This window comes from Lissotriton vulgaris, chromosome 5 (genome assembly GCF_964263255.1).
Source record: "Lissotriton vulgaris chromosome 5, aLisVul1.2, whole genome shotgun sequence".
NCBI lineage: Eukaryota > Metazoa > Chordata > Amphibia > Caudata > Salamandridae > Lissotriton > Lissotriton vulgaris.
Window position 1 is genome coordinate 994,053,664 of NC_141693.1, and position 1,153,433 is coordinate 995,207,096.

Below are 1,153,433 nucleotides of genomic sequence, written 5' to 3' on the forward strand. Positions count from 1 at the left end.
AAAGATGAAAGTCTCTACAGTGAAACGTCCTACGCAGATGCCCCTGTTAATCTCAGATAAACCGTTAGCTTGCGTTTACCTGGACCACTGCGGTCCATTACAGAGGGATGGTAACTATAAATATATCATGGTTGCAGTGAATTCGTGCTCAAGATTCATTTGGATGTGGCCTCAGCGCTTGGATGACGCTCGTACTGTTATAAAAGATTTGCAAGTGTTTATCGGCACATATGCAGTCGGTAGCCACATTCTGACCAGGGTCCTGCGTTTAGCTCAAACGCTTACAAGGAGGCCATGCCCAATCTGGGCGTTGCATTGCGGTATTCTAGTCCATTCCATCCTGAGGGAAATTCGGTTGTGGAGAGAAAAAAACGGTACATAAAGCAATCTATAACAGCGAGGGTATTAGGCTTGGGTGACGGGTGGGTCAAACATTTAATAAGTGCCCAACGTAGTCTTAACAGTCTGTCAAGAAGTGCTCTAGGGGGAATCACTCAATATGAAATCCTTTTTGGAACTAGAATGATTGTCCAGGACCTTGAACGTCACACTTCAGTGGTAGAACAAAAACCTTTTGATATCAAAGACCATTTGGCTATTTTGCAGGACTTAAATGAAACAAGGAAAAGTCAAAGCAACACATTGCAGAAGCCAATGATCACTGAAGGGAAACCACCCGTCCCAGCAAGGCCTGCCTGGATTCCAAAGATTGGGGATCTAGTCAGAGAAAAGATCGCAGACAAGAAGGAATTTGGGCCTTCTTACAGACAACCAGTACCTGTGCTAGCAATCCACAGATCAAGAACAGTGTTCCTGCCGCCCCTTGCTGGAAGAAAGGAGAACAGGTTAAACCACATCATGTGACCAATAATAAGTAGTAGGCCATAAGGACTCCAGAGATGTAGCAGATACCCTCATCTAACTACTATACAAGAGGTTCAAACTGAGAGACTCATCACCTTTGAAGAATCTGCAGTGCGAAAAGAAGGACTATGCAACAAAGCCCTGGAACTTGTACCTCTTTAGACCCAAATAACAGTTTGTCAAGAAACGCCTGTCTACAATGAAATAGCATCCGAGTATACTAATATGAAAAGTGATCAAGTGATTCCAGCAATTTCATCAAATCCTGATGCAATCCCTAAAATTGACAGAACTGCCTCTGGCTATTTCATTAACTTTGATAAGTTTTCCGAGGATCCCAGTGAACCTGAAACGATGCCAGCAAAAATAACTTTTAAAGAACAAGCAAAAGAAATTTTTCATGTACTGGAAAAGACTTATCTGGTCTCACCATGGATTCAACTTTGGATTGTGTTGGGTGTACTTTTTCTTCTACTTTGGTTGACTCTTGTATATACTTTGGGGATGCTGATAAATGGAAGATACACTAAAAAGGACACAGCAAGTAAGAACATCAACTTACTCCTTAAGCCACACAAATCATCTCATTGTGAACAAAGAGACTTGTCGTCAGTGAATATCACAGCCATTCCTATACCTGGTGGCATAGCTTGGGACAGAACTGATTATGACATCTTTGGTCCTGCAGAGCTGTTGAAGATTTTACATCAATTCAAGGTTTCCTTGAGTGACTTTGTTCAATCTAGTACCTTTTTCTGATGATTGGGATTTTGAGACTTTCTTACCTAGAGATTTTTGAGGAATGTTGTAAGGAAGAAGTTTGTAACCACGTGCTGGCATAGATCTACCTACTGCTTATACTACGCTCCACGTTTTACAGTACAATGTGTTTCCCTACACACTATTGCTACTTCGCCCTTTAGAATCCTTGGCCCCACTGGGTCGGAATTATCACTAGTAGAGCGACCTCCCCAGTGACATCTTTATCCAGTATAGCCCTGAGGAGTCGCTGGAGGACATTCCCACATGAGACGAAACACGTGTCGGCTGGATTTCTTTCAAGATTATTAAATCACCACCTAATAAAATGTTGCCCTTTCACATGCTTTGTTTGTAATGTACCAGTGTCCATTCTGACACAGTTTACCATATAATTTAGTTGTGTGCTAGGGTATCTTTCTATAATTGCCTCTCGTTTTGGGACTCGTAGCAGGGATACTGTGTTTACTCCTTCTGCTCCGATATTGCAAGCCAATTTACCATCAACACCCAGATCACCTTGGAGAACACCCTACTGGCAATGAAGTGCCGTGAGCGCATGATACAAATACTGGGGTTGACTTGTTTAAGAGATTTGAATACCAAGTGGTTTCTATATTTCCGATCAATCTGGCAAGATTGCATCTTACCTGTTCTACGATGCCTGCTATGTGGAGAAGAATGCATGCTAGACATCTGTCTGACACTCCTATCAGTCCTGCCAACGGACGTTGATACTTTACTTGGACCAGTAACAGCTCATGCACTGTGTTGTCCCCAGCGGCTACCAATCCTGATGACGGCATTCATTGAGATCTCACAGACGCAAATTGCAGATGGTGAGATACGTGGAGCGACAGGCACACAGGTACCATCTACTTCGAACATTGCTAATGCGACTGACGGCTTCTAATCTATGTGCGGGTGATCTGCTTAACGAGGTAGTCCAACTTTCACCTACAGTAGTAGACAAATTCTTTACCAGCTTAGACAATTTGTTGTTTTCTCCAAACAATGACACTGACTTTTAAAGTTAGTACACAGTGTTCTCTGAATTCGACCTTCACTTTTCAAAACAAACTTCTAATCTGCTTAAAGTAGAACTATTCCTAAAGAACAAGAATTCTTTGAATACTTCCAAGAGACAATATTTGATCTTGTCCTTAATCAAACAGTTTATATATTCTGCCATGAAATGGTCTCGACCTTTTCTTCTGTATTTAAGAGCCATTTCATAAATGTATTTTTATGATTCATTCGGATAAGCGGTTTTTCAAATGTCATCTGTATGCTTTGAATGAAACATTGCTTTTTAATACGTACAGAACAAATACTCTTTTTTGTATACAACCAATACCAATGCATTTCTATGTATTTTGGGAGGGATTTCAACACATCATGTTTAGATATGTTTTAATGTGTTTAGAACTTAGTAATGTCGTACATAATAAAGTGGAGTGGGTGTAATGTGGCGTTTTAGGCACCGAGTGAATTTTCCCAATTCATGCCCTTATATAGTTACAAATCACATTGCCCTCATTTAAGCATAGAAATCAAGCCCTTTTTTAGACATAGCCCATGCAGACCAAATACAGGCATGGCTACTTCCACCCGTACCAAACGTCACAACAATTTCTTGGAAAATCGGCTTAAGCAGTCAGGGACCTTCCTCTTGCTTGAATAGAGATTTGTCCAAGAACTCATGTACTTTGCAAAGAACGTCTATTCCCTAGGGGTTCTTTCCTGATGTTATTATTCCCAACTTTATGCCAAACTATGGCATTCCTAGACACCTTCAAGGTATAAATATACTTACACTTGCTCTAGCCAGACACGGTGGTTCGGAGCAGTTCGACTATCTACTTGCCCGACGCAGCTCGCTACAGTAAGTGCAGAAGGAAGCCGACCCTCCAGCTGACGCACTGATCAAGAGGCTGCCTTTCTCTCGCCGAGAATGCAGCTCCAGTGTTTCCAAACTCCCCTTGCAGGGTGTTGGGAAATCGAGTCCCGAGACAGAGATACCAGACCTCCTTCCTTCTAAACTAAGGTATGGAGCTGATTAGAACCTAAGAGAAATCTTGGATCGATTCTTGGCAAAGAAAACTAAACCTATGCTACACAATACTTAATTCTTCCCGCGTACCAGTTGAGTATTTTTAGTCATTGTTATTTATGTATGTAATTTATATATGGTTTAGGAACCATAAAATGCTCTTACAGTATTATTTTATAATAGTGTTCTCGCTGTACGCATTATATTTTGCAGTCTGCATTATGATTGTAACGGTTCACTTCTCTTGAATGAGAAAGAAGACTGTTCAATAAACCCTTTTTATTGAAAACACCCATCTCTCTATTTCTCTACAACTCTTAGGAACGAAGCATGCACGATTGACTGAGTGAAATACTTGTCTATTTTTCCAGAGACTCTAGAGATATATTTCTTATTCTTGGGAAACAAAGTTGTCATGTTTATGGGGTTGTCAGAAACGAATCCCTTTTTGTGAATTCGAGAAAGTTTCTAGTGACCTCTGGCTAGCTGGCATTCACTATTAAGTTTAATATATTCGATAGAGACCTAGTCGACCTCAGTCCTACGTCTAATCTATAGGATATGTTATTCCAATGAGCAGAGCCTATTGGGAATATAGGAACTACACTACACTCTGCAGTGAGTCTGGAGTCACGGCATGAAGGGCAGGAACTTTGTGAACTTCAAAGGTATGTCTTTGAAGTCTCCCCCACTTCAAAACACAACTGGGTATAAGTACTAGATCTCTGATACCACTACTTTAAGACACCTCTGGACCTGTTGATACTCTGCCTGGAAGAAGGACTGCTGTGCCGCTGGAAGGACTGTCACTCTGCTGGACTGCCACTCTGAAGGAGCTGTTGCCTTGCTGTGCTGACATGCTGCCTGCTGCCATATTGCCTGGAGAGAAAGAACTGGACCTGGAAACCATTTTGAACTCAGTACCCCAGAGGGTCTCAAAGGTCTAGTCTGTTAGCCTCCTGATCTGAACCTCAGGGACATAACAGGCTATCCACAGCTCCTAGACCCATATTCAATGAGTTACTTACACCCAAGTGATGCCTCTCGGGTCCCTGGGCACTTGGTTGGATCTGTAGCTCTTAAAATCAGACATTTGGGCTCTTCACACCAGAACCACGCCGCTCACCTGAAGAATCAGCTTTATCTGCCGCAAGTCAATCTCTTCACACAGCAAGCAATATCTGCTGGCGTGGTTGGCCACAGCAAGGCTCCAGTTTATCCATCCGCAACATCCGGCCTGCTCTTCTCACCCCACTGACCACCGCCAGCAACGCTCTCCTTGCTGAAATTCTCCCCCACAAACAGGACTCTTGGCACAACTCTTGAGAAGGAAAAACTTCATTGAGACTAAACTGGGACTGTATCTGACCCACTCTCCATGGGGACGGCTTGAACGTTTGGATTTGATCCAGTCCAGCATTGCCAGATTTCCCTAGTTGGCACTATATGCTTTTAAGTGCTATTTTACTGTTTATTCCTTAAAAATTCATAACTCCGGTCTGGGATGGGTGACATTTGGGCTATGTGTATTCCTCCTAGATAGCCACCCACAAAGGGAGACTAGGTGTGACCTGATGGACCAGCCTGACAGGATGGGAAGGAGGAGCTGGGCACAACCTCACTTACACCTGAACAGGCTGTGTCCTGTCCACACATAAATTGCTGCTTAGCCACCTGTAGTGATTCTGGAGCTAGAATAGGATGGACAGTGACTCTGTGCACTTCAAAGGCATGTCTTTGAATTTCCCCCACTTTGAAGGCACAACTGGGTATAAGTACTGGCCCTCTGACACCCCCAGTTCAGTACACCTCTGGACCTGTGGATACTCTGCCAGGAAGGAGCACTGTTACTCTGCTGGACTGCCATTCTGAAGGAGCTGCTGCCTGGCTGTGCTGACCTGCTGCCTGATGCCCTCTTGACGGTAGAGGAGGAACTGGACCTTGAAACCATCTTGAACCAACGACCCCAGAGGGACTCAAAGGGCTAGTCTGCTGGTCTACTGATCTGAGCCTCAGGGGCAAAACGGGTTCTCAGCAGCTCCTGGATTCATCTTCTGCGAGTCCCTGACCCCCAAATGATGCCTCTAGGGTTAATGGGGCCTTTGAATTGATCTGTTACTCATGCCTTTGGGCTCTTCGCAAAGGTGAACTTGCTCATTCACAGCAAAACCACGTTGCTTGCCTGAAGATTCACCGCGAGCTACAGCAAGACCGCCTCTTCGCACAGCAAGCATCTTCCGCTGGTGTGGATCACCTCCGCGAGCCTCCAGCCCTTCTTTCCATGACGCCTGGCCTGCTCTTCGTACCCTGCCGACGGCAACGCTATCCTTGCTCCCAGTGAACTTCTTTCCCCGAATGGGACTCTTGGCACAATATTGAGAAGATAAAACTTCAGTGGGACTAATCTAGGACCGTATCCGACCTGCGCCCCATCGCGGTTGGCTTGAACCTTTTTAATTTATCCAGTCTAGCGTGACCAGCTAACCCTGGTTGGTGCTATATACTTTTAAGTGCTATTTTACTGTTTTTTCTTTAGAAATTCATAGCTCTTGTTCTAATCATTGGAGATTTGTCGTTTTGGTCTTTATTTGTGTATAAAGTTAAGCTCTATCTTTTCTTCCTACTGTAGAGTCTTTTTGTGTGATGTTTTCACTGTTTAACTGTTTGAAGTGTTGCACAAATACTTTACACATAGACTTCAAGTTAAGCCTGACTGCTCTGTTCCAAGCCACCAGAGGGTGAGCACAAGTTAGTTTAGGGTGTGCTGTGCCTTATCCTGACTAGTACTCTGGTTACTGCTTGACAAGAGCTTATGTCCCAGCCAACCAAAAACCCAATTTCGAACAAAGGGTTGAAAGTAATGTATTAGGACAGTAGGGATTAGTGGCCGATGGGAGTGTTTGTATTTCCTGTTGCTCGGTCATTTGCTAGACTTTTGGGATACTGAATACGAGAAGTGCTGCTCTGCAGAAATTCCTTGGGTATTCTCATTCTGCTCTGCAGAAGTTCCTTGGGTATTCCCATTCACCAGAAATCCTTCCTGTTAGTGTGGGATTTCCAGCTGCAAGTAAACAGGAGAACATGGTGGTTGATTGGCATCAACGGTCTGTTCACCCTCACTCCCGAGAGATGCTGCAAGAATGTCACCTTCTCATTTTTTTGTTTTTGCTGACATTTTTTTTAATGCCTACTTCACAATTAATGAAGCTGGCACTTTTAGAAAAACGATTATGTGAGATTCTCTTCTTAGCAACCTCTCACATCCCTAGTGAATGAGTGTTGTTCAAATTACCAAACAGAAGGCAATGAATCATAGCACATAAGCTCATTGTAAACATGAAAGTATCATGAATAGGGACGTTGAACATTTGACAACTGGGTGGTGCTGCAAAAGCAACATAAATGTGCACTGGAGTATATGAAAAAATCTAATGAAACCACTTAAGGTGACTGTAAACAATGATAACTGTCAGGTTGCAAAACCCTTCATTCTGGAACTTTTGGCATCATAGAGGTCCAAACAAAAGACACAGCTAGGGGTCAAGCAACACGGAAACGCTTGACTGACTACTAAAAAGGGCAGAACAGCCAATTTTGGAACTGGGGAACAGATTTAGATTCAAATCCCAGCATCAGCTCAACATCCTGTAATTCTCGGCAAATCACTTAATCTCCTACTGACTAAAAACAAAAAATGGTAAGTATAGTGAACCAGTTACATGCAGATCATTTTCATCACCCCAATGTCTAGTACTCTTCCTCATACTCCTTACATATGAGGATATACCAAATTGAAAGAAGAAACAGACCCAATGTTATGCTGTCCAAACAACATAATTAGGCTTAAGAATTACTTCATTGCTGACTTCAGTACTGAAACCCCAAAACGAACATTTTCATCCAGAGATAACTCTAACCTGTAGCGAGTGATGAAAGTATTTGGATTAACCTGGGTGGCAGCTCTGCATATCTAGAGATACTTCTCCCACCACCAGACGTTGCAATGACTTTGGTTGACCTAGCTAACACCTTATCTGGCAGTGTCTTTTCCATAGCAACACAGGCTTGAGAAATTGCCTCTTTTATTCATCTGCTGATAATTGTGATTGCTGTTTTATTATTTTGTTTATTGATCCATAAGAGAGAAAAAGAGGCAGATTGTCCAAAAACTTTTGATGTCTCCAAGTAGCTCAGCATAGCCCTCCTGATACCTAGAGAAAAGAGACCATTATCTGAGTCTTGGAACACTGGGCTTATGATTGAACTTTCGGTTTAAATTTCGGGCTGACCTAAGGACCACTCTATCGTGAAAGAACTTCAAATATGGGTAGGAAATCAGAAGAGGTCTAAACTCACCCAACCTCTTGATGAGGGTGTTGCTTTAAAAAAGGCAACCTTAGTAGAAACACATGATATGTGAGGCTTATCTAATGGTTCAAAGGCCCCTCTTTATAAGCCTTTCAAAACTAGAGAAAGATCCAATGGAGGGATTGGGTTAGATACCTTTGCTTTCTATAACCTGAAAGACCTTAGAAGCTTTTTGGTAAAGGAACAACGTGAAAGATCCCCAAGGGCTTCTCTTCAAGAATTGATTGCAGCCCATTGGGCTGTTATGGTAGAAGGAGCCAACCCTCAGGACAATCCATCATGTTAGAAATCTAAAATTATAAATGAATTTCCTGAGACAGGTTTTAATTGTTGTTACACCAAGAAAAGAGGTTCTCCCAATGTTTTCTATGCTCCTTATGAGTTGAATCCCTTCTTTGAGGACTGGATGTGACAGACCACCTCTCTCAAGCAACCTAAATAGCTTAGGCCTCTCAACTTTCAGGCCATCAGCTTTAACTGACAAAACTGTTTGAATATTAGGGCTGGTGACAAAAGAGGCTTGGGATGAAAGCGAAGGAGGAGGTGAGAACCTGTTGTCATCAGGGTGAAGAGGGGAAACCAAATACTCCTTGGCCAGAAAGGATAACCATGCCCTTCTCCCTCTGAATCCTGTGAAGCACCTCCGGCAGGAGGGGAATTGGAGGGAATGCATACAGTAGCCCCTGAGGCAATGGAATTGAAGGGCATCACTTCCCATGCCTCCACACCAGATGTTTCCATGCAAAACCGAGAAAGAAGACCATTTGTGGGAGATACAAAAAAAGCTAAAGTTGAGAGATCACACTGACTTATTACGTACTGGAAAGCCTCTTGCCAGATTGAAATTCACAGAGAAGGTAAATTCCAACTGAGGTTCTCTGTCTGATAATTATATTTCCCCAGAATGTACATGGCTTTGAGAGACAGGAGATTTTCTCTGCACAAGAAAAAAGATCTCTTAGGCCAAATTCGCTAATGCTAAGAATTTTGTACCCTTCCTGCCTGTTTATATAGGACTTTGCAACCTTTCTATCAGAGGTTTGTTTAAGAGGATATTCTCAATTGAGTGGAGAGCTCTGTTGATTGTCTCCATCTATTGACACGTTGAGGCTGTCTAGCTTTCTTTATATGACCAACTGCCTTGAATTTTCATATTTTCCAAAGTTCTCCAAACTCACATCTATTGTTAGGAGCGGGGGAAAGTGTTCCAACATTGGGATCCCCCACTGTAAATTTGACAGTAGCAGCCACCGTTAAAGATATTGGATTATCTTCCCTGAGACCGTAGTTCTTGGAGAATAGATAGGTTTTGAAAGAACATGAAGATTCAGTGGTTTTAGGTAGTGACGGGCTCATGGATTTGCACAGTACACGTGCCAAATACACCTTGGATTTTCAACCACTGACTGGCTAAACCCAACTCATCTAGGAGACGTTGTTGTAATTGAGATTGAAGATTCAGTCTCCATGTCCCTGAGAGAAATGCCCTTGCTTCTTCTCTATTCTATTGATCACAGCCCCTATAATGTTTTTCTGCTGGGATGGAACAAGACGTGATTTTTCATTGTTGAAATTAAATCCATTGACTCCAGAGTTGCACAGACAAGATTTGTATGCTCCTCCACCTTAGAGAAATAAGGCAACTATTTTTCAGTCATCCAGATAAGGATATAGTTGAACACCCAGTACATGTAGATGGGCAACCACTTGTGAAAGTACCTTGGTGAAGATCCTCAGCGATGATAAAAGGCCAAAGGGTAGAACTGCAAACTGGAAATGGCAGTCCTCTAATGTGATACAAAGGCCTCTCTGTGAATCTTGAGGTATAGGCATACAGAAATATAGATCCTTTATCAGACAGGCCCCTTCCAACACCAAAGGAATTATGCCCTGAAGCTAAATTATCTTGAAAGACAGATGTTTTAAATATTTGTGCAGCTTCTTCAAATCTAGAACTGGCCAAAAGAAGCTGTCTGATTATAGAACAAGGAAGAGAGTGGAGTAGAATCCTTCTTCTGTGGCTGAGAATGGAATCACTGCACCTTTATGTAGAAAGGATTACTTTAATTCTGTCAATTATCTTTTTTTTAGCAGGTGCTTTGCACAGGGAGTTTTCACAAAATATGGTTGAGGTGGAGATGCTGTAATTAGGATTGCAGCTGTGTTTGGGTTGTTCCTCCTGCCACAGCTCCACAACCTTGAGCCCGGATACGAAAGGTGCGTCAGTCTTGGTAACCTTGCAAACATTTTTTTTGACGGAAGGACTTCTTTACCATGAAAGGTCTGTACAGCTGAATAATCTTCTTTTCTTCTGGAGCCTTTTTGGCAAGATAATCCATCTGCAGTGAGAATAACGTGTCTCCCACAAATGGCAATTGCAGGATTAATGATGTCTGGGACCAATCCAATTTCCATAATTTTAACCATAACAGACATCTTGCAGAAATGGAGGCCTTCAACATGTACCCGAAGTCCAAAGGAAGTAAAAACAAGCATTTACAATGCAACGGTTTCGCCTTTGGAAAAGTTAGAGCTATTGGCAATGTAAATGACAATGCCATTTATTTATCCGTTTTCAAAACCAACACATAAATACAAATGTTGTCATTTACAATGCCAATAGCTCAAACTTTTCCAAAGGCGAAACCGTAGCATTGTAAATGCTTGTTTTTACATATGACAGCACTTTGTACTCAGATACACTGCATACTTCTGTGAGCAAAAGTATGTATCTGTTTAGAGAAATTGGTTTTGAGCAGCTGCGAGTTTCAGATTGGACTGCAAATAGTTTATAGAGGGACCAGTGTGTTGACAGTCATCAACCTCTCACCACGGGAAAGATAACAGGACTTGGAGCAGAAGACTGCCATTACCTGGCGTCTGCTTAACTCTCTTCTCCGGTAAGCACGGAGCTACAAGCTCTGCCAGTGGCTCACATTGAGGTACATTCAAATAAAGTATGGGAACTGTTATCCAGGGTGCAAATGGCGAAGGACTTTAGTGCAGGCATTGCTTGATAATGGGGATGTGGTCTGTGACGTGAAAAAAAGGCCACCATTTTCTGCAGCGGTTTTGTTAGCCTTTCACTTTTAGGTAAAAACAAGACCTACAATGAAAAATACATGCAACTAAACAAAAACATTGGGAATTGCAGTATTACGTCATGGTAACTCAGTCAGTTAATGTGAACAGTTCATATGACTGTATAATCAGCCAATCTAAGAATTAAATCCGGTTTTGCCTAGTGTGGGGAATACATAGTGACATGCATATATATGGTGCTATTAAGTCCCAGTCCGTTAAAAAAAAGTGAAGCGAATGTGCAAGTCATTATTTTAAAATTGTATTATCAAAAGTATAATTGAATGATGACCTTGGGTGGCCTCTAAGTGAAAGAAAGGGACCAGGGGCCTTCTGTGCCATCAAGTCATAGGAGCGGCAAACAGTGAAAGAAAAAAACAAGCCATATGTGCAGTTGGCCAGTTAGCAAAAGTAAAGGCTGCTTGGAAACCAATATGTATGGCTGAATTGATTTATTCATTTGAAGCTTCAAGGAGCCAAAGATGTAGAGATAATGCAAGGATGCTACCAGCTGAGTTTTGAAATGTGTCCTAATAAAGCAAACTTTGAAAAAATGTGCGCACTAGAGACAATCTGATTGAATTTTACCAAAAATGTATTTTTGAAAGCACTTGTTCTATCTTAAACGCTACATCTTTTTACACAGTGGGGGCCGAGCCAGCAAGGTGTCCAGACTGCTTCATGCTCTCCAAGACACCAAACAGCAGAATATACTGAGAGAGGCAGTGCCCTAGAAAATGCACCATTTTAACACCAGATTGTTTTCTCGAGGGAGAACTACACAGTATAGCCCGGAGACATTTTTGGCTCGCTTCCTACGTTCGCTCGCAGGCCAAAGTCTTTCACCCTACCACTTTCAAATTGCAGCGGCTGCCACTGCACACAAAACTGCGGGAAGGTGACATGAGAGGACAGGCAGAGAGTTGGGAGAGCCGGTGATAAGTCACAAAGTGATCCAAAGAGACAGGAGAGAGGCCAGAGACCAGAGGGGTAGGCAAGAGGCCTTCAGGGAACCACAGGGATAGATGGCCTTACAGGTAGCAGGAAGACCAAATGAAAGGCCTCTAAGGGGTTGGGAATCTGGGGTACAGGTATGAGCCTAGACAGACAGGGATTAGGAGCAGATGATCAGCAGAGCAAGAGAAGAGGCAGGTGAGCGAGTGCTTCAGCAGCAAAGGCAAGAAAGATATCTGCGAGCCGTCACAATTTCGCAGCAATTGAACATCTTGCAGCAGCAACCATTTGACAGTGATAGTCCTTCCTACTCACTTATGCTTAGCACCAAAGTTAAGGAAAAACTAAGCCAGGTAAGTGTCCCGTTTCTCTTTCATCTATTTATTCTAGTAGCCAATGACCATTTCCCGAAGAGTCAAAAAGAGAAACTACAAGTCCCATAATACAACCTGCTGGTGACAAAAGGAAGAAAGGTAGCATACATTCCCAATGTATTCCGAAGAGATTTTGTAATTTTGCACAAAAAAATTTTCATTGTAGGTTCTCAACTCAAAACTCACCGCTTCCATGCAAATAGAAAATTAATTAAACCGACTTTTTTTTTTTTTAATCTCCCTCTTAGCTTTTTACACATGGTGGCATACTTGGGTTCGGAACCTTGCAGAGCTGCCTCCAGTGTTAGAGAATTCAAAATACATTTACACTAAAAGGGATAATTTATTAAGTTTATGGGAAAGCGTCATTCTAACTTTCACACTAAAAACATTTAAGCATCATGCTCAAGCATTCAAGAACACTGGAAAGGTCATATACGCAATCTGAGAGCCTGGCAGGTTTGTTACAGGATGTTTGTTGCACGAGTTACTTGCTAAAGATTTTCGGGACTCGGCTCGTGCACAGCCTCGCTCCCCCCATCCCCCGTTTATTTCTTGGATCGCTAACCCTCTATGGGGTGGGTGGGTGCGTGTCTGTAGTGGGGGGGGGGGTATAAAAAACACACTACACACTCTTAACCCCTCACATAAGAAAAGGTTACAATTTAAAGGCTCATCACCGTTCTAGTAATGCCACAGAACGTAACGTAAACCAAAATACAGGTAAATACTGAAAAACGCATCACATTAAAATCGAAAACATAGAGCGGACTTTAAAAAGAAAGGCAGCCTAAAAAATGGCTACCGACCGTCGTAGTGCATATACACAGGGGTCCACTGATGAAAGTAAAAAAATGGCACAGTTCAAGGGCGAAAAAAGGCAAGTTCTAAAATTATAACACACAAACAGTTTCTACGAACCAAGCAACAGAAAAATTAGACCATTCAACCCAAGTCACCCTCGACACACTTATAACCATCTTAAAAATATATTTGTATAAAATAAAAAAGCCTCTAGTACAACGAACTTAACATCTAACCTGCATTCAGTTTGGTGAGATCCTTTTGAATACTCGTGTCCCACAGAAGTGATGTGGGGATGACGCAACTCAATGGCGCCAGCAGCAAAAAAGAAGTCCGGTCCCGGGCCGTGCTGTGATTGGCTGCCGGCCCGGGACACCCCCGTGACGTCAGCCAATCACAGCGCGGCCCGGGAAATGACCTCACTGGGGTGTCCCGGGCCGGCAGCCAATCACAGCGCGGCCCGGGACACACGGCAACAAGGGGCGGGGCTTAAAAAAAGACCCAGACACGCCCCCGAATCGCGTTTTCTCTGGAAAGCGTGATTGACGGCCAATCTCTTCCAATGGCTAGCCTCCATTTATGGAGCTAGCCAATGGAAGCAGGGGAGTGTTCAAGTCCCCCATAGTGTAAACAAAAGTTTTCGATCTGGGCGGGGCACTCCGTGCCCTCGCCAGGTCGAAACCTAAAAAATGGTTGATAGGAGCTGTGCAAGAAGTTTCATATTTGATATAATGTCACTCAGATCTTTCTGATCCTTAAGGTAGTCAACCAACAATTGAAAATCATATAAAAGGGGTTGAGTAGAATATGCTGCACAGGTGGGTGCCCATAACCAAAATTTGGTTACTGCATATGACCTTTTAGTAGTCCTTTCAATTTATTTGTCCATGTGATCTAAGAAAGAAGCTTCTTTTGAAGTCAAAGAAGAAAGGGAAGTCAAACTAGCCAGGATAGATTTTACTTTAGGAATCTGGGGATATTTTTCCTCATATTTCTCTAGGTCATATGTTTTGAAAAGAAATCTAGGAAATCAAGATTTGTCAGTCTTCTTTCATTCTTTTGATCACATTTATTCTATAACTTTGTGTATTGGTAAGTCATCTGCTGGAGCACATTTCTGCTGCGAAAATCCATCATCTCTAGGGGGTATCTTTAGTCTAAAAACCCAGCATGTCCCTTATGTTTTTTTTGATTTTATGATGCTCTGCCCCATGGACATGTCCAGACGTAGGTCCTGTGCTCTCCATGCCACTGCAGTCAAGATATCCTGGCTGCTGAGGGCTGAAAGCCCAAAACCAGTCCTAGGATGCTTGTTTACAGTCCAGGGAAAACCTGGCCTGGCAGTTCGGGCTGAACTGTTTTCATTGGGTGCTGGGTCAAGACTGATTTGCATATAGCTGGGTCCAAACTGGAATGGCATGCTGAGCAAAAAAACGATGGATTTAGGCCCAGATCTCTGTACTGGGGTGAATGTATAATATTGTTCTGCATTTTGTCCATCAATTGTTCTTTTTGCATTTGTCACCCCGAGTCGGACAGGTATGCCCAGACGTGAGTCCTGTGCTCTCCATGTGTCTAGAGTCAAGCTATCCTGGCTGATGTGGGCTGAAAGCCTGAAACCGGTCCTAGGATGCGTGTTTCCATTCCAGGGAGGACCTGGCCTGGCAGTTCAGGCTGAACTGTTCCCATTGGGCGCAGGGTCAAGACTGATTTGCATATAGCTGGGTCTAAACTGGAATGGCATGATGAGCAAAAAAAAATATGGATTTAGGTCCAGATCTCTGTACTGGGGAGAATGTATGACATTGTTCTGCATTCTGTCCATCAATTGTTCTTTTATTATTTGTCACCCCGAGTAGGACGGGCATGCCCAGACGTGGGTCCCCTGCTCTCCATTCACTGGAGTCAAGCTATCCTGGCTGATGAGGGCTGAAAGCCCGAAACCGGTCCTAGGATGCTTGTTTCATGTCCAGGTAGGAGCTGGCCTGGCAGTTCGGACTGAACTGTTCCCATTGGGTGCAGGGTCAATACTGATTTGCAAATGGCTTGGTCCAAACTGGAATGGCATGGTGGGCAACAAAACAATGGATTTAGACCCAGATCTCTGTGTTGGGGTGAATGTATGACATTGTTCTGCATTCTGTCCATCAATTGATCTTTTTGAATGTGTCACCCTGAATAGGACGGGTATTCCCAGACATGGGTCCTGTGCTCTCCATGCCACTGGAGTCAAGCTATCCTGGCTGATGAGGGCTGAAAGCCCAGAAAAGGTCCTAGGATGCGTGTTTCCAGTCCAGGGAGGACCTGGCCTGGCAGTTCCGGCTGAACTGTTCCCATTGGGCGCAGGGTCAAGACTGATTTGCATATGGCTGGGTCCAAACTGGAAAGGCATAGAGAGCAAAAAAACGATGGATTTAATCCCAGATCTCTGTACTGGGGTGAATGTATGACATTGTTCTGCATTCTGTCCATCAATTGTTCTTTTTGGATTTGTCACCCCAAGTGGGACGGGTATGCCCAGACGTGGGTCCCGTGCTCTCAATGCCACTGGAGTTAAGCTATCCTGGCAGATGAGGGCTGAAAGCCCAAAACCGGTCCTAGAATGCTTGTTTCCAGTCCAGGGAGGACCTGGCCTGGCAGTTCGAGCTGAACTGTTCCCCTTGGGTGCCGGGTCAAGACTGATTTGCATATACCTGGAATGGCATGGTGAGCAAAAACTTGATGGATTTAGGGCCAGATCTCAATACTGGGTGAATTTATGACGTTCTGCATTCTATCCATCAATTGTTCTTTTTGCATTTGTCATCCGAGTAGGACGGCTATGCCCAAACATGGGTCCCGTGCTCTCCATGCCACTGGAGTCAAGCTATCCTGGCTGATGAGGGCTGAAACCGATCCTAGGATGCTTGTTTCCAGTCCAGAGAGGCCCTGGCCTGGCAGTTCGGGCTGAACCGTTCCCATTGGGCGCAGGGTCAAGACTGATTTGCAAATGGCTTGGTCCAAACTGGAATGGCATGGTGGGCAACAAAACAATGGATTTAGTCCCAGATCTCTGTACTGGTGTGAATGTATGACATTGTTCTGCATTCTGTCCATCAATTGTTCTTTTTGCATTCATATTTCTCTGGGACTTATCTTTTGAAGGGAAATCTAGGAAATCAAGATTTGTCAGTCTTCTTCCAGTCTTTTGATCACATTTATTCCATAACTTTGTGTATTGGTAAATTATCTGCTTTGGCAAAATTCTGCAGCGAAAATCCATCAACTCTTGGGGGTATCTTTAGTCTGAAAACTCAGCATGACGATTTCCTGATGCTGAGCCCCATGAACATATTTCCCCTTGAAGGTGAGCTCATCTTCCTCCTCATCGCTGTGGAGTGTTTTCTACCTTATTCCTTCAGGCTGCAATAAGGTAGAATTCACAGCATCATCAATCATAGAATGAAGTTCAGAGCATGATACTAAGAGAATTTCTTCCTACCTCTCAGTGGCTTTTGATGTACTAGGCACAGGCTCCATTGAGAATGGATCCATTGCACTTGAAACAGCGACTTCTTAGGTTGCCTAGCAAATGAAATCTCGCTAAACGAGATCAAGAATGCTAAAACCCCGCATGGTGGCTACCTGAGGAGCGAGTGAACTGATCAGGTGCCAACCCAGCAGTGGGCACAAGTCTTTGGCTAAGTCTTTTTGCCGAGTAAAACTTGCTTTGAACTTACCCCACCCGAGCTACCGCTCCTGGTTGCTGGAAGCAATAAGACCAATGCACCTTTTCTGTGACACCTAAAGCAGAATTAGCAAGATTTTAATGTATAAAAAGCTTACTTTGAACTCGTTTTATAATGTGATGCATAGCAATCCCTGTCAGAAAGGCAGAAAATGAAACAGGAAGCGGGTTGAGTGGAGGGTATCTTTATAAACCAATCGAATTTTGTGTAGCAAGCAGCTTTGTAGTGATCCATTATATATAGGGGCAGCCTATATAAAAAGACTATGATGAGGAGGACTAGACATTGGGGTAACGTAATCGTGTGCTCACGTAAAGCGTTCAAATGCCCTTGAGCCACGTTTGTGATATTTAAAAACTATAAAAATATCAAAATAAGATACAAGACCTTGTACTTGATTCCAAAGCATTTCAGCCCAGAAACAACAACAAACAGAGCCGGCATGCCAAGCTTTTTCTTGTTCAGTGGAGCCAGATTGCGTAGAAGGCCTTAAAGGGTGTGTGATCAGACTACCCCTTAGATGATTGGTCCAGTTGTACAAGAGTGACAAGTTCTAACCGTTTCTTGTTCACAACAAGTGCACCCGGGACAAAATAGAAATGATCACCAGAGTGTTTTTTATTTTCTAACACGAATATGCCCGAGTCTCTGTGTTCCTAGCACTGCCTTTGAAGCCAGGGTGTCGTACAGACAGTGCCAGGGGTTGCAAAGGGCAAGCGACTCCTGAAGGCCATGCCTGTAGTGGGCTGAAGGAAGAGGACCATGCAACACGATTTAAATAGAAATGGCACCTATTTTCAGTAGGGAACTGCTAAATGCACTTGATGCCACACCAACCCCAGTGGAATTCAAGCAAAACCTCACCGTTCGCTCGTTGGTGAGTTGCAGGTAATTTTGGAGGTTTCTCATCAGCTCAGGGTGGCTGATGAAGATCTTCATGGGTCCTGGTCTGAAGTTGTAGGTCTTTATGAAAGCCTTGCCTCTGACGCAGCAAGGATAGAAGGCTTCAGAACATGGTGGCTTTACCAACATGGGTTTTGCATCTACAAACTCAATTTGCAGACGCTCCTATTATCGCAGAGCAGAACAAACACCTGTTCCCTGAAGGAGTCTGCCTTTGTCTGGCTTGATATTGAATTAGCAAAAAGTACACTTCAGAAAGGCTGGTGAGAGAAGGGAATGAATAAATCAACTGTTTGTTAAAGAATTTAACCTGTCTCGCACACTGCACTTTTACAGTTGTCCATTCCCAGCTAAGAAAGGCACAATGATGGGTCGTACTAATGATCACGTTACTAGCCACTTTGTGAATCCGCTGATATGATATGAATACCTGTGCCTAGGCAGGCTTGGATGGGATAGGAGGGCAGTCATGCAGGAAGCAAAAAGGAGTCCTAGCTCAAAAAAGTAGAGTTCCAGTGATTCTAAGGTACAAAGGCCAGGGGCTGATTTGATAGAACCCTCCACCCCCTGTTGATCGCCAGCCCTATTTCCATTTTAGGAGAATTGTGCCAAAAATGATGGCATGCAAAAGCCCAGCTTGAGGGGCATTTGTACATGAGGAGTTCATAATAATCTGCTTATGTATACATTTCATTCTAACTGGCACTTCTAAAAACAGAGAGTATCTCCAGTTGTGCATACGCATAAGAATTCATAAAGTGACGCAAGACACTCAAAACACTCAGCCATTGCTCCATTTCAAGCTGATACTATTCATATTATTGTTATTTATCGTTTACATTGGTACTGATGATGATTCCTGCATATGGTCAATACAGATAATGTTGAATGTTGTCCTATTTATACCTTGAAATCTTCTAAGGTGGGTGACCGAAGGTCATTATCATCTTCATGTTAGATCGATTGACAGATAACACATTTTCATGGTTATAATCTTGTAAGCAATAAAGCAGTCTTTGTAGACTAACAGTACTGGCTGCCTACAGGACTAACTCATCTGCATACGTGAGATTCTTAACATTATTTTTGCCCAACTTTACGGGGATATTTACAGGTGAGGGACAGAGTCTCTGAATTAAGCAGAAAGCTCTCACCCAGTCAAGAGATCAGGGCTAGATCCAACACCGTTTTTTAGCTCACTGCACCATCCCAGTTTCAGAACCTGGCTGTATGCAAATTAGTCTGTTCCTGTCCCAGTGCATGATGGGAACAGGGCAAACCAAACTACAAAAGCCAATTCTTACACTGGGAAGGAAACAAGCTCCCGGTAGCTTGTCTCCTTTCTGGTGAAGAATTGGCTTGGTAGTTTAGTCTGCCCTGTTCCCATGATGCACTGGTCCAGGGACAGACTGATTTGCATATAGCCAGGTTCTGAGCCGGGGTGGGGCAGTGAGATAAATAACGGTGATGGATCAAGCCCTGATCTTTGGACTGGGTAAGAGTGGTCTGCTCAATTCAGACACTCTGTTCATCACCACCCCCTTTTCTAAATCTGGCAGGGTATACTCAGACATGAGTCCCTTTCTCACTGCTCCATCAGGATTCAAGCAAGCCGGGCCGAAGACGGCTAAAATGCCAGAAACCGGTCCCCGGTAGCTTGTCTCCTTTCTGGTGAAGAATTGGCTTGGTAGTTTAGTCTGCCCTGTTCCCATGATGCACTGGGCCAGGGACAGACTGATTTGCATATAGCCAGGTTCTGAGCCGGGGTGGGGCAGTGAGATAAATAACGGTGATGGATCAAGCCCTGATCTTTGGACTGGGTAAGAGTGGTCTGCTCAATTCAGACACTCTGTTCATCACCACCCCCTTTTCTAAATCAACTTTACGGGGAGCATGTTCATTGTTTTAAAAAAAGCAGATGAGCCTAATGAAGGTAGAACAACAAATTTGCATAAACCTTTACACATATCTTCAGAAACATCTGCTGCCCATTGGTTAAGTTTCTCCTGAGCTATGTCTTTTATGCAGTTGTACAATAAGATGTAGCTAAGACTGAGGCCCCCCCGCGTTGAGGTCTATACAGTCGAGACCCTGCACTGAGCGTGGGATGGACTCCGAAATTTCTCTGGATCGGACTTGCTCTCCACAGTCGCGATGCCCATCACTCACAACCCGGCCTTTCCACCCCTCCAATCTTCGGAGATGGCGAAACACGCTAATCGTCTTGGGCTCTCCACCTTGTCTGATCTCTATCCAGAAAACACGTTCTATACCCTTGCTACTGATTCTAGCCCTCGGGACACTTTGCTTTACTCCCAGCTCCGGGCGATCTGCAGGAAGCTTCATCCCTCTTTGCCCCAGCCTCCACCTCAATGGCTACTCTGAATTTTCTCCATACATCCCCTTCCCCTAAGAAACTGGTCTCCAAAATGTATGCTTACACGCTAGTAGCCTCTTCCATCTCTACTGACAGGGCGCGTGCGGCGTGGGAGATGGACTAAGGCGTCAAAATTTCTCAGGACGACTGGCTATATTGCTGTACTCAGACCAAACGCCTCTCTCCTAATTATTGTCTGTGCCTTATTCACTTAAGTATTTACACAGGTTCCACCGGACTCCGGTACAATTACACAAGATGGGACTCATTGCTAGCGATAGGTGCCTAGGCTGTTAAGCGCCCGCAGCCGACTTTTCCCACCTCGCCTGGCTTTGTCCCAAGATCTCTGATTACTGGTGTGAGATATGCGCTGTCATTTCCGAGATCACCTCCTTCCTGTTCCAACCTGACCCTTTGCTTCGCCTTTTAGGCTTTGCAAATTATGTCCAAATGCCTCCCGCAAACTGCTTGCTATGTTGTTGGTCCTTGCGTGGCGCAGGATTTCCATGTGCTGGGGTCCCCTGCCCGCGCCAAAGGCGGCCTTCTGGTTTGAGGATGCTTCCCGTTGCCAGACCCTCCTGTCCGAATTCTGGGACCTTATGCCTGCCAGATCCCACCCGCTGTATATTTGGGGTCCGCTCACCTCCTACCTCCTAAATCTCACTTTTCTGAGCACCCGGCGACGTCTCCCACGCTCCCCGTCGGCACTCTGCCCACGGCGGCTGCCGGTGTAGGTTGATGAGTCTCCTCCTCTCGGTTCCCTTTTCTCCCCCGAATCTCAGGGTGCCCCCCCCACCCTTTCGTTTTCACACATGGCGGAGTGCAAGGCAATTTCTTTTCATTGATATTGGTGTCACCCTGACTTATTCCATTGACATGTTTTTTGTTTTTATATATATGTGTGTGGTATCCATTGATCTACTCTGCTGTATTGTAGTGCATAGTATTTTGTTATGGTGCAATATTGTAATTTGGCTGTCTCTTTTTCAATAAAGGTTTTTGAAAATAAAAAAATTTAAAAAAATGTAGCTAAAACTTGCCTACTCCATAGCATATCAGCTTAGCCTAAAGCCAGCCATATGCAACCCACCCTGTGAAATGCTGAGCTATAATCAATGAAGCATGCATAAACCTTATATTTTAATTGATTACTTCTCCCGGTGTTGTGCACAAAAAGGCCATGATTTTATCCAGTAAAGGGAAGTCTTTGTAGAAGCCCCTTTGTGTAAAATCTAGCAAGTATTGCTCTTCTGCCCAGGTTCCAGGTATTTCTAGTATACATTTTGCAAATGCTTTCTCATGTGAATCCTACAGAGCTTTCTAACGGAAACTTCTTAAATCCCCCATGGACACTCATGTATACATTGGCTGGAGGACTGGACCTCTCCAAGTTGATAAGATTATTCTTTGATGTAAGATGTTATCATAAAGTGATGCCAAAGTTTTGTTCTAATCAGGCCCAGCTTTAGCGTTGGTGGCGCCCAGTGCCACAGTCTGTGTTGGTGACAGCCCAACCCCGGTGACATCCTTCTTCACGGAATTCCTCACTACTACCCTCCGATTATTTCCCTTATCTCTCCTTAGCCCCTCTCTCACATTTTTTTAAAGTTTTTTATTGCATACCTCACATCAATGAAGGGTGCAGAGTGCTTTTTATCACTACGTTATACGGAGACAATGAATAAGCGTGTGAATCAATGTAAAGGAAATGTTATATTAGACAATGACGGCCACAAGGTCTAGGAGTCACATGTTACCCATACTGGTAGGCATTAAATATTAAGAGGGCCAAATGAGGAGAATCAAAGATGCAGATTTGCTATGTTTTTACACAACACGGCGCTGTAACCAAAGTTGCTGTTTGTGTGAAAAGGAGAGTGCACAATAGCACCATCTCTAAGATATGGCACTGTTCTTCCCCTAATGCTGTCTTACCTTAGACTGGCTTGCACCATGCCACAAGGGTGAGTATGTGATGTCAAGAATACGTTTTGTAATGAAAGGATACAAAAAGTCTATGTTTTGACAAGGTTTAATACTTTACTACTTTGCATGTGTGCTGAACAGTTACACTTGCTTCGTGGAGATCTAATTGTTTGACGCACATCCCTTTCACCTAATGATAGTAAATATGGATTACCATCAAAGTTTGTGGGTGGTTGCATAGGAGCATCCTTATACCACCCAAGATATGGCTCCTCGACACAAAGTAGCACATAATAGAGCATAGTGCTAATGCATATTACTCTAGTTCTAGTTTTCCATACCATTCAGGTTTTGCACTGGAAGTAAACTCCAAAACAATAAATTGCACCAGGTTTGTGTCACCTGTGTGATTCAAATTCGGCTCAAAGTGTTAGTGTCCCACAAAATCAGGATATAAAACATAACACAATGGTCGGGGTTGTCTATGCTAATAAAAAAGTATTACTACCATAAGGAATCCTTTTTTCAGGAAACTTAGAGTAACGAAAGGTTGAGAAAAAACGTTCTAAACCTATACTTTTCTGTTTACGTGCAGCACTTTGATGTCAGTTCATTGCTAACTGTGCTGTATGAGAAGGATGTGAGAAGTTGGCCTGGTATATCATGTCCACTAATTAAAGTGGGCAACTTGCACCAGTCCAAACGACCCTTATGATGTGTGAGGTCCAAGATAACCTTTAGAAAGCTATCCTAGTGGTAGCTGTGGAGAGCAGCCTTCAGGCTTAATCTTGAAGAAATGTAAAGCAGCTTGTTTTACCAGAATATCACCTCCTGAATTAATCAAATGAAAGGAGAACCACACAGTAGTTATATAAAAATATGTATTTTATTAATATAACAATCTCCACTATCCTCTACATAAGGATAGAACACAAAGCACACAATACGAGATCAATAGAACAGTTGTAACTAGCACAATACACAGTGGGCTCCAGGGGGAGACCAAACCATATACTAAAATAGTGATATAACAATCACGACTTGAGTCAAGGCAAGGTCTGGAGCACGTAGAATCACTGGGACCCCAAGAAACCACCCAAGGTGAGTAGATAGGGATACCACGGAGGACGGGTGCAGTGTGCTAACAAGACCGCGGGCTCCGTACAATTTTAAGGGGAAGTCGCGGTTGCAATTTTTAAGTTTAAGGACCTTTCTAGGAGGACTTCGAGCAAACCCTTTGGAACTTGAGAGTTTGGAGAGCCACCCCACCCATGGATACCGTAGTACCCGAGTTACCTATCCCAGACAAGCCGGGTGCATAGGTCTGGAATGGTGTCAGAAACCGCCGTCGTTCTCAGTGGAGGGCTGTGAAGAAGTACTGCTGCCATAAAGGTGAAAAGGGTCTGGTGGAATTCAAGCCTGGATTCTGGAAGGAATGAACCTTAAAGCAGAGGGGACAGAGTCGGGGTCACTTCAGAGTGATCTGGGGCTCGGTAGACGAATGCCCACCAATGATGGGTGCTTCAGATGCGAAGAAGGGAGGCTTGACTCAGCAGCCATAGGGACCAGGAGATGATGACAATGACCAGGATCCAGATGGGAGCTGTCCCACAAAGGATGTTGAGTGCTGAGGGGTCGGTGTCTGGCTGCTGAACCAACAAGCCTTGGCAAAAGCAACCCACGCAGGAAGGTCAAGTAGGTTATTGTGTGTACCAGCAAGGTCCAGGGGACTCACCAAGCAATGGGGAGGCAGGGCACACCTGGAGAAACCAGGAAATCCCAACAGAAATCAAGATGACCCTCTGGAGGACCCACAGGTTGAAATACCAGGAGTCGCGAGGAGACCTCGAGCAAGATTGCAAAGTACCAGCCCACGGAGCACTCAGTGCAAGGAGGCCGGAGTTCATTGATGCAAATACTGCTCAGGGTCAGGACTACACAGAGTCCAATGCACAAGCGCAGGAATCGCCAACATGCATATGTCACTGCAAATGGACGGGGTGCACAGGGGTTCGGGTTATGCAGTCCCCACAAGGGATACTGTCCTCAACTTGCTCAGAGGGCAGATCAACCTCAGGGACCTTTGTAACCCACCTCCTGTGTTTCTGAGATCTTCGGAATCCACAGGAGCTCTGGAGCAGCAAACCGGTCAGTTGCGTTTAGGTGCCTGCAAATACAGGGGAGGGACTCCTTCACCCCAAGTGAGCTTCTTCAGTTGTCCTTAGTGCACCACAGGTCCTGCACGGAGCCTGTATGGATCAAGGGCACAGGCAAAGCTTCGGATGGAAAGGGGGACAAAGTCGAGCCCAGTCAAGGTCCAGCACAGTCCAGAGTGTCCAGACGGTCGAACATCAGTGTTTTTTTCTTGTAGAATCTTGTCCATGTAAAATCTAAAGTCTTACAGCCAGGTAAGCCCTTTTGTACCCACTGAAGAGGGTTGGACAGATTCAGGTGACCCTCCTAGGGATGGGGCAGGACAGAGGGGAGGTTACTCCCATATCCTTTGTCAAGATTCGCGCCAGAGCAGGAGCCAGTGGCTCTCAGAACTGGTTTGAACTGGACTATACACAGGGACACTAAATATGCCCGAGGTGCAGACTTTCAGACACTCTCAGAGTGCGCCCACCCAGCCCCAATACACTAAATTCTGTCTGGGAGGTGGTCGCACCTCCTTGTGACAGTATGCCTATTGTGCTGCCTTCCTCGAGTTTGGCTCACCAGCAGGATGACAGCAATGTGTCCCTGATCGGCAGCATCCATTTTGTGCTATCTGGGTCGAGAAGGCTTGCACCGGATAGATCAGTGACCCCACAAAGCTCGCTTCAGAAGGGTGGAATCATATCTCCCACACTGGTTACTGGTGTGGAGGTATGATTCCAAGGTGTTTGATACCAAACACAATATGTTTCTATGCAGCCGTTTTTGAGATAGCATTTACCACGAGGTTATAATGCACCTCTACCTATATGTCCGGCTCAGTCACAGACAACGCAGGAGAATGGTGTCAGAAGGCTGCAGAAGGGCTCTGCTGATGCAGGGGCACCCTCTCACATAAAACCCTGCACCTTGCCTTCAGGATTGATAAGGCCTGCTACTGGGGTGACTTATATGTTTTAAGTGTAGTGATCTATAGATACAGAAAACCTATACTTAAAGTAAGTGGTGGAAGCACCAGCTTACACAGGTTGCAGTAGCAGACCTGTAGTTCCATTTTGCATGGCCTCTCATGGGTGGCATAATACATGCTTCAGCCCATGGGAGGCCTCTGGGGTACCTTTGCTCTGGGTAGATGGGTACCATATACTAGGGACTTATAAGGGTACCCCAGTATCCAATCGGGAGTGTACCAAAGTACATGTATGTCAATTTAAAGGAGAAAGCAGATAGACTGGGGTCCTGATTTGCTGGATCCCAGTCAGACTATTCAAAAACTTTGTAAAATCAAGCAAAAAGTGGGGGTAACCATAAGAAACAGACCCAGTTTTCCTACAAAGGATGGTAACTTGAAGTGTGAACAGCGAGATTTTCTCTGTGACAAAAGGAGTGACCCACTGAGCCATCTAAAAATACATATCTGTGATATGCATGCTAAATGTCTACTTCAGCATGAGTTACAACTAATGTATGCATTTCTCTTAGTCTTCATGCTGACTAGACAAATCACACATCTCTCCACCAAGTGCATTATTCACCAGAGCTACCATGCTACCGTTATTATCCCCTGAAAAATACAGCACACACAAATATCTCTGCAGGCTGCTCTTATCTCCCCATAGGCAGACCTGAAGGAAAAAGTCAGAAGGCGGAGTGCAGCTTTGCCCTAGCGAGGTCCAGCAGGGAAGGAAGGAGTCACCCTTTCCTGGCTGTTCGCCGTTCCCCCGCCCGCCCCCTACCTCAGTTGCTGCTCGCCGCTGACATCTGCTCTTGACCAAGAGCGCAAGCGCAAAGGCGAGGAGAGGCCGGTGTGTGGCCGGAGACTCCGAGAGGTGATAAGCGGGAGCTGTGACGGATTTCATCTGTCAGCTTGGTTTGGCGGCCGGCCGGGGCCGTGCTGGTCGCTCGCCGCAGCTTTGTTATCCCCTGCTTCCTGTTTCCTGATCGCCTCAGCCGTCGGCCGTCCTCGGGTGGGGGCTTGACGGATCACTCCGGGCCGCTCTGTTGGTCGGGGGCTTCGGACCGGGGTTGCAGAGATTGCATAGATTGCAGAGATTGCTGGAGCAGCCGGAGTTGACTGAGTCGCTGGCAGTTGAGAGTGGTTGAATATTGTGTGCCAGCTGATAAAAGAGGATCGCAGAAGAAGAGTAAAGGAGAAAACGCTAAAGGTGAGAGGCCGAAGGAGGAAAGGGGACAGATGGGAGAATAGTCAACAAGGGCCGGGGCCCCTGACGACTGGTGTCGACTCTCCACCCCCCACCTTCACCCGTCTCCATTCAGAGTATAATTACTGGGCGCCACCCGCCAACAAAAGTTTAAAAACAAAAGAGCGAAGAAGTGCCCTGAAGCCCAATTATTAAACAAAGAGAAATAAAAAATGATAAAACGACAAAGGACAGTAAAGCCTAATAAAGCACAGGAGAAGGAAGAAAAAAAGAGAAAGTGAATGAAAAGCCCTTTTCTCACAACGATGCGAACAAGGAGCTGTACACAACTACAAAGCACTCATCGCCCCCACAAGACCGCCAAACGACAGAAGACTAAGCTGTTGTACTCTCAAGTGCGAGGCCGTTGGGTGTCCGATATCCTCGCACCCCCCGCAACTTGTTGGAGCAGTTGGAGTAGTTGAAGCTCGCCTTGAGGGGTCAATAGAGGCGCAAAAGGGGGAAAAATGCAAAATAACCCCCCTTCACAGCCAACCAAATGGAAAAATAGAGGTGCCAGCGATATTAGGGAATATTTCTCTCGGATTGATCAATTGAATAAAAATGGCCTTCACTCCACACATAACAAGAATACACGTCCTCAAAATCATACTGCAACAGTTTCAACTTCTCCTCATTTGGTCTCCCTTTACCCCCAATTAATCGCTTGTGGTAAGGACTCAGCTACTGCATCTCCTGCCCGCTCAAAATTACCCTGACTTTTCTTAAATCAGCAATTTCCACATCCTAGACCAGACGAATCACAAAAAATTAAGTCTCCCTTGGCTCTGCCAGCTCCTTCTGTTACGCTGAATCTTCACAGAGCTACTCATGAACTAGAGCCCGAGTCAGAAGCCACGACCCCTCAAATGCCAAAGTTAAAATTCCATCACAAGATTCAGTTCGTAAATCACCAGAGTCTATAATATGAATCTTGTCAACCCTCTCTCCAACACAAGCTCTTCAGCTTCTGACCTTACAAAGTCCATCACTTACTGAAGAAAAATAAAAACTTCAAATGGGCCATTGGAAGACCATATTCAAAAACTTAGTTTTGATTTCCCTTCGCTAACATCTACTCCGTCTCTAGCTGTTGAAAAACACTTCAGCCTCTCTGGGATTAACGATTCAAGCCAGCATGAGACTAAGGCTAGGGCTCTTAATGCCCCCCCCAGCAAATATCAACAGCTGAAATGCCGGAACCAAAATTCGTAGCTTCCACCAAGACACAAACAAAAGTTCTCAAAATAATCAATCCTTATTAAGCAATTCAGATTTCAACGTACTTTCACCCACCCCCACTTCTTTGAAAACAAACATTCCCTAATAGAACCAAGGCAAGGGGACCCGCATGATATTCCAGCAGCTCAAGGTCGAGGCTCTCCTCTCAGGCACCAATCAAGCCCTGAACTCAATGGCAGATGCCGCTCATATGCACGCAGACAAACTGGACGTTCAGATTAATATTCTACACTCAGTAGCAGACTCAATAATGGGAATAGACTCAAAGCTCGAGCAATTAAACTCTCTGATACGTAGAGCTCAAAACAACGTGGAACAATATCCAATCCCAAGCTTGAATCCAAGCTTGAAACCAAACAAAAACACAAACCGAAACTTAAATCAAAAATATAATGGCTGCAATTGCAATCCGTTATTAAAAAAATTAGAATCACTTCCGGAAATAATGTCCACTCTAATTGAAGATTTGAAGAAAGAGGCCCAGGCCAGGCCTCAGAAAATACCTATTTCCCCACATCCTCAAACTCAGAACAAGTCTACTATAACAAAAGTATGCTCACACAGTGCCGAGCATTCAAGTTGTAATAAGAGTGGCACGAGAACGAATCATCAATCTCACAATGTTAAGTTAAGCAGCCAACGAGAACAGCCCCTCATTGCCGCTCAAGAGCATGTACCAGGCACCCACAGAAGTGTTGATCACTCTGACTACATATCCATCATAAACTCACTAACACTGAATGCCCAAGAAAAAATAACTTTACTTAACACCGAAACTGTGTTAGCCAACTCATTGAGTCTTGCTAGGCCCCCAAACTCGTCCATACAAACCTCGATGGAAGGAAACCCCTTGTCCCGGAAGAACAAGAAGAAATTAAAGAAATTAAATAAAGCCAAAAAAAAGGGCAACGCACTATTACAGTGGCTAGGAACAGATAAGAGTGAACCAACAACTAACTCAATTCCGTCATCTGTATAATCTGTCCATCACTATGAAGACATTAAGGAAAAATGGGATGTGACTTTAACTAAGGCTAACTATGACCGCAATAACCCACCAGATCAAGTGCAGAATTTAATGAATCCAATGGAAATAAAAGAAATTACAGAAAATAATAAAAATAAAAAATCTCACAGCAATTCCACCAAGACCAGGGAAAATTTTATCAAACCGCTTAACAAAAGTTCTCCGCTTATCCAAGGTGCAAAAAAAAAACATCGATCAGGACCCAAAGCATAAATCTATAAATTACCATGATGTAATTCACTTGCCTAAAATAGAGGAGGAAGCAACAAATACTGAAATATTCACAGAAGTGCCATCAACACGAGTTAAAACGAGGAACGAGTATGAAAAAAACGAACAGATAAACCCCGGACTCCAATGGAAAGAGCCGAACACATGACGGAGCCCCCTCAAGAAATAGCGAGAGGAAGAGACCTCCTCACAGATGTTTGCCTCTCGAGTCCTAAATCAAACAACTAAGACGACTTAGAGTATTGAGTTAACGAAAAGTCACACACCGAGACATTAGTGGCAAGCCCCAAACAACAATATCTGAATAAATTAAAACCTAACCCTCAAGAGTTACCTTCCCAGCCTCAAGAGCACAAAAAAATACTACTGTAGCCAGAATACGTATCTTAAGGAAAATGGGACATTTTAAATAGAGGAAACATTTTAAAGTTATGCTGGCAGCTCCCCAGACTAGAAAATGTAAAATCAACGGATATCGAAAGTGTGGCTTTTCTTGAACCTGAACAGGGCCAGAAAAATGAATCAACGGTGGTAACCTTCTACAATAAAGACCAGGCCTCAATCCTAATGAATAAAAAAAACAACTGAGCAACTGGGGCGTTCGGTCAGTCTCCCTACCAACGCTAAATACCCAGATTTCCTAAAAGATAACATATGCAACTCCCCAATGGTCGGCAATAACAGACTAGTGCTAAAACAGGACAAGAACATCCAGCAACCCTCCTCAATATTATGCGGCCCTCGACCAGGAACAAAAACAGTGCCCTGGATAGAGAACCCACTTCAAATAATAGCATCAAAAGCGGGTGGCCCACGCAAATGTGTACTCATGCCTCATAAATCTCAAGATTGGTCTTGGCTTTCTCAGGCCTTAGGGTAAAACACAGAAAACATTGAATGAAGAAAAAATCAACTACGATGAAATACACTATCTTAATATTTGCTCTTGGAGTATTCGAGGGTTAACAAAAGAGAAAACTGAACGGCTAACCATGGGCCTCCAGAACACCCAGGACATATTTGCTCTTCAAGAAACTTGGGCCCTGGAAAACACCGTCTGGGAGGATTTTACTGTTATTGAATCTCATGCCATTCCTTCTGTTGCAGGTTGCTATGCCTCCGGAGGTGTGCTGATCGCCGTGAAGAATACTCTGGTCGCAAAGGTATCACTGCTCTTTAAAGGCCAGGGTGACTACATTTTCATTAGCATTGAGATTCAATGCCATGAAAAGGAAAACTAAAAATTATCCCTCCAAAATAAGACTAGAGGCCACATTGAGCAAAATGCTTCCTGATATAAACAACCTCGATGCTCATCACCCAAATGATATATGGTTGATAATGGGCGACTTTAACAACAATCTAATGGAGGCAGGCTCCACCCTTACTTTTCAACCATCTTCAGTCAACGAAATGTGGTCTATCCCCGAGATAAAATCCGAGTTCCAAAGGAGGGAAGGCAAAGGGATAGAATTGGCAACATACCTAAACCAACTAGGACTTCGCATTTTAAATGGAAGAATCGATTCAGATCAACCAGCGGCATATACTCATGTATCTTCCTCCCGAATGGCCACTCTGGATTACATATGGATTTCAGTTACTCACTTCCAGTTGGTACAACAGTTTTTGGTAACTCCTTCATTAGAAAGCGATCCCGCAATTTTAACGTGCAAAATTGATCTTTGGCATTCACATCGCCCGAAAATTCCCTTGATTGGAAATGAATCCAACCTAGAGATCATAAGAAAATTGAGATGGTCTGAGGACAATCAGGAAATAATTGAAGCGAAGGTGGACGATCTTTTGACCAAATGGGAACTAGATTGTAATAGTCATTTGACAGCATCATCATGGGAAATCATTGTGGCCGACTTCAGAGAACAACTAGCCTCAAGTCAACAAAAAGCCTAGACAAAGGCCTTCCGGTTTCATCTTCCCTCTCAGAGCAAAAGCAACTCATAATTAACACCAAATATAAACTAAATAAGTTACAGCAAAATCAATCTAATAATTAAAGTGCATATAAATCTCTGCGGGGTGAAATATCAGCTACTCAAAAAGAATATAGGAAGGTCAGGTTTATCCATAAGAGATTGGAAGAAGAACACCATTGGGCAGCTGCCCATGAGATTATAAAATCAAAGGACCAAAGAAAATTCTGGAGTTGGATAAACAAGGCTACTAAAATCGCTAAACCACCTAGTGCAACAAACATCTCTCCTGCAGACTGGGAGGTTTACATCAAAGTACTTTATACAGAACCGAATGGCATTAACTGCAACAGCCTTCCCATCCCTAATCACACTAATTTCCACGATGATACGATGCCAATTGTTAAGATAACCCCAAATCAAGTTGCGCTTATAATAAAGAAAATGCGATCAGGGGGTGCCCCAGGACCAAACGGTATTCCCACCCAAGTATATAAAGCCTCTGCCCAGAAATGGGCCATGCTGCTTGCTCCTCTTTTTGATACAGCAATACTGGGTGGAACTTTCCTGGTTTCCTGGCGAGGATCGTTACTCGTCCCATCCATAAAAAAGGCTCACGCTCCAGCCCTGACAACTATCGGATGATAGCTCTTCTCGATGTAGACAGGAAGGCATACGCAAGTGTCCTATCAGAATTAACAACTTGGGTGGACAATTGCAATTTAATTCCCTTCACACAAACTGGCTTCCAAAAGGGCTGCCACATTGAAGATAATTTGATCTGCTTAGCCCATATGATCGAGACCACACCAGCCACAAAAGGTAAATCACTATACTTGGGCTTTATTGACTTTCGGAAGGCTTTTGATAGCGTGATTCGCCCCAAACTTTGGGAAAAATTGGCAAAATGGGGCATCCCTCAGCCTTTACTGAAAGTTCTCATAGCTCTACATACATATACCTGGGTGAAAATAAGTGTCACCTCGAGATGGTCATCAACTAATAAAATCTTTACCAACAGAGGCCTAAAACAAGGATGCATTCTTGCACCCTTACTCTTTAATCTGTATCTTGCAGACCTTCCTGAATGGCTAGCCCATTGCCAAGCTTTTTCCCTGAGAATTGAATTAACAAAAATCCAAACTTTGCAATATGCAGACGACACTATTTTACTCGATCAAACCCAGGTGGGCCTCCAAAGACTAGTCGACTCCCTCGTCTTGTATTGCAATACCAACACACTGGAGATCAATATTACTAAAACCAAAGTGATGACAGTTTCCTCCTCGAAAACAAGAAAGAGCACTTGGTTCATTGAGGGTAAGGCATTGGAATTAGTCACCGCATATAAATACCTGGGTGTCTGGATAGATCACAAAGGGAGACCGACCGCGCACATAACCGCAATGCAGGGTGTCGCCCGCAGCCTGGAGGGGGCTTTCATAAGAACAAAGAGAGCCCTCCACTCCCCGGATTTTGCCCCGCTAATAAGACTGATAGGCGCAAAATTCCTGCTGAAAATAACCTTCGGTGCCACAACCTAATAAGACAAAATGTCCCTCTGGCTAGATAGAGCTCAGTCAGCATGCTTTCGTAGAGTGTTCCAACTACCAAACTCGACTTCACACACCCAAATCCGAATGGAATTCTCTCTGTCTTCCCAACACTGGGTTATGAGTGCAAGATTTATTGCTTATACATTAAAAACAAAACTAGCTTGTCCTCACACTCTAAAGAGCTGTATATGGTCATTGCTCAACAATCCCGACACATCTTGGAATAAATACTTGACATATTGCTTGGAAACATTAAAGGCCCAGAATATATGGATAATGTTGTTACCTATAGAGACGATATCCAAACTTCTGACTAAACAAGCAAAAATACTGTCCTATGAACACGACACACAATCAGTGTTAAAGCTCTTTCACTGCAGTTGAGCTTCTAAACTCTATGCTCCAAAAACACTACCGCTCTATCTTTCATCGCCTATGAAAACACATGTAAAACACAAATTAATGAGATTACGTTTTGGCTTAATCCCACTGATGGCGTATAAATTCGGACAAGGATATAAGAAAGCTGCCCCCACACAATGCCGCTTCTGCAAACAAGAGGAAGAAAACCTAATTCATATCTTGTGCATCTGTAGACGCTTACTTGCCCTACGAACTTTTTGGCTTCGTCCGAATTGGCTTTCTCTTAACATCAGGACATGTAAAGAAGCACTAGAATTATGCATGAGGGGACTCATCTCAGATGGCTACTCGCTTTGTAAAATTTATGTTTGAAATTAACCTTTTGTTACCACTAAGTGACCAAGAATGAACTCTAATTTCCAAAACTAATTTTTCCTTTTTTATGTGCTCACTGTTTTTATTAGAATTTGATTAGTGCTTTTTAATTTTTAACCAGTGCCTGTACGAATTTCAATGATTTTAATTAATTATGCAAATAAAACACTTACTTACTTACTCACTCCCCATAGGCTGTTATTTAGTGGGAGCCCCCTTGACTTTGCCGCCAGGTGCAGCGCCCCGGTCGCACTGCCCTAAAGCCAGAACATGTCCAATATATGGGTCAGCCTTTGAAACGTTTATTGGCAAATTATTGGGCTAGGAGCTCAAGACTACCTAAATGATTAAATGAGCAAGGCTACTTTACCATCTGTTATTTAGTACTGTGCTAACCACTCGCTTGCTGATATTTGATTTATAAGATCTTTCCTTGTCCTGAGGTTAATATTTTATTTGCCTCTTGCAAGGGCCCAGAGGCAAAAGAGTTAGGGGTATTCCTGTATGCGTCCGATCCATGCAATATTGATGTTCAAACTGTATTAATTGATTGGAATTTCTTGTTTCATCAGCATTGGATCTTTCATATATTCACAAGCAGATGGTTGAATCATGCCCTATCTTTAGGATGGGAATCCCCAGTAATCTTAAACAGTAATCAACAGTGTTGAAATGGCCATAGGTCTCAACAACAGTGTTTGTTTAGTAGCATATGCACCTCATTTGAAGCAAACCGAGCTTCAGCCGATGAGGTGGAAGTACTGGCTCTCCTACTCCCCCTAAAGGTCACCATAGCTCAGAGTTCATTTCACAAGTGAGAGAAGGGCACATTATAAATGAGCCTCTGACCAGGGAGGAGGGAGGGTCGCATAGGAGTATGTGAAAGATGCCATGGCTGGAAACTAGAGGTAAATAAAAAAAAAATCTTCTCCAGCATTGGATCTTCATATAGTCACATACTTGAATGAGATTAATAAGTGTTTGAAGCTTATAGTACAATGTATGCGGGAAGCAGGCTCACCTTTACTGAAACATGTTAGCAGAAATAGCTTGTCTCACTGCAGAGTCAGCTTTTGTGTTGACATTAAGGTAGTAGTGCTTCTTGAATGTGTGCCTGCTCTTCCAAGTAACTGCATGGCAGATAACTCGCAAAGGCACACCAGTGTAGAGGGTGCTCTCACTCGCCCCTGGAGAGGATGCTTAGTTTTTCTGTGGCAGAAGGTGATACAGACTGATAACCAAAGTACTACTCCCTGCTTGGAATGGGGTTAGCCTATACTTGGATGGGCGAAAGACACAAACAACTGGTCAGTATAGTGAATGTCTTTCGTTCCGTTAATGTAAAACTTGTGTACATTAACCAATGATGCTGATGATTTGTGATTTGGCAAACAGAATCACAGAGTAATTAGTTATTTGAGATGGAAGTCAGTAGCAACTTTGGGAAAAAACTTGGGGTTGGTCCGTAAAATAAATTATCCTTAGCAAAACGCAGATAGAGGTTTTTGATGGTTAACTTATTTATTTCTCTTACTCCTCAAGCTGATGTAAGCACTGAGGAAAGCAACATTTTCTAGTTTCTTTATGATTCTCTGTGAAAATAGTGTGGCCAGGTTGTCTCCTGGTGTTCAGAACTGTGAGATTACTGTCAACTCTTAACAAGGAGTATTTTAGCCCATCTTTTGCTTGGTTCAGCAAGTATGGAATACTTTTGCCTGGAACCCTATGGCCATGCTCAAGGCACAAAAGTGTTTCCATTTGGCATTGTAGGTTTTTGTGTTTGCTTTCGCTAGGATGTTTCTACATTCTGCTGAGAGATCAAGATGACCATACTCTAGGTTGTCTGGTGCCATGCTGTCAGGCTCAACAACGTAAGGTTGCAGTGCAGCATGTCTTCTTTGTGCATTACAAGATGCGTGCAATGTATTTTCAATGGCATTCAAGATTGTGCAGAGAGATTCATAAAATCCGTGAACCAGTACTAGTGAATATTTACATCAAGTAAGAATACAAAACATGAATAATCGCATGATTCACAGACAAATGACACAAAGGAGAGTAACACAAAAACAGGTATATAGCCGGCTACGAGGGGCCACACAATGCGGAAAAGAAGAGCAGCATCACATGATGGAACAGTGGTTGTAGGTAGCCTTCCATTTCGAGTGCTTTGCATCAGTTTCAAAATCTTTTTGGTGTAATTTCTGATATTTATTTATTTCCATGGACTTCATTGCTTGGGATCACATGCAAAAAAAAGGGTCACTTCAAGATTCACACTTTTTTTTAAATGTCACTCATAAGAACACAAACTATGAAAATGTCTCAGTAAGCCAACTAAAAAATTGGCAGCTATGTAATCACTGCGTTTGCACCTTCCTTTTCAATACCTTCCATCAGGAAAAATGGTAGAAAGGTGTAGACAAAGACACTAAACCATCTTATCAAAAAGACCTTGCCATTGGACCCTGGCAACCAAAACTGCTAGTGTAAAACTGTCTTTTTTGTTGTTGTTTTGGGTCATAATCAAAACCAGTGTGCGTTGACCCCAGTTGTGAAAGCTGTAACCACGTGGTCTTGATGGAGCTTCCAATTGTGGCAGTCCGATAATGATTGTTGAGTGTGCCAGCCCAATTGTTTTGCCATATAGGAACATTCTCCATAGAAATGTTCAAGTAATGGGAGAGGGTCCAGTCCCACAGTGGCTGTGCCTCATTTGACAGAGTGCAGGATATTGCCCCTCCTTGATTGGTGATATTAAACATGGACGTTTTGTTGTTTGTTCTCATATAATGCATTGCCTCTTTGAAAATGCCTTAGTGACTTCATCAAATGTATACAGTCTCACTCAAGAGTCATTTCTGGCACTCTTATTGTCACTGAAGAATATGTAAAATACACGTGGCTGTGCTCTTGATTAACTATATTTTGTGCACTTCAGGCCTATCTTCTATTTTCACGTCTGGTCACTGTTTTTTTTGTTTTTTTTTTTTTTTATTTTTTTTTTTTATTTTCTGGCAGAGGTAATACATACAAGGATAAAACAAAAATGAGAAATCCAACATAATTCTTTACAAAGAACAACCATTATACATTTTAAATCCAATTATCAATTGGTAGCCATAGCTTCCGACCAAAAGTCTTCTTTTTAAGTCCTTTCAATTTATAGACTGCTTTATCCATTCTATAAACATTTAGCAGCTTTCCCAGCCATAACTCAAAAGTTGGTGGATCTACATCCAGCCATCTGGAGGTAATACAAGCTCGATAGATAGACATTCCCATAAACAAAAAATGTTCTTGATCTGTCTTTAAATTCCGAGAGGGAAAATAAACACCAAAGATAATAATAGTAGGATGAAGCGTAATCCGTACATGTAACAAATTAGACAGAAACTTTTCAATCTTCTCAATATATACAGCAAGTTTAGAACAACTATAGAACATGTGAATTGAGTCGGCTGCTAAAGTTCCACAGCGACTGCAGTTAATACCTTTTAGAGATTTCCATTTTACCAGTTTTGCAGGTGTATAGTAAAGATCTAGGGTGGACATAAAATGTTGACTCTTAAGAGAGCTATTAATTAGTGTCTTATTGCTCATCTCGAACACTTTTACCAAATCAATCCCTGCAGTGCCAATCTTTCTCTCCCATTTCAGGGTGTGATGATCAAGATCGTTCTGCATCCTATTGTTCATTAACTGGTAAATAATACCAATACGACTGTTCTTCCTAGAACTTTCTAGAATGTCAATAGTTTCCATGGTATCGGTGAGTAATACATTTTTTTTTTCCAGGAAGCTACGAATCTGTAGGTATTTAAAAAAATCGTTCCTAGATAAACCAAATGTCTCTTGTAATTTAGAAAAGGACATAAGGGACCCGTTTTGGTACAATTGACCCAGTAGATAAATCTGTCTCATATGCCATCGGTAAATTACCGTATCTTGGAATATTACGGGTAATAACTTATTATCAGACAGAGGTGTATAATAATTCAATTTTGGGATTATACGTAAAATTTTGTTCATTTGCCTCCAAATTAAACATGCAGCAAGGACCACCTTGAACTTTGTTTTTTTATAATAACTGGGTTCAATGACTTTCAACAGGCATTGCCGCGCATGGGTACCTAAGAGCATTTCGAAGATAGAAGGTGAAATGGCTGGGTCTGATACATAATCATGAAAAAGCAAAACCCGAAAAGTTTTCAGAGCAATAGCCCAGTAATACATTTTAAAATTCGGAAGCCCCAAACCAGCACAATCTGATGGGAGAGTACACCATTTTAAAGATCTTCTAGCACGGTGGTACCCCCACAAAAACCTCGACACCATTCTGTCTATTCTGTTGAAAAGGGACATTGAGAAAAATAGGGGAATAGTACGGAAAAAATACAAAAATTTTGGAAAAATCATCATCTTAATAACATTAGTTCGACCATATAATGACAAGTGTAAATTATTAAATCTTTCTAACGTTCTATTGGTAGATATGAGTAGGGGGTCTAAGTTTAATGCAACAATATCCTCAACCTTAGAAGATAGAGTAACACCAAGATATGAACCAGTAGAATTTAGTGGGATATCAGTGGGTTTACCCGTTTCCGAATGTAGAATCTGAGTTTTTGTAATGTTTAACTTATAGCCGGAGACCTTCCCGAACTCATTGGCCAGATCGATTATTGTGGGTAGCGCAGAGGAGACATCAGAAGTGACAATTGCAACGTCATCCGCGTACGCTAGAACTTTATGGTCAACTTCAAAAAGACAAACTGGTGGAATATTAGGTTCCGAAATAAGTCTACTCAAATAAGGTTCTAAGTATAACGCAAATAAAAGCGGGGAACAAGGGCACCCTTGTCTAGTCCCTCTCGTAATTGAAAAAGATCTCGAATGATCAGTACCTAATCTTATTATACCCTTAGGAGCAGAGTAAAGCGAGCGCACCGCCTGAATAAATTGTGGGGGAAACCCCTTCCCTTCTAACACAGTCCAAAGGAATCCCCAGTCTACTCTATCAAACGCTTTTTCAGCATCGAGTAAGATCACCCCAACTGGGGATTCCTTTGCCTGTGCCCAGTCTAAAAGTGTGATAACACGTTTAACGTGATCAGTAGTATCTCTACATCTGATAAAACCGTGTTGAATATTAGACACTAAACTGGACATTACCTGGTTAAGTCTATTTGCAAGAATTTTAGAATAAATCTTGCTGTCCGCCGTAATAAGCGATATGGGTCGATATGAACCCAATTCTTTTGAATCCTTGTTTTTCTTTAAAAACACCACTATAATAGCGGTGGACCATGAATCAGGTGGTTTCCCTTGAAATGCTGAATTAAAGATCTTTATAAACTCTGATTTCAGCATATGTCTAAATGTCCGATAAAATTCGAGAGGTATCTGGTCAAATCCTATGGCTTTACCAGCCGCAAGACTCAAAATGGCTTGCTCAATCTCATCCCAGCTTATTGGGCGTCCAAATAAATCAGACTCTCCACATCCCAATAATGATTGATTGGTACTGTGAAAATAATTTACAGGATTCAGAGTCTTATCTACTTCATTGTTAAAGTCATTATACAATGTTTTATAGAACTCCAGGAATGATTCTAAAATTCCTTCCCTACATTCGTGAAAGTCCCCATTCATGTCATTGACACCCTGAATTTCATTAATAGAGGATTTCTGACGGAGACGTTGTGCTAAGATTTTACCGGTGCGCTCACTATACTCATAACGTTCTGTTTTGTATTGCTTAAAATCTAATGCTACTTTATCAGCAATATGGGTCCGTAGACCAGAACGTTCAATTACTAGACGTAATTGCGCGTCTTCTATGCTTATATTATTCTTGCATGCCGTCGCAAGATCCATCTCAGCTAACCTGATCTTATTTAACCTCTCCTTAAATTCTGTTTGTATTTTTTTCCTCTTAAAGTTTGCGAAGCTAATTGTCTCTCCACGTACGATTGATTTAAAAGTGTCCCACACCACTGGTGGGGAGGCCGTATCGTTATTTGTTAAAAAAAAATCATTAATAATAGTCGCCATACATTGCAAATATTCTTCATCACATAACAAATTTCTCTGAAATGACCAAGACCTACTTGTGTTCTGACATTCTGTAGGGACCTCGATCTCAACAATTATGGGATTATGGTCTGAAATGACTTGGGGTAGAATTTCGACACTAATTGACTCCAAAAACTGCGAAGACGTAAAAAAATAATCTAATCGGGCAAACTTTCGATGTGGGCTAGAATAGAAGGTATATCCAGGATCTTTAGAGTACATTTTATGCCAAACATCCGTTAGTCCATTATTCAGAACCAACTCCCTAAGGGCACTATAAGTTCTAGGTTTATAGCCTGTATATCTCCTACCTAATTTAATATTCCAGTCAGCCGACAAATGAATATTAAGATCCCCACATATTATAATGGGTTGCGTCCACATAGCTAGTTCTGCATTAATCGTATTAAAAACTTCCCCATCATCTAAGTTTGGCCCATACATGCAGCATAAGGTAAATTTGGATCCACCAATGATTAACTCAGCAAGTCCCCATCTACCCCATTTATCAGCTAGAGTTTTCAAACACTTCCCAACTCCCTTTCGCATACATATAGCAACACCTCTTTTTATACCCATCTGCTTAGAGACAAGTAACACGTCCAATCCCAGCTTATCCAAAAGTGAACGCTTATCCCATGCAATATGAGTTTCCTGTATACATAATAAATCAATAGAAAGTGTCTGAATCATAGAACGAAACATTCCAATCTTTTTGAAGTCATTAAGACCATTAATGTTAATTGTACATATTTTCACCTTTTTCACCTTTTTCTCCATATTGACATGATGATTAAGAAAAAATTAGCAAACATCAACAGTGTGTAACCCTCACTACTACAACTTAAATACCAACTTAAATACCGATTAAACATCCTTGCAACGAATACCTCTGCCTTACACCCCCGCCACCAACCCTTACCTCTTCCCACCCCCACCCATTGCCCCAGAACCCCTCCCCCCGCCCTCCCCACTATAGGAGGCATAGGAACTACCAGTTCCTAGAACGTATGGGTGCCGTGTCCCTGGGCCATAGCGTCCATACAGGGAGAAAGGGATGAGAGAAAGGCTATTAGACAAAGAAAGAAAAATTAGAGGAAGAAGAGAAAAGAAAGAGAGAAGCTTATCAGTCCTACTTAAAAGAAAGAAGATAAGAAAAAAGAGAGATAAAAAAGAAGATTGAAGCTTTGACAAGAGTACATAAACTAACAGCCCTTATAGTCCTTATAGTCCTACAACATAATATCCTTGTATTCAATAAAGGCCTTAGCATCTGATCTATTGTTCAGATAGAGTCCAAGTATTCTTTGGCTTTGACCTCTGAAATAAAGTATCTGACTGTGCCCTTGAATACAATCTTTAGCTTTGCTGGGCCTTGAAGAAAAACGGCAGCCTCTTTCTTTTGGAAATCAGGAATCAGCTGTCTCAACCTCCACCGTTGGGCCACTGTAGCTTGACAATAGTCCGGTCGAACAAAGAACTGACAGCCGAGACCATCTGCTTTCTTATCTGGTCTCGCATATCCATAAATGGCTTCACGGGCAAGAAAGTTATTAAATGAGACCAGGATAGCCCTAGGGTAGTTTGCTTGGCCTTGTCGTGGACTCCGCACAGTGAAGGGAAACCTGTGCGCGCGTTGTACTTCTCGTGACCAGTCCCAGTCTACCATTTCAGGAAAGGCATCCTTCAGTAGATTGATAATAAACCTCCGTGGATCAGATCCTTCTTTATTTTCGGGAATTCCCAAAAAACGTAGATTACTTCTTTTTCAATACCTTCCATCAGGAAAAATGGTAGAAAGGTGTAGACAAAGACACTAAACCATCTTATCAAAAAGACCTTGCCATTGGACCCTGGCAACCAAAACTGCTAGTGTAAAACTGTCTTTTTTGTTGTTGTTTTGGGTCATAATCAAAACCAGTGTGCGTTGACCCCAGTTGTGAAAGCTGTAACCACGTGGTCTTGATGGAGCTTCCAATTGTGGCAGTCCGATAATGATTGTTGAGTGTGCCAGCCCAATTGTTTTGCCATATAGGAACATTCTCCATAGAAATGTTCAAGTAATGGGAGAGGGTCCAGTCCCACAGTGGCTGTGCCGCATTTGACAGAGTGCAGGATATTGCCCCTCCTTGATTGGTGATATTAAACATGGACGTTTTGTTGTTTGTTCTCATATAATGCATTGCCTCTTTGAAAATGCCTTAGTGACTTCATCAAATGTATACAGTCTCACTCAAGAGTCATTTCTGGCACTCTTATTGTCACTGAAGAATATGTAAAATACACGTGGCTGTGCTCTTGATTAACTATATTTTGTGCACTTCAGGCCTATCTTCTATTTTCACGTCTGGTCACTGTTAACTGTGCTTCTGTTACCTCCACAGAACACCTGCCCTCAATAAATGTAGGTTGTTTCTTGGTTGGGGCTATCATGAGGCCTGTTGTAATGTTACTGAGTGCTTCAGTGCCTATGCTGAACGTTTAGCAGCCTTCCGATTTGGATTTGTAGTCCATTTGTGTTTGTATCGAGCTACTACCCTACTCCCTGTTTCTCCTTATCGATATTCATTGTTATCCGTACTACTGGAACTACTACATTTAAACACAATTGGATTTGTTTCTATGCTGGGTGAAATAAGAGACTCTAGAGGTACCCTGCCATGAATCTTACTATCGGTTTCCCACATTCTGAAACAGCAGATAATTCAGTTGCACTTTTGACGTTAAGTTGTCTTTATGCAAAGGACGATGTAATGCACCTCTTTGCTTCAGTGTCATTAACCTCTTTTTGCTATTTGCACAAATCCCTGTGTTTGACCTTGTGCTTGTTCGGTTCTTTGTGTTTCTGAGGACAAGAATACAGTATATGTTACTGTGCACGTTTTGGGCAAAGTATTCAATGTATAGAGAATTGTTCATGTTATGCTAGGCTGTTTATCTTGATCAGCTGTAAGCATAATAAGCTTATTACATTCAATAGTTTGAACACCCTAGAGTTTATGTCATTAGTGTCTGGACCAGAATTATCTACCATAGCTGGCAAAAGTCTTAATGTATGTATCTAATATCAATTATTAAATATTTCTTAAGATAGTCCAGTGTTACAGTGAGATTTAGCATCTGCTCAACAGGTTTGCCATGGATTCTTCATGACTTGCTGTTTTATGATTCAACAAAGCAACTTTCCAATTTAAGTGTTTATGCAAGCACTGTTGAAGACATTCAATGTTAAGTCTTAGTAATTGCTCCCGTTACATTAATGCTATGTAATTTTACCCTTTTCTTCCCTTTTGTTGCTTAAGACACATTAACGTATTAGGGTCATATGGCCATCTCTCATTAATAATCTCTCTACTTTAGTGGTAGGGAGCTGATTCTGGCGACTGTAGTGAATGCAAGAAATGGGGAACAGTGACAAGCCAAGTGCTCTTTCACTCTTTTACTCTTGTTCGCATAGTGGAGGAGTCCTCTCACGATCACAGTTGTTGGCCTTATACCACTTTCTATATATTACAACAATGTACACATGGGCCCTTGTATTTGAAACCACGTGGGTAGAGATAGCATTAAAGGCGTTTACATTTATCCTTATTTTTCTCATGTTGCCAACTCTGCCATTGGTACCTTTATTTTACACCAATGCACAAGGCATCCATCACCCTCTATACACTTTTATGATCATCAATGAGTTTAGGCTACAACTTCCTGTAGAAGGGTTCTTTCGGGTCAAGACAGTGGAAGCTTTAACTTGTTTGAACTTGGAGCCCTCTTCTTTCAAGCACTTCAACGTTGTGTAAGCCTTCACAGTTACAATTGTGACTGCTCCTAAGACCGACAGGCCAACAATGTACAAGCATACTATATCAGGCGTATAAACTGGGGGGAACCAGCATACACGTGTGACAGAATCAGATGAACATGCACCTAATCTGGGCCCTGAATGCAAATAAAAGCAGAAAATATGAGCAGGACAAACAGACGTCCTGAGAAGCAACGTGCCGCACACAGGTCACACTTCGCCCACTATCCACTTTGATTCTTTACCCCTTTACCTACCAGCATAACACCCCCTCTGTTTGCATTTTCATGTAAGTCAAGAGCGAAACGGATGGGCACCGATGCTGATAGGCAGCATTGGCTTCCTGCAAATGCACGTGAGTAATTGTGCGTTTATCACCAGCCACCTCCATCTGTCACGCCCTTCATTTCATGAAGTTCAACTTAAAAGAACATTTAACATGCAAAGCTTCTCTTACAAATCAGCAACATTTATGGGCAGGCGAAACAGCAAAAAAACACACACGTGCATTACCTGTCAGGCCCCTAGGTTAAAAAAAAGTGCCCACAATTTAACCTTTTATCCGTTTGGTACCGTTGCTTACCAGTCTATCCTCTAATTACTACTCCAAGGCTCAGCTTGTATGCTTCTCATGTCTGCACACTTTTATAGTTTCATCCATATTACCTATATAACCGACATGCAACGTTGTTCCTGCAAATGTTGCTCTGCGTCAAATGCCCGTCCACACCAATTTTGTGTTTTTCTTCCAGTTTGCCCAATATAGACTCCACTGGGACTTGACTCGCCAGGGGACTTAGTGGTGGGATTGTCTTTCCTTTCTTAATTTTTGTACCCAGGAACAAAATTCCGACTCCCTAAACTCCAATTTAGTGACACATGCACGAGTCTCCTCACCTCCTAGGGGCAGAATTATGAGGCCCTTGCGCCACGTTTACGCCGCTGTTGCGTCACGCAAGGCGGCGTAAACGTGGCGCATCCCTACGAACGATTTACAACGTGACGCATCTAGGCAGATGCGTCACGTTGTAAAGCTCTGCGCCGCTTGTGGGCGTTCCGGCGCAGGGTGGGCGTTCCGGGGCAGGTGCGCCTCGCAAAAGTGGCTGAGTGAAATCTATGAGATTTCACTCAGTCACTTTTAAGCCAATGCTGCGTCAAAAGCCTGCGCCTGCTTGAAGCAGGCGTAGGTCTTGAGGCAGCATTGTTAAAATGGGGCACCCCCGAGCCTTGCTGGAGCTGCGTCGCGCTTGCGACGCAACTCCAGCAATGCGACACATTTCCGGCACAGATGCGTCACGCATCTGTGCCGTTTTTGCACCATGGTGCGCCGCATTATAAATGCGGCGCACCATGGCTGGCGGACCTGTGGCGCACTGTGGCGCATGTTAACTGGCGCATCCCTGGAGATGCGCCAGTTAACATAAATCTGCCCCCAAGTGTTTTTGGGCCTTCAAAAGTGCCCCTGCGTCCAGTCATCCAAACCACAAAGTCCTGACTGTTTAAAAAAATAAAAAATAAAAAAACAGATCTGTAAAACAGTCTTTGTTTTCCCCTGCACCAATTATTGTGACTGAAAATGTGACAATTGCAATACTAGAACATCTTGAAGTCCATACTGAGGACCTCAAACCCCCTGGTTATCAGACTAAGTAAAATCCTGCGATTACCTCCTGATCTTCAGGTTTCATGTGCACTTTGATGCTCTTCCAATCATCCTTCCTTCTCTTCGTCGCAGTTATCTACTGGTGCACACTACACCGAAATGACCCAGGGGCATATTATCAAGGGGGTTTATCTCCGCTTTTTGGCTTTAAAAGCCAAGAAAGCGGAGATAAAATTATCTCCCTATTACCTAGCTGTCGCTAACACCAGTTAGCGACAGCTAGTAGGAGATAGCGACCATCTTGGGCCCCGCTTTGCATGTCAGTGATATTTATCACTAATGACATGCAAAGTGGGTGTGCCAAGATGTTAGCGACTGGAAACAGTCGCTAACATTGCTATCTCCTATTACTAACTTTTGGAGATATTCGCGCTAAGCGCGAATATCTCCAAAAGCTAACACCTGCCCCATAGCAGTTCTGAGCCATGTTATCCAATAGTAGGTGGATAACATGGCTAAGAGCATTAGCTCGGTAATGCATGAATATCGCTGACTTTTCAGAGATATTCATGCATTTCGGCCGATTTTTATCGCTTAGGAGATAAACCTTGATAATAGCAAGGTTCCTAAGCGATAAAAATCGCCGCAGCTCGGCGATAAAAATATCCCCACTAAACCAACATAGCGATAATTATCGCTAGTTGTTGGTAATATGGCCCCCAGTCCCTTGCACCGCATGCATAAATATTCAATGAATGTTTTGACCCAGCAAATTTCTCCATGTATTATGTGGAGGAAATTGCGCCAGAATCAGCACAAATTGCACAAAACCCGTGATTTGAAATTTGGAGAAAGTCCATCTGTGCACAATTCAAAGATACTGAGGCACTTAGAATGAGGCCTTAAGTATTAAAGAAGTATACTTCTTTCAGTTCTTACTTGCAAGGTCTGGTGTACATTCACTAATGTTTATTCGACACATTGCTGGAAGATATATATCAAAACAGTGTCTTTTTAATTTGAAATTACAGAAACGTTTATACTAGTTTCAGAGAGGTTCTCTCCAATGGAACAAATCTCCTCCTCTAGGGCTTTTTCCCTGGATTCAATATTTAAATACTTATATGAGGCAATAGAAGGATTTACGAATATCAGTGCCATACAGCTTAGATTATTTTGAAATGTTTAATGTTAACAGGAAGTAATAGCTGTAAGGCCTGTTGTGAGAATTCTATTAGCGAATATTTCGAAACATAGCTGTTAAACACCAGTTGAAGGATGCATTTCGAGAGACATCTGTCAGAGCAAAGCATGCGTTTTGCATTATGTCTGTTTCCATGTTTGCCATTTCAGTTTACTGCTCCACAATATCCTACACTTAACAGTGTTGGTAACTCTAAGGGTTCTAAAATGAAGCCGGTGACTCGTTCCAGAAAAAAAGTATTTCATTCTAAAAAAAAGCACTTCTCTTGGCAGTGCCCTTAATTTGTTATTGTGATTGCCGTGACGTGGAAAATCACATTTCTTTAGTAATGTTCTTTCTAAATAGTTAAGCATAATTATAAGTATGGATTTCATTAAGCATTTTGAATCGAAACATTTCCTTTTTTATTTAAATAAAGTTACAGCAAGCATTTTAAAGTTTTTGAAAAACTACAGATACGCATTGAAGATCGTGCAAACACACTGATCACTTAGCCTCTATTTGATAGTATTTTATAGTTTCATCTGAACGCCTTAGAATCCATGCAGATATATATTCGAAATTAAAAGTTATAAAAACGTATCTGACAAATTGTTAACAATTAGAACAATCTATCATTTACTCAAATCACAGAAACTCCAACCTAATTCTGCTCTAAAGAGCTCATTGGAGAAAAGCAGCTCATTGCAGCGATGTTCTTAAAGTTAATCATTGTGAGCTACCAGATGCTACCTGAATGCTCCCGGATGGAAGTCAAAACTGTATCGCAGTGCCAAGGCATTTTTATGCCATGGGTATTACAATGGCAGTAACCATCACCTAGTAGTCCACTCGGTGTGTGCAAAGAACGTAAAGTACATAATTGTTCGTCTCCATGCATCTCACAATCGCATGGCTATTGGCTTTCTTTGATTAGCATTTCACAGTGTCTGAGCAGGATGCCTAGGATGCTGGTTTCCGGTCCAGGGAGGACCTGGCTTGCCAGTTCGAGCTGGACTGTTCCCATGAGGCACAGGGTCAACACTGATTTGAATATAGCTGGGTCTAAACTGGAGTGGATGGTGAGCTAAAAAATGATGGTTTTTACCCAGATCTCTTGTCTGGGGTGAATGGTTAATTTGCTGTGCATTCCATTCATCATCTGTGTGTCTTTTACTTTTAGAAAGTTGGCATTTTTTTGTCCTAACCAATTTCTGCCTGCAGCCTGACCCTTGGTCACATGGTTAGGTGTAGCTGGCAGTTGGTCCTTGTGTTTTGCTCACAAATAGGGAGACAAAGGGAAGATGGGTGTGGGAAGGATAGGCCACAATGATTTAACAAAGGACATGAGCTGTCACCTACCACAATTGCACTTCACAAAGGGCCTGCCTGAACACACAAAAGGCTTGCCACTAGTCTTTTGTGTCCTCAGACAAGCTGGGGATGGGGCAGGGAGGAAGGGGATGCCTGACACCTCAGCAGGGTGGAAACCTCCAGAACCTGCTCCTATTTCAAAGTGGGCACCAGGTATAAATAATTGACGCTCAGACCCAAATCTTCAGTACACATCTGGACTGGTAGAACACTCAGAAGTACAACTGCGATGCTTTGCTGCAAGAATTACTTCTACAGCCCTGCTGTGCTGCCTGTATGCCCTGTTCCTGCCTGAGTGAGAAGCACCTGACCTGCCTCTTGAACCCAGGACCACCAAAGTAACTCCAAGGGCTGGTTGGCTGGCCACCTGATCAGAGTCTCAGGGGCATAACAGCCTCTAGCAACCTTGTACATAGCACCAGGAGGCTGCCATCTGTGAATCCTGCTGTCACAAGCAGTGCCTACCCAGTCCTGGACCTTTGCAAGTGGGCCTGTAGGTGTTCTGCCAACCCAGCTGTGATCCCAACAGAACCGACACAGCATGATGCATCACCTCACAAAACTCTGCATCTGAACCGCTGCACGAGACATGCCCAATATAGGATTCTGATTCGTAGTCCGCAGACTCCTCTGTACCACTGCTGTGCAGAGATTGCAGGTCTTTGGAAAGCAAGCCCCGCAACCTCTTCAGGAACCAACTGGTGTATAACAAATCTTCCCTTCCACCTATAGGTCTCTGAAAGAGACACTAGTTTCATTGATCAGAAATTCCTGAGACGAAGTTGGGGTTATGTAATATACACAGCGGCGGGAGGGGGGATATTGTTGCAGGGATTCTGTTTAGAAAAAGAACTATTCCTGGGATCAGGGAATGTCAGCATGTAGGGACTCAGTCTCCATACTACATCAGTACCTATGGGCCCAAACCCAGACTAACTCATAGTGTTCGTTCTGCTTTCCTAACCTTCAAGAGAGACAGCTAAATTAGCACCCCAGAAAACAACACTCTGAACTCTCTCATGAGTCACAGTAACAGGTCATCACTGTTGGACCTGGCTTTTTCAGCGGGTTTATCCCCAGACATTTTGCTTTTGGGATTCCTGTTTTTGTTGGTTTTAGGGCTCTGAGCACTTTACTACTGCTGATGAGTGCTAAAGTGCATTTGCTCTCTGTGTAAATTGTTATTATGGATTGGTGTTTCCATGATTGTCTTGTTTGACTTACTGCCAAGTCCCTAGTACCATGCACTGTGTGTGCCCAGGGCCTGTAAGTCAAGTGGTGCTAGTGGGCCTGCATCACTGATTGGGGCACCCACACAAGCAGCCTTGCAAAAGGTTCTCAGACCTGCTACTGCAGTGTCTGTGCGCAACTAGATACTGCTATGTCACGCTGGCAAGCGCACCCACTTGCCAGCCCTAACCTTCCCTTTTATGACATGGGAGTCACCCCTCTGGTAGGCCCAAGGTACCCCTGTGGGTAGGGTGAAGTGTCAGTGCAAAGTAGGACATGTCTTGATGTGTGTAACTTGTCCTGGTAGTGAACCACAGTGAATGTTGTTTTTCACTATTCAACGGCTACCTGTCCCATAGGATAGAATGGGACTTTATTTATAACATCTTACAAATATAACTTCCTATTGGGACAATATAGGAAGATAAAGTTTAGTATGCCTGAACTCAGAATGTAAAGATGCATCTTTTAGTAAGGTTGATTTTTACATTCTGTCTTTGAAAAGACCACTTTTAGAAAGTATGCGTCTGCTGGTGTTGGATTTGGCCCTTTTTGGCCAAAGTTCCCAAAACCTTTTGCCTTCCCTCTAGACCTTTTTTTCTGACATGGTGATGCCACCTTAGATGCTTTGGGCACTTTGCCACTGTCGATCAGTGTCAAAGTGCAAGTGCTCCCTGTGTAAAGTGTAATGGTAATTGGTTGTCCATGATTGGTATGTTTGCCTTATTAGTAAAGTACACTAGCTGTACCAGGGCTGGTAATGCAAAAGCTACGAGTGGGCCTGCAGCACTAATTGTGCCACCCACACCAGTAGCCCCATGGAGAGAACTCAGGCCTGCCACTGCAGTGCTTGCGCACAGTTTATTAAACTGCCATGTTGTCCTGACAAGTGCACCCACTTGCCACACCTTACCCTTCTCTTTTTATGCACATCAAACACCCCTATGGTAGGTCCCAGGTACCCCCTGGGCAGGGTGCAGTGTAGGTGAAAGGTAGGACATGGACTAAGGTGTGTACCTTGTCCGGACAGTGAAATACTCTCCATTGCGTTTTTCACTGTTGAAAGGCCATCTTGCCCATAGGATAGAATGGGGAAGGCCGTGAAATATGTTTCCAGCTTATCTTCCCATAGGCTTAAGATGGAGAGGTGAAGTTTAGTATGCCTGAACTCACAATTTAATAACACATCTCTCTGTGAAGGTGGTTTTTGCATTGTGTGTTTAGAAACCACACTTTTAGAAGTGTCTGAGTTTTTGTGTTTTAACATTTCTGTGTGTCTCTGCCTGGTTGTGGATTGACTGTCTGGATTTGAATGCAATAGGATCTGGGGAATGTCTTGACCCGGGGGAGGAGGTGAGACAGCAACAGTCTGACCTGCCTCTGGAGTGTAGGGGGGAGGTGTAGCCCCTGGAATTGAAGAGGCCCTGGCTGCCGCCATAAAACAATGGCTCCATCTCCTGCTGAGTGATTAAGGATCCAGACCCCCACTATCAAAGGAAGAAGGTGTCACTAACAGGGCGACACCCAGAACTGGTTTAGACAGGGGTCACTGCCCCCTGAACATAAAGACTTCAAAGACATTTAGGTGTAAAACTATGAGAGCTGATACCCCTGGACTTTGGAATTAAACCGATCAAGACTGATCAAGAATAGACCTGTTCAAGACTGAAAAGGATTGAAACCACTTTGTGGTCAAGAGGAATCTCTGCCAAGGAAGAAACAGTTGAAGAGACTGAAGGAAAGGACTGACCCTTGCTGTGTGTTCTGTGGCTGGCCTGCAGTTTGCTGATTTAACCAAGGAGAGGCTAAAGGGACTTTGCTGTGTGCTTGGTCCCCCTGCTTGAAAGGACTTTGCTGTGTGAGGTGTCCTGAAGTAACTTATCCCCAAGGGCCCAAGGAGTGCTGGCTCCCTGTTGTGGAAACTCAGGAACAGAAAAGTTTCCAGGTATGTCTCAGCAACGCTGTGTGTGTGTGCTTTTTGCAGGTTGAGGCTCTCGTAAGAATTGCCCTGTGATCGTGGGCCCCAGGAGTCCAAGTGAGTCTCAGAGACACTGTGTGTGTGTGCTTTATGCAGCCTGAGACCTTCGTGAGCATTGTCCTGTGATCTTGTGCACCAGGAATCCAAGTGAGTCTCAGTGATGCTGTGTGCGTGTGCTTTGTGCAGCCAGAGAGCCTCGTAAGAATTGCCCTGTGAAGTCTTTTTATTGAATTTAAACAACGAATACACATATGTCATTGCACATGTAATAAGTCACTACAGTTACACCCATAATCCAAATACAGTAGTCGGTGAGGGCAGGTGAAGCGTCCCTGGACATTCAAATATCACAATCCAGATCCCATTAAACAGGATCTAACACATACCAGGTTGGATTGTCCCAAGCACAGAAAAGAAGAACACAGCAAATATACAGAGATTATCTCTACTCTAAGCACGTATATCATCTCACAGCAATATCTTTATGTTAGCACGGAAGCACATCACATCAATTGCGTCCTATCCATGCCAATGGGTCAAAGCCATTACTTTGTCAATTCAGTACATTAGCACAACCCTTCCCAGGAATGAGCCCTTCCAAGTGGACAATGTGGCATATAGTACATTATAAAGTGCAAGAGAGAAAACAAAAAAAACCCATGGTATTCTGTCACCAGTCATTCTTGAGGGTATGCCAATAAATAACATGATAGCGGTGCCCAAAATCTCTGGGTCTGGAGGTCACAGGCAGCAACGCTGCATAGATCGATAGCTGTTCCTGACAGTGCATGAGATCAGTAATCCATTCTTTAAATGTGGGCGCCCTTCCCCTACCCCAGCGACACGCCACTCGTCTCTTGGCCATCAACAATGCTAAGGCCACAAATTTACGGTGCGCCGCTTGCATCGCTTTAATATATCCCAACAGGGCCATCATCGGTGTGGGTGCAATCTGTGTATCTATCATCAAAGACAAGGCCTAAAATACAAGCATCCAGTACGTATTCACCTTCGGGCACTCCAATGCAAGATGTATAAAGTCCACCCCAGGGTCTCTACATCTTTCGCATCTATCATTCTCCCTCAGTTTGCATCTGTGCATTCGGACTGGAGTAAAATACAATCTATGGAGGAATTTATAATGGATCATACGCATTCGACTACTGGCTGACACCCACTCAGTTTGTGAGGAGCAGTATTCCCATTGGTCATCCGTCATAACTGCACCCAGTTCCGCATCCCAGCGCATTCTCGCCAATGCAGACGGCTCCACAATTTACCTATACTGGCCCATGCTGAGGCCGTGCAAGGAACAGTGGTAGGTGCCTTGTCTTGGACAGATAGAGGAATATTCAGTGCACCATCGATGGCAACCGGAAGTGCGAGCCAATGCTCCGCTGCAACCTGGGGCATATAACGCTGTTGGTGTATCCAGAAATACGCATAATGCGCCTGTGCACTAACATAATACATTTCAAAGTTGGGTACCCCAATCCCTCCCTGTGAGTAGGGTCTAATGAGAACATTCCATTGCAGCCGTGGTTGCTTGCCCCCCAATATCAATCGCGTCATTTCCGACTTAAGCGTCTTAAAAAAATAAGTCCCCAGGTGGAACGGTATGTTCAGAAACAAGTACAGCAACTGTAGTAGTATCACCATTTTAATAAGCGACACCCGCCCTGCCATGGAGAGCGGAAGTGTGATCCAGCGGGACACATTGTCCGTTATTCGAGTTATGGTCGTGCCATAATTAAGGCGCATCAGTTTGTCTCTTTCTCTCGTTATGCGGATGCCCAGGTTTCTCAGGTCCTCGTCACACCATTCCAGCGGGAAATCCAGTGGAAAACGAGTGGTTGCGGCTGTGAGAGGGAAAATACAAGACTTGCCCCAATTTATCTAAACCCCAGAAAGTCTCCCGAACACTATAAATTCCCTGAGAATGGGGTTCAAGTTATGGTGTGGGTCCCGGATATATAACGTGATATCGTCCGCATGGAGAGATATCAAAATCTGCCGCATATTTCATCTAAGGGCCTTATCTCGGTGATGTTGTCTCAGCTTAGCCGCCAGCGGCTCAACAGCTATCGCGAACAGTAAAGGCGACAAGGGGCAACCCTGTCTGGTACTTCTTGAGATCGAAAACGCCTGAGAGATTTTTCCGTTAATAAGCACCTTCGCGACTGGCAAACAGTACAGTAACTGTATCCAAGAAAGGAAGAGGGGTGGGAGCCCCATACGGGACATCACTCCAAATATATAATCCCACTCTATCGAGTCGAATGCCTTTGTGGCATCCAAAAAAACAGCCACCAAAGGCCGTTCCGATGAAACGTTATTAAGGATTGTGAATAACTCTCTTAAATTATGGAACGTTGCCCGTCCAGGAACAAAGCTGCACTGGTCAGTCAATATCACAGTTTCCATGAGCAGACTGAGTCGCGTGGCGACAAGCTTGGGCAGTATCTTAACGTCACAATTATGGAGAGATAGAGGCCTGTAGTTCGTCACACTGCTGAGGTGGTTTCCCTGGCATTAAAAGTGAGGTGATGAGAGCTTCTCTCATGGTGGAGGAAAGATGTCCGGTATCTAATGCATCCTCATAGACCTCGCGTATTATAGGTGCCATGAAGTCTATATATGTTTTATAGAATTCAATGGGAATGCCATCTGTCCCCGTGGCCTTTCCAGATTGCATATGCATAATTGCCTCCTTCACCTAATCAAGTTTGAACGGGGCACACAGAAATTTACGCTGCACGTCGCTCAACCATCCTTGCGTTACGTCACCCAGATAGCAATCTAAGTCTAGTGCGTCCGCCTGTTGCAAAGTATATAATTTAGCATAGTGTGCTGTGAAGGCATTAAGAATATTCGCAGTGTCTCTGTACACCACCCCATCCAGGCCTTCTAATTCCAGTACATAGTTGGAGCATCTCTGTCGTCTAATCGCTTCGGCCAACGCCTCTCCCTCTCACCATAGCGACGAGCCTTCCAGTATTTTCCCCGAAAGCGAGTCTCTCTATGTGCCGTGTCCATATATTCCGTTAGCTTCTCCCTGAATGTTGCCCGAGTGGCCCCACCCGCTTGACAGGACAGGGTAGACTTTAGTGCTTTGAGTTCTGTCTCCAATCTATGTAATGTATGTACTATATCCTTAAGTATCCCTGCCCCCTTTGCTAGGCAATTACCCTTCAATGTCACTTTAAATGCCTCCCAAATGGTTTCTACACTATCAACTGTGTCCTTATTGCGCGCAAAGAAATCCAGAAATTCCTCTCGGAGTTCCTCCTGAAATACAGAGTCCAACAAAGCTGTGGCCTGCAACCTCCAACTGCCACGCGGCGGCCCGTAGTCCGTCTCGGACAGGGTAAGTTTAACAGGTGCGTGATCTGAGCATGTGCAGGCCAAATGTTGTACCAGCAAGACCGCCGGACAAAGCCCCGCGGAGAGGAACAGACAGTCCAGACGTGCCCAGGATGCCTCATGTGCCGTAAAGTGAGTACCTTCTATACCAATCAATCAATCAATCAATCAGTGACACTTATAAAGCGCGCTACATACCCGTAGGGTCTCAAGGCGCTGGGGAGGGGGGGTGCCGCTACTGCTCGAACAGCCATGTCTTCAGCTTCTTCCTGAAGGAGAGGTGGTCTTGGGTCAGGCGCAGGTCGGACGGGAGGGAGTTCCAGGTCTTGGCGGCCAGGTAGGAGAAGGACCTTCCTCCTGTAGTCGCTCTTCGGATGCGGGGGACGGCGGCGAGGGCGTGGTTGGCTGATCGGAGGTGGCGTTTGGGCGCGTAGAAGTTGACTCGGCTGTTGAGGTAGCTCGGGCCTTGGTCGTGTAGGGCTTTGTGTGCGTGGGTGAGGAGGCGGAAGGTTATTCTCTTGTTGATGGGGAGCCAGTGAAGGTCTCTCAGATGTCCGGAGATGTGGCTGGATCGTGGGATGTCGAGGATGAGTCTGGCTGAGGCGTTTTGGATCCGCTGGAGTCTCTTCTGGAGCTTGGCGGTGGTCCCGGCGTAGAGGGCGTTGCCGTAGTCCAGTCGGCTGGTGACGAGGGCCTGGGTGACGGTCTTCCTGGTCTCTGAGGGGATCCACCAGAAGATCTTCCGTAGCATGCGTAGGATGTTGAAGCACGCCGAGGAGACTCTGTTGACTTGCCTGGTCATGGAGAGGGAGGAGTCCAGGATGAAGCCCAGGTTTCGTGCATGGTCTGTCGGTTTGGGTGCGGTGCCCAGGGCGGGAGGCCACCAGGAGTCGTCCCAGGCGGAGGGTGAAGAGCCCAGGATGAGGACCTCCGTCTTGTCCGAGTTCAGTTTCAGGCGGCTGGTCGTCATCCACTCGGCTACCTCTTTCATCCCTTCGTGCAGGTTGGCTCTGGCGGCGGCGGGGTTGTTGGTCAGGGAGAGGATCAGCTGGGTGTCGTCGGCGTAGGAGATGATGCTGAGGTGGTGTTTGCGTACGATGGCCGCGAGGGGGCTCATGTAGACGTTGAAGAGGGTGGGGCTCAGTGATGATCCTTGGGGGACGCCGCAGATGACTTCAGAGGCCTCTGACTTGTACGGTGGTAGGCGGACTCGCTGTGTTCTTCCGTCGAGGAAGGAGATGATCCATTCCAGCGCCTTGTCCTGGATACCGATGTTGCTGAGGCGCCGTGTTAGGGTGCGGTGGCAGACCGTGTCGAATGCCGCGGAGAGGTCTAGGAGGATGAGGGCCGCTGTTTCTCCATTGTCCATCAGGGCTCGGATGTCATCGGTGGCGGCGATGAGGGCGGTCTCGGTGCTGTGTTTGGCTCGGAAGCCGGACTGTGAGGGGTCGAGGGATCCGTTCGTCTCGAGGAAGGCGGCCATCTGCTTGTTGACGGTCTTCTCGATGACTTTGGCTGGAAACGGGAGGAGCGAGATGGGGCGGTAATTCTTGAGGTCGGTGGGGTCTGCTGTTGGTTTCTTGAGTAGAGCGCTGAGTTCGGCGTGTTTCCAGCTTTCGGGGAAGATGGCGGTGTCGAAGGATGTGTTGATGATGTCTCGCAGGTGGGGTGCGATGACAGCGTCGGCCTTGTTGAAGACGTGGTGAGGGCAGGGGTCGGTTGGTGATCCGGAGTGGATGGAGTTCATCGTGCGGATGGTGTCTTCTGTGCTGATCGGGGTCCAGGCGTGGAGGGTGGTGGTGGGGGGGGGTGGCAGGTCGGTCGTGGTGTGCGTTGGTTGGTTGTTGAAACTGCTGTGTATGTCCGTGATCTTGTTGTGGAAGTATGAGGCGAGGGAGTTGCAGAGGTCTTGCGATGGGGTGATGTCGTTGTTTCCTGCGCTGGGGTTGGAAAGCTCTTTCACGATGTTGAAGAGTTCCTTGCTGTTGTGTGCGTTGTTGTCCAACCGGTCCTTGAATGCTGTTCTCTTGGCGGCGCGGATCAGCTGGTGGTGTTTCCGGGTGGCCAGTTTGTAGGAGGTCCTGTTGTCCGGTGTCGGGTTCCTTTTCCAGACTTTCTCGAGGGCTCGGCAGTTCTTCTTGGAGCTCTTGAGTTCGTCGGTGAACCATGGGGCCTTCTTGCTGCCGGGTCTGCTGGGCGGGGTCCTCAGCGGGGCGAGTTCGTCTGCGCAGTTGCTGATCCACTTCGTGATGTTATCGGCGGCCTGGCTGGGGTTCGCTGAGCTGGCAGGAGGGTGTTGGCTCAGGGAGGTGGCGAGCTGGTCTGCTGTGATCTTGTTCCAGCTTCTGCGGGCGGTGTGTTGCTGGTGTTGGTGGGTCGTTGTTCTCTTGAAGGTGAAGTGGACGCAGCTGTGGTCCGTCCATTGAAGCTCTGTGGCGTGGCTGAAGTTGATGTCTGTGCTGGATGAGAAGACGGCGTCGAGTGTGTGTCCGGCGAGGTGGGTGGGGGTGGACACCAGTTGCTTGAGTCCCAGGTTGGCGAGGTTGTCGAGCAGGGTGCTGGTGTTGTGGTCGTTGTTGTTCTCCAGGTGGAAGTTCAGGTCCCCCAGGAGGATGTAGTCAGCGGAGGGGAGGGCATGCGGGCTGACGAAGTCGGCGATGTCCTCGCTGAATTGCGTGCGTGGTCCAGGGGGTCGGTAGATCAGGGTGCCTCTGAGGGTGGTGTTCGGGTTGGTGTGGATCTGGAAATGCAGGTGTTCGGCGCTGGTCAGGGTGTTGTCGGTGCTGGTCGTGAGACGGATGGTGTTCCTGTGGATGATGGCGATGCCTCCTCCCATCTGGTTGGCGTTGCGGTCCCTCCGGACGATCTTGTAGCCCTCTGGGATAGCGATGGCGATGTCGGGAGCTGAAGAGGCGTTCATCCAGGTCTCCGTGAGGAAGGCAACGTCAGGGGCTGTGGCGTCTAGGAGGTTCCAGAGTTCGATGGCGTGTCTGTGGACGGAGCGGGTGTTGAGCAGGATGCACTTGAGGTGGGTACTGCTGGCGTTCGACTTGGCGGGTGCTGGTGCGGGGCTGGTCCGGATGCAGGAGAACTTGCAGGCGTGGCAGCTGAAAGGTCCGTGGGTGCGTCTTGGAGTGGCTTGGTGGCATTCTGGGAGTCGGCCGGTGTTGAGTGCGGTGAGGGTGGCGGCGGAGTACGTCAGGCGGGTAGGTCGAGGTCTTCGAGGTCCAGGGGTCCTGGCGCTGGGCGCGGTCCGGTCGCGGACGGGCGCAGACGGGCTTACCTTTGGCGCGCCTTCGGCGCACAATCGGCGCGCCCGCTGCGCGTGACCGCTGCGCGTTCGCACGGTCGCCATTTAAGGCGAAGTGCGCGGGTGGGCGGGGCAGCTGGGAGGCGGGAGCGGGGAGGGTTACAGAAGAAAAAGGGGCGGGGACAAGCGGCGGTGGCGGGAAGGGAGGGCGGGGGGCGGCGCGGTAGGCGGACAACAAGGAAGGAGAGCGCACACGTTACAATACAAACAGGCAAAAATTAGCGACAAAAACGGGCAAAAACAGAGTAAAACACAGATCGGCAATACAAGCACAAATGCTTGACAAAACCAGGGAAAAAGCGGAAAAAGCACTCGCAGCGGCGGCGGCCGGCAAACGAGGCAAAAACGAGGCAGCAGTGAGGCAGAGGGCAGGCAAGGGGCACACGCAGCAGCTGGTGGCCGTGCGGCGCGGGGGTGTCCCACAAGTGGGTCACACTCACCTGCGTCGCACGGTCGCCATTTAAGGCCAAGTGCGCGGGTGGGCGGGGCAGCTGGGAGGCGGGAGCGGGGAGGGTTACAGAAGAAAAAGGGGCGGGGACAAGCGGCGGTGGCGGGAAGGGAGGGCGGGGGGCGGCGCGGTAGGCGGACAACAAGGAAGGAGAGCGCACACGTTACAATACAAACAGGCAAAAATTAGCGACAAAAACGGGCAAAAACAGAGTAAAACACAGATCGGCAATACAAGCACAAATGCTTGACAAAACCAGGGAAAAAGCGGAAAAAGCACTCGCAGCGGCGGCAGCCGGCAAACGAGGCAAAAACGAGGCAGCAGTGAGGCAGAGGGCAGGCAAGGGGCACACGCAGCAGCTGGTGGCCGTGCGGCGCGGGGGTGTCCCACAAGTGGGTCACACTCACCTGCGTCGCACGGTCGCCATTTAAGGCCAAGTGCGCGGGTGGGCGGGGCAGCTGGGAGGCGGGAGCGGGGAGGGTTACAGAAGAAAAAGGGGCGGGGACAAGCGGCGGTGGCGGGAAGGGAGGGCGGGGGGCGGCGCGGTAGGCGGACAACAAGGAAGGAGAGCGCACACGTTACAATACAAACAGGCAAAAATTAGCGACAAAAACGGGCAAAAACAGAGTAAAACACAGATCGGCAATACAAGCACAAATGCTTGACAAAACCAGGGAAAAAGCGGAAAAAGCACTCGCAGCGGCGGCAGCCGGCAAACGAGGCAAAAACGAGGCAGCAGTGAGGCAGAGGGCAGGCAAGGGGCACACGCAGCAGCTGGTGGCCGTGCGGCGCGGGGGTGTCCCACAAGTGGGTCACACTCACCTGCGTCGCACGGTCGCCATTTAAGGCCAAGTGCGCGGGTGGGCGGGGCAGCTGGGAGGCGGGAGCGGGGAGGGTTACAGAAGAAAAAGGGGCGGGGACAAGCGGCGGTGGCGGGAAGGGAGGGCGGGGGGCGGCGCGGTAGGCGGACAACAAGGAAGGAGAGCGCACACGTTACAATACAAACAGGCAAAAATTAGCGACAAAAACGGGCAAAAACAGAGTAAAACACAGATCGGCAATACAAGCACAAATGCTTGACAAAACCAGGGAAAAAGCGGAAAAAGCACTCGCAGCGGCGGCAGCCGGCAAACGAGGCAAAAACGAGGCAGCAGTGAGGCAGAGGGCAGGCAAGGGGCACACGCAGCAGCTGGTGGCCGTGCGGCGCGGGGGTGTCCCACAAGTGGGTCACACTCACCTGCGTCGCACGGTCGCCATTTAAGGCCAAGTGCGCGGGTGGGCGGGGCAGCTGGGAGGCGGGAGCGGGGAGGGTTACAGAAGAAAAAGGGGCGGGGACAAGCGGCGGTGGCGGGAAGGGAGGGCGGGGGGCGGCGCGGTAGGCGGACAACAAGGAAGGAGAGCGCACACGTTACAATACAAACAGGCAAAAATTAGCGACAAAAACGGGCAAAAACAGAGTAAAACACAGATCGGCAATACAAGCACAAATGCTTGACAAAACCAGGGAAAAAGCGGAAAAAGCACTCGCAGCGGCGGCAGCCGGCAAACGAGGCAAAAACGAGGCAGCAGTGAGGCAGAGGGCAGGCAAGGGGCACACGCAGCAGCTGGTGGCCGTGCGGCGCGGGGGTGTCCCACAAGTGGGTCACACTCACCTGCGTCGCACGGTCGCCATTTAAGGCCAAGTGCGCGGGTGGGCGGGGCAGCTGGGAGGCGGGAGCGGGGAGGGTTACAGAAGAAAAAGGGGCGGGGACAAGCGGCGGTGGCGGGAAGGGAGGGCGGGGGGCGGCGCGGTAGGCGGACAACAAGGAAGGAGAGCGCACACGTTACAATACAAACAGGCAAAAATTAGCGACAAAAACGGGCAAAAACAGAGTAAAACACAGATCGGCAATACAAGCACAAATGCTTGACAAAACCAGGGAAAAAGCGGAAAAAGCACTCGCAGCGGCGGCGGCCGGCAAACGAGGCAAAAACGAGGCAGCAGTGAGGCAGAGGGCAGGCAAGGGGCACACGCAGCAGCTGGTGGCCGTGCGGCGCGGGGGTGTCCCACAAGTGGTATGCGTGTGTCTCCAAGCGTCGGTCAAACAGTACGCAGTGAGGCTGCTATTTAGTATTATGCGTGCCTTGATATAGTGATGAGGGGCAGGGTGCGATCTATCAACCATTGGGTTGCATGCTAGGTTAAAGTCACCACCCCATATGATGTTGTTGGACCCTTTATCAAAGATTTTTGCCCACAACGTAGTATAAAATTGCGGATTGTCTACATTCGGGCCATAGAAACATGCTAAGGTAACTGAATCGGACCCCAATCTGCCCCATGCAAGACAATGGAGGAGTGTGGCTCAATGGTTAGAGTGGCAGACCCTGAGGCAGAGTTGTGGCCAGGGACCAGGGTTCGATTCCCGCCACGCTGGGGTATCGGGCTCAATTTCCTCGCACCTGTTAATTCTCGCCTCGGTGCCTATTCTAATCACGGGCCCCACGCTGCAACTCTGGGCAATAGCTTCCTTAGCCTCCACACCGGCCCCAACAGCGCTAAGGATGCCTGGCTTCACCCTGGGGGTGCCCAGGAGTGGACACTTCACAGGGAAAGCCAGGAGGGGTTCCACAGCGGTATGAGTATCAGCGCCAGGAAGCCGAATAGGCAACACTGCAAGGTGACCGTCTGGTGACAGTGCCCTCTATAAGTACCATGACATTTACATTTACATTTACAATACCATCCTTGAGAATCACAGGCAGTCCCAGCCAACATGAACGGTGTGCGTTTTTTTATGAGTATTGCCATACCCCTCGCATAGGTGGAGTAGGAAGAAAAAATTCTGTGCTCTGCCCATTTACTGGCAAAGGTACTGCTGCGTTGTGGTTAACATATCTGTCTCCTGCAACATAGCTATATGGATCTGATGTCTATCTATATAGGCCAGTATGTGTCTTTTCTTACGTGGATCTCCCAGCCCCGTATGTTCCATGTAACTATATTTAATTGGTCTGTGGCGGCTTGCATGACAAGTCTGTGAGATTACAACACATATGATGCCCTGCTCAAATGCGTGGGCTCTCGAAATAGAGTCCACAATGTCCAACCCCCAACCTCGCTCTGTCCGACCTCTAAGCAAATCACAAAGTAGTTGAACAAAGTGAAAATGAGAAAAAACATGTAGACTGATGACCATGTACGATCCCCAACTCACCCCCCCAACACCCCCACCCACTGAAGCAGCCCCAACTTGCCAGAATAGATTCCCCACCCCTCCCTCCCCTGCAAAAAAAACAACAAGAAGAGAACCGTTAATCATGTTCTCAAGTAACGCCCAATGAGTAATCTTGGGGAAACACTACCCGGATGCCGCTCGTCCACAGATGCACGTATTGTGTGCGCTCATCCGCTGCTGCAGCCCTGATGAGTTACACCACCCACACGGTGTGACGAAACACGTGCCGGCTGGCTACTATCTTACTGTACTGTCCACCATATGACTTATAAAAAACGTTATCCACAAAAATCCCGATATCCTACGTTCTTTTTTGAAGCAACTACCTTCTCTCAGTAGTATCTCTAGTCCTTACACCCGGACCTTTTACCACACGTGCGTGTGCACAGGATCTGTTCTCCAAAAGTGGGGGAACACCCTGTGGGGGTCGTCGTCTAAGTGGCGACACAGTTACCTCTTACCTCCTGAGTCCAATTGGGTCTTATCGCGGGGCTCTAGAGGGTCGAGGGTGCCTGATTCATAAAGAAAAACACACTCACATTTAACAGCTGGGTGTGACATGCAGATAGTGAGAAAATAAACATGGTTGACCGCGCTTATTACATCTTAACATCAAATCCAAGTTGTATTCGTCCAATGAAAAATCTGTCACTGTGAATCATCCTCTGCTCCTTCTGAGGAAGAGCGTTGCGACGCTGTCTGGCCCCCGCCTCCGTGTTGTGTGCACTTTACATGCTTCAGGAACTCATCCACCTGCTGGGGCTTGGTGAAGAAGCGCTGCTTCCCCTGGTGGGTGACCCTGAGGCGCGCTGGGTACAGCAAAGCGTAGTCGATCTGGGCCGCTCTCAGCTTGTTCTTGACCTCAGTGAATTTTCGTTGCCCCTCTTGGACTATAGGAGGGAAGTTGGATATATAGAGAACGTATTCCCCTCGTACGTGAGTTGATGCTTGGTCCGTGCCACTGGCAACACCACATCGCGATCCCTGTAATTTAAGAGCTGTGCTATTATCAGCCGTGGTGCGGTACCAGGGGGGGACGTGGTCCCAGGGAGCGATCAGCCCTATCCACATTAAAATGTTTGAACAGTGAGTCTTCTCCAATAGCGGATAGCAGCGAGCGTTCAACATACTCCTCCATTCTGCCAGTATTTGTTGATACGGGAATGCCAATTATGCATATATTAATGCGCCTACTGTGCGCTTACAAGTCCTCATTCTTGGCAGCAACAAGTATGAGGAGTCTGTCCAAATTCGCAAGTTGCGCCGTGGCTCTGTTCGTCGTGTCCTCCGTATCTGATATGCGTCTCTCAGCCTCTTTCAGGCAGTCATCATGGCCCTCCAATTTGTGCGCTATGGCGTCCATGGGCGACAACATCTTGTCGACCTTGTCAACAATGGTGGCAAATCCGTGGCGCACCTCCTGCAAGATATTCTGCACCTCAGTTGACTGCTCCGTCCCGTTGCGTCACCTCCGTCTTCATCACGGTCCCCCTGCGGTCCGCGTGCACCTCGCTTCGCAACCTCAAAATTCAGTTTTGGCTGCCTAGTATCTGGCTTGCCCATGTTGAACGGTGGCCCCCCACAGCTCCTCAGACACCGCGCAATCGGCCGAGTACCTGGTTGAGTCCCACCTGCGCTCCCAGCCAGTATCCACACAAGATAAGCAGACACCTCAGCGTGGAGCATCCAGGTGAGCCAGTGAAAAACAGCAACCGCTCCCCAACGCTGAGCAGAGATCAAGCCGGTATGACAGTGTCTCCTGGCTCTGCTTCGGACATACAGTCACCAGAGGGCTAGCAATGCGTGACACAACGCTGTAATGATAATGCGCCCTCTTATGACAGAGCTCTTCCACAATGGAGGGGGGATGCTCACTCACGCCGCAGGTAGGTATCCTCCTTGTGAGCCGCTGTGGGTTGTGCACGTCCCAGGCAGCGCCCCACTGCTGCTCAAACGGTCAACAAGGCCACCAATTCTTCGTATCAAGTGGACTTTCTTATGCCTCCCAATGCACTATATAGTACCAGGCAGGAGTCACCTCTGTAGGGGCAAATCTGAATGTCTTTAGTGTGCCCTGACTCTGCCGGGCACCATCCGGCTATCCAGCCGCAGTGTGCACAACTCTGAGTTATGGGAGCTCTCCTCTGCCAGCACGGCTGTCGCTGCCTGCCACCTCGCCAGCAAGTACGTGTCGCCTCCCAGGGGCGTCTGCAGCGCAGTGCTTCACCTCAATGCAGCGAGGGAGGCAGGGGGGAAAAATCCCTCAGCAGTCCGCCAACTATCACAGGCCCGATGCAATGGCTCAAGAGGGGGCCGCTGCGTTCAAAGATCGCTGCAAGGGGTCCCGCCTAACAAGGCCGCCGCCGAACCAGCGCGGCAAACTCGCGGTGCACAACTTGCCTCAGGCGCCCAGGACTCCGCCACGGTGTTAATGGTATGCCGGCTTCAGGCGGCTCAGAGCCCACGCTCACTCTCACTTCAGCGCCATATGCCGCCGAGCCGCCAAGAGGATAGTCCCCTCTGCGGCCTTTAGTGAGGTCGGGTCCTGAGGCTCAGCCTCCTCGTGGCCAGCCGGGGTCTCGAGTAGTTGTCTGTGCCGCCGCCTCACTGCTCAGCTGCTCCACACCACCTACCGCTGAATGTTTAGCAACGTGCTGTGAGAGCAGTATAGGTCCGTCGTCTCCGAGCTTCACACCAGAGCAGCCCCAGGTCGTCAGCAGCAACGGGGCAGCAAAAAATCGCCACAGCACGATGAGTTAGCAGGATAAATGCCGGATCAATGAACCAGGTGGCAGGAGCCTCATGTAAGTGCAGTCATGCTGTTTATGCGCCACCTAGCGCCCCCCTGGGTGCGTGTGCTTCGTGCAGCCTGAGACCTTCTTGAGGAGTGGCCTGTAACCATGCATATCCAGAACTCAAGTGAGTCCCAGCGACGCTGTGTGCGTGTGCCCTGTGCAGCCTGAGGTCTCCGTCATTGCCATCGGCCCAGACCAGCATCCCCAGAGGAGGTGTGCCACTGGTCCGAGCCTGTCTTTGCCAAGGAGGGACCTCGAAGCATCCTCGTGTCAGAGGGGGACCCGAGTTCCACTACCCAAAATCAGCAAAGCTGTATCAGAGGCCCAAGTTGCGAGGAGAAGAAAGTGAGGTTGCACCCCCCCCCGGTAACGCTCAGTGAGGGTGCGTGTGTCGCTGCCTGGGGCAGGGTGCTGTCAGCCTTTCCCATTCTTGCAGCGCGAGCCTCTGCTGAAGTCCGTATTGCGGCCCGTACTTGCTGAGGAGTGGCAGTACTGGGGAGCTACACGTTGTTTTACACTATACCCGTGTTGTCGGCATATTTTGGTAGTAGCTGAGCACGAGTCAGCCGGAGTGGCATAGAGACTGTCCCGAGCACCGCGATCGGTGTCGGAGTACATTATTTTGGCATTACAAACTGCCTGATTGTTGCTTTAAGCATTACATCATTTTGGTATTACGAACTGCCTGATTGTTGCATTACGCTTTAAATCATTTTGGTATTACGGACTGCCTGAATGTTGCATTACGCATTGCATTATTTCTGCATAACGCACTGCCTAATTGTTGCATTACGCATTGCATTATTTTTGCATAACAAACTGCCTGATTGTTGCATTCCGAATTGCATTATTTTGGCATTGCGAACTGCCTGATTGTTGCATAACGAACTGTATTATTTTTACATTACGAAGTGTCTGATTCTTGCATAACGTACTGCATAGCATTGCATTAGGACTGCATTGGCTCATCTAGAATGGCTCATTATAACTGCAAGAACCTAAAAGTGCTTGCTGGCCTAATAACCGGCCAGGTGAAATATTACAAATATGCATAGGTTGGATTTTTATCATGTGGTCTCATCATATATCTTTTTATACTTGTCTTTATGAAACTCGTGTGAAGTCCATTTGTGGTGTCATCATTGGGTTACTGAGAGCGGGGTTGCAAATACTTTACACATTTGCCTTGGGGATAAGCCTGGCTGCTCGTGCAAAGCTACTGAGGGGGTGAGCGGGGGCTATCTGAGAAGGTGTCCTTCCTTTCCCTGACTTAGAAACAAGGGTCCTTATTTGGCCTAAGATACCTACCTCAGCCAACTAGAGAAACTCATTTCTAACAAGAAGTGTAAGAAAAAAAACAACACTCGGAATAGATCATAGAAGTCTAACACTTGTTTAATGCAAAATAGTCAGCTAGCATCAAAAATAAAGGTAAGGGCAGATTCCAACATCAACAGATCAAAGCTGCACGCCCTGGTCAGTTAGAACATGTAATGTTAAAATTCATCCAGTCAGTCAGTCAAAGATTCTTTATTCTGCCATAAAAGCAGACATAAAAACATTCAAGAACAGAGTAGCTTAAAAAATTCCACATGTACATTTAAAAAGCCGAAATGGCCTAAATGAGTTTGACTAGTTAAGGGGACTGCATAGTCACACCATATCAAGCACAAAGATAACACCTGTATTTCCCAGAAGGCATTAGATGACTGTAGCCTGACTACTGCATAAACAACCTCTTCCTTTGTCCTAAAGCCCCTATTAAAAAATACTCACAACCCAAAGCAAACCATGGGGTAGAAAAGCATTTGTAGGTATAATATAACAGGCCTTACTTGGACAAATTGGCCAGGTCTTAGTAGCAGAAGAATACATTTTTACGCAGGAGTCATAAAGTTCATAAAGAAAGGTAAAATGTAGAATGTCCTGTTCAGAGAAATTGCCACAAGGCTTTAAGGCACCAGGCTTCATGTAGCCTTTAGGACAGCTAATAGCCAGTGTCTGAATCTGGTTGACATGAAGCAATGGTGCACGTTAATGACCAGTGACAAAAAAGGCTGCACCTGTTGGCTCAAGCTCAGTAAGAAAAACGTTTTCACCCCTGCCGCACCCCTTTCCTAACTTCCCAGGAGTCCGACACACCACTGTCTTCATTAAATCTCACCGCAGAAGTGGTATTTATATGGAGTGTAAAAAGGCCACCAGGTCTGCATCCAGACCCAAGTCCCGGAGGATCAACCACAATTTGGATCTGTTTACGCGGTCGTTCATGCATTTTGGCCCTACAGCTATACTCTTTTTCTCAATGCAAATGAATAGAGGAACATTTTGTGGTAAAGTAGAAGCTACAGATAGGCACTAATGCGAAGTAAGCTCTGGTAAAATGGCTGTCTTCAATAGTGTCTCAAATTCTCAGTTCCTTGTCCCGACTTCAGAACGTGGCTACACTTACTAGAAGAATTAGATTAAAATGTGCAATGCACAACATGGAATACCAAAATGTCAGAGCATTTAAAATACATGTAAATGAGCAATAATGCTAAGGGCTTAATGTTTCTTTAAGCAGGTATAGAAACGAGATTGCAGTTGTTAATACAGACAGAATGGCAAATAAAATTCTACGTTTTCGTGGATAAATCCTGTGAATAATGAAAATATGAAATTGCTGAATACATTCAAAGGCGAAAAAAATCATGTAAAATAGAATATTAGGATGTACAGCAATTGAATATTTTTACAGGCTGGTTGGGTTCTTTGCAAAAGGTTTTGTATGCATGGGTGTCTTTATTGTTTTGTTTGATACCATAACTGTTTTAGTTGGGAAACTAATGTGTTGTCTTTTGGTATTGTATATGCTACAGACACTGTTCATTGAGAAATTATTATAAGGTTGCTCACTAATCTCAGTATCAATAATCAACGAAATTAGGCGAAGCTGGACCAAGAGCCCTCCAGAGCACGATAAACTACCTAATGATAACACATGGGCATGGATTGCAGAGAATCTTAACTGCAAAAAACAGGGCCATGTAACTATGCGCCCCTTTTAGCAAAGGCCTATCCATCTACTCCTGGAACATCGCAGGGAAAACCCAAGAGAAATTAGCAACAATCATGCAAGAACGTCCAGGGATAGTGGCATTACAAGAAACATGGGCCACTACAAACTTCGATCATCCTGATTACTTTGTTTACGATATTCCAGCTGAGCCAGTTACTCATGGGCACCCAAAAGGAGCAATAGCAATTCTTCTATCCGAAGAATACTATTGGGCCCAGGAAATCATACCCACATATTCTAAGAACTTCCAATGTTTAAAGATCAAGATTGGGGCAGAAAAGACCAAAAGCACAGACAAAATGCTCATTTTTAATGTCTATATACCCCCGGGAGCAAAAATGGACGCCCTAGGGTTACATATTCTAGAGGCCATAGAAAAGGTGGTCAAAGAACAGGATTACCCATCAATATTCCTAACAGGCGATTTAAATGGGCAAATCTCTAACGATATATTGGAAAAACGGGAATCAGGAGAAAAGGAACAAGCATTTGCATTACCTATACCACAATTTCCCTCAGGAAGTAAATCAAATAAGAGAGGGAAAACCATTCTATCAATGCTTGAAAACCTGAATGGAGTCATACTAAACGGTAACGTCGAAGGAGATATCCCGGCCTCCTACACAAGAAAAGGCAGCCTGAAAGCAACAACTCTTGATTACATGTTCTGTAGCTTAGGCCTCTTTGGATCTGCTCAACAACTTAACATAACATTCGAGAAAGGAAGTGATCATGCAATTCTACAATTATCAACTAGTTTAATATTGAAACAAACTTCTCATGTGCACATAATGGAATTGCAGAACACAGCACTGGTAAATCCTATTCAAGGTCGGGTAACGTGGAACTCTAGATCCTTTGATAAAACCACTCAAATAATCAAGAACTTAAATCTACTAACAACAATCCACTCTACAGACCCAATAATAAATTTTGAGGCAGTGCTTAAGAAACTGGTCCAAATGCTACAGGAAAGCGTAAAACAACGATTAATAAAAAAACAAAGTATTAAAAGATGAAATACTGAACCCAGGACAAAGGAATTAAACAAATTAATCGGGGAACAATTCCTTCTTTTTCTGAGGCAAGAAAACTGGAAATCAATAAGCTAAAAAACATTCGTAGAAGAAAAAAAGTAAAACGCTGTCCACAAACTACGGATCCTTCGATACATCTCCATCTACTTGCATAAATAACGCACCTCAACACAGAACCCCGGTATGCGTGAGGCCTTCCATTTCACTGCAACGACTTATGAGTGACATTCACCTGTCATGCCCAGTTTTGGCTCCATCCAGTCCGTGTCCTGAGCAGAACCCATACTAACATTGTGGTTCGAAACGCGTTGACCCTAAGCCTGGGAAAAAGAACAAGGGTGCCACTAGGGCCATTTAAACCTATACAGTGTTATCCCTAGTTTTGTAACCCTACAATTTATTTTCCTATCCCTGGCTTAGTAAGACAGGCAGGCAGTGGTTTTGAACTGTTTGTCCGCCTGTCTTCTTGTACCTAAAATAAAGGACTGGTTCCTAATGTGAATCTATTGTTAGGTATTTGATTTATTGCTCTTGGTGTTGCCTGTATGAACTGATAGTACAGATTTTGAGCACTTGTATAGCACTTGTACATTATTGCACATTTCACTTGCCTGTATGTATCTTTTCACTGTTCGCTGGCTGTCTGTTTGATGACATATATAAATCAAATGGTTTAATGTTTTTCTAAAAATACAAAAAAACTAAACTAAAATAGATGACCGTCCAGAACTAATTGGCTGGGTTGGATCAAAAATCCAAAAAACAAATCTGTCTGGCTTTTCCTTTGTCATCTATGGCAGTAAAGTGATATGCACACATCCAAACCACTTTTTCTAGATGAATCCGGCCTGCAGTTCTAATCTCTTCCATTGTATGTCGAAGCACATTCCAGTTAGAACATTTGACCAAGAGGACTTACCAAATATTTAGGTTGCCTGATGCAATACAATAAGTATAATTCAGGATCAATTTGACTATTCAGCAGTGAATGGAGAACATAGATATTATAGCATACTGGTATCCTATACTAAATAAACAGAACTGTGCATTGGATTAACACAAAAGGATTCTCCCCACTCTGCAAAATGTGAAGAGGGAACCTGGAAGGCTCCCATATCTCACAGATATTCATTGGCCTTGGTCTTTATACATAAAGAAATCTAAAATGTGGAACAATAACTTAATGTTGTTACTCACATATGCTCTGCCTCCCAACTCTAATAACCTCTATCCTTCAAAGGGCCCGTGTTGCTGTACTACAATGTATACCCATATGGAGTGACTGTCACCCAACATTTGCAACTGATACTGCACCACTCTGCCCTTTGCATTTAAAGTGAATGTAGCCTTAATTTCTTTGTAAATCCCACATTAACAAATATGAAAAGCTATATGTCTTCTTCCACCAACATAGTAACTCATTATAAGCTGCCTCCTCCATGTAAATGGTTTCGGTTCAAGGACCAAAAAATACATACAAACATATCCATATTTTTTGCCTCAATACAATGCCACCATATCAAACCCCAAAAGGAGCCCTCTTCCATACCTTGACCACTGTGCTTTACATAATAAATGTCCCCCTCTCAGCATGCACCTATCCTGTGGCTCTCTATCAAGTTAAGTTACACCTCTGCTCAAGAAAACTTCTCTAGACCCCACAGATGACGAAACAACTAACCCATTATCCTCTCTCGTAACTGAAGAATCCTCAACACTGCAATGGCCATCCAATTACAGGATCGCATTGACTGCCACGATCTGATTCTGTCTGACATCTACAGGAGGTCGAACTCTATTAATGTGGCTATTACTGTGGTACAATCAAATCAAACAACTATGACTGCCAACTTACAGTACAAACAACAAGTTATTGGGTAATGTGTAGTTTTACAATTCTAGCAAGATGCGAAGAAACAAAACAGACAACATGCATTCATTAACTTAGAAGTGCTATGATGAACCAACGCATATTTAATAACATATTGCATGAGGAAGGAAGCAGAGAGAATCTAAAAAGAAATAAAAATGAAACACCCCATCACTTCACCTTCCATCCAGTGTGGGTGTCCTGGACAGTCATACGGGCTGCTGGTATCCTTCGGCTGCACCCAGAAAGGGCAGTTTGGCTTTTGTGCAGTGCTTTGGCCTACGCCAGTAACAAATCTCCCACCTACTGATAATAGTATAGTCTTGAATATGTATTCATCCCTTTCAGACCCTTCTAGACCCTGGCTGTTCAGTACATCATAAGACTGCAAGTTTTTGCTCAATGTGCAAGCAGATTTACTCACAGCTTTTTTGATGCCTCCAGGTTGGGAACTAGGACTGTCTGTCCAGTTCTTAATTTGTAAAAGAATAAGTGTCGGATCTGTGCTTGAGAGGCCACTGCAGCTTGCACCACATATTGCTCCTGTCAGCTACCAAAGACACTTCAAACATAACTACTAAACCAGCACACTCTCACAAGTGTGACAGTTCATACTAATCCAGGCCTCAATGCTATAAGAATGACTTGGGAGGCAGGTATTAGTAACTGAAAATGTAAGTTCAACTAATAAAGGGCTGTTATTGTGCTCAAACCTAAATTAGCCAGACAGCACCACCATGTGGCAGACTGTCATAAACCCTAGTGCTGCCAATCAGGTGTCGAACACCGGAAACCACTGGCTCAAATTAAGAACTGCTGCCACTCGCTGACAGCCAACAGTTTGCTGCAGCGTAGAGGGCGTTTACCCACTCTGCGTCTACCCTTGCCTTGAGCTCTGCCTGCAGTGCACTCGCTTCAACCGTATAACGGAACAAGCCACGGAAGAGTCTAAGCTCTGGAGCTCAATGGAAGACGTACGGCTGACGAGCCAGGACACTACCTTCTCTCTCCGTTATGCAGTTCAGTATAGAAAAAAGTTAGTATCGTAAAAAAGTAACATTCTAGCTTCCTGAAATGTACAATGTGAAGTTTAAATTAAATGGAGGGTAAAGTGAAAATAGAGTTCTTCAGTGTATGATTGTTATTAATTACAAATTTAAAAAAAAGTCAGTCAAATTAATGCACGCATATAACGCCACACACCCGCATGCATCAAACAACAGTTCTCAAAAGATCTCCCCTTAAGTGACCCTTCGGGGGACCCGTAGGGCTTTGCAGCGCCGGCCCGACGAGGAGCAAATGCCCGATGATGAAGCATGACATCCTTTGGGGTGTATGAGGCCAACTAGAGGCAAGACTTGCTCTTCCCTCTTACTAGTGGGCTCTAGACCTAGGATCCCTATACTGACGCATTCCCATGGCTTTGTCGAAGGTTGCTTGGTGATTATTGGTGGAGTGGGTGCTTCACTTCTGGTAATCTGGCACTTGTGACATCTTCTTACTTTCTCCTCGACCATATGATCCATCCCGGGGAACCACACTTTAGTCCGCAGGCATGCTTTGGTTTTCTTAATCCCCTGGTGCCCTTGATGAGCTTGGTCAATTGTTCGCTTCCACAGCCCTGCTGGCATTACGATTCTTGTTCCTCTGAGGATGATCCCTTCATTACTCTCGTTAATCTCGTCTCTGCATCTCCAGACCCCCATCCGGGCTTCTCTGTCTTCATCCGTCCTCCTGCTCGCTCCACCCAAGAAATGTTTTCATGCATGGCTTCGCAACGTTTCCATTACAGCTACTAAGCATTCGTCCTCGTCAGTAGCTGTTCGAATCTCTTCCAGTGATATGGCTCGGGGACAGGTCTCTCCAGTGACGTGCCTGATGAATGACCTTGCCCCTTCGTCCACTTCCACCGGCTGCCTTGTGCTGGGGTCATCGTGTGCAGAGACAGGTAATCCGTGGGGTTGTTGGCCCCAGGACGATAGACCACCTGGAAGTTGTAGTGTTTGATCTGAACCGCCCACCTTCTGATCCTCGGGGGTCCACACCTCACCGTCCCCATGAACAGGGGAACCAAGGATTTGTGGTCAGTCACAACTTTGAATGGATGTCCGCAGAGATATATATCAAAATGCTGACACGCCCACCTTATCGCCAGCGCCTCCCTCTCAATCTGGGTATATCGAGTTTCCGCCGCCGTCAATGCTCTGCTGGCCTATGCAATCAGCACTCAGTCAACCTCCCCCTCTTGCTGAAAGAGTACTGCCCCTACCCCAACCGGGCTGGCGTCAACGACCACTTCTGTGGAGTGCCCAGGTTTTAAATAGGCCACTGTCACTAATTGCAGCAGCACCCCTTTGATGTCCTGGAACGCCTTGGCTGCCACCCCCGTCCATTGCCATTTCATGTCCTTCTTTGTGAGTGCCTTCAGTGGCGAGGACAGTGTAGCCAGGTGGGGAATAAACCGTCCACAATAATTGGCCATGCCAGGAAGGCTTCTCATCTTGGACTGATTCTGAGGGGTGATCGCCACCCTAATCGCTTCCACCTTTTCTGGGTCCACAGGTAATACATTGTTCGAGAACCGGTAGCCAAAGAATTCTACTTCGTTGTCAGAGAACTGACACTTCTCCTGGTACAGCGTTAGCCCCTGATCATTGAGCCGCTGAAGAGTGGCTCGTACTCGCTCGTGGTGTTCTTTGAGAGACTTGGAGAAAATCAATCCATCGTCACTCACGTTTACCACTCACAGGAGGCCGGATAGTGCTCCTCAGATGGCATCCTGGAATACCTCCTCTGTGGAAGATACCCCAAAGCTGAGTCGCTTGAACCGCCCCAGTCTTACATGAGTGGAGAAAGTGGTTATATAGCGTCTGGACTCATCAAGTAACAACTGGTGATACTCAGAATTGTGGTCGACTTTTAGAGAATCACTGGGCTCCGTTGATAGAAGCCACTAAATCGTCTATTTGGAAGTAATGTGCCATTCTCTTTTAATGGCAGTGTTCAGCAAGCGCATTTCCACACACAGCCTTATCGCACCCGGTTGTTTTGGCTTGGGTGCGATCACGAGTGGGGACACCCACGGGGTAGGCCTCAACACCTTCTCAATCACACTCACCTTTTCCAGCTTGCCCAATTCTGCCTGTACCAGTGGCCGGAGGTGAAACTGCACTCTCTGATGTCTCAACGCCACTGACTTGCCAGTTTTGTTTATATGCAACTTCACTTTGACCCCTTTTAGACATCCTAATACTTCGAATAGACTGGGAATTTTGATGTGAGATTGATGTATTTGTTGCACAAACATTACCTACCCTAAATCTTCTGCCGAGTGACAGCCTATTAATGTTCTGGCGCTGTCTCTCGTTACATGAAATCGGGTTACAGCTGATCAGTCTCCATGAGTGACCTCGACTTCGATCATTCCTTGGAGCTGGATGGGGTGTTTCTGCCTTAAGTGAAGATTTTGGCTTTGGTGCTCTGTAAAAGGGATTTGGCCGTGAGCCGGTCATATTGCTCTGCATAGAGGATATTCACTGACGTTCCCATGTCTATCAACTCTCTGACTCTATTTTCCCCTATCCCAATCAGGCACATTCGGAGTGGTCTTTTCCGGTAGGTGGTTTGGCCCATGTACGATATTACGAACACCTCGTCCTCTTCGTCATCCTCTGTTATCCTCATGTTCTGAAATTGGCCTTCCACGTGTTCCACTGCTTCAGTGGCATAGACCCTCTCTTTAGGCGCTCCAAACTTCCACATCATTGGTCCTGGAACTGGTGCCCTGGATGCGCTCATGCATACTTTTACAAAATTTCCAAACTTTCCACACTTGCGACACGCTTTCCCTTGCGCCAGACACCTTCTTGGCGGGTGATTAACCAGGCTGCAGCTCCGGCACCCTCGACCTCCTGCGCGTCCAGGCACAACTCTTCTTCCTTGACCAAGTCCCTTCCAGATGGCGTCCACCCTCTTTTCTTTGACCACGGCCACGTGCCCCTGCGCTCCCTCGGCTGACCTTCTTGCCATTGCCGTCTCCATTTCTCTGGCACGGGCGTCCGCCAGTTCATGAGATCTTCCTAGAATGAGGATATCGTCGATCTGTATTCCTGGCTGGCGCAGGATGAGTTTCCGCAGGTCCGACGACTTGCAGCCTTGGATGAGCTGGGCCCTGATTTCCAGTGGTTTGTCTATATCAGTACACAAACTGGGTAGCTTGAGCAGCCACGCGAAAAACATGTCTACCAACTCCACTTCTCTCCGCTTCACCTGGCGCAACTTAAAATGTTCAAAGTCCGGATTGACCTGGGGGCCAAAGTACAGGTCTAACACCCTCACCACTTTATCGTAAACATTCCTGTCCCCCTTGTCTGGTAGATCCAGGAACAGTATGTATAGTTCATCCCCTCCCATATTGAGCACAGTGGACCTTTTGACGGCGCCATTGGCTTCCCTCACTGCTATGAAATAGTCTTCCAGTTGGTCAATCCATTTGCCCCATATGGGCGCCGCTGCAGCCGGGTACGCCAGTTGGCCTTGTTCTGCCCCTGCAGGGTTGACTCCCTTTGCCTGTTGCCGCATCCTGCCAGACTCTACACCCTGAGGGGCCTCGCCGTGAGACTGGTGGTCATGCACCCTGTAGAAGCCTTGGATGGATGTCCCCTCTTCTCTTCTCTTCTCTTCTCTTCTCTTCTCTTCTCTTCTCTTCTCTTCTCTTCTCTTCTCTTCTCTTCTCTTCTCTTCTCTTCTCTTCGATATGTGTGCCACACAGTCTTCCAGGCCCTCAGCAGGCTGCTTTCAGTGCCCCAGGCACTTGCTGCTCATTCAGGCCAGGCTGCCCCCGCTGCTCCTCCGCTGCATGTGCTGCTTGCTGGCCTGCCTGTCAGTGCCAATCACCAGTGCCAGGGCCTCTCACGCCATGGAAATCTTCTCTCTGCCCTGCGGAGCACGCACAGAGTCATGCCTCTCTCGTAGCAACGGCCGTGGCTCACGCCGGCCTTGCCTTGCTCACGCACAGTGTCCTCGCCGAGCGTACCTGAGGCGCGGCTGTGCACTTGGTGGATTCTGTCGTCCGCACCTCCTCAGATGGTCGCTCTTCTTTGGCGAGCTCTTCTCTGGCCGGCGCCCAGCAACCTGTGCATGGATCTTCCTGCGCAGCCTTCTCACACTTGATCTGACTATTACAGCGGAGCACCGCCACCAACCACACCGCAGATTCACGGTAGGCACCGCTGTGCACACGGTGGCATCCGACAGCCCTCGTCGCGAGTGTTGTGGGGGGCCTATCTTGGGGGTGTATGGTGTGCCTAGTGACCGGGAGGCCTATACTGGGGTCAGTAGAATAAATGGGACAACCACTTCAGAGCACTGTCCGTGCCGACAGCCATGAGCGCTGGCATCACTATTTATTTATACCCCCTGGTCTGCGCCCAGCCCAGGAGGGTGAATGTGCTACAAACAATCGAAGTGGCGGGATGCCCCCCTACACCTCCATATTCCACACAGCTTTAGGTGGGTCTGGTCCTGCTGGTGCTGAGCAACGACAGTTCTAAAAAGTAGGTGCTGAGATACGTCCCTATCAGGCTTTCCATTTTTGCCCTCACTTTCTCTGAAAAAAGAAATCTTAACTCTGCAGCAGTACCACCCTTACCTGCCTTTGATGTAACTTCAAAGAGGCTCAGTATAGTTCCTTCACAGTCTCATCATTTCAGAACTAAGGAAATTTCAATGGTATATAAAACAAAGTCATAGTTGTTGCTTATTTATACTATGAAAATAGCAACCATTGACAAAGCCAATAGTCCTGACTTGTTGTAGGTTACTAGGTTGTTACTTGTATTACATATCTGGATTCAGTGACAGAAGCAGCAAAATACCAGGCAGGCAGCACACTATGCTAAGCACAGATTTTCAGTTTATGTGTTTTTAAGCCACCCCCTTAATTTCATTGGCAACAACCTTTAAGAGACCTCCATTCTCACTCACAGGCTATAGCCCTGCCACTGTACCGATACTCATGCACAAGCTCTCTTGATGTTACTTTCTGCATCAGAGGCTTGGTTATGAAGCTGCTCAAATACGCAGCACGGCATAATCGGCATGTGCGTCATTAGCATCATGCGCACCATCATTGTATGCTGGGAAATGTAGTTTTTGGTCAGTGCTTGTTAACAGTTAACTATTATATCCTATGTAATCTCCAATATGGGACAGTTATTTCAATGTAATGCATGCTTTTTTTTTACCGTACAAGTTATACTGTAGTACCATAAGCCCCGTGACTCGCCTGGGGATATGTCAGTGGCTGCATTTGCAACTAAAGGTGTGGTCTAATAAATGATAATCTCGAAAGAAAAAAAGGCTGTCATACTCCTAAAGAAACTTCCAGTGATTGTGTTTCAGAATTTGCTCTACTCTGGCTGTGATACACCTGTTTGGCATAGAAAAAACACATAGCTTAGTATAGTTGTAGACTGCTTACCTGTCATTTTACAATGTTGTAATATGTTCATTACAATGCCCAAAAGAAGGCGTATAAAGCGATTATTAGTGTGCCAGATTATGCACACACGTTTGCCAAGGAACATGTACGTCTCTCTCCTTACTTTCTCTCTCCTACATCTGCTCATCGCCTGAGTTTTTTTCTTCTCAACAGTCTCTTTAATTTTTGATGCATGATCTGTCTCTTCAATTCACCTGTCACGTTCCCATGATACTGATTTTCTCTACGCACTTGCTGTCTCTCTCTCTCTGATGCTACAACCTTACATGCACATGTAACTTGCCCCTTGTGTGTCTCTGTTACCTATTTGTCTTTCTCTCTCCCGTCTTTTTCTGTATACAGTCTCTTAAACTTCAACCTGTTCTGCTTATTCCCTTCCGATTCATTTGAGAAATGAAAGTTCCCTTTTAACTGCTTGTAGAGTAAAGTGACCTTTGTCACTGATTATTAAAAGGTTAATTTCTCCAACCTGCTTTCTTTTGGTAATGGTCTCCCAAACAAGAATCTGTCCTTTTAAAGTAGACCTACATTGTGACTAGGGATTGGAAGGGAATCAATACTCAGGCCAACTGAAACCTTGCAAAGTTAAATGACAGCGAGTACAGAATTCACCACAATATCGAATCAACAAAATACTTTGATTTTATGTCAAGACCCGGAGGCTAATACTATGCCTGAAATCCTTTATTGCCACCACTCAGCAACATCTTTAAAGCTTTTAGAACTTAGAATCTTAAAACATTCCAAACATAATAAAAGTAAAACCCCCTAGTAACCAGCCCTCTTCCTTTTTTTTTGCTGCTACCTCTCAATCAGATAAGTTCATATGTGGTGCACTTGTGTATGCCTGCGCATATATATGTTGCCTTTCAGGTTATAATGGAATGCTTGTGTGATGTATGAGCGCGTTTATGTTTTTCGTTCTAGGACACTGTTTTGTGTGTTAGATACAGCGAGTAGCTGAATTCATGGTTTATCCCTGATCCGTGTAGCATTCCAACAGCAATCTCTGGTCCTAAGATGAGTGGGAGCAAGGACTGAGATTGCTCTTGGAATGTGGAATTCTGTCATTGTTGGTACTGTACCGTTCCATTTGGGACGGTTGACTTTGGTTTCTTGGCTGGGTGGTCGTTTTGCCCCACAATTCCTGTATGAAAAAACGTTTCATGATCCACAACGACTATTTCTGTCTTCTGTTCCTGTGGGATACTACACCTTCTTTTGGCGATGATCCTGGAGCTGCCGGCACACTATCGAACACAATGTGCACCTAAAACTCAATTATGACATTAACAAGACCAGGTCTGGGTACAATGCCTTAACCAGAAATGACATGGCCCAAGTATTCAACTCTTTTTTTCACAAATTCACACTTGTCCAACTTGAGCACAATGCCTTTATCTTGTAAAATAGACAGAACAAGTTCTAATATTAACACATGTTCAACCTTGGTTTTACAATAAACAAACACATCTTCTTGTAAGACAACCCCTCCATCCACACCTAATTCTCTGGAAAACAGAAGTCGCAGAAGCAAGACCAAACGGCATCCTACATCCTGCAAAATTGAAAAGTTGTATAATGTCTAGAACTGGGACCCGGCACAACTTGATGATAGGCTGATGCAAGATCCAGCTACTAAACCAATTAGCACCAGATACAAAAGCCAACAAATCAGAAATGTTAGGGTGTGGATGCAAATTAACCCAAATAGCCCTATTCAGGTTGGGTAAATCCATACAGACTCTCAGACCTCCTTTTTTCTTATGAGCAACCTCAAGTGGAGACAACCACAGGGACGATTTAATAGGTTTGATGATATCAGAATCACACACTCTCATTAATTCTTTATCTAAGTCATCTCTGACACAAAAAGGAACACTCTGTAGCTTATGCTTCCCTTGAGATGGGTCCCCCTTCACTTTGATCCTGTCTTGAAAACCTTGGATGTGCACAATCTCTTCAGAAAAAACTTTTGGAAATTTAGAACGCAGATTAGAAACAATGGAGTAGTCATCACAAGAAATATCTACGTCTACAACAGACACCTGTTTACTGATACCAACTTTAAAATCATTCTAAAAAGACCCTCATGAAACCAACCTAGTATATGTAACCCTTTCATTGCCACATACACCTTTCCAAAAATCTTCCTCCCCTTGAAGTTTAACACATCTTCAAAAAAAACAGCAAGATCTATGCAGCGTCCATCATAAGATACTGGTGCACAGTCAGGAGGCTCAGGTGTCCTTCCCAGCAATAACTCGTTGAAAAGTTCTTGAGGTAACATGGTTATACATGCTCCTGAATCTACGAGAAGCTTAGCAGATTTGTTCCCAATTAATATATCAGCATAGGGATCCACACAGGTGAAAGGATCTCCTGATGTGACAACCTCCTCGGCTACCACTGATACCATGTCTTGTAAAGCTTCTTGTAATTTATACAGACAACTTTCAGGAATTTCTTCTCCTAAATTGGCAACAACGTAGGTTTTCCTACTGCTCATTTTTACATGACACTAACACACCTTTGGAAAATGACCTACTTTGTTGCAAGACATTTTTTGCAGGAAAGGCTTACCACTTCTAAAATTACCGCATCTAAAACTTATATTGGTTTGTTTAAAAAACTTGTCAGATTTAGAGTTATCTTCACTTTGAACATTTCCAGCGACTTACATTTTTTTTTTGTTTCAATATGTTTTTATTGCCATTTATAGAAAAACATAATGCAGTACTTAATACAACAGCATGCAGACTTTTCAAGGCAATACTAAGGGAGTCAGATCGAAACTCTAAGAACCATACATTATTCCAGGCAATGCTAACACAGTGGGCCTAAAATGACATGCAGAGCACCATTACATAATGCAGGTAACCAAATTGTTATCAAAGAGCAGTGTCGGACACAAAAATCTCTAATACTGGTATCTTAGAGTTCCAATCGTCTAGTGGCAGGGGCGAAGACTCTATGACACCAGGCCACGTGTCAGCGTTTTAGGACTCTGTCCCTATTAAGCATGTCTGTGCTGCATTACTATGGCATTGATGTACCTATTAGCTATACATCATAAATCGAAGAATAAAAAAGAAGAAACAACCAATAGGGAGGAGGGGAGGGTAGGAAGAGGATAGCGGGGAAGGTTGAGTGGATGCAACGAGGGGGAAGTTATGACGCCAAACTACCAGTTCCAAGACAGGCCGCAATACTGGAGGGTGCAGCTCCAGCTACCTCAGGTATTATCTCTGGCATCATGTGAAGCAGGGCAGAGGATGGCAACAATGGTCTAAGCGTCGGAAGACAGAGTGCCTAGGTCATGAAGAGTGTATGAAATGAAAGAAGCCTACAGAAAGCAAGAAGGTTGGGTTCGGCGCGCAAAGTCAGGGGCAAAGAATTCCACAGCTTGGAAGCATTATAAGAAAAGAGGTGGCCTCCTGTGCGAGCCTTTTTAATCCTAGGTATGTAGGCTAGGTGTAGGTGTGCAGATCGCAGGTTTCTGGAAGCTTCGTGAGGTCTGATTAGATTTTTTAGGATATGGGGCCCTTTACCATGAAGAATTTTGTGGGTGGTACAGAGGGTTTTGAAGTGTACTCTCTCCTGGATGGGCAGCCAGTGGAGCGATCTTAGGGCAGGTTTTGCAGACCTCCTGCTATTAGTGCCTGTTAGGAGCCTGGCTGCGGAGTTTTGGACCACTTGCAGTTTGGCAATAACTTTCTTAGGAGCCCCAAGAAAAAGAGCATTGCCATAATCTAATCTGGATAGTAAGAGGCTCTGAATTAGGAGCTTCCTGGTGTCCTGGGGGAGAAGGGGGACGATTTTGAGGGAGGTCCGGAGGATGCCATAGCAGGCCCCTGCTGTTTTCCTGGCTTGCATGTTAAGCGTAAGATCCTGGTCAAGCCACAGGCCCAGGCTCCTAATGTTTTGTTTTGGAGCCGGGGCGGGTCCCATACAGGGTGTCCACAGAGTGTTCGGTATGAAGTAAGATTGGTTGCTCAATACCAAAATCTCAGTTTTGTCACTGTTGAGCTTGAGGTGTAAGCTATCCATCCAGTGGGATATGTCTTGAAGACATGAGTAAAGGTTGTCAGGGGGGCGAACCAGCTGGCTGAGAGAGACAACGAGCTGGGTGTCGTCAGCATAAGTCACCAGTTTAACACCATGGGGAGTGACTATTTTCTCCAGGGGAGACATGTAAATGTTCAAAAAAGTGGGGCTCAGGGAGGAGTCCTGGGGAACCCCACAATGCACAGGAGTTACGCAGGATCTAGAAGTTCCCTCAAGAACTTGGAAAGATCGGTTATGGAGAAAAGATTTCAGCCAGGAAAGCGCAGAGATTCCCTGTCCCCTGAGCCGGTGAATCAAAGTAAGATAGTTCACTGTATCAAAGGCTGCACTTAGATCCAGGAGGACCACCGCCACTGATCCTCCTGAATGGAGGATCTTTCTCGCCTCTTCCACTACCGCGATCATGGCGGTTTCCATGCCCTGGTCAGGGTGAAAGCCCGTCTTGGAGGGGTGTAAAAGTCCACTGACTTCCAGGAAGGCTGAGAGCTTCTGGTTGACGAATCTTGCTGACTCCAGGCAATAATGAAATGGGCCGAAAGTTACACAGCTCAGCGGGATCAAGATGTGGGTTTTTTAGAAAAGCTTTTATGATGGCCCTTTTCCAGCTGGGGGGGACGATATCTTGTGATAAAGAGGTGTTGATAAGCTTGGCCATCGGGGGAAGGATGGTGGGGGCAACTAATTTTAAAATAGTATGGCTGGGTCAAGTGGGGAGCCGCTTTTAATAGAAAGGAAGATGGGAAGAAGAGTCTCCTCAGTAAGCGGAGAGAATGAATTTAGGCAGAAACCACTTTGTAACTGCACACTGGAAGGGGGTTCTGAATGGCATTCTGCTTTACAAGGGGGAAGGAGCTTAAGGATGTTTTGAATTTTCTCGTTAAAAAATTCAGCAAGCTCATTACAGTGATCCCCAGAAGGATCCTGGGGGGAGGGGGGGTCTGGAATTTTGAGGAGTTTATTTACTATACGGAAAGTTTCCCTAGATGAGCTAGAGGAGGCTCTGATTTTTTCCTCAAAAAAGGTGGCTTGTGTGGTTTTAAGGACCCTTTTGTAAATTAGGATTGAGTGGCTGTATTCTTTCTTTTTTTCAGGGCCAAACTCTTTCCTCCCTGCTCTTTCAGTTTATTTGCACCGTTTTTTTAAGAGACGAAAGTCGTTGCTGAACCAAGGGGATTTAGGCTTCCTACCACGAATGTGGGCGGGTTTCTTGGGAAGGATTTTGTCGAGAGAGTCCTCAATCCAAGCAGAAAACTTGGTGTCTGCTAAATGGGTAAGGGGGTCGTTAGGAGGAAGGGAGAGTTCCAGAAGTTGCCTCCAGTCATCTATGGCTAGTTTCGACCAGCGACGTTCAAGAATGTTGGGGGCGGATTGCTGGGGGTGGTATGCAGTGTAATCAGTCGGTAGGGTTCCAAAAACTCTCTGGGTTGGTGGGGTGGACTGCATCGTCAAAAAGCTGTAGAGTCTTGGTGGCTGTAATCTAACGTTTTCCAGTCGCCCCAAATGGTCTACCAAAGGTTTCAATAAACCAAAAGAGAGAGAAAGGGACTTTGTTCACAAAGGTGAACGGAGAGTACTCCTGATCCCCTAGGTATCAATAGTAAACAAAACAAGAGAGGAGTACCATCAGAAAAAGCTTAGTTAAAGCAGTCTGAATGGAATGAATGAAGTGAAAAAGAAGAGAGTCCTTCCTTTCTAAGAAACCCCTCACTCACCGACCTGGTCGGTGACATGCTTCATCATCGGGGTCCACCCTGACAGCCGAGTGCCATCAGGGTGTGCTGCGACACCTGGACTACAGTGGAGCGGGTATTTTGTGTGTGAAGTGAAAAAAATGTTAAAAATTGTCCTGGTATACTTGTGTAGAGAATTTTTATTAACAAGAACTGGACAATATTAAAATATGTGTGTGGATACGTTTAGGTGTTATGACCATGTGTATCTGTTATGTGTGCGGTCTACATGTTTCAACCCGTTTGCTGGAAGAGTTCCGGGTTTTCGTCAGGACCAAAAAGGGAAATGGGTGGTCAGGACACACTAACGCCCTGCCGGTCCCTATTTCCCTGTACACAACTGACAAATAGGTCAGAGTGAAAAAGCTCATAAACAACAATGGTTGAGCTGAAACAGCAAAAAAAGACTCCTATTTAGGATCTTTTTGGCCTCACGGGGTGGAGGGAAGGTAAAACCACGCTGCCATATTAGTTTAGCTGGTTGTTAAGTTCTAGGTACCTACTCGCCTCTCCGTGCCTCCCAACAACCAGCTAAACTAATATGGCAGCGTGGTTTTACCTTCCCTCCACCCCGTGAGGCCAAAAAGATCCTAAATAGGAGTCTTTTTTTGCTGTTTCAGCTCAACCATTGTTGTTTATGAGCTTTTTCACTCTGACCTATTTGTCAGTTGTGTACAGGGAAATAGGGACCGGCAGGGCGTTAGTGTGTCCTGACCACCCATTTCCCTTTTTGGTCCTGACGAAAACCCGGAACTCTTCCAGCAAACGGGTTGAAACATGTAGACCGCACACATAACAGATACACATGGTCATAACACCTAAACGTATCCACACACATATTTTAATATTGTCCAGTTCTTGTTAATAAAAATTCTCTACACAAGTATACCAGGACAATTTTTAACATTTTTTTCACTTCACACACAAAATACCCGCTCCACTGTAGTCCAGGTGTCGCAGCACACCCTGATGGCACTCGGCTGTCAGGGTGGACCCCGATGATGAAGCATGTCACCGACCAGGTCGGTGAGTGAGGGGTTTCTTAGAAAGGAAGGACTCTCTTCTTTTTCACTTCATTCATTCCATTCAGACTGCTTTAACTAAGCTTTTTCTGATGGTACTCCTCTCTTGTTTTGTTTACTACCAAAGGTTTCCACAGTTTTTTTTAATTTAGTGTCATGGAGTTGAAGGCACCGTGAGCAGTTCCATTACCACTGTGCGCCATAACCGGGTGAACCACACGTTTATGGAAGGTGTTTCTGCTTTCTTCCTGTAGAAGGCAACAGTTTGCTTTGCAGCACCCAGCATATGGAGGTTGAGATGCCGATCACGGTGGTTCATAGCTCACATGTTCACCGGCTTAAAGCCAAAAATGATTGTGAACGGATCTTCAGACAGTGGATATCCAAGCACCCGTTTAATATGGCTGAGGCCTTCTTTCCAATAAGCAGTCAGGAGAGGGCACGCCCACCAAATGTGTATAAAATCCCCCCAGTGCTTGAGTACAGGGACAACATAGGGGGGACGCATTGGGGAACATTTTTTGAAGTCGAGTGGGAGTATAGTACCATTGAGTCATTACCTTGTAGGCAGATTCTTGCTGGGGATGCTATGGTAAATTTTTGGGGATGTCGCAAGAGAAAAGTGCCCACTGAGAAGGAGCAATGTTGGCATCAGAAAGGGACTGCCAAAGCTGCTGATATGGACGAGGGTCCGAATGCTGTTTATGCTGAAGGATTTGGTATATGTGAGAGATTAGTCCCTTAGAGGTGCTGAAGGTACGTGCCAGCCGCTCGAACGGCGTGAAAAGTCGCATCGCTGCCTGTGCTAAAGAAGAGCCCTCTATCCAGTGTCGGAGCTGGATATATTGAAATCTGTCCTTCTCTTTTAGACAAAATTCTTGCTTGCATTGAGCAAAGGTTTTGAGGTCATCTCCCACAAATAAGTTGCGTATCATTCTACAATCTTTGTCCGTTCAATTTGCAAAATAGGGTGAGCAACAAGCTGGGGGAAACTGCGGGTTGCGAGCGAGGGGAGTATGCGGGGACGGAAAGGAGGTGAGGCCCCTGCGGACTGCCACTTTGTGACAAATCTCGAGTACCTTTTTAGTGAGAACTGCCATGTAGGCGCTATGATGGCGGGATTCCCGAGACAACCAATCGTGATCCCAAAGTGGTCGACATCCATGTGGAACCGCACCTTCTCGCTCTCCCACACTCCCCACTCTGGGATAAAGCGAAGATGAGACGCCCAATAGTATTCCATCAGATTAGGGCAGGCAAGCACACCCCTGTCCCGCAGGTGCATTACAATTTTACTAGAAAAAAACGGTCTCTTACCACCCCATATGAATGCGGTCAGCTCACGTTGTAGCCCCTGAATTTGGTGCTCTGGGATGGGCGTCGGCAAAGTTTGAAATAGGTAAAGAATCTTCGGTAGAATGGACATTTTTACTGTGTTGAGGGGTCCTAATCAGGAGAGCGCCAAGGCTTTCCATGTGCACAAGTCGGCGATGACTGATTTTTTATATTCCTGCCAATTAGCTTGGGGCCAGGTAGCTAAGTCGCTGTCTGATTGAGACCAAGATATCTTATAGAGCTAGTCGCCCGTTAATAGGGGACGAGAGCCTGCAGGGTCGCAATCTCCTCGGCTGGGGTCGTAAGATTAAGAGCCCATGATTTCATATGGTTTATCTTAAGCCCTGAGGCTTGCTGGTAAGTCTGGAGCAGCGTGTGTACCGCTGGAAGCAAGCACAATGGATCGGATAAAGTGAGAAGTAAATCGTCTGCAAAGAGAGCAATCTTGTGTTCGATGCCCCCGTGAGCAATACCACGAATATCAGGGGACCGGCATATCATAATGGCGAGTGGCTCCACTAGAAGGGCAAACAATAGAGGTGACACTCCATCATCTGCGAACCCAGACCTACTTTCTGTAGAACGGCACAGAGAAATACCCGGTCCACAGGATCAAAGGCTTTCTCAGCGTCGAATGAGAGCAGGCAGGCCGGTATCCTCCAGTGCTGAGCCTTCCCAACAAGGTGCGCTACTCGGCGCACATTGTCCGCTCCCTAACATTGTTGGATAAACCCCACCTGATCCGGTTCAATGAGATTGGGCAAGTGAGGGCTGAGCCGTTTGGCAAGGATTTTGGTATAGAGTTTGAGATCCTTATTTAGCAGGTCAATGGGGCGGAAGGAGGAGCATAGCGTGTGGTCTTTTCCAGGTTTCGGGATGAGGGCAATTTCTGCCATCACCATGTCTGAGGAAGGCCCAACTGAATCCGTGAAGGAGTTAAAGAGGCATAAGAGATGTGGTTACAGTTGGGGCAGGATGGCGTGATAGAACGAGATGGGGAGTCCCTCAGGGCCTGGTGTTTTGCCTAATGGAAGGTCTTTTAGGGCACTAGGTAATTCTTCTAGAGTGATAGGTTCTTTCAGGAGCTTGGAATGATACTCCCTAAGAGGGTCCTAGGCACAGGCATCTAAGGCGGTCGATATCAGAACAGGTGCGGGCGGATCACTAGAGTAGAGAGACGCATAATAGTCGTGGAACGTTTGAAGCTTAGCGGATTCTGTGGTAGCCCATTATCCGTCACTCAGCTTCAGTTTTGCAATGTGGGCTTTAGCCATCCGTGTTCTCAAGTGACGTGCTAGGAATGTACATACCCTGTCCCCACCGTCATAGTAGCGCTGCCGCAACGCAAGTAGAGCATGATCGGCCTTGTTTGTTCTTTGCGCACACAGATGGCCCCTGAGGACAGCCAAACGCCTTTTGTGTGTCGCCAAAGGGCGCTCCTGATCTAGTTTATCAAGTGATTGATTTCGCACATGAGTTTATTCTCGTATAACCAGGCTTCCCACGCCCTAGCAATGGCGATGGATGTAAGGGCGCCGTGTATCGTAGCTTTGAATGCATCCCATAAAACAGGGAAAGAAGTTTCCGGGAGGTCGTTAGTTTCTAAATATGATGAGATAGTAGCCTGGAGATCTTCCCTGTCCACTGGGTCTCTAAGAATGTGGGGTGGAAATTGCCATCTAGTAGGCCGCCTAGGGTGGGAGAAACGCTTGTGTAGAAGTAACTCCACGTGTGCATGATGAGAGATCGATATACTGGAGAGAGACGCCGAAAGGGTGTTGTTGATCTGCATGAGAGTAGTAGGTGTAGTCCCGAAGTTGGGGGGAGTGATAGTACCAGGCATTGACAAGGTTTAAAGCGGTGAGGGATTTTTTCATTGCTGCTGACATAGCCCCCACCCCTATTGAAGGCGCCCCCACTGCTATCCAATTCCACATCCCATACCAAATTAAAGTACCCTCCTACTATAAGGTCAGCGTTTACCGGCTCTATGTTTTCTCTCAAGATCTTGCGCAAGAAGGCGCACTGACCCTGGTTGGGGGCGTATATGTTTCAAAGAGTGAGTGTGCGATGCCCTCTCCTGACCTCCACCTTAAGAAGTCTGCCCTCAGTGTCCCGAATCACCTTGGTATCTCCCTGAGGGATGCCTGCCCTGCAAAGGATAGTTACACCTGCTGTCTTAGTGGCTGCTGAGAACCAGAACTGATTTGGGAAACATGGGTGAGACATGCTTGGTACATCAGCCTTGAGGATATGGGTCTCTGGCAAGAAAATTATATCAGGGTTTTGCAACAATAAGAACTGCCATATTTGGCGCCTTTTGTTGGGGGAATTAAGTACCTTCACATTAAGGGAGATAATCTTCAAACAGGGTATAGAAGTCATCATCACCTATCGTCAGGGGTAGTTGCCGCCTCAAAGCTCTTCCAAGCATCAAGATATCCCCCCCGCTGAGTGGCTGGATAGGGAAGGGAAAGAGAGGGAAAAGGGTGGGAACGGGTAAAGTAACTTGAATATTGAAGCGGCCAACGTGGCCAACAACGCCTATTCCAGTCTGGGGAGTAGCCAGGCACACTGGCAGAGGCTGTCCCAGAGATGTCACTCTCCGAGGAATAGGAGTGGGGGTCGGTCATCGCGCTAAATAGTAAGTTAATATCACTGGGGTTCAGCCCCAGACCGCGGCTTCTGGAGTGTAGACAAGGCGTCTGCTAATGTAGCTTCTGGGGCGTAGAAAAGAGGGGTGTGGCAGCTGCAGTCCGATAAATCAGAGCTTATCCCCAGTTATGTGGAGGCATTCAGCATGTCAACCGGCGTCAAGGCAGGTCATTTGATGGCAGATGCTTGCGAGCCTGGGGCGATGATCCTCATTCTAAAGATTTTATATGTTGTATGATGTCTTGCTTTTCTTGGGATGATCTGCTGCCACCGCGTGAAGATGGATGTCTGGAATGGCGTACCGTGGTACACTGAGGCTTCAACAGGACTTGGGGTTTGGAAGGCTCGCATGGAGGACTGGCTGGGGGGAGTCCGGGATTTGGAGCAGAGGAGCTGTCTCTCTGTAGGATCTCAGCACGCGGCGTTTGGACTCCCATTGGAATATGAGTGCAAACGGATGACCCCACTGGTAGCGGTTATTAAGTTCCTGGAGCTTGTCTGTGATGGGTCGGAAGTCCATCCGGCGCCGAAGGGTCGTGGGAGCCAAATCCTGAAACAGTTGAATGGGCGCGCCTCTACACAATATCTCGGGTTTGTATCTGGCCGCCTTGAGGATGGCTTCCTTTTCAGTAAAAAAGTGGACCCGGGTCAGAATATCAGAGTTGAGTCCAGGCCATCCGGGTGGTCCCGAGACCCTATGCGCACGGTCCAGGTTGGCCGTGAGGCGTCGTCGTCTCCTCTGATGTCGTGGAGCAGCTCAGCCATGAAGGTCATTGTGTCCGTGCCTTCTGTACCGATTGGAACACCTCGTGCGCGTATGTTGTTCCGGCACCCCCTATTTTCCAGGTCCTCTTGTTTGATCTGGAGCTCGATATGCTGCTCTTCCACTGTGGCGAGCCGCTGCCATAAATGCTCCTGGTCCACCATGCCAGCGTCAAGGGTCTTTTCTAGGTCGTCTACTCGCCCGTCCAGTTCCCCACATCCTTCCGGAGCTCCTTTAGACATGCTTGTACTTTCATGCATAAAGACCGTATTTCAGACTTAAGCTCCTGCATAAACAGCGCCATAAAAGACTGCGCAACCGGCTCGGAGGGACTCCCAGCCCCCAGTGCCACAGCAGCTGTCAGAGCCGAGCCTGGCTTGTTCCACAGATCTATGACTGTAGCGTCTTTGGGGGTTGCTTGGGGCTCCTTCCCAGTCCTGGATTGGGTCATGCTCACGGGGCGTTGGTGAGTGTCGCAGTAGGGCGCCGGGAAGGTGCTGTTGTGTTGCCGGCTACCCACTCTCAGCTGCTCTTGGGCCCCCTGATTCTAGACCCCGGAGATGTTGGACAAGCTGTGGCAGACGGAGACCATCCAATCAGTGGGGCAGGAGGTGATCCAGCACCGCATGCAGGCCGTGTGCAGGGGACACGAGCCAGCAGGCACCCCCCAAGGCTCCAGAGGATCCAAGGTGACCGGCACACCTCTGGTTTAGCCGCAGGGTAGAGGCGCCCTGCGCGTCGTCACGGAGAGGCCAAGTTTCAGAGTCGGTTCAATGAGAGCAGCAGCCGTGCTCAGGAGGGTCCGATTGAAGAAGCAGCGCCCCGGCTGGGAGACAACCCAGCAGTGCCTGAACCCCCCACTGCGCAGTATTCGCTGCCCCGGTAGCATCTGCAGGAAGGCCCAAAGGGCCGTCTAGTGTCAGGGGGACCTTGCCAAGGCAGGGCAGCTGGTGGTTCGGGCCCACACAAATCCAGGGTGGGAAGGTGGAGAAAGGCAGAAAATGGCGGGCAGGCCCAGTCCGATCACATAGGGCCCCTGGCGGACCCCTCACCGCCCGCAGCTCAGCTCCGCCAACCGGGGGCACGCAAGAGGCCCGGATGTCTCACTGGATGAAAAGCGCCTGTGCTGGGGGGCAGACAGCTCAAGTCAGACCCGGCAGGAACCCGGTGTGCAAGCGCCCAAAGTGGCAGCAGATCAGGCGATCATCAGATAGGGCACTCCCCAGTCATCGGGACCGGCGCTCCCCAGCGTCTTACTTTTCACTTGGACCTGCTGATGGCTGCACTCCCCGGTCCGGATCACCGCTCTGAGTTGATGGTCACTCAGGGACACTCCAAGACGGATGATGCAAGATGGCGGGCGCTTTCCCACTGTCACCGACAATCTCCCTCCATGGCACCGCCAGTAATAGCAGAGGGGAAACAGCACCGGTCCGGCTCAGCCCTCACACAACCTCCTGAGGCTCCGGGGCCGCACCTCCGACGTACGCTGCTCAGCTATCGTGGAATATCAGGAATCACCCACTCAAGTGCGCAGGACCAGTCACCACAAAATTGCTCTCAAAGGCCAGAGCGCTCACCTTCCACTGCTGTACACGCCTCTATTAGCTGGTCAAGGGGGTCACCAGGCCCCAGGGCATCAGCCTGAGCCTTTCCTGCAACCAGTCACCCCCAGGTAAGGCCCCACCGGCGTTAATAGAAAGCTTAAAACGCTAATTTCACCAGCGGCGGCCCGGAGCTCCAAAAGCGTGTGTCTCACTCAATCTGTAGCGAGACCACGCCCCGACTCTTTGTTTAACTAAATTTACATTTACATTTTCAGTTTCTTCTCTTCCAACTCCTTCACGGAAATTTGAGAAGGCTCAATGCTTTTAGCAATACAAAGTGTTTCTTCAAGTTACGGGTTAGCTAATGACAACAATTTTTGCAGAATAGACTTGTTCGAGCAATGACAAATGAATTGATCGCTAACTAACTGATCTGTAAAGTTTTCAAAACGTTTTCAGCAACCAATCTCCATAACCGCTTAACCGTGGTGCGAATTCCGCTGCGGGCCGCGTGGGCCAACAGACGTGCACAGCACTACCGAGTTAGTGCTCGCGACGGCCTTGGCCGACGCACGTATCAAAGGGGTTAACACTTAAACATCACACTTTCTGAGACATTTGTTTCCTCATGAGAAATTTGTGCCTTAAGACCACTATGCTGATTGGACATCAAACCACTTTTCCAATTTTTTTATCAAACCACTCCACAGTCTTCCACCCAGATTTCTCCCTTTGAATTGTTGAGAGGGAGGAAACCAGCCACTAAAATTTTCCTGGGGTGGATGAGCAAATGGTTAAAGTTCGGGTTTGATGTAAAATCGTTTGATGCTGTTGTAAGGAAAAATCTAGAGGTTGACAAGTTAAAACAAAGTATTCAATTTGATAATTGTAATAGAGTCAAGTTGTTTCATAATATGGTTAGGGTTGCTGTTTTCATTAACAAAGGAGGTTATGTACACAAAAGTGGCAATACGTTCAATGGTTCATTTGTGGTAGACACAGTGTGTGGTAATCCTGTCAGGGTGAATGGTTCTTGTTGGTGAGATAAAGTATAGGTGGTTAAATCTGGTCATGGTTCAGTTCACCCGGTGGAGTTGGAAGGTCCCAGGTGTCCTTCCCAGGTTTCCACCTCCGCGAGTGACTCTATTGCAAAAGGTTCTGTGGAAGAAAGGAAATCAGAGTGTGAAGCTGGGATTGTACTGCGAGGAGTGGGCATTGTTCAAGGTTGCCCGTTAGGTTCAGGCAATGATAGTGCTTTTTGTTTTTGGTTTTCATGTATTGCATTGTTTCTCTGTATACAGTGTTTGCATATTTCTTTTTGTATGTGCCTATGTTAATTTTTTGTATTGATAGTTCTAATGACTACGGGCCCGATTAACTAAAGTAATATGAGACAAAATCCTGACTTTACAACTTTCGGTATTCACAAAATCCATTTAGGAGTAGTAAAGTTAGGATTCCTAACTTTACTACTCCTAAATGCATTTTGTGAATACCACAAGTAGTAAAGTTAGGATTTAGTTTCAGTTTAGGAGTAGTAAAGTTAGGAATCCTAACTTTACTACTCCTAAATGTATTTTGTGAATACCGAAAGTCATAAAGTTATGAATATGTTTATTAATTAAACATCCATTATCTCCAGAGTTGTCTCCCCCTGATCATGTGGCACAATATATTCAATATTGGATTAGAAGGGAGATACCTAAATAAGTTCAGGGCAGATTGAGTTCAGAATGTCCAAGACCCACCGTGGATAAGAAAGTTGTGGTGACACCTGAGCTAGATCCTAAGATAATTGCTTTTATTGCTAAAAGTAGTAGTGATCCCAGGAAGGGCCTAAATAAGTGTCTGAAGTCATGCCAGGACAGGCTTTTAGACGTAGTGGGTCCACTGACCAAGATATTTGAAAAGGCTGAAGAAGCATATGTGTACAAGAATTGCACTGATGTTGAGGAGCTTCATCAGTGGGTTTTGGACGGTAATTTGCCTTCTAGGCAACAGCAATAGGGCATTGGCTAATGAAAGAAGGAAAAGTATCCTGTTGAAAATAGATCCTAAATTAGTGGACCTAGCAGGCAAATAAGAGGGCCCATTTGCTAATGGTCTATTGTCTGGCGATGCCTTTATTAAGGATCTTTCTATGTATGTTGGTGCTGTCAGCTCCCTTCAGAAATCTCAGAAAGAGATTAAGAAGATGTTTCAGGAGTGTATTTGTGGCCTATCCAGGAGAACAAGGAGTCGGTTCCCTGGCAGAGGTCAAGGAATCACAAGATGCTGCTTTATTAGAGCATTTAGAGGCTATCAGGGACAATACAATTACAGAGGAGGCGGATTTCACGCCCAGAGGCAGGGAGCTCAGGGAAGATACAACTGTGGGGACAGAAGGAACAGAGGATAAACCAGTAATTCTAGACCTTTCTGTTATCCCCTTAAAATTGGGCGGCAGGCTAACTCAGTTTTATCAAAATTGGTTGTTGATTACAAGGGATCTGTGGGTGTTAGAGACTGTTCTTGAATTTTGAATAGAGTTTGTAGGAAGACCAGTGCAAAATTGTATGCCAAGAATGCTGGTATTTCCAGGAAATCCAATGATTTTGATAGATTTGGATATTCAGGAGTTGATTGCGAAAGGAGCGGTTGTGATTGCAGAAGAACAAATTGATGGTTTTGTAAGTAATATATATTGCTTGTGGAAAAAAGGACAAGGGTATGCATCCAGTAATAACTTTGCGAGAGCTGAATGACTGGGTGATTTACCATCATTTCAAGATGGTAGGGATACACCTGTTGCTAAAAGGGGATTGAATGACAGGCTTGGACCTGAAAGATGCTTTCCTGACTTTATCGAAATGGGAGAATCAACAGAGGTTTTTGAGGTTCAAGTGGAGGAATAAGTATTAGAAGTTTGTGTGTCTGCCTTTCGGACTCTCGTCGGCCCCTTGGTGTTTTACGAAGATCCATTGACTGGTGACGGCTTATTTGAGGGAGATAGGTGTTCATCTGATTATGGATCTGGACAGGAGAACAGAAGGCCCTCTATTTACCATACAAATCTAGAACTGAAACTGTTGGAGAAGTTTGGTTTTGTGGTAAACAAAACAAAGTCGCAGTTTGTTCCAAGTCAACAAACACAATTTCTGGGTTTCATAGTAGACACGGTAGTAGGGGTATTGAGCTTACCAAAAAAAAAGCTAAAGAGGATATGAATAGAGATAAACAATACTCTCATGTCAAACAATGTTTCTCTGGGAATGTTAGCCAATATTGAAGGCCGTTTATACTCTACTATTTAAGCAATATTCCTGGGGCCCTTGCATTATCGGACCTTACAGAGATTGAAAACAAGACACTTAAGGGATGTATTGAGGTATTTAGAGAATGTTTGTCTTAAGACAGGAGTTGATTTGATAGTGACTGAATATGAATGCTTGGAACTGGTGTGCAATTTTTGGAGAAAATGCAGATTTGATTGTGGAATCAGATGCAAGTTTGGAAGGTTTGGGTGCAAGTTGTCGATTGCTAAGAGCTGGAGGTCGTTGGACAGAGCAGGAAAATAATTTTCATATAAATGGTTTGGAGTTATTAGAAGGTTCATTTGCAATCAGGTGCTTTGTGGCGCAGACTGTCAAATGTTCAGTGGTTTTGAGAAAAGACAATGTTTTGGCAGTGAGATATGTCAGCAAGCTGGGAGGTCCCTGCGAAAAAGGAGTGGCATATTTAGCGAAACATCTTTGGGAGTTCTGCATGGAGAGGTGCCTGTGTCTTCAGGCGGAGCAGATTCTAGGAATGCCACATTCAGTGTTGGATTGGTTTTCAAGGGATTTCCATGACTGGTTGGATGCTGGACAGAAGTGTGTTCAGGGGTTTGGACCGATTGTGGGGTCCTTTTCAAGTATACCTTTTTGCGAACAGACTCAATGCTCAAGTGGAGAGATTTTACAGTTGCCATTCAGACCTGGAAGCAGCTGGGATAGATGCTTTTCTGCAGGATTGGAGATGTCTTCAATCTTACGCATTCCCACTTTTTGCCATGATCAGCAGAGTGACAGGGATGATTCGCAAATGGAGGGAGACAGTGGTGGTGATCACGCCCTAATGGAGCTCTCAGGCGTGGTACCAAATTATTTTGGAGATGAGTGTGGATTTCCCGGTGTTGTTACCGGTTTTCTGGCAATTTTACGAGATTCGCAGGGGGAGGTATACAGTCTTGTAGACAAATGCAAAAAGATGAATTGATGTACAGTATGCAGAGCAGTGTCATACATTCACCCCAGTACAGAGATCTGGGACTAAATCCATATTTTGTTTGCTCATTGTGCCATTCCAGTTTGAACCCAGCCATATGCAAAGCATTCTTGACCCTGCACCCAATGGGAACAGTCCAGCCCAAACTGCCAGGCCAGGTCCTCCCTGGACTAGAAAAAAGCATCATAGGACCGGTTTTGGGCTTTTAGCCCTCATCAGCCAGGATAGCTTAACTCCAGTGGCATAGAGAGCAGGGGACCGACTTCTGGGCATACCCGTCTCACTCGGGGTGAAAAATGCAAAATGAACAATTGTTGGACAGAATGCAGAACAGTGTCATACATTCACCCCAGTACAGAAATCTGGGTTAAATCTATAGTTTTTTGCTCACCATGCCATTCCAGTTTGGAACCAGCCATATGCAAATCAGTCCTGACCCTGCGCCCAATGGGAGCAGTCCAGCCCGAACTGCCAGACCAGGTTCTCCCCGGTCTGCAAACCAGCATCCTAGGACCGCTTTAAGGCTTTCAACCCTCATCAGCCAGTATAGCTTGACTCCAGTGACATGGAAAGCACGGGACCCACGTCTGGGCATACCCGTCCCACTCGGGGTGACAAATGCAAAATGAACAATTGATGAACAGAATGCAGAACAGTGTCATACATTCACCCCAGTACAGAAATCTGGGCCTAAATCCACAGTTTTTTGCTCACCATGCCATTTCAGTTTGGACCCAGCCATATGAGAATCAGTCCTGACCCTGCGCCCAATGGGAATACTCCAGCCTGAACTGCCAGGCCAGGTCGTCCCTGGACTGGAAACAAGCATCCTTGGACCGGTTTCAGGCTTTCAGCCCTGATCAGCCAGGATAGCTTGACTCCAGTGGCATGTAGAGCACGGGACCCACGTCAGGGTATACCCGTCCCACTCGTTTGACAAATGCAAATTAAACAATTGATGGACAGAATACAGAAAAGCATCATACATTCACCCCAGTACAGATATCTGGGCTTAAATCCATATTTTTTTGCTCCAGTCCAGTTTGGACCCAGCCATATGCAAATCAGTCTTGACCCTGCACCCAATAGGAACAGACCAGCCCGAAATGCCAGGCCAGGTCCTCCTTGAACTGGAAACAAGCATCCTAGGACCGGTTTCAGGCCTTCAGCCCTCATTAGGCAGGATAGCTTGACTCCAGTGGCATGGAGAGCACGGACCCCACGTCTGGGCATACCCGTCCCACTCGGGGGACAAATGCAAAATTATCAATTGATGGACAGAATGCAGAACAGTGTAATACATTCACCCCAGTACAGAGATCTTGGTCTAAATCCATATTTTTTTCCTCACCATGCCATCCCAGTTTGACCCTGCGCCGAATGGGAACAGTCCAGCCCGAACTGCCAGGCCATGTCCTCCCTGGACTGGAAACAAGCATCCTAGGTCCGCTTTCGGGGTTTCAGCCCTCATGGGCCAGGATAGCTTTACTCCAGTGGCATGGAGAGCATGGGTCCCACGTCTGGGCATACCCATCGCACTCAGGGTGACAAATGCAAAAATAACAATTGATGGACAGAATGCAGAACAGTGTCATACATTCACCACAGTACAGAGATCTTGGCCTAAATCCATAGTTTTTTTGCTCACCATGCCATTCCAGCTTGGACCCAGCCATATACAAGTCAGTCCTGACCCTGCACCTAATGGGAACAGTCCAGCCTGAACTGCCAGGCTAGGTCCTCCCTGGACTGGAAACAAGCATCCTAGGACCGGTTTTGCGAGCACACAGTCTAGTAGAAACAGATCCGCTTCAATTGGTGGTATGGAAACTTTCCAGAGAGTTTGCCAAAAGTCAGGACTTTCACCAGAGGCTTCGAGACTAATTGATGGGTCATTGGTGCCTGGAACTAGGAAGACATACAGATTGGCCTGGGGAAAAAATGGTGCAGCTGTTGTGTGAAAAAGGATTGCGATCCTGTTTCAGAAGATATAGTACAAGTTATAAATTTCTTGACAAACTTATTTGTTAGGGGCATGGCTATAGATCAGTGAACTTGTATAGATCGGCTATTTTAGCGGATCACATTTTGGTGAATGGTTTTTCAGTAGGACAGGATGTTATGATGAAAAGGTTGTTAAGAAGCATTAGAATTGCTAAACCTCCAGGGACTAGGTATTCATCCCTCTGAGATGTCTCAAAGGTTCTTCTTTTTCTAGAATCATGGAGTGTTAATGGTGATTTTAATCTAAAAGATTTGTCTTTGAACTTGACGATGCTGTTGTGTTTGTTGCCTACCTTTAGGTTTTCTGATGTTCATGCTTTCGAAGTGTCTTTTTGATCTTTTACACCAGAAGGTATGTGTTTCCGTTTGAGACAGTTAACTAAGACAATTTTTTATCCATACTTTGGTGAGAGGCAGAAGTTGTATTTGGTACGGCGCGTAAAGGAATATGAACACAGAAAAACGTTGTTAACACCTTCTGTTGTGCAACAGTTACTTCTATCTTTCAGACATACACATAAGGCTGTTTCATCTCTGGCGAGATGTGCGGACAAAATGATGCCGATAATGTTGTTTGGATGTGAGTATGTTTGGCACACACTCAGTGAGAGGTGCAGCTCCTTCAAAAGCTTGCATGGTGGGTGGAGGTTTGCAGGACATTTTGCTTTGTGCTGATTGGTCTTCTGATTCTGTATTAAGACTTTTTTTATTTTAAGCAGTTGAGAATGCAGTTAGATGTTTGGTGGATAAGCTTTAAACTTGCATAATAATGGGCTCTGGGTCTTGACATAAAATATAGATTTTCCTCAACCATGGTGGGCTGAAAATCTGGATTTTATTAAAGACACAGAGTCTAATATATTCCCTCCCAGTTCTTTTTTACAGTTCCCTGATTTTATTTATTTTTTCACTACAGGACAAGTTTAAAAAGTTGCTGAAGTTTTAATGGAATTTTTTGAAGGAAGGAAGTGCTTTCTTAAAGAAGAAGTTTTTCTTATCTTAAGAGACAATTATGGAAGCATATTTACAATTCAGGTTCGCAGTTCATAAAAAAGGAAGAGGACTGGTTGCTAGGGGGTTTTATTATGTTTGTAACGTTTTAAGATTGTAAGTTCTAGGAGCTTTAAATATGCTGCTTAGTGGTGGCAATAAAGGATTTCATGATTAATATTAGCCTCCGTGCTTTATTAAAATCCATATATTCAGCGCACCGTGGCTGTGGAAAATCTGCATTAGATGGGAAGACACCTGAAACAATCTCAGTCTGTGGTTAGCTTGTGTCAGTCTACTTCAAACCTACTACTAGTCCTCTCCCGTAATCGATTTGAAAGCTAGTAAATCTATTGAGGCGTGTATCTAAATATTCTCTCTAAAACGTCTGTCTCTTTTCTTTATCAACTGTCAATCGTAGGAAGCTCCTATGTGCCACAACAAAACACCTAGAAGGCAGTCAAAAAAAGGTAGGCCCTTACTTGCCCTTTATGTTGTCTACAAACAAGAAATTATTCACCATGAAGAGAACAGTTGCACCAATACAGTTGGGTTAAGTGGATGTCGTCACCAGACTCCTCTTTATTAGAAGCTGCCTCTCAAATCTGGAAGTGCTCCTCTGCACTGCCATTGCTGGCGGAATCTGAATTGATGGCTGGTTGCACAGCCCCTTTACATAGCCACACTGTGCCAAAAGATGGTCACAAGATCTCATGGACATCCGTCTCTCCCAAGAATTTGGACGTGAGTTGTGCCACCAAGCCCTTGCTACAAAGAAGATCACAATGTAATGTTCCTTACATTCAGCCAGCAATGTTTCAAACCACAACGTGGTCAGTGACGTAGGGTGGTTCTAGAGATGTGACTATCATCAGATCAGACCGCCATTGATTATTGGGGAGAGTACACATCCTATGGTTAGGTTGCTCAGGGGCATCTGGAGAGGTCATGACACTGTCTTTTACCATCTTTAACCCATTGCATGCCATGGCGCGGTTGAGCTGCACTCATGACGAGCTCAGCTCGTCATGGCCGTTGGAACGTTTGCACGTGGGGATAATTTCCCTGCTGTGCTGAACGTTCGAAAAACGGGTGTGGCCGTGACGAGCTCAGCTCGTCATGAGTGCAGCTCCGCTGTGCCTCATGACGAGCTGAGTTCATCACCAGAACGGCGGTGCCACGCGCGATCCCCCTCCACCCGCACAGGAGGTGAAAAACCCCCGCAGGGAAGGAGTTAAGGAAGGATCTCATTTTCAGGAGAGGGGTACTGAGGATATTCCTGCATTAACAAAAACTGCCTAAAAGTGGAGGGCCCAGAGGAGCTGAGCAGGAAGGATTGGACCTCAGTCCCTTGTAGCTCACAGAAGACTCTGCACTGAGCAGCCAGAGCCGACCAAAGAGGATGAGAGTGATCACAAAACAGATAACCAGAAAAGGCACCTGTGATGGCAAAAGCACTAAGGGGCTTATTTACAAGCCCCTTGAGCCACTTTTGTGTAATTTTTAACATGGGGAAAGTGACGTACGGGAGGCGCAAGAGGCTTTTAAATCTGCCCCTAAGTATTTCCCTTACCCTCCTTTAATCTAGTGTTGTTCTTCATTTAGCAGGCGTATGCGACTGTCTTCTGTTACTTGGGACTTTCAAAATGTAGAGAATGTCAAAATGACTGCTCCTCCAACAAAACCTTTGATGAAAATGATTTACATCTATCAAAATATATGAGATGCTTCCCTGTAAACAATCCATCTTGTTATTTCAACAAGCAAAGCCATTAAATAATATCAGCGCGGTATGCAGAAGAAATTGTCTGTGCGTTAAAATGTTCCTTTTTTTCTATTTGGGAATACAGAAGAGTGTTCCAGACACTGCGTTTGTTGATAAATCAGGATGATCAGAGCAAAGTGTTTTCGTTAAACTATAAAACTAGGAACCAGATCTAGTGTTATGGAGCCATCTGTCAGTTCATTTAGGAACACACATCATAGATTTCAGTGCTTTTCAGACATCTGGTGTTAAATGCATGTAAAATACCCTTTCTGTCAGCAAAAAAAGCTGGCAAAAAGGCACAGTGCTTCATTTTGTTTAAAAAAAATGGCATGCCTTGAACTGACAGATTCTTTTTTCTGCAAAGAAATGCAAAATAAAGGACATGGAACTGTGAAAACGTGAAAGAATGTTTTGTGCATTTCAGCTTATAACCCCACTCTAAATTGCTAATGCCAGTTTTTGAAGATTGAAGAAAGATAAGGTTTAAAAAATCTCTTAGCTGGCCTCTTGAGTCAGAACTATTACATATATTTTAACAGTATCTAAATATTGAAACAAGAGCATATGGCCGGCATTCTCGGTACGCTTTCTACTACCAGTGTATGAAGTCAAGACTAACGTTTAAGGTAATATTTTAGTAGTTGGTAGACTGGCAGGAACTCGTTTTTTACGCTGACGTGAAAATAGATTTCTCTACCTATTTGTGCAGTACGATCAGGTAAGTCTAAGCTGGTCATTGGAGCGCTTTACATAGCAGTATTTGAACAGTGGTAGTGATTAATATAGGCAGATAGTACATGCAGGGTCATGGTTAAAAGGCATGAGTACTCTATGCACCCCCACATTAAACATAAGGCAGCAAAGCAAGAGATCTCTTCAGTAGCACCTTAAGTAGCATATTATTATTCGAAGAGTGAGGGAGCTATGGGAACGTCAGATGAAAGAAGGGTCATGGCAGTATAATAGATAGTCAGGGTCCAAAGTACTCAATGTTATATGAAGGTTCACTAAGAATGTATACTCAAGCTTCCAGGTTTTTCCTTAGGCAATATTGTTTTTGGGGCCTCTTAATAACCCCTTCGATGCTGATGATGAGCTCAGCTCGTCATCAGCCACGGGTGACGTGTGCGGATGACGAGCTGAGCTCGTCATGTATCGAGGTAAATCGAAAAAAGCCGCACAGCGCAAAAATCACTGCAGCAGCGATGCGGTTAAAGGAGGTAAATGAAGCAACCATTGTGAAATCCGTAAGGGCAGCATTCTATGTCTGTGGGAATTACATGCCACCATACCTATCACTATTGTATTTAATTTTTCATAGCACAATGATTTTTCTTTTAGTCCCTTTGAGAAATTCTTGAGAAGTAGGTTAGTCCTCTTGGTGCAGCAGGGCAGTCCTCTGAGAGTCCTTCTGCAGGCCCGTAAGTGAACTGAAGAGTGGGTCTGAGAATCCTATTGTGGTATGTTATGTTAAGTTATAAAAATGCTTATAAAGCGCTCGAATGCCAAGGCGTCTTGGAGCTGAGGTGTGTAGGTGAGGCAGGGCAAGGCAGATAGAGTAACAGCTACCCGGCGTTAAACAGCCGGGATTTCAAGATTTTCCAGAACGATGAAAGATTCGGCTGAAGTCTTAAGGCCACCAGTAGTTTGTTCCAGATTTGGGCCGCACAACAAGAAAATGAACCCCCCCCCCCCCCATCTGGCTCGTCTGTACCTAGAAACACAGATCAGTCCAAGATTAGCCGAGCGTAGGTCTCGAGAGGGTGTGTAGAGCCTGAACCTATTTTGTCAATCCTCTGAGCCACCCCTTACCGTGCTTTATGCACCCAGCAGAGTGCTTTAAATTCAATTCTCTGCCGGACAGGGAGCCAGTGTAGTGCTCACCTACCCAGGGTAGTGGGATGGCCGTCCGGAAGTTTTAAAAGCACTCGAACTGCAGCATTCTGCAGTGATTGTTTGCAAATCTGATGCTTATCAATACCCCAAAACATCGCATTGCAATAATCCAGTCTGGACACAAAAAGGGCAGCCATAACTGTTTTCTGCAGTGACAGGGGAATGAAAGGGAAGATTTTCCGCAGGGTCTTAAGTAGGAAAAAACTAGCTGATGTTAGACTGTTCACCTGAGCTGACATATTCAATTTGTCATCAAAGGTGAACCCAAGATTCCTCACTTTCTTAACAGGTAAAGGACATTCCTCGGCTTCCAGCGGCCACCACTGATTATTCCCGATCGGTGACCCATTACCAAATTCAATAACTTCTGTCTTCTCAGTATTGATTTTCAGAAAACTCAGACTCATCCATTCCATGACGTCCTTCAGACAAGCATGGAATCCTTCCGCTGTTAGCTCCGGCTTATCTAGGACGGATACCACCAGCTGTGAGTCATCCACATACGATACACGAGGGTAAAGCCATGTTTCCTTACAAGCCTAGCCAGCGGCTTCACGTAAACATTGAACAGAGTTGGGGACAAAGCTGAGCCCTGCGGAACCCCGCAGGGCAGATTAAAACTATCAGATTGTAGACCCTCCCAGTTCAGGTTTGTTTCCTATTGTTTAAAAACTAGGAAAGGAGGGCAAGAGCCGACCCGTTGATTCCAATCTCCTATAGTCGCCGCACCAACACCGTGGGATTCACAGTGTCAAATGAGGCCGACAGATCAAGGAGAACAAGAATGGCCCTCTCCCCATCAACTACTGTCCGAATCCCCTCAGCTGCAGCAATCAGGGCAGATTCAGTATTGTGTACTGAGTCCTCCACTTTGAAGTGGAAGAAACCTCTGGAGTTTCCTTCCCGCAGAAGATTCTGGAATTTTCTGTCTCACTGCTCAGGTCCCAGTCTGTCTGCAGTCACAATAGTCTAGTTTTAAGTTGTTTGTTTGTGATCTGAGGCAGTGTCTTTGAAGTGCAAATAGCGCTGTGCTCAGCTCCACCCACCCCATCCTGCCTTGGATGGTCCATCCTGCAAACACCCACTCCCTCTATAGGGAAAAATGCAACAGGCACCAAACATTTATAACAAGAATTTTTCAACTTTCTAAGAGTAGCATTTTCAGAATTGTGGCTTAAAACTAACTGTACCATTAAAAGGGATTTTTAATTGCAATTCCTTACACACTAAACATGATATTTCTAACTGTTTCCAAGTAAACGTTATCACTTATTAGAATATAGTAAGGTAGCTTAATGTTATCCTATGGGATTAGTAGAAATGACTATGTCATGATGAACAAACTTTGATTAATTCAGACCGGAACAGAGGTCCTGTGGTGACATTGTTTAATTTCAACGTGCTGTTGATGAGAGGTGAATTAGATATCAGTACTGGCATCCTGTTGTTTGTTATTGATGAGGGCTCAGCCTTACTGATTGAGTCCAAACCCTTCTTTGTTCTCTCGTCCTCTTGTGATTATCGCCCCCCCACCCCAGTATTGACCAAGTACGTGTAAACATCCACTTTCCACATGTGTGGGTACTCACTGTGTGTGCGTGTTAACACCATATGTGTTCTTTCAGCAATGGTCTTTATAGCTGGAAATCAGATCTCAAGTGAATCAGGCATGCGTTATCACTGGGCATGTCAAAGCTTCTAAAGTTCCTTTGTCTTAATTGCTGTAATTGCTAAGCCATGCTTCTCCTGTGCAAACTGTTTGTGTCTCACCTTGCTGCTTCGCATTTCATAGGCTTGGACTCTATTTCTTAAAATTTCTTCCATTGGGACACTTTCTTACTTTTTCATCATTCACCTATGAAGTGTTTCTGTGTGCCATGGTTGTCCTTTCCTAACTGAAATGGTCTAATACATGCCGTTCTTTTAATCTGAGTGTGCTCACAACATTCAATAAAGTATGTATATTTGCAAGTGAGTCACAACTAATTTTAACTTTTTTTTTCAATACGGGGTCCAGTCGGCATAGAATGACACAAGCATACTGTGCATTCTCACACATGTTACTTCTCTTTCTCTTTCTTAATCTTCACCTCTAAAAATGAGGACACTATTTTTCTTTCTTCAGGGTCATGAAAGTCACCAATGATGAAAGTGTGTGTAAACTGGTGAGTACCAATCAGCAGCTCCCCTGGTGATGCTACGTGAGATACTTTCTGACCTTTTATACATTTTTTCTTCTTGATCGCACTCACAAGAGGAATTGGCATTTGGTGGATTGACAATCATTTGAAATTGACACTCAGATCTGAATGTGACTGGCATTCTGTATGAAGCCAGCCTTTGTGCAGCGACTTTGTTAAGCTGCCCATGGTATCTTTGAAAGGGTTTGTGTTGTTGTTGTACAATCAGGTTCTTTAAATATTATGATTTAATGAGCAGAGGGCAACCTAATTGATATTTCCCTCTTATGCTCGTTTTTGTGTATGAGTCAAGAAGGCTTGTACCTTATCAGGGTCTCCAAAAATGTGTTCCGACACGGCCAAATGGACTGGAGATGGGACCCTTACTGTCACTACAGGAGGAGTTGAATTACTTGGATCCCCGGCTACTCTATCTTGTGTCATGCATGTACTAGTAGAGGACTGGATCCTATTCTGTAACTTATTCACTCTATTTACTAAAGCAGCGGTTTCCACCCTTTAATTCCGCCATCATAGCTCACAAGTCATTGAGGGAGGCCATTCTGATCGGTACTGTCCAGGAGGATCACAATTTATTTCATGGGTCTACTATTCTGTCAGGGTCCAAGATCCTCAGCAACAGTACCCCCTGAGGCCCACCTTCCAGCAGTTCTTGCTTAGATTATTGTATAACAGACTAATATAGTGGTCAGATGGGGGGGGGGTGGAATTAGGGAAGGTATGCCAGGGAAGGAGATCTGCAAAACAAAAAGCCAACAAACAAACATACAGGTGTACATGAATACTCAGGCAACACCGTTATCACAGTGCAAAAAGCACATTAATTATAGGAACTTTCAACAGAGCACATTGACACAGTGCTAGAAACAGATTACCTGCATATACTTTCAGATGTATGTCTTTTAACTCAGTGTAAGTAGCACATTGACGACATGCACTTTCAAGGTTAACACATATTACTTAGTAGTAGTTGCATCCAAAGAAAAAAAATATATCAATGCCTGAGAAACACCTCAATATAAATGTATATACTATGCACTCATAGTTGAACTCCTATGTGGATTTCTGGTTGCATAAATGACTTTTCAAAAAGAGCTGAACCACCATTGTGATTCCACACATGTACCACATTAGATCCCACCACTATCTGGTGGACCGCTGAACAGGAATCTATGAGAACACCCCCCTCAGTGGATATTGCTTTTCAATTACGTGTCCAAGTGCAAAGCAATGCACCAAGGTCTGTATTCTGTAGTCCACCATTGAAATACTGACAGCTGAAGAAATGAAGGCGGATAGCCAGGGACAATTTACCTGCTGCCTCACCTACAGCTGTAGTGCCGTCTCCCAATGTTTGTTTGTACACACAGTCACATGAGCATCCTCGCCCCCTTCAGAATATCCGCACTTGCCTACTGAAATTCCCCTGACTTAGCTGTCACTGCTGCATGAAGCCGGGCAAGCTTATTCGAGAACTCCACAAACGTTCAAACATCCAGCCAACGGGAGGCCCACCTTTGCCAAAGCCAAATGTGATACATGCCTTTCCATCTATTCTGAATCAGTAATCAGTAACCCAAGCCAACCCTGCCCATACAGAGTAGACAATGAAAGGAAGACTGCCGGCTCCTGTATCGGCAAAAATTATGCTGTTCACGCAGGGAGCTGGCTGAGCCACACAGGAGCTGGCTCCCGTGTGGTCCAAGTAGATGGGAGGTCGGTGGTGTCTGAGTGGAATCGGGCACCCACCTGGAAAAAAGTAAAAAAAACGGGGCAACAACAACAAATCTGGAAAGTGTTGTAGAGGGCTGTAGGAGTTACAACAGTCACCGAGGATTAATATTTGAGAACAGACACTATGTATGTGGAGTCCAGAAAACCAAGACCTTTGGAATTTTCACTTGACTTTTCAAAGCACTCACAAGACTGGAGCTTCTGCTCTACAGCTAGGAGTGCAGCAGGCTTATTCTATGGTTGCGTTTAATGTGACCAGAAGGTGTACAAGGAATATGCATGTAATAAAGTGCCCCCTAGTGTCTGAATCTTTGGTTGCATTTTATGTGATCAGAAAGTGATGCCCTTTAGGGCTGCTTTTATGAAACTGAGGGGTGGCTGGGCCGATGCCCAGCTGGATGTCAAATCAGGTAGGTCCTTGTGGGGTTAGAACTCAGGTGAAAAATGTTTCACAGAATAAATAAAAAATAAAATATATTGCTTACCTGTCAACAAACAAATTTACCTTTAAAATGTCTGTTCTTTTCAAATGTTACCATGATTTTTGTAAATATAAAAAAAGGACAGTTACGGTAAGTCACATTTAGGCTAGGAAATTGACTACCATATGGAGTACATTTAGTCTTACAAGTACCAGAAAGGATCAAGGATAGACTGGAATTGTGTTAAGTGCCATAGAAAAAATGTACTGTTTGTTATATGTAATAATTGTGGAAGAAAACATTATAACACAACCTTACAGCATCAGCTGGGTACTAAACTAAAGGGATAAAGTATAAACATCCTCCTTCATGCCCTATGATAGCTTCCTGAAATACAATAATTTAAAAAGCATCATCAGCAGAAAGCTTCAAATGATATGGGAGGACCAACCTCAGCCCCTTACTTACTCCATCTTTCTCATGAATCAAAAACCTTAACAGCATTAACTTTCGTCCTCCAAACAAGAAGACAAATAATAGCAGTGTTACAAAGTGAATGTTGTAGTGAAAATGAGGAACCAGTGGTCAAAACTTTAGCTTACTTTGGAGATACCTAGATTGACCACCTAAGCAGGTCCAGACAATAAAGACCACCGAGGTTTCATATTTTTGGTTGAACTGCTACCTCACATGCTTAGAAGAAAGATAATGACTAATAATGTCATAGAGTGGTGCCATAACTTTCTCACTCCTTTAACTGAAAAAGTGACAATGGAAATTCTAAAAAAGGAATTGAATTTCAATGAAATAGGACAAAACCAGCCGATTTCAAGTACTTTACAATTAAAAGCCAGTGAAAAAAGAAAAGAAAATCATGTCCCGATAAAATACAGAGTAAGTTAGTTCAACAGTATTTTGTGCATAGAATGGCTTGGGGTAGTGGCATTTTTACTAGAGGACTAATAAAATGTGCATTTTAACAGTTAAAACCCTGCTCTTCAGAAACTATATTTTCCTGAAACCATTCACCGACTAATATGTAGAGGCACTAATCCCCTCCAGATTTGACCTCTATTTTAATGACTATCAAGTCAATCTCAATGAAAACAAACTCCAGTGAAAAAGTAAAATACTTTTCTGTGGTATTCTTTTGTCTCAGCAACTTGTAGCAACTAGGACTCCACAATACTCCAGAGTGTTATATCTTCTTCAAAACTTGTCAAAAGGAACACAGTCCCAAAAACCTGAAAAATGAAGAAAGAGAATGGCCTTTTCGGTTGAAGATTCTCTAAATCCCTCCCATTCTTAAAAATAAAGCACCTTTTTTCCACCATTGTCAATCCAATTTGAAACACCAACATCCTGAGAAAAAGTTTTTTAAAAACAAAAACACAGTTCAGAACAATTGCAAAATCAAGTAAAATATGGGTCATTTTTCAGAGACACCGCACCTCGAACTACACTTTCTTAAATGTAAAGTACATCTTCTCCCCAATGGTCCTTGTCCCTTTCTGGTGCTATTTAAATACTTTCCTGCCACCTGCTATACAAATACAAAAATACGTCGAAAGCAAACAGAATATCCATTCTTTCATACAAATATTACATTCATCTATTAAAATGCTCTGAAATAAGTTACATATTCCCATATGCCAGTTAAAATAAAAATAAAAAGTTTTACCTGTAGTGCTCCTGGTGCCACCATCTGCACTGCTCCACAACACTACAAGTTGAGATACAAAAAGGGCTATTAGGATAGGTGCATCTGAAACAAAATGGGTTATTAATAATAATAAAATAAAACCCCATTTTTGACACTGAAGCTTTACCTATATATTTCCTGAAAATATAATATTAAACTGTTAAAATGCTTTGTAAATATTTGAAAAATGTGCAGGTATTTTATCAAAGGTATAAACGTATAAATTGTTTCATCATTTTCTGCTATTATAGTATATGTTTATTATTTACATATTTAATGTTGCATTTTAATGTATCATGTAAAATGTTTCAAAAATGCAATAATTTTATCTCGTTATTTTGATAAATGTATTTTTTCTGAGATTTTTAGGGTACCATTTGTCATACAGTACATTACAGTCCAAACACACACAACCACACTCATATGAAATGTTATATCACTTCAAAAAAGCAACGTGAGGGAGTGAGAAGCAGGAAAGAGGGGTTCACCCAGCTTCCTACAGCAATTCACAATACATCAGGGAGAGTAGCAGCACACCATTCTAGGAGCTGGAGTTTCTTATAAAAAATACATTGATACCCTTAACAGCTGTTTTCTGTCAGCTGTATGTCCTCTCCACTGAAGTACTAATAGCATCATCATAGTATCTCACCTCCACCAGGAGGCAGGGTCTCTTGGTGTGGAGACATGGTGGGATTTGTAAAAAAAAGTGCAGTGAAGTAAAATACTTCCTACCCCAGGGATGTGCTCTTCAGTGAAATGTTCCGGGGAAGAGTTATCTATCCTTCACATCTATCTCTTTGCTCAAAAGATGGACATGTTTCAGCCTACTTTCCCTATGAAAGGGTGTTGGCTTTCTTCAGGACAGTCATATACCTGATCCCTGTTGGTGCCAAGTGGGGAAAAAAACCCTGGAACTCTGGATGTAAGTAAATTAAATAATACTATAAACAAGACAAATTGACATCAGAGACAGAGGCTCAGCAATGCTATGAAAAGGGGAACACACTGCGAAAAATCACTGCATGGTTTGTACATTTTATGAAGAAAAATATTAGAATTAAGTTGATTACTAACCCACTTACAAAAAACTTAGCTTCAGGTTCATCAGAAATTTCCTGAAAGTTCCTAGAACTATATTAAAAAATGTATAAATAAAATCGAAGAATCAAGAGAATAGAAATTGTTGTATTCTTTTAAGTGACACTACCTCAGCTAACCGTTTTTGACACCATCCAAATCCTGTTGTCTTTCATAATTTAATCTATAGAAGAGGTTATAGCAGGAGTACTAAATGGTAAAGCTTTACTAGGGACTTGCAATCAGGTGCAGGTTAATTGTATTACTTTTTAAGGAGAAAAAGTACTTTGGGTAGCAGGGGTAAAGTCCACAGAATCCTAATGTCAACAGAAACCATTTCAGCGGGGATACTTCACCAGTGGGAAGCACCCAAGGTGAGTTTCTGGAATAATATTATAAATAAGAAGAACTGAAATCAGGGACAGAGGCTCAGCAATGCTATAAAGAGGGGAACACACTGGGAAAATGCTGGCATGGCTTGTAAAGGTTAAAAACTAAAAGATCAGATTTAAGTTGATTATTAACCCTCCCAGAAAACAATTGACTTCTGACCAATCAGAAATCTCATGAACATTCCTAGAACAATATGAAAAAAGTATAGTAAAATCAAAGAATTAAGAAGGGAGATATTCTTGTTTTCTTTTAACTGACTTTCTCTCAGCTAACAGGGTATGAAGCCATCCAAATCCTGTCTCCTTTTACAATTGAAGCAATAGAAGAGGCCATAACAGGGGTACCAAATAAAGAAGCAACCAGTGAAGATCCCTTCTGAATTCTATAAGAATTCTATAAGAAACATTAAAAAAAATAGCTCCAACTATGACTTTAACAATAAATCAAATGCCCGCTGGGACAACTCCCCCACCATCATTTCACAACAAGAACATTGCCAGTTTTCTAGATCAGCTGTCTCAATAGCACAGAGCAATCAAAAGGACTTTGTATTAGGTAGAGAATTATATACCAATCCAAACTTTCGGGTAGTAGCAATAGACTTCTCACAAAACAAACACATAACTACAGCTATTTTACTTAAAGGTGCAGAAAAAGCGTTTGGCCTGGTAAAACCTGGTCTTTCATACTTTTGAAACTATTTCGAACAACCTCAACTTATCGGATAAATAGTCAATTTATCTAATCAGGCAAAGGCCACTAAAACGATGAATGCAAGCCATGCAGGATTATTACCACAATAAACGTTCGACAACAGGCAATGGGCCCTATCTTGTTCGCTCTACCTCTACAATTGATATTTGCTCAAAATAAAAATACAGTCATCTTAAATTTTATGCTGTGAAAGGCAGTTAAAGTCAATAATGTAAAAGCACTGGAACAAACATATAACTTTGCAGTAGGAGGGGCTTATAGGATCAACCATTCTAAAACTTCAGGGCCTGGATTAGAGTTTGGCAGATGGGTTTATCTATCACAAAAGTGACAGAGATCCCGTCTATCTTATTACAAGAGTATTATATCCCATGGCACTTGCAATAAAGCGGATGGGATATCTCTTATGTTTATGACAAAGTACCCATCCCCCAAACTCTTAATCAGTTCCTGAATCTTTATTATTTAGTTGCGCAAGCAATGTACTCCTAGAGGTGATTAAAGTGGAACACACAAATCCCTCTAAGAGATATTCAGGAATTTATGTTACCAAAGAGTAAGAAGTGCTTTATTCCCAAAATTATAAACCACTTTATAATTGTTACTCTGCTAATTAGATATCGTTTGCTTCCTTTAACAAGAATGGGGCAGGTTGCTTTGATAAAAATGTCAAGAATGCCCTTCTTCATATTCTTATTTGCAAGTCTTCCCATTATCTTGAAAGTTTTTTCACCTGGGTAAATTCCTCTATAAGTAGATTTGCTTTAAACAATAAGGGACCTACACTAGCATTATATTATCTTTGTCTTCCCAAAGTATTGGGAGTGATCTCCTTACCTAATAACTTGCAGCAATCACCAGGTTTTGTAGTAGATGGTCATCAAATCTATAGGGATTCATTCAATAAGAATATATTGGAACCAAGAATCACAGATATTGTTTTGCATGCTGAGAAATCTCAATAATCTAAAGCAAATTACATTGGAGATGCTGTTGATGTTTTTAAAAGGAAGAGCACATATTTAGTGATTTTAAAATTCCTTTAATCAACACCCATATCAAACTAATTGACTGCTTTCATATATTTCAGTTTGAGGCCTCATTAGAAATCAGCAGTTAGCAATGGTTTTTCTGCCTGGTCCTTTTCAAACAATTTCAATTAATTGAAACAATAACTAAATGTATTAATTCATTACGTTTATGGGAATCAATGTTACACTTAGTCCAGTTATTGCTGTACCAGGCTGCTTCCCAAATTTCATGATTTAACAAATGTTTACATCAATCAAATCTTCAGTACAATTCCAGTTCAAAGATTCATTATAACTGAAGGATGGAAATCCAACAGATACGCCCATTAAGTAAAGAATAGGTTAAGTAAATGTCAAGAGTTCAAGTTCTAAGTATATACTCAGGGCGCACTAGGGCAATTAAGAGATTTGGGATTTTTGGGAACCTTAATCCATTTGCTAATATGGTTTATTTAGTTGCTTTTCTGTTTCATATTATGTTGTCCTAAATTATGCGCATTTCCATGTTGATAAGGAATTTTGTGAAATATTAATCAGTTTATGTTTTGTTTTTATATCAAATAATTACTCAACCTGGAAAAAATGGAACAAAGTGCAGATTGAAGCACATATATTTGTTAAAATGATTCAAAGAGATACCTTATTCAATGAGATTCATAGTTGAAAATAATGAGTTATTATCTAAAACAACAAATAAGCAGTTTGTTTTTCAGATTCAATTCTATTTTCAATTGTAATCTGCTGCCTAAAATGCACTGCTATCCTTTTAATATAACAAAAGCAAAATACCTCTGACACCATGAATAAAAAATCAAGATTTTTCCCAAAATATTGTTTAATTATCCTTGAGTTATATTCATTTATATTCTCTTACTTTTTTCTTCTTTTTGTTTTGCAAAACCATCAATCCTGTCACGAAACAAGCTAGAGGAAGGCCCACTTGCCTTCTCTCTTTATACATATATATACATATATATATATATATATATATATATATATATATATATATATATATATATATATATATATATATATATATAGAGAGAGAGAGAGAGAGAGAGAGAGAGAGAGAGAGAGAGAGAGGCAAGTGGGCCTTGCTCTAATTTGTTTTGTGACAGGATTGATGGTTTTGCAAAACAAAAAAAGAAAAAAAGTAAGATAATGGTGTGGGTGAAATTATAATTCTGCCACTGTAATTGCTGTGATTTTGGTAATTTTGCGTAAAGAAATTTGGACAAAATTACAGAGTATGCCATTACATCACTTTGCATAATTAAAGGGAGACGTTTTAATGCAAGATGTACTGTACATGTGAGTTTACATCATCAGCTGCATTTCAGGTAGATTTTTCTACCTAAGTGGACCATTCAAGTACAGTTTGAGTGGTAAACTACAGATTTAAAAATGAACAGCAGTGTTTTGTATTCTAGCAGCAGTTCCTTTAATTTGGGAAGTCAACAAACATTTCAGGTAGATTTTTAACTTCAGCGGGACATTCGAGTAATTTGTGAGCGCAAATTAAAAATCCAAACACGATCAGTAGCGGTTTGAATGTGAACAACCGGAAATCAAAGAAAAAAAATACATGTTTGAGTTGAATTTTTTGTACAAATGGAGTGTTTGGGGTATTTTTGGAGTAATAATGCGTAATTTTGCAGTAAGTTTGCGTAACTACACCACAGCAAGTTACAGGAGTTTCTCACAGCTCTAATTAGAAGGTCAAGATAGAGATGGAGTTCACCCGAGGGGGAGAGAAAAATCTGTAGGGAGGCAAAAGATGGAGACTAAGGATTCAGATACCCAAATAGAAAAATCCATCTCAAATATAACCGTTAAGGGATAAAAATAGCTTATGGGACATTAATATTCCTTTATCTTTAAAGTACTCACCGACCTCAAAAAGTCTTAGTCATGGCCTGCCAACAGCGCGAAATGGTATTATTGATCTTACAATATACAATATAGATTTTCTCCAATGTATCAGAAAAGAAAGTTTAAATAGTTTTTGTCTCAGCAAAACATCTGAAAAAGATACATCAGTGATAATATTACAGCCAGTAATTTGTCAATGAATACTCTAAAAACATTATTTTGCCTTTTGAACTCAGATGTGGAAATCATTGTGATGTGATAAAGTCTAGGTAAGAGATATGTTTAGAAGATAGGGGCATTGCTATTGTGGGTTTAAATTGAAATCTACTTTTTGGCCACAGATCTAAAAGTTTCTTATCTACAGCTTTGAGACATTAATATGAGTAGCATGTGTTTATTCCTTCACTTCTAGCAAATATAATTGGAATAATGATTATCACATATATATTCCTGCTAGACTAGAACCTGAAGTATTGTTATACTAAGTAAGACATATAGCACTGTAGCCATAAAGCCCTCGGATTAGAGCAACAATGATATAATGTTAAAAGAGTATCTTGAAGAAGCTTATAGACAACTAAATGATCAGAACTGCTATATTAAACACTTTAATATATTAGACCAGATGTGCACATCCTTCGCATTACCTTCAAAGTGTGGAAGACGTGAATGTCTCATATTTCACACAGTGGTAGAAGATCTTTCAGGTTCCTGCACCAGAAAGCTTTTATTTTTTTTAATTTGGATCAAAGGGGAGGAGCTTCCCTTCTGTCTCGAGATTTTCTTTTTATATTGTGTGACCATCACCACAAACAGTGTGCTGATGTCACATTATGTGACACCTAGAGCAACCATTAGGCCCTGATTGCTTTCAGTATGTGCTGTGGTGACGAGACATAGCTCAGACTCTCCAAATACTGATTAAAGCGGGAAGTGTAGCATTCTAAAGGAGACACATTCTCACTTGCAGTGGTACATCTGCCTAGTGACTCCTGTTTGCGGATAATGTCAGGAGGGTGATCTCCAAGCAAGTATTCACCCACTGAACAATTTCGAGTCTCTGCCTTTCTTTGCATGGTGATTGGAAGAGAGGATAGCTCTTAGCTCCAAAGAATTGTTCTTTTCTTAAAAGGGAGGGTGTGCTCGCCCTAGGTTCAGGTTGTATTATTTTATTCCTAACCGTCTCAACAATCTTTCTGCACACCCTCCCCAAACCCTTGGGGTAGATTGTGTGTTTACCCCAAATCTGCCTTTAGCCACCAGGAAGTGCATTTTATTTCAATTGGGGCATGCTTTCACGCCTTAACAGTCACAACAGTCTTTCTGTCCCCCAGGGGGTCAGATTGGGAAATTTGCTCTAATCTGCACGCCAGAGGCGACAGAAAGCCAACTAAATAACAGCTATTTATCCAGTATTATGGGTATCTTTCATAGATTCACATGCCTGAATCATTCCCCGTCGTCGGGGTAGGAGTCCCCGGTAAATAACAATAGTAATGTCACATAGACATATACTTAGTACTAGGCCAGAGGCCTCACATTAGTAGCCTATCTAGGTCCTTATGTAAAAAGGACCAAACTTTGGCCAGGAGCCAATCAGCTACCATCACCCTTCTCACCTTCCTGGAAGGAGCCCTAGTCCCTCAGATTTTCTACCGCACGTCGTGCAGAGGAGTCTCCACTGAGCTCTGCTCAGGTTTTTTCCTATATCTTTGGTTTTTTGCCTACTATTTCTTCAGGGTCAGTTGGAAAAGGAGTATTAGTATTTAATATGTCTACTACTCCTAAAAAAGGACTTTTTAGGCCATGTGCCTCATGTAGTAAAATGAGGTTACACATAGAGGACAAGCATGAAGAATGTTTGTACTGCCTCTATCCTCAGCATTCTGCCAAGGAATGTAAGATTTGTCGCACTCTCCCGGTCAAGACATTGAAAGACAGGGAAGGGCGACTGCTTCTGTGGCTCCAGAGACTGAAGGACAAGGACCAAGTCTCCTCAGGTGAGAGTGAGTGTTCCTTCAGAAGTTTCCACTCCTCTCCTAAAAGGCCTCGACAGACATCTCCAGGTCAGTCTGCTGTGCCTCCTCACAAGAAGCCAAAATCTATGGAGGGTCATCCTAAGGTCAAGCCTTCTCTTCAGATGACAACCTTCAAAAAGCCTGCTGTGGTATCTTCTGGCCTGCCTGTGACGATGTCGACAGTATCCATTTCGACATCCACGGCGTCTACTTTCTCCATGGCTTCCACTGCCACAACGTCGTCGACGATGGGTAGGTCAATACCTTCTGTTATTCCTCTCACAAAACCGTCGACGACGCTCCCGCCGACGTCTGCTTCATCGTCGACGAAAAACCCATCGTCGACGTCGAGTTCATCGTCGACGAAGACTTCATCGTCGTCGAAGCCACCGTCGACGAAGACACCGTCGACGTCGAGACCGTCGACGAAGACTTCCTCGTCGACGAAGACTACACCGTCGACGACGGCACCGTCGACGAGGACACCGTCGACGAGGACACCGTCGACGACGACACCGTCGACGAGGACACCGTCGACGAAGACACCGTCGACGACGACACCGTCGACGAAGACACCGTCGACGACGACCCCATCGTCGACGAGCCCGTCAACGACGACACCGTCGATGAAGCCATCGTCGTCGACTTCTGCAGTGTCGACGCCGCCGTCGACGAGGGCATTGTCGTCGACGTCGACGAGGACATCATCGACGTCGATGCAGTCGACGATGAAAATGTATGATAAAATGTCAACTATTGTAGACGCTCCATCAGACGCTACAATGAATCTACACTCAAAGGGCTCTCCATCACTGAAGTATTCTTATACCCATTTTAAGATGTCATCATGCATGATGACACCAGAGATGACTTCACCTAGCAAAGTCCAGCAACTACTGCCAACGCAGTTTCTAGAAGCAGAAGACCCTGACGTGGAGAACATGTTTCCCATAGCATCCAGTCCCTCTCATCTTAACATCAAGGTTCATGAGAGTTCAGACTGTGAAGATCTTGAAGAGGTGACAATTCAAGAAGAAGTTCGACAGCATACCACAGTTCAGCCTATGGTATGCCTTCCGGCGTCAATTGTCTCTGACCTACAGTTTCTGATTTCAGACTATAAGCAAAGATTTCCGTCTTCTGCTCCTGCTTCAGGTGTGCCAGCACAGCAGGAAGCTCCAACCCCTCAACGTCGCCAGCGACCACCTCCGCTGGTTGTGCATCAGGAGCAAGAGAAATTGCCTCCTCAAATTTCTTCTGATGAGGATGAATATGAGGAAGAAATGAGACATGATGAAGTCCAAGATGAGGAAGGTGAAATACATGATGAGGATTCTGATGATAACGCCAACCAGGATCCGGCATCCCCAGAGCAAGTACAGGATGATTCACCCCCTGAAGATTTAGGGGGATTCCATAATATAGTAGGGAGAGCGGCTGCAAGATTCAACATCCAAATAGCTTCGGAAACGCAGGACTGTTTCCTCCATGACTTTAAGGAATCCTTCAAAAGATCTGTTCGATCCATCCCAGTAATCGATTATATATGGGAGCAAGGACTTAGAATTATGAAAAATCCTTCCTCTCTCATTCCAGTGCCGGCTAGACTTGAAAGGAAGTACAAAGCCCCAGACACTGCTCCCGCATGTTTAACTGGCCAAACTAAACCGGACTCAGTCATATCACAGGCCGCTCAGCAGAAGTCTAGCAACCCGTCAGCAGCAATAACAGCGCCTCCTGATAAAGAGGGAAGAAAACTTGATGCCATCGGCAAAAGATTTTCTTCTATGTCCGCCCTATCAGTCAGGGCTGCAAATTCTCTAGCATTACTAGGTCGCTACAATCGACAGATTTGGGCAGATATAGCCCCATATCTAGAGGAAATCCCAGAAGACCAGAAAGAAGAGGTTAAGAAAATTTTGCTGGAGGGCGAACGCTCTGCCTCAGAAATGATCGATGTGGCCTTGGATATCGCTTCCACAGGATTTCGTCAACTGGCAGGAGCAGCGGTTTTGAGACGCCAGGGCTGGCTCAAAGCCACAGCATTCCGGCCTGATGTGCAAGCCAAAGTTCTAGACATGCCATTTGATGGAGAACTGCTCTTCGGTGAACATATCGATGATATGCTGCAAGGTATTAAGAAGGATACCGACACGGCGAAAGCCTTAGGCACCCTACAATACAAAACTAATTCCTTTCGAGGATCCAGAGGTAGAGGGCAGCAGAATCGAGGCAGCTATCAAGGTTACAAGTCCGCTTATAACTCTTCTCAGCAGTACAAGCCTCAATATCAGCAGCGACAGCAACAAGGACGAGCTTCCTACAACAAGTCGTCCTTTCGAGGGAAAGGAGGAAAGAAGGATAATTACAGACGCCAATGACTGCTTTCTCCAGCATGCCTCCACCTCTTCTCCACAATTCGCAGTTGGAGGAAAAATTACCAACTTCCTTCACAATTGGAAGCAAATTACAACAGATCGTTGGGTGCTGCAGTTAGTTCGCTTCGGACACACTTTGGAGTTTGTGGAACATCCTCCTCCGAACCCACCATGTCCTATGCAGCACAAGAATCTACGCCTACTTCAACAAGAGCTCTCTCTAATGCTCCAGAAAAGAGCAGTGGAGAGAGTTCCTCGAGGTCAGAAGGGGAAAGGATTCTATTCCCGATTCTTCCTGGTCAGAAAAAAGGAGAAGAAGCAATGGAGACCAATACTGGATCTGAGAAACCTAAATGTATACCTCAAGAAGCAGTCCTTCCGTATGGTTACCCTCCAGGAGGTACTACATCTACTCAATCCAAAAGACTATATGGTATCCTTAGACCTCCAGGATGCCTATTTTCATGTCCTCATTCACAAGAGTCATCGACAATTTCTGAGGTTTGCAGTGGCAGGCAGGCACTACCAGTTCAGAGTTTTACCATTCGGCCTGAAGTCAGCTCCACGCATCTTCACGAAGTGTCTGTCACCAGTAGCGGCATACCTTCGTCAGCATCATCACCAAGTCTTTCCCTACCTAGACGACTGGCTCATCAAAGCTCCGACTCGGTCAGGCGTAGCCAAGTCCTCTTCGGCCTGCCTTCATCTATTCAAAAATCTGGGCCTAACACTCAACCAGGAAAAGTCAACTCTCCTACCGTCACAACGTCTCAATTTCCTGGGAGCAACGTTGGATACACAACAAGAGAAAGCCTTTCCTTCCAGAGAACGTCAGGTCAAGCTGAAGACCCTGGCTGTCCACATTCAGGCCAAACAGAGAGTCAAAGTTCGACTATTCAAATCATTGCTAGGAATGATGTCTTCCAACATTTTTCTCATTCCTCACTGTCGCCTACACATGCGGCCTCTACAGGAAGCCTTAACAAATCAGTGGATCCAATCTACAGGGTCTTTCGACGACTGGATCAGGATCACTCAGGTCATGAAGAAAGCTCTGAGATGGTGGCTTCTGGGCGACAACTTAAACAAGGGTCTCCCTTTTCTTCTCCCAGTCTCTCCTCATGTGATAACCACAGACGCTTCACTGGAAGGATGGGGGGCGTTCCTGCAGGAACTGCAAGTACACGGTCAATGGTCAGTGGCAGAAAAACAACTCCACATCAATCTGCTAGAGTTGAGAGCAGTGCGCCTGGCACTTCGAGCATTTCTGCCCCGAATCAGGAACTCCCCAGTGCTTGTGAGGACGGACAACACCACCACAATGCACTACCTGAACAAGCAGGGGGGTACTCGATCCAGGACGTTGTCTCGAGAATCTCAGCAAATTTGGATCTGGCTGGTACAACACGACATTTCTCTGCGGGCAGAGTATGTCCCAGGAGTAGACAACACCCTGGCAGACTCGCTAAGCAGGCAGCGTTCACTTTGCCACGAGTGGGAGCTCGACCAGCAGACGCTCGACTCGGTGTTCTCCCGTTGGGGCAAACCTCACCTGGATCTCTTTGCGACGGAAGTGAACGCGAAATGCCAACATTACGCAAGCTGGCTTCCCCAGAAAAGGTCCCTAGGGAATGCCTTTTCGATGACATGGTGCAACGTCTTTGCTTACGCTTTTCCACCGTTTCCCCTGATCCCCAGGGTTCTCCGGAAACTGAAAGCAGAGAGTTGTACCATGATCCTGATAGCCCCAGCGTGGCCGCGCCAACACTGGTATACGGAGCTACACCTTCTATCGCTGGAACCTCCAATTCTATTCAGGACATGCCCACATCTCCTCACAATGAACCAGGGACAAGTCCAGCATCCGGATCCAACATCTCTAAAATTATCAGCTTGGCTCCTGAGTTCAGAGAGTTCCAGGATTTAGATATTCCACAGGAATGCAGGGCCGTCTTAGCCCGGGCTCGGGCTGAAAGTATTTATTTATTTTTATTTTGCGTGTTTGTAGAGCGCTAGAATAGACTCCCAGGGGAGTATCTCCGCGCTTTATGACTGCCGAACCTACAGGAAAACAAGTTACATAACTGCAATCCAATTCTGAGACTGTAAAGTTAGACCTGGAACAGAAACGTCTTCAGCTTTTTCCTGAAGGCCAGATGATTTTCAAGCTGCCTAAGCTGGAGGGGGAGGCCATTCCAAATCTTCGGTCCCCTTACCGACAGAGCCTTACCCCCTTGCCTTGCCCGCTTGAAGTACTAATAAGACGTATTCCCTCAAGTGGAAAAGGTTCTGTTTGTGGTGTAGAGCTCAGAATTTGCATCCATTCACTTCTACTCCAGCACAAATTCTGCCCTACTTGCTCCACTTAGCCAATTCTGGACTGGCACATGCTTCAATAAAGGTCCACCTGGCGGCCATATCCAGGTTCAGACGATCTTCGTGTGGAGCTTCATTATGGACCAACAGACTAATCAAACAGTTTCTGAAGGGATTATTCAGATCTTTCCCTCCAGTTAGAGCGCCTCCTCCTACATGGCAACTAAATGTGGTTCTAGCTCAACTAATGAAACACCCGTTTGAGCCAATCCACAGAGCAGATCTAAAATATTTGTCATGGAAAACAGCTCTTTTGCTGGCGCTCACGTCAGCAAGGAGAGTGAGTGAACTGCAGGCCTTTTCTGTGCAAGACCCCTTCATCCAGTTCAAGAACGACAGGGTCATTCTACGGACTAACCCTAAGTTTATACCGAAGGTTCCGTCCTCTTTCCATCTCAACGAACCTATTGTCCTACGATCTTTCTTCCCGAATCCATCATCTGCGGCTGAAAGATCTCTTCACTCATTGGACCTCAAACGATGTCTCAAATTTTACCTTCACAGGACGGAGCAATTTCGAAAGTCCAACCAATTGTTTGTTGCATTTAGCAGACCCAGGATAGGCTTAGCCTTAACAAAACAGAGCATTTCCAGATGGATTTCAGCGGCCATCGCCTTCTGTCACCAACAGGCGGGCCACCCTCTGCCTTCAAAAGTACGAGCACACTCCACTAGAGCGGTTTCCACCTCCATGGCGCTCTTTGCTGGGGTATCCATTTTCGACATTTGCAGGGCGGCGACATGGAAGACACCACATACGTTCACGAAGTACTACTGCTTGGACTCTGAACTTATGAAGGATGCAGCAGTGGGACAGGCTGTCTTACGTCATCTATTTCATTAGTGGTGAGCCTTCTTCCTATCATCCCACCTTCCAGGAAATTTATCGCACATTTCTTATCAGGTTGTGAGTATCATATAAACTGTGTAACAACTTATGATAAGATTGCTATGTCTTTACGAATGTATTATGCGAAATGTGCTCATTATTGCTTGCTATTCTGATTCAGGCATGTGAATCTATGAAAGATACCCATAATACTGGATAAGAAATGCGTTACTTACCTGTAACAGCAGTTATCCAGTATTGGTATCTTTCATAGATTCACATGCAACCCACCCGCCTCCCCTGGAAGGGCTCACCTTCTCCCTCTCAGTAGCACTGTGCTTACGAAAATCTGAGGGACTAGGGCTCCTTCCAGGAAGGTGAGAAGGGTGATGGTAGCTGATTGGCTCCTGGCCAAAGTTTGGTCCTTTTTACATAAGGACCTAGATAGGCTACTAATGTGAGGCCTCTGGCCTAGTACTAAGTATATGTCTATGTGACATTACTATTGTTATTTACCGGGGACTCCTACCCCGACGACGGGGAATGATTCAGGCATGTGAATCTATGAAAGATACCAATACTGGATAACTGCTGTTACAGGTAAGTAACGCATTTCATACTTTTTGTAAATCAAAAAAACAGGGTGGGTGTTGAGCCCCCCAGACGTACCATACTTCCAGCCTTATGGGGCCCCTGCCGCCTCACTGCCCCGTCGGGAGGTAAGATTGGGAGATTTACCTCCATTTTGTACCCTGGGAGAGCAGAGACTCACTAAATGCCAGGGATAGATTTTTTAAATTGGCTGGGAGCTTCTTGTCCTTGGAAATGGGCAAACCACCCCACCCTTAAAGCACCAACAGACTTTCTGCCCCCCATCCCTATGACAAGCAAGAGTAAATTTGGCTTCTCCTGAGATTAGATTTAAAATGGCCCATTCTGCCTCCCCCAGCTGGCATAAGGGCTGTATGGGAATGGGGCGGGTGTTGTAGTGCAGCGCTACAATGGGTAATCACACACTCCATTCCGTATTTTTCCCTGATGTTCTGGTGATTCCTTGAGATGGGTCGATAGGTGGAAAACACACTAATCTGCCCAACCACAGGGTTTTAATACTCCCCAGACTACCAGGGAGAAAGATTAAGAAAAGGAATTAGATTGGGTGCTGGACCATCTAGACATTGTTCCCCAACCCTGCCAATGACAGTATTTCTGACCCCTGGGGAGGCAGAGTGGGGGTTTACCCCTTGTGCCAGCCCAAATGCCAATATAACACCTAAAGAATATCCAATGTTATCTCACTTGACATGTTGAATAGCTGGGTAAGAAACGTAGCAGGATTCTCGCAAGTCTCACTACCCCCAACAGATGCCTGACAGACTGTATTATTTTTGTAGTTTGGAATTCAGAGCAACAATTACAGATGAAAAAATGGTCATCTGTTTCTATTTTCGTCTATTCATTTTCATTATATTTTAAAATCAAGAATTAGTTTCTCTGAAAAAACATGAGCGCTCTACAATGACACCTAGCTGAATTCTGAATTGTAACAACTTTTAAGAACTTTTTGAGAGGTTTTTCGGCTCACCCATGATTTTCAAACCTTTTTCCACACAAACTGCAAGTAGATAGAAACCTAAAAAATAGGAAACGTTGCCTACCATGTAGAAAATGGCAAAAATATATAATTAAATATGCATTTATGCAACGCTATCTGTTGATGAAAGTTGGGAAGGGGTGATCTTTGCACATCAAATATTTTGTTATTGCCATTTTTTTTTAAACTGTTTCTTGACAGCACCTTTCACCCATTCTTCCCAAAATAAACCCACATTTTGGTTGTTTCACAGTTCCCATCAAGGAAATCCACAAACCCTGGGTACCTTAAGAATCCTCAAAATGGGCTGAAAAGGATGCAAATGTAGCATGGACACCTTTCTTTGAATAAAGGTTATGGGAGCTTAACCACAAAGCATCCAAAATATCAAAAAGAAAGCTCAGCCTTGAGAGATAGGGAAATCTCAGCAGTACAGGAGTTAATTACTGATAAGATAATTAATTGAATGATAGACGTTTAGAGGTTTTATTGATAGAATTGAGCAGAGATTTGTGTTTATGAGGTATTAAAAAGTCCCTGCAATTTCATATTTCTCAACAAGTGTCTAGTGCTTTTGACTGCATCATTACCATCACGTATCTAAGATTCAGGTGATATTATTATTAGGAGATCAAAGGGGCTCCCTGTTGATAGTGCCAGGCTAGGGGTCATCCGTGATGTACATTCAATGTATATGTCTGCGAAACAAAGTGATGGCCTGAAAGCTTTGAGATGTTTCCTATCTAATATATATGATTCACATTTAAATAACATCACAATGCTAATGGCAAGTTCATGTTAGAACACACTTCTTGGTCAATAAGAAATATTTATTTAGGTACATTGGTGTAGCATTGGGCTGTGCTGCGCCTCCTCCAAAGCTAAATTAATAATTGAGCTATTTTAGAAATAGTATGCATGGGATCTAGATCAGGAAGAGTATATAAAGGAAGTACAGGTATGGATCCAAAGCATTGAATTTGTTTCTGTGGAGCTCATCTAAAGACTTCTCGCCCACCTCAAAAAATCCAAACTGAGCCTGGCTCGTTTTGAAATGACACATACTTGTCCTTCCTTAGCAAGGAAACTGGGAACTGTTTAGATTTTCTTTTAGCTTTCAATGAAATTCAAACAGTGTCACTACCACACAGGTATCTACTTACCAGTGAGGGATCCAGTTCCTTTTTGGATTTTTTGTAAACCTCAGAAGAAAGCCAGAGAGCCTTGCTCCTTGCTGTGGTGCAGACACACAGGTTTGTATGCCAGTGAGTGGCCAAGACACTGTTTCGAATTTTTCTTATTCTTGCTAGAGCACAGACAAACACACATACCTGCCCTCGCTGCAATGAGCCTGGACAGTGTTTGACATTTTTCTTAGTCTCCAAAATAGTCCAAACAGCATCTGGTTACTTGTTGTATCTTTCACCTCTAACTACGATAAAATCCCCGTGCATAGAGATTTCATCCTGCAACTGGACATAAGGTCTTAAAGTAGAGGTAACACTGCTCATCCTGGACACCCCCTCCTTACACATCTTAATTAAACCATGCATGATTTGATACTTTTTCATGGCTTCCACCCACTCTTCTTTTGATATTGAACAATGAAGATCTCCTGACAAATCTTCGAGATACGCTACCACATTTTCCGTTACCAATTCTCTCGACTCTGCTTTGGTGTCAGGCAACCTTGATAAACAATCTGCCACACTGTTGCACCAACCAGGTACATACTCCACATTACACAAAAAATCTTGAACACTTACTGCAAGTCTAGCCAACCTTCCTGAACAATTCTTAATTCCCCCAGGGGCCAACACTCTCAACAGCGGTTTGTGGTCAGTTCTTAGTACAAATGTGATTCCCCACAAATAAATCCTAAAATATCTGGTAGCCCATGCAGCCGCCAGTGGCTCCCGCTGGATGACGGAGTAGTTCCTTTCACTTTACGTCAAAGAACGAGACGCAAACGCAACAGTATTCATCTGCCCACCATTTTTCTGCATTAAAACCGCCCCAATGCCGACAGAACTTGCATCAACAGTGAGGACAGTAGATAAGGTTTGTACAAAACTTGAAAGAATGTTTGCATTCAAAATATCATTCTTAATCAAATCAAAAACATTTTTCTGTTCACTTCCCCAAACAAACCCCTTCCCCTTCCTCAAAATATTCCTTAAAGGATCAACCTTTCCTGCAAAATTTCTCAAACATTTTGCATAGTATTCTACCATGCCCATGAATGACGTAAGATGAATATAACACAATGCCATAGAATAAGCACACAATAGTGATGAGCCAGGCATGCCCAGCTTTAAACCTCTGCAGAGAGCCTGAAATATGTTTGTATTTTTAGTGAGCCTAAAATAAAATTTTAAAAAATCCAAACAGCACCTGGCTCTTTGCTAGTTTTCAGATATACACACATTTGCATGCGAGTGAGGACCCTTGGTACTCTCTAGTGTTAATTGTATCCTCAGAATAAATCCAAACATCTTCTGGCTCATTGCTAGAGGGAGACACCCACCCATATGTGAATAGGGCAGATGTTATGTGAATATTGTCTGAATTTGAGAAACAAAATTAAAACAATACCTTGCTCCTTGCCAGGGCACAGATACATATGCCTCTGAACTTAGTGAGGAGTCCAGGCAATGTTTGGATTGTGTCTTAGCTTCAGAAAATTCTACACAGCTCCACAGATAGGCAATTAGATACAAACCTGCACACCAGCGAGGAGCTGCCATGCTGTATGATATTTTGGCTTAGCCTCTATTCCAAACAACAGCAGCTCCTTGTAGGTGCAGGCACACATTCACATATCTGCAATCCAGCATAAGGACTAAACGCTTTGGGGATTTTTTTCTTGGCCCCAGAAAAAAAATCTAAACAGCACATGGCTCCTTTCTGATATTTAGATATGAACACTTATGTGCCTAGCGACGACCTTTTCAGATTCTTTTAATGTAGCCTTATAATATTTCCACACAACTCCTGGCTCCTTGGTGGGATGAAGACACATACTTGCTACATGCCAGTAAGACGCCTGAACACTGTTTGGATTTTTTCTTGGCCTCAGAAAAATTAAAACACCACCTGGTTCCTTGCTGACTTGAGACACACACATTTGCTTTCTAGTGAGGAGGCTGGCTGCTGTTTGGACTGATTCAAGTTCTCTGGGGAAACCCAAACAGTGCCTGGCACATTACTGGCTTGCTGGCGTACAGACTCACATGTACACATGCCAGTGAGGCCCAGATGCTGTCTTAACCTGACAAAAAAAATCAAAAGTGTTGTTGGGCATACACGTCTTCAACCCTTAAAGAGCCTAGATGCTGTATAATTACTCAGTCTCTGAGTAATTTCAAACAGGACCTGACTCCTTGCTGATATGCAGACACGCCACAATGTTTGAGCCCCAGCAAGGAGCCTGTAAGCTGTTTGGATTTTTTCTCAGCCTTTGAAAAAATTCAAAAGCACCTTGCTGCTTGCAGAGAGAAACCCGGACGTTGTTGGATTTTTTTCCCAGTCTGAGAAAAAAATCTAAGCAAAACCTGGAAAAACCTGGTCCCTTACTAGGGTGCAGCCCCCACACACAGAAACGTCTGAGCACCAGTGAGGAGCCTAGACACTGTTTTGATTTTTCTTAGCATCAGACAAAAAATAAACTGGGCCTGGCTGTTTGCTGGAGTGAAGACACACATGTCCGAACCCCGGCGAGGACTCCAGACACCATTTTAGCATCAGAAAAAGTCCGAACAACATTGGAGACATACACACACACACACACACACACAATTGTCTACCAGCACGGAGTTTGGATGCTGTTTGCATTTTTTCTGCAGATGAGAAAAATAGAAACAGTGCGTGGGGGTTCACACCTACACAAACACACCCGTTTACCAGTGAAAAACTGGACGCTGTTTGGGTTATTTTTAGTCTCAGAAAAAATGCAAATCCTGCCTGACTCCTTTGTGGGGCACAGAAATACACATTCACATCTGAGTGCCAGTAATGAGGCCTCGTGCTGTTTGGATTTTTTGTCTTAGCCTCAGAAAAATGCCTAACACCAGTCTTGTGGTGATATATTTCTTGTTCTTTCTGCACCATGTATTGCATACTTTGTTTGTGTTACTGACGGTGCGGTATATTACATGACAGTGGTTGGAACCTCGTGTGTTCATGGTTCTCTTGCCTATGTCACACTGCTCATGGAATGTTTATGTTTGTTGATTTGATGGGCAGTTGCTGTCTACTCCGTGGTCCCTCTGGACCTCGTTACTTTGTATTCAATTAATGGTGGATTAAACTCATTGCTGTCTCCGACCAGACTTTACAAGTCTCATCCTCAATGAGGCAGCAACACATGTCCGGGATTGTCTGGTACCTAGGGAAACCTACTAATACAAGATATTTAAAAATAGAGAGTTTTGGGTGGTGTGACTTGCAAGGATGCCATAATTTGTATTTTCCAGAATGTTCTGCAGAGGTTAAACAATCGTTAAAAAAGGATTTCCTCACATGTTTGTGACATCCAGTTCGAGAGTATGTGAATAACAACAGACCTCCCACCTGCCAGTGTTCCTACATGTTGTTATATCAAAACAGTACCTCACATGTGCGCGAAGGCCTATTGTAACTGATTGAAACAGGCCAAATATCTCACTGGGCGATGCCAGTATAGTGTCAATGTGCTCTTCAAATCGCCTCGATTTTCACTTATTCCTCTCCCATGAAAATGGTACCACCCACACATGTGGGGTACTATTTTTACCAGGAAAAGTATGGGGACAGTGGGTGACAGGACTTTTGCCATACCCCTTAAGTTTTTGTCACAGAAAATCGAAGATATTGTGATATTGTTTACCCATATTCTGAAATGTAAAGGGTTTTCTGTATAATAAACAATTCTGGGAATCATACAAACCACATCATTTGGATTTTACTGTGCCTCCGGATTTTTAAGTTTCTGGGTTTGTTAGGTTCCTCTGTGTGCAATGAGACCTTGTACTGATAGACTACAGACATCCCCAATTGAATCCACAAAATATCTCCTGGTCTGAAGAGTGTAGAACTCTCCCATGGAAAATCCTTGCATGGCTGATAGTCCTGCGCTCAGATGACTTAGAGGAACACAGGTTTGGGACAACCATCAGCAACCTGTAATGGGGTTAATGTGCAAAAGAGTATGTGAACTAGATATGAGGTATTTTTGGTGTCAAAGCAGGGTGATATGCTGCATATAGATTTCTGTAAAAAGCATGCAGCATAAATTGATCCCCTTTATACAAGGCAGTACATACATGCTTTTGCTGTGCTGCATTGTGTTAGAGATGGGGTCTCTAGTTGGCAATGGCTGGCAACTGTCCAAGTAGGTACCCTTCTTCCTAAGTCAGAGTAAGGGGGGTTTCACCCTTTGATAACCCCTGCTCAACCCTGTGGTAACGTAGCACGAGCAGCTAGGCTTATCTCAGAGGCAGTGTGTGAAGCATTTGTGATCATACACATTAACACAGTGAAGAACACTACAAAGGGACACCACACAAGTAGTTATAAAAAAAATAAGTATCTTTATATACAGACTTAACACAAGACCAATAACGATATAAAGCCACAATACTGTAAAAATAGGGTTACTCATGAAAGGCTGTAAAAATAGTTCCAAGTGTTCAAACAGGGGTTCAGTTCAAAGCAGTGGTCTCTGCGACCCCCTTTACTTACAAAGTACCTGGATTTCGTAGCAAAACAAACAAAAGGTCGCAAACAAGCTGTAGCGATGATTTTACTTACGTGAGGCCGGCGATGCGTTGAATCCTTGCCGCAAGGGAGGATGATGTGCCGATCGGCAGAAGCGTGCGGGACAAAATAACAACTTCTTCACGCTAGGCCAGCGATGCGTTGAACCCCTGCCATAAGGTTGGGAGATGCGCTGAACCGGTTGCGTGTGCGACTCTGTTGCGATGAGAAGAAATGGCGCTCCACGAGGGGGCGACGATCTGGGTGTGATGGGATGAAAATGGCGGACGCACGGCATCCACACTGTGAAGTCATGATGCGATGATCCGGGGTTAGCGAGCACTCAACAGCCCGCAAACGTGCGATGCGATGATCCTTGGGTGTTAGCGAGCACTTTGTGGCCCACAAGCGTGCGATGATTTTTGGTTTGCGAGGGCTCGGCGGCAGCAGTGCGATGATTTTCCTTACGCTCTTCAGCTGCGGCAGCTTGCAAACGGGCGTTAGCGATGATTTCAGCACTCCCTTCTCTGTAGTAGAACTAGAGGCCCTGCAACTCACAGAAGCCTCACATGCAGCTAGAAATCCTCGCTGGGAGGAGTCAGGAGGCTGGTGGTGGAGTCAGATGTGCCTGCGACTCCAGCAGGAGACTGGCTCTCTTCTAGCCCTTGGGTGATTGCTTTAGCAAGTTGAAATAAGTTGAAATAAAAGTCCTCTTCCCTCTTCTACCAAGTCCAGGGAAAACTACTGCAGGCGGATCCCAGAAAAAGCACACAGCACAAGGACAGGCCTCTCCTGCAGATTCCTTCAGTTGCATGGACAGAGGTTCTTCTTGATATCCAGGAGCAATACCAATTAAAGATGTTTCAGCACAGATATTTATACCCCAAAGTCTTTGTTCTAAAAGTCTCTAGTCACTAAACCCACCCAAAATAAGTTCTGCTCAGTCCTGGAGCACTTTGTTTACCAGGCTGCATCCTTCCTTTCAGAAAGAGGGGGTCTGCCATCAGACGCTCAGTAGGAGGTGGAGCCAGCATTCACCTTGCCAGGCACAGCCCTATTCAGGTCAAGGAGCTACCCCTCCCCAATACTCAATGCAGATCTCTCTATTCAACCCAGGTCTGACTCAGCCTGTCCTGCCCCTCTAAACCCAGACAGCCAATACACATAACAGCAGAGCACACTGGAAGGCTTAGGCGAGAAAGTACCTACTTTCTAAAAGTGGTATTTTCAAACACAGAATGTTAAAACCAACTTCACCAAAAGAGTTATTTTATCATTCTGAATTCAGGCATACTAAACTTGAGTTTCTACCATGTTCCTTGAGTCAGTTAGGATAATAAGATGTAATAATCAAAATGCCCATTCTAGCCTATGGAGAACAGGTAGCCTCGCAGTAGTGAAAAACGAAATGGGGTGTAATTCACTACCAGGACATGCCACACATATCAAGCCATGTCCTACCTTACACACACAATGCACCCTACCATAGGGGTGACTGATATGATGCCAAGGGAAGGTTCAGGGGCTGGGAAGTGTGGGCACTTCACAGTCAAGATGGCAGTTCGGGACTGCACACAGACACTGCCGTGGCAGGTCTGAGGTACACTTTACAAGCTGCCTCTGTGGGTGATGCAAACCAGCGCTCCAGGCCCACCAGTAGCATTTGGGTTACCAGCCTTGGGCACACACTCGCCACACTACTAGGGACTAACAGGTAACCCAAATAAGTCAATCAGGGATATACCAATTCACAGTCATATTTACCAAGGGAGACCATATGCACATTGGCACTGATAAGCAGTGCCCAGAGTCATACAACCAACAGCAACAGGTCAGAAAAAATACAGGAGGAAGGCAAAAAGTTTAGGGACGACCCTGCAAGAAGGGCCGTTTCCAACACATTGCACCAATAGTTAACGTGTATTTGTAATGCACATGTTCATTCATAGCTATTTTTGCACTGAATAACAGATGCTTATTGTTACCCAACAGTACTTATTTGGATGAATGGCTGAGCGGACCCACCAGGATTTGAACCTGTGACCATGAGGTCAAACATAGTCTCCTGTATTAGTTCACTGAGCCACCAGGCCAAGCTTGCATAAAGGTGCCCTGTAGTGAAGGACTTGGTGATCAGTTTCAGTTATTTCACATCTCTCTGCCCAGATTTACTAACACGTGTAATCAGGTGTCTGTTGTAAATGTGATGCAAATCGATGCAAAGTGTTAAAATGCGAATGTCTTCTCAATGTTTATTTTGTGCTGAATAGTAACCCTAAAATAATACAAATAAGCATATGAACTACTTTGCATTTCTTTGCTTCAAGGGAGCCGACCATGAGTGGTACATGGGCATTCCCTTATAGGCATCCATGCCTGTACTGCATTACCTGAGAAATTGGTACATTTAGCACCTAACATCTTTTGGGTATTGCCAGTTTGAGACATGTAGGACTTCTATCGCTGAATGTACGTTTGGGTTGTTAGTCTTCCCTTATCTCCGTAATGGCTGTTTTCATTTCGAAGTTAATCTGTTACCTAAACTCTATAAAATGGTAATCAAGAAGTGAGTACTTAACTCTTTGGTGGGAACATTATAGCATTCCTAGTTTTTATAAATCGCACATCAGTCTGCTGCTACTGATTCTGTATAGGAGTCTGCATGGTGGAACCTATTATCATCAAGGAAGGAAGTTATATCAAATTAAATTGCTCACAACCTAGATTTCAGTGAACATGGTTAGAGCATCAACTACTCCACCTCTCAGGCTAATGCATAACTTTTAGAAAGTTACCAATTACCTGTATGAGCTGTAAGAAAGCATAAGCCTCTGCCATTTTCCAGCTGGTGCTCAGGGCCGGGAATAGGTATGAAATGCTCCCCGGAAGCAGGCAACAAGTTAAACTGAATAAACAAAGGTACCCCCTCTATTTTTCTGCCTCCCCGTACTACTCAGTGGCAGCTGTCACTGTTAGTTTTACCTTACCTATAACATACTAAATCACCCGCAAAATATTCAGCTAAGGCAAAGGCAGTAAACCAATGCCAGTGAACAAAAACATATTGCAGCCTAATTTCTTAATGTTTTTCTTTAGTAATCATCCTTATTAATAATGTATAATACTGTAAATGTATAATTGCGTTTTTATAATGCCTGCTAACTCTGACAATGTATTGAAATATTTTATGGCAAGTAACATGCTACTCCAGTATGTTTGAAGGTGGGGATAGAGGAAGTTATGCATTTGCCTCAGGGAAGGGGGCGGCGGCGGGATCGTTAGTGCATGCGAAACATTGGTGGGGTGATTACATTAAAAGAGAGCAAGCGATTGCCAGTGTTTAAACGTTTGTGCTCTTTTACGCAGCATGATGTAAATAATTGCCATTTTGTTTTTGTGCACATGTACTCCTGTGTAGTACGTACTATTAACAATTAATTTTTCATCTAAACTAAAAGAAAGAAATCCAACATTTTGCTTCTGTATTAGAATTGTAAGAAAGCAGTTCTGTTAGTGCATTCTGCTTCAGTAGAATATGCTAATTTGGTCCGAGGTACAAACCTCAGGCCTCAGAAAAAATCAGTCCTGTTTTAGTTCCTGTAATCTGAAAAACATTACTTACTTTTTCGCACGTGCCTTTGATGCCACTGTAGATGTCACACTCCTTGCCACTATTGGTCTGGCTCTTAGCCAGTCAAGGAGGCGAGAGATCAAACGAAGGCCTGTTGGCTGTTCACCGAGCACTTTCCTACAGCATGAACCACGGTGACAAATATGTTTCTCTTCCCAGATTATATGTTTTATGCCAAGCCTTCAGTTTCCTGAGATGGAAAGGAGCACCGTGCAGGCGGAGAGAAGATACGCTGTGTTTAATAACAGTCACTCTTTTTTTCTTTATCGAAAATACACAAAAATACAATAACGTAGCTCCTGGATTCTAAACAAATATATTACCTGCTTGTTTAAAGTAAACTAAATGGATATATAACACACTTTGCTAAACACACATAGGAGTACACTGCTCCATAAGAAATAAATGGCGTTCCTCTGTCAGTATCTATTACTTAAAGGACTCTTGACATTCTCCAGATATCCCTGTAGGGAGACTAACACCTGATTCCACTTAAAATGCAGCGTCTCCCCCTTAAACCCACACCTCGCATTTAAAAACGCAAAGTGCAAAAGAGAACAAGGCTGTAATTAGCTGCGAAAAATACCCAGACCTCGTGTTGGTATGCTGATGGCAACACATACATTGCACCAACAAAGAGGTGCAAGTAAAGAGCGAACTCGTTTTCTTTTTTTTTTTTTTTTTTGCTACAACGTCGTGTTTTTAAAAGCTCTTTGAAGGAGTGTAGCTCGGATTTTTCTGATGAACAGATTCACCTAAAGTGGTCATAAACAGTTTTAGTCAGCATACAGTTATATTGAAAAGGCAATGCCTAATGGAGATTGGAAAGATGCCTTTTTTATTTGATTTCTACTTACATGGGGCATTTTCCAGGAGAAGATGGAATAGAAACTTCTGAAGATAGAGCCTCTTAAAAGATCATTGCTGTCTATAGTTGCAAAACGAGCTCCTTTTGCCATGTGCTTGTCTTTTCCACTGTATTTACTTTTATTGTGCTGAGAGTGAGACCACCTTTTCCCGATGAATTAGGTATAAGTAGCATTATAACACATGCCCTAAGAATAATGGCTTTATTTTCTTTTATTTACATAACTCCTCATATCTTATCGTATTTGTCTAAACACTGTAGGCAAGGAGGCAGGCTATTTATTACCCCATAACATTGGTGCTCATTTTATCTACCTCAAATATGAAAGTCTGTCTGAGTGAAACTCGCTCGAAATCAACATCTACTTTCTGGTGAAGGGATGAGGCTTCCCATATTTTCTCTCAGATCAGGCAACTGAGCTATCATTCAAGCCTATTTGATGCAAGATATAATACAGGGAAACTTTAGGTATGTGAATACGATATCGCCGTTTTGATGTTTACACAATTTGCAAGTGTAGTGCAAATACACACTTTACTATGTCACTGTATTTATAGAATTTAGAAGAACAACAGAACCTCATTTCACAAATGAGAGCTCGAGTAAGCAATGCAATGCAATTAAACACTCCAGAGAATTGAGGAACTTGTTGGTCATTAGTCTTCAACTTCCTCCAAATCTGGGCACATAGGTAAATGTAGTCTAAAACATGCACCACGGAATCGTTTGAACAATTATGTTTAATATTGGGATAAGCCATCCTCCATGGCACATAAAAGTACTTCTGTATTTTCAGGTTTTATATAGATTGTAGTATTTGCCCTTAGTTGAATTCCAGAGTAAAAAAGCGGTGAGTTTTTAACTGACAGCTGAGCATTTCACAGATGTTTGCGTTAATAGGTGCCTGTAAATATGCTTTTACAGTGATAGGTAGGCATGATAGTTAAAAGAAAGCTTACGTTAAAAAAGGGACGCCCTGTGACAATAAAGAATGCATGAGCAATAAATAATAGCGCAAAAGGGGGATGAAGCACAACGGAAACGATTCACAAAAAGTGAAACAAACAAGGTGGCCCGCACTCCCACATGAACAGGAAAGTGTTATTACCTGCCTAAGTGTAGAGTTAAAAATGCCAGCTGTGTCAACCAGATATTTCATATTTTTTGTAGACTACAGCAATTAGGTATATTTCATTGTGACAAGTTTGATCTTTATTACCCGTCTAGTGCTCACCAGAACTGCACATGTGCTATCAGAATATGTTTCCATTGCAAAACTTCAGTTGAGCCTGACAAGTAATTATACAAACTAATTTTATAATACTCAGTGAAGGAAACGTGTTTGTTACCTTTTCATAGTGACCTATTCGATCAAGAGTATATGTACTTATGTAAATCGTCCAATGACACATAGAACGAACATGAGAACTGATCACACTGGCGCATGGACTGGAGATTTTCATTTTGGGTACAAAGGGTACAGAAGGTGGTTAGTAAGTGGCGCTGACAACGAACACGTTTATGGATATTTGTCGAGCTGGTTTCTCTACAGAAAAATCTAAGGTTTGCTTGTGGTTGACGTATAACTTTGTTTTAAATAGGGGCAGCTTTACATAAGACATTCATTTATTGTAAATATGCAGTCATAACTTAAAAAGACTTATCAAATACACTTGCTTACAAATTAGATTGAAACTTTGCGAAATGCAATTGCATTAATCATCATTATTTGCTTTGTGCTCACTATCTATTTCATAATTATTTATCATCACCTGATCTAAAATAATTTTCGACAAACGCATGTTTTTTTGCTGAGATTGTATGATCCCCAGAGTAAAACAAGATCTTTGCTTTCCAATCCTAAATGAACATATCTGTATTTTCTGGTTCTGATAGAAACTTCTAGTCGCAGATTTCTTACCTTAGAACTATCCCCATGCATCAGACTGTATCCCAGATTTTTATGTGAGTCATACCTCTGTGCGCCAGTAGGTGTCATTGTTCAGCTCTGCTGGGCATTTTTGGCAATAATGTGCACAGTGTCTGTATAGGTGCCATCCCAGCATGCTGATGCTCAAGTCAGAGAATATCCGGAGAGAGGTACCCTCAGAATTACCCTCATCATTTTAGAGACTTGTCTCTTGGTGTAGTAGGATCAACAAGCCTGCGGCACCTGTCACCAACAAATGTTGGTGATGGATCCGCATCTCGTCTGTCTCTAGTGCCTTGAGTGTGACCATGATGTCACGCCATACACCCCAACGCCTTGTGGGAGCAATCCCTCAAGCTCCTTGCCACACCATGACAGTCTTGGTCTCGGTCGAGAAGAAGGATCGGTTGCGGGCCATCAATCTTCATCTCAGTCAAAGTCGTCGCATTCCAGTAAGTCCCACAAGAAAAAGAACAAGAAGATGAAGAGGTCTTCTACTTTGTTCAGTCCGTCAAAGTCATCTGATGAGAGAGTATGGACACTTGAGGCCTGGATCCGTGGTTGAGTCTGTGCCTGGGCAGTCTCTGAAACTCCAAAGGTTTATAGGAGCTGGAGCGACCCTCGCCAAACTCAAGAATTTTGTAGGCCATGCACCTCATATTTGGACGGCCTGTCCCTGCTAGAGCGCCTTCGGGCCTGCATGTTTTGGAGAGGACCCTTCTTATCTTCCGCCAGTGGGTTCACCCTAAGTACCAGTCAGGCCCCTTTGATTCATAGATGGACCCTGACCGGTCCTTTGGTGGTGCCGTCCCCATTCTTATCCCAGACACGTTGCCAGATGAGCGTCGTCTGACGCCTACTCTGGCTGGGATCATGTCACCCAGGTCGGAGCCTAGCCCTAGTCCTATGAGTTAGGACTTGGGGAAGATTGGGAGCCTTATTAATGCCAGCTCCAAGACTCCAATGAGGACACCTGGTGTGAAGATATGGTGGACACCAGTGGACTGGACACCTCCCAGATACTGGATTGATTTCTCCTCTGATCTTGGCTATGGAGGAGGGAGCCTCACTTCCTATGGTGGTGACGGGGACGGCTGAGGTCCAGGACCTTCAGCTGCCCTCTATGGCTGTCAAACACATGTTTTGACGGAGGTGCTTCAGCTGGGAGCCACGCCATCAGAACCACTTCTTCCGTTTAAGAAAGCCTTCACAGATATCCTATAAGGGCCTGGTATAATCCCTGCACAGGAGTTCCTGTGAACAGGACAGTTGACCACTGCCATCGCCCCACCCCAGAGGATTACAGTTTCCTCACACAGCACCCTAGCCTGCAGAGCTTTCTTAGTCCAAGCCTCCACTTCCCAAGTAAATCCTGGCACTTTTCCTACCACCCCACCAGATAGGGAATCCAAAAGACTGGGCACCTTGGGTGAAAAAAAATGTCTTCCGCCAGCCTGAACCTGCAGTTGGTTAACACTACATTCTTTTTGGGCCATTACTCCCATTCACTTTGTGATTTGGTTGCGCAGGTGGTGCCTGTGTTCCTGGAGGAGGCTCTGGCCATACTCTCCCAAACTATTGCTGATGGGAGAGATGCAGCCAAATTCACAATCTAATGTGGGCTGGTCATGACCGATTCGCTAGGCAGAGCAGTTTCTTCATCAATGGCCTTATGGTGCCAAACCTGGCTTTTTGACTTATGTTCAGGGTTCACTCACTGACATGCCTTTTGATGTCTCCAGTCTCTTTGGAGACAAGGCGGACTCAGGGCTGGACTGCTTCAAGGATAGCAGAGTTACGACCAGGTACTTTGGTCTTTCCATGCCCCCTCGCCAAATGCAGTTTGCCTTTCGCTTTTTTCGTGGCCACGGAAGGGGCTTCCAGTCCTGTCTCAACCCACCAAGCCACCATGACACACAAACTTCCCAGCCCCGGCTGGCCACAAACATGGTGTCCACAGACCATGGATCAGACAGCCAGAGGTCTGGCCAGTTCAGCACCCCCCAGCACCCGCAGCCTCTAAGCCTTTTTAGTTTGCCCTCTGACCATCATGGGCACGCAGTGGGAGGCAGGATACACCATCACCTGCACCACTGGAGGCCGATACCATCAGACTGCTGCGTTGTCCAGATTTTCTGAAGGGGTTACTCCCTCCACTTTGTGTCTATCCCTCTGACCATGCCACCAACTTGCGACAGGCTGATTGGAGGACCATCTTTACGTACTCTGCCAGTTAGTGGCAGCTTTCTTGTCCAAAGGAGCCATAGAGAGGGTGTCAGCAGCAGAAGTAAAGCATGATAGCTATTCCGGCTAATTTCTGGTGATAAAGATGGACGAAGGCTTTTATCCTTTCCTAGATCTGCACCCTTTCAATTTCTTTGTGAAAAAGAGGAAATTCAAAATGCTCACGCTTGCTCAAGTTCTGTCTGCCCGGGGATCTGGATGGTAGCGTTGGACTTGCAGGATTCATGCTTCCACATTTCCATCATGCCTGCTCACAGATCTTACCTGCAGTTCATGGTAGATCACACGCACTTTCAGTTCACCATGCTCCTCTTTTGCCTTACCAGCGTCCCTCAGGTGTTCACCAAGGTGATGGCGGTGGTTGCAGCTCATCTCCGGATATCAGTGATGCAAGTCTTCCCTTATCTCGATGACTGGCTATTGAAGGCAGGCTCGTCCCAGGCAGTCGTCTAGTGCCTTTAGACTATGGCAGATTTCCTGTATTCCCTGGCATTCACTATAAATTTGCTAGAGTCACCACTGACCCCCTTCTCAGTTGCTCCTTTTCTTCTGAGATGTTCTGGACACAACCCCAACTCTTGAAATTAATGTAAAGTTCAAGATCTTGCTCAACTATAGAATTTAATGTATTCCATCTGCATCTACCAGTACTATTCTGGTAATTAACAGACACTGATAGCTCAGTTGGCAAAACTGCCAATTATCCAAAATCAGGTGTCCGAATGGTGGAGGTTTCTATTTATAATACATAATTTTGTCCCATCAAGATGAGTTACCATAGACTTGAACAAGACTAGCCGCCTAGGAAACAGAAGAGTCTGTCAGTGAATCTTGTCATACAGGATTGTAGTTGCTGATGAATACACCCTAATGGAGTAAGTAGGGAGAGACTGGAGCCCTCACATATTATTTTATAGGGCTCATATGGCATGTCATAGTGCAGTGAGCGTGAAGGATATCTTATCTAAAAGCTGCACCACCTCAATATCTGACTCCCAAACTAGCTAATGAATGGTAATCTGAGAATACTCATCATGTAATCTATAACTACTGCACCTACTGAGTGGGCTTTTGGGTGTCAGTTTTGGAAATGCATATATGTTTGTCAGATCCCGAAAGAACATTCTTTGGACCTTTGCCATTAGGCCACTAATCAGCATACTGCAAAAGATAGTTTCAGTTTCTACACAGAATGGCTTTAATTTAGTGGCATTGGTATATCCTTTGAGATCACAACCATTAATTAGGAACCATTCGTTCAGTAGTTCATTCTTTCATGGTCCTCCCTGGACCGGAAACAAGCATCCTAGGGCCCTATTTCGGGGTTCCACCCCTCAGCAGACATGATAGCTTGAATCCAGTGGCACAGTGAGCCAGGACCCATGTCTGGTCATACCCGGCGCACTTAGGGCAAGAAAACAAAAGACACACAGTTGATGGACGGAATGCAGAACAAATCAAAATATTCAACCCCAGTCAAGAGATCTAGGTTAAATACATCATTCTTTAGCTCACCATGCCACCCCAGTTTAGACCTGGCCATATGCAAATCAGCCATGACCCTGTACCTCATGGGAACAGTCCAGTCCGAACTGCCAAGCCAGATCCTCCCTGGACCAGAAACAAGCATTCTAGGACTGGTTTCGGGGTTTCACCCCTCATCAGCCAGGATAGCTTGTATCCATTGGCACAGTGAGCCCGGGACCCACGTCTGGGTATACCTGGCGCACTTAGGGTGAGAAAGCAAAAGACGCACAGTTGATGAACGGATTGCAGAATAAATCAAAACATTTACCCCCAGTCAAGAGATCTGGGTTAAATTCTTCATTCTTTTGGTCACCATGCATCCCAGTTTAAACCTGGCCATACTCAAATCAGTCTTGACCCTGTACCTCATGGGAACAGTCCAGCCCAAACTGCCAAGCCTGGACCGGAAACAAGCATCATAGGGCTAGGTTCATGGTTTCCCCCCTCATCAGCCAGGATAGCTTGAACCCAGTGGCACAGTGAGAAACATGAGCACAGGCTGAAAGCACTAGCCTCCCTGCTAATTCTGACACTTTCAGTTCTGACTCAGTTTCGGGTTCCTGGTCTTTTTGTATATGTTTCAAGAAGGCCATCAGTAGTGTGTGATACTCAAATGGATCTGTAAACTAGGTTCCCCCTCACAGGAAGCCTTGGTTGGGAGATCTAGATACACGAGGGACTGCAATCAACCAAGTGCTGTTTCTCAGGGCTTGACATAGCTTCTGTGTTCTTTGTCCATTAATACCAAGACTTCCCCACCCAAAGAACAAGGACATTTTTGCTCTACTGGCAACTACAGCTACCCCCCAAAAAAAGACACCCATGGTGATTAAGCCCAGAAAAATATGGAGGAATCTATTCTCCGAGCAAGCTAGATTAAGGTACTTGGACAATAAGTATCAGTCTAAAAAATCACAGCCCAGCATACTTGTAAAAACCCCACTCAGACGGTTTGATGATTATGGCTTTCCTCAGAGTTGTGTCTTTCTCCTTCAGACAGCAGTGGGAAAAATGCCCTGTTGTCTGGTTCCGGTGGTTGGGGAAATATGTAGCCTCGGTACTCGATGTGAAATGGCACCTCCTTCCCCCTTGAAGTAACCATTGCTCACCAGAATTTGACAGGGCCCGCAGTGCACTGGGGAAGCGCCCATCCAGATGCGAGCGGGCGCGGAGAGCGGGGTGGGTGAGTGAGCCACTGTCGGCCCATCCCATGGCACGACCGGAGATCCGGTGATGTGGTACCTGCTCCCTCTTGCCCAGCCATCGGTAATACGGCGTACCTCCGGCCCACCTACTGGGAGAGCCCCAACCCCAGTGTGCCTCTAGTTGCTGGTCTCAACATCACCGCTGGGCCCATCTACTGCTGCTGACCTCCTGCCTGTTCTAATTTCCTGCGGCATGAGTGCCTGGGATGGGACTCCGCCATCCTCACGAGCCTCTGGCCCAACTACCAGCCAAAGAAGAGGCAGGAACCCAAGTCCCGGGCCATGTTGCATGCCATCACCCCCTAGGGCATGTGACGGAAACTGGGAGGCCTGGGGAGAGGGCTGTAACCTGCCTGCTGGGTCACTCTGGCCATAATCCTTTTCATAGCCCTTAGCTTGGTGCCCACAACATGTCAGTCCTTGTCTCCTGAGGCCGACCACGGATCGCTCCACTTGTTCTCCACACCCCTGCATCTTACGCATGGATCTACTCGGACACTAGTCACCAGCCGTGCTTTACTTCATTTCGGCTACACTTGCGAAGCATCTCCGCGGCATGGTCCGTAAAGATCCCAAACAGAAGACCCTACCATTTGAAAAGCTCCCAGACAAGGCTCCTTAAGAAAGCTCCAACAGTGCGCAGGGTGAGAACCATGCAGACGACCACCCCGCTCTGTCCACATCCATTCTTCAGGAGATGAGAGCAGGCTTTAAATCCCTAGACCAGCGTTTTGACACACTGCAAAAGAGCTTGGCGGATATGGGGGATAAAATCCAGGTACACGACAGACGCCTGGATGTGGCGGAGGCCCGCATCCCGGATATTGAAGATGTTATGTTATGTTATGTTATGTTAGATGTGCTTGTATAGCGCACGGCTGCCCCAGCCAAGGGGCGTCCCGGCGCTAGCTGCCTATGTCCAGGGGACAGCAAGATGGAATTGCAGTAGGTCCAGAGGTATACATAACATAACTAATTAAAAAGGTGGGTTTTTACGGCTTTGCGAAAGGATAGAAGGTCATTCATTGCGCGGATAGCACTGCTCAGTCCCTAAAATGTTTAGAGCACGTCGAGCGTATCCTGAAGGAGGTAGCGATCAAGAATGCGGACCATGAAACGCGCAGCAGGTGCAATAACATTCGCATTTTGGGGATTCCATAATCCACTTCAACCGGCCGCATGGATATGTTTGTTGAGACTCTGTTGTCTGACCTGTTTGGAAAAGAATCCTTCACCCCCAGGTTTTTGGTTGAGCATGCTCACCATTCCTTAGAGCCACGGCCAGGTTGCCTCCCCAGACCCATTATTGCATGAATTATGAATTTCCGGGACCGAGACACCGCGCTGCGCCTTGCAAGAGAGCGCTGGGACACCCTTTGGCAGGGCTCTAAACTCTCCCTTTACCCGGATTTCACAGTCATCTTACAGGGCGCATGACGTAAATCAAATGGGGTCAAGGCCACCCTCAGAAATCTTGACTTGAAATATGGCATGTTGTATCCCGCCAGACTGAGGGTGGTTGTGGGAGACCAGGCTTGCATCTTTGACACCTCTACTGAGGCGCCGGAGTTTTGCCATACATACAAACAAAACAACACCCGTGCAGGGGCGGGAGGAGGGAGTCCCTACCTCCCACATAGTGGATCAGACGCAAGTGTTGAACTTTTCTCTAACTCCAGCACTGGCTGACTCTGCAGCTGGGCCACTCCTTCAGCATTGTATAAGTAATACAGGGATAATGATCTTCATCGTTCTGTATTGTGGCAAGTGGCAGGTCAGTGACATGGCGTTGCCACCCCTCACGGTGTATGTCTTTGGGTTTGTTCTTGTTATTATGAATGTTCCGTTATAGGGTTTTTCCATTTCAATTTAAAGTCGATTGGTAGTTTCCACTCTACTATTGGTTATGGTTCTGTCTCGCTTTGATAGTTGTGAGGTTCGGTGGGGGGTTCTATCTCATGGTATCAGCACCTTTCTATGTTTACAGAAATGGTCACTGTCACTGTTTTCCTTCATGTACAGCAGCTTGAATGTGGTACGCTTGATATGACCGACTGATGGCTCGATTAGGTTACGTTGATGGTTCCTCTGGCATGTCCTTGATGTCCTGGAGTGTCAGGGGACTTAACAACAATCGCAAGAGAAGGTAGGTTGTTCACTACTTACTCAGACATAACGTGGACATTGCTTATTTACAGGAAACTCACCTTCCCAAATCGGACTCTTCCAGATTTGCAGCTAGCTGGGGGCGCACAGGTATTTTGCTAATTACAGTAGTTATGCCAGGGGAACTGCCATCCATATCCACAAAAGGGTTCCTTCCCTTCAACTTCAGGTCAGTGGTAGGAGACAATGAGAGCAGATACATAATTGTCACAGGCTCGCTCATTGGACAAAGCACAGCACAGTTGTGTGTGTATGGCCCAAACACTGATTCTCCGATTTATTCCATTCCTTGCGTGCCCAGTTGGTGTGGTTAGAGCCTTGCTTCCTTTGGGTAGGGGGAGATTTCAACTTATTCCTGAACCCCAGCTTAGACAGCACCTCCACCTCACCAGATACCAAGCCTCGAGCACACCTCACGCTAGTAGATCTTTGTGAACAGCTATCGCTGCTAGATGTTTGGTGCCAGCACAATCCCACGTCCACGAGCTACACACATTATTCAGGTCAACATAACACCTAGACTAGAGTTGACTTCTGGCTGGTATCACCTGGCGTTCCCGGCTGAGCCCAGTCACCAGTGACTCTGCCGAAGACGTACTCAGACCACTCTCCGGTACAGTTTAGCCTGAAGGTCCCCCTTCCTGAGGGATTTGAGCAGCAATGGTGATTCCCGAGCTGGGCCGTCCACGATGATATTTTTAATGTGGAGGTGCGCAAAGTCATTGAAAACGACTTCTACATTAATACTGGATTAGTGGGCACATGGGCGGTCTTGTGGGAGGGCTTCAAAGCTTACGTCAGAGGCGTTTGAATCGCAAAACATGCTGGAGTACTTAAGGATCTACGTAACACACTTGCACCTATAAAACGCAATCTCACGGACTTAGATACCGTAATACTTCATTCTCCAGACCTGGACGTGGCGGGTCGTCACTGGGCTCTATTGGTTGAGTTTAGGGAAAATGCAGACTGGGAGCTCTTATATTTGGGCAAGTATCAGACCGCCAGGGGGTACTGAGAGGGCGAGCGAACAGGTAGGGTACTTGCTCAGATACTCTGGCCCCCATACAGTAGAGCATACATTACTGAACTGCGCTCTTCCGCTAACCAGTCACTTACCTCCACCTCAGAGATTCGCACCAAATTCTTGGACTATTTTGTGACCCTTTATTCTACTAAAGCGGAAAGCGACCCTCGGCCCAGGAAGACTACTTGTCCGAGATTGCACTGGTATATCTCGAAAACACATGCAAGATTTTTTAGCAGAACCTTTCTCTGTAGCCGACGTCATTGGAGCCATTGACACCCTCTGCTGCTCCTCAGCACATGGACTCAACGACTTTACAGGGGACTTTTACAAAACATATAAGGACCTACTGGCGCTGCAGCCGATCGAGGTCTATGCAGAGGCCCTTGAGAAACAGATACTGGCTCCCACGCTCCGAGAAGCGGTCATCATTTTCCTTCCCAGGCAAGGACCCTTCCCTATGCGGATCCTACAGACCTCTATCCCTATTAAACTTAGATTATACCATTTTGGCCAAGATCATAGCCAACCACCTATCCCAGTTGATGGAGTTCATCTTTGCACCGGCCCACTCAGGCTTTGTTCCCCACCGCTCCACTTCCCAAAATCTCAGAACGCTCTTTTCTGTTATCCACAGAATCAACCCAGAGGTCCCTGCTGCCGCGATCCTCTTAGATGCGGAAAAAGCTTTCGATTCCTTAGAATTGCCCTTTTTCATTTCGGTTATGCCCCGCATGGGCATGCCGGTGGGTTTTATCGCCACCACTGCATTACTATACAGCCAACCCACGGCGAGACTTTGCTTCAATGGCACATTATTCCATCCTTGCCCGGGGCACACAACAAGGCTGCCTTCTGTCCCCCCTATTGTTTATCCTGGCTATGGATCCTTTAATTCGCCATTCCCAGGAAAGACATTTGCATAGAGGTTTGCATTCAACACTGGCCTCCTTCTAGTTTCACTCTATGCAGATGACACCATTCTGTATGTTAGAGACCCACAGGTCAATTTGGATCCGCTTATTAGAGAAATGCTCAGATACGTCCGTTTTTCGGGCCTCAGCATCAACTGGCACAAATCGGTTAATTTCCCTTTGACTACAAGTACAGTCCCGTGGGAATGCGAATTCCCTCTTGCCTGGTGCCCTGATTTTGTTAAATATCTGGGCGTTCACATACACCTGTACACTGCTCAGATCCTCCGCTTGAATTACGGGCAAGCAGTCTGCACCCTAGAAGCGCAAGTGGATAGGTGGTTGCGTTTACCACTGTCAATTGCCGGCAAAGTTGCGATACTTAAAATGGTAGTGCTCCCTAAATTTGTATATCTTTTTAATAATATTCCCATACCCCTCACGAATAGTTTCTTTTCACCATTGGGCACAAACCTAATATGACTGGTTTGGGTAGGCAAACCCACGCGTCCGTTGGCAGGTGCTCACACTCCCATATGAGAGAGGGGGATATGGTGTGCCCGTCCTCCAATTGTACTATTTAGTGTTGCTAGGCTTATGCATGGTTCTATCCGGACGCCAGAATCCCATTTCTCCACCCGGAGGCGGACTTTGTACTACCCGAAAGGCTGTCCACTATCCTGCCCAAGGGCGTTTCCAGAGACCATAAGGATAAACAGCCAGTCTCCACTACCTTTTGGGCCTGGAACAGGCTAAAGCGCATCACCAGCGCCACCACATAATACTCCCCTGCACTCCCTTTCCCCAACGCTCCCTGGCTGCCAATAACGGGGGGGAAATCTGGTGCAGCGCACCTTAGCTAAATTTGACATTGCCTAAATGGGAAATTTATACCCAGAGGGGCATGTCTTCTCGGTTTCAGACGACGCCCATTTCCAAGAGATCTCTTTCATGGACAGTTTCATCCTAAGCCAAATTCGTTCAGCTCTGCACACCACACTGCCTAATTATCCCATTGAACCCGACCCATTAACGCCACTCACATTGATTATAGAGAGCGAGACGTGCAGATTTAACTTCTAAATTATATAAAGCATGTGCGAGCATGAGATCGGTGGATGACGTTAAGCTCCGCAGACCATCGGAGCAAGACCTGGGCCGCCCCATCACTGAAGATCAGTGGACAAAGTGCTGCGAAGTGACAAATGAAGTCTCTATTAACAGTAGGCACAAACTTCTCCATTTAAAATTCTTACAACGCATTTATTTTACCCCCTCTGTGTCACACAGACTAGATGTGTCCAGACCCCACAACTGCCAGAAATGCTCCGCCCCACATACTGATTTTGCTCACCTCACATGGACATGTCCTAAACTGCAGGCTTATTGGGAACAGGTGCACAGTACTCTAGGATCCACGATTAACCTGACCCTTATTCCTATACCGAAGATGGCATTACAAGGCTACACAGTTCACTTCCCCAAAAAGGTCAGAAGATTTGTAACCTACGGACTACTGCTGGCCAAGAGAGAAATCGCTATACTGTAGCGTCGTAAGTCGTTTCCCACTCTGCAGAGCCTCACCAACTGTAACACTAACTGCGAGGTTTATGCAAGTACTGTGCCCAGCTCTTCCCACCCTAAAGATATATGGGGCCCTTACAGATCCTATCTTGAGAACTTACGGCTGACCACAAACTCCCAACTAAAAAGGGGCATAGTCCTGGAGGGTGTGGGTTGACGGGGCTCCTACCATGGATACTATCTTACCAGAATATAGGGCTTCACATTTATATGTATCATCTATGCTCTGCTTGGATGCTTCTAAGTGGTGGTCTCAGAGAAATAATATTGATGCCGTTACCGATTGGAGATAACAAGTCACTCTGGGGTTTAATTTGGGCAATGCGATTATTATGTTCTGCAATGTCTGCTTTCCTGATGCTTATTGTCTTGCGGATCATACAATGCTTTTTAAAAAGGTGATATTTTTCAGCAGAATAAAATAGCCCTGGCTAAATTGCTAAGCATGACCCGAAGAGGTAGTGTCCAGACACTCTTTCTGGCTGGCAAAGCTTTTCAATTTGTATTTGTTGCGTATTTTTTGTATTTTTAAAGTGGGGCCCTCAAAGGCTAGTTGTCCTTCTACAATATGTCCAAAGATAAAGATAAATCACACAGTTTCAAAGTATAAATCAATATATGTAACACCAGGACATATAAGCAACGCAGAAGGAACAAAAATAAAATTGTCATAACAGTTACTGATTGAGATCAGACCTGACCATCACCAAATAGCTGAGCTCAGATCCAAAGAGGTAAAAGCCAGATGCAACCTCATCTAGGCAGATATTATCCCTGTTTCTTCATAGATAGCTTGCTGTCCAAGATGATGCTGAGGTTGTGGGCGTGGTCTATCTAAGCCGTGGATGGGTCGAGCTCAGCAGGCCTTCATTAGTCGTTCCATGGCAAGGTGTTGCTTCCTAAGATGAGGAATTCCGTCTTGTCCGAGTTGAGCTTGAGACAGTTGTCCTTCATCCAGTCGGTAGGCGAATTTTGCGAATTCGCGATCCGCGAATTTGCGGATTTGCGAATTCGCAATCGCCAAAATTCGCGAGTTCGTGCGACTTTGCAGATTTTTTTATTTTTGCGTGTTCGCTGGTGTTCGGGGCGCTTTGCGTGTTCGCAGGTGTTCGCGTGTGTTCGCGGGGCGCTTTGCGTGTTCGCGTTTTTTTTTTGCCTGGTTAATCACTGCCATCCTCTCGTTTTTTATGCCCTTCTGCCCTCTGTACCACTCGTTTCTGTGCCCTTCTGCTCTCTGCCCCACTAATTTTTTGTCCCCTTCTGCCCTCTGTCCCACTTTTGTGCCCTTCTGCCCTCAGCCCCACTTAAAAAGGCGCCGGCAAGCTGCCAACGCCATTCTAAAATAGCTACAAAGAGCTTAAACAGGAAGCACTAGATAAAGTAAAGCAGGTGCTCGAGTTGAAGGTCAAATTAAGTTACACAATCATTAATCACCCCAAGTTTGGGGTGATTAATGATTGTGTAACTGAATTTGAGCTTCAACTGGAGCACTTGCTTTACTTTATCTATTAGAGCTTCCTGTTGAAGCTGACTTTTGTAACTATTTTGAATGGCTCTGGCAGAGTTACAAAAGTCAGCTTGAACTTTTGACCCAATCCGTTCCGCTCGCGGATTTTGTGGGAAATTCGCGAATCTCGCGGATTGCGAATTTACCGAAATCCGCAAAATCCACGAGTGGAACGGATTTTCCGCCCATGCTTAACACTTTTCATACATCTGTGGTAGTTGGCTCTGGTGTTGGAGGGGTCTTCTGACGGTAAGAGCATGAGTTGGGTGTCGTCTGCTTACGACATTATGTTGAGTCAGTGCGATCTGACAGTATTGGCCAGTGGGGTCTTGTACGTGTTGAAGAGGGTGGGACTGAGGGACAATCCTAAGGGGATGCTGCAGATAATCTTCTTGGGTTCTGTGGTGAATGGTGGGAGACAGATTCTCTGTTTCTTCCGGTTAGGTATGAGGGTGTCTCCCTGCATTTTGATGTGGTGGAGTCTGTTGATCAAGATGTGATTAGAGATGGTGTTAAAGACGGCTGACAGGTCCAAAGGCTGAGGGCTGCTGTTTCGCTGCAATCCAGGAGGGCCCTGATGTCATTGGTGGCTGTGATGAAGACTGTCTCAGTGCCGTGGTTGGCTCGGATTCCAGTTTAAGAGGGGTCCAGGAGGTTGCTATGTTCCAGGTGTTCGGTGAGTTGCTAGTTGATTGTTTTTTTTTAACCTTTGCTGGAAAGGGGAGCAGGGAGATGGGCAGTAGTTCTTCAGTTTTGCCAGGTCAGCGGATGATTTTCAGAAGGGGCCTCACTTCAGTGTATTCCTGTCCTCAGAGAAGGAGGCCAAGGTGATGGAGGCATTCTGGACTTGAGCTTGTTGCCAATCTTCTTGCTCCCGAGGTTGAAGATGTGTGGGAACAGGGGTCCATGGGTGCTCCTGACTGAATAGAGTTCATGATGTCAATTGTGGCTTGGATTGTGAGAGGGTGCCAATGGGTGAGCTGGTTTGGTTGAGGATTTTCTGACTTTATATCAACATTGCGCAGAATACTGTGTGCGGGTGGGAGCCTGCAAGACTTATTAACATAACAGTGGTTACTTTTGATACAAAGTGGGGACCGCCTCATCCCCACGGAGGTTTTCATTTAAATCTGGCAGGCCTAATGTACTTGTCTCCTTGTTAGATATATAACAGACTCCTAGAGCCTCAGAGTGGTTCCAATTAAAATGATTTACAAACCCTTTAGGCCTCTCGTCTCTTGTGACTTGAAGGTTCTCTACCGTAAAACGTCCTCACTGGAGGCCCTTAAATAAGCCTGGAGCATTATTGAGTTTCAAGCCATGTCTGCTTGTAAGCCTTACACCTTGTTTCATTGGTACAAATTGGTCCTGATTGCTCGCCCAGCCTTTCTTACTATAGCCCTGAAGAATTGCATTGTTATTTGTTTCCCATTCTTCTTTGAGTGTCCATGTGCTTCCTCCGCTGAGTGAGTAACGCAAAGCATACATGGCGGACGAAATGCACTTATATGGTTGGACACGACATTGGTAAGAAAGAAAGCAAGCAGGGCAACAGTCACAATTTAAAGGGCCATTGGGAAGGGGGAACTGCATGGCACAGGCAGCCATTTTTTGCTCCTGAAGTGACATCGCATTACAAGGGGGGAAAGAGGTCGAGATCTTTAGCTTTGGGTGGCATGACAGCGCAATAATAGTGTAGAGTCCCCCATGGGTTCTGAAAAGCACATCAGCACAGAGAAATCAACGGAGACATTAGCCCATTGGGCTAGCTGAGTGCTGTTATCTATTTTTGTACACACTATTGGTGAGAGGGGTTTCTGGCACTTCCTTGAAATTGGACCCGAGGTGATATGATTCAACCCTTTAGGAGACATTTTAATAGCTTCTTCTCACGACAGAAAAATTGGTACTGGGTACACTAGCTATTTTTCAGCTACCCCCAGTGGAAGATCAATTCTCAGAAGGCCATGACATCACTAATGCAGATATTTAGGGACGCAACATACATGGACCACTACATAATTAGACAGCTTCATTATACTATTTGTGACAGATTTCTATCTTTCCTGTTGGTGCTGGATGAATTTCTTCCACTGACCTCGGTAATTGCCTCCACGGAAGGGGCATGACTGGTCTCCAGACTCTACCAAGCTTGTATCGCCTTGAAACCAGACACCACTGGCAGGGTTAGGGCTGTGCAGGATAGAGATCTGGCGTGCCTTATCCCTGACAAGACTTGGCGCTATTGTTGTACCTAAACTAAGCTAATTTCCACAAATCATTGGCATAAGCTGTTACATTATAAGTTTCTCCATACCTGTACACCGCCCTTCATGGTCTGGCTAGAATTGATCCTACACATCCGCACCAGTGCCCTGAATGACGTTGCTGATAATACTGATTTCATGCATCTAGCCGGGACTTGCCCAACCATTCAAACGTGCTGGACGAAAATGATCGCCCTTGTTTTTACCTTGACTGACAGTGCACTTGTACCTGACCCCCTAAAGGTCTTGCTTGGCTACGTCAAGGATATCCCACCTGGCAGATGCAGATTCACTGCCATAGCACTGTTACTTGCTACATGAAGGCTGGCGATGTGCTGGAGTAGTAGATATTGCCCCACTGAATCCTACTGGCTGAAGGATATGATTTATTGTGACACCACAAGTGAAGTGTACGCTTCCCTCAACTCACAATGTCGCGACCCCAAGACATTTGTCACTCACTACCTGTTTACTTACTCCCGCTAGACTCTGATGTTTCTAATTAAGAGGCTCTGAGGCCCCCTACTTCTATTTGTCATGAGTGTACCATTTCCCCTCCTTGTGTACTACCCTGTTCAAATGACGGTCAATTTTTGGCTCTAACTGTAATGGTTCTGATGTGCCATCTGTCTCCCTTTATACAAGCATAAGCACATGTCTCACCTGTTTTTCAGTTGCAGTTTTGAATTGTATATGCTTGAGCAGCAACCTAACGCAATTCCTGATTGTTTTTGTGTTTTATGTTCATAATATCTGAGCGAGTACGTACTTTATATTTCTCATTGGATCAGAGAATAAACAAACCACATACAGTTTGCTTATGCAAATTCTGCAGGGAAACAGTTTTCCTCATGCACTATCTCGTGGCACAATGTTATAAATATGGCTCTTAGTTTTATGGTGTTTATATGTTGACATTTCTCTCTATATTCATTCCTATTTTTGCTAACCTATCTGTACTTATCCATATTTATTTTGTGTTGAGTGTTAAAATTAAGCTGCAATGGGTATAAGTCAATTTAACTTCTTTAAGATTTGTTTTTATGCTTCTTTAACTACTCTGTCAATCTGCATAGTTACTGACCTGGCACTTGAGTGTGTCAGTAGTGGAAATCTTCCACATGGAGACCTGCTAACAAGACAATACATGTTTTCTGTCTACATTATCTGTAAGATAAGGTCAAACGGAGGGCTTGAAGCGTTAGATATAAATCTTACAGGTGTCAAAGTGTTGATGCAGTAATTCAGAATTGATATCTTAAAACTATATGTATTTGAAACAATGATATGAAGTGTGTTTTTAAGAGCTTCATTTATGTGAAGGCTATTTAACTGCTAAGATATTGCCATTGCTCCCTACTGAAAGTTTACTCTTTCTTTCTCACATCTACGGGTAGCAACTCCAGTTTTTCCCACATCAAGCATATGACTTTCCCGAAGACCAAAAGTCTCCTGGAAAAACCCCAAAATGATTTGTTGTTGACAAGGCATTCATTGTTTTACAATGATTCTTTGTAGTTGATTGAATTTACCTCTCACAATTGCACTCTAGAAAGGTTACTTATTGTAGGGTCTGTAGCTGAACAAAATGCCGGTAGGAAAGATTATTTTTAGAATTTGACAGTTGATTCATCCTACTATGTGATGTTCTTTTTCAACTGTGAGAATCCAATATATGTGGTGACTGGGTTTGTTCAGACTGTATTTCCTGTCGTTTTGAATACTTGGCATAGTAGGGTAGTTCAAGTGTGGTCACAGGCAGTATGGCTCTTGGAACTTCTGACAGGATCTGATTCTTTTCCAGATAGTCAAAGGAATGCAAGGTTTTACATACACATTACAATTAGATTTTAAGGGCCAAGATTTTGCAAACATGAAGCCAGCTGGAAAGAAATTTCCAGATTAAAGAATTAATGACACAGATTAAGAAAGAGAATTAGAGAGAGAAATGGAAGGAAGATGGTCGAAAAAGAAGGAAAAAAAGAAAGTCAGGGTTCAAACACCTTCAATGGTGGTGATTGATGGAGGGAGTGGAGAAATATTATTATTATTATTATATTTCTTATATAATAAATATACAGATGCTTTCATTGAGAGAGGTACCAGGTGGAGATTGCAAAGAGTGTACTCTGTACAGGTGGCAGAACTAATCATGCTAACACGAGCCTGCAGCATTTCTGAACAAATTAGAATTACAATATTCACAGAAAGTCAGCGCGGCTTTGGAATCATACATGACTTCGGGTAATTATGGTCACAAGTTAATGTGGGTTTGTGACTTCCTCCAGATTGGCCATACGAAACGGGGAAAGTCTGTTCTGTTCTTGGGACTATTCATTTCTATTCCAGCGAACAAATTCATTCCTCCTGTGTTGACACCTCTTTATTTTATTTTTTTTCAAAGTATTTTATGTAAAAAAATGTTATACATACAATTGTCAGCGCTTTACCATCGCGGGGAAACATCACAAACTGGCTGAACCCCAATTATACATAAATAAATGGTCAGTCTCTCTTTTAAGTAATTCTATGAGTCCCTCATCCTGCAATATCGTGCAGTAAAGGGTCCATCTTGACTGAATAGCCCCTTCGCTGATCTTCAATTGGAACATCACTGTTGAGTGGTCATATAAGTGGTCTCCTACTTGATTGACTCGTTGAACATCATCCTTTATATTGCAATCTATGAGGAAATAGTCTATCCTCGACTGGTGTCTGTATTTTTAATTGTAAAAGGTGAAACCTTTTTGTGTGCCAGCTCTTTGCAGCCATATAGCACACAAACCCAGTTGTTCCATCATTTGTTTTACCAGCCCAGGCATTTTGGGGTTTACCAATGCTCTACTGTGTGAGGATATGTTCAAAGCATAGTTCAGGACTACGTTGAAATCTCCGGCTAAAATAATTGGGTCAGGGGAATTTAATAGTTCGGGCATCAGTTCTCCTAAAGGGTTAACATCGTCCTGATTTAGACCATAATAGCCCGCGAGTGTGAAGCGACGGGCCAGTATCTTCAATTGAGCTAAAATCCACCTTCCAGCTTTATTAGAGACATAAGACTCAAGGCTAACTTGTGCCCTTCATTTAAATATCATTCATACCCCCATTGTTACGTCCAATTGAGCTGTATATGCCACTTGGGCAATCCATTTCCTTGCCTCAAATTGTTCCATTACTTCCTTCTCCGTAAGATGTGTCTCCTGTATTATTATGATTTGGGCGGGCAATCCTTTAGATGTTGTAATATTTTTGCTCTCCTTCCACATACCCTGAGGCCATTCAAATTCCATGAAAGGAACATAATGATGCTATCTTTCTTTTCATCCATCGCTGGTACCGACTAAGTGAAATAACCAGCTTCTAGTAATTAAAGGGGCTTCAGAGGAACTATATATTTTTTTCTTTTTCTCCCACTGCACCCCACCCTGTGCTCCCCCCGTGGAAAACCCTTCTCTATCTCTTCATGGCTGAAAGCCATATGGGCACCCGCGCAGAGCATGCTATTCTTAAAGTATTTTACATCTGAGTTTTCTCAACATATCTAGAACTAAGCTAAAAAAATAAAATTAAAAAAAGCCAAACTAACTAGTGAAAAAAAGAGAAATATTTTCCAACCGTAAAGAACGAACATTAGTGAGGCGGGGAGAACATGGCGGCCAGTGTTTAGCGGGTCGCGGGGCAGCCTCGGAGTGGAAAAATTATAATTCAAATCTGAGCGGGAAAATGCTATTTCTTTACTAGAAAAAGCGCAATTTTACAGATAATGTAAAGGGAAAAAAATCGTACTTACTCACGTAGGACGCACACAAAGTTCTGGTGGTTTAAACTTGGGAACCGGAGGAAAGCAGCGAGAACGCCGGCAGCAACACAGCGGCTGTGGATAAGAGCGGCCCTGGAGCTCCGCAGGGGCAGATACTCAGCAGTGAGGATTCACTTCCAGGGGAAAGGAGGTCACGGCAGCAGCGGGTAGGCTACACAATCACAAGAGACTGCAGACTGGAAAAGCAGCTGGCGCCTTCTCCAGAAATCAGTATTAACGGAAGATCTAAAGATATCAGATGGTATTTTCAAAGACTCTCTTATCCAAGAAAAATCTTTTAAGGCCAGAAAGAAGGCGGTGAGTGGGTCTGCTCAAGGGGAGGTACGTTATGCCCTTAGAAATTTGAGAAAAGAAAAAGGGGAAGAGCAAAGGGATCTGACAGGTTCAATCATAAATATTATTAGTTCACAACATTTAGTAGTGAAAAGGACTGCTCAGTGGCTAAAGTTAAAGCTAGTTCCAAGGGATAAGTGATAAGGAAACACAATCCAGATCAAAAGATAAAGGTTACACCGTCCCTCTCTAATTCTTTGCCTTGTCTGGTATGTATGTGCAACAATTTTGGACCTTTACAACCAACAGACTCTGCCTTCCTTCGTGGGAAGGATAGCAAGGGGAAGTCAACTTTAAATCACCATTGATCTTATCAAAATTATTTCTACATCTATAACAGAAAATCTTCCAGTCGTACTAGTAGCTAATTTATCAACTGTAGTGAACAGCTTTCTATTTTTCTGAGAATGTAGTGCTACTCCTACAGAAGGTTTTAAAACTCCACACATATCTCCCACTTTTTTGCACTTTTTTCCCTTTATTTCTTTTTCAAAATCCTTTACATGATACAATTTTCGGAAAACAATTCCCAGGTGACAACTTCCATACCATCCTTTTGGTAACTTCTAATAAGCATTCTTTCTACAAATATAATATACTCAAGGAAATAGTGGCTCAACCCCACTTAAATATCTTTACCAGTTTTCATACATTTCAATAGTATGCTCACATGTACTAAGCCCTACAAAATTTGAATTAATGTTTTATATTTTTCTGTATATACAAAGTTTATATTTATGTTGTCAGTCTAAAGCTAATGCAGCCATTCCCTCTATCAGGTTACCTTTTTTTCTGGAGTTTTATATAGCATGAACTTGACCTGAAGGTATCAGAGTGCTTTACATGAGCACCAATGGCAATACAGATGGGCACATTCATTTTCGGGAGATTGAGTGATTTTGTGGAAATTGGATAGACTACGCTAATATGTTTACTTATCTGGGAATCCTATTTAAACGAACTGATACCTGGGGCCAGGCAGTCAGGAGTAGGAGTATTCTCTTTAGGAAGTTGACCGCAGCTCTTATATATTTTTAAAAAAAACTGGGTTGAAGACCCCCGGAAATTCTTTTAAATATTTATCAAACAAAATGTGTGAGTGTAGCTATTTTGGGGCGGGAGTTTGGGGTTTCTCTGATCCCTCCCCTATTCAATATGGTGAAAATGCTTTTTTAAGATTTATTTTAGCTGTACCTGCTAGCTCCCCTGTTTTTAACTGTCACAGTGAGTTAGGGATACCATATATCTCAGACGTCATTCAGGTACAACCAGTGTTACTCTGGTACAGAATTTGGACCTCCAGTGGTACAGGCCTAAACTAAGAAATAATAAGGGATTCTATGAAGCTGGATCATGCCACAAGGATTACCTCGTTAAAGTATATAAAGAATTTCATGCACGACCTGGGGCATCCAGAGTATTATTCCACAGCAGAGTCATTGAATACTATCTACCAGAAGGAGTTTAAAGTAATCTGCATGACCCACCTGGAGACAAACAAACTTGTAAAGGAGATGAATAAACCTGCGGTCATCCAACATCAATTGACTGTAATAACATATGATATCCAACCATATCTTCTACGCTGTCCGGGGGGGTATGACAGGTATGTTTTAACTCGATTTAGGTTCAGGACCTTTCACCGATTAATTAGCTATCCTGAGATGAACGACTGGCCCAGAGAACTATGTCCATGTCCCTGTGACGATCTCTCCCCACAAAAAGCAATTCACGTGATTCTATTTTGTAAATTGTATGTTACGGAAAGAACCAGATGGATCTTGCCCTTGTTAAGATTGGGGGGATGGAGACAATGTCGACCGGCCATATTACACTTACAGCTATTAGACAGTGATTACTGTATTGGAGTTATGGCTGGTTTCTTAAATAGTATATTGAGAGTAAGGAAAAGTAACAATGCTTAATGTTGTTCCAGAGTCGAATAGAATGTTTTAAATTTTGTAGGACTGTCTCATTTATTTATTTATAATATGTATCCCTCACAATAACACCTGTAAATGCATGAATTCTGGAACTGCGTACATCTGTATTTGAGGAAATGTTATGAAATGTTTTTATCTGTTCGCTTTTGTGAATTTATATGACTAAAATCAAATAAAGCTCTTTTTGATTTGATTTGATTTGAGTGATTTGCCCTCAATAACAGGATGTTGAGCGTCCCTGCTGAGACTCAAACCTAGTTCCCTAGCTTTGAGGGCAACCGCTCTAGCTGTCCGGCTACATCCTCTCCCCCAACTTTACTTTATTCCTACAGTAATTTCCAAGGAATTAGTTTAGATTTTCAAATATTGTCCTACTATGTTGACTACTCTCTGCTAATTCTATTAAATGCTTTTTAGCTGTCCATATTTTACATGTCAGCTTATTTCTATGTGCATAAACCATGTCTAAAGATTGGGTTGGTCTAAACATATAGCCCATCGTTTCAACTTCTGTAGCTTCAGGATGTTGATTTAAGTGTTTTAACACAGGAAGTTCAGAAAATATTCAATCTTGATTGGAATAATGATACAACATTTGATCAGTACCATAAAATAATCTAGATAGCAGACTGCAAGAAATTCCATACGTTAATGGTAAGCTATGATAGGTCATACCCTCAGCAACAGATGTATGTATCTGTATACATACATACCAATCACCAACATTTATAGTATTTACATATTCATTCAACAGATCAGTGTAAGTGATCAGCAAACAGCAAATAATTTGTATTAAGAGAGTCATAATGTAAAGAATTATCAATCAAAGATGTCAAATCAATGCTGTTTATGTTTGCATATTTAAAAGTAATCGTAATTCTAAAATCTTTCGGTACATAATGTGGTACATTCAAAACAATAAGTAAAGCAAATAACATCAAAGTGATAACAAGAAAGATTCCACTATATACAAGTTTGCATCTAGAATCAATCAATCAATCAATCAATCAATCAATCAATCAGGTTTGTAAAGCGCAACTACTCACCCATAAGGGTCTCAAGGCACTGGGGCGGGGGGGGGGGGGTGCGGCTCCGTTTGAGTGCTGGGGTCATCCGAAGACCTGGGTCTTGAGGTCCTTCCTGAACTGGAGCAGTGTGGGCCTTGCCGGAGTTGGAGGGGGAGATCGTTCCAGGCCTTGGCTTACCTCCCGTTCTGGTCTTGTAGATGCAAGGGACAGAGGCCAAAGCAAGGTCGGCTGATCGGTGGTGTCTTTTTGGTATCTGGAAGGAGAGGTTGTTGTTCAGGTATATAGGTCCGGTGATATGAAGGTCCTTGTATGCGTGGGTGAGGAGTTTGAAGGTTATTCTTCTTTTGATTGGAAGCCAGTGGAGGTCCCGGTGGTGTTGGTTGATGTGACTTGAGGATCATTCTGGCATTCTGGATGGTCTGGAGTTTGCGAAGATGTTTCTTGTTGATTCCGGCATAGAGGGTGTTGCTGTAGTCCAGTCAGCTGCTGATGAGAGCGTGCTTGACAGTTTTTTCTGAATTCAGATGAGAACCATCTGAATGTCTTCTGAAGCATGCAGAGCGTGTTGAAGCTAGTCGAGGATATAGCGCTGATCTGGCGGTTCATTTTGAGCGATGACTGTAGTATGATGCTGAGGTTTCGTGCATGGTCCATCGGAGTGGGAGGATTTCCGAGCTGGGGGCTACCAGGAGTAGTCTTTTGCAGAGGGAGTGGTGCCAAGGATGAGGGTTTCTGTTTTGTCTGAGTTGAGTTTCAGGAAGCTGTTCTGCGTCCAGGTGTCGGTGGCTTTCATCCCTTCTTGGAAGTTGTGTTTGCTGATGTTGTGTTTGTTGCTGAGGGAGAGGATGAACTGGGTGTCTTCAGCGTAGGAGACTATATCTAGCCTGTCGTTCCTGATGATGGTTGCAAGGGGGGCAATGTAGATGTGCGTGGGGATGAGGGAGGAGCCCTGGGCACCCCACTGTTGGTCTTAGTAGTCTCCAAGAGGACTCTGACTCGCTGAGTTCTGATGGTGAGGAAATGCATATCCAGTCTAGGGCTTTGCCGCCGATATCGGCATCGTGGAGTCTGGTGGCTAGGGTGCGGTGGGAGACGGTGTAGAAGGCAGCCGAGTGGTCCAGGAGTATGAGGGCTGCCGTTTCACCCCTTAGTCTGGGAGGGAAAGGATGTCATCAGTGGTGGCAAGTAGGGTGGTCTTGGTGCTGTGGTTGCTGCGGAATGCTGAATGGGAGATGTCCAGGACATTGTTAGCTTTGATGAAGTTTGTTATCAGGGTGTTGATGGCCTTTTCGATGTCCTTGGCTGTGAATGGAAGCAGGGAGATGGGCCTGAAATTTTTAGGTCTTTCGGGCTGCGAAGGGATTTCAATGTTAGGACTCATGGCTTCTCAAGATTCAGATAGTTAACCAATTAGTAACTAGGAATAGAAAATATCAGCAGGTGGTTTGAGCAATTCGGGAATGTTCAAATGCAGAAAACATCAAGGCACAATTGAATACTCCCATTCAATACGGGAAATATACAGATCAGCTTCGTTGCTAAGTAAATTCAGGATAAATTCCATCAGTCCTTCACGTGGTACACTAAGATTGAAATTCAGATTTAGAACAAAGTTTGTTTCAAGAAGGTCAGATGGACTCGTATTGTTCAAACAATATTTGAAAATCTCCTGCTCTCATTCATTTGCAACAAGATAAGTCCATTCAGGAGTTGAGTACTTTTGACTAGTTACTCTTGGTCTTTTTGATCTCCTTATATCTGTTTATTCATCATCACTGTCACTCTGTTTAGACTGTTCAGAACTTTCAGAAATTGTTGGTGGTACTCGTCCTTTTGTCAAACAACTTCTCAGGATCTTACCTGGTCTCCAGGTACAACTCACTTTCTTGATGCACTAGGCCATTTTCTAGGATCAGTTTCTCGTGTAGTCAACTGTATTTTCTGAGACCTTTTGTTACTCACAACAGTTTACTCTCTTGAACCTCTCTCATGCAAAATGAGTGCTGTCTCAGCAGCTTGCTGGCCCCCAACATCTTGAAGAACCTGATCCCTCTGTCTCACTGTAACCACTGGCACATCGGGAACAGGTGCTGTTGTATCACTGAGGGTGACATGGGACTCTGCGAGTGCGGAATGTGAGTACCCAAGCTGAGACCTCCGCACCTCACAGCAGTGTTGGTAACCAGGATCACCCGGTATGGACCTTTCCAACGGGGTTCCAAGTATGATTTTTGCATGCGCTTCTCCATAATTACCCAGTCACCAGGACTGAGATCATGGTACTGCTCCTGTTGTGTTGCAAGGCCAGCTTCTCCAACCTAACGAGACACAGAACATCCCACACCATCAAACCTTTGCAGTAGCCCAAGATCAAGTCAGTGGTGATACTTACAAGAGCATTGGCGGGAACTGCTGGCAGTCTCATCACTACTCTCATTATCTCCTTTAGGGATGGCAGACCTGGGGACCGATTCACAGAACTAACTTAAGACAAAATCCTAAAATTACTACCATTTTGGTATTCACTGAAGGCATTTACTCATTTTGGTATTCTCAGAAGGGACTTACTCATTTTGGTATTCTCAGAAGTTAGGAGTCCTAACTTTAGGACCCCTAAATGTCTTCTGTGAATACCGAAAGTCTTAAAGTTAGGATTTTTCTCAATTTACTAGTAGTAAAGTTAGGATTCCTAACTATCGGACTCCTAAATGCCTTCTGTGAATACCGAAAGTCTTAAAATTAGGATTTTCCTCAACTTTACTACTACTAAACTGAGAAAAATCCTAATCTTAAGACTTTCGGTATTCACAGAAGGCATTTAGGGCCAGATGTAGGTAGGCGTTTACCGGGTGGTAACGGCCGAATTCGGCCGTTACCGACCGGTAAGAGCAATTTGACATGTAGGTCCCTGTATTTTACAGACTCGGTAAATTTACCGATAGGTAAATTTACCGAGTATGTAAAATACCGAGTCGGTATCATTACGGATTCCGGTAAATTGGTATGTAGGTGGGACTCTTCTGAGTCCCACAAGCAGTACAAAATCGGTATTTTACCATCAAATACTACTTGATGGTAAAATACCGTTTCTGGTGTGCATGCACATGTGTGCATGCACACCTATGCCATATGACAGGCAGACCTGCCCTTAGGGCAGGTATGCCTGCCACATGGCACCCGAGCCTCTTTTGGGGGTGCCAGAGGGTGTCAAAGTGACACCCCCTGCACCCTTGTGACAGTCGGTATTTTCCGATGTGGTAAATACCGACCGGTAAATGCCCAATCAATCCTATGGACTGTTTCCGATTCGGTAATTGCACATCTGCATTTACCTAAATCTCGGTACTTTTATTTTCCGACCTCTGAAATACCGAGTCGGTATGACTCGGTATTTAAGAGGTCGGAAAATAAAATTTACCTACATCTGGCCCTTAGAGTCTTAAAGTTAGGAGTCCTAACTTTACTACTACTAAATTGAGAAAAATACTAATTTTAAGACTTTCGGTATTCACACAAGGCATTTAGGAGTCCTAAAGTTAGGACTCTTAACTTTACTACTACTAAACTGAGAAAAATCCTAACTTTAGGACTTTAGGTATTCACAGAAGGCATTTAGGAGTCCTAAAGTTAGGACTCCTAACTTCTGTGAATACCGAAATGTTTAAGTGCCTTCTGTGAATACCAAAATGAGTAAGTGCCTTCTGTGAATCCGAAAATGGTAGTAAGTTTAGGATTTGTCTTAAATTAGTTCTGTGAATCGGGCCCCTGATGTCTAGTCTGGTGTACTTCTAAAACTCATCAACACAACAGACAATGCATTAGTCCACTTCAAAGACATTGAAGCTCACACCTTCGACCAAACTGTTCTTCAATGTACCATTGACTTGTTCAACAAGTCCAGAAGCCTCTGGATGGTAACTGATATGAAACTTCTGAATTAAATCCATTTGCATCTGGTTGAAAGGACCTGCAGATTATTGTTTTTCTTCCTGCATTCTGTTGTTGGCATACCATGCAACGGTGGCACAATGTTTCAGCAGTCACTCTAAATCTGGCATTACACCAGACCTGTCAAAAGAGGTGCAAACTTGCATCTCTTTCTACATGTGCAGGACCATGATAATTTCTAACCATAGGTGACAACAAGTTATCAGGCAATACAGGTCTGCCATCAGTGTAAACCCAAACTTAATCCTCTCTTTTTGTACATCCTAATCTCACCCAACCTTGGTGTTCTGCTTCTGTCACTTCTTCTTATAACTTCCTGTCCTCATGCAAAGTATAAATTGCTGTTAACAACATACTATGATTTGTGATGTCTGATGCTTCGTTCAGTAAGTCTTCATTAAAAATGTGCACTTTTAGTGCACAATCCTTTGTGATCTCCTCAGCATATTTATTGCCAACGGTTACATAGTCAGTGCCTTATCTGTGTGCTACGCACTTGGCTACTGAAATTTAAGCATGTAATTATAGGGACTGCAATAGGTTCCTTACACTTTCCCCGTTTTGTACGGCCAATCTGGAGGAAGTCACAAACCCACATTAACTTGTGACCATAATTACCCGAAGTCATACATGATTCCAAAGCTGCCCTCACTATCTGTAAATATTCTAATTCTAATTTGTTCAGAAATGCTGCAGGCTCGTGTTAGCCTGATTAGTTCTGCCACCTGTGCAGAGTACACTCTTTGCAATCTCCACCTGGTACCTCTCTCATAGAAAGCATCTGTATTTCTCCACTCCCTCCATCAGTCACCACCATTGAAGATGTTTGAACCCTGACTTTCTTTGTTTCCTTCTTTTTCAACCATCTTCCTTCCAGTTCTCCCTCTAATTCTATGTCTTAATCGGTGTCATTAATTTTTTAATCTGGAAATTTCTTTCCAGCTGGCTTCATGTTTGCAAAATCTAGGCCCTTAAAATCTAATCTGTAATTTATTTGTAAAACCTTGCATTCCTGAATGTCAATTTTGTATTTCTTTGCCAAGTCAATCAATCTCTCATGTGTTAATCTAGCTAGTTGGGTAATATCTTTGCAGAGAAGCAATAGTTCCTCCTCCTGATAGGTGTCTAATCATGATTGACAAGGATTTCCTGGAATAATTTCTCCTAAATTGACTTTTAGCCTACTTATGTCTAATACATTTTTACTTCTTGGAATTGTATCTGGAGCTGAACCTGGACTGAAATTAAGGCAGGAACTGGAGTTGAATTTGGAACAGGAGCTGAAACTGAAACGGTTTATGGACTCTGATTATTCTTTGAGGCACTATTTGGGCCATTTACGATGTTGGACGGAATGGCTCCGGAAGACATTCGGTTTGTCCGAATCTGATTCGGAGCCCATGTTTCTCACCCACTGGAAAACACATCCGACCGACTGATTATGATAGTCGGAAAACATTCGGTTGTTCCGACTTGGTTACGATTACCAATCGGGGATTCCAAGTCGGTCACAGCCGAACTGTACAGCTCTATGGAGCGTGTTTCCGATTGACGCATGACAATGTTGGATTCACACAGCATGTCCAAATCGGTTTGTCCAACACAGTTCGGCTGTGGAATCTGACTTTGGGGGCCCATAGCAGTTCCCCCTTCCCCTCTTTCCAACCATGCATGGTGTGGCAGGCACTAAGAAGTGCCCGCCATAGGGTGCAAGGTTTACAGCGACCACCCCTTTTTTCAATGGGAGCCTCTGTTGTCGGTCGTAGCACAGGCTCCCATTGAAGTCAATGTGAGTCCGACTGAACGGTGTTCGGAAACATCCGAATCAGTCGGTCGGACTCCCCGAATCTGATTTGGTCAACAATGATTCAGAGACCGAGTCGGTCGGAATGCTTTCTGACCGATATCCTTTAGGCCACTCATCGAATTCCTCAAATGTGAATCCTGATTGTTCTCTAGTAGTATTTAAAGACATATCTCCATTGTAGGGGTGGGCGGAAGTCGCGTAAGGGACTTACGCGGAGAGGCATGGAAATTGACCCAATCTCCGTGCCTCTCCGAATACTTCCATTACGCGACGCCCGCCCACCGCCCGCCCGCAGTATTAAATTACATTAGAAAGCCTAAAATAACATTTAAAAGAAAACTTACCTTATTGCCGGCGCATCCATGTCCATCATGCCTTCTTCTGGGAACTGCGCAAGTGCGGGAGCCCGCGCATGCGCATTCCTTGACGGGAGGCGGGCGGCTAACTTCCGTTACGCCCCGAGTGTGCGGAGATTTGCCTTGTTTCTCCGCCTACATTGCGGAAGGCGGAAGGGGCAAATCTCAGCACATTCCGTGGGCGGAACAGAGATGTCCGCCCACCCCTACTGCATTGGTAAAATTTCTAGTAATTTTATGTTTCACATTTATTGTGTATGTATCAGAAGCCGTACTTCCCATTGGTATAATCATTTCAGGAGTTCCATTCATTCTTTGGGGATAAAATGGTGTAAACTTCTGAATCATTCCATTTGTTGCGTTAGATTGTGTCTGATTTGGGATAGAACCTGTGCTCTTCGTACCTTTAGTAGTACTTCGAGTTGGAGCCATAGGTATCTGAAGCACAGATCTCATTTATGGTTCTAGTGGATTACTATGTACATTATCATTCCAGCAGGTACATTCAGATTGTGTACAGTATTTACATGTAACCCAGCTTTATAAAGTGGTGCAACAGATCTAATATTGACAGGAACAGTCATCACATCTGGGGTATTTAATTCAATCGGATTTGCTGAAACCCTTATTTCTATTCTTCCTCTTAGAGGAGTAACAAGTATTTACTCTTTTGGTATCTCAGGCATTACAGGAGCATTTGGAATTTCAACAGTAGTACTACTCGACACTTCTGCATTCTGGGATTAAATGTATGGTGGCAGATAATTCATTAAAACATTATTCAAGAGTTAGTCATGTATGTTACTCTCTGCTCCTTCCTTTCCAGGTTCACTTTTTTCTGTCTCTGTGTGTTTCCTCCTTTCCTTTCTTTTTCCCTTAACCTCCCCTTCAACTGGTAAAATTGGATACTATCTAGCTCCATGTAGCTCCATGTATAACATCTGATCTCCATGCTTTGTGTTGTGTTGTGCATCCCATCTGGCTTTTGCATATTAAATTAGTGTTCTTCTAGATTGTATTTGTTTTCTTTCTCTTTCTGATGTCCAATGTGCTTCCATGTATATAATCACTCAAATTGGGCAGCTATAGAAGGTGGTCCTACTGAAGTTCTCAATGATTCTCATATTAACTATCCCATAACAAGGGAATTGTAGTGCCTCATATCCCTTCTGTTAGCTTTTGCTAATATTCAAGCCAAAGAAATGGATGTAATCCTACTCAGGCTTGGAAAAATGTAATTTCTAATCAATTTTGTATTTCACAAATGAACTTCCGCAAAGTCTAGGAAATCAATTTTCCCACATTCCTCTAGTTCGACAATCTCAACCAATGATAGTACAACCTTCTATGACATTATTAACCAATATCAGCTTGGCTTTACACCAGCTGACCAATCACAACACAGCATTTCTGTTCCCCTAAAGGAAATTCACTCTCACAAGCTAACTAAACTTCTCTATAATCATTCACTTCAAATGAAAACTCAACCAGCGGGATTTCACCCTAATTGATACAGTTATTCCCTGTGCACCTGAGATCAACTATACCAACCGTTTACTACTAACACACATTAGAGAACCCTTTAACATAAGATGTTATTGTCGTTGTCTCATGATGTCAGGGCTAGGGTGGCTTGTGGTCTAGGGCCCGCCCCACTCTGCATTCGGAGTTGCCCTTGTGGCAAAATGCATCAGTCCTCTTTGGGAGGGCGTTGGTGGCTGATGTGCTTTAAACCTGCTTGTGCTGTTAAGTTGCACCCCTGTTTGTAGGTTTGTGCAGGTTTTCCTGTCCTTTGGCTGCTGTTTGCTATGTTTCCGCCTAATCGCATGCTCACGCGTAATGAGTGAGGTTTGGCATGCTCACGCGTAATGCGTGAGGTTTGGTAGCCCGGTCGCAAACGTGGGCGCCGTAAGCACGTTGGCTTACGCGACCGCGCCCTGTCTCCTGTGCTCACTATTCTGGAATCGTCTGGGGAGTGGCTGTGTTCTCTTCTTGCTCCCTCTCCCATTTGCAGAGTCTCAGCTGTTTTTGACGAAGGATTCCATCGGAGGCCTTGAGGATCGTTTCCAAGGGGCGTGTCAGTATCCAGCTTGCTCCTTGTGCAAGGTCATCGGTTGGAAGAGCCATTTCGGGGACGTTTGTCCTTCAAAGGTAGTAGAGTAGGTCGTACTCTACAGGTAGGACTTATCAATCCTAGTTCTCGGCGCTAAAGTCCTTTGAGTATACTTTCTTGATTCATATTTGATAAAACTAATAGTTTATGTTATGAGGAATAATTAAAAGCACAGAAGTGTGAAATCATTGATATATTTTGCTCTTTGAAAACTGCGTTTACATCTTGTTGCTGGCAAGAGATGTTTAACTTAAAAGTGCAAAGTATGTGAAAGCGCATGCATTCATTTTTAAAACTGTTTGTTTTTGCGCAACTCTTTCTTTGAAATGTCTTTAGGGAGAAAAGGTCAAGAGGAGTTTTAGCTATATCTGAAGACAAATATAGCAGTGTGATTTTGTATTGGTTTGCTCACAGAGTTTTGGTAAAGAGGTTATTTACTAAGGAGTGAGATTTGTTTTTGCTTAAAGAGAATCTGTCGCAATTCACAAGAGAATAACAAAATTATGATAAGAATGTTTTGTCGCTATTCACAAGAGAATAACAATATGGTGAAAAGGTTGTTGTGAAAGATTTGGTATTTATTATCAAGAAGTCTAATGTATCTTCAGTGTCTGTGATTAAGCAACAGGTTTTTGCAGAATAATTCAGCTTTGGCTCTAGGTTCCAAAGCCAATTTAGATTTACGGAATGTTTTGTTACTAACTTTTCCTTTCCAGATCTCCTTCCCTGCTGTCCCCTTCCTAACTCCCTTTTCCCCCCCGCTTGATCACTCCAAGATTCTGTGTAGTAATTACATTCGGAATTGGAGGTATCGAGAGGTGGGTCTTTATAACTTCACGACAGATCCTGAGGAAAGCGTCGCCTTGACAGAATAGTGAGCCCACGAATTATTTTTTCCTCCTGGTCTGTACGTGAAGTCATAATGACCACCATCAATGACTTAATGTCTGCAATCATGCGTATTCAAGCAGATTTAAAGGAAACCATGGATGTAACTGCTTTGTTAGCAGCTAAAGTAGAAAATATTCAATTACAGAATACTCCCCTTCCGGAAGAGGTTCAAGAAACTGGTGTTAGTAGGGGAAATACAAACATAGCTGTTACTGTGCCCCCTCAAATTCCTTTGGCAGCTCCTGAACGTTTTTCTGGGGACCCCTCCAAGGTGCAAATTTTTTTGACTCAGATCGAGTTGCATTTTGCTTGTAGACCTACTGCGTTTCCAACCCCACAGTCTAAAATTGCGTTTTTAATTTCCTACTTGACCGGAGATGCCGCAAACTGGGCAGTTCCTTTGGTCAGACAAGATGACACTTTGCTTTACAATTGGAAACGATTTGTGGAGGAATTTGAAAAAGTTTTTGATCGCAGAACTGTTACTCTGTCCGCTGATCGAGAACTACTTCAATTGAAACAAGGCAATAGGGACCTTGTTTCTTATCTGTCTCATTTCAACAGATTAATCGCTGAAACTTCTTGGCCAGAGGAAAAAAGAGCAGCTCTCTTTTATCAAGGTTTAAAGGACGATCTAAAAGATGTTCTGGCACAAATTGACCCCCAACCTGTAATTTGCTCTGAATTGATTAATCTTACGCTGCGCTTAGACCATAGACTCTCTGAACGGAGATCAGATAAAAAAAGAACGGATAAACCAAGTTGGAGATCAGAAGCTAAATCTAGGCCTCAATTTGCAAATTCTGAAACTGGTTCAGAGCCAATGGAAATAGGAACTTTAAGACAACCATTGTCTAAAGATGAGAAAGATAATCGTCGAAAGAATGGACAATGCCTTTATTGTGGCCGAAAGGGTCACTTCGTGAAGGACTGTTTAACGAAACCAAAGGGAAAATTTCCTAACTCTAGTAAATCAGCTGCTCTGGAAAAAACAGATCCAAAATCGGAAAACTAACTGGCCCAAGATGTTTGAAGGGAGATCTCTTGGGTACTATTGCCTTCCCTTCTGTGAACTCATGCGTTTCTAACTACAAAGCTCACTTCAGGTTAGCTGTACAAATCAGGTTAATTCATGAAACATGCCAAATGGAAGTTTTAGTCGATTCTGGAGCTACAGGAAATTTTGTAGATTTAGAAACAGCCCAGCGTTTAGGAATCATCTGTGAACAAAAAGAGACTCCAGAAATAGTGCAAGCTGTGGATGGAAAAATTCTAGCTGGAGGTCCAGTAACCATGCAAACATCTAAAGTTGCTCTGTTCTGCGAAGATGCTAAGCAACAGGTACATAAGGAAGAGCTTCAGTTTGATGTGATCCAAGCACCCCAGTATGGTTTCATTTTAGGAATGCCTTGGCTTTGCTTACACAATCCAACCATAGATTGGCGAAAGAGAGAACTGGTTTTCCTATCCGATTTTTGTCATTCGTCTTGTCTCAATATCTCAAAACCAATTCTGAGTCAATTGGCCACAGCTGAGGAAAAAGAAACATTGTTACCAAAAGTTTACAAGGACTTCGCAGAAGTTTTCAGTGAAGCTAAGGCAGCCATCCTTCCTCCTCATCGAAGCTATGACTGTCAAATCGATCTTGTACCTGGATCTAGTGTACCAAATTGTCGCATTTATGCTTTATCTGAAAAAGAGAATCAACATCTAAGACAATATCTCGATCAATATCTTGAAAATGGATTCATCCGCCCCTCCAAGTCTCCGGCAGCGTCTCCTTTATTTTTCATTCCGAAAGCTAATGGGGAATTGAGGGCTTGCATCGATTATAGGGCGTTGAACAAAATCACAGTCAAAAATAAGTACCCATTGCCCCTCATCCCTGTTCTATTGGACCAAGTTAAAAAGGCAAAAATCTACACTAAGTTGGACCTCAGAGGAGCCTACCATTTGGTTCGTATCAGACAAGGGGATGAATGGAAGACTGCTTTCAAAACCCGATATGGATTGTTTGAGTACTTGGTGATGCCATTCGGGCTGTGCAATGCACCAGCTGCTTTTCAGTTTTTTTTGAATGATGCCTTGAAAGAGTTTCTAGATCTCTTTGTTATTGTCTATATAGACGATATTTTGATCTACTCAGATTCTGAATCTGAACATGAAGGTCACGTCAAAAAGGTTTTGAGCACCCTGCAATCTCATAATTTGTACTGCAAATTATCTAAATGTGATTTCCATGTTCATGAAGTTGAATTTTTAGGAGTCCTCCTCACTCCAACTGGCATGAAAATGACAGACAGAAAGATCAAGGCTGTTGCTGATTGGCCCACTCCGACATCTGTTCGAGACATTCAGTGCTTTTTGGGATTTGCAAACTTTTACCGCCGCTTCATTGATCACTTTTCTGCTGTAGTAGCTCCCATCACACGATTGTTGAGAAAGAAGGTGAACTTTGAATGGTCCACAGAAGCTGAACTTGCATTCCAGAAGTTAAAAAAGGCCTTTACTGAAGCTCCAGTTCTCATGCATCCCAATGTGGAGGAACCCTTTATCATTGAAGCTGACGCCTCTGATGTAGCTATAGCAGCCATCCTCTCTCAAAGACATCACACCACTGGACAAATGCATCCGGTTGCCTACATGTCTCGAAAATTAAATCCCGCAGAGCAAAATTATGTAATAGCTGAAAAAGAACTATTAGCTATTCTAGAAGCCTTTAAAGAATGGAGACATTACATAATGGGAGCGAAATTTACTGTAACCGTGTACACTGATCATAGAAATTTACAGTTTATGAGCTCAGCCAGAATGTTGACCCCGAGACAACTCAGGTGGATGATGTTCTTTGCCGAATATGACTTCATAATTACCTTCCGTCCAGGCCAAGACAACAAGAAAGCTGATGCCCTGTCCAGAAAAGACTCTTCTTTGCATCGCTTTGAAGGAACTCCTCAACCAATAATCGACCCAGGCAAAGTAATTAATGTACTTTCGGCAGACCAATTTTTGGAGAATATTCATGAAAACTTTCCTTCTTCTCTGTGGAAATCATGGTTGAACTCCAATGCTAACCAAACCATCAAAGAAGGGATACCTTTCCATGGAAAACAAGTTTATCTGCCCTCTTTGCAATTACAAGAAACTGTGTTTAACTGGTTACATTCACATCCTATGGCCGGGCATCCAGGCCCTCGGAAGACTGTGGAGAAAATACAAAAGATGTTTTGGTGGCCAACGCTGCAAAAGGATGTGCTGAAAATGGCTAATGATTGTGAGATCTGTGCAAGATTTAAATCCGATCGCACTAAGCCTAAAGGTTTTCTACAGGTTCTACCGACACCAACTGAACCATGGAAACATATTTCTTTGGACTTCATTACTGATCTACCACCAATTCAACACCATACTGTAATTCTAGTGGTTGTGGACAGTTTAACCAAATATGCTCATTTCATCCCTTGTAAACAGCTACCCACTGCGGGACAGTTAGCACAAATATTTCTGCGACATGTGGTGCGCTTACATGGACTGCCTTCAGTATTGCTTTCGGATCGAGGGTCTCAATTCTCTTCCAAATTCTGGCAGCAATGGTGTAAAGATCTACACATCACCTCCAACATGTCCACTAGTTATCACCCCCAAACTGATGGGCAGACTGAAAGACTGAACCAAACTTTGAAACAATACTTGAGGTGTTATGTTACGGACTCTAAGAAATCTTGGTTGGATTTGCTTTGGATTGCTGAATTTGCGTATAACACTTCGCCACATTCATCAACCGGTTCCTCTCCGTTCCAGGCACTCTATGGCTATGAACCTAACGCCATACCATTGACTATGGCTAAAGATGATGGTGGTGTACCAGCAGTTAGAGACTCTGTACAACTCATGCAAGCTATTCACCGTCAAATCCAGGAGCGCTTGTTGCAAAGCAAGAAGAAATACAAAGAGCAATATGACAAAAAACATCGTTCAGGTCCTGTGTATGCCCCTGGGGATAAAGTTTGGTTGTCTACCAAGAACTTGAACTTCAAGCACAAAAGCATGTTTCAACCTAAGTACATTGGTCCTTACCCAGTTCTTCGACAGGTGAACCCTGTGACATTCAAGTTGTTGTTGCCTAAGTCTCTAAGAATTCATCCAGTGTTTCATACTTCCCTCCTTAAACCTGCTACTCAGAATCTGGCTCCCCGTCCAGCTCCGATTTTGGTTCATGGTAATTGGGAGTATGAGGTGCGAGACATTTTGGATTCTAGACGTCGGGGTTCCAGGTTGTGGTATCTTGTCTCCTGGAAGGGATACGGTGCTGAAAATGATTCCTGGGAGCCGGCTGCGAATGTTCATGCCCCACGCTTGGTGCGCCGTTTCCACCTCCTCCACCCTCTAAAGCCGGGCCCTAGACCACTCTTGGGAGGGGGGTGTAATGTCAGGGCTAGGGTGGCTTGTGGTCTAGGGCCCGCCCCACTCTGCATTCGGAGTTGCCCTTGTGGCAAAATGCATCAGTCCTCTTTGGGAGGGCGTTGGTGGCTGATGTGCTTTAAACCTGCTTGTGCTGTTAAGTTGCACCCCTGTTTGTAGGTTTGTGCAGGTTTTCCTGTCCTTTGGCTGCTGTTTGCTATGTTTCCGCCTAATCGCATGCTCACGCGTAATGAGTGAGGTTTGGCATGCTCACGCGTAATGCGTGAGGTTTGGTAGCCCGGTCGCAAACGTGGGCGCCGTAAGCACGTTGGCTTACGCGACCGCGCCCTGTCTCCTGTGCTCACTATTCTGGAATCGTCTGGGGAGTGGCTGTGTTCTCTTCTTGCTCCCTCTCCCATTTGCAGAGTCTCAGCTGTTTTTGACGAAGGATTCCATCGGAGGCCTTGAGGATCGTTTCCAAGGGGCGTGTCAGTATCCAGCTTGCTCCTTGTGCAAGGTCATCGGTTGGAAGAGCCATTTCGGGGACGTTTGTCCTTCAAAGGTAGTAGAGTAGGTCGTACTCTACAGGTAGGACTTATCAATCCTAGTTCTCGGCGCTAAAGTCCTTTGAGTATACTTTCTTGATTCATATTTGATAAAACTAATAGTTTATGTTATGAGGAATAATTAAAAGCACAGAAGTGTGAAATCATTGATATATTTTGCTCTTTGAAAACTGCGTTTACATCTTGTTGCTGGCAAGAGATGTTTAACTTAAAAGTGCAAAGTATGTGAAAGCGCATGCATTCATTTTTAAAACTGTTTGTTTTTGCGCAACTCTTTCTTTGAAATGTCTTTAGGGAGAAAAGGTCAAGAGGAGTTTTAGCTATATCTGAAGACAAATATAGCAGTGTGATTTTGTATTGGTTTGCTCACAGAGTTTTGGTAAAGAGGTTATTTACTAAGGAGTGAGATTTGTTTTTGCTTAAAGAGAATCTGTCGCAATTCACAAGAGAATAACAAAATTATGATAAGAATGTTTTGTCGCTATTCACAAGAGAATAACAATATGGTGAAAAGGTTGTTGTGAAAGATTTGGTATTTATTATCAAGAAGTCTAATGTATCTTCAGTGTCTGTGATTAAGCAACAGGTTTTTGCAGAATAATTCAGCTTTGGCTCTAGGTTCCAAAGCCAATTTAGATTTACGGAATGTTTTGTTACTAACTTTTCCTTTCCAGATCTCCTTCCCTGCTGTCCCCTTCCTAACTCCCTTTTCCCCCCCGCTTGATCACTCCAAGATTCTGTGTAGTAATTACATTCGGAATTGGAGGTATCGAGAGGTGGGTCTTTATAACTTCACGACAGATCCTGAGGAAAGCGTCGCCTTGACACATGACAATCACCACAAATAGCAGACAACTTACTCAGTGTCTTCTATACTGAGACTACACATAGGTAAATATATTGAGATATTAGGCTACGACCGACCAGTTTACAACTTCAACTTCTTTGCATCTATTGCCACAATCATACATGGACTTTAACCATATCTCACTCTGCTCAACAACACACAGCCATTTTCTAAACCACAATCTTGAAGCCAACGCAATTGCAACTCGCATCCTCATGCTCCTTTGCTGCTACGCATCTTCGAGATCCCATCAATTCTCTATCAATCCTTTAGCTGAACTGTGAAGTCCTGAACGTTTTACACTTGGAAAGGGATCTCTACTATGGCACCCTAAATGGAAAGGGGAGACCACTCGGTCCCCCCGAACGTATGGATGGGTGCCCGGATCCCCCGGGAACCCATTGTGGGAGGGGGGCGTGTCCCGGCTGGTATGCCCGAAGTGGTTGTCCTAAACACCCGCCCGGAAGTCCGTGCACTGATGGGCGTGCTTGAGGCGGGGTCCCGCCCTCCCGCAGCTGGATAAATAGTGCGGGAATCCAACTAAGCTTCCTCTTGTTCCTGTGCTCTGAAGGCTGCACCACTCGTCGCTCCTGAGCCCTCAAGGGAACAAGCTGCACTTTTTTGACCCACCCACCAGCCCCTTGTTGCAGAGTTGTGAAATAAAGAAATATCGTCGGTGTTATTTGATGTAATAAAAATGTATGACAGTCATTTCTTGCATCATGAATGTATGACGAGGTATGCATGTAATTGAATACTTGCTTGTATGACATTTTTCCTTTGTAGAGACTTAAAGGAATGGATTTAAGATAGATTGTGTTTTGCTTTAGGACCTTTTTCCCTTTGTAGCAATGTGAAGTCGGTGAATTATCAAGCTGTTGCACATTTAGGCATAGTTTTTTCTTTCCTTACTAGGTAAAACAATTGTCGTATTTATACTTTGGTCGGGCGGTAAGGTCATGATCGGTGAGCAGTGATTTCAAGGTCCCTAGGGGGGGCGCCACCCATTATAGATGGGAGCACCCGGGGGGAGGCGGCCATTGGCCCCTCCCACGGGGGGCGGCACCCACTACAGATGGGTCACCCAGGGGGAGACGGCCATAGGCCCCTCCCAGGGGGAGACGGTTATATGCCCCTCCCACGATTTTCCCGGGGGCCGGATTTCCGCTCCGGCGGAAGAGAGTGTGGGGAAGGGGGGAGTCCACGCTGTCCTTCTTACGGATACCTCACACACGAACTCAGACGACCTTAAGATGGCGTCGAGTGAAAGGGGGCCCCCACGACAAGGGAAGTTACAGTTGGCTGCGAGGGTAAATCCTCTGCGCATGCGCCACTCACACCGTGAGGGCGGGAATTTGGTGATAGGGATCTGACACCGGTTAAGACCTTGCCGTTGGGCCTTAATGTTAGGTTGTACAAATTCAAAAATGTAATGTATTTATCAGGATGCTAGACTCGGCTAGGAAACCTTTGTATTAGAGATTTGTTAAGGTTAGCCTGGAAAACCTGTCTTCATCAAAATGTAATGAAAGTTGAATTTGTACATGATTCATGAAACGTTTTAATTTAAAGTTTTACATTTTGTTTCATATTTTAATAAATACGGCCGGGGGGGTCGTGAGGCCCCCCCGCCTTCCAAAAGTTCAAATCTGTATCTGTCTCCTCCCATGGGGAATTGGTGTTGAGAGGGGTGGCGGGCATCCCGGCCCATACCTTCACTTCACTACACCTAACCATAGCTCTGCAACCAAAGTTTTGATGCAGCATAAGCCTTTTTTTCTCCTCTCACTTTACTTAATTCGGCTCCCGCACTGGGCCATTAGGCAGGAACAGTCAAGGTACCATTTGAAAGAGACTTGTCAAAGTTCATTTCTTTAGGCCATGAAATGATGCAGCCAAGCAAGAACATTTTGATACATTAAAATCATCTTATTTTAGTTAATCAACTCTTTAATAACTTTTCAAAACACAATAAAGTAAATCAGATGTTCCATATTAAAGTTTTGTCAGTAATTGTTATACAAAAATGAACGATCCTAAATAAGGCCTACTCATATTAATCTACAACTTAGCAACATGTTATCTAATTCTTAAAATCATTAAAACAGAATCATTTTCATTAATATACATTCTTTAGGGTGTTAAGTATTGAGTACTTATATGGAAAGTTTCAAGCATGCAATCTTTATCAACATAGGTTTGCACCAAGATTGAGGTTTTGGAAACACTCTACAGTTGAAATGAAAATAAAAGCTAAACTTCTCATTAGTCTTCATAACACTTTATTATTATTAATATTATTTGATCAATCCTACTGTTTCTAGCTAATCAAACACTCTTTTACGGTGCTGATAATTCAAAGTGTGTAAATTGCATGTTATGATCTCAATGTCAAATCTGGTATGTATGTTGCATAAGGAATGATCAATAGCCATGCTGTTACAGACCTAAAAGTAAAGACATTTCACTTTTAAAAAGTAGAAATTCAGGCAAAGCACCCTCAGTCAATAGCAAAGGAAGCAGCTATCCTTTGGTCAGTTGAATTGCATATTTTGATAGCTACTGCTTACCTCTGATGGATGGATCAAATCTGCTAACTGAATCTAGGTTGTCCTCCTCCACTCTTCTATGTTCACCTGCTGAATCACCTGTACTTAAAGTTACAATTGATTTTAATACTGAAAGTGATAGGACATACTTCTCCTTGTTTAATAAATGAAAACTGAATTTCATATAAATCCACTGAATGTTCATGTTGCTTGAAAATGGTGGCAGATATTTTCAAAGCTATTGAGCATATGTTTGCTCAATATTCGTGCTACGCAATTCATGTACTTTGTTGCTACAGCCAAAGCTTTCTTTCAGAAACCAAGGAAACCTTGGAGATTGTTTGTGTTCCTTTGAAATCATGTTATCATATTGGATGGTGAAGCTGAATACACAGTAGTGTTTCACGGATAAAGGTATGCTTTGGAAACACACTGTAATAGTTGAGGTTCTGATTTTCAATCAATCACTGTATTTCTAAAGCGTGCTACATACCCGTGAGGGTCTCAAGGCGCAAGGGGGCGAGGGGGGGGCTGCTACTGATCAAAGAGCCAGGTCTTGAGAAGTCTTCTGAAGGCCAACAGGTCTTGGGTCTGTCGCAGGCTCGTAGGGAGAGTGTTCCAGGTCTTGGCGGCGAGGTAGGAGAAGGATCTGCCGCCGTCGTTGGCTCTCCAGATATGAGGAACTGAGGCGAGGGCGAGGCTGGCGGAGCGGAGACTGCAGGTGGGGGTGTGGTAGCTGAGTCGGTCGTTGAGGTATGTAGGTCCGGTGTTGTGTAGCGCTTTGTGTGCGAGGATGAGGAGTTTGAAGGTGATCCTCTTGTTGACGGGGAGCCAGTGTAGGCCTCTCAGATGGGGTGTGATGTGGCTGCGTCGGGGTAGTTTCGAGGATGCAGAGGCGATCTGGATTCATTGTAGTCGTCTCAAGAGCTTGGTTGTTGTTCCTAAGTAGAGGGTGTTTCTGTAGTCGAGTCTGCTGGTGTCGAGGGCCTGGGTGACGGTTTTTCTCATGTCGGGGGGGGGGCCATTGGAAGATCCTGTGGAGCATTAGGAGGATGTTGAAGCAGAATGAGGAGACATCGTTGACTTGCTCGGTCATGGAGAGGGCGGAGTCGAGGATGACCCCCAGGTTGCGTGTGTGGTCGGTGGGTTCCGGGGCAGTGCCTAGCATTGTGGGCCACCAGGAGTCGTCCCAGGCTGATGGGGTGAGTCCGAGGATGAGGACATCCATCTTGTCTGAATTCAGCTTCAGTCTGCTGTTCTTCAGCCAGTCGGCGACGGCCTTCATTCCTCTGTGGAGATTGGCTTTGGTGGTGTGGGGGTCTTCAGTGAGGGAGATGATCAGCTGGGTGTCGTCAGCGTAGGAGATGATGTTGAGGCTATGTTGTCGTGCGACGTGGGTGAGCGGTGCCATGTAGATATTGAACAGCGTCAGGCTGAGGGAGGATCCCTGAGGGACGCCGCAGATGACCTCGGTGGTTTTTGAGCGGAAGGGTGGGAGGCAGATGCTCTTAGTTCTGCCGGAGAGGAAGGATGTGGTCCAGGCTAGGCTAGGGCCTTCTATTGGATTCCGGCGTCATGGAGGCGTGCTGATAGGGTGCGGTGGCAGACCGTGTCGAAGGCTGCTGATAGGTCCAGGAGGATGAGGGCGGCAGTTTCTCCCTTGTCCATCAGGATCCTGATCCTGATGTCGTCGGTGGCGGCGATGAGGGCGGTTTTGGTGCTGTGGTTGCTGCAAAAACCAGATTGGGAAGGGTCCAGGATGTAGTTGTCTTCGAGGTAGCGGGTTAGCTGTTTGTTGACAATCTTCTCTGCCACTTTTGCCGGGAACGGGAGCAGGGAGATGGGCCGGAAGTTCTTGGGGTCCTTGGGGTCCGCCTTGGGTTTCTTCAGTAGGGCGTTGATCTCGATGTGCTTCCAGCTTTCCGGGAAGGTTGCTGTCTCGAAGGAGATGTTGATTGCTTTCCGGAGGTGGGGCGCGATGGTTGTGCTGGCTTTGTTGAAAACGTGGTGAGGGCAGGGGTCGGATGGGGATCCGGAGTGGATGAAGTTCATGGTTTTGATGGTTTCTTCAGCGCTGACGGTGGACCAGGCGGTCAGGTGGCTGGTGCGGGTGGAGGTCACGGGGGTGGTGGTCTCGATGGTGGGTGCGGGGTGTCGGAGTTGAGGCTGTCGTGGATGTCGGTGATCTTGCCGTGAAAGAAGATGGCCAGGGAGTTGCATAGGTCCTGTCCAGGCGGTCCTTGAAGGCGGTCCTCTTGGTGGTCCTGATGAGTTGGTGGTGTCTGCGGGTGGCGTTCTTGTGGGCTGTGTGGCAGTCTGGTGTTCGGTCTTGGAGCCATTTCTTCTTCAGCTTCTGGCAGATGCGCTTGGATGTCCGGAGGTCTTCGGTGAACCAGGCGGCTTTCTAGTTGGTGTGGTTGGTTGTGGAGGTCTTGAGGGGGGGCGAGGGCATTGGCGCAGTCGTTGATCCACTGTTTCAGGTTGGTCGCTGTGGTGTTGGGGTCGATGGGGTCGGCGGGTGGTCTCAGGACGAGAGTGGTTGTCAGTTGGCCCTTGGTGACCTTGCCCCAGCAGCGGCGTGGCAACTGTTGGGTGCGGTGGTGTGTGGTGGGTTTCTTGAAGGTGAAGTGGACGCATCTGTGGTCGGTCCAGTGGGGTTCGGTGTTGTGGTTGTAGGAGATGTAGGGGCTTGTGGAGAAGATGGGGTCCAGCGTGTGTCCGGCGGCGTGGGTGGGGGTCCTCACGAGCTGTTTGAGTCCGAGGTTGGCTAGATTGTCGATCAGGGCGGTGGAGTTGGCATTGTTGTTGTTCTCGAGGTGGAAATTTAGGTCCCAGAGAAGGATGTAGTCCATGGAGGCGAGGGCGTGGGTGCTGATTAGGTCGGCGATGGTGTCGTTGAACTGTGGTCGTGATCCGGGTTGTCTGTAGACGAGTGTTCCTCTGAGGGTCGTGTTGGGGTCGGTGTGGATCTGGAAGTGCATGTGTTCGGCAGTGGTGAGGGTGTAATCGGTGTTGGTCGAGACTCTGAGTTTGTCTTTGTGGACGATGGCGATTCCCCCTCCAACTCCGTTGGCGCGGTCTCTGCTGGAGATCTTGTAGCCTTGTGGGATGGCTACGGCGGGGTCTGGTGCTGAGGTGACGTTCAGCCAGGTCTCCGTCAGGAAGTCGACGTCGGGGCGGTAGAATCTAGGAAGTCCCAAAATTTGATGCTGTGCTTGCGAGCGGAGCGGGTGTTGAGGAGGATGCATCTGAGGTGGTTGGGTTCTCTGGTTGGTGGTTTGGCGGGCTGGATGCTGGTGAAGCTGCAGTTCCGACAGGTGAAGGGCCCTTGGGTGTGCTACGGGATGGCCTGGTAGCAGGGGTGGTCTCGTCCGGTGTTGAGTGCGTGGAGGGTTCTTGAGTCGTAGTGCAGTCCGGCGTTGCGGCGGGCGCGGGGTCCAGGGGTTCTGGCACTGGGCGCGGTCCAGACATGGACTGGTGCAGACGGGCTTGCCTTTGGCACGCCAGCGGCACGTCCGCTGCGCTTCCGCGCGGCGACCTCCATAAGAGGCGAAGTGGTAGGGAGGAGCAGCTCGGAGGCGGGAGTGGGGCGGCCAATGGGTGAGGGGACGGGAGACAGAAGGAAAAAAAGGGGGCAGGCTGCAGGGGAGCAGTGGCAGGAAGCAGGGAGCGGGGGAGCACAGAGAGCGAAGGGCGCAGAGAACGCCTAGGACCAGAATACTACTTACAAAAAACAATAGCCAAGGTGGAAATAACAGATTGTAGATGCAGTGGAGAATCAAAGCGCAAACAGTCACCAGGGGCACACCAGCGGCAAGTTCCCGGCAGCGGCAGCAGTCCGGAGCACCTAGGAGGAGCCGTGCGGCGTGGGGAGCAACCTGAGGTCAGGTCGCACTCACTGCCGCGCAGCGACCTCTATAAGAGGCCAAGTGGGAGGGAGGAGCAGCTGGAAGGTGGGAGTGGGCGGCCAATGGGCGAGGGGACGGGAGAGAGAAGGAAAAAAAGGGGGCGGGCCGCAGGGGAGCAGCAGCGGGAAGCAGAGAGCAGGGGGGCACAGAGAGCAAAGGGCGCAGAGAACTCCTAGGACCAGAATACTACTTACAAAAACACAAGCCAAGGTGGAAATAACAGATTGTAGATGCAGTGGAGAATCAAAGTGCAAACAGTCACCAGGGGCACACCAGCGGCGAGCTCCCGGCAGCAGCAGCAGTCACAGGCACCTAGGAGGAGCCGTGCGGCTTGGGGAGCGACCTGAGGTCAGGTTTGCCATGATGGAATATGGGGCTAAGTTTTTGTGGCAATTTTTTTATGATCATATTTTTTTTTGAGGAGAAAGAAAGGTACTGCTTTTACTTTGAGAGTTTTTCAATTGTTTATTACACAAATATTAAGTTTAAGGTAGATAACGTGTTGGGGAGTGAGCTATATTAGTCTGCTCAATATTTGCTACATTACAGTTTTAAGAAATGACAACATTACATTTATATAAAAACCAGAGAGCATTCACTAACAAAAAACAGAAAGTAGTTGTCTTTGTCGTAGACTGATGTCAAATTTCTGAACACATTGATTACCTAGAAAATATTTATTTTCCATTTCCAGGTATGCCAGCATGCCACTAGAACTTAGAGAGGCTGACACATGAGGGATTCTGGAGGTTTAGTATTTTTATACTGAGTGATAGATGAGCCATATATTTCGATAAGGTACCGACATAAATATATTTTGTCTTTAGATATCCACTACAAACGGTAGATGTCGTGCCCAGTGGACTAAGGCAGAGTGGAGATATCCAGCGTTTCTCTTTTCTCTTGTATCCCATTTTCCTTTCCCTGTTTCTCTTTCTAATCAAGAAATTGGTATTGAATGTGATTGGCTGCAGATGTGGAGATGTGTAGAAAAGTTGAATGCTCCTGTTAGATCCAAAATTCAGATTAGTACATTCTAACATGATGTATATGGAGAGTATACTGCAGGGGATGTTGGAGGGCATTTTAGTTGTTGAAACAACAGGCATCACATTTGTTACCCTTAATTTTTCGAAATGTAATATTGAATTAACATGGAAAAATGCAAATCTAAAGGACCATCATTTACCTAATTGAGATTGGACTGATGGGAATATGTTCTGGAGCCGCTCAATTTAGGCTCCACCCCTACCCGTCACAGAAATGCAATTATATACTTGTATTTGATATTATATTCACTGTGTGCTTTAATTTCATTAACCTGTGTAGAGCATTTCAACGTATTAATGAAATGTATTTACTATAGAGGTTAAATATTTATACATGTGTGCAATAATGTTCAGTTGAAACATGTAAACATGATTTTTTTATTCACGTTCTTACACTTATACTTCAAGTTATACTTGGGATGCAGCGGAAGCCTTTTTCTCTCCTCTCACTTAATTTACTTCGGCCTCCACACTGGCCCCATAAGAAAACTGTATATTCTACTGATCACACATTTATTGTGTACCCACAGAGGCATTGGTCCTCTGATGAATATTGAAATTTTGAAGCATGCAATCTTTATCAACATTAATTGGCACAAATATAGAGTCTATGGAAAACACTCTGCAATTGAAGCAATAGAAATACTAAACTTCCCATAAGTCATCATAACATAGAGGACTGGATCCAGCAGGAAACCTGGGTGGAGGTAGCTCTAGTATTTAAAAGCCTGCCCCTAGAACATGATGCCCACAGCAATGATCAGTACTTATTTTGCAAATGCTGGATATAAGTGTAATATAGTCATTTGTTCACTTCCTGTGGACCGGGACAAGGTGACGAGGCTTGCCTGACAGAATGCATGTAAGAAAATCAAGAAATCAGGTTTAGTCCTGCTTGGAGTCGTCTCACTGAGAACAGTTTCTGCTGGACATCATAAAAAAGGTATCCTGCTTCATGAAGCCCTACTTGGTAGCGTTGAAAGACTAGTGGAATTTGAGAACCAAAATTGTAATTAAGTCAGGAGATAAAATCTTAGAGGGGGGTAAGGAGGCAAATTGTTCTCAGCAGCAAACCGACCTAGGCATGTTTGACATGCAGCCTAGTCCTGCTCAGAGCTTTTGATACAAAGCCCAACATCTTCAGTGGGAAATTGGCCCGATGTATCTACCTTTAAGGTGCGTTCCCAAGCTTCAACCCTGGACCTTACTCTGCTGAAGGATCCAAATGTGGCGTGAGTCAGAAGATCAAAACTTTGAAAAGAACAATCTACTTAATGCGCTCGGCCACCTCTGCATCACAGTCAGCCTGAAGGCGAGCCTGTGACCCAATCAACAGAGAAGTGATATTTTTCAATGGAACTTCACTTTTCCTAGGCGCTGTTTGCCAACTTTAAAGATTCATGTATCTGGTCCCACTGAAGTATTTTTGTTAATTACGTTTTTTCTTAGTTTCTAAAGTGTTTTGGAAATGTATTGTTTTCTTCGCTATACAAATGTTGGTACTGTTTGAACGTAATATACATTTTTCTGTATTATTGTCTGCTGCTTGCGCTTTACTTACCAGGGGTTGAGCAGTGTTTCTCTGTGACTCTTGATGAGACCTAAGCAGTAGGTATTTATTAAGTTAGTAAGGTTCCTCCTTCCTAAATTAAAAGCCCACTGACATGTCCGATTGTCTGCTTGAGGTGGTTCACCACCAACAGATGTACAATCGCTGGTGTATAAGATAAAATATTGGTAAATGAGCTAAACCATATACATTTAAAAAATTGAAAATAAAAAAAACAAATAGACGCTGGTATCTATGACTACAGTAAGCATAGCAGAATTTTAGAGGCATTGAAGAAAATCTGGGTAGGGACATGGAAGACAGGGAATGGAACACATTTCTAGCGTACACTTATAAAATATCCAGGAACATTAGTTTTAAATATACCCAGTTTATTTATTTGCATCAAACGTACCTAACTCCACAGAAACTAAATAAAATAATACGAATAGAAACTTTGGCATGTCCACACATAATGTGACTTGGTTCATGCACATATTTTCCACAAGGTCTGGGTTTGCTTCCACATTGCAAGTTATTGAGGAAACACCATTGTGCAGCTTGAGGGCATGCTGAACAGAAAAAAATGTAATACCCCTAAGGTGTGTCTCCTGGGATTATTTCAGCAGCCTAAAATGAGGAAGGCAGGCAGTTAACATCTGGACTTTGCCTGTGTCTTAGCCAAGAGAGCAATTGCAATAACATGGAGATCAGGGGGTTTGGGCGCTAGGCAGGCTACAAAGATAAGAAATGGCTCAATTAGAAGGCATTTTGTTCCAGGAGGATAAGAGACACAGTAGACGGTTATGTATATTGGCTGGTCAGTTGGATGAGGTTCTAAGTTCGTTTGAGACCTGCTCAGGCCTATAAAGCGAAAGGATACAAGTGTAAATGGGTGAAATGAACTTGTTTATTTATGACAAGTTGTGAAGCCCTGGAACATTTCGATGAATATTGCGACCCGATACCTATCAAGATGGGAAACTTGTCATAAAGTAAAACACTGAGCACCTGGCTCACCAAAATTTTAATATATATTTTTTTTATTGTCCTCATATCACCACCGATAAGCACCAACAAAGTTTCTAACTGCCCTCGTGCTCAAAATTGGGCTCCTCTTCAATCAAGTTTGCTGGGCTATATCGATTGATCACAGATTCCCAGCCTTTCCAATTTGAGAGGGTGTAATCAATGGATGAAATAAATCATCATATCTTCAACAGTTCCCAAAAACCTCCTTCTTCATTCCTGTTATTCCACCTTCTACCTATTCTTTTAAGAAGCCCCCAGATCTCTTCCAGACTTGTCAGGTAGGAGCAGAGTCTTGAGTCCAAGAGCTTACATATTTCCCTTCTTGCAATCAAAATTAAAACAAAGATCTGAATTTGGTGCTTTACATGGGAAAAGAGACCTCCACAGTCCTGCTGCACTATACCCAACATGATTAGAGCAGTGCTTACCTCCATGGTGGTTTCTAAAGAGTGAGAGATGGTCTTACCCATAGCTATCCAAAATTCTTCCAGTTTTGGGCGGGTAGCAAACATCTGCACATCGTCGGCCTCACTACTACCACCGCTTGCATTTTGAGTCCCCCCCTTCCCCTTATTTTTGCCAAATTATGGGGGGTCCAGTAGATTCTATGATAGGTGAAGAAGTGATTTTTCCTTAGTGCAGCAGGTTTAACCATTAAGTAAGGTTTAGATAAGATACTTGCCATAACTCTTCCAGCTCAGCATCTGGCATGTATCCGTCCCATGCAGAATATAGCACTTTTATTTTATCGTCTGCTGCCATCAGTAGATGCTGGTACCAAAGTGCCACTTTCCTCTTCATGACCAAGTGATCCTGGAGCTCTATTTCCATTTGCCTTGATTTGGAACCAGACCAACCCTGACTCTTACATATTAACTTTGTCTATTTTCAAGCTGATAATGACTCCCTCTGTCTTGTAATTCCAATAATTCCAAGTTAGCCTCTGCCCATCGTCCATCAACTGCCTCCATGTGATAATACCACTCTGCTTCAAGGGCTTGGCGAGATTGCCAAGCAGGCAGCCTGGAGTTTCTGGAGAATCCCATATGGGGGTCAACCTGCTGTAATAGGTAATACCCAGGAGTGATCTGACCTCATACTAAGTTTTTGCTGCTGCCTGTAGACATTTCAGCCTAAACTTTTTGAAAGATTTTGGTGCCCCAAATTTATAGGAGAAGCCTTCCTTGGGCAAGCCCGAAAAAATGTCCCTGAATTTTACCCGTAACAAGGTCTAATCTGGGTGTAGTAGAAGTATTCTGTTGTTTTTCAGCTGAAAGGCCCATCAGTAAAGTTGTAGTTCTAGAAATTCTAGCCCTCCTACTCCTGCTTTCCTCCTCAGTTTCTTCCAGGAAATAGGTATTCTCTTGCTAGACCAAATAAATGATGTTATTTTCCCTTGCAATTTCAGGAGAGCCCTTCGGGTAAGCTTCAGTAAAAAATACATTTTCACTATATTAATGCACCCATATATGCAGAGTGGGAGATTCTGCCATCTTTTTAGCAACTGTCCTATCTCACAGCAGTCCGTCTTTTCAAGATTTACTGCTGCAGTTTTACCTATATCTTAGGTTATTTTAATCTCCAAGAATCTCATTTCAGCAATTCTTATTATTTCCCTACAACTCTAGATCCAGGTCATTATTTCTGTTTTTCTTCATTAATCCCATATCCAGCAAACCTACCAAAGTTCCTTGCTTTTGTCATGAGATGTGGCAAAGAAGAACTTACATCTGAGGTATAAACCATTAAATCATTGGCATATAAAGAGATTTTCCTGGAGTATAAATTTACTTCAAAGGGTTTTATCCCTTCATTTAATCTTAAACGTTGGGCAAAAGGTTTGATGTATAGATGAAAAAGATTAGGAGAAAAAGGACAACCTTGCATCGTCCCCCTTTCTATTCTCACTGGCGACAATAGACTGTCATTCACAAGAATCCACGCTATTGGAGCACTATAGATCTTAAACAATGTGTCTTTTAAGGTTTTCCCTAAGCCAAAGTGGTCTAACCCAGCCATGACATGCCACCAATTAACGCAATCAAATGCCTTGGTGGCATCCAAGGTCACAACCGTGAGTGGGGCCCCTAAATTTATGGCTAAATCTATTGATCTCACCAGGGTTTAATTGAGTTCTATCATGGTTTTTCCATTTAAAAAGCCCTTTTGATCCTGATGTATCAGGTCCGCCAGTAACTTTATACTGGTAAAAACGTTATAGTCACAATTAATTAACAACATTGTTTGAAAAGATTGCCACTTTAAGCAACTCTTGCTGGACTTCAGAATTACCAAAATTACTGCTTCATGCCACGACTCTGGAATTGGCATGTCATCTATCAATATTGAGTTAAACAACTTAACCCATGCTGGGATAATCCAATCCGCAATTGTGGATCAAAGTTTGCTGGTGATCCCATCTGGCCTGGTGGGCTTTCTGCTTTTTAACTCTCTCATTCCTGACAAGATTTCACTGCCAATAATTTCTTGACACCAGGTATTGTTGTTGAGGGTGTGACAGTTTAGGGAGATGTTTTTCTCAAAGCGAGAGTTCTAATTGTTCTTTATTTATAGCTAGATTTTCCGTAGTTCCTGGATAAATGTATTAAAAGCAGCTTTGATATTACTACTCTCTTTGGTTGTCGTCCCTGTGTCTTCTTTGATGGTCCTCCTAATAAATTGCGGCTCCTTTCCAGCCTTGATGTCCAAGCTAGCAATTTCCCACAACATTCCCCTTGTATAATATCCACAGCTCTACTGGCTTTCCATTGCTGTAACCCCTTCTCCGCTACCTGAACTCTAAAATCCAATTGCAGATCCACAAGTACTTCAGACATCCCCTTCCTTTCCTCTGCACTCAATAAATTAGTTTTTAGCACTGCCTCTAACTTCCCCATGCCGTCTTTAAACTGCGAAAGTTGAGCTTTTTCTAATCTCACCCAGTTTACTGATACGTTTCTGAGTGTTCCTCTTAACCAGGCCTAATATGCACTCCAAACTACATGTATTGTGCTGATGTCATATTCCAGGAAAAAAATCTCATCTGTGCCTTGCAGCATATTTGCCACTATATCTCCATGCAGCAAGGCCCGTCTATTAAATGTCCACCTTCTAAATCCTTCAACTCCCTTATTTAATAGCACAGCTGAGTGATCTGACAAATAGATTGGGAGAAACGCTATCCCCACTGCTTTCTCTTTTTCATTCCTATCCATGAAAAAGTAGTCTAGTCACAAATAAAGGCCGTTTTTTTTTGCTATGATGGGTATAATCCCTGCAATTCTCTTTTCTTCTATATGGGGGATTGCACAAATAAAAATGTGTCGCCATATCCAGCAAGTATGCCATCATCTTTGGGAAACTGATTTGAATCTGTGCTGAGGATCTATCAAGATTGTTATCTAGTAAAACATTCCAATACCCACCTAAAATGATGGGGGCATTAAAGTCAACCAAATTAGAGAAAAGTTGAGTCAGAGGTGTGACATAATCAGTATTTAGATCATAATAGCTCACTAAAGTGTAAAGATTTAGGTGCACTTTTATTTCAGCAATTATCCAGAGCCCTCCATCGTCGGCTCTATTCCTACTAACTCCACCCCTGATTTTACTTTAAATATTAGGTCTATGCCTTTAATACTGTGCATTTGATCAGTGGTAACCATTCTCCACTCATCTTCTTTTTTTTAAAAGAGGTCCTTACATTCCTGTTTCAAAAGATGAGTTTCCTGGAATATGATTATTTGGCATTTATGCTCTTTTAATTATTGTAAGATCATTATAAGTTGCCTTTTTTTTTACCCATAGCCTATTAACGTTCCAACAAAGGATTGCTAGAACTTGTGTCCCTCCCTTTCAGTACACATCTTTTGACTAAAGCTCAATGTTACCGCTTGGTGCTTTCTCTATATGTCTTCTTACCTGATTTGAGGACACAAAACCTTTTTAAAATTTTCCTCATGCTCCCCAGCACATGTGCAGTCTCCAGTGGATACCCTCCCAACTATATACCTAGGCATTCCTAGTGCCTTTTTGAGCTCATCCCCTTGGGAGTGTCAGTAACATCTTCCCCCTTTTCCATTCATTTATCTGGACTCCCCCCTTCTTAACCTATGCTATAAAATTGTACACATCTTCTGGATCTAGAAAATTATGTATCTTATTCCGTCACATGACCTTCAGAGTAGCAGGAAACCTCAGTTGTACACTTGCTCCCAGCCTCTTCAAGTTCTCCATTCTACTTCCCAATTCCGACTGTCTATCTGCTGTCTCCTTGAGGATATCTGACCTAATCCTAAAGGCTGCCCTAAACGCTGGCAATGATTTTTTCTTAAAAGCTAAACCTATAGTTTTTTCCTGCACAGTGTAGGATAAAAGATTCACCAGAATCTTTCACGTTGCATTTTGAAGGGGTCCAAATGCACTTGCTGAATCTCTACCTCGAGATTAACCAAGGTGACTTCTTGTGGGAATAGGTTTTTCAGTACAAAAGATTGAATATCCATCCCCTCCATTCCTTCATCCACCCCTAGAATTCTGATGTTATTCCTCACAAATGAATGAATTAAAAGAATTTTATGAAGCACACACATACCCGAGGGTGTCATAGCACTAAAGAAAAGAGAAAAAAGAAAGAAAGAGAGGGCCGAAAATAGAACCCTATAAAGTCAATAGGACCGAACCTGGTACATGCGGCAGCCTATTCTATTACTTTTGTGAACAGCCATGTTTTCAGCTGCTTCCTAAATTCCATCAGAGAGGGTTGATCTCACAGTGAGAGAGGGAGTAGGTGCCACCATTTACCTGCACATATGGAGAAAGGTCTACCCCCCATCTAGCTTTGGTAGAGCTGGGAGTGTTAACAACGCATAAAGAACTAGATCTAAGGTTTCTACTTGGCATATTCCAAGAGAAACATTCTTGTAGGTACTTTGGACCGGTCTGATGAAGGGCTTTGTGAACCATGCACATGTCCTTGAAAATAATCCATTTTCGTGTTGGGAGCCAGAGAATATTTTCTAGCGATTCAGACACTGTGCTAAATTTGGGATTTTTTAAAAGTACTCTCGCCGCTGCATTTTGCAAAGCCTGCAGCTTCCGTATCACTCTCTTCTGAGCACCCAGATACAAAGCATTGCAGTAATCCAGCTTAGAGAAAATAAGAGCTGATATAACTGTCTTCTGAAGATCATGGGGGATTATTGGGAAGATTCTTTTCAGAATCTTCAACACCAAAAAACCAGAAGAGGTAATAGAAATTATTTGTTCGAATAAAGATAATTCAGTGTCATCTATGACTCCTAAACTTCAGACTTTCTGGAGTAGAGTAAATAACGTGCCTAGACTTATTGGCCATACCATGAATCGTTCCAGAAAGAGGTTTCCTTTCCAAAAAGCAGCAGTTCCGTTTTGTCTGTATTCAGTTTCAGGCAATTATTTTGCATCCACAATGCCACTTGGGACATGCAGTTACTGAAATGTTTACCCTCTTTATCCATGTCCTGTGAGATAGAAACCACTATCTGTGTATCATCGGCGTAAGAGAACACACCTAGACTTGGAATGAGATTGATGAGGGGGCTAACATATACATTAAACAGTGTGGGACTGTGGGTGACCCTTGAGGAACACCACAAGGTACAGAGAAGGGTGATGAACTCACTACCCCAGCTCCACTTGTTCCTGCCTATTGCTCAAGAATGAGCGTATCAAAGTCAAAGCTGAGTTTCTAAACCCAAGCTGATGGAGACGTTTTACAAGGAGTGATTGGTGGATTGTGTCAAAAGCGGCAGAGAGATCTAATAAGATCGGTGCCACTTTTGCACCCTTATCAACTACCATTCTGACTTCCTCTGAGGCTTCTACTAGGGGCAACTCAGTACAGTGGTTTGCTTCAAAACCATACTGTGAGGGATCGATCAAAGAGTTAGCATCCAAAAATGCTAAGACCTACTCATTCAGTACTTTCTCAAGAATGTTACCTGGAAAAGGTAGACGGGATATAGGCCTATAGTTTTCCATCTTCATTGGGTCCAAGAAAGGTTTCTTTATCAGAGGCAGAATGGAGGCCATTTTCTATATGTCTGGAAAATGCCCAGAGATAAATATCTCATAAAAAATGTCCATAAGCAGGCCAGCAACCACTTTGACAATTTGTTTGAGAGCCAGTGGTGGTCAGGTATCTGATGGAGGCCCGGATTTGATGAGATCAATAAACTTAAAAACTTTCTCCTTAGTAAAAGTGGAAACATCACTGAATTGAAGAGGTTCTGGAGAGGTAACAATATCTTGCAAGTCAGAATCCTGCATGTGCATTGCAAAATCATCTACAACTAGTGAGTTGATGGAAGGCGAAAAATCCTGGTAGATAGAATTGACTTTAGACTAGAAAAAGATTGCCAGCTTATTGCAAAATGCCTCATCAGGACTACCGGAGCACTCAGTGTACGGTTTAGACAAGGATTTAATTGTTTTAAAAAGTTCTCTACTTAAGTTTTTTGCTGTGCTTATGCTTTTTGAAAAGAATGGCATTTTAGCTGCTTTGATTAGGCCCTTGTATTGCCTCAGTGGTTCTTTATATTTAGCCCTATTGTTTGTACAATATTCTTTTCTCCATCGGCACTCTTGCATCCGGCCTTTCCCTTGGAAGGCCTTAAGCTCCATTGAAAAACAGGGAGGGGACAGGTTCTTCCTATAGCTTTTTACTATCTTTGCTGGCACAATTTAGTGCAGCTTAGTTTAGCAGCGGAGTATAAGTCACTGCTACATTATTTGTGTTGCCATAGGAGACCGGATAGGTATTAGAGAGTATGTCTCTCAGTTCTTCAACATTTAGCTTTTTCCAGGGCCTGTAGTTTATGCTTCTAGGTTTGTTGCTATCTGTAGCATTACAAGAGGAAAACCCAAGTGTAAAGAAAATGGCCTTATGATCCGACCATACTGGCAGAACCTTCTCAATATTTAACTCCAGATTATTAGTGAATATACCATCCAAAGTATGAGTGGTAAGGTGGGTTGACTTTGTTATCATCTGATTTAAATTAAAACTCTTAAGAATATCAACTAAACTGTTTGTGTCTGAATTATTCTGCAGCTCCAAATGAAAATTGAAATCGCCTACTAGTGTAAAACTGGGATAATTTATACAGGATTCCATAAAATCCTGTATTCTATGAATGAAATCAGTCTTTGGGCCTGGTGGGCGATAAATCAGTAGGCCCTGGAAGATAACTTTATTATCCAGTTTTAAGGCAAAACCAAGCAACTCCCAATCCAGATTGGGTACTGCCTGAAAGTTAGCCTTTATTGAACTGCAAAACACAATCACAACCCCACCCCTTTCTTGCCTATTCTGTCCAGGAGCTCGATGCTATATCCCCTGGGAATCGCAATATTCAGGTCAGGACCAGAGGAGCTGTCAGCCCAAGTTTCAGTGAGAAAAACTATATCTAGATTGTATTGCTTCAAAAAATCTGCAAATTCATATTTGTTTTTATCAAAGATCTTGTTTTAAGAAGCATACATACATACATGGCCAGACTGGCTGTAGCTTTTCAACAGGCATTTCCCCGGTGGGTCGACAGGATTGGAGCCGGCTAAGGGCCCCTGGGGGGCCATTTTTGTTATAGGGTCGTTTTTGCAGCATAGCTGCAATATCGCCCCCTGTAACAAAATCGCCCGAAACCGGCCCTTGTACACAGTTTGTCCGAACCCCCAACCTCTTGGGGGGGGCGGCCGAGCACTTTGACAAGGCCAGTTTTGGTTCCCAGTCCGGCCCTGCATACATAAGACCTCCCTCCTTGACTCCTGCCTCTCCACTTTTCCTCTCGAAGCTTCTCTAGGTCTCCTAGCACTCTGTTGCCCTATAAAAGTCACTTTGAGGACAAAGTTGCAATTTTGACATTTCAAAATTTTAACTCAGGGATAGAGAATGAGGGCGATAGAGGGGTAACTTGCCCTCTTCCTGAATTGCTAGAAGCTCATCCCTCCTATAGTTAATCAGTTGATCAGGGGTCCTGGCACCGGGCGCAATTCAGGCGCGGACAGGCGCAGACGGGCGTGCCAGTGGCGTGCCTCCTGCGTGTGTCCGCTGCGCACCTGGGATCCCATACTCATTTCATGCCTAAGTTGCCCAGAAATCCTTCCAGCAGCCCAGAGCAACCACACCGTTAACTGCTGGAACATGGCGGCGGTCTAACCTGGAAGAAAAAACAGCCACTCCCCACACTCTCTCTGCACAAACGGGATGGTAACCCCGCAGTGGACCGGAGAGTCAGGGGGCCCTTGGGGAGATGAGATAAGGTGATATAAGATTAAAAAATAGGTGAGTGGCGATAGGCTACTCAACAATCCCATAACACGACAGCACCATAGAAATTTTAAAAACGTTTCAGCAATTAAAAAGATAAAAAGTGCTAAGTTAGATAAATAGATCGTGATGTCAGAACAAACAGCTTTCTTTTAAAAGCAAAACATGTAAAGCAAACAGGCGGCACCCTACAGACTTTTGTGTCCGCTGCACGCCCGGGTTCTCATTTTATGCCTAAGTTGCCCTGAAATCGTTCCAGCAGGCCAGAGCAACTAGACCGTTTACAACAGGAATATGGCGGCAGTCTAACCAGGAAGGAAAAACTGCCACGCCCCACACTCTCTCTGCACAAACGGGGCGGGACATAGCATTATTTTCCATATTTTCAAGTTTTCTGGACAGTACATTCTCTCTCTACTTCAAATGTACCATTTCATGGGTGTTCTTTGGACCATTGGAGTTCTTGCATCCCACATTCTAAATTCTGCGTGTGCTGGGCTAAGCTCTCTATCTTCACAGCTAGGCTGAAGCAGGTTCCGTGTATTTCTTTTTGGTTTGCCTAAGAGATTGTAAAGCGCTCTTTGATTTCCTGTGTTAGTTGGCCAAACATTTCCTGGACTGCATCCCATCCTTTAGAGCCACTGTCTCCTGTGCCTACACCCCCAGGGGTAGGCGTCCTACCTAAGCCCCTGCTCTTTTCACTTATGGCATCTCCTACAGCTAGATTTGGCTCTGCCACTGTCAAACATGAGAGCTTATTTTGTGTTAGTACAGCTGGGTGTACTGCGGGGATACCTAGATCCCCTGATTCCATGCTCCTTGTTTCACTCATTATACCCGCCACACACCCTTAGTTCTTCTGCCCCAGAATAATGCTACTTCCTCCCTCACCTTCCTCTGAGTCTCTCCTTAAATAAGACCTAACTATAAGTAAGATCTTAATTAAGGCGTGATTTTGTGAGGTTCAGTGGCTTGGGAACACTATTTCTCTTTTGGGAGGGATGAGTTTTTCTCCTTTGCTAATGATTTCCTGAGTTGAGGGTCTTTAACTAAGCTGGGAATTACCCCGAGCTTTTATCTGCCTTACTGGTACCTTAACAACGTAATTGGGAACTTCTTCTTCCACTCTCCTAATCGTCCTCACCTGCCACCCACCAGTGGTTGTGAGATCCTAATGTGTTTTTAATGTTTTTCCCTCCTGGTTGTCTACGCCCCCCACGTCTGTTCTGCTGGGACGATTGGGCACAGGACGGAGAACTAGTTTCCAGGATGGACTTACCTTCAGTCCACTGGCTACCTGTATCCATCAGGGTGTTGTAACCGGCATGGCTCTGGCTTCTTCCCGTTTGCCGTCCTCTTCCTACTGGGGTAACTGCAAGTTCTGTCCTCTGCTTCTCGCCTTGCATCTCCCTGCTCCAGTCCCATTGAAGTGTACTGGCTATTCCAGCGCAGACCGCATCGCAGCTTTGCTGCGGCGGAGCACGCTGCGTGGCGCAGTGCTCCCGGAGTGCTGCTGCGTCTGAGAACCAGAGTGGCATTCCCAGCTCCACTCTTCTGCCGACAGTCATCCCATAAAACAGACCCACAAACTTAGGCTCATGAAGAGAGGAGCTACTCACTGCCCTCATGCCCGCGTGAGAAGGTATGCACAGCCGTTTTCCGCAATGTCGATACTCCCTTGGGTGCGGCTCCTGACCGGCTATATTAGCGAGCCGCCATATTCTCTTCTTCCAACAATATTATTTTGAATTAGTTTGAATTAGAGATTATGAGCCGTAGGTTATTTGTAATATATTGTTTGTTTTGTTTTTATTTAGGAGGATCTTCTCTACAAGGCGATTTTGTAAAAAGTTAACATATGAGACATGCATGTCGCTATGAGAAAAATATACATAACCATGCAATTTAAGAACATGTTAATGGTTAAGACATAAACTCGCGAAAGATGTCTAAAAATAAAAAAAACACATCTGTTCATGACGTTAGTAACCCGGCCATGCGATTGAGAAAGTTTGACCGCATCTCGCTGATTCGGATGTCCATAAAGTGGCTTCAGGTAGAGGCAAGGAGTAGTTCACAAACATGCATCATGCAAAAAAGCGGCTATCTTGAGCTATCTGACCAAACAAAAATGGTAATCTATGGTGACTAACACCAGTTTGAGAGCACTGACACCCTTTTTCTCAAATGGCACCCTTAAATAAAACTATACATTTAAAGTAATCCTTCTCTGAAGTAAACTTAAGTTGTAGAACTTAATTGCATTTGCCATTATATCAAACTCATTCTATTAAGTGACTTTAAGAGCCTGTACTTTCAGCATCACTACTACCTATGAATAGCCCATGATAGTGTGCACTAATGCCTGAAACCTATTATTTTCTCATTTTCACCAATACTAGTGGCTTTGGAAATATAGCAAACACAAGGAGATGATGGATGGAGCACTGAAACTTTGCAGACACCCACACCCAGTCACAGACCTGGGTTGAATCCATCATCGCTCTTTAGCTCACTTCACCACCTCAGTTCAGACCCAGCTATATGCTAATCAGTCTTGACTCTGTGTGTCATGGGAACAGTCCAACCTGAAATGCCAAGCCAGGTCTTCCTTGAACCAAAAACAAGCATCTTAGGACTGGTTTTGGGGTAACACCCCTGATCAGCCAGCTAGCCTGAATCCAGTGGCAAAGTGAGCAATGGAATTATATCTGAGCATACCTTGCTAACTTAGGGCGAACAAAGCAAACACAAGGAGATGATGGACAGAGCGCTGAAACTTTTCAGACACTCACCCCCAGTCACAGATCTGGGTTGAATCCATCATTTTTCTTTAGCTCACTTCGCCACCTTAGTTCAGACCCAGCTATATACAATTCAGCCTTGGCCCTGTCCCTCATGGGAACAGTCCAGCCTGAATTGCCAAACTAGGTCTTCCCTGAACCGAAACAAGCATCCTGGGACTGGTTTAGGGGTATCCCTCATCAACTAGGCTAGCTTGAATCCAATGGCATAGTGAGCACAGAACCCACATCTGGGCATACCCTTCCCACTTAGGAGGACTATAGCAACACAAAATGATAATGGACGGAATGCCGAACATTGTCAGACATTCACCCCTAGTACCGAGATCTGGGTCCGAATCCATTGTTTTTTTTTTCATCGAGAAATTCCCAGCTAGTGCAAATACCCCAAAACTGGTCCCAGGATGCTTGTTTCCCATCCAGGGAGGGCCTGGCCTGGTAGTTCAGACTGGACTATTCTCCTGGGAAGCAGGGTCAAGACTGATTTGCATATGGCTGGGTCCATACTGGGGTGGAACGGTGAGCAAAAGAACGATGGATTTAACCCAGATCTCTTGACTGGGGGTGAGTGTTTGAAAAGTTTCAGCACTCCATCCATCTTCTTGTGTTTGCTCTATAAATATTGCATATTCATAAACATATGGTTATACATTCTTTCTCCTTCTGTGTTACAAATTTTGTGGTGTCAAAGATTTTGGTCACACCCAGTAGATTCCTATTGTGCCTCAGGCAGCAAGAAGTACCTACCTACCTACCTACCTACTTGCCATTCAGAACAGAAAAAGTTCCCCAAGTCTGTTCCCATGATCAGCACACAAACAGAAATATGAATTGTTGTGCAGAAGGCTTCTGTTATTCCACAATCTGCAATAAAACGTAAGCTGAGAAATAGTCTTAAATCACAAATATATGGGCTATACCAAAACTAAAGAAATATATTGGAAGGACCAAAACTAAAGAATATATTAAGAAAAAAAATGAGTGTTGTTTTATTTTGGATATATTTTCTTTCCTACACAGCCTAGCGCTAATTCACAATAACTAGAGAATCCGGCATATTAAGAGATGAGATACAGAACTCACATACCTGAGAGCTAAGGCTAGGCTGTGTCCAGGCTTACGAGGCTCATGATTTGTAACAGAATATGGCTGGGGTGACTTCCACTGTCACTGGAGACCCTTCTACCTGGTCTAAGCAATCCTCTTTACCCAAAGACACAGGTGGGTTTACCTTTTTGTATCGGTTCACACAGAAATATGGTTATATGATGTGCGGGGTGAATGAGATTGTGTGACACTTAATAAGAAGTATACTTGGTTACAGGACCTATTAAATTGGTCATAGCAGTATATAGATAGCGGTTCGCTTCAATGATATACATATGCAGCATACATATAGACTATAGTTGAGCTACTGTAGCTTGTAATATTAAACGCAATCAACACACCAGGACAGTATTTTAGGTATTGTGCTAAACAAAATTTATATGCCAGATTTCGTGGGGCAAAGGTCAGATATGCCTGACTCAGTAGAAAATAACGATGTACAAGCAACAATTTGAACTGTATGTTTTACCCAATGATGTTCACCTTAGGCAACTGTATTTCATGCCTTAGTTGTCTTGTGAAATTACACCTCTATAAGGCACGGTGTCTCCAACAGGGTCTTGTCTGCACTATGTAACACCGTTAAATAGACTGAAGTAAAATATGTGTGAATTTCAACAAATATATACGTTTCCAGGTGTTTATATACTTTTGCAGGTAAGTACACACACACAAATGTTTACAATCTGCTCCAAGCCGTAAATGTGTAATTGTGAAAATTCCACCATTATGGCAGAATTTCTGATTTCACAAATCATATCTGCTATAGTGAAATTCTGTTAGTCCTGATTATGCTCATCAAGATTAGGGCGTTGTACTTGCAATTGATTGTTTTGTGCATCTAAGTGGAATTTAGAGAAAAGTAGAGACTCGGCCAAATATATCAATTAAAGAACAGCATCCGATATGTTGCGAATTTAAACAGTTCGCCTTATTAGCAGAGTGTGACTTTAAAATACTTTAGATGCCTTGAAATTCAGTGGTTCTTTTTAAATAGGCTTTTGTCTACCTAGAACGTTATCCTTTGTTTTAAGGACATTTTGAAGTATCGGAGTCTTTGACTGCCAGCTTGTATTTTAAGTATGAAGAGGAAGACCACGCACCACACAAACAGCCACTTTATGAAAATATTAACACTGTTTCAATTTAATGTTAATATAATCCACAGGTGTGCGCTAGTTTGAACTCCTAAAAATGGAGTCTAAGCTGTTTTTGTTTTTTTCCCAGCCAGGTCTCTAGATAAACTCTATAACTTTGTAGACTGCTCTGGACTTCATCTAATTTTTGGACTCAATGCCCTTCGTCGCAACCCTGACAACTCGTGGAATAGTTCCAGCATTCTTAGCCTCCTGAAATACAGTGCCAGCAAAAAATACAATATTTCCTGGGAACTAGGAAATGGTAAGTATAGAAGTTTTCACATTTTCATATTTATTTCTCATCCTTTAATAGACAGAAATATAAGTAAACTGAACATTTTCAATGTGCTGCATGTTGACTATTTATTATATTAGAAAATCTGCATTGTTGTAATTGTAGAAGCAAGCCTAATGGAATTCATTTAAATAGCAAACCTGTATAACTACATTTCAAATTGTACGTTTATGTAGCTGTCTGAAGTTTGATGGTGCAACCTGTATCTGATAGAGATTGTTAGTTGTTACTTGTAGAACCTGTATCTGATAGAGATTGTAAGTTGTTACTTGTAGATTCCTTACCTTAGAATTTCCCCCAGGCATTAGACTGGATCTGGAGATTTTTTCTTCAGCAGTATCCCTGCGCGTCATTAGTTGGCATTGGTCGGCTCCGTATCCATCACCGCGGGAACTGTGTTGACATCGCAGGACCTACATAGGCTCCGCCCCTGCACTCTCATGTCAGTTCTTTCTTTCCTGCACCACCTAGTGCACATCCAGAGAGAGCTACCCCTAGCCACTTTTCGGCTAACTTGTTTTGACTTTTTATCGGTGCCTTTTTTGAGTCATAGACTGCGTCGAGGATGTCCAAGCGAAGGACCGGCTTCAAGAAGCACAGGTGTAATTCGACTTCTCCCCGTCGGTCAGCCGTCGCGACGCAGTACCCCAAATGTCATCTCTCGAAGGCTCAGTCTCTGGAACCTACTTCTGATACGGCTCTACGCCTCCCTGCCTTGCGTCTCCTGCCCAGATCTAGCAGTTCTTTGAGGCCTTGTACTTCACATTTGGGCAGCCCGGCTCGCTGGTGTGCCTCTGGGCCCTGCGGAGTTGGCCTGGGGCCTGGGATTTCGACACCTGCGTCTCCCGCTCCGGAGGGCCTGGCCTGGATCCGGATAGAGGCTGGTCAATTTCACTAGAATTTCTCCGATGCTCCCAGTGTCGACCATGCCCCAGTTGACGCCGACCCCATCCTCATACCTTAAGTGGACACCGAGCCGGACCGACGTCGATCAAAGTCGAATCCAATGCCGAAAGGGACTTTTGTTCCTGTGTTCATTCCTACTGTTCCTTTTGTGCAAGAAGGTGAGGAAGAGGACTGGGAGGGGTTGCTGGACCCTCTAACTGACCAGCTTGAGGAACTGGACTGGCAAATGGACCTGGGTGATGTTAGTGGTCTGGACACTTTCCCTGACACTGCCTTGCTTTCTCTCCCTCCCGTGGCTACGGAGGTGGGAGCTTCCTATGCTGTGGTGGTGAGGAGGGCAGCCGAGGTCCTTGGTCTCGAGCTCCCCATGGTGGCAGTCAGGACTAACCTCCTGACAGAATAGTTTCAGCCTGCAGCTTCCTCTTCGGAACCCCTTTTGCCAGTCAGTGAAGCTCTCACGGATGTCATTCTGGGCACTTGGTCCGAGCCCGGCATAGGGGCTTCTGTGGGTAGGACGATTACCCACTGTCACTGCCCCACTCCAGGCGACACAGCATTCCTGACCCAACACCCCAACCCTGAGAGCTTGATAGTCCAAGCCTTTTCATCTAAAGGCACATTCCCTTCTTCTCCCCCAGATTTGGAATCCAAGAAGCTTGGCCATCTTGGGAAGAAGATGTTCTCTTCCTCCAGCTTGGCGTTGCGATTGGTGAATACCACATGCCTTTTGGGTCGACACTCCCATACTATCTGAGATACGGTCATGCAGGAGCTGCCTCAGTGCACGGAGGAGCCCTGGGCCATTCTCTCTCAAGCAGTTGCAGACGGGAGAGACGCTGCCAAATTCACCATGCGATGTGGACTGGATCCCACGACTCACTGGGAAGAACAATTGACACGTCGGTAGCTGTTAGACACTACACCTGGTTGAGGACTTCTGGCTTCTCAGGGTATGTGTATTTCTTCCTTGATGGACATGCCCTTTGATGGCACTCACCTTTTTGGCAACAAGGGCACCTCAGTCTGCCTTTCAACCCTTTCGTAGCTAAGAAGTGCCCAGCCATGTCCTGTCCAGACCAGCCACAGAGTCATGCAAACTGTCCAGCCTCTGCGTGAGCCAGTGCCCTCGTGGGTCGGAGAGCCAGCAGGCGGGCCAGTCCACCCTTTTTCCCCTGCTGCAGCCTCCAAACCTTCCTAGTCCAATGTTTCAGTACCACCAACAGCCAGTTGGAGGCAGGATCCGCCATCACCTCAACCACTGGTAATCCATCACATCGGACAGGTAGGCTCTGCAAATAGTCTGAAGGGGCTACTCCCTCCCCTTTGAGACTACTGTCAAGATGGCGGACGCATCGGCGTCCGAGTGAGCAGCAGTGTAGCGATCTCAACATTCTTTTCTCCTGAAGTTTGAATGCGGACATGTACAGACCCTGGCTCTATTTTACTTACTTAAAGATTTGCACTTTAGGGGTTATTAATTATTGCCCCCCGCGGTACCTGTGACGCGGCGTTGGCACTGGCAGTGATGCGGCTTGACCTGTGGAGCTGCTTCCAGCGGAACTTGTGGTTGATGTGGCGCAGGTCTCCGGCGGCTGTTGGAGGGGTTGCTGAGCGGAGCTGGTTTTCAGAACGGAGAGGGCGGAACAGTGATCACGTTGCTCTTACCGGAGGGAAGACCTGCAGTTCCACCTCTGTTGACGGGCGCCGCTCCTCTGGCTCGCAGCGGCATCGGGAGAGGAGGGAGCTGAGGATCGTTCAAGCGAGGATGGCACCCAAACCACAGAAGCCGAAAACGCGTGCAGTAACAGCGGCAACACAAGATTCAGCGCAAAACGGTGAAAGCGCTACTCTAACTCTAACCGCAAGTAAATAAAAAAAAACACTGCAAAAACAACAGTTGATTCTGATACTGTCTCGAATCCTCCTTTGAAAGATATTGAATCCGGTCAGGAGCTAGCACCACTGGTGCATTCTGGTACATGTAGTGCAGGTGCTGTACCTAAAATTCCCATGATGTTTTCGAAAAGGTCCCCTAATGCATCTAATGTTAAAGGTGACAAAGCTGGGAATGGTGGTGATGGTGATCTACCTCTTGCGCATCAGCCAATATTAGTTGATGATCATGCTCTCTCTAATGCTAATGCTAATGCTAATGGGCAATTCGGGGGCTCCAGTAGTGACTTCTCGATTTCTGACAGTGCGAGGCTTACCGCAATGGGAGAAGCAAGCTTCTTGAATACATCACCACAAGGAGAGTTCGAGAGCAGCCCCTTGGAGACACAGCAATCAATAACAACTCACAACTCCCCGCTCTGACTGATCAATCACACACACAGTCAAATGGGGTGACTCTGGAAAAGAGCTTGCATTAGGTTTTGGAGCCTTCGAATCCTTTGGAGGATGTGGATTCTCTTTCGCTCCTGCGCTGAGAGGTCGCTCCACAGCCTGCTTGCAGCCTGACTGCCGAGACCTGGTACAGTAGAGATTGTGCCTTCCACCCTAAAGTTGCTTTTTGTGCCTCTGCCCTGAGCGCTGCTTCGCTGTATTTCCGCTGCTCTCTCATGGCACTTTACACGCGATTACCCCCGGCGCTTTGCTCTGCCCTCCCCCCCCGCTGCCATTTTGATTGTTTTGCTGTTGTCCTCGTCCTCGTGAGCCCGCCCCGCCTCCCAGCTGAGCCGCCCTCCCACTGTCCTTATACAGCGCTCCCATACCTGGAAGCGCTGTGATTCTCTTTCGCTCCTGCGCTGAGAGGTCGCTCCACAGCCTGCTTGCAGCCTGACTGCCGAGACCTGGTACAGTAGAGATTGTGCCTTCCACCCTAAAGTTGCTTTTTGTGCCTCTGCCCTGAGCGCTGCTTCGCTGTATTTCCGCTGCTCTCTCAGGCACTTTACACGCGATTACCCCCGGCGCTTTGCTCTGCCCTCCCCCCCTCTGCCATTTTGATTGTTTTGCTGGTGTCCTCGTCCTCGTGAGCCCGCCCCGCCTCCCAGCTGAGCCGCCCTCGCCCCTCCCCCTCCACCATCCATATATGACAGTTCTTCCCGCGCGCAGCGTTTACGCGCAGTGTTCGCGCCCAATCCGCGCCGAAGGTGCGCCAAAGGTAAGCCCGTCTACGCCCGTCCGCGCCTGGACCGCGCCCAGCGCCAGACTCCCTGTCCCTCGCACTGCCCAGCCATCCCGCATTACCTACGATGCCGCCACCCTCCTAGCCCTTAACCCCGGTCGAGCCCCCTACTGCGTCCAAGCCGCTCCAGGACACACCCATGGACCTTTCTCTTGCTACTCCTGCAAATTCATCGGCACCAACAACATCTCCGCTACTACCACACCACAGATTCCCGACCCCAACCACCTACAATGCATCCTTCTCAACACCCGCTCGGTCCACAGACATGCCATTGACCTCTGGAATCTACTAGACACCATCTCTCCAGACGTCGCCTTCCTTACAGAAACATGGATGAACGCTTCCTCCGCCCCAGACATCACCATTGCCATCCCTGAAGACTATAAGATCACACGCAAGGACCGTACCGGCCACACAGGAGGAGGAATCGCTATCGTCCATAAGAAATCCATCCACATCTCAACCAGCTCTGACGCCAACCTCGCCAACTCTGAACACCTTCACTTCCAGATCCACATCGACCCCAAGACCACACTCAGAGGCACCCTCCTTTACAGACCACCAGGACCCCGCGCAAAATTCAGTGAAGACATCACAGACTTCATCACTCCACACGCGCTCCCCTCCAAAGATTACATCCTTCTGGGAGACCTCAACTTTCACCTTGAAAAGAACAACGACCGCAACACCACCACCCTCTTGGACAACCTCGCCAACCTCGGACTTAAACAACTGGTCACTTCCCCCACCCACATCGCAGGTCACACACTCGACCCCATCTTCACCTCCAGCAATCATGTCTCCTTCAGCCACACTACGGATCTCCTCTGGACTGACCACAGCTGCGTTCACTTCACCTACAACAAGCCGAAACCCACCAACCACCTCCAACCAACTCTGCAAAGAAACTGGAACAAAATCACCATCGACCAGATCTCCTCATCGCTCCTTCTAAGCACCCCAGCCCACTCTTCTAACCCAGACCAAGCCGCCGCCAACTTCACCCTATGGTTATCCAACACCGCCGACATCCTAGCACCACTGAAAAAACGTCAACGCAAACCGGGCAGCAAGAAGGCCTCATGGTTCAACGATGATCTTAAGAAGTCCAAGAAACTCTGCCGCTCCCTTGAAAAGGCCTGGAAAAAAGACCCTATCACTAGCACTAAGGACGCCTTCAAAAACGCCACCCGCACACACCACCAACTAATCCGAAAGGCAACAAGCCGAAACCCACCAACCACCTCCAACCAACTCTGCAAAGAAACTGGAACAAAATCACCATCGACCAGATCTCCTCATCGCTCCTTCTAAGCACCCCAGCCCACTCTTCTAACCCAGACCAAGCCGCCGCCAACTTCACCCTATGGTTATCCAACACCGCCGACATCCTAGCACCACTGAAAAAACGTCAACGCAAACCGGGCAGCAAGAAGGCCTCATGGTTCAACGATGATCTTAAGAAGTCCAAGAAACTCTGCCGCTCCCTTGAAAAGGCCTGGAAAAAAGACCCTATCACTAGCACTAAGGACGCCTTCAAAAACGCCACCCGCACACACCACCAACTAATCCGAAAGGCCAAGAAAACAGCATTCAAGGATCGACTAGACAACAACGCCCACAACAGCAAGGAACTTTTCAACATCGTCAAGGAATTTACCAACCCCTCGGCCAACTCCAACGACATCACCCCTTCTCAAGCCCTCTGCGACTCCCTGGCTTTATTCTTCCACAACAAAATTGCAGACATCCACAACAGCTTCGACAACCAACCCGGAGACCAACCCACCCAACCATATGCTGAACATTCTCCCCCTTTGAACACTCTCAACGACTGGAACCCAATCTCCACTGAGGACACCATCCGCCTGATGAACTCTATCCACTCAGGATCCCCCACTGACCCATGTCCTCACCACATCTTCAACAAAGCAGACTCCGTCATAGCACCTCACCTCCGAGACGTCATCAACTGCTCCTTCAACTCCGCCACCTTCCCGGAAAGCTGGAAACACGCTGAACTCACCGCCCTTCTGAAGAAACCCACAGCGGACCCCACCGAACTCAAAAATTACCGCCCCATATGGCTCCTTCCTTTCCCAGCCAAAGTCATCGAGAAAGCTGTCAACAACCAACTCGCCGATTTCCTCGAAGCCAACAAATCCCTCGACTCCTCACAATCTGGCTTCCGAGCAAAACACAGCACTGAGACCACCCTCATCGCAGCAACAGACGACATTCGAACTCTACTGGACAATGGAGACACAGTCGCCCTCATCCTCCTCGACCTCTCTGCAGCCTTCGACACAGTCTGCCACAGCACCCTTTTACAACGCCTCAGAAACATCGGAATACAAGGAAAAGCACTTGAATGGATCACCTCGTTCCTCACCGGAAGAACCCAGAGAGTCCGCCTTCCACCATTCAAATCCGAGGCCACTGAAGTCATCTGTGGCGTACCACAAGGATCCTCACTCAGTCCCACCCTCTTCAACGTATACATGAGCCCCCTTGCGGCCATCGCTCGCCAACACAACCTCAACATCATCTCCTACGCGGATGACACTCAACTGATCCTCTCTCTCACCAATGACCCCAGCACCGCCAAATCAAACCTACACGAAGGAATGAAAGAAGTCGCCGAATGGATGAAACAAAGCCGTCTGAAACTGAACTCAGATAAAACAGAAGTCCTCATCTTAGGTACATCCCCCTCTGCATGGGACGACTCTTGGTGGCCGGAAGCCCTTGGAAAAGCACCCATCCCGACAGACCACGCACGGAACCTAGGCGTTATCCTGGACTCTTCACTCTCAATGAACAGACAAGTCAACGCCGTATCCTCATCCTGCTTCAACATACTTCGCATGCTCAAAAAAACATTTCGCTGGATCCCCACCGAAACCAGAAAAACAGTCACCCATGCTCTGGTCACGAGCCGACTGGACTACGGAAACACCCTCTACGCAGGTACTACCGCTAAACTTCAGAAGAAACTCCAACGAATCCAAAATGCCTCAGCCAGGATCATTTTAGACATCCCGCGGAACGAACACATCTCTGGCCACCTGAAAGACCTCCACTGGCTACCCGTCAATAAGAGGATCACTTTCCGACTGCTAACCCACGCACACAAATCACTCTACGACATCGGACCAGAATGCCTCAACTCACGACTGTCCTTCTACACCCCCTCCCGCCAACTACGTTCTTCCAGCCAAGCCCTCGCCACTGTACCCCGCATCAACAAGACCACCATGGGAGGCAGATCCTTCTCATACCTGGCAGCTAAAACATGGAACTCACTCCCCACCTACCTTCGCCTTACCCAGAACCACCTAGCTTTTAGAAAGCAACTTAAAACGTGGATATTTGACAAGTAATCCTCCTCCCCTCCCTAAGCGCCTTGAGACCCTCTGGGTATGTAGTGCGCTATATAAATTCTCTGACTTGACTTGACTTGACATTCTATTGACTTGCAGGTCAATTCTATTCAATGTCAGACTTATCCACGGCTCTAGAAATTGGGAGCACGGATGAAGGGGCGGACAGAGATGGCGAATGGAGGGATGACGAGAGTAGTAAGAGCCTGAACATTTCAATACATGACTTTGAGAGTGATGTAGATGAATCTCCTGAAAGCCCAGATTGGGGGACAGATAAGAACACTGTACTTGCCATACAGGGGGCTAGTGCTGGACTCTCATCTACTCCTCCAGTAAACGGTACTGAGGGGTCATCAACTCCTGAAATCACGCTAAATACCCTGTATCAAGTGATGTTACAACATCGGGAAGAAACAAGAGCAGAGAATTTACGTACTCAGGGTGCGGTACGTCGACTGCTGAATAATTTACGCAGAGTGGGGAAAACTTGTAATGAGGTCTCGGTTAGAGTGGGGGAGGCAGAAGTCCGGATCTCCGCAATTGAAGACTCTATGATTCAGCAAAAAACACAGATATCATCATTAGAGGGCTTAAGAGAGGAGGTTAATTGGAAGCTGGTGGACCTTGAAAATAGATCACGGAGGAACAACCTACGAATTTTAGGCATTCCTGAAGGGAGTGAGGGGGCGAATCTCATACAATTTGTAATTGAGCTTTTTTCAGAAGCCTTCCCAGAACTTACCCAGTGGAAATGGGAGACGAAACTTCAAAGGGCCCGCAGATTTCCCTTTAAAAAAAATAACAGAAATCAATCAAATACTAAGCCTAGAGCAATATTAATTTGTTTGAATAATTTTCTGTCTAGGGAGGCTTTATACGATCTATCTAGACCAGATAAGAAACGCAGGGGGAAAGGCCTGGATTTCTTTGTCCGCCCAGATTACTGTCATACTACCGTACAACAGAGATGGCAATTTCGCCAATTGATTCCCTTTTTTCAGGCGAAGGGTGCCCAGGCTTTTCTTGTCAATCCCTCTAAGCTGAAAGTAGTATTTAAAAAAAGATCATGCTTTCTCACTTCAGAGGGAGCTGCAAAAGAATTGTTAAGCTCATTTTGATGTCTGGTTTATTTATTTGTTTATTTATTTATTTCTTCTTTTTTCCTTTAGGATGACTTGCCGGGATGTATTAATTGATGCACTAGTGTATGATTTTTCCAATGTTAGACATTGATGGCATAGATGGTATTGATTGTGATTTGCTACAGTAGATCTGTTTTTTTTCTTGTTATTCTGCTTATACATTATCTATGGTTTAAAGGCATATATAGTAACTGGTCATCCTACAGGAGAGGGAGTCACGAGACACAAGTGGCTTCTCACATCATCGACTTGGGGGACTCTATAGTCCCTTTGCCTGATTGTGGGGAGGGTTGGGGAGTTGGGGGGTGGTGGGGTAGGTGGAGGGGTTGAAGGGAGGGGGGCTGCGGGGGGCAAGCAAAGTCAGGAAAAGCTTTTGAATTGCGGTATAGCTGAGAATAATTTGTTTCACGACATGGTTTTCCATTTGAATAGGAAGATGAATATTAAATGGAGGTTGAACACAGTCAGGAATGGCTCAATTTGTGAGTCTGGTGGGTACACGAGGGGTGTGGTATAGAAATAGTAATGATGGGGGGACCAGCCTGGCTTATAGAGTTAAATAATCATCATCATGCTGAGAAAACTTAGAATCTGCTCATGGAATATATACGGCCTCATAACAGAAAGAAAAGGCAGCTATGTGCCCAAATGATACAGAGTATGTGTATAGATCTACTGTGTTTGCAAGAAACACATCTGCCCTGGTCTGATAGACATTTTTTTAAAGATCTTGGCATGCATTTATTAGGATGTACTCGCCAAGGTACCACAACCAAAGGGGTGGCAATACTTATAAGAAGAGGGCTTGGCCATCTTAAATGTATCAAGGTTGATCAATTTGGTAGATGGGTGATCCTAGAGATTAACATTGACAATAAATTCTGGACAATCTGCTCAATTTATGCTTCTAATATAGATGACCCGGATATTCTGAATTTCTTGAGTTTAGAATTGGCTGAATGGCCATCTTCTTTCATATTATGCGGGGACTTAAATATCCATTTAGGAGGTGGATTGGATATCTGTAGTAATACACCATACCCTGGTCTCAAGAAAAAAAAAAAAAGGCACTAAGAGGTTTAGTCTTAGAATATGGGCTCTCCGATGTGGGGTATGTTACAAATCCTGCCACACCTGGATTTACTTTTTTTTCAGTGCTACATCAAAAGTTGGTGCGGCTGGATTATTTCTTTATAATTACTCCACTCATAAATCACACTTTGTATGAAATCTTTACTCGTATAATTTCGGACCACAACCCAATATTAATAGAGATGAAAATAGAGGCTGGCTCTGCTGCTAGGTCTATATCTTGGTCTTTTTAAAGAAAACTTTTGGCCGACCCAACTTATATTGAACACATGGGGATATGGATAAGCAAATTTTTCGAGTTCAATAGAGGAACTGCATCCTCCCAAATAGTATGGGATACATTTAAGGCAGGGGTGCGTGGAGAGACATTAGCCTATTCGATTAAAAAGCAGAAAAATTTACGGGATAAAATGGAGTCTTATTATAAAGCTGTACAGGAGTGGGAGGAGAAGCTGGCTTCAGCTATTTCTTTAGCTCAAGATACAGAACCTATTAAGACTACTCTTGCTATTCATAAAGCAAGGCTCCTTGAAATATTTGCAACAAAACCTGCAGAATAGGCGCCAATTTTTAGAACCCAGATTTACAAAATGGGAGAGAACTCTGGCAAGGTTGTGGCTAAAAAGATCAGGCAAAGAATGGCGTCAAATGCTATTGGTGCCATCCAGGATGAGGCAGGACGAATATATACTAAAGCTGAGGAGATCCTTGAAGTTTTTCGGCAATTCTATTCTAAGCTTTATGAGCAGGAAGCCTTGGACTATTCTAGTGAATCTTTCCTGAACTTCATCACTTGCGATAACGTCTCGAAATTATCCTCTGAGCAGTCTCAGACTTTAGATTCCGATATTACTTGGGAGGAAATAGAGACCGCTCTACTATCTCTTCCAATTGGTAAAGCAATGGCACCTGACGGTCTCCCGCTGGAGTTTTTTAGGATGTTCAGAAATCTGTTAAAACCTGATTTATTGATTACTTTTTTGACAGCCCAGAAAGGGCAGGCCCCACCTTCTTGGGGACAATCAACAATAATGGCATTTATCAAAAAGGATAAACCCCCCCATAATCCGGCATCTTATCGCCCGATTTCACTTATCAACGCTGATAGTAAAGTGTTTTCAAAAATCTTAGCGCCACGTACTTCTTCGGTAATTTCTAGTATAGTATCGAGATGGCAACATGGGTTTATTCCTAAGCGTGATACTGCTGATCATGTTTGGAGAGTTATCGCGTTGCTGGATTGGGCGGAGTGCATGAATGCAACTATCTGGGTCACCCTTTTGGATGCCAAGAAGGCATTCGACAGGGTGGCCTGGCACTAACTTTGGGATATACTGTCTTTTAAAGGGTTCGGCCCGTCATGAGGTCGGCACTGAAAGCCCTGTATAAAACACCTACTTCATGTATTAAAATAGGGGCAGATAAATCCACCTTATTTCATATCCACTGAGGCACAAGACAAGGGCGTCCTGATTCCCCGCTCCTCTTTGCTATCTATATCGATGTCTTCCTTAATGAATTGAACCACGCGGAGGACATTACACCAGTTGTGGCGGCAGGCACCCCCTATAGGGCACTGGCATACGCGGACGACGTAGTGGTTATCACCATGGATATTGTAAAAGCCATACCAAAGATAGAGGAACTGGCCAAACAGTTTGGGGCCTTCTCGGTCTACAAACTGAACATGTCTAAAACACAAATACTAGTAGTTGGTCAGAACCCTCCCATTCTTTCTAATATAGTCCCTGTTGTGACTTATCCAGGAGTGAAGATTACATCTCCAGTGTCACTGATCCCAGAATTAAATTTCAATCTTATTCTGGAAAAGGCCAATTCCATGCTGGAGCGAATTGACCACTTTCATTTGTCTTTACACGGGAGGAACAATGTTCTGGAAATGTTAATACTACCGAAATTTCTTTACCTTTTCAGAACCATTCCTCTTGAGTTTCCCTTAACTTTTTTTAAACAATTGGAAAGGATGTCAGGGAGATTTTTATGGGGATATAAAAGCCATCGGAGAGCTCATCAAAAAATGATACTTCCAAAAGCTAGGGGGGATGGGGCATTCCACACTTCTTTTTCTATTATTTGGCCTCAGTTTTGCAATTCATAACCCCCTTAATAATTGGTGATCGGGCGCCGATTCTGGATGCGTATACCCCGTCTATCTTTGAATTTGCCCTAGGGGTAGAGGCTCAGGGGTGTTTTTTAAAACATGTTGAGCCGAGCTACTATAAAAAAACTAAATTTAAGATCCTAAAATCAGCATTTCGGGCTTGGAAGTCAATTAGGCGAATTGCTACTATTCCTAAAATCACGAGATATACCCCCTTTACCTCGCAATCCGTTTTCCCATCTGCTTTTAGAGATCCTATTATGGAAAGATGGCGTCACCAGGGTATTAGTTACCTTGGGGATGTATGGCTAAAAAGCCATATTGCATCTTTTTTAGAGCTCCAAAGTAAGTTCAATCTCTCTAATTCCGATTACTTTAAATACCTTCAGGTGCGCAGCTTCCTTAATACCTTAACGCCTCAGGAATCTGCTGGCTTACAGCGGATCCCTCTGATGGATTCCTTTTTTAATAAAAGAAAAATTGGCTTTTTTTATAATTTATTGCTTTCATTTCTTCCAGATGATTTAGCCTATGCCCAATTAAGATGGTGCGAGAAGCTGGGCTCTATTGATATTAAGATTGAGGATTCCATATATCTGGCTACTTCTATCCTTTTATCCCGTAGAAGTCGGGAACAGCACTACATGGCGTTGTTCGATCTATATTATACACCAGCCAAAATCTCTAAATGGGGAGCTTCAGTTGGTACATCATGTAGCAGATGTGGGCTGCATGCGGAAGATGCTGCCCATATGTTTTTCTTATGCCCACAGTTATCTGCACGTATAGTGGATATTCAAACTTTTCTAGCTATGATACTTGGTATGCCAGTAGAACTAACACCGGAGCTTGTACTGATTGGAGTCTCCCCTGTAGTATTACCAGTCAAGAAAAGAAATCTGATTTTCAAATTCATGGGAATTCTGCGCTCATGTGTTACCCAAGACTGGATTAGCCCAGATCCGCCATCCTTTTTCACATGGAGGGCTCACCTTCTGGCTATGTATAATGTTGAACATGCCATATATAGAACGAAAGGTAATAAAAAAAGGATAACTGGTATGAAAATGTGGGCGCCAGTCGAAAGGTGGATTGAGGGGGAACTGGGGTAGCTGATTATCGTTTTTTTTTTACTTTCCTTTCTTCGTCTTTGTTTGGTTATATTCTTTCAGGCCAATTTATGCTTGTAATGTTTATTTTTCAAATCTGCGATATGTAATGTATTAAGCTCTTCAGCTTATCTCTGTTGAAAATTTGTATATAACCTGACTTGCTTGCAATAAAAGAAAATTATATTAAAAAAAAAGGTAATCCATCACATTGGGCAGCTAGGTTCTGCAAATAGTCTGAAGGGGCTACTCCCTCCCCTTTGAGACTACCGTTCCCTCCATGCCACCTTCTTACGATTGCATGACGGAGGATCACTTGGCACTTCTCCGGGCAGTATCAGCTTTCTATGCCAAGGGAGGTATAGAGTGGGTCCCTGTGCCAGAAGTAGGTTGTGGTTGGTATACTAGCTATTTTTTGGAACCCAAGAAGGAGAAAGGCATGCGTCCTATCTTAGACCTCTGGGCCCACTCATTCTTCCCCTGGAAGGAGAAGTTCAAAATGCTCACCCTAGCCCAAGTGCTGTCTGCACTCAACCCAAGAGAGAGGCTGGTGGTGCTGGACTTGCAGGACACTTATTTTCATATTACCATCCTACTGGCACAAATAGGTTACATTCAGTTCATGGTGGGCCACAAGCACTTTCAGTTCACTGTGCTCCCCTTTGGCCTTTCCAGTGCCCCTCGGGTGTTCACAAAGGTGAGGGCAGTAGTCGTAGCTCATCTGCATAAATAAGGGTTTCCATTCTACCCCTATCTCATCTCCCACCTCCAAACTATGGCAGACCTCCAGCTTGGGTTCACTATCAATGTGCCAAAGTCACACCTGACTCTCCTAAGACGCTCCATTTCATGGGGGTGGTTCTGGACACAGTGCAGTTTCAAGCCTATTCTCCCGAAAAGCGAGTCCGGGATATTCGGGCTATGATACCAATATTTCAGCCTCAAGCCTGGATTTCATGAGAAGGACTCTGAGGTTGCCGGGCCTCATGTACTCCTGCAACCTGCTGGTGGATCATACCCTATGGCATATGCAGGCTTTGCTGTGGGACCTGAAATTCCAGTGGGTGCAGCATCAGGGGAATCTTTCTGCCTACATCCAGATCTTGGAAGGTACTGTGTACCAACTGCAGTAGTAGTTAACGAGCCAAGATTGGGTCAGAGGCGGTCCCAGATCTAACAGTGGTGACGGATGCATCACTTCTGGGATGGGGCGGCCATCTGGGAGAGGCGGAGATCAGAGGCATCTGGTCTCCAGCAGATTCCGTCCTCCATATCAGTCTTTTGGATCTCCGTGCAAAGAGACTGGCACTGAAAGCATTCCTTATCTCTCTCAGGGGGATAGATGTGCAGGTGTTAACCGACAACACCACCACCATGTGGTACTATAGAAAACAGGGTGTGATGGGGCTGTTGACCCTTTCTCAAGAGGTTCTCTACCTCTGGACATGGCTGGAACATCAGGAAATAAGCCTGGTGGTTCAACACCTCAGAGGCTCCCTGAAAGCCAGGGTCTCTCAAGCAGTTGCAGACGGGAGAGACGCTGCCCAATTCACCATACGATGTCGACTGGATCCCTCGACTCACTGGGAAGAACAAGTGACACATCGGTAGCTGTTAGACACTACACCTGGTTGAGGACTTCTGGCTTCTCAGGGTATGTCCGGTCTTCCTTGATGGACATGCCCTTTGATGGCACTCACCTTTTTGGCAACAAGGCAGACTCGAGGCACCTCACGACCACCTCAGTGTGCCTTTCAACCCTTTCGTACCTAAGAAGTGCCCAGCCATGTCCTGTCCAGCCCAGCCACAGAGTCATGCAAACTGTCCAGCCTCTGCGTGAGTCAGTGCCCTCGTGGGTCGGAGAGCCAGCAGGCGGGCCAGTCCACCCTTTTTCCCCTGCTGCAGCCTCCAAACCTTCCTAGTCCAATGTTTCAGGACCACCAACAGCCAGTTGGAGGCAGGATCCACCATCACCTCAACCACTGGTAATCCATCACATCGGACAGATAGGCTCTGCAAATAGTCTGAAGTGCATTTTCCCTCCCCTTTGAGGCTACCGTTCCCTCCATTCCACCTTCTTACGATTGCATGACGGAGGATCACTTGGCACTTCTCCGGGCAGTATCAGCTTTCTAGGCCAAGGGAGGTATAGAGTGGGTCCCTGTGCCAGAAGTAGGTTGTGGTTGGTATACTAGCTATTTTTTGGAACCCAAGAAGGAGAAAGGCATGCGTCCTATCTTAGACCTCTGGGCCCACTCATTCTTCCCCAGGAAGGAGAAGTTCAAAATGCTCACCCTAGCCCAAGTGCTGTCTGCACTCAACCCAAGAGAGAGGCTGGTGGTGCTGGACTTGCAGGACACTTATTTTCATATTACCATCCTACTGGCACAAATAGGTTACATTCAGTTCATGGTGGGCCACAAGCACTTTCAGTTCACTGTGCTCCCCTTTGGCCTTTCCAGTGCCCCTCGGGTGTTCACAAATCTGAGGGCAGTAGTCGTAGCTCATCTGCATAAATAAGGGTTTCCATTCTACCCCTATCTCATCTCCCACCTCCAAACTATGGCAGACCTCCAGCTTGGGTTCACTATCAATGTGCCAAAGTCACACCTGACTCTCCTCAGACGCTCCCTTTCATGGGGGTGGTTCTGGACACAGTGCAGTTTCAAGCCTATTCTCCCGAAAAGCGAGTCCGGGATATTCGGGCTATGATACCAATATTTCAGCCTCAAGCCTGGATTTCATGAGAAGGACTCTGAGGTTGCCGGGCCTCATGTACTCCTGCAACCTGCTGGTGGATCATACCCTATGGCATATGCAGGCTTTGCTGTGGGACCTGAAATTCCAGTGGGTGCAGCATCAGGGGAATCTTTCTGCCTACATCAAGATCTTGGAAGGTACTGTGTACCAACTGCAGTAGTAGTTAACGAGCCAAGATTGGGTCAGAGGCGGTCCCAGATCTAACAGTGGTGACGGATGCATCACTTCTGGGACGGGGCGGCCATCTGGGAGAGGCGGAGATCAGAGGCATCTGGTCTCCAGCAGATTCCGTCCTCCATATCAGTCTTTTGGATCTCCGTGCAAAGAGACTGGCACTGAAAGCATTCCTTCTCTCTCTCAGGGGGAAAGATGTGCAGGTGTTAACCGACAACACCACCACCATGTGGTACTATAGAAAACAGGGTGTGATGGGGCTGTTGACCCTTTCTCAAGAGGTTCTCTACCTCTGGACATGGCTGGAACATCAGGAAATAAGCTTGGTGATTCAACACCTCAGAGGCTCCCTGAAAGCCAGGGTCTCTCAAGCAGTTGCAGACGGGAGAGATGCTGCCAAATTCACCATACGATGTCGACTGGATCCCACGACTCACTGGGAAGAACAAGTGACACATCGGTAGCTGTTAGACACTACACCTGGTTGAGGACTTCTGGCTTCTCAGGGTATGTCCGGTCTTCCTTGATGGACATGCCCTTTGATGGCACTCACCTTTTTGGCAACAAGGCAGACTCGAAGCACCTCACGACCACCTCAGTGTGCCTTTCAACCCTTTCGTACCTAAGAAGTGCCCAGCCATGTCCTGTCCAGCCCAGCCACAGAGTCATGCAAACTGTCCAGCCTCTGCGTGAGTCAGTGCCCTCGTGGGTCGGAGAGGCAGCAGGCGGGCCAGTCCACCCTTTCTCCCCTGCTGCAGCCTCCAAACCTTCCTAGTCCAATGTTTCAGGACCCCCAACAGCCAGTTGGAGGCAGGATCCGCCATCACCTCAACCACTGGTAATCCATCACATCGGACAGGTAGGCTCTGCAAATAGTCTGAAGGGCATTTTCCCTCCCCTTTGAGGCTACCGTTCCCTCCATTCCACCTTCTTACGATTGCATGACGGAGGATCACTTGGCACTTCTCCGGGCAGTATCAGCTTTCTAGGCCAAGGGAGGTATAGAGTGGGTCCCTGTGCCAGAAGTAGGTTGTGGTTGGTATACTAGCTATTTTTTGGAACCCAAGAAGGAGAAAGGCATGCGTCCTATCTTAGACCTCTGGGCCCACTCATTCTTCCCCAGGAAGGAGAAGTTCAAAATGCTCACCCTAGCCCAAGTGCTGTCTGCACTCAACCCAAGAGAGAGGCTGGTGGTGCTGGACTTGCAGGACACTTATTTTCATATTACCATCCTACTGGCACAAATAGGTTACATTCAGTTCATGGTGGGCCACAAGCACTTTCAGTTCACTGTGCTCCCCTTTGGCCTTTCCAGTGCCCCTCGGGTGTTCACAAATCTGAGGGCAGTAGTCGTAGCTCATCTGCATAAATAAGGGTTTCCATTCTACCCCTATCTCATCTCCCACCTCCAAACTATGGCAGACCTCCAGCTTGGGTTCACTATCAATGTGCCAAAGTCACACCTGACTCTCCTCAGACGCTCCCTTTCATGGGGGTGGTTCTGGACACAGTGCAGTTTTGAGCTTATTATCCCGAAAAGCGAGTCCGGGATATTCGGGCTATGATACCAATATTTCAGCCTCAATCCTGGATTTCATGAGATGGACTCTAAGGCTACTGGGCCTCATGTACTCCTGCAACCTGCTGGTGGATCATACCCTATGGCATATGCAAGCTTTGCTGTGGGACCTGAAATTCCAGTGGGCGCAGCATCAGGGGAATCTTTCTGCCTACATCCAGATCTTGGAAGGTACTGTGTACCAACTGCAGTAGTAGTTAACGAGCCAAGATTGGGTCAGAGGCGGTCCCAGATCTAACAGTGGTGACGGATGCATCACTTCTGGGATGGGGCGGCCATCTGGGAGAGGCAGAGATCAGAGGCATCTGGTCTCCAGCAGATTCCGGCCTCCATATCAGTCTTTTGGATCTCCGTGCAAAGAGACTGGCACTGAAAGCATTCCTTCTCTCTCTCAGGGGGAAAGTTGTGCAGGTGTTAACCGACAACACCACCGCCATGTGGTACTGCAGCAAACAGGGTGTGATGGGGCTGTGGACCGTTTATCAAGAGGTTCTCTACCTCTGGACATGGCTGGAACATCAGGAAATAAGCCTGGTGGTTCAACACCTCACAGGCTCCCTGAAAGCCAGGGTGGACGAACTCAGCCTTCGGTCCTTAGCCCATCACAAATGGCGTCTCCATCTGGAGGTGGTGCAAGGTCTCTTTCAGCGGTGGGGAGAGTCTTGGTTAGATCTGTTTGCCTCCAAAGAGAACGCAAAATGTCAGAAGTTTTGCACATTGGAGTTTCAAATATGGCATTCGCTTGGTGACACCTTTTGCCGCAAGTGGAGCTAGGCCTCCTGTACACCTTTCCCCATGTACCACTTCTGCCCAGAGTGCTCAAGATCAAACGCAACCGGGCTCAAGTCATTCTTGTCGCTCCAGATGGGCACGAAGAGTCGGGTACCCCGACCTTCTGAGCATTGCCATCAATCCTCCGATCACACTGCTCCTTTGGGAGGATCTACTGTCACAACAGCATGGGACGGTTCTTCACCCGAACCTGTCCAGTCTCCACCTCCTTGCGTGGAGATTGAGCTGCGGCAGTTGACAGCTTTCAACCCTACACCATAAGTCTGTGATGTTATCTTGGCAGCCAGGCGTCCCTCCACTGTAACAGTAAGCACCTGTAGATGAAACTATTTTGTGGCATGGTGCACAGCAAAGGCTGTTGACCCTCTTTTGTACATCCGTTTCTTGGCCCAGCAGGAATCTGTTTTCGGAATTCTTAAAGGATACCTTGCAGCCATCTGTGCTTTTTTTCGGCTGCCAGATCAACCTTCTTTATTCAAATCTCCTATCTTTAACAGATTATTATATCTTATGTCCTGATGATGATGATCCCCCATTCTAGTGGGGATCAAAACGTCGTCAACTGTTGCATCTTGACTCCAAACAACCTTACATGAATTCTGATTCACCTTGTACTTTTAATGTCTGAGGTTTTGAAATCTAATGACTTCCAACCTTTAACCCATGTAATTCTGTATATAATTCTGATTGTGTGTTCTTTAATTGTTTTATATTCAATAAATGTACGGTATCGCCATCGGAGAGCATCATCACAGGGCTCATTGCAGATCTGTGCCCTATTCTGTTTATATACCCATCCTGAAGGGACTGTTGTTCCTTATTAAACCAATTAGACTGAGTCACATTTTCTGCATATGCCGTTAAAGTTACTTTTTCGTCTGTCCAAGATAAGTTTGTGAGATCACCCAAAAAGGACTGTAACGTCCATACACACCAGCCTCCTTGTCATTATCACTGTGAAGAAGTGCAAGGCTGATGGAAGGAGAACTTAGGTTCATGGTCCAAAAATATGGAAGTTCTTAGCAGGCAGAGTCAAACACAATAAAAAACACCCAAATTCATACAGAAGAACTAAAATCTCCTATTTCAAGAACCCTGCCCTTTGGTAAAAGGCATTTAAACTCAGTGACGCAAACATGCACTGACCCTCTTTCATTTTTGTGCCCTTCTGCAAACTGCCCAACACTCTAGTCTGTATCCCTAGATGTTGTTCTGTGCTCCTGATTTCAACCTCCATTTTCAGACTGAATGCTGAATTTTGTGCTAGAGTTGTGTATTTTTGCACAAACAGATACAGTATTCATCTCATGCAGCCACACTGGTAGCATGTGTGTGATCTAGCATAGATATGGCCTCTATGTATGTAAATGGGAGTGTGTTTTAATTAAAAGAAAAGTGCACATAAGAAGCACATAGCAAGCTCCATTTGCCTCAGTTGCCTATTGCACTTGGCATGCTAATATTTGGTCTAAACACTTCTTGACAAACAGGCTAGTATATCATTTAACTTTTAATGGTCACAATAGATTTTAGAATCTCCCTAATATATTATGACTGAGCTTCGACTTTGAAGGGGAAGAGTGACAACATCAAATGTTATGCAAACATCACCATTACAGGCCACAGCTGCAGCGCTAAGCAAATTCAACAGGCTCTTACCATAATGATATTGCTAAGTTGCACAGAGCACTTTTAGCATACTGATTATACCACTATCACTTGCTTAGGACCTGCCCCTAGTTCACAGCACTCTTTGTTGTACATTTTTGGTGCAGGCAGGTCATCGAGCTAATAAGTGCAGTTTGTAGTGATCAACTGTAATTTTCAACAAACTACTAACTTTGGGGACTATTTATCATAGAGTTTCATCGTTTTTTCACCACGCAATGGGGTGCAAAAGCAACGCAACCCTTAAGTTTTATTCATCGAGCCACACAAGGCCACCGTGCGTGACACTGTGTGGCTTCATAAATCAATAGTAACACAATGCATCGCAAATTGCTGCGTTGAGTTACTCTGCCCTGGGAAGGCATTCCATGGGTGGAGTGTGGTTGTTCCCATGCTTCCACCCATGGATTCTGAAGCATTCCCAGATTTACTTATATTGGGAGGCCTGGAAATGTCTCCTATATCTACATTCAAGAAACAAGGATATATTTTTCAACATTCTAAAGCGTTGTAAATGGACACCCAATTGAGTTATTTTGTGTTTTCTGTTTAATGTTAAGTGTCGTGTGTATTGAATTATGTTCTATGTCACGCACACTTTGTATGGCACCTATTTATGTTATTATTTATGTCGCACAACAGTGCTGTGTTTTTGATATGACTTTTGTGTTTACCCCAGATAAATGAATGGTATATACTGTTTAAAGTACAGTGTTTGCGTCAGTTGTGATTTATTATTTCATCTATTAGTAATATTATATGTGTCACACTATTGATTGGCATTTTCTAGTTTATCAGGATCTAATTATTTCAGGTTGAAGGCAATTGTATATTTCCCCACAATACCAAATTTTGTTATACATAATTCCTCAGGTTCTGCAGAGCACTGGGACACCACAGTAGTATCAAGGGTCCAGTTATAAGCTGGCAGAGAACCTTCAGGCCTACTACCAAGGGTCCAGGACTGGGATGGCACCACTTGGCAGGGTAGGACTCACAGGTGGCAGAGTCTAGGTGCTGAGTTCAAGGTTGTTGGTCGGCTGTTACGTCCCTGAGGCTTCTGCTCAGGAGGCCAACAAACTAGCCATTGGAGACACTCTGGGGTGCTGGAGTTAGAGATGCAGGTCCAGTCCTTCTCACTGAGGCAAGAGGGCGGCAGGGCAGCAGGAAAGCACATTAGGGCAGCATTCCTTCATATCAGCAGTCCAGCAGAGTGGCAGGCCTTTTTGCAGCACAGCAGTCCCTCTTTCTGGCAGAGTCCACAGGCCCAAAAGTGTACTGAAGATTTGGTTCTTAAGGTCCATCATTTATATCTGGTGCCCGCTTTGAGGCGGAGGAAGCTTCTCGAGGATCTGCCCCCTTCAGGTATCCCTCTTTCCCCGTGTCCTGGACCCAGTTTGTCTGGAGTTGCAAAAGACCAGTGACAAACCTTTTGTGAGAGTGCTCAGGCATGGCCTTTGTGATGTACACATGTGGTAGGTGAATGCTCCTCTCCCTCGTTAACTCAGAGTGGCTCATCCTACCAACACCTATCTTTCTTTTGTCTCACTATCTGGCATAAATACACAAAACCCAACTGCCAGCTACATCTAGTCTTGTTACCCACAATCAAGCTGTAGGTGGCAAATAGTTAGGACAAGAAAATTCCAACTTTCTTAAAGTTGTTATAAACTGTTGTGTAATCCTGTATTCCTCAGAACCTGGACGACATATGATATTACACAAGAAATTGGTCTGTTGGATTCACTTTTTAAACATGAAGAAAACAATAGAAAATGTCCTTCACACAGACATACAAATGAGAGATCAAATGAAAAAATAGCAGTTTATGACTTACAGAAGTTGTCAACATCAATACATGAATTATTGAAAAGGGTGCTCCATGGTTAGTGCAAAGGTTCTTGTGCAGTGTGTCAAATTGCATGTAATACAAAAAGAAGAACATTTTTGTACATATGCATGAACAATGCTGTAGCAAAATGGCCTGGTCAAGAAGAATTGCAATGATTGTACCAGGCCTTAGAAAGATCACTAGCTTCCAGGGCAAAACCAGCTAAATAGGATTAGTTGGCAGTCGATGTTAAATTGTGTACAATCATTCCAGGTAATTAAGATGGCAATATTATTACTGACACCTACTTGGCCTTGCCGGATCTGATTGGAACCTCTTTTACATCTTATCTTACAGATTAAAATATTATTTGGATTATTATGTGGGGTGGACTGTTTAATTTACCAAAGCACATCATTATCATTGTCTTCCCATAACTCTGCGTAATCTTCCATAATTTTGCTGTAATTTTATGAAATTTTGATCAGCAAATTATGCGAGCTATGCCCACCCCTAAAAAATCCTGTAGTTAGAGTACAGCTCTGATAATTTGAAATTAGGAAACTTACTTACCCACATAGAATGTTCACACTAGAGTTAGTGGTAGGGATCCCATATGCCCTGATCAAGGCTCTGGACCCATACATGAGCACATGAAGGGCTAGAAATGTTATCACCACCACTGCTTTCTCCTTTCTTATTTATCATACCCCTTGTACACACCAATAAAGGAAACTCCCTTGGGGTTTACCTCAAGGTATATTTATATAAAACCCTAGATTCCAAAACTATCCAGTATTCCGTATTAAGATTTCCCTCTCACCAAGGTTGATATTTTATCAGGGTGTCATAAAAGAGTGTGAGACAGTTCCTCTTCCAATCTAAACTTTACAGTTTAGTGGATCCATTTGTTGCAGGATTGCAGAATTACATTAAGCACCATTGCATCGTTTGCGGTCTTATGATGTTATGGTGTTGGAGGATATTTAATTGTTTCGGACTTCCGACTCTCTCTTGATGATATAGTAATATTTTTCTTCTGCCTTGTTCAGAAATGACCATGACCTAAGTATGGGCGGAAAATCCGTTTCGCTCGCGGATTTTGCGGATTTTCGGTAAATTCGCAATCCGCGAGATTCGCGAATCTCCCGCAAAATCCGCAAATCCGCGAGCAGCGGATTTTATGGCTTGCTCGCACTGTTCGCGTGAGTTCGCGGCTTCCCAGTACAACTTTGCGCCCCGCGAATAAGCACTAAATTGCAGAAATACGATCTTAGCAAAACTGAAACTACTTACCAGGTTCAAAAGTTCAGGCTCATCATTAGTAGCCATTTCCTGTAGTGCTTCCTGAGGGGCCCCTCCAGAGTTCAGTTGCCTACTTGCAACTATTATGTGACCCTGCTCTGAACCTCAGAATAGTTACACATATGCCACAGAGGTCCTGAATTACAGCTAAGGGAGACAAGCAGGAGCCAGGCTGGAAGTTCAAATCCATTAATCAGCCCCTAATTCATTATTGTCAGTTGGGGCAGGGCAGGTGTTGTAACTAATTTTGCAACAATGAAAGCACTTAGCAAGTGCAAAAGATCACTAATCAGGAAGCACTAAGGAAGCAGGTGCCAGCTAAAAAAATATTCTGTGACAATTTAATCAGCCCCAAATTAATTCAGGTCACTTGAGGCAGGGAAGGTGTGCTTTGCTTTGCCACAATAATGTACACTGACTGGACAACCAGAGGGAGCTGTGATGAAACAGAGGGTGGCATGGGTGGGCCAGAGGGTGGCATGAGTAGTCAGAGAGTGGCAGTGGTGACAGAGAGTGGCAGTGATGAAGAAGAGTGTCCCAAACAGGCTGGACACGTAGAAACAACAAGTTCGCAAAACTTGCGACCCGACAGGTAAGTTCGCGTTTGCGAAATTGTAGAAAACCCTCGCGAACTGGCAGAAACCCGCGCGAACACAAAAAAAAATCTGCAAATTCGCGAGAATTCGCTGATTTTGCGGATTGCGAATTCGCAAATCCGCAAAAATTCGCGAACGCGAGATTCGCAAAATTCGCCCATGCTTACCATGACCATGGATTCAAATTTATTTTTATTAGCGAAGTAACTCAAAGCCATTGTTATAAATTGTGTCGATAAAAAGTTTCTTTATAAATTGTGTTAAAAGAAAAAACTATTAAAAGAGTTTGGTTAAAACAGATGATTGTTCGTTTCCATTGTAGTTTATAGTAGGCAGTTCATTTGCTACTCTGCTTGGGGTGATTTTGGTGTGGGCGCTTTCTCCCACAGCTATGGCATTTTTTCCCCACCTGCCTCAAGAACTTGACGAAGCGACACTTCAGCTGCGGGTCCTCAGGTGTAAAGGAGGCCAGCACAGCTTGTCTCCGGGTGCGAATGTCTCTTTGGTTAAAAATGGTTTTTAAAGTTGTTTTCGTTCAACCGTCAGTTCTTTACAAGTACAGAGTAGGTGCAGCAAGTCCTCCTATGATGTACCACATAAGCGGCAGGTAGAGTCAGTTTGGACCTTCAGCCAGTGCGGAAAGTGCTTTATGCAAGTTAATAGGCCTAGTCGGTACTTGAAGAATTGGATTTTGGTAGATTTGCGTACCCCAGGCCTAGGTATTTTTGAGCGGCGGTGGTGGAGTAGGTGCTCAGAGTCATCCAGCCGTGAGTCCAATTTGATAGAGATGATTTGTCCCGATCCACAATAGGAGTTTTACTGGTTTCCATGCTCATTTTTTCAAAAGGCAGTGATTGGTAGATGTTTCCCAGAGCCGGGTTTGCCCCAGGGTGATCTGACTTGTTTGTAAATATGTTGCGGGTGGTGATGATGTTTGCTGTTGTATCTCTAACCACAAATATCAATTCAGTGTCCCCGGTCCAGATTTTTGTACCTTGTCCCTAAAAATGATGTATGCTCCTAGTCTGTGCCTCGCTGCCATAAGCAATTGTTGGTAAGAGTTTTGCTCGTATAACTTCGACTAGTGGGAGAAGTGATGAACCACTCAATTTAGTGTTGAGATTTCTTACTGAAACTGGCAGGCTTTGTGCCTTTCCTCCCGATTGAGTCCCTTTGGGCAGTGAAGTGGCGGCATTCGTCGATAACCACTCCTAAATATTTATATTCTGATACAGAATCAATGCGGGTGTGCCCCCAGAACCAGGCTGGTGAATTCTTTAATATCTTCTTGATTGTCATAGTCTTGGTTTTCTCCAGGTCGATATTCAATCTGTTGGCTTCGTAGTATTCAAATGTGGTGGTGAGGAGATGCTGTAGACCCACCTTTATCTGGCTAATTAGGACTAAGTCATCTGCATAGAGTAGGCATGGTAGCACTGAGTTCCCTAGCCTTGGAGCATGTGACTTGCTGGCAAGGACTGCAAGGAACAGAATGAAAAGGGTCGGTGTAGGCACACATCCTTGCTTGAGTCCTTTTTTTGTCGGTATTAGTCTTGAAAGGGTTGATCCATCACCCAGTTTTATTTGGATCCTGGTGTCAGTGTGCAGATTGATTAGGAAGTTAAGCAGTGGCTGTGGCATGCCCCATTTGGCCAGTTTTGACCTCAATCTGTTGCGGTTTACATGGTCATAGCTGGAGTTCATCCAGAAGTGTTCCTGCAAAAAATGTTGCCTCGTTGTCCAAGAGGGCGACCACGCCGTAAATTTTTTAGCAGGGATATATCTCCAGACTTTCATTTAATTGCTTTACAGTAGTCGCTTGGGAGTAGAGCTTCCCCTTGCAGTGCTGTTGCTCTCCCCTCGTCATGTCGGATCTTGAGTGGAACTGTTCTCGAAGTTGAAGCTGTCCTCGCTTCTGTAGGCAATGAGATATCATCTTGATGGAAGTGGTTTCCAAGGTCGGTTGTTTCCCAGAGCCTTCTTAAAGCTGATACAAAATCTGTATTTGGTTCCAGTGACTTTGAGGATTCTGCATACCTTAAAACTAAACAATCAGGGGAAATATTCTTAGAATGAACAGTGACATACGGCCAAATGCATCAACCTATTTAGGAAGTGCAAACGGTGCGAATCGGTAAATTCGGCCGTTTGCGATTCCTAAATGGGTTTTTGGCATGCATCAAGCATTTTTGGCAAAATTGCTAATTTTAGCGAATTCCAAAAATGCGATTGCTTTTAAGGAATCACAAATTTGCAATTCCTTAAAAGCAATGCATGATTACTTTTAAAATTGCGAATTCGCAATTAGGGGGTGCAAATTACCACGAGGGTGAACCTTGTGGTAATTTGCGAAAATATATTAAAATGCTCAAAATTGCATTTTAATACACTGTCATGTTACAGACACACATGTCCTTAGGACATGTCTGTGTGAAACATGCACTTCAAAATACATTTCAGGGGTGCAGGGGGGGGGTCCTTTGGACCCCCCCCCTGCACCCATGGAATGCATTAAAATTTTGCGAATTCTAATTTGCGATTTCGCAATTCCCATTGATTCCTATGGGCCTTTTGGACCATAGGAATCAATGGGAATTGCGAAATCGCAAATTAGAATTCGCATAATATTTGCAATTCTGGAAAAATTGCGATTTTTACCGAATCGCAAATATTATGCGAATAAATTGTTGGATCCCGTTTTGCGATTCCTTATTTGCGATTCCCTAATTTTCGCAAATAAGGAATCGCAAAACCTTACATTGATGCATGTGGGGGTTAACAACTGGCCCAGGGTACATCTGTTTAGGTGAGAGTGAAGAACATCTGATTGTTAGGGGCACCTTTTTTCTATTCTTTGCACATTCCCTAGTCCTAACTGGTTGTCCAGGAAACTAGAAACATTAACATTGTAGAAAAAATTGTCTTTTTCTACTGGCAGCTTTAGGTGTTTGGAAGACTGTAGCAGAATGTAGGGCACAGGGCAGAGCATCTGCTACTACATATTTAAATAGGTGCCTTCACAGTGACTCAAGGCCTAAAACCATGTGGAAGTCTACATTAGATACGCAGAGGTGTGATTAAAATATTTATTTCACATACTCAACCAGGATAATGATTTAAAAAAAAAATGTATATTAATTATTTTAGACTCCGTTCTCAAAATCTGATTTAATAGTGAAATCAGATTTTTGATAATTTTAGTTTAAAAGTATCTTAATAAAAATGTACTTTGGGCTGCCTGAGCAAGAATTGTCTTAAAACAATTTCTGCCACATTCCTGTGGATGAAATTACTCTCCAGAGGACAATGGAGTTAACAATCTTGCCCTCAAGGAGACAATGGCTTGGTCTCTCGACCTAGAACGATAGGGTAAGAAGAGTACAACCATCTTAAATTTAGGAGGTTTTTTTTGCAGTAAATAAGGTAGTGCTGCAAAAGGATGTGGATATAGAGTGAGAAATCAGACACCTGCTGAAAGAGGTGGACTAAAGTGTCCCTGACTCCTACTAGTATTCAGTGACTGGGATTGCTCTCCATGTGTCAAGTGGTTGGCCTCCTATATACCTGCTTCAGGGACACAAATAGCAGATGGGGTCCAGCTGACCACAGAGTACTAAACCCTTCAGGAGTTTAACATTTAAGAATTGTCTGGTACCTTGAAGCATACGCTGAGGATCTAGGGCTCCAGGAGTAACCAGAAGGAACTTTACCAGCAGTTGGAGAAAAGTGGGACTTCATAAGATTTTCAACCTTAAGAAGACTGAGACTAAGTGCTGAGGCTTTCCCATGGAGGGCGCCCCCAAGGTGTGCAAGAAAACCAGGTTTGTCTTACACACATTTTAGCTGCACTCTAAATTGGTTCTGCTTGGACACAGGAAAGATATCGTACTTCATGGAGCCCTGTCTGGCTACAACTTCCAGCCTTGTCCCACTGGAAGATTTTAAAACTCAAAAAAGCAACTAAGTCTGAAGGTAAAATGTTTGGCGAGACAGCACTTCCATCTAAATGATGAACCAACATAGACGGATATGTAATAGATTAGCCTTCTTCCACTTGAGCTATTGGTTTTGTGCTAATGCAGCAGCTTCAGTATAAGCTTGTTGACCAGATTGGCCCTTTACCAGACTTAGCCTTGAACGTTGCCCTGCTGAAGGATTTTGACTTCCATTTCAAGGACTAAGTCCTATGGTAAAACCTTGATAGGAATAACCCACTTGGCCTATCTGACCTCTGCTCCATTGTGGTTGGCCTAATATCACACCTTGGTCTAAATCAGCCTCATAGTTTTTTTTTCACTGACCTTTTACTTATTCAATGTGCTGTTTGCTTTAAAATTGTAAACAGTACATCTCCTGTTCCCTTTTATTGTACTAAGTGGTTCTGGTGTCTTTTTTCTCATACATTTTTTCCTTCAAAATTCAACATTTGTTTTTCCATTTTTATGAGTTGTGCTCTTTCCTTTAACATTTTTGGTACTTCTAGGTCTTACCACGCTTTTCTCTGGGGATTGCCTGTTACTTGTGCTACCAAGGGCTGAACTGGGATTTTCTAAGAATTGTGTTTTGCCTTAACAAAATTGAGTTTATTAAGTTGGTAGAGGTCACCTGGCACTCCAAAATTATTAAACCAATTTCTCACAATTACCGCGTGCCATTAATTCTTGAAAAATAGTAAAATAATAAGAATATGGAGAGAGACCTTTAGGTCAACTCCCACATGCCACTGACTTTCATGTTATTTCCATGCATTACCATAGCCCACAGCATTTCAGAGGGTTGCATTACCCCATTTGTGTTCCTGTTAGGGTTTGACGATGGGGCATTCAGTAAATCTTTTGTAAACTATAGGCCCCATTAGAATGGCGGGCGGATCACGCCGACGGGCCGGCGGTAGTCAACACCAGCCCGGCGGGGGCGATCCGCCCGCCATCCATACAGAAATGACCCCCGCCATATTACAATGGCTGGGGGTCCGCGGCGGACGTAAGACCGTCCGCCACTTTTCCGCCAGGTCGACATGTTGACCGGGCGGAAAAGGATTCTATATGGTGGCGGTGTCTGGAAGACACCACCAGCCATATTAGGATGTGGGGTTTTGTTAAATTTGAGGGTCTCTAGTTGGCACAGGTCGGTACTTGTGACAAATAGGGACCCTTGCCTCTAGTCAGGATAAGGGTATTACACTCCTAAAATAACCCCTGCTCACCCCCTTGGTAGCTTGGCACGAGCAGACAGGCTTATCTCAGATGCATTGTGTAAAGCATTTGTGACCACATACAATAACCAAGTGACAACACTACAGATGTACACCACACAAGGTTTTATATCAAAAATAAGTATGCTTTTTATAGATTTATCACAAGACCATAAACGACAAAAATACAAAATACTGTTATTTTAGGATGGTAGTTTTAGCTTAGTTCAGTTCAGTTCTTAACATGCAACACTTTGCGTCAATGTACCTTAATTTAATTTAATTTAATTGCGGGTTTATATAGCGCTAGGAATCGACTCTCGGAGGAGTATCTCCGCGCTTCGACCGCTGGGGAACCCGTCCTGGCTCACCCTGAGAGATGGTCCCTAATGGGTATCTCTAAGGTGCGACCAAGCATCCCCGGCAGTCTGGGGGGGCCGTTGTGAAGATGAGGCAAGCTAATGCCCAGAGTTGCCGAGTGTGGTCCCTGACTGGAGTAGGCACCGAGGCGAGGATTATCGAGCCCGCTGACCCTGGTCCACGACCCTGCCGCGTCGGGAATCGAACCCTGGTCCCGGGCCGTCCTCTGCTTACGGGTCTGCCGCCTCTAACCAGTGAGCCACACCACTCCACCTTAGGATGCGTTGCGCTTCCATGACAAGCAATGTCGCAGAGAGGGAAATGAGGCAAAGTTCAGGTGCAAAGAAATAAAGGCGTGAAGATCTTCCAGATGCGGCACGCTTCTCCGGGGATGCGAGAAGTTCTTGGTTCGATGCGTGGACTGCAGCGGCGACACCCTTGTTCAGAAGTGCGACGGCAACAGCTACAGCTGTGACACTTTTCTCCCGCGATGCGTGAAGCTTCCGCACAATGCGAAAACTACAGCGGCGACATCCTTGTTCAGAAATGCGACGGCAGCAGCTCCGGCGTGCTTCTCGGGTATGCGAGGTGCTTTCTTCGATGCGGTGCAATGCGACAGTTCCAGCGGCGACACCCTTGTTCAGAAGTGCGATGGCAGCAACACCGACGGCGACACGCTTCTACCTCGTTGCGAGTCTCTTCTCTCGATGTGGTGCAGTGCGACAACTCCAGCAGCGACACCCTTGTTCAGAAGTGCGATGGCAGGCAGCAGCGATGGTGACACGCTTCCTCTTCATTGCGGCACACTTCTCTTGATGCGGTGCAGTACGACAACTCCAGCGGTGACACCCTTGTTCAGAAGTGCGACGGCAGCAGCAGCGACGGCGACTTGCTTCGTTCTCGTTGAGTCGCGCGTCCAGCTCCTTGCGACATACAGTCCCTCAGAAGGCCCCAAAACAGCAGCAGGCACTTCCAAAGAATCTGGGGAGCTTGGTGGTGAAGTCTGTTGTCCCTGAGACTTCAGCAGGAGGCAAGCTCTTTTCCAAGCCCTTGGAGATCATTCACAAGTTGAAAGCAAAGTACACAAAGTTCCTTTTTCCTTCCTTTGGCAGTAAGGCAACCACTGCAGGCCAATCCCCCAAGCAGAACTTCAGCTTGGGAATAGTCTCTCCTCAGTTTCTTCAGGTCCCTCTCCTCAGTAAAGGTTTCTTCTTGTAGTCCAAAAGTGATCTAATTTCGTGGGATCAGGGTCCCAATATTTATACCCCAAAATCCTTTGTTCTCTGAGGGGAGATGGGCCTTTGCCCAGTCCAAACCAGTTCTGAAGCACTCTGTTTACCAGACTTCTCCTTTCCTTTCACAGTACATGGCAGACATATCAGACACCCCAGAGGAGGTGGAGCCAGCATTGTGGAAGGCAAGTACATTCCTGGAGCATTTTGTTGACAGGACTCCTTTTCTTCTTTCAGTGTGCAGGGCAGAGACATCAGCCGCACCCCAGGAGGTGGAGCCAGCACTGTGGAACGCAGGCATAGCCCTATTTAAGGTTCAGGTGCAACTCCTCCCTCCCATTTAGATGCAGATCTCTCTATTCACCACTGGGCTGACTCATATTGTCTCTTGGAATCCCCCAGCCCTGTCACTCACAAAACCAGATAAAGGAATACACAACCTAGCATAGGCAGGCTTGAAAGGTTAGACAAGCAAATACATACTTTCTAAAAGTGGTATTTGCAAACACAGAATGTTAAAACCAACTTCACTAAAAGATGCATTTTATCATTCTAAGTTCAGGCATACTAAACTCGAATTTCTACCATGTTCTCTGAGTCAGTTAGGATTATAAAATGTAATAATTCTAACAGCCCATTCTGGCCTATGGAGAACAGGTAGCCTTGCAATAGTGAAAAAGGAAAATGGTTGTAATTCACTATTAGGACATGCCACACACATCAGTTCTTGTACTACCTTATACTTACAATGCACCCTGCTCTTGGGCCTACCATAGGGGTGACTGATATGAAGAAAAGGGAAGGTTTAGGGACTAGCAAGTGGGTGCACTTACCCGGTCAACATGACAGTAATAGACTGCATGCAGGCTCTGCAATGGCAGACCTTAGACACATTTTACAAGGCTGCTTCTGTGGGTGGCACAACCAGTGCTGCAGGCCCACCAGCAGCATTTGGCCCTGGGAACACTCAGTGCACTGTACTAGGGTCTGACAAGTAAACCAAATAGCCAAACATGGAACCACTGATTAATATATCAATTTACAATAGGGAGCACTGTGGCACTGAACAGCAGTGGCACAGTGCCCAAAGCATCTAACACCAGCAAAAATACATGAGGCAACAGCAAAAATGGAAGGGAGACCCACGCCAATGGTGCCAGGTCTAACACGTTTGAAATGCCTTTCCGTGGTGGCAAGTCATGCAGAGTCTGCTTGGGGGACCCATTGCGGGCCCCCAGGGACTCCGGGGGGGGGGGGATGTACATGGGGGTACCTGCATAACATGACTTCCTGGCATTGTGACAGGCGGTGCTGAGTGCCAGTTCCAATAGAGTGTGCACACTATTAGAGTTTTAAAACAGTATTCTTATGTTTCACCAACTTTATCTACAGTTCTCAAAATGAATAAAAACAGGCTGAATTACAAGTTAAACCTACCTGCTTAGGCAATACATGTTTCATAATTGCGTAATTCTGATTATACTCCTACACCATCTCTGCGTACAGTACGTGTGTCCATTCAATAGGTTTGCAGTCTCACATGCCCTAAAATAAAAACATTAGTGTTGAATGATTTTAGAACAAAATCGGACATAACAGCTGTTTTAGACTTCATTGATATGAGGAGAATGATTCTTTTTGTTGATCCCTGTATGTACAAATAACTGATAATTCTTAAGTCGCTCAAAAAGTGGGTTTGTGGATGTCTGCATCTGTTGTGTACATGTGTAAATATTTTGTGCATGTTGGGAGAGAATGTTAGTTTATGTGTATGGTTTTATGGATATTGGTGTTTTGTATGTGTATGTACAATTTTATCAGTTCAACATTCCCAATAATGTTTATGTTGCCTAGCTGTGAAAGGTTGGAGTCGGGAACGAGGTTTGGATTTGTGTGAGTAGAGATATGTTGTTCTGTGATTTTTCTTTAATGTTTGCAATTTTAGTCTATTTTCTTTGGCAGGATACCCTGTGAGTCTGGATTTGAGTGAATGTGTTAATTGACGGTGTTACCACATTTGATGTGTATCTGTTATGATAGCATTTTGCATATGTAGAGTTTAATGGAGTAGAGTCTCATAGAGTGGAGAATCTTACTGTGTAGTGTTGTACCATGGCCTAGAGTGAAGTGGCGTAAAGGTCAGTGGTATAGAGTGTAGTTGTGCAGAAAGTGCAGTGCCATTGAGTGAAGTGGTGCAGAGAGCAGTGGTGCAGAGTAAGTGGTACAAAGTAGAATAGAGCACAATGGTGTAGAGTAGCATAGTGTGCCGTTGGTTAGAGAGCAGTGGTGCAGAGTAGAGTGACGAACTCAGTGGAGAAGATTGCAGTCATGCAGACTAGAGTGCCGTACAGTGCAGTGGCGCAGAGTAGAGTAGTATAGAGTTCAGTGGCATAGAATAGACTGTCTTGAAGTGCAGTGGTGTATAGTAGAGTAGCATAGAGTGCATTGGCATGGAGTATAGTGTCCTAGACTGGTGCAGAGTAGAATAGAATGGCGTAGCTCCAGTGACGTCAGTGATTAATTAGAGCCTGTTGTTTCTGGTGCTCAGCACCAGCACTTAATCACCAACACCGGCACTTTCCATGAGCACCATTTAAGGACACATTTATTTACAGGGAGATTAAGAGATTTGTCCAGAATCACAGGATGTTGAGCCGACGCTGAGACTCAAACCTGCTTCTCCAGCACTGAAGTCGGCAGCTCTGGCCATTAACCCACATCCTCTCCCCACTTTCATGGTAAGTAGTTGGATCTGTTTTAGGCAGAGCTACAGGAGAGATGGGCTGGTGCAAGCTGCCTCCTGACATGAGCCCTGGCACTTACGTTTTTTACAAATTAACTACTGAGTGATGTAGAGTACAATGGTGTAAAGTGTAATGGCGTAAAGTGTTGCAGAGTAGAGTATACTGGCGTAGAGTGTAGTTGCTGAGTAGATTGACAATACTGCAGTGGCGTAGAGTGCATTTGATTTGAGTGAAGTGGTGTAGAGTGCATTGATGTAGAGTGCAGTGATCCAAAGTAGAGAGCAGTGGCGCAGTGTCACTGAGCGCAATGGCGCTGAGTGCAGTGACTCTGAGTGCAGTGATGTAGAGCATATTGTTGCATGGTGGAGTACGGCGGTGTAGAGCAGGGTGCAGAGTAGATTAGAGTGGTGTAGATTGGATTGGCATAGAGTGCACTGGCGTTGAGGGGAGTGCCAATGTGCATAGGCATAGAGTGCAGTGCTGCAGAGTAGAGTTTCGTGGAGTGATGTAGCGTGCAGTAGTGAAGAGTGCAGTGGTGTAGAGTAGAGTAGAGTAGTGTGGGGTAGAGTGCATGGACAGAGTGGTTTGGAGAAGCGTAAAGGCTAGTGGAATAGAGTGGAGTGAAGCAGAATAGAGTGCAGGGACGCAGCAGGGAGTGGCGTGGTGCTTAGAAGAATGGAGTTACGTACAGTGGAATATGCATGGTGTGGTAGCACACACCCATTACAGACACCACATCCTCAATTGAACTGGCCATTACAAACGATAATGTGTTGCGATGTCATCACCTAGTGTATTGTTTGCTTTGATCATAACCAAATATTTGTTTCCACCACACTTCAGGATTACCAAAAAGGTGCTTCATTTGTGCTTTTTTAATTTTAATATATTCTGAAATATCGGCACAGTTAGGCGTGTGTATTGCACACACCAGAATGTGTATTATTATAGATTGGTCTTTCGTGCACCCTGAATTTAAACCTTGGATTACTATAGTGCACAATTTCAAGGATAAAATATTGGGGGGAAATAAACAAGTAAGTAAGTCTACTTTTTCGATTAGTAACTACACATATATAGCACATATATTTTTAAAGTATGTAAAAATTGGGTTAGGAATAGTAAACCTATATTTTCCTATATGCACTAACCATTAAATATTCTATCCTTGATATTCTTGTCACAACAATATTCTGAGGGTCAGTATTCAGTAGTACAATCATAACTTCAGATGGAGGCTGTATTACTCAAAGATGATCCATATTAATTTTAGAATTGGGCTGTACAGTTGAAGATGACTTCAAGATACGTTCATGTTACTCCAGAATAATTCTGTGATTACTACTTTACATATTTTCTGGGATTTCAACTTTTACTTTCACAACTGAACAGCACTGGTGTTTTAATCTGTTACACAAAGCAAATAGACACTACTAATATAATTGCACTCTTTTTAATCCTGTCTTATCTCTAGTATTTTATTTTTATATTTGTCGCCCCAATCAAGCAATTTTGTTGATGTCAGATGTTAATAAGTGATTAAGTGTAGGGGTTAGTACCAGCAAAGTGGAACTGATGTTGAGCGGATCATTTTGAATGCATGAGACTTCTCAAGAAGTATGTTGCGGTTCAGTGTTTGTTAGTAAGCCTCCAAGTGGTTTTGCCAGTGGCTAAGTGGATGCTGCAGTTCAGTGGTTATGTAACTAAGGGGTGCTGTAACAAATATGGAAAGTGGCAGCTTTGGTTGATTGGTCTTGTGGTTGTGAGCTGTACAAAAAGCTGATGTAGTGTAGTTTGCTCAAATAATGTGAGTGGCCACAGATCTTGTGAGTGAAAAAAACGTGTTTTGTGTGACACAGTCATTTTAAGTGACTTTAGTGCGTAGGGATACCTGTAGAGGCATTGGGTGTGTATACATTATACATGGGGTTCAATTGTCTGAGAATGATTATATGTTATTTGTGGGTGAAAGCATTTTTAGCTGTCAGTGCTGTTCTGAGGGGTTGCTGTGAGTGACTGCAGGAGACTAGTTCAGAAACTGTGTTGTGTTATGCATGTGGATGAATAGTGTAGGGAGTGTAGGTATAGAAGGTTTTGAGTGTGCTGTGAATGATTTCAGGAATGTTTCATAGGATATTGCAACTGAACTGGGGAAAACCTGCAGGTGGGGATGTGAGTGGATGTGGGGCAGTCCAGTGTTGCTGAATGCCTGTGGGTTAGTGCAGAAAATTGCTGGGCGTTTAACTTACAAGTCATCTTGTCAAAAACTTTGGTAAGTAAAGGATGGTGTGGGCTGCAAACGATGTGAATTAGTGAATGAGTGCTGCAAGTGGCTCAGTTGTGAGAGATGGCAGGTTGGGATGTGAGATGTGAAATAAAAGATATGAGCGGCAGAGGCATGTTGTGCGAGGTAGAATAGGGTTGCACAGAGTTGTGGGTGAGATGTGACTGAATAGCTCATGTGAAAGATTACATTGGTGAGGGATAGCTGAGATGGGAGAAAGGTGTGAGCAAGTTAGACAGTTAGACAGTGTGTGAATCACTGCAACTCATTGCAGGTGTGAGTGAAGGATGTGATTGTGACGACTGGTTTTGCTGAGAAAGAATAATGCATGTAGTTGAAGGACAATGGTTTAATCAAAAATACGTGTTAAAGGTTGTGCCAATGGACGAAGCAAGCACGTGATAACAAAAGTTCTTGTGAGTAGTGGTGTAGAGACTGAGTAGTAAAGTGACTGAAGTGGGTGGCTCCTTGAGAGATTTGTTATGAAAGTGGTTTTATAAATGGTCAGAGATTCAAATGCAACAGTAATGTGGCGAGAGGTAAAGTTATTTGTTCAGATGAGAAGTAGTTGTGTGGGCAAGTTACCTTGTATTGGCGTCATATTGTGTGTGGTTGGGGTGAAAGTAAATGCTGCTACTACTGCCTCGAGTGAGTGACTGGTGCAGTAAGTGGTACTGTAAGTGTGTGTCATAGTCATGTTCTGAAATTATGACTGGTGTTGCATGCAGCTTAACATGAGTTGTCGGTGAACGGGTAATGGCCGAAAGTGATATTTCATCTTGTATGAGGGTTAAGTGCCTTACTAAGTGTAATTGGATGATGGTGAGCCAGTTGTGTAAATGAGTGCTGTGAGTGGGTTATCAGTTTTTGCTGATGTTACTGCATAGTGGCTAAATGGTGCTTTGTGAGGGTGTTAAGGTGAGTAAGTAAGACAACTTCTTAATTTTGTTCTGACACCAGTCCTTCAGCGCCATTATTCTTCAATTCCACTCTCTTCCAAGAACCATGCACTCAAGATAGCCAAACCTGTCCTCTTCACTCATAATCTCCTCTCATTGACTGGGCTTGTGCATTGTCACTCTCAATAAACTGGCCTGACAGCCTGTTCACTTCTGTCACCCGCCTTCTTGCCTGACATCAGTAAAACGTCTCAGAGAGGTAAATACTCACATCTATTAATCTGCAGGTCACAAATTAAAATCCCTCCGGCGTCAGCTCAGTCATCCATCCTTCTGAGATTGGCAAATGGAAAATTATGAAAGAGTGTAATAGTGACAACTGTAAGATACAGCGCTTAAAAGAAAGAATAGTATAAACAATGATTGTATAGCCTGCTTCCCCATCATCATTTGAAGCTTTCAGTCAATTTTACATAACTCTGTCCCCTATCCTTACCAACAATAATTAAATGTTACTAATTAATATGCCACTTTTATCACATGATGTTATCTGAATCATAAGCCATGTTGTCATTTTTTTTTACCTGGATCCCATTCCACGTGATTGATGGTGACATTATTCTTGGACCAAAAGTTATGCTGAGAAATTTCAGATTATGTGAACAGATTTCTAGTTAGTGCATTCGAAACCTGACAAGCCCTCAGCAAAAGGCTGGTAAATTTAAGGAAGGGGCTTCGGAAAAGCTAAATAGGTAGCCACTTATCTCGAAGCACTGCACTTGGGTGATAGCAGACCTTTAATGTAAAAACTATCACCATAAGGTACCCTAACTTAATTGCAGAATCATGTGCAATGAGAATGGCTCCGTTGACACTAATAGGACTCCCTGCCATCAAAATGTGATTTCAGTACAAGGCATGGAGCCTACCTGACTCAGAGCTCTATTTTAAATCTTGCATTAGCCAAGGCCTTTGGAATTGATTAAAATTATATATAGAATATGCTTAGTTATAGAGGCTTTCAGCGAGTCCTCTTTATAAATTGGTCTGTTATTGTGTCATTCACATTTTTTATCTATCCACTGCAGCACACAGCATAGGACATTGGCCTGCCTATTTCAGCCACTAGCTAACTTTACTGCGAGTAGTGGCATTCTTCCCTTTCACAAGAAGTAAATACACACACAAAGTAGTTCCCATTAGAGTCAGGGACTACTATAGCAAAGTGTCCTTTTTGACATAAAAAATATATTTGCCCTTTAGCCAAAGGTTTCTTTTTTTAGATTGGTGCGTGCCCGACAGGACCCCATCAACACAGTCCGTGACATAACAAAAACAATGACAAAGTCAAAAGGCTGTCAATACCAGACCTATTAGCTGTCTCATTGCTTGTTTCACAATCTAGAACGTACACAACAGCTAAATACATGTTAATATTAAAATGCTTAAATATGTAAAGATCAAAATGAGGGTGATGTCTGTATACAACCGAGCACATCATCAGCAAGACACACAGTTGAGGGGGAGTCGGGCAGTGGTGGCAGGTCTGGCAAACATTTTGTTATGTAAATTTCAAGAAATTGTGCCAGTGCAAAACCACATGAGATTCGACCCGACCTGTTACTTTGTGGCCCCGCTGTGACCAATGCCAAGGAGTAGCATCATCATAAGAGAGTGAATCTAAGTTTCGGGCTCTATGCTGGTAGGGTGAGATAGGCAAGTTGATGCATGTACTGTTTGGAGAAGACTGTATCCTGCGGTTTTTCACAGAACTGGGCTGGGCAGCTGAATCCTGAACAAACAGTTCTGGGAGATACCAATACTGCACAAACATTTAAAAGGCATCTCCACAGTGAACAAGACATATTTGTACAAATGAACCAAATCCCGGTTTACAGTGTACAAACATTTTCCCAAATTGAGGTGTAGGGAAGAACAATGGAGACAGAGGTTGAGACCATGAAAAGTAGTAGAAAAAACAGATAAAAGGGAAAGTGAGGAAGAAGGCGATATTGGAGGGGGAGCCAAAGACAGATAGGGTACAGAATGAACGAAAAGAGTAAAGAGAACTGACTGGGAAAAGCAGACATTGATGTGCAAGAAAGCATTATAAGTATTACAAGTGGGAAGGAAAAAGCAGACCTGGAAAGGGAAGCATGAAAAGGGAGAGAAAGAAAAGTAGGGGAGAGAGACAGAAAGGTGAAAACTAGTTTGTGAGGGGAGAGTTCAGAGAAAGCATACACAGGGCAGAGCACGAAGGACTGGATAATAGGTAAGAAGCATGGTGAAATGGGAAAGAAAGAAAAATGGTGAATGCATCTTTTATTATATATATAGTCTTCAGGGATGACAGGCCTGTATCATTGCTCGGCCTCACCTTTTGCATAGCTCTGTTGCCCAGACACACAATAGTGACACATTCACTGTGACAGGCTTTTCAGCCGTCAATATTATGCTTCCCTGGCACCACAATGGGTGTGATTGAAAGAAAGTATTAATGTGTTAAACATACCATCGCGATTAAGTTTTGTTTGAGAATCAGGCTCTGAAACGTCAAACAAAGCATCCCATTTTTTAAAAATTTGCGATTTTATATAGCAGTGAAAGGTTAAGTATTTAGGCACGGGAGACTAAGGGGCTGATTACGATGTCGGTGGGTCTGACACCGATAGGTCGTCTGTATTGGACCCACCAACATCTGCTCCTGTGGTTCGCCCGGCACATGGCAGGCCCAGGAATCAGGTAGAGGGACCATCCGCCGCACTTCTGATGGGCTTAAAGAGCCAGACCGTACATCGGATGGTCAGTAATCCCTACAATGAGGGCTGTGCCTGCTCAGGCACCACCGAAGGGATTACAATGTCCCTTTCTGCCTGCACTTTCAGGGCGGTTCACCCGCAATGAAAAGGCAGGCGGAAAATGAATTTTGGGGCCCCTAGCTGGGCCCTCTTCCACCCTGCCCTCCACTATGGTCCCTGCCATGTGGCAACCACCTAATGGTGCCTGTCACAGGGTTCAGGCATGCCTTTTGTCTTTGGGGCATGTGCTGAAGCCCTTTTTCTTTTCATAATTTGGATGGCGGGACCTCCAACTGTTGGCTGTTTGCGTTCCCGCAATGATGGCAGTCAGACGCTCGTCCGTCCGCCATCATTATGAGCCCCTAAGTGATTTGTCGAGAATCACAAGATGGGCATCCGACGCCAGGACCCGAACCCGGGTCCCTAGTTTCAAAGTCAGATGCTCTGGCTGTAATGCAGTATCATTGATCTGACTTGGTGACACAAAATTGCACATTCAACCACCCTCACACACATTTTTTCTTTAATAGAGTACATAATTCAAAAGAGCCTGATGCGCTGATGTTGAAAGGCGAACATATACACCCTGCCTCAAATGGCAATGTCACATTCATCATCAGTGCCCTGCAGCATTCCAAACAAAGCCCCATATTAATGCAAGCCTACAAATGGTAGTATACTATTCCTACCTCTACAAAAAGAGGCCACACTCAGTAAAGTTCACTGAGAGGCGGAATGCTACTGCCACCTCTCTCACATAAATCTTTACATGAAAGCACCACATGTTACAGAGAGGCGGCGGACTCCCTCCATTCAAAGAAAGCGTGGCACTTTCAGAGTACCTCAAAGTGCAAGGAGAGACAGGAAATCACACCCACCTCACTTCCCGTGTCTCACACCACCCCCACCAAAATAATACTGAACGGTCCAATGCTTCCTGCTTTCTCTCTCAGCACGATCCATCTGCACGCACTCCGGTGCAGCAATACTTGTGTCTTCTCTCTCGGTCACAGTATACCTCTACTTCCATATTTGTTCCAGTCAATGTTACCAGAGAAAGGAATGGCATGGTAGCCCAGATCCAAATAAAAGTAGCCCAAAACGAGCCCAATAGTGCTACTCCAAGGCAGGATGGTCTGGAGCAGTGTGATGTAGCCAGGAATGAAGCTTAATGACTGGCATGTTCCATAGGTTTGCCACCTTTTCTAAAGAAAGATACCTGCCATTTCATAAATTTAAGATTCTCCAAAAGCTCTGGCTCATACTTAAATAGACCGTAATGAAAAATAGTTTATATCCACTTTTAACATGACCTTTCTGGCATTCGCTTATTTTAATTATTTGGTCGGGGATCATTACAGTCAGATTTCAGCATCAGACACATCAATCCAGCGGGGTGTGTTGTCTATATAGAAATGTATATATTCTACAGGGAGGCTCAATCAAATAAGATATTGTAACGATATTAAAATAACCTGTTACATACAAGTAACTCTGCATTTGGTGCATTGACTCCTTTACAGTGACTGTAACCTGCGGATTCCAGGTGAAACATACATTGCTAAACCACTAACTCAACCCACTAAGCTGTTTTGTTGGTATTTGAACTTGACCTGAAGATATACACAGTTTTATGCAACAGACGCAGTTATTCATTCATGAGTCTTACTGCAAATGGAGTATGTGAATTCAGGATACACATAGAAATGTGCAATAAGATCTCAGTTTACTGTGCCATTTAGCTGGGGTAAATTTGGAAACTGCAGATTACACACACATTTCCCCACTATGGGAACCCGTGACATACATATTCATAGTGTTTTCTAAAGCCAATTTTATTTTTGTAAACAATACAACGTTTCTTAAATATCAAAATGGTGTATATTGTGAAGCAATCAGCAGGTAATTCGAAAACCACCCGGTACAATTTCTAACCAAAATGGTGGCTGTGCTTCTGAAGTAATCAGCAGATCATTCTATAGTAATCAGGAAACATTTTAACTGAAGACAAAATATTAGCGCTTGTAAAATAATTAAGAAGTAATTTTGAAGCATCTTCAAGTCATCAGGAACAATCACATCTTGTGAAGTCACCGGATGCTCATTTTCATGTTATCTTGAAGTCATCAAGCACACGTTCTAAACTCTGCTGATGACTTAAGGTGCTTGATGTGTGATGATGTGAAAATGATTTCTACTGGGATAACTTATAAAAGCATTCTGTTTGACTAGGGGCGAGGGGAGCAGTTTGCACATGTAGTGCACACTTTGGGGGCTGGTTCTGACGTTATTTAAGACTTTCTGATTTTATTAAACTTGCATGTATTATGAAGTTACTTAGAAAGCCGTTTGAACCAGCAATCTTCATCCATTAGTCTAGTATTGTGTCATTCACATTTTTCTTTTGCCCACTACAGCATATAGCATGGGACAATGGGTCAGCACACTTCAGCCATTTATTTGCTAACTTCACTATGGGGGACGGCATTCTGCCATTTCACAAGGAGCACATTCACATACTGTGTGACAAAGTGTGCTTTTTCAGACAACAAATATTTTTTCTTTTTCCTATTTTTTTACAACAATAAAGGTTTGCAAAAACAATGAAGGCATTGCCAAAGCCAAGAGGCTGGCATCCAGTGCAATAGCTGCTGGCTTTTGAAATCCGTGTTTGTTAATGTGTTTGTATTTATGCTTGTATATGAAAACAGATTTTTGACAATCAATGTCCTATCAACATAATTTCTCTGACTTCCACTGCACACACTCAGCAATATGCGTGTTCACAGGGAACCAAGGACCACAAGTACACAGTGTTCTAATAGTTGCATACTCTAAGATTCTGTTATACTTAGGGTTTGTTACTGCTAAAACACTTTCTGAAATGTACTGAACCCAAATAATGAGTCAGAAAAGGTTTTACAGATTAATAAATGCGTTTAGGAATCAATATGGAATTGGCATTTGAAAAGGGCATGTTCAGGGCGTCCCTTCCAAATACTGTTTCCTTATGGTGGGTATTGCTGTTTTGTGACTGAAATCCATTTTCAAAGCATTAGTATTTTATCATCAGCTCAGAGAAGGTGGTAACCCATTTGCAAATGGAAAGGGGTCCCTTACTCCTATAAAAAGTTTGCATAACTTCTCTCTTTTTTTAATTCCTCCAATTTTCCTTTTAAGAAAACAGGCTGCATTTAGAAAATATAGGCTGCTTTATTTAAAAGCAGTAGCAGACCCCAGCAGGCCACTATTCCTATGACTGTGGGCAATTTTAGTGAGTCACAATGTGCAACCTACATGATGAATATTGATAAGATAGGTTGAATTGCGACCCACTGCAACTCTGGATTCTGTTTACTGATCTATTAGTGCATAGGTTGGTTTACGAAAAAAAAATTATTCGATGAGCGTTGGTGCGCAATTTATGACTACTTTTATCAAAACGATTCTTTGCACATGTGGCCCTAAGAAGTAGAAAAACACATTTAGCACCTTCCTGCCAAAATGAATATACCAATGTTATTTCTTAGATGCTCCTTTACATTGTCTTCTATATGCTGCCTCTGAACCACTTCAGAAATGTACAGCAGATAGTATCTTGAGTTGAAAAAAAATAACAGGTCAATAGTGCCACGCTGGTTAAGGAAATGTGCATAGTTTAATGATGGTAAAGTTATGAAGTCTTTATATGGTCAATACTTTGGGAATGCTGTAGGTGTAATGACTTGGGTGTACATGGTAATATTGTGTTTTATGTGCCACCTTAGAGCATAGTTTGGAAATTTCAAAGCACTGCAAATTACATATGCTACAAGTATCCAATGTGGTGCCACACAATTCGTCAACCCCTGAAGAAAGAAAGGCTGGGTTAGCTTGACATGATTCAAACTCATTACCTGTAGCTCATTCAAAACTGAGCATCATGCTATCACTCAAAAGTGAGCATCATGATGAAGTATATATTTTGAATATTTTAGAATGCTTAGTAAATAATCTATTTTGAGATAGTCTGTGTTTCATCTGATCTAGTCAATTCGCGCAGACTGATTTTCTTTTTATATTGATATCACTTAGTGTTTCTGGTGGATTACTTGCTCAAATCAACTGCAATTGCACTGATTATTATACATCTGATGTTTCTTCAGAGCCCAACAACTATCGGACAGTAATTGGTCGTGCAGTGAATGGTACCCAATTTGGAAAGGATTACATTCAACTGAAGAGTATACTGCAGTCCATCAGGTCTTACTCCAGAGCACCCATTTATGGACCTAATATTGGCCGACCCAAGAAGAATGTAGTAACACTCCTAGATGGGTATGTAAAGCATCACAACATTTTCCTTTTACACACAGGTGCACTTGTGTTAATTAAATATGTGTAGATGGTACTAATCGTCCAGTTGGTATTAAGCCACCCATCCTATTAGATTCGCTGACATATGAAATGAAGCACACTAATTAGTGTCATTTCAACTAAATTATAGTTGTAGCAGACGTGGCATGAAACAACCTTTAACACGACATTACTGTAAGTGACATACCATCACAGTTAGTGTCATGAAATGAATTGACATCATACAGCCATTGACCCATTGAAAGGTATAAAATTGAAGATGAAAAAATATACTTTAGGTTTTAAAAATATGATAACTATATCATTGAGCAGAAGCTTATGAAGATGACTTTAGCTACTAATCACGTTAGCTATGGGTGCCCTAAATACTGTTTTTACATGCCATAGAAATTACATGAAATGCCCGCATTACTGCCCCACATGGTGGTGTATTTTGACATCAAATGCAAGAGGAATATCCATGATGTGATAGTTACAATCAATATGCCAGGGTGCTACAAAATGCACGTGTGTGCTGTCATTATATGTCAGCGAAACTGTTGTATGCATGTTAGGTGGCATATTGTACCAACGTAATATGGGGGTGCAACCATTTGTGTGACCAGTTTTGTGCATTTGTGAAACTACTACAATTCTCCTATGTGCCTCATGCACAAGTCACACTAACTGACTATTCAGTCCATAGCAGGGCATTATCACAAGTTACTGTGTGTTAGAAATGGGATTTCTGGTTGGCTAGGGCTTCTGCCAAAGCCAGGCAGAAACCACCACTCTAGGCAGGGCAAGGCAGTTACACGCCAAAGATAACCCCTGCTCACCCCCTTGGTAGCTTGGCACGAGCAGTCAGGCTTATCTCGGTGGCTATGTGTAAAGCATTTGCACACGCACACAGCAACCACATCCCAGGCACACTACAAAAGGAACTCCACACAAGATTATATCAAAAATAGCCTTTATATTCTCATAACACATTAGAATAGTAAACACATAATATACACTGTGCCCACTGGCATGGGTAATATTCACAAGGGATTATATACACATGAGAGGGCCACATGGACCACTGTCAGAACCATCACCAAGCGAACTGGGTAAAAGTAAAACAGATCATAAAAGTACAACCAGTATCCACTGGTAATCACCGTACTTAGAATCAGCCTGTAACATAAACTTCATTATGCACAGTATCTCATCAGGCGCAAATTACATTCTGCGCAAACCTCACCAGCATAAACACAATATGCAATCCTCTTACAAGTCTAAACACATTAGACCCTAACCTCCTAAGCGCAACTCACATTAGGGGCATAAATCACACAGAGAGACATGATCTCACTAGCATAAACCATGATATGCAAAACAACCTGATAATAATAAAAGACCACATTTAGAGGTATAACACAGGGTACGTAAAACACACTACATGAATTACATTTCCTAGCACCAAAATACTTTTAGCACATAAATCACAGTAGGGCCTGGTGCCCTATTTACCTCCCAGTCCCCCTGGCCATCTCAGAAAAGGGGCTCAATTGCCCTGTGTCCCCAAAGTCAGGGCACGCTGCCAATACAGCGACTGTCAAGGGTGCGCACTTCGCAGCTGTGAAGGAAAAGATGGGGGCGAAGGAGTGCAACTCACTCCTACCTCAACATGTCCCCTAAAAGAAAGACCTAAACGGTGCAGCTGCCCACTACTTGCTGGGCAGCTGTAAATATAGAAATAAGGCATGGGCTCTCAGTAGCCCTTGAAACAAATGTGCCCCCTTTGTTGGAGCCACACGGGGCACTGGAAACCATTAGCCAAACGTTGGACCACCTAGGCTCTAAAAAAGAAACATGCCCCCAAGCACTGGGGCCCTCAGGGGAGTGCCCCAGACTCTGTAAATAATGATGCCCAACCATTAATGCCCGCCAGCGTTGGAGCGGCCCGCCGCCATCCGGGGCCTCTCTAAATGTGGAAATGGCCAGGTGCCTCGAAGGGCAACACATGGGGAAAGAACACGGGCCCCTATGTCAGAGCCCACACAGGGCTCTTAACCAAAACAGGCCCCCGATGGAGTGGCCCGGTGCCAGATGGGCGGCTCTGACTCTGTGCCCCACGGGCACAATACCCAAGAGCCGTCGCTCCCACGGAGCCCTACTCCTGGCTCAGGTCGGGGGAGGCTCTCTCTTTGCATGTGCCCCTCTTCGCCCGGTCCCCCTCCTGGGACCGGGACTTCATCGTGGAGCCTGGAGGCTCCGTCACTTCTCTTTTCACCCGGGCCCCCTCCTGGGACCCGGACCTTTGCAGGACTTCTCCTCCAGCACCGGGGCTCCCAACCGCTCACGGGAGTCCCACAAGGCATTCTCTGTCTCTCTCCGGTCTCCTCAGCAGTGCGGGCGGTGCTCTCTCCACTCCGAGAGCCCTGATCTTCTGCCGACCATAGCTTCCTCTGGACTTCCCTCAGGCCACACAAGGCCACGCCCACATCCCAACAAGGGTTGCCTGACTTCCGGGTCGCATTTGCAGCGGCCCGGCAATGTTTCAAAAGCGTCTCGGGCTGCGGCGGTGATACTTCTTTATCGGAAAAATGAGGGGTGGACTCCCTCGCAACCAAAATCACCACGCAGGGTGGGCACCTGCCCCAAAACAAATCTAAAGTGGCCATAATGCAGGGTGGGCACCTGCAATTAAAATCCCTAAGCGGGGTAGGCAAACCCCTCGGCAGCATCACAGTGGAATCCCTCCAGTGGGAATTCCCTCCAACGAGGCGAATAGCATCACGCTGCGCAGCCCACTCTCCTCCTCAGCTGGGCAATTAAAGGATAGTGCTTCTAGGCGCTAGATGAAGCCAAAGTCCTGGGGCAAGGAGAATAAAGCAAATGGTCCCACACGTCCTTTAGGCATCAAGGGCGCAATGCAGGGCCCAGGGAGGCAAGCCCTCATGGCACCCCCCCCCCCCCCCCCCCCCCCCCCCCTTGGCCCCAGCAGCAGCACACCCCAGCAGGGTCAGTATCCAAAAGCAGAACAACTTTATGGGGACACAGCCCCTATATTTTTACAGCATTTTCCCTTTGTGACACAGCACAGGGCTGGGGGGAAAACCATATGCAACTGGTTTGGGGGAGCTATGGAGCACTTTGTTGTGCTCAGCTCCTCTCTCCATTGTCAGGTGGGGGCTAGGTGCTCAGGCGCACCACAGGAGGTGGACCCAGCATTGTGAAGGGAAGGCACAATCCTATTCAGGTCCCAGGTGCAACTCCTCCCTCCCATCTACATGCAGATCTCACTAGTCACCGCTGGGCAAACCCATCCTGGCTCCTGGAGCCACCCACATCATCCAGCACTTGTCAATCACAAGCCAGACATGCAATTCACATCAGGCAGGCAGACACACAGTACACAGAAATGCCAACTTCTAAAAGTGGCATTTCTCCACCAGTCATAAATCTGCACACACCATTGGGCAGCATTTATTCTCACGAGTTTGCACCTACTAAACTGACCCCTGCACTCCTCTCATACCAGGAACTACCAGGGACACACATATCCCCCATGCATTCCTATGGGAGGTCAGGCCCATCTCACCACACATTCACAGAGAGCGCCCACACTTTACACTGGACCACAGTGCTAAAGTGCTCAGAGGCCTAAAATCACCAACACCAGGTTACAGAAAAAGACTAGGAGAACGCAAAAAAAATTCAGGGGGAACCTGCCAAAAGGGCCACGTCCAACACTGTGCAAATATTCTAACTCTTTATCCCTTCAGACTGTGGTCCTGATACATAGAACAGTGGTAGTTTATAATCAGGGCCATTGTAAGGAGGCAATGGATGATAACATTGTAACAAAAATGGTTCGATACATTATGCAGCAAGAAAATGGTAATTATTGGAAAAGGAAAACAAAGTATGGGCATATAGTGGCACTAAAGCTAGATCATGCAACACATTCTGCAAACATTTCTTCTAGCTATTTAAACATTTTAAAACACTGATAGACCAGTTACTTTGGTGCTAACATGAATGTTTCACTAATGAAAGCCATACACATTAAGCAGATCCATTTCCAAACGTTATTAACCAAGAATAATATTGTCTCACATGGAGACACAGGATCACGGCTTAATTAAAACTATGTATTCTACCTTTAAGAGTAAAGTAAATTGAGTAAAACATATATAGGGTTGTAGAAAATAAGCACACTTTGTAATAAAAAGGTGTTTCTTATTTATTTGGCGTATCCTACTTATATTCTGAATTGTTATTTTTGTTTTACCCTGTTTCAAGTGTATACATTTCCAGAATTGTGCAATGCATTTCATTTTCAATACCTACGTTATAACTAGAACTATTTAAAGGTTATACAAATGTAACCTTAAAATATGTGCAATATTTGTGTGGGATTCTTTAGGGTCTGGGGCCCTGATTACTTAAGGGGTCGTTAAGAATTCAGTATATACTGCAACCAATAAACACTTATACCACAGTGTACAGTATTTGCAAAGTGTGGAAATTATATCACATTCTAAGTTTTTCTCAGTGTTTCTGTACTGAATTGCACACATTATCAGAATTTACTGTGTTTTTCGACTAACAGCATTATTTAGATATTGGCTGACGGGTTACTGTGTCACAACGGAGACGAATATCCCATAGGATATAATGGGATTTATATTTCGGTGGACTGAATATCCGTCACCATTGTTACGGAGTAACTTGTCCGCCAAGATCTGAATCAGGCCCTTAATGTCCTTGAAATGAATGCTGCTGTTATACCTTTGCCAGTAATGTGCACTTTATTTGAGTGAGCAGTGAAACAACAAAGTTACCTCATCAATTATAAAAAAGTATATTGACAACAAAAACATAGTACCTATTATCAATGTGGCGGTTAGTGGCTTTACACAGCCTGGCTTGACACACAATAACCATATCATAATTGTGAGCTCTATGGCCCTTATTACGAGTTTGGCAGTCCAATGAACTGCTGAACCAATGGTGGCAGTCGGCGGACCGCTATATTGGCAGTCCGCCTGCCACATTAGGACTGTGGCAGTTGGACTGCAATGGGTCCACTTCTACTCTCAGGGACCCATGATCCCTGGCGGTGGCACATCATTCTGAGGCCCCTAATATGCTGTCATTGCCGCTGTGCCACTGCCAAGCATATTGGGAGTTTCCTCACCACACTTTTCATGGCGGTGTGATCGCCATGAAAAGTTTGGCAGGGAGGAAACAAAAGGGGCCCTACAGGGCCCCTTTTTGCCTCTGTGCCATGGAGTGCATGCTGTGGGGCCAAATGCTGTGCCCCACTGTGTGCACGCACCCCCAGTTCCTGCAGGGCATGGACTTTACGGTCCATGCCCTGCAGGAACAGCCTTTGACACTCCCATTGCGGTGCTTTTTTTAAAGGCATCGCAGTGGGACCGCCGAAGAACCACCCACCAGAGAAAAGAGTAAACCATCCGCCAGAGTAAAAAATAGTCGTCTTTTGGTGGGCTGTCTTATAATAGCGGCCGCGTGGCGGCCCTGCTCCGAGACCATCAATGTCATAAGAAGGCCCTATGCCTTCTATACATTTTTCTTAATACTTCAGTCTGCCAATCAGTCATCAGAATCTCCCAAGAAAAGCTAACAAATTCAATCTTTTTGCTGAATATGTTAGTTCAGTTTGCCAAATTTCTTTTGATATGTTTTGCATTTCTTCCACAGTGTCCATTTATGCGTAGTTTAAAAATAGGTTGCCCGAAAATCCCATCCATGGTTTGACCTGTGAAATCCTTTTGCAAATTGAAAATATGCATAAAAATAGTTGTAAAAATGTGTTGGTGTTTTGGCAAAAGCCTACTGAAATTAATTGAGTGATGGCAGAATGACAACATCTTAGAACATATTTAAAATGTTTTGAACAATGACAGATGACACATCGAAATGTGATGTTTTCATATTTTAAGCATGTGAACAAGTATTTTTGAATGTTCAGTTCCCTTAAAAATATAATCCTAAGATGTTATGGAAGTCTTTCAGCTTCTAAGACAATCATAAAACCGGCACAGGAGAGCTTGTGATTATCATTGTTCAAGCTGAGCAGGATAAAACCAGAGCTCCAACCGGAGAAGATATACACCAATTCACAGATTTTGGTCTGATTCTTAGTAGGTATGATTCAACTGCAATGCCCCACCCCTCCTTCCCCCCAACAGCGGAACAGAATACCTTCATTAGACAGAAGTTTGAACTCACAAAAACTCTTGCTTTTTCCCACGATAACAATCCTGAAGGCGGGAAGCTGGGAGAAACCTTTTCCAAACTCTTTATGTCCAAAAGAAAGAAGCTGAAGAATCTATATGAAGAATCTAGGTTAACAAATTATGTCTCACAATTCACCGAGTGGTTAAATTCAGACTGTGCCAAAGATCCTGCCATCAGAGCCACCCAGGAAAGATATATTCATGCAACTGGTCTGAACAGTATGGCCGAAGTTGAAGATAAATTGTTGGATTGGACTAACATGGTAAATGGCTTGCACAAGCAACATGTACTAGCAACTACATTGAATAAAATAATCAAGTTGACCAATGAAAGTGGAAAAAACCCACAATGTCACCTGTATTCGATGGTGCAAGTCCAAAGCAACGAACAACGGAATTGCTCTGAGAAGGTTGGCAGTGCACTGTACCTTCTACATTGAATTCAGAAGTAAATTAACATTATTTAAACCATGTAACTTGGGGCCAGATGTAGGTAGCCAAATACTGGTCGGTAACTGCCGAAATTACTGAATTTCGACCGTTACCGACCAGTATTTAGGGTTTGAGATGTAGGAGGCAGGTTTAAGGATTCAGTATTTTACCAAACGGTTGATTTTAGGAATCTGTAAATTACCGAGTTCTTAAAATACCGATTCGGTATAATTTACCGAATTTTTTATCTACATACCATTTACCTGTTCTGAAATACCGAATCGGTAAAATTCGATATTTTAGAATCGGTAAATAGAAATTACCTACATCTGGCCCTAAATCTTTTAATATTTGTCCACCTCACATTCAAGCAGTCCAGTCTTCTGAGTCTGTAGAATGTTTTCAATCCCCACCTTTTACCTGCTGTCATTAATATTCTTGACTAAAGTCGTCCATTACAACTTGTTGCTAAACGAAAATGCTTAAGACTACGAGAGAGGAATAACCATTTCTAGACATTGACACTACACTGGCTACATTTAAGAACCCCCAGGAGGGAGGATGTGTAATTCAATGAACTACCCAAAGGTTATACCCAAAACATAAGTTCTAGGGCTAGTTACTTTTCTTCCTGATAAATTGGTAGCTTATGATAATACTCTGGCTAGGAAGAAAGTTTGTAAGCTATGCTTCAATCCCTAATATGGTTGTGAAGGTAATTTCGATATTCTTAACAAAGGGAATTTATTACAGCCTTTCAAATCACAACCCACATTAAAGGATGTAGACTCGGTTACTGACTGCATAGACCTTAGAGCCCCACTTTCCGGGGAATGACGAGAAAACCCAGTACTGACTTGGGTAAACCCAGCAGATGTGGAAGTTGGCTGAGGACATAGTAAAGTATTTAATGACTTGAGAATTTTGGTGTTAAGACTGACCCCGGAGCATTGCCAGCAGGTCTTATACTCAGAGACTGGTGACGCATCCAATAATTCTTGGTTGGACAAGGAGTCTTTACTAAACACAGCCATGGTGGCTCAATGCCTCAATCTCTCACTGATACTCAGTAAATATACAATTGCTCGCTCAAGTACTGTATATCTTGCCTTCATGGACCTGTCCTCAGCTTTCGACTGTGTGAACAGGGCCAAGCTGTGGCAGGCCATGAGGGCAATGGGGGTAGAGAATAGCTTAGTCGATTTCCTGGAAGATCTGCATAGGTCATCTAAGGCCAACGTTATGTTCTCGCAGAACCTCAGGGTTACCAGGGTCCTGGACAAAAGGGGAGTTAGACAGGGATGCATAATGGCCCCATTATTATTCAACCTATATATAAATGATTTGGATAAAGTCTTAAGTAACCTTGAGGTAGACTTCCCACATGTAGGGTGCCGTGGTTTACCTGTCCTATTGTATGCGGACGATGCCGTTCTCATAGCAATAACGGCACTATGTCTCCAAACTTTATTGGAGGCTTTTTCTAGATTTATGTCCGACCGGGATCTGGCTATTATCCAGACGAAATCATATGTTATGCAAGTGGGATTGCGCCCCAAAAAAAGCTTTCAATTTAGGGTTGGCTCTTCCCCATCCCCCGTATGAATGTCTTTTCATACTTAGGGGTTCTACTGAATGATCAGTTTCAACGAGGGCCCCAAATTGTTAAGAACAGGGGGGCTCTGATTAGGGCTAATGTGGCAATTTTTATTTGTTCCACAAAGATAGGGAGGAAGCCAATTGGTGCTATGTTAAAGGTATATCAGGCTAAAATCCTGGCTATAGCCAGTTATGGGAGTGAAATCTGGGGGATCACACTGTGGTGAGCCCTTCACAGGTGACAGAGAACACATTTTTAAAGTGCCTGTTGTGCGCCCCACAAAGCCTTTCTAATTTGTCTGCCCACGAAGAACTTGGGGTTCCGTTTCTGTGTGATACTCTAGCCTCGCGCCCTGTTGTATTTTGGTTTAAATGTTGGCTGAATTCCGAGTTAGATCTTACTTACACCATATTGAGGGAATGTTTGACCCTGGGCAAAGCACTCCAAATTCCATGGCTTAATTATATTAAAAGAAGCCTGGAAGAAATAGGATGTATAGAGCTATTTCATGAGCCTGAAACAATCACCAAGGGGGATGTGGAGTTAGTAAAGTTAGCATATTTGTCTTTAAAGAAATTGGAGAGGGACGAGCAGGAACTCAAGAAAGTAAGTGTCCGTAGGTTCATAATGCTCAAAACAACCTCACTTACGGAGCCTTATCTCCTGGGGTCCCTGTCCACTCACATGAAGTTTCTTCTAACTAGGTTCAGGATGAATCTGTTCCATTTTTTGCTGGCTAGACCCAAGGGCTGTCACAGAGGTCAAGTGTTAGCGTCCTGTGGCTGCGACGGTTTGTCTCCACAGGATTTGCTGCACTTTATTTTATTTATTTATTTATTTCCAAGGTTTTATATAGCGCTACTGGACCCGGGGGTATCAGAGCGCTTTACAAGATAGGTAAACAATTACAATAAAGTAAAACAATGTGCATTAAAAACATGAGTTACATAAAATAGGGTAATAGAATGTGCTGGGTGTTTAGGGGAGATGGAGATCAATAGGGGGTGGGGGTGTTGAAGTTCAGAGGGAGAAGGGAGTGAAGAAAAGGGTAGATGCAGAATGAGAGGCGGGGAGTGGGGTTGAGGAGGAGGCAAGAATCAGGGAGCAAGGAGTGTACAGAGTCAGGCATCAGTGAGGTTAGGTTCCCCAATATTTGTTGTGAATGAGTATTTTCAGTCTTTTGGTAGGAGGGGTTGCATCGAAGATCTTTGGGAAACATTTCCTAGTCCCTCTCTTGAAAAAGTTGAATTTTAGACAAGTTCGCCCAGCCTCTTGTTCTTACAATTGCTGAATGATGACTGTTTGTTCTTTGTTGTGGGGTTTCTAAAATCTACAATGAAATCAAGGGCTTGTATGGATGTATAATGTGGGGGCTGTTGGTTTATGGGCATTTTACAGGAAGTTGACCCAGCTTTTTCTAAAGGTGTAAAAGGATAGCAGGCCCATTTTTAACCTTTTTAACATTTATGATGTTTTATGGGGCGTCAGCTCTTTATGAATTAGAAGCTATGTACATCTTGATATTTTTTAATATGTCTGAATCCCTCGATGTATTGTAAATTGTTAACTTTTATGGCTGCCTTTGTGTAACCGAATAAAGTTTATTTGATTGATTGATTGATTGAAACTTTAAAAATGCCATTGCTACCCAACAAATGCGATCTCCCCAAAACTAATCTAAACATCATAAGTTCACAGATTCATATGATCGCGGAAAACACCCCAAATACCTAAACTGATCTTACGTTTCTTAACCCCCTATACAGAGTACAGACTAAATTCAAAATAAAATAAATTATACATTTTTGCCCGCCAACATTCAAAAGAAGGAGGTTCAGATTGTAACCATTCAGCGGCAATCCATAATCGAGCGAACATCATTGCAATAAAAATATCGATGTTTATACAAGAGAGACCCCTTTTCTAGTTCAGGCCCTATTCCCAAAAGCATAATAGCAGGAGTGATACGTATCGGAGTCCCAATAATCATGGTCAAAACATTCTCAATTCCAAGCACATATCTTGATAATTTGCAACAGGTGAAAAAAATATGAAGGCTATCCGCCATGTCAGCCCCACACCGAAAACATTTGCCATCATACCCCACCCCCCACTTAAACAAATGTGTTTGTGTGTAATACAACCTAAAAATGGTTTTGAAGCATTGCACTTTCAGGTTGTCAGATAGTAGAGCTTCCCTGGATCTTATAATAGCATTCTCTATACATAGATTATCGACCCCCAATATCGTGGACCATTTGGAGTTAGGTTTTTCTAAGTCACCTGATCTATAAGATAATAATATTTTTTATAGAACCCCCAACCTTCTCCTGCCGCCTTACAGCTTCAACAATTAAATTGGGTGCACCTGAAACTTTTCTCCCATTTATAAAATCTTGGATTTGAAGAAATTTAAAAAATTGAAGATTGGATAGATTATACTGTCTCCCTAGGTCTTCATAAGACATAAGAGGTCCACCAGCCACAAAGAAATCCCCTAATTGAAGAATACCCTTAGTCCTCCATCCAAAAGCTACATTATCCGAAAAAATAGGGGGAAGAATTTTGGCCGTATTCATGGGAGTATACTGAGAAATTTTCTCCAATGAGCAAAATTTGCGAATTCTCTTCCAAACTTTTAAAGCAGATTCCAAAACTTTAAATCTAATTTGCTTAAAGTAGCTGCCATCAATTTCTTTAAAAAGACATTGTCGTTCTTCAGAACCAAACAAAATCTGAAAAATCGAAGGAACCTCTACCCTATTAGCTGGATCTTCCCCTGTCAATAACACCCTTATCTTTAACAAAAAACATACACAAAAATACACGGCGAAATCAGGGATAGCTAAACCCCCCGTTCAGTTGGTAGTGTCATAAATCTACTGGCGTGTCTAGGTTTACCGGGTGTCCAGAGAAATTTAGCGCACGTAGATTGCAAATGTTGCAATTGAGCAGCAGATACATCTAAAGGTAATGACGTAGATAGGTATAAAAATGTTGGTAAGACATTCATTTTAATGATGTTGCTTCTACCTATTAGGGTAAATGAAGTCTTGCCCACCTATCTAGTGATTCCTTGATGTTGCGGAGCAACGCAGTCCAGTTAGCATCCACCACTTCAAGTATAGACACTCTTATTTTGATACCGAAGTAGGTCAATTCTTTTAAAATTCTAACATCATCAGTAACAAGATTAGCAGTACATAACATTTGAGTTGTACTAACGTTGAGTTTATATCCCGATACCTGGCCAAAAATTGCTACTAACCACTCGATTTCTATAATTGCAGCATGTGGATCCGCCGACATTACCGCAATATCATCAGCGTAGGCAAACACTGAATACTGAATATTTTGTACAACAAAAGGCTTAATCAAAGCCAAATTACCTAACTGCTCAATAAACGGATTGATATAAAGAGTGCAAAGCAGTGGTGAGCCTGGTGCCTCTTGTAATATTAACTGCAACCAATAGTAGGCCCATATATGCAATTTTAGCGACCAGTGAAGTGTTCAATACCTGCAGGGCAGTCATGAACCTTTTCCCAAAGCCCAGTCGGCGCATCAGCTCCCATAGGTATTCCCACTCCACACAGTTGAATGCCTTCTCCGCATCCAATAAAATTATCCCCAAGTCTTGTTTCTTCGCCTGAGCAGCATCAAGGAGCGTCACCACTTTGTTCACATGACTAACTGTCCCTCGCGACGGTATGAACCTATGCTGATTTTGAGAGACTAACGAGCTAATAACATTAGACAGTCAGGAGGCTAGGATTGTAGGATGTATTCTAGCCCAGGCTCTAACAACAGCTTCTTCTAATATGATAATATTATTGGCCTGAAGTGTTATACCTCGAGTTAATTCCAACTCTGCGTCTCTCAAAATATTATATAGTGCCTGCATCTCACATTTTGTTTTTCCTAAATGATAAGAGCTGAAACTTAAAACCTCCCCTCTCAAACATGCTTTGAACGTATCCCATACAACTGCACTATGAGCAGAGTGTCTGTTACTCTCAAAGAATTCCGTGATCCAACAGGCCATATGGTCTTTAAAATCATAATTTAAGCAGAGTTTCCGGTCAAATGAAAACGCATTTGGGCATGAGTGATAACCATCAACAAAAATTTCTAAAACAATTGGAGAATGGTCCGAAGCAATCCTAGGGAAAATTTGGCAAGAGGCCCCTACCAAAACTGTGGCAGATGTGAAAAAATAATCCAGCCGCACTATCTTTTTATGAGGAAAAGAGTAAAATATATATACTGGATCCAACAGATGTTTCAGTTTCATAATCTTTTATTCGGTTACCACTTGTTTGCAACCATAAAAAGTACAAAGTTTAAAACAATAATTTTAAAAAGGACAAAAACAATATTTACTAGGGGGAGAGCATTTAAAAGAAAAGTACAGATTGTAATGATAAAGTGACGTCTATGATAAATAAACAAACCAACAACAAAATTTAGAGGTATAAAACTTAAAAGAGAAATACAATTAATTTACATAAAAAATTAAAAAGATTACACATTCATTAGAATAGAAATTCTTATCAGTCAAGAGCTTGACGTATCTTAATGCTTGCTTTTAAAAAGGTAGCTATGCACTTTGCAACATATACTGAGTCCAAGAGCTGTAGAAAAAGAAATGCAGGATAACATGACCTATAGCCAGTTGAGCGAAGGAGTGGGAGAATCCAGGATTTTCGTGGTAGTTTATAATATTTACATGGACAGTTCATAAGGGTACTCAACCAATTTTGTGTTTTTGGAAAGGAAACTAAACGAAAAAAAGTGTTAAAACGGAATCTTGTCAGGAGATATTTCTCGTAGTTGGACAAATGATACGTTAAATAAGGTTGGATACCTTTGACAGATTGAATTGCAGAAATTTGAGAGTTAGAAGGTTTTGCAATCTCCATTAGATTGCGAAGTTCTCTCAGGTGATCCAAACATATCTTTTTTAACTCTTTTCTCGAGATGTCCTCCACACTTGGTGGGTCGTCAAAGTAAGAGCTACGACCAAGATCGTTAAAGAAATTCCCCACGTAAGCTAACCAAGGAATCCTTCGCCAGTTGGTTAGAGCCATACAGTCCGTAATCAGGGAACGTGTTAAGTGACATTCTGGTTTTGTCCATATGCGTTGCCATAAGAGAATTGGTTGGGAACGTATGGTATCAGTAATGTATTCCATACCAAGCTTAATGTGGGAGGCATAGTTCGGGGCACTTTGTGGAAAAGCCAGCAAGTATTTGACAAACCCATTCTCTATTGTTTGTATTGGTTCTATTGGGCCATAACCCCAAACACCCGCTCCATAGGTGGCCACACTATGGCATTTTGCGTAATAGATTTTGAGAAGTTCGGTGGGAGCAGGTTTGCTTAGTTTCCTTGAGAAAGAGACCAGGGCCTTTGTTGCTCGCTGGAAAAGAAGTTTTCTGCTGGCCGTGGCCTGTTGCCAGCTTAAGGAGTCGTCCACCAGGATGCCTAGGTATGGACAGGCAGAAGTTTTTTCCAGCCTTGTTTTTTCAACCAAGATTGGTTTAGGATTCTTGACCTTGGGACCGATGTGCATAGTGAACGTCTTTTTTATGTTAATTTTAAGGCCAAGAGAGCCCATAAAGGAGCAGTATTTATTAAGTTGTTTTTGTAGTTGATTCAGTGTTCTAGCGATAATAACCGAGTCGTCTGCGTAAAGCAATGTTGGTATAGGGCGATGGTTAATCTGGGGTAGGTCCTGGCTCCCTTCTAGCATGGCCAGCTCAAGTCCATTGGTGTAAAGATTGAACAGGAAGGGAGCCAGTACACATCCCTGTCTTACCCCTGTTCCTATGGAAAAGGAAGGAGAGAGCTCTCCATTAACTCCAAATCTGACACATGCCGTGGCGTCAGAGTAGAGTTCTCGGAGGAAGACTATAAGGGCTGGGTCCACCCCAAGATCACTAAGAATAGCCCAGAGTTTAGGATGCAGGACGCAGTCAAACGCTGCACTGAGATCAACATACACGAGAAAGATGTTACCTCCTTTGGCACCCGCATACTTCCCAATCAGGAGGGCAAGATTCAGAGCCTGCTCCACAGTCCCAAGACTCTTCTGGAAACCGTATTGCAGGTCGGTCATGATGTTATTTGCTTTGGCCCATAGTTGTAATCGATCCAGAACCACCCGACCCGCAACTTTGCCTATGGAGTCCAGAAGGGAGATAGGCCTGTAGCAGGCAGTGTCATTACGGTCGCCTTTTTCAAAGATGGGGAGCAAAATAGACGTTGACCAAGACTCAATCAGCCCGATTGATGTTGCTGCAGCCAGGACCTGGGTGAGGAGTGGTGACCAAAGTTCGAAATTGTGGAGAAAAAAGTGCAGTGGAACACCATCAGGCCCGGGAGCTTTTCCGGATTTAGACGCCTTAAGAGCTTCAGCAACCTCTTCATGTTTAAACTGGATGTTGATCAGGTAGCTGTTCTTCCCCAACTTGTTGCCTCCACTCTGTTCTTCCCCTATAGGCTCCAATTGGGGGTTCCCGAAGATTTTGGAGAAATGAGAGACCCATTCATCTGCTGTGACTGCAACATCTAGGTGCTGTCCCTTCGATGTATCGGCCAGAAAGGGGGATCTAATAACTTGCCAGAAGAGAGTGCTGTCTTTACTTTGGCAGCTGTCGTGCAGCTGTGCCCAGAGATTTTTCTTGATTTCTCTCCTGCGTTCCACTCTGGCTATGTTATAGAGTTTCCTGAGACTGGAAATTTCCAAGGCGTCCCTCGTGGGTCTGCAGAGGGCTTCCTTTAGATTCGAAAGGGCCTTGCGACAGTTTGCATTAAACCATCTCTCAGAGGTAGACTTTTTGTTCCTGTGCTTACCAGAAAGCTCTTCTCCAATTACCTTCAGAATATTCTGGAAGCTGGTCATAATTGTTTGGGGAGAGGAATCAGTTGATAGGCAGTCAAGAACCCAAGGTCTAGTTTTTTACAAGAACTCTCTCAGTAATTACAACTGGCCCATTTAACCGTGTAGCCATTCAGCTTGTTCATGGTTAGAGAGCTTTGTGTTAGGTGGCTGAAGATAGTAGAATGCAAGGTAACATTTTTTGGCAGAACTGTTACACTAATAGGGAAATGGTCGCTACTGACATCAGTCCCTGTAGAGAAATTGGCCACTTGTCCCTTTAAGGTCTGGGAGGTCATAATGTAATCAATAGTGGTTGAGGACCCCCTACCATGGAACGCTGGAGAAAAGTCTATTGGTGGTTCTACTAGATCATTTGCAAAATCGAGCTCTAGAGAAAAAAGGGACTTGTTTAATTTATTACCGCATATAGAGTGTGCAAAATGGGACAAAGGACTACCGTGTTCATCCTGCAGGCCACAGTTTCCGTTTTTATAGTTAGTGCATAGTGGAAGATTAAAATCACCGCCCCAGATTACATATACTGGGGATGTCTGTAGTTCATTTTGCAAAGATTCTAAAAAAGTGGTAATTTCGCTTAGCAATTTTATACAATCCGTTGTATCAGAATTATTATAATAATTAACCAGGATGTAAGTACTATTTTTATTAAAATTTATTTGTAAGATTTGGTAACTCGGGTGTTCTTTAGACTTGCATATAGATATAGGAGACAGAGTATTGGCAACATAAACTACCAATACTCCCTTTGGTCTACCCATGGTTCCCTGGCTTGCTGGGATATGAAACGTTTTATAGCCCATTAAATGATTTGGGATAATTGACCATGTCACCTAAAGGCAAACTATCTGATGTTCAGTTACTGTGTCAAGCCACGGTTGCAACGACATTTTAGCACGCAAACCTGCAACATTCCAATATAAGATTGAAAAGCTCAGATCTACGGTTTGGGAATGATCGGTTGGCTGAGATGGTAAGGTTTCGGGTAACTGAGAATCAGAAGATCGCGTGAGCGAACACACTAGTGGGGCCACAATCTCTACCTTAATATTATCAGGATTTTTGGGCTGGTATAAGTTTGTATCATTTGCTCCGGTCGGAGCCTCCAGGGATCTGGTCGTCGTTATGTTTAGGATAGCATGGGGAGATTCTATAGTGGGACCCGTCTTGTTACTATTTGTGGTGGACGAAATTAATTCTAAAAGGACTTGACATTTAGACTGATTTGGTTTTAAACCGGGACTTTTGGAAACGCCAGGAGTTTTAGGGGTTTGGATCGTACTCAATGCGGTCACTAACGGTCAGTCTACCATTTCCAAACAATCATATCTATTTCTGGTTGGAAAACCCTGCCAACCCTCCATGGAAAAGTGGGGCCTGCCAGGATGCCAGAACTTGGTCTGCCAATCCTGTGATTGCCAATCTCTACTCCTATTTCTGTAACTATAACCCACCTGATTTCAGTGCCCTTACCGTGGCTGTTGCCAGTTTAAGGTAGGGAAGTATTGATGAGTATTCACTGGGGGGTAGAAAAAAGAAAGATGTTGTGCGTCGATTCCACCCTTTTTTTCCAATGTTGGCCAGGAGCAAATATAGTTGACAGTGGTTGAATCATCACAGTTTACTATAATGCAGTCGCCCTGAATTGATTTGCGTTCGTCCCCTATCCAGGTTACTCTGCGAACTGTAGAGATCCTGCCAGAATGACGAGGCTGTAATGGCCTGTTTAAGCTTAGCCACTGCAGAACCTTATTTTTAAGTGACCAAGCAGATTCATCAGTGCCCTCAGAAAGTTCAGGTACTCCGGTAAGGATGACCGTGTAAGGGGTTGCCTCAGGTGGAAGGTGAACTGGACGCCTTGGTCGCACTCCCCTTTTCGCTGTCTCCGATGATTTTATTCCCGCCGTTTTAGGAGGTAAAGGTGTCTGTTTTTTATTGGCGGCTTGATTGGTACTTTTCACAGAGCCTGGAGGTATCTGGGACGGGGCAGTAGCCGTTGTAGTCTTTAGCACACCTGCATCAGAGTTTGGCTGCTGATGGGCTGATGGAGCAGTGTGCTTTGGTTGCGTGAGAGATGGAGTAGCCGCTACGGGCAGTTTACTTCCGGGACCAGATTGGGCCATTTGGGGAGCTTTTATTGGATGTTTAGATTTCCCCTTCCCCTGTTTTGTTGGATGTACGCTGGGCACGGTGAGTGGTGTATTTGATAAAGATGCTATCTGTTTTTCAAGATGCCTCAAGCTAATTTCCAGAGGTTTTAAGTGTTGAATAAAGAGCTCCCTGATGGTGGTTAGTATTAACGGGGTGGAATTACAGGCTCTGCAAAGGCCCCCCAACTGGGACATTGTAGGAGAATTATCAAGAAGGTTCTCCACATTGATGTTAGGCACTGAGGGATTATTGGCATTTGATGTGTTTATACTAAATTGTATAGGCTGAATCGACTGCCCCCCCCCCCCGGACTCCAAAGGGGCATCAGACTTCACTAGATTACCACGTGACTTACTATTCCCCCGTTTAGGAATGGCACCTTCCCTAACCCCGCGAAGCTGCTTATCTAGGGTTGTTTCCAGCGTTTGACATAGCTCTAAGTCTGGGGTGTTTTCTAGGTCCACTGACGAGAGTGAGTCGGACAAAGATTGAGTTGCAGAGAGATCCACTGAGCAAGGAACTGTGTGGATAACTGCAGCCATAGCAGATGGTGTCGATATAGAGGTAGTAGGGCCTTGCTGGATAGGAGAGGCCGCAGTGGCCAAAAGGCCCATCGAAGAACGTTTAGCATTTACGAGATCTAGGGATACTCTGTGCTCCAGCTGGGAAATACTCTGATCAATGACCTCGTTTGTTCGTGACATGAACTGGTCTATTGGCCCAGTGAGCTGGGCAACACTTAATGCAGATTTGGTTTTACTTCTAGTTCCTCGGATCATGATGCTCTTGTCAAAAGGAACGGACAACGGACCGATATAGCCTTATGACAAAATGCAAAGGGGGTGGCCCGGTCCAGTCCTTTCTGGTCACTAACGGGCAACAACGGGCCCGCCCTTGGCCCGGGCTTCGCCCGGCGTCCCGCGAGACGGAACAGGTGTTACTTTTATGCGCCTCCTGGCGCTGGGTAGTGACGCTTCAGTGGTGGTGACGCTAGGATGCTGGAGACCTCGAGGGCTGCCGGGAGTTGTAGGCAGCCCCTCGCCATGCTCCGCTCGGCGTCCCCGCTCTAGGTCTTGAGTGAGCAACTGGGCAGCGGGAGACAGGCGGGAGGGTTTCGACAGCCGGGTAAGAGTCTTGAGCAGATTTGGTAGAGGGTCAGCGGGAGTAGGCACAGGCAAACACAACGAAGCCCCGCTTACCAGAACAGGTGTCACTTTTATGCGCCTCCTGGTGCTGGGTAGTGACGCTTCGAGTGGTGGTGACGCTAGGACGCTGGAGACCTCGAAGGCTGCCGGGAGATGTAGGCAGCCCCTCGCCACGCTCCGCTTGGCGGCCCCACTCTAGGTCTTGAGTGAGCAACTGGGCAGTGGGAGACAGGCGGGAGGGTCTCGACAGCCGGGTGAAAATCTTGAGCAGATTTGGTAGAGGGTCAGCGGGAGTAGGCACAGGCAAAAACCAACAGATGTAATTTCCCCCAAACATCAAGAAAGGCATGATCATTTACAAGATTATATAGAGCTTTAAAAACTCTTGGATTGCGGCCTTTATATCTTTATGTGTTGGTTTTGAAAATAGCTAAATTAATAGCTTTGTCATTTACAATGCCAATAGTTATAACTTTCGCAAATGTGACACCCATAGCATTTGTAATGCAACATGTTTTGTATTTACATGACTTAGCTGTATTGATATTACAAATTACAATGGCTTTTAATCTTTTTTAAATAATTAATACTTAAATAAAAGTGATTTCAATTCATAATGGCAATAGCTTAAACTTTTGTAAATAACGTTTGTGAAGATTATGTTCAGTGTATTTTATTGTGACGAAAATCCAAGAACAGAAGTGAAATATTAACATCTTTTTGTGACATTTGTAATAAAGTTTGAAACATTGAGAGAACATATTTGAACCATTTGTTGTTGAATGGTTGTACAGATTGATGCTGGGGTGGCGCTGAGTGGTGCTGTGGTGGTGCTGAATTGTGCTGTAGTGATGCTGAGTGGTGCTGTGGTGGTGCTGAGTGATACTGGGATGGTGCTGAGTGATTCCCTGGTGGTGCTGAGTGATGCTGTGGTGGTGCCGAGTGGTGCTGTGGTGGTGCTGAGTGATAATGTGGTGGTACTGAGTGATGCTGTGGTGGTGCTGAGTGATGCTGTGGTGGTGCTGAGTGGTGCTGTGGTGGTGCTGATTGGTGCTGTGGTGGTGCTGAGTGATGCTGTGGTGGTGCTGAGTGGTGCTGTGGTGGTGCTGAGTGATAATGTGGTGGCGCTGAGTGATGCTGTGGTGGCGCTGAGTGATGCTGTGGTGGCACTGAGAGGTGCTGTGGTGGTGCTGTGGTGGTGTTGAGTGATGCTATTGTGGTGCTGAGTGGTGCTGTGGTGGTGCTGAGTGATGCTGTGGTGGTGCTGAGTGGTGCTGTGGTGGTGCTGAGTGATAATGTGGCAGTGCTGAGTGATGCTGTGGTGGTGCTGAGTGATGCTGTGGTGGCTCTGAGTGGTGCTGTTGTGGTGCTGAGTGGTGCTGTGGTGGTGCTGAATGATGCTGTGGTGGTGCTGAGTGATGCTGTGGTGGTGCTGAGTGGTGCTGTGGTGGTGCTGAGTGATAATGTGGTAGTGCTGAGTGATGCTGGGGTAGCGCTGAGTGATGTTGTGGTGATGCAGAGGGCAGAAAGGCACAAAAAGTAGTCTAACAAAGGGCAGAAGGGCAGAAAACACGGGAAAAACGAGTCTAACAGATGGCAGAAGGGCACAAAAATGAGTCTAACAGGGCAGAAAGGCACAAAACGAGTCTAACAGAGGGCAGAAGGGCACAAAAAATGAGTCTAACAGGGGGCAGAAGGGAAGAAAAACAAGGGAAAAATGATTCTAACAGAGGGCAGAAGGGCAAAAAAACAAGGGGAAACGAGTCTAACAGAGGGCAGAAGGGCACAAAAAACAAGTCTAACAGGGGGCAGAATGAATCCCGCCCTGCGTGTTTGTCCACGAAGATGCCACCTTTTTGTGCAATACCTCTAATCAACTGGAGTACTTTCTACTGTCTAATCAGTGAGTGCTCCCTCGTTGGCTAAATGTATAGGGGCAGATTTACAATAACTGGTGCATTCCCAGGGATGCACCAGTTATTGTGCGCCGCAGCTGCGCCACCCATGGTTCGCCGCATTTACAATGCGCGCACCTTGTGGCAAAAACAGCACAGATGCGTCACGCATCTGTGCCGTAAAAGCAGCGCATTGCTGGAGCTGCGTCGTGCTTGCGACGCAGCTCCAGCAATGCTCTGGGGGGCCCTCTCTCCCCAATGCTGCATCAAGCCTTGCGCCTGCTTCAAGCAGGCGCAGGGTTTTGACGCAGCATTGGCCTAAAAGTGACTGAGTGAAATCTTGTAGATTTCACTCAGCCACTTTTAGGAGGCGTTCCTGTGCAGGAATGCCCTTCCCTGCGCCGGAACGCCTCCTGATGGCGCAGGGCTTTACAACGTGACGCATCTCTCAGAATCGTCACTTTGTTAATACCCAGCACCATGGCGCATCTTATGTGCTGCCGCTGCGTCACAAAAGGTCTCGGTAGAGGGTGGCAGTGGTGAACCAGAGGGTGGCAGTGATGAACCAGAGGGTGACAGTGATGAACCAGAGGGTGGCAGTGGTGAGCCAGAGGGTGACAGTGCTGAACCAGAGGGTGGCAGTGCTGAACCAGTGGGTGGCAGGGGTGAACCAGAGGGTGGCAGGGGTGAACCAGAGGGTGGCAGTGATGAACCAGATGGCGGCAGGGGTGAACCATAGGGTGGCAGTGGTGAACCAGAGGGTGGCATGGGTGAACCAGAGGGTGGCAGTGGTGAACCAGAGAGTGGCAGTGGTGAGCCAGAGGGTGGCAGTGCTGAACCAGAGGGTGACATTGGTTAACCAGAGGGTGGCAGTGGTGAACCAGAGGTGATGTGATGAACCAGAGGGTGGCAGTCATGAACCAGAGGGTGGCAGTGGTGAAGCAGAGGGTGACAGTCCTGAACCAGAGGGTGGCAGATGTGAACCAGAGGGTGGCAGTGGTGAACCAGAGGGTGACAGTGATGAACCAGAGGGTGGCAGGGGGGAACCAGAGGGTGGCAGGGGTGAACCAGGGGGTGGCAGTGCTGAACCAGTGGGTGGCAGGGGTGAACCAGAGGGTGTCAGGGGTGAACCAGAGGGTGGCAGTGATGAACCAGATGGTGGCAGGGGTGAACCATGGGGTGGCAGTGGTGAACCAGAGGGTGGCATGGGTGAACCAGAGGGTGGCAGTGGTAAACCAGAGAGTGGCAGTGGTGAGCCAGAGGGTGGCAGTGCTAAACCAGAGGGTGACAGTGGTTAACCAGAGGGTGGCAGTGGTGAACCAGAGGTGATGTGATGAACCAGAGGGTGGCAGTCATGAACCAGAGGGTGGCAGTGGTGAAGCAGAGGGTGACAGTCCTGAACCAGAGGGTGGCAGATGCGAACCAGAGGGTGGCAGTGGTGAACCAGAAGGTGGCAGGGGTGAACCAGAGGGTGGCAGTGCTGAACCAGAGGGTGACAGTGGTTAATCAGAGGGTGGCAGTGGTGAACCAGGGGTGCTGTGATGAACCAGAGGGTGGCAGTCGTGAACCAGAGGGTGGCAGTGGTGAACCAGAGGGTGACATTGCTGAACCAGAGGGTGGCAGGGGTGAACCAGAGAGTGGCAGTGCTGAACCAGAGGGTGGCAGTGCTGAACCAGAGGGTGGCAGGGGTGAACCAGAGGGTTGCAGGTGTGAACCAGAGGGTGGCAGTGATGAACCAGAGGGTGGCAGTGATGAACCAGAGGGTGGCAATAGTGAACCAGAGGGTACTGTGCCCATACACGACCGCATGGGTAACTTTGCCATGCAAGCGGCCCGCGAACACGCAAAAAGCCCAGCAAACACGCAAAAAACCTTGCGAACGTGCAAAAAACCCACCGAACATGCAAAAAAACAAAAATCCGCAAATTCCCACGAATTTGTGGATTTTGCAGATTGCAAATTCGATTTCGCGCAAATTCGCGGAACGCGATTTCGCGTAAATTCGCGGAACGCGAATTCGCAAATTTCACCCATACTTACACATTGGTTTAAAAGAATATGGTACCGACATGGATGCCAGACATTAATAGAGCAATTGGTTGAGAGAGATCTTGATCTTATAGCCCACATCCAGCTCAGATACTTGGCTACAGCTATTCCAAATCAAGGGAGAGTTTCATTATGCACTACCTCACTGCAGTGCTACATATTGTGGTAGACAACAATCTGCATATTGGACCAACCACACTTTGCACGGAGCTGCATATGCTGGGCACACAAAAGGACATGGACATTGGACACTTCACACGTCTCAGAAAAAGGGCATTTACTGTCGCCCTCACTCGCCCACTTAGCCGTAAAGGTTAACATGGGAAGCTGCCTTCAGTGAAAAACCACTGGCCAGATGTATGGCCGTTTTAGTGGTCGCAAACAGGAAATTGGACCATTTGCAACCGCTAAAAAGGTTTGCAGTATGCAGCATGTACCGAGCCTATTTTGTGAGTTGGTAACCTGTTACAGACTCACAAAATCGGTTTTGGGAGTCGCTATTAGGAAAAGGAGTGCCAAGGGCGTCCCTTCCTAATACAGAATCGCAGGGGGATGTAAGATTGTTTTGCAAATGCAAATTCGATCGCAAATGAATCTAAGCCAGTCGCAAACTGGAAGGGGTCCTCAGCTAAAAATGTTTTTTAAGAGCAGGGAATGGTTCGAAGGACCACTGCCTGCTCTTAATGAATGAAACAGTTGTTTTTATTTTCTAAATGAATCATGTTTTCCTTTACCCCTTTGGGTGCGGCTAGAATTCCGTGCATGTGCAAATTGGCCGACCCCCGGCCGTCCGACGCACACGGCCACGTGACGTCAGATGGTGGGGGGCCTTCCGACGCATGCAACGGGTTAAGAAAAACAAACTACATTAAAAATATACTGCTTTATTGAAAAAGCAGTCACAGACATGGTGGTCTGCTGACCACAGCAGGCAAAAATCCCTGTAAGTGCTGGCCATTCCCAATGGGTCGCAAAATGCGACCTGCCTCATGAATATTAAAGCGGCATGTCCATTGCGACCCATTTGGGAATCACAAACAGTGTCTCAGATACTGTTGTATATCAATGTGTAGGAGTCGCAAAAAAATGCAAATTGGCAGTTGGAAACACTGAGGATCACACCTCTAGTACTTGCTTCCCTGCATTGCTAACCATCAACTGCTCTTTTTATCATCTCCCCAAAATAAGGTGCATGTCTGTAGAATTGCTGTAAAAACCTCTAAAGCTGGCACAGAATGCAACACCACCAGTCAATGGACATAAGCCCCAAACAACTGGGTTTAATGGAAAACATAAGGAATGGTAGAAAGCTCTTAGGAAAAGTAAGGGACTGATTAAGATGTCAGGCAGAGTTGCCTCCGCCTGACGTCGTCTCGGTCATGGGACTGCCCGATACCCGGTCGGTCGTCCCAACCAGCCCATTAGGATGCAACCGAACACTGTTCAGTCGCATTCCTTCATCTTGCAATGGGAGCATGCATTCGGGCCATAAACCAGCCAGAATACATGCTCCCATTGTAAAATGGGAGGTGCAGTTAATCCCTGCAGGGATCAACAGGGAGGCACCAGTTTTCAACCAGAGGCCGTGTACCCAACTTCGCTCTGCTGGGGGCCCCAAAAGCGAGTTCTGACAGCCTTTCTGTGTCGGAAAGGCTAGCACGGAAAGGCTGCTGAAACCCGACATCGTAATCCCAAGGTCAGAAAGATCCGCCCTTGGAATTATAAACTGAAATCAAAATGCCCGACGGGCCCTCCGTAATCAGATCCTTAGTGTAAGACGTTGCGGGCTCCGTAAACTTGGGACAGTTTAAGGAAGCATGTAAACAGAATAAACATGAAGTATGAGAAGCAAATCATGCACAAAAGAGAGTGTGTGATTATATGTGATATATGTAAACAAAAAAAAGGCAGGAGATTCTAGCTCATAATCAGTATTTGCTGAAATTGCATCCTGGAGCAAGCATAGGTTGAACTTCTCTCCTCATTATACTCTTCTAGTAATCAAGTCATCAGTAAAAATCTGCCCATGGAAGGATTAACACTGCTGCCACTACAAAGGTTATTTGTAGCCCAATTTAACTGAGACCCCAGGAGAGGATGATGGGCCTCTAATAAAAGGATTGAGGAACTAATAGGAAGGGTAAAATCTGATGGAGCACCTGGCCACAATAGTTCCGAGCAGATGTTTACAGTTATGAGACTTGCTGGTCGATTGTTTTTTTCTCATTCAAAATGCCTACTATATTTTGTTGTTAATCCAGGGTCGGGCATGTGTTGATTCCTTACCCCTTTACAAAAATGGCGACCTCCAGATACAAGTAATAGAAGTATCAAATGACAGCTCTCCTAGACGAAGAGGCTAAATACTATGTCTCACTTATCATGGAAGATTTTATAGAATGGCCCAATGAAATGGAGCTTGCGCCAGGGTATCAAGCTGGTTTCAAGTATTTAAGTACATCATATTTCTGAGCTATCTATGTGGTGGAAAGGCACAAAGAAGCCAATTTTATGCTGACATTAACAACGTTAAAGTTACCTTTGACAAATCATCCTAAACAGGCTTTGGTACAAGTGTGTCTCCTTTGACATTCAACTACAATTGTTAAAAGCAATGCAGTCCATATACAGCAAGACATGAGTGCAAGTAAAGCTTGCAGACAGTACTACACTGACTTTGTAATTACAGAAGATAAAAGGATAAACGAAAGATATGCCCACCCCCCTTTTGTTTAACTTTTATGTACCTGACAGAGGACATTGTTAGGTTAACTCTAGGGAGTGCCCCCTGGAGTTAAAATTAATGTTAATGTAACTTATTAAGCGCACAAATACCTGGGGGTGTCTTAGCGCTATTGACTGCAGTGATTTCTCCAAGTTCCTCAGTTTTGGAAAAGCCACGTTTTTAGCTTTTTCCTAAAAATGGTGAGGGAGGTTTCTCCTCTCAGCTTGGCTGGTAGTGTGTTCCACAGCCTTGCCGTACCTTAGGAAAGACTCCTACCGCCCCAAGTCGTAGTCCATATTCTGGGTACTTTTATCAATTTTGTATCTGAGAATCGCAACTGTCTGACAGGGTGGTACCAGACAATTAACCTCATGTGCGATAGTGGTCCCCGTATTATTTAAAGCCTTAAATGCTAAGCAGAGGGCTTTAAATTCAATTTGTTTGGCCACTGGGACCAGGGGGAAGACAGCAAATTTCCTTGGAAATGGAGTCATATTTACGGATGTTGCCCAGCATTCAGGCAGCTGTATTTTGAACAGACTGGAGTTTTTTAGGAGACTGCTTGCGTATGCCCAGATAGAGGCTAATATAGTAATCCAGTTTGGCCTGGACCAATGCAGTAACTACCAACTTTCTTGTGTCTGTAGGAATATAAGGCAACATTTTCTTACGTTTTTTAATCATAAAGTGGGAGGCGGAGACAGTAGCAGTAGTCTGATCAGATAATGCTAATTTATTATCAATCCAAACACCCAAATGTTTTGCCTTTTGCCAGGTTTGGGTGCTTCGCCTAACTCAGCTGGCTACCAAAGGTTGTCCCATCTATGTTTTAGCTCACCAAAAATAATTACCTCGGTCTTTTCAGAGTTAAGCTTCAGGCAATGCAGTCCCATCCATCTGTCAACTTCTCTCATACGGTCCTGGACCTGAAGAAAGGGTGCTGTTTGTTTATTGTAGGCTGCCACCACTATCTGGGTGTCGTCAGAGTAGGACGTCAAATTGAACCTAAACTTTCGAATCAGTGGAGCAAGTTTGGCAACATAAATATTGAAAAGAGTTGGACTCAAGAATGATCCCTGGGGGACTCCACAGGGGGAGCATATAGGGTTTCGCTGTCCATGGTGCTTGTTAATCTCTTTTCTTTTAGAAACGAGGCCAGCAAGCAAGGTCAGCGCTGTTCACTGAATCCCCATCCACCGTATCAAAAGCGGCTGATAGATCGGGGAGGATCAGGATTGCCGACGCTCCTCCATCCATCACCGTTCTGATTTCCTTAGTGGCACCAATCAGTGCAGTTTCAGTGCTATGTTCCTTCCGGAATCCATACTGTGAGTGGTCGAGAAGATCAATATCTAACGCGAAATGCGATAGTTGTTTGTTCATCACTTTCTCAACTATCTTCGCCGGGAGTGGCAGATTGGCAATGGGTCGGTAATTGGCTGGATTAGTTGCATCCAAGTTTGGTTTCTTCAACAGGGGAAGAATGGAACAATCCTTCCACATGGAAGGGAAGTGCCACCCTTGAACATAGTGTTAAAAATCTGAGTGAGTAAAGGGCTAACCTCCTCCATTATCTTTTTAAGGACAACAGGAGGATAAGGATCGGTCGGCGAGCCGGATTTAGCTTCAATTATGTGTTTGGTTACCACCTCAGAGGTATAAGGGGCAAATGAACATAAAAAGTGAAAAAGTGTCTCTGTGGCTCATCGTGTGTGGATGGTTCTATGGGATAAAGATCAGGCGTGGTTAAAAAGACATCATAAATGTTCACACTTTTGATTCGGAAGCTGCTGCAATAGAATCACAAACATTTTGGTTCCATTTTATCGCATCAGTCTGGCAGTGAAGCTAGCTTGTTAACTATTTTGAAAGGTTCTTAGGAGGTGTGTTTAGCTTTCTCAATTTGTTGAGTGAAATATTCCTTTTTAGCATTTTAAGTAGATTTTTGTAGTTGCCTAATGTTTATATGCTTCTTTTTCTGTTATGTCGTAATTGATTCTCTAGCGCTTTCCTTTCTACGGCACAGTTGTTTCTCCTTTCGTAGAGCCTCCAAGAACCAGGGGGCTGATGGTGTGCCCCTGTTTGCTGGACCTTTTCTACTGGGCAATGAGGTTTTTATAGCGTTGTTAAGCCAATCAGTGTATTTCACTGCATTTGAGCCTGCACATAAATTAAGTTGAGGACGTGTTTCCTCTAAGAAAGTTTGGAATGAGCCTAGGTCTATTTTACTCCATGCTGCAGAAGTCGATGAGACAATATAAGTCTTCTTCACTGACCGAGCTGTTGAAGCTGTGAGGTTGAATTTAATTAAAAAATGATCCGTCCTGGTCAGAGGGAGGACTTCTTTCAATTACAGTTCTCCTATGGTGCTGAAGATTCCATCAAGTGATTGACCTGCTTTATGCGTGGGGGCTGGGATGATCTGAGAGAGGCCCAAAGCTCCTAGTGCGTCTAATAAAATAACTGTCTCTGTCTGCCAAGTGTTCCAGGTACATATTTAAATCCCCAAGGATAGTAAAATCATTATTAGCCAGTGCGGGTTCTAGTCAGTCCATCAAAATTCTGCACAAATACGCGCCTGGCATTAGGAGGACAATAGGCCAGCATGCCTTTAAAAGTTGACTTGGGGGCTATTTCAATGGAAAAATGAAAGGCTTCAGAGAAAGGGGTAGAAACTCCACCTCCTCTTTTTAGTGGTCTGTCTATTCTAAACGGCCGAAATCCCATGGGCGTTGCAGGGATAAAATCTGGGTCAGAGGCTGTATCTGCTGCTCATGTTTCTGTAATAAAAAGTATATCAATTTTATGAGTGATTATCATCTCAGCTATTTCATACTTTTGTTTAATCAAAGATCTCACATTAATAAGTACACAAGATTCCTCCTGATTTCTATCATTAAACTGGAGCTTTTTATTCCTGACTTCTTGTGTACAGCAAAGTACTTTGACCTTCTGCTCTGTTGGAAGATTGAAACGGCATGGGCAAGCGGAGCTATTTTCAGGAGCCGCTAAGCATACACAATGAGGGTCTGCTCCCTTAGGGTTAAGGTTAAGCAGCTCTTCTTTGGAGTAATGCTAATAACGGATGGGGGAAGAGCCAGGGGTTCTGACCCTAGGCACGGGCCAGGCACGGATGGGCTCGGACGGGCTTGCCTTTAGGCTCGCTTTCGGAGTGCGTCCGTGGCATTAGCACCTAAGTAGTCTTTCTCCTCTGCCTGCCACCTTGCGTGTGACGTGATAGGGGGTGTGCTGTGCTGTGCGAATCCGCCCTCCACTCAAAACAGCAACAGCTGTGGTGTACCGGGGTCAGAGCACACGAGCAACGAAAATAAAGCGCCTAATGCCCCAAAGCGCTAAGTATTAAAACCGGAATGAGGGAGGGGAATAAAACAGCAAGTATGCCTTAAAACAATTTAAAAACACAAGTAAAAAGAGCCAGCAGAGGCGCAGAACTTACAGCAGTTGGGAGGAAAAAGAATGCTAATGATGCCATACGCTGACAGCACAGTAATATTAGATCAATTAGGTATTGTTCTTAGGCACTCTACTGATAGCTTGAGGAGGAACAGTAATGAAAATTACCTTGTAGTGAATACCACATTAACAAACGTGGTGGTATTTGTCAGAAAAACAACTAGAGATGGCAGATGGTTTTCAATAGGAACTATATATTGCTCCAACCCACAAATACTTGAGGATTTAGTAGATGAAAAGAGCTATTACACTCATTTGACCTCCTTAAAGCCTAAGGCCAGCTCACTCGCATAAGCCTTACAGCGCCTTGTTAACATACTTTCTGGGTCATCAGTATAGCCCACGGGTACTCAAAGTACGGCCCGCAGGCCGGCAGCAGCCCGGCAAGCCTTCCTTGGCGGCCCACGGACCTTACAGACATCATACCTGTGTTATTTTTATTTTTGAAAGTGCCAGCAAACACCATCGATTGCAGCAGCATGGACTCAGAGAGACGGGACAGGCGATTCCAGCGATATTCAGAGGGCAGCTGCAGGGGCACTAAGAAGAGGTGAACAAAGCCTCATTAACATGTAAATGGTCTTTTAAAGACCTGCGAAGTACTGGGTGCGGCTATGTGCGCTCCGGGGAAGCTGCCTCATCCCGGGCCGACACACGCGCTGGGTGAGGTGACAGAGGACAGCAGGGACTGAGGAGGGGGATGGGGGGTTGGGGTGGTTTGTGCCCCTTTTGCTAAACATATTGACATTAGCATAAAGAAATTGTGACCATGCTTGGTGCCTTTGCCGGAACTTTTACTGATGGCTTTCATAGTTAATTAATCTCAACTTCACAGCATGAATTTTTTAGAAGCACGGGCAAAATAAGATTTTGCGTTTGGGTACTCCCTTTGCCATGCAATCTGGCGCCAACTTGCAGTTGCAAGCAGCCAGGCAGCTGCCTACAGTGGCTTAATGTATCCCCAGCCTGGTTAATCTTTCAAGTATTGACATCTGAGAAATCGCGTCTGTGGCATGACAACATTTTACATATTATTGCTACAATTTAAATAGCATTGCTTCTTCCGAATGGTGAACTTACTAACCTTTATTCCAGTCCTTCAAATTTTTCTGCCTTTTCTGCCCTTTTTTCCTCAGCTTCTTTCTATATGTATGAGTGCTGAATGCAATTTGCTGCCTGCCAGAATTAAAGACAATACATCCTATTCCCTGCATTGCCACTTTAAGTGCTAAAAAGATGCTAAAATAATCGGATATTTGTGGTGCGAGGGGACGAAGGGCAGCAGGGAGTGAGAGCCAGGTGAGATGGCAGAGGGTGACAGAGGACAGCAGGGACTGAGGGGGGAGGGGGAGGTGATGAAGGGCAGCAGGGAGGGAGAGCTGGGTGAGATGGCAGAGGGTGACAGAGGACAGCAGGGACTAAGGTGTGGTGAGGTGACATAGGGCAGAATGGAGTGAGAGCCAGGTGAGGTGAGACAGATAGAGACAGAGACAGATAAAGACATATAGAGACAGATAAAGGCAGAGACAGATAGAGACAGGGGCAGATAGAGACTGGGGCATACAGAGCTAGATAGAGGCAGAGACAGGGACAGACAGAAACAGTTGAAGGCGGAGACAGACAGTGATAGAGAGAGAGAGAGACAGAGATAGAAAGAGTGACAAAGATAGAAATAGAGACAGAGATATAGGCAGAGACAGATTGAGGCAGAGACAGATTGAGGCAGAGACAGATAGAGATAGAGACAGAGAGAGATAGAAACAGAGACAGACAGACAGATAGACAGAGACAGACCAAGACAGACAGAGAGACAGAGGGAGAGAGACAGGGACAGACAGAGACAGATGGAGGTAGAGACAGATGGAGGTAGAGAGAGACAGACAATGATAGTTAGACAGAGAGAGACAGAGAGAGATACAGAGTTAGAGGCAGGGACAGACTGAGGCAGAGACAGATAGAGGCAGAGTCAGACAGACATAGAGACAGAGAGAGAGAGATAGAGGCAGACAGAGACAGCCAGAGACAGATAGAGGCAGAGACAGACCAAGACAGACAGAGACAGAGAGACGGAGAGGGAGACAGAGAAAGGGATAAAGGGGCAGAGACAGATAAAGGCAGAGACAGGGACAGGAACAGACAGCAAGAGGCAGAGACAAAGAGGCAGAGTGACAGAGAGATGGAGAGGGAGACTGAGGGAGACTGAGGGAGCGAAAGGTAGGGAAAGGGAGACAGAGAGTGACAGAGGGAGGGAGACAGAGCGAGGGAGACAGAGGGAAGTAGACAGAGAGGGAGACAGAGAGATAGAGGGAGACGGAGGGGTCAGGGGGAGACAGGGGGAGTCAGGGGGAGACAGAGGGAGTCAGGGGGAGACAGAGTGAGGGAGAGGGAGACAGAGGGAGGGAGACAGAGAAAGAGGGAGACAGAGGGAGGGAGACAAAGAGAGGGAGGGAGACAGAGAGAAGGAAGGAGACAGAGAGAGGGAAGGAGACAGAGAGAGGGAAGGAAACAGAGGGAGGGAGACAGAAGGAGGGAGACAGAGAGAGACAGAAAGAGAGACAGACAGAGAGAGAGGGAGACAGAGGGACAGAGAGAGGGAGATAGAGAGAGGGAGACAGAGAGACAGAGAGAGGGAGACAGAGAGAGATAGACTGACAGAGGGAGAGTGACAGAGGGAGACAGACAGAGAGTGACAGACAGAGGGAGACAGACAGAGGGAGACGGACAGAGGGAGATGGGCAGAGGGAGACGGACAGAGGAAGACGGACAGAGGAAGATGGACAGAGGAAGACAGAGGGAGAGTAAGACAGAGGGAGAGGGAGGCAGAGGGATGGAGACAGCAGGGAGACGGACAGAGGCAGAGAGACAGAGGAAGGGAGACGGGGGGAGACAGAGGGAGGGAGACAGAGGGGGAGAGGGACAGAGGGAGAGGGACAGAGGGAGGGAGACAGAGAGAGAAAGAGAGGGAGACAGAGAGAAAGTGAGGGAGACAGAGAAAGAGAGGGAGACAGTGAGAAAGAGAGGGGGACAGAGTGAGTGAGACTGGGTAGACAGCGAGAGAGGGAGGGAGAGAGAGAGAGACAGAGAGAGTGAGGGAGAGAGACAGAGAGTGGGAGGGAGAGAGACAGAGAGTGGGAGGGCAGAGATAGAGAGAGGGAGGGAGATAGAGAGAGGGAGGGAGATAGAGAGAGGGCGGGAGAGAGAGCGAGAGAGAGAGAGAGAGAGAGAGATAGATGTGTGTATGCAGGGTCTGTTGACTCAGTGGACGACAGCGCCCACTGCAGGGGCCTGTCTTCAACCTCATGGTCACAGTTTTTTTTTGCTCTAGCCCGCCCCCCTCCCCCACTGACCCCCGCCCCCATCGGTGCAGCCCTCGGCCACAAACCACACTGTAAATTTGGCCCTCAAGAGAAAGTTTGTGAGTACCCATGGTCTAGCCACTGCTTGATGTAATTAAAGCTGAATATATGTCTGCACTGAGATATGGGAGTGAAGCTCTACCGTCTTTGTGTAATGCAATGTTGCTCTCTACTTGTAATCGATTTACAACAACAATTGAAATTATTATTTATTGTTCAATTAATAAAAATTGTTACAATATTCTATCAATAAAACAAAAACTTGTTTAAGATCTCACACAATTAGTTAAGAATGAAGTAGACGTTTAAAAAGATTTAACATAATTAAAATGACTGTTATTAAGATTATTGTCTTATCTAGCAGTGAGGTGTTGTGCGTTGGATTTAAGGAAAGGTTTTTATCGTAGTCTCTCTTGCTTGATGGCCGACTAAGTACTGTTATAATTCAGTTTTCGGTTTCAGTTTGGCTCGGATTGCGTCTGTGAATTTCCCTTGTTGGGCCGCAATTTTAGGTGTTTTAATAGAGAAGCACAGGTCGGAAACGTCCCTGCAACTTTGTAGGCCAAGCAACCTACAGATGGGGAGAACCAAGGGCTGCCGCTCACTGACTAGCTTTGGGCAACAGCACAACAGATGGAGCCAAGATTCACGGTGGTAATTGCAGAGTCGGCAAGCGATTGAATTATCCTGCTGTGCCCAAGTTGGATTAAAATCCATGATGGGCAAAGCGAGAAGTCTCATATAGGTGATTCTTCCCCGAGCCAGGACTGTCAATGCTTGCTCCAGGTAGGGCTGCGGTTTTCCCCTGGTGTATGTGGAGTCCAGAGAGGAAAGATTGAATTGGTACTGCAGGCTTTCCAAGTCCCTTTCAAAAGATATTCTCTTGGACTGAGTATTCACTGTTTTCCTCCAGGCTGTTAGTGGGATGTCAGGGTTATGCAGATTTTGGATGTTTATGTCCAATAATCTGGTGCCTGCTGCCAAATGCACCTGCCATGGGGAACCCTCCTCTTCGAAGAGCGTTTTAATTTTTCTTTTTAATGACAATTCTGGTGCTCGCGTGGTCCTGATATAAAATGTATTATATCACCTGTGCACGTGATGTCCAGACTGGTGAGACCCAACTCCAGCCTTACTCTTGCTCTCCTGGCCTGTCTAGGGAGAGCTAGGACCTTTTTGTAACCCAAAATTTGATGGTTCGCGAGGAACTTATTGAAGGCACCGGGGAAAACTAAATGGCCATAGTTAAGAGAGGGCACTAGTTTTGCCTTAAGAACTTTCAAAATGGGTTCATCAGTTGGACTGTGAAGTCGCTGATTTAGGCTTTTTAAAGAGAAAATGATGCCAGCCACTTTCCTTCTCAGATGTTTTAGATGGGCTGTAGGTCTTGCCCCTTCCGATAGCCAGAAGCCCAGATAGTTGTAGCTCATACTTGTTTTAATTTGCAGGGCCCCAAGTTGCCAATGTGTGGTCTTCTTAGGGTACTTCCCGAATATAAGTATCCTAGTCTTCTCCTGGTTCACCAGGAGTTTGTTCTGTTGGTTATATACATGCAAAGCTTTTAGGGCTTTCTGTTAGCCATTTCTCGTGTGGTCCATAATTACGATGTCATCCGCATACTGGAGTATTTGAAGCCGTGTTTTTCCCAATCTAGTGGGCAATAGGCTTGCCCCCTCCAGCGCTTTCCCCAGAGCAGCTGTGTACAGATTGAAAAGTATAGGGGCAAGTACGCACCCTTGTTTTAAGCCGTTATTAGTTGGTACCTTAGCAGTGACTAATGTTTGGCTGATTTTAATGCAGACCCAGGTCCCCTTATATAGAGAAATTATGGCTTTTAGCAGCTGTTGGGGGATTCCCCAAGTATGTAGTTATTCCCACAGCTTCCCACAATCAACCCTATCAAAAGCTGCACTATAATCCACAAAACAACAGAAAAGTGGTAACTGAGATGTCTGGGTAGCGCGGTTAGACAGGTGGCCCAGTACTGAGATGTTGTCGGTGGTAGAGCTTTGGGCCCTGAATCCTGTTTGAAATAGGGGAAGAATGGTATTAGCTGTTACCCAGGCTTCCAGATCTATCAAAAGTATTCTGGTGTATGCTTTAGCTTCAACGTCCAATAAAGCAATGAGCTGGTAATTTCCAGGTTTTGTGCTGTCCCATTTTTTGTAAATTGGAGAAAAGATTGAGTCTTTGTACGGTGATGGAACAGTGGAGGTGGCAAAGGTGTGCTTAAAAAGTGTTGTTAACTGCTCTGCCCAGAATCCCTGCGAGGCTTTAAACACAGATGCAGGAACTCCATTGGGTCCTGGAGTTCCATCTGACCTCATATTTTTGATCAGGGTAATTACCTCGGCCACTGTGATATTGGAAGTTTTAATGACTTTATCTTTTGTTGGAGATTGTTGATGGGAGTAAGTTTGGGTGATATCCTGTTGGGTTGAGTACAGCTGAATTGCATGTTTAACCCACTCCAAGGCAGCCACTCCATTTTCTTTTGTCTGGCCGGTGTTGGTAAATTGCTTAATATATCCCCAAAGTTGTATGTGCCCCCTTTCTTTAAGGAAGGTAAAAATGTTCACCCATTCTGTCTCGATTTTCAACAACAATACAAGCACAGGATCGACTGAAGTTTTTTCTTTTGAGACAATCCTTTGCACATAGTGCAAGCCTGTTAAGATCTTGCTACAGAAGACAAGTCAGTAAAGGCTTCTCTTTGGCAAGAAATGCACAACTGAAGACTGAGCAAGATAAATCCCAGGCGGGAGACGCTCATAATGGCCATGGAAGTACTAGGTGCATGTACAGCCTTTATAAGGAACAAATATCTCTTATTCAAATTTTAAACATGCCTTGAAACAGCAGACACATTGAAGATATTTTGGATAAGATGACATAATGTGGTGTGCAGCCAAGAAGCAATCCAAGCTGATGGCACAATGTTATTTAAAGGGATTTGTTCTGCGTTAAAGTAATCCCCAAAGAGGTATCGTGGCACAGGCAGGCATAAACTATAGCAAAAAAACAATGTACAGCTAACAACAAAGAGAGACAAAGAAATTAAAACAATCAAGATTTGAGTATTTTGTTAGCAAAGGGAAACTCGCAGTCATAATATGTTTCCAAGGGAGAGGACCGCCAGATGTGAGAGAGTGGCCCCCAAAATGAATACAGAGGGTCTGTGCTGAATCTCTATTCGAGTATCTAAGAACTCTGTATGACTATATAAAGATAGTCCCCAGTGAAGTCAGAGAGGGCCAGAGCAGTAAGAGGCTTTGTTAGTTTGGCAAAGAAGCTTCAAAATGAAATGCTTGCGAACTCAGAGCCAATAAAGGGCTCGCAGTATGGGAGTGGACGAGTATCTAGATGAAAGATTGTACACCATGGGAACTGCAGTGTTTTGCATAATTTAAAGAAGAAGTATAAGGTGGTAATCAGCAATGCCAGTGCTTAATTTAAGCTGGTAGTTTTCGGTGCTTAGCACCTGCACTTATTTGGTTTCCGGTGCTACACCGGCACTTAATTGTCATCACCCACTCAAGAAAGTCTGCCACATGGTGGCGCTGCTCACCTAATTTATAGATGTGCAGAATAACAGTTGTTTATGAATACAATATTGTTGGACTTGGCCTTGTTGGCTAAAGTTCACTTAAACTTTTTTCTTTTCCCCTAGACCGCTTTCCTGACAGAGCGCTGTGAAGTTAGATGCCGTAGGTACTTGCCACTGCCACTGCCTGCTTCTCCTAACCATTCCCTGCACGCTTTCTCTCCAGTGGATCTGCCAAGATCCCTCCAAATCTTGAAAGGTCTTAAATCTGGCTCGCCTGCCGACCCTTGTGCATCCAGACTGCTAGCTGCTGTCGCGGAGATCATTAACCCTGAAGTTAATATCATCATAAACTCTTCCCTTCGAGAGGCTCGGGTGCCAGAGGCCTGGAAGGAGGATACACTCCTTCCTCTTCTAATTAAGCCCACTCTTGACCCCCAGATCCCAGGTAATGACCACCCCATCTTCATCCAGCCCAGCCTAGTCAAAGTTTGTGAAAAGGTGGTGACCAGACAACTAACGGAGTTCTTCGAATGGTCGGTTATTTTGCATCCAGCCCAGTCGGGGTTTTGAGCATCCTACAGCACTGAATCAGCATTCGCGGAGGTTTCCGAGGCCATTTGTGAGTGTCTGGATGCCGGTGGGAGAGCATCTTTAGTAATGCTTAACATTTCTGCAGCGTTTGACACGGTCCCACACTCACTGCTGCTTGCCCGGCTTACTGAGGTGGGCCTCTCGGGCTCTGCATGGGGTAGGCTTAGGTCCTGCCTGAAAGGGCGGGTGCAACAGGTCTGGCTACCGCTGGCCACGTCTGCCCCACAACCGGTCACCACAGGGGTCCCGCAGGGGTCTTCCCTTAGCCCCCTTCTTTTTAACATCTATGTCTCTCCTCTGGTCTACTTGGCTGAAGCTAAGGTGATTGCATACGCGGATGATACCCAGCTCCTCTTTACCTGGGAAAGGGATGTTGATTCTGTATCATCTGTCCAGCACTGCTTGTCTTCGGTCTTCAAGTGACTTGCCGCCACGCAACTCAAATGTAACGAAGACAAGTCAGAGATCCTCCTTTACGGCAATTTCCCTCCCGGTTTCAGGGATACAATCTGGCCTCCTGGGTTTCCCCTGCTGACTTCTAATGGGAAGTCCGCCAAGAATCTGGGAGTGTGGTTCGAGGACAATTTATCCTTTTCCACACAGGTAAAGAAGCTCTCAGGCATCTGCTGTGGCCTCCTTAAAACTTTAACGAGATTCCTCCCCCTTCTTCCCAGACCTGCTAAAGAGACGGTCATCCACAATTTGTTTCTTTCCCTCTTGGATTACGCCAACGCTTTCTATGTGGGCATCCCGGGCTACGCTCTGAATTAACTTCAGGTAGTCCAGAATGCAGCCGCCAGGCTTCTCCTTGGAAATTCCAGCAGGAGTAGTGTGCCCAAACATCTACGCTCACTGCATTGGCTTTCCGTAGCCAAGCGGGTTAAATGTAAATCCTTTGTGATTGCCCATTGTGCCCTCCACGGTCCTGGTCCCACATATTTATGGAAGTGGTTTTCCTTCCATGCCCCGCTGAGACAATTACGTTCATCAGCACTTCTGTTTGCTAAAGTGCCCCACTTCATTCGTCAAAGGCTGGGCGGCTGTACCCTTGCTGTGAAAGCCACCCAGGCATGGAATGCCCTTCCTTTTGCAATTCGCGACACCCAAGACCTTCTGACCTTCAAGAAACATCTTAAAACCTACCTCTTCGCCTAGTGTTAGTCTTTTGACTCCTCTTGGTTTTGCGCTGGGACACTCCTCGGAGTAGCTGTGCGCTTTATAAAACTATATACCATAACACAATCAGTGTGCAAGTACAGATGTTCCCTGTATAAATTGTAGTGGTGTTTGGTTGTCTCTGATTGGTATGTTTGCCTTACCAGCAAGCTCCCTAAATGATGTGCAATGTGTGTGCCAGAGCTAGTACTAAAGAAATGCGCAGAGAGGGAACATAGGTCTTCAGTGTAGGGCCTGCATGCATTATGCTAAATTAGCATGTTGTCCTGACAAGTGCTACCACTTGTCAGGCCTTACGTTCCCTTTTGCATACACATGGGGCAACCCTGTAGGGCGTCTTGGGTAACCCCTAGGCAGGGTGCAGTGTAGGTAAAAGGCAGAACCTGTGCCAGTGTGGGTGCTAGGCCCTGACAGTGGAAAATACTCCATTTAATTTTCCCTGGTAAAAGGCCATTCTGCTCCTAGGACAGAATGGGGGAGGCTGGGTGTAGTATTGTTAGCCTAGTTTCCAAAGATTTGGAAATGGAACAGTGAAGTTTGGTATGTCTGAACTCACAGCGTCATAACACATCTTTCTGGGTAGATGGTTTTGTCGATTTATGTCCAGAAACCTCTGTTTGATAAAATGGCAGAGTTTGTGCTTTAGACCTTTTTGTGTGTCTCAGCAGAATGTGAATTGCCTGCCTGGATCTGGGAAAAGTGAGAAAGGCTGAGGGAGGTCGTGCCCCAGGGGAGGGGTGGAGAAGGCGCCAGGCTGCCCTGCACCTGGAGCGGGGAGAAGGAGAGGCTTTGCGAGGTGAAGAGGCCTGGTTCAGAGCAATAAAACAAAAGACCCATCTCCCTCTGAGTGATTCAAGATCCAGGTCCCCAGTATCAAGGAAATGAGACCGACAATGGGGGGAGATACGCAAGACTGATTTAGGGAGAGGTGGAGGACCCCTGAGTACAAAGAAACTTCAGAGACAATGAGGGGTATAACTGGAAGAACTGTAACCCCAAGACTTTGGTTATGTTGATGATGTCATCGAGAACGGCCTCGGTCTCATTTTGAGAAGTGCTGGGAGCGCTATGAAGACGCCGTGGACTGGTCGAGACTCTGGCGGCTTTGACCTGTCCGTAATCGGGAAGAAAACCTCTGCCTCAGGGAGAGTTGCTGAATAGGCTGCGGGAGACACTTGACCCTTGCTTTGTGATCTGGGGCTTGTGGGCAGTTACACGAGTTGGCGTGTGTGTGTGGTGGTGCAGCCAGGGCGTTAGTGGAGAGAGCCTGGTACCTTGTGTGCACCAGGAGGAGAGGTGAGCCTCAGAAGTGCAGTGTGCATGTTGTGTTGCGACAAGGGCATTAGTGGAGAGCGCCTGAAGACCATGTGTACCAGGAGACGCATAGCTGAATTCCTTCCTTGAGCAGGGCAGGCTGGTAGCGACCCGGGTTGCATTAACTGAGTTGACTCAGTACATGATCTTGACGCTAAGCACTGCATTGTTTCACTGTGGCACTGACCAGGAGCCCATCGTTAAGTAGTGCAGTATTCCTTGTATTTTGCAATGTGTGTGAATCTAGTGATATGACATACCTAACCTGTTGAGAATGGTTAAAAGTCAGCGTAACTGTTGGTTAGAAGCAGTGGTTGGGGAGTAGGACCGCCCAACCCACCGGAAACAATATTACCCAGTATATATATGTGAGAGTTGTATCGTGTTGTCACTTTGTATATCTTTTTATATAAAATATACTTGTTTTATACAAACTCGTGTGGAGTTATGTTATGTTATGTTAGTAGTTTTTATAAGGCGCGCAGCTGCCCCAGCCAAGGGGCGTCCCGGCGCCTGATCAGGTACCACAACACAACAAATCGATGCTGGGAAGGAGAGGAAGGAATCAGTCAGCGATTGGGAACAAAAAATGTTTATGGCGCGCCTAAAGGAAGTAAGGCTGTTCAAGGCTCGAATATGGACAGGGAGAGAATTCCATAATCCTGCCGCTAATACTCGAAAGGAGCGACCTCCCATCCTACTCAGTCTAAACCGTGTATTGACCGCCAGATGGAGAAATTCCGATCTAAGAGACCGCGTAGGAACATAGGAGGAAACAAGCTTAGCGAGGGCTGGAGGAGAGGAAAGCTTCAAGATTTTAAATGTCAGGCAGAGAGCCTTAAATTTAATTCTCTGTCTGACCTGCAGCCAGTGGAGAGAGGTCAAAACTGCAGAGACAGAGCACTGTCTAGGAAGGCCAACGATGGCTCGCGCCGCGGCATTCTGCACCCTTTGCAATCTAGTAGCCTCCGCCTGATTCACTCCGAGCAGCAGCGCACTCCCATAGTCCAGCCGAGAAAGAATGGAGGCTTGGACCACCAGTTGCCGAGTAATGGGATCAAAGAATTTGAGGACCGGTCTAATCCCTCGCAGAATACCATAACAGGTAGCTGCAACCTTCTTCGTGTGGCTGGTGAAGGAGAGTGTAGGATCCAGCCAGACCCCCAAGTTCTTAACTTCGGCAGCTGGGATGGGAGTCACCCCCAATTCTGGAGGCCACCACTGGTCTCCCCAGAGCTCCGCCTGCTTTCCTAAGATCAGGACCTCGGTTTTTTTGGCATTTAACTGCAGACAGTTAGTTCGCATCCAATTTGCCACGGCTATGAGTCCTGCACAGAATCTGGGAGCGTTCACCTCGGGATCACCGCTGAGTGTCACCGCCAGCTGCGTGTCGTCGCCATACGATGTCATGGTTAGGCCACATTGTCTGCCGACTGCAGCCAGCGGTTTCACATATAGGTTGAACAAAGTGGGGCTCAATGCAGAGCCCTGCGGAACCCCCAGCCCCAGTGGATGGAAAGAGGACTGACAAGGTGGAATAGCCACTTTAAAAAAATGGTCCGAGAGGAAAGAGCGAAACCATTGGAGAGCAGTCCCCTCAATTCCCACTCCCTCCAAGCGCCGGATCAGAATGTCGTGAGACACCGTGTCAAACGCGGCGCTCAGATCTAACAGGAGGAGCGCCGCTGTCTGCCCAGCATCCAGCACCGTTCGCAAGTGCTCGGTCATAAAGAGCAGTGCAGTTTCGGTGCTGTGTTGTGCACGAAAACCATTCTGGCTCTGGTCTAGAATGTTATTTCGAGAAAGGTGGGCGGACAAGATGGAGTTCACGTGTGGCTCAGTAACCTTGGCGGTCCAGGGCAGGAGGGAGATGGGACGGTAGTTTTCTGGTAGTAGGGGGTCAAGGTTAGGCTTCTTTAAAATTGGGCTGACCACTGCCTGCTTCCAGGAAGAAGGGACCACACCCGATGTGAGCGATAGATTGATCAGATCCAGTATAGGCTCACGACATAGGGGAGGAAGAAGTCTGAATAACTCTGGCTTCAGCGGATCTAATGGAGAACCGGATTTCATTTGTGGTAACATCATTGGGATTGCTGTGGGCATGGTTGCACATACTGAACACTTGTGCCTTGGAGATAAGCATGGCTGCTTGTGTCAAGCTATAAGGGGGTGAGCAGGGCTGTCTCGGATGGTGTCCTTTCTTGGCCTGACGTGGGAGCGGGCGGGGTCCGAGTCGCGCACTTGACAACAACGGTGCGCGGTGCGTGCAGAAACGCCGGCTTCTGAAAAATATACATGAAAAATTACTAATACCTGCCTCCCTAGCCATTCCTTTAGCTTTGGGGACCAGTAATAATCTGAACTGTCGCAGTTACCGGCATGACAAATGGATAGTAGTTGTTTTGGCAGCAATGACAGGGGCGATGGGTAATGCAAGCTGCAGTGGCCTCCTGGTCAGGGTCCGGGCACTTATTATTTTACAAATTAAGCACTGGCAATGCCTACATATAGAGAATTTCCGTAGTCCAACTGGCTTGTAAAAAGAGCTTGAATAATAATTTTGTGGAATTGTAATGGGAGCCAGTTAAACATTTAGTGCAACAAGAACAGAATCCCATAGCATTCTCCTTACATTGCAGTAACTTGCTCTTTCATGGGTAAGGTATACTCCATGATAAATGGCATAGATGGCTCTTTTGGAAATTGGTGTGGAGCCAAGTTCACTAGGCCATCAATTGGCAGACCCTATTGTGCTGTCATTGCCGAACAGAATGACCTTTGTCTTGCTGCCATTAAGCTTTAAATTGATGCCTTTCATCCAGCTCGCCACATCACTTAGTTTAGAAATGTATTTCTTGTAGCTTCTGCATTGTTGGCAGTGGAAATTATGAATTGCATTTCATCTGTATAAGATAGGATGTCAAAGCCACAGGCTCTTACAATGTCTGTAAGAACGGTCATATGCATGTCAAAAAGTGTGGGACTGAGGGCTGATCCCTGTGTGATTCTGTAAGGGGTAGCGGCTGGGTCCGATTTAAACAGAGGAAGGTGGGTGGATTTGGATGGCATTAGACATCATATTAGAAGCTGCAGAGAGTTCAAGTACGAAAAGGGCAGCTGGTGCGACCTCACCCAAACTTAAACTACTATTGTCAGTGGGTGCCAGAAGGATCTTCTTAGTGCTGTGACCTCCCCTAAAGCCTAATGGCGAATAATTCCGACAATTATTTTGATCTAAATAGGAGGTAAGATGGATGTGTATACGTTTTTCAAAACATTTAGCTGGAAAAGAGAGCATGGTGATAGGACAAAAATAGGACAAGTCGAAATGACCTGCCATTTTTCTTTTTTTAATAGAAGGCAGGTGGAAAGTTGTCAGTGTAAAAAGACAAATTGAAAATATCACTCTACTGAACACTGAAAAGAATTACATGTTACAGAACTATGTGATGAGGACATGGGTCCTCAAGGAACCTGGGGGCATATTACCAAGGGCCTTATCGCCGCTTTAGCTGGAATTTTTCTCGCTAAAGCGGCGATACTTTTATCGCCTTATTACCTAGCTGTCGCTAACACTAGTTAGCGACAGCTGGTAGGAGATAGCGATCATCTTGGGGCCCACTTTGCATGTCACCGATAATTATCGCTAATGACATGCAAAGTGGGCGTGCCAAGATGTTAGCGACTGGAAACAGTCGCTAACATCGCTATCTCCTATAACCTACTTTTGGAAATATTCGCGCTAAGCGCAAATATCTCCAAAAGCTAACCCCTGACAAGAGCAGTTCTTAGCCATGTTATCCAATGGTAGTTGGATAACATGGCTAAGAGCATTAGCTCGGTAATGTATGAATATCGCTGTCTTTTCAGCGATATTCATGCATTTCGGCCGATTTTTATCGCTTGGGAGATAAACCTTGAAAATAGCAAGGTTTCTAAGCGATAAAAATAGGCGAAGCATGGTGATAAAAATATAGCCGCTAACCAAGCTTAGCGATAATTATCGCTTATTCTTGGTAATATGCCCAATAATTTTATTAGTTGCATAGCTTTCTCCTCATAAAAGACGGTAATAGTGTTGGTTGATGCTTGCATGGTTTACATTTTAAAATGGGTGGTTTAGGAGGGGCAGAAGGCCTGAGATACAGTGAATGAAAAACAAATAGGTTAATGGTCTGACCAAGAGACGGGGAAAAGGGACGTCTATGAAAATAGAATGTATATTTGTAAATATTAGGTCAAGGGTGCAGCCAGCTATATGGTAGAGCTAGTCCCCTTTTAAAAACGGTCAATGTCCTCAAGGTAATCCTTGAATTTTATGTTAATGGGATCTTTCATCTCATCCAAGAGAAAGTTAAATTCCATAGAACCAGAAAATAGTTGAACTTGATAGTATAGAAGACAAGCAGTTCAAATAATATGGTGTTAGAGGTGTTCTTAGGTCTGTACATTGAACCTCCTCCTATGAAAGAAGATGCATTTAGGAATAGGCAGATGACAAGTATTCATAATATTCAGTTAAACTAGAGTCCAACATATTACTGCTACTCCACAGATTTTGGGCTGATTCTACCAAATTAAATACAACTGATACAAACCTATTAAAAACGACTTATTGGGCTTAGATCAACGAAGGAATAACTAGGAGAAGCCCTGTAGGATCTTTGACCAATACGTTTTTTGATCTTAAATGATTACCCTTTTTTGAGCGATATCTAGATATTATACCTTCCACTTTTCCTAAAAGTTTTTTCATATGCTTTCGCCTGGGGACACTCCCTATAAGATCATTTACCAATAAATGGAGTAAAGCACAGGCAACTTTGACCTGTCCTGTGTGTTATCAGGATGATGAACATGAATCACATTAATTCTTCTTCTGCCCAGAGTACTCCTCTCCCCGTAGTAAGTGGATCATTCCTATATGTCCTGAACTGGGGGTTGCACATTATCAGGTAGCGCTAGGGATATTAAAGACCGACCTGTCTTTTAAAACTGTCTTAGCTGTTAGTAAATTCTTAGAGGCAGTCTGGTACAAACGTAATGTCATTTAAAAAAAATCCGTGTAATGATCTTGGGCTCTCTTCTTTTACAAATTCGCAATAATGAATTGATTTTTTTGTCCTTCTCTAATCACTTTTTAATGATCTTATGGTGCTCCTGTCGTACCTCATTTATATATATTTACTAGCAGCCCGTCCCGACGTTGTCCGGGTATGAATTGCTGCCGGCCAGTAGTATATTGTTTTGTAGGCTTTCGTTTAGATAGCATTTCTTATCTGTGACAGGCCTGTGAAATGCTCAGATTCACAGTGCACTGCTGATGCACTTAAGAGTGCGCGTTCAGTAGGGTGTGAACTCGAGTTTCCCTACTTTATTTTTCCTTGCAATATTTTATAGCGCAAACTCGACAACATGGCAGGTGCACAATTTACATTACAGAAGAACACATTCATTTGTGGTAGGAACGGGGAGACAAAGCAATTTGCCTGGAATCACAGGATGTTGAGCTGATGCCGAGATTCGAACGTAGCTCCCCAGCTCTAAAGTTCACAATTCTAGAACTTGTGGCGGGAGGTGTGTCTAAAAGTGTATGTCGGTGCTGGCCATCAATGAGAGAGACCTGTGCATTTTTCAAATGGGTGGTGAAAAAATATGAGTATGTTGCTGGAGATGTAGGCCGCCGTGCCACCAATGTACTTACCTGGGGAGGGTAAACACCCATTATTCCACAACTTTCTTTCCGCATACCATCACTCCGCATACTTTCATTACGAAAGTACCATGACTCAGAAATGCCATTATAACGCATGGCATTATATTTTATATGCTTTTACCACGCATACATTTACAAATTCGTTGTAAATGCATAAATGGTAAAAGCATGTTTTTTTAAATGTTTGGATAAGGTAAGTATGGGTAAAGGGGTATATGTATTGGGGTACTGAGGTATATGTTTTGGGGTGTTTGGGTATTTTAAGGGTTCAGATATAGTTTTGGGTTATGGGGTACAGGGGTAGTTTTATGTGTTAGGGATAGGTATGGGTTTTGGGGTACAGGGGTATTTTTAGGGTTCAGGGCTGGGTTTGGGTTTTGGGGTATAGGGGTATTTTTAGGGTTCAGGGGTAGGTTTGGGTTTTAGGGTACAGGGGTATTTTAAAGTTTTAGGGCTAGGTTTGGGTTTTGGGGTACATGGGTATTTTTAGGGTTCAGGCCTAGGTTTGGGTTTTGGGGTACAGTGGTATTTTTAGGGTTCAGGGCTAGTTTTGGGTTTTGGGGTACAGGGGTATTTTTAGGGTTATGGGGTAGGTTTGAGTTTTGAGGTACAGGGGTATTTATAGGGTTCAGGGCTAGGTTTGGGTTTTGAGGTACAGGGGTAATTTTTGGGGTTTAGGGATAGGTTTGGGTTTTGGGGTACAGGGTTAATATTTATAGGGTTAAGATGGGTTAGTGTTTAAGGGTGTTGGTGTATTTTAAGGAGTAAAGGTGGGTTATGATTATGGGGTGCAGGGTTATTTAATGGGAGCAGGGTGGGATTAGCACACAATATGTGACATGGCATGAAGGGCGGAACGTACCACACGCCCCCAGCGTTTGTCACGCCCCAGCACACGCCCACAGCACAACGCAGACACGACCGCAAGGGACTACTTTGCTGGCACAGTTCTTTTACCTTTTAAATGTATATGGTGGGCATCTGCATAGCCTATGTCCTTCTGCTGCAACTGCCCTTTCCAACGCTGTATTGAGTTTTGTGATTGGTGATGTGGTTCCTGAGATTACCCGCCTCAAAGGTTTGGGCTCTCTCTTTATTATATTATATTAGTATGTATTGCTGTTTTTATTCTGTATAGATACTGTAGCACAGATCACTTTAGTACTCAAATTGACCCAATTCATGGCGTTATCTTATTGACTATCGAAAGTTTACTGTGTTATTATTAGTAACACCATCCCTGAAGCACTTGGCACTTTATCCCCTGGTACGACCTTGATGAGGACTGTTATTAAGTATTGCTGCTATCATTTTATATGGATACATGTTTTATTTCTGTCTTTTATCTTTTTTTGTTCTGGTTTACCTATTGTACTGCATATCTCATATTTTCAGTGGTATGTGATTCGAGTAACATTTCTTTCTGTATTAGGGCTGCTTACAGCTTTTAGCCATTAGTGGCCTAGGTATATTATGCAACAATATGACCTATGTCCCGTGTACCGTTATTTTAACTGGTTTTTTTGTTGTTGTTGGATGCACACTTTGATGGTTGTAATAACTGAATAAAGTAAATTACTACTACCACTACTGCTACTCCACCAACCATGTCTAAATTGTCCAGTTTCACGACGCAATAGGTTTTTGTGGACTTCTTGTGACATTACGTAAGGTTTCTGTGACAAAACAAATGTCTGGTAAATAGCTTTGAATGGTATCCCAGAGTTAGAGACTGTGCTTGACAAGAGATTAAGAGTTTAAATAGATACAATTTATAGTTGATTTTAAGGAGGGAATATCTTAATGGAACAGAGCATTACTGGGGGCTCAGGGAAAACTTTGTTCTAGACCTCACAGATGCCTCTGCCAAAGGAGACTGTGCTTCGTAAGAATGAAAACTCACACTTTGCACAATTGAGTGGAGTGCATATATAACAGTTAGACTCAATACTTTTTGACAAATGTATGGAGACAAGTTTGGGATATGAATACGTTGTTCTCACCTTTAAATCTTTTAGAAAGGTCAATGGGTAATGGTGCCTGTTGTAGCCCAGGTGCACACAGAGGTAGATGGGCTTGGCCCTGGAACACCAGCCTCTCAGATGCACCACACATGATTTTAAATCTGTGCTGCTGGTCATAATCCAGAGTGCACCAATGTAAAGTTCTGAAAACATCATCTAAGATGGACGAAGGAAACTAAAGAGACACTGACATTCTAGTGTAAAGGGATTTGCAAAAAGAGAAAACTCGATCTACCATTCCAGACACCACTACAATCATACCTAAAAAGGCTAATCAAATCTTATTTATGGAAATCCATCCCCTAAGAGTCAAAAGGGAGTATGCAAGGCCATGCTTTGGAATCAATTATGTTGATAAATATAATTGTGGTGCAAAACAATGGATTGCTCGCTCTGTGCATACCAGTATGATTGTTTGTCCCATATTAAATTCTCCTGCTCGTATCCTCAAAGTCCCCTTTTCTGCCACTCCCGCTGTGGGTGTTACAAGACATTTATTGTCATGATGCAACATAGGCAGAGAGTTATGGTGTAGAAGACTTGGGTGAGGTTGGGTGCATAGAGATGGTTTTAATTGTTGATTGAAAGGTGATTAAATTATAGTTATGTCAAAGTTTAATGGTGTAAGTTACAGGATATTGATTATCTGGGAGAGGTTGTGTTATGTGATGGATAACAAGAGATTGGCGATCTGACACGAGAAACCGAGGAGGTGTAGGGGTAACAGGGAAAAGAATTGTGGGAGATGAATGTGCAGTTAGGTGAGGGACTTTGAGACCAAGTGGAGGAAGACTGGTTCTCACCAATAATTGTTTAGGAAGTGGGAATCTGTTTGATGATAGAAAAAAGGTGATGTGAGCATTCACACAATTAAACCTGGGAGCAGTTGAAGGGATTTTTGTCACCCCTACCCTAAGATATATTATATACTGTATCAAATTTTAGGAAAAATACCCACAAATATTTATTGCAATAAAAAATTGGGGAATCAGGGAGAATTATTACATATTATCTATATATGTATATATCCTACTGGCAGTCTCCAATAGGTAGTTATAAATAGGAACATGTGTCCATGGAAAGCCCATTTTATATTTTTCCAGTAACTTTTGTGCAGTTTGCCGAATCCTCACAAGTTTTTTTAAATAAGTACGACGCTCATTTCAGTTGCTGTCTGGAAAGTTTCATGGTGATCCATCTAGCGGGGGCCAAGTAAAGGGTGGTGGGTCTAAAAACACATTTTCCCCATGCAAATTCGCATCAGGATTTTAGAAATGACTACAGCCCAAACTGCTCAAAGGAATGACACAAATTTGGCTCAAAGTTATCTGTTAGTTCAGAAAGTGACCATTTTGTGAACTGGTATAATTCCATTTAGTAAATTGGGAGATATTGAAGCAAAAAACTAATTTAGATATCTAGGAGATTGGTTGCAACTGAGATCCTAAATTCTACATGAATGTATCTATTTTTTTCTTATAAATACAGCAGATAACGCTCCTGGTGGAAGGCAAAACCATAAGTCACAGATTGATGAGCTGTCATTTATTTCAGGAATTTATTTTCTGTCATCTGAGGGTGGATTGAAATCATGTATAACCATTGCTAGAAAGTATTAACCTTGTACTCTGGATCCAACTGGAGCAATGCACTCCTCCTCCACTAACTGCAACTGGAACTGACCACACACAATATTAAGATGTTGGACAGTAGCAGATTGTAAATGAAAAAGTGGAAAGGGGAACATAATAAGCAAGAAAGAGGGTTACTCTGGACATCACCACTCTGATTCATTTGTCTGCTGTGCACTGATGTCTGCTGCTTGGTATGGGTATCCCAAAACAATAAAATATATTTTAATACTATGTCAAGAATTTTCTGCATCTAACGTTAACAATGAAATGATATATGTAAAATAAATCTCTGTATACTGATATCTGTGGTCTTGCTATAAAGCTGATTTCCTGAAAATGAAGCATGACAGACGTGAAGTAGCATGTTTAACTGTTATGCTCATTCATATTTGAATAACATAAATAATCATAATTGTTAGGAATTGTCCTGTTCCTTCACAGAAGCTCAAAGGTCAAAATAGTAAGCAGTCCTAAAAGTCTTGAACTACCTGAGGCCAATTTTTCAACAAATAGTTAAGAGTTCGTTTTCAAACACAACTTAATCAAAAACATTACTATTTGTATTCACACCATTTATCAGCAAGCTCTTAGAAAGCAACTGTTCTCCTGAACTGAATCGCAGATTTACAAAACAGGGCCCTGGCTGCAGCAACTTGCTAACACGATTTCCTAGCAAGGATACCATGAAACAGAGAAAGTTATATTAGCTATATAAGATAAGTCAAGATGGCTACCACTATTGTATACAATATCACCAATCAAGAGTGTTCAAAGATTCTTGGCCAATACAGTTTCATTCTTGGGTGCTTTTACATTGTGCATTCTCCACAGTCATGCAGCCTTTCACCAGTATGTGCTAACACTCCGTAAGTACCACTAGCCTTTCCATACTTTAAATACAATAAGCACCAGTGAGTATTGAGCCTCTGCCTCTGCCAAACCTTTAGCAGTTAGCTACACCTGCTGACAGTGGCTCTCTCTCCAAATTACACTGTATTAAAGGTAAAGCTTCCTTTTTTTACAGATATCTTACATAATATTCATGTAACAAACTTGGGGCATCATGATTAGAAGCTGTTTTCCATGATCATTCCTCAGGCCTAAACCTCTTGCAAGCTACTAAATGTTGCATTTGTTTTCTTAGAACTCGTGTATCTAAAAATGTAAGTACTTTATATTCACTTTAGGCATTCACCTGAATTGGCACGGGATTTGGAGCAAGACATGATACTGCAGAACAGTTTTTCAACAAAGATACATGGAACATCAATTAATTTTCATAGACTGAGGCAATGTCAGTCTTACAGTAACTGGATTCACATTTTTTGAATAACACATAGACTCACAAATGTGGGTTGCAACTGAGAAGATTTATTCAAATCTAGATTTTTTTGTGAATAACCCTTTTTCCTCACCAATAGCATATAGGGGCACTGGACTTCTCTTGCAGTCATCATATAATTTATGACTAGCATTAGCTTTCTCCAATGTTTCCTCCGCTAACTTATGTCAAACTCATCTAAGAGTTGTTGCACTGAGCCATTAATGTATATAAGGGCTGTGCAAAGATGATATACAGAGATCATGGTGGACATGCATACAAAAGAAAGGAGACATTCCAGTTGGTGAATGGTCAACATTACTATTGGTTCTGCTAACTACAATGACTTACTCAAATCTTGTTAAAAGACTTGTTAATACATTTATTCAACCTCTCAGTCTTTCAGTTTCTATATGCGAGATAACTAGTGGATGTTAAAATTTGCGTTGTTGATTGACTGGAGTTTGAGGTTTAGTCAAGTGTTCAGTCACAACCCCTGGCAGGGTAACCACACAAAGTTACTAAAACAACCTCTGCTTAACCCTGTATAGCTTGGTATAAAAAGCAGCCTGGTTTAATTTATAGTAAAATTGAAAAAATTAAATCAGCAGAACCGGAGATATGAATTTTTAAACTTCATAAAAGCTAGCACTTAAATGATCAAAGCGCCAACTGTGGGTATCAACTTGTTCAAGACCGGGTCAAAGTTAAAAAATATGGTCAACCGCAATTGAGCGTGGTTCGGATACAAGAAGTGGATTGCCTGTTCTGTGCTTATCTTCGGACTTAGAAACATTTTAATGTGAAACTCTCTGAGAAGGTCAGGTTCAGTGGGGCAAGGCTGCAGGCGGTGACCGAGGAGTGAGCGTCATCATCGGGAAGCATCTTGATGAAGTCACAGAGAAGATTTCTACATTCCGACGGGATGAGGCACGGGGATGTAGGCGAGGACCATTCCAGGAGGTTGGATACCCCTTTGGAGAAGGACCACTGAACTGTATTTCCTGCTGAGGAGCAGACCATAGTGGGAGCAGCAGCGAAGTCAGGCCGACCGGTGATGCACCTTGGGAATATAGATGAGCATGTTGGTCCCAGTGTTCCCTCGGTTGTCAGAGTAGTTTAAGCCAAAAATGTCCAAGCCCCAGGTTTTGAATTTTGACTATCTGGGCACATTTAGCACCACAACCAAGGGTCCAAGACAGGTGGCACACCACTTGGCCCTTCAGGACTCACTCAGGCAGGATCTATGTGTGGTTTGAAGAAGGTGGGAGCCTTTTATATCCCCCTTTTATATCCCTGCAGCTTTGAATAGGGGGACAGCAAACTAGACCTTGGAGTCAATCTGGTAGTTCTGGGTTCATGTGAATCTTTGGGCTCAAACAGCAGGGCTGGCCTTGAGGGTTCAAGGCAGGTTCCAGACAACAAATACAGTCCTTCCAGGTGTAGCAAGGCAGTGTTGTGGAGTACACAGTAGGCCACAGCATCAGTCCTTTGAGACTCTTTCCACGGGTCCACAAAGTGAACTGAAGAGTGGGTCTGAGGGTCCTATTTATATATCTGATTCCTCCTTTCAAGATGGGAGAAGTTCCTAGAGGTTTCTCCCACGAAGTGCTTGGAATTTTCGGACTCCCCTTCCCGTGCTCCAAGCTGGCTGCAGTGACAATGTAGAGGTGGCAAGGCGGAACATAGACTAATAATTTTCAAGTGGAGCTTCGCCCAGCTCTGCCACTCCATCCTGCCAGCACCTGCCCCATTCAGGCATACCTAATCCCTCTATTGTGTGACTGTCTGGGCCGAATTCACAAAGTCTAACTGTCAGTGACACCCAGTCATGTGACCCAGGAGGAGAGGCTGTTGGAACCAAATGGCTAGGGGCAGAACAACACAAAGTTTCCAAAAGTTACATTTTTAAAATTGCAATTTAAAATCTGACTTTACCATTAAATTAGTATTTCATAGAAACCAAACTTGAAATGCTTATCTGTCCTCAATCAAAAGTTAGCACTTGGGCTACCTAGGGACTAGCTTAGGAGTGACTGACATGCAATAAAAGTTCAGTTTAAAGCTTAGCAAGGGACTTCTTTTGCAAAGTCAAATTGGCAGTTTAAAACTGCCTTTAGGCTACCATGGCAGACCTGGGACATGTTTTAAGGAGTTACGTAAGTGGATGGCACAATTTGTGCTGCAAGCCCACTAGTAGCATTTGATTTACAATGTTCAAAGCAACTGCTCTAGGCAAATAATTAACCAAACTATAGATACATTTTTATACAACAATCATACCATACCACTTCATCAATCTAAGGAAAGAGAAACCAAAGAATGTGTATATGTATAACACATTTTAATTAACATTACATATAAAAAAATCATACATTTCATCAGTAATAGAAGTTAATAAAAGCCCGAACATACAATAATTTTGTATTAAAAAACATCAAAGAGAGATAAAAAAACAACAGACATTAAGTTTTTGTCATTTATAGTGGTTATTCCGAGAGTATCAGAAATAGTACTGGCAACATTTGATATTTTTGAGACAACACTGTGTTCTTCGAATAACCCTACACAGGTAAATGTTGACGTGTTTCGGTGGTGTGAAAGATGAATAAAACCACCTTCTTCAGGACAATGCATAAACTGCCCCTCTTTTTTATGTACAACCTATCAAGTTTATGATCATTCTCACTAAAACAGGCTGGTCATGTTTGATGAATAGGCCCCTTTTTTCTCATAAAATCTGTGAGAGTGTAACTCCAAATCTGATTGTTCTGCTTCCCTTTCAAACAATTAGGGAATGGACAGGCAATCCTTCAGTACGACACCTCTTCCTTAGAACTGTAGAAGCTGGGATTATCCAAACTTCACCTCCTTCGGCGTAGAGCAATTAAAATCTGGTCATTAGGTACTGCTGTACGGTCAGTCCAATAAATGATTACTACCCTTTTATTTGGGTGCGGGATGCACAGGCGTAATCTTTGTTAAAAATGCATAAAGTAGTTCACAATAGAACATGAGTTTTGATGCATACCCTAGAAATGCTGTGCTGTTGCGCTGGTACTTTTCACATGTGAATAAATACTGCTGGGATACCATTTAAAGATATTTTAAAGAAAGAGAGGGACTACCTGACGCAAGGCTTTATGAGCCCAACACAAGGCCTTGAACTTTATTTGCACCCTAATAGGCAGCCAATGCAGTTCTTTGATAGTTTGAGACGCTGAACAGAATTTTGGAGGGTTCCCCAGCACTCGGGCTGCCACATTTTGTAGGGTCTTCAATTTGGTAAGAAGGAGCTTTTGATATCCTACATTTCAAGAATTGCAGTAATCTAATTTAGAAATAGCTAAGGCTATGATGACTGTTTTCCTCAACTCAAAAGGGGCGAAGGGGAGGATTTTCTTTAATATTCTTCGAGTGAGAAAGCAGGAAGATGTTACGTGTTTGGTGTGGTCCATGAAAGCTAATTTGGTATCAAAGATTACCCCCAAATGTTTTGCTTTCTGGACTGGCAATGGAAGGGGCCCAAATATGGGTGGCTACCAAGTGGTGATACAGGTGAAGTTGCCCCTGCTGTTGGCACCATATTTTCTTAGTGATACTATTGGCATCATTTCTGAGCAGTTCCACCCTTCGCCTCAGCATTACCCCCAACAATGCAATGTTATCCACTGGAATTGCGGTAAACATAGTTTAGTGATTATTGTCACCTTTTGGCTTTGCTGATTTTGAAAATTAGATACTACACTTCATGTACTATAGAAGAACCTGTGAGGTCGTATTGAGGCCGCAATATGCATGGTGGGGCCGCTGCAGTCTGCTAAGCATATTAAAAGTTTCCTCACCACCATACTTTTCATGGTGGTGCGACTGCCATGAAAAGTGTTGTGGTGAGGAGACAAGAGACCCTACAGGGCCCCCATGTGCCTCAAACCAGGTGGATGCACACAGGGAGGCACAACATGTACTCCCTGTGTGCAGGCACACCAGTACCGGAATAGCATTCACTGCAGCAGTCCATGCCGTGCAGGAACCTCCTTTGATGTTACCAATGTGGTGCCTATTTCAAAGGCAGCACCCATATCCTCTTGAATGAGTTTGAGATTTGGGTTTATAAAAATAGGTCTATACATTTTTATTAGACTGGCTTCTATTCTCAATATGGCACACTGCGCAATATTCTGATCCCTATGTTTCTAATCTATAATTTCATCCAAACTCTTATGACATGCATGTACTTCAGCTTTATAGACTAGAAACCTGCCTTTTGTTAGGGTGGACATAGGTCTCCTGTGAAGAACCTGGCCTCATAGGGAATGCCAACACATGTCCTACATGCCATCCTGTTGGATGGTAAGTGTCAAATTAGAAACTGAGGATTTAATATAGGATCACATTTACACAAACAGCGACCTCAAGCAGGGATCCATGCTCCCCCAAGTCTCGTTTTTTAGCCTGTATACCTCAAACCTTGTCCAGAAGCTGTGTAAGCTTAGAGCATTCACCCACCAATATGTCTTGCTCAACAACAATGTTCTGCAGTACACCAATTATACTGTGACTGTGCACCAGGTCAAGAAGGGACTTATAAAACACCTGATGCAGCTGGATCATTATAATACCACCAGTACAAAAAGGCCATCCTTTCTAAAAGTAAGATATGTATCTTTGCGAAGGGCTAGACTTAAACCTCTAAGTGGTATCTTGATGACAGTGCAGTAGACCGTACTGCAACATATTGTCATTAGATGTCTGGTTGAGCAGAATGTGTATTTCTCGATGTAACAGATTTAAACTAAGAAGAAAGACCTCATATCTATTCTTAGCTTTAGCTTAACCTGGTGCACAATTAATGAGTACATAGGCACGTCTGGTAATGAAAATGTATGACGTAAAATGAATATTTGATTGGAAAACAACAACCCAGGCAACTGGTGTTTTAGAACAAGTGGAAAATACATATAAAAGGACAGTTGGCTACAAATTACTTATAAAACTCAAGTTTTTATTAAGTGGTAAAAAATCAATGACATAGCATAATTAAAAATGACGACAAATAAACAAGATAAAAATTCTACAAAACACATAATCAATACATTTTCAGGAATTTATGTAAACACAAGTAAAATTATAAAGTGGTGGCACAATAAATCTCTACGCGCGTTTCGGCGAACCAGCGCCTTCTTCTGGAGAAGCCACGTAATTTAAGCAGTAGTTGGGATAAATGTATCAAAGTACGGTATCTGTTTCTGTTTAATTTTATGTTCTGCTGATAAGGTCTTACAGGAGCTGGAAAAGTGTGAATAAATGGTATAAATCCCGCCAACCGGAACCTTTAGGAGGGGATGTTGTTGATATTATAGATGCAATTGGTGAACTCTTCCAATGGAGGATCTTGCGTGTCAGGATATCTAAAATCGCAGGGCTTTGTTTCCAAAAATAAGGTCAGTTTAGCTTGAAATGATTTTTCACGCTCGAGATCCTCACCCACCACCGAATACACAGAGCCCTGCCGATCATCTTCGGGCAGGGAGATCTTTTAATATAATTCCCTCTTGTTTGAACACAAGAACCAAGCTAAACTTGGTTCAGGAAAGCGTAACAAGGGGAAAACCAAGGGAAATAGTAAAATAATATTTTAGAGTGCTTTGAGGTAGGGTAGCTCTGAATAGAGCTGTTGTGTTGTGTGGGTGATGTAAGTACCAACATGTAGGTACCAATGAAGAGTATAAAATTCAATGTACACCGTCTCCTCTGTAGATATTTTGTATGTTCTAATATGGGTTATTTAAATGTAAATGTGTGGAAAAGCACTTCATGCTTTAAAGCAATTGTATTTTTGAACTGATTGTTCTTTCCTCATAGTCCTCCTCTTTGGTTTTTTTTCCCCACACTCTTCTTCAGCATGATAGTTGATAAATTCGTTCCCTCAAAAAATTTATATACATAAAAAAATTATATTAAATACATATAAAATATGTTTTTCCTTTAAAAGAAGAATACATTTTACAGCTTTTGATATTTGCTATTAAAAAACCATTGAAATTCACTGAAAAAACCATAGGTTATAGACCATATATAGTTAGGAATTAGCATTTACAAAACCTTGAAAATTCACTGAAAAAACCATAGGTTATAGACCATATATAGTTAGGAATTAGCATTTACAAAACCTTATTTTACTCACACAAAACCATTGAAATTCGCATATATAGTTAGTTGTACTAACTATATATCGCGCACCCGCAATCCACTGCTGATCATGTCACATATTACATCATTCATGACATGGTCAGTGACATCACTGATGACATCACTGATGACATCTCAAATGACATCACTGATGACATCACTGATGACAACATCCAGTGACTGTGTCTTTCTGTAAAGTTAAAATATGTCTTACATATTGAAGAATGAGTGGATGTATAAGTGTCTGGATGAAGGATTTAGTAGGTGCATGACTGACTGTATGAGTGAGTGATTAAATGTGTCTCACTGAGTGCATGGGTTAGTGACTAAACTATCTTAATTTGTGCATCATTATGTCTGTTGTTCTGTAAACTGCTGCATGTGTTGATCAGTAGCTATATGAGTAACTATATGGGTTATTGATTGGTTGCCCAAGTATTTGTATGGGAGACTGAGTGTGTGTGTGGGTGGCTGGGAGGTGTATGACTCTGTGCATAGATGTGTGAGCAGTTGATTCACTAGATGTATGGGTTAAAAACTGCATGTGGAAACAGCTGTATGGGCGGTTGACTGTGTGCATGAGTGTATTGGTGAGTGAATGGATATCTCAGTGCTACATGTCAAAGTAAGTACATATGTAAAACACAGTACATGTGAGAGTTGACATATATAAATAACTGTGCATAAGAGCCAGTGAATGTGTGAGTGGCTGTATGGATCATTGTGAACTTGTATCAGGGATTGTATAAGAGAGTAAATATGTGTTAGTATATGTTTGAATAAGTAAGGTGTGTATAACTGTATAGTTGAGGAAATAGAGGTGTGATTGATTCTTTGCATGACTGACTAGGTGTGTGAGTAACTCCATGGATGAGTGACAGTCTGTGAGTGTCTGTTTACACTGAGTGTATCTAAGGTTATATTAGAGTCTGAAGAGGTTCATCGTATTATCACATGAATGATGTCATCAGTGATGTGATCAGTAAGGTCAAATGAGATGTCATCAGTGATGTCATCAGTGATGTGATTTGAGATGTCATCAGTGATGTCATCAGTGATGTCACTGACCATGTCATGAATGATGTAATATGTGACATGATCAGCAGTGGATTGCGGGTGCACGATATATAGTTAGTACAACTAACTATATATGCGAATTTCAATGGTTTTGTGTGAGTAAAATAAGGTTTTGTAAATGCTAATTCCTAACTATATATGGTCTATAACCTATGTTTTTTTCAGTGAAAAAAAAAAATATATATATATATATATATATATATATATATATATATATATATATATATATATTCACTGAAAAAACCATAGGTTTCACACCAGTTATAGTTAGGAATTAGCATTTAAAAAACCTATTAAATTCACTGAAAAAACCATAGGTTTCACACCAGTTATAGTTAGCTGGAAATTTTACTGACATAAAACCATTGAAATTCCCACGTTATAGTTAGTCGGACTCACTATAACTTGCGCGTACAATGCACTGCTGATGACATCACATATTACATCACTCATGACATGGTCAGTGACATCACTCATGACATCACTGATGACACCATCCAGTGAATGTGTGTCTTTTTCAAAAATAAATATGTTTTATATATGTATTTGTAAAGCACGATGGAAGAATAAATGGTTAAATAAGTGTGTAAATGGATGTTTTTTTTAAAAGAATTGATTGGTTAACTGCCTTATTAACTGTATCTTAGTGAATACATATATTAACGAGTAATGTTTTAATTTTGTAATATATGTATCAGTGTTTCACTTTGTGTATAAGTGGCTGCATGGGTTGATGACTGACTTACTGTTTGTATGTGTTTTGAAGACAGCATATGTGCAGGACTGTATGGGTGGATGAGTGTGTATATGTGTGTGTTAGTGAGTGAATGCCTGTCTCACTAGTGTCTTTATGAGTAACTACATATGTTTTAAACTTGCATATATGAGCATTAATGTATATAAGTAAGTATATCTTAGAGTGAGAGATTGAAAGAATTCCTGTTTAAATAAGTATGTGTTTTTATAAGTGATTGTTTAAGAGGGTAAATATGTGTAAGTTTCCTTAGAAGTAAGGTGGTAGTGTGTGTAAATCTGTATATGCAAATAAATGGATTTTCAATAGTTTATTTGCATGTGTGAGTATGTGTGTGAGTAACTATTTGATGACTGTCGGTGTGTAACAGGATGAATAGGGGTATCACTATATATGAATAGTGAGTATATGTATGAGTGACTACATAAAATTGTTGGTGAATGTGTGAATTTGTATATAGATAGTAAAATTTCTGAATTGGTTGTTGTAACTGGTATGGGTATATCCACTTTTTTGAAAATATTATTTTCTATTTTTGAATATGTGTTTTATGGGTTACATTACACTGAAAGGAGGTCTGTCACTGTGTCACAAGGATGGTGTCATCAGTGATGTCATGAGTGATGTCACTGACCATGTCATGAGTGATGTAATATGTGATGTCATCAGCAGTGCATTGTACGCGCAAGTTATAGTGAGTCCGACTAACTATAACGTGGGAATTTCAATGGTTTTATGTCAGTAAAATTTCCAGCTAACTATAACTGGTGTGAAACCTATGGTTTTTTCAGTGAATTTAATAGGTTTTTTAAATGCTAATTCCTAACTATAACTGGTGTGAAACCTATGGTTTTTTCAGTGAATTTCATAGGTTTTTTAAATGCTAATTCCTAACTATAACTGGTGTGAAACCTTTGGTTTTTTCAGTGAATTTCATAGGTTTTTTTAATGCTAATTTTTAACTTTTTGTAGGGCTTTATACCTATGTACTTTTTAGTAAATTTCTCAGCTTATTTTTTCACAAATGTCTTTAGCTGAAAAAGGAATGTTTTTCTAAAAATGAACACTATAATGTATATTGAGATAATATTTTTATTTTAAAATAGTTTTTTTTTTTATATTTGACTCTGGTGCGCTCCCGGTGCGCACACCGGTGCGCGTACCGTCAGCGCACTAACAAAAAAAAAGAAAAAAAAAATAATGAAGGAGTAACCATAAGGAATGGTAACAGAGAGAGTGGTGTTAAGAGAAAGAGAGCTAAAGGGAGGAACACAGAGAGACTGTGTAATAGATAGTAAGACAGAGAAAAAATGTAAGAGGAAGTAACTGAGAAAAAGAAAAATGAATAAGGGAGCAAAAGAAGAGAAGAAATAGGAAGAAGACTAAAGCAGAGGTTAAGGGAGAATGTAAATGGAGAATATATGAATCTACAGAGGAGATGGTGTGCACTTCTCAGATGAAGGAAATAGAATATTCCTCCTGAATTTAAGAATGTGTATTGGAACCTACTTGTAGGTACCTAAATCAACCACAGAACCCAAAAGCTCTTTTCAGAGCTACCCTACCTCTGATCATTCAAAACGTTTATTTTTTTCTAACTTTTTTCACTATTTTTCACCAAAGTACGCTTCCCGGTACACTCCCCGGTGCGCGTACCGGGCGCTTCCCCCGCGAAAAATATTACATTTTTTTTTTGGTTTTTACCTTTATGAGCCTCCTAAGACCCCCTCAGAAAACCTAGAGGGTCAAGAAGTCTCTACTGTGCCCCCTTCTAGCCATACCGAACATTGATTGCCCTCCATCTTGTGTCTCGATTGTCCCGAAACACAAAATGGAAGACTCCCGTTACGCTGCCGTACCGGAGCGCGCACCAGTAAGCGCACAATAAAAAAAGGTGGGAAAGTAATTTACGGAAAACCCAATGGAGACACTTTCATCAAATATAGAATACGCCCTACTACATAGCAGTCCCTACCATTTGCCCAAATTTGGTGAAATTCCATTGAGACATTTAGGCTACAGGCCTGTCTAAATATCCTGAGGTAAATTACATGACAAAAACACACTTGTAATGTTAGAATTTACAACCAATTAAAAAGTTTCTTTCATTTTCTACGATTATTTCCTGACGTTTGATTGGTTAAGTACAAGAATATATATAAAAGAAGAGAGGGAAACACAGCCATTTTGACTACTGCTTCCAGAAGTACATTTGAAAACAAATATCACTGACAACTTCAACTGATTTCTCTAAGGTAAGTTGTTATTATGGAAGTATATTGTACACTTTAAGTTAATTTCTGAAAAAATATTCTGTTAGTTATATGCTATCCCTCTTTAATAGTTATAGATAGAGATAGACTTCTCTGTAATAGTTATGGATTGAGTTAGGCTTCTCTGGTATACAGTACCCTAACTCTACTAATATAGTTAATTTGTATGCAATTTTCAGAAAGAAAATGGAAGGAGAAAATCAGGCAAATGATACTTCTATCAAAGTAAAGGTGGAAAAACCAGAACATCAAAAAGATGAAGTAGATTTCATGGATGACTCTTTGGATCAACAGTTTATAGAATGTTTGGAACAAATGGAATCATATACTAATAATTATGAGGAAATTCCGGACAATATTATGTTAGAAATTTTATTAAATTATGAAAAAGAATCAGAGGAATAAATTTATATTTAATAATTTCAAATTGTTTGAGACAATATTCATTTTTATATGTAATTCATAAAGTATTACCAAAAATGTTTAAAATATAAAGTGAGACTTATAGTATACTGTTCAACTATTTTTCTGTTACATAGTAAGTTTACTCATAGTTACTACCTTTCTCCCACTATATTATCTCCTATGTATATTTTACACCTCTTTTTCATAAGGGAGCAGGATAGACTACTCATGATCCCCTAGAAATTCTCAGGGAGTGCTTAAAAGATCTGTTTCTGCTTTCCAGACAGACTATGTTATAACTTCCATATACCACAAGAAATACAATAACAACATGCAGGATATCTACAGAGGAGATGGTGTACATTAAATTAAAGTCTCTGCATTGGTACCTACATGTAGGTACTTACATAAAATAAAAAAAACAATTAATAAACATACAATTTTTTAAAGTGATTATTTTTCCATAGTACACTCCTTGGAGCGCTCCCCGGTGCGCGTACCGGGCGCTCCCCCCGCGAAAAACGCAAAAAAAAAATTTTTTTGAGGCCCCGCGGGGCCCTTTAATGGCCCCCATATCAAACCTAGGGGGTCAGGGGGGGTCTACCCTGCCCCCTTATGGTCAATTCCCCCCTTTGTTTTTGCCACCTCTTATGACTAGATTTTACCGATAGACAAGATGGCGGCCGCTCCGGACTGTTTAGAATGTTTACAGACAACTGAGAGCCAATCAGCTTTCTGCGCGCAAGTCGCGTGTCGCGCCCGGTGCGCTCCCCGGTGCGCGTACCGGAGCGCGGCTACAGATATATATATTTTTTTGAACCTAAATTACTCAAAATCCACTGGAGCACATATCTTGAGACATAGCAAAGGCACATCGGGCTACCAGTCCCTACAATTTTGCCAAGTTTGGTGGAAATCCATTCAGCCGTTCGGGCTAAAAGTGAAATCGACCGCCCTATGGAAATTAACATGGGGAAAACGCGTTTTGGGACCCCCCTTTTATCTCGGCCCCCACTTGACGAATCCCCCCGAAACTTTCAGGGAAGGACCGGAACGCCGCGAGGCCATTTTGAGGAAATTTTGAGGCAGATTCGTCAACCGGCGCCAAAGTTATTCCAAATAGAATTTTGAGATTTAACATTGAAAAAAATCCTAACTATAACTACCTACTGGCGACCGCCAGTAGGTAATATATATATATATATATATATATATATATATATATATATATATATATATATATATATATATATATATATATATATATATATATATATATATATATATATATATATATATAAATATATATATATATTACCTACTGGCGATAGCCAGTAGGTATATATAGTTAGGATTTTTTTCCTATGAGACTTTTGAAAATTCTATGTCTAATAACTTTGGCGTTTGTGGACGGAATCGGCTGAAATTTTCAGGAAAATGGCACATTTTGTTTCTGAGCAGCTCCTGAAAATTTGGGGGGGGTTCGTCAAGGGGGGGCCGAGAAAAAAGGGGGGTCCCAAAACGCGTTTTTCCCATGTTAATTTCCATAGGGCGGTTGGACTCACTTTTAGCCCGAACGGCTGAATGGATTTCCACGAAACTTGGCAAAATTGTAGGGACTGTTAGCCCGATGTGCCTTTGCTAGGTCTCAATATATGTGCTTCAGTGGATTTTGAGAAATTAACGTTTAAATCAAGATATATATCTGTAACAGCGCTCCGGGCAGCGCTCCGGTTCGCGAACTTTTCGCGTATCGGAACTTTGCAAAGCGAAGCTGATTGGCTCTCCGGTGTCTGTCAACATTCTAAACAGTCCGGTGCGGCCGCCATCTTGTCTCTCGGTAGGATCGAGAGACAAGAGGAGGCCAAAACAAAGGGGGAAATGAAGGAAAGGGGGCAAGGTAGACCCCTCCTGACCCCCTGGGATTGATGAGGGGGATATTATAGAGCCACGCCGGGCCCAAAAAAAAAAAAAAAAACATCCGATTTTTTCGCCGTAGAGACGCGTCTTGGTTCGCGAACCGGGCAGCTAACCGGGCAGCTAACCGGGAAGCTAACCGTCAGTGTAACCAAAAAAAAAAAAAAAATCCGATTTTTTCGCCGTAGAGACGCGTCTTGGTTCGCGAACCGGGCAGCTAACCGGGCAGCTAACCGGGAAGCTAACCGGCAGTGTAACCCAAAAAAAAAATCAGATTTTTTCGCCGTAGAGACGCGTCTTGGTACGCGAACCGGGCAGCTAACCGGGCAGCTAACCGGGAAGCTAACCGGCAGTGTAACGGGAGTCTGAGGAGTAGCTGATTGGCTGTCAATATTGTAAACAGTCCGGAGCGGCCGCCATCTTGTCTCTCGGTAGGATCGAGAGACAAGAGGAGGCCAAAACAAAGGGGGAAATGAAGGAAAGAGGGCAAGGTAGACCCCTTCTGACCCCCTAGGATTTATGAGGGGGATATTATAAAACCACGTGGGGCCAAAAAAAAACAAACAAAAAAATCCGATTTTTTCGCCGTAGAGACGCGTCTTGGTACGCGAACTGGGCAGCTAACCGGGCAGCTACCGGGAAGCTACCGGGAAGCTAATCGGCAGTGTAACGGGAGTCTGAGGAGAAGCTGATTGGCTGTTATCATTGTAAACAGTCTGGAGCGGCCGCCATCTTGTCTCTCTGTGGGATCGAGAGACAAGAGGTGGGAAAAAAAAAGGTGTAAATGAATGAAAGGGGTAAGGCAGACCCCTCCTGAACCCCTAGGATTGATGAGGGGGCTATTAAAGTTCCCTGGGGGGTGAAAAAAAAAAATTTGCGATTTTCGCGGTAAAGGTGCTTCCTGGTACGTTAACCGGGCAGCTAACCGGCAGCGTAACGGGAGTCCGACATATTGTGTTTTTTGAACGTTTGTGATATGTGCACGTGTGGATTTTGTCTAATTAAGGTTAAAAAATATATATATATCTTTAAGCGTGTTCTGGCGCGCTTACGTTTTGGGTTTGGTTTGCGCTGCAGAGACGATACGTCACGGTTATGCGATGCATCATGAGGCGTCTCACGGGCTACGTGATACGTCACTTAATAAAGAATATATTTTACAGCTATAGATATTAGCTTTTAAAAAACCAATGAAATTCACAGAAAAAACCATAGGTTATAGACCATATATAGTTAGGAATTTGCATTTACAAAACCTTGAAAATTCACTGAAAAAACCATAGGTTATAGACCATATATAGTTAGGGATTAGCATTTAAAAAACCTTATTTTATTTGCACAAAACCATTGAAATTCCATATATAGTTAGTTGCACTAACTATATATCGCGGACCCGCAATCCACTGCTAATGATGTCACATATTACATCATTCATGACATGGTCAGTGACATCACTGATGACATCACTGATGACAACACCCAGTGACTGTATGTTTCTGTAAAGTTAAAATATGTCTTACATATTGAAGAATGAGTGGATGTATAAGTGTCTGGATGAAGGATTTAGTAGGTGCATGACTGACTGTATGAGAGAATGATTAAATGTGTCTCACTGAGTGCATGGGTTAGTGATTAAAGTGTCTTAATTTGGCAATCAATATTTATGTTCTTCTGTAAACTGCTGCATGTTTAAATCAGTAGCTATATCAGTAACTATATGGGTTATTGAATGGTTGCCCAAGTATTTGTATGGGAGACTGAGTGTGTGTGTGGGTGGCTGGGAGGTGTATAACTCTGTGCATAGATGTGTGAGCGGTTGATTCCCTAGGTGTATGGGTTCAAAAGTGCATGTAGAAACAGCTGTATGGACAGTTGACTGTGTGCATGAGTATATTGGTGAGTGAATGGATATCTCAGTTCTACATGTCAAAGTAAGTACATATGTAAAGCACACTCCATGTGAGAGTTGACATATATAAATAACTGAACATAAGAGTCAGTGAATGTGAGAGTGGCTGTATGAATCATTGTGAACTTGTATCAAGGATTGTATAAGAGAGTAAATATGTGTTAGTATATGTTTGAATAAGTAAGGTGTGTATAACTGTATAGTTAAGGAAATGGAGATGTGATTGATTCTTTGCATGACTGAATAGGTGTGTGAGTAACTCCATGGATGTGTGACAGTCTGTGAGTGCCTGTTTACACTGAGTGTATCAAAGGTTATATTAGAGTCTGAAGATGTATTATCACATAAATGATATCATCAGTGATGTAATCAGTAATGTCAAATGAGATGTCAGTGATGTCATCAGTGATGTCATTTGAGATGTCATCAGTGATGTCATCAGTGATGTCATTTGAGATGTCATCAGTGATGTCATCAGTGATGTCACTGACCATGTCATGAATGATGTAATATGTGACATCATTAGCAGTGGATTGCGGGTCCGCGATATATAGTTAGTGCAACTAACTATATATGGAATTTCAATGGTTTTGTGCAAATAAAATAAGGTTTTTTAAATGCTAATCCCTAACTATATATGGTCTATAACCTATGGTTTTTTCAGTGAATATATATATATATATATATATATATATATCGAAATTATACCAACTCCAACTTCCGTGCAGGCGATAAGAAAGGCTCGAACTCCACTTCAAGTCAAGTCAAGTCAAGTCAATAAATTTATACAGCGCGCTACACACCCAGAGGGTCTCAAGGCGCTTGAAGAGATGTGGGGAATTACTTCTCGAGTATCCAAGTTTTAAGTTGCTTTCTGAATGCTAGGTGGTTTTAAGTGAGGCGAAGGTGCATGGGAAGTGAGTTCCAGGTTTTGGCCGCAAGGTAGGAGAATGATCTTCCTCCCATTGTGGTTTTGTTGACGCGGGGAATAGCAGCGAGGGCTTGGTTGGAGGAGCGCAGTTGGCGGGAGGGGGTGTAGAAGGAAAGACGTGTATTGAGGCATTAGGGTCCAAGTTCGTAAAGGGCTTTGTGTGCGTGGGTGAGTAGGCGGAAAGTAATCCTCTTATTGACGGGAAGCCAGTGGAGGTTTTTCAGGTAACCAGAGATGTGGTCTTTACGCGGGATGTCTAATATGAGTCTGGCTGATGCGTTCTGGATGCGTTGGAGTTTTTTCTGAAGTTTTGCGGTGGTACCGGCGTAAAGGGTGTTTCCGTAGTCCAGGCGGCTTGTAACCAGTGCGTGGGTGACTGTTTTTCTAGTTTCGGTGGGGATCCAGCGAAATGTTTTTTTGAGCATGCGAAGGATGTTGAAGCAAGATGAAGAGACGGCGTTGACTTGTCTGGTCATAGAGAGTGAGGAGTCCAGAATGACGCCCAGGTTCCGTGCGTGATCCGTCGGGATGGGTGCTTTTCCGAGGGCTTCTGGCCACCAAGAGTCGTCCCAGGCAGAGGGGGAGGTACCTAAGATAAGGACTTCTGTTTTGTCTGAATTCAGTTTCAGACGGCTATGCTTCATCCATTCGGCTACTTCTTTCATTCCTTCATGTAGGTTCGTTTTGGCGGTGTCAGAGTCTTTGGTGAGTGAGAGGATCAGTTGAGTGTCATCAGCATAGGAGATGATGTTGAGGTTGTGTTGGCGTGCGATGGACGCGAGGGGGCTCATGTATACGTTGAAGAGGGTAGGGCTGAGTGAAGATCCTTGTGGCACACCGCAGATGACTTCAGTGGCCTCTGACTTGAATGGTGGGAGGCGTACTCTCTGAGTTCTTCCGGCAAGGAATGAGGTGATCCATTCCAATGCTTTTCCTTGCATTCCGATGTTTCTGAGTCGTTGTAGCAGGGTGTCATGACAGACTGTGTCGAAGGCTGCGGAGAGGTCGAGGAGGATGAGGGCGACTGTGTCTCCATTGTCCAGTAGAGTTCGGATGTCGTCTGTTGCTGCGATGAGTGCGGTCTCAGTACTGTGTTTGGCTCGGAAGCCGGACTGTGAGGAGTCGAGGGATTTGTTGGCTTCGAGGAAGGCGGCGAGCTGGTTGTTGACAGCTTTCTCGATGACTTTGGCCGGGAATGGAAGGAGCGAGATGGGGCGGTAGTTTATGAGTTCAGTGGGGTCGGCTGCTGGTTTTTTCAGAAGGGCGCTGAGTTCGGCGTGTTTCCAGCTTTCTGGGAAGGTGCCGGAGTTGAGGGAGCAGTTGATGACGTCTCGGAGGTATGGTGCTATGATGGAGTCAGCCTTGTTGAAGATGTGGTGAGGGCATGGGTCTGTGGGGGATCCTGAGTGGATGGAGTTCATCAGGCGGATGGTGTCCTCAGTGGAGATTGGGTTCCAGTCATTGAGGATGTTCAAGGGCGGTGAAGGTACGGCAGAGGGTTGGGTGGGTTGGTCTCCGGGTTGGTTGTCGAAGCTGTTGTGGATGTCTGCGATTTTGTCGTGGAAGAACGAAGCTAGGGAGTCGCAAAGGGTTTGAGAGGGGGTGATGTCGTTGGAGTTGGCAGTGGGGTTGGTAAACTCTTTGACGATGTTGAATAATTCCTTGCTGTTGTGTGCGTTTTTGTCGAGTCGGACTTTGAATGCGGTTTTCTTGGCAGACCGGATCAATTGGTGGTGTATGCGGGTGGCGTTTTTGAAGGCGTCCCTGGTGTTGGTGTTTGGGTCTTTTTTCCAGGCCTTCTCAAGGGAGCGACAGAGTTTCTTGGATTTCTTAAGATCCTCGTTGAACCAGGTGGCGTTTTTGTTGCCTAGTTTGATTTGACGTTTTTTCAGAGGTGCTAGGTTGTCGGCGGTGCTGGTTAGCCATTGAGTGAGGTTAATGGCTGCTTGGTTGGGGTTCGATGAGTGGGCAGGGGGTTCTGATGAAGCGATGTGGAGATCTGCTCGATAGTGATTTTGTTCCAGTTTCTTCGCAAGGTAGGTTGAGGATGGTTGTGGGTTGTGGTTTTATTGTAAATAAAGTGAACGCAGCTGTGGTCTGTCCATTGGAGAACTGTGGTGTGACTGAAGGAAATATGTTTGCTGGAGGTGAAGATAGGGTCGAGAGTGTGTCCTGCGTGGTGTGTGGGGGTATTAACGAATTGCTTGAGTCCGAGGTTGGCGAGATTGTCCAAGAGGGTGGTGGTGTTGTTGTCGTTGCTCTTTTCCAGGTGAAAATTGAGGTCTCCCAGCAGAATGTAGTCCTCAGACGAGAGGGCGTGTGGGGTGATAAAATCAGTGATGTCTTCAGTGAATTGTGCACGGGGTCCTGGTGGCCTGTAGAGGAGGGTGCCTCTGAGTGTGGTCTTGGGGTCGGTGTGGATCTGGAAGTGAAGGTGTTCGGCGCTAGAGAGGTTGTCGTCTGAGCTGGTTGAGATGCGGATGAAGTTCTTATGGACGATGGCGATGCCTCCTCCTGTTTGTTTGGGGCGATCTTTTCGGATGATCTTGTAGCCTTCCGGGATGGCTATGGTGATGTCTGGGGCTGAAGAGGCGTTCATCCAAGTTTCTGTTAGGAAAGCGACGTCCGGAGAGATGGTGTCAAGTAGATTCCAAAGGTTGATGGCGTGGCTGTGGACCGATCGGGTGTTGAGTAAGATGCATTTTAGGTAGTTGGCGTCAGATCTATGTTTGGTGTTAGTGGAAGAGGAATCGGTTTTTGTGCAGTCAAATTTGCAGGAGATGCATGAGAAGGGTCCATGGGTGTGTCCAGGTGCGGCTTGGGCGCAGTTGGGGAGTCGGCCGGGGTTTAGTGCAAGGAGGGAGGAGGAATCATAAGTAATGTGGGTGGGCTGGGACTTAAGGGAACCAGGGGGTCTGGCGCTGGGCGCGGGCTTGGCACGGACGGGCGTAGACGGGCTTACCTTTGGCGCACCTTCGGCGCGGCCCCAGCGCGTGGACGCTGCACGTTGGGGCATTCGACTTAAATGGGTAGTGGAGGGGGCGGAGCGTGGGAGGGGCAGCAGGGAGGCGGTAGCGGGGAGGCGGGGCAGGGGTCAACACAACAACAAGATGGTGGGTAGATGTAATATCGAAACCTAGGGAAGCACAATGCCCGACAAATACAAGCACAGCTGAAGGAGCAACAGCGCGTCCCCTCTGAGCCTCCGGGTGAGAGAGCAAACCAGGCTATACAATCCTTAGCAAGTGGAGCGCGAATTTAAAGCCACAAATACAAGGCGAAATTAGTACCCAGAGCAATCACAAAGCGCTATAAGTCAATTGAGAGTAAATGCACAATGCGCTTACAACTGCAGTATATTATTGCAGTACCAGATAGCAAAATTCGGTATGCAGGAGCGATTGGTAGCAGCTGTGGGCAATCACGGGCTGGAGCCAGGCAGCTTGAGGGAGCGACCGGTATGGAAGAGTTGGCAAGCTGTTTATTTTTCACATAGAGTAGCCATAACGCATTTCAACTGTCTTAGCAGTCTTGATCACATAATGCAATGCGTTCTTCCTGTGTTTTTTAATACCTCCCATAGTGTCACGTGATACCTATAAACATAGAGGAAATACTATGCTTTTAAACTTCTATTGTGCAAAATAGTGCTAATATCGTTAAAACTGTATTTGATATTGTACTATTTGCACCGACCGGTACTAAAGTAAAGCTTTTTAAAACATATGTTTTAAAACAAGCAATATTAAAAACGATATCAATACAAAAATAGAACAGGGAGTATAACGGACACAGTAAATATTAAGATTTATGAAACAATACCTTCCCCACATCGTAATCATAGAATGTACTATCTGCATAAATGCACCTCAGTCTTTATTGATCAATCTTATTTTGGCAGCATGACATAACTGGTATGAGGAACAAAATAATAACATCTTATATGATACTGGTCACGAAAAAAAACCTTCTAAGAGGTAATATTTCATATCTGCTTAAATGCTAATGCAGCATATGTCAGAGCAACCTACTATATGCCTATCGTGACTGTAGTTCCCATGCTACATATTTAACTGTCTATACTTCATATTGTTATTGAGATACAAACTGAGCATCATAAATCAGGGTCATAACATGTTTCATCGGTGTTTTATAGATAACTCCGTTAAAATATATCTTAAATAGAGTGTCCCTACTTTTGTCATCTTAACCATCATTGTGTGCAAACTGTGCAAACTAAAGTGCAATGTGCTTAAGTAATAAAGTGCAAATAGTGTTTAAGGTTCAGTACTCACATACTGGCCTAAAAAATACACATCTAAAAAACTCCTCCTAATAAACTTGTTTATGGGATTTTTAATTAAAAAAATATATATTTTCTCTAAAAACAATCATAGTGATCATTGGATGGTATATGTGTTAAAATACAACTCATATGACTGAAGCAAGTTACTAGTCAAAACCTAACCTAGAACTCATACAGTGTAAAACCCAATAAATACGAAGTTTCATCATATACAGTTTCCTCTACAAGACACATTTTTTACTGGTCATACAAATAGTAATGCATGTCTTCAGAGGTATTCAGACCATTAGGGACTTTGCTGTCAAATTCCATTATCATATGTGTTTCTAGTTTTCTTAGCATTAGTTCCCTATTGCCTCCACAAGAGAGTGTAGGAATATATATATCTCCCAAAACCTGGCACTGGTGCACTCTCTGGTAGGTTTCAGCAAAGTGCTTTAATGGGCAAGTCACAGAAGCACTGACAGATGCGTATGGCACAACACCTTCTGACAGGCGTACCAGAGAGAGCACCCGTGACTGGCTTTGGGAAAGTATTGCCGGAGATGATGCTTGTGTAGTGGCTCACCACCGTGGGGGTTGCACCCTGGATGTGCGGTGTGGTGGAGGGTGAAGAAAGATATATATATATATATATATATATATATATATATATATATATATATATATATATATATATATATATATATATATATATATATATATATATATCAAACAAATCTAGTCTCTTATAAGAGGATAGAAGCACTCCAAAATCAAGGATCCCAAAGTGATTACATTTGAGAAGTAAATTAAATTCATCTTGTTTTGATTACCAACTTGCAACCTTGCTCACAAAAATGAGCCCCATTGCTTTCCATACATATATAATGTCACATGACATGAAAGTAAAAACAGAAATAGGAACAAAGTAAATCAGCACTTTTCATTTTGATCGCCATCTTTAAACATATTCGAAGCAACAAAATTAATTCCAGTTTACATTGCAAGTCTGAAATTCATTTTATTCAAACTAACTGTTCAGCATGTGTAATACACGCAGCAAAATTAAGTAAAATGTGAATGGCAGATCGGTCGACTTGATTTAAATCCATCAAAAAGAAAGTACTATGTGTTGCAGTGCAAAAGTACACACAAATGTAATGAAAGCTACGGGTATTAAAGAACCAGAGGCATATTAATCTATTGTTCCATTCACATCAATTAAGTGGTAATGGAACTAGCGATATCTGCATATTACTCCAGACATACTGCAAGGTATTTAGGTCTGCTGTCCCTACATATAAGGTGAAGCTAAAAATAATCATATATTATGTAAACCTGTGACACCTTGCTATTCCCGAGTGGGTGATGAATTGCTGAGATGGAACTGAGGACATGAACACCTTAACCTGCATAACCGAAAAATATGAATCCCCAGTGAGAAAGAGTCACAAAGGAGTACCTATAAATATATAGCTGTTCCTGCCTTAAAATCGAAAGGCAGCTGTAAATGCAAAAGGGTGATATATAGGCTACTAAAGACTGTAGGTGAAAAATAGTATGACAGAAAAAACAAAATGAATCTTAATTGTTCCTAACATGATTAAAATCCAATGAATTATATGTACAACAGCTCACTGAGGGTATACACATGCAGGCAGGCATTAATATAGGCATGTGCGTAGCTCTTCTTCCATACTAAACTCATGTGTGTCTTTACTGTCTAGTTCTATAATGAAACGTTTCTCTAACTTTTGGAGTTCATTTTCCCTGTCTCCTCCTCATTTATTTCTGGGAATTTGGGCCAGGCAGCTATATTTCAAGTTGGTAGGGTCCCTATGGTGTACTTTCTGAAAGTGGTGTGCAACAGGATAACTTTGATTGTTGTTTGTGATCACTTTGATGTACTGCAATATGTGTTTATGTACAGGTAATGTGGTACTACCCACGTAGAATTTTGCACATTAACATTTGAGGATGTAATCAACAAAACTGGACTTGCATGTCAGGTTGCTGCAAACTTGAATGGATTTTTTGAAATGGTTGTAAATTCTAGATAAAGTTTCACAATTTTTACACGCTTTGCACTTTGCACACTTGAAAAATCAGAAAGGTGTGAACATTTACCAGGACGATGTTTTAATATTTGGAAAGGATAATGGTGAGCATGATCAAAGGCTTAATGAAGTCTTGGAAAAGTTTAATCTACATAATTGTATTGTTAGATTAGATAAGTGCAAGTTTAGGAGATCTTCAATTGATTATCTGGAGCACTCCATCTCAGGGAAAGGTTTGGAACCCAAATGGGAATTGGTTGCTTCTATTGAAAGCTTAGCTTCATCTGATAATAAAGAGGACTTGATGAAATTCTTAGGAATGGCTGAGTATTACAGCAAGTTTGTCAAGGGATTTGCGGAAAGCTGTATCAACATGCCTACTCTTCTTTGTAAAGGTGTAGATTTTGTTTGGAGTCAAAAGTGCGAAAGACAGTTCATCAAAATTAAAAGCCTACTTAAGGATGGTCCCAAGCTTAGGAGTTTTGATCCTGAAGGTAAGACCTTTCTAGTAAATGATGCGAGTTTGAAAGGGCTAGAAGCAGTTTTACAACAAGAGTACAATGGAGAAACTAAAGTGATTTTTTTTCCTCTCTCTTGGAGCCAGATGTAGGAGCCTTAATACCAGTCGGAAACGGACGATTTCGGCCATTTCCAACCGGTATTTGGCATTTGAGATGTAGGGGGCATCTGATTTACAGAATCAGTAAATTTACCAATTCGGTAAATATACAGAATCGGTAAAATACCGAATCGGTAAATTTACCGATTCTGTAAATCAATATGTAGGTGGCACTTCACAGAGTGCCACAGGCCCTGTACGAGTCGGTATTTACCACCCAATCCGATTGGGTGGTAAAATACCGAATTCAGGTATGCATGCACATCTGTGCATGCACACCTGTGCCATGTGACACACAGACATGCCCTTAGGGCATGTATGTGTGCCACATGTCACACAAGCCTGTACTTGGGGTGCTAGAGGGTGTCAAAGTCACACCCCCTGCATCCTAGCAGGATTCGGTATTTACTGATTCGGTAAATACTGAATCGGTATTTCCCATTGATTCCTATGGGCTTCAAGGTATTTTACAGAAACGGCATTGACGCAATATCCAGCATGATTTCTAGGTGGGTGACTGATGTCCATAGGTATGACTTCAAAGTGGAGTATTTACTTGGAATACCTAATTGCACAGCTGATGCACTGTCCAGATTGGTTACACCTCATGATGAAGGAAATGAAACTCAAGATGTAGATGAGCTAGAATGGGTTTGTGTAATTGAGAGTAATGGCATTAAATTTAAAAAATGGCGTGATGAGTGTGAGAATGATCATGAACTCTTAGAGATAGGTTCTTTTGTTGAGAATGGTTGGCAGAAGAAGAAAGAATGTGTCTCTGATAAATATTGGAATGGGAGGCATGAGATTTCTAGGTCTGATGGCATGATTTTTAGAGGTACTAGGTTGATTCCACCTTAGTGTTTTCGTAAAGAACGTATTGATCTAGCACATCAGGGACATCAGGGCTTTTCAAAAACAAAGGAAAGAATCAGGCAAAATTACTGGTGGGCTGGGATGGACTGGAAATTGAGCGTCTGGTGAGTGAATGCATTTCTTGTACTTTGAGTGAAAAATCCTTAAAACAAAGAGTACAACCTATGAGTATAAGAGAGAGACCTATAGGGCCTTGGGGGGAACTAGCACTTGACATTTTAGGTCCAGTAAAAAGCAATGAGGGAGATCTATATATCTTTGTGCTTATAGACTTATTTTCTAGGTGGCCAGAAATTAAAAAACCCAAATCTATTGATACCAGAAATGCCATACCGTTTCTAAAAGAAGTGTTTGCAAGAGAGGGACTTCCTGGTTTTTTACTCATGGACAATGGTGTTCAATTTATATCCAGAGAGATACGAAGATTTCCTAGATAAATGTTCTATTAAGCATAAGCGCTGTGCTTTGTATCGCCCAGAAAATAACGGAATGGTTGAACGTTTTGTTAGGGTACTCAAGGAGTCTGTTTCTCTTTCTAAACAGAATAATATTGATTGGAAAAAAGGTGTTGAGGAAATTGTTGAAATGTACAGAATTACTCCTCATAGCATGACAGGTTGTACACCTTTTACTTTACTCAAGAGTAGACGACCTAATACGTACACCACACCGTTCTGGGTTAATAACCTACAAGAAACTATGGTAATATGCAAGAGAAAAACTGGAAGTCTAGAGAAGAATGCAAGATCATTGAACGTAAGTCGAGGTTTGATGAAACTAAAAAAGTTAAGAAAACTCTGGTGCATGTAGGTGATCGTGTTATGATAAGAGCTCCAGTAGGGCGTAAATCTTCTGATGTATTTAAAAAAGTGCATAAAGTTATAAAGGTCTTTACTAATGCCATCAAGACAGAAGATGGAATAATTTGGAACCGCAATAGAGTGGTTGTCATAAAGAATTCTTTGATTGATAAAGATCCTATATTTGCTCATCCTAAAACTGATGATAATATATCTACTAAGGTTACACCTAACAGGTCCATGAAATTACCAGCAACATTTGGTGACTATGTGATGAAATGATGTTCTCAATGAAAATGTTTATCCCAAAGTATTTTTTTGTGTTTATAGGAGGAAGATGTGTAACAATGGTATTTTTGTGGTTTATAGGAGGAAGATGTGTAACAATGTTATTTTCAGTTCATATTATGTACATACATGTGGGACTGTACATAAATGTGGGGCTTTTTGTTAGTGTTGTTGTTTTCTTATGAGTAGCTCCATGGAGCTTCACCTAGGTGATAGAATTCTGTGGAAGGTTAGAAGTTAGTTTCACCTGACTGCTCAGTCCTGATGGATGGGATTTTATTCCTTCTCAATAAATACAACTTATTTCAACTGTTTTACCTCTTTTCCTGATTTTACCGGATTCTTCAGGGGGCAAGTCAAATCTTTCTGGCCTGGCCACTATCCAGCTGACTTTTGACTAGATAGTCCCTCAATGACTTAGATTTTCTGTATGTAATCTGAGGGCAACTAGTTGCTGTTGAACCTATACCAGTGTCTCCTCTTATAAGATGCCATTGTTTTTGTAAGGCGAGTCAGACCTTCAGATGTTCAAGGTTATGGGTTGTAATGAATCAAGGTGGCTGGTCTTGCTTTTTCATTCTCTTGGAATTTTGGGAAGTGAATAGAGCTGCTTGTGCTTCCTGTGATGCTGTTTTCAGGATAGTATCAGGGTGTCCCCTCTGTTTGAAGCGCTCCATCATTTGTGCCTCAACTAGGTCATTCTCTTAATCTGTACTAAAGAGGCATCAGGCTCTGTAGAATTCCCCTAAAATGGAAGCTCTTTATGAGAGAAATTGGGTGGAAGCTACTGGTGTGGAGAATTGTATTTCCTGTCGTAGGTTTCCTGAATATGGTAGTTTCCAGTTTTTGTTTCCCAACCTGTACCAATACATCTTGAAATTGTATTGCAGTTTGCCTGATTTTACCTGTGAATCATTGTTGTTTATTTCAGTTAAAAATTGGTTTGCCTCACTTTATGTGCCTTAAATAACACGAAGTGGTCATGTATAAACCTGAGCCATAATGCAATATTTTTTTACCAATGTTCCATGGTAGTGCCCCTGACCACCTGCTTCTTCCACCTACTCATATGCAAATTAGCATAGCTGGGGGTGGAGCAGTTACCCATAGCTGTGCCTCTCAACTCCTGAAATAGCTAATTTTTAACAGGAATATATTCTTGTTCAAACACCACTCCTTCATTTAGAATAGCATGCTGCTGTGTGCTACAAATTTTATAGGCCTCCATCTAAGATAACGTTGCGTGGCTCTCAAACCGTCCTGGTGTTTAATACTGGTATATAATGTAGATGAGATACATCAAGGGTCATCAAATGCATGTCGTTTACCCACTCCATGTCAAAAATGCATCGTAAAAATTCTGCGATTTCCCCAATGTAGGAAGGAAAGGTAGTCACAATCAGATTGGACACATTCTCAAACACACTGTTTTGTGTGGATATAATAGGTCTCCCCAGAGATGTTGTTATATCTTTGTGTACTTTCGGTATCAAATAGAATGCTGGTAACTTGGGGAGCTCTTGTTTAAAAAAAGTATATTCATCCCAGCTCAAGAGTTCTTGATTTTTCTCCAATTTAAGTCTGTCCATGAACTCCTCCTTTACTGACAGATACTCATCAATCGTGATCCTTTTGTAGCAATTGATGTCATTCAGTTGCACGTGTACTTCCCTAAAGTACATTTCCTTATCCCAGAGGACATTATTGCCTCCTTTGTCTGAGGGGTTCATTACAATACTGTTTTATTTTATTTATGGTTGTAAAGATTGCTTGTTGAAGTTATCAATGTTATCCTTTATAATCTGTGGGATATATCTAGCTTTTGGTCCAAATGGTTTAGCCCCTTCAGCGTGAGTGTCCACCATAGACAATTCCCTGTTCATCCATGTCTCTATAGATTCTTGGATAGTATCCACATTTCCTTCTGCGTTCAATCCTGTAAGATCCTCCAAAAGCCCTATGTCTGAGACTAGTAAATTTGTTGAGCTTCTGCTTTCTGATAGTCTGGGGAACATGTTAGTTTCCCGTGAGCCAGATATATTATTTTATTAACTTTTGTAAGCTTCAATTTGCTTAAAAACTTGTATAGGTCTATTCTGCTTTGGGAGCAGTTAAATATGTTTTCATAACAATATACTAAGCTCAGTTCCAAAAGCTCAGTTTGCTCTTCAGTGAGGGGGTATTGCCCAAGTTTACAATGGTTTTCTTTTGACTAGTAACATGTGGAAGGATCTGGTTGTTCTCCAGAAGATTCTCCTCCTTATTCTTTTCTGTACTTGGTCTCACCTCCTTTGTTTCCTCTGCCTCACAGTTTTCCTCGCCCTCTTTGGGGCCTGAAATCTGATCTATTTGCAAAAAAATATGAGTTCATTGGTTACTGAGATACATGTTATTCCCCCATCACCTATTGCCAGAACTTCTTGATCTACTTCTGAACCTGTGTCCAATCTACATGTGCGATCTTGTTGAGTCTTGTTTATGTTCGGGACTCTTTGTCGCCTTATTGTATCAAAGCACTTCACAATTCTGCATATCTGGCCCTGCTAGCAATCCCTCCTACATTTATTTAACATTGTTTGGCCCAGGTAAATGATGGTCCCCAGGATGCAGGCAGGCCCAGCGGGCCCACCTGCACACATTTTATACAGTGCCCCGGGGAGGTGATGGTCCCCTGGACTTCTCTCATAAGCCCTAGGACGGGGCGCTGTGCATCCCCCTCCTTCATATAATTACTCATGCCCCCAGGGCCTGGCCCACCTGGGAGCTAAACATTAGAGAAGCATGGGAGCCCTCACTTCCTTTTAAAACATTTTTTCAGCAGGGGCCACAGATCCAATGCGACGTTCATCAAATATTAAAAAGAAAAATGCTTTGATTTGATTTGAGGACTGTTGAATCTTCAGAGAATCCTCGTCTCTATATATACAAATTTGGATTTTCCATAATATTTCCAAAACCTCTAAATGGATTTAGGCCAATTTACAAAAAGGTCACTTTATGGACCAACAGCTGCTTTACTGCCAAATCCTGTTCCGTTCTGTTCAGCAGTTTGGGTTGTAGTCGTGTCTAAAATCTCTATGGGAAGTCACATGGGGAAAATGCATTTTGGGACCCCCCATTTATCTCGGACCCCGCTTGACGGATCACCGCGAAACTTTCAAGCCAGCAGTTGAAGTGAATGTCACACTTGTTTTGAAAATGTTGCAAGGATTAATTAACACCTCCAAAGTTATTGGCAATTGCAAAAACACTCTTCCTATGGAAACTAGATCCTAAATATAGCTACCTACTGGCGACTGCCAGTAGGTTTTTTCCATATATATATATTTTTCAGAAGCCTTGTGATTTTAGTAGATGGACCTATCAGGCCTGCACCCCATTCTGAAAAGTCTTGCAGCTCTAGATTCTAGTACCACTTTTATCGACAGATCAATATCAATATCAATATCTTGGCCATAGTGGCTGATATCAAAGTGCGTGGTCAAAGCCTGTTATGATGTGTACAAACTATTGCTGTATAACATTAAAAAATCATCTGATTTCATGTCCGTCATGTCCATTAAAGCTAAGAGGGTCGCAAACGTTTGTCAATCTCAAAATTGGGTTGTGTTTCTGAAAAGTGTGGGAAACTTTGCACTAGAGTTTCACTTATTCATGCAAAGTACAGTTAGTGCAACTAGCATGAAAGATCAAAGCTGTAATAATAGATAATCTCACGCCCTGTGTAAGTTGCATTTTTTTGAGAGCCTGGCAACACCATTCTTAAATAGTAACCATAGTCAGTAAGTTTGGTCCGTGTCTTAGAGACATTACAGAAAATGTTTTGTAATAAGGTGATCCACTTACAATTTCTTTCATGGTCGTTTAAGCTGGATCATTAAATGATGTTGGCAAATAAATTCTCCTCATATCATAGATAGAAATATTCATATAATTGGAAGAGATACCCTCAATACCCCCGGGTCAGGGCAGCGCCATATAAAACTCCTAAAATAAATAAAATAAATTTGAGGTTGAGTCCATTCGTGTGTCTTCAATGTATTATTTTTAGGTCGAGCTGGAGAAAGCATGCGAAGCATGCTGAAGTCCAGCTCAACAACTATAACCGCCTGTCTCCTGGGAATCTGAGACAGCGGCCGGGCACGAGCTTCGACTTCACCTCGTGGGCGCGCACGCCCAGCCCAGCGCCGTGCACACATCCCCTGCCTCAGATTCCCAGCAAGTCAGCACACAGACACAGCACACATACACGCAGGCAGGCAGGCAGGCACACACACAGGCACAACACACGCAGGCACATACGAGCGCACCCCCCCTCACGCGCACACACACAGCCACGCATTCCCCCCTCACAGGCTCACGTGAACACACACGCACACAGGCACACACACATGCACACAGACACACACACATATCCCCCTTCCACTCACTGGGCTCTTTTGTCGTGTCGCCTCGCTGCGCTGGTGTTTTCTTCGCTGCATCACCATACGCTGGGCTTCCCTCACGCTTGTTTCTTCTTCTGGTCTACTACGGCGCTGACGTCAGTACGCCCAGGGCGCGTGCTCGGGCGGGGGCTAGGTGTTTCCTGGGGCTGACGTTGAGGTGGAAGCAGACTTGGGAGGTTGAGCTCCGGGCAGAGTTCAGCTGATAGAGCGGCTCTGGGTACGGGGGAGGCCCGGCCATGGTGCAGAACGTGAGCACCGCCCGTGGAGCTCCACAGAGCCCTGGTTCGTCTTGATGTCACTCTGCTTTTTCCCAATGCTGTCCCTTTACGCTCCCCTCTGTGCCAAAAGGTGTCTTTCTTCCAGTGCCAAAGTCTCTTTTATCTTAGTGTCCGTGTTGGTTTTTCTTTTCCTCCTCTTTTCATCTACCTCTCTCAATATCCTTCTGTTTTGCTTCTTCCTCGCTGCGCCTCGATGGCCTCCCCGTCTCTTCCTTCAGTATTCCGAATGTTTCTCAGTGACCCTCGGTGTCTCCTCGCGTGCACTATGTGCGCCACGTAATGGGGCCGTGGCTCCCTGTCCTGGCCATTTCTCTGGATTGTCCGGTCTCTTTCTCTGCCGTCGTTTTCACAAGTACCCTTAATCGCTGCGTGTCTCTTCAACTCTATGTCTCTCCATCCGTTTTTGCATGTTTCACGGTGTCGCCGTGTGCGTCTCGGGGTTATTAACCCCTTGTCTCCTTCGCGAACAGTGTCCCACTAAGTAGCACTGTGAACCGCCCCCTGTCCCTGTCACTGTGGCCCGCTCCTCTGTTTTGTTTTACCGCCTTCTCTCTATCTGACCCTGCCTCCCTGTTAATCTCAGCCTCTTTCCTGTCATTTGTCACGTTCCATGCCTCTTGACCTCATGCAGTCCTCTGCTCCCCTGTCTTACTCCCTCTCGCAAAAACGCACGCGAGCACGCTCGGATCTTTCTCACACTGTCCCTTTCGCTCTCCATCACTTGTGTGTCTCTCATTCCTTCATCCCAGGCCTCCCCTGCCCGTTGGTTACCCAGTCCACCCTTGCAGCGGAGCCCGTTACTTACTCGGTCCACCCCTGCAGCCGAGTCCGTTAATTACTCGGTCCACCCATGCAGCCAAGCCCGTTAATTACTCGGTCCACCCCGTTAACTTCATTTAACCAGTGAAGGAGGGCCCTAACTTGCGTTACCAGCTGCCCCTGAAGTTCTAGGAGGGGCCAGTGACCACTCCTCCCCCTGGGCGGACAGCTCCAAAGGATGATGCCGCCCCCTAAGACCTTAAAATAGCTGCTCACCGGTCATGACCTTACCGCCACAGGCCAGCATTGTTACCCGACGATCTGGCCTCCCCCCTTCCTACTCCTCAGAAAGGTCATGTCCCCTTCGCATAACCCTCTAGCCAAGCCAAAATGTTATCTGACCACAGGACATTCCCAGCCTCAGTCAAGTGCACCCCGTCCCGAAAGTAGAAAGGCTCTCCCCAAATTGACCCATGAGGAATCGTCAGCAACCGGGTGGCTCGAAACAATTTGTCAAACTGCGTGTTGATCCTCTGTACCGAGTGATTCAACGCCTTGACCGAGTCCCCCCCTCGCCACTGCCAACGAGGAATAAGTTGAGACCAGACTACCGTGCAACCCGGACAAGTCCTAGACACCCACCCCGCAGCGGATATGATTTCATCTATCAGGATGCGTCTCCCCAGTTTGGTCAAGTCATTTTCCCCCAGGTGAAGTATCACCACTGACGGGGGGGTGGGTTGCTGCAACAATACTTCCAGAAAGTAATCCCTGAACTGCCGAATACCCAGGCCTCCCCTCCGGAAGAATGAGATGGAGAACCCCTCCTCTTGCACCCTTCTCACCCTGTCACCCGAAAGAAATACAGTTTGTGCACGCCTAACATAAGAGTGGCCCACAACCCAAATCACCAATGTCCGACGATCTTCCTGATGCTTTTGTTGCGATGAAGGTGTCTTCTGCCGACTTTCGGCAAGTTCCTATCCCGCGTGACAGGTTCGAGAAACTGCAAAACCAAGAGATACAAGCGTGAGTAATCCATCTCTGTCACAACATGCCAACACGTACGTAGCGTTTGTAACACTCCGAGGCCCACCTCCCAATCCTTTTAACCTTTTCGTCTGGGAGTCCCCTTGCCACTGCTTCAGCTGCTGCCCCGATTCTAAAAGAATGGGAGCCAAATTCTGCAGGATCCAAGCCTGCCTTTGCAATAGTTAAGTCCAGGACCTTCCTAAACTGATACCTAGTTAAAGGAGTACCATCCATGTGACACAATAGTGCCCCTCCGGGCGTCTCGTCCCGCTGCCTCCTAAAAGCCTCTACATGCGAGACTGGGCAACAAGGGTTGGCCCGAGCACCGTGAAGCACTATCGTTTCCCCCTTTCCCTCCTGGTCGGTCTTCGATCTTTGAATCATTACACACATGGTGTCGGCATGGATCCCTACACCGGCCACTTGTAGGCCACCCTCTTTGTCCACCTTGGACGCAGCTACTAGCTCGCCTAATCTCAGGGCCCCATAAAACGCTAGCGTGAACGCCGCCTTGAAAAGCAGCACCTCCCAAGGGGAACTACAGACATCAGGAAGAGCTAACAACAGGGCCGTAAGCCTGACCAGCCCAATGGGCTTTCTCGAATCTGTTGAGTGCCCCTGAATGCGACTTCAGCCTCTCAACGCTTTGTGCACTACAAACGTGTTAGTAGGGTCCCTCATGCCCCTGGCCTGAGCAAAGAATGGAACAGCAGCTCTGTGTCTGTTTGCGGCTGCCACCGAGCGCTCTTCCCTGTGCATCAGCTCTAGGTATGCAACAAAACTGTCCTCACGTGCCCAGTTAATCTCCCAAACCTGCCCAAGGAAAGTAAAGTAAGACAAGAACGCCCCTTCGTATGCTGTTCTGGTCCGTGGGGCTCGGCTAGATGCCACGAGGTACGGTAGTCTGGGGCACCAATCCGCCAGAGAGCAACCGGGAAAGGTGCTGGCGATGGGTCCGCTGCAGGCAGCTGTTCCCTGAACACCTGCATTTTGAAGCGAGAAAGGGCATCAGCTGCATTATTGAGAACACCTGGCACATGTTTGGCTCTGAAGGTCACGTTCCATTTCAGACACTGTAGCACAATCTCCTTTACTAAGCGCAGTATGAATGGACACCGCGCCGCTTGCTGGTTAATGCATTCTATCATGCTCTTGTTGTCGGACCAGAACACCACTGACCGATTGCTCAGGTGCGCCGGCCAGACCATCAATGCCACCCATATCGGGAACAATTCCAGGAAACCGATGTTGGTGGTTAATCCCCACAATCCCCATTCGTCGGGCCATTTCTGGGCGACCCACTTTGAGCCCAGGATGGCACCAAAGCCCACGCTACCAGCAGCGTCGGTCCATAAACCCAACTCTGCCGATGACGCGGGGGGGCGGCCACACTACTCTGTCATTGAAATCCTCCAGGAAAGCTACCCATATCCGCATATCCTGGCGAACCTCTGCTGACAGTCTAGTGCGGTGATGCTTCTCTCTCAAACCTTTCATGGCTTGGGCAATCGACCGAGAAAAGGGGCGTGCCATTGGGATAACTCGCAATGCCAAGTTCAATTGGCCCACCGTCTCCTGTAACTACTGCAATGTAACTTTCTCCTTCTGAAGGCACTGGCGCAATGTCGCCCTGAACTTCGATACTTTGCTTGTGGGTAATCTAAAGCACCCTTCCAGAGAATCAATTTCGATACCCAAGAACTCCAAACAAGTGGTCGGACCAACCGTCTTCCCAGGCGCAAGCGGTACCCCGAAAGCCCGCATGAGCACGCAAAATTCCTGCAATGCCCAGGCACACTCCGAAGTCCCCACCGCTCCCAAGAACAGGAAGTTGTCCAAAGAATGCATAACTGGCTTGTGACCTGTGGCCTGTCTCATGACCCATTCAAGAAAGGAACTGAAAGTCTCGAAGTACGCACAAGAGATCGAGCAACCCATCGGCATACATTTTTCCATATAGAACTTTCCTTCAAAAGGTAAACCAAGAAGGTGATGATCCAAAGGATGCACTGGCAACAAACGAAAGGCGGATTCAATATCCGATTTGGCCATGAGCGTGCCCCGCCCCAATCCCCGCAATAACTCAACTGCTTGATCAAAGGAGGCATATTTCACACTGCAAATTGATTCGCCTATCGCATCATTCAAGGACACCCCTCTTGGTGCCGACAAGTTGTGGATCAATCTAAACTCGCCCTTCTCTTTCTTGGGGACTACACCTAATGGTGAACAGACAAAATTCGGTACTGGGACTTTGTGGAATGGCCCCGCTATCCTGCCATGGGACAGTTATTTTCGAATCTTAGCCAGGACTACAGCAGGATTCTCTTGTACGGATAACTGGTTCCTGCAGTGCGCACTGCCAATGTGTCCCCCGGCCAGGATCCGGAACCCCTGGGAGAAACCTTCATGCAATAACGCAGCAGCGCCGTGGTCTGGGAATCTGTTCAGCCATGGGATCATTGCCAGGATGTTCACCGGGGAGGGGCTAACCGGACTCTCTGCCCTATTCAGGTTTCTTTCCCCCTCTCTGACTCTGGTTACCATTTTTCCTGCATGTCGTCTCGGGGTGAGAGGTGTGACCACAGATTGCACATGCATGTCTGAATCTACAAGTTACGGCGGGTCTAGTACAGGAGCGTTTGTTGAAATCCCAACACACACCTTTTCTTTCCCCGCCGCCCCCCCCTACCTTTCCCTGTGAAATCATTCCCTGGTGCTGCCCGAAAGGGCTGCTGGGTCTTTGCAGGGAACACGTTGGCTATGGTCCCCTGCTGGGTGAGGGCCGTGCCCCCTCCGAACTGCTTATGCCAGAACAATGAGTCCACCTTGTCCCATGACAAAGATAAGTCAAACTCCTTCGACTTTCTGAAATTCATGTCATATTCTTTCCATGCGTCCCCGGCATATTGCTCGCTCCAACCCAAAATCCTGCTCTGATAGCACGCCATTGCCGCATGGACGTTTGGAGGGCGTTCAACAGTGATAGCTGTAAGAATGGAGAAGGCCCTGATCCAATTGCTCAGTGTTTCCTCCACCCTAAACTTTGCGCACTGTACTCTCCATTCGCTAGGGTGCATCCATTCTTTTTGCATTTTGGCATTTTCCATTTCCCTATTGTCTAACAGCAAAGAGAAAATATATATGTACTTTCCCGCCCAAATCATCTCTTTCACCGCTCGGCACACATGTTGCCCTAAATCCTCACTACGAGACGGAATCGTCCCGTCACCTAAAATTGGCAAGGCTACCTCTTTACCGTTACCGGGCGCCGGGGCTGTTCCTGCATCGCTTCCGTTTGGTCGAGCGGCATCCAAACCTGCAGTAGAGGGAGAAACAGAGGCCGGCACCGCACTTGTAACTGTTCCCGCCCTAATCTTCTCCACCATTTTTGCCGCCTCCGCGGCATGATCTAACGTTGAGGGCATCATACCCCCTTTCTGTAGCCACGGCAGTATCACCGATATCTGGGCCGTTAACTCAGGAGGGATCTGAGTGTCACAATTCGGTATTGCTGCCGGCACTACCGGTGCAGCTGGGGCCAAGGGTGCCGGCACTGGGAGCGATGGGAGCGTGCCATCCGGGGCAGATGGCGCCGGCCCGACAGGATTGTCCCCTGCTGGCAATGCGGGAGTGGGTGCCAAGGGGGGCGGGAATACCGGCCCTGGGGTAGCGGGCACCGCCACCGGTGTAGGAGCAGAAGCATTGCGCCTTGGCCGTTTAACCTTACCCTTCATTGGTGAGGAATCGGAATCCCCCTCTGGTAAAGGCGCGTCAATCTGCCGCTTGGTCCTACCGTGCGGGCCTTCGATCTCATCCATTCTTTTCATCATACGGGCCTCTAGGCCATCAACCAAACTCAATCTTTTGTCCATGGCATTCATCTTACGCATCATGGCCTGAAACATCAGCTCCATCTTAGACCCCTTAGCTTTAGCTTCTGGCATTCTTACTATTGCTCAAGTCAGTCACAGATCAGATTCGCAACCAATGCGCCCTGTACCTTCACGAGACGGAGGATGTGCAAGGAGCTATAAGCACCACGCGACAGTGACCGCAACACTGGCTACTCGGAATGTTAGGGGTGGCCAAACTCTAAGGGGTGGCCAAACTCTAACGTAGACCCACCCGGCAGTCACACGAAGTGATGAAATGCAAGCCCCCCGCTTCCTCTTACTGTCGATGACTTGCGTGTCCTGCACTCTACAGATCCACCGCCCTTGATATTTTACGGCAACTCTCCGTCTGTCTGCTTCCAACGTCGCGCTACCACACACTCCAGTCAGCAATACCTGCTCTGAAAGAGAAAACTGAAAATTAGGAGGCCCCGAGCGCGGGGCACGACCAGTGTGGGGAGCGTCAGGCGACAAGAAGGGCCAACTGAGCGCTCCCCCCTCCTTTATTCCCAGGGACGCGGGGAGGGGGCGGGCCGGCCTCTCCCCTCAACCCTCGATGCCCGCCCCCTTGACCCGGAAGTCTGCATTACGCCTCCGAGTCAGGGATTAGGCGTCGGCCAACCGGTGGTGTGGCGCACACCTCCCGCGTAACCATTGGGTGCCGGGAGATCACGCCCCTACACCACCGGGAGGCAAGGGGAGAAGGGATCGCCGCACCGCCATGCGGGCGGTGGGGGGCATCGGCCCCCCCTTTTCACTCTGCAAACCCTCTAATCGATTTTGTCACTTAGGGTCGCTGAGTAACAACTTTTCTTTCGCCCCCACTGAGGTAATATAGATTTCTGGTCAAGTTATGTTCCCTAGCGCGTACCCCACCGACTCCATGTACGAGTTAAAGTGCATGTAACTTCCCTCCTGTACCAGCTATGAAGACGCAAATACGTTTGCGTCCACCGTTAACATGTTCTCTTTCAGACCCACCATGAATGGGTTGAATGGTCCGTTCCTAAGTATACTATGCCAACGTCTTTTTGTAGTGTACTCCTATGTTTTCCAGCCCTGGCTGAAGTAGGCCCTGAATCTCTGCCACCGAGCCTCCTTTCTGGCTTCTGACTGCGAGGGCCTCTGCCCAGGCTGCCCCCGTACCCGTGAACTCCGACTTACTTCTAGCGCGGCCCTCCGTGCTCAGCTCAGCCCGCTGCCTGCCAAGATTGACTATAACCTTCGAGTTATCTGTTTCCCTCCCCGAAAATACATTCCTGCCTGCTAGCTTCAGTAAACATCCTTCCTCAGCTGCAGGGCTAAAGGGTCGACCTGTCTCTGTGCAAGTAATTCATAGCTTCTGTTGCCATGCTTCCATGGAAGGCCCCATGCCCCCACGCTTCTCATACAGACACTCAGGCGCTTATACACGCACTCACAGCAAGTATAGAATAGCTTCTGCTCTAGAGACCTTTCTGCCCAGATAGCTTAGTTCCTAAACATCAGATATCAGATATGATAGAAGCACAAGTTGATCTGACATGCCAGACTTCTGTCTCTTTCCGTCAGTGTAAATGTCAAGTCCCCTGCACCCCTCCAATTACACGTCATGCAGCTGCGCGCGCATCCAAGCTTCCGATTTCTGCTGACATTGCAACATTTTCTGTTAGTGCCACCCATTCGTGACACCTATCCGTGACGTTTCTAGCACACACCTCTAGTTCACACCTCTTGATTACGCACTTGTACCACGTGTATATTGTTATCTTGTCTTCTCTCAGCTGTTACGCCTTCTATACTGTTTTCAATGGTGTGCAATAAGTATATAAGCTATGTACTGTTAATAAAATGTAGCGCTCTATCCCTTCTGACACCCCTGTGGTGGTCAGAACATGATATCTTGGCCACGACCATTCCTTTTTAAGGAATAAAACCCCTTAGAACTCTAACACCACGGACTCTGTCTTTTTTCATCCGATCTGAGTTATTATTGATTAAGTACTTACCTGCATAGAAATTAAGAGAGTAAATTATTTATTTACATCATTTTGGCGCCCGAACAGGGACCCCTCCCCCACCTCACGCGCCGGTTGGCGCATTGCAAGCTCTGTCCCCTGCCATCAGTTAGAAGGACCATACGCGTACCGGCAGGATTTCCTGCATCTCCCTCTGACCCACGGAGGTGACGAAGACTGCGATCAGTGCCCAGACGAGGCGGTGAGGAGTGCGGAGGATCCCGACCAGAGCCTAGCCGAAAGAAGCAAGGTCCGAGGTGTCAAGAGGCCCACCGGGTTTCCGAAGTTTCCCGAAGTTTTCCGAAGTTTCGAGTCGAGTCCAGTCGAGTTTTCCGAGGCCTTCTGTTTTCCGTGCTTCCCGGTGAGTACCATTGCTGGGACGTATCTAGACGGGTTTGGGTACACAAGTCCGGTCTGCACTGTTTTTAGGCAGTGTATCTGTACTGTTTAGCAGTATATCTAGTATTCCGAATTTCTGAATTTCTGCACTGTTACAACGGTGTATCTGTACTGTTTAGCAGTACATCCGATATAGGGGGTAGTCATCTATGTCTCAAATGTCTTTTCATGTAATTAATGTTGTGGTATGAATGTGACTGTTTTTATGTGCATTATTGTGTTTTCTTGTATAACTAGTTAAATTCAGAATTAAGTATCAAGGATCGAGCATTTCAGTATCAAGTAGGCACAATGCCGTTTTTCAACAAGTTAAAGCAGATAGGAACTAGGAAAGGGATGTTAGAAGAAGAAATCCCTATCCCCCCTAGGGACACTCCAGGTAACTTCATGTATCATAAACATGGCATAGACGCCATATTGTATCTAGAATTATGGACCGATTATACAAAGCACCTAGAGGAAAGATACCGATGGCCAGTTAACGGAACATGGGATGCCGAGTGCATCATAAAGGTAGAAGAGGCATTACGGAAAAAGAAAGCCAGACAATCCCAGAAAGACGCCATAGAATTTTGGCGTAAGGAATCACATAAACGTGCTGAAAGAGCACTTCGTAGAGAAGACAGACTTAAAGAATCAGAAAAGGCCCAAGAAAACGAATTAGTTATTGAAGGAATCCGAGTAAAATCAGAACAAATAGATCGCATCCGAAATAGCCAAGTGAACAGCATGTATCTTTTGGCCGAGGGTACACCTGACGCCATTTCAGAAATACCGAAAAATTTGCCGTCACCATTAGTTCCAACTAAAGTAATGCACAAGACTACTAAAGACATATTCCTAAATTCATACTTAGAGGATGTAGCACCAGCTTACACCAATCTGCCTGTTCGTGCCCTGCCTACTGACAGGGACGGAGGTGGCACTCCACCCCCAGGTCATGTTCCGCCGGTACCACAACAGACCTCCCCTGTCCCGCCAGCCCCGCCTCTTCCCGTACTCAAAACAGACCTACCGAAACCACGTCTACCAGATCCTACTAAAAGACAAATTCAATTACAGACTCCACACAGGGAGGATGCCCAAGCTTCCGCTTCAGGAAGTGCGACCGCGGGTTTTCAGACCCCGCCCTTAACGCACAGATTATCCCTAGGGGACATGCGGAGTCCCACCGTGTACAAATCACCCCGTCTTGGTGCACTCAAAGGACAACTTACAGTCTGCAGATATGATCCAGTACCCGGAAAAGAGGATAGAATGATGATGGCATCATTGCGGTTACGTGCCGCTACTGATTTTCTGTTAATGTTTTCCGGTATGAAAGAACACCTAGACAGAATCTACCGGTTTATACAGACTGGAAAGGATCCCGAAAGCATTAAAGATGCCTTGGAGCATCAGAAAGTTGACACTCAAGCATATATATTACGTTTCTTTATAAACTGCCTAATAAGAGAACGAGACAGGCCTGAGACAGACCAGGATGAAATAGAGGCACTCCACAAGTGGGGTCAAAATATATCGGAAGGTAAACATGATAGACAGAAGTGCATAGCCAGTATGTACAAGAAAATAAGAAAAACAGTAATAGAGATACACGAGAAAGAGAAAGACAAAGCTTCCTCCGAGGAGGAAGGAGAATCTGAAGAACCAGAAAAGACTACAGGTACTATAGCATATGTAGGTAAGGGAACTTACCTTAGGAAGGGCATCCGTCCAGAAAGCAAGAGAATTTTCTTCTCTGCCTTAACAAATCCGAATTCTGCTGAGCATCAGTTCCAGGAAACTGATAAAAGGCTCCGAGACCGAGTTGGGTATCATGTACTCAATTCTATGGATGAACAAGAACTAGCCCGATCAGCTGTATCATGGGCCGAAAATGCAGACATATATAATGATGATACCGTGGCCCAGACATTTCTGAACCTCTCCCCCGACGAACAGAAATTAGCAGGTGTATACATGATTCAGCACCTCCTCATCAAATATAGAAAACATTATTCTGATCCAGGTCCCTTACACGAAACACTAGAAGCACTACTCATGGATAGATGGAGAGGCTTAAGCACCAAATTAATTCAAATAATTCTAGAACAGCGACACAGATATAATACCTTTGTAAGCTCTGAATACGTTCCCGCCCCACCTCCAGAAAGGAAAATGTACCACATGCAGTGCGGGGGTAGTATTGAAAGTCAGAACCCCTTACGAGAAGTACACCCAGTTATGGGTGAGGATAAGGTCTTGAAACGCGTGTATGTACACACGCCTCTGACTAAATTAGAACTGTTAGAAATGAAGAAATTAGTCCCGTGCCATGATAAAGACCCTGCAGGTTTCCACAGAGAGCTCAAAGACATGTTACTGATGGGAGACTACACATATGATGACATCATGAAAATGCTGAAAGTATTATTGCCCACGGGCATATTCGAGAAATTAAAGGAAAAGGAATGGGAGGTGGGAGACACAAAGATTGCATGGGCAGAAATAGAGGACGAAGAAAAGAAACGGATCCCGGGGTTAGGCCTTGGGGACAAAACCAAAGCATTACCAGGTTTGATAGTACAGGTTCTACCAAGATTATTGACAACTAGAAAGGAAGATTGGGACACCATCTCGTCCTGCAAACAGAAACATGATGAAGATACTAGTGACTTCTATTCAAGATTCGAGAAATGTTTTATTATCAATAGTGGCCTCAAGCCAAGTAGCGAGTCGTACCCGCATCTTTTTGTATCAAAGTTAGTCGAGAATTCCCTACCGTTAGTTAAAAATCGAGTGTATAAGGTCGAGAGTACATGGCAAGCAAACACGCCATCACAGATGTTACAGATGTTACAATATCACCAGAACAGAATTGGAGAAGAACAAGATCAGGAACAGAAACGTATGAAAGACACGAAGATGAAAATGTTAGTAGCACAAACGGTCCCAGCCGACAGTCACAGAAAGGGTGCGACCCAGACGAGTCACACTACAGCTCCCGTTAAAGGGACATGTAATTACTGCAAGCAGCCAGGTCACTACGTACACGAATGCCCAGTTCTGAAACATAACATAGCGACAGGTAAAACTAAAGAAAGACCGCATCCGCCTAGACAAGACCATAACCAGCATCAGACTTCACAAAATACACAGAATACACAGCCTATGCATGCTTCTTCGACTCCAGCACAGACAGTAGCGATACCACAGCCACAGCCCATTGCCGCGTCTCAGCAAGTCTCACAACAGATGTATCAGTATGCCCAGTCCGCTTATCCCGAATATTCCCGATATACATGAAACAGCCTAGAGAGGGAAGGTGGCTTGCCTCTTATTGAGATTCCTGTAGATCAAGAAGGTCCTTATGTACACAGTCAAGTATTGGGAAAAGACAGAAAGTTTTTAATTGACACAGGGGCAAGTCGCACTACAATCAGCCATGATGAAGTTCCAGGGGCACCCCTCTCAGGCTCACAAAATGTTTCCCTTGGTTTTTCAGGACAGCCTATTGTAAATGAAGTATCCGAACCAGTCCCCCTGGCTGTGGGTCCATTATCACGTGTTACAGACTTGTTACTTACAAAATCATGTCCAGAAAACCTGTTAGGAATTAAAACATTGAAGGCTCTAGGAGCTATAATATGCTGTTCCCCGGAGGGAGTTAGACTCTTTCTGCGGGATTTCAAGGGTCATTATGTTCTGCGTGAATTTGATGTCAGATTGAAAAATGTACCAGATTACTTGTGGGCAAAAGGCCCAACTGATGTAGGCTGTATGCACATTACACCATACCGCGTTACACTCAAGGCAGGTGTTGTATTACCCAGAATCAGACAATACAAGTTACCACCCGATGCTGTAGTGGCTTTACTGAAAATCATTGAAGAGCTCATTGCCCAAGGAGTGGTCGTCGAGACCGACTCCAATATCTGTAATTCACCCATCACTCCGATTCTTAAACGTACTGATCCCAATGCACCGCCAGTATATCGGCTGGTGATTGATCTTCGAGAATTAAATAAATGCATTATTCCACAGTACCCTGTGGTCCCGGATATCTCATCCTTATTGACTGCCATTGATTCAGAAGCAACGTTCTTCACTGTAATTGATCTCAAGAACGCCTTCTTCAGCGTGCCTATTGATCCAGAGAGCCAATATCTCTTCGGATTCAGTTTAAATGGACGCAGCTTCAAATTTTCACGCGCACCTCAAGGATTCACAGAAAGCCCCAGCATCTATAGTCAAGCACTGAAAAGACAACTAGATTGTATTAAAATGCCAGTTAACACCGATTTACTGCAATACGTCGATGATCTACTGATCACCGCACGAAGTGAGCCCGAATGTGAAAAAGCATCATTGACAGTTTTAAATTTCCTGGCCGACAAGGGACACAAGGTGTCCCCTTCAAAGCTACAATTCTGTGTTCAGCAAGTTGTGTACTTGGGTCACTTGCTGTCCAAAGTGGGGAGACAGCTCACTCCCGATCGCATTCAGTTAATTGCAAATATGCCGCAACCCCAGACACAAAAGGAAGTGCGGGCCTTCATAGGCCTCACCTCGTACTGCAGACAATGGATTCCCCAGTATGCATTTCTAGCCAAACCACTCATCCAGTTAACGACACAGGAGGCAGCGACTTCGACTGCCCTCCCTTGGACTCAGGAACATACACAAGCTTTTGAAGACTTAAAGAAAGCATTATGCCAAGCACCAGTTTTAGCAACACCATGTTACAGCAAACCGTTTACACTTTTTGTTACAGAACGTGATGGTACAGCGTTGTCTGTCCTCACTCAAGATCAAGCAGGTTCACATAAGCCTTGCGCTTATTTCTCAAGTACATTGGATTCAGTAGCCCAGGCACTCCCTGCGTGCTTAAAGTCAGTAGCAGCAACAGCGTTAGCAATAAGACAAAGTGATTCAATTGTTTTAGGTCATCAGTTGACAGTTCAAGTACCACACTCTGTAGAGGTTTTGTTAAACAGAACCCAGACTCAACACTTAACTATAGCACGACTGACAGGTTATGAATTAACACTATTCCAGCCACACATAGAAATCAGACGCTGTGGCATCCTGAACCCAGCAACATTGTTACCTACAATTATGACAGATCCAGCCCCGCATGATTGTATAGAAATAATTAATGCAGTAACAAAGCCACGACGAGACTTAACAGATGTCCCACTGACAAATCCAGACCTGACACTTTATGTGGACGGTTCATGCATGAGAACAAGTACAGGAGAATTAGTGGCCGCGTATGCCGTGACCACTGAAACTGAAATTAAAGAAACACATCGTATTGACACACTGTCTGCTCAAGCAGCAGAGCTCATCGCTCTGACCCGAGCTTGTATTCTAGCCAAGAACAGAAATGTTAACATATACACTGATTCCCGTTATGCCTTCGGAGTTGTACACGACTTCGGAGTCCTCTGGCAAGAACGAGGTTTCCTGACCTCTCATGGGGCCAAGATTCAACATGGTCCCCTCATTCAAGCACTGTTAGAAGCAATACATTTGCCCTCGGGCATATCAGTCATGAAGTGTAAAGCACATACTAAAGTTACAGATTCCGTTTCCCAGGGTAACGACCTGGCAGACCAGACAGCAAAACATACAGCACTGACTCACACCCAGATTAATGATGTGACAAAGACGATAGTACCGACAAAGTGTATGACAGTAAGAGATCCCACCCTAGACGTAATCGATATCCAGACACATGCTACTCCAGATGAAATAAAGAAATGGACTGAACTAGGAGGGATTCAGACAGATCAAGGTTGGATGACGAAGGGAAAATCTATATGGTTTCTCCCCGACTCAATGGTTCAAGTCATGATAAATACAGCACATAGCCCGGCACATCTAGGAGAGAAAGCGATGTTAGACAGTTTACAAAATCTCTGGTACAACAAACACTTACGAGCAGCAGCAAAACAGAAAGTGCGTACTTGCATGATCTGTTGTCAGTTCAATCCAGGTAAAAGCGTCCCTGTAGAGCAAGGTGGATTTCATCCTCCCGATCACCCTTTTGAAGTCCTCCAGATGGATTATATCCAGATGAACAGTTGTCGAGGATTCAAATATGTCCTTGTAATTGTTTGTGCTCTGTCCCGTTGGACCGAAGCATACCCAGTTCCAGACTACACTGCTCCGACCACTGCCAGACAGTTGGTTCGTGAATTCTTCCCCCGGTACGGTTTGCCCCGTGTCGTGTATTCAGATAACGGACAGCCATTCTCGTCCGAGTTGATGAAACAGGTTTCCCTTTTGCTAGGATATCAGTGGAGGTTCCACTGTGTCCGACACCCCGAAGCAGCAGGCCTTGTAGAAAGGCATAATCAGACACTAAAAATCCGCCTTGCAAAGATCTGTCAGGAAAAGGGGGTCGACTGGATAGTCGCCCTGCCCGTGGCACTATTCTACATGAGGATGGTCGCCCATTCAAGATCAGGGCTATCCCCGTACGAAGTGGTCTTTGGCAGACCACCGAATATGTGGGGGACACCCATTCCGAAGAAAATCACTGATGTTGATTGCAATATGTTGACAGATTACCTTGCCTCCTTGATGTCTGCACTCCAATCATGTCGTTCACAGGTTGCCGCAGCCTTTCCTGACAACACTGATGTAAAGCCGCACGAGGTCCGTCCTGGGGACCTGGTACTCGTCCGGAATTTCGACCGGAAAAATCCGTTGGAGCCCCGCTGGAAAGCACCGAAGACCGTCCTTCTCACCACGAGGACCGCCGTGAAGATAGAGGGGAGAAAGGGGTGGGTCCACACGAGTCATGTGAAGAAATTTTGTGGACTGAAACCTGATCGAGACTCGTCCACCCCCACCAAAGACTGTGCTGAGGAAAAAGACTTTACAGTATCCGAACGAGAAAAGACTCCCCAAGAACAATATCGTATGAAACTCCGATCTAGCAAGTCAGACAGTTTAATTGTTTAAGTCCTCCCCTAGGTGAATCGGTTAAATAGTTTCTGACATGTATCCCCTAGATCGAGATAGAGAGAGAGAGAGACAAGTCAAAAGAATTACATACTGCAAATCACTGCGTAGTCACTGTATAGTGACGTTGTTAATAATGTTTTTCCTAAGTATTCTAATTATTATTGCCAGTATTCTGCTACCTATCTATTGGCCTATTTTCAGGCGTGAACAATCTGTCTACAATGTCTCTGCTGAACACACTTTTAGTGAACTTCCTGCACACGAACTCTCTTACAGACTTGCGCTGCGCAACAATACATTCATTAGTATGTTACACCACTCCCATCAGACAAATAATGCTACCGACTGCTGGATATGTGGCCGACTCCCTCCCTACCAGAATTACAAGGGAGCTCTGCCCCTCTTTCCGTACCCGTTCACTCACAATGGCTCCTGTGGAGCATGGTTTAAAATAATTAATTCCTTAGATCCTGATATTGCTGTTTTCGATGGGGGCTGGGTTTGGGGAAACCTGAACTTAGTCCTGCTCGACGTCTGCTATCCTGATAAAGAGGGACTTCCCACTCGAATAGGAACTGATCTAGAAAATGAAGTATATGGATTAGGTAATTACACAATCAGCCTTATGATCCTCACTGTTGAATCCGAGACTGCTCCAGTTCTGCCCCATATGTTAGTATTACCAGTCACAGGTGAACTATGTGTTAGCAAGAAAGGTTCAGTACACGTAGGTCATAGTAAATGCACTACTGTGGTCGAATTCAGTGACCATGGTAAATCGTCCTTCAAAGCTATCAGTCACTCTTATTTTGTTTGCGGTCATACCGCATACATACGTTTGCCTCCAGATTGGGATGGTACCTGTTATATTGCATTCCTTCTGCCACCTGTTTTTCTAGCTCCCCCTGATTATCATAGAAATACGAATCTAGTACAGAATAGACCCAAAAGAGATATTCCACTTGTCGACTACACAGAAACGGCATGGGAACAGTACACTGATTTCAATAAAGGATTCTTTTTCTTTCTAGGACCTGTCCAAAACAGTAAATTAATACGCAGATTAACCAGAACACTTGAAGCTGTAGTACATGAAACTGCTTCCGCCTTAGGTAACTTAACAGAGGAGCAATCTGCTATGCGGGTTGTTGTCCTTCAAAATCGTCTTGTAATTGACGTCATCTTGGCAGATAGAGGTGGAGCCTGTAAGGTCATCGGGTCAAGTTGCTGTGTTTTCATTCCACAAAACGCACCATCTGTCTATCAAGCTATTACCCGTCTGCATAAAATTGCAAATCAGATACATCAGAATCCAGGCACCTGGACTTGGTCCGGTTGGTTCTGGACAACGTTATCCGCTTGGGGATGGAAGATCTTATCATTCCTAGGCATTGGCCTTGTTATAGTATTCAGCTGCTGCCTGTGCCTACAGTGTGGGCCAGCGATATGTGGACTGTGTGCCACATCGTGCATTGAACATTCCAGTTTTCTCTCAAACAGTCAAAGAAAGAAAGATGAACATATAATGTTACAAGAACAGACTGATCGATTCATGAGGATCGATATATCATGAAGGGTCCGTAGGGAACAAGGAGGGAATGAGGTAATATAGATTTCTGGTCAAGTTATGTTCCCTAGCGCGTACCCCACCGACTCCATGTACGAGTTAAAGTGCATGTAACTTCCCTCCTGTACCAGCTATGAAGACGCAAATACGTTTGCGTCCACCGTTAACATGTTCTCTTTCAGACCCACCATGAATGGGTTGAATGGTCCGTTCCTAAGTATACTATGCCAACGTCTTTTTGTAGTGTACTCCTATGTTTTCCAGCCCTGGCTGAAGTAGGCCCTGAATCTCTGCCACCGAGCCTCCTTTCTGGCTTCTGACTGCGAGGGCCTCTGCCCAGGCTGCCCCCGTACCCGTGAACTCCGACTTACTTCTAGCGCGGCCCTCCGTGCTCAGCTCAGCCCGCTGCCTGCCAAGATTGACTATAACCTTCGAGTTATCTGTTTCCCTCCCCGAAAATACATTCCTGCCTGCTAGCTTCAGTAAACATCCTTCCTCAGCTGCAGGGCTAAAGGGCCGACCTGTCTCTGTGCAAGTAATTCATAGCTTCTGTTGCCATGCTTCCATGGAAGGCCCCATGCCCCCACGCTTCTCATACAGACACTCAGGCGCTTATACACGCACTCACAGCAAGTATAGAATAGCTTCTGCTCTAGAGACCTTTCTGCCCAGATAGCTTAGTTCCTAAACATCAGATATCAGATATGATAGAAGCACAAGTTGATCTGACATGCCAGACTTCTGTCTCTTTCCGTCAGTGTAAATGTCAAGTCCCCTGCACCCCTCCAATTACACGTCATGCAGCTGCGCGCGCATCCAAGCTTCCGATTTCTGCTGACATTGCAACATTTTCTGTTAGTGCCACCCATTCGTGACACCTATCCGTGACGTTTCTAGCACACACCTCTAGTTCACGCCTCTTGATTACGCACTTGTACCACGTGTATATTGTTATCTTGTCTTCTCTCAGCTGTTACGCCTTCTATACTGTTTTCAATGGTGTACAATAAGTATATAAGCTATGTACTGTTAATAAAATGTAGCGCTCTATCCCTTCTGACACCCCTGTGGTGGTCAGAACATGATATCTTGGCCACGACCATTCCTTTTTAAGGAATAAAACCCCTTAGAACTCTAACACCACGGACTCTGTCTTTTTTCATCCGATCTGAGTTATTATTGATTAAGTACTTACCTGCATAGAAATTAAGAGAGTAAATTATTTATTTACATCACCACCCTACCTGTCTCGCCCCTTCTCATATATTTTAGTGCGTGCGTTTAAAAAAAAAATATTTATTGGGGAGGGGAGTGCGTGTCGAAGGCTTCCTCCACAGTAACAAATACCTCCACTTCTGTTTCACCCATGCTAGCCCCACATGGCGACCTTGTGTGCCACCCCTCACCATTCTCGGAGCAGGTGGAGGTCTCGCAGTCAGAGATGACCTGCTGGGGCTTCCGCTTCTTCCTCGGGACATCTCCCTCCCGTAGGTGCCTGCTGTCGTCGCACCCAGGGTGCCCCCCGGATGCAGTGGGTGCTGCATGAGGCGTCGGGTCGCGTTCACTGCGCTCCGCACTCTCTACTGCAAGAAGCGCTGAAAGAGGATCCTGTCCCCTCCCAGCAGCCTCCTCCAGGCCCTATTGTGCACTCAAAGAGGGCAGCTAATCCCCCCACCCCACCCTCCGGGGCCCTCGCTGGCAGGAGGAGGGGGGCGTTAACCCTTCCCCTCCTGACCTCCCCCAGGCCAGGCAGCCGGCTGGTGAGCCCCAGTTGGAATAGGTGAGATTTCTGATACAGCGACTGCGGTTCTCTGGATGGCCTCTAGGCGCTAGGGGGGACGTAGGTGCTTCTGAAATGTGCAGGAATGACAATACTGGATACTCGACCCCCTCAAAGCATAATCATCATAATAGCATCAAATAAAATGGTTATGTATCACTTGGCAAAAGTCTGCACCGTGCATATGTGCACCGTTCCGCTGTGACTCAATGTCTTCATTTTATCGCCCTAGATTTGAAGATTCTCAGTCGCTAACGCGACTTCTGTTTTGCACAAGTTTGGAGCGGGTGCACCAACCTACTCAGCTCCCTTACCATTTTACAGTAGCAAAAATAGTATGGATTGTCTTTGCCAGTAACTAATATTATGATTGATAATCAGACGAGGATATATACAAGCAAGAATTGACAACCGCTATCATTTCCATTTCTCATAGTGGAAACCATGAGTTTGTTGTTTATTTGCAAGAGTAACAGCGCCAAGATGGCACCATGTTTGTTTAGAGAGCACTAATCCGCTGGTACTGCTACCCATCCATGCCACTCTCTAATGTAAGCACACACACCCTCACACACCCTCACCCCCATCACCCTCACCCCTTCTCCCTCACCCTCCCACCCCCTCACCCTCACACACCCTCACTCACCCTCACACCCTCACCCACCCTCACACACCCTCACTCACCCTCACAACCTCACTCTAACAACCCTCTCAATCAATCAATCAATCAATCAGTGGCACTTGTAGAGCGCGCTACATACCCGTAGGGTCTCAAGGCGCTGGGGGGGGGGGGGGGGGGGGTGCCGCTACTGCTCGAACAGCCAGGTCTTCAGCTTCTTCCTGAAGGAGAGGTGGTCTTGGGTCAGGCGCAGGTCGGTCGGGAGGGAGTTCCAGGTCTTGGCGGCCAGGTAGGAGAAGGACCTTCCTCCTGTAGTCGCTCTTCGGATGTGGGGGACGGCGGCGAGGGCGTGGTTGGCTGATCGGAGGTGGCGTTTGGGTGCGTAGAAGTTGATCCGGCTGTTGAGGTAGCTCGGGCCTTGGTCGTGTAGGGCTTTGTGTGCGTGGGTGAGGAGGCGGAAGGTGATTCTTTTGTTGACGGGGAGCCAGTGAAGGTCTCTCAGATGTCCGGTGATGTGGCTGGTTCGTGGGATGTCGAGGATTAGTCTGGCTGAGGCGTTCTGGATCCGCTGGAGTCTCTTCTGGAGCTTGGCGGCGGTACCGGCGTAGAGGGCGTTGCCGTAGTCCAGTCGGCTGGTGACGAGGGCCTGGGTGACGGTCTTCCTGGTCTCAGTGGGGATCCACCGGAAAATCTTCCGTAGCATGCGTAGGATGTTGAAGCACGCCGAGGAGACGTTGTTGACTTGTCTGGTCATGGAGAGGGAGGAGTCCAGGATGAAGCCCAGGTTGCGTGCATGGTCTGTCGGTTTGGGTGTGGTGCCCAGGGCGGGGGGCCACCAGGAGTCGTCCCAGGCGGAGGGGGAAGAGCCCAGGATGAGGACCTCCGTCTTGTCCGAGTTCAGTTTTAGGCGGCTGGTCGTCATCCACTCGGCTACCTCTCTCATCCCTTCGTGCAGGATGGCTCTGGCGGAGGCGGGGTCGTTGGTCAGGGAGAGGATCAGCTGGGTGTCGTCGGCGTAGGAGATTATGCTGAGGTTGTGTTTGCGTGCGATGGCCGCGAGGGGGCTCATGTAGACGTTGAAGAGAGTGGGGCTCAGAGATGATCCTTGAGGGATGCAGCAGATGACTTCGGAGCCCTCTGACTTGTACGGTGGTAGGCGGACTCTCTGTGTTCTTCCGTCGAGGAAGGAGATGATCCATTCCAGCGCCTTGTCCTGGATTCCGATGTTGCTGAGGCGCTGTACTAGGGTGCGGTGGCAGACCGTGTCGAAGGCCGCGGAGAGGTCTAGGAGGATGAGGGCTGCTGTTTCTCCATTGTCCATCAGGGCTCGGATGTCATCAGTGGCGGCGATGAGGGCGGTCTCGGTGCTGTGATTGGCTCGGAAGCCGGACTGTGAGGGGTCGAGGGATCCGTTCGTCTCGAGGAAGGCGGCCATCTGCCTGTTGACGGTCTTCTCGATGACTTTGGCTGGAAACGGGAGGAGCGAGATGGGGCGGTAGTTCTTGAGTTCGGTGGGGTCCGCTGTTGGTTTCTTGAGTAGAGCGCTGAGTTCGGCGTGTTTCCAGCTCTCAGGGAAGGTGGCGGTGTCGAAGGATGTGTTGATGATGTCTCGCAGGTGGGGTGCGATGACAGCGTCGGCCTTGTTGAAGACGTGGTGAGGGCAGGGGTCGGTCGGTGATCCGGAGTGGATGGAGTTCATCGTGCGGATGGTGTCTTCGGTGCTGATCGGGGTCCAGGCGTGGAGGGTGGTGGTGGGGGGTGATTGTTCGGTCATGGTGTGCATTGGATAGTTGTTGAAGCTGTTGTGTATGTCCGCGATCTTGTTGTGGAAGTATGAAGCGAGGGAGTTGCAGAGGTCTTGCGATGGGGTGATGTCGTTGTTTCCTGCGCTGGGGTTGGAGAGCTCTTTCACGATGTTGAAGAGTTCCTTGCAGTTGTGGGCGTTGTTGTCCAGCCGTTCCTTGAATGCTGTTTTCTTGGCGGCGCGGATCAGCTGGTGGTGCTTCCGGGTGGCAAGCTTGAAGGAGGTCCTGTTGTCCGGTGTAGGTTCCCTTCTCCAGATTTTCTCGAGGGCTCGGCAGTTCTTCTTGGAGCTCTTGAGTTCGTCGGTGAACCAAGGGGCTTTCTTGCTGCCGGGTCTGCTGGGCGGGGTCCTCAGCGGGGCGAGCTCGTCCGCGCAGATGGTGATCCACTTCGTGAGGTTGTCGGCGGCCTGGCTGGGGTCCGCTGAGCTGGCAGGAGGGTGCTGGCTCAGGGAGGTGGCGAGCTGGTCTGCTGTGATCTTGTTCCAGCTTCTGCGGGCGGCCTGTTGCTGGTGGTGGTGGGTCGTCGTTCTCTTGAAGGTGAAGTGGACGCAGCTGTGGTCCGTCCATTGAAGCTCTGTGGCGTGGCTGAAGTCGATGTCTGTGCTGGATGAGAAGACTGCGTCGAGTGTGTGTCCGGCGAGGTGGGTGGGGGTGGACACCAGTTGCTTGAGTCCCAGGTTGGCGAGGTTGTCCAGTAGGGTGGTGGTGTTGCGGTCGTTGTTGTTCTCCAGGTGGAAGTTGAGGTCCCCCAGGAGGATGTAGTCAGAGGAGGGGAGGGCAAGCGGGCTGACGAAGTCGGCGATGTCCTCGCTGAATTGTGTGCGTGGTCCAGGGGGTCGGTAGATCAGGGTGCCTCTGAGGGTGGTGTTCGGGTTGGTGTGGATCTGGAAGTGCAGGTGTTCGGCGGTGGTCAGGGTGTTGTCGGTGCTGGTCGTGAGACGGATGGTGTTCTTGTGGAGGATGGCGATGCCTCCTCCCATCTGGTTGGCGTTGCGGTCCCTCCGGACGATCTTGTAGCCCTCTGGGATAGCGATGGCGTTGTCGGGAGCTGAGGAGGCGTTCATCCAGGTCTCCGTGAGGAAGGCGACGTCAGGGGCTGTGGCGTCTAGGAGGTTCCAGAGTTCGATGGCGTGTCTGTGGACGGAGCGGGTGTTGAGCAGGATGCACTTGAGGTGGGTGCTGCTGGTGTTCGACTTGGCGGGTGCTGGTGCGGGGCAGGTCCGGATGCAGGTGAACTTGCAGGCGTGGCAGCTGAAAGGTCCGTGGGTGCGTCGTGGGGTTGCTTGAAGGCATTCTGGGAGTCGGCCGGAGTTGAGAGCGATGAGGGTGGCGGCGGAGTACGTCAGGCGGGTCGGTCGGGGTCTTCGGGGGCCAGGGGTCCTGGCGCTGGTCGCGATCCGGTCGCGGACGGGCGCAGACGGGCTTACCTTTGGCACGCCTTCGGCGCACAATCGGCGCGCCCGCTGCGCGTGACCGCTGCGCGTTCGCACGGTCGCCATATAAAGGCGAAGTGCGCGGGTGGGCGGAGCAGCTGGGAGGCGGGAGCGGGGAGGGAACAGAATGAAAAAAGGGGCGGGGCCTGCGGTGGTGGCGGGAAGCGGGGAGCGGGGAGGGAAGACGGAGGGCGGCGAGGGTAGGCGGGCAAACAGGAAGGACAAGCTGAGAAAAAGTACAGAAATACAGAAAACAGAGGAAAAAAACGCTAACACGGGCAGGGAAGCAAGGAGACAAATTAGCAAGCACAAATGACGGGCAAAAACAAAAACAAAACAAACGACAACGGAGTCGGCCGGCAGCGAGGCAGGCAGCGATGCAGGGACAAGGCTGAGGGGCACACGCAGCAGCTGGTGGCCGTGCGGCGCAGGGGTGTCCCACAAGTGGGTCACCTGTCCCACCTCTCACCCTTACTAACCCTCACCCCCTCACACACCCTCACCCACATCACTCAGGAACACCACCACATCACTCAGGAACACCACCACATCACTCAGGGGCACCACTCAGGGGCACCACCACATCACTCAGGGACACCACCACATCACTCAGGAACACCACCACATCAATCAGGAACACCACTACATCACTCAGGAACACCACCACATCACTCAGGGACACCACCACATCACCCAGGAACACCACCTCATCACTCAGGGACACCACCACATCACTCGGGGACACCACCACATCACTCGGGGACACCACCACATCACTCGGGAACACCACCACATCACTCAGGGACACCACCACATCACTCAGGGGCACCACCACATCACTCAGGGGCACCACCACATCACTCGGGGACACCACCACATCACTCTGGGACTCCACCACATCACTTTAATACACCACCACATCACTCAGCCCAACCACATCATCACTCAGCACCACAACACCACTGTCCTTGCTTGCTACCAACAAGCATTGCCATAGCTAATAGGACTCGCATTAGGAAAGTGTAAGCTATTGGCTTTGTGAATAACAATGCTAATATATTATATATTTTCAAAGCCAACACAGATTTAAAAAATGTGTCATTTACAATACCAATAGCTCACACTTTCCTAATGCGAGACCTATTGCATTGCAAATGCTTGTTTTGCAATGTTAGCGAGGAGCATTACTCTTGCTAGTTATGTCAACATCATGTACACAGTCTTAATGCAGTAACATATATCTACATGCAGTGCATTAAATGAATGTACCCTAATTTTGTGAGAGATTTTTTGGCTTATTGTTTATTTTCAAGCGTCAACTTACTTAATCTTCAAATTATGGTACATTCAATTCTTAATTCCCAGAGCTGTAACTTATCTTATGGCATTTACTTTTATTTTTCCAAGCCCACTATTGTGAACAAATATTTATTGTAAAACTATATTTATATGAGACCGAAACAAAGCTGAAAAATGTGAATATACTTCAGAATATTAATGTTATCTATATAATTATAATGAAGGCATACAGTTCCTTGTGTAAATTATATATTTAGCTGTATTTCTAGAAATTGAGCATTGAGCTGCTTTTGTCCAAATGTTGTATTCCAAAAAATCGTACATCCTTATATACACAGAAGCATGTTCAATTCTAAAATGATCCACCATTGTAGTGTAGTTCCTATATTCCCACAAGGCTATGCGCATTAGAATAATATATCCTATAGATTTGACATAGGACTTAGGTCGACTAGGTCTCTATCGAATATACTAGACTTAATTGTGAGTGCCAGCTAGCTCAGAGGTCACTAGAAACTTTCTCGAATAAACAAGAAGGGATTAGTTTCTGACAACCACATAAACATGACAACTTTGTTTCCCCAAGATAAAACTGATCTTCACAGTCGTGGCAACAATAGATACATATTTCACTCAATCGTGCATATTTCGTTTCACCAGAGGTGCAGAGAAATAGATATGTGGGCGTTTTCAATAAAACGATTTATTGAACAGTCTTCTTTCTAAAGCTTAAGAATTGAACTGCTACAATCGTAAAACTGGTTGTAAAATATAACGCATACAGTATAAAAAGTAGAATAAAATAATACTGTAAGAGCTTTGTATGGTTCCTAAACCATAGATAAAAACATACATAAATAACAGAGGCTACAAGTACTCAACTTGTGCTTCTAAAATATGCCTACCCCGTTTTTTGTTTTTTTAAAAAAAAAATTATTTGCATTTATTTATTAGCGCTTTCAACACATTTTCAATGCAGGTGATATTGTCTTGCAAGCAGGATCACATAATCGTGCTCTACATTGACATTAGAGCGTATAGTCCTAGTGTGTAAAGGACCCCACGCGGTCTCTTGGCAGGCGACCGATCCAAAAGGTCTGTGTCCAATTATCGCTAATAAGCCGGCAGGATGGTCGCTGCGCCTTGCTGAGGTTGTGGGGTGTGTCTATTCCTCTCTAGCACATTGTCGCAGGGGTTATGGGATGTCAGCCGTGTGTTAACCTTGAACAAACTGGGGATATAAAAACTGGGGGTGCACTGTGTCGCATATAATGGTGTCATGTTGGAATTCACCTGAGAGCTGTACTATTGTGGGGTATTCTGCTGGAATTGCGCAGGTGCTGGGGGGAGGGGGAGATGGGATCCCTGATCATCATCCGCATAAAGGCGTGGGGATGGGTCAGTCGTGGCCGTCCGTTGTGATCTGTCGGGTGTCTGGGCCCCTGGCTGGGTAGTCTCGCGGGCTATGGGGGCCCCCGGTGAACCTGCCAACCGTGGTCCTGCCACTGTTGTTGTTTCTTGCGCAAAGGGATGGAGTCGCATGGCCCAGGGCATGGAAATTGGATGTTTGCGGATTCCCCGGGTTTCCTCAGCTCCGAGTAGGTCTTCTTCCGCCGTACCCCACTTTTTGACTGCGCCTACCCATGCCACCAGGGGAGGGCCCTCCGGGGCTTTCCAGTACATAGTGATGCATCGCCTGGTCAGGAGGAGTACCAGGGCGGCAAATCGTCTCTCTACTTTCATGTGTTTCTGTCGCTTATGGATATCCAGGGCACTGGCCTCCCAAGTATAAAGATCCCGTAGCCCTGTGACCTCTCCAAGGGCGGTGATAATTGTGTGCCAGTAATTATGAAGCGATGGACAATCCAATAACATGTGAAAATCTGATTCTGACGAGAATCTGACGAGTCACAAATCTGATTCTTAGTAACATAGTGGTAAGGACACATTCCACTCTGTCCTCAGTTATTTTTACCACTCCGATTTTGCTAGTTAAATAGATGTCCTCGGACGTCCCCCTCTTTAATGCCTCCCTAATGAGTTTTTTCCTTTCTTCCTCTAGTCTCTCTCTTATCTACCTACATAGAACGCAACCTCGAGGTCCAGACTAGACTCAACCCATACATTTTGAGTTGAGCTTTAAGGTAATTAGTTTACCATATAGAGAGAGTCTGTTTACATTTAGAGAAAGTTTGCTTGCCTTTAACTTATTACGGACACCGCCGATTTTTAGCGCTAAACCACACTTAGACGCTCCCGTTTAAACTCACCACCAATAATTTCACACATCACTTCACCATAGATTGCTTTCTCTTAGATGCTCCACCACCTCACAAACCTTCGGATTGCAGGACTACTGTGTGCGTGCGTACAGTGACCACTCAATCAGACGTTATATCACCAAACTTCACCACCTTGCACTACCACTCAAGGCTAACCACCCACATCCTTGCAGTGGCACACTTCCTAGATCTCGAGCGTCATCACCAAACACATCCACTATGTGCGAATGGACACGCACGTCACTACTGCATGTTGGATGCACTCCTGTCACCATATGCAGTATGTCACAGTGATATGACGCATAACTGAATATGCATATGTTAATTTTGTACCACCAGCCCTGAAGAGTCGTGTTGACTCAACTGTGCACGACGAAACACGTGTCGGCTAACTGTGACATTCCTCAAGTCTGGAGACAATAAACCATCATCTTGCTGTGACAAGAGACACACAAAAGAATCTGCTTCTGTTCATTGATTCTCATCAGTCATTGTACTTTATCTGTGATACCTTATTGTAGTTGCGAGAGCATAGCTTTGTAATCTAAGGCAAGCAAAGGAGCTGTCCGGCAAGTACTTCTGAAGTCTTTCAGGAGTGAAGTAAGCCCTATGCAGAATGTGTAGCTGTATGTTTTTGAGGCGGTATTTGCAGGATACTTTTTTGGTATACTCAAGTGCTCTAGTCCATTCCCTGTCATGTAGTGGCCTGTGAAAGTTGGTTTCCCATTGTTCTCTGAGAGGGGTCAGTGTGGCCTGTTTGAGGGTACGTATGGCTTTATAGATCCAGGTGACTAAGTGTCGCCCTGGACCCATCTGTAGGGTCGCATGGATTACCGGATGTATGGGGGGTTCCGTGTCAATCGTGTGCCATTGTTTGCGGCAGTCCTCTAGGAGCTGTCTGTGCAATAGAAACTGCCCCCTGGAAAGCTCAAAGTCGTTTACAAGCTCCTCAAATATCTGTAATTGCCCATTAAAATACAGCGTCCCTACGTCCGTCAAGGCATAATCTGTCCATATGCGTAGCATACTCTCTGTGTATTATTCCCAGCCTTTAGGGAACCCCACTAGCAGCAGAAGCGGAGAGTACGGAGGTGCAGCCCTATGCATTCTATGAATGCGTGCTAGACAGGCGCGCCCAGTCATCACTTGGAGTGGCTTAGTCGTAGGTGAGCGCAGCCCCTGGTATTAGCATGCGATGGATAGTAGGGTCTGGATGTGCCTGGTCATAGTGATCTGCTTCCTCTGCGCCCGGCCCGCCATCCGACGGGACACCCATTGCAAACGGGCAGCCAAGAAGTACACCTCAAAGAATGGGGCCGCTAGCCCTCCCTGGTCAAGGGGCAGTTGCAATTTTGCAAGGGCAATTCATCGGTGGCTGAAGCCCCAGATGAGGATCCCCAGTAGGGCATCAAACTTGCAAAAAAAGGAACATGGGGGAACCACCGGGAGATTGGAAAAAAATGCAGAGCAGTCGCGGAACAAGGTTAATTTTTGCAACCGCTATCCTCCCTGTGACTGCCAGCGGGAAAACTTTCCAAAAGTGGATGGAGGACCGAATGCCAGCCATCAGTTTGCGGTAGTTGCCCTCGTATATGTCCCACGGCGTATGATAGAGCCGGACTCCTAGGTATCTGACCGCTTGGGGGCTCCATGAGATGTCCACATTACCCAGTTGTAACTGACAGTGTGGCAGGGCCTGCACCAAGGGATAGACAGCGGATTTGGACCAGTTGACTTTGAGTCCCGACACTTCCTCGAAGCTTTGTAAAATGCGTAGTGTAAGGGTTAGGTCCGCTGTGATTTCCCGGACATAAACGAGCACATCATCAGCGTATAGTGACACTGCATGGATGGAGTGGCGATCGGGATACCCCACTCCTCGCCGGCGGCAGAGTGATGGATTGCTAAAGGCTCCATTGCCATGGCGAAGAATAGGGGGGAGAGCGGGCAACCCTGCCTGGTGCCCCGGCGGACTGGAAAGAAGGCAGATATAAGGAGGCCCAGTCTCGCTGGGCGCAGAATAAATGAGCGTAGTGTAGGCAAGTAGACGGGATCCTATGCTCATGCGCTGCAGAACCTGAAATAAATAAGCCCAAAAGAGGGTGTTGAAAGCTTTCCCGAGGTTCAACACCAGACACGCTGGCTGGGGGAATCGGTCACGTATCTGGTCCTGCACATGAAAGAGCTGCCTGATGTTGTATGATGTATTTCTGCCCAGAACAAATCCATTCTGATCCGGATGGATCAGCTGTCGAAGGATCATGGCATACCTGTCTGCCAGGTTCTTCCAGTAAATTTTATAGTCCGCGGGCAGTAGGGCAATAGGCTGATAGGAGCCCAGCTGATGGGGGTCCCTATTTGGCTTAAGAAGGGACACTATGACTGATTCGCACATGGATTGGGGTAAAGCACCCCCGTCTAGGAATTGCAACTCCAGCTGGGGGACCAATTGGGATGTGAAGGCGCGGTAAAATTCTAGCGGAAGGCCATCAAATCCAGGGGCCTTACGGGTAGCTAACGCCTTCATAGCGTGTCTGAGAAGAGAGTTTCCTCAGGTGCTTTGGTGGGACTGGCATATAATAGTGTGTAGTGCTCCTGAAATGCTTCAGGATCAGGTCCTGTGAGTATAAAAGAGTTTGTGGGCATCACGGATAACCGTGATAGGTGGAAGGGTCAAGTCTTGCTTAGCAAGCCATGACAATAAAGTGCCCTCATTGTCTCCCTCTATGTGGGCACGGGCCGCATGCGCCGCGAAATTATATCAGCGCATGCTCGCCAGCTCCTGCTCATAGGCGGTTTTGGCACTAGAAATCCAAGCCGGCGTGGCGTTATCTGGGTTGGCCACCTTGGTAAGATCTGCAGGGCGCTTGTTCTGCCCTTTGGATGTCGCGCTCCAGCACCCGACAGACTCCCGTAATGTGACGAATGCAGTTACCTCGCATTACAACTTTAAAGGGATCCCACTCCTGTTCACATGTAGTGGCCGTGTTTGTATTTTCTTGGAAATAATGACGTATGTGGTCTGCTTGAGTATGTTTAAAAACCGGGTCGTCAAGACAGTCCCTGGGGAGGCGCCACATAGGGACAGGGGGATGCGGCTGTTGCTATTGGATCATCAGTGTGTAGCATTGTGATCTGATATGGTTCTACCTAGATGTCTGTGTCAGAAATCAGAGGTAGGATAGCGGATGAGCAGAGGAAACAGTCCAGGTGCACCCTAATGTCGTGAGGCCTCGAATGGAACGAATAGAGTCTCGTAATGGGATTCCGGGTTCGCCAGGCATCTGCGAGGGACCAGTGTTGTGTCCATGTCACAAATCGTTTTGCCTGCACTGCAATGGAGGAAGTCGATGGGGGGATTGGATCTATCCAGTGTTATGTTTTGCACGCAATTGTAGTCCCCCCCCCAGGATCCAGGGAATTTGAGTGTATGTGTTTAAGGGGGCGGATAGCGTGTCCCAGAATGTATGTTGGTCTACGTTGGGCCTATAGATACTCCCTAATAGCACTGCTTGGCCATCTAATCGTCGATGCAATAGCACGTATCGGCCGGCCGGATCAATGGTGTGAGACTGTTCCTGAAACGGAACACCGGGACGTACCCATATGAGAGTGCCCCGAGCGAAGGCAGAGTATGTAGTGGCGCATATGATGCCTCTCCATCGCCTGTGCAGCTTCACCACCTCCCCTGCCATAAGGTGTGTCTCCTGTAGGAACGCAATTTGTGCGTGATGGCGTTTAATGTAAGCATATACTGAATATCTCTTGCGCATGGTGTGCATACCACGCACATTCAGTGTAAGGATAGTAGTGTTGCCAGAATGCTCCATTGATGCATGCGTAGGGTGTATGGAACAGGGTAGGAGTGTGGAGCCCTCCAGAAGTCTTGAGCTCTAACCCAGTCCCCCAGTGCTCGTAATGCTGGGTCGGCAGTGCAGCTGTTCAGCGGCATGTGAGTGGGGACACAGTGCGAAGCAGGTATGTTCGGGAGTGGGGGAAACTGAGGTGGGGCAAAAGAAACCAGCCCCAACACAGGGGACCTATCGTCATGGGCGATACGTCCAAACTAGCTCTCACCTGGCGTGAGAGCTTCAACATACTGTAGGGATGACATCCCATGTCTGCGAGGGATCTCGACATGTAGGCTATGCGCGCAATCTAAAGCTGTCTGCTGGACTGCCTGTATGTGCATGGGCAGCTTAAGCCTAGGGGGGAAGGGAGGGCCGCATGTGATGCGAGGGCTACCTGTATCCATATACAAATGATATCTTGCCCTCCCCAAGTCTTCAGCATGTTGCCAGGGTTCAGTTATTACAAGTCGTCTGCCGTTAGCGGAGTAACCCTTTTTAATTTATATGTCACCCCCGTGGCTACTACTGCGGAACGCTATGGGGTGGAAGTAGTGACATACGCAGACGACACACAGCTGGTGGTCGCTCTGACCCAACCTGCTGAACAAGCCGCCGCGAACTTCTCAGCTTGCCTCCAGGAGCTGGCTGGATGGATGGCGAAGAACTGCCTCCGTCTTAACGGTGACAAGACTGAGGTGCTGATTGTTGGAAAACCCCCCTCAGTCTGGTCATCTGCCTGGTGGCCGCAGACCTTGGGGCCCCTCCCTACCCCCAGTGATCAGGTCAAGAATCTTGGAGTATGGGTGGACTCAAAGTTGGACTACGACTACCACACCAGACGGGTAGCTGGTACGTGCTTTTCGATTCTACGGAAACTCCGCAAAACCATCGACCTGCTCCCAGAATCCTCAAGGAAGACCCTGGTCCACGCCCTTGTCACGTCAAGACTGGACTACGGCAATGCCCTGTATCTAGGCTCCAACGCCACTAGTCGGCGGCGACTGCAGACAAGCCAGAATGCTGCCGCTCGCCTGGTCCTCCGGCTGCCCAGAAGAGCTGCCTCAAAAAAATCCCTACAAACATTACATTGGCTTCCGATCAATGAAAGAATCGACTTCAAGGTCCTATGTATTGGTCACAGGATCGTACATGGCAAGGGCCCGGCCTTCCTTCGGAACCTTCTCTGCCCCTATACGCCCACCCGACAACTCCGCTCATCAGGAGCAGGCCTTCTCGCTGTCCCCAGACACAAGAAAGCCAGAATGGGAGGTAGATCCTTTCGTACTTTGGCGGCACACAAATGGAACTCTCTCCCCCTGAGCTTAAGAGTGGAAACATCGGAGCTCATCTTCCGCAGGAAACTTAAAACATTCCTCTTTCCTAAAAATTAGCCCGTCTTGTACTGACTGACGGAGTAACTGGCTCTTCTGACAGCGCGGGGACACACTGACAGTGTAACCAGGCGCTTTACAAATTCAGAAATAATAATAATAATAATAACCAGGGGCAAAGCAACCAAGTCCACCCCGGATTGCGTCATTTTGCTGTCTGCCTCCTCCTCCGACATAAAAATGTGGGGAGCCCATTCAATGTCTGTTGTAGGGGAGGCGGGACAAAGACCCAACACTGCTTTTAGAGCTTTTTGTCTCTCCTGAACTATTTGCTCCAGATCCGAGGACCCCCAGTGTGTGTAGCAGCGAAGTAGAAGTGCCCGGCTGGTTACGTCGCCGTGAGCGCTGTCTTCTGGGGCCGGTGCTTCTCATGCGTTGCTCCTGAGTGCGTTGCGCCTGATGGCCTATAGTACAATTGTGCTCCGCCCAATCATGCGCCTCCTCCGGGGTCACGAAGAAGTGAGTGTTGCCATCATGTATGACCTTGAGGCGGGCGGGGAAAAGCAGGGAGTATTATACCTTTTCTACCCGTAGGCCCAGTTTCACCTCTAGGAAGGAGGACCTTTGGCGCTGGACCGCTGGGGAGTAGTCAGGAAGGAGCATCATGGTTTTGTTCTCAACTCGGAGCGGTCCAGTCTGTTGGGCTGCCCGGAGTACAGCATCACGGTCTCTGAAGTGTAGGAATTTTGCCAGCATTGGGCGTGGCGGGGCTCCTGGCTGGGGACGATGCACTGGAACACGGTGCACCGTTTCAATAGAGAAGAACATTGTCCGTTTCGTATCTCCATACACTCCACTGCTTCAGACCCCTCAATTCCATCCGGCAGGCCAAGAACACGGATATTGCAGCGCCTCGACTGCCCTTCCAGTTCATCAATGCATTCTTTCATGGTGGACACGCGGCCAATCAGAGTTCGTATCGACTTCTGGTGTGTCTGCACCATGGGTTGGATGACGGTGACTGCTCTCTCGTTGTCTGAAACCTTGTCAGATAATTTTCGGTGGTCATTTCGAAGGAGGCTGATGTCCGTTGTGATGGTGCCCAGTTGTTATTCCATGGAGAGTCTGGACTGCTCTATAGCCATGAGCACCTTGTCTAGCTTGGCCAATAGGGAGGTGTTCTCTGATGTTCCGTCGTCTTTGGAGGCACCATTTGGATGATGGTAGAAGCATCTGATGCAGCCACTGAGGCTGGCGCTCTAGGCTTTCTCATGCTGCTCTCTGGGGATTGCACTGGCATGGAGGATGTTGTGATCAGGACGAAGTGCTGTTTTAGCCGGTAACAGGTCTCCTGATGTTGCACCCAGTCACTACGCAGTATATCTCTTATTTAGAGACGGCTCCGGAGGGCGGCAGGACTTAGACTTAACCGTGGATTCCGGGCTCCCTGGATGAAGGGGGCGCGGTGTGCTGGGCAGTTGGAATGCCTTCACTGCCGGTCGCCAGAAGGGTAGGAATCTCACAGACCCACCCAATACGACTTACTGGGAAAGGCGTCAAACTATGGTCTCCCTTGTCCGGAGCAGTTGGTGACAGATGGCGGGAAAGGCTCCACGTGATAGCGGTATCCCCTCACCTGATCAGGGGCCCAGCGGGTGGTGCTGTCCGCTTAGGTGAGCAGGCTTGACTCAGACACCAGTCTGCTATGTGCCGGGGTAATCTGGCGCCTAACAGCTGCAGGTGCTCAATTGGCCTCCCTTGATGGTGGGTGCCCCAAGATCATCTCAGGCCCAGGGCCTCCATTGCATCTCCCCATCTGAGCTGACAGTATCTAGGCTGCGGGGACACCCTACTCCAAGCTCAACAGTAGAGGGTGGTGCCAGGGCCTGCACACCTTCTATTTTCTGTGGCCCCCCCTTGCCCACCAGGACCCATGTTGGGGCAAATCCTCTAGGCCTCGTCTGTGGTCTACGCAGTAATTTAAAGGTCTCCTTGTGCTGCTGCAGGTCTCTAGGCGGGGCGCGATAGGCCGCCATCTTAGGGTCAGGCAGGCTGCGTTGTTAGCGAAACCTTTAGCAATCCACACAAAGTATGCAGCTCCTCACACCAGGGCACTTCCATCTCACGGGCTCACCTGGGACTCAAGAGCAGTCTGGGGTCTCCGAGGATCCGCAGCACAGCCCCCCAGGTCAGCAGCAGGTGGGCTCCACGTGACCGGTACAGTTGACGGCAGCACAATGTCGCTGCAGGCGTGCTGCGCGGCCCCTCCAGCCGGCAGCAGACGAGCTCCCGCAGCCGATGCAAGTGACGGCCACGCTCTCGGGCAGTGCACTTCTCCCGGCGTCCGCTGGTGTCCACAGGCAGCCACTTCTTCATGATGAGCCCTCGGCAGGGATGAGGCATCAGGGAAAGTGCTCCTCTCAATAACGGCAGTCGGCATCAGCCCCGCCTCTCCTCTCCACCCATGTCCCCGTAGTGGTGTCAAGAGCCCAATGTGGCACATCTGCGGGTCTATAAGTCCACGGCGGATCGCCCGGGTGGGCTCCATTTTATGCGTGGAGCCACTTCTCTGCCGCAAAGTCCATGGTACCACCTCTGCAAGGCCAAGTCTGCCTGGTGGACAGTGGCGCTGGGTGCCTGATATTGCCAGGAACCGCTTGGTGCAGGTCAGTGCCAGCTAGACTCCTTGAGGCTAGGCGAGGTGAAAGCCCAGTCACAGAGCCTCCTCAGGACATGTCCGTCTCGGTGGCCATCTTAGCCACGCCCCAATACGCCTACCCCGGTGTACCTAACCTAAGCTAAGTACGAGGAAAGAAGTAAGTGAGGTGTAGCATAAATATAGTATTCTTTTGCCAAGAATCTGTCCAAGATTTCTCTTAGGGTCTAATCAGGTCCGTACCTTAGTTTAGAATGGAGAAGGTCAGTCTCGGGACTGGATTTGCCAACAACCCGCAAGGGTAGCTTGGAAACACTGGAGCTGGATTTCTCGGCAGGAGTGAAGACAGCGTCTCTCTCAGTGCGTCTGCTGGAGGCTCGGCATCCTTCGGGACTTGCTGTAGCAGGATGCGTCGGGCAAGTAGATAGTCAAACTGCTCCAAACCACTGTGTGTTTGCTAAGGCAAGTGTGGGCATATTTATACCTTGAAGTTGCTGAGTTTGACGTAAAGGTGGACATAATAACGTCACCAAAGAGTCTCAGTTCTTTGAAAACTAAGGGTGGGCGGGCAGCTACGCTCCGTGCACGGAGTGTGCGTAGTGCCGGCTTCTACGCATTTTGCGTAGCAGGCGTAGAATTCGGCACTACGCACGCTCAGCAGACGGAGCTTAGCTGGCCGCCACCCGCCTCCCTACCGCCCTCCCTAAATACTTTAAATTAAACGAGTAAAAGAATTAAAAGGCACTTACCTTGCCCGCCGCTGCCCGCCGCGTCCCCGGGGCTCGCTCTCTTCATTGCTGCCGTCTTGTGTACTAATGCGCATGTGGTTATGATTCTTATGCCTATATAAGGACATACTGACTTATACCTCTATAAGGGCATGAATCCGGAAATTTATAATAGTGTCCTAAAATGGTTTACAACACCCACTCCACGCTTTTATGTACGTCTAAGAGTAAATACTAAAACATAGAAACCAGAGTATGTGTTTTTACAATCCCACCCAAAAAATACATGAATGTATTTTTTTTTTTAAATGGTCGTACACAAAATTAGCATTTGTACAGTATGCCTCTAAAAGCAATGATTTCATTGTAAGCATATGATTGATATGATATAAGAAATGTTAACCAAATGAATCACGAAATTTACATTTATGAAATGGCTCTGGATACAGAAAAAAGGTAGAGACCATTCCATAACAGATTATACAAGCTAGTTTGATTTGTGCATTAGGTCAATACTGTTTCTTGGAAGTAGTCTTGGAAGTAGTCAAAGAATTCTTGTTCTCTAAGAATAGTTCTACTTTAAGCTGATTACTTTGTGCCAAAGTTCAGTCTGTTTTCGAAAAAAAGTCAAATTAAATTGTAGTGAAATAGAGTTCCAAACTTGGAAGTTTTTATTTTGAAAAAAGTGAAGGTCGAATTTCAGAGTTCGAAAAGAACGCTATGTGATAATTTCAAACGTTTTTCTCGGTGTCAAGAGAAAACATTAAGTCATCAAGGCTGGCAAAGAAATCATCTACCACAGTAGGTGAAAGTTCGACCACTTCATTAAGAAGATCAATTGTACACAGATGAGAAGCATCGCCTTCAGCATCAGACGCATTAGCAATGTTCATAGCAGATGGTACCTGTGTGCCTGTTAGTCCGCGTATCTCACCTCCAGTCGGATTTGCCCGTGAGATCTCAATGAATGCCATCATCAGGATTAGTAGCCGTTGGGGGCAACATAACACATGCACCGTTACCGGACCCAGTAATGCGTCAGCATCCGTTGGCAGTGCTGATGGAAGTGTCAGACAGATATCTAACACGCAGTCCTCTCCACAAAGCAGGCATCGTAGAACAGATAAGATGCAATCCTGCCAGATTGGTCTGAATGACAGGAACCATGTGGTATTCAGATCTCTCAAATGAGTCAAGCCAAGGATCTGTGTTATGCGTTCACAACACCTCAAGGCCTGGAGCGCATCCTCCATGCTGACTTGGGTATCACTGGTGGCCGAATTTGCCATAACAGAGCAGGAGAAATAAAAATAAGATCCCTGCTATGAGTCCCAAAATGAGAGGCAGGCCGCCGAACACAATGTGTATGAAATTAGGAAAAATGCCCAGGACTGCTTCAAAGGGTGCTAACATTACCAAAAAAATCGTCTTAAATACATGTGCAATACCGCTGGTATCAGACATGTTAAAGATACGACCTAACATTTCTGCAAAATGTATTGGGCAGTTTGTTGATAATAATTCATGTATCTCTGCAGAAGTCCTTGCAACTTGCAGATCATATGTCTCTCTGGACGAGGTCAGTGGCACAATTTTTTGTAAAAGAATGGCTTTCATTCTGCTTAAAGTATCAATTTGAATAGAAGAGATGTTCAGTGAAGGCCATAGCGGTGACTTCCCATCCGTCTTAGTTTTAGGAAACAATACTTGCATACAACAAGTGACCCTGGCTGACACACTAATGAGATAGCCTATTCCTGGCCTCATCCCACAGCAGCTGTGATCATTTAACATAATGTAGCTACCATTGGAAAGATGCCTGAAAATTGGATCTATCACCGCTGTGGGCAAACCTTGCAGGTGGCAAGAAAGGTTATTGGAAGAACCTTCACAGGCTCCGTGTAAATTAATACTTTGACATAACAATGTACCACTTAGTGAGTCTTCACAATTTTTACCACTAAGAAATACCTCCTTTCCTCCACTCCAATATTTGTGTCTGTATGGTAAATCCCAGGCCGAACTAATGTATTCTTTACCCAACCTTTCATACAGGCCTGCTGGTATGTGTTTTAAGCAATATTGAAACTGGAAAGTCGTCACTGATATTGTGATGGTGCCATGTATTATCCATTCAACTGATAGTTTCTCAGAAACGGTCAATGATAATCTCTCCAGTTTTTCTATGCTCAGCACCGTATAGTCTGCTCCCCTCTGTGCCAATGAGATTTGTTTATCTGTAAGGTTAAATACAGTAAACAATGACGTAGTGTTGATTAAATGCCAAGACACATAACCAGAACGAAGGTTTTGTAACATCCAGCCTAACAGCATTATAGAAGGTAATTACGACTTGCCATGTTGTAACATTAGCAAGTCTTGTTCCATTATGTCTATGGCAGAGGATACAATGCTGTCCAAAGAATATATTCTAGACCACAGAGTTGTTAACCCATTGTCAACTACAGAGAGTGATTTTTCTAAATTAATACAATCGATTTCTCTTATTCTTTCAGCTGTTTCAATTTGCGTGACTTTCCATGCTTCATTGTATGCAGCGTATATACCAGCGAATACGAAATGTTTATGACGTGGATTACGAAGTCCCAGTAAGAATTATTGTAAATCAACGCCATCTTTAAGCAAAGATAAGTGTTGTTTTACTTCTGGAAGTGTAGATCTCTGCAGCCACTCAGGCATAGTTTTCCTATACTATAAGTTGTTATTATCCCTGGATGTTGTCTTTGGATTTATCTTGGATCTGGCCGAGTTACTGTGAACCCTTGTGTCTTGTTCAGGAATCTATCTTCACAGTTATTCGTGTCTGTGGGCCAGATTAACCATTTTTTCCATTCAGGATTTGTTCCGTTCTTTTGTAAAATATAGTTTACGTCTTCCTACTCTCCCATCACCATCCTCACACCACACATAGTGCTCCCGCGTAGTTCGTAGGTCGTAGCATGCCCCGCCCCGTAGAGGGACGGGAAGACCCCTATGATGAAGCATGAGACTTTGGGATTCATAGTGTGTGAGGGGTATTTTAAAAGCACATAGTGCTCTCCTTTTGCCACCTGCAAAGAGAGCTTTCCTCACTTCCCCAATAAACAGGTCTTTACAGTCTAAAAAAAACTAAAAAATATTCACTCCCCCCATTGAAAGAATCTCATTGGTTATGTAAAATGTCTAGGAGGGTGATTCTATCACCACTGCATCTGCACTTCCTCGTTTGATTTTTGTACTGGTTACACTGTAGTCAGGTATCAGGTGGTGTTTAAAGCTATGATCTCTGTAGCAGACATCACAATTAATTCCAAATTCCTAAATGTGGATACTCATCCCTGGCCACCAGTACATCTTTTCTAGTTCTACTAGTGATATTGAAATCCCTTGATGTGTCAGACCCTCTCCCATATGTGCTTCGTGAATCAAAGCTACCCTGTGTTTCCTGTTTGGAATTACTCTGTCCCCCACTCCAGGGATTCAAGCAAAAGGAACGCTGTTTGCATCAATTATATATGAGTATTTTAGTGGAAAGTTTTGAGGTAACCCAGCATTGCTGCCTTTGCTCGTGGCATTGACAGCGAGCATTGTTTCACCATCTATTGTTGTTTTCGAACGAGTGCTTGCAGCTACGGAAGCCGTTTGCACAGCTGCCTTTGCGGCTTTATCAGCCAATGAATTCCCTGCAACGTGAACGCCATCACGCTGATGACTCAGTGTATGGATCACGTGAGTCATTTGTAGTTCTTTCTGTAACAGAACTACTTGGCTCCAAAGCAGTTGATGCTTGATTGTGCCACCTTTTGCGTCTTTGAAACCGTTTTGAACCCAGTTCTGCAAGTATTCATTGTAAGACTGGACGCAGTAATACGAATCGCACACTATGAGTGTGGGGAATTCGCGAACGGTATTTTCAAGCGCCATCTTGAAAGCCTGTAGTTTAGCTCGCTGAGCTGTACAGTCTCCTAGTGATTGAATTTTTGTGACCATAGGTCTGAATGTACCATTGCGCAAGCGACCTTTAACAATCACGCATGCAGCAGTATAAGCTTGTTTACTCCCAATAGCGGGCTGTGCTGATCCGTCTGTATATATTATACAGCCGTAATGTTCTAGAGGTAGAATTTCAATGGGCAGAGGACATTTGTGTTCGTATTGTAGAAATTCTTGAGTTTTCATGTAGGGGTCAAAAACGTATTCAACGTCTGTTGCAGCAAGAGAGTTAACCCATTGTATCCATCTCGGATGTAAAGCCTTTGCATTCGGAATGCTCGCTTTTGTCACTGCCTCTAAGGTAGGTACAGGCGTATCGACCATTATGCATTTACCCTGCGCAAGTGCTCTCTCTTTTGCTACTGCAGTTTGAACTGCTGTCAGAATTTTTTCTGTTGAAGTGAATTTCATTTCAGCTTGTGTGTACAAGTGAGATTTGTAAGCTATTGGTACCTTTTCACCTTCATTAAAGGTTAGGTAGGTGAATCCGCATCTCCCTGTGATGATTCGGATTACAAGGTTGCGTACATTGTCGCGAGTCTGTAAATGTGTTGTTGCCAACATGTCTGTTTGCACTGAACTCAAAATTTCTGTGTGTTTTTGAGTCCAATTAGTTGGTTTGAAATCAGGTTTGATTAGTTCGTAGAGAGGTTTAACCCTTTCTGCGTAATTCAAAATGTAAGTTCTTCTGGAGTTTAGGAATCCTAGAATTGACTGTAAATTTTTCAGTGTTTATAGAGGTTGGAGCAGCGCACATTTTTCTAAAAAGTTTGCTGCTAAGCTTTTGCCTTCACTTGAAAGTTTGTATCCTAACAATAGGACGTTTAAGTGGGCAATTCTTGATTTTTTAAAGTAGAATTTATACCCTTCAGAGGCGAATCCAAGTATTATGGTGTTCACCCCGTTCAAGTGCCTGTCCAAATCCTCATCTGTAAGATAGATGTCATCGACATAAGATAATGCCTCATCATCATACGTTTGTAGTAACTCTGTTACTCTGGCTGAAAATAATCCAGGACTGTTCTTGAATGTTTTGATAGAAGAAACCATTTGAAATATCTAATGTAGTTTTATATTTTTTGCACACAATGTTACTCATCAGTGCTGCACTGTGTGCGTTTTGTACTGCAAAAGATTTGCAACAAGAGTTTAAATGTTTGTAATCCAAAACTAGACGATATGTTTCATCTGGTTTGGAGACGGGAAACAAATGATTGTTCATTGACGAGGTGCCTGTTTCAATCACCCCTTGGTATTCAAGTTGATCTAAGATCTCCCTGACTTGCTTTTTAGCTTCTTGCTTTACTGGATACTGCCTTTGAGCAGTAGGTTGATATTTTAACTGTACTTTATGGTGAGGAGAGTCCTCATTCCATCCCACATGATTTTTATATAATGTTGGAGCCTGGACCACAGCCCATTTCCTGGCATAGGTATATTTTTTAGGAATATGATTAGAGAAAGCTGGCATAATGATTTCTTTACCGTGTGGGCACTCCCTGACAAATTTTGGTGGCCAGTCTTTTTTGGCCAGAAGGATGTCATAACCCTTGGATAGTTTTTCCCAAAAGAGTGCTTTTATTTTTCTAGTTATGTCCCCCTCTATTCAGAGTTTTACTTCATATAACGTATGGGGTACACTAACCCTGGTGTCAGCAGTTTCAACCAGAATGCATTCATTCAGATCCACTGTCTCCAGATGATCCTTCAGGATCCTGCGAGCTATGGTGACCTCTGCTGCGCTGTCCAGCATTGTCTGGGCCCACTCCCCGTTCTTGAGTTGTGTCCTCAAGATCCTCGGCATGTCTGATTTAAAACTTGCTACCTTCTTTTTGGAGAATATAGTTTTCTTATTTTTTGGAACGTATTGATCGTCTTTGGACTTCACGCATTCTTTGTGTTCTGATCGTCCTCTTCTTTCGGATTTCTGCAAGGAAGTCTGAAAGGTACGAGAGGATCGTGTATCAGTATCTTGATATCTGCCAGGTTTTCTTAAATTATCCCTATTTCTGAGGTTATACCTATTTTCAGACTGCTCCTTTTGAGGAGATCTACCTCTGGACTGAGAGCGCTTCTCTTTAGGAAGTGGCTGTCTACTATTTTCCCATTTCTTTTTAGGAGTAGTTAGATTATTTTAGATAAAAACTTTTTCAGGATTTTCCGTTAATTCAGGTTTTACAGGTTTCCCCCCCAAACTATCTCTTCCTAGTTATTCATAGGATTTTTCAATAATTCTGGCAAGTTCATACGGTTGCTCAGTAATATCGAGTTCTTTTAACTTTTGGCGGATTGCCACGGAAAGCTCCTTCACCTTTAATGTTAGCTAATAAGATAGCTGAGACTTGTTTGAAATCTTTCAGTAATTTCATACCAAGATTCAAGGCTGGTCTGTACCGTATTCATTTTGAATTTGTCTCAAAACGTCTGGTATTACCGCCATAGTAGGGACACCATGTGTTTTTGTGTAGATATGAAACAAAGACTGTGCCCCAAGTGTCACAGTCCTCCACGTGTGGTGCAATCCCCATTGGTAAACAGATTGTTAGAATCCTGTGTTTTCATGAGGTGTACTATCGGGAAATACTGCCTCTATTTGAGTAATTTTCTGCGCTAACCAGAATTGCATTTGTTCCCTTTTTGTGGGCAATTTACCAATGACTGATTGTATAGTCTGTGGTGTGATTTTGTTTGTGTTCCCCTGATGAGGGGTGTGTTGTGGAATTCTAATAGCAGTCTGGACCGTTAAGGTCCGTATGACATATTGTACCAATTGTCTATGTATTTTAAATATTTGTTTTAGCTGAGCTAACAGTTCTACATCTGACATTCTTTCAATGTTAGGATGTGGTGTATAGCTGGCTAGTACCGGCCATGTTGCTCCTGGTCTACCTTGTGTACCGAGCCTGGTAATGTGATTTTGATGTTGTAGGGCACCTTTAAACCAGAGCTGATGCTCTTGGTAAGTTAGTGGAATTTCAACGTCCTCGAAAGGAACATATTCCACTGGATGTTCCTCTCTATTAAAGTAGTGGAACACATGTGTTGTTGGATTTGCTTGTGGAAAGACAATCCATGAATAGAATACCTCTGTCTGCCGACATTCATTTGCCTCTATGACGAATATAACTGTACCACCTCTTGGTGATAGGCCATTTTCTATAAGCTTTATAGATATGGCTTTCCTTACGTTTTCTGGGATGACTATAGCATCCGGGTCATTTTCATTAAGCCCTGTGGTGTCTAAACCTGGTTGATGAGTTCCAGATCCACCGGCTTCGGTGTCGTCGTTATTCAACATTGTTTAATGAAAGTTTGCAGGGCAAGTTTCAAGGAAACAAAGATAAGGTGCACAGTATTTTGTAACACTGTATCCTTCAACCTTGAACAAACCAAAAACTAATACATAGGATTTTCGTCCTACTCAGTTATGGCGGATATTTTATCCTTTGACCCACACCAGACGTCTATTGGAGTATTTACGGGAAAAAGGGGTCTGTATGAAAAGCACGACTGAGTTACTCTAGTATCTAGCGTTAAATTAGTGCCTTACCAAATGTTGGGCACCAATTAGTGCAGTTCCTATATTCCCAATAGGCTCTGCGCATTAGAATATTATATCCTATAGATTAGACATAGGACGACTAGGTCTCTATCGAATATACTAGACTTAATTGTGAGTGCCAGCTAGCTCAGAGGTCACTACAAACTTTCTCAAATAAACAAGAAGGGATTCGTTTCTGACAACCGCATAAACATGACAACTTTGTTTCCCTAAGATAAAACTGATCTTCAGAGTCGTGGAAACAATAGATAGATATTTCACTCAGTCAATCGTGCATGCTTCGTTTCACCAGAGGTGCAGAGAAATAGATAGACGGGCGTTTTCAATAAAAGGGTTTATTGAACAGTCTTCTTTCTCAAGCATGAGAAATGAACTGCTACAATCGTAAAATTGGTTGTAAAATATAACGCATACAGTATAACAAGTAGAATGAAATAATACTGTAAGAGCATTGTATGGTTCTTAAACCATAGATAAATACATACATAAATAACAGAGGCTGAAAGTACTCAACTGGTGCTTCTAAAATACGCCTACCCCGGTGTACCTAACCTAAGCTTAGTACAAGGGAAGAAGTAAGTGAGGTGTAGCATAAATGTAGTATTCTTTTGCCAAGAATTTGTCCAAGATTTCTCTTAGGGTCTAATCAATTTACAATGGAGAAGGTCAGTCTCGGGACTCGATTTCCCAACAACCCGCAATGGTAGCTTGGAAACACTAGAGCTGGATTTCTCAGCAGGAGAAAAGACAGCGTCTCTCTCAGTGCGTCTGCTGGAGGCTCGGCTTCCTTTGGCACTTGCTGTAGCAGGATGCATCGGGCAAGTAGATAGTCGAACTGCTCCAAACCACTGTCTGTTTGCTAAAGGCAAGTGTGGGCATATTTATACCTTGAAGTTGCCGAGTTTGACGTAAAGGTGGACATATTAACGTCATCAAAGAGTCTCAGTTCTTTGAAAACTCCATGAGTTCTTGGACAAGTCAGTTCTCGAGCAAGGGAAAGTTCCTAGCTGCTGAAGCAGCGTTTTCCAAGAAATCATTGTAGATTTTCAGAACTAGTGCAAGTAGCCCTGCCGTATTTGGACTGCATGAGCTATGTCTAAATATGGTTATGATCCTTATGCCTATATAAGGATATAGTGATTTATCATTGCAAACCCTGTGATGTTTGATAATCTTACAGTTTGAAAGCCACAATTGGGGTTTGGTATACAACACTGGTTTGCAGTTTCAAACTGTAAGATTAGTAAACATCACAAGCTTTGCAATGATGAATTAATGTATTCCCATGAACTATATGCCTTTTGTGAGTTGTAAAGTTATTTCCAAATCTCAAAAGAACTCCTGCTTTGTGACCATATCCGTGGTCACAAAGAAATCAAAATCATGGTTGAGCTGGTATTAATCTATTTAACTTAATACTTTGAACAGTATCTTTCAATTACACTCAAATACAACATATATTGAATACAGTTACAAATTACATGGTAAAACAACTTAAGGGCCCTGTCGAACATACTATATCATGTAACAAATATAGGCAAAATAAGGTTAGAATAAGAATACAATGTACTTGCTAATACCACGTGGTGGCTGTCTCTGAACGGGGGTGGTGGGGTGTAGAGGGATAAAAATATGAAATAAAATAAAAGTAAACTTACCTGCTTTGTTGCCACCTCCGCCACATGCCTCACCTCCGTCTTCTTTTATTGTTCACAGCTGCTGCCTGCAGCTTCACTGGAAGCACCCAGGCTTTGGGACTCTGCCGGCCAATCACGACGCTGCAGGAGCAGCGGTGTGATTGGTTTGAGTGACCAATTTGGCTGCTCAGGCAGTGCCTGGGGAGGCTGGGCATGGTCTCCAAGGGGCTGTGAAACACAGCCCAATGGAAAACATGCCAACTATGAATAATTGTTTGGCCGGCCCCTGGAGGGCCAGTCAAAACGTCATGCGCATGCAGGGAGGGAGTATAAACCACGCCTGCTCCCTCTGATGCGAGCCAGCCCCACCCAGAGTCGCAAAGGAAAATAAAATGATAGTAACCTCTTGTTATCATCATTTTATTTTTATTTTCCACTGCTCAACGAGCAGTGGGGCGATGCTCCTCCGCGTTAGCAGAAGAGCTGCCAATGCTAATACCAGCCCACCATGCAGGGATAATAAAGTGACAAGGCTTATGCAGAACGGCAGAATCCCAAAAAGAACCTTTTCAGAGCTAGATGTACAGTAGCTAGGTTCCATTGAAGCCCACAGCAATAATTCCCATTGGAGTGTAACAGATAGGCAAGGTAATAATGCTCAAATACTCATTTATTTTGTATAACATGCAATAACTGTTGGTTCTATTTACTAGTCATTACATTGCAATCATGCAAGCAAGTTATGGAATCAGTAAAGCATTGAAATACAATCACTCAAAATTCAAAACACACAAATCCCTTTGATTCAGAAATGTTCAATTAAGTTTAACTGCTATTATGCTTTGGACATATTAAAGTGCTACAGCTTTCTGAAATTCAAGATACATGATTGCACCATGTTTAAAAATATCAATCAATTATGAAAGCTATTATTCATTGGGATTTAGCACTGATTATTCCCGGCTGCCCATATATTCCTAACAAGTGGCCATGCTACCCACAGATAAGAAGCTACAAATTAAAACCTTTAATCCTATTCTGTTTTATAGCAAAGGTCCAAGTCACCGCCAAACTATACCATAAAACCTAAATAACAACAGAGGCCAATTTATTCACGCTCCTCTGAATTTGGTGCAAAATAGCAGAGGTGCATAATGTTATCTTCCCCTAAACATGCAATCACAGTTTTCACACAGGTTTCACACCCCACATTAAGCGTTGGGTTGGTAAGATCGGCAATCTGAACTTGTGATGTAGAATGCATTTTTGTTCGGGTTGGAGCTGATCCGTATAAGATTTCGGTCCTGGTTCCACCTTATGATCACAGTAAACTGCTGGTCCTTAGTCAGAATTTAACCAATCTAGCGTCCTACTTTAGCAGCTGATATCATTCTTTTACCGCTTCCAATAAGTTCAGGGCAACATGTACCTGGGTCAGTCCATTGGTAACCAGGGCCGGACTGGCCGTACCAGGCATCAGACGTTTCCCCGGGAGGTTTGAAGGGTGGGGCCAGTTTTGCAGTGGTGCTGCAATATGGACCCTCATTAACAAGAGCAGCAAGCAAGCATAATCCACTTACATTAGTTTCCAGCCTCCGGGGGCAAGCCAGTGCTTTACAATTGCACATCGCCCCCACCTCCTCCTGCCCTCTTACTCCTCTTATATTAGTCAGGCTCGCTCAATATGCACTGTGTGGGGTCTAGTCCAACAAAATTGCCAGGGCTACTTGGGATTCCCAGTACGGCCCTGCTGGTAACCCATTTGCAAGTCTATTAATAACTTCCTGTGGGCTAGGGGTTTGGGCGGACCGGAATAACAGGCGTGGAGGCCGGATGTAGTGAGCTATGTCTTAGCTTTCTTTATTGTCATACAGAAAGTCAGGGTTGTGGAAGGTAGAGAAACAGAGGGTAGGTATGGAGGAAGAGTTCCTGGATGCCGTCGTCGGGTGAGGGAAGGTCCGGGATGGGTTCTGGCGGGACGTCTCTGGAGATCACCTTCTTCTCCGCTGTTGGTCCGGTGGCCCTCGGAGTTAATGGAGAGAGAACAGGGCGGTTACTCCTCTACGTCGGACTCTTTGAATACTGTCACCAACACACGGATTGTGTTAAGGGGAAAGCGAGAGTGAGAAAGGGGTCGGAAGGGGCGAAGATGGGAGGGAGTACGAGCGGGAAGGAAGAGGGTGTACTTGCTGAGGCTTCCGGTGTAGGGTTTTCTACTTTAGGTGTCTCAGGTCATGGACTATGGTATATACATATATACAGTGCTCTTATGGGTGCTATACGGTGAGGGGATATTTACACAAATATACAGGTCCTCCTGGGAGCCAGGAGACAGGGTACTCACATGCCCTGCCGCAACTCTCCGCAGAGTTGCGGCCGCTCTCCAGCCACCTCCTCGGGACTCCACCAGTCCTCGCTCCAGATGTCCTCGCCCTCGCCTCCGGGCTTCTCTTCTCTTGTGCCTCCGTTATCTCCGTTCTCCACCTCCGGTTCTCCGTATGCTGTCTCCTGCCACGAGTCCGCCGTCTGGAACGCTCTTCCTTCGCTGCTGTCGGCTTTTCCGGGTTCCGGGCTGGGATCGTAGGCGGGACTTCCGGGGTCAGCGTAAGGTCCTTCCGGTCTTCCGTCTATCGCGATTGGCTCCTGCACGGGAAGAGAAAGGGGAGGAGACCGTGTTGCCAGGGAAGCTGTAGGATCGTATCGGAGCCCAGAGAGTTCGTGCTGAGCCATCGCCCAAGGGAGGTAGGGGACGATTCCGTTCCACACTTCCTAACCTGCGGCAGACAGTGACTTTGCTGCTTTGTAACAGATCTTGCTACTTCCCCCTCTGTCTTTAAGTATGTGTAGGCATTTCGATTTCTAACTAGTTCAGTACAGGACTGGTTTAATCTCAGCCAAGTCTGCAATTGTAGTATGACCATGTTTAGAAAGCAGAGGCAGTAGAGGGGTGCCGGGCTCCAACCTTAGCAGAGCTCCTAAAAAACTATTTTCAACTTCTTGCAATACATACATGTTACCATAACCCCATTCCTCAGCCCCTAAAGTGCAGCAGCTACAGCTTTCTGTGCATAAATTTGGAGCATATTGCTAATACACTGGGAACCCCCGGTTTCCCTGAATTTTAAGCACGTCCCTTGATGCTTATAGTTAAATTACACTATCCTTCACTGATTGTTCCTTCCGGTGGACCTGCTTAGTGAAGAGTATACCCAAATAGTCAAAATGTTCAACACTCTCAATTAGATTTCCATACACAACACAAATAGCTTACTCTTCAATCTTGAGGACAGCTTCAATAACATTACTTTTCTTTCCTTACAATTGATAGTTAGATCCTTCTCATTATAGTAGTTCACAAATCTTCCCAGCAACTTGTATATTTCATTTTCATTTCTTGTTGGCAGGACCGCATCATAGAGTTTATTGTGATCTTGCAGCTATAAATTATAGGGACATCAAGAGGGATTTTTTTAAATAGGCCAAAAAGCAAAGGAGCCATTAAACAATCCCACCTTAGATCCTTTCCAATCGACATTACGTTCACCGGCAGGACCATATCTTACCTTAGCTGTGTTGCCAGGTTGGAGGGCCTATTATCTCCTTCAAAATTGAATTTCAACTCCATGTTTCTCCAGGGTTTGCCATAATATTGTACAGTTAACAAGAACAAAAGCTAACTTCAGGTCAATAAATGTTAAATATAATGGCACCTTCTTAGCAGATCATATATAGGTGCTGGATTGGTCAATAGTTCCTATTCTTGTCCTAAAGCAAGCCTGCTCCTCGTACAAGACATTTATGTTATGTACCAAGCATAGAGCTGATTTAACAAGACTTTTGCAAATATATAACCCACCTCACCCACAAGGGAAATTGTCCGGGAATTGGAAAGACAACCACGGCCCCCTTTCTTATAGAGTAGCACTAAATCTGCCGACTGCCACAATTGTGGAAAATTCACAATAGCAAATGCTGCATCGAATTATCTTTGAAATATTCGGCCCCCAAAGCGACAACTCAATTGGAACTAAATCTGGGCCAGGGGCCTTATGTTTTTTTCGTACTGCTAAGCACTTGCTCCACCTCTACTAGGGTATCAATTAAAAGGTGTGTGTCACTCATCCTCTTAGCTAAAGGTGAAGAATTATATCCTCCATGTCTATTACCACAATGTAAGTTACTAAAATAATTGACCTACTCTGTGGGTACTATGTGGCATTCTTCTTCATTTACTGCCCTCTTCTCTACCTCTGTGAAAATTTCTCAAAACCGCTTACTCTCCTTCCTAGCAGTCATCTCTCTCAGCTCCAACCAAAGTGTGTTTTGAGCTCCCTATATTTTTAGTTGAATTAAATGCTTATACTCTCGCCTGCCTGAAAGGATAGCTCATTTTGTACGTAACAGTGACATAGGACTAAGGCTTGCAAGACTTGCTTTTTTTCATATTATGACACTCTGTGTCATACCAGGTACAAATATTTGTCGGAACCTGGTAATATCCTAGAGTTTATAGTTGACTGTGACCACAGTGATATTATTTAAGTTATCATCGAAATAAGCATGCCCAATATAATATCATCAACGTCTTTTGGGGCACTGAGGATGTCACTTCCAAGCCATGCCAAGACACCATCCATGTCGGAATTTCATCATAGTATTCTTTGTTGTCTCAGCTTATAGCTATCCTATTATTTACTGAAAAAAATTCAGGATAGTTGTCCACCCGGTAATCTCTCCTGGGGTGTATCGTCCCCTAGTGTTCAACACCAGCTTACCTATAAGGGGGGGGGGGTCACAATCACTCTCTCTGCTTATTACAATACCCATATCTTTTACATTTTTCCAGCTTTCCATTTTGATCACAATAGAGTCAATCAGTGAAGCCTTTTCCCTATTAGCATAGGATCTTATGTGAAAGGTTATCAGAAGAGGTTTGACCTTTCCGTAAGCAGAGTTGTATGAGAAATGCAAAAAATGTCCTTCCCTTTCCCATCTACACTTGTCCACCTCATATCTGGAGACTGGATATGCCAGCAATAATCTAGTGCTACAACCTCTTCATTAATAATCAGATCACAGGGATGTGAGTTGAAATCCCTGCCGATCAGCAGCAATGTCGTGTAGTTCCTATATTCCCAATAGTCTCTGCGCATTGGAATAATATATCCTATAGATGTGACATAGGACTGAGGTCAGTATGTCTCTATCGAATATACTAAACTTAATTGTGAGTGCCAGCTAGCTCAGAGGTCACTAGAAACGTTCTCAAATACACAAGAAGGGATTAATTTCTGACAACTGCATAAACATGACAACTTTGTTTTCTTAGGACTGGAACAAATATCTTCAGCATCATGGAAACAATAGATAACTATTTTACGCAGTCAATCGTGCATGCTTCATTTCTACAGAGTTGCAGAGAAAATAGAGAAACTGGCGTTTCAATAAAAGGGGTTTATTGAACAATCTTCTTTCTCATGCAAGGGAGGTGAACTACTACAATCGTTAGACAGAATTCAAAGTATAATGCGTACAGCATAAATAAAGTAGTATAGAAGAATACTGTAATAGTATTGTCTAGTGCTATGAAATATAAAAATACATACATAGATAACACAGGCTAAAATACTCAACTGGTGCTTCTAAATACGCCTACCCCAATGTACCTAACCTAGGTCTAGTACGAGGGAAGGAGCAAGTGTGGTCTTTAGCATAGGTTTAGTTTTTGCTAAGAATTGCCAAAGGTTTCTCTAGGTTCTAATCAGCTCCATACCTTAAAATGAGAGAGGTTGGTATCTCTTTCACGGACTCGATTTCCCAATACCCTGCAAGGGGAGTCAGAAACACTGAGGCTGGATTCTCAGCAGAGGAGGACAGCTTCTGATCAGTGCGTCAGCTGGAGAGTCGGCTTCCTTTGGCTCTTGCTGTAGCAAGCTGCGTCGGGAAGGTAGGTAGTTGAACTGCACCGAGCCACACCGTGCTTTGCCATAGCAAGTGAAGGTATATTTATACCCTGAAGGTATTTAGGAATGCCAGCTTTGACCTAAAGTCGGGCATATGAACATCAAGGATGAACCCCTTAGGAATAGTTGTTCATGCATAATAATCAGTTTCTTGCAGAAATTAATATCCAAGAAATGGTTCTGGCATTTGATGAACGGATGGAAGTAGCCATGCCTGTATTTGGGTTGTATGAACTATGCCTAAATAAGGACTGGAGTTCTATGCCTATATAAGGGCAGTGTGAATTGTACCTCTATAAGGGCATGAATCGGGAAAATGCATACGGAATCTAAATCGCCACACAACACCCACTCCACTTTCTTATGTACGGCGTTACTAAGTTCTAAACACGTTAAACATATCTAATTTTGAAGTGTTAAAAGCCACCCAAAATACATAAAAATGCAATGGTACTTGTGGTACAAAAAGAGCATTGGTGCTGTCTGCATGTAAAGCAAGGTTTCATTCTAAGCATACAGTTGAAATTCGTAAATGCTATCTGAATGAATCAAGAAAATATACATTTATGAAATGGCTCGTAAATACAGGAGAAAAAAGCCAAAACCATATCATGTCAGAATACATAAAAATGTTTGTGTATGTGGACAAGGTCAAATATTGTCTCTAGAAGTTTTTTTTCAAAGAATTCTCTATAAACAGATCTACTTTAAGCAGATTATTTGTGCCAAAAAGGAAAAAATACAACTTTTGGTAGAAAAAAATTAATCATAGGAAAAAGAGTCCCAAAGTTAGACCTTTGTTTTGAAAAATGAAGGTCAAATTCAAAATCTCTCAGAACACTGCGTGCCAAATCAAAAGTCAGTGTTAGAGTTTGGAGAAAATATCAAATCTTCTAAGTCTGTAAAGAAGTTGTCCACCATTTTATGTGAAAGTTGGATGACCTCGTTTAGAAGATTAACCGCACATAGATGTGAAGCATCGCCGCCAGCATTGGTCGCATTAGCAATGTTCGTAATGGATGGTACCTGCGTGCCTGTTTCCTCTCATACCTCACCATCAGCAATTTGCGTCTGTGAGATCTCAATGAATGCCATCATAAGAATTGGTAGCCGCTGGGGACAATACAGTGCATGGGCCTTTACCGGTTGAACCAAAGTATCAACATCCGTTGGTATGACTGGTGGGAGTGTGAGACATGAGTCTAACACGCTTTCTTCCCCGCATAGCAGGCAGCATAGAACAGGTAAGATACAATCTTGCCAGATTGGTCTGAATGACAGAAACCATGTGGTATTTAATTCTCGTATACAAGGTAGTCCCAAAATTTGGATGATGCGCTCACAACTCGCTCCGCAATGCTAATGTAACCATCTTCAACTATGCGGATGACTTGCAGCTCATCTTTCCCCTTAACACCCAGGACTCAGTGGTTGAATTCCAAAGAACTCTGTCCCACATACTGAGTTGGATGAGCTGCAGCCATCTGAAGCTCAATCCGGGCAAGACCGAGTTGGTCTTGCCCGGACAGAGCTCGCTTAGTTGGAACTCCAGCTTCTGGCCCATCAGTATGGGACCCCCCCCATCTAAATCAACGGTGGTCAAGAGCCTAGGTATCCTTATCAGCGAGGATCTCTCGCTAAAAAGACAGGTTGGAGCGGTGGTATCCTCCAGCATCTTCCAACTGCAGAAAATAAAAAAAATCGCTTGTTTTCTTTCCCCTGCAGCTCTCACACAGATTGTCATCTCCTTGGTTCTGTCCAGGCTTGACTTCTCCAACAGTCTCTATCTTGGCCTGCAAATTGGAGAGCTAAAACGTCTCCAGCTTGTCCAGAACCAAGCCGCTAGGCTTCTCCTGAATATACCTAGGAGGCAATCTATCAGACCTGGCCTTAAACAGCTCCACTGGTTGCCAGTTAAGCAGCGTGTGGCCTTCAAGGCAGGGTGCATACTGTTCAGATCTTTGAATAACTCTGGCCCTCTATTTATCAGAGATCTATTCAAAAAATACTGCCCTTCCCGTCATCTTCGTTCAACCTATAGATCACTCCTGATCGTACCCCCATTTAAAAGGAAACGCCTTGGAGGCAGCTGTTTCGACCACCTCGCTGCAGGTTTTTGGAACTCTCTCCCCCTCAACATTAAACTCAACGATAACATCCTCAGTTTCAGACATTCTCTGAAAACCTGGCTCTTCACTCAAGCTCACTACTGATAGCACTTCTTTTTCTATTATCTGCCTGCTTGGTTCATTTTCTATAGCGCCATGAAGCCTCCGGGCGTACGAGCGCTCAATAAATTCCCAATTAACATTAACATTAACATTAACACTTCATCGCCAGTAGAGTTGTCTCCATGGAGAACTGGGTGTCGCTGGTGAATTGGCTTGCCATATCGCAGCAGTAGGAGCAAAAATAATATACCTGCTGCGAGTCCCAAAATGAGAGGCAGTCCACCAAACACAGAGTGCACGAAGTTTGGAAATATTCCTAGGACTGCTTCAAAAGGTGCTAACCGTCCAGAAAATACGGTCTTAAATACATGTACAATACCGCTTGTCTCGGACAGGTTTAAGATACGACTTAACATTTCTGAGAAATGTACAGGGCAGTTTGAAGTTTAGAAAGCATGTATCTTGGCAGAAGTCCTTGCGACTTGCAGATCATAGGTTTCTTTGTCCGAGGTCAGTGGCACAGTTTTTCATTCTGCTTAAAGTATCAATTCGTATGGAAGAGATGTTCAGTGAAGGCCATAAAGGCGACTCCTTGTCTGTCTTGGTTTTTGGAAACAATACTTGCATACAGCATGTGACCCTGGCTGACACAGTTACTAGATATGGTATACCTGGCAACATGCCACAGCAGCTGTGATGGTTCAACATGAGGTAACTTCCATTTGAAAGTTGTCCAAAAATTGGATCAATCGCTGCAGCCGGAGAACCTTTCAGGTGGCAAGATAAGTTGTTAGAGGAACCATCGCAGGCCCCGTGTAAATTAATACCCTGACAAAGGAGAGCACCGCTTAGTGCCTTTTTACAGGAATTTCCGCTAAGAAACACTTCATGTCCCCCACTCCAACATCTATGTGTATACGGTAATTCCCAGGATGTCTTGATGTATTCTTTAGCCAACCTTTTATATGTGCCTGCTGGTATGTGTTTTAGGCAATCCTGAAAATGGAAAATTGTGACAGGCAGAGTGATTGTTCCATGTATTATCCATTCAGTAGCTGGCTTGTCAGCGACTGTAAATGTCAATCTTTCCAGTTTTTCAATGCTCAGCACCGTATAGTCTGCTCCCCTTCGTGCCAATTTGATCTGTTTATTAGTGAGATCGAATTCTGAAAACAGTGATGCAGTATTGATTAAACGCCAAGGCACATAACCCGAATGTACGTTTTGTAACTGCCAGCCTAATAGCATGATAGAAAGTAATTGCGACTGACCATGTTGCAACATGACCAAGTCCTGTTCCATGATGTCTATGGCAGAAGACACTATGCTGTCCAATAAATATATCCTGGACGACAGAGTCGTTAACCCATTGTCAACCACAGAGAGAGTTTTCTCTAAATTAATATGATACATTTCTTGTATTGGTCCTGCAGCCTCTGCTTGCGTAATCTTCCATGATTCATTATAAGCAGCATAAATACCGGCATATATAAAATGTTTTTTACGCGGTTTTCTTGGTCCTAGCAAGAATTCCCTAAGATCTGCGCTGTCTTTAAGTAAAGATAAGTGTTGCTTTACATCCTTAAGTGTAGATCTATGTAACCATTCAAGACACAGTTTCCCTACACTGTATGTTGTTACAATTCCTGGATGCTGTCTTTGAACATATCTTGGGTCTGGCTAGTAAATATGAAAACCTTTGTTTTGTTAAGGAATCTATCTTGTCAGTTGTTTGTGTCTGTGGGCTAGATCAACCAGTTTTCCAATCTGGATCTGTTCTGTTGTGATGCAAAATAATAGTATGTACGTCAACCTCCCCCTCTGAAGTGTTATTCAAATCAGGTGTAGGTGCAGGTATGGACGGATTGTTCAGGTCTTTTATCTTGGCCAACCCAAGGCAAGATGTCTGTTGGACAGTGTCATTCAAAAACATAATTTGCTCAGGGATGATACAGGCTCTAAACATAGCTTCTATCCCCCGTACCTGCCAATCTTTTGTGCCCCAGACAGTTTTCGTCTCAAACTCTATGTTGTCTTTCCAAACGTCGAAACCTAGTTTAGACATTTGAGCATAAAAGGCTGCAGAATAAATTTGTTTGGTATTTGTTAACATACTTTTTATGCCTGTATTGTTTACATTTCTAAAGTAAAATGATTCAGCATTGGATACATTGAACCCTGAAAAGTACGGAAATTTTCTTGCAAATGTTTTGAGCTACCTTTTGGTAGACAGAATTCAAAGTATAATGCGTACAGCATAAATAAAGTAGTATAGAATAATACTATAATAGCATTGTCTAGTGCTATGACATATAAAAATACATTCATAAATAACACAGGCTAAAATACTCAACTGATGCTTCTAAAATACGCCTACCCCAATGTACCTAACCTAGGTCTAGTACGAGGGAAGAAGTAAGTGTGGTCTTTAGCATAGATTTAGTTTTTGCCAAGAATTGCCAAAGGTTTCTCTAGGTTCTAATCAGCTCCATACCTTAGAATGAGAGAGGTTGGTATCTCTTTCACAGACTCGATTTCCCAACACCCTGCAAGGGGAGTCAGAAACACTGGAGCTGGATTCTCGGCAGAGGGGACAGCTTCTGATCAGTGCGTCAGCTGGAGAGTCAGCTTCCTTCAGCACTTGCTGTAGCGAGCTGCGTCGGGCAAGTAGGTAGTCGAACTGCACCGAACCACACCGTACTTTGCCATAGCAAGTGGAGGTATATTTATACCTTGAAGGTGTTTAGCATTGCCAGCTTTGACGTAAAGTTGGACATATGAACATCCTGGATGAACCACTAACGAATAGTTGTTCAAGCATAATAATGAGTTTCCTGGAGAAATCAATATCCAGGCTAGGGGAAGTCCCTTCTGCTTAAGAGTCTGGTTTTCCAAGAAATCGTTGTGACGTTTGATGAACGGATGGAAGTAGCCATGCCTGTATTTGGGCTGTATGGACTGTGCCTAAATAAGGACTGGAGTTTTATGCTTATATAAGGGCAATGTGAATTGTACCTATATAAGGGCATGAATCAGGAAAATGCATATGGAATCTAAATCACAACACAACAGCAAGTGCCCTCCTTTAATCAAGTTCCTATCTTTAATTGTACTCTGATGAGCCTAATATAATGGGTGATATTATTCCGGACTGCTTGCACCTTAGGTGTTCACCCAGGGGGAATGTGTTCATTAACAATGTCAATTGTGACAGTTTCCTTATTGACCTTTGTTAGTCTCACATGTAATGCATTAGAAGAAAGGTATCCTTTGCCTAACTATTGTAACTCACAATGTGATTCACCGCAAACCCACAGAGATAAAGCCTGACAAACCTCAATTTTTTGAAATGCTGTGCAGGTTCAACAAATTAAGTATAGCCATCTACACCATTTTCATCTTGTGCCCATGTTTCCTGGAAGTACCAGAATGCATGATTGCAAATGAATTTAGCCAAACCCTCATCCTCTACCTTGCTGCAATATTACATAATATAATTTATTTGAAATTCTTGTTAATACATCCTTTTCCACTCCATTGAGCAACATTGTGTAACCTATTTCCAATTTACCTCTATTAGATAACATTCAGTCGGATTACTGAAATAATATCAAGTACAAAAATATACACATAAAAAAATATTGAGGATAAAATATCGACTACAAAAATATCGAATTCCTATCTACAAACAGGTAAGTACAAAAACTATCAAATCAAAAATATCGTTTAAAAATATAGTTAGTCAAAAAGATCGAATTTTTGTAAATGTCTTAAAAGTAATTTAAAATAAATGAAATATTAAAAGTAATTAACTAAAAAATACTTAAAAATACTTAAATAACCTTAAAATAATTTATTTAAGCAAAAAAAATACAAATTTATTTTTTAAAACATATATATATATATATATATATATATATATATATTCACATGATATCAATAGAAAACATACATTATTTTTACTATAGGATAGCGGGAGGGTAAAATTTACTATTACCACTCCAGTGAGTGCAACAGTAGGGAAAGCGGTGGATAGCGTAGGGGTAAAAATTACTATTCCCAATCCAGTGAGTGCAACAGTACGGAAAGCGTTGGATAGCGTAGGGGTAAAAATTACTATTCCCGCTCCAGAGAGTGCAACAGTAGGGAAAGCATTGGATAGCGTAGGGGTAAAAATTACCTTTCCCACTCCAGTGAGTGCAACAGTAGGGAAAGCGTTGGATAGCGTAGGGGTAAAATGTACTATTCCCACTCCAGAGAGTGCAACAGTAGGGAAAGCGTTGGATAGTGTAGTGTTAAAAATTACTATTCTCACTCCAGTGAGGGCAACAGTAGGGAAAGCGTTGGATAGCGTAGGGGTAAAAATTACTATTCCCACTCCAGTGAGTGCAACAGTTGGGAAAGCGTTGGATAGCGTAGGGGTAAAAAAACAAATCCCACTCCAGAGAGTGCAACAGTAGGGAAAGAGTTGGATAGCGTAGGGGTAAAAATTACTATTCCCACTCCAGAGAGTGCAACAGTAGGGAAAGCGTTGGCTAGCATAGGGGTAAAAATTACTATTCCCACTCCAGAGAGTGCAACAGTAGAGAAAGCGTTGGATAGCGTTGGGGTAAAAATTACTATTCCCACTCCAGTGAGTGCAACAGTAGGGAAAGTAAATATTTAATATATTAATAAAAATAAATTAAATATCAATACCAATAAAAAATGTATTAAAAGTAAATACCAATTTGATATAATATAATAATTAATCAATCAAAAAAATAATAATTATTAAAATTCATTAACTATTATTACAAATTAATTACCAATTTACACTTAATTAATCAACAAATAAAATTGAATTGCAAATTAATTCAAAATAAATACCAATAAATAAATAAAAACATTTAATTAATTACAATTAAGTAACTTCCCATCCTATTCCCCTATAAATCCACAACCCGCTACGGAAAATAAATTAATACGATTCACATAATTATCAATTAATCATTTAATAAAAATTAATTACCAATTAAAAATGAATTAATTATCAATTAAAAATGAATTAACAATTTATTCAAAATAAATACCAATATATAAATCAAAACATTTAATTAATTATAATTAAATTACTTCCCACCTTATTCCCCTATAAATCCACAACCCATCACAGAAAATAAATTAATAAAATTCACAGAATTATCAATTAATTAATTAATAAAAATTAATTACCAATTAAAAATGAATTAATTACCAATTAAAAATGAATTAATTACCAATTAAAAATGTATTAACAATTTATTCAAAATAAATACCAATAAATAAATTACCATATTTAATTAATTACAATTAAATTACTTCCCACCCTATTCCCCTATAAACCCACAACCCACTACACAACTAAAACGCAAAATTAAATTAAAAATAATTAACAATTTCTAAAAATTAATATTTTATTTGATATCATTAAATTACTTTCCACCCTATTCCCCTATAAACCCGCAACCCGCTACAGAAATAAATTACGCAAAAATTAAATAACATAAAATTCATTACTTAAAATAAATTACAAAAAATATACACTTTTCACACATATAATAACATACAAAACACTTTAAAAATGTTTATATTATTAAAAAAATGATATATTTTAATAACCTATATTATATACTTCGATTTTTTGACTTTCTATATTTATAAAAATCGATATTACATTACTTACCTTAAATTCGATATTTTTGCTGACTATATTCTGTCTATTCGATATTTTGTCCATTTTATATTTTGAAGTCGATATTTATGTAATTCGATATTTTTTACTCAATATTCTGTCTGTATACCATTCAGTCTGACCCCTCTTGGAACATACTCCCTTTTTCTCTGTGAGAGGAAGGCAAGATGGCGGTCGCTTGAGACTGCTGTAAGCACAGAGCCAAGAGAGCTTGAGAAAATTAAACTAAGATGCTGAGCTAAGAAGAACCTGAATACGAAATGAGTGCGGGGCCTATGAGGAAGAGTTAAAATCGATCGGTAGATGTTTGCATTTGATCGGAATTGTCATTGACTGGACGTATTGCTATACCTGTGCAGAACTATCCGCAAGGCTGACGGAAACCCACAAAAGAACTCTTACCTTTATCCGCGGACAGAACGGAGCGTGCTGGGTGCACAGAAACCACTGAACCTTAACCTGAAGTGATGGCTCCCAAGACGGCGGTGGCGGTGGCTGCCAAGGCCAGAACGACCAGACTGGCGCTTCGTAGGGCGTCTGAATCAGGAGAAGCCAGAGGGGAGATAGCTGCAGCGCTGGGGTCACCCACACAGACTCCAAAACGTGGAATAGGCGGGGCAGTGCAGAACGGGCGCCCGGCCGGCCCTACTGTGGCTGATCTGCTGCGAGGGTCAGCCGGGAAAGATGTTCCGGGCCAGGAAGGGAAGAGCAAGGCTGGCCCGAAAGGGAGCATGAACGCGAGTGCTGCGGGAGCTGGTGAGGACCTGAGGGTGACTCAGACTGCATCAGAAGCACGGAGCGAGGTAGAGACAGAGGACTCTCCTATCCCGGAGCCGAGTGCAAGGGACAGGGGACGTGCTGGCATGTAAGGTACACCCGGCTCTCCCCCCTGTATGGTACTTTAACTTTGATGGATGCTTGTTGGTAGAGAGCTCTATGAGACCCGATGGAGATATAATGACTAAGACCCCCCCTTGTACTAATAATCCAGGGTACCCATTGGATGCGATTGGGGAAACAGGGGGAGGGAACATAGCATCTACCCCACCACAGCCATCTCAGATATTATTTGGATGGAACTGACCAATCTTACCAATCCCAGCCCCAGCCCTTATAATCAGCGGAACCAATATTGGAGATACGGAGCCTAAAAAGGAGCCCAGCGATTTTATTTCTATCAGACGGGGGTGAGTGGTCGGATGACATCTCATCTATGACTGGTGAGTGCTACAGTGATCAGGGAGACGATCCTGGCTCTAAGTTAAAAACTATTCTAAAGAAAAAGAAGAAAAGACGGGGGCAAAGGATCTGGCCTGGGAGTACACCCCCTCGAATCAGCTCACTAATCCCTCTCACATCTCACACCCCGATCCGCTTAGTTCAGATCATTCAGGATCAACCGCCCCAACACCAGATGCTATCTGTTAGGCCATCTAGATGCACCGGGAAGAAACGCGTCAAAATGGGTGCAAGGCTCAAACTGCCATGCGTAAGGTGCAAGGGGTTGTCCGAAAGCTAACTAAGACATGTAGCGCATTTGGGGAGCGGCTGACGGAGTTAGAATCTAGGATTGTATCTAATGAATCCGAGATGGCCTCAAACCAAACGCGAGTGGACTCCCATGAGGCACAGCTGGTCAAATGGAAAGTAGAGGAATTTGAGAATCTCCAGCGGAGGAACAATCTATGTGTTTTGGGGTTCCCGAAGGGGTAGAAGGGGATGGATGTTCGCTCATATGTGGTGGATTTACTTCAAGACTCTTTGCCAGAACTTACTGAGTGGAATTGGGCCTTAGAAGTGAAACGCGCTAATCGCGTCCCCTTTGCTTTGAAACAACCAGCACAGGCTGGGGCTTTTCCCTGTGCCATATTGGTATATTTTGGAAATGTCTTACTGCGCCAAACGGTTTTTTAAAAGGCTAGACCGAAATCAAGAGATCTAGGAATGAGATCTCATATTTTGTTTGCCCAGATTTCTGCCACTCCACCGTCGAACGGCATTGGAGGTTGCACCAGCTATTCAAGCCATTACAAGATAAGAAAGCGCAGGCCTATTTGAATAATCCTGCTCGTTTTAAAGTGATCTGGGGAGGGCAAACAAAATTCTTCTTGTCAGAAATAAAGCCTAGAGAATATCTGGATGGTCTGTCTGGCCAGGTTTAGACTTTGATTTATGTAAAACACTCCAAGTGTTGTCGGGAACATATAGTTAATTACAAGGGGGAGAGTTAATCCAATACGAAGGGATAAGGTAGCACTGGATACTCGTAAAAAAAAAAATACTTGGGAATTAAATACACATTTAAAGAGCAAGCGCTTGAGATGGAAATTCATGAGTAGCATCTAATAAGCACTAGCGGAAGGTCTTAACAAAAGAGCTCTGGCCATGTGCCGCACTTTCATCACAGACTCTAGATTGAGTCTGTACGCCTCAGGAAGGGAGGTGGGTATGTTGGGGGTGGGGGAGAGCGGAGTGGGTGGGAGAAGGCGGGGGTAAAAAGCAGGTTAAATTTTTTTAGCAATGAAATAAAGAAACAGTCAAAAGAGTATAATGAAAGACAGAAGGCAAGCTATATTGTGGAGGAACATGGGGCCATCAGGTTAGTAATAAAAGGATTCCTGGAGTTTGTAACTAAATCTCAATGGGGAAGATAACGGTTTGTTCATGGAACGTGGCGGGGCTGGGCGATAGGGCTAAGAGGGTTTGCTAAGCTGAAATAATAAGGCTTAACTCTATGGATATAGTCTGCTTAGAGGAGACACATATTCCTTGGGAGAAAAGAGAATTATTAAAGGTTGGTGGCTATAACACTTTGCCTATACAACTCAGACTTCTAATATCCGGGAGTTGGCCATCCTAGCTAAAATATCATCAGGATTAGAGAAAAGCGCAAGGCAGTGGATACTTTGGGGAGGTGGGTCATAGTAGAACTTATATATGGAATCATGATATGCTCAGTTTATGGGTCAAGTCAAGATGACCCTCAAATATTTGAGGGTCTTGAAATAGAGCTTGCCACTTCGCCAAATTCCCTAATTTTCTGCAGGGATCTAACATCTCCCTAGCTATAGATTCTGGGAAAAAAAGGCAGGATGGATATTTTGGTCGGAAGCCCAGAGTTTACAGGGCCCTAAGCTAACTGAAAAGTAGCCATGGCCTGGTTGATATCTGGGATTTAAAAAATGTGTCTGACCCTGGCTATACGTATTTATCCTGCCCTTATAATAAATATGTCAGGATCGATTATTTCCTTGGAACAAGAGATTTGCTAGCACAGGCCGAGAATATGAAGCTCCCTAAATTAATATCGGATCATAACCCTCTGATTTTAGAAATAGAATCAACCAACTTTATAAGACGCCGCACTAAGTGGACGTTTGACAGAAAGCTCCTTGTGAATAAAGATTATATAGAATTTATTAAGGATTGGGCACGAAAATATTTTGAAATGATCCACTTTAGCATGGCCAGGGGGTTTATCTGGGACTGTTTTAAGGCCACTCTCAGAGGAGAAACCATTAGCTATACGGCCAGAGCAAAGAAGGAGCAGGAAAAGAAAAATCTGAAAATTTTATGGGAGCTGGCCATAGCTAAAGAAGAACATGTTTTAGCAATAATACAGGGACAAGATGGGGTCCACATTTTGCACCGAATAATTGCTTTAAAAGCAGAACTAAATAGTTGGCTAACCCAGAGATCAACTGAAGCATTTAAATCACATTGGAATGGCTCATATTAAAATGGAGAATTGGTAGACAAGACGTTAGCCCTACGTACCCGATAAAAGATCTCTTTTAATGCAACACCCTCTATTAAAATAGATGGACAAGAATATACAGATCCAGAGGATATCATTAAAGATTTTCAAAAGTATTATCAAATTATGTACCAAGATGATATTAAGAAGGACAAGGCAGAAGTTAGGCAAGCCCTAAGAGAATTGACTGCAGATATTGAACCTGGAGGGGGGTTGGATTGGCTAACAAGAGATGAACTAGAAAAGGAAATTACTATAGAAGAAGTTAATTTAGCCCTGCTAGGTATGGCTTCGGAGAAAGCCACAGGACCCAACAAAATCCCGCTAGAGATTGATAAAATCTTAGGAGCAATAACAATACCTCTCTTGTTGGACCCGTTTAAGGGAGTGCAATTTAGTGGAACCCCCCTAAGTCTTGGAAAGAGACCAACATAATTTTTTTTCCTAAGAAAGGTAAGCCGGGGCTAATCCATCTTCATATCGACCAATCTCCCTGATTAATTCAGATTCTAAACTATACTCCAAAATCCTGGCTAACCGGCTCGGGAGGGTCATTGAACATCTGGTCTCCCCCTGGTAACATGGTTTTATCCCAGGCAAGGAAACAACCGACCATACCCATAGAGTTATCTTGCTTTTCGATATCATGTCTGGGACGGGGGGCCAGATGGCAATGATACTTCTCAATGCAGAGAAAGCTTTTGATCGGGTGTCTTGGGATTTTTTATTGGAGATGCTCGAAATAAATAAGTTTGGGCCCCAACTTAGAAAAGCAATCAGAGCCATGTACTCTCAACCAAGGGCCCAATTACAACTTATGGGTAAGGAATCTAATATTATTAACCCCTTCGCTGCTGATGACGAGCTGAGCTCGTCATCAGCCACGGGTGGCGTGTGCTGATGACGAGCTGAGCTCGTCATGTAACGCGGTAAAACAAAAAAAGCCGCACAGCGCAAAAATCACTGCAGCAGCGATGTGGTTAATATATCAAGAGGGATGAGGCATGGCTGTCCTTGTTCTCCTGTCTTATTTGCCTTATATATTAACCCCTTGGTTGTTAAACTCCTACAGAGCCAGAATCTCAAGCCAATTGTTACTGGGGGCTATGAGACCAAAGTATTGGCTTATGCTTATTATGTGGCGGTTTTAACTCCGAACCCAGCTGAGGCCATTTTAGAAATAAATAAAATCGCTGATCGCTTTGGGCTTTACTCAGGGTATGCTTTGAACAAGGGGAAAACTATTATTCTCTGTACAGACAATATCAAGTATAATGACCCAAGGAAAGCAGACGTGGCTACTTATTTGAGGGTCTGTATAAGAGCTAAAATAGAGGAAATGAACAAATACAATTTAGAACCCTTGATTAAAAGTATAGGGAATGATCTATGGAGAGTTAACTGTTTACATCTGTCTATCATTGGGAGGGGCAATTTTGTAAAAATGACTATGCTTCCACAGCTACTGTATTTGTTTCGGGCTATACCACTGGCTATAGGAGATAGGATTTCGAAAACATTAGAATCACTATTTTCCAATTTTATATGGCAATATGGGAAAATTAGGACATCAATGAAATATTTAGCTCTACCACAAGACAGGGGTGGTTTAGCAATTCTTAATATTACTTGATATTATTGGGCGGCCCTCCTCCATCAAATGGCTTCGTTAAAACTACCTACTATATATGAACTCTCTATTGGGAAGGAAGCTCCACGGCTCTTATTGAAACAATTAGAGCCAAGCTACCATACAAAGGTTACATTTAAGGTAATCCGTAATGCATGAAAAGTTTAGAAACAGGTCTCCAGCTTTATGTCAATCCAGAAGTTTAACAGATATACTCCCCTGTGACACTCATCACTATTATCATCCCAGGTTAGTAATGATGTGGGAAAGAAATGGGGAAGGATGGGCGTAAGAACAATCGGGGATTTTTTAGGGGGAGAACAAGATTTCTATTTCTCTGTACTACAGAGGGTTTTTGATATCCCTAATAATCAGTATTTTAAATTTGCTCAGATCAAAAACATCCTTGCCTTAAAAATCCCTTTTATACATCATATCTAGGAAATCCACTAGAATTAGGAATCTGTACAGCCTGCTCCTTGATAAGATTTGGAAAAAATGTAATCATCTTGGGCATTGAAGCTTGCTAATCCAGATGTTGATATTTATATGAGCCTTTCTTTAACATCTAAAATACTTTTATCCTCAAGCTTAAAAGGCCAATTGTATAAAACTATTTTAAACCTATATTTTACATCAGCTAAATTGTTTACGTGGGGTAAAAGGATGGATGATCATTGTCCTAGATGTGGGCTAGGGCCAGCTACCCTGATTCATATGTTCTACGATTGTGACAAATTAACTTTGCTAAAAAAAGGTCTAAGGGTACTGGGAAGAAACATTTGGACATAGAGTAGATTCATGCCCTACTCTGCTGATTCTTGGTAATGATGGTTCATTGAGGCTAAGTAAAGAGGAGACATTTTGTCTTTTTTGGGGGACAGCGGTATATAGGATATTACTTACAGCAAGGTGGAAAGATACTGATCCCCCAACTTTCCACATGTGGCTCGCCAGGCTCCTGGGAATCTATAATCAAGAAAAGGCTATCTATGCCAGTAGGGGTAGACAGGCCAGAATCCGGGGCCAGAAGGTTTGGCCATTTTTTGCCGCCTGGACCAGAAACGTTAGGGGGCCATAGGAAGGAATTAACAGAAATAATGGTGAGAACTATTGGGGATAGGCACCAATGAACTCATCTGTTTGTCAATATTTCCAAAAAGTATTCTGTATTTGTGGCTTAACTATCCGCTTATTGGTTCTAGCTATTCTTAATATTTGATGTACTGTATTATTCATAAGATTCCTTCTATGTATAATACTACTGTCTTTTATTGTTAACTTTTTATGCAATTTATTGTCGGTTTTATCACTGTTTGCTATCTGATAAATGTATATTCTGGAACTGCTTAATGAAAAAAATTAAAAAATGAACCTACACCCTCTTTTGCTTGCAATGGTTGTGGTCATTCATTTACAATCCTGGCTACAGTTGTTTCCAGCACCCCTAGCTTTTGAGGTCGTACCATAGTTTAGTAGTTTAAGCATCCTTGCATAGTCACCCGGTGTATAGCGTAGGTGCTCTAATCCATCTTCATTATGTGCCAGCACCTTGTTAATTTCAGGTTATTTAAGGGAATGTGCTTCCACTGCCCATGGCTTTCCCACAGCTTTAATTCTGGCCTCATCATCCACTAGTAGATTATTAGTCTGTGGTAATACTTACTGAAAATGCAAAACATCTATGCCCATAATGTGAAGTTCGTCTAGAGTAGAGAATTTTTAGGATCAGCCTACTTATGTTAAGTGACCCTAATTCCAGCTTCGATGTTTGAGGCCATTTATTTCTATTTGGGTACTTTTCAAAGCTCGCTCATGTTATATCTTATGAAGCTATCACCCTTCAAGCCAGCACTGCATAGAACTGGGTTAAAAGGGGAGACCTGCTCAGGGGTTAGAAATACCAAAATCAATATATAAATTAATTTTTAATAGCACCTAGTTGCAACAATACCAGTTTTCTCTATATTTAAAAACAACATTAAAATAATAAATGTAATGATTAAATATCAAAGTAATAAAATAAAATTCAAAAAATACAAATATTATGGTACAAGTTAAAAAACTTTAAAAAATATTAAACATCTACTAAAACACTTCCCTACCTATCATCCTAAGTACCAAACACCCATAAACAACTAAAATGAATAAAACACATATTAAGTTAAGTTAATGATAACATAAAACATCTAAAACTATTAAACATAAAATAAGTAACACAGTTTAATCAATAAATCGACTAATCAACCAATTGACTTTTACTAAAAAAAATCAACAATTTTTAAAATAACATTTAGTTCATTAATTAACTTACATACATATCAAAGAAATGATAAAATTGCATGAGTCGAACACCTCTGACCACCAAGAAGCAGGCTCATATACTTTACCCTACATGGCAGCCGTCTTTGGAGCTAATAATGACATAGAAATATTTGCGATATAATAGTCATATATACAACAAAAATGTAAAGGATTTGCATACAATGCCTGAAGTTTCTTTGTTACGCTTCTAGAAGTATGTTATTGCTCTAAGTATATGTTATGACTTTTTTGCCTTGGCTTGCTGCTCTGGAGTATTTTGTCACTGCACTTGTTTATTTGCTTAGAGTTTTGGACATATTCCGTTAGTGTAACACTGATTTACATACAGCTGTTTTCACCATGGCTACAACAGGAGTGTGTAGAAGTCTGAGTTTAGGACTAGTCCAACTTGTACCCATCGCAGAAGCATGGATTACGTACTATTCATACCTTCATAAATATGCGTGCACAGTCCCCTCATGAAACATTTTGAGCTTTTGATGGTGATCCAGCTAAGTGTTGGCTGGAATGGAAAGGCTATTTTCTTAATTACATTATAACCACATAAGCTCAATAACTTTCCCCTAGGAAAAATAAACATATGGGGCTGCACTCATTAGTGCCTGATGGGATAAGACTTTTTGGGCATATCACTATATGAAAACTGGAACAGGTGAAAGCAATGTTTTTTCAATGCCTTTTCTGATTTAGGGTTCTATTATACCACAAGGCTTTGTGTGTTTATTTGCAGATTCACATTTTACAACAGGACACTCCAAATGATACACCTAGTGGTGGTTGTATGATATAACACAGCAAAATATTACACAAAAGGTATCAAGAACCAAAATATTTTGTTCACATACTTTGGGGCCGATTATGATTTTGGTCGGTCCTGGCCTCCCAATTACGATGCAACCACATATGGTTCAGTTGCATACTCCCATTTCCCTATGGGAGATTGTGCTATGCTGTAAACCGACTGTAGCACATGCTCCCATAGGGAAATGGGAGGTTGTGTTCAGCTCTACGGACGTAAACCCGCCGTAGCACAAGCTTCCATAGAGAAATGGGAGGAGGTGTTCATCCCTGCACCACATGGCAAGCACCTCAGGGTGCCTGCCACACTGTGCAGGGATCAACAGGGCCACATCGGCCCCCAACCTAAAGCCGCAAGGAGAAGGGGACCTGTCCGAAACCGAGTATCATAATTCCAACTGCAGAAAACCATCCATTGGGATTAAGGGCCGGTCTCCATCTGGCCGGCGGTTGCTTCTTGAGCCCATTAGATTCTAGCCGGAATGACCATCCGGATTCAATTCCAACTGCCTAGATTGTAATTAGGCAATTGAATTGAAACCGACGTTCTCAGTCAGAAAGCCTCCGACCTCAGGTTGGAGCTTTTCCAACTGAGATCGTATTAGGCCCCTTTGTATGTAAACTACAAAACTATTGAAAGAAGAGTATTATGGACCAAAATATTTTGAAAACAGGTAAGTATATTGATTTTACTATATATAACATTATCTAATTAAATGTAGGTATTAAAGCTTAAAATGATAATCAAATTAAGAATAGATATAATATTTAAAAATAGATATAAAATAAAGTAAAACATAAAAATACATACTATAAAAAAAGAAAAAAATATTCTAGCAATTAATACAAATAAAAAAACATAATTTTTTTTAAATAATATAAAAAACTTTTAACATATAAATGCTATATAGCAAATTATATTAAAACTAAAATAAAAAACAATAGCCCAGAAAATGAAATGCGAAAAAATTACAACTTATTTATTTTATAAGTAATTTATAAAAATCTTTAAAAATAATATCAAAAATTAGAAACATATTATCACTCCTAACTAAGCGATAGTAGAGTAATATTACATTTGGGAGGGGTTAGATTCACTATTCCCACTCCAGTCTTAGCAAGAGTTTGGGAAGTGTTGAACATAGGATGGGTCAAACTTACTATTCCCATGCCTATCTGAACAAATCTAGGGTAAGTGTCGGACTTTTGGGGGATTGAAATTACTATTCCCACTCTGATCTGAGCCACAGTAGGGAAAGTGGTGGATTTACTATTGTTATTTCAAAGTCAACAAAAGACAGGAACATTTTGATTTTGGAGTACTCAGATTTACTATTCTCACTCCAATCTGAGTAACAGTAGGGAAAATATTGGACTTTGGAGGGGTCAAATTTACGATTCTCACTAAAATCATAGCAACTGTATAGAACGTGTTGAAATTAGAAGGGGTCAGGGTTGCTGTTGCAAATCCTATCTGAGCAAATCTAGGGAAAGTGTTGGACTTTTGAGGGGTAAGATTTACTAATCCTACTCTTATCTGTGCAACAGTAGGGAACGTATTGGATTTAGGAACGGTCTGTTTTACAATTCTCACTACAATCTGAGCAACAAAAGGGGCCTGGGTGGGGGTCTGATTTACTAATTCCATTCTAGTGTAGCAAAAACTAGGGAAGAGGATGGACTTTGGAGGGGTCTGATTTACTATTACCACTCCAGTTTTAGCAACAGTAGGGAAAGAGTTTGTCTTTGGAGGGGAAGGATTTGCTATTCCCACTCCAATGTAAGTAAAACTAGGAAAAGTGTGGGTCCTTGGAGGGGTTAGATTTACTATTCTCACTGCAATCTCAGCAACAGTAGGGAAAGTGTTGGACCTTGAAGGGGTCAGATTTATTATTCCCACTTCCATGTAAGCAAAAATAGGGAAAGTGTGGTCTTTTGAGGGATAATATTAACTGTCAAAACCTTACATATATATTTTTAGAAAACATTTTAAAGTGGAGAAAAAATTCGAATATGTTAAACATAATAAATGTAATCATTAAGTATAAAACAAATACAATTATAAAAATACAACATGTATGATTCAAATAAAAAGAGAATTTTAAAATATTAAACAAGATTTCAACTAAAACACTTCCCACCCTACAACACTAAAAAACAAACCAACAAACACCTAAACAGAATACAAAATAAATGATTTAAAAAATATAATAATGTTACATTGTTATTAAATATAACCATTAAATGTAATACAATTAATAAATATTAAATTAATAAAACAGCTTAGTAAATAAATAAACTAGCCAACCAAAAGTAATAACAATGAGTAATTAACTAAAATAACAGTTACTCCACTAAATAATTGTCATACTAAATTATCAATTAAATAAGGAAATTGCGTAACAAATGATTATAATTTAAAAATAATTGTTTACATATCAACAAACTTCCCGTCCTAATTGCCTACAAATCCAACAACCCACTACTAATTTAATATTTCCCATTTAAATTAATAACATTACATTTCAGATACAAATGTATAAAATACACTAAAACAAATTGAATGAAATAAATCACAATATTAGTACCTTATGATAGTAAAACATTTATCAAAGTAATTAAAATGATATTTTCAACCAATATATTAAAGAAAAGAAAATTACATAAAATTATATTTAAAACATTAAATAAGGAAATAAAATATTCTTACCTTAGAAACTTGCAGCCTGATTCATGAAGCAAAATTGCGAGCGCAATAGCTGCGAAAATGCTATTGCGAGCGCAATTGACAAAATCGGTATTCTAGAAGACAATAGCGAAATCGCAAACACAGAATAGCAAAATCGCAAAAAGATTAGCAGAATCCCGGCAGTAGACCATTAGCGAATCGGAATTTGCGAGAAACCACGGATTCTGTGAATAAAATAGCGAAATCACAATACAATCGCAATCGGTAATCATGAAAAATCGCAAATAGCGAAAAACCCCTAAATCGCTGTTTGCGAAGCGCAATTTAAGGACAACCCAAAGCAGGTGGTAACCATCAAAGCCATTGTAAAAAAAAAATTCAAAATCCGTTGCCTAATCAGTAACAGGTGCAGGCCTGACCAAACACACTTAAGGAGATGCAGCATCAGCATAAGGAGTCTCACAATGCCAGGACTCTACATGGTGATCAGGCGGCGAAGGCTACAGCGAGCAGCACGGAGGAGACGCAGAATCCAGGACAGGATATTCCGCCAGCGGGTCACCCTGCTGGGCCAAACCAGAGAGCAAATATACGCAAAGTACCGCCTGAATGGGCCAATGATCATCAAGCTAATTTAGGACCTTGACCCCCTGATGCAGCACCCAACAAGGCGGACCAATGCTGTGCCCACACATGTCCAGGTATTGTGTAGCCTGTACCTTCTGGCCTCCGGGAGCTTCCAGGGGATAGTTGCGGCTGCTCGGGGGATATCCCAGCCCACCATGTCCCGCTGCCTAAGGAGTTTCCTAGACGCAATGCTGACCCAGCTACACCACCACATCAAATTTACCACCAGCCAACAGGATTTGGATGAGACCAAGCATCAATTCTACAATGTTGCGCATTTCCCACATGTGATAGGGTGCATTGACTCTACCCACATCCACATCTGCCCACCAGCTGCAACGGAATACATGTACCGCAATCACAAGTCCTACCACTCCCTCAACATCCAGATGGTGTGCAATGCTAAGACATACATCACGGACATAGTGGCACAGTACCCCGGGAGTGCACATGACTCCTTCATATTCCGGCACTGCGGCCTCCACACATGACTGGCCAGGGGAGACTTTGGCGAAGGACACCTACTTGGTAAGTACACTTGGCCCACGATGTTACACTGCGATGAAGTAGTTGCACTGCACAGGCACTCACCCTCTGCTCCTCTCATTCAGGTACATATACAAAAGGGGTCCCCGCAAGGGAAGAGTATTGTAAACTACATACACTAGAAGTACTCTAGACTAACAACCACAAAATTAAATAATAAAGAGGGATTTTCAGGTATTGTCATTTATTTATCAACACCGGATATCAACCATTATCAACATACAATCACATTAAATTAATGGCCCCAAAGGGGGAGGAAGGAAGGGGAGGGAGGGGTGGTGCTCAAGGAAGTGTAAAGTCAAGGAAAATAAACACAGTTAGAGAACAAGGACTAATTACAATATTGCAAATAGAGTCGTGACAATTCAGATGCAAAAGCCCAAAGTCAAGGCGTACATTGAAGATTATTAAACTAATGACATTCAACGGTCACATACAAAATTCAGAATTGTCGGGGGCATGTGCCGGAGGTCCAAGAAAGGAACAAGCCGACGACGTTTCGACCCCTGTCTATAGGCTATGTTAAGTCCTTTAACGGGGTCTTCATCAGGACATCTACAGGGAAGAAATGGAGTGGGGCAATCCTATCATGGAGTAAAGGCCCAGCTGGGCTCTGAACTTAGGAATTGAGTAAGCCACGCAGGATGTCGTGGTCGATCTCAGCGCTAGTATTTCGCAAACATGCTTCAACCATTAGGACGAATGGTAAGTCAATTGTTAAACCACAGTCGTCATTTATCGGGTTCAAGGATCTGAATGGGCCGAGGGTGCAAGCAAAATGCACGGGATGAAAGAGCGGTGGGGACCAACAGCCGCTGATTGAGTTCGAAACTCCGGCGTTTGACTGCAGCGGCCCCTTTGGGCATCTGACTAAATCCCACTTAGGCTGACAGAACAGTTGTCCGTACATTGCCTCCGCTGACCTGCGGAATTTAAGACGGCTTTACCTTAGACCACACCCGTGCCAGATACAAGTTCAGCTACTGAGTCTCCCTCCCGCTGTCAACTCGGAGCGACTTTTTACCGCAATCGAATTGTGCCCCATGTTTCCAACTCAATCAGCGGCTGTTGGTCCTCACCGCTCTTTCATCCCGTGCATTTTGCTTGCACCCTCGGCCCATTCAGATCCCTGAACCCGATAAATGACGACTGTGGTTTAACAATTGACTTACCATTCGTCCTAATGGTTGAAGCATGTTTGCGAAATACTAGCGCTGAGATCGACCACGACATCCTGCGTGGCTTACTCAATTCCTACGTTCAGAGCCCAGCTGGGCCTTTACTCCATGATAGGATTGCCCCACTCCATTTCTTCCCTGTAGATGTCCCGATGAAGACCCCGTTAAAGGACTTAACATAGCCTATAGACAGGGGTCGAAATGTCGACGGCTTGTTCCTTTCTTGGACCTCCGGCACATGCCCCCGACAGTTCTGAATTTTGTATGTGACCGTTGAATGTCATTAGTTTAATAATCTTCAATGTACGCCTTGACTTTGGGCTATTGCATCTGAACTGTCACAACTCTATTTGCAATATTGTAATTAGTACTTGTTCTCTAACTGTGTTTATTTTCCTTGACTTTACACTTCCTTGAGCACTACCCCTCCCTCCCCTTCCTTCCCCCCTCCTTTGGGGCCATTAATTTAATGTGATTGTATGTTGATAATGGTAGATATCCGGTGTTGATAAATAAATGACAATACCTGAAAATCCCTCTTTATTATTTAATTTTGTGGTTGTTAGTCTAGAGTACTTCTAGTGTATGTAGTTTACAATACGCTTCCCTTGCGGGGACCCCTTTTGTATATGTACCATATAGCGCCCAGGTCCCCGCGACTGCATGGGTTCAACCCCCTTTTTTGTAACCTCTCATTCAGGGGACAGTGGCTACGCCCTCCGTGAATACCTCCTCACCCCATACCTCAACCCTGCTACACCACAGCAACGGCGCTACAATGTAGCACACATACGCACAAGGAATTGCATTGAGAGGACGTTTGGGCTACTGAAGAGCAGATTCCGCATACTGCACAAGACTGGTGAGGCCATGTACTACAGTCCTGATGTGTGCTGCCGCATTGTGGCTGTGTGTGCAATACTACACAACATTGCTACCTGTAGAGATCACTGACAGTGAGTCGGAAAGGGACTACCGGCCACCTGCACATGTGCGTCATGCACGCGGGGAGAACCCAGCTGAAGGACACAGACGCCACAACCACATAACAATGAACAGTTTCTAGTGCACCCACTCCCCTCACCCATCAAATCGCAATTGCATGCCAATGGAAATAATGACAGGAGGCTGGTGTACGATGCTAGAATAAATATTATTGTTGAAGGCACAATAATAATGTAATTTTGCTATTCTTTACATGCAAGCAGTATTGCGCCATACTGCTCCAAACAATACACAGGACATGCTTCTATCATCAGCCTGTCCCTGCCAATGTACAGTAAAGTCAAGTGCGCCTCCAGCGCTCGGCACCCAATCGCCTCTCTGGCTCTTCCTCTGGGACGGCACGTGACCCTGCAGTGGGCCTGGTGCTGCGGCGTAGCACACCAACCTGTGAGGCAGACAGGCTGCTGACACTGGAGGTGCCCTCACTGGTGTCGTCCCCACCAACGTTGGCTGGCCCAGTAGGATGTAGTGCCAGTACGGCACTGGTAACCTGCTCCAAGACTCATGCCACATCCTCGCAGCATTGCACCATCTGCTGCTGCATAGCCAGGGACCGTCGTGAGAGCTGGAAGGTGGCATTCCCAATGACATAGTTTGAGCGCCTGTAGGCTGATAGCCGCGTAAGTAGCTGGTGGTGGCGGCGGCGGGCGGTGTTGCGCTGTGAGATGAGGGCCGCAGTGTTAGCCTCCATGGCAGTTGTCATGCGCTCTATCCTGTCGGACACATTTGCGACATTGCGACCAATGTTGTGGAGCTGGAGTTGTATTGCCCCTTGCCGTCGTGCCTGCAATTGATGGATGCGCAGCATCCGGCGCTCTATGCTGAGCCCTGGCACGCGCACAGCCATCCCCCTCCTGCCACTGCGTGCTGTGCTCTGCTGGCGATCCCTGCCATGCCTGCTGTGCTGGCTGGCCACAGTGGGTGTGCGCGCTGTCACCGCACTAGCAGCACCAGATGTAGAGGGTCCCGCTGGTGGTGGTGTTGCGGTTGTCAATGGTGCTGCGCCTGATGGTGCTGGCGCAGATGGTGGTGCCCTGGCTGCGGGGATAGGTGCAGCCCTTGATGGTGCTAGCGCAGATGGTGGTGCCCTGGCAACAGGGATAGTTGCAGCGCCTGATGGTGCTGGCGCAGATGGTGGTGCCCTGGTTGCGGGGATAGGTGCAGCGCCTGATGGTGCAGGATGTGTGGCTGTTGGCACCTCCTCTGCATCCTCTGGTTCCTCGTCTATGAGCAGCCTGTCGCTGTTGCTGCTGTTGTCAGTGCCACCTGTGAGGGGAAGTGGACGTAGATTAATTGCATGTATCTGTCACAGGTGCAGTTGCGGCATGCATGCTGGCTGACATTCCCTGACTGGCTGTGGCATTGCGTACTTTGGGACATGTCTGTCTGCATTGGGGTTTTTGTACATTGTGGGCACACTACATGTCCCACAATGCTTTTGGGCATGACCTAATGTGCATGGATTGCATGACTTGGGATGATTATGGGAGGCTATAGGGTCATGGCCATTGTTAGGGGACAGGGTCGCAGTCGCATGCCACTTACCTTGGCTGTCTTGGGTGGGTCGGGATGAGTCCAGATTGATGACCCCTATGCTTGCCTCTCGCTCAAGTGTGTCCCCCACGCGGTCCTCCAAGCGGGTGTTGGGAGGGACTGTAGGATCTCCACCTCCAGTAGCCAGGGTCTCGCCCAGCCTCTCTGCCACCCTCTCCTTGGCACGACCTCGGAGGTCGTACCACCTCTTTTTCAGCTCCTCGAGCAACCTGTGTGTCACGCCCACAGCGTTGACTTTTGCGGCTATCCCCAGCCAGAGTCGGCGTTTCTCCGCCTCAGGCACCCTCCTGGAGTCCTTTCCAAATAGTTTTGGGTGGTTTTCAACCACTCCGTCTATCAGGTGCTCCAAATCCTGCTCAGAGAATTTGAGCTTCCGCTTGCGCCCAGTGTCACTGGGCCCTGGTGCTGCATCCTCTGCCATTGCTGCAGTCACAAAAAGTAAAGGATTTGGAAGTTTGGAGGTGTCCTGGAAGGAGCTCTGTGAGATGCAGCCTCGAGATCAGCCTCACTGTTCTAAATGGGGGTGGGAAATGCCTGCTTCCTGGTTGTGATGTCATCACTGAACTCAAAATGCGACTTCCCTTTTTTGCGATCTCGCTAATTGCGAGATCGCATTTAGCGATCTCGCAATTTGCGATATCGCAATTCCTACACGGATTTTGACGGAAATAGCGATTTATCTGCGATTTTTAAAAGTCGCTAACGCTTTTTGCGGCCGCGTGCAAATCGCTTTATTTTCTCGCAAATTTTGATGAATGCCGGTCTGCGAATTCTAAATTGCAATTCGCTGTAAATCGCAATTTAAAAATCGCAGAATTCGGTTTTCATGAATCAGGCTGTAAGTCCCACAATATTTTTGACGTCACAATATCCAAACTCAGGTGGCACTGTGTGCAAAATAATGATAGACTTAAATGTGGCCCGAGTGATTACCAATAGCTGAGATTACTTCAAGTATTCCATCCCTCACTTTTTTATAACACAATATTCTGGCAATGATATCTGTGCCTCATGATATTTTTTCACCAATATTTGGGTAAAAAATCCTATCAGAAAAATGGCTTGCAGCAGTGATAATATAGATAAATCCCCAGAACAAAAAAACTATAATTGATTTTGTTTATTGCTCACTTTCATATGAAGAAGATAAATAATTGGTGACTGTAATATAAAAATTGATGTGTGTCTGGACTTTTAACATTTTCTGTGTGTGCAAGGAATTTCAATGATTAACTATCTGCCTGAGGTTCTCAGAGATTTCAAGCAGGTTAAGGAAAGGGCTTCTACAAGAATAAGTCAGAAATGTGATGTTAAAGTGGGATTGGCCAAGCAGTTTTCATAATCTTTCCTTGTACTTTCTTTGCATTTATTCAATATGCAGACCTGGCTAGTGCATCTGTTTTAGGGGTGTGTTGGTTATCTATGGCCATTAAATAACATTGGTATAAATCTCACAGTGTTGATTGAGGATAAGCTAATTGCTAATCCAGCAGTCAGGTCTGTCATTCTTGTTGAGGAGTGCTTTTTCTGACTACTGAAATGGAAAAAAGGTTAGTTGCCTACTTTATGGGTTAGGAGTTTAGATATTTATTAGCAAAGATGACTGTTCTAATTCTAGATGACATTATTAAGATTTGTCTAGTCTAGATCTAGGCATTATTAAGATTTGTCTAGTTTATTTCTTATATTACGATTGAGGGATTTACTATTTCACTACTGGCTGCATAATTGTTACTAGTCAACACTTTGTTTTAAGATAAAAGGCGATTTTTGTTTCTATGCCTATTGTTCATGCTTTCCATTATTTTCTGCTTCGTAGAGGGAGCATTGAGAGGGAATTATTGTCATGTGATAAACTAGTTCATGATTTATGGCTGGTACTTCAAAGCCTTTAAAAAGCAGAAAGAGTATTTTTTATCCATACGCATCTTTAATATATGCTAGATGCTGGAGTGTTAGTTATATGTGGAAATAGATAAATGGGTATGTCACTAGGTTTTTGGCATGTTTTACACACCTTGGTCTCTAGAACAGGGAAAATTGTCACCTTTGCAAAGCTCAAACATTTTTGGTCATAATTGCATCTCTGTTTCTTATTTGTCTAAAAGAATTTGGTTTAATGCTCAATGTATCATGGATGTCTGCCACCAGAGTTTTCTGGCTCAGTTCTAGATACTGATGCTACAACCATGTGTGAGGAAAGGATATTAATGAGGCCCATGCAGGCCCTCCCCTGTTTCAAACCTTTTTCAGCGGAGCTGCTGTGACACTGAATGGACAAATTAGGGTATTCAGAAACATGGCTTGACAGTTCGGAACAAGCCTCCCTCCTGAGACTTCTTGTTCCTCCTAACAACGTCTGCCCAACGCCGCTCCTGTTCCAGCTAGCATGACTAGTTGCTAGGCAACCGCCCAACACCATCTTTTCCTCACTACGATGCTAGTGCATGGCAGGCCCATCCCCTGAGCCGCTCTCAACTGCACCCATCCCCCCAGGCTTCTTAATGCCATCTGCAGTGTGCCCACGCCAAGGGCAAGCCAGTCTGTGCCCTTCTGTGTCCCATCGGCACCCAGCGCCAAGACCCCTGGCCCTCCGACCATGCACCACTACTCTAGCTCCACTTTCCAAGGAATGGACAGGCCCATCCCCTGAGCCGCTCTCAACTGCACCCATCCCCCCAGGCTTCTTAATGCCATCTGCAGTGTGCCCACGCCAAGGGCAAGCCAGTCTGTGCCCTTCTGTGTCCCATCGGCACCCAGCGCCAAGACCCCTGGCCCTCCGACCATGCACCACTACTCTAGCTCCACTTTCCAAGGAATGGACCCTAGGATTGGAACAATATAAAAGAACATCATCTGCATAAATTGATATTTTAGCTTGGTGGGGACCAAAGTGAAAACCAGTAATATGCTCATCTTGCCTAATTTTAGTTAAAAGGGCCGCTGTTGCGAATAACTCCTGTTGTCCTACCTTCATACTTGGAGCTCTTGCTGTTCTGTTTGTGGGGCTGTGTGCTGGGGAAACTGTCTACTGTTCTGTCTGCCGCCTCCTCCATCTCGCGGACCGCGCGCTGCCCAGAACTTCACATCCCAGAGGGCAGCGCCGTCTCGCGGGAGGCGTGTGACACTCCCCCAGGGCTTTGAAATTCAGGCGCCGACTATTGCGGCGCGGGACGCTGTTACGAATAACTCCTGTTGTCCTACCTTTATACTTGGAACTCTTGCTGTTCTGTTCGTGGGGCTGTGTGCTGGGGAAACTGTCTACTGCTCTGTCTGCTGCCTCCTCCATCTCGCGGACCGCACGCTGCCCAGGACTCCACATCCCAGATGGCAGCGTGGTCTCGCGGGAGGCGTGTGACACTCCCCCCAGGCTGTGAAATTCAGGTGCCGACTACCGCGGCGCGGTACGCGCGTGGGCTCGCCCGGGCCAAGGTCGGGCCCGTCCTTGCCCGTCTGTGCCTGGATGAGGCTGGGCTGGGCCCTTTCTCTTTCTTCTGGTCCTTCAACTACGCCGATTCGGCAAGACTATAAAGCTAAAGGGACTCTCTAAGTGATCCGTATATATTAACTAGCGCTATTTCTACATTCACCCCTACCTGTTTTCTGCCCAGTCTTGCCAAAGTATAAAGAGCGCCTAATATATCCTTCCCCGTAGGAGACTTTTCACAGGAGAAACTGTAGTCAAACGCACTGAATTTTCATTTGCTAGAATCAATTAAAATATCTGACATCGATTAACATTTGATAATAATTTTCTGCCATCTTACTCCCCTTATCTGGGAGCAATTTTCTGATTTTGTAACAAATTGTGTTACTTGAAGCTACTATGGGGAAGAGGAAACTACTCAGCCCAAACATTAATACAGGAAAAAGGGCCCATGTCGAGACTCAACAAACCTTACTGAGCTATCTTACAGGAGCAATGGGGGCGTTAGATAAACAAATTAGTTCAGTAGTGGAATCTCTTGAAGCAAGCTCCTCCCGATCAAATGACGACGTGGCTCAATCGGAAGCTTCAGACTCTCTAGGGCAGCCTAAAATGATAAAGAAGCCTGCAAACGGGTGTATCCAACATATTACTGACAACATTGTGTTGAACGACCCAGACCAAGTACCACAACCTCCCCAAGAGAAGCAAAGCTCCCACTTAACCCGATACAAACAGACTCTATAATCTGTTTTGAAACCACCCCAACAAACATTAACACCCCGCACAATGCAAAGAAAAAAAGAGGGCAAAAAAACCTAATAAAAGATATGACAAGGCCCAAGAAATCATCAGATATGCAGAGCACAGAACCAAAGAACTTAGCATTATAAAAAGAGAGGTTGGATCTTTATCTCAGAGTCAGGTTAGATCAGATGGACCTGAGATTAACATCCATTGAAAAACATTTAGCCAATGTTAATAATCGACAAATTACAAATTCACGATTACCTTTACATGAAGCAGGTTCCTCTAATTCTAGCCAGATCCCTAAACACGGATCCTATGATCCAAAAAATAATGTTCCCTCTAACACTAGGGATAGGGAGCGTTTCACAACTACGCCCTCTATCTTCACGAGTTCATCAGGTCACACAGCGAAAGAACATCCTGCTAAGTTGGCCAATCCCATCCTGTAAAATCATACATCTAGAAGGGGGGACCTGTTTCTATGGGGAGTGGAATTAATCCATCGGGCTTGTTTTCCGGGATTCACCCACTAACTCCACCAAAAACCCTGAAAGAAAAATGTATTCTGATAGGGTAATTCTGGCCCCCAACAACCACCTTGACCTCCCACCAGCTGCCACACCGTACATTATAGTGCTGGCTAATGTTCCAAAATAAGAACCTTTGGCAGCGGAAGGATGGGAAACATTGAGAAAGAAATCTCTAAACTGGTTGGGCAAGAAAATGGGCCTAACGGACCATCTGTTTAGAGAATTTAAAATGGCTAGAAGGGTCAAAAGTGTGGGCTCCCGAGGGGATGTTTTTGCAATTGATTCAATCGTTCTGACTTTTCGATCCCCTCAGCTGGTAAACAGCGTACTGCAACAGTGTGGGAGTCTCGGGATAGCAAGGGGTGAAATAAACATTCTCCCGTTAGGCTTTTTTTATGCCCCATCAAAAGGGTTCCAAGGGTTCCAGGTAAGGGCAGATACCCATCAATCCAGCACTGTCCATATGATATTCCAACACAAAATAGATTTGAGGTTTTTTCGGGCTTGGACGAACTTGATTGACAGGCTCCCCTCACCTTGGGGTTAAAGGGGAACTCAGCGCCTAAAAACCGAAAATTACACCCTTATGAACCTTTCAACACTTCCTCTGAACAAGTGCCAGCCACTAATATAAATGAACCTGATACATATCCCCTCCTTGGCATTCAAGAAAACTTGACACCTGAAATGGGGACAGAGTGGGGAGAGATTCATGATGCTGAAGGAACTTCTATTGTTATTAACGCTTGTGCAGACCCCACTATTCAGCTAAAGGCCCTCGATTCAGTCAAAGACAAGCCCTCAGTCACAATACTGTATTGGAATATTGTCGGACAGCGTTCTAAGGTAAATAATGATATTTGGCTCAGCTTTACTCAAAATTTTAACATTCTTTGCTTTCAAGAGACCTGGGCCACTACTGCAATTCACATAGAAGGCTATAAAACATACTTTTCTCCTGCACAACCTTCACCCTCCAGCAGAGCAAAAAGGCGGTTTATCCGTTTATGTTTCCAACTTGATAGAGGCAGCAGAAATAACTATGGTAAAACTCAAAGCCAACTATCAAGTATTAAGTCTCTGCCTGAACAATGCAGACACCTTTCTCATAGTAAATTTTTATAACAATTTGCCTCAGGGTGAATTATTGGCCGTAATACGACAGATCCATCTTCTAATACAGAGCACACCAATAGAGGTCAGAACTATATGGGGTGGCAATTTTAATCAGTGCCTATGTGAATTTAGCGATCAAAACATCTGTGGTATAACAGATGAAAACGACAGCCCGATAACCCATTTTTCCATTCAGCAATAGGGAACGCTCTAAACGATACTCTGATTTAGACTTGGGTCTGGCCAATAAGATGATAAATTCTTCAATTGCTATAATCCCCACTTTTAACTGTAGAGGAAGACCTAGTACAATCGATTTCATCCTCATTTCTTGCAAAACGGAAAAACACGTCATAAACTTTATAACGCACGTAAACGCAATAAGTGATCATTATCCAATTAGTATTGCACTGTCATTGTCTCAGAAGAAAAATACCCAAAGTATAGTAAGTACCCTGACTCAAAAAAGACAGACATTAGATAGAATAAATGGGTTTTCACTCAAATGGGAGAAAGTTGACCCAGTAGTTGTAACTACAAACGTAGTAAAATTATCTAGCCATCCAAAAGTGTTTAGATGTGGCCACATCTGATGAGGAAGTACTGATTAATTTCATGGTGGTCATGAAAACAATAAAAGAAGCACTTTTCATCAAATTAAAAAACATTAGACCCAATAAGAAAGGCTGGTTTAATAATAGATGTACAACTGCCCATTCTAAATTGAAAATTGCCCTACAAAAAACAGAAAGGGTCGCCCAAGAAATTGCAACTCTTATAAAAGATAGACAAGCAGAACTGAAACAGGATCTTTGGGCTCAACTCCATAAAAGCTGTACCCTAAAAAATAGCTCTGCTTTTTGGGCCGTTATCAAATCTCCCTTCCTTTCTGATGAGAGAGATTCCCCCCAAATTGACGTGGCCATAGATGAAGGGGCTTGGGTGGAGCACTTTACCAAGATATTTGCAAGAGGAAATGATCCAGAGCATGGACAAGTAAAAACTCTCCCTGACCAACAACCTACTCCATATCCCATAGTCCTCGATATAACTCGCAAAGAAGTAGATCTGGCATTAAAAGCCGGTAAAAATGGGAAGGCCCCAGGCCCCCACGGGGTCTCAATCGACTTTTTAAAATCAAACCCCGACCTGTGGACCCTAATCCTAACTAGGGTCCTGCAGGCATCATGTTCGATAGGGCTCTTGGAGTCATGGTCAAAATCGATCCTAGTACCCATCTTTAAAAAAGGGGACTGTCAACTAACATCCTGTTACCGTCCAATCTCACTGCTGGATTCCTTAGGTAAAGTGGCGGGCCCAGTCATCCTTGAACGCCTCCAGCAGTGATCTGACGACAATGGAATTTTATCTGACCTACAGTTTGGGTTCCGAGAGGGGCTAGGGACTACAGAACAAGCTCTTAATCTGACCCTTTTGTTAGGTAAGTACGTCAGTGCGGAAGGTGGGGCTCTCCATTTGGTGTACGTCAACTTGTCGGCCGCCTTTGATTGTGTCAGTCACGCAAAACTTTGGTCAGTCTTACTGGAAATGGGGGTAGATCTGAGGCCTGTTAATTATTTGCGTGAGCTATATTTAAACGCCACAGTCAGAGTGAGGTATGGGGTTAATGGGGAGTTAACTGACTATAAACAATCGCCCAATTCCGGCCCAACTCTACGCCGACGACGCAGTGATACTGGCCCGTACTCCTGTTGAATTGCAGCGGGCCCTTGATAGATACTGTTCCTTCATGGCTAACCTGGACTTAAACATCAACATCAAAAAGACCTTTGTTATGTCCTCGGGATCCACTAAGAAAAGAACAAAGGGCATATTTCTGAAAAACGAAAAACTTGAGAGTACTGAAAAATACCCATATCTAGGGATTACCATCGACCATAAAATTACTTGGAAACCGGCCATAGAGTCCAGGAAACTCCTTTTTATGAGAGCTACCACTGCTCTGGTAAATTTTTCACGAAGGTTGGGAAGGAGGCCCCCTGTTGAATTAATAGCGATATACAAGGTCAAATGTTTAACTGTAGCGACATACGGGGCAGGCGTGTGGGGCTATGAAAACATAGATGCCCTACAAATGGTTGAAAACAGGTTTTTGAGGTATCTCCTTGCAGTTCCTCGGGGTACTGCGACGTATTCATGCCACTTGGAACTGGGCCTCTCTTATCTGGCTGATATTGTCAAAATTCAACCACTCCTTCTGTGGTATCGTATATGGACATCAGATAAAACCACTTTTTCCCAAGGGTTTATTTTGGATTGTATTTCCCGGGAAAAAATAACAACATTGGGTGGTTACGCTACATTAAAATCTTTTTGTATGATTTAGGCTTGGGAAAATATTTCCATTCACCCACTTCAATCCTAGAGATATCCAGAAAAGCATTCCAGGTGCGGTGCCTAACGCACTTAGATGAATTGCGATTGGCCAATGAGGCCAGTAAATCATCAATTGAGCATATTTTGGCTACACAAACCACCCTTTCGATTCAACCCTATTTAACTTTTAATACCACTTGTTATGAGAGATTTCTGTTGATTCGGTTTAGGTCATATTCCTTCCACCGACTGGTCACCTTTCCAAAAATAAATGACTGGTCAACAGCTTTACCATCCTGTCCAAGTGACAATCTCTCTACCCAGGCTACTATCCACACAACTCCATTCTGTAAGTTCTATAGTGAACCCAGAAAGACCTGGCTCATTCCGGTATTAAAATTCATGGGAATTAGGAGATGCCGTTCCGCATTGCTCTCTTTACAGTTTCTGGAGGAGGAATGGTTAACAAAGATCATAATTAAATTTTTAAAGTTTATCGTTCGCCACAGATCAGATCTGGAATAGTGTACTATCCTCCTGCCTAGGATTCTAAGAAGAATGTAATTGTGAAACAATGCCCTTTTTAAACCAGTCTATTTTGTATATCATGAGATGTTAATAATTTTTAATCTAATTTTATCATATATTGGTTTTTTAACTTATTGAACTTTTTATCAGATGTAAAAAGATTTTTTTTTTAAACTGTACTTTTATGGTTTTGTAAACAACAAAAACCGAATAAAGTTATTTTTGACTTTGAGTTATCATTTCCTGTCCGATCAACAAAATGTCAAGGACCTCTTCCTGTTTGCGAATGGGTTACCGCTAACTTCAAGTTGGTGGTAAAATAAGAATGTTTTGTGACCGCATTTTGGTTGTAAATCATTCTTACATACTGCGAGTCACTATTAGGAAGGGTCACCCTTAACACGTCCCTTCCTAATACCGAATAGCTAACCCATTTTGCTATTCCGTAATAGGTAATCGAATCGCAAAATGGGCCTTTGTTCACTTTAGTGAAGACGGTTCTTAAGTTAAACATCCAATACATTTCATTTTTAGACATTACAGTAAACATTCTATATGAGAACTATAAATTCTATGCTAAAGACTGTCTGCAACAGCAGTGTCAGGCACAACATGTGCAAAGATTATTAGGACACATGAGACTCCTTTGCAAAGTGCATATTCATTTTGTGTGTCAGGTATTAGTCGTATTTAGCTTTTTGGGATGTGTAAAGAATGGGCAACTTTGCACTGCACCATGTTTATACCATGTTAGAGTTGGCATCCTTGGCGGGGGTTTCCTGTAACCTTTTTGCCACTACCTCCTGCATTTTTGATGCTCTATCGGACTTCGTTTTTTTGGTTATGCACTCATGGCACTTTACCACCGCTGATCAGTGCTAAAGTGCAAGTGCTTCCTGTGTAAATTGTAATTCTGATTCGCTTCCATGATTTGCATATTTGATTTACTGGTAAGTCCCTAGTAAAGTGCACTGTGTGTGCCCGGGGCCTGTAAATCGAATACTACTAATGGGCCAGCAGCACTGGTTGTGCCACCCACATGAGCTGTCCTGTAAACTTGTCTCAGGTCTGCCATTGCAGTGTCTGTGAGTGCAGTTTTAAACTGCCATGGAGACCTGGCAAGTGCACCAATATGCCAGGCCCTTATCTTCCCCTTTACTACATTTAAGGCACCCCTAAGGTAGGTCCAACGTACTCCCGTGGGCAGGGTGCATTGTATGTGAAAGGTAGGACATGTACTAGTGTGTTATACATGATCTGATAGTGAAATCCCGCCAATTTTGTTTCTCACTACTACAAGGACTAGCTCTCCCATAGGCTATCATTGGAGCTGACTTGTAACATTTTACAAGTGTAACTTTCAATTGGGAACAGCTAGAGATTTGGAGTTTGCACTATCTGAGAAAGTGAGCATTTTCTTGTTTAACCATCCTATACCTCTGTCTGCCTGTGAAATCAACGTCTGGTTTAGACTGGCATAACCTTGTTTGTACATTCACTGTAGACAGTCACACAAAGGGAGTTGAGGTGTGCCCGCCATACCCTGATGGCCCAACACCAGGCTGATGGGCCTTCCTGAGCTAGAGTAGTGGGAGGAGCTGTCACCTGCACCTCAATACGGCTGTGCCTGGCCTCTCACAATGCCGTTTTCATCCCCCTGGAGTGTGTCTAGAGCCAAAACCCGGCAGGACATGAACTTGTGCACTACAAAATACATCCCTTTAAAGAATGCTTACTTCAAAGGCCAACAGGGGTATAAAAATTAAACCTAAATCCCCAGACTTTTAGAACAGTTCTGGAAATGAAGTCTCTGCCAAGAAGAATAGCTGAAGAGCTGTCAGGGGGAGTGCTGGCCCTTTGCTGTGTGTGTTGCTTTGCTGGGTTGGCCTGCAGTTGCTGCTTCTGTCTGTGGACAGTGAAAGGACTGGACTTTGCTGTGTGTTCTGCTATTCCAAGTTTCTCCAAGGGGCTTCTGTTGGAAGTCTCAGGGCCATCAAATACTTCATATGCAGCATCCCTGAACTTGTCTGCAGGGAAGTCTGACCTGTATTGTGGTGCCAAATCCAGCGCTGGGCCCTTGGAGGTTGTTCCTGCTGCAAAGACCTGCTTGAAACTATCACAATTGACGCATCACCCTTCCAGCGCTTGTATGTTTGATGCAGTTCCGCCGTGCCGGAGAGATTTTCACGCACCACCGCTGTGTAGCCAAAGAAATCGACGCAGCACCTGTCAGCGGCCTAGGAAACTACTGCAGCCTGAGTTTGGTGCACCATGTCTCCGAAGTCCAAGACCGCCGTATTTGCTTTGACACAGGGCAGCCGAAAGAATTGATCCATTGTGTGACCATGACTGAAGAAATCAATGTAGCGCCTGTTTGCCACCACTGCATTGACCTCCAGATTTCTAAGCATCGCATGTGTGCACCAAGTTTTTCCGCAGAAGAGAACTGTCACAGATTTTGATGCATCACTTCACCCTACAGTCCGAATTCGATGGAACACTTCTCCTGCATGCAGCAAAACAGACGCACCGCCTCCCCATGGACTCAGGAACTGATGCATCGCTATGTTTTCTGACGCTTCCCCCACTTTGGATGAAAACACTACATCCATAGAGTTCTTGGGGTAGAATTGCTTGAAACCTTTAAAAAGTCATATGTTGGGTTCTGTATGTTGGATTTTTGTCGTTTTGGTCTTGTTTGGTTTAGATAAAGATACTAAACGGGTGTGGTGTCCATTTGTAGTGTTTTCACTGTGTTACTGTGTGTGTAATTTACAAATACGTTACACATTGCCTCTGAGATAGTCCTGACTGTTCGTGCTAAGCTACGAAGGGGGGGAACAGGGGATATATTGGGTGTGTATCTCCCTTATCCTGACTAGAAGGAAGGGTCCCTACTTGGCCAGGGTGTATAAGACTGCCATTTCCAACATGCCTGTTCACATAATTGTAAGTAAGGGCGCAAAAAATATTTTTCTGCTGGAGTATAGGAACAACAAATTTAGCAAGCTGGGGTAGCGGCTGCTGTTTGTGTTCTGTTGCATTTAGTGCTATTTTCTTAGTGCAAAATGCATCCTCCGGTCCATTTTGGACTCAGGGACGCATATTGTGGTAGGAAAATAGCACCAAATGCAGGGTTACTTTCCTAGCGTAATTCTGTGTAATCTTGCGTAATTTTAGTGTCATTTTGCATAATTATGCTACAGCATATTACATGAGATAGCCTTCCTCCCTCAATGAACAGTAGATTTTGTGTGAATTTTAGCAACTATTTATTATATCATGTGCACTTCAGAGAAAGATGAGATTATAATGAGTTCAAGCGAAAGGGGACAAGGAGCAAGCTTAATGTAGGTCTTGCTGGAATTTCAGATGTAGAATACATTTCTTGAGAGGGGCTAGCTGAGGGTGGTTTTATTTCTAAAAGGGTCGATCTCAGGCCATGATAATGTCTTGATTCCCAGGTTCTTGTACCATCAGAAATGTTTAACTTTCGAGACAGATAAATAACAGTGACAATCTTTACAGGTGAAGCAAGCTGGCTTTTTTGCTGCAGGCTTCTAGTGGCTTCCAAAATAGGGGTGATTACAGTCACCTTTCTCAGCATTTGTTACCAGAGGGATGACTGAGTTAGTGTGGCTTTGAGGTGTACCAGGCATTACCATTTTCAGTTGGTGAGGTGTGCATGGTTGAAAGTGCTACTTTGAGTTTATCCTTTGTAATAATGGTTTGATTCTGCACAGGACTTGACACTCTTAGCCGCTGTCTTGGCATGCGAGGCGAGTTGTAACATGTTAGCTAGGGATTTTGTAAAGGTGACATTCAAGAATCCCAGAACGCTTAAATGTATTTACCAATTGGTACGGGGTTTCTCGTGATTTGGGAAACGAGTAGAAAGTTAGGACCTTATCCATGAAAGAGTTTCTGAATCTAAATTACGAGGGGATGGGAAAGAGGCATTCCCATACTCTTTCAAATCGCAAAGAAATGTATCAATAGTTTCTGAACTCAATTATGGCTGAACCCATTGGAAAGTTGCCACCTCTCAAGTTGGAGTGATGACTGTTTCTCAAAGCAGAATCTGTCTAAATGGGAAAGCGTCCCTCTTTGGAGTTATTTCAGGCCGTCAATGCATTTTTCCAGGTTGGTCCCAAATGGATCATGTTTTTTAAAGCATCACCTGTCTCTTTTAATGGACATAGGCTTCTTCAAAACATGTTTGGGAAAGCAAATACAAGGATGTGGTCTGAAGTGCTTTTCAAGACATCATTGCTGGATTTTGTATCTCGCAACATGCAACCTGCCTAACCAATATTTGTTATGCAAGAATTTTTGTGACACCCTGGGAATGGAAAATTTGGGAAGCTACCAATTAGTACACAGGTTGTATCACAAATTACATTCCAGTTCGCAAACAAATCGTTGTGCAAGTTAAACAACCCTTGTCTGCGAAAGCGGATTGTACATCCGGCTGTGAGTGAATTGTGGTTTAAGGCTTGGCAGTTTGTACACTTCTAAAATATTTAACATTAACACACACAGATATAAAAACTGATATTTTTTGCTTGGGTTTTGTGTATTTGAAAAAAACGAGCGACAGTTGCCTCCTGCAAATGTGCAGCACTGGACATCAGACTATGAACGAAACTATTGAACACTTTTTCTGTCTACTCGAAGTGTCCTCATTGTAAAGACCCCATCTTGAACACCCACATATAAAAGACCTAATAACACATAGTTTGCCTTAGCACTTACAATTGCGATATTGTTCAGCTGTCTGATTGCATATATTTAACTTTAACAAGTCTTGATGATGTAGGAGTTGGAGAATGGTATTGTGCACAGGATTGTCAGGCTTCGGTTTGCCCACTACGGTTTATCTGGGATGAGAGGTTTTTTCAAACAGGTAGTAATTTATACTAATGAATGCAGTTCATTGCTTCTTCTAAAATAATTTAAAATAGACTCCTAGCACGTTTAAGGAAAGAAATGTGTTGTAACTCGTGACGTAACATAGCTTATTGAGTATTGTTGTTCCTAAATGTTAAGGTTTGGATGAGACCCATGTCAAAGATGTTTACTGTCAAACATATGTTATATCCTGCTAATGTTAATGCAATGCTATTCTACCACCAGTGGATTGTTAATGGGATGATGCTGTCAGAATGTTAGGAATCTGTCAGAGAAGTCACAGTTGAGTTGGCTGAGCAGCTTAATGGCTGCTCCTGGTGGGGTTTGTACTACTCCTCTTTGTATCCTGTAACGATTCTGAACAAATCCTCCTGAAACTCATCACGTCTACCTGGAGTTAATCACTACAAATTTATGGCGACGATTGAACACTTCATTTTCAAATGTGATGCACCTTAAATGGATTTTCCCTGAGGAGTGACAAGTTTTACACATGGGAATCCCCTGTCCCTGTTTGGTCTTGTACCCAGCTGCCTACACCTGAACAGTTCACCCTTTCTTGGATTGCCTTTTTCCAAACTGATGTGTGGGTGCAAGCTATTAAAGGTGACCTGCGCACTTTGACTTTCATGTTGTACAGCCAGTCAATTTACGTCTTCTTCAAGTTTTGTGCCCAAATACATACAAGCATGCACAAGGTGCTTTGACTTTTTGGGGACTTTATTTCTTTCATTGGAGCCATCAGAGGATTACAAATGTATTACTGACTAATACTGGTGCATGACTTGTGTATTCTGCTTTGGAAGGTTGTGCTCATCTAAGCGTTATGTTCAGTGTGACTGTATTCACGTTGTGTGGTGTGGAGTAATTTAAAAAAATATGTTGGTTTCTTCTATCACTTCACATCTGTTGTGGCGTCTCTAGCGGTACATGTTGGTGAGTTTGTTTTATTTTTACATTTTCTCAATTTCAATTGTCACAGTCATGGCCTCCGTGGCAGTTAAAGCGCCTCTTGCTATAGCTCGAGCATCTCACCTCTTACATGATTTAGCGTGCGTTGTCTTGAGGATCCACCGTCACATCAGGACATTCTTTCTCCTTGTTACTTCTGCCTTTGTGTTACAATTTGGTACACAGGCGTGCTCAGAGCCACCCGGCTCTGTGTCAGGAGCGTGCTGCCATCTTGTGGTTGGCGGTTGTTTCAGTTGTTCTTTAGTGGTTGCATGGTGCTTCTGCTAACCACTTTTTCAGCACAAGGTCTGCGTCTTCTTCGTACCTTCAGTACTGCAGTCTTCCAGTTTTTCGCATCCCATTGGAAAATAAGGCACAATCATCTTAATCCCGCAGATCGGAGCATTGAGAGCTCACTTACTACTCGTTTCTTCGTGGGCTTTGTTCCTCCAAGTTGCAGAGGTCGCACTCTATTTTTTTCTTGCGGCAAGAAGGTACTTTTGTGGAATCTACTGGGAGTTTGTCTGGTTAGTTTTGTTTCTTTTTAAGCTTGTTCTTCTAAGAAATGCCTGTCCTTCATTTTTTTTCCAGTGACAGGCACACCATTTGACTGCAAGAATATTTTTGCTTTTCTGTGGGACATTGTTCACAAATGATTTTTTACTACATTTCCATATAGTGATTACAAGTCTAAGCTCCTATTTCATATGTTCTATGTTTGAGCTACAGTGTCTGGGGGGTTTATAAGTGCATTTAGTGTAGATATTGTTTTAGTCTGTTTGTTGCAAATGTTACTCTTAGCACTTATGTCTGATGCTTACTATTCACAGTACATTTTCGGCTATATCTTTACATGCAATGTTATAAACCTTCACTTGGGATTTTGTCATAGGTTTAGCTACCCATTTATTTAGTAAGCATAATCTTACGCAAGGGATAATCTAGTTTTCTCCTACTCAGGTGAGTGGTCACTCACCGGTGATGTTTTTCAAAGTTATTGTTTATCCTTCATAGGATTGTACAATGATTTTAGTTGGATTTACATTGTGCGTTCATGGACCCTAGGTTTTCACTGCTAAGAGTCTATTATTTAAATTTTCTAGTTCATTGTATGGTTTTCTTTCCATTTGTATCCTTCATAGGATTGGACAATAAGTTTAGTTTCATCTATATTGTACGTTTTCAAAGGGTTTTAGTCCCATCTGCTTATTTATGCATGAATAATTCTTTTTGCATTAGTTAACCATTTCTATTCCTATGTTTCAGTCATGGGTTCTTACCCACATAATCTGGTTAATGTTAAAATCTCCCTCCCTAATGCGGAAATATCATGGGTTCTTACCCATACTCTGTTGTTGACATTGGCTAACCTGCTTTTGTTTTTTTAGTCACATGTTTCCTTACATGTGTTTTATATGGGTACAAGTCCCATTATGGCATTGTCTCAGTGTCAACTCCTTATTACGTTGCTTGAACATGGTTTGTTCTTGCTTGTTTTTTGTCCCATGTTCACATGCGTTGGGCACATCTTTACTTTTGCAATGGGGTGTTCCTTAGTCTCACTCTTTTTTTTCCATTATTTTCCTGACGTCATGTTTCCTCACTATTGCTTTATTAAGTTTTACAATTTAATTCTTTGTTCTGATTATTTCACTTTATCTTATTTCTTCTCATCTGTTTTCTGACTTCTGTTGTCCGTTTCTGGTGTTTTATCTTCTTCTTTGTTTTCTTTTCTGTCTACTGCTTTCTTTCTCTTATTGTCCTACATGCTTGTTCTTCGTTCCTCTTTTGCTTGCCTCATCGTATCGTTGTCTGGGTTCTTCTCAGTGTTGGTTTTTTTCATTTCATTCTACCTTGCATTCTTGCCTGGCCAGATTGTTTGCTTGGGAGTTTTTCATTTGTGTTCTTGTGTTCTTCCTTTTTCTTTGTAGAAGGGAGGATCAGTTGTTTATGTCTTTTTCTCCTTCTCTTTTGTTCTTTCTTCCTTCCATTTTCTTATGCTCTCTTGTTGTTGCTTTGCTTTGTTCTTCTCGTTGCTTTTGTATAATCATTTTGCCTTCGCTTTCTCAGGTTCTCCTCTTCCGTTTCTAGCTTTTTGTTTTCCCGTATAAGAAAGGGGGATATGTTATATCCTGCTAATGTTAATGTAATGCTATTCTACCACCAGTGGAATGTTAATGTGATGATGCTGTCAGAATGTTGGGACTCTGTTAGAGAAGTCACAGTTGAGTGGGCCGAGCTGCTTGATGGCTGCTCCTGAAACTCATCACGTCTACCTGGAGTTAATCACTACAACTTATAAAGCTGTAATAGGTCAATCAGAGCTCATGCTCAAGTTTATTTTCATGTATCTCTGCATCCAAACAGAGCAGTTAGTTTATTATTCTAACTGAGCTTTGATATGAAGTATTAGCATTTTGCCTGTTACTTCATTGGGCTCCTGAATAAACAAATTATCGGAACAGGATCAGCAGTTTATTTGGCTCGTGCAAATAATATACGCTTAAGAAAACGTTCCTTTTAAAAATGTATCCGCCACAAATTAAACGTTATGATAGCTAGCATCAGAGGTAGAATATCTATAAAACCTCTTAACAGTTCTAAAGTGAAAGGTCCCTTGAAATTAGACAGTACTGATATTTTTACTGTCACATTATGTGAGAAAAAAAGCTGGTATAGAAGAAATAATAAATGTTCCTAAATATAATCATGAAATGACAAGGAGAAAGTAGAGGATGCAGTGAATGCGAATAGTAGATTTGAGACTTTGCGTTTCTGTGAATGGCCTGCCTAGGATTGTTGGGTCATCTGTAATGGATGCATTTCTTTCTGTTATTCCCTTTGTGCATAATTTAACCTGACACACACCACATTAAGATGTGCTGCCATTGTTATGAGCAATACATTACTCATACCATTTACAGTACAAAGTGAGTGATAGTGTTTTTAATCGATACCTGGTCTCCATATGCTGGGCAGAAAGAATGTAGAAAAATCATTTTGCAAAGAGCTTTTTAAATACTGTTGGTGAGTAGGGACATGCCTTGAGACTTATACATGAAGTCCGCTCTTTTCAACACACCTCTATTGACAAATTAGTTAAAAAATGATCTGAACATAAATGCTACTAGTGGGCCTGCAGCCCTAATTGTGCAACCCACATAAGTAGCCCTAAAAAGGAAACTCAGGCCTGCCACTGCAGTGCCTGCGTGCAGTTTGTTAAACTGCCATGTTGTCCTGACAAGTGCACCCATTTGCCAGGCCTTACCCTTCCCTTTCTATGCACATCAGACACCACTATGATAGGTCCAAGGTACCCCCCTGGGCAATGTGCAGTGTATGTGAAATGTAGGACATGTACTGAGGTGTGTACCATGTTCTGACAGTGAAAAACTCTCCATTTCGTTTTTCTTTGTTGCAAGGCCATCTTGCCCATAGGACAGAATGGGGAAGGCTGTGTAATATATTTCCAGCCTATCTTCCCAAAGGCTGCAGATGGAGAGGTGAAATGTAGTGTGCCTGAACTCACAATTTAATAACACATCTTTTTCTGAAGGTGGTTTTTGCATTGTGTGTTTAGAAACCACTCTTTTAGAAGTGGCTGTTTTTTTGTGTTCTAACAATTCTCTGTGTTTCTGCCTGGTTGTGGACTGACTGTCTGGATTTGAATGTGATAGGCTCTGGGGAATGTTTTGACCCAGGGGAGGAGGTGATACAGCAACAGAATGACCTGTATCTGGAGTGTAGGGGGTGTAGTAGCCCCTGGAGGTCAAGGGGCCTGGGCTGCTGCTATAAAGCAATGGCTCCATCTCCTGCTGAGTGATTAAGGATCCAGACCTCCACTTTCAAAGGAAGAAGGTGTCACTGGCAGGGAGACACCCAGAACTGGTTTGGACAGGGGTCAGTGCCCGCCTGAATACAAAGACTTCAAAGACAATTAGGGGTATAACTAAGAGAGCTGAAACCCCTGAACGTTGGAATGGAACTGATCAAGACTGAAAAGGATTGAAACTACTTTGTGGTCAAGAGGAACCTCTGCCAAGGAAGAAACAGCTGAAGAGAAGGAAGGAAAGGATTGACCCTTGCCATTGTGTTCTGGGGCTCTCCTGCAGTTTTCTGATTTAACCAAGGAGAGGCTAAGGGACTTTGGTGAGTGCTGTGTCCCCCTCCATAAAAGGACTTTGCTGTGTGCTGCTTCCTGAAGTAACTTGTCCCCAATGGCCCGAGGATAGCTGGCTCCCTGTTGTGGAAACTCAGGAAGTTTCCAAGGGTGCCTCAGCGATGCTGTGTGCATGTGCTTTTTGCAGCCTGAGACCCTCGTAAGCATTGCCCTGTGATTGTGGGCACCTGGAGTCCAAGTGAGTCTCAGCGCCGCTGTGTGCGTGTGCTTCGTGCAGCCTGAGACCTTTATGAGGATTGTCCTGTGATCATGTGCACCCGGAGTCCAATTGAGTCTCAGTGATGCTGTGTGCATGTGCTTTGTGCCTCCTGAGATCTTTGTGAGGATTGTCCTATGATCATGTGCACCCGTAGTCCAAGTAAGTCTCAGCGATGCTGTGTGCTTGTGCTTTGTGCAGCCTGAGACCTTCGTGAGCCCAAGCCTGCCTTTGCCAAGGAGAGACCTCAAAGCATCACGTTGGGGGTCCGTGTTCCACTCCCCAAGATCAACGAAGTCGCATTGGAGACCCAGGCCGTGAGGAGAGGAGAGTGATATCGTACCCCTCAGGTAACACTCAGCGTGTGCCGCATCTGTGGCGGGGTGCGGGCTATGAGAGAAACGCTCTCAGCCTTTCCCATCTTTGCAGCGCGAGCCTCCGCTCAAGTTCTTATCCCTGCCCATATTTGCGGAGGAGTGGCAGTACCGGGTCCGGAGTGTAGAGCTGCACTTTGTTTTCCACCATACCCATGTGGGGGGCATATTTTGGCAGTAGCTGACCGCGAGTCAGTAAGAGTGGCATAGAGATCGGCCAGAGCACTGTGATTGGTGCCGGGGTACATTATTGTTGGCATTACAAACTGCCTGATTGTTGCATTATTTTTGCATTATGAACTGTCTGATTGTTGCATTACTCATTGCATTATTTTTGCATAACCAACTGCCTGATTGTTGCATACAAATTGCATTATTTTGGCATTACAAACTGCCTGATTGTTGCATACGAATTGCATTGTTTTGGCATTACGAAGTGCCTGATTGTTGCATAACGAACTGCATTATTTTTACATTACGAAGTGCCTGATTCTTGAATTACAAACTGCATAGGGTTGCATTAGGGCTGCATTGGATCATCAAGATTTGCTCATTAATACTGCAAGAACCTACAAGGGCTTGCTGGCCTAATATCCGGCAAGGTGAAATATTACAAAAACGCATATGTTGGATTTTTATTGTGTGGCCTCATCTTATATCTTTTTTTATAAACATATAATGTTTTTATGAAACTCGTGTGGAGTCCATTTTTTGGTGTCATCACTGGGTTACTGAGACGGTGGTTGCAAATACTTTACACATTTGGCTTGGAGATAAGCCTGGCTGCTTGTGCCAAGCTACCGAGGGAGTGAGCAGGGGCTACCTGAGAAGATGTATTTCCTTTCCCTGACTTAGAAGCAAGGGGCCCTATTTGGACTAAGGTGCCTACCTCAGCCAACTAGAGACCCCCAGTTCTAACACATACATAAGATCAATTGAGCTGATACATACTGTAAAGTGAGTGTGAGTTCCTTAGGTTATATTGCACCCTACTTGGGTTCATAAATACATCAAACAATTGCTGGATGGGAATGTGCCTAAGCCAAAGTTTTTTCAGAGCTGTGAATACCTCTGGGCAACTTTTCTTTCCATCTTCTTTAGAGCATCTCTTCTTATTACCAAAGGGCATTAACCACATACTGACCAGTTTGATCCTACCCCGGAAATAGCAGAGAAACACAAATTGCTTGGTCACATTCCTAATGTCTAGAAACTTGAGTAGCACAGACGCATGTCAGTCTTACAAGACTAGTGACGCGCAGATTGAGATTCTACGAACAGCCAGGCTAGGACGTACATCTGGGTATACCTCTTGCACTCAGGTAAAATCAATGTGATAACAAAACATGAGGGGTGGAAATGCTACTTATCTACTGAAAATTCATCTGTGCAGGATTCGACTCCATAATTTTTAGCTGTTCTACGTCATTAAGAAAGTTGTTCCCGACATTGACCAGTGTGTACCACTTCTGAAAAAGGGGCAGTTTATCCGAACATATATCTTATCTATTCATCAACTTAATTAATATTCGTTTTGGGTTTACTGGGCCCAGTTACTACAATGCAGTTTGAGACTCAATGTCACATTGATACATGACAGGATATGCGCTTATTTTATTTAGATTAACTCAGATAACAAAAAGTGATAGATACACGTGCTTGAGAAAAAGCTCCTAATGCAATAGGAATTCCTCTGAATTTTAATAATCCAGTAGGATTTGAGATGGTCTACATCTTTACAGAACGGCTTACCCAAGCTGTTAGGTCCCATTCCTTCTGCGCAGAAATAACTACAACTCTAGACATGTGCATGCTTCATAGGGCATCATTAATGGTGTGAATTTTGATTAGTAAATGAATCAAATCTGTCACCTACATCTTGGCTCGTCCGTTTCATTTTAGGAGGCACTTTAAGTCAGTACAGAAGTGATTGGTGAAATGTGTTATCCACCTCTTCTCAACCATATAGAATGTTTCCTTGTAACATTCCATTCAATTGTTTTGATCTCATCTTTATGAATCTACGACATAGCCAACATAATGTAGATTAATGTTTTCCCATTGGCAAAAAGAACAGTCCAACTTGAACTGCTATGCCACTTCCCGCATGTTCAGTAGTTACATAACAACGTTAGATGAATTTGGGCCTCATTATGTTTCATTCATAAGGTGTAGTTTGAGTCCCTAGGCACAAGGAAATCTGGTTGATATATGGCCATTCCTTTTCAATTAAATGAGACTCATTGGAGCAATACAAAATGAGGAATGGAAAAGCTTGAACCAGCATATTTTGACAACTTCATCCTTCCCTGATTCCCAAGAGGCCCCTTAGTATGATTATTTTCCAAACCTATTTGCTGCAACTTGGGGTTTAGTCTGTTCAACCTCATTAAGCCTCATTCAAAACACATTTGAAACCATCATTGCTGATGCACTCAACATTTTAAGTTTGAAAGTAACGTTTTTCAACCAGCAATCCCCTACCCATAGTGTTTTGCAACCAGCAATCCCCTAACCATAGTCTGGCCGTGTGCATGCACACATCATTCTACCTTTTGACCCCGATCCAGCACAAAATCCTGTAGCTCTACTTGGAACATGTTCTTACTATTTAATTGCATTGCATAGATTTTAACCTCGTGCTTCAGTGACTGACAGACCTACGACTAGTGTCTACATTTGGATGGATGGATGGATGGAATGTTAATGTTATGCTTGACAGAGGACAAGCAGAGCCGGACTGGCCAAAGCGGGCACCAGGCAATCCCCCTGTGCACCGCACGGGTGGGGGCCTGTTTTGTGCCGCAGGGGGGGCCGTTTTTGTTACAGGGCCGTTTTTGCAGCATAGCTGAAAATCGGCCCTGTACCAAAATCGGCCGAAAATCAGCCCTGGCAAAGAGCTCGGCAACACCTCCGACCTCCCTGAGTGTGTGTGTGTGGGGGGGGGGGGGGGGGGGGGGGGGGCGGCCGAGCACTTTCCCAAGACCGGTTGTGGTTCCCAGTCCGGCCCTGAGGACAAGAATTTCCGTATTGCTTCTGCTGACGTTTAACCCTTCCATGCTGCCGGGATTTCGCGACAGTGCGGCGCTCCCGCAAAACGGGCGGGCAGCACTGGGGAGGTAGTGCTGCCGTCGGCCAATGGCCGATGGCAGCATGGAAGGGGTTAAGAAACACCTTTATTCTATGATTACATTTCAGGCAAGTAGGTTTGTAAGGCATGGTATTGGATTGTTTCCAGAGATGCCTAGATAGGGATGCAGGTCGTCGCCACATAACTTCCAAAAAGACGCTGTGATAGCATATGCTCTTCTGTAAAGAGGAAAGGCCGATATTAAAGCATGCTTGCCACAAAAAAGATAATTGAATGCATTTCACATTATTTGGTGGGATTTCAGGAAAAAAGATTCAATCCTAAGTAGTTGAGATTTCCATTGAGGAACGAGGAAGGAGTTTGAAATCCATTCATACCCCAAGAGTCAGTGGAGCAGAATTATAGGGTCTATGGTGCTGAATAATGCACTGAGGAGTACAAAAAACTACATCTTATGCAGCTTGTTTTGGGGCCTCCTCAAAGTGTTTGCTGTGTGCTAATTGTGCAGCATGCCAATTGTAGTGCATCACATAGGCATCAGTTGTTGAAGTGTGCCAGGATCTGGGTAGTTACAGTTTTCTCATAGATCTTGGGTACAGTGGTGAATCCAGCAGCAATAGTTTTTTTTTTCTTTTAGATTGTGAAATAGAGAGTGTCTCTCTAATGTAAGGCATTGAGTGTAGGTTGTTTAATGGGCACATGAACTGTTAATTCTTAGGAGAAATGTCATGATGGGTTATGTTTGGATAAGGAACAATAGGTGAAAGGAAACAGCACGTTTGTGATCAATGTTGCCCAATCAAGGAGGATATTAAAGTTCACTCACATCCTTGTGATTGATGCTTACTTGACACAAGAGAAAGAGTGGTGGTAGCATCTTCTGGAACAGCATTCGAAAGCATGAAAGTCGTGAAGAACCCAGGACTTGAAATTATATTTAGGTAATTATAATATAGCTAAAAACCTATAAAATAGTGGAAATAGGTATGTTGATGCCCCCTAAAATGCACTAGCAATAGATCTGACAGAGCTCGGCAAAACCTCTTGAGGATTTGCTACATGCAATCTTTTTTCACTTAATGAAAGGCTTGGAAATAGCAGCACAGAAATACTTAACCGAACTCTCAAGAAGTTATCAAACTTTACCCCAGTCTCATCTCCGACTGTCCTCCATCTCTGTGCACATTTTAGAAATGCATTCACAGCAGCTGGTGCTCACTTCTCTCAGTTGTACTTGATACTGAACCGGACCCAAACAGAATGTCTTCCCATTGCCAATGACATCAGGAAAGACCAAATCCAGGAATACCTTCTTTGTCAATTGGTATGTGTGATGGAATAATATTCCAACACACCAGTTTTACAATACAACGCTATCCGAAAGAAACTAAGAATCATATCTGGAAGGAGCACATCATCAAGAATAAAATGAAACTTTCCTGTTCGCAGGCCACATAGCCTAACATGGACCTTTCCTTATGCATTATCCTAAATCAATCCCTGGTCTCCTGTTTCATATGTACTGCACTTTTTCTTTGTATATAAGATTTTGCTCAATATATACCAATACAGTGACTGATATTTCAATTTTATTAGAACTCTAAATGAATATGAGGATTTTACTAAGGTTAGGCAAGGTGAGAACCAGTGCACCAACTAAATAAACTATTGTTAACAATCATGACTCATACTGGCTCCCTTGGTACTTAGCCTTCATTTAGCCTTACTCCAGGATGCTTAGCGAGGATACGGAAACTCCACCCTGAATTAATGAAGCCTGCACATCTATGAATGCTATATGAAAATGACTTTGCCAAATTTATCAACCCTAGAGAAGGGCTACTAAGATATCTGTGGATCATAAAAACTATAGACAAGTAGGCAGAATGAAGATAGACACTGATAAAACAGTAGTACTTATACTATCGCTGGACTACCCCTTCCTGCTACAATTTGTGAGAAAATAATGAATCTGGAACTGTCTTAATACATCTTCGACAATCAGCTCCTCGACTCCTCCCAGTATGGCTTCCGATCTAGGCACAGCACAGAAACCGTCCTGGTCAAGGAAACGAAGAAAGTAAGGAAGGCAGTCGATGGCGGAGGCTCAGCAGTGATGATTTTACTAGATTTATTGGCTGCCTTCGATACTGTCGATCACACCACTCTCACAGGATGCCTAAAGGAAATAGGAGTTAAGAGGATCACCCTGGAGCTTCTTTCCTCCTTTGTCAGTGACAGATCTCAGGCAGTAGAATTACGGAATTTTGACTCTCTACCCTACACACTGACTTGTGGAGTTCCACAAGGGTCGTCCCTTAGCGCCACGCTTTTTAAAATTTACATTGCAAAATTGGCACTGCTCATAAGAAGTTTCAATTGGAGGTAACTTCCTATGCAGACGATACTCGGATAATAATTGCTGCAGCTCACAATGACTCATCAGGCCCCTCAAAATGCTGTAACTACATCAAGCAATCAGTGGCTGGATGAGTGGACACTGCCTGAAACTTAATGTTGGGAAAAAGGAGATAATGGTGTTCTTCAATGCCTCCCCAGGCTGGGACTACCAATTGGTGGCATGATAATTTGCCACAACCACCTTGCCCTGTGACTTAAGTTAAGAATTTGGGAATCATCATTGATGACAACCTGATCATGAGCTCGCATCATCAGTCACTTCAGCAGCCTACTACATCATTAAAATTATAAGGAAAATCCTTCCTTTTATCCCAGACAGCCACAGAAAAACTCTAATAACCCTGCTTGTACTTCCTAGGCTGGACTATTGTAATATTCTTTATCTGACTGTTTTAGAAAAACATGAGTCGACTACAACTGGTCCAAAATGCCACAGCAAGAATGGTTCGTAATCTTCCTAAATACCATTCCATTAAGCAGGGTCTCGCAAGCTGCACTGGCTTCCCATGCACAGCAGGGCTAAGTTTAAGGCACTATGCCTGGCCCACAAAGGATTGCATAACTCAGGCCTTGATTTTCTCATGCCAGCTTTCAAGAGATATAAGCCTAAAAGAGAACTCAGTTTGCAGTTCCGTCATTTAAAAAGACCCATTGGGGCGGCAGAGGTATAGTTCTCAACACCATCAAACTCTGGAACAGCCTCCCACCCCACCTCAGAGCTATCCCTTCATTGACATTGTTCAGGAAGGAGATAAAAACCTGACTTTTTAATATCTAATTCTCCACTCTCCGACCTCACCTGTTAGCGCCAAGACACCGCTGGTAGTCACGCGCTTTAAAAATTACCTAACATTGCTATGTATTAAAAGAGTAACATCTACTTGAAGGTTTAATGTGCCAGACCAGGAAACTGTGAATGAATATCAGCATAGAGTTTACTATGCACCATATGATAGCAAACGGCAAAGAACATATCATCTGCACTGAAGGAACAACAGTAAAAAGTTAGGGGCTGCGAATAAAACCAATAATTAAAGCACACCTCTATAGGTATCAGAAATCTCGTATGAGACAGACAAATGGGGGGAGAGAGACATTTGAGGAGTTTGCAAAGTTCATTGACACTGCTGGAGAGCATTCTGTTAGAAAGCTTACACATTGAATTGCATTGATCCAGACTGTCTTTAGTATTTTATGTCCAGTGTGCCAATTATGGTACATTGCTAACGGGATTAGGGGAATGCATCATCAGCACTAGATAAATTGACTGGAGAACAATTTGAACAATAAGCAGCCTTCCCAACTGGATAAGAACCGATAATCAATAGAACAGACAAAAGTGGTACTTTAAATTTGAAAAACGAATACCTAGAGATTTACTAATGATATTCACCAAGGCATTAGCTTGTCTGGGATATATATGTTGCTCAAATGGATGTGCTGATATCCTTGGGAGACTATACCCAGTTTCAAAGAAATGTGAAAAATGGGACTAAGCACATGGATTAAAATTCTGTAAACAATGTTATTCTAATCGGTAGCAAGTGATCGAGGACACATCATACGTCATACAATGCTCATTATATGTGCAGAATTGTTAACCTAAAAAAAGATGGCATTCAAAAGCAAAAGCACAAAATAGGGAATAAATTTACCCTATCATGGAAGCCTGAAGCCCCTCGAACAACTAAAATATTGCTCTCTTCCTACAAATAATCCAGATGTGGAAAAGATTGGTAATTTTAATAACGTTCTTTGAACCACATTTTGGAAACAATTTGTTGACAAATGGTTACTAACAAATTGTATGAAAAAACTTTGATGCAAATTATTTCTTATAACCTTTGGTAAACTTTCCACCCGCACTTAGCATACGATTTTGAAGGCACAATTGAAGGGATGAGGTCCACAAAATAAAATTAATTTGAATTTTAAGTACAGATACAGTTATTACCTAAATGATGGCCTGGAGTAGGCAGTTCTTCAGATAATTCTTTCCATGTGCCATTCCTTTGGGGTTGCTTTTCTGTACAGATATTCCTGCATTTCTTAAACTGAAGCGTACCCCTTTTAAATCTGATTTATTTGATTACACAATGCACGTCAATTTCTTAAATGGTATTTTCTTTTAATGAGAACATTGATTTCTTTTTGCGACAAAGTGAGAGGAGACCAATCATATAATCCAGTGAAATTGATTCTCGTGTTCTCAAGTAAGCATAGCACTTATCACAAGGAACACCTAGATGGAAAGTTCAGTTTTTTTTAATTTACAAAATTCCTTATCAAATTTTGCATTGTTTCAGTTAGCTTCATTTGGATAAATTGATCTTTATTTGGTTGCTCCAACTTCCATTGATGTTCCAGGTGGTGTTTTAAAACATTGTTATATTTTGAAGGTAGGCTCCTTATTTTCATGAATTGACAGATATTGAAAATTGAAAGAGTGGAGTGTTTTACAGTATGACATTATTGACATTTTAAGGAGCTACTTGTAATAGTTATCTATGTTTTGCTTTGATACTTGGTACAAATAATCATGTAGTGGAAAATATGTTTTTCCCAACAATAGGACGTGTTAAAATGTATGACGGTTGCCAACTAAGCTGTTTGTCCTTCTTCCTAGGAACTGTCAAATAGATCCATGAACTTCATAGAAATTTCTACCTTTAGTAAAATCACATACTCCATAACTAGTTTTACTCTCATATGCTTTGTTGGAAAGGACTGCCTGTCCCTATGTTATCATAAACAGGCTGTCTCAATTGTTTTAATACGACTACTCCACTTAAAGATCACATAAAGTGTTTATAGTAAGTCTGGACAGTGAACTCCGCTCCACTCGCAGAATTTGCAGAGTTTTCTCCACTCCGCGTTACGCGGAGCTCGTCGAGTTCTGAAAAACTCCGCTTTGCGGAGCTGAGTTTTTTCCTTGCTCGCATTCGTCAACGTCAGGTTGGCGAGAATGCAAAATGAACTTCCCTGCGAGATTTCTCGATGCGGGCGGTCAGATTCTCATTGCTAGTGGTCACGTATGCTCATGACCTCTCACATTGAGAAACCATCCGTTCGCGTTGAGAAAGCTGTCACTCGAGTAAAAATCTACTCAAGTGGCAGAAAGGAAGCAGCGCCCGCTTGCGCTGTGCATGGTGCCATTCGCGATGATTGCACAGTGCGGACAAGTACCTGGCACTGAAAATCACCACGAACGGCATTTATCTAACACACCCCGCCGCTCACAGAGCTTCACGTAGCATGGCTGAGTTTTTTTATGCTTCGCGGAGTTCCGCGTAGCGGCACTCCGCGAACTCCGACCAGGCTTAGGTTATAGTAGGTGTAGAAGGCAGCATATTGTTCTTCCTGGACCTATTACGTTGGAGAGTAGTTTAGCATTTAGTCCAAATTGGGCTTGGATATCATTACTGTACTTCGCTATCATGCGAATCAGATTAGCATCAACCTCTTGTCCCAGCCTTTTGGGTCACACAGTTTCCTCTTTTGTTTCCTTGCAGGTTCATGAAGGTGGCTGGCAGCACAGTGGATGCTGTTACATGGCAACAGTAGGTATTCTATATTCATTGAGCTTCTCACATGAATAACCCAAGATCTGTGATCTCAAAAAGAAGACTATTTGGTGAAAACAGGCAGCAACTCTTACCATATCACACAATGCCTATAATATGCGACAATGAAAAGGCGATAAACTACAACACCAGCATTTCACTAAAATATCTCAGTCACACCCTCTTAAATGAATTCCTGCAATTGAGGGATAAAGTAGATGAATCATTGATTCCAAATATTCTAGGAAGAATCATCTACTTGATGCAAGATGTTCTAGTCACAATCACCTACTTTCTATACAAACACTGCAATTGTACCTTTACTATTTTATTATCAGAAATAAACGTCCCTAATTAATTTAAGAACATTCATTGGCCCTTGGAAATGGCAGTGTGATTTGTTTTGGTCTTGGATCACTTTTTTCCTTTGTAAGGTATTGCAACTGTGAAATCTACTTGTAAATGTAATCTGCTGCCCCTGTGGCAGGACAGGACCCTTTTTATTTAAAATAATCCAGTCAGTCACAGGTATGCTTTAAATACAAAATTTCCTTAGAAAGTATGCGCGAGAAGCCTGCTTCCTGAAAGGACCCCTATATCTGTCTTTCTAGCTTTCACAAAAGGAATAGTTCCTCTTGATGTATAATTCGCAGGACGCTTTTTGTATGTAGTGATAATATAAAGATAGAATGCAACAGCTTATTTTCTTCTCTTGCTCTTGAGGCTTGCTTTTCTGTTATTTAACTTGCATACAGGAAGGGCAATATGTTTTTTCTGATTCACTTCTCTTGTGATCAGTACTCAAAAGAGGGAAAGCCTTACAACTGATGAACTCCTAACATTTTCATCAGTTGTGAGGCTTTCCCTCTTTTTTGTACTGATTACTACATTTAAGGGAGGCTGAGTGTTGCCCCAATTTAGCTTCTCACTCCACCTTGTTTTTCTACACTTTCACTTCTCATGTGTAGATTGTGGAATTGTATACTCCATAATATGAACATATCATAGACGATACATGAAATATCGTCCATTTCATTTATTGGGCTTTTAATCTTTTTATTTCTATACTAAAATACTTCATTTGCGTATCGCTCACATTGTAAACTGAGTTGTTTGTACAGTTCTGGATCAAAACTTTCTAGTTTGATACATTTTAATAATTACATTTTAATAATTACATAATACATTTTAATAATTACATTTTAATAATTAATTGTAATAGTTTGATAGATTTCTAGTTTGTCATCTGTCTCATTGCAAGTTTCCTTGTCCTGATATTCAATGTACATCATCGCTGTTACAAGGAAAGATAGATTAATGGGTCAACCAACACAAGATTGCAGAAGTGGAGAATAACATTGTTTTAAATTATATCACTCCAAAATTAATTCAATGAAATGCAGATGAAAGTCATCATGTGGAGGCTATCTTCTGAGCTTACATTCAGAAGGGCTTAAATCTCCTGCAGTCGTTTTTCTCTCTCGCTTTCTTTCGCTGCATATTATTTTAATTTTGGTTAATATTAGATTGAACACGAGACACTGGAAAGCAGTATACTTGCACTTTAAAGTAGATAACCCTCACATTTTCTTCCATCCCTGCTTGGGATTAATCTCCTTCCTCGTCTAGGGGGTAGTGTTCGCCCTGACCCTTCTACCACTTTGCTATTTCCCAGAAGGCTGCAGGACCAGAGCTTCATGCAGAGCACAACAAGTTGCCTTGATTGTGTCACTGACACCTGCAGTGTGAGGCTTTCTTGAATACTTTTGGGCTGTTGATGGTGTTTGGCTGTTCTCATAGACGTTGAGCAATCAAAATGCATGGGGTTGCTGAAGTGGCACCACACACACTTTGAATGTTATAATATCACAGGATGTGACACCATATGACTTTTCAAGGAAATGATGTCACATAAACTTTTCTCTGATGACATAACAATAATTAAAATTGTTGAAGTTCCATAGTAACTGAATGACAGCATCGCTGTGAAGCACCGAGGTGAAGGTTTCATTCTAATACATAATTCTTATGTGTTCACAATAATGATTTATGGCAACAACTTGTTTAAAAATGTGTTTAAGTTTAGTTTCCTATTTAATCAGAGGAGTGGCTGAACATGTTTACCGTACAAACATAAAGGGGGATATTCTCAAGAACGTGTGATAATAATCGCAACTTTGCACATCGTAGTCTATTGCGACAAAATAACACAGTGTTAACATTGTATTCTCAACCCGGCAGCACCATGCGATAGTCTCATGATAACACGCCAAATGACCGTGTTAAAATTACACAGCGCTGAAAGAATGCGAAACACGAATGCGAAAAAAGTTGAGATGCCCCAAATCACGATACAAAAATCTGCGATAACCAGCGACAGGTCTGCTATTCCCGGGCGTCATGCGGGAAAATGCACTATAAAAGCAACAAATAAATACACTAAAACCAAAACACTAAAACCAAAATAAACTGCGTAGCACCATTGATGCACCCGAACCAAGAGCAGAGCACAACTCGAACCCCACAAGCCTCACAGAGGACCAGCCAGGAACCCTGTGGTCGGGGATGGGCAAGGAGAAGAGGAAGAGGAAGACAGGGTTCAGTTCGCAGGAAAACGAGATCATAGTTACGGAGGTGATAGAACACTACCAACAACTGTTTGTCACCTCCACTGTGTTATTGGCAACACAAATAGAAATATGGCAGTCTATTGTGAACAACGTGAATGCAGTCGGAGTGTTGAGGAGGTTAATGGAAGAGGTCAAGAGGCACTGGCTTGATGTGAAAAGCCAAACCAAGCAGAAACTCGCTACCAACCAGAAGGTAGCAATGGCGACTGGAGGTGGGAGTCCTGTGCCACAGGAGGAGGTGGATGAGCTGGAGGAAATGGTGGCCACAGTCATCAGTGTGGAGACGGTGCAAGCAGTTGGGGGTCCGGACACAGCTCGATATGACCTGACCCCACAGCAACAGGGTGAGTAACGGCCAGGGACTGGGGGGACGGGGAGAGATGGGCACAATGGCACACATGCACAATTATGTGTAGCACACTGCACCCACAATGATTGTGGAACATATCCCTGATACCCTTGGCACACTCCATCACGCATAGAAACTTCAGGTAGGCTCCCATCCACTATGCGCACAAAGGGGCCCCCCTCCCTATCACCATTCTCACAACCTAACTATGTACATGGGCTGAATCCAGCAAAGCAGGGGCTCTGTGAGCCACACTAACAATGCAAGTGACTCTGCATGGCCAATAGCAAGGATGCAGTCTAAATGCATGACATGGTGCACAACACAACACTGAGGTGACCCAGTGAGGATAACATCCTGAAAGGAGCAGGTCACACTCTGACACATCCACGTGCACATATAACCTCTGACGTCAACAACACATCTGCAGACAAACAATGCATAAGAGTACAAAAACCGTCCAAGAGCGCAAATGACCCAAGTCGCCAACATCTCAGCACCATAACAGCACATAAGTCAAAGACACACCGCCTCAAAGGGATAAGGGGCTGCTAAATCAGAGCAGCAGGGGCGACTCTCACACAATGCAACACACACACATACCATTCACAGCATATCAACATTGAGGATAATGTGGTACAAAGTGCAACACTTTCACTACAGAACAGAGGACACAACTGGTGCCGCCTGTGAGTACAAACTGGCCAATCACATCTGGCATAGAAAACTGTGAGATAATAATGTACAAGTACAACCTCACATCTGTCATGTAGTCGAAATGTCCACTGTCTCCCATCAAATAGCCAGCTCCTCCAAAACAGTCACAATGTACATTGTCGTGCAGTCTGTATGTAAACATGTACAATGCGTCAACATACATAGAACATACTGTTAACCTGCATCTCCTCTTTACATTGCAGAGGGACAATCAACACCTCCTGCAGAGCAAACCTGAATTCTCTTCAGTGATGATGAAGAGGACCCCCTGGCCATCTGCTCCGACACCCTCCAACGGCTCGTGGACAGCCTCCGCACCCCACCTCCAGGAGCAGGGCAGCCCAGCTGCATTGAGGTGACCCCACCCCCTGCACAGACCACACAGCAGGAATGACCCACCACCACTGCTGGGTCCCAGCACCTCACGGAAAAACACATGGCCTTCCAACGCCGTGTGTTAGACCGCCAGAGTGGGCTGGCTGAACAGGTGCGGGTAGGTTTTGACCTCATGGCAGCCAAACTAGATGCCATTTGTGGGTGTATAATTCCCTTTCAGGGATCACTTGCAGTCCCTAACGGACGCCCACAGTCCGTTCCATGCTCTACAACAATCCTTGGTGACCTTTCTGGAGCCATTACTTGAATACAAGAACTGTCTAGTCAGACATGCTCCATAAATTACAGCACAGAGTTGGCACAGATGTGGAGGACAATGGAGACCATGGAACGGATGCAGGCTGGAAGGATGGCTGCAATGGCTGAAACCAGTGAGATGTAGCTGAGATCTTCTATGTCCTTCAGAACCTCATCTTGCCATTGCTGCCACAGAGCCTGTCCCAGAGGACTGCTGCTTGAACTTTGACACACACACCTCCGCCCCCTTCCCCTTATGTGTCACTGGCACACAGTGATGCAGCCATACCACCTCTGCCCCTGATGTGTCAGTGGCACACAGTGATGCAGCTCTACCACCTCTGCCCCCTGATGTGTCAGTGGCATAAAGTGATGCAGCCCTACCACCTCCGCCCCCTGATGTGTCAGTGGCACACAGTTATGCAGCCATAACACCACCACAAACACCTGACACACCTGATACAGAAGACATATCAGAGGAGTTAGATGTGGATGGTAATGACTCTGTGTGAGAAAGGAGGTTGTACCATTCATCCCCGCCATATGGCCTGTTCCTGCTTGTTTCAGCCCTCTGCATCATGCCCTGGAACAGCACCTTCAACTGTCCCCCGAAACACTCTGCGACATCCACCTGGACTCTGACATGAACTGCCATATCTGCTCTGGTTACCAATGACACAGCAATCAGGCTGCGAACTGAACTCTTCCCCTTCCGATTAACTTGTCATTCCCCAAAGGACACTGGTTGGCACTCCACTGGGCAACTATGTAATGGGGGGTTTGCTTGGCCATGTACTGCTCCAGCTCCGACACTCTACAGAATGTGAGTAAAACATTCCAAATCACACAGATGTGTCACGTCTATGTTCAGTCAAGTATAAGAGTACGGATGAATGTATAGCACAAAAAAGTACACCCTGGGAAATGACATCAATGCGCATGTTTGACCCTGACCCACATGGCAAATTACATGACTGTGAAGGTGTCCCCCCCACCGTAGCACCACGACCCTGTATTAAATAGGGCTGTGTGTAAAAATGTCAAATTCTGTAGCAGGCCTAAAGTAGTGTCCCCCATCACATGTGACAACAGAACATCTCTTTGCATACCTACTCACACTCAACGATGTGGCCACAGCCTGTTTTGATGCATCACAATAATCCACATGGCAAGACGTTGAACACCATACTCACATTGCTGTAGACACAGGTCTACCAGCAACTATACCAACCACTATGTCTGGCTCACAAGGGTGGAGCTGGCAATAGGGACTCACCCCTAAGTGAAATGCGTCAGTCAGTCCCTCCCTGTGTACGGACAATGCTCATTGAGGCACACGATTTGTCATTCTAATTAACACTCATCAGAGTTGAACACTAGTGAAGTTGCATAGACTTTATTAGCATGTGCGTGTCAGTATAGGCAAGACAAGGGCCACAACATGCAGACCAATGCTTCAGACACTAACAGACAGCATAGGAACATGTAGTGGTGCAAGAAATGGAGAGGCAAAAATGAACACCAATCATTACGGATGGCAATGGTCTCAGGCCACCTTGCCTTGCTGGACGAGTCATGTGATGTTTGGCGTATGCTCATTGCCCCGTGCCAGGGGACACGACTCACAGCCCATGGGATCTGCATAGTGCTGTACCACCGGACTGTGCTGACTGTCTGCTCTGCTGACAGTGAGCAGGTGAAAGGGTCCAACAAGGTCACATGTAGTACTACATTGCCATGTGTGTACTCTCCCTCCAGCAGTATGTCAGATATAGGATTGTTGCCAAACGATGCTGTACAGCTCCGCCCATAGGACTGCCTCACCTTGCACAGGTGTGTGTCAACACGCGTAGGTGCACTCACATGCATTCTGAGCCCAAGCGAATGCAGACATGTCCACTGTTGTGGTGGGATATGTGACCATTTCTCCAAGATGCAACAAAGTGTTGGGACCTGTGCTCTGGGTTACAATCAGTTGTGGCTGCAGGATTGTGGTTACTTGTTCATGAATGTGAGCGGAGCTTCTTTGGCAATCAGTTCCAGGAGTACATTGTTGTCGACTTCAACAAACACGAGGGCAAACCAATCCATTAACTCAGCGGTCTTCAATCTGTGGGGCGCGACCCCCAGAGGGGTCGTGGAGTCCTGGGAAGGGGGTCGCAGATTCTGCAGAGTGCAGTTCCTGGCATTGGGCTGATCAAGGGTGCTCACGGCGGAGGCCTAATTCACACCGAGGTGTGAAAAACATCAATGCCTCATTATCAAGTAAATGGTCTTTTAAAGACCTGTCAAGTACTTGGGTGTGACTGTGCGTGTGTCCCTGAAGCTGTTTCAGCCGGGCTCACATACACGAGCTGGGGGAAGCTGGGTGGGGGGGCGGGCTGGGGGAGTGGCTGTAGTTTAGCCCTTTGAGTTCAATGGATGTTGCGCACCTGGAGCTGTGGGTCCCATGACTTGTCCCCCGTCCCCAGCAGGGAGGCACAGAGATGCCCTCCCATGAGCGGGAAAGAAGAAGGATGACGACGCAGAGAGATACTAATCCCCCCCCCCCCTTCCCCATGAGAGAGGCACAGAAAAGGTGGGTGGATGAATGATGGGTGGATGGATGGATGAAAGGCTGAAGGATGGATGGATGTGTGAAAAGGTGGGTGGATGAATGATGAGTGGATGGATGAATGAAAGGGTGGATGGATGAATTATGGATGTATGGATGGCAGGATGAAAGAGTGCATGGATGAAGGATAGATTGGTGAAGGATAGATGTATGGATGGAAGAATAAAAGGGTGGGCGGATGAAGGATGGATGGATGAAAGGGTGGATGGATGAATGATGGATGGATGGATGTGTAAAAAGATAGGTGAATGAATGATGGGTGAATGGATGGATGAAAGGGTGGATGGATGAATGATGGATGTATGGATGGAAGGATGAAAGGGTGGATGGATGAAGGATTGATGTATGGATGGGAGGATGAAAGGGTGGATGGATGAATGATGGATGTGTGGATGGATGTGTGAAAAGGTGGGTGGATGAATGATGAGTGAATGGATAAATGAAAGGGTGGATGGATGAACGATGGATGTATGGATGGAAGGATGAAAGGGTGGATGGATGAAGGATAGATTGGTGAAGGATAGATGTATGGATGGAAGAATGAAAGAATGAAAGGGTGGACGGATGAAGGATGGATGGATGAAAGGGTGGATGGATGAATGGTGGATGGATGTGTAAAAAGATGGGTGGATGAATGATGGGTGAATGGATGGATGAAAGGGTGGATGGATGAATGATGGATGTATGGATGGAAGGATGAAAGGGTGGATGGATGAAGGATGGATGTATGGATGGGAGGATGAAAGGGTAGATGGATGAATGATGGATGAGTGGATGGATGGATGTGTGAAAGGTGGGTGGATAAATGATGAGTGAATGGATGAATGAAAGGGTGGATGGATGAATGATGGATGTATGGATGGAAGGATGAAAGGGTGGATGGATGAAGGATAGATTGGTGAAGGATAGATGTATGGATGGAAGAATGAAAGGGTGGACTGATGAAGGATGGATGGATGAAAGGGTGGATGGATGAATGATGGATGGATGGATGTGTAAAAGGATGGGTGGATGAATGATGGGTGAATGGATGGATGAAAGGGTGGATGGATGAATGATGGATGTATGGATGGATGGAAGGATGAAAGGGTGGATGGATGAAGGATAGATTGGTGAAGGATAGATGTATGGATGGAAGAATGAAAGGGTGGACGGATGAAGGATGGATGGATGAAAGGGTGGATGGATGAATGATGGATGGATGGATGGATGTGTAAAAAGATGGGTGGATGAATGATGGGTGAATGGATGGATGAAAGGGTGGATGGATGAATGATGGATGTATGGATGGAAGGATGAAAGGGTGGATGGATGAAGGATAGATGTATGGATGGGAGGATGAAAGGGTGGATGGATGAATGATGGATGTGTGGATGGATGGATGTGTGAAAGGTGGGTGGATAAATGATGAGTGAATGGATGAATGAAAGGGTGGATGGATGAATGATGGATGTATGGATGGAAGGATGAAAGGGTGGATGGATGAAGGATAGATTGGTGAAGTATAGATGTATGGATGGAAGAATGAAAGGGTGGACTGATGAAGGATGGATGGATGAAAGGGTGGATGGATGAATGATGGATGGATGGATGTGTAAAAGGATGGGTGGATGAATGATGGGTGAATGGATGGATGAAAGGGTGGATGGATGAATGATGGATGTATGGATGGAAGGATGAAAGGGTGGATGGCTGAAGGATAGATTGGTGAATGATAGATGTATGGATGGAAGAATGAAAGGGTGGACGGATGAAGGATGGATGGATGAAAGGGTGGATGGATGAATGATGGATTGATGGATGGATGTGTAAAAAGATGGGTGGATGAATGATGGGTGAATGGATGGATGAAAAGGTAGATGGATGAATGATGGATGTATGGATGGAAGGATGAAAGGGTGGATGGATGAAGGATGGATGTATGGATGGGAGGATGAAAGGGTGGATGGATGAAGGATGGATGGATGTGTAAAAAGATGGGTGGATGAATGATGGGTGAATGGATGGATGAAAAGGTAGATGGATGAATGATGGATGTATGGATGGAAGGATGAAAGGGTGGATGGATGAAGGATAGATTGGTGAAGGATAGATGTATGGATGGAAGAATGAAAGGGTGGACGGATGAAGAATGGATGGATGAAAGGGTGGATGGATGAATGATGGATGGATGGATGTGTAAAAAGATGGGTGGATGAATGATGGGTGAATGGATGGATGAAAGGGTGGATGGATGAATAATGGATGTATGGATGGAAGGATGAAAGGGTGGATGGATGAAGGATAGATTGGTGAAGGATAGATGTATGGATGGAAGGATGAAAGGGTGGACGGATGAAGGATGTATGGATGGATGTGTGAAAAGGTGGGGGGATGAATGATGGGTGGATGGATGGATGAAAGGGTGGGTGGATGGATGAAAGGGTGGATGGATGATGGATGGGAGGGTGAAAGAGTGGATGGATGAAGGATGGATGTATGGATGGGAAGATGAAAGGGTGGATGGATGTATGAATGGATAAAAGGTTGCATGGATGAATGATGGATGGATGTGTGAAAAGGTGGGTGGATGAATGATGGGTGGATGGAAGGAAGGGTGGATGGAAGGGTAAAGGATCGATGTATGGAAGTATGAAAGGGTGGATGGATGAACGATGGATGTATGGATTGAAGGATGAAAGGGTGGATGGATGGATGTGTGAAAGTGTGGGTGGATGAATAATGGAGGGATGTGATGAGGTCTAACAGGCACATTTATGGTTGTCAAAAGTTGATGAAGAGGAGTACCAGTTTCTAGAAACTTTTGTCGGAAGGGGGTCCTTATGCCTAAAAAAGTTTTACAAGGGGGTCTAGGCATCAAAAAGTTTGAAGACCTCTGCATTAACTGGTCCGGAGAGATGTGCTCCGTCCACACTGTTTCACCAATCCGCAACACAGACCAATAGGAAGTGCTTAGGAGGTACAAGCATCAAATAGTTTGGTTCCTTCCTCCAGAACTGCACACCGAATTCCTTGTCAACAACAACCTATCTGCTTCCTCCCTGATCTCCATTGGTGTCCTGCAAGGCTCCACTCTGTCCCCTAACCTCTTCAATCTCTACCTCGAACCTTTAGCTGAAATTCTCCACGGCCAACATCTCCTTCCACATGTATGCCGACGATACCCAGATCTACATTAAAATCTCCTCTCTTGAGGAGATCACCCATTTAAATGATGCCCTGAAACTGATTGCCCGTTGGCTTGCCAACAACCAGTTCAAACTGAATGCCCAATAAACAGAGTTTCTTCTCATCTTCCCCTCAAAAAATCTACTGACATCCTGGAATGGACTAACTCCATCACAGCACTCAACTGCACCCCTACCATTGTGGATTCTGCCAAATCTCTTGGGAATATTTTGGACCGCAACCTGAATATGATTAAACACATCAACGCAATGGCAAAAACTGCCAGATTCCATATGAGCTACTTGAGAAAACTTTAACCATTCCCTGGAACTGCTGAGCTAAAAACTGCTGTGCAGGCTTTAGTTATCTCCAGAATCAAATATGGCTGCTCCACACTATCTGGCCTGCCTAAGACTTCGACTGCCCCATAAAAGCTTACCTCAATGCAGCAGCCAGACTCTTATCTGTTTAAAAAAAATGACCATATCTCACTATACCTGAAGGCCTTGAACTGGCTTCCCCTTGAAGGCAGAATTCACAATAAGCTGGCCTGCATCACCCACAAAGCCTTGTACACAAACTCCCCAGCTTATCTCACCCAGTAAATCGTGCTGTCTGGGAGATCTGGAAACTCCTGATCCGCCGTGTGTTCCAGCCACCGCGCTTCCACAAGGTAAAAACATACAATTGAGCATTCTCCAGAGCTGCACCAAGAATCTGGAACTACCTGCCTTCCTCCATCAGAAGAATACCTTCCCTGGCACTCTTCAAAAAGAAGCTAAAACCTTCTTAATGAGCAAATTCCTCCAATAACTCTCCCTTGGTGCACATACTGCCTTTTTCGTGATTTTTTTTTCTCTCGCTTGACCTGCTACTTGTAACAACTCTCACTCTTTCCAATGCGCCCTGATCATTGTACATATTCTTTACGTCCTATTGTAATCAAATCGCCTGCTGATTCTGGAACTGTATTGACACTTGTATATATCCACAGCTATGTCCTTCGTTTGTCATTTCATTTACCCCCATCCTTGTATTCTGCCCAAGCCATCCTGCACTTGGATCTGTACCATTTATTGTATATATCTCTTCCTTGTGCCCCATTGTACTCAAGTCAATGCTGATTTTGGAACTGTATTGACTCTTTTATATATCCACGGCTTGCCCCACTAGTGACTTTTCCCTATCCCCCATCACTGTACTTTGCCCATGCCTTCATAACGTAACGTATCTTTTTTTGTAAAGCGCTCTGATACCCTAACAGGTCAAGTTCGCGCTATATAAAACTTCAAATAAAATTAAATATAAAATAAATAGGGGAGCGCTTCGATGTGGTCAATACACACGAGGACTTGTGAAATCTTCCATGCCCAACTGCCAACACATATGGTTACACTCCCAGTCGTGGGCCAACAGGGGGTTCACACACAAGTCATAATCCAGTTCAGCTACCGTTGTGTTGGATAGGCAGACATCCATGGGCCACTCGAATATGCATGATCGACAGTAGAACCAGGGCTGGAAGCAGGTTATGTTTGCAAGACGGAAGCTCACACGTCAACTGATGCGCAACACTGCCAGGGCAGTGCCCCTAACAAATGCAGCATATGTGCACAGTACAGTTCCATGTGACAGGGGTTGTGCATATGCCCAGGATGTTCTACCATTGCGTTGGTGGCTCTCATAGAACCTGCACTCTTCTGACCTGCGACAGTTATGTGGCTGACATGCCACAGCTCGGAGCAATGAGTCGTATGTGTGTGCAATGTTTGGACGTATGGGTTATTTTTTAAGTAAGTGTCAAGGGCATTCCATGCAAGAGTACCTCAAGCTCGGGCTTCTGTGTGTCAAGTGTGGATACGTTGGTCTTTCATTTGTGCTGTGCATAGTGGCGGAGTCGTCATCATCTGCTATGGTATCTCAAGGTCGAAGGTGCAGACATCCTTCTACCTTATGTATTGAAACAAAGGAGCTTTCATCCCTAATGTTAGTCTGACTACTGCTTGCATTCTAGAAATGTGATGTGGCTTTCGTGCTGCAATTGAGGCTAGGCCTTAGGCTTATGGTGCACCAATAGCGATACACACAAAACAGTTGGCATGTATGAGCCAAGTGCCCGAGTGGCCTTGTGCTCCTTGTACAATCTCTCTCTTTCTCTCTCTCTCTCTCTCTTTCTCTCTCTCACTCTCTCTCTCATTCTCTCTCTTTCTTGCTCTTGCTCTTTCTCTCTCTCTATCTCTTTCTCTCTCCCTTTCTCTCTCACTCTCTTTCTCCCTCACTCCCTCTCTCTCTCTTTCTCTCTCTCGCTCTCTCTTTCTCTCCCACTCATCTCTCTCTTTCTCTCTCTTTCTCTATCTCTCTCTGTCCTTTGATGAGCGCATGACACACCTTTTTATCTTGAATTTTGTCTTGCAGGCTGTAACTTACAGATTGTCGAGAGAAGACCCGCCATGAGTCCGCCAAATAGTTGTTTTGATTTACATTTGAATTAAATATTTTGTTTGGAAATTCAATGATGAATGAATGATTCTCCTTTTTCTAACCACACATGAATGTTAATTGTTGTAATTGTGCGACATCAGGTGAATTGTTTAGTTCATTATTTTGTAAAGTTGATGTCAAATATCTTTATCTGGGGGGATGCCCGGGGTAGGGCCAGGGGTGTTGGGTCCTGGGGGTGGTGGTGGTGGGTGTTGTGGCCCTCTTGAGTGTCCGAGCTGCATAATCAGAAGTTTTTCAGGTGTGGCTCTGGGCTTGGCTCCCTTTTATGGTGCAGGTTGTCGTCCGACTTAACACCAGGTAAGAGCAGCTGTTAAATCCCTGCTGCTAACATGCCTTATTACTTGTTTTGGGATCCTATTGCCGATCTGGATGGTCGTTTAGAATGTTGCGAATTGGTGTTGTCGTGGCTTTTTGCACGGGAACGCCTACTCTGCATATCATAAGCGTTAGTTGCCGGTGTCATCAGTGGCAATGTTTATTGTGGCTGCTATCGCAGGAAAAATGGTGATATCAGCTGTCAGCACCAGCTTGTGAATAGGGCGATAAATCTATCACCACTTTGGCTGCGATAAAATGCAGCTAACTCAGCAATAGGTGCTTGAGAATATGCCCCAAAGTGTAATGTCCTGGTATCAGGTTAAGCTGCAGCTTGTAAATAATGTTCATCAAGAACCTTTTTACCTCTGTTCTTGCAGTGGAGGCTGGTCATCTTTGAAAGTGGTGGATTGTCATACTAACCCTTAACTGTAGCAAGCAAGAGAAGCGAGTGAGACAACCTCTCCTCTTGAAGTATCAGGAAGGGTGTTCGTTCCCTGAGGAAATTTTGAAAAAAAGAGATCAATGAGTGTATTTTAGAGTACAATTTTCCACCAATTTTCTAAAAAGCCATAGGCTCTTAAAGTGCCAGGCCTATGAAAAATGACACTCTCCGCAAGTCCCCTTTTTAAAAAATGTGCTATATGTGCCTACTTTGAAAAAATGTAAGCCAGTGCCACATATTTTGCACCGGGGCCTTTATACCAATAGTTATCTCCAGTATGACAGCTGCAGCAATTTGCCATGACTGTCCCATTATGCTAAGTGTTACCTTGCCAGTGCTTGTCACAGTAAGAATTGCTTTCAGTAAGCCAGTGCCTGTATATTTCCAAGGATATTTCTATAAGCCAAGAATTACCTTTAGTTTGACAGCACCAACTGTAGACTTGCAATCATACCACATGTTCACTCATACTTACATTCAGTCACTCAATTCACACTGTAACTCCTTCATTTTCATTCATTTGCACTTGTCATTTAATTCTTATCCACTCTTTTGTACTCACTCTTTCACCCACTTATTAATTTTCAAGCATCCGCACATCATTTATTCGCACTCACTCACTATCACTCACATTCATTTTTACTTTCTCTGAGTCATACTTTCTCACTCATACTCACTTGCATTCATTCTTATTCTCACTCACTTATTCTTATGTTTACTCACTCTGACTCACTCATTCTCATTTATGCTCAATCATTGTCACTTACTGTCACTCATTCTCACTCATACTCATTCTTACTCATTCATTATCACTCGCTCTGACTTGCAGTCACTCTTTCTCTCACTCGCTGATTCGCTAACTCTGACTCACTTGCTGACACTCAGTTTCACTCATTCTCGCTACCAGTCACTCAATCTCTCTCACTCACTCAGATGCGCACACATCCAGAAACACACTAACAGATACACATACTCTCTCACACAACACTCTCACCCACACGCACAAAAAACTTTTAAAAGTATTTTATTTTACTTACCTCAGCTGCCAGCAGAGGTCCCAATCCAGCTTCTTGTGCTTCATTTTGTATTACACTAATTGTGAGCAATAGACTATTATTCATAATATTCACTGCTAGTAAAATACAACATGGGTAGAAAAAGGAAGAAGGGTTGGACACCAGCACCTATAAAGTAAGCCTCTTTTATTGGCACTGAGTTTGCCACCTCTGAGGACAGTGATCAAAACAGCATGACCAGAGATCACAAGAGGCAATGGAGGGGTCACAGCTGTGAACCCCTGGGCCCCATAGAGTAAATCTATTTGAGTCCAGTCTTCTTTCTTTGTGGAATTTCTTGTTGTGTGGTCCCACCTCCCTACCTCCTCAAGCACCATTTGTGAGGGGTCTCCATCCTTTTCTACAGTAAAACTGATCCCGTCTAAAGTTTTACAGCATAGTTATTGGCAGTGCTTAGTTTGAGCCTGCAGTTTCCGGTGCTCTGCACCAGCACTTAATTGTCAACATTAGCACTTATGATAGTCTACAACATGGTTGCACTGTTTGTCTACTTTGGAGATGAACACATGAACAGTTGTTTGTTAATTCTATATACATTAAATATGAGTAATACCTACCTCCTAAGCCAATTTTGTTTTATAGCTTTAGGACCTGGAATAGTCTGAATTATCACACTTGGAGGATGGAGGATTGTGTTGCTTAGTAGTTGTGTTGGTACAGTCATTCACTGCACTGACAGGGGCAATGAGTGGTGCAAGCTGTAGTGGCCTTCTGAGAAGCTCCTCAGCACCTATTCTTTCAAAAATTAAACATTGGCTATTGTGTTGCAGAAATGGCAAGACATTTAAAGACAAACACTGCAAAGTGGATTATATCTTGTCTCAGACAGAGATGTCATTGGAGGTGCCTCATCTGCCTTGCTTGGGACCTTCTGGGATATGATGGTTGATAAGTAATGAGGCCATTGTATATGGTATTAGAGTAGTTAGGTTGTAGGACTTTGCAATCTACTGTCATGAAGGTCTGAAGGAATGTGGAGGAGGAGGCTGCTGAACTAAAGCAGTAGGAGCAGTCTCTTTTCTTTTTATCATGGATCTTTTCATGGTAGAACCATTGGTTGTCTGTGAACTGCAGGACAGATGAATGAATGAGTGAATGAATGATATACCTTTTAGAGTGCACAAATGCCCGGAGGCGCCTTGGTGCTATTTGGAACAGAGAAGAGCTGTCAGAGTCCTGAAAAGTGATGTAATAGGATCACTGATTAAAAAGCCAGGTTTTGATTTGTTTCCTAAAGACAGGAAGTTAAGACACTACTTTCAGTTCAGTTGGCAAACAGTTAGATAGTAAACCATTTGTGAAATGTTAATTTCCCAGAGTTCTACACAAGTGTAGAAGGGGTCTGTTAGGCCTGTCATCCTTAGGGTGGCCTTCTAATGTGCTGCTCCCCGAAACATGATGACATTGTTGTTTACCCGATTGGCATATTTGTTTTATTGATAAGGCCCTTATAAAGTCACATACCACATACCCAGGGTTTGTTCTTCAAATGCTACTAGTGGGCTGCAGCACTGACTGTGTCACCCACATAAGTAGCCTTTCAAACCTGTCTCAGGCCTGCCACTGCAGTTTCTGTGTGTGATGTTTACTTCCACTTTAACTTGACATTTAAAACTACTTGCCAAGCCTTAAACACCCCTTTTATTACATACATGTCACACCTAAGTAACCTAAGTGAACTAAGTAACCCTAAAGTCAGGGTGCTTTGTAAGTAAAGGGTAGGGCAGGTACGTTTTTGTTTTGCATGTCCTGGTAGTGACAAATAGCCTATTTTATTTTTCACTACTGTGAGGCATACTCATCTCATAGGCCAGCAGTGGGAATTCTTCAATACACTTTTAAGCTGTAATTACAGATCAGAGAGGAGTAGCTTTTCATGTTTCATATCTTTGGATTGCTACTGATAAATCATCCTTACTGGTGAAGGTGAATTTAACATTACTATTTTAGAAATCCACTTTTAGAAAGTGGACGATTCTCAGCTCCTATCTATTTTTTGCCTTACACCCTGTCTCCAATACACGACTGGGTTAGGTGGCAGCTACACTTTGTTCATTCCCTCTAGACTGTCACAAACACAGGAAGGTGAGGTTCATCTGCATTCTGGGTAACCATCTGCATTCTGATGGGTCCTCCTGGGCAGGGATAAATGGGAGGGGCTGGCACACTTCAATATATAATGTCCAGGCCAGACAGAAAGCCCTGATTTACCCCCACAGATAGCCTGGCGACAGGACGGAGTTGGAAGGGATTCTTGTGCACTTCAGAGAGCTGCTTTGAAGCCACACCCCACATCAAAGGCACTTTTGGGGAAAAGTACTTGGTCTCTAACCCCCTAAAATCAAACATTCTCGGTTTCGAACTGAACCTTTTTCAGAAGGATGGTTGTGCTGCTTAAAGGACTCAGCTGGACTGCTTTTCTGAAAGAACTGCTTTTCTGCTTGTTGCCCTGCTGCCTGATGCTCTCTGACTCTGCTGAAGGAGAGCTGGACTCTGCCTTACTTCCAAGTGATCTTCAATGGCTTTCTGGCTTGCCTCCTGTTTTCTGAAGTATCAGGGACGTAAAAGACTTCCTTCACTTCTGCTGTTGCTGCTGGACTCTGCCTTCTGTGAGTTCCACTCTGGCCTGAGGTACCCTCTCTAAGTTCGTGCCTCAGAAGTGGGTTCAGCAGCATTTTGCTGCAAAACCAGGGCATTGTCACTTTTGTGCCAATTGAAACCAACACAATGCCGCTAGACACCTATGCAGAGGCTGCTGTACGACAGCGGTTCTACAGCCTGTGCAGCCCAATGATGGCACTTTGCGTGGCTCAACAACAACACATTGCCTTCACCTCAGCAAAGCTCAATGATGACGCAGCAACCCAACTGCATGGAACAGATTGACGCATCATGCCCTCAACGGCAATGCTTTGCCCCAACCAAGTTATTTTCTCAGCGGGCCCTGCATGAGTCCTGTAGCCGGCCTGTCCTCCATCGTGGTCAGATTGAACTTGGGATTTGCACTGGTCCCTTGTGACTTCAAGTTATCTTTCGACCGCTAGTGACTAGTAAGCGCTATTTTTGCATTTAATCTTTAAAAAATCATATCTCGCCTTCTACTGATTGGGTCTTTGTCGTTTTGGTCTTATTTTGCTCCAATAAATATTCTATATTTTCCTAGACTCTGTGGAGTCTTTTTATGGTGTGTTCATTGTGTTACTGTGTGTGTGTTGTCCAAATACTTTACACATTGCCTCATTAGATAAGCTTGCCTGCTCTGTATATAGCTACCAGAGGATGAGCACAGGTTCTCCAGTATTGAACCTTTCATAAATTCACATGCTTAAATCTTCCCAGTTGTCATGGTGGGAGTCCCATGGTATTTAAAACAAGCAGTACTATGTAAGTACATTAACGGTCATAGAAAAAGCAATTGAGATTGTTAACCAATTCTAATGCAACTTCAGCCAATCAGGGAGAAGACCCTGAACCACTCTTCCCCTGCAGAGCCACCATACCTCAGATTTCTAACCTCACGTCCTGTGTGAGGGAGTCTCCCTGAGCTGTGCTCAGTTGTATCAGGTTTATCAATTTGTGACTTTTGCTTTCTCTTGAGAAAGGAAACATTTGACTGCCAAAGCTCTGAGTTACTATTTCCTTCATATTTTACATCATGTCAGAGCGATCTAAGAAGAGGCATTTCAGACCCTGCAAGTGTTGTGGAAAGCCAGAAGATCCTCATAAGGAGTGTCTATATGGTTTGCATCCTCATCACAAACCTAAGGACGGTAAACATTGTAGAACCTTTTCTGCCAAGACATTGGAAGAAAGGGGAGCCAGACTACTTCTTTGGCTCCAAAAAAATAAGTCCTGGGCAGAATCTGTTTCTGATTGCTGATAAGTCGCCCTCCTTTTGAGTAGTTAATGTTATGTTAAGTTATGTTAATTAAATTTTTAAACCGCTCGTATCACTCTGAGGGGTATCTCGGCATAACCAAGAGACAAGGCAACAAGAGCAGTTAGAGCAGAACAAGATTGTCTTAAGTACTTTCCTAAAACAAGAGTGATCAGAACAGATTGGAATATGGTGTGGCAATTTGTTCCAGTAATAAGGAGCCAGCTAAAAAACAGACCGGCCACCAGAAAAGTCCTTTTTGACACGAGGAATGATTAACAATGCCTTATCACTCGATCTAAGGAGTCTCAGCAGGCTGTAGTGTCTAAGTTTAGTTGCTAACTAACAAGGGCCATTGCCAGTTAAGGTTTTCTGTGTATGGCAACACATTTTAAAAATGATTCTCTTCCATATTGAGCCAATGAAAGGTATTCAGTAAGGGAGCAGAGGCAGCCTCTGATGGCAAATTGTAAATGAGGCGTGACGCAGTGTTCTTTGCCACCTGTAATTTTGATAACAACGTCTCATGTGCCGAAGCCAACAAGATGTTGCAATAATCCAAACGGCTAATCACAAGAGCCTGGACTACTGTTTTCCTTGCTGAGAGTGGAAGGCTCTTCTCAAAATGCGCATGATTTGGAAACAGGACCCTGATGTTGACATCACCTGCTCTTTCGTGGTAAGAGGTTGATCAAGGCGGACTCCCAAGTTCTTAATCGCCCGCTAGGGTGTGGGTTCAATACGAAGTGCTGCAGGCCACCAGTCAGCTGTCAAGATTCGGTACCTGAACAAGGTGTCCACAGAAGACGATTGTCTGAAATTCTTCTAGCTGAGAATTTCACAACTCCCCTACACCGCTGAACCAGATCTCTCTGATGTCAGAAGGGCGGTGGAAAGGGGAATGGGAGAAACAGAGAGACTGCAACGCTGGTGTTCTCTTGCACCTCAGTATTTGTTGGCCACTGCACCTGTAATAACCAAGCAGATAATTACTAACGTTCACTATGTACTAAATTACCTCTACGCTAATTCACCCTCTTAGCTCTGTACCTTATTAGTGTGTGGAATTTGCTTCTCTCCTATGTCTGCTCTTCTAGTTAAAGTGATAATTGTAGTCAGAAAATAACAGCCATTACTTCTTTCTCTTTCTACTGGAATTTCAAAGAATGAGATTACTGTTGGTAAGTATAAGTATATATATATATATATTTATATCTACATTCCAGGTCCTATTCTGCTGTTCGCGATTCCTGGACGGTCTGTCAGGAAGTAAGTTGATTTTCTTTGTCTTGTCTTGAATCTGGAATCTAAATATTCAAAGCGCTAGTGGAATAATTGTCTTTAAATGCTTGAGCGCTTTCTAGCTAGTTCAGCACAAACTTAAAATTCAGTCTTTGCAAAAGTCATCTTGGTAGCCTTCCAAGACATCACAAACAATATCAAATTAAGTACCTGAGTCTTATGAGGGAATTTTAAAGTCCACAATACCTCCCACACTGAACTGCTCCAAAACGAAGGAAAGCTGGTAAGCACGCCAGCACAGATTTTCTTCTTTTCTGACTGCCCCTGAACAAGAACTCAAATAACGAGAATGCAAATTCTCGTTCTTTTCTAAACTTCAAAATTCAACTGCGAGCTGACAGGAGAAACGTCTCCTCAGCGTGAAATGGCAGTTGAAGTGCGTAGCACCACTGGTACGAAGGCACGAAGACAAGCAGCAGAGATTGAAAGACTAGAACGCTAACCTGCCATCAGCGTGATAACTCAAGGGGACATTTTAGGAACATGATGGAATCAGCATAGGGGCGAGTAACGGGAAAAGCGTCTCGCCACCAACTGGCTCCAGGTCAAATTGGTAACTGGTAGAGAATGGTTCCAATGTACATAAGGAGTAGAGCAGGTACCCTAAAGACAACAACTAATATGTGTAGACCTGACAGTACCCCCCACCAAAGCCCCCTCTCAAGGCTTATTGGGATGTCTTGCGTGGAATTCCTTAACTAATCTGGGGGCATGAACATTCTGACTGGGTTCCCATGATCTCTACTCAGGACCAAACCCCTTCCAATCAATCAAATAATACAGTCTTCCTTTACTGTACTTAGAATCTACAATTCTTTTGACTTCAAACTCTTCCTCAGAATGTACCAGCACAGGATCTGGAGGGGCAACTTATCTTAGATTTAGCGGGCTTCGCTTAATAAGAGAGACATGGAAGATCGGGTGTATCTTTAACTCACGAGGAAGCTTAACCCTGAAAGTCACTGGATTAACCATCTCAATCACTGGGTAAGGACCTATATACCTTGGCTGAAATTTCCGGTTTCCTTTCAACCGTATATGGCGGGTGGAAATCAAAACTTTATCCCCAGTCTCAACCTTAAGATTCTCTTTTCTTCCCTTATCTGCCAGTCTTTTATAAGTGGACTTGGCAGATTCTAGGTTGCCTTTTGAAAAGCCTCCTGAAGTTCCCGCAAAACCTCCTCTACTGTTGGAGCATACACCTCAACTTTGCCAATCAACATATTAGGATGTCTGCCTGAATTCAAATAGAATGGAGAATAGCCAGTGGAGGAATGGACTGAATAATTGTAAGCAAATTCTGCTGTGCTCAAAAGGGCTGGCCAATCTCCTTCCTGATCCATTAGATACAGTCGTAAGTACTGCTCTAGGTCCTGATTCACTCTCTCAGTTTGTCCGTCCGTTTCCAGATGAAAACTGGTGGACAAACGAGAATCCACTCCACACCCAAACCTTTGAAAAAAGGATCTCCAGAACCAAGACACAAACTGTGGCCCTCGGTCGGAAATCATTATCTTTGGAATTCCATGTAGTTTTACTATGTGTTCTATGAACAACATGGCCAATTGAGTAGCATTAGGTACAACCTTCAGAGGGATAAAATGGCTCATCTTAGAGAAATGGTCAACGACCACCCAGATTACTGTATATCCGTGACTAGATGGTAACTCCACAATGAAGTCCACTGAAATGGTGTGCCAAGGGTAGGGAACTACTGGTATAGGCATAAGAAGACCCTGAGGAGCCTGTTGCAGGGTTTTTCCTTCAACACATTGCTTACATGAGGCTACATACTGTCTCACCTGAGTTTCCATGCAAGGCCAACCAAATGATCGTTTCAGAAGTTCCAAAGTCTTCGCTACTCCTTTATGGTCTGCCAAAGGATGTTCATGGAACAGTTGAATAATTTCATTTCTCAACTCCACATCTGGAACAAAAAGTTTGCCTTGAAATCATGGTTTCCCTTCTTTCACCTCACGATCAGGACCTGCTGCCTTTCAGACTGTCAAATCAACCTCAGAGAGACTTTCCTTGATCTTATCTTCCAGCTCAGAATATGTGATGGATCCCACTATGTTTTCTTCTGGAATAATGTGGCCTTCTTTAACAACCTCTTAATTCTCCGCTGTGTTAAGGCGAGAAAGAGCATCCGCCTTTCCGTTTGCCGAACCAGGATTGTAAGTAAGAACAAAATTGTAATCTACAAAAAAGAGTGACCACCTGAGTTGCCTTGGAGATAAGGTGCGGGCTGATTTAAAAAACTGCAGATTGCAATGATCTGTGAAAACTGTTACCTCATGTCTGGATCCTAATAAATAATGCCTCCATTCCTGAAATGCATCCTTTATAGCTAACAGCTCCTTGTCAGCGATGGAATAGTTGATTTCTGCAGGTGACAATTTGCGGGATCAAAAGGCCACAGGATGAAGCTGACCCGTATCCATATGTCTCTGTAACAAAACTCCTCAGATAGCCCAATTGGAAGCACCAGCCTCAAAATAGAAGGGCTCACTCAGATTGGGATGGTGTAAAACTGGAGCGGTGATGAAGGTCTGCTTCAACTACTGAAAAGCCTCCTCTGTCTCTTCGGACCAAAGAAACTTCTCTTTCTTCTTTAGCAAGCGAGTGATAGGACTGACCTTTTCAGAAAAATTATGGATGAACCGCCAATAAAAATTGACAAACCCGAGGAAACTTTGTATTTCTTTAACTGTTCGTGGAGCCAGCCAATCTTTTATCGCCCGTACCTTAGAGTTGTCCATGGAAACTCCCTGAGCCGATAATACAAAGCCCAAAAACTCGACTTGAGAGGCATGAAAAACACATTTTTCCAGTTTGAGATACAGTTGGTTTTCTAATAATCGTTCCAAAATGGCACAAACATGCCGAACATGATCTTCCATATTTTGAAAAAAAATGAGAATGTTGTCGATGTAGACAACAGCAAAGCAATCCAGGTAATCGTGTAGGACATCATTAACAAAATGCTGGAAGGCTGCAGGAGCGTTGCACAAACCAAATGGCATGACTTGGTATTCGAATAAGCCAAACCGCGTCTTCTCCTTGGGCCATTCGAACCAGATGGTAAGCTCCCCTCAAATCCAGCTTGGTAAACACTTTCGCATCCTTTACTTGGTCAAGGAGCTCGGAAATTAAAGGTAATGGGTAACAATCCTTCTTCGTGACTTGATTGAGAGCTCGATAATCGATACACATTCTCAAACTCCCGTCCTTCTTGGGAATAAAGAAGAGAGGAGATGAGACTGGGGACTGTGAGGGCCGAATGAACTCATTAGCCAGATACTGATCAAGATATTCTCTCAAATGTTAATTCTCAGCTTCTGACAAGGCGTAAATGCAACTACATGGTAAAGATTCTCCTGGCTCCAAATCTATTTTACAATCGTACTCCCTATGTGGGGGTAATTTCTGAGCGTCCTGTTTATTAAAAGCTGACTTCAAATCATGGTATTCTTCCGGAATGCTTGGTACTGCCACGGTTCAGATGACTTGAATCAGTTCGGCCAAACAAGATGACGGGGTTACCCGGGGAGTCACAAGTTCCATGATGAAAACAGTTCCTTAAACAATACTCCAATTTCAATTCAATAGTTCTCTTAGCCCAGTCAATGGTCGGGTTGTGCTCAGTGAGCCAAGGTAGCCCCAAAATCAATTGGAACTGCGGGGCATCAATCACATTAAAACTCAAAAAACTTTGATGACTTCCTGGTCCCAACAAAACCATTTCTTCAGTGTCAAAGGTGATGGGTCCTGACGAAAGGTTGGTACCATCAACAGCATGCACTGGCTCCGGCTTTTCCTTTTTGATAAATCGAATCCCAAAAGATTTTGCTAATGCCAAATCACAAAAATTCCAAGTAGCTCCTGAATCAATCATAACTAAGTATGGGCGGAAAATTTGTTCCGCTCGCGGAATTTGCAGATTTTCCGCAATTTTGTGATCCGCGAATTGCGCGAAATCGCGGCAAAATCCGCAAATTCTCGAGCGGGACAAATTTTGCTCAGGAAGCACTTACAAGGTTACAGCAGGTGCCCAAGTTGAAGCTAATTTCTTTGTAACCATTTACAACATGGTTACAAAAAAATTAACTTCAACTTGGGCACCTGCTGTAACCCTGTAAGTGCTTCGTGAGCGACTCCTCGTTGCCTACTTGCAACTATTCTCTGACCATGCTCTGACCCTCGAAGCAAGGTCAGAGAATAGTTACAAGTAGACAACGAGGCTCCGTGAACAGGAAGCACTTACAGATATAGACAAAGCAGGTGCCCGAGTTGAAGGTCAAATTCAGTAATTCCTTAATCAGCCCCAAAAAATTGTGCGCTTTTTTGAGGCTGGGCAGGTGTGCTTTCTCCCAATATCTACAGTCGAAAATTAGCTATGATGCTTGATGGAGGCCTTCGCATCCTTGACTTTCACGAGTGCAATCCCCGTGCAGTTCTTGTAACCAGTAGCTTCTTTCTCCCCATCTGCTGCTCTGATCGGTGCCTGACCTTTTATACACACAAGAGGCATGTGAACTCGCAAAGAAGACCCCCCCGTTAGCCCCCCCACACACTAGCGGTGTGCACTGTCTTCCCGCCCTTTACCCACTATGATGGACGGCTCACTCGAGGGACCCGGGCGCCATTCGGCACGATGGCAAAGTTAATCAGCCCCAAAAAATCCTGTGCTTTGTCGAGGCTGGGCAGGTGTGCTTTCTCCCCATATCTACAGTCGAAACTTAGCTATGATGCTTGATGGATGCCTTTGCATCCTTGACTTTCACGAGTGCAATCCCCGTGCAGCTCCTGTAACCAGTAGCTTCTTTCTCCCCATCTGCTGCTCTGATCCTTGCCTGACCTTTTATACACACAAGAGGCATGTGAACTCGCAAAGAAGCCCCCCCAACACACTAGCGGTGTGCACCGTCTTCCCGCCCTTTACCCACTATGATGGACAGCTCACTCGAGGGACCCCGGCGCCCTTCGGCGCGATGGCAAAGTTAATCAGCCCCAAAAAATAGTGTGCTTTGTCGCGGCTGGGCAGGTGTGCTTTCTCCCCATATCTACAGTCGCAAATTAGCTATGATGCTTGATGGAGGCCTTTGCATCCTTGACTTTTACAAGTGCAATCCCCGTGCAGTTCCTGTAACCAGTAGCTTCTTTCTCCCCATCTGCTGCTCTGATCAGTGCCTGACCTTTTAAACACAAGAGACATGTGAACTCGCAAAGAAACCCCCCCGTTTGCCCCCCCACACACACTAGCGGTGTGCACCGTCTTCCCGCCCTTTACCCACTATGATGGACAGCTCACTCGAGGGACCCCGCCACCCTTGGGCGCAATGGCAAAGTTACACACACATGGTCACTGGAGGCAACTCGTCTGGCCCTACGCCGCTGTAGTGCTGGAAAAGCACTATACATTTGCCCAAGGAGGTAGCACTTACTGATTAGCCAGTAGAAAGTACTCCAGTTAAGTATGGTGCAAAATCGCAAAAAAATCAGCAATTTTGCGGGGAAATTCGCGAATATGCAGATTTTTTTGCGATTTCGCACAAATTCGCGAACTGCTGATTCGCAAAATTCGCCCAGGATTAATCATAACTGAGACACTGTGAATCTCTTCCTCACTAAACTTAATGCTCCTAGAAATAATAGGATGAGGGGCCGCTGCTTGAAGAGTGTTCACTAAAAGCTGAGTTTTGGAGTTGTTTCATTTGCAGCTCCCACCAGGACAACTCCTTCTACTGGTGGAGCCTGCCTTTTACCCATGAACTGTTCTGGGTTTCTTAGGACACTCTTTGACAAAATGCCCTGAACCACCACAGTACATACACAGTTTGCTTATTCGTCGTTTCTCTCTTTCCTCCTTGGTGAGAGGCCCTCTTACTGTTCCAATTTGCATGGGTTCCTCACTGGGTCCAAAGTCATGTACCTTGGTCGCTTCAGTTTTACTCCGATCAAATCGTGGAGGAATCGGATGTTTTTTTTTTCTACGATCCACCATGTTCTATCTTGCCAAGCAAGGGGGAAAGAGATCAAAACGCCTCTCCTCTCAAGCCCAGAAAATATGGAAGTGGATACTTTTGCATAGCAAATCTCTGCAAGTCGAACATGTCACAGGGATAGACAACAAATGGGCAGACTCTCTAAGCAGAATAACAAGTCACTGCCACGAATGGTAAATTAACAGAAACAGTTGTCTCAAATATTCAAGCAATTGGGCACCCCAAATCAGAATCGCTTGGCAAATTTCATCAACAGAAAATGCAGAATGTTCGCAAGCAGGTTCCCTCAGAGAGGGTCTCGGGGGAATGCTCTTCAGATACAATGGAGGAGAATGTTCACCTCTGCGTCTCCTCCCATCTCCAGGGTAATTAGCAAAATGAAGAAGTAACCATTCTGTCATATTCTCATAGCTCCTTCATGGCCAAGACAGTATTGGTACACAGAGCTTCTCCCTCTATCTATGTGTTCATCCATAGAGTATCAGCCAATGGAGAATCTCATTTCCATTGACAGAGGTCAGGTATTGCATCCTGAAATAAAATCTCTCAATTTGAGGTCATGGCACCTCACAACATTGAGTTTGGATCGCTGAGAATCCCAGTGGAATGCAAATCTATCCTGGAACAGTCACATGCTTTCTCCACAAATAAGTCTTATGTGGTAGAATGGAAATGTTTCTGCTACTGGTGCATCAAAATTATAGGCACCCTTTTAACTCTTCTTCAGAACAGCTATTGCCATACCAAAGTCAGGATTCACTACCAAAGTCAGGATTGGTGCACTCTTCAATAAAAGTGCTTTTAGCAACAATTTCGAGATTCTGGAGAAAAACAGGTGACATTTCTCTATGGTCTACTAGACTGGTTAAAGAATTCATGAAAGTCTTTCTCATGGCTTTTCCACTAGTACAAACGCCTGCAATATCCTGTCAGCTGAATATGGTTCTTTTCCAACTCATGAAAGCTCCATTTAAACCATTACATAAAGTGGTTATGAAATACGTCTGGCCCTCACGTCAGCCAGAAGGGTCAGCGAAATTCAAACTTTTACAGTCACAAAGCCTTCCTTACAATTCAGAGAGGATAAAGTGTTGTTAAGAACCAAACCAAATATATCTTTCATAGATTCACATGCAACCCGCTCTCCTCACAGTTTTGGTCTCACCACTCCTACACCTAATTTATATATCTCATTCCCTTTTACACTTGTGCTCGAAATCTAAGGTATGGTGACACTGCAGGGGAAGAGTGATTCGGGGTCTTGTCTCTGATTGCCTGATGTTTGGGTCTATTAAAACAATGTGAATTGGTTAACAATGGTCATTGCTTTATCTATGACTGTTAATGTACTTACACAGTACTGCTTGTTTTAAATACCGTAGGACTCCCATCATGACGGGGAAGATTCAAGCATGTGTATCTATGAAAGATATCTGTACTGGAAAACCACTGTGTACAGGTAAGTAACGTGATTATTTTAGCATTTAGTGTGTATCTAGCTTAGCCTGATTATATTGGCGGGTCCTGCCAGGCCTGAGTGCATCCCTCAGCCAACTAGGAATTCCATTTCTAACAGGGTCATTGAAAGGCAACAGTGCACAGGTTTTCAAAGTAAGTTGCAAATGAAGAAGTGAACAAAATCCATGTTTGCGAAGCCCATGCATTACTATAATTTGAAGGATCCCTAAAATTGCAAACTTGGTCCTTACGTAGAGCTTTGCAAATTCACAAACAAATATCACTCACAAACAAACATCACAGATATCGTGTCCATTTTGTTACAAGTTTCATAGGCTGTAATTCGGTGAACGTGATATGCGTCACATGTGAGACAGTGCATCCTATGCTCCAAACTCTAAATCATGACCTTAATCCCTGTGCTCGAGGTCTTAACAATAAATAGCAGATGCATTGATTACATTTACATTATTCCATATTGAGCCAGTCCTTTTGACATTTCCTAGAACTACACATTTAGTATGATTGTTTAGGGACAATACAGTTTTTGAGCACCAACTACATGAATTTCAGAGGAAACATCGGAGCATATTATCAAGGGGGTTTATCTCCGCTTTTTTGGCTTTAAAAGCCAAGAAAGCGGAGATAAAATTATCTCCCTATTACCTAGCTGTCGCTAACACCAGTTAGCGACAGCTAGTAGGAGATAGCGACCATCTTGGGCCCCACTTTGCATGTCAGTGATATTTATCACTAATGAGATGCAAAGTGGGCGAGCCAAGATGTTAGCAACTGAAAACAGTTGCTAACATCGCTATCTCCTATTACCAACTTTTGGAGATATTCGCGCTAAGCGTGAATATCTCCAAAAGCTAACACCTGCCCTGAGCAGTTCTTAGCCATGTTATCCAATAGGAGGTGGATAACATGGCTAAGAGCATTAGCTCGGTAATGCATGAATATCGCTGACTTTTCAGCGATATTCATGCATTGCGGCGATTTTATCGCATTTGCGATAAACCTTGGTAATACCAAGGTTTATTTGCGGTAAAAATCGCCTCAGCTCAGCGGTAAATTTTTGTCTCTAACCAAGCAATAGCGATAATTATCGCTATTGCTTGGTAATATGCCCCTTTATTCTTTTTGAAAAATGAAAGCACTATTCAATTATATGTGTTTAGTAAACATATGAAAGTAGTTGTATTATTTCATGAAAATGTGTTTATGAATCTCAGTGATTTAGCTGACTTCATTAAGTAAGACGTTTAAGCAAGTGTAGTTTATTGAGCATGTTAGCTGAATATCTAATTCGTGCTGAATGTTTACAACTGTATTTTTATTTCAGTCATCAGAAAACAATAGTGACTTTTCATAATGCCAAAGAAGGCAAATGATTTATTTGTCTATGTTAACTACATTTGCCTTATTACAATGATTAAAAGCACAATTGGCTTTTGTTTTTCTAAATAGCTCAATTGCTCTGGTTTTTGAGGTAAAAGGTTTATCAGAATTTTGTACGCCTGTTTTGGATCCTCTGTTTTCGTGATAAACATTTGTCGGATTTCTACATGTATGCTCTGTGTTTGTAGCTTGTATTTTTACTTACAATTTTGATGTGATAAATATTTTAAGCAGAGGTGCGTCTGCGTAATTAAGTTAATTATCATAATCCTCACGCAAAACAATGAGGTCCGTGGATATTTGGGAATGTCAAAGGAAACATAGTCGGATTAGGAGACTTGTGGTAATTGCAAGAATACACACTGACAAAGTAAATCCGTCTTGCTTTATTTACTGAGATAAAATTTTCAAACATTGGCCTACTAGGTTGATCAGATTTTGAAAACCAGAAACTGGGGCAACCCACAAACACAGAAGTAGTAATACAATTTTGCATCCACTGAGTGGCACATAAGGATTTAATTGATAGTGCTCACCAACATAGAAAACACAGACAAAAAGGTACTAGGGTAATTCAATGTAGCTTGTACGCACACTATCATTTGTGCTCACTAAATTGCTTTCTGTTAAGGTCTGCTAAGTTATTCTGGACTGGAACACACTCTGGGGCAGATTTATGAGTTCTAGCGCATCTCTGCAAATCAGCAGGGATGCGCCAGAACTGATGCGTCATGCAATTCCCTCCTTGCGGCACCACAGATGCGCCGCATTTACAATGCGGTGCACCATGGTGCAAGGAAGGGCAGATGCGTGACGCATCTTGTGGTGTACGGGCGGCGCATTGCTGGAGTAGCGTCGCAAGTGCGACGCAACTCCTGCAATGTACAGAGGCCACCCATACATAACGTGGTGCGTCACTCCTTATGCCTGCTTCAAGCAGGCGTAAGGATTTGATGCAGCAGCCTCGTAAAACTGATTAAGTGAAATCTTGTAGATTTCACTGCGTCAGTTTAACGGGGCTTTCCTACGAGGGAACGCCCACCCTGCGACAGAACACCCACATGAAACCTGACGCAGGTTTCATGTGGCGCAGGGCTTTACAACGTGACGCATCTGCCTAGATGCGTCACGTTGTAAATAGGTCGCAGGGATGCGCCACGTTTCCGTGCCGTTGCGTCACGCAACGGCAGCGTAAACGTGGCGCAAGTCCATCATAAATCTGCCCCTCTGTGTCCAGCTGACCCTGTCTGATAACTGGGATATAAATGTGATACACTTCCTGAAATTTGCCATGGCAAATGATGAACAAGCATTTACAATGCAACGGTCTCGCCTTTGCAAAAGTTACAGCTATTGGCCTTGTCATTTACAATGTCAATAGCTTAATCTCTCGCAAATGCGAGACCATTTGCAATGCAATAGGTCGCATATTTACGTAACTTTGAGCTATTGACATTGCAATTAACAATGCGTTTTATTTATGTTTCAAAAACCAAAACATAAATAAAAGGTCTCTCACACTGTGGTCTCACTCACACTGCAGTCTCTCCCTAGAACACACATATGCTGTCTCTCACACTGCTGTGTCTCTCGCACACACTGCAGGCACACTCACCACCTGACAGTTCTCTCATGTAACGTAACTGGTTCTATTGTACAGTGCTCTGACACCTTCGGGTAAAGTCTGCGCTTTATAAAAATGCATTAAATACATTTTTTTTTAAATTCTCAGCAGCCACATTCCAAGGAGGTGTGGTGGGAGGGTAAGGGTGAGATTTATTGCTCACCCCTATCTGTTAATGTAAGGGTGTGCTCGGAGGACCGCGGCACCGGCTGACAAGAAAGGACCCCTCAGTGCGCACATGGCTGCCTCCTTTCGCTTTCACCTCCTGATGATTGCAGATCATATAAGGTGCTGAAGGGGGTCGGAGGAAAGATCAGAGGAAACATCTGATTCCAATTAGTACACAGTTCCATCAAGACGGAAGGATGCGTGCGCTCGAAAGTTGAAGCGCAAGTGAAAAGCCACGTAGCCTAGAAGCCGTTGTAGGTTATTTAGGACGCCAGTTAAAGCCATTAAATACCATGAACAGCCTGGTGTTCGGTGGCTAAAATAAAGGGGCAGTTTCCCTCTTTTGCAGGTGTCATCAGTCTGCATGGCGCTGTAGGCCGGTTGTTGCTAAGAGCTGTAAACTCTTCTGAGAGGTGAGAATGACGAGCAATTTCAAGAAGTGTTTGACTCACTGAGCTACCTCATTGGATACCCGAGGAAGAGTCATGCTAACGGGTTATGTTATATGTGAAGTGGGCACAGTTAACTGGCCCCATTTCATGAGGGTGAATTTCAATCAGTTCTGGATTTCCAACTAAGTCACTTCACTTTTACCATTCTATGTACTGGCGCATTTGCTTCTGATATTTGAGGCAGGTCCTCTGGAGGCAGCTGAACAGAATCTTTAATGTACTCCGATCTGTGCTGCTGCTGCCCGAACCCTCTCCGCTGCCTTCTGGGATCATTCTGCAAAAGCAGGGCATAGGCTTGGGCAGCACTCTCTGACCCCGTCTGCCGTTCTGCTTACCGGTCTCCTCTGTCGTGGGTGGCAGACTGATTCCGTACCAGTCTCTCCGTATCACAATACCCACGACAGTGGGGTTGTGGAACGAGGAGGGTTTGAAATCACATCCACAAAACGACCTCCTCCTCTTTTCTTTGCAGTTTTAAATAGAGCGAACTCGAACCGAAGGCATCAAAACGTTTTATATGTGCACCAGTTGCATTACAGACGGACACATTCATTTTTAGGCCCAGGAATATTAAGAGGTTCGCCCAGGATCAAAGGATGAGTGAGTCTCTTGCCAGACTCAACCTGGTTCCCCAGCTCCAAAGTCGCCCGCTCTAGCCTGCATGTGTGAGGTTCACGGACGCATCATTCTCATCAATCCATTTCAGATTGGCATGTTTAAACCAGCGGGCCCAAAAAACGAGCCCCTGAAGCGAGGGCCAATGCAGCTGCGCCACATAGTGTGAGCAGCAGAGAGCCAGGGGCATACCAGGCGCGACTATGGCGAGACGGGTCAGGGGGTTTTATCACCGAGAAGTGTGGGGCGCGGGCAATAACTGCTGCACCCAGGGGAACAATGGAGCCAAGCCCCTAGCTTCCCTTGGTGCAAGGGTGAGGCGAACTCTCACACACCATGCAGCCAGCACACAACCCGCTGCGCACCTGTGCGGGGCCACATACGGACTCCATGGTGACGGGCACCCTGAGTCCTTAAGCGAGGGCCCCTCATTGGCCCCTTCAGTCCCCCAGAATCAGAAACCCTGATCCTCCCTCCCAGGTAATAATCCCTACTCAGGGCCACTGGGGCCCTCAGGGTCTCTCGGGAAGGGGAAATCCCCGTGCCACAGGGCCCCTCGCCCTTCCTGAGGCAGTGTGAGCTTACTTGCCATTTTAGCAGCAGCCATTCGAGCTCAGAAGTGTTCTACCACCAAACTTATGTGCTTCTAGAGGGGAAAGTTCACCCACTCCCCGTAAAATAAGGACAGGCCGGTTTAGCTGTGCATGAGGCGAAAGAACAGGATGAACAATGAACTGCTGACCCAGTGAAATGCGCCCCTGAAATCCTTCGGCCTTGGCCCCCCCGGAGTGGTGTGGGGTGTCCAAGTTGTCCCGGAGCAGGCACTGATCTCAGGCCGAAAACGATGAGCAGCAAAGGAAATACAGATGCATGAAATGCATTGCCCATCATTTTGGACTCGTTGGACGAAATGAACTCGCACAATTTTTGAAAAGTCAACCTCATCCACAGCTGGCAAGCCTGGTCCTTCTTAGAGAATATCCCTGGGCACGTTTTCAGCAGCAGTTCAGTAAACTCTCGGAGACCCATCGCTGTGTTTGTCTCCCTGCTGTGTTTAGGATGGGCCTCCTCTTTAAATCTGCGCTGATGATTACCCTTTCATACAAAGCGGCAGAGCTGCCAACTAGTTTGTAAGTTGGCTCTCGCCAGTCCCCCACACCTGAGATGTAATGTTTGTCTTACCCAGACTTATATCACTTGCTCTGAAGTGAAATGTAAATCCCCACATTGTTAGCAGAGGTCAAGCTTTGGGAACCCCCCTGAGGGGCAGGTGTGGGGGTGGTTGGCAGTATGCAGGGATCGTGAGGGTGTGTGGTAGGGTGCGAGTGGAGGCAGGGAGTCTACGGTACAGCAGGCTTCATGGCACAGTCTATCTCGATGGTGGAGCAGGTTCTGAAAAGACTTTGTGGGAAGGGGGCGGGGGCAGTGCATACAATGAGGATGGCGCAGGGCCCTGTGTGACTTTACAACTTGTACATTTGCAGAAAAAATTCCTGTTTGTATCTTTTATGTAACTCATGTAATCATAAATCCTTATGTATCACAACTGGTTCTTTTGTAAAGCGCTCTGACACCTTCGGGTAATCTTCGTGCTATAGAAAATCGCATTAAATAAATAAATACCCTCCTGGGAAGTTGCGGTCCCGTTTTACCTCCCGGGGCAGGTCGTGCATTCTGGTGGGTCTAAGCTCGGGAGAGGATCCATGCAGTGCCGGCCGGACCCCGCTTCACTCCCACGGGCTCTCTCTTCCACCTGTTGCCCCGCAGCAGGACTCCACGGGACGCATCACACGGGTCGCGGGGAGGGAGGAGAGTTCAGCCAAGAACGTCAAAAGTGTTCAGCAGTCGCGTTCCGAGTGACACGGCTCAGCCTCGGTGTTTCCTCACTTCAGAAGTGTAACTCAGTCTCCTGCGAGTGAAAGCCTGCAGTCTTTCCTCGCCCCGCGGTGCTGCAGTGTGGCCCGTCAAAGCGGCCTCTGATTCTCCAACAGTTCCCCTACTTCCACTGTTGTCTCATCTAATAGATTTGGGGATCACAAAAGCGGGCTCAAAAGCCAAATATTTCTCTACATGTCTATTTAATTTCCTTGTATTCTTTTTAGTTTACGTTGTTTACGTGAACTTTGTTTCTGCTTGCCCAGCAACTGCCTAACGTTAGCTAATTTATGAATCAATGCCAACAGGAAAAAGACGAAAGCAGATCTGATCCTAGGAAATTCGATAATAAATTTAAAAGCATTCAGCGAATTTCAAAGGGATGGAATTATTTTTCCTCTGAAGCAACTCCTGGCCTATGTGGAAGGCGCACCTTTCGACAGCTTAGGCATAACCTAAACGGTAAGAGGAAAATCTCACCAGCTATATCTAAGGCATAAAAGCCTGAATGGAATGGGTCCTGCATACCTGACTACCAAATTTGTCCCTAACATACCCTTCCGGACACTAAGATCGAGTGAACAAGGCCTTCTGTGTGTACCCAGAGCAAAGAAGGCCAGACACGGAACGAAACCACTATCAATAGCCGGACCTTCTCTCTGGAATAGTCTCCCAATATCCCTCAGGTTATGTGTAGATCACTTCCCTTTTAGAAAAATGCTGAAGACCTTTTTGTTCCAACAGTAGACTATAACTGCTGCTTTAGTCCTTCCTCCTAATCTTACTGTAGAAGCCAAAGGCGCGGAGATACTCCTTCGGGAGTCTAAGCCAGCGCGGTACAAACCTGCAAATAAATAAATAAATAAATAAGGCAGTTTACCATTCACAGTACCCCAGGGGTACTGCACAAATGTTACTTACGTGTCTTGTACTGTCAGAGCGGAAGTGACGTTTCTTTGTCAGATGATGATGCCGGTGGTCAGGCAGTATGGCTGAGTTCGGTCACTCAGGGCTGGTTGCTGCGGTGCTTCTGTTCAGCGCCTTGACCCTACGTGATATGTATATGGGCAAAGAAGATGTGGTCACACCAGAAAGAGAGGAACCACGCGAGCTACGGAGGCAGCCTGCTATGCCTCTCTACACCGGGCCCGTGCTGCGTTTTCAATACTGGTGAATGCTGATGGCGTGAGTCCGTGAGTAGGTTGGGGGGGAGGGGTGTGTGTGTGTGTGTGTGCGCATGTGTGCGTGTGCACGTGAGCGAGCGACTGAGCGCGGCATGGCTGACTTTCTGGAGATGTGCACGGCTCCGGGGGGCTGGGCATGCGCCTCCACGATGTGCAATCGGCGCTCGTGCCCAGGTCTATCTCCCTTGACAAGCAACTTGGCAGCAATAGGTCTCGAGTGAGACCTAAAAACAAAGACTGTCCAAGCAGATCCGGGATGCATGGTTACCCTAAATCGTGCACTAACACTGCTTTCTTTGATTGTATGTACAAACGATATCTCACGCACTCAAGCCGGACCTATTGGGTTTGCAACAACAATATATTGTTTTCTGTATTGAATGCATATCGTAAATACTACATTAAATGATTAAATGTGACAATTAATTAGATGATTCACTGTACTTTTCAGATGTAAAGATGTTCTTAAGTCCTTAAAGAAATAATTGGAAATTTCATTGTGGCAACTGGTTACTAAATGGGTGTATTTGTACTTAACACCCTTTCTTGAATCAACAACTACACAATTTCCATCCTGATAATTGAATAACACAGGTGTATGAAGAAGAATGGAAGAGGGAGGATGGACAGGAGTGGTACTTCATTTGGAAGTGGGGGCTTAGTCTTGAGGTTGCACTGCCTCACATCATCTAGAGAGATTCTCAAAGTTTCAGCTATGACTTAAGTCTTCCAGTGGGCTTATGATATTCAGATGAATCTATGTGCCTTCAACGCATGAGAAGAACAGTCTTTGCAATAACAAGAAGGGTATTATTGATGCTAAAATTTCCTCTTTGAATGGAGTCCTTTTCATAATTTTAAATGCATGGTGGTGGCACTGGAATTGAAAAGTGGACCATTTGTTTATTGGTTCCTGCCAAAGAGCAGCGACTTAAACCATTACAGCAGTGTGTGGGAGTGTCCACTGCCTTTTGAGAAAGATGTTGTGATGAAGGCAGAAAAACATATCCTGCTTACTATGAAAATGCCCTCCTGCAGCTGTAGTTCCTCCATTAGGGCGGAGTAGCATTCCTCACCCTGCTGCCAGTGCAGCAATCATGAAAAATAATATGGCAATAAAATGATTTTGTTATCATTATGTTTTTCAGTGCAGCCGGCCAGCCCAAGCCAAGTGTTGCGGTGGGTCATTGCTGACTGACAACAGGGAAGGAAGAGCGGTGTACAAGTTTAAATGGCGCATGTCACTTTGGTCAGCTATTTTGTAGCAGCCAGCCTGACATGCACACTTTAAACCTCTCCAACCCAAGCTGTCTTAGATAGCCGGGTGGAGAGCAGGCACAGGCCTTAAGTGCCAGCAGGAGCACTGAGACAGTACGCTCCAACCAATCCTGGCGCTTCTCTCATGCTGGTTAACAGCATGAAAGCAGCATCTTGATTGGTTAGGGGAGACCCCTTGCTGCCTTTTTGCCACGGACTGCAGGACCAAAGAGGAGTAGCTAAGTACGTTTTTTTCTTTTAAAATAGTTTTATTTATTTGTGGACACTGTCAGGCAGTGTTAGAAACTCTCAATGCTTTCAGCCTCAACTCCGGAGCTCTTAATCTTGCCCCGTTTTAAACACTGTCTACAACGGACCACGAGTCAGAGATTTAGGGTGCGCTTAAGGACATTCCTTGCTTCCAAGAGTGCCTGAAAGAGGGTCGATATATTTGCCTGATCGCCCCACCTTTTTTAAATACAAGCAGCCGCCACTGTGCCCTCGTCTATTACACCTGAGACGCATTATTAAATAGTTTGAGGCATTTTAATGCATGTGCCTTTTGTTTATTTTTCTACTAGGCTTATATGCTATATGCATAGATAAACGTACACAAATAGGCCCTATGCAATGGTGACTGATATAGTTTTTAATTTCTTGATATCAGGCCAGTTTTGCACACCACCTTTGCACACCACTTCAGGTTGAATACCAGGTGCGCGGTTTAATTATCTTATTGTGACTCACAGAATTTAAACTTTTAGTTATATGAGGTATTCAGTTCATTTTAATGGGTTTGGGAGATTAGGGGCCATATGTATCATCATCACCATTTGCTATTTCGAAATAGCGTTTTTTAAGGAATCGATATTTAGAAATCGCAAAATGGTATGTATGTAGAAAATCGCTATTTTTTAGAGATTTCCAATTATTCCTTATTTGCGAATTCGCAAATAAGGAATAATTTCCCATTCATTTCTATGGGCCAGTAGGCCCATAGAAATGACTGTGAAATAATTCTCAATTTGCAAATTCGCAATTTGCTAATCGCAATTTGAGAATTATTGCAAGGGTGTCTCAAGGACACCCTGCTGCACCCCATAAAATTACATGTGTGTGCATATGGCGCACATACATGCCCAATTGGCATGTATGTGCGTCTTTTGCCACCCTCACAAATGCACAATTGTGCATATTTACAAGAAATCGCAAATTACCACCAACTACAAGTTGGTGGTAATTTGCGATTTCTAAACCTGAATTCACAATTTTGACAAAAACTTCACACATAGCATTTAAGGAATCGCAAAATTGCGATTCCTTAAATGCCTAAGCAAAATAAGGAATTGTAATTTTTTGCGATTCCTTATTTTGCTAATTTTTCTTACATTTCAAAATCGGAAAAAAGGCTGTTTGCGATTCGCTAAGGCCGAAATTCTGCGAATTTCGGCCTTAACGAATCGCAAAAGGCTTGATACATATGGCCCTAGACTTTTTTTATAGGATGTGTTCTAAATGTAGGTAGTCTGCATGTATGCTTTAACTGGAGGAATTTTATTGTATGTGATATTGTGTTACTGTATTGTCATTTTTTTAAAATTAATTCTAAAATAATGTTTACAATGCATAACTTTAGATTTAAAGGTGGATGGTTTATTTTTGCCACTGCTGCCAAAAGCCTTTCACCAGCTCAATAAAATTCGCCAAGAACAGGACTTGCAACCCATTGCTTCAATAGCAGTTTCCCAAACAAACTAATAAACAATAACCATCAAAATAAATCAAGCGCATATCTTTACCGCTTCCACATGCTGGATAAATTAGCCTACATGTTTTCATTTAAAGGCTTCTCAATAACTCCATTACAAGTATATCTGATCTGACATCTATTTGGTTTCCTTTTCAGACATTGCGACCACTTTGTTACTTTGTTCTGCTGAGCTACGACTCGCATTTCCCTGGCTCCCATAGCACTCCGCAAGCTTGCACATCCATTGGACCCGTGCTGACATATCTCATCTCCTTTCCCTTCCTTAAAGAAAACAAACTTATTCAAAATTGTTGTTACTTTTAAACCCAAACTATACTTTCTTTTGCTCTTTTCTGCGCCCAGAAACATCCCATCATACAGTGTTATCTATACCACCCAACCCTTTAACCCATTATTTCTTCCACGACTTTGAGGTTCGTACCTATCATCTTCAATAAAAAAGAATATACTTGTCTTCAAGTAGGACACGCTTCCTTTGCTCTACTTACTAGAACCAATAATCCCTTGATTAGATTCTTTCCTGACTCACTCAGTGGAAGCCGACGTCTCTAGTACCGCTATACCGTTTGCCGTAGCTGTTTCTAAACTATTTCCAACTCAGTATAATTCTTCTTTATCTCCATGAGAACTGCTTTCATATGTTTATTTAGCATTTATCATCTTGACTCTATAAACGCATTTTACTGTTAGTGCAGCACTACGGAATCTGCAGCTTGACTCGTGCTGCCAAATCACACATCTCTGTAAGCAATTGGCCCATCTCATTCTACCTCTTCTTCGAGACTAATATATCGCTACTTTTAGAAAGGTGCAACCCAGATGAGTGTGTTGTTAGTGTGGTTTTTTTTTGGGTGCTCGCTAGACCTTATATTGCTCATCATTGAAGAACTGGCAAAGACAATCCGTGAACTAGAAAGCAGAATTAGAAACGAGACTTGAGGCGGACACTTGGAGAATCAATTTAGAAGGAATCTATCAGAAACTGGATAGGTATGAAAAGGAGGAAAGAAGGAAAATTGCGCAAGTATAAACGGGACACCATAGATTACAAGTTAAACGAGGTTTATACTTGGGCCGATATCTATGCTCGCAGACAATTTGTCCCTAAAAAAACCACACTAACAACACACTCATCTGAAGAAAGCATTGTTACAGATAAGGAAACATCAATACGTAGGGGTCCAGTCCGGGTCTCAACAGAAGGAGCATCAGTAACTCTGGAAATAGCGGAACAATCCACAAGCAGTGACAGTACACCTTTTTTGTCACAGGTACCACAACAAGACCGACTACCCACGCAGCCCTTAACATCAGAAAATGCAAAACCAGGAGAGGAAGAGGCGAGAAAAGCCTTACGGAGCGGAAGGAAAGTGATTTGATTATCAATATATCATCAATGGAGTTGACAAATCAACAAATAGCAGTGCTGAATAAGGGACTTACATATGTACCTACAACACAAACTAACGAAATGGAAACCGAGGGAGCCTTTTTCAGGTTCATGAGGACACTCAGGTTACGACATTATTTCAACAACGTAGTGGAACCGCTAGAGTTGACAGACACGGCTTCAACCAGTCAATTAGAGAAATGTAAACCAAAAAGTGTGTTTCAACCACCCATCACACACAAGATGTTAGACACATTTGAAGTAATGGTTAAAAAGGACTTGCAAAAACTGGATTACAACAAACCCAAACACAGCAACATGACTAAAAAAGAACGAATCACTCTGCAGAATTTATCCAATAACAGAGAAATAATGATCCAACCAGCGGATAAAGGGGGTGCACTAGTGGTGATGGATGCGCTGTTTTATGATTCTAAAGTAGACCAACATATTTCTGACCAAGGTACATACTTACGCTTGCCATCTGACCCTATTATCAAACTGCAAGAAATGTTGGATGAAATACTACAAACAGCAGAGGATAATCATTGGATTGACCAAAAAGTGAGAGCATACCTGACAACCAAATACCCCAGAACACCAAGGTTATACATGATTCCTAAAGTGCATAAACATCTCACTAACCCACCGTTTAGACCAATCGTGTCGGGGTGCGGGTCATTATTTGATCCCCTCGGCCGATTCCTTGATCATTTCCTACAACAATTCGTACAGAATTGGGGCTCATATATACGTGACACTATGGACTTCCTAAATAAACTAACTTGGACAGAACAAGACTTTCAGTCAGAGTGGATCTTATGTACCATTGACGTAGTGGCTCTCTACACGTCGATCCCCCATGAAGCGGGACTGGAAGCAATTGAATGGGCCCTTTTGAAGATGGGAGAATTAGCAAAACACAAAGTATTTTTGTTACAATTATTAAAGTTCTGTTTAAACAACAGTTATTTTTTGTGGAAAGACCATCATTATGCCCAGTTGACTGGCACGTCTATGGGATTTGCGGGAGCGCCCGCTTATGCTAATATTTTTATGGCCCACTTCGAATCTGAGAACATCATGTGCAAAGCGGATTGAAAACATGTGAAAATGTACTGTCGTTTTATTGACGATATTTTTCTGATTTGGGATAGCACTAAGGAACACTTGGAAACTCTAATTCAGATGATGAATTCAATTAATCCAAGAATTAAGTTCACACACAAGATGGACTCACAGACAATAGATTTCTTGGATGTCAGAATTATCAAGGAAGCATCAGGCTTTTCAACTCAATTGTACACAAAACCCACAGATAAAAACAATGCTTTGGGATATACCAGCTTTCATCCAAGGAGTTTGATCAGAAACTTACCTAAATCCCAATTCATAAGAATCAAGAGAATATGCTCAGACAACCAAGTTTCCAGAAGCACAATTCAGCAACATGCCAGTAAATACGAAGCCAGAGGGTACCCTCGTAAAGAACTAGAGGATAGCATGGCAAAAGTGATGGAATTGGACAGAAAGGCACTATTGCAACCCAAAAAGAGAACCCCTAAAGAAAAAATAGCTTTTGTAACAAAGTATACCACCCAATCAAAAGAGATCAAAAGGATAATTAACACCAGGTGGGAACTTTTAATGAATGAACCAGATTCTAAAGGACTATTCAAGGACTTACCGGTTCATGCATACATCAGAGGGCAAAATTTGCGGGAAAGATTGAAGCAGAAACCATCAACATCCCCAACAGTATCTTACAAAGGGATGAGCAAATGTTTAAATTGCACGCATTGTAATAATGTGATAACGGGCAACACCATCACCCATCCAACTACAGGAAAAATCATAAACTTGAGACATAGCAGTGACTGCAACACAGCAAACGTAGTGTATGGAATAAAGTGTCCGTGCGGCAAACATTATGTGGGCAAGACGGAACACAAAATAAAGGTTAGAATCACAGGAAGGGAAGGGAACCTACTACGATTCAGGAAGAGCCTAAAAACTTTCCTGTTTAGGAAAAGCATGAGCACAGCATAATCCAGCTTCTATCTTGCTAAGTTATTGTTTACTACCATCTTTCCTGGCGCTTAGAGGCCTGCAGGTGATTAGGCGCGCTATAAAACTCCATTAAAAAGTAAAAAAAAAAAAAAAAAAAAGAACAAATAAAAAATAAAAAAAGATAAAAAATGAAGAAATTGAAATCACAACAGGTTTATGTTTTGTTGAACAAGTATAATAAGTTTAGGTGCATAGCACCAAGTGAATAGTGCATGGTTCGTTGGGCCAACGCACCCAACATAAACAAGCTGAAACAGAGCAGCAGCAGCAGCAGGGAGAAGAAAGTTCCAAAAAAGAAAACTGAAATTTTCAGAAGCAGAACTGGAGACACTGATTCAGGAGATGGTGTCAAATCACGATTTTCTGTTTGGGAAGAATTCCCTGAAGGTGCCAGAGACCCGGAAAAGGCGCATTTGGGCAGCCATACAGGCTAAAGTGAATGCGCTGGGAGTGACACACCGGAGTGTGGACGTATTACGCAAGCGCTGGTATGACCTGCGCCAGCGCTCAAAAGAGAAGTTAGCTGCCAGGCTGGAGCAGTTACAGCACACCGGTGGAGGGACCTCAACTGTGTCAGACTCCACACCTCAGGAGGAACTTGTGGAGGGTACCCTGCTACCAGAGAGTGTGACAGGCGTGGCTGACCTAGACAGCTCAGATCAACAAGCATCCAGACCAGGTAAGAAGCATGCCATCACACCCCAAATCCCACCCCCCACACCTCCCTGCAGCGACCTAGTGGCCTGGGAACCACATTTCATGCTAGAGCAGGTACACAGGCAGACACAGCAATGAATCTTGGGACATGTAGTCACATGAAAATAAAAGTTGTGTTAACCAGCCACGCTAGGCAAATTTTGCATGTGCAGGTCAGGAAAGGGAAATGAAAAAGTAATGTAACCCCAAACTGTGAAATAATTTATTTTCACATTGCAAATGAGTACAGTTGATTAATGTGTGCTGCTCTGTCCACAGCACCAGCAACTACACAGCCTACAGGCAGTGGAAGAGTGATGGAACCTCCAGACTCAGGAGACGCAGGGCAGGATTTAGAAACTGATGGGGAGGGGAGCCCTGTCAATCCTCCGAAGAGACAGAGGAGGAACATAGTGAGGGCACTGCCACCAATGGAGGACGAGGCAGAGGACAGCAATAGTAATTTGCAGTCCGAAAACACACGGCCACAGCAACAGTCCAGGCCACAAGACAGCCAAGGTCCACAAGGCACAGCCAGGCGCAGACATCGCACGGCCAGCAGCTTCGGAGATCAGGCTGAAGAATCTGTGTTTGCCGGCTTGGAATTGAACATGCTACAGGTGCAGCGCCTGAAAGCAAAAAACATAAAGGCGTTACAGCGAGGTGAGGGCAGGGCTCAGTGGTATACAAGGCGAACTGAGGGGTGCCATGCATGCGCTTTGTGGAGAGCTGCGCACAGAACGTGCTACAAGGCGCAGAGAGATGGAGCGCATGGACCGTTATACATGGGCCATCAACCACTTGGACTCTGCCGCTAATATCCAGACCAAGCGCAGCATTGTGATGCAGCGGGAGTTTGCACATGCCATACAGGACATTGCAACAGCAGTTGCGCAGGCAACATCTGCTCTTGACGAGCTGTGGGCTGTCCGCACTACAGGCCCTGGAGTACTGACTCCCAGTGAGGAGGACGCCCAGTCAGTGCGGATCAGCAACACCCATAATGGAGAGGCACCGTAGTGGCAGGAACAATAGGCCTGCTACGTACAATTAGAATAAAGCGGTGCAACACTAACAACCAGCAGGGGCCGCATTTTGTTTCCTTCGAGAGAGGTCAACTTAAGACCTGAGTTTGCATTCACTCCAGGTTGAATTGTAGCACTATGAGTTAAACATGGATATGATATTAGGAGTGTGAGTAGTTGGCAGGAGGGATGTGTGGCATTGTGTCTCCTGCAATTAAGGAATAAAAACACTGTCACACAAATTAGATTTGTCATTGTGTCATTATTTCTTACCTAGAAGTAGTTGCGCGTAATCTCATCACTCCTTTGGCGGCGAGCTGCAGCACCAGCTACACCAGCTGCAATGCGTCCAGGTCCAGGCCCCTCCACGTCAGAGGATTCCGATTCGCTCAACTCCACTGGTGTGCCTTTCCTGGTAGCGATGTTGTGCAGCATGGCACATGCTACCACTATTTTGCAACATGTTGCAGGGCTGTTTTGGAGTGCTCCTCCACTTTTATGTATGCAGCGGAATCGTCTCTTCGGTATGCCAAAAGTTCGTTCTATGGTGCCTCTTGTTGAAATGTGTGCTCGGTTATATTGACGCTCCCCAGCAGTAGCAGGATTGAGGTAGGGTGTCATGATAAAATCCCGGACTGCATAGGCACTGTCACCTGTGGGTTGAAATGTGAATGGTCAGTCACTGTAATGCACATGGTAGTCAGTAGAAATGTGCTCTATGTTTCTATGCATTTACCTAGTAGGTATCCCTCGCCAAAATCACCTCTTGAGAGTCTACGGTATAGCTCACTCTGACGTAATATGAAAGTGTCATGTGTGCTGCCTGAATACTTTGCTACTATGTTAGTGATGATTATTTTGGCATCACACACCACCTGTATGTTAAGTGAATGGTAGCATTTCCGGTTCCTGAATACGTATTCATTGTTTGAGGGGGAGGGATATTGCAATATGAGTCCCATCTATGCATCCTATGACGTGGGGGAATCGGGCAATATTGTAAAGGTCCTGCTTGGTCTGGGCTAGCTCCTGTGGGGGGTTGGGGAAGTGAATGTGGTGTTGCATCCTCTGTGCCATGGCATCGAGGAACGCATGGAAAAAGCGCGACAGGGCACTTTGTGACACCCCTCCTGCTGTGGCTATCACTCCCTGGAAACTACCTGAAGCAAGCAGGTGTAGTGAACACAGGACCTGGATGTGAGTGGGGATGGCTTGTGTCCTGCGTGTGGGGTTTTCAAGATAGGGTCTGAGTTCTTCAATTAAATCTAGTATACTGTCTTCGTCCAGTCTGTAGTGGGTGTAGATGTCCTCCTCAGTGTGCTGGTAGATGGTGATGCGCGCACGGAATATCCTCTTCTGGCGTCTCCTCCTCTGCACAGCAGCTCTCAGTCTTTGCCTCCTCGCTATCACATAGAGCCCAGACATTGAGGAAAAAGTCTGTTGCATTGAGGGCTTCCTTATATACTTTGCAACTGGTTACCACCCGCTCCCACTTGGTGGTAATTGCGATTTCCAAAATTGCGATTTTCGTGAATTCGCAAATTGTGAATTTTTGATACATTCCATTGCGATTCCTTTTTTGCGATTTCCAGTTTGGGGATTATCGCTAACTGGGATGATCGCAAATGAAGGAATCGCTATGGAAGTCGCAGAATACAAGCTCTCGCAATGTAAGGAATCGCTATTTTAGCGATTCCTTATTTTGCGATGAGTTTTTGCTTCATACATTGGGATTTGCTATTTTTTTATTGCAAATGCAAATTTTTACGATTCACAGCGTTTTCGAGTAAAAATTAGCTTGATACATATGGCCCTAAGTGCCTTCCAGGAATACCAAAATGAGTAAGTTCCTTCTGTGAATACCAAAATGGTAGTAAGTTTAGGATTTAGTCTTAAGTTAGTTCTGTGAATCTAGCCCAATGTATGTATAAGTAACCCAAAAGTGGGTGGTTTTTGCTTAAATTGCTTAAGTTGACCACAGTAATTCCAGACAATACACTTGGTGGTCGACGGCGTTTCGACCTGTCTAAATCCAGGTCCTCATCAGGACCAGGTTACTTAAATCATTGTAGTGCTGTATAAAGTTAAAGAAGACATGAATGAGGCCCCAAAATAACCAGGAATGGTAAATTAAAGGAGACACAAGGGAAGAAAAAGGTAAAAACTACCTGGAGTTGTAGTTGAGGGTCCAGCTGGATGGATAGTGAAGTGTAGACAGTCTTGGTTGGCTCTATATGAAAGAAAAGGCAATTTACAGTAGGGGGAGGTAAACAATAAATGGATGGGGAAAAGTAGCAGGAAGAATAAAATAATACCTGTGGAGCCAGGAGCAAGGACAATGGGGGGTGTGATAGTGGTCCTTGAGGATTAGATCTTGTACTGCAAGGTTGCAGGCGGTGTTTACGATCCTTATAGTTTTAATCGTCTGAAGCCAAGCTGTAGTGTCCAGAGGCCACGACATTGATGGACCTCAAATGTATGGGAAAGAAACCAGTCTAAGTTAAAGTAGGGAGTGCTAGGACTATGCAGCATGTAGTAGAAGAGAAAGCCAATAGGGACGTACATGCAGCATACCTGTAGAAGAACGTGCAAGGCCACCAGAATCGTTTGCAGTCCTCGTAAGTCCAGGAAAGTTTACAGCGAAAGGGAGAGAGAACGAGAGAAAGCACCCTGTACCAGAGCCCACGAGTGTGGTGTGTCTTAGGCGGCGGGCAGGAGGGACTGCCGTGAAGAAGCAAGAACGGGGTCACGTGTAAGCATGGGCGAATTTTGCGAATCTGGCGTTCGTGAATTTGCGTATTCGTGAATTCGCAATCTGCAAAATCCGCGAACTCTCGCGAATTTGCGAATTTTTTGTTTTTTTTGTGTTCGCAACGGTTTCTGCCAGTTCACGAGGGTTTTGTACCAGTTCGCAATTGCGAACTTACTTGTCGGCTCGCAACAGTCGCGACTATGTTGTTTCTACATCTGGTTCATCATCACAGGTTCACAGCACCCTCTGTATCAACACTGCCACCCTTTGGTTCACCCATGCCAACCTCTGGTACATCACTGCCACCCTCTGGTTCATCACTGCAGATTATGGGGGGGAAAGCAAGCACACCTGCCCTGCTTAGACTGACATGAATTAATTTGGGGTTGATTTATTAATGTGTCACTGAATTTAAACTTCCAGTCTGGCACCTGCTTCCTTATCTGTAATTTGCTTTCTGTTGTAGTGCAATTTTTTTCCCAGGACCTTTGTGGCCTACTTGTAGCTATTCTATGAACCTGCTGTGAGGGTCAGAGCAGGGTCATAGAATAGTTGCAAGTAGGCAACTGAACTCTGGAGGGGCCCCTCAGGAAGCACTACAGGGAATGGTTACTAATGATGAGTTTGAACTTTTGCACCTGCTGAGTGCTTTCAGTTTTGCAAAACTCGTTTTTCTGCAGAACAGCAACTGTAATGCCCCAAACAAACGTAGGCAACTGAACTCTGGAGGGGCCCCTCAGGAAGCACAACAGGGAATGGTTACTAATGATGAGTTTGAACCTTTGCATCTGCTGAGCGCTTTCAGTTTTGCAAAACTCGTTTTTCTGCAGAACAGAAACTGTAATGCCCCAAACAAACTTACTTGTTAAAGTTCTAATCCAAAAGTGATCCAAAGAAAGTTAAAAAGGCCTCCAATCCAAATATCCAGCAGCATCCACAAAAAGTAATCCTTCCAGGTCAAGAATCCAAATGAAAGTGACCAGCACATGAAGAAAGCACTGGGAGGAGCCTGCTGGACAGGAACAGGAAGTTGGAGACTGTGGGGCACTTCCTTCCTCCCCCCCCAAATGGACTCCTTGCAAAAAAAGTGCAGGCAAATGTCAACCTGAGGAGTTATTCTGATAAAAATCATCATTTTCAGAAGGTTTATGCTGCCTGCTGGTGGATTTCTTGTGCAGAATTGCAAATTTTGCAATTTCGCGAGTGCGAGATTGTTGCTGCCCGCCGCATCTACGTGTTCGCAATTGCGAACTCCTGCGATACGTGATCACGGCGTACTCGCTGTGCAAGGTGGCAAGCTGCGATGACGAAATTGCGGTCGCCAAACTCCAGCGGGATCCCGTGGTAAGATCCAAAATGGCGCAGCACTCGCAAAATATAGAGAAAAACAACTCGGCAAACGCTGAATGATGGTAAGTGAACGCCGCGCGCCGCAATATTGTATCACCAAGCAAAAAAATCTGCTGCGTGCGAAATTGCGGATTTTCGGCAAATTCGCAAGAGTTTGCGGATTGCAAATTTACCGAAAATCTGCGAAATCCGCGAACGGAACGGATTTTACGCCAATGCTTAGTCACGTGGTGCGGGCGAGACTAGCCCGGGAGCAAGGAAAGCACCATGTGGTTTTACGGGTGACAACAAAGTGATAGAAGCCACAAGAAACCTGGCGGAAAGCGAAAGAGGGCGCTTAGATACACCTGAGTGGGTGGGTGGACCCTATGGGCCAGATGTAGGTAACCCAATACCGGTCAGTAACGGTCGAAATCACCGAATTTCGGCCGTTACCGACCGGTATTTGGCATTTGAGATGTAGTGGTCAAAATTAAGGATTTGGTAATTTACCGAATCTGTAATTTAAATTACTGATTCCTTAAAATACCGATTCAGTAAATTACCGAATCCTTAATGTAGGAAGCACTCAAGTGTGTGCATTTCTGAGTTAAGGATTCGGTATTTACCACCAACTAAAAGTTGGTGGTAAATATCGAAAACCTTTGAAAAAACAAATTTGTGCTTTTCCAAAAGTGCCATGTGGCAGACATACATGCTCTTAGGGCATATATGTGTGCCACATGTGCACCCATGCACTATTCAGGGGTGCAACATGGTGTCAATGTGACACCCTGCCACACTTGTAAGTCTTTCCCCTATTACCGATTCTGTATTTACTCAATCGGTAATTCCCATTCATTCCTATGGGCCTCCCGGCCCATAGGAATGAATGGGAATTACCGAATTGGTGAATACCGAATCGGTAATTACTGAATTTTACCGATTCGGTAAAATTTACTGAATCAATACCTACATACCATTTACCGATTCTGAAATACCGAATCGGTAAAATTCTGTATTTTAGTATGGCCCATAGTATGATATTCGGTGTTGGGTTAAATTCCATATAAATTGCAAATGAGGAAAACATGACCAGTACCATGGAACAATTACAATTATAATGACATCAAAAGGAAGGTAATTGCAGCACATAGTGAGACTTCTAATATTTTAGACAGGTATATAATGGCACTGTAATTGAAGGGGAATGGGGTGGGAGAGGATATAGAAGCAGGGGGCCTCATGTAAGGGGCGAGATGGAGGGGTAGGGGGAGGGCAGGAGGGGGGATAGGAAAGATAGGAAATAGAGGCAGGCAATTCCAAGTACCTCAGTGGTGGAAATCACCAGAACCTTCTCCTACTTCAAAGTGGACACCAGGTATAAATATTGGACCTTTAGATCCAACACTTTAGTACACCTTTGGACCTGTTGAAGACTCAGAAGGACTGCTGTGCTGCTCTGCAAGAAGAACTGCTACTCTGCTGCCCAGCTGCCTGCTGCCCTGCTGCCTGAATGAATGACAGGACCTACATCTTGAACTCAGGACCACCAAGTGACTCGAAGGGCTTGTGGGCCTATTAGACAGAAAAGGTTCCAACCACGCTGCACCGAGCACCTAGACTCTTCCTGCTGTAGGCACCACCCTTCAAATGGTGCCACCTCAGTCCTGGACCCTTGGCAGAGGGCCTGAAGGTGCTCTGCCAGCTCAGCTGTAGTCCTGTGAGCAGAACTGATGCAGGGCAATTAATCTTTTTGCAGCCGCCTCAGATCCACCGCAGCACGATGCATCCCCGATGTCACAGTCTGCAATCTCATTGAAAGTGCTGCTGCTTGCTACATCCACAGTGCAGGCCTCCGCATTGCCGCCATGATACAGGGCCTTTGATGGCATCCTCGACGATGATGCCACGTCACAGCCTTACAGCTCCTTGAAACTGCATCTGTATGATGCAACTTCAACATGGAATCTCACAGTGCTCCGCAAACCGGTATGTAAGGTACTTTGTTCAGCCGGCCTAACTGGGTCACTGTGTCCAGCCCATGCTCCATAGCTGTTGAACTAAACTTGTGACTTTGTCCTGGTCTGGCATGACCACATAACTCCAGTTGATGCATTGTGCTTTTCAGTACTGTTTTCAAATAAAATATTTAAAAATTGCACATCTTTAGTTCTACTGACTGGAGTTTTGCTCTCAAATAATTTATTAAATTGTGCTCGATTTTTCTAAATTGGTGTGGGATTTTTATTGTGTTGTGTATTCATTTTATTACTATTAAAGAGCTGCAATAAATACTTTCAATCAATAAATCTGGGGTTTATAAAGTGTGCTACTCACCTGTGAGGGTCTCAAGGTGCGGGGTGCAGCTCCAGTTAAATCAAAGAGCCAGGTCTTGAGGCACTTCCTGAAGGTGTGCAAGGAAGGGGAGCGTCTGATGTTGACTGGGAGCTCGTTCCGGGCCTTTGCTGTGATGTAGTAGAAGGCTCTTCCACCAGCTCTGTTCCTGCAAATTTGTGGGGTCTCTGCTACGGCGATAGGGTGAGGCCGGCGAAGTGGAGGTTTCTTTTGGATACGTGGAAGGAGACTCTCTCATTGAGGTATTTGGGTCCGATGTTGCGGAGTGATTTGTAGGCGTGGGGAGTAGATTGAAGGTTACTCTCTTCTCAATGGGGAGCCAGTGGAGGTCTCATAGGTGTTGGGTCATGTGTTTGTGTTGTGGGGTTCTGAGGAGGAGTCTGGCTGCAGTGTTCTGGATGGTTTGGAGCTTGTGTAGGAGAGTTCTGTTGATTCCGGCGTAGAGGGCGTTGTTGTCGTTCAGTCTGCTTGTTATGAGTGCGTGGATCAATCAATCAATCAATCAATCAGTGACACTTATATAGCGCGCTACCTACCCATAGGGTCTCAAGGCGCTGGGGGGTGGGGGGGGGGTGCCGCTACTGCTCGAACAGCCAGGTCTTCAGCTTCTTCCTGAAGGAGAGGTGGTCTTGGGTCAGGCGCAGGTCGGTTGGGAGGGAGTTCCAGGTCTTGGCGGCCAGGTAGGAGAAGGACCTTCCTCCCGTAGTCGCTCTTCGGATGCGGGGGACGGCGGCGAGGGCGTGGTTGGCTGATCGGAGGTGGCGTTTGGGAGCGTAGAAGTTGATTCGGCTGTTGAGGTAGCTCGGGCCCTGGTCGTGTAGGGCTTTGTGTGCGTGGGTGAGGAGGCGGAAGGTGATTCTTTTGTTGACGGGGAGCCAGTGAAGGTCTCTCAGATGTCCGGTGATGTGGCTGGTTCGTGGGATGTCGAGGATGAGTCTGGCTGAGGCGTTCTGGATCCGCTGGAGTCTCTTCTGGAGCTTGGCGGTGGTACCGGCATAGAGGGCGTTGCCGTAGTCCAGTCGGCTGGTGACGAGGGCCTGAGTGACGGTCTTCCTGGTCTCGGTGGGGATCCACCAGAAGATCTTCCGTAGCATGCGTAGGATGTTGAAGCACGCCGAGGAGACGTTGTTGACTTGCCTGGTCATGAAGAGGGAGGAGTCCAGGATGAAGCCCAGGTTGCGTTCATGGTCTGTCGGTTTGGGTGCGGTGCCCAGGGCGGGGGGCCACCAGGAGTCGTCCCAGGCGGAGGGTGAAGAGCCCAGGATGAGGACCTCCGTCTTGTCAGAGTTCAGTTTCAGGCGGCTGGTCGTCATCCACTCGGCTACCTCTTTCATCCCTTCGTGCAGGTTGGCTCTGGCGGAGGCGGGGTCGTTGGTCAGGGAGAGGATCAGCTGGGTGTCGTCGGCGTAGGAGATTATGCTGAGGTTGTGTTTGCGTACGATGGCCGCGAGGGGGCTCATGTAGACGTTGAAGAGGGTGGGGCTCAGAGATGACCCTTGAGGGACGCCGCAGATGACTTGGGAGGCCTCTGACTTGTACGGTGGTAGGCGGACTCTCTGTGTTCTTCCGTCGAGGAAGGAGATGATCCATTCCAGCGCCTTGTCCTGGATTCCAACGTTGCTGAGGCGCTGTACTAGGGTGCGGTGGCAGACAGTGTCGAATGCCGCGGAGAGGTCTAGGAGGATGAGGGCCGCTGTTTCTCCATTGTCCATCAGGGCTCGGATGTAAGCATGAGCGGATTTTGCGGATTGGCAATCCGCGAATTTTGCGGATTTGCGGATTCGCAATCCGCAAAATCCGCGAATTCCCGCGAATTTTTGGATTTTTTTTTTTTTTGTGTTCGCCCGTGTTTCTGCCAGTTCGCGAGGGTTTTTACAATTTCGCAATTTGCGAACTTACCTGTCGGGTCGCAAGTTTTGCGAACTTGTTGTTTCTACGTGTCCAGCCTGTTTGGGACACTCTTCTTCATCACTGCCACTCTCTGTCACCACTGCCACTCTCTGACTACTCATGCCACCCTCTGGCCCACCCATGCCACCCTCTGTTTCATCACTACACCCTCTGGTTGTCCAGTGTACATTATTTTCGGCAAAGCAAAGCACACCTTCCCTGCCTCAAGTGACCTGAATTAATTTGGGGCTGATTAATGTGTCACAGAATATTTTTTTAGCTGGCACCTGCTTCCTTAGTGCGCCCTGATTAGTGATCTTTTGCACTTGCTAAGTGCTTTCATTGTTGCAAAATTAGTTACAACACCTGCCCTGCCCCAACTGACAATAATGAATTAGGGGATTTTAACTTCCAGCCTGGCTCCTGCTTGTCTCCCTTAGCTGTAATTCAGGACCTTTGTGGCATATGTGTAACTATTCTGAGGTTCAGAGCAGGGTCACATAATAGTTTCAACTGGCAACTGAACTCTGGAGGGGCCCCTCAGGAAGCACTACAGGAAATGGCTACTAATGATGTGCCTGAACTTTTGAACCTGGTAAGTAGTTACTTTCAGTTTTGCCAAGATCGTATTTCTGCAATTTTGCACTTATTCGCGGGGCGCGAACTCACGCGAACAGTGCGAGCAGTGCGAGCAAAATCCGCTGCTCGCGGATTTGCGGATTTTGCGGGAAATTTGCAAATCTCGCGGATTGCGGATTTCCCGAAAATCCGCAAAATCCGCGAGCGGAACGGATTTTCCGCCCACGCCTAGCCTACTCGGATGTCATCGGTGGCGGCGATGAGGGCGGTCTCGGAGCTGTGATTGGCTCGGAAGCCGGACTGTGAGGGGTCGAGGGGTCCGTTCGTCTCGAGGAAGGCGGCCATCTGCTTGTTGACGGTCTTCTCGATGACTTTGGCTGGAAACGGGAGGAGCGAGATGGGGCGGTAGTTCTTGAGTTCGGTGGGTTCCGCTGTTGGTTTCTTGAGGAGAGCGCTGAGTTCGGCGTGTTTCCAGCTCTCAGGGAAGGTGGCGGTGTCGAAGGAGGTGTTGATGATGTCCCGCAGGTGGGGTGCGATGACAGCGTCGGCCTTGTTGAAGACGTGGTGAGGGCAGGGGTCGGTCGGTGATCCGGAGTGGATGGAGTTCATTGTGCGGATGGTGTCTTCGGTGCTGATCGGGGTCCAGGCGTGGAGGGTGGTGGTGGGGGGTGGTTGTTCGGTCATGGTGTGCGTTGGTTGGTTGTTGAAGCTGTTGTGGATGACATCCTTTCCGCATTTCGGAGGGATCCATTTCAACGTTTTGCAGAGGATTCTGAGGCAGTTGAAGCAGGTGCAGGCGACTGAGTTGGTCTGGCAGGTCATGGTGAGGGAGGAGTCTAAGATTATGTTAAATTCTGTGCGTGCTCTGACGGGGTTGGTTGGCTCCTGAGGGTGGAAGGCCACCAGGTGTTGTCCCAAGGGGTTTGGAGGGTCAAGGACTAAGACCTCTGTTTTCTCCAAGTTGAGCTTCAGACAGCTGTTGTTCATCCAAGCTGTGCCGTCCTTCATTCCTTCTTGGAAGCAGAATCTGGTGTCTTCGGGGTTCTTCTTGAGGGATAGGATGAGCTGGGTGTCGTTGGCGTAGGATACTATGCTGAACCCATGTTTTCTGACAATGGCGGTGAGAGGGGCCATGTTGATATTGAATAGTGTGGGACTGAGCGAGGATCCTTGGGGTACTCTGTAGTTGATCTCTGTGGGTTCAGAGAGGAAGAGTGGAATTCTGATCTTCTGGGTTCTGCTGGAGAGAAAGGATCGGATCCAGTTGAGGACGGTTCCTTGTATCGCGGCCTCGTGGAGTCTGGTTGTGAGATTACGATGTGAGACGTAGTTGAAGGCTGCGGAGAGATCTAGTAGGATGAGGGCCGCAGTGTGGCCCTGGTCGAGTAGCATGGGGATGTCATCAGTGGCGGCGAGGAGGGCGGTCTTGTGCTGTGGTTGGCGTTCTCTTCGATGAAGGCGGACAGCTGGGCGTTTACGAATCTCTCTGTGACTTTTGCAGCAAAGGGGAGGAGAGGGATGGGCCTGTAGTTTTTCAGGTCCTTCAGGTCGGCCGAGGGCTTCTTGAAGAGGGGTTTGACCTCTGCCCGTTTCCAGTCATCAGGGGAGATGCTGGATTCGAAGGAGGCGTTGATGGTCCGGCCTAGTTCGGGTGCTATGGTGGCGGAGGCTCTGGGGTAGATGTGCGGTGGGCGGGGGTTCGTGAGGGCTACTGAGTGAGTGTTCTTCATGGTCGTGGTGGTGTCTTCAGCAGTAGAAGGCTTCCAGGTGGCAATGGTCGGCTTGTTGTAGGTGGTGGGTGGAGTCCGGAGTCTGTTCGCTGAAGTTGTCATAGAGGGCCTTGATTTCCAGGTGGAAGTAGAAGCTGAGTTTGTCGCAGAGGTCCTGGGATGGTGTGATGTCTGTGGCTTCACTGGGGGGGTTTGCTGTATTGCTGTATGGTGTTGAAGAGCTCTTTGGCGTTAGTTGCATTGGCTAGGGTTTTGTTCTTGATGGAGGTCAGCTTAATGACTCTAATCCTCTGGTGGTATTCCTTCAGGGAGTTCCTGTAGTTGTTCTGGTCTTCAGTGGTATTGCTGTTCTGCCAGATGTTCTGCAGGAGCGCCTGGCTTCTTGGAGGTCGTAGGTGAACCAGGTGGCTTTCAGGGGGCTTTGCTTGACAAGGTGGCGTAGGGGAGTGAGCTTGTCAGCGCAGCTGGAGTTCCTACGGTGTAGTTCTTTGGCTGCAGAGTTCGTGTCGGTTGTGGCAGGGGGGTCGTGGAGGAGGGTGGTGTTGAGGTGTTCTTCTGTGATATTGCTCCAGTTCCTTTGTGTCATGTGTGTGCGGGTTTTGGTGCGGTGGTGGTATTGAAGCTGAAGTGTACGCAGTGGTGGTCTGTCCAGAGGGGCTACATGGTGTGGCTGAAGTGGATGTTTGTTCCTCCTGCGAAGATGGGGTAGAGGGTGTGTCCAGCTCTCTGGGTGGGTGTGGTGTTTAGCTGCTACAGTCCGAGGTTGGTGAGGCTGTCGAGCAGGACGGTGGAGTCGGGGTCGCTGAGGTTGTTGAGGTGGAAGTTCAGGTCTCCGATGAGGTTGTAGTCCATTGTGGTGATAGTGGGGTACAACGAGGTCAGCAATGGTGGTTGCGGAAAAAGCGCGAGGTCCGTGAGGTCTGTAGGCGAGGGTGCTGCACAGTGAGGTCCTGGGGCTAGTCTGGATCTGGAAGTGGAGGTGTTCTGTGTTGGAGAGGGGGGTCGCTCGTGATGGAGGTGGAGAGTTGGAGGGAGCTCTTGCATGCGATGGTGAGTCCTCCTCCAGGGCGGTACACATTGCCTACCAATTAGACAGAATTGCTTTGTGCCAAGCTACCAGAGGGTTAAGCACAGGCTAATTTGGGATTTACTTGTGTTTCACCCTGGCAGAGATTGTGGTATTTGCCTGAGTAGGGTTTCACTTCATCAATCAAACAGTATTTTTAGAGCATGGCAAATTGCCCACGAGAGTATCCAGGCGCTGAGGGCCTTGCTGCTTCAAGTGGGATCAGTTGAACAGCCAGGTTTTGAGTCTCATTCTGGATTCTAGACGAGAGGATGCGGTTCGAGGATGGCCGTTCCTGGCCTTAGCCACAAGGTATGATAAGGAGCGACCTCCACTGTTGCTTCAATGGATGAGTGGGGTGTGAGCAAGGGCAAGGGAGGCAGAGAGCAGGTGTATAGAGGGTTGGTGGAAATTCATGCTGTTGTTGATGTATGCTGGTCCTTGATCGTGAAGAGCTTTGTAGATGTGGATCAGCATTTTGAATTGGCATCTCTGCTGAATGGAGAGCCAATGGAGCTTCCTGAGATGGGAGGTGATGTGGGTTCATTTATTGAGGATGAGAATGTGTCTGGATGCTAAGATCTGTATGAACTGCAGTCTCTTTGGAAGGTGAGTGGTGATTCCTGCGTAGAGTATGCTTCTGTAGTCCAGCCGGCTGGTGATTAGGGCTTGAGTGCCGGTTGGTTTGGTGTTGAAGAGGAGCCATTTGAAAATTTTCCAGAGCATGCAAAGAGTGAAGATGCAGGCAGAAGAAACTGCATTGATATGGCTTTTCATGATGAGCTTGCTGTCCAGGATGATGCCAAGGTTGCGGGCATGGTCTGTCGATGTGGGTGAGGGCCTAGTTCATAGGGCCACCAGAAACCATTCCACGGGGAGGTCGTGTTCCCGAACATCAGCACTTCTGTTTTGTCTGTGTTGAAATTTGAGCAGTTGTTTATAATTAAGTCAGTGGTGCACAACATGCACCTGGTGAAGTTGGCCCTTGTGCTGAAAGGGCCTTCTGATAGCGAGAGGATGATCTGAGTGTTATCTGTATAGGCTATTACAATGTTCGCCAAGAGGGACATGTAGGTATTGAGCAGTGTGGAGCTGAGAGATGAGCCTTGAGAGACACCGCAGATGATGCTCTTGTGTTCTGAGGTGAATGGTGATGGGTGGATTCTCTGCGTTCTTCTGGTGAGGAAGGAGGCGATCCATTTGAGGACGTCTTTTTCAATTCCAATTCTCAAGGTAAGTAGTCATTCAGGAAGTATTACGTTTCATGAAATTGGCCAATATTCCACAGTGATTTCACAATGAACTTCCCGCACAGGGAGTGGTCTTCTGTGTAGTAAATTCTAGTCCAAATGTGGTGTTGAAGGTAGGCAAATGGACACTTGTAGATACTAAATTGAAGTTTTATAAAATGAGGGACAGTGTCACCCCTCTGAGGTGCACCAAAATGTTATGCTTTGGATTTTGAACAGAAAGAAAGTAAGGTTACTGGCTGGTGTTGATCGTTCAGAAATGAAAGCAATCAACTAAGTGCAGTCCCTTAGCTGCCTGTATTAGAGAATCTAGTATTAAGGATGGCATGGTCAGTGATATCAAAAGTCACTGATATGCACAAGAGGCCTGCTGAAAAGGAGTCTACCAAAGTATTTTGATACATAAAGGTCTGAAGTTGAAAGAATATCAACTTTTCCAAGATTTTGACTAATATGAAAGCTCAAGTTGAGTCTAAAGTGTTTAAACCTGAAAAGCGTATCAATGTTTTTGTTTTGAAGAGGCTTCAATATAGCCATCATCCAAATTGTAAGGACAACTTCAGAGTTGCATGAGCTGCCACAGATGGATAAAATGTCTTTAATTAACAAAGTGCTGCTGGTACACATCAATTTGGCAAGACATAGATCCGGCCGACACCCAGATGGTTTGCTTTTGTTATTAGCATCTAGAAAAGTCTCTTTTGTTAAATATGTACAATTATTTAAATTAGTTGTACATTAAGAGAGACTGGAATATTAATTGGGATGGATGGTAGTCCACCACAAGGAATAATGCCAATCTCCTGGTCCAGTAAAGGATTCAATAATTTAAACCTGATATCAACCCACAAAGCGAGAGGCTTAACTTCTGGAAGCAGTGAACATTTGAAATCACAACACAGTAAAAAACCCACTCCAAGTAAAAAAAAAAGAATCTTTTAATTAACAAAATTACACCAAAATGACTAAAGTCCAGTAAGGGGTACCAGAGATATACATTTTTAAAGTTTTACATATGAATGGCACCAAAAAAGTGCAAAGCACCAACCGCAGGCATCTGCTCATGCTAGACCAATACAAGGGGCAGGTTAGATGCCAACTGCGATAGAGCACGAGTCAGATATGAGATCCAGATTGGTCCTAGTGATCTTTGGACTTATCATATTTTCAAAAAGGTAGAATCTTCAGTGTAGCAGGACTGCAAGCTGGAGCCGAAAATCCACTCATCAATGACAGGTTGGTGAAGGAAGAGGTCTCAGTGAAGCTTTTGATGAATGTGGAAAAAGTACGGAGTTTGTGCCCAGGTACTTCTTGACATCGATCGGAAGCTGCTTGGCGTCGGGCCTGGAGAAGACTTCTACCTTCGGAGTTAAACTCTTTTCCGTAAGTCAGATTTCCTCAATGGAGCAATGCTGTAGCCAAAGTGTTTTCGACGTCATCGGATGCCAGTCGGTTGGTGTCAGGCCCATTGTGTTAAATTTCCTACAGTAGGGAAGTATCTAGTCGGAGCTGTGCTGAAGTTAGGCCCACTGCCTATCCACCCTGGCCGATCAGCCAGCAGGTCTGTCCAGTGCTCACAATGGTTCCCCAGACAGAAATTTAGCAAAGATTTTTTAACTCCTAGCTTTTAAGGTTAGGCAGGAGTAGTACATCGGACACCAGCCAAGTGTTCCAGGACCTCAGAAACAACAGTTGGAGGGGTCAGGACTCACTCCAACAGCATTCAACAAGCAGGGTCCAGGGCAGGTCAGCTGGGCTCCTCTAAGAAAGTGAGCATCTTGCAGTTTTGGTGTCTCTATAGCTCAATAGGTCAGTCAACTAACCCTTGGAGTCCACAATACAGGGTACAGGTTGGAGCAGTTCTCCTCACAGCTCTCAACAGAAGATACACGGGCATATTATTAAGGCAGGCAAAATGACATTATCGCCGCTTTAGCTTCCGTTTGCGGCTGCTAAGCGGCGATAATTTCATCGCCCTATTAGCAAGCTGTCGCTAACATCAGTTAGCGACAGCTTTTAGGCGATAGCGAGCGGTTTGGGGCTCACTTTGCATGTCAGCGATATTTATCGCTAATGACATGCAAAGTGGGCGTACCCAAACGGTTAGTGACTGAAAACAGTTGCTAACATCGCTATCGCCTATTGTCAATGCAGGCGTAGCTGTGGAAATATTCGCTCTAAGCGCAAATATCTCCAAAAACTAACGCCTGCTCAGACCAGTTCTTAGCCATCATATCCAACGGGAGGTGGATATAATGGCTAAGACCGTTTTAGCGATAATGCGTGAGTATCACTGTATTCTCAGTGATATTCACGGATTTCGCCGCTATCGCCGGAAATATTATCGCTTTTGAGATAAACTTTGCAAATAGCACGTTATCTCAGCGATAATATCCGGCGATGCGCGGCGATAAAAAAAATTGCCGCTAAGCCTACTTAGCGATAATTATCGCTAGTTGTTGGTAATATCCCCTACAGTCTTTCTTTTGGCTTCCACAGCCGCAGTAGTGTTCTGAAGAAGGTACCCAGGGTTGTCACATTTATGCCTAACAGCAGCTTATGGGTGAGGTAACTCCTGGCCCTTCCCTAACCAACAGGGAAATGTTACCAGGAACCTTTTCAGCAGTTTCTGTTTGCCTGATAGCAAACAATCCAACACAGACCTTCTCATCCCAAAACCAACAAGGCAGATTCTTTCTTTCACTGTGCAAAACTCCTGTGCCCGCCCTAGAGGTGTAGCTAGGAAAATAAGCAACACCTCCTCTCAGCAAAATCTTTTCTGAGGGGTAGCTCGCTACCACTGGGATTGGAGCTTGAATTGCCAAAAGAACAAAAGAGAGGCAGGCCCTGGTGTGAGCCGCATATGCAAGTGACAGGATAGGCATCCTTTGAAGATTTGCAAGGGGCTGGGGCAGCTCCTACGCCGTCCTGTCAGTTGAAGGTCCATCTCTCCCTACACCCAAAGCCTTTGACTGAGCTCTGGGAGCCAGTTTACAGCTCATCCTGAAGCTATTTAGCTCCTGGGTGACAGCTGGAAGTGCATACAATTGGTTTCTAGAGGTTTTGGTGGGTTAAAGGTGACTTTTTAAAAATATATTTTGTAAAATATTTAGTACAAATTCGACTTTACCAATGAATTGGATTTGTAATAAATATTTTTTAAAGTTGAAGATTTTACCTTTTATTTGGTTCCTAGTCAGAGTTAACATAATTTGCTTTTATTAATGCATCCCTGTGCTTGCCTATGGAACAGGTACCCTGCTACACTGAAAATAGCCTTTAAAGCATTGTTAATGTAACAACATATTTAACATCAAACTTCTACATGTCCTACATTGAAATACCATGCACTCTGCATCATGGGCCTTTAAGTAGGGGAGGGCGTAACTTGCATAATTTGCTTTGGCGTAATTTCACAAAATAACAGAAAAATTGATGATTATGCAGAATTAAGTGAGCAGTGTAACCCGGAATTTAATGCTAATTTATCTGAGCTAAGAAAACCGCAAAATGCAACAGAACATGACCAGCAGCAGCAAGCAGCCTCTAACCTTCCCTAGGTTCATAGTTCCTGTGCATCTGCAGCTGTATTTTTGTCCCAAATGACACCAAATTACTTAAAATGGCATAGAAGCGTAATGTTTTATAATTTTGTGTCAAAAGAGTAACGTGAAATTACCTAAGTTACTCAGGTTTCATTAAAATTTCATCCAGGCTTGCATCTAAGTCCCACTTAGGAGTGACTTATTAACATTTCAAAGGGCTTAGGCCTGTCAAAGCGGATTAGTATGACAGGTCTAATTTGCTTTTTAAACCTACCCAGGGTATTGGTGGCATCCCTGGAGTTATGTTTTGTATTGTCACGTTAGAGCTGGCACAATAGATGCTGCATTCCGCTATTGAGATTTAACTTACATGCTCTGGATACACTTTGTACCGTATTGGCACTTATGGCCAATCTTAAATTTGGGTCGCCTCTTGACCCATGCCCTGCCAAATTCCTGGCGAAAATGGCCGACGTTGTAAATCCGCTGGCGAATCCTCTCTTGAATCTCTCCCTGACTCGGGGAATGGTCCCGCAGGCCTGGAAGCAGGCAATGGTCATTCCCCTTCTTAAGAAGCCGGGTCTTGACCCGGAGGCCTTGGTCAACTACAGGCCAATCTCTATCCACCCTGCGCTGGCTAAGATCCTGGAGAAGCATGTTCATATCGTGCTTTCCAATTTTTGGGAATCTCACAATCTGCTGCACTCCACTCAATCTGGCTTCCGCCTCAATTTAAGCACCGAGACGGCGCTTTTGGAGGTGTCTGAGGCCATAAAAGAGGCGCTGGATTCGGGCGGCAAAGCTATGCTCGTAATGCTGGACTTGTCGGCGGCCTTTGACACTGTCCCCCACGAGGGTCTCCTCACCAGACTTAACAAGATCCGTCTGAGGGGGACGGTGCTTAGCTGGTTTACATCATTCCTGGCTGGCCGTCGACAAACGGTCTGGCCCTCACCCAGCTCCACCGTTATGCCGCCTTTGGGAGTCGGAGTTCCGCAGGGATCTGTGTTGAGCCCGACTCTTTTTAACATTTTTATGACCCCTTTGGCGGCATTAGCGGAGTCTTATGGGGCCCAGAATGTTTCTTATGCAGACGATACCCAGCTCCTCTTTACCTGCAGGAAAGGAGAAGAGGAGAAGATTTTGATGGAGAGAGTATCTGCGAGTGCCTTGGGGCGGTTTTTAAATGGTTCCAGCTCAACAGCCTCAAGTGCAACTCAGACAAGACTGAGGTACTCTTCTTTGGCTGCCCACACGACCCAGACTGGCAGGAATGGTGGCCTATCAACATGTTTCCTCCAGCGCACTCTTCCCAGCTAGCTAAGAATCTGGGGATCAAGATGGATAATGGCCTGGCGTTAAGATCTCAGATCCTAGGTCTCACGGGGACATGTTTTGGCCTACTGAGGATGCTCCGAAAGTTTCTTCCTCTGCTCTCAGAAGATCATAGGAAGACGACGGTGCAGGCCTTAATCGGCTCAAGATTGGACTATTCCAACGTCCTGTATCTTGGCCTGCCGGAATATCTTTTACAACGTCTGCAGGTCGTCCAGAACTCGGCAGTGCGGACCATTTTTTGCCTTTATAGATGTTCTAGAGTTTCACGCCTTTTGCAGTCGCTCCATTGGCTGCCTATCCGTAAGCGGATAGTTTTTAAGGCCTTGACCCTGGCCCATAAGGCTCTCCATGCCTCGGGAGCTAAATTTCTCCAAAGGAGGATTGCCTTCTACCAGCCGACCCGATCTTTGAGATCTGAATCACTCTTCCTTGCGGTGGTACCCCGAGTAAAGAGGGCCCGCATTGGGGGTCGCTCCTTCAGGCTGCTGGCACCACAGATCTGGAATTCGTTGCCTCTGGCACTACGCAGCACCTCTAATCTGTTGAATTTTAGGAAGGGCCTTAAAACGTGGCTTTTTGCCCAGTAATTCCGTTCTCTCTGATTTTTGCTGTTCCTTTTTGCTTGTTCTGTGTTGTGTTACTCTACGACTGGTTTTAATAAAAGCGCCGGGACACTCTCTGGAGTAGCCGTGCGCTATAAAAGACAAAACTAACATAACATAACATAACATAACATACTAGAGACTTTGTGGTAAGTTAAATATGCCAAACAGAGTATTGCCAATGGCAACATATTTTAAGTGTTAGAGCAGATGCACTGGGCACTGGAAAGGAAAGTCCCATTGCACCGAGTTACAAAAACCAAAAGCATCAGTCCAAAGAAAAACTGTGGTTGATCATGTTAAAAAGAGGCATTTTCTTACATAGATGTTTCATGGATAAAATTCACATCACAAAGCAAGATTTGGTATGTTCCCAGCTATAATAATGTTTTGTATCTCTCTAAGATATTCACTATTCACATGTTTCAGCCAATGGGTTAATATTGATCTGGGCTACATGACCAAATGTAGTTAATCGATAATTCTATACAATTCTTTGCCCATATTACGAGCTTGATATATACGGCTATTGTAAATGACCTTTTTGCTTTTCTAGCCTTGATCCTGTACGTCTTGGCCCTTGTTAGATAAGACTGTCTATGATGAAGTATTGTGATCCCAATCTACAAGAAGGGATCTCGGTTACAACCAGGTAACTATCGACAGATCGCATTGCTGGACGCAATAGGGAAGATCTTCGCAGCAAGTGTCTTGGACCACCTTAAAGACTGAAACTTTTCTACCGGAGTGATCCCTTTTAATCATGCCGGGTTCCGACATAAACGTTCTGTAACGGATAACATAGCAGTATTACAATTATCAACAAATACATGGTTTTGACATTGCAGGTTGTTTCTGCTGTCTTTGTCAATTTTTCAACAGCATTCAATAGAGTGGACTGACCTACACTCTTAAACAAACTCAGAAGTCATGGATTTCCGGAAACTCTTCTACATTTAATTATGTCATTGCATTCAGAAACTTGGTGCCAAGTACAAACAGGAAAAGAAAAGGGACTTACTCATCCAATATATGTAATGTCTATAAGAGAGACATTACATAACATAACATAACATAACATAACTCATCCAATAGCCACGCCAAATAGTCTTAGGCAATGCTGCCTGCAGGCTCCTCTTCTCTTCTCGTTATACCTCAGTGACCTCCCGGTTAGTTTTTTGCAGGATGTATGCTGATGTTGTGGTAATTCTCGATCTTACCCCATTCTGATTACAAGCACACTTAGATGTCCTAACAAGATATACAAAATAAAATATGTTGGTTCCAAATATAACAAAAACAAAAGTAGTAGCATTCAGAGGAAAAAATCATTATACAAAATTCAATTGGACATTGGGAGGAGAATCGCTAGAAGCGGTCAAAGAATATACTTATTTGGGGAGAATATTCACTCAATCATTACAAAATTCCCCTTGCCTGCAGCACTTGGGTTGTAAAGCAGATGTTCACGTGGGGGCGCTTCAATGCTTATAATCCATCTTCCGGGCAAAGGCACTTATTTTCCTTATTACTGGTCTATAGTTCTAAGATTCCTCCTATCTTATCGTACGCTCAGGAATATATACCAATTAGCCAGTGGCATCAAATACAAACTAAAGAAGGGAAAACTCTTCATAAATTAGTTAAGGTTCAACAACCTGTCCCCGCACAGTAACTACATTTGGAATTTTCTCTAGTAAGCTTCTTTTCCAGAGCCATCACCAATATTTTAAGATGGGCCAACAATCTTTCACATGCAGATTAAGGCACCTAAAGATTTCTACTAAAAATAGAGACATTCAAGCCCGAATCCACTATTTTAGCCAAAACCAGATTACTGCTTTTAAATTATCAAACTGTGCAAGCGCACTCTTGAAGTCATGGACTCCAGCCCAATTGAAGTGTTTCCTAAAACATCTGACGCAGAGGATCAGTTTCGAATTGGACATTATGCACTGTTATAAATTGCATAATTATGAACCTATGCAGAATCATTTGAATATAAACAGGTTCAACAATATATCCGTTTTTCTTTAAGGCATGGAATCCAGCGATGTATAATTTTATTGCGGCTTGGGATAGTCCCTTTCAAAACATTGATTTTAGATGGACCCATAACAAGAAAGCTACCAGTATATGTGATCTCTGCAATGGAGGAGTGCAAGATCTGAAGCATGTTTTGTCTGTATGCCCGAACTTGACATTGTTTGAGGCTAGAAGGCGCTTCTTAACACCTTGGCTGCTAAGGGGTTTTCCCGCTGGGTGCTGCAGATCATTTTTTCCCATTGTTCATGACAAGGTCAACTCGTCATAAGCACAGGGCAGGTAAAACCCATGACGAGTTGACCTTGTCATTAGCAGGGAAGTGGTTAAAAACAATCCAATGTAGATATAACACCGCATCGGTGCAGAGTCTGAACTCGCTTTTCAAATTTCCCCCAGATGAATTTGTGTGTCATAACTTGTTTACATTTTTAAAAACTTTTCTAAATTTATATTGAATGTTTTTACGTATATTGTTATAACAAATGTCCTGATTGAAATTTGTTGTTCTCAGTAGAGAACTAAATCAAATAAACCAAACTTGGATAAGACTGTCTATAGGCTGCGAAATAGGATCTCCTCTATTTCATTTTCTCTCAAGTTGGCAGTCTTCTAGATTGACATTTGCAGAGTCAGCAGAGAATAAAGAAGAGAAATTCCCTATCTCCTCTTTTGGAAATATGCTTTCTAAATGTGTCCTGCAGACACTCATAATAAATTGTCCTGGCCCACTGCTATACTCAAGTTTAAAAATTATGGGAAATACTATGATATATTTAAACCATCAATAATGGAATTTGGGAAAAATACATTTTGGTTTATAAAGTCAAATGGGGTCATATCATGAATGTGTGATGTGCCACAATGCAAAACTCTGCACTCATTTTTAAAACTTTGTTCTGTCAAAACCACTTACAATACTTTTCCAGAAAGCCTATAAGGCCCATTCAATGGCATGGTGTGTCTATTTGAATAGTTTTATTGATGGGTCGTATAGCTCTTTTAGGCTCTCTTGGCTTTGGGCCCTTGCGGTTTGATTTTCATTTGTCCGATGTAAATAGGGAATCTAGACGCACTTTCACTTTGATGGTTGGCCTTTAATATGTCTTTAACTCGTGAATCAAACAATGGGTGACAAATACTTTCTCAAGTTTGTGAATTACTTCTTCGGTGGAGGTAGTGGTAAATATTTCTAGCTTTGGGTATTTTGAGTAATTGTCTATGACGAACAGAAGGTGTCCATCTGGCAGGCTGACAAAATTGACACTCCTAGAGGAGACTACTGCCTCCTTATATTGCTGGATCTCTCAGCTGCCTTGTACACATTCGACCATTCCACCTTTATATGCACCCTTGAGTCTTGAGCGGGATATAATATCCTCCTCTGTTCCTTCTCCTGCCTTTACAACCAACACCACTTTATTCAAATGGGCGCCTCTAGGTCCCAAAAGAATCAGGGTTCAATACTGTCTCCTGTCATACTCAGCCTTTACACAGAGTTGCTTGGTGGTATACTCACAGATAACAGCATCAGATTAGCGCCGAGACACCGCTGGGTATTTGTGCGCTCAATACATTTAAACTGGGGTGGCAGAGTGGACTAAAGAACGGTGATGAATTAAACCCAGATCTTTTGACTGGGTGTGAGTGTTTGATTGATTCAGATTCTCCGTCCATCACCACCCCCTTTTGTACCAATACATTTTATTGACATAACATAACATTCACCAATATGCCAATGATATACAACTCTATTTGGGAGTCTACTCTGCTTCTGCTATCCAATGCCTCAAAGACTGTTATGCCTCAAAGACTGCTTGCACAACACCGAGACCTGGATAACTAGAGCATACCTGAAACTCAACTTAGCCAGGACAGAATTCCTAATATTTTATGAGAACAAAAAACAAGAAACAGTACTAACCTGGCTCAATTACATGAACTTTGTCTCATTTGAACTTCAACTCTTATCGAATGCCAAGTCACTTGGATACACCCAGGACACCAACCTCATCCTAAAGGAACACATTGGAACAAAAATAAACAAAGATGGCTTGGTATCAGCTCTCTCTTCTAAAAAATGTTAAACCATTTCTTCCAGATAGTAATTTCAGAACTGCAGAATATGCCCTTGCACTCGTGCATCTGTATAGTGGTAATGTCCTACTTAAAGGCCTCCCAGACTCCACAAGTGCACCCCTTAGTGGCACTTTACCAGGAAATGCGATTTTCATACAGGGCCTGAAGAAATATGATCACACTCATTCTGATAGAACTCCATTGGCTCTCCTTGCCAGTCTGCATCATCTTCAAAACCAACTGCATCATTTACAAAGCCATAATGACCAGCAACTCACTTTACCGTGCTGACAAGATCACACTCTCTGGTGGATCTCGGCACAGCTGCAGCCAGAATACCATCAGACTGCAGAATAGAAAGCATGAATAATAGAAAAACAAGACAATAAAACCTTTTTGATCTATGCAGGCAGGATCTGGAACAACTCATCATACCCATCAAGTCTGCCCAAGCGCTGCTCAAATTTAGTAAAGAGTTGACCACTCACCTCTTTAACCCGTTTACCGCTGCCGTTATTTCGGCGCAGTGCGGGCGTTCTGAGGAGTGGGCGGGGCGCGTCGGCCGTTGGCCGTTCGCAGCACCAGCCAGCTAGTGCTCACGACGGCCAATGGCCGACGGGAGCATGGAAGGGATTAAAGAACGTGACAACACAATGCATTAACCATCTAGAGGCCAAGTTCCTCCACTATTATATGTTGACTTTAAGCTTGCATTTGATCATGCACATGCTCCTGGCTTGTCTAGGTTTGCACTATTGAAGTATTATATCCATACATGCTCGCTTGGGCCCATGGGAAGTGTGGAATGTATTTCGTAGTAACAGGTGCCTGTGGCTTAGTAGATTGTATACTTTTTTGCCATTGTCTCAACCAGTTAGTTAAGTAAAGGAAGCCCTACTTTGGTGCACAGTATTTCTTTCAGTGTGAGTCTCTTTAGACGGTTTGTTGGAACCACCACTTGATTTCCCTGAAGCAAGCATCTGTCTTGAATAGTGATGAGTTAATCGCTTAAATGATAAAGTATTTATCAGAGTTTTTGAAACGCAGCACAAATGTGCCTGCAATAGGGAGCGGTAATTACCATTTTAGGTAACATGTGTAGCCAATATAAAGAGATATCCACTGTGGTAACATTAGAGATGTTTGAAAGGTCATAATCTGTCAACATATTCCTTAGTCTTTACTGCTGACTGGACTTTCTCTAGTCTGGCAAGGATGTTTGGGCAATATATCTTATAGATTTGATGTGCCAGGCTTGTATATTTCCATAAAAGAGTATTCCTGTCATTAGAGAATCCATTTCAGCCCTTCGTGGGTGCCTGGGGACATGCCTTAGAAGAGTGGGATTAGAGGTTTATAGTCGCTATACATTTGGAATGAGTCCCCATATAGGGGGCAAATAAAAAAGACAGTGCCCCACAGTGAATGGCAATAATCTCGTTTTCTGTATGGGAGCAGCACTGTTCCATTTGGGAGAGAGTGTGGCAGACGTGCACAACTGATGCCTGCTTCCCTTCTGTATGCCATTCTAGCAGTACCACCCCAACGACTATAGTACCAGCATTGATGGGTATTCTAAATCCTTGGCAGGATCAACATTTTTCAGCATGGTTATGGATGACAGAGCATCCTTTTCTGCCTGAAAGTTATGTTGATGGTCTTTGGTCCATTAAACACTGCCTAGAACAGTAGGAGGATGTAGACTGGGTTAAGTCTTTGAGATTGCCTGTGAGTAAGGTAACGTTCTTGATGAATCTACCATAGTAAGTCGCCATACTCAGGAAGGTTTGGGATTCTATAATAGAGGTTTGTCAATAGTGGCTGTGTTACTCCTTTCACGAAGTAGAATCCAAAAGGTCAGCTGTCTATTGTTCTCAGAATGACAGCTCACATTCTTATGTTATGCACTTTGCCTGTTTTGTCATTCAAGAAGTTATCACAGTTGATGTTAATGACACCATTTAGTCCGAGTAGGACTTCTGGAATGCAGACTATCCTTCACAGAATGGGAAATTGCAAAGACGAGCCCCTTAAACTCCCTCAGGTGAAAATGAGCGGAGAATGTTGTAATGTACATGGACTTTGGGTTAAGGTGGAGGTGGCAGCACCTAGAGTTTAGGTCTGGTGTGGAAAACCAGTAGGCACCTTTGAGGTCCGCCACCAGGTCATTCACAGTAGGCATGAAAGGGCATTCCATTTTCATTCCTGGATTCAGGAGGCAAAAGTATGCTTATATGTACTAGCTTAACATTGCCCTTTCTCCACCCTAGCCATTGCAAGGGAGGAGACCCAAAATGTAATACCTTCCTGACCTTTGATGATTCTATTCCGGTTTGTGGAGTTCTGCTTCTATTTTTGGCCTCAGGTGAAATGCCACAATTTTGTAGCAAATGTAATGAGGCAAATAGTGTGGTCAGTCTGTACCTGAGTAGTTGTGTGTCTCAAGCATCCAATGCCATGGAACAGAGTATCAAATGCTGTCAGATCACGTTCAGATCACAGCTATGGATGCTGTGGGTGAACAGTATAAGGTGGAGCAGTTCAGCACGCTAGCTGCTGATGAGCATTCAGTAACCAGTCTTAGTTATATAGTAGTTGATAATAACATGATGGCCTTCGTAAGAGATTGGATAAAAAAAACAATACAGTGGGAGTGGAGTGGTATTTCAGTAGGCGAACGTGAATATTGTTGTGGTCCTCAGAGGTAGTGTGGGGGTACAGAGTCAAACTGGGCTCACGTAACATGTTTAGCAATTCACTGATATCTATAATTGTCACAAGTGACTGGTCTTCGATGTGGACTTCACATTTAATTTGTGTAAGGTGTTTATTGTTGCGCTGCTTTATTCAGTACATCATGTGTACTATGCCTTCATTTTTTATCATCATCCATGTTGTCCTATTCATAATGTGTGGTACAGGTTCACCATACGTACTGTTCTAGTCTGTGATGAAGGTGACTGGCATGATGGGCAAGAAGTGTTTAGAAGGCAAACGGATCATTTTAACACACAAAGATAAAATTGGGGTGTGGGGCACCCCTCTGAGTGATGAAAGATCTATCTTCAAGGGCCACATGGAAACATTGTTTGTAGTTGGGGGGGTTTCTTTAGTTTTGGCTGGCGGAAGAGCCTAGTGCACGAGGACATAGAGTGAAGCAGTAGGAGGCTTTGAGGACTGCCATGGGGTGCCAGTGTTCAAGGATATGGAGAGAAGTGCTCCCATTAAGACAGGGTAGCAAGGTTTGCTAAGCCAACAGCAAAATACCTAGGCCCTGCAGAGTACAACGTGCTCTGCACATGGCCTAATTGTATCTAATTGTTACTTGTTTCCACTTCCTCTTCTAAGAAGTTGCATCTCCCTACGTGAATGTGCACTGACTTCCAAATAATTTTCATTGTGAGTTAAATAGAAGGAAATGAAAAAGCAAACGTCAAAATGTTGTCTAATTGGACCTAATTAGGTCGAGCCTGAGCCAGCGCACAAGCGCTGCTCTGGGGATGATCTGTTGTTGTTCAGGAGAGAAGCCTGTCCACTCCCCCGCCCATATTTCTCATTGGCTGGTGTCTTTGTTCTTCATAAATGCTGTCATCTGATACCTAAATAGGCTTGTTAGTCCCTCCTTGGTACTGCCATGTCATCATTTGTATCCTCCCATGGATACTGGCCCCTTTACTTGGTTGTTACACGGTACGTATACTATTTGATTATTGAGTTTTTCCTTCGTTAGGTGCGCCATGCTTTGCTTATGATCCAGAGCCCCTATAGAAAATCTGTCTCAACAACACAACCCTACACCATGATACTCACCATTAATCATAAACTCTTCACAAGGCCCATAAGTAACCAAGACAAATATTGGGCAACTGAATCATGTGACCAAATTAATCGGAATTATTCACAAATTATTTACAAATTATATACAACTGCAGTTTGTCATCATCATAATCGTGTAAATAGTACGGAAACATTTAATTAGGCCACTTAGGTAAATGGATCAACTAATGGTAACTAGACTAAGAATAAACAAGACCAGCTTGTCATTTTCAAAATCTATTTTATTAATTTTATTTTCAATCAAAGAGCATTCTTGGAATTAGCAATCTTTTATTAGCAATTTGAAAGCATATTTTAATTAAAGTAAAGGCACAATAGACTGTCATTTCAAAACAGATCAGCTTGCAGAGAATTAATGTAGAAAAGATCTCATTCCCTAAAATGTATTTTCCTGACTAAACTTAATTAAACCTAAAAGGTAAAGTCATTAGTTCTGTTATCCTTACGTGAGTCAAAAGTCCGACAGCACTTCACGCCCTTCAGGATTCAGGAACGAGCAACCAGCCCTCCTCCCAAGGGGTCATGTTTTATACCTTTTCTCTAGCTAAAACTTACTAATCTACACTAAAAGAATACTTTTTCTCCGTCATTCAGCAATTCCATTGGCTAACAACTGTCAGTTCATGTGAGATCATAACCTTTTCAATCCAAAGTTGTGCCTTTCAAAAACGTCTTTGTCCTTTGTCCACAGACGACATTAGCTTCTGAGGATTTTGCAACATCTTATTAAATAACAGTTTGCTCCTTCCTCAGCTTGGCTCTTCTGCCGCTTCCTGTCCTCGAGGTTATTCAACTCAGAGCACATCTTGCACAGTTCCATTTATTTGTTTCCTCACGGATATCATTGTGGCAAAACCTTTTACACTCTTAGCTGTGCTCGGCTCATCATGACAGGGTTCCAAACACCCTTTTAAAAGCTAGGCCTCAGGCCTCTTTCTCGAAAACTAGTATGCAAAGAAACACAAAACATTAATTAATTCAAGTAATGAAGAATATTCTGTTACACACCCCCTTGCTAAATATTAACCCATTAATTTATGTTATCTAGCTTTAAGCACATGAAAGCAGCTTTTATAAAAACCTTCTTCTTATAGGCCTCCAGGATTCTCCACGAGCCTTTGCCACATATAAGACACAACATAGACAAAAGCACATTTAAATAAGCACATGCCATTAATTAAACAGCCGCAATTAATATTGACAAAACAAATAGACAAAGTTAGTTCATTATTTTTCAACGTACTTGCAAATGCAACAAAGAGCACACATAATGTTAGACCCTCATGTCTTGAATGCATTTTACTCTAGATTGATTAGTACATAATCATGCATAAACTCATTAATATGATTAATAATTATGGAAGTTTAACTTCGCGAGTCAAAAACAAAATTCATTTCTGAAACTCGCTTCATCACTTACATTCGGCATTTCAAAGCAGCCCTGACAATGGTGGCCGTTTGTTTGCAACGCAATAGGTCTTGCATTTAAATATGACACCTATAGCATTGCAAATATATATATATTTTTGCAGATTTATATAGCGCAAATTCTACCCGAAGGTATTGAGCACTTTACATGAGCACCAGTTGCCATGCTCTTACTGAAAGGGCAGTAAGGGTGGCATTATCAGTTGCTTATTTTTTTGTGTGACAATGCTGTTTTGTCTGTAGGACTGAATATCCCTGTTTCTGTTCGGCGCAGACATGTACAGTTTAACATGTGCTGACACACAAGCAGGGACAGTTTAGGCTGCAGTAAGAGCCAGCCTCACCGCCCCTCCCCTGCTCCAGGGAGAGGATGGGTCGCTGCATCCCTTGACTGAACCAGACACTAGGAGGGCCAGCGTGATGCATCGCACCCTCAAATATCAACTGCGAGCGTCCATGCTGTTACGTAAAATGCACAGGTGGCCGGATAAAAGGTCTTGGTTACACAAACTCAGTCCGTCGCAAAACAATATTAATAATAATAATAGTTTTTAAACTCTTGGCCCTCACGTTTTTGGATCATGGAACTCTCTGTCATAGGATGCTTGGTTTGTGTTCATCAATTGTGACTTTAATTCCAGGTGCAGCCGCTTTGGAGCCTGTCTGACTCAAGGCCTAGTAATGAGGGAAGCACTGACCTGTGACGTGGGCACGTTCACAGGCTACTTGGGTTTGGGATACAGTCCTACCTAGGTGGACTCTGACGTTTAATCTAGTGATGAGGGACATTTAGCCTCTGCTATGCTAATGGAACCCTTAGCACTCTGTCCAGCTTAATAATTACACAATACATTTTCAAAGCACTGCTAATGGTTGAGCAAACTAGCCCTCAGATTCATCAAAGTAACGTTTAACGAGTCCTTATTAGCGAATTTTAAGGAATCGCTATTAAAGACTCGCAAAACGGGATGCATGTAGAAATCCCAATATTTTATGCGATTTCTACTGCTTCCTTATTTGCGATTCGCTAATTGCTAATTGGTAATCGCAAATAAGGAATGGCTTTCCATTTATTCCTATGGGCCTAGGAATGAATGGGGAGTCATTACTTATTTGCGATTTGCAATTAGCGAATCGCAAATAAGGAAGCAATTTCAAGGGTGCCAGGGTGTCCAAAGTACACCCTGTAGCACCCCTGAAATGGTAATGTACACTGGTGTTGCGCACATACATGTCCAAAGGACAAGGACATGTGTGTGTGTAACATATAACTTAGAAAAATGCACTAAAGTGCATTTTTCTAAGTTTTTGCTATTTACCACGTAGTTAGACTTCGCTGTAAATAGCGGCCCCAGATTGCGAATTCGCAATTTTAAAATGGTTCATGAATTGCATTTAAGGAATTGAGATTCCTTAAATGCAATTCATCGGAATTTTGCGATTTCTAGAATTGCGATTTTTGCATTTGGGATGATGAATCCCAAATGCAAAAATAGTGCTCGCAAAGGGCTAGATTCTCAGAATCTGGCCCTTTGTGAGCCGATTTCGGCTTAATGAATCTACCTGTAAGTGTGTCATGTGTTTGGAATGCTGCAGGCACTTCCTGGAAATTAGTTCTTTTCTTGTACAGTCATGTCATGTATTTGGTGTAATAAGAAGGGTCCCAGTGAACAACTGATAATTATACATACAATTATTACTTCCACTGAATCAAAAACACAATACAATAGATAAGGCGCACTGTTATTTAATCACAATGGGCTTTTCTTTCAAAATACATTGGAAGCAATAATAGCAATGTCATCACAGTGCCCCAGGGTAGAAGGGGGGATAAGGTGGAAATGGAGTATTAGTGTAAGGGAAAGAGTGTGTAAAGTGGGTCAAGGTGCAATTATAATATATTCACAAATTGCAGTTCAAAAATAAAACTGGCTTCAGATTTCTGAGCCAATGGCTAGGATAACTAATATCCGAACATTCAGTAAAACACCATGCATCTGACGCTGTTAATTAATACTCAATATACTGGTGGCGTCAGCTAGTGTAGGATAGTAGCTGTCGACATTTCAACCCCAAGACTACAAAAGCAGGTGCAAATCACACCTTACAATGGGGTCTTCTTCAGGACGAAAAGGACCCAGGGGTACACTGGTTTATCATGGTCAGTGGGTAACTAATTGCCCACGTCAGTAGTTGAAGCTGTACACATCAAAGGCGTAGATCAATCATTGAAGACATGTCAGATCAATACATTGATGCAACTCAATCAGACGTGCTAAAGGTCGTCAAATGGAGCACTTACGGCTACCCGGAAGTGCTGACACGAAGGAGTTAGAGGTAATGCGCATACGGCAGTCGCCTGAGGATACAAAGATTATGAGAAATTGGGAGTTTAGCTCCCTCCGTTTTGCAAGTGGAGGTAGTGACGGGGACTATACAAGTGATTAGGTTACGCTAAGGTCTAGTTTTACCATATTTTACCCCCCGGCGAGTGCCCTGAAAGAAAATCCCACATCTGTGAGCTAAAGATGTTTGACGACCTTTAGCGTGTCTGATTGAGTTCAGCCCCAGTCATGCATCTGGGTTTAATCCATTGTTATTTTGCTCACCACACCACCCAGTTCAGACATGGCCATGTACAAATCAGTCTTGACCCTGTGCCTCATGGGAACAGTCCAGCCCGAACTGGCAAGGCATGTCTTTCCTGGACCGGAATCAAGCATCCTAGGACCGGTTTCTGGCTATCAGCCGTCATCAGCAAGGATAGCTTGACTCCAGTGATCTAGTGAGCACGGGACCCACGTCTGGGCATACCCTTCCCACATAGGGCGAACAGCAAAACACACAAGATGATGGACGGAATGTTGCATATTGGCAAAACATTCACCCCCAGTCATTCATGGATCTGGGTTTAATCCATAATTATTTTGCTCACCACGCCACCCCAGTTCAGACATGGCCATACGCAAATCAGTCTTGAACCTGTGTCTCATGGGAGCAGTCCAGCCCGAACTGCCAAGCCATGTCTTCCCTGGACCGGAATCAAGCATCCTAGGACCGGTTTCTGGCTATCAGCCATCATCAGCCAGGATAGCCTGACTCCAGTGGCGTAGTGAGCATGGGACCCACGTCTGGGCATACCCTTCCCACATAGGGCGAAAAGCAAGACACACAAGACTTTGCATATGGCTAGGTTCAAACTGGAATGGCATGGTGAGCAAAATAAACAATGGATTCAGGCCCAGATCTCTGTACTGGGGTGAATGTATGACATTGTTCTGCATTCTGTCCTGAACTGTTGTTTTTGCATTTGTCACCCCAAGTGGGATGGATATACTCAGACGTGAGTCCTGTGCTCTCCATGCCACTGGAATCAAGCTATCCTGGCTGATATGGGCTGAAAGCCCAAAATCGGTCCTAGGATGCTAGTTTCCAGTCCAGGGAGGACCTGGCTTGGCAGTTCGGGTTGAACTGTTCCCATGGGGCACAGGGTCAAGATTGATTTGCATATGGCTGGGTTCAAACTGGGTTCAAACTGGAATGGCATAGTGAGCAAAAAACGATGGATTTAGGGCCAGATCTCTGTACTGGGGTGAATGTATGACATTGTTCTGCATTCTGTCCATCAACTGTCGTTTTTTCACTTGTCACCCCGAGTGGGACGAGTATGCTCAGACATGAGTCCCGTGCTCTCCATGCCACTGGAATCAAGCTATCCTGGCTGATGAGGGCTGAAAGCTCAAAACTGGTCCTAGGATGCTTGTTTTCAGTCCAGGGAGGATCTGGCCTGGCAGTTCGGGCTGAACTGTTCCCCTTGGGTGCCGGGTCAAGACTGATTTGCACTTAGCTGGAATGGCATGGTGAGCAACAAAATGATGGATTTGGGGCTAGATCTCTCTACTGGGTGAATTTATGACGTTCTGCATTCTATCCATCAATTGTTCTTTTTGCATTTGTCACCCGAGTGGGACGGGTATGCTCAGACGTGGGTCCTGTGCTCTCCATGCCACTGGAATCAAGTTATCCTGACTGATATGGGCTGAAAGCCCGAAACCGGTCCTAGGATGGTTGTTTCCAATCCAGGGAGGACCTGGCTTGGCAGTTCGGGCTGCACTGTTCCCTTGGGGAACAGGGTCAAGACTGATTTGCATATGGCTTGGTTCAAACTGGAATGGCATGGTGAGCAAAAAAATGATGGATTTAGGCCCAGATCTCTCTACTGGGGTGAATGTATGACATTGTTCTGCATACTGTCCATCAACTGTTATTTTTTCATTTGTCCCCCCGAGTGGGACGGGTATGCTCAGACATGAGTCCCGTGCTCTCCATGCCACTGGAATCAAGCTATCCTGGCTGATGAGGCCTGAAAGCCCGAAACAGGTCCTAGGATGCTTGTTTAAAGTCCAGGGAGGACCTGGCTTGGCAGTTCGGGCTGGACTGCTCCCATGGGGAAAAGGGTCAAGACTGATTTGCATATGGCTGGGTTCAAACTGGAATGTCATGGTGAGCAAAAAAGCAATGGATTTAGTCCCAGATCTCTGTACTGGGGTGAATATATGACATTTTTCTGCATTCTATCCATCAACTGTTGTTTTTGTATCTGTGATGCCCTGAGCCATGCATTGCTGACCAGGCCTATTCATTTACTTAATCATCTCGCATTGTAGGAGCGCTTTATTCGTTTACACCGCTGCTAGCAATTTAATTATCCCGCATTGCAGGACCGCTTGTACTGCATACATCGCTGCTATTTATTTAATCATCTCTCACTGCACGACCGCTTTAATTGAAAACATCGATATTATTCATCTAGGCTACTCACATTGCAATATCGTTATCTTTGTTATTAATGTGCCTTACAGCGCTGAACCACCTTGCCTGCTAAGTAGCTGCTGAGATTATTGTGCCATCGCTGTGTTGCCTTGACTGACATTTTATTTCGTGTCTTTTGCACACTTTGCATTACTTTGCCTGCTTGCTCCGTCCCGCCGGCCATTTTGTTGTTGATATTATTGTTGTCGCCCTGCCTGAGTCTCCGCCCCGCTCCCGCCTTCCCAGCTGACCCTCCCTCGCCCCTCCCCTCCCACTATCCACATATGACAGATGCATTTGCGCGCAGCGGTTACGTGCAGCGGTCGCGCCGAAGGTGCGCCAAAGGTAAGCCCGTCTACGCCCGTCCGCGCCTGGACCGCGCCAACGCCAGACCCCCTGGTCCCCGCATCACCCACCCCTCCCGCATTACATACGACGCCTCCACCCTCTTAGCCCTAAATCCCGGCCGCCTCCCCAACTGCGCCCAAGCCGCTCCCGGACACACCCATGGACCCTTCACATGCAACTCCTGCAAGTATGACAGCACCAAGAGCAACTCCACATCCACGAACACCAAACCGAGATCAGACACCAACCACCTTAAATGCATCCTGCTCAACACCCGCTCGGTCCACAGACACGCCATAGACCTTTGGAATCTACTAGACACCATCTCTCCGGACGTCGCCTTCCTAACAGAAACATGGATGAACGCCTCCTCAGCCCCAGACATCGCCATTGCCATCCCGGAAGGATACAAGATCATCCGTAAGGACCGCACAAAGCAAACAGGAGGAGGCATCGCCATCGTCCATAAGAATTCCATCCGCATCTCAACCAGCTCAGACGTCAACCTCGCTAGCGCCGAACACCTTCACTTCCAGATCCACACCGACCCCAAGACCACAGTCAGAGGCACCCTCCTATACAGGCCGCCTGGACCCCGTGCACAATTCAGTGATGACATCACTGACTTTATCACCCCACACGCCCTCCCCTCCGAGGACTACATTCTACTGGGAGACCTCAATTTTCATCTGGAAAAGAGCAATGACAGCAACGCCACCACCCTACTGGACAATCTCGCCAACCTTGGACTCAAACAACTTGTTAACACCCCCACTCACTACGCTGGTCACACACTCAACCCTATCTTCACCTCCAGCAAACATATATCCTTCAGCCACACCACGGTTCTCCATTGGACGGACCACAGCTGCGTTCACTTTGTCTACAAAAAGACACAACCACCAACCATCCTCAACCTACTCTGCGAAGAAACTGGAACAAAATTACCATCAACCAGATCTCCTCATCGCTTCTCCAAAACCCCCCTACCCACTCTTCGAACCCCAACCAAGCAACCATTAACTTCACTCAATGGCTAACCAAAAGCGCCGACAACCTAGCACCTTTGACAAAACGTCAAAACAAACTAGGCAGCAAAAACGCTCCCTGGTTCAACGATGATCTTAAGAAATCCAAGAAACTCTGTCGCTCCCTCGAGAAGGCTTGGAAAAAAGACCCAAACACCAGCACCAAGGACGCCTTCAAAAACGCCACCCGCACACACCACCAACTGATCCGGTCTGCCAAGAAAGCTGCACTTAAAGACCGACTAGACAACAACGCCCACAACAGCAAGGAATTATTCAACATCATCAAAGAATTTACCAACCCCTCAGCCAACTCAAACGACATCACTCCCTCTCAAACCCTTTGCGACTCCCTAGCCTCGTTCTTCCACGACAAAATCGCAGACATCCACAACAGCTTCGACAACCTACCCGGAGACCAACCCTCCCAACCTTCTGCCGTACCCTCACCCCCCTCGAACATCCTCAACGACTGGAACCCTATCTCCACCGAGGACACCATCCGCCTGATGAACTCCATTCACTCTGGATCCCCTACAGACCCATGCCCTCACCATATCTTCAACAAAGCAGACTCCATCATAGCACCACACCTCCGGGACATCATCAACTGCTCCCTCAACTCCGCCACCTTCCCAGAAAGCTGGAAACACGCCAAACTCAGCGCCCTTCTGAAAAAACCCACAGCTGACCCCACCGATCTCAAAAACTACCGCCCCATCTCTCTCCTACCATTCCCGGCCAAAGTCATTGAGAAAGCTGTCAACATCCAGCTCGCCGCCTTCCTCGAAACCAACAAATCCCTCGACTCCTCACAGTCCGGCTTCCGAGCCAAACACAGCACTGAGACCGCCCTCATCGCAGCAACAGACGACATTCGAACTTTACTGGACAATGGAGACACAGTCGCCCTCATCCTCCTTGCCCTCTTCGCAGCCTTCGACACAGTCTGTCATAGCACCCTCCTACAACGCCTCAGAAACATCGGAATCCAAGGAAAAGCACTGGAATGGATCACCTCGTTCCTTACCGGAAGAACTCAGAGAGTCTGCCTTCCACCATTCAAGTCAGAGGCCACTGAAGTCACCTGCGGCGTACCACAAGGATCTTCACTCAGCCCCACCCTCTTCAACGTATACATGAGCCCCCTCGCGACCATCGCACGCCAACACAACCTCAACATCATCTCCTACGCTGATGACACACAGCTGATCCTCTCCCTCACCAAAGACCCAAACACCGTCAAAACAAACCTACATGAAGGAATGAAAGAAGTTGCCGAGTGGATGAAGCACAGCCGTCTGAAACTGAACTCAGACAAAACAGAAGTCCTTATCTTAGGTACCTCCCCCTCCGCCTGGGATAACTCTTGGTGGCCTGAGGCCCTTGGAAAGGCACCCATCCCGACGGACCACGCACGGAACCTGGGCGTCATCCTGGACCCCTCACTCTCGATGAACAGACATGTCAACGCCGTTTCATCGTCCTGCTTCAACATTCTTCGCATGCTCAAAAAAACATTTCGCTGGATCCCCACCGAAACTAGAAAAACGGTCACCCAAGCACTGGTCACGAGCCGCCTGGACTACGGTAACACCCTATACGCCGGTACCACCGCAAAACTTCAGAAAAAACTCCAACGCATCCAGAACGCATCAGCCAGACTCATACTAGACATCCCGCGTAAAGACCACATTTCTAGCCACCTGAAAGACCTCCACTGGCTCCCCGTCAATAAGAGGATAACATTCCGCCTCCTGACCCACGCACACAAAGCACTTTACGAACTTGGTCCCGAATGCCTCAACACTCGACTTTCCTTCTACACCCCCTCCCGCCAACTACGCTCCTCCAACCAAGCCCTTGCCACTGTACCTCGCATCAACAAAACAACCATGGGAGGAAGATCCTTCTCCTACCTGGCAGCTAGGACCTGGAACTCACTTCCCACTCACCTTCGCCTCACTCAGAACCACCTAGCATTCAGAAAGCAACTTAAAACTTGGATTTTCGACAAATAATTCCCCACCCCTCTTCAAGCGCCTTGAGACCCTCTGGGTATGTAGCGCGCTATATAAATTATTTGACTTGACTTGACTTGACTTTCACCCTTAAAAGTGTATGTTTAATTAGCTAATACCCATTTGGCATATGTTAACTTACCTATTAGTCCCTAGTATATGGTACCATGGTTACCCATGGCCTGTAAGGCTGTAAGTTAAGTGACTGAATAACTTATTGTGCCACCACAAGTGTGACAAAGTAGACCCTATCTCCCAGTCTGCCATTGAAGACTGATAGAGCAGTTCTAAACTAATGGCCAAGCCCAAACTTTTCTTTTAATATATATGTCACGCCAAAGCAAACCCTAAAGCAAGGTGCTTTCATTTAAAGGGTGGGACATGTGCGTTTTCATGTCGTGACAGTAAAAACTGGGCCTCAGCGAGTTTGCAGAGCTTGGAGCTCCACGAACGAACAAAAAAACTGTGCCAACACTATGCAGAGTTGAGCTAGTGGCGGAGTGCGTTACCTTGCGCTGTTTGCATTTATTTTCTGTGCTGGGTGTTTGTCGCGCACTGTAAAATTAGTGCGAACGACATCATGCACAGTGCAAGAGGGCACTGCTTCTTTCTGCTGCTCGGGTAGAAGTGGTACTCAAGTGGCAGCATCCTCAACATGGCGGAAGTTTTCTCAACACGAGCGGTAGTAACCATCCTCGACTGTCCGCGTTGAGAAATCTCTCTGTGAAGCTGTCTTGCTTTGGATTTTCCTCACTCGCAACTTACCATTGACAAGCGCGAGCAAGTAAAAAACTCCGCTGCAGGGAGCCAAGTTTTTTCGAAACTCCATGAGTTCTGCGGGGTGCAAAGTGCGAAAAACTCTGCAAACTCCACAAAAGGAGCAGAGTTCACCACCCAGGCCTAATAAACAACCCACATTGTCGTTTCTACTGTAGAAAGGCTATTAGCCCTATTAGCGTGTACAGAATTGCATGATGACCATTCAGCAGTGCTAACTCTTGAATTGGACTACTAAATATGACTACTAAATATGATACTTCAAAGTATCCCAAAAATTACTGAATTGAACCTGATTTTGCACAAATGGTGACTTAGTAAGTAGCCACTTTGTTACCCAAAGTTTTCCAGTGAATGTTTATGGTTACTGGCCCCAAGACTGCCTTCTGCAAGACAGCCTTCTGCCCTCCTGGGGGGAGGTGTAAACGACTTTCAGGAATGAACACAAAGGGCCTATCATTGGAAGGGGAATGGCCGATCCCTGGCAGAAGGGCCAAATACAATTTGAGCTTAAAAGGCGAGCTTGAAAGGGGAAGCCTCCTTTGAAGAGCAAATAGTGAACACACAAGAGGGGTTCCTCCTTTGTTCTTGCTGTAAGTTTGGTGTCAAGGACAGGGAGGGGAAAGCAGTTTTCAAACGGATTTTTCCCTGGGTATGTAGCCTTCAGGTAGCCACACCTCTGGGGTGGGTGAGGGAGCTCCACGTGCCAAGAGAATGGGTCTGCCATGTGGGAGAGAGAGCAGATTGATGCATTCTGTGCTAGCTAGATGCCACACTTCACAGGCATTATCACTAGGCAAGAGGAGACCTGTTAGTCAATTGTATTGTAGTCGCCCCTTCCCCTGAGGGCCCACACTGGGCATAAAAGCGGCACCCCTGGCAACCAGACCTCAGATCACATCTATACTGAAAAGTGGATCAAAGAAAAACTGCACCAAGAATGGACTGCACTTGCTGCTCTTTGGGCTATCAAAAAGAGGACTGTACCTGTGGTGGCCTGCATGAGGACAAGTTGTCTTGAGCCTCAGACAGAAGAAGAGACTCCAAGAGTAACTTGGCTGACTTCCTGTTTTAGCTACAGGGGCACAAATGCTCAAATAGCCTGCAAGATGGTAGCCAAAAAGGCTTGACTACCGTCAAAGCACAGGCTAGGAGACTGAGTCCTAATCCTCAAAAGTCTGCAACCTGGTAGATTCATCAGTGCTCTGAGTCACCCAATACAGGAGTTATCGCCAGTTAAAGGAGACCCCTGGTTTGGCTGTAACCATATACCAGAAGACCAGTGGGAACTCATTTTTGGCTACTGTTCAACATGACTTCAAGAGACATCGACCCCTGTTGTCAAAATTGCTTCATCGTGACCCTGGACTGAGGAGTAGCCCAGGAACACCACTGACACCAGATCAGCATCTTCAGCATCCTTCAACAGCTTCAGCATCCTGTATCCCTTACATCGAGACTACTCCATTATAGCCTACAACGGTTCACCCATAGAGCCTGGAACTGTACTGAAGACTGCTTTGACTGCAAGGTAACTGAACAACCAACCCTCTTTTCCCCATGTGACTCACTCTCTGCCGAAGTTGGTCACCCAAAGGAGCCGAAGTAGTAGCTTACAACTTTGGATACGTTTTGCAAAATTTGCAAAGTTGACCATGCGAACAGTCCATTACAATGATTCATTGAGTCTGAGTGAAAAAGCAGTGATTTATTGTTCCTTTGAATATCCATATCTCCCAGTTAGTTAAGAGTGTTCAGTCGAATCTGCGTGGACTCAGTGAGGTCTTACAACCACCCCACATAATAAACTGCTTTCCACACAGGATGTGAGCCTGATTGTGGCAGGGAGGGAAAATATGAGGATGGGTTCCCTCACCAGGCTATCCTGCAGGATTCATGAGTGGAAACTTAATAAGGAATTTCATCCATTTTTGTGGAGCCCTCTTTGGAAGTCTTTCAATCATGAGCAGAAACCCAAAGTGCAGCATGCAGCAGTTTTGTCATAGTGAGTTTCCAAAGGCAGCTTCACTGGGAGACGTATTCATGTTACCTTAGGCATTTCCTCTCCAATATGTTAAAGCCATATACTCTGATTCTGAGAGGGGCACGGCTGATCTATCTTTGCAATGCAGATATTCTTCTTATTGTTTCAGATTGGGCCATAAGGCCTTACTATGTGGATTTGTTGCAACTCAGTTGTATACCTCTGTTACAATGTCTGCCAAGGATAGGCCTTCTCACTAAGGAGGGAGCAAATTATTTCATCATGACTTGGGTACATTAAGACTGACGGCCTGGGACTTGATAGGCTACCACAATCTTTATATAGTTAACCTGAAGAAACGTTGAACGTTTTAGTGAGGGCAAGACGTTCTTTAAATAGAGTTGTGTGTTCCAGTAGAAGGTTGATTTGTGCATTTCTAGTTCTATAGAGTTTACATCGGTTTAGACTGTACACGACATTAATTATTCAGATTTTTTAGCATACAGTAGTCTTAACATTGGAATAATGAATGGTTGTTTAGCGGCAGTGTCTGCCTGTCTTTTTAAGTGGACCTTTGTTCCTTGTTTAGGTTTCTTGTAGTATGTTGGTTCTTAACATGTTTGCACATTAGATCTCCCTCTCTCTGTTGGTAGTACTGGAATGGGAATTTCATTTTGTGCTTATGTTCTTTGCCGATGGAGGGGAGGGGTAGATTAGCAACATATGATGCAACGCGGCACAGCAACAAAAGTTATTATGCTATGCTGCGTCTAAGGGAGAGTGCCATATCTACAAAGATATGGCACTGTTTTTTCTCCATCCCAACACCGGTGCACCTTAAGCAGTCATATGCCACTGCACATACTTTTACACCATAGTGCAAAGGTGTTTGCATTCTGTCAAGAATCTGTTTTGAACTGTAAAGGGAACATTGCAACACTTGCAATCCAAAAATTATACTTTTCATGTGTACACTACAGTACAATGCAGCATGCGTGCAAAGTTTAAAAGTATGGGGGAATTACATTTTCTCCTGTGTTACACATGCCTCAAGAAGGCCTAAGATTTTGGCACAAATCCCTGTCTACTATTGTTGGTAGATAGGAATTTTCTTTAAAACCCATGGGTGTTATCATGGGAAAGCCCAATTTCCCACCCTTGGAACACCCCATGGATGCAGAGTAGTTCAAAGAAACACATAAACTACTTTGCATTACTTTGGCTAACTTACTAATGCAAATCTTGAACGTAAATACCATCATGTTGCTTTGCACAGGGTTTGCTATACAAAAGTAACACAAATCCAGTGCAAAATTTAGGTACATCTGGCCCTCCTTTTGTGCTCTAACCTTTGAGCTTTTTAACATTTTTGGCATGGAATGTTGCTTTTTTAAGAGAGATTTCTTTGGCTAAAACGATTAGTGAGTTACAGGCTCTCCCCTCTTCTTCTCCCATTAATCAATTTTCTAAGAATAGCGATGTGTTAAGAGTGAAACTACTGATATTCACATCAGCTACGTGCTTTTTTCATCTTCATTTATCTTCCTCGTCATCATTTTAAGGAGAAAAAACATTTGTCTAGATCTGACCCTCACAAGGGCAATGAGCCATTACATTCTTAGGACTTATTGATTCAGAGTGCATAACAATTTATTAATTGATTGTGGTAGCATACTAGGCAGTAGTGTACGCAAGCATGCTATTTCTAGGTGGATCTCCCATGGTAAAGAATGTTTTGACTTTGCTCCTAAGGTTGCTCCTGAGTGCTTTAGTGTTCATCTATCTAGAGGGATTGCTGCTGCTTAGACATTGCTGAAAGTTGTGTCTGTTCAAAGGGTTTGGGAAGCAGCGTCTTAGTCCTCTGTGTAATCCATTGTTAAGCACTATTGCTTGTATGTGGAAAGAAGAGATGCACCCCTCTTTGATAATGCTGTTCCCTGTTTTTGGTCTGATTTCTTGCGTGCTATCGTTCCACCACATGAACCCCTATCCATTACATGAAAACGCGCTTTACCTATGGTATTGTCATTTGTAATGCATGACATGGTCCTGAATGATTGAGCAGATTCTAGACAGACTTCTCACCCACCCCCTACTCCCCTTGCACTGCCCGATGAACTGTAGGCGCCTTCTGTTATTTCTTTAAAAATGTTTGTTTCCATAGGTTGCCTCGGTATTGGCACGAAAAAGATTGAAACCGATGTCACACTTTCAGGGGCGCTTTATATAGTGCGCTGTAAAATAATAAAAGATTATTCGCATCTTTGAGGGTGACATGGCAGAGTCAGGGATGCAACAGAGCCCCTGCTACCCAGGAGAGGCCCTAACCCTATAGGAGGCCCCCGGTTCATCAACGTGGCCCCCCACTTAGCTCCAGGCCATTGAACATCTGTAAGATATAGGAGACGCAGTTGCCCCTCATGACACTAGTTACGGAAGCCCCACCCTTTTGCATTACACCAATTGGAGTGCTACCCGATGGCAGTAAGATTTTATGACAGGTAAAGTTTCCAGATCTAGTCTGCTGAAGTGACGGCTCACCTAACAAATCTGCGGGATCTAGATCATCCATCAGAAATAGTTTTATGAAAAGTAATTTGCTCATACAATCAGTGCTTAATTTGAGCTGGTGGTTTCTGGTGCTGAGCGCCAACACTTGTCAAGACCAGCTCTTAGACATAGGGCGCCAGCATGTGGCAGACTGCAATAAATTAGAGATCAGCACATTTGTTTATTATTCAATATACATTAAAAATGACTAATACCTGTGGCACAAGCCATTCTTATAGCTTTGGGGGCCTAGAGTAGTCTGAATTATCACACTGCTAGGTGTGTGGTGGTTAGTAGGTCTGTTGGTACTGTTATTGTTTCAAAAGACAATGGTCCCAAACATTAGCAACAAAATAACAATCAAAATAGATTTAGAGCAAAATTGAAATCTATATTCTAAACTGTCCAGCCGGACACACTTTAATAGTATAAATATTTGTTTTCAACAAGGAGATGAGATAACAATAACCAAGCGGGACACCGCCTGTGTCCTACTATCACATATAACATACAAATAAGGCAAACAAAAGAAACAGGGCAGTCTGTAAGTGCTTTTAGAGTTAAACAGACAATGATAAACTACACTTTGCGTGATCTATTCAATATAATGTCAAAAGATTATCATGTGTAAAGTGTTGACGACGTTTCGATCCCTGGTGGTGTGGGATCATCATCAGGACATGTAATTTTATGCCTTAGGTAATTATTGAAGGCCCAACAATTTAAACCAACATACAAATACATCACATATTTACAGTTAAAATAAACCCCAAGGGAATGAAAAAAAGGGGGTGGGGGAACAAAATAACATATATTAGACACAATGGTTATACCTTCATAGATTTTTCTTTTAGCTCTAAAACAAGATTAGAGCATATTCAAACAACCTAAATAATTCCAAAAGAGTTCTCATCTCAAAATTACTCATGCAAGCCAAGAAAAAGAAAAATAATTCAGCGTGAATAGGAAAAGGAAGAAAATGACACCTTACTTACAGACTGCCCTGTTTCTTTTGTTTGCCTTATTTGTATGTTATATGTGATAGTAGGACACAGGCGGCGTCCCGCTTGGTTATTGTTATCTCATCTCCTTGTTGAAAACAAATATTTATACTATTAAAGTGTGTCCGGCTGGACAGTTTAGAATATAGATTTCAATTTTGCTCTATATCTATTTTGATTGTTATTTTGTTGCTAATGTTTGGGACCATTGTCTTTTGAAACATTATACTCCCAAAGGTCCCAGACCTATTGCTACTTTTGGGTTCCCTTGTTCCTTGTAATAAAAAGGTACTGTTATTGGCAGCGCTGGTAGGAGCAATGGGTGATGAAAGATGGAGTGGCCTTCTGACGAGAGCCCTGTCACTTATTATTTTACAAATTAAGCACTGCATGCAACCCATAGCTAGTTGGGATGTTACACGGACAAAACTGGCAGGTGGTAATACTCTCGGAACGCTGTTTCTGGCTGGGCTTTAATTTGCTGGTGTTTGTAATTTTAAATATTATGTCATGAAGGTGAAGTTCGTCTTTTTCATTGAAACGTAGCGAGAATGCAAATATGGAATGTAAATAATTTTAGAGACTCTTAGTAGATGTATCCTATCATTCATAGAATAAAGGAAAAATATGAATCTGTAATGAATAAACGTTTTTATGTTGAGATAATGTCATCTTAATCCTTTTTTGCAGTTTCTACATAGATGGCCGCGTGGCCAAGGTAGCAGATTTCATGAAAACACGTTTGCTGGACACACTCTCAGACCAGATTGGAAAGATCCAGAAAGTAAGTAAAGGAGGCTTTCTAATGTAAAACCTACTGAAATAAAAGTAAGAAAACCCCAATTGTTAATGTTAAAAATCATTCAAACATTGACTACCCAAATTGCTTGTTTTAAACAGTAATTTATTTATTTGGGTCCTTGAGACAAAAATGTTTAAATCGCAACACATATTTAAGGCATGTTTTTAGTTTAAAAAAAAAAAGAAAATCAGCCGCAATGACATTCTTACTGATTTATTCCGGCATCTGGAAAAAAGCAACCAGCCTCAATGTAGATATTTAGTTGCCTGTTGGTCCTTGCCCTCTCTCCAAGATCTCATCAGGTTTTTGCCTTACTTTGCTGAAGCCGATTTTGTTCGCTTTTAGGACTCTGTACACTTTACTCCCACAAATCTGTGGTAAACTGTTTGTGCTGTCCCTTGAAAACATGGTAGAAATGGCATACACCTGTTAGATACATTTAATTTAATTGTAAGTCCCTAGTATGTAGTACTACATGTTATGGTATGCTACGTTATGTTATGCTATATGTTATATTCTCTTATTGGTGTTTTTATAGCATGCTAATCACTTGTATGGGTATCCAGATGCTCTGTAGCAAGTGTTTGAGGCAAGCCCTAGAGAACCTCCTTGAAAAAGCCAGGTCTTCAGCTTCTTGTCAAAGTTAAGAAGGGAGGGCACAAATTATCATTAATAATACTAGCATTGGGACGTGTCGAGTCACTAGAGGCACCCGTCAAGGATGCCCCCTGTCGCCAATTTTATTTGCGCTATTAATTGAACCGTTGGCAATCGCGATCAGGGACATAAAGTCTGACACAGCCCCAGTAGCTGGTATGACAAATATAAAATTATATGCAGATGACATTGCCCTTTTTTTAGATTCTAAACCCGCAAGTCAATCGAAAATTTAAAAAAGGATTTCTGACTTCCAAAGATTAGGGGGCTACAAGATTAATGTTAACAAAACGGAAATTATTTTAGCCAATTGCACTATAGACACTTTAATCCCAGAATTTAGGCAGATAGATAACACATCCCCAAAGAGATACCTGGGTTATTCATATCGGACAATTTGGAAGATCTGTATTCGCTGAATTATTTACCTCTGTTAAAGAAGGTGGGGTCACTTTTAGATCGCTGGAATTTATTGCCCCTGTCTCTAATGGGACGGGCAGCTCTAATACGTATGTCGGTCCTGCCTCTTTTTGATTTTCTTTTCAGCGCTGCACCCTGTGCTATTCAGGTCTCCTTTTTTAAAACAGTAGACGCTTTGATCTCCTCTTTCCTTTGGGCAAAAAAATCCCCCAGGCTTGCACTTAGCACTTTATATCTTTCATCAGAGCAAGGAGGGCTATCTCTCCAGAATATCAGAGAATATTACTTTGCGTCTTTTGCACACCACAGTTTTAGGTTTTTCTTTTTAGAAACCCACGAGGCAGATCATTTTTTTATGAAGAGGATGTTGTCAGAATCAAAAATCATCGACCCAGTCAGAATCACGAAAGATCCAAAGAAAGTCCGATATAAATCCCTTCAGTGGTTTTCAAACAGAAATCTCAGTTTCTGAAATTCTACTGTATGCCGACAATAGGGAATACAACGGATTTAACCAACTTTAGTTTAGGAGAAGAGGGCTGCATGGATAATAATACAATAAATCTCTGGAAGGAGAATGGTTTCGTGAAAATCGAAGACTTCCTTGTGGGAAACAGGTGGAAGTCTTGGGATGAAATTTATGGACAGTTACAACACTCCCACAGAATTCTAAACTGGTCTTTTCTTATGCCTATTTCAAAACTTAGAGCGCTTGATATAGGGAATCTATTTCAAAAACAAAATGTCTCCACAGCTTTGAATACTCAAATTCAGAAGAGGTTGAGCAGCTGGATCATAGTTTTAAAAGAAAACAATGGACAGGAATCCTCCAGTAAGATCATTGAGAGGTGGAAAAAGAGGGAAGAAATTGAAATTAGCCCGCAGTTATGGGATAAGATAAACAAATTTAATAAAACCATTTTCCGCGCTGCCAATGTTAAATGTATGCAATTTTATAATAAATGGCTAATCTATATAACCCCCTCTTTCTTTCACAATATCTTTCCCCAAATTGCTGACAAATGCTTTCGGTGCAAAGGAAAAGGTACCTGGAAGCATATTGTCTGGGAGTGCTCAAAATTCAGCCACTGTGGAAGGAAATTGAAAAATACCTCTCTATCGAGCTCAAAGACTTTATAAAATTCGATGACTTAATTCCTGTCTTAGGTTGTTCCTCAACTCACACCCCACACGACGAGCCCCTCTTCATAGCTTCCCTAATAGCTAAATCCCTTATTTTGCAGTCCTGGAAAACAGAGCTAGTACCAACATTTCAGGCATGGAAGGCAAAATTATTACGAATCCAGGGCAGGGAATATGCACTGGGATCAGGGGCTCTAAAGAAATATGAAAAATTCTGGAGGGTATTCGAATCCTAGTCTGTTCTCTAACAATATCCAACCTGAATCACATTTTCTTAATAGTACTCTGCTAGTTTGGTTTTACCTATGCACACTGCACTTTAAAATCATGATTTGAACTGATGAAATTTGATGATGTTGTTGTATTTAGTTGTCCAGTACCGTATGATCTTTTTTAATTACTGTGTTTTGAATTGTTGATTCTGTCTTCATGAACTCTCAATAAAAATATATATTTTAAAAAAAAGAGTTAAGAAGAGAGTAAGAGGCTCTGGTGTGCTGTGGGGGGTAGTGCCAGGCTTAAAGGGCCAAGTATGAGAAGGTTCACCCCCCTGCTCTGCTTTTGTGCATGTATGGGATGTGTGCTAGTGAGGGATCAACAGAACAGAGGTACCTGGAAGCTTGGTGAAAGTTAATATGGCTGCTCAGGTAAGCAGGGCCTGTGTTGTGGAGTGCTTTATAGTTGTGGGTGAGGAGTTTGAAGAGTGTATCAGGAGCCAGGATGTGCCCTATGGTGTGCTGTGATGAGGGCTTGGCATTGGAGGGTGAGTCTTCTCATGAGCTGTGACGTTATTCCTGAATTAATGTATTCCCTTAGTCTAGTCTGCTGGTGATGAGGGCTTGGGTTATTGATTTCCTGGTGTTGTCTGTTACCCACTTGAAGATTTTCTTCAACAACCTTAGGGTGCTCAAGGAGAACGAGACCACAGTGCTGACCTGGGCAGTCATGTCCAGTTGTCTATGATGATTCTGAGTTTTTTTACTTATGAGCAAGGCGTGATGATGGGTCCAAAATCTGAGGGCCACCAGGTGGAGTCCTATGGCAAGGCGTCTTTCCCAAAGATCACCACTTTTGGTCTTGTCTGAGTTCAATTTGAGGCAATTGGATTTCATCCATGTGGGCATTTCTGTCATGCATGTGGTGAACTTGTTTTGTTTGCGAGGGGCAGTATTAGTTGTGTGTGAAATAATAGCAAGACTTGACAAAGTTGTGATCTAGTATGATGTTGGTCAGCAGAGTCATTTAGTTGTTGAAGAGGGTCAGGCTGAGCGATGAGCCCTGCGGTATTCCACTCCACAGAGTAGATCTTGTGCTTTAGAGGTGTAGGGGGCATGTTGACAGTCTGAGTTATTCTGGTGAGGATGGAGCAGATCCAATCGAGGGCCTGTCCCTGGATGCCTGCTTTATGGGATCATCAGATTGGAATAGGATGTAAGTTGGTGTTGAAGGCTGCTGCCAAGTCTAGAAGGAAGATGTCTGAGGTTTTTCCCATTGAGGATCATCAGTGAGGGTGGTTTCCATGCCGTGGTAGTGCCTCAATTCTGATTGTGAGGCATCAAGAAGCTGGTGTTTGGCATGGTGGTCCGAGAGACGCATATACTCAGGGTCTCAGGCCTGCCATTGCAGCCTGTAGTATAATTTCAACCTGGCTTATTAAAACTTTTGCCAGGCCTAAACCTTCCTTTTTAATATGTATAATCCACCCTTAAGTTGGACCCTAAACACTCATCGGGCAGGGTCCATGGTATTTAAAAAGTAGGACATTTGTACTCAAGTCTTACACGTTCTGACAGTGACGAACACCTAAAGTCATTTTTTTACCGTTGTAAGGCTATTTCTCCATAGACTAACACTGGCTTACCTTATTACACTTAATAGGTGATAACTTTAGTTTGGGACCAGGTAGAGAAATGCTGTTTCTACATAAATTGATTGTAATTTGAAATCCTCTTTCATGGTGAAGTGAAAATTTAAGTTACAATTCTGAAGATGGGACTTTTAGAAAGTTGTCATTTTCCTGCGTAAACTAAATGTGTCTTTTTGTCAGGGTCCAGGGTCACTTGACTGTGAAGAATGGCTCTCCTTTGGTATTCTCTGTATTACTTCCAGATCTGGTGATGAAAGAGCATTGAGAGTAGAGCAGGGTGCTCATGTCCAGAGCAGGATGTCCTAGGGGTTGTACTCAGCCTTCCTGAGTTTCAAAGGGTAGTCGCTGGACATTCCCACCCCCTTTATGACTTTGTGTTTATTTTTTGAGTAGGGCTTTCCCTGCAGCATTCCACCTTTCTGCAGCGGCCCATGCAAGTAAGAGCGGTGGGGCCGGTTGGGGGGATTTCGACAGACACCAACGAGGCAACTGTATTTATTTATTCAATTTTTCCTCGTGGTCGTCTGTCAAAATGCCCCCCCCCCCCCATCCTGGCCCCATCAACCCACTGCTCTAACCTGCATGGGCCACTGCTGCTACCTTTTCAATCATCCCCTAATGTCAAATGAGGTAGAAGCCTGTTTTCTGAAACTGACTGACCAAGCATGTGCTGCATTCCTGTGGTACCTGGCCAGGATGCAAGAGTATGCATAAAGGTGTTTCCCCTCCCCCCCCTTTCCAGCAATGTCATCAGCTGAAATCTAGTGAGATCCCTGGGTCGGAAGTGCCTGTAAATTGGGCATTACTGTGGAAATCAGGCCTGGTATTCCCAAACCCTGGCATAAACGCTCATGTGTTAAGGTATTATTTGGAAAAAAGTATAATGGCAGTACATTCTTTCATACCAAATTATTGACCTACACTGATACAGTAATTTTAGGTGAGGTGTTGTAGTAAATGTTTATATTACTGCTCTGTTGTTTTGGTATTCCCCCACTTCTAGAACATCTCCACCTTTGCAGGGATGGAAAAGGCTTTTCTGTATGATGTAATATAAAAAACTTTATTATTTTTTTATTTAATGCATTTTTATATAGCACGGACTTTACTCAAAGGTGTCAGAGCGCTTCACAATAGGAACAGTAGAGATACATGAGGAAAAAATCACAAGTGAGCATGTTACATGAGGCAATAGTGACAATTACGCAAGTATCAAGAGCAAACAAAATACAAGAGGTAGCAAACAATGCGTTACTAGAGGAAAAAAGTGACATGTGTGTATGATACAAAAGGTATAAAAGTACAAGAAGAGGTATAATATTGCACTTAATAGCAGATACTCAAAACACAAGAACAAACGTTATGTTACATGAGGCAATGGTGGCAATTGGGCATGTGTCAAAAGCAAACAAAATACAAGAGGTAGCCACTGATACATTACAAGAGAAAAAGTGGCGTGTGCATGTTACAAAAGAGTACACAATACAAGTAGAAGTATAATACTGCAACAACTGCAGACACTCAAACCACAAGAACACACTGGGAAGGCACTTCCTATAGTCATGTAGAACAGAATTTCCTATAATGGAGGGACTTCCTTCAGATAATAGAGAGGGCGTGAATTAAATTTGGAAGTGTCCTTGAAGGAGGAGAGCTTTGAGGTCAGTTTTGAAGGCCTGGGAAGAAGAGGTGGTCCGGAGCTGAGGTGGAAGTGAGTTCCAGATTCTCACTGCGTTGCCTGAAAGGGATTGGGCCCTCAATCTTTCCTTCTTGAAAGTGGGAGGTTCAAGCAATACATTTTCCGCATTACGTGATGGTCTAGAGCCTCCAGAGAGTTTCAGTTTATTCTCCAGATAGCAAGGAGAGGAAGAGTGCAACGCTTTGTGGGTGATACAGGCAGTCTTGTAGATAGATCTTGCCTCGATGGGAGGCCAACGGATGGTGGATAAAATGGGTGTAATGTGGTTGCTTCTTTTGGCCTCATATATGAAACGAGCTGCTGAATGGAGAACAGATTTGAGGGGGGACAGGTGGGATTTGGGAGGCCAGTAAGAAGAGAGTTGCAGAAGTCCAGTCTGGAGAGAACCAGCGATTGGACCAGGGTTTTAAGGTCCTGCTCCAGGAAGAAGCGACGAATCCCCCAAAGAAGCCCAGTTGGTATCGAGCAGACTTTGTCATCGAATTGATGTGGGAGAGTAGATTGAGTTTTTTGTCGAGTATGGCACCAAGGGATTTTGCGCTGTCGACAATGATGGGTTTATTGTTAAGTAGATTCATCTGATCCATCCATGATTGAACCGGGGGAGGAGGTAGTGAGATGGAGAGGAAGTGGAATTCAGTTTTCGAGGGATTCAGAATCAGTTGATGAGTTAACATCCAGTTTTGAATAGAGTCGAGAGTAGAGCTTAGGATGGAGAGATCGTGTGTGGAGGCCACCTTAAGGTAGATTTGAGTGCCGTCCGCGTAGAGATGATAGTGGATCCCGGATTTACTTAGGAGATTTCCCAATGGTTCTAAATAGAGATTGAACAGTGTGGGTGCAAGTATAGAGCCTTGAGGAACACCGTGACCTACCACCAAAGGGGATGAAAGACTGTTCGCTATTTTGATCATTTGGGATCTATCAGAGAGGAAGGAAGCAAACCATTTAAGCACAGTGCCCTCCGTGCCCATTGTCAGCTGAAGAGTGTTAAGGAGAGTGTTGTGATCGACAGTGTCAAAGGCTGCAGAAAGATCAAGGAGAATAAGAAGACAAGACTCCCCCGAATTGAGTATCAGCAGCGCGTCATCAATCACTTGTAGCAGGGCTGTTTCAGTGCTGCAGTTTTGCATGTAGCCGGACTGGAAATTGTCAAGAAAGTCATTGTCCTTGATATGACGAGAGAGTTGTTTCGCTACACATCTTTCTGTTATTTTCACAAGAAAAGGTAGGTTAGTGATGGGGCAGAAGTTGTTGAGGTCGTTCGCATCAGCAGTGAGTTTTTTAAGCAGAGGGGTGACCTGCCCAGTTTTGAAGGAAACAAGAAGGGAGCCTTGACAGCGGGAGATGTTAACCAGAGTGGTCCAATAGGAAAGAGAATGGGTATAGAAGTCAATGGCAATGGCACTAGGGATGGGTTCAAGAGAATGATTGGAGGGCTTTGTTTTGAGGATGCATTTGAGGAGGGCATCTGCAAATGGCTAAGGATTTGCGCTCCTCTGAAGGGGTAGGATGAATGACCTGATCCACAAGTGATTTTACTTTTTCGCCAAAGAATATAGCAAATTCCGCTGCTTTCTTTGTAGAATCCTCCAACTTGGAGGTTGGGGGAGAGCAGTTTGGATTCTTGATAAGATCAAATAGTTTTTTGGGTCTATTTTTGGCTGAGTCGTCGAGGGTTCTGAAGTGCGATGCTTTTTCAAGGAGGATGTGCTCGTGGTACTTGGATCTTGCTGAACGAAGCATGGTCAAATTCTCGGTGGAGGGTGCTTGTCTCCATTGTTTCTCCAGGGATCTTAGGTACTTCTTTTCTTCATAGAGGGATTTGTTGAACATAGGTGCTGAGGGAGTAGGCCTTTTCTTTTTTGCATTGGAGAGGAGCGACATTATGGATTTCAACAGCAAGGACTGTGAGGCATTGGGAGGTGATTTGGTTAACATCTAGGTTTGGGTCTAGCCTTGGAACTGATAGCAAAGCCGATTCACAGAGGGTACTGAGGTCAATATTTATAGTGTCACCGAACCAGGAGGTAGCCCTCTTAGGTTGGCCGAGAGTAATAGAGTGTGATAGGTGAAGAGAGAATGGGATGAGGAGGTGGTCAGACCAGTCTACTAGAATTGGGGTAGCGATAGTAAGCATGCCAGCTTTCGAAATAACAAGGTCCAGGGTTGAGCCCTTAGAGTGTGTTGTTTCTGTGCAGTGTTGGACAAGATCATTTGCAGGGAGGAAGGTGGCCAGCAAATTCGCAGAAGAGTCTTGAGACGAGCCCCAGTGGAGATTGAAGTCACCCACGAAGATCTGATTGTCACTTTGCGAGTATTGGTCGCTATTGAAGTCAGTGAGTTCCTCCATAAACGAGGGGCCGCTACAAGGCGGGTGGTGAATGGCATGGAATCTGAGGGGTGAGCGGTGGTGCAATTGAAGCTCAAGAGATAGGCATTCAAAAGTGTGGAAGGATTTGTTAGGAAAAGCTTTAAGTTGGAGGGAGTTTCTAAGGATGACTGCAACACCTCCCCCAACTTTGTTAATTCTGTCATTTCTAAATATAGACTAGCCTGTGGGTATTAGGAGATCAAACATAGAGTGAGAGGTATCGTTGAACCAGGTCTCTGTGAGGAAGAGCATGTCAATATTGTGAAGGATGATGCTGTCGAAGATTTCCAGTTTGTGCTTTATTGCAGATCTGCAGTTGTGGAGCAGACAACACAGCTCTGTCGAGACTGTTTTGGAGACGGGGGCACTTGGGCAAGGAGGGGTAATAGGGATGTTATACTTATACAAGGGTGCTCGGGAGGATTTAGGTGGATGATTGGTTCTGACATAGATGGTTGGAATAGTGTAAATAGAAGGGTTACTTGGAGCTGAAAGTGGAAGAAGGGTGGCGTTCGAGGTCTTGTGTGAGTTTGCGATATTTGCAAACAACAGGTTGTTATTGCCTATTATGGGGTGTGGGGGCGAGGTGCATCTCTTGGGAAGGTGGGTGTTTTCCAAAGGTATTGAGGTGTAAGGAAGAGTGGAAATTTGGGAGCTTAAAAGTGAAATGGCAGCTTCAAGTTGGTAGATGGAGGTGATAAGAGAGCCTAGCTTATTTTCCAGAGAGAGTAGGGCAGAGCACGGCATGTTGGGTGGCTCGATGGAAGCAGGAGGGGGTGCAATTGGCGGTGGAAGGCAGGGAGAGGTTGGGAGACGGGAGGGGATTTGGGTTATAGGGAAGGGTTCTTGCCTTTCTTCTATGCATTCAACCAACTCCAAGCAAAAGAGTGCAGAGTGGAGTAATGAATTATTGTTTGTTGATCCTCACAAAGCTTGTGTGTGTTGTTCGGAAAACGTCCACCTCTGCTTGGCTGGATTTGTGGATTTTTTACACTCTTGTGAGTGAGGTGCTTTATCTGGGATTAAGAGGCTTAATTAGCTCTCAGAGTGCTATGGTAATATGTCCCTTGGCAGGCAAAGATCCAAGAAAACTGATGTTGGGTGCCATTTGTGTATCCACGCCTGATAGAAATTAAGAAGTGGGTGTGAATGCTTGATGATACTGTTACATTGTAAGGGTATTCACAAACAAACACTGGCAAAGCAAATGGAGCTCTTTAAAGGAATCATTGAGCTGATGGGAAAGAGAGGGTATGAACATTTCCTCATTGGTGCAGCTATGATCAAACTCAAACACTTTACTAGACAAAAGTAAAATTGTAATACCAAATTTTTTCCTCCCAACCCCTAACCCTACTTCCATCCACCCTCACACAGTGAAATTGAAAACAAGCACAGAAGGAACCGGGATCCACTGGCAATCAAATCTATGAAAGAGTTAAATACAAAGCTAAGAAATGAAATAAATACTTATATTTTTCCATAAATAATAATTCAATTAGGTGGTGAAATCAATTTTTCTATTCAATCTTTTCTATAAAGTTCATGTGCAATTCACCCCTTCTTTTGTTCTAACCAGCTGGACAGGTGCTCCCATATTTTTAGGCCTATTTCTGTGCCCTAAAGCCTTTCCAAGCGTAAATAGATTTTCAAGCTTATAATTGGACAGCAGCCAGGCAAACCACTGCTGAAATATGGGTGGTTCTGATTTCAGCCATGCCGAAGAGACACATAGCCTAAATATAGCCATTGAAATACTTAATAGCTCTCTTCCCTCATTGGTGCTGCGGCCCTTTTGAAGCTGAAAAAAACCACCCTATGTTATTGATCCCTGCCCTCCACCAATTAGTCAGACACGAGTCAGAGAAAATCTCTGGTATATTTCCATTACCCTGCAGTTGAGTGTAGAAATTAAAAGCCTGCCTAATCCCAATAGGCGGCAAATAGGGACCCATATTTTATAGGCGGTCATGAGAGTCTTAAATCTGACCCCTTTTATTGTACTCTAGCTGTTGCCATAAACATCCCCAGGCGTCAACCCTGATTCAAATGGAGAGGGGTACATCGGTGGATAGTCACTGGGGAATTCCCTCAGGAGCACCGTGTAATACACTAATGCTGTGGTCCAATAATATAGCCTCAAATTGGGAAGTGCCAGCCCTCCACGCTCTTTAGGGAGTGTCAGCTGTTTAACGGACCTTCTGAGTATCGAATAGGCCCAAATGAATTGTGAGAATATGTTTTCAAATGTTTTTAACCATTGATTAGAAAAAAAGAGGGGAATGGCTCTCGTAAAGTATAATAATTTGGGAAAATGCACCATTTTTATTTGATTACACCTACCCGCCAATGTTAAATGCAAGTTTCCAGCTTCTTCAATGTCTTAGTTTTTCCCGCTACTGGTGTTCGATTTTCATCTGCAATAGCATCGAGATCAGCTCTAATTGTAACCCCAAAATAGCTTGCACTCTCTACTACTCTGCTATCTGTTATTTTGACTTGCTCATGAATAATTATCCACATTTTCCACTATTCAAGGAATACCCTAAAAATCCCCTAAAAATCGCTGCTTCTTCTTTTACAGCTTTTATAGCAAGCACAGGGTTAAGTGTGACCACTGCCACATCATCAGCATATGCCAAGACTGTGTTGGAATAACCCTTAAATGAAAATTGTGACAGAGCTGTTGGGATTTCCCCTGACCCAAGGGATGTCAAGGATAGAGTATGTGGTCTGGTTTGTGTTTGGATGTGCAACACCTCGAACATAGCTACAAAGTGAAATATAGGGAAAAATCCAAAGACAAGGCATGAAAATGATGGGATTGGACATCGTATGCAGTGCATTTAGGCCCTTTTACTTTACCTAGAGCGTGTGGTTGACCAATCTGTTTTGATATGTCTACAATCAGAGGCAGTCTTAGCAAAGTCTTTTTATACTAAGTACTGTACAAAAAGAGGATGAATGGGGAATCTTTTAGTTCAGTTAGTTGCATTTCGAGCAGCTTTTACAGAAGAGGAAATCTCAGCTCCTTCTACTGTCTCTTCAATTAAGGAAGAGTCAAACGCTTGGGAAAATCAAGGTAAGCAAAGCTACTAAAAAAATTCTTGTCTTTAAGAAAACTTCATTCTGCTATACGGCTGTTTTATTGTAACATTGAAAATTGGGACAGCATAAAAAATTTGCAGAATAAATCCAATCTCTAGAGGCAGAAGAACACAGCTCAATACAGTTATTTTAAGCAGTTGGGCAAGGCCCTTGAAGACGCATTCTGAATGCACATATATGCATGGCACAGGACATTATTTTTTCAAGGGGACCATCAGTGAAATCTCTTGGATATACCTTTTGATTAAAAAAAACTGTTTTGTAGGTTCAATTGATAATGTAATTGAGAATTTAAAAAAACATGGCTATTAAAACTTCATTTTAGTTACCACAAATGTCTCTCTACAAGCAGTTTAAAGCTTGCAAGGTCAGATGAGCTATAACAAAAGTGCAGTGCTTTCATTGCAATGCTTCTTTAAGATTTTAAAGTAATGTACATAGCTTGTTTGCCTCAACAACAAAGAGCATAGACGTTCATAAGACCCAATAAGTTTCTATCACTAGTGGCGTAACTAGGGTGCCAAAGGCCCTAGTGCTAGCATGTAAAATAACACTCTATCTCCTAATTTGGTAGTCTAAAACTGCTTTAATTGAGATGCAATGGCCTCTCATACACCTATAATACTGTACTTGCTCAACTATTGATAGCTACGCCCCTCTTTCAAATAGGAACAATAGGTATTGTTAATATTATCAAAAGATGAATCTCTGAATGTCCCTCCAGTCCACTCACTTCTTCTCTAATACTTCTTCAAAGCTTTCAAAACAAACCGAGTAAGCCCAGCACCGTACATGGTCAGCCACAGTACCGTAACACCCCGCCATAGAAGAAAAAATGGGCAGGAACTTAAAATAGTACTGCACAGGAAACATAACCCTTTTTAATTAAAAATAAATCTAACTATTTTTTTTAGATAAGTAGAATTATTTTACATTACATCTATACATAACTTTATGTAATTTTTAACACATAGCTAAACAAAATTAAAAAAAATCTTTAAGTGGGATTTCTAAAAAATCAATTAGGAAAAAATATTTTTTATTTAATTAAATATTTAATTAAAAATGCAGTCAACAGCGCTGAAGCTTTTGATTTTGTTCTACATCAAAATAAAGATATAAAATTCACGGAAGTTAATATTTAACATAAAAATATTTTTACTGTTGTTTATAAGTTTAATACACTTTTTACAATGTCTTTATACTTTAACAAATGGAGTTCTCTGCCACTGGGGCAGAGATATCTCTATGGTAAATGTAATAAATTGGGGGTAATAATTAAGTGGGTTATGAATCCCCTTAGGCAATAACTTATAGTCATTGTCAGGGTAAACCACCACAGTCACTAAATTGACCTGAGCTCAATACCTGATAGCTATGGCTCAGAACATACAGGCTTAACTTAAAAGCAATGAGTAAAGTATTTATGCAGTACCTAAACAGTAATACATTTAATTGGCAACACAAGAAAAATCATTAATCAATTTAGTACAATGTAAAAAAAATTACACTAAAACAACAACAAATGCAATAAGGGGACTGAAGATATGAATGTTTAGAGTTTTAAATAAAAATGGCACCAAAAAGTGATAAATGCCAACTGCTGTCAGCTAGTCAGTGTAGACCACGACGTAGACTGGATTTGAGGCCAACTGCAATGGAATGTATGTCGACACCATAAACCAGGTCGCCCCGGTCTGCGGTTTTACCTTAGGACTTTGAAGTCCAAAATCTTCAGAGGAGTTAGGCAGCATGCTGAAGCTGAGAGCCCTATTAAACTACAGACTTTTTGTGGAGAAGCTCAGGGATGGAAAAATTTGACTTTCGTGCACAAGGAAAGTCCCTCACTGACTGGATACTTTTGGCACCATCATCAGGTGAAGATTTCCATGTTTGCATTTAGTTAAGTTTTATGGAGCTCAGATTTCTCCCACAGGGCAAGGCTGCAGGCTATAGATGAAGAGAGCTCCATGATGCCAGATACCTTCTTCACGAGGTACCGCTGAATCAGCTTTGCTGCTGTGGAAAACCTCCCAGAGGGGGAAACCTGAATCTGCCGCCCATTTGCAATGCACCTTCGTAAGATTGGCTTGGCAGGTTTGCCCCGGTTCTCAGAAGGTCTTTGGAGTTAAACTGTTTCTAACTTCCAAGTTTCTCAGGGTGTGAGGAGGAGTTCAGTTTAACAGACCCCAAGATTCCAGAACCTCAGGAACAGCAGGTGGGGTTCACGATTCACGCCAGCAGACGCCACCAGCATAGTCTAGAACAGGTCCTGCTGGAACTTGTCAGCTGGGCAGTTGCAGGAAATAACTAGTGTAGCTTACAGTGTCCCTTTAGTTTGAACAAGAGGTCAGCCTTTTGACCCTTTGAGTCCAATTCTTTGTGCTAGATAACAGAGGAAGAGCAGATCCAGTCCTTCTTGGTTTAAACACATAGGAAACTACTCTGTCTCTGCTGTGATTAAAACCGTCCAACGGCCCTGTGAAGAAAGGAGGCAGACCTGAAATTCTGCCCACCTTATTAAAATTGGTGGAGTTAGAGGTTAGTTTCACTGCCTGTCCCTGCCAGGAAAACCATGGCTGCAAGGGGCAGTGAAATCTGCTAAATGTTCCCCGAAATGTTTTTTTGAAAAGGAAAAAGAAAACTGTTTGGGACAAGGCTCTGTCATGTTGACGGAGCCCTGCACCAAACTGCAAAAAGCAATGACAGGAACCATCATGATGGCGGTTCCTGCCAGTGATTTAGAAATGAACGTTAGCTCGGTGGTCATTTTTAAATAAGGTGGGCGGTACCTCATCCGGGTAATAATAATTTACTCTATCTCACTGATGGAGAAACGGGCCTTCGGCCCATATCTAAATCAGGCCCGAAGTCAGAAAGTAAAAGCTTTGACTGGTACTAGCCACTTGGTTTATCCAATCTCCTCTCATTCGTAGTTTGCCTGAAGTTACGCCTAGCTCCTGGTCAACTGCAAACAGAATTTTTTGATTGGCGCTTTCTCAGCACTATGTGCCTTAAAAGTTTAAAAATTCATATCTACAGTCCCCAGTATTGAATTCTATTTGTTTTAGGGTTATTCTTTCTTTTTTTTGTTGCAGAGTTTTATATAGCGCAAACTTGACCCATATTGGGTATCAATGCGCTTTACATAGCTTCAGTTACGTTACATGAGGACACACATTCATTTTTGTTAGGCACAGGGGGCCTTATTTATGAAAAGTGACGCATCGCTGCGTGAAAACAGCGATGCGTCACTTTTCACTGCGCACTCCTTGCGACATTCCTGATGCGTCATATTTAATGTATGACGCATCATGTCGCAAGGAGTTACAGATACGTCAGTATTTCTGACGTATCTGTAAGCGCAAAAGTGACGCATTGCTGGAGTGTGTCACAAAAGTGACGCAACTCCAGCAATGCGTCCTTTCACATGGGGAAAGCTCCATGTGAAAGGGCTTGCGTCAGTCTTACGCCTGCTGTGAGGCAGGCGCAAGATTTTGACGCAACAGCGTCCTAAAAGTGACGCAGTGAAATCTCATAGATTTCACTGCGTCACTATTACGAGGCTTTTTGTGGGGGAACGCCCCCTCTGCATACATTATACCTGACGCAGGTATAATGTGGCGCAGGGGTTTGAAAAGTGACGCATCTACCTAGATGCGTCACTTTTTAAATATGGCGCAACAGGGCGCATTATTTACACCGCTGGTGCGTCACAAAAAGTGACGCACCGGCGGCGCAAAACTGACGCAAGGCCTTCATAAATAAGGCCCCAGGAGATTAAGTGATTTGCCCAGTATCACAGCATGTTCTGCGTCATTGCCGAGACTTGAACCCAGTTACCCAGATTTGCGGTCGACCGCCCTAGCCGTTAGGTCAACTCCTCTTTCATTTTATTAACTTGACTGTGGTATGTGTGTTGACATTTTGACTGTTTTAGTGTTGCTAAATACTTTGAACATATTCTGAATTAAGCCTGTCTGCTATGTGCTATATCTACTGGGAGATGAGGCCAGGTTTAAAATATTGAACCTGTGTTTGACCTAACAGGATTTTTATAACTTATTCCTTTTGTAGGACCCACATTTTCCCCAAACAATTACACAATTTCTTACACATAGTCCATGGAGCTCGTCATTCTGCGCCACAGTAAATGAATGCAATTGCTCAACATATGAAGAAGACAAAGAATTGAGAGGACTTTTTCACAGAGCGCACCACTGAGGGATTAGAAAGACATAAAATAATAAAGGCTGAATAAACAAATGATCATTGTTCTATTGAAAAATATTTGACCTTATTTGGAGTCCAATACCACTCTCTCAAATGCTATCCCATCCATGTGAAGCTCTTACCTGTCCTACATTGTTTTAGATCAGGATTCTGTCAGTACATGTGTCATGGTAGATGGCATGTCACAGAGTGCAGTATCATGTCTTCTGCCAACTATCCTAGCTGGCATTAATAAAATTACTTCAGAACTTCTGCATTTTACACAGACAAATGTAGGTGAAGCAAGGATTTCATTAAAAGTTCTGGATGCTTCGGATTGTGCACACGTTCAATTAGTACTAATTGCAGCAGTGTACGTGTATCAAAACTGGAAACCCATGTACTACATCAACGAGCAGAACTACTGTGTTACCAACATTGTGGTTATTTGGTGTGGATGTGCCCATGATTATTATATATTTCAGCACTCAACAATTAGGCATCGTTTTGGAATTGACTTATATATAAATATGCTGTTAGTTAATATGATTTTTAAATATGTTAAAATAGTTTTTCATTTCTGTAACTGTTGATTTGAAATACAAATTGACAACATATGTTTAATTAATAGTATTTGTGAGACTGAGCTAGTTTTATATTTTGAAATAGAAGTTAATTTAAATATATAAAATGCATTTAATGTTCTCACATTTTAAAAATGATTTACAGGTTTTATAAACATTTCACAAATAATGTTTTTTGTTTTAGGGGACCAAGGCTATGATCTACAGTCATAGTTGATGACTCCAATAGCCAACACAGAGACCTTGACTGAAAATAGATTTCATTCTGCCCTAAAAACACAGTATAATTGAACAAGCAGTACTAACAAAACGACAAGCACAAACATTATACACACATTCCTAAAACTCCTCTACATACTACACATCACTAGCCAATTCTAAAATAACTCCACTCAGACCTACTACTTAACCAACAAATGAAAACAGCAACTGCGCCCTTTGTGTGGATTTTGCAGTGTAATGACGTTTTGCAACCTATTGCTTGATTATTTTTCATTCAGTGCTGTAATACCTTTAAGTTTATACGTCTATATTTGGTCAACTGACAAGACTCAGATGCTTATAATCATTTTAAGCGGTTTATAGGTATCATGTATCATTACTGTCGATCTGCATGATTCATTTTATTGATCCTGTGTAACAGTATGCATCATACTTCCTCACTCTTCCCCAAGTGGACACTATGGCTTTGGTTTGTCTTGTACTTAAACAGCAGATAGCAGACAGAGATTAGCAGTTGCAGTCCTTGTAGGCCTATGGGCCTGTGATGTGAATAAATGAGTTGGGGAGTTAAATAAACCATTTCTGACCTTTGTTAGAAACATGGATCCGCCTGCATATTCAAAGATCATGCTCCACTTCAGTGCATTTTCATGTGCTGTAAAATATGTCTCATACACAATTTCTTTGAACAATGTATTCTAGACCTCATGGATATTTCTTTTAAGCAGTTATTAAAGAACCTTTGGGGTCACCTACGATGTTGGTTGGAAAGGCTCCGAACGGCATTGGGTTTGACCGAATCCGATTCGGAGTCTGATTTTCCGACCGACTCCTAAATATTTCCGACCAACGGATAATATTGTTAGATAACTCTTCGGTCCTTCTGACTTGGTTCCGACCGGCATTCAGAGAAACCGGGTTGTTCAGAGCTGACTCGTACGGCTCTATGGACAACATTTCCAACCAAGCGACTACGATTTCAGATTCGGACAGCCTTTCCGATCGGTTTGTCCAACATTGATCAGCTGTCGGAATCTGACTTTTGGGGTCCATAGCAGACTCCCTTTCACAGGGAGGCCTCCGATTGGGGCTCGTGGGGGTACCCAAGGGTCCCCTATTTGCAACCATGCATAGTGTGGCAGGCACCATGGGGTGCCTGCCACAGGGTGCAAGGCTTTCAACAACCACCCTGTTCATCAATGGGAGCCTGTGTTGTCGGTCGGAACACTGGCTCCTATTAAAGTCAATGGGAGTCCAACTGATCTTAATCGATCAGTCGGAATCCCCGAATCCGATTCGGTTGCAAACCATTTCGACACTCAGTTGGTCAGAATGCTTCCTAACCAACATCGTAATCGGCCCCTAGTGTGAAAAACTTCTATGCACACACTGCTCTGGGCATGTATAATACTAATAATATTTTTTCAGGAGAATACACAAAATTCATAATATTTTTTATGTTGGGGCACCATAGGACACCTCATGTAGACTGGCCATAATCCATACATTCATTCTACAAACACGTTGCATTCAATGTGCTTATCGCCTAGGGCACAATAAAATCATTCTATTAAATACTACAGGTGATGCCACCATAGCTCTGGTTGTGCAGAAGTACTCTATGCACTCTTTAAATCACTCTCTTTCTTTGTCTAAAAATAGTAACAATTGAAAAATAAGTGCTTCACTGTGTGAAACACTTTAAAAGTAAAAACAGATAGGGAATGAGGATTATTTGTCTAGTATTTCATTAGCACTTAGGGTCATACATTATTTTATGATGTCCATGCTGCACTCCGGGCCTAACCTATGTGTAAAGCCATTCTCCTCGCAACAGGGTACACTCCTGCCTACATTACCCACAACTGAAGCAAAAAGATTTGAGAGATTTGTTTTACAAAATTTCAAAAACAGCACTGATCATGCCAGAAGTAAAATACTTTTCTCAGCTAAACTACCAATGAAACTCTGTACAACAAAGTCTACATTCCCAATCTTCAAATTCAAAACCTACAAAATCACAGGGCTTATTGAAATTAATCACCAGGATTTATCAACACAATTACCTTTTTAATTTTGAAATGGAGCCTAGTCTCCTTTTCCAACACTTCCTTGTCAACTTCCACTCGCCCCAGCTACTTAAATTTCAGAAATACACTTTCATTGTCTTTGACACAAGCCACACCATCTTTATATCCACAGAAAAGGGCAAAGAACAAATAAAATTGTTCAGTCATATGAACATGACTCGAATGCGCAATACATGTACCACTTCTCAGCTCAAATACACGCTATGTTATTTCTGTGCAAAGGTTGTTTAAATAAGCAAATTTAAATATTTCTGATCGAGTCAACCTACAATACATTGACACAGTTAAAATAACATGTTCCCAGCTGGCAATGTACAAAAGACAAATGCTGCAACAACTTTAAAGATGGTAGTCTAATGTCAATCGAAGTAATGGTAAGGTTGCTGCCCAGACCACCAAACAAGACCAGGATCTCACTCATGTGAAGAGACATGCCTGGGCCTCTGATTAATGAGTAGATTTGTGTTATGCAGTGCAAAACATTAATATCCTACACAAATTATATTTACCGTTAGTCACTCTATGTAAGGGAATATGATGGTACAACATAATGGCAAAAAATCTGGACAAACAGAACCACAATGTACATATATTCTTTCGGACATAATTATACTGAACAATATTTATTATTTGGCATCAGAATGAGCTAGATTGAATTATATAATGTCTTTATTTTAAAAACATAACCTTAGTGCCATTAAAAACTGTTTAAATGGTTTGCATTGGCACTGTACAATATTATTCATGGGCCAAAGTGTTTCAGACATATAAAAAAAATTCTATTATTATTTTAATTTCATTTAACTTCTGTCTTATTGTTTATAGAAGTCGGGTGTGAATAGCAGGATTAATACACACTTCAATACATATAGAAATTCACACATTAGATACTGCGTTAAATTATACTTTTTAACTGGTGGATTTTACTACTGGACAATGAAAAGTATGCATAAATACATCCTAAAAAGAAATTATTTCTAATTTAAAATTACAATTGTTGTAATTTTTTTATATATTATGTTCCTTTTGAAATGATAAGATGTTTCCTATTTAAAATGATTATATATATTGTTATTGATTATTTTAAATTCAGAAGGTTGTTCAATTAAAGATTTGACAGCGAACACAAGCCCAGTGAATGCTTACTACAAAAAGTATTTTTAACACATTGTCGATCTAAACCCATGAAAAAATAGTAATATATGTAAATTAATATTAAGGTTGAACTCGGGAATTTATCACAGATTAAAACATATATGTGCATGCCTTAAATTATTATTTTTGCAAATAATTTTATTTAAAAGAAACACTGTTTATATATCGCCAGCAACTAATTTGACAAAAATGAAAACCATAATTCAAATGTGCCTTTTTTTGTCTTTTAACAGAAGCAATTTATATGTAGTGAATACAATGAAATGTCAACTTATCCAGTACTGGATCTTTCATAGATTCACATGTTTGAATCATATCCGCCTTTGAGGTGGGATCTCATGGTAAATAAAATATATATATACAACAGTAGTAAAACATATTATAATAGGCTATAATGGACTGCACAGTCATTGTAGTAGCCCATCCTTGTCGTTTTGTAGAAAAGAACCAAAGCTGAAACACAGCCAATCAGACTCTAGCATCCTCTAGAACACTCTACAGAGAGGCAAGTCCCTCAGATTTTCTATGGCACGTTGTGTGACAGGGAGTCTCCCTGAGCTCTGCTCAGTTTTTCTTCACTTGTTGGATTTTGTGAGTACAAAATATCTAATACGTCTAAAAAAGGAATATGCAGACCTTGTGGGTCATGTGTTAAGAAGAGGCTACATTCTGAAGATCCCCATAAGGATTAAAATTATTGCCTTTACCCTGATCATAAAGTTAAAGACTACATGATTTTGCAGGACTTTTTCCTCAAATACCTTGGAGGACATGGAAAGCAGATTGCTTATTTGGCTGGAGAGGCTAAAATCAAAAATCTCTGTGATGTCGGATTATGAAGACAGTGGTAGTTCTCAGGTGTAAGTCCAGCTGACTAAGAAGAGGGGCAGGTCTGAAGAATCCCCTGAGGGACACAAAAAATCTTCAAAAAAGTCCAGTTGTGAGGATCTGCACTCTACCTCTAAATAAAAGGAAGCTGCCATTCTCTTCTGAGGAGAAATCTGGGTAAAAACTGCCTCAAAAACACCCCAGAAAACTACCTTCAAACAGCCTAAGACTCAGTCAGAGTCCATCAGGACCTCCTCGTTATCAAAAAAGGCTTTGTAGATGAGAAAAACCCCTCAGACCTTGTTGGCTCTTACTTCGTCTATGGAGCCTTCGACAAAGACTGTGCCATCGATGGAGGGGATGGCTACGACGGAGAGCCGCACCTCCGTGTAGCATCAGGTGATCTCTGGCTCCTCCCCCCAGCGGCTGCTTTCGTGGCCTTACCGGGCTCCCGCAAGTCATGGTCTCCCGCTGATACAATTAACGGAGGCTGCGGCGCTTGGAAGTTTGCAGTGACCAGTAGGATTTTGAAAAACTACCACAGCCGAGAAAGGAGTGCGGAGCAAGCGGGGCAAGCACTGAGAACGGTGAGATTATCGGCTTAAAGCTACAAGGCACCCTCGCGATAAACACGGGAGGAGGAGGAGGAGGCGGACGGTAGAGGCAGAGGCAGAGGACTTTTTGGCACTATCTATATACATATTTACATCCTTCAGCATCAGAGACAGCCTGTATAATTTAGAGAAGGGGGCTGACGGGGGCTGAAAGGGAGCTGCTGAGCCAAAAAAAGTCAGGTTATAGACACTGAAGGCAAAACCAGAGCCAACGCAACGCTACGAACCCGCCTACATGCCGGCTACACCAGAGATGGGGAAACAGCTGAACACTCGCCTCGCTAAAGCTAAGACCCGGATGCTAGCCAAGGAAGCAAGAGAGGCCAAAAAAGCAATGCGGATGGCTGAGCTTGCGGGACAGGGAAACACCCCCCCGCCCTGTATTACAGACTCAGCTGTTGAGAGTTCTGAGGGTGAAGTAGAAGAGGATAATCTGGATATGTCTATTCAACCACCTGTTCTTCCCGTAGAAAATACAGGTTTTGATCCGGGGGAGTCCTCAATTATAACCTTGACTGCTACAACTACTCTTTGCCCACAAGGATCGGAGCAAACAGAAGGGACTCCGAATAGTGAGGCTGACATGCAGAAGACGAGCACTAAGGGGATTAAGCAATTCCCATTATTTTGGAAAAAACCTATGCCGCAGGTCACCTTGTCTTACCCCTCACCAGATTCCCAGACCACAAAAAATATTCAACACTCCGCTGAATCGGTGGCTAGGTCGGAGAGCCCAGGCTTGAGTGGGGGTGTGGTTATAAGCTTGCAAGACAAACTCAACAGGGCGGATGTCCATGCTCAAGTCTCTCTTATCAATTTATCGGCAACCTCTAATGTACAGGATGACGATCGCTTGAGCTCCGTTAGCAGGCCAATGCCCAATCTCACTGATGGTGTGGTGGATGGTGTGGAAGGTGTGGTCGATCAGTCAGGCGGGCTGCTATCAGACTCCGTGGAAAACTCTGTACATGTTGCGTCAGCAGCGGCCCTACTGTCCTCTGATCAGCAAGAGAATACAGCAGCAGAAGTTCTGAGAGCTCTTCCTCCTGTCATGCCTCTGTCTCAAAACTCAGTTTCTTCCATCCCTCCTCCTCATGCTGACATCGACGTCAATACCAAGGCTAATGTCAATTTGGACATTGATTCTAATATATTGATGGATAGCACGGGAGAATTTCAGATGAATATCATGGACATGCTGAACTTAATCCTGGATGAAGTGCGAAACTTAAAAAAGGTCCACAAAGCAGAACTGGCTTCTCTCAGTTTTCATTTGGAGAAAATTGAAAATACTATGGGGATCCTCCCAATTAAGCTTCAAGAGGCAGAGGAAAGAATCTCTCTTCTAGAAGATCAACTAGTTACTGTCCTGAAAGAGGTTAAGGTGGCGGCCAAAAGTAAACAGACAATGGAACTGAAACTGGAAGAGTTGGAAAACCATTCTTGTAGATCGAATCTCCGTTTGGTTGGCGTCCCCGAGGGTCTGTAGGGGTCCCAACCTCTGAGTTTGGTCAATAAATTAATCAAACAGAAGTTCATGCCTGAATTCCAAGGGGATCTCACAATAACAAGAGCTCATTGTGTTCCACCGCAACCTTTTCCCAATTCAAGTCTTCCGCATACGATCTTGATAAATTTTGCAGACTTCCGTATCAAAGAGGCAGTCCTTACAAAAGCCTTTCAGCAAAGACAATTTTCAGTCAATGAAACCCCCCAAAAAAAGGCCGTATATTTTCAGACATGTCTGCTTCGGCGGCTCGGCACAGAAAATAATTTGTTAAAATGCTGCAATTGTTCAAAGCGAAGGGTGCCCAGGCCTCTATAGCCCAGCAATCCAAGCTAAAAGTCCAGTTGAAAGGGAAATTTTTTATGTTTACCAACGTTGAGGAAGCTCAGGGACTTTTAGATCAGATTTCCCAGAACGATTAAGGTTTAAATAATTAAATGTCAGGATTGTAATGGAAATTGTCATTTAAATAACGTCCTCCTTTTTTCTATTCTTTTCTTTCTCCTCCTTCCTGGCTCCCTTTGCGTGTTCACCGGTTATCTGTGGAGGCCTGGATTTAAGGGGAATAGCTGATACACTGTTCTGGTGGGAGGGGATCAGAGATTACCAGGGTGTAAAAAACATGACACCCGAATTGAGTTGGGGTAGGGGAGAGTGGTGGGTGTGGTGGAGGGGGGCTGTCCACTTTCCTGGGTGGGTTGGGGATTGCAACCGGAAAAAAATGAAGCTAATTGTTCACATTTAATATACATTTTTGTTTTTTACTCACTTCTTGTTCATTACGGCTCTTCATCAGTAGAAAAGCCACTACTGCTTTTGCTACTGATTAAGTATGGATAATACATCAACTTTAAGGGTAGTTTCCTTTAATGTCAAAGGGATTAATAACAAAAGAAAGATGCAGGCCATCGAATTATGGTTAACAACAGAAAATCCAGGGGTAATTCTTCTGCAGGAAACCCACATTGCGACCATTAAGGCTTCTGAGTTTTCTATGTTTAGATCATGGGCAGGTTATAGGGGGCTCTAAACCTCTTCGGTATCCCAGAGCGAGACTGCTATATTTGTTAATAAGAATCTACAAGCAGAACTTATTAATTCTAGGAACGATCCATCTGGGAGATGGTGTTGGGCCTCTTTTTCTTTTAGATCCAAACCCCTTCCTCTTACATTTGTGAGTTTTTATGCACCCGTAGAGGATAATATGAAACCTTACGAAGATCTCTTTCTAGCATTGACTAGGGTACCGGGGAATTCATTTTGGGAGGGGATTTTAATATTTTGATGGATCCACGGCTAGATTCAACTGTACAGGGGAAGTGGCAGACAAAACCTAGATCTTTGAAAGATGTGAAACACTATGAATCTGTACTTAACCTACATGATCTATGGCGTTTAGCATTCTCTACCCAAAAGAGGTATACATGTGGATCTGGACGATTCTGCTCCTCTTCCCGCATAAACTTATTTTATATCTCCCAGGGACTAGTGTTTTTGCAGCAAACGTTTTTCTTTAACGCATTCTCGGACCATGCAATGCTGACCTTAGAAATACAGTTGGGTAGAGGGCTTAGAACCCCCAAACGCTGGGTTTTTAATAAGCAATACTTTAATGATAAGGAGTGGGTAAAGTCCATGGATTTGGAGCTTAGGCAATTTTTGACTCAGAACATCACCTCTGCTGCTCCACATATGGGGGACTCAAGTCCGTCCGCGACCATAGAGGAGGAGGGAACCTCCGCATGTCCTGCGGAGTTCCCTCCTGTGCAATTAGGATGTGACTGCCACCCTGGCGGTCACATCCTCTATTTTTAACATTGCGGCGGGTGCTGCTTCAAGCAGCACCCGCCGCAATGTTAAAAATGAAAGCTGTGCATTTGCATGCACAAAGCAGCAGGCACCGCGCGGTGCCTGCTGCTCAGTGCACGCAAATGCAGGGGGGTACCATAGGTACCCCCCATGTGCACCCCCCACGCACCCTTCACCCCTGGGGGCCCGCAACGGGCCCCCAAACAAGAATCGGTATGCCTTTGCACGGCGGACATGCCGCCGTGTAAGGGCATTGAAATTCAGACATCCTAATATGGCAGGCGGTGTCTGAGAGACACCGCCACCATATTAGGCCTTATCCGCCGCGGTTGTAAGCCAACCGCAGCGGAAAAGCAGCAGACCTAAACCAGGACCACCAGCCATCCTAATTTGGCGGTGGGTCTTTGGTGGGTCCGCAGAGGATTTTCCGCATCCACCGGGCCGGCGGTAGCTTCCACCGGCCCGGGGGATGCAGAAAATCCTCCATCATAATGTGCCCCATAGTATGGGACTCAATGAAAGCATTTGTACAGGGGTTATTGATAGGTAAAGACGCAGCTATATCCAAGAAGGTTAGATTGGAAAAGGTTCAGCTCGAAGATAAGATCCATGCCCTTAATGAGATCTTTTTAGAGACACCCCACTATCGCTAATAGAAAACCTCTTGATCAGGCTAAACATGAGCTTAGCACTGTTTATAACACCCAAAGCGAGATCTTCTTTCGACGCTTTCAGCAAAAAGTTTATGAAGAGAGCAACTTCACTGGTAGACTTTTGGCGTGGCAGGCCAAAGAGCAGGCAGTAGCAAATCAAATTAAAGCGTTAAAATGTCCCCTGACAGCTGTTCCTACACAAGATCCGGGGAAAATAGGGGATATTATGAAAACCCATTATGAAACTATGTATGGGGAATCACAAAGGGTAGAAAACCAAAGGCCGACCAAATTTCTTCATGAAAATCCATCTCTAACACTCTCCGAAATAGATAATCAATCTATGCCACGCCATTTCTCTTTGTCTGAACTCGAGGAGGTGGTAATGGGTTTGGTAAATGGCAAGGCTTGCGGTCTGGATGGATTGCCAGCAGAATTTTTTAAGGTTTTTTTTGGAGCACTTTCAGATTTTTTTTTGGTTTTGATTAACTCACTACTGGAAGGGAGGTCGGTTCCTGAATCTTTTAGACAGGGGAATATTGTTAGTTTTCCAAAGAAAGGCAAGGACACAATGGATCCTAGTTCTTATTGTCCTACATTGCTGAACGCAGACTATAACATCGTAACAACACTTTTATCTTGTCGGTTCAATACATTTGCAGCACATTTAATTCATCCCGATCAGAATGGGTTTTTAGCAGGAAGACAAATGGCTATTAATACCCACTTTCTCGTTGAAGCCCTGGACTTTTTTGAGGGTCGGAAAATTCCGGCTCTCATTTTGCTTTTAGATGCCGAAAAGGCCTGTGACCTTGTGGTTTGGGAAACATTATTCTCAATTTTACATTCTTTTAATATCCCAAGGTCACTGATATTGTTAATTCAGAGTCTTTATAAAAATGCGATGGCCAATATAATTCTTAACTCGGAAGTTGCAGGGTCCATTACAATCAAGCGAGGTACAAGGCAAGGTTGCCCTTTGTCCCCCGTGCTATTTGCATTTTTTATTGAACCCCAATTTTAGCCATGCCCAAAATAAAGCTATATGCCGACGACATTATGCTTTTAATTAAGCCCACTATCGAGGCACAATCTAAAGTATTTGAATTATTTGCGCATTTGAGGCTCTAGGGGGGTATCGTATTAATAAGGGTAAGACGGAAATTATTCAATGCTGGAGCGATGTTTCGAATTTACACCCTGATCTTCGAAGCTCTGTTAATTCTAATCCAAGAAGATATTTAGGAAAATTTTTCTCAAACCTTATTGATGATCTTTACAAATTAAGCTTTATTCCCCCAATAAAAAGAGTTAAAGGGCTATTCAACCGGTGGAATCTACTTCTCTTATCCGCATTGGGACGGGTGGCTTTGATAAAAATGTCGGTTTTACCATTATTTACCTTTCAGGTATTTTATCAAACTCCTTTTTTCTCAGGTAGAGTCAATTTTTACAACTTTTATATGGGCAAAGAAAGCTCCACGCCTTGCACTTGGCACTTTATATGAAGATCTGGATCAGGGCGGACTAGCACTTCCCAATCTCAAGGCCTACTATGATGCGTATTTTGCACAATATTTATCGAGGTTCAAGCCCGCACCACAAGTCCACTTCTTTATTAATTTTTTTATTATCCTCATGTGTCAGGACAGTCAATCCACTCTCCTTTGTTGATGCATAGACTGCCAAAGCTGGTCCGCTATAAGAGCCTGCAATGGCTTTTTAAGAGAAGACAGGCTTTTTATAAAAAATATTCAATACCTGCAATCAACTCTGCTACTTTATTAGAAGAGATTCTCCCCATTATCGTTGTTAGACAACCCAGTGCCTAGCCGTAAAATGGGCGGAAGCGGGATTTGTTAAAATTTCTGATTTTATACGGAATGGCAACTGGGTATCCATAACAGATATGCGTCAAGTATTAACCAGTGATTTTATCTTAATGAACTTATATAGTACTCTATTTAAATAGCTAACCGAAATCAATACTATCTCTTTTTTGGCACAGACTTAGCTGGTTGAGAATTTGTTAATAAAGGCTTCAGACAGGAAACCTGGAGCATGGAAGAAATATCTGACCTCAGTAAGCGGGGTTGATGTCGAATCTAAAGCCTTAAGGAAATGGTCAAAACAGGAAAATTATTAAATGTCTCCTTATATCTGGACCACTATTAATAGGTTGAATTTCACCTCCCTAAGAGGGGCAAATTGGCGTAGGATGTTATTTTTTTGTAAATGGCTTTTGTATAGAACCCCAGCTGCCCTGGCTAAAATATACCCCGATCAGTCAATTGTTTTAGATGTATGAATTTCCCTGTGGCGAATTGGACTCATGTTGTGCTCCGCTGTCCAAAGATCTGTGCATTCTGGGCAGAGATTTTTATCTATTTAGAAAAAGAATGTAATTTGCAGTTGGAAGTAAACAACAGGTTAATACTATTTGGATTTGATCTGGACCTTCAGTTTGCTGATCCAATAACTAGATTTCTTTATATAGCTATGGCGATTGCGAGATCACTGATTCTTCAAAACTGGCAATCCGACTCAATCCCATCAGCTTTGGAATGGGGGAGCAAGATGAGAAGGGTTAAGAAAGGTGAATTCATCTTTGCTGAAAGAAATGGGGGACTTACTAAATTTGATAAAATATGGGGCACGAGATTTGAATAAAACAGAGGGGAAGGATCTGTCGGTCACCGTATTTGATGAAGGGCTTGATTGCTAATCATGATTCTGTTAACCCCTTCGCTGCGGGGGTTAATCCCCTGCTGTGCTGGAGGGGAGGGGGGCACGCACAGCGCCCCCATGCTCATGACGAGCTGAGCTCGTCATGAGGCACGGCACTCCTGTGCTCATGACAAGCCATACCCGTTCCCGTGGAACGCTCAGCACAGCAGGGAAATTATCCCCGCATGAGAGTGTTCCACGGCTCATGACGAGCTGAGCTTGTCATGTGCACCGGAGCGCCGTGGATCATGACGAGCTCAGCTCGTCATGAGCCTCCAAGAGGTTAAATGGTTACTTATTTATCTATTTATTTATTTATTGTGTAAGTGTCCACATGAGGCTTTTTCTATGGGAATGTGTTGCTTTTATACGTGATCTGATATTTTTATGAAGTGCATAAGATGTAAACAGAGATTATGACCTTACGTGATTTATTAATTGGAATGCTCTAATGTTGTGTTATGTATATGTTTTGTTTTGTTATCAATCTTAGCTTCAATAAAAAAAAAAAAGACTGTGCCATCGTTGACGAAAATCTCTTCGCCGTCGGCTACTTCACCGTCGACAATGCTGCCGCCGCCGACAGTATCTCCTCCATCGACGTCTCCCCTTTAGTGGCACTCACGGCGTCGATGCAGCTTCCCTCGTCGACGCCTCCACCTTCAAAGACGACCACTTCAATTACGACAACAACATCATCGACAATAATCCTACGGCTGATGGCCTCGATGACGACTACGTCAACGTTGATGAGGGTCATGTCAACATCGACGGTGTCTGTGTCACTGTAGACGATCATCTCATCGACGCCACAATGGAGAAAGCCTTCTTTAATGCAAATAACCCCATTCTTATCATCTAGGTTCTCAGTAACAATCCAGTTGACAAGGGTTTTTTACCAGGACCCTTCTTATATATCTCCTTTGCCTCCTAGTCAGTTTTTAGAGGAATCTGATGATGATGGTTTGTTCAGTCCAACCCGCAGCTCTTTTCAACTTCACGTAAAGTTCCAAGAGGAAGAAGGTGAGGATGAATATTATGGTACACACTACCAACCTATGATAAGACCTCAAATTTTGTTACCTCATCAAGAGCCTATGATTCAAATTCCTGTCGCATTAGTGCAGGACTTGACAGATATGATGCAGGACTACTATAACCGTTTCGCTACTGCAGCAGGTGCTATTCAAAGACAAGCCTTTCCTCCGTCTGCTTTAGATTCAGCAGGACCTTTAGTTCCTACAACGAAAGCTCAGGATCTTTTGCCTCCGCTGCAAGATCAGAGAAGGCAGGATGATGATGACAAAATAGGCGCTGAGGAAGGTGAACTTCCTATAACACCTACTACTACCATAGATGAGTGGGAGGATTATTTCACTCCAACACCTTCTCCGCCGGCTCCTCAGGCAGTTGATTCTCCTCTGGAGGACATTGGGGGTTTTCATGCTATTATGGAAAGAGCGGCCAATCGTTTTCACCTTCCCATGCCTGTTAAGCAGTCCGACTGCTTTTTATATGATTTAAAGGTCCAGAACAGGAAATCTGTCCGCGCTATTCCGATCATATTTGAGAAGAGGGTGTTAAAATCATGAAGAACCCTTTCTTAGTACCTGCAGTTCTTCCTAGGACTGACAAAAAATAAAAGGCCCCAGATGATGCCCCAGCATGCCTGACTGGGCAACCTAAGCCAGGTTCTGTGATTTCCCAAGCTGCGCAAGGGAGATCTAGAAATGCACCTCCTGATAAAGATGGGAGGAGACTGGATAATATTGCGGAAAGACTTACCACCATGGAAGGTGCTTCTGTGCATGCTGCAAACTGGCAATTTTAGGAAGATACGACCACCAAATGTGGTTGGATGTTGCTCAGTACCTCGAATTTTTTACAGACGTCAAAAAACAAGAGGCAAGAAACATTCTCCTTGAGGGGGAAAGGGCAGCATCTGAGATCATTGACATCTCTATGGATTTGACTTCTTTAGGCTTTTGGCAGCTGGTTGGGGCTGCAGTTCTCTGTCACCAAGGATGGCTTAAGTCTCTCACCTTTCGTCCTGATGTGCAGAGCAATATCTTGGACATGCCATCGATGGGCCAGTTGGGATCTCAAAGACAGGGAAGCTCATAAAACCCTGCTCAAGAGATATAAATCGGAAGTTATCAGGACCAAGCAAGACTACTTTGTGGCCCTGACTTCCTCCCTTTCATCTCCCAAAGAGCTCTTCAGGATCGTGGACTCTCTTACATCTCTTCAGGTCCCCGATCCAGTTGTTCCATCTCAGGAGCTCTGTAATGACATCGCTCGCTTCTTCCAGTCCAAAATAGCAGACATCTACACTGCTCTGGAGTCTCAGAGACTTTCTACGGCTGAGCCATCAGCTACTGTAGTCCCGGATGTTCCATCGGATGAGCCTCCCCTGGCCGGTTATCTGGAATCCTTCCCCCCGCTCTCCCTACAAGATCTCGACAAGCGGCTTGATAAAACCAAGTCAGGGTCTCCACTAGATGCTTGCCCTCTTAAGATCTTGAAGCAGTGCAGGGGTTCTCTTCTACCCCCCCTACTTGAGATCATGAATGGGGCCATTAGGGAGGGTGTCTTCCCACAGCAATGGAAAAATGCTGTGGTCAAACCCCTTCTTAAGAAACCCTCCCTAGATCCTGGGGTTTTAAAAAACTTTCGCCCCATCTCACTGCTTCCGGCCCCTGCAAAGATGCTCGAGTCCCATCTTAACAAGCATCTAGCTGCCTTTGTGGAGAATTCAGGCTGCCTCGACCCTTCCCAGCATGGTTTCAGGAGGGAACATAGCACCGAGTCCGCCCTCACCCTGGTTCTCGATTCCATCCGCATGAGTGTGGATGAGGGTCGGACATCCCTCCTGATCCTTCTGGATCTCACTGCTGCCTTCGATACCCTATCTCCCCAGGTCTTAACATCTCGACTGGGTGAGATTGGGGTCCGGGGGGCAGCTTTGGGTCTGCTCTCTTCTTTTCTCGATCATAGGGAGCAGAGGGTTATGTTGGGAAAATTTCTATCTCCATCCCTGTCTGTGCAATGTGGGGTCCCTCAAGGGTCGGCGCTTAGTCCCACCCTTTTTAACATCTATGTGACCCCCCTTGCCAGACTTATTAGATCTTTTGGGATGGAGGTAGTCTCTTACGCGGACGACACGCAGATCCTCGTGTCCCTCTCCCAGTCAATTGAGCTGACCGCCTCCAGATTTAGATCTTGTATGGAGGCCGTCGGCCAGTGGATGATATACAATTCACTCAAATTGAATGGGGAGAAGACCGAGGTGATGGTGTTCGGCGGAAGGGATGACATCTGGTCTGTGGAGTGGTGGCCTGACTCGCTCGGTCTGTGCCCCAAACCTACTTCTTTGGCTAAAAATCTTGGGGTAATGATCGACCCTACCCTGGACATGCGCCAGCAAGTCAACAGGACGGTATCGACCTGTTGGGGCATAATTCATGTTCTCAGGAAAATAAGGAACTACCTTTCCCAGCCGGCAAGAAGACAACTTGCTGTCGCCCTTTTGGGATCGCGTCTGGATTACTGCAATGCGCTGTATGCAGGACTGAATAAGAGTCAGATGCAGCGCTTGCAGGTAGTCCAGAATGCGGCAGCTAGATTCGTCCTCGATCTTCCTCGTCGCTCTTCGGCCACGCTGGCTAGGAAGCAGTTGCATTGGCTTCCAATTAAGGAGCGCATTGTCTTCAAATCCATGTGTATGGTCTATAAAGCCCTGGCCAAAAGCACCCCCACAGGGATCAGAGCCATCCTGACATATTACAATCCTGGCAGGAGCCTTCGCTCCTCCAACCACTCTTTCCTCCACATCCCCCGTACTCGGAAAGCCAGATGGGGTGGTAAGGCTTTTTCCCTCTTGGCCCCTAAATGGTGGAACGATCTTCCATTAGAACTTCGGTCCCTCCCCTCCCTCCAAACCTTCAGAGCAGCCCTTAAAACACGCCTCTTTGTTCAAGCGTACATTTAAGTGCAAGATTGCCCGCTTCTTGATTCTTTTGTTAGGCGCCTTGACACCTTCTGGTTTTAGTTTGCGCGGTACAAGATGCAAAATAAATAAATGGGGATGCACTGTTCGGTAAACATATTGACAATGCCTTACAGGAGATTAAAAAGGACATGGACACAGCCAAGGCTTTAGGTACGCTCCAGTACAGAAAGGCACCTTTTTGAGGCGCCCGTGGTAGAGGCTTATACTTCTTTCATGGGAGCTACCAAAAATACCAGCCTCCGGCTTATCAATATAGATATGGCTATCAACCACAACGATCATATAGAGCCCGCCTGTTGCAGCTTACTTCAGACAGCAAAATAGGAGAAAGCAGCTTGAGCAGGTCAGAGACAATACCAGAAAGCAGTGACACCTCCCCAGCACCTGCAACAATTCAGCCATGCATCAACCCCAGGACGACCATTATTTCTTTACATTTCGACCAATTGAAGAAAATCACTTCGGACAAATGGGTCCTGGACATAGTACAATTTGGTTATACCCTAGAATTCGTAGAGATCCCCTGCAGCCTTACCCGCCTCTAACAAAGCCTCCACCTCATCTCAGTCTCCTCAGAGAAGAAGTCAGAATTATGCTCCAGAAAGGAGCTATAGAAAGAGTGCCCCACTAACGAGTGGGGAAAGGATTTTACTCTCATTTCTTTCTGATAAAGAAAAAGTCAGAGAGTCGAGGCCAATTCTAGACCTAAGAAGATTAAACAAATATCTGCAGAAAAAGTCCTTCTGTATGGTCACTCTACAGGAAATTCTGCAGCTCCACAATCATGCGGATTTCATGATGACACTAGATCTGCAGGATGCATATTTCCACTTCCCTATCCATTCCAAACATCAAACGCTTCCCTGTTTCACTGTGGCAGATGCTCATTTTCAGTTCAAAGTTCTCCCTTCAACAGTTTTTATAAGATGTCTCGCTCCGGTTGCTGCTCGTCTCAGGCTGCAGGCCCTGCAGCTGTTCCCTTACCTAGACGACTCTTTAGTAAAAGCATTGTCCTTTCAACAAGCCTCAAGAACAACATCAATTTGCCTTCAAATGTTTCATTCCGTGGGGCTAACTCTCAATTTTCAAAAGTCTGTTCTGCATCTGTCTCAAAAGACGCTCTTTCTATGTGCAGTATTGGACACTATCCAAGACAAGGCATTCTTGTCCACAGAAAGTCAATCACACCTCATTTCTCTAGCAACACAGTTAAGAGAAAGAAAGTTCGCTTCTGGGAGACTAATAAAATCTCTTCTGGGAATATTATCCTCTTCAATTTTAATGGTACCTTACTCTCGTCTCAGAATGAGACCTATACAAGAGGAAGTAGACAATCAATGGCTCAGGTGACCGGATCGTTCGACGACCTGGTGAGGATTACTCCTGGCATGCAGACAGCTCTGCTTTGGTGGCAGCGCTCCAGCAAACTCTCTCGATAGGGTTAACTTTCCTTTCTCTGACACCAGAGTTCGTCCTCAGTACAAATGCTTTTCTAGAAGGATGGGGGCTTACCTTCAAGATCTCAACACAAGAGGAAGGTGGGCCAAATCCCTTTAAAAAATGCACATCAACTTCCTGGAACTTTGGGCCATTTTTCTAGCCTTACAGGCTTTCCTCCGAAGAATTTAAGGATCCTCGGTCCTCATAAGGACAGACAATACCACATGCATGCATTACTTAAACAAACAAGGGTGAATAGACTCCCACATACTATCTCAGAAAGCACAAGAGATGTGGAAATGGCTTCTCTCTCACCACATATCTATAAAGGTGGAACATCTTCTGGAGATAAAGAACAGTCTAGCGGATACCCTGAGCAGAACTTCCAATTCTTGCCATGAATGGGTACTGGACCAGAATGTTCTTGAATACATCTTCCAGATGTGGGGCAAGCCCAACCTAGATCTCTTCGCTTTTAAAACAAATTGGAAATGCCAATTCTATACCAGCTGGGAACCAGAAAGAGGCTCTTGGTGAAACCCTTTTCTGATGAGGTTGACAGGGATCTTCGCATACGCTTTAGCCCCCTTTTCATTAATCCCGAGACTTCTGATGAAGTTGAAAGCGAAGCCATGCTGAATAATTCTCATTGCCCCATGTTGGCCGCATCAGCATTGGTTCACAGAGCTACTCCTACTCTCAGAATGCATACCTTATCACCTTCCAGTATCTCCAACTCTGTTGACATTGAGCAGGGGCCAGATTCTCCATCTGCATCCATCCCCACTGCAGCTACATGCCTGGCTTCTGAACTCCCTGAATACAAGGAGTTAGATCTGCCTGAAGACTGTAGAGACATACTTGCTAGAGCAAGGTCACCATCCACGATTAAGACTTACACTCTCAAATGGAAAGTTTTTGTTTGTGGTGCCTACATAATGATGTACATCCTCTTGAGTCATCTCCGATATAATTTTACCTTATCTGCTCTTCTTGGCTAAATCTGGCCTTATGTTCACATCCATTAAGTTACATCTGGCTGCTATCTCTACTTACAGGCGTTCATCTGGAGGTCTATCTCTTTGTTCAAACCGTCTGGTTAAGCAGTTTATGAAAGGACTTTTCAGAGAATGTCCTCCTGTATAAGCTCCTCCTCCGGAATGGATACTTAATCTAGTTTTGGCGCAACTTATGAAACACCACTTTGAACCAATACACAGAGCAGAACTTAAATATGTTTCCTGGAAAGTTGCTTTATTGTTAGCTTTTACTTTCACAAGGAGAGTCAGTGAAATTTAGGCATTTACTAATAAAGAGCCCTACCTTCGATTTACTAATGACTATTTTCTATTTGGAACAAATCCTACTTTGATTCTGAAGATTCCATCATCTTTCCATCTTAACGAGCCGATTATTCTACATACATTCTTTCCTAGCCCTAATACACTGGCTTAAAAAGCTCTTCATACTCTGGACATAAAGAGACGCCTCAAATGTTATCTTTCGCATACTAAGTCCATCCATAGATCGGATCAATTGTTTGTGTCCCATGGTGCAAAAAAGCCAGGTACAGCAGTGACTAAAGTGGCAATTGCAAGGTGGATTGTATTGTCAATTCGCTTTTCTCATACTAAAGCAGGCAGTCCATGTTCTGTAAAACCTAGGGCTCAATCCATGAGAGCAATGTCATCATCAGCAGCGCTTTTTCCTGGGGTGCCATTGGATAAAATTTGCTGTGCTGCAACTTGGAAGAATTTGCATACATTTACAAGGCATTACTGCTTGGATTTGGCTACTGAAGCAGAACCCGCTGTAGCACAAGCAGTTTTACGCAACCTTTTCCAATAAGGTAAGGCTCTGTTCTTGAGGTGATTATTTATTAAGGTTAAATCTAGTGCATTTGCTTCACATGTCATTACTAGTTTTTGTTCTGTTAATGCATAAATGCTTCTTTTCATATGGTGTTGCGTATAATATATATATATATATATATATATATATATATATATATATATATATATATATATATATATATATATATATATATACATATGTATATTCACTTAAAAAACCATAGGTTTCAGGCCTTATATAGTTAGGAATTAGCATTTAAAAAACCATTGAAATTGCTCCTATATAGTTAGCTGTACTAACTATATTTCGCGCACCCGCAATCCACTGCTGATGATGTCACATATTACATCATTCATGACATGGTCAGTGACGTCACTGATGCCATCACTGATGACATCTCAAATGACATCACTAATGACATCACTGATGACATCTCATTTGACATCACTGATGACATCACTGATGACATCATCCAGTGACTGTGTGTTTCTGTAAAGTTTAAAATATGTTTTACATATTGAAGAATGAGTGGATGTATAAGTGCCTGGATGAAGGATTTAGTAGGTGCGTGACTGACTGTATGAGTGAGTGATTAAATGTGTCTTACTAAATGCATGGGTTAGTGACTAAAGTGTCTGAATGTGTGCATCAGTATGTCTGTTGTTGTGTAAGCTGCTGCATGTGTTGATCAGTAGCTATATGAGTGGCTATATGGGTTATTGATTGGTTGCCCAAGTATTTGAATGGGAGACTGAGTGTGTGTGTGTGGGTGGCTGGGAGGTGTGTGGCTCTGTGCATAGATGTGTGAGCAGTTGATTCACTAGGTGTATGAGTTCAAGAGTGCATGTGGAAACAGCTATATGGGTGGTTGACTGTGTGCATGGGTGTGTTGGTGAGTGAATGGGTATCTCAGTGCTACATGTCCAAGTAAGTACATATGTAAAACACAGTGCATGTGAGAGTTGGCATATATAAATGGCTATACATGAGAGCCAGTGAATGTGCGAGTGGCTGTATGGATCATTGTGTACTTGTATCAGTGATCGTATAAGAGAGTAAGTATGTGTTAGTATATGTTTGAATAAGTAAGGTGTTGTGTGTATAACTGTATAGTTGAGGAAATGGAAGTGTGATTGATTCTTGCAAGACTGACTAGGTGTGTGAGTAACTCCATGGATGAGTGGCAGTGTGTGAGTGTCTGTAGAGGTGTATGAGTGCATATGATAGTGTTGTATTGATGAGTGACTGTATGTATGAGTGATTCTATGGGTGAATGAGTGAATGTGTGTGTATACATAGGAATCAGTGAGTGTGTATGTAGTAACTGGTATTGGTGTGTCAATGGTTTCAAGAATGGTAGTCTGTATTTAACACTGGGTGTATTAAAAGTTATATTAGAGTGTGAGGAGGTGCATCGCCACATGAATGATATCATCAGTGATGTGATCAGTGATGTCAAATGAGATGTCATCAGTGATGTCATCAGTGATGTCACTGACCATGTCATGAATGTTGTAATATGTGACATCATCAGCAGTGGATTGCGGGTGCGCGAAATATAGTTAGTACAACTAACTATATAGGAGCAATTTCAATGGTTTTTAAAATGCTAATTCCTAACTATATAGGGCCTGAAACCTATGGTTTTTTAAGAGAATTTGCAAGGTTTTTTAAATGCTAATTCCTAACTATATAAGGCCTGAAACCTATGGTTTTTGAAGTAAATTTGCAAGGTTTTTTAAATGCTAAGTCCTAACTATATAAGGCTTAAAACCTATGGTTTTTTCAGTGAATTTGCAAGGTTTTTTAAATGCTAATTCCTAATTATATCAGGCGTGAAACCTATATTTTTTTTCAATACATTTCAAAGGTTTTGTAAATGCCAATTCTATTAGCGTATAACGTTTATATATCTTATTATCCTTCTGGGACCACCTGAGCAGCCATCTTGTTTCTCAGGAGAAGTGAGGCACAAAACAAGAGTGGAAAACGAGAAAAAGGGGGCAGGGTTGAGACCCCGTGACCCCCTAGCCCTTCTCAGGGGGTCCCAGAAGGACCACCAAGTGCCCCCAAAATTATTTTGCAAATCGCAGGGAATGCGCACCGTACGCGTACCGTACGCGTACGGTGCTCGTACCCCGCAATTTTTTTGATTTTTTTTTTTTTGCCCTTGGGGTCCTTTTGGGACCCCTTGAGAAGGGCTAGAGGGTTGGGGGGTCTCTACCCTGCCCCCTTTTCGTATTTCCACTCTTGTTTTGGGCTCTCTTGTGCCTCCGTTGTCCTGAAAAACAAGATGGTGGCCAACACTTCCTGGTTTGGACAGTTTGGAATGTTGACAGTCGACTGCCAGCCAATCACAACCTCGCTCGCGCGCGTAAGGGTACACGCACATACGCGTACGGTGAGCGCATATAGATATATAATTTGCTCAAATTCAATTTTCTCAACAACTACTGGAGGGATTTTCACCAAATATAGAAAAGGCACTACTGCATACCTGTCCCTACCATTTTGCCAAGTTTGGTGTAATTCCGTTCAGCCGTTCTGGCTGTAGCGTGACTAAAGGTCCCTATGGAAATTAACATGGGGAAAACACGTTTTGGGACCCCCCTTTTGGACCAGCTTGATGAATCCCCCTGAAAATTTTAGGGAAGGAGCGGAGCGGAGCTGGCCAAAATTCTGGAAAATTACACACAGATTCCTCAATCAGCGCCAAAGTTATTCCCAATAGAATGTTGAGCGCATATAGATATATAATTTGCTCAAATTCACTTTTCTCAACAACTACTGGAGGGATTTTCACCAAATATAGAAAAGGCACTACTGCATACCTGTCCCTACCATTTTGCCAAGTTTGGTGTAATTCCGTTCAGCCGTTCGGGCTGTAGCCGTGTCTAAAGATCACATAGAAAATGCCATTTGAAAAATTTCAAATTCAATTTTCTCAAGAACTACTGGAGGGATTTTCACCAAACATAGCAAAGACACATCTGCATACCAGGCCCTACCATTTTGCCAAGTGTGGTGTAATTCCATTCAGCCGTTCTGGCTGTAGCCGTGTCTAAAGGTCCCTACGGAAAATAACATGGGGAAAACACGTTTTGGGTCCCCCCTTTTTTCTAAGTCCCCGCTTGATGAATCCCCCCCGAAACTTTCAGGGAGCGGAGCGAAGCAATTTTAAGGAAAATTACACGCAGATTCCTCAATCGGCGCCAAAGTTATTCCCAATAGAATGTTGGGGATTTCCTATGGTAACTAGGTCCTAACTATATATACCTACTGGCAACCGCCAGTAGGTAATATATATATATATGTATATATATATATATATATATATATATATATATATATATATATATATATATATATATATATATATATATATATATATATATATATATATATATATATATATGTATATATATATATATATATATATATATATATATATATACATATATATATATATATATATATGAATATACATAAATGTATATATATATATATAAATGTATAATACATACACATATATCTGGTGAAAATGATATCTATGTGGCATTCACATGAAACCCACCATCCTCAAAATTAAATGGTTTAACTGCTATCTATTCTGATTCAAGCATGTGAATCTATGGATGAACCAATACTGGAAAAGAAAACAAGTTACTTACCTGTAACTTCAGTTATCCAGTATTGCTATCTATCATGCATTCACAGTCAACCTACCCTCCTCTCCGGAGAGGCTTCCCTTATTACTGTTATATTACTCTTGTCACTAGTGCTCGAAAATCTGAGGGACTTGCCTCTCTGTAGAATGTTCTAGAGGGTGCTAAAGCCTTATTGGCTGTGTTTCAGCTGTGGTTCTTTCTTACAAAAGGACAAGGATGGGCTACTACAATGACTGTGCAGTCCAGCATAGCCTATTATAATATGTTTTACTACTGTTGTATATATATATATATATATATATATATATATATATATATATATATATACATATATATATATATTACCTACTGGCGGTCGCTAGTAGGGAGTTATAGTTAGGATTATTTTCAATGCAAAATCTCAACCTTCTATTGTGAATAACTTTGGCGCCGGTTGAGGAATCTGCCTGAAAAATTCCTCAAATTTGCCTTGCGGCGCCCCGGTCCTTCCCTGAAAGTTTGGGGGGGATTTGTCAAGCGGGGCCCAAAACGTGTTTTCCCCATATTAATTTCCATAGGGCGGTCAACCTCACTTTTAGCCCCAACGGCTGAATGGATTTCCACCAAACTTGGCAAAATTGTAGCGACTGGTAGCCCGATGTGCCTTTGCTATGTCTCAAGATATGTGCTCCAGTGAATTTTGAGTAATTTAGTTTCAAAAAAATATATATATCTATGGCCGTGCCCCGGTACGCGCACCAGGGCGCTAACCAGCGCGCTACGCGAGTTCGCGCGCAGAAACCTGATTGGCTCTCGGGTGTCTGTAAACATTCCAAACAGTCCAGAGCGGCTGCCATCTTGTGTCTCGGTAGGATCGAGACACAAGAGGTGGCAAAAAGAAAGGGGGAAATGACCATAAGGGGGCAGAGTAGACCCCTCATGACCCCCTAAGTTTAATGTGGGGGCTATAAAAGGGCCCCGCGGGGCAAAAAGAAAAAATATTTTTTTTTTGAGTTGCGCGGGGGAGCGCCCGGTACGCGCACCGCGGAGCGTACCGGGAAGCGTTCCATGGGAAAAATGAATCATAGAGTTTTTAAAAAATGTTGTCTTTTTTTATAATTTGGAGGTAGTTCTAAAAAGAACTGTTTTTTTTCTTCTTTTTGTTGTTTTATATTTTTTAATGTTTTTTGAACATTTTGTACTTTTTTTGGCTTTTATGAACTATTTTATTTTTTTTGTTATTTTTAATGGGGAGAAACAAAAAATAAGGAATTGAAAATGGCTCAACTGGAGCAAAAAAAAATCAGGAAAAAATTAGGGTTTTTTGGGGCAATTGTGGTTGTCACCAGCAAGGAGGATGAGTTTTATGCTCTGTTCACCATAGGAGATGGTCTTACCACAAAAATACATGTAATTCGGAATTCCCCAAACCGTGGTTGTATGCAAGGGATCATCTCCCTTGTCTCTGGTCCCGATGGAGTGGGTTGCTTTCTTTTGGAGGTGGTGGTTGTAGATTGGGGAGGGTTACTGGCCAGTTCTCTCACCTCTGCTGCAGAATAGTTGTTTGGATGCTTGCGCTGCATGTGCCTAATCATGGTATTATTACCAAAAGAATATTTTTTGTTAGGGTTCCCCCTTGAAAGTTCCATGTCACAGATTAGGCAAGTCACCTTGGGCGCATTGACTTTTTTCTTGCCCTCTGGGATTGAAAAAAACTCCCATACGATGTGCTGTCTTGGCTTGTATGGGGTATTGTCTTCTGGCAGCCACCTTCTCCCTTCTTCCTCCTCCTCCTCTTCTTGACCACCAATGTAATGCTGTGGTGGTCCTCTTGATGGTGGTGGTGGTGGTGGTGGTGCAGATGCTCCAGCTGCTGCTGCTACTGTAGCCATTTTAAAGTACAACATTTTTCTCAAAGATGTTCAAACAGGTCTTCCTCAGTCAAAGGACAAAGTCAGAGTAAGGAAAAAAGGTGGGATCTTTCATCATTTGGAAAAAAAAACTGTCCTGAACTAATGAAAAGTGTTATTTTCAGGTCACATGACCCGGGCTTTCATCATTTAGAAACCAAAACTGTTCTGCACCAAAGAAAAGTGTTATTTTTAGGTCACATGACCCGATGCGCTTACGCGACGGGGCGCGCCGTGTAAGCGCGTCAGATGATTACGTTGCGCGATCGTATTCGCTCGAGTATTTCCGGGTGCGCTTACGCCGTGCGTATCACGCGATACGTCATGATGTTTTCGTTCGAGGCAATAGCGCTAACGGCACGCTCACCAGTGCGCGACCCGGGGTGCTCCGGAAAAATGCGCTTTCCAGTGCGCTCACCGGGGCGCGCCCCGGGAGCGCACCAGGGCAAAAAAAAAAATATAGATATATATATATATATATATTATATAAATATACAATATAGGATTCATTATAAAAAATATTACATTTCATAGGATTGAGGCCCTATATATAGTTAGGAATTAGCATTTAAAAAACCTATGAAAATCACTGAAAAAACCATAGGTTTCACACCAGTTATAGTTAGAAATTAGCATTTAAAAAACCTATTAAATTCACTGAAAAAACCATAGGTTTCACACCAGTTATAGTTAGCAGGAAGTTTTACTCGCATAAAACCATTGAAATTCCCACGTTATAGTTAGTTGGACTCACTATAACTTACGCGTGCAATGCACTGCTGATGACGTCACATATTACATCACTCATGACATGGTCAGTGACATCACTCATGACATCACTGATGACACCATCCTTGTGACAGAGTGACAGACCTCCTTTCACTGTAATGTAACCCATGAAACACATATTGAAAAATATAAATTAAATTTTTTTTAAAAAAGGAGATACCCATACCAGTTACAACAACCAATTCAATAATTCCACCATCTATATACACATCCACTCATTCACCAACAGTTCTATAGAGTCACTCATACATATACTCACTCATTATATGTAGTGATTCACCTATACATCCTGTTACACACCGACAGTCATCCAAAAGTTACTCTCACACATACTCACACATGCAAGTAAACTATTGAACATCCATTTATTTGCATATACAGCTATACACACACTACCACCTTACTTCTAAGGAAACTTACACATACTTACTCTCTTAAACAATCACTTATAGAAACACATAATTATTTAAACAGGAACTCTTTCAATATCTCACTCTCACATATACTCACTTATATACATCAATACTCACATATACTAGATTAAAACATATGTAGTTACTGCTAAAGACACTAGTGAGACAGCCATTCGCTCACTAACACACACATATACACACTCATCCACCCATACAGTCCTGCACATATGCTGTATTCAAAACACATACAAAGAGAGAGTTAGTCATTCATGCATCTATGTGATAAGTAATACCCCCACGAAACCATACAAACACTCATACTGATACTAAAAAAACATCTAATAACCCATATACCTACACATGTACCTACTCACCAACCCATGCAGCCTCTTAGACACAAAGTGAAACACTATTACATATATATAAATATTTAAACATTACTCACTAATATATGTATTCACTAAGAAACACTTAATAAGCCAGTTAACTAATCAATTTTTATTAAAAAAAAATCCATTTAGACACTTATTTAAACATTTATTCTTCCATCAACTTTTACATATACATATATAAAAAAATATATTTTTCAAAAAGACACACATTTACTGGATCGTGTCATTAGTGATGTCATGAGTGATGTCACTGACCATGTCATGAGTGATGTAATATGTGATGTCATCAGCAGTGCATTGCACGCGCAAGTTATAGTGAGTCCAACTAACTATAACGTGGGAATTTCAATGGTTTTATGCGAGTAAAACTTCCTGCTAACTATAACTGGTGTGAACATATATATATATATATATATATATATATATATATATATATATATATATATATATATATATATATATATATATATATATATAATTATTTTTTATTTACTGTGAGACTCCCACCTTGACAGCAGGGATGATTCAAGCATGTGAATCCATGAAAGATACCAATACTGGATAACAGAAGTTACAGGTAAGTAACTTGTTTTCTTTTCTTTGTAACATAACACAATTAATTACCTATTTATAAAAAAACACAAGTAAACTTTACATAAGCAAGAACACTTTTTTGCTTGAGTAATAAACTGGCAACATCAAGAGATTATAAATGATAACAGGACTATTTCAGATGGAATAAAAGATAACATGATGACAAACACAGAACTAAGGTGAGCACACAACAAAACAACCCCACTTGCGTCTATTTATGTACATTGCAATGGACACTACTTATATCCTTCTAATCAGCTTGCGACATCTCATACTGCTTCCTGATACTTTGTACAGGGCAGGCAGTAGTTTTATGATCTGCATCACTGTGGAGATGCCATATGGGATTATGGTGTAGGACTTCAAAGCATCACTGAAGGCTGAAGTTATCTCATTGACAAGGGTCTGTTGAGTTAACATAAAAAGACAATGTTCTGATCTAGAACACTCATAGGTCATGTTCTTCGCCTTGAGACCCTCGCGGGTATGTAGTGCGCTTTACAAATGATTGATTGATTGATTGATTGCTCTCACAGGTAAATTTACATCTGCAAATTAACTCATGTGTAAATCTGCTCCTGTAACAATTATGTGCTTTTCACCTTACATGTCTTCACCCACTTAGTTCAGTGGGTAGAGACATCTAAGAGTAAGGGCCTCATTCTGATATTAGTGGGACCTCCACCAACCAGCCGTCAGTGGCGGTCTCCAACATCTGTTCCATACGATTCCGGCGGTCGATGCAAGTTAGGTGGGCGGAAAGACTGCCGCCTCTGACCAGCTCATGGAGCCCTCACCGCCTGCTGTCTGATTCCTAATCACTACAAGTGGGCGGTGCCTGCTCAGGCAGAGCTGTAGGGGTTAGGATATCCCATACAAAATGCCTGTTCATGTCGGTCCCACTGCCATTAACAGGCAGCTGGAAAGGGACTTAGGATGGCTCTAGCAGGACCCCTGTCCCCCGTGGGCCTCCACTATGGGGTCAGGGGGGAATATGTGGTGCCCCCCTCAAACATCCATGCAGCCGGCACACGGTGCATGGTGGTTTGCAAACATGCCCGTTTCTATTGCGGCTTGTGCTGCCCCCTTTTACAGGCTGCAGCACAAGCCACAGTAGAAAAGGTCATGTTTCCAACCATCTACAGGGTGGTCACATCGGAATATGTCAGGTGGAAAGGTTGTCTCCTAGTCGGGCGGTTACCTTTCTGCAATGATAAAGGTCATACGCTCATCCGACTGCCATCTTAATGAGGCCCTAAATTTGTAAGTGTAATGTTAATACTAGTAACTTTTCAGTCGATGCTCTCCAAATGTTTGCTAATGTTGGTAGTTATAGATGCTATGTTTGGGCCTTGATGTTTGTCTTTAATGGTTACCTAGAAGTAAGCTGGTGACTTATCTATGCCTTGCAGCCATGAATGAGTGTCTTTACAGAGAAAACAATAGATTGGGAGGGTGAATTGTGATAATACTAAGGGAGGACTGGACAATCACTCACAAAAAGATAGAGCATGTGGGGCAATTGAGGCTCTTCTGTACTGTACTCTCCCACATCATCCTTCACCGGAATATTAGTATATAGACCACCAGACTCTCCAGAAGTACACCTTCCGGATTTGTATGATAATATTGCAGATCTCTCACTGAAGTGCGCCAATCTTACGGTACTAGGTGACTTCAATGTCTACATGGACAATGGAAATTGTCCCCTCGCCTCCAAAATGACAGATAATCTCCCAGGTTTAAGCCTAATATAAAAGGTTACATTATCCACACATAAGGCTGGACACATCTTAGATTTAATCTTTACTAATGATCGATCCCTAGAGGTCAAAGTACCCCTTCAGCTAACCTGGTCTGATCAACGACGTATACCTTTCAATTTGACCTGCATCCTCAGCCCTAAACAGGGGGACCTAACCTATGAGACTAGAAGAAACTGGAATAAACTGGAAGTAGAATCACAAGAAACTGAACTATTGAACACCCCTTCCGAGTTAATAGGCGACCCTAGCCAGGATAACTCCACTTTTCTCCACTGGGTCACATCAGCTCTGGATAATATTATCCCTATAAAGCCTGTAAAGCATGCTAGGAAGGAACCCTCTGACAACTGGTTCTCTACAGAACTCCAGACATGTAAAAGTGCATGTAAAAAACTTGAGTGGACATGGAGAAAGAACTACAATATTGCTGCAAAAAATACATATAAAATTGAGCTAAAGAAATTTAAGAAACTCAACCGTCATGCTATTAGGGATTCTAACATTGCAGAACATATTAAATCCTCCAACAATTTAACCAAAGAGATTTTCAACCTAGTGCAAGTATTTGTCAAACCTCGGGCACTAGAAAGCTGGGTTACCCCTTTACCTACTCTCTGTGAAGACCTAGCTAGCTATTTCGAGGAGAAAATCCAGGCATTGTATATCTCCTTCCCACAGTCTGAGCAGCTAGACAAACCTCCTAGTCTTTCCCAATCATCTAACTACTGGTCAGAATTCTTCCCTTTTAGTTTGGATGCTTCGCTGGCTGATCTAAAGAGCATATGCTTAGGTTCACCAACCGACCCTTGTCCGGCCAGGATTTTTAAGTTACTAGTCACTTGCCTCAACCTGATCTTGAACTCTATTTGGACCTCCTCTTGAAGATCAGGCTCCTTTCCTGCATCCTGGAAGACAGCACATGTTAGGCCTATCTTAAAGAAGGAGGATGCTGACCCTGCCAATCTCAAAAATTACAGATCGATCTCTTTACTCCCCGTACCTTCGAAAATTCTAGAGAAAGAGGTCCAGAGACAGCTATCGGCCTACCTGGAGTCAAATTCCCTCCAACATGACTTTCAGTCAGGCTTCAGGGCTGGCTATAGCACAGAGACAGCTCTGCTTGAGGTGGCAGAGACAGTGCGTGCCACAGTAGACCAGGAAAACTGTGCAATGCTGGTGCTATTGGATCTCTCCGCGGCCTTTGACACGGTCTCACATCGTATACTGAGAAAAAGGCTTGAAATGATGGTAGTGAAGGGTACCGTACTTGCTTGGTTCAAATCATTCCTTGAAGACAGGTACCAACTAATCTCCCTTCATCCCCACACCTCATCGGTAAAAGCCCCTACATGTGGTGTGCCTCAAGGGTCCGCACTGAGCCCGACCCTTTTGAATGTTTATCTTGCCCTTTTGGCCTCTTTAATTGAAGAATGGGATGTTAAGGCTATCTCCTTCACTGACGACACCCAGCTGGTGTTTTCCTTTAAGGAAAACGCAGAGGTAGCCGTCTCCAACTTTAGGCAGTGTCTGCTCAACATTTCATCCTGGATGACAGACAACTGCCTGAAGGTAAACACCGATAAAATAGAGGTGCTATTTTTCAACCAGATGCAGCTGCCACGATCAGAACTTTGGTGGCCGGTAGAGCTCAATCCCCCTCCTGCACCTGTACAGGTGGCAAAAAACCTAGGTTTTAAATTTTTACTCTGCACTAATCAGCAAAGCACAGGTCAATCAGATTTCCTCTCAATGTTTCAAGAAACTAAAAACCCTTCGTAAGTTTCTTCATTTCCTCCCGATGGAAGAATGTGGTGCATGCTCTGATCACCTCACAATTGGACTATGCCAACGGTCTGTATTTAGTACCCCCTGCATATTTAATTAGGAAACTACAGATCATCCTAATCTTGGCCCCAAGGTTGATCAGGAACGTCCCACTCCGCCACCATATCTCCCCCCACCTACGAAGCCTTCACTGCCTTCCAGTGAAAAAAAGAATAGAGTTTAAAGCACTAACTGTAGCTTATAGGGCCCTGAGGGAGAGAAGCCCTAACTATCTGAAAATAAGAATACAGAAATGCACCCAGACTAGGGCCCTAAGATCCAACTCCCAGGAACTGTTAATAATTCCCTGTTACAAAAAAGCAAGAATCGGTGATGCTTGTTCTCTGAAAAAGCAGCTGTACTATGGAACACCATGCCTACACACATCAGGAACACCAATACAGAGATTGTTCAGGAAAACATTGAACACCTGGCTGCTCAGCCTTCCCTGAACCACATAGCTATCACTATCTCTGCTGCTGCTAGCGCTGGGACACCCCAGTTGGGGGTAGCCGTGTGCTTTTTAAGCGTCAATAATAATAATAATAATAATATTAATAATGTCTCAGCTATCTTTTTTATTTGGGCTCAGACATCTGCAGACTCCTTCCAGAATGTCTGAGAGTATTCTATTTCCTTCACTTCCTCAACAATTTGTTTCTATATCCTTTGGCTGTCCCTCTCAAAAGTGACTTCTGAATCTTCATCATCCACAGAAGCATTATGTTGTCTTCTGTGTCAGGAAGAAGAGGCTTGTTGATGTATGGGAGACACTCTACTATTGTGTTCCCATGGCGATGTTAATGGAGTGTTGCCTCATCAGATTGGAGAAAGAATATCCATTCAAGGCAGTCAGGAGTAGCTACAATTACTCCAAGATATCATACTAATGAGTGCATTCGAAGCATTGCCTGGACCTACAGAAAAAGTATATAATAATACTGAAATATTTATTTTTACAGACAAATATGCAGAACAGTATCATAAACACAATTAATTACATTACAAAAGTATTTTGTTTAAATACATGATATTGAATAATTTTTATTTATTCAACAAAACTGAGACATGAAATATTTTTAATATGTATGACATCATTATGATTACAATATTTTTAAGCAAATATAAAAGAAATGTAGTAAATATACATTTTCGAAATCACTCTCAAAGAAATTCTATTATTTAAAATGTATATAATTGTTTTAGCAAGTGTAAGTATACAATGTACTTTAAGACATGCAAAACAATTTCAGAATATTTAGCAACTGAAGCTATTCTCGTACATCAAACAGCATAATTAGCTATGGCTCAGATTAATGTATTCTAAATATTTCAAGCCTAAAAATAGCCAAACAGATTTGTGATTGAGTGACAACTTTATGTCATGTCATGAGCATGGGCTGAATTACATGTGAAGGTAATAATTTTTTGAGGATTGAAGAGACAGTAATGAAGTAAAATGAGCATTGCGAATAATAAATAGTAAAGCCAGAGAGTGATTGACAGGTGATATCCTTGAGAAGAACACATTTGCAAAACATATTTTGACATTTTTAATAACAATTAGATAAATGTAGAAACAAAAAGGAGGATGAGATACACGCCATGGAATATACCTGAGAATGCAACCAGATGATGTGAGTTGCAAGTGGGATTGTCATTACTTTAACATATAACTAGTTGTTACTGTTTGCATTGTCAGCCTCCATACTCCCTCTGTCTACCACCCCCTTCTGGCTATTACCTTATGACAATATTTTAGTAGACCCAGCTTTTGCTTTGAATTTTAGACCCAAACTATTCTCATGGCTAAACTGACACTCATATTTTGTGAACAATTCTCTAGATCTATCAGCTATAATAACAGAGTGTTATACACTGTATTATATCAGAATTAAATAGGTATGAAACCTCAATGTATAATGTCCCTTACATAACAAAATATGTAGAAATGTAGACAATAACTTGTCAATTAAATATCTTTAAATAATTACTTTTACATTCATGAGCTGCAGCAGGTCCATACAAATAGCCAATTTTAGTTAAAACACAGCGTAGCCACCAACGTTTATGCAATATATTGCAGGAGAGTGAATGAGCAGGGCATTGCTATATCTAGCAAAATATATTGCTGCTGCTCTATTCTCATACATTGGCACTCATTCAGGGTGGCTAGAGGAGCAAACACTCCTTTACAACATATTACAAAGATGTCTGCATAATATTTAACAAAGATTTTTTGTGCTGGAAACATACTATTCAAGCATACAATGGGGAATATGTGTGACCATGGTAGTTCCTGATGTGTGGGGAGTGCAGGGTCGAGTTTGGTATGTGCGAACTCGTGAGATTGAATGCTGCACAATGATGTATGCAGCATGGATGTGTCTAGTGTGGAAGTGCCACTTCTAGACGTTGGCATGTTTGTGTAATCTGTGTCTGGCTTGTGATTGGCTGGAGCTGGCTGGTGAGCCTGGGCCCAGGAGTTTGGATGGGTCTACCCCGGTGGTGAGTGGATAGATTAGCATGCTGATGTGAGGGAGGGGTACACCTGGGACCTGAATAGGGCTTGGCTTTCCCCCACACAATGCTGGCTCCGCCCCCTGTGGTGCGACTTATGACCCTAGCCTGACTAGTGAATGGGAGGGGTCGCTGAGCTCATCAAGAGTGCTCCCAAACCAGCTGCGCCTGGTTTTGCCCCCACACTGCACCTTTAGACAAAGGATTGTGCTGTATAAAAAGGGTGCTGTGACACCCTGAAGATGTTCTTGTTTCCTACTTGAATCTACCAGGGGCGTGCTGCTGCTGGGGCCCAGGGGAAGGCTTGCCTCCCTGGGCCCTGCCCACCCCCTGGATGTCCTACCACTGGATGCTGGAGGATTTTCCGTATTGGGAGCTGTGTTGCTCCATCTTTATTCTTCCAGGACTGCTGGGACCTTCTTTTTGCTGGCTGTTAATGATGCCAGGACCTTGAGCAGCCCCCCAGCGCCTTAATTTGGACAGGAAACGGTTTTGATTTAATTTCCCGAGAGAAGGGAGAGGCGGGGGGGCTGAGCAGTGTGACGCGGCAGCCCTTGTGAAGGGAAGACCCCTCCCCCTTGTGGGTATTGTGGGTGCCACCCCGCTCCGTCATTTGTTTATGTTGTCGGGTGCCACCCCATTTATGGCACCCTTAGCGGGTGCCCACCCCGCTTTTCCGGTTATGTTCCGCACCGAGGGTGCCCACCCCTTGGTGCTGCCCAGGCGATGAGATTGAAACCGGAAGTCAGGCATCTGTTGCCGGGACGGGGCAGGGCCTGAAATCCGGCAGGAAGTCCCGCCCGCCGCCGCCGGCCCAAGAAAGAAGCAGCTGGCCAAGGAATAGCCGCCCGGGGCCCCCGTGAGCTGGAAGGGAGCCCCGGAGGAGAAGTTGACCTGGAGCCTTGCGGCTCCACTCTGAAGGCCCCCGTAAAGCAGAGAGTCCTCCGTCAGCTCCGGTGAGTAAGGGCTGGGCGGGAGGCATAGCTAGTGCTGCTCTGGAGGGCAGCCCCGCTCGTCAGAGGGCTGCCCCAACAGATTCCAGAGGGGAGATCAGGAGCAAGCACCGAGTCCCGAGGTTGAAGGGGCTACGTGCGTGGTGTTACCCCGAGCGGCCCCACATGGCAGAGGGCCGCTCCAATGATATGGGGGATGATGATTTTAGGAGCTGGTGAGCTCCCCAGTGGCAGGAGGCATTTAGGGCAGCCCCGGATGGCAGTGGGCCGCCCCAACGTTCCACTAGTCCGTTACAGAGCCAGAGGGCTCCACCGTGGAGGGCCTTTCTTTCTTAGAGGAGCCAGAGGGCTCCAGAAGGCCCATATATTGTTTCAGAGCCTGTGTGGCTCCCTCCCCTGCGGTGCAGTTTTTTTATAGAGGGCCAGTGAGACCCCAAGCCGCATTTTGGATTCCAGAGCCTAGAGGGCTCCTGAGGGCCAGTGAGGGCCCATGGCGCAGTTTTGCGGAGATCCCAGCTGCCCAGCAATTAGTGGGCAGCTGCATCGTTTAGGCGCAATGTGAGAGAGAGAGTCCTTGGGAGGGACAGAGATGGCACAGAGGTGCCAGGCCTTCTACAGCTGCGCAGCACTTAGTGTCAGCTGTAACGTTTAGGCCCTGTTACTGTTCTCAGCTGCCCAGCAAGTAGTGGGCAGCTGCAACTTTTAGGTTTGTGCCGGTGACGCACCCCTGACTGGCGCTGCATTGGCAGCGCGCCCTGACATTCTGGACACAGGGCATTCGAGCCCCTTCTTGAGATGGCCAGTTGGCCAGGGGGCTGGTTTGTGATTATTGCGTAATGTGATTTTACTATGTTTATAATGGTAATTGCCTAATGTGATTTTTGCGCAATGTGATGTTACTATGATTATGAGGTTATTTTACCTATGTAGGTTTATGTTAGTGAGAGTTTACTTCACTGTGAGTTACGCCCCTAAAATGTGATTTATTCTTAGGAGTCTAATGTGTTTAGACTAGTGAGGAGATTGCCTACTGTATTTTTACTGATTAGGCCTAAATGTGATGGCTGCGTAATGTGCTTTGCCTTTATGCTTGTGTTAGACTTCTAAAGGTGCTCATGCTTAGAAGTTTGCTTTGCCTAGTATGTTATACTAGAGATGTTATGTGTCCATGCGTGATCTAGGCCCATGGTTATTAGTATTGCGTAGTGTGTACCTACCTGTTACCAGTGGTTACTGGTTTTGACCTATAATTGGTATTTTGTGCTACACTTATTTTAAGTTCTAGAAGTGCTATTTCTGCTAAGTGTTGATTCTGACAGTGGCCCATGTGGCCCTGTCCTGGTGTAAATAATCCCATGTGAATATTGCCTGTGCCAGTTGGCACAATGTATATTGTGTGATTACTATCTGATGTGTTTTGACAATACAAAAGTTATTTTTATATAACCTTGTGTGGAGTTCCTTTTGTGCTGTGCCTAGGATGTTGTTGCTGTTGTGGGCGTGCGCAAATGCTTTACACATTTCCTCCGGGATAAGCCTGTCTGCTCGTGCCAAGCTACCAAGGGGGTGAGCAGGGGTTATCTTGGCGTGTGACTCCCTTGCCCTGACTAGAATGGTGGTTTCTGCCTGGCTTTGGCGTAAGCCTTAGCCAACCAGAAATCCCAGTTCTAACAAAGGGGATTTCAATCTCCGTCTGGAATTAGAAGATTCCCCAACCACAAAAGATTTTTTGGAACCAATTGATTCCCTAGGACTCACGCAGCTGATAATGACTTCAAAGCATACTGCTGGGCATACCTTGGCTGGGATTTGCACAAATTCTAATAACCTTACAGAGGACCCTCCGGCCACTCTAACTTGGTCCAATCACAAGTTCATGCCATTTGTGATGGGAGATACCATTGCACATGCAGGGGAAAATTACGGGCAGACCTGTAAAATAACCAGAGGAAAATGGATCAAAATATTAACGAACCCCAATTTATACAGGAAGAATTAGGCATACCCACACTAACAGGGGATCTTTCGCTTGACACGAATATTTTTAATGAGTGGATGGCCTCACTCGCAAATAAACTGGCACCGTTGGCCACATGTAGCAGAGCCTCCCGGGGAAAATACTCCACTTCTTGGTACACCCTGCAGCTAAAAGAACTACAAGATAAATGTAGAAAGCTTGAGCGGAAATGGAGGATCAATTATAATACTGAAGAGCTTATAATCTTTAAAGCATCACTCAAAAACTACCATCAAAATATTGAACGTGAAAAGAAGGCCCAATATACTAATAGTATCAAACAGGCAGCGTATGACCAAAACAAAAAATTATCTTTAAAATTGTGGAATCCTTCACCCACCTCGAGATGTTTGACCATGAAATTCCCCGTTGCAAAAACTTTGTGACCAGATTGCGTACTGTTTTGATGAAAAGGTCAAAGACCGAAAAAAGAACTTTAAATCAACTGACACACCTCCGACAGAAAAGTCCAATCCGGATCTGGAACAGCGGCAGTTGTTAAACAACTTTAAGGAGATCACCCTTGAACAGTCTCGACATACTATCCTTACATGCAAATCAGGCTCGCCGTGCGATCCCTTCCCCCCCCAAAAAAAATCCTACATGCACTCATTGACATAATTAATCCAATAATCAACCAAATCATAAATTCCTCACTTAGGCAGGCAATAGTACCTGACAGCTGGAAAATTGCCTCAGTCAAACCCATTCAAAAGAAACAGCTATCTGACCCCACCAACCTATCGAATCTTAGACCTATCTCGTTATTGCATTGCTTAAGCAAAATAACTGTGAAACTAGTAAATAGTCAATTGAATGATTTTCTTCTTCAAACAGATAGGCTGCACTCCAGGCAATCAGGCTTCAGAATAGAGCATTCCTACAGAGTCGGCCCTGCTACACACCTCGGAGACACTAACATTTGTATTAGATCAGGGAAAGGTGGCGGTGTTGATTCTGTTGGATCTTTCTGCCGCTTTCGATATGATCTCCCATACCATCTTGGCAGAAAAGTTAAAAAGAAACTGTATCTCGCAAAAAGCGCTGGCCTGGCTGGTATCATTGCTTGAGAACAGGAGACAAACAGTAACACTAGATAACTACACATCCTCAGAGAAACAACTTCCTTAGGGGTCCCCCAGGGCTCAGCCTTGAGCCCAATACTCTTTAACATATACATGGTGCCCCTATTAGACCTGGTGTCATCTTTTGGCATCAAGACTGAGTCCTTTGCTGATTCCTACATTGGATATAGAGTCTACGGTAGAAGCAGAAAATTTCCAACATTGCCTCACTGCTGTGTTTGATTCCATGAAATCCAATCACCTTAAGTGCAATAGCCAAAAAACGGAGATTATGCTGCTAGGAAAACACAGTATCTTTTTGCCCAAGCGGTGGTGGCCGACTGACACCACCCCTCCCCCAAATACAGTGGACACCGTCAAAAACTTAGGGATTAGATTCAACACCTCACTGTCCTTTCATCAGCATGCGCTGTTGGTGGCAGGCTTGCGCTTTCACTGGATCAAAACACAAAAAAAATCATTGATCTTCTTCCAGCGATAGCGCAAAAGCCTGGGGCAGTAGCATTAATCTTATCGCGTTCGGACTACTGCAACAGTCTTTACGCAGGAATAAAGAAGACCACTCTGAAAAAGTTACAGACTGTGCAAAATGCAGCGGCCCGACTTGTATTAAAATTGCCAAGGGGTGCCTCGGCCTCGGAGGCCCTCCACACCCATCACTGGCTGCCTATACATAAAAGGGTACTTTTTAAGATCCTCATTATAATCTTTAGATCGGTGAAGCAAACTGGACCCAAATATCACAGGACAAGAATTAAACCTTATGTAACGCAACGTTCCTTAAGATCCTCCACGGAAAATTTGTTAGAACCTCCTCGGTTCTGCCTGACGTCTAGAGGAAGAAAGTCAATGGCGGTCCTGGGAACAAAAGCATGGAACCACTTGCCCAGTCTTCTGAGACTCACACAGTCAGAAGCTATCTTTAGGAAAAGACTTAAAACTTGGATCTTCGCAGTCCCAGATAGCCTCGCTCTATCCCTCATCTGATTACGGTACAAACAGAGACCTTTCTACTTGACACAGTCGAAACCGCCACTTAGCGCCAATATGCTCCTTTGGAAGTGAAAGCTGCGCTTTTTATGTGTTTTCAAGGATTCAAATATTCTTTATTTCGGCCAATTTGGCCATAAAAGAGTACAGAATAAAACACAAAGGGGAAGGGGGAAAGGAAAGCAAATAACATTAAAATTCATTTATATACACATGGCAATATTTGCGTACGGGTAAAAGTACCCTCTCATCTATGGATAATTAAAAATACATCAGGTACCAAACACTCATTTCATAAACATTATAGCTAGTAATCAATATCGATTAATTTACGCCGCTTGCACCACATTGCTAGCAAAAATTTGGAAAGTGCAAAAACAATAGGGCCCGATGTACTGGTTTTAAAAATTCTAAAAGCATTCAGACAATGTTTAAAGCCCAGATTTCTGCACAATGGTATCAGCCAATATTTTCTTGGTTTGGTATATACTGGACAAAAGAAGAGAACATGGAGCTCATCTTCTAAGTCACAGCTGCAAGACTTATTAGAGGAGGCCGTCCACTTGCTTGTTACGGCCTTGAGGGGTAAAGTGCCATGTCGCAAGTGAATAAAAAGTTTGTGCGCTAAAATCGGGAAGACAACATCCATGAAGTCCTCGAAATAATAAGAATTTTTTAATTCCCCAAAAAAGTTAGTGAGGGAACCTGCATTAGGGGCTGTGATTAAAAGTTCCAGCTGTCGCCCTTTGTAAATTTTGGTAAGCATCTATTGTGATATCTGGCCACATGCCCTATCTGGATCTTCCCACATGGATTGTAGTCCTAGACTTAAAAGGTCGCACTTAATGAACGCAAGCCAGGGGATTTTGCTTACACAATTAAAACTAAGGATCTGTTTAAGTTCATCCCTATAGTTTAAAAGATCTGGAGTGATCCATAGTCTATGCCAGAACCTTAGGGGCTTTACTGCTAACTCATTTGCAATAGGCGTCAGTCCCAGGTCTAACCTCAGCGGTGTTAATGGAGTACTCTGAGGAAGCGATAGTAATCGCCTTGCAAATTTGGACTCAACTTTGGTGATTTCAGGGGCAGCACAGTGACCCCAAAGCTCACCCCCATAGAGAGCAGCTGCCCTTGCTTGGGTCTTATAGATCTCCAGGGCAGGACTCACTGGTCTAAAGCTTGATGAGTTGGAAACCTTTAAGATAGCACCCGACATCTGTGAAAGTCTCATGTGGGATTTGGCCTTTTGCGGACCACATGACAAATTTTCATGAAGAATTGTAACACCCAGGTACTGGAAGGTTGAAACTTTCCAGACATACATCGCCCAGTGATGGATTTGCTCGAGTATACACTGGCGGGTTAAAAATCATGAATTTTGTCTTGTCGGCGTTGATCTCAAGGACTCTGCTCTGACAGAAGTCCCCAAAGCCGTTCAATATCCTCTGGATCCCCATGGGAGATTTGGAAAGTAGGAGGGTGTCGTCCGCGAACATGAACGCCGGCACCCTCCTACCAGCCAGCCTTGGTGCGTCATTGTCAGGGACACTGTCCAGATGAGAGATTACCCCATTGACATAAAGGCAGAACAGGGTCGATGCTAAGACACAACCCTGTCTCACCCCCCTGCCAACGGGGAACCTTGGTGACAGCCTCCCATTCTTACCACAGCAAACCTGGGCGAAGTTCCCCTCATGCAATCTCATGAGTAGCACTAAAATCTGATGCGGGAGGCCCAAATCCTGAAGGACAGCCCACAGTTTCCCCCTGGGAACTACGTCAAACGCGGACCGAAGGTCCACGAAGACCATGTAGAGGCTGCCACCCTCTTCCTTAACGGTCTTCCAGTGCAATAGGATCAGTCGGAAAATTTGGTCCATAGTGGACATATTCCTTCTGAATCCCGCCTGGAAGAGGCTCAGTATGTCGTGATCCTCCATCCACGTCAACAATTGGTCCAAGACCATTCTTGCAAATATTTTTTGTTGAACGTCGATTAAGCTGTTTGGCCTGTAGTTGACTGGGAGCAGAGGTGACCCCTTCTTTAATATCGGGACTAACTCTGCCCCCAGCCAAGTACTGGGAATTTCCATGCCTCTTGAGATAGCGTTAAAAATGACATGGAGATAGGGGCCCCAGATTTCAGGTTGATGTCTAAAAAGATCCCCCAGTAATATATCAAGTCCCGGGGCCTTTCCCACTGAAAGTTTGCCTATTACACTTATCACCTCCCCCAGGCTAAACTCCAGGGCCTCCTGCTGATCTTCTGGGACTTGCAAGTCGGGCAAACTACACAACACGGCTTCCCCCCCATATAAACCTTTAAAATGGGCCTCCCATGCTGATGCCGCAATATTCGGTTCTATGGCAGATTTTGGGCCACCCGAACCATAGTTACCAAGTGACCAAAATCTGCGTGCATCTTTTGTCTCCAGGGCTAGCTTTAGATTCATCCACCTTTCCATATACCATTCTTTTCTTGCATGCCCCATGACCTCCCTGTACTGCAATCTGCAATCTCGAATCGCCATTTTGCTGTGCCCTGCCTTAATCGCTTTAACAGGATTGCTCTTTGCTCTCCTGCAAGCTGAGTTATACCAGGATGAGGCAGGTTGTCTGGGCCTTCTCTTGGGTGTCTGGGATAGAAGACTTCAGCCAGATTATTGGCCAAATCTGAGTGGATTACACTAAATTCTCCATTGAAGTCACTGGGAGCATCTTGAGAAATTAAAGTTTCGACCTCCAGGAATCATGGTAGAACTATGTTGTAGACTTTAGCTAAGTTCTCTTCCGAACCTACAATTCTCCCCCACTTTACCCTACGCCTGTTACTTGATAAAATCAGACCTGTACCCTCATGATCTCCTCCTACATTAAGTGAGTCTGTTTCTTGTTGCCCTGGATTCACCAACTCCAGGCATAATGCGTTGTGGTCACTATCAGTCCTCTCGACTACCCTAAAATCAATGAGCAACGACCACATCCGGGTTTCCACCATGATGTAATCGATTCGGGACTCTTGCCCCTTCTTGTGGTAGGTGCATACTGACGGGCTATCGGATGCTGAGCGGCCATTACAAGCCCTAAGGGAATTATTTAATCCAAGGGAGGTGATCTGAGTAGCCAATGGGGACCACACCTTTGGTCGTGGGGACTGACTTTGGGGGATCACCCAGTAGTCGTCCTCTCCCATAAGCGCACCTTCGCTACTTTCAAAAAAAGGCTCATATTGGCAATTCACGTCCCCTGCCACCAAAAGCCTAGAATCCCCTGGCAATGTACTCAGGAATTGGGATAGATCATCGATTGTGGATGACTCAAGCCCTATCCGAACTGGCCGCGAATAAACATTCACAACCGCCAGTCCATACCCATTGGGCCATTTTAGCACTAAACACTGCACATCCTCTGACTGAGTGGGCATATTTTCCACTATGCAACCCAAGTGAAGAGCAACCCATATAGCCAGTCCCCCAGATGGTCTTCCTTTCCCTCCCCACCTTGCAGTTACATGAAAAGTGGCAAATCCCACTCTTGAGTGTTCCTCCCTGGCCCAGGTCTCCTGGAACAAACATAAATCCATCTGGTCTACCAGGACACCCCACTCTGTACAATGTAGCTTGTTTGTTATACCCGCCATGTTCCAGGACAATATTTTAATTGATGTCAGTGCCGTGGTTGCTTTGGTTACTGCAGCACTTCCTAGTGTCTCACCTACACTATATGCCCCACAATCAGGATGAGCTTGGTGCTGTAGCACCACACTTTCTTGAGTCACCGACCCCTCTGCCGTTCTAGATACCCAGGTCTGGATAGTTGGAAACACACTTTCTGGACCACCTCGGATTCCTCTACGCTTTCAGTTGTCTTTTTAGGGTCCATAGTCTGGGAATTACCCACCCTCCGCTCCCTATCCACATGAAGTCAGTCCACCATTTTGAGGGAACTCAACCTATTATGGGTCACAGGGTAGTTTTGGGTGGTTAGGTCTCTGTGACCGCCCCTGTTCACCCTTTGACCCCACTTTTGCATCACCAGTGACCAATCTGTTGCGCAAACTGGCGTTACAGGTCGAGGGTAAAAGAAAGACAGGGGATAGGGTTTAATCCCTGAGCCTACACTGTCGTGAGTCCAATTGCAAATGTGTTCTACTGTGCATGGGTCCCTAAAGTTAACCAGAACACAATCGTCTGGGGTGGTTTTTCTACTGCGTCCCACCCAAGCTATCCTACGTACCATAAGTACTTCACTTTTAACATTGTACGGTAGGGGCCTGTTATGATTGAGCCACTGGGTCACTTTATTTTTTAAGGACATAAATGATTCCTGACCTGGGTTGCTAATTTCAGGAATACCAGTCAATACCACCACATATGACTGGATTCAGGCGGTAAATCAATTATTTTCGCAACCTGGGGTGTAAAATTAGAGAGAGACTCTCCCTTCTCAGGTGCTATTGCGGCTGGGTCTGAGGTGAACATACTCAAATTGACTGCCGGTGCTGCGCCTGCACCAACTCCTGCGGTCACAGCTGTCATGTTAGCAGGTGGGATAGGAGGCCCGGCAGTAGGAGAATGAACAAGACTTGCGACCCCAATGGGCACAGAACTGGTTTGGGCTGTATCCGCCAACTGCATTTTTTTCTTTCTTTTTCCCCCATTTCCAGCCATAGCCTGTTGTAGCTGGGAGAGCTGATATTCCATGCGAGCTAGTCTCTCATCTAACAGATCACGCGCTATCTTGAGTAAGGACCCCAGTCTCTCTAAGGATATCATCCTCGCCCTTGTCCTCCCCCATACACTGAACCTGCTCCGTAGTAATGGTTCCTTTTGAAACTAGAGGTGACAGGAATAAACCAGTGTCCAAGCCAATCGAGTCATTCAAGGTAGGGCCTCCCTTGGGTTTTAGGGATGTAACACTGCCAGTCCGGCCCTTCGATGTTCTGGTCTTCCAGTGGCAAGTCACTTTAGTGGCAGCCCGCTTCCTCTTATATTTTGCCACTCTTTGATTCCCCCTCAATGGGTTTGCCGGCGATTTCACGGGCGGGGTAGGCAAAGATGTAACCTCTGGTACCACAGTTGACACAGTTGCCTCTGAAATTGGGGAGCCTATAGTTGAAGAAATATGGCCATCATTCTGAGAAGCATGTACCAAAGCTGGGATGCAGGTGATATTAGTATGATTGTTGTGCACAGGTGTCCGAGCATTGGCAAGATGGCCCAGGGAGGATCGTTTTTAAGCATGGGCGAATTTTGCGGATCTCGCGTTCGCGAATTTTGCGGATTTGCGAACTCGCAATCCGCAAAATCCGCGAATTCCCGCGAATTTGCGGATTTTTTTTTTTGTGTTCGCCCGTGTTTCTGCCAGTTCGCAAGGGTTTTTACAATTTCGCAATTTGCGAACTTACCTGTCGGGTCGCAAGTTTTGCGAACTTGTTGTTTCTACGTGTCCAGCCTGTTTGGGACACTCTTCTTCATCACTGCCACTCTCTGACTACTCATGCCACCCTCTGGCCCACCCATGCCACCCTCTGTTTCATCACCACACCCTCTGGTTGTCCAGTGTACATTATTTTCGGCAAAGCAAAGCACACCTTCCCTGCCTCAAGTGACCTGAATTAATTTGGGGCTGATTAATGTGTCACAGAATATTTTTTTAGCTGGCACCTGCTTCCTTAGTGCGCCCTGATTAGTGATCTTTTGCACTTGCTAAGTGCTTTCATTGTTGCAAAATTAGTTACAACACCTGCCCTGCCCCAACTGACAATAATGAATTAGGGGCTGATTAATGGATTTTAACTTCCAGCCTGGCTCCTGCTTGTCTCCCTTAGCTGTAATTCAGGACCTTTGTGGCATATGTGTAACTATTCTGAGGTTCAGAGCAGGGTCACATAATAGTTTCAACTGGCAACTGAACTCTGGAGGGGCCCCTCAGGAAGCACTACAGGAAATGGCTACTAATGATGAGCCTGAACTTTTGAACCTGGTAAGTAGTTACTTTCAGTTTTGCTAAGATCGTATTTCTGCAATTTTGCACTTATTCGCGGGGCGCGAACTCATGCGAACAGTGCGAGCAAAATCCGCTGCTCGCGGATTTGCGGATTTTGCGGGAGATTCGCGAATCTCGCGGATTGCGAATTTCCCGAAAATCCGCAAAATCCGCGAGCGGAACGGATTTTCCGCCCATACCTAATCGTTTTAAGCATGGGCGAATTTTGCGAATCTGGCGTTCGCGAATTTTGCGAATTTGCGAACTCGCAATCCGCAAAATCCGCGAATTCTCGTGAATTTGCGGATTTTTTTTTTTGTGTTCGCAAGGATTTCTGCCAGTTCGCAAGGATTTCTGACAGTTCGCAAGGGTTTTGTAACAGTTCGCAATTGCGAACTTAAATGTTGTCTCGCAACGGTCACGATTATGTTGTTTCTACGTCTGGTTCATCATCAAAGGTTCCCAGCACCCTCTGTTTCACCCCTGCCACCCTCTGTTTCACCCATGCCACCCTCTGGTACATCAATGCCTTATGCCACCCTCTGGTTCATCATCACTGTAGATTATGGGGGGAAAAAGCAAGCACACCTGCCTGCTTCAACTGACATGAATTAATTTGGGGTTGATTTATTAATGTGTCACTGTTTTAAAATTCCAGTCTGGCACCTGCTTCCTTATCTGTAATGTGCTTTCTGTTGCAGTGCAATTTTTTTTTCCAGGACCTTTGTGGCCTACTTGTAGCTATTTTATGAGCCTGCTGTGAGGGTCAGAGCAGGGTCATACAATTGTTGCAACTAGCAACTGAACTCTGGAGGGGCCCTTGTCAGGAAGCACTACAGGGACGGTTACTAATGATGAGTTTGAACTTTTGAACCTGCTTTCACTTTTGCAAAACTCGTTTTTCTGCAGAACAGCATTACAGCAACTGTAATGCCCCACCAAGCTTATATGAGATAGTTGATTTCTAATCCAAAAGTTATCCAAAGAAAATCAAAAGGCCTCAAATCCAAAAAAGTGCAGGAAAATGTCAACCTGAGGAGTTATTCTGATAAAAATCATCATTTTCAGAAGGTCTATGCTGCTTGATAGTAGATTTCTTGTGCAGAATTGCAATTTTTGTAATTTTGCGAGTGCGAGATTGTTGCTGCCCGCCGCACCTACATGTTCGCAATTGCGAACTATCACCGCAAAGAAAAAAAATCCGCTGCGTGCGAATTTGCGGATTTTGCGGGAAATTCGCGAATCTCGCGGATTGCGAATTTACCGAAAATCCGCAAAATCCGCGAGCGTAACGGATTTTTCGCCCATGCTTAGATCGTTTAGCCATTGCTAGGTCCTGAGACACCTGGTCAATCACTGAGTTTGCTCTAATGATAAAATTGTCTAGAGTACCAGTGACCAACCCTCTACTGGCCATCGTATTACTCCTTGTCCCCCGAGCAACCATATTAGTGGTATCCCCAGCAGTACTCACGGTGGCAGTTCTTGTGCAATTCTAGAGCTGCAGTCGAAGGAAGAATGGCCCAGCCCGGCCTCTCCGACCCCGGACGGCCACAGACGGGCCCCCCTCTTCCCATGCTTCTCCCGGGACTCTCCGGCGCGCTCCTGCACAGCGGAATTGGTGCTGGAATATATAGTGTCAGTAGAGTAGGCGTTGCTCTATCCCAGAGGCAGGTGTGTGCAGCAAAAAGGATTCCTGGGACTTCGAGTCCTTAATTAAATAGTGCGCCTCTTTTGTCTTTCGTGCAGCGGGCCCCCAGTGTTCTCCACTCAGCCTCCGTGTCAGGCAGTCACCTCGAGCCCCCGCTGGCCTCCTTGCTAACGTAACGGGCACAAGCTCAACACTCCACAGGATGCAGCGGCACCCGGGAAGCGGGTGCGGCAAGGTGCTAAATGGCGTTAGTAGAGTAGGCGTTGCTCTATCCCAGGGGCAGGTGTGTGAAGCAAACAGGAATCCTGGGACTTTCGTGCAGTGGGCCCCCAGTGTTCTCCACTCAGCCTCCGTGTCAGGCAGTCACCTTGAGCCCCCGCTGGCCTCCTCGCTAACGTAACAGGCACCAACACTCATAAGCCCCGTTCACCCCTGCTCCAAACATGAGAAGTTCTGGAAGGGTAGTCTCCATCCCAGTGTCCTGATGCATTTTTTTGTGGGGAGGAGGCATGCAGCCACCCTTTAGATGGCCAATTTTGCCGCCCGGGGACAACATCCCCCAGGGTTCAGCACCATATGCAAGGGAGAGAAAGATACTCGGCCCTCCTCCCCGGGCGGATTTTGGCCCCTGATACCCCATCCCCGGGACCCAGCCAACAAAGGTTGTGTGCCCACCCAGGGCACCTACCACACTATCGTTAAGGGCCACAAGATGAGCCCCAAGGTCCCTGTAGCCCCAGAAGGCTCCCTGCTTCCAGCAGGAGGCGTTATTGCACCCCCCCTTTAGGGAGCAGCTAATGATGCTGCTCCCTGCGGGCATGAGCAGTCTTCTCATTAGATTCCCTGCCCACTTCTGTGTGAACAGGGAAACAGATGAAAAGTCTGCTCCAAGTGAGAGGGAGAATTTTTCAAGCTCCCGCCCACTGGGAGCAGACACTGAGTTTCTTCCAGCTTGGCGAGAGATTTCAAACTGGTACTGGCAAGAAAGAGCGAAGTACAGGTTTCCCTTCTCGCACCAGTGCAGACAGCGAAATGCTTTGTCTCTGGGGTGACAAAAAAAAAGGACATAGCCTATGGACCCGCCCTGCTGGGTGGGGTCCCCGGGGTGAGATGCAGCTGGGTCCCAGGGGATGGTGTTACTGTGGCAGAAAGTGGCCAATGAACAGGGGCCGCATGACCCCCTCTCCCTTTTCACATTTGGCTGAGCCCCAGGGTTGCGATCTTTAGTACCAAAATCAGCCTGGTGATGGGGGCAGCGTACTTTGCACTTTATCCAGGCCCTGGGAGATGTGGTTCCCAAGGTTGAAATCGACCAGGGGATGAGTGCTGCATGCCCCTCTCTGCCTTTACAACATAGATGGGGGCCCTCTGCTGAAAACTGCCTTGGAGGGTCATTATGTCCCACCTGAAATTAGCACTATGCCCCTGGGTCCCCAGGGCCAAAATCGGACAGGGGGCAAGCATGCCCCTCCCCAAAAATATAAATATTTTTTCCTCTGGGACCTGGCATACCTTGGGGGGGGGCTTAAAAAACGCATGGGAAACAATGCTTGTTTTCTTTTCAGTTTACCAGGGATTCATGGATCCTCAGTGAATTCAGGACAAAATAAAAACAACAATAACAAAAAAACTTCCCAGGTGCCTCCTTGTATCTTTTTTTGTATTTTTTCCCGAATCCTAAGATGGCTGCAACCACTTCCTGGTTGAGGTGGTAGCAGCCAATCAGATCTCATTGTGAGATCTGTTGTGGTCCTCAGAGCCTCCGCGTCCCTAGATATATTCATTCATTTTAGCATTAATTACTCAAAAACTACTGAACAGATTTACATGAAAACACAAAAAGCACTATTTGTGGACCTAGATCTAACTTTCTGCCAAAGTGTGCATAAATCCATCAGTGGTTTAGGCTGTAGCTGTGTCTAAAGTTCCTATAGGAAAATAAATGGGGAAAACGCATTTTGGCCCCCCCCCCTTTTTCTTGGCCCCTGCCAAACAGATCAACCCAAAACTTTCTATGCGCAAACTAGTCAAGAAAGAGCACTTTTTGGGAAAGTTTCTTGGAAATTTTTCAAATGGCGCCAAAATTATTAGTACACAAAAAATGTATTTCCTATGGAAACACAATCCATCCTCACTATAACAACCCTATGGCAACCGCCATAGGGTAATATATCTATGTGTGTGTGTGGGTGTGCGTGTGTGTGTGTGTGATTGCATGTGTGTGTCTGTGCATGTGTGTGACAGCCTTAGGTAGTCTTCCCCAATCTTTTTGCCTACCTACTTACCTCCAATTATGTTGAAATTCGTTTTAGTTGCCTTAGCTCACTCCCCTAATTATGGTTTGATTGGCTTACACCTGATTGGCATATACAGTTTACTTATAAATCCCTTGTAGAGTGGTATGCCCTCTTAAGGAGCACTTTAAAACATGTGCCAGGCCTGCCATTGCAGCTGAATTGAAATTTGCTGCCTTTTGAATGACCATTTAAAGCCCTGCCAAGCCTTAAACTTCCCTCTTTTTACTGCAGTGATACTAACCCATCCTGTAGGATAAAATTGAGGATTCCTTATTGCATTTACTAAGCTGCAATTCCTAATTTGGGTGCAGAGCCCTATATCATGTTTTGTATGTATGAATTTGCAATGATAAAGCCTCTTTAATGGTGAAGTCGAATTTTTCATTACAATGTGGAAAATACAACTTTTTAGAAAATTTGCATTTTCTTGGCCTCAGTTCTTTTGCGACTGCAGCCTGTCTTGTGTAATATGACTGGGGTAGCTGACAATTAGATTTTGTGAATTCTTCCCAGACACTCAAACAATAGATTAATTAGGTGGCCTCCATGGGCCATCTGCTAGCAGGATGGGGGGGTAGAGGTGAGCACAGCCCCAATAGTCTGTGCTCTGCCTTCACTCAAAGGGCCTAACTACCCCACATTGTCACTGCAGTCAGCTTGGAGCCAGGGCAGGGGAGTCAGGAAATTCCATGCATTTCAAAGAACCTTTGGAGAAGCTTCTCCCACCTTCCAGAAGAAGGGCACCAGGATATAAAAATAGGACCTTCCGACCCACTCTTCAGTTTACTACTGGATATGCAGAAGGACTCTCAGAGGACTGCCTGCTGCTGTGACCTGTTGTGCGCTCTGCCAGTCTGCTGCTGCACCTGGAAGGACAGCTTTGTTATCTTGAGCCTACCTTGAACCCTCAGAGGCCAGCCCTGCTTTTGACCCCAAATCTTCACCTGTGCCCAGAACATCCAGGATGACTTCAAGGGCTAGTTTACTGGCCTCCTGTTCAGAACCACAGGGACATAAAAGGCTCCCACCATCTTTCACCTGGACCTAATCTGAGTATACCACTAGTCTTGGACTATTAGTTGTGGTGCTAAAGGTGCCCTGATGGCCAAATCCAAAACAGAGGATTTACAAACATTTACAAACATTTTGGGCAAAAACTGCTCTGAGAACCAGGATGAGGCTGGTACAAAACTGCTCTCCTACCTGCCGGAGGTGCATTGTGGATCATATTGTCTTCATAGCTGCTCCCATTACCTTCTTCTCTACGGCAGCAACTCCTATTCAGTGGTCCTTACCCAAAGGAGCATCTGACCTTGTGGAACTGTCTTTGGCTACAGCCCTCTAACTTGGTCCGCTGGAAATCTTCGACTTCCATTCTGGCAACTGAGTCAGAATGTAAAAATCTTCACCACTACTTTAACCCAAGGCTATCCGAGGATGACGCTCCTTCTTCAGACACCTTATGCAGCCATTAAACTGCTGAAAATTACCATCTCAGAGGGTTGGACTTTGTGAATTCCTCCCAGAATTTTCGTAAAAATGCCTTTTAATTCCGAAGGTAAGCTCTGACAAGGCCCAATTCACTTTTGTATCCAAACTCCGCTCCATAGCGGTTGGCCACACTTTTTTACTTTGACCCGGTCTCACGCAACTAGATGTCCACAGTTGTTGCTTTGGTCTTATCGACGCTAGTTGTTACTCCGTTTTCTACTGACTGGATTTTTGTTATTTTCGTGTCAATTAGTTTATTTAAATGTACTCTATTTTTCTAAAATGGTTTGGGATTTTTCCTATGTGCTGGTTTCACTTTATTACTGTTTCTGTGCTGAATAAATTCTGTACAGATTGAATTTAAGTTAAGCCTGACTGCTTTTGTTCCAAGCTTCCGCAAGGGTCTCTGGCTGTAGCTTGGTCAGGGCTCACACCCCAGTCAACCAACAACCCATTTCCTTACATTAGTGTTAGCACTCCGATGGATCCCCGCGTGTGACCTAAAAGGTTCACAACCACTGCCCGAATGTTAATCAATGTCGCAAGGCAAAACAGCATTATGCAATCGCTCCGGTCACGTGGTATTCCGTGGCGAATCACCATACTTCGCTCACAGTGGAATAGTTAGCTGGAAATTGTACTGACATAAAGCCATTGAAATTCCCACGTTATAGTTAGTTGGACTCACTATAACTTGCGCGCCTGCAATGCACTGCTGATGACGTCACATATTACATCACTCATGACATGGTCAGTGACATCACTCATGACATCACTGAGGACACCATCCTTGTGACAGAGTGACAGACCTCCTTTCAGTGTAATGTAACCCTTGAAACACATATTCAAAAATAGAAACTAACATTTTCAAAAAAATAGAGATACCCATACCAGTTTCAACAACCAATTCAGTAATACCACCATCTATATACACATCCACTCATTCACCAACAGTTCTATATAGTCACTCATACATATAGTCACTCATCATATGTAGTGAAACACCTATACATCCTGTTACACACCGACAGTCATCCAAAAGTTACTCACACACATAATCACACATGCAAATAAACTATTGATCATCCATTTATTTGCATATACAGCTATGCACACACTACCACCTTACTTCTAAGCAAACTTACACATACTTACTCTCTTAAACAATCACTTATAGAAACACATACTTACAGTCTCTCACTCTCACATATACTCACTTATATACATCAATACTCACATATACTAGATTAAAACATATGTAGTTACTCATTAAGACACTAGTGAGACAGTCATTCACTCACTAACACACACATATACACAGTCATCCACCCATACAGTCCTGCACATATGCTGTCTTCAAAACACATACAAACAGTGAGTCAGTCATTGATGCATCTATGTGCTAAGTAATAACCCCACCAAACCATACAGACACTCATACTGATACTAAAAAATATAAAACAACAAAAAAGAATAAAAAAAACAGTGACACCATCCTTGTGACCGAGTGACAGACCTCCTTTCAGTGTAATGTAACCCTTGAAACACATATTCAAAATAGAAACTAAAATATAAAACATATAGATTTTTCAGAAAGACACACATTCCCTGGATGGTGTCATCAGTGATGTCATGAGTGATGTCACTGACCATGTCATGAGTGATGTAATATGTGACGTCATCAGCAGTGCATTGCAGGCGCGCAAGTTATAGTGAGTCCAACTAACTATAACGTGGGAATTTCAATGGTTTTATGTCAGTAAAATTTCCAGCTAACTATAACTGGTGTGAAACCTATGTTTTTTTCAGTGAATATATATTAGGTAGCAAGTGTTCCATATATATATATATATATATATATATATATATATATATATATATATATATATATATATATATATATATATATATATATATATATAAATTCAGTCGCAGGTTAACACAACTTTGCACGAAGGCCACAGGAAGACTTTCAATTCACTTTGATTATTTCCAGCATGCAAACACAGGGCTTTCAGCATCATTGTCCTTCCTTTGAATGTGGCGCCTGACGCGTTTCAAGAGTTCAGTCTCCCTTTCTCAAAGGAGCATTCAGTTATGGCATCGATGTTTTCCTTTCCGCATTTACACTTTTATTCATTTCACCTGCCTTCTGGGCGTAGCCAATCACATGGCTTTCTGGGTGTTGTAGTGCTATGCAGGTTTTCACCAAGTGGGTGTGCACATCGTGTCCAACTTTAAAACTAGTATTTCCCTTGTGGGTTGGAAGCGGAATTCTGCTGTCCTGTGCTCCGCTTTGTTGTTGGAAATGTGAAAGGCAGACACGTTCCTGCAAAGACGCTGCCTTTTGCTTCCTTCTTTTCGTCACAGCTTGACTCGATGCTGTGACCAGATCCGCAAACCTGCAGTGGGCCTCTGTGCACGACCGTGTCAGGCCGTCAAAAATAAATTCAGTCGCAGGTTAACACAGCTTTGCACGAAGGCCACAGGAAGACTTTCAATTCACTTTGTTTATTTCCAGCATGCAAACACAGGGCTTTCAGCATCATTGTCCTTCCTTTGAATGTGGCGCCTGACGCGTTTCAAGAGTTCAGTCTCCCTTTCTCAAAGGCGCATTTAGTTATGGCATCGATGTTTTCCTTTCCGCATTTACACTTTTATTCATTTCACCTGCCTTCTGGGCGTAGCCAATCACATGGCTTTCTGGGTGTTGTAGTGCTATGCAGGTTTTCACCAAGTGGGTGTGCACATCGTGTCCAACTTTAAAACTAGTATTTCCCTTGTGGGTTGGAAGCGGAATTCTGCTGTCCTGTGCTCCGCTTTGTTGTTGGAAATGTGAAAGGCAGACACGTTCCTGCAAAGACGCTGCCTTTTGCTTCCTTCTTTTCGTCACAGCTTGACTCGATGCTGTGACCAGATCCGCAAACCTGCAGTGGGCCTCTGTGCACGACCGTGTCAGGCCGTCAAAAATAAATTCAGTCGCAGGTTAACACAACTTTGCACGAAGGCCACAGGAAGACTTTCAATTCACTTTGTTTATTTCCAGCATGCAAACACAGGGCTTTCAGCATCATTGTCCTTCCTTTGAATGTGGCGCCTGACGCGTTTCAAGAGTTCAGTCTCCCTTTCTCAAAGGCGCATTGAGTTATGGCATCGATGTTTTCCTTTCCGCATTTACACTTTTATTCATTTCACCTGCCTTCTGGGCGCAGCCAATCACATGGCTTTCTGGGTGTTGTAGTGCTATGCAGGTTTTCACCAAGTGGGTGTGCACATCGTGTCCAACTTTAAAACTAGTATTTCCCTTGTGGATTGGAAGCGGAATTCTGCTGTCCTGTGCTCCGCTTTGTTGTTGGAAATGTGAAAGGCAGACACGTTCCTGCAAAGACGCTGCCTTTTGCTTCCTTCTTTTCATCACAGCTTGACTCAATGCTGTGACCAGATCCGCAAACCTGCAGTGGGCCTCTGTGCACGACCGTGTCAGGCCGTCAAAAATAAATTCAGTCGCAGGTTAACACAACTTTGCACGAAGGCCACAGGAAGACTTTCAATTCACTTTGTTTATTTCCAGCATGCAAACACAGGGCTTTCAGCATCATTGTCCTTCCTTTGAATGTGGCGCCTGACACGTTTCAAGAGTTCAGTCTCCCTTTCTCAAAGGCGCATTCAGTTATGGCATCGATGTTTTCCTTTCCGCATTTACACTTTTATTCATTTCACCTGCCTTCTGGGCATAGCCAATCACATGGCTTTCTGGGTGTTGTAGTGCTATGCAGGTTTTCACCAAGTGGGTGTGCACATCGTGTCCAACTTTAAAACTAGTATTTCCCTTGTGGGTTGGAAGCGGAATTCTGCTGTCCTGTGCTCCGCTTTGTTGTTGGAAATGTGAAAGGCAGACACGTTCCTGCAAAGACGCTGCCTTTTGCTTCCTTCTTTTCGTCACAGCTTGACTCGATGCTGTGACCAGATCCGCAAACCTGCAGTGGGCCTCTGTGCACGACTGTGTCAGGCCGTCAAAAATAAATTCAGTCGCAGGTTAACACAACTTTGCACGAAGGCCACAGGAAGACTTTCAATTCACTTTGTTTATTTCCAGCATGCAAACACAGGGCTTTCAGCATCATTGTCCTTCCTTTGAATGTGGCGCCTGACGCGTTTCAAGAGTTCAGTCTCCCTTTCTCAAAGGCGCATTCAGTTATGGCATCGATGTTTTCCTTTCCGCATTTACACTTTTATTCATTTCACCTGCCTTCTGGGCGTAGCCAATCACATGGCTTTCTGGGTGTTGTAGTGCTATGCAGGTTTTCACCAAGTGGGTGTGCACATCGTGTCCAACTTTAAAACTAGTATTTCCCTTGTGGGTTGGAAGCGGAATTCTGCTGTCCTGTGCTCCGCTTTGTTGTTGGAAATGTGAAAGGCAGACACGTTCCTGCAAAGACGCTGCCTTTTGCTTCCTTCTTATCGTCACAGCTTGACTCGATGCTGTGATCAGATCCGCAAACCTGCAGTGGGCCTCTGTGCACGACCGTGTCAGGCCGTCAAAAATAAATTCAGTCGCAGGTTAACACAACTTTGCACGAAGGCCACAGGAAGACTTTCAATTCACTTTGTTTATTTCCAGCATGCAAACACAGGGCTTTCAGCATCATTGTCCTTCCTTTGAATGTGGCGCCTGACGCGTTTCAAGAGTTCAGTCTCCCTTTCTCAAAGGCGCATTCAGTTATGGCATCGATGTTTTCCTTTCCGCATTTACACTTTTATTCATTTCACCTGCCTTCTGGGCGTAGCCAATCACATGGCTTTCTGGGTGTTGTAGTGCTAGGCAGGTTTTCACCAAGTGGGTGTGCACATCGTGTCCAACTTTAAAACTAGTATTTCCCTGGTGGGTTGGAAGCGGAATTCTGCTGTCCTGTGCTCCGCTTTGTTGTTGGAAATGTGAAAGGCAGACACGTTCCTGCAAAGACGCTGCCTTTTGCTTCCTTCTTTTCGTCACAGCTTGACTCGATGCTGTGACCAGATCCGCAAACCTGCAGTGGGCCTCTGTGCACGACCGTGTCAGGCCGTCAAAAATAAATTCAGTCGCAGGTTAACACAACTTTGCACGAAGGCCACAGGAAGACTTTCAATTCACTTTGTTTATTTCCAGCATGCAAACACAGGGCTTTCAGCATCATTGTCCTTCCTTTGAATGTGGCGCCTGACGCGTTTCAAGAGTTCAGTCTCCCTTTCTCAAAGGCGCATTCAGTTATGGCATCGATGTTTTCCTTTCCGCATTTACACTTTTATTCATTTCACCTGCCTTCTGGGCGTAGCCAATCACATGGCTTTCTGGGTGTTGTAGTGCTATGCAGGTTTTCACCAAGTGGGTGTGCACATCGTGTCCAACTTTAAAACTAGTATTTCCCGTGTGGGTTGGAAGCGGAATTCTGCTGTCCTGTGCTCCGCTTTGTTGTTGGAAATGTGAAAGGCTGACACGTTCCTGCAAAGACGCTGCCTTTTGCTTCCTTCTCTTCGTCACAGCTTGACTCGATGCTGTGACCAGATCCACAAACCTGCAGTGGGCCTCTGTGCACGACCGTGTCAGGCCGTCAAAAATAAATTCAGTCGCAGGTTAACACAACTTTGCACGAAGGCCACAGGAAGACTTTCAATTCACTTTGTTTATTTCCAGCCTGCAAACACAGGGCTTTCAGCATCATTGTTCTTCCTTTGAATGTGGCGCCTGACGCGTTTCAAGAGTTCAGTCTCCCTTTCTCAAAGGCGCATTCAGTTATGGCATCAATGTTTTCCTTTCCGCATTTACACTTTTATTCATTTCACCTGCCTTCTGGGCGTAGCCAATCACATGGCTTTCTGGGTGTTGTAGTGCTATGCAGGTTTTCACCAAGTGGGTGTGCACATCGTGTCCAACTTTAAAACTAGTATTTCCCTTGTGGGTTGGAAGCGGAATTCTGCTGTCCTGTGCTCCGCTTTGTTGTTGGAAATGTGAAAGGCAGACACGTTCCTGCAAAGACGCTGCCTTTTGCTTCCTTCTTTTCGTCACAGCTTGACTCGATGCTGTGACCAGATCCGCAAACCTGCAGTGGGCCTCTGTGCACGACCGTGTCAGGCCGTCAAAAATAAATTCAGTCGCAGGTTAACACAACTTTGCACGAAGGCCACAGGAAGACTTTCAATTCACTTTGTTTATTTCCAGCATGCAAACACAGGGCTTTCAGCATCATTGTCCTTCCTTTGAATGTGGCGCCTGACGCGTTTCAAGAGTTCAGTCTCCCTTTCTCAAAGGCGCATTCAGTTATGGCATCGATGTTTTCCTTTCCGCATTTACACTTTTATTCATTTCACCTGCCTTCTGGGCGTAGCCAATCACATGGCTTTCTGGGTGTTGTAGTGCTATGCAGGTTTTCACCAAGTGGGTGCGCACATCGTGTCCAACTTTAAAACTAGTATTTCCCTTGTGGGTTGGAAGCGGAATTCTGCTGTCCTGTGCTCCGCTTTGTTGTTGGAAATGTGAAAGGCAGACACGTTCCTGCAAAGACGCTGCCTTTTGCTTCCTTCTTTTCGTCACAGCTTGACTCGATGCTGTGACCAGATCCGCAAACCTGCAGTGGGCCTCTGTGCACGACCGTGTCAGGCCGTCAAAAATAAATTCAGTCGCAGGTTAACACAACTTTGCACGAAGGCCACAGGAAGACTTTCAATTCACTTTGTTTATTTCCAGCATGCAAACACAGGGCTTTCAGCATCATTGTCTTTCCTTTGAATGTGGCGCCTGACGCGTTTCAAGAGTTCAGTCTCCCTTTCTCAAAGGCGCATTCAGTTATGGCATCGATGTTTTCCTTTCCGCATTTACACTTTTATTCATTTCACCTGCCTTCTGGGCGTAGCCAATCACATGGCTTTCTGGGTGTTGTAGTGCTAGGCAGGTTTTCACCAAGTGGGTGTGCACATCGTGTCCAACTTTAAAACTAGTATTTCCCTGGTGGGTTGGAAGCGGAATTCTGCTGTCCTGTGCTCCGCTTTGTTGTTGGAAATGTGAAAGGCAGACACGTTCCTGCAAAGACGCTGCCTTTTGCTTCCTTCTTTTCGTCACAGCTTGACTCGATGCTGTGACCAGATCCGCAAACCTGCAGTGGGCCTCTGTGCACGACCGTGTCAGGCCGTCAAAAATAAATTCAGTCGCAGGTTAACACAACTTTGCACGAAGGCCACAGGAAGACTTTCAATTCACTTTGTTTATTTCCAGCATGCAAACACAGGGCTTTCAGCATCATTGTCCTTCCTTTGAATGTGGCGCCTGACGCGTTTCAAGAGTTCAGTCTCCCTTTCTCAAAGGCGCATTCAGTTATGGCATCGATGTTTTCCTTTCCGCATTTACACTTTTATTCATTTCACCTGCCTTCTGGGCGTAGCCAATCACATGGCTTTCTGGGTGTTGTAGTGCTATGCAGGTTTTCACCAAGTGGGTGTGCACATCGTGTCCAACTTTAAAACTAGTATTTCCCGTGTGGGTTGGAAGCGGAATTCTGCTGTCCTGTGCTCCGCTTTGTTGTTGGAAATGTGAAAGGCTGACACGTTCCTGCAAAGACGCAGCCTTTTGCTTCCTTCTCTTCGTCACAGCTTGACTCGATGCTGTGACCAGATCCACAAACCTGCAGTGGGCCTCTGTGCACGACCGTGTCAGGCCGTCAAAAATAAATTCAGTCGCAGGTTAACACAACTTTGCACGAAGGCCACAGGAAGACTTTCAATTCACTTTGTTTATTTCCAGCCTGCAAACACAGGGCTTTCAGCATCATTGTTCTTCCTTTGAATGTGGCGCCTGACGCGTTTCAAGAGTTCAGTCTCCCTTTCTCAAAGGCGCATTCAGTTATGGCATCAATGTTTTCCTTTCCGCATTTACACTTTTATTCATTTCACCTGCCTTCTGGGCGTAGCCAATCACATGGCTTTCTGGGTGTTGTAGTGCTATGCAGGTTTTCACCAAGTGGGTGTGCACATCGTGTCCAACTTTAAAACTAGTATTTCCCTTGTGGGTTGGAAGCGGAATTCTGCTGTCCTGTGCTCCGCTTTGTTGTTGGAAATGTGAAAGGCAGACACGTTCCTGCAAAGACGCTGCCTTTTGCTTCCTTCTTTTCGTCACAGCTTGACTCGATGCTGTGACCAGATCCGCAAACCTGCAGTGGGCCTCTGTGCACAACCGTGTCAGGCCGTCAAAAATAAATTCAGTCGCAGGTTAACACAACTTTGCACGAAGGCCACAGGAAGACTTTCAATTCACTTTGTTTATTTCCAGCATGCAAACACAGGGCTTTCAGCATCATTGTCCTTCCTTTGAATGTGGCGCCTGACGCGTTTCAAGAGTTCAGTCTCCCTTTCTCAAAGGCGCATTCAGTTATGGCATCGATGTTTTCCTTTCCGCATTTACACTTTTATTCATTTCACCTGCCTTCTGGGCGTAGCCAATCACATGGCTTTCTGGGTGTTGTAGTGCTATGCAGGTTTTCACCAAGTGGGTGCGCACATCGTGTCCAACTTTAAAACTAGTATTTCCCTTGTGGGTTGGAAGCGGAATTCTGCTGTCCTGTGCTCCGCTTTGTTGTTGGAAATGTGAAAGGCAGACACGTTCCTGCAAAGACGCTGCCTTTTGCTTCCTTCTTTTCGTCACAGCTTGACTCGATGCTGTGACCAGATCCGCAAACCTGCAGTGGGCCTCTGTGCACGACCGTGTCAGGCCGTCAAAAATAAATTCAGTCGCAGGTTAACACAACTTTGCACGAAGGCCACAGGAAGACTTTCAATTCACTTTGTTTATTTCCAGCATGCAAACACAGGGCTTTCAGCATCATTGTCCTTCCTTTGAATGTGGCGCCTGACGCGTTTCAAGAGTTCAGTCTCCCTTTCTCAAAGGCGCATTCAGTTATGGCATCGATGTTTTCCTTTCCGCATTTACACTTTTATTCATTTCACCTGCCTTCTGGGCGTAGCCAATCACATGGCTTTCTGGGTGTTGTAGTGCTATGCAGGTTTTCACCAAGTGGGTGTGCACATCGTGTCCAACTTTAAAACTAGTATTTCCCGTGTGGGTTGGAAGCGGAATTCTGCTGTCCTGTGCTCCGCTTTGTTGTTGGAAATGTGAAAGGCTGACACGTTCCTGCAAAGACGCTGCCTTTTGCTTCCTTCTCTTCGTCACAGCTTGACTCGATGCTGTGACCAGATCCACAAACCTGCAGTGGGCCTCTGTGCACGACCGTGTCAGGCCGTCAAAAATAAATTCAGTCGCAGGTTAACACAACTTTGCACGAAGGCCACAGGAAGACTTTCAATTCACTTTGTTTATTTCCAGCCTGCAAACACAGGGCTTTCAGCATCATTGTTCTTCCTTTGAATGTGGCGCCTGACGCGTTTCAAGAGTTCAGTCTCCCTTTCTCAAAGGCGCATTCAGTTATGGCATCAATGTTTTCCTTTCCGCATTTACACTTTTATTCATTTCACCTGCCTTCTGGGCGTAGCCAATCACATGGCTTTCTGGGTGTTGTAGTGCTATGCAGGTTTTCACCAAGTGGGTGTGCACATCGTGTCCAACTTTAAAACTAGTATTTCCCTTGTGGGTTGGAAGCGGAATTCTGCTGTCCTGTGCTCCGCTTTGTTGTTGGAAATGTGAAAGGCAGACACGTTCCTGCAAAGACGCTGCCTTTTGCTTCCTTCTTTTCGTCACAGCTTGACTCGATGCTGTGACCAGATCCGCAAACCTGCAGTGGGCCTCTGTGCACGACCGTGTCAGGCCGTCAAAAATAAATTCAGTCGCAGGTTAACACAACTTTGCACGAAGGTCACAGGAAGACTTTCAATTCACTTTGTTTATTTCCAGCATGCAAACACAGGGCTTTCAGCATCATTGTCCTTCCTTTGAATGTGGCGCCGGTCGCGTTTCAAGAGTTCAGTCTCCCTTTCTCAAAGGCGCATTCAGTTATGGCATCGATGTTTTCCTTTCCGCATTTACACTTTTATTCATTTCACCTGCCTTCTGGGCGTAGCCAATCACATGGCTTTCTGGGTGTTGTAGTGCTATGCAGGTTTTCACCAAGTGGGTGCGCACATCGTGTCCAACTTTAAAACTAGTATTTCCCTTGTGGGTTGGAAGCGGAATTCTGCTGTCCTGTGCTCCGCTTTGTTGTTGGAAATGTGAAAGGCAGACACGTTCCTGCAAAGACGCTGCCTTTTGCTTCCTTCTTTTCGTCACAGCTTGACTCGATGCTGTGATCAGATCCGCAAACCTGCAGTGGGCCTCTGTGCACGACCGTGTCAGGCCGCCAAAAATAAATTCACTCGCAGGTTAACACAACTTTGCACGAAGGCCACAGGAAGACTTTCAATTCACTTTCTTTATTTCCAGCATGCAAACACAGGGCTTTCAGCATCATTGTCCTTCCTTTGAATGTGGCGCCTGACGCGTTTCAAGAGTTCAGTCTCCCTTTCTCAAAGGCGCATTCAGTTATGGCATCGATGTTTTCCTTTCCGAATTTACACTTTTATTCATTTCACCTGCCTTCTGGGCGTAGCCAATCACATGGCTTTCTGGGTGTTGTAGTGCTATGCAGGTTTTCACCAAGTGGGTGTGCACATCGTGTCCAACTTTAAAACTAGTATTTCCCTTGTGGGTTGGAAGCGGAATTCTGCTGTCCTGTGCTCCGCTTTGTTGTTGGAAATGTGAAAGGCAGACACGTTCCTGCAAAGACGCTGCCTTTTGCTTCCTTCTTTTCGTCACAGCTTGACTCGATGCTGTGACCAGATCCGCAAACCTGCAGTGGGCCTCTGTGCACGACTGTGTCAGGCCGTCAAAAATAAATTCAGTCGCAGGTTAACACAACTTTGCACGAAGGCCACAGGAAGACTTTCAATTCACTTTGTTTATTTCCAGCATGCAAACACAGGGCTTTCAGCATCATTGTCCTTCCTTTGAATGTGGCGCCTGACGCGTTTCAAGAGTTCAGTCTCCCTTTCTCAAAGGCGCATTCAGTTATGGCATCGATGTTTTCCTTTCCGCATTTACACTTTTATTCATTTCACCTGCCTTCTGGGCGTAGCCAATCACATGGCTTTCTGGGTGTTGTAGTGCTATGCAGGTTTTCACCAAGTGGGTGTGCACATCGTGTCCAACTTTAAAACTAGTATTTCCCGTGTGGGTTGGAAGCGGAATTCTGCTGTCCTGTGCTCCGCTTTGTTGTTGGAAATGTGAAAGGCAGACACGTTCCTGCAAAGACGCTGCCTTTTGCTTCCTTCTTTTCGTCACAGCTTGACTCGATGCTGTGACCAGATCCGCAAACCTGCAGTGGGCCTCTGTGCACGACCGTGTCAGGCCGTCAAAAATAAATTCAGTCGCAGGTTAACACAACTTTGCACGAAGGCCACAGGAAGACTTTCAATTCACTTTGTTTATTTCCAGCATGCAAACACAGGGCTTTCAGCATCATTGTTCTTCCTTTGAATGTGGCGCCTGACGCGTTTCAAGAGTTCAGTCTCCCTTTCTCAAAGGCGCATTCAGTTATGGCATCGATGTTTTCCTTTCCGCATTTACACTTTCATTCATTTCACCTGCCTTCTGGGCGTAGCCAATCACATGGCTTTCTGGGTGTTGTAGTGCTATGCAGGTTTTCACCAAGTGGGTGTGCACATCGTGTCCAACTTTAAAACTAGTATTTCCCTTGTGGGTTGGAAGCGGAATTCTGCTGTCCTGTGCTCCGCTTTGTTGTTGGAAATGTGAAAGGCAGACACGTTCCTGCAAAGACGCTGCCTTTTGCTTCCTTCTTTTCGTCACAGCTTGACTCGATGCTGTGACCAGATCCGCAAACCTGCAGTGGGCCTCTGTGCACGACCATGTCAGGCCGTCAAAAATAAATTCAGTCGCAGGTTAACACAACTTTGCACGAAGGCCACAGGAAGACTTTCAATTCACTTTGTTTATTTCCAGCATGCAAACACAGGGCTTTCAGCATCATTGTCCTTCCTTTGAATGTGGCGCCTGACGCATTTCAAGAGTTCAGTCTCCCTTTCTCGAAGGCGCATTCAGTTATGGCATCGATGTTTTCCTTTCCGCATTTACACTTTTATTCATTTCACCTACCTTCTGGGCGTAGCCAATCACATGGCTTTCTGGGTGTTGTAGTGCTATGCAGGTTTTCACCAAGTGGGTGTGCACATCGTGTCCAACTTTAAAACTAGTATTTCCCTTGTGGGTTGGAAGCGGAATTCTGCTGTCCTGTGCTCCGCTTTGTTGTTGGAAATGTGAAAGGCAGACACGTTCCTGCAAAGACGCTGCCTTTTGCTTCCTTCTTTTCGTCACAGCTTGACTCGATGCTGTGACCAGATCTGAAAACCTGCAGTGGGCCTCTGTGCACGACCGTGTCAGGCCGTCAAAAATAAATTCAGTCGCAGGTTAACACAACTTTGCACGAAGGCCACAGGAAGACTTTCAATTCACTTTGTTTATTTCCAGCATGCAAACACAGGGCTTTCAGCATCATTGTCCTTCCTTTGAATGTGGCGCCTGACGCGTTTCAAGAGTTCAGTCTCCCTTTCTCAAAGGCGCATTCAGTTATGGCATCGATGTTTTCCTTTCCGCATTTACACTTTTATTCATTTCACCTGCCTTCTGGGCGTAGCCAATCACATGGCTTTCTGGGTGTTGTAGTGCTATGCAGGTTTTCACCAAGTGGGTGTGCACATCGTGTCCAACTTTAAAACTAGTATTTCCCTTGTGGGTTGGAAGCGGAATTCTGCTGTCCTGTGCTCCGTTTTGTTGTTGGAAATGTGAAAGGCAGACACGTTCCTGCAAAGACGCTGCCTTTTGCTTCCTTCTTTTCGTCACAGCTTGACTCGATGCTGTGACCAGATCCGCAAACCTGCAGTGGGCCTCTGTGCACGACCGTGTCAGGCCGTCAAAAATAAATTCAGTCGCAGGTTAACACAACTTTGCACGAAGGCCACAGGAAGACTTTCAATTCACTTTGTTTATTTCCAGCATGCAAACACAGGGCTTTCAGCATCATTGTCACCCGAGGTCTCTTGGTGGGAACAGCGGCATTAACGATCTGAGGAACATTTCCTGTCCGCTTTCAGTGAGAGTGATTGCCCACCAATGAGAAGACTCGGTTAGCAGCTTAAAATCAGCAGCTTCGGAGCATTTCCCATCTTGGCAGTTTTCAGCGAGAACCCGGCACTGATGAGGCACACGCCGAAACGCGTCTGCCGGAGGCTGAACTTTGTGGACTCACGAAGAGTGAATAATGTGTGCAATGGCGGAATAAAGAAACTTGCTGGTATCCAGAGCATGTGTCAGACCTGGTTTGTAGTGAGAAGCAGGTGTGGAGGTGATATTAAAGCGGAGGTCGGCTCCGCGTACTGACACGCCCCTCGGTCTGGAGCTCCGCATTAACCGACAAACTGTGGCAATGGACGATGTGCTTAGTAGGCACAATGCGGCGCCCCCCCAACCCGAAGTGTCTTAAAGGTATTGGGGAGAGGGAGCAGACAGTACGTCTGCTTAATGGACTTGCCAGCAATGATGGAAGCCGCCAACGTTTTCCCGCAATGCTAGAAGGAGCCGACACTGCAAGCACTACCATGTGCGAAGATAAGTCACTGTACCTGTCTCGTATTGCCTGTTGGTTCCATGTTGCGGGACTCGATGCACTTCACCCGAGGTCTCTTGGTGGGAATAGCGGCATTAACGATCTGAGGAACATTTCCTGTCCGCTTTCAGTGAGAGTGATTGCCCACCAATGAGAAGACTCGGTTAGCAGCTTAAAATCAGCAGCTTCGGAGCATTTCCCATCTTGGCAGTTTTCAGCGAGAACCCGGCACTGATGAGGCACACGCCGAAACGCGTCTGCCGGAGGCTGAACTTTGTGGACTCACGAAGAGTGAATAATGTGTGCAATGGCGGAATAAAGAAACTTGCTGGTATCCAGAGCATGTGTCAGACCTGGTTTGTAGTGAGAAGCAGGTGTGGAGGTGATATATATATATATATATATATATATATATCAATTCCTTCAAATATGAAAGAAATTTCCGCACTCACGGGGGTAGATTTCATGAGGTTGTTTATTTGCCATAAACAACAGACGGACGCGTTCGCGTTTTGGCGAAATGTCTTCTTCGATGTCACTAGCCATTAGACATCGACATGCATTTAACCCATTAACACCACAATAGAGAAAGGACTATTGCGCTTCAAAATTGTCAGCGCCATCTTGGAGTGGTACATAGTGCATACATTAATAAAGTTGCCCCAGCCTATGTATGCAGAAGCAATTTGTGGCTTATATACATTTGATGTGCATACAGTTCATATTATAACAATTCCAGCCGCTTACATTAATCACGTATATATCGGCTCACGTGCCCTACAAATTTGCATCTTCTATTCATTCCGCCGTGGATCGGCTAATGTAATTTCCCATATACTCATTCTGGTTCGTGTTAAAAAATTATCCATATTTTTCTTTTTTCAACCATTTTTTTGTGAAGCATCCTATTATCAATGCTTTACATTCATTCTTACTTTGTGTCATCATGATGACTTTCCTTTATACATGTTCACAGTTATATTACATCTATATGGGATTCATTATACTTCTCTAAATTGCAGGTGTATACAAAAAGAAGAAAAATAATGAATAGCCTAGTGTACGAAACTCAATAGAATATTTCAAAATTTGGTATAATTACTGGGAGGTATTCTATTATTTTATGGTGTCCCAAGGAAACTTACAGTACAATATGTCCTTTTTTACAATCTTCCATTCATGCAGTATTTATGTTCCTATGTGTACAAGCAAATCCTCCCCACTGTTCATGCCCCATGGAGTCTTTGTATGGAGGTCTATTATATATCTCGATTCTAGCCTCCGAAATTTCTTCAAACGATCTCCTCCCCTAATGCACTGGGGGACATGATCTAGACCTGAACAAATTATAAGATTGCAATTACTTTTATGTTGTTCTGCAAAATGTTGCGCAACTTGGTATGAAGGATCTATCTTATCTATTGCCCTCATGTGTTCAAGAATTCTGATTTTAAATGGGTGCACAGTGCTGCCTATATATCTCAACCCACAGGGGCAGATAAGACAGTACATCACATACGGTGTGCTGCACGTTATGAATTTGTTGATCTTTTTGGTCATGCCTGTATCTTGTATGGTATATGACAGGACTCTTTTGCTGTTGGAGCAGGCTTTGCATTTATTGCAGGGATAAAAAACCCTCATCTCCTTGAGGGTGTTGCTTCTAGTTGGTATCTTTTCCAAGTGACTTTGTACCAGTTTATCTCGAATGGACCTGGCCTTCTTAAATGTGACTAATGGGAAATTAGGAAGGTCATCACCTATTACTTTATCCGTTTTAAGGATGTGCCAATTTTTCTTCAGCATGCGTTTTAAGTGATTGGCCTCTGCTGAATAGGGAGTGATGAGTCGAAATTTACCTTCTTCAGTTTTCTTTTTCTTATTCTGGGACAACAGAGTGTCCCTCGTTATTGCCCTCACTTTATTCAATGTTTTATTTAGGCTCATAGTATTGTAGCCTCTTACAGTAAGCCTGGCTATGCTTTCAGATGCTACCTATTCAAAATCACACTCACGTGTGCAGTTTCTTTTGAGTCTGAGTAATTCCCCATAGGGGATACTCTGCACTAGTTTATGTGGATGGCTGCTTGTGGCAAATAATATGGGTTTGCCTGAGGTAGCTTTTCGAGATAGGGATGTTTCAATTTCCCCTATCTACAAACACTCTCAGGTCCAGGTAGTCCACTGCCACTGGACTAACTGTACCTGAGAAGTGCAGATTTCTGTCATTTTGATTCAGCTCCGCAATATAACGGTATGCAGTTTCCTCTGTTCCCTTCCAAATGATGAATAAATCATCAATATATCGATACCATTTGATAACCGACCCACTAGATGTTTCGTCCCTGTAGGTTCTGGGCACCGGCTCCTCCCACCAGCCAACGTACAAGTTTGCGTAGCTGGGAGCAAAGCAGGTGCCCATCACCGTACCAGATACTTATATATATATATATACTAGGTAGTTTACAAGTGTTCCATAATAATCAAGATATCTTTTGAAAATTTACAATATTTATTCACCAGCACACAGCAGAATTGCCATATTTTTTCATCGTACTGAAATCAAGCACAATTTTGTAGACAACGTAAGTGAATGTGTACATTTTTATGTTGAAGCTGCACCCTCTTAACTTTGTGAAGGACATTTGAAGCGGTTGCACCTTACTCAAGAGGGACATTTAGTAACAAGGTGAGTTATTGCAGCTTTGTGACAGACTTGCTAAGAAGTTGCTTCTGAATTGAGAGTAAAAGTTCTGACTCACACTGTTTCTTCTGACTCGAAAAAGACATCTAATATAGCCTGCTTTACAATAGCTATTTGAAGGGCCGGACCGATTGGCTCTGCCAATGCTTATTAGTAAAATGATTTGGACCAAAGTGGCTGCTACTCAAAATCTGGCTTCATGTCCTTGCTCTGCACCAGGGAAGTAGGGCAGCCCTGAATGTGGATTGTAATGACGTTTTTCTGCTGTTAATTTTTATCTGATGTGTGATTTTTCTCAGGTTGTGGTTGTTTTCCTATTTTGCTCTATTCATGGTTCTACATAACGTAGCCGATATGCTCATTACTACATGCCTAAAATATACCTGTAAAATATTTTGAGTTATACATGTCCGCACATTCTCATGTAAGGGAGCAATGACTGTTGCTCCTACTACTCCTCGTAAATCTCTGCCAAGAACTGTTTCATTTTAAAGAAAAAATGGATCTGTCAGGGTATCAATTACGTAGGACAAGTAGCAACAGCTTACTTATAACCAATATGAATGATTTACAAAGAAAAACAAATATATCTCTATTTGTTTTTCTTTGTAAATCATTCATACTGGTTATAAGTAAGCTGTTGCTACTTGTCCTAAGTAATTGATACCCCGACAGAACCATTTTTTCTTTAAAATACGTATGCCCAGGTTCTGAGGGACACCGGGTTGCCCCATTACGTTTACCACAGAACAGTTTCATTGTATATAGGAACAGATAGGTGTAGATTTATGCCCAGATGAAGGCATGAACTGTGTGTATATCTACCTTCCCGAATAGGGCCCATGTGGTCTAGTTTTATTTGTGCTCAACTCCGTACTTTCAGAAAAATTGAGAGTATGGCATCATAACGCAGATGATGGTCACCTTCCCCCTCTTATCTGTAAATTTAACATTTTATTATTTGATATCATATTTTGTGTTTTGTACACTTACCAGCAAGAAGAAGAGTTCTGTGATATCATAATGACATGCAGCTCTTTTGTCCTTTGTGAACATTTGATTGTGTGCTGTCCCGTATGTGATTAATATTCCATCTTTGGACATTAGAAAGCTTGTGTGATGTCATAAAACACGGTATCTTGCCAATTTCACATTTGTTGTATAATGTCTTGCCATTGTGTGTGACAAACAGCATGTCTTGAAGTTATAACACGGACATGATATTGAAAATGTAATTCTGCAATCTATTAATTGAAGACAATAGACGTCTCCTCCGTTATGGTGTAGGAGCGTAGCCCCTCCCCCCCACCCCCTTGCTGAAAGCCAGTAGGCAAAGGACAAAACTATAATTATAATAAAGCATTTCGTTTTTAGCTCTGCAGGATGCAAGCCGAGGGAGGGGCGTGGCCCCTCATCCTGACGCTGAAGCTGTAGCACCAGGGAGGAGGAGGGAGTGGTGGGCATTGCCAAACGCTCATGACGGTTTGGCTAGCCCTCTGGGACGGGCCAAACCGTCATGCGCAGTTAGCCATTCCCCACCTAGCTGCGTTGTACAGCTGGGTTGGAGAAACCAACACAAGCTCCCTTTCTATGTCTGAGCACCAAACCAAGGTGCTTAGACACTGCAATTCCCAGCATGTGAGCAGCATTGGTATTGGGAGCTGGGAGCCTGTGCAGTATGGAGCAGGCTCCTGACAAGGCGGCGGCCATCGGAGCAGGTAAGTTTTTGTTTTTTTATTTATACTTTTTTTTTATTTGGTCCCCCTCCCGCTGCCCTACCACTTCTTAGCACGAGAGGCTGCTACTGATATTGTTGAAAATAAAATTGGGGATAATTCATCCAAAGTATTGTGCTTACTTTAAATGGTATAAAGGTTTGAAATAAACATTAACCAAGGAGCATCAAGTATACAAACACAATTCAAGCATTAAATGCAACAGTTGTTTGTGAAAATGATATGAACATCGATACAGTGGATATCATCATCAAATGATATTATTAAAGAATTTACAAATTGAAGAAGGAAGCTTGCTTTGAACTTTGATTTTTGATTAATTGCATAATTTAATGCTTGAATTGTATTTGTATACTTGATGCTCCTTGGTTAGTGTTTATTTGATGTTTTAGTGGTTTGAACGGTGGGCTGTTACCAGTAGAGCGTCAGCTAAGAGTTTGGATAAAGCTATTGCGAATTGCTTAATGGAATTTCTCACTGGGCACACGATTCCAGTACCCTCATCGTGTTAGTATTGAAATAATATTTCTATGGGCAGTGGAGCACGTGGGCGAGTTAGATTTAAAAGAAATATGGAGGATCACAAAGAGAAATAGGCCGCTGAGATTTTTCAACAAACTAAATCTAAGGAAGGGGGAATCCCCAATAAAACTATGACCAATGATGGCCTGAAAAATAAGTTTTGAAGTTAGAAAGATTAAGGAAAGCAGAACTCTCAAAATGGTGGAATGGAATGACTTAAAACAATTATTTGGATCAGAAAAGAATCCCGAGAGGGTTGAGAATTTTAATCTTTCCTACTAACGATGATCTAGATCCAGACCTCCTGAAAGATTGAGAAGAGAATCTTTATGCCTCATCTTTTACGATGATAAATATTCTTATTAAAAATGCTGAAACAACTCAAACAACAGATAGTTGAGCTAGAAAAAGAAATTGAAGACATTAACCTTAAAAATGCTACAGAAAAAATTGTGCAATCTTGAAGGATATCATTATCGAAATCAGATTCAAATCAAGGACAAAAAATTAAGTAAAATTCGTTGTGATGAAAGGGACTACAAACAAGGTAGAATATTTACTTTTGTGAAAGGGTTAGATGAGGTGATTAAACCCAAGAAAACATCAGCTACTGATGTCCAAAGTGAGTTGAGCTCAGTAAACTACAGTAGCTCAAGTATCTCATCTACAGATGAACCTGGAGCAGCAGGAGGAACAATAACACCAGCTACCAATTCCTCTGTTTAGGAGGAAATTGGCCGAATAAAGAGGGGCAAAAGAAAGTTCCCAGTAGTACAAGGCGGGGGAGGAGGAAACACAGAAAGTTTAAGGATGGGAACTAGGAGCCAAGACAAGTTCAGTCATAAGAATGGAATGCAGATAATGGATTTGTTTTGAATGACTGTCATGAAAATGGGAGAGAGGAAAATAGTTTTACAAGCCCTGATGATATCCGTGATGGGACGAAATGCGTAGGCTGTAGCTGTGGAAATTGTATAGACTATGCAACAGTTGTTTGTGAAAATAATATGAAAATCAATACAGTGGATATCGTCATCAAATGATATTATTAAATAATTTACAAATTGAAGAAGGAAGCCTGCTTTGAACTTTGATTGTTGATTTTTGATTAATTGCATAATTTAATGCTTGAATTGTATTTGCATACTTGATGCTCCTTGGTTAGTGTTTATTTGATGTTTTAGTGGCTTGAACGGTGGGCTGCTACAAGTAGAGCGTCAGCTAAGAGTTTGGATAAATCTATTGCGAATTACTTTATTTAATTTCATACTGTGCACATGATTTAAGTACCCTCATTGTGTTAGTATTTAAATAGTATTTCTAAGGGCAGTGGAGAACGTGGGCGAGTTAGAGTTAAAAGGAATATGGAGGATGACAGAGAGAAATTGGCCGCTGAGGTTTTTCATCAAACTAAATATAAGGAAGGGGGATCCCCAATAAACCTATGACCAATGATGGTCTGAAAAATAAGTATTGAAGTAAGAAATATTAAGGAAAGCAGAACTCTCAAAATGGTGGGATGGAGTGACTTAATTATTTAGATCAGAAAAGAATCCTGAGAGGGTTGAGAATTTTAATCTTTCCTACTTACCATGATCTAGATCCAGACCTCCTGAAAGATTGGGAAGAGAATCTTTATGCCTCATCAAGTCCTGATAATGTCCCTGATGGGACGACGCGCGTAGGCTGTAGCTGTGGAAATGATATAGACTATGCAACAGTTGTTTGTGAAAATAATATGAACATTGATACAGTGGATATCGTCATCAAATGATATTATTAAAGAATTTACAAATTGAAGAAGGAAGCCTGCTTTGAACTTTGATTGTTGATTTTTGATTAATTGCATAATTTAATGATTGAATTGTATTTGTATACTTGATGCTCCTTGGTTGGTGTTTATTTGATTTTTTAGTGGCTTGAATGGTGGGCTGCTACAAGTAGAGCGTCAGCTAAGAGTTTGGATAAATCTATTGCAAATTACTTAATGGAATTTCTTACTGTGCACACGATTTAAGTACCCTCATTGTGTTAGTATTTAAATAGTATTTCTAAGGTCAGTGGAGAACGTGGGCGAGTTTGAGTTAACAGAAATATGGAGGATGACAGAGAGAAATGGGCCGCTGAGGTTTTTCAACAAACTAAATCTAAGGAAGAGGGGATCCCCAATAAACCTATGACCAATGGTGGTCTGAAAAATAAGTATTGAAGTAAGAAAGATTAAGGAAAGCCGAACTGTCAAAATGGTGGGATGGAACGACTTAAAAAAATATTCAGATCAGAAAAGAATCCTGAGAGGGTTGAGAATTTTAATCTTTCCTACTTACGATGATCTAGATCCAGACCTCCTGAAAGATTGGGAAGAGAATCTTTATGCCTCATCTTTTACAATCATAAATATTCTTATTAAAAATGCTGAAAGAAAGGTTGAGAAACGCAAACAACAGATAGTTGAGCTAGAAAAAGAAATTGAAGACATGAACCTTAAAGATGCTACAGAAAAAAATTATGCAATCCTGTTTGATGTCATTAATCGACATCAGATTCAAATCAAGGACAAAAAATTAAGTAAAATTCGCCGAGATGAAAGGGGCTACAAACAAGGTAGAATATTTACTTTTGCGAAAGGGTTCGATGAGGTGATTAAACACAAGAAAGCATAAGCTACTGATGTCCAAAGTGAGTTGAGCTCAGTAAACTACACCAGATCCAGTATCTCATCTACAGATGAACCTGGAGTAGCAGGAGGAACAATAACACCAGCTACCAATTCCTCTTTTTTGGAGGAAATTGGCCGAATGAAGGGGGGCAAAAGAAAGTTCCCAGTAGTACAAGACGGTGGAGGAGGAAACACAGAAAGTTTAAGGATGGGAACCAGGAGCCAAGACAAGTTCAGGCAATAGAATGGAATGCGGATAATGAATTTGTTGCGAATGACAGTCTTGAAAATGGGAGAGAGGAAAATAGTTTTTCAAGCCCTGATGATGTCCCTGATGGGACTAAATGCGTAGGCTGTAGCTGTGGAAATTGTATGGACTATGCAATGTGAAAATTATATGAACATCGATACAGTGGATATCGTCATCAAATGATATTATTAAAGAATTTACAAATTGAAGAAGGAAGCCAGCTTTGAACTTTGATTGTTGATTTTTGATTAATTGCATAATTTAATGCTTGAATTGCATTTGTATATTTGATGCTCCTAGGTTGGAGTTCATTTGATGTTTTAGTGGCTTGAACGGTGGGCTGCTACAAGTAGAGCGTCAACTAAGAGTTTGGATAAATGCATTGCGAATTACTTTATGAAATTTCTCACTGTGCACATTATTTAAGTACCCTCATTGTGTTAGAAATTAAATAGTATAAAGGTTTCAGTAAGTTCAGACATTCATTGTCCCCAGGAGAGAGGGGATCGGTTAAAGAACTGATAAATGCGGACCCTCTTGTGCATAAGTATACTATTTAATTAAGTTACTGAGCAAGACTCTAGCTTTCAGCAGATAGGATTACTGAAATGTCCTCCTGTTCAGCCTCTTTCATTACTGCAACTTTCTTCTTGATAAATTACCTAACTTTACATCCTGAACTTTTGAAAATCTCCCCTGGCATATCTCCGCATACTACAACTAGTTGAGTGGCTAAAAACCAAAACAAACATTATATACATTTCTAAAATGAGATAAAACTTAATAAACAATGAGGCCCAAGCTACCTGTCTGACTCCCTGTCATGCTACTCCCCATCACAAAACATCCGATCTACTAAATGCATGCCTCTGGCAACAAAAAAAAACACAATTTGCCTCTTCTATTCGTGTATTTTAAAATGTGAAACCTGTAAAGTTCTAATTGACGTTTTATGTTGCCATCACTAAATAAATAAATAAATATAAAAATAAGCTGTATGTATGTGACTGAGAATATATGCACATACCTATTAATTATTCGCTCCTCTTCGCAGCGACTTCTGCATGTGTTATAAATCTCTCCTCATAGCCTTACTCTGATGTTCCTGTTCTACCACTCTCTTCCAATGAATGCAAAAAAGAATATATACACAGAAATAATGCATTAGAAGCATACATCTGGTAAGTCACGTGGCTCTTCCGGTGGCTCAAAGGGATTTCATACTATACCCTTTTGCGTCTTCTCAGTGTTATATTAATGAAGGGATGAACCTTTACCTTATACTCCATCCTAGTCTGCCTGACATCCGCTAAGGCATTGCTAATTTTCATTTCCTTATAGTGCGTAATCACGCCGAGTTGCCTGGCTCCAGACTTACTTGGGGGCCATCTTTGGTCAGGCTACCCATTTCGTTTTTAGTTAGTTTATGATTTTGTTCTCACCTGATAAATTTGTTTATTTTTAATTTCTCCAGTACTCCTCCCTGGTGCAGAAGCTTTCCAGGAGGGAGGAGAGCTGCTGTGCTCCAGCCGTGGTTATTTGCCCTCCCTGTTTTTTTGGTATTGTCACTCCCGCTTTAGAGGCGGTGTATATAGATATGCAAGGTGCGCATCCATGCACAGCTGGCGCACCAAAGTCTGCGTCAGAAGCCAGGACCACTGGTTTTGCGGACCCAGTCCTTAAACATTATTCTTCTATGGAACTTAGGGATTGAGCAACCACGTTCCTGCATGTCTGTCATCAGATGCTTGACCTGACCTGTGCAGTTTTGTCATGTGATAATTGTGGGTTTCTGCCCCTGTACAGTCCAACATCCAGTCAGAAGGTCTTCTCATGCCTTAAGTTATATGGCTCTTTCTATTCCCTCAACTGTCGCTCTCTGGTCACGTATACATTTGAAATGTTTGACTTTCTTATAGACCATTCGCCGAGCAGTCTTTAACTGGGAGCCAGATATTCTTCTAGCCGTTCCACCAGGGTATGTGATGGTGAGACTGAATAGGCTAACCCAACGAGGATGGGGTATTGCTATTATTTTTAAACAGTCCCTGCTATGCACTTTCACAAGACTCATGTTTGACAGTCAAACCACAACCTTGGGAGGCAAATGTTTTGGGATTTTAAAATCTATTAAGAATATTATTGGCATTCTACCTGAATCTGCTAGGAAAACCGTAATCGAGGCACTGGTTATCTCCCGGCGAGATTACTGTAACATCTTATATCTAGGAATCTCTCAGTCTCGCTTGTTGAGGCTTCAGCGTGTTCAGAACTCTGCAGATCGGATGTTGCTGAACCTTCCAAAGCAGACTTCTATGAGCTCTGCGTATTGTAAACTGCACTGGCTCCTATTGAAGAAACATCTCCCCTTTAAAGCCCTATGCTACTGCTATAGGGCTTTTAGGAAGACAAGTGCTTGCTAACTGCACCCTCTCATCAAGCCATACTGCCCCTCGAGGTGCCTCAGGGCCTCAGGGGGGTGTAGAGGACCTGGCTCCAAGGTGGCTGCATTCCAATGAGGCTCCTAGTGCCAGCGCCAGAATCCACTGCAATTCTGACACTATTGCTAGTGTATTGACCTATCCGGTGCCCCATGTAATGCCTGTAGACGACATACCACATATGATGTTTTCCCTGGTCCCCCAGGGAAGCTGGACAGATGGAGATAGGCAGTGATCAAAGCTCCTGGTGAGGGCTCAAGGTGTCCGACCCATTGGCGCTGCTCTGATCTGCTGACTGCAACAGCTTATCGCACACTGGGCGGCAGTGTGCGCTGTATTTGCCGGCCCTCTGCTGGTGAAAGCTCCATCCATGAGGAGAGATCGGTGCCCGTACCCCAGGCGAAGTGACCACAGTGCGGAGGTGCGGCCAGTGCTCACGTGGCCTGTGGGTGTGGCCTGGTGGTGACCATGCGAAGCGTCAGAGGGAGGGTCTACTTGTGCCTCCCGGGGTTATTATGTTGTCCAGTGGGTGTGGCCCATCCCACTTCTTCCTTGCTTTGTGTAGGCCTACTAGGTCTAGCAGCCTGAGAGGAAGGGTGGATGACTCTTGCTAGGTGCCTAAGCTGAGCAGAGGATTGATCTGTGGCCTTTCACCACAGGTCAAGTGGTAAGGAAGCACTCTCCTCAAGTATTTGAAAGGCAGCAATTAGCCGCACATCATGACTATGGCCCTAGTGCAGAGGCTACACTAACGTAGGGTACATTGTGTGGCACACTACCGGGCCTGGTCTGAACCTAGCATAAACAGCCCTACCAATCAAATCGCCTCTTGCATAATGCTGGCTTGGCACTTTCTTCATCTGGTGATATATATCTATCAAGAGGATTTTTCAAGAGAGCGACCAGCAGGCTTACCACCCACATTTGGCAGAAATGGGGAAATCTGATGCAAGGTAAGCAAAGTTGCACTTTTAATACAAAAAGCCAATAGAACACATTCTGCTGACAGATCATCCACATCACCGGGGAACTTGCAAGACTTGGAGGCAATAGACAAGAGAGTACTGTTGCTCCACATACAAAAAGTATGACTCCACTGACGCCAAAATAGACATGTTTACCACTAGAGTAGAAAAGATTACTGCCACACTCGATAAACATGAGAAGTGTATCCTTACAGTGTAGGACTGGATCTCTCAACTAGTAGATGATACATTGAACTACAATGAAAAAATGCTAAATATGAGTAAAGTGCTACAGATCATTGAGGCAAAGAGTGAAGATCTTGAGGCTGGGTAATTAAACAATACTTTGAACATAGTTGGCCTGTCAGATATGACTGAAATGGGTAACATGGTAGATTACATAGAAACTCTTCTCAAAAAGCTATTGAGTGCTCTACACTGTGGAACTAGCACACCACTCAATGGATCCCAGGCCTCCAACGGGGGCACCTCCACATTATCGCTAGACTGTTGTAGGGATGGGGACCCTGCCCTGCGCCTGGCTCATGAAAAACAACACTAACACATGAGATTTCCACACTCTCAATATTTCCTGACTTCCACCAGCAGTACAGGAAGTCCACCATGAGTATTTACCCATCTAGCGCAGACTCCACCATGCTTGTGTCCAGTACACTATGCTCTATCCAGGCCTTCTCAAAATCATATACAAGATAAAGCCGACATGTTCCCTGTACCAGAGAAGGCTGAATTGTTTGTGAAAAAAACTCATTAGATACTTGCGGGCCAGTACGCAATGGGATGCACAATTATTGGATGAAGGATGGAGTGATTTGGAATGACACCAACATGATCAGTGTTGGGAATGGGGGGAAGCATGCATGCCTCCGTACCTCACCGCTACTTAAATGACTGGGGCTCTTCCACCACTTAGAGGAATGGAACATGAGGAGAGCCAGAATTGCCCAAGATGGATGCCAGAATGGGCTGAAGCTCCAATCATGACAGACATTGTTTAATATGACTGCACACTATTTCTTGACCAGCAACCACCTCTAGATCTGAGGTGTTGATAGGCTGGCACTCTGGACTCTCCTGAGGGTTAAGCCCACATTTGGACTTACTGTAAATCAGTGTGGAGACAAATTACAATTGCAGCCTTGAAATGCTTAACATTATGATTAATAAAAAGAGGATGCAAAGAACGCCTTCTGGCCTGTAAAGGAATGGTGCAAAGTAACATAAAATTCACTGTGGTTTGCCCTGCTTCTCTATGCAAGTGCAATGATCAGGGTGTCAGGGCTGAGACATAATAGATGTCTTGAAAAAGGATTATCACATTTCATCAAGCCTGCAACCTTTTTATGACTCCACAGTTCTGCTCTTTATAACACTGTGGCCACAGCCTTCATTAGAAATGCTTCCAGCGCAGTGGCAATTAGTCTATGGTCTCATCGATACAAAAATCTAAGGACAGAATTTGCATATTGACTAAGAGTTGCCTCGCTTTTCACCAGCTTGTTAGATCAGGACAATTTTTTCTCAAATCTGACTCCCAAATAGTCATAGTGGGCCACACATTCCAGGGCTCTACTGTGTACTCTAAATATATTCTTTGGATGTTGTCTGCAATTTAAAACCATAAACACAGTCTTCTCGATAATCTTGAGGCACTTTGCTTTACGATAATCTGTGCAACCTCTCAATAATTTGTGCATTGACAATTCAGTGCGGGCCAGGAGTACTGCATCATCGTCAAACAAGAGGATGGAAATCTTTAGGCCCTCACAGACTCGTACATCCAAATTCAAGGCCAATAGAAATGTATCAATATTAATGATAAAGATATTGAATATGGCTGGTGCCAATATGCAGCCTTGTATGATGCCGGCGTTGATCCCAAAGTTCGCTGTGATTTCTCCTAAAACCATATCTAACTGTGGATGACTTTACCTGATAAAGTAGTCTTTTTGCAGTCACACGTTTTTCTGGCAGTCCCAAATCTAGCACATTGCGCCAGAGAAGTGGCCCTGCCACTGAGTTGAATGTTGTGTTGAGGTCATAAACGTCATAGACACCCTCAAAATTTGTATGTGCTTGCATTTTATGACAATATTGTATAGTCTCATAGCTTGCTTGATTGTGCCTTGTGATTTCCTAACACCGGCTTGTAGTGGAGAAATAATATTATTATCTTCTACCCAATCTTCTAAACGATTGAAGAGCAATTTTCCATAGATATTCCCAGCTCCATCCAGTAATGAGATTAGACGATAGTTGGCAGGGTCATTAGAAGAGCCTTTTTATATAGCGGTACAAAAAATTCTGTTCTCCAGGAGGCTGGTACCTCCCCTTGTCGCATAATGCATTGTAAACTGCTGTCAAAATAGGAACCCAACAGAAATTGGATACTAACAGCCTAATGGGCGCTCCACATTAATTATCAGGGAATAGTATGTTTGCAGTAAAAGTCAAAAGTTGGTGCATCTAGAGGGACGGCGCGCATCCAACACCCAAAACTCCTGTCATTACAGAAACCAAGATAAATTACCACCCCCTGAGCACACGAAAACAATAACCAACATTAATCTCCACTGTATTATAGTTGCACAAAAAATATAATTAGCTGGCAGTCCACAATGTATCGAAATTAATTCAAGTCCATTCTTCAAACGTTGTAGTCACTTTAAATCTTCAAAAGTTTATTCCAATAGGATTTGACCGTACATTCTGTACATCAGTCTCTGTTTATAGATGGTACATCAGCCAACACGTGTTTCGTCGTGTATTTATACAACACATAGACTTCCTCAGGGCTGCAACCAAATAAACATTGCCCATGATTAAAATATTGGAATAAACTTTTGAAGATTTAAAGTGACTACAACGTTTGAAGAATGGACTTGAATTAATTACGATACATTGTGGACTGCCAGCTAATTATATTTTTGTGCAACTATAATACAGTGGAGATTAATATTGGTTATTGGATGGCCATTTTGCAAGTAGTTGCTTCTGGTCATAAATTAAAGAGGCTGTATTATTACATTTGAGCTTCTTCCTGGGATTATCCCTTTAGCTAAGCGCTGATCTATAGTTCTTTCCTCGGTATTGTGGTGGATGTAACTCTTTGGGACCTCGAAGATAATTGGTTATGGTTCCTGTCTTCCTTCCAGTGTAAGTATTCCCAAGTTTGCTAGTAAGTTGCCTTTGGATAAAATTGCCTCTGCAACATTTTTTCTTGACAACCACCACGTTATGGAGGTGTCCCTTTTGTCCGGCATTGCTAAAGAAATTAAGCCAACACGAAATAAGTCATTTGAAGACAGCCACGTTAGAGAGTTTATAGCCCTAGTAGGTTGGCTCGACTCAGCAAGTCATGTTGCCCTCTAGAAACATATGTTGGATTGAATAAAATAATATATTTACTGGGTTCAGGAGATATGTGGCAATATGCCTGCAACTGCTTTACACTTGAGGCAGATGTTTCAACTCCGAGATTCGTGCCTCTGGCTGTTTCTGCTATATTACTCGATCTGGCAGAGCCTCTAACAGAAGGTAATGAGCACATTAGATACTGCTCAGCCGGGGAGTAGAATTGGACGCTTTGCTCTATTTGCTTGACATGCATATTTTAACTCATCTCGCCAACTGGTAATATTATGCTGTCTGCATGTACAATGATGTATGTGTATAGGCATACAGTAATAGTCAACATATATTTTCATTGCTTTATCTGCAGATTTTTGTGGGTCATTCCATTCTGCCTATTGCTGTGTGGCATGAAGAGCTTTCCAAAATGGCTAAGGAGAGTATTCAAGAGGACTGACACTCCCCATTCCCATTTAGGAGGAGGAGGGAGTTGAAACCCTGGGGGCAAGCAGTCCTCCAAAATTCCCCTCACTTGTAGGAGGGGGCGGGGTTGAGGCAAGCGGGCATCAACGTACATCTGGAAACACAGTGAGATATCATCAGGAGGTTTACTGTGGGGTTGTTACCAGGAAGGGTCTGGATGTTTAAAAATGCTGTAGGGACCTCAGGCACTGGTCCACGTTTAGGGCACTAGATATTCTTCGGAGATGCACCCAACCTCATTGGTAAAATGTATCCCGGCTGCTCCAATACAGAGGAGTGTTCTGGGGAAGACATGGCCAGAACTCCCGCCCTAACTCTAAGAACACATGAACTGAATACATTTGACTTCTCATGATGTACAAACGCTTTATTGTATCATGCAAAGGTACCTTCAGATTTGTGTAGTTCACTGTTAAATTGTAAACACACAAGGTTGATGTCTAGACTGTAGCTAGATCTATTCACACAAGAGATTGGCGAGCAGCATTCACTACAAGCTCTTAGCACAGCATGCCCTGTAAAACATTTCATATGCAGGTGCACTCATATCACGATTTACAGTGTGATTTCCAAAAAACATAGAACACCACCGACGTCATTCTGTATGCCACTATGCAGAACGGTAATGCAACGTTATAAAGAATGGAGCAACACACACACAGCCATCATTGTTCAAGCCATTTATACAGGTTTCAAGAAATATAGTACCATATCTCACAGAGGGGGCTCACAAAGGAGGAGAAATAGGTGTCTGATGTCATCACTTTTCTTCAGGTTCAGCTTATATTAGCGCGCAGCATGCATTGTCTTCCGTATGGTTACAACACATGGTTTAGGCAAGAACAGCCAATTTACTTGGTCCAAATGGGACAATTTGCAATTACAAGCTGTCAGACTTCTCTAACCGTATAAAATGACTGAATAAATCCTGAAATGAAATACTGATGCTAACCTACTATTTTAGGTCAGTCATCCAGGTGACATAGAGGTCTGATCATATTACTAAATGCCCATTTCTTCAAATGTTCCTGGAGAAAGTTGTAGTCCGTAGTGGCATACTCCACTAACAGGTTGAGGAGGATGAGAACTTCACCTCGCCTACTACATGGACTACAAGAATGTATTCCCTAATATCGGCCAAAGTGACCATGGTATGTCTGAGTGGTCTAAAATCCGACATTGCCAACATTCATAGTCTTGCTGGGAAGAGGAATGTTGAAAATAGGTATTGGAAATGGGGGCCTTTGTCCATTTAGGGGCCCTTCCTTCTAGTCGGGGTAAGGGAGTTACACACTTTAGATAACCCCTGCTCACCACCTTGGTAGCTTGCATGAGCAGACAGGCTCATCCCAAAGGCAATGTGTAAAGTATTTGTCCCCAAACTCACAGTAACACAGTGAAAACACCACATATGGACACCACACCCGTTTAGAAAAATATGGCATCTTTAATTCAATTCAATTAAAAAATGCTTTATGCCGTATATATACATAACCATATAACAGACAAAGCATAAAACGTAACAATACACAGAAGGAATATAATACAATTTTTGGAGTAAAATTGACCTTGCAATATCTGCTCCTAGACATAGAACACATTTTTCAGGAACGGTTAAACAGTCCTGAAGTATGTACAGGAACTACAATACTCTTTAAGTGCAAAACACGCCTAATAAAATGCAATTTCCTTTATAACACATGTACAAACCCGCAATGGTAAAGTGATGCATGCTAGTAACCAGAAAACACGTACGTGCAATTTTCTTTATAACACATGTGCAAAACTCGCAATGGTAAAGTGCAATTTCCTTTATAACACATGTGCAAAACTCACAATAATAAAGTGACGCGTGCTAGTAGCCAGAAAACACCTACTGGGGCTAAAATAGATGCTCATCTCTCCTACTGAAGGTAACATGTATTAATTCTTAGTACTGCATGTTCATATGATAATTGATTTCCTTGCAGACATACATCTTAAAATATATGTAGCTACATAAAAGCATACATCCAGACTTCTCAATTCAAACATTATCTGCATCGCAGCCTTGGTGGATCGTACCTTATATTTTAAAAAATGGGGTTTAAATATAATTTCCTTAAAAAAATATAAAATTTACAAAACAGCATAAAATGACAACAGCTCTGTTTAGATGTGCCGTTGCAAGGGCATGGAGAGGTACTGTTCCATCTAGTATGAGGGAATGCCACAAGGTGGTGCACGGTGCCTAATCGTAAACGTGTTAGTGCAAAGCGATTGGAGTTTCTAGTAACCTCTGTTAGATAAGGCTGGAAGCCTTCGGTTACATTGTACTCCTGATAAAAGGTAAAGGTACATTGTTTTTCACATTCAGCAACCCTAGCATTCCTTGTGTGTTCTAGGAAAGAATCCTTAAGCTCTTTTTTAGATATAGAGGCGCCCTGTTCGATTTCCTGGAAAGGATCTAAGTCAAAATGTAACTTGTACCAATATTGAATGCGTCTAAGCCATGGGATGCGTAAACAGTAGTCAAGCTTTAGACAATCATTAATTACTATCTGAGTAAATTTAATTTCGGTTTTAGACCAAATAGACCGCCATAATGCCAGTGGACGCAGAGCTATTAGGTTCTTAATGTAATTTAAGCTCACTTACTTATGGGTTATCTCAGTAGAGGCTGCTGCAGGGGCACACAGCAAGCTTTTAAGGAATACATTTTCCTCATGTTGAATTAGCTTGCCGCTGTGAGTGTGGTGACCCCATACTCCCGCCCCATATATTGCAGATGACAAACACCTTGTATTATAAATTGACACCATCTCCTTAAATCTGCGGCTCCCAATTTGGCGGCAAATCTAAAAACGCTATTAGTGGTCCTAACCATTTTAAGTCGTTTGCTCTCCTGTTCATTGGCCCATCTTCCATCTCCAGAGAATGTAATGCCAAGGTAACAGAACTTTTTAACAGTTTCTATTTTTATATCATCTAGATGAAAGGTCCTATTTTGCTTGGTCTTCTTCCCACATGACATTACAAAAGTTTTTTCTTTGTTAAATAACAATTTCCTACTGTCTATAAACATCTGGAATTTGTCAATGAGGCGTTGGAGACCGATTTGAGTACGTGATAGGAGGACCGCATCATCAGCGTACAGCAATATTGGAATATGATTACCATCAATCAGGGGGGCATCCGCTGGGGTCGTTCTAAGAATTGTGTCAATTTGATTAATAAATAAAGAAAATAAAATGGGTGCTAAAACGCAGCCTTGCCTAATGCCTCTATTGACCTTAAAAAAGGGAGTACAATCACCGGCAGGACCAAAGCGCACTTTACTAGACAGTCTTTCATAAAGTCTTGCCAGGAAATGTATAATCTCCTTTGGTGCTCCCATTTCCAATAAAATAGGCCATAAAAGGGAATGTTCAACTAAGTCAAAGGCAGAACTTAAATCGGCAAAACATAAAAATAAATTACCTTCTTTGACCGTGGTATATTTATTAATAATAAGGTCGAAGTTTATGCACTGCTCCATTGTACCCATCCCCCTTCTGAACCCATACTGTACAGGCGATAAGATGGTATTTTCCTCTGCCCATGTTTCTAGTCTATGTAGGAGGATTCTGCTTAAGACTTTAATCGACGAGTCCAGGAGGGATATGGGACGATAATTGCATGCCTATGACCGTGAACCTTTTTTAAAAAGGGGGACAATAATGGATGGGCCCTAAGTCAATTGGAGGTTGTCTTCAATAGCAGCATTAAAAAAAGAGTTAATATAGGTGCCCATAAATTCATCTCATGCTTGTATAAGTCCACTGGCACACCTGGACCCGGTGCTTTACCACCATTACTCTTTACTAAACCCTCATGTACCTCATCCAGGCTTATAAATATCGGCATGATCAGCCATTTGGATTTATTATCCATTACAGAATCTAAAATCAGCCCATCCGGATTAAAAATATTTGAAAAATGGTCTATCCAGGCATTGCAGTGTACATGGGGAGATATTTCAGGGATATTTCCATTCTTTAAAAAGGGACAGTTAATAGTCTCCCAAAATAATTTATTATTTTTTGTGGCCGCCGCCAAATCCAGGTTAGACCAGGCGTCATTTTGTAGTTATAGTTTTCGCGCCTCCAAAGAGATCTTGTAATTATGGCGCTCATCCCTAATTTGTGCTATGTCTCTTGGTTTGGCAGCTAAAACCGATTTTAGTTTGACCAAAGCTTGGGCACAGTTTTTATCAAACCAGCCGACCTGTGTAGTCCTCAATTTCCGGCTCCTAACTGTCAGTAGGCCCTCTATTACCGTATTTATTTTACAAAACTTGGAGAGCAGGGTGGCAGGGGTCACCTCATTACTTAAGCAATAGCCTATTTCTGCACTACATTTGGCTATAACATCTGCCAAGATTCGATCAGAATTAACGTTGACCCACTTAATTCTCATACCATTGAATCTTACCGCCGTGATATCCTGAATAGGATTGCCAAAGATATATGTTTTACTTCCCCAACCCAATAATGTCAGGGAAATACTGTTATGATCGCTCACGGCCTGCTCAACCATCCTTAGATTAGAGTAGGCCGAACCACAGGAGACAAGGATATGATCAATATTAGAATGGGTGTCCCTTCCTTTAAAGGTTGGGCACTTGATATTACCCTTTTTCATAGTGCATTCCAGTAACTCTAAATCCAATTTAGCAACTAGGTTGTTCAGCGCAGTTCCATAGTTATTATGAGGAAAATGATTATACAGGGCACTGCCTCTAAGGTCCTGCTCGCCCAGAAAACCACAGATCCCCTTTTGTGTGTATCTACAAGCCTGTATATTAAAATCTCCAGCCCAGAGAATAACCGGTAAATCTCTAGACTGGGCTAGGATTTCATCTATCGCCCTCCCTATTTCCTGCACTATGGATCCCCTGCTAGCGTCGAAGATGTTATTATAAAAGTTCATTATAATCAAATTCTCGCCTTTATGATGCTCCAAGCATAATAACTGTGCATAAGGGGCGACCTCGGAGCACCTCCTAAGTTTGAACTCAGTTAACTTAGTCGATATCAAGGTTAGGAGACCACCTTTCGCCCAACCTACAGCAGAGTTTGCTGCGTCTACATAATAAGATGTGTAACCCTCGACATAAATTGGCTCTCTATGCCATGTCTCTTGGAGACAAATTATATCATGCCCTTGTGTGATAAAAGCCTTCCAAAATGGGGTGCCCAATTTCCCACCAATGCCCGCTATGTTCCAGGTGATGATATTAAGGCCTTCTTCAGTGGTGTCATGTAAGGTAGGCTGGGGTTGAGATATTGCTGGGCTATGGAGTAAATTGGTAACAACTAATGATGTAATATGGTATCTTTAACTAAACCAAACAAGACCAAAACTACAAAAATTCAACATACATGTATTAAAAACATCACTTTTATAACAGTTCCTTCAAAAATAGCACTTGTAGAAACAAATAGCTCCACCTGGGGCTATTACAAAGTCGTGACAGGCACAAATCCAAAGTATGGGCCGACTGCGAGATGCGCGGGCCTGGCACGGAGTCACACTCACTCCGAAACAACAGCACCTTGGAAAACAATGTCAACAGGTGTGGAGGTGGGACTTCTGGTCCGAGGTGAAGCCAGTTCCCGGTTGCCATGGGCCAGGTGAGCCATTGAGTCCGTGAGGAGGTGAGGCATTAAATCCAAGACAGGGGAAGTTAGGCAGCATCAGCAGTGAGGCGTTGGTTCTTGTGAGGCAATGCAACATCAAAGAGCTCTTGGAGTCACCCTTGGCGGTTGTTGGCGCTTCTATAATGGGATGCAGGCTGCAGGCTCTACTAGTTATGGTGTCGGTGCCAGCACTGGCATCTGGAAGGGCAATAACTGCAGGCATCTGCAGGCATCGAAGGGCATTGGAGCTGTGGTCTAGGTGGGGCATTGCATTGTGCACTTCACGAGCGGTGTCCCCAGCCTCAGTGCAGGTAACGGCTTCACTGGCGGCGGCGCTGATGGCGATGGATTTTTTTCTTGCTTTGCAGCACTAACCACTCAATTGCCAGGGCCCAGGAACTGGAATTGGCGCCTTTTTGAATGCAGGAGTCCACAGAGGAGTCCAGGAGCTGATCTGTGGGTTGCAGCTGAAGTCTTTGTGACCCTGGGACTTTAGAACAGGAGGCCAGCACACACAGGTCGTTGGAGATTCTTCTTCAAACAGGTTCACAGCAAAGTGCCAGTCTTTGCCCTCTTCTTGGCAGAACCAGCAACTGCAGGCCAACCCAGCAAAGCATACACAGCAAAGGGTCAGTACTCCTCCTTAAAGCTCTACAGCTCTTCTTGGCAGAGGTTCCACTTGAGCCCAGAAGTGATCTAATTCTCTGTGGTTTAAGGTCCAATACTTATACCACATTTTATCTTTGTTCTCTTTGTGGCAAGGTTCTCTGAGCCCAGTCCAAACTAGTTCTGTCCTCTCTGGTGCAGCATGACCACAGGTGGTAGTGATGGCATTATGCACATTTCTTATGAGAAATGCGCTTGCCCGAGCGCCTGGGCATGCACAGATGGTCCCTTAGTTGGTTAGATCAGTTGTTTGCCATTAGTTTTTCCATCTTTGCAAGAGGAGCTCTGGTGTAGACTCCCTTCGTGACTGAAGAGTCCCAGGTAGATGCAGAAGGTTGATATATTTTTGTAAGAGGCCACCTGGACGGTCAAAAGATACTAGTTGGGTCGGTATAAGCATCAAATTCGCATCAAGCCACCTTTCTTGACAAAATATCCAACAGACTTTCCCGATGGAATGGGCTACCGTGGCTCATAGGAGGGGATTTTAACAGTGTTGTTGAGCCTGGACTTGACTGTTCTGTTCCCCCATTGTCCAGTGCCCCTACAATCTCTGTGGCACGCGTGATGCAGGATTGTCCCTAGCATTGGGGTTTAAGAGATGCCTGGGTTCACCGCAATCCCACAACTATGGTATATTCATTCTTCTCTAGCCTGCACCAATTGTATGTCAGGCTTGAGAGGATTGTCTGTACATCTTACTTACTGCCCTTAGTATTGCAAACTGATTATTTGGGTCAGACTCATTCCGATCACAACCCACATTTCTTGCAGTTGTCATACAGTGGCACCTCGCCTGCCATACCCACGTGGCAGCTGCAACCCGGGACCCTGGAGGACCCTCCTTTTCAATCAGCCTTGAGCTCTGCCGTTGTCGAATACTTTGAACACCACAACTGAATGACGTCCACAAGACTTTTAGAGTGGGATGCCTTCAAAGTGAACCTTCGGGTGCATTGCCTGGGTACGCGCTGGAACATGCGCAGATCCATTGAAAAAACGAAAACAGACTTCTCCATCACCAAACATGTGCATCCCAACAGCAATACGTCAGTTAGTAAATCGACTCAGGCGAACACATATCTCTGCTAGAGAGATTACGTTGTCTAAACTATGTAGCACATTCGACTCATACACATGCTGATGCTGAAAGATCCAGCTGACTGTTAGCTTAGCTCATATGCCAGGAACAACCTTGTTCCCTTATTGTGGTGCTGCGCTCCTCCACTGAGTCTTTACCCTATACTCAAGGTTAGATACATGCTGAGCTCACGCACTATTACGCATCACACCCAAGCAACGGGCAGAGGCGGATGAACCCCTTACTTAGTAGGAGATACAGAACAGCATCTGGCCACTGGCAGAACCCCGGGCACTGAAGGCTAACTGGCTGAATTCTATAAAGTGTATGCACCTTTACCTACCCCCCAGTTAAAGCTTCTATATGAAAAAGCACTCTCTATTGCTATTCTATCTCCTTCCCAGCATGAGGCCCTGCTTTCTTCCTTCCCCAAAGCCTGCCAAAGATCCCTAGCACGACTTTACACAGATTATTAAATCCTGGCTAAGGCCCTTGCAGCCCGATTAGCACCCCTGGTCCAGATGCCGGTTTTTCCGGACCAAAACTGATTTGTACTAGCATGTAATACCTTAAGCGTTTTTTCCGTGTTCAGCCCTATTTGCTGCAGCGCTGGGCTTGGGCTGGCTACCTTGTGTTAGATTTCAAAAAGGCCTTTGATTCGCTGGAATGGTCCTTTCTATTTGCAGTGCTGTGGCTGTCTGGATTTGGTTCTGGCTTCTTGTGACTGGTGCAACTGATATACACATCCTTTAATTAGAGCAAGATTTGGCTCCTCTATTTCCAAACCAATATTGATTGACCAAGGCACCCGACAGAGAAGTTCACTCTCACCCCTAATTTTCTCCTCAGCAATGGCACCCTAAGCTGCAGAACTCTGACGGGGGAGCCACTTGGGGCATTCGGCTGGGAGATGGGCTAAATGCCCTGTCCCTATATGAGAAAGACCTTTTATTGTACCTCAAAGACATCCATGCCGTTCCAGCAGCGATTGCCCAGACACAAAACCACTTTTCAAGACTGTCTGGCCTTCGTGTCAATTGGATGAAATCCCGTTTATTCCCCTTTGCACAAAGCCTGCCCGTCCCCAATCTTACATTCTCCTCAGTGTCCACACCCTGGCAGCTACGCATATTCTGGTATTTGGGTATTTTCATGTACCACTCTTTGAGGAATTCTTTGATGGTAACCTTACCCATGTGATGATGTCTATCTGAACCCAGATGACCCTTTGGCAAAAACTACCACTATCAGTGATGTGACAAATAGCTCTGCTGAATATGATGGTCCTCACTAGTCTGTTGTACTACTTTTCCAAACTGCCCCTATTGTCCCAACCAAACTTTTCAGCGATCTTGTAAATGGGTCAGGGAATTTGTCTGGGGTGCTGGATGCTGCAGAATTGCATTGTCAACATTTTAGGCACCCCTTGACAAAGGTGAACTTGCTGTACCAAATTTGAATTGTATTATCTTGCGGCATAACTGCAATGGGTGGCCAAATAGCTTTGTGGACTACAATTGCCTGACACAGCCACTACGCAACCGCCCTGCACATTATCCTGTATCCTACATTTGTTCTACCCAATTACCCTTACCACAACACCAGTCCCCCTGTAACTGGGAGTCGCACACCTCTACTCCCGGTGGAACCTTTACCTAACGTGATGGATGACTTCCTATGCACCAGCACTGGCTTTCCTGGGCATGCCTCGATGTGCTGCCCCTACCTCAATGACAAAACTTGCCACATGGCATGCTGCTAGGGTACACATTTTAGGAGACTTGTACAGTGACAGCACCCTTATCCCTTGTGATATCCTTATGGATGATTCTGAATTACCACCAGGGCAGTTTCTTTTATACAATTCCCTACTGGCAATGCATGGGGAGACTTTATGATGGAATCACAGACTTATTTAGTGATGCAATATTTTCAGGTTACGGGTACAGGTAGTCACATAGTGCACTGGCTAACTGCTTAGCTGTTTGCTCAATCTGATTGATTCCTTACCTTTGAATTTCCCAGGCATCAGGCTGGATCCGGAAACAGCTGCTGAGCAATACCCCGTGCGCGCGCCATCGGTTGGCTCACTTCGGCTCCGCGGGACGTCATAGGCGTTGTTTGTTTTGGTTATGAGATTGCTGACGCTATATATGCGGAGTTCAGTACGTTTCTTTCTGCACCAGTTAATCGCAGATCCGGAAACAGCTACCCCTCTGTCACTTTTTGACAGGTTATTTTTTTGACTTTTTGTCGACTTCCAGATTTTTTTCCAACTTGTGCGAGGATGTCTTCAAGGGAGACAGGGTTTCAGCCTTGTGGGGCCTGTCCCCACATGATGTCAGTCACTTATCCCCATCTCATCTGCCTCATCTGCCTCTGGTGTCTCCAGCATCACCACGATCTGAAGTCGTCTTCCGACTATAGGGCCATGGCTCCTAAGACCATATAAGAGTGGGCTTTGAAGCTCCTTACGGCCCGACAGCCGACACCGTCAAGCGAGACTCCGCCGAGGTCTCTAACGAGGAAGAGTAAGTCACAGGTCCTCTCTTGGAGCCCAAAGTCCCCCTCATCCCACTCAAGGTCATTGGGACACTTGGGGAAGAGGTCCAAGCGGACTTTTTCTTCATCTCAACTGCTGTCCGTTGACTAATGAGTTAAGGATTACATACGCTCCAGGCACGGTTCTTCGGAGCCAGAGACAGTTTTGATTTCATGCCTCCCTCCTTCTCCAGTATCCAGAGCAACCCCCACTCAGATCAAAGAGTTCTACAAGGACATGCACCACATATTTGAGTGAGCCGGCCCTTCTGGTGAGGCTTTGGCCTGCGGGGTTGAAAGAAGGACCTTTCAGATTAGATGCTGTCTGCTCCATCCACAGCACCATTGGGGTCTCAGAGATTCGATCTCAGATCTGGGTTGACACTGGTCGTGTCACTGTGACATCCCTAGGCATTGAACCCGAAGTCGGTGCCTTCAGCGCTGCCAGTGTTCATGGGCAGTGCCACCCCATCCTTATCACAGATGACACAGAGTCGGAACCACGTCGCTTGACGCCAATTAGCAGAATTGCATGCTGCCATCACCCAGCTCTGGGCAACCCAAAGTTCCTCAGCCAACACCCCACACCAGAAAGTTTGGTGGTGCAGGCCTCTACGTCAAAGGGTGCTTTCCCTCCCTCTTCTCTGGATAGGGAATCCAAGAGGCTGGATTTATTCTGGAAGAAAATGTTTTCTTCCTCCAACCTGGCATTGTGGTCGGTGAATACTGAGTGTTTATTTGACCGTTTTTCCCACTCCCTTTGGAAGACCGTTGCTCAAGTGCTGCCACCAGTCCCGGAGGAGTCTTGGGCTGTGCTATCTCAGAAAGTTAAGGACGGGGGGACGCAACAAAATTCAATATAAGGTGTGGCTTTGATATGACGGATTCGCAGGGCAGATCGATTTCCACGACAATGGCCTTGATGTGCCATGCATGGCTTAGGACAACTGGCTTCTCAGGTGATGTCCAGGCTAATCTGATGGACATGCCCTTTGATGGAACCCACCTTATTGGGAAAAAGGCAGATTCGGCCCTAGTGAGGTTCAATGAGTCTCGAGCTATGGTCCGACCCTTGGGATTCTCTTCCACTCCACGTGGCCAGTCTACCTTTTACCCCTGTTGTGGCATTGGAAGGGGTTTCCAGCTGCATCTGCCCCTTCCCAGCCACCGTCCTGCGCAGGTTTCCCAAGCCATGCAGGGACGTGGACTCGGTTCATTATGACCTAGGAATGGAAGCCAGAAGTCATCGGCCACCCTGCCCTCGGCAGCTGCAGACTCCAAGCACTTCTAGTCTGACTCTGCAAGACCACACCACTCCAATTAGTGGGAGAATTAATCATCAGCTCTCCCAATGGACGTCCATAATATTGGACAAGTGGGTCTTGCAGATCTTTCAAGAGGGCTATTCTCTTCCTTTCCTTTCTTTTCCCCCTCTCATTCTGCCAAACAGGAACGGCTGACATAGGATCATTTAAAATTGCTCCAGGAGGAATTTACAGTTCTCTTGGCCAAGGGACCTATAGAAAGGGTCCTGGATTCAAAGTAGTACAAAAGGGGGTGGTGATGGACGGAGCATCTGAATCAATCAAACACTCACACCCAGTCAAAAGATCTGGGTTTAATCCATCACCGTTCTTTAGCCCACTCTGCCACCCCGTCCACGCGCTAGAGACAGAGGAAGAAGGAAGTGGAAAGTGATTGAACAAGAACGTTGGAAAAAGGAATGGGAGCAGTGCAAATCCAAATTCAAATGAGAGAAATTAAAAACAAACATACGCCATTTAGTTTGGATATTAGTGTTATTAACAGTCTATAGCTTTACAAAAGAGACATTGCACTTGTAACATCATGCTTGGAGGCCCTGAGCTCCCTTACCCTCCCCTCTTCTGTGAGGCACTCCCTTTTCACAGCGTCCTTCGGTCATCATTTTGAAAGACAGCCAGGAAAACTTTGTGGCTAGGTTTCGGATTCAAAACAGTGCAAACCACCTTCCCAAGCAAGTGTCTTTGGGGTGGCAGCCTTTGAGCACGTGGTTCGGAGCTCTGCATGTGTTCAATGAATGAAGCTGCTGTGCACTGGTTTACACGCGATGCAAGTACCTACGAGCATTGTGCACGTGGGTGAGAGTTGTTAATGTGTTTTAGTGATTGTAGCTCAGAACGTTGCACCAGGCACACGCACAGTGTAGGCCTGTGGTGGTTTCACACGACTGCTGAATAGTGAAGACATGCTCAGCTTCCTGTCACTACTCTGTGCCATCCCAGCCCTGAAACCCCAGCACTCACCATTAGGAGCAGTCCACCATGGCCAGCGATGTGGAGCTCTGTGTGGCGGGGCCATGCTGCTCTCAGTGACAGAGACACACAGAACCCAGGAGCCCCTCAGCCACCCAGAGAAGCAGCTAACTGTGCAAACCCGCTATTCTCGGATCACAGGAGCCCTGTGCTGTGGAAATAGAGCTGCAGCCGAGTCTTGGTACAGGAAACAAGATGTAGAAGCTGCAGCACGTTGCACTTGTCCCTTCGCTTAACATGGTTGCTTACGGAGCTTCTAAGGGCAGTTCAGTGGCAGAGAGAATTCAGGAGGAGCAGGCCAGGAGCCATGTATTATTTATTTTCATATGTTATTCTTACAGGAGATGCTGCTCCCTCTAGAAAAGAAAATACCTCCCTTTTTCCACTATTAGAGTGAGGTCAGGACCACAGCAGGGTAAGGAAGTGGAGAGGCAGGTGGAATTTAGAGAGTGGAAGGTTCCTGCTCGAGAAAGCTGAGTATGCCCTGGGTGCTGTGTGGCTTTTCAAGCAGGAGGGACGTGATTACAGCCAGGAAGAACAATGTGCCATCAGCCTTAGGCAGGAGCCTGGGCACTGCTCTGCTGTGTGCTCTCAGGCAGTGCCTCCCCACCACCTCCTCCCACCTCTCCCCAGAGAGGCAAAGTGTTCCTCATAATTAGGCATATGGCGTCCAATTTGAAATATTTTACAGTGTTCACCGGGGAGACCCGTGCGAACTAAAGTGAGTCAATAGGGAGTGTAGACTCGGCCCTGAGAAATAAGTGCTGGTGCTAAGCACCGGAAACCACTGGCACAGCATTGCTAAGTTAGCATGAGCTTCGCTGCCATTAGGTTGCTTTTGCCCACAACACTGCATGTGTTAATTTTGCAATACTTTGTTTGCGCCCTTTTCACATGAGATCTGTCTGCTTTTCGCGTTCTCTGCTGTGCTCTGAGGTTTAGTCTGCACACGATGTACAAGGTCTATCAACAAAATCCCTTGTTATTCTGTTCTGGTTAGTCCCTCGCTCCTAGACATACCATGACACACAGCTGCACTACTGAAAATCGTATGCTTTAATATTGCAAGCTAAGCATGTTGTTCAGACACTTCGAGAGAAACATTTCCGGAGAGAAGAGCTGTGCTTGTCCTGAGATGTAAATCTTTCTTCTAGGCCTTGATGTATGGAGTCTGCTGACAAAGCCCAAAGGTCTTCTTTTTTATAATAATCTTCTTCTTGACACGGGGAGGGTGGTTAGGCACTGTAGCCCTTTTCCACTGTCTTTATAAAATAATTTTCCCATGTGTGTTCTATGGAATTGGGACAATGCTGACAATATTGTTTTTATGCATTTTGCCGCTAGTTACGGCATGTGTACTGTACAATAGTGCATAGTAATTAAAATAAACATTTTAAACTATACCGTAACTCTGAATACTCTTATTGTGAACAGGTATGAGTGAGTGAGCGAAAGAATTGTCTTGCTCCCGCGATTCCTGAGAGAGTTGGGAGTGTTGTAATCTGGGTTGTCTAATCATTGGTAGCTTCACTGTTAGTCGGAGAATGAATGAGACACTATTGGTAGTCAGGTTTGAGGATTTTGGGTTCAGATGGGATAGTTTGGTACACCTCTATCTACAAAGTTCCTGGTTTCCTGCGTTTAATTCTATATATGTGCGGAACCCCCGCAACAGCACTACTTTCACCTCACAGATGCTGCCTGTCCACGATGTGTACTTGTAAATACCAATTTACTCCACATGCTCTGGTCTTGCCCCACTTTACATACTTACTGGCTGGGTGGTATGACCAGGCTGGCATCCTATACGGAGCGCCCTGTCCTACACAAATGGGAGGTTTGTGTGATGGGTATATTTACTAGGCCAAGAAACACAAGATAACCTTCAGATTTCTCAATCTGGGATTCCTAACCACTAAGCAGCTTATCACCCACAGGCGGAGGTCCCCATAATCCCCTTCCATCGAGGCTTTGATACAGTAATTTCTTATGGGGGCACTAGCGCAGAGCGCAGCTTTGTACAGAGGAGATGCCCTGGGACTGCACAGATATCCAGCGGCCACCAGTTGGGATGCAATACTTACAGGGTTCCGGGCATCTATGCAAGACAATCATGGGAGGGGACCCAACCAGTAAGCAGGCTGGAGTCGGCGAAATAGTTTGCGATATAGATGATTATCATCTCCCTGAGCTGATGCTTTTTCATGCTGCGGCACCTCTCCGTTAGCTGAGGCCCCACTGGGCTAGATCTCTGTCTCCATATTCACAGCTGCAGCTGATCATGGGCCTGGCATGTGTGGGTGGGGGAGTAAGGGCCGGCAGAGCAGGGGAGAAAAACTATAATCACAGGCTCCAGTTGTTACGTTAGTTTTAGTTTTTCATGCGATTAACTCTTTACATCATTATTGCAATGATGTGTCATACTGAGGAAACTCTTGCAGACTCCTATATGGGGGCCTGACTAAATCTGCTGAATGTAGCAAAATTACTCACTCAATACAAGTTACTTGTTGAAGGCATTAATTGTTGACTGTACGGTATAATTTTTAGGTACTGTATGGACAGCATGTGATCCTGAATACTCTACATTGTCTTTATGTATGATGTCAACAGAGTGTATTAATGACAACATGTAAAATGTGATAAAGAGATTCAAACAAAAAGAAAGACACACTGCCTCACCCTGCCATGTGGTGCACACTTAAGTGTGTTTTGTAAGTGCAGGCCAGGACTGTGCATCGTATTGCAGCAGTGTGCAGTTCTCAGAGCAGGCAATAACCTGTGCCTCTACTGGTAACATGTATTAGTGAAAGGGTGTTGGAAGTCGCTATATTGCCTTTCACTGGCGGTAGCAATCTACCCTCTGTTTCATAGGGGTACAGAGACAGACTGATGTAGTGAGTGATGGCACCCTTCTGCAGGCAGATACCCTGTAGGCACAGATATCTTAAGGATTAGGGAGGGCCCTCAGCCAAATATATTTTGGGTGCCTCTGTTCTGAACAGCTTTGAATTTATGCTCCAATTTCTGCTTGTTCATGCCCTCTTTGGCCAGATCACTGACAGTGTACAGGCACACTTGTTCAAATTCTAAATGTGTGTTTTCAATTTTGTAACACAACAGCAGCTCCCTAATATTACTGCAAATAAAGTCCTGTTTTGATCTAAAATACATTTTTTATGGCTGTTGCATGAAACATGAACACAACATTTCTCAGCAAAATGCCTGTAATAGAATCTCACATATCACCCACATTAAAAATAAATTAAAGGAAATGGGTATTTAAAACAATCTGTCTAAGAATTTTTCAAGTTCATCTGAGCAAGGCTCTCTGCAGAACAGAGCTGGCTTTATTAGGGCCCCCTTGAAAGGCTGGGTCCCTGGGCCAGAGCCACCTTTGCCCATGTCTTAAAACGTCTCTGCTTGTGGATCCCTGAGCCTTCTTCTCCCCTTTCAAAGGGGAAGCATCAGGAGGGGCGCTGGCAATTATGTTTCCGCTGGTGGTCTCATAGCCCTTGCCCCACATCTGTAATATGGTGTGGACCAAGGGTCTATGCACATTTTTTGCAACAGGAGCTACTTATATTCCGAGAAAATCATCCAGTGCTACCAAATCTAATAATGTTGTAATCATGACCAATCAAACAAGATTATATTAGTGGCCCCCATAGACAAATTTACCAGCATTGGTCACCTTGTGCTTCATGGATAATACAGACCAGCTATATCTTCCATGTCCCTTACACGGAGGAAATTAGTTTCCACCACACTGAATAATTTAACTCTTAAAGATCAGTTTTTTTGTTTTTGAGTTTTAATAGATGACAAATCACACAAGATGATGGACGAAATGTTGGACAATGGCAAAACATTCACTCCCAGTCACAGATCTGGGTTTAGTAGAAGGGGGAGAATGGGTTTGGATAGATAGTAGGAAGAAGTGGCGCACAGCGTATTCCTGAGGTATAGGTTGTTGTTGATGAATAGTGTCCGGTGCAAACAGGTCAGGGGAAAAACCCAATGGAAAAACAGCCCCTGCTGAGGTTGGGAGACGTGTCTCCTAATCCGTAAATTGGAAATTGTACTGATCTAACATCATGTTATTAAAAAAATCCACACCTTTATACACAGGACTCCTGTTTCTCATTTATACAGACTCTGGAGATATCAGGTTTTCACTTTAAAACGACTAAGTTTATCATGTGCACTGGATACAATTTCCAATTTACAGATCTGGGTTTAATCCATCGTTATATAGCTCACCAAGCCACCCCAGTTCAGACATGGCCATATGCAAATCAGTCTTAACCCTGTGCCTCGTGGGCACAGTCCAGCCCGAACTGCCAAGCCATGTCTTCCCTGGACCGGAATCAAGCATCCTAGGACCGGTTTCTGGCTATCAGCCGTCTTCAGCTAGGATAGCTTGACTCCAGTGGCATAGTGAGCACGGAGCCCACGCCTGGGCATACCCTTCCCACATAGGGTGAACAGCAAAACACACAAGATGATGGACGGAATGTTGCACAATGGCAAAACATTCACCCCCAGTCACAGATCGGGGTTTAATCTATCGTTTTTTTGCTCACCTAGCCACCCCAGTTCAGACATAGCCATATGCAAATCAGTCTTGACCCTGTGCCTCATGGGCACAGTCCAGTCCGAACGGCCAAGCCATGTCTTCCCTGGACCGGAATCAAGCATCCTAGGACCGGTTTCTTGCTATCAGCTGTCTTCAGCCAGGATAGCTTGACTCCAGTGGCGTACTGAGAACGGGACCAACGTTTGGGCATACCTTTCCCACATAGGGTGAACAGCAAAACACACAAGATTATGGACGTAATGTTGCACAATTGCAAAACATTCACCCCCAGTCACAGACCTGGGTTTAATCCATCGTTTGACCTACTTATTTGTTCATTTATATCTTGAATGGGAAACATTTAACACTTAGGTGAGCTGGGCAGAATCACTGCTATAGATTTGTTAGATTGTTATTATTCAAGAGGCGCGGAACTTTTATGGAGAACTAACATTGCAGGTAGGTCACTTTTATTTATCTATTGTTTTTAGCTGTGTTTTTAGGTTGCAGTCTGTTGCATTAAGTGGCATTATAAACGTCCTTAAATTTTTCAAGCATGTTGTATATGTTCGTTCTTTGACTTGCACACTTGTTTTCTTTCCGATTCTAGAATTTCAAACACATCTGTGTATTGATGGACATTTGTATACAAGTCTTCCTATATTTTATATTGAAAACTTTTCCCATATTGCGTATTATCACAAAATATTGCTGATGAAAGCGAAACATGACAAAAAAAAGTAATTCATTTGTTTCTTTATGCTTTAAAATTTGGCGAAAATACTGTGGGTGGGAAAAATGCGAAATACCATTTCTCCAGTCGACTACTGGAGGAAGAAGGGTTCGTTAGACACGTTTGTTAAAAAACAGAATATAAAAAAGAGTGACATGAATGGCTAAAAGGCGTACAGTGTTTAAAAAAAGGATGCAAGGATAGAGTATATGGTGATGCACAACAGGTGTGGGACTCTCCACATAATGGCACAATAAAGGTTATTACCCCATACCACTCTCAAAAATGAAAGCAAATCTTTTCTCCTTTAAACATTTATCACACCGACAGCATTATAATTATGTATCTGAAAAATCTGGTATATCTTTCTGAATTCAAGTAATAATAAAAAAAAGTACATACTGAGGGGGACGCAGGTACATGGCTGACTTGAGAGGCAAGACTGTTGACGCCTAAACACCTGGCTCCGCTCTATTGTCCACTTATCCGCCATTATCCTGGACTGTGGAGCGCCATTCTGAATGTGGGGGGCACCTTTAATGTGTGATGCCCTGCCGGATCAGTCCGGCCCAGACGCGTTCCTTAGTTGGGCTGGGTGAATTGTGAACCAGTGGAGCCAAGTGGGCTGGAGAATATTGCCTTGCCACGGCCAGTATGAGCCACGACCTCAGCCCCGCCACCGCTGCGCTCCTCTGGAGAAACACCGCAACACCTTCCTGAGGCCTAGGCATTGAGAAGTGATCCCCCCCAAGAATAGATTGAGGATGAAGCGACTGTGGTACTGCTGGGGAGAGCTGTTGGTGCGTCCTCTGTTGCCACACCAATTTGGGACACTTACTGCGTCCCCAGCTAGTGACCTGTATGCAGGCTGAAGACCCTGCATACCTGCCAACTTAAAGAACAGTCTCACTGTGTGATGAGGGCTCTGGGACTTGAAGGGGAGGGGCCTCATGCCGAGAAGTACTTACGAGGCACTTTTGAACCCCGCCCGGCCCACGAGCCCCCTTCCCCACAAAAAAAATAATTGAGGCTGGTGCCGATGTCCTAGATAGTTGTCACACCCCTTAATGGACTTTGGCAATTCAAAGCCCCGGAAAACGAGCTGGAATACCACTACTTACAGTGGTGTTCATCTCGCTTTCCCTGCCACCATGTGATATTGGCTCCTAACAGGGAGACTGTGTGATGGAAGCTGATATTGTGTGTCACACAGTGGTACCGTGTGAGTTGGCAGGTATGACACTGGCTCGTGGTGCCCCAGAGGGACGTGTGCAGCTGCCCTGGAAGCTGCATGCAGCTGCCCTGCTGCACAAGGATCTTGCAGGTGCTCAGCAGGTGGTAGTATACCCATCGCTACTTGGTGGTGGACACATTGAATCCAGCGACGGTCAGGATGCCCCCGGCAACGCACAGTTACTTGTGAACCTAAGCTTCTTACCCATTGCTTCCCCAAAAAACCTTTTTCAGAGTGGGTGTATCTCTTACATGGCACACTGTGCTAATGAGACTAAAAATAGTCAAAATAAGTGTGTAATTCATGCATGTGGATTCTATTGTTCTGCTTTCTAAACACAGTCATCTCATTAAGTAGTTTTCAAAGGATTGCCTAAATGTAGTTGCTAGTGCTACTAGAGAGGTGAAGGGTTCAGAAATACTCACTCCAGGAGTAAGCTGCATAGGTGACAGTGTTTCTGAATTTAAAGTGACCGGTCCTGGGTTAGGAAAACTCTCCTCTGATGGTATCATCTCCACCAGTGGAGCAATCGCGGTCTGCTGGCAGCGCCCTCTTGCACTTTTCCTTAAAAAACCCCAGAATCTTTCAGGACACTGAAAGAGAAGTCCCTTCATGGTGATGGAACTCAGGCCCTCCCTACCCCACTGGGGCACACTATGCTAGTAAACACTATAATATTTTCTCCTACTGAAGCGCAGGGAAACACAAATTGCCTTCTTGCAGGAATCCCACATCACTGAGTCCGAAATAGGCCTATAGGAGATGGGTAGGGCAAATAGGTGCTTGGCCTAACTAACTCCACAGTGGAGATTAAGGAAGCAATTCGATCCCTTGCCACTAATAAGATCCGAGGCCTGGAAGGTCTACCAATCAAATTCTAACAGACCTTCTCTGATCTCCTCTCCCCCTACTTGGAGCATTTATATAATGTTGCCCAAGGAGATGGCTATCTCCCACTATCTCTCCAGGGAGCCACACTAATGTCCATTCCCAGCCAAGCAAGAACACCTCACACATCTCCTCATTCCTCCCCTTAACCTCCAGTCTCCCACTCCGCCTCAGCTCCCATTCTGCATGCCCTTCTTTCGCTACCTATTAGAAAGCGTGATATTTTTAAGCTGTGCTGCCTGACCCTCAGGGCACTAACAAAGGGCTTTCCCTCTTATTTGCATGCTAGACTCTGTCAACACCAGCCTTCATGATTGCTTAGATCTACAAATCAGGCTTTATTAAAACACCATCAAATCCGCACCTCCAGATAGGGTCCTCCCTGGAATGGAATAGGGACCAGATAGGGTGGCAGATGTTTTTCATACCTTGCTCCATTACACTGGAACATGCTTCCCATGCAAATCAGGATGTGCCGAGTGCCGAGATATACCTTAGTGTGTGAGTTGTGCACTATAATAAATTCCTTTAACATAACATAATATAGGATAACATACCTCCCACTAACAATGCTCAGTACAGACTACAAAATTCTTAGCAAAATATTGTCAGACCATCTTCTGGCTCTAATCCTGAAACTTGTGTGATCATTTGTCTGAACTTTCGCAGCTTTTTCGAAATCCTAGAGGCTATCCCAGAGCAGTGGCTCGATGCAGTCTACCTTGTGCTGGTCCTCCAACAAGCCTTTGAATTCCTGAATTAGATCTTCCAGTTTCATCTACTTACATCACAAGACATATTAGGAGACCACACTCTTCAAATGATCTTGCTGCTCTTCGAGGATCCGATGGCCTGAGTCAGAACGGAAAGGCTCATCTCAGCTGCTCTGCTCTTATATGGGTACTAAAGTGCGTTGCCCATTGTCCCTTCTTTTTGCACTTGCCATGGAACTGATTGCCATCCGCTTGCACGTGGGAGGGATGACATGGGGGATACCCCTAGGGGACAGAATCCATGTAGTGTCCCTGTAGGAAGATGATATACTGCTGTACATTCGAGAGACTAGGCAAACCTCAGTAACATCACCACTGCCCTTGCAGACTTCGCTGAGGTCTTCGGACTCAGGGTCAATTGGCAAAAATCCTGCCTCTTCCCACTACACACGGAGGTTGACAATACAGGTGAAAATATGGGATTTCATTGATCCACTGCTATGAGAGTCACAAACGTTCAGGTACCTGGGGATTCAGATCTACCACAATGAGGAAACTCTTCTGAATGGCAGTCTTGGCAGGGCAGTGGAAGGGATACGTAGTTAAATATCCTTCTAGTGAACCTTGCCACACTCTGTAGCTGGTTGAACAGCGCTCTCCAAAATTATTAGACTCCCATACCGGTTGTACTACTTTTCCTCTTTACTCTTTGCACTACCTGCATCCTTCTTCAGACTGCTGAATGCATTGCTTAGGAACCTCATTTTGTGGGGGATCCTCACAGAGTAGCATTAGCCAAATTTCACCTGTATGTGGTGCAGGGGGGCCTCAGCACTCCCGATTAGGTGTACTGCTACTTAGTGTCCCAGTTGCAGTGGGTAAGTTGTTAGGCAGCTGAACATCATCTGCATGACACAGCCTTGGCTCTCTCTTCCTGGTGACTGCGACGATTGTTGCATCTATTCCATCCTGCCCAGACTGAGGCGCCTTTCCTCCTTCACGTCACATTTTTCGCTACCAAAGAGGAATACACATCACTAACTTGGTGCCGACTTACACCCCAGACAGCCCCCTTCTAGACTACCTGCAGTTCCGGATTACCAAATAGGCAAAGTAGGCCCGACTCGTTTTGGAGGCTCTGTGACAGCGGATCAAAATAATATTGATTTGATCATGAAAGAAAATTACAATCAAGCTTTCTTTAATTGTTTCCAAAAGATGGGAAAAATTAATCAACTCAAAGAAATGAAAACTGTACATTAAAGACTCTATAGAGAAAATACTGTATTAATGTAATGTACCTATTAACAACTTTAAGTACATAAATCAGAGTCAGTGCATCAGATTTACATAACAGTTTGTCTCTTAAAAGCTCATGTTGTGGCAGCTGTCAGTTTGTAAAAATAAATCCGGTGCAAACTACAGACATGCAATATACAATAGTGATGGTCACAACGATTTAGCAGCCAATGTGCACACAACTTAGTTCAATGTTATACAACTAGAGTGTGCACTGCGAGATAAATTGTGAGGGGGCCCCCGAAATTTCCACTGCCTATAGGCCTTCACAGGGTTTAATCCGGCACTGGCTACCCGTGCACCTGGAGTCCATTATCGATGTCAACTTTAAAGAAACGGCAAGCAGGGGTATAACAACTCTGGGTGGACTTTCTACGATGGCATCTTAATGCCCTTTTATTGATCTTGTCAACCACTCTAATATTCTGCCGGGGATTTTACGATGCACCATGTCCTCTCCCGCTCACTGAACACGACCTGAAACATCACAGATGCCGCATGTTCTCTTACAACAGCTACATACCATGGAGAACGGCCACTGACTCGTTCGTTGGCTGTTGAGAGCCCTTTTGGGATAGCAGCTAAACCCCACTGACAGTGATTAGTGAGAAATGGGAGGTGGAACTGGGACGACTGCTCACAAAAGCGGAATGGAACAGGGTTCTGGCCTACCCAGCCACAGGCCCATGCAACTCTAGTTTCAAACTAATACAAATGTTTATACTAGAAAGAGCTTACCTCATTCCTGTGAAGATAAACTGGTATTTCCTGGTGACGAACGCAGACTGTACCTGACACTATAGACACAGATCTACACAACATGCTGTGGGTGTGCGGCATGCTGTCACAGTACCGAGCCGAAGTCACCCTTCAGCTTGCACGGATAAGTGGCTCGACACCTCTCCACACATGGGAGCTTGCATTTTAGGCTATTTTCAACATCCTGGGAAACAGAAAGTGGAGACACTCTTTTTAGACCGATCTCTGATCTTTGCAAAGCATGTTAAAATGCTCCGCTGGCTGGCCGATCGGTCCCCGGCACCGGCAGCATGGAGACTCTCGCTCCAGGACTGAGTGGAGGCTGAGAGCATGACACTGCACAAGAGGAAGCCTGGGCTCTTCGGAAATATTCCATCATACACAATGGAATGGCACGCCTTTCTTCTCAGATTTTGGAAATGATAGATGACAGTTCTACTCATTCTTTACTGCACCCCTACTGCAGCTACACAGCATGCGAAAACTGCCTCGTTCAAGGTGGCGTGTAACAAGCCCTTACCTCTGCCTCCTGACACCTCTGACAAAGCCAACTGGCACTCAATCTCTGACTGGGCACATTTCACACTCATAGGTAGCCTTGCTGATGAGGAGTAATACCCTAAAACCGGTCCCAGGATGCTTGTTTCCAGTCCAGGGAGGACCTGGCCTGGCAGTTTGGGCTGGGCTGGTCCCATGAGGAACAGGGTCACGACTGATTTTTATATGAATGGGTCCAAACTGGGGTGTCATAATGAGCAAAAGAAAGATGGATTAAACCCATATCTGTGGCTGGGGGTGAGTGGTTGAAATGTTTCTGCACTCCACCCATCTTCTTGTTGTGATGGCTATGTTCTCTAAAAGTGGCCAAGGGTATGCCTAGATTGGGTCCCTTGCTCACCGTGCCACTGGTTTTAAGGTACAGTACAAAAAATGTGGTCACATGGAGATTGATTTAACAAAAAAAAATCAAAACATCACCATAACAAATCAATTAAATGCAATGTATTCCTAATCATAACATGGTTATTTGTTCAAAGGACAGCACAATTGTTTGTACATTTCTAAACTCAGTGCTCCAGAAAGGGAAAGGAGAGAGTGCTCAGGAGGAACTGTGCGCTTGTGAGGGTTGTAGAAATATATACATCATAGACTGATGAAACCTATCCAGCCATATGGAGGCAAATCTATACAAGAAAACATAGCATCCTCATAACACAGATAATTAATAGCTAGCCTTGCTGATGAGGAGAAATATCTGGAAACCGGTCCCAGGATGCTTCTCTCCGGTCCAGGGCGACCTGGCCTGGCAGTTCGGGCTGGACTGTTCCCATGAGGAACAGGGTCAAGACTGATTTGCAAATGGGTGGGCCCAAATAGCGGGTGGCACTGTGAGCAAAAGATTGATGGATTACACCTAGATCTGTGACTGGGGGTGAGTGGTTGGAAAGTTTCAGCACTCCGTCCATCATCTTTTGTTTACTCATAGCTGGCACAGCCACAACTTCTGCAACGTGGATTGCCCACACCTTCTTCATCATGTAAAAACTCTTCACCCCACCTTTCAGGTCCAACCACACTGATCCTGAGACGACAGTTGCATTTCTCCTGGAATCCATGCATAGCCTACCTAGCCTGCCTCCCCCAACTCCTTTTGCTTTCTTCCCCCTCACCCATGTTGTCTTCCCTGGTTGTCTACAAGCGGTAAATGACACTATCCCTGCAACACCATCTTTGTAGCATCAGGTTACATGGTACCTGCTTGTATTGCCCAACGTTTAATGAAAAAGAGAAAAATCTATAAAAAGTATTAAAGAAAATTACATACTAAAGAATGCATATATGTTATATCTCTCGTATAATCTACAGACTGCTAAACGAATGTTATATATTTCGTACCAAGAGTCCTAAAGTCCTGTTTAATTAGCTATCCGATATTAAAGAACAATTAAATGTCACTCTTAAACAAAATGTGTCACAAGGTCACTGTCCAAAGTGCATTGAAAAACATTAATGAAAGTCCTTTTCTTCTGTAAACAGGTGGTGAACACATACACACCTGGGAAGAAGATGTGGCTTGGGGGAGTTGGGACGGCCTGGGCTAGAGGCACCAACCATCTTTCCAATACATATGCTGCAGGATTCTTGTGAGTTATAGAGCCATAACTATTACAAAGTTATATGGTTACATTCTTTGAATTCTGTATGAGAAGTTAGGCATCTATTGCAGTGTACACGCTTCAACATATTCCGCAAAATGAAAGCACAAAGCGCAGTATACACATAATTGTAAACACAAATGTTCAAATTCTTAATACAGAGCCATAAAAATTATTCACATCACAGTAAACGTCTTCCCTTCCCGTGTGGCAGTTGCATCATTCCATTTAAATGTTACCCATGACCATTGAATGGGTTTGATTTCTATTTTTAGAAGTGTGCTATTCTCGTGTTCTTGTGTTCCATTTTCCAGTTCATGATAGTTCTACTCAATCGCAGCACAAATTCTATGCAGTAAATTTCTCTGGTGGTGTCTATATTGAATGTTTATTATATTGTTTTGCAGGTTTCCTCTTAAACTGCTCCAGAGGGGGTGCTGAAGATTCAAAAGTCTTCTCCTTAACGCTATCTCACTATTGCCACTGATCAAGGATTTAAACTAATCCTGATTCGTTCCCAAACATAGTGGGTCCGAATCACAAAGATTTTGCTATGATTTTTTCTTGTCTTATCTTTACTTAATTTCCTGGTGTAAGCCATGAGTACTACTTCGTTACTCTGGAGTAAACCAGGGGGTCAACAAGTGTAAGATACGTCGACTCATAAAAAAATCTTTGAGAATCAGGCTTGATTATTTTTAGACACTGAGTAAGGAGACATTGCTCATAATAGGCGCTTCTGACCTTGACATAACATCAAGGGGCCTCATTTATGAAAAGTGACGCATCGCTGCGTGAAAACAGCAATGCGTCACTTTTCATTGTGCCCTACTTGCAACACCAATGATGCGTCATATTTACATTATGACGCATCATTGCGCAAGGAGTTACAGATACGTCAGTATTTCTGACGTATCTGTAAGTGCAAAAGTGACGCATTGCTGGAGTGTGTCACAAAAGTGACGCAACTCCAGCAATGTGTCCTCTCACATGGGACAAGCCCCATGTGAAAGGGACTGCGTCAGTCTTACGTCTGCTGTGAGACAGACGCAAGATTTTGACGCAACGGCGTCCTAGAAGTGACGCAGTGAAATCTCATAGATTTCACTGCGTCACTTCTACGACCCTTTCTTGCGTCAATACGTCCCCCTTGCATACATTATACCTGGCGCAGGTATAATGTGGCGCAGGGGTTTACAATGTGACGCGTCTACCAAGATGCGTCACTTTGTAAATATGGCGCAACAAGGCGCATTTTTTACGCCACTGGTGCGTCACAAAAAGTGACGCACCGGTGGCGTAAAAGTGACGCAAGGGCTCATAAATGAGGCCCAAAGTTTCTAGTTGGGCGGGAATATTGCATTCCTGCTTTCTTTTCCATGCACACTTATCACCAGGAAACACGTGGTGAAATTGTCGCCTGGAGAACCTACTGAAAGGGGGAATTACCTGTGGGAATCAGTAGATAAATACGGATTAATGTGATATTTCCCAGATGACAACTCTGAATGGTCCTGTAATTCTACATTCCAGAATCAGCTATCCTCTTTGTATCTGTAATTGTGAGTAAGTGATTAGTGATGTGCGAAAATGGCATTACTGGAATAAAGGCCTTAGACGAAGCAATGCGATGTGATAAATCCATTTAGGCCCTCATTCCAAGTACAGATACTTTGAAGATTGGCAACTCCTGGGCGCACAATTGAAGTGCCGAGGGATGATGTGAGATGGTCACTGAAAAATGTACAACACATGCTAGAATAAATGATTTTGCATTAATTCCTGTAGGTTGTTCCACATTTCAGCCTACTGTCCTTCGCACATATTTTGCAAGGTATTTTTCTGGTGAACTTTGTTTGAGGAAAAGGGAAAACTAGAGTGTAGTGTCCCCACGAAGCTTGGTGCTTAGTATCCCAGGTCCAACACAAACACTTGTTTATGGCCAAATTGAGATAACTGCAAATCACATAATAGAGGTATTAGGCTCGCATTCTGAGTTTCACAGGGATTTCCATGACGCTATGCCTCCTACATCAGGAGAGAGTGGCCTACTACATTCCCAGACGTTCCCTTAGGTCGGCTGCCCAGCGACTGATGGCAATCCCCTATTTCCGTCGAGCTAGGATGGGCGGCCAGTCTCTTTCGGTTAAAGCAGCCATCCTCTGGAATGCTCTCCCGATAGTGCTGCGCCACACTCAAGACCTAAGATGCTTTAAAAAATTACTCAAAACCCACCTTTTCAAACAGGCCTACTAATTCTCTTTTTCTTGCCATTTGTTGAAGACTGCTTCGCGCCAGGATACTCAAGAGTAGTTGTGCGCGCTACAAATCGCAATATAACATAACGTACACTCAGAACTACTGATATCGCAGAGTGCAATACTTTCAGGGTGCCGATTAGTGCACTGTTCTAAATAGACCTCTATGGAATGGGGATTACTACTAAAATCAGTATTTCGCCCTGATTTCTATAGGTAATTCTCAATTTCCAAGCTATATTCATGGTGAAAATATTTTGTGCCAAATTATACAAGGCAAACATGCTCTCGGAAACTCTGAGGATTTTGTATTGTGGAATTGCCTCACATCGATTTATCAGGTAAGTGTTTTTCCTAGTAAATAAGGCATCCTCAGAAACTCAGAATGAGGGCCTCAAGTTTTTTTTCTCCTGCTGAAGAAGCGTATAAGACATTAAATAACATTTTAGGACTGATTTAGAGTTCGGTGGATAGATTAATTTCTTCACAATGTAAGATATCCCGTCCTCCTTATTAAAATTACCATACGATATAAAGCGCTTGTAAAAAGGTGCATGTGCTATCTGTCATGTTTGTGACAGAGTTACTTGTCCTTAAATCTCTAAATCAGTACCGTAGTCATTCAATTACATGAATCACTGTTCTACACATGACCTTTAAAAAGAGGCAAGGTTGATAGCCTCTAGATTTATTTTCAGCACTTCCTTTCTCATTTTTCTAAAAACTACACCAGAGCCTCTTAACAAAGATGACCATAGCCTATTCTCAACTGCAGGCTCACTGGCCTTCCTGTACTCACTACTCTATGAAATGAGGTGCCTACCCGCTGTCAGTCGTACAACAGGGTTTTCCTTCTGCTGGGGACACAGAAAGGGTAGGACAGATCTCAGATTCAATGGTTGCATTTTCAGAAATCCCTATTTGACCTTTCCACTTCGATGGAAGAGCTGTGAAAAGAGTTTCCACCTGATCCTGTCCTTCATGCAGATGAGTGACTAAGGGCCCACTGTTAACACCTCTCTTCCCTTGCTGCTACCACCGCTGTCTTCCAGGACGAGGGTTGTTCACGAACCAGCCAAGGTTCCCAAACTAGTTTACTCTCCAGAAGCGCAAAGTATATGTTCCTAAATTACTTTTCCACTATAGTAATTAAAAGTCCTCTTCACCAGCCTATTATATTTATGAAACTAGGTGTAAAATAACTTTCAATGACAGTTGTTGCATTTCCTCACTCCCAGATATGAGGAAGATATTTTATTAATACCTACGGTTGCTCTCTGAAAGTACAGCTTTACCTACACAGTCAGTATAGCTTTTTGTAATGTTTCGTTGTGAGGGGATCATTTCTTCAATGTGTAGTATTCCACATTTTCATAAGGAAAGCACCCAGCCCAGAAGACATACATGGCACAATACAGGGGTGACTTAGCTAACAACTAAAAAGTAAGGGGCAGATTTATGAAGGCTTTGCGCCGCCGGTGCGTCATTTTTAACATGGGAAAAAGTGACGCACCGGCGGCGCAAGGCCTTCATAAATCTGCCCCTAAGTATTTTATGCAGCAAGGCATTTTTCTGGCACGTGACTTTGTTCATTATAGTGGAGAGAGCACACAGAACACTAGCACCTGCAACCCATCTGGGTGCAAGGCTATGCCTGATAATCGCTAGAGAAAGGGTCTATGACACTATTTTCTAAAGAGACAAGCAGGCATGAACACACCCCAGTGCACATATTTGCAGACTACAACCTAACAGTCTGAAAAGCATGCATTGCAACGTCTTCCTGGAAGTGAAAAGGAGACTACAGATTTTAGGATGAAGTATATGCTTTTGTTTTCAATGAAAGTGAAAGGAGTAGCTGTAGACAGGTTCGTTTTTTCACCTACACAAAACCAACATACCACTGGCTGAATGAGAAAGCTCCACACAAAATGAGCTACAGGGTAGCCAAAACAGGGATCAGTAGAAGGGACTAAGATTGAGGAGCCGTTGAATTAAACCCAGGAATTCTTCTGTGTCTTAGGTGGTGCAGAAAAAAGCAGTGCTTCGAAGCAAAGGGAAAACAAAACAAAAACAACAAAAGAACATGGAAGTAAGGCAAAGGGCTGCCCTGTTAATACTGACTCTAGATCAAAACTCTCTGACGATAGTATATAAGGACAGCATGTGGTTAAGTTTATTGCCTGGGGTTATGTTTATTTACAGAACATAATGGTATAATGGTCAGAGGTCACATGGGTCTGTGCACCCCTTGAATATGTGCTGCAGACCCCCATATGTCCACATACCACATATTAAGAACCGTTGGTAAAACACATTCAGACCGACAGGTAGATACTGCAAATAGAAATGAAAGCAGATTGGACTCCAGATCCCAAGATTAGTGGCTTGGACTATCCCAAATCTCATATAAGGCTGGGAACCAAAAACACATTAATTACATGGAAAATTTGACATATGGTGAGCCCTGTCAAACAACACAAAGTCCATGCATCTCTGAAATGAAGTGCAGATTACACAGTTTACACAAAATTCACATCACTTGTGAAGAAGGTTGGAAAATCCAGACATTTAGAAATGGGCAGGTATTCCACACAGACTAATCAGTTTTTGTCACGGAAGTACTTCTATGGCTCAGTCCGGCGGTTCCACTTCTTGCATTTCTTGCATGGTGGATGCTGATGGCTGAGGGACAAGTTAGAAGGGAAGCCATTATTTTTGCCAAGTCACAATTCGCCTAATATATCAACTACATAGTTCATAGATATGATATGGTCCAGATTCTCTCTAGATGTACATATACGCATATATGTAGAGGGGATATAATTTGCATAGCCCGAGAGAGGTAATTTCCTTGTCTTTCAGGGGTACAGAGCACCAGAGTACTAAAAAAGAAATTAAGGGACTGGAAAAACAACTGGAATCTGCAGGACCTCTGAACAGATACACACTCAAATGCCAGAGAATATTCATATTACTCTCCCCTGGATACAGCCTTATATCAACCTTTTTCTGTGCTTAACGTTGAAGCAAAATTCTGAGCAAGATCCTGGCTATTTACCTATTGAAATCCTTTCTGGCCTTAGTTGACCGCGATAAATTGGGGCTTGTACTCATACATTTCGAGGAAGCTATTCCATATCATAGAGACCTACAGGAAGGTGACTGAACGTTAGCAATAGCCTCAGTAGTTTGGAGGTTATATACACTACATTAACCCATATGCAGTTTGGAAAACAATTGTTGAAGTGGCATATTCTGTTGTACATAAGCCCTGTGTTAGAGGTAGCCGACAAGAATGCTCACTGTCACACTTGATTTTTGCAGTAGCATTGGAATGGTTAGCCTGACAAGTAAGGAAATATCAGAGATGCAAGGGTGTGAAGGTGTACAATGAAACACATTAAATATCATTTTATACAGATTAAATTCTTCTCTATGTCTCAGACATAGGTGCAGGCTTGTGATGGAGCATGGATATCTGAACCTCAGTCTCTTAATGAAATCATCAAACTGATTTTCCCATTGGGCATATGGACCTTTGATAGTCAACTTGAAGCATTGTAAGGGCATACATTTCCATTTCTGTGAAACTAATATAACTCCATAATGAAGGCCAAGAATCAGTTAATTCAACCATAAATCTTTATTTTGGAACCATAATTTAGCCAGTGTATAGGAAAAGCAGGAGTAGATTTAAAAGATATAGCAGCACAGTCTGGAGACCAAAATGTGCCAGTAAGTTAAGGTGTAATAAAATGAGATACAAGATAGTAACATCCACAATTCAGCGGATTGACACAATCGGGTATTCCATAAAGAAACTTTTGCTTCTCCAGTATTTTATCTTAATAGATTCACATGCTTGAATCTTCCCCCTCGTCATGGTGGGAGTCCCACAGTAACAGTAAAATAGCAGTTATAAAACTTCAACATTCAAATGCCCATAGGAATTCACTAGCTTTTAGCAACCTTTTACCATTGTTATAAAATATCCACTCTCCATCCAATCAGAGCATAGACCCAGTCCTCGATAACTCCTTTAACTGCATCATTTGTTGATTTTTTCCTGATCCCATTTTGTTAATAGTCCTTGATGCTCATCGCACATCTTGTTTCCTTCTATTGTATGATGTTTTACTCTGAGCGATACATGGTGCCTCTGATGCACCCTACTTGTTACTCTTGAATGTTTTCCCACAGCTTGTACTCTCACTTACCTCCTTTATGTTTTGTATAATGGCTGAAGACTACTCTGTACAGCGCTCTGATACCCATTTGGGTCTTGTCCATGCTCTATAAAACTTTTCAAATAAATAAATAAATAGTATCCTTCCCCTGCAAGACCACTGCAGAATTCTTACCGCACGTTGTTTCCTCGAGAGTCTCCATGAACTCTGCTCAGTCACAGTGTTTCTACTGTTACCCTTTTGAATTCCAGTTAGCTGTTAATCTCTTCGCTTCATATTTCTTCTGAAGTGCAGGTCATGTGAGTACCTATTTTTCCTTCATGTCAGAATCTAAAAAAGGGTTGTTTAGGCTCTGTAAGACTTGTGGAAAGTCCAGACTATACATAAAGAGTGTCTTTACTGCCTGTATACAACCCACAAGCCCAGAGAATGCAAGCACTGTTTCTCCACAAAAATTCTCAAAGACCATGAGGTTAGGCTACTTCACTGGCTGCAAAGGAAAAAAGCAGCCAAAGCCTCTGAGGCTGAGGAGAAGCCTCATACCTTCTCTAGGAAGAGAAAAGAAGAAGGATCTTCCTCTTCGCTTAAGAACCTTAAAAAATCCAGATCTCAAAGTAAAGAGATGGTTGAGGAGAAGTTAGTAAATAAAGACAGGCCCGGTCCTTCTTCTTCTCACCAGAGGTCTGGGTCTGCTCCACCGTTGACTCCTCATACTCCTTCCAGAGATTCTTCAGCTGACTAAACCCACTCGTCCACTGTGCCACCATGGAAGAAATTACCATCTACAGCCTCCATATCCACTGGAACTGGCGATCCGTCGACGGTTTCGTCAGCGACGGCTACTAGGCCGACAGTAAAGACGATGGCGATTGCGACGGCAGTGGTGGTGTCACTGTCGTCTGCTGCGGTTAGACCGTCTCCATCATCGAAGGCTTCACAGTTGATGTTTCAGCAGGTTCGTTCAACCTTGGCAACTCTTCAACTGTCACAGTCGGTTGTGCCTTCGACGATCCCATCGACGCCCCGTCCACGTGGGAAAAAGTCAGTCTGCTTATGAAGCTGATTCCTCCCCTTCTGCAGGATTTTTCAAAGTTTTCTCCATTACCACCTACTCGGCCCCTGGATTTCCAGGAGACTGAAGACTATATGGTCCTCCATATAGTTTTTCACAACTCAGGTTAAGTGCCAGAACTCAGAGGAAGAAAAGGCAATGGATGATCCGTCTACTTATTTGAAGGGGGACTATACTTTCTCAGACATATGGCGTCCCAGTTATCCAGTATTGGGGTATCTTTCATAGATTCACATGCCTGAATGATTCCCGTCGTCGTAGTGGGAGTCCCATGGTACATAAATAACAAAGTAGCCAGTAAAAATGAGTACCTTTCCATAGGCTATTATGGTAGCAACCATATATTCTATAGCCTATAAGAGTCATTTTACAAAAAGGACCAAAGTAAAAACTCTGCCAATCAGAAACCAGCACCCTCTAGAACCTTCCCCAGAGAGGCTAGTCCCTCACATGTTCACCACACTTCATTGTGTAAGGGAGTCTCCCTGAGCTCTGCTCAGTTTTCTTCAACATTTCAGATAAGTTACTTCCAGCTTTCTTTACTAAGAATGTCTGATAAAATTGGATTAGCGAGAGCCTGTAAATCCTGTGGGAAGATGATAGTGCATGTGGATGATGTCCACAAGGACTGTCCATATTGTCTATATCCCAGCCATGGAACAAAACAATGTAAGATCTGCCGCACCTTCTCTACTAAAACCCTGAGGGATAGAGAAGGAAGCCTTCTAATCTGGCTGAGGAAGAAGCAGTCTCATGGTCTGATGTGGATAGCCACACGTCCTCTTTGTCAATCAAGAGGCTCAGGTCGCTTGAGGGTCAGCCTGAAGAGAGAAGGAAACAATCTAAAGTCTCTCAAATGGCCTACGAATCTCGAAAAAAGGAGAAACAGCCTCAGAGATCGGTTCTCCTCAGTCCTCAGGAGCGCCATCGAAACCCAGGATCTTCAGGCCCTAATAAAGGTAAATCGGGCCATAAGTCTTCTTCAGCATCAAATTCAGCGTCGACGCCTGTTTCCTCGTCAACGACGACTACTGTGATCCTCTTGTCATTGAAATCGTCAACGGCGTTAACCACGTCAATGGCTAGTATTAAAGTCCCTTAACGTCAACGCTGCCTTTATCATAGACGACTACGCCGTAGACGAGAGCAAAGTCTTCATCGTCGACGACCCTGTCAACAATGCTATTGTCGACGAAGACATCGACAATGACACCACCGGCGACCAACTCATCGTCGTCGATGACGGCGACGAATCCTTCAACGAACATTCCATTGTCATCGAAGATTCAATAGTCACCGAGAATGCCACTGTTGAAGACGCCAACGTCAACGACTGCAGATATCCCGACAGCAATCTCAGCAGCTGTACCTGTACCATCGGCGGTCATTACTTTACCGCCTACGACTCCGTCGACAATGAAAATTTCTCCGTCGACGACGAGATTAACAGCGCCATCAACTCCATTTCAACAATCTGCAAAGCCTCAATTCAGGACACCAAAAATGTCTCCATTACCTCCAAACCATCTTTTGGATTCAGATGATGACGAAGGCCAGTTTCGAGCCACACAAAGTCCTTCTAAACTTAATGTGAAATATCAGGAGAAGGATTACGAATATGAGGATGAGGGGCAGTTTTACCATCATTATCAGGCACCTCCTGTTCAGTACCAGCAGTACTTTCAGCAGCCTAGGCAGCAGCCTCCACAATTTCCTCCGGCATTAATTTTAGATCTCCAAAACATGTTGACCGACTATGAAAGAAGAGTTCCTCCTCAGGAGGGTATCGTTATGCCTCTTCCACCTTTGCACGTGCCTCCACAAGCACCGCAGCCTCCTCCTTCAACCACTCCTGCGATGGCACCAGGTCCCATTATTCCTCTGCCTCCCAGAGATGACCCTACTACATCAGAGGATGAGCAGGAAGAAGGAGAAATTGCAGATCCCACTCCACCAGGGGATGAGTGGGATGACTATATGGCACCAACGCCATCCCCTCCCCCTCATCATCCCTCGGACTCACCTCCGGAGGATATTGGAGGGTTTCACAACATTATGGATAGATCCACTAGTAGATTTCAACTTCCTACAGTGGGGCACCAGTTGGACTGTTTCCTTTATAATTTTAAGGACCAGACTAGAAAAACTGTCAGATCAATACCCATCATTGATCATATTTGGGAAGAAGGAATCAAGGTAATGAAAACTCCAGCTTCTTTGGTTCCTGTACTTCCAAAATTGGACAAAAAATATAAAGCACCAGAGGGTTCTCCTGCATGTCTTATAAGTCACCCTAAACCAGACTCTGTGATCTCCCAGGCGGCTCAGACAAGGTCAAAAACTCCATCTACACCTATAATTTCTACACCAGACAAAGAAGGTCAAAGCCTCAATTCAATTGGAAAGAAGTTCTCCTCGATGGCGGCAGTCTCAGTTCGGGCGGCTAATACTTTGGCCATTTTAGCCCGTTATGATAGGCAATTGTGGTCTGACATATGTTCACTGAAAGAAGTCATCACTGAAGAAAGCAAAGAGGAGTTTCTCAAAATTCTCACGGAAGGAGAGAGAGCAGCATCTGAGATCATTGACATTTCTATGGACATTGCCATAACAAGTTTCAGGCAATTAGCTGGCAATGACGCTTTAAGGCATCAGGGATGGTTAAAGGCAACAAATTTCCACTCTGAAATTCAGACAAAAATTTGGGATATGGCCTATGATGGGACAATCTGTTCGGCAGCCATATTGATGAGGCGCTGACTTCCATAAAAAGGATAAGGATACTGCTTAAGCACTTGGGGCCTCATTTATGAAAAGTGACGCATCGCTGCGTGAAAACAGCGATGCGTCACATTTCACTGCGCACTCCTTGCGACACCAATGATGCGTCATATTTAATGTATGACGCATCATGTCGCAAGGAGTTACAGATACGTCAGTATTTCTGACGTATCTGTATGGCGCAAAAGTGACGCATTGCTGGAGTGTGTCACAAAAGTGACGCATCTCCAGCAATGCGTCCTTTCACATGGGGAAAGCCCCATGTGAAAGGGCTTGCGTCAGTCTTACGCCTGCTGTGAGGCAGGCGCAAGATTTTGACGCAACCGCTTCCTAAAAGTGACGCAGTGAAATCTCATAGATTTCACTGCGTCACTATTACGAGGCTTTTTGCGTGGGAACGCCCCCTCTGCATACATTATACCTGACGCAGGTATAATGTGGCGCAGGGGTTTAAAAAGTGACGCATCTACCTAGATGCGTCACTTTTTAAATATGGCGCAACAAGGCGCATGTTTTACGCTGCAGATGCGTCACAAAAAGTGACACATCCGCAGCGCAAAACTGACGCAAGGCCTCATAAATGAGGCCCTTGGAACCTTAAAATACCATAAATCGCCCTTTCAGGTAGCCAGAGGCAGGGGCTTTTCCAATTCTAGAGAGAAATATCAACGTTCCCAATCCTATCAAACCTATCAACCGCAATACTGCCAAGGTTACCAGCGGCAATCTTACCACCAGGCAAATGCAGCTGGTTTCTCCAGACAGGGCTCAAAACAAAAACCAGGATCTCAAGGTTGTGACACCGAACGCAAGCAGTGATTTCAGCAGGGTGCCAGCTGTTTCCCTTTCCTTTCAGACTGGTGTGACAATCTCAGAACACATCGATCAATGGCGAGACAACACATCGGACAAGTAGGTCTTGGATCTCATCTCTTATGGCCATACATTGGAATTCATCCAAAAATCACCCAACACCCCTCCCAGGGGATCACACCCCCCTCACCTTCACTAAATCAAGAAAGATGCACGGGCCATGCCTCAGAAAGGGGCTATAGGCAAGGTCCCCTTTTCCAGAGAAGGAAAGGCTTCTACTCCTGCTTTTTTCTCATTCACAAAAAGTCGGGAGAGTGGAAGCCTATCCTAGACCTCAGAAAATTGAACAAATTCCTAACGAGCCAGACTTTCAGAATGGTAACTCTCTCAGACTTTCTACGACGCCTCAACAAAAGAGATTTTATGACTTTATTGTATCTCAAGGATGCATACTTCCATGTCCCTATCCACCCAACACACAAAAAATTCCTAAGGTTCACAGTGGCTGGTACCCACTATCAATTCAGAGTTCTTCCATTTGGCCTCAAATCGGCTCCACGGACGTTCACAAAATTCCTCGCTCCAGTGGCAGCAGCCTTGAGAAGCAAGGGTCATCAGGTAACAAAACATTGCCTATCTCTCTTCCACAAGCTGGGACTCTCAGTCAATTATCAGAAATCATCAATCTTCCCAAACCAGATAACAACATTTCTGGGAGCCAAACTGAACACCATCCAGAAAAAATGGTTCCTTTCCGAAGAAAGGCAGCACAGATTACGGGCACTGGCTCTCAAACTGTGCAGAAAAAAGTGCGTTTCTGTGAGAGTGTTCAAATCTCTACTGGGAATGATCTCTTCCACAATGCATCTTGTACTACTAACTTGTTTACACATGAGACCTCTTCAAGAGGTACTGCAACGTCAATGGAGTCAGACCTCAGGCTCCTTCAATGACGTAATCATCGTCACTTCTCGGATGAAGGAGGCCCTAAGATGGTGGATCCAGACTTCCCATCTGTCCCAGAGTCAATCTTTTCTTCCAGTCATCACAGATTACGTAGTAACAACGGATGCTTCTATGGAAGGTTGTGGAGGACACTTGCAGGACCTACAAATTCAAGGGAAGTGGTCTTTTGCCCAAGGGCAGATGCACATAAACCGACTGGAACTGAAAGCCATTTTCTATCTCTCAGGGCTTTCCTTCCTCGAATACAAGGGTCTTCAGTATTGATCCGGACAGACAACACCCCAAGCATGTTTTATATCAACAAGTAAGGAAGCACAAAATCTCTCACTCTGTCGCAAGACTCTCATCAGTTGTGGAACTGGCTGACACTCCATCACATCTCACGAACAGCAGAGCATGTCCCGGGTCTTCGGAATACCCTCTGGGACACCTTGAGCAGGACGAGCAACAGCTGTCATGAATGGGAACTGGAACAAACACAACTAGACAAGATATTTGCAATCTGGGGGAAACCGGCACTGGATCTATTTGCGACTCACCTCAACTCCTAATGCCGATTCAATGCTAAGAGGTTCCCTCTCCCAAACTCTCGAGGGAATGCCCTCTTGATGAGATGGTCATTGATCTATGTATATGTTTTTCTCCCATTCCTCTAATACCCAGGATCCTCATGAAGATGGACGGAGAGCGTTGCAGCATCATTTTGATAGCCCCCGGGTGGCCCAGGCAACACTGGTACATGTAACTCCTCCTTCTCTCGGATTTGCAGCCCATCCGTGTGATTCCAACGCCAACGCTGTTTACACAGAACAAGGGACAAGTGCGTCGCCCAGAGCCAGCTTCTCTGCAACTGCATGCAAGGCTCCTGAGTTCTTGGAATTTAGAGGCCTGAACATTGACCAAGACGGCAAGGATATTATTGGCAAATCTAGAGCTGAAAGTACAAATAAGACTTACAAGCTTAAGTGGAAGTGTTTCTGTATATGGTGCAAACGTACAGAGATAGATCCATTTCTCTCTGGTCCGGAAGACATCCTACCTTACTTGCTTTCTCTTGCAAAATCAGGCCTTCCTCACTCGTCAGTGCGGGTTCACCTAGCGGCCATTTCACGATACAGACGATCGCCACATACTACGGCTTTATGGTCATCAAGAGTAGTAGAACAATTCATGAAGGGACTATTCCACTCATTAAAGCTCCACCTCCGGAATGGCAGCTTAATGTGGTGTTGTCTCAGTTGCGGAAACAACCATTCGAGCCCATTCACAAGGTAGAATTGAAGTACCTGACCTGGAAAGTTGCCCTTCTTCTAGCAATTACTTCGACAAGAAGGGTTAGTGAGATATAAGCCTTCATTAGCTCCCATCCATTTTTGCGATTCACTGATCAAATGGTCATTCTAAGAACGAACCCCAAGTTCATTCCTAAGGTCCCTACTCAAATCCATTTGAATGAACCAGTCATACTGAGGAAGTTTGTCCCTAACCCTTACACACCTACTGAAAGAGCACTACACACATTGGACCTCAAGAGATGTCTTAAATTTTATTTTCAGAGAACTAAGGACATAAGAAAATCGAATCAGCTATTTATAGCTTATGGTCAAACCTGTCAAGGCACTGCAATCTCTAAAGCTACCAGAGCTAGATGGATAACGAGTGCAATGCGCTTTTATCATGACAAGGTGGGCAAGCCTTTATCAAGGACCGTGAGAGCGCACTCCACTGGAACAGTTTCAACATCAACTGCTCTTTTTGCCGGACTGCCACTTGAAAAAAATCTACAGAGCTGCTACATGGCAGACGACGCACACGTTTGCAAAGCATTACTGCCTGGAGTCATCACAGCGTGCTGATGCATCAGTTGGACAGGCAGTGTTGAGAAACGTATTCTCTTAAGGTAAGCCTCTTTCAAGGGAGGTTGGATTGTTATCTATGTCTTTTAGATGTATAACATGTTTCATGATTGAATATTTGACCTTTTGAATACTATTGCATATAACAATATTCTAGAACTACTCACCGTCCACAAGGGTGCTTTTTTATAATAAACATACTTTTTGCTACATTATACGCAGGTGACCAGGTGCTGCTCAGGTGGGGTGACGGACACCACGCTGGTCCCTTGCAGACCAAAGCTATTAGTACAGAAAGTACGCAGCACTCACAGGGACGAGTCCAATATATATATATATATATATATATATATATATATATATATATATATGGACTTATGCTCTCTTCCTGCTAGGAAAAAAGCGCAACACTGCTCTGGGGTCAAAGGTGGCTGTATTGTTCTCAGTGCGCTGGGAAATCCAAGTCTATGAAACGCTTGGGCAGACGCGTTTCTGGCTTCCAATTGCCGTCATCAGTGCCGGTTCCATGGGCTTGTGGTTCTTGCTGGGGGTTGGGCTGTGTGATTTTAATATATATATATATATATATAAAAAATATCTGATTGTGATGGAACCTGGTGGTTGACGAGGGGTATCTTTCGGACCAACTATCCACACGACGTGGTGGCAGTGCCGAAGCCAGCGGCAATCGGGAATCGTGTCAGCCGAGGGGTCCAAGCCATTGGATATGGATCTACCTATCGCTCTCTCCCTAACAACTGACGCGCCCAATGAGCATCAAGCTCTGATATTTATGGCACTGATCCGCACCTGCTGTGTGTAGTACACGCGAGCTGGAAGAAGGCGGAACGCCGAAAAACGTCCTTGAAACTTGTGTATTTTTAATAAAAAGGATTGAACTCACCCCACGAGTGCAGAGTGTTTTTGGACACCGGAGCTTGTATTTTAAAGTGGACCCACCCCCACTATCTTGCACTCGTCTGAAGAATGCGGCGCCCGCCAGGGCGGACTTTAGAGCGGTGATTAAATGGCGTCTTGCACCACCACTGGGCGTCATAAACTACAGCGATGCAATTGAGCACCAGCCAGACAGACTGGAGGAGTATCTGATATATACCGACCTCTGCTCTGAATGTGATGGAACCTGGTGGTTGACGAGGGGTGTCTTTCAGACCAACCATCCACACAACGTGGTGGCAGTGCCCAGGCCAGCGGCAATCGGTAATCATGTCAGCTGAGGGGTCCAAGCCATTGGATATGGATCCACCTATCCCTCTCTCCCTAACAACTGCTGCGGCCAATGAGCATCCAGCTCTGATATTTAAGACACTGATCCGCACACGCTGTGTGTAGTACACACGAGCTGGAAGAAGGCAGAATGCCGAAACGCATCCTCGAAACTTGTGTACTTTTAATAAAAGGATTGAACTCACCCCACGAGTGCGGAGCGTTTTGGACACCGGAGCTTGTATTTTAAAGGGTACCCACCCCACTATCTTGCAGCCGTTAGAAGAGTGCGGCGCACGCCAGGGCGGACTTTGGAGCGATATATATATATATATATTCCAATAAAAGTGCCTGCTGCTTAAGGACGGCACTCCACGAAAAATAAGTTCACAGAACCCTTTATTTTGTGAAACCAGCTCAGCTTTCCAATTGTTCATTACCTTCCCTGACGCGTTTCAAAGCAACATGCTTCTTTTTCAAAGGGAAAACACAGTCTGTCAGCCACAGATCTGCACAGCACACTCTCCAGCCTTCAGTTCGTTTTTTTCATCAATTAACCTCCCCAGAGGCCTCACTTAAGCAGGTGTGGAAATTCGTGTGCATTCTGGGGTTTGAAGTTTTTGTGCTGTGCCCAATTCTTCCCCTCCAGTGGGGTCTGTGTAATTTGCTTGCAGATGAAATTTTTAAAACAGTGTTCATTATCCGGTTGTTTTTAGCCCTCCAGTATATATATTTTGCAATCACCTCGCTCCGCTTCAGCACAAGAAAGAGTCGCACTCAGGATTTGCGATTCGTGGATGAAGTTATATTTATTGACCTTGGCGCGTTTCGACAACACAGACTTCAATGACATGTTAATCTAGCATATTTTGAAAGTAACACTACGAGTGCAGTAATTAATTTAAATGCACAATACAGGCTTTAAAAAACAGGAATTATATGTAAAATAAGCATATAATTGGCACGCAGTACAATGTGCCAAGTGGCATTGATTGTCGTAGTGCTGCAACTTACTCACACTCCTCTCAAGCGCCTAATATTATGTGCTGTAGGCTAGAGTTCCAACCTCAGCTGATGGTGCATCATAATTAATGGCAAGTGCCAGTGTTCTTAGGTTGAAACCAGACCAATGTTCAGAACAGAAAGGTAGAGTGGGGAAAAACCCACTGTGTGTGGCCTACTCAGTATCACATATAGGGAAGGTAAAACCACCAAGGGGGTATATTTACAATGGTGCAGGGAAGGAGAACAAGAAAAGTGTGCCAGTGCTAAATGGTGGAGTGGCCGCTCCTACCAGAATGGCCATCAGGGGTACATTTCAATTCAGTGCATGTGTGTGGGATAGGGAATGTAATCATCATGCAACGTCATGTTAAAGGCATTACCCAACACAAAGGCCAACCTAGCCTAGATGTACATAGAGGTCTTCCTCATGGTTGAGGCCTCCCGGGGCCTTACTGCGAAGCTTGATAATATATTCAGATTCCAGGCATCGCAGATGACGTTCCCGATCTCCTCCTCTAGCATGCGCTGGACCCTGTCAATTCTTTGATGTTAGCATGCATTAGATCACAATGTTTTGCTATTGCATAGGACATGTCACCATTTCTGACTGCGCGCAGATGTTCAAGGATGCGCTTCTTAACCGGGAAGATTGTGCTCCCCACATAGCGCAAGCCACAAATACAGGTCAAAACATAAACAACAAAATCAGTATTGCAGTTGATGAAGGTACGTATCTTTCCCATTTTGCCATTGGGAAAACTGAAGGTTTTCACGTTTGTACTGCAACTACAGGCTTTGCACCTCTTGCATTTGTAGAAGCCTGGGAGTTCCCTCAACCATGTGTGTGGCGCATTAGTATCCGAGACGGCAGCACGATTACAGGAGGGAGCCCCGGGGACACAGCGGACAAGGTAAGTGGTTTTTATTCATTTTTCAAAGTTGATTTGAGTATTTAGGGAGGGCGGGAGGGAGGTGGGTGGCGGACAACTTCGCTACGCCCACCGAGTGGGCGTAGTGTTCCCTGCTACGCCTACTTCGCAAAGGGCGAAGTAGGCAACACTACGCCCACTCCGTGGGCGTAGCGAAGTATTTAGCCCAGGATTATGCAAGACCATAACTCTGTCCAAGTCTTCCCCGTCCACTTGATACTAGTCTTGATCACCCCATCAGCACGGTCACCATCAACCCCAACAGGCTAGCTACCCTCCATAACAGAAGTGTGGTGAAAAGCAACCTCGCGCCTGTATTGCGGTCCGTCGAAAATCCTGACACTCCCCCAGACCCCCCTGTCCGGACTTTTAATCAACTGCCGGTCAGCAGTCAAGCATGCCGCTGATATTGCTGACCTCATCCTGAATAAACACCTAGACCTAGCTATACTTACAGAATCTTGGCTCAATTAATACTCTTCCACTTGCCTGGACTTCTTAGTCCCTCCCAACTACCACATCGCCAGACTGGACAGACATTCCAACAGGAAAGGAGGAGGCATTGCCTGAATCTATTGATCCTCCCTTGTTGTCACAGAACTCTTGCCGGACTCCACCGACTCATGCAAATACCTCTTACTCTCCATTTTCAGAAATTCATTACACCTCTGCAATCTGCACATTTTTTACCACCCCCCAGGTTCTAATGATTATTTCAATGATCACCTCTTAGAAATCATCACAAGTAAGATTTCCTCCAATGTCACAGAGATTTTCCTGGGTAATTTCAACCTACACTGCAATGACACTAAAGATCCCTACGTCAACGTCATCGAAGACATCCTAAATGATCAAGCCCTGACTCAAGCCTGCTCTCTGCCAATCCACTCAAAAGGGGCCATCCTTGACTGGATATTTTCCAAGGAATCCTCTGTCAAACTTATCTCCATAGACCCATGTGACTGGTTTGACCACCACTCCATCTCCTCCATTTTACCCGAGTCCAACAAGACAAAGACACCGCAACCGGCCATTCCCAAACGCTGGAACATAGACACTAAAAACCTCGACCTTATGAAACTGGAGGCTCAGTGCAAATCTGACCTCCCCCCGCGCATATGACCACGGTCAGCGACCTCAATGAACATTACTCGTCATCTATTTCAAACATTCTTGATGACCTTGCCCCTCTAAAACTAAAAAGAACACAAATCAATGACAGAAATCCTTGGTTCACTGGTTCCCTCAACATGTAGAGATGATTCTTACGGCAATCCAAAAGAATCTGGAGACAACACCCCTCTGCTACACAGCTAAAACTTCTCCACCAGACGAGTAACGCCTACAACAAACACATCCTCAATTCCAAGAAAGAATATTTCAGATCGGAACTGGGGAACGCAAGAATAGACCCCGCAAGCTTTTTGAACTGATCAAACACCGATCTAATAAATTGGCTAAAACACTGAAAGATTTGCCCAAATCTCTAATATCATCCGAGGAATTCTCCTCCTTCTTCGCTGATAAAATCACGGCATTAGGAACTCTGTACCGCCACCTACTTTCCACCCCTTCCTGACCGACCCCCCAGTTTCCGCTCCACCTCCCCTGATCTCACCTAAAAACCAATCCTGCTGGGCTGACTTTAAATACTATAACGAAGGCTCCATCTCCAAAATCCTTTCTACCTTAAACCCAAATAATCACTTCAATGACGCGCTTCCCGCCAACTGTCTCGCTGCCGCCTCCCAATCCATCGTTCCTTGCTGGACTGCAATAATCAACGCCTCTCTCCAGCAGGACATGATTCCAGACCCTCTGAAGGCCGGCAAGTCCTCCCTATTTTGAAAAAACCATCAATGGATCCCGCCTCCCCTGACAATTTCAGACCTTTCTCGAATATGCCTCTACTAGCCAAAGTATTGGAGAAGTGTGTTCAACAGCAACTAAGTCAGCACATCAACAACTTCCACCTACTTGGCGACTTCCAATCTGGATTCAGGCCAGGACACAGCACTGAAACGACTATGCTCCAAATCGTGGATGACACCCTCCAAGCCCTAGACCAAAGCAAAACTTGCCTTCTAATCCTCCTTGATCTATCCTCAGCCTTCGATACGGTCAACCATGAAAAACTACTCGAACACCTCAAATACAGGATGGTCTGGATGACGTGGTCCTAGAATGGTTCAGATCTTTCCTCCACAACTGCTCTCAGAGATTCCTCATCAATGGCAACCTATCAGCTCCTACCCCGGTCACGGTTGGAGTCCCCCAAGGCTCAACCCTGTCCCCGACCCTCTTTAATCTTTACTTAGAGCCACTCACCGAAGTTCTTCGCACTGCCAACATCTCCTACCATATGTAGGTGGACGATACTCAAATATACATCAATCCTCTTCCTGAATGAGACCCTGAAGCTGACCGTCCAACGGCTAGCCGACAACCAACTCAAACTTAAAGCAAAGAAAACTGAATTTCTCCTTATCTCCCCTTCAAAAGCCAACCCGGAGATTCAGGTGTGGATTAAGGCAATCACAGCTCTGAATTGCCCGCCGACCATTGTGGACGCAGTCAAATCCCTTGGCATAATCCTCGACTGTAACCTGAACATGCAAGACCACATTAACTCACTGGCTAAATCAGCCAGATTCCACCTGAGCTACCTGTGGAAGCTAAAACCTTTCATCGAGGCTTCAGACCTAAAAATGGCAGTCCAATCACTAGTCGTCTCTGGACTGGAATATGGTTGTTACACCCTCACAGGACTACCCAAGACCTCCTTAGCACCTCTAAAAGCCTGCCTCAACGCAGCCGCCAAACTACACACAGGCACCAGGAAATTCGACCACATTTCCCCAGATATGAAAGCCCTGAACTGGCTCCCTCTAGAGGCCAGAATTCAGTTGAAACTGGCCTGCATTACTCACAAGGCTCTATACACAAACTCCCCTGCTTATCTGGCTCAGAAACTAGTGGTATCAGGAGGAAGCAGGAACTCCAGATCCGCTAGGAACCTCTTACTCCAACCTGCCTTCTTTCAGAAAAAAATAACCTACAATAGGGCGTTCACTGGAGCAGCACCAAGAATTTGGAACTCTTTCCCACCTGAGATCAGAAGAATCCCTACTCTAGCACGTTTCAAGAAGGAGGCCAAAACCATCCTCATGGGTAAATCCCTCAGCTAATGCCTCACCACAACCACCACACTGTGCCTGTTGAATCTAAGACTATCGCTCCTTTTTGTCTACAACCTTGATTGTAACCATACACATGTATCCCCTTTTTCCCTATGTTCCCAGCACCCCAGCCCATCGCCATCCAGCAGATTGTCTGATGTTATATATCTCCGCATTTTAAACGTTTTGTTTATTCCACCACTGTATACCATGTAAAGCGCTCTGATACCCTCACAGCTCAAGTTCGCGCTCTATAAAACACACAAATAAATAAATAAAAAATGTATTTCAGTAAGAATATGCAAGTCAATTCTAGCGATGATGTCATCCTGTATCCCGCTGTTTCCGCACTGGTTGAGGTTGAGACCTCTTCAGGAGCAGCTCAACTCTCAATGGATTCAGTCTCGAGGCTCTTTTGAGGACATCATTACAATCCCACCAGTAATGATTTCAGCAACGTCTTGGTGAACACTCAGAGACAATCTCTCTCAAGGTCTTTCTTTCCTCACGACAAAACCAAAGTAGGTAAGGATGTCGGATACTTCTATGTACGGGTGGGGTGCCCCGCTGCAATAATTGTAGATCCATGAAGGTGGTCGGCTCAGGAAGCACAATGTCACATAAACCTCTTGGAACTGAAAGCAGTTTTTCTGGGCTTTTAAGCATTCCTGACAAGAATTAGGAAGTTGTTGATCCTGATATGCACAGACAGCACCACCACCATGTTCTATCTGCTGATACAAGGCGGGACAAGATCTCTGGCCCCTCAATTCTGGCTCAACAAATCTGGGAATGGCTGATAGTCCTCGGAATATCAATACAGGTTCAGCATGTGCCAGAAGTCTAAAGCGATTGGTCCAATTTCCTCAGCAGGGACTCAAGTGGGAACTAAACGAGGATCAGCTACAAAGGGTTTTTCAAGGAAGGGTTTCCAAACCTAGATCTGTTTGCTACGTCACTCAACAAAAATTGCAGATTCTACACCAGCAGATTTCCTCTGCCTGGCTCTCTATGAAGCGCCTTCCACTTTCCTTGGGAGAGAACTCTTGCCTATGCATTTCCCCCATTTCCTCTCATTCCAAAAGTTCTGCCAAAGATCAAACAAGAGCCTTGCCATGTCATCCTAATCACGCCGGTGTGGTGTCTATTGCTCTCTGGGTCTCATCGCTATTTTATTCTGTCATGAGAGGACTGGCCGCCCTCTGGTTTCCAAGGTCGAAGCGCACTCATCACGCGAGGTGGCCGCTTTCTATGCCCTATTCCCTGGAGTGTCCTTGCCCGATATCTGCGGGCGGCGACATGGATGAACGTCCATACCTTCACAAAGCATCACTGCCTAGATTCCTGGCAGAAGGCGGATTTAGCAGTTGGTCAAGCTGCTCTGCGACGTCTATTCGCATAAAGTATGATTTTCATGCCTTTTACTTCTAAATAGGAAGCTGTTGTTATAATAAGTCATTCATATGTTTCGAATATTTTCTAATTTAGATATATGTATATATGTATATGTATACATTGTTATGAGCTCATGTTATTTTCTCTTTATGATTAATATTCGGATTTTGCTTTCTGGGGTACATGGTGGGATGGTTCACCTTATCCTCCACCTCTGACCCTTTGGTACTGCTTGCTATTCTGATTCAAGTATGCAAGTTTATAAAAGATACAATACTGGAGAAAAACAAGTTGCTTACCTGTACACTGTGGTCCTCCAGTATTGATATCTTTTATAGATTCACATGCTGCACTCCCTCCTCACCTTTCAGGTTCACCTTCCATATCTCTCTTATTAATATATGGTACTCATGCTCGAAATCTGAGGTATAGTGGCCCTACAAGGGAGGGAGACTCAATGATCCACGCTCTGATTGTCTCGAGTTTGTATGTTTTATCACATTGGTAATAGGTTGCTAAAAGCTAGTGAATTCCTAGGGGCATTTGAATGTTGAAATTTTAATACTGCTATTTTACTGTTACCATGACGAGGGGGAAGATTCAAGCAAGTGAATTTATAAAGGATATCAATACCGGAAAACCACAGTGTTCGGATAAGTAACTTGTTTCTTTCTAGTCTAAAAATACTGGGAAAAGAATCTCTAGAGGATATTTGTAAAGGGGAAGCATAGAACATGTCATCATAAGTTTGACCTTCAGTAGAAGATAGAGGAAATGGGAGGAGAGGTCAGAATAAAGCTTTACATTCAGAGAAGCCCAGCAGAGAGCGATCTGTTACCTCTCAAAGTCAGGATGAAGTCAGCCCAACTGTCTATGAAACACCAATTAAAAGTTCAACTATCATTTGCTGCAACATTCATTTCTCATTCCCATCACTGAGAGCCCATCCCTTAATTGCTTTTGAGGAGAGCATCATACTCCCTAGGTTCCCATTTCCACATAATTGCTGTATACACCTGTTACACCACCAGCAGGAGACTTTCTCTCACCATCATTGTGTGTGAACTCTGAACCCATGGTGGCTCAGCGGTGGCAGTGCGCACCAGTGGTCTGACTACCGTATTGCGAATTTTGTGGTCAGGCCGCCATGGGACCACTGCAGCCACCAGGTGTCTGTGATCCCTGGTGCTGGCATGTTGGTCTTGAGGCAGCAATATGCTTGGCGGTGCCACTACGGCACCACCAAGCATCCTATGAGTTTCCTCACTGCAACCCTAACTATGGCGGTGAGCACGCATTTGAAAGTGTGGCGGTGAGGACACCTCAGGCCCATGAGATGCATTCAGGGGGGCACTGGTTTGCACACACCCATTTTTCTGCAGGGCATAAACTTCACAATCCATGCTGTGCAAGGATGGGCTTTGACGTTCCCATTGTGGTGCCTATTTGAAAGGCTCCATCATAGGAACCCTAAAGGACCGTCCACCAGACTACAAGGAAACTCATAAACTGGCAAGCGGTCGGCAGCCCTGTTTGGCAGATTGGAAGCAGTGTGGTGGTGTGGCGGCCCACTCCCATACTGACAAACTCGTAATCGGGCCCTTAGTGATTGCAGTGGTTACTATCAATCCATTTTGATGTACGACACATGTGAATAAAGTTAAACCACACATTGAATATACATTTACATTTTTATACATGATATATACAGGATCAACCCTAAAATTATGCTGCTCATGTCCCTCCCTTGGTGGCTAGGAGAGACATCACAATATCACATGAATCTTTCTGAAAATGTTGTTGTTTTCAACATCTCACGCTGCCTTTTTCCAGGTGTTTCATCTAATCATAAAACCTACACTGACTCTCCTCCAATTATGCATCCCTTCCTCTGATGACCTATACATGTCCTTCTCCCTTCCTTGATCTCATACAATGTTACCCTTAGAGCATGATAAACAAATCACACAAATTACGATGACTATGATAGGTCCAAAGTGCCAAAAAACCCACTACCAAAATTCCCAAAGCAACTGCCTGCAGCAGCAAATTCCTGTCCAATCAATTCCCATGCACCTGTAACTTCCAATCCTCCCATATCCTTTAATTCAAAAATTTCCTAATAAATTTGTTTACCTCCTCACTATTGTCGGGTATATACAACACTGTTGAACCTTTAACCAGTGGCGGCTGGTGAAATTTGTAAGGGGTGGAGAGCCTCTTGCATGTTTTTAACATGCAGGAGCATTTCACTTTAGTACATCATTTTATATCACTATATTGAGAGGCAATTATTAAAACTATAAATACATGCCTCTAAATATAGTGATATTGACTGATGTACTAAAGTGAAAAGCTCCTGCATGTTAAAAGCCTACAAGAGACAAGAGACATTTTAGATATGTCAGTTTAGGATGCACACATTCTGATCTGACATATTTAAAAATGCTCTCTTGTATGACGCTTTTAACATGCTAGAGTGTTTCACTATAGTACATCAGCTTACATCACTATATTGAGAGGCATTTATTAACAGTTTTTATAAATGCCTCTCAACTTACCGATTTAAACTAATGTACTAAAATAAAACGTCCTGCATGATAAAAGCACACTAAGGGAGCACTTTTAAATACTTGAGTTCAAGATGTGTGCTCTGCTATGCCAGCCTCTGGGTTGTTTTCATTGTTTCAAAAACAGTAAAAACTAACCACAGGCTGGCAGACATGATGGAAGGTCCCCATCCCCCCTGTTCCACTTACTTGGCAAACCCTGCTCCGGAACATGCATGGCGGCCCACAACAGGGTGTGCTGCTGCTGTTCCAGTCCAGGATGGGAGGCTTGAGACTGCCAAGCGTGTCCTTTCAGCCTCCTTTGTAAATATGTGCTACAAAGAGATGCTATGAGCATGCTAAAGCATGCTTAGTGTTTCTGTATACAGCATGCTTGTGAGCCGAGATGACAGAGGCTCGTGACCCTGTGACCCTGAGTCACATGCCTGCAATCCTTCACAACCTGCAAGTAGAACCCTTTCCCAACGTGTCATAGGTGACAAGTTGGGAAAGTGTTTTGCTTGCAGCTTGTTAAAGGGATTGATAGGCAGTCCCAGAAATACAGGGCTTATGCCCTACAAGTCCTGGACTACTTGTAAGTATGACGCCGTTGCGCATCATGAAAGGGAGATCTCTTCAGACTCCTGAACATTGCAGGCCAAGGCTGAGGTTAGGTCAGTCCTTAGTCTGCATAGGGATTGTTTTTTTAAAGGAAAATGCTGAAGGATACATGTGTCTCATTCGAGAGTACCTGGTTGCCTGACTCTCATCACAGCAAGTGCAAGAGGCAGCCAGGCATAGAAGCAGTACCCAGAATGGGCTTAAATCCCCTCTTAATTTTTTTGTACAAATATGAATCGTAATTGCTCTTTTCAATTCCCATCCACATAACTTCAAAAAAGAGGTCAGCAGCACCCCGGTGCCCTCTAGTGGTAGCTACTGCTGCCTTCAAAATCCTACAAACTCCGCCCTCTTTTGCAAGAAGAATATCTAACGCAAGTTGGTTGTGTAGAACCATAGATCCAATAGCTATCATCTCAGTATCAAAAGCCAATAACGATCCAGCTGTGCTAGTAGTCAATTTATCTAGTTTAGAAGAAAGCTTTCAAATCTTGATGCCATTCAAAACTACCCAACAGAAGGAATCAGCGCACCAAAAATATATATCCCCTACTATTTCAGAAGCACTTCTACTACGTTTTGGTCTACCAAAGCCTTGCTCATCTAATTTTTCTACATTATAGATTTTTGGAAAGACTGTAGCCAAATAGCAAATGCCGGCCCAATTTCTATGCAACTTTAAAAAAGCATGAGCTCAGACACATAGTAGACTCAGGGAATAATTGCTCTGTGTTTCCTTCCACGTGCTTGATGTGGACTGCATGCCAACTTCTATGTACACAAAACATGACTCGGTGTTGCCAATTTAAAGTCAATGTGGGTTTAACCCCTAATTCCTTATGTTCCAGGTTCTCTTTGGAGCACTTATCTTTTTCTAAATCTGGTCCTGTTTTATTCCTTTCCTCAATCACCCTTTGTCTATCTTCTAATTCATCTATGAGTTTCTTCTCAACATCAGTCAGAGAACAGGTCAAATTCTATCTATGGGCATGGGCAGTGTCAAGCTTCTTTACTGGGTGAAAGAAGCTCCAAACAGTGTCCATTTCTTTAGCACTTGGATATGGATACAAATGTTTGAACATGGAGACTTCTGAGAAAACCAGATCATAATTTGAAAAATAATACTTAAAATTTCCTCATCTGAATAAAAGACTAAGCGAAATGCTGCAGAAAATACCATAAGTGGGAGGAATATGGTGGTAAGTATTACTGTCAGCTACTGACTAAGGCAGTTAGATACACACATAGCAATCTTTAGCATCCATGGTGTCAATGTATTAGCAAAGCAATCTAAAATAACCATTGGAAGAAAAATCTCCCTTTGAAGCATCTGTACGTAGCAGTTTAAAATTAAAAGTACAGTGGTTCTAGGAATTGTTTTAGGCTTGGATCTTATAGGACTTGGAAGGGTTGCTGAGTGTAAACCTACAAGCAAAATGACTAGCACATAAACAATCATTATTAGCATGCCAGCTACTATAAATCTATGCCTATTTAGGTTATTGTTTCCATGACTTCACTACAATCAGATCGTTGAGTAAAAATAGCAGCAAACTGATTTCGCTGTATGTTTCTACCTGTGTAAATGGCAAAACTGAGTTCAACGATGGAACGTGATTAACTTATTTAAAGCAATCTTCATGAGTCATCCCAATTCCTACTCGGTCTTCTTCTGAAATGACACCCTTGTGCTCCTTCTGCAGCCTTGAGCCTAGGGAATCTTTTTTAATTCTTTAAAACACATTTCTTTAAATTGTCACAGTTAAAAGAAATGTCAAAATTCCGTTCCGAGAATCAAGCAAAGATCCAGTTCAGTTCATCTAATGATAGGATAAGTTCAAAAGCAATACTCCACAACAGGTTCAAGTTCACGGTTGTTCAATTGGCACTTCACTGTCATAATACAAATCACAGACCACTCTTTCATAAGCCACAAAAAAAGTCTACTCAGGAGCTGAATACCTCCAACGAGGTCCTGTACTCCTTTTGATCTCCTGAGTGTGAGCTGCTTGTCTTCACTGCCACATAGATCATTAGCTTCAGTTTCTTCTGTGACAATATATGGTACATGTTCAACAGTCATACTCTGTCTCACACTCCCTTACCTTCTCAGCCATTGATCTCCAGATACAGCTTGACTGGTTATGAAACTCGCCTCTTCACCAGGAACTAGGTCGGCCTCCACCTGCACCAATGGTCAAGACCCTTCTTCTGTCTCGACTCTCAACACCGATACATCAAGACCACACTCTGGCCGAACATGGGATACTGCAAACTCTTGGACCACCAACAAGTCTGGAGACTCTTGCTCATTCTCCGAATCCCTCCCCCAGTTCTTCCTGGTGCTCTATAGTTGCAGTTTGCTCTTAACGGAGAGGCACCGTCATGTCATCTTCCAAACCTGCTTCTTCAGCAAGACCCATTCTCTGGGTCTGAGGTTATGACACTGCTCCTGATGCAGTAGAGCGGTGGCAGCTCCTACCTGGTGAGACACAGAACACACCACATAAGCCAACTCTTTGCAGTAGTCAAGAATCATATCAACTGTAATATTCACAAGTGCAATAACAGGCACTACAGACAACCTCATTGCTTGGCCCACGATGATTTAATAGGGGACAGTCCTTTCCTGTGATCAGTAATACAGAAAAGCCTCATCAGCTCCAAAGGTAGAGCATTCGGTCACTTTAGAGACGTTGACACACACACTTTGCCTAACCGAGATTTCAGTGTGCCATTAACCTGCTTCACAAGGCCAGAAGCCTCAGTCTGATTGCTACAATGCAATCCATGTTCCACTTGCAATGCTGTACGCAACATTTTCAGGATCTCATCATTAAAGTGATTTCCCCAGTCTGATTCCAGAGAAGTTGTGAAACAGAATCTGGGTATTAACTACCTGAACAACAGCTTAGACACAGTGAAACTGCAATTTTTCCTTGTCTGGTAAGCTTCAACCCCACGCAAGAAAATTCACAACCACCAGAACATATCTCAGCCCATTACACAGAGGCATTTAGATGAAGTCTAGTTGCATCCTATTGAACTGACCTCCGGATTTCTCTATGTGACTTGTCATCACTGGAGTTCTCCTTCCTACGTTCATTTACTGGCACTCAACACAACTGTGACATAAACTCTAAGTTATCAATTAACTGGGATTGAACCAATTCTGTCAAAACAGCCTGACCATGGCATCTCATCCAATATGTGTGGGTCCATGTACATACCTAGTCTTTGGGGACAGCAAGATATAGAGTAACACAGGTCTTCCATATGCCAATACCCAAATTTCATAATTCTTTCTTGACACTACTGTTCTGCCTCTGGTATTTGTTCTCGCAGCCTCTCAACTTCTTCCCAATCATCAGCCGCTGTCAACAAAAAGGTTGAAGTTGGTCTAATTTTCAAATGAATTCACATGTTCTCCATTGAAGGTTCTGCACCCATAAGTTCAGTACAGTGCAACCTCATCAGCATTAATGTTGCTGATTGTCACATAGTTACTTCCGCTTCTGTGTGCCCAAAACTTTTCAAATGCAATTTCTTTAGGCATTTGCAAAGCTTCCAACAATTTCATGACAAATTCCCCATTTCTTTTGGGGGATCCAAATGATGTCATTAGCCTTGTTTGGCTGCATCTATGTCGAATGTCGACCACACCAAAGCCATTTTGATTATCAGTAAAAATAACCCTCTCAGTTTTTCTGAAATGCAGCTGGCTCTATTAAGAGCAACCATCTCAGCCACTTGTGCAGAGGCTACACCTCGGAGGCAGAAGGTTTCCACTATCCCTCCCTCAGTAACGGCCCATCATCTTTCAGGCAAGAGCCATCCACCAACAGGTTATACTCTGACTGTGCCAGGGGCTCATTCCAAATATCTCGTCTTGGCTTGGTGCATAGTTCTGTGACATCTAAACAGTTATGTTTCGCCTCCCCATCATCATTCTCTTTTTCGGCAATGGCAACAAGATAGCAGCCTTCAGTGAGGCATACCTTTTGAGGGTGATAGTCTCGGCGGTGAGTATGATCTGTTCGTATTTGGCTAACCAGCTATTTTCCAGATGCTGTGTGCAGGTACGAGTAAACAAGATCTCAACAGAGTGGAGTATCAACAAGGTAAGGGGATGTCCCATAACTGTGCTCTCACACCTTTCAATGCTAACATCTATTGTTGCTAAAGCTTTAAGGTAACTAGGCAGTCCTGTGCAGCTATGGGATCAAGAGTAGCAGAGAAATAAGCCACTGGGCTTGGAGCATCCCCATGCATTTGTGTAAGCACAGAGAGAATGAAGTCCTCCCTCTCACTGCAGAGAAGTATAAAACCTTTATTGTAATCAGACATTCCTAGTGCCGGGGCATGACAGAGACTCTCTCTCAGCTCTAGGAATTCAACCAAACAGTCTTTGTCCTATAGTAAGGGATCAGGCACATCCTTGTGTTTCAGCCTCTGTAAAGGCTTAGCCATTAGGGAAAAATTGGGTCTCCACTGTTAACATTAGCACACCATTCCCAAAAACATCCTGAGTTCTCTTTGTGTGGTTCACGAATTCACTTTTTGAATCACAGAAGTTCTTTCTTGTGACACCTTTGTTGATCCCTTCTCAATGTGATGTCCCAGGTACAGGTCCTCCCTGTGACAATATTGTGACTTACTCAGAAAGACTTCAGTTCGATTCTCAGCCAAGTGGTTCAGTAACGCAAGAGTGTCATGTATACAGGCCTCTTGGGTATTCAACGCCTTTAACAAATTGTTAATGTATTGTACTAGGACAGAATTATAGGGCCTTACCAAAGACTCGATTCTTCTTGAGAATTTGATTAAAGATGGAGGGGCTCTCTGTATACGCTTGTGGGTTTCGGCACCATGCCAAAATGCTATTCTATAACCGAAAGTCGAAAAGGCACTTACTGTTCTCATGCATATAGAGAAGGTCTGACACAAATCTACCATAGTAAACCACTCGTCCTCACATGCAATTTAAAATAGTATCACAGTTTGATTCGATACTACAGGACAGCAGGGGATAACAATGTTATTAATCCTCCTATGGTCCTGCTCTATCCAGTGAGTAAGATGGATTTCCCATTATCTCATTCAAAATACCTTGCTATATCATTGACTCAATCACTGGGCTAATCCTAACTATTGTTTCAGGTGTTCAATGTACTGAGGTGTTCTAGGGCACTCAGCATTGGATTTGGCACTTTTTTGGACAGGGTTAATTCCTTTAATGAAGCCTATATCTTTTTCTGAAAAGTCCCAGACTTCAGGCTTCACCTTATCTTTAAAATCTGGTGGTAGACCATCTATAGTCATCAACTGTTGCCAGTCTGAAATCAACATCTTCATCATGGCTTTAAAATTCCACACCTTTCAGCGTACAATAAATGGTGCAGTTTCGTTTACACAGTAGATCACATCCCAAGAGATTAACAGGACCAGAGTCACACACCACAAACTGGTGGCTCTCATCAAATGACCTAATTGTAACTGGAACTGCTTTGATAACATTGTTTGTCATTTTTTATTAGCAACTTCTACCACTGTTCTAACAGTGGAATGGGGAGCACTGGGGTCAATCACGAATGGCAGCTCACCTCCCATGAATGGACCACTGTGGTATACCTCTAAGCCTGCGCGAAGTACAGGGCTCCCCACACAGGCACCCTCATTGTGACTTGTCAGAGCCATTGACCTCTAATGATTCAAACATGAGGTACTGCAGGAATGGGTTTTGATTCTGAGACAAGTTCTGATTCATCTTTGGAACCTGGTTAGTATTAAATCTAGGACCATTCATATTCTGCTGAGGCACGGGGTTTGGGGAACTTGCATCAATAATACTTGTGACATGTTAGGACCTTGAACCCTCTGCAATAGCACATTCTGTGGCTGAGATGAATTACCATTTTGAATCTGCACAAAACCCGATTTCTAAACTTGATTTTTGTTCATTTCCCTATTTGAATTCAACCGGCACTCATGCTTTCAAGGCCAAAACTTGTTGCAATAATGACAAGGATTATGTCTCTTTAATGTCGAGATATCAATTGCAGTATTTGGGTCAATCGAAACACCACAACATCTACCCTGTGGAACACTGTTTCCACCTTGCATCATAGGTCCTCCCTGTGGGCACTCAACTCCTTAAGTTCGACCCACCTTCTCTACATATAGCTAATTCTGACCTCCCATTTGTGCTGCCTTTATCTGGGACAACATAAACTTTGTCTTCAATTGCTTCTGTTTAATATCTAATTCATCACTGCAATACCTAGAGTACCTCAATATTTCATCAGTAGACTTGTTTTGCCAACAAATCAAATGCTGCTGGATATTCATACTAATCTTAGGCCGCAGCCCCATCAAAAATCTAGAAACAAACCTTTCCCTCTTGGTTCTCCATCCGCTGTGCTGTTTAAACACCTGCGACAACCTCCAACAGTAAGCATGCACTGTCTCCTTAGGTTCCTATGTGGTTCTGTTGATCTGTACCCAATGAATATCCTTCACGTGCACTTTCACTTTCAGAAATGCAATCACCTGTTGATACTTTTTTATTTCCTCAGACGTTGATGCATGAAATAGCGGATTCTGGTGCAGCTCCTTTTCTGGCCACTGAATAGCCACCTTACATTTGGTTCATAAATCGCTCAGTAACACAATGTCAAAAAAGGTATACAAGTCAACCCACAATACCTGCAAGATTTTAACAAACCTTTCAACTTGATTGTACCACTGATCGGGATTCTCTCTTAGCTTTGGAAATCACCAATAAATGATGCAAGATCTATCCTACTTCAACATACATGTAAATAGCCTCCACCTGTCGCCTACCTTTCTCTTGGGCTACTGCTTGAAATACGCTGTGGTGAGTTCCAAATGGACCCAGGACAATTTTGATGTATCGGGCAGGCTTATCTGTAGGAGTGGGTGCTAAAGTGCTTATAGTAGAAGACATAGAGGCATTATACAGTGGGTCTTTCTTAGTCAAGACTAATGGAGGTTTTAATGGAGCTAACATCAGAAATACATTTACATTTCTGTGAAGCTAATATGACTCCACAATGAAGACTAATATACAGTGAATTCAATCATTAAGGTTAATTTTAGAACATTAATCCAGTCAATATATATGCAAAGCAGGAACAGATTTAAAAGATATAGCGGCACAGTCTGGAGACCAGAATGTGGCAGTAATGTAAGTGGTAATAAAATGAGAAACGAGATAGTAACTGCCACAATGCAACGGATAGACACAATCAGGTGTTCCATAAAGAAACATTTGCTTTGTAGTCTAAACATGTGCTGGGACAAAGACTATATAGAGGGGTATTCTAAAGGGGTGGATAGAAGGTGTCAGCATAAGTTTGAGCTTCAATTGAAGTTTGAAGAAATGGGAAGAGTGCTCTGCGTGAAACTTTACATTCGTAGAAGCCCAGCAGAGAGAGATCTGTTTCCTCTCAAAGTCAGGATTAAGTTTGCCCAACTTGCTATACAAATCCAATTAAAAGTACAACTAACAGTTGCCACAACATCCATATCTCATTCCCACCACTGAAAGCCAATCCCATAACTGCATTTGAGGGGAGTCAACATCTTGCCTAATTTCCCTTCTACACAGAATTAGATTCACATCTGTTGGCCTTGAATGTTGCTTCCTCCTGGTTCACAGTGAACAGGAGGCTTTCTCCCACCATCAAGCCTCCACATCCATTGCCAGCTTTCTTCTCCCAGGCCACACTATCAGCAATCTAATACATAACATTATGCCTTTCTCTAGCTAAAGAGAAAGACAATATCACACCTGCAGAGGAGGAAAAAACAGCAGTGTTAAAGCAAATATTTTCAGTTAAGGCCTAATTTCTGGCTAAGCTTACTCGAGAATCAAAATGGATGCCTGTTACAGTATTATAAATCAGTGAAAAGCAAACAATCATTATCAAACACGAATATGTAGTGAATATGATTACATCAGTCTATTAATCAACCTAATAAACTTATTTGTGAACTCTTAGTGACATAAAGGGTTACATGCTATTCATCTATTTAGATGTCCCGAACATGTCAATGAAGATAAACAACACGTTGAATATAAATGTTGCTTTAGTTGGCAACTGCTGTTCAGATATGCAAACAATTTATTCAACTTTCTGGCCTTTGAATGAATAGATCCAAATAATTTCTGTTCCCGTTATTAATTAACTTTAATGGGAGTCCGTATAGGAATTGGAAGGTGTATACAGCCAGCTCTGGACACTATTAAATACCTGGGTGCCACAGTACACATAGATCCAAACGATTTCATGGGTGGTAATTATAGATGCTCCTCGACTGCACTATGTAGATTATTAAAATTCTGGTACCATCTCCTGATGTCAGTAATGGAGTAATGGGTCAGTTAGCCGTAACCAAAATGATGATTCTTCCAACACTTTTATGTTATTTCACACCATACCCATGCTATATGCCGTCAACTTCTCCAACAAATTGAATACATTGATGACAGATACTGTATGGGCAATAATAAGAGGTGTCAAATACAAGAGCATACTCCTAATATCTGAGGGAAGGCTTGGAGTGTCAGATCTAGAACACTACTATCTAGAAGTGCAATTGTAATGGATAGTAAAATGAAGGGTGGATCCCAACAATCCCTGAGGCCATATCTATTAAAACACTGCCATTGACGACAATGGTCTCAGCTATCTGGGGTTAACACATCAAAGTGTGGAATTCACGTGAACTAATCTATATTGTGAGGGTTTGTTAGTCTGTGCATTGCAGGAAGGTGGAAATGAAAACATTGTATATACCTAAACTCCAGCTTTGGAGTGTTGGTTGGCTAGAAGGATTGGAGGAACTATATGGAGCCAACATTTTGAAGTTGTTTGAGAAGCTAAGAAGGAAACATGATGTACGGGCAGGCCAATTTATCAGTTCTAATAGATTTGTTCATGTGACACATCGGATATGGCAGGGCGAGACTGATAATTCCCAAATGATAATGCACAGAAGTTACTATTTACGACAGGATCGGGACACAAAGCAGTGACTTAGGTGGACCATTACACTGGAAATTAAGGTAAATATTGTGAACTCCAAAACTTAAATGGGAAATCATTTAGGCTAGCTGTTAGATTCAGGTGTATATAGTTCAGTTATTTGTGCCAAACTTTTCTAAATACCAAGAAGCGAAACCACATTGGCTCTCATATACACAGTACAAGCACCATAACTGAGGAAGAGAATGGTTATTACAATTGCGTGGTATGATTGTGCCTGAAAGTAGTAGACTATTGAATGGCTATATTAAGAACAATACTCTGATATGTCTGATAGCAACACTCTTTAAAACCCTGTGATGTACTTATTAGGAGACACACCAAGCCCCAGGAAAGATAAAGGAGAACATAAATGCTCTACTGCTCAATAACTAGTTGAAAAAACTGAGCACAATGGGTACATGAGAACGCTAATTATTGTATTGAAACACTAAAAGAGGTTAAAGTAGAGATGGACAGAATATGTATAAATGTATATACATTATGTGGATTCACAGATTATTTTTTAATAGAATTCTGTGTTGTTGAACAATGATCAGGCTGAAATTATATGGCCACAATTAAGCTATGCACTGGTTGTCAAATGTTAATTGAACATTTGGAAAAGTGTGGACACAGGAGGGCTATGGTAGTGTCCAGTCTACAGTAGGCCTGGGTGGCAAAGTCCACTCTGTTCACGGAGTTTACGAAGTTTTCTGCACTCTGCGGAGTTCTGAAAAACTTTGATCCGCAAAGCAGAGTTTTTTCCATGCTCGTCAAGTTGGCAAGCCTGAGTAAGAAAAATCCACCTTCTTTCTCAATGCGGCCGGTCTTATTTCTCAACGTGGGAGGTCGTGGAAGGTCGGGACTGCTCGCATTGAGAAACCTTCCGTTCACATTGAGAAAGCTGCAGCTCGGGTACAAAATCTACTCAAGCAGCAAGAAATGAAGCAGCGCCCTCTTGCTCTTTGCAGGGTGCTGTTTGTGCCAATTTTACAGTGCATGACAAACACCTGGCACTGAAAATCAACTCAAAGGCATGACCAAATGCACTTCTCCGCTAGTGGAGTTTTTTCTATGTTGAACTCCGCAAACTCTGCCCAGGCCTAGTCTACAGTAATGCAAGCCTCAGCTTCTGGATGTAAACGTGGTGATGTGCTAGAATTGTGTGGTAGTTGTGTTTTATGTGGGAGTGACATGCATGATGTGGTATTTAGTGTGATTGTGCGTTGCAGAATGTTGCAGGTAATATTGTTGTGTGATGTGTTGGGATTTCGTGTGATGATGTTCAGTTGGTGGGCTTATGGTAGTGTGATGAGAGTACACGGTTTGGAGAGAGAGGTGTACATGGCAATGGATTGTTGATGTGATAGAGTGAGTAATGGAAAAGGCGTATACAGATGTTGGTTAGCAGATTATCCAAGGAAGAGTGTGATGGAAAATGGATCTAGAAAGTGGGGTGTTGGGTGGAACATTGAAGGATGCGAGGAGAAAGTCTGTCTGCAAAGGGTATTTTAGGATTGAGTGGAAGGTGTGGAATAAGCCCAGTAAAGCAAATGTGGTGAGGTAGAAGATGTCACTGAGTGATGTAGCTAAGTGGTACCTATGACTGTGAATTGGGAGGGAGGCTTTAGAGGCCTGAGACAGTTTTAATCTGGAAAGTTGACAATTAGTGGGTCGGGCTCAGGGAGGCTCACGGAGGAAGTATTCAGATGGCAAAGATGAAATTGGGTCAAACATCACATAGAATTATAGATGGGTAACTGTGAATAACTGAGGGGTTCTGAGTGACATCAAACAGACCACAGGAGCTTTGCTCTCATTGTCTATAATGTCACTCAAAACCCCAAAGATTTGCAAATGTGTGCAACTACTCTTTGTGAATACTGCAATCAGTTTCACACCATCCATCATGAGCACATGATCATGTCACAGATCATGATCCAGTGATCTTAATGGTATCCCTATCTTCCTGCTTCTGTGAAATGATGGCAGGCAGCCTTTACACTATTTTGGAACCCAACTCAAAGCAGTGTTAGGAATGCAATGTTCCTCACACACCTTTTCAGTCTTCCATCACTTGTCAATATCCTTCAGTTCCTGAGGGTATGTGGCAACAGCATTTAGCTTGATGGTGATTTAAAGCAAAATAATTGACCTAGCTTTAGGTGTTGGCTTGGGTCGCAGGTGACAAAATAGCCAATCCCCTGCCTTCATCACCTCCTTGGGTAGGACTGCCAACTACTGATGTGAGAAGTTAGTTAGTTTGCCTTTGTCAACTGAAAGATGTGGCAGCCATGATGGATAGTAGGCAGTGACAATGGTCCAATGAATGCTTAGTCAAGTCTTGCTGGTAGACAGATATGACTTGTAATCTGTGTTTTGAAATCCTCAGTGACCTCGATGATTACTCAAGATGCATATAAGGCAGTGTGCCAGAGGAAAAGAATGTTCTTGCATGCATGGCTTTGTGCATCATGTAAATCACATGTGATTCTAGTGCATATCATGCTATAGCACAAAATACACCTACAGTTTTAGGCATGCAGTAATCCTGAAACTGTGTAATATGTTTTCCCCTATACAGTTTAACTTCACTTTATGGGTACTGGCCAATGCTGCTGTCTGAATACAATTTTTTGAGCAACTGCCCAGCCCTTTTCTCAAGTGTCCAACATAACAGTGTTGAGCAAACCTAGGCTGAAACCCCAAATCGGCCCAGCAAAAATGTTCAACCTAGTCCTACCTTGCAGGAGTCTAAGACTAAAATAGTGCTATGTTGGTATGTGTAACTGAAGGCAGCTCATCCTGGTCTTAATGTTGTAACACACCACATTTAGCTGAACCCTTCACTAGAAATATTTCGCCCATTTGGGAGGTGATCCATCACATCCCTTCCCTATCATCTAGAGTCTGAAGTTGTAAGATACAAGCTCCTGACTCTCAAATTGTCAGACACAATAACACATGCACTACATTTCTGATGGCTCGACTGTCCATGCACTATCCATTTTATGCTTTTGGAGCACTGATTTCTTCATGCTTTGTTGCAAAGGTTGGGTCTGAGATTGCAGACCTCCACTTTTCAGTCAACCACTGAATATCAGCATTCCAAAATCTGAAGCCACATGAGGATTAGTTGTATTAGAGTCCTGTGTGTGTATTAATCATACTGCAAATGTGTACTCAAGGATGCAACCACTTCACCGGATGATTAGTCAGGTGGTCTATGTCCCTGGTGACCAGTGTGGAGTAGGGCAGGACTGTCACATTTATTTATGTTTTCTCTCCACCTCTGTGCAAAGCTTTGATTTAACAGCTTTTGAAAAAGTGTCTGGTTCCTTTTGCATGCCCACAAGCTGAGGAAGGAATGAACCTGCCACCGAAAATTAAATTAAACAAACATACAACGTCTAATTTTTAAAGAAGTCAGAAATCATCACTCACATTTTTCTGACCTCCATTAGGAGTAGGTGTCCAACCTAATTGGAATACACAAAAGTTGGAGAGGTAACCCCCTTACACCTGCAGAGTCGCAGGTTTCAAGCCACTTTCAGGGAAATCCTTTGGGATAATGTTTACGTGCAGAAGTATAGAAGCATATCATTTAGTTTTCACACAAAAACAAGCTAGTGCAAACGCACTTGGACCTTTTTTGTCCACTTCAAAAACTATATACATATTGATTCGCGTGGAGAAACCTATCCTCTGCACTCCATTATTTTTGAGGGGTGTCTCGTACCTTGATAAGCTATTTTCTTCTTCGGTTGATAAGTTAATCATCAACCATTTATAGATTGAGAGCCAGTCAGAAAATAATCAGTAAATAGTCCCAAACTTTCATTTGTTGACGTTCATAAACGTCTAGTCCATCCATGCTGGAACCCTCCCTATCCAACCTCAACACGATATTTATTCACCGGGCAACCTAGGGGTGAGTAAAATATTTTTTATTACAAAAGTGGTTTGGCACTAGTAAAAATTACGATTTGTACTTTTATCCTTGTAATCAGACTTGTAAGTGTAAATTGCTTAGTGAATAGTGTCCACGGTATTTCATCCTTAAATTGAATTCTGGTAAAAACATCGATGTTAATGATCTTTACAGCCTTGTGCTTTTATCGTTATGTGTTGTTTTCGAGAGTCTGTGGGTGGCTGTTTATCAAGAGTTCAGTAAAGACAGACCCTGCCAAGAGAGAACCACCCTTTTGCTATGAAAAGCTAAAGGAGAAAAGGTGCTTCGTTGACTAAGAGGTATATGCTGCCAGATTTCTACAAAATAACATTAACTAAGCAATAAAGCAGGAGACTTGGCAACAGAAAATACATTTTAAAAGCGCATACTGGCGGTTAAATTATATCAACGTTCACATCAAACTACTGCATAAATATCTCAAGGCAGAAACATCTGTTTGCATCTCTTTGCTCGTCTATCCAATGTTTTATTTGTATCACTTGCGTGTATTATTGGAAGCACTTATGGGTGCATTTTCCACTTTTTAGATGGCTGAACACGTTAGGAATGTCCGCAAATCAAGGGATAGACGTGGTTATTCGTCATTCGTTCTTTGACCATGGATATAATAACTTAGTGGACCAAAACTTTAACCCTTTACCGGTAAGTCATTTCAGAGCTTCAAGTCCATGTTTCGTCTTCATATTTCTATTCATGTGTCTCTTCCAGAATGTTGGGGGCTCGATTTTGTTTCATTTACTTCAGAAATTCTATTTTCTTTTGTTTTTCACCATGTTCAGTTGGAATCTGGGTTTCTCAATAGAAGTAGTCCAGGGTGCACGACTCAGAAAGAAGCCTGTTTTCTTTGCGGCCTATTTGAACTGTGTTTCAAATGCATTTTCCAGATTTGATTCTTTAAATGTATATATGTCACGTCAGTTAATGTCAAAATATACAAACAAGTTAGAAGCATATGAGCAGTTCTACTTGTAAAAATGAAGGGAACCTGAAATCCAGGAGTGTATCTTCCAGTAGTGTGCCGAAGCAATTTAAAGGGTTAGTTCACAAATGCATACTTAATAATGATACTGAGGTGGATAACAAGGTCATAACTACCATTATTGTCTGAGTAGAAAAGAATGCGCCACTATGCTATGTGTGTGAGCGAGTTGTGCACACGCTGCAGTTTTACAAACAGCACAAAAATAATACTTGAATACGTGTTATAAATAACATGAACATTCTAATTAAAAATGGACGTTGAAGAAAACATCTAAAACAAAAAAGAGCTATGGTTAGGTATACAACCATAGCTCGCTCTCCCCATGGTACTGCTCATTATCTCACACATGACGTCCATGTCACGGTTGATATCACTGGACTAGGGCAACTCTTCTTCTCTCAAGAGTTCACTCAGCTCAACCTTTGACAATGCCTAGGAGGTAATACACGTGTCTCAGGTCATTACCAGTGCACTGGGGACAGTTACTGTTACATAGGTAAATATTACTGGTGGAATTTCACTTTTTTGTACGTTTTAAATTGAAACCACAATAGCAATGTTTATGGGAATTTGAGTTTAGCATTACACAAGAACTTTTATTTCATTACACTATTACCCAGTGGTAGACGCCACTGGGTAGTTATCATTGGGTCAGCCGCTCTGCGGGTAGCACTTTTTTTGTGTTGCTTATAACTTTGTCCCTGTCTGATGAATCTCTGCAAAACCTTCCAAAAGGTGCTACATTTTGACTAGTTTGTGCCTGTAAAGATTTGGGGTGATCCTTCAGGTGGGAGGCCAAGTAAAAAGGGTTGTCCCAAAACATGAAATCCCCATGCATTTTCCATAGACTTTTTTTAAGAAGTGCTACAGCAAATACTGCTAAACGGAATTACACAAAATTTGATAGCAAGCTAGAGCTTGGTCCACAGATTGTGATTTTTGTGATTTGGTGTAAATCCATTCAGTACTGTTTTTTAGGAATTAGAGTTCAAGAATATTTGTACACCTGGATGTTTGGGTCCTCGAGTAGCTAGAGAGACTCGTGTGGGTGCGCTAATGTAAAAATAGAGCATTTGATTGGGCCAGGGAGCTTTATTTCCCTTAGCCCAATTCACTCCTGTGGGAGTCGGATTCCGGCGATAGAAAGCGTGTTGCAGCCAGCCAGTACAGGACTCTTGGACTTAGTCCCCTGTCATTAAGTAGTAAATAAAAAGACTCCAGCAGGATCAAACATCTAAAAAAAAAAAAAAAATTGACCACCAGGCCTTAATCTTCAATTAAAGGCCCCAAGGAACACACGTGGGCCGCATTCAATACGGGGAGAGGAGCGCATGCCCCTCCTACTCAAGTCAGTAAAGACCCGGGGGAGCTAACGCCCAGGACTGAAATGCTCAAAGAAGGGGAGAACCAAGAGGCACTCCTCCTCAAGCCTTTAAAAGGCCATGGGGACCCAATCCCCCAGGGCCGCTATTTGCATTTTGAAGGGGGTGGTGCACCCCCCCTCCCCAAGCTTCTATAGGCCTGGGGACCCTATCCCCGAGTGCCAGCTCACTGGCTGTATCCTGGGCGCCCACCCGAGGACACTTTGGTTTCCCTGCTTGCACCGGCACGGGCTGGGAATCCTGTGTCTGCTCCCGCCTGGCATGAGCATTTCTGAACCTTCCGCTACACTGGAGCAATCACAATGTCTGCTCCCAGCTGGCGGGAGCTTTGAAAATACTCCCGCCAGCTGGGAGCAGACTTTTGATCTGTTTCTCTACCAGCACTGATACAGACAGTGAAGCAGATTAAGCGACTGCTCTCTCCCGGAGGGAGCAGCAGAAATAACTGCTCACTGTGGGCTGGAGCAAAGCCATCATTTCAGCATGTGGAGAGCCGGCTGAGGCCGTGGGGGTCTTGGGACTCCCCATCCCACAACAAGTGTATTGTGAATGTCCTGGGTGGGCACCAGGATACCCTCCTTTTAGTAATGCAGTCTCCAGGGGATGAGGTCACCGGGGCCAGAAAAAATAAACATACCTCTGGGCTCATTGTGATTGTTAAGAGGAGTGGGGCCTCCCCTCCCCTTTAAAAAAAATGTTGATCACGTTCCAAAGAAGTTTCTTGGCTCTGCCGAAAAAGTTGCCAACTTCATTCTGTGCAATCATACTGTGATGAAAACTTTACAGATTACCCATCTTCTGAAGCAAAATAAGCACATGTACATAGGTTTCCAACTGGTGCACAACGTCTTCTATGATATGAGACATTGTCATGCTGAGATAATTTTGTCTAATAATTCAAGCCTGCTTAGAATACTTAATAGGCTCTACTTACAGTCTTTTCACTGTTAGAAACTTTTTCTTCTGAGTCAAAAAACTTGTGTGGGTGGAACATGCTGAACACAAGTTGTCAACTGTAACCTGTACGCAGAGTTAGTCTTCAATACAAAGATTTGTAGCATGTTCAATACCTCTACATACCTAAGACACATTAGGAGCGCATGCGTTTTTTAAACACTTACACCCATTTGCTGGACACAGGATGTACAAAATTAGGTAGTTGTGCCTCGCACTTGCCTCATGCTGCTGCTTAACGCTGAGACCTATTTTAAAATGTATGTTTATTTTTTACTTGAATGCCACATACTTGCACTTTAAAATAAAAACTTTGCTCATTTACACACTCTTTTACCTTCCTAGCGTTCTGCCTGCTTTTTCTCCTGGTGCCACGAGGAACCGCCATCTTGGAGAGTTGGCGGTCTAGTTCCTCTTCCATCTGGCACTATTTCAATGCACGTGGCACGGTTGCACAGCAGGCGTGCCGCTGGCGCACTGAAGGCGCACCTAAGGCAAGCCCGTCGGCACCCGTCAGCGTCCCGGAAGCGGCCAGCGCCAGCCACGCTGCCCGGGAGTTGTCAGGGACAGGGAGGATATACACGGCGGCTGCTTTACGGGCCCTGGATCCTATCTTCCATTGTCATTCAGGACACTAGGATTTAGCTGAGGCACCTAAATATGCTTGTTATGCCTGTGGGCTTAGGCTCCTACTGAATCTGGGTATCTCAGCTGAGTTTGGCATACTATCTGAGCAACAGCCACAGGCTCTTTTGATTCAGGCCGCTTCTATTAATGTGCCCTTACTTAGGAAACATTATGCTGAAGTTTTTGAGCTCCTAGAGGATCATGCTTTGGACTTATTGTTCTTGACTGTAACCTGGCATGACCCCTGTGCTGACCCGATTGTCACATTGGCAAAGCCCCTGGGTAATAAAATCTCCCGAGCAGATCGTCCGGTGGGGCGAGGGCGTGGAGTTGCGATTGTATATAAAAATAAGTGGTAACTTTGGAGTGTAGAGGCCACTTCTTGGGGCAGCTGTGAAGCCTTAGATTTTAGTACCTGGCTCTCAGCGCATTGTACCTTAGGTGGCTCACTGATTTACAGACCCCCGGGCCCAGTGCAACCGTTTCTCCAGGCTTAGGGGGATGCAGTCACTACCAGGGCAGTCATATTTGCCCATTACATGGTCCTGGGTGACCTGAATATACATTTGGATCAGATCAACAGTAAGGACACACACGCCCTGCTTGATGGGTTACAATTGACTCTGCTTAATCAGCATGTTAGCTCTCCCACACATCAAGCTGGACATGTTCTGGATCCTACCTGCCCTAATTTCCTGATTCATGAATAGAATCCTTGTCCGGTCATCTGGTCGGACTATCTCATAACCTACTTTTTCTGGGAGGTCTCCAAGGTGGAGCCTTTGGCACACCCAAGTTATAACTCGGCCTTGGGAAGAATTGATTCCTTTGAGCTTAATTTGTTTCTGGCTGCCTCTAAACCCAGACTGGTTGGAGAGCTTGAGGGTTCTCTAGCTGGCTCTCTACTGCAGTTGCCATGGTGGCTCCCCCACACTCTACTAGACGGGCTAGAGAATCTCCATCTAAGCCCTGGTTCAACCCTTCTCTTAAAGATCTGAAGCATGATTGTAAAACCCAGAACAGGCATGGAGGAGGAGTGGCTACTACCCAGTGGCTAAGAGCAAGCTTAGAGATAAGCAGAAGTTATACTATGCCGCGATTAAGCTGGCTAAAGGGCCATTCTGCTCAGCCCGTATTGAATCTGCCAGAGAAAATCTATGCGATATTTTAGAGTTTGATGCCTTCCTCTCCCTCTTGGTGCAACACTCTCTCTGGTTTTTTTAGAGATAAGATTTTGGCTATTCAATCAACCTTCATCTCTTATAGCATCCATGCGGAGGCCTCTTTGAGTGCCCTCGGTTGATACGGGACACTCACTGTCAGAATTCAGGCTACTTGATCCTCTGGAATGTTTTATAATTCTTAAAGGTTTAAAATCAGGTTCACCTTCAGACCCTTGTCCCGCAAGGACGTTGGCTGCAGCAGCAGAGGTTTCCAACGCGGAAGTGAATGCCATCATCAATCTCTTCCTTCAGAAAGCGGTGATCCCCTTGGCTTGGAAGGAGGCCAAGATCCTGCCACACTTGAAGAAGCAGTCACTTGACCCCCTCTGTCCAGGGAACTACCGGCCTATCTCCCTCCTCCCTGCATTGGCAAAGATATGTGAGAAGGCGGTTAATTAACAGCTTACCGATTTTGTGGAAAGGGAGGGCCTTCTTCACCCAGCTCAATCCGGGTTCCGGACTTAACACAGCACGGAAACCGTGCTGGTTGAGGCGAAGAGGCTATTCGGGACTGTCTGGACGCAGGTGGGAGAGCAGCGATTATTTTGCTCGATCTCTCAGCCACGTTTGACACAGTCCTGCACTCTTTGCTTCCATCGCGTCTGGCCAGGATTGGTCTTTCTGGTTCTGTTTGGGGCTGGTTCTGCTCCCTCTTGGAGGGGCAGTCTGAGCAGATCTGGATTCCACCTTGTTCCTGTTCTCCTCAGTTAGTTACAACGGGCGTCCCGCAGGGTTCTTCCTTTAGTCCCCTTTTAATCAATATCTATATGAGTCCTTTGATATATTAATTGAGGAGCTCGGGGTTAAGGTGTTGGCCTATGCGGACGACACCCAGCTGCCTTTCACCTGGGCCAAAGGTGCGGATTCGGTTTGCTGGGTTCAACACTGCCTGTTATAAATTTTTAAATGAATGGCAGAGGCGCAGCTTAAGTGCAATGAAGGGAAATCGGAGATCCTGCTCTTTGGCTCATATCCTGTGAATTTCAGAGAACAGCCTTGGCCTCCTGAATACCCACAATCAACCTCCACTCGGCAGCCAGCAAAAAATCTTGGGGTCTGGTTTGATGAAGACCTCTCTTTCGCCGTTCACATCAAGAAGCTGTCCGGTGGCTGCTTCGCTTTGCTGACATTTTCCAGATCTTTTTTTCCCTCCTGCCACCTGCGGCTAGGCAAACGATCACATGCACGTTGATTTTGTCCCGACTGGATTATGGTAATGCCCTTTTCACTGGCATTTCGGGCTGCCTGCTGAAGAAGTTACAGGTGGTCCAGAACACCCCTGCCTGACTGCTCTCGGGCCTGTCATCCAGGGACAGTGTTCATCATCAGTTGTGCTTGTACCACTGGCTGCCTTTGGATGTTGGAGTGAAATTTAAACTATTGGTCATGGCCCACTGCTCGCTCCATGGGTGTGGTCCTCTCTATCTGCAGAAGTCTGTCTCTTTCTATGCTCCTACTCCTTCTCTGCGCTCTTTGTCCCTTTGCCTGGCCCAGGTTCCTTGTTTCAAGCATCAGAGGATAGGGGGTAGTTCCTTTTCAGTTAAAGCAGCAGTTGCTTGGAATGATCTTCCTTTGGTCCTGCGTGCCATCCAGGATTCTGGAATATTTAGGAAAAACTTGAAAACCCATCTATTCATCTTAAACCCATGGCTACACCCAGCTGGTTTCGCGCAGGGACACTCACAAGTAGCCATGCACGTAATACATTTATATGACATAACATAACAATGTGGTAGTTACCTGCCACAATGTAAACTATAAAAAAACTAACACACTTATTGAATGATGTCATCAGTCATGTCATCAAAGATGTCATTTGAGATGTCAACAGAGATGTCATAAATTATGTCATAGAACATGTCATGAGTGATCTAATATGTGAGGCTATAAGCAGTGCATGGTTGGGTGCAAGTTATAGTTAGCTTCCTCACTCCAGCCCTCTGATGCGCTGCCATAGTCTTCTGCTGGGGAAACATGATTGCTAAAAAATATTGGAAGTGATACCGTCTTATTGATATAAAACTCTGAAACAGTTTGGGTATAAAAGAAGGATGTAAATACTAAATACTGTGTAAGGATCTATTGAGGATAGAACCAGGAGTGTACTAGCTCTCCTTGCGGACGTAATTGCTTCCATAAAGGCTTCCTTCCAAGATGGAGGTACTGCCCTGAGGTCTTATTTTTGGGCTCAAAAGAAGGAGCCATTAATTTAGATAAAACTAGGTTTATCTTCCATGGAGGAGGAAGTTGTTGAATAGTAGGAAAAGGCTTTTTCAGTCCTTCTAAAGAATCTTTAATGACCGGAATAGTGAAGAAAGATCTTTGTGTTATTCCTTAGAATCTTTGTGTTTGTCCTTTTCTATATGCCTTAATAGCATCTAGACGAACTCTAATAGAAGTAAATTGTGAACTTCTTCCAGCCAAATTAAGTAGATAGGGCAATATTAAATGCACCTGCCATTTTATTGGAAAATTAATGTTACTGAGGCACCAAATGACAAATCGTTTCCACTAGAAAACCTCAGATGCTTTTGTGGCATGAAGCTTACCATCGTTAAGAAGGACCATACAGTCTGGAGAAAGGTTTAAATGTCCGTATTGAATCACATCCGAAGCTCTCAAAAGCAAGGATTGTACATTGAAGTGATAAAAATTGTCTTGGATTCTCAAATGGAAGCTTGTGTTTGCACAGAATCCTCTTGTGGGGCACCATGGAGAGGTCAAGTAGCTCTGGACACTACCGCTGTCTGGGACCTTTTGATGCTATTAGAATCATTATGGCAATTGATCATTTGAGCTTGAAGAGTACTTTTGGAATCAACAGGATCAGTGGGAACGAATAGAGAAACTTTTGTGACCAATCGATCAAAAGTACATTGCCAAACAAGTTTGGTTCCCACATTCTAGTAGTAAAGTTTGGGCATTTTGCATTTATTTTCTACTGTGGCAAATAAATCTAGTTCAGGAAAGCCCCAATCTTGGAAAAGGTCTACTAAGACTGAATCATCTAGTTCTTCATTTGTGATTGTTTATGAAGCATCAGCCTAGGAGATCCCTTTGACAATTTTAAAGACATGACACATTAATTACTTGAATTGCTACATTTCTTGCGAGCAACAAAGGCCAAATTGCTTGAGCCTGTAATGAGAGATTACTTGATATGGTGCCCCCTAATGTTCAGATAGTGCATTGTTGCTATATTATATGTTTGAATCAAGATTCCATTCAACATTAAGGATGGTGCAAATGCTTTCAAGGATAGATGAACCATCTTCACCACCAGAACATTTACGTGGTTGTAATTGCTGTTTTTCTGATCACAGGACTTGTACTGTGAGATTCCGAAGATAGGCTCCCTCACCTGTCAGAGAAGAATCTTTGACAATTGTTTGGTTACGGAGATCCTAAGAAAGGGGGGCTCTTTTTAGAATGTTGCCTCTCTTGTACCACCAAGCCAGTAATTGTTTAACCTGTGTTGTGAGAAATCATCTGTCTTCCCAATTGCCTTTCCACTTGGGACCACTGATCTTTGAGGCAATGTTGTAAAGAACTCATTGTAAAAACATACATTTGGGACTAGACAAATGCAAAACACCATGGATCTGAGTAGAGATGAGATCTCAGAAACCATTTGATGTGGCATCTGAAACAACTGGTGATATTTTTAGAAAATGGTAGACACTCATTCTTCCAAAAGATACACTTTTGTCTTTTGAGCAGCCAATGTGGCTCCTAGGCATTCGAGAAGCTGAAGTGTGGATGATATTGATTTCTCGTTGTTTGATACATAATCTCCATTATGTTAGTACCATTGGTATTGGTTGGGGTGCTAAAGTCTAACTGTGCTTGAGGATAAGAAGGTAATTTACTCAATCAGTCATCTAGTTAAGGATAAATATAAATGTTTTTCCATATAAAAATAAGCCTTAACCACAGCCATGCATTTGGAGAATATTCTCCAAGCTGACTTGAGCCCAAAAGGAAAGGATTTGTATTGATTATAAGCCTTCTATACATCTTAAATAACTTTTTTCGTTATGGGCATGTGAAAGAATGTATCTTGAAGATCATCATTAACTGTGGGTATATCTGGTGTAGAGCTAGCATCCTGAACTTTTGTTCCTTGATTTATTTGTTTGCCTGTTGTAGGTCAAAGATTTATCTAAATTCTGTTTTCTTGCTTTTCTTGAGAACCAAAAATATCTTGAATAGATACCTTTTCCTTTTTGAGGTAGAGGAACTATTTTTATTGGTTATTTTTGAACTGGAGATTTGACCTCCTTTCCTAATTGCAGCAATTGATAGTTTGGCAGTGACTTTGGAGGTATTAGTGAATGGCATAGCCATTCTGGATGATCTGTATAACCCATTTGTTGGTGGTTATTAACCTCAACTCTTTTTGATGATTTGATACACTTCCTCACACCTGAGTTGAAAACAAAACAGAGTGAGTAGGATTTTCACTGTTTCAATTGAGAGAGTGATTTGGAAGAGTATTGACGCTGAGATTACTGCTATTGTTTTCAACCTCTTCCTCAATTGGTTCTACGATAGAACTGCTGCTGCTGTTATTGTTGCTGTCCTTGAGACTTAGGGTATCGGAACCATTGAGGGGATAGCTCTTACTGTCTCAACTGGTATCTATTGTCCAGGTATTGGTAACAGTAGGATTTCTTTTTCTCTTCTAAGCCCACAGCTTTTAGGGTTTGTGCATCCTTCTTTCCATCTATTTGTCCGTGTGAGGCCCAAATAAAACTGTCCCGGTGAAGGGGTAGCTTGTGATCTTCAATTAAGCATAGGGCTTCATAAAAGTTAACCTAACCCAGGGTGATCTTCAATGCGTAATGCCATTGCAAAACTATAATAGTGAGGTCTGCAGAATCAATTTCAGGACTAATTGATTGATAGCAACACTTTGTCCGTCATTCACTATTTCCATAAAGTCTTGCCTTTTGTTTTGTGGAAGGTCATCTGCATAAGTAGATAGGGATTCCCATAACTCTATCATATCTTGCTACGTGAGCTGATGCACTACAGTTGTTAAAGGTCACAGCTGCAGAAGACAAACCTTTCTTCCCATCGCATCAAGTATTTTACATTCCTTTTCAGGAGAGAATGAAGTTTATTGAACTTACATGTGCCTTCTCCTTACAGTTCATATCCTGTCCTAGATAAGTAGGATCTTGGTTGGAGATTTTATATTTTTTAAGAAGACAGGTTGTTGCGACTTTAACTGTTGCCGGAGTAAGGATTTTCTCTTCTGTGAATTCTGAGAACCTAGGCGCTAAAGGTAAAGAGGCCCTTGGTTGAAGAGTCTCCATTTACACCAAAACTGCTGCTTGAAGAGTCTTAGGTTGCATGTTTAATTTGGTTACTCCTCTAACCAAGACATCTTGAAATGAAATGATGTCTCTACAGGAGATGCACTTAGCGGCGACACAGTTGGAGAAGTAGCAGTATATGTGGAGTTTGAGTCGGTGGAATGAGACCTACTTATTGCAGATCAAAGAGAAGTAGATATTCTTTTCTATTTGTTCAGTGTAGTCCGTTTTGGACAAGTAGATTGAGGTGGTCTGTCAGTATCTAGTGACATCACTGTCACTCTTGGCATAATTTGCAGTACGTGGCTGTGTAGACGTAGGTGGTACAGCAGTGTATATTGGTGAAGTAGGTCTAGGCAGTAATTATAGCAGTGTTAGAGGTTTCTGTACATGGTTGTTTTTTGGGATTATCAGCTTTGGTCTAGGTGGTGAAGCAATCTCCTCCTGATATTAATGGCAATGATCAGAAGAAACTGTACAAATAGAGTCTTTTCAGCTCCTCAATCTCCTTGATGTTGAGTGTCTTTACAGCATTGAAGTTGACCTTCTCGACATCAACCGGAGGTGCTTTGGCGTTGAATATTCCACCTTCGAGTGTATCATTGTTGAAGGCTGTGGGATAGGTACTGCTTTCAATGTCAGTGAAAGTGTTGTCAGGTTCAACTATACCTGTTATGTTGGGATCAACTTCATTGGTGCTGCTGTCATACTTCATGACAGCTAGTAGGTTGGTGGAAAAGCTTCTCTCAACGTCAACTGGTGCTCCTGGGTATGGCGGGAGTGACCAGAATCATTGTGGAAATATGTTTTCCACCTTCTCTCTTTAAATATCTCTCCATGAGAGTCTTTATCACAACGGAGTCTGTTCTCAGAAGTGGGAACCCCCTCTCTGTCCTTTTTTTCTCTGCTTCTTCTCTTCTTTCTGACCCAGGTTTTCAAGTTTTCCCCTGAGGCAAATACCCTTGCGGTCTTTAAGAACTCTTCTCACACTCTTTACCAATGTGTGAAAGATAAAGACATACTGCACACACATTATGTGGAGCTGATGAAGCCTTTTATAGCCCACATGAGAGGCATTTCATGGGGAATGATGGCTTTGTTGGAATTAAATCCCTCTTTGACAATAAAAGTGGGTGACAAATGAAGAAATCAGGGAGGTTGAGTAAAACACAAAACCTTCAACATTTGTTTGGAAAATGTCAAGACAAAAATGGGTAAAGTAACTCAGAGAATGCTCTGAGATCCACTTAGCATGAGCTATAAAATAACCCTGAGACTGTGAGGTAAACTGCTGTTACAGTGCATTCTGGGAAGGGCAGCTGTTGGTTCCTCAATCAATCAGGAGGTTTATAGAGCGCGCTACTCACACGTGAGAGTCTCAAGGTGCTGAATCAACAATGTATTTTTCTTTCCAGATTTTGTGCGCTTTACCAAACAGGCACCTTTTCCTTCATTATTCTCTCAGTTTATGTAGGTAAAAGATTATTTAGGATAGAGTGTGACATTGTCTTGAGTAAGGTGCAGCAGTTTGGTCCAACTCGCTTAAAGAATATCATTTTCTGCTTCAGAAAACAATCTGTAAAAGCAGACCTGTCTTTCTAAGGATGGGGGTATCACCAATTTTATGAACATTGAAGTGACTACCTCCGTCTAAAGACTGATTGTAAATATTTAAAGAGAAAATGTTCCTGGGTCCCCACAAATGGACAAGAATCTACTACGTTTATGACTTTGGTGAGGATACCTACGATGCAGAACTAGGATTACAAGTAATTGACATTCCCTTGTTAGCTTAAACCATGAGAAAACATGCATATATAGCATATTTTTAAAATGGATTCACATAAAAAAGAGCACTTTTTAAAACTGTTTTCAATATAATAGGCCATTTTATTATATTAGCTGAACAAACTTGCCTAATTCAAGGTAAGACAAAAACATAAACAGGGATAGAAGTAATAATACCTCAGGAAAGAACGTCACAATTGGCACTAGGTAGAATACATTTTATACATTGTACATGCTGAGCCTTTCTAAAAGGTACTATGGGACTAGCTATTGCTTATATTTACTTCTACCAGAAGCCATCTCTACCAGAAGCCATCCAAGCTTACTGAGATATCACATCAATGCATTATAGATAATTTAATTTGACTTATAGCACAATACAAATATATTGACATTCCTTGTAGCGGGCTCTGAAAGTCTTAAAAAAGTGGAACTGTCCCCTTCACTCAAATCAATCAACAATCACAATAACTACTGCTAGAGTCTGTCCTGTTCCACTTCTCCATTTGGTCTCCAGTAACCCGCCTAGATTTAATGTACAAAATGTGCTGTGCTTCAGGTTGGATTTTGGCTCAATAAGTTTCAAAACCAAGCTTTTCCTTATAGGGATGTGCAATATAAGGGATCACCAGAGCTCCAGGGGTTGGATGTCTAAATCTCTGATGCAAGGACTAAGTTCAGAGCACTAAAATTGAATTACAAAGGCCGTTTGATCTGCAGCCCTAACACAAGACCACTGTGCAGTCTAGCGCAGTTCGGGCTTTCAGGTTACTGTCAGTACCTCTAGATGAGTGTAGTGTACACAGTGGCAATCCAAACAATTTTTCATTTCTTAATAATACACTCAAATATAGCACTTAGAGGATATTAACTTCAAAATGTTAATTTTAAAATCCTTTATCTAGTGCATAAAGTATGTGTGGTATCCACACAAAATATAAAAATAAAAGCAGTTAAGCATGTAACGCTCAGCAGAAACAAGAAAAATGTTTCTAACATTGTTACCAAGTTTCTGATAACCTAACACCTTGAAGCTACTTCTAAGCACTATGTCAAAACTTAGCTAAAGAATTAAATAGCAAACCTGCATTTTGAAGTTTAGAATTTTTTAGAATGGATCACACAGCATATAGTTGAATATCTGCCTTTAGCCATTCCTTAAGCAAAATATGTGCTCCTAATGAAGGACCCTCTCTGCATGGTTTGTGAAATTAACTATCCGATTGAGAGTGGTTGCTAGGCAATCTGAGTGACATTGGGCAATAAATCTAGTGCGGAGACCTCTCCTAAGCGCTTGTCGAAAATGGGGTTTATATACTATTTGACCACTGATTTAATCTCTTATTTACAAAACGAAACACAGTTTGGAGATCGTAAACTTTCCCTAAGACTAAACTAACATGGTGCAAAATATGTCATCTCTATCCACATGTTGACATTAAGCTTTTATTGTTTATAATGAAAAAGCTTGCACTGTAAGGAGCCATCTTGCAATGGCTGCACCCATTACTTGAAACATAAAAAATGGCGGCCTACAATGTTGTCAGCCATGATGATGTCAACAGTTTTTGCATGTGCTTTCGAGACTTCACACTTTCTAATATATGAAGGAAAAGCTAACCACAGCCAGGAAATGAAAACAGACTACCAAAATGACTGTTGCGGTGTTCATCACAGTAGATAGAGAAATCTATATACAATGGAATCCTCTTTAAAACCGTTAAAGAATCTCTAATTTCAGGGAGTAAAAATGTATCCTTCTTTAACTTGATTGCATTGGCAAGTGGAGGATTACTTGAGCAGGACCCAATCTAGTTTCCTGAAAATTTTTATAATGTGGAGAATTGACTGATTTGCAATGGCTCCCTCATACGATGCCTTCCCTTTTAGGGTTCTCAGGTAGATTGTTGCCTGGTGGTTCCTGTGCAGGTGAATCCAGTAACATTATTGTAAAGAACAACTACATACACTGTTGATTTCGTAAGAAGCTCAAAGTGAAAACACACCAAGGGAATACCTCGTCCCAGGCGCAAAGGTATCTCAGAAAATAGTCCTCAAGATTTCTGCAATATCACCACATCTATATGACCCCATTCTGCACCATAGATAGCCTATATGACCCCATTCTGCACCATAGATAGCGTTTGTCACTGTCTTCATTCCCTATACGTGAAGGATCATACTTAAAGGATGGCTACCAATCTTATGCTTGCACCGTACCTCAGCTGCAACACAGCTGGAGCAATACTTTCTTTGAAGGAGTCAGAAAGGATGAACTATTCATAATCATTGGTTCACATATTTCTTTCACCCTTTTTTATTACCTTCCCTGGAAACAATAAATATTCCAAAGCATCATTAATTGCTCCCATTAGAAGAGATCCCATCGGGCAGAAACATTTTTACAAAAATTATTCTTTGAAAACCAAAAACAATTCTTTCAAAACCTAAAATATTTTTTTTAAAGGAAAATAATTATTTAACAAGTACATAACAAGAGATTGAATTATTTTAATTGCGTATTTTTTTACAATTGTCATTTAGAATATGTATTACTATATACTGTAGGTTGCTCCATTAGTGCAAAAGTGAAAAAGTACTTGTACAATGTGACCAGTGAGAAGAACATGGGGGCATATTATCAAGGGGGGGCGATAGGCAATTTTCAACGCTTTAGCAGCCATTTTCGGCCGCTAAGTGGCGATAATACTATCGCCCTACTAGCAAGCTGTCGCTAACAGCAGTTAGCGACAGCTTGTAGGTGATAGCGAGCGTTTTGGGGCCCGCTTTGCATGTCATCGATATTTATCGCTAATGACATGCAAAGTGGGCGTACCCAACCTGTTAGCGACTGAAAGCAGTCGCTAACATCGCTATCGCCTGTTACCAACACAGGCATAGCGATGGAAATATTCGCGCAAAGTGCGAATATCTCCAAAAACTAACACCTGCTCAGACCAGTTCTTAGCCATTATATCCAATGGGAGGTGGATATAATGGCTAAGACCCTGTTAGCGATAATGCGTGAATATAGTTGTATTCTCAGCGATATATATGGATTTTGCCGCTATTGCCGGGAATTTTATCGCTTTTGGGATAAACGTTGCTAATAGCACGTTATCTCAGCGATAAAATCCTGTGATGCGCGGCAATAAAAAAATTGCCGCTAACCCTACTTAGCGATAAATTTCGCTATTTGTTGATAATATGTCCCATAGTGACTGAGGACATGACACAAGATGAAATCGGAGCGCTGCATTTGCCTGCGTGATCACTGTCTAGAATATTATGGCATGCCAAATTTTAAGCGCAATTGAGAGTGTATTTTCTGCTGGGAGCCGTTGCTAGCTAGTAAGGAATGGAAGGAATGTAATAAAAAAAGATAGATACATCACTGCCCTTATTAAGTGTTCTGTATTTAAGTACTGTTTTCTTAAATTTCTCTTTACCATTATTAGAAAAAGGTTGAGGGTTATTTTCACGTATTTAAAACAAATCAGCTGAACTGAAATTAAAGCTTCGAAAACGTGCACTTCATTTCGAATACACTGATTGTTCGCAAACGCTAGAAAGTCCACGACAGGTCACAATATATGAGTGTGTAATAGCTGCAAGGAAAATGGAAAAAAAAGTTGCGAGACCAGGCTTATACATGGTTCTAGGTGTAACTGCTGCTATTTTCCCGTGGGAGCTATCCAGAAGATGAAAGAAGCTCACGTACCTGTGCAGGGTAACTGCTATGTGAAATTTGAACCCCTTGTTGGTTGTCGTTGTGTCCGCTGATAAATAGCTTTCCACATGCTGCCTTCGAACGGCACCTTTGAGCCAGTCTGCTGATTGTTGAGAGACGTGCAATGTGAACTGGGCCCTCAATCAGCGGTGTATCAGTCTGGCCGATCATCCGGTCGGTGAGATACTGGACTCTGCTCCCATTCTGATATCGTTTTGCCTTAGATCCTTTTGTGAAAGGAGACCGTTTGTACATATTAAAACTACATGTGGAGTTGTGCGTTTCCATGTTTTCTTTTGAACGCTAATCTTTGAACAATATCTATCTATCTATCTATCTATCTATCTATCTATCTATCTATCTATCTATCTATCTATCTATCTATCTATCTATCTATCTATCTATCTATCTATCTATGGAGAGAGAGATTTGACAATAAACGTGGCCCAGTAGGATAGTATACTGATAAAAAATACATTTCCACATTTATTACTACAGTGTGAAGGTCAAATTCAAGTGATATGACCCATTACACCCTGTTTTTGATTAAATACATTTCTTGAAGAAAATAGACATGAAAAAAAATGCCATGGCATAACCTTATATTCAGTTGTGAAGAATATAATATGCAACATATTGCCATTGTTGGGTGAAGAAAGGGGCCTTGCTTCTTGTGAGTCACGGCCTCTTCGCACAATCAACAATAGCAATAAATAGCATATTACATGCTGCACATCTACATCTAATCTATGTATATCAACCAAAGGTGTTTGCCACCGGATAATTAGGTCAATGTTTCCATTGAAAATTCCTTTTTTGTTTTGCCAATAATGTTTGTGCTGTTTGACAAATCTTCATGAATCTTTCCAAAAAGGAAGTGCTTTTTTTTAAAGTTTGTGCATGAAATGTTTCAGGTGATCTGTCAAGTGGAGACCGAGAACAAGCGGGGCCCTGAAATGCAAAATCCCCACGCCTTTTCCATGGACTTTTTTGAACAGCGCTATCTCAAAAATTGCTGAATGGAATTTCACAAAATTTGGCAGGAAGCGACATCTTGGTCCAGAAAGCATGCTGTTTGTGATTTGGTGTAAATCTGTTCAGTAGTTTATGAGAAATTAAGCTGCAAAAATATTTGTCTATCTGAATAATTGGGTTTGAGGGACTGTTACGAGAGTCCCTCAAACCAAATAAAAAAATTAAGTGTTTTGATTGGCCCTGGAAACTTTTTTTCAATTTGGGCCAACTTGCTCCTGCATGTGTGAGGCTGCCACGGGAGCATGCACTCTTATTGGCTCCCTATAACAGGCGAAACATGTTGGAGGCAGCATTACAGGACTTGGAGAATGAGTTCCCCATCCCAAGTTTGTTTATATGAAAAGATACAAGCGGGCAGGATAGGAAAACTCTTGTGGGGACAAAATGAAAAATACAAATGAGGGGTCTTGCTGTGATCCTGCGGAACTCCAGTGGGATCTTGGCAAATACAAATTGGTGGTTGCAATTTTTTTCACTTTTATATTATATGGCCCTGGGGTAGGCCACATCCTAGGCGCCAAAAGAATGCATTTTTTGGGGAGGGGGTGAATGTGTGGCCCTCCCTCCCGGAGCCTCTAAAGGCCCACAGGACCCCATCCCCCATAGCTAAGATCAATATCGAAGAGCAGGGATGGCCATGTATCCCCTTTCCCAAGCCAGTTAAGGCCCCAGGGACTCAATCCCTTGTGCCTGAGATTAATATTAATGGGGACGGGGTCTTGCACCCTCTTCCTGAGCCTGTTAAAGACCTGGGGACCTCATCTCTGTGCCAAGATACATGTTAAAGCAGAGGAAGTAGTGTGGCCCACTTCCCCCTGTGGCTGTAAGTCCCTGGGGACTCCATCTACCTGGACCAATATCACTATTAAAGGGGGTCACACAGCTCCCCTACTGAGCCTTAAAAGATTCTAGGGACCTCATCACTCGGGCTCGGCTCATATACTGTGTCCCGGAGAGAGCACGCCCAGGACACAGTAGCTTTTTCAAAGCTCCTACAGAGTGGGAACTGCCTTTCTTTCCCTGCCTGTGCTCCTGTGGATATTGAATCTCTGAATGCTCCCGCCCACCATGAGCAAATAAAAAAATCTGCCCCCCCGGGTGGGAGCAATGCAGACTAGACTCCCAATGCACCCAGGAAATTGGCAAGAAGGGAGCCAGCTGGGGCAGCAGGTGCCCCGGGGCTCCCCCGGCTTCCCCCAACATAGTCTTTGGTGGGTGCCCCGGTTAGGCACCAGGCACATGCCCAAAAGCATATAATTTGCTAGGGAGTACCCCAGGGGCCCACTACAGGCTCGGGGACAGTGGAACCATGTGCCACCCTTCCCTTTAAAAAGTGAAACTTTAAGACCCCAGGGGATGTGGTCCCCAAAGCCCATGGAGGCCTGAGGAGGGTGATAATAAAAAAATGACAACAGGGTCCATAGAGGCTAGCCGAGTGGGGCCATGCACCTGCCTCTCCTCAAAATATAAATGTTTACCCCATGGGAATAGGGTCCCTGAGCTACTATTGGGTCAGGGAGGGAGGCCAAGGGTCTCCTTCAAGGACCCCTGGTGGCTCAGAAAGTGGGACTTCTCGCCCGCTCTCTTTTACCTGTATCTTTTGGTTGTGGGAATGGTGTCCCGGGGACTATTAACTCAGGGAAGGGAGCTGTGAATCCCCGCCCCTTAATTTAAAAATGGGCACCTGGGGATGGGGACTGGGGCCCAAAGTGGCCTGGAGAGAGGGGCTGAAAGCCCCTTCTCTTAATAAAAAAACAAAGGCTCGGGGGGCGGGTGTCCTTGGGGTCCAAAGTGATTTGGAGAAGGGCTACGGGCCCCCCAAAAAATAGTATCCGGAGACTGGTGATCCACAGGCCCAAATGTGGCTCAGGGAGGGAGGCTGCATGTCCCCTCACTTTTACAAATATCTTTTGGCCCTTGGAGGAGATGTGGACCCCGATGGCACTATTGGCTCGAGGAGGGTGGATGTGTGCCACCCTCCCCTTAATTAAAAAAAAGGGCCCTGGGGATGGAAGCCCCAGGTCCCTTAGTGGCTAGTGAAGGTGGGCAGTGCATTACCCTCACCTTAATAAAAGAACAAACCCCCAAGGGATGGGTTTCCCAGGAACAAAGGTGGACGAGGGAGGGGGCTGCGTACCCACCTGCCCCCCAAAAAAAGAGCCTGGGGGATTTGATGCCCATCCCAAAGTGGCTTGTGGAGATGGGGGCCACATACATGGGCCAGGCCATGGGGGTCATCTTTTCGGCCATGCACATCGTGGGGTTGGTTGCCCTCGGGGGCTGGATACAGGGCTTGGCCACAGGTCATATAAGTAAGGGAAATTATTAGTTATACGACAGCCCCATATTTTAGGCTGCTCGTGATTCTAACGTGTCACCTCCTCCCCTTAACTATTTGATTTCCCTTACTTGTGAGATTGAGGTCTTCCTAAAACTGCAATCAGGGGATTATGGCCAATTTCTCCTCTGTGATCCATTTGCATGTCTATCAAGCAATACCGGTTAGATGGGTTAAAGACTATATAGTCTATGAAGCTTTTGTGCATGCCAGTCAAAAATAAATTTAGGGTGGCAATCAGATGATGTTCTGCCATTAATGGCTCTCAGACCACATCTAACAGACATCAAAGCAAGTTGTCATCCAGTCTCCATGGGACGTTTAATAATAGGTAATAAGGTAAATGGTTCAACCTCTTTTTCAGTGCGGTCAATAGGATCAACAAATGGTTCAGCTTTAGTGTTAAAATATATTGTGCTATCAAGAGAAAGGCTGAATGATTTCTAGCCTTGCCCTTAATCAAGGCACTATGTAACATCTCCCGAGTCTGGCACTTGCCCTCTTGTTACTAGAGGTACAAGGTCAATTGTATACATTAAATATTGATAATAACTATCTAAGTGGAACAATTAATTCAATATGTTGTACATTGTTGGCATGTGTGTGAATAGATTTGGCTTGCAGTTGAGTCTAATATCTACCTTATCTTCCTCTCTGGGAAGCAACTGTGGTAATATTGATATTAGTGTATTTCCACATGAATTGGTTCTAGGCATCAGGTTTCTTACAACATGCAAATGTGGTGATCTGCTATATATCTGCACCAGTCAGTAGTACTAAGTTTAGATGACCATCCGGCAACATTCCAGGTTAGAAAATGAATACTCCTGAGGTCCAGTGGCATTCAGGTTGAGCCTACCCCAAGGCTTCAACATAGATGACTCCAGCATCATTGTAGATGACATTTTACTATTAACTGTAGAAAAAGCTGAATTTGACTCTTGTGTGTCCCACGTGCCTACAGAATCACATCTTTGTACCTACTAGGTAGTGCACATAAGGAGAAACACTTAATCTGCATACCAGTAAGTAAGGCGGGGAGTTCAATAATTTGGGGTGGGTTAGGGCATCAGCAATCTCTTTATTCGCTATTTAAAGCTTAATTGGATCACACTGGCCATCTGCATACCAGTATCTCCAAGCCCTTCTATGTCACTGTGTATTATGGAGTAATAGTGCATAACCTCCCTATACCATTGGATAGCATTTTTTATAAATGGGCCCTCTATTTCTCCTGTACCCCCCTGGGGAGAGCAATTACTACATCCTGTTTCCTTCCTGTGCATTTGGAAAGGTGTGAGCAGTGAATAAATTGTCCCCAATACCTATTTATTGCAAGATAAATTCTAATTTCTTATTATGCTTTTGATGGATTTTATGACTTGTAAGTTTCTAATCTAGATCTTATTGGGTCACAGACACGCAGAGTTTATTGCCCATCTCCATGCTTGACGTATTTGTAGGTTTGTACAGCAATTGGGCACATTATTTAGTTTGACAAAGGCACTCTCAGAGCCAAAACAAGTCACTGATTCACATAATAAAGTGGCTTCTTATGCTGAAGATCTGGCTCTGTGTCCTCATTGAGGATACTATTCTTGAATTATTGGAACAAGCTCATGTACTATGGCTAGTGGGTTGACAACACTGGCTATGGATGTTTGCAAGTTATAGTAATTTGAAGGTGGTGTGTAAATTATACATTTATGGTAGAAGTATGACTTTAGAATGTCTAATGTTCTTGTAGTTTAGTCTGGTTTGTATAGAAAGAATAAAAAAAATTTTCATTGAATATCAATGTTTTTTATTTTCTAATAAAAAAGTGTTTAAAATCCTAGAGTGGAGTGTCTTCAAGTGTAGTGTAGTTAAGTGGAGAGTTATAGAGTACAGTGGAGGTCAGTGTTGCCCAGTGTAGTGTCGGAGAGTAGAGTAGTATAGAGTGAAATAGCATAGAGTAAAGTGGTGTTGAGTGCAATAATATGGAGTGGAGTGGCATAGAGATGATTGGCATATAGTGGAGTAGTGTACTTTAGAGTGGCGTGGAGTGGCATATAGTGGAGGGGCATAGAATAAAATAGCATTGAGTGGAGTGGCGAAGAGTGGAGTGGCGTAGAGTGGAGTGGTGTAGAATCGAAGAGCATAGAGTGGAGTGACATAGGGTGGAGTGGCATAGAGAGAGTCACATAGAGTGGAGTTGCATAGAGTGCAGTGTAATAGAGTCGAATAGTGTAGACTGGAGTGGCGCTGAGTAGAGTGGCATACAGTGGGATGCGTAGAGTGGAATAGCATAGAGTGGACTGACATAGAGTGGGATGGCATAGAGTTGAGTGGCATAGCATGGACTGGTGTAGAGTAGGGTGGCATAGAGTAGAATAGAGTTAACTGGAATGGCATAGAGTGAAGTGAGGTAGAGTGGAATAGTGTAAAGTGGAGCAGTATAGAGTGTCACACTGTTGAGTGACAGAATAAAGTGGCGTAGAGTGGAATAGCTTAGAGAGGAGTGGCATAGCATGACGTAGCATACTTTAGAGTGGCATAAAGTGGAATATCGTATTATGGGTTGGTGTAGAGTGGAGTCGAATAGCGTGGAGTGGAATGGCACAGAGTGGAGTGGCATAGCGTGGAGTGACATTGAATGGAGAGGCGTTAAGTGGACTAGCGTAGAGTGGAGGGGCTTTGAATGGAGTGGCCAAGAGTAGAGTGGCGTGGAGTGAATTAGCATAGAGTGGAGTGGCGCAGAGTGGAGTGAAGTATAGTGGAGTGACTTAGTGTGGAATAGTGTTGAGTGGAATAGAGTGAAATAGCATAGAATGGAGTAGCATACTGTAGAGTGGCGTAGAGTGGAGTGTCAACGGTGAAATAGTTTAGATTGGATTGACATAAAGAGGAATACTGTAGAGTAAAATAGGGTAGCGTGGCGTATAGTTGAGTGGTGTAGAATGGAACAACGACTAGTGAAGTGGCATAGAGTGAAATAGTGTAGAGTGGAATGGTATAGAGTGGAGGGGCATATATCGGAGTGGCATATCGTAGAGTAACATAGAGTGGAGAAGCATAGAGTGGAATACTCTAGAGTGAAGTGGTGTAAAGTGGTGTAAAGTTGAGTGGCGAAGAGTTAAGTGGCGTAGAGTGAGTGGCATAGAGTGGAGTGGCATAGAGCCGAGTAGCATATAGTGGAGTGGTGTACAGTAGAGTGGCGTAGAATAGAGTTGCACAGAGTGGGGTTGCATAAAGTGGCATACAGTTGAGTGGCGTCAAGTGGAATAGCACATAGTTGAGTGGCATAGAGTAAAATTGAGTAGATTGCAGTGGCATAGAGTGGTGTAGAGTAAAGTGACTTAGAGTGGCATATCTTGGAGCGGAGTAGAGTACTGCAGAGTGGCATAGATTATAGTGGCGTACTGTGGACTAGCGTGGAGTGGTGTAGAGTGGAAAAGTGTAGAGTGTAACGGCATATACTAGTGTGGTGGCATACAGTGGAGTGGTGTATTGTTGAGTGGCGTAGAGTGGAGTGGTGTACAGTTGAGTGGCATAGAGTAGAGTGGCATATAGTGGAGTGGCATAGAGTGGAGTAGCGTAGAATGGAATAGCGTAGAGTGGAGTAGCGTAGAGTATAGTGGCATAGAGTGGAGTTGCAAAGAGTGCAGAGGCTCAGAGTCGAATAGTGTAGACTAGAGTGGCATAGAGTAGAGTGGCTTACAGTGGAATATCATATAGTGGAGTGTCGTACAGTGGAATAGTGTAGATTGGAGGGGTGTAGAGTGGCATAGAGTAAAGTAGCATAGAATGGAAAAGCATGGAGTGGAGTGGCATACAGTGAAGTGGCATACAGTGGAGTGGCATACAGAAGAGTGGATTGGGGGTAAAATGGAATAGTGGAGAGTGGAGTGGCATACAGTCAAATGGCATAGAGTGGAATAGCATAGAGTGGAGTGGTGTAGAGTGGAGTGGAATAGAATGGAATAGCGTAGTGTGGAGTGGGGTAAAGTGGAGTGTTTTAGAGTGAAGTGGTGTAGAGTGGAATAGATATATATACTGGAGTGGGGTAGAATGGAGAGGCATTGAGTGGAGAGGTGTAGAGTGGACTAGCGTAAAGTGGAGTGGCGTAAAGTGGAGTGGCATAACGTAGAGTGGTGTGAAGTGAATTAGCATAGAGTGGACCTACCCATTAAAAAATGATACCTGGCATCCAGTGGTCTTTCTGCTCCCTTGAGGGTAGAAGAGGCAACCCCTATTTTCCCTATAGGCAGAAATACTCTATTGCCATTTTGAAGGGATGCCTAGGCAGATGCAAGGGTGGGTCACCACCAATCCTTTTTTGTCCCCTAAGTTAAATCCTTGGTGTATATTGGACTTTATACATCCCAGGGGGAGACTGTGGGCAAACCCCCAGTGGGACAGAAAGATTGTATCACCCTTTCTGGAACGGAGGCATGAACAAATTAAGGCAGATCACCCAATCTGCCCCACAGGTGAGTAGGAAAACTGTATTGCCCCTTTTGGGGTGTGGTCATGGCTCAATGCCAGTATGGGTTACCCCACCCTTTATTTATTTTGAACCATTTTCCCTGGTGTCTAGTAGATGTTCTGTCCCCATAGAGGGGCAGATGGAGAGTATACTCTCCTGTCCTCTCCCGGGTGGTGTTGTAGAATGGGTCTTGTGTCTGTTCTGGGACTGGAGCATTACTCCATGCCTAGTTGGGTTACCACTGGCCCAACTTTTTTTTGCCCCAAAACATCCCTTGTGTATAGTGGGTTTCTGCATCATGGGCGAGCAGACTGGGGGCAAACCTTGCATTTTGCAACCCCAAGGGGTGAGAGAATACTGCATTGCCCCTTTTGGGTCGGAAGCATGGCTCAATTCCAATGTGGGTCACCCCACCCCATGTTTTTATCTCCATACTGAAATTACTGGTGTACAGTTGGCTTTGTGCCCTCCAGGGGGATAAACAACTGCAATGTGACCCCCGGGGGCAGAAAGACTGTTCTTCATTTGACTACTACACCATCCTGGGGTACAGGCACTGCCTGATGCCTGCATAGTCCACCCCTACATCTTCCTGTTTTTTAACTCTTCTCCCCAGGTGTCTTGTGAGCTTCCTGCCCTCTGTGGGTGGAGATTCTGGATAAACTTCAACAATCCATCCCAGGTAGGGCAGAAAGACGGTTGTATTTCTTCTGTTTTTTACCATTTTGTTCACTATTGGGACAATTTGGGGTAGACTCCTCCATTTCACCCCTGGGGTGAGTAGAAAGACTGCTTTGTCTGATCTGGGGAAGCTGCCTCAGGTCTGCATCATCTGCCCCAACTCCTTCCCATTTTTTAACTTTTTCTAGAGAATTTTCAGTCCACCCACCCCCCCAGGCCGATTAAGGGTAATGGTGACCTGGGAATGGTGCACCCAGAACCTTTTATATTTGCTGCTTTTTTCCCCTGGTGTCTAGTGGACATTCCTCCTTCCTCGAGGCAGATAGGGTTATAATTCCCAATCTGCCCCAGGGAACGGAAAGGCTATTGTATATGTTCTTGGGTGGGGACACAACCCCATGCCTGATTGGACTGATCCGGCCACATCTTATTTTAGTCTCTCTGGCTTCTATTTGCCCTCAAAGAGTACAGAAAGATTGGTGTACCCTTTCTGGGTCGTGGGCACAGTCTGAAGCCTATGTGGTCCACACCCACTCCCTCTTTTTTATGGACTACTGTTTGCCTGGTGTCTAATGGGCTTTCTCTATCCCTCCTCTGGGAGAGCAGATCAGGCGTAAAATCGCCCAATCTGACCCCAGAATGGTAGAATGGTTGCTGCATCTATTTAGTAGTTTGGACATGGCTTTATGCCTCGATGGGCTACCACCACACCTTTTTTTAGCAGATAATGTATCTAGCATCTAGTGGGGGTTTCTTCCTCTCAGGGTAGACAGATTAGGGGTAAACACACCCAATCTGCCCCCAGAATGATAGAAAGACTGCTGCACCTATTTAGAAGTGTGGACATGGCCTGATGCCTCAATGGGCTGCCACCACACCTTTTTTTGCCTGATAATGTCTCTGACATATAGTGGGGTTTCTGCCCCCCTAGGTTTGGCAATTGGATTTTGTGAGACAGAGAATTATTAGTTGGGGTGGATGGTGGTCCACCACAAGTAATAAAGTAATTAACTTGTTAAGGTCAGTCAACGTTTTTACTAATTTAAACCTGAGGACATAACAGACAGGCTTATTTTGCGGAAAAATTGCAAAGCATTTAGAAGTTACAAAATAGTCAGAAAGTTGACAACACAACAGAATAAAAATGGCATTCCAATTTATAAAAACAGACTAAAATGTAATGAAAAAAATTAAGAAAAAAAACCAGAAATCCAAGAAGGGGACACCAGAGAATTTTTAAAGATTTAGTTGAAAATATTTCCAAAAAAACACAACTCGCCAATGGTAGTTAATGGTCACAGTAGATTGAGACGTAGGCAAGGTTTGAGGCTGACTGCAATGGAATGTGGGTCAGATAAATAGATTGGTCCTGCTAGGTTTTGGTAGTAGGGAAGTAAAAAGAGTTTATAAGTCCGAATCTGAAAGTTCAGTACTTACTGTCATTGTTCAACAGAACATGGATGGATGTACTTATTTTAGATGTGACTTTTTACCATGCCAATGCTACGTGATGAACACTTCCACCTGAATTTAACACTTTTAGAAAAAAAGCTCCAAAAGAACTAGCATAATTTATAACTGTTTTCCTTTGCTAATTATATTTGAAACAATGTCTTTGCAGTGGCAGAAGTAAAAGAGCACACACTGGTTGCTTGCTAGTTGGCAATGTGGATAGACCATTCAGGATATGCTTTTTATGGCTTTTTGGAATGTCAGTCCTTTAGGCCTGTCAGCCTTAGGGATGTCTTCTCCCAAATGTTTTGCTTGTTTCCCTCCATTTTTGTTACTGAAATTATTTTTGTTGGCCTTAGCACTCTGCGTAATTTCCCACTGCTGCCTAGTGCTAAAGTTCTTGTGTTCACTCCCATAAACATCGTAAAATTGGCTTACCTCTAATTGGCACTTTTAATTTACTTATCCATTCTTTCTAAAGGGGTATACCATGTATCCAGGGCCTGTAAATTAAATGCTACTAATGGGTCTGCAGCAAATATTTTCCCACCCACTTAAGTACGCAGTTTTGATCTGGTAAGTAATCAATAGAGTAGGGAGTGTCCACTTGCTTCCCCTAGGTAAGTATGAAGGTTTTCAGGTGTGGAGTGGACACTTGTAACAAATCTCAACTTTTGGATAGATTTATGGTATTCTCAAAAACACAATGTTGTCGTTGGAAAAGCGGTATATATCTTTCATCCGCCCCTACATTGTAGTTGTGGCAGTTATCATTGAATACCATAAGACGTGCTAGGTGCCCACCTCATCCAGAGGTTCCTCTGGTTTCGATTTGCAGTGTCCAGAGATCAAAAAAATTGAGGTAAAAGATAAGATTATAGGGACCCCAAAAGAAAAAATAGATTTAAAAATTAGGTCTACACCCAAAGTTTTATTAGTGGTGTGGATCTAAAGGATAAAATATATTGATACTTTTGTTAGATCAAGTGACTGGATCTAGAAGTATGGCTTTTAAAAAAGATGGTGTCGACATGTTTCAGCCCCCTATGGCTCAACGGAGTCTGCAGGGCTTTCGTCAGGACTAAACAGACATACAAACATAGAATAGTTACTTACACAATTTGTGCAGTTACTTAGATGGCTATCTGGAAAATTATTCAGTGGCCATTCCTGCTCTTTTAATCTAAAAGAAAATTGATGAAAATCAGTACATGTAATGTTATTCGTTCGTATGTACTTAGGCACCTGAGTACGTATTAGTCTCTACTTAAGTAAATTAAATGGCCACTGAATAATTTTCCAGATACACCTGTGTGAGGGGCCTCAATCTTAGACTACAGCTAGTCTCAATGTCTTTACACAAAATAGTATGTAACTATACTATAGTTCATCGCATTGAGAGTGACCATTATCCTCAGGTTATCATTGTGAATGCAGCTATGGGTAATCACAAGGCAGTTGGTATGTTGCAGCGGGTGACTTGTAGAGGAAATTTTAGATGACTGAAATGGACCTCATGTTCTGCTAACCGCATATTGAGGAGGCGGTCGCAAGCTTACAGGACCTAGCCCTAACAGGCCCAAATCCACTTGCGGTGTTATTACTATTCTCCGACAATATGATAAAAAGCCAGAAAGAGAACAGCTATAGTAAGGGATCTTGATTTGCCTAATATAAAACGATAACTATGTCCGCCCATGGTCAAAAAAATAAGAAGAAAAGTAGGTAAACTCTTCCAACAACCATGCCAAAACCAAGCCGATTTAGAACTATTGCAGCAATTCCGCAACGAGAGACTGCGCCTAAAAAAAGACCTGGGTGCATAAACAAGCTAAACAAAAAAAATGATGGGCCCAGCTGCTCTATGCCACCAAAAGAAATGATTCTAAAAGATTCTGGCAAATTATCAATAAGAACGAGAAAGGCCCTGCTGCAGCAAATAATGCAAACATCAGCGAGATGGAATAGGTACAATACCTGAAATTACATTTCAAGGAAGATTCGGTGGTTACAACTTGCCCTCTTAGCCACGAAAAAGATAAAGCTGCCTCACTGAAAATGACATCGGTGGAGAATGAGGGTGTCATTAAAAAATCTCAGGCTGACTGTGCCTCCTGTCCAAATTGACTTCCCCAAGCACTGTTTAAGCACTTTATATTGTTCTGGGCTGTTTTCCAGGCTTCAATGTTCAACTACATTCTGGAAAATGATGTTATCCCAGACAGCTGGAGGGGTTTAATACTTCACTCCATTTTTAAAAAAGGGTCAGGCAAGTTCACCTAGTAACTACCGACTAATCGCGCTGATGGACGTGTAATTTAAATACTTCTCCATGTTATTACTTCATGATTTGGAATTCTGGTCATATGAAAATGGAATACTCCCCTTAAATCAAACAGGCTTTTTCAGGGGTCAAGGCACTCTAACCACTTCATGGCCCTGAGCCTAATTACAAATACAGCAAAGGCTACAGGGACACCTCTCTACACGTGTTTTGTAGATTTTAAGGCAGCTTTTGACTGTGTGCCCCGGAACACGTTATAGGTCAATATTCAGTGATGGGCTATTCCACCCAACATCCTTCGCGTAGTCAGGCTGGTTTATTCGGGTACATGGGGCAAGATAAAAATTGGTGATGGCACTAAAATATCGAGGAAAGTTCCAACAACATCTGGCATAAAACAGGGCTGTTGTGTTCTTGCCGCCTTCTATTTAACTTGTACCTGGTGGATCTTTGAGCTGAACTGCACTGACAGTTAGCTCATGCCTCGAGCATTGAAGTATGACTAATGTCGCTCATTGTATATGTGGATGATCTTCTGCTGTTTCGCAATACTCGAATAAGCCTCCAAAGGCTGCTTAATTCCCTTGGCACTTATACAGACAAGAATGGCCTGGAAGGAAATTATTTATTTATTTATTTATTTTCAAGGTTTTATATAGCGCGAACAAGATCCTTACAGATATCAGAGCGCTTTACATAGAATGAGAAGACAAGAACAATGTAATATAGGGGAAAGAGAAACAGTTAAATAGTATATACACAGTTTAGGTTCAAGTGAGTTTAGCCTGGAGGATCGATTTGACTTCCTTTTTGAAGGATGCAGTGGATGAGATAAGTCTTATTTCTGGAGGGAGGGCATTCCAAATCCTGGGGGCCATCCCTGAGAAGGATCGTTTGTAAGTTTTTGTCTTGTGGAATTTTTGTGGTTTCAGGAGGAGGGTTTGTGCGCTTCTTGTTGTTCTTGAGCCTCCACAGATTGTCAATTTCTGTGCGATGTAGCTAGGCGAATTGTGGTGTAAGGCCTTATGAGTCATGCACGCAATTTTCAGGAGTATTCTGGCTTCATAGGGTAACCAGTTCAGAGATTTTGAGTCGGGGAGATGTGTGAGCGTGTTTTTGATCCAGTGATGAGTCTTGCAGCAGCATTGATGGAGGCTCTTAGTGGTGCGGTTGTAGATAGGGGGAGGCCGCAGAGTGTGGTGCTTCCATAATCGATCCGAGGGATAACTAGCAATTGGACCGCAGTTCGGAAGTCGTTGGCTGGGAGGAAGGGTTTCAGCTTCCTCAAGGTATTGATTTGGAAATTGGCTCCCTTCGTTGCATTGCTGATATGTTGTTGCATATTGAGATTGGAGTCCAGGGTTATACCTAAAGATTTTGCTGAGTCTGCAATGATGGGTTGGACATTGGATGCATTGAGGTGTTTAAGCCAGTCCTGAGCGATGTGAATTTTGGTAGGGGGAGCTATTAGTAAGAACTCCGTTTTTAGAGCATTAAGTTTGAGATGATTTTCTGCCAACCAAGTCTGTGTTTCCTTAAGAGTTGAGTTGAGAAGTTTGATGTCATCCGGGGATTGTAGTTTGAGGTAGAGTTGGGTGTCGTCAGCATACATGTGGAATTGTACATTAGAGGCATGAAGCAGTACGGTGAGTGGCTCCATGATTAGATTGAAAAGTGTAGGGGATAAGGCTGATCCTTGCGGGACACCTAGAGTTACTGGGGCAGGGCTGGAAAAAGTGTTGTTGATTTTGAATTTCTGAGTCCGATTGTGGAGGAAGGAGGTGAACCATTTGAGTACTGTTCCCGAAAGACCCATTCTGGTGTTCAGCAGATCGAGTAAGTTCTCGTGTTTGACCGTGTCGAAAGCTGAAGACAGGTCGAGAAGGATGAGGAGGCAGGTACCATTTTGGTCAAGAATTTGGAGTGCATCATCAATTATGTGAGTCATGGCTGATTAGGTGCTGTGGCCTGCGCGGAAGCCGGATTGGTGTTGGTTGAGGAGGTCAAAGTGATCGATGTGTTTTTTCAATTGGAGGTGAACACATTTTTCTAACAGTTTGGCTAAGGTAGGGATGTTGGAGATAGGGTGACAATTATTAAGGTCAGTAGGGTCAGCTGTGGGTTTCTTGAGTATGGGCGATACTTGTCCCACTTTGAGGGAGTCTGGGATGCATCATTGTTGGAGAGAGCTGTTAATGATTTTGGTCCAGAGCGGTAGAAGCCATGGGATGAGACCCTTTACAGTATTAGCAGGTAGAGGGTCCGAGAGGTGATTGGAGGGCTTCAGGGTGCCCAGGATCTTGCCTATGGAATCTTCTGTGTAGATGTCAAAGGATGACCAGGACACATTGTTTTTTAGTTTGCTGGGGGTTTTGCTGAGGGGGCTAGAGTATAGGTTTAGATCAATGAGGAGTTCATTCTTGATGTTGGTTGTTTTTAGATTGAAGAAGGTAGAGAAATCTTCACAGGAAGGTAGGGAGGTGGATGTGTTCAGTAATCGTTGTGGTTCGTCCTTGGATTGCAATTTCGATTCACAAACTAGTGTGATTGCTTGTAATTGGGACCCCAACAAAAGTTGAAAATGGCCTCTTAAAGTAAATACAATTAAGGAAGTGCATCCTATGCACATTTGGGGTCAAAGTAGATGCGAATGGTACCTTCGCATCTCAGAAGAAAGGGATTTGGGTAAAAGCCCAGGCCATCAATTATGGATTTTTAACACTGGCTAGATCCATAAAAGGCCATGAATCGCAGTCTATGTCAGCAGCTTTGAAAGCCAAATTGTTGTCAACTCTTGCATATAGATCAGAGATAATGCTATGTGATGAGGCCCCTCTGCTTGATAAAGTGGTAATTAGAGACTATAAACAAATCTTCAGGCTACCTAGGTCGGCCTCACCTGCCCATCTCTGGTTAAATTATTTTTCATTTGTTAAAGCTTGTCATAAATTGCGTGCAGCGGACGATAAAACCATGGAAAATCTAGTCTGGTCTGAGCTTAATTTATAAAGGGGAAATGACTCCCATAAAAACATCTTGATAACAGCATCAGGTCATTAGAGTTGGGCGACCTTTGGAGCTCGAAGATCACAGGTCAAACCTTCAGGAAAGCAGTTAAAAGGTCGATCAGACTACAGAGCTGGTCCACAGATCAGGAAATGCTGTACAAATGTCATCACGGGTTTCTGGTGTTGAAATCTTATTCATCTCAAACAGTATCGCTCCTGTTGGCAGCATCTTATGATTGGAAGGTCAAACAGTCATTTCGACCCCTTAGATTTGGAGAGATTCCCTCGCTAGACCTTATCACAAAATGGAGGATGAGGGATCCTTCCGAAGTCCGGACTTGTCGTCTGCGCCATCAGGAAATAGAGACTCAGCTCCACATTATATGCATCTCCCCAATGTTGACTGACCAACGCAGAAGTCTATTGAGGTGTGAATTTCTTGACCGGGGAATCAGATCCTGTAGGACTGCACTTGTGGAGTCAATGGACCCTATTAACACAAAGTTGAACATTAGACTAGTGCAGTTTTTGGCTATTTTTTAAATTCTTGTAACTTATTAATACAGTGAGTGAACTTGAGGAGAGAGGGTCCAAGCACTTGATTATAGGCCGGGTTAATTCTGGGAATTTTTAGGCGAAGGTATACAAGCTGCTAAACTTCAAGGTCGGGGTGCTAGGGTTCTCTTTAGTCCCTATTCCATCAAGTTAAGATAATAATTTACTCAACACTACACCTTTGTCGTGCATATTTGCTCAGTATCAAAGCATAGTCTTGTCTATAGGTACCATATTTGACTGAAAACCATTGGCCACTTAGCATAGTACCTATTCTCCCGGTTTGAATTTGCACACAAGCACTTTCACAACTTTAGTAGTGTTTTTATAAGAACGATAAACAGCAGTGCATTAAATTTGTTGTTGCTAGGGTCACCTTTGGTGGCTGTACCTTACCTCATCTTCTTAAGCCAATAATTTTACTTAACTTGGCACTTCCATCTTGCATATTGACTTTTTCAAAGCTCAGTCTCGTACTTGGGTGCCAAATTTGATTGAAAACCATTATCCACTTAGCATAGCACCTACTACCACTGCTTGAATTTTCACTTAAGCACTTTAACTCCTATAGTGGTGTTTTTAGGAGAACGTTAATCGGCATTACTACAACTTTGTTGTGGCTTGATCAAGTCATTGTGAGACTTTTTATTTCCTGTATTGGACACTCCTTATTTTAATAGAAAGGAAGGGCTGAAGGAAAATATAAAGGCCTATAAATATGAGGATCTATGGGGAAGTAGACCTATGATGTCTTTGTATGTTTTCTTCTTATTGTTTGGTATTGTGTATTATTCTATGTTTATGTTTTAATTGACTAATAAACTGTATATATATATATATATATATATATATATATATATATATATATATATATATATATATATATATATTCTTACAACATAATAGCTGGAATCAATAAACAAATCTAAAATCTAAAATGCTTGCTAATGCATCGAAGAATTTAAACTATTCTAGCTGGGTTTCAGGAGTCATATTCAACTGATGCCTTAGTACTGCAGCACCATAAATGTCATCCCTCACGGATTAACACATCTGTCAACCTATCCCACAGTACTCATTTTGTTGCTATTGGCCTGCTTATGTTCAACCCAAGTCGCCCTCAGTTCTCCTGTTTACTCCATACTGATCTTTTCCTTCCCGAGGCAAAGATCAGGCATCTATCAAATCAAGCCCACTTATCAATTGACGTGTGCTGTAGCATGTGCAAGGAACAGCAAGTAACAGCTATCAGGACCAGGTGGAGGCACAACATTATGAACTGGAGGAACGCATATACAGAAGTATACTTTGTCTTACTTCACAGTCTTTCAAGCAAATGCACCCTGATGCTCAGCATCAATCTTAGCGATTTGGATCATCGCTCAAGTCTTAAAGTACGACATAAAAGTCTTTCCACAGATACCACATTGCCTCCACACACACTCCAAACCACAAAGGCATGTTCTGCCCTGCACCTTTATAGACAACACTGAGCTCCATGAGGCCACACAAGTGTCAATGGTGCCCTGCACAAATGTCAAATAACAATAACTCCTTCAGAAGTAATGCAGCTTGGTGGCCAGTCAGAAGCATATTCCACTCATAAACATTTGAAGATAATCAATTTGGGCTACTCCACATTCTCTTCTTCAGCAGTTGTCATTGGATGCATCTTACTTTGCAGTCTTTAGATTGGAAGGTCCACAAAACCATTTTGCTTGAAGCCTAGTGTGGTTTATTCATTTGTAGAGAAACTGATATTCTTAATTTCCTTTCCCTTCTTCAAACACCCTCACCGCCATCAGTTTGTAAAGAATACTCTATTGATCAACCACATATACAAAGAAGTATGCTGGATCTGAGTTAGGACCATATTTGATGCACAAGTAGGAGACAGGACATCCGTATAAGTATTGCATGCTCTTGCTGCGTCCCCTGATGAAAAGGTTAAGGTACTGGCATCTTTTCAAGTTAGCTTTTACTGATCCTGCGTATGGTGCAAGCATTTCCCATCGAGCTCCAACAGTGCAAGATAAGTAGTCTAGAGTACCAAAATGTCCACAAGATGAAAAAGAAACAAACGATGAGAGAAAGCATTGAATCCACAAATTTGTCAGAACGTTTGTTTCTGAAGGAAAAGACTGTACCCAGATTGTTTATAGTCGGCACTAAAATCGAGATTTTTAATCTTTCATTGTGTTGTTTCAAAATGATAAAAAATAGCTATTGGTATTTAGTACAAATGGTAAGGTAGAGTGGTATTTCTGGTGCTTGATTTATGATTACTGAGTAAAATTCGCAGATATTCGGTGCTAACATTCCGGTCATTGTGGCACAAACATACAAAAAGAACTCAAACACTCTTAATAGTGATAGTTGTAATTGATATAGCTATGTTTTGAAATCATGATAGTAATGGTACTTGTTATTAATACAGTTATGTATTGTAATCTGTACGAGTGGCCAAAGCGGCGGAGTATTTGTCAGATGTATGAAGTGTGAAGCCCCAGGTGGGATCGAGGTCTGGAGGTTCGAGGTTAAAAAGGCGCAGAATTACTGCAGCTGGGGCTGGCATACAAGAATCCCGAATGAACTGATCCAGATGGTAGGGTGTCTCCCTGGGCACAGCATGTCTCGATTCGCCTTGTTTAAACTTCATGTCTTATTCTACTTTCTTCTTTTACTTTTCATGTCTTTGTTACCTTGACAAAACACTTTCAGACGACACAGTGGTGACGCATGATGTGAAAAATGTGCGCTCACGGTAATTAAGTAAGCGCACAAGTAATTGTTTGTATTTCGATCTTGATTTGGTGGTTCTGCTAAATCTATATTTTAAACATAATTGTAGTATTTGGAGCCCTGTTTCACACGTAAGATATAGTTGCCAAACGCACGGCAGCACGTTAATATTACAACTCTTGCCTCATGAACAACTGACCAGTGGTTGATCCACTAACTCTCTAGTTGATTCCGGATGCTGATCTCAGACACAAACACATTTATGTTTTTTTGCTGTCCTCTTTCCCTTTACTTTCTTTCTATTTCTCGTTCCACTTATAAATTTAGCCCTCCGCTCTAAAATATTTTTTAACAACCGTGTCCTAGTGCAGATGAGTCAGATATAATACATTCAATGCACCTGCCCGAGAGAAAGGGAACAAAAAAGGTTGGCTGCATGTTTTCCCCTTCGAAAGACACTGGCTACGCGGATGTTTCCAAAATCTTATTCGGCTGAAGAGAATCATTTTATACACGAAGTTAAGGGGATTTCAGAAACTCCGATATATTTTGAAGCACACTTTACCAAACTATATAACAACTTGGATTAATGAAGAGTGTAAAAGCCGAGCTGTTTGCGCTACGCCCTTGCAACCAGCTGTTGCTCCTAATAAATCCATCAGGCCGTCCACAAGCTGACAACGAGTTCTAAGCTATCAGATGCCACAATGGTTGACCTGGGATTGGGTAGGGGGTGCTATTGGTTACAATAAATTTGAAAGCAGCTTGACAGCCAAGACTGTTGCAAATTGTCTCAGTTGGAGACCAGTTTCTCCTCCTTGACTTCCAGCCATGATTAAAGCATTGCATTCTCTGGAGGAGGGCATTATTTGGCAGAAACGGTTTAAACTGTCAGCTCTCTCAAAATGTGGAGCTAAGCTTGATTTCATTCTGAAACCTATTATTCGCAACGTGTTGGCATTTCCCAAGAGCAAACTTGCCTTCAGTTTTATTGTTACACATATATATGTTTGTGACGCTTGTTTTTATTGATGCAGATACTTTTGCTAACTCCATCTGTATATTCTCTGCTTGAAATATTTTGCGTAGGAGTGTAGGTGTGTTTCTTCTTTGGTTTAGTGGTGATAATGTAATCAAGCACCGTGTTCTTTGTCATTACTTGCACCATAGTTATATAAACACACACACACACACACACATACATATCCACACACACAGAACCTCATGTTGGTCAACAAGTATATGTCACTGTCACACCACCATGAGAAATTCCGTGCAATAATAGTCTGTTTGTCTCAATCACTGTTGGCCACAAATTTATTGGGCTCTCTCTCACGCCTACATATTTCTCCCTACCGATAGCCTACCAAGCAGCAAGCAAGCAGTGACCCTTTCTCCACTCATTGAGCAATAAAACACATAATTAATTATTGTGTCGCAGGCACCTCACACACCTGTAGGTGTTGCTTCATTGATAACTGTGCATCGTTACTATGGTCAATCAGATAGTATCCTCGCGAGGTAAATGATCAACTATACATCTATTTAGGCTTTTCTAGCTGAGGTAACAGACAGCAAAGAAGCAATAAAGGAATAAAGATATCTTGATCGCTGACAGTGGACCACTGTCTGTTGAAGAAACCCTAGACCTTGCTTTTTAAAAAACGTGGCAAATACAAAGTGCTTTAAAGATGTAGATTTTGGAAACTGAGAGCCAGTATAAAGAAGATAAATGGCAAGGGATATGAACATGCAGCAGGAGTCTTACTATCAGTCTGTTGGCATTTTATAAGGTTTGAACTCTGTTAAGGCGATATTTACTGTAAAAAATTGGGTTATTGTTTGAGGGGGTGGGCGCCCCACTCAGGCAGCAACCACAGTCCTTGTCAGGGTGAACCACAAAAGTCACTAAATGAAACAGTTCTTAACACTCTGGTAGCTTGAACAAAATCAGTCAAACTTAACTTACAAGCAAAGTTTAAATTATTTATGCAGCACACATACAGTCATAAAGTGAGAACACAAGACAAGAAAAATCCCAAAACAATTTTGAGAAATAGAGGACATTTTAATGACTAAAATGATACCAGAACAACACAAATCCAATCAGTAGAATCCGGGATATTACATTTTAAAGTGTTAAGTGAAAATATCACCTAAAAGAACAAAGTGCCAGTCACAGTCATCTGGTCACACCAGACCAGGGGAAAGTCACAAGTTCAAGCCGATTATGGGTCAGATATAGAGACAAGATTAGTTCCCCTGAAAAGTTACCTTCTAAGCGTGGCGCAAACAGTTCCGTTCACATTGGAGGAGGCACAGGGAGGAGTCTTGGCATTGCGGACGTTCATTACTGTAGCACGAAGGGCAGGTCATGCATTGCAGATGGTCTTTGCTGTAGTTTTGCATTAGTGGTCGTCACAGACTGTTGGTGTAGCACGAAGTGCAGATCTTGCATTGTGGGCCACCACTTGTGGTCACTGTTGGCGTGAAGAGTAGGGTTCACTGGAGTTTCGCATTGCCGGTTGTTGTGAGCGGCAGAGTCTTGGCACAAATGGGCTAGTTCGCAGTGTCAAAGAAGACAAACCTCAAGATTTTCACCTTTTTGTTTAAGAGGAATACACTCTGATGACAACCTCGGGTCCAGGACTGGGGGCACCTCTTGGGATTGGGAATTCACTCCAGCATAGGCCAACATCATGGCTCAGGCAGGTTCAGTTGAAGTAGGTAAGCTGGGCAGTTGCAGGGAGGTCTGTGAATGCTTGTTGTGCTTAAAAAGGAAGGTCACTCAAAAGATCCTTGGAGTCACTCTGGGTAGCCTGGGGTGAAGGCAAGCAGGTCCAATCTCCTTCTCCAACAGTCTGGCAGCCCTTCAAGCAGCAGGGCAGACCTTCTTCTGTAACTTCCAAAAGTCCAAGAGTGTTCGCATGAGTGACTCTTGAGGTCCAATATTTATACCTAGTCCCAGCCTTTGTATGTGGGGGAGCACTCTCTATTCTGGTAAGACTATAGAACGAATGAGAACCCTCACGGTTGGGATGGAGTAAAGATAATGAGTTCTCCCTGAAGATGGAGAAGTTCTGGAAACTTTTCCCCTCCCTGGAGACCGACCAATCCAGTCCTCTCCTAAGGGCTAAACACAGTAGGGATGAACTGTCTTCTCACATTTACCCACTTATCATTCTCTGGAGAACCAGGCCTCTTCCAAACCACCAGTCTAGGCCCCTTAGGTTTTTGCAGCAATTGTCAGACGACGACACCCTCTCTCTTCTTATGTCATACAATGGTTTTGGGTATTGCCCCTCTGACTCTACATTCAACATCCCAACTATCTCCCCTGACCCTGGTAGAGACCCCAGTGTGGACCTAAGATCTGTGAATAGGGATAACCTTCTTCTGATGACCACGTCTCACAGTGAAGTAGTCACTACCAGCACCCACATGAAATCATTGCTTCTCAACTGCAGATCTGCTGTGAAACACGCAGCCGATGTTTCGGAACTCTTCATCTCGCAAAACCTAGACCTCTTTATCCTTGCTGAATCTTTGCTCAAAGACGCCTCCTCTTCAGTTCTCGACATCTTAATCCCGCCTGAACATGACATTATCAGATGCGATCGACCTGTAAAAACTTGGGGGGGTGGGGGGGGGGGGGGGGGGCACTGTATGCATACATCGCTCCAATCTAATTCTGAAACTAACTCAAAATTCTCTGATGTCCTCCTGTGAGCAACTAGCCACCAATCCAGTCCTCTCCTAAGGGCTAAACACAGTAGGGATGAACTGTCTTCTCACATTTACCCACCTATCCTTCTCTGGAGAACCAGGCCTCTTCCAAACCACCAGTCTAGGCCCCTTAGGTTTTTGCAGCAATTGTCAGACGACGACACCCTCTCTCTTCTTATGTCATACAATGGTTCTGGGTATTGCCCCTCTGACTCTACATTCAACATCCCAACTATCTCCCCTGACCCTGGTAGAGACCCCAGTGTGGACTTAAGATCTGTGAATAGGGATAACCTTCTTCTGATGACCACGTCTCACAGTGAAGTAGTCACTACCAGCACACACATGAAATCATTGCTTCTCAACTGCAGATCTGCTGTGAAACATGCAGCCGATGTTTCAGAACTCTTCATCTCGCAAAACCTAGACTTCTTTATCCTTGCTGAATCTTTGCTCAAAGGCGCCTCCTCTCCAGTTCTCAACATCTTAATCCCGCCTGAACATGACATTATCAGATGCGATCGACCTGTAAAAACTAGGGGGGGGGGGGGGCACTGTATGCATACATCGCTCCAATCTCATTCTGAAACTAACTCAAAATTCTCTGATGCCCTCCTGTGAGCAACTAGCCACCAAAATCTGGAACAAAATAAGATTTTCTGTGTGATCCACACTATTTATCATCCACCGAGGACAATCTTCTCTTCATCGAGCAAATGATGGAGTCCATCACCTCATGCTCAGACCAACACAGCCATATCTTCCTTGGAGACTTTAACCTTCATTGGAACAACACTGATGGTCCTTTAAAATGCTCTTCTAAGGCCTTCCTCTCCGACCTCTATTTCACCCTGGTCTACAAGGGACCTACCCACAACAAGGGCGCCACCCTGAACCTTATCATAGCTAAAGACAACATCAATCAACTTGATGACATTTTACCCTGTGACGGGTCGGATCATCATCAAATATCCTTCCTCATACTGGAAAATGTCATGCACAGACAGGGCCAACCTCATAAAACCAAACAACTGTCTTGTACCCAGAGAGACATCCACATTAGTGATCTAACATCCATTTGCAAGAATAGTCTCAAACCACCCCCTAACATGACCAATCTGGATGACCTTACTGATCACTAAATTAACTCTATGACTAGTATTTTCAACTCTATTGCTCCAAAGCAACTCAAAAGTATTCTGATCAAACAATCCAAACCCTGGTTTGAGAACTCCCTGAAAGATAATTGTTGCAAACTTAGACTTTTAGAGAGACTTTGGAGAAACTCTCCCTCCACTACCAGACTCAATCAGTTAAGGAAGACGAGAAGCACATACAACAAACATATTCGCAATGCTCAAACCAATAACTTCAGGGCTCAACTTTACAGCGCTAAATACAGAACCAAAAGCTCTTCGAAATCATCAAACAGCAAGCTAACCACTCTTCCAACCCTAGCCTTGCACACATGACCTCCTTTCCTAGTGGGTAGGGCTTCTCAGCACACTTCACTGAAAAGGCTAGGAAAATTGAACTTGAACTCCAACCTACCACTCCTAATCTGCACCATCTGAACTCCCCCGCATCATCAGGGTTACCTATGAAAACTTCTGCAGCGAGTGCACCTTCCTTCCACATAAGTTGTGCTCCCAAAAACAACGCATCATGGAAAACTTTTCTTCTACCAGATGACACAGAGCTGCTCCAATCTATGGCTTCCTTAAAACCTTCTAATCACTTCAGCGATCCACTACCGGCCAAGTTTTTTAAAGACCTCACTCCAGCCATCCTCCCTCTGTGGTCCCAGATCATCCGAGAATCACTCTTAAATGGGAGGATTCCTGATTGCCTCAAGTCAGGTCAAGTTACTCCCATCCCAAAGAAGTCCAATGCCGACTTAGCTGATCCCAATAACTATCATCCGATCACCACCACCATGACACTAGCTAAACTGCTCGAGAAATGCATCCACACAAAGCTCTGCAACCGTATTGAGACATTTCAGCTCCTTTATCTCTACCAGTCGGGTTTCAGAGCGGGGCACAGTATTGAAACAGCACTAACTCATATTGTTGATGATGCCTTGAGATCCCTTGATCAAAACATCCCTTGTCTTCTGGTTCTTCTTGACCTGTCCTCAGCATTTAACACCATCAAACATGAAACCCTAATTGCCCTTCTTCAAATTAGGATGGGATTTTTGGGTCCCGTCTAAAAACTGGTTTATCTCTTTCTTATAGAACTGCACCCAAAAAATAAAAGTTAACCAATCCCTTTCAACCAGTACCCCTGTCACCATTGGAGTACCTCACGGATCCACACTTTCACCCACTCTTTTCAACCTTTTTATGTAACCGCTCTAAAATATTGTGAACCGCTGTAACATCCAGTACCATATGTATGCTGATGACACTCAACTATATTTGAAGATCACCTTTCCAGATGACATAAAAACTCTAAATGATACACTCCTAAAAACTCAACTATGGTTAAATCTTAACCATCTATTGTTAAATACCTTCAAAACTGAATTCCTTCTGATTGCCCCCCGCAACCACTCTGCACCTACCCTGTAATGGCTCAAACATCTTACTGCACTTAACTTCTCTCCGCATTTTGTTGACTTGGATAAATCTTTAGGTATAACCTTGGACAAATACCTAAATATGCAATATCACATCAGGGCAACGATTAGGGGAGCTTATCTTCAGCTCAACACCCTTAGGAAAGTCAAGCCTTTCATTCCACCTGAGGACATCCAGCCAGCTGTACAATACTTAGTTATCTCACGCTTGGAATATGGTTTGGTGACCCTTGTTGGGCTACCTAAAACTAGTTTGGCTTCATTTTGAGCCACCCTGAATGCTTCGGCCAGACTCATCACTGGCTCCAGAAAACGTGACCACATTACACCAGACGCAATTCAACTAAAATGGCTGACCCTTGAGGCGAGGATCAGGTTCAAGATAGCTTGCCTGACGCACAAAGTTATTCATCACAACGCCCTCGCGTACCTGGCAAAAAAACATGAGCTATCGGGCTCGAGTCGGAACTTAAGACAATCTAACCCTCTATTATTGAAACCTCCCAAATTCAATAAGAAAATAACTTATAATCATGCTTGCTCTGGTCTTGCTCCAAGAAATGGAATGCTCTTCCCCTGAGATGAGAACGAACCCATCTACTGTCTCTTTCAAAAAACATGTCAAATGGCTACTCCTGAATGACCTTCAACAGCATTAATCTGGATAATATTGCTATCTACTTCTGTCTCCGTTCTAGATACTCTTTTTAATGTGTTTTTGTTTTGTTTCTTCTCTGCTGAATCCTTACAGCTCCCACTGGATTGGCTGACTCTCCTGCCCCCCTTTGACCTTGTTTGTCCCCCCCCCCTTGACCTCTTGCTTGTTAAGTTATCTCTTTTGATCCATTTTGTTGTTGTACTCATACTTATTCTACTTTGTAGAGCGCTCTGAACCCTTTTGGGTCCTGTTAGCGCTCTATAAAACTTTTCAAACTAATAAACAAACCTGGACCAAAGGAATCCTATCTTGAAGGACAGCCACCTTTCCCAAAAGTTGTTCATTGTTTATTGACTTCCCCTTTCAATTGCTGAATCCATTCAGGTTCCGATACAGAAAATAAACATAGTATCCTTGCACACTAAAAGCCAAATTGGACAGTATCAGTGCAGGAAATGATGGACCAGCTTTTTGTAAAGTGAGTAAGAGGGCGTGTGTTTCTGCTAACTGTACAGTGGTATAACCTAAAACTTTAGTGTGTGTGCATAGGTCTTGAAGTTATAAAATAAAAGGAGGACCCCGCACAGGCTAAATAGGGGACTGGGGGGATAGTAGATCTGAAAAAGGACAAGGGCGTCCCCACACAAAGAACACACCAAGTGCAAGTGTGTTTCACCTCTATTGAGTGTACCCTATAGTGAGTATTTTAGTCTAAGACCAGCATGCCATCAATATGGCGGGAAAGGTAAAGTTACAAAAGACTTAAAATACAATTCCTAAAAAGCGTATTTCAAACTTAGGGGAGGATTCTGTATGTTCATACTCTTGTGTATCTACAGTTACCAAGTCATTAGTGAAAGGTCTATTCTCAACATATATTTAATTCAAACATAAGCATTAAAATCCACAGTATTGCATGAATAACACAAATAAAACAATTTAAAGAAAGTTTGAAGAAATTTGAAAAAGAATTTTAAAGAGATGTTTTCCACACCATAAGTTTCGTAAACCTCTGTAATACATTTATTGCTTTTCCAAAACACAATTGATCATTATACAGTATACAATTTTAAAAAAACATGGTTATACATTTTATAAAAGATGAATTAAAAACAAAGAATCACAAGTCGACGCGGCGTTTCGGTATTCTCTTTTGTCTACCTTCTTCAGGACTGATTCTAGATGAATTTAAAAAGGATTTAAAAAACACAGAGTTACTTTTCTTACATTGGTGCAGGTATCCAGTAAATAGAAGCTCTAAGTAATCACAACCGTAGCAACTATAATGTTGTTTTTTTAAAAAAACATCTCTTGGTTTTAGGTGTATCAACCTTTAACGCAAAGTCTTGGTATTCCATTATTGCAGAATCTTTTCGCCCATATGATTTAAATTACTCCCACCGTTCAGAGAACACATTAATCCTTATTACTATGCATTTCTATGCTTGAACAAAACTAACAGTGTTTACCTTTCCCCTGGACTTAAAGGTCCAATGCTTATGAGGCCCATTTTGGAACCTGTAGTTATTGATGAAATAATAGGATTCTCATTTTCACGCATACCTTATATCAGGTGGGGCAAGTTTCCCCACTGGACACAGTTTGTTTCAGTTCAGAATCCTGGTGCCTTCAAATAACTGGGCTTATTTCCGGATTCTATTTTTCAGTTGTGATGTCACTAAAAATAAATACATAAATGGGATGTATTTCAATACATCTCAACTCTATGAGTGTATCTCAAAGATCTTTTTTCCATGTGTGATCAAGGTGGATTGTATTTCATACCTCAGAGAAAAGACACAAAGTTCATATGGGCGAAAAGATTCTGCAATAATGGAATACCAAGACTTTGCGTTAAAGGTTAATACACCTAAAACCAAGAGATGTTTTTTTAAAAAAACAACATTATAGTTGCTACGGTTGTGATTACTTAGAGCTTCTATTTACTGGATACCTGCACCAATGTAAGAAAAGTAACTCTGTGTTTTTTAAATCCTTTTTAAATTCATCTAGAATCAGTCCTGAAGAAGGTAGACAAAAGAGAATACCGAAACGCCGCGTCGACTTGTGATTCTTTGTTTTTAATTCATCTTTTATAAAATGTATAACCATGTTTTTTTTAAATTGTATACTGTATAATGATCAATTGTGTTTTGGAAAAGCAATAAATGTATTACAGAGGTTTACAAAACTTATGGTGTGGAAAACATCTCTTTAAAATTCTTTTTAAAATTTCCTCAAACTTTCTTTAAATTGTTTTATTTGTGTTATTCATGCAATACTGTGGATTTTAATGCTTATGTTTGAATTAAATATATGTTGAGAATAGACCTTTCACTAATGACTTGGTAACTGTAGATACACAAGAGTATGAACATACAGAATCCTCCCCTAAGTTTGAAATACGCTTTTTAGGAATTGTATTTTAAGTCTTTTGTAACTTTACCTTTCCCGCCATATTGATGGCATGCTGGTCTTAGACTAAAATACTCACTATAGGGTACACTCAATAGAGGTGAAACACACTTGCACTTGGTGTGTTCTTTGTGTGGGGACGCCCTTGTCCTTTTTTAGGTCTTGAAGTTGCCATCTTCAAAGACTCCTTGCTGGCACAAGTTGTTGATTATTTTTGTTTAGTGTCACCTGCAGGCTGTGCAGAGCTTTTTTTATATAACAGGTTTTTGTACTCATGCATGTGTAAATGATTCAGACTATGTGGAACTTTTTAAGGTGTATTACTGCTTGCGTGTGGAGTGTTGGGTCATATTAAAATTTTACATCAACTGCATTTAAAGAAGAGGCCCTCTGCATGCAGTGCAGGTATACAGAGCTAGCTCACTTAATTTCCACGATGGCCCCCAGCGCCTTGAGACCCGTAAGGGTGAGTAGATTGCACTTTACAAATACAGATTTACAATTCACATTTGCATTTGGAATACTTGCCTGTGTAGGTATGGGAGAGGCTATATTGATTTCTTACACCTGTGCCAAATGCCACTCTTTAAGAATGGCTGTCTGCACTGCAGTAAGAAATCTTTCTATAGGTGAACCAATACTAAAAGATTTCTAGATGTCCATAGTTAATTTTAAATCATTCAGTCCAATCTACTTATTTCAATTGACTCATTAATACATTTAGGAGCCTTTGCAGATAATTTAGAATTTTCCAAACAGGTCATCAACAGAAAAGATTACTAGCAAAGAGCCACTTTGAGGGGCCCATTAGGTCTTGCAGCGCCCCCCGCAACAAGGAGCAAGACCCGATGATGAAGCCAGAAATTAAAAATAGGGATTAACCTTTCATAAGTTAAGCACCTGACAAACCTAGGAAACACCTAGCTGTGATGAAAGAGGAAACCAATATTATAACAAGCCTCTCACCTAATTGTAGTATTTGGCCTCTTGAGTGTGCCATTCAATATTACTCATATATCCAGATAATCCAGGCCCCGTGAAAGGGTGCCTAATGTTACCTTCTCTGGAGCTTTTTCAGAGATGTAAGTTTAGATTTCTGACCCTCAGGCACTGAGGATACAGTGGACATGCCAACCTGAATCAGAAAACCAGTTGAACTGCAACCCACTGAGCAATGCTTGTATAAGATGTGTTTCACGTTACATGCAGTCCCATGAGACATGAAATAGGGACAGTTAGTGGAAAAATAAATCCTTTTTCACACTCAAGAATCTCTAGAATATTGAATACACTTTGTAAAACCTTTAGTTAAAACAAAAACCCTAATCTAGTGCACACAAGATGTAGTGATACTACAATGAATATAAAAAGTTATGAAGCTAGGAAGTATATGAGTAAAGTCACCTATTAAAAAAACTCTAGCATTTTGCTTTGGAAGCTATAGCATTAACACCCTCATTTACTACTACTAAGTGCTATACTAGTTCATATTCTAGCACATTAATAAAATGTTAGAATAAAAGCCTTCTTTTGATTTTCAACCAGGGTTCACCATTTCATACCTTATTGCAGAACAATAAGTTATATTTTTAGCTCACAAAGAAAGCTGTGTGTGCTTGCGATAAGGCAAAGTCTTCAGCACTACTGACTAGCAGCCAGTGAAGACCAAACGATTTACAGCTGCAGTTAAGGCTGGTGCGCAATCAGGTCCCTATGTTTTTCTGCCACATGGCATGAAGTCCTCTCTGACTTCTTTCTTTCTTTGTCTGTATTGTATAGATTAGCCTAAGCTTTGTTGAAGATGTTTAGGATACATATTCAATGAAGAGTGGCATGATGCAATTTTATCTATTTTCATTCTCATTTTTATTTTCAGACAGTGTTCTCTTAGAAAGACAAAAAATGTAGCACATCAATCTTCTAGAAACTCTGGGCCTGATTTAGGATTTGGCAGATGGGTTACTCCGTCCTAAATGTAACAGATATCCCACTCACCTTATTACAAGGGCAATTATATCCTTTGGCACTTGCAATAATAATAAGGTGAACAGAATATCTGTCACATTTTTTGACGGAGTAACCTGTCCGCCAAACATTAAATTAGGACTTATATCATTTAATTTCACAATATAGAAGAAACATTTAAAGCAATGATTAAATACTACAAATACATGAATGTTAGCTTTATTACCGTATGTGCAGGAAAAGAACATTTCACACTTTCTACCCTCAACATACACTTATGACATAAACTACACAACACTGTTCATAACTTTGCATCTCCTTGTCGATGTCTTTGTATTACAAAACAAGCCTATACAACAAAAACAAATGCACAGCCCACCATCTCACTCTCAACCACTATCTCCACTACCTGCACACACAGAACCAACAAATTGCATTCTAAGCCAGTTGGATGAGGATAACAATATAGACCAACACTATTGCTATTCAAATATAGTTAACAACATCACCAATAGTCCCCCACTAAAAGCCAAAGAATACTACTCGAGCCTCCACCAAACAAACACACATACCCTCCAAAACACAATGTCTAAACTGCCTAGGAATGAATGCACAATCCTTTTCTAAAAAAACAAGCACGGATGATCTACTCACAGACCCATAACATGGCTTGCTTTTCATAACTGAATCATCGTTGGGAGATGACATTGCTCCAGTACTGCATGAAGCTCTTCCTACAGGTTATCTCACTCTCACACATAATCACATAGGCAAAGTAAGGATTAGCTGTTGTATTCAAGGAAACTATAAATCTCACCAATGCTGGGGTGTTTCCATTCAAGGTTATGAGGCCTGAAGCCCAAGATGCAACCCTAAACCAACTTTCTCCTTTAACTTTCTTCTTTACAGACACCACCATCTAGCAATCGAACATTCCCTAACACACTTCTGGACACATTTTCAAACCTTCTGACAATATATTCCAACCTGTCTATCCTTGGTGACCTAAACATATGTATTGATAAACCTTATATTCTCCATACCAGAAGTATCAACACTAACATAGACGCACTGAACCTACATCAGATCGTTCCCAAATCCAACTGCATCGCTGGACACATCCTAGATGTCATTATTGAAAATCCAGAACTAGTCACTTTCATAATCATTATTCCAGTTACATGGTCAGACCACCATCTAGTAGCTTTCCAACACAAGACACCACAACTCGCCACACCTAAGGTCAACTTACAAGCAAGCATGTGTCTACTTTGGGACAAACTAAACTTTGAAGACCTAGAAACACAACCAACATCCAACACAGTAAACAATATCACAATAAATTCATTAAAAAAGTGGCTCCAGTAAGCTTTTGATATCCCAATTTAACTAAAAACAAAAGAAATGGCAAGCATGGCAAAGAAAATAAGCACCTTGGATAGATGCAGAAATAAAAACAATTAAACAAAGCTGAAACACACTTGGCTCAAAGCAAACAATACTCAAGACAAACCTAACCTATACAAACACAACAGAATCTACAAGTCATCTATCAAAAAAGCTAAAAAAGCTACTATTCAAAGAGAATTCAGAATGCAAAATTTGCAAATAATGAATTTGATAAAATGCTCACCGTACTTTGTAAACCCAAATGCACAAAAGGAATTCATCCCTTTTCCCAAGAATTTACGGACAAACTGGCCAATCATTACACAACCAAAGCAGAAATTTTGCATTCCTATTTAAAACAAAAGAAAACCACCAGCGCCCGCCCTTTTCCAACAACCTCCGTAGGTTAAACCAGTATGTACATTTGTTCAAACAACTATCAGCTATTAATTTTATGGATCTTGTTCAAAACAAGCCAGCTGCCCTCCTGAGCCTTGTCCATCAGAAATCTTCAGGAACTTATTTATAACAACCCCAGGTGTCACCTCAGTCAGAACAACCATCAATCATTCCTTAGCAACAGGGGGTTTGTCCCAAGACTTAAAAAAGACATACATATGTCCATTAATAAATAATATAGATCCAAACAACTAAAGACCTATTGCAAATGGACAATACCTCTGCAAACTAATAGAAAGAGCAGGATTCACCCAGCTGTCTCAATTTATTGAAGATAACTCCATACTTTCCGCCTCCAAAAAAGGATTCCATCCAAGAAAAAGCGCAGACTCTGTCCTAATCGCTATCTGGGATGAACTTAAAAACACAGTAGACCACAGCGGCGTTGTTGCACTGCTTCTTTGGACATTTCAGCTGCCTTCATCACAGTTGAGCATGACACTCTAATCCCAAGACTCTGCGAAGCCGGCACAGAAGGGACTGCTCTCAACTGGATCGCATCATACCTTCAAAACAGAACAAAAGCGATCCATATGTCTCCTTTCTCATCCACACTCTACATCATAAAAGTATGGGTTCCTCAAGTCTCTATAATATCACCTATGCTTTTCAACATCAACATGAGGTAATTACTGGCAGTGATCAATGAGTTTCAGCTCGCCCGCTATGACTACGCAGATGACACACAAATACTTCCTAACCCCTTCGCTGCTCATGACGAGCTCAGCTCGTCATGAGGCACGGTTGAGCTGTGCTTATGACGAGCTGAGCTCGTCATGTATAATGGAATTCAAAGAATGTTAGCACAGGAGGGGAAAACATTAGCAGCCAAGGTGTTAAACTGAAAAGCCCAAAAATACATTGTAAACTCAAAAATCGTCAGTTGCCTGTGAGCTGTGGATCAGTGGATGACATGGAACCATCTCAAAGTGAATGTGTCCAAAACTGAAATACTAACCTTAGGCAACTGGCAAGAAAAATGACCCACTGTCTGCCTGGCCTGACGATCTGGGACCACCTCCTAAAGTATCCCAGAGAAGTAGAAAAACTCAGTATTACCACTGTCTCTAATCTATCAATGAATGCTAAAGTGTATAAATTAAAAGAACAGATGCAGGACATAATGCTGAATGAATCAAACATTAACCCCCATCACAGATCTGGGTGTAATTCATTGTTTGTTTGCTCACCACACCACCCCAGTTTGGACCTGGCCATATACAAATAAGTCTTGACCCTGTTCCCCATGGGGACAATCCAGCCCGAACGACCAGGCCAGGTCCTCCCTGGACCAAAAACAATAATCCTGAGACCGGTTTGGGGGTATCACCCTTCATCAGCCAGGATATCTTGAATCTAGTGGCACAGTGAGCACAGGACCCACGTCTTGGCATATCCTTCCCACTTAGGGCAACAAAAGCAAAAAATATGATGATGGACGTAATGCTGAACAAATAAAAAAAAACGTTTTGTAAAGTTTTATATAGCGCTGGCTAGACCTGGAGGTATCAGAGCGCTTTACATGAGGATAGGAGAAAAAAAACATGAGAATTACACAATAATGTGAGTTATTAGCGTGTAAACACACCTTATGGGGAGTGAAAGGTAGAAGGGGAATTGTAAACAGGGGTAAGGAATGCAGGTAGGAAACACAACGGGGAGGTGAGGAAAACAATGTCCGAGGTCCGGCTGGGTAGGTGCTGGCTGAGGGGGGAACCAGAGCCAAACTTCTCTATAGCTGCATAGGACAGCTCCACCAGGCATCAGCCAAGGTTGCTCGGGCACCGCGGTAAGTACAGAAAGTTATCGTTTCCGCCCTGGGGGCATCGTCAAAGTACCATTAAGAGCATTGGTCACGGTGTTGCTGGGAAATGCTGTCCACCTCATCCTCCAGCTCGCCCCAGATAAAGGGCAGAGAGAGGAAAGGTGGAAGGGACAGTTCCCAAGTCCGCAGATTTTCCCCATTTCCAGCAGCAGTGGTGAGTGTGGGGCATTTGAGCATGGTCCCAGTGGTAGGGGGACCCTGGGCGCTTCGGAGTGCTCCTCCCCTACATACTCCGGAGCAGTCTCCCTGCATACTCCTGCAGACGTACCTGTCTGGGAAGCTCCACGGGGCGCTCTTACTAGTTTCTTTTCATGTAAATGTAAATGTATTGGCATTTATATAGCGCACTACTTACCCGTAGGGTCCCAAGGCGCTTCGACCGCTGCAAAACCCTTCCTGGCTTCCCTGAGAGATGGTCCATTAATGGGTATCTCCAGGGTGAGACCAGGCATCCCCGGCGGTCTGGTGGGGCCGTTAGTGAAGATGAGGCAAACTAATGCCCAGAGTTGCCGAGTGTGATCGCTGATCAGAGTGGGCACCGAGGCGAGAGAATTATCGAGTCCGCTGACCCTGGTCCAGAAACCTGCCGCGCCGGGAATCGAACCCTCGGTCCCGGGCCGTCCTCTGCTCTCGGGTCTGCCGCCTCTAACCAGTGAGCCACACTACTTCACTCCATTCACCCCCAGTCACAGATGTGGGTTTAATCCATCTTTTTATTTGCTCACCATGCCACCACAGTTTTGACCCAGCCATTTGCAAATCAGTCTTGATCCTGCTCCCCATGGGAACAGTCCAGCCCAAACTACCTGGCCAGGTCCTCCCAGGACCAGAAACAAGCATCTTGGGACCGGTTTCGATTTTGAAAATAATCTATGACTCTCAATCATGCATTTAGAAATCAGATAATTGTAAGCACAGTTTCTGTAGAAAGAACATTAAGACAAAATAAAAGATATATACAGATTTAGATACTTTGGTTATTGTATTTAAGATCCAAAATCAATGCATAAAAGTAACATTTTAAGAAACTCTGTTATCAGTCTTACAGTTCGAAATATAAAATCAAGCATTTAGCCTAATAAATCTATTTCTAAATAAAATAATACATAAGAGGATGGATCAGAAATAATGATTCCTCCCACCAATAAAGGCAGGAGGATGGTTCAAAATAATTCTCTGAACATGGGCAAAATGATCAAGTTAGAGTCCACTAAGGAAAAGTACATGAGCATGGGCAAGGGGAATTGAGCAGTAATCAAGAAAGTTCAAGCCTGGTCTATCGCCAGACATCTCCAAATTGTCCAGCAGGCAAGTTCATCAGCAAGGGAAAACGAAAGCAAGAGACATGTAAAGATATTCCAGCAGGTTGGAGGCAATAGAGGAGAAGGGGAATGAAGAGTCTCCCTCCTCCCAGAAAAGTCACTTTTTATACTCCAAATCGTCCATTTGTGACATCAGTTGTCACCATAAGATGGTCTGAACGTCATGTGATAGTTTTTCCACTCACCAGGTACAAATTGATACTATAATCCACATTTGTAAAGTACACAATCACCCGTAAGGGTCTCTAGGCGGCAGTCGGGAACGTTAAGCAAGCTATTGCCCAGAGTCACATGGTGCTGGGCTAATCTACCACCAGTGTCAGGGATCGAACCTTGATCCCAATATTCCAGAGTCAGTCGCCCTAGCCACGGCGCCACACCTCTTCCCTCCAACATATTTTCCCATGCTGCTCATGAGAAACTACTGTCCATTCCATCATCACAGGTTAGTTGACAAAGACCTTATTACTTTGTTTCTTTTCATATATTAAGTTGAAAGTCCATGTTCCCACCAATTCACACACAATGAACTAATGGAAAAGTGTCTTGTTGATTAAAGAATGTTGCATAAACAGAACACATAAAGCAACATTTGAGGAAACAGAGCAAAAGTCCATTACACCAGGCTGTGAAATAATGCAGCCTAATGGAAAAAGGCAACTCAAATAATTTTAAAGCTAGCATTTCTTATTTAGTAAAATAAAATCCTAATTAAGTTCAAGCATAATGCAATAAATCAAGCAATTCATTTATTGAGGATACTTGAAATGTTGTCAGCAATTATTACACAGAATTGTTAAACTCTTATTATGGCCTACTACCAAAAATTTCAAAAGTACCTACATGTAATCTATTTCTAAAAATCATTAAAATAAAATAGTTTCTAAAAATATAAGATCTTAATAATGTTAGGCACTTATACTGAAAGCTTCAGTCATATAGCATATTACAACAAAAACAAAAACCACTTGAAGTGCAACAGTGAGAAAACTGAAATCATACCACTAGGTAAAGATCTGCCCTTCTGCCCTAAGGATTGGTGGCCCAAAGACTCAGAGGCCCCGCCTAGTGCAGTGACCTCTGCACGTAATCTTGGCGTGCAATTCGATACAGCCCTTTCCTTTGATGATCACGTCAGGATCACGGCAGGCTGCTGTTTCGGACTTATCAAATCTTTAAAAAAATTCTTTGACTTCCTCCCCATCGCATCCAGGAAATCAGTCGCGGTCGCATTAATACTCTCCCGACTCGACTATTGCAATGGGTTGATGGCTGGAGTGAAAAAGTCCACACTGAAGAAGTTGCAAAGTGTACAGCACGCAGCTGCAAGATTAGTGTTAAAACCTCCCAGGAAATCCTCAGCCTCAGCAGCATTAAATCGTCTTCACTGGTTGCCCCTGCACAAGAGGATACTCTTCAAGCTTCTACTAACAGTTTTCAAAGCACTTAAAAACATCGGTCCGAAATACCTTGTCAACCGCTTTGTTCACTATGACCCCGTACGAAGTTTGAGATCCTCCGGTGGTAACCTTACCAAGATTCCGAGGTATAAATATAAAACCAGGGGCGGAAAAACTTTCACAGTCCTAGCAGCAAGGGCCTGGAACAACTTGCCTTTACACCTCAGACTGGTTGAGACTGAGAGTCTTTTCAGGAAACAACTGAAGACCTGGGTCTCTCAACAATCTGATGCTTATGTTATGGCCGCTATTTAGAGCTTCCATCATCCAATCCCATCCACACACAATCTCTCAGCGCCAAGATGCTCCTTCCGGAGCGATAGGCTGCGCTTAATAAATACTCACAAATACAAATACATACATCATTTGCACCACTTTCTTTATTGCTATGCCAAGTTATAATGAAGTCAATATAAATGCTACATTTCATCATACATTTTTCATGATGACTGTGTTAAAAATGTAAGGTAAACAGTTAATATGAATTCATTATTTGATTATTCTTGCTATTGCTACCTTTCCAAGCACACATTTACAGTGCGGGTACTTCAACTTTACTAAATTTCTAGGGGGCATATTACCAAGCAATAGCGATAATTATCGCTATTGCTTGGTTAGAGACAAAAATTTACCGCTGCGCTGTGGCGCTTTTTACCGCAAATAAACCTTGGCATTACCAAGGTTTATCGCAAATGCGATAAAAATCGCCGCAATGCATGAATATCGCTGAAAAGTCAGCGATATTCATGCATTACCGAGCTAATGCTCTTAGCCATGTTATCCACCTCCCATTGGATAACATGGCTAAGAACTGCTCAGGGCAGGTGTTAGCTTTTGGAGATATTCGCGCTTAGCGCGTATATCTCCAAAAGTTGGTAATAGGAGATAGCGATGTTAGCGACCGTTTTCAGTCGCTAACATCTTGGCACGCCCACTTTGCATATCATTAGTGATAAATATCACTGACATGCAAAGTGGGGCCCAAGATGGTCGCTATCTCCTACTAGCTGTCGCTAACTGGTGTTATGATGTTAGATGTGTGCAAAGTGCACAATTGAGTTATCGTTGTCGAAATCGGTTTGTGTGTCGTGTAAAGAATGATCAGCTTTTATGTTATCTCAACCCTTGGTAGTCATGGTACTTGGTAATAAAAATCAATGGTACAGTTCAAAGCTAACATTCTACAAATCGAACAGAGAGCAGTGTTCAAGAGCAAAACCCCCAAAAAATATTGGGACTGGAAAAAAAATATATAGCTTGTATCAGAAAATATGTATTAGAGGTTTCAAATCTCCAAGAGAGAAAACCATTTTGATCTCTAAGAATAATACTTTGCACTGCTACTGTAACTCTTTTAGCCATGATTTTGGTAAATAACTTACAGTCGCTGTTAAGAAGACTTATGGGCGATATGATCTTGGATCAAGCTCCGTTTTTTCCTTTTTTTATATCAGAAAGTAATACCTCTGCCATTTAGCTTGATGCTGAAAAAGCATTTGACGGAAGTTCTTTTTGAAATCCGATGTTAATTTGCATTTCCTGTAAGCTTTATAAGTATGCTACGAATACTATATTTAGGGGCACGAGCAACCATAGTTATTAACAATACACCAGTGGGAGATATAAATATAAGATATGGCACTCGCCACAGGTGCCCGATGTCACCAATCTTTTTTGCGTTAATTATAGAGCCATTGGCCTGTGTGCTTCGTCAAGATCAAGTAATTAATCCACCCAATAGAGGTGCGCTCAAAATTAAGCTATATGCGAAGGATATGGTTTTATATTTAGATGCAGACAAATATAATGTTAAACGATCTTTTAATAAGATCTCAGAATTTATGGTGATTGGGGGCTATAAAATTAATCAAGTAGAATCCAAAGCTTTCATTTTTATCAGCTCCCCAGAGATATTACTGATAATGAGGCAAGCATCTTGCATAAATATCTCAGGATCTGGGTGACTACAAACTATAGTGATTTATATGCATTAAAGAACAAGTTACTTACCTTCGGTAACAATATATCTGTAAGAAACATTAGTAGTGATAGATTCCTTACCTTAGAATTACCCCAGGCGTCAGACTGGATCCAGAAAGTTTTCATCAGCAGTACCCCTGCGCGTCGGAAGGTGGCGTCGTGCGGCTCTGCGTCCATCATTGGCGTAGTGGTCGCCGAGATGACGTCTCGGCAGCTACTTAGACGCCGCCCTCGCATGCTGACATCAGTTCTATACACAAATTTACGCGCCAGAAAATGCAGAGCCATGCAAGATACTGACCACTGGTGCCTTGAAACTAGGGCCTTCAAAGGGATGACCTTAACCCTAGTAATCAGTTCGCAGAACGGAGAGGATGGGTGGGGCAGTAAGGAATCTATCACTACTAATGTTTCTTACAGATATATCGGTACCCAAGCTAGGTAACTTGTTCAACTTGTTCAACTGAAAGAAACACATAGTGATAGATTCCTTACCTGAGAATAGATACCCCAGCAATACCAACCCCGGTGGTGGGTCTGCGAACAAAGATCACACCAGGAAGTCTCGGAGAACAGAACGGCCAAAGAGGCCGTCTCTCCAGAATTGGCTGTCCAGGCAGTAGTGCTTAGGAAAAGTGTGCAGCGAGGCCCACGTACCTGCCTGGCAGAAGTCTTGCAGGGGGCACCCCACCACGTCCCAATGCTGTAGTTGCTGCAGTCACCCTGGAATGGGCACGCAGCCCTAAAAGAGCTTCCTTTTTAGCCAGAGAATAACAGGCTTTAATACACAAGACGACCCATCAGGAGATAGTCCACTCGTGTATGGCCCAACCTTTTTTGGCGCTAACGCAGCCAACAAAGAACTGGTCATCCACCTGAAACTGTTGTGTGTGGTTCAAGTAAAACGAGAGCGCACGTTTTGGGTCCAGATGGTGGAGCCTCTTTTCCTCTCTAGAAAGATACGGAGGCAGAAAGAAGGTGGGCAAAGTGATGGCCTGCCGATGTGAAAGGCAGTGACAACCTTTGGCAGAAAGGAGGGACATCTCCTGAGCAACACCTTGTTCAGATGGACAGATAGAAAAAGGGCTTACAAGAAAGAGCCTGGAGCTCACTCACTCTCCTGGTAGAGGTGATGGCAACCAGGAAAGCAGCCTTGAAGGTCAGCAGACGCAGAGGACAATTGTGCAGAGGCTCAAAGGGAGCGCACATTAGAACCAAATTCAAGCCCCACTGTGGCATTATGAAAGAACTAGGAGTAAAAAGATGAGTAATGCCTTTGAGAAATCTATTTACAACAGGGGACTTGAAAAGAGAGGGCAGATCAGGGAGCCTGAAAAAGGCCGAAATAGCAGAAAGGTAGCCCTTGATAGTGCCCAGAGTAGAGCCCTGCTGGGCCAAGGAAACCAGAAACAGAAGAAATTCCGAAAGAGGGGCAGAATGGGAATCCGCAGCCTTTGCTGTGCACCATGCCACAAATGTGTTCCACCTGCAGGCATATACCAACTTAGTGGAGGGATGCCTGGCTGCCAAAATGATATCAAAGACTTCAGGAGGCAAGTCAAAAGGAATCAACTACTCCTGCTGAATCTCCACACAAAGAGGTGGAGACTGGACAGGTTTGGGTGGAGGACCGTCCCCTGCTGCTGCGACAGAAGATCCTCCCGAAGAGGCAGTCGGAACGGGGGATCGATCGTCATATTGAGTAGCTCGGGATACCAAACTCTTTGAGTCCAGTCCGGTGCCACAAGAATGAATTGGGCCCGGTCAAGCCTGATCTTCAGCACTCTGGAGCAGAAGCGGTATAGGCGGAAAGGCTTAACACATACCGCAACTCCACTCATGCCGAAAAGCATTGCCTAGCAAGTGTCGCCTTGGAAATTCCAACGTACAGAATGGCTGACATTGCCCATTCTCTTCGGTGGCGAATAGAGCTAAGCAAGACTCACCCCACTGTCGAAAGAGACCTTGCACCACATCTGAGTGAAGACGCCATTCGTGATCCATCATGCACCTGCGGCTGAGTTTGTCTGCCCTGGCGTTCAATTAAACTGCCAGGTGTTGAACCACCAGGGAAAAACCCTGCTGTTCAAGCCATGTCCAGAGGCGCAGAGCCTCCTGACATTGGGTCCACAACCCCACCTCGCCCTGTTTATTGCAGTACCACATGGCGGTGGTGTTGTCTGTGAACACCTGCACCACTTTCCCTTTGACCGAGGGAATGAATGCTGTCAGTGCAAGTTGGATTGCCCGAAGCTCCAGAAGGTTAAGATGGATCCTGAACTCAGCCAGAGACCAGAAGCCTCTGATATCCGCCTCTCCCATGTGGTCCCCCATCCCAGGAGGGAAGCGTCCGTCACCATTGTGTGCTCCGGTTGGAGAAGTGAGAGGGATCTGCCCTGGACCCAATGTCGGTTCATGAGCCACCAGTGCAGCTGCATCTGGCAAGAGTGACCAGCAAGAGTGACCAGCAGGATGGAGTGCATGGCTTGGCTATCGGCGATGGCGGTCGGGTGAGCAGAATGCTCCGCGGCAGCTTCTCTTTTATTCTGACTGCACGATCAGCCGGAGCGGAATTTTGTGCCATTGAGTCCTCTGAAAGGGCTGGGCACCAGCGGCGAGGATCGGAAGGGACAAGAGGAGCTCCCTGACCGAGATTTGCTGAGAAACGGGCCGCGGAGCTGCGAGGCGACAAAATGGCCGCGACAATCAAGAGGTCGAGTGAGAAGGCTGCCGCAGGGATCTGAATGCTGATTCCTGTGTTTGGAGATCCCAGCAGAGGATATTGTGCTGAAGAGACAAGGCCCGAGAGGCGGCAGCCGACCGGATGGGGGTAGGTGGCGTTGGAGGGTGGAAGCCAGCTTGGACCTGACTCCCCCCCTTCCACCCGCTGAGCAGTGGAGACCTGCCTGCTGCCCAGAATATAAATCTTGCGGATAGCTGAGGATAGCGGGCGGGCGTGACTCCTGCGGCTCCCAGACACCCAATTGAATGCGGAAGGAGCTCCACGGCCGGGACCCAGCGTGAGCTGTCTATATGCAAAACGCCTGCGGAGACAGGGTCGCTGAAAGCTAAGAAGGCTGAGGGGATCTGAACGCTGAACTGAGAGCGCTAAGAGTCCTGCAGGCGCGCTCGTATTAGCGCGACTGAATACGGGAGGCGGCAATCGGCCTGTTTGGGAAAGGAAGCATTGAGGAGCGGAGAGGGGTTGGGATCTGATTCACCCACCTACCTGGTGTAGAACACTGCCTGCTACCAGGGAAGCGCTGTGTGCTGTGGATTGTCGGCAGTGAGAGGGGCGTGACCAGCACGACGATTAGAGGCCCAGAACAAGAGTGGGAGCTGCCTGGGTCCCAAATAGATGAATTGGAGCTGTTGCTTGCTCTAGGTGTCTTAACGGATGCCCCGGTGGAGGAGGGCGCAGTGGATGGAGCCTTGAGGATTTGTGGAACTGGGCACTTCAAGGGTCTGCGCTGGGAACCCCTTGACCACGGGCGTATGAAGTGGTCGGAAACTGAGGGCCGATCTCACTGGGGAGCCCTGCTTTATTGAGTGAACTTCCTGTTAAGAGCCCGACCTGGAGAGGTGGCTGACTATTGGGGGGTCTCCTGAGAGGGAGAAAGTGCAGCGTCCACTGCCAGGGACCTGGGAGCGAATGCTCAACGCTATAATAGGGCCCCGCGATCACTGCAGGGTTTGAGACTTGGCTGTGGCATTATACCGCGGGGGAGTGGCCCCCTATACCGCCTGCATACATTTGGCTGCAAACTTACAGAATAGCTGATTGGGAGTGCGCTTGAGCGTCTGGAAAGAATAGGGCCCCCACTGAATGGCACAATAAAAGTTCTGCTGGTCCCCTGGAGGTGATGGTGCAGCTTGAGTGGGAGATGCGAAGGGATTTGAGCCCCCTGGCAAGTGGACAGTGACTGAGGAGGGGTCTGGGAGAGATACGACCTGTGATCCGATCTGTTGCCCCTATCGCACGGTTATATATACCGCCCCCAGGACCTTGCTGTGTGAAACAGAATGGCGGTCCTGGCTGTGCGGCAGGGAGGACTGAGGCCGGCCCTATAGGGCCTTCAGTGAAGTGTGGGGAGTGCAGCGGTAGGAGCGGGAGGAATTCTGCCAATCATGTGCAAGCTAGAGGACGTCAAGCGAGAATTACCCAGGACCAAGAAGAAGGATCGCAGGAACCACTGAGAAGTACCTCGGATGACCCAGTGCAGCTGCAGCTGCAACAGATCTTGGCCGCCAAAGCTGACACGAAAGTGACCCTACACCAAGACATTAGCATGGTCATGGAGGGACTTGGGGCCAGATGTAGGCGGTCGGTAACGGCCGAAAATCTGTATTTTCGGCAGTTACCGACCGGTAAACAAGGTTTGGCATGTAGGGGCACAATTTTACAGAATCGGTAACTTTACAGAATCGGTAAAGTTACCGATTCTGTAAAATACCGAATCGGTAAATCTCAGATGTAGGTGGGACTCTTCTGAGTCCCAAACGCCCTACAAAATCGGTATTTTACCACACAATCCGATTGTGTGGTAAAATACCGATTTCATGTGTGCATGCACACCTAGCCATGTGACAGACAGACATGCCCTTAGGGCATGTCTGTATGCCACATGGCGCACATGCCTATTTGTGGGGTGCCAGAGGGTGTCAAAGTGACACCCCCTGCACCCTTGCAAAAATCGGTATTTACCGATTCTGTAAATACAGAATCGGTATTTCCCATTGATTCCTATGGGCTTTGAAGCCCATAGGAATCAATGGGAAATACCGATTCTGTATTTACAGAATCGGTAAATACCGAATGTGACAGATTCGGTATTTACACATCTGGAAATACCTACATGTTCACCACATTGATTTACCGATTTTCAATTACCGAATCGGTAAAATTCGGTAATTCAAAATCGGTAAATCAATTTTACCTACATCGGGCCCTATGTGTCCTGCAGGACGAGCACAAGAAACTATCTGAGAGGGTCAAGAAAACAGAACTTGACATTGCGGAAATAGCGCCAGTGCATACGGATGTGGGGCAGCAACTGATAGTGTGACAACGCTAGAACATAGGGACGAAGATGCAGAGGGCTGCAATCGCAGGAACAATGTAAGAGTTGTGGGACTGCCGGAGGTAGCAGAAGGAGGAGACATGGTGGCTTATCTGGGAACATGGTTCCGGGATGGAGAAGTGTGGCTCAGGGGTTAGAGGCGGCAGACCTGGAGCTTGTGTTCGGTCCTGGACCAGGGTTCAATTCCCCGCCTCGGCGGGTCTTGGGCTCAAAATTCCACGGACTCGTTAATTCTCGCTCTGGTGCCTTCTCGACTCACGGGTTCACACTCTGCGACTCTGGGCAATAGCTTGCTTAATCTCCACAACGGCCCCTCGCGGTGGGATGCCTGGCTTTCACCTTGTGGATACCCTGCCAGGGTTATCTCACAGGGGAATACCAGGACGGGTTCCCTAAGCAAGCGCTGAGATGCCCCAGGGTAAGTCGTGCGCTATATAAGTTTCCTTCATTTCATTTCATTTCATGTAGTAGCTCCAGAAGGACTTACAGACTTTTATAAGCTTGAGAGGGCCCATACAGTACCAGCCTGACTGCCGGCTCCAGGGAGACCCACGAGACCGGTAGTGGCCCGCCTGCTTAATTTTCGAGATAGGGATTTGTTGTTACAGAAGGCAAGAGCGGTTGGCCCCTTCACAGTAGACAAGGTCACGCTATTACCGGACTATATGATGGAGGTGCAAAGAAAGCACGCCTGTTACATAGCAGTCAAGAAGGCTCTGCAAGAGGAGGGACTCCATTACTCCCTGATGTTTCCGCCATGATTGAGCATTGTCCTGGATGGCACTATGCACTATGGGGACTCTCCCCAAGAGGCATGGGATTGGCTGGAGAACTATAGGAAGGAAACCCCGAGGGGTGGGGAGCTGCGAGAGATGCGAGCCCCGCTGCCCAATAGACCTGTGCAACGGAGACGGCGTTTCCGCAACAGAACTCAGAAGAAGTCCACGCTTACCCAGACAGCTCATGAACAAGCAGCGGCGCTGCAGGCGGTGATGGAGCTGGCGCAGAACAATGCTCCTGTAACTGAAGAAGAGAATGGTGCTACCACTGATGGCTCAGTTGGGCAGGACTCGGACTCATCTTTAACTGGCGAGGAGCAGATGCCCATGGTGACACCGCAGATGGCGGATAATATAGCTTGAAGAAGATGGATGTAAGATGGGAGTGAGATTGAAATTCACAAACTATTGCTGCTGGCGAGAGACTGGCTAACAGTTCCGGCCTGGATTAGTAGATTTGAGGCTGGTGGGGTAATTAGGAGTTTCTTGAGCCAGCCACAGGCCCCAGTGCCTCTGAATTCATCAGAGGCTTTTTTAGTGTGTTGATTTTATGGTTTGGATGGGTACTAGCATGATAGTAGCTGTCCTGGGGAGGGTACGTTGGGATTGTTTATTAGTTTTCAGGGTTGATTGGGCCAGGCATGTCACTACCGAAGATAGCAGAGGTGCTTTTCAGATGCAGTCAGGATGGACTTTACCAGTGATTTGAAATGTTTATCTTGGAATGTGCGGTTCATGCACTCAATGTGGCTTAGACAAAAGTTGCATGCATATTTGGTGCAGCGAGGAGTTCACATTGCATTGCTACAGGAAACACATTTGCAGGCGCAGGAAGGGGTAGTGTTACAGTGGCGTTGGCGTGGTCAGTTGTATTATACAGTTTACTCTGCCTTTGCCCGAGAAGTGCTGATTTGGTGCAAGCGGGAGGGCCTTTTCAGTGCAGAGAAAAGATTATTGATCCAGAGGGTAGGCTTGTAGTGATCATTGGGAAGTTGGATGGGCGGGACAGTACCCTGGGCAGTGTCTATGCACCCAGCAAGGAGCAGCTAGCCTTTTTTTGTGCAGTTATCTACAAAGTTAGCATCTTATCTTACTTTTAATTGCGTAACTGATGTGACTTTGGATCGTTCCCACCCCCGCTACCTAATGCTCCCACTCATAAGATAGCGGAGGCCAGGCGAAACTGTCAGGCTCAATGGGGCCTGGTAGATAGAGGGCTCAGCATCCGGCTGACCGGGATTATTCCTTTTTCTCTGCGTTGCACGATCTGCAGGTGCGCTTAGACGCTGGACTCCGGATGTGCACGCCCGGGTGCACTGTAGTGAATGCCTTGCCAGAACACTCTCGGTTCATAATCCAGTGTTGCTCCAGATGCGCTGGTCGTGGTCCTGGCTGGGATACCTACCCCGGAGGCTTTGGAGGACCCTAGGGAAGCAGTGGACATGGCAATCACTCAATACTTCGAGGTTAACATGGGAACTTTCTCAACGCCGAATGTAGAATGGGACGCATTTAAAGTAGTTCTTCGGGGGTGCTGCATAGCTGAGATGGTGGGGGTGTGTACAGTGCTCTTGGAGGAGGTAAACGAGGCTGAGCAACACTTGGGTGAGGCTGAGCAAGCTCATCCTGGCAAGCCGGATAAACAGCAGGACCTGGAAGAGGCAAGAGAGGCAGTATGGGCAGGTGGGGTACCTCCGTGCTTTGACTACACGGCATATATAGCACGCACTCATGTCCAAGGGGATAAGTCGGGCCTTACTGGCCTGGATGGCTAGCCCATCGCGCAGGGGCTCAGCAATAATGGAGGTTTGTGACAACCGGGGAGATGCTTCATTTACTCGGGAAGGTATAAATGGGTTGTTTTGTGATTATTATCAGGAATTATACAGGAGCAGGACAGTCAAGACCGGAGATGAGTTTGAGGGATTCACGCGCTAGCTACAACTCCCGCAACTAGGGGACGATCAAACTGCAACACTTAGTTGGGACATCAAAGTACGGGAAGTGCAGGCGGCTATTAAGCACATGGCATGAAACAAAACCCCAGGAACAGACGGCCTCCCGATTGAGTTATATGTCACTTATTTGGAACAGTCACTGCTGCGGTTAGTGAATTTGTACAATGGGGCGAGGCACCTGGGTCACCTCCCTGTGAGTACGAGAGAGGCATTTATTATCCAGCTTTTGAAACCTGGTAAGCTGGCTTAGGACAGAATGGGGTACAGTCCGCTGTCCATGCTTAACACAGACTATAAGATATTAAGCCGTATCTTGGCCACCCGTCTGATGCCCTACATGACTACCCTAATTCACCATTATCAATCTGGTTCCATTCCAACTAGGAATACGACCTTAAACTTATGACGATTGCTGCTTATATTGGAGGGGGACACTTACCCTAAGGCCACTGCAGCGGTATTTGCCGTTAATATAGAAAAGGCCTTCAACAGTTTGGAATGCTTTACCTCTTTCATGTTATGACCCGGTTTGGTCTCAGAGATGACTTCATAGCATGAGTGGCTTTACTTTAGAAATCCTCTACAGCACGGGTTAGGACGGGAGGGGTGATATCGGAGGATTGCGATGTGTCCCAAGGGGGCACGACAGGGATGTCCATTGTCCCCCCTCCTATTTGCGTTGGCCAAGGAACCCTTGGCAGCGTAAGTTAGGACGGGGAGGTACTTCAGAGGACTACAGATGCAGGATCAAATTCATCACATAGCCCTATATGCCGATGACCTGCTTATGTTCCTGGGAGACACAGAGATGGAATTACTGGGAGCGAAGGCGGTATTGCATGAGTTAGGGGAGATGTCTGGCCATCGAGTTAACTGGGCTAAATCCTGTTTGTTCCTCATAGATGGGCATCAGCAAGCTCTACAGTATGTAGCAGGAGTGCAGTGGGAATGCAAGTGCCTCCCCTACCTGGGGTCCAGATATATCATTCCAGATCGGATATATTAGAAGGCAACATCGGCAGAGCAATACATGGTCTTGCGAGTAGTTCTTGGGGAACATTGCCGTTATCGGTTGCTGCACGGGTGGCATTACTTAAAAAGGTGGCCCTTCCACGATTGTTGTATTATTTTGGAACCCTACCGATATGAGTTGCAGCAAAGATATTTAAGCAACTTACATCTATGATTACAGGGTTTCTGTGGGGTACTGGGAAACGATGGGTTGCCCTGAAAGTGATGCTTAGACCACGAGCAGAGGGAGGTTGGGTGGTCCCTGATTTCGAGACCTACTATCTGGCTGCCCAATTGCAATGGTTGACACAGAGAGTGGCACTGAGGCTACGAGGCATGGAAGAGGAAGGAGTGGGTACTCCGGAACTGAAGCAGCTCCATCAAATAGTGTTGGACCTTCCTCTTCGGACGGGTGTTCTCTCGGAAGAAGTTAGAACAGCACGGCAATACTGGTGCCGCAGTCTCAGGAGGGCAGGCTTGAAGGTGCCCTATGCCTCTGATATAGTGCTTTCAATGTGTGAGACCCTTCCTCATGGAGGGTCTTGATGGGAACTGAATGACTGGGTGGAGAGGGGACTGATTACCATTGGAGATTCATACGAGGAGGGAATCATGCTACCTTTTGGTGCTTTACTGGAGCACTTTGATCTGAGATGAGGGGACTTTTTGCTTCATGCTGCGCTTACTGCGGCTATTCGTGCGCACTGGAAAAAGGCCAGGCGGAACCTAGGGTTTCGTTGGGATGTCAATATGTAGTAACTTCAGCAGAGAAGGTTAAAGCGATCACATGCCTACACAAGCACCTAACTACTGAGAGGTTGGCCCTTCAGTAGGAAATAGATGTGAGCAAGGAGAGTCCAGAAAGAGGTGGTAGAGCGAGCGTGGAAAAGCACCAGGAATGACTGCTTTCAATTGCTTCACTTTTATATTTTGCACCGCGCCTATCTCACGGCCGCAAAAATTAAAACGTATTTTAACACTGATTCAGATGAATGCCCAAAGTGTCGAGGAGAGGGGGTGGACTTTCCTCATATGCTGTGGGGCTGCCCACTGATGACTGGTTATTGGATTGCTGTGCTTGCACTATTGAATGAGGTGACAGAAAGAGAGTTGGAGTTGTCTGTGGGGACTTGTATATTGCATTGGTTTCTCCATACAGCCAAAACTAAGATCACCAGCAAGTTTATAGATATGGGACTGCTGTTAGTCAAGAGGGAAATTACGATGCATTGGAAGGCGAGTGGCCCCCGAACGTAGATCGCTGGAAGAGAGACTTTTTCAAATGGGCACAATGTGATGGCATAGTTAGGTTACAACTAGCAAGAAGAGTGGGGAGCGAGAAGGCGCTAGAGGCAGCTAGAGCGTTGGAACACTTGTTTGGATTACTGGAAGACCCGGAAGCTGTGAGTGATGATGAAACAGAACTAGCAGCCCCGGACACGGAATAGGCCCTCCGGGGCACGCAGATGCACCTACTCGCCCTATCTCGCAAGCATAAGATCTGTGAGGCCGAAGTGGTACCTTGCACAAGTTGAATTGTTTAAGAGTTGGAGTCCACTGACTGCACATACTTCATAGGGCTTGAAAGTTACGAAGAAGCACTGGATGTGACATGCCTTGAAGGGAGGTGGGGGGGTAGTTAGATTAGTTTAAGATGTATTGGGATTACTGATGTAGCTTATTACGCGATATGCTGAAGAGTAGATAATGCACCACTTGTTTATTGACTATAACGTTTCATGACCACGATAAAGAGGAAGCATGGAAATGTACTAAATATCCGTAAATAAATTACCTGGATATATATTGGAGGGGGGGGGATGGCTAAGAGATATGCTGTATTACTGGCTGAAATTATAAACCTAATAAAGTTTGTTAAAAAATAAAAATAAAAGAGTGAGCATCAGGATGCAGGAGACCATGAGGCCCAGCACTCTCAGGGTCATTCTGACCGAAATTCAGGATAGAGGCCAAAAGATCAGAATTATAGCCTGAATATCCTGGACTCGCCGTTCGGGAGGATAGGCCCAAAACGGCGTCGTATCCAGAACCACTCCGAGGAAGAGGAGCTTCTGAGAGGGAATCATGTGCAACTTCGGCACATTGATGGAGAACCCCAGCCAATGCAGGAGGTAGGCCATATTCAGGAGGTGGGAGACAACTGCCTGGGGCGAGCCCGCCTTCAACAGCCAGTCATCGAGATAGGGGAAGACTGGAATCCCTGATCTGCACAGATGAGCTGCAACCACCACCATCACTTTCGTGAACACCCGAGGGGCGCTGGTAAAGCCAAAGGGGAGCACGGTAATCTGAAAATGCTTGTGGTCTACCATGAACAAGAGGTGACGCCGGTGGACCGGCAGGATGGGAATGTGGAAATATGCTTCCTGCAAGTGCAACACTACCATCCAGCCTCCAGGGTCGAGAGCAGACAAGACCTGAGCCAGAAGTAGCATCTTGAACTTCTCCTTCCGGAGGAAGCGATTGACATCCCTGATGTCCAAGATAGGATGTAGGCCCTTGTCCTTCTTGGGCACGAGAAAGTAGTGGCAATAACAACCACATCCTTCTTCTGCCACAGGAACGCGCTTGATGGCCCCCTTGGCCAAGAGGACCTCGACTTCCTGTGGAAGAAGTGCAAGTGATCCACCGACATATGGTGGTACTGGGGTGGCATGGCTGGAGGGGTAGTTTCAAAGGGGAGGGAGTAAGCCCTTCGTATTATTTGTAAAACCCACCTGCCCGAAGTGATGGTGCACTGGCATTTGATGGGCCTGAAAGACCGGACTAGGAAGGTTTAGCGGCAGTGGTGGCCAAGGAGGAAGTGGACTGACCCGCCCGCTGGCCACCGGACCCGTCTCTGCGGGTCCCACGTCCACGACCGAGCTGCTGCTGCGGCCTGTGGCTCTGAAGCAAGCATGTTCCTTCCCCCAGATTTATCCACAACGGATGATGTCGAAAGCGCTTCTGCTTGGACTGACGCCTGGCTCTCTGATGCCATTAACGCCAGTCTCCCCTTGTCTATGAAAAAATACAACATGCATAAGACCCCAGCCCCTTGGTTCAATGAATCGCTTAAAGTAGCAAAATCCAAATGCAAAAGACTGGATTGTAGCTGGAGAAAGGATTATTCCCCGGAACGTGCGATCATATACAAAAAAGAATTTAAAAATTACCACAAGGCTTGTGCCACTGCTAGAGCTAACTATGTCTCCAAAACTATCTCAGAAGCTTCTAATAAATCCAAAATACTGTTTTCTCTGGTAAAAGAACTTGGGGGTTCTGAAACAGCAGGCAAACCACCCACACTGAACAATAATCAATGCGAAGAAATAGCCTTATTCTTTATGCATAAAATGGAAGCCATTTATCAAGATATAGCCCTCCAGCAGTGCAATAGATCCCAACTTTCACATTCCCCGAAGTTGAATCTAGTGTCCTGTTTCTTATCCACTGATTCAACTCACATTCAGGAAACTCTGACTACTTGGCCGAGTCTCAATTTGGATTCACTCACTAAAATTATAGGGAGTTTAAAATCAGGCTCACCTAATGACCCACTTCCCATGTCTGTTTTAAAACAGCTTAACTCGGACCATTTATCCAGGATTTGTAAAACTCTTAATCTGTCCTTACGGGATTTCATTGTCCTGGCCAGATGGAAGCATGCTATGGTCTCTCCTCTTTTGAAGAAACCTACAGCCGACCCTACAATCCTCTAACTTCCGGCCTATTTCACTCCTGCCGGCTTTTTCCAAAATTCTGGAAAAGCATGTTCATTCCCATCTCGCCCAGTTTGTGGAGGACAATCATATACTCCACCCTTCTCAATCGGAGTTCTGTCCCGATTTTTCCACTGAGACAACTCTGTTAGGAGTCACAGAAAAAGTACGCCAGCTACTAGATAAAGGAGACACTGTGGCACTGATTTTACTCAATTTCAGTGCCGCATTCGACACCATCTCACATCCTATTATAGAAACATTGACCGCCATAGGGCTAGGCGAAGCGGCATGTAGGTGGCTAGCCTCTTTTCTTTCACATCGGACCTTCCAGATCTTCTCTAACTCATCAACCTCAAAAACCCACAAGTCTCCCTATGGGGTGCCCCAGGGTTCGATACTCAGCCCCCTTCTCTTCAATCTTTATGTGAAACCACTGGCCCTACTAGCAGAACAAGAAGACCTTATTCTTTTCACCTACGCGGACGACTCCCAAATCGCTTTTTCTCTCTCAGATCCTACGCAACGATCAGCATCCCCTCTTCAGTCAGGTTGAGAAAAATGGCGGACTGGATGAACCAGAATCTCTTAGAACTGAACGGAAGTAAAACCGAAGTTTTAATCTTAGGCCAAAAAAACGATCTATGGAGCTCCAAACACTGGCCTCCTGAGATGGGCCCCATCCCCCTACCGGTCGAATCTGTCCAAAATTTAGGATTCACTATTGATAATTCCTTGACCATGCAACACCAGGCCAACAAGGTTTCAGCCATCTGCTTCACAATTTTGCGCTGGCTAAAAAAAATCATCTGGATGCTGCCCACCGATACCAAAAGAACCGTTATCCATGCCCTGATCACGTCCGGGCTGGACTACGGCAACCTCCTTTACCTAGGGACAAACAAAGCATTGACCAGACGTCTTCAACTGGTCCAGAATGGCGCAGCCAGACTGTTGAATAACATCCCCAGATCCAGTCACATCTCTGGTCCCCTTCGCGATCTCCATTGGCTCAGGGTCGAGAGTCGTATTAAATTCAAGACCCTGAGCTACATTGAGGTTCCGTGACAATTATAAGTGGTGTTTTCGACTCGTTCGAATATGGACGAGTTTGGTATCTATGAACCGCAAATGACGAGTTTAGTGGGTGTACGCGTTCTCGCTACACTAGCTTGAACCGTTCGTCCTATTCGTGGGTTTCTTCATCTGAACCCACGGGTTCCATTTTAGATACGGCATCCATTTTGTCTCTTTCCCTCAAGTAGCCAGCGAACGGACACTGTCCGCTTCGTGACCCTGGGATTCCCAAACTCTTGCGGAAGACAAGTGTTCCTTTGAGGGTGTCTTTATGATGAGGGGGATGATACTGTAAAAGCAGATGGCCCCGCTCAAGGCTCATCTTGCCGTGCCGGTCTATTGTTTCAGCCGTGCATTCATTAGGCAAGACTCCTTTGATCCTGCAATCGTGTTTCCGATATCGCCCCCTACACTCTTTTCAATCTGTTGTCGATCTTTGTCTTCACTTGCACCTGTTTCTGACTCTTTCCTTAAACTCGTTTACAGCCGGAATGGAATGTACTTAATGGTGGGATAACGTACTTTTACAGTTGGGAACCGGCGATGCTACTGTAATTATGTTCCGGGACTCTGGATACATGAAAGCAACCCTTTTGAAGGTTACTGTGGGAACTGAGTTGTAACCTTTTGTTCGCCATGTTGTGCTATGACGGAAATATGTATAAAAGGAGCGATCCACTGTTGCAATTTAAAGCAGTCTCCTAGAACCTACATGCGTTGTACTTCTTGTGACTTCTGTGTTCCCTGCAGTAAATAAACCTCGATCTTTGACGCCGAAGGAAGTGTCCCGTGTCTCTGTAATTTTGTACGCCGGAACAGGTAACCCACGAAGGTTTCAGGTGTTGTCCCCTGGCACCGCTGGGCCTTAGAATAGCCCAGTCCTTCAGTTGGCGCCCACGTGGGGCGACATCAGCGGTACCGGTCCAAAGCCCGACGATCGTGAGGAACTTCGTGTGAAATCTCCGAGGGAAGGTGCACCCCGCTTCATCGATCCTGTTGTCGAATTAAGTGGTCCGAAGACTTTTCCCGCGAAGATCCCCGCCTCCTGACGGCTGCGACGGACTGATGCCCTGACTGTCGACCTGTTTTGGCACCTGGTGTAGTCCTTTGTACAGCGAGATGATTGACGGGCCTTCCTGGTGACGCCATTGCTTTCAGTTAAGTATTTGTGGGTCGCTCCCAGAGTCCTTGGTTGTTGTTGAAACTTGGTTGTTTGCATGGTTCCATTGCATTTGTGGTTTTTAGTTGTTGGTTCTTAGTTGTTGAATTTTATTTGACGATTGCAATTGCCAAAAACCGAGGGTCTTGCATTTTTGCGAGGACATCGTAATTCGATAACCCTTGAAGTTTGTGAAACTCGGTTAGTGTGCACGATGCCTGGCCGTAGTACTTTGTTTAGTTGCTTTAAAAGTTGCGGTGCGGATTCCCGATTGGAGGACTCATGTCCGATACCTCCAGCTGGAACTCCGGTCTATGAGTTATATAGTCGCCATGGAGTGGGTCCTATCGCATATAATGATTATTGGATCCGCTATACTAAAGATGATGGTGTCCTTAGTTGGCCACCTCATGGTAGTTTCGAAGCAAAATTGTTCAAAAAGAAGTCTAGGCCGGCCATGTTTGATTCCTTTCGGTTATGGCGTAAAGAGGCCAAGCAGAAAGAAATCAAACAGCTTAAGAAAAATAAGAGGGAAGGTATCGTTACGACGATGAGAAATGCAGAGCAGTTTCAGCGAGACAAAGAAGAGAAGGAAAAGGAAGTTTTTGATAGACTGCAACGTATGGTGGTGGATAAGTGTTATCCTGTTTTACCGTCGAGTACCGATAAGAAGGGAGAGGAAGCGGTAGAGGACCCTTTGTTGTCCTACCTACTGAAGTTACCACCTCCATATGCACAGGATACTACAGCTCCTGTGGTTCCTCCTGTTCTTCAACCTGTTGTTCCGGCAGCTGCTGGTCAGCCTGTCGCTGGTCCTGTCCTTCCAAATCCTCTTGTTCCTCAAGTCGTCCCTATTGTCTTACCTGCTCCTGTTCCTACTGCTCCACTGCCTATACCTTCTCAGCCTACTGTTCCCGCTACTTCTGCTCTTTTGGCTACTCTTACTGCCCCTACTGCTCCTGTGTTTAGTCCCCATGTTGTTGCCCCTGTACTTCTCTCCTCTTCTCCGTCTGTTCGCAGTCGCATACCTAATGCTGTTGCTAATCTTTACTCTCCATTTGGACCGATCCTTGGGTCCGAAGTTTCTGATGTCCCTCAACGTCGGAGTCAAATCCCTGGTGGCAGGGAGAGTGATACGTTAATAAAAATGGCGCGTAATTGGATTAAGTATCCCGTTAAAAACACCCCGCGCATAATTTTTGAGACCTTCTCTCAATTTAATGAGCCCACACAGAGATTTGTGTTCGAGGAAATGTGTAAATGTTTACGAGAAGTGATGGATAATGATGAGGTAGACAATGTGCCGCCCGAAGTGACTGAACTTCAGCATCAGTTTTCGAGTGGTATGATTGTGGGTAGTAATGTTCGACGTGCTGTAGAACATCTTCTATCTTTTCGGCCTACTGTACTACCTCAAGCACTGTTTAAGGACAAAACTGAGGAGTGGATGGCAACACCTGGGCAGTATCCCATGCGAGAAGTCCCCCCAGTGTGGATGCCAGGTGATGCGCAGGCTAATCCTATTATTCTGCCACACTTCCAGAGAGTTTGGATACACCTCCCATGGAAGCGATCGGAAGTTTTGCAGGTGAAACAAACTTTGCCTGACCCCCGTAAAAATCCGGCTGGTTGCTATAAGGAGTTATCCCAATTAGTGGATGCTACTATTATGAACCTTGCCGATATCGACCTGTTGTTCAGTAACGTAGTACCTCAACCAATTTGGGCAAAAATCCGTCAAGAGAATCACGTAGCCGAGTTGGGCGGTGATTGGGCTGCTCTTGCGGCGGCTGACGGATGACAAGTTGGTGGGGCTAAGCCTGAACAGCTTATTGAGAGTTTGCCCCAGAGGATTATTACACTTATGAAGACACTTATGCCAGCAATGGGAGTTAATTGGGATAAACTGTCAGCGTGCAAGCAAAAGAAGGACGAGTGTGTCTCCGATTTCTTTACAAGATTTGAGGAGGCATTCCTCAATCACAGTGGTCAGGATATGAGCACTGAGGGAGGTCAGCGATTGTTTGTCGATAAATTTGTATCGAATTTGTTGCCTGACCTTAGCAACAAATTGAAAAATTCCGAAAGTTCGTGGGCTGTTTTTACTTCTGCTCAGATATTAGCTACGGCTCAATATTACGAAAATAGGGAAAAGGAGGAAAATGATCGTGCGGATAAGAAAACAAAGGATCTCAAAACAAAAGTTTTATTACAGCAAGCGTATCCTCCGCGCTCGAATCAGAATGATTCTCGGCAGCAAAATAGATCGCAGTCACAGTTTTCTAGGTCGCAGTCGCGTAATGACTCTTCCACGACGAGATCTATGCTCGGATATAATCAATGCGCATACTGTAGAGGTGAGGGCCATTTGAAGTTTGATTGTCCAGTTTTGCGCGACCGAAATAGTGGTGGTTCGGCTCGAGGAGGTCGTAGTGGTCCTCAACAGGCTTCACGAGGTAGAGGTCGTGGTGTTACTCAAAATCAAAATGAGCGTTCTAATAATTCATCAGATTCCAACAATTGTTTTGATCAGCGTGGTTCCTCGTCAGGTAGATCTGCACAGTATCATGTGGATGACTGTTACGTCGAGCATGATATTGATGACGGTAATTACTAGGACAGCCACAGACAAAGAGAGGGAGTAGTATCAGTTCCGGTTGATCAGAGAGGGCCTTACGTCGCAGTTGCCACATCGGGCGTAGTTGAGCCTTTTCTGTTGGACACTGGTGCAGCGAAAAGTTCCATCATGCATTCGAAACTCCCTGGCGCACCTTTGTCTGGCTTAACAAATGTTTCCGTTGGATTCTCTGGCGCCCCCGTTAGCAATCCAGTTTCTAGCCCTTTGCCCCTCACAATTGGGCCTCGTGAGCTGGAAGCTCCTTTGATTTTGACTACTGGTTGTGGTGAAAATCTTTTGGGCCTGGACTTGCTGAAACGGTTATTTGCGACCCTGTACTGTTCTCCTGCGGGAGTGGAGCTTACATTGGGACAGAGAGTGATCTCTCCTATGTACTTGTCGACTGATAAGCTTCCACCGGAATTGAGTTCTCTTCCTAAATCTTTGTGAGCAACAGGTCCCAATGATGTGGGGCTGCTGGACATATCACCTTATGTTGTCCAATTAAAATCAAATGTGCGATTACCACGTATTCCCCAGTATCGTATCTCTCTCGATGGTGAACGAGCGTTGTTAGCGATCATCTATGACTTGATCAAGAAAGATGTTATTGAGGAGACTCGAGGAAACGTTTGTAATAGTCCTGTGTTACCTATTCTGAAACGTACTGATCCATCCAAGCCTCCTGTGTTTCGTTTTGTCATTGATTTACGGGAGGTGAACAAAATTGTGGTTCCGCAATTTGCTGTAGTGCCTGATATTACGGCTTTACTGACTCTGATTCCAGCCTCCGCTTCTTGGTTCTCAGTGATCGATCTGAAGAATGCTTTCTTTAGCATTCCGATTGCTGAGGAAAGCAGAGATCTATTCGGTTTCTCATTAGGTGGTTGCAGCTTTAGGTTTAAACGCGCTCCTCAGGGCTACTGTGAAAGTCCATCGATCTACAGCCAAGCCCTGAAGAGTCAACTTGATGCGTTTGTGTTACCGGCTGGTGTGGCTTTGATCCAATATGTTGATGACCTGTTAGTGGCTGCTGACACTAACGAGATCTGCAAAACTGCTACAGTATCGCTGTTACAGCATCTCTGCGACTTACATCATAAGGTGTCACCTTCTAAGCTGCAATATTGTTGTCAAGAAGTAACCTATCTAGGTCACTTATTGTCAAAGGAGGGAAGAAGGTTGACCCCAGAGAGAATTGCAGCGAACGCTCGAATGACTGTGCCAACAACTCAGAGAGATGTGCGTGCCTTTCTAGGTATCACGTCATACTGCAGGCAATGGATTCCAAATTTTTCATTGCTAGCGAAACCATTGGTAGCCCTCACGTGCAAGGATGTTCCGACTCCTTTGCCATGGACTGAAGAGTGTCAGAAAAGTTTTTCTGAATTGCGTGATGCGTTGTGTTCGGCCCCTGTGTTAGGTACTCTTGACTACAGCAAGCCGTTTACACTATACGTTCACAAGAGAGAGGGTTGTGCGTTGAGTGTCTTGACGCAACAATTTGGTGGTAAGCAGCGTCCATGTGCATATTTTTCCTCGACCTTGGACCCAGTAGCTAGAGCGTTGCCAATTTGTCTAAGAGCAACAGCGGCGGCTGCGGTGTCCATTCGACAATCTGCAGGATTGGTCATGGATAATATGCTTACGGTAATGGTTCCGCATGCAGTTGACACTCTTTTGAATCGTACAAAAACCCAACACTTGACGAGCGCAAGGTTGTCTGGTTATGAGTTGACGCTTTTGGCAAGTCATATACAAATAAAGCGCTGTAATGTACTAAACCCGGCGACGTTGTTGCCAACTCATATGGAATCAGATGATGTACCACCACATGATTGTTATTTGCGAACTGAGGAAGAAACGAAGGGTCGTGTTGACCTAAAAAACACTCCATTGGCAGATCCTGATGGTACCTTGTATGTTGATGGTTCGCGTTTTAAGTTGCTGAATGGTGATGTGACGACTGCGTATGCTGTGGTGACATTGAGTACGGTTGTGGAAACTACAAGATTGAGTCAGAATTCCGCGCAGGCGGCAGAGTTGATTGCGTTGACGAGAGCGTGTGTTTTGTCGAAGGGAAAGCGAGTGAATGTGTTTACTGATAGTCAATACGCATTTGGCATTGCACATAGCTTTGGTCGATTCTGGAGAGAAAGAGGATTTATGACATCGCATGGTACGAAGATCCAACACGGACAGCTCGTGAACGATCTTTTAGATGCACTTACATTGCCTAAGCAGGTGGCGATTATTAAATGCAGCGCGCACCGAAAGGTGACGGATGATGTTGGTCGTGGTAACGCGTTTGCGGATGAGATTGCTAAAGAGACAGCCAAGAACCTTGCAACCCGAATGTATGTTACGAGTTCAGTAAGGTGGCCGGCAGAGACTGGTATGTGTGAGGACACTGTTGAGAGCGTGAAAGTGATTCAGAATGAGGCCACCGAAACTGAAAAGACTAAGTGGAGAGAAAGCACGGGAAAGTTAGATGCGCATGGATGTTGGATTGATTTGTCGGAAAGTCAGAGATGGATGTTGCCGGATGCATATGTGCTAGCCGTTGTGACTATGGCTCACGGCTTGTCACATATTAGCGCGAAAGGTATCTGCAAGTTGCTATCCCCTGTATGGAAGAATGATGGTATTGCTAAGTGTGCTGAGAGAGTGGTTAAGAATTGTATGGTATGCATGATGTACAATCCCGGCAAGGGCACCCCCACTCCACCTGGTCATTTTGCTCTTCCTACATGTCCCTTTGAGGTTATCCAACTGGACTTCATTCATATGGAGAGATGTAATAACCTGAAGTACGTTTTAGTTGTGGTTTGCGCATTCTCTAGATGGATCGAAGCCTATCCTCTCAAAGATAATACTGCCCTGTCCACAGCGAAAGTCCTACTGAAGGAATACTTTCCTCGGTATGGAATGCCACGGATTGTATGGTCGGATAACGGAAGTGAGTTTGTGGGGAGTGTGATGAAGAGTGTGTGTAAGGGCCTTGGAATTTGACAACAATTCCATAGCGCCAATCATCCCCAGTCAGCAGGTTTAGTTGAAGGGTACAATGGTACTCTGAAACTAAAGCTTGCTAAGATCCAAGCTACGACTGGTCTGTCTTGGCCTGATGCTTTGCCTCTGGCTCTCTTGTCGACCAGGGCGACTGTACACTCTCGAGTAGGGCTTAGCCCATATGAGATTGTGTTCGGCCGTCCTGCGAACATTTGGGGGGTCCCGAGGCCTAGGGCCTTTGATAGTCTTGAATACCCAATGTTAATTGATTATCTCCATGATCTGACTGCTAAACTGAGGTTAATTCATCAACAGGTCTTTGAAGCACTACCGGCACAGACTGAGGGTCCTGGGCATCGGCTCCAACCGGGTGACTGGGTAGTCACCCGCAACTTCGGCAGGAAACGCAATTTGGAGCCGAGATTTGTGGGGCCATTCCAGGTCCTATTAGCCACAAGGACCGCAGTTCGTCTGGAAGGCCGGAAGAATTGGGTGCATGCCACCCACACCAAAAAAGTGCCTATCCCTTTACCTGCAGATTCCTGGCTGAGGACCGGCATTGCCGCAACGGAGACAGAGACCCCAACTAAATTTGTGCCGTTCAGTGATGCTCAACCTGTAGGAGACACTTCATTGCAGTCAGATACATTTGTTGAACCTTTGTCCTTGGAGAAATCGAGACTTGAACTATCATCTGATCGACAGGACTCTGTTCCGCAACCTGAACAATTATTTGAAGAGCAGACTCGTCCTGGAAGAAGCAGATATTTTCTTCGTTCTCACAACAAAGACTAATAAAACATTTTTTGTTTTTCTCCCCTTTTGAATTCATATTACCCCCTTACTGCCATTTTGAATATTATGAACAATTGCATCCTCCATTAATTCTTGAGTTCTTTTCCACGTGTGTTTTTCCACAGCTAGGAGATTTTGTATTGAAATTGAATGTTTTGATTATAAACCTTGCATCCGGGTTGACCGTAGGGCCGTGCGGGTACTTCCTTCTGTTTAGCAGGTTCCGGACACTAGGTCGGTACTTTTGTCAATTCCTGGGAACTCCTGGGAATTGATAATCGCTACTCAGAACGAAGTGCGTCAAGAACGTTGCGAACGGTTTTTAGAGGATGGAATTCTCAAAGTTGTCGGAAGTGGAGAAGACTTTAGCTCAAAGATTGACACTACACAGGGTTGTACGAACTAAATGCTTTCTGTTTCAGGCGTTCCTGCTGTTTCTGACTGTTTCCATGCTTCTAGTGGGTGGAGTTTATTTTGGACTACAGTCGTTGTTCCCTTCTGCTTTACCTACTTCCTCTTCTAAACCAAAATATACTCCCACTGTTTCTCCACATTCCTTTCACCCTCTACCTCAACACGAACAGGTTAGACATGCGGAATTCATGAACAACTCCTTTGTCCAACTCCTTCCTCAACATCAGTTGGTGATGAATACTACTAACTGTTGGGTATGTGGTTTAATGCCACATACCATGGATAGGGGAATTCCGTATTTGGTTCTTCCTTACAGCTCCCAGGGGTCAGCTTGAGCATTTCAAACTATGTTTCGTAGCGCACTAGATTCCTACCCCCATCGAGAGCCACGCACTGCAGATCATGGTCCTGGCCTGTACCACAAGCCTTTGGCAAGAGCGATTGCTGACTTAGATAGAGATATCTTCGATGCATCGCTTATTCCAGAGGAAGAGGTGCGAGCATACAGGGATCTGAGTGAGGCTGAGTATAGCATGTCAGTGGGTGATAGACAGCTTAAGAGCTCGTCTCCGATCTGGATCGTACCCCATCTCAGTAATTTCTGCTTGAAAGGTCTTGGCCGAAGCCCGCGAGCTCAGCTTGGGAGGAGTGCTTGCACTGAAACGTATGTTTTACCGACGCTCTCTTCCCCTGTTCTTCTGACTGCCAAGGGTACATACTTTGTATGTTACGACCGCACATATACATGGTTGCCCCGTGACTTCTCGGGCACCTGTTATATTGCGAACTTGCTGCCACCGACCTTCACCGTTGGTTCGGACTATCACAAGACTAGAGTTGTGAGAGGCGTTATTAGCGAAGAAGACACTGCCGGTCAAGAAGCAGGAGACTTCTTTAAGGGTTTCGTGCCGTTTTGGGGACCTATGATCAATAGTAGGAACCTGAGACAGTTGACTCGAGTGGTGGAATCGACTGCTAATATAACTGCCAGCGCTCTTGGTAATCTGACAGCAGAGTTTCAGGCGGACAGGCTTATGATGTTGCAAAACCGTATGGTTTTAGACGTTGTTCTTGCAGATAGAGGTGGTGTATGTAAGGTGATCCATTCGAGTTGCTGTATTTTCATCCCTGATAACGCTCCAACTGTCTATCAAGCCATCTCAAAGTTGCATAAGATCTCCGAGTCCATACACGTGGACGTAGGTGATTGGACGCTACTAGGATGGTTTTGGGGCCTGATGTCGACGTGGGGTTGGAAGATTCTGATGATCATTGGGGTTGTTGTAGCATTTCTGTTCACGTGTTGTCTTTGCGTACAGTGTGGTCCTGCCTTATGTGGCCTCTGTGCTACGACGTGTATAAGACGGCCATCTGTTACCAAGGAAGCCTTGATGGATAGAATGATGTTGCAGCAACATCTGAATGATTTGATGAATATCGAGATCGATTCTGATATTGACTAGTGCTTGCCTACATGAGGGCAAAAGGAGCGTCTGAGGTTCCGTGACAATTATAAGTGGTGTTTTCGACTTGTTCGAATATGGACGAGTTTGGTATCTATGAACCGCAAATGACGAGTTTAGTGGGTGTACGCGTTTTCGCTACACTAGCTTGAACCGTTCATCCTATTCGTGGGTTTCTTCATCTGAACCCACGGGTTCCATTTTAGATACGGCATCCATTTTGTCTCTTGCCCTCAAGTAGCCAGCGAACGGACACTGTCCGCTTCGTGACACTGGGATTCCCAAACTCTTGCGGAAGACACGTGTTCCTTTGAGGGTGTCTTTATGATGAGGGGGATGATACTGTAAAAGCAGATGGCCCCGCTCGAGGCTCATCTTGCCGTGCCGGTCTATTGTTTCAGCCGTGCATTCATTAGGCATGACTCCTTTGATCCTGCAATCGTGTTTCCGATATCGCCCCCTACACTCTTTTCAATCTGTTGTCTATCTTTGTCTTCACTTGCACCTGTTTCTGACTCTTTCCTTAAACTCGTTTACAGCCGGAATGGAATGTACTTAATGGTGGGATAACGTACTTTTACAGTTAGGAACCGGCAATGCTACTGTAATTATGTTCCGGGACTCTGGATACATGAAAGCAACCCTTTTGAAGTTTAATGTGGGAACTGAGTTGTAACCTTTTGTTCGCCATGTTGTGCTATGACGGAAATATGTATAAAAGGAGCGATCCACTGTTGCAATTTGAAGCAGTCTCCTAGAACCTACATGCGTTGTACTTCTTGTGACTTCTGTGTTCCCTGCAGTAAATAAACCTCGATCTTTGACGCCGAAGGAAGTGTCCCGTGTCTCTGTAATTGTTACGCCGGAACAGGTAACCCACGAAGGTTTCAGGTGTTGTCCCCTGGCACCGCTGGGCCTTTGAATAGCCCAGTCCTTCAACATGTTCAAGATTAAAGTAGGCACAGCTCCCCAGTACCTTAAAGCCCTTGTTAATCTCTACAATCCTCCGCGGAAACTCCGTTCATCTTCCATGGAGTATTTCTGTATACAGAGAATCAGACTAGCCAGAAAGGGTGGCCAGTCCTTCGCCTTCCTCGGCCCAAAATTATGGAACTCTTTGCCGTTGCATGTGCGGACGGAAACCAACTTTGCCCGATTTCGGAAACTCACCAAAACCTGGCTTTTTAACCAGTAATCAGCATTGATCACCTGTCCATTCAACTCCCTACCCGCCCAGCGCCGGGAAACAGCCGCGTAGCTAGGGGGGGCGGGGGGGGGCGGTCCGCCCCAGGCGGCACCTTTTATGAGGCGGCACCTTTTCCGGAGGCGGGCCAGCATTCACTTTGATAATAAACCCGGCCGGCCGTTACAAGTGAGTTAGCACAGAGTAGATAATTTCTAGGGATTGCAGAATATTATATGATATAAAAAGAAGTTATATCTATATCGCAAGGCTCAATGGAACAAATACTATAACAAATCGTATCGGGTAATTTCACACATAAATAATCGGCTGTTGTTGGGCGCCACCCCCTCCCCCCTCGCTCACACAGGGCCGTCAATCAGTGGTGCAAGCGCGGCGCGCGCGAGCGCAACCAATGACGGCCCTGTATGACTTTTTTGTCCAGCCCCTACGCTCGGCTCGCTCGCCCCGGCCTCGCCCCTCGCTGGAGTCGGAGTGTGTGGACGGTGGACTCGGAGACCACCATTCTGTAGTGTGACTTGCTGGCAGTGTGCAGCTTAATTCAAGGTGAGACAGACTGAGAGAAAGAAAGAATCCGTCCATGGGGTTGGGCCAATTACAAAGATTGCACGACGGCACCAAGTTATACTCTTAGTCAGAGTCTTATTTGCAAACAACAAGCGCTGACGCATGCACCGGCGCACCCAGACTCGTTTTGCACTCTGCGGCTGCCCGCCTGGTGGCTGGCCTCCTTGTATTCAGTGAGGATGCTCATTCTTCGGGGAAACTTGTCAATAAAGTGAAACCAGGCTCTCTCTGTGAAGCAGCGAGGTTGTAAGGGGTCTCCGCGAGGGTTTTGGTGAAAGCAGACAGTTTCCCTAACCTTTTAGCAGAAGCGGTTATCTTTTGACGTGAATTAACGTCTCTAAAATGACTAATAATCACGCGGGGGCCGCTGTCAGCTTGTAGATTGGAATAAGAGTGTCTGAGCACATTTGCATGCCTCGATGTGCCGGTGCTAAGAAGCTAATGTGATAGGGTCATACACTAGGCCTAATGTAAGAAAGACTGACTAGGATGATTGCTGGCCTGAACATCATCAAAATAGTGTACCTGTTGGGGATAGCTGAGATGCTCAGGGGGTAGGCAGTAAAAGGGCAATTTCTAGGTCAAAGAGTAAGAATAGAGTAGCGATTAAAAAAAATTAGAATCAGAATCAGATTGAAAACGGTAGTCGGGCTGAGCCAAGGAGGGCGTCGAATCCGCACCCAGAATGAGACAGTTTGGCTTATCTTAACAGTACAAGAGAGGAGAGCAGTAAGGGATACTAATGCGATCAAGTGAGGGAACTGCAAGAAAGGTTTACACAATACTGAAATTGTAAAAATAAATAAATCAATAAGTGCTGGGGATCAAAATTCTTGTTAGGAGCAACAATTTTTTTTCTGATCCAAGATGGAGGACGTCACTTGGTGTAATAAATAAAACAATACATTTTGGGTAGTACTAAACCACATTTCAGCAAATGGTGCAGGCTGGCAAAAATGCAAAGCTGCCGTCCCCTTCAAGATATAATTAGAAAAATTTAAAGGTGAAGAACTGCGAGGGGTGGCCAAGCAACAGAGGCGTACGAGAGGATGTCACAGGGGAATGAACTAAAAATGAAACTAGGGTTGAGTGGGGGGAGAAGGGATAACATTGGGAATGATTAGCATAGGCGTGAGAGAGCAAAACTGAGCGGGGGTGAATTTGATAGGAGAGAAGCATACAGGAGAGAGCAGAAAGCGAGCTATAATAAACACAGAGCGTGGGAGAGTGGGGATTTGGAGACCTGGAAAACACATGCACTGTCATGGATTTCTTAATTAAATAGAAAAAAGTACTTCCCTAAAAATGATCAGCGCAAGAAAACAGGCCATCAAATCAAATGTATTGTAAAAGAGCTATGCTCCACAGGAGAGGCAAACAGAAGAGGAAGGAAATCCACCGACTTAAAAAGCAATGAAATAAGAATGACCATAAAGCCAACAAATACAAGTAATCGCTGGGCTCAAAGACTACTGTAATTTTTATGGATAATTCACAAGTGAAATATCTCAACCAGTGGTGTCTGGTAGGGGACACCTAAAAATGAGTGCTAAGGCAGACTGTACATTCATGGGGGCAGATATACAAGCCTCATGCAACACTTTTGCGCCGCCGTTGCGTCACTTCTGTGATGAAGCGGCGGTGTAAAGCTAGCGCCATGCTGGCGGGGATTTACAACATGACGCATCTAGGGAGATGCGTCACGTTGTAAAGCCCTGCGCCACATGAAACCTGCGTCAGGTTTCATGTGGGCCTACCAGCGCAGGGTGGGCGTTCCAGCGCAGGAACGCCTCGGAAAAGTGCCTAAGTGAAATCTACAAGATTTCACTCAGTCACTTTTCCGTCCCCCCTGCTCCAAAACCTTGTGCCTGCTTTAAGCAGACGTAAGGTGTGACGCACCATGTTGAAGATAGGCCTCAAACTGTAAAGTGCTCTGATATCCTTCGGGATCAAATTTGCACTATATAAAACTTTATAAATAAATAAATGTAACTTGCATAATCGAGGTAACTGTTAGCAGCAATACTACGTGTCTCTCCTCGGAGACTCGGACATCTTTCAAGGGCTCACCGTCCTTTTTCCCCAGCAGCCCCCCCCCCCCCAGGGGCGGCAATCTGAGGGGTAGCCCCGGGCGCCACAAGCTCTAGCTACGCCCCTGCCGGGAAACCCTTTTTGGGTAGCTGTCGTGCTTTACAAGAATAAAAAATAAATAAATAAATAAATAAAATGTTGGGGCGCCCCTTCCGAAAGGAGCTAAAAGCAGAAGGCGTAGGAGGGTGAGTGGCCAAAAGGCCCAAGGTCTTGGCCGTAGCCCGCGAGTCCCTAAAACGCTCCAATGCACTATCTGTCTTGTTGCCAAAAAGGAGAATGCCATCAAAGAGCATGTCCATCAGGGTGTTCAGGACATCCCCTGAAAAGCCAGTAGTCCTCAGCCAGGCATGGAGGCGGAGCGCCACTCTCATGGAAATCGCCCTGCCCAGCGAGTTGGTGGAGTCAAGGACACATTGTATTGTGAACTTGGCTGCATCTCTCCCCTCAGCAATAGCCTTAAAGAGCACTGTCCGCGCCTCCTCCGGACACTGAGGCAGCACTTGCGCCACCGTATCCCTCACAGAGGGGCAATAACAGCCCAAGAGGCATGCAGTGTTCACAGCCCTGCTAAGGCGCTTGACCTCGGACCTGGGGAACTGAGTTCAAGTCTCGGAAATGACGCTAATCATCATGTGATTCTGGGCAAATCACTTAATCTCCCCATGCCTAACAAAAATTAATGTGTGTCCTCATGTAACGTAACTGGTGCTATGTGAAGTGCTCTGATACCCGATTTGGATTCGGGTCAAGTTCGCGCTACATAAAACTCGGCAAAGAAAAATGAAAAAACTGGAGGAAGAAAAAATCTTCTTACCAAATTGTTCCAGTCCTTTGGATTCCCTGTCTGGGGTTGGGGTAGGGAATGCGCTCTGGGACATGAAGGCTTGGACAACCAAGCTCTCAGGGCTGGGTGTAGGGAGAGGAAAATGGGGTCACCTGGGGCTGGGCGATGGCGTTGGGCCACGTTCCTATCAACAGGAGCCCCTGTGTTGGGCCTGGACCAGGTGCCCAAAAGTACATCAGAAAGCGCCTCATTAAAGGCAGCAGTGGCTGCGCAGAGGTAGCAGCCGGCTGAAGCATTTCTGTCAGGAGGTTAGTCCTGACGGCCACCGTAGGGAGTTGGAGGTTGAGGGCCTCCACCACCCTACGCAACACCACTGCATAACTTGCACCCTCCTCCGTAGCTACGGTAGGAGGAGTGAGCATGCCAAGGTCAGGGGAGGTGTCCAGACCACTGGCATCCCCCAGTTCTTCAACTCAGTCCAGGAAATACTCACACTGAGCTGTGAGAGGGTCCTCAGACCCCTCTCAGTCCTCCCCTTCCTTCGAAGGCTGATCTACAGGCCAAAAAAAAGGAGACTGGACATAGGGGTAGAAAGGCTCCATCGGCATCAGAATTGGCATCAAGCGACGCCATTCCGGCTCTGTGTCCATGTGAGGGCTGAAACCGGGGGCGACGTAGTCCGCTGCCATGGGCGACATCGGAGGTGGTGCCAGTGGGGTCAACGTCGGTGGAGGTGTAATGAGGTCAACCGGCATCGACTGAGGTCCAGGCCTGGATCCTTGGGGGCCCTGCAGCGGGGCCAGAGCCGACAGCGATGCCGGAGCCGCTGACAGTGAAGGGCGAGGGCCCCCAGTCGAGCCTGCGGGACCCAAAGGCGCACCTGCGGGGCCCGGCGGCCCAAAGAAGCAGGCCATGGCTGACAAAAATTCCTGCAGCTGGGCCGCGGTCGCCAACGGACCCAGGAAGGGTGGGTAGGCCGACGGCGACACCGCCAGAGCTGGAGGGTAGGCACCACCTGCTCCCTCAGCCGCATCACGCAATGGGCGAGGGGAAGGCGTCGAGCGATGACGATTCTTCGACTTCTTGTGCTTCATCTTACCTGACCTCGAGTGCAAATTCTTCAATCGTGAAGAATGATGGTGATGGCTCCGCTACCGGTGCCTTGACCTCCCACGGGACCGGGACCTTGAGTGGCACGGAGCCAACTGCTGGACCTCAAGCAACTTTCGGGACTGCTTCCGCAAAATCTTCGGTGCCATGCCCTGGCAGTCGGGGCACGACTTGGGGTCGTGGTCCCGCCCCAGGCAGTAGAGACACATGCGGTGCAGGTCCTTCACCGACATCATCCTATGACAGTCCCTGCAAGACTTGAAACCGGGCATCCCTACGACACCAAGAGTCGATCGACTTGATAAAACAGAGACAAAAAGGCTAAAAAAACTCAGTCAAAAAATGACTGGGGGTACCACTCTCTCCGGACTTGCGCTTGCTGGCACGGAAAAAGAAAGAACTGACGTCAACGCGTGAGGGCGGCGTCTAAGTAGCTGCTGTGATGTTATCTCGGCGACCACGACGCCTACGGCGGACGAGGAGCTGCACAACGCTACCCTCCAACACTCAGTGGTACTGCTGACAAAAACTTTCCGGATCCAGTCTGACGCCTGGGGTAATTCTAAGGTAAGGAATCTATAACTGTGTGTTTCTTTCAGATGTATGTTCCTTTATTAGCCAAATCTCGAGCATTACTCAAACACTGGGATAAACTTCATTTTACCGTTAATGAGCATATATCCCTTATAAAAAATGAATGCATTGCCTTTGTTTTTGTTCAAATGTACAGATTAAGCTTACTAAGGGGCTAATTACGATGTGGTCGCAAAAGGATCTGACACTCGGTTGGAGCCTTTTCAGCCGCATCGTAATGGGCCAGTCTAATTCATTTACGTCCGCCTCATTACGATGGAGGCAGTCGTAAAGGAATCAGACCGGCAATTTCAGCTGGCTTCGGAAGGTCATGGAGAGCCCATCGTCCATTTGGAATGTGGCCTGCAATCACAAGGGCGGCACTTTCCACCCTTTAGATTACAATGTCGGGTTTCGGCAGCCTTTCCATGCCTGCCGTTCCAACACAGGAAGGCTGTCGGAACTCGACTCTAGGGGGCCATGGTTGAATGCAAGCTCCCATTGTAAAATGTAGGATTGTGACCGAACAGTGTTCGGTTGCATCCTAATGAGGTGGTTGGGACCACCCACATTGTGGCTGTCAGTCCCATGACCGATGCAGTGTCGGGCAGAAGTGATTCCACCTACATCGTAATGAGCCTCTTAGTCTTTTTTTTTAGCCTTGGAAGGTGAGATTCGTTCTTTTATATGGAAATCAAAGTGATACAGTACTTTCCTTGACACAAGAGGTGGGGGGCTTAGATGTTCCTTGTTTCAGAAATTACTTGCATGCTACTCTGTTCAACTGGTTAACTTTGGCATCAAAAAATATATTTGTAGGAGAGAATTACAATCTACATAATATGCTAAAAGTGGCAAAAAGAGATCTTCTCCCCTTGTCACTAGTCATGTCAAATTGCCTTATACAGTATTAATGCTATGTTGATTATGCCTGTATTAAAAAAGAATTCTTCAGCAATAAAAAAAATCATATAAGCACCGTACAATGGACGAGGCGTAGCTTCCGGGGGGGTGTAAAATTAATTTTTTGCTAAATGGTTGTGTAGAGGTACTTTTCAGTCAAGTATGGTGAGCTGTCTTTCGGATGTTAAAAGTAATTTGTACCTACACACAGACAGAAACGCACATACACTTTTCCCTCTCTGTTTTGAAAATCTTTTTTTTACAAAATACTGTTTCTCTCACATAGTATCCCTATAAATCCGCATTTGTTTCCCTTTCTATTTCCCCTTTAGCCGCTCACAAACACCCTTCATGTCCTATAATGTATTTTAAAATTATATACCAGCGACAATGTTGGAAAATCTCAAGCTCAACCCCCCCCCCCCCCCCCCCCCCCCCCAGTAATAATGACCAAGCTACTCCAGTGGCAATGGAAGCTCTATTAGTTTACGTCTCTGTCAGCTTTTCCAAATGTCTGTCAGCATATCAAAAGGTCAAGTGAAAGGGGAACAAATGTGTAAATTTTGTCATGAGATAACCACTGAATCACTACAAAAAAGCATCCCCTTTTACGCCGCCACCACTTTCAAATGTCACTAGCCAACACTGGTGTTACTCTTTCCATGTCTAGCAGCACTCACTTTTTGACTTTGAAAGAATGGAGGTTGAAAGAAGGCTGAGCAAAAAAAGCAGGAGATAAAGAGAGGGATGGGTGTAAAAAGGGATATTGATTAGCAGGCGGAAATTGAGTTCAATGCAATATGAGAAAAGAAAGCAGGACTACGAAGCTAGACTGCTCCCTCTTTGACACATTTTGAGCTTTTGATGTAATGGCGCTCTTGGGGGTATATTCTCAAAAACGTGTGATAACCATCGAAAAAGTTACTTGACTCAACTTCCAACATCGCAGTCTATCGCAGGAAAATTACACTGTGTTAACTAAGCATTCTCAACACGGCGGTACCATGCGATAGTCACCAGATAACGCGTCAAATGTCCGCATTAAATTCAACGCCATGCCGCAAAAATGCAAAACGTGAATACAAAAAAACTTGCGATGAGCCCAATCGCGGTACAAAAAGCAGCGAAAGCCAGCAACAGGCCTTGGAAAATGCACCATAAAAACTACAGAAACAACACAACCCCCCCGTTTTTCTCACATCGGAGCCAGCATAGACACCCACAATACCCAGGACAGACACACGATCCCTCCCTAGAATTTTGGGGCATTTTATTGTCTTGGGGGTGACTCAGGTACCTGTGGCCGATTCTAGGGCCATTCATTCATTCTGCTTGGCCGAATTTGACGGCGGCCATCTTTGATAGGGCTACATTGACTCGGCGCTCTAGTCTCAGGTATAAAAATGGTTAGTCATGACTCCGCGCAGCGGACGCGCACAGCGGGCGCGCCTTATTCGCCCTGGAGTCCCGCCTGAGTCCAGCCCGTCTGCGCCCGTCCGCGCACGAACGGGTGCAGGGGCTGGGGCTCCTGGCTGCAGGCTGACGTACACACGGGATGCACTATACCACCTACAGAAGGGAACCCAGTCATTGGATCCAACCACGCTAGCCTTATTAGAAAAACTCTCCATTCGTGGTTCATGCAGCAGTAAGTCCACCTCCCATTCCCATACCCTGAATCTGGCTAGCCTAAACACCAGATCACCGCAGTGCCATAGTCTTGAGATTTTCACCTTACTCCAAGCTGGAGAAATCGATGTTTTAACATTGACTGAGACCTGGCTCGGGGAAAACTCTCTACCAGACATTATAGCAGCAGTCCCATCAGGTTATGACATACACTGGCATAATCGCGCAGGGAATGCCTGTGGGGGAGGAGTAGCTATACTCTTTAAGAAAAACCTAGCTGCAATTAAAATCTTGACAGAAACAGTGGACCTAGCTGACATGCTGGCAGTGAAAATTATGTTTGATAATTTATGTTTAATCATCCTCACTGTCTACCGCCCGCCAAATTCCACCTCGGCCTTTAACGACCTATTTATGGCCAGCATATCGGATATATGCTCACGTTATAAGAACATAGTAGTCACGGGAGACTTTAATCTACACTGGGACAAGGAGAAAAAGGAGCCAGCAGTTAGCTCTTTGGAGACAACAATGTGTTCGCTTGGTTTCAGGCAACTGGTAGACTCTCCTACGCACATAAAGGGCCACATCTTTGACCTGTCTGGGTGTTGGATCCTAAGATCACCTCAGTAAAAGTTCTCCCTTGTATCTGGTCAGACCACCACCTGATATATTGCGATGTCCCTATTGGCGCAAAACCTCCACAGCCCCCACCAAAAATTAAAAAGACTCGTCAATGGAAAAATGTTGATGCACAAACATTGACTTTGTCGCTTAGGGAATTCACTCAACCCACGGCGCCAGGCGCCGACATAGACCAAGAGTGTAAAGATCTAATGGGTGGTCTAACAAGGGCAATTGATCAGATTGCACCAGTGAAGTCCCAGAAAATGAATAGTGGTGGGAAGGGAGCCCCCTGGTTCACACCAGCTCTAAGAGAGCATAGGAAAGATTTGTGAAATGCTGAGAGAAACTGGAGGAGAAAAAAAGACCCCGAATCCTGTGAACACTATAGGCAGTTGCTTCGGGCCTATAAAAAACATATACAGGAATCTAAAGCGACATTCTACGAAAATCGCATTAATAAGGCAGATAACGTTCAGAAGGAAACTTTTAAAATCCTCACGGAACTAAGTAAAAGAACTCAACCTATAGAGACCACCCTCAATTGCGACACTTTTTTGAAATATTTCCTAGAGAAGGTTGAGACTATTTTACAAGAAATAACAAGTACCAGAGTTGGCTCTACTGAACTACATCCTGCTAAAACTCCAGGTGGAATGTATTTGTCTAGTTTTCCCCCCGATTGATTCATTGAGCCTAGAAATCTTAATGAGGAAAACAAAGTCAGGCTCCCCAGCCGACCCATGTCCTCCGAGTGTGTTTCGTCTAGCCCGCCTCAGCCTAGAAGAACGCATTCTGTCCATGTTAAATAGGTCATTGAACACGGGGCAGCTGCCAGCTAGCTTTAAAGAGGCCCGAGTGAAGCCCCTAATCAAGAAAGCCGGAGCTGATCCTAAAGTATTAAAAAACTATCGGCCCATCTCCCAGCTTCTATTTCTATCCAAGGTGCTTGAGCAGCATGTTCTGAAGTCCCTGGCTGCGTTCCTGGAGTCTAACCATCTGCTCCATGAGATGCAGGCAGGGTTCCGTGCCCACCATAGCACCGAGTTAGTCATGCTCTCGGTGCTGGACGACCTTAGAGGGTTGGCTGACCGAAAGAAACCAAGCGCCCTGATACTTTTAGACCTATCAGCGGCGTTTGATACCGTCAGCCATACCATACTCCTGGATAGTTTGGCCGGGTTTGGGTTTCGGGGCTCTGCCTACCTCTAGCTGGAATCCTTCCTGTCCGGGCGAACCCAGAGGATTCAGCTGGGAGAGGAGGGAGCAGGAGCAGGAGATCTGACATGTGGGGTACCCCAAGGCTCCGCCTTGTCCCCCTTACTGTTCAACCTATACCTGCAATAATTAATAAGCACCTTGGTTGAGATGGGCTGTCGGGTGTTTAACTATGCAGACGACACCCAGTTGTTGCTGAGCATAGATGACACCGTACGGGCCCAGTCGCTGGCACAGGAGATTCTCAGGTACACAGTCAACTGGATGTCCAGGAACCTCCTGAAGATTAACCCCGAGAAAACGTAGGTGTTAATTGTGTCATCCACCTGCTCCCCTTGGGGTGACCTCTACTGGCCCCAGGAATTAGGGCCCACCCCTAAGCCAGCAACCGCGGTCAAAAGTCTTGGCATTAAGATAGACAGCGCCCTCTCAATGACCAATCAAATCTCTGCGGTAGTGGGTACCTGCAACGGCATCATAAGACAACTGCGCAAACTTGTTCCACTTCTTTCCCAGTCCACGCTCCGCACGATAGTTTCTGCCAGCATACTGTCGAGGCTGGACTACGGAAATGCGCTCTACCTCGGCTTACCTAAAGCCTTAACAAACAGACTGCAGGTAGTCTTAAATGATGCGGCAATACTAATCTTCAGACTTCCAAGGAGATCACATGCATCCCCGCTGTTGCTGAGTCTTCACTGGCTACCAGTGACGCAAAGGTCGGCTTTTAAGAGTCTCTGCATAGCCCACAAGGCTATCTACGGGCAAGCCCCTTCCTAAATCAAGGAAAGACTAGTCATCTACAGGCCCGAAAGAAGCCTAAGGTCCTCCGAGGCTCAGTTGCTTGAATGTCCTCGGTTCAGGCTAGCAACAAAAGGAGGGAGATCCTTTTCGGTCCTACTGCCCAAAATGTGGAATGAGCTGCCTGAAGCTCTTCGCAAGGAAGGAAACCTGCTTCGCTTTAGGAAAGCCCTAAAGACAACTCTATTTAGAACAGCGTTGAGCTCAGTATAGATCCAACTCGCCTCCTGTTGTTGCCCGGGCTGTTATGTCATTGCGGTCAAAAGCGCCCTGAGACCTGTCGGTGATTTGGCGCTATATAAACCGACATTAACAATAACAACAATAACACAGCTTGAGAGGACCTGACACAACATCAACAGGGTGAGTAACGACCAGGGACTGGGGGGACGGGGGAGATGGGCACAATGGCACACATGCACAACGATGTATAGCACACTGCACACCCACAATTACCCTGGATCATGTCCCTGATCCCCGTGGCACACTGCAGGACACACACATAGCAAGAACAGCACACCCACATTGACGACAACGTGGTACAATGCGCAAACCCGACAATGCAGAAAAGAGGACACAAGTGGCCCCACACACTCACAGTAACCTGCTTACTATATCTGACAGAGCTGGAAACTGAGATATGGAAATGTACACTGTCCCGCAGCAATATTCAGCACCCCCAAACAGTCACAATGTACATTGTCATGCAGTCTGCATGTAAACAAGAACAATGCGCCAACATACATGTCAACACAATGTTAACGTACATCTCCCCGTCACATTGCAGAGGGAACACAACAACTCCAGCAGAGCACAGACGACAACACATCTGTGATGCCAGAGAGGACCACCACACCTATGACACAGATACCCTACAACAGCCCATGGACATCCCACGCAACCAACCACCAGGACCCGGGCAGCCAAACTACTTACAGGAGAACACAAGCCCTGCAATTTACCACATAGTAGGAAGCACCCGCAATCACAGTTGGTGCACAACACTTCACCCACCCACACATGGCACCGCCAGGTGTCAACACGCCAAAAGGAGGTGGCCGAACAGGTGTGGGTGGGGTCCAAACCCATGGAAGGCAAACTAGATTACATACGTTGGTGTGTATTATCCTTCAGGGACCACCTGCACCACACACAGGAGATCCTCACTGCCATAGAGACACATGCAGAGACACATGCAGATGCACATTCACAGTACAGAACCATAACCAGAGGCACGCAAATAGCAGTCACACACCCACGTTGGTTCTGCATACAATGGCCCAGGCCACTCCCCTTACGAATTGAGTGGATGACGACAAAGCTACATGTCCAACCTCCAACCCCCTGCCTGCGGTGACATGTCTGCGCCCGCTGTACACAGCACAATGTAATATTGTAGAACCCAGGGCCCTCATGCATTCAACAAGACCACAGGGACACACGCAGTTATTATGCAGAACTGGCCACAGGCATGTGCACCCGGCCCCTTTATTGGCAGAATACGGCTGGAATGCCAGAAACCGGTCCTCGGGAGCTTGTTTCCGGTCCAGGGAAGACATGGCTTGGCAGTTCGGGCTGGACTGTTCCCATGAGGCACAGGGTCAGACTGATTTGCATATAGCCATGTCTGAACTGGGGTGGCAGAGTGGGCTAAAGAACAGTGATGGATTAAACCCAGATCTTTTGACTGGGTGTGAGTGTTTGATTGATTCAGATGCCCCGTCCATCACCACCCCCTTTTGTACCCCCTTTATTGACAGGGCCACATGTACAGTGATGCCTGTGCTTGATATGTGTCGATCGTGAGGGTAAGCCAGCCCACACAGAGTGGTTGGTGCTGCCAACAACTTGAACAGTGAACACCATTAGGACGGAAACAGAAAACACCAGCATAACAGGGTCAACTGCTGAGCAACATGAAGGTAGCCGGAGCAAGTACAGAAGTCACCCATTATGCAAACAGAAGTGTTCATGAGTTGCAGTGCACTGAGGTTGGAGCACTAGAGCTGAGTGCGCTCATGTGAAGAAAAAGTCTAGGTTTGTGTCCCTTGAGATATTCCTGATGCAGGTGCAGTGGTGTGTTTTAGACCTGCATCATCTCCCTCATCAACTACCCAGGTCTCCCATACTGCTTCAGGAGACATTACTACGCAAACTCTCCACAGCATAAAACTCAATCAGTAAATGTCCATGGGTTGCAGTGCACTGAGTCAGTGGCACCTGGAGTGCTGAGCAGGGGATCAGGCAGAAGATGGCACCCACGACAGGTGCAAGCAACTCCGTCAGTCCACCAGTACCACCGTTTTGACAGATGGCGGTTGGAGTTGATCCTGGTGATGGTGGCGTGTGCCTCTTGGGGTGATGCGACGTCCGGGCCGGTCAGGAATCAATTTGATGTGTGAGCCCTGGTGGACCTCAGTTGAGGCCCAAGGCAGCAGACAGCTCAGGGCCACAGACACATGGCATTGATGACCCCAAGGCCATCGCCTCAGACGCCATCCCGTATCTCAGAAGAAGGGGTTCCGGCCTTGACGAGCACAGAGTTAGTGGCCCCGGATGCACAGCAGCCGGCACAGACACCCTGCCATGGGACAGTGACTTGCGGTGCACTGAGTTCCTCCCCACTGGCTGGGGTGACATGGTTCGTCCACTGTCCACTACACTCCATACACCAAAGGTGTGTATTGGCATGGATATGTGTGTGGTCTATAGACTGCAGTGTGGCCATCACATCCATGCCACACTTGGCATTGTGTACATTCTCATTCCTGGGTCACTTGCCTCCTTCGCACATGCCTGGTCCCCACCTCTTCCCACATCCTGCCATTGTGTGGTTGAGGTGCCATACCATTGATGGCTAATCTACATGGTTAGCCCAGGTTTCCACAGTAAGTTGCTGCTGTCATGTCTGGTGGGTGTGCATGTTGTATGTGAGCTTGTAACGTGTGCATTTCCTGTGTTGTGATTTGCATGATTGTGGAGTTGAGGTGTGTGGTGTGTTCATTTGGTATTGGTCAATGAGCTGTGCATTTCCATGAGTGCCATCCTGGTAGCGTAGGTTGATGATGGACTGTCAGCAGGTGTATGGATCATGCACACTGCCTGGGGGGTTGGCGGCGATGTTGGCGGGGATTGCCCGGTGGTCCAATATTACCTGGACATTGGTGGGATATGTGCGCTTTCTGTTGTGCTTATTGTGTGCAGTGTTGCCAGGGGGCACAAGTAGGACATGTGTGCAGTCAATTGCCCACTGACACGTGTGGGAAGACAACTGTGGCGTTGAGGCCTTGCTTGGTCTCCAGCTGTCCCTGTGCAGTGTGGGGGAGGTTTAGATGGTGGGGTACCAAGCTGATGGTGTCATCCATGACCGTTGTGAGGGACTTGGATTGGCCTGGCTGTGAGACTCCTCCGACTCATGGAGATGTTGGTTTGAGGGTACCAGTGGCCAACAGGTGCATCTCAGCCAGCAGCTTGATCTGCGGTGAGATTTGGTCGTCCGCTGTGTTGGTACCATCAGCCTGTGTGAAATGGTGGTCAGGATGCGGAGGTGGGTTGATCTTTTGTGCCTGTGGTGGGCTATGACATTCTCTGGTGTTGGGTCTGTGAGGCTGGTGCATTTTGGTAGGATTGCTGACTTTGTCTGTGCTGCCTCTATGTTGGTCGTGGGTGTGGGGGTCCAGGGGGGGGGTGGGGTGGGGGTGGTCCTGGGGGTGTTGGTGGTGGGTGTTGAGGCCTTCTTGGGGGACCGAGCTGCATGTTCAGTGGCTCCATAGCATCTTTTGTTCTTCAGGTGTGGCTCTAGGCTGGACTCTCTTTTCTGGTGCAGGCTGTGGTCCGACTTTACAACAGGTCAAAGCAGGTGTTATTTTCCTGATGCTAACGCGCCTTATCGCCTGTTTTGTGATCTTATCGCCGATCTGGCTGGTAGTTAAGAATGTTGTGAAGTGGTGTTGGTGTGGCTTTTTGCTCGGGAACACCTACTCTGCATCTCATTAGTGATAGTTGCAGGGCTCATCTGTGGCAATGTTTTTTGCGGTTGCTATCACATGTAAACTGGTGCTATGGGCTGTTAGCACCAGCTTGTGATTGGGGCTATAAATTTCAATTTGTCTGGAATACATACATATTTTCAATCAATGTGTACTTAGCTCAATCTAAATGTTATGTTTAATTATTGTTGTAATAATTAATGTCAACTCTAGTATTTTATGCATGAGATGGATCCATGGAGCATTAACCTTATCCATTCTTTAATTAAGACTGGTTGCGGGGTACCATGCACTTTGTTTACCACACATGATAGGCTGTCTGAGTTGATAGATCTCATGTTATCATCTACCATTCCAGGGTCATTTTATTTACTTAATCCTAGATTTGGAACTTTTCTAAGGCCTTGTTATGTGGTTTATGGTGTATGGTAACTCGGACTACTGAGCTCAACTAATATTTAATACTATTGCATAATGTCCTGTTTCTTTTAATACATTATTTGGTTATTTTGTAACCTTTTCAATAGTACTTTACATTTTTTAATGTTCTAACTTGACTGTATTACCTGAGGAATCCATTTTTGTTTCTCATGTTGCCCAGTTCTAATAGGCGAGGAATGTTCACTTGTGTGCAAACGCCTCACCTCTGGGGTTACTCCTGTCTGTCTGGGCTTCAGGGATTTCCCCAAATATTAGCATCCCCTTAACAATATAACATTTTAATGATACATAGTAGATTTAAAGTGCCTTGACACTAACTGTGAGGGCAGCTCTTTGTGCCACTGTCATCCAGTTATGATGTGTTGCAGTTATGGGCTGTGCTGTGCTTTGATGGAACGGGATGTGTAAAAGAGGCAAGTTTAGGCACCCAGATAATATGCGCTTTCGTTTAACAATTGTCTTTCCCGCATTGCTGACCTCTCTATACTTCACTGTTTGAAATGCTGCTAATATTATTCGAAAATGTGTGAAACTGTGAAAAATATCCAGTATTCTATCTACAGAGAAACATTTCCGCCTTTGTGTCATCAGTATGTCTCTTATTTCGTCTGATATTCAACCATATCATTGTTTGAGCACAACTGACAAGAAAATCATTACATCAGTAAATGTAAAACATGTTCACTACGCTTGTTTTTACATAAAGGTTTGATTTTAGTTTATTGTAATTGTTACATCTTAACTGTCTTTTTAGGATTATTGGTTGTCTCTGCTTTACAAAAAGCTTGTTGGTCCTAAGGTGTTAGCTGTTCATGTAGCAGGGATCCAGAGGAAACCACGGCCTGGAAGAGTGATTCGAGATAAACTCAGGATTTATGCCCACTGTACAAACAATCACAAGTAAGTCGGTAGGAATTTGGTTTGCAAATCAGTACTCTACGGTTTATATGCGATCTGCGGCTAGGAACTACTCAATGCATTTGGTATTAGAGAGAATAAACTTGAAATGTGAATTTCCGTGTTGTTCTTTTGTTTTGTTTCTCTTGCAATAATGTTCTAGGGCACATAGCTGATATTCAAAATTGGCAGTATGTGTGTTGCTTCTTGGACTAGCTACTGTCAGCACTGTTCTTGAAATACTGTACAATAAACATATTTATTTAGGTAAGAGTCAGTGGCGGCTGGTGGATTTTCCAAGTGGTGCTGCTAAAAAAATGAGTACCTTATTATAGTAGGCGAGCGAGCCTGAAGTGCACAAGGATGGTGCGGGGAGATTCTCCCCGCAAGAAAATTTTGAGAAAATTGATTCAAATGGCTTTTACACCACATATTTACTACAAATTGTTGAACAAAAGGGGATCCAAATACAGCATTTTAAAGGACAAGTGTGAAGAAAACATTAGAAACAAATCAAAAATATGCTCCCATCCTCAAACTGGTCTGCTTGCAAAATGACCCCTAAGCCAAGCACACCCAACCAACGGAAACAGGCCCTCTAAGTGTTTCCTACCTGTAACACATTTCTGACTCTTTACTGTATTGGTTGATAAAGTTATAAAGGCTGAGACCATTGGCGACACTGTACATTGCAAATACTAAAAAAATTAGATGGCGATTTGCAGTTCATCCTGGAGTTTTTAAATATTAGCCAGCCAAATAGAAATAATATTTCAGAAAACTGCGCTTACTTTTTAAAATATAACATTTATGTACTATAAATTTATACAGACAGAAGGTCCACATAACAGAAATTGAGGTGCAAAACGTACAAACCTGACAAGATTTTGGGTGAAAAGCAGAGATGTACTGAAAGTGACTGATATGGTTTAGGAGGAACAGTTCAGTGAGGGCACCGGAGTGGAGGAGCAATCTAGTTAATATGAAGGAGCTGGGCTGGAGTGGCAGTCTAGTGAAGGCGAGGGAGCTGAACTGGAGGGGCAGAATGATCAGGTGGGAGGAGTTTGAGGAAGAGGGCCTGGTTGGTTTGGATGACGATGAGACACTACTGTACCGAAACTGAATCCTACCTCCAGAGACAGGAAAACCTTTTATCTGCAAGCAGCAGGCCTACATCACAGAACCAGGCTGAGTACGCTTTGTGATCTAAAAACACAGAGGCTTGGGACATACCTTCCTCAAACACATTGTTCAAGTTGCATGCGTTAAAAAACATAACAATAATAACACCAGCACTCCAAGTGCAATTTACAGTTGTACACACACACGCACGCAAGCACGCATGCACACACACACGCACACACTCTCAACTTAGTACATCATTCTGATGAGGTCACACTATCACAAGTACACCCATACACCTGTCTCCTGTGACTCTGGGCAAATCCTCTACCCATGCCTTTAAAAAGTATAAATCAATGATGTACGGTGCTCATGCAATGTGCTCATTGTAGTGAGTTTGCACTATAAAACTAAAAACAGAAGCCTTGAGCCCTTGCACTTCACATGTCTCAGGGACTTGTCCCCTGCCTAATCTTATAGGCCACAACAGTTTTGTGTTTGATGGCACTAAGCCAATGCACATCATAGAGACTTAGGGTTATTCAAGTACTCTGTCATCACCTCTGTCTAGCCAGGCTGAGTTCCCACAAGCCATCGTGTTGTTTCTTAGGTAAGTAGGCTATACCCAAAGTCAGCTCCACAAAAGAAACGCTCACCCAGGATGTAGATAGAAACAAACAATGCTGTTTGCCTTGAAGAAAAAACACATACTTCCAACCCTCCCGAAGAAAGCAAACACTTTCCTCTTTCCACCATATGAGATAAACACGTGTTGAAAGCAGGGTCACTGGAATTATGCAGCAATGAAATACCAAATATGCAGCACGGATGACTAATTTAAATAGCACTCAAAGGCAAATTACGTGGCATATTCCAGCACATTCTGTGTCTCTATTATTTCACGAGTATGTCATTATAACCCACATTAATGCTTTCTGGGCACAGGTTTCACTTCATTATTACCAGTTTGATACCCAAACGCAGCAATCGGTGACTGAAAGGAGACTAGTATCATTTGCAATGACTCTGCCACTGTCCAGCGCCATGTATGCTGCAATCTTTTAGTAGGTTTTCATCTGTTTCAGCTAGAAAAGTAATTTTTTGTTGAAATATGCAATGGAGTATGGGGCAATATTTTCTTCACAATCAATATTTTGTGTTTTACAGTATTATTTTAATCACTCTGTTAACATGAAAGATATCCCTGAGGGCCCCATGACTCTTAAACCCTTGTAAACAGCAATGAGTCTAGTATGTGCAAACAGCTATTTGTAAAGTCTATACCTGGTGTTATGATAAGAATAGGAAACTTCATATTCTTAAAGTACTACATAATGATGTTTAAAGTGTTTCGTCACTTTTTGACTGACACTAAGATACATGCCCTTGTTTGTTGCACGCACGACACACTTTATTAAAGCCTTTGTTTTTAAAACATGGGGTGCGAACCTGTACTGAGACCATGAAACTGTTATTTAATCTGGAGATTCCAATGGAACTGGCAAGGTTTGGTAAGTTTGCATACAAAGCCAAAGAACTTCTAGGTAAAACAAGCACAATGCACCTTTAACGTATGCTTTATAGAGGATTGCTCAACTTTCACTTCATTGAAATGAAAACTCATATGTATTTTTAGCACTAACCCTACTTATGCCACCATCGTACCTATGTATTTTATAATGATATCGAAACTCTCAATTTAAAACCTGGTTTGAGTATTTCAAAGAGACTTTTGAATGTATTTATAACTCTTTGACCCCAACCCTCCCCTGCAAGACTTGCAAAGCCTGCATATAAGGGGAAGGAATCCTCAGGACTGAACCGATTTATTGCCTAGACCTGTACCGCACTGATTTTATCTGTTTTTAAATTGTTCAGTTCGTAAAAAATTATATTTGATAGATATAACATATCACAACTTTCTCGGTATGAACTAATTGAAATGAAGCATGTGAGATTTTATTTGAAACTTTGTAACAATTTTTATTAATTGACACAATAAACATTGACATGACGTACTGAAATGAAAAATATATCAGATTTCCACCTCAATGCGTGCTAACTGCATACCTAGTTTGCGGGCTGGCATTCATTTGCCAACCTAATGTGTTTGCAAGTTGTAGTCCTTTGTTTTCATCTGGGTTTGCAAGACCTAAGCCAAGGAATGTAAAGTCTCCTGAGGACTTGGCGCTATAAATCCTGAGCAGGCCAGTCTATTCAACTGCCTTAACTCTTTACGAGATTCCTCCCTACTGCACCACCTATCATTCTGTATCTTTCCGTACATTCTTTTCAAGGTAGCAAAAGCGACTACGTAACACAGACGTCACTTATTTTGGAACTGAAAAAAGTAAGATTCTAAATGGCTCTTTTCTTTCCAGTCTACAACAGTTAGCATGCTGGGACATCTAGTATCTCAATACATATGGTGCAGCTATGAATCTGCAAGTCCCAGTATGTTTAGTCCTGTTGGCTTAAAAATCAGAACTCACCAGTAGCGGCTCGTAGTGGAAGTGTTGCGGGCGGTGGGGCTGGGGAGGGGCAGGGTGAGGGTAGTAAACTCCGGCTTACGGCCGACCGAAGGTAAGTACATAAATAAATAAATAAAATGAATTACATTGCGCGCGTATGCCGGAGTTTACTACCGCCCACCCTGCCTCTCCCCCACTCGCCTCACCGCCCGCAACATTCCCATTAGGAGACGCTAATGGAAATCACTATGATAATTCAGCAAGATATAGATAAGAGGCACATCAGGAATGAAACACTGATTGTCAGTGTGAGGATCGGATAGAAGCAAAACGCCTTCATTCAATTAAGCATGGAGAGGCAAGCAAGGCACCCTTGATTAACATCGAAGCCAGGGACGTGGGATATCAGGCCTACTATTAACAGGCCTGCAGATGGGTGCAACATTTTGATAAGCAAACTACTAGAATATTATGTATAGCAAAATAACGTCCAGTTTATGATAAAGATGTGGGTTTCCTACAGAAAAATCTGCTTCACTCCTTTGCTTTTAAAGTACAAAGTGGAGTACTTCGACTTCGCTATCCTTAACCATATGGCTGAGATACCCGCCACCCCCTCTCAACACAATCCCCAAAAGGAGGGAAACCGGAAACAGTTCTTGAAGTTTTTGGAAGAGGGAGGGAGTGACCCTCCCCGGCCGTATTTATTAAAACAAAAAATTAAACGTTAAACAGTTCATATTAATGTACAATTTCATAACCACATTGCGATGTTTGGCTAACCTTAACAGATTCTCTAATACAGAGGTTCTCCTAGCCGAACTACCAACCTGCAAAACATTTTCTTGAAATAATGAAATTGTACATCCTAACGTTTAAGGGCCAACGGCAAGGTCGTAACCGGTGTCAAGATCCCTAACCAGAAATACCCCCCCCACTTGGGAGGGGCGACAGCACTGAGGCGTACCCCACGTGCAACTACCAATTTCCCTTTGACTTGTCGGGGGCCCCAATAAACTCGACGCCACTTAAAGGTCGTTCGAGGACTCGTGTGAGTATCTAGAAGGTAGCGTAGACCTCCCCCCAAACCCCACACACTTACCACATCTGCCGTCGCAGACGTCACTGGCCCCGGGAAATTCCCCAGGAGGGGGCTGTAACCCCTCCTACACAGGAAGGGGCCTTGACCGCCTTTCCTTTCCTTCCGGCGGCCTCTCCTTAGACAGGACCGCCTCCCCGTTGAGGGGCCAATGGCCACCTCTCCCGAGCGCTCCCATCCGTGTTGGGTGACGCCCACTCATAGGGATCTTCCAATTACTGCTCACCGATCATGACCTTACCGCCTACCAAATAAATACGACAATGCTACCTAAACCAACAATCCATTGGCCACTATGACCCGAATAGGCATGCTTATAACGGACCCAAAACAGAAAATCTTCAATCCCAGAACATCAAAACTTCGTCCAACTTTATTACATACTCAATATCAACATGATAATACCAACGGACACAAAACAGAAAATCTTTAATCTCAGAACATACATAAACGGCCAACTTTATTACACACTCAATATCAACATGCTAATGCCACAACCTGTAAACGAAAAATTAGAAGTATCGAACCATCTTAAAACAACTAGCTGTCCTCAGGGGCTGGTGGGTGGGTCAAAATTGGCTCTTCGTTCCGTCTCGAGCTCACGTGCAGCGAGGAGGTGCAGCTTCAGAGCACAGGAACAAGAGGATGTCTTCCGGTCTTGCGTCCCTTTTTATCCGTCTTCAGGGCGGGCGTAAACCCGCCCCTGCCTGCCCCGAGGGCGTGGCCAGCTGCGTCAGTGTCTAGGCCAGCCCACTCCAGGGCGGGAAAGAGCGCGCCCCGGCTACGCCGCTACGGGCATACCAGCCGAGCCGCGCCTCCCGCCCAAAATGGCTTCCCGGGGGGATCGAGGTACTCTGCCATAAGTTCGGGGGGACCGAGTGGTCGCCCCTTTCCATATGGCTGAGATACCCGCCACCCCCTCTCAACACAATCCCCAAAAGGAGGGAAACCGGAAACAGTTCTTGAAGTTTTTGGAAGAGGGAGGGAGTGACCCTCCCCGGCCGTATTTATTAAAACAAAAAATTAAACGTTAAACAGTTCATATTAATGTACAATTTCATAACCACATTGCGATGTTTGGCTAACCTTAACAGATTCTCTAATACAGAGGTTCTCCTAGCCGAACTACCAACCTGCAAAACATTTTCTTGAAATAATGAAATTTTACATCCTAACGTTTAAGGGCCAACGGCAAGGTCGTAACCGGTGTCAAGATCCCTAACCAGAAATACCCCCCCCACTTGGGAGGGGCGACAGCACTGAGGCGTACCCCACGTGCAACTACCAATTTCCCTTTGACTTGTCGGGGGCCCCAATAAACTCGACGCCACTTAAAGGTCGTTCGAGGACTCGTGTGAGTATCTAGAAGGTAGCGTAGACCTCCCCCCAAACCCCACACACTTACCACATCTGCCGTCGCAGACGTCACTGGCCCCGGGAAATTCCCCAGGAGGGGGCTGTAACCCCTCCTACACAGGAAGGGGCCTTGACCGCCTTTCCTTTCCTTCCGGCGGCCTCTCCTTAGACAGGACCGCCTCCCCGTTGAGGGGCCAATGGCCACCTCTCCCGAGCGCTCCCATCCGTGTTGGGTGACGCCCACTCATAGGGATCTTCCAATTACTGCTCACCGATCATGACCTTACCGCCACAGGTCCGGATAGTTGACCGGCTATCCGGACCCCCCACAAAGCTCCTACCTAAAGGTCATGCTTCAACGTTTTTAACCATGCTAAGAAGTCTCCTATGAGTAACTCATTTCCCACCCGAGACAAATGCACACCATCCCCCGAATACAAACTGTCATCATTAATACATCCATGCGAAATAGAATGCAATGTCCCTGAACGAAACAACCTACTCACTTTGTTATTAAGCTTCCTAACAGAGTGATTCAAAGCAGGAATAGAAATAGCCCCCCGCCATACCTTTCGAGGGATCATATGGGACCACGCAATTGTGCACCCCGGAACTCTCCTCGCCAACCAACTTACAGTGGAAAGCATTGCCTCAAGGAGAAGTCGTCTACCGGTGGTGACCAAATCATTGCCCCCTAGATGCACTATGACTATAGACGGCGGTGACCTCGTCCGCCCTAACAAATCTTCAAAATATGCTTGAAACTGGTCAATACAGAGACCGCCTCTTCCGTAGAAGGACACCCTGTACCCGTATTCCCCAGCTACGTGAATCATGTCACCTGCTTTGAATACGTCCGCGGCACGCCTCACGTATGAGTGGCCCACGACCCACACCTCCTTTTTCACAGCCGGTGATGTCTGACCGCTGTCCCGGTGTTGGGTCGACTGCAAAGTCCGCCTCGCCTCGTAGGCTTGCGCAACTGAAAACCAAACAAAAACAAGAGGCGTGAGCACATCATTACAGCTTTACAACATGTGTAACCGTACATACCTCTTATAACAATTGGAGGACCAACGCCCCACTCGTTTCACTTGTTCAACATTAAGACCCCTGGCTGTAGCTTCTGTAGCAGCCCCTATCCGAAAGGAATGGGTCCCAAACTCGCCCGGGTTCAAGCCCGCAGCGGCAATTGACATCGCAAGCACCCGCTGAAACTGAAACCTCGTCAGTGGGGTGGCGTCCGCGTGTCTCAACAAGGTCCCCCCCCATACTGCCACCCTTCGTGCTAGGTAATCTTCTAAACACTTTACCGGGCATATGGAGGACCCGGGAATCCTGCGTATGATTATGCAGTCACCCATCCCATCTTGATCGGTCTTGGATTTGACAAAGGAGACCGTCATTGCCTCTCTTCTGATCTGAACGTGTTCTTGGCACAAACAACTGGGCCAACCTATCCAAACCTATCGGGCGCCTCTCATCTACACTGCGACCCTCAAGGCGTTGCCACCCACGCAGCGCTTTTTGTACAACGAAAGACGCTGTCGGGTCCTGGATACTATGAGCCCTGGCAACAAAGGAAATAGCAGCACGATGCCTCTGAGCCGTAGCCACAGATTTCCCAGCCCTACGTAAGGACATCAGGAAATTCACCACCCATTCCTCATGGCCCCAAAGCTTCTCTCTATCAGTCCCCAAGAAGGTTAAATAGGACCTAAACGCCCCTTCATATGCCTTCCTCGTCCGTGGTGCTAGACTCTCTCCCACGAGGTGACGAAGTTCGGGGCACCGAGAGACCAGAGAGCTTCGGGGAAGGGTGCCGGCTCTGGGTCCGCTGAGGGAAGGAAGCCCGAGAAAGCCTGCATATGAAAACGAGACAGTGCATCAGCCGCCTGATTCTGTACCCCTGGGACATGTTTTGCTCTGAACAGCACATTCAGTTGCATGCACAACAAAACAATCTCTTTGAGTAGTCTTAAAATCAGCTTACATCGTGCTGCCTGACTATTGATGCACTCAACCACAGTCATATTGTCGGACCAAAATATCACAGAGTGATCCTTGAACCCTTCTGGCCAGGTTCTCAAGGCCACCAAAATGGGAAAAAGTTCCAAGAAAGCAATATTACTTGTCAGACCATTGTCGTGCCACCACGTCGGCCACCTTTGTGCTGACCATTTTGTGCCGAAGATGGCACCAAAACCTATGCTACCTGCAGAATCTGTCCACAGCCCCAGCTCTTCAGAAGATACGGCTGGTTTGTTCCATATGACTCGACCATTAAAGTCCGCCAGAAATGCTAACCAAATACGCACGTCCTGGCGGACCTCAGCCGATAGTCTCGTGCGGTGGTGGCCCTCCTGTAAACCGACCATAGCTTGTGCAATTGAACGGGAAAAGGGGCGGGCCATTGGTATAACTCTTAGGGCAAAATTCAACTGTCCCACCAACTGTTGCAACTGATGCAGCGTAATTTTTGACCCATTTAGACACTCTTGCAGGGTTGCCCTGAACTTTAACACTTTGTCAGCTGGCAAACGAAAACAACCTTCTCTGGAGTCTAACTCGATCCCCAGAAACTCGAGGCGAGTCGCAGGACCCACTGTCTTACCTGGTGCCAATGGCACACCAAACTGTTTCATTAACAAACAAAATTCGGCCAAGGCCCGGCCACATTCAAGATCCCCGGCTGCCCCAAGGAACAGAAAATCATCCAGGTAATGCATTACATGTTGGAAACCCGTCTTCTTTGTGAAGACCCATTGCAGAAAACTACTGAATTTCTCGAAATAGGCACAAGATATAGAGCACCCCATCGGCATACACTTATCCATGTAAAAACAACCCTGAAAATTAAAACCTAGGAGACGCTGATCGTCCGGGTGTACCGGGAGCAACCGGAACGCTGACTCGATATCTGACTTCGCCATCAGCGCCCCGGGCCCCAGGCGATTCAAAATGGCTACGGCCTCATCGAAGGATGCGTACCGCACCGAACACACTTCAGGGTCTATCGTTTACAGAAAGACCACGTGGAGCTGACAAATTATGAATCAATCGAAACTCACCCGGGTCCTTCTTGGGGACCACCCCTAAAGGAGAACAAACAAAATCCTGTACCGGGGGTGCAGTAAACGGGCCGGAGACACGACCTCGGATAACCTCTTTCCGGATCTTCTCCTGTACTACAGTCGTATGCTGCAGGACGGAAAGTTGATTTTTGCATATCCCGACACCCTGAAAGTCCCCCACCGGAATGCGGAAACCATATGACAAACCGTTTCGCAGCAATCCAGCAGAAGTACGATCTGGGTATTCACTGAGCCAGGGAATCATCGCCAAGGTATCAATCGGGGTTGGTAAAGGCGCCCCTCGGACTATGTTAGACCTGTTTGGCGCCTCCCCTACCCCCATTCTCACCCGTTCTGGCTCTGCACGAGGACTCAGGATGGGACGAACCGCAACCACTACATTCGTGCTTGAATTTACACGATCCCTGTGGCCTAGTACATTTACCTTTGTTGAAATTGAAGCAGAAACCCTTTTTCCCTGAATTACTGGCAGATCTCGAGTAATCGTCGGCACTCGTACCTGACCGAAAGGGCGCCCCCGCATATTGGCGGGAGGACTCGCCAACATTGCTCCCCACCAACGGCATTTTCAACATTCCTGACTCTTTCATTTTATCCCATGTCAAAGAATCATAACAGTCCCAGGTTAAACTTTTGTTATGCTCCTTCGCCTTCCTAAAGAGATTATCATAACAGAACCAGTGGTTACCCTGGTGAGACGTCGAGTACCCCATAATTCGTGACTGATAGATTGGTAGCTCAGAAAGCAATTCAGGCCTACGTTCCCCTAAGATCGACGTAAAAATCCCCCAAGCATTGCCCCAATTGCCAATATTCTCATTTACTTTAAAGGCGGCCATTTTTGCGCGCCAAACACTCGGATGCATCAAATCCTTCTGACCTTTAACATGCTCCACCTCATAATGGTCGACAAGCAAGGAGAAAATGTTCACATATTCCCCCGCCCAAATCTTTTCCTTTATTGCCAAAGGAACATGTTGCCCCAACTTTTCCCTACGAGAGGGTGCTGACTCGACCCTCGCGATCGGCAATGGCCGCTTACCTGCACCGGACGTTGCTTCTGTGGTCGCAACCGGGGCCTGCGGCTTGTCTATCACTGCCGCCGGCGCGGGCACCTTGGCTGCATCTCGCTTCTCGCGCAACTGTTTGATCAGCGCTTGTGCCTCGGCAGCCATGGCGCCCTCGCTACTGTCGCCCAACCACGCTGCTAGCTGTGCCGCCAGCTCGGGGGGCATATCCTCAGTGGATGTCGGGGTGACCACGACGGGAATCGGATTCCCCTCCACCGGTACCGGGGTTGGCGCCTCGAGCGGGGTACAGGGAACAGGGACGTCTCCCCCGGCTGGTCCCCTTCTAGGCCTCTTGGCTCTCCCTCCAGGGGTTGCTCCAGCCGATGGACGCTCCGATCCCCCCTCCCCATCTCGCTTCGCCACCTGCTTTCTCAGTTCGGACATCTCCTTCATGAGGACCCGAACCATCTGATCCGTCGTCATTCTCTTCGCGCCTTTTTTGGGCATTGTTTCCGACCAAGTATCTAGAAGACAAAAAAGAAAGATTAAAACGCTCAAAATTGGCTCTTCGTTCCGTCTCGAGCTCACGTGCAGCGAGGAGGTGCAGCTTCAGAGCACAGGAACAAGAGGATGTCTTCCGGTCTTGCGTCCCTTTTTATCCGTCTTCAGGGCGGGCGTAAACCCGCCCCTGCCTGCCCCGAGGGCGTGGCCAGCTGCGTCAGTGTCTAGGCCAGCCCACTCCAGGGCGGGAAAGAGCGCGCCCCGGCTACGCCGCTACGGGCATACCAGCCGAGCCGCGCCTCCCGCCCAAAATGGCTTCCCGGGGGGATCGAGGTACTCTGCCATAAGTTCGGGGGGACCGAGTGGTCGCCCCTTTCCAATCTATCACTAACTCCTAACTCTAAAAAAGCTTGAGGCTAACAGGTTCAATCTCTCACTCTGCTTTGGGAGGCTTCCAGTTGTAGGGGTGAGAAACTCAAGGGGTAGTAATGATCAAAAGACACAACCTGGGCATTCTTTCATTATTCAGGGAATTTCTTTTCCAATCTGTTGCCACATTGCCCCTTTACCGACCTTACAGTATTAGAAGGAAAAGAGCATATTTAAATAGAGGGCCACTGAATTTACGTTAAAAATATTACTTTGCAATCCAACTTCTTCTTTGTCATACTCCCCTATCGGTGGTCCCCTGCTCTCTGCAGCACGCCCACTGGGCCCTCATTTACCGGTGTGGCTCTATGAATTGTCCCGTGCCTGGCTCCGATAATAAACGATCCTGGCTGCGTTTTCAGGTCGAGCGTAGCGAATGACCTATTGCCGGCGTGTTCAGGGGAATGTGAAGACAGGGAATTTGCACGAGCAAGCCATCGGAGATTTCAGATTTCATCTCGTTGGCGCGCACACGCCCAGCCCGGCGCCGTGCACATCTCCTGTCTCATATGCTGCTGGGCCGTCGCACAGGGTTGTTTCTGATTTCAGCGTGTGTGCACGCTTTCGGTAATCTGGCTCAAGCCCTCAAGCCCCTTCCCCTTCTCTCTCGATACTTCTGACGGCAGCCCCTACTGATCGCAAAAATACATACATTGCGCAGACTTCATGTTTTCATTACAGGTACATACATTGCATTATAGGGTGCGGGCGGCAGGCTCTTCACAACACATGCACAACACACATACAGCCCCCACAGCATACACACATGCACGCACAAACATACACAGAGAACCCCCGGCGCTTACACACACATCCCCTACCTCGTCTCGGCGTCTTCGCGCTCCCTTGCCCCCGCTCCTCTGGTGCGCGCGCACCACTGGTTTCGATTCCCGCGTCGGCTCCTCTGTGGCGCGCATCACAGGTTTATATTCCGTGTTTATTTAAACAGCCAATCAGGAGGCAGAACTCCTTTAAGACATGCCCCCTCTCTGGTCCGCTATCATTTTAACTGCACTGCACGGTGCGTCGTGCACCCCAGCAAAAACGGCAGCATGGGCCAATCACCATTGTTTGTTGCTTTACTAATTATTACCGTAAACAGTTTTAAGTTATGCGCTGTTTACGGAGACACCCGTGCGAGTACAGAGACACCCGTACGAGTACGGGTGTCACACACAAGTAATCTGCAAACCTAGCAACTCTGTGGTAAGTGAACGTTAGCCTAACCGAATAAACTAGTAGGTTAAACAGCTTTCTTGAGAAATAGCAATTCAGGCTGATTTCAGGACGTTCTGTCCGAGACTTTAATTGGGCTCAAGCACTCACAGAGCGATCTGTCCAACTGTCGTTCCGCTCTAGTGACACGCACTCCCCTTCCTTCTCTCTCGTGACTGGTCCATTTTCACGTTGTCAGTTGCCCCTTCTCACCCACCTTCCCGCCTAACCCAAAGTGACGTCATTTGTTCTCCTTTCACTTTGTCTGCTCACCGCCCTGGCGGGCCAATAGTGACGTGTCAGATTCCTCTTCTGGCTCGGTGTCATGGTGACTGTCAACAGAGCGGGCCAGCCATGGAGGGGAAGAGAGAGCCGAGGGGGCGCCAAGGGCCGAGGGAGAGGTGAGTGAGGGCTCGGGGAAAGCAGGGAGTGAGGAAGGGTTACTCAGGTTAACACCGGCGAGCTTACTGAAACCGTGGAGGGCATCTATTCCGTGTGTATAGTGAGGATGTCACCCCCTTCACCTAGAGGAGGCATCAACCACCCCCGGTCTACAGTAGCTCCTCCCATGACCCCTGAAAAGGGCATGATTTACAGTGGCCAGAAATGAGCTCGCTCCCACGCACCCTCTGACGACTTAATCCACAGCGCTGGGAAAAGGGACAACAAATACTATGGTATCTCATATAATGGGGTTCAAGGGGTGGAGCTACGACAGAGGTGAGGAGCAGAATCTGACATTAAACTTCCACAATTATGTTTAACCCACCCCCCCCCCCCAAGACATTTTCAGCAAGGACAAATGTGCTAGTAAATCTGGTCTTGCTTTCTGGCTTAATTGATCACAACAGACTGCATTTTGAAATGGATTATGGGTTAAACCACCTACTGCGGAGATCCGTTTGTACCCATTAAGGGTACATTAGAGTATACAAATAACAGGGTAACTCTGGTTGTTTGTGCACTTGCTAGAGAGAGAAATGTGCGCAGTCTATTTACCTGCTTCACTCAAAAGAGCATAAAGGGTATCTGTGCCTGCTGCAAAGAACAATGTGTAACTTACAGGTCACAACAAAACACCGCACAACAAAAAACAGCACAACAAAACAAAGCATAGCTTAATAAAACACAACAAAACATAGCATAGCATAACAAAACATACCATAACAAAACATAGCATAGCAAAGCATAGCATAGCAAAAAATAACTAAACAGCATAACAAAACACAGCATAGCATAAAAAACAAAGCATAGGATAGCAAAACTAAACATAGCATAGCATAACAAAACAGCATAGGATAGCAAAACAAAACATAGCATAGCAAAACATAGCATAACATAACAAAACATAGCATAACAAAAAACAACACATAGCATAACAAAACATCATAGCTGAACAAAACATAGCATAGCAAAACAAAGCATAGCATAATAAAACACAACAAAACATAGCATAGCATAACAAAACCATTATAGCATAACAAAACATAGCATAGCAAAACATAGCATAACAACACATAGCACAACAAAACATAGCATAACAAAACACAGCATAACAAAACACAGCATAGCATAACATAACAAATCAAAGCATAGGATAGCAAAACATAGCATACCATAACAAAACATAGGATAGCAAAACACAACATAGCATAGCATACAGCATCACTCCGCACCACCACAGCATCAATCAGGGGCACCACACCATCACCATGTGCTACCACTGCATCACTGAACTCCACAGCATCACTGAACTCCACAGCATCACTCGTTGGCCATCACAACATCACTCAGCGCCACCACAGAATCAATCTGTGCAACCATTCAACAACACCTGGTTCAAATATGTTCTCTCAATGTTTCAAGCTTTATTACAAATGTAACAAAAATATGTTAATATTTCACTTCTATTCTTAGATTTTCGTCACAATAAAATACACTGAACATAATCTTCACAAATGTAATTTACAAAAGTTTAAGGTATTGCCATTATAAATTACAATAGCTTTTATTTAAGTGTTAATTCTTAAAAAAATGTAAAGCCATTGTTTTTTGTAATATCAATACATCTAAGTCACGTAAATACAACACATATTGCATTACAAATGCTATAGGTGTCACATTTGCAAAAGTTAAAACTATTGGCATTGTCAATGACAAAGCTATTACTTTCGCTATTTTCAAAACCAACGCAAATACAAAATTTGTCTTTTACAATACCAAAATCTCAAACTTTCCTAATGCAAGACCTATTGCATTGCAAATGCTTGTTTTTCCTGGAAGATGTTTTGTCCGCACTCTTGTTTCATTTCACTCCTGCAGCTGGCTATGCACTGAATTGCATAATTTAAGTGGCCCTGATTGAAACCTGATGGAATGTTCTTCCGCCGGGCTCCTCGTGACTGCAGACAGCGTGGCGAAGGTGAAAGCATGGAACTGGAAAATTCTGGAATCCTCACCCAGACCCTAGCTCACCAATCATTTAAAAAAGCAACTTAAAGAGATAGAGGCCACTGACACCCCCGACTCCTACATTGTTTAAACCGGACTGCCCTGCCCCCAGCCATTGAAATGAATGGAGGGCTTCTGACTCCTCCGTGGGCCCTGTGACTAACGCCCAAAATCAGACTCTATTCTGGCAGTGAAAAACAGACTGCGCCCACAAGTGTGTTGTCACTGCCCTGCTTTCTGGCTGAAGGTCGAAGAAATCTTCACCCAGCCAAGGCATGAGCAGAGCCAAGGGCCATCCTCCCCAACCCCCTCAAAGAAAAAACCCAGATTTACACATTTATTCACTGAGCAGCCAGCGCAATTTGTTGTTATCTGCTCCGTGTTTCATCTTACATTTATTTAATACCCCATAAGGCAGGGCGACGCCCATCTCGCCCCTGGACACCAGCCGCCCCTGAGCAGTAGATGGAAAGGCTAACAGCAGAATTGTAGAGTTCTACATCGGATGAAAGATGTTAAACTTAGGCTTTTTTCTCATATGTTAGAATAAAAGAGATGTGGTTAAACCGTATGAATTTCTGTTTCAAAGATGCCTGTCAGTTCAGTGATTTGGCCTCAGGTTGCAAATTCAAAATAAAGTTGAGTCTTTTCCTGTAATGTCAGTTCCTGTATGAATTATATTTAAAGGAGACATTAATGGGTGAAGGATGTGTCAGTATACTATGTGTGCTTCTTTTTTGTCACATTCTATTCACAATTATTTGAAGTTTTGACCTGGAGTTTTGTTCCTTGTAGCCTTGATTTTCTTTGGATCTTCAACTGGATATGGATATGTTTGTGTGGCTCTTTCCTCTTCCCTGCTGTTCGTGCTGTCAGGGGGAGTTTGGCGCTTTACTCTTTTACTGTTATGTGGGAATCTAGGATCCTACTGTAATTTTCCCGATTCAGGCCCATATATAGGTATAACTCACCCAATCCTTATATAGACATAAGGAATCATTACCTTACAGCACTGGCTCCCAGTAAGGAATCGCACAAAGTTTAAGGCATTGTGCATTGCCTATAAAGCCACTAACAACCTAGGCCCGCAGTTTCTAAAAAACTCCCTCTGCCCTCTCGAAAATCCTAGAACACTACGTTCCTCATCAGCTTGTCTGCTCAAAGTTCAACGAACAAAAAAAGCAAACTGGGGCGACAGATGCTTCACAATCTCCACAGCTAGACTTTGGAACGCACTCCCCCTTCACATCTAAACGACCCCTACGCTAATCAGCTCCAGGAAGAAATTGAAAACTTGGTTATTTTCACATTAAAAATCACCATAGTTAACGTTCTGTATACTGAGCGCCGAGACACCCCTGGGTAGTTGTGCGCTATAAAAATTGTAAGAAACATAAACATAAACATACCTTATTTAGTCTTAGCCTGTGCAGCCCGAAATACGGCATGGCTACTTCCACTAAACTCCGAAAATCCACAACGATTTCTTGGAAAAACCAGCCTTCAGCAGTCAGGTACCTCCCCCTGCTTGAATACTAATTTATCCAAGAACTCCTGGAGTTTTCAAGGAACTGAGACACTAGTGACCATATTATGTCCAATCTTACGTCAAACTCTGCACCTTCAAAGTATAAATATGCCTACATTTGCCCAGTCAAACACACAGTGGTTTAGGAGCAGATCGGCTAACTTCTTGCCCGACGCCCTGCTGCTGCAAGGAAGCCGACCCTCCTACTAACGCACTGAAAAGACGCTGTCTTTTCTGTTGCCGAGAAATCCAGCTCTGGTGTTTCCAGGCTACCCTTGAGGGTTGCTGGGAGATCGTGTCCTGAGAGAGAGATACAAGACCCCTTTCATTCTAAAACCAAGGTACGGAGCTGATTAGACCCTTAGAGAATTCTTGGAACAGATTCTTGGCAAAAAATTACTAGACTTAAGCTACACCACACTTACTCCTCCCTCAAACTAGACTTAGGTTAGGCACACCGGGGTAGGCGTATTATAGCAGCACCAGTTGAGTACTTTTAGCCATTATTTTATCACTGTATGTATTTTATGCATTTTATGTATCTATGTTTATGGCTTAGAAACCATATTATGCTTTTACAGTACTATTTTATAATACTATTTGTATTATATGCCTCGTACTTCTTAACTAGCATTTCAATTGTAGCAGTGCATTTCTTATGCTTAAGAAATAAGACTGTTCAATAAATACTTTTATTGAAAACGCCCGTCTCTCTATTTCTAAGCAACTCTGGTGAAACGAAGCATCCACGAATGACTGAGTGAAATAGCCGTCTATTGTTTCTGCGACTCTAGAGATACGTTTCATTCTGGGGAAACAAAGTTGTCATGTTATATGGTAGTCAGAGACTAATCCCTTCTTGTTTATTCGAGAAAGTTTCTAGTGACCTCTGAGCTAGCTGGCACTCACAATTAAGTCTAATATATATGCGCAGAGCCTATTGGGAATATAGGAACTACACTACATGGCGCCCGACGTTTGGTAAGGCGATAATTTAACGCTAGATACTAGAGTAACTCATTCGTGCTTTTCACACAGACCCCTTTTTCACGTAAAAACTCCAAAAGACGTCTGGAGTGGGTGAAAGGATAATATCCGCCAAAACTGAGTAGGACGAAAAATCCTATGTATTAGTTTTTGGTTTATTCAACGTTGAAGGATACAGTGTTCCAAAATATTGTGCACCTAATCTTTGTTTCCTTGAAACTTGTTCTGCAAACTCTCAGATGACTAAAATGGCGGATAGTGATACCGAATGAGAGAGAGCTGCAGCAGCAGCTCAAGCGGCTTAAAATGACGCTGCTATCTTAGATAATGACACGGATGCCATACTGCTCCCAATAAATGTAAGGAAAAGTATAACTTACAGACTCATAAATAACGGAGTATCATCAAAGGGTGGTAGGGTAATCTTTGTCATAGAGGCACATGAATATCGGCAGACAGAGGTATTCTATTCATGGATTAAATTTCCAGCAGCCAATGCGGGAACACGTGAGTTCCACTACTACAAAGCAGAGGAACCTCCAATGGAATACGTACCTTTCGAGGACGTTTAGATTCCATTAACTTACCAAGAGCATCAGCTCTGGTTTAAAGGCTCCCTAAAACATCAAAATCACATTACCAGGCTCGGTCCACTAGGTAGACCAGGAGCAACATGGCCGGTACTAGCCAGCTAAACACCTCATCCAGAATTTGAAAGGATGTCGAATGCAGAATTATTAACTCAGCTAAAACAGTTAATTAAAATACATAGACAATTGGTTCAATATGTCACGCGGACATTAACAGCCCAACCAGCTGTAAGAATTCCACAGCATACCCCGCATCAGGGGAATACGAATAAAATTACACCACAGACTATATAGTCAGTCATTGGTAAACTACCAGCAAAACTAGAACAAATTCCGTTTTGGTTAGCACAAAAAATTACTCAGATAGAGGCAGTATTTCCTGATAGTACACCTCATGAGAAACACAGGATTCTGGCAATCTGTTTACCTATGGGGATTGCACCACACGAAGAGGATTGTGACACTTGGGGCACAGTCTTTGCTTCAATCTACACAAAAACACATGGTGTACTGTCCATGGCGGTGTTACCAGACATTCTAAGACAGATTCAAAAGGAATACGGTCCGGAACCGGCCTTAAATCTAGGTATGAAATTACTGAAGGATTTCAAACAGGTCTCGGCTATACTACTAACAAACATTAGAGGAGAAGCAGCATCAGTGGCAATCCGCCAGAAATGAAAAGAAACAGACATTACTGAGCAACCGTATGAGCTTGCCAGAATCATTGAAAAATCCTATGCAGAAGTAGGTAGAGATAGTTTAGGTGGGAAACCAGTAAAACCTGAATTAACGGAAAATCCTGAAAAAGGTTTTATTAAAAATAATCTCACTACTCCTAAAAAGAAGTGGGAAAAAAGTAAACAGACACTTCCTAGAGAGAAGCGTTCTCAGTCCAGAGGAAGGTCTCCCCAAAGGAGAGTTAGGTCTCCTGAACAGGGAGGCAGGTCTCCCCAACGGGAGCCCTCTGAAAAATGGTATAACCTTAGGAATAGGGATAGTTTAAGAAAACCTAACAGATATCAAGATAATGACATACGTCCCGCTCAATCTTTTCAGACTTCCTCGCAGAAATCGGAAAGAAGAGGACGGTCAGAACACAAGGAAGAACGCGTCAAGTCCAAAGACAAAGAACCCGTTCACCAAAGTAAAAAAGCTCAATATTCCAAAAAGAAGGTAGCAAGCATAAAGATCAGACATGCCGAGGATTCTGAGGACAAAACTCAAGAACGGGGAGTGGGCCCAGACAATGCTAGATAGCGCAGCAGAAGTAACCATAGTTCGGAAGATCCTGAAGGATCATCTGGAGACAGTGGACTTGAATGAGTGCATTCAAGTTGAAACTGCCGACACCAGGGTTAGTGTACCCCACAAGTTATATGAATTAACACTCCGGATGGAGGGGGACATAACTAGAAAAATAAGAGCACTCTTTTGGGAGAAGCTCTCTAGGGGCTATGACATTCTTCTAGCTGAACAAGACTGGCCACCTGCAGTTGTTAGGGAGTGCCCACACGGCAAAAAGATAATTATGCCAGCCTTCTAAAATCACATTCCAATTCATAAAAAATATACATATGCCAGGAAATGGGCAGTAGCTCAAGCCCCAGCATTATATAAAAATCATGTAGGATGGGATGAGGATTCTCCTCACCACAAAATCCAGTTAAAAAATCAACCTACTGCACAGAGGCCGTATCCAGTTAAGCAAGAAGCTTAAAAACAAGTCAGGGAGATATTAAATCAACTTGAATACCAAGGGGTGATTGAAATATGCACCTCGTCAATGATCAATCCTATGTTTCCTGTCTCCAAACCAGACAATTCATATCGTCTAGTATTGGATTACAGACACTTAAACTCTTGTTGCAAAACTTTTGCAGTACAAAATGCACACAGTGCAGCACTGATGAATAACATTGTGTGCAAAAAATATAAAACCACATTAGATATTTCAAATGGGTGTTCCTGTCAAAACATTGCACCAGAAAGCAGGCATTTGACCGCTTTCTCAATTTTAGGGACACAGCAACAATTTTGCCGTTTCCCCCTAGGGATTCAAGAATAGTCCAGGGTTATTTTCAGCCAGGGTAACAGAGTTACTACAAAAGTACGATGATGAGGCATTACCTTATGTCGATGACATCTATCTTACAGATGACAATTTGGTTAGGCACTTGAAAAGAGTAAACACCATAATACTTGGGTTTGCTTCAGAAGGGTACAAAATCAGTTTTAAGAAATCTCGAATTGCCCACCTCAACGTCCTATTCTTAGGATATGAGTTATCAAGTGAAGGCAAAAGCTTAGCAGCAAACTTTCTTGAGAAATGTGCGCTGCTCCAACCTCCTAAATTGCTGAAAAACTTAGTCAATTCTAGGTTTCCTGAATTTTGGAAGAACTTACGTTCTGAAATACGCAGAAATGATTAAACCTCTCTACGAAGTAATCAAACCTAATTTCAAACCAACTAATTGGACTCAAAACCATACAGAAATGTTGCGTTCAGTACAAACAGACATGTTAGCAAAAACAAAATTACAGACACGCGAAAACGTGCGAAATCTTGTGATCCGAATCATCCCAGGGAGATGCAGATTCACATACCTGGCCTTTAATGAAGGTGAAAAGGTACCAATAGCATACCAATCACACTTGTACACACAAGCTGAAATTCAATTCACTTCAACAGAATAAATTCTGACAGCGGTTCAAACTGCAGTAGCAAAAGAGAGAGCTCTAGCACAGGGTAAACGCATGATGATCGTTACGCCTGTACCTGCCTTAGAGGCAGTGACAAAAGCAAGCATTCCAAATTCTAAAGCTTTACATCCAAGATGGATGCAATGGGTCAACTCTCTTGCTGCAACAGACGTTGAATACGTTTTTGACCCCTACTTGAAGACACAAGAATTCCTACAATACGAATATGAATGTCCTCTGCCGACCGAAATTCTACCTCTAGAACATTACGGCTGTATAATATATACAGACACATCAGCTCAGCCCGCAGTAGGGGGTAAACAAGCCTATAGTGCTGCGTGCATGATCGTTAAAGGTCGTTGGCGCGAAGGTAAATTCAGACCTATGGTCACTAAACCTCAATCACTCAGAGACAGTACAGCTCAGCGAGCTGAACTACAGGCTTTTAAGATGGCGCTTGAAAATACAGATCGTGAATTCCCCACACTAATAGTGTGCGATTCATATTACTGCGTACAATCTTACGATGAGTATCTACAGAACTGGGTTCAAAATGGTTTCAAAGACGCAAAAGGTGGCACAATCAAGCATAAAACACTTTGGGAACAAGAAGTTCTTTTGCAAAAAGAACTACAAAAGACTCACGTGATTCATACACTGAGTCCTCAGCGTGATGGCGTTCACGTTGCAGGGAATTCATTGGCTTATGAAGCTGCAAAGGGAGCTGTGCAAACGGCTTCCGTAGCTACAATAAAAAGCTCAAAAAAAGTAATAGATGGTAAAACGCTATAAGAAGTAAAAGCTTCAATGAAAGGAAATCATGCAGTGTTACCTCTGAACTATCCACTCGGTAATACATACATAATTGATGCAAACTCCATTCCTTTTGCTCAAATCCCCGGAGTGGGGGACAGAGTAATTCCAAAAAGGAAGCGGAGGGCTTACTTGGTTCAAGAAGCACATATGGGAGAGGGTTTGAGACATCAAGGGATCTTGAACTCTCTAATAGAATTAGAAAAGATGTACTGGTGGCCAGGAATAGGAGTTGATGTGTACAATTTCGCAATTTATTGCCCTAACTGCAACAGAGATCGCAGCAGCGAAAGCCACCAGATACCTGACTACAGAGTAGCCATCCCAGTCAAGATACCGTTGTTAGACAGCATTAAACTATCTACACGCAAACGTTATATTGAACGGATGCGGCCCCACAACTACTAGGACAAGATTTATTTGGATGTGGCCCCAGCGCTCGGCTGACGCCAGAACTGTTATAAAGGATTTGCGAGTCTTTATCGGCACATATGCAATTGTCACGCTACATTCTGACCAGGGTCCTGCCTTTAGCTCTCGAGCTTACAAGGAGGCCATGGCTAGCTTGGGCGTTGCATTCGATATTCTTGTCCCTTCCATCCTGAGGGTAATGCGGTAGTGGAAAGAAAGAACCGTGACATAAAGTAATCCATAACAGCTAAGGTTCGGGTGATGGGTAGGTCAAGCATCTAATAAGTGTCCAACGGGGTCTTAATAATCTACCAAGAAATTCTCTGGCTGGAGTCACTCCGAATGAACTAATGTTTGGTACTAGAATGATAATCAAAGACCTCGATTGTCAGACTTCAGTGGTGGAACAAAAACCCTTTGATGTCAAAGATCATTTGACTGTTTTACAGGACTTAAATGAAACAAGAAGTCTGAGTAATACCATACAGAAGCAAACGACCACTGAAGAAAAACCACCTTTCCCAGCAAGGTCTGTCTAGATTCCAAAGATTGGGGATCTTGTCGGGGAGAAAATTGCGGTAAATAAGGAATTTGGGCCTTCTTACAGAAAAGCAGTACCTGTCTTGGCAATCCAAGGAACAAGATCAGTAGTACTACTGCCCCTTGCTGGTAAAAGGGAGAACAGAGTTGTATCCATCGACCCGGTCACACCACAACATGTGGCCGATAATAAGTAGTAGGCCCAGTGAACATGCGAGAAGTAGCAGACAACCAAACCTTGCTACAATCCAAGAGGTTCAAACTGAAAGACTTATCACTTTAGATAAACCTGCAGTACGAAAGGAAGGACTATGCAACAAAGCCATGGAACTAGTACCTCTGGAAACCCAAATAACAGTTTGTCAAGACACGCCTGTCTACAATGATGTGACATCTGACTATACAAATATGGCGAAACATGAAACAGCTCCAGTGATTTCAAGTAATCCTGATGCAATCCCAACAATTGACAGAACTGCTTCTGGCTACTTTATCAACTTCGATAACTTTTCTGAGGATCCCAGTGAACCTGGTGATAAGCCAGCAAAGACAAACTTCAAAGAAGAAGTAACAGAACTCCTTCATCTAATGAAAATAACAAATCTGGTTTCACCATGGATTGAATTTTGGATTGGATTAGGTGTATTTTTCCTCCTTCTCTGGCTCATACTAGTGTTAAGTTTGGGAAGGATGATTGATGGAAAATATAGTACTATGGACACAGCAAGTCAGAAAATCAACTTGGTCCTGAAACCTTACAAATCATCTCATCGTGAAAGAAGAGGCCTGTCAGAGGTGAATATCACAGCCGTTCCTATACCTGGGGGTATAGTATCGGACAGAACTGATTATGACATCTATGGTTCTGTGGAATTATTAAAGATTTCACATCAGTTTAAGGTTTCTTTGAGTGACTTTGTCGCACCCAGTACATTTTCTGATGATTGGGACTTTGAGACTGTTAACAACATGATGATTTTGACATGAAAGATTTAGAATTGTCAGTTAAATTTACAGAACTTGACTACTTAGAAGGGTCATCAGATTATGAACAAATGTATTGTTTTAATCATTATGGTCAACTTTATTTGCATAAATCTGCAAGCCCTAGGAATATTTTTACATATAATCAATGGAAACATTGTCCAACGTCACCGAAAGGCAGCTATAAAACATTCCAAGAAAATTTTTCGTACTTCTTAGGGTTTAATGTTACCAATCCAGAAACGTTTTATTTTAAATATATAAATAAGACAGGTATGAAAACAATGTTGACAAATACTAAACAAATTTATTCTGCAAACTTTTCTGCTCAGCTGTCGACATTAGGTTTTGACTTTTGGAAAGACAACATTGAGACAAAAACTGTCTGGGGCACGAAAGACAGGCAGGTGCAAGGTTTAGAAGCCCTGTTCAGAGCCTGCATTATACCAGAACAAATAATGTTTTTAAATGACACTGTTCAACAAACTTCTTGTCTTGGCCTAGCTAAGATAAAAGATTTAAATAAACCGTCTATACCTAAACCCACATCTGACAGTGATAATGCTACAGAAGAGGAAGTAGACGCACCCTATATTTTAAAACAGAACAGAACTAATCCTGATTGGAAAAAATGGTTAATCTGGCCCACAGACACAAATAACTGTCAAGAAAGATTCCTGAACAAAACACAGGGGGCCTTATTTATGAAGGCCTTGCGCCGCCGGTGCGTCACTTTTAAAATTGGAAAAAGTGACGCACCAGTGGCGCAAGGCCTTCATAAATGAGGCCCAGGGTTTCAAAATGAATAGGCCAGATCCAAGATATTCTCAGAGATAACATCCAGGGATAGTAACAACTTACAGTGTAGGAAAACTGCGCCTTGAGTGGCTACAGAAATCTACACTCCCAGAAATAAAACAACACTTATCTTTACTTAAAGAAAGCAATGATTTGCGAGATTTCTTAATGGGCCTCGCAAACCACTGCAAAAACGTTTCATATACGCCGGAATATATGCGGCATACAACGAAATATGGAAAGTGACGCAAATGGAAACTTCAGAAAGAATACGAGAAATTGATAGTATTCATTTAGAGAAAAGCATATCTGTAGTGGACAATGGGTTAACGACTCTGTCCTCCAGAATTTATTCTTTGGACAGCATCGTGTCATCTGCAATTGACATCATAGAACAAGACTTGTTAATGTTACAACATGCTCAACCTGAAAAACCTATGGGTCTGACTTCTGATTCATGTATCAGGAAAGGAGCTGTGGTCTCAAATTAATGAGAGTACCTGCTCAAGGCGTCATCCAGAAGATGGTTGCCCCTGTGTTAGCAAAATAAACACCCGTGTTGGATTCCCATCAATATCATGTATGACCAATATTCTCATGTGGTCCTCCGTCCTGGGTACAGTGTCTCTAGATCATTGAGACCAGGTAGTACCGTCTGTGGACACATGGTTTACACATGCCAACACAAGGAACAATCATAAGGATCTGGTCAGACGGGTAGGTGCAGTGCAACAAAGAAAAGTGTGTGAAAAGTTAAAATAGGATAGAGAATCTCATTCCAACTTTATTCTACCAAGACCTCTTCCTAATTAAAAACTAAGAACAGCGCAAAACTATACTACTGCAGTTTAACAAATATCTGCATAGGGGCCGACATGTTTCTGCCTAAGCGGGAATATGACCCTAGGCTTTCATCAGGGCCTCTGTTCTCCCAATAGTGCGACTGCAAAAATGTGTAGGTGCAAAACTCAAAACACTAATTATGTGATAATCCAGTAAAGGATATGAGTCTCCAAATACTGTGGCTTCACTCCTCCATGACACCTGGTAAATTTAGTAGATCTGTGGAGGAAGAGACAAAACATAACACAGGAAAACCATCTATGAAGCAAGTTATTTGCCTTGAATATACGTCTAAATATAGTACATATAATCACTCACCCAGGGTGCCCGGGGAAGAGACCTCACCTCGTCCTGGTCCTGGCTCAGGCGTAGTGAGACCCCGCTCTGTAAGAGGAAAGCACACCGGAGCTGAATGTAGGCTGTGCGGAAAATTAATCCACTGCAAGCCTTAATCAATTCTGTACCAGTGAAAGTTGCTCCCCTTACTTAAAAAGAGCTCGTGTTGCTGCTCCCCCACTAGCTGGGACCTCAACCCACTGAAACCCCCTTGGTTGCTCCCCACGTTTATTGGTGAGTGTGGTATCTAGGGGATGACTTAACCCCCTAAGAAAGTGATCTATATCTCTCTGTTTCATTACCACAAAGCTGTCTCCTACTGGAGTTTGTCAGAATTAACTACATAAAAAGAGAAGCCGCATGTGGAGCTCCTTACCTGTCCGGCGTTGTCTCTGGCAATAGCTGAGACAGGGGGAGGCACCGAGCTAGGCTGGAAAGTGCATGTAGAAAGAGGTCCGCTAATTAGACCTCAACAGGGGTGTCACAAACAGTACAAACCCTGGCAATGCTATGGTCCTTTTGTTTCCCTCTGTAGTATTTTCAAGAATGATCTCCGTGTCAGAGACAAAAACAGCCTCCAACTTCACTGGCTGCCCCTTTCAGAAGTGGTTCTGAACTACAGGATTGACATCTATGATGTCATTCTGTAGTTCGCCCTCTTCTCACGAGATCATAGCATTGCCAGGGTTTGTACTGTTTGTGACACCCCTGTTGAGGTCCACGGAGCAAACTTAGCTCGCCTGCGCTTGGGGTACAGTTTGGAGGCAATTCAGTATAGTATTTAGACCAGCGCGACCCGTTTTTTCGGCGCGGTCCGGTTTGCGCTAATTTTTTAATTTTCATCTCCCTAATTAGCGGACCTCTTTCTACATGCACTTTCCACATATGTGCAAGGAACTGGACACTGAGCATAGGGGTACAAGTTTACGGAGTCAAATCCGATTTTAGGACGAACGGACTACAAACATGGACGCCATGACGTCATGCTGTAGTTCCGAAATATCGCGAGATTACGCGATTTCGGTGCCGGACAGACTGAGAGCTGTTTGTGGAAGTTCCTGCTTCAGCGTCCACACCTAATATACTCACTTTTCGACAGTTATTGTCTCCAACAATTGAGAAGCTGGCTCTATTTACCACTTGAGCTCTAGACCACAAGGACAGCGCTGGTCACTTGCTGTCAATTTCAATTGGCGAAGAGACCATCATGTGACTATCTAAAGGAGGGCTTGAGCCTAGCTCGGTGCCTCCCCCTGTCTCAGCTATTGCCAGAGACAACGCCGGACAGGTAAGGAGCTCCACATGCGGCTTCTCTTTTTATGTAGTTAATTCTGACAAACTCCAGTAGGAGACAGCTTTGTGGTAATGAAACAGAGAGATATAGATCACTTTCTTAGGGGGTTAAGTCATCCCCTAGATACCACACTCACCAATAAACGTGGGGAGCAACCAAGGGGGTTTCAGTGGGTTGAGGTCCCAGCTAGTGGGGGAGCAGCAACACGAGCTCTTTTTAAGTAAGGGGAGCAACTTTCACTGGTACAGAATTGATTAAGGCTTGCAGTGGATTAATTTTCCGCACAGCCTACATTCAGCTCCGGTGTGCTTTCCTCTTACAGAGCGGGGTCTCACTACGCCTGAGCCAGGACCAGGACGAGGTGAGGTCTCTTCCCCGGGCACCCTGGGTGAGTGATTATATGTACTATATTTAGACGTATATTCAAGGCAAATAACTTGCTTCATAGATGGTTTTCCTGTGTTATGTTTTGTCTCTTCCTCCACAGATCTACTAAATTTACCAGGTGTCATGGAGGAGTGAAGCCACAGTATTTGGAGACTCATATCCTTTACTGGATTATCACATAATTAGTGTTTTGAGTTTTGCACCTACACATTTTTGCAGTCGCACTATTGGGAGAACAGAGGCCCTGATGAAAGCCTAGGGTCATATTCCCGCTTAGGCAGAAACATGTCGGCCCCTATGCAGATATTTGTTAAACTGCAGTAGTATAGTTTTGCGCTGTTCTTAGTTTTTAATTAGGAAGAGGTCTTGGTAGAATAAAGTTGGAATGAGATTCTCTATCCTATTTTAACTTTTCACACACTTTTCTTTGTTGCACTGCACCTACCCGTCTGACCAGATCCTTATGATTGTTCCTTGTGTTGGCATGTGTAAACCATGTGTCCACAGACGGTACTACCTGGTCTCAATGATCTAGAGACACTGTACCCAGGACGGAGGACCACATGAGAATATTGGTCATACATGATATTGATGGGAATCCAACACGGGTGTTTATTTTGCTAACACAGGGGCAACCATCTTCTGGATGACGCCTTGAGCAGGTACTCTCATTAATTTGAGACCACAGCTCCTTTCCTGATACATGAATCAGAAGTCAGACCCATAGGTTTTTCAGGTTGAGCATATTCTGGTATACAGGGGATACAACCTATGCGTGGTCTTTAAATATCCCTTAGGCCCTCCCCAATGATGTGTTTATAAATGTTACAACATGGCCAGTCTCAATTACGTTCTATCATGCTGCTAGGCTGGACATTGCAAAATCGGCGTTCAGGCTATGTGCCATGGCATCTAATCAATACCACGTCATTGTTTTCTGTATTTAACCTTACAGATAAACAAATCTCTTTGGCACAAAGAGGAGCAGACTATACAGTGCTGAGCATTGAAAAACTCGAAAGTTTACAATTTACAGTTTCTGAGAAACCTGTCATTGAATGGATAATTCATGGCACCATTGCGATACCAGTGACGTCTTTCCTGTTTCAGTATTGTCTGGAGCTTATACCAGCTGGCCTGTACGAAAGGTTGGGTAAAGAATACATTAAGTCGACCTGGGTTTTACCATACACACACAGATGTTGGAATAGGGGACATGAAGTATTCCTTAGTGGTAATAATTGCAAAAACTCACTGAGTGGTGCACTTTTGTGCCAGGGTATTCATTTGCACGGAGCCTGCGACGGTTCTGCAAATAACCTCTCATGCCACCTGCACGGTTCCCCCTCCACAGCAAAAGTACCGATTTTCAGGCAGATATCCATTGGCAGCTACGTTATGCTGAATGATCACAGCTGTTGTGGCATGTTGCCAGGAAAAAGTTATCTTGTAACGGTGTCATCCACGGTCACTTGTTGTATGCAAATATTGTATCCAAAAAGCGAGACCGAAAGGGAGACAGCTTTATGGCCTTCACTGAATATCTCTTCTATACTAATTGATACTTTAAGCGGAATGAAAGCCATTCTTTTACAAAAAAATGTGCCACTGACCTCGTCTAGAGAAACGTATGATCTGCAAGTATCAAGGTCTTCTGCAGAGATACATGCTTTATTATCAACAAACTGCCCAGTACATTTCGCAGAAATGTTAAGTCAAATCTTAAACATGTCTGATACCAGTGGCATCGCACATGTATTTAAGACGATTTTTTCGAGACTGTTAACACCATTCGAAGCAGTCCTTGGCATTTTTTCCAAAATTAGTGCACTCTGTGTTTGGCGGTCTACCTCTCATCTTGGGACTAGTAGCAGGAATTCTATTTTTATTCCTTCTGCTCCGATATGGCAAGTCCGGCCACCAGCAACACCCACACCACCATGGAACAATGCCTCCTAGCCATGAGGTATCGTGAGAGGATTTCACAGATTCTTGGCTTGGCTTGTTTAAGAGATCTGAACACAACTTGGTTTCTTTCGTTCCGACCAATCTTGCAAGATTGCATCTTACCTGTTCTTCGATGCCTGCTTTGTGGACAGGAATGCGTGTTGGACATTTGTCTTACACTTCTATCAGTACTGCCATCGGATGTTGACGCTTTGCTCGGTCCTGTAACGGCTCATGCATCGTGTTGCCCCCAAGTGCGGCCTATTCTAATTACGGCATTCATTGAGGTCTCACCGGCAAGTCTAACATATGGTGAGATACGAGAAACTACAGGCACACAGGTACCATCTACTATGGACGTTGCTAATGCATCAAACGCTGACAGCGACGATCCACACTTCTACACTTTTGATCTGCTAATTGAAGTGGTTCCAATTTCAAATACTACGGTAGATGGTTTCTTTGCCAGCCTAGATGATCTGATGTTTTCTCCTGACACTCCTGAGAATAACTTTTGATTATTTCACATAGCGTTCCCTGAACTCTGCAATTCGGCCTTCATTTTTCAAAAACAATTCACTGATTTGAACTTTTTTCTAAAATAGAACTTTTGGCACAGAGTAATCTGCTTAAAGTAGAACTATTCTTAGAGAACAAGATTTTGTATTTGAACTTCCTGAAAAGACAATATTTGGCTTCAACCTCGAAAACAAACACAGTTAAAAAACGTATGCTTTAGGACAGATTTCAGGTATCAAATTGATGAATGTACTTTCTTTTCATTTAATAAGAGGATATATGCTCATAATTTATGCTTGATTTCAAATGACGCCTATAACTTTTGTATACAGTATATACTCATTTCATGTGCACAAGCCTATTCAAATGCATTTTTGTATTTTGGGGTGGGATTGTGAACACTTTGCTTTAGATATGTTTAGTGCTTATGTATTATTGAACTTAATAATCGTGGAGTGGGTGTTATGTGGGAATCTAGGATCCTAGGGTAATTTTCCCGATTCATGCCCATATATAGGTATAATTCACCCAATCCTTATATAGGCATAAGGAATCATTACCTTATTTAGTCTTAGCCTGTGCAGCCCAAATATGGCATTGCTACTTCCGCTAAACCCCGAGAATCCACAAAGATTTCTTGGAAAAACCAGCCTTCAGCAGTCAGGTACCTCCCCCTGCTTGAATACTAATTTATCCAAGAACTCCTGGAGTTTTCAAGGAACTGAGACACTAGTGACCATATTATGTCAAATCTTACGTCAAACTCGGCACCTTCAAAGTATAAATATGCCTACATTTTCCCAGCCAAACACACGGTGGTTTAGGAGCAGAACGACTAACTACTTGCCCGACGCCCTGCTGCTGCAAGTGCCGAAGGAAGCCGACCCTCCAACTGACGCACTGAAAAGACGCTGTCTTTTCTGTTGCTGAGAAATCCAGCTCCGGTTTTTTCCAGGCTACCCTTGCGGGTTGCTGGGAGATCGAGTCCTGAGAGAGAGATACAAGACCTCTATCATTCTAAAACCAAGGGACGGAGCTGATTAGACCCTTAGAGAATTCTTGGAACAGATTCTTGGCAAAAAATTACTAAGCTTAAGCTACACCACACTTACTCCTCCCTCGTACTAGACTTAGGTTAGGTACACCGGGGTAGGCGTATTATAGCAGCACCAGTTGAGTACTTTTAGCGATTATTTTATCATTGTATGTATTTTATGCATTTTATGTATTCTATGTTTATGGCTTAGAACCCATATCATGCTTTTACAGTACTATTTTATAATACTATTCATATTATATGCCTCATACTTCTTAACTAGCATTTTAGTTGTTGCAGTGCATTTCTTATGCTTAAGAAATAAGACTGTTCAATAAATACTTTTATTGAAAACGCCCGTCTCTCTATTTCTAAGCAACTCTGGTGAAACGAAGCACGCACGAATGACTGAGTGAAATAGCCGTCTATTGTTTCCGCGACTCTAGAGATACGTTTCATTCTGGGGAAACAAAGTTGTCATGTTATATGGTGGTCAGAGACTAATCCCTTCTTGTTTATTTGAGAAAGTTTCTAGTGACCTCTGAGCTAGCTGGCGCTCACAATTAAGTCTAATACATATGATAGAGACCTAGTTGACTCCAGTCCTACATCTAAACTATAGTGTATGTTATTCCAATGCACAGAGCCTATTGGGAATATAGGAACTACACTACATTACTTCCTCATAATCTTCATCTTCAACACAGAACTATAAAAATTGGCAAGGAGGTTATTTTGCCTTTGTGCCATTTTCCTCTTAAGTGGGACCTTCTCACTGAGACACATGACAATTTTCAGGTGTATTATTAAGTGCAGGGTGGCACTTTGGCTACTCTGTGTAGTTTCCGTTTCCTCAGGCAATCAAGAAAGAAACATGACAGGCCTTCACATCATACAGTCTTTTACAGATTGTAACATCAATGCCACTTTAAGTTTTCCCAGGCTATAGTTCCTTCACAAGTTATCAAACAAGAGTCACAACAAATGTATAATATGAATTTGGCATTAAGACAGGCCTTGGCATTAAGGTTTAAAGATATCCGAGTAGTTCCTTCATGTGCCCAATGCTTTTCTGGGGACCATGTGAAGTTAAGACCATTTTTAGATTCTCTTATGGTGAATTTTGCTTTTCACCCTGCACAGTTCAGTCAAGATCGAGCTATTGTGGGCTGTGTTCCAAGTTGTCTTACTGGTCCTATTTTTGCGCCTGGGAGACTCCTCTAGTAATTTCTGTGTCTTTTAGGTGGCATGTGATATCTTACTACTTCTATGTAAGAAGATATTTGTACATTCTGATTTGGAGTACTCTACTAAAGAATCATTCTTCAATATTCAGCTAAGTGCATTGAATATATTTCCTTATGTGAAATCAGTTTAGTCAATTAGCAGCTGAATTAACACAAATGACCCTTTTCCTAAGAGGGTTCAAAGAAGACATTAATGATGAGTTTGGTTATTCTTAACACCCTGCTTATTTCCATGAACTAATTGATTTAGATTGATTCCTTTAATAATGATTTCAGCAAAACAAGGAGATTGAATGAAAAAAGTTCCAGAACAAATTATTGAAACATTACTAAAGTATATTCATTCAGTTGTTCAGGTGTCCTAGTGAACCTGTTGCCTTAAACGAATTCATGTAGTTAGTGACAGCTTGGGGGCCTTTGTCAGAGAATGCTAAAAACTCCAGTGAAAGGATGGGTTGTGTTTTTATTGTAGTGGTGGTGGTGGTGGTTGATGACACACGACTCAGGCCTCAGAAAAATGAAGGAAGAATCCAACCATCAAGTGAGAAAGAGAAGAAAATAGGTGTGCATTGACTTTCTTTATTTGGATCATCTATGAATAACAATAAGATTAATTTCTTTTCTCCAACTACTACTTTCAGAATGGAAGAAGGGAGAGTTATAAGTGCATCATTATTATTGGATAACAGTACCCGTGGCATATTAATTGAGCGGCCCTCTGAAAGCAATGTTCCTAAAAGAATTAGGAAAACTCTTCAGGTGATTAAAACGAGCAAGGGTTTTTCATTAATTTCAGGTACCATATATGAGACCTCTTTGAAGTTGCAGGTTTTTTGGGGAGATCATACCAAAGTACTTTCCTGTGAAATTATTTTCTCTTCCAATTCCTACTGTAATATTTGGAATGTCTTTAGTAAAAGAGGACTAGTTCTTATGACAACTGGTCTACTAGAAACGGGTGTCATCACAGCTTTGCCATGATTATTATTACATTTCAGGACTTTATTTGAGATAAAAGATTCCACATCAACTTTAGTATTGGAAAATCTTTCTTCGTTGCCACTTCAGAACCATGATTTTCCTCCACGTTTTGCAGACTGAGGCTCTGCTCACTCCCACCGGGAATATGAATGTGCCATTCCAACTGAACCTGGTTCTATTGTTTGTTTTAGATATATTTTTCCTTATCAGAAATGGAGCAGGAGATACTGAAAGTGTATTTGCAGGCACCAGTTTTCTCATTGTTTAACTTCATTAAATCAGCATTCTTTGACCATGTTTTGGGAGCTTTGGTTAAACTTTGATCTTATATCAAATTGGGAAGCACTAATTGTTATGACTGGTATAGGCAGTTGATTATTTTATAACTCTAAAAGAAATACACACTCGTAGCTCGCTGCTACTCCTAAATAGCAAAAACAAGGAGGGAAAATGGAACAAAGGTGCCAAAAAGCATAGGAAAAACTCTGACCCCACACATGTAGATATTGCACAAGGGACCCTGAAAAATCTACCCCCGACTGCTTGTACAATCGTCGGTCTAAATGCCTGTCTAGAAGCACTTGAATCTTCACTTAACTCTTCACTTACAATGCTGCCAGCACCAAAAGCTCTGAGATCACTCTGCCCTGTGAGAATAAGGCGCTTCCTGAAATCTACCCGTCCCCCCAAAGGCTGCCACTAATTGAACACTCCAATGAAATAATTTCCTGATGAGATCTATTGAAAAAGCCATTTCTTCAATTGAATGTGTGGCAATGTTTAATGCAGTTAAACTTGATGGGCCCGATTCACAGAATGAACTTAAGACTCAATCCTAAACTTACTACTATTTTAGTATTCACAGAATGAACTTACTACTTTTGGTATTCACAGAAGTTAGGATTTTGTCTTAAGTTTGTCTTAAGATAGACTTAAGACAGACTTAAGACAAAATCCTAACTTCTGTGAATATCAAAAGTAGTAAGTTCATTCTGTGAATGCCAAAAGTAGTAAATTCATTCTGTGAATCGGGCCCGATATATACTTCTGAATTCTGCGAAAGTTGGTGTTTCATACCAAAAATATTGACAATAAACAAGACAACCTGAATCTTCTAATCACTCGGGCATACTGCACTGCACATGATACAGAGGCCACCTGCTTCTGCTCCCTCCTTTTGGAAAAACTAGCAGTTCTTCGTATCAGTTTGCGGTAGTCCTTCAGCACATTGAGGTAGGTAATTTTATCAGCAGCCTTATAGCTTTTGCGCCACAGGCATTCCATACGTTTGTACATCTTTTTCATGGTCAATAGATCGTCGGTAAACCATTCTCTTGTTGGTTTGGAAAGGGCACTATTACGTGGTATCAAATGAGGTAACCTATCTAGTGCCTCACCTATCCTGGGAACCACCTGGCAGTTAGCAACATGAGGGCAAATATTAGGATCCGTGATTTTGAGATACAGGGCTGCCGTAAAAGCAGGTGGAATGATCAAAGACCATTTATGCATTTTACTAGCATGGGCTCTAGGGTAAGTAGAAGTCACAGAAATGGCAGAAAAGTGAAAAGGAATAATAAAGTGATCTGACCATGCAATAGGGATAGGAGAAGCCACCTTCACCAAAATAGAGTTGGAAAGATGGGATCAAGAGTGTGACCAAAGGTGTGGATAGGGGCTTTCACTAGCTGATTAAGGTGGAGTAATCCAAGGTCCTCAACCAGGCGTGATGCTGTGCAACAGTTTGTATCTTTAGAATGTATCTTTAGATCACCTGGAATACAAAATTTGGGATAGCGTATGACATGCAGAGGTATGATATTTATTAAGGTGTTTATAATCAGAGGAGCAGGACCAGGAGTACCATAGACAAGAAAACCTGGTAATGAGCGGTGGCTCGTTAAAGGCAAAGTGGAAAAGGTCGCCTTGCAGGCAGTAATTTTTTGCTCCTCAAAAGTGCAGTGAAGGTACCATAATAAAATGACTGCAATGCCTCCACCCCTTTGGTTGGGTCTATCAAGTCCTAGGATGACTATTAACAGGGGGGTCAAATAAAGACAAACTGGAGTCCTGACGCTCTGCTCCAAACCTGGTAGGCACCCCTCCCAGATGGAGCTATGAGGTAGTAAAAGCCAGAATTAATAAAAATAAATCAAAACAATTGCGAGGAAAGAGTAAAATTATAAACACTTTAAACACATTAAAACCGGTGGGGCCGACCTAAGATATCTGCCGACCGGGATAGGGAGCCAAGCACCTCCTAGCGCCGAGTGCGCCACAAGGAACATAATGATGATGTCAGTAGGAACTCCAGCTACTCCAGAGGAAACAACAGGGCAGGTGTTACTACCCTCGGCAGTGGGGAATGCTCTTTCTAGCTAACAAATAACACGTCTATAATTTACTTTTGATGGTGGTTTCCACTTTAGCTCCTCGATGTCAAATGGTTATAGCAATTTCCTTTATCAACATTTTTAATTCAACGTAACAAACAAATCTTGACATAACATAACCTAATAGTTGGCTCCCACTCTTCTTCATTAATTTGAACTATGTTTAAACATTTTGTATCACTGTAACTCAATAAAGTTTTATTCACTCCAATCGTATTGTATATTCAGCGCATGAAAATAAAATAAAAAAGTTCATTGTTTGCTCTTGTCCTGGGAAATGGCTTAACTATTTCCTTAAATACCACCCACATAATTTATATATTTTTTCATTGAAAATACCCTGACTTGTCTGGGATTTATGGCCTGACTCATCATTTCTTGTCTTTATATTGTAATTTATATTAATAAAATTAAATATTTTGTGCTTTGTTTCCAGTATTTATTTTAATTGTCCTCTTTCCTGAACACAGTCATAATTATGTTCGAGGATCAGTAACACTGTACATCATCAACCTCCACCGATCGAGAAAGAAAATCAAGCTGGCTGGAACCCTGCGGGATAAACTTGTCCATCAATATCTTCTTCAACCGTTTGGGATGGAAGGGCTTCAATCAAAGTAAGTGCACCAGTAAGACACTTTACAGTCAGTATTATCATTATTTCTAATGCACATAGCATTTGTAGACGCAAAATTTGCTACTCTGTCCCAATATTTTGTATTATATGATGTGATATAAAATAAGATTGTGTTAAGTCTTCTTATTTATTAAAGGCATATTTTACATTGCAAGACTAATGACATATTATTTGAAAATTTCTAAATTTTAGTCACAAAAATTGGTAAACATTACAATTTAATTAATTTCTCCCATGGCATTCCACAACATTCTTTAATATTCTGATTTGTCACAATCTATGCATCTAATGCCTAAGTTGTGTGAGCTTTTAAATTGGCCTTTCAAAATAAATTGCAACTTTTGAAAAGACAAAGGGTCAGATGTATCAATATTGGATTTTGCGATTCCATAATAGCAAATTTTACCGATTCGCTATTATGGAATCGCAAAATGCAATGTATGTAGGTTTCGCAATAATAATTGCGATTCTTACATATTCCTTATTTGCAAATTGCGAGGCCAATAGGAATGAATGGGAATTGTATGTGTAATTTGCGAGTACCCAATAGGTACTCGCAAATTGCGCCTGTGATTTCAACGGTGCAAGGGTGCCAAATGGACACCCTGTGCACCCCTGAAACTTGCAAGTGTGCACATGTGACGCACATACATGCCCGCCACATGGCACTTAGAAAAATGTAACTTGGAGTTGATTGCAATTTGTGATTCCTTGAAGCCAGGTTTCATTTTTTTTGCTTCCTGCATAGCATTTAAGGAATTGCAAATTGCGATTCTTAAATGCATTCGCAAAATAGGCAATCTCAAAATTTGCGATTCCCTATTTTGCGAATGCCTTTTGGGATGATATATCCCAAAAGGCTTTTTACTGTTTGCAAACTTTGGGAACGGGAAAACGCTTGATACATCTGGCCCAAAAAGTTGTATTCTCTGAGACCTCTTTTTTTAGGTCTTGCCTAGAGACCGCATGCTGCACATATACTGCTGCATGCATAGAACATAAACATACACTAAAGAAATTGGGCTTTGGTCAGCCCCATCAGCCATTGGCTAAGGGGATTTCTTTAAGCATTGCCATTAGCTGGGTGTGCTATTCTTAAATATACTATCACAATAAATGCACCTTGTCTAATTACGGCAGTGAGCTCTACAATCCTAGGATCGTAGGGGTGCCTCTCTCGCATGATCTATGACAGTTATACTTATTAAGGATGAGAACTCTCACCCACCCTTAGATGGCATGCTTCATCATAGGGTTCCTTCTCACACAACTTATGTTGTTTAATGGTATGAACCACTAATGCCCTCAATGGATAAGAAACTCTTTCAAGAGTAGTTGTTTTCTCCATGAGAACCCTGTATCAACAGGGGTAGGTGAATGGGTGATGCAGAGTGTGAAATAGAGCAATTAAACTTTCCTCATAGTGGACTAAAAAACAGTGTTATGCCATGTCTCCAAGGGGTAAAGTTAAAAACACATTTTGCAAAAATTTTCAACCCAATTCTGGCACATGATTCCGCGTTTGTTAGAAACCCTACAAACAGGTGGGAGGCATTCATCGGGCCCAAAAATTATAGAATTACTATTCTCTAGGATGTTGAAATGTTATAAATTGTATAATGAAAAGAGGAGTACAACCAGTGGACCATCAAAACTGTATAAATCCCCACCATTGTTTCAACCATAGATAGGTCAGAATTCCTGTATCTCCTCGAAGACATTTAGGCAGGGCAACGAAGGGTTACTTACTTTGTAGTCAGCTAACACTCAAAACGGCCTGCCTTATGTGCATTAGTGTGTCTTTAACGCCATTACGGAAAGAAGGAAACCCACTAACTTTGGATTTGGTGTCATTAATGGCGCCATGAGCACATATATGGACTCTGCTCTAATATAACACTCCAAGAAATTATTTGATTCTGAAGGAGGCTAAAAAGCCTTCACCTTACCGTGTGTAAGAGAAAGTGATGCCAGGTATAAGGAGGATAAAAAAGCCTTTAAGTTTCAAGGCCTTTTCACATCTTACTCTGACTCCTTCAGGTTTTCTGTTCTGGAACCTGACAGAGACAGTGGGAAGTAGGTGGGCGGTCTTTTTCCTAAGGACCATCCCAATTCTGGATTTATTTTTCAATTCCCAGAATGCTTGTATACTGGATACCTCCACTGAAGGACAATTTTCTTTCCTGGAAATTCCTTCTACGGCAGAGCAAGCTAATTCCACAGTTATTTTAAGGAAATGGCTGAAATACCAACTACCCCACTGTGTACCATCCAACTCATGGAAAATCCTTTTACAGATATACTGACAGGTACACTAGCACCTGATAAAAGATTGCCCTTCAAAGATGCTTTTATGGTTTCATTTCTTGAAGCATGGAAGAAACCAAACTTATAGCTACAGTCTCCATCATTCACTTCGACTCCAACAATACCAAAAGCACCCTGAATATCTGATGCAATAGAATGATGATTCTCCTGGTCGGGGACATGTGTCATCTTTCTTTCAAATTTTGAGGAACATCACTTAAGACCATTTGATCATAGAGATGATATAGCCAGGTTGTTCATTGTCATTTTTGAGGAATCTCTTGCCCTCCCCCCACAAACATCTTGATGAAAGGCATTCAGTCTCTTCTCTTCAGAGAGAAAGGCAGCACATGCTTCGTTCCTATTCCCAACAAGGTAGGAGATTTGCACACAATTATAGACTTTAAATACCGAAAGAATTGTAGAAGAAAGAGTAATTCAAACTAGTGACACTATGGCAGATTCTGTAAGCACCACAGGTGCAGGGCTGATTCACCTCAGTGGATCTGCAAAATGCGTATATCCACATTCCAACCAGAAACTGTCTCAGATGATTCCCCGATATGGTGGTAGTGGATGATCACCTGGACTCACTTTTGTCCACAGATTTATTTATTTTACAAATCGCCCGGGTCTTCACATCTTTTCTTAGGTTAATGAGTGGCTTTTAACACCATCGATGCTAGTGTTATTTTCCTCCTGTGCTGTTATTTTATGATTCCCATTGTTTCATGACGAGCTCAGCTCGTCATGAGTGTATGGAGGTGTACCTCATGACGAGCTGAGCTCGTCATGAGCGTCCAAGGGGTTAAAGGCTGCCTCATAAGATCATCTTGTATTGGGCTTGTACTGTATAATCACTTAGTGTATTACATAATGCAGAGTTCTCATTCAATTAAAACACTTGTTTAATACTATTGCAGAGACTACAGTTTATTTATGTAACCCTGTACACTTGTTCTCTACAAGCTTTCTCCCCTCCCAAGAGAGTTGATCATATTCTTTAGGTGGTGTTGATATTTTTAAGAAATCCACTTCAAACAGTGAGATTGGATCTGTAGCTATAAAGGTTAATGATATTGCATCTTCCCAGTCCCTTATGCATGCTTACAGATGAAACATTTAGAATGGGATCCACCCAGTTAGTGGAACAAACTTTTTTGGATAGCTATTATATGTGATCTTTTATCTACAAATGTGGCAGTCTCGTTTACATTAATGATGGAACCTTTTAGATCCCCTTAGATGATTGTTACAGGGAGAACACAAGTTTCTCTTTGGGTAGGGAGCTCTATTGGGAGCTAAATGGATCAATGTCATCAACTTTGAAGAATAATCTGCACATAAATCTACTGAAATTGAGAACAGCATGGTTAGCATAAAGAACCTTTCTTCCACAGTTGCAAGGAGAACAAGTCCAGAAATTAAGCATATAGGGCAAAATTATTTTACATGAACGAAAAATGAGGAGTAGGTTAAGAAACCATCTGCAAAAGCGCAAGTATTCATGTGATTTTGAATTATCTATCAACATGATTGTCTTCCTTTTTCACTTTATAGTCACTCAATGACATTTTCTTTCATATTTTCCCAAAATTCCCTGATGTCTACAATATATTTTTCTGTACGGCCAAAAAAGCCAGGCAGTTAAATTGATTAGACATCTATCAAGAAGTAAATTCTGTGTAACACGATTTTAGTTGGTATTGCTGAATAGCACTTTGCAATGGAATTATTTAGTCATTTAAATTGGATTTAGATCCCCTTCAGCCCCTTTGGTGAGTATTTAATTGCTCACAGCAGGAAGCCTATCTAAATTAAACTCAAGATATCATGACAGTGAGACTTTATGTATGTCTAAAACATCCAGTGCTGCTGGGTAATGGGTACATGAGATATGTGACAATCCCAGATGTTTTTACTGATCATGTCTATCGTCCCTGGCTATTACAAAATATCTATATGATTGGTAAGCTCTTTCAGTTTAATCACATCTCACTCAGAAAACTTTGATTTCAATTTAAGATGCTCAGGTCTGTGTCTTTGAAATACTTTGTACTCAAATCGTGCTCCCTGGAATGTTTTCAGGAGGACTTCTGAAAAGATTGTAATTCAGTGGATGGTATATTTCTTCAAAATTGGACTATAGGTCAATACTATAGCACATGTAAGAGAATGCTTGAAATGACCTTGAAAACGTGGACAGCCAAATTTGATAGGCACATTTAATCAATAATATGTAGCAGGCCCTAAATGGTTAAAACACCCTACATCAGCTAATGCCTACCTGCATATATATGCCAATTATACTTTATACCTTTAATCAAACAAATATCCTGGCTTCGAGAAATTTCTCACTGTCTTTGCCTTTTAGTAAACTCAGATGTCGCTTGGTAGTTTCGGCATCAGATTTACCTTTATGGTCTGGTTTATTAGGCCTGGTTCCCATACTGTCATGAGCTGGAGATATATATGTTTCAGAAATAATTTTAGGAAATTTGCGTTATTGGTCTGCTGGTGGAACTGAAGCGAGCTGATGGTGATTCGCCAAAGAAGCTGCCTCCCCTTTTAATCAAAATAATTGAGGACACTGTGGCAAATTTGCCAATGAGCTTTTGAGCCATTCAACGAGGGCATTTGAAGAGTAATACAAGCCAAGCTAGTTCCAACAATAAGCTATGGCCATCTGGCTTTCCCTGGCTTATTGTCCGATAACTTGGAGCATTTGCACATTATGGCCTTCAGAAAGGTTTTTAGGATACCACTGTCGACAAGTCACACACTGATCGGGCCTGAGTTTAACAGCAATGGACATAGAATGTAAAAAAGATATAGTGAAACTGTATCATCATGTGATTAAGGTCAGCCCAGGTACCTTGAGGGAAGCACTCCAAATACACTTCACAAACAATACTAATCGATGGGCAAGGTACCTTATGTCAGCTAATAGTACACTGTGCTTGACAGCTGATCTCACAACGGTCATTCAACTGCCAACGGCCAGCTTAAAGAACCTGCTAAAAAAGCAGGGAAAGATAATTTCAAGAAACCAGGACATGGAAAGGATCAGAGCCATCCACAGTGCAGAGGGCCTTGCCCACTCACATGAAGTCACTCGAAGCCAAACATTCCTGTAAGCAGGTCTGGGAAGACAAGCTCTTCAAAATGATCTTAAGACCAGGCTTCCAACTTTACCAATACAGGTCTACAGGGCATATTGGAAAACTACACGAGCTGGAAACAGAGGATGTCGCTCATGCCAATATCACACAGAATCTGCAGGGCATGTCACCTGTTGCTGTCCAGCCTTGGTAAGCCCAAGGCACATATACTTAAGAACAATGTTCATCCAAAACAAAGTAAGAACATCCAAGGAGGCTTTAACATTCATATATACCATGACAGTACCAATGGAGCTCGCACGTGCTGGGAAGTTCTTTGCTGTAGCTGTAAAGAGTTTATGCCAAATGCAAGAACAAATAAAATAATAGCATAATGATACGGTAACTATATGCCTACTGTTGTTGAAGACTAACATCACTGTACAGCATGGCCATTAGTGATCCTGTATTAAGCCTTACGGTTAAAATTTACTAATTCCAGGGCACTGACTTATGAAGCCTGAGGTCGCACATTACAAACTTTATATAATTACTGTTTCATCTTGCACTATGTTTTATCCATTAGATGCACTACAAACATTGTACTGATTGACGGATGTATAAGTTACTAGCTGTTTTTAAAACCTCTTTCTAGACACCTCATTTTACTAACCTATTGTTTTAATCTCGAAAGTAAAATGCATTGCATTTGTAAATGATTTTAGGTAATCACACAATAAAGTATCCTTCTACTTCTGTTAGGCCTAGTTCCCAAACTGTCAGGAGCTAGAGATATTTATGTTTCAGAAATAATTTTAGGAAACTTGCGTTATTGGTCTACTGGTGGAACTGAAGTGAGCTGATGATGAATCGCCAAAGAAGCTGCCTCCCCTTTTATTTCAAATAATTGAGGACACTGTGGCAAATTTGCCAATGAGATTCATTCTCAAATCCAGGACAGGCACCGCTCCATGTTCCGCCTGAATCTGTTTAAGGACTTCTGGTGAAACACAATGGGCCCAGTAGAGTGGGTGACGGTGTAAATTGCCGTAAAAACAGTACCCCACGTATTGCACTCGACAGGGGGAACCATAACAAGTGGAAAACACATAGAGGCAATTCAAAATTGATCATAGTGGTCCCATATGGGGAAACACTGCCTCAAGCTGATTAGTTTTTTGTGCAATCCAACATTTAATTTCCTTCTGTCCGGTAGGGACTTTACCCATAATGGCATTTATTGTAATAAGACAACTTGCAGGCATAATTAGTTGAGCCTTACCAGCTTCAGAAGCCCTTGCTGGAGCAATAGCAATTGTATGCAGAACATACTGCATCAGACGTTGATTCAGCATAATCAAATGTTTTAAAAGTGCAAGCGTGTCACACTGTTTTAATGTACGCACATCAGTACAAGGCCTGCTAAGACTGGCCTGGTTGCCTCTTGATTACTGAGAGACAGTCTAACATTGTGAACTGTATGTGGGAGGGCTCCTTGGAACCAATGATTATGTTCCTGGAAAGTTAATAGTATTTCTAAATATTCATAAGGTCTATATGCAGCTGGATCTGCTGCCTTAGGGCCCGATTCACAGAATGAACTTAAGACTCAATCCTAAACTTACTACTGTTTTGGTATTCACAGATTGCACTTAGTACTTTTGGTATTCACAGAATGAACTTACTACTTTTGGCATTCACAGAATGCACTTGCTACTTTTGGTATTCACAGAATGAACTTACTCATTTCGGTATTCACAGAAGTTAGGACTCCTAGCTTTAGGACTCCTAAATGCCTTCTGTGAATACCGAAAGTCCTAAAATTACGATTTTTCTCAATTTAGTAGTAGTAAAGTTAGGACTACTAACTTTAGGACTCCTAAATGCCTTCTGTGAATACCGAAAGTCCTAAAATTAGGATTTTTCTCAATTTAGTAGTAGTAAAGTTAGGACTACTAACTTTAGGACTCCTAAATGCCTTCTCTGAATACCGAAAGTCTTAAAATTAGGATTTTTCTCAATTGAGTAGTAGTAAAGTTAGGACTCCTAACTTTAGGACTCCTAAATGCCTTCTGTGAATACCGAAAGTCCTAAAATTAGGATTTTTCTCAATTTAGTAGTAGTAAAGTTAGGACTCCTAACTTTACTACTACTAAATTGAGAAAAATCCTAATTTTAAGACTTTTGGTATTCGCAGAAGGCATTTAGGTGTCCTAAAGTTAGTAGTCCTAAATTTACTACTACTAAATAGGGAAAAATCGCAATTTTAGGACTTTCGGTATTCACAGAAGGCATTTAGGAGTCCTAAAGTTAGGAGTCCTAACTTTACTACTACTAAATTGAAAAAAAATCCTAATTTTAAGACTTTCGGTATTCACAGAAGGCATTTAGGAGTCCTAAAGTTAGGAGTCCTAACTTCTGTGAATACCGAAATGAGTAAGTTCATTCTGTGAATACCAAAAGTAGTATGTGCATTCTGTGAATACCAAAAGTAGTAAATTCATTCTGTGAATACCAAAAGTAGTAAGTGCAATCTGTGAATACCAAAACAGTAGTAAGTTTAGGATTGAGTCTTAAGTTCATTCTGTGAATCGGGCCCTTAGTGTATATGTGTGAAATGTGCATTAATGTGCATTGTCTGCAGGGAAAATTAACCTAGAAATAAAAAAAATCTCATCTGTATACTTTGTGTGCTTCAAGCAGGAAGGTAACTTCTCTACCGACATTGGTGAGCCCATGTCTAGTTAAATGTGCACTTACTGCTTGTTTACAATTAAGAGGAATAAATATTTCTAGCGCCATATTTAATTAATTAAATTCAAAGAAATGAAAACACTATGGGGAAAATCATTTTAAACAGGCAAGCTTGATTAATTTACAGACGTAAATAGGAGCTTCCTATTAAGCTCGAGGAGGATAAAACCCTTATCAACACTGACTTCTTGATATAGAGGTAATAAAGGAGCTTTGGGCACATGCAAGTGAACAACTCAAGAGGTTCATCAAATAGGTATCAAAACCATAAACTTTGGTGGCTCCATGTTATATGAATACTACTGATCTAGTAGGACTGTGTATTTACAACAATAAAACTTCATGATCAGAGAATGAGGTTTATTATGTAATCAGTAAATGTTGGTACATAGTTATAGATGTTGTCAGTAACCTCCAACACAATTGTAAAATTCCCAAGGAATACGTGGAAACAAATCTAACCCTTTTATTTGTTACTTTTGCATGCCCAAAGTGTCACAAAGAAAAGATACGGTATTGCATTTTTATTGAAAAGCTCTAATCTTTGTAAATCTAGTCATTGCGCTATATAAAAGCATCAATACATACTAACATACATACAATACATACAAATAAAAAATTAACTGAGATTACCATAAATTGAGACACATCATTGTTATAAGCAGTATTAGAATGGCAAAAAAACTAAACAACTCAACCATGTTAATTGTTCATAATGTTACTAAGAGTACTCTTATCTAATGCTAATATCTCTATGCTAAAGAGAGCATGTACCCATCTGCCAGGCCTATTGGAATGACCCAACCCTATACCTTGGTGCTGTATGTCAGGAAGCCAGCCTTGGTGCATTAATGAATGCACTCTGTCTTGAGTGTGCAAGCCGGCACACTTATTTTCGCACAGATATCTCCCGTCTCAGAATGAAGTTCAGGGGCAGCTGAATTGCATCTCAGTCACAGCGCATCATCAGAGTTCCAAGGTAATTCTGGAAGGAAGTGCACCTCTCACCGACTTCAGCACGGATGTTGTTTTTATAATAAACCAGAAAGCTAACCACTCTGTGCCAGAGGTGTAGAGTAATGTTTTAATGTGACTAAAGCAGCTGAGTTGTCTCCTATGAACACAGAAAATAAAACAATGCACTTTATTCTGAGTTGTGCAACCCTGGAACTAATGTACGGAGTATACGGCGACAAAGTCTATCAGGAATAAATGCGTGCAAAGCACATTTTCACAATAGGGAAAAAATGTGCAGCCACTTTTAGAAAACAATGCTAAGTTAGAAAGGAAAAACAAAGATGGAGACTACATGTAAGCTACATAACTGCTTCTTACATTTGAAAACACTGAATGTATGTAACATGGCCTTAGGGTGTTCATAAAACTCTATCCAAATGGCAGATCCATGTATATTTTTGAGAATTGCCAAGGAAAGGTTATCTTTAAATCTCTTATCTGAGTAACAGAAACCCTGACAGAATGAACCATTCTATTGCCTAACAAACTGAAAATGTGAAGTACTTTTGCAATCTAGAACACATTTTGTTTACTCACTAAGCACAATTTAAATATGTACTTTCCAAGTTCCATGTGTCTGTTTAAAAGCAATGTCACTTTCAACCATTTCTACACTTAGAGGCTGATTTAGAGTTTGGCCTAGAAGGTACTTTACAATTGAAGTATGTCAGGGATGGAGACTACTGCTCCATTTCCATCACTGATATACTCCTACGAATGCCTGACAGAGCAAAGGCGTCAGAGGTTTGGACATTCAACTGCCTACCTAAGTTAGAGTGGGCACTTGAATGGTCAGTTTGTACTCTCAAAGCTAAATTTAGGCCAATCCAATGCTTTCTACTGGCAGTACTGGCACTTTACTATGTATCTGAGGAATGTCTGGCAGTACTACTAAATATGATGTGGCAGTAGGAAAAGCGTAGACTTCTTAGCACCACTATTCCTCTTGTGGTATTGTTGTTAGGATTTGGAAAACAGTATCTTGAATCTGTCCAGAGCCATAAAAAAGATGAGTCTGATATTGTAGAAAGCTGGCATATGGTAGGTATCTGTCTCATGTTCAACAGCTCCTGGTCATGAACGTATGTGACATGCTGACAGCAGATCTGTTCATGATTTATTTGCTTATGAGATGTAAAAAACCTAAATCTAGTTCCAAGGATCAGTGAAGATTATATAGGGTCAGAGGGTCACTATCTCACAGGTGATACACTGCACATCGATAATACTTAACACAGTATATCAACCTACCATACCATGTAAAGTAAGTATATAATTACCTTTTTAAAGTAAGTGTATAATTACAGTTATAAATTCTACTTACAGTTACCTCCCAAGGTACATATGGATAGTGTTTAGAATAATAATTTGGAGTGGTAACTCAATGTAGTGGATTCAATGTTGTTGAAAGCTGATAGTAACAACCTTAATATATTGTCAAACAACCCCAAAAAATAGTATTTTTATTTTAAGAGGCACAACTAAATGCAGAGGTGATGTACATAGAACATTGTGCAGTTCAGGGTCAGCTAGCGAGGGGGTAAGAGAAGGCAGATTGTTTTAGAGAAGACAGTGGGAACTGGTATTGTTTGCAGTACTAAACATCACGCTACATTTGATTTCCAGATTTGCATTACTCACATTAATATTCCAGAAACTAGGAGATTAAGTTTTGGCCCAGAGTAACATAATTGTAATTGGTCATGTACCAAGCCATATCTTCGGCATCCATTGTCCTCAACCTAACCATTACGTCACTGTTCCTCGTCTTTGGCAGTTGCATTGAGTTAGTCAGTTCAAGATGATACAGGAGCCGTTTTTAGGTTTGAAAACTAATGAAAGGCGATCACATTTGAGAGGTAGTGGCACTGGATTTGCTACTAGTTGAGCTGCTAGCTAGATTCAGATGATTCGCATGAAATTGCCTCTGCTTCAATGAAAGTCAATGATAGAAATACATTCTCCTTATAATTTTTTTTAATCAGACACTTTCCTCTTCTAAAATGTTGACCTGTGTGCTAGAGGTTTGTCTGCTCCCTGTGCTTTTTCTACAGCATTTGCTGTTTTCGTTGGTGTGGGGCAGTAGAAAAGAAATCCCGTCTTCAAGGAAATAAATTGAGTTGTGCCTCGCATGATAGCGGCATGTTTCAGTACATCTATTATGTTGTCCTCTGCACATCACATTTTATTTATTTATTGCTTCAGGTCCCTTATGTCTGGAGTGATCTCAGGCCAGTTTTTCCAATGCCTGTGTAATTCAAGGTCAGTTAGGTAATTTTCTGTAAAAGTACTTGTACCTGGGACTCCTGTAAGCTTAATGAATTACAAAATACTCACTCTCTAGTCTTTGACTTGTAAAGGTTAACAAGGTCAAACAGTCAAGACTACCTCTCTGGGGTGGTGTAGAGAAGAATGACTAGATCAGGTAGACGTTTGATACCGCACTCAATATACTTAGTAACTTTGCATTTTATAATTTGCATTATCGGAGTTTATATACTGTATTTTCATTGTGCCCTGCAGGCAGGGGGTTGGTGCATGAGTTGAATTAGAGTTACCATTATTTATGAATGTAACCTAAAATTAGCTAAGTGCAAATGTTCATGGTCTCCTATGAGTGGTCGTAGTCTCTTTGGTTGTGCATTTAGGGCTCGTAGAGTGAGGGCGGCATGGTCAATGTAGGAAGGTCCTGCCACAGTGCAAATAAGGCTTGTCAGTGTAGTACACCCGTCAGGCGATGCATGCTTATTGTGTGCTCATGTTGCTTTCACAGGACTCAGAGTACCAGTGGTAAATAGGAGTATTAAAAAAGGACTCAAAAAGTTTAGCATAAAAAGCTGAATGGTCTGAATGGTCTAAACTTTGAACATTTTCATAATGACTCTCTGAGCCTAGATATTTTAAGGACCACTTAGTAAAACGTACCAAGGAGTAATATTCAGACGTACCCTGGTAGACACAAACGGTAGGATTATGACCAAACAAGCTAAAATGTGGAATTCACTATATATATGATATGCACTTTGTTTGATTATTTTTTATCTCACTTATACTTGTCCACAATAAGATAAAAAAAGAGACACAAAGAACGTTTAAACTATCATGCTTTAAGATGCAATAATTGGGCCACAATTAGAAAAAAATACATGTCAATAATGTCATCAGCATGGTTAATAAACCATATACTATAAAGCGTCCTGTCATGGTATCTGACAGATCCGCCTAAAGCCTCCTGTACTACTGAAGCTAAGTGGTTATAAATTATAAATCTCTGGGCTTAGTGGTGGACCCCACACCTTAGCATATATAAGTGGATGTCCTACATCTTGGCTGACGCAGTGCTCTTGTCTCAGGACCTTAGCTCTATGAGTGTGTTTTCTCAGAACCCCTGTCATCAGTCATATGACAAGAAATGTGTATTCAAAACAGCAGCTGCATTCTATTATTATGTCTAGGTGCTAGTCTCTGACCAAAGAGAATAACAAGGGACAATGTTGTTTGACCTTGCCTAGGATGTTCAAAATAATTCCCAGGAAAAGAATAGAATGCAAAAACATGTGCTAGTTCTGTGTGTAAATACAATGTGGCACACAAGCAAGCATGATATTTAATAATGTCTGCAAAATAAAAGCTGTCTACAACTTGCACAGTTAGGTTAACATAGGGAAAATTACAACAAGCCACACAAGAAACGCACAACAAAGCCTGCAGAGTACTACAGTGGGTGGTGGACTCAAGTTCACCAATACTTGGATGGATCAGAATGACCAGTAAAGCTTTGACTCTGGTCCTGATCTTATTTAGCATTAATAAGACAGTCAATATAGGTATACTGGTTTCAGTCTCTGGTGATGCAACCCGGTTCAGGGTAGGTCTTCTCCAAACCCTGGGGATATTTACCCCTTAAATTTGTATGACAGTAAAGGTTTCTGTCTTTGGTCCTCCCCTTTCTCATTACAAGTGGGCAGAGCTTTTTAAAGTAAAAAGGTCAACACTGGATATCCTGGAGAGGCCAGATTATATTAGGTCCTGTGGCAGAAGACACACCAACTGAGGCTCAAACATTTCGGAGGGTAAATCACAGCATAGCATATTTTTCTCTCAGTTGGCAACTTCTCACAACTAACCATCTTCAGGTGAAATTGCCACTCTCTGAATTTATTTGCAGACCCACCCCTTGGGAATGGTATTTTTGGATATCTATCTATTCAAAGGTAAGGAATCTGCAGCTAGATGACTCTATCAGATGAACAAGTTACTTACCCTCGATAACGCCTTATCTGGTGCAGACAATGTCTAGCCACAGATTCCTTACCAACCCACCCAGCCTCCCTGCTCTGCGAACAGATTTCTAGGGTTAGGGATGATGCCTTTCAGGGCCATAGGTTGGACACACCAGTGTCAGTGCACTTCAGAATATTTGCAGAAATAGGTAAAGCTGACTTTTATTTCAGACCTGAAAGTGCCATCCATCGGATAGTATATATACCTTAACCATAACTAGAGAGTATCTATAAATGAATCTGTGCTATACCAATGACAATATGTCAATTCACTTGTAAGTAACTGTTTCTGTCACTGGGTAGTTAGAAATGTTACTAATCTGCTCACTTGCTCTGTGGAGTGTCATCATTGTCAAAGAACCTAGCTGGATATGACAATCACATCAGCAAATGCAAGACCATTTGGCAGCAATAGGTGCTTTTAATAATAAACTAGGAGAGTGATTAAACAAATGGAAGAAGACTATGCATACCCAGACAACTGGCCTAATTTTCAGTACAGTGACAAGCTTGTCGGTCTGCTTGTCTCACCTCTGGCTCTTTCCACAGTGAACCATCTGCTGTATTAAGAGAGATCTGCTTGTAGGGTGGCGATCTCTCAACCATGAATACATCCATCAGTGCCACGGATGCCTTTTTGGTTCGGATGAATGCCGAACAGGTTGTAATATGTTTTTTTGACCCACTTTGGATGTATTTCTTTTTTCACAAAACTGAAAGATTGTTTGCAAAAAGCAAAAAACAATGGCCCTAATGCACAGGGCGTTTCCTCCCTGCACATGGGAGCCTCTGTTTTCCTAGCCTAGATCTGAAATGCAACTCAGGCAGGGAGAACCATGGTTGCCACATCCTCAATAAGATGTGTTGACCATAATTGTAGATTGGCAGCCTATTGATGGCTGGGCCATCACCTCAAGTGTTTCCTACAGTACAGCCAGCTGAGGCTCTGTCGTCAGAAACCCTCTGTTTCCCTGACTCTGAATTAGATGGAGCAACTATATATGGAGAGGCAAGAGCGCTTCCAATTTATGATGATGTTCCTGTCTCTCCAAATTCAAAATGAGGCCTTTAGTGAGCTAGTCTCTGTTTTCCTAGCCTAGATCTGAAATTCAACTCAGGCAGGGAGAACCATGTTTACCACATCCAAATTCTAAATGAGGCCTTTAGTGAGCTAGGCTACATGTATGTTATGCAAAATTCATACATGAAGTCTTGTGACCTTTCCTTAAATACAGGAATTGGCTGCAGCATTATTCAATCAGTGATGTTGCAACCATCACCTCATGTTGTTGAGTCTACCCATTCCTTAGGAACAGTAACCTAGACTGGGAATTGGAATACATGTATCTTTATCTTGACTCTATTACTTATAATCAAAGGTTCTCTCAATTCTCAACTCTCTCCACAAAAGATTTCCACATGTTCACATGAAACACCACAATTAAGTGCTCTTTGGCAACTGTGCCAAAGTGATTCATACCATCACATGCCCTTATTTTAAACCAAATGGTTTGAGAAAAGCATGGAATTCTGAAGTTTGTCAGTTTTTAGGTCTTATTTACAGGTTTACCTTTTTGTTAAAGACCTCATGTTGGCAATACACATACAAAGTACATAACTACAGAGCAAAATGGCAGACTTTGGTAAGCCCCCTCCAGTTATTGACTTTCGACATTTTTAAAAGATGCTGTTGGTTGGGTGGGCTGTCCTTAAAGTCATGACATTTCTGGGAAGACTACATGGAGCTTGAAGTAGCCTCTATGTTAACCTCTCAACTGTACTCCCACTACTATCCCTGTCTCTGTGCTCCCCTACTCCCATACCACTACCGGTAAGTGCAGTTGGTGCCCCTTGCCACCATCCACCCACTAAATGCCTATTTTTGCTGGCATGCTTATTCTTTTGGCTTAGCTAATGCGTGAGGGATTGCAACCGATGCCAAACCATTCCAAAATGGGCACCGTGCATGAACATATGCATACACTGTGGCCATGTTGTAATTAGTTTTAGAGGATATCTACCTACGTTATTACTCTAGAAGATTAAACAATGCCTGCAGCCTGTTCGCATCACATCTGTCAAATAATAAACAATATCAATAGATTTGTAAGGAAGTTTACTTGTATGGATGAATCAGAGACAGACAAGGTAGTTTTGGTGCAATGTGCTTGCCCTAAGGAGATGTTTTTGTTGGAGGTGGGCAGGATGACATGGGCCCTTCCATAGCTACATATTCTTTGTTCTTCTTTTTCCACTTTTGTGTGTACTCAGTTATTTCTGACTTGGATGTCTGACATGGAATCCAAGTTCCCGGTAGAATGCAGGTAGTTGAAATAAACAAAAGATGCTGAAGCTGCCACTAGTATTGAACTACTTGCAGCACCACATGGGTCTTTGGGTAAGTACAGAAGCTAAACACAAGCCTCCCTGCATTTCCATCAGTCTGCCTAGGCTGCAGCCTTTTTAAGCACAACGTATTGCCTCTTTAGCAAAGCGTCCAGCCATTCGTTGGCTGGTGTGGTAGGTTTGGACAGCTGTGGAGAACCTTGCACTGTTTTCTAGAGTTTGGAATATTTAAACACTTCTCTCACCATGACTACAGTGTGCCTTAACTATCTGCCTGTGCTGTTCTCTGGCCCTGCTGCGGCCAATGGCAACAGGCTGATCAACAAGAAGGTTGGCACCTGTTGCTTTCATTTGAAATGTTTTTTTTAATGTGTGTGGATTGGGGACGTTGCCACATCAACTTCACTTCCAAACATCTTGACACTTTCACAAGCCCTGTTTTACTCTTTGCTCATCACCGGAAATCATGCTTTTTTTTTAAATAAGGAAGTCTCTTTGTAAAAGTGAAATTATAGGTCCTACAAAGCAAATTACAGATGGCTAATTGTTAGGGCTGGCTTAGATGGCATACTTCACTGTCGACCACTTGGCAGCTATGTGCCAAGCATGCTACTTCCAGGCTTCAACCACAATACCCAGCCCTGATTGTAGAGAAATGTAATCAAGAAGAAAGTGCACACATCCAGATTGGTGAAGTGGATGTCAGTAAATCTTCCAATAATCAAAGGGGACCCCTGATAAGAATTAAGGTGGAGGTGCAGGGGAAATGAAACAGTACAAAAAAACAAGAAAGCTCCACCTGTATTAAATTATTAAGTGCTTATAAAGTCACTTGATATAAAGGTCTCCCTCCCAGGAGAAAGAAGGTCAGCAAAGCAACAAAAAAGTTATGGGTATATGGGTATGTTTTAATCAAAATTCATAAAGAAATAATTTAATCAAAATTCATGAAGAAATAATTTATACATTTGCAAAGGAATTGTTCATTTTCTGCGCAGTGATTTGTAATATGCACAAAAGAATATTAAGTGAAGAGTTTTCTGGTCCAAGAAATTATCGCAAGGACAAGGGTTTAATGTTCCTTCTTTGAAATACCCTTTGGGAAAAGCAAGGAGCTAGGGAACCATATTCAGCCTAAATCTTGTCAAAACAAAAAGATGGTACGGTTTGTTTATATCAAATAAATATGGTTGCATTTGTCGACCCAGGCTCAGTGTAGCAAATCTTCTCACTGTGGATTTTTTCAATTTGTTCTCTTCCCTTAGTACTCTTTGTCTGTCTAAGAACTGCTGCATGAGGTCTCTAATGGCTGGTTTACCCAATTCTGTAGGGCTCAAAAATAACTCAGGCAGCCAAGGGTTTCCATCTGGTCCTTAATATATCTACTCCACGGAATGTCTAACACCTTTTCTAGGGTGAGATAATCTTGGATGATCAGTTGGTTAAGATTTGGAGTAGGTTGTGCCCAAATTCTCAGCCAACGCAATAAAGGGGCAACCACCAACTGGTCACAAATAAAACCTGCTCCTAATTCCTCATGTGTGTTAAAAATTGGCGTGGAAGCAGGGACCGAGAGCAATCTACGCAAAAAAGTATTTATGGCCCCCTGGATTTCTCTGACATATGTGTATCCCCGATGTCGCTCCCATAAGTCGCCATAGGAAGACACTTAGCATTATAAATCTTCATAAGTGCGGGGAGTGGTTTTGATCCTATTATTTGTGCAAAGTCTAAAGTGGCCCCCGATGCTCTAGCTAATACAATCATTTTGTGTGTACGCAGCGTGCACCATGGGCGCCGGTCATCAAAGAGTATTCCTAAATATGGAAAAGTGGAAAAGCAGGGACTTTTACTAACTCTAGTTCCTTGCAATAGAATTTAACCTTCATTGCCTTCCTTGAACCTATGGACACTTACTTACTATGGACATAGCATGTGACTTATTAAAATAGTTATTAAGTCCAATGACTCCATAAAATCTATAAAACAATTTAAAAGCGTTTGCAGCCCCCTTGCAGTCAGCATACAAAATTGCGGGAATCATTTTGGTGCCGGTTCTAGGGATATCCTTACAGCAAGAAATCAGAGAATCTTCTAACTTATTAATGTAGAGTGTGCAGAGCAAGGGAGCCAAAATGCACCCCTGCCGGATCCCTCTTTTTACTGGCCATGAATCAGTCAGGCTGCCATCTTCATTAAAATGCACTGCCGCTGGATGTATTTGTTACAACGCATACTTTTACAACGCGTACCTTTACAACACATTTTTTACGCCACTACATCCATTACAACGCATTCTACTACAACGCATACTACATTTACAACGCATACCATTACAACGCATACCATTACATTGCATGTATGGTAAGTATTGGATAGTGTAGGGGTAAAAATTACTATTCTCCAGGGGTGCAACAGTAGGGTAAGTGTTGGATAGTGTAGGGGTTAAAATTAATATTCTAACTCCAGGGGGTGCAACAGTAGGGTAAGTATTGGATAGTGTAGCGGTACAAATTACTATTCTAACTCCAGGGGGTGCAACAGTAGCGTAAGTGTTGGATAGTGTAGGTATGCGTTGTAATGGTATGCGTTGTAATGACTGGGTTGTAAAGGTATGCGTTGTAGTGGTATGCGTTGTAGGGACATGCGTTGTAATGGTTGTGTTGTAATGGCATGAGTTGTAATGGATGTTGCAGTGTAAAAGTTTTGTTGTAAAGGTAGTGCGTTGTAAAAGTTGCGTTGTAAGTGTTGTTTCCCACTGCGGCTATTGTATTTTCATAGATGGCTGCCAGAAAAGAAATCAAGAAAGCATCTAGTCCTATATCTTCAAGGATCACCCAGAGTTTTGATCTGTTAACAAAGTCAAAAGCTGAGGTTAGGTCCATAAAGGCCAGATGGAGCTCCCCACGCTTTGCGACTTTACACTTCCCCATCACCATATGGAGATTAAGGCATTGGTCCAGCGTACCTTTCCCTTGCCTAAAACCATATTGGAGATTGGAAACTGTACTTGCTTGATCAAGCCACTCTGTTAGACCTGCCAGAACAACTTTCCCCATAATTTTGGCCGCGGAGTCAAGGAGGGAAATAGGCCTATAACAAGCCGGGTCGTCCCTTGCTCCCTTCTTAAAGATCGGTATGATAACCGCCTTGGCCCAAGACTGGGGAAAATCAGACAGGCAGGCTGCAATAAAAACATGGGTTAAAATTTTGGCCCATAGCTTAGGATCTGCCTTATAAAGGTCAGCGGATACTCCGTCGGGACCTGGAGATTTTCCCCCTAAGGTAGATGTGATCACCTTATTGACTTCATCAATAGTAAAGACAAGAGGGTGGCATGCGCAATCACTACCTGATTTCCCTGCGGAAATTCCAGGGGTCACATCACTATACACTGTTGCACCCAACTCTTAGCAGAAACTAAACAATCTCTACTGGAGTTTGGTGAATCATCAAACAATGAACTATTTACAACAGACCAGAATCTAGAACTATTGGCCAGCACACTGGCCTGGCTAAGCTCTTCCCATGCCATCTCCATTAATTGCCTTTTCCGCCTTTCCACTGCAAGTTTGTATGCCCTCCTTGCATTCTTAGGCCCACATGCATCAAGCACTTTTGCATTCGCAAACGGTGCGATTCCTTAAAATCGGCCGTTTGCGAATGCAAAAGTGCTTTTTCAGATGCATCATTATTTTTGAATGAAATTCGCTGATTTTGCGACTTTCCAGAATGCGATTGCATTTAAGGAATCGCAAATTTGCGATTCCTTAAATGCAATGCATCATTCTGAAATCAAATTGCGAGAACAAGGTTTGGAAGTGCAAATTACCACGAGGTTGAACCTCGTGGTAAATTGCGAAAAATGTTTAAAATGTACTAATTTACATTTTAAACAATGTCATGTTACAGACACACATGTCCTTAGGACATGTGTGTGTGAAACATCCATTTAAAAATACATTTCAGGGGTGCAGGGGGGGGTCCTTTGGACCCCCCCCTGCACCCATGAAATTTTCTAAGTGCCACTCGCAATTTCCATTGATTCCTATGGGCCTTTTGGCCCATAGGAATCAATGGGAATAGCGAATTCGCAATTTTGAAGTCACATAATATTTGCGATTCGGTAAAAATTGCGATTTTTACCGAATCGGAAATATTTTGCACTTTCTATGATGCATCCCGTTTTGCGAATCCATATTTGCGATTCGGTAAAATTCGCAAATTTGGAAACGCAAAACGGGAGTTTGATGCATGAGCCCCTTAATCCGTAGGGCTACCCTAGGTTTTTGCTTGAGTTCCTGCATGAGTTCCTTATGGGTATTCATACAGGTTTCATGAAACCATATTTTTTTTAATTTTGGGGGCCTTGGTGTATGGGATACTGTTAAGTTCAAAGTGACCTGCTTTTTAGATTCGGACTAAGGCATCAAGGACAGATAGTGGTTGGGAGTCCTGGTCCCAAATTCCTGCGCACAGTTGGTGATTAAACTGTCAATAAAGCTATCAGAGGTGATCCTTTCCCACCTCATTCTACGTGCTTGATCTATGGGCGCAATATTAGCCTTAGTAAGTTGGGTCATGGTCCTTCCTTTATGTACAGCATGTATATTAAGGTCCAGTGTCAGTGGATTGTGATCACTAAAACAATTTTTTGTTGCGCTTAATGTGCTTAGTGTCGACATCAATGAAGAGACCAAAATATAATCGAATATACTGTGACGACCATGACCAACATATGTAGTTACAGGACTATCCTGTCCGACTGCGCAGGGCAAATGGAGTTATGGGTTGATAAAAAGCTTTCTAAAAAAGAAAAGTGCCGGAAGAGGTGTGTTTGCAATGGGTTAGCCCCTGAGGGCTTTAATCCTCCTCCAGCCTTGCTAAACAGTTGGTAGAGCAAACATGAATATTCAAATCTCCCAGGACTAGTGTGTCATAGTGTGGTTCAGTGCTGTCAACATATTTGCCCAAAAAAGAAGTGAGAGCTCTAAGGTGCTCTAACTCATCAATTCTAGTGAAAGAGTTATAAAAACTCACCACTAGAAGAGTTGGCAAGTTCTTTCCTGTCAGTTCTACTATTAAAATATGGGGAGAACATGACTCAATCAACTTTGCTTTATAAGACAGCTTGAGGTTAATCAACAATAGTACCCCCCCTTGCTCTACCCATACTGGATGGTATAGCAAATTTACAAAAGGATATACACCCATCCAGATAGTAGGTTTCATTAGCCTCCCACGTTTCCTGAAGGGCTTTGATATGATGTGTAGCAAGGAAAAGTTTCCAACTGGCGTCCCGCTTTTTTGCCCTTAAACCAGAAATATTCCATGTTAAAACTTTCATTCAGGAGACAAAATGGGTTAATATACTAGGTATTGAAGGGGTCAATCTGACTAGAAGCATCGAAACTGCAATCAACTTATTGTTCAATGGCCCTTTGAAGAGCCAGCATTATATGGCAATTTTTGACCTCTATTATACTCCGGGGAAACTGGCAAAATGGAATTCTGGCCGCGGATCTAGCTGTAATCGTTGTGGTCAGTACGCTGCAGATATTTCGCACATGTTTTTTAACTGCCCTAAACTCAGCAACTTTGTAAGGGAAATTCAGACTTTTATTTAGGGCAGTCTGGGTATTCCAGTGCGGCTTACTGCTACAATGGTAATCTTTGGATGGCAAGGAATCGTGTTGTCGGCTGCCGAGGAGGGCTTGATATTTATATGTATGGCTCTGTATCGCTTGTGCATTACATCACAATGGCTTGATACCAATCCTCCATCTTTGGCTAGTTGGCAAACCAGGTTGCTCTCAACATATCGTTTGGAGATGGCGCTCTATAGTACAAAGGGTATCCGGAAAAAAAGGCAAGGAACTCAGTTATGGGAACCCATCGCAACCTGGTTGGGATCTTAGTATTAGCTAATGTGACTAACTGTATAAACAATGATAAGATCTTGTGACCGTATTAATTTGAATGATTCAGGACATTATATTTATATTTATATTTTGTGCTGACTGATTTGTTCTGTTCTGGTACGTTTATATGCCTACTCATGTATCGCAGGTGATGTACTTAAACTGTATTTTGTGTGTTCTGTGTGCTGACAAAAAACTCAATAAATAAAAATTAAACAAAAAATAAAAAATAAAACTTTCATTATGCCTCCATCAATTATTGCTAAGGTAGAATTGGGTTTTACTATGCCAGCTGATGAAGTCTGGTGGTTCAAGGGACAGGACGTAATAGGATTCGATAAACTAACCATGGGAACATGTGTTACATCCTGTATATTCAACATATTGTCTAAGACCGTAGGTACTACATTGCTAACAGATAGTCAGTCTTGAGCATCGAAACCAGAAAGTGCCTGAAACCTGTTAGACAAAGAAATGGAGGGAACAAGCAACGTCAAAGTTCTCACAGAAGGCTTGTAAAAATATCCCAATGGCAAGGCCAAGATGGAGGTGGCGAACATAGGGCACGGATCCTGCGCCCCTAAAATCGTCTGAACAACTGCAGGATTTCGAAAATTGATGGCCACACAGTTACCCTAAAAGTTCTTTAGTGATCATCCCACCCACCCAACTCTACACACCATGATGATGTTGCTACTCGTGGGTACCCTAAAACCTTTATGTTTGGATAACCAATCTACGTTTTTATTGCGCAGTTGGGTCCAAGATTCAGTTTGGTCTGGTATAAGCGGTGGGACACCGGCCAAAACCAAGTCATAAGAACATGTGGCCGGTGGCAGATCTAGGACATCTCCAGAGCACTTAGTATTCATGGCATTCAGTGCAATGGGACCATCTCTGTGGTGATTACTAGCTCTCATAATAGCCTTGGCCTGATCAATAGATAGTGGTCTCGAAGGACCCACCGGCAGGGGCAGGATCTGATCGGCTGGACAAGAGAAATTACCCATACCACCTATCCCCAGGCCTCCCAGGCCCAGATGTGCGGTATTCCCCCCAGGGCCAGATGTCATGCATAATGGCCGAGGCGAAGCAGAACTCGCATTACCAGTAAGCTTATTTCCTGCTCTGCGGACCAATTCCCAATTGGTACCCCCCACAGGGCCGATGGCTTCTGGCATTAGCAGGGCCACGGGTGCTTTAACTGCCCCTTGTGTCGCACATCGACACCCACATGCCTCCTGATTAACTGGACCAATACTAGATTTTAGGAGATGTGACAATTTTTCTTAAATCGCCCCTAGTTTACTTAAGAAAGGCGCTAAGAGAGCAGATATTAAAGTCCCCAAGTGTATCCAGTGGTCAGGATCACTTCCATGATCAACCAAGGTGTGGGGGTCAGTGTTTGAAAAAAAGAGGCGTACCACCATTAGGTTTCGCAGAGTCGTTCTTGCTTGTACCAAAAGCTTGATGTTTAAGCTTAACTTTGACCTTGTTCCTCAGTGCCACACTTCCCCTTGTACGTTTTGCAGGTGGCTCAGCGTTCCCTTCCTCACCATTTCCTCCTAACCTGGATTTGGGAGAGCATGCCACACTTTCCCTTTCCCTAGCAACTCTTTTGGATCTAGTAGCAGGATTGCCTTGGGCTACACAGGTCGTGATTGAGGTATGTTCTAGGGTTGAGACAGGGGGTGCAGGCAGATCTATTTTCTCCTCAGGTGAAATAACCAGTGATTCCCTAGGTAAGCTCAGCCTTGGACTTTGGATGAGTTCCAAAGTGCCTAGGTGGTCCACCTCCAGTCCCCCCGATTTGAAAGTTAAGTCACCAACTGGCTCCCCAGCCGGACTAGCAACTAGGGTATCCAAACTTAACTGGTCCATGATTTGAAAATATAACATTAAAATGACCTTAAAGTTTGTCCAGAGTTCAGAGTGTCTTGCACAGCAAAGGGGGGTGGCCCAGCCTTGCCTTATCCTGGCTCGGACGGGCTCAGATGGGCCCGCCCTCGGCCCGGGCTTTACCCGGAGCGCGCCCGCGCGCGTCCCGTAAAACGTGTGCCACGAGATGTAATGTAGGCTATTTCCCCAGCTCAGTTGCGGCGCATTAGTGGCAGGAAAAGCTTCCTGGGACTTGCAGTCTCCTCGATGTCCAACGGCGTCTTCCTCCAAACAGCGAAGCGGTACCTACGAAGCGGGTGCCACGAGGTGTAATGTAGGCTTTTTCCCCAGCTCAGGTGGGGCGCATTAGTGGCAGGCAAAGCTTCCTGGGACTTGCAGTCCCCTCAATGTCCAACAGCATACTCCTCCAAACAGAGAGGCTTTTTATCATTATCATAATTTTTTAAGCCACTCAAAAAGTGCGATGACTAGTTTTTATTAGCTTAATATTGCTAGCCTTTATATTTGTGCAATAGATTAATGGTAACTTAATCCCAACCACTCAGAAAAAAAACAGTTCTTGCCAGTGATTAGACTATTTGTAAGCTTTCCTCCTGTCACCTTTTTTGACCAAATGACTGGATCTTATATGAGGTGGCATATTGGGCAAAAAATAAATATAGGTTGAAATGCTACCCCTAGCAAGTGTCTGTGATAACTTAAGACTATTTAAAAACATTCCCCCCATTATCTTTTGAGTATTTGGTGTAATGCCCTAAGTAGCCATGGTTATGCCCAAACATGGGCATGAGCTCGCAATGCCACTTTAAGCGCATTGCACCAGAACGATGAGGCCCAACTTGGCCTACATTGATATTGAACTGATTATGTTCCACTTCAGAGAGGACTTGCCTTTGAAGTTCGGGCTGACTGTTCCTATTGGAGCGAGAACAAGGAAGATTTACATATGGCTGGGTCTAACTGAGGTAGTGTAAGGGACAAGAAATGCCACCAGAGCAGTTTCCAGTTGTAGATTATTTGCAAGCATTACGTTTTGTGTGTTTGATCTACCTCTTAATCCCCATTCATCATGAGGTCCTAACCACACAAAGACCAAAAGAGATGCTGGAGCAAGAGCTGAAACTTGCTCTTGCACTGACATGGGCAATTCGTAGAGTGTTGTATAGTGACCATGTGCAATAAGCATGCAGAATGTATGCATGTCATTGTGTTGGGTCACTGGATTTTGGGATGAAAATGTAGAATGTTAAGGGGAGGTCTTGGGTCAGTTGGGAGTGGAGCTGAGCAGTAGAGGCTGCATTGTGTTGCGTTGCTCTTCATCAGTGGGCCGTACTTTATGAAAATTAACCACACAATAAATTACTCCGTGTTTCAGAGACTTTCTTCAACGCAACAATGGTGACAAATGATATTTAAGGCTTTGGCCAACTATGAAGGAGAAAATATCATGATTGATCTGTGCTACGCAGTCTTATGAGGTAACACAAGAGAGATTGGCTGCGCAGCCCAACACTTCTAAGCTATTGTGTTTTCCGCTTTATATGTTTGCTGTGTTGACCATTAAACCTATTATTTAGGTTTTCTTCCATTCCTATTGCTGCGCAGGGCGTCGTGTGCACTAACCTGTGATGCGCTATGAGGATCAGCTCTGCTTTGGCGTGAGCCTGAGAAACCTTCAGAATGCACTACAGCTTCTGAGCGGTATCCCTGTGAGTTACATTAGCACGTAGTGTCCCGAGCTCCATCAGCGTGAGTCAGATCAATGCATGGCAGCCATCTTGAAGACAGGCATTGGTCTTCTCGTGTCAGTGACACACACACTGTTTTCGTAGTCAACAAAAAATATCGAATCATTTGTTTTCATGGATTCACACTATTTTATAAATAAATAAATAAATATATTCTTCTTCCTCATGTCATTAAGGTGAACAGTGGATCACTTAATTCTCATCAGTGATTTACAAACTTTAAAAAGAAAAAATTAAAACATATTTTTTTATCTCAGGGCATCTGCAGATTTCTATGGATACTTTCCGAGGCTCACATATCCTCACTATCTTCATCATTATAAAGTGAGTTAATGATTATTGCCTATAAGCTTCAGTGTGCATTAGTTTATTTTTTAATTTTTATATATATATTTTATAACACACTGGCTATGGCTAATAACCAAATGTTTACTCCACCAGCTTTACTTCTACAAATTCTAGGCAATCCACAGTTGGTGTGGAACAAATGGTATAAAGTAAGTTCACCGGCGTGTCCAAATCAAGCAAACACAAAAACTTTAAAACCAATTTATAATGCTCAAGGTCTAAGTTGTTACAGGTGTGGTTCAAGGACATAGCTTGGTAACAATCAAGCATGTCCTGCAGTGAGGAGGAAATGCAATAAGTGCAACAAAATGGGGCATTTCAGAGTGTGTGCCGGAACATCAGATCTGGTGCCAATGTGAATGTAAACACGGTAGAGGAGGTTTGTGATAATGCAGAGAATATGATTCTGACACTATAAGATGATGTCAATATAAGTATGATTAGCACAGGCATCAAAGCACCATTGGGTGAGATGCATATTGGGGAGGTGCTGTTAGACGTAATGACTGATTCTGGTTCCCTTATTACTATTGTGTCGTAAAACTGTTTTAAAGATAAATGGAAACATGTTCAGTTAAAGAAAGTTAATGTACACCTGAAAGCCTCTGATAAATTTAACATTGACATGCTTAGGTATTTTGAGGACAATCTTGAGTGCAAAGTGCATACTATCTTTACGAAAATGTATGTGGCATTTAATGGCAAGTATATTGTGGGCTGGTATGATTTGGGAAAGCTTGGAGTGATATTGTGTCCTGGGTCGCATTGTCCCATTGTGTTAAAAGAAGCCACACTCGACCATGTAGCTGTTCATCATCCACATATGGAGTAGATACCAGAAAAGTACAAATTAGTTTTTGCTGATGAATTTGGCCAAGTGAAAGTATTCATGCATCGTATTAAGTTGAACAAAGGCTCTGTACCAGTACAGCATAAAGATGTGAATGGTGCAGTTGGGGGTTCGCCAAAAGCTCATACAACACCTAGATACTTTATATACAGATGACATCATAGACTGATAGTTCTGTAATGGTCGCCAAAAACATTATTGCTTTAAAAAGAAATGGCAGTTTGCTTCTATGTGATTGCTGGAGGTTGTCATCAAAAATATTGTTGTTGACAGTAACCCATTGCCCAGAATACAAGAATTGCTTGCAGCAGTGAATGGAGCAAAGTGTTTTTCAGTGATTGAGCTCAGATCAGCATATTATCAAGTAACTTTGGAAGAAGAATCTAAAGATTTCACAGCTTTTGTTTGATTTAAAAGGTTAGCATTTGGGTTGACTTCGGTGGCCAGTGTTTTTCAAAATTGTTAATGCAATGTTCCAGGAATTACGTGGAAGTTGAAGCTTCCTAGCCTACTTTTTCAAAGAACAATTGAGGAGCATGAGCGATTGTTGGAGTCTGTGATTCGTACATTAGAGAGCACGGGAATAACTGTAAACAGAGATACATGTAAATTTATGGCTACAGAGATGTATTACTTCGGACATAGAATTACATGTGTGGGTATTCATCCTAAAGCAGACTTGGTCTGTGCTATTACCAATACTATGAAACCATATGACAAGGATTCCTTAAGATCTTTCCTAGGATTAGGGGAGTAGTATGCAAGGTTTTTAAAAGAGTAAGACATATTTATGGAACTGTTACAACAGTTGCTGAAGAAAGGAGTGACTTTTCTTTGGATGAAAGTGCATGATGAAGCATTTGAAAAAGTAAAGATTTTAATTGCACAAGCTCCTGCTCTTCGCACATTTGCTCCAGAGTGCAAGTCCTATGTAGTGGTGAATGCCAGTTTCATGGGAGTGGGAGCTGTGTTCATTCAAATAGTTGGTAACAAAGAAAGGGTGATATAATGTATCTCTATGGCGCTACATGGTGCATAACTACACTACAGTACCATAGAGAGAGAGAGGCCTTAGAGTGTGGTCTGTGGAATTTTTTTTAAGCTTCTTGTGGGAAAGGTGATTTGTGCTAGTCAGCGACCATAAACCTTTGGTGTAAATGATGGATGGATTAAGAGCGGGAGAAGCTTCAAGGTTGGTGAGATTTATTGCTAGATTGCAGGAATTTAATTTAGAGATGTAGCACATTTCTGGAGGAACAATGTGTCAGTGGATTGTATATATAGGTTACCTCCGAAGCTGGATGAGAATGAGCTTGTTTTGGGTCACCATGTATGTGTGGTTGCAGTGGTGGATGTTCTGGACAGGTGTAATGGCATTGTTTCCGAGTCTGAGTGGTTGAATGTGTCAGAAGAGGATAAGCAATTGTCTAAGGTAAAAGGATATGTGGTTAAAGTGTGGCCATCTATTAGGAATTTTGATTGTAGTATCCAGTGTTTTCCCAGGTTTCTAGTGGATTGAGTTTGGAAAATGATATATTATTGAGGCAGGATCTTTTTGTTCCTTCAAGGGGACTTAGACTCAAGCTCATAGAAACAGCACACAAAGGACATTCTGGGATGTCAACACAAAAATGATGAGCAAACAATATTATTGGTGGCCAGGCATGGATGCTAATATTGAGTGTGTCTTCGATGCATGCACCGTTTGTGTTAATTCCAACAAATATTGGAAACAATCCTGTTAGCCAGTCAGTTGCCAGATCATTCACAAGGACCGTGGGAGAAAATCTCCATTGATTTTCCTGGTCCATATAATGTATTAGGGTGTGAGAAGAAATGTTTAATAATGCTAATCGACAATTTTAGCAGTGAGTTTATCACACCTTTGTGAGAGATCCCAATTCTGATAATGTAATTACATTTTTGAAGAAAGTGTTTCAGGTTAAAGGTTATTCACAAATCTTAATGTCAGATAATGGTGTTCAGTTTATGTCATCTAAAATGGTGAATTTCCTTCAAGAATGTGGTATCAAAGTGGAAAGGGCGCCATTATATTGCTTTAAAGCCAACGGTCAAGTAGAAAGGGCCAATATTTTTGTGAAAGAAGGCATTCAAGCTGCTCTAGCCAATAATAGGGATGTAAGTCTATTCCTCAAAAATAAATGTGGTCTTATCATAATACACCTCATTTGATGACAGGGGTTGCCCCATATTTTCTTATGAGAGGCAGAAAGGGCCGTACTGCTTTTTTTTTGCTTTAGTCATTTATATAGCGGGAACTAGACCTGAGACATCGGGTATCAGAGCACTTTACATGAGCTCCAGTTTCATTACAGATGGACACATTCATTTTTGTTATGCACAGCGAGATTAAGGGCCTCATTAGGATCGCGGACGGACTTGCGTCCGTCCGCGACCCCAGAGCAGGAGGGAACCTCCGCATGGCATGCGGAGTTCCCTCCTGTGCAATTAGGATGTGACCGCCACCCTGGCGGTCACATCCTCTATTTTTAACATTGCGGCGGGTGCGGCTTCAAGCTGCACTCGCGGCAATGTTAAAATTGCAGGTGTTGCATTTGTATGCAGAAAGAGGCAGGCACCGCGCGGTGCCTGCCGCTTTCTGCATACAAATGCAGCACCCCCCACACCCCCTTCACCTAGGGGGTCCGCAACGGGCCCCCGCAGTGAAGTTACACATGCTTTTCCACGACAGAAAACCCGCAGCGGAAAAGCATCTGAAACAGGCCATCCTAATATGGGAGACGGTGTCTGACAGACACCGTCACCATATTAGAGCTTTTCCACCGCGGTTGTAAGCCAGCCGCGGCGGAAAAGCTGCGGACGGAAACCAGGACCCACCAGCCATCCTAATGTGGCGGTGGGTCTTTGGTGGGTTCGCTGCGGTTTTTCCGCATCCTCTGGGCCGGCGGTGGCTTCCGCCGGCCCAGAGGATGCGGAAAATCCGCAATCCTAATAACCCCCTAAGTGATTTGCCCAGAATCACAGGATGTTGAGCGTCCCCGCTGAGACTCGAACCCGGTTCCCCAGGTTCGAGGTCGACCTCTCTAACCATAAGGCTACATCCACTATCTTTGATGCCCAACTTTCAGAAAGATAAGATCACTATGCATAGGTTTGGAGAGGCGGTGGGAGGTTGAAAGAAAACTTGAGTAAAGTGCAAGTGAAGAACAAACAATACCATGACAGGGTAAATTGAGTCAAATCAAAACTTATTTATGAGTTGTCCTCAAACCTGGGAAAGAAAAATCTCTCAAAGACTTAAGCATTGATGGTTATTATTTTGGTAATGTGTTGGAAAAGAAGCCCCTGAGGTCTCACGAAGGAACCTGGCCCAGGCCTGCCCTTGCCTTTGTTCCCCCAGCATCGGTGTAGCGAAACCCAGGAAAGAGGGAAGAACTCGCGAATGCGAATTTGGGAGTAGGTCAGGGATTGTCTCCCACACAAAGGCTTGCACTAAATAACTTTGACTGGGTTCTGTGAGATCAAATAACCAAGAGTGGCGCTTTGTGTTTTTTGTGCTATTTCACCTAAAAAAAATTAAATGTATAACTCCAGTTCTGCTTATGGAATTTTTGTCGTTTTGGTGTCATTTTATTTATTTTACTCTATTGGTCTTTCTTGTTTTGTGTTGTCACTTTATTGCTGTTTGAGTACTGCATAAATACTTTACACATTGAATCCAAGTGAAGCCAGACTGCTTTTGTGCCAAGCTACTGGTGAGTTAAACACAGGTTTATTTTGTAATTTTTGTGGTTCACCCTGACAAGAATTGCATTTATTATTTGACTCAACTAATAACTCAATTTCTTACAAGAACATTCTAAGTGTCACAGTTGCCTTGGTCTTGTGACTTTTTAGCACACTAATGGGCATTACTGTTACCAATTTCAATAGTATTTGTTCTATCCATTTTGTAATCATGAAAGGCATAGTTAGACCATCAAGATTTTATTGTGTGACCTGCAAGATGCATAAACATTTCGACAACAGTGGCATTACACTGGCTGAGCCATTTTCTCCTCACATCGAAGCACAAATACATGACAATGCAAAGGAAGTGAGAGGCTGTATGTGCCCATCAGGGTCAGGGATGCAGATCTGCAACGCACAGGTACTCTAACTTCCTTGCTCACCCTCATGGGTGCAGAGTATGTAGAGAGGGGAAACAGAGTGGTGGAAGACAAAGACAACCCAGAGCAATAATTAAAAATACAGTTCTGAAAAGGACATTTTAATTGTATTCCTTAAGAGCAACAGGCAAGAAAACCAGTGCCGCTTTGGAATGCATAACAATAAAGTGTTTCAATGGTGCTCTGCTAAGGTAGCTTTTACATAGTGGAGTGAAAGGTGGCGATATGTAAAATTCCTCTACTGGAGCGGCAGAAACCGACCACTGACACTGTGCAAGATGCGGCCTGCACTGATTGCACAGTGCAATCAAGCACCCGGCACTGTGCAATCAGTGCGAACAGCATTTTGCACAGTGCACTACGCAGTTCGCATAGCTACGCGTAGCTCTCGTAGTGGGAAGTGCACTTCGCGTAGCTACGTGTAGCGCTAATACGTGAACTGCGCCCAGGGTTAGGAGTCATTACACTATACAACATAACCCTTTCTAAAAAAACAAAAAAACAAAAGCAAACTTCTGCAATACAGGAAAAACAATCAAAAACCCTAAAGTGAACTGACAGAAGCCAATTCCTGACACATTTCACTTTAAAATGTAATCATTCAACCTTTTAGGTAATTTGACGATTCGCTTAGACTGTACACCTTTTTTTTCCTCATCTACTGTATCAGGAAGCTAAGGTACACAAGAAGACATTTTGTTGTTAACTGCAGTGTTTTTCAGTGGAACACACATGCTCTCTAAAGAACCCACACTTACTTCGTGGTCATTACCACACACACTCTCCATGGTCTGCAGGCAGTGTTCTTTGAAGTTTATTCAGGCTAGTGCACATCTGGACAAGAAGGACCACGCCCTCTACACCCAGGCCTATGTTCTCCCCCTGTCTGGAAGGAGTACAGAACAAACTACAGAAGAACCATTCACAGTCATGTGATCCTGAACTCTGGCAGATAGCCACCTTCCGCTTAGGCAGGAAAATGCAAACTTTCTAAAAGAAGCATTTTCAGAATTGTAACTTAAAATCTGACTTTACCATTAAGGAAGATTTTTTTTTTAATAACACATTTTACTGTCAGGATATGCAAAACTTAAAACACACATGTTGTACTTTTTAAATACCATGTATGAGCTTTGAGGGCTTACCTTAGGGGTGACTCATGTGTAATAAAAAGGACAGTTTAGGCATGGCAAAACGTTTTTTTGCTATGTTGGAATGGCAGTTTACAACTGGACTACAAGCTGCAGTGGCAGGCCTAACATGGTTTACCTTGCTACTTTAGTGGGTGACACAATGAGTGCTGTTGTCCACCAATCCATACTAATATAATAAAGAGAGAGCCCAAACCTTTGAGGCGGGTAATCTCAGGAATCACAGCACCAATCACAACACCCAATACAGCGTTGGAAAGGCCAGTTGCAGCAGATGCCCAGCATATACATTTAAAAGGTAAAAGAACCGTGCCAGCAAAGTAGTCCCTTGTGGGCGTGTCTGCGTTGTGCTGTGGGCGTGTGCTGTGGGTGTGTGCTGGGGGCGTGACAAACGCTGGGGGCGTGTGGTACGTTCCGCTCTTCATGCCATGTCTCATATTGTATGCTAAACACACCCTGCTCCCTTTAAATACCCCTGCACCCCATAATCATAACCCACCCTTACTCCTTAAATTACCCCAACACCTTTAAACACTAATCCATCTTAACCCTATAAATATACCCTGTACCCTAAAACCCAAACCTATCCCTAAACCCTAAAAATACCCCTGTACCCCCAAACCTAGCCCTGAATCCCTATAAATACCCCTGTACATCAAAACCCAAACTTACCCCTGAACCCTAAAAATACCCCTGTACCCCAAAGCCCAAACCTAGCCCTGAACCCTAAAAATACCACTGTACCACAAAACCCTAAAATACCCCTGTACCCCAAAACCCAAACCTAGCCCAGAACCCTTAAAATACCCCTGTACCCCAAAACCCACACCTACCCCTGAACCCTAAAAATACCCCTGTACCCCAAAACTGAAACCTAGCCCTGAACCCTAAAAAAAACCTGTGTACCCCAAACCTATCCCTGAACCCTAAAATTAACCCTGTACCCCAAAACCCAAACCCACCCCTGAACCCTAAAATACCCCTGTACCCCAAAACCCAAACCTAGCATTGAACCCTAAAAAAACCCTGTACCCCAAAACCCAAACCTAGCCCTGAACCCTAAAATACCCCTGTACCCCAAAACCCAAACCTACCACTGAACCCTAAAAATACCCCTATACCTCAAAACCCTAACCTAGCCCTGAACCCTAAAAATACCGCTGTACCCCAAAACCCATACCTATCCCTAAACCCTAAAACTACCCCTGTACCCCATAACCCAAAACTATATCTGAACCCTTAAAATACCCAAACACCCCAAAACATATACCTCGGTACCCCAAAACATATACCCATATACCCATACTTACCTTATCCAAACATTAAAAAAAAACATGCTTTTACCATTCATGCATTTACAACGAATTTCGTTGTAAATGTATGCGTGGTAAAAGCATATAAAATGTAATGCCATGCATTATAATGGCATTGCGGAGTCATGGTACTTTCTTAATGAAAGTATGCGAAGCGATGGTATGCGGAAAGAAAGTTGTGGAATAATGGGTGTTAACCCTTCCCCGGTAAGTACATTGGTGGCACGGCGGCCCACATCTCCAGCAACATTCTCATATTTTTTCACCACCCATTTGAAAAATGCACAGGTCTCTCTCATTGATGGCCAGCACGACATACACTTTTAGACACACCTCCCGCCATTAGTTCTAGAATTGCGAACTTTAGAGCTGGGGAGCTATGCTCGAATCTCGGCATCAGCTCAACATCCTGTGATTCCAGGCAAATCGCTTTGTCTCCCTGTGCCTACCACAAATGAATGTGTTCTTCTGTAATGTAAATTGTGCTCATGCCATGTTGTCGAGTTCGCGCTATATAATATTGCAAGGAAAAATAAAGTAGAGAAACTCGAGTGCACACACTACCGAACTCGCACTCTTAATTGCATCAGCAGTGCACTGTGAATCGGAGCGTTTCACAGGCCTGTCACAGATAAGAAATGCTATCTGAACGAAATCCTACAAAACAATATACTACTGGCCGGCAGCAATTCATACCAGGACATCGTCGGGACAGGCTGCTAGTAGCATATAATTTACATGCCCAGGGTAAATGTAGTACCTCAAACCAGGGACTTAAAATCAGATTTAGGCTAATTTTACCATATTTTCAATGGAGAGCACAAGCACTATACCGCTGATTAGCTGGGGTAAAGTGTGCAGAGTCCTAAAAGCCATCAAAAACGCGTTTAGAAAAGGAAGGAAATAAATCTGGGGGAACCCTTCAGAAAGGGCATGCTACAACAGTTTTTATTGTTAGTTTTAAACTGATCACCTTGGAGTCATTTTCAGCTCTATAAACGCTAGAGAGGTTGATTCCTGTGACCTAATTATCAGAGTAAGAGGAGCATTATGTCATTTACTCCCTAACAGCTGTAATCTGATATCAAAAAAATATATTAATGGGTTATTTTAGGGCGCACAGTTGACATTCTTTGCAATCTTAAATAACTATTTGGGTTTATTTGTTTAAGGTTTATTTTTTATTTGACAGAGATAAGCCCTAGGCATATGGGGCCTCATTTATGAGGCTCCGCGTCACTTTTACGCTGGTGGTGCATCACTTTTTGTGATGCACCAGTGGCGTAAAAAATGGGCCTTGTTGTGCCATATTTACAAAGGGACGCATCTAGGTAGATGCGTCACTTTGTAAACCCATGCGCCACATTATACCTGCGCCAGGTATACTTTTAGGCTTGCCAAGGCCAGACCTATTAACGTTGCCAGTGCGTGTTATTTTTATTGTTAATTAGAACTTTGTATTGTTCATTACGAGAAGTAGGTATGCCAGTGCCAGTGCTAACATATTCAGGTGATCACGACATGAAATCATATTAAACAGCTTGCATGGTTTAAAAAAAATCTTATCAAAGGGAAAGGGTTTCCGTAGTATTACAGAAGACTCTCAATTTCCTGCTAGTGGAACACTGAGTAGACATGGAAAGGAACTCTTTGAAACATGAATACTGCCCAGTCCAATTCTCACCAAGTAGTGCCATACCCTAAGTAAAGACAAATGTGTAAATCAGTAGTTGGAAGTGCTCTAACCCTTTCCTTCTCTTCCTGGCTGCATGTTTTTAGATACCGTAAGGTTGAACCTAAAACAAGTTTTTTTTTCTGCCACTCCGCTTTCTCTTCAGGAGCAACGCAAAATGTTGCATTACAGCCCCAGCACAAAAGCTCTATGTTAACAACCAAATATTTACGGCACTTAATACAAAATCAGTGTCGATATTTCTAAAAGATTTTGTCTTATTTGCTACCCATCCCTGGCAAGCTTTCTCTTTTTTACTTTCAATGCATGCCTAAAATATCACTAAATGACCCCTTAATGGCTGGATACATAAACCCTCGTGCTAATGTTTCCTGTGCTGTCAAGCCTTCACGACAAGATTATTCCTTACGATTTGTTAGGTGAATGTCCTAAAAATATATCAGGGCGATGTTTGGGTGTGTGTGATTTACGGAGTGTGTAGATTTCAGACCGTCCGTGTACCGTATACAAGCTTAGTTTACTGCCCTAAGATTTAGTGCCTCATGCTGGTTTCAGGATCCAAACCCAAACATTGAACTTTTCTGGGAAGATAGTTAGAAAACTGAGCGTCCTAAATTTCCAAACAAGCACTCTTAATCTACTAGAGTTTGGACATGTTTGGATTTAGTTTCAAACACTGTTACTAACCTTAGTAATACGATCATAATATTGAGGCAAAACAGATATATACATCTTCTTAAAGATCCTCAAGAAGAAGGTGACTTCAGTGACCCTAAATACCATGTTGAATCCCTATGGACTCTACTGCCATTCCCTAGACTGGGTAAACCTTGCAAAGTGTGAATAATATTCCCGAAAAGAGCAGCTGGAGGAAGGTTTCTAAAAATCACCTTACTCTTTTTTGTCTGAGTTAGCTTTTAGACTTTATTTGCTCTGGAGTTGTTAGCTTCTTTCCAGGTTATAAACCACCAAAAGGTTCTTCAGATTTATTCCAAGCAGTCTTGATTACGACTGACTTTAATGAGAAAACACAAGGGGGCATATTATCAAGCAGGGCGTTAACAATTATCGCTGTTTTAGCGGCAGACAACTTCTGCTAAAGCGGCGATAATGGGCTTGATAATATGGCCTTGTGAATTCTAATAGAAACTCATGTTCTGGTGTGAACATGGACTTCTATTGGAATTCTCCTGGGCATATTATCAAGCCCATTATTGCTGCATTAGCGGCAGTTTTCTGCCGCTAAAACGGCGATAATTTTAACGCCCTGCTTGATAATATGCCTCCTGGTCTCTTCATTGGGCTCTTTGTGCATCAGGAGCAGGTTACACTACTATCTACTAAAGAGCATTTTCTTACAGAGTCCTATCAATTGTAATACCTGACAATGATTTAAATAAACGGCTAATTGTCTGACAGCTACGCCGTCAACGGCCATCCGCACGAGCCAGCTTGTGCTATGCACACATATAGTCAAAGAAGTGCACCAAGTCCTCTCTCTCTCTCCCTCCACATGCCCTCTCTCTCTTGACTCTCTACAGCATAAATACACCATTTTTCTCATCTCTGTGTACCTTTTCTCCTTTGTAGGCCTTTTTTCACTGACCGGGTTTGTGTACCTGATATGGACAAGAGGAATGGCTACTTAGCCAAAGGGGCAGGGAAGAGTAAGTTGCATGGGTGACTAAAGAAGCTTCACTGCATCACTCAGTGAGATGGACAATATGTTTGTTATACAAGTGTCCAGGGATTCTAATCGTACAAGGTCCGCCCTATTGTTTTATTTCCAGACTAGTCTCCAGAAGTGTTTCCTCTAGAATGCACTGCCAAACAATTCACAATCAATCAATAGTGTTTGTAATAACCCAGATGCTTTTCTGCTGGTCACATCTTATTGGTTACTTCAAGCTGCTGGGGACCACGTGGTAGAAATCTGGTTTTAGGTTTAAGCAATGTGCTACAATACTATAGTGTATTTCTTTATTTAGGAGGGTTTTTACATTATGGGTTTTATAGTTTGATCTGGGCGAAATCCAGTTTGTTCTCAGTGATATTGTGCCACTGATTACGGAGGGATGTTGGAGATGGGTAGTGTCTGCATTGAGTGGAAAATTTCCCTGGGGAGTAGACACTGTGCTTCAACACTGGCAGCCTGCATTACCATTGCGCATTATTATAGGGACATGCCCCATGCAAATTGGTTCTGTCAGTTTCAGAGCTAATGCTCAATGCCATATTAATATTAAAGATCCAACAGAGCAGCGTAGGTCACAATCAAGAATCACACCAGTGTAATTAGATTTATTTTAGGCTCTCTAGGTATTCTTTTGCCTTGATCTCTGATGTAAAGAACTGTGTTTGCCCACAATAAATTACTTTTAGTTTGTCCGGGTTGTTCAAATATACCACTGCTTTCTTTTCTTGAAAAGGCTTGATTAACTGTCTAAGACTATATTGCTGAGAATCTTCTGGGACTTTGAGTAAACCAGGAAGACATGGAGTATAACATTATATCGACAGAGGAACTGTGGAGATATCTAGCTATAAGATTAAACAGTCCTTTACTGAATGCTCCAATACAGATTTAAAAAATAATATTGATAACACTGTTTTCCCCTTCTTTTCTTTTTTTTCATCTTCTCTTTTGGTGTTGCTTCATGTTTTTCTATTCTTTTTTCTTTTTTGGATTGCATGTTTCTACTGGTGTTGGTCAGGCAGTGCTAATCCATCACTATAGACTCTTATGGAGTCTTGTTGCCTTTTTGGGGGTTCTGGGGGTTGTAAGGGGGAGGGGACAGGGGGGGGGGGGTGTTGGGTGGGGTTGTGGGAGGGAAAGGAGGGAAAAATGTACTGTAAAACGAGCAGATTAAAGGACACTAATGTCATGTTGGTCAATAGCAAAACTCAACGTATGAATCTTGAATATCATCTAAAATACAAAACAATAATATGGGGAAGTTAAACTTAGGATGCTGGAATGTAGCAGGACTTAATGACAGAGGGAAGAGGGCTCAACTGAATCAATTAATATCTCAAAGCGCACGGGACATCATATGTCTACAGGAAACCCATATCCCAATAGGAGAAATAAATCAAAGAAAAATTCCTGGGTTTAATATTCTGGTTTCAACTACGCAGACCTCTAAAACCAGGGGAGTCATAATTCTAGCAAGAGCAAAACTGGGTAAACCAATACGCAAAAAAGCCTACCCCCATGGTAGATGGGCCATTGTCCAACTCAATATTGGTATTACCATCCGCTCAATTTATGGCCCAAACCTTGATGATCCTACTCTGTTCATCGAGTTAGAATTAGAATTGGCATCATGGGCAGGCACGCTAATATTATGTGGGGACTTTAATTTAACAATGGGCTGTATGCAGGACAGACAAAATCAATATACGTACGCAGGACGTAAACCGAAAGTATTCAGGGCAGTACAATAGCTGATTGCTAGTCATAATTTAAGAGACATATGGACTCTGAAAAACAAAGGCGACCCTGGATATACATACTTTTCATATCCTCATAAAAAATATGTACGTATAGACTATATATTGTCGACCGTGGATATTGCTCTAAATGCTGTCATCTTTAAGGCCCCCAAGACGATATCAGACCACAATGCACTCTATATAACATTTGAGGCTCCCAGATATAAGAAAGTCTACTCTCAGTGGACATTTGATCGTAAACTTCTCGTTAACCAGGAATACATAACACATATTAGACAATGGACTAAAGAATTCTTTGATATCAATCAATATAGTGCATCGAGGTTGAACGTGTGGGACAGCTACAAAGCAGCATTAAGGGGAGAAACTGTTACTTTTGTAGCTAGTCATAAAAAAGAACATGAAAGGCTATATACACAACTAACAAACAAGCTGATAAATTTAGAACATCTGCATGCTAACCTGATACATCACAGGATTCATGCTGAGGACACCCTTCATAAGATCTTAGTGCTCAAAGCTGAGATTAATAATGACCTCACACAAAAAGCAGCTGAAATTCTCCAAGCAAATCAAAATAAAACCTACGAAACTGGAGAAAATGTAGGGAAACATCTTGCTCTTAGAACTCGCCAGATACAATCTCGTAATTCCATCCAAAGTATTGAGTATGGGGGACAGAAATATACTACACAAGAGGATATAGCAGCATCATTTCATGATTACTACCAGAAATTATAAAAAGAATGAAGATATGCGGTCAACATCTGATACCAAGGAGTTTTTAAACAACTGGCTTAGAGAGACAAATCTGGTTAAAACCATAGATGAAGTCACAAAAAAAGACCTTGATAAAGAAATTTCTAGAATGGAAGTAGAATTAGCTTTAGCAGAACTAGCTGCAGGAAAAGCAGCAGGACCAGACAAAATTCCTCTAGACCTCTATAAAATACTTGGTAATATAATCACCCCGTTCCTGCATGATCTCTTTCTCAGGATACAATGGCACGGTAACCCCCCCGAATCATGGAAGCAAACTAATATAGCCATCTTCCAAAAAAAGATAAACCACCGGAACAAACAACCTCTTACCGGCCAATATCACTGATTAATTCGGATTCAAAGACGTATGCCAAGATTTTTGCCAACCGCCTAAGTAGGATCATCGAACATCTGGTCTCCCCCTGGCAACACGGCTTTAAACCTGGCAAGAGTACGACAGATCACACTCATAGAGTTATCTCCCTTTTTGATATCATGGGAGTAGAGGAGGGCCAGATGTCGATGATTTTATTAGATGCCGAGAAGGCCTTTGACCGGGTTTCATGGCAGTTCCTCTGGGAAATACTAGCTATTAATAACATCGGCCCGGTCTTTATAAAATTTATTAAAGCCCTCTATGTGGATCCTACGGCAAGAGTCATGGTAGGCGGTTGCGAGTCTGAAATTAATAATATCCAGAGAGGCACACGGCAAGGATGCCCGTGCTCTCCACTACTTTTTGCACTATATATTAACCCACTAATTCTTAAACTAATAACCTCACCCACGATTGAACCAATTAAAGTAGGTATATATAGTACTAAAGTACTTGCTTATGCCGATGACGCGGCAGTAATAACAACAAATCCCACAGAGGCTATAGTCGAAATCGAGGAAATCACTCGATCCTTTGCTCTATACTCAGGTTATTCCCTAAATCAAGATAAAACGATGGTTATATGCACTGAGAACACGCCTTTTATTAGCCAATATAGAGTCAACAACGCAAAATACCTAGGGGTGAATATCTCACCAAAAATTAGTGAAATCAACCAGTTAAATTATGACCCTCTAATTAAAAAAATCAAAGCAGCTCTACTTAGAGTAAATAATCTTCATCTCTCTATAATTGGCAGAGGAAATTATATTAAAATGACTGTATTTCCGAAGATCTTATATCTGTTCCGAGCAATTCCTCTTTTACCTAGCAGAGATGCAATCAAAACGCTAGAGTCTGTAATATCTAGGTTTATATGGAATTATGGGAAAATAAGAAGAGCATTACCTAAGCTAACACTGCCATTTTCTAGAGGTGGTTTAGCAATCCCAAACCTAACATACTATTTATGGGCAACCCTCTTACAACAAATGACCATCCTGCTCTCACCCCGCAGTATTAGGGATACCACTCGAGATCAGATTATACCATCAATCTATGAACTAATGTTGGGTAGTAAAGCCAGGGGCTTGCTGCTAAGACAAGTGGAACCATCTTATTTTAAAAAGATAAAATTTAAGACTATCACAGATGCCTTAAAAACTTGGAATAGAACCACCAAAGCGCGGACAATTCCAAAATATACCAAATACACACCTTTATGGTATAGCTCAGTAATACCACACTATCTAAACGATAATATCTCTAGGTGCTGGGAGAATCTAGGTCTTATAACTGTTGGTGATTTTCTTGGTAGAGAATGCAGAACTACATTTGAAGAACTCTGTTAAAAACCAAATCCCCCTCACAGACTATTTAAAATTCATACAAATCTACACATCCCTTAGACAGTCGATGTTAAATATAGATCTAAAACCCATACCACTCTTAGATCTTATAGGTAAACAAACAACCAGAATAAGCAATATATACAACATATTTATAAGAAATCATCCTGACGATCTTGAATATACCGAAACAAGTTGGGTCAACAAATTGAATAATGCAAACATTGACATAGATATGTCTCTACAACTATCATCTAAAGTTTTGCTTGCCTCCAATTTAAAGGCCCAAACCCACAAAACCATATATAATCTATACTTTACACTGTCTAAATTGTTCACTTGGGGAAAAAGGGCACATGATCAATGTCCCAGATGCGCATTAGGACCAGCCAACCTCATTCACATGTTCGCGGAATGCTCAAAACTTGACGAGATTAAAAAAAGTATTGTGAAGTACTGGGCTGAAATTTTTGGACATGAAATAAGAACATCAACAACCCTTTTTATTCTAGGATACGATGATTCCCTAGGTTATAGCAATAAAGAAATTGTTGCTATCTATATAGGCACGGCTGTCTACAGAATTATCTTAGCAGCAAGATGGAAAGATTCTGAAGCCCCCTACCTTTCAGGGATGGCTGAATAGATTACTAGCTATATACAAACAAGAAACGGCAATTTATAGAACTAGAGCCAAAAATCGAGATCATACGGTGAACAAATTTGGGCTCCAATTACCACCTGGTATGAGATGCAAAGGAACTAACTATTTGTTCAAATGAAAAGATAGTCTATAAAAGCTTTTACTTTAGAGAGTCTTGCCCCTTTAATGTTTTTTCAAACACTTAATCGTCTTTATGAAATGAAATTGGAATGAATTTTATGCTGCTTGTATTACTTATCCTTCTAACAATTTTGTTGAATTTTTGCTATTCTGAACTTTATAATTTTTTTTGTATAAATGTGTTGCATATTTATTTTTTCTTTCTGATATTTTTTTTCTTCTGTTTATGTATCCTTTGAATCTGCTCAATAAAAAATATTTATAAAAAAAAAAAAAGAATCACACCAGTGTTTTGCAGATCCTGTTCTAGCTGATGTTTGGCGAGGCAATGGTGGGTCTCCCTGAAACACATCAGCGAGTGCTGAAAATCCTACAGATTTCCATCTTCCGTCAGCTTGCGTCATTTGGGGTTGAAGGATAGCCTTGTATGTAGACCTTTGCCAAAGGATACTATTTCAGGTGGGAACTCCACTCAGAGGCATGCAGGAAGGAGTGTCAATTTCCCAATTTTTCACAGGTTTGAGAATAGGTAGATTATTTTATTGTAATCCCTCTGTGCTCTGGGTATTCCACTAATCTTTCATTTTTACTGCGTTCTTCGACATGAAGTAAATTAATTATAAGAGCCATATGATGTCTAATCAGTGAATTGGAAGGTGTAATTTGTTAGGAAAGATATAAGATTAATATCAACGTGATTGATCAGTTAGGGCCAGAGTATCAGAATGGGATAAATTCAGTGGATCCAGGCAGCGGTGACTGATACAGGTAAGAGTAATGGGGTGGGGCGAATCGAGAAAGTCGACATATAACGAGATAAATTTAACAAAAATTAAAAAATAAAACCTCTGACCTTGCGCTCGTCGCATCGCCAACTTGGCCTAAACCTACCTTTTTAATACATATAAGTATCCCCCAAGGTAGGCCTTAAACAGCCCATGGGGCGTGGTACAATATATTTAAAAAGAAGGAAATGTACATTTAAGTTTTAAAATAAAACCCCTTACCTTGTGCTCGTCGCATCGCCAACTCGGCCTAAACCTTCTTTTTTAATACATATAAGTCTCCCCTAGGGTAGGCCTTAAACAGCCCATGGGGCGAGGTACATTATATTTAAAAAGTGGAAAATGTACATTTAAGTTTTAGATGGGGACACAGTCCAGTCCAGGACCAGAGTCACGGGTCACGGAGCAGGAGGGACTCACCGGGCACACTCCGTCGCTGCTGCTGGGGCCCACATGCTGTGAGTGCTGCACGGCGCCGTTGCTCTCCACCTGCACGGCCGCCGGCAGACTACAGCTCCCAGCAGCCTGTGAGGGGCATTTCCGGTAGCTACGCGCCCGGAGGCGCAGAAAAAGGACGAGGTTCCCACTGAGGAGCGGAGGGACACAGTCCAGTCCAGGACCGACGTCACGGGTCACGGAGCAGGAGGGACTCACCGGGCACACTCCGTCGCTGCTGCTGCTGCTGGGGCCCACATGCTGTGAGTGCTGCACGGCGCCGTTGCTCTCCACCTGCACGGCCGCCGGCCCACCTGCTATAGGTAATACGAACCCCAATATGCCCCTCCTGGACCTTGCTGGTAAAAGGAAACAACTCGTGGTTAATCATGCAGGTAGCCAAGCAAAGCAGCAAAAACTGTCCGTATCCCCACCTTCACCATCCCTGTTGGCCCAGCTACAAACTATGATCAACTCTGTGATACAACCTCTGATAGAAAGAATGAACAATTTTGGGGATAGGATTGTGGCAATAGAGGAAATGATCAAGACAAACTCGTTAATCCTAAAAAGTATGGCAGGCCCAAGTCATTTACAGCCCCTATGCGATTCCGTAATGCTTTTAACCACTCCCCAAAGTAACATTAATCAATCCCGTCAGGCAGCCCCAGACATGTTAACCCCACTGACCCAGAAAGTGCAGGCCAATCTAATAACTGCACATAGTAGCTCCCTCGAGACGAAGCCGATCAAAGTCACAATACCAGCCAAAGGGCCACTTCCGGATACAAGGAACATGCCACGGAAATCAAATCATATCCATCTGCCACCGGAGGCAGCCCCGTTTGTGTGTGTCCTTTCTGGCGTGCCTGAGCTTACCAATGGAAAATCTGAAAGTCAACAGGAGTTAAGTAACAAGGCACTGTACTGGTTAACTAAGAATAGACCCCTGCCCCCCGACATCGATGGCAGAATACAATGTGTTAGAAGGGTGGGATGGTTGGGCCCGCTTCGAAAACAGAGACCTGGCGATCTGGTGCTGATAAAGTTTAAATATAGTAATGTTGTCCCATACCTACAGACTTGGAAACCACAGTTAGGAGATGGACCTATATACACCTGGGGACTATCTGACTTCTATCCCAGAGAATCACTCCACCCCTATACAAGATTAAGGAAGAGAGTAACTGTGGGTTGGGCCGAAACAGCTCTGGGGTGAGGGGTATCAACACCCAGACTCTGACCTGACCTGATATATTATTTATTTTAGTACTTGACCCTTTAAAGCTCTTATGCCATAATGTAATTTCTGTGATATGAATGAAATGTAATGGTGTTTATATTCTGTAATGTGCTTTTATGGTTTTTATCTAAAAAATCGAATAAAGCTTAATAATAATAATAATAATAAAAAAGTTTTAGATGTCCTGGTAGTGAAAAACTCTTGCATTCATTTTTTACTAATACAAGGCTTACCTCTCTTATAGGATAACATTGGATTACCTTATTATGTTTAATAAGTCAAAACTTTTGTTTGGGAGTAGGTAGAAATGTAATGTTTGGTGTCCAATTAATTGCAATTTAAAACCCTCTTTAATGGTAAAGTTGAATTTTAAGTCACAACTCTAAACACATCACTTATGGGAAGTTGACATTTTCTCATCCTAACTATTTGGTGTTCCTGGGTCACAAGAGGAACAGGGTGTTGACAGGATTGGCCAGCCTGACCTAATGGGAGGGGAGGAACTGGCACCTGGAACACCTGCACTTCAATAACACTGCCTCAGCTCACACACAAAGAATTTCACGCTAGCCTTTTGTGATGCCAGACATCCTGGGACCAGGGCAGGGAGGGAGAAAATTTCAGACACCTCTGGGCGAGGGGGAGAGGGAAACTCCAGAAGCTTTTCCCACTTCAAAGTTAGCACCACGTATAACATTCTATCTGAGAATGAAGACTGGACCTGCTCCCTTCTCCACAGACTTCCTGAGTGACTTCAAGGGCTAGTTAGCTGGCCTCCTGTTCTGAGCTTAACTCCCTGCAACTGCGTAGTTGAGCTGCTCCACTGAACCAGCCTGGACTTGCAACTGGACCTGCCTGAGTCCTGCTGCCCTTTGCTGGAATGAGTTCCTGATCCCCAAAAGGTGCCTCCTAAGTCCTGGACCCTTGGGTTGACATCAGTTGAGCTCCTACAGGAGGAAAAAGAGAAATCCTGATGATTTTGGCCCTTCACAACATCGAACCTGCGTTTTCGCTCCAAAATCTTGCCATCTGCACCAACTGACAATGTGAAGCTCAGGTAAACCCAACTCTTCATGCTATAGAAACTGGCAAAGGAAGATCTGCACTTCACGCAACAGCATTGACAGCCCGCAGTAACAGCCATCGTGAAACTCCAGTAACAACTGTCCGTGACACCTGACCAGGTCTTCATGAAACAGTGATGTTAGGCCTACACTTTGCACTACAGTGACAACATTCCGCAATGCTCTCGCTGCTCTTTGTGGCCTCCTCCACTGTGAACTGGACTCATTGCACCGGACTTTGAAAAGATAACTTTTTCAGCTGGACTAATCTGACCCCTCTATCCATCTCTCACTCCATTGTGTCTGTTCTGGACTTTCTGCCAGTATAGCACAACCAGATGACCGCAAGTGGCACTTTAAGGATCAATATTTACCTAAGTCTTTGAAATTGCATATCTCTGGTTCTACTGATTGGATGTTTGTTGTTTTGGTGTCAAATAATTATTCAATTTTACTCTATTTTCCTAAATTGGTGTGGGATTTTTCTTGTATTGTGTTTTCATGTTATTACTGATTGGGTGCTGCTTAAATACTTTATGCATTGACTTAGTTAAGCTTGACTGCTTTTGTGCCAACCTTCCTGAGGGATAACACCCTGGATTATGGCTTTTACTTGAGAAGGGCTCACACACCCCTCAACCACCAACCCAATATCTCACACACAGATTCTAAGTTATGCAGCTATTGGACCACACACCACAAAATATTATGGCTTTGGTGTTGGGAGTATCAAGACAGAGTATTCGGCTTCATTCTAACATTTTTGCAGCCCCCCCTTTTAATTCTGTTAGTTTCCACACTGGTACAAAAGACGTTTCCTTTGGAGCCCAAGGTGAAGTTAGTTTGAGAGAATGGTTCAGTGAACTCCATTCAAGGAGGAATTTAACATAGGTGATTGAGGGAATTATTTTTCTGGGTCCAGGCAGCTTTGTATGGAGTCTGAGGAGATAGGTTTGCTGAAGTTATGTAGAACCATTGAGGCTGCCAGTGAACTAGATAGTGTTGCCAAGAAGATTGTGTCAACCACCACATCAAAATATTATAAAACAAGACTGAGTTTCAACTACTTTGAGAGATCTCCCAGTAGTTTTAATATGAACTTGTCTACAATGCAGAGTATGTTACTGCTGATGGGAGCTGTCAAAGAGGCTGTGCATCCCAGTACCCTCCTCGGCCCATGTTGTATGTATTTTCAGTCATTATCTTCTCCCTGCTGTGCTCTATAGAGCAGGCCAACAAAGAGAAGGCAGCTCCCAGTTTAAAGATCAGGAGTTTAAAAGAGCTGACCGGCCACTGCGTTGGTGTTCCACTGTGCTACTGTGTCTTCACACCACTGTCACACTGAGCCACTCTGAATGTTGCACTTAGTGCTAGGGCTTTTAGCACTATACGAAGCCAAGCTGTTATTGAGTAATCAGCCAAATCAAGCCAAGACACAGTAATTTGGCAGGGCAGCAGGGATGGTATATTGCCTAGAGCAATGGTTCTTACCCTGTGGACCTGGAACCACTGAGGGTACGCAGCCTCTTCAAGGGGTACTGTTTTACAAAGGACATGTTATTAAAACTAACAAATTCAAAATGATAATGTATAGATACAAAAAGAATTACAATTGAAAATGTGAAAACATTTTCCATTTTGATGTGAATTGAACTAAATATTTCCTCATTTTTTCTTTTTTTGTGTATTGGTTCAAGTTCAAATCTTAGAAATTGCATAGAATGGTGGTCCCCAGCTTCCAATAATGACTCATTAGGGAGACTTGGATTCCTGTAATGATTCAGTAAGAGTGCACAGCTGTCAAAATGTTAAAAAAACCTCTGTCCTAGAGAATCCAGCCAGGTCTTGTCTAGCTGTGTGCCGCCAACCCTCAGTGTTATTCTTTGTGAAGCTGTTTTACTTCCTGTTTACGGCCCTGTTTAGTTGTGAGCGCTTACCAGCAGCAGCCCCCTGTTTTCACAGGTTACAGTGTCTCCATTATCCGTTCTCACTGAAAAGGTGCAGCAGTTTGGAAATCATGTCCATGATGTAGTCCCGAAGAGGTCTTTTGGGTAATTTGTGAAGACCCTGCAGCCCTCCTGTATTGTGCACTAGTGCAATCTTGAGACTTTAACATACATGCCTACATTTTAGAAGAGGTCAGTGAGAGATTTAAAAAAAAATCGGGAGAATGTATTTTTCCTATTGACTTGTATTGAAGCAGAGGCAATTTCAGGAGCCTGAATAAGGTCTTGTGGCAGATATTTTTTAGCTTTGTCACGTCTATTCAGTGTATTTCCTAGTTCTTCTTAAACTACGTTTGCTGCTTGCTACTAAGCAGGTTAAGGTATTTGAGTGAACCCTGAGTGAATTTGGAATGTATTTCAAGTGCTCTTGGAGCACCCAGATTTGACAAAGTTCACGCCTGGAACCTATTGAAAGGTTTGACAAAGTTCAAGCCTGGAACCTATTGAAATGTTTGGTATTTTTTTAGAGTGAACTGAAGCTTACTGTATTTCATGGTGGAGCAGTAGTGATACGGTGCTATAACAAGATCTCCTTATAGCATACTAAGAAGTACTAAGCCACTACTTTAGAAATAAATATACGTTCTTTCGCGATGTTGATTTGCACAATACGGTGGCACATATTTTGCATGAAGCACTAAGATGCATTTTCTGTTTTTTTTAGAAGGTCCCCATTCCATTGTACATATTGTGACGATTCCTGCATCAGCTTTCACTTTTTCTAGATCTATTTTGTGAACAATAGATCAGTGATAGGGTACGCCCTATATCTAGTAGCGGATCCTCGAGGGAGTGCTGTGGGCGGTGAGGCGGGGGAGGGGCAGGGTGGGGGTAGTAAACTCCGGCATACGGCTGAACGGAGGTAAGTAAAGAAATAAATAAATAAAACGAATTACATTGCGCATGCTGCATCAGCAACCATCTTTGAATGTTTTATTATGTACTTTACAAAAAAAACAACACATAGAAGGCTCCTCACCGATGCGAATGCTTACATACTGGCTCCCATCTTAGAATTTTTTTTTGTAAAGTCCATCAAAATCTATTCAGGATGCCCACCCTTATGAAAGACGCATATACACGAATGGAGAAACATTTTATAATGATTTTCACACACAAAAAAAAAAATTAAGCATATGTGCAAAGTGTGTCAGCAGTATTTAGGGAGCCGTCTGGCTGCAGGAGGCCTCCTTGCTCTCTCCAAGGAAAATAGAAATAAATAATGAAGTAAAGATTGTCCTATTAGTGATTGATTTGTACTATTTTCTGTGTAGGTGAAGGCAATATGCTTTGGCAGAATTCTGTTATTACACAAGGGGACACATGGCTAAAGCAGGCTGCTAGTGAGTGGTGTGTTACTAGTCCTGAGGCGGAAGCCGGGACTCAAAATACTTACTTTTCTCATCTTGCTGCAAATATATTTTAATCCAGTGTGTGTGTTTCGTTGTGATTTTAAACCACCCATTTGCACAATTCAGGACTCGAACCCTGCGATATCGCCCCTCAGGTCCCGCCTTTTTTAGTGAGGAAGACGAGCTGGGTGAGCAGTCTAGTGCTCCGCCCCCCCCCCCCACCCCTGCCTGCATAAAAGAGCCGGGCGACCACATCCCCGCTGATTGCTAGTGAGTGGTGTGTTACTAGTCCTGAGGCGGAAGCCGGGACTCGTAATACTTACTTTCCTCATCTTGCTGCTAATATATTTTAATCCAGTGTGTGTGTTTCGTTGTGATTTTAAACCGCGCATTTGCACAATTCAGGGCTCGAACCCTGCGATATCGCCCCTCCGGTCCCGCCATTTTTAGTGAGGAAGACGAGCTGGGCGAGCAGTCTAGTGCTCCGCCCCGCCCGCATAAAAGCGCCGGGCGACCACATCCCCGCTGATTGCTAGAGAGTGGTGTGTTACTAGTCTGTAGTATTCACTGTATTGTGCCTCCCAGGCACCTGTAGTTAGAACCCCTGTGCTTTTATGTTCTATGGCTTTGTAGTAGAATGTTGCCTTCTGGCAGTTGATAGCTTTGCCTGCCCCTTGTCGCTGTGCTTCTCCTAAGCTGAATAAACCTAATCTACAAGCTATCCTGTTGTCCTGCCTACTTCAATACTACAAATTTGTTGGCGACGATGCTGCTTAGGAGAAGGTAAAAGAACCTGCCTTACCTCGCTTCTCCTCGTATTCCTGTGGAGAGTGCACCGTTTGAAGCAGAAACCTTATTTTGATGAACGGAAGAGATCTGCTCCCCATGATATTTGTGCTGGTGATGTGGTTCGCATTAAAAATCCTGTTCATGTCACCAAGGGTAGGAGCAAATTCTCTCAGCCACTTGTAGTTGATAAGGTCTGCGGAAATGCTGTACGTGTGAATAATAAGGATTGGTGGAACATCTGTAAAATTGTGAAGGTTAGTAGTGATGATGCTTTCACTTGTGTTTCTCAGCCCAATCCCAGCTCTGTTTCAAACGACAAACGTTTCAGTACTGTCGATATTAACGGAAATGGCAGAAATGTTGTTGATACTTTTGTACCAGGACCTCGCAGGAGTCATAGAGTGTGTAAGATTCCTGCCAGGTTCAGATAACCTTTTGTTTGCTTCTATCTTTCCTCTCCACTTCCGGTTGTGCTTTCCTTTTCCTTTTCCTACCCATCTAATTTTCTGGTTTTTCTTTCTTTTCTTTTCTTTTCTCTTCTTTTCTTTTCCTTTCTTCCCTCCTTCTCCAGCTACGAATGTTTCTTCTTTTGTTTTACAGAAAAGAGGACAATGTAGTATTCACTGTATTGTGCCTCCCAGGCACCTGTAGTTAGAACCCCTGTGCTTTTAAGTTCTATGGCTTTGTAGTAGAAGGTTGCCTTCTGGCAGTTGATAGCTTTGCCTGCCCCTTGTCGCTGTGCTTCTCCTAAGCTGATTAAACCTAATCTACAAGCTATCCTGTTGTCCTGCCTACTTCAATACTACATAGTCCTGAGGCGGTAGCCGGGACTCGAAATACTTACTTTCCTCATCTTGCTGCTAATATATTTTAATCCAGTGTGTGTGTTTCGTTGTGATTTTAAACCGCGCATTTGCACAATTCAGGGCTCGAACCCTGCGATATCGCCCCTCCGGTCCCGCCATTTTTAGTGAGGAAGACGAGCTGGGCGAGCAGTCTAGTGCTCCGCCCTGCCTGCCCCTACCTGCATTAAAGCGCCGGGCGACCACATCCCCGCTGATTGCTAGTGAGTGGTGTGTTACTAGTCCTGAGGCGGGAGCCGGGACTCGAAATACTTACTTTCCTCATCTTGCTGCTAATATATTTTAATCCAGTGTGTGTGTTTCGTTGTGATATTAAACCGCGCATTTGCACAATTCAGGGCTCGAACCCTGCGATATCGCCCCTCCGGTCCCGCCATTTTTAGTGAGGAAGACGAGCTGAGCGAGCAGTCTAGTGCTCCGCCCCGCCCACCCCTGCCTGCATAAAATGACTCCCTGGCCTAGGAAGCGCAGCGGGGGTGCCGCCGGCACGCCAAAGGCAAACCCGTCTGCGCCCGTCCGCGCTGGACCCGCGCCTAGGGCCGGAACCCTTGGCCAGTTGGATAAAAAAAAATCCACATTGCGGCAGGTCTACAACCGCAATACCTTACTGATGATTGGCCGCAATACAGACTCAAAAAGCTGCCCTACAATGGCCATGGGGGACGACCTTCCGCTCTTTCCCCATCAATGTATTAACTGTAAGCAGACCCTTCCCAAGGTACTCTGGCAATCCCTGCCAATTTCCAAGGAACCACATAATATCATAGAGACAAAAAAAACGGCCACTATGAAATGCATGCTACTTAATGCCAGATCTCTGGTAAAACACAGCACCGAACTGGCGGAGCTCATTCAGGACTCTAAGGTTATGATTGCTTTTATAACTGAGTCCTGGACAGATGCAGCATCTGGCCCCGATATTGTCATCGCTACTCCTCCGGACTATGTCTATCTTACACAGAATAGAGAAAAGATGAAAGGTGGTGGCTTGGCTATTATCTATCATAAATCCCTCAGAGGGATAGTACAGCCCGGTATAACCGACTAAGATGAAGTGCTCATCCTTAACATCATCCTCTCTGACCATCAAACCCTTAGAGGCTGCCTACTTTATAGGCCGCCCGGGGCTAAAGCACCTTTCCTTTCAGCTTTGAGGAGCCTGCTAGAAGAAGCCATCTGCGCCAACTCCTTCACGCTACTTGGAGATTTTAATTTTCATCTTGAGAATGGCATTGACCGGGACACTCAGGATCTCCTAGAACTGCTACATGGAGTAGAGTTAAAGCAAATGGTCAGTGGCCCGACTCATAAGACAGGGCATACCCTTGACGGTATTTTCTCCAATCATCCTAACCTAGAGGTCTCCTGGTCGGACCATGCCGCAGTCCATTTCAACATCAGCTTAGCCTCCCCCCCCAGATCGAGTAAGGCTAAAATGGCCCCTAGTAAGATCAGGAAATGGAAAAACATAGAAGGCAAGACACTGGAAGGCCTTTTGAAATCCTCTACACGACCCCCCACAAGAAACGTGGAGGAAGCGCTACAGACTACACGAGCTGGCTGGAGGCTGCCTGTATGCAACTTGCCCCCCGAAAATCCAACATTCCACTCGCACAAGCCCCTGTGCCCCTTGGTTCCCAGAACAAATCAGAGACCATAAAACTCGCTGTAAAAAATCAGAAAGACTATGGCGGAACAATTACAAGGAAGAGGATAAAAAACTGCTCAATGCAGAGTTGAGAGTTTACAAGGAGATGATCCTCCTGGCTAAATGTGAGTTTTTTTCTAAACGGATTAAGGAAGCAAATAATTCTCCTAAGGAACTATTCAACACAATTTCCTCCTTGGCAGCCCCCAAATCAGTAGATATACCACCTAGTCGCCAGCTATGCGAAGACTTAGCCAAATTCTTTCTGAATAAAGTAGAGAAGATCTTTCATCCCCTGGACAACCAAATTACGACCAGTGCCTCAAACACACTCACCCCTGAAACGCATCTGGAGATCAATAGGAAATCTGACATACTAGAGAACTTCTACCCCATTAGTGAGGAAGAGGTATCTAAAGGACTAATGAGAATAAAATCAGGCTCCCCACATGACCCCTACCCAGCTACAATTGCCAAACTAGCTCCCTCTACCATCACTTCGGGTCTTACCCCCCTGTTCAATATCATGCTGGACAAGGGGGAATTTCCCCTACGCTGGAAACAGGCTTCCATCTTACCCCTTCTAAAAAAAAACAATTTGGACCCGACAGACTTAAACAACTTTCGTCCCATCGCCAGACTACCCCTCCCAGCCAAAATCATGGAGGGCATACTAAATAGACAGCTTAGTTCCTCCTGAGAGAGACTGGACTCCTCACAACATGGATTCAGGGCGGGACATAGCACAGAATCGGCACTGATTAAATCAGCCAAAGACATACGAAGGGTGCTGTATACGGGGGCAGAGCCGCCCTGATCCTGCTGGACTTATCCGCGGCCTTCGATACGCTCCACCATAAAATATTGGTGGACCGTCTGCGGGCCAGTGGGATTCAGGGAAAGGCTCTCGACATCCTGCAAGCCTTCCTATCCGACAGGACTCAGTTGGTGGCCTTGGGGGACTTCGAATCTGAGCCATTTGTGCTCCCCTGCGGAGTCCCTCAGGGGTCTTCCCTGAGCCCGACTCTCTTGGCGCCAGTGATCAGATCCTTCGGATTCAATCTCACATCCTACGCTGACGACACGCAGATTGTGGTGTCACTGCGTCAGGGAGAATTGGATAGCACTGCAGACCGGTTTAGATGCTGTATGCGGGAAGTGAGCAAGTGGATGGCAGGAAACTGCCTGAAGCTCAATTCTGCAAAAACAGAAGTGCTGCTGTTTGGGTCAAGTGAGAACTTCTGGTCCCCTCGTTGGTGGCCAGAAAAAATGGGGGCTCCCCCTTCTCCGGTTTCGAAAGTAAAAAATGTGGGTGTCCTGATGGACGACTCTCTGTCCTCCAGGCCACAAATCAATGCACTGTCCTCGGCTACCCATTACGTCCTTAAAACTATCCGGAAAGTCCTGGCATTTCGTCCGGTGGAACACAAGAAGACAGTAGTGACCGGACTGGTGATGTCCCGGTTAGATTACAGCAATGGTCTGCAGGGACTTCTAAACAAACTTCAAATCCTGCAGAATGCAGCAGCACGCCTGATCACTGGCACCCCCAAGTTCACCTCAGTAGCTCAGGACCTTGTAAAGCTACACTGGCTGCCTGTTTGGAAAAGAATCGCTTTCAAGTCACTCTGCGTGATTTTTAAGGCTCTGTACGGCCTGGGCCCCCAATGTATGACCCTTCTCTTCCAGTGGTACAAACCAGTGACAGCTTTAAGATTAGCGGAGCAGGGCCTGGCAGTAGTCCCCAGAGTAAGAAAAGCCCGTTGGAGAGGCAGAAGTCTATCCCTGGGAGCCGCCAAGGCATGGAATTCGCTGCCTCTGAACCTCAGACAGATTCCCGACTTGCTCACATTCAGAAGGGCCCTTAAATCCTGGCTCTTCTCACACTAACTCTCATCCCCACGCCCGCTAGCGATCAATCAACGCCAGGACACCTTCGGGTAACATTGCGCTTTAAAAATGTCCAAAATAAATAAATAAACCCTTTGCCCCATCCTATATCCTGTAGGGATGGAAGCAAAATGTGAATGACAGTTCAGTAGATCAGTGGATGCCATACAACAGTCCATCATGAACACAACGTGACAGCCATCATGGAACAGTATCATTGTATTAAATACTTCAACAAAACAGAATTCTAAAATGGTCAACACTGCTGATATTGGCTTAAAAAAAGTTATATTTGCCTTTATAACATATATACTGGCAGTGGTGAGCCCAATGCAGGCTGCAACGTGGAGCCTGAATGCAAAAAAAAAAGAGCTGGCATAGGCAGTGAAAGGGTGCAATGTAAAATGCAATTAAAGCTAGGTGAGAGAGAAATGTTTCTCTGGGAGGGACTAACAGAAGAACAGTGAAGCAAGTCCTCCAGTTATCACAAGGGAACTGGGATTGCCCAAAAACTATTGAATCTTGTACAATGGGCAGAGCCAAGGCTTAAACTAAGTATTTGTAAAAGAAATACAAATATTCTGGAGAAAAAGAAAGCTGCCTAGTGGGGCCTGGGTGCTGCCTGGAGAGAGTCTTCCTGGCAGAATGTCTGGGAAGAAGCGGTACACTGCCCTGATTTAATTTCAATGGACCTTGACCACAGCACACAAAGGAACCTGACATTAGTCCCGCCCTGCCTTTTGTCACCCTAGACAGTTTGGAGGCAAACCCAGGGGAAGGGAAAGAACTGATTAGAATTGGTTTTGGAGTAGGTCAGACAATTCCTCCACCAAAGGCTGGTATCAGGTATAAAAATAGGACCTTCAGCACCACTCATCAGAACACTCATGGACTTTTGGAAGATTCAGAAGAAGGACTGCCCTGCGACCAGAACTGCCCTACTGCTTGAAGGACTGCTATGCTGTCTGAAGAAGGAAGATTGGACCTGCTTGCATTGGTCTCAGACAGCCCAGAGTGACTGTAGGGGTCACCTCCTGTTTGAGCTACAGGGATGCTACAGGGACGCAATAAGCTTACACAGGCCTGCCTAACAACTGCCCAGCTGCCTAACAACTGCCCTGCCAGGACATTACTGATGGCCTCTGCTGGAGTGAGTTCTGATCCCTAGAAGGTGCCCCCCTCCAGGTCCTGGACCTTTGGCTTGCATCAGAGGGCACTGATCCCTGCCTAAGTAAAGGTTCCATCAGATCCAGCAGAAAGTGGTGCAAGGCCACTCTGCCCAGAGTCACCCGAAAACATCACCGGCTCTGACGCCCAGCGACAAGAAAAAAAGCCCCTGCCAAAAGCTTCAGCAAACTGATGCCAAGCAACACCAATCCCTAAATAGCCTCACTGCACAGCCTAAAGCTTAATCTGAACCAATGCAGAGCGGCACAAACCCTCCAAAAGCAACGCAGAGCAGACCATGTATCAAACACATGATGTCCAACTTCAAGTGGGCCGAACTCAATCCTGACCCGGCCAGCACTCCATTACAGTCAGCCTGAACTTGTGACTTTGTCTTGGTCCAGCACGCCGAGATACCCACAGCTGGCGCTTTGTGATTCTTGATGCTTTTTCACAAAAAAAATCTAATTCAGTATCTCCGGTTCTACTGATTGGATTTTTGTGTTTCTGATATCATTTCTTGTGTTGTGTATTCACTAAGGATGGGTGTAATTCACAGCGTTTTACTCTTCGGAGCTCCACAGAGTTACATAAAAACTCTGCAATATTCTGCTGAATTCTGCCCACCCCTACTCACAACATCAGAAGAGGAGGTTTGGCCTCTGGTGTAGCAGCTTCATTGCCATGCAGTACAAGTATGGTAAAAATACTACTGAATGCAGGTGAAGTCCCGGGTATGAAAAGCAGAGAGAGGCCTGTAGGGCAGCCTCACCTTTCCTCATGCTGTGACGCAGCCGGGCAAGGCTCAGGAAGTAAGCCTGAAGTGAAATGGACAACAATAAACAGAAGGCACAGCCTAATAAGTGTTGTGACAGATCTATCACCTGAGCTGTGGCAAGGTCGAGGTGTGAATGGTGGCGACAAAAGCTACAGTAAGGTCCCTGGGCGAGGACTACAGAAACCTGTAGTAGATGAAGAGAGAGAGTAACAAAAGAGAAGCGGGAACATGAGAAGCCAATCATTGAAGGGGAAGAAAGGATTGGGTTGCAGACACATACTATGGCCAGAGATGAAACAATAGCAAAAGAAGAGAAGCCTTCAAGTGATTAGGTGTTAATTGTCTGTCCTGCAGATGGGTGCAGGAGGAAGGATACGCAAAGGAATGAGAGGCCTGCAATAATTGACATCATTCAATATGTGCAGGAGAATGGGGGAGGGGCACTCACCACATGTGTGCTACCACCATGCACAAAATGGCAGCCACAGGTGAGTAAATGAAAACATGCCAACAGTGGGATTGTTAATTTCTGAACTTTAATAGTAAAGTTGTCAGAATACATCACACAGAAAGAGGTCGCCAAAAGATTGACATACTTGCACACATCGACAATGGCATGGTCACGCACAATCTCATCTGGAGTCTAACTTGGCTACACTCAAAGGCAGATAAAAATGTATCTACTGATAGAAGACAATCGAGGCGTGGTGTCGTCTCTCAAAACAATTCCTTACTCAAAAAGCCAAAAAACGCCATCACCATTCCACGGTTATCAAGATACTTGTGCCTAGAGCCGTCTTGAAATAGAGAATAAGGGGGTAAGGAAACAAACAGGTTAACATTATTAACCTCATAGATGCTCGTAAACATCCCTCCCCAGTGCTGCGCTGTCCATTGGAACTAGTGCTGAATGGACGTCCAATGGTCGTGCGCAGCACTGGGGAGGTAGTGCTGCCGTCGGCCAATGCACCGAGGCAGCACTTAAGGGGTTAAGGGGAAGGGTAAAAGTGTAGAATAAAAATAACAGTTTACTCGTAACTTTTGCAAAACTACAATGTCCTTGCATGACACCACAGCAGGCTGAGAGGCAGCTGCAAAGTGTGTATTACCTGTGCACCACACCACAGCAAGTCCACATTTCCCTTCCGGCTGCTCTGTAAGTGGAAAACCAATGTGCCTGATCCTGTGCTACTGGGACATGAAGCACAGCCTCAGCAGGGCTGTTTGGGTGGAGATGTGAGTGCAGAAAGAGGTTACATCAGCTTAGGAGTCAGCTATGATTGCCTCACTGCCTGTTGAGGTCTAGCTCATCCCAGCAGTGGTTGATGAGGTTGATACCTCTAGTGTTCCCAAAGGCCACACCTGGGAAACAACAGACAGTGGGAGAAAGTTAGTTGATCTACTCCATATAGCTTTCCATAGTGCAAAATGGCAGCGTATTACATCACATGCCTTACGTCACATGGTGTTCACTCTCTTGACAGTGAATGATGCTTTAAACTTTGCCTCTAACCTTTACCATGACCTCATAGAAACTAATGGAAACTAAGGAAACAACCATAGTAATTACCTGGTAGGTGTTGTTGTCAGTCTGCCGCCTCTTTCAGGCTGACAGTTCAATCCAGCTTAGCTTTTCCGGCTGTCAAACCACAGCTTGACTCCGCCTTGAAAGTACAGAGGTCAATCATACTAACAGCAAGACACGTTCTGAGTGGTGGGAACCATGAGAAAGGCGTCATTGTACCAGGAACATCCCAGACAATGAATATAGAATCAGGACGCGTTTGCTCAGCAGCACCTGTGAGCAAAACAGTCATGTCGAAATTCCCTCTTTAGGGCTGGGCGGGTGGCTCTACCGGCAGAGCGGAGTTTATTGCCCAGCCCTAGTCTTCACTTTATTACTGTTTGTCTGCCGCATAAATACTTTACACATTTTCTTTAAGTTAAGTCTGGCTGCTTTTGTGCCAAACTACCAGAGGGTTAAGCACAGGTTAATTTAGTGACTTTTGTGGTTCACCCTAGCAAGGATTGTGTTTATGATTGTGTTTAATGCTTGAATGGGACTTCCAACCATCTCAACCAATAACCCACTTTGCTACAGATGCCATGAAATTCTAAATTACATTTTGATCTTATATTAATAGAACAAATACAGCTTTAACTTACTTACTTACCTATTACAAATGGTGCATGAAAGGATTGACCACTGTTCACTTAGATAAAATCATAATAATAATCATAATTCCATATTTGTAAAGCCCGACTTATCACCCCTAAGGGTATCCAGGCGGTGGAGGGGGTGCGGGGGGGGGGCTTCAGGGAGATTAAGTGAACTATTGCCCAGAGTCACATGATGCTGAGCTGGGCTGCCAACAGGGACAGATCCATGGGCCCTGTGCGCCAGAGTCAGCCACTCTGCCCCATGCCCCACACCTCTCTCTGTGGCCTGACAGCCTATTATTTGCTGGAAGAGAATCGTTCTGTAGGGAAAACTCTGGAGCCTGCTGTTGCTGTAGGGGAAGCAAGTGCTTAGCAAATATAATTGAGGCCAAATACATATTATGTCATTAAGCCCACACACACTACAAACTACTCTTATTCACCCTCCCTGCTTGCCTCAAACGCACGTATACACTGATACAAAGGATGTGTCCCTACCTTTTAAGCATTCACAGATGTCCAACAACAACAACATACAGCTTCTGCAGGAACAATGCACCAGACACGCTAAATATGCACAGCACAGAAAGTTTGTGTCTTTTTATCTTTATTTTATGTAATAAGTAATCTCAATGTGTGCAAAGAAGCTATACATGGTGAATGTATTTACTGAAAAAATATACCTTTAGCGTTATCAACTTAGGAAGCCAGAATGAACACAACACAGGGGCCAAACCTACCTGTGTAATTTCACAGAGAGGTTTAGTAGTTACGTTTATAATACGTTTACCGTCCTATACAAGATAAAGGTCACACTTGTGATCGAGCCTGACCATTGTACTATAAAAATGTGTATTGTTACGTTATAATAGATCAGGTGTCTCTAACTAATTGATCACAAGCTCCCTGTAGCTCCCAGATATCCTCTGAGTAGCTCACAGCCTTGAGTTCATTTTTAAATAAACACAAGGTCACATTATCCTTTCAAAGTTAACGGGAAGGCTATGTTCATTTTACATTATTTTCACCAGGCTGCAGATAGCACAACCTGATACTGAGCAATGCTCAATCAGATGTAGGCCCCAGTCTGGGGTTGGGTTACAGAGGTGAACAACTGAAGCACTGTGGTATTTAACTCTTGAATAAAAGTCCTTGTCAACTCAGTATCAGAACTGTGATCAAAATGATGTTTCAAAATTCTTTTAAATGAAAGAAAATTTAAATGAAAAGTTAGTTTAATGATTCATTTAACTAGTCATGTCTATTTTCTCCCATTTCAAAGTGTTGCATATACAATAAGCAGGCATCTTACTCCCAGTGGCTAGTAGACACTGTGCCATAAGGATGATGGAAAAATACAGCTTTTTCTTTAAATAAGAGAAATTTAAAGTGCAGACAAATGTTCCATATTATGAACTTTTTTGCAGATTACTTTTCTGCACTTTAACTTTCGCCCATTTAAAAAAGAAAAAACATTTGTGTTATACATGTAATGGTGCCACATATGGCAAAAGTTATGTCCTGTGCTGCAAGTACATATGACACCGGTTCTCAGTCACCCCTACAAATATATCCCATTTATACACACACATGTTCATACATCCCCAAAGACACACATTGCAGCACTTTCATATTGCCCTTAGTCATGGTATTTAGTTCAAACCATATTATCTGGGTCGATGGACATTAGGATTAAAGTCAATGAAGATGGGCATGGGAGTGTCTGGTAACAATGTGCAAGTTGTTTACCCTTCAAAAGCTTACTATGATTTTCACTGATCCGAAGTAGCTCTCACTACAGGAAATGCTGGAGAGCCCTGTAATAGATACATTAATACAGCTATAAAAACTGTACTGAAGCAGCCATGCGCTCTGAGAACACGAGGTTTAGTTAATACAATACATTAAATACTTAGTGGCGGCTCCTCCGCAATGGCGGACAAGCATAGCCCACTGGCTCAGAGCCAGCACTGAAAATAAAACAATATTTTAATATTGTTTTATTTTTCAGCTGCGGTCCGATCCAGCATGTGTAGGGTGCGGCGGGGATATGGTTACAGGGAGGACTGGCTGTGCACTTCTAAGTGCACATGTCTGTTTGGCCGGTAGTCTTTGGCCGGCCAAACAGACATGTTCTGTTAGGTTTCTCTAACCCAACTGTATTCTACAGCTGGATGGAGAAACATGCCAGACTCCCTGTGCTTTAGCAAAGAGTCTAAGCAGCCCACTCAGGCCAATCCCGGCAATTCTCTCATAGTATGACAGCAGCGTCTGGATTGGTTAGGGAGTCTGTTCTAGGGACAATCAGGAGTAGCAGGAGAAGAATGAGGCAGCTGCAGAATTAGGTATGTTTTTTTAATAATTTTTTTTAATTCAACCCCGCCGCTGCTGTCCTGCAGCCCACCCACTGCATATTGACAGCAGCCGCGACTGTGAGTATTGTGTTAGTTTTAATGTATAATCATGCTTTAGCTGCATACTATTGATAATTGTCTTTACATTTAGCTAGCGGTATGACTTTTATTGATCTCGGAAGGATGCTCTTTGGTATAAAAGCTGGTTATCTTTATAATAGTCATTAAGTTAACCCCCTGTGGCACTTTAAAAAATGAATAAAATATATCCATGTAGAATTTAATTACATGAATAAGGCCTGAAAGAACTGTGTCACGGTCAGTCCTTGCTTTGGGCCGGCTGTCAAGAGATGAAAAAGACTGAAGAAGGAGAATCGCCAGGCCCTATCTCTGCAATGAGCTCAAAGGAGTGAATATTTTGGCAAAAGGGAAGCACAGCCTCTGCAATTTGAAACCCTAAAATAGAAGCCTGAGAAAAAGCCTTCACTTCTGAACTGTGACACATATATGACTGCAGGGATTATGGCTCCAGAATGCTCCTCAATGTCGTTACATGCAGAGGAGCACAGATGCCGCTCACCTGCCATAAGATGACTGAAAGTAGAGATTAGTTCACCAATCCTGGCACTGAAGGGGCCTACTTTTTTGGTGGATGTGCAGTCATAATGACTAGAACTACTGGCTGAAGTGATTTGGCCCATTGCACCACAATGTATGCTGTGGTGGGTGGAAGCAAAACGTGAATCACACTGAAGAGGCCTACTTTTTTGATGGATGTGCACATATGCAAGAATACAATGTCATCACTCATAGTGACTAGAACTACTACCTGAAGTGAGCTGACCTATTGCCAAATACTGTAAGCTGTGGTGGATAGAAGCAAAATGTGAGTGACACCACACCATACCAATGGATAAAAAGTTCTGACTGCAAGGCCCTATATATAAGTGTATGTAAGCATATATATTTAAGGAATTTTTCTTTTCTAAACAAAAGGTCTTAGCTAACCCCAGACCTAAAAAGTGGGGGGCTAACTGGAGCCAAAAATAGATCACAAATGCAAGTTGGAAATAAAACATTTTTGCCACAGTATATATTGTAAGGCTTTAATCTAGAATCATTGACATGGATGTAAAAATATAGGGGCTATGGGGTATTTGTCATTTTTCTTTCTCCTTCTCTACTGCAGCCAGATAGGTTTTGAAAAAAAAACCTTGATACCTTCAAGGTGACTGATAGCAAATAGTGTTTTCTTTTGCTCTAAAAGCATGTGCAAGACTGGTTCCAAATTAGTTAGTGTGAATTGTAAGATAACTATGCGAAAAAGCTCAGTGATTTGAGTATTTGCTGTTGAGACTTGTGTGTCACAGATTTGATAAAATTACAAGCCACCACATGCACCTCATGCTATGGAGGTGTTCCAGACATCAACACGCCTGTCCTACATGTCTGTCCTACTCTTAAACTAAATTGTCAATGTTATTTGAGAGATATTTTTGAAGGAATATGATCTTTGATACCAAACATTACGGGCCCGATTCACAATGGTAAAGTGAGACGAAAGTCTAACTTTACGACTATCGGTATTCACAAAGGGCATTTACGACTCATAAATGCTCTTTGTGAATACTGAAAGTTGTAAAGTATGACATTTGATATACACAAAGACCTTTTCCGAGTAGTAAATGCCCTTTGTCAATTCATAAAGTCGTAAACTTAGACTTTCGTCTCACTTTATCTTTGTGAATCAGGCCCTACGTTTTAATTTTGTGTCCACCTGTCACTGGAGTTTTAAATAATTTAAACAGTTTTTAGAATGTCATGAATCCTTCATTTTTAATTGTTTTGTATTCATCAACGTATAATGTACGATATGCTGTATTTGTTATTTTCATTCCTTTCTTGGGGTAGCAGATTCACAACTAATATTATATTCAAAAACTAATTTCTCAAAAGTTCACAATATATTTGTATAATGTAAATAAATTCTTCTTTGTAAAGTAAGGAATTCTAGTAAGAGTATATGTAACTGTAGCCTTTTTTATATTTCTTTATTAGGTCTGTACAGCTAAATGGACATCTGCTAGAAATGGTGGATGATGGAACTCTCCCAGAGCTTAAACCACGGGCACTTCGACCTGGCCGGACATTGGTCATCCCTCCACTAACTATTGGATTTTATGTGATCAAGAACGTCAATGCTTTGGCATGCCGATACAGATGACACCTTGCCAGAATATCATCGTCAAAAGCCTACCAAGCATATTTTAAACCATCACTCCTTCTAAATTATATTCCCCCATCATATCATTACTTACATCATCATGATTGTCCCCAAACCTTAACGGAATACCTTAGCAACTGATGTCAGTCTAGCCTACCTTTCCTAAGCACACTCTGATTGAGTAAATGCCTTTAAAGTTTAGATCCCGCTCCTAAAAGGATGAGAACGGATTTGCAATACGCGGAAAATAACACTTACATGTGTTATTTATAGCACTCTCATTGCAGTGTTGCTGTTTGGTGGGAAAGATGCTGAAGTCATTTACTTAACATTACACAGAGTGATGAGGTGAAACAAAAGACAAGAGTCTGTATAGCTGAGGTCATTTCTAGCAAACCATGTTAAAAAGTGCGGTAGAATTTAAAAGAAATACATCTGATCTGATTTGGAAAGTAGTTCAAAACGTTCTGTGCTTTCTGAACTGCAGTGAGCGATTGCATTTTGCTACATGAGAACACTAGGCCTTCTGGGACTAGTTTTGGAGACTTCTGTAAAATTTCATGGAAAATGCGTGAGATGGGGAAGAGTGTAACATACAGTTGTTGGATTTGTTGTAAAGCAGCCAAGTTGAAAATTGAATCTCTTCAAATAAACACCAAGTCAGCATATATTTTAGATTAACTAGGACGCAGCATAGGTGACGAGTGGATACATGTTTTAGTAAGACAACAATAGGGGTCGAAAAAGTAAGTGAATCAAAGCTAGTATTTTTTTTATCTGTTGTGCTCTGTGACTAGAGAAGAGATTACTAGCAGGGGTATTTATTTTGCTTTTTATGTTTGGTTGTATTCTTGTGCACTTTCATGCAGTTGAAAAGTGTGTTGGAAACATTTGGGAATTGAGTAACACAATTATTTACCAGGAGAGCAGAATTATTCACTTGTTGTTGACCAGACCAGAAGCATCAGCCTTCATAAAATAATTTTGTCAATGTTTCTGCATTTCGAGATTAAATAATTGTAAATGCAGTACAGTATAGGTGTATTGTATTACTGCCTTAAAAACTGAAGAGCACATTTTTGGATTCATTCCTCTTTGCATTGGGAATTAATAATCTTATGATTTCGACTTCTAGAAATCCTCATCCTCCCACAATCACCCATTTTTGTATCAATTATTGTCACTCTACATGTATTACAAGGGCTTGCATTGCACTAAATGTCTTGATTCAAAAACCAGTGTTTCAGAGAAAACAGTAAAGTACGGAAAATATTTCACAGGTCCTTGTGAATTATGTATTTCAGCATCATACTGACAGTTCCCAAACACCTCTGCAGAGCTTTACATTGTCAGAGTTACTACGATTATGCAGTATGGAGAAATAAATGATGTTTCAGCGTTTCCTGAATTATGTGAAAACACAATTGCAAATTTAGTGGCACACTTTCTGGCAGTATTATTTTCATCCATTTGAGCTAAAAACATTTTTTGGGTAAAATCAGAAAATCATGCAACTTATATGAGGGTATATATGAGGTAAATGGTGCAGTTCCAGAATCGTATAAATCTTATAGCCCTCACCGTTGTCCATTGTTTCATGAGAAATGTATTCATGAAAGGTAAACAAAATCAAAACATTCTAATTCCAATCAGTCCCCATTGTTAGCTGCACTTTTTCAAGCTGACTATCCCAAATAAGCATCCTACAAAAAATACAAAATGGGTAAATAGTATCAGGTCCTTTATTGCCGTATCACAGAAATATAGTGACAGTTACAAACCACTATTTTTTAGTGTATGCGGTTTATGATATTATTATTGAAACTCGTCAATGGTATTATTGACCCATATTACACAGTTACTTATTATGTATCCACTCACTCACTCTCCTGTCTGTGTGTGCGTTTGAGTACAATGTGTTGATGTTTAGTCTATACACTGTCAATAAATGATTAACTTTTGATTATTGAATTTATTTAGCTGACAAATACATAAATGCAAACCTTAGACAAGTTTGTGTTACGTATGGGTGAAATTTTAATGACATCTGCATAATTTGCTAGGACTTCATGTTTCGCATGTTGGGTGAAATTCCTCAAATTACGCCATCATTCCACTTTGAGTAATTCGGCACCATTGCAGTAAAAAATTCCGGTGAACGAACGAATTGTGGTAAAAATGTAATGAAAATGCACAGAAACAACAGAATATGAGTGATGGTGGTTCGCTGTTTTTGTTTGCACGTTTTTTTAGTGTGAAATGCATCCTTGATTCAAAAATTGACAGAAGGAATTTATTTTTTGCTAAAATATAGCACCAAATTATGGATTTAATACACGTAATTTTACCGAAATTTGCGAAAAGACAAAAGGCAAATTACGTGAATTTTGTACATTTTTCTCAATTGGCCTTGCAACTGTTATATACTTGAACTGAAAGCATTACCAACCTAAACCCAGAATTAAAACTACTAAGTTCACAATTCATCGGATGCTGATGCGGGTACCATTATCATCACTTTTTTGTATTAGTGTTCTTTTGTAAATGAAAAGTGTACAATGTTTATTCCTAGCTCTGTCAGAGTCTTTTTTCAAAGAGCAAATATCATAAACCAATTCTTCTTTAAGCACAGAAAATGTTCTTTAGGAAAGAGCCTGCGACATTGTGGAATACCTAAGATGATGCCTCTTGTTATCTTTTTAAAAATTACATCAATCTTTCTTTTTGAAAAATGAACATCTAGAGAATTCCTCATCATCTCCTCGATTTCAAAACACAAACTGGGATTTTTTCATTTTCAGGTGAGTCCTGAGTCTCAGCTTGTCTAAACAGCCTATATGGCTCATGCAATGGCTCCACTGTAATTGTATGGTGTGTTGTTTTTGCCCCTTGATCCATATAATTTAAACTATAATCATAAAATTAATTTGTTTTTTCTTCAGTGCTGCATATTAAACTCCTCCAATTTCCAGTCACTGTATATAATAGATATTTTCAATTCCTAAAGTAAAGGAATTCAATTTTGCCATTTTTGAATAATGCTGAACTTGCCTTGCCAGGATTCAGACTTGTGACTTAATTTGGAATTTTATTTAACATGTTGCACTTTAAACTGATAATATAACTCACACCTCCTATCTATTCATACTGTTACAATCATTATACCAGTATGTGTTCCAGTTCATCTAATTGTTTGCGCTTCCACGTAAGTAGAGAGTTTCTCCCAGGTATTAGGTTTTATTTTTCATTGATATTAGCCTCATACCGCTTACTATTTAGCTGCAGCATCAAAGATTTTTTTCAATTTGAATCTTAATCTTAAAAGTGTTCAGGTTGACCTTACCATGATGCCCCTCACATATTAACATGCTTTGTATAAGCCTCGTTTTTTGGACGAAGATCAACATCTTGAACTTACATCAAAGTACATTTTTCACAAAGGATACTCTTCACAGATAAAGAACCTGACTTCTTGTTGGCTGCAGGACTGTCCACCAGGAGGTGAAAGGTTGACCACATTTAACAATTGCTGAGATGTTGGATGTTGTTATTCACTGTTAACGGCTTCTCCTGACATCATGAATCTACCACAGTAGAAAAAGTCTGAAATCAATTTGGCCCATGCTTGACCAGCAAGGTGGAGATGATGTTACAAGTGGGCACTAGATAAGTATCCCACAGTATTTATCCTTTTCGCACATGAAAAGGGTGCCTGATAGTATGGAAGTTTTCCAAAACCTGTTAGGGATGCTAGCAGGACTTTATGTCCATGCAAGGCAACCATTGTGCACACGGAAGGCTCTGCCAAAAATGGTGGAGAAACAACAAGGCTAATGTTCGGTGACCACCATCGCTTTCCCGTAGCATTCCCAGTGGCTGAGCTGGTGATGGCTTTGCCATCCCAAAGGCTTCTTCCTCTTCTCGAGTTACAGGGTGGGAAACACCGAAGCAGTCAAAAGACTACCACCATCATGTTAATCACTTCCTATAAATCAATCTCAGATTCCTAATGCTTCTCTACAACAGGTGTAAAAACCTAAAGAGAACATGTAGGTATTTTTTAATTGAAAAATGTGCAAAAATTGTACAAAAAGCAATATGGGGCTTTGTATGAAAAAAGTAGAGATGAACAATCACCATAAATAGATTTTGTTTTCGCTTTCCTCTGCTTCATACACTTAATTTAGAGGCAGCATTTTCGGATTAGATCACCAGACTGCTTCAAATTTTTCGTTTGGTTCCATCTTTTATAAAGTGCAGACTTATAACTCAGCATACATCTAATTTTCTCACTTTAGTCGGGACCAGAAGATATTCATGTTTGCTCTTTCAAAGACCTAATAAACAAGTATGCAAAGTAAATAAAATGATCATATACTTTGCTTATGATACGTCCATAACATGCACTCCCAGTCACCAGGATAAAGTATATATATTTGTTTTGGTACAGGAATAAATATTGGCCCACAACCAGGTAATTTAGGTAGAACCGATCTATAATACTTTTTAAAACAAACAATCATAAATATGATCTTATCAAATATACATGTGCAGAGGTTAAGCATTCAATAAGGTAATAATGAATGAGAAGGTAGTCTTACATTCTCCTTCAATGCGTGCTGGGCGATCCACGCTTAAGAAAGACTTCAGGTAGCTTTAGGTTAGGATGGCTGGGCGATATGCAATACTTTGGGCGCACAATCATATTGCATCTTAAAGTGTGAGCAACTCACAGCTTTAAATATCCAAAATGTTCGGCATCTTTCTTGTTTAATTAAGGTATAGGAGTAGCAGAAACATTCCACTAGACCTATAAGCTCCTGCTGATGACATTCCAGACTCTTCCCAAAGCATCCTGTTACCTGCAGGTGTATACAGAAACCATTATCTAAGTGGTGTTGTGATGTACCATGCAGAGGAAGTGTTCTGCCATTTTCCTCGTGTAAGCCAGGAGAGCTGGGTGAACATCCTTTTCTTAGGCAGCGTGTGCAGGCAGGACCAGCTGGTCAGACTTGTGTTTTGAATATAATGCCTTACAAAAATGTAACTCCGGAAAGATCATGTTTGGACAATGCCATTCAATCCTGCAGTTGCTCTCTCCTGAGAATGCCTTGTCTGAGTTTCAAGCTAAAGATCCAATGCAAGCAAGCCGAGCTAAGTAGCAGTACATCCCATGAATGCACACACACACAAAAATATCCTTAACCCTATGTTAACTCCTTCCTCTCTCCTTGACCTTTGAGTCTGCAGTGGGTAAACCAGCTCTGAAACTCTGCTTTTAGGCACACACACACACCTTCTCTATCATAAGCAAGTCTAACTATGGGTTGTTGGTCATCTCTGCATAATGCAAAACTTCCATTAGTTGGTTGTTATAGATGTCCAGCAGTGACCCATGATAAAGCCAGTCATATTTAGATAAATAGCCCGGTCAGCTATACTGGCGAGCCAAACAATTTATTTCAACAATATCTAATAGTAAATAATCACTAAACAGGTGGGGTGTAAAGATTAAGATTTGACTGTGTGATTATTAGGTTTTAATAAAGCTGTCAAAATACTTTGATGGAATGGTTGAAGATGGGAAGACTCACCATGGTCTTCTAAAAATAATCTCACCTTTAAAAATCCCCCTTTAGGATGTACTTCTCACCAGAAATCTTCCAGATGAGCTCTATTTCTTAAAATAAGTTGATAATAACTGTGTGGACAGAGCTTCCAGATTGCAGTAGAATTCGGTTCACTCTTTTCACTGATTTCCATGCCAAGGTTTCTCCAACCATATTCTTAGTTTTCAAAGACTTTTTGATTAATGGGCTGATGGTGCACGATCTCCTTCTGTTCCAATATTTTTTTTAATTCTTCTCAACTCATTACTATAATCATTAGTTGACCATCGAAGGATCTGCCATCGCCAAATGTAGTGATGCCATCAAAATATTGTACATGCTCCTTCATTAGCTTCTACATTCCTTCTGTTTGGCCTATGAAATGAATGCACATATTTCCTAAATTATCCCCTTCTGTTGTTGTGCCACTAATGACTAAAAACTTCAAGATTGCTAGTTGACATTCTATTTCGAACACATTTTTTATCAGTAAAGCCAAATACAATTTTCACAGAAGGTTGGTAGGAGTGTTTTGCTGTTTATTCTACATGCCACATTTCACATGAATTGAGTAATGATCTGGGAGCACTGCTTGGAGTACACCAATCAGTTGGTTGGTTGGGATTACCGGTACTGAGTGAATAGGAAAAAGTCTACCCTGCCTATCATGTCCTGGTCCAAGCACTTTTATTGACATACTAGCAGCCCGTCCCGACGTTGCCCGGGTATGAATTACTGCCGGCTAGTAGTATATTGTTTTGTAGGATTTCGTTTTGATAGCAATTCCTATTTGTGACAGGCCTGTGAAACGCTCCGATTCACAGTGCTCTGCTGATGCACTTAAGAGTGCGCGTTCAGTAGTGTGTGAACACGAGTTTCCCTACTTTTTTTTTCCTTGCAATATATGATATAGCGTGAACTCGACAACATGCATGAGCATAATTTACATTACCGAAGAACACATTCATTTGTGGTAGGCACCGGGAGACAAAGCGATTTGCCTGGAATCATAGGATGTTGAGCTGATGCCAAGATTCGAACGTAGCTCCCCAGCTCTAAAGTTCACAATTCTAGAACTTGTGGCGGGAGGTGTGTCTAAAAATGTATGTCGTGCTGGCCATCAATGAGAGAGACCTGTGCATTTTTCAAATGGGTGGTTAAAAAATATGAGTATGTTGCTGGAGATGTGGGCTGCCGTGCCACCAATGTACTTACCGGGGGAGGGTAAACACCCATTATTCCGCAACTTTCTTTCCGCATACCATCACTCTGCACACTTTCATTACGAAAATACCATGACTCTGCAATGCCATTATAACGCATAGCATTACATTTTATATGCTTTTACCACGCATACATTTACAACGAAATTCGTTGTAAATGCATGAATGGTAAAAGCATGTTTTTTTTAAATGTTTGGATAAGGTAAGTATGGGTATAGGGGTATATGTTTTGGGGTACTGAGGTATATGTTTTGGGGTGTTTGGGTATTTTAAGAGTTCATATATAGTTTTGGGTGATGGGATTACAGGGGTAGTTTTAGGGTTTAGGGATAGGTATGGGCTTTGGGGTACAGGGGTATTTTTAGGGTTCAGGGCTAGGTTTGGGTTTTGGGGTTTTTTAGGGTTCAGGGCTAGGTTTGGGTTTTGGGGTACAGTGGTATTTTAAGGGCTCAGGGCTTGGTTTGGGTTTGGGGTACATGGGTATTTTAGGGTTCAGGGGTAGGTTTGGGTTTTGGGGTACACAGGTATTTTTAGGGTTCAGGGTAAGCATGGGCGAATTTTGCGAATCTGGCGTTCGCGAATTTTGCAAATTTGCGAACTTGCAATCCGCAAAATCTGCGAATTCTCGCAAATTTGCGGATTTTTTTTTTTTGTGTGTTCGCAAGGATTTCTGCCAGTTCCCTAGGGTTTTGTACCAGTTCGCAATTGCAAACGTACATGTCGGCTCGCAACGGTCGCGATTATGTTGTTTCTACATCTGGTTCATCATCACAGGTTCCCAGCACCCTCTGTTTCACCCCTGCCACCCTCTGTTTCACCCATGCCACCCTCTGGTACATAAATGCCACCCTCTGGTTCATCATCACTGTAGATTATGGGGGGGAAAGCAAGCACACCTGCCCTGCTTCAACTGACATGAATTAATTTGGGGTTGATTTATTAATGTGTCACTGTTTTAAAATTCCAGTCTGGCACCTGCTTCCTTTTCTGTAATTTGCTTTCTGTTGCAGTGCAATTTTTTTTTCAAGGACCTTTGTGGCCTACTTGTAGCTATTCTATGAGCCTGCTGTGAGGGTCAGAGCAGGGTCATACAATTGTTGCAACTAGCAACTGAACTCTGGAGGGGCCCCAGTCAGGAAGCACTACAGGGAATGGTTACTAATGATGAGTTTGAACTTTTGCACCTGCTGAATGCTTTCACTTTTGCAAAACTCGTTTTTCTGCAGAACAGCATTACAGCAACTGTAATGCCCCAAACAAGCTTACTTGTGAAAGTTGATTTCTAATCCAAAAGTGATCCAAAGAAAGTCAAAAGTCCTCAAATCCAAACAAGTGCAGGCAAATGTCAACCTGAGGAGTTATTCTGATGAAAATCATCTTTTTCAGGTCTATGCTGCTTGCTAGTGGATTTCTTGTGCAGAATTGCAATTTTTGTAATTTCGCGAGTGCGAGATTGTTGCTGCCCGCCGCACCTACATGTTCGCAATTGCGAACTTACACCGCACGCCGCAAAATTGTATCACCAAGAAAAAAAATCCGCTGCGTGCGAATTTGCGGATTTTTGGTAAATTCGCGAGCGTTTGCGGATTGCGAATTTACCGAAAATCCGCAAAATCCGCGAGCGGAACGGATTTTCCGCCCATGCTTAGTTCAGGGCTAGGTTTGGGATTTGGGGTAAAGGGGTATTTTTAGGGTTCAGGGGGAGGTTTGGGTTTTGCAGTACAGGGGTATTTATAGGGTTCAGGGCTAGATTTGGGTTTTGGGTACAGGGGTATTTTTAGGGTTTAGGGATAGGTTTGCGTTTTGGGGTACAGGGTATATTTATAGGGCTAAGATGGGATAGTGTTTAAGGGTGTTGGGGTATTTTGAGGAGTAAGGGTGGGTTATTATTATGGGGTGCAGGGGTATTTAAAGGGAGCAGGGTGGGATTAGCACACGATATGATACATGGCATTAAGGGCGGAAAGTACCACACGCCCCCAGCGTTTGTCAGGCCCCCAGCACACGCCCACAGCACAAGGCAGACACGCCCACAAGGGACTACTTTGCTGGCACGGTTCTTTTACCTTTTAAATGTATATGGTGGGCGTCTGCATAGCCTATGTCCTTGTGCTGCAACTGCCCTTTCCAATGCTGTATTAGGTGTTGTGATTGGTGCAGTGGTTCCTGAGATTACCCGCCTCAAAGGTTATGGCTCTCTCTTTATTATATTAGTAGGGATGTGTAGTATTGTCTTGTGAACATGGGCTCCGCACTTTTATCTGCAAATCCAAAGTTATATCCAATCCCACTGTGACCTCTCACATATGGTATCAATTCTCTTGTAAGCAGTTACTCAATATATGTATGGGGGTGTGATTTTGGGAGCAAGTGTTACGATAAATTCTACCCAAAGCAAGATGGGTGACTGCAATCCAGTCATTTCTTATGTATTTTTTTTCTATTGGTAGATGATAATTTGATGGTGGGCAATAACAGTTTGTTATGTTAATGCATCTAGGGCTTTTGGAAATATGACACTTAACCCATCCGCCATTCTGATCAAATCAACTGTAAACAATTCCTAGCCCTCTTTAATTTTGAGTGCAGTGAAAAACCTTTCTGTAAGCAGAATTAGTTATTGAGTACCTTCCTCTTTTTGACACATCTGTTTACCTTAACAAACGAGAAGTTGATAATGTAAGTGCATTTACTGCATGATCATTATGTCTCCTATTTTCTGTTCAAAGAAGGTCACAAACATGTTACATCTAAAGAATACTTCAAGCCTCAGATTCCTTACCTTAAGAATATCCCAGGGTGCCAGATTTGATCAAGAGAATGTATTCATCAATGCTACTGTGCTCTGGTAGGTCACACATTGTCAGTCTGCAGTGTCTCAGTTCTACATTGGAAGTGATGGAGTGCAGCTGCAAAGAAGCACCACCCATGCACACTGACGCCAGTTCCTTTCTTTCCACGTCCTTTGATGCAGATCCGGAGCTCAACTCCCAACTTTGTCTGTTTTATGACAACTTTGAAAAATATACAGACAGTATACCGCTGATCATACCTCCCATGAAAATCACAGGATTCAGTCTAAGCCATTGCCACAGAAAGCAGAGGTTGGTCACTGACCTGCATTATATGTGCCTTTAGTGCTTGGGTCCAGCTATAACTCGAATTTGTATGATGAATGCACCTCCATGCACGTGAAGGTGATCTAGGTGTGAAAGGCAAATCTCTGTTTACATGGTCCATGGATCCAGTTGAATTTCGGACAACAAGCCCGCTCTCAGCCCAGACTGACCCTTAGGGGATTATGTATTTGCCCATTCTGACACCAGTTCATGCTTCCTCTCTGGCCCCAGGGTCCATGCCAGTCCCTTACATGCAGATAATGACTGCGCCAGCCTAGGACCCTACCCAAACACCAGTATCTAACAGTGAGCCCCTGTCTCCATGCTCCAGGGGTATGTTGTGCTATGAGATCACAAAGACGAAAGTAGTGAATTTGCAATTACAGTCAATCAATAATACACTTTCTTCAAATAGAACCATAAAAGTGCACAGTGCAAATGCAAACAATACACATTAAAATTAACAATGTACAATAAAACATTAATTAATATCACAAGGCACTAAAATCAATAGTCAGCCAATGCTCATGGTCATAAAGCTTTTAAAATAGATAAGGTATGTCAATGTTCTTGAGAGCCTATCAGCCCCACCATGCATCCTCCCAACCAAGTAAAAAAATACGTAAAATCTTAAAAACCACTTGAAATTGATTGACAACAATAATAATAAAAAAAGATTAACTGCCCAACGGCTAAAGTGCAAAGTGTCTTCTTAGCTTAATTGCAGTAATAATATAGTTACGAACAGCAGTACAAATTTCAACAGAAGACAGATTCTGTAAATAAATAAGCCCCTCCCTATAAGATTTAAATTTCCTTAAAAAATAAAGTGGCATAAAAAGGGCAATCGAAAAGAATTATACAAGGTACAAAAAAGCATAAAATGTTCAGTTGACTGATCCAAGCCCTTTTCCTTGATGCCAGTACTATCAGAGTCTGGAGGCCTTAACTGACTTTGGTGCGGTTCAGACAATTGAAAATGTTTCCCATGAGACTCAAAAATGACGAGGCAGAGCCTCTCACTGTACTTATTATAGGTTATACCTAGATCTACAAAGTGCCAGTGAACTAGACACATCCCAGAGACTGCGCTTACAGTAGCTGTGTAAAAGAGTAGGCAACAGTAAATCAAGCCTTTCTCTTTGCAGAAGAGGTTGATTTACAGTTGCCTTCTGTTGAATCGAAGACAAACTTGTTAACTGAGATCCTTCAGCCAGGTCCACTTTCTTCTAAGTCATTATTGCCATTAAATGAAACTCTTATGTGCACTCTTATTTGAGGTGCTTACAGGCCAAGCCATGCTCTGGTCAGTCGATCTGGTGCTGGGCAACATAGGCTGACTCCCTGTGATCCCAACTTTATGATAAAGCTCCCTATGCTTGAAAGCCTGGTGGTGCAGGCGTCGATGAGAAAAAGTTACTAATGTTTCTCCAACCAGTGCTCCGAATAGAGAATCAACACTTATTGATGTCTGAAGATTGTTCTCTTTGGCAAGTTTGACCTTATGTTCCTAGGGCCTCATTAATGAGGTCGTGCGTCACTCTTACTCCGCCGGTGCGTCACTTTTTGTGACGCACCAGCAGCGTAAAAAATGTGCCTCGTTGCACCATATTTACAAAGTAACGCATCTAGGTAGATGCGTCACTTTGTAAACCCCTGCTCTACATTATACCTGCGCCAGGTATAATGTATGCAGGGGGGCGTTCTGACGCAAGAAAGGGTCATAGAAGTGACGCAGTGAAATCTATAAGATTTCACTGCACCACTTCTAGGATGCAAATGCGTCAATTTCTTGCGCCTGCCTCACAGCAGGCATAAGATTGACGCAGGCCCTTTCACATGGGGCTTGCCCCATGTGAAAGGATACATTGCTGGAGTTGCGTCACTTTTGTGACACACTCCAGCAATGCGTCACTTTTGCGCCATACAGATCTGTCAGAAATACTGATGTATCTGTAACTCCTTGCGCAATGATGCGTCATACTGTAAATATGACTCATCATTGGTGTCGCAAGGAGGGCACAATGAAAAGTGACGCATCGCTGTTTTCACGCAGCGATGCGTCACTCTTCATAAATAAGGCCCCTAGAACACAGTATGTCTTCTGCGCAGGTACTCCCATAGTTTATGGGGTTTGGCCAGCAAAATCTTGCCAGTCATACGGGATGGCCTCAGGGCCTCACTGGTTCAAACAATATATGATGGCCATGACACAGGGAAGTATGTTTCATTGCTGATTTTGGCACCATAGATTATGTAGGCAGAGCTATTAGCATCAGTGTAGTGTTCAGACGGCACACCTGGATGTGTTCTACAGGTTGTTCAGGGGATTTTCAGTTGTCTGTAATGGACAAGCACTTTGACAGCTTTAGATTGTTTGGGGAGAAGGCTGCTTTGACCCTCCAACAATGTAAGGGCAGTCAAGCCACAGCACAATACTTGGGACTCTTGTACATGTAGTCTGTCTTCTTGCCCAAACATTGTGGCACATTTCGACGTTGACCAGTTCATCACTGTGCCAATGTTTTTCACTCTACCTCATACTTCAAGGGAAAAGGAAAGGCTCCATCGGGACGCCCATACCAGGATTTTGACTTTGAGTGCACAAGAGAATATTGTGGTAATGACCAGATCTTTGTAAGATTTTCTGAGCAGGAAAAGGAAGGTGGTGTAGAAAATAACCTGCTAATATGAATTGTCATCTGCATCAAAATCGTTTATGCCCTGGCCAAGAAGCAACGATCTAAAGGCCATCCAGCTCAATCTAAATCATAGCCACATCTGCTACAATGAAACTGGCAAGTTGGATGGGTATCGCTTCTTGACATCTGCCAGGTTGTGACATGGATGTTGGTGCACATGTTTACAAAGCACTACTACCTTGACAGCCAGGTCGGATGGCAGGGGAACTTTGCCTGCTCTGACCTGCACAACATTTTGGTCTAAGTGAACTCTCCGGATCCTGTACCTTTGGGATATACTGCTCTGGCGTCTCATCTCAAGTTGAGGAATCTGCGTTTAGAAATCTCCATCAAAAGATCAAGTTCTTACCTTCAGTATTGATTTTTAATACATAATCTATTCAATAGCTGATACCTCACTACTATCCCCCTTCCTGCTCTGTTAGGTGGACTCCTGAGCATCCTAATAAGGTTCTAAGTTTGATTTTGGCACAGTGCCTCCTGCAATTTGTTCAAAGTGCTCCACGTCTTAGGAGCGTAATGAGAGAAAGATTATTAAACTAATTTTAGGACACAGGAGGGGTGTTAAATGCAGCTGTGCCCTTTCACTCCTGGGGCAGAACCGAGTCACTGCTGAGCCACATGGTGCAATCTATCAATGTACAAGAGCATTGCTGAGAGCCTTCTATGGGTTTGTTCAGATTTGTGGTTCATAGAGTATCTGGTTTGAAAGTTCAGATTGGACTGCTCCTACTGGAGCAGGCAGGACCAAGACTGTTCTGCATATTGCTGAGTTTAATCTAAGGTGGCATGTTGGGCAAAAGACCGATGGACTGGAATTCAAGCATTCCACCCATCACCTTTTGTGTGTTTGATGTAATTCCCTAAGTGGCCGAGGGTATGCCAAGACATGGTTCTGCTCCACCACTTACAGGGTGAAATGGAGGAACCACATAGCCATATTGTGCCACCTAACGGTGTGCAAGAGTATTGCTGAGCAATTTCTGAGGATCCAGTCTGGCACCTTGGGATAGGCTTAAGTGAGGAGTTTGTGGTGCTGGTGCTGGTAGCTTGAGTACCCAGAAAGAGTTACCAAAAGTAACTTGTTTGTTTTTTCATGTTGGAGAGACCATTAAATCTTTAGACTGTCTCTTTAAACACAAATGTCTTGACCTATTATTTGGTATAGTTTCCCAGCATCATCCAGTCACCTATCATATGCCTAAGGATCCTAAGGATCCATGTGATTCGAGAAGAATACAAAATCCCTCTTCCTTCCAGTTTACAGAGTGCATCTATGGTGACCTTTTTATGTCCAGGGCTAAGGGTTTTCTAGAAACCGGAGATTCTGCTCTCAGAAAGTTTGAACTGTCTCTGAAAAAATCCAAATTCCTATAACAGCTCAGAGCCTATCACTACCCCTCTGCGTCGCTTAGTGCTTACTGCACAGAATTTGACCTTCGAACAAAAAACAACTTTGGTTTGCCTTGACTTCCCAATCGTGTTCCTCCGAACTGTATCAAACCTAGCCCTCCAGGACCTAATGCTTGTCTTAGTTTGAATTTTTGTATAGACTATGTAGTATGAGGAGGCAGGGAAAAGGACTTTGGAAATTGCTTTTTTCTATCCCTACCCCATGTTTCCTTTTTATTTTGTTGGGCATTGTGTCCTTTTTTTCCATTCTAATATGGACAAAGGAATTTTCTTTTCACACTGGGGGCCTAATATAGGGCTTGGAGAAGAGTACTTTGCCCTTTAGGCTGGCAGAGGACATTACCTCCCATCCAAATTTAGAGATGGCCGAAGGCCCAGCAGCCATTTCTACTACCTAGAAGGGACCGCTGTCATGGCAGTTCCCTTGAAGGTACAAAAAGTTTGGTGAACGGCCGGCATCAGTTTTGACAGCCGTTCAACACACTTTTAAACTTTTCGTTTTTTAAAAACAAACTCCCACAAAATTGTGAAAAAGGGATCCATGTCTGGGCATACCCTGGCCACTTAGGGCAAACACAATGAGATGATGAATGGAGTGCTGAAACTTTTCAGATATAATTGCAGAAAAATGGTCGGATGTATAACATTTCATTAAACAAACTCAGTAATGAATGCTTAAAGTGGTACACAAAATCAAAGAAATTTCAAGAGACTGAATTTAATTCAGCTATATGCAGTAATATTAATTTCACTCATATATGATAAATTTCTCATTTCATCACAAACAAAGTTATTACTAATACAGTTGATCTAGTAATTACTTAATAGAGTGCTCCGTGGGTGTCAAAAGAAAAGGTTAAGCCAGATAGGGTGGGGTGTGATTGGAATAGATAAAGGGACAAAGAAAAGGAATTGTGTCCTGTGAACAATTCTATATCAATCTAAGAACATTTCCAGTCTTAAATAGATCACAAGGTTCCCTACGTAAACATTACACATAAGCCATCTATGATTAATTATGATTTTGGCGTGTATGTTGAGGAAGAGACTGTCGACGTTTCGACCCCTGTGGTAAGGGCAGGTTATTCCTCAGTATGGGGTCTTCATCAGGACTAAAGGGATTGTGAGCACATTGATTCTGGCATTTATGATGTCCCAGATAGGTTGGAGACTTGCGCCGTTATGTGGAATTTTGCGTTCTTCTTCAAAAAAGAACTGAAGGTTATGGTATTAGTGGAGTCCCAGTTGAGTTGGAGACTTGCGTCGCTGCGTTAGTTTTGGTGTTCTCCTCCGAGAGGGGAGCAAGGAATGGGCGTCGTGCTTGGTAACAACGTCGATTTAATGTAAACAGGTGTAGGTCAGTCACACCGTCTGCGTGAATGCCGGACTCCGGCATTCACGCAGATGGTGTGACTGACCTACGGCGCAAGTCTCCAACCTATCTGGGACATCATAAACGCCAGAATCAATGTGCTCACAATCCCTTAACCTTTTCTTTTGACACCCACGGAGCACTCTATTAAGTAATTACTAGATCAACTGTATTAGTAATAACTTTGTTTGTGATGAAATGAGAAATTTATCATATATGAGTGAAATTAATATTACTGCATATAGCTGAATTAAATTCAGTCTCTTGAAATTTCTTTGATTTTGTGTACCACTTTAAGCATTCATTACTGAGTTTGTTTAATGAAATGTTATACAACCGACCATTTTTCTGCAATTACACTTTGACCCAGGTCGGTGAGTATCAAGGGTTGACCCCGTTTTTACTTACCACGAAACTTTTCAGATACACACCCCCAGTCACAGATTTGGGCTGACTCCATCGTCTTCTTCTGCTCACTAAGCCACCCCAGTTTGGACCAGCCATGTGCAAATCAGTCTTGACCCTGCTCCTCAATGGGAGCAGGCCATCCCGACCTGCCTGGCCAGGTCCTCCCTGGACTGGAAACAAGCATCCAGGGACCGGTTTTGGGGTTTCACCCCTTATCAGAATAAAGGGCATCATACCGTTCACTCTTAATAGGGTGGGTAGTGTAATACCCTTGCTCTCATGGTCCCTACTCTGTCTGGCTTTTGAAGGAAGTTTCCCATCGAAAGAGCTGATACGGGCTCCATCAACAACAAGCCTACCGTCTCTATATGAAGCAGATAGATTGAGAGTTTGGTGGATCCGTCCACCAAACTCTAAATTAGGCCCCAAGTACTACAGTTGCATCCTGCTGGCTAATCCTCATCTCTCCAATACCCCAACATTTTGAACCATCCATACACAACACACAGTTATAGATATGGAGCAGCTTAAAGTGCAGTATGCGTGACATTGATCCACATTCTGTCCATCACCTGTTTTGCTTGCAATTGCCGCCATAAGTGCGCTGGGGATGCTCAGACGTGGGTCCCAGGCACTCCACACCACTGGAGTCAAGCTAGCCGGGCTGATGAGAGGTGTTACCTCGAAACCGGTCCGGTCCTCGGATGCTTGATTCCGTTCTGGGAAGGACATGGCTTTTGTAGTTCGGACTGGACTGTTCCCATGGGGCACAGGGTCAGAGCTGATTTGCATATCGCCATTGTCTAACCCAGGGTGGTGTGGAGTGCAAAAAAACGATGGATTTGGGCCCAGATCTTTGGACTGGGGTGAATGTGTGACATTGATCCACATTCTGTCCATCACCTGTTTTGCTTGCAATTGCCGCCATAAGTGCGCTGGGGATGCTCAGACGTGGGTCCCAGGCACTCCACACCACTGGAGTCAAGCTAGCCGGGCTGATGAGAGGTGTTACCTCGAAACCGGTCCGGTCCTCGGATGCTTGATTCCGTTCTGGGAAGGACATGGCTTTTGTAGTTCGGACTGGACTGTTCCCATGGGGCACAGGGTCAGAGCTGATTTGCATATCGCCATTGTCTAACCCAGGGTGGTGTGGAGTGCAAAAAAACGATGGATTTGGGCCCAGATCTTTGGACTGGGGTGAATGTGTGACATTGATCCACATTCTGTCCATCACCTGTTTTGCTTAAAGTACAGTATGCAGCATGACCTCATTTTGTAAATCTCACAGCTTAAAATTTCTGTGGGACCCAGTGGGTCACTTGGGTATCCCAGGTCATGTGGGTTTTCTCAACAACTGAAATGTTCAGCAGTGCGGCTCTAAGGGATCTATTTTGGGTGCCAGGGCATTTTCAACACAAGGAGCCACTTCCCCTCCCCCAGTTTGAAGAATGATTTTCAGGGCACAATCTGCTTTCATAGTTGACTTTTGGCAGGACCTACTTTCTTAATCTCAAATGGTATTTCTTCTTTCCTCTTAAGTAGCGTTTAGTTCCTTGAAGACCAAGGCCCTCATTTAGGCCAGACCGGCAGCTGAATTCGCATTTTGGCCTGGTTTGCAGCAGACAGCCTGCCTCTGCAATAGAGAAGCTCTGTGGTTACTACTAGTAAAAATGGTGCTTAGTGGATACCAGTGATTGGTCATTGCTCACACTTAATAGTTGTTGATAGTAGTAAAATTGAAAAAGAGAGTAGGAATTCTCCTGTTTCTGTGTTACATGTTCAGTGTGTCATGGTAGTCTGTCTACACTAGCTGCTTAAAGAGAGTTCAAAGACCTTCCTTCATAATGCCTTAAAATTAAAATGGTGTTTAGCGTAAATGATTTGTGAAACTCATTCATGAAACAGTAAAATATTAAGTTGTGCTTTATATGTAAACAGCTTTCATGGCTTTGGGAAACTAATCAGTGAAAGTTTATAATCATGTTTGTAACAAACTTGTTAAGCAGTAACTTGAAACCATTGATAACCTGTTTTTGATACATGTTATGGGTAGTGTCATTTCATTCTTAAAACGACAGACATTCTTGATAATTATTCAAATATTTCGAAAATGTGTAAAATATGTTCTCCTTTTAATTTCATTCCATATCCAGGTATTCTATCTGCAATTATTATCTCTAAGGCATACCCTCACCTTTTCTAATGGACTTGACTAGTTCAAGGAACACTGAGCATGCAGTCTTTTTGTCCCCTACCATTTAGTTATTCCAAAATAACAAAAATAATTATATTTAACACAGAAAGGAGGGGAGACTTTTGAATAGTCGCCTCTGGCAGCAGTATCCTAATCAAAATAAAACACTTATGGCCCGATTCACAAAGGTAAAGTGAGACGAAAGTCTAACTTTACGACTTTCGGTACTCACAAAGGACATTTACAACTCGTAAAAGCTCTTTGTGAATACTGAAAGTCATACTTAACGACTTTAGGTATTCACAAACGGCATTTACTACTCGTAAAAGCTCTTTGTAAATACCGAAAGTCGAACTTTACGACATTCAGTATTCACAAAGGGAATTTAAGTTTAGTAAATGCCCTTTGTGGATAGTGAAAGTCGTAAAGTTAGACTTTCGTCTCACTTTACCTTTGTGAATCGGGCCAATAAAAGTTATGATCGCATGTAGAATACAGCAAACAGTGTTTAAGCAACAAGCACAGACCATCTGATATACTTTCCCACCATTACAAATAAAAAGAGCTGCACCCTCCACATTGAAAGATGACTACAAGCATTGAGTTGAATAAACATTCGTCCCAAAATTATGAGATACAATTATTAGGCACATTTCCACTAAAATGTTTTCTAACCAGATATCTAATACATTGGGATCACAGTTAGGAGAGTCTGCATTGGTTTAAGATTTATATTTAAGTCTGCATTGGTTTAAGATTTATACTCATAAACAAACAGTAATAGCAGAGCACATGAATACTTAATAACTTATCAAAAATTAGATTGTGTGGTAGGTAGTGGATGATGGACACATACTACTCCAATATATAAAGTACACAAAAAATACATCAACAAAATTAGCTGAATTCGTTGTTGGACAACTCCACTATTTCTAAAACATACTGTTTTCAAACTTTTTAGCTCAACATGGGAATTTAATCAAGCAAATACAAAGTGTGCATAAGTGAGTGTGGCTGCAAAAAAGATGTCCATATTGAAAGACGCACCTTCTGTAATAGCTGAATTTTGTAATGGCAATGACATTTTTAGGAGATTTATATGTTATGTAATCTAATAAATTATATTGTCTAAATCACAAAATCGTAACTATATTACATTAAACGTTTAAAAGGTTATGGACAAGTGATATGCAATTGTACAAAATACTGTTAATTTTTAATCTAGTTTGGCTTTTCAGAGGGTTTGTACTTTAGAGTTGTTCATATTTATGACCAGAAAGAGCATATTTTTGAGTATATGAGTCTGGCACCTGCAGAAAACATAGATGTTGTTTTATATTTTATGGAAAATTGTGGAAATGTTAATAAAATATAATATTCAATATGTTCCATTGCTGCCAGGAGTGTGATAGTGTGATCCTTTCTGTAAAATATATGCCTTTCTCCATAGCAAATTTGTAGAGTGCACCTTTATCCCCAAATTGGGACTTTTGATCCTCTTGGCAGGTAACAGATTTGTATTGCTACCCAAATCCATGGTAATCAATTTATTGACCTCTGAAGAATGAAAGATTGATAGATCCACCAGGGTAAAAACAGACACCCCTGGAAAGATGCATTAGCCAATGAGCAATATGACCCACCAAAACTATAAGGCCCATTTTATTATATAGAACACATACAATATACCCCTAACCTGTGGTACACTACACGCATGATTCCTCAAGAATATATTAATGGAATAGGCTTATCATGTATTACCAAAGGCCTCTCTTAATCCCTCCCACGCTGGTGACGGAACCGTTCTGTCACGCCCCTCGGGTGGGCTGTGCTGGTGACAGAACGGTTCAGTCACGGCCCGCTCGCCGTTCTATTGATCGGGCGGGGCCGCGACGGAACCGTTCCCTCGCAAGCGCAGCTCACCTGAGGGCCGTGACAGAGAGGTTCCGTCACCAGCCTGGGAGCGCCGCTCGGCCCCCCCGCCCCTTAGCACTGCGGCGGAATAACCGCCGCAGTGAAAGGGTTAAGTAGTCTGCATTGTGTGTGCACAATTAGTAGAATTATTTTGTGTGGTGCACAGCATATTTTCTTGGCCACAAGATTTGTGCTGGAAGCACAGGGTGGGCATGTTTCTTTTTATTTTGTAGAATTAGGGATGGTCACTTTTCTTTAGTATGTTATTGGCTTTTCTTCAAGAATTACCATCTACTGAGATCCATTGTCGAACTCACAAAGAAGTAAAAAACAAATTTTCTAGCTTGCCTAATTATAACCTCTTGCTGAATCAGTTCATCTCTATGTATATGTTAGTGCTTATACAAACACCAAGATGCACCTCTTACATATAGGTTGTGCTCTTCAAATAATTTTAACATGCGGTCAGCAATAAAACCTAGCTCTTTTAAATGACATGCTAATAAAAAACGTCTGATATGAAGTATTTGAGCTATCCCTGAATCCCTGAATTTTACAAGTGTTTTCCTTTCTACTCATGAGATAACTATTGGGAGTCTGTGAGAATGGGGTACCTGTTCACTGCATACCATGGTCTATATCAGTTAGAAGAGCAGTACAGCACAGTTGAACCCATCTTAATCCTAGGTTCCACCATTATAAGTGCTCAGATGAACAGCAACATACTTTGCTTGGATATGGAGCTCAGGGGTATGGCACAGTCTGTGAAGTTTGGACAAAGATTGAATGTGCACTTATTAGCAGCATCCACTTTCGTTTGATTGTAGATCAAATAGATCTTTCTTGGGAATACTGGGCCACATGCATCATTGTTTGATTTTGCAATTCCTAATTTGCGATTTTTAGGGAATCGCAAATTAGGAATTGCAAAATGGGATGCATGATTTTTTTCCCATAATATTTGAGAATCGGTAAAAATCGCAATTTTTAGCAAATCGCAAATATTATGGGAATACTAAATTGCGAATTCGCAATTCCCATTGATTCCTATGGGCCAAAAGGCCCATAGGAATCAATGGGAAGGCATTTTCAAATTGCGATTTTCTTTTTTAGATTCGCAATTTGTTGATGCATTACATGGGTGCGGGGGGGGTCCAAAGGACCCCCCCTGCACCCCTGTAATGTATTTTTAAGTGCATGTTTCACACACACATGTGTGTCTGTAAAATTACACTTTAAAAAATGCATTTTTGTGCATATTTAAACATTTTCGCAAATTACCACGCGGTTGAACCTCGTGGTAATTTGCACCCCCTATTTTGAAAATCGCAAATTTCAAAACAATGATGCATTGCTTTTAAGGAATCGCAAAATTGCGATTCCTTAAAAGCAATCGCATTTTTGGAAATCGCTAAAAATAGCAATTTTCACAAAAATGCATGATGCATCCCAAAAACGTATTTAGGAAGTGCAAACGGCCGAATTTACCGATTCGCACCGTTTGCAGTTCCTAAATAGGTTGATGCATGTGCCCCATAGTTTTAAACCGAAGACGGGTGATTTTCTATCGTATTCCACTAACTTAAAACTTCTTGTTTCATTCCATACAGACTGTTTTTAATTAACAATCACCTCATACAGGTAAAGGTCTCACTAACACCACTGTTAATGAACCTGAAGCCCTTGAGTTTTGTTAAAACTTCAATAAAACAGAAGAATTATTAATAGTTACATATTGTAAATGCTATTACAATTGTGCCAACAATATGTATCTATCCCTTTAATCATATGATTACTCTTTTGATCAAACATCTCTACCTACAGTGGAGTAATCAAAATACAAATAATGGTCACTTTTAAATATTGTTCTTTATAAAAATAAAAATAAAAAAAATAGACTTTTGTGAGGCAGTGAATTGCACATTTTAGTTGAGCCTTGAATGGTGAATACATTTTCAAAAGTGTAATTAGTGGATCCATTCAGGAATTATGAGTGAAAAACATATTTTGATGGCCATTTTTCAATGTGGCATCTCATGGGCCTGGGAACCAGTACCTACAATGCTTAAAATGTCAGTTTAGCTATTAACAACATTTCTCCTAACTTTCGCCCCCAAAAAATAGTCATAATTATAGAGCTATCTTTTGGACTAGAAACATCATCCTTGCTTATAACCTGTTTGGTTTTGGTAAGGGAGGTGCTTTGTGTTTTAATTTTAGGTTACTAAGTTGATAAACATTTCCATATAGTATGGTATAAAAAGTAATCAAAAAAGCAAAACAATAAGCTATGATTGATTAGCGAACTAACAAAACTTGACAAAAACACATACGGCCCAATTCATGAGTGCAGAGTCCACGCACTTGGGGTGGAATCTCCGTACTTAGGCGCCGATTACGATGGCGGGCGGACAAAGTCCGTCCGCCATTGCAGATGCACCTGGGACCCCCCACCATAGGTGCGGCGGTCCCGCTATGCGAATTGGGATGCACCCGCCACATTGGCAGGTGCATCCTGTATGTTTACATTGCACTGGGCGGCAGCACCCTCCACAATGTAAAAATACATGTTGTGCATATGTATGTACAACGTGACAGGCACCGTGCGGTGCCTGCCACCTTGTACATGCATATATAGGGGGGTACCATAGGCACCCCCCACGTGCAGTACCCCACCCCCACCCCCGGGGAGCCCGCAACAGGCCCCCAAAGGCATTCACCGCCTGTATTTTTGCAGCAGAATCTCCACCCAAAAAGACAGGCATGCAAATGCACACGGCGGTGTCTGCATGGCACCTCCGCAATTGCCCCATAGTACCTTGTCCCGCAAGGTGGACGGAAAAGGAGCGCCTTGCGGGACTACGGCGGACGGTCTTTCTGCCTGCATCATAGGCTGAGGGCTTTTCCTTCAAGTATTTCTTAGAAAGAATAACTAAATGGTGGTTTTAACAACTTTAAGACTTGGTTCCCCTCAAAGCAATATATTTTTAGAAAACAATTATGAAAGAGAAGGAGGCTTTTTATGAAGTCTTTTTATGTTAGGAACAACAAATCGTTGTTAATTACATCTTCATGTAGTAATCAAATCATTTAGAATGTTATAGTACAGCCCAACGCCTACAGTACAAGATAAAAACATTTTTAGTGTCACTGGAGTCTGGAACACTAAAGGGTGGTTAAGTTATACATAATTTCCATGTTTTTATATGTGACTAGCAGCCCGTCCCGACGTTGCCCGGGTATGAATTACTGCCGGCTAGTAGTATATTGTTTTGTAGGATTTCGTTTTGATAGCATTTCTTATCTGTGACAGGCCTGTGAAACGCTCCGATTCACAGTGCACTGCTGATGCACTTAAGAGTGCGCGTTCAGTAGTGTATCAACTCGAGTTTCCCTACTTTATTTTTCCTTGCAATATTATATAGCGCGAACTCGACAACATGACATAAGCACAATTTACATTACAGAAGAACACATTCATTTGTGGTAGGCACGGGGAGACAAAGCGATTTGCCTGGAATCACAGGATGTTGAGCTGATGCCAAGATTCGAACGTAGCTCCCCAGCTCTAAAGTTCGCAATTCTAGAATTTGTGGCAGGATGTGTGTCTAAAAGTGTATGTCAGTGCTGGCCATCAATGAGAGAGACCTGTGCATTTTTCAAATGGGTGGTGAAAAAATATGAGTATGTTGCTGGAGATGTGGGGCGCCGTGCCACTAATGTAATTATCGGGGGAGGGTAAACACCCATTATTCTGCAACTTTCTTTCCGCATACCATCACTCCGCATACTTTCATTACGAAAGTACAATGACTCCGCAATGCCATTATAACACATGGAATTACATTTTATATGCTTTTACCACGCATACATTTACAACGAAATTCGTTGTAAATGCATGAATGGTAAAAGCATGTTTTTTTTAATGTTTGGATAAGGTAAGTATGGATATAGGGGTATATGTTTTGGGGTACTGAGGTATATGTTTTGGGGTGTTTGGGTATTTTAAGGGTTCAGATATAGTTTTGGGTTATGGGATTACAGGGGTAGTTTTAGGGTTTAGGGATAGGTATGGGTTTTGGGGTACAGGGGTATTTTTAGGGTTCAGGGCTAGGTTTGGGTTTTGGGGTATAAGGGTATTTTTAGGGTTCAGGGGTAGGTTTGGGTTTTGTGGTACAGGGGTATTTTAAGGGTTCAGGGCTAGGTTTGGGTTTTGGGGTGCAGGGGTATTTTTAGGGTTCAGGGGTAGGTTTGGGTTTTGGGGTACAGGGGTATTTTAGGATTCAGGGGTAGGTTTGGGTTTTGGGATACAGGGTTATTTTTAGTGTTCAGGGCTAAGTTTGGGTTTTGGGGTACAGGGGTATTTTTAGGGTTCAGGGGTAGGTTGGGTTTTGGGGTACAGTGGTATTTTAAGGGTTCAGGGCTTGGTTTGGGTTTTGGGGTACAGGGGTATTTTAGGGTTCAGGGCTAGGTTTGGGTTTTGGGGTACAGGGGTATTTTTAGGGTTCAGGGGTAGGTTTGGGTTTTGAAGTACAGGGGTATTTATAGGGTTCAGGGCTAGGTTTGGGTTTTGGCTACAGGGGTATTTTTAGGGTTTAGGGATAGGTTTGTGTTTTGGGGTACAGGGTATATTTATAGGGTTAAGATGGGTTAGTGTTTGAGGGTGTTGGGGTATTTTAAGGAGTAAGGGTGGGTTATGATTATGGGGTGCAGGGGTATTTAAAGGGAGCAGGGTGGGATTAGTACACAATATGAGACATGGCAGGAAGGGCGGAACGCACCACACGCCCCCAGAGTTTGTCAGGCCCCCAGCACACGCCCACAGCACAACGCAGACACGCCCACAAGGGACTACTTTGCTGGCACGGTTCTTTTACCTTTTAAATGTATATGGTGGGCGTCTGCATAGCCTATGTCCTTCTGCTGCAACTGCCCTTTCCAACGCTTTATTGGGTGTTGTGATTGGTGCTGTAGTTCCTGAGATTACCCGCCTCAAAGGTTTGGGCTCTCTCTTTATTATATTAGTATGGATTGTCTGGCTCTGTTGGGCAGGCCTTGTGCTTCCTTTAAGATGTGACAAAAACAATCAAATGTATCCAACAATATATATCCATTAATCTGAAGCATAACATTTAGGACAAGAAATGTTCCTAAGATTGCTTTCACCTATAATGAAAGCATCAACTGTCATTGACCGAGTGCTATTTAAAATCAGAGTTTGGAAGAGTAAGCAAATATGCAGGCTCTTTTTTTTTTATTTAATCATAAACGTCATGCAAACAATTGTACATTTCTCCAGGGCCATTGCTACATTTATATTGCATTATTTACACTGAAGCAGTCAATTTGAACCTTTAATAATATAACTAAAGAGAGATCTAATATACGTTAAGGACTTCCTGATAGTTACTATAAGAAATCGGGTTACTGTTTGAGGGGGGTAAAACCTATCTCAAGCAGCAGCCACAATTCCGGTCTCTGTGAAATCATAAGTAAACCACAAATTAACCTGTGCTCAACCCTCTAGTAGCTTGGCACAGAGTAGTCAGGCTTAACATCAAGGTAACGTGTAAAGTATTTATGCAACACTTCAAACAGTAACACAATGAAAACACACTACAAAAGGATTCCACACTTGATTAGGGCAATAGAGTAGACGTCATTGAAGTCTCGCAGAAGGAGCGCTGCAAGGCGGTGAGGGTGGGGGTAGCGGAGTCAGACATACGACGACAAGGAGTAAAGTAGGTAAATAAATAAATAAAACTATTTACCTTGCACTCGCTTCATCGCATGTCTATCTGTCTTATGTCTGACTCTACTACCCACCCATCTTGACCCGCACCCGCCCCATTGCCCCGAAGCACTCCCTCTGTGAGCCGCCACTGGTAGACTTTAATGACCTAAAAGACAGAATCCAATAGTAGATCCGCAGATATGCAATTTTAAAGATTTAAGTGAAAATAAGGCCAAAACGCCTAAAGTGCCACTCATGGCTATCGGGTCTTGCGAGACTGGGGAAAATCTCTAGTTCAGTCTGACCACAATCAAGAGCAGGTTGGGTACAGTGACCAGGTTAGTCTCACTGAAAAGTTACCTTCTCAGTCCAGCGCAAAGTCTTGTTCACGGAGCGGGGGGCCACCAGGAGCGGAGAAGCGCAGTAGATAGTCACTGATGTAAAGCAAGGCTCTTTTGGAAGGCCAAAGGCCCTGAATGAATTGTCAGGCCCTTTCAAAGGATATTGATTTCGAGATGCATTGTGAACCCAGAGTACACCAACAACACTAGTCTTGTGCAACTTAATAACGATCAATGTCCTAATTTAGAAAGTTTTACATGCACAAAAATCAAAAACTTAGGGGCAGATTTATGTTAACTGGCGCATCCCCAGGGATGTGCCAGTTAATGTGCGCCACAGTGCGCCACAACTCCGCCACCCATGGTGCGCCGCATTCACAATGCGGCGCACCATGGTGCAAAAACGGCACAGATGCGTGACGCATCTGTGCCGGAAAGGTGGCGAAATAGTATGTCAAAAAGAGACGTGACAGTGATCATCATTCCCGTGACATAATCATGATGAATACTACGCCCAGCTGAATTACCAGAAAAAGGGGGTCATCGATCTGGATGAGGGGCAAAAAACTTACATAAGAACTTGGGAGTAGAAATCACAGGATTACACTGAGGTGAGGGTGATCTTGTTATCATCAAACTACATTCCTCTGTTACTGGTCCTCTGATGCCTGCAACCATATTTTTCGGATATGGTTATATAAATGTTTATATACATGTTTATAAATAAAAAATCCTGTCAACAGTCTCTGGTTGAGGTCTTTACAAAATATTTTATTATCCTATCCCAATGTGCTATGGTTCCTTACAGGGGACTTCAGTCTTAACTTGCTGGTGCAAACATTTTTATCGATGTGGCAACAAGTCAAGGACTCTGAGATGGGGATCTCACAATAATCAAGAACAATACTAGGGAAGTACAGAATTACTTCCATTGGCCGGCACTCTGAATAACTTAGTTTTCCGAGCTATGAATGGCAGATTCATAACTAGCCAGCCCACTTCATATACTTACATCTGGTCAGGAAAAGACGCAGCATTGGCCTACATGTGGATTACAGCAGCTAACTTCCAGAGAATAAAAAATGTTCACGTTGACTATACCAGCGACAGTGGTCATGAGCGGCTTTGGTGCCAATAATTGGTGAACCCGTGTCTGAGGGACCCCATTCCCCTGCTGGGCAATCAAATCGATATCACAACCATTAAGAAAATCACATGGCAAATAGAGTCTCGGGAAGAAGACATTACCAAACGGATAAATTCCTTAGCCAGTCTGAGCACGGAAAATGAAGGCTCAACAGCAACGTGTCCTATTATCATAAATAGTGTACGAGAAACATTCAAAAGCTCGAGTAAACCAATTAATACAATTATCTCGGAAGATGAACTCTCCTACAATGACTTCAGGGAAATTATTTAATTAAAAAGAAGAATTGTTGTGGCAGGTTTTGGTGAGAAATAGACAGAAAGAGTTGGCATGGATTGCACTAATGTCTGCACGGAGGGAATATAAAAAGAAGAGATAGGAGTCTTACCAATTATGAGAAGAAAAAAAGATGATAAAGCTACACAAGAGAGCAAAACCTGTCTGCACTTTCTGGGTGCTGGAACATGGGATAATGAATCCCAAGATTCAACAAAAGCATAGGTAACATTACGGCATCATCCTGGTCAACCTACATCGCCTAATTGTATTCGACCAACCAACAAGTGGAACGACTAAGGGCCTGGTATCAAGTTTGACTGTCCTGGAGCAAGCCGCCACACTACTGCCCCGCTCCAAGATTGCCAAACTGGACTGCTGCCCACCCGCTATATTATGAGTAGTTTCATGGTCTGGCAGGTGGGCGACGTGGCGGTCCCACGGCGGTGCAGGTTAAAGGCTCAAATGTGAGCCTTAAACTGCACCACAGCTGGATTGCCAGTGTACGTTCCTGCATGGCATGGACTGTTAAGTCCATGCTGTGCAGGAATGCGGTGCATGCACACATTGTGCACCGTAGGGCCCCCTTACTTTCCTTACCGCCAGCAGTTCTATAGAGTAAGAACCTCCATGAGACCACTGGCAGTGAGGAAAGTCGTAATGTGCTTGGCATTCCTGCAAGGCACCATCAAGCATATTGTGGCCTCAAGACTGTTGCGCCATGGTTGCGGCGGTCCTAGGGCAGTCCGACTGGCCAAGTTGTAATACGTCGGTCGGACCGCCGGTGCAGCTTCACCGCAGCTTTGGCAGTCCAGTCTCTGACTTTCAATGGCCAACAAAGTTAGCTGGCATGCGCACCAGAACAGAATGGCCTCCCAGCTACAATTTTCAAAGCAGCAAGTGTGGAATGGGCAGGAATGATGCACTCATTATTCATTCAATGTCGGAAGTATAACATCATTCCAGAAAGCTGTTGAGCCTCGGTCCAGGTTCCTATAAATAAAAAGAGATCTTGTGATAACCCTATCAACTATAAAGTAATTGCTTTACTGGGCATAGATGGTAAGGCATATGCCAAGAACCTACTTCAAGAGTTGGAACAATGGGCTATGGTAAAAAGGATAATACTGCCAGCCCAACAGGCTTCTGGAGTGGATGTGGGACAGATGATAACTTAATTACACTGGCCTGTCTATCGGATATGGCCAAGAAGAAAAACTCTCCCCCATCACTCACCGCTTTTATTGATTTTACTACAGCTTTTGATTGCATTAACAGGGGAAGGTTGTGGCACAAACTTCATAAGTGGGGGTATCAGCCTCCCTACTAAACACCATTAGTCTCTATTCCGACATGTTATGTTATGTTATGTTATGTTACGCCCTGTTGTATAGCGCTCGAATCACCGGGGGGCATCTCGGCGCTTTACTCAGAGTACTCCAGATAGGAGGGCAGCACAAGGAAAAAAAGGGAGCCTAGTACAGGAAGGCTTTTAACATCTTCCTGAAATTTAAGTAGGAGGATATATCTCGTAGGTAAGCTGGAAGACTATTCCAGTACTTGGGAGCCAAGAAGGAAAAGCCCAGGCCCCCAGATCTATGGCGCCTAATGCGGGGCAGCTGGAGGAGCTGGAGTGTAGTAGATCTCAGGGAGCGACTAGGGATATACTTTTTTAGTTTCCTTTGGAGATACAGGGGGCCCTGTCCCTGGAGTGCACAGTGGGTCAGGCAGCAGATTTTAAAAAAGGCTCTCTGTTTAATCGGAAGCCAGTGCAGCTTTCTAAGTAGAGGACGTGATGGTGATCCTGACGGCATATTCAGGATCAACCTGGCTGCCGTGTTCTGAACTACCTGAAGTTTTTTCAGAGAAGTAATTTTAACCTCCGCCAGTAAGGCATTCCCATAGTCCATACGACTAAGGACTAAGGCTTGGGTCAGAGTTTTGCGGTGTTCCGTCGGGACAAAAGATAAAATTTTCCTCAGGAGCCTAAGCCTGTAATAGCAGGATCCAGAAACTGAGGCTACATGGTCTTGCATAGATAGAGTGTGGTTAAGTTTAATGCCCAAGTTGTTCACACACTGTTCGGGTGTTGGTGATAGGCCTAGTTGTCGTGGCCACCAGTCCTCCGACCATGCTGCTGAGGCTTTCCTGAGAAGCCGACTTCCGTTTCTCCCAGATTTAACTGGAGACGGTTGTCGGTCATCCAGTTAGATATTGCCGTGATTCCTGAGACAAAACGGAGTCTATCTGCTTCGTGGTTCAGACCGATGATAAATGACTTCGAACCCCAGAGCTTCCACCACCCTCGCCAGAGGGGCCATATAGATATTAAACAAGGCACGCCTTTGTCTAAGGATGTTTTTCCTGCTTGGTGGGGGCCCATGATGACCGTTTGGGAGCGGTCAGTCAAAAAATGTTGGAGCCATTTGAGAGCTAGACCACCAACACCGATGGAGCTTAGCCTCTCCTCCAACCTAATATGAGAGATGGTATCAAAGGCCGCGGAGAGGTCAAGCAAAACCAGAATAGCTGATCCACCCCTATCCACCGTAGTTCTCAGAGAGTCTGTCACTGCTAGCAGGGCCTTTTCTGTGCTGGACCCTCGCCGAAAACCTGACTGTGTGGGGTCCAGGATACCGTTTGTCTCCAGATAGCAGTTAAGCTGCTTATTGATTAGACCTTTAAGTATTTTTCCTAGTAAGGGAAGCAGGGATATTGGGCGGTAGTTGCCCAGCTCCATGGGGTTTGCCGTAGGCTTTTTCAGAATAGGTCGAACAAATGCTTCTTTCCAGGGCAAGGGGATGACCCCTTCTAGAATTGATCGGTTGAAATTTTTTTGCACCATAGGGGCCAAAGAAAGGGACAGAAGTGCCATAACCTTCGGAGGGCAAAGATCTGCCGGTGAACCCGATTTTGCTGAGTCTAGGGCCCTTTCGGTCTCAACTAGGGAGATGGGTCCGAAGCTTTCCAACGAACAGTCGGTCCTAGCCCTAGCAGTGGATGAATTGGCAGATTTTCTAGGGGAAAACTAGCATAGATTTTCTCAATCTTCTCCTGAAAAAAGCCAGCCAGTGCGTTACACAGGTCTTTGGATTCAGTTGCAGGTTGCTTGCATACCTCCGGCTCAACAAAGCATTTTACAATATCAAATAGAGCTTTGGCACAATTATTTGAGCCCTTAATTTGATTTGCAATAAATAGGCATCGTGCAGCCTTTAAATTTTGATGATAGGTCGTTAGGGCTACTTTAAAGATTTGTCTAGACTGGGCAGTTTTTTGTCGTCTCCACTGTCTTTCCAGTCTCTTACAAGATGACTTTTCCTGCCTTAATTCATGGGTGAACCACTTAGCTGACGGTCGAGTTCGGTTGGGGCAGGCTATTGATTTGCTGGGAATGATAACATCCAGTGCCTTTCTTATCCCTTCGTTAAACCCTGCCAGCATTTCCTCTACACTCTGTTCGTCTAACTGGGGGCTTGACTGGAAGGCTGCCTCAAAGGGAAGTGAGTTTATTCCATGGTCTCTGAGCTGTTCTGTGACTGCCAATAACCCGGCAGTATAGCCCTTGTAGAGACCGAGGAGAGGTGAACTTAATCAAGGAGTGGTCAGTCCATGTGAGGGGCCGCGGAGCGTCACACTCAATTGCATTCATATTAGTGAAAATTAGATCTAATGTGTACCCCCCATTATGGGTGGGGCCTCGTATTCTTTCTGGGAGACCAAGCTGTTCCATATCCATAAGGAGTTTATTCACCTCTGGTGTAGAGGCCAATTCCCCATGAAAATTGAAATCTCCTAAAACTATGAACTTATTTGTTGCTAGGACATGGGTGGCTATCAGATCAACTAACCGGTCTGTGAAGTCGGTTTTAGGGCCAGGCGGCCGATACACTAAGGCTCCTGACCTGCTCTCAGAAGCTGAGAAAGTCACTTTAAAAATACCGATTTCCAAATCCTCCCCTGATATGGAGTTCAGCCAAGAAATGTTAATATAGGGTTTGCAAGCGGTGGCTATCCCAACGCCCGTTTTGCCTGTCCTATTCAGGTGAATAAACGTATAATCTTCTGGGATGGCAATATTTATCGTTGGATGATTGGTAGGAGTTAACCAGGTTTCTGTCATAAAGCAGATTTCCGGAGAGTAAGAATTAATCATATCCCAGATATCAAACTGATGTTTTGCCATGGACCTGACATTGCAAAGCAAATAACTACGGTCTCCCTCCCGGAGAGACTCAAGGAGCAGTCTGATAGCACATGTTTGGCTAGTTTACCGCTCTGAAATGAGCATGTTCTGCAAGCCACTAGGCTTTCTAATCGCATCGGAAACTTGGTCGAGCAGTTTAGCATTGCCCCCCGAGAGTTAGTCATAGTTCTCTCAATGCCTCTAAGTTCCATAGCCGTGTAGGCCAGTCTGTTTACCTGGTTCGGTGCTACAGAAGGTGGAACAGAGGTCCCCGCCCCCTGCCCCGGCCTGTCGCAGACGGGCACAGACGGGCTTACCTTTGGCGCACCTTCAGCGCTTCTTAGGTGCATCCGCTGACCGCGTCCGCTGCGTGGAGGCATCGCCGTATGCTTTTGTACAGACGCCGATAGCGTCAGCTGACTGTACACCGCCGTGTGGGTAAGATTGCGGATTACAATTAATTGGATAACATCAGACAAAAATTCCGACCTTAAGGGGGGTGAAACAAGGGTGCACCCTGGCCCTACTGCTTTCTAACTTTATCCTCACAGATGTCTGTTAGAGACTCCTTGCATCAAAACTAGCTGGAGCTAAGATCATTCTTCTTCGATATGCTGTTCATACCATTATTTCTGATCTAACCCAAATAGGCTTAGAGCATTCGTTGAGTGCTCTGAATGAGTATTGCTAAATGAATAATATCGAAATCAACAGCTGGATAGCTTTAATTTGAATGATTCCTAGGACCAAAATCTGAAAAGAATCATTGCACCTGGGCACCAAAAAATTGGAGGCAATCCCAACGATTAAATACTTGGAAGTATATTTCAATGGTCGAGAAAGCCATAAAGATCACCTAGCCTCTCAGAAGCAAGTTGGCTTAGCATTAACAGCCTTGATTAGCAAATTGATACACAGGATGAACTGACCATAGGTAAGGGCAGCGTCGAGTGATAAACTACAAATTAATACCAACTGTAATGTATGGAGTCTTTACCTTTAAAGATCACTTACAGGTTTGGCTAGATGGTGCCTGTTAGAAATAGGGTAGCATGGTGCAGAGCGGGCGGGCAAAACTCCAGAGGACATGTGCAAAGCATCCATGCAGCACACACAGACGACACATAAGGCACACTACAAAAAGAGACCACACCAGTTTAGGTGAAAACCAGACTATTTACTATGTACAACACAGCAAGAAGTAATCACAAGGGTGAACACGGCGCCAATTGGCACCTGGTAGTCATGTACAGAAGGGGACTATTTACAGGGCAAGGCACTTGGGCCGCTGCCAGAACCATCACAAGAGTATGTGGAATAAAGGTAGGTGCAAGGAATAGATGTAGAGTCCAGCAGCTATAGCTTTAGGGGAAAAACACTCTCAGCATGGCTGTAACAACATTAGCACCACAGTATTGTCATAAGACCTAAACCCGAGGCATAAATCACATTAGCATAACGCATTGGAGAAGTGTGGCACACTGGTTAGAGTGGCAGACTCTGAAGCATAGATCAGGCCTGGGACCAGGGTTCAAGTCCCGACGCGGCAGGGTCTTGGGCTCAGTGCCAGCGGACTCGATAATTCTCGCCTCGGCGCCTACTCTAATCATGGGTCCCACATGCAAATCTGGGCAATAGCTTGCCTAATCTCCACAACGGCCCCAACAATACTGGGATGCCTGGCTTCACCTTGGGGGTGCCCCGAGGGGCATCTCACAGGGAGAGCCAGGAAGGGTTCCACAGCGTTGTACAGCGCCGGGACGCCCCGTCGCTGGGGCAGCTGTGTGCTTTACAAGTATACTACATTTACATTTACATTAAGCAGGAACATCCCATTAGCATCAATAATGAATGTAGAGCAGCCCCTACCTACCGGTCAGGAACTTAGCCTTGTCTCACGATAGGCCTCAATCGCTGTGTGAGCAGACCTGAAACAGCAACCCCTCAACACCTCCTTAGACATAGAGACACAAGCTTTGTAGACTCATTGGCCAGCAACATCTTAAATCAGGCCTCTTATGCATTAAACCTTCTTAGTATTAGGTATAAACAGGTGAGCCCCAAAACATGTCCGTCAGGGAAAATCACATGAGCATGAATACACCATCCCTAGACATCACTTACATTATGCATACCCGCATTAGCAGGACCTTGGGCATACCATTAGCATAAACACATTTAACATGGGGCATTTAACATCTGCGCATGAAGTGTCAATCATATTCATGCGGGGCACTAACCCTGAATCTAAATCACTATGGGTCTACCCCTATTCGCCTGGGCAACCTTAACAGAGGGCCTCAGCCTAAAACCTCCTGGGGATACTGGTGGGCAACATCCCAATAGGTACCATTAGGGGTATCAGGCACATGGTACTTGGCATAACACAGGGCCTAAAAATCTCATTAGCACAAACAGCATTATCAACGGCATCAGTATTAGGCTTTAAACACACTAGGCGCAACACCATCAGCATACTGCACAATCACACTAGCACTGGGGCCTAAACATAAGGCATCATCATTAGCAGGCCCTTTAGGAAAAATCACAGTACCCCCAATGTGCTCTCTATAATGGCATGAGGCATTGAATCACAATTAGCATGGGGGCAATACTGTCACTAGGCATTAATCACAATGTGCATAGATCAGCCTCACTGCATTGGACATCAGCATAAACCTTAGCAGCAATGCAATAAGCATAAAAGCGTTAGCATTGACACATTAGCATAAATGCACTAGGATCACCACATTAGCGTAAGTCACATTAGAAGGGGGCATAAAACATTAACTGTCCTGCGGTCATTGAGGAAAAGCGGCACACATTATAAGTGCCATCAGCCTTGCAGGTAAGCCTTTGGCAACACATCGCCTGGGCATAATGGAGTCCCTCTTCTGGACTCTGCAATTAAGAGTGCCCCACAAAGTTGAAGCTGCCCGCTGTCAACCAAGCAGGTAGGGGGGAATCCCACACACCAGGATTCCCTTGTAGCGCTTTAGTATCCCGGCGCAGCAGACGTCCGCTCCTCTTCTCCTGGGCACAGTTGTAGCGCCTTGGCAGCAAGCAGAGCACAGTCAATACGAATAAGGTACTCTGGCAGCACCACAATGCAGCACACATGCAGGGGAATTGAAATATAGCGCTTTGACAGCACAGCGCTGCAGGCCTCAGCTCCTCTTCCCCTGGCAACCTGAATATAGCGCTTACGATGTGCTCAGTCCCACCAGGGGCTTCAGGGATGACAGGTAGCCCTCCTCACCAGCAATGCGAATATAGAGCTCACGAGGCGCTAGGTAGCTGCCACAGATTAAGGTTCCACCTAAGGACATAGCGCCCACGCTCCTCTCTCCTCACTGGGCATCTGCATTTAGCACTTGGGTGGTACAGCGCTAGGGTGCAGGCAGGGGGCTACAGGTAATCTACCTGGAGCACTCACGAGGCACTAGGTCCCACCAGCAGACTCAGGGATAACAGGTCACGCTCTTCACCTGTTTCTGGGCGCAGTCAAAGGTGCTCCTCGCCAGTCAGTCAAAGCGCTCTCCTTTTCCAGGCGCTAGGGAGCAGTCAGGGCCCAGGTGTAGCACTCACGAGGTGCTAAGGCAGGAGAGCAGGCAGGCAGTGCTAGGCCAGGTCAGCTGTCAGTGGGTACTCATCAGTACAGGACAGCAGCTCCTCGGAACCATCATCCCCTGTTACGTGGCACCCCTTCTAGTACAGCAGCCTGAACTCCAGCAGCGGGCTCTCACTGGCCCTGTGGACAGTGGAGGGGTACAAATGGACTCAGGGGCCAGCACACAGACCCATCATGCGATGGCACCCCCTGGCAGCAGGTCCCCTCACTCTCAAGTCCACGCTCTGACTGAGCACATGGCATCTCTACTGCTCTACAAATACCAGAAAGGCTGGAAGCTTCTAGAAGGCTCCTGGCAATTCCAGCCTCAACTGTCACTGTGGGGAGTATAGAGCACCTTGTCACTTCAAACACTAGACCGCTAACCCACCTCAGTCAGGCGGCACAAGCAGACAGAAATGGCGTCCATTTTAAAAGTGACATTTTACAAAGGTGCATTTCTAGAATGGTGAAAATGACTCTGAGCACGCCATTGCGCAGCATGTATCACTGCATCTTGCACCACACATGGCCTATACATTCCTCTACCATGGGGGAGACATCCTAAAATAGGGGGGGTGAAAAGTGAAAACTTTCAGGAAAATGGGCCAAGTCCAACACGACTCCCCCCCATCCAAAAGCCAGGGTAGACCAATCAATGCCTTGATGGGCTTCCCTGCGTGGGGTGAGTCCAACAGTGCCCGGACCCAATGCTATCCTACAGTCTTTCTGCTGCTCAACTGTGCACCTGCGGCGTGCCTGTGCCTCAAATTCAACTTGCCCAGCCAGAGCCTAAGATTAACATTTCGCATCTTTGCCTATTGTGCAAAGGCAAGATGTGCCGAGGCTAGCACACTGTGACATTTGATTTGGTAGTCAATTTCAAGCAAGGATTTGAAGTGCCATCATTTTCTTGTATCAACAATCAATGACTTAGCAACAGAAGAAATCTGGGACAGTAACATGCAATCAAAGCCAAAATTCATTTCAGAGTCTTGTCTACTAAGCAAGTGAGATGAATTTCTAAGACATCAATGGACATTGAAGCTGTCTTTGCTATGGAGTGACCAGGATTCCTACTTTCCAAACAAAGTGAATCTGGAGTCTCAGGTATTTAGAGCTTGCCCTGGAAAATGTCAAGAAAACAGAGTTTATTACGCCTAAGGTGTGAGGAGCAGCAATTGAACGAATATTGCTTCCTACGAATTAAAGGTACAACCGAACAGTCACGTCGACTTTGTGGAGTGCCTTCGAAGTCTCTAATGCACATAATTTGTATCTGTGTCCCTCTAATGCAATTTAGAAAGTACTGGCTGATGACAGTTTTCTTTCAATGCAATTTGAGAGTTTGTAAAGATGCAGTTGCTGGCTGCAAACCTGGGACATTTCTGCAATTTCCAGTCCGCTATTTGAACTTTAAAGCACCTGAATGACAAATTCCTTTAAGCAGAAGCACGCAGTTCAAGGCTCAGGCTGTGTGTGGATCTCTAAAGTACAAATGAAACGATCAAGCAACGACGAAATAGCTAACTTGTTAACGATCGCACACCATTCGTTTGAATGACTAGGGGGCATATTATCAAGGGGGTTTATCTCCGCTTTTTTGGCTTTAAAAGCCAAGAAAGCGGGGATAAAATTATCTCCCTATTACCTAGCTGTCGCTAACACCAGTTAGTGACAGCTAGTAGGAGATAGCGACCATCTTGGGCCCCGTTTTGCATGTCAGTGATATTTATCACTAATGACATGCAAAGTGGGCGTGCCAAGATGTTAGCGACTGGAAACAGTCAATAACATCGCTATCTCCTATTACCAACTTTTGGAGATATTCAAGCTAGGCGCGAATATCTCCAATAGCTAACACCTGCCCCTGAGCAGTTCTTAGCCATGTTATCCAATGGTAGGTGGATAACATGGCTAAGAGCATTAGCTCGGTAATGCATGAATATCGCTGACTTTTCAGCGATATTCATGCATTTCGGCCGATTTTTATCGCTTAGGAGATAAACCTTGATAATAGCAAGGTTCCTAAGCGATAAAAATCACTGCAGCTCGGCGATAAAAATATCGCGGCTAAACCAACATAGCGATAATTATCACTAGTTGTTGGTAATATGCCCCTAGTATTTTTATAATGTAATTGTATTTATCGAATTTTAGGTACACGTATTGGATATTTAAGCTACAAACAGATGTTTCCATTGGACTGCTATGACTTCCGGCCAATGCTCTGAAAGGAAGTATAGCATTTCACTATCGAGCCGAGCACATACAACCCTTTCTAATGTATTGATCTGATAGAAGTGTGCGCTTTGTCCATGCACTTAGTCACTTTACAGATACTCCTCCTATAAACATTTAACAGAGCCTTATTTTATTGGCTATGCTTTGGCTAAACTATCTGCTGCTAAAATGTCTGTGTACTAGATTATACATGCGGAAAAGGAGATAACTTCTTATCCTTGACTGTTGTTTTTATTATCCTTTTTAATATTTCCTTTTTATCTGTATTTGTAGAGGTTTTAATTAAGTGAAACTGTTGTAGAGGTTTTAATTAAGTGAAACAAATAAAGACATTCTTTCATTCATATCTTGGATCCCAATAAATACTACCATCTGTCCTGGCACTCATGCTCTCCAAGCTCGACTATGCCAGTAGCCTATACTTTGGTGGCCCCAGCTTTATTATACCATACCCTTCAACTGTATAGATTTAGGCAGTAGGTGACCACTTTTGCAATACGTTTTTATCACCTATGGATTTAAGAGGCCCATTTTGTGGCTTTCTTTCAAGGCCAGGTGGAGTCCTGCCCATGTGGAGGAAAAAAGTCAAAACATGACCTTGCTGCACCCAAAAAAAAGCCTGATTGGAATTGACAGCACTGTGAGCAGCAAATGCTTTATGTGACTAGGTGTGTGGGCCTCTGGCTCGTGCTCAGAGGGAAGGGGAGGGAAAAGCAGCAACCTGGAGACATATAACAGGAAAGGGAAACAGACCTTGTGGCTGAATGTAGGAGGGATAGAAAATGTGCATAGCACATAACATAGCGAGAAGGAAAGACTACAGACAGCGCAAAGAAGATTCCAAATAATAATGGTTACTTAGAACTTCTGTGAAATCAATAAGGACTAGCCTATTTGTGAATTTGCATATACTCAAGACTGCAAGACAGGGTACAAACCCTTTTGTTTGTTCATGAAGCCCTCATCCACCAACCTGGTTGGTGGCATGCTTCATCATCGGGCCCAAAGTGTGTAGGTGCAGATTACTTAATTTTAAGTGATTGTGTAATTTTGAAAATGTGTAGCACTCGCTAAGGTGCTTTACATGTGTGAGGGGGATTCCCTCTTAGAGCATTAGTTGGTTTGTTGCCAAATTAGCCCCATGGAGTAGTCCGGCAGAGGAGTGGACCGAAACTTTCGGTCAGTGTCTGCGTTGAACCTCTCGTTGTCTCTGCGGCCTCCGTACTTTGTTCCTGAGGAAAGCCAGTTTTAATCATAAAAGCCTGGCTGGAACATGTAGACCACAACTGGATGTAGGAGACCCTAATTAACACTCCTATAACATCATCATCCTTTTTTTAATGCTAACAGTGACCCAGTTATTAAAATATAAATTACCCTCGGGTACTGGGATCCCTGTAAAGCTTTTAAACTTTCATCTTCACATCACTACTCTGCACACTCAGAAACATACCTGCTCCGCTGTATTCAGGCATCAGCACACCCGGGACACACTCGGTGTCACTGGTTGGGCCCGATGATGAAGCATGCCACCAACTAGGTTGGTGGGTGAGGGCTTCATGATCAAACAAAAGGGTTTGTACCCTGTCTTACAGTCTTGAGTCTATGCAAATTCACAAATAGGCTAGTCCTTATTGATTTCACATATAAACCCTGGGGATACAGACTAACTACCTAGCCCTCTCTCTCCCCTTTGATAGTGATATACTTAGAACTTCTGCCTGTCCTGGTTATAGGGCAAAAGCAAGTTGAAATCTGGGACATGGAGTTTAATTTTTATTTTTTCACACTATACACATCAGCTCAACAGTATGAAAATGCAAAGTGGCTAAAACATGGAAGCCTTTTGTCTGCTCTTTAGAAAGAAAACAGCACAGCTGTGAGCAGAGATGAAGACCAGAGCGTTGTGAAAAAGACAGCTGGCATAGAAAGGAAACGTGAACTTGAGAGGTCAAGATGGCTGCTGCTCACAAAACGGTCACTTCCCACTACAGCTTGATGACGCCCCGGCACCCCCTTTGAAAATTTAGCAGACACCAAGTATCTCTGCCTCGCATCTCAGTGAGAGACTGACGCGGAGGTAAGGGGTAGCTTTGGGTCCTTTTGGAGGTTCTTGGAGGCATTTCTTGGAGGGGAAGCAGTTTGATGAAGTATCGACGATGAGGAGCTCAAGATAGCCAACTTCCGTGATTGTTCTGAGTTCTCTCAGAGCCTTGCAGATGGTTCCCTCTTGGGTGGCTGCTCTGTCGGACTGAGAGACTGAGCTCTACCAAATGAGTCCAGCTCATGACTGCCCCTGGTCAGTCCATCATCATCATTAAAATGGTATTGGCAGACAGATGTGCCGAACTATTGGAGCCTGGGCTCTCCCCCATCTGACATGACTTTGAAGGTTTGGAAAAACACCATCTAACCGTTTGTGCATTCTGGTATCTGTGTGTACAAGCTTTAATGAGACGCAATAGCAGTTAAGTGGATGGGGTAGTCTGCACAGTTTTAGAGGATTGAGAGCGCTTGGTTCCTCAGATTTGCTAAATGGTACTGGGGGGTCCAAGAGCTGACTTTATTTTCACCCCCTCCTTTCCCCCCCCATTCTGTCATGGCTTTGGGGTTGCAGCTGCCTGGGTATGTTAAATGTGTTTTCATTGTCTGCTGTGATTTTCAGTAAAGAAAGAGAAAGCATAATCCTCACATCCGTGTCCTTAATAGAATTGAAAATTCTTGGCACGAATGCTAGCAAATTTTTTATTCTATTACAGGACCGGAGGCTTCGCATTATACAGGTTTAACCCTTTTCCAACACAACAGAAGAAATATCGCCCACATGTTTATAATAAAACTGTTTAAATGTAGAGTCAGACGACCAATCAGCTGCTCTCATTATGTCTTGCACACTGGTACCTTGCAAAAAATACTTCAATGCCATAGCGCCTCTAACTGAAATATCTGAGCCATCTCGCAATGGTGCCAGAGGTAACTGCTTTAAAAGACTTTTGTAGAGCAATTAAAAGTCTTGCTTCTGAAATTTTCTTCGACACTACTATTGGTAGTTTTGGCTTGATCCTATCACCATGGTCCAGCCAACGCATTCACAGCATTTTTACAATTTGGCCTTGATGTTCTCGCATGGCTGCCTAATTGCTGACTATTTACCCTGCTGTGGATTGTTACAGAGACATTTAACCTAACAAATATTTGAGTTCTGATCCATCGCATTAACTACCTATCCGCCCTACTACAGCTCTATGGAATTTGTATTACGACTGAATATATACAGATTTTTCGACACAATTGAAAATCATATTTAAAAAATAAATAAATAAATAAACACACAAGTTCACATGCGCTGACTAAGGGCAGCTCTTGCCCTTAGCCACGCTTACTTTCGTGTGAACATTCTTTGGGCTCTGTTATGTACACACATGCATGTGTATTACCCACCTTCAATGCATTTGCTTGGCTGAGGATTCACACAGCCCTTAGACCTGTGATGTCATCAGCCCAGCAAAGCCATTCCCTCGTGGGCTGAACTCCACCCTCTGAGGCGTTTCCAATGAAGTTAGCCCCGGGCGATTCATCCACAAGCCAAGCAGAGCCGAGGGCTTTGCGTCAATCAGGCGATGGAATTAAAAATTTGCTAGCATTCGTGCCCAGAATTTTCAATTCTATTAAGGACATGGAGTTGAGGATTATGCTTTCTCTTTCTTTACTGAAAATCACAGCAGCCAATGAAAAAACTTTTAACATACAATAGACTACATTTCCAACAATGCTAAGGTGTAACACCAATAACCATTGAGACTATCCCACTATAACTCGAGTTTCAACATGAGCACTTCTTCTTTCTTTGTTTTGAATGAACATTGTCCAAATAAATTCACAACTTGTCCAATGATGGCGGAAAACTTTGTAGAAAACTGTAAAACCGTCTTAACATGAGCGACTTAACAGACGTCCATATAGATGAAGACCGTGCAGTACCCCTTCCAGGACATCCAAATTAGCAACAGCTTTTTCACCTTTTTGCTCAGCTCCTGAAACAGAGATATCAAATCGTAATAACTGTGATTACTACTTGTATCAGGGCGGGTAAAATAACAGTCATAATAATGAATCGTACATTAGGCGGGGATAATCCTCGCCTCCGTTTCGTTTATAGAATTGAAAATATTTGGAGCGAATGCTAGCAAAATTTTTATTCTACTACAGGACTGGAGGCTTTGGATTATACTAGTTTAACACTTTTCCAACACAACAGAAGAAATATAGCCCACATGTTTATAATAAAACTGTTTCAAATGTAGAGTCAGACGACCAATCAGCTGCTCTCATTATGTCTTGCACACTGGCACCTATCAAAAAATATGTCAAAGCCATAGCGCCTCTAACCGAATGAGCACCACACAATTGAGTATTAATACCAGCCTCTGTCATTACATATCTGAGCCATCTCGCAATTGTGGCAGAGGTAACTGGTTTAAAACGCTTTTGTAGCGTAATTAAAAGTTTTGAACCACCCTCCGGCCTGAGCGGTCGGGTACATTCCTCATAAACTTTAAGGCATTTAACTACACACTGAAGAAAGACCAAAAGGCAGGACCAAATATTCCAGTCATCTGTCCTGCCACTGGAACTGTAAAATGCTCCAGTGAAGAGGGAAGATTGGCACGGTTCAGTAGGCATCTTTAAGGTCCAGATGGACCATCCAAGCTCCCTGTCTCAAAATGTACGTTAATAAATAAATTCCTTCCATTTTGAAGTTTCTGTATTGGACACATTGAGTGAACCCTTTTAGGTTCTGAACCAGTCTGTGTCCACCACCTCTTTTCTGCACCAGGAAGTCATTTCTGCAGAAACCCCGGGGCTGTTGTCGCAGTAAGCCACTACACGTTTCTCCAGCAGGTCTCCTATATCGCGCTCTATAAAAACTTTGGGGCAGATTTATGTTAACTGGCGCATCCCCAGGGATGCGCCAGTTAACATGCGCCACAGTGCGCCACAGCTCCGCCAGCCATGGTGCGCCGCATTTATAATGCGGCGCACCATGGTGCAAAAACGGCACAGATGCGTGACGCATCTGTGCCGGAAATGTGGCGCATTGCTGGAGTTGCGTCGCAAGCGCGACGCAGCTCCAGCAAGGCTCGGGTGTGCCCCATTTTAACAATGCTGCGTCAAGACCTACGCCTGCTTCAAGCAGGCGCAGGCTTTTGACGCAGCATTGGCTTAAAAGTGACTGAGTGAAATCTCACAGATTTCACTCAGCCACTTTTGCGAGGCGCACCTGCCCCGGAACGCCCACCCTGCGCCGGAACGCCCACAAGCGGCGCAGGGCTTTACAACGTGACGCATCTGCCTAGATGCGTCACGTTGTAAATCGTTCGTAGGGATGCGCCACGTTTACGCCGCCTTGCGTGACGCAACAGCGGCGTAAACGTGGCGCAAGGGCCTCATAAATCTGCCCCATAGTCTTGCTGGGAAAAACCCAATTGCGGTGGAATGAATTCTTGCCCTGGGGTCTAGAAAAAGTCTATTTGAAATCCCTGAACTGTCTGTAAGACGTATGAATCTCGTGTAATCGCTGACCAATTGTGTAGAAACAATCAAATCTGACACCCCAGAGGGTATGATATTAGACTTAATGTTCTTACCTGAGGTAATCTGGGGTTCGAAGTTGTCCCGATGACCTCCTCCTCTGTTCAATCATTTTAAACTTATATATGGCGATCAGGAGAATCAAGGACCCTCAGGTACTTTATTTGAAGCCGAGGTATACACTATGGTTTTTACAGAATCAGAAGTAGCAGAGGCCATAAACCAAATGACAAGTAATAAAGCCCCTGGACCAGATGGTGTCCCAGACGATCTTTTCAAATCCAATGTGACACTATGGTCGAAACCTCTGGCTCATGTTTTTAATATGGCATGTATATTTGGCCTGCCCAGATCATGGTCTGAGTCAGTTATCGTCCCGGTTTTTAAAAAGGGCAATATAGGGGATCCAAGCTGCTACAGACCAATCTCACTTATATAGTCTGCCATGAAGGTGCTTGGAAGAGTGGTCCTCAGCAAACGTACGGTCTGGTTAAACAAAACTAATAAACTATCAAACATGCAATATGGTTTTATGAAAGGGAGAGGTACCACTGACCAATGCTTGAATCTGCACCTATCAATTCGGAAGTTTTACCATCGCTAAGAAGGAGACATTGTATCTGGCGTTCATGGATCTTTCCTCGGCCTTCGACCGAGTGAATAGATCCAAGTTATGGGCCATAATAATCAAACTAGGTGTGGACAAAAACATTGTTTACTTCCTTGCTGATTTGCACAGGGATTTGACAGCCACAGTGAGGTTTGATCATAGGGGGAACTGCACCCAGGGAATACGCATCATAAATAGAGTTAGGCAGGGATGCATCTTATCCCCCCTACTTTTTACTGTATATATTAACAACTTGGGCTTGGTTTTTAGGAGAAGCCAGTAAAGACATCTTGCGTGTGGGGAAACGGCTGATTCCAGCCCTCCTATAAGCAGCCCTACTAGCAAGAATTGCGGTTGGTCTACAGTGTCTTTTAACTTCCTTTGCCATATTTATCTCTGGACTTAAGTGTAAACTTCTCAAAATCCCCCTCAATTATAATTGTTTCCAGGCCCAAAAGGCCTAAAACTCTCTACTGTGAGGGTAATGAGATTACCAGGCTTAGTACATTTACTTACCTAGGTGTCATATTTGATGATAGATGTACATGGGTCCCGCAAATGAATGCAAAAAAAATGTATTGGCCAGATCTACATCTGCGGTCCTAGGCTTTGCACGTAGGCTAGGGGCAAAACCAATACAAGCACTGCTAAATGTATACAGAGCAAAATGAATTGCTATTGCAAACTATGGCTCGGACATATGGGGATTTAGTGAAGCAAAGGAAACCCAAATAGTTGAAAACACATTTTTAAGAAATTTGATATAAGTGCCACAATCAACACCATCATACATAATTCATCAAAAGATTGGGATAGGTTTTGTGGCTGATTAAAGTGAAACGGCTACTTTACTAAAATGGATAGCAACTTGGTTAAACCCTGAACTTGAAATAAACCGTGAAATCTTGCGAGATTGTTTAGTCTTAGACCGAGCATGCAGCATTCCATGGTTGAGTTTTTGAAAAGACTAGAAGTGCATTTAGGACGGCTGAATTATTTAACTCTCCGGACAAATTAGTAAAGGGAGATGTGCAGTGGGCCAAGAAATCTTACCTACACATGGCACTTATGGAAAGAGAGGCAAAAGAGTTGGCAAAACCTACGGTACGTGCCCATCAATTGTTAAAATCGTTTCGTGCAATTGAACCGTATTTAAATGTCGTAACTAACTCTAACCATCGCTTCCTCCTAGTAAGATTTAGGCTACATTTTTTACTTACTGAACCTCCGGGATGGAGAAGGGAGGAGGACCTGGGTGTCTGTACATGTGATAATTTCTCCACCCAGGACAAATTGCACTTTGTTTTATTCTGTAAGCACTTTTTGCACAGTTGGAAACTATTTAATCTTCCAATTTTAAAGGGCAAGGAATTTTTACAGGCAAAACCAGCGCTTATGTATTGACAGAGGCCGACCAATGTCTGGAAAGTTTTTATCACAGCAAGTTTCTTAACAGCAGCAGTTAGAATAAGGAGGAAAAAAGTGAGAGTAATTCCTATGATCTAGAACATAAAAGTTATTTTTTTTAATCTGGTCTTGCAGCTGTTTTTCAACTACCTTGATTATGTAATTAGTGCAACATTCCTGATGTTAGCTAATGTCTTATTAGCTTAAGAGGCTAAACTCCTTAAGATTGGAGTCCATGCGCAGCAGCAAGGACTTCCGATGCACCATTGAGATGGCGCAGTTCGCATTACCTACGAAACAAATGGCCCACTGTGTATAACTATTTGATTTCTTTCATCTTATTTTTGATTTTTGCTGGGTGATGGTTTGATTTCTTTCACCTTATTTTTGAGTTTTGCTGGGTGATGTTTCCTAGTGACACATTTGGTTGCGGTGGCTGGCATAGAGATTGAGATAGTTATTGCTTTGGACGGGTACTATATGTTATTTTGTATATTTATTTAGGTTGTTTCCCTCACCTTTGTTCTGGGGAGGCCAAGATGTGTATGAAGGCCGAAACGCATCAGCGTCGACAGGTTATGATAAGAGGAGTCTGACAAAATTTGGATTAATCAATTAATGATTAAAATACACCAATTTTGAATTAAGGTTCTGGAAGAATTAGAACCTGGTGTGAAGATAAGACGACCTCTAAGTGTATTCCCTGTATGGAATAGGTGAACACTTTCTTTTCGACCAAGCGGGTAGAAGGATCCTATGAATTGTTGTGAATTCTTAATCAATATTAAAATGCATGCTGGGTTTTGCCTTTCTAATTTCTAATTTAAAACACTTGTAGAGCGCGGCGTACACCTTGCGGTTTCTTGGCGCCTTTCCGTGGCGGCGTTGCTCAACATTGGGGGCCCATAGCGGGGCCCCAGTGATTCTGGGGGGTGGGGAGTGCACATGGGGGGTACCTATGGTACTCCCTCCATTTCAATATACAACATGGCAGGCACAAACCTGGCGGGCGCATCCTTATAGTAGTTGCGGGACCGCCTCATGCATTGCGAGGGGTCCCATTTCCCTGGGGTTTGGTGGGCAGACTTTGCTAATCACCCCCTAAGTTTTTACAAGAATCAATTGAAAATAGATTGTTGACTTCAGAATACATACAGTGAACTTAAGAACCTCTAAAGTCACGAAATACATAAAAAAATTAAAACCGAACTGGTATATCCATATTTAAAGGAGGATTTTTTCAAAAACAATAATCCCAGGACTCTGAATCTGCAATATAGGGGTAGATCTGGTAGAGAATGTATTACTTTTTCAGATTCCTCCTCGGATTCAGATCAGGGATCGGGAGCATATTTTCAACTTTATCAACCCTATCCATCTTATTATCAATACCCTAGAGCCCTTCCTTTTTTAGACAGAGGAAACAGGGGAAGGGGATTCAGAGGAGAATGGAGAGCACCAATGCCGGACCCAGAACAAGGAATTTTCAGGACACAATGAAAAACATACAGACAATAGGACAGGAGTCTAATATGGGTGGGAACATCGATAATGTACTGATTCACATTTATAATCTTTCGAGGCACCCATTGACAGATATGGAACGGCAAGTATTACATAAAGGTCTGTCCTTTGTTCCACTTATTTTGCATGACCCGATTAACACCTAAACAGAGGTCCTGCAATTTCTGCGTAAAATCAGATTGAAAACCCTCTTTGCAGATCAGAATGAAGTCTATGAAACTAACATTAGTGGATTGTGAAATAAATCTACATTTTGTCTGGAAAGTGCATCTCTGCCAAATGAAATTCTTCTCTTTGAAGATCAAATATTGAGAGAAATTGATGAACTTAATAAGAAAAGAATTTTCTTTAAATCCAACTTCACCCAGGAAGAGAAAGCCGCATTGAAAGATTTAACCAACAATCCCCTTACAGTCACTAAACCAGCTGATAAGGGGGGCGGCATTGTCCTATGGGACAGTAATGAGTATGATAATGTGATAGCAAATCAACTTAACAAACTACAAGACTATCGCCCGATCATTGATAACCCCACTCAAATTTTACACCTTACCACACAGGCCTATGATGAGGGATATATCTGTAAAAAAGAATACGACTATTTGAACACGACCACACAAAAAATTCCCAACATTTATGTATTGCCCAAGGTTCATAAAGATACGCAACAACCCCCAAGATGGCAGATTATTTCAGCAGGTGAGTCATTATTAGAACCTTTGGCAAAATACATTGATGTGTTTTTAAAATAATTTGTACCTCAGACTAAGGCTTAAATTGGGGACACCATGGATTTTATCTTGAAGATTGAGAATTCAACATTCGATAGTGACCAATAGCTGTTGGTCACTTTCGATGTTGAAAGTCTCTACACTAACATCCCAAAGGAAGAAGCGTTGATAGTCCTTGGGATGGTGTTAGATAAAAGACCTAGACCACATGCAGTACCGACAGATTTCATCAAAGCTCTAGCTAGGATTTCTCTCAAAAACAATTTTTTTTGCATTCAAAGAAGACCTATATTTACAGGTTAAAGGCTGAGAAATTGCTAATCTTGTGATGGAACCATACCAAAAAATGCCTCGTCACCTACATTTGTATCCACACTTGAGGAAAGCTGAACACGCTACCTGTCGTATTCAAACAAGGTATTTTTATTTTTACCAGATTGACTTTTCAATTAATCAATGTTCAAAAAGATGAATTAAATACACATAAAGACATATTACTGCATTACATATTTACACCATGCGTGTCATGCTCTTAAACTGTACAAAAATGTATTTCAAATTTTGCTTGAGAAAACAGTCAAACACAAAATAAGTGATAATTCTAAAACAAACAGAACATTTCAAACATGTGCAACATACAACGATACATTTTCTACTGTGGGGGGCGATTAAAGCACAAAGAATAATGAAAAAAAAAAGGGAAAGATAGAAAAGAAGCAAAGTTAATTTGTAAGTTTTTTGCCACCAGCAAAACGCTGGTATAAGGAAATGGATCACAATAAATCCTTTCTAACTGGCCGACGCGTTTCGATTCCAGTGAGTGATTTCCTGGAATCTCATCAGGGCGCAAAAAATTCTGTCTGTGAAAAGGAAGGGAAAGGGAAGCGAATTATGGTTTTGTAAACTATAGACTCTACTCCCAAAATAGTGACGCTAAGAAAAGGGAATGAACCTACCAGATTGTAGGAGATCCGAAAGTGCACGTAGTTTCTATCTGTGCAAAGTCGAACTTCTTAGACGTGTAATCAAGAACTGGACGGGGCACCACCTAAAGGTTAAGCAATTCTTGTAAGACTTGTATCCCTCACCCTTGTCCTGAGGAAGCCAAGATGTGTATGAAGGCCGAAACGCGTCCACGTCGACAGTTTATGATAAAAGGAGTCTGACGATATTTGGATTATTCATTTAATGATTAAAATACACCCATTTTGAATTAAGGTTCTGGAAGAATTAGAACCTGGTGTGTAGATAAGATGACCTCTAAGTGCATTCCCTGTATGGAATAGGTGAAAACTTTCTTTTCGACCAAGCGGGTAGAAGGAGCCTATGAATTGTTGTGAATTCTTTGTGATTTGTATATAATTGTTGTGTATATATATATATATATATATATATATGTATGGGGTTTGTTGAAAGAATGTAAAAAATGATGATGAATTGAATCAAGATTAGGATAATTAAATTATGTAATCGCGTGTCCTCAGTATGTGATTGTTTTTTTGTTAAGAAGGAACTTGAATTAATGACAAGACTATGTACTATTCATAGGGGAATATACGGTTCCCTATGTCAAAAGTGAGATTTATATATATGCTTTCCTCCTTGCCTTTTTTTCTATTCTCTTGTCGCATTGTTCTGTACCTAGGTGTAGAAAGGTAATTTGGGTAAACCCCTATAATTTTTTGAATACCGCTGGGTCCATCCAGCCAAAATATCTGGGTCCACCGGAGCTCCAGTATGCTTGGCATCCAATGCCATTTCCTAGGTCTTGCCTAGGGGACCGGTCACCCCCAAGAGCTTGTTTTGGCAACCCCACCAGGCACAGTCTATTGCTTTTTTCAGATCTTTTGCGAACGACTTCAAGAAAACCAGCATGTTGGGGTCAATATCTGGCGTGCTGGCTACCTTATCCGGTATGTCGGGACGAGGGCACTAGAATCTGAGCCTGCTACAGACCTTCTTGTCAAAGTATTTGTGAAGGTTCTGATGGATGTACTCAGATACTTGTGGAGCCGGAGCCCAGTCAGAAGACCTCAGGTGGACAATGTCCTTGGGTTTGAAGTCAAAAGGACTCGCCATTTGAGTGGTGGTAGTGGGAGGAAAATGTGCCTTCTTGGCCTTCTTCTTCCTAGGTGGGGAATTGTGAGCAGAGAAATCCCTGTTGGTACCTGCGTCAGTATCCTGTGGCTTACTGGGAGCAGGTGACGCTGTAGCCGCAACTGTATACTGGTGATTCGCAATGGAGGCATGGGGTAGAGTAGCCAAGGCCAGCGCATGCGGCCATGAGGAGGACTTGGCTTTTCCCTTGTCTTTCCCTTAAGATGAGTTTGGCCAGGGCCGGCATTATCAGGGGCTTGCAAATCATGCCGCTTCACACATTTTTCAAGTTGGACAGTGATAGGCTTGAGCGCTGCTGCCAAGGCTTGGTTTACAATCTGAGGCACGGTGGTTTTAATTGCTCGGTTCACTGATTGTTGTACTGATGCATCCAGGGCATCTACCAATCTGTTCTCCAAGAGGGGACCCTGCTGCTCCTCATAATATTTGTACTCATCTTTTTTGGATGTGGCTTAGTCGTCCATAAGGGAGCTTTGCAAAAGAGGATTGCAGCTAAATTGTTCTTGATGAAATTCTAAAAATCACCAATTCCAGAGGAATTTATAAGGGGGAAATTAACACCTGCTCTGGCCTGGTGTAAAGTCGGACCACAGCCCGCATCACAAAAGGGAGCCCAGCCCACAGCTACACCTGAAGACAAACAGATGCCATGGAGCAACTAAACATGCAGCACAGACACCCAAGAGGGCTTCAAAACCCACCGACACCACACCGAGGACCACCCCTCCCTGGCACCCCTGACCAAAGACATGCCACATTAGCTGCACATAAACATGTACGAAATACTCTGCCTGATGTTGCACTATCAAAACTGGTGACATGCACATGTCTCCACAGAAATTAGCATCCCACATTCATTTTCAAAGCAACCAATGAAACTTTATTGAAATTAACACAGAAATGAAATGAAGACACATGGCTCCTCCCCTCCAGACAATCCGTAGGTCACAGCCTGCAAGACAAAAAACATGATGAGAAGGTGTGTCCTGCCCGGATCACTGACAAAATATTGAGTAAAAAATATAGACTTCCTAAAATATCGATTCCAAAATATCGAATGCAAAAATATCGAATTCCTATCTACAAACAGGTAAGTATTGTTGTAAAAAATATAGTTAGTCAACATATCGAATTTTTTTAAATGTGTTAAAAGTTATTTAAAATTAATACAATCATAAATATAATTAATGAAAACATACTTAAAAATACTTAAATAAAAACATACAATTTTATTTTTTAATACACACATATATATATATATTAACATAATATTAATAAAAAATATACAATATTTTTACCGTAGGATAGCGGGAATGTAAACATTACTATTCCCCTTCCAGAGAGTGCAACAGTAGGGAAAGCGTTGGATAGCGCAGGGGTAAAAATTACTATTCCCACTCCAGAGAGTGCAACAGTAGGGAAAGCGTTGGATAGCGTAGGGGTAAAAATAACGGTTGTATGACATTACAACGCATGCTTTTACTACGCATGCCTTTACATCGCAAGTTTTACAACGCATGCTGTTACAACGCATAGTGTTGAGGGGTGCTGGATAGTGAATAGTTTAAGTTACTATTCCAACTCCAGTCCCCGTGTATAGTAGGGAAGGTGTTGGATTGTAAATTAAATCTATTCCCTATCCTAGAGCGCCCCCCCAGCGCAATGCGTTGTAATGACATGCATTGTAAAACTTGCGATGTAAAGGCAAGCGTCGTAAAAGTTGCGTTGAAAAGGATGTTCCCCAAAAATAACTATTTCCACTCCAGTGAGTGCAACAGTAGGGAAAGTAATGATTTAATATATTAATAAACATAAATTAAATATCAATACCAATAAAAAATTAATTACAATTAATTACCAATTTAATATTATATAACAATTAATCAATTAAAAATACAAATAAATATTAGTTATTAAATTGACCTATTCATAATTAATTTACAACTAATTAATTTTCAATAACAAAAACTAATTATTAATAAAAATTCATACCAATTAATAATGAATTAACAGTAAATTAATTATCAATAGACAAAAAATATTTTGAATATGTAATTAATTACAAATAAATTACTTCCCACCCTATTCCCCTATAAACCCACAACCCGCTACACAAAATAAATGTATAAAATTAACACAATTATTAATTAATCAATTAATAAAAAATAATTACCAATTAAAAATTAATTACCAATATTGACATAAAATTATTTAATTCATTACAATTCAATTACTTCCCACCCTATTCCCCTATAAACCCACAACACGCTACAAACTTAAATTAAGCAGAAATTAAATAACATAAAATTCATTACTTAAAATAAATGACAAAAATAATACACACTTTTCACACATATAAAACACTTTAAAAAAATTGATATAATTAAAAATTTGATATTTTGACTTTCTATATTTTAAAAATCGATATTAAATTACTTACCTTCAATTCGATATTTTTCACCACTATATTCTATCCATTCGATATTGTGTCCATTCTATATTTTGTTCATTCAATATTTTGGAATCAATATTTTGTGTAGTTACCGTCCTGCGCATATCAAAGGACAGAAAGAGAGCGAAGAAGAGAGAGAGAGAAGAAGAGAGGGGGAGAGAGAGAGAGACAGAGAAGAAGAAGAGAGGGAGAGAGAGAGAGAGAGAAGAAGAGAGGGGGAGAGAGAGAGAGAGAGAGAGAGAAGCGAGGGGGAGTAAGAGAGAGAAGAAGAGAGGGGGAGAGAGAGAGAGAATAGAGAGAGAGAGAAGAAGAAAGGAGGAGAGAGAGAGAGAGAGAGAGAGAGAGAGAGAGAGAGAGAGAGAGAAGAAGAGAGGGGGAGAGAGCGAGAGAGAGTGCTGCCCCTGCGCACCCGGGCCACACTGTTCACCTGCTGCCACAGGTGTGTCTCTATCCATTTGCCAATATGTATAGCAGTATACCAAGTCACACATCAGAGTCAGAGCCGTCATCTGAAATAGAGTCCAGATACATGACTGGCACAGTACACACACTTGGACAAGACAACGTCGCCCGCCCGCCCATGCACACCTAGGCAGAGGTACCCCAGCCCCTCCCATCGGAGCATGACTGCGCAGGAACACCTGGGCCTCACTGCTTATCTTCCGCCACCGGCGTGTAGACAGCAGGTCCCACCACATGCCGCTGCAAGCCACAAGCCTGGGGCCCACGAACATGGCACACTCAACACCATGCAGGCACGCTGCGCAGGCCGCCAGGTCTCACGTCTGATGTTGAGTCTTGATTACACCATGACATAGGACATACCAGGGTACACGGCAACATCGCAGCCTGCACAGCTGCTAAGCCCAGTGGATGCCACTAACTCTGGGATCTTGGAAGCGAGGCCACAGGATGAGCATTATTGACGCAAGGGAAATCACTGTCCCTACATTCATCCATCATCATACATAAATGAATGATGAAAGACATGACACAGCAGTGCATCACTGGATAAAATGCAAAAATATCGAAGTTCTGCAGCTGGAATGGTACAGGGCAATGCTGAACATACTACACAAAATGGGCCTGTTGTGGGCCAGTAAGAGTCCATCCAAGGATGGCAAGTACTGCGGAAGAGGAGGGGTGGAGTCCGCAGTCTGGTCTTTGTGTCATTGGTCATCAAACAGGATGTCGCAGTCCATGTCATAGTCCAAGGTGAGTGCATCTGTGTGAATCAGGGGTCAGTGGAAGGCCATGAGGCCATGTGCGGACCAAGCAGAAAAAGGTCAGGTGGCAGAAATGAATGTTACTGAGGCCTTCTGATCACAGGCACATCCACCTCCTCATCCCCGGATGTGTGCTCTGCCCCTCCTGGGGGTGTTGCTGTACCGGCTGTGGCACTGTGTGCCACTGACACATCAGGTACCGGAGTGGATAGGCCTGCCACACGGGGAGGCAGAGACACACCAGGCGGCGGAGATGTGGATGGTGTGGGGACATCAGCATTCATCATCGCCACGCCTTGTGGCAGCAATGCCATGATGAGGATCTGCAAGGCTTGGTAGATCCCAGCTACATTCCGCTGATGTGCAGCGGTGGCTGCCATCTTTTCTGCCTCCATCTGCACCATTTCCTCCATGAGCCTCTGCATGTGTGCCAGCTCACGGCTCGTTTCGCTGGTGCCACTCTGAGCCGACAGGTGTTCTTCTCTCTGCGTCATGACTCCAGCGATGTCAGTAAGGGATCGATGGAGGCCATGGAGCAGGCCTACACACCCAAGGATGGTGTTAAATTTGGTTCCTATGATGCTGAAGCCCAACATCACCTGCTCTGCGGTCTCCCTCTGGCATTCCAGCACATGGTGTTGGAAGGCCATGTGTTGTTCCTGGAGGTCTTGGGGGAGTGCCGGGCAGTCGGTGCCTCCTGCTGGGTGCTTTGGGTAGTGGGTGGAGTCTCCTTGATATAGCTGGGCTGCCCTGATCCTGCAGGTGAGTGGCGGATGAGGTCAATGATGTCTTGGATGGTTTGGGTGTCAATGCTGCTGTTGTCCTCCTCGTCATCAGTGAAGAGTGGCTGGGACTGCTCTGCAGGAGGTGTTAATGGTGCCCCTGTGATGTGAATAGGAGATGGTGTTTTACAATGTGTCCACATGTTTGTAGCCGCATGGTACATGTTCACATTCAGGTAGCATGGCATTGTACATTGTGACAGTCTGTAGATATGGGCAAGGACCCAAAGTCTTTGTGGGTGTGCACTGTGCTCTGCTTGATTGTGCATGTGTGCCATTGTGCCCATCTCCACCCGTCCCCCAGTACCTGGTGGTCACTCACCCTGTTGTGGGTGTGTTGTGTCCTGCCAAGCAGTGTCCGCTCCCCTGACATTGGCCACAGTCTCCACACTGATAACTGTAGACACCAGCTCCTCCATGTCATCCAACTCGTGCTGTTGCGCTAGGTCCCCACCTCCAGTCTGCGTTGCTACCTTCTGGTTGGTGGACAGTTTCCCCTTGGTCCTCCGCTTGATGTCATTCTATCGCTTCTTGACCTCGAGCTTGTCCATTGTCCTCTTGTGCTCACCGACAGCATTCACCTTGTCCATGATGTCCCACCAGATTCAATTTTTGGTGCCCAAAGACACATTGGAGGTGACGAACAGTTGTTGATGGTGTCCATCACCTCCGTGACAATGATCCTGTTCCCCTGCGGGCTGAACTTCATCTTCCTCTTCTTTTTGTCCTTGCCCTTCCCTGACCCCGAGGTCATGAGCTGGTCGTCCGGGGAGCTTGTGGGGTTGCTCTCGTCCACTGCGCCTGCTCCGGCTGCCTCCATGGTGCTTGGGTGTTGATCAGTTTGTCTTTGGGTGTTTTTTCCACTTTTATGGTGATTTTTCCTGCATGCCAAGTGTGTGTTACAGACCTGGCACTGCTTATTGCTGATTTCCTCATCACGATTTGGCCCATTGCAGGTTTTTTGGTGTTGTGGTTTGTGTATTTTCTCCATCAAGGTGGCTGTATCGCGGACATTGCCCACGTTTTCGGCAGACTATTGCATGCTACCGCCGCATTGTGAATTCCACGTTGCCACTGGGTTATTTTCCCACGATAGGCAGCGATGTTGAAAGTTGCGTTACGCTAATCTTGCGGTAGATATCACACGTTCTTGTGAATATACCCCTAAGTCTTAAAAATGGAACAGATAATAACCTCTTATAATCACATTCAAGCTACCAAATATCACAATAAAGTACTGAAGTAAGGTAATGAGGAAAAAACAAGGAGCACACAACTCGGCTGCGAGCAGCAAAGAAAGTGGAAGTGCTCATGTTGGAACTAGAGGGATTGTATCTATGGTTATTGGTGTTACACCTTGGCATTGTGGGAAATGTTGTTTATTGTATGTTAAACTTTTTTTCATTGGCTGCTGTGATTTTCAGTAAAGAAAGAGAAAGCATAATCTGAAGCCTCTATTCCTGTAATAGAATTCAAGCCATGCCACCCTGTCACAGCACCTTACAGGGTGAGTTGGGGTTAGCTGGCCTCACTGCACTGGCCCCACCCCAACCTGTGATGAATTGTGAAGGGGTCGGGTTTGAAGGTGAAGGCAGGAAGTTGAGCACTGATGTCTGTGCATAGTGTGTCTACATTAAAGAACACCATAACTCATGTCACCCATATAGTAGTACTGTCCAACATTGCGCCTGCCACCACCTTTTTCGCCACCTTAGGGATTCTCACTCACTCTCGTGTCACACTAGCTCTACCTGCGCCCGACCACTATGCTCGGTACACCACAGCATTAACCCTAAATAAACTGTGCCCCCCGTCCTTCTTTGCTAACTGGGGCCTTGCTATTGTGCTAACTTCCACTGTGCGATTCCTCAACCATTTTGGGGACAGCAGTGCCCAGGTCTGCTGGTACTGTTAAGTGTTTGGCTGTGCTGGAATTGCCCCGTCTAGTAAGCTGGATCTTTAACAGCCCCCAGTCTCGCTGGCACCTGCCCCTTAAAACAGCACAGTGCTTAGCATCCCTGTCTCCTTAAGAAACTCTGCTCCTCGAAGGGGACCGTGGCCCAGTCCACCCTTCCCAGCTCACTCGAAGTGGAGCCTTTGCTAGCTAAGGAATGTTGCTTGATGTTGAAGATTAAGCAACTGCCGAAACCCAGGATCTAACCACTGACCTTTGCCGTCAGCGTGCTCTCTATGTCAAACAAGCATTGGCATAGCCAATAGGTCTTGCATTTGGGACCTTAAAAGCGTTTAGCCATGCAACAGTTGGTGTTGTTGCACCAAGGATATTCTGCTGCATAACTAAATTCTTATACGATCCAAAAAGCGAGACCTATTGGCTATGCCAATGCTTGTTTGAACAGGCACCGCTTAATTGGAAGAAAGAAGACAGATGTGTGCTTTGGAAGTGCCGCAGCGTAGCGCAGCCAATGGGTTTGCATTGCCGCACTTTTTGTTAAAAGAAAATCCTTGAGGGAGAACATTTTACCTTAACCTTCTGACACAGTCTTAGCACATTCATGTTTGTTCACTGTTCTCACTCAGACACACACATGGTTTCACTCGACGCCTCACCAGTTTCAAGGTCTACCAGCCGCCACTGCCATCAAGGCAGCTAAGTGTCAAGTTTGGCAGTCCTCTGCACCTTTGTCCTGAGATGGGGAATGGGATAATTCACCTGTTGGATGTCAAGATTTAATCTTTGACAGAGTGGAAGGTACCTATTACTCAGACTGAAGTGAGGGCCTTTTTAGGACTCACCCGGTATTACTGAAACTTTGTGCCAACTAAAGCAGTATAATTGCCCCATTGACTGCTTTGACCTCTAGGAAGCAGCCCAGGAAAGTAATGTTGGCTGCGGAGTGTCAAAAAGCATTTGAGGAACTGAAAAAGTGCTATTCACTGCACCAATACTGAAAGCACCTGATTACATCCAGTCTTTCATTGCACAGACGGATGCCTCTGACAGAGGAGTTGGAGCCATATTGGATCAACTGGATAACAAAGTTAAAGAGTGTTCAGTAACCTGTATTAGTAGGAGATTACTACCCAGATCGCAGAACTGGGATGCTTTTGAGAAGGAGTGGTCTGCCTTAGTGTGGTCCTTACATAAGGTTCTGTTCATATTTGTTTGGCACTTAATGTGTGGTGCAACCAGATCAAAAGCCACTGAAATGGTTGATGGCTATGACATGAGAGAATCCCAAGTTGTTGAGATGGTCTACTTTGTTGCAAGGGCTAGACTTTGTAGTGGAGCACAGAGACAGTTTGAGTCACAGGACGCACTTTCCCGCGGGTTTTACCGATCTGACCATCCGATCTCTCCAGGTAAGGAGTTGTATTGGGGTGTTCTGATCTGGGAGAGACATCTGTTGGGACGGAAAAGCCCTCTGCATGGTAGGAGATGTGTACCCTTGCCCTGAGTGCTCAATGATATGGAGGTCTGGATCACTCATGCTGACTTTTCCGTCATAGACGAACATGAATCATTCATGTGCATAGGCCTAACTCAAGTCCTGTTGTACACAGAGGGGCACCCAAAGCTAGTGATGGAAGGCTACCACCTTCACCAGGAGTTAGACAGCATGAGTGTGGTGGTGGCAGAATACTATATAGTGATGCTTAGTAATAAACAGGACCTTTTTACCTTGTGTCACTGGAGTGAGTCCTACAGGCTAACTCACCTTCTTAATGGTTCCGCTGCTGTATGCTTAACTCACCCTTGGCCTACGTCACGTAGATATGGAGTGCTGCATAGAGTAGGAGTAGTGAGTCTGCATTAGTTTTATGTGTGCCTGGGGAGAGTACAGTACAAGGATGGAGCCGTACTGTGCAGTACATGTGTGGTTAGTAAACCTACTGGTTGTATGTATGCCTCAGATGAAAACATTACATGAGAGATTTAGGACCAGATGTTTTCTGCTCGCAAATGGCCCATTTGCAAATAGAGTTTGATATTTAGTGTAAGGAAGGAGCATGTTTTGGGCATCCTCTCCTAAAAACGATTTGCAGCGAAATGTAAGAATATTTTGCAACGGAAATGTGGTTGCAAAACATTTGTATTTTGCCACCAACTTCAGGTTGGTGGTATACCATCGCAAATGGGAAGGGGTTCCCAATGGACCTCTTACCCTTTGTAAATGGTAGTACAAAAAAATTTTCAGAGCAGGCAGTGGTCTGATGGACCACTCACTGCTCTTAAAAAATGAAACAAAAACTTTTCATTTTTCTTTTTTAAACACACTTGTTTTGCTAAAAGGAAAACGGGTTGCATTTAAAAAAAAAGATTGCGGACATGGAGATCTGCTGACCGCAGCAAGCCACCACCCCCCTGATTTTAGAGATTTCCAACAGGTCGCAAATTGTGACCTACCTCATTAATATTCATGAGGCAGGTTGATATGCGACCCACTAGGAATCGCTAAATGAAACTCTCAGAGTTTCATACATTAGGAAAAGCGATTAGCTAATTGTGATATGCAGAAACTCACAATTAGGTCATCTCTATTTCCAATATTGATACATATGACACCAGGGGGTGTACAGTGCATGTGCAGATACAGAATGTGCTGGGTATGTGTGTGCTTGTGTGAAGTACAATACATGAAGAGTGAAGATCTGGGCAGCGTACACATAGTGAGTGTGTGCTGCTGGCATTGCATGTGTTTTGAAATAGCACACCCTGGTTTAAGATTGAAAAGCATCAGTGCTGAACAGTGCGTGCAGACTGAGTGTGTGTGCTGAATGCATGCGTACCTGTGAGGGTACAATGCATAGATTTATTAATGGTCAACAGAAAGTGTGCCATGAATGTAGACTGCGTAAGTGTACCTGCAAGTGTACATTGTATGGAGGACTTTGGGCTCCATTTTGGGAAGCCAAGGTCTGCCGGGTAAAGATATGAAGAGAGGAATCCCCACAGACAGATTTGTGTATTGATGCATTCCTGTGAGCCGGGTGGGGACTCAGTGGAGGAAAAAGGAAAGGGACTCACTTTAAATTTGCAAACGACTGCTCTTTGATTCAGTGATAGATCACAAGGAAGGGGCCTGCACACATCTCAGGAAGGGAGATGGGACTGATAAGAACATTATAAACAGTAGGGCTGGCAATCTGAGATTTCTCTTTTGAGGCACACCACATTGTGGCTGATGTCCAGTTGTAATCTCTGGTCACTCCCACTAATTGTGTTGTGGACAATCAGCTTCGAAGTTGTGCCTGCTGTTGAAGACCACTTTCATGAAGGAAGATTAAAAGGAGATGTGCCCACTTCAAAAGCAGAGCCAACATAAAACTTCAAAGATCCTAACCCTAAATCACATTTGGTGTCTGGCAAAGAACTATAAAACGGAGAGGTTGAGTTCCCAAATATTTGGTATCTGCCAAGCAGCCAGACGGGCTGTGTGAGAAGGGGAAACCCTGCAAGACATTTGTCTGTGACGAGGACTGATGGCCAAGGCCTGCAGGGCTCCATGCTGGGTGAGGGGATATCGCCCAGAGAAAAAAAGACCACCAGCCCTTGTGCATGGATCCTGGAGCACCAGCAATTATAATAGAAAAAATAAATTATAATAGAAAAAATCCCCACTTGACCTGTATTTCTTTTTGTGTGCCTCACAAGTGCTGCTATTTCTGATCCCCAATAACATTTTACTACATGTGGAGTATCTTTTTACAAACAATATTTATTCATTTTTTCTTTTTTTATATTTTATCATATTCATTGATCTCAGTAAATCAATTTTATAAAAAAGACTACATGTACATTTTAACAATTTCTTCCATGTACTGTGGCAGACACCTGGTTTTCACAACAAAGAAACATTATTTTGTATTTGAAGTAAAAGCAAAAATACCCCCACAGAGCAATCCACTCTCTCCTACACACACCCACGATCACTACCTACCATACACTACATTCATTCTATGACAGAGAATTTTACAAACACACAGGAAAAACAGCACTGGAAAACAGATTTGTTTTTTATCTGTTGAAACCAGTGAGCATCAGCAACTTGCACTCCCAGACAGAATGTGAGCCTTTACCTGCTTTCTCCAGCCCCAGCAAGGCAGCTCAGGCTGGAGGGAGCTTCCCTGCGCATGAGGGGTTTGGCCAGCCTGAACGACCTACCAAACACCTATTGCACAGTGAAGAGAGTATCCACCATTCCCCTACCAGCAGTCATCCCCTGGACCACCCAAGACTCATCAGAGTTCTGGGGGCAGGTCCAGGGGATTATCTAAAACGATAATAAAACAGGTTTTTAACCTGCTTTACTATTATTTTATGTACTGGTGGTGGGGGACTGCACTCCTCCGCCCTAATGGATCGGCCGCCACGGGTTGAAATGTTGTGGGCTAGGATCACTCTTCCAGCTCCTGCCTGCTTGCCATGACTATTGTGCTCTGTGAGGAAGAGAAGAGCGTTGGAGGAAGGAAGGTCAATAGGGGAGCCCTACTGTGGGAACTCCCTGTGCAAGGTCTGAGGATTCAGTTGAGCTCCGATTGTCGCATCGCATGTGTGCAAAATTGTTTTCAGTGACCCTCGTATGCTGTGTGTTGAGCACCAAGGGGGTCTTTGTATGTGAATACTGTTGTGCTGCAGTAACCCCATATGACTTCATATGCTAGAGGGGGCCACTGATAAAGTTACAATTTCAAGGCATGCCAAGACTTGAGACTGGGCAGGGGTGCATGTGCTGAGAGAGCCTGCACCCATATTAACCTGTAGCGTGGCAACACTGTATGCCAGCAAGGGGCTGCCAGTACCAATTTTGCAAAAGGATTCTGGCCGCTGCCCGAAGGAAAGAATTAGGCTATGATCCACGGGGTGTAACTGCACTGCGAGGGAACCATCCCCAACTCACCACTGAGGTCTGCCGGAGATGCTGAGGATGGTGTTGTACCTTTGCTGTCTCCAGTCACAAGCTGAAAAAAAGATTTGTTCCTCTGATTGAGCAAAGTCAACTTACAGGGTCTTCACAAGCAAGGAGCTGCTCCACCATCTGGGAGGCCTCCAGAAGTGCCTCTCAGGAGAGTAAACCTGCCCCACCAAGTGCTGCCTCTTGGGCTGTGAGCAGTCCGACCACTAGGAATTATGCAGGACTTGCTAGTGTGAATTTGAAGGCACCCGCAACATCGCTGAACTCTCCTGTGCAGCAAGAGCGGGTAAGATGTGATCTGGGCAAGTTGGGCCCTGTGGGAACTCACTGCAAATAGTGCTGAAGCACCAGAGACATTTTGACTAAATTCCTAAAAGGTCAAAAGGAGTACTCTTGAGAACGGCTAATAGTTTGCATTCCCTCATGTGGCCACCAGTGAATAACCCTGAACATGTTAATAAAGGAGGATGGGACAGGGATTCGCCTGACAACTACTAGGGTCCCGACCTCGAGGGAGATTTTTTTGTTGCATTTGAATGTCATATTTCTTTGCATGTGTAGCATTAGAAATAAAATACTACTTTTAGTTTCAAAAGCTGTGAATTCCCATTGAAGTCCAGGTTCTGGTGTTAACCTGGGCTTCTATGGGAATTCATAAGGGCATATTATCAAGCCCATTATCGCCGCTTTAGCTGCAATTTCCTGCCGATAAAAGTGGCGATAATGTATCGCCCTTTCTTGATAATATGGCCCCTGTTCCTTAGTTTTTGTATGTAAAAGAGCGGTGGTAACGGGGCTGTATTACCACAGACAACTGTAGGTTTTTAATGCAGATCTGCTAATAAAATAGGGGCATATTATTAAGAAATGGCGTTAAAAATATCGCTGCTTTAGCGGCAGAAAACTGCCGCTAAAGCGGCGACAATGGGCTTGATAATATGCCCTTGTGAATTCCCATAGAAGCCTATGTTCTGGTGTGAACATGGGCTTCTATTGGCATTCTCAAGGGCATATTATCAGGCCCATTATCGCCGCTTTAGCAGCTGTTTCCTGTCGCTAAAACTGCGATAATTTTAACGCCGTTCTTGATAATATGCCCCCAGTGACTTAGCTTTGTGAGAAATCCCAGCGCTAAATTAATCTACGCACAATCGAGGGGCTTTTGCTTGATAAAGGTATGATCTGTAATGATTCCAAATTCACACTTTTTACAGGGCGTTCACTTTGCCGGTTGTCAGCGCGTAAGAATGTGGACTGGAAGGCGTGCCTGGAGTACAACTCTTATGCTAAACACTGTGCCTCGCCCTTGTTTCACATTTAACAGGCTCTTATTGCATGCGCTTGATCAATTACATCATCGCACATGGCTCTTAGTAAATCAAGTGCTCTGTATGGTTTTTTCACTATTGACGCATCGCCGAATGAATGTTAGTGAATCAGGTTGCCGTCCTTCAGATCACAGAGGGGTGTTCTGCACACTTAGAGCAGGAGCAGATCCTAATTTGAGTGCAGCCTTCTATAATCAAACAACTGGTGCTCTTTACCACCAGAGTCCGCTGCTGTGAGAGAGAAACGCTACTCAAGACATTTAAGAAATGTGAGTTTGTCACCTTTTCAAAAATGACGCACGTCTCAGATTTATAGAGCAGTAACTCTGAACCAGCCACGAGAGATTCATAAATCATACACTTCCTGAGTAAAATCAAGTGTTAGAATTAATCCAAACAAATCCCTTGTTAGGTGAAACATCTCACAGATGCAGCCAGTGGGAGGCAATCTGCTTGGCACCAGCAGGAGCAGCATCATGAACATCTGCGTTAGTTATCATGAAATAATTGGATAAAAAGTCTTACCAAAACGTCACTCTATCAAAGGCGGGAAGTCTTTGCACTCTGTGTAACTGCCGCTGCATGGAGAGAGGAGGAATCCTTAAGGAGGTGCAGAATGTTGGACATAAAAATGCAGACTGGTTAAATGTCTGGGCCTGCTGGGCACCAGTGGGGTGCCGAAAATCATCTTCAGCAGGTTTATAAATTAGCAACTCCCTGTGAAAGCTCGGTTTTCCTGGAGCAGGAACTAAAGTCTTCCTGCCAAATTGCAACATACAGAAAGAACTTGCGGTCAAAAGGTGCCTGCTTTAAAACCCTACATGTTAATCCGTGGTTTTGAGCAATGAAAATGTGCAAGGCAGGAAGGGCGCTCAAGTGAGGGCCTGATGAAGAACTCTGTACTTGATACATTACTTTGGACATTCTCAGGAATAAAACTCCTTATTTGCTTTCTTTGACTTGGTCAAACAAAAAGTTTGATAAGAAGAGAAGCACAACGGAACGGGATAAATATGTTGTGTTCAAAACCCGCAACAAGGAATGGAAATCTGTTGCTGTGGTTCCAGCGAAGAGATATGGCATTAAACAGATTAAACACCAGTACTGTGGTTCCAGTCATGATTACACGGCTTGGTGATTGGCTGTCATATTGTACAGTACATGTGTGTCCACGTGACTAAAACGTCACACTCTTCTACCACCTTGGGTTGATATGAGACTGAGCTAAATCTCTTGGCTTCACCTTGAGCCCATTCGGCAGATATCTATGATAAATTAACCTTCTGCCCAATTAGTGGCATTTACTACATCTCGAGGTAAGTGATGGATTCTGTGTAGGGCAAACATATCAAGGAAATAAATACCCATCTGCTCCAATAATGACTCTAAAGTCGATATAATCAGTGCTTTAAATGGGAAAAAATAAGTGCAGGTACTCATTAAAATAAGTTAGAGGTGTGGCAAATGGGCGGGGTTAGGGGCGGGGTTAAGGGCAAGATATGATGATACATAGTGACTTCTGAACCAGTTGTAGCATGTATCAAAACGCCTGAGAAATGTGTTCATGTAAACAAATCAGGTTAACTCATTACACAAAATGAAAGCCAAACGATGATATGTTAACATTTCCTTGTTTTTTAATATTTGCTGCTTCTTAATGCCATATGTTATTTATTGTTCTCTGGCACAATACTTAGGGGCATATTATTAAGGAATGGCGTTATAATTTTCACGCTTTAGCGGCAGAAAACTGCCGCTAAAGCAGCGATAATGGGCTTGATAATATGCCCTTGTGAATTCCCATAGAAGCCCATGTTCTGGTGTGAACATGGGCTTCTATGGGAATTCTCTACGGCATATTATCAAGCCCATTATCGCCGCTTTAGCTGTAGTTTTCTACCGCTAAAGCGGCGATAATTATAACGCCATGCTTGATAATATGCCCCTATATGTTCCCAAGCGTGCACACACACAGAGAGCGAAATAAGCTGAGATGAACACAAAAGCATTCCACCCATTCCCTTTAAAATATCTCCTGAGTGTCCTGATTCTCTCCCTCATTCACTCTCTTTTCTCTCACACAAAAATAGGCACACACAGGTCGGCAAGCACACAGACATATAAATATGTATGTTTAAACAATTATTAAAGTTAACAAGAAATGCACAGGATTTTTGACTGTACACAAATGAGTGTTAAAATACCATTTCAAAGCTCATTCATGATTTCAGAACTCAACATCTGGTATTTTTATGTGAAAAAAGTGTCAATCCTAAATTCATCTGTCACCTCACTGCTATAGATTTATCCCTCCCCCTTCATTCTATGTTCATCTTAACTTACCCTCAAACAAATCCATTTGCCAGTTGTCCTGGAGTTCATTCCTGGAGTGCTGCAGCGTTCCAGTATTTAATTTGTAAATAAATAAGTGCCAGGGCTCATAGTTTTATCTCAGAACCTCTTTTCCAGCGCTGCCGAATACGAGGTTGACATTTGTTTCATCTACCACCAGAAACTCTCTCCCTCTTCATCTCCGTTTTGCTACTTTTCACTCCTACTTTTTCCCTTTGTCTCTATTTTCTAGTTGTTACCTTCTTGCATCTTTACCCATTTGTACCTTTCTCTCTCTCGTTCTGACCCAATCCCTAAAAATAAGTGCTATTGTGCATCACCTTCAAACACCAGCTCAAATTGAGCACTGGAGATAGGATTTGTGGTGGTAGTGTGGGCCTAGATGTTGGCTCTCTGGGCCTATCTTGAATGTTAAAAAAACACGCACGTATTTGTTACGGGAGCTAAGTTGACAATAATTAGTTATTGAAAGGCTTCTCTCATTCTGTGTAGCTGAACATGTTCAGCAAGGCCCGGCACAGAAGGAGGCAGAAACAGGCATTCTCCAGCATTCAATCTTTCATAGATTCACATGCTTGTATCTTCCCCATCGTCATGGTGGGAGTCTCCCGGTAAATAATAATCATAGCAGTAGAAGAAAAAACTGCCTGAAACCATAGAGTAGTGAAACCAGAGGGTAACCTCTCCTCCTCATTATGGCCCAAACTACAGCCAATCAGCAACCAGCCCGAGCCTACACCATTCCCAGCAGAGCCACCATACCTCAGATTTCTAACCGCCTTCGTGTGAGAAGGAGTCTCCCTGAGCTCTGCTCAGTTTATTCTCTCTTCACTGAACTTTTGACCTTTGTCAGTTGGAAGTCAGGTACTATCTTCTTTTTTCTTGTCAAGAATTACTTCAGTCATAATGTCTGAAAGCTCCAAGAAGAGTCTTTTCAGAGCTTGCAGATCCTGTGGCAAGGCCAGACTTTTTTCTGAGGATCCTCACAAGGAATGCTTTTACTGCCTGTACCCCAAGCATATCCCTAAGGACTGCAAGTATTGCCGGACCTTCCCTCCCAAAACTCTGAGGGATAGGGAAGGGCGCCTCCTATTATGGCTTCAGAAAGGGAAAGTTCAAGACTCGGAGTCTGAAGGAGAAGCCAAGGGACACACCTCTAAAAAGTTAAGAGGGTCCTCTGAGGAAAAGGGAGATGTGAGGAAGCAAAAAGCAGGAAAATCTAAGGAAGGTGAACCTTCTACTTCACTCCCTCCAACTCCTCTCAAGCCTTCCTCAGAAAAGAAGGCTCCGTCGTCGCTTCCGTCGACGAAATCTGTTAAGAATCCAGTCAGATCGCCGACGAGACCGTCGACGACGGCGGCGACGACCATTCCGTCGACGACGGCGGCGACGACCAGTCCGTCGACGACGACGACGACAATCTCGACGTCGACAGCTTCATCGATGTCGACGACAACGACGACTCCGTCGACGGTGAGTGCTAGGCCTTCGTCGACGGGATGCTCGTCGACGATGCGGATGACTGTTCCGTCGACGATCCCGTCGACGATCCCGTTGACGACGAGTAAATCATCGTCGATGCCATCTCCAACGAAAATAACGTCGACTTATATTTCTGTTAAAAGGATTGCTCCGTCGACGGGGGTGTTGACGAGCAGAAAAGGGGAATTTTCCACGCCAAAGATTTCACCTCTGCTGCCCTCCACCATTCTGGATTGCCAGGAATCGGAGGAGGAAGGATCCTATGGTGTGGCATACAGTCCTTCGCAGCTCAATATTAAACATCAGGACACTGATGAGGAAGAACACCAGGAGGACTTTGCCTTTACAAACCGGCCGGTCATGGTCCAGATGAGATACAAGTCATTTCACCAGGCCTATCACTATGATGATGAGGAGGAAGTGGATACGCCTGTGCGAGAAGAGGCGATGTTGGTGCCTATCTCTTTAATATCTGACTTAAGGAGTATGATAGACAGCTATTATCGTCGCTTTCCAGAAGATAATGCTTCCGCGGCCAATGAGAAAGACTCTCAACCTGTTAAAGAGACGCCTATAGCTCAACCGCCTCCCCCTCCTCGGAAGGAGGTTCAAAACGTAATTACGATTCGTGATGACCTGAATGAGTCTGATCATGAGGATCAGGAGGAGGAAGGAGAAATTACTCAGGATGAGGAAGTGGGAGACGAATGGGACCAGTATATTGCTCCAACGTCCCCGGCGTCACCTTTGCCTCAATCAAGCTCTCCACCAGAGGATATAGCCAGCTTTCATGACCTGATGGAAAAAGCGGCTAAAAGGTTCAAGCTTTCTATGCCAGTCAAGGAAAGCGATTGCTTCCTTTACAACTTTAAGGAGTCCTCCAGGAAGTCGGTAAGAGATATTCTGATCATTGAGCATATCTGGGATGAAGGACTCAAACTGATGAAGAATCCAGCCTCAGTCCCAGCATCCATACCCAGGCTGGACAAGAAGTATCGTGCTGTAGAGAAGGCTCCAGCATGTCTTATTGGTCATCCTCGTCCAGACTCGGTGGTGACTCAAGCAGCCCAGAAGCGCTCCCAGAACCCGATGGCTACATGCGTGGTGCCCCCCGATAAGGTGGGCAAGAAGATGGATGGCATAGGTAAACGCTTTGCGGTCATGGCAGCAGCTTCCATCAAAGCTACCAACGCAATGGCTCTGCTGAGCCGGTTCAATCGGCAGATGTGGTCGGACATCGCGCCTTTCTTGTCGCACCTTCCGGAGGACAAGAAAGAGGAGGCGACTACCATTCTACATGATGGAGCCAGAGCAGCGTCGGAGTCCATAGACGTGGCAATGGACATATCGTCTATAGCCTTTCGCCAAATGGCTGGGGCGGTAACCCTGCGGAGGCAGGGATGGCTCAAGGCTACGTCTTTTCGACCGGAGGTCCAGTCTAAGATATTGGACATGCCATTTGATGGAGAAAGCCTCTTTGGAAAACAGATTGACGAGGCGTTGCAGGGGATAAAAGCAGATACCGACACTGCTAGATCCTTGGAATCATTGCAACAAGGCCGTTATCAGTCCTTTCGCGGCCGAGGATCCAGAGGACACTTTCAACAACAACGTTCCTCTTATCAATCTAATTGGTACCAACCTTACAACCAGCAGGGTTACCGTCAGTACTCCTCCAACCAGCAATATCGGTCCTCAAACACTTCCTTCCAACAACAAGGAAGGAGAAAGTCCGCCGCCAGAGGGAAGCAAGACTCTGGTCGCAGACACTGATGTTCCACAGGCGCCTCCATTACCGCTTCAGATCGACCAGATCCACTACCTCTCTCAGTTTCTCCCGCATTGGCAGTCCATAACATCGGACAGATGGGTATTAGACATCATTACACAGGGTCACACCCTGGAATTCTTGCAAAGGCCTCCAAATCGTCCACCCCTCTGCAGAGTTCATCAGCACCTAGCGGCTCTCAAAGCAGAGGTCTTATCACTCATTCTGAAAGGAGCGATAGAGGAAGTACCACCAGACCAGCGGGGAACAGGTTTTTATTCACACTTCTTCCTTATAAGGAAAAGGCAGTCATAAAAATGGAGACAGGTACTGGACCTCAGAGATCTGAACACATACATAAAGAAGATTTCTTTCTGTATGCTATCCTTGCAGGAAATTCTGCTACTGCTTCGCAAAGGAGACTACATGGTCTCTCTAGACCTGCTGGAGGCATACTTCCACATTCCGATACACACAAAGCACAAAAAATATCTGCGATTCATGGTGGCGGGGCGCCAATACCAGTTCAGAGTTTTACCTTTCAGTCTGAAGTCTGCCCCCAGAGTTTTCACAAAATGCATGGCTCCTATAGCGGCGCATTTAAGGCAGCAAGGTCTACAGGTGTTCCCATAACTGGACGACTGGTTAGTAAAAGGACCATCGTTCCAAGCAACGCAGAGATCTCTACGGAAGTGCACGGATCTCTTCCAAAGACTAGGTCTTTGGATAAACAAAGAAAAATCATCTTTTGTTCCGACTTGTGCTCTACAATTCTTAGGAGCAATCTTGAAAACACAAGAAATGAAGGCTTACCCTTCAGAGGAAAGGGTAACGAAAATCTTGAATCTGACTGCATCCCTAGCAGCAAAAAAGTTCACTTCCATCAGGATATTCAAATCATTACTGGGAATGATGTCCTCTTGCATTCCGCTGATCCCCAACTGCCGTTTACAGATGAGACCGTTACAGGAAGCCCTGGACAAACAATGGGTCCAAGCCCTGGGTTCCTTCGACGACAAGCTGGTCATAACCTGTCAGATCAAGCGGGCAATGTCATGGTGGGGTATCAGGAGCAACCTAACAAAGGGCCTGTCATTTGAACCACAATCACCAAGCTACGTCATGACATCAGACGCTTCATTACGAGGTTGGGGGCGCATCTGCAAGACCTGGAAATTCAAGGCCTTTGGTCTCCTCAAGAGGCGAAACGTCACATCAATCTCTTGGAATTAGAAGTGGTCTTCCTGGGCCTCCAGGCTTTCCTTCCCAGGATCCAAGGTTCATCGGTTTTAGTGCGGACAGACAGCACAACAACAATGTTTTACCTGCGCAAACAGGGTGGAACGAGATCAAAACCCTTGTCGATTCTGGCACAAAGAATTTGGAAATGGCTATTTTGTCAAAACATAACGCTGCAAGTGGAACATGTTCCAGGAGTAGACAACACAAAAGCGGATCTGTTAAGCAGGTCATCCGACATTTGCCACGGGTGGGAAATCAGCCAGGTCCAGCTGAATCGGATTTTCAAAGTGTGGGGCAAACCAGGTCTGGACTTGTTTGCAACTCAGAGCAACAAGAAATGCAGTCATTATGCCAGCAGGTTCCCTCAGCAAGATTCAAGGGGGGGGAACGCACTTCAGCTCCGATGGACAGGGATGTTTGCCTATGCCTTCCCTCCCTTTCCCTAGATTCCCAGACTACTGAGGAAAATGAGATCAGAACCTTGCCAGATAATACTGATAGCCCCGGCCTGGCCGAGGCAGTTTTGGTATACAGAGCTTCTGCAGTTGTCGGTGGAACCAAGAATACAGCTCCCGATAACCAGGGATCTGATTTCCATGAACAGAGGCCAAGTACTTCATCCGCAACTGACCTCGCTAAGATTGTCCGCTTGGAACCTTTCGAGCACGAATTCCAGTCCCTAGATATCACTCCGGAATGTCGTGAAATACTGCAAAGTTCTGCAGCGCTGTCTACCAACAGGACATATATGGCAAAATGGAAGCGATTCTGTAGTTGGTGCGTTGCTAATGCAGTGCATCCCTTAACGTCCTCTGCTGAGCAAATCCTTCCTTATTTGCTGCATTTAGCCAGATCAGGACTGGCGCACTCGTCTATTAAAGTCCATCTAGCAGCAATTTCCAGATGTAGAAGATCACCAGGATGCCCTTCCTTGTGGTCTAACAGACTAATCAAAGAATTCTTGAAAGGGCTGTTCAGGAAGTTTCCTCCTGTCAAACGTCCCCCACCTTCATGGCAGCTTAACACGGTATTGTCGCAGCTGATGAAAGCTCCCTTCGAGCCCATACACAAATCAGAATTGCAATTCTTGTCATGAAAGTGGCATTACTGTTGGAGCTCACATCAGCCAGAAGAGTGAGCGAGATCCAAGCTTTTTCTATATTGGACCCCTTCATTCAATTCAGGCCGGATAAGGTGATGCTAAGAACTAACCCTAAATTTGTGCCTAAAATACCCTCTTATTTTCATCTGAATGAACCTGTCATCCTGCCTACATATTTTAAAAATGCATCCACAGCGGCTGAAAAAGCTCTGCATACTTTGGATATTGGCAGATGCCTAAAATTTTACAATGAAAAGACAAAAAGCTTTCGCAAATCAAACCAACTGTTTGTTGCTTACTCAGGGGTCAGAAAAGGGCTGGCCCTTTCACGTTCCTCCATATCCAGATGGATCGCTTCCGCTATTGGCTACTGTCATGAGAAAGCAGGAAGACCTCTCGACAGGAAAGTCCGTGCCCATGATACGCGGAAAATGGCGACGTCTTCTGCATTGCTAGCAGGAGTACCCCTTCCAGACATATGTAGAGCAGCAACCTGGTCGACTGCTCATACATTCACCAAGCATTACTGTCTGGACACGGAATGGAAAGCAGATGCAGCAGTGGGACAGGCAGTTCTGCGACATCTCTTTAAATAAGGTACATGTTTATGAATTGTATTCTGCAAATTTTTTACTATATAATATGTTTTTTCTCTTTACGCAAATAATTATAGTGGCAATGTTTAATTGATCATGCCTTGGTATTGTGAAAAGTTCTTTTTAATAGAAGCAATTTATGGCACACAGCCCGAGATAGGAAAGGGGTCTAGCCTAGAAACGCTCTAACTACAGGAACTGCTATCTACTCTGATACAAGCATGTGAATCTATGAAAGATTGAATACTGGAGAAAGAACTAGTTACTTACCTGTACACTATGGTTCTCCAGTATTATCTTTCATAGATTCACATGCGCCCGCCCGCCTCCCCGTTTCCTTTAGGTAGACCACCTTTTATCTCTGGTTTTCCTGTATAGCTCACTCTTGGGCGGTAGGAAATCTGAGGTATGGTGGCACTGCTGGGAATGGTGTAGGCTGGGGCTGGTTGCTGATTGGCTGTAGTTTGGGCCACATAATGAGGAGGAGAGGTTACCCTCTGGTTTCACTACTCTATGGTTTCAGGCAGTTTTTTCTTCTACTGCTATGATTATTATTTACAGGGAGACTCCCACCATGACGACGGGGAAGATACAAGCATGTGAATCTATGAAAGATAATACTGGAGAACCATAGTGTACAGGTAAGTAACTAGTTCTTTCACCGGCAGCTTCACAGTGAAGTGCATCCCAGCGGTCACATCCAGCCCAGCTCCGGCAACTAAGTGCCCACGAGGCTGTCCCAGGAATTAGATATATGCAATGGCATGTTACCACTGCACAAGTCGGTGAAGGAAACAAGAGGTCCAAAGTTAAGGCATAATTTGTAATTGAAAAAAGAAGGCACAGTGATATTTATTCGTCTACCTACCCTCACCCACTACGTACATTTCTTTAGCACTCATGACAGGCAGTATCTGAGGGGTGAGAAGAACTGTGGGCTACGCCCTACTGCCGGCTTAGCTGGGGAGACACAGCCCTAGGTCTCTGTGCAATATTTTATTGCTAGGCGCTGAGCACACAGGCTAGCGTAATGTACACATTTTCATGCTACCGTAATGTACACATTTCCGTGCGTTTGTCACGTTCCTTCATCGTCCTGGGATTGCTGTTTCCAAGCTTGCCTCGCCCCAGCTGAGTCAGGAGCCAGCCCCTAGCAATATTTATACCCAATTAGAGGCTCGGGCAGGGTGCAGGCCTTTTGATAAAAGGGTAAAAGTGAGAGCAGCTCGGAAGATGAATTTGGAAAATACAGCAAACCTGCTGTGTGCATTCCTCTTTTAAAAATTATCTGCACCACAGCTCCCCGCATAAAAGACGGCCATAGTGCCCACCCTCAAAAATAAGTGCCGGCAACTACAGGCACAAATTAAGCACTCAAAGTGCTAATTTACACCCATGGAGCCCTTCTGAACAAAAAGATGAAAAGAAACGGGTTTGGGGAAGGTAGAGGATTGTGTGGCGCTGCCGCTCACTTTAGCACGTCCAGTACATTTCCCTAAATGGGACAGAATTACTGACTGGCAGCCCTAGCCCATTTAACACGCCTGATGGAGGAAGGGGGTGGGGGCCTTAACACTTTAAGACTAATAGACGTTTCGCACCTGATCAACAGTGCAGGGTCTGTCTAGACCCTGTCCTGTTGATCACAGCATGACCGCAAGCAAGGCCTCTCAGACCCCTGCAGTCTGGGGCCATTCAAGTGGGCGCTGCTGTAATCTCTCATGCAGCGACTCTGCAAAAGGGCACTGAAAGGCTCAGTGATTTGCAAGCTCCTCCGAAGCTGAACGGTGTCTGCCCTGAGCTGAGGACATACCTAACCGGAGCCTGCTGTGCTCTTGATGAGGGTACCGGTACTCTTCCCTGATGCAAGAAAAGTGCCGGTACTGAGGGCCTGAAAATTCGGAAGTGCCGGTACTCAGTACCGGTGAGTACCAGCCCATTTAAAGCACTGGATATAATTCCACGTCGAGTTGCCTTGACTACATTCTGCAAGTCGATATTGAGGGTTCCATATATGCACAGATCGATATTTAAGAGTAAAACGAGATATTTTGGTGCCACCCGTGCAAACCTAGCAGCCAAGAGGTGTTGCGCTGGGGCCAGGGCAACTGACGCTGGAATCAGGGGATCAAGGTTCGATCCCCGGCTCCGGCGGCAGGTTAGCCCAGCACCATGTAACTCTGGCCAATAGCTTGCTTAATCTTCCCGACGGCGCCCAGCGCCTAGAGACCCTTACGGGTGAGTGTTTGCGCTTTACAATTGTGGCTTATTATATTATTATTATTATGAGCAACAAAGCACTGGCCCTGCAAATATAATCAACTGGGCCTGACATGGTGATAGATTCACTGCCTTCCATCTGAGCAGGTAGGTGTCAGCTTGTAGTTTGGTCGACCTGAAGCAGGCGCAATCATTTCGAAAAAGAAAATGTTTGTTGATTCCTTGTGTAGACTGTTCTCAATTCAAAACATATGTTTATGAATGGCAAAAAAATTGTTCAAGATTGTACAGTATAGCGAAAAGGCAATAATATTTCAGTGCCCATTGTATACATGGCAGATTTACGATCTTCTTTAATGCCTTTGCTCCGAAAAGTGCATGAACAATATGATGTCCAGGACGAATTTGTTCATAAACTACAAACTTTAGTCATGTTGGTGGCAATATTATCTTGAAAATGCCCTCCATGTCACAGAAACCTGGACATATAAGCAGGTATTTTAATCGATATCAGATCAATGTTCTTTCCAAACCCAGAGAAGCTACAAATGCAATAGTCTTTGTATGAGGCAGGGGCAGCAAAAGCTATAGTTTTAATTTCTGGAAAATGCCCGCTTGGATACATAGAACGTATAAGGTCAAATCGAATTTGTGCTTTGCGTGCATTGTGTTAACTTGATTTTCGCAAAATCAGTAAATCATCACTCCACCTATGTCGAACTGAGCTTTAATACTCAGTTAAATCTGATCTCCACCTCATTTCCAACATACATTTCCAAAACATTTATAATGGCAACACCCCAAATCATTTATAGTAGCACTACCTCATCAAATTTATCATCCCGAGCTAGGTGCAGCGCAGAAGCACCATGGCCAGATCAACCTGCCGAAAATGAAACAGAATCACTGACAAGGACTGGAACACCATACTCAACACCCATCGACCCAAACACAGCAAAAGCCTCCCCATAGCTAGCAAGAACTTCAACTACTCAGTCACCCCTGCACAGATTTCAAACACAATATTGCAATATCCAGACCCCGGGCCAGTTGGTTCAAGGCGTAACTGAACTCAGACTAATAAAATGCCACTGCAGACAACAAGAGCGCAAATGGAGAATAAGTAGGACAATGCAAACAGGAGCACATTCAAATCTTTCCTAGTGACGCTACCACCAAATGATCTGTACCAACAAATGCACAAATCTGGTGGACTACATCAATGCCAGCACCAACAAAAGCAAATAAATCTTTGCCATTGTGAAAGATTTGACTCCATCACCGGCCACCTCCAACTCGATCACTCCATCGCAGAACCTCTGCAGTCATTTCTTCAATTCTTCAGCAACATAATCTCCGCCATTTACAGCAACTTTAACCCACAACCGGACCTTGCAGATCTCGACAAACACCTCATAATCTTGTCCAAAGAACCAATGCTAACTACATGGCCTCACTACAGAAGATACCACTGGGACTGTAAAGTCCTTACACTCAGGGGCCCCTTTGGAACCCACCACACCTAATTCAGAGGACTGCAACCCATCAGCACCATGCTCACACCCATTTTGAATGCCTCCCCTGCAATAATTATCAGCCAAGGCCTTAGGGAACACCATCAACAGACACCTCACTGAATACCTCAGCGACCACTAACTCTGCAACACCACTAAGTCTGGTTTCAGACCCCACCCCAGCACATAAACTACCATCATCGCTGCCACAGTTGACATTTGCATGACTCTGGGCAGAGGAGAGATGGCGGCTCTCATCATCCTGAACCTCTCCTTAGCATTTGACACAGTCTCCCACCATACACTGATCCAATGCCTGCATGCACATCCGAATCCAAGGACATGCACTCCGATAGATCTGCTCCTTCCTGACTGGAAGGACCCAGTCAGTCAGTCTGGCACCATACACCTCGGAGGCTCGCAACCCCCTCTGCTGAGGTACTCAAGGATCGTCCCTGATAACGACTCTCATCAATGCATACATGATCCTGCTAGTCAGCATCATCCGCTCTCGCAATCTCAACCGCTCCTCCTACACCAACGGCACACAACTCATTCTGTCCCACATGGACAAGATGCCCAGTACATCGGAAACCAAAAGATTGGCCAGGAACTCACTCAACACCTCTATCACCACTGCATTTCCCGATGCATGGAAACACACCAAAGCCAGATCACTACTCAAAAAAGTCTTCGCTGACCCCAGCAAAATCGAAAACTACAGTCCAATCTCATTGCAAATGTACTGGAAAAGATCATCAGCAAGCAACTCATGAGACACCTGGTGCAGAATCAGCTACTTAGAACATCCCAATCCGGTTTCTGAAGCCATGACAGCATTGAAGTCACCCTGATTGCAGCCTCCAATGACATCTGAACCCTCCTCGACCTAGGAGAAACAGAAGCTCTGATCCTCCTTGATCTCTCTGCAGTCTTTAACACTGTATTCTACTGCACACTGATCGAAAGACTCCACCATATTGGCATCCAAGGGGACACACTCAGATGGATCACCTCCTTCCTCACCAAAAGAATCCAGAGGATCCACCTCCCACCCTTCACCTCTGAACTCAAGGAGATCACCTCTGCCCCTTGCTCTTCAGCACATATATGACTCCACTGGCCAACATCATCAGTTCCCACATGTCAGATGACTAGGCCATTAAGACTGTGTTAAATGACAACATAGATCAGCTCTCATTCCCACAGTCAGGCAGCCTCTCACAAGACACTCCTGAGTCCTCATGCTAACAGGAAGTGGGAGGAGTTCAGCCTGAAAGACCCGAAAGCTGAACACTTTAAAGGGGACCTGAGAGGAAACTCGACGGAACACGTCCACAAGAGGGAAGCCCTTCTGCATTGGCTGGAGACCGAACAGAGGTACACTGTAAGACCTCAATTAGAGAATAGCTGGAAACCAGAGGAGGAACTGGCTGGTGAAACAGTGTGAGGTGATGCTCCAGACTTGCTAACGGTGATAGAGACTACCCTAAGGGAAGACGGAATAGTTAAGAAAGGAGGCCACCGACCCCAATCGGTACCCAGGATTGCTCCAGAAGGAGCGTGGCTATCCCACATATGGGCTTGTATCCTGTGGTGGTATGGGAATGGAGAGGAGGTTACTGTGGGTTGGGAGGGAGTCAGGACTCCATGCCTACTCGAATGTAAATTCAGATGTTTTGGCTACACATACTCCCATCTTTAGCTCATGTCGACTGATTTAACAAACCTCACATTTGGTTTATTTGTTTTCTTCCCTTAGTTAAAATGCCTAGTGAAGTTAACTAGGCACCCATAGGGCTATCATTTCCCGGTCTTCTGGGAAACTGATGGAGACAGACTTAATCTTTACAAGCACTGGGTGTTGGTAATTGGTGATAATACCTCCCTAAAACCCACCCCCTCCATAACAAATTGTCTGTCAAGACACAGATGGGTAACCACTAACCTTGGAAGTTGGTTACAGCGGGAGCGATGGAAGATGCCAGATAACCTTTTCCCCTTGTATGGAATCACGTGTGAGTATTATATATCCACTCCATAGGCAACACTACAGTAGGGGAAAGGGAAAAAAGGGACAAACAAAAAAAAATAAAGGTGCAGTTGCGAAAAAATGGGGACATTTTCTGGAGTTGTAGACTTCACTCCTATGGTAGCCCCGTGTTCTCTGTAAGTGAGACACAACACAACACGCATGAAGTCACCACCCTAAGTAACTACAACATATAACTATAAAATATGTGGATGCACTTACAGTTAATACTGCCACACTTATCCTTAAACGAAAAAGGCACAAAAAAAGTAAAAATAAATAAAATAAAATAAAGCGTTGCTTCAATACCAAGTTCCCAGAAGTATGAACCAATGCGTAGCAAATACACTGAGCTCATAACATCCTGCAAGATGCAATTGTTAATGTAGTTAGCTTAAAGGAGGCAATCCTCTGGTATCTGTGAGGAATTCCACATGGGTCACAGGGAAGGCTTCCAGGGATAACACGTGGTTCCAGCGCGTTTGGGGCAAGCAACTCAAAACAAAGAAATGTATCAAATTCAAAAACGCTCCGAGTCACTCAACAGCTCTCAATGGTGAGGAAACAGACTCCTATGGATTCCAAGTGAAAGTGTTTTTCTGAGCCTATCTCGACTCGTAACCGCACTCGAGCGCAAGTTTACAGAATGTGGCTGGGACCGAGGGGAAATTGTTGTATGCACTCCAGCCCGACCAAAGGAAAGGGCACAAGTGGATGTACCAAGCCTATTGCGGCTCGTAACCGCGCTCCAGTGCGAGTTGACAGAATGAGGCTTGCAGCTAGGGAAATGGCAGTTTGCGCTCCAGCGTGACCAAAGGTAACCCTCCTGCGGCAGTCTCTCTCTAATTCAGGATAACCCCTGCAGCAGAGAGGAGACGAGGGATCGAGTCTCCAGGCAGAGGCTTAGCAGCAAGCAGTTAGAAACTGACTTCGAGCTGTGACGAGTAATCACAAGTGACAAGCAAGGGGTTGTCAGTAGGTGGTGTTAAAATAGTGAAAAAGAGGTAGGACTATGATGTACTCCCTTAACATTATGGGAGATGTAGTCTTATGCCTTGCACAATCCATGCTTCCTCTTTCATGCAAGGGTGTATGCTACAGTGTTTTACCACGTTATCTACGCCTAAACATGACATTGTCATAATAAAACAACAGAACACGTACATGGCATTTTTCCCTTCCCCTGAGGGCTGCTGTCCTGGTGGTCCTGAGTGCCCTATCTTCTGGATGAAAAGAAGAGAAGAAACAAGTATAAGACTACCATCATGCCCTAGTTTACCTCTGAGAATAAAAAGCACTATAAACAAAACCTTTGAATCTGAGTCCTGAATCCCACTTGCGCTACACCACAGTATCAACACAATTTCCTGGGCAGATGACACCCAACTCTCCTCTCACTCACAAATGACCTCACAATCACAAGAGCCAATGCCACAGACGCATGACAAGCGTTGCCGACTGGATGAAGAACAACTGCCTGCAACTGAATACAAAAGAAACAATTGATGGACGGAATGCTGAACAACGCAAACATTCACCCCCAATCACCAGGATCTGGGTTTAATCCATCATTCCTTTGCTCACCACACCACCCCAGTTTGGACCCAGACATATGCAAATCAGTCTTGACCCTGTTCCTTATGGGAACAGTCCAGCCGAAACTGCCAAACCAGGTCCTCCCTGGATTGGAAACATGCATCATGGGACAGATTTCAGGGCATCAGCCAAGGTAGCTTGAATCCAGTGGTGTAGTGAGCATGGGACCCACGTCTGGGCATACCCATCCCAATTAGGGCGACATATGCTAAAAGAAATAATTGATGGACGGAATGTTGGCGAATGCAAACATTCACCCCCAGTCATAAGGATCTGGGTTTAATCCATCATTCTTTTGCTCACCACACCACCCCAGTTTGGACCCAGCCGTATGCAAATGAGTCTTGACCCTGTTCCTTATGGGACAGTCCAGCCTGATCTGCCAAGCCAGTACCTCCCTGGGCCGGAAAAAAGCATCCTGTGTCTGGTTTCAGGGCATCACCCTTCACCAGCCAGGCTAGCTTGATTTCAGTGGTGTAAGCTTGAATCCAGTGGTGCAATGAGCACAGGACCCACATCTTGGCATACACTTCCCACTTATGGCGACATATACAAAAGCAACAATTAATGGACGGAATGCTGGAAAATGCAAACATTCGCCCTCATTCACAAGGATCTGGGTTAATCCATGGCGCTGGAGTCAAGCTATCCTGGCTGATGATGGGTGAAACCCCGAAACTAGTCCTCAAATGCTTTTTTGCAGTCCAGGGAGGACCTGGTCTGGCAGATCAGGCTGGACTATTTCCATTGGGTGCAGGGTCAAGACTGATTTGCATATGGCTGGCTTCAAACTGGAATGGCATGGGGAGCAAAAGAACGATGGATTTAGGCCCAGATCTCTGAATTGAGGTGAATGTATGACATTGTTCTGCTTTCTGTCCATCATTTGTTGTTTTTGCATTTGTCACCCCGAGTGGGACAAGTATGCCCAAACATGGGTCCTGTGTTCTCCATGCCACTGGAGTCACGCTATCCTGGCTGATGAGGGGTGAAACCCCAAAATTGGTCCTAGGATGCTTGTTTCCAGTCCAGGGAGGACCTGGCCTGGCAGTTCAGGCTGAACTGTTCCCATTGGGCGCTGGGTCAAAACTGATTTGCTATGGCTGGGTTCAAACTGGAATGGCATGGGGATCAAAAAAACAATGGATTTAGGCCCAGATCTCTTTACTGGGGCAAATTTATGACATTTTTCTGCATTATGTCCATCAATTGTTTTTGCATTTGTCACCCCGAGTGGGGCAGGTATGCCTGGACGTGGGTCCTGTGCTCTCCTTGCCACTGGAGTCATACTATCCTGGCTGATGATGGGTGAAACTCCGAAACCAGTCCTCAAATGCTTTTTTCCAGTCCAGCGAGGACCTGGTCTGGCAGGTCAGGCTGGACTGTTTCCATTGGGTGCAGGGTCAAGACTGATTTGCATATGGCTGGCTTCAAACTGGAATGGCATGGGGAGCAAAAGAACGATGGATATAGGCCCTGATCTCTGAATTGGGGTGAATATATGATATTGTTCTGCTTTCTGTCCATCATTTGTTGTTTTTGCATTTGTCACCCCGAGTGGGACAGGTATTCCCAAACGTCTTCTCCTCCAGCAAGGACATCTCCTTCAGCCACACCACCGGGCTCCACTGGACAGACCACAGCTGCGTCCGCTTCAGCTTCAGAAGGACCACCACTCACCACCACCCGCAACAGGTTCCCCGTAGAAGCTGGAACAAGATCACCACCGACCAGCTCACCACATCCCTGAGCCAGAACCCTCCCGCCAGATCAGCGAACCCCAACCAAGCTGCCAACAACCTCACAAGGTGGATCACCAACTGCGCAGACAACATCGCCCCACTGAAGACCCCCCCCCCCATCAGACCCGGCAGCAAGAAAGCATCCTGGTTCACCGACAAACTCAAGAGCTCCAAGAAGAACTGCTGGGCCCTCGAGAAAGCCTGGCGCAGAGACCCGACTACAGACAACATGACCACCCTCAAGCACGCCACCTGAAAACACCACCAGCTGATCCACACCACCAAGAAAACAGCATTCAAGAAACGACTAGACAACAACGCCCATAACAGAAAGGAACTCTTCAACATCGTCAAAGAGCTCTCGAACCCTAGCGCCGAAAACAACTACATCACCCCTTCGCAAGACCTTTGCAACTCGCTCGCCTCGTTCTTCCACAGCAAGATCGCAGATATACACAACAGCTTCAGCACACTGCCAACGCACCCTACGACCATACCAACGCCCCCCCACCACCATCCTCCGCGCCCGGACCCCAGTCAACACCGAAGACACCATCCGCACAATGAACTCCATCCACTCTGGATCACCAACCGACTCCTGCCCTCACCACGTCTTCAACAAGGCCGACTCCGTCATCGCACCCCATCTCCGGAACATCATCAACGCCTCCTTCGACACCGCCACCTTCCCAGAGAGCTGGAAGCACGCCGAACTCAGCGCCCTACTGAAGAAACCATCAGCGGACCCCACCGACCTCAAAAACTACCGCCCCATCTCGCTCCTTCATTTTCCTGCCAAAGTCATCGAGAAGACAGTCAACAAACAGCTTGCCACCTTCCTCGAGACGAATGGATCCCTCGACCACTCGCAGTCCGGCTTCCGGGCCAACCATAGCACCGAGACCGCCCTCATTGCAGCCACCAACGACATCTGAGCCCTGCTCGACAATGAGGAAACAGCGGCCCTCATCCTCCTGGACCTCTCTGCAGTGTTCGACACAGTCTGCCACCGCACCCTAGTGCAGCGCTTCACCAACATCAGAATCCAGGAGAAGGCACTGGAGTGGATCATCTCCTTCCTCGCTGGAAGAACACAAAGAGTCCGCCTCCCCCCGTTCAGATCCGAGGCCACCGAAGTCATCTGCGGCGTACCACAAGGATCATCGCTCAGCCCCACGCTGTTCAACATCTACATAAGCCCCCTTGCAGCCATCGCACGCCAACACAACCTCAACATCATCTCCTACGCCAACGACACCCAGCTGATCCTCTCCCTCACCAACGACCCCGCCACCGCCAGGACCAACCTACACGAAGGGATGAAAGACGTAGCCGAGTGGATGATGAACAGCCTCCTAAAACTGAACTCAGATAAGACGGAAGTCCTCATCCTGGGATCATCACCCTCAGCCTGGGATGACTCCTGGTGGCCCCCCGCCCTGGGCAGCGTACCCAGACCAATGGACCACGCACGCAACCTGGGCTTCATCCTGGACTCCCCCCTCTCGATGACCAGACAAGTCAACGCCGTCTCCTCGTCATGCTTCAACATCCTACGCATGCTACATAAGATCTTCCAGTGGATCCCCCATTATGTCCATCAATTGTTTTTGCATTTGTCCCCCCGAGTGGGGTAGGTATGCCCGGACGTGGGTCCTGTGCTCTCCTTGCCACTGGAGTCATGCTATCCTGGCTGATGATGGGTGAAACTCCGAAACCAGTCCTCAAATGCTTTTTTCCAGTCCAGGGAGGACCTGGTCTGGCAGGTCAGGCTGGACTGATTTGCATATGGCTGGAATGCATGGGGAGCAAAAAAACGATGGATTTATTCCCAGATCTCTGTACTGGGGTGAATGTTTGACATTATTCTGCATTCTGTCCATCAATTTCTGTTTTTGAATTTTCAGCTGAATACAGGCAAGATGGAAGTACTGATCTTTGGCAAAAGTAGCATCACATGGAACAGCTCCTGCTGGCCATCAGACCTAGGACCTGCACCCACTCCCTCCATCCATGCCTGAAACCTCAGGATCATCATTGACAACAAGTTCACCATGAAATCACAGATCGATGCTGTCTCCTTCACCTGCTTTCTTACTCTGCAAGGCTTTCCAAGATCATCAAGTGGCTATCCCTACACACGAGACTCACTGTGACACAGGCCCTCATCACCAGCTGACTGGACTACGGCAATGCCCTCTACATAGGATTTGAAGCACACCTCCTACAGAGACTTCATACCATACTGAACGCTGCAGCCCGACTCATCCTTGACCTTCCCCGATGAACCCACGTCACACCCCACCTTAGGCAACTCCACTGGCTCCCCATCTAGAAGAAATGCAAATTCAAGCTGCTGACACACACAGACAAGGCTTTACACAATCAAGGACCTGCCACATAAAAGACAGTCTGAACTTCCACGAGCCATCAAATAGACTACGCTCCACCTCCCTTTCACTTGCCCATACTCCCTGCATCTACCGAAACAGAAGTGGAGGACGCTCCTTCTCTCACATTTCTGCAAAGACCTGGAGCAGCCTTGCCATGCATTCCTGGACTAACATCTCACTTTCGGAATTCTGAATGGTCCTCAAGGCCTGGCTGTTTGAATCAGCCTTCGGGACTAGCAAGCACCTGGATACCCTATTGGGTGATTAGCTGCACTTTATAAATCCTGATTAATTGTACCTGGATCATGTTCAATGCCTGCATGACTGAAATTGCGCACTGCATAAAGGCCAATTGTCTAAAGCTGAATACCGACAGCACAGAAATCGTGATCTTCGGGAACAGTACGATTCTGTGGAACTCCAACCGGTGGCCAAAAGAGCTAAGACCAAAACCCACTTCAGACATGCCAAGAACCTTGGGATCATCATCAACAGTAAGCTCGTCATGACTGCCCAAGTCAATGCCGTCAGTGCCTAATGCTTCCATACCCTAAAGATGCTGAGGATGGTTTTCAAATGGCTTCCAATCACACCCCTAAAACCATCACACAAGCCCTGGTCACAAGCAAGCTGATATATGGGAACACTCTCTATGCCAGAATCAGCAAAATACTCACCAGAAGACTGCAGATCATTCAGAACTCGGTGGCCAGAATCACTCTCATCCTCCTACGCTGCACTCAAATTCAAACTCCTCACCTACAATTTTGAAGCACTCTGACATTGCTTTCCTGCTGGGTGACTGAGGACTTGTTCGCTGCTGCTGCCTGGGTGCTGTCCCTGTAAACCTGCAACTCGCCGGACCCGCTTCGCGGATCCCGCTTCGCGACTCCTCTTGTGAGCCGGGACTGAGGAGGGGGGGTCGGGCCATCTGGAACTGCTGTGGGGTGTGTGGCTGGTGCAGCAGGGCTGTGAGCGGTGTGATCAGGGACTCCATCTCCCAGGAGTCCCTGACAACCTGATCCGTAACACCTGGACCGCTCTCCCTGCTTGCCCCGCCCCCCACCTGCCGCCTCCCCCTATTTTTTTACAGGCCATCCTCTCCGCTGCGCGGGAGCGTCCCGGGAGAAGCCCGGGACAAGTGCGGGACCGTCTGTGGCCGTCCGTGGTCGGGCGAGGTTGGGTTGGGCCACCCTCCCTTGATCTGTTGTATCAATTAGATGTATTATTTGGTTATTTTTTCAATTATGCCTTTACGCACTCGAAAGGAACGTACTGTTCATTTGCAGACTGAGGTTCCGTGACAATTGTAAGTGGTGCTTCTGACTCGTACGAATATGGCCGAGTCTGGTATCTATGGACCGTAAATGAAGAGTTTAGTAAGTGTGCGCAGTTTCGCTGTGCTAGCTTAAACCGTTCATTTGTTATGTGGGTTTTTCATCTGTACCCACGGGTTCCATCTTAGATACGGCATCCATTTTGTCTCTTGCCCTCAAGTAGCCAGCGAACGGACGTTGTCCGCTTCGCGACCCTGGGACTCCCAAGATATTTGCGGAAGCCACATGTTCTTTGTAAGTGTCTTTATGACGAGGGGGATGCTACTGTAAGGCAGATGACGCCGCTTGAGGCTCATCTTGCCGCACGGGCTTATTGTCTCAGCCGTGCATCTTATTAGGCACGTCCCTTTGATGCCTGCATCTCGTGTTTCCCGTTACCTCCCCTTTTACACCCTTTCCGATCTCCCCACTGTCTCCGTCTTCCTCTACACCTGTCCTTGTTCCAATTTCGATCTGTTTTACTGCTGATTGGAATTTGCTAATGGTGGGAAGATGGGTTTTTACAGTTGGGAACCGCCAAATGTTTCCGCACTTATGTTTCGGATCATATGTGTTTCAAAGTGACCAAAGCGACCCCTCTGGGGGATAATTGTGGGAACCGGGTTGTAAACTTTTGTGTTCAATGTTATCCTATGGGTAAAAATTGTATAAAAGGAGCGATCCACAGAACCAATTTGAAGCAGTCTCCCCAAGTTGCACGCTGTGTACTTGTCGTGATCTCTGTGTTCCCTGCAGCAAATAAACCTTGAATCGTTGACGCCGAAGGAAGTGTCCCGTGTCTCTGTGACTTGTACGCCGGAACAGGTTACCCACGAAGGTTTCAGGTGTTGTGCCCTGGCACCGCTGGGTCTTACAGAACCCAGTCCTTCAGTTGGCGCCCAACGTGGGGCTGCATCAGTGGTACCGGTCCAAGCCCGACGATCGTGAGGAACTTCGTGTGAAATCTCCGAGGGAAGGTGCACTCCGCTTCATCGATCCTGTTGTCGAAATAAGTGGCCCGAAGACTTTTCCCGCCTCCGGACGGCTGCGACGGACTGCTGCCCTGACTGTAGACCTGTTTTGGCGCCTGGCGTAGACCTTGGTATAGCGAGACGATTGACGGGCCTTCCTGGTGACGCCATCGATTTTTGAGTTAAGTATTTGTGGGTCGCTCCCATAGCTCTTGGTTGTTGACACTTTAGCGAGTGTTTTTTGTTGTACACGCTGTGTGAGTGTTTTTGTCGGTGACACTTTGCTAGCGTACCTTGTTGTGTTGTTTGACGACTGCAGCCGCCAAAGACCGAGGGTTTTGTTCTTTGCTGGGACTTGGTAAATCCCGTAACCCTTGAAGTTTGTGAAACTCGGCTAGTGTGCAAGATGCCTGGTCGCAGTACTTTGTTTAGTTGTTTCAGACCTTGTGGTGCGGATTCCCGACTGGAGGACTCGTGTCCGATACCTCCGGTTGGAACTCCTACTTATGATCTATATAGCAAACATGGGCTAGGCCCGATTACCTTTAACGATTATTGGATTAAATATACAAAGAAGGACGGCGACCTTCGTTGGCCACCTCATGGTAGCTTCGAGGCGTCAATCTTAGATAATCTAGAAATGAAGTTGTTCGAACGAAAATCAAGGCCGGCCATGTTTGATGCCTTTCGGTTGTGGCGCAAAGAAGCCCGACAGAAAGAGATCAGACAAAATAAACGTAGTCAGCGAGATAATGTTGCTACCATAGTGAAGAAAGCTGAGCAGCTCCAGCGTGATAAGGAGGATAAGGATAAGGAAGTGTTTGAGAGACTACAGCGTATGACCATAGATAAATGCTATCCTGCTTTGCCTACGGAGCCGGACAAGAAGGAAGAGGTAGTTGAGGATCCTTTAATGTCCTATCTTATGAAGTCGCCACCTCCGTACGTACAGGGTACCGCAGCTCCTGTGGTCCCTGCCGTACCTGTTCTTCCACCTATTCCTCCTCCACCTGTTCCTCAACCTGCACCCGTTCTTCCGACTGTTTCTGCTCCTTTGTCTGTTTCTATTCCTACTGCTCCTCCGCTTCCTCATACTCCTGCTCCCGCTACTGCTCCTGTTTTGTTAACCCCTGCTGTCGCTACTGTTTCTACTCCTTCTCTTGTTAGCCCTGTGTCTTATTCTTCTCCCTCTACCCGTAGTCGCAATTCTCCTCTTGCGGCTAGTTTCTTTCAGTCGCTCGGACCTGTTCATGGGTCCGCTGGTTCCGATGGTCCCCAGAGACGAAGTCAGCTTCCTGGAACCAGAGAACGCGTTGCGCTATATAATATGGCGATGGGTTGGATGGTAAATCCGCAGAGAAATCCACCACGTGTTGTCCTCGAAACGTTTTGTCAATTTAATATACCAACCCAGAGATACGTGTTTGATGAAATGTGCAAGTTCCTTTATGGTCAAATAGCGGCCGATGCGCCTGACGAGGTGCTGACCGCCCTGTCTGATCTTCAGCTTCAGTTCGCAAATGGACTGATAGTGGATACCAATGTTCGACGTGCTGTGGAACGATTGCTATCTTTTCGTCCCGCTCCGATCCCTCATGCATTGTTTGTTGAAGATATTGAAAAACAGCCAGATGAGTCTGGCCAATATCCTATGCGGGAAGTTCCACCAGTGTGGATGCCAGGCGATGCTACTGCTATTCCAATTATTCCGCCGCATTTCCAGAGAGTATGGATACATCTACCATGGAAAAGATCGGAAGTGTTACAGGTGAAGCAATCATTGCCTGACCCTCGCAAAAATCCTGCAGGGTATTACAAAGAATTATCGCAGCTTGTAGATGCTACGATTATGAATCTTGCCGATATCGACATGTTGTTTGGCAATGTCGTACCGCAACCGGTATGGGCTAAGATTCGCCAGCAAGATCACGCAAATGAATTAGGTGGTGATTGGGCGGCCATCTTGGCGGCAGATGCTTTACAAACTGGTGGAGCTAAACCTGAACAGTTGATTGCTGCCCTTCCCCAAAGAATAATAACGTTAATGAAGACTCTTATGCCGGCTATGCGGGTAAACTGGGACAAATTGTCAGCCTGTAAGCAAAAGAAAGATGAGAGTGTTTCCGACTTCTTTACGAGGTTTGAGGAAGCATTCATTGACCATAGTGGTCAGGATATGGGTACTGAGGGTGGACAAAGGTTGTTTGTGGATAAATTTGTTTCAAATTTATTGCCCGACTTGAGCAATAAATTGAGAAATTCGGAGAGTGCATGGGCCGTTTCCACCTCAGCTCAGATATTGGCTACGGCACAATATTATGAGAATAGAGAAAAAGAAGAGAATGACCGTGCTGACAAAAAGACGAAAGAGCTGAAAACTAAAGTGTTGTTGCAACAAGCGTATCCTCCGCGGCCAAATCAGAACAATTCACAACAGAATCGATCGCAGTCGCAATCGAATCGGTCACAACCGCGTAATGGTTCCTCCTCCCAAAGATCATCGTTAGGGTACAATCAATGTGCTTATTGTAGACAGGAGGGACACATTAAATTTAACTGCCCTGTTTTAAACGAACGTAATAGTGGCAATTCGTCTAAAGGAGGTCGTGGTGGTTCGCAACAGGCGTCACGTGGTAGAGGTCGTGGTGCTCAGAATGATCGCTCAGATAACTCATCTAATTCTAATAACTGTTTTGATCAACGTGGATCATCGCAAGGACGATCTGCGCAGTACAATGTAGACGATTATTACGTCGATCAGGGAACTGACGACAGTAATTACTAGGACAGCCAAAGACAAGGGGAGGGAGTGGTATCAGTTCCGGTTGATCAGAGAGGGCCTTACGTCGCAGTTGCTACATCGGGCGTCGTTGAGCCTTTTCTGTTGGACACTGGTGCAGCGAAAAGTTCTATCATGCATTCCAAACTCCCTGGCGCACCTTTGTCTGGCTTAACAAATGTTTCCGTTGGATTCTCTGGCGCCCCCGTTAGCAATCCAGTTTCACGCCCTTTGCCCCTTCAAATTGGGCCACGTGAGCTAGAAGCTCCGTTGATTTTAACCACGGGTTGTGGCGAGAATCTCTTGGGCCTGGATTTGCTTAAACGTTTGTACGCAACTTTGTATTGTTCTCCTACGGGTGTAAAGCTTACGTTAGGAGAGAGGGTTGTCTCTCCTATGTACTTGTCTCTTGATAAGCTTCCACCGGATTTGAGTTCTCTTCCTGCGTCTTTGTGGGCGACGGGTCCAAATGACGTGGGCCTACTTGATATCTCCCCTTATGTTGTTCAGTTGAAATCTAATGTGCGATTGCCACGTATTCCCCAGTATCGTATCTCCCTTGATGGTGAACGAGCACTGTTGGCTATCATCTATGATTTGATCGAGAAAGATGTTATTGAGGAGACTCAGGGAAACGTGTGCAATAGTCCTGTACTGCCTATTCTTAAACGCACGGATCCTACTAAACCGCCTGTTTATCGTTTTGTTATCGATTTACGGGAGGTGAATAAAATTGTGGTTCCTCAATTCCCTGTTGTGCCTGACATCACGGCGCTCCTGACTCTGATTCCAGCTACTGCGTCATGGTTTTCGGTGATAGATTTGAAAAACGCGTTTTTCAGCATCCCGATTGCCGAAGAGAGCAGGGACCTTTTCGGTTTCTCTCTCGGTGGACGAAGCTTCCGGTTCAAACGCGCTCCTCAGGGCTACTGTGAAAGTCCGTCGATTTACAGTCAAGTCTTGAAGGGTCAACTGGATGCGTTTAGGTTGCCGGTTGGTGCGGCCTTGATCCAATACGTCGATGACTTATTGGTGGCTGCCGATACTCAGGACATTTGTAAAATAGCTACGGTATCATTACTGCAACATCTCTGTGAGCTAAATCATAAGGTGTCCCCTTCTAAACTCCAATATTGTTGTCAAGAAGTAACCTATCTAGGTCACTTATTGTCAAAGGAGGGAAGGAGATTGACCCCAGAGAGAATTGCAACGATTGCGCGAATGGCTGTGCCGAAAACCCGAAGAGATGTGCGTGCCTTTCTAGGTATCACGTCATACTGCAGGCAATGGATTCCTAATTTTTCATTGCTAGCGAAACCATTGGTGGCTCTTACGTGCAAGGATGTTCCAACTCCTTTACCATGGACGTAAGAATGTCAGAAAAGTTTTTCCGAATTACGTGATTCATTGTGTTCGGCTCCTGTGTTGGGTACTCCTGACTATAGCAAGCCGTTTACATTATATGTTCACGAGAGAGAAGGTTGTGCTTTGAGTGTCTTGACGCAACCTTTTGGTGGTAAGCAGCGTCCATGTGCATATTTTTCCTCGACCTTGGACCCAGTAGCTAGAGCATTGCCGAGTTGTTTACGAGCAACAGCGGCAGCTGCGGTCTCCATCCGACAATCAGCAGGATTGGTCATGGATAATATGCTTACGGTAATGGTTCCGCATGCAGTCGATACTCTTTTAAATCGTACGAAAACTCAGCACTTGACGAGTGCGAGGTTGTCTGGGTACGAGTTGACGTTATTGGCAAGCCATATTCAGATAAAACGTTGTAATGTCTTAAATCCGGCAACTTTGTTACCAATTAGTGCAGAGTCAGATGAAGTAGCAGAACATGACTGCTACTTGAGGACTGAAGAGGAAACGAAAGGTCGAGTGGACCTTAAAAACACCCCATTGGAAGATCCGGATGGCACTCTGTATGTGGATGGGTCATGTTTTAAGTTGCCGAATGGTGATGTGACTACGGCTTATGCAGTTGTAACATTGAATACTGTTGTTGAGACTGCAAGATTGAATCAGAATTCTGCCCAAGCTGCGGAGCTGATTGCTCTTACTAGAGCATGTGTGTTAGCAAAAGGTAAACGTGTGAATGTGTTTACCGACAGCCAATACGCTTTTGGTGTAGCGCATAGTTTTGGACGATTGTGGCGAGAGAGAGGTTTCTTGACGTCGCACGGTACGAAGATTCAGCATGGCCAGCTTGTGAATGATCTTTTGGATGCATTGACTTTGCCTACGCAAGTTGCGATTGTTAAATGTAGTGCACATCGTAAGGTGACGGATGATGTTGGTCGTGGTAACGCGTTTGCAGATGAGATTGCTAAGGAGACTGCCCGGAACCTTAGTACTCGAATGTATGTGACGAGTTCGGTTAGGTGGCCTACGGAATCGAGTATGTGTGAAGACACCATCGAAAGTGTGAAAGAAATTCAGAATGAGGCCACCGAGACTGAAAAGGCGAAGTGGAAAGAAAGTACGGGAAAGTTGGATGCGAGTGGTTGTTGGATTGATTTGTCGGACCAGAAAAGATGGTTGTTGCCTGATGCGTATGTACTGGCCGTTGTGACAATGGCACATGGGTTAGCGCATATTAGCGTGAAAGGCATTTGTAAATTATTGTCGCCTGTATGGAAGAATGATGGAATTACGAAATGTGCTGAACGATTGGTGAAGAATTGTATGGTGTGTATGATGTATAATCCTGGCAAAGGAACCCCAACTCCTCCTGGCAGTTTTGCTCCCCCTTCGTATCCCTTTGAGGTGATTCAATTGGACTTCATCCATATGGAGCGATGCAATAACCTGAAATACGTTTTAGTTGTGGTTTGCGCATTCTCCCGATGGATTGAGGCCTATCCTCTCAAAGACAATACTGCTTTGTCTACTGCGAAAATCTTACTGAAGGAATATTTTCCTCGGTACGGAATGCCTAGAGTCGTGTGGTCAGATAACGGAAGTGAGTTTGTTGGAAGTGTGATGAAGAGTGTGTGTAAGGGCCTTGGAATAAATCAAAAATTCCACAGCGCCAATCATCCCCAGTCAGCTGGATTGGTTGAAGGGTACAACGGCACCCTTAAACTAAAGCTAGCGAAGATTCAGGCTACGACTGGTCTTTCGTGGCCTGACGCTTTGCCCTTAGCATTACTGTCAACTAGGGCGACTGTACACTCCCGAATAGGGCTTAGTCCCTACGAAATAGTGTTCGGCCGTCCTGCGAATGTGTGGGGGGTTCCTAGGCCAGGAATGTTTTCTGATCTTGAGTATCCAATGTTGATTGACTATTTACATGACTTGACTGCTAAACTGAGGTTAATTCACCAACAGGTTTACGACGCATTGCCGACGCAGACGGAGGGTCCAGGCCACCAGCTCCAGCCTGGAGACTGGGTGGTGACACGCAACTTTTCACGCAAGAATAATCTGGACCCGAGGTTTACCGGACCTTACCAGGTGCTCCTGGCCACGAGGACTGCCGTTCGTCTTGAGGGGCGTAAAAATTGGGTGCATGCCACCCATACGAAGCGAGTCCCTATCCCTTTACCGGCAGACCCGTGGGTAAGGAAAGGCATTGCGTCAACAGAAACAGAAACATTGCCGGCGTTTGTACCTTTCAGCGACGCGCAGCCTGTTGGAGAATCCTCAGCGCAGCAGAAAGACACTGTTGAACAATTGTCAGCAAAAGACTCAAGACCAGAACAATCGACTGATCAGCAGGACGCTGTCTCTTCAACGGATCCTTTGTTCGACGAGCAGACACGTCCCGGGAAACACCGATATTCTTTGCGATCCCGCACTAAGGACAAATAAAAATTTTGTTTTGCTGAATTAACGACTGCATTATCCCCGTTTCCCGTGATCAGTTTTGAACATTCGTATCACTGTGATTTTTTATATATATCTATATATTGAGCTTCCTCCCTTGTATCTTTTTACTTCCACAGCCGAGAGACTTTGTGTTTGTATATACATATTGTGTATTGAAGGCCGTAGGGCCGCGCGCGTACTTCCTTCTGGATAGTAGGTCTTGACGCTAGGTTAAAGGCCGTCGGTTCCTAGGAACCCCTAGGGATTGACTATTGCTACACAGAACGAAGTGCGTCAAGAAACGTTGCGGACGGTCGTAGGGAATGGCATTCTCGAAGCTGAATGATTTGGAGGGAGCTAAGGCGCACAGGTTTAAGCTGCAGCAACTCAGTCGTACCAAATGTTTTATATTCCAATTGTTTGTGTTATTTTTGACTGCTTCTGCATTATTGGCGGGTGGGGTGTACTATACGATGTCTTACTTCTTACCTGCTACACCTACTCCTACTCCTTACCCTAATCTCACCTCTACTGCTTCTCCCCATTCCTTTCATATGTTACCGGAGCACGAGCAGGCTAGACGTGTAGAATTCCGCAACAATTCCTTTATTCAGCTCCTTCACCAGCATCAGTTAGTGGTTAACACTACTAATTGTTGGGTGTGTGGGTTGATGCCACATACTACGGATAAGGGAATTCCATATCTGGTGTTACCGTATAGTTCCCAAGGGTCAGCTCGAGCATTCCAAACAATGTTTCGAAGCGCACTGGGTTTCCACCCCATTCGAGAACCACGTTCCCCCTACTCTGGTCCTACCTCGTATCAGAAGCCTTTGTCGATAGCCATAGAGGATTTAGATAGCGATATCTATGATCCCTCGCTTATCCCTGAAGAAGAGGTACAAGCCTATAGAGTCCTAAGTAGAGGTGAATATAGTGTGTTCACTAGCGAAAAGCAGCTTAAAAGCTCGCCTCCAATATGGGTCGTACCCCCACACTGGTAATTTCTGTCTTATGGGTCGTGGTCGAAGATCGCAAGCCCGACTTGGAGCAAGTGCTTGCACTGAAAATTATATTCTGCCGATGTCCTCGTCCCCTGTGTTTCTGGCTGCCAAGGGTACATACTTTATCTGTTATGATCGCGCATATGCATGGTTGCCCGCTGACTTCATGGGCTCATGTTTCATTGCAAATCTGTTGCCTCCGACGTTCACTGTAGACGCCGATTATCACAAGACTAGAGTTGTGAGAGGCGTAATTAGCGAAGAGGATACTGCCGGTCAAGAGGCAGGAGACTTTTTCAAGGGTTTCCTCCCGTTTTGGGGACCTATGGTTAACAGTAGGAACCTGAGACAGTTGACTCGAGTGATAGAATCGACAGCTAATATTACTGCCAGTGCCCTTGGTAACATCACCACAGAACTTCAGGCGGAGAGACTTATGACGTTACAAAACCGTATGGTTTTAGATGTCATCTTAGCAGATCGCGGTGGGGTATGTAAGGTGATCCATTCGAGCTGCTGCATTTTCATTCCAGATAATGCTCCAACTGTCTATCAAGCCATCTCGAGGTTGCATAAGATCTCCGAATCCATACACGTGGATGTAGGGGATTGGACGCTGCTAGGATGGTTTTGGGGCCTGATGTCGACTTGGGGTTGGAAAATTCTGATGATCATCGGAGTTGTGGTAGTGTTCCTGTTCACGTGTTGCCTTTGTGTGCAGTGTGGTCCTGCCTTATGTGGCCTTTGTGCTACAACGTGTATGAGACAACCATCTGTTACCAAGGGGACTCAGTTGGACAGAGCTATGCTACAGCAACATCTCGAGGGTCTGATGAATATCGAATATGATTCCAACTAGTGCTTGCCTACATGAGGGCAAAAGGAGCGTCTGAGGTTCCGTGACAATTGTAAGTGGTGCTTCTGACTCGTACGAATATGGCCGAGTCTGGTATCTATGGACCGCAAATGAAGAGTTTAGTAAGTGTGCGCAGTTTCGCTGTGCTAGCTTAAACCGTTCATTTGTTATGTGGGTTTTTCATCTATACCCACGGGTTCCATCTTAGATACGGCATCCATTTTGTCTCTTGCCCTCAAGTAGCCAGCGAACGGACGTTGTCCGCTTCGCGACCCTGGGACTCCCAAGATATTTGCGGAAGCCACATGTTCTTTGTAAGTGTCTTTATGACGAGGGGGATGCTACTGTAAGGCAGATGACGCCGCTTGAGGCTCATCTTGCCGCACGGGCTTATTGTCTCAGCCGTGCATCTTATTAGGCACGTCCCTTTGATGCCTGCATCTCGTGTTTCCCGTTACCTCCCCTTTTACACCCTTTCCGATCTCCCCACTGTCTCCGTCTTCCTCTACACCTGTCCTTGTTCCAATTTCGATCTGTTTTACTGCTGATTGGAATTTGCTAATGGTGGGAAGATGGGTTTTTACAGTTGGGAACCGCCAAATGTTTCCGCACTTATGTTTCGGATCATATGTGTTTCAAAGTGACCAAAGCGACCCCTCTGGGGGATAATTGTGGGAACCGGGTTGTAAACTTTTGTGTTCAATGTTATCCTATGGGTAAAAATTGTATAAAAGGAGCGATCCACAGAACCAATTTGAAGCAGTCTCCCCAAGTTGCACGCTATGTACTTGTCGTGATCTCTGTGTTCCCTGCAGCAAATAAACCTTGAATCGTTGACGCCGAAGGAAGTGTCCCGTGTCTCTGTGACTTGTACGCCGGAACAGGTTACCCACGAAGGTTTCAGGTGTTGTGCCCTGGCACCGCTGGGTCTTACAGAACCCAGTCCTTCAAGACCTCTAAGGGGGTGGTCTCTGGCCCCTTGGACGCTTTTATCACTAGGGCAACAGGTATTTTGGAAAAAGGGATAGCTATGGCTGAAAAACGGCTCTCAATTGATCTAGTTAGTGGGAAACGTTCTTCGTTAGGCCCTATTGCTACAATACCTAGTCCCGAGGCACCGGCACTGAGTGCTAGCCATCTTCTGGTCGTAGCACCGGTGGATGTGCATCGTAAGGCGGAGGAGGAGGGCTCGCCCTTGATCTCCCCAGATAGTGATATAAACTCTGGTAATTCACACGGTAGTGGGGCTGAGGGTAGTGTGCTTCTGGCTAGTCATTTTCAGCCGGTTTCTTCCTTGGATGATGACTCCATGAGAAACACATTGTGTAAGAGGAAAAGATGTAGGGGCCACCGGAGGGGAGGTGCCACCAAGATTCTAAAAACAAATGCCTTACTTCAGCCAACCACTACTTCCGAATTCATTTCTAATTTACTCCCTGCCTTGGTTTTAAATGATCCCCTCTGCCCCCCCCCCACATCCCTTTTGGGTCTTCAGATCCTTGTCCTACGTGTTATAATAGTGATGACGGCTTGCTGGGTAAAATGGAAGCTTTATTTAAAACCCTTTTACTGCCCATTTTGGAAAGAACTAGATTGATGACCTCTGAATTGGATGCACTTGAGAATCTTGTCAATACCAATACTGGTCTTCTAAAAAACTAGTTAATTCTCAAAGTGCCTTGGCGAATCCTATTCTCCCTAGTAACTTTAAATCACAGGGAGCAGTGGCTACGGGTAAGTTTCCATCTATAGCTTCCGCTAAGCCAGCATCCATAAGGCCTGCTTTAAATAAACCCGAAGGGACGGGGGTAGGAGGCAGAATTGCAAATAATGATAACATGCCCTTATTGGCCACAACTTCACAGGTCCCAAAGAAGGCTTGTTCCAAATCTAACCACTTATGGCAGCCGAGTATCCCCAAGCCCCTTGAGGCTACGCTGGCCAAAGCCCAGGTGAGGGGTGCTTCTAACACATCTACACAGCCCAAAATAAGTAATGGAGCATTGGGGAGTAGAAGTATCAATCCCTCCATTCTCTCCTCGAAGGTCAAAAAAGGGGGACCCCCCGCACTGATCTACCTGTTGAAGCCACACCATACACGATTGTCCTAACAGGTGTCGCACCCATTAGGGAGGGTCAAACCGAATACTATGGGGATCTCAAAAAGAAAGTTGTATTTTGGTTAAATAAACATCGTCCCCTCAATCCCTCCTATTCACAGATATATTGAATGTGAGAAGAGTCGACTGGGTGGGCCACTGTACTAAGGACTTAGAAGGGGATTGTATCATTATATCTTTCAAGGACCCTTGGGTTGTGGATTTCATATGCAGGGAAGCAAGGTTTGGTAGATTGGGTGATGTGCAGGCATTGGGTCTTGGGTATTTTTATCCCAAACAACTTTGTGAGTTCCCCCCTAACCATACGATTCCAAGAAGACCTATTAGGAGATTCCAAGTGGATAGAACTCCTTTCACCCTGTTCCATTCCATATTGTTTAAATCGCTTTGAATCCCTTTCTGGCCTGGAGGGTATCGATTGACTCTATCCTGTAGTTGGGAGTGGGAGTGATTACAGCAATTATGTAGGTGGGGTTGACGTAGTCTGTAATACGGCATTGAGTCTGGGGGGAGGCACCCTGGAGATAGAAAAGGGGACAGCCCTCATACATAACATGGATGCTAATCTGGAGGTGGGTCCCCAATTCAACAAGTGTGTGAATTCGGGAGTGGCTCAATGTGTTCAGAATGACATTGTATCCCCCAGTCAGGCTGTGCCGCTCAAACTAGTTTCATGGAACATAGCGGGGTTAAAGGGGCGCATGGGATCAGAGGATTGGGTAGATTTCATCGACACCTTTGATATTTTATTGTTTCAAGAGAGTTGGGCTCCTGATCCAATCCATAGGATAGGGTATTTACATTTTTTCAAACCAGAAGTGAAGGGTCTTAAAGGTAGAGCTTCAGGGGGCCTAGTTATCTGGGTCAAACAGTCAATTGGCTATAGGCCAGTGGAAATTGATGTGGATAACCCGGTTCTCCTGGGAATTAAATTATGTAAGGAAAATTGCCAGGACGTTGTAGTTATTAACATCTATGCCCGAGGCCGCCCCGGAGGGCGTTGTCCTGTTATATTAAATGTATTAGATTCCTACCTCGAAGGGGTTGGGAGAGACAAGTTACTCGTTTTAGCAGGGGACTTTAACTGCACATTTGAACCTTTGCTTAGTACGGGGTAGGACCTGGGGTTGGAGGTTGACATCGTGTGGAATATCCCGATGCTGTCCTTGAATAATATTAAAAGGGCCACAGAGGCGGCCTTACATTGGGCGGGGTTGTGTCTGGATTGGGGTCTGAGAGCAGCCAATGGTCGTACGGCCTCTGACAAGGCCGGTAAACCCACTTTTGACAAAGGGGTTAGTAAAAGCAGAATAGATTATATTCTATTAAAAATTGAATATTGATCATTCCCGGACGACATGGAAGTCATGGTTCGCCCCGAAAGCGATCACAACCCATTGTCTCTTAGTTTAAGACTCCCTGGTGTCCCCAGTTGGTCTACTTCTGCTGCATACCTAATGGGTGATGCCATCCTGACTAATGATAGAAGAAGGATTAAATGGTCAAGGGTTGTGGAGGATCCCCCCCTCTTAGATGGTATGACATTTTGAAATTATCGCTCACCACGGCCGCTACTGATCAGATCTGTGACCTTCACGAACAGTGTTTTAACAAACTTCAGGCCCTTATAACCCTCCCATTAACACAAGGAAAGACGAAGGTACAGGGTTGTCAGGAAAAATGTTACAACAAAAATTGTAGGGTCGCGCATAGCGGTTTAATTAATGCAGTTCAATCCAGCATCACAAGTGATATAAAAGAGGCACGTTTAAGGTACAAAAAAGTACAGTGGGATGCGAAAAAAGAGTGGGATGAACGCCATTGGTCTGATCTCTTAGAGGCATGTAGCTCCTCCAACCAGGTTAAATTCTGGGAAATATTGAAGTGGGGGTAGGAACCCCGATTCACAAACCCCTGTTAATCATGTGTCTGTGGAAGCATGGGTCGAATTTTATTCTAGTCAGTTCTTGGATCCCGATTTGGAATCTTGTACTGTCCAAGTCAAGTGGGAAACCTCCCTCCTCACTCATAACCAAGTGTTAATATTCACGCCTTTAGAAACCGAGTCTGCACTCCCCTTGGTTCAGCGTGGGAAAGCGCCAGGGATGGATTCCATCCCGGCAGACCTATTTAAAACTAATCTCCAACTCTGGGTTCCCTACATAACTTCGATAGCGATTGCCATTGCTAAGGGGTCACGGATCCCAGTGTCCTGGAAGGGGGCGGAAATTCTTCCCATTTTTAAAAAGGGGACCTTTTGGTCCCAGGCAATTATCGCCCCATAAGCTTAATTGATTCCCTACAAAAAATTATTGCCAGGATGGTCCTTGCCAGAGTCCAGGGTTGGATGGAGATGGAAAGTATTCTTTCTCCTTTACAGGCCGGCTTTAGATCAGGCACCAGCACTATCGACCAGGTCTTCAGATTTACTCTGATATACTGGAAGGTGGTGCTGTTGGGCGGCGGTTCCATCTACGCCGCATTTGTAGATCTAAAATCGGCCTTCGATCTCATGCCAAGGGTTAAACTATGGGCTATACTGAAAAACCTGGGACTGCCGCCAGAATTGCTTGACCTGGTAGTAGGACTACATGAGGGCAACTTTGCTAGGGTGAGGTGGGGAGGCCAAGGGCAGGTGACGGATTGCTTCCCTGTAACCCGAGGCGTCCGTCAGGGTTGTGTATTGGCACCCTACTCATTTTCTTTAGTTACTGTTTGCTCTGTGTCATGGTTACCATGATTTTAGCTCAGGTTTGAATTACTGAAACCTTTACTGGACCTAACAAGACATCTCCCATCAACACCAACTGATAATCTCATTTCTTACAGTAGAGTAACACATTTTTGCTTTCTTACTACTTTGCCTGTTTTTTCTCTAACATGACTGCTCCCATGAGGTACCGGTTTAAGACTGATTTGCATATGCCTGGGTCTGAACTGGTGTGGCATAGTGAGCTAAAGAACGATGCTGGATGCAACCCAGATCTGTGACTGGGGGTGAGTGTCTGAAATGTTTCAGCGCTCCGTCCATCATCTGCTTGTGTTTGCTTTTTTCCCTTACATGGGTAGGTAGGTTTCTCTACATCTGTCCATCATTCTCCCTGCCGGTACATTTCCTTATACTGTATCCCACCTTCAGTTACTGCTTTGAGGCAGTGTTAATCAAATCTTAGATGCGTCCAGATGAGTTGTACACAAAAATATTGATAACAAAAGTACAATCTAAAATAAATATGGATCCCTAAATATTGTCTTCAAAAATATCGTACCAGTGGTTCTAAACTTTTTTTCATTAACACCAGTGGGGCTATAGTTTTGCAAAAAATATTAAGCCTGGGCGGAGAACTACGCTCCGTTCGCCGAGTTTGCGAAGTTTCGGCAACTTCGCACTTCGCGGAGAGCGCGAAGCTGTCGCCTACTTCGCAATCTACAGAGTAGCGTAGTAGTTTTTCTTCCTCCCGCGCTCAATAGCATTCTCGTGTGCGCGGTAATGACTTACAGTGGTTCTGCGTTCACTTTCTCGCTTTTCTCTCCCGGTCGCGTTCGCTACGATGTTTGGAATCCGGCCGCACAATTCAACCCGACTGTGAGAACGCGATAACGTAATTCGGACGCGCGAACACGTCATTAGGATGCACGATCTTCCTTACAGCGCTATGTAGGTAAGATCGCGTTTCCGAACACGCAGAAACTGCAATCTGGCACAGAATATCTCTCGAGCATGTTAAAATGTTCTCAAAAATGTTCATTTAACCCCTTAGATTGTGATTTGGCTGTATTTTTTTGGGCTAGGAGTCCTCTTTTTGTTTCTACTCCCTGAGTCTCCAACTTCCTGTTCCTGTCCACCAGGCTCCTCCCAGTGCTTTGTCCATGTGGTGTTCACTTTCATTTGGAATTGGAGCTGGAAGGATCACTCTTTGTGTTTGTCTGCAGCATCATAGCATTTAATTGGATTTATTGAGGAATTTTGGATTTGAACTTTTCTTTCACAAGTAAGTTTGAGAATTGAGAATTGGTGTATTGTAAATGTTTTTTTGGTTTTTTTAACTACAGTTTTCTGTGCTTCTCAATATTTCTTAAAAATTATTATTGGGGGAGGCCTGTACTGTTTTGGTATGTTTGCACAGTGCTACAACGCGACCTTACAGTTTTTGTCTTCTTCACGCGCTCAATGTGCGTGCTCGGGTGCGCGATCACGACGTTTTGTACAGTTCGCACCGCCGAACACGCCGAATTTGCATTCTCGCGAGCAATATCTCTCGAGTAGCCTAAAACGTTCCCGAAAATGTAGATGCTGTTCATTTTGCTAAAAGAAACTCCGCAGGTTGTCATTAGCTTGTAGTTTTTGGAGCATGGACCACTTACTGTTTCTGTCCTCTATGTACCTTGTTGTTTGAGGGTGGCCTGACCATGTGGGCGGCTTGGAGGCCATTTTGTCAAGCCAAGCATTGTCCTTTTGCCATAGGAATGTATTGTCTATTTGTCTGTCTTCTCTTTCTTTTCATGTTTATGGGGGTGGCCAGGCCATGTGGGGGCGGCCATTTTCAATGTGGGGGCGGCCATTTTAATTCCTGGTACTAGGAGCAGCCTCTGTGTTTTTGCCATAGGCCTCCAAGCTACTAGAGTCCTCTTCATCATGGGTGCATGAAAGTTGTTCAATTGTTATAGGGGTGTTTAAGTTGTAAGTGTAACATCATGTAGGTCATGGATGGCTTCGGAATAATTAGCAAAATGTGTCTTTGGTGTTGAATTGCAGGTTTTGGTTGTGTGTTGAATAATATCGCTTTTTCCTGCGCACTAGGTAACCCTAGAATTCAGCTTGCGTAGTTTTGGTAAGTTTGCGCATTGCTACAACGCGACCTTACAGTTTTTGTCGTCTTCGCGCGCTCAATGTGCATGCTCGGGCGCGCGATCACGACGTTTTGTTCAGTTCACGTCGCCGAACACGCCGAATTTACATTCTCGCAAGCAATATCTCTCGAGTTGCCTAAAACGTTCCCGAAAATGTAGATGCTGTTCATTTTTGTAAAAGAAACTCCTCAGGTTGTCATTTGCTTGTAGTTTTTGCAGCATGGACCACTTACTGTTTCTGTCCTCTATGTACCTTGTTGTTAGTGGTGGCCTGACCTTGTGGGCGGCTTAGTGGCGGCCATTTTGTCAAGCCAAGCATTGTCCTTTTGCCATAGAAATGTATTGTCTGTCTTCTCTTTCTTTTTATGTTTTTGGAGGTGGCCAGGCCATGTGGGGGCGGCCATTTTAATTCCTGGTACTAGTAGCAGCCTCTGTGTTTTTGCCATAGGCCTCCAAGCTTGTGGCCTACTGTGCCAGTAGGTAGGCCCAAGGGTATTACTAGAGTCCTCATCATCATGGGTGCATGAAAGTTGTTCAACTGTTATAGGGGTGTTTAGGTTGTAAGTGTAACATCATGTGGGTCATGGATGGCTTTGGATTAATTAGAAAAATGTGTTTTTGGTGTTGAATTGCAGGTTTTGGGTGTGTGTTGAATATTATGACTTTTTCCTGCGCACTAGGTAACCCTAGAATTCAGCTCGCGTAGTTTTGGTAAGTTTGCACAGTGCTACAACGCGACCTTACAGTTTTTGTCGTCTTCGCGCGCTCAATGTGCGTGCTCGGGCGCGCGATCATGATGTTTTGTTCAGTTCGCGCCGCCGAACACGCCGAATTTGCATTCTCGCGAGCAATATCTCTCGAGTTGCCTAAAACGTTCCCGAAAATGTAGATGCTGTTCATTTTGCTAAAAGAAACTCCTAAGGTTGTCATTTGCTTGTAGTTTTTGGAGCATGGACCACTTACTGTTTCTGTCCTCTATGTACCTTGTTGTTAGACGGTGGCCTGACCATGTGGGGGGCTTGGTGGCGGCCATTTTGTCAAGCCAAGCATTGTCCTTTTGCCATAGGAATGTATGCCAGGCCATGTGGGGGCGGGCATTTTGAGTGACCTTCCATCCTGGTTTAGTTTTTTTGCGGCAGGCCTACAAAGTTGTGTGATTTTTTTCTGCCAGTAGGCCTAGAGTCCCAGAGATAGTCAGCGGGGATGCTTGATGTAGCGGTTTCCATTTTGTCTGTTGAAATTAACATCATTTAGGGCATGGGTGGCAATGCATTGAATTTTCAAAGGTGGTGTTTGGGGTGTAGTTAACTGTTTGGGGGAAAACTCCAAATGCCTTTGTTGTTTGTGTTGTTGTGTAACTTTCAAACCTTGTAGCCATGGGGATTTTATTTTTTGCATTAAGCTGTGATGTAGGCATCCTCCTTTTTCTGGCCATATAGGGAGGGATATAGGCCTGGTTGAGTTTATTTTTTTCTGGCCTTTACCCATGTACCTGTGATGAGTGCCCATGTGGAGCTGTGGTGGTAGTAGTAGTGTGCTGTTTTGTTTTTGACAAATTAGCCTGTGTCTTGCCATTGTTCCTGTTGGCTTACTACTGTTCACATCCCCATTGCTATCAGCTGCAGGTCACTGATGCTGCATCCATCCAAAATGATGCACAAATTATGGATAAACAAGTTCCACTTCCACTACATTTGCATTTTAATTCTTTGCTATTCTTACTCTTACTGGATGTACTAATACTTCTAGTAGTAATTAAAGCTAAACAAAATCCATATTCGACCTATGTTGTTCTGCCTTCTTTGCTTGTAGGTGCACAAAAGACTGAAGAGGAGGTGTCTCATCATTCATCGCCTGTTCTACTGCCAGACGGACGTCCTTCTGTACTACGTCACGTGTGGTGTGAGTGACTAACCTGACCAGACATCATTCTCAGCAACTTGTGCAACTGAGTGCTGCTGCTGATATCTGAAGAAGATGGGCCCAAAGAAAGCAGGTACCAGGTCCTCCAAGACCAACAAAGTTGCTGAGAAGAAGGAAGAACAGAAGAAGGAACTGACACTTAAGTCTGGTGTTGACCCGAAAACCTTTTTTGGGAGAATAAAAAGTACTTCTGCAGCAGCAGTGACCGGGGTCCAAGCTGGGGCCAGCACCTCCGCATCAGTGGGCCCAAGCCACCACCCCAGGCCCAAGCAGATGAGTGGGGAAGAGGTAGCCAGCCTAATGGTGGAAAGCAGTGATACTGAGCCTGACCTAAACTTATCTCAATCTCAAAGTAGTACACATTCCACGCAAGAGGGAACACAGCAGAAAAGTGATGAACAACAACCAGCGCCCGCAATAGTAGATGTTCAACAACCACCGCCCGCAATAGTGGATGCTCAACGAAAAGAACAACCACAACCACCACCTGTAATAGTAGTTGTTCCACAACCACCGCCCGCAATAGTAGATGTTCAACAAAAACAACTACCACAACCACTGCCTGCAATAGTTGTTCAAGAACCACCACTGGCAATAGTAGTTGTTGTTCCTCCCGAAGTCGGGGCAGTTCAGGAAATTGAGCCTGATGCAGAGCAAGAAGAGGCAGCACCTCATGCAGGAGATCTATTGGTTTCCAAATCCCCATCAAGGAAAAGGAGGGTTAGTCCATTGAGTTCTTCGCCAAGCATCCCTTCTGATGATCTTGGCTATAATTGGGAGCCAGAACTATCTCAGCATGAGAGGGAGAGACATCCCAAGAAGACCAGGCTAGGGAAAAGGAAGGTTCCAGGAAGCCTACCACTTATGGAGTGCAATGTTCAGCAGCCGGATAATGATGGTGATGATGAGTCAGACCCAGTCATCACAAGCATTACTCCTGGCCTTTAGGACATGGAGACCAACATTTTAACCCTATCAAGAATGGCTGCGACTAGGGATGTAGTAGCACGCATACCACCAACACAGGCCACACCAAAACTACCTCCAGCTTCAATTTTTTACATTTGCACAAAGCCGGCAGCGTCCTACATCCAGCACAAGTTCCACCTCAGCAGAAGGAGGTAGTGGTACTACTGCGCAGCCACATAGTGAAGTTCACCACACAACCTCCAGTTAATCCGGCATTGGAAGTGGCACTTCTAGCAGGAGACAAAAGTTAAGCTCCCCAGTGTGGGACTTCTTTACAGTTAGCACAAATGAGGACAACATTGCTATATGCTTGGCACAAACAATGGTACCGGAGGCCAAATGACCCATATGAAAAAACACCACCCAATCCAGTGGAGGACCACCTACGTATCATAAAAGCAGGAACCATTAATGTTGGTGGGGAAGCAGTAGAAGGTCCACGGGTAACCGGACAGGATGAAGAGGGAGACATTCTATCTGGTAGTGGTACACTAAGTACCCCTGTCCCACTCCCCAGCACTGCAGTGGTAGAACCCAGATCCTCTGGATCAGCAACATCTCTGCGGCACCAGAGTAAGAGTAACCCAGAGACACCAAGGAGTACGGGTGCGAAGTCTGCGACACAAAGTACTGCATCGGGCATATCTGAAAGAAATACCAAGCAGCGTACCATTCTTAGCATGTTTAGGCAGGAGGGAAAGTACGAGCGCAACCACCCAATAGCACGTTTGTACAATGCTAAGCTTGCTAAAATGTTAGCTCTGGACCTTCTCCCTTTTTCTTTTGTTGAAGGGATGGGTTTCCTGGAATTTGTGTCAACCCTCTGCCCAAAATGGAATGTTCCCAGCCGCTACTATTTTGCCAGAGTTGCTGTTCCAGCACTACACCACGACGTGCTGGAATTGCTTGGAAAAGCCTTGCAGCAGAGTGCTGTACATAGTATCCACCTGACAACAGACATGTAGAGCAGTAGCTAAGCCACAGATTACATGTGCATCACTGCACACTGGATCTCTTTTTCAGGTGTTAGAGACAAGATATCTACAGGCATTGACACTACTGAGATTTTTAATGATACTCGCAAACATGCTACTATAGCCATGTTTGCAATGGAGCAATCGCATACTGCTGCAAACATTTTGGATGAGTTCAACAGCAAGGTCTTTGAATGGCTGCAACCAAGAGGCCTCAATATTGGTTTTGTTGCCACCGACAATGGAAGTAATGTAGTTAAGGCCATGGAAGATGGCCGCTATTTCAGGGTCCTGTGTTTGGAACTCTGCATTAACATTGTGGTTCAAGACTTTCTGAAAAGTGAAAGCAAAGTCAGAAACTTACTGACCATTTGCAGAAGAATCTGCACGCATTTCAATTATTCTTTTAAAGCCCGGAAGCAGCTACGGGTCATTCAACGTGAGTGTAACATGCCAGTCAAAGCACTCATCCAGGAGGTACCAACACGTTGGAACTCTACGTATTACATGCTCGAACGACTGTTTGAGCAGTACATACCACTTTATGCTTATGTCATGACAAGAAGATCAGGGGATAATGCTGTTAAAGCCATGACCATTGAGATGTGGAAATGGGACCTCATTAAATGCCTGACTGAGCTGCTGCTTCCTTTTGAGGTCTTCACACGTGCAGTCAGCAGGGAGGACTCTACTATGAGACAAGCAATCCCATTGTTTTACATGCTTGAGCAAGAGCTGAAGGAGGTGTCTGAAACGTACGAAGGTGTGGAAGGAAAACGTGAAGCATGTAATTTTGCGAAGTCCTTAGCAAGCTGCTTATATGAAAATACAAGATTCAAAATAAGATTTTGTCACATCAACATTACATTACTGCTACAATTTTGGATCCACGGTACAAATTATTTGTGAACAGTAATGCAGTAATTCCTTTTTCAGAAGAGGATGTTGCCAAGTACAAAACTGTAATAGCCAAGGAAGCCACTGATTTAGAAAACAAACAACTCTCAATTAGAGGCCTGCCAGTGCCAGCCCAGGACAGTGCAAGTACTACTGAGCATCCTACAGAGTCAAGTTCTTCTTCACAGCATGCGAGCAGTGCGTTTGCTTCCCAGCAGTCACCAACACAAACAATAACAGCAACCGCACCAACAGGATCTGATTCATCAGACACAAGCAAAAAAATAGCTGCTTGGTTTCTACATAAAGGGATGGGGAAGTTATGTTATGTTATGTTAGTAGCATGGAAAGGGGCGACCAACTCGGTCCCCCCGAACGTATGGCCGAGTGCCTCGATCCCCCCGGGAAGCCATTTTTGGGCGGGAGGCGCGCCTCAGCTGGTATGCCCGAAGCGGCGTAGCTGGGGCGCGCTCGTTCCCGCCCTAGAGTGGGCTGGCCTAGACACCGACGCAGCCAGCCACGCCCTCGGGGCAGGCAGGGGCGGGTATACGCCCGCCCTGAAGATGGATAAAAAGGGACGCAAGACCAGAAGACATCCTCTTGTTCTTGTGCTCTGAAGCTGCACCTCCTCGCTGCACGTGAGCTCGGGACAGAACGAAGAGCCAATTTTGAGCGTTTTAATCCCTCTTTTTGTCTTCTAGATACTTCGTCTGAAAAGATGCCCAAGAAAGGCGCGAAGAGAATGTCGACTGACCAGTTGGTTCGGGCCCTCATGAAGGACATGTCCGAAATTAAGAAACGGTTGGCGGAGCGAGACGGTGAGGAGGGATCGGGGCGTCCACCGGCCGGAGGGAAGCCAAAGAGGCCGAGAAGGGGGCCGGTCGGGGGAGACGTCCCGGTTCCCTGTTCCCCGCTCGAGGCGCCAGCCCCGGTACCCCCGAAGGAGGGGAATCCGATCCCCGTAGTAGTCACCCCGACATCCACTGAAGATATGCCTCCCGAGTTGGCGGCACAGTTAGCGGCGTGGTTGGGGGACAGCAGCGAGGGCGCCACGGCTGCCGAAGCGCAAGCACTCATTAAACAGTTGCGCGAGAAACGTGATACAGCCAAGGTGCCCGCGTCGGATGCGGTGATAGACAAGCCACGAGTGGCGGAGGCAGCGTCCGGTGCAGGTAAGCGGCCATTGCCGATCGCAAGGGATGAGTCAACACCCTCTCGTAGAGAAAAGTTGGGGCAACATGTTCCTTTGGCAATAAAGGAAAAGATTTGGGCGGGGGAATACGTAAACATTTTCTCCTTGCTCGTTGATCATTATGAGGTGGAAACTGTTAAGGGCCAAAAGGATCTGATGCACCCAAGTGTTTGGCGCGCAAAAATGGCCGCCTTTAAAGTGAATGAGAATATTGGCAACTGGGGTAATGCTTGGGGAATTTTTACGTCAATTTTGGGGGAACGTAGGCCTGAATTGCTCCCTGAATTTCCAGTATATCAGTCACGGATTATGGGGTACTCGACATCGCACCAAGGTAACCAATGGTTCTGTTATGACAACCTTTTCAGGAAAGCGATGGAGCATAACAAAAGTTTAACCTGGGACTGTTACGATTCTTTGACATGGAATAAAATGAAAGAGTCGGGGATGTTGAAAGTGCCGTTGGTGGGGAGTTCTGTTGGTGAGTCCTCCCGCCAAAATGGGGGGACGCCCTTTCGGTCGGGTACGGGTACAGACGATTATCCGAGACCCGCCGGAATTACAGGGAAGAGGGGTTTCTGTTTCAATTTCAACAGAAGTAAATGTACTAGGCCCCCGGGATCTTGTAAATTCAAACACGAATGTAGTGGTTGTGGGGCACCCCATCCTGAGTCCTCGTGCAGAGCCAAATCGGGTGAAAATGGGGGTAGAGGAGGCGCCAAACAGGTCTAATATAGTCCGAGGGGCGCCTTTACCAACCCCGATTGATACCCTGGCAATGATTCCCTAGCTCAGCGAATACCCGGATCGTACTTCCGCTGGGGTGCTACGAAACGGTTTTTCATACGGTTTCCGCATCCCGGTGGGGGACTTTCAGGGTATCGGGACGTGCAAAAACCAACTTTCCGTCTTGCAGCATACGACTGTAGTACAGGATAAGATCCGGAAAGAGGTTACCCGAGGTCGGGTTGCCGGCCCGTTTAGTGTTCCCCCGGTACAGAATTTTGTTTGTTCTCCTCTAGGGGTGGTCCCCAAGAAGGACCCAGGTGAGTTTCGATTGATTCACAATTTATCAGCGCCTCATGGCCTTTCTGTAAACGACGCAATTGATCCAGAGATATGTTCGGTGCGGTACGCATCATTCGATGAGGCCGTAGCCATTTTGAATCGCCTGGGGCCCGGGACGCTGATGGCGAAATCAGATATCGAGTCAGCGTTCCGTTTGCTCCCGGTATACCCGGAAGACCAACGTCTTTTGGGATTCATGTTTCAAGGTTCGTATTACATGGATAGGTGTATGCCGATGGGGTGCTCTATATCTTGTGCATATTTCGAGAAATTCAGTAGTTTTCTACAATGGGTTTACACGAAGAAAACGGGTTTTCGGAATGTGATGCATTACCTCGATGACTTTCTGTTCCTTGGGGCCGCTGGGGATGATGAATGTGCCCGGGCCTTGACTGAATTTTGTGTTTTAATGAATCAATTTGGCGTGCCATTGGCACCAGGTAAAACGGTGGGTCCCACGACTTGCCTCGAGTTTCTCGGGATCGAGTTGGACTCTAGTGAGGGTTGTTTTCGTTTACCAGCTGCCAAAGTGTCGAAATTCAGGGCAGCCCTGCAAATGTGTATTATTGCATCTAAAGTTACGCTGCATCAATTGCAGCAATTGGTGGGGAAGTTGAATTTTGCCCTAAGGGTGATCCCGATGGCCCGCCCCTTCTCCCGGTCAATTGCCCAGGCGATGGTTGGCCTAAGAGAGGGTCATCATCGCACGAGATTATCGGCCGAGGTCCGCCAAGACATGCGTATTTGGTTAGCATTTTTGGCGGATTTCAATGGTCGAGTCGTCTGGAACAAACCGGCCTTGTCCTCTGAAGAGCTTGGTCTATGGACAGATTCAGCGGGAAGCATGGGTTTCGGCGCCATCTTCGGCACAAAATGGTCGGCACAAAGGTGGCCAACATGGTGGCATGAAGAGGGGCTGACGAGCAATATTGCTTTCCTTGAACTGTTTCCCATTTTGGTGGCCCTCAGAACCTGGCCCGATGGATTCAAAAATCACTCTGTCATATTTTGGTCTGACAATATGACCGTTGTAGAATGCATCAATAGTCAGGCAGCACGTTGCAAAATGATTTTAAGGCTGCTTAAAGAAATTGTCTTACTGTGTATGCAACTGAACGTGGTATTCAGAGCAAAACATGTCCCAGGGGTGATGAATCAGGCTGCTGATGCACTGTCTCGTTTTCAAATGCAGGCTTTCTTGGGTTTCCTTCCCTCAGCGGACCCAGAGCCAGCACCCTTTCCCGAAGCTCTCTGGTCTCTCGGTGCCCCGAACTTCGTTACCTCGTGGGAGAGAGTCTAGCACCAAGGACGAGGAAGGCATACGAAGGGGCGTTTCGGGCTTATTTAGCCTTTTTGGGAACTGAGAGAGGGGGGCTTTGGGGGCATGAGGATTGGGTAGTACATTTTCTGATGTCCTTGCGTAAGGCTGGGAAGTCGGTGGCTACAGCCCAGAGGCATCGTGCTGCCATTTCCTTTGTTGCCAGGGCGCATAATATCCAGGACCCGACAGCGTCTTTTGTGGTACAGAAAGCGCTGCGTGGGTGGCAACGCCTTGAGGGTCGCAAAGTAGATGAGAGGCGCCCGATAGGTCTGGATAGGTTGTCCCAGTTGCTGGCCACACTCCCCGCCACATGCTCGTCTCAGTTCGAGGCCTGTTTGTTCCGAGCTGCTTTTACGCTTGCATTTCACGGGGCAATGAGGATAAGTGAGCTGGTAGCAAGGAACAAGCGGGATGTGGTGGGGGGTTTGTGCCAGGAACACGTTCAGATCAGGGGTGAGACGATGACTGTATCCTTTGTCAAGTCGAAAACCGATCAAGGTGGGGTGGGTGACTGCATAGTCATTCGCAGGATTTCAGGGTCTCCCATGTGTCCGGTGAGGTGTTTAGAAGATTACCTAGCACAAAGGGTGGCATCATGGGGGGGGACATTGTTGAGACACGCGGACGCCACCCCACTGACGAAGTTTCAGTTTCAGCGGGTGCTCGCGATGTCAATTACCGCAGCGGGCTTGGACCCGGGTGAGTTTGGGACCCATTCCTTTCGGATAGGGGCTGCCACTGAAGCTACAGCCAGGGGTCTTAATGTGGAACAAGTAAAACGAGTGGGGCGTTGGTCCTCCAATTGTTATAAGAGGTATGTGCGGTTGCACATGTTGTGAAGCTGTAATAATGTACTCACGCTTCTTGTCTTTTGTTTGGTTTTCAGTTACGCAAGCCTTCGAGGCGGGGCGGACTATGCAGTCGACCCAACACCAGGCCAGCGGTCAGACATCACCGGCTGTGAGAAAGGAGGTGTGGGTCGTGGGCCACTCATACGTGAGGCGTGCCGCTGACGTATTCGAAGCAGGTGACATGATTCACGTAGCTGGGGAATACGGGTACAGAATGTCCTTCTACGGAAGGGGCGGTCTCTGTATTGACCAGTTTCAGGCATTCTTTGAGGGTTTGTTAGGGCGGACGAGGTCACCGCCGTCTATAGTCATAGTACATTTAGGGGGCAATGATTTGGTCACCACCGGTAGACGACTTCTCCTGGAGGCAATGCTTTCCACTGTAAGTTGGTTGGCGAGGAAAGTTCCGGGGTGCATAATTGCGTGGTCTCATATGATCCCACGAAAAGTGTGGCGGGGGGCTGTTTCGATCCCTGCTTTGAACCATTCTGTTAGAAAACTTAATAACAAAGTGAGTAGGTTGTTTCGTTCCAGGACATTGCATTCTATCCCGCACGGTTGTATTAATGATGACAGTATGTATCTAGGGGATGGTGTGCATTTGTCTCGGGTGGGAAATGAGTTACTCATAGGAGACTTCTTAGCATGGTTAAAAACGTTGGAACATGACCTTTAGCTAGGAGTTTTGTGGGGGGCCCGGATAGCCGGTCAACTATCCGGGCCTGTGGCGGTAAGGTCATGATCGGTGAGCACTAATTAGTAGATCCCTATGAGTGGGCGTCACCCAACACGGATTGGAGCGCTCGGGAGAGGTGGCCATTGGCCCCTCAATGGGGAGGCGGTCCCTTCTAAGGATGGGTCGCCGGAAGTAAAGGAAAGGCGGTCAAGGCCCCTTCCTTTGTAGGAGGGGTTACAGCCCCCTCCTGGGGAATTTCCCGGGGCCAGTGACATCTGCGACGGCAGATGCGGTAAGTAGTGTGGGGTTGGGATAAGGTCTACGGTACCTTCTAGATACCTCACACGAGTATTCGAACGACCTTTAACTGGCGTCGAGTCTTTAGGTGCCCCCGTCAAGTCAAGGGAAATTGGGAATAGTTGCACTTGAGGTACGCCTCCGTGCTGTCGCCCAGCCCAAGTGGGAGGGGTAAGTCTGGTTAGGGATCTTGACACCGGTTATGATCTTGCCGTTGGCCCTTAAACGTTAGGTTGTACAATTTCAATATGTCAAGAAATGTTTTGTAGGATGCTAGTTCGGCTAGGAGAACCTCTGTATTAGAGAATCTGTTAAGGTTAGCCAAACATCGTAATATGGTAATGAAATTGTACATAACATGAAACGTTTAATGTTTTAATTTTGTTTTAATAAATACGGCCGGGATGGTCACTCCATCCCACTTCCAAAAACTTCAAGAACTGTTTCCGGTTTCCCTCCTTTTGGGGATTGATTGTGTTGAGAGGGGGTGGCGGGTATCTCGGCCATATTTCTAAGGCGCGCAGCTGCCCCAGCCAAGGGGCGTCCCGGCGCCTGATCGGGTACCACAACATAACAGATCGATGCTGGGAAGGAGAAGAGGAATCATACAGCACTAGGGAACAGATAAGTTTTTATGGCACGCCTAAAAGAAGTGAGGTTGTTCAAGGCTCGAATATGGACAGGTAGAGAATTCCATAGTCCTGCCGCTAGCACTTGAAAGGAGCGGCCTCCCATCCTACTCAGTCTAAACCGAGTATTGACCGCCAGATGGAGAGATTCCGATCTAAGAGACCGCGTAGGAACATAGGAGGTAACAAGCTTAGCAAGGGCAGGGGGAGAAGAGAGCTTCAAGATTTGAAATGTCAGGCAGAGGGCCTTAAATTTAATTCTCTGTCTGACTGGCAGCCAGTGGAGCGAGGTCAAAACTGTAGAGACAGAGCAATGTCTAGGAAGGCCGACGATAGCACGCGCCGCGGCATTCTGCACCCTTTGCAGTCTAGTGGCCTCCGCCTGATTCACTCCAAGCAGCAACGCACTCCCATAGTCCAGCCGAGAGAGAATGGAGGCTTGGACCACCAGTTATTACGAGAGAGATGGGCGGACAAGATGGAATTTACGTGTGCCTCAGTAACCTTAGCGGTCCAGGGCAGGAGGGAGATGGGACGGTAATTTTCTGGTAATAGGGGGTCAAGGTTAGGCTTCTTTAAGATTGGGCTGACCACTGCTTGCTTCCAGGAAGAAGGGACCACACCTGAAGTGAGAGAAAGATTGATGAGATCGAGGATAGGCTCGCGACATAGGGGAGGGAGGAGTCTAAATAACTCTGGCTTCAGCGGATCTAATGGAGAACCAGATTTAATTTTGAGGCTCAGAGTGTCAAAAGTCTCCTCAGACATTACTGACAGGGAGGACAGGGTTTCATGAACCGTAGCCATCACCCCGGGTTGCTCAGTACCGGGCACAGATGATGTAAATCCTCGGTAGATTGCCTGCACTTTCTCCACGAAAAAGGATGCCAGACTTTCACAGTGAGAGTCCGTGCAGATTTCCGCCGAGGTGACCCGTTTACCCATAAGGTCTTTGAGAACCTTAAAGATTAATTTAGATGGATTGGGGCTATTCTGAAACTCCAAAGCATAGTGTGCGGCCCGGGTTTGACAGATTGCCCTGTGATAAATCTTAAGCTGGGTAAAGTACAAAGATTTCAAAGTGGGATCAAAGGATTTCCTCCACGCCCTCTCAGCTTGCCGGCACGTTCTCTTAAGCTCGGCAAGAATATCGTTATACCATGGGCTGGGAACTTTAGCGTGGCATTTCGACCAGCGCATCGGTATCAGAGAGTCAAGGGCGGCCAGGACCCAGTTACGAAACTGCTCATATCCTTGTTCCACATTCAGCAGATTGCCCAGGGGGTGTACCTCCAAGATCTTAAAAAACTCCTCCAGTTTGAGCTTATGCCAATTTCTTTTAAGGATCAGTCTGTCCACGGGTTTAAATTGTGGGTCATCTATAGGACACGACACTTTAACCAACAGGTGATCAGTCCAGCCTACTACCGTCGGGTCAGAGACCCTAGCCCGTTCCAGTGTGGTAAAGAAGGGGTCAAGGATGTGACCTCTTATGTGGGTAGGGGAGGTAACTAGTTGGTTCATTTGCAAGGCTTCAAGGTCCGCTAGCAAGGTGTTGATAGGTGCTGATGACCTCTGATCAAAATGAATATTGAGGTCACCTACGATATTAAAATTGGCACATCTTGGAGCTAAAGAGCTGACCACGTCAGCCAGAGCGGCCTTAAAGGCAGTGTCGTTACCTGGAGGGCGGCAGATAAGCTAACCACTAAGAGTAAACTGATGACTGAAGGCTACCTTAAAAGAAGCGCTCTCACACGCTGGTAAATCAAAAGCTTTCCATTCAGCCGGGAAGCAAGATTTTAATACCATAGCTATGCCGCCCCCTCTAGAGGTGCGGTTAAGAGTGAACACTGTGTAGTTGGAAGGGAATGCCAGATTGATTATTGAAGTATCCGCATCCTGCAGCCACGTCTCAGTGAGGAAAATGAGGTCAGGAGAGTCCTTTTCGATCATGTCACGTAAGGACTGATGGTGCTTGACCAACAACCTCACGTTCAGGCTCCATATGCTAAGTACACGCTCAGAGATGTTAGCACGTGTACTTGAGGCATCCCTGTACCCGGAGCGCACCCCAGAGGGGGTGTCAAGAGACAAACTGTCACAGGCACAGGCATAAGGACCCGACATCGGGTGTACAGGATCGTAAGCACATACCGTAAGCCGCTCTCTAATTGAAAGCAGAGCGGCACGATTGTACCTGAGCGGCAAGGTATTCTGCATGATGGTATGAAGACTAACAGCCAGAGTCCAGGCCCCGCTCCCGCTACCTCGACGCGGACGAGCGCAGACGGGCAGGACTCTGGCACGACTCCGGCTAAGCGACGGCGTCCCACTGCGCGTTCCCGCTGCGCGGGAGAGGACGACTTTAAATAGGCGTTGCAATGAGCAGCTCGAGCGTCGGGACGCTCCAAGATGGCGCCCGCCTAAATGACCACTCACCCAAGCCAAGATGGCGCACACAAGAATCCAACCCCGGGACCCGGACCCGCCAAACGGCAGTGCGTATTCCACAAATTACGGGCAGGTAAGGGGACGAGTGCCCAGGCAGGGTAGTGATAAAAGCAAGGGAAAATCCAAATTAAAATAACCAAAATACAAGAAAGGTCGTATTAAAAACGCAGCGCACTGGCAGCGCGACCTGCACTAATGCAGCACCTAATCAGGATGAAAAGCACGCGAGTCCGCCTTAAATAGGCGTCGCAATGAGCAGCTCGAGCGTCGGGACACTCCAAGATGGCGCCCGCCTAAATGACCACTCACCCAAGCCAAGATGACGCCCACAAGAATCCAACCCCGGGACCCGGACCCGCCAAACGGCGGTGCGTATTCCACAAATTACGTGCAGGTAAGGGGACGAGTGCCCAGGCAGGGTAGTGATAAAAGCAAGGGAAAATCCAAATCAAAATAACCAAAATACAAGAAAGGTCGTATTAAAAACGCAGCGCACTGGCAGCGCGACCTGCGCTAATGCAGCACCTAATCAGGATGAAAAGCACGCGAGTCCGCCTTAAATAGGCGTCGCAATGAGCAGCTCGAGCGTCGGGACGCTCCAAGATGGCGCCCGCCTAAATGACCACTCACCCAAGCCAAGATGGCGCCCACAAGAATCCAACCCCGGGACCCGGACCCGCCAAACGGCGGTGCGTATTCCACAAATTACGTGCAGGTAAGGGGACGAGTGCCCAGGCAGGGTAGTGATAAAAGCAAGGGAAAATCCAAATTAAAATAACCAAAATACAAGAAAGGTCGTATTAAAAACGCAGCGCACTGGCAGCGCGACCTGCGCTAATGCAGCACCTAGCAGAAGTCAGTTGCTGTCGCAAAGCAAAAAGAGGACGAGCAAACCAGAGCACCAATGAACATTGAGCGGATGGTCCAGGCCTGTCTGGATGACACAATAGAGGTGTTAATGGAGCAAAGCCCATTGGTGTATTGATATAGGACAAGAAGCCAATGGCCACTGCTCAGCAGGCTGGCGATAAAGTATCTAGCTTGCCCTGTTGCAAGTGTCTCTTCAGAGCGTGTGTTCAGTGCTGCTGGTGCCATTGTGACTGTGAGAAGGACCAGTCTCTCGCCCAAAAGCGTGCAGAGGTTAACCATGATAAAAATGAACCAGCACTTGATACCACCAGACTACAAAGTCCGTGAATCAGAGCTGGAAGAGGAGAGCGAGTCGGAAGACATAAGTATTGGGTTACAGGACCTACTTCTGTCAGAAGAACCACCAGGGTTTGAGGACGAGCTCTTCTACCCTGACAACTAGGCTTGGAAATTGTTACATTCTCCCTTCCTTTATTTCTCCCTTTCTTAGTTATTTGTGTGTATCTGTCTTTCTGATTCAAACTTGAAAACCAACACCATCTTCCTTTCTCTTTTAATTACCTATTGGAGTTGCACATCTGAGCATTTACTGTGCACTCCAATCATCAGAGTCCTGCTCCATCTTCCTGACTCACCCTAAATACATTTCCATCTTGCCATACTTTGGATGGAGATGGACAATAGTGCAATAATGTAGCCTCTAACAGTCCCTCCATAACAAGTGAAACATACGTGACTACAGCTATCTTCTGTTTTGTTTCCAATCTGAAATGCATTACTGTCTTAAGGCTACACCTCTGTCTGCAGGCATACACAACTCTTCAATGTCAGAACTTGAGCAGGGCTTCAAAATTAAAGTAAACTCGTCATCACTTTCAGAAGGCTCTGCTGCATCTGTGATCTGACAGTCACAAAGAAGAGAAAGACAGGTATATGAAATAAATGATGCCATACATTGCATTGGCTGCTTGCTGACTCAGAGTAAATGTGCATGAAGTCTAAGTATACTAGTAGTTTCAAAGTGCTTGTGTCTCGAGTGATGGTCAATGTTTCCATGTTGTTTAATAATATGTATCCAATTGTACTCCTACTACTGCAGGTGCAGTCTGGACTTAATCGTAGTCATTCAATACATACTTAGTTGCTGTTTTTGGTCAGTTGGAGAACACGTACACGTGCCACACCGGATGATCATGATGATGACCACCATACCATCCTTGCACGCTGTCAGTCAGTTTGATCAGAGATGATTGATGGAATATGTTCAGGAAGTGGAATACAAGGTAAACACACAACCAATCAAGAAGAAGAACAGCAGACCTAAGCTACATGTGTGTGCAGTGGTGGAATGGAATAGTGGTATGATTGATATTGGCGCATTGATTTACAATTACATTAATCACTTGTTTTGGAAATACTACGTTGATGTATATGCCTTTTGTCTGAAACTCTGAAAAATGTAGGTAAATGGAGTTTGGGCCACAGACTCACGTCCCGGTGTTGTGGTGTGGCCCTGTAACTGTTCTGTGCTGGCTCCTATCTTGTTGTTCTTTCTGATGACTGCTGTGCAACTAGAAGAGTAGAGTTAATCAATGTATCCAATTAGCCTCAGTCTGAAAATGTTCTCGCTCACGAGTCTTGGCTTTTTCGCACTACACCGTAATTGATTTTTAGGTTTTCATTCTGTTAACTTATTTTGTAATACCCCATTTCTTCTTTCATCAACACTTACAGGCCGGCCTTTCACCCAGCGCTACTATTATACGTGGAGCAACAACTCACACTTACCTTACCAATCCTCCTCATCATCATCATTCTGCCAGAGGCGCCCAAGAATGATATAATCAATCAATCAGTCACAACAGTGTCCATGGAAGGGAGGAAAAAATGAATGACGAGATACAACTACACATTTGGCCCTGGAAAATACATTAACTTTAGTATCATTTTCATATTTTTCTTTGATTCCTTTTTCCTCTTCATTTATTTTACGCTTGTGTTTGGTAATTGATTGTTCACTTAAAGTAGCTCAATTTTGTTTGCTAGCTTTCAGCCCGCTACAACAGGTATTACGGTTTCTCAGAGGGCATACAGCCTAGGCAAAAGTCATATCATTCATATCATAAGAAGTACTTCCTTTGAATTGTGTAGTAGTAGTTAAGTAATTACCACTTCTTATTAACCATCCAGTTAATAATAAACCTTCATCGTGCATCCATTTCGTTGTTCTTAATTGACTTTACATTTATTGGGGAATTGTGGATCAGCAATCATCGTCTTCATTGTTTTGCTTTTGTTGTCTGTTTTTCTTTGTCAAACCTTTCCCCAAACCCCCGTTCCCATCCATTCATCAAACCCTAACCCTCTTCCCCCGGGCTGTGTGGTTTTATATTGAGGTGTGATGTTACTACATTAAATATACACCAACAATTGATCACACGCTTGCTGGGGCAGATGTGGTGAAACCAACACTAATGAAATCAAATGTCAACGAGGCAGGGCGAGGATCTTCTTCTGCTTGCCCACCCAATCTCACTTTATGTAACAGTGTACAAGGCAATTAATTTCCCAAAGTGACCCAACGAATAAATGTAAATCATTGCTGGCATTGTTTGAATTTAATTTTAGAGCATGTACGTTTACGATTTGTATTGTGTTTTAATGACTCCAACGCAACTACAGTTATCTTCTTCTACTTTTTCAGTCCCCGACACCATTGATTTCTTTTAGTTCCTTTATCAGTTGCAATATTGTTTGTATTTTTGGTCCGTATTATGTACTGTAATTTTCTACTTCTCTCACATTCTTTCTCAGGCAAATGACTGTCTCTTTGTTTTTGTTTTCCAATGCTAGTGCCAGTGTCTAGGAGTCTACTCTACTACTATCACACAACCACGGCATATTCTCCGTTGTCTTGGGAAACCATGCAGCCCTTGCGGTGCCAAACGTAATCATCATCAATCACAGGTAAGAAGAGAAGTTTGCTGGGAGGTATAATGGAGGAGAGGCTGGTAGTACTAATAGGACAAATGTTACTTTGAGTGAGGGGCACAGCATCTATCTGTTTGCATGTTACACATGTGGTCAGTAAATAAAGTATTTCAATCAAACACTGGCCGCTGCCCTGCATCTAGAGTAAACCTTGTGACGTATTTATTTTATTTTTTTATTTTATTGAATTTATATTGTGCTCAGCTACCCGCAATGGGTTTTCCGGCGCCAGGGACAGACTGAAGAAGAAAACAAGCAGGTGCAAAGGAAAAGATCACAGCAGGGTACAACAGTAACCCCACCACAAAACAACATCATATCATATCTGTGTAAGTTGAAAATAAATAACATTTATTCATGTATAAAAATATCCTCCTATCCCACCCCTATCCCCACCCTAACCCCAACCAATGTCCAAGTCCAAAGAATGTCCCACAAAAATAACCCCAACACCCAATTCCCACCCACCAACAAAAGTATTAAAAAAGGGGCAAATCACCAACAGGGTCCGGGTCCATTACAGTTGGCGGGCTTTAAGGTGTTTGTTCACAATGATCTTTACCTGCTCCTCTAATTGATCCTCCAGCTTGGCCATCCGGAGGAGAAGTTTTTGCCGAAATGCACGGCACCTACAATTGCATCCATTGTGTGTGGGGGTGGCAGACGTTAAATGCCGGCGGTGAGCGGCTGCCTGGCCGCGGTGCCGTACTCCTGCAGGTGGAGCCTTGCTGGGGCCAGACGCATTGGAAGAGGCAGCAGCTGCTGCCGCCGCCTATTCCTCCTCCTCCTCAGCCTCAGCCACCAGCTTGCGGTACTCCTCCACAATGGCCTGCAGTTTCCTTTGCCGGGCCCTGGCTGCCAACTTCTTCCACGATGGGTTTTTTGAGGAAGGAGTATGAGTATCTATAAAAAAAGAAACAGAATTGTAACAAACTCTTCATAATTAATTCAACAGTACATTGTGGCATAGTAGCACTACCAAGCGCTGTACATACAATTGGTGTCAACTTTTAGTATCTATCTAATCTGTCCTCCTGCTTCCCCTGCCTGTAGCATTTGTTGAAGTTTTTTCCGGCATTATACTTGCCCTAGTACTGGGTGGCCTTGAGTACACATAAGAACAAAAGTCTTTTTTGTATCTCCTTTTATTTTTTCAAAGTAAGACTCTGCTTCCAGTGACAGTCTTCACCTATGATGAATACAAATACATTTAGGGTGCATCCACCCATTAAAAGTAAATGTCTCTCATTCTTTATTATCGGCTTAGCTGGTTTCACTTTCACCAGCAACCACCCATGCATCCACTCCTTCCTTGCCTTGGGCTTCATTGACACAAACTCCGCTCATGATTCTTGCTATCCACTGTATCCATGCACCCATATTCTTTTGCCCAACCAGGCCTGCATTTTCTTTGACCTTACAGTTCTACCCATCCTTTAACAACCCATGCATCCGATTCATATTAGCCATGTGAATGAACCTTCCAAATTATCCTTCTATGGTAGTTAGTCTTATTATTACATCTCTTAGTCCTCCCTTCCTCCTTCCACCCTAGTTCACTTCTTTCCCTTTTTGCTCAACACATCCCTCAAGGTCATCTGATCTGACTTTTAGTCTTCTCCATAAGTTTCACAGCTGAGTTGGAGTCTGATGGAAGAGGCCTTGTTTACTCAACTCAAACTGGTAATGATACAAAGGGTGTCTTCTTCAACCATTGTATATTGTCCAGTACAACTTCAAATTCATACTTTCTTAATAGGTCTCATAGCACAGTGAGGAAAAAATGTCCCCCTTCCGCCTAGTAATGCAAATAAGTAATGAATATAACTTACCATCGCCCACCGCTGAACTTTCCTCCCCCACTGATGCTCCTGCAGGTGCCGCAGCCTCTGTCCCCTCCTGGATGGCAATCTCTTCGCCGCTGGCCCCGTCGGCACTGGTGGTTGGTACTGATTGTGCACCTATAAAAGCAAGTACACCTTTTTAGATGCCTGCACACCTCCCCCTATTTTACTAGTTCTGCTTTTTTAACCAGGAAGGAAGATTGAAAAAACAGTTACGTACAACATGAATCGTTGTGACAGTGTAACTAGTCCAAATTGCGTCCTAATGTACAGTAGTCACATTAGAAAGACTTTAGTTTTCATGTATTAGATGGTCCCTAGGGTCATCTAATCTACTCCTACTCTAGTCTTTGGAAAGTTAGCCTGAGCCATATAACCATTTTTAGATCCGTGTCTACTGCTTTGCCCATGTTACCTCGCAGCTTGTTGCACAGTAAGAAAGACACCATTGAGGTCACATGAGTGTTGCATACAATTGACAAGCCAGTATTGTTAGTCCCTTTTGATTATCCATAATGTTGCACTTTTTGCCATGACTGCTAAAAACAGGCATAGTTGTATTCACTGTCTAACGTGCAACATTTTTCTCATGGGCAGATGAGAAGAGAAGATTGGCTTCTACGAAACAAGGGATTTGCAGAGCTTTCGAAAGATGCATCTGTAACCACTTACAGTATATGTTCAACGGTGAGAGGTCTCCCACAATTCACACATTTCTCTATCGTGCACTAGATGTACAAAATGTATAGTATTTAATCTTCTTCATTTTGCATGGTGGAGCAGGATGTTTTTCATGGAAATACTTACAAGTTACAACAATACAAAGCTTGTTATTAAAAAAAATAAAGTTTTTGAACTTGCACGTAGACTCTGTGGTATATTTTCTGTGCCTGGGGTGTTGTGGACTGAAACGAGTGTGTGAGCGAAAGGGTCTTCTTCTTCTTCTGTTCTGGCCTGGGTTGTATAATAAAATCATTGGGTATATCTAACTATCTTCGTGTGGGGGTCGGGAGTGGGACAAATGACTATGACCGAGACACTTAGGTAGGTAAACTTCTTCTGACTGTGTTCTGTGACCAGGGTGTAAAGTCCAACCTCCCTATCACCAACATCAACAACATCCTATTTTCTTGTGCATAGTTCTGTATGTGTATGTGCAGAGAATAATAACCACAACAGTAGTAGAAGTATACTAACTGAACAAAAATTAGTAGGCAAACATCTGGTTGTGCATTTTTGTTGGTGGGAATTGACAAAAACTGGAGATTACAGAGGACAAGGCAAAAGACAGGAGTGGACCCAGTGCCTACAGCTATTCTATCACAGCTTTAGTCAAAAGAATACCTTAACTAAAGAGTGGCCAACAGGGCAAGCTTAGCTACACACAGTCTAATAGTAGTAGCACAGAGAGTCTTGGGGCAGAGGCAGTTTGAAGGAACTGAAAGTCAGGGATGGCATTGGATAGTTACCCAAAATTTGGAAAACAAATTTAAGACCAAAGAAGGTTTTGCTAACATTGAATTAGGAAGGAGGATAAATAGGTTGGAAAAAATAAGGTGCTTTAAAAAGTTAGGGAAATATAATTGTTAATAATATAAGCACTGTAGGACTTACTGGGGCCAGCAGCAGGATCCACGGTAGAGGAGCGCTCCTCTTGTGGTTGTCCCGCCAACTCGGACCCCGTCTTCTTGCCCTTGAGTGGTGATGATCATGTAAGAAATAATAAAGAAAGAGAAACATTAAGTGCTGTGAAACAAAGACCTAATTCAAAAATCCTTTCAAACCTTTTAGGGAACAACAATTCCAATAAAATTGACTTCAAAGTTTAAATGACTACTGGCTTGCAAGATCCACAGACCGTCTACTTATAGAACACTAATCAAATGAGCCATAAACATTATGATTGCAGAATATACTAAGTAAGCGAGTACCACCTGACCTACACCACCTATTCAAGAATCCAGACGGGCCAATTGTTCAGTAAGTCGGCATTTCAATTTTATTTTTGCCCGCAAACATGCATAGATGATGAGATGGAGGACACATGCATAAATTTGTACATACACGTAATTGTTGGTTGCTTGCATCAGAACTGCTACTGATTCACCTGACCATGCTATTGCTGTGCTAAGTCTACCACTCAGTAAACAAACTCAAACCGGTTCTATGGAGGGGTGGGGTAAATAAGAACTAACTAAGCATTCAGTGACAGAGGAGGCGTCATGCAGACCGTTAAATATAATATGAACTAATACTATCCATCCACCACTATTTCACTAAAGGACAATGTAAGGACTAGACTCTAGCCATAGCATCAACTAACTTCAGTTCTCTAAAAACTCTAACATCAATAATCAGCTGCCCAAGCTAGCGCTGAGTTACAAACCAGTAAGAGAAGTGGCGAGCAGCACCTGTGTCATACAATAACAGAAGAATTTGAGACAGAATTCATCTGCAATGTAACTAAACGCACCAGTAACCGTGTTACTTATTCGTCCAAGAATTATACACAATACTTATACTTCTATAATATATATTAAATTATTAATATTACTAGTTACTTACCAAGCCCCACGACTTCAACACCTAGCAGGTTCAACAGGTCCTGCTCCCTGTCCAGAATGTCTGCCCACCGGTGGGCCAGCTGCTGGTGGGTGCGCCGGATTTGCGAGCGACGGTACACTGCCCGGCGCACCTTCGCCCACCGGCTGTGACGCTCCTCTGAGAGGTAACCGGACCCTGGCCTGCCGCCTGCTGCCAAGGTCAAGGGGAGGTGGCACTGCATGAAAAAAACCAGGGCGGCCACCTCCGCCTCCCCGAAAAGATTCCGGGCCTGCACCCCTGCAGGTCGCATTCTGCCACAAGGCAGCCGGCTCTTGGGCGCAGGCGGCTTGCCTTTCGAGCCGGTTCTGCTGCTCCCCTTTGCCATGGTTCTGGGGTGGAGGTGGAAGTGGAAAAGAAAAGTTAGAACAAAAGGAAAAAAAGTTAGGGGGAAGAAGTAGGAGCTTAAATAAAGAAGTAAAATAAAACAGTAGAAAAGCTAAAAAAAAAGGTGGAAAAGTAGAAATAAAATGCAAAATATAAACTTAGGGACAGAGAGAGATAGATGAGAAGTAAAAAAAGTAAGAAAAACAGTGAAAATAGATTGAACAGATATAAGGTGGATAGAAAACTAGGCCCAGAACCATAGCATACAGTGCGAAAAACAAGATGGCCGCGCCCATCGCGACCACGTGGGTAAGTTCGCCCGAGATTTCACGCGAACACGCACTTTCTCATGTGAACAAGTAGTTGTGTTCCCGAACAAGACGTGCACCGCGCGAACGCGTTATTCGCGACCCGGAAGAGGAAATAGGGGGCGCGGGCGGGCGGGACAATTGAAAAAACAAGATGGCCGCGCCCATAGCCCACCACATGGGTAAGGTCGCACGCTACAATCCCCCGAACACGCACACAGCGCCCCGTCCACGCACTACGCGCTCCCGAGCAAGAAAAACGGCTTGCGAACGGGACCAGCAAGCTACTACGCAAGCTCGCGAAGCTCGCGTAGTGCGAGAAAGGCTTCGCGTAGTTTCGCGGAGTGCGGCTACGCGAACTACGCCCACCCTTAAAAAATATTTCAGGCACACTATTTTTGCCAACAATATTCAGGCTAAGATGCTCTGGTACCATACCATCTAGAGAAGTGTTTCTGACTCACAATCATACCACCACAGCTATTTGTTGCATGAATCCACTTTCTAGAGAGTGCTTCTGTTGCCATGCATGAGATGCATTGTTTTCAGCATGTGTCAGGGAGTATTTGGTGAAAGCCGATGTCATTTTAAAAAGGTTTATCCCTCTGAAAGCAATACACGCTGCATTATGAACAAATGCGTACTTGAAGAATGATATATAGTATGGACATGGCCTATATTATGCTCCAGGTGCTATTTTAAAGAAAATCTTTTTGTGTGTGGAAAACATGCTACATAAACATAAATAGTTAAAAAGATTATTTTATTTAGACATAACACTTGAAAAAAGTATGGAGCATTTACATCATTTTCCTGACCATAATTCAAGAAAAGCCTTGCTTTCCTACTTTAGATGTGTTCCTGAATTGCTTTCATCATTTGTACAGACATAAAAATACAACATTACTGCCTGAGGACTAAGAACAAGACGTTTCTAGAGCGTTCTTTGTTTAACGCCTTGTCTGTTAACATTCCACACTTAAATAAGCCATTCGAAGCATAACAAGTATTTATTTGCATACCAACTGCAAGGCAGGAACACAGCTTTAACCCTTTCGATGCTGATGACGAGCTCAGCTCGTCATCACCCACGGGTGTCGTGTGCTGATGACGAGCTGAGCTCGTCATGAATAAATGGTGTCAAGGATTTTCCAGCACACAGCGGGAAAACGCCTAGCAGCCAAGAGGTTAAAGTGGAGGCAAACATCTTTGAACAAACAACGCATCTTAGCTATTACTTGAAATATTTTGTAGAAGCACAATAATTAAGTAAAATGCTGGTCCCCAATATATGTTATGTCCTACTGTACATTATAAAGGTATTACAAGTCACCGAAGAGGCCCCTGGACAGATAGAGGAATGATGCTGAAGGCTGAGTGTCTTTATAAGGTCATGGGATTCAGAAGTGACTTGCAATAACCTTACAATGTGCAACAGAGGATATGTTAATCCTCTTAACACATGGACACCCTCTACTCTAACTGTTTAAATTCCAGTCATCTCGCTCTTTCATATGAAAGAAAAACTATAGTAAATTAGTAATTTCTTGTAAAAGAATATTAGAAGCAGTTTAATGTAAATCAGCTAAAATGATTATAGGGCTCTAAATAATCATGTTCCTATATCTCCTTTCTGCTCGTCACTGTTCCTTTGAGACAAAAGATTAGAAGAATGAAAACACAGTTTTCATTTTCACTGCTTCGCTTAAACTGCAGTTGTAATGAAGCTCTGTGTCCTGTCTTTCACCTTGCCTGCTGTTTCTGGCAGCCAGCTGCGTTATGACGTCACAACCCGACTGTAATAACATATTACAGTTGAACAGCTGCATCATGTCATTATTACAGGTGACTAGAGACGTCAGAAGTCGCCTGTATTAAGGAAATAGAAGATTTGGCTTTGATACAGGAAGAGAAGGCTACCATATATTATATATGCAAAAATAGCAGTGGGAGAAAGATTTTGAAGGCATGGCATCTCTTTTGTGAAATTCAAATACACTTCATTCTCTTGTCATTACATGTTATTTATGCACTAGGACTGAATTTAGCCCTTTAACATTGATAGACGTGTGCATGCAAATTCTAAAGGGACTATTTTCTTTTCAATTTTATATTGAGCAAACTCAATCAAAAGGTATTGGGGCACTTTACATGGCACCAGTATTAAACAAGAATACATTAATTTGTGGCTTTTTTAGGCACTGGGAGATTAAGTGATTTGCCAGGAATCACAGGATGTTGAGCCGGTGCCAAGATTCTATCCTGGTTCCCCAATTCCAAAGTCAGCTGCACAGCCATTACACTACATCCTCTCCCCTGTTGATGCATCTTGTAACATTGGAAATAAGGGAAGTTTTAAATGGGCAAAGACATAAATTGAAGTTCCTTCACCAGTGGTGCCCAGGAAGTACAGTGTAAAGGGGGGCCCACAAACACACATGCACACTCACACTCATTCATTCATATGTAGGCATGCGGTCATATAGCTGTTCACAGTGATAGAGCACTTACAGCCCTCTATATTGTATGGGCACATTATACTCATAGTTTAAACGCATTCACATATATTTTTATTGTTTGCAGTGTATTATGTTTATTAAATGCATTTATTTAACATCCAAAGCATTGAAAAGTAATGTACACCTTTAATTAGGATTTACATGTATTAGAGACACTATCATTCCTGTACGCATAATCTGCAGGATGGCATTATATTCATATCAATGTAACTGTGTTTATGTTGCCTGCACTGTAGGCCCAGAGCTGCAATATGTTGACAGTTTCGAAATCCCTGGTTGCTGAAGAAATAATTAAATGAATCTTTTGTGTGTGCCAGAACAGTATTCTCTCATCCCACTGCAGGTACATGAATTCGACCTCGTTATTCTTAGTTTAGGGAGGTAACCGGAATTTCTTTGAAGAGTCTGAGAAGCGGAGGGGACGATACCTTCTGTACCTGGCCTACCTGAACCCCAAGGCCACTGGAAAGAAAAGAACTTAATTAAAGAGCCCATGGAAATCTACTAGGGAATATTGCAAGTGTAAACCAATTCGTGTGATATATTTAGGAGGGGGCTGAATTTAGTCTTTTTGCATGATGAGCAGGAACAGAAAATCAGACTTCTACATTTTCGGAGGAGAAGGAGCATCCCAAGAGTGAGCTCTATAGCCTAAGCTATTTTGACTCATTTGTGACATGAGTACTTCTTAGGAAGTCAACACATGCTGACATCTTTGGGAAATGAGATAGGGGAAATAGAAGGAACATCAATAAGAATAGTGTAGGGAAAGATAATTTATGCTTTACTTCCTAATGAAAAAGGAATTATATTTCGCGTCCATCTTGATTATGGAATTTACTATATTGTGTCTTCTATGCCAAATTAATTATATGCATAGGTTCGGCTCTGTATTGATTTTCATGTACCTTTAATGACTGATTCTTAGATGTGTGTATATTAAATTATTTTTGGCCTTATCATAAAATCCATAAATCGGACTTCGGAGTCTGTAGTCTTTTACACAGTACTACATTGTAAATATAATTTTGAAGTGTTTATTCCCCTTAACAACTTTCAGCAGGCAAATAAAAGATCATCAGTGTTAAATTTGGAAGGGAGGACAAGGACTAAATTTAGCTTAATCAACAGCACTCACAAATTCACATACATTCATACATGCATGCACCAGTCGACATACACAACCCTTATCTGCCGCAGCTCTTGGGGAGAGAAGCCTCGGAAGTGCCAGGAGGGTTAGGACTTCTGCCTCCCCTCATTGGCTGACGTTAAGTCAGCAAATGAGGGGAGGCAGCAGTTCCTACCTCGTCACAGAGTAGGATGGGGTCAGAGAGACTGCTGACCCCATCCACGCTGTGACGAGGTGTCAGTGATAGACACTCCGGGCTTAAAACTGAAGTTCCCAGGTACAAGACTACCACTGATGCTCCCCCTGGCCAAGAGGGGGAGGGCCTCAATGACCTATGCCGAGCAGAGGAGGTCACACCCATAGGAGCTTTGACATCCTCAGTTCAACAAAGTTTAGCTGAGACATTCTGGAACCTGCTCATTTAGCTCAAGTCTAGCTTCTGCCTGTCTGACCTGAAAATAAAGAATTTCTGTCAGGCTGAATGTTATATGATACATCTAACTTGGCACGGTAAGTTGAGCAACTTATTAAGCACCACAAAATTCCAGTCAGCTGCAGACAGCTGTGCCAGTACACTCAAGAGGAATGTTCAGGTTAACAGTAGGGAAAAGTGAAGGTTTCAAAGCGAGGAAAGGGGAGGAGGAAAAAGGGAAGGAGGATACAATGGGATAATTTGACAACACATGTCCTTTTGCAGAGAGAAAGGAAAATACAGCTAAACATTTATCTTACACATTTATGTGTAAGATGTGAGGAAATAATATTTTACAACAATTTATAGCAGAAATGTGCTAAGCAACCAGAAAGACACATAGAACACTAGTCACAATTACATGACTACTTAAAAGTAAATGAAATGAAGTTGGAGTACCATACTCAAGTGAGGGCATAGTCTTTATGCCATTTTGGGGTTGAACGTGCTATTTTCTCTCCTTGAAAGCCATCATGATTTGGTTCTACCCCTTCACTTGAAACTTAACTCTAATTTTTTTTGCATACCCAAGAGAGCAGTGTTATGCGGTACAATCTTTTCCATACCCCTTGTAGGACCATTTTCCAACCTTGTAACATTTTTTCCAACCTGAATTACCCTAAAGGATTTGGAGAACAAGGATGCATTACCTCTCCATGGTCCAAGGAAGTCTACTCGGACCCAATACCCGACCTTAAATGTAATAGATTTCATATGTTTGGAGGCACCGTATCTGCTTTTATATTTGTTTTGGTGTACACATATTTTCCTCAGACACTTCCTCTGTCTACCACTATAGATTTCTTTCTTTAAAGATGAAGCTGTTAACTTTGTTCTGGGTTTCCTACCTTTAGGAGATAAGAATCTGACACAATTAGGTGTAGTACGGTATGGCCAGCTAGGTTCTAGAAGGGCTAAATATGCAGGTACCCCATTATTTTCTAACTGCCAACCCATTGGCACGTAGACAAAATAATCCTGTTCCATGGTGTTGTATGTCAAATTCTTTTAAGGGCTTCTTCTTTGCGTCCAAAGTAAATTGTACCCCATAGTCCCTAATTAGTATTTCTAGTGTTCTTTCTTCATAGAACGCATCTTTGAGGAACTCTAATATGGTTGTTGTATTAATCTGCTGTACACATTTTGCCATTCCTCAATATGTGTCATAATCTACTAGCATGGGAATGAACTGCTCTCTTAGTGTATTGAGGTTTAGGGGCTCTATAATGTCAAGAGCCAACTTTGTCCATAGTGTATCAGAGACTTCTACAGGTGACAAAGGAAGATTTTTAACTTTTTTGGGGAGTTTTATATAGCGCGTATTCGACCTGAAAGTATCAGAACTCTTTACATGAGCACCAGTTGCGTTACAGACGGACACATTAATTTTTTTTTGTTATGCAGTGGGAGATTAAGTGATTTGCCCAGAATCACAGGATGTTGAGCGTCCCTGCCCAGATTCGAATCCGATTCCTCAGCTTCGAGGTCGACCGCTCCAGATGTTAGGCCACATCCTCTCCCCTACTTGGTGAGTTTTGTCACTATTCATGCATTCCAGATATACTTTGACTTTCGCTTCCACCGGTATTCAGAGAGTACCTTGCTTTGGTGAGGCTGTGACCTAAATGGCCTTATATGCATCATCAGTAATATGTTCTCTCATTCCTTTAGGTGGGATTATTTTCTCACCTTGGCATATGGTGCCACCCTTTATGTTCAGGATTTATGAAGTGCTACACAGACCCAAGGGCATCTAGGCGCTAGATAGACAGGCAGGCAGAGAGGTCGATTTGTCTCGAAAGTTAGTAAAGCCAGGTTATTAAGCGCTTCCTGAATTGCAACAAGTTGGGTTCATTTTTTAGAGGAGTAGGCAGGGAGTTCCAGAGTTTGCGGGTGGTGTAAGTGAAGCTTTTACCTCCCCATTTTACTTTATGTGACTTGGGGATGGACAGATTGCCACTGTCTGACGATCTCAGTGATCTGGCCGTGAAACATGGCTTGATGAGTTGTGACAATTGCTAAGGGCCCTTGCCGCGTGTAGCCTTGAGCGCAATACATAGAGCTTTGAACTGAATGAGTTTGCTGATAGGCAAACAGTGAGGCTCAGTGAGAGCCTTGAAAGTAGACTCAAAGTGGCTGAGCCCGAGCAGGACTCTGGCAACAGCATTGTACGTCATCTGGAGTTTATATATATTGCGCTTGCTCGGCCTAGTGAGAAGGGTGTTGCAGTAGTCCAGCCTAGAACCAATTAAAGCTGTCACTACTGTTTTCCTTAGCTCAAAAGGGATGAACGGAAGTACTTTCTTTAGGATCTTAAGGATAAAAAAACAGGCTGCTGTGATATTATGATTAATCTGAGATTCAAAGGAGAGCTTGGAATCGAAGAGAACTCGCAGGATCTTTACCTTACTGGCTGGTATTGGAGGAGGGCTCATATTGCTTGGCCACCAGCTATCTGACCAGATAATTGGCATAACGCTGAATAGCATGACTTCCGTTTTTGAGGTATTGAGTTTCAAATAGTTATCCTGCATCCACTTCCTTATTCTACTTGAATAAGATTGGAGAGTTTACCCAACTCCTCATCCCTTTGCATGCAATCTTGTCATTCAGTCTCACTTATGCTGGCAGGTTTTATACAACCTCGCTCTCTGTCCCTTCACCTTTGGCTAAAGGCACATCTAAAGGCGCCAGAGAAAGGAACTCTGCCACCACATTCTGTGCACCTGGTACATGGTGTTCTCTGAAATTGTATCCCACTAAACCCAACAGAATATTCTTGGTGGGGTTTTCTCTAAACCTTTGGTTGTAAAGGCATAGACTAAAGGTTTGTGGTTGGTCCAAATCGTTAACAATGTGCCCCAGAAAACTAATGGAAATGCCTCACAGCGCAATAACAGGCAATAGCCTCCTTCTCTATCACAGAGTAGTGTTTTTCTGAACCTTTTTCAAGGCCTGGGATGCAAACGCCACAGTCTGCTCTTTTTCTTTACCAGTTTGTGTGAGACAGGCCACCAGGCCTTTGGTACTGTAGTGTAGTTCCTATATTCCCAATAGGCTCTGCACATTGGAATAATATATACTATAGTTTAGACGTAGTACTAAGGTCGACTAGGTCTCTATCGAATATATTATACTTAATTGTGAGTGCCAGCGAACTCAGAGGTCACTAGAAACGTTCTCGAATGCACAAGAAGGGATTTGTTTCTGACAACCGCGTAAACATGACAACTTTGTTTCCCAAGAATAAGAAACTTATCTCTAGAGTCGTAGAAACAATAGATAGATATTTCACTCAGTCAATCGTGCATGCTTCATTTCACCAGAGGTGCAGAGAAATAGAGAGATGGGCGTTTTCAATAAAGGTATTTATTAAACAGTCTTCAGTCTCATGCAGGAGAAATGAACTGCTACTACAATCGTAAAATTGGTTGCAAAGTACAATGCGTACAGTACGAAGAGTATTATAAAATAATACTGTAAAAGCATGATATGGTTTCTAAGACATAAAATATAACATAAAATACATACATTAATAAATAATAACTAAAAGTACTCAACTGGTGCTTCTAAAATACGCCTACCCCGGTGTACCTAACCTAGGTCTAGTACGAGGGAAGAAGTAAGTGAGGTGTAGCTTAAGTTTAGTATTCTTTGCCAAGAATCTCTCCAAGAATTCTCTAAGGGTCTAATCAGCTCCATATCTTGGTTTTAGAATGAAGGAGGTCTTGTATCTCTCTATCAGAACTCGATTTCCCAGCAACCCGCAAGGGCAGCCTGGAAACACCGGAGCTGGATTTCTCGGCAGGAGAAAGGACAGCGTCTCTCAGTGCGTCTGCTGTAGTGGTCGGCTTCCTTCGGCACTTGCTGCGGCGAGCTGTGTCGTGTAGGTACATAGTCAAACTGCTTCAAACCACTGTGTGTTTGCCTGGGCAAGTGTTGGCATATTTATACCTTGAAGGTTCAGAGATTGACGTAAGACTGGACATAAAACCGTCATCAAAGACTCAGTTCTTTGAAAACTCCATGATTTCTGTCAGGGAATGTGGGTTTTTCCAAGAAATCGTTGTGGATTTTCAGAACTAGTGAAAGGAGCTATGCCGTATTTGGACTGCATGGGCTAAGTCTAAATATGGTTATGATTTCTATGCCTATATAAGGATAGGGTGATTTATACCTAAATATGGGCATGAATTGGGAAAATTACACTTGGGTCCTAAATTCATTTACACCACCCACATCACTTTATTAAGTTCAACATTACTAAATTATAAGTACTGAAACATATCTAAAGCATGTGTTTACAGTCCCACCCAATATAAAAAATTAGCATTTGAAAAGGCTGTACATGAAATGAGCAAAAACTGTACGCATTTCAGAAAAGTGTTTACATGTATGATATATAGCATGAAATGATTAATGATTAAAGAAAAAGGGGGGACCCTGTGTCCCTCAGAACCTGAGTAATTATGGTAAAGTACAATGGTGGTTCTGTTGGGTAAGGCAAATCACTTTGACAATGCTAATAAATGCAACTCAAACGTTTAGAAAATCTCTAAAACACATATGCACTGAGGAAATAAATACTCAAGCAATCTACTGAAAAACTTCATATAGACAAGGCAGTGATTGCATGCAATTATTTTATATATGAGAATTCATTCATGTTACATCCGAATTAATTCATTGAATGATAACATTAGATTCTCAAAGAAAGATCGTCAAACACAAGTGAAAATTAGGTGACAATTGGTGAAAGGTGCTCGGTGCATGAAGCAATGTACAGTGAAATCAAGTAATATATATCTATACAATTATATACAAGGGTTAAATTGGCCAGAATCTATTTCACAACCAAGGAGTCATAGTGTTCATGTAGTGGCTCCTGGAGTTTCTGGACCACAAGTGAGCGTCGACGTTTCGACCCTAATGCGCCCTAGTTGGTAGTCGCTGCGGGTCTTTATCAAGACAAGAGGATGGGGATAGGACAGTCTGAAATGTATAACAGTGTGTGTTTCAGAGAGATTATCAAAAATGCGCAAGAAGTAGCACTTGTGATGAGAGAGTGAGCAGACGATACTCACATGCTGATCAAGAGGAAATGTCTCTGCCTGATGGGGTGCCGCACGGTCAATTCTGCAAGGGGAGGAAGGGGAGATCAAATGATTGGATCCCGGCCCGAGGTTAAATCGTGTCAGTACATGTGCAGGGGAAGTGCGTGTAATGGCCCTGCCATGCACTCGTGGGGGAGGTTATTATAGTACAAAGTTCCACTTCCCAAGTGGTCTGTGTGCGGAATAAAGGCAGAGTATTTACACTTAGAGCCTGCATGGTGGGCAGGGTTGCAAGATGAAAGTGAATCCTCGTGCTCGCTTAATTACAACAAGTGCTTCAGAAGAGCTAAACAAAGCGTTTAAATTAAATGTGGACAGAACAGGGGCTCCTGCGCTCGGATTGTCAATAACCAGACTTAAAAAGCTTAAAATGAAACGAAGCCCACTAGAGGCCGGCGGGTGTGCAGGTGCGCGAAATGGGGGTGAATTAATCACGGCGCTCGCTTTAATTATATGTGTCACATCAGGGGCTTTGGAGGAGCTAAGCAACGCGTTTAAATGAATAACGCATGTCAGTATGGACAGAGCGAAGGATGCCTGCGCCCATATAAGTAACAACCAGACTAAAATGAAAGGACGCTTAGTAAATCAAACCACAAACTCAAAATGAAACAGAGCCCACTTGAGGCCTGCGGGAGTGCAGGTTGCGAAGTGAGAGTGAATAACTTACAGTTTGTATGCCACATAAAAGATTTTCAGAAGCCGTGCATTTAAATATTGCTACAATGACGCAGTGCCGAACCTCGGATGAGAACTTGCAGACATGTGGCGAATAAAGTGAATACTCATAAAGCCTAGAGTAGATGGCAACCCGAATTGTACTCATGTGCTGCAGAATTCTCGTCTTTACCTTTTGCGTAGTTTGCCCAACGTATGGTTTATCACATGGACATAGGATCACATAGATCACATTGGTGGTATTGCAGTTCGTCAGTGAGGGCAGTGTATGTGTTCTGTTCTTATGTATTAGTGCTGGTCCTTCAATGCTCAGTGGACATGCTTTCCATGTACTACATTTAAAATGTCCAACCATGGGTGGCAGACCAAGGTGATCTCGGAGGCTCAGTGGTTTGGGTGGCTCCAGGAATGCTTTCACAACACTGTTCTTCACGTTGCGTCCTCTTTTGAACGCGAAGAGTGGGCTTTCCTCCATCTCGAGTTCAGAAGCCACCAGGTTCCAGTATTTCTTCACCATTTTCTTTGTCATGTTGCTCTTAGAATGGAAGGTTTGGAGTCTGAACAAGAAGGACCCTCAACCGGCAGACAGCACCTCTAAGCCCCACAGCAGCAACATTTTTTAGATCAAGGCTACCGCCAACACAACCGGGGTGGAAGTGCCAAACAAGGTTGGGCTTCGCGAAGACAATGGAACAAAGGAAGAGGTGCACCGAGAGGGAACACACGAGTGAGGCTCTACCAGCCGGAGGTGCACTGCGAGATTTCTACACGAAAACAGACTTACAGATGGTAATCCAAGACACTGCAATGAAGGTAACAATTGAGCAAGTCACTGCGGCAGTGGCCGAAGGGGTCACCCCATCAGGATTGGAAGAATATGCTACTAACATAGCTCTACTGTCACCCATTCAAACCAATGTGCCACCTGAGGTGCCAGCCATCGAGACCAACGTGGCACCCGAGTAGCAAGCCATTGATCAACGCATTCCACCACTATCGGATCCCATAATTAATCTTTCAGACCATGATATAACTCCAGCAGAAAGAAATATTCTCAGCAAAGGGCTCTCATTCGTCCCCACCACCAGACCAGACGCATTCACCACCAAATTGGAGTTACAGAAATTCATTCGCAAAATAAGACTCAAATATTACTTTGGCAGAAATGAGTACACACCAAGGATGGCAGCAACACCATTCAAACCTCCTTCCTCATTCACGCCCGGATCATACTACATGAGCCAACGCATATTGGCATTTGAGCAGATAGCTATGCAAGAGGTAATGATGGGGCTGGAAGAAAGACAGTATATCAAATACAATATCTCTAAAGAAGAGAACCTGGCACTAAAGGAACTAAGCAAGAACAGTTCTATTACTGTGAAAGCAGCAGACAAAGGTGGCGCAGTGGTGTTACAAAACACTACCGACTACGTCAATGAAATTCAAAATCAGCTGGGTGCTAGGGAGAGTTACCAACCAATACCCAGGGATCCAACATCAAGCATCAAGACACTCATCGAGATACTTGCAGAGGATGGTGTCTGTAAAGGATTCCTTTGTGAACTAGAAAAAGAATTCCTAATAAAGAAGGAACCACGCATCCCTACTATCTATACGCTGCCCAAAGTGCACAAGAGCCTAGTTAATCCACCTGGCAGACCAATCATATCGGGTTGTGGGTATGTCCTCGAACCTGTGAATCAGTTTATAGACCATTTTCGTCAGCCTAAGGTGTCTGAGACCAAGTCTTAGGTTTGGGATTCCATGCATATCATCCGGTTACTAGAAGATCAACCTTATGATAAAGCTACGCAGTTCATGGTCACACTGGATGTCACCTCACTTTATACCTCGATACCTCAGGATAAAGCCATCAGAGTCATCCAAGCCAGGCTAGAGAAATGCCCTGCACCCCATTGGATACCTACAAACTTCTTAACCAACCTTCTCGAGATTGCCATGAAGAAAAATTATTTCATCTTTCAACAACAATTCTATTTCCAGTGCAAAGGAGTTGCAATGGGTGCTACCTACGCACCAAGCCTGGCTAATCTGTATATGGACAATTATGAGGAACAGTACCTATACACAGAGGAAAACCCATACATCAACTCAATATCAATATGGAAAAGATATATTGACAATGTCATCATGATTTGGTCAGGAACTGAATCCAACCTAAAAAACTTCTTTGAATGTTTGAATAAAAGATGCAATGACATTCAGTTCACCATCAACTATGATCGGACAAACATTGGTTTCCTGGATCTCACTTTTAAAGTAGAGAATGGCTTGATCTGCTGTGATCTTTACAGAAAACCAGCCGAAAGAAAAACATTGCTAAACTATGACTCTCACTGCCCTCGTAACCTACGAGATAATCTACCCTTCGGACAATATTTGCGAATGAGACGAAATTGCACCAAAAGGGGTGATTACTTCAAAGAGAGTGAGACACTGACCAAACACCTGCGTGATCGTGGCTACCCACTGGGCCTACTCAAACGTGCTAAGAAGAGGGCTTGGTATTGCCCAAGGGAGGAACTGCTTATCCCGAAAGAGAAAAAGCCTGCCATGAACAATATGGAATGTGTCACCACCTTCCATTCTAAGAGCAACAAGACAAAGAAAATCGTGAAGAAATACTGGAACCTGGTGGTTTCTGAACTCATGATGGCGGAAAGCACACTCTTCGTGTTCAAAAGAGGACGCAACGTGAAGGACAGTGTTGTGAAAGCATTCCTGGAGCCACCCAAACCACTGAGCCTCCGAGATCACCTTGGTCTGCCACCCATGGTTGGACATTTTAAATGTAGTACATGGAAAGCATGTCCACTGAGCATTGAAGGACCAGCACTAATACATAAGAACAGAACACATACACTGCCCTCACTGACAAACTGCAATACCACCAATGTGATCTATGTGATCCTATGTACATGTGATAAACCATACATTGGGCAAACTACGCAAATGGTAAAGATGAGAATTCTGCAGCACATGAGTAAAATTCGCTGTAAAGGGCAGGGAGCACCCTTGGTGGACCACTTCACGAGCTTCGACCATGGTCCAGAAAATATTCGTTGGAGAGTGCTTGAGAAAATCAATGCCAACCCAAGGGGTGGGTCAATGGCGTCTGCACTGGATAGGGTGAGTGTAAATGGATACATGTTCTGAACTCTGTAGCAGCAGGTCTCAATGAGCATGAGGAGATATCCAAACGAATGGGCCTCTTATAAAACATCCCCAGTACACATATTTCCTTCAGCTCCAGAACCACATGTGTTGGTATATGTCATTACTAGGCTCACCTTGACTGTATTTACAGCTCCTCTACCATGAATTTAATGCAAGTAGAATATGTTAATTTCTTGTATATATGTCATTGCTAGGCTCACCATGACTGTATTTACAGCTCCTCTACCATGAATTTAATGCAAGTAGAATATGTTAATTTCTTGTTAATTTATCAAGTTTTAACTTGTTCCACCTTCCACATGTAATACGCTGAACGGATCTTACTAATTTATAAATGTGCTGTAACACATTGGGTCCACTACATGTGTTGGGTGCCTTATATACTTGTAATATCAGCTAGTAATGTAATATGTTTCACTGGTCTTATCATGATCTTTGTATTGTTACGACCTAATCACCGCAATTATTGTGTATGCTCTTATCAGTAACAATATCTTAACATGGCCAGCCACCCGATTTCCACACCAATTGATATGCCAAGTTCCAAGACATTTAATTATGTAAATAGGGCGAGTGACATGAATCCCACATTTAATTACGGTCTCATCCCCTTCTAGCACCTATTTGTTTAGCTTGTTCTTTACACATGAATCGCTAGTATGCTAGATTAATTACTGCCTCAATAACATCACCACGCCTTCTGCGTCATACAGTCTGGCACTCCCAGCCGTCGCGCAGCAACGGACGCTCCCGACGTAATTGTGTAACTGACACTGTTCCACGTCACCACGCTTCCGGCGTGTTACAGTAAGGCAGTTCGTCCTTGACGTGCACAAGACATTTCACTGCATATATCAACAGTTATTCACCTGGATAAGCAGTGCGTTAATCTAGATGCCAAGAGACAGCATGCTGCTTCCCGTTCTTGGGTAACCGCTATTCCCAGATATTGAACTCGGGTAAAAGTTAACCCTGCTCCGACTCGTTATCCGCGCTTACACGCATTGGTGAGATAAGCGACGTTAGTAGCACACCATCAGGTTGCCGTCTGCTCTAGCCTTTATGAGTATTCACTTTATTTGCCACGCGTCTGCAAGTTCTCATCCGAGCGTCGGCACCACGTCATTGTAGCAATATTTAAATGGGCGGCTTTTGTAAATCTTTTATGTGGCATACAAACTGTGAGTTATTCACTCTCACTTCGCGAAGCTGCACTCCCGCAGGCCTCAAGTGGGCTCTGTTTCATTTTGAGTTTGTGGTTTGATTTACTAAGCGTCCTTTCATTTTAGTCTGGTTGTTACTTATACGGGCGCAGGCATCCCTCGCTCTGTCCATACTGACATGCGTTATTTATTTAAAAGCGTTGCTTAGCTCCTCTCTAGCCCCTGATGTGACACATATATCTAAAGCGAGCGCCGTGATTAATTCACCCACATTTCGCGCACCTGCACACCCGCAGGCCTATAGTGGGCTTCGTTTCATTTTAAGCTTTTTAAGTCTGGTTATTGCCAATCTGAGCGCAGGAACCCCCGTTCTGTCCACATTTAATGTAAAAGCTTTGTTTAGCTCTTCTGAAGCACTTGTTGTAATTAAGCAAGCGCAATGATTCACTTTCATCTGGCAACCCTGCCCACCATGCAGGATCTAAGTGTAAATACTCTGCCTTTATTCCGCACACAGTTAATATAACCACTTGGGAAGCGGCACTTTGTACTATAATAACCTCCCCCACGAGTGCATGGCAGCGCCATTACACGCGCTTCCCCTGAACATGTACTGACACGATTTAACCTCGGGCCGGAATCCAATCATTTGATCCCCCCTTCCTCCCCTTGCAGAATTGACCATGGGGCACCCCATCAGGCAGAGGCATTTCATCCTGATCAGCATGTGAGTATCTTCCGCTCACTCTCTCATCACAAGTGCTACTTCTTGCGCATTTTTGATAATCTCTCTGAAACACATACCTTTATACATTTCAGACTGTCCTATCCCCACCCTCTTGTCTTGATAAAGACCCGCAGCGACCACCAACTGGAGCGCATTAGGGTCAAAACGTCGACGCTCACCTGTGGTCGAGAAACTCCAGGAGCCACTACATGAACACTATGACTCCTTGGTTGTGAAATAGATTCTGGCAAATTTAACCCTTGTATATAATTGTATATATATATTAATTGATTTCACTGTACATTGCTTCATTAACCGAGCACCTTTCACCAATGTCACATAATTTTCACTTGTGTTTGACGATCTTTCCTTGAGAATCTAATGTTATCATTCAATAAATTAATTCGGATGTAACATGAATGAATTCTGATATATAAAATAATCGGATGAAATCAATGCCTTGTCTATATGAAGTTTTTCAGTAGATTGCTTGAGTATTTATTTCCTCAGTGCATATGTGTTTCAGAGATTTTCCAAACGTTTGAGTTGCATTTATTAGTATTGTCAAAGTGATTTGCCTTACCCAACAGAGCCACCATTGTACTTAACCATGAAATGATTAATGCTAACCTAATGAATCACGAAATTACATTTATGAAATGGCTCTTAAGTACAGAAAAACGGTTGAGACCATCTCATAGCACAATATATAAACTGTTTTGGTTTTGAGGACAAGGCCAAATATTGTCTCTAGGAAGTGTTTAAAAGAATTGTTGTTCTCTAAGAATAGTTCTACTTTAAGCAGATTATTCTGTGCCCCAAAAAAAATTCTATTTTGGATAAAGTTCAAATTGAATCATACAAAAATAGAGTTCCCAATTGAGAATGTTTGTTTTGAAAAAGCGAAGGTCGGATTTCAGTGTTCATGGAACGCTGTGTTCAAGATTCAAAAGTTATTCTCATTGTCAGGAGAAAACATCAGATCGTCTAGGCTGGCAAAGAAATCGTCTACCATCATAGGCGAAAGTGGAACTACTTCAGTTAGTAGATCAAATGTGCACAGATAAGAAGCATCGCCGTCAGCGCTAGTTGCATTGGCAATGTTCGCAGTAAGTGGTACCTGTGTGCCTGTTGTTACACGTATCTCACCCTCAGTTACACTTGCCAGTGAGACCTCAATGAATGCCGTCATCAGGATTGGTAGCCGTTGGGGGCAACATCATGCATGAGTCGTTACCGGACCTAGCAAAGAGTCAACATCCGATGGCAGTACTGATGGAAGTGTAAGACAAATGTCCAACACGCATTCTTCTCCGCAAAGCAGGCATCGTAGAACAGGTAAGATGCAATCTTGCCAGATTGGTCTGAATGAAAGGAACCAGACGGTATTCAGATCTCCTAAACGAGCCAAGCCAAGAATCTTTGTAATTCTGTCACGGTAACACATGGCTAGAAGAGCGTCTTCCATGGTAGTCTGGGTATCGTTGCCATATCGGAGCAGAAGGAATAAAAATAGAATTCCTGCTACGAGTCCCAAAATGAGAGGTAGGCCGCCGAACACAGAGTACACGAAATTTGGAATAATGCCGAGGACTGCTTCAAAGGGTGCTAACAGTCCTGCAAAAATCGTCTTAAATACATGTGCAATACCACTCGTATCAGACATGTTTAAGATATGACCTAACATTTCTGCGAAATGTATTGGGCAGTTTGTTGATAATAGGGCATCTATCTCTGCAGAAGTCCTTGCTACTTGCAGATCATACGTTTCTCTGGACGAGGTCAGTGGCACAGTTTTTTGCAAAAGAATGGCTTTGATTCTGCTTAAAGTATCAATTCATATAGAAGAGATATTCAGTGAAGGCCATAACGCCGACTCCCTGTCTGTATTGCTTTTGGAAACAATACTTGCATACAACAAGTGACCCTGGCTGACACACTAACTAGATAGGCTTTTCCTGGCAACATGCCACAACAGCTGTGATCATTCAACATTATGTATCTACCATTGGATAGCTGCCTAAAAACTGGATCTATCACTGCTACTGGTGAACCGTGCAGGTGGCAATAAAGGTTTTTTGAACAACCCTTGCAGGCTCCTTGAAAATTAATACCTTGACACAAAAGTGCACCACTTAGTGAGTTCTTCAAATTTTTACCACTAAGAAATACTTCCTTTCCCCCACTCCAACATTTGTGTGTATATGGTAAATTCCAGGTTGACTTAATGTACCCTTTACCCAACCTTTCATACAGGCCTGCGGGTATGTGTTTTAAGCAATACTGAAACTGGAAAATCGTCACTGGCATCGTGATGGTGCCATGTATTATCCATTGTACGACTGGTTTCTTGGAAACAGTTATTGGTAATCTTTCCACTTTTTCTATGCTCAGCACCGTATAGTCTGCTCCTTTTTGTGCCAATGAGATTTGTTTATCTGTAAGGTTAAATACAGAAAACAATGATGTGGTGTGGATTAGACACCATGGCACGTAGCCTGAACGGAGATTTTGTAACGTCCAGCCTAACAGCATTATAGAACGTAACTGAGACTGGCCATATTGTAACATTAGCAAGTCCTGCTCTATTATGTCAATGGCAGAGGATACAATGTTGTCCAAAAAATAAATTCTGGAGGACAGAGTCGTTAACCCATTGTCCACTACCGAGAGAGCTTTCTCTATATTAATACGATCAATTTCTCGTATTCTTTCTGAAGTGTCCATTTGAGTGACTTTCCATGCTTCATTGTAAGCAGCTTATATACCGGCGTATATGAAACGTTTTTGGCGCGGTTTACAAGGTCCAAGTAAGAAGTCTCGTAAATAAATGCCTTCTTTAAGTAAAGTTAAGTGATGTTTAATTTCTGGAAGTGTGGATTTCTGTAGCCATTCAAGGCATTGTTTTCCTACACTGTATGTTGTTACTATCCCTGGATGTTGTCTCTGGGAATATCTTGGATCTGGCCTATTCACTTTGAACCCTTGTGTTTTGTTCATGAATCTATCTTGACAGTTATTTGTGTCTGTGGGCCAGATTAGCCATTTTTTCCAATCAGGATTAGTTCTTTTCTGTTGTAGAATCTGTTTTACGTCTACCTCCTCATATGCAGTGTTATTACAGTCAGGCGTGGGCTTAGGCGTGGGTTTGTTTAAATCTTTTATCTTAGCCAAGCCAAGACAAGATGTTTGTTGAACAGTGTCATTTAAAAACATTATTTGCTCTGGGATAATGCAGGCTCTGAATAAGGCTTCTAAACCTTGCACCTGCCAGTCTTTTGTGCCCCAGACCGTTTTTTTCTCTAAATGTTGTCTTTCCAAAAGTTAAAACCTAATGTAGACAACTGAGCATACAAGTTTGCAGAAAGATTTGTTTAGTATTGATCAACATGTTTTTCATTCCTGTCTAATTCATATTTTTTAAATAAAATGTTTCTGGATTTGTGAAATGTAAACCTGAGAAGTATGGAAACTTTTCATAAAAAGTTTTCGAGCTGCCCTTTGGCGGCGTTGGACAATGTTCCCATTGATTGTAAGTAAACACATTTCTAGGGTTTGCAGATTTGTGCAAATAATGGTGACCATAATGATAAAAACAATACATTTGTTCATAATCTAATGAACCTTTTAAGTATTCATGTTCTTTGAATTTAGCTGACATTTCCAAATCTATCATCATGTTATTAACAGTTTCAAAGTCCCAATCATCAGAAAATGTGCTGGGCGAGGCAAAGTCATTCAAAGAAACCTTAAATTGGTGTGGAATCTTCATCAGCTCCACCGGGCCATAAGTGTCATAATCAGTTGTGATCTTTACTGATGACAGGTCTCTCCGCTCACGATGAGATGATTTGTGAGGTTTCAGGAGCACATTGATGTTCTTACTTACTGTGTCCATTGTACTGTATTTTCCATCTATCATTTGTCCCAAACAAAAAACAAGAATGAGCCAAAGTAAGAGAAAAAGTACACCTAACACAATCCAAAATTCAACCCATGGTGAAACCAGATAAGTATTTTCAATATGATTAAAGAATTCTGTTATTTTTTCTTTGAAAGTTGTATTAGCTGGCGTAGTTTCAGGGTCACTGGGATCCTCAGAAAATGTATCAAAGTTGATATAGCCAGAGGCAGTTCTGTCAATTGTTGGAATAGCATCAATATTGTTTGGAATTGTTGGAGCTGCTTCTTCCTTTGTCATATTTGTATAGTCAGAGGCTACATCATTGTAGACAGGAGTTTTTTGATGAACTGTTATTTGGGTCTCAAGAGGCACAAGTTCCATGGATTTATTGCATAGTCCTTCTTCTCTCACTGCAGGTTTATCAAAGGTGATAAGTCTTTCAGTTTGAACCTTCTGGATTGTAGCAAGATTTGGTCATCTGCTACATCTTAGGAGTCCACTGGGCCTACTACTTAATATCGACCACATAGTGCGGTTTTACCAGGTCGATGGACACAACTCGGTTCTCCTTTTTACCAGCAAGGGGCGATAGTACCACTGATCTTGTTCCGTGGATAGCTAAGACAGGAACTGCTTTTCTGTAAGAAGGCCCAAATTCCTTCTTCATCGCGATCTTTTCCCTGACTTGGGGCCAGATGTAGGTGGCCAAATACCGGTCGGTAACGGCCAATTTCGGCCGTTACCGACCGGTATTTGTAGTTTCAGATGTAGGGGGCCTTAAACATTACTGATTCAGTAAGTTTACCAAATCGGGAAATTTACTGAATCAGTAATTTGAGATGTAGGCGGCACTGAAAACAGTGCCACAGGGCCTTAAGGATTCGTTATTTACCACCAACTACTAGTTGGTGGTAAATAACGAATACCTGTGTATATGCAAATATGTGCATGTACACCTGTGCCATGTGGCACACATACATGCCCTAAGGGAATGTATGTGTGTCACATGGCACACAAGCCTGAATCAGGGGTGCAACAGGGTGTCAAAGTGACACTCTGCCACCCTTGACTATTCGGTAATTTTACCGAATCAGTATTTACCGATTCGGTAATTGCCATTGATTCCTATGGACCTCAAGGCCCATGGGAATCAATGGCAATTACCGAATCAGTAAATACCGATTCGGTAATTACCGAATCTTAACGATTGGGTAAATTTTACCAAATATTTACCTACATGGCATTTACCGATTTGCAAATACCAAATCGGTAAAATTCGGTATTTACGAATCGGTAAATGCCATTTACCTACATCTGGCCCTAGATTTCCAATTTTGGGATTCTAGGCAGGTCTTGCTGGTGGTTTTTCTTCAGTGGTCGTTTGCTTCTGTATTGTGTTACTCAGACTTCTTCTTGTTTCATTTAAGTCCTGTAAAACAGCCAAACGATCTTTGATATCAAATGGTTTTTGTTCCACCACTGAAGTTTGACAATCGAGATCTTTGATTATCATTCTAGTACCAAACAGTAATTCATATGGAGTGTTTCCACCCAGAGAATTTCTTGGCAGTTTGTTAAGACTACATTGGACACTTATTTGATGTTTGACCCACCCATCACCTAAACCTAATACCCTAGCTGTTATAGATTACTTTATGTCATTTTTTTCTTTCCACTACCGCATTTCCCTCAGGATGGAATGGACCTGAGTACCGCAATGCAACGCCCAAGCTGGTCATGGCCTCCTTGTAAGCTCGAGAGCTAAACGCAGGACCCTGGTCAGAATGTAGTGTGCTGATTGCGTATGTGCCGATAAAGACTCGCAAATCTTTAATAACAGTTTGGGTGTCAGCCGAGCACTGAGGTCACATCCAAATGAATCTTGTGCAGGAATCCACTGCGACCATGAAATATTTATAGTTGCCATCCCTTGTTAAGGGGCCACAGTGGTCCAGGTAAACACACACTAATGGTTCATCTGAAATTAGAAAGGGTGTCTGCTCAGGTCATTTCACTGTAGAAACTTTCATCTTTTGGCAGATTTCACATTCAGGAACATAGTTTCTACTTTGTTTCATCATGCGGGCCACCAATATCTCTGTTGTAATAGTGATACTATGACGGAAACTCCAGCGTGTGCAGAGGCGAGCCCTTCATGTGCTGCTAAGATTAGTCCTAACCTATGTTCCATGTTTTGAATTGCCCTATTCCCCACTCCAGGGATTCGAGCAAACTGAACATTATTTGCATCAGTTATATATGAGTACTTTACTGGAAAGCCTTTTGGGAGGGTTTTACCACTGTCTTTTACTGAGGCAGTGACAGCTTGCATTATGTTGCTGTCTATTTTTGTTTTTGAAGGAGTGCTTGCAGCTATGGAAACCGTTTGCACAGCTGCCTTTGCGGCTTCATCAGCCAATGAATTCCCTGCAACGTGAACGCCATCACATTGGTGACTAAGTGTATGGATCACATGAGTCTTTTGTAGTTCTTTCTGTAATAGAACTACTTGTTCCCAAAGCATGTTATGCTTTGTTGTGCCACCTTTTGCGTCTTTGAAACTGTTTTGAATCCAGTTCTGCAGATATTCATTATAAGACTGGACGCAGTAATACGAATCGCACACTATTAATGTGAGGAATTTGTGATCGGCATTTTCAAGTGCCATCTTGAAAGCTTGGAGTTCAGCTCGCTGAGCTGTACAGTCTCCGAGTGATTGGGTTTTAAGTGACCATAGGTCTGAATTTACCTTGTGCCAGCGACCTTTAACAATCGCGCACGCAGCGCTATAAGCTTGTTTACCCCCAATTGCAGGCTGTGCTGATCCGTCTGTATATATTATACACCCGGAATGTTATAGACGCAGAATCTCAGTCTGCTGAGGACATTCGTGTTCGTATTGTCGAAATTCTTGTGTTTTCAAGTAGGGGTCAACGATGTATTCAACGTCTTTTGCAGCAAGAGAATTAACCCATTGTATCCATCTCGGATGTAAGGTCTTAGCATTTGGAATGCTTGCTTTTGTCACTGCCTCTAAGGCAGGTACAGGTGTAACGATCATTATGCGTTTTCCCTGTGCGAGGTCTCTTTCTTTTGCTACTGCAGTTTGAACCGCTGTCAGAATCTTTTCTGTAGAAGTGAATTTCATTTCAGCTTGTGTGTACAAGTGTGATGTGTATGCTATTGGTACCTTTTCACCTTCATTAAAGGTTGGGTATGTGATCTCCCTTGGATGATTCGGATCACAAGGTTGCGCACGTTGTTGCATGTTTGTAATTGTGTTTCTGCTAACATGTCTGTTTGCACTGAACGCAAAATTTCTGTATGTTTTTGAGTCCAATTGGTTGGTTTGAAATCAGGTTTGATTAGTTCGTAGAGAGGTTTAACCCTTTCTGCGTAATTCAGAACGTAAGTTCTTCCAAAATTCAGGAAACCTAGAATTGACTGTAAGTTTTTCAGCGTCTTTGGAGGTTGGAGCAGCGTACATTTCTCTAGAACGTTTGCTGCCAGGCTTTTGCCACTTGATAACTCCTAGCCTAAGAATAGGACGTTGGGGTGGGCAATTCATGATTTCTTAAAATTAAATTTGTACCCTTCAGAACCAAACCCAAGTATTATGGTGTTCACTCTTTTCAAGTGCACTTCCAAATCATTGTACGTAAGATAGATGACATTGACATAAGATTAATGCCTCATCATCCAACATCTGTAGTAACTCTGTTACTCTGGATGATAATAACCCTGGACTATTCTTGAATCCTTGGGGGAGACGGCAACATCGTTCTGTGTCCCCATAATTGATAAGGAGGTCAAGTACCTGCTTTCTGGTGCAATGTTTTGATAGAAAAAAACATTTGAAATATCTAATGTGGTTTTATATTTTTTCCGCACAATTTTATTCATCAATGCTGCACTGTGTGCATTTTGGACTGCAAAAGTTTTGCAACAAGAGTTTCCGTAGTCCAAAACAAGACAATATGTATTGTCTGGTTTGGAGACATACCTAGCTCCTCAGAAAAAAACGCCAAAGAAGTAATTGCATACTTCATTACTACATATGGATGGATCAACCAAAAGAACCAGATCAAAACTGTCAGGGTCAAATGTGATCATCCAATTCTTTTTGATGGTGCCACCAAGTAGATTGAAACCTCATTTGGATACACATGCTATACTAATGGTGTCTCTCCCTTTAAACCTGATTATCATAGTGGTCATACCCTCAGGGGGAATGGGGTCCCTACTGTCTACCAATGTGAATGTTGAGCAGGAATCCGTGATTTGTTCATTGTCTAAATTAATGTCACATGAAGGAAATATTACATTTCTGCTTCCCCTTGCAACTCGAATATATGTTTCCATTCTTCATGTGGTTCTGGTTCAACCACTAGGACTGCTTTGTTATGTGAATCACTGCAAACCCTGGCAAAATGGCCTTTCTGCCACATTTACAACTAGCTACTTTAGCTTGACAATGAGCATTATTGGCCATGTGTCCGACACTACCACACCTATAACACCTAGGTTTATCATTGGTGAATATCTGGTTCTTGTGTTTGGTTTCCTTGCTGATCTCCTCTCTATGAACACCATTGCTTTAAGGTGCTGATTCAACACATACCTTCATTTTTAGGTCTCGGTTTGCTAGCGCGCATGCGCTGTCTCTCCGAGACATCTGCTAGTCTATAAGGGTGCTGAAACTCCGCCTACTGCTTTGTTATTTCTTGCTGTTTGCCATTGGTTAACTTTGGCTTTTTATTTGTTAGCAGCCTCATTATTGGCTCTTTAGCCAGTAGGTAACTTCCAGCTATTCCAGAAGCAGCACCGCCTAACTACAGTATTGTAACGCTTATTTTAAATAGTGCGCAGTCATTTTGACTTGCACCGGAAAAGAACCCTCGATTGCTCCGGAAGCAGCACCCTAGGGCTGCTCTGTTTACTTTCCTGTTCCCACATTCCTTTTGTTCCCACCCCTTCCCAATGTGCGCTGTCTCCCAGCTCATGGGCCATGGACGTGCTTGTTGGCGCTGTGACTGCGCTGCCCTTCGCCTGCAAGGGGCTCTGTCCACCGGGGCTGAGTGCCCCCGGGTGCTTTTCAGTTTTATACTCCCTGCTCGGTGGGGGTTGGAGCTCTTGCAGTCGCCTGTGGTGAGCTGGTGCGCCACCTTCTACAGCCGCTCGTCCTTCTGCTGCTGGGTGCTGCTGGTCCATGCCACCCCTACAGCACGGTCTTCAATGCCCTCTAACCCACAGCAGTATGCTTGGCTTTTTTTTCGGGATGGCTTCGCCTGTTGGAGCGATCGAAGAAAAGCTAGAAACGCCACTGTTTGCGAGCTCGACACATTTCTTCACTTATACATGTATTTGTTTATTTATTGGTATTTTGTGTAGCATCTACAAGTTGGATCTATCACCTTTAGAGCTTTTCGACCCACTGGTGGGAGGAAGTAAGAGCTGGGCTTGTGCTAGCCTTTAAAGGTAAAGAGATTATTTTCTCTTTTGTTCTTTGGAGATTCGTAGAAGTCTTGTCCTTTGTACCACGACACAACAGCGCCAACATGTCACCTTTCAGACACCTTCGAGAGCATCGTGATCCTGGAGTGCAAATAGGTAGTCGGAGTATATTCAATTCACCTGACTTGACTCCACCGCCCCCCCCCCCCCCCAAACACAAATAAACAAGGCTTTGCTGTGTGCAAAGGGCGGCTGGTTGGGCACCGATTAGTAGGAACAGGCACCTGTCCCTGTTTTTGGAATGCAGTGACTAAACAAAATTATGTTTTACTGCAAAATTAGGTATCAGCCTGTATACAAGCGTATATTTATAAAGCTCCACTTTTATCTATTCCATTATTAAAATGTAGATAATTTACTTTTTGCAATTAGGCCATGAAAGTGATTGTGCTTTATGCGTATTTTGCAATGGGTTTTATATATAGTGCAATACATGTATGTTTATAAAGGCGTGAACACGAAGTCGTCTGATTGCTTGACTCATGATTTCTTTTCTATGAAACTATCTAAGGAGGTAAATTGGTTCCTTATGAAAAACGTGTTATATTTGCTTACATTTCATATACTTTACTTAATCTTGCAATAGCTATGTGTTTGCTTTGTCAAGGATTTAGTACCTATTTTATAAGACAGCATATCACTCTTGTCTCCCCTCCTTCAAACCTATTTCCAGGTTCTCCAGCGCCCCAAAGTGATACAAATGGCAATAGTGTTGTATAGTAATAATCACTCCACTGCAAATAAAAAAGACAAAAGTTAAAAACATTGTCATTTTCAAAACCAAAAGCTCTAACTTTCACAAATCCGAGACATATTGCATTGCAAATGCTTGTTTATAAAGTCATCTGTGTGCTCCACACTTATAGCCATATCTATGGCTTGTTTCAAATCAGGCCTAACTTCCAGTAACTTCTCTTGTATTTTAGAATTGTTGGTACATCTAACCAATTGGTCCCGTATGAGTGAATCAGATAGCTGACTGAATTCAAATGTTTTGGATAGACCTCTTAGGGCTGCAATGTAAATGTTAACTTTCTCATTTGTCACTTGAACTCTTGCAAGGAACTTATACCTCCTCAGTACCACATTTATCTTTCTCCCTAAAAGCTTCTCAATGTTGTCAAATATTCTCTGGTACACATCCATCAACTCATCATTCTCAACTGCATCATTTTCCTCCAGCATTTCCAAATGTTTTCATATGTTTTTCATCGTTCCACACCCAAATCATGAAGTTGGGTGTGTTGTTTGCTTAGTGACATGAACTCCACCTCCAATTGCGATGAGCTATGATTCAAACAGCCTTTTCCCGTGTTTCCATGGGAGAATTGGTTCCCCTGCTTCATTTAGAATTGGAGGTGGCTGGTGCATACTTGCTGTAGCCATGTTTGAGTAGGAGGGAAAGATCTATAATTTGAGCTGAAGGATATTTCACAACTATGGTATTAGCTGAGAAATATAGTTTAAACCTTTATTTCAGTATTTCATTTTCTTTTGGCATGCAATGCAAGCAGATTTATTCCATGACATAAGGTAAAGTATACATATATATTCAATTTCATATTATCTTACTTTCCTCGGGCAGCCACATGCGCAGTTTTAATGAAACAGTTCTCTTTTTATTACTTGATAGAGGCATAGTCAGAGCATAGGAACACCACCTACAAGTTTGGACAAATAGGGAATACCAGGACAATCCCATCACCCTCAAATAGTACTCCAGTGAGAAGTACCACTGCTGCAGTACGAGGCACTACAATCTTGACCTAGACAAGGAAGACTCCATGACCTCTGAAGTATCCTGCTTTTGATTTTATCCACTTATTCTACTTAGGTAACATTTCCATGCAATCGCTAATGCATTTTGGGCTATTCCTACTTTTTGCAGCCGGGCCCCAATTGCACAAAGCCTAGCTCTCTCCTGCTATTTGCTTTGCTCTGCCTGGTAGACTCTCTTTATGTCCAAAAGGTGCGGAGCATGGCCCCTCCACCCTTGAGGATGGACCGCTTATGCAGTTGTAGGCCACATTCCTGAACTTTGTCGTCTTTGTCCTGTAGTCCCCTGATATGATATTAATAATAATACATTGCTTTTAATAAAAGCACTACATATCTCTCTTCTGCTGTGTGTAAGTGTGACATCTCATCCAATAAGTGTAGGCAGTGTTGCTACACAAAATACCAATAAGTGGCTTTCTACTTGTAGATCCTGAAGAATCGCTAGCCAATTGCATTAGAGCGAGAAACATGTCGACCAAACTACAACACACACTAAACCGCGACTTGTGACACGGAAGCATAATATTCCAGCGAGTAACAGTTAGTTTTGTTTTTAATTAGAGCAGGGGACCCCCAGAATAAAGTCATTCCTGGTACTCCTAGCTTTATTTTAACCCACACTGACACATCTACGTACTTCTGGCCCCACACCCGCACTTGATCTAAACGGCAGTTGGAAAAAGATCTCCGCCAAAGAGCCCCTCTTTGAGGTGTTGCCCGTTGGGTAGTGCACCGCCGACCCAACGAGGAGCAAGTCCAGATGATGATGCATGACACCTGAAAGGGTGTGTAAGGACATTACATCCAACAAAATGGATGCCCAATCGTAGGACTCTAGGAGGCCCTACAACATCCTTCACACCACAGTGATACATACATTCCCTAAACTCAGGAACAGCACAGCTCTTTTGTAATTATACTTCCACTGAGGGCATCACTGTGACTGGACCTACCACTCATTCGGAGTGGTGATTGCCCTCCCTGCAAAATGTCTCCCTTTTGTTGTAAACAATTCAAATAATGTCACATTGTCCAAAGTTAATAAACATACACAAGTCTTACATTTTCCAAGAAATTAACGAAAGAAGAATTATAAATATATAAAAAATATATATATATATTTATAGCTCATAAAATACAATAAAATCAAACTATATAAAACAACCAATAACAGTGGGGGGTGGGGCAATTTATCCAGGCTGACTGAAACAACTTGATGTTGCACCACATTGCAAGTAGATAACGGGAAACAGAGTATGGTATAGGCATACTGGTATCATATTTAAAAATCCTAAATGTCTGTGCACACTGGAATACTCCGAGGTTTTTACACAGCTTTACTAGCCATCGGTGTCTCGCTCTCTTGTATGTAGGGCAAAAGAATAGCACGTGTAGGTCCGACTCCAGTATATGGATGCATGTCGGGCAGCCCTTAGTGGCAGGGCCCCCCCCCCCACACTTGCTAACAAAAACACGTAAGGGGAGGGTACTGTGCCTAAACTGAACATATAGCCTTTTAGCAAGAGGTGGCTGCATGACATCGATGACAGGGTCTAGCCAATATTGAGATTTTATTTCTAAAATAGATGTTGTCAATGTTCCCGTCTTGGAGCTCCCTTGCAGTAAGGTTAGATTGTAGTCCCTATATCTCTTGGACAGAACCTTCCTGGGTGTTAGCTGGCAGCTATCTTCAGCACTATCCCATGGGATACTCATTCCCATAGAGTTTAAAGACGTCCTAATGTGAGCCAGCCATGGTATTTTGCTGGCCCCATGGAGGTTGACTACTTCCCTTAGTTCCTCTCTGTACACTGATAATGCTGGTGTACTCCATAGTCGACGCCAGTATAACAAAGGTCGAAGAGCAACATCTACTGCAATCGGCCCTACTCCCAAATCCATAAGGAGCGGTGTAAGTGGAGTGCTATTCGGGAAAACCAGGAGTTGTTTGATGAAAGAATTCTCGAGGTTAGAAAGATGGTCCGATGGACGAAAACCCCAGATGTCTGCCCCATACAGGGCGGCCCCCTAGTTTGGGTCTTATACACTTCCAGAACCGGTCCAATCGTCTTGCTTGTGCACTTTCTCTGTAACTTTGCTAACACCCCATTGTCTGGTCTAATCTTAAACTAACTTTCTTTGTTTGTACTCCCCACTCCATTTTCTCAGTCAGTGATACTCCCAGATATTCACATACAGAGACTTTCTCCAGGAATACTCAATCCAGATGGGGGTTGGGGCGGGTAGAATGCCCTGCATTAAATACCATATATTTTGTTTGCGGGGTGTTTATTGCCAAACCCCTGATCTTGCAAAATGAGTGAAAGATGTCCAAAACCCTCTGTATTCCCATAGGGGATCTAGACAATAGGAGGGTATTGTCTGCAAACATTGAGGCAGCTACCTTGCGATTCGCCAATGTAGGTGCGTCTATATCCACTCGCTATCAGAGCATCCACTAGACCATTTATAAATAAACAGAAGAGGGTAGGGGCCAAAACACACCCTTGTCGTACACCTCGCTCAATGGGAATACAGTCAGTTAGTTCTCCGTTCTTTCCAAATCTAATTTGAGCAAAGTTATGTTTGTGCCATCTTTTCTGATTGTGACAAAGTTATAGAGGAACGCCCTGGTCTAATAGCATAGCTCATAATTTCTCCCTTGGTACTAAATCAAATGCCGATAATATGTCAACAAAGATCATATAGAGGCTGCCACCCTCCATGATCACTGTCTTCCAGTGCAATAATTGCAGCCTGAAGACTTGATCTATTGTTGACATATTTGCTCTAAAACTGGCCTGGTAAGGGCTAAGGATGGAGTGTTCTTCTATCCAACTTTGCAGTTGGCCCAGCAGCACTCTAGCATAGATTTTTTGAGTAACATCGATGAGACTGATGGGCCGATATTTTGCCGGGTGGAGTGGTGAGACCTTTTTTTAAATCGGAATAATTTCCGCCCCCATCCAAGTCATGGCAATCGACATTCCCTGGAGAATGGCATTAAATAAAATCCATAGGTACAGGGCCCAGATACTAGGTTCTGTGCGGAAAAGATCGCCAGGGATCTTGTCTAGACCTGGAGCTATTGCAGGAATTAACCAGTTTATGGCATCCCTCAACTCTTTATGGAAATTTGTGGGATGTCAATGCTCGAAAACTGGCCCTGAATGTCTACACAATTGACTTGCCCTTCCTCAGCATCTGGTTTGGAGTATAACAACTGGAAGTGGTCCATCTATACTACTTCCCCCTAGATAGGGTTCAATAGCTGTTTTACCCTCCTTGGAGCCTGTATTTATCATGTTCCAAAAAGTCGTCATGTCCCTGTCTTGAAGTGCATCGCTCAGGCTCACCCAGTTTTTTTCTTCCCATGTATTGTTTAGCTAGTTTAATACTGTTTTTGTATGTAAGCCGCTTAGCTTTTATTTGTGGCTTATCATTAGATTTGATTGCCAAAATAAGAAGGATTTGCTTTACCTTGCGACAGTTCTTATCATACCAAGATTGTCCAATGCCCCCTTTCTTTTGGTACTGGCGGTGGGGAAGAAGAAGTTACCCAGGGAGGCTACTAAATCTTGATGGTTTTCCTCAATCTCACTAAAAGAGCTTGAGGAAGCAATTGTGTTACTCGATTGTGTTGCAATATTCAGTCACGGTATAACGGTTTGGTAGAGGAAGGCAAACTTATCTTGTGATTCGCAAAATGTGCCCCATCTTACCCTCCTCCTGCAGTTAGTAGGAGTTTTACCATTAGTTGTTTGGGTTTGGGCATTTGGAGCTTCCCTCACGGACGGGGAGAGCAGTTGAAGAATCAGGGCATTGTGGCCACTGTCATGTCTAGGCTCAATTCTGAAGTCGATTATCCGGTACCAGGATTTTGTGTTCACCAGGATATAATCTAAGATAGAGGGAACAACCCACTATGTTATAGGTGAAATTGGACGGAGAGTCCGATTTAAAATGCCCATTGCAGGCCCTTAGGTAATATTTCAGTGAAATTGTATTCATTTGAGTTGCCACGGGTGTCCATGCCCTTGTTGGGGGTACATTTGTCTCCGGAATAGCCCAGTACAAATCCTCATCATTAAGATTACCCGTGTCTAAATCTTTTAAGGGTTCATACTGGCAGTTCCAATCGCCACCTAATATTATATATTGTTTTCAAGGGCGGTTGGCAAGAAGAATGATAATAGGTCAATTATACTTAATTACCATGAAATTACGTGAAATTACTGGTAATTACTCGAGGGGCATAATCCAGCATTTAGCACCATTTTCTTAGCAAAAAATGCTCCCATGCGTCAAAAATGGACAAGAGGATTCATTTTGCACTGTGACATTAGCACTAAATCCCGCATGACATGAACAGCAGCAGCCAGCAGCCGCTTGTGCTCCCTAGTTTGTTACACCTGTGCAGTAGGATTTATGACCCACATTTCCCTTAATTACTTCAGCCGGCATATTCATGTAATTTCGGAAATTACAAATCACAAGAGGAATACAGAATTACCAAATTTACTTCAATTACTCTGGCGGAATTAACCTTCTCCCAGATCTACTTACAATAAACTGGCCAGGCCCATTGGCTTTGACAGTTCTAGTACCTTCTGATTCCAACTTACATTCCCACATTCTTACTCAGTTTATTTACTTCATATTCCATTCCCCTTTCCACTCCTTTCCTTTACTTGTGCTTTATGAGGAACACATCACTAAAACAAAGCATCGCCAGTTATCTATTGTATTTTTATTTATAAAGTGATCTCCATAACGATTGTAAGGTCTGGGGCAAATCTTAAACAGCAAGCGATGGACTAATTGATGGAGCTATTCCAATGCATACTGATGTCACAGGAAATAATTTAGCCCTACTATATCCTGAAAATAAAACAGAGAAACAAACTATGCTATTTCTCTTGTATGTGCAGGTAGCTGAATATCAGACTTTATAATGCCGAAGCAGGACTAAGTGGGCACTCCAGATGGCGTGTCTTATTCACAATTCTTTATTGCAGCTTCCCCAAACACTGACACATTTCGGCTGTCTTCAGCCTTTCTCAAAGTGTACAAGCCCCATCACCTTGTAAAACATTTGAAAGCATTCTTCATGAATATAGGCGAAATACTTCTGAACAAATTTTCAAACAAGTTTAGAAAACAGATCTGTTCAATCCACCTTTTGTGTTAACAAAATAGAAGATCATAATATTTCTTTTTGTTTCTTTTTTTTCAATTTTATGATGGTAAAACTTAATTTAAAATACTCTTTGGGTGAATGAAATATTTCTGACTATAGATATATAAGCAATTTTTCCTGAACCACATCTTGAAAGTGCGAACATTTGTGTTTTCAGCACGGACACATTCACCTTTCAAGTTTAAATGTATTTATAGGCTTTTTCAATAAAACAGTACAATACATAGACATATGCATTAACTTGCTGCATGACTTACAACTCTCGCATGCCCTTGCACCAGAATGAGTATAGTACCATTGTGGTAGATCAGTCAATGCGGACAAATCTAAAGTGGCACATGCTTTACTGTGTTGAATGGTCAGCCTAGTACTGCAAAACAAAGACTTAACCTCCCCCCTCCATCCATGTCCGATAATCCATGATTCATGCCCATCCCTTCCCTGCCTCCTGACCCATATATCTCCTACGGAGCTGTTGGGGGTGGTCTTTCGCTCGTCCCTATATCTGTGTGCCGCAGCACTCTCAGGTATTTGGGTTGTGTTATTTCGTTAAACTCAGTAGAAAGCTGTTGCAAGAAGGGGCTCCAAACTGTCTGAAAGGCGGCTTTGGAGTTATTCAGCCACATTCACCTTTTAAAGTTGTAATTGTGACTTGCACCTGTTGCATATATATATATATATATATATATATTACCTACTGGTGGTCGCCAGTAGGTAGTTATAGTTAGGATTTTTCTCAATGCAAAATCTCAAAATTCTATTTGGAATAACTTTGGCGCCGGTTGACAAATCTGCCTGAAAACTTCCTCAAATTTGCCTCGCGGAGCTCCGGTCCTTCCTTGAAAGTTTTGGGGGGATTCGTCAAGCGGGGGGCGAGATAAAAGGGGGGTCCTAAAACATGTTTTTGTATACGAGCATAGAGCATACATCTGGTCTAAGAGCGCTCAATTTCTTCCTTGGCAAAAGACCTATTAACTGTTATTGTCATAACAAAGTATTGATGGAACTAACTACTTGGTGTCTCAACAATAATTTCTTTTAGTTTGGGAATGATGTTTATGTGCAGAAGCGTGGGGTTGCTATGGGGGCCTGTTTTTCCCCCAGCTATGCGTGTTTACACGTAGGCTGGTGGGAGAAACAGGTCCTCAGGCGACAACATGCGATTATTTTTGACAAACATGTTTTATTGTGGATTCGTTATATAGACGATGTTTTTGTTTTGTGGCGGGGAGATCTCGCCAGTGCTGATAACTTTGTAACCAGTCTAAATACCAACTTAGAAAATCTAAGATTTACTAAATCTATCAGTGACTGTGAGGCTGAGTTTTTGGATGTTAAAATCTTTGTACGCAATGGACACCTAGCTACAAAATTACATAGAAAAAGCACTGCTGGCAACAGTATTTTGCATGCCAGCAGTGCCCACCCTAGACATGTAGTGGACAATATCCCACTAGGTGAGCTACTTAGGATTAAACGAATATGCAGCTCAGATAGTGATCTTGAACTCTGCATGAATGAAGCCTTGGAGAGATTCAGACAAAGGGGTTATCAAGAATCTACTCTTAAGGTGGCATTGCAGAAGGCCAATAACAGAACTCGTGAATCCTTGTTAGATCAGACGCCTAATGCCAGGTCAGAGAGTGTCCTTGTTGACAACAATGAAGCACCTAGGCTCATAACGGCCTACAGTAGACAAGCAAGGCAAATAAGATCCATCATGTCACAAAGGTGGCCGGTCTTATTAACTGATCAGGCTTTAAAACCTAGACTGCCTGATGGTCCCACTGTGACCTTTCGGAAGGGCCCTTCCATGAGATCACATATTTGTCATGACTTTCCTGAACTTAGGAAAAAGGAAGACTGGATGAAATCACGTCATGGTTTCAAACGCTGCACTTCATGCAGGGCGTGCAAATTTGGCAAATCCACCACTCTTTATTATACACCATTCAGTGCTGACCCAATTAACATCAGGGGTCAGTTCACTTGCAAGACTGAGTTTGCCATATATGTCCTGACATGCACATGTGGACTCAGGTATGTCGGCAGTACACGACAACCTGTGCATGTCAGGATTCTCCAGCATCTGCGGGCCATCGTGAATAATGATCCTGCTTATCCGGTGGCCAGGCATTTTAGGAGTAATCATAAAAACGATTTACAGTGCCTATCCTATTTTGTCATCGCCTCTGTAGATAAACCTGTGAGAGGTGGGGATCGAGACAAGATGCTTAGGAGACTTGAGTCCCAGTTTATTTTGGAATTAGATAGCAGATTTCCAAATGGGCTCAATAACACAGAATATTTGTACAATTTCCTGTAAATTTTTGGAAATTTTTGTTGCTCAAATTTTCCTGATTACTGTAAATAACATCTAAAAGTATTATCTTATCTTTGGCATTACTTTTGGACACGGAATTTCACTCATACACTCCATCATTCTTTTATTTCTTCCTTATCACAAATTGCTTCATGGTTGTTACCATATAAGTTTTTTTTTCCCATTTTTTGATTTTCTTTTGGGATACATTTTTTTTATTTTCATTTGGACATAGCCATGGGTTATTAGTTGGGTATTTCTGTTTCCCTACTCAAAACCACATTAATATCGTAAGTGGTTTTGTACTTTTGTTCGATCCCTTTTTGGCTCAAAATTTATTGTTGGCCATTTGCATTTCTGGCATTTAACTTTTCTATTGCTGTGTTACTTGATAAAGACATATATTACCATTCATATTGGATTTTATCCAATTGTTTACTTTTTTGCATCAATTTGCACAACATTGCACTTTGTCACTTGAAGAGTGTATATAAACAACGAAAATTGCACTTTGCATTTGCACTTTATCTTGCCAAACAAGTTTGCACATAATTGCGTAGTTTGCACAATGCTTGGGTTTTATCTAAAGAAAATTGTAATGCCTTTTTTAAATGAATTGTAACACGACGTGTTCCTTGCTGGACTTCTTCTTGCACTTTAGCCAATTTTATTATAAGCGTCATATTGTCGCAATTGTGGCCATTTGGGATACATATTTGTTTGTATCTTATAATATCAATGAACTTTTGTATAACTTTTTTCATTTGTGGATTTGAACCCTTTATTTGTTAGTAGTATACAACAAGTATTGATACTATTGTTTGGAAAACAGACTCTTTAATGCTTGAAATGGAGTATGTCTTTTCTTTCCATTATCACATGGTGCAGTGTTTGAAAAAAAGAAAAAAATGCTAATTGAAACTTAAAAAAACTGTGAAGCACTAGGTATTTAAATGTGTATGCCGCATTAACTGACTGTCTGTGAGCAGGGGCGGATGCCCGAAACGCGTCAGATTTTGTTGGACTGAAGCTTTAAATAAATCTTGTGCCTTTATTTACTTTTTGGATTCGTGTGGTTTTCCTGGGTCGACTAAATGCGGAGCCTTTGATAGACTGCTGTTGCTGCATATATATATATATATATATATATATATATATATATATATATATATTACCTACTGGCGGTCGCCAGTAGGTAGTTATAGTTAGGATTTTCTCAATGCAAAATCTCAAAATTCTATTTGGAATAACTTTGGCGCCGGTTGACGAATCTGCCTGAAAACTTCCTCAAATTTGCCTCGCGGAGCTCCGGTCCTTCCTTGAAAGTTTTGGGGGGATTCGTCAAGCGGGGGCCGAGATAAAAGGGGGGTCCCAAAACGTGTTTTCCCTATGTTAATTTCCATAGGGCGGTCGAACTCACTTTTAGCCCGAACGGCTGAATGGATTTGCACCAAACTTGGCAAAATTGTAGGGACTAGTAGCCCGATGTGCCTTTGCTATGTCTCAAGATATGTGCTCCAGTGGATTTTGAGTAATTTAGGTTCAAAAAAATATATATATCTATGGCAGCGCCCCTCTACGCGCACCGGGTTGCGCCCCGGGCGCGACACGCGAGGTGTGCACGAAAATCTGATTGGCTCTCGGGTGTCTGTAAACATTCTAAACAGTCCGGAGCGGCCGCCATCTTGTGTCTCGGTAGGATCGAGACACAAGAGGTGGCCAAAACAAAGGGGGTAATGACCATAAGGGGCCAGGGTGGACCCCCCCTGATGCCCTAGGTTTGATGTGGGGGCTATAAAAGGGCCCTGCGGGGCAATTTTTTTTTTTTCGTTTTGCGCGGGGGGAGCGCCCGGTACGCGCACCGGGGAGCGGACCGGGGAGCGTACCATGAGGAAAAAAGAATGACAGAGTTTTTTTAAAAATGAAGCCTTTTTTTATAAATTGGAGGTAGTTCTGAAAAGAACTGTTTTTTTTCTTCTTTTTGTTGTTTTATATTTTTTTTAATGTTTTTTGAACATTTTGTACTTTTTTGGGCTTTTCAAAACAGTTTTATATTGTTTTTGTATTTTTTTAGGGGGAGAAACAAAAAAAAGGGAATTGAAACTGGCTCAACTGGAGCAAAAAACAAAAAAACAAAAAAATTACTTCTTTTTGGGGCACTTGTGATTGTCACCTGCAAGGACGATGAGCTTTACGCTCTTTTCACCATAGGCGATAAGCTTGCCACATGCAGTACAAGTGATTTTAAAATCAGCAAATCGTTGCTAGGTAGGAACATTATCGCTACCTAGCGCCTCGTGCTTATCTCGCTGAACAGCGTTTTTAAAATCTCTTTTTGTGTATTTGCTATTTCTTTTTTGTTGACTGCATTAGTTTTTTAAAATTGCCCCTTACCTGCATTCTAATTGGCATCCACCGCTGCTCGAGCGGGTCCGGTTCTCGGGGTGGGCTCATTTTGCAGCAGACATCTTGGAGTGGGGTAGGAGTTTGGGCGCCATCTTTTAGTGAGCGCTCTAGTGCGCTGTAGCATAGGTGGGACGCCTACTTAAGGCGAGCTGCTTCAGGGTTCGGCCTGACAAGGAACATCGTCGCTACCTAGCGCCTCGCGCTTATCTCGCTGAACAGCGTTTTTAAAATCTCTTTTTGTGTATTTGCTATTTCTTTTTTGTTGACTGCATTGGTTTTTTTAAATTGCCCCTTACCTGCATTCTAATTGGCATCCACCGCTGCTCGAGCGGGTCCGGTTCTCGGGGTGGGCTCATTTTGCAGCAGACATCTTGGAGTGGGGTAGGAGTTTGGGCGCCATCTTTTAGCGAGCGCTCTAGTGCGCTGTAGCATAGGTGGGACGCCTACTTAAGGCGAGCTGCTTCAGGGTTCGGCCTGACAAGGAACATTATCGCTACCTAGCGCCTCGCGCTTATCTCGCTGAACAGCGTTTTTAAAATCTCTTTTTGTGTATTTGCTATTTCTTTTTTGTTGACTGCATTGGTTTTTTAAAATTGCCCCTTACCTGCATTCTAATTGGCATCCACCGCTGCTCGAGCGGGTCCGGTTCTCAGGGTGGGCTCATTTTGCAGCAGACATCTTGGAGTGGGGTAGGAGTTTGGGCGCCATCTTTTAGCGTGCGCTCTAGTGCGCTGTAGCATAGCTGGGACGCCTACTTAAGGCGAGCTGCTTCAGGGTTCGGCCTGACAAGGAACATAATTGCTACCTAGCGCCTCGCGCTTATCTCGCCGAACAGCGTTTTTAAAATCTCTTTTTGTGTATTTGCTATTTCTTTTTTGTTGACTGCATTGGTTTTTTAAAATTGCCCCTTACCTGCATTCTAATTGGCATCCACCGCTGCTCGAGCGGGTCCGGTTCTCGGGGTGGGCTCATTTTGCAGCAGACATCTTGGAGTGGGGTAGGAGTTTGGGCGCCATCTTTTAGTGAGCGCTCTAGTGCGCTGTAGCATAGGTGGGACGCCTACTTAAAGCTCTCTGCCTAGCGCAGCGGTATCGCGCAGCGGGAGCGCCTTCGCTTAGCCTGATACGTGCCAGAGTCCTGCCCGTCTGCGCCCGTCCGCGTACGGTCGCGTTGGTCGGGGTAGGACTCTGTCCATCGTTTGATGTTGCACGATGCTTCGTTACACCAGGGAAGCTCTTATGTCCATCGGCCGGTGTTTGCCATCTTGCGATACTGCTTGTGTACATCCTTTGTGTGGTCCACATCAGTGTGCATGCGGTAGGTGGATGCTTGAAGCCCCCGCCTTATCGGGCGATGCCGGAGCTAAGTTAGCTACTGGCAGCACACTTTCCTCGCATCTCATTACCATCTGGAACCTAAATGTGAGGTCGTTGGCTAAACATCACCAGGACATAGCCGACCTCTTGGGACAGGAATTTCCTGATATTATCTGTCTGACAGAGACTTGGCTCCAGGACTCTGACACAGCTCTTCTTAATCTGGCCTTTCCTTCTGGGTATTCGACCTACATGCTCAATCGCCCCTCGAGGGGTGGAGGAATTGCGCTTGCCGTCAAATCCTGCTACCCTCGCGATTGGAGAGTTCTAAGGATCGCGGGCTGTGAAAGTGCCCTGTTTAAGGTTTCTGTTACACCTTGCTTTACTTTTTCAGGCCTGCTAATTTACCGCCCACCTGGCAGTGATGTGGCATTTAGGGAGGCTCTCCCTGGTGCTGTAAGCTCGCTGGCAGTGGGGTGTGCCAACTTTTCAATCTTAGGGGACTTGAATCTCCATTTTGACACCTTGGCTTTGCCCTCAGTGGGAGGTATTGTGGCTGATGTTGAGGCCCTTCAACTGCTCCAACTGGTCTCGGATCCCACCCATGTTGGTGGTCATATTCTGGTCCCCTTCTTTTCGAACTTAGCTGAGGTAAAAGTGGCCTCCCCTCTTCCTATGTCTTGGACAGATCACTCGTTGGTGACTATCCCATGCCCACTGCCAGAGCCTCCCTTTAAACCCTCAACGCGAGTCTTGCCCAGACGGCGTTGGAGTAAATTAAAACTGGAAGACTTCGACCGTCTTCTCTCCGAGGACCCACTGGGCCCTGCGGAGAATGTGGAATCTGGTTACGACCATTTTTGCGAATGGGTAACCAGAGCCCTTGATTCCCTTATTCCAATGACTGCGAGTAGGTGTGGACCGCGAGACCCAAGTCCTTGGTATAATGGTACACTACGTGCGTTGAAAAGCTCTTGCAAACGTGAAGAGAGAGACTGGCGAAAAACGTATGACAACAGCAAAAAAGCCTTTTATATGGCTACCGTTAAGTCTTATCACCGAGCGGTCTGCAGAGCCCGGGCTGCATTTTATGCCCTGGAATTCCGCAACAGTCCGAATCCATCCAAAACCATTTTTAAAGCTCTCAAGGATCTTGTTGCTAAAAAGCCCTCCGCCGACGTTATTGGTTCCAACACTCAATGTGAAACGCTGGCGGCCTTCTTTTTGGAGAAGGTCCATTCCATCTATAGAGCTTTTCCCACGGCTGCACCTACCGGTGTCGTGCTGCATAATCCCCCCAGACAGGTGGTGTTAGATTCTTTCCCCTGTCTCACACCGGAGATTTTTAAGACTCTAGCTCTTCGGGTTAAGTCGGGGTCTCCGGCTGACCCGCTCAAGCCAGCAATTTTTAGAGACTTGACACCCTCTAACCCAGTCTGCGATCTGATTAACATCGCGCTCTCGTCTGGCCTAGTACCTTCGAAATGGAAGCAGGCAGTAGTAATGCCCATTTTGAAGAAGCCATCTCTCGACCCTAGTAAACCAGAGAATTATAGGCCTATCTCGCTTCTCCCATGGCCAGCCAAAGTCGCGGAGGCGCATGTTAACACCGCCCTCTCTGACTATCTCTCGCGCACTAACATTCTGGATGATACACAGAATGGCTTTCGAGCTGGCCACAGCACGGAGACAGCACTCCTATTTATGGTTGAGCATCTGCGGGCGGTGCTCGATGCGGGTCAAACGGCGGCGCTTGTTTTATTAGACCTGAGTGCCGCCTTCGACACCGTCTCGCATGGGATCCTCCTGCAGCGCCTTGAGGAGGCAGGCGTGACCGGCACTGCACTGCAGTGGTTCCGATCGTTTCTGGCGGATCGTTCTTTCTGTGTGGCTGCCCCACCCTACCAGTCCAAATTCCATCCTCTGACGCTTGGGGTCCCGCAGGGGTCCTCGCTGAGTCCCATGTTGTTCAATCTATACGTGAGGCCGCTGGCTGAGGTTGTAAAGCACTGCGGTATGACCATGGTGGCATACGCGGATGATACTCAGCTAGCGGTCACGATCAGCGGGTATTCCGGGGTGGAAGCCCCAATATTCCGAGATGGACTGCGGGCGGTGGCCAGTTGGATGATGTCCAACTGTCTCCAACTGAATGCCAAAAAGAGAGAGATTATGGTCTTTGGCAAACAGACGGAACTTTGGGGCGACACCTGGTGGCCCCCTGAGTTGGGCCCCACCCCTACTCCTGTTTCGGAGATTAAAAATCTGGGGGTTTGGTTGGACCCTACTCTTAGTTTTGTTGGCCATACTAAAAGAACTGCGGCCTGCTGCTTCGGCATTCTGCGCAACTTGAGACCTGCACTCAAATTCTTTGACGCCGCGACTCGTCAACTTGTGGTTCAGGCGACGGTGTTGTCTCGGTTGGATTATGCCAGCTCCCTTTTCATAGGGTTAAATCAGGCCGAGCTCACCCGCCTCCAGCGAGTGCACAATGCAGCCGCCAGAGCAGTAGTAGGCCTTCCTAAGGCTTGTTCTGTCTCTCACACCCTGCGTGCTCTCCATTGTCTACCCATCAGGCAGCGGATTCACTTTAAAGTGTTGTGTATGTCTTTTAAGATCTTAAAGGGTCCCTCTGCTCAGATACTTCACAATCTTCTGTGTTTCTACATTCCTGGGCGCTCTCTTCGCTCTTCGGACCGCGAATTAGCTGCAATTCCACGTTTCAAATGCAGTCGAGCTGGAGGACGCTCCTTTCGGGTGCGGGCGGCTGTGTTATGGAATGCCCTTCCATTTGAAATCCGGACCCTTGCCGACCTGCTTTCTTTCCGTACAGCGGTCAAGACTCTTTTGTTCCCGTAGTCCTTTCCTTCTTAAACGCTTATTTCTTTCAGTTATGTTGTGTGGCCTCCTTGTCAGGCGCCGGGACGCTCCTTCGCTGGAGCAGCTGCGCGCATAACAAATGCCATTAACATAACATAACATAACATAACATACAAGGCATCATCTCTGATGTTTCTGGTCCCGATGAAGTGGGTTCGTTTCTTTGGGAGGTGGTCCTTGATGACTGGGGGGGGGGGGTTACTGGCCAGTTCCCTGAGCTCTGCACGAGAATAGTTGTTAGGGTGCTTACGGTTCATATGTTGAATCATGGTATTGTTACCAAAGGAATACTTTTTGTTTGGGTTGCCCCTTGAGAGTTGTTCCTTACAGATTTGGCAAGTTACCTTGGCCGCATTCCCTTTTTTCTTTCCCACTGGGAGTGAAAAAAACTCCCATACAATGTGTGACTTGGGCTTGTATGGGGTATTTGGTTCAGGCAGCCATCTTCTCCCATCCTCCTCTTCCTCTTCCTCCTCCTCCTCTTCTTGACCACCAATGTACTGTTGTGGTGGTCCTCTTGGTGGTGGTGGTGGTGGTGGTGGTGCAGATGCTCCAGCTGATGCAGCTACAGTAGCCATTAGAAAGTACAAAATAGTTCTCGCTCTATTACTGAAACAGGTCTTCCTCAGTCAAAGGACAAAGTCAGAATAAGGAAAAAAGGTGGGGTCTTTCATCATTTGGAGAAAAAAAAAGGCCTGAACCAATGAGAAGTGTTATTTTCAGGTCACAAGACCAGGGATTTCATCATTATGTTATGTTATGTTATGTTATTTTGTGTCTTTTATAGCGCTTGGCTACTCAGAAGAGTGTTCCGGCGCTTTATTGACAAAGCTGAAAACGCCAAACATAACAAACAGATTAAAAGAGACAGGTCAGCAAAAGCAAAAATCTAGGAAGCAAAAAGCCAGGTTTTCAGGCCCTTCCTGAAAGCCAGTAGATTTGAAGTGCTACGTAAGGTCAGGGGCAAAGAGTTCCAGAGTCGAGGGGCCCGGAGCTTAAAAGAGCGACCTCCCAAACGTGCCTTCCTCACACGAGGGACAGTGGCCAGGAACAATGACTCAGACCTCAGAGATCGGGGAGTAAGAAAGTAAAACTGTTCTGCACCAATTAAAAGTGTTATTTTCAGGTCACATGACCAACGCTCTTACGCGACGCGCCCACGGGCGTGCCCCGGGTCGTGCCGCGTAAGCACGTCGGAATTTTACGTTGCGCGATCGTATTCACTCGAGTGCTTCCAGGTGCGCTTACGCCGTGCGTATCACGCGGACCCGGCTACGCGATACGTCACGATCATGTTTTCGTTCGCGACATTGGCGCTAACGGGACGCTTTCCGGTTCGCGCACCGGGGCGCTTCAAACGACAACGCTCTCCCGGGCGCTTACCGGGGCGCGCCCCGGGAGCGCTCCAGGGTCAAAAAATAAATAAATTAATTAAAAAATTGTTTAAAATATAGGATTCATTCATTTTGAAAAATATTACATTTCATAGCTATAGACATTTGCTATTAACCAAATTTTGAACTTCAAAGAAAAAAACCTAGGTTTGGGGCCTTATATATAGTTAGGAATTAGCATTTAAAAAACCTATGAAATTCACTGAAAAAACCATAGGTTTCACACCAGTTATAGTTAGGAATTAGCATATAAAAAACCTATTAAATTCACAGAAAAAACCATAGGTTTCACACCAGTTATAGTTAGCTGCAAATTTTACTGACATAAAACCATTGAAATTCCAAGTTATAGTTAGTTGGACTCACTATAACTTGCGCGTGTAATGCACTGCTGATGACGTCACATATTACATCACTCATGACAATGTCAGTGACATCACTCATGACATCACTGATGACACCATCTTTGTGACAGAGTGACAGACCTCCTTTCAGTGTAATGTAACCCTTGAAACACATATTCAAAAATAGAAATTAACATTTTCAAAAAATGGAGATATCCATACCAGTTACAACAACCAATTCAGTAATACCACCTTCTATATACACATCCACTCATTCACCAACAGTTCTATATAGTCACTCATACATATACTCACTCATCATATGTAGTGATACACCGATACATCCTGTTACACACCGACAGTCATCCAAAGGTTACTCACACATATACTCACACATGCAAATAAACTATTGAACATCCATTTTTTTGCATTTACAACTATACACACACTACCACCTTACTTCTAAGGAAACTTACACATACTTACTCTCTTAAACAATCACTTATAGAAACACATACTTATTTAAACAGGAACTCTTACAATCTCACATATACTCACTTATAAACATCAATACTCACATATACTAGATTAAAACATATGTCGTTACTGATAAAGACACTAGTGAGACAGTCATTCACTCACTAACATACACATATACACACTCATCCACCCATATAGTCCTGCACATATGCTGTCTTCAAACCACATACAAACAGTGAGTCAGTCATTGATGCATCTATGTGCAAAGCAATACCCCCACCAAACCATACAGACACTCATACTGATACTAAAAAAACATCTAATAACCCATATACATACACATGTAGCTACTCACCAACCCATGTAGCCATTTATACACAAAGTGAAACACTGATACATATATTTAAATATTTTAACATTACTCGCTAATATATGTATTCACTAAGATACACTTAATAAGCCAGTTAACCAATCAAATTTTTTTTAAAAAAACATTCATTAAAACATTTATTTAAACATTTATTCTTCCATCGACCTTTTCATATACATATATAAAAAATATTTATTTTTCAGAAAGATACACATTCACTGGATGGTGTCATCAGTGATGTCATGAGTGATGTCACTGACCATGTCATGAGTGATGTAATATGTGACGTCATCAGCAGTGCATTACACGCGCAAGTTATAGTGAGTCCAACTAACTATAACGTGGAATTTCAATGGTTTTATGTCAGTAAAATGTGCAGCTAACTATAACTGGTGTGAAACTTATGGTTTTTTCAGTGAATTTAATAGGTTTTTTTATATGCTAATTCCTAACTATAACTTGTGTGAAACCTATGGTTTTTTCAGTGAATATATATATAGTTAAAATTACTACCTAGTTTCCATAGGAAAAGCATTTTTTACTAGCCTATAACTTTGGCATTGTTTGACCAATCTTCATGAAATTTTCCCAAAAAGAGTCAAGGTATGTTCTGTGTGTCATGGAAAGTTTGGGGGTGGTCCATGCAGTGGGGACCGAGAAAAATAGGGGTGCAAATTAAGGGTGTGTTTGTAATGTTAATTCTCATAGGAATTCATTGTCGAACCTACAGCCCAAATTGCTGGACAGAATTACACTGAATTTGGGGCAGAAAGGTAGCTCTTATTATGTAGTTTGTGCTTTTTGTCATTTGGTACAAATCTGTTCAGTAGTTTTTGAGAAATGAAAAGCAAACAATATAGTGATATTGTAATATTCTCAGTTCTTGTTAATATGTTCCCTTTCATCCTGTACCTAGCTGCTCAGCCAGTGTGAGTGTTTCGGTTAGAATGTTAGTGTGAGTGGAATGCTTGGGTGCCTGGTGTAGGAGTGTTGTCAGTTAAGGATGAGCTGAGCAGCTAGGAGGCTAATCCTGGAGGGGATAGATGTAACTTCCTCTTTTAACTCAATACACTTCATCTACTTTTACCTGGCCACGTCTACACGTTTACTTGTATCTCCGGAACATGTGGGACCAACCCACTACATTTTTGGCGACGATCTGGAGCTAAGAACCCACTACATTTACAGATGAAGGTAACATGATTCTAGCAAGTAAAGGAAAAGAAGCCAGTAAAGCAAGAAACTGCTCAAACATGCCTGTTTGCCCCACCAGAGTCCACTACACTGGACAGCCCAAGACCAGGCATGCTGCGTTTGTATTCGTGTACTCTCATCAGCTGATAATAAGTCATCAAGCTTCCAATGTTTTCGTCTCTTCTAAAGTCTACAAAGCCAGAACAAAATCTTATGTTGCAAAAAGAAAGTATAAAGTGCATCACAAAACAAGGTGATCTGTGGCTGTTTGTGTTTTTGCCCACCAGTGCGGGGTTAAAATTTACTTTTTGGCGAAAGGCATCCAGTTTTCAATTTGTGGCTGTGCACTCAAAATAGACTTTATTACTGCATCGGCCCTGGAAATGTTTTCTACAACTTTGTGTTTATGGATTTGCTGTTTTAATCATCGTGTGCCACTTAGTGCCCAATGCTGATGTCATTGCAGTTTTACTTGCCGTGTACAATGACAATTTGAATGGATGTTGTAGAATACTAACTGTCAAGTTTGAAGAAGCGAGAGATGTACGGAATTGCCAAGTTTGAAGAAGCGAGTGATGAAAGAAAACTGTTACCTCACTTTGACTGAGAAGCACACATGTGTTTGTTTCAGGATCTTAATGAGGGCACTCTCGAATTTGTGGTACACATTTCGTATCAGTGATCCTCCTTACTGTCAGTCCTGTATCGTTTGAAACCTTGCTTGTGACTACTTCTATCTTGAGTCATCACATGTATTTCGGACAATTGCCAAACACAAAGGAGGTGCTGGATTTTGGTGAGAATTCATGCTTAAACAGAAAACAGAGTCACAATTTTAATTTTGTTAGGCCCATATTAGGCATCACTTCAATGCCGTTAATTTAACTGCTTGGGTTGCGGGTTGAAAATTGAGCACCCATTGTTGGCAGCGCGCGGTCTTACCGGCGTGGAGATTCACGTTCAGTCTCTTCTCTCCTCTTCACCACGTCATTTGCAGGACTCAGTGCGACCTTTCTTGTTAAAAGTGATGCCTTTGTGGCGTTTTGAAGCACGCTCATGCCTTGAACCACTCGGCATGGCGTGATCCTACGTGCAGCCATTTTGGAGTTGGCGTGAGATTCTATCTTGCCAACCAGGTTTCTTGTGAATATGTGCCATTTTCAACGAAGATTCTCTGAGCTCTAACACAGTTGTCGTGACAAGAAAGGAAGGTTTGTGTCTCACACTACGAACAGATCTTAACTTTGTTGAACTTTTGTGCACATTGGAGCGGTAAATTTCATAATAGAGCACTTATGCATCCTTTCCACTTGTCGTCTTCTGAGCAATATAGTATTTCCTTGTCTCATGTTCCTTGGAGCCTTTCGATTGCCTGTTTCACACGGTTGCGGGGACAGGTACAACAGTGACATTTTTAGAAATCTTAGGTTTATTGTGCTAATTAAAAATTATTTGAGTGTTTGCCTACCACATCGCGGTGACAGGCACACCATTGTAAATGTGTATTTACAAGTTTGTTGTCTTTCTCTACAGGATGTAACAATACAATGTTTTCTTTTCACAGGCAATTGAAGTTTATGTATTTTCAGTGTATTATTATTGCATGCTAACATCGCTAAATGCGTAATTTATAGATGTTTTGTTAGCGTAGGAGTGGTTTTAGGCCCATTTCCTTTTCAAATATTTATCCCTTTCTAGGGATGGGAGTGGGTTTTTAGTCCCATGAACCCATGTTCACACTTTCTGATATTGTTATCCTTGCCTAGGGGATAGGAGTGGGTTTTAGTCCCATTTCCTTTTAAAATATTGTATTCCCATCTAGGGATGGGAGTGGGTTTTCAGTCCCATGACCCCATGTTCACACTTTAAATTTGAGATGGGTTTTAGCCCCATTTCCTTGTTACTGGTTAAAGGGGGTGTTAGTCCCACCTTTGTAAGGTTTGTGTTGGGTGTTAGTCTCTTCACTTTGATGTTTGTTTTGTTGTGTGTTTGCGATTTCATTTTTTGATGCCACACTGTGCTGCATCTGTATTCTCATGCTGCACAAGTCATTGGTTGTTAGTCCCATGTGTCGTAATTTGTACATTTGGGTGCTGTCCCAATCATTGTTTTTTTTTTCACTTAGGTTTTTTTCCCATAGTGTCCCTTACAGGAGGGGTGGTGTATTGTGTTTTCGTCACAGTCTTCTCACATGAGAAGTACTTCCTTGGGTGTCGTTCCACCCATTGGTTACATTTACCCTTTTTCTTCTGTCTTGTGCATTATTCTCACTTGGTGTATGTGAGTTTTTTTTGGTCTTCTTATATTTTTCTTTACTCACTATTAAAGGAGGAGGATGGTGTTTGTGTGTTTATCTATCTTTTCATCCTTCTTTCCTCCTTAGTGTGCCTGTTTTCCTTCTTGTGATGTATCTCATCATGCATCCCTGGGTTTATGGACTCTTTACATCTTTTGTACATTTCTGTGTATAGTTGTTTTTATTTTAGTTTGAATTTAGTTTAGGTCTTTTTAATTTTCAATGTAATGGGAGAGGATGTGTAATATCCTCAGTTCTTGTTAATATGTTCCCTTTCATTCTTTACCTAGCTGCTCAGCCAGTGTGAGTGTTCCGGTTAGAATGTTAGTGTGAGTAGAATACTTGGGTGCCTGGTGTATGAGTGTTGTCAGTTGAGCATGGGCTGGTGGGGCTAAATGTAACTTCCTCCCTTAACTCAATAAACTTCACTTACATTTACCTGGCCACGTCTACAGCGTTTACTCGTATCTCTGAAATATGTGGGACCAACCCACTATAGATATCTCTGACCGCATTTGTTTTATGACGTTTTTGCTGTGGTCACAGACATTTTTCAGTTATATCGCGGTAAATCCCAACTGCGCGCGCCAGCTGGAATGCTCTGACTGGCTGGACGCAACCTGAACAGAAACTTGCGGCTGCCGTTTTATTGATCAGGAACGGTTCCCGGGCCTGAAAATTTCTGTCAAAAATAACATAAGGGGTCAGGGTGGAGGGACTCTGACCCCATGTTTGAGAAATGGGGTGTTAGTGAGACAAGTTATGTGTCTAAAATTTTTTTTTTTTTATTGTGTGATATTTGCAACAATGCTGCAACCCCCAGTGCAGCCCCATTCCCTGTACTGTCGCAGAGACATCGCAAATATTGGTGGAAATATAAAACAAATAGTATCTATATCTACATACTCACCCTCGCTGGTCACTGTCTGTTGCAGATTGTAATTACCAGACAGGAGAGTTAATGCATGTTTGATATTTCTTTTTTGTTTAATAATTCTCTTCTAAGTCCTTCTGGTTCTTCGCTCTGTTTTCCCCTCTTGTTATATGTATATGCCCTGTTACTCTTCTGTTCTGTGTTGGTCCCTCTTTCTCCGTCAAGGGAGGAACAGACGTCTTTTCGATATCCCTCAATAAAATAAAAGGAATACAGGTAAGTGTTGCTGACACACCACCTATGCATACAAGGGAGGGGAGTGAGGGTCCACCCAAGGGATGATCAATCCACCACCGCGTGCCTCAAAAGGAAAGGGAGGACGAAGTGTGAGACTACTCTTGGGGCTTGGTTGTGGTTTCACCTGTTGTGCCCTTCTCCTCCCAAACAGTCCCAGGAACTGAGCATGTGCCTGGCTGAGCCACGCTCTTCCGTGAGTGGGGTGGGATAATGCGCTTCTTCCCTCATTTCTTTGCCGGTCTTTGAGTCCTTTGTGTCGTCGCAGAGCTTCCCGTCTTCTCAGGGCGACGTTCCTTTTCTCCTCACCATCTTCTTTCATGTCTTTCTCCTTGTTGGCCGCGGCTTCCCACGTCTGAGCCTCCACATCTCTCTTGGTTTCTTGAATCTCCTTCGTAACAGAAATTACGGTTGTTATGGTTAGGAAATGGATTTTGGAAACCCATAGAAATTCACTGAAAAAAACAAAGGTTACAGGGAAGTTACAATTATGCTGACATTTGCCATGTAAAAAATGCCCCCGCAATGCACTGCTTATGACCTCACATATTATATCATTCATGACATGGTAGTGACATCTCAAATGAAATCACTGATGACATCATCCACAAAATCACTAATACACCCACTCTCACTGACATAGAACCTTTCATATATCCACACCCACATAACCATTCACAAACCCATTCACAGACCCATACCAGTACTTACAAACCCATTCATTGATTCATGGATCTACACACAAATCCACTCATTTACCCATACAGCCACTGATACACCCACTCAGTCACTAATACAGCCACTGCCATATCCACTCATACACCCATACACCCATACAGCCACTCACACACTTAGTCAGTAACCCATAGAGCTACTTACATACTTACTCAATCATCCATACAGTCAATAACACAGCCATTTACTCACCCAAACAGCTACACACTTACCTACTCATAGAGATACTAACATGTACTCACTGACCCATACAGTTAGTGACACCAGCACACACTCACTCATACAGCCCCTCTCATATTTACTCATCACCCATACAGTCACTCATATACCCCCATCACTCATATATACTGCCTTTCATTTACCTAGTTACTCACCCATATACTACTGACACATCTACTCACTCCCCCACACAGCCATACACACACTCACTCACTCACCCATACAGACCCTCACACACACACACACACTCACTAACCCATAAACCCACTGACTCACCCACTAACTCATTCATACAACATGTCACACATGCCATCACACACCCACACAGATACTCAGACACCCATATATGTACTCAGACAACCAATCACTCACCCATACAACCACTCACATACCCTCACACACCCATACAGCAACTTAGACATCAACTGACAGACTGTTACAGACATTCACACAAAATGTCACTCACTCATATATTCATTGAGACACGTATTTATTCACAGTCAGTCACACACCCACTGAATCATCCATACAGACACTCATATACCCACAGAATCACCAATACACCTTCATATATATATTTAACACTCATAAACGTTTTAAAATGACCAACAATTACTGAATTATGTCATCAGTAATGTATTTGAGATGTCATCAGTAATGTCACTGACCATTTCATGAGTGATGGAATATGTGAGGTCATAAGCACTGCATTTACGGGGTGTGAGTTACAGTTACCTCAGTGTAGGAAGGTGGATACCTGACTATGGTTACCCCAGATTTGTTTGCCTTGTGTTTAGCTGGTTTTCGACTTAGTTGGCATGTTTCCCTGCTAATCATGGCCCCAGGCTATCTGCGCTCTCCTTAAAATGGACTCCATGCACCCTAGGTGCATAACCAATCTGCTACTGGACACCTTGTCAGCCCCTATACAGTGCACCATAGGTGCCAAGGGCATAGGTGCATCCAAGGCCTACCAGAGGCTGCAACATATCTTTTGCCACCCCTGGCTGGTTCTTAAATTGACACAACTGGCTGATCACTCAGCTGGGGCAAGGTGGTATAATCACCCCTTGCTTATATATAGTATACCTATATCTAAACCTATATATGGACACATATAAACCTATATGTCACTCCTATGGCAGGCCTTATCAATCCTGGAGGCAGAGTGCTTAGTTTTATGTGAGATGGTGCTCTAGCATGAGCTGAGCCTGTCTGCAGATGTCGGGAACAACTCCCTTAGGTGTTCCGGGATAATGCCATACCATATACTCTTAAGTGCATTATAATCCATCGCGATTATGTGCTTACTTTGGTTTGGCTTTATCAAAACATGTCGTGTAAGGTGTCATACGATTTGGAATACTATCTCCCCGCCAGTCCTGGCAACGGGGATAGCATTCCACCCTTCTGACCTCCTGCTGCTGACCGAAACTTGGCAGAGGAGGCCTGGACAAAGGGTTTCCTGTCGCGGGGAGGTGCTACACCACCACAGACAGGAGATGGTGTATTGGAGCAGGGAGGGCTGAAAGAAACTAGACACTGCCTGGGGAGCACAAGGCTTCCCCTTGCATAATCCTGTCAAACCAGTTCTGGGGCTCGCCGGCCCCAGTCCCAGCGCGACCCTGAACAAAGGGACAGGGGTGTAACCACCCCCTTCCTGAGTCCCTCCCATAGGAGGGGCCTAGCAGGTAATCCAGCCCAATAGATTGGTATAAGAGTGGGAGCAGTGCCAATGCACATCAGATTATCCTGACTGAAACTTATGAAACAAAACTCTGGACCCTTTGACATCCTACTCGACGTAGAAGCCTGAAGAATCTCCCTTATGGTCAAGGAGTGACCACCCTGTGCAAACAGGCACCATCCAGCACCTCAATGTTTGCTTTGTTGCAGTTCCCGCCGGAACTCGAGCAACAGAGATCAACAAGACCCAGTGTGCCTGCCTTCTAACAGCCCGATCCACAGTCCCTGCAGAGCTGAGACCCGTGGAGGCGACCTGAAGCATGGGGCCGGCCATCTTGGAAAGACCACGAGGCGCTGACCGTGCAGCTTCCGAGGCTCCCTCGAAGCTGCGCATTTGGGTTTTAGAAGCCTTAGCCCTGAGCCACTCTTGCACCGAAGCTCACCCCTCTACACTCATCGAGTGCTGTGTGGGGCCCTTCTGCATCTTTTGGCTCAATGCGTTAGTCCGGTCGCTTGCCCGTTGGCTAGCGGCCCCAGTACCGACGAACCTTTGAATTTGACCTGCCAGTCCGGTTGCTTTGGACTGGCCCTCGCTCCCCTGAAAAGGAGCACCGCTCTGACCCTCCTGGTCCGAGTAAGAAGCGATCTTCGAATCCTGCATGGGTTGCGCTTGCCAAGGTTTGTTTGTTCCAATCTGGTATCCGACACCGCCGACAATGAGAGCCTTTGTGGGACAGCTCGTGATCCACTCCTGGACATACTCGGTGCCCCAGAGTCCATGTGACAGCGGAGACAAGCTTCTCGACAACCACCTGCTTGCGTCCGACATTGCCTGGTTCCTTCCTGGTTCTACCCTGGTCACTGCTGAGTGACCCAGACTCTGCAGTGTCCGGTGTGATCCAAGGGTGGATCGAAGCTGAAGGGTATTAAAGTTGCACAATTTTGGATGAGGCCCAGGGGCCACTCAAACCATATATTAAAAAAGTGGTATAAGTATCACTAATCAAACAGTGGTCAGGCCGAGGGCCTGGGGAATCGTTGGGAGCAATCGGGACTAGCAATGCTGAAGTCGGGAAAAGCCCGCAGGATTCGGGTGCAGCGCTGAAAGCACACACGTGCACCAATGCAAAGTCAATGGTGTGTAAAAGTTATTGAGTTACTGTTTTAAGAGTCTTCCGACTGACCTAGAAGGACAAAACTTTAGACCTAGACACTAGAGGTGTATACCTTTACAGGAGCACAGGCGTTCAAGAGTTACCTCACCCACAGGAAGCGGGTGCACAGGTGCAAAGTTGTGTCAGCTTTCGTTGTGCGACCAGAAGAGAAGTGTCCGGTGGGTGGATCGAAGCTGAAGGGTACCTGAAAGCAGAGGGGACAGAGTCTGGGTCACTCAGCAGTGACCAGGGTGGAACCAGGAAGGAACCAGGCAATGTCGGGCGCAATCAGGTGGCTGTCGAGAAGCTTGTCTCCGCTGTCACATGGAGTCTGGGGCACCGAGGATGTCCAGGAGTGGATCACGAGCTGTCCCACGAAGGCTCTCGCTGTCGGCGGTGTCGGCTTCCGAATTGGAGACATCATATATCAGGCCAACTTCTCACACTCAGCTAACTATAACTGCTGAATTTCTCTGGTGCTGTATGAGTGAAATGTCAGCCTAACTGTAACATCCTTGTAATCTTTGGCTTTTTCATTGAATTTCAAAGGCTTTTAATTCTATTTCCAAACTATAACTATAATGTGCCAGTAACCTTTGGTTTCAGGGAATCTCTCTCTCTCTCTCTCTCTCTCTCTCTCTCTCTCTCTCTCTCTCGCTCTCTTTCTCTCTCTCTCTCTCTCTCTCTCTCTCTCTCTCTCTCTCTCTTTCTCTCTCTCTATCTCGCTCTCTCTCTCTCTCTCTTCTCTCTCTCTCTCTCTCTCTCTCTCTCTCTCTCTCTCTCTCTCTCTCATTCTCTCTCTCTCTCTCTCTCTCTATATATATATATATATATATATATATATATATATATATATCTTCCATCTGGCGAACAGAGACACAAACCCAATGCTATGAGGCAGGTCCTAATTTATTGTAATCCTCGAGACTGACACCTTTCGGATACCTTGTATCCTTGCTCACAGGTCAATATACTTGCAGATCACCACGTGATTATTTAACATAAAATTCATACTGGCACCACTTTTTCTTGCAATAAAAGTCTGTTTTCCGAATATGCAAGGTCAATACAATATATATATCCAACCTCCGTGTCCCTTCCTGTTTAGAAGAACGAGAGCCCACACAGGTAAGTTGATTCAAGCGCATTTAATCTCCGCAAAAAGAGCGGCATGATGCATTTCGGCACTCCGTGCCTTCCTCAGTTGCCATTTGCTCCTTAAAATTCACTGTCCACTTTTAAAAGAAGCAGAACGCCTCACTGGGTTGGTAGAGACGCCCCTTCCACCAATTGAAGGGAAGATGTTATTCGAACTTGCTGCCCCAGTCTATTCGCTGCAGAGACACACGTGGAAGTCCTTTCCCTAGTGGGCGGTGTCTGCAGCTCCCTCTGCATTGTGGATTCTGTATGCGAAGGGCTCGAAATGACTGACCTTCACCCCACCTGTTGGCTCCCAGCGTGTCGGAACACCTTCGCCTCCGTGAGCTGGGGCGTCTTCATGAAGTCATGATCCAGTCTTAACCATCCTGGCAACGTGCTGACAGTTACGGTGGTCTGGCGTTTCCCAAGCGGCTTGAGACAACCTCACCTTTTGCCATAATACGCCAGACTCTTCAGGGTGGGAGCTCAAGTGCGAGTGGCCACGCACAAAACATCCAACCTCCACGTCCCTTCCTGTTTAGAAGAACGAGAGCCCACACAGGTAAGTCGATTCAGGCACCTTTAATCTCAGCAAAAAGAGCGGCATGATGCATTTCGGCACTCCGTGCCTTCCTCAGATGCCATTTGCTCCTTAAAATTCACTGTCCACTTTTAAAAGAAGCAGAACGCCTCACTGGGTTGGTAGAGACGCTCCATCCACCAATTGAAGGGAAGATGTTATTCGAACTTGCTGCCCCAAGTCTATTCGCTGCAGAGACACACGTGGAAGTCCTTTCCCTAGTGGGCGGTGTCTGCAGCTCCCTCTGCATTGAGGATTCTGTAGTGCGAAGGGCTCGGAATGACTGACCTTCACCCCACCTGTTGGTTCCCAGCGCGTCGGAACACCTTCGCCTCAGTGAGCTGAGGCGTCTTCATGAAGTCATGATCCAGTCTTAACCATCCTGGCAACGCGCTGACAGTTACGGTGGTATATATATATGGTTGATTGGGGTTCAAAACAAAGTTCACCATATGCCGCACCTCACGTCCCGGGTGCAATCCACCACGGTGGTGAGCCGCGTCCAAAAACTCATTCAAACGTCCGCATTCGTGCGGATAATAATGGAAGCACATCTCATGGAAATGAATTATGATGAATTATTGGGCTGAATCACGTGGTACTGACAGACGCGTTTTGGCACAACACCTTCTTCAATGTCAGTTGCGTCCTCATAACAAACAATATTTAAACATTCAGGAAATACGTCACACGTTCAAAATCATAGAAAGTGATGAAGTTCTAAGTATAATGCAATCTGTACTGCAACGTGGCGGCCATCTTTTAATGTAGAAAAATCAAAGCAATCCTTTTTGATGCGTGCCAATATATATGAAGTGCAAGGAATATCATCAAAAAATAATTCTGCTAATTCATTACAAAACCCAAAATGAATGTGTGTTGTTATCTGGTCATAGTTTTGGGGAGGAAGGTGCTGAGATCGGAACAGGCAAATCCACAACATCCACTCATTTAGTCATGATAGTAGTATGGCTGTGTCCTATTTGCAGTCATAATCATATAATCTCATGGCAGCCAAGCAGTCTGGCACAGTTCACTTTCAATTATAAATTATAAAATTGAGCCCAGATCCGATCTTGCTATCATACAATCAAGCCCTAAATGGGCAAAGCGAAAAAGGGTAGGGAGAAGGGGAGGATTTGTTACATCATGTGCAGAGCAAAATGGAAGTACCTAAATGAACTCTATTGATGAAAATTAATACTCTAAATTGTCTGTAGAAGAGAAAAGTATTCTAACCCAAATATGGCTCAAATAATACCCAAACATCCTAATGTCCTATGTGGACCGACAACTCTTCTTTGTGGTTCAGGCCAAACGGGGTCTTAGTTGATAATTCTATAATGTATCTGGATTCCAGACTACACAACCTCTTGATCCTATCTTCTCCCCTCTCATCTTTTTGTATTTGATCAATGCAGAAGAACTTGAGTAAATCACGGCTGCTATTGTGCTTCTGCTCGCAATGACGGACAACCGGACAAATCTGGTCCCTATTAGTGATTGCTTGCATATGCTCGAGGAATCTCTTTTTGGCAGGATGTATGTTGCTTTCAATGTATTTTTTGGGGCAGGGACATTTTAAGCAATAGATGTTATACTCAAAGTTGCAATTAAGTAATTTCATTGTCCTTTTTCATTTAGTTCAATCAATCAATCAATCAATCAGGGGGTTTATAAAGCACGCTACTCACCTGTAAGGGTCTCAAGGTGCTAGGTGGGGTGCAGCTCTGGATCAGTCGAAGAGCCAGGTCTTGAGGTCGTTCCTGAAAGTGTGCAGGGCCGGGTAGCGTCTGATGTTCACAGGGAGCTCATTCCAGGTCTTGGCTGGGATGTAAGAGATGCAGGGAACCTCTGCCAGTGCGAGGTCGGCAGAGTGGAGGCTCCTCTTGGGTGCGTGGAAGAATACTCTCTTTTTGAGGAATTTGGGTCCGATGTTGTGGAGGGATTTATAGTCGTGGGTGAGGAGTTTGAAGGTGACCCTCTTCTCGAAGGGGAGCCAGTGGAGGTCTCATAGGTGTTGGGTCATGTGTTTGTGGCACGGTGTCCCGAGGACGAGTCTGGCTGCAGCATTCTGGATGGTTTGGAGTTTGTGTAGAAGAGTTCTGTTCATTCTGGCATATAGGGCCTTGCCATAGTCCAGTCTGCTGGTTTTGAGTGTGTGGGTGACAGTCCTACCACAGTCGGGGGGATTCACTTGAAGGTCTTACGGAGGATGCGCAGGCAGTTGAAGCTAGTGGAAGCGACGGCGTTGATTTGGCGGTTCATGGAGAGGGAGGAGTGGAGAATGATGCTGAGGTTTCATGCGTGGTCTGTAGGGTGGGTGGATTCCTGAGGGCGGGGGCCAACAGGTGTTGTCCCAGGCGGCAGTACAAGGTCCGAGGATGAGGACCTCAGTCTTCTCTGAGTTGAGCTTCAAGCGAGTTTCCTTCATCCAGGTTGCCACTTTCTTCATTCCTTCCTGGAAGCAAAGTTTGGTGTCTTCGGGTTTCTTTGTGAGTGAGAGGATGAGCTGGGTGTCGTCGGCGTAGGATACAATGCTGAGCCCATGCTCTCTGACGATTGCGGCAAGGGGGACCATGTAGATGTTGAAGATCGTGGAGCTGAGCGATGATCCTTGGGGTACTCCATAGTGTATATCAGTGGGTTCAGAGAAGAAGGGAGGGAGTCTGATCCTCTGGGTTCTGCTGGAGAGCAAGGCTTGAATCCCGTCGAGGGCGGCTCCTTGAATCTCTGCGTCGTGAAGTCTGGTTGCGAGCGTGCAATGTGAAACGGTGTCGAAGGCTGCGGAGAGGTCTAGGAGGATGAGGACCGCAGTGTGTTCCTGGTCGAGTAGCATGCAGATGTCTTCCATGGTGGCGAGGAGTGCAGTCTTGGTGCTGTGGTTGCAGCGGAATCCAGACTGGGAGGCGTCTAGGATGGAGTTCTTTTCGATTAAGGCAGTCAGCTGAGTGTTTATGAGTCTCTGTGACTTTGGCCGCGAAGGGGAGGAGAGAGATGGGCCAGTAGTTTTTCAGGTCTGTAGGGTTGGCCATTGGTTTCTTGAGGAGGGGCTTGACTACAGCCCGCTTTCAGTCATCTGGGAAGATGCTGGACCTGAAGGAGGTGTTGATGGTCTGTCCTAGTTCAGGCGCAATGGTGGTGGTGGCCCTGTGGAGAATGTTAGGTGGACAGGGGTCCATTGGGGCCCCTGAGTGGGTTATTTTCATGGTTGCAGTGACTTGTTCGATGGTGGCGGGAGCCGAGGTAATGATGTATGGCTTACCGGCAGCGATGGGGAGAGGGGTGGTGGTGTATGGCATCTGTTCGCTGAAATTGTCGTAGAGGACCTTGATCTTCAGATGGAAGTAGGAGCTGAGCTTGTTGCAGAGTTACTGGGAAGGTGTGACCTCCGTGGTTTTGCTGGGGGGTTTTGTGAGCTGCTGTATGACGTTGAACAGTTCCTTGGCGTTGGTCGCATTGGTCTGGACATTGTCTCTTATGAAGCTCCGTTTGGTTTCTCTTATGCGCTGGTGGTATTCCTTCAGGTGCTCCTGTGGTTGTTCCGGGTTTCCGTGGTTTTATGGTTTTGCCAGGTTTCTCAAGGTGTCTGCAGGAGCATCTGGCTTCTTGTAGTTCTGTGGTGAACCAGGCGGCCTTTGGAGGGCGTTGTTTGGCGGAGTTGCGGAGGGGTGCGATTTTGTCGGCACAGTAGGAGATCCAGCTGTGAAATTTTATGGCTGTGGAGTTGGTGTCGGTCTTGGCGCTGGGGTGGTTTGAGAGGAGGGTGGTGTTGAGGTGTTCCTCTGTGACCATGCTCCAATTCCGTGGTGGGGGGCGTGGGGCGGACTTGGGTGCGACGGTGGTGTTGAAGGTAAAATGCACGCAATGGTGGTGCGTCCAGCGTGGGTGGGTGGTGTGGCTGAAGCGGATGTTTGTACCTCCCGCGAAGATGGGGTCGACGGTGTGTCCCACTCTATGGGTAGGAGTGTTGACCAGCTGCTTCAGTCTGAGGTTGGCGAGGTTGTCGAGGAGAGTGGTGGTGTCGGGGTCGTTGCGGTTGTCAAGGTGGAAGTTCAGGTCCCCGAGTAGAATGTAGTCCATGGAGGTGATGGTGTGGGGTGCGCGAGTTCTGCGAGCTCGGCGATAGTAGTAGCGGGCTGGGTGCGAGATACTGGCGGTCTGTAGATGAGGGTGCTGTGTAGCATGGTCCTGGGGCTGGTCTGAATCTGGAAGTGGAGGTGCTTGTTGTTGGAGTGGTGGGTCACTCATGCTGGATGTATAGAGTCGGAGGGGGTCTTATGTATGATGGCTAGTACCCCTCCTTGGCGGTGGGGCGGTCCTTTCTCTGGATCTTGTAACCGCCTGGGATGTCCAAGGCGATTTCGGCCCCGGAGGAGGCGTTGGTCCAGGTTTATGTGAAGAAGGCAACGTCGGGCGAGAGGGTGTCGACCAGGTCCCAGATTTCTATGGTGTGTCTGTGCAGGGAGCGCACGTTGAGGAAGATGCATGTCAGGGTTTCGGAGGAGCGTGCATCAGACGGGTCTTCGACAGTAGCGGGAGCTGCATCGTGGTGAAGGATCTGGGGCAGGATGTGCATGTGAGCTGTGCATGGGTGGTGTTCTGTGAGGATTTTGAGCGGTCGGCGTGTTTTCCGGGGTTGAGTGTGTGGAGGGTGGTTGAGCCGTAGCGATGGGGCCTCGGAGACCCAGGGTTCATGGCACTGGTCGCGGTCATATCGCGGACAGGAGCAAATGGGCTTGCCTTAGGTGCGCCAGTGGCGCGTCAGCTGAGCGTCCGCTGAGCGCGTCCGCTGCTCGGCCACGCAGCGGTCGCCATTAATTAGGGGAGGGGGGCGGGACCCGGTAGGGAGGCGGGAGCAGGGACTGTGTCTGGGTGGGAGGGGCCGCAGGAGCGGTGGCAAAACAGGCTGGCAGGCGAGTGGAGAAGGGAATAAAATTAAGGGTGCCCAGAGGAGATGCAAGCAATAATAATCCCAAGTAAACACAATACCAAGTAAAAATCACCTGGAGGCTGGTCTGGCTGCTGGCGTAAACTCTGACTGCGGGGGACTCAAGGCTGTGGCGGTGAGATGAAGTTGCAGGGGAGAGTGCTAGTCTGGAAACACGGTCTAGATTTCACACGCGCTCCCCGCAGCGGTCGCCATTAAGTAGAGGAGGGGGCGGGACCAGGTAGGGAAGCGGGGACTGGGTCAGGGTGGGAGGGGCCGCAGGAGCGGCAGCAAAACGGGCTGGCAGGCGAGTGGAGAAGGGAATAAAACTAAGGGGGTCAGGTGGAGATGCAAGCAATGATAATCCCAAGTAGACACAAGAAAATACAAATGAGCACCAAAGAAACACAGATTAAGAAAAATCACCCAGAGGCTGGTCGGGCTGCTGGCACGAACCCTGACTACGGGGGGACTGGAGGCTGCGGTTGTGAGGCAAAGCTGCAGGGGAGAGTGCTAGCCTGGACCCACGGTCTAGGTTTCACATGCATTCCCCACAGCGGTCACCATTAAGTAGGGGAGGGGGCGGAACCAGGTAGGGAGGTGGGAGCGGGGACTGTGTTGGGGTGGGAGGGGCCGCAGGGGCAGGAGCCTTGGCAAAACGGGCTGGCAGGCGAGTGGGGAAGGGAATAAAACTAAGGGGGTCTGGCAGAGATGCAAGCAATAATAATCCCAAGTAAACACAATCCCTTGTAGACACAAAAAAATACAAATGGCACCAAGGAAATACAGATTAAGAAAAATCACTCAGAGGCTGGTCGGGCTGCTAGCACGAACCCTGACTGCGGGGAACTCGAGGCTGTGCCAGTGAGGTGGCGGTGCAAGGGAGAGTGCTAGCCTGGACACACGGTCTAGGTTTCACATGCGCTCCCTGCAGCGGTTGCCATTAAGTAGGGGAGGGGGGTGGGGCCAGGTAGGGAGGCGCCCTGTCCTTCAAACTCATATTCCGTAACATTGTTGCTAAATTTACAGGCCTTATATCTCAAGCAAGGAAAGAAGCCCCTTCATATCTCTTTCTAAGTCGGCGTGCTTCTGTAATGGCTATGCACAAGATGATCTTTAATAGAAGTACTGCGCCTGTATGTAATCTGAGGTTGTATTGATATTGTTTCTCTTATGACGTTAGCTGTACGGAGACTATGCCAATTCTTCATAAAGATCTGGGACACTTTGTGTGACCTCTCGTTAAAATTGTCGATCATCATGATAGTCCCTGTTTGTTTGGTTCTGCCTTGTTGTGTCTTGGATTTATCTGAAAGCAGTTGTTGTCTATTAACAGACTCAGTTTTCCTGACTGCCTCATGTAGTGTACCATCAGTGTAGCCCCTTCTCTTAAATCTCTCTACTGCATTACCCTGCGCCTTGCGATATTCGCCTTCATTTGTGCAGTCGCGTTTAAGGCGCAGTAGTTTCCCAAACGGTATGTTCTTAATCAATGCTCTAGGATGTTGGCTACCTGCATTTAAAATGGAATTGCCGGCAGTTGGCTTTCGGTATAATTTGGTCAGTAATTTGTTACCTTCTATGTACACCTCTAGGTCCAGATAAAAGTTACTTGTGGTGCTCATGCTCTCTGTAAATATCAGATTCAGCTCATTCTGATTAAGGGCAACCATGTATTTTGCATCCACCTCCTGGGTCCTTTTCAAGACAATAAATAAATAAATAAATAAATAAATAGGGCCACTCTATTGACCCATTGTTCCTGTAGGTCCGCCCAGGCCACATGCTTCTCCCACCAGCCTACGAACAAGTTCGCATTGCTGGGGGCGAAGTACATGCCCATAGCGGTAGCCCACTTTTGTCGGTATAGTTACCCTGCGAACATGAGAATGTTATTCTCTAAACAGAACCTAGTCATGTCTAGCAACATGGTGTTGTGCTCTTGATATTTCAATGCGCTCTTGCTGAGAAAACATTTGATACATTTAGGCTCTTCTCATGTTCAATACATGTATATAAGCTGGTGATATTGAGAGTTATTAGCAGCATATCATCCTCCCAGATAATACCATCAATGAATTTCAAAAAATCATGCGTGTCCTTCACATACAAACTGAGTCTCCCCCCAGTGGGGGAGAGAAAGGAATCAATGTAGATAGGGGCATTTTCTAGTAAACTGTTCTGTGAGGCGACAATGGGCCTTCCAGGTGCATTCATCAAATCTTTGTGCACCATAGGCAGGTGGTAAAAAGTGGAAAGAACTGGATGTTCGCAAAGCAAAAAGCGATACTCTTCTGGATCTAATAGGCCACAGTCCTGCCAAGTGACCAAGTGACCAAATGTTCATAGAGTTTTGTAACACAGCTGTCATATTCCCTTCTGTGTATAGGTTGTTAACACTGCTTGTCACTCAGTTGTCTGGTAGCTTTGTTGACATATTGTTTTAATATTTAGTTTTTTCAAGTCCATAATCACAGCCTCATGAAAGGCCTCAATGGCATTGTGAGGGGTCTGGGGGATGAATTTGGATTTGACTCTAAGCTCACTTTTACCACCAGATTGAGAAATTCCTGCTTTAGTGAGGCAAGCTATGATACTTTCAACCTCTGTATTGTCTCTGTCAGCAGAGTACTCCGGAAATTTCAGGGCCAACAATGTGTCAAGATCAATTCCTGTGAACTGATCCATTTCATCGTCGCGATGTTCTTCCGAGGTGGTTTGGTATGTAGAAGATGTATTTTGAGTAGTTTCAGTTTCCTCACATACTTGTAGTGGTCTATCCTTGTTTGTGTATGATTATAATCTGAAGTGGGACAAAACGTAAATCCAAGTTTAAGTACTTGGATTTCATCCGTGTTTAATTCTCTATCGGATCGATTGATAATTGCTCTTTCTTCCGGAGTCACTTCCAAAGTTACCATCTGCCCCTCTTGATCTGTGTCACTCTGGGTATAACAGATTCTCCCCCGTCCTTTTTTGCCTCTTCTGGTTTTTTGCTTTGTTGATCTGGTGGATGGACTCTGCCGGCTCTCTCGGATCAGTTGGTACTCTCGGGAAAAAGTAGGCTCATTGAAACTTTCACTGCTTCCCATTAATTGTACGGATTGCTCTCCCTCAGAGGTGTTTCTCTACTTGTTTTTGTGTTTCTTTGCTGGTTAAGTTGTCTTCTAGGGGCGTCAAACTTGCGTGCAAAAGTCAGAATCCGACATGACTCATAATCCTTTTCATCCCATTGAAATTTCATTTTTTTGTCGTTTAATTACAACTTCATATTTGACAAGTCTCTTTTTCAATGCTACTTTCAGTTCCTCACTTAACTTGGTATATTTGTCTTTTAGTTATCTTGTCTTCTAGTCATTTAATTTCATCCTGTAATTTGGCACGGTCACTCCATGAGTACCTCTCTAAGATTTTCACCATTCCTTTATATATATATATGTTTCTATTTTTCGGAGCAATCCACAAAATCTCCCTTGTTTTTAACTGTTTATTTCTCTCTACTCCTTGCTGCCCCTGACACCTAAATACCTGTGACCTCTGTACCTCTACCAACCCCTGAACACTAAAATATTTTACCTCTCTTTACCTCTACTCACCCATGAACCGGGAGCCTCCTCATTTCACTTTACCTCTACCTTCCCCTGACCTCTAAAACACCCTTAAATCCCTTTAACACAACCTGCCTGTGAACCCTAAAAATCCCTTATCCCTATGTACCACTACATGGCTCAGAACTCTTATTAAAATGAACTCCCTTTATCTCTAGCCTCCTGTGAATCCTCTACCCACTCCAGAACCCTATAATCCCCTTGCCCCCTTCACCTCTACCATTTCTTCAACTCTAAAAAAAACCTTACCTGCCTTTACATCTATTTCACCAGGAACCCTGAAAATCACTTACTTCCCTTTTCCTCTATCCCTGAACCCTAAAAGACCTTACCTACTTATCTATACCCCTGGACCTTAAAAATACTTTAACTCTCTTGACCTATGCCTGCTTCTGAACTGTAAAAAACCCTTACCTCCCTTTTCCTCTACTTGCTACTTGTCCCTGAACACAAAAAACCCTTACCTCTTGTTCCCACTACCTGCCACTGAACCATAAAAAAACCTTATCTTTCTTTAGCTCTACCATCCCCTGAAACCAAAAAAACCCTTACAGCCCTTTAATTCTACCTGCCAGAGAACCCTAAAAATCTCTTGCATCCCTTTACCACTGTTCACCCTTGAACCCTAAAAAATGTTACCTTATTTTAATATATTTTTTAATTTTCCTGTTTTGTGGATGCATAATTGTAGCGCCAGGGATCATGAATGTCTGGAGTACCTAGTATTGCAGAAATGGCCTCACGCACTTTAGTGGTTTGTGTAAGCCATTTGGAATTTGTAACATCCTAATGGCTATCCTTAATACAGTTAAAGTCTCCTGCTAGTATATAAAATCCTTCTTGTACCCTTTGATCTGATTGAATCTGACTGAGTAGTAGTGAGGTATCTTCATTTGATTCATATACGGACAATACATATTTCACTAATTGTCTATTCAAATGTACAACAAGATAAACAAAAAATCCGGGGGTGATAGTGAGGATAACGTTTATGCTAATGCCATTGATGTTCTTAAATCATATTACAAACCTACCGTGTGAGTAGAAGTTGACAGGTGCAAAATCTTCCACAGGAAGCAGGGAAAGGAAGAGTCTGTAGACGACTATGTGTCTGCACTCAAGGATTTAGCGCTGAGCTGTCGCTTTGGCAGCCTGTACGACGAATTTATAAGAGATCAGATCGTCATGCAGGGGTCAAATTAAAAAAATACAGGACAACTTATGGGCTAAAGGAGAGTACCATACGCAAACCATTATTGATATAGCTAGAAAAGACGAATTAACTGGACGCTGCGCCAAGGCAGACATTTCTAAATCCAAAGAAAAGAAGGAAGAAGGAACCGTGAACAGAGTGACTCATCTAAACATAAACTAACACAAAAATGGAGCAACCAAAAACAAAAGTCAACATACAAAAGACAACAGAGAAATGAGAAAAAGTGTTGCTACAGGTGCGGAAACAACTCGCATTGGGCTGATGACAAACACTGCCCAGCAAGAGGGTAAAATGCACATTTTGTGGCATGGTTGGCCTTTTCCAAAAGGTGTGCCACAGGAGAAATACAAGATCAGTAGACAAGTACATGATGATGATACCGACAACATTGAGTCACAAGATGAAGAAGATATAAGCATGTGTGTACTCAGCAAAGAAGACGAACAAGTCAATGACGTCAGTGAAAATACTGTTATCAAGACCAAAAAACCTGTGTGCGATATGACAATAGGTGGAGTAAAAATCAGCATCGTCGCTGATTCAGGATCCCCATATACAATTGTCAATAAAAAATCCTGTGAAGAATTTTTTTAGCAAGCATTGGTAAACACTTAGATAAAGCGTACATTAACATCAAATCATTCACTGGTGAACCAATGTGGGTTCAGACGGCTCAAATTCTGTTACAAGGGAAGAGAATCTGACGGAAAACTATATGTATCCGCTGTTGGTCCATCCGTGTTAGGATGGATGGACCAAGGACATTTGGGAATCATTCTTGACCCAAGCAAAAAAGAACCTGTTCTTGTTGTACAAGGAGAAAACAACTATGGTCAAGCTCTAGTGAACAAATATAGAAACGTGTTTAACGGCATGATCGGTGCCTTGAAAGGTTACCAACATAAGATCCAAGTTAAAGCACATGCTAACCCCGTTGTGCATAAAGTCAGAAATGAATGTTTGTCTGAATGAAGCTGTTAAGGTAGGAGCCTACAAAGAGCTGTTTTGGGATGGGAGTAGTGGAAATGAGAAAGGATGGAAATAGGGTGAAGCAGTGGGGATGTTTTGGAATATGAAGGAAGGTTCAAATAAGGAGAAAGGAGGGTGGTTCAAGGATTCTTCATGTGGAATAATGGTAGCGTAGTATCAACGTGTTTAGAGGGAGAGCGCTAATAAAGGGCCGTTTTGCAATATGGTATTGTGTTTGGCATGTGAAGCACAGTAATTTGCACCCGAATTTTAACAGCCACGTTGTTTTCTTTTCATAGTGAACCCCTGAGGAAGGGCTACTTTTAGCTCAAAATGCATTGGGTAACATTATCACTAACAGTCGAGGATGATTGACGTTTTTTGCGTACCTGGAAAAAGGCATGGATTTCCATATCCAGGCATGAGAAGCTGTTTATAAACGTAACGCAAACCACGTGTGGCAAGATCAAAATAAAATGGATTGAAATCAAAAGTTTTGGAGTAAATGGATTGAATTTGGATAAAACAGTATGGTAAATAAATGGAAAAATTTACTGAAGACGTGACATTTCGCAGTGCCCCTGGATTTGGTGTGTAATCTCGCACCAACCTGAACATTGTTGATTTTCACGTGACAAAAGGGCAGATCACGTTATCCAGTGAGCACGCATACACATTTAAAATTGAAAGATGCATTTATAACGAGAAAAAGGTCAGAAGTGGTGTGCACGGCATACTTTCACTGTAAACTATCTAGGCCACAAAATCAACGGCAAAGGAATCAGCCCCAAGCAGGATCTACTGCAAGCCATCAGGGACTCACCTGTAACTAACAACAAGGACGAGCTGAGGTCCTTCCTGGGTCTTGTGGAGTTTTATGCAAAGTTTATAAAAAACTTCTCAAGCAAGACCTGCAAGATAAGGCAATTATTGAAAATGAAGAACAAATTCGAGTGGAGCGAGGTGTGTCAGAACATGTTCATCTCTCTAAAAAAGGAAAAGTGTGAGTCAATGCCATTACAAGGATTTGACCCTTTACTCAAAAGCACAATCACAACTGATGCAAGTTCAAAGGGACTGGGTGCAGTTCTAACACAAAAAGACAGTAAAGGAATTGAAAGCACAATCGCATTTGCATCACGTTCGCTGACGCAAACCGAAGAGACATTTTCAGTAATCGAACGGGAGGCATTAGCCTGTGTATGGGCACTAGAACATTTCTGTCAATTTGATGGGGAAACAAGGTCACTCTGTTTACTGACCACAAGCCCCTCACAAACGTGTTCACTACTACAGGTTTGTATGCAGCATCACCCAGGTTAGCACGTCTGTCTGTGAGATTGTTTGATTACAACTACACCATCCACTATGTCCCCGGTGTAAAGAATGTATTAGCGGATTTTCTTAGCAGAATGCCAGTCAAAAGTACAGAGCAGAATATATCGACAGAAAGCAAGGAAACATATATTGCAAGCGTTAATGAAAATTTCCAAGGAATCTCTAGGAATGAATAGCTCACAGAGCTGGAAAAGGACACTGACCTACGCAAAGTAATTGACATGTTGCAAAAAGGGTGGGCATCCAAAAGCACACTCACTGACGCATTAAGACATTTTTTCGAGGTAAAAGACAAACTATCATATGAAAATGGTTTGTTGTTAAGGAGTGGCAGGGCAGTTCCCCCTGTTACATTAAGAAAGAGAGTAATGAGCATATGCCATGATGGACACTTGGGAATTGTTAAAACTAAGACCAGGGTAAAAGAAAACTACTGTTGGCCGGGGATCTATACCGCAGTAGAACGTTTGATAAGAGATTGCAACATGTGCATTAACGCTGACAAGACACAAGTCACGCTAAGACCTCCACTGCATCCCATCACCTGCCCATCCATGCCATGGGAAAGAATTGCTGTGGACATTATGGGACCAGTCCTGGAACGTGATGAACAATGGTACATAGTTGTCATCATTGATTACTTTAGCAAGTGGCCCGAACTCAAGTTCCTCACAAAACCCAAGGCAAAGAACATTGTAGAATTCCTTGATGGAGTGTTTATTAGAGAAGGACTACCAAAGCATATTGTCAGCGACAATGGTCCACAGTTCATGTCCGAAGCTTTTAAAGCATACACAGAAAGAAACCAAATTGAGCACAAGACATCCTCTGTCTACCACCGGCAGTCCTGAAGGGGATCATCCAACTAGCAAACAGTAATGGACAAAGTTGGAGACAAGAAATACTTAAGACTTTGTGGGCCTACTGTGTCACCGCTAATGACTAAGTATGGGCAAATTTTGCGAATTCGCGATACGCGAATTCATGCGAAAGCGTACTCGCGGTCTGCAAAATCCCCAAACTTTCGCGAGATTGCAGATTTTTTTATTTTTGCGCGTTCGCAGGATTTTTTTACCGCGGCTACTGCGAACTTACCCATCCGGTCGTATATGGGCACGGCAATCCTGTTTTCACTGTTCGCGTTGCGTATTTCCGTTTCCGTTCGCTAGTTGCATGCTCGTGTTGCGCTTTTCCTTTTTGGGGCTGCAGTTGCGTGTTCGCGTCCGTTTTTGCGTGCTTGCAAGGAAAATATTGCGTGAACTTACCCACGTGGTTGCAATGGGCGTGGCCATCTTGTTTTTCATTCATTGCTATGGTTCTGGGCATGCCTTTTCTATCCAGCTTCAATATTTGTAATCCTTTGTTTTTTTAAACTTTTTTAATATCTTTTTTACTCATTATCTATCTCTTTATTTTTGTACATCTATATTTTGTGTTTTTTTCTACTTTTCGTTACTTTAATAACTACTTTTTCTGTTAACTCTCTCTTTTCTTTTATTTACTTGTTTTCCCAATTCTTTCCTCTTTTTCCTTTCTTTAACCCAGGACCATGGCAAAGGGATCCGGCAAGTCCAAGGGGAAGAGTCCCGCTCACGCACCCCGCAGCCGGCTCCCTTGCGGGCGCTTAGGGGGACAGTCTGTAAGTCCCAGGGAGATCTTCAGCACGGTGGAGGTGGCCGCACTGGTCTTCTTTGTGCAGGGCCACCTCCCGAAGACCGTCGCAGCAGGCGCAGGCCCGGTACCGGGTACGGCCTCCGGGAGCGTCGCCAGCTATGGGGTAAGGTGTGCCGGGCCATGTATCGGGAGTCAGGCGTCCGGCGCACCTACAACCAGGTGACGCACCGGTGGACTGACATACTGGACCGGGAACAAGACCTGCTCAACCTGCTTGGCGTCGAGATCCCTGGGCTTGGTGAGCACTAGTAGCTATTTAATAACTGCTTTGTTTTCTTCTGCTCTGTGTTATAAAGGAAATATATGAAGAGCAAGAATGCTGCCGATTACATTGCAGGTAAATTATGTTTCAAAACCTTCTGTGATTGCAGGTGCTCGCCTGGCTACTATGCTTACTTGTTTTCACTTTTGTGCTCATTTGGCCTGAGTGATTATGAGTGTACTTTACAGAACAGCGTAATGCTAGAGACTCAAGTGCAGTCCTTCCTTGGTACTCCTGCCACTAAGAAGAGATAGTGGTGGTGGATTGATAGCTTGAGTATATCATGACTTGTCATTTAGTAGGAAATTTTGTAGTGGTCTGCAATAATGACAGACTGTGTCTGTCACTTTGCGTGCTGCTGAGTGCTGCCAGCCCTAGTGGACCCTTTTTGTAGTTGGTTTAGTGAGTTACATAACTTTCCAAGTAGACGGTCCACGAATCCAGCAATACTAATATCCTAGTAGACCACATCAGATACGTCAATAAATTTAGTGCAATTGTTGTTTATTTACCCGAAATAATTTGTTATTGTTTTTTTGAAATGTTTGATATCGTTGACAACAATCATCCATGTGTGTGTCTTTCTTTCATGTACATCAGCTCCTCCCAGGAGCAAGAGGACAGAGGTGGCAGTGGTGGCGCCGGCAGAGCTGGAAGGCCAGGATCGGTCCGCCGAGGGCTCTTCTGCTGGCCCCAGTAAGTTTTCCTTTTAATATTAATAATTATACATCCCAAACTTTTACAGCACCTATTTATTCCAAACGTTCATCATAATTCTATTTTTTCCTAAATCGTCTTTGATCTTCTTGTAGACTGTTTCTAAATTCTTATCCTGCCTCTACTATGACTCTCTGTGCTACTACTATTTATTATTATTATTCTGTCTGTGTAGCTAGCTAAACTTGCACAGTTGGCAAAAGGTGTTAAACAAAACTCCTGTTCAGCAATAGCTCTAGGCACTGAGTGCAGTCCTCTGTGTTGTCCATAATGTCTATTGAAGTCTTCCTAATGTTTATGCTTTGACAACCCAACAATAAAATGGCCACCAAGAATAATATACTAGTTTACTTTTTGATTGGATAGGAGGACATACTACTACTGTTGCAGGGACTATTCTGCACATACAGAACTATGGACAAGAAATAGGGCATTGGTGATAATAGGCGCAGTTAGAATTTCCACAAACCTCAGTCATAACAGAAGTTGAACCCCCAATCTCCTTACTGACTAGCTAGTGTGTCAAAGTCATTCTTTAGCTCCCGAATGCAGCGATAATACCCAATGATTACACAACCCAGAACATAAGACTACGAAGTCAGAGTCCCGACCTCTCAGAGTCATGGAATCATGCTAGCAAATTGCAAACCCTTTCGCTCACCCACTCATGACCAAAAAACCACAGAGTCTACGTATGTTTTAAAGCTTTATTAAAAGTAAAACAACTAGTTCTGTGTGTACTCTGTATAATAATTTTCAATTGTGCATTATATAAAAACAATGATTAAAATTAAATCAACTTCATAGAAGAGAAAAGGTGAACTCATGAAAACTGAACAGTGGCTGATTTTACACATTAACTGTGGGAGACCCCTCACCTGGTTGGAACTTAATGTACTGGTGGTGATGATGATAGGAACATTTTTCTCTTGTTCGTAGAAGGGAAGCTTCTGTCTGTTATGATAAAAATGGTGCGTGTTAAAAAGCAAGCATTCATCAGTTGTGCCAAAAAGTGTAGCATGTTATGGCTAAGCATAAATAAAAACACCCTCCCCTTCCGAAAGGGGAATTCTTAGTTTAGACTAGAGAGTCAAAAATAATTAAATTTGTTTATTTAGTAAAAAAATGTTTCATTCCTAGACAAAATAGGGAGTGGTGTATATGGCATCTAAAAGATTAAATGCATTTTCTAGGCGGAGCACCATCGGCACAGCCCACCACCAGTGCCGGGGCCAGCGCGGAGGTGGTCACTCCAGGGGCGGATGCGGTGCCAGCAGGAACTGCTGTGGGGAATGCCTCGATAGTGGCGGGCAGTGGTGCGCTATTATATTCCTTCCTTATTGAGATTGCAGAGTAGACTCACTGCACGGGTGTATATGTTGTACAGTACAAGTGCACTTTACTGTTAAGAAGACTTACAAATTTAGAACTAGGTTTTGTCAACCAGGTAGAAGACAGTCACCCTTGACTTCGCATTAGCAATAGCATTAGCGGCGGGAGTTGAAGAGTAACCAATGGCCTCCTCTAAATTTGACTTCAGCTCAGCTGTGAAGGACGAGCTACTTAAATTAATGACTGGCAAAGAATGATACGTGTTTTTGAATGCAGGCACAGGAGGCTGGGAATCTGATGCATGGCTGGTTGATGGCTGAAGCAAGGATGGTTAGAAGGAGAAAGAAAAGAGGACTGCCTGGGTAGGTGGAACAGAAACTGTATGTGTGCGCAATATATCCTTTGGGTCAAATTCAAATGCAAGTCAAGCACGGATGCATGGGTGTCGGTTTACAAAAGAAAATAAAAAGGGTGGTTTTCGGTGAGAAAACGTAAGGTTTGTCCAGTTGAGACATTAAGAAGAATGATTGACATTTACTTCGAATGGATGGATGCCTGGATGGTATCTTCCTCATAGATAGCATAGGTGTATGTAGAGTAGACCGAGTAGGCGGTCACTGGATGAAGAGTGTTACTTTGAAGAGCATGTAACACCGCACGTCCGTGCAAGAGAAGCAAAGCCGAGTAAAGTAGAAGTTGTAATTTTTCGGAATACTCCCTTGACTAACAGTAGTTTGCAAGCACAGCACATATTGTGCATCTATATTGTATAGTTCACATTATCAAGTCAAGGCACAAGTGCCTTCCTCCGGCGATTACGGGGACCACTCACTACCTATGTTCATAATTTTTTTCACCTGTGTCATTCATGTGTGGCCTATCGGTGCTCACTCTATCAATAAAAACAAAGCACCTAAAGTCATCCCTTATGTACGCAAATATCCTGGGAAGCGATAGATGATCATATTATCTTCTTAATTTTCCTTTTGTAGTAGTCAGGGGCAGGGCAGGGTGAAAGTTAAATTAATTGAGCAGTCAAGTCAAGTCAAGTCAAGAGATTTATATAGCGCGCTACATACCCATAGGGTCTCAAGGCGCTAAGGGAATATCCAAGTTTTAATTTGCTTTCTGAATGCCAGGTGGTTCTGAGTGAGGCGAAGGTGAGTGGGAAGTGAGTTACATGTTTTAGCTGCCAGGTAGGAGAAGGATGCAGGGTACAGTGGCAAGGGCTTGGTTGGAGGATCGCAGCTGACGGGAGGGGGTGTAGAAGGACAATCTTGTGTTGAGGCATTCGGGCCCAAGTTCGTAAAGTGCTTTGTGTGCGTGGGTTAGGAGGCGGAAAGTAATCCTCTTATTTACGGGGAGCCAGTGGAGGTTTTTCAGGTGATTAGAGATGTGTTCTTTACGCGGGATGTCTAGTATAAGCCTGGCTGAAGCGTTCTGGATGCGTTGGAGTTTTTTCTGGAGTTTTGCGGTGGTACCGGCGTATAGTGTGTTTCCGTAGTCCAGGCGGCTCGTGACCAGTGCATGGGTGACCGTTTTTCTGGTTTCGGTGGGGATCCAGCGAAATGTTTTTTTGAGCATGCGAAGAATGTTGAAGCAAGATGATGAAACGGCGTTGACTTGTCTGGTCATCGAGAGTGAGGAGTCCAGGATGACGCCCAGGTTCCGTGCGTGGTCTGTCGGGATGGGTTCTTTTCCAAGGGCTTCTGGCCACCAAGAGTCATCCCTTGTAACAGAGTATGGCCAGTGCCACCCATGATAGAAAAGCAAGAGCTTCCCCACCTGCATGTACTGGACTGTTAACAGTAACTCGAGTCTGCGTCATCATGGCTTGCGTCTGTGTTTCTTGGGTGCAAGCTGACTGCGCTGGCATTATGCCGGATTCTACAAGTTTACATACTAAATTAGCGAAACAAGAGAGAAGAAGACTGGTGTACTGTCTGAGTCTAATGTAGTGAGTCCATATAGTGCTAGTACATGGGAGGTTAGATAGATACATGCCTACAAATGTTAGGTACTGTGCTTGCAAGTTGGTAGTGCTACTGTGACACAACTTTCTGTTGAAATATTTTGTGTTAATCTTAAAGAGTATTGGTTACAGTATTTTTTTCTTCATATAGATACTCCATCTAAACTATCAAGGAAGGAGTTGGCTATCCGGGCCAGGCAACGGAAGCTGGAGGTAATTGTCGCCGAATATCGGTGGCTGGTGGCTCAGGAGGAGGATGACTCTCAGTCAACATCAACAACAACAGCTGCATCCTCCTCCGCTGCCCCTGGGTCATACAGCCAGCGCAAACCTCCAGTGGTAGGGCGCTGTGGTCTGGCAGCCACCCACCGCCGCCGAGCAGCGAAACCAACAGCTGCCCCCCACAGTACCTGCAAGGCTTGTGTGCACCGACTAACCCTGCGAGTGGCCTACCTTGAGCAGGAGGTGGAGAGGCAGAAAGCCTTTTAAAAATAGCAAAGAAACTTATCAAATAGCTGTAGGGATGAATTTGAAGCAGAGAGCAAATGCACAGAGTCGCACTCATAGAAGTTCACAACAATAACATTATTTAAAAGATAAGGACAAGTGAAGTGGATACTGTAACTGTATGTTGTAGTTGTTCTGGTCAAATTGGGAAGTTGCATGCATCCAGCCATTCCTCTTATTCACGGTACTCCTCCATTCCATCGGGCGCTTCGTCGATCAGTCTTGGTGACCACGCTGTCCACTCCCTGCCTGGCGGATGCGAAATTGCGGATTGCTATGGTAAGCCTGAGTTAATGTTTTTCCCATCGCACAGGGTAAGTGCCTGCCTGTAATTGTCAATGGAAAAACAGAAAGGGATATTAAAATACCCCGGAGGAAAAATATAAGGTACAGTGTGTAGTGCAAAAATAACACTTTCACTTTCAGAGGCGACAGTATTACATACATGCATCATTTCTAAAGTGCCTACTCTGAGTCTCTGTTTCCAGGATAATAATTAGCACACAGTAGGCCAGGGCCATGCAGACAGTCAAGTCAGGCACCACTGAGTGAACTAACCTCCATGTAGCATACCTCTTTGACACAGACAGACAAAGCAGATCTAATTTTATACAGCAAGCCACAAAGTCGCAATTTTACATGCACCGCTGTCTGGACTCTGGCATAACACTACACTGGATCGACCACTCCATACCATGACTAGACAGACATATAGTTCTGCTGTGGTTGCTGTTGACTTGTTTACCTGTTTGCCACTCACAAAATGGCCAGAGTTCTTCCGTAAATAGATGATGATGATCCATCCATCCCAGTGAGGGACTGTGAAGATATTTTGTAACTTTGGTCATCATGACTCATCATCATCATGGTGTTGGCAAACTCGATGTTTGTCATGCAGTCACAGCCTACACACAGTGAGTCCAAGGACATTTTCCATATTAAAGAATGCAACGTAGTGGCCCCTGCAGTAGAAGTACAATTTGCATTAAACAAGGTAAACAGAGTAGACTTGAGTTACATTTAGTGTGTAAAAGATGAAATAATAACAGAACACACAGGAATCATTTCATGCACAACAAACAAACATCAATTGCTTTCAACAGAGCCAGACAGCCAGTGTTGTCCACTGCATGCCATCTCATCATTCATTACCTGTTCCACTTTTTGTCAGCATCTTATTCTTAAGTGAATGGCCACAGGGCAGCCTCTCGTGTCAATTTCAGAAGTAACAGTCAGCATCATCAGTTATTCCAGACCCACTTCTTTTATGGGGACTCGTCTACGAAGCGACAGTTTCTTGATTCTGCGTAATCCGGCCATCTGCCTTGAGGGAAATGGATAGGGAGAGTCTGGAGGAGGAGGATAGAGGAGCATGACTGAGTTGTAAACTTGTGAACTTCAGGAATGCAGACAGCGGCACCTTCAATATGGAAATAAGACGAAGACAGTGCTGATGATGGATTTGTTGTGATTAGAGTTTTTTTGTGCTAAAAGTTGCAAAACAAAGAAAGACACACAGAAATAAAAGTGAAGCCTAGGTGTCAGGGAAGTAGAGCTCGTCCTCAAACTCTGTGAATTGAACCGGGAGTAGGTCAGCTAAAAGAGAAGAACTTCCGTCACCTAAGTCGGTGTCCTCTTCTTCCTGCGTGGTTTTACGTATTTTGTAATCTGGTGGTATGAAGTGCTGATTCCTCTTGATCATTGTTAACCTATCCACATTTTTGGGCGAGAGGCGGGTCCTTTTTGAAGAGACAATGGCACCAGCAACACTGAAAACACATTCAGAAGATACACTAGCGAGTGGGCAAGACAAATAATGTATAGCCAGCTTGGTGATCAGTGGCCATTGAGGTATTTTTCCATACCAATACACCAATGGGTTCTGATCAAAGAAGATCTCAGTTGGGTCATCCAGATAGACCTGCACCACCACTCAAGGTCCTCCAGGGGTGCTCCACTTTGCGCATCATCTGTTGCCTTTGCATCAACACTGGAATGAGCAAACCCTTGATAAATTATCCAATCCGCTTCCGACAATATTATGGCTGGGCCTGGCACAGGTGATGATACGGTTGCTGGAGTCGTTAATGGCTCTGAGGGAAAGTGACTGCCTTCGGCCACAGAAGTGGACCTTGATGCCGGATGGCCTGCTGCTTCAGTAGTACTTGCGGTGATTCCTTCAATTTCCTGCTGCTCTTTTTCGAACCGAGTGGCTGACAGAGCTAGCAAATGTTTGTACTTGGAAACATCTGCTTCAGAAAAAGGAATGAATGTATTGCTGGCCAGTGCCTTTTTGTACCGTGGATCCAGAATAGTGGCACAAATGTAATGTTGGTCAGAATGTATTGCTTTAAGCCTTGCATTGTCAACTAGGCGGCTTAATAAGCTCTCTGCCAACTGATATGCATCTTATTTTTCAACATCAACTCGGAACGTTGAAGACACCGCCTTCAGTTAGTGCTCTATAATGCGCAACAATGGGATAGCTTTGCCCAAAGTACAGTCCTCCCTGCTGACTTCACGGGTGAAGATCTCAAAAGTACAAAGCATGTCTGTCAGGCTTTTAACTAGGTCCCATTCCTCCACCTCTAGCCTCATGCCTTTCATAGAAGCAGCCTGTGCGTGAAAGAAATACTCATTGATTACCAAGTACTGGTCAAACAGACGCTCAAGCATGTAGAAGGTTGAGTAACAACGTGTTGCCACCTCCTGGATGAGACATCTGACTGGTACTCTACGGTCACGTTGAATGATCCTCAGCTGCTTCCAAGGCCTTAAAAGAATGGCTGAAATGTGTGCAGATTCTTCGGCAGGTGGTCAGTAACTTGCTGACTGTGTTTTCTTTTTTCAAGAAATCTTGAACAATAATGTTAATGCTGTGCGCCAAACACGGTACTCTGAAATAGCCACCATCAGCCATGGCCTTAACTATATTACTGCCATTTTCCGTGGAAACATAACCAATCATGCGCTTTCTAGGATGCAGCCATTCAAAGACCTTACTGTTAAACTCGTCCAAAATGTTTACTGCAGTATGAGATTTCTCCATGGCAAACATGGCTACTGTTCCATGTTTCTGAGTAGCTTGAAAAAGTGTGACACTGTCAACACCTGTAGATATCTTCTGTCCAACCCCCGCAAAAGAGACCCAGTGTGATGCACATGTAATCAATGGCTTGGCAACTGGTCCACATGTCTGTTGTCAGGTGGATAGTGTGAACAGCACTCTTCTGCAAAGCTGCCCCAATTACGTCCAGCACATCTTGATATAGTGCTGGAACCGCAACTCTGGCAAAATAGGGCCGGCTAGGAACCTTCCATTTAGGGCAGACTGTTGCCACAAATTCTAGAAAACCCACCCTTTCCACGAAAGAAAAAGGGAGAAGGTCCAGCACTAACATTTTAGCCAGCATTGCATCATACAGACGTGCCATTGGGTGGTTGCGGTCAAATGGCGCCTCCAACCAAAACATGCTTGTAATGGTGGTCTAGACCATTTTCATATGTGATGATGATCCAGACTTCTTCAACCCAGTTAGGCTCATTGGTGTCCTTTTTCGCATTGGTGTCTCTACCAGACTCTTACTGTGCCTAGTAGATGTTGCTGGGGTAGAGGGTGTGGGCGCTACCACTGCAGTACTGCTGCCAGGGGTACTGTCTGCACCAGAAAAAATGTCTCTCGCTTCCTCACCCCCCCTGCATGATCAGCTCCTCATCATCAGATGCAATATCAATGGCTACATTTGGATTTGTACTTTTGGCTTTCCGGGTGTTACTTAGGTGCGCCTCCCACTGGATGCTGTGGTGTTTTTGGAGAGGACCTCTCTGGCCTCCGGTACCATAGTTGGTACCAAGCTTACCCCGACTAACTACTTGTTTACAAATCCAACAAATAACGTGGTTTCTGCCTTTTTGCTAATACTAAACAAGTCCCAAACTGGGGAGTTGAGATTTCTGGTGGTGGTGGTGGAGGTGCCATTTCAATGCCAGATGAAGTGGAGGATGGGCGTTGCGGAATTTGTCTCTGTTGTGCACTTACAGCACCACTACTTGAGGTAATGGAGGTCGAGCTGTATGGAGGTCCCTGCCGGCCCTTCTGAAGAGAAAATATGGAAGCTGTAGGTCGTGTTGGTGTAGTAGTTACCTGTGCTGGTGGTGGTACAAGTGCCATGCCGCCAACATCCCACGCAGCATTTTGGGATAGGGTTAAAATGTCTGTCTGCTGCATGCCCGCTGGGGCTGGAGTGACGACTGTGATGACTGGGTCGTCATCGTCAGACTCTTTATCAGCAGCAGTATACACCACTTTTACTTCTTTTTCTTCATCACCCATAACTGAAAGCCTTGCGGGAACCTTCCTTTTACCTAGCTTTGTCGGCTCATGGCGTGCCTCCCTCTCACTTGGTGGGTGCCAATCAAGATCTATATCATCAGAAGGAAGGGGGCTTGCTGGGGATCTGGAAGACAATGGATCATCAGAAGTGGCTTGCTTGGCTGATACCTCCACATGAATCTCGATTTCCTCATGTGCCGCTACTTCTGGAGGAACAAGCATTGTGGGCAGTTGTGCCTCTCCTTGTGCCTCTCCTTGCACCTCTCCTTGCGCCTCTCCTTGCGCCTCTACTTACGCCTCTCCGTGTTGCACCTGTGGTTGTCATTGCAGCTGTGGTTGTACACTCGTCAGATGAGTTACACCTTGCGTTAATTGATTGCTACTTTGCGATGAGTCAACGTCAACATCACTGGTCGATGGTGAAAGAGCAATTAAAGTGGCTGCTTCAGCGGCACTCATGGGCTTGGGCCTAACTTGGCGTGGTGGCACTGAGACCAATGAAGCGGAGGTGCTGCTCCCAGCTTGGTCCACGGCGGACACCGCTGCTGCAGATGTACTTTTTTCCCCCAAAAAATGTGTTGGTTAGCACACCAGTCTCCTTGGTAAGTGGTGCCACTTGCTTCTTCTGCTCCTTCTTACTGGCAGTGGCACTGGCAACTTTCTTGGTAGAGGAGCTACGGCCACCTTTCTTTTGGCCCATTTTCTTCAGATGTCAGAACAGCAGGACGCAGTTGCACGAGTTGCAGAGTTGTCTGTGGCCACACGTGACGTCACGTGATGTTGTGCACACAGCGCAGCAGGAATTCTTCCAGACACTACAACAAGGGATGATGATGAGGATGATTCCTGGTTCTCAGTCTTTGTGCACCTAGAAAGCGAAGAAGCCAGAGAAACATCAGTTAAATAAATGTTGCATATGTCGTGCTTTAATTAATACTATTGCAACTAGGCATTTATTATTATTAACACAACACACCCAAAAACTGAAAGACCCAAAATAAAAATTGCAATTCTAATCAAAAATGGATGTTTAAATTAATAGAAGAGAGACCACACAGAGAGAGTTGATTCATGCACCCATTCATCATATAACCCTAGGCCTACCGGCCCGCAACCGCAAGCTTGCCGGCCTATGGCAAAAACTGCCTGGCCTCAATAGGACACCCCCCCCCCCCCCGCCCCCCCACCCACATGGCCAGGCCCTGGACCAGGCCCCAACAGCACCCAAAAAATCGAAATACACATAAAAATCACCCCAATCCAATGCCATCCATGCCCTAAATGATGTTTAAATTCAAGAGACCCCACAGAAAGACTTTGTCCATGCAGCACTGAGTACCGCTGGGCATAATGGATGAAAGCAAGGCAGACTGGGTGCAGGCCTATGCCACAAAGCACACTGCCTGGCTTCAAAATGGCTCCTAGACCCTCAACCACATGGCCAGGCCCTGGACCAGGCCTCAAAATACCCCCAACCCACATTGCCAGGCCCTGGACCAGGCCCAAACAACACCCAAAAAATCAAAATACACACTAAAATCACCCCAATCCAATGCCATCCATGCCCTAAATGATGTTTAAATTCAAGAGACCCCTCAGAAAGACTTTGTCCATGCACCACTGAGTACCCCTGGGCATAATGGTTGACAGCAAGGCAAACTAGGCGCAGGCCTATGGCACAAAGCACACTGCCTGGCTTCAAAATGGCCCCTAGACCCACACCCACATGGCCAGGCCCTGGACCAGGCCTCAAAATGGCCCCCACCCACATGGCCAGGCCCTGGACCAGGCCCCAACAATACCCCAAAAATCGAAATACAGCCAGAAATAACCCCAATCCAATGCCATCCATGCCCTAAATGGTGTTTGAATTCAATAGACCCCACAGAAAGACTTTGTCCATGCACCACTGAGTACCCCTGGGCATAATGGATGAAGGCAAGGCAGACTGAGTGCCTGCCTATGGCACAAAGCACACTGACTGGCTTCAAAATTGCCCCTGGAATCTCACCCACATGGCCAGGCCCTGGACCAGGCCTCAAAATGACCCCCATCCACATGGCCAGGCCCTGGACCAGGCCCCAACAACACCCAAAAAATCAAAATACACACAGAAATCACCCCAATCCAGTGCCATCCATGCCCTAAATGGTGTTTGAATTCAAGAAACCCCACAGAAAGACTTTGTCCATGCACCACTGAATACCCCTGGGCATAATGGATGAAAGCAAGCCAGACTGGGTGCAGGCCTATGGCACAAAGCACACTCTCTGGCTTCAAAATGCCCCCTAGACCCCCACCCACATGGCCAGGCCCTGGACCAAGCCCCAACAAAACCCAAAAAATCAAAATATACACAAAAATCACCCCAATCCAATGCATCCATGCCCTAAATGATGTTTAAATTCAAGAGACCACACAGAAAGACTTTGTCCATGGACCACTGAGTACCCCAGGGCATAATGGATGAAAGCAAGGCAGACTGGGTGCAGGCCAATGGCACAACGCACACTGCCTGGCTTCAAAATGGCCCCTAGACCCCACCCACATGGCCAGGCCCTGGACCAGGCATCAAAATGGCCAAAACCCAAATGGCCAGGCCCTGGACTAGGCCCCGACAAACACCCAAAAAATCAAAATACACACAAAAATCACCCAAATCCAATGCCATCCATGCCCTAAATGATGTTTAAATTCAAGAGACCACACAGAAAGACTTTGTCCATGGACCACTGAGTACCCCAGGGCATAATGGATGAAAGCAAGGCAGACTGGTTGCAGGCCTATGGCACAAAGCACACTACCTGGCTTCAAAATGACCCCTAGACCCCCACCCACAGGGCCAGGCCCTGGACCAGGCATCAAAATGGCCCCCACCCATATGGCCAGGCCCTGGACCAGGCCCCAACAACACCCAAAAAATCGAAATACACGCAAAAATCACCCCAATCTAATGCCATCCATGCCCTAAATGATGTTTAAATGCAAGAGACCCACAGAAAGACTTTGTCCATGCACCACTGAGTACCCTGTGCATTATGGATGAAAGCAAGGCAGACTGGGTGCAGACCTATGGCACAAAGCACACTGCCTGGCTTCAAAATGGCCCATAGACCCACACCCACATGGCCAGGCCTTTGGCCAGGCCTCAAAATGGCCCCCTCCCACATGGCCAGGCCCTGGACCAGGCCCCGCCAACACCCAAAAAATCAAAATACACACAAAAATCACTCCAATCCAATGCCACCCATGCCCTAAATGATGTTTAAATTCAAGAGACGCCACAGAAAGACTTTGTCCATGCACCACTGAGTACCCTTGGGCGTAATGGATGAAAGCAAGGCAGACTGGGTGCAGGCCTATGGCACAAAGCGCACTGCCTGGCTTCAACATGGTCCCTAGACCCCCACCCACATGGCCAAGCCCTGGACCAGGCCTCAACAGCACCAAAAAAAACGAAATACACACAAAAATCACCCCAATCCAATGCCATCCAAGCCCTAAATGATGTTTAAATTCAAGAGACCCCACAGAAAGACTTGGTCCATGCACCACTGACTACCCCTGGGCCTACTGACTAGTGTGGCTTTAACACACACCCCAAAATGAAAAAAAAACTTCCACATATAACAGTGAGCTATTCAATTCCATGCCATCCATGCCGTAAATGATATTTAAGTTCAACAAAACTCACCGAAACAGTTGTATCATGCACCCATGACTAACCCTGGGCCTACTGGATACTGTGGCTACCCACAATATATTCTTTTAAAAGTTGTGAAAAAGTGTAAACATTTTAGTTGCGGCAACTGCAATGCCCCAAACAAACAACACCAACTTGCTTGTAAAATCTCAAATCCAAAAGTGATCCAAACAAAAATCCTCAAATACAAATATCCAGCAGCAGCCACAAAGAGCAATCCTTCCAGCTCCAGATCCAAATGAAAAGTGACAAGGACATGGACAAAGCACTGGGAGGAGTCTGCTGGACAGGAACAGGAAGTTGGTGACTCTGGGGCACTTCCTTCCTCCCACCACCCCCAAAAATGGACTCCTTGCACAAAAGAGTGTAGCCAAATGTCAATCTGAGGAGTTATTCTGATCCAAATCATCATTTTCTGAAGGTTTATGCTGCCAGTGATAGATTTCATGTGCAGAATTGCAATTTCTGCGACATTAGGAAAGCCAGCTGTTCAAATCTCCCGCCGGATGTCAGCTGCGCGTCACATCTACGTATTAGCATTGTTTACTCTCGCGATGCGTGATCGCGGACCCTTATGACGTATTTGCGTTCTCAAAGTCTCGCAGTGCAAGATGGTGGGACTCCATGACATACTTGCGGTCAAAAAGTCTTGCGCGATCACTCAGCGAGATCCAAAATGGCGCAGCGCACGTAAACTGGGAGGAAAACAACTCGGTAAGTCAATTCCGCATGAGCAAGATTGTATTTTTGAAGCGCGACCAAGGAAAAAAAATTCGCCAACTAGCGAATTGCGGATTTTTGGGAAATTTCACGTGATTCGCTGACCGCAAAATTGCCAAAAATCCGCAAATTCCGCGAGCGGAACAAATTTTCCGCCCATGCTTACTAATGGCACAACAGGTCACAGCCCATTCATACTCATGCGGGGTAGAACTCCCCTCACAAAAGACAATGTTGGTTGGGCCAGAGCTGCAGAAAGATTTCACTGGTCTGTCGACCAAGTAAGGAAGAAAGTAGGCCTGGCACAAATCAAATACAAGAACCATTATGATCTTAAACACAGTTGCAAACCAGTGCAACTCAAGGCAGGAGACACCGTCAAGCTTAAAATGAGTGGGTACATAGGCAAGGGGCAAGACAAGTTTTCTACACCATGACTGTGCATAAGGTATACTGGAACTCAGCCTTACTGAGCGATGGCAGAGTGTGGCACTTTTCTGCCTTTTCGATGTACAGACACACATTTGAGGAACCATCTGAAACTACTCAAGGGACATCCTGTAGCCATATACCCTGGAGTCAGAATAAACAGCAGACCATTTTCTGACTCCTCTGACTGTGAGTCTGAAGAGGAACCCACTACATCTGTAAAAACCTCCTCGAGCAGAACAGGCCCCCTGCCAGCTAACCACATGCAGCTTGTCTCCCGAAACGTCAACACAGGTAGAGTCTGTAGACAGCTGCCTTCTATTCGTGAGGTGTCTGATGCACTCCCAACATACACCACCAGAGTTGGTAGAAGAGTGCTACCCCCAGCCAGACTTTCTGATTACATATGTGAATAGTTATTTATTTTGGTGCATCCTTCGCTGTACGCTTGCTTCCCTATCTTTTTCTCTCTTTCTCCTTCTCTTTCCTTCTTTCTCTCTCTCTCTGTCTCTCTCTCTCTCTCTTTGTTCTTTTCGGGGAAGATGTGTTATTCCACTAGTGTGTCCCTGCGAAGACACCAAATGCGCTCCCTGTTATTGTCCCCTCTGTGACACCGTCCTGCTCGTGTCCTCACCAGCTGGCAACGCCACCTGAGAAGTGACAGTTGACAGCTGATGACGCGACGTGCAGCACTGTACCTGAGCTCCACTTGCGGAGCCTGTGCTGGTGAATATTGGAATAAAGAAATCGTTCAACCCTTCTGAAGTCTCCATTGAGTTCATAACACAGGCCAATAGCTTTGTGGATTGATACTATGTGAAGGGGCTAAAAAGAAAGGAATTTTAGTAAAGAGGCTTTAACAGTAGTAGATATGCATAAGGTTGATACTGAAATTTGCATATTTTCTTCTAAGCGCAGTGATTTATCTTCTTTGGTGTTTATATTATTGAAACCTCGTAGGCATTCAAGCATGAGTGCATATTTGCCGGTTAAATAAATGTGGAAATATACTAAATTCAGCAAAATTTTTCCATAAAACCCAAAATAAATATGGATAAATGCAGATAAAATTAGCAAAAAATAAATATGGATAATGGACAGAAATGTCAAAAAAATAAATACCATAAAACCAGGAGCCCTATTTATGTTTCATATATACTTGCCATTGGCCACCAACTCATTGCAAAAAGAAAGTCTAGCCACCACCATATCCTAAATCTTAACTCCTGATTTCTTTGATTTGCCTCTTTCCCCTTTTTTATCCTATATTATGCTCCCTTGTGCTCTCTGGCCACTATATTCTCCTGCATCCACCCCCCGAACCCCCTGACTCCTATCCCCCCTTTCACTTCCCTAACCCTCCTCCCTGCACATGATTAGGCCTGTCCAGTGCAGATATTGGAGCTGGTCCCCTGCAACTACCCTTATCATGTGGTTGGGATGCAAATATCCCCGAAGATGCAGTGAAGTCAATGTCTTCGGCAACAAGGATGTTATTTTAATACATTTTAGTGATCTCATTTAGTCCCAGAATAAACTTTTTCCAAGTCAAAGAAGACCTTTAAATTGCCTTGCCCGGCTACTTTCAAATTTGTTAATGCCACTAACAAAAATGAAAAATCACTCTTTCTCAGATCTTCTTGGTAATTTCTCATTTCGTTCAACAGTATAGCTGTTTGAAAGTTACAGTCTGGTAAAACTGAGAAGAAGTTTAGCCATAAACCGTATGAATATTTTGACCGCTAAATCTTGGACTTTTAATCTATTGTGGCAAGACCTAGTGTTTTGGTGCTACACTGGAGACTCTATGGGCTCTCACTACTGATAAAAGTTCTGGGTGTTCTGCTGTGTCATCCTCCAATATCTTATCCTTAATGATCTGCACAATCAATCTGATAAATTCTGGACCAATAGCTGCTTTCTCTGTTTCCTCAGGTATCCCTACAATACTCAAAATATTTTGCTTTGAGCAATTCTCCAATTCCTCATATTGAGCTGTTTAAAATTCTCCATATAGTTCTTATATGTAGACTTAATCAGCCTCACCTCCTTACTAATTCGTTTGGGCATGTCTTTTCCAAACTCTCTTCCTGTTGTGCAACCTTACTCCTCTCTTTAGATCTTGATAATGCATAATGCTTATCATTCTCATGCTGGGCTAGTAAGCAGGGTGTCTCATCCCTTTAAACTTCTAGAACACTGGTACAGATAGAGTCTGTGGAGAGATAGAAGGGACTATATCTGGAGCCACTTTGCAATATATAGCTAGCATAATCTAGGTATTTCAGGCTTGGTTGTCCACCCCCATTATTCCCTAACTGGAAGCATTGGATCCATATTAAAATGATTGTTGTTGTAGACAGCTTTTAGTCTGGTGTCTTTACTAATATAGCCCTAGCCCCCTTTGCTCTGATTTGTTGTTGAAAAGCTCTGATTTATTGTTACAAGTAGAGGTTGAGATTGCAGCATTTTACAGCAGCTTCCTGCTCCGGATTTTCTGAGAAGGACACACATGTGTCTCCTCTGCGGAGTTACCCTTCAAATGTATTCTCCACTTGGTGTTTGTGTTACTTTCGCAAAAGAAGCCAGGAGTGTAACTTTCCCAGTGCCAGGCTACTTCTCATCTGATCTTTAGCGACGAAGATGTCCATTGGCCTATGAAATGACACAGGGGCAGGTTGAAACGCTCTCTCAACACAACTTGACATTATTGATTGTGCTGGAGTCCCGTTATCTTTTTTGAACCCTATCTTTAAGGATATTTGAGAGGCTATTGATAAATTTGTCACTTTAGACTTAGGGGGAGACTCTTCAACATATCCAGGAAGAGTAGTTTGACATTAAAGACTTTAGATCAATTGTGCAGCTTTCAACTTGTTTCTAACTATCCTCCCAGGATATGTGGTGGGTTTCGGGTGTGGACCCCAACCCTGCCTTCAGTAATAAACATGCAACACTTCATAGATTACGTTTTTGGGTTCATTGTGGAGACAGCTCAGCTCAAGAAGGTTCCCTTAAACATAAAATGAGGTATATTAGACAATGGCAGAGGGAGAAAAAGGTGTAAGCTGCATCTTCTCCACCAAATGCATGAAGATTTATTGGAATAGTTACAGTTACAGTTTTAATGCCCTCCCCCATTATCAGGGCATATCAGCAGAAAAGTAATGAGTGTCAGAGAAGGCCTCTCATCTTACTCGCTTGCTAAGCTGCTTATCCTTCAGTTGTTCACCAGTTACTGCTGTCATGTATACCCCCACACTGAGCACAACCCAGCTACCAACACCTCACACTAACTGCTAGTTGGGATCCCCCATTCCACAACGGCGATGCACACTCTCCAAAGCAGTCAAAGTTGCTATCTCCAGCTTGTGTTCGTGCTTGCATCTTAGTTCAGTATTGTTCTGTGATGCGGTGCTCCGCTATGGCGTCCTCCAAATGGAGTTAATGGTCCCTCGCAGACGAGAGATGTCAGGCTTCTTATTGGGACACACAGCAAGGGATTTTGCTAAGACCATCAAGCATTGGCCACACCACCTCCTCCACCAATCTCTCTCTTTGCCTCCCAGTCTCACGTACTCCACCTACTTCCCGCACAACAGTTGTTGTTGGTGCCGACCTTACTCAGCAACACAGAAAGACACAGCATCCCCATCCTCTATCTCAGTTGCTGAAAAAAATGGGTTCTTCTAAGCTGCTATAGGTATGTTGCTTGGTCATTATGACTCTCCATAAATCTCATGGCTCTGAATACACTACAAAAGACATTACCCCCAAGAACTTAAGAGCAGCAGCAAATTTCAGCTACTTAATTAACGACCATCTTCTGAACCCCCTTACTTTCCTTTACTGGTATTCTTCTTTACCGCACTAAACCCTTGCACATCCCTTAATCATTGAATACATTTTTCTAACATAACATAATAATCATGTCATTTAAAAAAACACTTGCATGGAAAAGTATTGCGAGGTACACTACCAAAAAGGGGTCAATGTGGTACTTACTTGCATGGCACTTACCTGCGTGGAAATACTGCATACCTGTGTAGATATATGCTAAAACATGATCAAGCACAATTGTATATTCAGGTCTACTTTTTTATCTATCACTGTAAAACAATGAATATTTGCAGCAAAACACAAGTTTACATTTAAAACATAAAGCATGCATTACTTGCAGTGCAATGTAGTGCAGTGCAGTGTAAAAAGTGTGACATAGGACAGCAATGCACTTTACTATTTGTGGAATAGTTCATGCAATTGGATTTCCTGTTATCCCTAGGGGTGGTCCGGACTTGGGGTCACTTCGCAGAATTCTGCAGTTACATAAAAATTCTACAAGAATCCACAAGATTCCGTGGCAGTCCACCACTGGGCAGAAAAAAATGCACATTGCGCTGCAATTTAGTGCTGGTAGAGCATTTTGCACTGAAAAATCACAGAGAATGGCAACACCTGGGGTGCAAGAGTACCCGGCCGTTTGAGTTAATTTTACTGCTGCTTGAGTAGAAAATCGACTCGAGAGTCAGATCTCTGACCACTCTGGCGACTGTTCCCATTACAATATTGCACCAGAAGGCTTCCTATTCGCACTAGTGGACACCAAATCTAACTCGCCAGATCGGTTACTGGAGTCTCGCTGTGTTCCAGTTGTTGAAAGAAATTGCACCATGCGGGGGTTGGTGGAATTTGGACAAAACTCTGCTTTAAAAGAGTAACGCGGAGTCCCTAAGGGGCATATTACCAAGCAATAGCGATAATTATCGCTATTGCTTGGTTAGCGTGAAAAAATTAACGCTGAGCTGCGGCGATTTTTATCACAGATAAACCTTGGTATTACCAAGGTTTATCGCAAATGCGACAAAAATCGGCCGCAATGCATGAATATCGCTGAAAAGTCCGCGAAATTCATGCATTAGCGAGCTAATGCTCTTAGCCATGTTATCCACCTCTCATTGGATAACATGGCTAAGAACTGCTCAGGGCAGGTGTTAGCTTTTGGAGATATTCGCGCTTAGTGCGAATATCTCCAAAAGTTGGTAATAGGAGATAGCGATGTTAGCGACTGTTTTCAGTCGCTAACATCTTGGCACGCCCACTTTGCATGTCATTAGTGATAAATATCACTGACATGCAAAGTGGGGCCCAAGATGGTCGCTATCTCCTACTAGCTGTCGCTAACTGGTGTTAGCGACAGCTAGGTAATAGGGAGATAATTTTATCTCCGCTTTCTTGGCTTTTAAAGCCACAATAGCGGATGTAAACCCCCTTGATAATATAAATTCCTCCGATTGCACAAGTGAAATTTAAAATTCCTCCTCCTTAGCTCAAAGTTTAGGCAGCACCATTGCTTTGGACGGTGCACCACAGTTGACTAGTGAACTGTGCTTGTTTTTGAGTGATTGGTTGACCATTTGGTGGCGTGAAAGATGGCTTTCAGGGCTAGATTATCAACCCATGCTCTGACTGACTGACATACCGTACCTCCCACAAACAGCTGCTATACATCTGACCCATTGGCAGTTGTCCTATGGCTGACCATTCATTACTTGCTGAAATACTTCCAGATTTTCTGAAGAATAAACGTTTCAGTGCACACAGGGCTGGGGCAAACATCTGAAATCACAGATGACCGATGAAGCCATATAAATGGCTAAAAGTCTGAAACTACAGTGAACGAAAAGAATTTAACCATAAGAAGCAGACTGCTATCGTATTACTCATTAGCACCAGTCCGACACATAAAACTGCACATATGCAGCAAGTTACAAGTCGTGGCCAACAAATAAAAATCATAGAGAACAACATCAAGGCAGCGCCGGTAATTGAGGGATCTGAAAGCAATCACCAGATGTGTCTACAAACAGAGGCAGAGAAGCCACGCCAGAGTGAAATATCAGTGCAGTACCGCGCACACCAGCATGGGTTTCTTCTAAACTATTTCAGCTTAATCGTAGGTAATATACTGACACTGCATGGCAGCAGGCACTAATGCCATGAAAAAGAAACCTACATACCAGTTGACCTTCGTTAGTAAAAATACATCGTGTGCACAAGGAAATGAAACTGCAATGAGCAGCGTAGAAGCTATAGTGAAACTGAAGTAAAAGCGGTGCTAAAGCATGGAGACTCATTCAGTGCTTAATTTGAGCCGGTGGTTGCAGGTGGGGCCCATCGGCACTCATTTTTGGGGACTAGCACTTCACTTTCCTCAACAGGCTTTAATCCAGAGCAAGAGAGAAAAACAAAAATGGGGCAAAGAAGGAGGAGGAAAAGAAAAACGGGAAATGAGATGAAGAGGCAGGCCGGGCCTGGCTAGAGATGAAAGAAGAAAGAGGTGGAGACGAGGCTACCGAAACTTTGGGGCAGATTTACAAGAAAGTGCTGCATTGTGCCAATGCGAGCCCTTTGGCTGCGCCACGCTGCGGCACTTTCAAAGGACAGGAATGCAACATATTTACAATAATGTGTCACATTCCTGTGCGGTCCCCTGCGCTAGCTCACAAACAGCTGCCTTGTGCTGGCGCAGGCACCCTTGCACCATGGTACAAGGATGCCTGCATCATGGGGAGATTGTTTTTGTGCAGGAAGGGGCACCTTCCTGCACAAAAATAATCACTACAGACATTTTTCTCTTTTAACCCCTTGGGTGCTCATAATGGCTCCACGCCGTCATAAGTCACGGTAGGCATGTGCTCATAACGGCGTGGAGCCGTCATGCCGCTGCTGCTCCACCCACGCGGCACTAATTCCTAGCCTGTGAGGGCGAATTAATGAGCGGGCGGGGTCATGATGGCACCACGCCGTTATGAGCACACCCCGCCAGTGACTCTCGACGCCGTGGAGCCGTCATGAGCACCGAAGCACCACGCCCACCCTCTAGCCCCCCCGCGCCGCAGCGGAATTCGCACGCGCAGGGAAGTGGTTTATGCGTGCTGTAGAATGCAGCACACATTGAAAAAGGAGAAAAAAACAGGAGAAATTAAAGCATTTCTCCTTGTTGCACCTTGCTACGCCACCCCAAGGGTGGTGTAGCATCCTGACGCATTTCCAGGTTTACGATTTCTCATAAATCTGGAAATGTATCTGGTCCATGGGTTTTGCGTGGGAACACACACAGCAACACCCATGGAATGTCCCTTTCATGCAAAGTGTTGCCTGTAAAGGGGTCGTATTTACAAAGACAGGAAAAGTCAAGCATAGTCGCTTTTCCTGTCCTTGTAAATATGGGGCAGTGACATGCACTGCCGGTGCGCCACGAAAAGTGAGGCACTGGTGGCGCAAGGGGCTTGTAAATCTGCCTTTTCGTATTCGGCACACCGACATTCCATATTGCCGACCATGGGCTTCTGAGCAAAACTTTGGGACCCAGCATTTATGTTTTTACAAATAAAGCACTGAGACTCATTACACAATGGGCTGCACAAAATGACATCAGTGTTATAGTACAATTAACAATAACACTTACTAAAACTGCAGGTAAATTGACCCGAAATTTAATCCAGTTTGGTCATAAACAATTCCATAAAAGTGGTTTGCCGAATTTATCCCAAGTTTGCATCAGCCGAGCAGACAGTTGTAGGGTCAATGATCCTGTCTGTTAGCTGGCACACGTTTCAACGCGGTGGTTGGTTGAAATTAATGAGCCACATTACAACGCAATATGCATGAGATCGTGTGAATTATGTTTAGCTCCCACTAGGGACCATCATACCGTTAGCATGTGGATTTTTGAGGTGTCACTTTAAATCAAGTGTGTGCTTTTTCTTCTGACTTGTTATTAATTGGGTGATAAATATGCATGTTTGTAGCGTGTTCTGTGATGTTTCAGTGTGCTTCGTCTGCAGTTATCTTACAATGTTGTTTCTGTTGTTTCACCATGCATATTTGTGCTCTATATGTCCTTCAACATGTGTTGATTACTTCTACATCTTTACTGCATACTGCACCAATACGTATGAAGTGCTCGCCATTTAGGAGGCAAGAATCTGTGCCCCATTCAAAGCGTTCCTTTCCCTAACAACATATGCTACAAGCCTCACTATGCACCCACTGCCATCTACCTGATAGCATCTGTACTCAGAGTCATTTACTGCCCAATGTATTAGGAAGGGCCTTTGTACTTTCAAGGATAGTCTGTCTCCTTTTTCATCACCTTAGCATCTGGTACCCCCCACCCCACCTATCGAGGAGATGCTAGTAAATACACGTGTGCTGTCAAGAGAAAGCTACCTCTCATCCATCTTGTACTTAGGTCCATGTTGTGGGCTTCCAAAATGAAACCCACAGGCCATATTACCAGTATGCATGGGCGAATTTTGCGAATCTGGCGTTCGCGAATTTGCGTATTTGCGAACTCCCAATCGGCAAAATCCGCAAATTCTCGCAAATTTGCGGATTTTTTTTTGTGTGTTCGCAAGGATTTCTGTCAGTTCGCGAGGGTTTTGTACCAGTTGGCAATTGTGAACTTACTTGTCGGCTCGCAACGGTCGCGACTTTGTTGTATCTACGTCTGGTTCATCATCACAGGTTCACAGCACCCTCTGTTTCACCACTGCCACCCTCTGATTCACCCATGCCACCCTCTGGTATATCACTGCCACCCTCTGATTCATCACTGTAGAATATGGGGGGGGGGGGAAGCAAGCACACCTGCCCTGCTCAAACTGACATGAATTAATTTGGGGTTGATTAATGTGTCACTGAATTTAAACTTCCTGTCTGGCACCTGCTTCCTTATCTGTAATTTGCTTTCTGTTGCAGTGCACTTTTTTTCCCAGGACCTTTGTGGCCTATTTGTAGCTATTCTATGAGCCTGCTGTGAGGGTCAGAGCAAGGTCATAGAATAGTTGCAAGTAGGCAACTGAACTCTGGAGGGGCCCCTCAGTAAGCACTACAGGGAATGGTTACTAATGATGACTTTGAACTTTTGCACCTGCTGAGTGCTTTCAGTTTTGCAAAACTCGTTTTTCTGCAGAACAGCAACTGTAATGCACCAATCAAACGTAGGCAACTGAACTCTGGAGGGGCCCCTCAGGAAGCACTACAGGGAATGGTTACTAATGATGAGTGAACTTTTGCACCTGCTGAGTGCTTTCAGTTTTGCAAAACTCGTTTTTCTGCAGAACAGCAACTGTAATGCCCCAAACAAACTTACTTGTGAAAGTTGATTTCTAATCCAAAGAAAGTCAAAAAGGCCTCAAATCATTTATGCTGCTTGCTGGTGGATTTCTTGTGCAGAATTGCAAATTTTGTAATTTCGCGAGTGCGAGATTGTTGCTGCCCGCCACATCTACATGTTCGCAATTGCGAACTCTCGCGATGCGTCGCCAAACTCCTGCGGGATCCCGCAGCAAGATCCAAATTGGCGCAGCACTCGCAAAATATCAAGAAAAACAACTCGGCAAACGCTGAATGACGGTAAGTGAACGCCGCACGCCGCAATATTGCATCACCAAGCAAAAAAATCCGCTGCGTGTGAATTTGCAGATTTTCGGTAAATTCGCGAGAGTCCGCGTATTGCGAATTTACCGAAAATCCGCAAAATCCGCGAGCGGAACGGATTTTCCGCCCATGCTTAATTACCAGTGCACTGCACACTATCACGTCTAGTACACAAACACACGCTCCTCCAACCTTCCAGAAGAGGGGCACCAAGGTATAAAAATAGGGCCTTTATAACCACTCTTCAGTTCACTACTGGACCTGCTAAAGGACTCTCAGAGGGCTGCCTACAGCTGTGACCACCTGGATGGACCAATCATACCTTAAGCTTAACGGGGATAAGACTGAGCTAATGATTCTTGGCAATGTCACAAATAGGCCCTCAGATGTGAACTGGCCGAACTGCTTGGGTCCAGCCCCAATACCCAATGAAAGGTTCAAAAGCCTAGGAATCTGGCTGGACAGGTCACTTAATCTTGACCACCAAGCTATACAAGTAGCGGCTATATGCTTTGAAATCCTAAGGCAATTGAGGAAAATATTGACCTTTGCTCCCGGAAACAGCATGCAGAACTATGGTACAAGCATTGGAACTCCCCCGGCTGGACTACTGTAGTTCACTATACTTGGGCACCCCAAATGCCACCACAAGGAAACTTCAGGTGGTGCCGAATTGCGCAGCCAGGCTGCTACACATCAAAAGCACAAACATAGAATCCTTGGGTCTAATTTGAAAATAGAAGAAAATACTGACTATATCTCATAGAGTTAGCTGTGGGATGATCCCTTTGAAGAACAAAATCCCTCACCCACCAAAGGTGGCATGCTTCATCATTTGGGATTCTCCTCTCAAAGGAAAAACCGAGTTCCTCTGAGGGCTGCAACCCCCTCTCTGAGTGGGAGGAGCACAGGGATGTTTTGATGTCTACTCTGCACGGATATTCTAAATCCACCAAATGAGGCACACAAGTGTGGGTGAGAACGCAGCGCAAGCAAGATTTAGTGAGGGGGAAGTGAGAATAAAACTAGCTAGATATGACACAAAAGATGCTTTATCAGTATGTTCTCGCTGTCAGGATTAAAAACAGTGCACCTGCGGTATGGATTTTAACCGCGTGCTTGAGATGAAATAAGTTGGTCAACATGTTTCAGCCATGGCTCTTCTAGTGTGGAGTACCGACAGAGAGAGCGGTGTCCCCTTCCCTGAGCTGTTGCCAGGTTGAGGTGAGGTTTTCTACCCAGCAGTCGCGGGTACAGTCCCCTTTCCAAGAAGAGGGACCAACTTCACCGATGGTTCCGTATTTTAACTTCAATTTATGTTATTTCACACATCACTTAAGCAGCTGCATCTTTGAGGTCCTGACGGAAGCTTTGCCCAATTTTAGGCTATCATGGCTGAAACATGTTGACCAACTTATTTCATTTCATGGATGCGGTTCAAATGCATACCGCAGGTGCACTGTTTTTAATCCTTTAAAGTGGCAGCAATAGTTCTTTGACTCAGGGGCCAGTACAATACAGTAGCACTGTGCACCTGCCACAGGCACAAATTGGTCTGTGGCTGCCCCGTGACATGTGTGCTACAGACCAGTAGCCTTACCCCGATACAAGATGCTGCTGTTGGTTACCTGGCAACCCATCAACCAATGAGGCTCAGAATTGCCTGTGGGTGCTGAAGTGCCACTTTAATCAGACTGCAACAACAAATGAAGGACAGAATATTGAATAAATTAAAGAGATCTGGGTTAAATCCATCATTCTTTTGCTCACTGCACCACCTCAGTTTGGACACAGCCATATGCGAATCAATCTTGACCCTGCTCCTCATGGGACCAGTTCAACCCGAACTGCCAAGCCAGGTCCTCTCTGAACCAGAAGCAAGTGATGAAGCAAGGTGAAGAACAACATTTTGTTCAAACTTGTGAAGTTGAGTTCCTATAACAGATAATAAGATTAACAAGCATGTGGTGAAATTATTAATCAATTTAGTATTAAAGAATACATTAATTACATGAGGGATTAACAAATGTGCCTTTTTGTTGCATACGCAAAGAAAAAATAATAAACTAACCTTGTCTATTGTCTTTGTCAGTATTAAATGCGGCAGTTAAATTAATGGCATGTGCTTATTTTATGTGCTTATGTTATGTCTCTTTGTGATAAAAGCTCATGGAGTTCTTGCGGTTCGAAAAGGAAGAAGTAACTATAATGCTGCCTTTTTGTGCTTCTGCTAGGTAACATAATTAACAGGATTAATTAGTAAAGGGGGAGGGTAACAGAATGGGTCTCAATTCTTTAATTAATTGATGTCATGTGTTTGTTTAATAATAGTTTCCAAAGTGAGGCCTAAAAGTTGGCTCCGAGAAAACATGGCTGACAGAGCTGCAGACGTGAAACCTTGTTAAGAGTGAAATAATTGCACATGCGGAGCAGTGAAGATTTTGTTTACTGCGATGACACTGTGAATTAAAGAACAACTCTGTGGTCGCGTTGAACGTGCTCGTGAGGAGATAGCTCAAGGACAGGGTTGCATGGACGGCGAAGCTGTTAAAGCCATCCCGCCAAAACCTAGCAGAGGTGTCCCATGATTCCTGTATGGCTATCACATCCTGACTAGTAACAAGGTCAATCCAAGCTGTATCTGCCCTTTTTTCTCTAATGCCCGCTACATTCCAGCTGATGAGTTTGCACACTGCTGTACCCTCTACAATCGGGGTGCCAATCAAGGGGGACGACCATGGGGCTAGTTGTCAGTCAATTTCCTCTATATCAATGAGTGGAGAGAATCTATTGAACAGAACTGGGCCGGGACCCACGCCAGATATATGGGTTGTCTGGGGAGTGGCAGCCCTCGGGATGCTGGGACCCCTATATGTGCGATATGCGCGTGTATGCCTACCCCGTCTAGTCCCTTCTGTTGCTGCTCTCCAACCGTTCCCTACCGTGGCTAGGTGGCATGACATGGGGTATAAATCTGGGGGAGAGTGTTGTGTGACAGGCGGAGGATTTAAGAAAACCAAGGGAACCGGTCTCATATTCCCTGTGTCTAGGATCTCTGAACCATCCCAAAACAGACTATCCGGCAGGTTGGGGCTGTCAGAGTTGACTATGACACAGTCACCCTTCACGTGTTTGGAGCGATATCCGATCCAGCCCACCCTTCTAGCCATTATGATCCTGTTAGAAATGTTTGTCCCACCACTACTAGTGTCAGCACACCATTGTCTGGCCTTTTGTATTAGTGCCGCTGTGGGTTCTGACTCTCCATTTACTAGCGGGGGAACCCCTATGAATGCGGCAACTAAGGGTGCGGCATCCGGGGGCAGGTCTAAATTTAATTGGCACCCCTTAGCCCTTGTACTGGTGGCTTGGCGATGAATCTCATGATGGCTGTCAATGTGGCCCGGGTTGGGCTGAGTGATGAATGGACTACTTGATGTTTTACAAGGAACCCGTGACCTGGAGTTGTCTACAGTTCCCCCTTCACATGACAACATTGGGTCCATTGAACTTACTGCGTTGTGTGTACTAATATCTGGGCAATTCCTATCCACCCTTAGGGGTTCCTGGACAGAGCCCAGTTTCTTAGCCAAAGTGTCAATGAGGGCACATTTCTTTAGAAGGCCAGCGAGGCAGGTATTCAAAGTGTCAACAATGTCTTTCGCTATGCCCACTAACAAGGGTTCAATACGAGCAAAGAATAGCGCTTCTGGGTGGTCACCAATGTTCTCCTTAGTCAAGTGTTCGATGGTGTTAACACTCTCAACCCTTTTCCTCCTTTTTGTGATAGCTTTTTTCTCTTGCCCGGGCCCCTGGGACTGATTTGGCAAACTGTGAGCAGGGGAACGGGCTGGGACTGGGCAGACAGTAATGGAAGCGCTGGTGTTAGAATTCAGCAGAACCACTTCTGGCTCTAGTGGAATACGCGGAGCTGGGACAGTGTCTGGGGTGGTAGACTGGCTGATTTGTGGAGGTGGTATCAAGCCCAACTCGAGTTGTGCAGTTGCTATTTCCTTTGACAAAGAACCCACGGCAGGCAGGAAATAATTGTCTCTGAGTGTCTCGGTACTTTGGCCTTCTTGCCCCCCTCCTCGGTATTTGTGGTGTTCTTACGCTTACCCATGATCTGAAGTTAGTGGGGGGCCTGGCCCGGCCTCCTCTGGCCTCTGACTGCCACAGACTGTTCCGCCCTTGTCCCGGGCTTCTCCCGGCGCCGCCCGCGTGCGTCTCGCGACGCGGAGGGAGCCTCTACCTTTTCTGCGCCTCTGGGCGCACTACCGGCCGGAAGTTGTCAAGGTGCCGCTAAGCACCCTGGGAGCTATAGTCTCCTCCAGCCGTGGCCAGTGGTCTTCAAACAGCGGCAGGGAGACACACAGCGTTGCTGCCCCAGGAGCGGTGAAATTGGTCCAGCATGTAGGTCCAGACCCACAGGGAAGTTCCTCAGCGTTAGTTTGCCCCCGCTCCATCGAGGGAGCCTCCCCTTTTTCTGCGCCTCTGGGCGCTCTACCGGCCGGAAGTTGTCACGGTGCCGCTAAACACCCTGGGAGCTGTAGTCTCCTCCAGCCGCGGCCAGTGGTCTTCAAACGGCGGCAGGGAGACACACAGCGTTGCGGCCCCAGGAGCGGCGAAATTGGCCCAGCAGGTAGGTCCAGACCCACAGGGAAGTTCTTCAGCGTTAGTTTCCCCCTGCTCCACTGAGGGAGCCTCTCCTTTTTGTGCGCCTCTGGGCGCGCTACCGGCCGGAAAATGTCACGGTGCCGCTAAGCACCCTGGGAACTGTAGTCTCCTCCAGCCGCAGCCAGTGGTCTTCAAACGGCGGCCGGGAGACACACAGCGTTGCGGCCCCAGGAGCGGCGAAATTGGCCCAGCAGGTAGGCCCAGCCCCACAGGGAAGTTCCTCAGCGTTAGTTTGCCCCCGCTCCACCGAGGGAGCCTCTCCTTTTTCCGCACCTCTGGGCGCGCTACCGCTACCGGCCGGATGTTGTCATTCCAGTCACTGGGCCGTGGTGCTGGCTTACAAACTGCATTTAATAACATGTTAATAACACCAAGCAGCACCAGTTTGGACTCTAGTTTGCTCATCGAACTACTTTTCTTTCATTCTAGTCCATTGTGGATCCAAGCAACAATCCACACAGCTATTTTACATGAAATACAAACCAGTGACCTACATATTACATGTAATGTTCTGTAGCAGGCATATTAACACTATAAATGATTTTGTTATTACACAGAAATTAAAGATTCGTCCATCAAGTGCGTGTACCCATCCCACTAATCAAAACAGTGGTATATCATGAACCTTCCTGCAAACACACAGACGTCTGCAGCATGTGCCTTAACTGGAAGTTATCTTAAAACTCGCTCTGTTTCATGACAAATTAAGGCAGAGGCAGAACACTTTTTTTCTAAGACGATTGTCCTTGTTGTCAATTATGCGAGAGGAATTGTTGTAAAATAGATGCAATGCATATGGCCAGGAAGACCTTAAAACTGTCATGGGTTCTGTTCTTTTTTGTTCTACTTCACTCTGATAACTCTATCCTTTTCTGCCACCATTCCGCTTGTATTACAGGACTGCATTTGTACCTTTTCTAAGCTTAAATACACGTACCACTGCCCAGCTACAGTGAAGAAACTATCATTATAGTTAACGTCTAGAGCCCACCATGTAAGGACATACATTCTCGCGGTAGGTTTCCAACAGAACCAAGCTTAAAGCTGAGTTCTTTAACAGCGAAAGGGAATCACCATGGGAGCTCACTGCATGATTAGCAATGAATGTCAAAATACATTTTCGATTAAACGCCTCATCAGGGGTAGTACTTGGTATATATATACAAGTACAATTTTAAACCAGGGCATGCCGCGCTTTACGAGCAGCAGTCAGTAACATTCCCGAAGGACAGGTTTGTGTTTTTAATGCACTGGGAAATTAAATGAGTTGCCTGAGCATGATACAATGTTGATTCGCTGTCGGGACTCGAACTTGGATCCCCAGTTCCAAAGTGGCAGCTCCGGCCTGTAAAGCCACGTCCACTCTTGAACGGTACTGAAAACTGACCAAAGGATGCATCCCAGGTTATAATGACTTACTCCAGCCATAAAGTAAGTTTGTAATACTTTTATTAGGCCAGTTGGACTAGCAGGGGGATCAGCTTCCTAGCCTTTCAAGTAACTGAACTTCATAACTTGAAAACACCTAACCTTCCATATTAGAATGCCTCTACATCATAATGGTGCACAAGCACATCTTTACATTCTCCCACTCCCCCTTTTGAAGTAGAAAAGAATGGGGAAAAACAATAATAATAAAATTTAAATAATTTTAGAAACCATATTCAGCAATTTTCAATTAAACGTAAGGGTTTCATTGGAATTCTTTCACACTTCCTGTTTAATTGTTTGTCTTGTTGAGTGTTTGGCTGCAAGTTTCCATGCTCAGCAAGGTTAACTTTCTTAAAAAAGTTCTTATTTCTTGTTACAGTCTTGCTTTCATTTTCTGCCATTAATGCTGCTCCACAGACTTTTGTTATTTGCATAGGCATTGGATAGAACCTACTGTGTGATTTATTTATTTGTTGTGACCGAGCTAGAGTACTAGATCAACTACTTGATACTCTTGATTTTGACATCTTCCTCTGCTCTCTGCATAGTATTTAATGTTTTCCTTTGGCATTTTGTCTCTTTTTAAATATTTCATTATGAATCCTTTGTGGAATTGCTGGCAGGTGAGGTATACGAGTATGTCTTGACTGACCAAACATTAATTCTGATGGACCCTTTCCAGTTGGTGTATGCAGAGTATTTCTATAATCTCATAGTACATGACATAATGCTTGATTTATTGAAACATGTTAATTTTGCTCTTTGTACAGCCTTTTTGATGGTGGCCATTAACCTCTCCACCATGTCATTAGCTTGTGGCTACATGGGAGTTACTCTCCGATGCACAATTCCTAAATAATTCATGAATCTCTGAAATCCATGTCCATTAAACGGAGGACCATTATCTGTTTTTAGCATACTAGGTATTCCCCATGTTGAGAAAATGTCATCTAGAACTGGGAGTACTGCTGTTGTTGGCGTTGAAGATACTGCTTTAATGATAGGGAACTGAGAATATTTATCTATCATGGCTAACAAATAATGTCCTGAGTCTAAAGGTCCATAGAAATCTGCTGCCACATTAACCCGTACAGCATCTGGTAGTTCTGACATGTGAAGCTCTTCTATTACTCTTTCTCTTGAGGTGCATTGGCATATGTGACATGACTGAATTACTTCTTACACTTGCTGATCCAGCTTTGGGAACCACAATTTTTCTCTTTAGAAGTTTTTAGTAGCATATATAGCGCTATGGCTTTCATGAGCTAAATCAATAACTCGTCGTTTTTTAATTAAAGGGGTGTCTGGATAAGTAATCTGCTGGGATATATTTTTTCCAGGTTTATGAATAATTCTAAAATCATATCCATTAGTCTCATTCCACATCTTTCTATTCTCTATGTCATCTTTGTTTTTGAATTCCAAAAAAATGGAAGTGAGAGCTTGGTGATCTGATATAATCACAAAAGGTTTCCCATATATATGAAGTTGTGATAATGTTCACATGCCCAGACAACTGCCAAACTTTCTTTTCCAGGTTGAGAATATTTTTGTTCAATCTCAGACAGGCTTTTACTAGCAAGAGACACTATATGCCTCAGAGTTTCTTTTCCAGGCTTGTGCTGTACCAATATAGCATCTGGCCCTACAGGACTAGCATCCGCCACAAATTCCGTACATATGTTTGGATCAAAATATTTTACGTTTGCTACCATGCCTATTTGTGACTTTATTTCCTTGAATGCTTGCTCACAATCTACATTCCACTCAAATGTTCGACCTTTCCTTGTTAGTTCCCTGAGGGGTGAACTCAAAGTTACAACATTTTTTACATACCTTGCGAAATAACTGGCCATTCCTAAAAGAGATTGCAAGTCTGTTATAGCTTTGCTTCTTTGTATTGCATTCAGAGTGAATATTTTCCTTGGATCTGGTTTCATTCCTTCGTGAGAAAATATATGTCCATAGAATGTTAATTCATTTTTATAAATTTCACAATTCTTGAGATTGAGAGTTAAACCAGCTTTGACAAGTTATTGACATACACCATCTAGGACGTGATCATGTTCTTCCTGATTCTTACCAAAAACTAGGATATCATCACTATAGTTCATGCTGTTTTGTATCGGTCTTATGACTTTCTTTATGATTTCTTGAAAGATTTCAGCAGCAGAACATATTCCAAAATTTAAACATTTGTATCTGAATAGACTCAAGTGTGTCGAAAATGTTATAATATATCTTGACTAATTGTCAATTTCGAACAGTTGATACCCCTTACATAAGTCAAGTTTTGAAAAACAACTGCACCATTGATATTACTGATCATACCGTTCAAATGAGGGCCTGGATAACTCTCTCTTTCAATGTCAGTGTTCAGAATTCTCATATCTACACATATCCTAATTTCTTCAGTGTCCTTTTTGGGGACAATTACAATGGGAGACACCCAGGGCGTTGGGCCTATTGCTTCTTCAATTATATCTTGTTCCAGAAATGCTTTAATTTCATTCTCAACTTTTGCTTGCATATGAACTGGAACTCTTCTATGAGTTTGCACTACAGGCTTCACTGTTTCATTTATGTGTAAGGTGATAGATTTATCTTTCAATTTTCCTAGACCATCAAATAATTTTGGATACTTCCACAGAATAGGATTATCAATTGTTAAATTGCAGGTCATTGCTGGCAACCCCAAAAACTGAGCAGGTATATTGCTTAATAAGCATTGTCCTGGAACTGCAAGACATGTATTTCTTCTTTGCTACTTATATCTTGATGCTTTAAAATTTCTTCAATCTTTCCTAGACAGGAAATAGGATGCTTAGCTCCCCACTGAAAGACACTTACATTCGATGCTTTAAGAGGAGGTTATTCGGTCATTTTTGTTATACTCAGTTACACACATTATATTGCATGTTGCTCCACCATCAAGGACAAAAGGTACCTTTTGAGAACCTACCAATAAATCAACTGGAGTTTTTTTTTTATATCTTAATTTCTTATCATGTTGAGCTGTTGAACTTCCTTTTCTTCTTGCATCATATACAATTTTTCACTATGTTCAAATTCGTCTTTAGATTCTCCTTCTCTTTCAATTTCTTTCATTCCTCTGATATGTTTTATATGTTAATTTCTTCTTTTTCCATCTATACCTAGCTATTTATTTCCACTTTCTTTCTTTGTCCAACTTTCCTTTTTTTCCTTCTTGAATCTACACACACTTGCAAAATGCTTATCTCTTCCAAATTCTTCATATTGCTGTCCCATTGTTGGGCAAAATTTATGTGAGGAAATTGAAATCCACACTTATAACACAATTTCTTTTCCTTATAACGTGTCTCTAACTTTTCACACTGTTTACTTTGTCTGACATTTGTCTCACTTGCTCTAAAGGTTATATTCTTCCTTCTTCCATGTTCGTGGCATGTTTCTCAGCTTGCAACTCTGTTCTTGCCATACGTGACATTTCTTGCAAATCATACGTTTTATCTAAAAGATTTTTTCTGAACTTCTTGGAACTACAACCTTGTATTACTCTTAGCCTTATTGCTTCTTCATAATTGAATTTGTCAAATTCACAAAATGCTACCAATTTTTTAAGCCTTGTAACAAAATTATCCATTGTTTCATCTTCTTTTTGACATGCTATATTGAAGTTATATCTCTCAAAGTCTAAATTTGGTATACAACCTTTACAACAAATCTTTTACCACGCACTGCCATTACAACGCAGTCATTACAACGCAAACCATTACAACGCATTGCGCTGGGGGGCGCTCTAGGATAGGGAATAAGTTTAATTTACTATCCAACACCTTCCCTAGTGTCCACGGGGACTGGAGTTGGAATAGTAAATTAAACTATTCACTATCCAGCACCCCAAAGCGCTATGCGTTGTAATGGTATGCGTTGTAAATACCGCATTGTAATGGTATGCGTGGTAAAAGTATGCTTTGTAACGTCATACATCCCTAAATTTTCTATGAGGGTCAAATTTATCATTTAAAAATGTTATGAACCCTTTACATGTGTTCTGTTCTTGTTCTAGTTATTAAGTCCTCTACTTCATCTCCAACGAGGTTAAGCAGTAGATCTTTTGCTTGTTCGTCTGTATGATTTGTGCATGTTGCATTTAAAATATGCTCAAATCTCCTTGTCCACTTTTCCCACCTTTGAGCATTATTTTGTTGTTCTGAAAGATCAAAAGGCAGTGGTCTCCTAAAGACAGTACTTGATATTTTTCCTGTATCATTTTCCTCATCATGTATGTCAAAATTCATATTTATTGTTACTTCTCTTGTGTTGTCAAGACAGCTATTATCTTATTATGCTTTCATTAATGAATGTCTTTAATACTGTTTCTTTCTGTTTCTATGTAAGAAAAAAAACAATAAAAATATATTTAAAAAAAATACTGTTTCTTTCTCTAATATTTACTTGTTTATAATTGTTGTTCTAAAAACACATTTGAGATGAAGACAGAGCTGTGTGTATCAGCGATGAAAATTGAGCTGTGTATTTCGGTGTTGTTTACTATTCACTTTTACTTGTAGCAAGACACACACAAAATGAAGGTAAAGCTGTGTGTATCAGCGAAGAAAATTGATCTTTGTGTATCAGCATTTACATTTTTTTTTATCCAAACAATTGCAAGTTAAGGAATGACTTAATTGTGTTATTTAGATGCATCTGTGTGCATCAGTGAAAGCTTATTGATTGAAACACAGTACTCCGTGATGGTAAAAACGGATCACAACGAGTTTAATACCTGACCTTAAAATGTCCGACATACATGGCGTGCGCTGTGTGACGTGCGTTGTGCAGTCAATTGAAGTGTGGTTCAATCAAGAAATTTCCCAGTAGAAATGTATAATACGTGCATGTGAGCCTCCTTTCACCCCCGCTTTCTTTGGAGTTGAGTAATGCGCACCCAGGTAACAGAGCGCAAATACACCGCTGAGCAAAATGCAGCGCCACACTCTCCATTTATCATCCAGAGGCAAATGGCCTGTCGTGTCACTGACCACTATGAGCACTTCAAATTGGACTGAAGACTGGGTTCAGACAGCCTCAAACTGTGGTGCGACACGAACGAGTCCCTCCAAGAAGAAACCAGACTCAGGCAGTGTTTCGACGCAGACGGCTTGAAATGGCACACTGATTATTCTTCATGAACTAAGGTTCGTAGATTCAGATTTATACTCATCGCCAGTATAATGGCTTACTCCAGCCATAAAGTAAGTTTATAATACCTTTAATAGGCCTGTTGGACAAGCATGTAGATCAGCTTCCTAGCCTCTCAAGTAACTGAACTTGCATAGCTTAAAAACCCATAACCTTCCATATTAGAACGCCCGTACATCAAAATGGTGCACATACACATCATTCAGGGGAAGTAAGAGGTATATAAATACAAGTACAGTTTTAAACAAGGGCATTGTCGCGCCTTACAAGCAGTGGTCAGTAACATTCCACAAGGACAGGTTAATGTTTTTAGTGCACTGGGAAATTAAGTAAGTTGCCGAGAATCATGGGATGTTGGGTCGACATCGGAACTCGAACTTGGGTCTCCAGTTCCAAAGTGGCAGCTTTGGCCTGTCAAGCAACACGTCCACTCCTGATCAGTACTGAAAACTGACCAAAGGATGCATTCCAGGTGGTTCTAAAATAGCCGGCACATGTCTAAGAGCGTTAAAAGCTCACCGCTGAAACCTTCTCTGTGCTAGGCGGATCACAAGTTTGAAGTCCAACAAGACGTACTCAGGCTTCATCTACCCAAGTTTGATAACATCAGTAATCTAGAGAAAATCGGAATGCTAGAGATCAGGAAAATGAAAGCTTTCGCTGTGAGCAGGGGGAGGTGGTGTTCATAGACCTGTGAACGCCCAGATCCAATCCGCTCCCGTCAGCACCCTGCCTCGCAACTCTAATTTCAGAGGGGTGCCCTGAGCTTTAACAGAACCCTCATTTATTTTGATGTGGCCAGTACCTGTCCATTCTCTTTAAGTGCTAAATAAACCCCACTCTTAGACTCTGTTCCTTCCCCCTCATCCTGAGCCTCTGAATTTTAATGTAACATCTAAAGAGGCTATTTAGATTTAGGTGAGGGGGAGCGGGAGGAGAGGATAACATAACATATATGTGTAAAGCACACGCTCACCCATAGGTATATTGGAGCTGAATAACAGATGTTTATTGTTACCCAATTGAATGGTACTCATTTGAACAACCTCAGATGGATGAAAGGCTGAGCAGACCCGCCGGGATTTGAACCTGTGACCATGAGCTTGAACATAGGTCCCGCAGTGGAAGCATTAGTCCACTAAGCCACTGAACCTGTTTACACAAAAGCCCCTCTAATAACATAGGAGTGGAAGTAACACTTAGCTAGACCTGCTGACTTTGGAACTAGGGAACCAGGTTTGAGTATCGGTGTCCAGTGAATTGGGGTAAAACACTTTAGGCCAGAATTTCAAAAAGACCACGCAGCGCAACCCCCAAAGAGGCTGCACTGCCTTGCGTGACAGGGAGGTAGCATGAGAGCACCAGATCTTCATAGACATGGCTGATTTCAGCTTCCCTGCACACCTTAGCACCCTAGTGCTAAGGTGCATGTCTAAATCTAGCAAAGGTTTTGTACAGGAATGGTTCTCTTCCTGTACAAAATACTATGCCTAGACAAGTCTCAAAGCTGTTCCCACTTTGTATGCGTGCTGCAAAATGCAGCACAAAGGCAAAGATGAAAAAGCATGGAGAAATGACAACATTTCTCTTGTTCACACCTCTTTTCAATGGCGTTAACTTTTGGCGCAAAACCTTGTCTAGAATTCTTTGTAGGTACTACTTTGCGTCAAAAGGCATGGGTGGTTGCATGGGAACGCCCCCTCAGCACTAAGTACCGCAAAGCAGTGCTTTGCACTACTTTTAAGGTGTTTTCCAGCGCAAAACAGGTATTGTGCTGGAAAGTTAATTCCCCCAAAAACATTTTCCACTGGTTAACATCACTTTGTGACATGAACCCAGCGCAGATTGTTGGAAAATCTACCCCTTCATCTCCCCGTGCCTTAAAAAGTGAATGGTCAATTTTACACTATATTAAAAGGAGAAACACATGTTTTAAAAAAGCATCACTAGCAGCAGCATGAAGGACGAGATGGCAAATAGTCAGTGCTGACCACCTACCATTAAGAGTCACCACTCACCAGCTCATTGGTGACCAGACATGCAAGGCTTCCAAGCTTTTTCAAGCTGTTTTAAGATCAGATATCTGCCCTTCCCCAGTGGCACCACTGGTCTCCCCCGCTTTACTGTTTTGATACTTTATAAGGGTACAAAAGGCAGCACTGTTTTGGGCAAGCAGCAGAGTACTGAGAACTCAACGGGAGATCTCTGCCATGCCCAGCACAGAAAGAAAACAATGCAAATAAAAATTAAGTGGCCCTGAACTCGCTGTCTCATTCATGCCACCGGCTGTCATTGGTTTCATATATCTTGTAAAAGCAAAAGTTTGCGCTGTGCACAGCGTCAAGTGAGGTTCGGGATTCATGTGAAACGTGTTACCCTTCTGACCCAGAATCATCACTTACACATCCTCCCGTTTTATTTCTTCAGCTTTGCAGGCATTTGGAACACGTCCACAGCACCCTAGAAGAAGAAAATCTAATCCTTTTGACAAAGGTGCTGAGATGCGAAGGACTGCTGCTCTTTAAGTTCAAATAAGCTAATTGCAACAAGGAGTTGAAAAAACATAAGTGAAGGTGCTGTATTCATTTTGATAAGAGTCAGGCCATGTGAAATCGGCACCAATAACCTAGTACCCATAGGGAATGTAAGGTCTTCCGTAGAGACACCACATACTTTTTGCAAAATTCATTAATGCACCTTCAGAACCTCTTATTTTTAGAGCATTTAGGTGACAATTGTGCTGTAAAATGCATCAATTGGTGCTGTTGGTTTTCTCGGGGTGAACACTTTACCCAAACCTATTTAGTAGGTTCACCAGCTATTATTGTTTCTAAGCAGGCCTGGTGGTAGCACTGAAGACAGTGGGCAGTATGAAGATTCCCCATTGGTTCAAGTAGGCCCTTTCAGTGATAAAGATGGGATATTGCCTCCTTAGAAAACGTTCGGGAAATTGCACTTCTTTATATTTTTAACAAATGAAAGACTGAGTCTAATAATACTCCTGTTTTATATAGCACTTAATATGGTTAAAGGGAATACCTTGGGGCGAGAGGAATTGCAATAGGAGGATGAACAAGTAGGGTGCTAAATTAAAATTTACTCATGTGCTGTTTTGACAAAGGCTGACCCTGACCACCAGTGTCTAGTGTGCCACCCAGGGAGACTTAAATCTCAGTTTTCTGGTGTGAATGAGCAGTGTCTGAGTGATTAGAGTAGTGCATGGGTGATTGGAAGAGTGCATGTGTATTGCTTGGGTTTTTACATGAGTAGCTATGCAGTGCCTGGGTGATTGGAGGAGTGCATTGGAAATGCTTGGGTGATTTTGTAAATGCATAGGTATTGTTTGGACGATTGTGCATAGGTAATACCTGGTTGTTTGCATGAGTGCATGGTTAGTGCTTGGGTGATTCCATAAGTGGAGGAGTAATGTCTGGATGATTGAAGAAGTGCATAGGTAATACTTGGGTGATTGCAAGACTCTATAAGTAATGTCTGATTGATTGGAGAAGTGTATGGGTACTGCCAGAGAGATTAAAGGTGTGGATTGGTAATGCCTAGGTGATTTTGTAAGTACATAGGTTATACTTCAGTGACTGAAGGAGTGCATGGGTTCTGCTGAGTTGATTTGAGGAGTGAGATGGTTGCGTTGGGAAAAATGAATGCAATAAAAGTGACTGTAAATATTAATTCATAATATTATGCTTATTTTATTATTTCATCTTACCTTCTACGATTGTGGAGTGAGATGATTGAGTTTGAAAAAATGAATTACTGCAATAAAAGTAACTAGATATTAATTCTTTTTTAAAAGTTTTATTTTATTTTCACCTGGTATGAGACTTCAATACATTCAAAGTAGTTTCAGTTCATCAAATATGTCGTGTACATAAACAAACATATATAGATCACTTTTCAAATTACTAAGTATAAACGCTAAGCCCTATCAGCGAAATCAAATAGACAATTAAAAGTAGTCTTTGGATCCATCAGTTCGATTCTAGGTCTCCCCAAATTTTCTCAAAATTCTTTAACGATCGAACACCTCTTAGTTCTGCCAACGTGCACTCCATAATTTTACTTTCATTGACCAAGTACCACCACTCCATAGCATTAGGTGAGTTAGGGCTAATCCAGGCCCTGGCTAAAATTAATTTGGCACATGAGAATAATATTGATAACAGTATATGATGTGGTTGATTAGTCAGATGTGGGCCTAGTATTACCATAGGTGCCGTTATTCTGGAGCTAAGAATATTTTTTGCAACTAAAGTTTTTTCCACTTCTTCCCAAAACTTTCCAAGTCATGGACATGAAAACAGCATATGTACAAGGTCGGCCGCATATTCAGCACATTTCGGACATTTAGTTTTATCTCCCAAGATATTATTTGAAGACCATTTTGAAAAATTTTCTGGAGTATAATATAGCATATAGATAGTTCTATATTGTTGAAGTCGTAAGCTAGATGACCGTACGTGATAATGAATATTAGTGTAGGATTGACTTATTTGTTTACCTGTAATATTAGTTCCAAGTTTTAAATTCCATTTATTAGCAAGTGCATCGTTGTCGTCAGATCTTAAACCTATAAAAAATTTATATGCCGAGCTGATAATAGATTTCTCTTTTTTAGAGTTTAAGAAGTCCCAGATACCCCCGCTCAACACAGTATTAATTCTGTTCTTATGCACTAAAAAGTCATAAATTTGCATATATTTAAACCTATGTATTTCAGATAATCCAAATAAGTGTTTTAAAGTAAGAAAATCTAATATGCCTTGAGAGTTATAAAGATCGCCCAGAACCGTTATACCTTTCAGTTGCCACCTTCGATATTCCCCATCACTAAATATACTCGGTAGACTAGGATTGTTCCACAAAATCAATTGAGAATGAAATATGGTAGTTTTACAATAATAAAGGATATCCTTCCATACTCTTGCTATATCCCGTGCAGTCTTGAATTTGACCCGTTTGTAGTAGTTGGGATCTGTGATATGAAGTGAAAATTGCTTAGAATCGCCTTTTAGTAATAGATGGTGATAGAAAAGCAAGTCCTCTGTATTTAGTAATGATCGTATGCGTCTTACAAATGATGCCCAAAAGTATAATTTCATGTCGGGAAAATTAAGACCGCCAGATCCAATTTGGTTTTTCAGTGACTTTAACGATCTCCTAGCCTTCTTGTACCCCCAAATAAAGTTACAAAAAATCCTATCTAGTTGTTTAAAGAAAAGCCTGTTCTGTGTCAAAGGGATTGATCTAAATAAATATAGGTATTTAGGTATAGTTTTCTTTTTTATCAAATTTATTCTACCAATTAGACTTAGCGGAAGTTGATGCCATTTTTTCAAATTCGAGATGATAGTTTTCGTTAAATCATTATAATTGATAGCATTAAGTTCACTAATGTTTGAGGTAATTTTAACTCTGAGATAAGTCGCAACCTTACATATTTCAGGCACCGGTTGAGGGGGGACGATGTTTGCTATTATTTGGGTGTTATGAACATTCAATTTATAGCCTGACACTATGCCAAATTTAGATGCTTCAATATTAATAGCTCTTAGAGACTCATTTGCTTCAGATGAATAGATAGCGATATCGTCAGCATACACAGTAATTTTTAAACTTTGCATACCAGTCTTGAAGGGTATTATTCCAGGCTGAGTATCCAAAGCCTTTAAAATGGTTCCAATGAGAGGGCTAAAGTTGACAGGGGGCACCCTTGACGCGTGCCCCTCCTAATTGGAAAGCACGGCGAGGTGAGACCTCCATAGCTGGTATATGCTGTTGGATTGTCATAAAGTGCTCGAATCCCGTTTAAAAATTCTCCACCAAATCCCATTGATCCCATTGTGTGCCATAAATAGTCCCATCCCACCCGATCAAATGCCTTTTCGGCGTCAAGCATTATCATGGCAAGGGGGGTTGCCTCTACCTCTGTTATGTCAAATGCTGTTATTGCCGTGTTGACATGAGCTGATGTATCCCTCCCTGTTATAAACCTGTGCTGTTGTGTATTTACAATTTTGGGCATTAGTGGTGCAAGTCTTTTAGCCAAGCATTTTGCAAAGATCTTTGCGTCTGCGTTGATCAAGGAGATCGGTCTATATGACCCATCTCCTCTTTAGGTTTACCCTTTTTATGAAAAAAGATTATTTTGGCTTTGTTCCAGGAGCGGGCCGCCGACCCGGTTCTGCCGATATGAATTATCACTTCTAAAAGAAAGGGTATTAACTCGTCTAAGCATAATTTATAGATTTCCAGAGGAATGGTATCCTCACCCGTGGCTTTTCCTATAGGCAGTGATTGTATAGCCTCCTTTAGTTCTTCTTTTGTTATTTCTATAGCCAATTCCTCTACTTCGGTTGTTGTTATCTAGTTCGTTTAATTTTTTTTTTTTATAATTCTCAATTACAGAGCCATTAGGCATATTCTCCGGTGTATACAGAGCTTCATAATATTTAGCAAACTGTTGGATTATATCATTTGACTGGTTGTATCTCTTATTGTCAACCCCCATAATTTGGGCGATCGTAGACTCCGCTCTATCCTCTGCCACTTTAAATGCTAAAATGTTGCCGATTTTATCTCCGCCCTCATATTGTGAGAATTTATATTTATGGATCTGTACGCTTCTTTTTTTTAGAAGTATTTCTTTAGTCTTGCATATTAGCTGGCTAAGATTTGCACTAATTTCCAAAGTGGATAGGTTATCTCTTAAAGCTTGTGCTAGCCGTGTCTCTTCAGCAGCGATATCTGAGGTCAGGGCTAAATTATACTTGTATCTTTCGTGATTCTGTTTCAGGACAAATGATTGCGTAAACCCTCGGATACTGGCTTTACATGTGTCCCATACTATTAAACATGAAGCAGTGTTTCTATTAATAGTCAGAAATTCTGTAATATGTTGTTTTAGTTGCGAGATGAAAGCCGCATTTGATATTAAATTCCTAGGAAATGTAAAAGGTCTCGGGGGTTTACGATTCAGAGAAGTAGAGAATTCGATCATAATGGGGTTGTGATCAGATGTTATACGTGGATAGATTACCATTGATGTATATTTCATCAGTAAATCCGAGACAAAAGCCATATCTAGACGAGAACATAGCCTGTGGGGTGCTGAATAGTATGTGTAACCAGGAGAGTTTGGGTATAAAGATCTCCATACATCTCTAACATTGTGTATCTTACATAAATCTAAGATAGATGCTCTAGTTTTGGGCATTCGTTTGTAATTACCCGGACATGTAGTATCCGTTTGACAGTTCAGAATGCAATTGAAGTCTCCCATAATTATTACTTCTCTCTCCCAGTCTAATAGAGCTATATTTAACTGTTCGAATATTCTGGGATCTTCTTTGTTAGGCCCGTAGACAACACAGGCTACAAGCTTCACATTGTTAAAGCAGAGTTGAGTGATTGCCCACCTACCCCATTTGTCACACGTTGTTTTGATTTTTTCTGCCTTAAACCTTTTGTCTTTCAGTATTGCAACCCCTCTTGTAGAAGAAGCAACAGCCGAGTTGATTACCATCTCAAAACCCAATTGGCTTAACAATTTCTTATCTTTATCTATAATATGAGTTTCTGACAAAAATACGAAGTGGGGGTTGTATAATCTTAGTTCTTCGGCGACTAAACGTCTTTTATGTTTGTTGTTCAACCCTGAGACATTCCATGCCAAACATTTATTATTATGCATCACTAATGTAAGATGTAGTGTCGATAATCAGCATTCGTTCCATCATTTCTGTTAATCCAAATGTTTCGGGTTTTTTTTATGTATAGTTCCAAATAAAGAATATATTTTACAAACACAAATCTCAAATCATGTCCTTCTACCAGGTTGAAAATATTTTTCATTTTTCCCCCAACCCTCCCTCCACCTTCCCTCTCCTTCCACACCCTCCCCTGTCTGCGAAGACCTACCCCCCTCTCCCCCTTACCTACTGCTGCCGTTGGTGAGGCAGCGTCTGTGGCAGTGGTCCGATAACCCCTCCCCCCTCCCACTGGAGCTACAGCTATTAGTATTGCAACATCCACACTGATGTTAACCTCGGGATGGCACGTTATATTTTGGGTGGATTTTGGGTGGATTATAAATCCAGTACGGTGTAGCAATGCTTAATAGTAGAATAAAGATTAAGTGATTAAGTGTTTGATGATTCAGTGCCCCACCTAGGTCTTGGGTTCCCCTGTTCCCCGTGTTCCCCATGCCCCTTCATAATCCCATTCTATTTATCTAGTAATTCTATATCGCGTGTGTAAAGTAAAAGATTAACCCCCCCTCTTTCCTTCAGTCTTTACTCCTGTTGACACTGGCTAGAAATGCCTGTGCCTCCTGTACATCACTGAAGAAGTTTGTGCGCCCGTTCATAATCACTTTAAGTCGGGCGGGTTCTTGTAGATATGCTAGGCCTCCCAATTTATTGACTGGGTCAATTAATGTTCGCATTTCCCATCTTTTGTCCATCGTAGTTTTACTAAGATCTGAACGAGTGAAGATGGTAAGATTGTCAATTGTTACTGGGGTATTAGGCTTAGCTTTTTGCCACACAGCTTGTCGGAGCAGAAAATTACCAAAATGTATTAAGAGTGGGCGTGGGAATTTACTATTCTGACGTTGTAGGCCAAGCGGAAGTCGGTGTGCTCTTTGTATTTGGGAGTCCCAATCCCAGTCTGAAAGATCCGGGAAGGCACGAGGCAAAAGTTTCACCAAGAAAGCCCTTGGGTCAGATCCCTCTAGCCCTTCCGGGATTCCGTAGAGTTTAAGGTTGGATCTCCTTTGTCGGTTTTCTAGGTCCTTGACTTTCCCCTGGAGTTGAGTTAATTCTGCATCGTGGCGCCTCACAGTGGCATCTAACCGTTGGGTTCCTTCTTCTACCACGACTGTACGTTGCTGGAGCTCTATTATCTCCTGTGTAACGCCCTTTAGTATAGAGGTTAGATCAGTTATGGAAGTTTGCAGTCTTACATTGTCACTTTTCAGTTGATGATAGTGCTCTTCCGATTCTACCCTTTGACTTATCAAAAGTTTTAATATAGTATCCAGTTGGCCAGTGTGCCCCAGCCTGATCTCTTCCGTTGAGTTTGTATTTGTATTTTCAACAGAAGGTTTATTTAAGTCGGTATCTATATTTACAGATATCAGTAGATTAGAGCATGTGGCAGTTAATGGGAGATCTTTTTCCCCTGCGGTTAACTCTGAGGGGACGTTCCTGGGAGTTTGCGTCATAGAAGGCCCTGTTACGGGGGCATAAAGCGTCTCATTATCTGTAGGGCTACCCCCTGAAAGCCTTAAAGCCATGCTCTTGACTAACCCCTTGGCCTCGATCCACTTCCTTAGCGGGCTCTTGTCGATAACCAGTTTTTTGGTAATCAGGGGGGCTACTCCTGTAGGATGAGCCAGGTTAGACAAAACTCTCCCTCTCTTCTTGTGGATTGTCTTGGCTTTGCCTCTGCGTCTCTGTGGAGGTAGCCTACTCAAGGATTTATCCGTAGACTTATCCAGTTCCTCCTCTGTATCGTCATCGCAATCCTCAAAGGAGAGGTGTTCCTCAGCCAATTCCAAGGCCTGTTCCGGATAGGAGTTACCCATTGGGCGTGCTACGGGACCGCTATTTTCTTCTATTGTGCCAGTACCTGTGTCTGTTAGGCCCTCCAACCTCGAGATTGTGGCTATAGCCTTGGGGTTGATAGTCAAGGGGGTGTCTAAAGCCTCCGGTAGTGTCTTGGAGGTATTTAATGAGTAGAGCCCCCCATTTGCCACCTTTATTCCTTCTGGTACCTCAAGGCTTTCTAAGGTCTCCCGGGTCTCACTGCCCCCGGTGAGGGTAGAAGATGTAGTCGAGATAGCTGAGAGAGCAAAATCATCACAGTTTGTATTATCCAATAGCACAGTAGGTAGGGTAGATGCTACTGCCCCAGCTTTTTTGGGGGGAGAGGCTTTATCCATACATAGCCCTGATGAGGAATGTGAGGCAACCTGTATTTCACTTTCGCCATTTTCACCATTTGATGCTATAGAAATGGTTTGTGTCCTGGCATTAAGCGGGGGGCCCACACCTCCCCCGAAGCCACCCTGGACTTAGCACCATCAGTAATGTCTGCACAGGCACCTTTCTGTGTAGCCACTTTAGGTATTGTCCCGCAGTTCATCAATAGAGGAGGGCGCAGGATCGTCTTACCTGTCGCCTTCCTATCGCTCCCCTTCAAAGTGGCAGCATTTTGAGGAACGTCCGTGTCTCCTTGGGTCGGCGCTGCCGCTGCTACATTTGCTGCCGTTTTCGTTTTCTCAGCTCCCCCCATCGTCGTATCTTCTGTTGTCACCACAGCCGTGGTGTCCAAAGGGACAGGGGCTGGGGCTGTAGAAGTAGGCAGAGCGGCGGCCGCCGCTGCTGCAGCCGTTGCGGAGGTCTTGGTATTCCGCGTAGTGCGCGGAGGGTGTTTGGGCGACATGACTCTCGATGAAGAAGTTGCACTCCGCGTCTTGAGCGCCGCCGGCAGACCAAGCAAATCGATACTTGATCGGGCGAGCCGGTTCAGCCGTAGACAGCCACAGCATCAGTCACCCGATGAGAGCGCCGGAGAGCGCTGGAAAGCCGACCCGGGAGAATTGCAAATAGGAGGGAGCTGCCACAATACCGGTCCGTTTCGTCTTTCCTCTTTCCTCTTCCAGTTACTTCCTCGCCGTGTACTCAGTCATTAGAATTTCATGCTTTTCTCCACTTTCGGTCTTAAATCTTAGGGGCTTAGAGGATCTAGCAATCCGCTGAAACCAGTGTGGAGGGGAGAGCTCTCGGTCTGCCGCACAGCAGAGTCCTCACTCCGCCATCTTGGACTCCGCCCCCGAAAATCTGTTCTTGACTAGATATTAATTCATAATATTTTGCTTATTACATTATTTCATCTTACCTGCTTTATTGAAGTAGATATCAAACTCATTCAAACTATTTTACAGTTGTTTCATTGTAAACCAAATTTTTAATATTTTCAAACTTTAGTATTACTTTCTGTAAAAGAGAAGAAAAAATACTGTTATTGTAAATAATATTGTAGTTTTAAGAACACAACATACATTTTAGAATTAAATACCATATTCAGTTTCTCTTTTTTGCTGTTTTCAGAAATTATTGACTTTCGCCATACACAGTGATTTCAATTTTGATCATCATATAACAGAGGGGGGGGGGAGTTCAATCAATAAGATTGTAAAAAAAAAACAAATATGCTGTGAAAATATTTACAAAAAATCCAACTATTGTTTACCTGTCTACAGTATGTAAATTACATTATTCAACTACTTTCAATCATTTATTACTCGAAACTACAATTTTTAAAATATATACAGTGTCATATTCATTGTGTATGATATAAAAATCAAATATATATGAACTACTTCCTTCAAACACAATTTTGCGAATGGAATAATAAATAGCTGAAACTATAATCCAAATACTAATTGTTCACATCTTCCCAATAGGCCGAATGATGTTTCCAAAACCATTTGTATTGAAAATATCCAAAATAAATGTGTGCCTTTGTGTTCACATCTTCCAAATAGGCCGGATTATGTGTTCAAAACTTTGGCTTCATAAATATCAGATATGAATCTTTTAATTCAAAAGGCAACCTACATTTGAATTCCACATGTGCATCATTGCAATATGTCCATCCTTTATTGTGCTTTAAGTACACAGTAACATGTCAAGATGTAGTAGTAGGTCCATCATGGAAAATAATAGCAGCAGCTTTAAAAGTTCTTCCTGAAATTGATAGTTGACTTGCCACAACATTTTTAATTTTGGTTTCCAATTTTGTTCCATCTGCTCTACATCATTGTAGCATTAAAATAACATATTTTCCAAATCTTTCTATATTTAATGTTGACAACATTTCTGATTTACAATGAGAGCATGTCATATCTTGATTAGCTGTTTTTACTAATTTGTTAAAAGACACTGATTTGCAATCTGGTATGGTCAAATATATGAATCGTTCAGTGTCTATTTCAGTGGTAGAAGAAAATGAACACTCCTTCCATTTATGATCCCATCTATAACTTAGTCCAAACAAACTTTCAATTTCTATTCCTGCATCTTCTAATACTTCATGCATAAACATAAGAAATTCTTGTGCAGCTTGTTGTACATTAAGTGTAAATTGCTAAGAACCAGTACATATATCCAAAAGATGTCAAATGCCAGAAGCAGTATAGATTTTAGTTCTATCAGTTACCAAGTGTTGACAAATATAATGCAGTAAAGAGCAGAATCTTTTTTCTTGATTTTCCATAATTATATGATGAAGATCTTCTAGATAAAAGACAACATTCATAAATACATCAGCATAGAGGTTGATACCTGAACTATTTTCTAACTGATATCCTACAATATCATCAACACTGTCCATTTAAATTTTCTTTGCAGTGTCATCATTCTCTTTAATTGTTTTCATATACAGGATATTCGCCTAAGTTAGGAGCATACAGTCTTCTTAACCGATTATGCTCTCTCACACAATTTGCATCAGCGCTAACCTTTTTCACATCAAAATCAATCAAATACAAACCAGATAATGTTCTTACTCGAGACAATGCAACATATGCCATGCCCTTTTTAAACACTGTACTTCCAACATTTACCAAAGAATGATCTACATTTAAACCTTGAAATGTATCAATGGTTACAGCATATGCTAAAGATAAAGGAAACTGTTTCCAACGAACAAACAAGCACAAAACAAACAGCACAATGTCCAAAATGTTTTACCTCTTCAATCTGATCAAACTTAATCCTCCAAAATTCAATTCCATCTCTGTTCTGAAAATTTAAAAAATCAACAACTTTTCCCATTGCTCCATTTACTAAACCTTTTTCTACATCCAAATTATGCTGTAATATTACCCGCCAGTTTACACACACATATAAAATCTTTTCTAAACCAGCAGTCTTAGATACAGACTTTTCCAAATAATCTAATTTTCACTGTCATTTCTCTGAGAGAGGAATAGTAACTCCTTTGTGTTCCATTTCATCAATGGCTTCCATTTTCACTATTGGTTGCTTCTCCGGTTTCAAAAGTTCTTGATTGAATGTAGAACACTCTTGCAGTGTCGGCATAAGGCAAACTATAGACTTCTTTTCTTCAATTTTTTTGTACATTATTTCAGGTGCAATATTTTCATCTGGGAACAAGTTTGTTAGTAGCCGACTTTGTAAAGCTTCTTTACCAAGTTTTGACAAAACACCAATTCAAATATCTTGAAGAATGTTTCCATAATGTTCATCACTTGCTTGTCGCATATTTTTAATAAGTTCTTTATATTCAAAAAGAGACCAAATGTTCACACTTCCAATACTTCCCAAAGATTTCTTAGTGTTTTCATGGACAAGTGTATAAAAAAACTGGTTATCCCTTCACAGGAGTAAGTTGTAGTAGATCACCAAATACATGTTTTCCTCCAAATAAAACATCATAATCTGTTTTTAAAATCTGTTGCACTATTAAATGTACAAAAGCAAGAATTAAGTTTGAAATCATGCTCACCTCATTAAATGATCAGAAGTTTCATGTTCTTGAGTACTCTTGAAAACATCATAACAAGCTTCTTCAGATAGCTTCTGATATTCCAACTTATTTGCCTGTTCGACTGGTAGCATAAGTAATTGATGTAGTGTAATCCCCTTAATGTTATGTGCTGCTAACCAAGTTGGAAAAGTAACAATTGATGGACGGAATGCTGGATAAGGATCTGGGTTTAATCCATCATTCTTTTGCCCATCACACCACCCCAGTTTGGACCCAGCCATATGCAAATCAGTCTTGACCCTGTTCCTTGTGGGAACAGTCCAGCCCGAACTGTCAAGCCAGGTCCTCCCTGGACTGGAAACAAGCATCCTCTGGCTGGTTTCAGGACATCACCCTTCATCAGCCAGGCTAGCTTGAATCCAGTGGTGTAGTGAGCATGGGACCCATGTCTGGGCATACCCTTCTAACTTAGGGTGACATATGCAAAATAAATAATTGATGGACTGAATGCTGGATAATGCAAACATTCACCCCCGGTCACAAGGATCTGGGTTTAATCCATCATTCTTTTGCTCACCACACCACCCCAGTTTGGACCCAGCTATAAACAAATGAGTCTTGACCCTGTTCCTTGTGGGAACAGTCCAGCCCGAACTGCCAAGACAGGTCCACCCTGGACCAGAAACAAGCATCCTGGGGTCGGGTTCAGGGCATCCGCCTTCATCAGCCAGGCTAGCTTAAATCCAGTGGTGTAGTGAGCACGGGACCCACGGCTGGGCATACCCTTCCCACTTAGGGTGACATATGCAAAAGAAATAATTGATGGACTGAATGCTGGACAATGCAAACATTCATCCCCTGTCACAAGGATCTGGGTTTAATCCATCATTTATGTATTTATTTAAGAGTTTTAAATAGCGCTGGTCAACACCTGAAGGTTTCAGAGCGCTTTACAACATGTATCGTGATGAAATCAACACAAAAGTAATTCAATATACAACATTGCCTCACGACGAATCCTGTTTAGGGTGGGGGGGACAAGGGAGCTAGTCAAAAGGCAGGTGATGTAAAAGCTTTCTAATCGAAGTGATTATATACTATGCTGGGCAAGATTCCTTAATAAGTGGCTGTATCCATTCAGATGAGTTCAGTTGAGTAACAGGTCTTTGAGTTGGCTTTTGAAGTTTATGAAGGAAGGGTTAGTCCTGATATGGACTGGGATGGAGTTCCAAATTTTAGGAGCATTTCTAGAGAAGGAGCGTGATAAGGTTTTTTGTTTGCAAGTTTTCGGGGGGCTGAGAAGAAGAGTCTTGGTGCTCCTGAGATTCCTTGTCTGGCATTTATTTGCTCACCACACAACCCCAGTATGGACCCAGCCATATGAAAATCAGTCTTGACCCTGTTCCTTGTGGGAACAGTCCAGCCCGAACTGCCAAGCCATGCCCTCCCTGGACCGGAAACGAGCATCCTGGGACCGGTTTCAGAACACTCTTGCAGTGTCGGCATAAGGCAAACTATAGACTTCTTTTCTTCAATTTTTTTGTACATTATTTCAGGTGCAATATTTTCATCTGGGAACAAGTTTGTTAGTAGCCGACTTTGTAAAGCTTCTTTACCAAGTTTTGACAAAACACCAATTCAAATATCTTGAAGAATGTTTCCATAATGTTCATCACTTGCTTGTCGCATATTTTTAATAAGTTCTTTATATTCAAAAAGAGACCAAATGTTCACACTTCCAATACTTCCCAAAGATTTCTTAGTGTTTTCATGGACAAGTGTATAAAAAAACTGGTTATCCCTTCACAGGAGTAAGTTGTAGTAGATCACCAAATACATGTTTTCCTCCAAATAAAACATCATAATCTGTTTTTAAAATCTGTTGCACTATTAAATGTACAAAAGCAAGAATTAAGTTTGAAATCATGCTCACCTCATTAAATGATCAGAAGTTTCATGTTCTTGAGTACTCTTGAAAACATCATAACAAGCTTCTTCAGATAGCTTCTGATATTCCAACTTATTTGCCTGTTCGACTGGTAGCATAAGTAATTGATGTAGTGTAATATGTCTGGGCATACCCTTCTAACTTAGGGTGACATATGCAAAATAAATAATTGATGGACTGAATGCTGGATAATGCAAACATTCACCCCCGGTCACAAGGATCTGGGTTTAATCCATCATTCTTTTGCTCACCACACCACCCCAGTTTGGACCCAGCTATAAACAAATGAGTCTTGACCCTGTTCCTTGTGGGAACAGTCCAGCCCGAACTGCCAAGACAGGTCCACCCTGGACCAGAAACAAGCATCCTGGGGTCGGGTTCAGGGCATCCGCCTTCATCAGCCAGGCTAGCTTAAATCCAGTGGTGTAGTGAGCACGGGACCCACGGCTGGGCATACCCTTCCCACTTAGGGTGACATATGCAAAAGAAATAATTGATGGACTGAATGCTGGACAATGCAAACATTCATCCCCTGTCACAAGGATCTGGGTTTAATCCATCATTTATGTATTTATTTAAGAGTTTTAAATAGCGCTGGTCAACACCTGAAGGTTTCAGAGCGCTTTACAACATGTATCGTGATGAAATCAACACAAAAGTAATTCAATATACAACATTGCCTCACGACGAATCCTGTTTAGGGTGGGGGGGACAAGGGAGCTAGTCAAAAGGCAGGTGATGTAAAAGCTTTCTAATCGAAGTGATTATATACTGTGCTGGGCAAGATTCCTTAATAAGTGGCTGTATCCATTCAGATGAGTTCAGTTGAGTAACAGGTCTTTGAGTTGGCTTTTGAAGTTTATGAAGGAAGGGTTAGTCCTGATATGGACTGGGATGGAGTTCCAAATTTTAGGAGCATTTCTAGAGAAGGAGCGTGATAAGGTTTTTTGTTTGCAAGTTTTCGGGGGGCTGAGAAGAAGAGTCTTGGTGCTCCTGAGATTCCTTGTCTGGCATTTATTTGCTCACCACACAACCCCAGCATGGACCCAGCCATATGAAAATCAGTCTTGACCCTGTTCCTTGTGGGAACAGTCCAGCCCGAACTGCCAAGCCATGCCCTCCCTGGACCGGAAACGAGCATCCTGGGACCGGTTTCAGGGCATCACCATTCATCAGCCAGGCTAGCTTGAATCCAGTAGTGTAGTGAGCACGGGACCCACGTCTGGGCATACCCTTCTCACTTAGGGCGACATATGCAAAAGAAACAATTGATGGACTGAATACTGGACAATGCAAACATTCACCCCAGTCACAAGGATCTGGGTTTAATCCAACATTCTTTTGCTCACCACACCACCCCAGTTTGAACCCAACCATAAACAAATCAGTCTTGACCCTGTTCCTTGTGGGAACAGTCCAGCCTGAACTGCCAAGCCAGGTCCTCCCTGGACCGGAAACAAGCATCCTGGGACCAGTTTCAGGGCATCACCCTTCATCCACCAAGATTGCTTGAATCCATTGCAGTAGTGAGCACAGGACCTACGTCTGGGCATACCCTTCCCACTTAGGGCAACCTATGCAAAAGAAACATTTGATGGACGGAATGCTGGACAATGCAAACATTCGCCCCCGGTCACAGGGATCTGGGTTTAATCCATCATTATTTTGCTCACCACACCACCCCAGCCATATGCAAATCAGTCTTGACCCTGTTCCTTGTGGGAACAGTACAGCCCAAACTGCCATGCCAGGTACTCCCTGGACCGGAAGCAAGCATCCTGGGACCGGTTTCAGGGCATCTCCCTTCATCAGACAGTCTAGCTTGAATCTAGTAGTGTAGGGAGCATGGGACCCACGTCTGGGTATACCCTTCCCAGTTAGGGCGACATATGCAAAAGAAAAAATTGATGGACGGAATTCTGGACAATGCCATCATTCACCCCCAGTCACAAGGATCTAGGTTTAATTCATCATTCTGTTGCTCACCACACCATTCTAGTTTATACACAGCCATATGCAAATCAGTCTTGACCCTGTTCCTTGTGGGACAGTCCAGCCCAAACTGCCAAGCCAGGTCCTGCCTGGACCGGAAGCAAGCATTCTGGGACCGGTTTCAGGGCATCACCCTTAATCAGCCAGGCTAGCTTGAATCCAGTGGTGTAGTGAGCACGGACCCACGTCTGGGCATACCCTTCCCACTTAGGGCGACATATGAAAATCAGTCTTGACCCTGTTCCTTATGGGAACAGTCCAGCCCTAACTGTCAGCCCTGGTCCTCCCCGGACCAGAAACAAGCATCCAGGGACCGGATTCAGGGCATCACCCTTACTCAGCCAGGCTATCTTGAATCCAGTGGTGTGGTGAGCATGGGACCCATGTCTGGGCATACCCTTCCCACTTAGGGCGACATATGCAAAAGAAACAATTGATGGACGAAATGCTGGACAATCCAAACATTCACCCACAGTCGCAAGGATCTGGGTTTAATCCATCATTTATAATCTAGATCTTTTGACTGAGGGAGAATGTTTGCATTGTCAGCATTCCATCCATCATTTGTTTGCTGTAACACTTTTCACCCTAAGTGGGATGGGTATGCCCAGACGTGGGTCCCTTGCTCACTGTGCCACTGTATTCAAGCTAGCCTGGCTGAATATGGGTGACATACCCTGAAACCAGTCCCAGGATGCTTGTTTCCGGTCCAGGGAGGACCTGCCTGGCAGTTCTGTCTGTACTGTTCCCATGAGGCACAGGGTCAAGACTGATTTGCATATGGCTGGGTTCAAACTGGGGTGGTGTAGGGGGCAAAACAACAATGGATTTAACCCAGATCTTTTGACCAGGGGAGAATGTTTGCATTGTCAGCATTCCATCCATCATTTGCTTGCAGTGACGCTAACTCAGTTGGAGCAGTTACACCACAAGATAAATGTGATGCAGTGGTTCTGTGTACATAACTCATCAACACTTGAATTAATAAACTTTTTACTGTTCCAGCTTGCCCACTGATATACATTTGAATAGGTTTAACTGATGCGCATTGGCAATCTTTTATTCATGCAGTAAACCATGCTGTATCTGTTGTGTCACTTGCTGATATATTTCTTTCTGTTCAATATTTAGTTGTTATTCTAACTTTTCCAACTCAATAATGTCATGTTGTGCTTGTTGCATTGACGTTTCTACTTCACTCATGGCTATTGCTGCTTCATTTTCAAGAATTGGTTGTCCTAGTGGATAATGACTTAGTAGAGCAGAATTTTGACTATCTTGAGACCTGTCTCTAGCTATTTCAGTTCCTTGTTCAATCTCTTCATTCAACATTTACAGATAATTTGGAAAAATTGTATATTCAATGCTGTCTTTACATGCATTAAAAGAATCTTCATAGCAGTCAAATTTCATTTTAGTACGTCAGGGCTTGAAGAGTTGCAGCAGTGATAAATAGAAAAAATCCCTTTTATCTGGAGTATCACAACTGAGTTTACTGGGATTAATACAATTTCCTTTGGCATGTTTTACCAAACATCCACCACATCCAATTACTGCATATTTGTCTTCATTTATATTTTCTGTAACATTTCTCTCAAAGCTGTAATGCTGCAGTACTTCATAGAGACATATGTTTTCCATATGTGAACTTCTTTTAGGATAGTGCGTATCCAACATATTTGTTTTAACAATATCTGTACTTTCTGGTTCATTCAATGCTAAGTATTCAATTTCTTGTACAGATTTCATTACTCAATTTTATGTTGCAGCAAGACCTAGACTTACCCAAAGGATTCCTCTCGACTTTGAATATAAAATTGCAGATGTCAACCGATCTGAACATTCATAGGATCCAATCTCTCGATGGGAAAGCATCTTCAAACTAAAGCTGTACAATTTGTTACTAAGAGTCTTCTATAGTGAAATGCCTTGCCACATTTCTTACACCTCTGTCTTCTCAGATTTGGTCATATGTGATGTAACATAGCGAGCAACAGCAAACGAATTATATGCAACATACTGGATATCCATATTTGCATTCCACATCATCAAAATCACTGTATTTTAGTCAATAATATATTTTAAATCTTCAGTTCTTTTTATGTTGTAAGTATTTTATGGAGATTTCCGAGTTATAGTATGTCTTACGGATTACATGAAACTGTTCCCTCTTCCTTTTAAAATGACTGGACATGGGAAACCAAAACGACATTTTGTATGAAATGTTTCCTTTGATTTGTATTTCCGTTGTCAATATTTACCTCATCAATAAAACCATAAAACTTGTTGTCTCAAGCTGTTTTCTCCTCCTTCTTTTGGTTTGGCACAGGTAACATATTCTTCAATGAAAGACAAAACGCTTTCATCAGTATCAGTTCTAAACTTTAGTGCATTCTTAATCCATAACAGCATGTAAATATGAGGTGCACCTCTGGCTTGGTACTCCTTTCTCCAAAGAAATCAATAACTTCTCCCAGAGGTGGATTATTTTTATTGCAGATCATAGCTTGAAACCTATGATTAAAATATCTGCACACATTTACAGGATCCAAGGAACATAGTTCTCCAGCTGTTATTAATTCAATGCTTTTTTACATTTGACTTTGCTTCGTGTAGAAATTCAAGTAAATTGTCCCAAGCGCACTCAGAACAGCTAAGCGGAACAAACCATGTAGGGGTTCCTAAGTTCCTCAATATACATTTTAGTTCTCTGTGACAATGATACCAATATTCATTAGTACTACGTTGACACGCCATCATATTAATTAACTGAGATTCTAAATGATTGTCTCTTTGTTGAACTTTGTCCAAAAATTCCTCTGAAGAAAGATGTCTAAGATTAACTGCTGTTTTTTAAATATGTGGTTCACTGCATATGAGATTCCAGACAAGTCACTTTCAAACAGAAGATTAAATAAATATGGAACACACTGTCAAAATCTTGGATCTTCTGAATACAATCTTGTTGAACGGTAATCCGAAGCTGGAATCCGTACTGGTCGTTCATCATATCGTTCACCTTTTCCAGTGGGGAAGAACTGTGGAAAACAACATGCTTCTAAACTTCTTTCCCAAACACTCACAGGAGTTCCCATTGCTTTCTTTATTTGGAACAATTCAATACTATTTCCAATCACTTATTTTGAATGTAAAGGATGAATACTATAATTTTTCATAAAGGTCTTCACTTTTGGAGTTGTCCACTTTTTCGATTTGGGCAGTTGAAATTTATCTTTCACCTTCTGCAGATATTTCTGGTTCTTCAAAATATACATGTTTATAATAAATATTGTGTTCTATGAGATATAATGTAGCCTTTTTAACTTTGATGACATCTACCAACTCTTGCCAAATTCTCCGACTCTTTGTAGGTACACCATTAAATAGAATAACTAAAGGTTCACTTTCCTCTCTCTCTATACCAACAGTTTCAATATTTTTCTTAAAATCTAAAGGTAAATACACAACTCTTCCTTTTGAACCTCTTTGTAATTCTGTTGGAGGCAGCTTACCTGTTTTATGCTCTATACGAACTATAGCCTGAAATGGAGGCACAGATTGAATAAGAATAGACTCATACGTATTTAAATCTATCAGTTCTGGAGGAAAAGCTACCAACTCTAGGTTATTATGTACAGCTCTAGCTGGCATTTTGTTCTCTTCTAGTTTGCTGTAACAATATTTACAAATACGTTGATCACTACCCAACTCAAAACAACCTTCCATTCACAAAAAAGCACCAAATTGCTTCCACTTACCATTGTTTTCCTTTTTCTTTTTTAAATACACATCAACATTCCTAGTTTGACTTCTAAAGTGAGTACATTGACAACAAATACAAACATAGGGGTATGGCGGACGGAAAGTGTCCGGACCGCCAGTCTCGTGGGAAATGACCGTATGACTGCACCGTGGGGAAACTGGCGGTGCTATTATTATTCCCCTCCAGCAAAACCTGACCGCGGCGGACGGATGTCTCCAAAAGACCGCCGACCCGGACGGAACCATAGAAAAACCAACCGCCGCGGATGGAGTGGCCGCGGTAACAGGCCCAGCCGCCGACACTGCAGCAGAGTGACCTGCCTCACGATTAGGATAACACCGCCAGGGCAACGTAAAGAATCACCCTCCACGACCGTTGCAGAAAATAACATAGACAAATGTAAGTATCAGCGGGAGGGCCAAAGCTAATCCACCACAGCAGTCAGACCCAAACAAAATGGCGGCCGCAAGGTACCGTGCAATCCAGAAAATCAGGACCCAAACCTACCATGAGCAAACCCCTCCCCCAATAACCCACATCAAAAACACACCCCCATGGTGGAAAGCCTGACAGGCAAGGGTCCACACCCACTAGGGATTGGTCCATGGTGGTCGGGTCCATGCGGTGGGTCTCGTGGCAATGCTTTGCCTCTCCGTTGTGGTGCTTCCGCTGTCTATGAGATGGAGGTGTTTCCGCTGCGGAGTTCTGGTTTGTTTGCGACATCGTAATATTGCGGACGGTCGGGACATCATTCCGCATGACGAGGAGCCTGGATTGGCTCCGTCCGCCATGGTGTCTGGTGTGTTCCCGCGGCGGTTCATGTTTTTACGCGGTGGACAGTAAATGTGCCCAGTTCCCCTTCCTAATATGGCGGACGGAAGGCCCGCTGGTGGCGGACGATGAGGTGCATTTTCCGCCGCCTCCAGCCCAGCGGTCATGCATCCGTCCGCCATCCTAATTGGCCATATAGTTTGGTGTTTCACACCAAATTACCTTAAACTTTGTAATTTCTTCTACAAACTTCTCAGTAGTACTATCTTCCACCTTTTCTTCAACACCTACACTTATCAAACTCTCACTTTCTCTATAATCTTCTTCAGTACTAAAGAAATGAAACTCTATCTCATCACAAACTTTTTCTACATCTGATGCTGAACAATGCAAAAGAGCAGCGTTTATTTCACTTAAAAATAATGCAGGCCTTTTTACATAGTACAATCTTCTTACTAACTTCTGCATTGCAGAGTGGTGTACTGCTAACATTCTCAAATTGTGAAAAGTACTTTGGCACACTTTTCTAGAAAGACAAACCAGAGAATGACCCTGAAAGCGAGTATTTTTTCTCACTTTACAAGGATGTAGTCCTCGCAACATCTTAATCTTTTGTTAAATACTTTTTTTACTATACTCTTGTAAGAAATTTCGTTAAATATCAATAGATTTCTGTTGTATACTACACATACTACTACCATCCCATGTATACACCAGAGCTTGTGAACGTCTCTCTTGAACTTCTTCAGCTATTTCTTCTTCCACATTTCTAGCAACCATCTTTTCTTTTTCATTGGACAACAGTTTTTAACTTCAAAAGAACGACCTCTTGTATCAACTGCGTGATCCAATGTATTTCGTTGGAAATAGCTTTCTTCATTAAAAAAAGGTTCTGAACTAGAAGTGTGTTTCCTTTCCTCCAATTTTTTTTTACAAAAGTTAATTATCCAGACTAGACTATTTCTTTTACTTTTCTCCTTCATGAACTGCATTGTTTCCTTTAACCTCTTCATTCTTTTTAATACTAATATAAACAATCTTCTTTTCAATTGTAAAGCCTTTTTGACTATACTTTCAATCTGTTGTTTTTTCTTGTCAAATGCAGATCTTCTTTCATATTTCTTGCAATCTTTCAAAAATGTTGTAGCACTCTACTTTTATATATTCGTTTCCTAATGTCCTTATATAGTTTCATACTTCTTTCAACATAGACTGTTTTCCCATAACCAGAATTTCCATTAATTTGTCCTTTTTTCATTTCATTCTCCTTGGTTCTACAACTTTTCTTTCTATTTTCCTAATTTTTAGGTCTCGCAGAGGGCAACGCATGTGCTGCCTTTACGAGGCATTAAGTAATTAGTATTAGTAGTCAAATTCCACCCATGGAGTTTCTCTTTGTTTAGTTGCTTGCCGTTGGTGAAATCTGCCATTGCTGTTGTTATCTTGCTTCTTATTTGTTGGATGGCCGATGCGTCACTTCCGTTTTCTTCAGTTTCTGGAGGAAGCAGCGTCAACCAACTATAATTAACCTACGCTGTAGGGCGGTATCTTTTAATGTAGGGACTACATTTATTTTTTTACATGTGGCCTTGTTTGCGCATACTTTGATATTCACGCGCCACTTTTCAGCCCCCACCACCACCCGCCCCTTGTTTGTCATGCTAGGCAATGCCAGGAACCGGAATTCCCTTCAGCCGCGTCACCGCTGGAGAGAGCGGCCGCCCAGCAGGACGTGAGCGTTGAGCTGAGAGGTGCGCTTGAAACTGAAAGGGATGCCCTACTTCTCCGTGCAGCTTCGTCAGGAGCCTAGTGTCCCTAAGACTGGAGGAGCCCCAGGCCGGTGCCAGCCTCGCCTCTTCAACACCAGGTAACGCTCGCGGCTGTGTAAATGCTGGGGAACTACTTTCCTGTTCACGGCCGGCTCTGTTACTCCGGCGTGGAAACCTTGCAAGGGGCATAAAACCACACAAGAGGCACAGAATACTTTATAACTTTTTTTTATTTTATTCACATTGCACAAAGAATCTACCAGAACCATGTAATGCACACGAGCTTTGCTGCAACTTTTAGACCGTTAACCCCCCACCCTCCTCCCAATGTGCTGTGCACGGTAAGGATTCAACCCGGAATGGCCGAATTGTCCCCGCCCGCCGGTCATGTTACACTTTAGCACGTCCTTATTTGTTCAGCTCACATTTGTGCAATAACTGCAATCCTTTGGCAATACAAGGAAATTCGTAAAATGGATACTTTGCAGGACAGCCTGTGGGTAGGGTCTGAGCCTCACTCAATGGCACGATCCAGAGACAATCCTATTCCGAACTGATGCACGGCTGTCTGTCCCCATTACTACTACTCACTACACTCTTCCTTAACCCTTTTCCAATCCACACAGAATCAGATGGCATCCGAGAGAATCCCTTGCTCCAAACAGCCAAACACCTAATCTTACTTGCATTAGTGACAACTCGGGTAACAGGTACATGCCGTAGAAACCAATTATTGACTTTACAGCCAATGCCCCCCTCGAATTCTATGCTTAGCTGCAGACAATACTCCAATCTGTGATTGGCTGTTTGTGACCCGGAAGTACTACAAGACAAAATGGTGTCTGTGTAGAGAAAAATCAACAATGATGGAGGAAGTGGTGAGTTTAAAGTGCGTGCAACAGGAATGTGCTAGAGGATGGCTGATTTCTGTTTGTGGATGGCAGGAGTTTTTTACATTTCTGTGTCAAATGTTTGGATTGAAGCTGATTTATGAAGCCCTAAAATTATTTCAGCACACACTTTTCATCTTGAGAGATATTTTACTTGTTTGGGTTTGGGGCACGCATTAACAATGTACAGTATAATGAGAAACGCCTCTAAATAGCATGCTTTATTCATCTGTGAACTGGGAATTTCTTTTCTCTCAAGGAGAAGTACTTGAGAACCAGCACAATCGTGGAGGGCAGCGTGGCTCAATGGTTAGAGCGGCAGACCCTGAGGCAGAGATCTGGCCCGGGACCAAGGTTCAATTCCCGCCTTGGCGGTTCTTGGACTCAATCTCCCCGGACCTGATAATTTTTACCTCAGTGCCTAGTCTAATCATGGGTCCCACTCTGTGACTCTGGGCAATAATTTGCTTAATCTCCACAATGGCCCCAGCAGCGCTTGGATGCCTGCTTCACCTGGGGGTGCCCAGGAGTGGACATCACACAGGAAAGCCAGGAAGGGTTCCACAGCGGTATGAATCCAGCGCTACAAGACCTCTGGGTAGAAGGCGCTATATAAATACAAACACATTTACATTTACCCCTCCCACACTGCCCTTGTTATGGTATAGCCCTACAATCATCCCGTGCATCAGTGTGTGTGCAACATGTGCATTGTATATGCACAAGCCTCCGTGTCTGGGAATTGAAATCCTCATCTGTGTCCATACGGCAGCTGTTGCTTGTGCAGTAACCCGTGTGTGTTCCTGATCATCAATGTGTAATGGACTGAAATATGTACTTGAACCTCCTGTGTTATCAGCAGACACTGTGTGTTCATAGACACCCATGTTCATCGCTGCAGTCAGTCACAAATGCCTCTCGCGTCAGTGCACGACTTGTTGGACACTGCTCGTTACCGTACTGCAGTTACACTCACGGGGCTCGACCTTCAATCATCCTCCCAAAAATACCTTTTTGAGAGGAAATTTTTTAAAAAAACTGACTGGTAACTGCCACCGCTGTCATTTGTATTCGAGCCCAGGGTGCATTATGCTCTCATACGAGTCTGGGTGTGTTTGTAAAAGATATTTAACACGTGAATGTGTGGCAACTTCCGCTGCACAAACATTTTGTACACAGTGTAGATAAAGACCCTTTTATAGGCGAGCACATAAAGCTCATAGTTTTTTTGTTCTTTAGAAAGTGCAGAAAAAGTGAGGCAGCACAGCGTATACCCTGATAAAGGGCAGGCTCTGCTACATTGCCCATCACCGCAGAAAGGTGGTGGAGCGCAAGCACCTGCTTCTGCCAAAACTTGTACAGACCACACGTAGTGTACAATGCGCATTTCTACTGGGCCACCACAGATCTAACAGACTGTCTTCAGGAGCACACGGAAATGTAAGTTTAGATATGCAGCCTCCCATCATCAGTGTGCGTTAAGTGTGAAAACAATTCAGTAATCCTTTGCAGGTCATACCGTAATTGTGGTCATACGGCCCGTGTGCATTAATTGCCCCAGTGCCATCTTTGCCTGGCACCTGTTAAGCAGCATTTGGTTTGAGGCGTGGTCCTTCTTCCGCAACTGTAGTCAGTGACCAAAACCAGGATATGACCCCAGTGGCCCTCACTTCTGAAGCAGGCAAGCAAAATTGACTAATGTGGTTAAAATCTGTGTGCGTTCTAAAGTGACCAACATTTCACACAATACTTTGTGTTAGTTTCATTCACCAATTATATATGGAATGAATGCCTTGAGAGTACAGGTGGTCAGGGACCAGCACTGCAGACATTCTACAGATATGATTGCGGACCTGTTGTGCTCCAGAGCTACAGTGGCCAACTGTGCAGAGACAGCAGGCATTGGAGTATTAGTGACCATCATTTGTTCCCTAGTGAAATAATCCTACACATTTATAACTAAAGACCGGTGCTTAAGAAATATTAAGTTCATTATTCCACTGATTAATACTGCAGATTCTAGTGCCGCAAGAATTGTGTGAAAACACAACAATTGATGGACAGAATGATTGTGTGAGCCTCGAACACAGGCACTGTTTATTTATGTCTCAGCCCAACAACATATATTGCAGCTTCGTATAACTCACAATGACCAACACAGCAAACTTGCATCATTGCCTGACTGACAACATAAATCACTGCACATCTCAAATCCGCCATCACCTAAAACTCAATACAATCCTGAGCAACCAACTTTTCAGAAATAAAATCCCTGTGCTGCTGTGCACAACACTTCAGAAATCACGGTGCTGCACTGCAAGTTGTGTATGAGTCATATGTTGTATCGCTGCACTCGTGTGTGCAGGAGCCTCAGTGTGCAGCACATGCCCAGTGAAGTTTAACATTATTATAAAATCTCAAGCCCATTCATTGCCCAAAGACATTAAACATTGCATGCATACAAGACTTCGTCTCTAAAGCATGAGATGTATCCACGTTACCATTATTGAAGTAAGTGTTGTGTGCACTTCAGTCATTGTCCTACACGCATGTAGCATTGTACTTCTGTTTTTATAGGTGTTCATACCCCTGTCTAGGTGGTGATGCTCATTATCCTATGGGTATCGCTCTAACTATATACACCATGATATGTTTAACTCTTACCTTCCGGATCCCTGCCACAAATCCAGCTGTGATTTATAAAAGAACTCCCACAATTTTTTGGGTTGAGTCTGCCCTGGTTGTGCCTTCATACCAGGGTGCGGATAGGCGTAGATGGTGAAGCATGCTACTATTAAATGGGTGAGAAATCTACTCCAAAACCTTTGTATTTTCCCCATGACTGTCTCTTCTGGCAAGTTTGTCATAGCTGCGCTTTTGCGTTTGTCAGCACACTGACGGATCTGGGGAGCTGAGGCGGGGTGACAGTGATTGGAAGATTGTAGAATTGCAGTGTGACCCATGTGCACAGCATTTTGGTGTTCAGTGTGACTGATCAGAGTGGTGTTCTTGGGTTGCTGTGCATCAGTGTGTAATAGTGGGAAGAGGTGTTAGGGATAATACACATGCAGTTTATACATTATTTATTGCTGTTCCTGAATTGAATGAGTCTCTAGAATATACCCAGCCGCAAGAGAGAATCAGCCGGTCCTTGTTGTGCATAGAAGAAGCATTTGTCGGTGGGGCCCAGTGAAGTGATTGTAGCAGTGGCTTAATTTGTACCCATGGTCAGTGATGCAGAAGGCTCTCTTGCTGCAGCATTTTGGATCCTTTGCAGTTTTGAAGTAGTTAGAGCGGAGTTGCTTGGTACAGTTAATTTGCATTGTCTTCTCACAACATAACAGGGGTGAAAGTGGCCTGTGGTTTCTGCAGCCAGCCTAAGTGTGGGGCAATGCGTTGCTTTGCACACATTGTGCAGTTGCTTCTTGTCACTTGATTTCCTTGAGGCATCAGTGAAAGGTTGGCATCCGTGGCTATTCAGAAATTGTTTTCTTCATCTGATGATGGGGTCTCTAATTTCTTGGCGCATATGGTTGTAGGTTGAAAGTTTCCCCGTTGCCCACAGGTCAAAATCTCATTTTTGGAAGAACTGTTTAAGATGGTGACACAGCATCCATTCTTCTGTGGCATGCAGACTATGGTCAAGTCCTAATGATTTTGGGCTCTTTGGTTTTTCTAGGTTTACCGTTGTCTGTATGTCGTCAGTGACATTTTAACAGGTAAAGTTGAAGGATATGATCTGATCTAATAAGGACATACACTTAAAGTTGAACAGGAGTGCTTAGACGATGCAGCTTTGGGATGCTTCAGTTTGCAGTCAAAGGACTTATTATTAACAGATAGTGGACAATGAATGCTATGTCTGCCTTGGAGTTAGAGCGGATGCAGTTTGATACTTCCCTGTATGCCAAGGCCGGCTCTTTGCAACCGTAAAATATTGTAATTAATAACAATTGTTAGGCTTTTGTGAGAGTTTGTTATTGGCATTGTAAATGACAATTCCTTTTATTCATCTATTTTAAAAACAACACATAAATAAAAGGCATTGTTATTTACAATGCCAATAGCTCAAACTTTCATAAATGCGAGACTTATTGCATTGCAAATGCTTGTTGAAATTCTTTCCAGTTCTTAAAATTCTTTTAACAAATTATTCAGTTCTCTTACCAGAAGACTTTTTCTTCAATGTCACATGTTGTACTTCATCTAATTTCTGATTGTCTCTCTCCTTTAAATAGTACTGTTTTTTGCTGTCTTTTCTTTTCAAATTTTCTTGCCATAGTAAATATTTCTTAATAATAATGGAGAATATCTAAACAAAAGTTTTTAAAATGTATTTAATATTATTGAAATAATTATATACAAATATTCTCATCTATTACTAAAGAAACATCTACTATTCAAAAGGTACAACAATGCATATATGGTTTTTGGAATATGGTGAGACTTACACCTGAGACATGTTATAGGCTTTTTTGAATATTTGCCTAGGCCCAAAACTTTGAGCATTAACTAGTAAAGCAGAAGGAGAAAATTGATGTTTAAGTCATGTTAGAAAATGGACTGCAACAGAGGTGTAGAAAGAAGCAAGAACACTGCAGTAAGACACAACAGAGGCACAGAAGAAGGGAAGATATGTGTAGAAAGAGGCAAGAGCAGTACACAAAGAACCAATACATGTACAGGAAAACGGGAAAAGGATGGATAAAGAGGCAAGAGGGGTACAGTACGAAGAAAAAGAAATGCAGAAGGAAACAATAGAGGTACTGAAAGAGGCATGCAGGTTGCAGAAAGAGTCACAAGAAGTGCAGAAACAAGCAACAGAGGTACAGAATAAAGGAAAAGAGGTACAGAAAGAGGCAAGAGAATTGCTGAAAGAAGCAACAGCGGTGTAGAAAGAAGCAAGAGAAGTACAGAAAGAGACAAGTGAGGTGCAGAAAAAGCAAGAGCAATGTAGAAAGAACCAACAGAGGTGCTCAAAGAGGCAAGTGAGGTAGACAAAGAGGCAAGAGATCTGCAGAAAAAAACAACAGAGATGGTGAAAGAGGCAACACAGGTGCAGAAAGAAGAAAAACAGATGCAGAAAGAAGTAAGAGGGATGCAGAAAAATGCAAGAGAGGTGGAAGAAGGGTGCAGAAAGAGGCAAGAGGGGTACAAAAAAAAGCAAATGAGGGGCAGAAATAGGCAACAGATGTGAAGAAAGAGGGAAGAGAAGTGCAGAAGGTAGAAGGGATTTGCAGAAAGAGGCAAGAGAAATGCCAAAAAAGAAATATGCAGAAAGAAGCAACAGAAATGCAGAAAGAGGCAAGAAAGGCGTATAAGGACAAGAGTAGTCACCTATTACTTATTGCTAAATGTGTGCACCTTTCTTGCTTCTTTCTAAACCTCACTTGCCTCTTTCAGTAACCTCTGTTGCTTTTTTCTGCAAATGTTTTGCCTCTTTCTATACCTCACTTGCCCATTTCAGCACCTCTGTTGGATCTTTCTACACTGCTCTTGCTTCTTTCTGCACATCACTTGCCTCTTTCTGTACTTCTCTTGCTTCTTTCTACACCTCTGTTGCTTCTTTCAGCAATTCTCGTGCCTCTTTCTGCACATTTGTTAATTCTTTCTGCACCCCTCCTACCCCCTTCTGTACATCTCTTGCCTCTTTGTACATCCCTCCTACCTTTTTCTGCACTCCTATTGGCTCTTTGTGTACCTCTATTGGTTCTTTCTGCACTGTTCTTGCTTCTTTCTGCACCTTACTTGCCTCTTTATGCACTCCTCCTTCTTTTTTCTGCACCCCTTCTTTCTCTTTCTGCACCCTTCTTCCCTATTTGTGCAACTCTCTTGCCTCTTTTTACACCTCTCTTCCCTGCATGAGTAGTGGGTACATGATTGAAACAGTCCATGGATATTACCTTGGTGATTGCATGAGTGCATAGCTAGTGCCTGGGTGATTGCATGAGGGAAGCAGTAATGCCCGAGTGATTACAATACTTCATATGTTGTGGCTGGAACATTAACAGACTGCATGGATAGTACTTTGGTGTTTTTACTACTGCAGTGACTATTATATCACTCAAATAAAAGTCTCTCCATATTGTTAGAATCATGCACACATATGTCTCTGTGTTTCCAAACCAACTTCATATCAAATAGAAGTATGTATACAATATTTTGTAACTTCAAGGGTATTGCCTAGATAATTACAGAAGTACAAAGTTACTAGCTAAATGATTACATGAATGCAAATGTAGTGCTTGGGTGATTTTATAAGTGCATGAGTACTGGCTGAGTGATTACATAAGTAGAAGAGTAGTGTCTGTGTGATTGTAAGAGTGGAAAGATAGTGACTGGCTGGATAAAGCACTGCATACCTAATGCAAAGGTAATTGCATGAGTACAGGGGTAACGTGTGGGGGATTAAAGGAGTACATAGGTAATGCCTTGGTTTTTGCATGCAAACAGAGGTAGTATCTGGGGATTTACATGACTACATAAGAAGTGACTGGGTAATTTTATAAGTCCATGGTACTTTTTGGGTGATTGCAGGACTACTGAGGTAGTGCCTGAGTGAATGAAGGAGTGCAAACGTAGTGCCTGGGTGATTTCTTAACAGGATGTCTACTGGCTGACTGATTACAAAAGTACAAGGGAAGTGGCTCCATGATTGAAGTAGTGCACCAATAGTGAGTTGGTGATTATATAAGTGCATGACTAGTGGCTACATGAGTGAAAGAGTGCATGGGTAATACCTTGGTGATTGCATAAGTGCATAAGTAGTGCCTAGGTGATTGCATGAGTGTAGCAGTAATGCCTGAGTGATTACAAAAGTGCAAATGTAGTGCCTGGTTCATTGGAAGGCATCATCGATAGTACTTGGGTGTTTTTATAACTGCATAAGAGTTGGGCCTAGCAAAATATAAAGAAGCAGACTATAACATAACTCAAATACAAGTGGGGCGTGGCTTAGGCGCTGACCGGGATGGCTGCGTGAGCCTGCAGCTCCGCGCCGAGTCCTGCCGAAGATCCTGATATTTTGCCCCTTGGTGCCCCTGGAGGCATGTACCTGCTAGACGGAGTGCTGTTAGGTCGGAGGGGAGAGGCTGAACTCCAGCGGGACCTTAATTGCGGCGAGCGGACCGGACCTCGGAGATCGGAGGCGCCGGACGGCAGACAAAGGCAAAATGGCGACGCGCGGAGCTCGGAGGTACTGAGAGCTGTGTCCCTGCTCGGCGCTGGATCATCGGAGGCTACCTAGTTGAGTGTACGGAGCGGAGTCCAGACGGGGGCTACCTGCGCTGAGGGCCAGCGGGACTATTGACACCCCGCGACAGGGGGAGTGCGGCGCCCCTCCCCCCCGTTTCCTAGCTCCCCGACGAGAGGTCCCGGGGTACAGCGAGCTGCTCCTGGGCAGCGACGTGGACGTCTGGTGGCGGCTTCCTGCCTAAGGGACCAGTGGGGCTGCAGTGCAGGGGGCCTACCACGGAGAGATCTGCCGCCCGAAGGAGCGGCGAGGGGGTGGCGGCCTGTGAAGTGGCCGCGTGAGAGTGCCTGGAATTGGCCCCTTCCGATCCCTGTGTCCCCAAGAGAGCGACTGGAGCTGGTGGGATCCTCCTGGGGGCCCATTTGGAACACGCCTGGAGCGGAGCCTGGGCGAGCGAGATGGGAGAATCGAGAAGGTGGCCCTGGGGCCTGCGAGGTGCTGGCTGGAGCAGCGGGCGTGATCGGCCCGGGATAACGCCCGACCGCCCTTCTGGCGGAGTATTGAAGGATTACTACCCTGGTCGTGCAGAGCACTGGTGGCCCCAGACGACACCCGGCCATAGCTCTGCGAGAATGAGCTGCGAGCAGAAGGATGCCCAAGAGTGCTGCGGGGGCGTGCTGGGGCTGTGATTGTGGTTGCCGAACACTGTCAACTGCGTGCTTGGGTGACCGGAGAGGGGCTCCGGGCCCAACAGGCCTGTGCTGCGAATGCGGTGACCTGGAGTGGCCCTCAGCAGTGGCCCGAGTGTTCCGCGTATTGCGCCCAAGATGGCTGCTCTGAGCGAGGCCCCGAATGCGCGACAAGGGCGCGAAGATGCACTCGCTCTGGCCCAGGAAGGCGGCAATCCCCCCCACAGGAAGCCTCACTGCAAGAACAAAGGCTGAACCGTCGCCTTGACGCCATCCTGGAGGCGATCACTGCGACAAAGGAATCGCTACACCAGGATATTGCACAGGTAGCTACGGGACTGGGACTACTGAGGGCGGACCACGCCAAACTCTCGGATAGAGTGAAAATGAATGAACAACTGCTCCAGGAACTGAAACCGGCGGTGGTGACTGCGGAGCATAAATTGACGAATATCCTTGACCGTCTGGCGATTCTGGAGCGACGAGCGGAGGATGCGGAAAGTCGCAACCGGAGGAATAACGTGAGGGTGGTAGGCCTTCCAGAAAAAATTGAAAAAGGGGACGCTGTGTCCTACATGGAGAACTGGTTCAAGACAGTGGTGGGGCCGGAAGGGTTGTCTCCCTTCTTCTCCCTGGAAAGAGCACACAGGGTTCCCGCCAGACCGCCCCTGGAGGGCCGACCGCCTCGGCCGATGGTGGTCAAATTGCTGCACTATAAGGACCGCGACCTGTTAATACAGAGGGCACGATCCCAGGGCCCCTTCCAAGTGGACAATAGCAAGGTCACAGTCTTTCCAGACTACACTCAGGAAGTCCAGAGATGCAGAGCGTCCTTTCTGTCAGTAAAAAAGGAACTGAGAGAAGAAGGGATCCAATACTCGTTGCTCTTTCCTGCGAAACTGAGAGTGATCATTGACGATAGGACCCACTTCTTCCAGACTCCTGATGAGGCTTGGTCGTGGCTTGAACTGTATCGTTCAGGGACTGATCGTGCACACAAAAGCAGGAGGGAGCGGCCTAAACCGGTACGGATCAGAAAATCACAGCGTATCCGCTCCCGGAACAAGCTTAAACAGGCCGAGCGAGAAACTAAAATGGCTGCGGACAGGAGGGGAGCGCTGGATGCGACGGCGAGCATCACAGGATCGCAACAGGAGAGGACACCTGGAGGGTCGGAGTCAGAGGGGGAGAAGTCCGGGGGAGGCGACTCAGAAGCGGGGAGTGTGAAGGGTCCGGCGGTTACACCGCAAACATCTGATGGTATGTTCAATGAGTGAGGCTTGAGAACGCTGGACAATCCTGAGGTATCTGCTGGCATGGACTCTCTGGACCTTTCTTGGACTGCCAGGTATGGGGCTGCACAAGCAGTATGGGACCATGGGCATAGGGTTGGGACTCCGCCTGCCCCTGGTCGGCGCTCCATCGACCTCTCAAGGCCCTTAAGGCCTTCTGTGGTGGCGACCACAGGTTAGAATAATGTGTGGGGTGTTGGTGGTTTGGAACGGGGCTGAAGCTGGGTTATTAGGTCCTGTCCTGGGGAGAGGGGTTTGGGGGGTTGTTTGGGAGGGGATGTACAACTGCTGCAGTGCGGGGAAGAATAATTGCCTAATGCCTTTGTGCGGAACGGTACATCATGGGGACATTACCTAATTTGAAATGTATCACATGGAATGTCCGAGGACTGCGTACAATGGTGAAACGTCATAAGGTGCATGCTTACTTAGTGAGGCGGGGTGTACAGATAGCAATGCTTCAGGAAACCCATTTATCCAAGAAAGAGTGCGGGCGTTACAGAAGAGGTGGTGAGGGCAGGTTTTTGGTACGACGTACTCGGCATTCGCTAGAGGGGTGCTGATTTGGATAAGAGCGGGTACGCCGTTCCAAATGACGAGTCAGCGGATCGATCCTGAGGGCAGATATGAAGCGGTTGAGGGACGACTTTATGCCAGAGAAGTGGTCCTGTGCAATATATATGCCCCCAACTCTGATCAGGCCCACTTCTTTGCGGGTTTATCGAGCTCGCTGGCCTACTTCTTGGCGGGCCCTCTCTTGCTAGCAGGAGATTTTAACTCAATAACTGATGTGCAGCTGGATAGGTCGCATCCGCCATTGGTTGATTCCCCGGTGTGCAGGCTAGCGACCCACAGGAAGGAATGGCAGGAGAGGTGGGGGTTGATAGATGTATGGAGGGAACAGCATCCTGAGATCAGGGATTTCTCCTACTTTTCCACACTTCATGATTTGCATGTTAGGCTGGATTCTGTGCTGTGCAGTGGCCCCCTAGCGGCTGTAGTAACTCAGTCTGAATATCTAGCCAGGACCATTTCGGATCATAACCCTTTATTGATATCAAAGCAGTGGCAGCAGGCGAGATCGGCGGTTCCGTCGTGGCGGCTGCAGCCTGATACATTGGGAGATCTGGTGTTTAGCGACACGATTCGATGGGGCATTGACTGTTATTTTGAGGAGAATGGAGGCTCGGCCTCGACCAGATCAGTGGAGTGGGATGCAATGAAGGTGGTGGTGAGAGGGGTATGCATGGGCAGATTTTCGAATGAGAGAAAAGTAGTTTTGAACGATCTTGCGAGAGCGGAGGAGGTGTTGAGAGAGCTGGAACAACGAAGGCCTGAGCGGCCGGACTTGCAGGAACAACTGATGCGGGCTAAAGAAGCGGTGGCGACTGAGACGGAGCGGCTGCGGTGCTATGATTACAAGTTGTATGTTACTAAGGTGCATGAGGAACGGGATAAAGTGGGCACGCTCTTGGCCAAACTAGCTGATCCGGAGCCTAGGGGGTGCCCGGTCATGAGCATACGAAAGGAGGGTGGGGAGATGGTCTATTCTCAATCGGCGGTACTGGCGCGATTTCAATCCTACTACACGGGCCTATATGAAAGCCACAAAAAACAAGAGAGGTACTAAGAGTCTATGAAGTGAAGGACTGACAGGACCAGATTGTGTCCAGTATAAGTGTTCAGATCAAACCGTTGATCTTGAGCACATGACACTATTATGTCATAGAGGTGAGGAAAGGAAGATACAGGGTTTAGAAAGTTAGAACCTAGTACCCATCCGCCCACTCATCAGTGGAATTTTGTCATCTGGGTTGGTGAAAAGAAAGGTGTCCTATGGGCTTTTCCTCAGGGAGAGTCTGAGGTAGCCAGACGTTGGACCCTTAAGAACCACATCCAACCAACAGAGGATAGTGTGTGAGTGGAAGGGGCAAATAAATTTGCAGTGCTCAGAAAAGAAAAGAGAAGGAAACTAATCCTAGTGATTAAAAATACCTACTATGATGACATAAGAAAAACTTTTATTCGGTGTGACCATCAAAGTGGTATCTTTAAAAACAGTATGCTGATAGCATGTAAGGAATTGCTATCTATCATATGTGTTAATTGGTCGACATGTTTCAGCCTATACCGGCTTTCTTCAGGACATATGATAAGCTACTGCAACATATACTTATCGTGAGTTGGAAGTTGAACATGAACAATCTCCAACAAATGAAGGTGTATCTCCTCCTGTGCATAAAAATTTGGGAAACAAAAAACACAGTGTTAAATATATACAAACTATGTAGTGTTTACCTCAACCTCTTGAAATACAAAGAAAACATAGTCTTCACTCACCCCAATTGTAGGGAGAAAAAACCTCACCTCGCCTGGCAACAGCTCAGGTTGGAAGGAGGCCACGCACTGAAAAGATAAGTGCGAGAATAAGAATTAATAATGCAGTAACTAAATAAGTCCTGCATTATGTTTTAGACTTTTGCAAACAGTGACACCAAAAGGCATAGGGAGGCGGCTGGATTGAGAAGCTGATGTGAAATTCATCTCTAAAAATTGTATCAAACCCCTTAATATTCCAAGGTTATGCTACCAGTGGAGTTATTCAAAGAGGGCCAAAAACCGCCATGCTATGTTGTTAGCGTTAAGTTAAATCAAAGGGAGTTGGAGTCTTCCTATTCAGAGCCCTCTCAGAAAGAAGCGCAACATGGAGCGCTGAAGAACTCACCTCTCCGTCGTTACCTCGGGTAGAATCCTGAGCCGAGGGGGAGGTGACTGGCTCACTGAGAATGGCTGTTAATAACAGCCGGTGGCGGACCTGAGAGAGAACTCTCAGTATGTGCGTTGTTATTGGTTGTCAGAAATCGACCAATAGTGGCAATGCAAGCTAAGCCTGCAGGGGCGCGAACCTCTTGGCGCGTTCTCATTGGTTAAGACTTAAACCAATGCCAGTGGATGGAGGCTTTATGTGCGGAACTGTGTGAAATATACGTACCGCTAGTTTTCTATCAGTCATTCATGGTGATCATACATCTGTGTAAGAGAACGACCTCATCTGAGGACTGCATGAAGAGCACTAGCATGGAAAACGTACGCCGCCCGATGACTCCGAGTATGTCAGGGAATCGTCTAAATGGGCTTTGGCACAAGGTGCGTGATTGGTGAACTTGCAACCAATCACGCACTGTTTGGTAGAAAAGGGGGTTGTTTTGTTTACTTTTCATAATGCCAATATAATATGTTAAAGAACAGGTCCGCTTTCAATAAGAGCTCCGCGGTTTGCAGAGAAATGATAGAAAGCAAATTAATGTTCATCTACACTCCATGTATACATCCGATGGTGTGTAAAAAAGGAAGTTATCATGTCAAACAGGTCGTATCCGAATATAAACAATTGAATAGACAGATCGACCGGCCAAGCCGTGTATACCAAAGGGAAGGCAGTATGTCGGTGGCTTGTCCACTGCTATGTGCGATCCCTAGGTTGCGGCTGCGTATAACAACAATGTTGGGCCAGGCTAAATTTGCATGGTGCCAATATCAAATGGGAAGTCAATTCTATAGACCAGAGAGAGCGGGCCTAGACATTGACAACCTCCCATGTGGGACCAATGAGGTGGAGATGGTGTGCACCCATGTTTGAAATGTTAGCCCCAGGTGACCCAAAACCAAGGTGAACTGTACATATAATGATGTTAAAGAAGGATGCTCACAGTTGCATCCAGGGTATATCATCGTTTAGCCCTTGTGTGTCGCTTCGCAGTTTGTAGACCCACCTTTGCTCTTTTCTCAGAAGGAACAATGAAATGTCTGTGATGTGACTGGGTATGTGTGGTTGTTCCAGGATTAACCACCTCAATTCATCAGGATGATGTTTTTTCTCCAGAAAATGTGAGGTAAGGCGGGTAGCCTGTTTTGTGCGTCTGATTGTACTTTTGTGCTCTTGGATGCGCAGTTTGATTTTTCTTGCTGTCATCCCTATGTACCTTAAGCCACAAGGGCAGGTGATCTGATAGATGACTTTGTCACTATTACAGTTTGTGTGACGTTTTAGTTTCCAGGGTATAGTGGTGCCGATATCGACTTCCAGGGTTTTACTGGTTTGGGCACACACTGAGCAGTTGCCACAAGGATAATGGCCCTGCACCGGAGGAAGATTCCATAGGTTAGGAGTGGATTCTGCAATGTCATCACGAGGTCTTGTGTGTACAAGAGCATCTCTAAGATTAGCCCCTCTCTTAAAAGAGAACAGTGGTAGAGAGATGTGTTCACCAGAGCTATTCAAGATGCGCCATTTCTGTCTAATTATTTTCTGTATTTTAGACGAAGAGGTGTTATATGTGGTGACACACACTATTCTGTTGAGGGGTGGTTTAGCAACTGGTGGTTCAAGTAGGGCCTCACGATGATTATTGGCAGCACGTTTGAAAGACTTGTGAACCAGAGATTTAGGATATCGCCGCATTCTCAGTTTGCTAGTGAGATCCTTCGCTTTTGCACGGAAGTCTACAGTGTCAGAGCAGTTCCTCCGGACCCTGAGGAACTGGCCAAAAGGAAGATTTTCCCTCAGGGAGCGGGGATGATGGCTGTCAAATCTGAGCAATGAGTTCCGTGCCATAGGTTTTCGATATAGAGAACTGGCCAAATGCCCTTCTTGTGGAAAGATTGTCAAATCAAGAAAGGGGAGTTCAGTTTTACTGTGCTCTAATGTGAACCGAAGGTAAGGGTTTTGTCCGTTCAACCAGTCTTGAAAAAGCACGAGGGATTGTATATCTCCTTGCCAGACCACTATGATGTCATCAATGTACCGTTTCCACATCTTCAAATGATGAAGATGTGGATTGGTGTTATTCAGTACCTGTTGGGTCTCAAAATGATGGACATAAAGATTCGCTAAGCTGGGTGCGAATTTGCTGCCCATAGATGTCCCCGAGATCTGTAAATACAGAGAGTCCTCGAAGGCGAAAAAGTTTTCGGTCATGGCAATTCTTGCCAGCTCCATTATAAAATGGATGGGAGTTGCAATATCCGCCGAAAAATCTTCTAGAAGTGTTTTAACCGTCTCCAGTGTCTCAGTCTGTGGTATACACGTGTAGAGTGATTCGACATCAAAACTAGCTAGAATGTCAGTGTTGATGTCGAAAGGGACATCGGGTAGTTTCCGTAAGATGTCCTTGGTATCTTGGAGATATGTTGGCATGGTTTTCACAATTGGACTGAGAAAAACATCAACAAAGCTTGATAGAGGCTCTAACAAAGATCCAATTCCAGAGATAATCGGCCGGCCAGGCGGTGGTCTGGCCGGTTTATGAATCTTTGGAAGGGTGTAGAAATACGGAATGATGGGGCATTTCGTGACTAGAAAGTTGGCCTCTTGTGGGGTAATCCATCCCTCAGTGCTCGCTTCTTCCACTAGACACTTGATCTCATTGGAGAGTCTGGCAGTGGGATTATCAGCAAGGAGGGTGTAGAACTGTGTATTGCCTAATTGTCTAAGACATTCATTACGATATGTAGTGATGTCTTGAACGACAATGGCTCCCCCTTGTCCGCCGGTTTGATCACTATCGTGGTGTCTTTGGAAAGCGAATTTAGGGCGGCTCTGTCTTTCTTAGAAAGGTTCTGGTAGTTTCCTTCTTTGGAGAAGTTTATAGAATTCAAGTCTTGCAACACTGCTGCCTCAAAAGTGCCAACCTTGGATGGCACTTGTTGGAGTAGAGGCATAAAGTTGGATTTTACTTTCAGTCCTGTGTTCGTGTCATTATTCGGTATAACAGGCTCTTTATCTTTGAAAAAATAGTGTAGCCTGATAGTCCTGAAAAATCGTTCGATTTCACTCCTTAACAGAAAGGGTTCTCCACGGTTAGTGGGAACAAACCCGAGACCTCTGTTGAGAACCTCTTGTTCACTGGGGGTGATGATCCGGCTGCTCAGGTTCACAACTAGATCTTCCTCCGGGGGCTGGGGTGTGTCGTCTACTGGCCTCGTTTGTTGTGGCTCGTCGAAGGATCTTGATCGGCTGCCCATTGTACATGGCCTTGTCCCTGCCCTCTTCGTCTGCCTCGGTTCCAACCACGGCCCTGTCCTAAAAAAGCCTGATTGTCAAAGTACTGAGGCTGCATGGGGTAGTGAGACATAGGTGGGGGAAATTGAGGGTAACCCCATGGGGCGGGTGGCCACCATGGTCCTGTCTGATACATACTACCCCGTCCGTTATATCTCTTGTTGGCTCGATTATTACGGCCTCTGCCCCTTGGTTGACTGGTATCCCCACTGTCTGAGCTAGAGGAATCAGTGTCTGTTGATGTGGCATAGGAAGAACCTTGAGTGTTTTTCTGTTTATGAGAGTCAGTGGGAGTGTAATTATCACTGGTGTATGGGTATACTCTCTCATGTGAAAATTTGGCCAGATCTTTCTTGAACTTCTCTATCTTGGCCAAAAAGATTGGTTCTTTATATTCCTTATTCGCCTTGTTGGAATCTTCTTGTTGTTTCTCGAATTTTTTAGCTGTTAAGGTAGTCTGGATTTGTCCTTCAAGGATCTGTATTTCCACCAAGATGGCGTCTGCGATACGTTTGGCTGTAGTGATAATTAAAATCAGCCAGTCTCTTGTACAGCGCCAAGCTATTAGCGACCAGTCCTTGATAAAGGCCTTGTCTGTGAGAAACAGCCTTGACGCATTGGTCACTATGAGACCTGTAGGGGCACATTTTCCATGCAAATACTCCGCCATGATCTGTCCATGTATGACTGTGCGAGAATGACTTTTTTTAAGGTTAAGTACTGTCTCCCAGTTTGCCACTACAGTAGGTGTCGGGGTTGGGAGTTGATCTAGCATGCTCGGATTTTCTGATAGAATAGATGATAAAGTCTCATCATCAAAACCCAAACCACCAAAGTCTGCCATGGTATCACTGAATGAAATTGTCAAGTAGCATTCGCACAATAATGCGAGAATATGGAAAGGTAGGGACCCGCAGCCTGAGCTGCACAAATGAACAAAAATACAACAGAGTATTGGGGGGTCCTAGGGGAGTTAGTTTATAGACAATGTGAGTACCTTGTCCCCCAACTACTACTACAAAAAACAAGAGAGGTACTAAGAGTCTATGAAGTGAAGGACTGACAGGACCAGATTGTGTCCAGTATAAGTGTTCAGATCAAACCGTTGATCTTGAGCACATGACACTATTATGTCATAGAGGTGAGGAAAGGAAGATACAGGGTTTAGAAAGTTAGAACCTAGTACCCATCTGCCCACTCATCAGTGGAATTTCGTCATCTGGGTCGGTGAAAAGAAAGGTGTCCTATGGGCTTTTCCTCAGGGAGAGTCTGAGGTAGCCAGACGTTGGACCCTTAAGAACCACATCCAATCAACAGAGGATAGTGTGTGAGTGGAAGGGGCAAATAAATTTGCAGTGCTCAGAAAAGAAAAGAGAAGGAAACTAATCCTAGTGATTAAAAATACCTACTATGATGACATAATAAAAACTTTTATTCGGTGTGACCATCAAAGTAGTATCGTTAAAAACAGTATGCTGATAGCATGTAAGGAATTGCTATCTATCATATTTGTTAATTGGTCGACATGTTTCAGCCTATACCGGCTTTCTTCAGGACCTATGATAAGCTACTGCAACATATACTTATCGTGAGTTGGAAGTTGAACATGAACAATCTCCAACAAATGAAGGTGTATCTCCTCCTGTGCATAAAAATGTGGGAAACAAAAAACACAGTGTTAAATATATACAAACTATGTAGTGTTTACCTCAACCTCTTGAAATACAAAGAAAACATAGTCTTCACTCACCCCAATTGTAGGGAGAAAAAACCTCACCTCGCCTGGCAACAGCTCAGGTTGGAAGGAGGCCACGCACTGAAAAGATAAGTGCGAGAATAAGAATTAATAATGCAGTAACTAAATAAGTCCTGCATTATGTTTTAGACTTTTGCAAACAGTGACACCAAAAGGCATAGGGAGGCGGCTGGATTGAGAAGCTGATGTGAAATTCATCTCTAAAAATTGTATCAAACCCCTTAATATTCCAAGGTTATGCTACCAGTGGAGTTATTCAAAGAGGGCCAAAAACCGCCATGCTATGTTGTTAGCGTTAAGTTAAATCAAAGGGAGTTGGAGTCTTCCTATTCAGAGCCCTCTCAGAAAGAAGCGCAACATGGAGCGCTGAAGAACTCACCTCTCCGTCGTTACCTCGGGTAGAATCCTGAGCCGAGGGGGAGGTGACTGGCTCACTGAGAATGGCTGTTAATAACAGCCGGTGGCGGACCTGAGAGAGAACTCTCAGTATGTGCGTTGTTATTGGTTGTCAGAAATCGACCAATAGTGGCAATGCAAGCTAGGCCTGCAGGGGCGCGAACCTCTTGGCGCGTTCTCATTGGTTAAGACTTAAACCAATGCCAGTGGATGGAGGCTTTATGTGCGGAACTGTGTGAAATATACGTACCGCTAGTTTTCTATCAGTCATTCATGGTGATCATACATCTGTGTAAGAGAACGACCTCATCTGAGGACTGCATGAAGAGCACTAGCATGGAAAACGTACGCCGCCCGATGACTCCGAGTATGTCAGGGAATCGTCTAAATGGGCTTTGGCACAAGGTGCGTGATTGGTGAACTTGCAACCAATCACGCACTGTTTGGTAGAAAAGGGGGTTGTTTTGTTTACTTTTCATAATGCCAATATAATATGTTAAAGAACAGGTCCGCTTTCAATAAGAGCTCCGCGGTTTGCAGAGAAATGATAGAAAGCAAATTAATGTTCATCTACACTCCATGTATACATCCGATGGTGTGTAAAAAAGGAAGTTATCATGTCAAACAGGTCGTATCCGAATATAAACAATTGAATAGACAGATCGACCGGCCAAGCCGTGTATACCAAAGGGAAGGCAGTATGTCGGCGGCTTGTCCACTGCTATGTGCGATCCTTAGGTTGCGGCTGCGTATAACAACAATGTTGGGCCAGGCTAAATTTGCATGGTGCCAATATCAAATGGGAAGTCAATTCTATAGACCAGAGAGAGCGGGCCTAGACATTGACAACCTCCCATGTGGGACCAATGAGGTGGAGATGGTGTGCACCCATGTTTGAAATGTTAGCCCCAGGTGACCCAAAACCAAGGTGAACTGTACATATAATGATGTTAAAGAAGGATGCTCACAGTTGCATCCAGGGTATATCATCGTTTAGCCCTTGTGTGTCGCTTCGCAGTTTGTAGACCCACCTTTGCTCTTTTCTCAGAAGGAACAATGAAATGTCTGTGATGTGCCTTCACTTCATAGACTCTTAGACTCTTAGTACCTCTCTTGTTTTTTGTAGTAGTAGTTGGGGGACAAGGTACTCACATTGTCTATAAACTAACTCCCCTAGGACCCCCCAATACTCTGTTGTATTTTTGTTCATTTGTGCAGCTCAGGCTGCGGGTCCCTACCTTTCCATATTCTCGCATTATTGTGCGAATGCTACTTGACAATTTCATTCAGTGATACCATGGCAGACTTTGGTGGTTTGGGTTTTGATGATGAGACTTTATCATCTATTCTATCAGAAAATCCGAGCATGCTAGATCAACTCCCAACCCCGACACCTACTGTAGTGGCAGACTGGGAGACAGTACTTAACCTTAAAAAAAGTCATTCTCGCACAGTCATACATGGACAGATCATGGCGGAGTATTTGCATGGAAAATGTGCCCCTACAGGTCTCATAGTGACCAATGCGCCAAGGCTGTTTCTCACCGACAAGGCCTTTATCAAGGACTGGTCGCTAATAGCTTGGCGCTGTACAAGAGACTGGCTGATTTTAATTATCACTACAGCCAAACGTATCGCAGACGCCATCTTGGTGGAAATACAGATCCTTGAAGGACAAATCCAGACTACCTTAACAGCTAAAAAATTCGAGAAACAACAAGAAGATTCCAACAAGGCGAATAAGGAATATAAAGAACCAATCTTTTTGGCCAAGATAGAGAAGTTCAAGAAAGATCTGGCCAAATTTTCACATGAGAGAGTATACCCATACACCAGTGATAATTACACTCCCACTGACTCTCATAAACAGAAAAACACTCAAGGTTCTTCCTATGCCACATCAACAGACACTGATTCCTCTAGCTCAGACAGTGGGGATACCAGTCAACCAAGGGGCAGAGGCCGTAATAATCGAGCCAACAAGAGATATAACGGACGGGGTAGTATGTATCAGACAGGACCATGGTGGCCACCCGCCCCATGGGGTTACCCTCAATTTCCCCCACCTATGTCTCACTACCCCATGCAGCCTCAGTACTTTGACAATCAGGCTTTTTTAGGACAGGGCCGTGGTTGGAACCGAGGCAGACGAAGAGGGCAGGGACAAGGCCATGTACAATGGGCAGCCGATCAAGATCCTTCGACGAGCCACAACAAACGAGGCCAGTAGACGACACACCCCAGCCCCCGGAGGAAGATCTAGTTGTGAACCTGAGCAGCCGGATCATCACCCCCAGTGAACAAGAGGTTCTCAACAGAGGTCTCGGGTTTGTTCCCACTAACCGTGGAGAACCCTTTCTGTTAAGGAGTGAAATCGAATGATTTTTCAGGACTATCAGGCTACACTATTTTTTCAAAGATAAAGAGCCTGTTATACCGAATAATGACACGAACATAGGACTGAAAGTAAAATCCAACTTTATGCATCTACTCCAACAAGTGCCATCCAAGGTTGGCACTTTTGAGGCAGCAGTGTTGCAAGACTTGAATTCTATAAACTTCTCCAAAGAAGGAAACTACCAGAACCTTTCTAAGAAAGACAGAGCCGCCCTAAATTCGCTTTCCAAAGACACCACGATAGTGATCAAACTGGCGGACAAGGGGGGAGCCATTGTCGTTCAAGACATCACTACATATCGTAATGAATGTCTTAGACAATTAGGCAATACACAGTTCTACACCCTCCTTGCTGATAATCCCACTGCCAGACTCTCCAATGAGATCAAGTGTCTAGTGGAAGAAGCGAGCACTGAGGGATGGATTACCCCACAAGAGGCCAACTTTCTAGTCACGAAATGCCCCATCATTCCGTATTTCTACACCCTTCCAAAGATTCATAAACCGGCCAGACCACCGCCTGGCCGGCCGATTATCTCTGGAATTGGATCTTTGTTAGAGCCTCTATCAAGCTTTGTTGATGTTTTTCTCAGTCCAATTGTGAAAACCATGCCAACATATCTCCAAGATACCAAGGACATCTTACGGAAACTACCCGATGTCCCTTTCGACATCAACACTGACATTCTAGCTAGTTTTGATGTTGAATCACTCTACACGTGTATACCACAGACTGAGACACTGGAGACGGTTAAAACACTTCTAGAAGATTTTTCGGCGGATATTGCAACTCCCATCCATTTTATAATGGAGCTGGCAAGAATTGCCATGACCAAAAACTTTTTCGCCTTCGAGGACTCTCTGTATTTACAGATCTCTGGGACATCTATGGGCAGCAAATTCGCACCCAGCTTAGCGAATCTTTATGTCCATCATTTTGAGACCCAACAGGTACTGAATAACACCAATCCACATCTTCATCATTTGAAGATGTGGAAACGGTACATTGATGACATCATAGTGGTCTGGCAAGGAGATATACAATCCCTCGTGCTTTTTCAAGACTGGTTGAACGGACAAAACCCTTACCTTCGGTTCACATTAGAGCACAGTAAAACTGAACTCCCCTTTCTTGATTTGACAATCTTTCCACAAGAAGGGCATTTGGCCAGTTCTCTATATCGAAAACCTATGGCACGGAACTCATTGCTCAGATTTGACAGCCATCATCCCCGCTCCCTGAGGGAAAATCTTCCTTTTGGCCAGTTCCTCAGGGTCCGGAGGAACTGCTCTGACACTGTAGACTTCCGTGCAAAAGCGAAGGATCTCACTAGCAAACTGAGAATGCGGCGATATCCTAAATCTCTGGTTCACAAGTCTTTCAAACGTGCTGCCAATAATCATCGTGAGGCCCTACTTGAACCACCAGTTGCTAAACCACCCCTCAACAGAATAGTGTGTGTCACCACATATAACACCTCTTCGTCTAAAATACAGAAAATAATTAGACAGAAATGGCGCATCTTGAATAGCTCTGGTGAACACATCTCTCTACCACTGTTCTCTTTTAAGAGAGGGGCTAATCTTAGAGATGCTCTTGTACACACAAGACCTCGTGATGACATTGCAGAATCCACTCCTAACCTATGGAATCTTCCTCCAGTGCAGGGCCATTATCCTTGTGGCAACTGCTCAGTGTGTGCCCAAACCAGTAAAACCCTGGAAGTCGATATCGGCACCACTATACCCTGGAAACTAAAACGTCACACAAACTGTAATAGTGACAAAGTCATCTATCAGACCACCTGCCCTTGTGGCTTAAGGTACATAGGGATGACAGCAAGAAAAATCAAACTGCGCATCCAAGAGCACAAAAGTACAATCAGACGCACAAAACAGGCTACCCGCCTTACCTCACATTTTCTGGAGAAAAAACATCATCCTGATGAACTGAGGTGGTTAATCCTGGAACAACCACACATACCCAGTCACATCACAGACATTTCATTGTTCCTTCTGAGAAAAGAGCAAAGGTGGGTCTACAAACTGCGAAGCGACACACAAGGGCTAAACGATGATATACCCTGGATGCAACTGTGAGCATCCTTCTTTAACATCATTATATGTACAGTTCACCTTGGTTTTGGGTCACCTGGGGCTAACATTTCAAACATGGGTGCACACCATCTCCACCTCATTGGTCCCACATGGGAGGTTGTCAATGTCTAGGCCCGCTCTCTCTGGTCTATAGAATTGACTTCCCATTTGATATTGGCACCATGCAAATTTAGCCTGGCCCAACATTGTTGTTATACGCAGCCGCAACCTAGGGATCGCACATAGCAGTGGACAAGCCGCCGACATACTGCCTTCCCTTTGGTATACACGGCTTGGCCGGTCAATCTGTCTATTCAATTGTTTATATTCGGATACGACCTGTTTGACATGATAACTTCCTTTTTTACACACCATCGGATGTATACATGGAGTGTAGATGAACATTAATTTGCTTTCTATCATTTCTCTGCAAACCGCGGAGCTCTTATTGAAAGCGGACCTGTTCTTTAACATATTATATTGGCATTATGAAAAGTAAACAAAACAACCCCCTTTTCTACCAAACAGTGCGTGATTGGTTGCAAGTTCACCAATCACGCACCTTGTGCCAAAGCCCATTTAGACGATTCCCTGACATACTCGGAGTCATCGGGCGGCGTACGTTTTCCATGCTAGTGCTCTTCATGCAGTCCTCAGATGAGGTCGTTCTCTTACACAGATGTATGATCACCATGAATGACTGATAGAAAACTAGCGGTACGTATATTTCACACAGTTCCGCACATAAAGCCTCCATCCACTGGCATTGGTTTAAGTCTTAACCAATGAGAACGCGCCAAGAGGTTCGCGCCCCTGCAGGCTTAGCTTGCATTGCCACTATTGGTCGATTTCTGACAACCAATAACAACGCACATACTGAGAGTTCTCTCTCAGGTCCGCCACCGGCTGTTATTAACAGCCATTCTCAGTGAGCCAGTCACCTCCCCCTCGGCTCAGGATTCTACCCGAGGTAACGACGGAGAGGTGAGTTCTTCAGCGCTCCATGTTGCGCTTCTTTCTGAGAGGGCTCTGAATAGGAAGACTCCAACTCCCTTTGATTTAACTTAACGCTAACAACATAGCATGGCGGTTTTTGGCCCTCTTTGAATAACTCCACTGGTAGCATAACCTTGGAATATTAAGGGGTTTGATACAATTTTTAGAGATGAATTTCACATCAGCTTCTCAATCCAGCCGCCTCCCTATGCCTTTTGGTGTCACTGTTTGCAAAAGTCTAAAACATAATGCAGGACTTATTTAGTTACTGCATTATTAATTCTTATTCTCGCACTTATCTTTTCAGTGCGTGGCCTCCTTCCAACCTGAGCTGTTGCCAGGCGAGGTGAGGTTTTTTCTCCCTACAATTGGGGTGAGTGAAGACTATGTTTTCTTTGTATTTCAAGAGGTTGAGGTAAACACTACATAGTTTGTATATATTTAACACTGTGTTTTTTGTTTCCCACATTTTTATGCACAGGAGGAGATACACCTTCATTTGTTGGAGATTGTTCATGTTCAACTTCCAACTCACGATAAGTATATGTTGCAGTAGCTTATCATAGGTCCTGAAGAAAGCCGGTATAGGCTGAAACATGTCGACCAATTAACACATATGATAGATAGCAATTCCTTACAAGCTATCAGCATACTGTTTTTAACGATACCACTTTGATGGTCACACCGAATAAAAGTTTTTCTTATGTCATCATAGTAGGTATTTTTAATCACTAGGATTAGTTTCCTTCTCTTTTCTTTTCTGAGCACTGCAAATTTATTTGCCCCTTCCACTCACACACTATCCTCTGTTGGTTGGATGTGGTTCTTAAGGGTCCAACATCTGGCTACCTCAGACTCTCCCTGAGGAAAAGCCCATAGGACACCTTTCTTTTCACCAACCCAGATGACGAAATTCCACTGATGAGTGGGTGGATGGGTACTAGGTTCTAACTTTCTAAACCCTGTATCTTCCTTTCCTCACCTCTATGACATAATAGTGTCATGTGCTCAAGATCAACGGTTTGATCTGAACACTTATACTGGACACAATCTGGTCCTGTCAGTCCTTCACTTCATAGACTCTTAGTACCTCTCTTGTTTTTTGTAGTAGTAGTTGGGGGACAAGGTACTCACATTGTCTATAAACTAACTCCCCTAGGACCCCCCAATACTCTGTTGTATTTTTGTTCATTTGTGCAGCTCAGGCTGCGGGTCCCTACCTTTCCATATTCTCGCATTATTGTGCGAATGCTACTTGACAATTTCATTCAGTGATACCATGGCAGACTTTGGTGGTTTGGGTTTTGATGATGAGACTTTATCATCTATTCTATCAGAAAATCCGAGCATGCTAGATCAACTCCCAACCCCGACACCTACTGTAGTGGCAGACTGGGAGACAGTACTTAACCTTAAAAAAAGTCATTCTCGCACAGTCATACATGGACAGATCATGGCGGAGTATTTGCATGGAAAATGTGCCCCTACAGGTCTCATAGTGACCAATGCGCCAAGGCTGTTTCTCACAGACAAGGCCTTTATCAAGGAATGGTCGCTAATAGCTTGGCGCTGTACAAGAGACTGGCTGATTTTAATTATCACTACAGCCAAACGTATCGCAGACGCCATCTTGGTGGAAATACAGATCCTTGAAGGACAAATCCAGACTACCTTAACAGCTAAAAAATTCGAGAAACAACAAGAAGATTCCAACAAGGCGAATAAGGAATATAAAGAACCAATCTTTTTGGCCAAGATAGAGAAGTTCAAGAAAGATCTGGCCAAATTTTCACATGAGAGAGTATACCCATACACCAGTGATAATTACACTCCCACTGACTCTCATAAACAAAAAAACACTCAAGGTTCTTCCTATGCCACATCAACAGACACTGATTCCTCTAGCTCAGACAGTGGGGATACCAGTCAACCAAGGGGCAGAGGCCGTAATAATCGAGCCAACAAGAGATATAACGGACGGGGTAGTATGTATCAGACAGGACCATGGTGGCCACCCGCCCCATGGGGTTACCCTCAATTTCCCCCACCTATGTCTCACTACCCCATGCAGCCTCAGTACTTTGACAATCAGGCTTTTTTAGGACAGGGCCGTGGTTGGAACCGAGGCAGACGAAGAGGGCAGGGACAAGGCCATGTACAATGGGCAGCCGATCAAGATCCTTCGACGAGCCACAACAAACGAGGCCAGTAGACGACACACCCCAGCCCCCGGAGGAAGATCTAGTTGTGAACCTGAGCAGCCGGATCATCACCCCCAGTGAACAAGAGGTTCTCAACAGAGGTCTCGGGTTTGTTCCCACTAACCGTGGAGAACCCTTTCTGTTAAGGAGTGAAATCGAACGATTTTTCAGGACTATCAGGCTACACTATTTTTTCAAAGATAAAGAGCCTGTTATACCGAATAATGACACGAACACAGGACTGAAAGTAAAATCCAACTTTATGCCTCTACTCCAACAAGTGCCATCCAAGGTTGGCACTTTTGAGGCAGCAGTGTTGCAAGACTTGAATTCTATAAACTTCTCCAAAGAAGGAAACTACCAGAACCTTTCTAAGAAAGACAGAGCCGCCCTAAATTCGCTTTCCAAAGACACCACGATAGTGATCAAGCCGGCGGACAAGGGGGGAGCCATTGTCGTTCAAGACATCACTACATATCGTAATGAATGTCTTAGACAATTAGGCAATACACAGTTCTACACCCTCCTTGCTGATAATCCCACTGCCAGACTCTCCAATGAGATCAAGTGTCTAGTGGAAGAAGCGAGCACTGAGGGATGGATTACCCCACAAGAGGCCAACTTTCTAGTCACGAAATGCCCCATCATTCCGTATTTCTACACCCTTCCAAAGATTCATAAACCGGCCAGACCACCGCCTGGCCGGCCGATTATCTCTGGAATTGGATCTTTGTTAGAGCCTCTATCAAGCTTTGTTGATGTTTTTCTCAGTCCAATTGTGAAAACCATGCCAACATATCTCCAAGATACCAAGGACATCTTACGGAAACTACCCGATGTCCCTTTCAACATCAACACTGACATTCTAGCTAGTTTTGATGTCGAATCACTCTACACGTGTATACCACAGACTGAGACACTGGAGACGGTTAAAACACTTCTAGAAGATTTTTCGGCGGATATTGCAACTCCCATCCATTTTATAATGGAGCTGGCAAGAATTGCCATGACCGAAAACTTTTTCGCCTTCGAGGACTCTCTGTATTTACAGATCTCGGGGACATCTATGGGCAGCACATTCGCACCCAGCTTAGCGAATCTTTATGTCCATCATTTTGAGACCCAACAGGTACTGAATAACACCAATCCACATCTTCATCATTTGAAGATGTGGAAACGGTACATTGATGACATCATAGTGGTCTGGCAAGGAGATATACAATCCCTCGTGCTTTTTCAAGACTGGTTGAACGGACAAAACCCTTACCTTCGGTTCACATTAGAGCACAGTAAAACTGAACTCCCCTTTCTTGATTTGACAATCTTTCCACAAGAAGGGCATTTGGCCAGTTCTCTATATCGAAAACCTATGGCACGGAACTCATTGCTCAGATTTGACAGCCATCATCCCCGCTCCCTGAGGGAAAATCTTCCTTTTGGCCAGTTCCTCAGGGTCCGGAGGAACTGCTCTGACACTGTAGACTTCCGTGCAAAAGCGAAGGATCTCACTAGCAAACTGAGAATGCGGCGATATCCTAAATCTCTGGTTTACAACTCTTTCAAACGTGCTGCCAATAATCATCGTGAGGCCCTACTTGAACCACCAGTTGCTAAACCACCCCTCAACAGAATAGTGTGTGTCACCACATATAACACCTCTTCGTCTAAAATACAGAAAATAATTAGACAGAAATGGCGCATCTTGAATAGCTCTGGTGAACACATCTCTCTACCACTGTTCTCTTTTAAGAGAGGGGCTAATCTTAGAGATGCTCTTGTACACACAAGACCTCGTGATGACATTGCAGAATCCACTCCTAACCTATGGAATCTTCCTCCAGTGCAGGGCCATTATCCGTGTGGCAACTGCTCAGTGTGTGCCCAAACCAGTAAAACCCTGGAAGTCGATATCGGCACCACTATACCCTGGAAACTAAAACGTCACACAAACTGTAATAGTGACAAAGTCATCTATCAGATCACCTGCCCTTGTGGCTTAAGGTACATAGGGATGACAGCAAGAAAAATCAAACTGCGCATCCAAGAGCACAAAAGTACAATCAGACGCACAAAACAGGCTACCCGCCTTACCTCACATTTTCTGGAGAAAAAACATCATCCTGATGAACTGAGGTGGTTAATCCTGGAACAACCACACATACCCAGTCACATCACAGACATTTCATTGTTCCTTCTGAGAAAAGAGCAAAGGTGGGTCTACAAACTGCGAAGCGACACACAAGGGCTAAACGATGATATACCCTGGATGCAACTGTGAGCATCCTTCTTTAACATCATTATATGTACAGTTCACCTTGGTTTTGGGTCACCTGGGGCTAACATTTCAAACATGGGTGCACACCATCTCCACCTCATTGGTCCCACATGGGAGGTTGTCAATGTCTAGGCCCGCTCTCTCTGGTCTATAGAATTGACTTCCCATTTGATATTGGCACCATGCAAATTTAGCCTGGCCCAACATTGTTGTTATACGCAGCCGCAACCTAGGGATCGCACATAGCAGTGGACAAGCCGCCGACTTACTGCCTTCCCTTTGGTATACACGGCTTGGCCGGTCGATCTGTCTATTCAATTGTTTATATTCGGATACGACCTGTTTGACATGATAACTTCCTTTTTTACACACCATCGGATGTATACATGGAGTGTAGATGAACATTAATTTGCTTTCTATCATTTCTCTGCAAACCGCAGAGCTCTTATTGAAAGCGGACCTGTTCTTTAACATATTATATTGACATTATGAAAAGTAAACAAAACAACCCCCTTTTCTACCAAACAGTGCGTGATTGGTTGCAAGTTCACCAATCACGCACCTTGTGCCAAAGCCCATTTAGACGATTCCCTGACATACTCGGAGTCATCGGGCGGCGTACGTTTTCCATGCTAGTGCTCTTCATGCAGTCCTCAGATGAGGTCGTTCTCTTACACAGATGTATGATCACCATGAATGACTGATAGAAAACTAGCGGTACGTATATTTCACACAGTTCCGCACATAAAGCCTCCATCCACTGGCATTGGTTTAAGTCTTAACCAATGAGAACGCGCCAAGAGGTTCGCGCCCCTGCAGGCTTAGCTTGCATTGCCACTATTGGTCGATTTCTGACAACCAATAACAACGCACATACTGAGAGTTCTCTCTCAGGTCCGCCACCGGCTGTTATTAACAGCCATTCTCAGTGAGCCAGTCACCTCCCCCTCGGCTCAGGATTCTACCCGAGGTAACGACGGAGAGGTGAGTTCTTCAGCGCTCCATGTTGCGCTTCTTTCTGAGAGGGCTCTGAATAGGAAGACTCCAACTCCCTTTGATTTTAACTTAACGCTAACAACATAGCATGGCGGTTTTTGGCCCTCTTTGAATAACTCCACTGGTAGCATATCCTTGGAATATTAAGGGGTTTGATACAATTTTTAGAGATGAATTTCACATCAGCTTCTCAATCCAGCCGCCTCCCTATGCCTTTTGGTGTCACTGTTTGACTTATTTAGTTACTGCATTATTAATTCTTATTCTCGCACTTATCTTTTCAGTGCGTGGCCTCCTTCCAACCTGAGCTGTTGCCAGACGAGGTGAGGTTTTTTCTCCCTACAATTGGGGTGAGTGAAGACTATGTTTTCTTTGTATTTCAAGAGGTTGAGGTAAACACTACATAGTTTGTATATATTTAACACTGTGTTTTTTGTTTCCCACATTTTTATGCACAGGAGGAGATACACCTTCATTTGTTGGAGATTGTTCATGTTCAACTTCCAACTCACGATAAGTATATGTTGCAGTAGCTTATCATAGGTCCTGAAGAAAGCTGGTATAGGCTGAAACATGTCGACCAATTAACACATATGATAGATAGCAATTCCTTACATGCTATCAGCATACTGTTTTTAACGATACCACTTTGATGGTCACACCGAATAAAAGTTTTTCTTATGTCATCATAGTAGGTATTTTTAATCAATAGGATTAGTTTCCTTCTCTTTTCTTTTCTGAGCACTGCAAATTTATTTGCCCCTTCCACTCACACACTATCCTCTGTTGGTTGGATGTGGTTCTTAAGGGTCCAACGTCTGGCTACCTCAGACTCTCCCTGAGGAAAAGCCCATAGGACACCTTTCTTTTCACCAACCCAGATGACGAAATTCCACTGATGATTGGGCGGATGGGTACTAGGTTCTAACTTTCTAAACCCTGTATCTTCCTTTCCTCACCTCTATGACATAATAGTGTCATGTGCTCAAGATCAACGGTTTGATCTGAACACTTATACTGGACACAATCTGGTCCTGTCAGTCCTTCACTTCATAGACTCTTAGTACCTCTCTTGTTTTTTGTAGTAGTAGTTGGGGGACAAGGTACTCACATTGTCTATAAACTAACTCCCCTAGGACCCCCCAATACTCTGTTGTATTTTTGCCTATATGAAAGCCACCTAGAGGCAGAGGTCTCGGAGATAGGCGAATACCTGGATCCGATTCCGCTGCCGGTGTTGGATAGTGAAGACGCGAAAGACCTGGGGGGCCCCATAACATTGCATGAGATAAGAGGGGCGATTAAACATATGGCACGAAATAAAACCCCGGGGGTGGATGGGTTACCGGTAGAATTTTATGCCAAATTTGTGGATATATTAGCACCTAGATTGCTGGTGGTGTACTCGGAAGCAAAGAGGGTGGGGTGCTTGCCTGAATCAATGAGGGAGGCACTGGTGGTACCGCTGCTGAAGCCGGGCAGAGATGCATTGGACGTGACATCTTATCGCCCATTGTCCATGTTGACGGTGGATTATAAGATTTTGAGTCGCATCCTAGCCGCCAGGTTGCTGCCGCACATGACCACATTGGTGCATAGGGACCAGGCGGGATTTATCCCGACTAGGAACACCTCGATGAACATACGTTGTTTGATCCTCATCATGGATGGTGCTGGGGCGTCGGATCTTGACCCTGTGGTATTGGCGGTTGACATCGAAAAGGCTTTTAGTATCCTCGAGTGGGAATATCTGGATGGAGTATTGCGGAAATTTGGGGTAGGTGAAGGCTTTCGGAGATGGACGAGGGTGCTTTATTCGGCGGCGACGGCGCGAGTACGGCTGGGGCCTATTGTGTCGTCGGCCTACCCAGTGTGTAGGGGGACGAGGCAGGGCTGCTCATTATCCCCTCTGCTGTTCGCTTTAGCGGTGGAGCCATTGGCAGCGCGAGCGAGGTCGGGCACCATGTACAGTGGGATAGCGCAGGGACCGGAGTCACACTACATATCGCTGTATGCCGATGATTTGTTATTATATCTAGCGGACCCAGTGCAATCGCTGGAGGGAGCAGTGGATATGCTGAGTAGATTTGGGCAACTATCGGGCCTCAGGGTGAACTGGACCAAGACCTGTGTATTTCCTTTGCGGAAAGGGGCGCCCAGTCCACCGCTGACGAGAGAGGTGGTATGGGAGTCCTCCTGCTTCACCTACCTGGGGGTGCGTATTTATCATGAGGCTGAGGACCTCTTGGAGGGGAACGTGGAGCGATGTATCCGTGGGCTGAAGGGCTGCATGGATTTTTGGGCCTCCCTTCCGTTGTCGGTATTAGGACGAGTGGCGTTGTTGAAGATGGTGGCACTCCCGCGGCTGCTATACTATTTCCGGACGCTACCGATATGGATCCCACAGCGGGTTTTTAAAGAACTGAAGACACTGGTGATTGGCTTCCTTTGGGGACATGGGCGGCGCAGAGTGGCATTGGACACCCTGACTAGACCTAAGTCTGAGGGGGGGTGGCAGTTCCTGACTTTGAATTATACTACCTGGCGGCACAACTTCAGATATTGACGCAAAATGTTGCCAGGGAATTCAGGGGCCCTGAGCGTGACCGGGGGATAGGCATCCAGAGGTGTGTGTTGTCATACATAATAATGCAACAGAAACTAAACGTGAGAGAGCTTACGATAGAAGAAAGAACGCTTAAACTATGTTGGCATAGGAGCTTAAAAAGAGCAAAAGGAGACCGCCCATATGCGCCGGAGATACCGCTGGGGATGCTGACCGCGCTGCCTCATGTGGGCGATTGGTCCCAATTATCAGCATGGGAGGAGCTGGGCCTGCAGGTAGTGGGGGATCTGTATGTTGATGGGACATTGGCCCCCTATCAGACGCTTCAGGAGCTATTTGGTCTGCCGGATGGGACCTTCCTGCTGCATGCAGCGGTGGTGGCAGCGATACAGAGATATTGGAGGAGAGGGTTGGAGGAGCCAGAGGTGGCTATGACGTGCCAATATGTGGTGATGGCGGTGGGCACTGTTAAAGCAGTGACTTGTCTCCATAATCGACTGCGGAGTGAGGGACTGGAGCCACTGCTGGCATTGAAGTCACGGTGGGAGGTCAGTGTTGGCAGGCCCATACCGGACACGGTTTGGAGCCAAGTGTTGCGAAGGACTTGGAAGGAAACGAGGAATGCGCGATTTCAACTGGTGCATTTTTTCATTATTCATAGGGCGTACTTGACACCGGAGAGGGTGAGACGGTATTTTCAGGTGCTCGATGCGGTGTGCCCGAGATGTTTGGAGCCAGAGGTAGATCTGGTTCATATGCTATGGAACTGCCCGAAATTAGGGGCGTACTGGCAGGCGGTGGGGGACCTCCTGAATGCAGTCACGGATAGGGAGGTGGACTTTGATGTGGCAGCGTGTCTGCTCCTCTGGTTTCCCCATACCAAGAGGACAAAAATTACTAGTAAATTTATAGACCTAGGTCTCATGTTGGCTCAAAGAGAGATAACTTGGCACTGGAAGGCTAGGGATGGTCCGTCTGTGAGAAGATGGATGAATGAGCTGTTGAAATGGTCAAACTGTGAGAGTGTTATCAGAATGCGGCAAGCCACTGGGTCTGGCAATGAGAAGTGTTTGGAGTTAGCTAGGGCATGGGAGATGGTGGTTCAGGCACTGCGTGATTATATGACGGAGGATGAAGAGGAAGAGCTGGGATAGTTGGGTTCCATGTGGATAGCACGATGGTGAATGGATCCTATAGGGGGTGTACTCTGGTGTTTGCACGGCTTGTAAGTACCCAAATCAGCAGCAGTTGTGGGAGGGGAGGTGGGGGTGGGGTTGTTCATGGTAGGGTAGTTAGGCACCGAGTCGTAGCTTGGAAGAATCCACTGGGCCGGTTAGGATATGGTTGAGAGCTGATGTTGGTGCCCAGGGAGTGTTCTGGGGTCTGCTGGTGCAAGGGGGGGTGGGCTTTCGGGGGTAAAAGTGGATACAACATGATATAACCGACCGGACGCCCGAGTAGGGCTTACACTGAGACATCTCCTGGAGCACAGTATTTTTGACTGGGCGGCGCGCCCAGCCTCCGGGATGTGGGCTAAATGGCTGTGTAGTGATTTGCGTTACTTTCAACTTCGTGATGTCATAAGTGTAATGGTTGGTCTAATTTTGAGGACATGTCTCTAACTCTGCAATAAAAACAAAATAAAAAAAATAAATAACTCAAATACAAGTCTCTCCATATTATTAGAAGCATGTATACATATGTCCCTACGTTTTCAAACAAACATAATATCTAAAAAAATATGTATACAATATTTTATAAGTCCATGAGTACTACCTTGGTGAGTACAGAAGTACTAAAGTACTACCTGAGTGAATACAGGAGTGCAAAGTTAGTGCCTGGGTGATTTTATAACTGCTTGAGTACTTCTTGGGAGATTGCAGGACTACATGGTTAGTGCCTACGTTAATAAACGAGAGCAAACATACTGCCTAGTTGAATTCTTATCAACATAGGTACAGCCTGCATGATTGCATGACAACAGGGATAGTACATAACTAGTGCTTTCTTGCTTGCATAATTGCAGAGGTAATATCTGGGGATCACTGGAATACATAGAAAGTGCATGGGTGATTTTATAAGTCCATGAGTACTGCCTGGGTGATTACAAAAGTACTAAGATACTACTTGAGTGATTACAGGACTGCAAATGTAGTGTCTGGGTGATTTTATAACTGCACAAGTAGTGGCCGAGTGATTACTTAAGTACAAGAGCAGTGCCATTGTGATTGAAAGAGTGAAAAGATAGTGGCTGGCTGAATGAAGCACTGTATTCCAAATGCATTGGTAATTTCATGAGTACAGGGGTAACATCTGAAAGATTAAAGAAGTACATAGGTAACACCTGGGTGATTGCATGACGACAGGTGTAATATCTGGGGATTTACATGACTATACAGGAAGTGACTGGGTGATTTTATTAGTCCATGGGTACTTTTGGGGTAAGTGCAGGACTACCGAGGTAGTGCCTGAGTGAATAACGAACTGCAAAGCAAGTGGCTGGGTGATTTCTTAACAACATGGCTACTGGCTGAGGGAGTACAAGGGTAGTAGCTCTGTAATTGAAGTAGTGCAACAGTACTAGCTGGCTACATGATAGAAAGAGTGCATGGGTTATACCGTGGTAATTGCATGAGTGCATAGGTAGTGCCTAGATGATTGCATGACTGCAGCAGTGATGCCTGAGTGATTACATCAGTGCATTTGTTGTGACTGCATCATTGGTAGACTGCATGGGTAGTACTTGGGTGTTTTTATAACTGCATGAGCGTTTGGCCTAGCCAATGTAAAGCAGGACACTGTTACATGACTCAACCATAAGTCTCTCCATATCGTTAAAAGCAGGCATACATATATCTCTCTTGTTGTTCTGATTGCCTTGGTATCTGATTGATATAATTTTTACCAACAATTTTAGAAAAGTATCGAATGGACCTTATTTCATGTATTCAAACTTGAAGCCTTGCACTATCCACTTGCACTTTTGATTGTGGTATACTTGATGTACTATTATCATGAATCCAGTTGCCCAATGCTGTACCGTATGCATTTGCACTTTTGTGGTCATAAAAGACCGAAATAAAGTTTGAAATGAATTGAATATATCTCTACATTTTCAAATCATCATCAAATCTAAAATAAATATGTATGCAATATTTCTGGAATATAGTGAAACCTAGAAACTGAGACATGTAATAGATCTACCTGAGTGCTAGCATAACTCCAAGGGTAGTGATTGGGTGATTGTATGAGTGCAAGGGTAGTCACCGTATAATTGCAGGAAAAGATGGATAATAACTGGCTAATTGCATGAGTACAAACATACATGTTGAGTGCATGGAAAAGTTCATAAATAGCACCTGTAGGGATATATGAGACAATGAGTAGTGCCTAGGTGAATAGATGAATACAACAGAAGGGCCTGGGTGATTCTATGACTCCAAGGGTAGTGTGTGGGTTATTACATGACTGCATAGGTGCAGCCTACATGACTGCATGACTGTAGCGGTAGTACATAACTAGTGCCTGCGTGATTGCATAACTGCAAGGGTAATGTCTGGGAGATTACTAGAATACATACAAAGTAACTGGGTGATTTTATAAGTGCATGGATACTTCTTGGGCGATTGTAGGACTACTGAGGTAGATACAGAGTGAATAAATGAGTGCAAAGGTAGTGCCTGGGTGATTTCATAACAGCATGATTACTGGCTGAGTGATTACATAAGTACAAGGATAGTGCCTCTATGGTTGAAGGAGTGCAACAGTCGTGCCTGAGTGATTATATAAGTGCATGAGTAGTGGCTACATGATTGAAAGAGTGAATGGGTAATACCTTGGTGATTGCCTGAATGCATAGGTAAATGCCAAGATGATTGCATGGCTGCAGCAGTAATGCCTTAGTGAGAACAGTAGTTAATATGTAGTGCCTGCATCATTCCAAAACTGCATGGGTAGTACTTTGGTGTTTTTATAACGCCATGAGTGTTGAGTCTACCCAAATATAAAGCAGCACACTATTACATGATTCAACCATAAATCTTTCCATATTGTTAAAAGTGTGCATACATACAACTCTATCTTTTCAAATCTAAAACAAATAGGTATACAATATTTCTGGAATATAGTGAAACCTAGAAACTGAGACATGTAATAGATCTGCCAGAGTGATTCCAAAATTCCATGGGTAGTGCTTGAGTGATTGTATGAGTGCAAGGGTAGTCACTGGAAAATTGCAGGAAAAGATGGATAGTGACTGGCTAATTCCATGACTGCACACATAAAGGTAGAGTGCATGAATAAGTGTATAAAGAGCACCTAAAGCATTGATTAATTTTGTAGTAATACCTAGCTAGGTGAATAGATGAATGCAACAGAAGGGCCTGGATGATTCTATGACTGCAAGGGTAGTGGGGGGTTATTACATGACTGCATAGGTACAGCCTGCATGATTGCATAACTGTAGGGGTAGTACATAACTAATGCCTGCGTGATTGCGTGCCTGCAGGGGTAATACCTAGAGAATTACTAGAATAAATAAAAAGTATGTTGGTGATTTTATAAGTGCATGAGTACTGCCTGGGTAATTACAGAAGTACTAAGGTACCGCCTGAGTGATTACAGGAGTGCAAAGGTAGTGCCTGTGTGATTTTATAAGTGTATGAGCAAGTAGACACATATCTCAGTCAGAACACCATACACTTCTCAAAACGTCACTGAGTACACTTCAATTTTCAAACAGACACTGAAACTTATGCGGTATATACAAACTATAACTTTCCTCACATCATACAAATTACTCTAGTAAATAACATCTCTACAAACATCAACACCTCACTTTCAGGCTGCTGCTTAACCATTCTACAACTACTTATAATATTACACCTACCTAAATACAAAGTAGGAACCCTTCACATATCTTTAGTAAAAGTGTCACCATATTAACAAAACCATACATGAATATGTCTCTACCATAACACCATTCAAACCTTAAAATTCACAAAACAATCTTCCAATTTCAAGCAAACATCACAATGTATGCAGCATACTTCAATTGTACCTCTCCAGAAACTTAAAAAAAGAAACCTAATTAATAACACCTTATGTCAGCTTCTTTTACACTACACTTTTGTGCTGCATCTTCACCATTCTACTAGTACTCACAGTCTTGAGCCTACCACACAAAAAGCAACAACACCTCTTCGTTACACATCATACACCTTCACATGTATATGACTTATGAAAATGCATATACAAGTAGAAACATACTTGAGACAGAAGTTCATGCACACCTTAAAACTTTACAGACCTCCAAATTTAAAGGATCAGCTAAAATTATGCAGTATACTACAAATGAACATAGCCACACACTAAAACGAACTACAATAATCACTAATCCATTTTCCTATATACACATATTACTATACAGAATCTATTTCAAACAACATTTAACTACAATAAAACAAACTGCAATACACATCTCTACATTTAATAATATATTTCAATCATCAAAGTTCTTGATTAATTATTTAACTAAAAAATAATGCTAACACATAATACACTTCACAAATTTATAACTCACCTTCCAAATTGATTTGTAGAATATGAAATATCAGAAACTCTTACATGATTTTCTTATGCACAAAATCAGGGTAATGCACTGCTCTCAGCAATGGAAAACCAGTAATGGCAACATTTCCATTTCTTCACAAAAATAAATATAAATAACAAATCACATTGCTTCCTACATTATTTCAAATTGTAAAACACATTTCTATTGGTTACACAAAATAACCCTTACCAACTGGCTTCTAAAAGTGAGCAAACTGGTTCTGGAATTTTTTGGAGTCACAACTCCACCATGCACCAGCGCAATGGAACCGCAAATCCATAAGGGAGTTCAAAAATGTATTACAAATAAAAATAGTACTATTTTTGGAGACCACACCACTTCTAAAGACACCACTGACTTGGGAAATGTCTCTTTAATAACATATCACTTACATATAAATTACAATTTCAAATGTTAAGTCCACAGCTAAGTTTCAAACCTACCCCATTCTGCTTAATGCCAGTTTCCATAGTAACAATTCATGGAACATACAACTTAACTGACAGGTTACAGGTTCACCATATTTTCAAGTTCACCACACAATGTGGCAAATGCAAACAGCAGGTTTGGTTGACATTCCAAAATAAGACCTTATCCTTTCTACTTTACCTTTCAAACATGTTTTACTAACCAACAAGAAACATGCTTTTTAAAGAAAGTTGAATGCATCCTATTTTTGAATGTACAATTTTCTTAAACAGCCAATCAATTCTCTACTTTAAAAAAAAGCATCTTGGCCACCATTGTGCATACCTCTAATTGTACCAACTGACTACCTCAGCACAGACATCTTTTCATTACTTCCAGACTTCCCTTCCAGATTCTTACAGTGTGGATTGTTGGACACAGCTATTTTTTCTGCTGCAAAAGGTATGCTGAACGCAGAGGTATTGACAAAGACCTAGCTTTACAAAATGTGGATATTAAATGGATTGCACAGAGAGGATTAAAGTGGCACCAATTAACCCTTACCAACTGGCTTCTAAAAGTGAGCAAACTGGTTCTGGAATTTTTTGGAGTCACAACTCCACCATGCACCAGCGCAATGGAACCGCAAATCCATAAGGGAGTTCAAAAATGTATTACAAATAAAAATAGTACTATTTTTGGAGACCACACCACTTATAAAGACACCACTGACTTGGGAAATGTCACTTTAATAACATATCACTTACATATAAATTACAATTTCAAATGTTAAGTCCACAGCTAAGTTTCAAACCTACCCCATTCTGCTTAATGCCAGTTTCCATAGTAACAATTCATGGAACATACAACTTAACTGACAGGTTACAGGTTCACCATATTTTCAAGTTCACCACACAATGTGGCAAATGCAAACAGCAGTTTTGGTTGACATTCCAAAATAAGACCTTATCCTTTCTACTTTATCTTTCAAACATTTTTTACTAACCAATAAGAAACATGCTTTTTAAAGAAAGTCGAATGCATCCTATTTTTGAATGTACAATTTTCTTAAACAGCCAATCAATTCTCTACTTTAAAAAAAAGCATCTTGGCCACCATTGTGCATACCTCTAATTGTACCAACTGACTACCTCAGCACAGACATCTTTTCATTACTTCCAGACTTCCCTCCCAGATTCTTACAGTGTGGATTGTTGGACACAGCTATTTTTTCTGCTGCAAAAGGTATGCTGAACGCAGAGGTATTGACAAAGACCTAGCTTTACAAAATGTGGATATTAAATGGATTGCACAGAGAGGATTAAAGTGGCACCAATTAATGTGTTTGGTTAAAACCTTTTTGCATCTCCAACATCCTGACCTCATGCTTGTGCACTGTGGTGGAAATGACCAAGGCACATTGACTGGGGTAGGTCTGGAATTGCTGATGAAGGACACCTTTGCACAATTGATGTTGCTTTTACCCCAAACTGTCTTTGTATACTCTAATATATGCCAAAGAAAGAAATGGAAGTGGTCAACTCAATTCAGTCCACAGATTGAGAAAGCTAGCAAGAATGTCAATAAAGCTGTTTCTGCTTACCTCAGAGACCATAGGATGGACTCCATTTATAACAACAATCTACGTTTTGATATGGATGGCACCTACAGAATTGATGGAGTACACTTCACAGATCAGAAAGCTCTGCATCTGCATTTACATGTAGCTACAACAAACCCTATAACCTAATACTGAATATAATTTTCTTTACACATGCATATTTTTTTAATTTCTTTATGAATTTGTTCACACAATGCGAATTTGCAAAAGCATAAATTCAATATACTACAGCACAACACACTTTTCAACTTTAATTTATCATTTTTAAATTTATAAAACTTTAACAACTCTATCAATTTTAATCTTGAATCACAGTACCTCTTTAAAGCAACTTCACAAACACAATAATACTTTCTAAAATATATACTACTTAATTATTTATTTAAGGGGAATTCACAAATCCAACGCGATGTTACACGGGGGGCCACGCTGAGTGCTGTGTTATCCTCACGACTCCAAACTCGAATGAAAAAAAAAGATCCACTTTCATTATTGGTATTCGCCCCGGAACCCCACCCCCCGGGGGCCTGCCATGATTTAAAAAATAAAAATAAATAAGAAGGAGGTCTGCGTGGCCCCTCCTCAGGCCAATAGTGGCCCCCAGGACCCCATCCCCTGGGACCAGGCCAGCCTGTATTTCTTTTTCAGCAAGGGGGATGCGTTACCCCCTCCTAAGGCCAATTATGGCTCTGGGGACCCCATCCCCCTGAGCCCGCCAGCCTGCATTTTTTTCCAGGAAGGGGGCCATGGGGTACCTCTTCCTAAGGCCAATTATCGCCCCGGGGACCCTGTCCCCAGGGACCGGAATTCCTATGTTTTTTTAAAAATAAAAAAATTATTTTCCCCTGGGCCACTTTTGGCCCCAGGGACCCTATCCCCCAGGTCCTGGCCTCTTTTTAAAAAAATTCTAATTAGGGGAGTGGGGTCACGTGGCCCCCTCCTGGGCCATTTCTGGCTCCGGAGACCCCATCCCTCGAGGCCTGGCCTCATGTTGGGGACATAGGGGAAGCCCCAATGCCCCCATGGTCCCAGCCGGCTCCCCACCTCTTGCAGAAGTGGCATTGCTTTTCCACAAGGAGAGCTTCTGACATGCAGCTCCCCTTGTACAAAAGCAATCCTGCTTTTACTTCGTTGAAGCGAGAGCAGGTATCCTGCTCTCGCTTCAACAAAGCAAAGCAGAGTTTGATATGACAGGGCAGGAGCCATGCTCCCGCCCTGGCATAGCAAACAGCGATGTCCCATGGGTGGGTACCCCAGGACATTGCAGGAGCCGGCCCTGGGGTGTGGAGGTCCCCAGGGCCAAGGAGGGCTCCAGGAGGGGGCCGTGTGCCACCCCCCATTAGTTCATAGCCCCTGGGAGGTAGCAGTCCGCAACGGACTTCGCAACGGACTCCACATACAAATAACTGAATGTCCTGGGGAGGAGGTGGTCCCCGGGGCTGCGAAGGGGCTGCGTGCTCCCCTGCAAATAATAAATGAAGCCCCCGGGAGATGGCAGAACAACAAAGCACTTCATATTTTTTTTATTTCTCGCCTGGATTCCCGCACCCAGCGCCAATTCGGACGATTTGGTTTTTTAATGCTTTTTTTGGCTCTGGGGGGTCTTTTTGGGACAACCTGAGCAGGCCTGGGGGTAAGGGTGTTTCTACCCTGCCCCCTTTTCCTATTTTTCATCAGTTTTTTCTGTTTTTTTGTGACTCGGTTACCAAGTCACAAGATGGCTGCCAACACTCTCTGGTTTGAAGTGTTGGCAGCCAATCAGAAGTCAGCTCATGCTCAGGAGGAATCGCGACTTCTCCTCTGTGCTCAGATATAGAAATTTTTATTTTTTTCAGTTCTGAGCAACTACTGAATGGATTTACATCATTTAAAAGAAAAATGCTTTCTGAACCAAGACCTACCTTTTTGCAAAATTTGGTGTAATTCCGTTCAGCAGTTCGGGCTCTGTCTACAGTTTCCTATGGAAATTGCCATGGGGAAAATGCATTTTGGGACCCCCTTTATTCTCATCCCCCGCTTCACAAATCACCCACAAACTTTTTCAAGACAGGAGCTGCCCGGAGCGCCCCATTAGTTTTGAAAATTTTGCGAAGTATCATCAAACGGCGCCAAAGATATTGGCAAAAGATGAATCTTTTCAAATTTCTCAAAGAAGATGGCCCGCTCTGCTCCGCTCCGCTCCTTCCCTGAAAGTTTTGGGGGGATTCGTCAAGTGGGGGCTAAGACAAAAGGGGGGTCCCAAAACGTGTTTTCCCCATGTTATTTTCCATAGACACGGCTACAGCCCGAACGGCTAAATGGAATTACACCAAATTTGGCAGAGAGGTAGAGTTTAGTTCGCAGATTGCCCTTTTGCTTAAATGGTGTAAATCCCTCCAGTAGTTCCTGAGAAAATCAAAAGAAAAAATATATATATATCTATAAGCGCGCACCGTACGTGCACGGGTCCACGTACGTGCGCACACGGGTCCGCATACCATACGCGTACGTACGTGCACGTGCGCGGGCCTTCGCGTGCGCGAGGTGCATGCTGATTGGCTGCCAATGTCTGTCAACACTCCAAAACAGAAATTGTTGGCAGCCATCTTGTGCCTCGAGACTGAGGCATAAGAAAGCAGAAAAACAAACGTGTAGAACTCGAAAAGGGGGCAGGGTAGAAGCACCCTCACCCCCTAGGCCTGCTCATGGGGTCCCGCAAGGACCCCCAAGGCCCAAAAATAATATTTATTTTCCGAAAATCGCGGGGTACATTTCCGAGAAAGTTGCATGCTCATTGGCTGTCAACACTCCAAACCAGGAAGTGTTGGCAGCAATCTTGTGCTCAGTAGACCGAGGCACAAGAAAGCAGAAAAACAAACATGTAGAACACAAAAAGGGGGCAGGGTAGAAACCCCCTGACCCCCTAGGCCTGCCCAGGTGGTCCCGCAAGGACCACCCAATATTTTTTTTTTTAAACCTGGTATGTTTTTTTTTCATATTACTCCCCGGGGGGACCAAAGCACGGGGGCATAGTGATAAAGAGGTGTGGGGTGGCCAATCTGCAAACTCACCAGGGGGCTGCGTTGCAGAGAGGTGTAAAAAGAGGCATAGCCTCATTACACCTCTCTACAATGCAGCCCCCTGGCGCATACTGGAAGTTCCAGGTGGGCTAGTTGCCCCCAGGGACCCCCAGTATGCAAGGGGAATTAGTTTCCCCTCTGCAAACACGCCTGGGGGCTGCGTTGCAGAGAGGTGTAAAAAAGGGTGTGGCCTCATTACACCTCTCTGCAATGCAGCCCCCTGGCGCATACTGAAGGTTTCAGGTGGGCTAGTTGGCCCCCAGGGACCCCTAGTATGCAAAGGGAATTAGTTCCCCCTCTGCAAATGCGCCCGGGGCTGCATTGCAGAGCGGTGTAAAAAAGGGTGTGGCCTCATTACGCCTTTCTGCAATGCAGCCCCCTGGCGCATACTGGAGGTTCCAGGTGGGCTAGTTAGCCCCCAGGGACCCCTAGTATGCAAGGGAAATTAGTTCCCCCTCTGCAAACACGCCAGGGGGCTGCATTGCAGAGAGGTGTACAAACATTTTTTTTCCAATTTATATTAAAAATATGTAATGTAATTTAAAAAATAATATATCTAAAAATAAATAATTTATAATAATGTAGTAAATCAGTATGAAAAATATAACAATTATTATATTTGAAAATTATCATTTACAAAACCATTGAAATTCACTGAAAAAACCATAGGCTTCAGCCACGTTATAGTTAGGAATTAGCATTTAAAAAACCTTGCAAATTCACTGAAAAAACCATAGGTTTCACACACGTTATAGTTAGGAATTAGCATTTTAAAAACCTTTGAAATTCACTGAAAAAACCATAGGTTTCACACCAGTTATAGTTAGCTGGTCCTTTTACTCATACAAAACCTTTGAAATTCCCCTGTTATAGTTAGTTCAGCTAACTATAACTTGCGTGCCCGCAATGCACTGCTGATGACGTCACATATTACATCACTCATGAAATGTTCAGTGACATCCCTCATGTCATCGCTGATGACATCCCAAATTACATCACTGATGACATCACTGATGATATCATCCAGTGAATGTGTGTTTTTCTGAAAATTCAATATGTTTTATATATGTATATAACAAGGTCGATATAAAAATAAATGGGTATGTAAGTGTCTAAATGGATGATTTTTGTTTTGTAAAATTGATTGTATAACTGACTGATTAAGTGTATCTTAGTGAACACATGGGTTAGCAAGTAATGTTTAAATATGTACATATCTGTATCAGTCTCTCACGTTGTGTATAAGTGGCTGCATGGGTTGGTGAGTAGCTACATGAGTGTCTATATGGGTTATTAGTTTTTTGGAGTATCAGTATTAGTGTCTGAGTGTCTGTATGGTTCGGTGGGGGGGGTATTACTTAGCACATAGATGCATGAATGAGTGACTCACTGTTTGTATGTGTTAAAGACAGCATATGTGCAGGACTATGTGGGTGGATGAGTGTGTGTATGGGTGTGTTAATGAGTGAATGACTGTCTCAATAGTGTCTTTATGACTAATTACATATGTTTTAAACTAGTATATATGAGTTTTGGTGTGTATATAAGTGAGTATATGTGAGAGTGAGAGATTGGAAGCGTTTCTGTATAAATAAATATGTGTTTCTGTAAGTGATTGATTAAGAGAGTAAATATGTGTAAGTTTCTGTAGAATTAAGTGTGGTGTGTGTATAACTGTATATGTAAGTAAATGGATGCTTGATACTTTATTTGCATGTGTGACTATGTGTGCGAGTAACTCTATGGATGAGAGGTGGTGTGTAACAGGATGTATAGGTTTTTGAGTACATATGATGAGTGAGTACATGTATGAGTGACTGTTTAGGACTGTTGCTGAATGAGTGGATGTGTGTGTAGATCTTGGAATTACTGAATAGGTGTGTTGTAACTGGTATAGGTGTGTCCATTGTTTTGAAAATGTTAGTTTCTATTTTCGAGTGGGTGTATCAAAGGTTATTTTAGGGTGGTAGGAGGTCTGCCATTCTATCACACGGATGATGTCATCAGTGATGTCATCAGTTTATGTCATTTGAGATGTCATTATTGATGTCATGAGTGATATCACTGACCATGTCATGAGTGATGTAATATGTGACGTCATCAGCAGTGCATTGCCGGTGCGTGAGTTATAGTTAGCTGATATAACTATAACGGGGGAATTTCTATGGTTTTGTTTGTACAAGTGAAATGTCCAACTAACTATAACGCCCCTGAAACCTATGTTTTTTTCAGTAAATATCTAAGGTTTTTTAAAAGCTAATTTCTAACTATAACATCCCTGAAACCTATGTTTTTTTCTGTGAATTTCAAAGGTTTTTTTAAATGTTAATTCCTAACTATAACGTGCCTGAAACCCATGGTTTTTTAAGTGAATTTCTAAGGTTTTTCAAATGCTAGTTTCTAAGTATGCCTACAGAGGTAGGACATGTGAAGAAAGAAGCTAAAAATGCACAGAAAGAAGCAAAAGAAATGCAGAAAGAAGCAACAGAAGTCCTCAAAGACGAAGAAAGATGCAGGAAGAAGCAAGACATGTGCAGAAAGAACCAACAAAGGAGTAGAAAGAGGCCTTGTTACAAAATCATCCTGTGCCCACAACTTTTTCAGACGGGTACTGCTGTTAACTGACTCTGACTAACCAGGCCTAGAGCCAGTGGTATGCTAAAAGACACTTAGAATACAGTGAAAACACCTACATAGACTAGAGAACACTATTGGTTTGGGGTACCCCTGTGATTAGCATGACCTCCTGTGTAAGCCCCTAGTACATAATAGGGCAGGGGTATTAAAACTACCTCTTAAAATGTGCCACAGGGTGCTTTTGCACACTGGTGAAGGAAGGGGGAGCCTGAGGTGGCATGTGTGCAAACACGTCCTGTGGACTTTTTAAGTTGGGGGATAAAGTCCCCTTGAATCCTGAGGGTCCCTGGGGACCAAATAACCCATCAAGTATATAAAGTAAGTGCTACAGAGTTGCATTGCAGAGAGGTGTAAAATAGGGCATGGCCTCAGATCACCTCTCTGCAATGCAGCTCTGTGTTGCTTACTGGAGGTACATGGTGGTCTAGTTGGACCCAGGGACTCTCAGGATTAAAGTGGACTTAATTCCTCAACTTAAAACGTGCCACAGGGTGTGTTTGCACACGTCACCTCAGACCCTGTCCCCTCCTTCCACCACTGTGTAAATGCGCCCTATGGCCATTTTAAGTTAGAAGATTAAGTCCCCTTGAAACTTGAGGATCCCTAGGGTCCAACTAGCCCACTAGGTACCTCCAGTAAGCGTTACAAAGCTGGGTTGCAGAGAGGTGTAAAAAGGGGCGAGGCCTAGACCACCTCTCTGCAACACAGCGCAGTGGCGCTTACTGGAAGCACCTGGTGGGCTAGTTGGCTCCCAGGGGCCCTCAGGATTGAAGGGGAATTATTTCCCCAACTTAAAACACGTCACAGGGTGTGTTTGCACACGTCACCTCAGGCTGATCCCCTCCCTTCACCACTGTGTAAACACGCCATGTGGCCATTTTAAATTAGGAGATTAAGTCCCCTTGAATCCTGAGGGTCCCTAGGGTCCAACTAGCCCACTAGGTACCTCCAGTAAGCGCCACAGAGCTGCGTTGCAGAGATGTGTAAAAAGGGGCGTGGCCTCTGAACACCTCTCTGCAATGCAGCTCCCTGGAGCATACTGGAGGTACCTGGTGGGCTAGTTGAGCCCCAGGGACCCTCAGTATTGAAGGGGAATTGATTCCCCAACTTACAACTCACCAGGGGGGGGGGCGTTTGCACAGTGGTGAAGGAAGGGGGCGGGGCCTGAGGTGACATGTGTGCAAACACGCCCTTGGGGGATTAGGTCCCCTTGAATCCTGAGGGTCCCTGGGGTGTAACTAGCCCACCAGGTACCTCCATCAAGCGCCACAGAGCTGTGTTGCGGAGAGGTATAAAAAGGGGCATGGCCTCTGGACACCTCTCTGCAACGCAGCTCCCTGGCACCTACTGAAGGTTCCTGGTGGGCTAGTTGGCCCCCAGGGACTCCCAGTATTCAAGGGGAATTAGTTCCCCATCTGCAAACGTGCCAGGGGGTGCGTTTGCAGAGTGCTGCAGGGAGGGGGGCGGGCCTCCGGCAAAATGGCAGTCTTTTTTTTAATTATTATTTTTACGAAGGGGACTGTGTAGCCCCCTTCTTTTCCTATTTTATTGGCCCTGGGGACCCTCCCCCCCAGGGCCTAACCCTTATTTTTTTTATTGTTTTTAAAATTGGAAGGAGCCCTCCTCCTCAGGCCATTTTTGGCCCCAGGGACCCCATCCCCGGGGCCGGCCTTTTTTTTAAAGAAAAAATTATAACATTTTTAATTATTCAGGAGGGGTACCACGTGGCCCACCCGGGGGCTAATTAATAACGAAGGGCGGAATACAGCGCTTTTATTTTTTTTATTTTTGCGCCCAGATTCACAGATCCGTCCCGCATTTTGGCGTTTTTTTAAACAAAAAAAGGGTTTTTTTGGCCCTGGGGGTCCTTGTGGATTCCCTAAACAGGCCTAGGGGGTCAGGGTGTTTCTACCCAGCCACCTTTTCTTTTTTTTAGCGTTTGTTTTACTGATTTCTTGTGCCACGGTTCTACTGAGGCACAAGATGGCTGCCAACACTTCCTGGTTTGGAGTGTTGACAGCCAATTAGCATGAAGCTCGTGATCAGGAGGGTGCGGGGATCATGCGTGCCTCTAGATATCGATATTTTTTTAATTTTTAATTTCTCAGCAACTACTGAACGTATTTACACCATTTAAGAAAAAGAGTTCTTTCTGAACCAAGAGCTACCTTTCTGCCAAATTTGGTGTAATTCAGTTAATCAATTCGGGCTGTAGCCGCGGCTAAAGTTACCTATGGAAATTGCATGTGGAAAACACGTTTAAGGACCCTCCTTTTTTCTTGGCCCCTACTTGCCGAATCACCCCGAAACTTTAAAAATAGGAGCGGACCGAAGCAGGCCATAAGTTTTGAAAACTTTGCGAAGATTCGTCAATCTGCACCAAAGTTATTGGGAATAGAATGTTGTGATTTTCCTATGGTAACTATGTCCTAACTCTAACTATCTACTGGTGTCCGCCAGTAGGTAATATATATATATATATGTATATATATATATATGAAGCAACCTCCGTCTCCTCGGGCACTCGTTCTCCCACGACTACACCAACGGACACAGACACGGACCAATTTCTTTTGGATGCTGTTCAATCTTTATTCAGCTGTCGCCATAACGTTTCTGCATAAAGCCTTGTTGTTATATATATATTATATAGATATATATATATATATATATATATATATATATATATCAGGTGCTCCACGTTTACTCAGCAAATCCTTTGGTGTGAGTACAAACAGTGCTAAAATGTGGCGCCCCCCCAAACAACAAGTCATTGCCATCTGGCGGTTATTTTAGTGAGGGGAGAGAGTAGGCAGTAGTTATGCTGCCTGATAAGGATACCAGCAGAGGTAGAGTGGGACGATTCTATCAGGACATTGTTTATGAGTGCTGTGCCCAGCGCCATGAATTTGGGGCATCACTTGTTGCTTTGGTTCTGCTATACTGTATGCTGGACTTAGTTGGACCACAGCACCCACCATGCACTTTGCCCTGAGCCACAATCACACCGGCGCAAAGGAGGAGGAGCCGAGAGACTGCCTTAAGGGAGGGGTCTCTGAGCCCAAGGATGTTACCACCAGCCTGTGAGACCGGCACTGATGACAGCCGAATCCGGCTAGAAACGCGTCTGCCACAAAGCGTTTCACGGACTGCGAGGACTGGTTTGTGCTGTGCTATATAAATCCCCTGTTGGTATCCGGAGCTGTGTCCTGCTTGTCTTTCAGTGGAGAGGAGCAGTGGTATGGATCTATAACGCCGGTTTGCTGATACTGGCTGAAAGGACACACCCTCTCGTTCAGGTGCTCCGCGTTTACTCAGCAAATCCTTTGGTGTGAGTACAAACAGTGCTAAAATGCGGCGCCCCCCAAAACAACAAGTCATTGCCATCTGGCGGTTATTTTAGTGAGGGGAGAGAGTAGGCACTATTTATGCTGTCTGATAAGGATACCAGCAGAGGTAGAGTGGGACGATTCTATCAGGACATTGTTTGCGAGTGCTGTGCCCAGCGCCATGAATTTGGGGCATCACTTGTTGCTTTGGTTCTGCTATACTGTATGCTGGACTTAGTTGGGCCACAGCACCCAGCATGCACTTTGCCCTGAGCCACAACCACACCGGCGCAAAGGAGGAGGAGCCAAGAGACTGCCTTAAGGGAGGGATCTCTGAGCCCAAGGATGTTACCACCAGCCTGTGAGACCGGCACTGATGACGGCCGAATCCGGCTAGAAACGCGTCTGCCACAAAGCGTTTCACGGACTGCGAGGACTGGTTTGTGATGTGCTCAATAAATCCCCTGTTGGTATCCGGAGCTGTGTCCTGCTTGTCTTTCAGTGGAGAGGAGCAGTGGTATGGATCTATAACGCCGGTTTGCTGATACCGGCTGAATGGACACACCCTCTCGTTCAGGTGCTCCGCGTTTACTCAGCAAATCCTTTGGTGTGAGTACAAACAGTGCTAAAATGCGGCGCCCCCCCCAAACAACAAGTCATTGCCATCTGGCGGTTATTTTAGTGAGGGGAGAGAGTAGGCAGTATTTATGCTGCCTGATAAGGATACCAGCAGAGGTAGAGTGGGACAATTCTATCAGGACATTGTTTGCGAGTGCTGTGCCCAGCGCCATGAATTTGGGGCATCACTTGTTGCTTTGGTTCTGCTATACTGTATGCTGGACTTAGTTGGACCACCGCACCCAGCATGCACTTTGCCCTGAGCCACAACCACACCGGCGCAAAGGAGGAGGAGCCGAGAGACTGCCTTAAGGGAGGGGTCTCTGATTCCAAGGATGTTACCACCAGCCTGTGAGACCGGCACTGATGACGGCCGAATCCGGCTAGAAACGCGTCTGCCACAAAGGGTTTCACGGACTGAGAGGACTGGTTTGTGCTGTGCTCAATAAATCCCCTGTTGGTATCCGGAGCTGTGTCCTGCTTGTCTTTCAGTGGAGAGGAGCAGTGGTATGGATCTATAACGCCGGTTTGCTGATACCGGCTGAAAAGACACACCCTCTCGTTCACGTGCTCCGCGTTTACTCAACAAATCCTTTGGTGTGAGTACAAGCAGTGCTAAAATGCGGCGCCCCCCCAAACAATAAGTCATTGCCATCTGGCGGTTATTTTAGTGAGGGGAGAGAGTAGGCAGTATTTATGCTGCCTGATAAGGATACCAGCAGAGGTAGAGTGGGACGATTCTATCAGGACATTGTTTGCGAGTGCTGTGCCCAGCGCCATGAATTTGGGGCATCACTTGTTACTTTGGTTCAGCTATACTGTATGCTGGACTTAGTTGGACCACAGCACCCAGCATGCACGTTGCCCTGAGCCACAACCACACCGGCGCAAAGGAGGAGGAGCCGAGAGACTGCCTTAAGGGAGGGGTCTCTGAGCCCAAGGATGTTACCACCAGCCTGTGAGACCGGCACTGATGACGGCCGAATCCGGCTAGAAATGTGTCTGCCACAAAGCGTTTCACGGACTGCGAGGACTGGTTTGTGCTGTGCTCAATAAATCCCCTGTTGGTATCCGGAGCTGTGTCCTGCTTGTCTTTCAGTGGAGAGGAGCATTGGTATGGATCTATAACGCCGGTTTGCTGATACCGGCTGAAAGGACACACCCTCTCGTTCAGGTGCTCCGCGTATACTCAGCAAATCCTTTGGTGTGAGTACAAACAGTGCTAAAATGCGGCGCCCCCCCCAAACAACAAGTCATTGCCATCTGGCGGTTATTTTAGTGAGGGGAGAGAGTAGGCAGTATTTATGCTGCCTGATAAGGATACCAGCAGAGGTAGAGTGGGACGATTCTATCAGGACATTGTTTGCGAGCGCTATGCCCAGCGCCATGAATTTGGGGCATCACTTGTTGCTTTGGTTCTGCTATACTGTATGCTGGACTTAGTTGGACCACAGCACCCAGCATGCACTTGGCCCTGAGCCACAACCACACCGGCGCAAAGGAGGAGGAGCCGAGAGACTGCCTTAAGGAGGGGTCTCTGAGCCCAAGGATGTTACCACCAGCCTGTGAGACCGGCACTGGTGACGGCCGAATCCGGCTAGAAACGCGTCTGCCACAAAGCGTTTCACGGACTGCGAGGACTGGTTTGTGCTGTGCTCAATAAATCCCCTGTTAGTATCCGGAGCTGTGTCCTGCTTGTCTTTCAGTGGAGAGGAGCAGTGGTATGGATCTATAACGCCGGTTTGCTGATACCGGCTGAAAGGACACACCCTCTCGTTCAGGTGCTCCGCGTTTACTCAGCAAATCCTTTGGTGTGAGTACAAACAGTGCTAAAATGCGGCGCCCCCCCAAACAACAAGTCATTGCCATCTGGCGGTTATTTTAGGGAGGGGAGAGAGTAGGCAGTATTTATGCTGCCTGATAAGGATACCAGCAGAGGTAGAGTGGGACGATTCTATCAGGACATGGTTTGCGAGTGCTGTGCCCAGCGCCATGAATTTGGGGCATCACTTGTTGCTTTGGTTCTGCTATACTGTATTCTGGACTTAGTTGGACCACAGCACCCAGCATGCACTTTGCCCTGAGCCACAACCACACCGGCGCAAAGGAGGAGGAGCCGAGAGACTGCCTTAAGGGAGGGGTCTCTGAGCCCAAGGATGTTACCACCAGCCTGTGAGACCGGCACTGATGACGGCCAAATCCGGCTAGAAACGCGTCTGCCATAAAGCGTTTCACGGACTACGAGGACTGGTTTGTGCTGTGCTCATTAAATCCCCTGTTGGTATCCGGAGCTGTGTCCTGCTTGTCTTTCAGTGGAGAGGAGCAGTGGTATGGATCTATAACGCCGGTTTGCTGATACCGGCTGAAAGCACACACCCTCTTGTTCAGGTGCTCCGCGTTTACTCAGCAAATCCTTTGGTGTGAGTACAAACAGTGCTAAAATGCGGCGCCCACCCCAAGGAACAAGTCATTGCCATCTGGTGGTTATTTTAGTGAGGGGAGAGAGTAGGCAGTATTTATGCTGCCTGATAAGGATACCAGCAGAGGTAGAGTGGGATGATTCTATCAGGACATTGTTTGCATGGCTGTGCCCAGCGCCATGAATTTGGGGCATCACTTGTTGCTTTGGTTCTGCTGTACTGTATGCTGGACTTAGTTGGACCTCAGCACCCAGCATGCACTTTGCCCTGAGCCACAACCACACCGGCGCAAAGGAGGAGGAGCCGAGAGACTGCCTTAAGGTCGGGGTCTCTGAGCCCAAGGATGTTACCACCACCCTGTGAGACCGGCACTGATGACGGCCGAATCCGGCTAGAAACGCGTCTGCCACAAAGCGTTTCATGGACTGCGAGGACTGGTTTGTGCTGTGCTCAATAAATCCCCTGTTGGTATCCGGAGCTGTGTCCTGCTTGTCTTTCAGTGGAAAGGAGCAGTGGTATGGATCTATAACGCCGGTTTGCTGATACCGGCTGAAAGGACACACCCTCTCGTTCAGGTGCTCCGCGTTTACTCAGCAAATCCTTTGGTGTGAGGACAAACAGTGCTAAAATGCGGCGCCCCCCCAAACAACAAGTCATTGCCATCTGGCGGTTATTTTAGTGAGGGGAGAGAGTAGGCAGTATTTATGCTGCCTGATAAGGATACCAGCAGAGGTAGAGCGGGACGATTCTATCAGGACATTGTTTGCGAGTGCTGTGCCCAGCGCCATGAATTTGGGGCATCACTTGTTGCTTTGGTTCTGCTATACTGTATGCTGGACTTAGTTGGACCACAGCACCCAGCATGCACTTTGCCCTGAGCCACAACCACACCGGCGCAAAGGAGGAGGAGCCGAGAGACTGCCTTAAGGGAGGGGTCTTTGAGCCCAAGGATGTTACCACCAGCCTATGAGACCGGTACTGATGACGGCCGAATCCGGCTAGAAACGCGTCTGCCACAAAGCGTTTCACGGACTGCGAGGACTGGTTTGTGCGGTGCTCAATAAATCCCCTGTTGGTATCCGGAGCTGTGTCCTGCTTGTCTTTCAGTGGAGAGGAGCAGTGGTATGGATATATATATATATATATATATATATATATATATATATATATATATATATATATATATATATATATATATATATATATATATATATATATATATATATATATATATATATATATATATATATATATATATATATGTATATATATATATTTTACCTACTGGCGGTCGCCAGTAGGTAGTTATAGTTAGGATTTTTTTCAATGTTAAATCTCAAAATTCTATTTGGAATAACTTTGGCACCGGTTGACGAATCTGCCTGAAAATTTCATGAAAATGGCCTCGTCGAGCTCCGGTCCTTCCCTGAAAGTTTGGGGGGGATACATCAAGCGGGGGCCGAGATAAAAGGGGGGTCCCAAAACGTGTTTTCCCCATGTTAATTTCCATAGGGCGGTCGATTTCACTTTTAGCCCGAACGGCTGAATGGATTTGTACGAAACTTGGCAAAATTGTAGGGACTGTTAGCCCGATGTGCCTTTGCTATGTCTCAAGATATGTGCTCCAGTGGATTTTGAGTAATTTAGGTGCAAAAAAATATATATATCTATAGCAGCGCACCGGTGCGCGCACCGGGGAGCGCTCCGGGCGCGTGACGCGAGGTGCGCATGGAAAGCTGATTGGCTCTCGGGTGTCTGTAAACATTCGAAACAGTCCAGAGCGGCCGCCATCTTGTGTCTCGGTAAAATCGAGACATAAGAGGTGGCTAAAACAAAGGGGGAACTGACCATAAGGCGTCAGGGATAGACCCCTTTGACCCCCTAGGTTTGATGTGGGGGCTATAAAAGGGCCCCGCGGGGCATTTAAAATATTTTTTTTTTTTCGTTTTGCGCGGGGGAAGCGCCCGGTGCGCGCACCGGGGAGCGGCCCGGGGAGCGTACTATGATGAAAAAAGGTGACAGAGTTTTTAAAAAATGAAGTTTTGATTTAGAAATTGGAGGTAGTTCTAAAAAGAACTTTTTTTTTCTTTTTTTTGTTGTTTTATATTTTTTTTGTGTTTTTTGAACTTTTTGAACTTTTTTTGGCTTTTCAAAACAGTTTTATATATTTTTTTGTATTTTTTTAGGGGGAGAAACAAAAAAAGGGAATTGAAACTGGCTCAACTGGAGCAAAAAAACAAAAAACCCAAAAAATTACTTCTTTTTGGGGCACTTGTGATTATCACCTGCAAGGACGATGAGCTTAACACTTTGTTCAGCCATAGGAGATAAGCTTGCCACAAGCAGTACAAGTAATTTTAAAATCAGCAAATCTCGGCTGAATGCAAGGCATCACCTCGGATGTTTCTGGTTCCGAGGAAGTGGGTTGGTTTCTTTGGGAGGGGGTCCTTGATGACTGGGGGAGGTTACTGGCCAGTTCCCGGAACTCTGCACGAGAGTAGTTGTTTGGATGCTTTCTTGTCATGTGCCGAATCATGGTATAGTTACCAAATGAGTATTTCTTGTTTGGGTTGCCCCGTGAAAGTTCATCGTTGCAGATGAGGCAAGTCACCTTGGCCGCATTCACCTTTTTTTTCCCCTCTGGAAGTGAAAAAAACTCCCATACAATGTGTGGTTTGGGTTTGTATGGGGTATTTTCTTCTGGCAGCCATCTTCTTCTCCCCTCCTCCTCTTCCTCTTCCTCCTCCTCCTGTTCTTGACCACCAATATAATTTGGAGCTGGTCCTCTTGGTGGTTGTGGTGGTGGTGGTGGGGCAGATGCACCAGCTGATGCTACTAATGAAGCCATTATTTAGAGCAAAAAAGTAGACAGAGCAACAAACAGGTCTTCCTCAGTCAAAGGACAAAGTCAGAATAAGGAAAAAAGGTGGGGTCTTTCATCATTTAGAAAAAAAAACTGTCCTGAACCAATGAGAAGTGTTATTTTCAGGTCACAAGACCAGGGGCTTCATCATTATGAAACCAAAACTGTTATGAACCAATGAAAAGTGTTATTTTCTGCTCACATGACCCGACGCGCTTACGCTACGCCCCGGGTCGCGCAGCGTAAGCGCGTCGGAAGTTTACGTTGTGCGATCGTATTCGCTCGAGTACTTCCGGGTGCGCTTACGCCGTGCGTATCACGCGGTCG

The 1,153,433-nt window shown here is 44.1% G+C and overlaps 2 protein-coding genes across 2 annotated transcripts; one reads left to right on the forward strand and one right to left on the reverse strand.

Annotated features, from left to right (window-relative positions):
• Positions 1-114,182: 114,182 nt before the first annotated feature.
• Positions 114,183-853,052, forward strand: LOC147711878 (inactive heparanase-2-like). Its single transcript, XM_086919554.1, has 11 exons — positions 114,183-114,383; positions 140,982-141,271; positions 192,690-192,859; positions 236,141-236,312; positions 416,621-416,668; positions 502,331-502,424; positions 620,995-621,101; positions 659,508-659,622; positions 753,110-753,255; positions 788,809-788,955; positions 851,177-853,052. Exons 1-11 carry the CDS (start codon positions 114,183-114,185, stop codon positions 851,340-851,342), a joined length of 1,656 nt encoding a protein of 551 aa, XP_086775680.1. The 3' UTR covers positions 851,343-853,052.
• A 230,207-nt stretch (positions 853,053-1,083,259) lies between these two features.
• LOC147711879 (uncharacterized) lies at positions 1,083,260-1,084,918 on the reverse strand. Its single transcript, XM_086919555.1, has one exon. It carries the CDS (start codon positions 1,084,916-1,084,918, stop codon positions 1,083,260-1,083,262), a length of 1,659 nt encoding a protein of 552 aa, XP_086775681.1.
• Between the last annotated feature and the right edge of the window lie 68,515 nt (positions 1,084,919-1,153,433).

Coding starts and splice junctions, on each gene's coding strand:
- LOC147711878 (XM_086919554.1), top strand. CDS start 114,183: ATGACTTCACCTAGCAAAGTCCAGCAACTACTGCCAACGCAGTTTCTA. Junction 192,860..236,140: donor TTCCTGGGAACTAGGAAATG/GTAAGTATAGAA, acceptor ATGTTTCTTCAG/AGCCCAACAACTATCGGACA. Junction 659,623..753,109: donor AAAACTTTAACCCTTTACCG/GTAAGTCATTTC, acceptor CTGTCTTTTTAG/GATTATTGGTTGTCTCTGCT.
- LOC147711879 (XM_086919555.1), bottom strand. CDS start 1,084,918: ATGGATAAAGCCTCTCCCCCCAAAAAAGCTGGGGCAGTAGCATCTACC.